The following is a 1153433-nucleotide window of genomic DNA, read 5'->3' on the forward strand; positions in this document are numbered from 1 at the left end:
TAGAAATACAAGTGCACTTGAAATAGCTCAAAAACTCATTTGTATTTCCAGGAGCGAATGGATACTAAAAATTTAATTGTCCAAGTCCTTTCCCCCTGGCCGCACTCCCACACACATTGCAAAACCCGTTTTTATCCAGGGCTCCCCGATTACTTCACCAGTAGTTATGGGAATAAGTGATTTTTCACTTCATTGGCCTAACCAAAAAATCTATCCAAACGTTCATTTGGGGTTAACCTGAAACTACATTTTTTCAAATTTTTCAAAGAATTGAAAATGTTAACAACCCCACCCTGGCATTTTTTAACAAAACTGATGGTTTCTCTTTTGAGTTTTTTTAACCTTTTCAAATGAAAGTAAAATTTGAAACAAAACGTTATTTAAAATAACATCATTGAAACGATATGTTTTGGACCCACTCAGCTCTATTCATCGGTGCTGTTAGAGCTAGATGAGGAAGTCTTTCAATGACTACCTGCACAGGCCCCCCTGACATAACCTTATTCCCAGATTTGGACCTTAGCGTCCAAAATATGGGGGTTAGCATGAAAACCTCCAAGCTTAGTTACCAGCTTGGACCTGGTACCTGCTGCCACCACCCAAAAAATTAGAGTGTTTTGGGGCACTCTGGTCCCCCTGAAAAACCTTCCCTGGGGACCCCAAGACCCAAATCCCTTGAGTCTCACAACAAAGGTAAATAATCCTATTTCCCTTCCCCCCTCCAGGTGCTCCTGGAGAGATGCACAGACACAAGCTCTGTGAAACTACACAGAGTGATTCCCCCTCTCCGTTCCCCAGTCCTGGGAACAAAAAGGACTTTCCTATTCACCCAGAGGAAATGCAAAATCAGGCTAGCCAATCCAACACACAGCTCTCCCCTTGATTTCTTCCTCCCACCAATTCCCTGGTGAGTACAGACTTAATTTCCCTGAAGTAAAGGAAAACTCCAACAGGTCTTAAAAGAAAACTTTATATAAAAAAGAAAGAAAAAATACAAAATGTTCTCTCTGTATTAAGATGATACAACACAGGGTCAATTGCTTAAAAGAATATTGAATAAACAGCCTTATTCAAAAAGAATACAAATCAAAGCATTCCAGCACTTATATTCATGCAAATACCAAAGAAAAGAAACCATATAACTTACTATCTGATCTCTTTGTCCTTACACTTAGAAACAGAAGACTAGAAAATAGAACTACTTCTCCAAAGCTCAGAGACAGCAGGCAGACAGAAAACAAAAGACCCCGAGACACAATTCCCTCCACCCAAAGTTGAAAAAATCCAGTTTCCTGATTGGTTCTCTGGTCAGGTGTTTCAGGTGAAAGAGACATTAACCCTTAGCTATCTGTTTATGACACGCCCCCCAAATTGCAGACAGTGGGGAAGCTCACTGGCGGCAATTTCCTTCTAGAACTTGAAAATAAACAGATTAATACAACACATGCACCTTTACATATACTACTAAGTATATAACTAACAGACTTTTACATTTTAAGAACACTTTTTAACTACTGGATTCTGGGAAACTCTCACGGGAGAGGGCATCAGCAACTTTGTTAGAAGCTCCTGTGATGTGTTGAATTTCAAAATCAAAATCTTGGAGAGCTAAACTCCACCGAAGAAGTTTCTTGTTGTTCCCCTTGGCAGTATGAAGCCACTTTAGTGCAGCATGGTCAGTTTGTAGTTGGAACCGCCGTCCCCAAACATATGGGCGTAGCTTTTCCAGGGCGTACACAATGGCATAGCATTCCTTTTCACTGACTGACCAGTGACTTTCCCTCTCAGACAGTTTCTTGCTGAGAAACACGACAGGATGGAAGTTGTGATCTGTTGCTTCCTGCATGAGCACTGCTCCTATACCACGCTCAGATGCATCTGTGGTTACTAGGAATGGTTTGTCAAAATCCGGGGCCCTGAGTACAGGGTCAGACATGAGCGTTGCCTTAAGCTGGGTAAAGGCTTTTTGACACTCATTAGTCCACTTAACGGCATTTGGCTGGGTCTTTTTGGTTAGGTCGGTCAATGGGGCAGCGATTTGGCTGTAGTGTGGTACAAATCGCCTGTAGTATCCGGCCAAGCCTAAGAAGGATTGGACCTGTTTCTTTGACCTTGGGACAGGCCACTTTTGGATAGCATCCACCTTGGCCTGTAGGGGGTTTATGGTTCCTCGACCCACCTGGTGCCCCAGGTAAGTCACTCTGTTTTGGCCTATTTGACACTTTTTGGCCTTAACAGTTAGTCCTGCCTGCCTGATGCGCTCAAAGACCTTTTTTAGGTGTAGTAGGTGTTCGGGCCAGGAGTCTGAAAAAATGGCCACATCATCGAGGTAGGCAACTGCGAATTCTCCCAGTCCAGCTAGTAGACCATCTACCAGCCTCTGGAAGGTGGCGGGTGCATTTCGAAGGCCGAAAGGAAGGACATTGAATTCATACACCCCCGCATGGGTGACGAATGCTGACCTCTCCTTGGCAGGTTCATCTAGCGGTACTTGCCAGTACCCCTTGGTTAAGTCTATTGTAGAGATGAACTGGGCACGTCCCAACTTTTCCAATAGCTCATCGGTACGTGGCATTGGATAGTTGTCCGGACGAGTTACAGCATTTAGCTTACGGTAGTCCACGCAAAAGCGTATTTCCCCATCTGGTTTGGGTACCAGAACCACTGGAGATGCCCATGCACTGGTAGATGGGCGGATTATACCCATCTGTAGCATGTTCTGGATCTCCCGTTCTATAGCAGCTTGGGCATGAGGAGACACCCGGTAGGGTGGGGTTCTGATTGGGTGAGCATTACCTGTATCAATGGAGTGGTATGCCCGTTCAGTCCGTCCTGGGGTGGCTGAGAACAATGGGGCGAAGCTAGTGCACAGCTCCTTGATTTGTCGCCGCTGCAGACGTTCCAGGGTGGTTGAGAGGTTCACCTCTTCCACGCCACCGTCTTTTTTTCCATCGTAGTAGACACCGTCAGGCCACTCAGCATCATCTCCCTGGACTGTAAACTGACAAACCTGTAAGTCTCTGGAATAGAAAGGCTTGAGAGAATTAACATGGTACACTTTAGGCTTTAGTGAGGAATTGGGAAATGCTATGAGGTAGTTTACAGCTCCCAGGCGCTCTTGGACCGTGAATGGCCCTTCCCATGATGCTTCCATCTTATGGGCCTGTTGCGCCTTCAAGACCATAACCTGGTCTCCTACCTTGAAGGAACGTTCTCTGGCATGTCTGTCATACCAGGCCTTTTGCTCTTCTTGAGCATCCTTTAGGTTCTCTCTAGCAAGGGCTAAAGAGTGTCGGAGGGTGCTTTGTAGGTTGCTTACAAAGTCCAGAATGTTAGTTCCTGGAGAAGGCGTAAACCCCTCCCATTGCTGCTTCACCAACTGTAATGGCCCCTTAACCTCGTGACCATACACCAGTTCAAATGGTGAAAACCCTAAACTGGGATGTGGTACAGCCCTGTAGGCAAACAGCAACTGCTGCAACAGTAGGTCCCAATTATTGGAGAATTCGTTGATCAATTTTCTTATCATGGCCCCCAAAGTTCCATTGAACCTTTCCACCAGGCCATTGGTTTGATGGTGGTACGGGGTGGCAACCAAGTGATTCACCCCATGAGTTTCCCACAGTTTTTCCATGGTCCCTGCCAGGAAATTAGACCCTGAATCTGTAAGGATGTCAGAGGGCCAACCTACCCTGGCAAAGATGTCTGTTAGGGCCAGGCACACAGTGTTAGCCCTTGTGTTGCCTAGAGCTACTGCTTCTGGCCATCGGGTAGCAAAGTCCACTAAAGTCAGTACGTACTGCTTTCCTCTGGGCGTCTTTTTTGGGAAAGGGCCCAGAATATCCACAGCTACTCGCTGAAATGGGACCTCAATTATGGGGAGTGGCTGGAGAGGGGCCTTGACCTGGTCTTGAGGCTTACCCACTCTTTGGCATACCTCACAAGACCGGACATACTTGGCAACGTCCTTGCCCATCCCCTCCCAGTGGAAGGACTTCCCCAACCGGTCCTTGGTTCTGTTCACCCCAGCATGGCCACTGGGATGATCATGGGCTAAGCTTAAGAGCTTCTCCCGGTACTTAGTTGGAACCACCAACTGTTTTTGCGGCTGCCATTCTTCCCGGTGTCCACCAGAAAGAATTTCCTTGTATAAAAGTCCTTGGTCTATAACAAACCGGGATCGATTAGAAGAGCTGAGAGGCGGTGGGGTGCTCCGTGCCGCCGCCCACGCTTTCTGAAGGCTGTCATCTGCTTCCTGCTCAGCCTGGAACTGTTCCCTTGAGGCTGGGGTCACCAGTTCTTCCTCAGACTGTGGACTTGGGCTTGGTCCCTCTGGAAGCGATGTAGGTGATGGGGTTGTTTCCGTTGCTGGTGAACCACTCTCCGCTGGTGCACCTGAGGGTATTTCAGGCTCTGGCTGAGCCTTTTTGGTATGGCTGTCTGTTGTTTCTGCCAGTTCTGGCTCGCTGGCGCCCACTGGCGTTGAGTTTGAAGATGTGGTTGCACTTGCTGGTGCTGGTTGCTGTTCCAGTTCCGGGCCTGGGACTGGAGATGCTGTGGCTGTTTCAGTGGTAGGCATGGAATCCGGGTCCACTACCTCTGTCTGGGTCTCTGGTAACACAGACGGGGCGTCTGTGGACAGCTCAGGAACAGGAATGGGTCTGGAAGCTTGCCTGGTTTGGCTACGGGTAACCATTCCCACTCTCTTGGCCCGCTTCACTTGGTTGGCCAAGTCTTCCCCCAGTAGCATGGGGATAGGATAATTGTCATAGACTGCAAAAGTCCACATTCCTGACCAGCCTTTGTACTGGACAGGCAGTTCAGCTGTAGGCAAGTCTACAGCTTGTGACATGAAGGGGTAAATGGTAACTTTGGCCTTTGGGTTGATGAATTTGGGGTCAACGAAGGATTGGTGGATAGCTGACACTTGTGCCCCCGTGTCTCTCCACGCAGTAACCTTCTTTCCGCCCACTCTCAAATTTTCCCTTCGCTCCAAGGGTATTTGAGAGGCATCCGGGCCTGGGGATCTTTGGTGTGATGGTGGTGTAATGAATTGCACTCGCATGGTGTTCTTGGGACAGTTGGCCTTGATATGTCCCGGTTCATTACACTTAAAGCATCTTCCATCTGATGGGTCACTGGGCCGAGGTGAGGTACTGGAGACTGGTGAGGTTGAAGAGTAGGGTATCTGTGGCTTTACTTGGGTGGTATGGAGGGTCTTTGGCTGTCCTCGGTTGTAGGGTTTATGGTCTGTGTGCCCCCTGGGGTAATCGTTCCCCTTGACAGTAGCTTTTTTGCTTTCTGCCAGTTCCATCCATTTGGCTCCAATCTCCCCCGCCTCAGCGATAGTTTTGGGATTTCTATCTTGTATGTACCGTGTGATGTCTTCAGGAACACCATCCAAGAACTGCTCCATTTGTATGAGGAGGTTCACTTCTTCCAAGGTTTGAATGTTGTTTCCTGTTAACCAGGCCTCATAGTTTTTTGCAATGTAGTAGGCGTGTTTGGGAAATGACACCTCTGGTTTCCATTTTTGGGTTCTGAAGCGCCGACGGGCATGATCTGGGGTTATCCCCATCCTGTATCTGGCCTTGGTTTGAAAAAGTTTATAGTCATTCATTTGCGGCTTGGGCATTTCAGCTGCCACCTCTGCTAAAGGTCCACTGAGGTGTGGCCTTAATTCTACCATGTACTGGTCTTCGGGGATGCTGTACCCAAGACAGGCTCTTTCAAAATTTTCCAAGAAGGCCTCGGTGTCATCACCTGCCTTGTAGGTGGGAAATTTCCTGTGCTGTGGAGCAAGACTTGGCGCCGGGTTGTTAGGGTTGGCTGGCACATGCAGCCCAGCTTTTGCCAAGTCCAGTTCATGTTTTCTCTGTTTTTCCTTCTCTTCATTTTCTTTTTGTTGTTTTTCCATTTCTCGGCGGTGGGCCACCTCTTCTTCTTCTTGCTTCCTTCTGTGGGCCAACTCTTCTTCTGCTTGCTTCCTTCGGTGGGCCACCTCTTCTTCTTCTAGTTTTCTTTTGTGTGCTGCCTCTTGGGCTGCCTGTTCTCTTTGGAAGGCTGCCAGTTTGAGGCTTTCTTCCTTTTCTTTCATCTCCATCTGTCGCCTGTGTTCAGCGTCTTTGATTTGTTCTTCGGCGTCAATCTTTGCCTTAGAAGTCATGGTTCCTGTTTTCTTGTGTTGGGGTGCCCTCCGGTGTTTATTTTCTGAACTGCAGGCTCTCTGTTGCCTCCTGAAGTCTGCCTAGCAACAGTGCTTTTTTCCTTTTCTCTCTCTAGCTAATGTTCAATTAAGGGAAACCAGAAAAACCACTTTATTTGCATGCATATAAGTGCTGGTACTTGCCTGCTAATGGGAGGGCTATTGCATGACAAAAGACCCTCAACAGTCTTCTCGCTTAACATGCAAACCACAAACTGATAGAGAGAGCAGAAAAAAAAAATTCTCTCTGGTTCCCTTTTAAAACCAAACTGTTTCTCTCTGCTAAAAAGCCCTTAGCAGAGAAAAGAAAAATATAATATTCCTACTGGCTTCTGGATTCTGTCTAGATCCCACCACTGCTACACCATGTTATAACCTTATTCCCAGATTTGGACCTTAGCGTCCAAAATATGGGGGTTAGCATGAAAACCTCCAAGCTTAGTTACCAGCTTGGACCTGGTACCTGCTGCCACCACCCAAAAAATTAGAGTGTTTTGGGGCACTCTGGTCCCCCTGAAAAACCTTCCCTGGGGACCCCAAGACCCAAATCCCTTGAGTCTCACAACAAAGGTAAATAATCCTATTTCCCTTCCCCCCTCCAGGTGCTCCTGGAGAGATGCACAGACACAAGCTCTGTGAAACTACACAGAGTGATTCCCCCTCTCCGTTCCCCAGTCCTGGGAACAAAAAGGACTTTCCTATTCACCCAGAGGAAATGCAAAATCAGGCTAGCCAATCCAACACACAGCTCTCCCCTTGATTTCTTCCTCCCACCAATTCCCTGGTGAGTACAGACTTAATTTCCCTGAAGTAAAGGAAAACTCCAACAGGTCTTAAAAGAAAACTTTATATAAAAAAGAAAGAAAAAATACAAAATGTTCTCTCTGTATTAAGATGATACAACACAGGGTCAATTGCTTAAAAGAATATTGAATAAACAGCCTTATTCAAAAAGAATACAAATCAAAGCATTCCAGCACTTATATTCATGCAAATACCAAAGAAAAGAAACCATATAACTTACTATCTGATCTCTTTGTCCTTACACTTAGAAACAGAAGACTAGAAAATAGAACTACTTCTCCAAAGCTCAGAGACAGCAGGCAGACAGAAAACAAAAGACCCCGAGACACAATTCCCTCCACCCAAAGTTGAAAAAATCCAGTTTCCTGATTGGTTCTCTGGTCAGGTGTTTCAGGTGAAAGAGACATTAACCCTTAGTCTGTTGCTTAGCCTTTTCTAATTCCATGGCCTGTTGGTGGGCTTCCCTCTGGAGTTCTATCTGTCTTCTGTGGGCTGCCTCTTCTTCTTCGTGCCTTCTTCTGTGGGCCAACTCTTCTTCTGCTAGTTTTCTTTTGTGTGCTGCCTCTTGGGCTGCCTGTTCTCTTTGGAAGGCTGCCAGTTTGAGGCTTTCTTCCTTTTCTTTTATCTCCATCTCTTTTTGTTTCATTTCCAGTTGTCGCCTGTGTTCAGCTTCTTTGATGTGTTCTTCGGCGTTTCTTTTTGCCTTAGAAGTCATGGTTCCTGTTTTCTTGTGTTGGGGTGCCCTCCGGTGTTTATCTTCTGAACTGCAGGTTCTCTGTTGCCTCCTGAAGTCTGCCTAGCAACAGTGCCTTTTCCCTTTTCTCTCTCTAGCTAATGTTCAATTAAGGGAAACCAGAAAAAACCACTTTATTTGCATGCATATAAGTGCTGGTACTTTGCCTCCTAATGGGAGGGCTATTGCATGACAAAAGACCCTAAACAGTCTTCTCGCTTAACATGCAAACCACAAACTGCTAGAGAGAGCAGAAAAAAAAATTCTCCCTGGTTCCCTTTTAAAACCAAACTGTTTCTCTCTGCTAAAAAGCCCTTAGCAGAGAAAAGAAAAATATAATATTCCTACTGGCTTCTGGATTCTGTCTATATCCCGCCGCTGCCACTCATGACATAACCTTATTCCCAGATTCTGGACCTTAGCGTCCAAAATTTGAGGGTTAGCATGACAACCTCCAAGCTTAGTTACCAGCTTGGACCTGGTACTGCTGCCACCACCCAAAAAATTAGAGTGTTTTGGGGCACTCTGGTCCCACTGAAAAACCTTCCCTGGGGACCCCAAGACTCAAATCCCTTGAGTCTCACAACAAAGGGAAATAATCCTTGTTCCCGGATTGGGAACGGAGAGGGGGAATCACTCTGCGTAGTTTCACAGAGCTTGTGTCTGGGTATCTCTCCAGGAGCATCTGGAGGGGGGAAGGGAACAAGGATTATTTCCCTTTGTTGTGAGACTCAAGGGATTTGAGTCTTGGGGTCCCCAGGGAAGGTTTTTCAGTGGGACCAGAGTGCCCCAAAACACTCTAATTTTTTGGGTGGTGTTGAAACGATATGTTTTGGACCCACTCAGCTCTATTCATCGGTGCTGTTAGAGCTAGATGAGGAAGTCTTTCAATGACTACCTGCACAGGCCCCCCAACAGTTTGGAGATGTGTTATACTCCTCTATTTCTAGAGCATTTGATCCCAGGTCTACTGAAGTTAATGACAGGTTTTCCATTGATTTCAATATGCTTTGGATCAGCTTCTTAGGCTAGAGGGGTTGGTGGCATAGTAGATAGATCGCTAGATAGCCACAGCACACTGTGATTCAATCACATTCCACAATGGGGCCTTTGGCCATTGGAAAAACTGGTATGAATTTTGGCCAACATTTTCAAACTTGTGCTGCAAAAACTGAGTACCTAGAGCCCTATTTAGACACCTTAATCACAATGCCCTGCCTTTGAGAAGTGCCAAGAGGCCACAACTCCCCTCCTGATCCATTCTGCGGTTCCTTGTGCCTTCCTCCAAAGCAGCTGGTACTAATAATCATTGTTGGAGACTGGAGAAGAAGGACCTTGGTTTGATTCAGTTTTGCAATTCCTACGTCCTTGCTGAAGCCGATGATAGCCCAGAAAATCAGGCTACTTTCACTTGCTGAGCATCTGTAGCTCCTGTTGAACTCAATAATCGCTGCAGATGCCCAGCACCGCCGAAAATAGCACCATTAAGTACATAACTTCAAGTCCCCAAGTATGAAGATTTCAGGGGATATTTTTTGCACAGTCCCATCCCCGTCCTTGCTTGCAATCTCTCTAGTGCCTCATTGTTTTCAAGGCTTCCAAGGTTCTGTGACTGCTTCAATCTCAGGCTGATTTGGTTCACAGCCCTCCTTTAGACCAAATTGTTGTACAATACTTGACCTTGCTGACAGCAACCTTATACTGGGGTCCTTATTCAGTGTCCCATTTTTCTCTTATTCCCAGGAGCCCCTTGCTTGTAGTTTTCATCATCCCCAAATTTGCTGGGTAGTTGTTTTCCTTCCTTTCCAATAATGTCATCAATGAAATTTTCAGCTCCCTCTTAGTCTCTGGAATATATTTATTGGGTTTTGCTTGTCAGGTTCGTCTGTGGCTGGCAAGCAAAAAAGTAAAACAACTTTGCAAGACAGACAAAGGGATCTCTGCCTGAGCTAATAGGCGTGTTTGAAGTGCACGAGGGAGAGTGATGCACAATTCCATCTTCCAGCCTTAACAGCTGGAGACCTCTGCCAACATCTGGGAAGTGACAGAATCGGTTTCCTGTGATGTGAGTCAGTTGCCGTAGTGAGCAGCTAATAGCAATCCGTCACTAAAGCGGGGCTTTTACACTGGAGCAAACCTTAGCAAAGGGGACTTAAACTGAAACCAGTTGATTTACTGATGTACCTACCTACCTACTTGGCTATGTACTGCCTGCCTTCCTCTCCCTCTCTACCTACCTACCTGCCTTCATTTCTTTCTTTCTACCTACTTACCTGCCTTCCTCTCTCTCTCTCTACCTACCTGCCTTCATTCCTTTCTTTCTACCTACCTACCTGCCTATCTACCTACCTGCCTTCCTCTCTCTCTACCTACTTACCTTTGTTCCTTTCAATCTACCTACTTACCTGCCTTTCTACCTGCCTTCTTCTCACTCTACCTACCTACCTTCATTCCTTTCTTTCTACTTACCTACCTGTCTTTCTATCTACCTGCCTTTCTCTCTCTCTCTACTTACCTGCCTTCTTTTCTTTCTACCTACCTGCCTTTCTATCTACCTGCCTGTCTTCCCCCCCCTCTACCTACCTGCCTTGTTCCTTTCTTTCTACCTACCTACCTGCCTTTCTATCTACCTGCCTTCCTCTCTCTTTCTTTACCAACCTGCCTGCCTTTCCATCTATTGTCATCTGTTCAGGTTGCAAGCTCTTTGGGGCGGACACCACCTTTTTGTTCTGGGCTTGTACAGCACGCAGCTGGTTCTGGTCCGTGATTGGGACTCCTAGGTGTTATTGCAATATAACAATAAACATCTACCTGCCTACTTGTCCATCTAGCTACCTAACCACCTGCTCTTCTATCTACCTACCTGTCTTGCTACATATTTATCATCTACCTACCGATCTGACTATGGCAGGTACCTCCTCATCCCATTCATAACATGCCTGTCACTATGATATGTAGGAAACATAAGATACAAGAAGCGCTTTACTTTTAGCTTAGCCCAAGCCTTTACTATCACTGGGAGCATTATCCATTAGAATGAAACATTAAATACACAGTTTGTCCTTTTAAACAGGCATCTTTTCTTGGAATAACTCCTGGGACAACCCTTCAGAAAAGTTTCCAGCCCACTAAGGAGCAGCAAGAGCAATGTTGGTAGCACAAGGCCGTGGGAAGAGAAAAATCAGCCAGAAAGAAAAGGCAAAAGGGACTAGTATGAGTCTGGATAAGAGACAGAAAGGATTAGAGGGAAAAATCAGAGCTGGCTTAGTGCTAGCAGGATGAGGGGGAGGCAGGGTGGGCAGGTTAGACCAGCAGACAGAGAGAAAGGAAGTGAACAGAGCAAAGCTTTTATAAATCACTGGATGACTTGAAAATCTCAGCTTTTTATTCCTCCTCAAATGATTTCTGCACAAAATAGCCAGCTCCCCTCTGGGATCTTTATGCCTGGTTCACCCCAGAGGAGGCTCAGACTGAGCTAGGAAGCTGAGCAGGCCCAAATTTCCATTTCGACCACAGTGAACCTCCTCCTTGTGCATGCCATCCCAGTGTTCTTTTCCATTTTAAACAGTCTAGAGTGATTTATAGAAATCCGTTCCCCTGAACCGGCAGCAAAAGTGACTGGCAGCCTCTGTCTACCTATGCGTAGGAAAGGAGCTAGTGCAAAACCTCGGAACTCACTGCTCCTGGACTTGGAGGTACCTGACATAGACCCAAGCCCCCAGTATTTGGCACAATCCCATCTCGGCTGATGTGCCTGATGTTCATTTTTAAAACTCTAGGCATCTAAGCAAGGAAATGCTGAGAGTGGAGCCAGGGTGACCATTTCCAACACCTTTCGCAGGCCTGTCCTTGTCTGGAATTCAATACAGGGCATAAAATATAAGCTTGACATTTTCAAATTTTAGGCATCCAAATCCACATTTCGTCACATGAAGAAGTGGCCTGATTTCCCAGAGGTACTGAACTCCGGCACCTATCTGGTAAAGTCAACAGGAGCTGAAGTGTCCTCAGTGCCTAATAGAACATCAAGCTACTTATATAAGTGCCTTAATGAGGCTGGATGTGCCTCTGTTTAGGCACCTAAGTTTGAAGGCTGAGATTTTCAAAGATGCCTAAGAGATTTGGACCTTCCTTGCCAATTCCCTTTAATGGGAATTGGGTGCTTGAACTCCCTAGGCAGCTTTGAAAATGTCAGCTGAAAATATGGGCCTATATATACCTTACAGACCAAATTCTCCATTGATTTATGGCCTGTGGCAGCGGTCAACCCAATGACTGCAGTGTACAATATTCTATTATATAGGCTCCATATTTCACTATATTTGTTTTTCATTTTAAAGAGGAATTCAATGCTATTGTCCTAACTTGAATAAACCGATTCTGAGGAAGGAACAAAGGAACTTCCCTATCCTAACAGACCAATAGTCCAGCTCATGCTATCTCAGAAAATTGCCAATCCTGGATCATTTAGAAGGGCAGCGGGGAAGCTATAACCCATAGTATTCTTGTTTGTGCAACAATGCACCATGTGGGGAGTCTTGTTTCAATGAAATCCTGTGGCAATGAGTCCCAGAAATTCATTTTGCAACTTATTTTGGAAAAATAAGTCTTTCCTCTTGGCATAGCCATTTCTCAAGGTGGCAGCCTTAATCCAAGCATGTTCCATGAATCCGTGCATGAGTTTTGTCTCCTAAGGTAAATTAAAGGCAATTTGATTTAATTCAATAAGAATTAGATTAAATTGATTAGCTGGTAAAACACGCTGTGGTAGGCAGATCCACCGGTACACACAGTGCACCTATTGTACAGGAAAACCTAGTGAGTCAAACTGTGATCTTTTTGCCTATGTAAAATTTCTAAGCACTTTGCTTCACTTGTTAAACACTTTTGTTTGGGATTTCCAAAGGGAGCCAAGGGAAGTTGGCCCTAATTCCCTTAGGAGCTGCTGAAAATGGCACACTCAGGACACTGTAGCTGTGTCGCTGTAGCACTGTAATCCAGACGCTTCCTTCTTCAGCGGAAGTGGTTTTTCTAATTCTGTAGTTAATCCACCTCTCCACCTAGAGAGGGTAGTTAGGGTGATGGAGGAATCCTTCTCTCGACCTAGGCATGTCTACACTGAGGGATAGGTTGATCTTACTATGATGCTCAGGGAGTGACATTTTTCACAGCCCTGAGCGACATAGCTGGGTTGACCTACATTTTAGGTGTAGACCAGGCTGAGTTTCCAAGGTGAAAAGAAGTTAATTACCCAGTAACTTCAGTGGCATATGCTGATGCTTTGCCGCACACACCCTATCAATCACTTGGAATGTGTTGTCACCGATAGTTCTGATGAGGTGGGTGAAGTAGTATCTTTTATTGGACCAACTTATTTTAGCGGACAGTCAGACCCTTCCCAGCCAATCAGAACGACAGATGGGGCATTGAAGCCAATGACTGGTCATTGCATTCCGAGCATCTTCAGCCAATCACAATTTGAGGCCTCATTTGTAACTCGGCATAAGAGAGTCAACGGTGGGGAGGCAAAGCCGGCCTTGGTTAGAAACAATAGCTTCAAAAATATCCTTGCTTCTTTTGTTTTGGGAATAAGGTACATTTCACGCTGAGCGGTACACAGGCACATTTCTCTGTCTGTCTTGAGAGGACTCCATAAAGCTCACTTCACTTGGAGAGGAGAAAGAGATAAGCAATTAGGGCCCTAATCAATAATTTTCACAGCACTTTCTCCTTTGGGTTCCTTAACTGGCATCTCAGACATGTAGGAGGTGAAATTAGGTCTTTGAAAGGGAAGGAAGGACTAATTCCCCTGCTTTCGACTTGAAGCGAAAACAACTCCTGAAGCAGGATGTTTCAGCGCAGATGTAAGGTTTGTTCAGTGCTGGAAGATAGGATTGTAATGGGAGATATATAGCTACAGCGTTTTCCATTTGGGACAACACTGCTGATCCCACTCAAGCCAAATAATACAAGTCTAAAGTCTATTTTTAGGCAACATTTATTGTGATGTTTTCTCAGTCCAGATCTCACCACCTCCTGGTTGCCAGGTGAGCTACAAAATAATCCTAAATTTATGGAGCATCTTTTATTCACAAGGATCCCAAGGCCTTTCACAGCCTGATGTACCTAGTCAGTTGTTTGCAGCTCTGATTTCTAGGTTTCAGAGTGGTAGCCGTGTTAGTCTGTATCAGCAAAAAGGTGCCACAAGTACTCCTCGTTCTTTTTGCTGACTTCTAGGATTCTCTCTATCAGTCTCCACCATCCCTGAAATATCGGACATTTGGACACTGCATATGGTTTCCCCTTTATTTCAGTGGTTCTAAAGCAGACCAACTGCCATAAAACCGGTCCCAAACTCCCATTTGACATTAGCATGAATAAATATCACATAGGCTCTCTAGCAGTGGCTTTGAATGGACAAGGTTATGCCAAATGGGTGTTTTGGCCATTCTTTCATACTGACTCTTCCATTTCTCCCTCCATCCACTGTTCCACCCATGGGGCTTCTTCCCTCATCTTCTGCCGGCCACCATCATTATAGGAGGCAGAGATGCCAATTAGGACATTAGCACGCTAGGGAATTCATCTTCCATTCAGACTCTCTCCCTGTTGTGATCAAGTTCCCCTGAGGGGTCTTGGTTTATCCCATTCCTGCTAACCTAACTCACAGTCTCTGTAAAATAAGCTTCCTATAAAACTGAGGGAAGAGAGAAGTGGTTTTCATCTTTTGTACTCATTTACTGACTGTAAATTATTATTACTTTTACTCCAATGGGCAGCACTCAACTAACTTATTCTTTTTCTTTCTTGAAACTGTAACCCATAGGGCTGGTTGGGAAATGATTTTCTTTCCCTGTGAATAATTCTGACAAAATTGATTTTTTAAAAAAATTTCATCTAAAATTTTTCTTCAAATTTTTTGGTTGGGTTGTAAAAAAATCAACAAAAATATTTTTTGGTGGTAATTTCAATTTAAACAAAAATCATTTTAATTAAAAATAACCCCAGTTTGAATGGCAAATTAGCTCTACTAGTCAGCATTCAGGCCTCATTTCAGTAGAGCACTTGCTTAACTTTAAGCATGTGCTTAAGTCCACCCCTGTTCGAGAACGTATTTAACCATGTGCTGAGTACTCATTGATTTGAATGAGACATGAGGATATGCTTAAAGTTTAGTATGTGCTTAACTGCCTTACTGAACTGAGGTCTTCAAGTACAAAAGGCCAGACCCTCAGCTGGTGTAACTGACCCAGCTCTTTTGACACCAAAGTCAACAGAGCCGGGCTGATTTAAGCCAGCAAAGGATGTGATCCAAACTCTCTTACTGAAGCATTAAACCCAGCATGGGCCTCTCATTCATAACCAACTGAGTCCATTACCAGCGGAAGCAGAATGAAGATGTTAGCATTCACAACCCCTCGTTGTCTTGGTCCCTCCAATTTCACAGAGGTCATCGTCACACCATTAAGAACCCAGATCCCAGTGGTATGGCTGAGAACACTGTCTGTAACCTTTCGTTACCACCTAATCATGTTCTTGCTGCATCTCCCAGATCACACTGTGCACAAATTTGTCAAGGTGGTAGGGTTTTCAGTGCTTACAAATGCATTGCTTCGCTTAGCTTGTCATCGCAGACTCCACCTGGGGGACAAATAGGCAGAAATTAGAGGCATCTAGAAAAAAAAATCTTAATGTATCAAGTTGCTCCCTGGGAGGCAGCTTTAGAGGGCCTGTGAGACAGACTGTCAAAAGCGGCCCCTAAGTAAACATATTCAGTTCAACTTCTTTGCACTGTTAAGTGCAGAAGGAATGCTGTCTGCCACTCAGCACAGCTGGAAAAGGGAACCCAAAAAGGCATCGCTGTATTAACTCCTCCATGAAGAGGAGACAGACCAAGGACCTCAAACTGACCATCTTTCTGCTTCACAGGCCGCACCTGCCGTGTTGCTGGTGGTGCACTGCAAAATGTATGAGGAGGAATCTTGGGATGTGAGCCAATGAATTATTCTGACCGAATGAAGAGGGTAATACCTTTGTAGCTCTGCCTTTCATGTCCACAGCCTAGGAAATCTCAGAGTGATTTTTTTTTATCTCCCTTCAGATACTCTTTCTTCTATCCAACCTCTTCTTCTCTGCTTTCAGGTGACCAGGTCTGTAGCTCAGCTTGGGGCTGGTTTGAAAACGGTGATGCTTTTTCTCCCCAGAGGGAAGTTGGCTGTGCCGTTTCTCCTGGTAAAGGTCACCTTGGGGGCAGGTGGAATCCACTGGCTTCCCTTCCAGAATGGTCCCAAGAAATCCCTTTCTCCAGGACACCTTTCCTTAACCCTGGGCTTCTCATATCTTACAAGCCCTTTCTACCTCCCACTCGCCTCAGTAATTTTCCCTTTACCAAATGCAGTCTCCTCTGGGGTGGAAGGGCACAGAAGGGAGACAGGAGGGGACTTTGGGGGGCAAACTCCCACTGTTATTTAACTCCCTGGGGAGGGATGTGAAATGCCCCAGAGCATGTGATTTTTACCCCTTGGGAAGAACAGAGTGGCTTGTCTGGCCAGGCTGACATGAGGCAGAGGGAAGTGAAGTGCTGGAAGAGATGCTGTAGATACATGAACTGGAATAAATCCAGCCTCCTTCTCGCACGGAGCCAGATCCTGGCCTCAAAGCGGAGAATGCCTGCCTGCCCTGCCCATTCCACGCCCCATGGAAACCATGCTTCAAAACTGATTGTCACAGGGCCTGACTTCCCATTGTGGCCCTTTCTGGTTGGGTGCTGCAAGGACTTCCTGCCTCAGTTTCCCCAAACTCACACCCGCCATCACTTTGCCCTTGTTTTCAACCGTCAGTCACTCGCCTGCAGTCTCCACCACGTGCTCACCATCCTAGAGGTGCCTCTGTGTGGGAAGACTTGGCATCAGCAGGAGTCTGCCTGTAAGGCAGGGGACTCTGGTAGCCTCTCCTAGGGGCTGCCCTACAGACCCTGCTTCCTGTCCCCATCCTTGCCTTAATGACGGACCAGCTCTTTATAGGGAACAGTGTCCCCATCTCAGCTGCCTCTGCTTAAGCAACATTGATACTTTCTAACTATCTGACGTGAGGACAGGCTTCGTACACAGTGGGGTTTTGTTTCATCTTCTCCTACCCCACCCTCACAACCCACCTTCCCCAGCCGCTCCTAAGACTGTCCACTCCCCTCCTCAGCCAAGGGGGGAATTTGCACTGTGGGAGGGAGACGCTCTGGGCACTTGAACAAGGGACATGGTTACAAGCATATGAACCCATGGTCTGCAGAGATAGAGTGAGGCACAGAACAGGGCCAGCCTCCATCACTGTGTGTGTGCTGGAAGGGGACACTTGCAAAGACTTCCCAAAGATTGCTGGGAAAGCATTTTATTCATTAAATTTCCCCAGCTCTCACCCCAGCTGACGTCAATGGGAGCTGCAGGCGCTCAGCAGCAGAAGAATCAAGACTAAAGTGTCTTGAATTGGGCGCACCAAAATGAAAGCTCCTCAAATTAGTCGCCACTTTGGTCTAATTGTGCAGAGTCTAAACTTCCCTTTCCATGTTCCTGCAAAGGGAAAACCCAACGGCAACACACAAGCTAGGAACATGAGTCTTGTCTGATGGGAATGGATCTGCCCTGTTTCCATCTTCCTATCTGCTGTAGCCATCCCTCTGCCATCTCTACTCTTCATTGCTCTGACTTCATGCTTCAAGGCGGAGTCCTGTCTCTTAATAAATGCTGTCCCAGGTAGTGCTCACTGCTCAGGAAAAGTCATGCCTGCTAAGCAGCCAGGATGGATTTAAGGAGGGTGGATGCTCAGCTCTTGTCTGTCTCTTTCAGGGCCTTGAGTTGGTGTCAGTCGTCTGGAGCAGTCAGCCGGTAGGGAGGTGGGGATGAAAAATCCAACTGGCTGAAACGCCGAAGACAATCAGAGGCAGAGAAACTGTGCAGGTCACAGGTTGGATGGGAAAGTCAATGGACTCTGACAGAGGAGTTTAGGGAGTAAATAATAGGGGGCGGGGAAAACAGATGAAATCTAGTGGTGTTATTTAATGCTTTTGAGAAAGACATCTGGGCTCTACAGAATGTTGAATGTAGCTTCTGACGTGCAGAGGCTTCTATTTATCCACAGGACAGATACAGAATGAGTAGCAGCGATGCAAGGTTACTGCCTGCCTCCCCGCCCCCCGCGCCAGCTGATAAGTCCCCATGGCCCTTTAAGTCTTTGCTCCTCTCTGAGCTGAGGTTGCCAATTCATCTAGATATTTAAGTACTTAACTGACCCCTCCCCACCACAGTATCTAAGCGCCTCACAGAAGTCCATGAATTTCTCTTCACAGCTCCACCGTGGGAGGGAAGGGTTATAGATTCATAGACTTCAAGGTCAGAAGGGACCATTATGATCATCTAATCTGACCTCCTGCACAACGCAGGCCACAGAATCTCACCCACTCACTCCTATAACAAACCCCTGACCTATGTCTGAGTTACTGAAGTCCTCAAATCGTAGTTATTCTCAGGACACCCCATCCTGATCCTCCAACACACCATGACCGGGATCTGTAGCCTCCCCTCTGTTCAAGGCCGAGGGGTTTCCTAACTAGAGGTGTGCCCAGCCCGCTGGTGGAGACATGAATATCATGAAACGCAGCAAAGTAAAATGTCATTGGAATCTGAGTCCCCAGTTACATTCATGCCCCTTTCCACCTGTCTGATTCTGCAGCGGGTTCTGAAAGTGGGCATCCACCAATGAATGTAATGCAAGGCTCCTTTACACTGCCAGGAAGGTGTAAGGGGATCTTGGCATCCATGGGAAGCAGGCTCAAAAATTAACTTTAAATGGGATGGGTGGGGTTGCCTCATGAGGCCAGGCTGATGGGGAGAGGAGATTCTCCATTGCCCTGCACCTTCCGTCATCCCCTGTGCCAGTGCAAAGTGCTACCATAGAAGCACGACATTCACTGTGCACGGGTCCAGATGCATACACCAGGGCCAGGGCGTTGCAGAATTAGGCCCAATGGCTCTATGAGGAAATCAGGATGCTCCCGATTTGGCAGCTGGGTACTTCTGCCCCAGCGCTCCAGCTGGGCCTCGTGTGTCTGTGATGCTGGCAGCACATTTCCCTGCAACTTTCCCATTCGCTTCAGGCCAGTGACCGCTGCCCCACAATGGGTACCTCAGGACTCCGCTGTTGTCTCGCCTGGCAGAGTTCAGCACAGCGTGCTCCTCAACTTCAGCGCTATTTGCGCTCATAAACTCTCTCTGTGGCGAAGCTATTGACCCAGGCTGGAGGCGCTTCTGAGGAAGACGGTGCAAAGAATGGGGCAAGCTGCGTGCTCTCCCAGAATTCCATGCTTCTAGGGGCATGGCTAGGAGAATGATTTTGGCAGCAGCATTTGGAACGTATTTAAGAGGAGGACGAGGTTGCTTTTGTCCAAACCAGAAAGAAGGAGCTTGCAGGCAGGGTCGGCTTTATTAACTGAGGCGCCTGATTCAAATACCCGGCGGCAGTCTGGGGCTTCAGTGGCACTTTGGCGGTGGAGGGTCCACTCCGTGTCTTCCATGGCATCGAAGGACCCCCGCTGCCGAATTGCCACTGAAGACCCCCAGAGCGGACCCTCCCCCGCCGAAATGCTGCCGAAGACCCCTGGAGCGGACCACCACTGAGTGAGTAAAAAAAAAAATAAAAAGGTGCCTAAGGCATGGGGCCCTCTTAGGCCTGGGCGTAGGGCCCTCCTAGGCCTGGGCATGGGGCCTGATTCCAGGGAATCGGGCGAATCGGCCTAAAGCCGGCCCTGCTTGCAGGAGTTGAGAGGTGAGATAATGAGAACCCAGGCAAGAGTGTTGGATGATACTGTTGGATGGGTCATTACACAAAGTAAAACTATTTCCCCGTTTATTCTCTCCAAGCTCCCCCCCCCCCCGCCCTACGGTTCCTCACACCTTCTTGTCAACTCCTGGAAATGGGTCATTTTCATTACCACTACAAAAAGTTTTTTTTCTCTCCTGCTGGTAGTAGCTTACCTTAACTGATCACTCTCCTTATAGTGTGTATGGTAACACCCATTATTTCATGTTCTCTGGGTATATATACATCTTCCTACTGTATTTTCCACGCCATGCATCCGATGAAGTGGGTTTTAGCCCACAAAAGCTTATGCTCAAATAAATTTCTTAATCTCTAAGGTGCCACACGTACTCCTGTTCTTTTTACTGTTGTCCATGCTGCCCAGTGGCATGGCAGACTTCTCCAGCCTGGCCTACCATTCTGCCACTTCACAATTTAACTGGCAGGGATCCTTATAGACTGCAGGAGAACGAGCCACAGTCATTAACCGGGCACGTTATTTATTTACTAGCAGAGCTGCTTACCCAAGGAATGGCATAAAGTACATGTGAGAAATTAATAATTTCTACTGGCTGAGTTTATACCTAATGAAATTATAGTGAGTCTATTGCAATAAAATCATGCATTTGCCTGCCCATGCTGTTCCGATGTAGGGTACATCAGGACCGCATGGTAGGGAGGTGGTAGGTCAACGGTGACACTATAGTACCATACTTTTCTGATGACATATGGCTCAACCTTCAACTCCTAAAATAATAGAATTCTAATGGGGGAAAAAAAGCAAGCCTCTTTATTTGTATATTACGTCTAGGGAGAATATTGATCGAGCTCATAGTTCTAATAATAATAATAAAAGAGGACAGATGGACTCATGATTAAAGAACTGGATTGCGATTCAGGAAACCTGCGTTTAATTCCCAGCTCTGACACAGATTCACTGTGTGACCTTGAGTGAGTCACTCAGGGCTAGATTCTTAAAGCTATTTAGACACCTAACGATGCAGATGGATGCTCACCTAATGTCCAATGGAATTGAAAGTCTCACTAGTGCCTATCTGCGTCTTTAGGCATCTGAATACCTTTAAAAATCTGGCTTGCAATCCTTCTGCTCCCCATCGGTAACACAGTGCTGGTAACACAAACTTTCTCCCATCCTTCCCCTGTCTTGGCTATTTGGACTGTAAGCTCTTTGGGGCAAGGACTGTCTTGTACTATGTGTTTGTGTAGCACCAAACACAACAGGGCCCTGATCTCAGTTGTGGCCTCTGGCTTCCACGGTAAAATGAATAATAATACTTTGAAAATAGCATCCAAGAATCTTACACCACTTTACAGCCATTTATGAAGGAAGCCTCATAACAATCCTGTAATGTAGAGAAATATTCCTCATTTTACAGATGGGAAAATTGAGGCAGAGTTGTGAAGTGACTTGACTCAGGTCATCCAATGAGTCAGTGGCAAAACCAGGTCTAGAACTTGGGTTTTCTGATTCCTCAGCCTCTCTTCTTAACCAGTAAACCAACCCCCTGTCAGAAACTCATTGCAAAATGCCCTGGTCTTTACTTTGCTGAACTCCAGCATGATTTAAGCACCTCAGAGAAGAAGGAATTATTTATTGTTGAGCCTGTTGTTGAGTTTGGCATGATTTATTTTAATACATGCCATTAAACAACAGAACGGGAGGCTGTGTTTCCAGCACTCATACTGTGGAGTACTAAAGGAAACAATAACAGACCCTGTTATTGTAACTGTGGGACTTCTCCTGCCAATTACGGTGAATTATAAGTTTCAGTTAGGGGATATAAAATAATTAGTTTCATAAGGTCGAAGAAAAATTGCTTGCTCTATATGAAGAATCTTCTTTCTTTGGGGTTTTCTGCCAGCACGGTGCATAATGACTGCCATAAAAATCTATGTATTATGTAGAGTTCATGTAGGAGATGATTTCATTGCTTTTCATGCTTACTGCAGTCTTATCTCAAAGGGTGCAAAGAAAGGTCTGCAGGAGCATACAAGATGGTAAATTGGCCCCCCATTCCCTCCATTCACATCTCTCCTCAGTGACAGAAATTCCGTGCACAAAGGATTATAGATTGATGACTATATATATTTAGTGAAAACTGCCAGAGTCTTGGCATATGAGCTTCAGCTTAACACAAAAAAAGAAAAAAACTGAAGAGAAATGACTTTTTCCTTGGGTGTCGCCAGGTTTCGGAAACGTAATTAGAAAGAACAAATTCACCTAGAACGGCCCAGAAGGGAAGACATGACACAGTAATAGTCTTAGATAGGCATGGAAAGAGACACTGTAAGAGAGATCAAAAACGGAAAGAGTGGACTGTGGGGAAAATTGTTTTGAGTCTCTTCTATAGTTAGTCAGCTCCTAGGAAACAATGGCCTGGCCTCAGGATCTCTGATTGGCCAATAACAGCTTGTTCTGATGCGGTAATGCTCCTGTCTTGTCTTTCACTGGTTGAGTGTGTCTCATTCAATATCCTCCAAGGGGAGTTCAGTAGCACAGACTTTTTGTGGCTCATTTGGGATTGGAATAATGCTCCTGCATCTGAAGTTTGAATTTGTCTTAGCCAAATGCAGCTCTTGAGAAAAACCAGTATGCGACCACATAATTAAAGACTGTATCGTAATTCACTGACATAAAGGGGCCAAATTAAGGTGACACTGACTAATTTTGAGTGCTTGGGTTTGCCTTATGAACAATGTTCTTTTAATGTATGGTTTTTGTTGCCCAAACTATATCAATATATAGAATAAGCAATGATCTGAGCACTTTCAAATCTCAATAAAGCTTTGGGATTCTGTTTAGAACTGGCTGGGAAAAGGTTTTCATGTCCCATGGAAATTTTTGAAAAAAAAGTTTACCATCCAGAATTGGGATGAAAAGTCGAAATCCTGAAAATTTAGTGAACCAAAAATCCTCCCAAAAGTTTTGATATGTGTTAAGTGAAACATTTTATTTTAATAAGTCTAACACATTGTGTTTAGATTGCAACATTTATTATGTTTCAAGAGTCTTAAATATAATTAGCTTACATTTCAAAAGAAAATTAATTTTGAACCGGAAAACTGGAATTTTTCATTTAAAAACTGTCAAAACAAAGCATTTTAACAATTTTGCATTTTTGTCCAAAAAATTTTTGTCAAGAAATTCAACACCAATCCTTTCCCAAGAAAAGTTTCCACTTTGACAATTCAGTGTTTTCCTACAAAAAAACAAACAAAGAACTAAACCACCAACCAATCAAGCACACAAACAAACACTGTCAAAAATTTCCTAATCATTTCTAGGTTTGTTGATGTTTTAGGTGAAGATTCATGTTAGTTATTTATCCAAACTGGTTTGCCTAGCCATTGAAACAGGAACAATCTTTTCTTCCAGTACTACAGGAAACAACAGAAGCGACTCTATTTATTACTGTGCAAAATTCTCCTGCTGGACGTACCTTACAGAGCACACTTTTCTTGCAGAAATGTCATTGCAGTGCAAACAACTTGAGAATGGAAGGGTTTATATAATAATGCTCTGCAAAATGAGAAAAAAAATCAAATAAAACCTGAAATGGAAATTTTGGCATTCATCCCCAACAGCGCAGTGCCAAAAAAAGATGTTTTAATTACCTCAAAGTCTCACAACAGCAAATGAACTTGCCCAAAAGACCTTCACCTCCAGAAATTAAAAATACCCTAATTTATCAGAGCTGGCTCTCTAAGCCTTATATATACACTGTCACAATTCAACAGACTTTGAAGAAATATAATAGCATACCCCAGCCATGCAGGGTACTTTGTCTGCGTGGTCTTTTCCACCCAATAAATGGCAAGATATTTGTATTTAAATGCAAGTCTTTCTCCTTGAGACTGGCCAATATATGGTGAGTAATAATGTTGGGTGACTACTGATACTGTGTGATGCCTTCTGTGTGAGATCCCAAGAGCACATTACTAGTTTCAAGGTGATTCACCCTGGCCAGATGCCAGCACAAAACTCGGTCTTTCCCCATGTTCTACTTAAACCCAGAGAGACTTAAGTCCTTCACAGGCCTAGTGCCCATGGATGGATTTCATGCATCAGTGATTCTCACACTGAGAAGTGGGCAAAAGGTGACATATTTTCCAGCTGCAGGGAAAGGAAGGAAGGATGGTCAGTTTCAAGAGACCCAAACTCAATTTCTGGCTTAGCCATGCCATGTGCCTTAGTTCCTCCTCCATAAAATGGGAATTATACTGTCCTACCACCCAACAGGGTAGTGAGGATGAAATACAGGAATGACTGCCAGGAAGTGGAGCCCCAACCACAACTGTGAGGTGCTCAGATATGATGATGAAGCAAAGGGGCAGATAAACACATAACACAGCTTTTCCCTTGCCGAAACCTGGAAGCATTAAAGACTTCTGTTGAAACATTAAAGAAAAACTTACCAGAACATTTCAGGGCCCCAGGAAACCTTTGGTTCCATACACATTCTTTTGCTGTGATCTGTCCATCCAGTTACATTCTCTCAGATTAAGAAACCAGTTCAGAGCTGCTGCAATTCACCTGGTCAAGCTTTAGAGAGGCCTCTCCTTGGCACTTTGCACTCTCAGAAATTACTGTGTTGTGAATCCGAGCAAGCTGTTTTGTCTTATGCCTATTATAAAGTTCATGACAGGAACAGCTACACTAAATGGGCTCTGTCAGGTTTATTAAAGTCCTTCAGCATCCTGTATAGAATTGAACTGGCACCACTGTACACCACGTGTATGGCTCAGGAAGCTTGGAAAGGCAGGAGGATGCTGGTTCTGAGATGCCCAACCACACAGTGCTCCACATCCTATTACATACACTCAGGTTGTTACTTAGAGTCCTGTTGAAAAGTCTGCAAAGAAGACTCAGTTGCCAGTGAAATTAGCATAACAAAAACCTCAGCATGACCAACTTCAAGTGTTTTGAAATGTATCCATTTTTCTGGATTTCCACCCCCCCGTCCCCCGAAATGAAAATCTTGGCAAAATCAACATGAATTCACAAAACGTTTCAGTGTCGCTCAATCTGCATTTTCCAGCAAAAAGATATTTCAGCTGAAACATTTCGCCCAGCTCTAAATATTGCATCTCATCAGCCTGGCCCTGGAAAAACCTGTAAATCCTGCGTTTTACATGGCCACTGACCAACAAACCAGTGCCTTGTTTTAATAACAAACCTACAGAATTTGCTTACTTGTTGTGATGATCGTGTCCTCTGGGGTTTTGCAATGGCACAATAAGCTACTTCTAATGCTATCATTTTAACTAGAGTAATATTCTCCATATAGTTTAGTTGATTAATTTGATGCTATTTTTCTAATCCATTATTGGATGAGTATTTTAATCCGTTATTCACCCACGGGGGAAAGCTTGGATTTTCCTGTTGAGTCCATATCTTGAGGCAGAATTTACAACAGAGAGTGTTCTCTGTTGTGGCAGTGTTCTCTCTTCTGACTCAGTTACAGATGCAAAGCTGGTGGCGGGGTGAAATCACAATATAACACTCCTGATATATTTGCATCTTTTGTAAATGCGAACTCATTAATGAACAAGCCAAAGGGGTTTTACAGGAGCTGCATAGTTTCCCATAAAAGCAGCAAAGAGTCCTGAGACACCTTATAGACTAAGAGATGTATTGGAGCATGAGCTTTCGTGGGTGAATACCCACTTGGTCAGATGCATGTAGTGGAAATTTCCAGGGGCAGGTATATATATATGCAAGCAAGAAGCAGGCTAGAGATAACGAGGTTAGTTCAATCAGGGAGGATGAGGCCCTCTTCTAGCAGCTGAGGTGTGAAAACCAAGGGAGGAGAAACTGATTTTGTAACTGGCTAGCCATTCACAGTCTTTGTTTAATCCTGAGCTGATGGTGTCAAATTTGCAGATGAACTGAAGCTCAGCAGTTTCTCTTTGAAGTCTGGTCCTGAAGCTTATTTGCTGCAGGATGGCCACCTTAAGATCTGCTATTGTGTGGCCAGGGAGGTTGACGTGTTCTCCTACAGGTTTTTGTATATTGCCTTTCTATTATCTGATTTGTGTCCATTTACCCTTTTCCATAGAGACTGTCCAGTTTGGCCATGTACATAGCAGAGGGGCATTGCTGGCATATGATGGTGTATATTACATTGGTGGACATGCAGGTGAATGAACCGGCGATGGTGTGGCTGATCTGGTTAGGCCTTGTGATGGTATCGTTGGTGTAGATATGTGGGCAGAGTTGGCATCGAGGTTTGTTGCATGGATTGGTTCCTGAGCTAGAGTTACTATGGTGCGGTGTGCAGTTACTGGTGAGAATATGCTTCAGGTTGGCAGGTTCTCTGTGGGCGAGGACTGGCCTGCCACCCAAGGCCTGTGAAAGTGTGGGATCATTGTCCAGCGTGGGTTGTAGATCCCTGATGATGCATTGGAGGGGTTTTAGCTGGAGACTGTATGTGATGGCCAGTGGAGTCCTGTTGTTTCTTTCTTGGGTTTGTCTTGCAGTAGGAGGCTTCTGGGTACACATCTGGCTCTGTTGATCTGTTTCCTTATTTCCTCATGCGGGTATTGTTGTTTTGAGAATGCTTGGTGGAGATTTTGTAGGTGTTGGTCTCTGTCTGAGGGGTTAGAGCAGATGCGGTTGTACCTCAGTGCTTGACTGTAGACAATGGATCGTGTGACGTGCCCGGGATGGAAGCTGGAGGCATGAAGGTAGGCATAGCGGTTGGTAGGTTTTCGGTATAGGGTGGTGTTAATGTGACCATCACTTATTTGCACTGTGGTGTCTAGGAAGTGGACCTCCTGTGTAGATTGGTCCAGGCTGAGATTGATGGTGGGGTGGAAGCTGTTGAAATTGTGGTGGAATTTTTCCAGAGTCTCCTTCCCATGGGTCCAGATGATGAAGATGTCATCAATGCAGCGTAGGTATAGAAGGGGTATGAGTGGACGAGAGCTAAGGAAGCGTTGTTCCAGGTCAGCCATAAAAATGTTGGCATATTGTTGGGCCATGCAGGTGCCCATAGCGATGCCACTGATCTGGAGATATACATTGTCATCAAATTTGAAATAGTTGTGTGTGAGGATAAAGGCACAGAGCTCAGCAACCAGTTATGCTATTTATTTATTTATAGTTTCCTATAAATCCCCTTTGGCCTCTGGAGTTTCAGAGTCATTAGATTAGAGTCTACTTTGGACATACACAACTATTTGGTCACCAAAAAAGACTAGTATTTTGCCTGCAGCACAACGCAGATGCATGGTATTGCACCTGGAGATGGAAATAACTGATCAGAGAAAGAAAACTATTAATTACTATTTAGATCAGTGATTCTCAAACTTTTGTACTGGTGACCCCTTTCACATAGAAAGCCTCTGAGTGTGACCTCCCTTACAAATTAAAAATACTTTTAAATATATTTAACACCATTATAAATGCTGGAGGCGAAGCGCGGCTTGGGGTGGAGGATGACAGCTCACGACCCCCCACATAATAAACTCATGACCCCCTGGTCCCAACCCCCAATTTGATTTAGATCCTTGTAGCACCCACAGCACCGCAGGTGTTTTCCAGAAACAGTCGCTGCCTACCAGACACTGAATTTCTAAAACGGTGATCAGGGATGAGATGAAAGGGGCCCTATAGTTAGCATGGATCCACTAGTGCCCACCCCTTTACTCATTACAACACTCCACGTGCAAAGCTAGAAAGGTCCATATCAGCCCAGCTCATGCTGCATCCGTTCCTTACAAGTAATGACCCCGTCCTCCCAAAACCTCCAACCCCCACTGGTTTAAATTAACCAAGAGGCAATCTAGGCCCAGTCCCCAAGCCATCCTGCTCTGCATGCAGGTCTCTTATACTGAGATACAGTTCTGGACATACTTTACTGGTGCTGTGCATTTTTGTGCAATGCATGTGTGTGTGCGTGCATGTGTGTGTATATTCTCTCGGTGACTGCCTCACGCCCGTTGTCATGGAATCTGCTCCTGCAGGATACTGTTGAAGCAAATAGCTTGGTGAGTTACAGAAAAGGATGAGACATTTATGTGACTGAGAACAGATCTGCAGATACGCAAGCTTGGATCAAACTTGGACAGGTTATCACGTAGTTCCTTTGTCCATATGGAGTGGGTGTCACCCACACACAATCAATGGCCTGGCAGTGGGTCTGGACCTCCAGAATTTAGGGATAGTGGATTCTTCTCATTCACTTCTTCTGTTTCTGTTTGGAAACCCCCTCCTGATCTCTCCCAAAAAGAGAATTCCAGGCAATGAGGGCTTGATCTTACATCCTCTGAAGTCAAAGGGAAATTCTGTTGGTATTAACGGGCATTGGATCAGGGGACACACAGGTGGATCAGCTCCCCTGGCAGTGTCCCTCATCTCAATCCAGCGCAATGCAACTTTATTTGTTTATGGCCCCTTACAAGCAAATCTCCACATGATTTAAAGAGTTACACATGGTAGAAGAAGAGTGAGAAGAGATGCAGGTGAGAGAGAAAAAGATGGGTTTTCAGGCTAGGCTGAAATGAAGTGTCAATGGGATGAAGAAATGCAGGGATGGTGTTCTGCACATCCAGGGCTGCGGAGGAGAAGGCTTTCACTAACATGACAGAATGAAGGAGAGAGAAGAAACTAGTGATAGTGGAATGGAAATAGCATGGAGGTATTATATAAAAGAGAGAGAACCAGGGACTTAGCTATTGCTATTGATTTTACATGGAAGGCATTCATACAGTATGGTGATAGGTAGCAGTATGAACCCCTACAATAGATATATAGGTGTGATACAGTCTGGAGCTACTCCACAGAGAGCTTTATAACCCAGGAGGGCTGTTTTGAACTAGATCCATTTAGATCTGGCATAGCCAGTCAAGGTGTCTGAGGGAGTTATATAGACCCCATCCCATCTCATTAATGTCATGCACCAGTCTGAACCCCCTTTTTCAATTGAAAATGTATTTTTGTTATGAACCTTCCTCCTTTGCCTCAAAGTTTCAGTCATTTAGGAAATAACCAGCTGCGATACAGCTTTGTTTCCTGCCAGGTTAGCATCTTAGTTGCACATTTCTTACTGCTTCTGTTTTCTTTTGATTTCAAAGTCTTTGGGCCCTTGACAGATAAAACTGCTGCCTTCCTGTTTGGCAGCTGTCTGTATTCTGCCTCCTCAACATGCTGTAATAACTATTTTCATATATTAAAACAAAGGTCTAATAAAAATGATTTTTCTTCATCTCTTTTTGTTTCCCCAGACACCTGTTCGCCTTCCATTGTTTCATGATATGAAACCAATTCCTGAGAAGGTTTTGCTGGACCCTGGGGCCTGAGCAACTTTTCATTCTGTAAACAAAATACAGAAACTGACAAATGGAAATATCACTAATACCATCATGGCCACAGAGGAAAGGGTAATAAAGGGAAATCTGACAGTGAAACTTTCTGTTATGAGTCTGTTGAAGTTCTTTGTTTCATGAGTGTTATGGCCCAGACCCTCAGCTGGTATAATGTGATGTAGCTCCACAGAAGTAGACAGAGAAATGCGAATCTACATTAGCGGTGGATCTGGCTCTCTGACTTTTAAGACGTTTTTCTGCGTGTTATATTTTGCATTTAAAAAGCAAACACAGTGGGGGAGTGGAAAGGAGAGGTCAGTGTTGCTTTCTTTGCACAAACAAAAAATGATTTGTGGATTTGTTTAATTATAGGAAGGGCTTTGTCAACATTAGGGAGAAATAATAATGTAATGTAATGGTAATGGTCAACTTTACTAGCATTAAAAGCCAGAGTGCTGGACATTAAATGTGTATCTAGCACTGCAGAACAAAGTGCGTGGGGCTTTTTTGGAAGTCACATTATCTTATTTGCAGGTGTAAAAGCTATTGACAAGGGAGGTAAAAACAGCGATGTTAAAATGGTGCTACCAGGGCTTAAATTGAGCTGGAGCTGTCCAGAGCACAGCTTTGGTGAATATTTTCAAGCCCTCTGGAGTTTTTATAGCAGGCAGGGGAGAATTGGGGGGGGTTGGGGAAACACTCTATGAGAATTTAAGCCCTGGATGGTACCTGCTAGAAATGGCACGTCCCTTTCAGCATGAGGGGTGCAATATTGCGAGCCCACATTAAGAAGTCAGTGGGAGTTTTGCACGCCTGGCTCATTTAGGATCAAAGCCTTAAGCCATGATTCAGCAGAGGACACACTTAAAGTTCAACATGCTTCAGTGCTTTGGAACCAGTTCAGCAAAGCATTTAAACAGGCATTTAAGTCCCATTAAAATAATGCTCAAGTTCTCTGCTCAATAGAGCTGGACTCGAGCATGTACTCACAGTTAAGTATGTGCCTCAGTGTTTTGATGAATCGTGGCTCTAAAGACAAATGAAACTTGTGTCTGATAGGGACAGTCGCTATTTATTTATTATCTGTTTAAAAGTTATTGATTCAGATAGGACTGTGACTCACCAATGTACCAGAAGTAGATAAATAGAGGAGGTGGATGGGGATAGAAAGATAGATAGATAGATGGGGTGGATGGGGATAGATAGATAGACAGAGGGGGTGGATGGGGAGGGATAGATAAGTGGGGTGGATGGGGATAGATAGATAGATAGATAGATAGATGCTGCCTAGCCATCTATAGGTTGAGGAGACCCAGACTTATTCTGAATTTGGTGGCCAGTAGACTACCTGAAGTGAAAACAATGGCAGAAAATCACAATACAATTTAACAACCCCCCCCCACACAAATCCTTTTACAAACTTCTCACAATCAGGGCTCAGAATGTGTGTGTTTGTGGGGTGATGGGGATTAAATTCTGTTTTCTATACAAGCTCCTCCTAGAATTCCAAATTCCACCCATAAGACTAGTCACCTGCTGTGGCTGAAATCACGACCATTATTGTCATTAGCTATCTTTCTTTATGGACTGGATGAGATACATTTTAGGGATTTTTTTTTTAAATCAAGTTAGCTGGGAGATGTTTTGAACTCTTGATAATTAAAGGCTCTTTGTTTAAATGGGTTAAAATGTGTTTTGCGTATTGTGAGAAAAAATGTAACACCACTTTTGCAAAGTACATAAAAACTCCCACCAGTATTAATGATTTATTACCCTGAGTGCTCTGTCAGATTCCTCTGCTGTTAAAATGGGCAATGTTTTAGCCCTTTGAAAATTAATTGCAGACAACTTTCTCCCATGATGTATATCTCCTGAGCTATTCTGGCAACTGATGGTTGCTGTACTGCACATCTGTACTAAACACTGCCTGATAGCCATAAATCCCTTCTGCTCCCTTGGGTTATGCGAGCCTCTGTCATCCCATATATATTCCAAAGGGAGATGAAAGACAATGGGGAATAAAAATAATAACCAGTCAGGAGTGCAGCCATTTTCCACTCAACTGCAGTAAAGTAAGGGTGGCCACAGGGCACGGAGAGCTACTGTGATGCACTGATCATTGATCAAGAGATCTTGGGCCTCGTCCAGACTAGGGGAGGAAAATCGATCTTAGATACGCAACTTCAGCTACGTGAATAACGTAGCTGAAGTTGAATATCTAAGATCGAATTACTCACCTGTCCAGACTGCGCGGGATCAATGTCCGCGGCTCTCCGTGTCGATTCCGGAACTCCGTTCGGGTTGATGGAGTTCCAGAATCGATGTAAGCGCGATCCCTGAGCAATCAATTTTAACCCGCCGATACGGCGGGGTAGTCTGGATGTGGGCTTGGAGTCAGCATGGATAGTTCTCTGAAAACATCTACTCCATGTGCAGTGCTAGTCACAGAGGATTTTGTGGATTTTCTTTCCTGCCCCAGAGATTTAGGGGATTTTTAAATGCCCCAGGGCTTTTGGGATTATCGGAGGCCCCAAATCTTTTGGAACATTTGGGATTACCAGAGGCCTCCTTATTTGGGGATTTTTGGATACTGATGCAAACAAAGATGATCATATGAGTGGGTTGCAAATTGATGAATTTCTTTAGCTGCTTGCTTAGCAGGTGCAGGTTAAACTTTCAGCCTCTGCCATCATTTGCATTCATTTTCTTTACCTGCTGTCCAGAAAAATTATTTCTGGTTCAAGGTGAAATAATATGAGCTGCTAAATACCTAGCGTCGGAATTTCAAACACCTTCTTTTATTCCGCTGACTGAGACATGAAAGGAAATAATAGGTGAAATGTGAAATATGTGGCCAGCATTTGTACCCAAAAGCCAAGAGGAAGGAATAACTGTTTAATAATGGCTTCCCTATTAGACAAGGAAAGATTCATGGCATGATCCAGGAGGCTGAGAACATCCACCTATACCTATTGCCTCTCAGGCCCCTCATATGCCCATCAGCTCATTCTCTGGCTCTATGCTCTAACCCAACACTCTGACCTGAGTCACAGACTGCAGTCTCATGTGAGCTTCTGTTAACCAATAACCTTGGAGTGCACCTGAAATAAGAATTATAGGGAGCCTGGGATGGGAAGTGGAGGGAGATAAACAATTTCTCCAGCAGTGAAATGGCACATGGAACAAACTGGAAAGGAATAAAGCTGCCAGCACATTATCAAACACTCAGCAGCATTGCAGGGAGAAAGAGAGATGCTGCTTTCTGGGCTGCTGTGGGGAAAAGTGCTGAGAAGGGATAAAGGATTAGAAGTGAAAGAAAGAAAGTTAGAGCCAGCCGCGGCATGGCACGGTGCGTATCGCCTTTGCACACTCCTGATTTCAGAGGAATTCAGCACAATTAAACATTGTGTGGAAATGGCTAAAGGAGAGGGTGAGAGTTTTTAGGGAGGGATGGGGGCATACAGTTCAGATGCACTGGATTTAATACAGGGCTTGTCTACTTCAGGCAACATTCTGCATTGGAGCTGCCTGTACTGATACAGACAGAGCCTCAATCTCAGATGATTCCTGCTTATAGGGGGCAGCAAGAAAAATGCAGGGGTGTCAGCCCCCCAAACGCCAGTGCTGCTTTGAGGGCTCAAAGGGAGTATTTGCAGATGGAGGCAGGGTGAGCAGAGTCTCCCGGAATAACACCTGGGGCAGATTCCATCCTAGGAGAGTTCTTGGGGAGGTTCCCCACCAGCTAGGTATGACGAGATCTAAGAAGCAGGGAGGTAAGAGGATGCAGCATCCGTGGAAAATCTGGCTGCTCCTCTGAACTGAATGTCCAAACCCACACTAGTCTGTAGCTCTCAGACCAAGGCCAGCTCAGCCTCTTTTGTCCCTTCCCTGCTTCCTTCCAGGCTGCAGCCTATTTATCTCTTTAAGCCTTGCAGGGACCCGAGCAAGTTCTCTGCAGCACCTTTGCATAGACATGTCTCTCTGCAGCAATTCCACATAAGCTGCATTGCAATTCGCTCTCTCTCTCTGCACGTTGTTGCAGCAGGTTGCACGGGGCATACCGTAGAGATTGCAATGACCAAGATACCACTTTACAAATAGCATATTGACATTTGAATGAATAATAATGGATTATATTACTTTTTGTCATTGGCGTGTTTTCAGAAGTCCCTGCTTCTGCCATCTCACCCTCTTCTGCTGCCTTCATTATGTGAATTAGTTTTCTTTGATCTAGTCATGTTTTGGAATGCATTTGTTTCTCATGAAGGCGCCACGCTCCTTTCCTCCTCCTGGAGTTTTCTGCCATATCCATAATACTTCTCCAGCTCCTTTCATGTGCTTTAGAAACATGGATGAATTATACCTCCCAACAAATCAGAGAAATAAAGGATCTCCAGGGATTAATTTCACCAGCCAGTAAGGGGCAGACACCTCTCGTGTGGAATGCAACCACTGTTTGGGCAGCATACAGCAGCACTGTGCAAAGCTTTGGCACAAATACCTGGTCTCAACACAAGGTTACAGCAGCTTAACTAAAGGTGTGACGTGGAATCAATTTACTGAAACCAATGCAACTTGAGTGTGGACTCTTGTATATCCATTTAAACTTGCTTGACATCAGTTTAGCTTTAGTTAAACCAGCACAGCTTCTGTGTCCTGGGTCACGTTGGCTTGTTTGTGTTGGTATAGCCTGCAGGCAGCAAGCTCTCTGAAAGAGAGCATTGTTGGTCAGACACATTACAGCAGAACAAATTTCACTCGTGATATGCTCAGCAGCTAAAATATATGCATCATGGTCGACAATACACATTTCTCCAAGATCTAACTCCTGTGCTTTCAGATGAACAGATCTATCGTGTATATTGAAAAATTAGCACCATCTGGTGACTCCCAGTAATGCTACACCCTAAACAAGCATTTAGATCAGGAAGTGAGACTCATACAAAACTGCAGGCAGTGAGGGCTTAAAGAAGCAGCAAGTCATTACCCTATTTGGAATTTGGTCTAAAAGTCAGTTAACTTTCTTAGTTGTCTGGGATCTTGAATAACTACAAGTTAACCAGTTAGAACATTTACATCTCATCATAGAGGCAGCAACCCCTAGCGACATGTTTAGCGCAGAGTCATTACTGATTCAGAAGTGACAGTCCCAGCTAACGAACTACCAGCATCGCTCTCTCATGGAAGATTTTACTTTGGTTCAATCTGAGAGACTCTCAACTTTAGGTTAAAGAGAGAAAGTCTAGCATTAAATTGGCGCATAGAAAAATGTAACAAGCTAACTCCAGCTGAAACCAACCCCCCCCCCAATGGTCTGTTAGTTTAACTTTAAACATTGCCATGCATTTTAGTTCAATTTTTGTTTCCTCCTTCTGGTAGGAAGGAGAGGGAGAAAGTCTGTCTGTCCTTGTCACATGCTAGACCAGGGGTAGGCAGCCTATGGCATGTGTGCCGAAGGCGGCCCACAAGCTGATTTTCAGTAGCACTCACACTGCCTGGGTCCTGGCCACTAGTCCAGGGGGCTCTGCATTTTAATTTAATTTTAAATGAAGCTTCTTAAACATTTTAAAAACCTTATTTACTTTACATACAACAATAGTTAGTTATATATTATAGACTTATAGAAAGAGCCCTTCTAAAAACGTTAAAATATATTACCGGCACGCGAAGTCTTAAATCAGAGTGAGTAAATGAAGACTTGGCACACCACGTCTGAAAGGTTGCCGAACCCTGTGCTAGTCAATGCATGGGTCAATTCCCCCTCCTCCCCCAGTACCCTGTTCAAATATAGGACAACAACCTATAACTGCTACTAGCTAATGGTGTTGCTACTTCAGATCAAGTAGCAAAGGTCTGTGCTGTGGTTCTGAAAGCTCCTGGTTTGAACCCTGCTGACGACTCCTATTATATTCTAGGCTGATTTTGCACACTCAAGATGCTTGGTTAGTTCAGAATGGAAAGAGGAGTTCTATGGGATGATATTTCTTCTTGTATCTTCCTCCTCCCTTATCTGAAAATAACAATACCCAAGCCAGCATCACTTCCATCCACTGAGTCTATTTCTGAAATAACGGTACCTAGTTGCTTATATCTTTCTCCATGAGCTATCCCCACAGTTACATTGTGTTTAGGACTTGATTTCAATCACAGACCTATTTTCATGTACTGCCTTAGCGGCTTTTTAGGACTATGTAAGTAAATGGTTCATAAATAGCTTCTTGATTTTCAGCAGTTCTTGCTGATATTATATCATATCTACTTTTCTCCTCTAACTTTTTTAGCTTTCTTGTGTTAATATGTCATACTGCATTCTGCCCTTATATGCTTTGGGGCAGTAACTGAGTCACCTTAAAGTTGAAGAGGCAGTTGAGAACCAGCATGAGCATAGTTGCTTCTACAAACAGCCTCCTGTGTTCTTTGGCCATAAGACAAATGGCAGGCCAGCTAGGTATGGTTAATTCCACACCAGTCATGACATAATGCAACTATATAGCCACAGTGCCCCTTGTTAAACACATCGAGTTATTGCTATATAACTTAATTGTACCTACTGTACTGTGTCGGGTTCATTTGAAAAGGGTTTTTTGGTTTTGTTTTTATTGATACTAGCACTTACTTATATGCAGCGAAGAGTTCTGTGGCATCTTATAGACTAACAGATGTATTGGAGCGTGAGCTTTCGTGGGTGAATACCCACTTCGTCGGGTCCATGCCTCATGCATCCGACGAAGTGGGTATTCACCCACGAAAGCTCATGCTTCAATACCTCTGTTAGTCTATCAGCTGCCACAGGACTCTTCGCTGCTTTTACAGATCCAGACTAACACGGCTACCCCTCTGATACTGACCACTTATATAGCACTCTTCATAAAGGTGGGTAAGTATCAATCTTAGAGCTGGTCAGAAAGTAGATTTTCCATTGCACAAAAAAATTCAAGATTTCAGGGGGAAAAAGCCAATATTCTGAAATTTTTCATGAAAGAAAATTCTGACTAAAGTTTCAGTTTGGATCAACTGAAATGTTTCCTTTGATACATGTGAAATGTTTCGTTTTGGTTCCAATCATTTTAATATACTTTGAACTCGTTTATATATAAAACCAAGTCAACCTCTAAATGACAAGGCATTTCAAAAATGAAAAACTGAAACATTCCATTCTGAACATTCTGAAACAGGACACATCAATATTTAAGAAAATATTTTCCTTTTTTTTTTGGCGATTTTTCATCAAAATCTACATGATTTTGCAAAAAAAAAATTGGTTTTGTCAAAATGTCATTTTCTGACAGAAATCTGTTTCATCAAAAATGTTTCAACCAGCTTTATTCATGATCTGCATTGTACAGATGGCTTCAATTTTTCCACTGCCTTGCATGCTGTGCAGGGCTGGCTCCAGCTTTTTTGCTGCCTCAAGCAACGAAGCCAAAATAAAGAAAAAAAGAAAAAAAAGGAAAGCCATGATCAGCAGTACTTTGGCAGCAGCTCTACCACCACTGCTTCAGTTTTTGGCGGTAATTCAGCGGCGAGTCTTTCCCTCTGAGAGGGACTGAGGGACCCGCCGCCAAATTGCTGGCGAAGACCTGGACGTGCTGCCCCTTTCCCTTGGCCGCCCCAAGCACCTGTTTCCTGCGCTGGTGCCTGGAGCCGGCCCTGACCTTGTGTAGCTATTTACATGTGTACAAAATGAGTGGGTTGTCAGATCTGTGCAAATGAAGGCTTCCAAGTGGAAGTTTCCACTCACACGGATGGTAGCATTTTAGACCCATTTTGTCTGGATGCCAGTATAGAAATGAAGCCATTCTGGACTGCAAGCCTACCCTTTGCTCTTTCGATATGGAAATATAACGGAATAAAAAGTGAGGTCTGCCGCACAGTATGGCAGAGCATTTAGCACTCCTTTACAGAGCAAGGAAAGCTTTACTATGATATATTATGAAGTGCTGAGTCTTCTTTCCTGGAACAGGAACAACCTTGGTGGCATTGCCATGAACCTCACCGAAGGGGTCATTCCGTGGTCTGGTATTCAATAATTTCATTAACAACTTGGGTAGTGGAGTAAGAGTACACTTATAAAATCGACACCAAGCTGGGAGTGGTTGTAAGCACATTGGAGGACAGGATTAGAATTCAAAACAACCTTGACAAATTGGAAAATTGGTCTGAAATTAACAAGTTTAAATTCAATAACGACAAGTTCAAAGTACTTCACTTAGGAAGGAAAAAAATCAGATGCACAACTACGAACTGAGAATAACTGGCTGGCTGGTCATACGGCTGAAAAAGGATCTGGAGGCTAGAGTAGATCACAAATTGAACAGGAGTCAACAATCTGATGCAGTTGCGAGAAAAGCTAATGTCATTCTGGGGTGTATTAACAGAAGTGTTGTGTGTAAGACACGGTAGGTAATTGTCCCACTGCACGTGGCACTGGTGAGACCTCAACTGGAGTCAGTTCTGGGCTCCACACATTAGAAAAAATGGGGCCAAATCGGAGAAAGTCCGGAGGGGAGCCACCATGAGAAAAGGTTTAGCAAATGCGACCTATGAGGAAAGGGTGAAAAAGCCTGGGCATGTTTCATCTTGAGAAAAGAAAACAGATGGGCGACCCGATAACAGCTCCTCTATTTGAAAACTGTTATTTAAAAACAACAACAACCCTGAAATCAATTGTTCTCCATGTCCACTGGAGTTAGGACAAGAATAATGGATTTAATTTGCAGCAAAGGAGATTTAGGTTAGATATGAGGAAAAACTTTCTAACTATAAAGATTGTTAAGCTTCGGAACAGGCTTCCAAGGGAGATTTTGGAATCATCATTGGAGGTTTTTAAGAACAGGTTAGACAAACACTTATCAGGGATGGTCTGGGTTTACCTGGTCCTTCCTCAGCACAGAGGGATGGAGCAGGTGACCTCACAAAGTCACTTCCAGCCCTACATTTCTATGACACTATAATGGTTACCAACTCTGCATATCTTCAGATTCCTCTGCCGTTAATTCTAGCCCTTAACTGGGCTTGTAACTGAACACCTTAGGAGACAGATTCTGCTCTGCCAATCCAGTCACTTCTCCGAAGTTCACAGAGTTAGTCTGCATTTCTGCACATGTGACTAAGAATCTTATCCACAGTCTCTGGAGTGCCAAGTGACCTGTTTTCCATCTGAGCGTATCTTTCTTTTGCCTCCCCTCCCCAATGCGTGTATGTGACTCAGTACCAACCACCCTCTTTAAACAGCTATAAACAATTTCTGGTTAGTTTGCTTAGGGAGAAGGTCAATATTCCTGAGCTCCTGGCATTTGACTGATCTGGCTAGTTCTACTCCATCAAGAGAACAACAAATGTAAGCAGGTCAGTACAAATGTAATTCTTGCCCTGTTTTTATTCTTTCAACCTGAGCAGATTTATCATGCCATTAACAAATGACCAGTGAGTAGGTGATGAAAGAACCATCACGAGGGAGTGACTAATGATCCTCGGAAAAGTTATGAGTAGAAGAGCTGCAGCCAGGGGCTTCTGGTGCATCATTGTTGGGTAGCCCTGAAAGACTTGAGCTGAACAGTCACAAATAAAGCCTTCCTGCGAAAAGACAACATGAAGGCAGAGGAGCAGGATAGTCTTGTGGGTAAGACACTGGTGTTGGACTAGAATTTAGAAGCTCTGGGTTTAAATCCTGCCTCAGACACACCATGTAACCTTGTGCAAGTCACCTAATTTCTCTCTGCCCTACCTGCAAAAGGGATGATAACCTGTCCCTACTAGAGTGGTCTGAAATAATCTTCATTTTTAAACAATTAGATTTCACTTTTTAAATTCTGTGAAAATCATCCTGAAAAGTTTTTGTTTCCCACATGGGAATACAGTCTACTCCCAATTTTCCAGAACCCTATGAGCTGAACATTCACATTATCAAAATCTGTTCTTTGTCCCCCGGGGAAGAGGAAGGGATTGGGATAATGGGGAGGTTAGGATGAGAGAGAAGAGACCGCAGCTGCAGCAAGGCCATCCTGCTGCCGAATGGCTCCTCCAGCAGGGCAGGGAACCCTCTGCAGACCTGCGTCACAGGAATAAGGGAGCAAGGTGATCACACACCCTGCACTCCCCGTCCTGGCCTCTTGATTATCTGAACAAAGTCCATGTCCCCTGTGCTATTTGGAGAATGGGGCATGAGCTGCACATTGGTGCAAACATAGGCTTGAATCAAAACACTGCATCCAAACACCCCGAGTAGCAGATTTCCCAGCATGCTCAGTATCCAGGCTTATGGACACGTTTTCCCAAGAGCACAACAGCCAAAGCTTATTTGGTGCCTAAATTGGAGCTGAGCTCATCTGAAACCTCTTATGCCTGGTCCAGGATTGGGCCCATCTCTAACCCTAAACTCTTTATGGCACTTTAAAGGCTTCCTGTCCCTAAAAATATTTAAAAAAGGCGGACAGACTCGTTCCTAATAAAACAACAATATGAGCTTGCTGCTTTGCACCTCCTGTTCCTTTCAAATTGATCTTGATTACTTTCCCAGGGATTTTCATGTATGCAATAAGTAGAACATGAAAAAACGTGACATGGGTCAGATTCATTTAGCGGCCACACGCCAGCAGGTTAGCTACATGCAGCAAAAAATTCTTCTTCTTCCTGCTCCTGGAGAGACTACGCAGTGGGAGAAGGAGAGGAGCATCCTGGCTGATGGCAGCACAGCACTGAACAGTGCTCTTGTTTTTCTTTTGTTCATTCGTTCATTGGACTGGGCTGCTACAAATCGGAGGGCGCTCAGAGGGAGCTGCCATCGGCTGCTGAATGAGTGAACTGACTCTGTGGTTCCCTTGCTAATGGCTGACATTCAGCTCCATCTCATAACCCCCCAGATGCTCAAAGATACTCTACATACACAATCCTGCAGGCTTCCAATTGCCGCTGAGTCCTTATAAACAGAGACTCAGTGTTATTCAATGAAATTCCCTCCTGAAGGGCAGGAAAATGCTTGTGGGACAGGTAGGGCCTCATTCCTCACTGCCTTGCACTTTGTGTAGGCACTTACACCAGTGCAAAGGGGGTGTGAGACTCTGCCCAGTCAGAGCGGTTGCAATTTACACCAGTGCGAAATAGCTGCATATGGCAATGGAGAATCAGGCCCCTAGATCTTCACACCACCAAGACTGCTTATGCCAGACATACAATTGCTTCCATTTCTAATCCAAGCTCCCCTCTGCCCTAGAAAAGTGCTATCAACAGCTCTTCATATAGCACAACTTCATTTGTGTATTTATTTTTAAATCTAGAGAGAGCTCTCTTGTAGGGGAGATGAATGACATTTTATTTGGCATCCTTCTTCGGCTGAAAAGGATTCCTCATAGTCTGCAACTTACCAAAGACACTTGGTTGTCAGTGAAGGTTACAAACCTATTTAATTAAAGCCAAAGCCAGTGACTGGCAGCTGGACTGAGTGGCTTTTTTTAAATAGTGAGCAGAGCCTGGAATGGGTTAAATACCCCAGTATTTATCTCTGAGAGGGGGGAAAGGAACAACCTGCATTTGCATTTTGCACAGTGACCAAAAGAAAATGGACACAAAGCAGATGCTTTAGAATAACTTTCTGCTTTGCGTTAGCTCTTTTCCAGGACGTTGTTTTACAAATGAGGTGCCCAAGACTCTGTACATTTGGGTTTGTGCTTTTCAAAGACCTGACACGTCCCAGATCATGAATGCAGAAAAGTTAAACATGGGATGAAAGAAAAATCAACAAGGTCTCTTGCAATCTATTGGCTGACCCACAGGATGTGCCAATTTGGAAACTGGGAACTCAGGATGTTACCCAAGTTAAATAATAATACTTTGCAGGTCTTTATTATCTTTTACAGGATCTAGACCACTTTACAAACACCAGTTAGGCCTCACAATCCATCTGAGACTTGGGTGCTATTTTACCCTATTTGATAGGTAGGAAACTGAGGCACAGAAAGACAAAGTGATTTCTGCAATGTCATAGAATGAGTCAGTGATACAGCCAGGAATGGCATTCAGGAGTCCTGACTGAAATTCCCTTGTGGTGACCACTAGACTGCATTGTGTTACTTGAATACTAATATTTTGCACTTCTACACAGCATTCATCCAAGGATCCCAAAGCACTTTACAGATATGAAAGAGGACAAAGCATGTTCCTGCAGAATTTCCCATCAACACCAGAGTGCAGGAGCAACCCTCACTGGCATAGTTCATCTGATGTCCCCTTCTAGTGGCGTATTCTGATAACAGCCTACTAGTGCTGCCAGATAATGGAGTTACTCAAGTGGTTGCGACCAATGCTTCCAGAGCCAAAGGGGCTGCATTCAAACCTGGCTCCTCACCTAGACTGGGAACCATTACATAAAAGATTCTGTATTCGTTGTACTTCTACTATAAGGGTTAAAACCCACAAGATACTCAGCATGTGAACTCCATTTCAGAGCAATGAGGAATGAGGTATGTTCAACACCATCCCTGAATTGGGCCCTACTCAACATCCAGAGAAAGTTTGCTATTGGCATCTGAATGGAGCAGTTTGAAAGTTTGTCTCACCTCGAACTGGAGGGGAAACAACTCAAAAGTTTCCCTGTCCCAAATCAGGATGAAAAGTCAAAATGTCTAATTTTTGTGAGAGAATAATAAATAATAAATACTACTAATAATAATCATTAATAAAAGGTTTGGATCAACTGAAACTTTTCATTTATTTAGATTTCACCTTTAAATTTTTTTTAACTATAATGAGTTTCAGTTTCTAAACAAAAAGTTCATTTTGAACTAGAAAACTGGAATTTTTCATTTAGAAAATGTTGAAACAAAATGATTTGACCATTTCAAAACTTTTTTTTCCCCCAAAATGTTTCAAGTCAAGAACTTTGTCAAAACCAACCCTTTCCCGCAAAATGTTTTTGTTTCAATAAATTGCTATTTTTTTGACCAAAAAAAACAAACAAACCAAAAAGACAACGCTCCTCAAAACATTCCCAGCTAGTTCTGGTCCCAGTCCCAGTGAGAAGACATGCACAGAGAGCAACAATAAATATCACAAAAGCAGAACTCAGCCAGTGAACTCCAGGTAACCCATGTATGCATTATGGTTTGGCCACAGCTGCCTGTATAAAGACATCTTGCAACTGTTCTCCAAATACGACCTAATTGAAACATAAAACTGTATTTCAGGTTTGGGGTTTATTACAGCTAGACAAATATTGTTCCTCCTACCGGAACATTTGAACATCCAGAATGAGCAGGTGGATCGATAATTCTTCTATTAGATAATTGAAACATGTCTCTTGATTTACACTAATGCACTTGTTAAGCACTGAGTAATCAGGCCTTGGGCAGGCCTGTGTTACTGAAGGAAAGATTTGATTTAATGGTCTGTGAGTAGGTACAGGGCTAACTCACTTTGATACTGTGTGCATAACACACTGGTTCAGACACACTTCATTCAGACAACACCTGATGCCTGTTTTCAGAATCACAACCTGGACTTTTGCACTGCAGAGACTGGCCAGCGTGCACCTGCTCTGTGATTGTGCTTAAATGGGTGTGATTGGTCATTTAGCTACCACTGGTCTAGTCCTAAATTTTCAGATGTGACTAGTTTGGATGCTTCAGACACCGGGAGGGACCCTATGTAAGATACCTTAAGGGGGCCTCAGCTCTGCAGGACAGAGAAGGAACACGAGCTGTGTTGGGCGGACATGGGCGATCGCTCTGCTGAGCATGCTTTCTCTTCATTTAAGATCAATTTTTTTTTTTAAGAAAAGACAGGGTTTCAAGCTATTTTCAGGATGAAAGCACACAGTGGGACAACATACACAGTTGGGCATTAGTAGGTATAATGCACCCTAAATCTGATCCTCCAAAGGGCTGAATTCCACCCCCACAACATAGGGTGATGGCTGTCCTCAAACCCAGTTGAGGGTTGGAGTGTTTCAGAAAGGAAGACAAATACTTTTTGAGTTTTGAGTTCTTCATCTTGAGATCAATTAACCCCTTCAGTGTTGCAGCAACTCTTAGATGCATTGGTTCTTCATTCCATTGGCTGTTTCTTGGGACTCCTCCCTGGCTTTTCACAGGCTCCTTTCCTGATTTCCTCTCAGCTGGGAGCTCCATTACTGGGTTTGCCCATTCGCTCTCAAAGAAGGTTACGTATCACATTGCCCTTTCCCGAGCATTCACTGCTTCAAGCCTACCATTCCCATGCACCTTGGGGACTACAATTCTCAGCCTCTTTCCTGGGCTGAAACCAGACTCTGTTAGACCTGTGAACTGCATTAAAGGGCCAGAGAGCCTTGTTACTGCTAAATTCAGAAATGTATACACAATGGTAATATTCACTTTGCAGCGAATCGAGGAGCAGAAACCTTACCAGATGACTTCACCAAACCAGGACGAACAACTGTAGCAAATTCTTCAGGAGACACCTGCAAGTTGAGAACTTGTCCCTTGAAAGAAACTCTTGAATAATGAATCAACATGAGGGCTGTGTGGTCTGTTTATAAAGCAAAGCAAAGGCAAAAGTGGTCAGATAAATTATTTGTGGTGAATCATCCATTCAGCTCTATTACTAAGTGGCGTGGGGAGATCTGGGGAACTTCAAAAAGAACCTGACGGAGAGGACTTGGCAAGCATATTTACATAAATAAGGCTGAAAAGATCAGATCCAAAGGGCTACTTCAGTCACATGTGTTCACCCAGGGCTTCTTTTCTCCTTGTTTACCCAGCAATTTGCCTGTAATGAAATTGGATAATGGAGTAAGTCCTTTTAATTACACTTGTTAGAATGTAGGGTTGGTGACCCACAGTGCACAGCTCTCTCCTTTGCTGGGAAATGTGTTCTGTATCTCCTTCCAAAGAACAAACTCCAACCTTGTGTAGCACGCACACCAAACACAACAAAATAATGAGCGAGACTCAGGGAAAAATTATTTTGCTGTACTGAAATAATGAAATGCCAAGGTATGTGAGCACAAAGTGAGGCTGCAAAACCAACACAGGCTTCATAATTAATCCCATGCTCATTCGAATTGGTAGGAAATGCTAATAGGATTGCATAGGCCACATCAACCAGCATGTCCAGCAGTAGACTGGCATCGTTCATGTGAGGGACACCGTTCCTTACCCCAGCTTTCAGCAAGGAACTTGGCAGCGAAAGTATCTTTAGAAGTCTAACCCAGCCTATCCTCCACTCTGTATGTCTGTATGTAAAATATTTTAAAGAGACACTATCAGGTTAAAAAATAAAGGACCAGATGCTGATTTACACCAGCTGAGGATCTGCCCTATGGTGGCTTTAGAGAACAAATATCCGCACCATAGATCAGTCAAACTGAAAGGAGTGGCAAAAGCTAATTTCATTTTCAGTATTTAATACGCTTTTGTTTCTCTTTTCCTCCTGCGTTTCTCTCCACACAGCCAATGAAAAGAGATTAATCTTTTTTTGTTTCTGGTCAATTTTGTTTCCCAGTTCTCCTGTGCTAGCACAACACTGAAATGTTTGCATTGCAACATGCTACAGAGGAAAGCTTTTCTGCTTCAAATGGAAGGGGGTTGGAGAGAGCGTCAGATCCTCCACTGGTTTAAATCAGCATTGCTCCACTGAAGTCAAAGCTCTGGGACTTTTAGTAGCCATGGTATTAAATTCTCTGGACAAAGGCTCCACCTGGCTTAAGTTATGGGAACTCTGTTAACTGGCCAGTGCAATTATTTGAATGGCAGCAGATACGATGGCTCCCTTATTTTCTTTCCATTAAGTGTTTGGTGAATCATTTCCCATTGTATGGACGTGCACCTTCTATTATGAGAACTGCTGAAAGTCTTTGCTACCAGTGCAGCTCCCAGCTCAAATGGCCAGCCCATAATCCAGCCACTTGTGATATGGCTTCACCCCTGGATCTGCACCTGACACTGGCTGTTGCCTGATGGAAATACCAAAGTTGCAGCACCTAACCTAGAAAGCTATTAGCTGAGCAATGACTTATGGAGGGAATAAGGTGGTGAATAGGCCCCGCTGAGCATCCTTAGGGGCAAAGCATCCCCTCTTGGGGGTACATTTTATGGTATCACCAAGAGGCCCTAACTGAAATCAGGCTTGTCCTGGGTACTGTCCAAAAATGGACCAAGAACAGAGCTGGGAATGGAAGCCCGGTCCAGTAGCCTACCCACTAGCCTACACTGCCCTTGAGGGTGTCAAATGGGGATCCACTGGGCAGGACAAGCAGAGGCTGGCCAGACTTGCACCTTTTTCTTAAGGCCTCTCGGCCAAGATTTTCAAATGCAGGTGCCTAAAGCCTGTCCCCTAAGTCCACTTTTAGTCACTTAAATAAGTGGCCTGAATTTTCAGAAGTGCTGAGCACCCAGTAGTCCCAGCTGTGAGATTGCAGAGCAGTGGTCAGAGTGAGTGCTGGGGCCCCTCCCAGAGACTAGGGGCTGAACTCTGGTGACACAGGGCCTTTCATCACCATTTAATTCCCTCTCTCCCCCAATCCTCTCTGTGTTTAATTTGCCACCCAGAAGCCCCTTCCCCCCATGGCATTGATTGCTTGTGACCGGAAGATGCGCCGAGAGCCGGGAATGACAAGATAAAGCAAACTTACCGGCAGCAGGGGCCAGTGAATGGGTTTCCATCCATGCAAGGCAAGCGGGCATCTCGCCCGGGCAGGATGGCCTGACTGCCAGCACCGCAAACACATCCCTCAGCTCATCTTGCAAGTGCTGCTGGCACAGCACTGATTCAGATGGGGAGATGCAGCTGCAGCAGAAAGAGATGGGGCTCAGGTAGGACCAAACCAGCAAGGGACATCTTTAATTAATTATTCGTACTCTGGTAGCATTTACAGGCCCCAGCCAAGATCAGGATCCCACTGTGCTAGGCACTGTACATACACAGAGTGAGAGGCAGCCCTGCCCCAAAGAACTTACAGTATAGACAGACAAAGGGAGCATTTGTATCTCCATTGCACAGATGGGATCTGAGGCACAGACAGACTGAGTGGCTTGCATGGCAGGCAGTGGGAGAGCAGAGAACTGAATGCAGCTCTCCGGAGTCCCAGACTAGCAACTTCCCTAAAAAAGTCTATCAGGGAGGAGTTCTGCCATGCTCATCTCCCAGATCTGAGAAGAGAACCCAGGAGTCCTGGCTCCAAGCCCCTGCTTCTCTGTCCCCTAGACTATATTCTTCTACCAGAGCTGGGAGGAAAATCCAGGAGTCTTGATTCCCAGTTCCGTGCCGTATCTGAGATCAGACCATGCTCCTTTCCTAGAGCTGAGAACACAACCCAGGAGTTCAGTCCCTAGCTAGCCAACCTCTCTCCTGCAAGTAAATGAGGCGGTTATCTAAAAGAGTGAGCAGGGGAGACTTGGTTTGCTTTGCTTCATTAGGACATAATTCTTGAGTTAAGGACACATATGCAAATGAAGCAATTTGCATGGATAAATAAGGAGCTCTGGGCAGTAACCGAGTGGCTGCTGAGCAGAATGGGGAGCACCTTTAGAGAGCCATTTGGTCAACTTTGGTCTTGTTTGGCACATCATTTCGTTTGATCAAGTGACTCATCAGCCCTGAGTGGTGGTGGGGGCAGTACCGCTCTTCCCCTTCTTAAAGGGGTGGAAATATTAATTGGTGTCTGCTAATGGCCCAGCTGAATGAGGGGAGATGTTGGCTCATTACAGAATCAGTTTTAGCTTTGAGAAGTGGATGATCCTGATGTGACGGTGCAAAGAGAGGGACAGATCACCTTCCGCCTTGGCCACCCGATCACCCTGCTCATCTTTGGCTCAGCGCAAGCTTCTCTTCTTCCAAAGGCTCTCTGAGCATAATGAGGACAGAGACAGCAGCCGGAGGAAGATCAAATGGAGACGGGGGCTGATCTGTTGGCTCCCTGGGCTGAGTTCTGGTTTGCAGACACAGCAGCTCTCCAGCGCAGCCTTTGCTCATTAAAAGTCCTCTGCTCTGACTGAGAGACCGGGTAGATTTGAAGCTTCATCCTCCCTCACGCCATCCCCTCCTGGTTGGCACATGACCATCCCACTCCCAGCACCCTCATTACACAGCACAGGAGCCTGGGTGCTGCTGGTTCAGACTGACCCATTCCTTTCCTCATTCTGCAGGGCCCACAAAAGGTCCAGATCCTCACGGTCAGATTCTCCTCCAGCTCAGGGTCAGAGTGGAGGCAGCTTGCGCTTTCTCCTTGCCCACTCAGGGGGGTTGGGAGCTGGAGTGGCAGCCCGAGATACATCTCTTGCCTCAGTTGGAGAATAGCTCGGGAGTGTGAACATCCTGGCCATGCCCTCGCCTGCCCCCTCCTGTGCACACCGCTCTGTGCATTGAGCTATTGTGGAGAAGACACCACAGAATAGCCAGCTCTGCACCAGGCATGGGGGGGGGGGTCCATACACAGAGCCAGCTCTGCACCGGCCATAAGGGGGATCCATACACAGAGCCAGCTCTGCACCAGGTGTGTGTGTGTGGGGTCCATATACAGAGGCAGCCCTGCACCAGACGTGGGGGCTCTTATACTTGCCTGGTGGCCCCTTACACTAACCTAAAGGGTCAGTGATGAATGGGGGATCTTAGAGTTTATACAAACTCCTTCCAGCTGCCCACCTCATGGCCAGAATTTTGTCCTCTCATTTTTTGTGTCTCACGTGCATCTCTCAGTCTCTGTCTCCCTCTTCCTCAGAGAATTATTTTGAGAATAATATCGAGTGAGGAAGTCGTTCATAAAATTAACGACAAGTGCCCGAGAGTGGCACCGTATCACTCTTCTCCTCCGCACACAGTGATAAATCAGCAGGCTGTTGTGCTGATCCTCCAGAAAACCTCATCTCCAGAAAGCCTCTCCCAGCACTTTTCTTGCTGAACTCAGGAAAAGCAGTGGAAGGGCTGCGGAGAGGAGAGCTGATCTATTACATGTTCCAGGGCTCCCGTTCTTTGTCGATTCACTCACCCCTCCTGACCGACTGTTGAACCAAGGCCTGTGGCCCGAATTGACAAGTGGGAGATGCACACAAAAAAACCCATCAAACTCCTTGAAGGTAAATAGGACATCAATTAAACAACAGTGCACTCACCTGGGTGAAATACACAGGTGAACTAAAGCAAGAGCTATGGGGTACGCTCGTGTGAGTTGAAATCACACCCCATGCCTGCTATGGAGACAGGCCCTAACTGTGTGTCCAGGTGGCATAAACCACAATCGGGCCAAGATCTCAGTTGTGGCCTATGGATGCTACAGTAATACAATAAGATGTTTTAAAACCATGTGACATGTGACTGGGTTTACATTGCTGTTAACTAGAACAGATGACAGATCTGATCCAAAAACTCACTGAAGGCCGTAGAAAGATTCCCATTGATTCCAATGGGTTTGAATTATGTCCAGCGACAGCCCCCTATCTGTGGAAGAGTAAATATATTAGCAATCAAGGAAAAGAAACTTTAGCACCTTTCCATCAGTCCCCGCACGCCCAAAAGCATTCAGCGGGTCAGCTCTTTGATTAATCGCTGCAAATCCTAAAAGCATTTCAAAGGTGCCTCCTTTGAGCCATTTGTCAAGCAGGATCTGGCTCTTTTTAGTCTTTTTATTAGTACCGCTTGTGGGGAAAAATTCACTCGGAGCCCTTGGTTAATGCAGTGAGCACAGTACATACATTTTTGCTAGAGCTATCCATTATTCACCCCAGCTCAGAGATGTGAAGGGGATTTAATGAAGCCCTGGTTTGGAAGGAAATGTGCTCCCCACCCACGGTCTCGTCTTTGTGCATGTGTGTGTGTTTTCCTTCATTCTGCACTTCAGCCTCAGCGTTCACTTAAATTGATTCATTTGAAATGTAGCAGAGGTGACTGAAAACCAAGCATGTGGCTGTGAAATGAAGGGATATGCAAGTCGGGCTCAGCACTCCTGCCAGTGAATCCAACCCCCTATGCAATCAGATCGTCTTGGCAGAAACTGGATGGAAAGAGGTGATGTAGTAATGCTACCTTATTATTAATCATCTGAAAGGTGGTTGAACCCAGAGATCCCAACAAAAGCCAAGGCCCCATTGTGCAAGGCACTGTACACAGAGACAGTACCTGCCCTGAAGAATCGGCAATATAAAGAGACAGATTACAATCACCCCTATTTAAAACATAAGGAAGGTGAGGCACAAAAAGATTAAGTGAGTTGCCCAAGGTCACATAGGGAGTCTGTGGCAGAGTTGGTAATTAAACTTGGATCTCCTGAGCCACAGTACGGGTCGTAAACCACGAGACTGCTGTCCCTCTGCTTCTGGCCAGCCTCACTAGATTGTGAGCTTTTCTGGTTCGATTGTAAGCTATCCGGAGCAGATGCTTTCAGTTACTATGTGTCTATACAGCACAAAGCACAATGAGGCCCTGATCTCCCTTGGGACCCATAGGTGCCACCGTAATACAAAAACAAACAATAGAATGGGGGGATTTACAAGCATCAGCTGGATGGGATGGTTCCATTAGTTGCTCATTTTTGCCTTTGCAAATCTCTTGTTGTGTTCTGACAAGGACATGCATCTCTCTCATGTGTGCCAAGCTCGGATGACAACTGCATGGTGCTGATGAGACCTACAAGGGAGAGACACATGCTTACAGTCGCTTTGGGCAAACCAGCTACTGCAGCCTTTTGAAAATACAGTCACCTCAGCAATCGGAATAGTGCTAACCGCAGTATTTTGCCTTCCAGTGATTTACTCTGTGTGTGTGTTTTCGCACGCGTGTGTGAGAGAAGGACTCTGTCCTTATCAAATATCTTTCTCTTGACTGAAAGGGGCTAACATTTTCTCTGTGATAATTGAAAACTACTGCACAAATATGATGCATGAAGGATATCTGTGGGTGATGTTAAATCTGGGATGGTGTCTGTGCTTAACTGGATGGCCCTTCTGTGGTGCGGCTGTTTAATCTTATATGTACTGGGCCAGATCCTCATGTAACAGGCCAATTCCTCAGCTGGTGCAAATCATTGCAGCCCCAGGGCACTCAGCGGAGCTATGCTGATTTATGCCAGCTGAGGATCTGGCCCACAGGATGTGTTTCTTCCTAACCTCATTAGGAATATCTATACAGTGTCCTTATTTCATTTCACCCTATCAGGGATAGACAAAAAAGTTGTGAATTATGGTGCTGATCCTGCCAAATTTTGCTCATGCAAATCCTTTCTTACGCAATTCACCTACTGAGCTTAATCGGGCTGAATAGGGGAGCAAGGACAATGCCCATAACCAAGGATTTGCAAGGTCAGCTCTATGGCCCCAGCCCACCAAAGTGCTTAAGCAAGTGCGTAACGTTATGCATGTGAGTATTCCCAAGGAAGCCGGTGGGACTATTCGTGTGGTTAAAATTGAGCACTTGCTTAAAGGCTTTGGTGGATCAGGGTCTATGTCTTCAGCATAACTTCAGCGTTTTAGTGACATTTGTATAGCGGATGTGGATGGATCGATGACTAGAAATACCTTGGGCCTCATTTTCCTCTGATTTGCAGAGTCATTTACACCTGTGCAGGAATCCAACCAGACCATTCACTTATTGCCAGCGTTGTATTTTATGCACACTTTCCACAAGTGCAAAGGACTGCACAAGGTTTAAGGATTGAACTTTAAGATCTTTTAGTTGTATCTTAGGGAGACCATTTAACTGATTGACTCTAGGCACATTCAGTTCGGAGGACAGAGATCAGATGGTAGCTTTGCCTAGCCGAGGAGCAACATGTCCTGGGAAGAATTCTTTTACCTACTAACCCGAAGGGGGAGAATAGCCACCAACTAACAAACAGATGAAAAACGGCCCTTTCACCAAGAGGCCATAGAGCAAACTGACACCCCACCACAACAGGAAAGGGAACTGGAGCAGCAGATACTAAGGCAGGAACTACTGTCAGAAATGAAATCATGGGAGTCAGAACTGCTGATCTGACATGGAGAACAAAGACTGGGAGACTCAGGGCAGGTGAATAAGATACTACTTGAAAAGAGAAATCAGTCACATTCCTGCAGGAGTACACAGAAAGAGTCTCCACCCGAAGAGAGATTGGGACAGTCTGTGATTTTGCAGTGAACTGAGAAAGGACGACAGTGAGGGTGTAAGCAGTCAGTGTACTTCTAAAGTGACTTAACAGGCAGTAGGGAGTGTTTGGGATGGAATCCAGGAGTTTTAACAGCCTTCCCTGCAAACGTTTAGATCATTCCCCATTCCCAGAGGTAGGGATAGAACCCAGGAGTCCTGGTACATATGCTCCTAGCTCACTCTCACTTCTCAGAGTTGAAAAGAGAACCCAGAAGTCCTGGTGATCTCGCTGCTGTACCACATTCTCCTTTCCTAGAATTGAGACCAGAACTCAGAGGTTCTGACACTCACTCTAACCACTCTTCCTTATTACAGATAACTCCAGTCCAAGGGAATGTGGAGAAACTTTATGATGTTAAAATACAATCTTTTCTGAGACACAGATATATTGGCACAGGGCAGGCATATGCGTGGGGCCCAGGTGACTGTTCGGCATACATAAGTTATGCGGCCAGTTTATTTATCCTAGGACACAACAGGTTTTTCAAGTCTGTGAATGATTTCTGAATTGTGATTGTACTAATTACCAAGCAACTTAGGCCAGTTACAACTGTGTTGGCTAGTCTAATTATTATTACTGTTAATTGCATTTGATTGCACGTTAGCAGCCATGCAGGATATATTATGTGGATGTTTAATTCGGATAAAAATAATGAATGATATTTAACACAGAAAGAAATAGCTAGCTGGCCCAGGGCTAAAATCCCTGCTGGCCCATCCATCATTCAGGGTATGTCTACACTGAATTCTAAGCCTGCGTCTGTGGGATCTGGGCTTGTGGATTTGGTGTTTCCAAGCCCATGCTTGAGCATCCACACTGCATGTAAACCTGGGCTTACAATTGCTGGATCCAGGTCTCACGACCCTGCTAAATGCAGTGATGCCGCACTGTGCAAATCTCCCAACTCAGGTCTGTGCTTTCAGCTACTTTCACACTGAAAATTGACAGGGCTTGAACTGAGTTGCAGCAGGACTTGGGCTAAGGCCTTTCTCCTCCCTCCCCCAGGTGGGTCTTAGGACCTGGATCCTGAGTGCTTGCTGACCAGACAGGTTTGTGTGTGGACCATAGGGGGGAAGGTGTGGCTCAATCCTGAATTAGAGTCAGGGTTTAACAATGCAGTGTAGACATACCCCCATAGACATTGTAGTGTGCCCAATTCAGCCAATGCAAACTCTTGAACTGGTCATGAAGCCTCTATTCTCCATCATCCTCTTTCTACCTGGATAGGATGAATGCTTCTTCAAGCAGCTCTATGCATAGAGTTCAATGCTACATGTAGTAGGAGTGAGGCCCGTTTGTTGGAAGGCAGGCGTCTAGCTCTAACCAGAGCTGTGTGAAGAAATGCCATTCTAGTTCACGGAGGGTTTTGTTACCTCGTTTTGTACCAAGAAGAAAGGAAAACCTAAAAGTCTGAAATTCTCCATGAAAGGGAAAGCCCTGGGGTACACAACTCAGAGACAGGCCACATGGCTCGCTGCTCCAGAACTGCAGACCCTAGAAGCCCAAGGGTCTCTGTGCCCACAGCAGGCTGCCCTGAAGCCAAAGACCATGAAATAACTGTATTTCAGCCTCCAGAGTCACAGTGCAGCTCAAGATGCTTCCTATCCTTTGCTCAGCAACAGAGTCTAACCTTCCAAGCTCCATGCTCATGACTCCTGAGTTCTAATCCTGGCTCTCTCACCTCTTAGGCAAGTCACTGAGCCATTTAAACGTGGCCACTTATTTTCCATGCCAAAATGTTTGGGCACCTAACTTGAGAAAACTTGAGCCTGAATTTCAAAAGGGCAGAGCACCCACCGGCCCCAGAGATGCGAATGGGAGCTGTGCAAGGGGCATGTATTTCACCCTCCACTCCCTCATTCACCTTCCCAGTGGGATTGATGGTGCATTAGCATCGTGCCCCTTGGAATGAGACGTCGGGCCTAAGGTGTCCCAAGTTGACCACCCTAAAATCAGGGCATCCAGAATCAGTGGCCACTTTCGAAAATGTTGTTCTTAAGCTCCCTGGGCCTGAGACAAAGCACTGGAGTTACTCTAGCTCTTCACTGGGGCCACTGAGATCACATCCGCACCCATTTATGCTATATAGACGCTATTATTCATGATCATCATCTATATTATTATGATGCACCAAGCAGCTCTCCCAGGTTCTGAATCACACTATCCAAAGTGTAGCAGAGACTTGGGGGGAATCCTGTCCCCATTCAGGACAATGGGAGTTTTGCCATTGACTTCAGTGGGGCCAGGATTTCACCCTTATACTTTAAAAAGAAAGTGCTTGCAAAAAATATTTCTATTATATTGTGAATGGAAGTCTATTCCTGACTGTTGAATAAAGTAGCTTTGGAAGAACCTGGGTGTATTTTCCCATCACAAACATTTGATCATCACAATATAACAGTCACCTCACCTCTGCCATCAGAGCCATAAATTGCAGAGATTGGAAATAACAGCTTTATTGTTTCTGAGATGATAGTTGCTGAGGAATTTTATGGTGCACCAGAGAGATGGGAGGGCTTGTTTATAGGCAGGTGCTGCTTTTTCAAGGACTGCGGGACTCTATGAAACTTACCCTGTTGCTAAAGTCCCTGGTTTAAAGAAAAGCTATTCCCTTTGATTAATTTCTGAAGTGCTACCGTCAAATCCAATGATTCAAATTCAAGTACATTTAGTGATAGACTCCATGTCCATTGAAATCAGTGGGAAACCTCCATAGGTCATTGGATCTGGTTGCAAAAGTAACAATTTTACAACCTTATGCACACCAGTGAGCTATAGTAGCTAAAAAGTAGCTTCATTTACTGAGGGGAGTAAGCACTCAGCAACCTAAGTAGGAAACTCGGATCACTGCCTTTGTATTTATTATCAGTAATAGTAATTTGTATTATGGTAACACCTGGAGGTTCCAACCAGGATCCCGGCACTGAATGTACAGTAAGACAGTACCTTCCCCAAAGAACTGTTTACCAAGCACATCCCATCCCTGAGAGTGTTCAACAGCCATCCATGATCTGCTGTAGATCTCCTTGTCTGTCTCAGCGTATGTGGTGGGGGATGGATGTGTGCAACCGGTTTTTCCACGTTTGGTTCTTTAATGACTTTTTTCAGCTTCAAAACCTCTAAGGACATGATGTCTGCTTCCTTGGGCCATAAATAATGCCAGGAAGTAAGAGGCTGTGCCGTGCGGCAGTAACTTTGAGTGATGGCTTTTAGGTCTAAATGTTCCTTTGAAAGCCTATTCTTTTCCAGGCCGGTGCGAACACAAGTCACTGGCTCCCATATTTATGTGACAGCAATCAGTGAGCGCTGGGAGCATTAACGAAAGAATGTTTCATGTGTGTTCCTTTGGGGCTCCCGCTATTCCCTTCGCTATTTTTCATCTTCACCCTCTTGCACGCTGGGGACACGTAGTTCCCCTTGCCCTCCCTCCTCTTTCTTCTGATATGGTTTCTTAGCATTTAGCTCCTCGGGATGAGTCTGAGATTGTTTGGTATCTTCCCACCAGAGCATGACTTTTATTTTATGGGAGTCTCGGCTGCTCTTGTACGGTGGGCTCTGCAGCCTAGAATCACAATAAAGCAGCCAGGCAGATGGTTCCTGCAAGGTGCTGAGCTGCTCCAACTTCTGCGAAGTGCTGAGCCAGCAGGAGGCACCAAGTATCTGGCAGGATTGAGCTTTGCATTCACCCTTCCCCCATCTCATTTTTTTTATGGACATAAATTAAGTTTAATACCAGAGCAAATGTGCAATGTTATTCAAGGCCAAGTGAGCCCATGAACTGAGCACTGTACTGGAGAATCACGTTTTTTCCCTTTCTCCTTTTTTGCATTTTAATGCTTGATCTTTTCCAAAAATAGCTGCGCTGCTTGGTCCTATTAATACGGCCTTCATCAAAAGTGCTCTTAATGAAAAGATCTGGAAATCTTTGCTTTGGGTTAATAAGCCAGGCAAAACAGTTATTCCAGCAACCAAGCTGAAGAGTTCCGCAGGAATGTGACCGCATCCTCCCCTGGGCTGGGGTTGGAATGGGGGGAGGGGAGCACAGAGGGGGGAGACACAAAGCAAACTGTGCGGAGGGAGAGTAGAGTGACCAGATGTCCTGATTTTATAGGGACAGACCCGATTTTTGGGTCTTTTTCTTATATAGGCTCCTATTACCCCCCATCCCAGTTTTTCACATTGCTGTCTGGTCACCCTAAGGGGGAGAGAGAGAGAGAGAGAAGGGGGAGATCAGAAGAAACTGTGAAGAAGAAGAGGAAAGAACAAAACACAAACACTCCCTTATAAGCAAAGAGAGCATTACGCTCAAGGCAGCGGCATGGGACTTAGGAACATAGGAAAGGCCAGACTGGGTCAGAGCAAAGGTACATCTAGCTCAGTGTCCTGTCTTCTAACAGCAGCCAATGCCAGGTGCCCCAGATGGTAATTATCAAGTGATCCATCCGCTGTCACCCATTTCCCAAGAGTCTGGGGTTCAAATCCCAGCTGCACCACAGCATAGACAAGTCACGTCCCATCTCAGTGGAGGGTACTAATCATTCCCTTCCTCCATACTGTCTATTTACGCTGCAGTCTGCCTGACGCAGGGACTGTCTCTTACTCTGTGTACAGGGAGCCCATAGCACAGAGGGGACTTGATCTTGTTTAGGCTCTGCTGTAATCCCCTGATTATTAAGCAGGAATGTTATAATATAGCGATAAGGATAATAAAGTAAATGTCTAATTAGCATTTGTGATTCACAGCAATTGCTCCCCAACCCAGACTAGGGTGGGAGAAAGGGGCAGAGAAATGGCGGGAAAAGCAGAGGGATGTTAGATGAACTGAGAAATGTGCACAGCAAAGAAGCATTTAAAAATCAAGACTTAGCAGGAGGACTCTAGCAGGTTCCCACCCGGTCATTAATTACAGTTTTGTGTTGGCAACATGCCGCAGCAAATGAAATTTGATTAAACACACTCCTCTTGCTTCTTCCCACCCAAAGACAATTGGCCCAGTTTGGATCTCTCACTAGTTTTTCCACTGCTGTGTAACTCCAATAAATTTAATGGCGCTACCCCTCGTTCACACCAGCGCGGCAGGGATACGGGGCTCCACATTACCTTCTGCCCTCACCCTATTAGACTGGTAAGAAGCAACAAGCAGGTGGTAGGTTTGATTCACTACCACCCCTTAATGCACATATGCAGGCAAATATCAGCACCCCCTGGGATGGAGGGCCTGCAGTGGTCCCTCACTCTCCAGTGGGGAGGGGGAGCCACTCCACCTCGTTGTAGGGGCGGTAGTCTTCAGGCTTGGACTGAGACATACATAGTCTATGGTTTGGGGTCTGTCTAACAGAAGTAACCACACAATGATAGTCTGGGCTCCCGTCCCCACCCTTGGGTGGGGCCGCGCCCGACACAATCTTTAGCCCTTAGCCGGGGCTGACACTAATTAACAGTCTGAGGCCCCCGCCCTCGGGGCAGGGCTGGGCTCATAGCAGGCTATAGCCTAGGCCTCCGAGCCGAGGCAGCCAGCAATTATACACAATGAGTGGGGCAGAGGAGGGAGCAGGCTTTAGCCTAACCCTGGGGCTCAGGCAGCCAGCAAACACCCAGGATTCAGGTAGCGGTGAGCACCCACCCAGCCTAGGGGACTCCAAAAGAGTTGAGCACCCAGCAGGCAGTCTAAGGTGCTAACAAGGGTGATCACGGAGCACAGGCCTCCTGGCCTAAGGTGAGGAGTCAGCCACCCTGGGGGACATGGGCCCACCCTACTCCACCGCGTCCCGGCCCTGAGCCCTAGAGAGGTCTGCCACTGGGTCGGCAGGGATCCAGCTGCAACACGCCAACCTAGAAGCGGTCAGCCCTGTAGCCGGCCAGTTGTCGGCTGCCTTGGGCTACTTCCTACCTCCCCAGGGTTTGGTATCTCGGGCATCCACCAGTCCTTGGGCTACACAGCCGACGGTAGTCCCGGCAACTCCTCGTCTGGGTCCGTCTCATCTGGGATAGTGTAGATTCAGGTCCTGGACACTGCATCAGGGAAGAGGCATCTGGCTCCTGCTCAACGGATCTGCAGGCCCCTCTCTTTATAGTTCCCGCCCCGCCCCGGTATTTCCGGCGAGGGGGGCGGGGCGGGTTCAGCTCCAGCTACCAATGGAAGTGTCATGGTCCCTCACTCTCTAGGACGAAGGGAGGTCACTCGGCCTCACTACAGGGCCAAATTCAGCAATGGAGTAAGAGGGTGCACCTATATCAACTTCAGTCTGAAAAGGCATCCAAACCCTTTGGGGATACTTTTGTGAGTAAAGCTTCCGTGATTCCCATATTGAGGTGAACGAGAACATTTCATTTAGAAGGACATCCGCTTTTAATGTAGAGACAAGAAACAATGTAGAATCCATCCACTCCTGGGTACCTTGTTCTAGTGAGTAATTTACCCAGAATGCTCATAGTTTGCATCTTATTTCCAGCTTCTCCCTATGCACAGCATCGGTGAGACTGATACTGGAATCCTGCATACAGTTCTGGTGTCCACATTTTTAAAAAGATGTTGAAAATTTGGAGAGGGTGCAGTGAAGAGAGATAGAAATGATTCCAGGGCTGGAAAAAATGGCCTATAGTGAGAGATTCAAAAAGCTCAATCTGTTTATCTTATCAAATAGAAGATCAAGAGGTAACTTGATTAGGGTGTGTAAGCTCCTTCATGAGGAGAAAATATTAGGTATTAAGGGAGTCTTTAAGCAAGCAGAGGAAGGTGCACGCACACACGCACAAGCAACAGGTGGAAGTAAAAGCCAGACAAACTCAAATTAGAAATAAGACATTTTTTTTTTATAGCCACTAGAACAAATTACCCAGGGAAGTGGCAGATTCTCTGGAAATCCAGGTTGGCTGCCACTCTGGAAGATACTTTAGACAAACACAAGTTATTGGGCTCAATGCAAAGGTGGCAGGTTGAAATGCCACGCCCAGTGTTATGCAGAAGGTCAGACAGATGATTGACTGGTCCCTCCTGCTCTTAAAACCTATGAATGTTTCTTACTTCATCGTGCAGCCATTAGCTCTTTCCTGATGCTGAGGAATCTCAGAAACCATGATGAAGAGTTGTAGAGAGGGACCCCAATGCAGCTACGTCACATAGCGTGCACATGGTTAACGTTCGGATAGGAAGAATGCACTGCTCAAGCCAGCCCAATAATTATGGCCCTAATTGATATAATATTCCATAGAAAGAAAGGCAGCTTTGAAACAGATTAATGCTCTCCACATCAAATTCAAAATCACAACAACTCTAGTTTGGATGCTCTTTGGCGGGACTAACTTTTGCATCCTTTATAAAACTCCTTGGTGTCTCTCCCTTGAATTCAGATATCTTATCATTTGTTTAACTTACTGAATAAAGTAATTAATACCAAGGAACCTGGATTGCTCATCAGAATATATTGTTACAGCTAACAAATTTGATGCCTGAAATCTTCACAGAAGAATTTGATTTAATTTGTCCCAAGGTTAAAACACTCTCGGAATAATTTATCACCCTCACCTTTGACAGAGACAGACATCCTTCCTGAATTAAGTCGGACTTCAAAATTTACACAGTCATCTTTGCTTTACCCGCTTGTGCATCTCTTATCAGCGGCTGGGTGTGCAAATTCCAGCGTGTCTCCCTGCTATTGGCAAAGGGAGAGATGGCTGCATGCCCCAAATGGGATTTAAATTAGCATCATACTTGGCATGCTAGGAGTGCAGTTGGGATGAAAACTGCAGTCTTACTAACATTAGTTAATTAAGACTCAAAAAGACCTCTGTGAATTAGGTAAGCATCATTAGTAAGGCTGCTCAAAAACGTTCCATCTAAATTGTTTTTGATGGAATATTAGGGAGTTAGATTTTTTTTTCAAAAAGTGTTTGCTTTCCACAAAAAAAAGTGAAAGCCCCAAAACTAAAAAAAATTGTTTCAGATATGCCATGCGAGCTGTAGTTCGGTTGCCTCAAGTCCCCATTCTCCTCTGCGGGCCAGGATTTCAAGCCAGACAATATAATATCTTCCATGATGCACTACCTCACCTCACCAAAGGGAGTCCATGGTGCATGATAGGAGATGTAGTCTGACAAGGGAGCCCAACTTAGAGATAGGAATGGAAATATGATCCACCTGAACTACAGCTCCCATAAAGCACTGTGGCAGTCTTTTTGAATCAAGTGATTTTGGCCAATACATTTCAGTTTTTGATTTTTTGCCAAAAAGTCAAAATTTTCTACAGAACCCCCCCATTTTTCAGCCATCTCTGGGGAAACCAAGGGGCTAATGGCTGCTGAATATCACAGCTCCCATGCTCCAAGTGAGTGCAGCCCTGAAAGGCTGAGCTCCTGCCCCTTCTGAGCACTGGCCAGGTACCGCAGTCCCACAAGCCCCAGCCTCTTCAGAGCACTGGGCTGCAACTCAGGTTTCTTGACAGGCTGGGATTCTGAATGACTTGGGTCAGTGCTCCTCACATGATCTCCCAGCTGGTCACTTAGGATTGTGCCCTAAATGAATGAGTGTCTCACCAAGAATACAGGCTTCATAATTCATAGTATGTGCTAATGTCAGTAGGAGCACGTGCCTGGGATTCTGATGCTAATTACTTATGCTTCCCGATAAAGGAGTTCTTAACATGATTTATTCTAGAAGCTATGGAAAATGACAATTGCTGATCGCTTAAAATAATGCCCTTTCCAAGTGCCCAGCAGTATAAATGGTGAAAAAGTGAGAAATTGGTGTAAAATCCATTGCCTTTTGATGGTGCTACACCAAGTTACCACCTCGGAGGGTTGGCCCAAGACAATTTATCTCCCCCTGAAAGGCACCCAGAGATGATCTATGAGGGCATCACCGACGTGACTTGGAGAGAGAGCTAGGTGTATGCCATTCGTATCTGAGCCTTGGCATTGTACAGAAGAGGCCTCCAACTGGCATGGTGTTTGTTACAATGCAGAGGGAAACAGGCCGTCAGTTACTGGAGCATTCTCTGCAAACTGCCCTCGCCCGTATCTCTCACTGAGAACAAGTGGGAATGCAGGGAAGGAAGATGCAAGTGACAGGACACTGGACAGAAGGAAGACACAGCATATGCCAAAAGCCTTAGTAACTTGGCAATTTGTCTTTCTCTAATGACCCCCTTCTGCTTGAGATAGTAGCTTCAACAGACATCGATTTGGGGCTTATATAAACTGAAGCTTCCGTCCCTGGGGCCATATTATTGCCTAGTAGTACTTTTTTCTTGCAAGCACCTTTGCACTTTCTCCCATCTACACGGGAAGAGCTCCCTGTCATTGTCCATCCTTAAAACCTACCTATTACACGTCGCCAACACGCTGAGTGGCTGGCCAGCAGATGTGCTGCACATGAAGTCCATTACATTGATCATAATCATCTCACCATTACCTGGTCCTCTTTGCGTCTTTATGTCCCTCCCCCTCTTGGCTCTCATCATCTGTGTAGCTAGTAAGGCTTCTGGAGGAAAGGGCTCTATTTTTGGTACATGCACATACAGCACCTAGCACAATGGGTCCTCAATCCCTGACAAAAATAAATAAATAATTATTAATCCAGTCAGGGCCTGCCTGGCTGATTTCCTCCTAAAACGTCAATAAGGCAAAGTCACATGGATGCAAACAGATATAAAATGCCGACTTCTCAAATACGTGCATTTATTTGTCTCCGTTTGTGAGGCTGAGGTGGAAGGAGCTGTTAGTAATGAACAAGATTTGATTAACATTGTAAACTCCAAGTCTGTGTCAGCAGGATGCATCTGAAGATGTAGTTGATGCATGCTATTTTTTATTTAGCAGGGCTGCAAGATTTTGCATGGATCAGGATAAATCTTGTTGAACCGCTGGGTATGCTTAGGGTGAAATTCACCCTTGTGAAGCAGGAGTGCCTATGCACTGCCTTCCATACTAGGGAAGAGTGTGACTGAAGTGGGTTTTATTATGGTTATTTATTTGGAATACAGTAGTGCTTAGAAGCCTTTCTTGAATCAGGGCCCCATTGTGCCAGGTGCCGTACAAACACAGTGACAGTCCCAGTCCTGAAGATCCAACAAGAGTCAAAGGTTGGGATGGGAAAGGAGGAAACAGAGAGGTGAAGGGACTTGCCCAAGGCCACCCAGTTGGTCAGCAGCGGAGATGGGAAAAGAAGTGGTGCATAGACCTTGTGTTAGTTCTCTACTCACCCTTAGAGTTATAGGACAAGATCTGTATCAGAGAGGTAGCTGTGTTAGTCTGGATCTGTAAAAGCAGGAAAGAGTCCTGTGGCACCTTATAGACTAACAGACGTATTGGAGCATGAGCTTTTGTGGGTGAATACCCACTTTGTCAGATGCATTCACCCACCAAAGCTCACGCTCCAATACGTCTGTTTGTCTATAAGGTGCCACAGGACTCTTTGCTGCTAGGACAAGACCTGTAGCTGGTGTGAATCAGCATCACTGAGGGGGTTAAGGATCCAGCCCTTACACTGCTTGCTTAAAACAGTGACCCGACCTCATCCCTATTGAAAGCCACCAAGAACTCTCGGCCAACACTCCTCTGATTCCCAATCGTGCCGGCCCTTTCTGCTTTAGCTGCAACGACATTTTCATTTCATTTCATTTTATTCTTTTTTGGTAATGGTTCAGGCTTATGATAATGTTAAGAAATAACTATTAGAATCAGCCATTGTTAATCAGCAAATTACAGCCTTTCATGTATTACAAAGCATTTAACTACCAGCTGCTTATTACCACATATTTATGCTGGAACAACTCTGCAGAGCAAGTTTCATGTCTATTACAGAGCTATTAAACCTCCATAAATAGGACCTTAATGACCAACCGGTATTTATTTAAGGTGCTATAACCTGCCTGTTACAGTGAATCAAAAGTTAGACATGCAGGTAAGCGCATCGAAGGCGCTGCACTGGAAGTTTTATGGCAAAGCAAATAGGAGACTGCCTGCTGTCCTGGCTGCATTAGAAGCTTTGGGGATGCTATTTTGCAAGGTCCAGGGTGGAACAGGCCAACATGGTACACTCCTTTCTGCAGTCCGTGACTAGCTACACATCGAGCAGTAACCATTTTTGTGACTTTGAAAGTCAAAGGTAAGCAAATCTCAAGTTTCATGGCTGTAGGGGGTCAGGGAGGAATTATTTCCCATGGGAGCAATTTACCAAGGTCACTGCACCAGTTAAGTCCCAGGCCTTCTTCTGGTTCCCACTGACTTCACTGGGGCTAACTCCAGGTTTACCCCAGTGTGAAAGCTGAATTTAGGGTTCAGTCCCATCTTCTCTGGTAAATCCTAGAGATGGTGTAACTAGGGGGTTCTGGTGCATAGAAGAAAGGCAGGGTTTGGAGTTGGGGAGCAGATTTCCTGCACCCGGAGAGCTTAGCATCTCTGGGCTCCCTGAACACCCCAAGGAAGTGGGTTTAGTGGGCCTGGCAAGGGAGGGGAAACTGAGGAAAGGGCTCAGGGCTACAGTAAGAGCTATGCAGTACGTCTGCTGCCCCTCCACAGCTGCAGGGAAAGATATCTTCCCACCCATGGCCTAGTGGCATGGCCCTGCACCAGATCTGGCCCACACCATTGAAATCAATGAGAACTGGATTGCACCCTTAGGTGAAATTCACCCCAAATGGGGGCCAGCACAAAGTCTAAGCACCACTTACATCCCAGTGCATGCTGGAAGATCCAGCCAGAGCCCATGCTGAATGTTTATAAGCTCCTATTGCAGGACATAGATGGTGCACAGGGCTTGGGCTAGCGGTCTGAACAAGGCTGAATTCCAGCCTTTGGGTCCAATCAAAGTCCCGCTGAAATCAACCGAAAGCCTCCCAGTGATGTCAGTGAGAGCTGGATCAAAAAAGCCGCTGTACAGAGCAGTGCTGGCACGGGATGCAGCTGATCTGTTCATCCAGAACTTAAGTCCACAAAACCGGACGTTACTGGAGCATATAGACCTGCACTGCCTGCCTGCACGGCCGTGAATTCCACTTTTAAGGGTGGACCAGGGCCCATATTAAAGCTCTATGATTAGTTGTGCTGTCATGCTCAGGAGCCCCAGTTATGGGCCAGAATCCCATTGTTCTAGGCACCGTATGACCACAGAACAAAAAAACGTGGCTGCATGGACTAGCCCCGTCTGCCCATCACCCCGGCTGACCTACTTGAGCAGCAGAAACCTGTGCTGCGTGGTTTCACTGCTGTTACTCTAGCTTTGTTCTAGCAACGTGGGTGAGATCACAGCTAGCTCGGGTATGTGCTACACATGCTGCAGTCAGCCTGCCTGGTTGCAATGTAGACATACACTTAGTCATGAGAGAACAGGTGGGTACAGACGGATGGGGAAGTACAGGCACCGAATGAGACAACACTGCTCAGCGTGACCAGCAATGATCTCAGCACACCAGCGGCCTAGCTCGTGTCAAGATTTTCGTGGGCATCACTGCCAAGGAGAGATGTAGGAGGTGAGCTGACGGAAGGCGATGGGCTAGCTATTAATGGGACACTCCTCCCAAGCATGAGGAACTGCAAGCTAGAAGGCAAGTCCATTTGTGGAGCTGCCATGCTGGGTGACAGCGAGATGGTTTAGGTCAGCTTGTTCCTTTCTCTCTTCCCAAATAAGAAAATTACCATTTGTGGTATTTTTTAACCTATAACTGGAGAGAGAGAGAGAAGAATTAAATTGCACTTTTCTTTTGGCCAGAAATTGCAAATCATTTGCTTTTTAAATACCTCGTTCTGGAAAAACATCGTCTCTCTCTCTCCCCATTATCCTTCTCTTTGTCATTTTAACTTCTCCTTTCTTTTCCTTTCTTTTTATTTTACAGCTTTGAACCTTGCCCGGTTGTCCTCCTTAAATATAAACGAATGCTCTTGTTCAGTGAGGGAAATGGTTTAAAAGCTTTAACAATTTTATTTTCTAAATGTCTACATAGGAGTTGGGGGTGAAGGGGGAAAAAAGCAAAAGGTCCCTCCAGAAAAACAAACGGATTTCCTCTGTCTCCCTGGGGAAAGGCAAGTTCAGTTGGCAGATCTGAGGAGTGACCCTCCAGTAACCAATAATGTCTGCAGAATAATTAACCAAAGGGCAGGAGGGCGGCAGGAGGGTGGGGGTGGGGAGTGGTTAAACTGTTGTGCAAGGTGGCTGCACTGTGTCCCTGGTAAATGTTCTTTCCCAACTGGCTCATGATGGGGGCTGGAAGATGGGAAAATTATGATTAATTCAGCAGGAGAAGTGGGGCTGAAGAGCCTTGGTTAGTTGCGAGATCTGCTGGGTGACTCCTGGAACACAGGTGGCTTGACAGGGCTACAGGTGGTTTGTAGTTAGGCACCAGGCTAGGCTGCAGCAGATGTGGGTTCATTACCGAGAGGTGCCACTGTGTGACCTTGGGCAAGTCATTTAGGGATAGATTGTGTTGTTACTTTCATGCCCATGCAAGGACGAAGACCCTATTTCCCAGTGGTCACCTCAGATAAGCAGCAAAGAAGCCTGTGGCACCTTATAGACTAACAGACGTTTTGGAGCATGAGCTTTCCTGGGTGAATACCCACCTCATCAGTGGGTATTCACCCACGAAAGCTCATGCTCCAAAACGTCTCTTGGTCTATAAGGTGCCACAGGATTCTTTGCTGCTTTTACAGATCCAGACTAACATGGCTACCCCTCTGATACATGACCTCAGATAAGGGCTCTTTGTGTGTCACTCACTGGTGAGTGTGTGTTACAGGTCCCCCTCGATGCTGGATCTACTGAGGACACGAATTTGCTGCAGCCCCAGCTAGGGAGCCTGTTGGGTCTAGCAATTCAGGCTTTTAGCACTGGCCTCCCCCAGTTCAGTCCCTGATGTGTCAGCCCAGATAGTGGCCATCACAGGTAAACAGGGGAAAGCAGGCCCTTTGCATTCACCTACTCCTCCATCCACAGACAGGGAGGCAGAGAGCACTGCTTTCCCCATCCATGCCAATAGGTGTGAAGGGGGGAATAGTATTCACTCATTGGTAGGGGTCTTATTTGCATAAAGAAAGCCAGCAGTGAGTGTGGACAATAGTTTGGATGTTTCCCATCTGCCTTAGCAGAAGACAGGAGGGAAAGGTGCCTTTCTCAGTGGAGTGGTGGGTGTGTGTCATCCAGAGGAGAGACTGTAGAAATTGAAGCTGAAGAGATCTGCAACTGAAATGGAACTGGGATTGCCCCCCCCCCCACGCTATTGCAGCAGTGCAAGATGATGTCATTCTCAAGGATGTGACATCATACCACAGGCATTGTGTCAAGTCATTGCATCATAAAGTTGCACAGTTGCATCACAACTGCAGTTTGTTGCATCACATTGTTGCTTCATTGACTGAAAATGGAGCCTAAAAATTAAATGTTATAGATTTGTTCTTTTAATGGCACATTGAGCCATTTATCAAGCTGAAGTCAAATGAGATGCAGTCATCTCACTGACTCTTCAGGGCTGAGTGGATTAAGGCAGGTAATTGTAATAATAATATAGATTATTTCCAACCTCTAGACACAGGTCAAAATAATCAACGAGCACCAGAGGGGGCTTTGCAGAACCTACATCTTAATCTGCCTTTCAGAGAACACAGAGCAAGTTTGCCAGACATAAATAATTGAGAATACTTATTTTAATTATAACTAGATGGAATAAATTAGAAATTCAATTACAGAGCCACTCACGGAAGAGACATTCAAAATGTTTGGACTATTAGTTGCACAAATTATCTGCAAAAGACAACAACATTTGTGGGAAGTGACCTCACACCCTTGTTTTAACGAGAAAGTCAAGGTGCAAGGCGTGACAGAGCAGTTTATGCGAAGGACTAACCCTACCACCATTGTCTAAGCTCTGTATGGCACAAGTGCCCACGATCCCTTTATAGAAACAACTAGCTCAGTGGTTCTCAAACTTTTGTAGTGGTGACCCCTTTCGCACAGCAAGCCTGATTGCAACCCCCACCTGTTATACATTAAAAACACTTTTTTAATATATATTTAACACTATTATAAATGCGGTAGGTGAAGTGGGGTTTAGGGCGGAGCCTGACAGATCATGACCCCCCCCCCCAGATCATAACCTTGCGACCCCCTGAGAGGTCCCGACCCCCAGTTTGACTAGATCCATATAAGATGCTTTGGTTTTTGCCTACCAGGATTTAGCTGAGCCAAGAACTCAGCAGCTGGGTTTTGATTTTGCAAAACCCCAAGCCAGGATATTTCACATCTAAGTTTATTTATCTAATTTACCAAAGTTTTGTGGATAGGTGGAGGGGAAGGAAGAGAGAGAAAAAATGTTCATGTTTTGATCTCTCTCTACTGCAAGCACTTTCCTCTATCTTGATTGATACGGGATTCATTCCCCGCAACTCAAGTTTTAAAGTTAAATGGAACTCAAAGCCAAACCTCCACCCAAATCACTGGTTTTATATTGCAGCCACACAAGAGGTTAAAATGCACGTGACACAAAATCCATAAAATTGCATCAGTTTCACTGAAAATGGAACCCAGATTCATGGACCTCAGCAGAAATTTGCCAAGAATCTGGTCTGTGTTCCAAGTCCATTTTAAACTTTCATTACAAACACAGCTCTCCATTTCATGTCAGGCCACGGTAGCCCAGACAGGTAGTGCTATTAGATCTAATGAAACCAGGCCCTAGGCCACCTAAAGTAAGCATTTGGGGGCAGATTCTCAATTTGAGAACTGTCATAGTTCCTCTGACATCAACGCAACTATGAGATCTGGAATAAAGTATAGCATTTTTTTTTGGTCACCAACATACATCTTTTTCACCAAATTTTGAAATCTGAAAAACACCGACCAGTTATATAGCTGGCCCAGTGACATGAGAAAATAGCATGGCCATTTCTTCAAAATGTCTTTTTGGAGTTTTATTTGTTGAAATTTCAACCAAAAAGGTCATCCAAAAATTGAATTTCAGAAAATACAGACCTGTCCTGCTTTCAAAGTATTCCAAAGGTTTCCAGGCTTGCTGCTTTCGTTGTTTTAGTGAAAGAACCCAGCTGTTACAGGAAAAAGATTATGGATCATGTCTAGCTGCTCTCCTGCCCATGGGGGCTAGAGTCGGCTCTCAGCTACATCAGTGTCAATCCTGAGTAACTCCATCAATTACACAAGAGGCACTCGGTTTTTACACCAGTATAATTAAGAAGAATGGAACCCTTGACTTTCTACTGCCTCTTAGCTGGCTGCATGGAGTGGATAACCCCAGAAAGCCCCTGTTTATTAAATCACATGTCTTCTGGCTTCTTCTTAAGGGGTTTTATCTGGAGAGTTACTCTCCTCACCTCTCCAGACATGACCCGATCATGAATAATGCACGAGCTACCTGAGTGCAAGTTTCTTGTTGAACTGTGGCCAGCCAAAGGGTTCTCTCATCAAAGCAGAAGCCAATCGAGTTCATTTCAATATTTATTTCAATCCTCCCAATGAAAACCATAAATATTTAATCCTGTGCCCTTCCTAAGGAAACGAAGCTGAGGCTGGGAGAGGGAGTAACCATGCAGGCTGCTTGTTCATGCTAATGGCTGCCCAAGCAGACACGGCTGATTTGGGCCATTAATATTCTTCAATGAATCTAGCTTGTTTGAGTCCTCTGAGAACCTACATAGCTAGAGGTCAGAGCCAAGGACCTGGAGGCAAACAGCAAGTCAGGTTTTGTTCCTCATGGTTGGGGAGAAGGGGAACTTCCAACCCTAGAGATAAATGTCTATAGCAAAATCTGTGTGCCCCAATATGCTTCTGACAATGCTCCGTTGCCCTGACCACCTGCTAGCGTAAGCACCACAGCTCAGTCCTGACCTGCACCAACAGCCACCATGTAGCTATGCCTACACCCCAGCAAAGGCTCTTGTCATTACTCACAGCTGCCCTCATGGGTGAAAATCTGCAATGACCTGTGCATCTCTCTTGCACTTAGAGTTTAGGGAGATGAGTGTTATATGAAACTGATAATTAGCCAGGTGTGCAGGACAAATAGATAGATTGATGAACCACGTCATTTTCACTGCCACCCAACCCCTACCCACCTGCAAAGAGGTGAGAAGAAGGGCAGTGAAAGACAGAGACAGAGATGAATTAAAGATCTAAGAGAAGAACCTGGACAGTAACTCATTGCTCTGACCAAACATCCCATCTGCGGGTTTCCTTAATCAGTATTTAAGGACACGCGGCCGATTTCTAAAGAACAGCATTAATAAATCCAGCTTTTTGACAGGGATTCGGTTTTCCAGAGAGAGCCATTTAATAAGTTTCACTCAGGAAGTCTCTGCTCCCAATAAAGACTTAGCAAAGTTAATTACTAAACAGTAATTATCGTGTCCCTTCATTGTTCAATTATCTTGCTGAACTGGTGTTTCCTGATTAATTTTCTGATTAAAGTGTACTAAACTGAGAAAAGCTTGCAAACATGAAATGACAGATTTTTCCACCACTCAGTGAGATTTCAGGCAGCCTGGAAAGCAAGAACGGGACGATGCCAGCTTAGGAACGAAGCCATTCCCTGACAACACACACACGGTGTTTTGGCTGAGGAAGAAGAGTGAGCAGTTGATGGGAGCAGAAGATGTTAAGAGATCCCTGCATAATGCTCAGAAGCGAGGAACTCAGCTTGTTTTACACTCCTGAGTTGGGCAGGTGAACTCACTGTGTGGAAAAGAGCTGGGATAATATTGGGAAGGGGTTGTGCTGGCTATACCCCAAGAACTCTGCCAATGCACCTCAAACCTAGCCTGCAGCAATCCCGGACGTTCCAGCCCTGGGCTCGGCTGATGCTGATCTGCCTTATCCTTTGCCATTCTAGCTGTGAGCACTCACCACCACTTTGCCAGTGTAATGCAATCCTCCTCAAGCATCTCTTGTTCATCTATCCCAGGCCTCTACACACCTCTGCCCCAAATAACCTTGACTCCATTCCCCTGGTCGTTCAGGTTTGGATCCCCACACGTTCTCTTGGTGCAATGCGAGTGTGCTTGGCACCCTCCATGGTCACCCACACATTGCTGTGCTGGTGCACTGCCATCCTGCTCTAGTTCAAGTAGGGATGAACTAGGAAAAATTCTCTGGCCTGTGTTATGCAGGAGATCAGACTAGATTATCATAAGGATCCATTCTGGCCTTCAAATCTCTTCCAGGCCTGGTTCTTGTCTAGGGTGACCAGATGTCCCGATTTTATAGAGACAGTCCCAATATTTGGGGCTCCTATTACCCCCCACCGCCTGTCTCGATTTGTCACACTTGCTATTCTTGCCTCAGTAGTTCCATGCTCTCCTGATACAGACAAACATGCACCAGTACTTGACCACCCAATCTCCACATTTGACCTAAATGAAGGCCTGGATGTTCAGCATGTCCCTGCAGGCGAGCCCCTGGTTCCTTGATCCACCTGGATAACACTTCTGCATGAGTGTTGCTCAGGAGCCAGAACAACGCTGCTTTCCATGGGGACCGTTTTAGCATGCTCTCTTAGCAATTTTGATCAGCTGCTGCTGCCATTTGCAAATCCTTTGTAAGTCAAAATCAGAAAATGGGATTAATTTGTCTTTCTTCGCTTAAATATCACCTGTGGCTGGGGCAAAAACAAACAAATTCCTCGCCTCCTTCCCCAAATCCGTATGATTAGCTTATGAGAGCCCAAGATGTAGAGTAAATTATCGAATGGATGCTGCTGAGGTCAGGTCGCACAATGGGCTTATTTTGAGTTCCATAATGCTTGTAAGTCTTGATTGATTCACTGCTAGCATGAGACAGGGAGGATGAGAGAAATCTTGGAGGCACTGGCGTGATTAACACCAGAATAGGTAGTTTGGCTTTGAACGAAAAATTCAGTTCAGTGCACAGTTGTGCATGGAATAAACACCCTTCCAGAAGAGGGTTTGTCATAACCTATATTGTTTTATGATCTCTGTACTCACAACTTGGAAACAGAAGATTAGAAAGCAGGAAACAGAAGAATCCTTCCCATAGCCAAGAGGGACAGATTCAAGACAAGAACAAAGGACTCACACACAAACTTCCCTCCACCCAGATTTGAAAAAGTCTTGTTTCCTGATTGGTCCTCTGGTCAGGTGTTTCAGGTTACTCCTTTCCAGGTGAAAGAGACATTAACCCTTAGCTATCTGTTTATAACAGGGTTTAACAGGCACATGGAAGATTTTTTTTTTCTTATTTGTTCCTGAAGAAATTCAACAGAAAGCCTGCAGCTATTGCTGAGGGTTTGGTCCAGATCCTCAGCTGGTGCAAATCAGCAGAGCTCCGCTGAACTCCACGGATCTACAGTTGTGGATGTAGGGCAGTGGAGGATAGGTCTCCATTGCAGTCAGAGGTGTGACTGCAGCTTGCGCAGACACACCTGAGCTAGCTTTCATCTAGCTAGCTCCAATGGCAGCAGCAGTGAAGCCTCAGCAGCATGCGTGGTGACATACAACCAGCTAGCCAGTGCTACTCAGCTTCGCTGCTGTTGGTATTCAGGCTAGCCAGATCAAAGCTAGCTTTGGGGTGTTGATACGTGCGGCAGTCTTCTGTCCTATGCTTCCATTGTAAGCTGTTCGGGGCAGGGACTGTCTTTTTGTTCTGTATTTGTACAACACCTAGCACAACAGGGTCCTGGTCCATGACTAGGGTTCCAAAGCGCTACCGTAAATAATAAAAATGTTCATCTTACAAATATAACTTTCCCCTTCTAAACTTTGAAATCTTTCTTTTGATTCTAGAAAAGAAAACCGGAGTTTGTAGCCAATTTTCACCAGTGTCCCTTTAATTCATTTGCTTCTGCAGGATGTTATGTTTTGGCACCATGCAACATTGTTTGTTTGTTTGCTGTATGCGGTAGCTCTGCACCCAAAAATGATTTTGCTCACTCAGAAAGAGACTAAGTCAGGCAAGAGGCTGACTTTGCTTGTGACATGCTCAGCTTCTAAAAAGAACTACATCGAAGCTAACAACAAGCATCTGTCGAAGTGCTAACTGCGTATACATTCAGAGGAATCATAAGCAACAAGGCCATCTGCAATAGAGTCTTCTACTGACTTCCAAAAATGTTCCAAGGGACACATTTTTACAAACATTTTACATTTGCAGCAACTTTAGATCCACTCAAAAGGCTACACAATTTGGTTACAGTTATAATTTTCAATTCCCAAAGCAAAAAATTCAAACGACCAGAGTTGCGTTTAGATTTGTTTTCATTAATAATATAGTTAAGTAATGACTCAAACTGCATTTGGGTTCCAAACTATTAGTTGGTAAATAATTACATTTATGACAACCAAACCTAAACGCAATGTTTTAACATGACCCCATGTTTACCAGCTTACAGTACTATTTATCCTGCATCAGGCTGAACAGAGGTGTCCGTAGGGGATTAGCTGTGAAATGTTTGATTTCAAAAGCCTCCAGCAAGTTGATTCAGGTCTATTTAATTTTTCCAGGCAGTTACATTGGCGTGAGTGTGTGGATGTGTGTTTATGTGCGTGTGTATCACAAAGCCAGCAGCTCAGTCTTACCAAGCTGTGGAATACTGTGTAACTTTAATGAAAGCAGATACACATATGGGGAAAGAGTGAAGGAGTGTGGGTGGCGGAAATCCTATTATCCTCTTTAAGTCAATATTTTTGTGCTGAAAACAGAAAAAGCCATTTTCTATCAAAAGTCCCAAACCAGCACTTTTTAATTATGCTGGAATTCACTGCATAATCAATTTAAATCTGGGCGAGATTGTACGTTAGCACAGAGCCCAGTACACATTGCAACAGAGGTTAATTAGACTGAACTAGCCAAGCTCTGTCAGTCCCTTACTCAGTGCTGGAGTTTATGGAAGCTGTGAAGCAGCGTTCACTCTCTGACAGGTTAACTGTGCTATAAAGACAATATCACTATATGGTACCCAGCTAATGGTTACAAGGTCATCTTCTGAATCTTCTGAGCACGGCAGCAATACAACTGTCTGCCATCAGAGAGTAAAAGGCAGGTCCTGATCCTGCAGTCTGATCCCCTCGGACTGATTTCTGCATCTACTCAGAACTCCGTTCCAATCAGAAGTGTGCACGGCTGGAAGGGCTGACCATGAAGATCCAATTGCAAGCTCAAGGCTTTACCATTGCTACTTTTTATGTAATTAGAGGAAGGATGGCTCAGTGGTTAGAGTGCCAAGAGTGGTACTCTGGAGACCAGCGCTTAATTCCTTGCTCTGCCACATACTCTGTGTATGACCTTGGGTAAACCATTTAGCCTGTCTATACTTCATTTTCCCATCTGTAGAATAGGGATAATAGCACTGCGCTACCCTGAAAGGGGGTGTTATGCAGGTAGATAATGATAGTATGTGAAAGTGTGGGCGAGCATATGATATAAGTACCTTGGACAGATAGAAACCTTCCATGTCGCAGGACCAGACATTTAGAGAAGTGAAGTAGCACGCACAACTTTGAAATGCTCACTGAGAATTCAAGATCAGTCCTATTTTTGCAATATTTTCATGCTAAAATGAGACCAGGTGCAAATAACCTATTTATAATAGCATTCCAGTCGTGTCTCAAGGCCTTCTGAGATCAGGACTGTCTCATGCTAGGCACTTAATAAAATACATACTTAGGGAATATCCCTGCCCTAGGGTGCTTACGATCTCAATAGTCAAGATCTATTGGAGGGAAAATAGAGACAGAGAGGTGTGAAGTGACTTGCCCCAGGTCAAACAGCTGGTCGGTGGCAGAACCAGGATCAGAACTCAAATCTCCCAGTGTCTTAGCCAGGAGACCACGCTGCTGGATGAATGCAGACACAAGTTCTTTGGAAAATCTGGCTTCCAGTATAGCTATAGGACATGGAACAGAGAAAAAAAATGAATTTCTAAGCTATGCTCGTTTCCAAACAAGTCCAGAGTACATTATTAACTAAGACAAATTTAAAAGGTCCCACTCTGAGATGCTACTCCATAGCATACTACAGCAGGGTACATTTTGTCCAAACAGCTTGTTATATTAAAAGTATATTACCTGATTAATACTGGAGGGAAGATCTCCTTTGCATTTATTTACTAAGTGTTCATGAGTCCCTCTTGCCCAGCAGCTCATCGCATGTTAACGGTGCATGACAAACATCAGGCACATTAAATGCTGTTACATCTAACAATACACCCCAGGAACCACAGCAACTTGACACATGAACAGAAAGAGACCTCTGTGCAACATGGGGGCCATTAGACCCCATTAAAGCCAGAGGAGCTGAAATCCCATGAGGTACCATGGTGCCGAGGCTGTGATGAATTGTGCAGGGTTTATTTCCAAGGGTGGGATATTTATAATGCAACAGTTTGTTGCTGATGATTGCTGTTGTATTTTTTCCTTTGACAAATGCATTCAAGGAGGGAAGCAGACTAGAAAACCTCCCCTTAGGGGCTCAGTTGTTTAAGAAAGAGCACGAAGGAGCTTTCATTCTGGAAACAAAACAGGCTGTTCTGGTTTGATTCTGTCAGAACAGAGAATGCTCCTTGCAAGATGCCCTTAGTGGCCATTGGCTACCCCCTGCAGCTTTGGGTCCCTCCAAACATGCTCATTTGCACTGCAAGTACCAACTCACATTTTCCCCACTCACAGCTGCTTCATTGTGGCTATGGGAGAGACTGGAAAGGCTTGACTGTTGCAGATGTATGGAGCGAATACTGCTCTGCAGAGTGCTTCACTATCTTTATTGCAAGGACAAATAGGGCTGTAAAACGGGAGAGGCCATCATAAAAAATACACTAGCTGGAACTCAGAAGGTTTCTTTACTCTTAAGCCCACTCCCTGTATCTGGCTGGTAGGGTGGAGTACAGTCAGGCTGCCACCCAGAAAACGTTTGCTACAGCCAGAAAAATGCTATTTCAGGTTTCCTTCTCTGCAGCAACAAGGATGCAGAGTGGGATTTTCAAAGGAGCACAATGGATGTGTTTGGGTGCCTAACTCCCTTTGACAGTCCTAGCCAACTCTGGGCTAGGAGCATATACAGGCCCAATGAAAAGGGCTAAAATCTCCGAGGACACCTTCCATTTCAGCACAGAGAAGAGGGTGGGTTGGTATAGTGGCTGATAGCTCATTTCAAACTCAAGGGGCCCAGTCCTCCTTCCAACTTCTAACACTGGTCTGACTTTCAGTAATGTCACTCCTGATTGGCACCAGTACAAATAAGAGAAGCAGAAGAACACCCAGCTCTTGCATAATCCATAGATCTCAAAGTGCTTCACAAAGGAGGTTGGTATCTTTATCGCCATCCTATACATCGGGAAACTGAGGCACAGAGCAGCAGTGACTTGCCCAAGGTGACCCAGAAGACCAGTCGCAGCGCTGGGAAAGAACTCAGACCCCCAAATGTCAACCCAGTGTTCTATCTAGCAGACCTCCCTGCCTCTCAAATCCAAGCTCTTCCAATGCATTTACAACCAGTGACTTGCACACTGCTGAGGTGAGTCTAGTCTCCCCTTTGTCAAAGGAGAACCATATAGCACGTGCTTTGTGTATTTGGATTGTAACACTTTGGACAGGGCCTGCCTCTTGCTTTGGACAGTGCCTAGCATCCGGTTTGGGGCCACTAGGTTCTACTGTAATACAAACAACAACAGCCTAGAAACAAATGCTCTTAAAAGGAAAGCCACTCACGGCTGTGATGCTGGTTACCTTCGAAGCAGCTGCAAACAACAAAGATAAAGCAAGGAATATTAATTAATAATAGTTTGCCTTGGTGGACAGAGGAGAAGAAAGCCAGGGAGCAGCGCTCCAAATCCAGCCCTATCCCATACAGAGAAGCCATTATACAAAAGAACAGCTTAATAAGGAACAAAACCGCAAGGAATAAATGTTCCTAGTGTATTTAATGATGCTCCAGCCTCTGGTATATGTAAAGAGCAAGACAAATAATAAGATATATTTAGCATGCTAAGATGAGGTGCTCGGCTCCCACAGTAGCTGAGATACAGCAATTTAAATAGCATTTATCTTAAAGATCAGCCTGGCTGTGACTGCTGTTGGAAATGGTGGCTGCTGCTCTGCAAAAAGCCCACTTCACGCTCCGCTGCATTGGCCCCTTAGACATTCAGGCCGCTGGATTGTGCTCAGTACCCCGAGCACAGGGTCAAGTGCCAACCGCACCAGCCCGGAAGCCGCTACAGACAGGGAGACACCCTCCAAGTAATTAGTCCCTCTCTGTTTCTTCCTTGGCCTGGGAATGCGCGGCTGGCCCGTGCAAGCCACTCCCAGCATTGGTCAGAGAGTAGGAGGGTGGAGCCAAACTTCGAAGCATTCCCCACCCCTTCAACTAAGTCCTGACCCCGCTGCTCTGTGGGGTAATACATCAACAAATCTGAGTGACGAGATTCAAGGGTTGCTACTCTGGCTAGAATGAAATTCTAAAAGGGTCTCAGTCCTCATACTTCCAGGCACAAGCTGATCACCATCCAAGCTCAGGAGGGAATTTCTCCTTCTGGGCATAGTATTGTATATTCAGGTGCATGGTGCAGAGGATTTCCTTTTGTCCTGAAGGAGCCACGTGGCTTATCAGACTAGATGACTCACTGGGTCCATTTCAAAGGAGCAGCCCCCACATACAGCTGAGCAATTGTAGGCAATAACTGAGTGGGAGGAAGATAAACACTCATGCTTCAGGGCAAAGTAGAAATTTGTCCTCTAGGGTTTTCTTCGACCATACGCTCTTCCAGCATGTGCTGTCTGAGAGAGGGGAGGAAAAGTGGAGAGAGATTTATCTCCTTGGCAGTTTTAGCCCAGATCCCTCCTGGGCTGTTTATACCAGAGCAGGCCTTTTTGTGGTTTACTAAAGAACCACCCTCCCTCGGGGCTTTGTAAATGGGGCAGCTGAGTCAGTATAAGAAAGTTCAATATATGAAGTCGTTGGGATTTGTAACTGGGTGAAATGACTTTTCACCCTGACCTTGCCCACCCCCAGCCTGTGCCATTCCAATCTGCTGTTAGGCTGAGCAGGGCTGCAAGTCTTGGCTTGACTGACGAAGCCTTCTCTGCTGCTGGTTTAAAAAAAAACCCTGAAAAAAAACTGGCTTTGTTGAGAACCACAGAATGGAAAGAAAAAGTTAAAGAGAGAGAGAGAGAGAGCTGCTCTCAGAGAAATCTGCATGCAAACGAGGAACTAAACTTCCAAAAAGTGATGTTATTGTCCTAGAAGTAAGAATCATCCTACAGACTTTGGCTTCTGAAAGGAGATGAAGGCCTGGCATGTATGGTTTTGGGGTTGTTTTGTTGTTATTTTAAGGGCTTAGCTTTACAGCAGTAGCAGAGCTTTGCATGTGACTGATGGTCCAGCCCTGATTCATACAGACCCAAAGGCAGATAGGTTTGGTGGTTTTTTTGTTCGTGGTGAGTGTAAAAGTGAAGAAGTTGCAGGAGGAAGGGGGTAGATTTTATATAAATGGAAAGAGGGGAAAGGTGTCTATCCCTGTCCTAAATTACAAAGTCAGGGGTTCCATTCTTTATTAATATTTCACTAACTGCAAACCTACCGATGCACCGGACCTCGCATGTTATTTTGTGCTGCCATCCAATCAGATCTCGCTAGTAAAGCAAAGCACAGAGTGGCAATGAGAACTGTTATAAAGACCTTATTACCAGCCATTCTATGCTCCAGAGCCATCTAGTCCCTTGGTGGTAAGGTCGATAGCAAAGAAGACTGGAGGTCCTTCTAAAATTTATTCTCCAGATCAACCACATGTTGTCAGGTTTCATGCAGCGAAAACAGAGTGAAATGTATGGTCTGTGTCATGCAGAAGGTCAGAGTAAATGATCATACCCGTCCCTTCTAACCCTAAAACCTATGAATCCACAACATCCGCAGCTAGCAGACAACATATTGATCAAATTAACCAAGGGAGGCAACACTGCCTAGCGATTTCAGCAGAGGACTAGGAGCTCTGGAGTTCTATTCGCTGCTGTGAAATTGATTTGCTTTGTGGATTCTTACTAGCTTCTGCCCTTCCATTTTACCCTCCCGTTCTGCACAATGTATCACTCCTATCTCACCGACGCATTGAGAGAATTCACTAACTCACATTTTCAAAGCACTTTGGGATCCTTGTGTGAAAGGGAACACGTGAGCAGACGTTATTGTGATGATGACTAGCACGCCCTGTTCCCATGCAGCAATGCACAAATATGCAGCAAAAGAAGTGAGCAGTGGAACAGGATACAGATTCTGAGCAGAGAACGGCCAACTGTGTTCAGTTAAAGGGAGTGATTCCATTAGTCAGCCTGGCTTGTTTGGTTCTGAAATGGTTTTGAAATTAAGACATAAGGGGCGAGGTTAAGAGATGCAGACACATCTAGGACTAGAGAAAAGAGGGGAAGCAGAAAGTATTGGCCACTACTGGTAATAGTATGTAGGGGTAGATGGATCCCTGGTCTGATCCAGTGTGAGAATTCCTTTGATAAGGGGACAGGGATTGAGTCTCACCAGTCCACAAGGAGAAAAGAAATTGTACAGTCATCGTCTCAAGCTGCAGAAGGGCAGATGTAAGGGGATACTTTGTAATTTTAAGAACAAAGAGGCAATGGAAGGAGCTGGCAAAGGAGGATGTGCAATCATTCATTGCCGGAGAGGTTCATTGTTCCTCTCTCAGGGAGGGTTTAGCAATAGTGAAATCAAACCCACCATGAGGCCCTGGGATGGGGTAAGATGGGATGCTGTGTTCAGGGGGTCAGCAGAAACCCCACTAGTTTCAGGACCTCCAGAAAATTATTCTTGGGCCTCGTTTCCATGGGGATTTTAGCCATGGGTGGGGCTTCATGACTGTAACTCTCTTACTTAGAAACAATCTATGCTGGTACTGTGGAGCAAGTGGTACTGTTACAAACCATGCTGCACCAGTGTAAATCGCATCCACACCAAAGGTTTGCACTGGTGTAGCGAAAAACCCAGTGTGAAATCTTGGGGCCCATGAAGGCAATAGGGAAACTGACTCTAATGGGGCCAGATTTCAATCCTTGCATAGATCCCCTGTGCTGCTTCCCACCTGCTAGTATTGGCATCACAGCTGGCATGTTGCCATACCATTATATGCACCAAGGGAAATTAACGCTCTCCTCTGATGCACATACTCGTGTTTGCACACATCTTTGCATCACCTGTTTTTCTGTGAACATTCCTACAGACAAATCTTTGCTAGCCCATGGTTCATGGAGGGCTGATAAAGGAGATTTGCAAACACCAACTAAGCCAGTTTGGGGGTTTTGTATCAAACAAATGGTCACACATCCTTTTTTTCTTGTGCAATATTTTCCCCAGCTCTACCCAGTGCTAATAAACTGTCGTTTTTCTCATGTTAAAATCACTCCTGCAGCTCTGGGAGATTGCAGTTTGTTGCTGACCTTAGCCCTCTGTTCCCCAACATCTCACAAAACTATTAAAGTTCCACTAAAATTGTAACAAAACATCTGTCTCCTTTATAGCAGCTGCCACCTGGCGTATACAGCCGGAGAAAAGGCTCCTCTGACCTGACTGCTACTAGAGTCTTTGGAAATGACAGCACATCTAATAGCAACAACAAGGACATGCTGCATTTCTGCACTAAGGAATGTTAAAGTGCTTTGCAAACATTGAATTAGCCACAGTACGCCCTGTAAGTTATTATGTCCATTTTACAGCTAGGGATGCCATGGCAGGGAGACTCTAAGTGGTCTCCTGGAAAGCACATGGTCGATCTGGGAACAGAACCAAAAAGTCTTGATTCCTAGGCCAATTGCTGTAACCACTAGGCAACATTTGCCTCCCAGACCATGGGACAGAAACCAGGAGTCCTGATTCTCGTCCTCTGATACCAGAGCAGAGGCAGTGTGCTCTAGTGGGTAGCACACCAGAAATCAGGAGACCTGGATTCTATCCCTTGTGTGGCAATTTAAGTGCTTTGTTACCTTCAGCACACTACTCCAGCTCTCTGTCCCTCTGTATCCCTTCCCTCCCTCTGCCTGCCTGGTCTATACTGTAAGTTCTTTGGGGCAGGGGCTGTCTGCTCTAGTATATTTGTATGGCACCTTGCACTATGGAGCCCTGATCTTGGCCGACACTTCTAGGCACGAAGTGGTCTATGAAATTATTAGTATAGTATAGTCCAAGAATCGGCAGCCTTTGGCTCGCAGCCCATCAGGGAAAGTCGCTGGTAGGCCAGGACAGTTTGTTTACCTGCAGCGTCCGCAGATTCTGCCAATCGCAGCTTCCACTGGCCGCGGTTCGCCATTCCAGGCCAATGGGGGCTGTGGGAAGCGATGGCCAGCACATCCCTCGGCCCGTGCCGCTTCCAGCAGTGCCCATTGGCCGGGAACGGCGAACTTTGGCCAGCGGGAGCTGTGATTGGCTGAACCTGCAGATGCTGCAGGTAAACAAGCCGTCCCAACCCGTCAGTGGATTTTCCAAAGGTTGCCGATCCCTGGTATAGTCTGACTATACTCTCCCTTTGACAGCAGGGAATATACACCTGATTCCCAGTTCCCTGCTCTAACCATTAGCTACAAAGCCACATGCCACCTATGATGGCACCTGCAACACACTTATACTTGTAATAATGTAATCTCTTGTGGATAACTGACCAGCAGCAGGGAAAGATGGAGGGCTGTAGACTTCAGGAATTGAATGTTTTAAAAGGGGGGGAATAGACAAGGAAAAAGTAGGACAAAATATAAACCCTATTATAAAGCAAAGAAAAGCAGCTATATATTAAAAAACAGACAATGCAGACCAAAAATATTCTTTATGATGCACTGACAGATAGACAGCAGGCTGAAATAATTAATTGTATCCTATTATAGCTGAATGAGAGACCAGATGTGAGTGTTGACAGAACTATCTTTTTTTTTTCCTGGGGTGGCAAGTTGCAAACTGTGTAACTCATCACTCTGATAAATTTAAAGAAGGAAATTGACACATTTTACTGGCCTGTTGTATGCTGGTGACATAGATGGCAACTCAGCGAGGCATGAGGCCATTGCGAAGGGAATAGCATATCTGCTGTTAAAATGAAGTTTGGCGCTATTGTTCAGTTGTAAGACTGCAGAGTTAATTGAGCAGAATTGGGGTATAATCTAGAGGTGAATTTACAAAATCACGAGCTGGGGGATTTCAGAGATACCTGCATTTATTTAAGAATGCTCCTGGTAGATTTCAAAATGCCACCTGAAAAGGTTGAATCAGAGTGAGCCAGCAGGGAATTCCTTACAGCTGCATGAATGAGTTTCAAAGATAACAGGTTGCAAGGGGCCTGATTCTGCTTTTAGTTACACTGGTGCAAATCAGGACTAACTAGTGTAGTGAATAACAAGGAGTCCAGTGGCACCTTAAAGGCTAACAGATTTATTTGGGCATAAGCTTTAGCGAATAACATTGCCCTGGTATGAAATCAGCACACCTGATGGGAAAAAAAATAATTTTTTAAACATTTTTCCTGTTTTTCAACCAGCACTAGGAATAACAATCTTTCAAAAAAAAATTGAAATTTTGACCAAAAAGACCCAAACCCATGATTTTTTTTGAAAATGTTATATGAAATATTCCCTTTTTTATGGTTCATGACAAGTGTTAGACTGACAGATTGGCAGATGAAAGGAGAGCTACACAGCAGAGTTTTTAAAAAAAAATCATTCTATTCTACCTCAGTAATCAGGCTGCTTAAACTTTATGAGACACAATAGTCTCAATTCTCAGCTTACATAAACTGGGGGAGGTGGCTTGAGTGAAAATAGACCAGTTTACATCAACCAAGAATCAGTCTGTTTGTTTTTGCCATAAGCATTTAGGCCCCTATTAAGTCATTAATTATATTATTATTATTATTATCAACATCAATATTAAAGTAGCATCTGGGGCCTCACTCTGTGACTGGGGCCCTGATGTGCTAGGTACTGCACATGCGCGTACACACACACACACACAATCTAAGTAATTATATAGGATGGTTCAAAACAATCTATAGAAAGGGCATAATTTATAAGGCTTTTCTATACAGGAAGGTATGTGAAATAAAGCTTATGGACTAAAAGCAGGCACGTCTCCATGTCAGTTCCAAGACATTCCAAATATCTCTAAGAGCTACCAAAAGCAAAATCTTAAGGCAAAGGGAAAATAAAGAAGTCATGTTCTCATCTGTATTTAGTTACAAACTTCAGCTGAACATCAATAATTAAGAATTAGAGAGAAGCAGGATGCAAAACTACTACTCAACGGGTAGTGATCAATGGCTCCATGTCTAGTTGGCAGCCAGTATCACAAGGAGTGCCCCAAGGGTCAGTACTGGGACCGGTTTTGTTCAATATCTTCATTAATGATCTGGAGGATGGTGTGGACTGCACCCTCAGCAAGTTTGCAGATGACACTAAACAGGGAGGAGTGGTAGATACGGTGGAGGGTAGGGCTAGAATACAGAGGGACCTAGACAAATAAGAGGATTGGGCCAAAAGAAAGCTGATGAGGTTCAACAAGGACAAGCGCAGAGTCCTGCACTTTGGACAGAAGAATCCCATGCACTGCTACAGACTAGGGACCGAATGGATAAACAGCAGTTCTGCAGAAATGGACCTAGGAATTACAGTGGATGGGAAGCTAGATATGAGTCAGCAGTGTGCTCTTATGCCAAGAAGGCTAACAGCATTTTGGGCTGTATAAGTAGGGACATTGCCAGCAGATCAAGGGACATGCTCATTCCCCTCTATTCGACATTAGTGAGGCCTCACCTGGAGTACTGCATCCAGTTTTGAGCCCCCACACTACAAGAAGGATGTGGAAAAATTGGAAATAGTCCAGCAGAGGGCAACAAAAAATGATTAGGGGGCTGGAGCACATGACTTATGAGGAGAGGCTGAGGGAACTGGGATTGTTTAGTCTGCAGAAGAGAAGAATGAGGGGGGGATTTGACAGCTGCTTTCAACTACCTGAAAGGGGGTTCCAAAGAGGACAAATCTAGATTGTTTTCAGTGGTAGCAGGTGACAGAATAAATAGTAATGGTTGCAGTGGGGGAGATTTAGGTTGGATATTAGGAAAAACTTTTTCACTAGGAGGATGGTGAAGCACTGGAATGGGTTACTTAGGGAGGTGGTGGAATCTCTTTCCTTAGAGGTTTTTAAGGTCAGGCTTGACAAAGTCCTGGCTGGGATGATTTAGTTGAGGATTGGTCCTGCTTTGAGCAGGAGGTTGGACTAGATCCCTCCGGAGGTCCCTTCCAACCCTGATATTCTATGATTCTATGAATGCATCAAATCTCACCTCTGGAGACTTTAATACTAATTCTGATCTCTCACAACCGAAGGGGAGTTTGATGGTTTTTTTCAATTCACCCCAGCCCCCACGAATGCACATTAAAAGACCATCCAACAATGTCGAATGGCAGAAGGTCAGGCAGGTCAGCAATAGCTGGACGTACTGAAGGAAAGAGGGTGGAGGTTCACTGACGTGGAGGCCAGGAATGGAAAAGCAAGGGATTCTGAAGTGTTTTAGCCAAGCTCTATCCTCAGGACCAGGGATTATGCCATCTGAGGTAGACTGGCAGAATTGGAACATTCCAAGTTCTAGAGGGAGGGATTGAGGTGTTTTGGCAGAGCTGGGTGGGGGTCCAGGGCTGGAATAGCAAGGGTTGCTGTAGGGAAGAACTGATATGCATTGGCAGGGCTGGGTGAGTTTCACAAGCATTGAATTTACTCTTTTTATTTTATATGTCAGTATCAATTAAAAATTGCAGTTGAAATTACTGTCAAATATTACACACCAAGCCAAGTAACTGTTGGAGATATTCCAGACTGACTGAGTGAATTCAGATGGAAATCCAGAGCAACTCTTCTGGGGTTACTCCAGATTGACAGTAGTGTACATGAGATCACATATAAATCCAGACTAATTCTACCAAGTTTATTCTGGGCTGATACTAATGTAAATAAGATTAGATGTAAATCCAGAATAACTATTAAGGTTACTCCAGTTATACACCAATGTACAAGAGATTTGATGTGAATCCAGACTAACAATCCTGGGGTTGCTCTGGATTTAAAGCCAATGTAAACAAAAACAGATTCTGGCCCCTAGCACCCAGCACATTTTTGAACTCTGCATATCCCCCATACTATGTGTAAGAGGACTGTTGGCTAAAACACAGTGCGTTTTTTGGTTGCTAGCTCCCAAAGCAGGGTGACGAGTTTTCTTTTAACCTTTCCCATTTTCCCTTCTTTTTTAACTGATTGCTGTTTAATAAATTGTATTTGCTGAACTGTATGTAATGATCAGTGGGTCAGGGAAGCATCCTGTGCAGAAAGAGCACCCCAGAGTGGGGACACCCTAACCCCTATCCTAAGTGACCACAACAAGGTTGAGGGTTGAGCCCCCAGGAATCCTGGGCCCAGACTTGTCGGGGTTATGGGAGAGTGGAAGGGGAGCCCTTGAGGTCAGGCAGGGCTCTGAGTAAAGGAAGTGGGAGCGAGGACTCAGGGCTTGTCTACATCAGAAAGTTGCAGCGCTGGTGAGGGAGTTACAGCGCTGCAACTTAGGAGGTGTACACATCTGCAGGGCACCACCAGCGCTGCAACTCCCTGTTTGCAGCGCTGGCTGTACTCCCGTTTTGTCTCGGGTGTAGAGGATCCAGCGCTGGTGATCCAGCGCTGGTAATCAAGTATAGATACTTACCAGCGCTTTTCTTGACCTCCGTGGAATAAGCAGGTATCCCAGCATACCTGAGGAAGCCTCCGGTAATCAAGCTGGTCTCCTTCCCCGGTTTGCTCTCGCGTTCCCCGAACCCCCGAGCAAGCAGGTCTCCTTCCCTGCGGTTTGCAGGGTGGTTCGGGGAACGCAAGAGCAAACCGCAGCGAAGCTGGTCTCCTTTCCCGGTTTGCTCTCTCGTTCCCCGAATCCCCGAGCAAGCAGGTCTCCTTCCCTGCGGTTTGCAGGGTGGTTCGGGGAACGCGAGAGCAAACCGCAGCGAAGCTGGTCTCCTTTCCCGGTTTGCTCTCTCGTTCCCCGAACCCCCGAGCAAGCAGGTCTCCTTCCCTGCGGTTTGCAGGGTGGTTCGGGGAACGCGAGAGCAAACCGCAGCGAAGCTGGTCTCCTTTCCCAGTTTGCTCTCTCGTTCCCCGAACCCCCGAGCAAGCAGGTCTCCTTCCCTGCGGTTTGCAGGGTGGTTCGGGGAACGCGAGAGCAAACCGCGGCGAAGCTGGTCTCCTTTCCCGGTTTGCTCTCGCGTTCCCCGAACCCCCCTTGAAGCCGCCCAACAGCGCTGCAGTGTGGCCACATCTAACACCACTTGCAGCGCTGGTTGCTGTAAGTTTGGCCACTCTGCAGCGCTGGCCCTATACAGCTGTACTAATACAGCTGTAACAACCAGCGCTGCAAAATTTTAGATGTAGACATGGCCTCAGATCCTTTCACTAGCCCATTTCACCGGGGTAGGGTATAAACCAGGAAAGTTCCCCACAATAGCAGGACTATTTCCCCGCTTACATATACACCAAGCTTTCCTTTGCTTCCATTTTCATTTCATAGAACAGAAAACTCCACTGTCAATATTACAATCAATAACTGCCTTAAAAACACCTGCTGTTTGACCATGTAAATCAACCTGAAGGCCATTCACCAGAACCACCACAACACCCTTAATTGCAATTAAAAGGATGGTCAGGAACACTGGGATTGTAAATATTCATGTCGCCTGTGGAGCCTCCTCTGCTAAAGGTCATTTGAGATTAGATAAACAAGCTGCCACTGATACTGAATGATTCTGTCTGCATTTTGAGGGCGTTGTAAGATACAGGCTTAATGGACCCAGACAGTGTAGGTGAGTCAGGAGTGCAGTGAATCTAACTACACCGAATTCCTTTCTTACTCCCAGCCAGTTCCCTCTAGGAGCCCCATAACACCTTTAATTTAAAAGTGCTGTAATCTATTCCCTGTCTGCTGCTTCTTAAAGTTGTGTTGATTTCCTCCTTGGTGCTTTGCAGACATGATGTTTTCCACTGTGTTAGCTCCTTCTTCTGTGCGGCTTCTTTTGGATGAGAAGCCGCAGGCCTGCGTTTTTCCTCTGTTCTCCCTTTCTGTCAAGGTACTCGTAGACGGGTATTTTTCTGTCCCTAATACACAAAGACACACAGCCTGCAGCTGGAGGTTGGCACACTCCCATCAATCCCAAGCAGCACAGGGAGGTCAGTCGCACTGTGAAAAAGGAAATTAAAAAAGAAAAGAAAAAATTCAAATGGCACTGGTTGATTTTTGTTTTGTTGTAATTTGGGTTAAATTTTAGTGCTCGGGAAAGACAAGGACTCATATCAGTGGGATGAGCCAGACTGAATCAGTCATCGGCCCAACTAAAAACCTGGGCCCGATCCCCATGTGGTGCAAATCAGCAAAATTCCACTGATTTCTGGGTTATGCCAGTTGAAGATCTGTCCCCCTCAGGTTCAAACTCTGTATTGAAGCACCTAAAAAAGTGGCTTGATTTTCAATTATCAGAGGGGTAGCCGTGTTAGTCTGGATCTATAAAAGCAGCAAAGAATCCTGTGGCACCTTATAGACTAACAGACATTTTGGAGCATGAGCTTTCGTGGGTGAATACCCACTTCGTCAGATGACATGCATGTCATCTGACGAAGTGGGTATTCACCCACGAAAGCTCATGCTCCAAAATGTCTGTTAGTCTATAAGGTGCCACAGGATTCTTTGCTGCTTTTTGATTTTCAATGTTTGCTGAGTGCAAATTATTTTTAGTGACATTTGTAGATGCTTGGCATTTCTGAAAATCAGGCCACTGTTATTTAGGCTTTTAAATATGGATTTAGTTGCCTAATTTAAGAGCCCATGAATACAGATGCCTCATCTCCTGCTCTGACCACTGGACTCTCACATGCTCCCTGGATCACTTCAGGCCAGTTAAAACATTTCATTTTGATAATGTTGAAATATTTTCTTTCCATTTTGACCCTCTTTTCTTTAACCTTTTTTTTATTCTAAATGTTACCAAATGTCTAAAGCAAAAGTTGTTTTGACTCAAAAAGACCAACGCTTTTTGTTTGGAAAATGTCAAAACCAGGATATTGTGATGATTTCAAAACTTTGTTTCAGTTTGGGAGTTTCATCAAAACCAACCCTTATTTCTCGAACAGTTTTGGTTTTGACAAAATCAGCATTTTTCATCTAAAAAAGCAGGTTGTTAAAAAAAATGTGACTAGCTCTACCAATAGATGAAAGAGGGATGGTAAAGAAGTGATTTTAAGCTCTGTTGGAAGTTTGGGCTCCCACGCTCTTGCTGTAACCACTAGACTCCATGTGCTTCCTAAATCATGGAAGAAGGGAGAGGCGCTGTACACTCACAGTGATCAGAACTAGAAAGAAGCTCTCTTTTGTCTGACTGACGATCTGTTTCCCAGTGGAAATCACAAACTTTCATTACAGGGTGGATATCGCAATGGGATGCTGGGTAAATGGTTCTTGATGCCACAGAGAGAAAACGGTTCCCTTGAGTATAGAATAAGCAATAGGAACAGATAAGCATTTTACAAGCAAAGCTCTTATTTCCATGCAAATAGCTTCAATAATAAAAGGACAAAGGGAAAGAGACAGAGAAAAACATCCGATTAGCTATGTAGAGTCCTTAATGCACAGACAATGTGTTTGTAACATTCTCAGTGAGGTATTTTCTTAGTGCATCTTAATGTTTGACATCATTTATACATATATTTGGAGCTATTGTGATCAGGCTTCCACTTCAGCGCCTACAAGCCCAGGCTGATAAGCCTTCCCGGGGTGGTGTGGGTAACCCATCACGCGAGTTATAGCCTGCTCCTCAGATTTGTATCTAACTATTCCAAGAACGTTTGGGGCCTGATTCAACACCCATTGAACTTAATGGGAGTCTTTCCATGGACTTCAATGTGTAATGGTCTGGACCTTAATTTTATGGCACAATCCAGCTTTCTAGCTCCCTCTTTAATGACGGCTTACTATGCCAGCAGCACTTGTACAATACAAAAACCCTGGTGTTTTAATCTTCATTTGGATAATGTAACCAATACCTTCACTCCAGCTGCTTGCCAATGGGGACCCAAGGTGTCTAGTTCAATTCCTTACCTACTGCAGCATGTCTTTGGGGAGTTTATTCAAAGCGGCTGTTTTTATGCCCAGAACCTTCAAAGATGGAGTTAAGTGTGTTTAAAAGGAGGAACTGGTCCTGATAATGCTTGGATGTAATTAGTTACAAGCTAATGTACTTTGATGAGAAAGGGGCTTTGAACTTGGGGACTGTTCAGTACCAGGTTCTGTAGGGTTTGCCAATCGTTGATAGCAGTCACAGCAAGGCAAACTCCGATGTTACTCTGATAAAGGCAAAGCCTATGTAACTCAACCAAAATTATGTCACTTGGGTTTAACTCTCCAGCCAAAGCCCGGACTTCGGCAGACACCCTTAACAATTAACATTCTGTTTTAAAGCAACAGATAAGAACGAGAAACACAGAAAATAAGCAAAAAGAATCCAGCCATTCTTGCAACAGGCAATACTGTGCACCGAGTCCTCTGGCAGGTACCAGCAGCCGAGCAGAGAGAGGTAATAAAAAGAAGTTTTCCCAGGAGATCTGCTCATTGTTTCTCATTGTGCCTTCTCTCTGCTGCATGGCGTTTGGGGCATTCAGAGCATTCATCGTGCCATGAGCTGCAGGGAATTTGCCCATGAGAGGCATTGTCGTTCACCTGTGAATTTCCATCCAGTTGACCAAGAGCCTGATCCAAACCCTGCTGAAGTCAGGGGCTGTTTTTCCTTTGTCTCAGCTGGGACCTTTCAAGACAACGTCCCTTGGTCCAGGAAAAGATCAGTGTAGGTTGTTTGTATCTGCGAGAGAGAAAAGAGATTGGGTAGAAAAATGAGGGGAGCACCGCAGGAGGGGGGCGGGTAGGGAAGGAGAGGCCACATCAGCTGGTGGGTTGAGGACATGGAGTGTTCAGAAGAAGGCAGTGGGGAAGGTGAGAAAGTGAGTGGGGAATGGGAAAGCTCAGACAGCTAGTGGGGAGAATTCAGGCAGTTGGGAAAGCTCAGATGATGGGGGGATGTGGGGTGCAAGAGCTCAGTAAGCAGATGGCTGGAAAGAGAGATAGCATCTCAGGTCCCCTTGGTTGCCAGCTATGGACAACAACTCCTCAGATGTGCTCCTCTGTCCCTCCTGAAACACAGCAAACTGAGCAGAGCAACAGCACAACAAACGAAGGTCATCGTTGCCATGTCAACTGCCAACCTCCAGCTGACGAATGAGGAGTTTGTGACAGATGAGTCTTCATTCCCATTCTCCACTATGTCTCCTCGATGCAGTATTAATGTCATCCCATCATCATCACAATCATCCTTCCTGACCTTGGCTACAGCTCATCCTGGTCTGCCGCAGCACTCTTCAGAGGGGAAGGCGATACCCAGGACTCCCAAAATGGGTGACATCTCAAGGTCTGCAGGGCTATGGTAAATCCATCCTGATTGTAACAATACTAACCCCTTCCGCTGCAAACAAAATCAATCTGAAACTCACCTGCCACTCAACAAAATAGCCATGGATGGATATTAATCTTGGGGACAGTTGAGCAATGCGGACACAGGGATATTTTAACAAGTGGAGACATAAAAATTACCTGAGTGTCATTATTCCTGCACGCCATGGCAACATTGCAACCTCCTGACCTCTTGATCTCAATGCTAATGACCATAAGGTCATCAAATGAAATAATATTTCTTTTCTGATACGGCGGTCTCACTTATCGGAGTTCAGGGCTCTCATTACATTTCTGGATAGTTCTAAGTTTGTTTGGTCCTTCGAGTGGGAGCTGAGGGTCCCAGACAAATCTCATTACCCAGTTTTATGTCATCAGAGACTCTCAAAGTTCCAGCCTGTAGGTTTTTTCTTTTCAGACTGACAATAGATCCTGTCAGGCCCACAGACCTTGCTTTGCAAACATTGATACCCAAACACGACATCCAAGAGCAAAATTCAACGCCAAATCCTCAGCCAGTGTAATTTACCACCACTCCACTAGCTTCAGTGCATCTATGCTGATTTGTGCAACCCAAGAATCTGACCCATTGGCACAAAAACAATCAATTTAAACTTCTAAGTGCAGATGGGAGCATTCAAATACACGACACAATGGCCGGGTGCATTACGGGTGGGGATTTCTTCTTTCCTCCCTGCCATGGTACTAACCAAGCAATGCCTCAGATCAGGGTAAGAAAAACACATGATGCTAAATATTTCCATGCACTGTACTGTATGGATGTTAGACACAGATACAAGCAGCAGAGTTCAGAAGATCCAAACTTTCCCAAAGTTCTGGGGTGTTAAGACTTAGAATGGAGCTGGGATCTGGACTTTCTAAAATTTTGGGGATTCCTATTTCTAGGATTTTGCACTGGGCTCCCCTCTGATATAAATACTTGTATAAACCAGAGGACCAAAATGTATGGGCTGGTTATTCCATCACTCACAAATTGCCAGGAAGAAGACAAGTTGCTCAGGGGGTTTCTTGAATCCCCTAAATCCAATTACCTCCTCCCAGAGTCTGTTCCTAAAGAGTTCGTATGGTTGATACCACTGTTGAATGTACAATTAACTCACTGATCTGAGGCTGTGATAATAGATGTCTCTTGAAACTGAGCATACATTAAACAGCAGAGGGAGTGGAATGCCGATGACATGGAACCGAGACAACTAATCTCAGCAATGCGGGGTCGGGGGAGTGGAGGAGAGTTAGAAACCATTTCCATATTTATTGACAAATTTAATTTACACCCTGACTTTTCACTTTGGAGAGAATATATTTTCATTTTAAATATATCAGTCTTTAACAGTCAGCCCGACAATAATGATTTCTGTGCCTGCAGACACTTTTATACTGGGATACTAAATTTATATGTAACACTTTTGAAGAAAATGATATTAAAATTCACCATTTAGAACCAAGCTGTAAATGTGCTATAACCAAGACCAAATTAGGGGGTGGGAGAGGGACTTTTGTTTTCAGTTTTTAGGATGTAATTCCATTAATACAACATGCCCAGCTGAGCTCATATTAGCACAGGTATTATTACGAGACTGGGTGTTTAGGGAGCAGCGTTGAGAAGGCTACAGTGTCCCATCAAGCAAGGTCAAAGATGAGTAACAGCTCCTCCTGCATCTCCTGTTGCCGCAGGAGGTATAAGGATATCCCTTTTGATGTACCAAAGAAGAATCAGGATACAAAACAGAATCTCAGCTGCAAGTACAGAGTTGAAATGAAGTCTGATCACATCCAGTCCCTATTTCAAGGCAGGTGAGAAGACAGCATGGATGAATGTTCTCACACTTTTCATCTGCAATTTCAAGGCAGCTGCCAAGCAAAAATCATTTAGAGATGCAACACCCACTGTGAGACACATAAGAATTATTATACCCATCTTACTGACTGGAGGAGGGTCAGAACCCACGGATAACTACCAGTTAGGAGGAGGGTCCCAGGAGGCAAACTACACAGAGAAAGAGAAAGCCTGTGAAAAAGGAATTACACCAATTAAATTAACACCTTGGAAGTTTAAAAGGGCTGGAGGAGTCAACATTTGACTTGCCTTCCCCTGAACAACCCTATGATAATAATCCAGTGCGTCCCTAAACACTCTAAAATAACACACCAGTTTTCCCATCAAGAACCATACAATAACAAAAACAAATCTTAAGTGAGGAGTGCTCATGACAGTAACAAGTCACTAGGCTCCTGAACAATACTACAAAAATTAAATAGTGCAACATGAGCAACTCTACAACAATAAACCGAATTACGATAACACAGCAGCATGTGTGGGTGGTGGTAGTGAGAGAAGATATTGTTAAGGGAACATTAAAGATCTGAGCTTCTCCAGTGTCTCCAGTGTTCACAATTCTATGGCAACTCTCCTGGTAGTTTGTGTTTATCGGAAAGCCCCAGCTCCTGGAGTCATGTGAATATGCAAGTTTCTAGCCTTCATGGTTGCAGACACCACTTGGAAATATGAGCCCTAATGACTGAAAAAAGCAGAAAGCAAATATATTTGTTTTTTAAAAATCCCATGATTTAAGCTGATCTACTGATTTTTTGGACCCTGCCTCACAAATTTGGACTGCTTGGTGCCGGGAATGCTTCTTCTGAGATGTTAACAAGGAGAGAAAATAAATGATGATGATAACTATTTAACAATTATGGGCTGTTTCATTAGCTGGTGTAAATTGGCAAAGCTCCACTGACATCACTGGAACCAGACTAGGGCTTAATTTGCAATGAAAGAGGTGCCGGGGCTCCAGCAATTTTTTTACCTTTATCACAGACATGGGAGGCCCAGAGATGGCGTGGCTATGAACTGCCAAGCCTAGAGGTGCCGGGGTTCATCCCTGGCATGAATTAAGCACTGAGCCAGACCAAATTACACCAGCTCAGGATCTGGCCCTATGACAAAAATATCTTTCTTAATTTCCATCTTTGTTCAGGAAGAGCCTTAAAAAGCACATTTCTACCCAACTGCTGGAATCTGTGCAGATCTTTTGCAGCTCTCCAACTGTCCTGGCTAATAGCCATCTCATTTCAGGAGGATGAGGAGAGTATTTCAAAACATAAAAATAACTGTAAAAGCTGTGATTACTCAGGGTAAACCTGACCCAGTCTGTTTCCTAGAAGTATATCCCACTGCATCCTTTTTGACACATAAGGGGCCCGCAGAGAATAATAATCTTTGTAAGTGGAAAGCAAAAGACTCATCATAACAAACGTTTTTTCATGGGCATGGAGTTTTCTCTTCTAAAAAGTTATTCCGGAGAGGGTGAGGTCTGGTATATATGGGGATTTGGTGTGAGGGAACAAATGAGGCCTCATCCATCACTGCCCTCAGGACACCAACTTCTCACCAACATTCAGTAATTAGTAACCTATCTTGTCATGCACTTGCTCAGTTAAAGGGCCAGGGTATGCTTTGTAGGGCTAATAGACATTTTATACCTCATTAAAATAATAGCTTTAGGTTACAAAATGTCACTTGCACCTGTGTACTTGTTACACTGTTCTCAGTTACTCCGGGGTAAATCACAGAAATGCAGGGCTAGAACGGAACCAAGAGGTTATCTCCTCCATTATTCCATGTTGAGGTAGCACCAAGTATATACAGACCATCCTGGACAGGTGTTTGCCTAAGCTGTTAAAAACCTCCAATGACAGGGATTCCACAACCTCTAGTGGTAACCTGCTCCACAACTTAATCAGCCTTAGAGATAGAAAGTTTTCCTTAATATCTAATGTAAATCTCCTCTGCCGCAGATTAAGCTGATTACTTCTAGTCCTACCGCCAGTGGACATGGAGAACAATTGATCCCCATCCTCTTTGTAATAGCCCTTAACGTATTTGAATACGGTTATTAGATCCCTTCAATATTCTTTTCTCAAGACTAAAGATGCCCAGTACTTTTTAAACCTTTCCTCATAGGTCAGGATTTCTCAACCTGGTATCAGTTTAGTTGTTCTCCTATGGAGTATCTCCAATTTAAGAACATCTTTCTTAAAGTGTGGCACCAAAATTGGACACAGCACTTCAACTGAGGCCTCACCAGCACCAAAGAGAGCGGGACAATGGCCCATGTCTTACATAGGAGCCACTTGTTAATACTCTCCAGGATGATATTAGCCTTTTTCTCAGTTGCATCACATAGCTGAGTCATACTCAATGTGTTATCCACTATCATTCCCAGACCCTTTCCTGCACTATTACAGCATAGCCAGTTATTCACCATTCTGTCTTTGAGCAGATCTACAGTAACGTCATTTAATCCAGAACAAGTCTGCTCTCCGTTACATTGGTGTAAATCTATAATAACTCAATCCAGAGTAACAATGGTCTCAGTTACACGCGTATAAATCTATAAACTCTATTAACCTCAGTAACTCTACTCTTAGATTCACTTGTGAAAATCTGAAGTAAGGAATTTGGACCAACCAGTCTCTGAACAGCCTATATCATGTTCAAAGAACGTAAGCACCAAAGACTGTCCCCATCCAGCCACAATTCGCACCAAGCGAGCATTTTTCAGCAACTTCGCTCATTAACATTGTGCTTACTGCGGACTGCCAGTCCACTTGGTACAAGCCAACTCCTCTCCAGGGGGCTGTTCCTAAATGAGCGTTCAAACCATTCATTAGCTCCGTGTTATAGCTCCACTTGCTACTCAATTATCGTTGCCAAAGAAGTAGAGCAGTGGGCTGCAGGAGCGTGCGTACTTATAAACAGGGGAACAAATCAGCCTGGCTTTACTAATCAAATATTGCCGGCCCGTTAAGGTCTCAGAACACCACGTTCCAACATGGTCAGAGGGGACTGCCTGCATGTTCCTTGTAGACTTTCCTTCAGCTGATAGAGAGACACATTGTATATATTTTAGCAGGAAAGCAATTATCTGGTAACCTTACCACCTACTATTTGTTTCATATCCACATTCATTTAGTTGTTTCTTTGATGACTGGCCATGTAGCAACTGCAAGATGGAAACCTTAAATCTACCAATAGATTAATAACAGGCGCCAATGGAAGAGATGTATATGAATAGCAAATGAGGCCACTGAAGGCTTCCTACAAAACTAATGACAGAAACCTTCAATGCAGCAGAATATAGCAGCAGAGATGGAAAAGCTCATCCCACAGCTCACCAATTCAGCAAGGCTTGGAGTATGTTGGAGGTAGCACTGCAATTGTGTCCCATTTGAAAATCTTCAAGATTAGGGGCCAGGTCCTCAGTGGATGTAAACTGTCATAAATTGATTTCACTGGAGCTGCACAGATTTGCACCAGCTCAGGAATTGGCGCATCCTGCTGTGTTTTTTTCCCCCTCTATACGTTTACTGCATGTTTGCTAACCTGGATATTACACCATATGGGCTGATCTCCTACAGTGGTGAATATCGGGATGAATCAGGAGCTGTATGGGTAATACAAGAAACTTTGAGCCAGCTCCTCAACTGGCGCTTAATCTTGAGTTATTTGGCTGAGCACGCAGGTCCTTACACTCAACTTGCTGGCATTTCTCTGTCTGGCTGTAATGCGATAATTTTTGAATGTTGCATCTGATCAATCCCAGTATTCCAGAGAATGTTCTAGGCCTCATTGGGCAGAAGTGTACTGATTTTTGTGAAAACTGGAAAAAAGTGGGGCAGGAGGGCATACAGACTCCCTGATATGGGGGGAATGGGGAGTTACACAGAACCTTTGGCGGGGGGGGCATGGGGGATACTGGCATGGGGAGACACGAGGGGAGAGGGACAGCTCAATGGTTTGAGCACTGGCCTGCTAAACCTAGGGTTGTGAGTTCAATCCTTGAGGGGGCCATTTAGGGATTTGGGGCAAAAATCTGATTGGGGATTGGTCTTGCTTTGAGCAGGAGGTTGGACTAGATACCTCCTGAGGTCCCTTCCAGCCCTGACATTCTATGATTCTAAGAAGGTTTGGGAGCAAATGGGGTTGCACCCAAAGCCATGGCTTGGGAGGAGAGGGGAATGGGGAAGACACAGAGGCCCTAGAATAGAGTGGGGGAGTTGTAAGGAGAACTAAAATAAAGGGGACAAGGAGAGAGACACCCAGGGAGCTTGCGGTGGACAATGGAGGGATGCTAGAAGCACCCAAGCTCATTGCACACATCTGGGTTGCAGGAGCAACAAAGTCTTTGATCTGCAGCCATGAAAAGAATACTTGTTATTTATTTTAGCTCATCCATGGGTAACACACTGTGGGAAATTGGACTTTGTTAAAGAAATGGACGTTAGTGGTACTAGCAGATATTTCCAAACCTGTGCCTCTCTGGTCCCTTGCTAAAGGCACTGACCACATGAAAACCACCTGAGGAATTCTAACATGATTCCAAACCCGTTCCCCGCTTCAGGAGGGACTTTCCAGAGGTGATGAGAAAAGAAGGGATGGTGAAAGGGGAATACACTGAAGTTTAGCCCATGCAAGTTTAATGTTTTATCTGCCTCATTCTAACGCACTCGGCTCAGAAAGACAGGAACAAAAATCACACTAGGTGACCATGATGGTCCCTTCTGACCTTCAAGTCTATGAGTCAAAAAGAGGCAGCAGTTAGCAAAAACATTGCCTTCCTCATGGACCATTACCACTTGCAAAATGCTTTGAGCTCCTTAGATGAAAGAGGTTAGAAGTGCAAAGTATTAGGAATGGCTTTGGAGAGCTCTGCGGCTGTCCTTTTCTGCTGAAAGTTGATCAAAACTGATTATATTGTTTCTTTTTCTCAAGTCTATATTCTGTATGGCATCAGACACATGGAAGGAGACACACAAAGATGCTCAAATACAAATTCACACTCACATAAGAGGCAAACACACACTCAATTAGAAATGCGCATACTCAGCAACACAGATTTGTTATATTAACTTACATCCAGAGACACTAATGCACACACGTGAGTAAATGCACCTCACAGACTATACACACACTCACTTAAAAACTCATAAGCCTGCAAACACACACACTCAAATTTAAGTGTGCACGCACACACACTCAAATCCAAGCACATGCACACACGCACACACACTTTTTGTCCATAAATCCTAGGCAGTAATCAGGGGTTTATTCCATGAGTCAGACATTCACAAATCAGGCTGCCAGTCCTGAATAAAATTATACAGGTTGGAGCATTCTGTCATCTACGGAGGGTGTTTTTTCTCCTCTCAAATGAGGCCCTGGGTGAATTTGAATGTTGATCATCTGGAAAGTGAGAGCATGGGGAGAAAAAGCTTCATCTTGATCAGCCACTGACACCCAAGACTTCATTTGCAGTCCTGGTAAAATTCAATCCACTGTCCGCAACTCTCTAAAAATGCCAGTGCAGCAATACGCCCTCTCAGTCCTTTATCCGCTGAGGCAGGGGGTTAGGGTGGATTTTGCTGGGGTGAGGAATTCCCTCTTTCATGCTGCAATTCTTGCTATAAGGGAATGGATGGGGTGTTCTTACTCTGCCCTTCTTGTGCTGGAAATGAAACAAAGGGAAAAGACTTGGAGGTCTGGAGAAAAGCTCTTAAAGCATAAAGAGATGAAAAGTCAGGATGTGAAAATGTCACCAGGTGCCTGGCAGTCTTTAACAAGCAGTGACACTCAGGAGACAGAGAGAGACTCCACTCTCAGGCACACTGACATAAATCCGGAGTACACGCCTCTGAAAGAATGGAGTCACTTTGGAGAGGCAGTGTTGCCATCTCTCACCATTTTATTGTGAATCTCACAGTTTTCTCCTTAAAACCCCAGCTCCTAGAGTCATGGGGTTATGTGAGAATCTTGCTTTATTGAAAAGGAAAGCTCTCTTTCTAGCCATAGTGGATATGAAGGAAATCTGGGAAATGTAACACATTCCCCTCCCCAGAGGCACAAAACCCAGAAGGCAAATACAACAAACCCTAAATTTAAAAAAAATATTTGAAAGCCAAGCTCATGATTTTGGGGGTATCCGATTAATGACTTTGGAGCACTTGAAGCGAGCAATAGTGCATTGGTGTAACTGAGATAAGGATCAAGGAAGGAAGGAGAGGTAGAGAAAAGGGAAGAAGAGGCGGAAAGAGACGGAGAATCTGAAGGTTGAGTTGTGCCTCTTGTTGCAGGGGTATAAATTGCATCACACCAGGAATAGCGGCAGGAAGCCTCATCACCCAAAGAGTCACAATTCATCCCCTACTTCCTCCTTGACATCCACCAGCAGCACACTGTGACACCATCCTACTGTGGCTCACTTGCAATGCCTGAAGTTAAGAGCTGTGTGTAAAGACTCATCCAGCTGAAGCCTTTTGCAATGCTCAAGAACCAGAAGTTTTACTGGGCCTAGAAAACCCAAGAGCAATGATGCATATTCTCGAGTGCCATCTGCTGGCGCCTTATCTATGAACTAGCTATTTATGTATGCCTAGATCTCTCCCTTTTCTGGAACACTCTAGTGACAGCCGGTGCATGGCCCGAGTGGAGGCATGGCTCCACCCATTCTTTACCCACTGCCCCCCCAGGCACAGTGGGCCAGGTCCTCAGACACAGTAAAGCAGCTTAGCTCCATTAACTATTATGTGTATCACAGTCGAATATACAGACCCCAATCAAGGTCAGGGACCCCTTACATTAGGTGCTCTGCAGACACATGGTACTAGATGGTCTCTGCCCCTATCAACTTACAACAGAAACTCACAAAAGGTCAGAGGGGGACAAGAAGTGAAGAGACTTGCCAAGAGTCATACCACAGGTCAGTAGCAGAGCCAGAAACAGAACCCAGGTCTCCTGAGTCCTAATCTAGTGACCTAGTAGTCCCTAGATCACATTGCGTCCCCAAGCTAGCTACTCCTATTTACAGCAACTGAAGATCTAGGCTATTATGTAACCCAATTCTTTAGCACCTTTTATCTCATGATCCCTTTTCATCACACAAACATTATGGGCCTCCTTTTTAAAATGGACTCCAATTATGTGCCCACAAATGATTGAGGCCCAGCTGAGAGCTTTTCAAAATATCCGCCCTAATTAAGCAAGCCTCTGCCCTGCTGTAGGGTAAATTAGTATCCTTAACCCCATTTTCCAGACTGAGAAATGGAGTCACAGGGAAGTTAAGTGACATACTGTGAAATACAAAGAGAACAAAAAGAACAGAAAGTCATGTGGGATGTATTTACTGGTTACCAATTTGATTTAAATAGAAGAATATAAAACCAGAGCCCCTTGCATTTTTACTGAAATAAGAATTTCTCCCCTGGAAAAAAAAACAAACATCCCTGAAACAAAAAAATCCATTGGTCAAGATTTTCAAAAGCAACAGTGTTTTTGGGAGCATCAATTTGTAGGTGGCCAACTTGATACACCTTAAAGAAGCCAGGTTTTCGCAGAGCAAGTGCTCAGCACTTACTGAAAATCAGCTCATTTAAGGCATCTGAAATCACTAGCCGTTTGGAAAGTCACAACCACTTATTTTTGTACCAGTTATGTCAAATCCTGGGGTAAACCCACCCCTCTGATGAATCGCTCTAGGGAGGACCATGTCAATCAGTATAGGTGAGGCTCTAGTCTGTCTTCCTATGGTTTTGTACAGCACCCAGAACAATAGAGCCCACCCCTGACTGGAGCTTCTGGGCACTACTGCAGTATGAATAACACTAAGGAGAAATCCCTTGTGGAGTTTTCTCTCTAAAACTGTCAGGCTCAGGGTGAGATTTGAACATCTAGCAGGGCTTTTCCCACTGAAAACACATTTACCAGGGATTATGTGGACTGTGTCTTCTATGCAGGCAGCACCAAGAATCCTGTCCTTGCCCATAACCCAAGCAGACTTGCTGTAGACATGGGCTCAAACTGCAGGATCTGGGACTTGGGCTCCTGGCTGCCAATAAAGCTAGTCACTAGTCCTTCACGGCTGAGAGCTAGCATGTTAGCTCTTCATGGGCGTGAAAAGGAAGAACATCACACAACTAAAGAATGAATGAAGAACGTCAAAAAGAAAAGCAGTGTCCCAGGGCAGACCATTCTCAAAAGAGATGGAGTCTTTCAACCCAAACACATGGAAGGATCTATAAAGGAAGGGCAAGATTGGCTGGGAGCACAATAATCAACATGTGAGACTTCTTAGATGCAGATACCAAATGCCTCCACTTTAGAGAGGTTCATGATGTAGGCACTGGCCCTTTATTTTACCCTTGAGGTAGTGAGCGAGTGCCATTCAAGAAAGAAAGAAAGATTCTTTAAAAAATGAAATTACATTGCTCATGACCTCTTTTTTCATGGCAAGAAGAAGCCCAGCATAGTTACTTAACCTGAATCTGTGTCACTCTAGCCCCTTGGCTGAGCCAAAGGAATCTCACCGCTTCAGCTCCACTTGGCCGTATGGAACAGGTGTTGTCATGGCAATGATTTATGCAAGAATTAGTCACCGCTGCAGCACTTCTACAATAGGATGAAAAACAATGGGAAGATTGTAACATGTGGAAGTGCCTGTGACACACAGGTTGAAGTTGGGGAGGAGATAGCACATTTCCTTTTCCCCAAACAATCTCTCCGTGACATTTATACAGCTCAGAGAAAAGTTAGTCCCTAATCAGAAATGTTATTAATAGCAATCTGACAATAAACCAAAATTCTTATTAAACCTTGCCAGCAGCTGCCATAGCAAATTCTCTAATGGCCCATTCCTTTACTAAACTTCGATTGGGTAACAGTCAGAGCGGGAGATGAAATTATTACATTTACATTGTTATATAAGAGGAAAATTGGAATTTATTGGCGATGGGGTCTGCAGGCTTTGCTGTGCCTTTGGGGGAGGCATTCATGAAGGAGATAGAGGAAAGCAAAATTGAAAAGCTACATTTGTCTCCTGTTGGCAAGATCGGCCCAGACAGGAGACCCCCGGTAGTTTACCAGGGCCTCTAAGGAGATGTCTACACTGCAAGAAAAAAAAAAGCCAAACAAACCCATGGCGCCAAATCTCAAAACCCAGGTCAATTGACTCAGCTTGCCAGACTTGGGCTGTGGGGTTAAAAACCCAGCCAGGAGTATAAGTCAGAAAATCTGTGTAATGCAATAGGGAGGTGTTAGCATGGCTGTGAGACCTGGGCCAGCAATTGTAAATCTGGGCTTACTATTCAGCGTGGACACTCAAGCTCCAGTTTCGAAACATCAAGTCCACAAGTATGGGTCCTACAGACCCAAGTTTACAATGTAATGTAGACTTGCCCTGAGGGATTTTTGCAAATGTGGAAAGCAGGTTAGGATCCTTTGAGAGGAAAGCCAGCCAAAGGAGAAGACTGAGACTGTGGCTAAGGCCCAAGAGTGGGATTCCCAAGGGATCTGAGGTCACTTCATGGCTCTGCAACTGATTGTTCTCAGACACTGGGCAAGTCACTTAATCTCGTGTGGATAAAATTTTCAACAGTGCCTAAGGAACTAAGGAGCTTAAGCCCCATTTTGAAAAGTAGCAGGCAATTAGGAATATAAATCAGTGAAAGTCAGCGGGATTTAGACCCCAGGTCCTCAAAATCTATTTAGGCGCCTAACTCCAATAGTGTCAGTGGGAGTTAGGCAAAGTAAATACCTTTGACAACCTGCACCTACATGCCTGAGTCACTTTCAAAATTGAACTTCGGCTCCCATGTCTCCTGGGTGCTTTTGAAAATTGTATTATCTGTGCCTCGGTTTCCCCATCTGTAAAACGAGATGAATAATGCTCGATTGTCTGCCTTCTCTAACTAATGGTGAACTCTTTTTGAGGGAGGGGGCACTGCCTCTTATTAAGAGTTTGTACTGAGCATGCTGGAGGCTTCAGCTGCTACTATACTATGAAAACTGTCAACCACATTGTTGCAATCCAATAGGAGCGTGATAGCACCAGTACATCGCTGAGAACAGCATTTTGCCCTCCAAGGGTATGGTGGTAATCATTAGCAATGGGCGAGGTTCAAAAGTGCTTGATCCAGTCAATAATAACACACATGTAGGGAAAGACAATGATGGATGATCAGATGAGCACAGCATTCAGAAGACATTAACACACTCTGTAGGTAGTGATTTATTCTTGTTCTCTTAAAAGGGCCAGATATAAATCCACATCATCCCATTGATTTCAATGATGCTCTACTGATTTACACCAGATAAGGAACTAGCCCTGGATATTTGGATGCTGTAAGAAAGGAAGTTCATTTAAAAAGTCAATTTCAGCGACAGTTACACTGAAAACTACGTTAACAGAACATTAAGGAAATGCCAGAATTAAGGTTGCCTGTGCAACCTTCATTTGGCCCTCTTGGGCATATGCATTATGAGGCCGTCTTTAATGACATGATCACATCCTAATGTTTCCATGTTTAAAGTTTGGCAAACTTAGAAGCAACTGAAAACAGGGTTTTATAATAATGGGAAGTGTCTGCAACTTTAACAGTAAGCAAAGCTACCAGCTCCACTTATAATAGAAGGCCCAGTTCTGCACCCACGTATTCTAACGTCTTCTAGGCACCTAGACTTGAGAGCAAGCTATGAAGCTATGGACTTCGTTCCACCTGTCTTGCTGGGATGAATTCAGAGATTTACCCCAGTGATGAGCTCAGAATCAGACCCAAAAGCTGTGAATTGAAGTTAAGAAAAGATCATTCAAAGCTAAGGTTGAAAATCTGGATCTCTCTTCTCTCTTTCTGCCTCTTTTCTGCCATCTTCTTTTTATCATCTTCGCTGAGTCAAGGTGGTTATGTCTTCCTACCTCAAATATGATTTTTCCCTTTCTCTTGTGGGTTTCGCTCACCTCCTCATGGCTCCATGAACAGAGTTCTTCTGGGACTCAGCTTACAACTGATGTCTATTTCAGCTGACAGCTAGATACATCAGAGAAAGCTTGATCTGCCCCTTTCCAGCTTATTGACAAACTACAAATGCCGATAATTCTTCAAACCACAGTCCCCTCACAAGCCTAGACTTTGCAACCACTTTCATCCTCTTCCTCCTGAATTTTATTTTTTGGCTGGCAGTAAATCTTTACTAACTTCTTAATAGTTTTTAAACATATGCATTGTCATATTGGTTTATCATCAAACTCAGCCGTTAAGCCTAGTGGAAGCCTCACAGGCACAGAACGTATCTGTTCAAATTATATCAGTTTGCGTGGATGTCTTTGGAAAATAACAGATCCGTACTATGTGCCAGTGCTTCAGCAAAGGTAAAACGTCTCCTCTCCTGGCTGCCTTTAACCCATTTCATGCTGGACATCGCTGACCAGGGCATGTGACTGGTTAGATTTTGGAGCACAGACAACAGGTGGTGGTGGAGTGCCCATGCTTCTCCGACGTGACACTCGGGGTGGAGGAGAAGATAGAATGAAAGCAGAGGTGTCCGTCTCTGTTCTCAGCCTTTCTTCAACTCACACCGACACCTTTGGCATTTACTGGAGCAAGGATGGGTAAATGCACAGGGATCCGCCATCTCAGAGCTCTCACAAAATCTTGGAGTCACAGCAATTTTTCATCACCTGAAGTTTCAATGGCTGACTTCGGTGGTTGCTAGTTGTAGAAGTGCCTTGGGACATTTGCCTTCCACATTCTCCACCAGGACTCTGGAAGAGCCAGTCAAGCAGCTGCAGCACCTAGAAAGTCTCCCCAGATTTTGCACTGAGCCCAGCACTAGATGGGATAGAGCTTTGGGGGGTCAGTCAGTGTGGTGGGGTTAACCATACCATGTACATAGGAGCAATAAAACTCATAATCCTGAAAACTGCTATCAGTTCTCACTGACATCTCGATGCTCCAACCAAGCTTAGGGCCCCATTGTGGTAAGTGCAATATACACACACGTAGCAAGCGTCAGTCCCTGTGCTGACAAATTTAGTCACACAAGAGTGGTTAGCTCCAGTTTACAGATGGGAAACTGGGATGGAGAGAGAGTATGGGTCTTATCCAGGGTCATATAGTGAGCCTGTGTCAGAGGTGGGAATTGGACCCAGATCTCCTGGGTCCCAATTCTGTGCCTTAACCACAAGATCAAGCTAACTCTTTGTACTGAGTTAATTTCATAAGCTCCTCTGGATGAGAGCGGTTCTTGCCGAGTTGTCAGAGGTGCAGGGGCTAAATCTTGGACATTAGTCCACCAAGCAGTCACCAGCCTCAGATGGGGATTCTGGAGACTGTAAACAGTAAGCCCCTTCACAGCTGGCCCCATCCCCTGGTGACTAACACCTCTGGCTCTGACCCATGTCTACTCATCCCATTTCATCCCTGTTGCAGAGACGGCAAAGAGGGAGTTGAGAAACAACATGAAACCAAAAGTAAATGCCCAAATTAGACACTCTGAGGACTTTGCCTGCTAAATAAACTGTGTCACTGATGCTTTCAAACAGATGCCCCAGGAGGTCCCTCACTTGTCAAGAGGCCACAGGCAAGCTTCTCTGTTCCAATGCTCACTGCATTTCCTGCAGTGCTCGGATTCAAGAGATGATCTCCCCGTCTGGTGCAATAGCTATGTGACTGTCCTAAACCACTTGGACCCATGTGACTCGAGGATGTTCCTTGAGTGACAAAGACAAGAGAGGAGCATCAACTGGGCACAATAAAGCAATTGCATTTAAGTCAGCTAGCTGATTCCAGGCATTACAGAGTCCAGAGTCACGGCCATCCCCTTCCACAATGGCATCATAAAAGCAAGGCTTTTTCCAGAGCACTCAGAGCAGCCTTTGCCTAGCCAAGCAATTGGATGGTGCCTGGCATCTATTTCCCAGCCTGCTGGGCAGCAGCTGCTTTATCCGCTTTGCAGTAAAAGGCTTCTCCTGGTAGCTTACAGGGCATGCTGGCAGATTGCTCGAAGGCTGCAGGTGTGTGATGGATGATTGCGAGATTGTGTTTTGGGGTTGGAGCCTCAGTGTTCCCCACTGTGGGAAGGAGGGGAAGGGGAGAGTACACCTGAGTAATGTTGCTGTAAGCCAGGAACCCTAAATTCAACTTACCTTGCAGGAATAGCAGTAATTAACTGCAGAAAAGCCACTCCCTTCAAACAGGCCAGATAGACTAGAGGGGCTAAATTCATGGCATTACTGAAATCCATTCCGAGATTCCCATTGACTTCAGTGGGACCAGGATCTTAGCCTGGATAAGTAGCAGGTTAGCTCCCTTTCACGTGAGGTGGAAAAAGCTGGGTGAACGATTCTGAGTGAACAATCTATTCTGCGATTTCAGCCTGGGTTTGGTTTGGCGTTTTTTACTGGAAAAAGGAGTTGAGACCAGGCTTCTATTTTGAAGACCGTGTTTGCTGTTGATACAAAGGTGCCTCAGCCTACGGGTTGCTCACTAAGGGCTAGATTGTGCCTGTTAAGTGTGTAAGTGTCATTAACCAAGGATTAGCCCCAGGAGGCACCTTTCTGCCAGGCCTTTGCTCCCAATTTGCTGCTTTACTACACAAGTGGTAAAATTGTAACAGTCCCTGCACTGGCTTGACTGAACTGTCTAGTACATGGAGGTGGAGCCAAGGCTTGGCCAGACCCCACCTCACCCACCTGCTCTGTAAGGAAGCAGTAAGCAGATACTTATTTCTACATGCTTAGATCCAAGACCTGTTCTGGGTGGTCATGGAGTCCAATTCACAGTCTTAGTTCTAAGTATTTTCCATGCATCTTGCTTTAAGTATTTGCTCTTCATACTTTGCACTGTGTGACAGGTTGCCTAAAGCACATGGGCCCAGATTTCTATAGGATTTTGTTTCCTAAGTGCCTAAATCCCTTTTGAAAATGAGACACAGGCTCCTGAATCTGTTAGGTGTTGCAATGCTGAGCAGAGCAATGCCCAAATACTGTTAACAAATCTGGAGCATGATAACCGCTCAGTTCTCTGACTGGACGATTCCCAAACCTGCAAACAACTGTGAAGACAAGAACGTGAGAACCTTAGGAACAAGCATGCGTGAAAATGTGGATCTGCACAAGTAGCTGTGCCCCTATCTCCTTCTGCAAACAAAGCTTTGTTCACAGAAACATCTCCCAATGAAGGCATGGTTTTCTAGGCATAAATGCCCAAGCACAGCAGTTTTCCCACCAGGTTGTTCAGATGCTGGGGATAGCACAAGCCCCCTGTGTGTTTTTGAGACCCAAAGGACTGTCCCAGGATACAAAGCCTCAGCTGCTCCCTGACAATGCCCTTCTGAATCCTCCCTTCTGGAAAAACATTCTCCTCGTTAGGGAGCCGTGAGCACCTCCTTGCTTATTACAACAGAACAGCAAGCAGCTGATCAGCTTCAGTCAGGGCCCCTTCAGCTGCTGTATGTTATTCCTGAGGGAACACAGGATGGAATCAGCATCTTGGGCTGGACCCTGATCTTCAATGGAGCAATACCAATTTCCTCCAGCCGAGGAGCATACCCTTTAACCCAACTGCAAGAGGCTGATAGAGGCCTGGGGTACACACAACATCTGACAAGCACAGTTATGTTCGGCTGCCGCCGGGAAGGATCCTTAGCTTTGCTCCTCTATAACTGTCTCTCATTGCAACCAGCTGTGTGGACATTTGTTCATCCACCAGACTGACAAGTAGCCAAGCAGTGGGGAAGCAGCCTTTGGAAGGTAGAAGAAAGGAAGGCCTGGCAGAAAAGCCTGCCTGGCAGGGTTTTATCTTGTGCCTGGAAACCTACGCCTCAGACATGCCTGAGCACACAAATGAAGCTGTGTATGCAAGCAGCACAGTTGGCTGAGAAGATCTGACCTGCACAAATGAGATGCTTTTTTTCCTGGGCGGCTAAGAGGGATGGCTCTGGGGCAACTTCCTGGTGTGAATAATTGCCGTGTGAGAAGCAAAAGGAACTTAATGAGGAAGTGGACTAGCCTGGCGTGTATTAGGCATGGCTGTGCTGCTGTGTGGGGGCTTTTTCCTCCCCGCTTCTCCTATTCATTACGTGACACATTGTGCCATGTGAGAGGGGGACCTTGCAGGCAATGAGCTTAGGAAGACGGCATAGTGTCTCCTGACCATCAGCTCTCAGGCAGCCATGGGCTGACTCGCTCAAGTGCTGGAAAACAAATAGGGCCCTTTTTGGAGCTCATGGTGTCAAGGGTGTATGTCCTTGGGCAGCAGCTGACCTGCGGGCTGACTCAGCAGTAAAGAACATGATTCCTCCTTACAGACTTCATGGCCTCAGGTTTGCATGGTGCGTTTCAAACAGTGTCAAGACATGGGTTAATGCCTAGGCAGCTCAGCTGGGAAACAGACCCGGTCAAACTCTATACTGGCCTACCCTGGTGCAGCTGCACTCACTCCAAACTACGCCTGCAGAAAATTTGGCTCCGAGTCTCAAATCTGGCTCAAATTTTGTCTTCTTATCCTTCCAGCATGTGCGGGAATTTGTCGCTGGTGAAAGGTGATGGCTCAACAGCTCTGGTTGCTGAAGACCTGTTCATGCACAGAACAGGTGACACACAGACAGCAGCCATGCTAGATTCCTACACATGGTTTCCCCACCACGGCCTCTATCCTACCCCTATAGAAACTCAGTGGCAGAAGATCAGGCCCTAAGTGTCTCAGCCCTCTCCTGGGAGAGGTATTTTCTCTAGGGCCAAGAGGGCCGTTCAGTCCTGCAGTGCTTCTCCATGCAGTGAGGCCAACTCAGAATAGCCTCCCAGGAAAAAAACATGTTTTCATGGCACACTAACTGCAAGTTATAACAGATATGATTCTCCAGGGTGCAACATAAAGGGCCTAATATGGTGTTGCTTGGTGCTAGGAGGATTTTCTGGCATTTCCTAGCCATGTAGCTTCTCCTGTATACAGACCTCCCAACAGACCCACAGAACCCCCTGTCCCAGCTGCAGCATCTCCCGTCCTGTGGGGCTGGCTGGGCTTGGCTCGCCACTCTGGCCATTACGATCTGACCCCCAGTGCGCGGGATTGCAGCACTGCTCAGGTGCACTTGGGCCGAATGTGAGTGAGTGGCATTGTGACCCTGTGGGCCAGAGGCCAGATTGCAATGCCCAGGGCAGGAAAAGCAGCAATGAATCCTGTGGCACCTTATAGACTAACAGACGTTTTGGAGCATGAGCTTTCTTGGGTGAATACCCACTTTATCGGACGACTGGGCAGGGAACTGAGCCCAGCCAGCCCCATGGGACAGGAGCTGCCAAAGTCACTGGTGTGGGGTGAATGCAGGATAGGCTCATTCTGCAAATCCCTCCCTGGCAGATATGCCAAACCTGTGGAAAAAACACTTAAATTAGGCTTGGTTTTGGCTTAACTGGCTTGTGAGTTGCTTGTTGGCTAGTTTTTGCCTTGTCGTTTGTTGCTTCTTTTTTTTTTATCAGCTTCCAGTAAGCAGGGGCAAGGGTGGGGGGAGAAAGTCAGGGGTGCACAGCTGGCCCACCACCATCCCAGAGTACTCTCCAAGGGGAACTAGTCACATAGAGTGTTGGGGTTCGTAGGGATTGGCTGGTTTTGAAATGGGATTAGTTTGATTTTTGGCTCATTGTGAAAGTCGAGGTGCTTATTTACTGCATGAAACTGGGCTCCCTGGTCTATGCCCCACCTTCAGGGGAGCAGCACCTGTCCAGCTTTTGCCACTTAAACCTTTATAAACCTGTCTTTGACTGGCACTTAGGAAAGGTTGGAACCAGCAGACAACCTCGCGAGCGGGTGCAACGCCACCCATATAGCTGGGGGATGAGATATGAGCATTTAGACAAACCGGCCAATATAGGAATCAGGTCGGCGCCATGAGCAGCCAGCTCCCTGTGGATGAATACCAGATAAACAGCCCCATGCGGAGCTGGATGTAAGAGATCGGGTCAGCCGTCAGTACCATTTCCAACTCGGAGCTGGAATCCCTTTGAAAAGTCATAGATGGCGTATGCCGGGGGCACAGACTGTAATGTTGGGCTTGTGTGACTTAGGACTAGTGCTCCACATGGGGAGTAGAGAAGGATGTAATGAGGCTCCAGCCCCAAGAAGCTATGAGCTAAAAGTACTCGCACACCTGGCTAAGAATCAGTTCCGTGATCCAGCTCGATAGTCTAGAACCAGAACTGGGACACGATTTTATCCCATCCTTCCTCTCTCATTGGTCACTTTCACTTCCTGGTCTCACGCACAACCCCAAGTCTTGTGCCAGAGTGTTCATAAACACATGGAAATGTTCCAATCTCCTTCATCATCCCGGCCCCCAGCCCTGCAAAAATTGTTCTTTTGGCTGCTTAACACTTTTTAAAATGTAGAAGTCGACCTTCATCTAGATCAAATTGGCCGAGCTCCATGCAAACCAACGGGAACTAAGCTGAGGATTCGACAGAGGACAGGACTAGATGACCTATCAAGGTCCTGTCCAGTCCTAATTTCTGTGATTTTCAAAGATCATTGATGTGCCATTGGTGCCAAAAGTGCAGGCCCATTTAGCAAACCTGTGTGTGCAAATGGGCACGCCCTGTGCAGAAATGCGTTTAATTCACCACTGCATGTAGAATCATCGAGTTTAAACCCAGAAGGGAGCCCAGATCCTCTAGTCTGACTCCCTGTAGAGCACAGGCCACTAACACCACCCAGCACCTGCTTGCTAAACCCAGCAACCAAAATTAGTCCAAGTCTTACAGCCCACAAGAGACTATAGACCATGATGTGCCACAGACAGAGAATAGGAGGGACCAAGGTGAACCAGTTCCCGAGGCCTCTGCATTGGCAGAGAAATAATTAAGTGAGATATACACTGGCAAGTGACCTGCACCCCCATGCTGCAGAGGAAGGCAAAAAAACCCAACATCCCTAAGATGACTTCTAGTCTGACCTGGGGGAACATTTCTTCCCCATTCCACATATAGTGATCAGCGAGCAAGTGAGCAAGAACCAGCCACTCAAGCCCCTGAGAAAGAGAAAATGCTCAGTGCCACTTCAGAGTACTGGCTCAGTGTCGTATCTCCAACCATGGCTATCTCTGATGCCTCAGAGATAGGAAACCAAACCTCCACTCTATGCCTTCCTGGTCCCATCAACCCGACACAGACGGCGAACACTCCGAGTTCTTTGTTGGTTGATGGTAATATTAATGTTATTGGTAACATTGCTTGGGGTTCAGGAGTGGGTATGGGGTGCTGGCTCCAGGAGCAAGTACAGGGTGCAGGAGGAGGTTTGGGGTACAGGCTCTGGGAGGGGGCTCAGGGCTGGAGCAGTGGCTTGGCGTGCAGGAGGGGGCATGGAGGACTGGCTCTGGGAGGCTGCAGGTTAGGTGGTGGAAGAGCTATTCAGAACCTGCTCATTGAAGGGGGTGGCACTTACTTCGGGTGGCCGCAGCCCCATGCTGCTCCTGGAAGGGGCCAATGCGCCTCTGCAGCCCCTGGGGGGCCCATGTGGCTCTGGGGCAAGCAATAGAAGTAGAATTACATTCATATTAATATCTTAAACTGGTTCAGAGCATTTCAGCAATGTGAGCTGGCACTGGACCAGGAAGTTATAGCGGCAAGGTGATTCAGGGCAGGTAATTGTTAAAAACAGAGAGCGAGATTAATTAATAATTAACAGTGTAAGTAGAACTTGGCAGAAAATATAATTAATGCTGCACAAACTTGATGCAACTCTTCCTTCTTTCAGGCTAATAAAAGGGCTCCGATGGGCCTTTGGAGGTAGATGGGTTTTTAAAACTACATGGGGCCAGATCATCAGCTGGGGTAAATATGCGTAGCTCCAGTGCCTTTGACAGAGCCATGCAGATTTACCCCAGCTGAGGTAATGGGGCCATGGTATTTCCTGCCTATGTACGGTGTGCATAGACAAAGGCATTTATTCTTATAGTAGGCAACTTCCTCCAAAGACCTCAAAGCCTTTTATGGATATCATGGGAGGCTCCCAACAGACTTTTGAAGGACATTCATTATTATTACCCCTGCTTACTTCTAAGTGAATGGAGGTGCAGAGAGGTGAAGTGACCTGTCCAAGGGTCACAGTGCCAAATAAACACCTGCAGAGTCAGGAACCCGGGAGTCCTGGACTCCACATCTCTAAGTGGCACTTTGCTCTGCAAGCAGCTATTCACTAAGGTGGGCTGAGTAATGAGATACTAGACAGAAAGGACTAATATACGTCCCTGTCCTTGGGACATTCTTCACAGTCTAAGAGACCTCGATGATCCAAGTGATATCTCATTTGGTCATGAACTTCTGCCATGGAGCTTTAATGTCATGGGTCTTTTGTCTGGACTGGTACATGAAGAGTTGGAAACCATGGTCCACATCCTCAGATGGAGTAAATAATAATAATAATGACAAGGACTTGTAAATCAACATATCTCCATTTAAGTCAGTGGAGCTGTCCCAGTTTTCACTGACTGAGGATTCTGGCCCCGTAGCTCACAACACTGCAGTAGGAAATAACTGGGACAAAGTGTTTTTGACTAAATACCCAAGAGGAAGCATCACGCGACAAGACTCACACAAAGCCATACGAAGGTCACCATGACCCAGAACTCATCTGTGAATGGTCCACGATGATGTGCCATGGATACGTGAAATACACCAATTTAGTTAAACTCACCAATGAACGAACAATTCTAACCAGCCGTCTCAGACCATCAGCGCAGCGCAGAAGGCTGTTAGCAAAGCTAAAACAATGTTTTTGTTCTGACAGGAAAATTAGACAGGGCGCTGTTAAAGCAAAACTCCAAAGGGGTTTCAAAGCAGAATGACACATCTGCCATCAGCGTGTGCTATCTAAATCCGGCAGGATTCCGAACAACCAACTCTCCCAACTCCAACTCCTGTTGCAAACCTAAACCAAATGAATCTCCAATCCCAAACCTGTATCCCCACAAATGATGGAAGGAGGAGCAACGATAGTCTTAGGCCAAGGTGCGAAAACCCCAAAAGCATGACAATGAAACTTAAAACTAAATCTAAAATTCTAAAATGTTAAAATAGTTATTAGCAAGATTAAAAAGGACAAAGACCGTTAAAGTGTATATGGTTACCATGCCACTTGCCTTTTCCTTATTTTAGAGGCTGCTCATGCAAATAGAGTAACCACTCGGATCACAGATATATTGTCAGTTCCTGACAAATATTCTGTTTTCTGAAAGGTTGTAGAAAAAGGCATCTGGTACAAAAACACAACAAGCCATTTTGACCTCCAGTGGCAATATAGATTACAATGTAATAAATAATGGAGAAGGTCTTCCACCTGCCCTAAGACACATGGGCAGAGGCAGTTACATTTCTTAGTGCCAGGATATTGGCCTTTTAAGTAAGCTGTCTGTATGGATTGAAAGCGGAGAGCTGTAAATGCCCTCCTTAGTGTGTTCTTATGCAAGCTATCTAAATATCTGGCATGCCAATGAGTCCATTTAACAAGGGGAAACCAAGGTGACATATCTGAAAAAGAAACTACCACCATACCCAGAGGCTTATTAATATCCTCTATTCTTAACCTGATTATGGATTTCACATTTTTAAACTTAAATCTAATCATTTCCGATTCTGAGACACCTAGAAGAAAGGAGGAGCTAATATTGCGCCTGGCATTGCCAACTCTCCTGATTTTGTCACGTGTGTCATGATAAATATTGTTTTACTTAAAGCCGCAGCTCCTGGAGATAAGTGGATGTGATGATTTCAGCCATCGCTCTTAAAGATAAAGTAAGTTTCTAGCCCTCGTGACTGTAGAGAAAGCCTAAAAATGTGACCCCCAGCACGCACTGAAGGCTCAAATAGCAGAAGGCAACTAAAAAGAACCCCAAATCTATTATTTTTACATAATTTTATGATTTTGAAGCTAATCTCATGATTTTTGGTGAGCCTGACTCATGCTTTTTGAACAGTCTGAGGTTGACAATGCCATGCCCATTAGTTGGGGAGGGGATCAGGAGGTCGGGCTTCCAGGTCCTTTTCGGGTTCTGCCAATGACTTTGCTTTGTCCTTGAATGGGACTCCTCAATACCTCCCAGGGCTGGTCTAAGGATTAATTGGGCAGTGTTTGCAAAGTGCTTTGAACATGAAAAAACTAGCGCTCTCTGTGCCTCTGTTTACACACCTGTTAAAGAAGTATCAGAATACCTTCCCTAGAGGGGGAATGGCAGGCTTAATTATTTCATGTTTTCAAAGCACTCCTAGATCCTAGATGAATGATGCTAAAGACGCAAATGGTATGATTGTTATTAGAGACAGGTGCAAGCTGGAAAGTTCTCAGCCAGGTCCAAACTTCTGCAAAGTTTGGAAAGAGTCCAGAACTGCAGTTTTGATTTGGATTCAAAATCTGGGTTCCAGAGAACCGGAGCTTTCTCTTCAGGTCTTTCTCTATTTTGTTACCTCCATAATGCAGGTAGTAAGTATTACTAGTTAAAAGCAAAACCTAAAGCCTTACCAGTCAAAGTGCATTTTCAGCATGGTCGTACCGACAGACATCAGCCGTGACCAAGGACCCATTGTGCTGGATGCTGCACAGACCCATGGAAGGTGACAGTCCCAGCACGGAAGAGCTTTCAAGCTAAGGATGGGACTTCCAAAGGGGCCTTTGGGACTTAGTCAATAGGAAATGGGCATCTACTGTCCTTAGACACCTTTGAAGATCCCCGCTTAAAACAACCAAGACAAGAGAAGAGAAGCATCTTTATCCCCAGATGGAGAACTAAGACGCAAAGAGGGGAAGTGACGTGCCTAAGGTCACACACTAGTGATGCTGGGAAATGAAACCAGATCTCCTGAGTCCCTAGTGCTTTAATTGCAAGACCACGTTTCCCATCATCAGTAGACTGACCGGTTCCTTCCTCTCTGATTAAACAAACAGAACCAACTAATCTTATTTCCCAGTAGCTCACCCTTTGGGGTACAATGTAAATAACCATTGAATTTGCACTCTGGATGACGTGTCTTTACAAGCGTAGAAGACATGGCATATGCATTTGCTTCCTTGGAAGAGCATGGCATCTGAGCTGTGTGGCTTTATTTTAATTACCAGAAACAAATGGATGCCCACAAGGTGTTTGCTTCAATCATTTGGCATCGCTGCATGCCTTCAAGCTCCTGGGGTGACCGGTGATAAAACTAACCATAGGTGGTCAATGGCTGTCTGCTGTTCTTTCTCAGAAGTGAAATGCATCATATTGCTGGAGCCAGCTCGCCCTGCTGAATTCTCCTCTCCCCAGCATAATGACGGCATCGCTCTTTGGAGATAGTTTTTGAAGGAGCTAATTATGCTGCACTGACGAGAGTCGGAGCACATTGCTCATGTTTCGGTTGCTCCAAGAGGGTACAAGCAGGAGTAATGGGGTAAAATTAAGCACAGAATAATCTAGGCTGAACATTGGGGTAAACTTCCTAAGAGTGATGCACACTCGATGTCCTGCATGGACATAATGCTTACTAACCTCTTAAATTGTGCAAGAGCAGTTTAGGGGTCTTATCCTTCCTTGGAGACAGATTGGCAGCAGGGAAAGAAATACACAACAAGAAGTCAGCCCATCTGTACAAAATGCAAACAGATAATTTCATCCATGCACCTGGTCACCAGAAAAAGGAAAGAAAGTGCAGTACTTGGGAAATGGCTGCCGAGAGCCAGCCCCAAGAATCTGCATTCAGCACCATGGAGAGGGCTTGGGCGAGAAATTACCGCCTGAAGAAGGCACCAGGAGACAATACACACACTGGGCATTAACTGAGCTGGGGAGGAAAAGCAAGAAATAACCCTTTGTTTACAATATCTTTATTCCAGTCATCTATAGGACTGTGGCATAATGTTGATAGCAGAGGGACAGGCGTGAAGACTCCTGGGATCTGTTCCCACCTCTGAGAGAGAAGTGACCTAGTGGTTAGAGTCAGGAGGCCTGGGTTCTTTTCCCACCTGTGGCATAAGAGCGTGGTTTGTGCAGATGTCAGCAAGCTAGGATTCCTGGGTTCTCTTCCCAGTTCTGGGAGATGGGGGTGATGCTGTGCTTAGAGAAAGGGACTGGGAGCCAGGTCTCTTTAAATTAACTAAGAGGACGAAGAGTTTAATTTATTGCAAAGGTACAATGAGTTGGTAGCAAAGACTGGAATAGAATCCAAGAGTCCTGACCCCCTGCTCTAGCCACTTCAACACACACTGGCCCCCAGACCTGGAAAAAAATGAGGAAGTGGGTCTGTTGCCTCTCTAATTTTTCTGGATCCCTCAGGAGTGGTGCAATAGGGAAAATCCTTTTCTTTCCCCTGCATTCCAATTGTCCCCAGTTTCTGTACTGTCTCTGCTGCCAGCAAACTTCAGCGGCACTGGGAAAGCAACACTATTTTAGCTGCTAATAGATGCAGAGCAGGAAAATACTTTGGCATCCAGGCTCTTTGTTCTCTTGTCATTAACAGACTCTTGACAACCTCATTTACATCCTGTTAAAACTTGGTGGTGCACATTCAGGCCTTTGGAATCAACCGTCCCCCAGCTAGGTGATGTAGAAAGCTCAGGTAATTCTGATCTGCTCCTCTGCCTGAATGAAATTGCTTTTCAAGCCACCTCTCCTGGTATGTAAATAACCCATTCCCCATGGGATCCTGAGGATGGCCCAGTGAATTCAGGCCAAGATTCCAGGCCAGACTAGGCAGGATGGTTCTAATCAGCAAACGGAGACTATGCTTTCTAGGGATTTGTTTGTTTGCTTGTTTACAATGAAAGAGAGCAGGCTATTAGGCTAAGGGGGGATTAGAAGGGATAAATCCTACAAGCACCTATAATAATTCCAGCACCACAAGGCAGTAACCAGATAAATTAGTAACCCACAGGCAAGATTGCTGCCATCAATGAGCATGGATTTTTACTCCTTGACTGATGACGTGACATGAAAAAAAATTATGATGATGTGTATTACAGCTTTCCAACGAGCCTCCAAATGAGATCAGGGCCAAGTGATGCTATATGCTTCATATATTAGGAGACAGCCCCTGTCCCAAGGAGCCTCCAATCTAAATAGACAAAGACCAGGGAAAAGGAAATATTATCCCCATAGCACAGGTGTAAAATGGAGGCACAGAGAGATAAAGGCCATGATTTAAGAAAGCACCCATTGCCCCCTGACCTGATCTTGGAAGGTTTATAGTTTGGGGTTAAACATAATTGATTTGCTCCACATATGATAGGAATAATAATGGAAGTTATGAAAGCTGTAGAAAATAGGAGAGCACACGTAACTGGGTTATTAGCCGTTGCAATGGTTAAAGTCTTATTTTATTGGGGTGAGACCTTGCGGGAGTAGTCAGGCTAAAGGCTGAATTTTAGCTAAAAAGTTTGCAGGCCCAAGAAAATAACTCCAGGTCACAAATTCTGCACTCACATTTGGAAGGACAAACAAGTAACCACAAAATGTCCAGTACACGGCAAGTTACCCAAGCAGGAGGGGATTTGGGGGACTTTTGTAATATGGTAACTGGACAGCAATGAGATAGTTAGACCACAGTGATGCACAGGAATGATTAAGAAATGATTAATGCAAGTTATTAATATTAAGGATTAGGGGATGATTATAAACACCCAGAATGCCGCATATGAATAATAGGCAGATATTAATCTTGTTGTGGTTATGGAAATTGATCCGATATGGTTGTATAGCCAATAAGTTACATAAAAAGGGGTACAAAAGACCCAGTCTTCTTTCCTAATTTTGCTGATTCATCAGGTCCCTCAGATGGTGTAAACTGAATCAGGATTTCCCTGCTGATGGACTCCACTTACTTTTACTTCCACCTTTGTTTCCAATAGCCTCCACAATGCAAAACTAGATACAAAATAAGATTGTAAGTCTGAACAATGCGGAAAACCACTTTAACTGCACTCATCCTACTCTTAGGCATATTGATTTTTTTTTTATGATTTCAATTATATTTGTCTGAATTAACTATAAGACCATAAAGTTTCTGTGTGTGCTTCACCAAATTTTATGTTCTCAATTAACTCTAAGTAGGCACCTGAAAAGGAGCCTGTCATCTGCGACAAGTGCATGCTGCACTCCAATAAATAATTCTGTAATTATAATAATTGATCAGGCTACACACCTAAGCACATCCTTGAGTCTATCCCTCGTGCGCTTAAAGTTAAGAACATGCTTACATGCTTTCTTGAAGAGGAATGAACTGAACATAAGCTGAGCTGCCTTTCCTGAATCAGGGCCTAAATAACTTTTCCAAGGTCACACAGGGAGCCTGTGGCTGGGCTGGGAATTAAACTCAGATCTCGCGAGCCTCTCTCTGCTTCCTTTAAACACAAGATCACCTTCCAATTTGATATGGGGTGTGAATGGATCAAGGTCCATCCATGGCTAGGATTATGATTTAATAGGCTTCCCTCTAGTGGTGGGTCCGGATACAAGGGGATAAATAGCAATGTGATGAATGAAGATGGACGAGCTAACCAGTCTATTCTCCTACTGTCAGAATCGCAGGCTTTGCCTGAGGCACTCGAAGATAGGCTGTAAAGCTGTCTAGAATCCCCCAGCGTTTGTTAGCAGCTGTCGGTCCCAGCAAGCAGCAGTGATAATGAAGATCCTAAGTGCAAGAGTGATTTTTAAAAAACTGCCAGGAAGGTCCCCAGCTGGAGAGCCAGCTCCACGCAACCCCATGTCAGGCCTGCAGTTTGAATCCCAGCTTGGCCTTCTGATTCATCGCCTCAGCAAGAACTGGGAGAGTCCCATCTAGCCCTCCGTGGCTGGAAACTGATGCAGGCTGCACAGCGCTTTGCGGAATGGGGAGAGTGGCATTTTAATGGCTTAGGAAAGACCAAACACGTGCACAGGGCAGCTGCCTGTGGCTTTACTGGCTTCAGCTTCTAGCCCAGGCTGACACTGCAGGGAGGGACTTGTCTCTGAAGTAAGGACAGTTACAAGAGCAATATGATACTGTTAACTCTTCAGTGTTTGAGTTCTTTACATGGCGGGGTGGGGAGGAAGGGTGGGATTTAAAAGAAGGGAAATTTTATCTAAGGTATGTACGTGACCCACATTCCCTGAGCACATCTCAGCCTAGAATGTATTTCTCATCACAACACCCTGCAAGGTAGTGGAAGGCTGTTACCCTCAAGGACAGATGGGGAACGAAGGCACAGGGAGACAAGCCTTGCCCACAGTCACACACAAAGCCTGTAGCACAGAAAGGACTTGAATCTAGGTCTCTTATGTTACAGGTTAGTGTCCTAACCACTGGACTATCCTTCCTCTCTGGTACCCCTAAAGGGCATCTTCAGGACTGCACTTTGGATGAACTGGATGGGGCAGGACTATGGATTCTACCAAAGAAAGAAATGATGATATTAGTTATGAAAATAAGCCCCAAATCTCCAATTAAAGCCACGAGGATTTGGGGAGACACATGACTATTATTGAGGCTACTGACGAAATCTGAAGCCAGAGCCTCAGCTGATATAAATCCACAGAGATGCACTTAACGTCACTGGAATTCCCACCAGCAGAGGTCTGGGGCCTTATGAATGTTTTAACAATAACACCTGTCTCTTCCATAGCATTTTCCAACTACAGATCTCTACACAGGACAGCGAGCAGCACGGCCGCCATCTAGCAGATGGAGAAACTGAGGCAGGGAAGGATTAAGTGACTGAGGTCACTCAGAAAGTCAGGAGCAGAGCCCAGAATTGAAGCAAATCCAGCTCTTGTGCTTCCCAAGCCAGCACTTTATCCACATGACCATCATTCTACCTTAAACTATGACCCATTGATCTTATGTCCCATGAGCCACCAAACACTCTAAGCGAATATCTCCAATGCTGGAGATGGGACCCTAGCTGAGGAGGGCTCTGAGTTACTACAGAGAATTCTTTCCCTGGCATCTCACTGGTGGGTCTTGCCCATATATCAGGATCTAATTTATCACCATATTTGGGTTTGGGAAGGAATTTTCCCCTGGGTCAGATTGGCAGAGACCCTGCGGGGGGAGGCGGGGGTTGCGCTTTCCTCTGCAGCGTGGGACATGAGTCACTTGCAGGTTTAAACTAGTGTCAATGGTGAATTCTCTGTAACTTGAAGTCTTTAAACCATGACTTGAGGACTTCAGTAACTCAGCCAGAGGTTCTGGGTCTATTTCGGGAGCGAGTGAGGGAGGTTCTGTGGCCTGCAACGTGCAGGAGGTCAGACTAGATGATCATGATGGTCCCTTCTGACGTTAAAATCTATGAGTCTATGGTAGCAACTTCTGACTCTGATAGGAGAGGATCTCTGGCGAGTCCCTACTGAGGATACAAGAAGGGCAGGTATCCCCATCAGCTCTCTCTGGGGCAGGAGGCTAATTCAGAGTGAGGCCTACTGTTCCTTTCTCCTCACTGCCCTTTCTCAGAACAAACTCACTGGAAAACTCTTTCAAATGATGCATAAAACTCAAAAGCAGACTCTAAATTTACAAGCACAACCTTCAGAGCACTGCTGTGCCCTAATAACTTAGAGCGGAGAGGATTCGCCAGCACGCTTTAAACTTTTCATGAAAGCAGGGCTCTGAACCCAGCCTCCTGCTTCTGTTCCCTCAAACGGAGAATTATGCAAATCCCCCTCTTTGTTTTATGCCACTTTGCAGAACAAGTCTCTTGGTTGCAACAGAATTGACAGGCTGGCTGAGCGACAGGTGATTGGCAGAAGCCATTGAGGAGATGTCCACTCAGTGTGGAAAGGAGGGAGTAGCTAGCAGGGCATTATCCAGAGTTGCAGGGAAGTCTCTGCTGTGATATTCTCTCTCCTCATGAATCAGCTGCAGTTGGTGGCCAGGGCTTTGATAATAGCTTTGCCCTGGGGTAGCATCCAGTTATCCTGCTACGGAGGAGTGAGGGGCCCCATTGTGCAGATATGAATAAAAGAACCCAGTGCAATCTAAAGCCCCAGGACTGTGATACAACCAAGCTGGCTAGACTGCTGGGCCCACACACAGACTTCAGGTTCAGAGTGAACGGCTCCTTCCCGGGGCAGAGAGTGAGAGCTCCTGCTTGTACTACGTACGCCGCTGCTCTCCTTACCATCCCTAAAGCTCTTCACTCACAGTTCTCCAAGCAGCCCGATCATCCCCTATGTTGTACAGAGAATGGAAGGGGAGGCCCAGAGCTACCCACAGCCACACCCAGGGACAGAACCTAGGAGCCCTGTCCCCCAGTCCATTCCCTACTCTCTGGCACATGCGGCTTTGCTCAAACAGACCTTTCCCCTCTATAGCCCCTAGAATGCTGGATGGAGCTGTGCTCGGTTGCCAGAAGCAGTGCAAAGGGAGGCCAGGTGCTTTCTGCTTCAGCATTAAAAACATAAATAAAAATAGTCCCTGAGTTCATCCTTTTCAGACTTGCTAATTTGTCCATCTGCAGAGGGGATTGGTGGGGTAGGGGAAACCAGAGCACTCCCTGTACAGTTATAAAAACAACAAAAAGTGATGAATGACCCTGCACTGCACAGGATGGAGAGAAGCTGCTTTTTTCAGCACAAGATAAATTGCTCCTGTCACAGCAGGCAGTGTAGTGACTTACCCACAATATACCTAGCCCAGCTTGGCTGTGACCTGGCCCTGCCGGCCTTGCTTATTTCATCCCCAAAGGTTTGGTTTAGTTTCAGATCGCTATGACCACAATTGGGAAGTGAGGCTCTAATTTACATCTGGACCCAGGATGTAAGCAGCTTGATTCACCATCGTCCTGCACCTTGTACCATCACTTATGTGAAGAGTTGCTGTAAAGACCTCCCAAAGGAAGCTATGGGTAGTGCGCAACACTGGACTGCGCTGGGTGTTCCAAGCCCCAAACCAATGCTACATATTCCCAGGTGCCATCTACTGGCACGTTTTTATTAGCCTGCGATTTCCCTGTGTGCAGAGAGCACACTTGGAACAATTTACACCAATAGAGCTTGCTACCCTTTGCCTTGCACCTTATGCAATCATTGACTCCAGTGCAAGGTGGCTATGAGACATGGTTTCACGCTCTGTATGCAACTAGGTTTATAGGATGGCCCAATATGCTGGGCACCAGAGAATGCAAAGGGGGCTTAAAGACACCAAGCCACCTTCCCCATGCCATGTCCCAATTGCAGCAATGGAGGCCTTGATCTTCAGAGAAGAAAGACTGATGCATAGAATCATAGAATACCAGGGTAGGAAGGGACCTCAGGAGGTCTAGTCCAAGCCCCTGCTCAAAGCAGGACCAATCCCCAGACAGATTTTTGCCCCAGATCCCTAAATGACCCCCTTAAGGATTGAGCTCACAACCCTGGGTTTAGCAGGCCAATGCTCAAACCACTGAGTTATCCCTGCCACCCCCATTTAACTCCCCTTAACCCCATCACCACAAGTCAATGTTACTGATTTAGAAGGAGGGACTGTCTTTTTTTTTAATTATTTCTTTGTATTACTGTTGCTCCTAGGAACCCTGCTCATGGACCGGACCCTCACTGTGCAAGGCTCTGTACAAACACAGCGCCATAAAAGCTTACAATGCAAGTGTCAGACGAGCAACAGCAAGTGGATACAGGCAGACAGATAAGTGAGTATAAGGAACCAATATGACAATATTGGCCAGCAGGACAGGCTGTGGTCTCAGTGCCCCAGTGGCCTACACCTGGTCAAGTTTTGCAAGCATCAGGGCAAAGGAGAATTTAAAGGGGTTTGAAGCAGGATAATAAGGCAGCTTTGTGGGTGTCTGCAGGGAGCGCCTCCTGAGTATGAAAGGTAGCAGGGGAGAAGGTACAAAGGTGCTTGTTTGAAAACAGAAGTGGCTTGGCCTGGCACAATGGGTTCCTGACCCATGACTGGGGCTCCTAGGTGCTACCCCAATACAAATTAATAAAAAGAGGGGAGTGGTGACAAAGCCATGACTCAGGAGGAAGAGCTAACAGTTCACAGGAGACATGGAAGACCTCCCCTTGCCACTCCCCTGTTCTGCATTTAAAAGGTTTGTCGGTTGCACATGGAATACCTATTATCTCTGGTCTCTTCCAGGCACCGTGCTACCTAATGTATTCATGTATGCAAGTGAGGGGACTGATATTTTTTTTTTGATAAGCTGCATCCCTAAGCCAGAATTCTCTTTTCATTAATGTGCTGATGGAAGAATAAACTTTAAACTCCAAGGATCAGTCCTGTCAACCAGGAGAAGTTCTCTCCCTGGTGATCTGAAAGAGAAGTGAGTTGAGAGCTGAGATCTGCTCCAATCTAAGCAGGGGGCCCGCTGGTCAGCTTTAAGCAGCCTGTCACAGCTGGTCAGAAGTGACAGGAGCATTGTTTTCTTGCTTTCAAATCTACCTCTGATGTCAGGTTAGGGTGTTTGGTCGTGCTTCTAATTTGCTAATCTACAGTGTTCAGTGGTTGTAACATGGAGCAAAGTCCCCGCTCAGAACGACAAGGCTTTGGACCAAAAGAGACTCGAAGAGAGAGAGAGATTGAGAGGAAGGTGTGAAAGAAACAGACACACTCAGGAAGAGACAGACAGAAAGGGAAAAGGTTACTTCTGCAGGGAGTGGAGGACGTAGCTACTACGGAGAAAGAGAGAGAAATATTGACCGGGGAAGAGAAGGAGAGGAAGTCTGTGTCACTGCAGATAGTGTAACGACACCCCTGAAAGGGTTAATTAGATCCGGCTCTCACCCCCCCTGGTGTAGATCAAGAGTAACTTGTACGTTGAGTTATAGGCTTACGAGAGCAGAATCGGGCTCAATAGCTGCTAGAACCAGGGGCCCAACCCTGATCTCATTTGCCCCAGTGTGAATCTTGAGTAACTCCACTGATCTCAAGGATGGTACTCTGGGTTAATGCTGGAGCAACCCAGAGCAGTATTTTACCCAGCCTCCTGCTCTCAGTGTAGGATCAGCCCATCAGAGATGGAGCTGATGAACTTGGGGCCCGGTTCTTTGATTTAAATGAGTGGCGGCTCTATTAACGCCGCGTCAAGGTCATGGGGAGGAAAACCAGGTTTTTTGTGACTAGGTTGCAGAGTCTGAATGAGGGGAGGGGTTAAGGTCTGCGGGAGCCATACAAATGTTCTCTCTCCCAGTCCTTCAGACTGTGCATTCCCTAAGGCAGATGCCTATTTAAACCCACAGCCTTAAGCAAAGAGATCAGGGTGATTTACCCCAGGCAAAGAGTGATGGGCATGGCTGGTGCTTTATTTTCAGCACTGAGTACAAGACACAGTTTCAATAATTTATTGCACTATTTATCCACTAAGTCAGTAAGTCTCCATCGGAGGGGCATCTGGGTCCAGTTTTTGCTCTGCATCTGCTTGTCTTTTTTGTTTGTATGTTTGTTTTTTGGTGAATCATGCGGTTGCTTGTGAAAGGAAAAAGCACTGAGTAGGGATGGGCAGAATGCATGCACAATGCAAGCTTCCTCCGGGCCCAGCTCTGCTAACACCCCTCAATCCTGACCCCTCCTCCCCCATCACTATTCCAGTCTGGTGCACTCTCCTCCATCCACCCCTCTGCTGATGCACCTCAAGCCTGATCCACAGCCTGCCTGCTTTTCCAGTTGAGCCCCTTCTCCCCTGGACTCCAGCTCTGCTAACACACTTCGTTACTGATCCACAGCCTCTCCCGCGATTCGCGCCCTGGGCTCTCCACCCACACAGAGCTCTGCCAATACCTTCCAGTCTCAACCCACAGAGCCACCTGCTCATCCAGTCCTGGGTTCCCCACACAGTCCTACTGCTGTTCCTTCATCCTGCATCTTCCCCACCCTTTGGGTTTTAGGCCATGCCTGAATGGAGGCTGCCAGCTGTAATTACTCATACTAGTAATTAACACATATATGGCTGCTTTCCACCCAAAAATGTTCCTAGTTTCTTCATAGAGGAGAGTGGGCATTAATAGTCCTATTTTATAGATGGGAAAACAGAAGCGCAAAGAATTGAAGTGACTGCAGAAAATTAGCAGCACAGCTGGGAGTGGAACCTAAGAATCCTAAACCAGCCCTGGACCATTCTGCTGCCCAGACTGGCAACCCTTTTTTCATCCCCTCCCCCCTCATTATTTTTGACCAGGCGAATCATTGAGAAAGAACCTGACTAAAGGCCTGATCCATTGCCACAGCCTTTCTAGTGACTTCTGTGAACACTGCACCAGGACCTGAGAGACCAGTACATCACAGGAGTGAAGGGCAAAAAGGACCCTCCCGAGGGGGAGCTAGTGATAAAACAGTAGGAAATTAGGCCTGCTTCCCACTCACCTCCCCCCCACCCCAACCTGTTCTGTAGCCACTTAGCAACGACATGGATCTAGTGAGCAAAAATCTGCTATTGGGAGAGATCCAGGCTGAAGATTCCAAACAACCCCCTTCTAAATTCCCAGCTGTTAACAGATGTGATGGGTCTTTTTCAAGCAATGCAGGAACCATGCTCCTGTGGTTTTCACATATCAACACACAAGTGTAAGTTGTTTTCCTCCATTTTACATACAGCGTAATTTATTTCATTTCCATATACACACACAAATCAGGTTTCAGAGCGGTAGCTGTGTTAGTCTGTATCAGCAAAAAACAACGAGAAGTCCCTGTGGCATCTTAGAGACTAACAAATGTAAGCTTATGCTCAAATAAATTTGTTAATCTCTAAGGTGCCACAAGGACTCCATGTTGTTTTTACACACAAATCAGTTTCCTGGTGTGCTCTCTCTCAGACAGACAGACACACACACACCACTTCCCCGGTGAAATGTAACATGCATCTAAACTGAGTCTCTGGGAGACATGTCAACAACACACAGTCACTTTTCAGTTTTCCTTCCCCCCTGGAAGATGTGTGTAGATGACATAATGACTCATCCTGGAGGGAAAAGACCCCCAGCAGAAAACACACTTAACTTGTCCTTACGAATCCAGTGGTCCCCCTCCCCTCCACTTGTTTGTTTCAGTTTAACATCTTCAGGGCAAGCTGACGAATGGGGCTGGATGCAGAGACCAGCCAAGCTTTGATCGATAGGATTTGACAATATAGTAACCAGCCCTTTTTCACTTTTCAGTTTAACTTCAGCCCTTCCCATCACCATGCTGGAAGGAGAAAACCTGCAAAACACTTACCCCAGGGGCAGCTGGAAAATTGCTTTTCTGATGCCATCTGTCATCATGATGATCTGTTGCAACTTAGAGCGATGCTAGTTTCCATAGTGGACTGAGGGGACCTGAAATTGTTTGGGGTTCAATTCTAAGCAGCACCCTAATGTCTGGACAACTTGTGCAAAGTTGATCCAAATTATCCTGATGCCTTGGCTCTGTTAAAGTGTGCTGGAAATCACATCCTGTGTGTAGCCCAGCGTGGGGCCCATGCACCATTGATGATCCACTGGGACTTAAGTGATGCATAAGCCTTGTACTATCTATGGTATTTATATTCTAGTATCTGAGCACATCACAATCTTTAGTATGTATCCTCACAATACCTTTGGGAGGCAGGGCAGTGCTAGTATCTCAGTTCTACAGATGGGAAACTGAGGTCCTGAGGGGTTAAATAGCTTGCCCAAGGTCACACAAGAAGTCTGGGGCAGAGCAGAGATGTGAAGCCAAGTCTTCCAAATACTTGGACACTGGACCATCCTTCCTATGCACTGCTGTGGAGTGAATTGCATCCCAGATGAATAGGTTCAGTGGATCAGTTCTCAAAGGTCCTGAGGCCACCTGGAAATGCCGTGAAATGCTGGAAGCTGAACTGACCTTGGCACAAACACAGAATTAGCAAGGTAGGGAGAGGAGAGAACCAGGGGAGAGAAGTTGGGGAATAAAGTAGATTTTTTTTTAATACCATTCCATTTGGATTGGTTTCCAGAAGCGGGAAACAGTTCTGGGAGGGTCTTTGTTACATCAGAGCAAAACTTGGCAAGTTGTTCTTCTCAAGGGTTCAAGACCACACCCAATATGAAGTTTATGCATCAGTTTCAGGTTCCATTGACACCAAAAGCCCCAACCCTGAGTGTGAGTCTCTGATCCACCCCGGGTTCAGAGCTGCCCAGAGCCCAGCCTAAACCAAATAACAAATCTGGGGGAAGGTCCAGTTGGGAACTGGATGTCAAGCCCCCCTGTTCGGAGTGTTTGGAGCTGGGGTTCTGGTTCAGGGGATAGGGGATGGTATGATGGGATAGCCCAGTTTTGGGAATTAATTGATCTTTGACTATTAGCAGTAAATATGCCCAATGGCCTGTGATGGGATGTTAGATGGAGTGGGATCTAAGTTATTACAGAGAATTCTTTCCTGGGTGCTGGCTGGTGAGTCTTTCCCACATGCTCAGGGTTAGCTGATTGCCATATTTGGGGTTGGGAAGGAATTTTCCTCCAGGGCAGATTGGCAGAGGCCCTGGGGGATTTTCGCCTTCCTCTGCAGCATGGGGCACGGGTCACTTGCTGGAGGATTCTCTGCACCTTGAAGTCTTTAAACCATGATTTGAGGAATTCAATAGCTCAGACATTGGTTAGGGGTTTGATACAGGAGTGGGAGGGTGAGATTCTGGTGCCTATGTTGTGCAGGATGTCAGGTTAGATGATCATAATGGTCCCTTCTGACCTTAAAGTCTATGATTCTATGATTCAGCCAGCTAGAGAGATGGGGCCAGACCCTCAGAGGATGTCAATCTACTGAATGCTCATTTATACCAGCTGATGTTCTGGCCCATGAAGTCTGGGCTCTGGCTTATTCAGTCTTTGGTTCCTCTGCTGAGACTATCATTCAAGGGGGCAAACAAACATCCAGGGTGGTAGTGGTTTCGTGGTGTGGACACTCATGCACTTGAACTGCACAGTGGCCGCTAGACTCATTTCACATGGGGGCCACTGAACAGCTGTCTGATCTCAAAGGGATTGTAGCTGGTGGTCTCACGTTACAAGGCTTCTACTTTCTTCTGTCAGCCCAGCACTTCTGGAATCTTTTCTCCTCTTGAAAAGCACTGTCCATTCCAGCACTGCTCTGTCAGGCGGAGAATTCACAGCCAACTTTTGTCATTGAGTTTGTTTTCAAGCACAAAAGTCCCGAGGTCCTGTCAGGCCTCATTCAACCCAGCAGGGCCAAGAAGTGGCCGTTCCCTCTGGAGCAGCAGAAGGGTTTAGCAATAAAAGCAAATCAATACGTTGAATGAAGACATAAAACGCCAGATGTTGCTCAGAGCTGTATAAATTGTGCCAGTTAGAGGAGGGAGGGGAAAGGCAGAGGTGCAAAAGCATAAAAGACCTAGGGAGAGAGGACAGCAAAGACTCATAGACACAGCTAGCGGCCCTCAGAAGCATGAGCAGTAGGATTTAAAATCAATTTCCCAATCAAGACAAATCCTTCCTGCCAGAGTGAAATATAATGTTCAAAGCTTAAAGGAGAAGGAGAGGGAGACAAAAATTTCCTTCTAGCTGCCTGCAGCTCCACAGTTTATGAGACAAATAAATAACCTCCTAGACAATCTGAGTTGGGTCACTCGATCTAGCAGATTTCAGAGTAGCACCAGATCTGTCCACTTGACGCACAAACCCTCCCGGTTTAGACAATGTCATTCAACACCAATTGCCAGGGCCCATCCTACCTGGGCAGCGATGGTGGTTGCTTGGCACTGACAGGTGCTGGACACTGCACTTTGATTAGAAGAGACAGGCCCCAGTAATAGTCTTATGCCTCATGGAGACTCTTGCAAGATGAGGCCGAGAACTGGGGAGGCCAGCACCCTAAAGAACCTGGGCAAACATTGCCTCCCTTATGCACAGGAAGTAGTGGCATACACCATGCATACTGCTCATGCTAATGAAACCCAGGGGATTATTAGTGGAGTGTGATGCTATGGGGAGGGGGCAGAATCTGGCCCTTACTGTTGACGGACTGTAATCTGTTCTCAATTACACCAGGATAATGCCGGAACAATTCTATCCCTGTTAGTAGAGTTACACTGGATTGAGGAGGGCGTGTTTGAGAACAGCAATGGTCCTAATTTAGGGCCTGCTTCTATAATCCTTATTCACTTCGGTCTGGGTTCCTGAGCCCTTATTCACACTGCTAATAGAGTTGCCAACGTTGGTTGGATGAATTCCTGGAGATTTCATCACATGAAATTATCTTTAATTAAAGATTAATCTTTAATTCCTGGAGACACTGGGACAATCCTGGAGGCAACCCTAACTGCTGAGCAGCTGTTCACCTCAACAGTGCTCTCTGCAAAGAAACTACTCATGCGAGTGACTGCTTAGCAGTGTAAGAGGTTTGCAAGCTGGTCCCTGGAGCACCACCTTCCTCTGCAAACTGTCCCCTCGATCTCAGTGTGAGTAATCACGGAATACCGACCGTTCAACAGGGGAGATTCCCTCTTGCCCTGCACCTGGGAACTGATAGGTATAAACAAAGGCTGGGGCATTTTACAGCCATTAATAACATTTGTCTTATACAATCATAAGGTTAAGGATAAATCAGCCTCATGCTTCAGGGCATGAGCCAATCACCACAAGGGCCAGGAATGGGGCAGCATTGTTCCACCCACATGCACAGTTCTGCACAGTTAGCCAGGTGTGCTATGGGAAACTAACACCTTCATCTGATCACCCTAGATACTGTGCTTCATGGACCACTGATATCTAAACTAATAGATCAAATTGTTTAATAATAATAATGGTAATAATTTGTATTGGAAAGTGCCTAGGGACCCCAATTGTAGACCCCACTGTGTTAGGTGATGCACAAACACTCAGCAAAATGACCATCCCTTCCCCACAGAGCTAACCGGCTACTATCACTTACAGCTAAACCTTCCTTCTTCCAGTTTCAAAACACTTTCTAGAGATTTTCCATGTGTTGTTTTACCCATGACTCACTGCCTAATCTCCATGTTCCAACATACCCATACATTCCTGCAAACTACTGGAGGAGTTGAAAGCTAAATTTCCAAAGAGGTATCAACCATAGCTATCTATTCCCATACCCACCCATCTATCTATTCATCCATCCACCCACCAGGTTTTACACCCCATCCATTTCCAGGGTACCTTTATCTCCTATACTGAAGAGCCCTCTATTATCACATTTTTGTTTCCCATGTAGGTACTTCTAGACTGTGAACAAGTCACCCCTTAACTTCTTCTGTCAAACAAAACAGATTGAGCTCCTGAAGTCTTCCACTACAAGGTACATCTTCCAATACTTTAATCATTCTCATGGCTCTTCTCTGAACCCTTTTGAATTGTGGACACAAGATCTGGACACTTTATTCTGGAAGTGGTTGCACCAGTGCCAAATGCAGAGACAATATAACTTCCTTCCTCCAATTCAGAAGTCACTTTGTTTTCTGGCATTGCTTTCAAACTGCAGCAAGCACCGCAGCCACAAGGAGAGGAAAAGAAATAACCGCAACAGAATTAGATGCGTCCCAAAATCCTTGTGGTGAAGTGTTCAGCAGCAGAAACCCAATGAACACAGAGAATTTCGCTAGCTGAAGCTCAGCTGTTTTTCTGTTGCAATCTGTGTCTCTGTGCAGAGTGGGGACAGGTGCCTAGTGTGAGCTCTTACCAGACTGAGCAGCATGAGAAGACTGGTGCCTCACAAGAAGATATCAAGATATGGTGTCTCTTCTAGTGGTCAGAGCTGATTTGGCACAGAATCAAAAGGGGGGATAGGATACAGGGGTCCTGATTCTGTCTCTTGTTCCAGCTAAGCTAAGTGCAGAAGGTGGAGTGCTATTGAGGTCCTGGCCATATGAGATTTTTTTTCACTGCTGTAGCTGCTCCGATGTAACACCAGTGCAACCCCCCAGTGCAGATGCACTACACTGATGTAGGATAGGGCTTGCACCAGTGCAGCTTAGCCTGGCAGAGCAGCTTTTGATTTACACCAGGAAAGCAGGAAGAGAATCACGCCCAGTGACTTACAGCTGAGGTATTTCTGATTTATTTAAGGCAGATGAAAGGAGAATTGGCCCTACTGCGTTCAGTGGAGTTACTCCTGATTTACACCAGGTGAGAGAGAGGAGAATCAAACCCACTGGTTTACAATGGTGTTACTCCTAATTTACCCCAGTGTATGTGAGAAGAGAAGATCCCTGCAGCCTTAATATAAAACTGATCAGTTTGTTAGACAGGAAGAAACAGGAGGTAAAAATTCATGAGAGTAAAACACGCCATACTTACTAATTCCTTGCAATTTCTGCCCATTCCTGCCAGTCTCTCTGATGTCCTTGGCTGCTCCTGAATAGCCATTCCGGGGGGGTGTGAAGACAAGGGTGGGTTATTAGATCCTGTTTAAATTCCCTGTTTCTGGCTCTCTGTGTTTAGCTGCTTGTTTTCTCCTCACTGAGCTTAGATTTTTATGGGGAGGAATAAGTGGTGTGGGCCAGCGGAGCCAGCTCATAATAGCGGTTACAGAGCTATGCGGGCTTGTAAAACTAAAGGGAGCTAACTAAAGGCTCTGGAGATGGTCGATTCTATCCAGGAGGCTGCTGCACTTAATCTTCTGGCCCTTTACCAGCCCCTAAAACCAGCATAAAAGGAGGGAAGAGAGAGAGAAACTCCAAAGCAGGGATTTGATGCCTCCAGTTAAAGCTCTTTGCAAAGAGCAATGGGTTGGCAGCAGGGGCCACCAGCAGTTTGTGCCTAGAACATGCACTCTGGCGCTCCTCATCTGAAAATAGAGTCCCTCACTCAGCCCCGCACAGCAGAGCCAGACTTCAGCCCAGAGGTGACTTGAAAGGGAGACAGCTGAGAAGTCAGCAAGATGGAACTGTGTGTTCCAGCTGAAGGTATGAAATGCACAGGGCCTTTGCCTGGGAAAGTGCCCTCTGATGGTCTTTTATGCTATCTCTCTGATAGAGCTGCCAGCCCTCCAGGCTTGTCCAAAGAACAGTGCTCTCTGAAAACCCACCCAAACCCACCTTTTCTTAGGCAAATTTGGGCATCTGTCCAAACAGGCTCTTAGGCAAAAAGTAGGATCACAGAAGCCCATTAGATCATTGATTCTGTGCCCCTGCTGATGCAGGTTACAGGGCCTGGTAGGGGATACGTTAGAGACACTAACCCAAAGTCCATTTGTCTTTGCAGACATTAGGGACAGGATGGTGTATGCCAGCACAGGAGTTACATATACTGCGAGGACCATCTTTTGACACCTCCTTTGAAAGCATGGCACAAGATACATCCACTTCCAATTGCCCAACCATCACATCCCTGTTTCTCCGGGCAGATGCACAATTACTCACATTCTGATCACTAACACATGGGTGCAGATAGACAGAGGGATCCAGCCATGTGTTAATAAAAGGCCTGGTGAAGAACAAAGCAAACCTGCCAGTTGCCATGAGGAAACGCTGCAGTATAAATAAATATGATGTAACGCACCCATCTGTAGCTGTGTACAGACACGTGCTCTCATTTTTCACATAGCATAAAATCCACCCTTCACCAATGCACAGTTCTAGCAACTTGGCCTGGTACATGGGGGGCAGATAGGGAGGCTGGACTCCCCTCAATATGCAACACACTCACTGCATCCCATGGGCTAGAATAGCAGCTGCTTCCCCTACCTATCCTCATATGGGGATGTCAAGCCAGTGAGCAGGCCTGGTTCTCAGTTACTCCATTCCTGCACTTGGAACAGGGATGCAGCAGTGAAAGACAGGTTGAGGCTGATATGTCTTGAAGCCACCTTTGTGAACCCCATATCACGGGTCCAGGCAGAGATCAGCCCAGTCCTTGGTATAAGTTAAAGGAGCCTTGAGGCTGCTCTAGTTATCCTTTGCTTCCCCTAACTCCCAAGGAAAAAAAAAAAACTAACCATAGTGCAATGCTCTTTGGTCACACTCAGCCAGATCCACCCCAGATGGGGAGGTCTGTGTTTGGGGCCTTATATTAACTGTATGACTGTGTAGGGGGAGGGGGATGTTCACAGGGCCTTTCGCACATACTTTAAGAGTTCTTCACATTGCCAGAGCAGGATGCTATAGGTATAGATAGGGAAACTTGGACAGATGACTAGGGAGGAATATAAAAATATTGCTTGAGCATGCAGGGGTGTAATCAGGAAGGCCAAAGCACAATTGGAGTTGCAGCTAGCAAGGGATGAGAAGGGTAAGAAGAAGGGTTTCTACAGGTTTGTTAGCAAGAAGGTGGTCATCAGGGAAAGTGTGGGACCCCTCATGAATAGGGGAGGCAACCTAGTGACAGATGATGTGGAAAAAGCTGAAATATTCAATGCTTTTTTTGCCTCGGTCTTCACAGATAAGGTCAGCTCCCAGATTGCTGTGCTGGGCAGCACAGTATGGGGAGGAGGTGAGCAGCCCTCAATGGTGAAAGAACAGGTTAAGAACTATTTAGAAAAGCTGGACATGCATCAGTCCTTGGGTCCAGATCTAATGCATCCAAGGATGCTGAGGGAATTGGCTGATGTGACTGCAAAGCCATTGGCCATTATCTTTGAAAACTCATGGCGATCGGGGGAGGTCCCGGAAGACTGGAAAAAGGCAAATGTAGTGCCCATCTTTAAAAAAGGGAAGGAGGAGAATCTGGGGAACTACAGACCGATCAGCATCACCTCCATCCTTGGAAAAATCATGGAGCAGGTCCTCAAGGAATCCATTTTGAAGTACTTGGAGGAGGGGAAGGTGATCAGGAACAGTCAACAAGGATTCACCAAGGGCAAGCTATGCCTGACCAACCTGATTGGCTTCTATGAGGAGATAATTGGCTCTGTGGATATGAGGAAAGCAGTGAACGTGATATACTTTGACTTTAGTAAAGCTTTTGATTCGGTCTCTCACAGTATTCTTGCCAGCAAGTTAAAGAAGTATGGGCTGGATGAATGGACTGTAAGGTGGATAGAAAGCTGGTTAGATTATCGGGCTCTAAGGGTAGTGATCAACAGTTCGATGTCTAGTTGGCAACCGGTATCAAGCGGAGTGCCCCGGGGGTTGGTCCTGGGGCAGTTTTGTTCAGCATCTTCATTAATGATGATGGGATGGATTGCACCCTTAGCAAGTTTGCAGATGACACTAAGCTGAGGGGAGAGGTAAACATGCTGGAGAGTAGGGATAGGGTCCAGAGTAACCTTGACAAATTGGAGGATTGAGCCAAAAGAAATCTGATGAGGTTCAACAAGGACTAATGCAGTTTGCTCAGAGTCACAGTAATTGTTCAATCATTTGAAAGTTATGATTTCCTGATTATTAGTGTCCATTAAAATGTCCCTTTTGATCTCTGTAAAGGGGCAACTAGCCATCTGGGAGTTCGGCCTTAGGACAGAAGAATCCCATGCACTGCTACAGAGTGGGGATCGACTGGCTAAGTGACAGTTCTGCAGAAAAGGACCTAGGGGTTACAGTGGATGAGAAGCTGGATATGAGTTGACAGTGTGCCCTTGTGCCAAGAAGGCTAACGGCATTTTGGGCTGTATAAGTAGGGGCATTGCCAGCAGATCGAGGGAAGTGATTACTCCCCTCTATTCGGCATTGGTGAGGTCTCATCTAGAGCACTGTGCCCAGTTTTGGGCCCCACACTACAGAACCTTTGCATTAACCACTACATGGCGCTCCCTCCCATCACCTTACCCCTAGTCTGACTGTAGTTTTACCCCAGCTACTAAACTGACGTTCCTTCAACAACCATTGCATCTCGTGGTTAATTATTTGACTAACGATGGCACCTAAAACCCAAGGTGAGATCAAGCCCCATTGTGCAGGATACCGTTCAGAGGTGCAGTAAATAGCAATACCTGCCCTGAATATTCATAGATTAATTGATTGAACGGCCAGAAGGGACCACTGTGATCATCTAGTCTAACCTCCTGTCTAGCCAGGCTTTCAATTTCACCTGGCGCACACAAATTGACAAGAGAAATAGCCATTGATAACGGCAGGCAAGACCACCTTTCCTGGGCTGGGAACCTCAGCTCGGTGCTTTCCAAGGAAGGCTATAAAAGGCTTAGCTCAAAGAAGGGGGAAGAAAGTCTTTAAATCAAGCCACAGTTATGGCCAAACGGGGCAGCAACCTTTCCCAAAGAGCCATAAATAATATATTCAGCACATGCATCCAGGGTGCATATCAACTTCCCTATCAGTCAGTGTGCTGAGGAATGAATTTTGGAAGGGGACAGCTCGTTACAGACCAAATGTGTTTTCCTTATGGCTTCTTCCCTCTTCTCCCACCCAGTTAATAAATGGGCATCAGAGAGATTTGGTGAGTTGGTGGCCGGAGTGAATTAGCTGCATGAAGGCAGCATGTGCTGGCTGAGTGCAGAAAAGGTGACTCTCCTGGATATTATAAGAGAAGGTTTGTGAGCCCCTAATCAGAATGAGTTTGCCACCTCTTTATGGCTGTCTCAATGGCTCGAGGGTTGCTCAGAGTCACAGTCATTGTTCAATCATTTGAAAGTTATGATTTCCTGATTATTAGTGTTCATTAAAATGTCCCTTTTGATTTCTGTAAAGGGGCAACTAGCCATCTGGGAGTTGGGCCTGTTTGATTAGAGCAGCAGACCAGACCACTCGCAACTTTGCAGGCCAGTGTCAGGGGCTTTCTAACCGGGATGTTTTCCCTAGGGGCAGTTTAGTGCGTATTGGAAGTTGTCAGCTGAGGCAAGGCTTGTTTGGGGAATTGAAAAAAAAAAAGTGACTTAAATCAGCTCAAGAAACATTGTTGCTTTGCTCTTTACAAACACCCTGCAACAGTGGCGTAGCCAGGACGGGACACCTGGGTGGGCCCTGACCTCGGATGGGTGGGCAATGATGGGGTCAGGGAGAATAAGAGAAATCGGGGATGCTTCCCACCCAGCCTTACAGGGGGCAATGGATATGCTGACCGGGGTCCCTCTGGGCCCAGGCATACACCTGGAGAGCAGGGTCGGGGCACAGGGGCTTGCCCTGCTCCGCCACCCAGCGCTCCAGCCAGGGAGCGGGGTTGGGGTGTGGGGGCTTGTCCTGCTCTGCCACCCAGCACTCCAGCCAGGGAGTGCAGTTGGGGTGTGGGGGCTTGTCCTGCTCCGCCTGCTCAGTGCTCCAGCCAGGGAGCAGGGTTGGGGTGTGAGGGCTTGCTCTGCTCCGCCATCCAGCATTCCAGCCAGGGAGCAGGGTTTCTAAACCTTTAATCATTTGTGTTGCTCGTCTCTGGCCTTTCTCCAGTTTGTCCACATCTTTCCTGAAATGTGGCACCCTGAACTGGACACAATGCTCCAATTGAGGCCTTATCAGTGTGGAGTAGAGCAGAAGAATTACTGCTTGGGTCTTGCTTACAACATTCCAGCTAATACAGCCCAGAATGATAGTGCAGAGGCTGTGGTACGGCCTCTCGACATAGGCAATTAATTCAATACTAAATAGTTTATCTGAACAATTCCAGCCCCTGGGCTTGACCATTGACCATAACTGTTCATCATTTGTCATGTGCCATTGGTCACTGCAGTCACCTGGTGTTGCTCCTGCTCCCTGATTAGATAGCTGGAACTTTTTCTCATTTGGGAACAACAAATCATTAATTTTAACAAGTGTGCTAATGAGTGGTTAGTGTGGCTTGATGGGCAGAGCACTGGCCTGGGATGCAGGAGACTGGGTTCTGGTGCCAGCTTTGCCATTGGCCTGCTGGGTGACCTTGGGTATGTCACTTCCCCTCTCGGTGCCTCATTTTCCTCTGGTGATAATGATACTGACCCTCCTTTATAAAATGCTTTGAGATTGATGGCTGATAAGAGCTAGGCATTATTACTGATGGGGGCCCCTCACCAGAGACCTCTTGTGTAGATAACTCCCAGGATCCCAAGAAAGGAGCTGGGTCAAGGGCCACGTGGTGGTATGCACAGGTCCCCACATTTCCTTAACCTGGCCCTGTCAAGAATGATTCCTATTGACAAACTGTGAGACCAAAGTTCTTGTCCTGACCACTAGCAACCTCAAACCAGTCACTTCACCTCACTGTGCCTCAGTACCCCCATCTGTAATGTGGGGTTAATGATACCACCTCTCCCTTGTGACATGCTTTGAGAACTACAGATGGAAAACTCTCTATACAAGCTAAGTATTATTATTGGGTATGGAACTGGAATGGTCACCCAGCCTCTGCTGCATGGTCTTGTACAGTGTTGTTGGATAACTAATCTCCATGGCCCTGGCCCATTGGAATGCATGTGCTGTTCAAAGCAGGCTGCTTGCCCAGCCTTTTCTGCCCAATTACTGTAAGCAACACATCCCAGGTGTATCATCCTTAATTAGGAAAAAAGTCATCTCCAATACAGAATTAAATTTTTGATTCCCATGGCTGATCCCTGGCTTGCCTGCAACCTCTCCTACCGTTACAGAATAACATATTGAGAGAGAAAAGCTTGAAAGCATGCTTTGAACCGAAGACAACACTGTAACCTGTGTGCATCACCAATTAGCTGAAGGTCATGGTGTTCCTTGTTAAGAGAGGGTAAAGGGCTGGCATCTTACTTCTGTCATTGCTGTCAATCCCTCCAATGCCTAAAGATTTTAGTCAAAGCAGACACTAAATCTCAGTGCACAGCTTGAGACCTTGGGTATCTAAACTATCACAGTCATGCCTGGAGATGCCAACCAAGATCAGGGCCACGTTGATCTAGGTGCTGCACAAACACACAGTAAGAGTCTGTCTCCTGTTCTGAACAGTTTGCAGTCTCAATCGACAAAACAGACAGAGACAGGGAGAGGAAGTGACTCGCTCAAGATCTGGAATAGAACCCAGAGATCCTGTCTCCTAGTTCAGACCCTGACTGCTAGATCACACTGCCTCCCATAGCATGGCAAAAATGACACCCAGAATCCATGCTGCAGTCCACTCTGACATGTTATTCAAATTATATTATGGAGCGTGGAGAGGGGAAGAAATTGTAGCCTTCGCCCTTTCTCCTAAATGTCTTTGAGGCCTCCAACCCCACAATCTCCTTTGATTCAATCTCTGTTAGAGCCTCCATTCCATATTCCGCAGGCTTCCAAGCCAAGTAACCCGTTGTCCCACACAGCATGCATGTGCATGCACACACCCCGACACCCCCACATACTCACGGGGTAAGTGCCTTTCCTGCCTCTCCTTGTCATCTTCTCCTGAAACGGTTTGCCTAGCATTAGGATGAATCAGCCTGGCCTCACCCGTACATCATTAATCCAAGGGAACAGCAAGAGAAGTGGCAAGAATAATTATACAACCATGCTTGAGATTTCAATCTGGATTCATTGATTGCATGCAGCTCTGCCACAAAGGTTTTGCTGCAGCGCTGGCTGCCTCCCTCCAGCTCCCCTCTGGAGTCTTCTTTGTCACTAAGTACTGGATGCGGAAAAATAAATCCAGAGAGGTCACATCTCAAAAGTCCAATGAATCGGGGTAGTTTCCTGGGGAGGCCACTAACGAGAGCTGGACAGGCAATTGCAGGGGGTCTCAAACTTCATTGCACTGTGACCTCCTTCTGACAACAAAAATTACTGCATGACCCCAGATGGGGGGACCAAAGCCTGAGCCTCAGTGCCCCAGGCGGGGCAAAGCCAGACCCCGAGGGCTTCAGGTCCAGGCAGGGGGCCTGTAACCTACCCTGCTGCCCAAGGTTGAAGCCCTAAGGCTTCGGCTTTGGCTCAGGGCCCCAGCAACTCTAAGCCAGCCCTGGCAACCCCCCAGAATGAGGTTGCAACTCAGTTTGAGACCTGCAGGACTATTGTTACTCTCCTTGATTATCTGTATTGCCACAGTGCCTAGAGACCCCCAGAACCACTGTGCTAGGAGCTGTGTAAATATGTCATGAAAAGGCAGTCCCTGCCCTGAGGAATTTACTGTCAAAGTGGTCCAGGGCTGTCAGTTAGGATACAACCCAGTTGTGCCCTTTTGCCACCACTGCAATATACAGATTAAATAAAATATAAGGCAAGATATAAGGTAGATATAACAAGTCACAGAGCACAAGGTAAAGAGCGATCAGTGTGGTAAGCAGTTGTCATGGCACAGCAGCTGCTATCCATTGTTGGACTAGCTGGACCAAACCATGTATGTTACCTGGACTGGGCAAAAACTCCCTTGTGATACGAGATAACCACACACCTTGGGGGGAATGGTCTGGACACAGGCCTTGTGGTCCTGCTAAGTAAGTAACAAGCAGTAATTCTCTGGCCTGTGCTTTGCAGGAGGTCCGACAAGATGATCTAATGGTTCCTTCTGGCTTTAACATCTATGCATCTAGGTGAATATTGTCCAAGGGTGAAATCCACACCTGTGCAAATTGCTTAGGTGCTATTGAAGGCCATATTAGCCCTCCAAATCAGAAAGAGTATGAAAAGGAGTTAGCAATGCAAGTGATTCTGGGGCTCAGTTCTCTTTTTGCTACCACTGGCATGAAAATCAGGAACTCTTAAGTTAATGGAGTGACTCTGGTGTACAACTGTTGTAAAAGAGGAGAAACAGACCCTGTGATTCTAGGTAAGTTCTACATTTCGTAAAGTGAGTCCTCCCGTCCCATCCACATATGTGACCCAATCCTGACCCCGTTAGAGTGAACGACTAACCTTCCACTGACTGCCGTGAAAGGAAGATCAGGACTAGTGCTGCTTACAGAGGAAGGAGGGTCTTGTGCTTAAAACATTGGCCTGGGCAGCAGGCAAAGATGGGTGCAATTCCTCTCTGTGCTACAGAGTCCCTGTGTGACCTTGGTAAATCATTTAATCTCCCTGTGCCTCGCTCCCCAGCAGGCAAATGGGAGGCAGACTGGCCTTCTGGGTGGAGCACTAGAGTGGGACTCCGGAGAGTTGGGTTCCAGGCGCAGCTCTGCCACCAGCCTGCAAGTCACTTCCCCTCTCTGTGAAACAGGGATAATGATGCTGCGAAGTGCACTGAGAACTGCTGATGAGACAAGCCAGGTGAATAATCCCTCCTCACTGCCACCTTGTCCAGTGCGACTGTTAGCTTGCTGGGGGAAAGCACAGCCTCTTGTGCTCTGATCTCAGCTATTATTAGTAATAAAATAAATGGGGATTAATTAAAGAGGTCAAAATGTAAAGGGTGTGTAAATCAGGAGGACTCCCTTGACTTCCTAGCAGGGACAGGCTCTCCCTGTGTGGCAGCGTTCACTGCCATTTCACGTGGCAGTTCTCTTTCCAGCTTTAGCTCCCCTGTCCCCGCCGCCATTGGGGGTTATCTCCAGGGCCTTTTACTGTCCTGGAAAATCCAAAGGCTCTTGAGAGAGCAAAGCTCATGCCTGCCACCAGAATTGTTTATTTTCTCCTGAAGCCGCCTGATAAATCAACCTGACACGCTTCAGCCTCCATGCAGCCTCCTCAGCTGTAAGAATAGTGTCATGACACATTTTGTCCACCTTGCTCGGTACATTGTCAACATTTAACTTCTATTTGTGCAAACCGCTCGAGTCAGCCAAGATGGATGAGGCTGGCTAGCTAAGCCCCTTTCCTTATTCACATAAAGCTGGGAAATCTGCCCTGACTGTGCCATTAAACCACCACAGAGCACTCACAGGATTACACCAGAAATGTACCCACAGGCATATCGGTGCTCTGGTTGTACAGCCCACTGTAGAATTCTCTCTACACTGCAGTCCACAATGTCTTATAGGAGCACTGGCTCAGATTCTCAGCTGATGGAAGTCAACATAGTGACATTGACTTCAATGGAGCCACTCTGATTAAAGCCAGTTAAGGATCTGGCACATTGAACCAAATTTTTCTCTTCTCTACTCTGACGTAAATCCAGAATAACTCCATGGATGCCAGTGTAAACAGACAGATAACACGGAGTTTATAAAGCTGGGCATAAGCGATACATAGCATGGTGTAGGCTTTGTGCGGTGCATAAGGGTAAATTTCATCCTAAAAATATTTTTTAAAAGCATTTCAGTGCCTTTTTTCTTTAAAAAGCAGGCAAGCGAACAAACAAACCAGCCAACAGTTTAATACTGAAGCATTCCCCTATATCCACCTAGCACAATGGGGCCCTGGATCCAGGATTCGGGCCTCTAGGCACTCCCGCAACACAAATAATAGTAATACTCTTACTGTACAATATCAAGCCAATGTGTGCAGACAAGATTTCATCAGGAATCTTATACTAACAGATGCATCTCCCAGACCTCATAGGCAACCCTATAACAAGCCAGTGTTCACAGTCCAGCCTTCATGAACAATCTAGCATTAACAAAATAGTACGTTTATGCATTCCGATGCTATGGCTAATCGCATGAGCCAGGAACCTAGAGAGTACAGCTGATCAAAAAACAAAATTTCCATCGCATGGGATAAACTCTAATATTTGAGCAGAGGATTGGACTTGATGACCTCTTGAGGTCTCTTCCAACCCTAACATTCCATGATTCTATTTCAACATTTGTCTTTGTTCCTAAAGTCAAAATATCAAAACTTTTAATGGCACAAAAAGTTCAGAAATATTTCACTTTGGAAATGACAAAATGTTTCATCTTGGGTTGGGTAGACATTAATCTCTGCACCTACCCGAGATGCCTCCTGAGAGTTGTTGTTAAGGTTCCTTCGTGCCCCCATTCTTCCCTCTAGGCCTTGTTCCACAGCCAAATGACATCTCCCAAGATGCATTGCAGCCTCTCCCCATGGTGGAGTCACTGTAGTGCATCACAGGATTCACACCATGAACCATGGCAGCTCAGGCACGAGAAGAGGCTGCCATGCATCATGGGATAGGTTGCTGAGCGGGACTCAAGTCTTATAATGGGGGTATGGCAGACCCAGAAAAACTCCTCCCATGAGGTGCCCTGATGGCGCTGGTAGATGCAGAGATTAATGTTGGCCCCACCCTAAACAAAATGTTTTGTTAAAAAAGTTTCAACCAGCCCAATTAGAAAGGGAGGGAGGGAGCTAAGATAGATAGGTATCTAAGAGCTCATGAACAACCCTATAATAACAAACCAACATGCATAGGCAGAGCAGCTTTTATGAAATTCTCTCTGCAATAAAGTGACTACACATCAGGCCCCTAAACAAGTCCCTGTAGAGCATCAAAGGTTTTATTGCACATTCGGTGGCCTCAGAGGCTCAAGGCAAAGAGTTAAACTTTCTTCCCTGCCTTTTCCATAAAACCTTTGTTCCGTGAATGTACGTAAAACAGGAACATCGTTAAATCTGTCCTGTGTGGTTTAGGTTTTTTGTTGTTTTTTTTAAAATGGTCCCACCTGCGATAAAAAACGTTTTCTCAGTGAATCAGCAGCTTTGAGTTCCCACAATCCCTTAATCCCCTGGTGAAAGAGCCCCATTATCTCTCCAGTACAAGACACATTATTAATGGATTATGTTTGCAGCAGGTAAAGGTCGTTTTTAATGCTTTTAATGATTTAAACGCGGATTTTCTTTCAGATTTACTGTTTTCAAGGAGTCTGGCTGTGAAATCCTTGCCAAATAATTAATTTGCATCCAAAGGTGAAGACACAAGCCTATTTAATTCTCCAGTGTAGTGGCCTGGGATGGATAGTATATACCACCAACGCACGGTTTTCCAGTAAAGATGTACCAAGCCAGTCAGGACAGAAATTAGGGGTCAGCTTTTCAAAGGGCCTCTGAAATCAAGGATTCACCAATTTAAAGAGCAATCTCACAATTTTGCATCTTCTGTGTAGACAATAGCCTGTGTTGCACGGGAAATGCCACTTTCTGCTGCGCAGATATTATGCAGTATTATTTCTCAGGCCTCTTCAGAACAGGCTTAGCCAGCATCTGCCTGCCATGTCTCCTGGGTGGATTATGTTGTGTTTGCCCATGCACAGCTCACTTGTCATGTGGTCTTCTATCAGCTTTGCCAGGATTGTGCAAAAGGTCTCCTACCTTCCTAGTGCACAGGTCACAATCCTGCAAAACACAATCCTAGCAAAGCTGATAAGAGGTACAAAGCTGTTCAGGCTTTAGAGAGACTGCTAGCCTAGGTCTGCGTACAAAGGTGCATCGGCAGTGTTGCCAACCCTCCCGGTTTGGCCAGAAGTCTCCTGGAATCGGGCTCCATCTGCCGGAGGCTACCGATGCTAATCTGGGAGATTTTAGACCTCTAAAAGTCCGGCAGCACAGCTCCCTACCAGTCCAAAGTATGTTGCACTGATGCTGCATATTCCACAGCACCTATGCTAGGCACATGCACTAGCACAGTTCTAATGTGGCTACCTCCGGGCAGGGCCAGTGCAACCATTTAGGCGACCACCTAGGGCGCTGGCACTTGGGGAGTGCCATTTTCTTTGGCAGCGACCGTGGTGGCTGGTTCTTCGGCCGCCCCCAGTCGCTGTCGGAATTTAGGCGGAGGGAGCTGGGGCAGGGGAGCGTGGGGAGGGCTGCCTGTAGCAAGTAAGGGGGGGCATGCAGGGGAACTCCTCACCCCAGCTCACCCCTATCCCGCCTCCTCCCTGAGCACGCCGTGGCCGCTTCACTTCTCCAGCCTTCCAGGCCTGCAGCGCCTAAGCTGATGGGGGCTGCAAGCCTGGGAGACGGGAGAAGTGAAGCAGCCACGGCATGCTTGGAGGGAGCAGGGGGGAGCTGGGGTGGGGCGATGCCTCAGGGTGGAGGGTGGGGAGCTGCGGCAAGGGGCGCGCTTCAGGGAGGAGGGGGGGAGCTGCCACGGGGGGGCGAGTGCCTCAGGGCAGGGGCGTGGGGGGGGGGAAAGAGCGCAAGGTGGAATTTCGCCTAAGGCGCAAAACATCCTTGCACCTGCACTGCCTCCAGGCAAAACACATCCAGGGTGGATGAGTCCTCCGGTGTATTCCAGTGCATGCTGTGAACTGCTAGGCCAGCATGAGCTAAAAGAAGGAGAAGCAATGAAATAAATGTCATCCACTGTCATGCATCAGGCGACTCCTCCGCCTCTGTGCTGCTTAATATCTGATTGCGTTTCTCCCAGTCATTGCAGCAAAGCCTAAGAAAGTCTTGCTTAATTGGGCTGTCCAGCCCCTTCCCCATTCACGAGGAATCAGGCTGACAGTGTGACTCACACAGAGAGACTGGAAAAGTAATAACAGAGAGAAAAATAAATAAAAGATACGGCTTTGGGAAAATCACCCAGAATCAGAACCACACAAAAACAGAAGGAAGAGGAGAGAGGAAAAGAACCCCATAATTCAACCAACTCTGGTACTCCAAGAGCACCCACCGACCAACTGGAAAGCAGCAGTACATTCCTTAAGAAATCCATCTGCAAGGGACCGGATCACAGCCACCCCACAATGCCGTCTCCTGGCTGAGCCAATGGAGAGTTATCAGCCCCAAAGCAGGCCTGCATCCCCTGCCTAGCCCAGTCCTTCCACGCTGGAATCTAGTGAGGATTATTTTGACTATGCCAGCATGTAGGAACCTCAGTCAGGATTAGGGGCCCCGTTGTGTGAGACATTCTATGGATAAGTAACAAAGAGGACTGTCCCTGCCCCATACAGCTCCTGGTCTAGGATGCTGATTCAGGAAAGCACGTAAGCACTTTCTTAACATTAAGCACATCCTTAAGTGACCTTCCTGAACAGAGATACTACGTGGGATTTTCAAAGGTGCCCGAATGCCTTAGGAGCACAAGCCAGTGGGATTTCTGCTTTTAAGTCATTTAGGCCCTTTTGAAAATGAATCAGCTTTTCTGAACTAGGGCCCAGGTGAGAGCTTAGAAACTAGCTTCACTGCCTGACCTATTCACTGGAATCCAAGTGTGATGCCTTTTAGAAGGTGAGACAAGCTGCATGCATTTTACTAGCTATAAGTGAAACTGAGTCCTGTCCACACCAGGTAAGTGCACCATTTAAATTCTTCTACAGGCTGCCTGCACCCATGTGCATTTCACTCTGTGTGTGTAAATGAACTGGACTTGCCTTTTGAGATCAAACTCTGTTGTCCTTAGTTCTGTTCCCCCACCTCCTTATTCCCATCTGCACAGTCTCGCAATCATGATGCCGGATACCCTCCACCACTTGCCAATTCCCCAACCCAAGTAATCAGCTCTCTCCTTTATTAATAATAAAGATATATGAAATTATAATAATACATCGTTAGGAGCCCATTGCCCTACTGGAATGTCGCTGTGATGCATCAGCAAGAGAGGCTGATATCAGACACCTGAGACCCCAGAAAACGCATTTGTCCACTAAATTTTATTTTACAGTTTGAAACCCAGCCTCTGTGGAAGCAGAACATTGTTTGAAATGCAGGCTTATTTTGGGAGAGCCCAGGAGTGAGCTGGAAAGTCACTTGTGCATCTACGATACATGAAAATAGGTGCTGCCAATAAAGTGAAAAAGGAAACAACATTGACTTTAAAAAAAAAAGGACACAGGAAAGCGATGGGCAAAACCAAAGCTGGAATTCAGGGCTCAAATCCCATTAAAGTAAATGAAATCAGCATAACTCCATTGACTCGAATGGATCTACATTGATTGACACCTGCCCAGGACCTGGACCATTGATGCCCATGAAGCTACATAGATGTACAGCAGCTGGGCATCTGACCCAAGAGGGGCAGAGTGGATTTGGATTTGGATTTTGGAAACCTAAAACCAAGGGTTTTAGCCAAGTCATTGACGTTCACGCGTCATGATACGCAACATACAACAAATACAAAGGAGAGACAAATCAGTATCTCTGTCACATTGCAAAGTTCCCTCCGTTCCTGGAAAATAAACCCTCATTAGGGATCTTTTAAGCGAAGAGAAAACATCTTTAGATCATTAGGGGGAGGAATAATCATGCTAGTATCCAAAGACTGAGTAAAGCACCATTAGTCATTGTTCTGGTTTGTGTTTTTTTAACTCTGATTTTCCCCAAGCTATTTTGTTTGTTTATTTCAAAATATGACGGATTGCACTCCGGGAAAGCAAAGATTTTGTTAAACGTTTCCAATATAAATTACAATTAACAGCCAGACTTTCACTGGAAGGCATTCATTTCAAAAGACTGATTTGAATGTTATTTAAACAGGGATGCTTGTGCGCATGAAGGCAGAGGGCTGATGCTGCTGGTGCCCTCTGTCCCCACTGACTTCAGAACCTTGCAGGATTGCACTATACGATCAAACACTAACTGGGAAAATGCAAAGCTAGCTTCCCTCAAGCGGCTCTGCCTACACACTTCAGTGCAGACCTGCTATTCCAGTCCCTGTCCCCCCACCCCAATGCTTTGCCAGTGCCTCTTCATTCTCACCTGCAGGCCCTGCCCCAGTCTTGGCGCCCCCCAGGCAACTCTGCTAACATACCTTAGTCCAGACCCTTCCCCCTGTGATTCCAGTCCATGGCCCCCTTTCACTTCAGTGAAGATATGCTGATTTACACCAGTGCAGCATCTGGACCATAACGTCTGCCACATTTGCCTAACACAGTCACTGCATTATCAGTAAATTTAGTCATTATTTCAAAAGGCTTCATAATTGCTTGGCAGCCTGCCTTGGGAGAGATGGACCAGGAATGGAGCTGTAAAAAGAAGCCACATTGTATTGTTCGTTTCTATCCTTTCCTATTATTCATAATGGAGAGCATTTGATATTAAATGTGACTGTATGTCTTTTAAACGGAAGGTGGGTTTTTAAACACTTTTTTTATTTATTGGAATTTTTGTGGCAAATAATATATAGAAAGGTTGTAACTTGCCATTTCTGCCTGACAGCCTCCAGGCTATTATTCGTGTTCAATTACCCCCAAAAAAGGGTTATAATTTAAGCCAAGGGATCTCATAAACATAACAATACATTATATTTATACAACATTTTTCATGCACTGATCCACACGTGCTTTACCAACATTAATAGCCTCATCTGGCATCAGCCACAACTGAAAAGATATCAAACCAAGAGAGGAAGAATTTTCTCTGATGGCCAGTCGACTCAGGTTAATGGAGAGAAGCTGAGTTAGCTAAGGGTCTGACCCCTTAGCTGGAATTTTCAGAAGGGCTCAGCACCCACAGAGGGGTCCAAATTTTTCCAAAAATCTCAGCTCCCTTTCAGTCACCTAAATAAAGCATGGCTTAGTGGATAGAGCACAGGACTAGCATTCAGGAGACCTGGGTTCTATCACTGGCTTGCAGGGTGTTTGAGGGCAAGTCATGTCCCTGCTCTGTGCCTCAGTTTCTCCATCTGTAAAATGGGGATAATGATGTTGCCCTCCTTTGTAAAGTGCTTCGAGATCTACTGATGAAGAATGCCATATAAGAGCTAAGTATCCGAGGGGTAGCTGAGTTAGTCTGGATCTGTAAAAAGCGACAGAGTCCTGTGGCACCTTACAGACTAACAGATGTATTGGTGCATAAGCTTTCATGGGTGAATACCCACTTCGTCTGATGCATATATGAGCTAGGAATTGTTATTTTCCAAATGTCCAGTTGCACTGGCTGTAAGCACTATTGAAGATCTGGTCATCTGTATCACAACCGGAGCTGCTGGGTTGTGAGCAAGAGCCCTTATGTGCCCACTTAAATGGGAACTTTGAACTTGAAAAATCTAACTGAGTACTTTTGGGAGTCTGACTCCATCATATGCTCAGTATCAACTCCCACTTATGAACATACAGATCCAAATCCTCAGCTGTATGAACAAACGGGAGATGTTAGCCAGGCAGCTCATAAGAAGAAATGTTTGTGGGTGAAAGCTGTGCATCAGGACTCCCAGCTTCTCTTTCTGGCTCTGCCACTGATTTACTGTAACCCTGGTCAAGTCACTTAACTTTTCTATGCCTAAAACCCCAATTTATAAAATAAGGAGAGTAATTACAGCTTGTGCAAATGATGGATTTTTGGATGTCTGGAAGTTCTGCAAAAATTTAAAAAACAAAAACCAGAGAGCCAAAATATTTTGATTAACCCCAAATAAAACTTTTCATTCAACCTGAAACGAAATTTTTTTGAGCTATTTAAAAAATGTTTAATTGTTTTAAAAAATGAAATTGGGGATAAAGTAATTCTGAATAAAAAAGTGAAATTTTTCATTCTGAAAATATCAAAAGAGAACATTTCATTGTTTTCTAAACTTCTTCATTGTTTCATTTGGTTTAGGTTCCTCTCCTCTGCTCCCAAACAAAACTCGGCAAGTTTGACACAAATTCATGAAATGTTTCAGTCAACCTTAATATGTATTTTTTGACAAAAAACTTCAGAAAAATTTTGACCAGTTCAAATAGAGAAAGTTAGGTCATACCAGTAGAAGGTTTGGAGATTGTCAGATGAAAAGATGACAGAAGTAACAGGATGAGTGTTTATCATGTCTGTCCTACAACTAGGGAAACTGAGGCATGGAGAGGTTAAGTGACTTGCCCAAGGTTACACAACAGAGCTGAGAACAGAAGATAGGACTTCCCCTGCTTGACCCACTAAACACTCTCCCTCCGGGAATATAGGCAACAATAAAGACAGTCTTTATTATCTCATAAACACACCCAATGCAGCACTCGTGAACCCACAAATCTAGGCTGCCTGGATGCTCCTTCGAATTTGTAGCACAGAATTCCAAAAACTGTGTCTCTCCACACGTTATATTACATTAAAGCCTTCAGAGGACCAGCCTCTAAGGAACTGATGTTTAAGCGGGACAATAGCCAAATGCCAAGGACCAAAATACAGGCCAGTTCCTTAGCTGGGGTATATTGGCATAGTTCCTAGGGGGTAGTGGGGAACAAAGCAATGTGTCTTCTTTTCTTTCTACAGCACCGTTCGCAGTCCAGGTGTCTCAAGGCTCTTTGCAGTGCCATTGTTAAGCATTTGCAGTAATGACTAAAGTTACGCCTAGAGCATTGAGCAAACATGTCAACTATTATGGAGCTATGCCAGTTTACATCAACTGAGGATTCAGCCCAATAAGCCTCGCTGTCTCATCAGCCAGCTCCTAAAATAAATTAAAATCGTTTCCTTCCTTGTTTCACCTTACAGCCCTTTTCCCAAAGCAGGCAGCAGGAGTCAGAATTCATCCCATTTTCTGACTAAAGAAAAGTTACCTAACAAATCTATTCATCCCGACATTCTGTATCTGGTAAATAATTGTCACTTCCTGGATGAGATGTGATAACGTTATAAAGGGGGCGGCGGGGGAGATAGAAAGAAAGAAACCAGATGGTTCCAGGAAGTCAAATCACAAGGGCAACATTACCGCTTTCCTGCTAGTGGGCATCCAAGCGGGCTCTGGTAATGCATTCTCCTGGCGCATTCAGAATTGTCTCCACACCAGTTTGTTTATTTTAAAGCTGTAGCTAGAGATTGGTAGCATGCATGTTGCAAAATGTGAACATTTCTAAAAAGGGATGTGGGATTCAATAAAATATTTAAAATAAGGAAGCAGCAGCAAACAGTGCTTGGATCACTCCAGGAGGGATAGGACATCAAGCAAACTGAGGCCTGAGCAGATATTCTGTGTTAGACAAAATTATTAGTCTTTACTTGGCTGGATCCTGATCCAAAGTCCTGGCATTAGGCTAGTGCTGTGGTTCTCAGCCTTTTCCATACCAGAATTCCATGCTAGAATAGCACTAAGACTGGGAACCTCTCACCCATCTAGCCATAAGAAATGGGGGAGATGTCATGATTAGAGTTGGCTGGGAAGTGGTAATGGGAGGTTTTCCACAATTTTTTTTTTTTTGGCAAAAATGAAACGTTTTTCATTTCTGTCAGTATTTTCCTACAATTTTGGGGGGAAATTTTTTATCGAAAAAACAAAAATTGAACTTTTTAAATGGAGTTTACTGCAATTTCAACAGGTTGGGAAAGATGTTGGTTTACTGACATTTTTCACCTGACATGATGGAAACTTTGCAGTTTCCAGTTGCGGAAAACAAAAAAGTGTTCGGCTTTCCCTAAGGAAATCTCCTTCAAAATTTCATCAGAAAAGAAATGTCCATTTTGACATAAAAGTTATTTGTCACTGAGAAAATGTTTCTTGTAAAAAGGTTTCTAGCTGCTCAAATTGTGACCCACTGGCACTTTTTTACCACTGTCCTCACAGGGGTCATAATGACCCTGGAACAAGAGACCCAGGAGTTCCATCTTTTGGATGAGGTATCAAGTGACGCTGGTGACCAGGGTTTTGCAGCACTTGCATCAATTTCAGAGCTTAACAGCAGAAGGGGAACATTAAATCATTTAGTCTGACCTGCTGCACATCACAAGCCATTAAATGTCACCAAATATCCATTTATTGAGCCCGATGACTTTAGACAAAGCATGTCAGTCCTCAAGTGATTAAACAGTTATGCTACAGGCAGAACACAGGGACACCAGGGCCCAAGACCCCTGCAACAAGGAATTGATCAGGTGAGACACGCCAAGGGGAAGGTGTTACTGTGATGTTGCATCCCATAATGCTTTATAGAAATATACTTATGAATGTAAACATGACACAACTGGAATGTGTTTTATGCTAGATATGCCATATAAAAGGGATCGACAACCTTTGGCATGCAGCTTGCCAGGGTAAGCACCCTAGCAGGCCGGGCCGATTTGTTTACCTGCCAAGTCCGCAGGTTCAGCAGATTGCGGCTCCCACTGGCCGCAGTTCACCGTTCCAAGCCAATGGGGGCTACGGACAGTGCTGGCGCTTCCATTAGGCGACCCTAGGCAGTCACCTAGGGTGCCAGGATTCGGGGGGCAGCATTTTGTGCGCTCCCCATGGGGCATGCGGGAGCTTCCGGTTCCACTTCCGTCACGCCGCCGAAGAAGGACCTTCTGCTGACGTGCCGTGGAAAGCAGAGGCAGGCAATTGAGCAGCTCAATGACTGTCGCTGTCACCTGCAGCATTTCGGCAGAGGGTCCTTCTTCAACAGCGCGATGGGAGCAGAACTGGAAGATCCCGCACACCCCGTGGGGAGCGCACAAAATGCCGCCCCCCGAATTCTGCCTAAGGCACCAGAAACTCTGGCGCCGCTCCTGGCTGCGGAAAGGGGTGCTGGCCAAGGGATGTGCTGACCACCACTTCCCACAGCCCTCATTGGCCTGGAGCGGCAAACTGCAGCCAGTGAGAGCCGCGATCAGCTGAACCTGCGGACAAGGCAGGTAAACAAACTGGCCCAGCCGCCAGGGGTGCTTACCCTGGCAAGCCACATGCCAAAAGCTGCTGATCCCAGCCATATAACGTATCTTTGCATATCTTTTTATTCATTCTATTTGTATGCATGTATCACTTCTATATTTGAAGTTATGAGCTTTGGCTCTATGCTTGTATTTAAAGTGTTTGCTGTAGGAAGCACATAAGGCAGATTTGGTCAACCTAGTGTGAAGGGGTTATTCAAGTAATTGGGAGCACTTAACTAACAATGGACTTTGGGAAACGCCAGTCCACATCTAAGCTTTCCTGGGAACATTCAGACTAACTTAAACACAGGTGTGGGCCTGCAAAAAGCTGAATCATTCATAGACTTATTACTTGCCCAGGTGACTGCAGAACTCCATCTTGTAGAGTGGTTTCCACCCACAAAAGAAAGACTATATAAACCCCTGGGAACTCCTCAATTTTGTCATTAGCTGGCTCAGAAGGTAGCCTCTCCACCCCAAAGAGATGCCTGAAAGAAACTGGAACAAAAGACAGTAACTACAGGGGTGTGAGTGATTGCTGGACTCAGACTAGGAAGGAGTCTAGTCTGTCAAAGAAGCTTATTGAAACATCTCTGAGGGTGAGATTTACCTGGCATTTAGTTTCCTACAGTATTAGGCTTAGACTTATGTGTTTTGTTTTATTTTGCTTGGTGATTTATTTTGTTCTGTCAGTTATTACTTGGAACCACTTAAATCCTACTTTTTATATTTAATAAAATCACTTTTTTACTTAATAATTAAACCAGAGCAAGTAATTAATTCCTGGGGTAGCAAACAGCTGTGCATCTCTCTCTATGTGTTATAGAGGGCGAGCAATTTATGAGATTACCCTGTATAAGCTTTATACTGAGTAAAACAGATTTATGTGGGGTTGGATCCCATTGGGAACTGGATATCTGGGTGCTAGAGACAGGAACACTTTTTAAGCCATTTTCAGTTAAGTCTGCAGCTTTGTGAGGGGACATGCTTCAGACCTGGGTCTGTGTTAGTGGCAAGCTAGCGTGTCTGGCAGAACAAGGCAGGGTACTGAAGTCCCAGGCTGCCAGGGAAAACAGGCTCAGAGGTAGCCTGAGCACATCAGGTGGCAGTCCCAAGGGGGTTTCTGTGATCCAATCTGTCCCAGTAGCACCCCCTTCCCCATGTCAATCTCACCTACAGTGCTGCAGGTTTTCAGAGGCCGTGAGAGAGGGGCATGTTCCCACACAGCACACCTGAAGGCCAGACAGCAGGAGTGCTCACAATGATGGTTTGGGGCAAAGAGGATTGGGTTTTAGCCTGCCTTGGTGCTGGAGCATGACAGATAGCCACGGTCTGGCCACGAGGAAATTTTGGAGTGGTCTCTGAAGACAAAGCAGTTGCTGGGAGAAGCTGGGGAGGCAGCTCCCCCACAAAACAGTTTGATTGGATATAGTTGCAGTCCTGGCCATCTGGCAATACCTGCCCTCCCAGGCACACAAAAGCGTGAGTGAGAGAGCTAATGAGCAGAACGCAGAAGGCAGCTCCACTCACTCAGAGGTGCCATAGACAGGCCCGGGAGCAAAGAGACGGATTTCTCAGAACGAGCCCCTCCTACTTGGAAAGTCTCCTTAAAGAGATTTTTTCTAACCTAAGCGCAGCGAGCAAATCCATATTTGTTTGCTGCAGAGCCAAAAAGCCCCAAACCAGACAGTTATCCATAATAAGTGGTGCCAAACAGCATTCAAAGCCTATTGATCCCCAGCACCAGGATGCATTGGCTGAGTCAAACTATGTGTCATAAGAGGAACTGTCTGAAAAGTCCTCTCGCTGTCAGTTTAGCCCCATGTGGTGATCTTGATCAGCTGAGGTTAGGGTAACCAGATAGCAAGTGTGAAAAATCAGGACAGGAGTTGGGGGGACGACGTGGGGAAAATAGGCTTCTATATAAGAAAAAGCCTCAAATGTCGGGACTGACCCTATAAAATCAGGGCATCTGGTCACCCTCGCTGGGGTTTACTTCAATCTCTTTGTTAGGCAAGATGCAGGCTGCAGAAAATTAAGTCACAGAGAAAGGAAATTATTTTGGTTTGCCCCAGCATCAATTGGTTTTCTTTCCCCTGCAATCACTTCATTGTTGCGTTTGTTTTCTTCCTGCTGTCTGCATTTTTAATTTGAACAAACGCCCAAGGAAATAAAGTTCAGACAGAAACCTTCCGCCATCCATCTGTCCACCCACGGCAGTGTGCGTGTCCTGCTCACTCCACTTGTTATTCTTTGATTGCGACTGTGCCGAGGGGTCTCAAGGCAGATCAGAGCCCCGTTGTGCTAGGTGCTGTACATACACATAGTGAGAGAGACAGCCCCTCCCTTGCCCTGCACAGCTGACAAACTCAATAGACCAGACAAAGGAAGGGTGGAAGAAAGGAATGACTATTAGTCTCATTTTCCAGATGGGCTACTGATACTTCGACCCATGGGGTGTGTCATCACTGAACAGCCAAGCCATGTTCTTACTCAGGTTTTGAACCCAAATCCTCTATCATCCACACAGAAACCCCCCTGACCTGCATATGGAGGCGCAGAAAGCCTGGGCTAGATGACTTGACTGAGGCTGTTGGTTAGAGCCCAGGCTCTGTTTTCACAACCCCTGCCTGCTTGGTGAGGTGCTCTGCCCCCATCCAGTGGCATCTGGACGTGGATGAGTCTGCTACAGCTGTGGCTAAGTGCCATGTGGCTTTTTGCTCAAGCAGTAAAGGCTCAATTGCACTAAACTTCAGAGGTCCCAGGTGCAATCCTGACTAGGGTTGCCAATTTTGGTTGGTCATATTCCTGGAGGTTTTATCACATGACATAATCTTTAATTCCTGGAGACTCTAGGACAATCCTGGAGGGCGGGCAACCCTAATCCTGCCCACCCCTGCTCTGTCAGCGTTATATTTTCACTAGGGCTGGAAACTGACCACTTTGCAGTGAGGGTGCAGGCAAAAAAAAAATGAAAAATCACTTGAATGCTATTAACCTTCTAGTGCCTTCCCACAATTCCTCTGAAAGACAGACGCATTCTTCCACAATTGATACGACTAACTAGGAAAGTCAAAGTGTGGTGGCACAAAGAACCATGGGATACACCCCCAGACACAAGTGCAGAAACAGAGAAGACACACTAACACGGATCGGGTTCTGCTGCAGGGATGCTCACATCTGGGCCAGGCTAATCCAGGTACTCAGACCCAAGTGCGGCTCACACAGGTTAGCTATGCAGAGAAGATATATGCACAGAGTGTGGAGATGAGCCCAAGTCTCCTAGCTCCTGCCCAGAGCCTTAGCCACGAGCCTTCTCGTTTACCCTGTACCTAGCAGTCTCAGTTTGAGACCTACTCCTGGTCAAATTCATCTCTGAGGTAACTCCTTTGACTTCAGTGGAGTTACACCAGGGTCACACTGGACCCTACAAACTTCTCTGGTTCTTCTCAGAGTTGATTCAGCTTCAGCAATCTTTACCCTGATATTCCTAGAGCAAAACAAAAATGTCTCCTGAGAGTACAAAGCAGAGTCGGATCACAGTTGCCCTTGGCCCTGGTGTGGTTATTTATACCTGGGCAAAGCAGATGAGCGACACTTATTCGGCGCTCCTGCTGCCAGGAGCTGACTGAAGTCAATGGGGGGCTGTGGGAGATCTGCAAGAACCAGGGAGGTTGGAGGCTTAATTATAGTGATGGCATCAGATTGGCAGCAAAACCCAGGGGTCTATTCCCAGGTCTGCCCCTCACGTCCTGGGTGACCTTGGGCAAACTATTTACACTCCGTGTGCTTGTTTCCCCTCACGCCCTTTATCGGTGTCTGTTGATTGTAAATGCTTTGGCATGGGGACTGTATCTCGTGATGTGTTTCTACAGCATCTTGCGTAGCTGGGATCTCCGGATGCCACTGCAACGTGACTAACATGTGTTAGAGCCAATCCCACCTCTGCTGGGGAGAGGAAGAGTTGGAATGAATTTGTCGAATCCTCCTTTGTTTCTGCTGTTCAGGAATTACTCTCTCATGCAGCATCCAGATTCCTGAGGCCTTGCTCCCGATGGGAATGTAGGGAGCACAGCATTGCCCAGGTTCACATCTGTGCTTATCACAAGATTAGTCCTGACCACTATAGCCCCACCTTTGAAGGTACAAAAATGTATCAGAATTGTTTCAGTGAAACACAAAAATACCTCCCTGGTGCCAACAGCATTACTGGCAAGAGGCATTTGGACAGATATCTGCTATAGCAAAGTTAGGGTGACCAGCTAGGGTGAAAAATTGAGACGGGGGTGGAATAATAGGTGCCTAGATAAGACAAAGCCTCAAATATCAGGACTTATAAAATCGGGACATCTGGTCACCCTAAGCAAGGTTCAAACCAAGAGGGAAATGAAAGATGTTGGGCCAGTTTCTAAGCAGTAAATTTGACCTATAGAGTCAGGGAGCAGGGGGAATGGAGTTCTGTATCTCAACCTGTGGCAAGCTAGCTCAGCTGAAATAAGAACAGCTAGTGCCCACACACTCCCAACTCTGAACCAGATCAAAACTTGTTGGAGGCACCAAAAGATTTTTAAAATCCCTCTTTTATCGTTATTCCTCGGCCCCATATTACAGATTCACCTAGAAGCCTCGGACGGGAAGGCATCGTACATACACAAACTACAGGCATGTCTACACCGCAGCGGGGAGGTGTGAGGCCGAGCTCAGATGGATGTAGCTGCGCTAGTTCTGGTTGAGCTAATGCACTGAAAACAGCAGTGTGGAAGCATGGGCGGGTGGGGTAGTGCTTTGGAGGCTAGGCCAAGACCTCAGGGCCCCACTTCTGTTTTTAGCATAGTTGCTTGAGCACAGTTAGCAGGGGCACATCTACCCGAGCTGGGAATTACCCCTCCCAGCTGCCGGGTAGATGGGGCCTCAGGGACAGCCCATGTCCTGAACAGCTTACGTTTCAAACAGACAAAGGGTGAGAAGTGAAACAGAGGCAAGGAGAAGTGACCATCTTTTCTCAAATCACCTAGCGAGCCAGTGGCCGAGCCAGGAATGAAAACAGATCTGTTGAATCTCAGGTCAGTGCCTATAACCAGTTGACCACACTGTCTCCATATCAATCAAGTTTCCAGGAGAGGCTCCCCCCCATGACAAGGTGATGCCATGACAAATGAATTCAAGTCCAAAATTGTTTATGGCTCCATTTCTTTAGAGACCCAGTAGCCTGAGAAAAATGACAACATGGTTACTTGCATTGACCATCCGCTGCCTTGTCGAGATGGACAGCTGAAAACACAGACGCGGAGCCTTCACCTTCATGCTGGCTGCTGTGGCAAACAAACCAAGAGGGGCAGCATTAGCAGCAGCCCAGATCATTCCTGTTTGGGGGTGACCATTTCCCCTTCTGGGGCAAACCAGTTAGTAATCAGTAGCACATGCTGAGCTACTCCTCCAAAGACCCTCCATTTAACTGTTGCTAAGGTGTGGCTCTCCCTCATTTCTTCTGAATGAGAGGCCTAGGGGATTCTGCTAATAAGTCAGTGGCCATTTTTGTAGTGATTATTGACCTGGCCCTTTAATTTTGCCTGCAGGAAGGGGACTGTCCAATTTATAGGAACTTACTATTATCCAATCGACTTCTCACTGCAGGACAGAAGGGATTTTGGTCACGTGTGTTCTTTTTTTAAAGGGCTAGGAACACAAGAAACTAACTGTAGCATCAACTGCTGCTGAACGATATGCAATTGTTCTCCTAACTGTACATGTCATGTAGTCACAGAAGCATCTGATTTACTCAGGGTTCATGCTTCCAGAGGGACGAGAAAGAAAAACCATGTTCTTTCCCACAGCATTTTTTCCAACTGCTTTTAATGTTCACTAAAATTGCTTGTTCTTCTTTGTTTGCCCCAAGCAATCCATATAATCTGCATGTTAAACAAGAGATGGTATCACCTGTCACACTGCATCCCAACCACCAGAACATATCAGAATATCAGGTTTGCTGAGAAATTCTACAGGACGATCCCAAGGCAATAGGTTTTAGATTAGGTGGAAAGAGCGGAGTGAATTGAACTTGAAAGATGATGGGCTGGATCTTCAGATGGTATAAATCAGTGCAGTTCCAATGATCGTACACCAACTGAGAATCTAGCCCTATATTTTTGTTTCCTGAACCTTTAGTTTCTTTTATGAGATTCCTGTTTCAGCTGTCACTTTCTTGGCTGGTATTTTCCTTCTGGCCAGAAGATACTGTTAAGGATTCAGCACTCAAAGGTCTGTGTACAAGGCACATCACCAATATTAAGTGGATAAAAATTGAAATATCTTTCCCTATTACCTGGGGGTTTGTGGAGGTTTCTTCAGCACTCCTTTTGTGTTTCCTCTTCTCATTTATCACACTAACTTTATGAACCCTTTCAGACTAGCTTCTTCCACGTTATACTTTGCAATAAAGAATATCAAGGGATAATGCAACAACTCAGACATTAGATGTTTTATGATTAACCATTTTGGGGATGTGTGATGTGCTCAGACAATGCAGTCATTCCGCTGGCAAATAGGCAGATATTTTAAATTTGTTTCATGGCTATACAGAATTCAGTTATCCATCTATATCTGTGACATATATATATATAGAAAGGCCTCAAATATAAGCGAAATGAAGGATCACACCTTTAGTCTTCAGTACTAGATGTTTTAGTAAAAGGCTTTCATAAAAGTATACAGTAGATAGCTGTCTGTTTGTCATCCTTCATTCACCTGGAAGTAGGATGGATGGATAAACAGATCGACACTTTCCCATTGTAACTACTAAAGTTTGATTCAAAAGGTGTTTGTTATAAGTCTGCTTCAGCAAACCCTCAGTCTAACAGTCCCTTAGTCAGATGAGTAGGTCCATTAGTAGGGCCCTTCCAAACTCACAGCCGTGATAAAACAAGTCATGGACTGTGAAATCTGGCCTCCCCCATGAAATCTGGCTCTTGTGTGTGTGAGAAACCAGGAAAGTCAAGATTTTTAAAAAGCTATGACTGTGAAATTTACACAAAATAGACCGTGAATTTGGCAGGTCCCCTCCATTAACATCAATGTGCTTCGTATTTCCTATCCTATCTATCACAGATATCTATAAATTCCCCACCCTGCCTTGCATCCTTCCATTTTATCCTTTAATTCTATCTAGCCAGCTAGCCTTGTTCTTACACCACACTCATCACCATAGCATCTGAGCACAACTACAGTCAGCACAATCTCAGGTTCCTCTCTGCTAATCCCTCACTGCTTCTCCCCCAATCCCTTCAAGCCTTCAGTGCTTGCAGATGTTTCTCTTAGAAGGTCTGCATTATACCCACTACTTCTGCGCCAACAGATGTCCTCCCTCCACATAAGTGAGCGTTATGCCATTGTTATGCTCATCTCCAAAAATCTCCTTACACTCTATGTCCGGGAAGAATAAAAATTGCTGGTAGATGCATGAAGTTGCATTTGGGGCTGGTATGTCAAGTTTTCAGAGTAATATATGGGATTGACATAAGGTGCAATCCTGGCTCAGCATGTGATTAACAACTGTTTCTGCTGCAATGAAAACAAGAACTTTGGTGAGTAATTATCAAGCTAATAGAGATGCTGAATGTCTCTGCAGGAGAGGCTAATTTATTGAACCAGCACTTTAAAAGTAATTGCCTGTGCGAAAGGGGATGGTGGCCATCTTCAATATCTACATCAGAACAGCCATATTGGGTCAGACCAAAGTTTCGTCTAGCCCAGTATTCTGTCCTCCAACAGTGGCCAGTGCCAGGTCCCCCAGAGAGAATGAACAGAACAGGGAATCATCAAGTGATCCATCCTGTCGCCCATTTCCAGCTTCTGGCAAACAGAGGCCAGGGACACCATCCCTGCCAATCTTGGCTAATAGCCATTGAAGGACCCATCCTCCATGAACTTTTGTTCTTTTTTGAACCCTGTTATAGTCTTGGCCTTCACAACATCCTCTGGCAAGGAGTTCCACAGGTTGACTGGCTGTTGTGTGAAGAAATACCTGGAGGAAAGGTGTCCATTTCATACACAAAAAAGCATCTGGATAGGGGTGGAGCTGTTACCCATGTCTAGACAGATTATGTATACACAGACTAGGACAGAGCTTCAGCTGGTATAAACTGGCATAGATGTACTGATTTCCTGGTTTACACCAAATGAGAATCTGGCTCATTACTGTAGATATAGCTAGCAGTTGGCTAACTACGTGTAGTCCCAGCTTTAATTCCTTCCTGGCCTTTGCCTTTAATGGTAACTCATCAGCAGAATCTAGCCCGCCCCTCAGCCTAAGCTTTCTCCCCAAAATTGGTTGTTCTTATGGTTTCGTTGCAGGACCTCCTGTGTCCCAAACCCTAGATCCTTCTGCCTCTGACAGAGACATTCCAGCCCCTGTTATATTGCGGTTGGAGTTGCCACTCTAGGATCTTTTATATTCTGGTTGATGACTTCAATGGCAATTTATGACAGCTGACTATCTGGCTCTCAGGCATTAGAATCAGTATTAATAAGAAGGTCTTTTCCTTGCATTAGCTCTCTGTTATCTCAGCACTGCAGAAATCTGTTATTGATAAGCCTCAGCCCTGTTTTCTAAATGTTCCGCACAGGCTGTAATTTAGAAAGAGGGGTCTTCCCTGTGAAATACAGTAGCTTGTTGTTTATGGGGCAGCCTTGGGGATTATTCATTATAGGTTTTCCCACTGAACATTTGCCTTTTAAGAGCTGCTGTGGGTTGAATCACAGGGAGGGGGGGGGGGGGGGACATAGCTCGGTTGACATACAATTTTGCAGAAAAAGGAACACCCCTGGAAAGCAAATCTGTAATCATCATGTCAGCATGACACCTTGTGTCAGGATGAATGTTCACTGACCTTAATGTCACTTTAAAATGTATGAACACCAGCCCACGCCATGGAATCAATGTTCAGAAGCATCATATGTCAGTTTCCCTTTGTGTTAGAGTCCTAGAGGGGCAATGAGGGATTAAAGCACTCCTTTTTACCCGGTTATTTGTTTGTCTATGCTACATGCTCCGTGGGAGGAGTGGGGGGAACCACTCTTGTCTAGCCAACAACTTAAAAAAAAAAGATTCTCATTTTCTGCAGTAATATGAGTAAAGAGAAAACTTTTCACCAACACAACATTAAAGGGATGCCACCAAGATAAAAATCATTGAAATCATTGAATCATTGAAAACTGAAGATTCATTAAACTGAAAGCATAATATATTTCACCATTAGTTCTGTGTTCTACTTTTTGCCCTTAGTTCTAATTGGACCCAGCGCAATTAACAAATACTGGTTAGTTTCACTTCATCTTCCTGGATCACATCTATTATCGCTTTGCCATCCTTTTATTGGATTTGGGTTTCTAGCACTGCAGGAGAGTAAGTGTTTAAAGAAAGGAAAGGAACCTCTTCAGCGCTTGAGTAACACTGGCTTTACACAGGCAGAATAGAGATCAGAATCTATCCAGATACCTCAGAGGTAACGAGATGCATATCAACCATCTTGTAAAACAGACAGTACAACCTTAAGTACTGGCGGTATTCCTGCAGCAAAATGCCAGGTTGTGCGCCAAAGTACGACTAAAATATTCAACCATCTTTTGTGCTTCTAACAACAAATAAAATATCCCTACCCCATTTAGACATCCAACCCTGTTTAAATTGGTGACATACAACAGCATAAGTCTATGCCCAAGTCTCTTGTAGGTAGTTTGTGTAGCATGTAACATAGTGGAACTTTCAGGAAGTGAGCAGTTGCCTTTATTCTCCAGGAAACTAATTATTTTTGACATCCTTCTTTAAAACAAACCAAAGAAAGATTTCTCTTTCATTTAAAGAAGCTGGGCTCCTTTGGACAAAGGAAAGGAATACGAGGACAAAAACATAGCGAAGATGTTTTAAACAAACGCCACAAAAAGCAGGGGAAGCATAAGATTTTATCAGAAGCTCTGGCTCAGGTGGGAAGGAATAATTTATTAAGTTACAAGCAATGCACAACACAAGCACTGTTGCAAGTCTGACAGCTGCCTTCTCAGCCAGCACACCAGTGGATGAACCAGGGATCTCCAGAGTTTAAGTCATCAGAGGCTACAGCTAGAGCTAAAAAGCCAGGTTCTAGCTGGTGGAATAATAGACTCAACTCCTCTGTGAATGTCAGCACAAAGAGAAGCTTCCACGAGCGAGCTGTACAATGTAAGAATCCCAAATACAGGAATTTATTCATCAAGGATGAATTTAAACCTGTGCTGAGGTCCAGCAGAAGCTCTATACAGCATGTAAGTCCCACTTAGGACCTCAAAGAGCACAGCTTAAAGGGGGTTAAAAGGCCCAGTGCTGTCTTTCTGCACAGGGATGAATTTTACCCCAAATCTTTAGAAAAGTGCAAGCTGCATAAAAATCTCTAAGCTGCAAACTGAGGTGAACAGTGGATCATCAGGTATGTATTCAACAATACTGCACACAAATCATCCTAAGGCCTGGTCTACACTTGAAAGTTATCCCAGTATAACTAAATCAGTTAGGAATGTGATTTTAACCAATAGGGTGAACACAGTTATATCGGTATAAAGGTGCCTTATACCCATATAGTTATCCCCCTCTCCCTTTCCTGTACTGGAATAGCTACACCAGGCCTGGTCTACACTAGAAAACATTACTAGCCTAGCTATGACGGGTAAGTGGGTGAACAAAAAAATTCATACCCCAAACCAGCATAGCTGTGCCAGCAAAAATCTTAGTGTAGAGGCAGTTATACCAGCAAGACTGTGTTGGCCAATGTAGCTTATTCTGTTCAGGGAAGTGGTTGATGCTATGCCTGCAAAAGAACCCTTTTGCTGTTATAAGCTGTGATTCCGCTAAGGGGGTTTGCTGGTACAACTATACGGCTTAATTATACCAGTCAACATTTTCTAGTGTAGACAAGTCTCCAGTTGGAAACATCTTTACACCAATAACTGCATCCACACGAGTAGAGTTTTACTTAGCTCTGGGAAGCAGAGAATGGCCACAGTGGAGTACGTGATGGCCATATCTTTGATGTACCACCTACACGGAGGGCTAAGATCCCTTACCCCAGCCGGAGAGGGCATCTGTAGAGGAGTTATTCTCAGGGTGCTATTTCCACCCACTGTAAAATCCCAGAATAGTTACACCAATTTACAGAGGGCTGGGAGTATACCTTACGAGACCTGCCTCAGTATCAACCTTTGCTTTAACCACTAGCCCATTCTCTCAATTAAGCAGAGAGACCCAATATTAGAGGAAGAATCAGATGAGTTTATAACAATAGAGAAGATAAGCATGTTGGTGAAAAATATTAGGAAAAGAAGTTTCTAGGACACATCCTCAGCTGGTGTAGATCAGCACAGTTCTATTGACGTCAGTGGAACTACAATGATTTACCTCAGTTGAGAATCTCGCCATGTAAACACACACACTGGACCTGATGCTCCTCTCACTTTGGCTAACATAAATCAGGAAGAACACCAGAGAGATCAGAGTTACACCACTGTAAAACTGGTGGGAGTGATAGAAGAATCAGACAAAAACCGCTGATCATAAAAAAATAAAAAATATCAGTGGATGAAATTTCATCTTTTCACTATGGATTTCCACTTTACATTGATTTCCGGGCATTTGTACAAATTTATGTTAGTGAAATAGACTCAATGAATTTTATCATGTGGCTTTTTTTAAACACAGGACCTAACTCACCACTGCATTGCTCCAGTTTCACTACTATTTGAAAAATCGATGGCCTTTGATGGGTTTATAACTGCAGTAACACAGTGATGAATCTGTCCTAGAAACGCCAGTTGAAATTGTTTTCTCTAAAAGATTCCCAAGAAAAAATGGCTTTTTGGCCCCAAAGAACATTTTAATTTGGTCTAAATTTTACAGTTTTTCAATGAAATCAAAATTAGAAAAAAAATAGTTTAGGGTTTTCATTAAAAACTTGAAAATTATTGTAAAAGCAGCAAAGAATCCTGTGGCACCTTATAGACTAACAGACGTTTTGGTCTATAAGGTGCCACAGGATTCTTTGTTGCTTTTACAGATCCAGACTAACACGGCTACCCTCTGATACTTGAAAATTATTGCGATTTCTTTTAATTTTTTTTTTAAATGTCCCATGAAAGACAAACGGCATTTTTCAAAGAGGTCTTCTTGGGACCTTTCTTTTCTTACCCAACACATTTGTGTTGATGCTGAATGGAAAGGCTAACGGAATCAAGACTTCTCTTTCTTCCTCTTATGTGTGGAACAATTGCATTAATGTGATGCACGCAAAGCAAAGATAATTTCCTTGCTCACATGAGTCATGGTTTCTCTGCACCTCATTTCCCATTCTATAAACATGTCCGGTTTTCCCCCCTTTTCTACCGTAAGCTATTGTTTTGCTTTCCTGGTATTTCAAAGTGTGTAATGTGCTAAATTACCTCGCGCCGGGCCCTAAATGCCCGCTGTATGCTATTAACCACTTTAAATTTACAAAGTTTCCAACACCTGTGTATTTCCTTAGCTGTCCAGTTAATCATGCAGTTTAAATACTATCCAAAATTCATTTATTACATTACTGGCCTTGTAATACACAACTGAACAATTTAATCCAGCTCTCTTTGATATACAAATCTACTGCTACATCCCCAACTTTGTAGGCCACACAGCAAAGATGACATGTTCTTCTCAGATTACATGATGGTGATACAAAACATCCTATTTTAACATTTATTTCAAACAGCTGCTGAATCGGACTCACACTGGTATTTATGAAAGCAACCCAAGGAAATGAAATAATTTTTATCATCTGTCTTTTTGAGAGCCGTGGGTTTTTTTTTTGTTTTTTTTTGTTGTTTTTTTTTACATAAAATATCTAGACAGCTCCTGCAGACTGCAAAATATTCCGTTGTTCCTGTCAAGTTTTGGACAAACCAACTTGTTGTTTTTTCCAGAAACAATTCTCTTCCCTTTCTATTTTTTTTTCCTTTTATGGCATTCGCTGAATGAAAAAGGCACATTATCAGTAATAGGGTCTGCACATGATGAAATCTGATTGATGGGCTGTAATAAAAGATATTATAATTCAACCAGTGACTCCAATGAGGTAGCCAGATATATCAAAAGTGGAAGAAACAGAAGGGAATATCTGCAGAAAGTGATTATAGCTTTTGGCTATATTACTGTTTTCCTCTATGCATCTCATGAAGAGACAGCAGTAGCAAGATAACCGATTTGCAAACTGCTCACAAATAAAGGCCATGTATACCAATCACCTGTATAATATTACTAGCAACAGCTAAGCTGATTTTTTTCTTTTTAAAATAGAGCCACTATCATCAAAATACATCGTGGATGGGAACTGGATGGCTCAGGGGGCTGATATATGACTGTAAAGCATTAGATCAGCAGGAATCTAAAGTCATTGGGTTGGGTCACTGGGGATTTCTGAGACTGTAGAAGACTCAGCTATGCTGCCATTTTACCTACCAGACCAGATACAGGAACAAAAGAGGAAAGGATACAGCAGCCACTCACCACACCACCAGAGGATCCCTCTCATCATGGTAATCCTTCCATCAGCAGCCATGTCAGCTTTAGAACCACTTGGCACAAAGTGCAGAATCTGGGCCAGTGTTTCTCATGGAGTAAGGAGCTGACGGGTTCACTCTGGATCCCAGTGAAAAAATTGTCACATTGCAAAACTCATGACCTCAAATGGACCCTCTTGCTGGCACTGTAGATGGAAAAGGCCTTGACGGGCCACAGAGAAGGAATTAACCTCTCACTCATGAAGATTTTTCCAAAGGGCTCAGTTCTCAGCAGCTTCCACTGGAACAGCAGAGGCTTGAATTCTCAGCCTGCCAAGGCCCAAATGTGGGATACAATGTGTAATAAAGACCCAGAATGGGTGACTGGGGGGTGGGGGAGAAATGGAACACAAAAATGATGCATGCAGAAATATTGCTGGGGCATTCCTTCCTCTTCTAAACAGCTCCTTCTGCAACCTCCTAGAAAACCAAAAGTGCTTTAGCCGCCTGCTCCAGGAAAAAAAATGTATTCTGTCCCTAAAATTGCAGTTGATGGCTTAACACAGTAGGAAAATGCTGCTGTCTTTGCAGCACTTTATCTAATAATATCCTGTTCGATGAAGAAATCATGCTGTGCATTTTTAAAGCCAGTTCTGCCTATGGAAGACTTTGTCACCGCCTGCAGACAGAGTTCAACGTCATATCAAAATTAGCATCTATCATGCAATTGTGTTAAACGCTCTTCTCTATGGCTGTGAAACATGGACACTGTATAGCAGGCACTTGAAGCAACTAGAGCATTTTCACATGCCCGCACTGTGTCTCATGTGGTCAGACAGGATACCAACCATCAAAGTCCTGGACCAGTGGTGCATGACTAGCATTGAATCCCTAATCATACAGGTGCAACTTCTCTGGGCTGGTTGCCTCATACTATGGATAAGGGACTCCCAAAGCCATATTTTATGGCCAGTTGAAAAGAACAGTACGTACACTGAGAGGCCAGTGAAAACAGTACAAAGACACTCTCAAAGCTCAGCTAAAAGCTGGCCAAGTCTTCCTGAATATAGGTCCCAACAGATCAAGATGGTCTGTGGTTAAAAGCCATCATGAACGACAGAATGGAAAAGAACAAAAGAGAAGCATGAGTGAAGAAAGCAGGCTGCAGCAAAAACACATGGCCCAGTCTGTTAGATGTGTGGACACATCTGCAGATCCCCCATTGCTTTACATTTGCAGAAGATGATGCTCTGAAACAAACTGATTTATCTGTCAACCACTATGGGAGACTCCAACCATGGGGCCTCCCAGAACTGGAAAATTCAGCTGCCATATCTTGAGCTAAGGAGCCAAAACCTGCAGGGGGGCTGTAAGAACTCATACCCTCTGTGAATGGGCACAGACAGGGATCCATAATAATCATCCACTCACCCATGGGATACAGATATACAGCAGTAAGCACAACAGGGCCCTAATCTCTGTTTGGCCCGAAGTTGCTGTTGTAAGAGAAAGGGGGTCTCCTTTTCAGAAGGCACCTGGAGCCGTGGGTGTTCAGTACCACTTGAAACCAGGCATTCTTCTTCTTCAATTCTTCCTCAGGTGAAATGAAGACAAAGCTCATTTAGTACATTACAAAAAAAATCATCCCCCAACGTGTACATGAATACAGAGCCAGAAGTGGCACAATTGTCAATTGCATTGAAGTGATGTTAAAATAGCATAAAGGAGCAAATTTTAAAACACAGACATCCAAATTGGGTGAGGAAAAGAGAATGAGCTTTGTTTTACTTGTCACGAAGCACGGGGGGGGGGGGGGGAGGAAAAGCACCTTTCCTCACTTCATACTTCTCTTTACTCACTCCAGACATTTCAACAAGTTATTCCTTCAAGCATGAATGCTCTCTCTCTTCTCCTTCCCCTAGGACATTATCTTTTTACAAAATACTTTTTTGTTTTGGTCTCATGCTATAGCTTTGCAGCAGAAAAAGGGTACCTGGCTGTTAACAACTAAACTACATTAGGATTTTTTTTTCCCCTATGGAGAGAGGAAAAAAAAGAATCAGACCAGAGAAATTTGGTCAGTTCATTTAAAAATTAATGGGCCGGGGTCCCTAATGCAGGATGCAGTGAGTGACACAGACCCAAAATGGGAAAAAAAATATCCGTGCAGGAATTTAAAATTCCTTCTGTCAGGTAAGTAACTCAATTATTGTTGTTATAGTAGCACATACAGGCCCCAACTGAGATCAGTGTCTCCCAGTGGGTGCAGTACAAAAACAGACAGTTCCTGCCTCAAAGAGTTTACAGGCTAAATAGAGAACAAACAGCAGGAAAAAGAGAGAGGGGAAGAGATTTGGCTCCCAGGTCATATAACAGAGCCAGGAATAGAACATCAATTCCATGGGTCAAAGGTCAACATCTTATTTACTGGCCCTTCTGTTGCCCTGTGATTTAGAGAACTTTCATGAACTTCAAACTGATATAAGTCATGGTGCTAAACCAATTTACACTAGATGAGAATCTGGCCCAATAAAAATGAATCCCCACCCTGAGATATTGTGACTCAGTCAAGGCTTCTAAAGAGTCATGAGCCCTTCTGACAAAAAATGCGCAGAATTGTTCCTTCTTTGACAATTGACTCCTGCACACTTAGTTGTGCACAGAATAGTTTGTCTGCATCTTCTTCATGCACCACCACATTTCCCTTACAAGAGATATTTTGATGCACTTTCTTATTATAGCTTTTAAAAATCACCACCCTCAACTGGCCATCACACACTCTCCTCTTCTGCTTAGACAATATTATACCTCCCTCCCATCTCCCACACTTGAAGAGCAATTAATCTCATTATGTTTGCCTAGGGCTGGTTTAATCTGCATCCTTTTTTTAAGGGATTGTGGTACAACAATTGATAATCCTATTCCCAGGCCACCATCTGAAGCCTAACTTCTACCATAGACAGTGAGAAGGTAACCTCATATTTCACTTCTAGTCTATTTTAACCACTTTGATTTATATTTGATTCCTCTCGCAATGCAGCTTGCCTGCCTGCATTCCCCATCGCAATGATGTACTGGGCTGCAGAGAATTTTCCATAATAGTTAGACTTTGTTCTTGGTCAGTTTGTTACAATTGCCTGTAATCCCGCCCTGCCCAAACAGTCTTTGCTACCAAATTGTTTGCTACCTTGTGTCAACTGAGATCCTAATTCAGGGCAGTACTTAAAGTCCCTGAGATTTAAACATGGTTTAATGATAAGCATGTATCTAAATTTTGTCCTGAACAGGGATGGACCCTAAGCAACAGATCCTCAACAGGTGCAGAATGGCAAAGCTCCACAGATCTCAATGGAGCTACATCGATTTATACCAGCTGAGAGTCTGGTTCCTAGACACATGGAATGTTACAGCCTTTGTGGAAGAAGTTAAGACTCAATTATTTTCTGCAAGTCCCTGCATGGGAAGAGAGTTCTGACAGCAGGCATCTCCTTAATCTAGCAGAAAAAAGGCACACCCAATCCAATAGTAGGAACCTGAAGCTAGACAAATTCACAGTAGAAATCAGGCAAAAAATGTCTAATAGCAAGGGCAATTAAACACTGTAACAATTTACTGAGGAACCTTGTGGGCACTCCATCATCACTTGACAGTTTTAATCCAAGACTCAAAATCTTTCTAAAAAGATGAATTACAGCTCAAGCAGAAGTAGAAATCCCAAGTAACTCCATTGATTTAAACTGAGTTACTCCTGATTCAAACCAGTGTATCTAAGGGGAGTATTTGGCCCTACTTTTTTTTATCATGAGCCAAAATTTCTCCGTGATGTAACGCCATTTCCCGTGGAACAGGATTACACAAGGAGTGAACGTGGCCCGATACACTTTGCCTTCATCTAATGCGCCACCTGTGAAGTAGGTTGCTGCAGTAGGTTAGTGCACCAGCATCAGCCTCAGAGAATTTTGTTTGTCACCAGTAAAAGTAGATTTGTGTTTCACTCTAGTGAAAATGTATCCTCTCCACAAGTGGCATGTGTTTAACAGAGATACAGCAGCTACTGTTTGCGGGTGGAGGAAGTAGCATCAAGAGAATGGAGCATGGACTAGACTAGCAGGATGGACTGTGGTTTGGGACTGAGGGGAGCTGTGGTAGGGGGAACTCCAGGAATGGAACAGCAATGGCGTTGGCAGAGCTGTGGAGTTAGTCCATGAGCAACAGGTCCTGCGAGGCGACGCTGAGAAGTCCTGGCAGAGCTGTTTGTCTGGAGCCAGGACTTGAAGTGCAGGGAGATGGGTGGTTTCTGTAGGTCAGAACTGGGGTTCACTGGCGGAGCTAATGCACAGCACCTGGCTGCACTATTCCGAGCTTTTCTCAGTATGATTAGTCCCTCACCAAATCCGCTCATGAGGGTATTTTGCTGTTGCTGTCAAAGCCATTAGTGATCAAGAAACCCACCTCGCTCATCAGAGAGATCAGTCTTTTTTTCCTTCCTTCTTGTATTTTCTAGATCAGGCACTAGGGTGCCTTGCTAATCAAACTTCACACTGTAAGTCTTCCTTGGTTGCCAATGAGACAAATGAGCTCAAAGAAACTTCAGAAATGAAAAAAGACAACCCTCCCCTCCCTGCAAAAAAAGCAAGTTGGGATGAAAGTGGCTTCCAAAATTACTGTTTTTTTCCAATCTAATATTGTTTTTTTATTATTATTTTCTACAGGGAACATTTTCTGCCAGAAAAGAGTAATGAAATATACCTCCCAAGCAAACTAGTTTCATCAGTTCTATTTTTCTGGGCGATTTCATCTGAGAGTCTCATACCAAAAAATAGCTCTGCCTTCATATCTGTACAGAACAAAAAACTTTCCCTTTTCATTCACTGCATTTTCTTATGCTTTAACAATCCCCAGCATCAATTGTAGAGCTTCCATTACACAGCTACTTTTCTTCCTCCCACCCACAATAGTCTCCAAGAAGCAAAGAAAAGCCATGTCTCTCTAGGTTCCTAAGTGACCCTCACCATCTAAGCCTCTAAGTCATTAATGGATTTTAGCCTTGCCATAACCTGAAGAGGTAGGAAAGAATGAGCTTAATTTTACAGATGGGGAGCTAAGCCATGCAGTAGGTTAAGTGGCTTGCACAAAGTCACATAGGAAGTTGATAACTGAACCAGAAATTAAAGCTAGCTCACTTGAGTTTTAGTCCAACAATGGGTCCATTGGAACATCAGTACCTGCGACTTCAGGAGCAGTAGGACCAATGTAGATCTTGTAGGCCAGTTCTGTACCAGCCTGGGAGTCCCTCAATGAAAAGGATATTCTCAGGGGGCCATTTATTGGCCTTTGCAGCTCCTTTAAGCTTCTGAAGTATACCTGAGAATCAGGCCAGGGGTCTTCCCAGCTTAACAATGAAGTCATCATAGAATGACTCTGTAAAAGTTTGAGACAAGGGGGTAGATTGCTTAGGTAATGGCTATGAGTTCTCAAGAGCACCGTCTCCACCTGTCCTCAGGGCCTACCACAGTCTGCATCTCAATAAAGGTGCATTGGAGGCAGCTGAGTTTGTTGACACAGTGCTTTGTGGGTTGTTTTATATCTTCCCCACCAGCTTATTGTTAAACGATGGTCCAGATGCAGCATCTAAAAGAGAAAATAACTACATTTGTGTGGAATGAGATGGCAGTTCGAGAGACATCTGCTTTTCCAACAGAAAAAAGGATCTTTATTTCTGCTTTAAAGTGCCCATAAAAACTTAAGGATCCATGAGAGGCTAAGATAAAATGCCACAATCCCCTCTATAGCATTTACAGAAGGATTTTTTTAAAGTGCATTTTTAATTATTAAAATCATGAAAGTTGCATATTTATCACTGCAGCAGAGTCCTCCCGATGCTATGGCATTTTTCAGAGGTGCAGTAAAGGGTCATTTCAGTCACAACCCAATTTTCCTTGTCAATAGAGGAGAGCCCTTTCCACAAAAAAATAAATAAATAAACCCTGCAAATGAATCAGCTCATTATTTTCTGCAATTTAAAAAGGTTTCTGGAAGGAGCCAGGCAGGCGGGTAAATGACCCACACTAGCAAGGAAAAAGGCACTTGTGGTTTCCGAAAAGCGATAACAGCCTTAAGAAAAAACAAACAAACCAACAATACAGATGAAAAATACCATCAGTGCTTAGCTGCCCTTAAAATGGTTTTGCTGAGGATAAAGAATTCATCAGCTGCAGAGAATAGATACGAGTGCTAGGTAAATTACACACACCAGGGGTGGAAAGAGTGAGCTGAGATGACCACTCTGCTCCATGAAAGAGATCTTTAGTACTTGAGTCAAAGGTAATGTCTTTTGGCTGCAAAGAATCTTGTGGCACCTTATAGACTAACTGATGTTTTGGAGCACGAGCTTTCGTGGGTGAATACCCACTTCGACAGATACATGACATCTGACGAAGGTGCCACAGGATTCCAGACTAACATGACTACCCCTCTGATACTCTTTTGGCTGTTACAGTACATACATTAACCCCAGTGAAGGCTGGTCACCAAGGGCAAAATTTTCTCTTGCATGAACATTTTATAATTTGCAAAATCACGAGGTGCTTGATTTGTTTTCTTACTCTTCTCTTTCAATTCTACTCTTGAAAGGCTGGAAAATGAAATATTTTCCTCTACAAGCACACACACTCGTCTTGTCTTAAACAGACAAAACAAAAAGTGAGAGGTAAGAAGCGTCATTATCCCCATTGTACAGATGGGAGAACTGATGTACACAGGGATACAGAGGTGGAGAGGAAGGATGGTACAGTGGTTTGGATGCTAGCCTAAGATTTAAAGATCTGGGTTTACATCCCTGCTCTGTCAAAGATTTTCCCTGTGACCTTAAGCTATCCACCTCATCTGTAAAATAGGGACATGTAGCACTTACCCCACAGAGCTGCTGTGAAAATGGGGGAATATATTTAAAAACTGATTATCCAGAAGAGACGGACTTTCTAAACAGACCAAAGAAAAAGACAAAACAATGATCCTTTCAACACAAATCATTCCTTGGTGGATAAAAATTATAGCTTGGGAGGGTAACGGATGAAAAGCCAAAAACACGAGGCCTTCAATAACAAAGCGTTTTTCTGCTCAGAAGTAAAATGCCTTTTGAAAAGATTAGTCTGAACTCATTTTGCAGATAATGTACATTACAGCTTTCCAAATGAATTTGGCATAAATATTTTACATGACACTACAATAAGCTTTGTGCAGAGAGTCTGGAAAATGTGGGTTTTATTTACCATCATTCTGGAAGAATCAATTTCAGTTGATCAATTTCTACAGTCAGTGTCATTGTGTTTTTATTTTTTAAGCGGTTGCTGCTGCTGTTGTATTTAGTTTAGCTGTTAAATGGTGGAAATGGAAGTGGTTTCTTTCTTATATAAATAGCCTACTGCAGTCACTTGTCATGTCAACCAAGGGAACGTGCATAATATTTTGAAATAGAAATTCAAGCATTCGAAAAGCTTAGAACTGACTAGGGAATCGATTCTGTAAAGTGCTCAGCAACCTCACTGAAGCCACTAAGGGCATGTCTACACTGCAATGTAAGCCCAGGGTTAGCTGGGACTAGAGTCGGCTCACTGGTGTTAGGGAAACCCTGGGCTTGATCACCTGCGTTGACTTTTCTAACCTCTGCTTGAACTTAGGGCTCTGGAGTCCACACTGCAATGCACACACCCGCATCAAAATGCAGGGGGATGTATTACAACTAGTCTAAGAACAAAAGAATGGCCATACTTAGTCAAACTAATGGTCCATCAAGCCCAGCATCTTGTCTCCTGACAATGGCCAATGCCAGATACTTCAGAGGGAAGGAATAGAGCAGGCAATCATCCTGTGATCCATCCCCGGTCGTCCACTGCCCCCTTCTGGCAGTCAGAGGCAAGGGACACTCAGAGCATGGGGTTGCATCTCTGACTACCATGACTAATAGCCATTGATGGACCTATCCTCCCGGAACTTATCTAAATTCTTTTTTTAACCCTGTTATAGCCTTGACCTTCACAACATCCCCTAGCAAGGAGTTCCACAGGTTGACTGTGTGTTGGGTGTAAAAATACTTCCTTTTGGTTTTTTAATGGCCTATTCATCTACTCCTATGACTGCTGTTAACTGGATCAGTGTGGTCCAGTGGACAGACCACATGAGTGAGAATCAAGAGGTCTGGATCCTGGTTCTGACACTGACTCTGCGAGGGACCCTGGGGCAAGTCACTCTCCCCCACCCCTCTGTGCCTCAGTTTCCTCATAGCTAACACTGGGTTGTTGATGCTTACCAGACTTTTCAGAGACCAATTTCTATGCACTATTATTATGCCCGTTTTATTGATGTCTCTGGCAATCCACCTAGACTTTTCTATCACCCAAGGCCAGACAATAAATCTTTGTCACAGTTAGAGAAAGAACACAGGAGTCCTGATTCTCACTCAGTTGTGCTAACTAAATGCACATCCCTCCCAGCCTTAGTAAATGCCGTTGCTTAAACAGGGATTATTGTTATTATGTTTCAACATGTCTTGGCAATGTCTTAGCAGAGAAATATGAACAAAGAAAGCATGTCAGCTGTTTATGCTGCCATCAAATTTAAAGTTTATGTTGTTTAAACATAGTAATGCTTGTCTCAATGGCTCAATCAGAGAGATTGGGACTGGAGAAGGGAAAGCACCCAGCATGTTACAGGAGTGGAGGTGGAAGCCAGGTGCATGAAAAGAAGTCAAACCAGCTAATGAGCAAAAGACATTAATGGGGCTGGGAAGGATGTAATTTGTCATTTTCAAAAAGGAATGATGACTACTCAAGGTTGGGTAGAAAAAGAAATTCTTCAGAGAGACCATTGTTCTGTCTTTGGGGTGAGTGGTGCTAACCACATGGGTTCCAGCTGTGGCGTATCTCATATCTTTGTTCTGGTTCTCCTGAATAGCCAGTGTAAAGGACAGTGGGCCTCACTCTTCCTTGATGTATAGAACTGAAACTAGACAAATTCAGTCCAGGACTCAGTTTTTAAACAGTGGATTTAACAACTATTTGAATAACTTACATTCTTCAGCACTTGGAGTCCTATCAAATCAAGACTGGATGTCTCTCTAAAAGATAGTCACTAAATCCACCGTGCCAGATGGGCAATTACTGCTTGAAATTCTATGTCCTGTGTTATGCTGAAGGTCAGGCTAGATGATCATAAAGGTTCCTTCTGGCCTTAAAAATAATAAAAATAAATCTATCCTTTCCATTGATTTCAATGACATCGCTCCTCAAGAGGGGTGGACCAAGATTTTTTTTTTTAAAATGAGTGCTTTCTTGTGATGTGTCCTTAGAAACAGGTGAATCTCAAAAAGGAGATGCAATACCATATTTCTATTACTTCCTGCTGCTGTCCAGGACAGAAATACAGACTCAGTCATTGGATTTGATCAGCCGAAGCCTGGAATGGCAGAAGGCAGCCAAAGCGAGTGGGAGGTAGGTCACCAAACTCTTCTGAACCTTTAGAAGGACTTGAGTTCCTTTTAAGCTTCCATTAAAGATTTAGGTCCATTTTTGTCCAGTCCAAACCATGTTTCCACATGCCAGCATAACCCAGTGGTAAGGGTGTGTTACAGGGCTCCATTTGGGTTTAATCCACAAAAGAGAAATCTGTTAAAGAGCCATGACCTCTAGCTCAAGCAGCTCTGGAGATCCTCAGCGTGTTGACAGCTGTCATGATGGTTTATCCAACCACCCCACTGTTCCAGCAAGCACCAGTGTTCAGAGAGCCCTAGAAAGGTGTGGGGGGGCGGGATTTGTTTGCATCTTTCATTTGAACTATTTCCTTTAACAGCAAGAAAACAAAAGAAATACTTGAAAGAGAAACATGATAAGAGAAAGTGCCCCGGTGAATCGAATCCCAACCCAGCACCACACTGCTTCCTTTTAATTCATTAAACCCCCATTTTTATTGTAGAGCCACATTAAGGAAGGAAAATAAAAGGCATTTTATGTTGCTGCTGCATTTCATGACTGCCCCCAGGGTGAGTTTTAATGTTCACCCCTTTGCTTACTGTGTGCACAAGAAGCGAGAGAGCACCCATAGATACTGCATTTAATGGCACTTAGGAATTCTTCCAGCACACGTCCAGTCGCACCAGCTTTTTCTACAGTGCTCAGGCTGCGCTCACGAAACGGAAGCACACGAGTATGCAAATAAATCATCCTCCACATGAAGAGGATCTTTAGTCAGAATGGTTCCAGAAGGCACATTGCCGCAGGGAGCTTTGGGAGGCACACAGGGCATTTGCTCAATGCAAGGTGCTTACACTGGTGCCCGCTGCATAGATGGTGAGTACAATGAGCAGGGAGACAGAGACCCTGGGTTCAATCCTCAGCTCTGCCAATGACCTGCCTTGTGACCTTGAGCCAGTGATTTCTCCTTTCTGGGCCTCCGACTTCCTTCCCATGCATGCTGTGCCTAATCGGCGTGTAAGTGCTCTGAGCAAGGACTCTCTCCTACTGCGTGCGTGTAACACAATGAGACCTGGCCCTAGGGGTGCTACTGTAATACACAATCATCATCTAGGCCACAGATAGTGCTATCGTAGGACAAAAGCAAGGAGATGAGGATAATGGGCTCACCTCCATCAGGGGAATAGGGAAAGAACATAACATCATCAGACCTCCCCCCAAAACTTTGGCTCAGGAGTAGTTAGGGTTTGGGGCAGAAGCTTGTGAGGGGAGGAGAACAGGACTGGCTCCTTTTACCTCCGGCACTAAAAGGCCCTGGATAACAGTGAGTAACAAAAAGCTGGGCCAGCTGCAGTCAAGTCAGGATGAAGGTCACTATGTTAGGGAGCATCTTGTGACTGCTCCCCTTGGGTCTCCCACCCCAGCTGCTTCATGCACCTTCAAAAATAACACACACCAAGCAAAGACTTTTTCTTTGCTCTCCACGCTGCAGAGCCCATAAAGCCACAGGAGCTGGGAACCAGAGGAATGGCTGCAACGAATCCGTGGTCGCACTGGACATTGCAGTGTTCCACCCAGCATGACTCACTGCCCTCAATATTTAAGATTCAGGAGCCTTTGCAGCAAAGCCACAGCAGTTTCCTGTTGCCGGTCATTGCGTTGGGATCTATGGGTAGGATTCTCACCCCAGAGAGTTAAAAAACAACTCCCACTAGCTTTCTGTGGGACAAATGCTAGAGCAGGACATGACACCCAAGCAGGCCTGACATTCCTTCCCACAGAGGCACTCATATTGGCATTGAGTTGCAGGGACGCTAGGAATGGGTGGGAAGATAACTTGTCAACAATGCACTGGATTAGCTGTGGGATGGAGAGAAACCAAGACTGGTATGAAGGAACCAGGACAAGCTCCTGGTTTCTTGCAGTTGAAGAATTCTGTCGACCTCTCTTTCAGCGGTACAGCTAGATCCCGACATCTGGAACCCCTCAGAAGCAAAGGGTTGATGACAGCGTGGTGGGGTGGTCTACTTCATTTGGCGTTGGAGGGGATTAGGGACACAGAAGTATGATCTCTCCTGGGGGCTGGGAACTAGGAAGGTGAAATCTTGATGACCCTTCTCAGCAGGACAGAGTTTAATATCCCAATGTGTTCTGTGGACTTAAATTCTAAGACAGACAATGCCATATTTCATGGACTCCCTTCTGGTCTATACAGAAGGGGCATTTTTCTGGAGATGGGAGTGCAGTAGTAGGAGTAAGGAGAGAGGCTGCTGCTTAACGGAGGATCTGGGATTGTCCCATATCTACTTCTCTTTGGACAGCTGCAGTGAGAGAAGCTGCCATGACCTTAGACTCAGCCTTAGGCAGGCTGATCCCAGGAAATCATGCTGCGGGCATTTCTAATTCTTTGCACGCTCCAAACTAGTGAGAAAGGGAGTTGGCGCCTCCTGTGATTAACCAGAGGTGCCAAAAGGGCTGGTTCTGAATCATTTGCCATGGGAGTCATCCCCTTGCACAATTATGAATTGCACCATCCTCTCAGACATTTCACAGGCTTGCCTGGTGTAATTCCTCTGGACTCAACAGTTACACCACAAATGAATCTGCCCCATGGTGAAATGACTCCCTTTACTCCACAACACAAGGTGGATTATTACAGCTTTACCTGCACACCGAGATTGTAGGGCAAATGGCGATCGTCTTTATTATCTGTACAGGACTAGCACAGTAGGACTCTGCTTGGCCCTTCTGTCATGGAAGCAACAGATTACAAAACGTGGGGCTTGCTGCAGGACTGCTTTCATAGGAAGATGCTTTTCTAACATTGGCTGGTTTTCCTGAGGTGTGAACGGGCCCTTTAATCAATAATGTGAAGTGATAGGTGGTGGGTCCTGATCTGGTTCTGGGTAGCGTTCCAGAAAGAGAAATTTCATCTGCATCTTCTCCCCTATTCCTCAAGTGTTCCCTCTTTGTATAGGGAAAAATATGAAAAAGTTTGAAACTTCGAAAGCAGCTCATTTTGAAGGTTCTGTATCTCAGGAACCCCTTGATAGAACGGCCTCAATTTCCCCCACAAATTCTATCCTGGCCCTATCAACTTTCAGACTGATGTGTCATTTTCTGTTTAAAATATACAGAAAGGAAGGACCAGCCTTAACAGAAGAACTAGCAGCAATTCCGTAATGCTCATCATTACTGTGTACCACTCCATTAATTGAATTTATTGGTGACATGGTTTGCTTGCCCCACGGAGAGTCTATCTGTACTAATTTTACTGCAAATGGCTTAATCAAATTTTAAAGGAAAGGCAAGGCTAATGGCAGTCCACTGATGTGATGTGCATCACATCAACACTGCTGCCAGGAAGGTTCTCTGGTAGCCATGTTGCTGTATGAACAAGACTCCCTTGTTTCAGCATTCACTACATAATTGAGATTGAGACCAGGTTCATCAAAAGGATTATCCCAAACCTTTTTAGAGAGCCTGGAAGTTTCTCAGAGACCAAAGTGACAGGCCCAGAATAAGAACCCCCAAGATGTAGTTTGGAAGCTTAATCAGGTGAACTCAGCAATTTTGCCTGAGTTTCCCCTTGAGATTCTAACTCCAACCTCAGAAGCAAATTTCAGGGGCTGGGAACCTGGTGCCAATCAGAAGTGAAGTCCCGGCCAAGTGAAACAGGCAAGGTTTGCTCAGGGCCAGTACATGGCAGATGCTGGTTTGAAGCCAGCTGGGCTGGCAGTTAAACCAATTTTGGGTTCAGTTTGGGAAGTGAGGCTGTCATGGAAGAAATCGAAGGAGAATTGATAGGGGTCATCGATAAGAAATGTCTATCCATAACCCTGCTCCCTTCTGACTTCTCTTTCTCTGTGTTTGCCTCATTAAAGAGGCTTCAAATGAACCCCTGGTAAAACTAAGATCAATGGAACAGAGTTTGCAAGAAGCTGGGATATAATTAACATATGCTCATCAAAATTTAGGAGTAATTTCTATTAGCTACATGTTGCCTCAATCGTTGTAGGTTCCTACTGATTTATGCAGTTCCATCCCGATTCCTGTGCCTCTCAAAAACAGTCAAAACAAGCTCCAAGTAACAAACCAGACTGAGGGAGGTGTCTCAGATTGCAATCACACTGGCTTACAAGTGTGACTACAGGAGCTGTCATTGTAGTGTCTTTGATAGATGAGTCTTGATCGGGACCAGATTCTGAACCATCATCTTCTTTCTGCAAGAAGTCAGTTTGTTTGAAAACATCCTGGTCGCTGTTTGCTACGATTCATGGATATGCTGATATGACAACAGCACATGTTTAGTATTCACAGCTGCAGAGCCAGAGCTGGGGAGACAGAATATTAGTCTGATGCAGGCATACTTTTACGGGTGCCTATTTGCTGGTTAGTAGATGCTGTGGTGTGTGGTAGGGGGTTGTTTGCACACTCATGGAATTTACTCCCCCCAGAAAGCAATTCAAACCAAGATGCAGCATGTATTTTTAATTGAGAGTCCTACTCCTTTTTAAAAGCATTGTTTGTAATTTCTATTACAGTGGCATGTAGCAGGGCCAACCAGCCATTAGGGACCTTTAAACAATCCCCACCTCAAAGCACTCACAGTCTAGCAAAGATAGTAATTATAATTAGCCATTTTCCAAAATATATGGGCCATATAGCACTATGGGCCGAATCTGGTTCTCATCGATTCAATGGCAAGATTCCCACTGCTTTGAGGAAGAGTGCTTTACGAAGTGCTACATGCAGAAATGACATTGCAACACAGAGTTTGGCATACAAGTGGGTAACATACCCATGCTGAATCTGAGATCACACAATACAATCACATGATAAAATTGCTAATAAATGAAACAGTAATATTTTGCCCTTATACAGCACCTTCCACCCAAGGATCACAAAGCTCCTTGCCAACTTTCATGAACTAATCCTTGTGTTGTCCCTGTGAGGGAGGTATTATCTCCTTTTTTACAGATGAGGAAACGGAGGCACAGAGGGGAGATGACTCCTCTAAAATGTGGCAAGACACCTGTTGAACTGGGAAAAAAATCCCAAAGTCCTGACATTCTAGCCCCTTCTCTAAGTTGTAACACACTAACTCCCTCATGCATTTTATGATACTTACCCAGATTTTCCTCTTTGCAGACTGCCATGGCATATTTTATTTCTTTCACAGCCCTAGCCTAGGCTCAGCCAAGTCCCCTCCTCTCATTAGATCTCATTTTGCAGATAATAATCCCTTTATTTATGGAGAAAACATGGCAGGCCATAGCCTGTAACCAACACTGGAAGCTACCTGCATCCAATCCAGTCCTTGCACCCAGACAATGTACAGCAGGGAGAGTCAGCACTTTTCACAGCTGAGTCCCACCAAATTAAGGGATTGGTTGTGCACTTTAGGGCATCATCCTGCAAGCTCCATTCAATTCTAAACTCAATTTAGGATGCAGGGGGTAGATGTAATACACTAGCAAACTACACAGTTCAGCCATTGCGATAGCCAATTTGAATTTTATTACAATAGAGGAGCCTACGTAAATTAATGTTCATTTTGCTTTCTGCTTTGCTAAAGATCATAAAGAATCCCCTGGAGTGTAACAATTTGGTTAAATTCTCATATTTGCTGCAGCTGGCCTCCATGTGCTCTGTGCTGCAAAATGGTAAATAGGGCTTATCATTAATAAATTGGGTTACAAAAAAAAATATAAAAGGAAAGAAGGGACAAAAAGACTTTACGGTTTGTCTCAATATTTTATCCAGGAAGATTTGCAGCTACTGGCCTGAGACAGCGAAATGTTTTGCAAGATTTGCCAAGAGCCAGTTATTGTTCAAAAATGCAACCACTTCTTCCAGGAAGGTCAAAGTGAAAGCACCCAGAAATGCCACAACTCCAGAGATGCCACCGGGCACTGGGACCTGTTTGTGGAGGAGTAAGAACTGGGTTTCTATCTGCAGAGGAGGAAAGAGGGTCAACATCCACAGAGGTTCCTGACCACCCATGATTTTCTGTATGGTTAAGTGGGACTGAAGTCTTGATTAAAATGATAAGGGAGTGCAAGTGGAACCCAGCTAGATGGAAAGGAACAGACTGGGCCTATTGATCTGAGAATGGGATTAAGAAGCCTACTATGAATGTAGCCCAAAGGAATAGTGGAGGAATATATGGAGTAGGTGACTCATGAGGTTTGGAGCTCAGAAAAGCATCTATGCAAAAAAAGTCTGCAGAATTAGACTTGAAGCCTCATCTCAAAGCCTGAAGAATGATGCTTTCCACTGTAGATATGAACAGTGGGCTCATGGGGTTCTTATTCATCAGCGCTAGTTCACACACCCCCTAAGGGACACAGGCACATACGCACATAGTCCCAAGTGATCTCAGGAGAACCACACCCAGAGATGAATCTGGTCTCACGTATATACAATAGCACTATTATGGCAGGCTGCAGTACTCCACCTAAAGTTACATTTAGTAATACCATATCCAATATAGCACGATTGCTGCCTGTTCACTTGTATATTACATAAAACCTATTATATAGTTACTAAAAGTAGTTACCATGTAAAACGGTGCTCAAAATCAGTGACACACATGGTATAAGTGGTACATTAGAGACAACCCAATAGATAGAGCCCTGTAGGCAGACAGAAAGATCTGAAAGCTGGTGCTAGGGATAAGAAATAGCTCTATGTACACTGAAACCTGCTAGCACCACCAGGATTACTTCTCTGGCCATTACAACAGGTTGCCTTGTGATGCAATATGATGGAGTCACTACCCTGGGATAGGGATTTGAGGACAGGTAACCACACAGATGGCTTTGTAATCGCACAAAGACCCATTCTGCAGTCCTGCCTTCCCCTTTATAATCAAACTGATGTTTGCACTGAGCAAGACTTGCCTGCTCAGGCCAGGAAGTTTAAATGAGCAATTATAGTGTAGCGCCATGGTATCTATCAGGCCATTAAATAATCAATAGTTACTTTGTAAAAGGACTTCCCATTACCTCTGTACAGCTATATCCTGCTGGAGCCCTGCTTCCCAAATATCAAAGCAAACTGCTTCTTACTCTATGCAGACTGGAACATTCCCAGTTAGCCCTCAAGCCTGGACAGGATCACTTGTTTTAATTCACTGCAATACCACAAAATGATGCAGACTCATTTGATGATGAGAAACCAATAAATACTTCTCTCAGCCCTTTGGATTCTCTTTCCCAGTTACTCTACAATTTATTACAACCCCCCGGGACGTTTGGTTGCTTCCCCTTGTTAATCTGCTGACTGAAGTCAACCACCTCTGAAACGCATTCCTCTGTCATGGGCTGCTCCTCAGAAGTCTGGGCAATGGCTGAGTCACCAGGCTGTGCACGTTGTATGCATCCCCACATGGGACAAATTGAGATATGGATTAAGCACCAGGTAAGTAGCCAATAAACAAGGTGATTCAGCTCCTCAGCTGAGGACAGTTGGAGAGGAAGGAAAGCTGGAGGAGCAGCCAGAAAAGCCCAGGATCTTAGGGAGGGGAGGTCTCATCCCCTTCTCCCCTGATGTCTGGGAGAAGGTAAAGCTTCATGCTGTAGGGAACAAGCACTTAATAGCACATTGTAAACAAAGCATATGGTGTTGAACATGCTCCAGCAGTGTTGCAAAGAGTCCGCCCACAAGGACTGCAGCATGAGGGATCCCTGCTCTGTTACAGCTTCCTACCTCTGCATTCTTCAGTGGTATCAATGCCCTTGGACTAAGAAGATGCCAAGTCATCCCTCATGCAGACATCCACTGTGGTGTGTGAAGTGCTTAGCTCCCTGGTGAAGCTTGTTGTCTCCTTGGGTGTTGATGCTGGGTCTGCTTTTTAAGGGCATGTAATGCCAATCAGTCCTTGTGCTTCCATCAGCTAACTTCTAAAACAGAGTTTACCACTGTAGTTAAGTTTAGCTCTTAGATGCCTATAAGCAAAACCAGCTCCACTCAGGCGATCTTCAGAATTTGAACCTGGGACCTTCAGTGTTAATACATGAGCTGCTACCAACTTTACTAGGTGAAACTAGAAGCAACCTCAAACCTCTTATATGGACCCAGTCAGTCAGCTGGGACCATTAATCACAGCCCCATCAAGTTGCAGGCAATGGGTATTACCTGGGTGTCCAGGTACAGAATTGGCTTTTAATCAGGAGGGTGTGCTAGCACTAAAATAAGGTTAGTTCTTCTCTAGTGAGCAACTTGCACCATCTTGTTAATATGAGCTCCCTCTACTGGTTTCTGACCACTGGACTTCATGGACTAGCTTCAAAGGAGATCACACCCAGGGAAAGGAGATCAGCATTTGGCCCCACCAGAGGCCAATGTGTAAGATCAATAGTCACTAATAATATATTGGGAATTAGGCAGAGTAGCTAAGTGTGATCTTCCATATTTTACAGATAATTTCTCTATACCTCAGTCACTTTAAGCAACTTGCAAAAAAGTCTGCAAAGAGAATCATGGTCAGGACCCTGGAGCAGGAGCCCCTCTGGCCTGGTGTGGACAGGTAGTTCTTGCCTCTTTTATGCTCCAACCCTTACTGGTTTCCTTTGGTCCCTTTCTGCCCTTTGCCATGTGTTTTTTAACGCCCTTGCCCCAGTGCTCAAATGTAGGCCCTGTGAAAGATGAAAGAGGCTCCACTATCCACAATCACAGCCGTAGGGATGTTCATTTTCATCTTGGCTGTGATACACTTCCTGGAAGAGGCTAATAAATATTTATAGGCCTAAATGCTCTGGGGCGAGGATAATCAAGTCTTCTGTAAATGGCACAGAACAAGGCAGGTCCTGACCTTGCTCAGGCAGAACAAGGATCAGTGACTGTGCAGGTCCCAGAGAGAGAAGTGGCTGGGTTTGGAGTGTGCCATAGGACCACTCCACTTACAGAAATGATCAGCTCTCAAGTGGCTTACCAATAACCGGCTGTATTATAGCAGACCCCAAACGAGACCCACACCCCCATCATGCAAGGTACTGTGCACAGAGAAAGACCATCCCTGCCCCAAAGAGCTTACAAATATACCAAAAGTATTAATATACCCCCTGCCTCCTTTTTTAAACAGATGGGGAAAGCACAGCACAGAGATCAAGTGATGTGCCCAAGGTCAAAGGAAATCGCTGGCAGAGACAGGAACCAAACCAGAGATCTTGCGAGTCCCTGTTGAATGCCTGAGCCAAAAGGCCAAGCTGCTTCTCTACATCTGATAGCACACCAAATCCTGAACTGAACCTTACATGGCTGGAGATTTTGCTGGTGGAATAGATTTCAGAGGACCACATTTTGTTATCAGATTATGTCTCCCCCCCCATGATAAAAAAGAACCTCCTCTTTCCCTCCTAGAGTTGGGGATCCAGGCTTAGAACCCTAATATTTTATCTTCAGGAATTCAGGCCTCTGCTTCTTCAGTGGCAGGATGAACTGCCAAAGCATAGGGCAGAGGCTGGTCCCATGCCATCTCTGTGGGCCACAGAACATGTTCACTCATCCACATGTCCAGTGGCAGCACAGCACCCTGGTGTTCATCCTCCTGTTAGCTCCTCGGCTTCTGTGGTGTCTTCGACACCTTGCATCACCATTAGGGTGACCAGATGAGAGGGTGAAAACACTGGGACATGTGGGGGTGGGGGGAGCCGTGGGGGGTCCACCAGCAGAGGGTTAAAAAAAAAAAAGCCAAGTGCTGCCGGTGGAGCAAAATATCAGAACAAATTGCTTCCTGACAAAAGATCAATTGGGACGTGGGTCAAACACCTAAATATTAGGATGGTCCTGATTTAATCAGGACGTCTCTTCACCCTAGTCACCATGCAGATCCTTGTCAGCCCTTTGCTCTGACTGTATGGGGATACAGGAGGGGATCCATTGTGATTCACTATTATTTCAATGGCTAGCAGATGCTATAACTTCTCCAGCGATGAGATGCCAACAGAGACCAGGTCCTTACCAAGTAGGTTAATAAATTCTTTAATCTTGGAAGTATTTTAAGGTGTCTAACACCCACTGTTCTCTTTACTCACAGGCTGTAGCATCATGACTATCATGACTAGCTGATGAAGAACGCACTTCTACCTTTCCCAAACACACCTTTTCATAAACTATTTTACTACAGCAGAGGAATAGTTTCATGGACATCAGGGATTTTAGAGATATTTTCAGTACTGCAAACTCCTGTTATTTCTAGCGCAAGTCTCACAATATTTAGTGTTATTCTTAAAGCCCCAGCTGCTGGAATCTCATGAGCTGGGGAGAATCTCAGCTTCCATTTTAATAAAGGAAGTGTCTAGCCTTCCTGGTTGCAAAGAAGGGCTGGAAAAGCATAACTGAGTGCACACTTAAAGCTCAGAAACCGCAAGGCAAATAAAAATACCCCCTAAAAATTCACAATTCTTAAGCCAACCTCATAGTCTGGTGCAGGGCTGAGGGATGGGGGGTAACTCGTGATTTTTAAACATCTGGGGCTAGCAATATTATATCTTTCCTACCTGGTTTCTTTCATGATAGGATGTCCCCTCTCCACCACAGCCCACCATCAGCAACAGTCAAAAATGTTCATTCATTCCATCCATGTGGGGCCTGATCCAATGCCTATTGTAGTCAATGGGGCCTAGATTCTCCAAGATATTTAGGCACCTATCTCTCGATTTAAATGGGAATTAGGCACATACACCTTTGAGGATCTGGGCCAGGGAAGTCTTCCCACTCACTTCCTTGGGTGTTTGCTTGTTGCATAGACACATTTACACCCTGTCTTAATTGTAACCTGCCCAATGACAGTTTTGTAGTCATAGAAAGAGCATAGATGCCTTTGATTGCTCTCCCTTCACCTCAAGGCACCGATCAAGTCAATGGGTTTCCAGCAGAGGTGTTTGGGGCTCAATATGGAGTAGCTGCACCTCCGCACTAGGAATTAGAGTCAGTAGCCCTTTTGCATCCATCCCTGCATGGGCTACCTGCATCGCAGGAGCTGCACAGGGTGGTGGGAGGAGAGTGGACGGAGTTCTGGCTAGGGGATGCTCTTGCAATCATGGTCTGCTCCTGGGAATAAGTGCAGCTGCTAACATCATGCAAGAGAAGTAGGTGCAACTACAGAGGCCAAGGGTCAGGCTCCGTCTTGGAAGGCTGGGCAAAGAACTGAAGGGAACTGCCATCCACACTGCCCTCCAGCTGCTTTTGTGCTAGAGTCACATGATGTTAAATACAGGCTCTCAAGAGACTTACACCGCACATGTTCCCCCAACCTCAGGCTGTAAGGTTATGATATAGGCCTCTGGAATCAGGATGAGCTGATTTGGGTTGAAAGTTTTTCATCATTGATCTAGTGGGAGCCTGTAACCAAATGCTGTTTGCTGCCATTTCCTTAAAACAAGGAAATTCACTCTTTGTCGAAGGGTTTGGAAAATGGACCCTTTTTTGTGGCCACTAGAACTCAATGCCTCCATCCTGCAACATCATTTCAAATAAACAAGCCCTCCCTTAGTTTACAACAGCTGATGAGGTCTGAAGGTGGTATGGTCTGCAAGCCTGGGTAATGAGACAGGAGTGTCTCCTGTCCATGCTCCTGGCTTTAAGAATGAAGATGGCACATTACATCCTCAGCAGAGACAATCTAGCTGCAATCAAGAAATCTCACCATCTTATCCTTGGGAGCGATTCATCTAACTCAACATGATCTAGTGGATGAGACGGAGTAGTTCTTTACAAATGGAGCACACAGTCATTACCCAAGTTTGCAGATGCACGATCCTATTAACAGGATTAAGCAGGATTCCAGGCCTGTAGAGAAAACCCAGAGCCTACAAGGGGGTAGAGGGGAGGAGGAGGAGGAGGTTGAGTCAATAGGTGCTGCTCTTCCATCTGCGTCAGGGCTGAATCAATGCCTCAGCAGAGTTATAGGAAAATGAAGCGTGCACTGTTTAAATTTACTTGAACTTGTCATCTACAGAATAAAGGTCTAGTTTGTAATATGGAAAAATCACATTCATGCCACAAAGGACAATGGTGATTGTATAGACAACAACAACAAAGACACATCACAAAACAGATAAAGAGAGGTTGCAGTTATTCACTGAACAGGGAGGAAAAAAAAAATCCATGCCCAGATAAGATAACCCCTTTCATGTTATTGTGTTCCTTGATGGCTTCAATGTTTGTACTATAGCTCAAACAGTTACTCAAGTCATGGTCCATTCTACACTGAAAATAATTATCTTGCTATTTGTGCACTGGCAAGTTAGCATTACCAGGGAGAGAAAAGTCCTCTCTCTTCGGGGAGGGTGTTTTCTGTGCAATTGACTCGCTGTCACTCTGTCAGCAAGGGCCATAAACAATGGGAGAAAAGGTAGAGCAAAACTCACCCCAGTTCGTTTTGAGTCTTAGGCTGGGTGGCAAACTGGAGCGGATGTTAGCAGATTTATTATTTCCCAGCTTTTTATCCTGGGGCCTTGGAAATGGAGGACTTCTAAATTACAGCCAATTAATTACACAATCTGTATTCCTAGTAGATCTAAATTGAGACTTACTGAGTTTTTAAAGTAAACAAAACAAGTGTTGCAACCTTTTTTTATTCCCCTCCCTTTTCCCCATCTAACTTGTGCGTGCCATTTCTGTTAATTATTTTAACTCATTTCAAGTGTATGCTAAGCACTATACTTCTCCATAAATGACTTGAGTGCTTAGAAACTGCTTACGATGATGAAGGAAGAGCCATAAGCACCCATTCTCCCTCCCCCACGGTATGCCTCTGCCTTGACTGCATTCCAAGAAGCCTTGTTAGTAAATAATAATTTTAATATATATAATTTTAAGTGTCCCTGAAGTAGCAGCAGGGGAGCACCCTGAGACTGGGGCCAGGGTGTGTGTGTGAGTGTGAAAGCAGCACTGGCAAGGATCACTGGCTGACACTGGGTGCAGCCATGCTCGCAAGGACAGCTGTATTTCTTAAAGAGCTCTCTCTCCTCAATTCCCCCAACCACATTTTAAGTCAATAAGCCGCTAACAATAACAAATGACTACATGACACCTGCATGGCACGTTTGGAACTAAGTACATGTCATGGATCCTGCGAAAGCTCTATAAATGTCCCGCTTTTTAATTATACCATCCCTGCTTTCAAATCCAAGCCACACACTCCAGCTAGAAACATACAAACGAAGGCCCTGATTTTACCAGCAGAGGCACGTGAGCAAAGCCTGGATGACTTCAGCGAAACGCCACATGGCTGCAAAGGTACATCTGTAAGAATCCAATTGCAGGACCAATACCAAAAGAATTAGCTTCCTGGAACTAGACTATTAGTCTGTCAAGTCTGGGGTCCAGCAATTGCCAATACCGGTTTCTTGGAAGGCCAAATCTTTATTGAATTCACCTCACCTGTTGCGCAATGCAGTTCTGGAATTCCTGCCTGACCATTGCAATGCACAGTTTATACCTTGAAGCTTGAACTTTATGCACCTTGCTTTTGTAAGCCCTTATCTGGAGAGGGCACTGAGCATTCCCAACTTCCAACAAAGCCACGGGGCATAATTCTTGCTACCCTCTCAAGAGCAGCGACCAGACACTGTAAACCAGCTTCCAGGACAGTAGTACTAGTCTTCCCATTGTAGGAAAATTAGCCACACCCTGAGCCTTAGCAACTCCCATTGACTTCAGTGGGAACTACAGGTGCTCAGCACCATTCAGGATTTGGCCAAATGGAAGGACTTGTGTAAGGAAGAGCTTGAAGGTTCAGGTCTCAGGCCTAGGTGAGGTGGTGGATGGGCACACAAGATGGTGCTTCAATTGAAAAGCATGGCATATAGAGAGAAGTGAATTTCATATTCAGGCCCTGACTCAAAACTCCGTGAAGTCCACCAAATAGCTCCCGTTGCCTTTGGACAGGCCCATATTTCATAACCCTGCATGCTGTAATTGCCCATAAAGTGATCCAACCCTTTTAAAAATCAGTTGCAGCAGGAGCTCTTCCCAAAGTGAATTCCAGAGAGTAAATTTGCTGTAAAGATCTGTAAAGAAAGCACCTAAGACAAATATTTCACTTGCGATCTTTGGTACATTATCAAAACAAGCAGAACCCTGGGCGTCCTGGTTACTGTGTCACCGAGTTGTCAGGGTTTTAAGATCACTCCTTGGAAAAAAGCCAGGGCTGTTTCCATCAAGTGCAGAGAATATGGAATTACTGCAAATTATATTGAAAAATTAGATTCATTCTCCGCTGTGATAACTGATCTCCCAATCTGTCTTAGAGTTGGCAGCTGGTGAGAAAATAAAATGGAAATTTATTTATTAAAAAACATTTTAATCCAAGTCTAGCAAGAAAAGGGTGGGGGGTGGAGTGGAGCTATTAAGTAAATTTACTGTTTGCGAATCAGATATTTCTACTGAATATCCTGACACTAGATATGGAGGATATGAAAGGTGAGCAAGAGAATTGCGCAATGGTTTGTGAAATTTACTAGGCATTGGGATTGTGTGTCACGAAATTGACTCCTTTCCAGGGAGTTAGCAGCACCAGGTGTACATACCACTGCTTACCTCCAAATAGGATTGAAGTGGGACTTACATAATGCATAGGAATTTTTGTTAGCTGGTTGTCCAAGGGCAGTTTCCATCCTTTAAATCCAGAGGGTCTGATTCTTATCTCACCAACTGCTTTTGTGCAGATGTAACTCCACTGGCTTCAGTGAAGTTAAATCTGTGCCAGTTTCTGCTCAAAGGCCTGTTAAAGTTAATAGGATTCTTTCCAGCATCACCAATGGCCTTTGGATCAGTCCCAAAGTGATATGAGAATCAGGCACTTCCATGACTTCTGTTCTAACCCAGCTTTCTCCAACAGCAGCCCAGGTTTAAATCCCATTGCTTCTGCAGACAGAGGCAGGATTTTACATCTGCATCAGGATATGCTGAAAAGAGACATTTTTTTATCCGCGGGCAGGGAGATGAGAAAATAACCCGACAGTTCACAAAACAAAGTAACCAGCCAAATGGTGGTTTGGATGGTGGGAAAAGCTCACCTGGATTGTTACTACTACCAATGACCTCTGTGGGTTAAAGTGGCCCATTATGGTATAATGGAATAGTCACAACATAATTAGGCAAATCAGAAAACTGGGATAAAGGTACAGAGTGTTGGAGGGTTTTGACTGGAGCCAGACTGATATTCAGCCCCACAGCAAGTGAGAACAATAGAATCCCATCCCTTGAAAGCTCCATTGAAGCATCTGGCATTTTCCCCCACATTGATGAGTTGCATGCAGTGAGGTTATGAAGAGCCTGCTCCAAGGGAAGTGATCTCTTTTTGACAGCTCCAGACTTCCCAGGAAGTCCCCATCTAAGGTGATTCAAACAACCATTCACTCTAGAAATGTGACTGAGAAGTATGAAAGAGTTAATCGAAATGGAGAGATTTAAAACCAGATTCTGGAGCATCTGGTGTAAATCAGGAGAAGCTCAATTGAAGTCAATTACATTAGCTGTATTAAAACAGCACACAGATGTCCCACTGATTTTGGTTGTGTGTGTTTGTATATATAAAAGAGGTAATCCCTGCTCTGAAGAGTTTACAGTCTGAAGCCTGGTCTACATCTAAAACTTAGATCAACCTAGCTGTGTTGCTCAAGGGTGTGAAAAATTCACACTCCTGAGAGACGTAGTTAAGCCCCAGTATACACACTGCTAGGTCAATGGAAGAATTCTTCCATCAAGCTAGCTACTGCCACTCATGGAGGTAAATTAACTATAGCAATGGGAAAAGTCCTTACGTCACTGCAGCGTCTGTAATGTAACATACCCTAAGGCTCCTGTATTGTTCAGCTTATAGGCACAGTAGTCTAGCCACGCAGATCACAAGCTAATTGTACAAGGTTGGGAGAAAGGAACTATCATCATGCCCATTTGACTGACTGGGAATTGAGCTGCAAAGAGATGAAGTGACTTTTTCAAGGTCATGTGAAAGTCAAAAGTAGACCTAGAAATGGAGCCCAGGTCTCTGGAATTCTAGTCTCATGCCTCAGCTGCTAAGACCATCTTTCCCTTCATTGCTGTCACATCTGTGTAAAACTGGCATAAGTTTGCTCTGAATCAGCTCCTTGGTGCCAGTAATGGGCTAACATGATCTATAGCAGGAAAGCTAAACCAAGTAGGGGGAGCAGATTAAAAATAAATATAACTGGTATTAGATCAAGTGTAGGTATACTTGGAGCTTTCCTATACAGCGCAAAATATTCAGAGGAGTCTACATTGGCCCAGTTCTGCCCTCGGTCACATGGGTGTGATGGGGCTAGCCAAGATTTTCACTGATATTCCAATGAAAATGTCCATTAAAAATCTTGATTGTTGACCTCCCAAATGAGAAAAAAACCTTTAATAAAAACTCCCCTCCCCTTGTTTCTTTGACCACCTACAGTGTAAGATGTAAACCACTTTGTTTTTCTTATTTATTTTTAAAGACCACTGAGTTAAGACTGAATCAATCCTGGTTCTAAAACCAACAAAAATCTATCTTCCCAAGCTCCCATCCTTCACCACATTTCTACAAACATCCCACATGCAATCCCTTTTCCCTCAGAGCATTAGCCAAACTCCAACTAATGGGGGTTAAAAAGAAACTTTCTGTAGGGGACATTATTCCACATTGTCCAGAACAGGGTTTCTTGCACCCGATTCTGAAGAACATGGTACTAACCACTGCCAGACAGGATACTGGCTTGGGTCCAATCAGTGTGGCTATTCTGATGTCCCTACAGCAGGATAGTAAAACACAGGTAAGGTGAAGGTTGGCTCTGGGACTGCGTTTAACTTAATAAGCTGGATTTATCTCAGCAATAATTGATGAATATTGATAAGATGATAATCTCCAGCACAGCAGGGACAAAATTGATACATCGCTGAACAAATTATAGTTGGAGTTGTCTTGTGCTCTGATTACACCAATAAATAATGCCTTAGAATTAAAAAAAACAAGAAACAGAAAACCTAAACTTCCCCAGAGTCATTACAATTAAGCCACTTTGACAGCACAATTAGGGTTAGTGAGTCTCAAGATTCAAATTTGTTCTCTTCTGCATCTGTTCCAGTAGCAAAGGCAAACATATACAACAATGCCACATGCACCACAATAGCGCTACCAGAGTCTACAGCAACACCCAATTTCCGCCAGTGTGGGCAGCTAACCAGAGCATTCATAGAACAGATTTGTTATTATTTATGCTACTATAGTGGCAGGGTTCTGTTGCACGAGGCGCTGAACAGACATGTGGTAAGTCTCTCTCTCCTTGGAAGAGCTACTATCCAAGTAAATCAAACAGACAAAATGAAGATTATTAAGCCCCATTTTTACAGATGGGGAGCTGAGACCCTGCATTATTAAATGACTTGTTCAAGGTCACAGAGGGACCCTCTAGCAGACCTGGGAAATTAACTCTGATCTTCGAAGACTAACCCTGTGCCTTCACCACAGGACCATCCTTCCTCTCTTTGGATGCTGGGATCGATAGACAGGTAAATGCCTATTTGATGAGCCCAAGCAATTACTATTATTTATTTGTATTTAAGTAGCATTAAGACCCCCCAGTATTACCACGCTAGGTGCTGTACAATTGATCTGACATGTCAAGTGTAGGATTTAGATGTCCTTTTAAAACCTGGACCTACAAGTGGGTCAGCTCTTCATACTGAGATTGTGTTTGTTCTTGTGGATTGGTTAATGGAGGATGCATTGATGTGCCTTGCCAATCTAAGTTATTCAATTGGTTTGCTGCTCTTGTCTTGTTGTTATGGATTGTATATTTCAATCATGTGCAAGTGCCTAGGGCTTTATGGAAAGACACTTTTTAAATAGGTAAATCAAAAGAAATTAAATAAGTCAATCTTGGTCTGGCAATGTCTCCCCAACAGGCTTTACTTCACCACTGATTTGAATGGAATGAGCCCTGCAAAACTGCCATGAAAATGCAGCATGTGTCTCCCCAGTCCTACATAAGCTGAGTAAGGAACAGGCTAAACAGGGTTTTAACAATGGCCTTAAAAAGCCTGTAATGACACAATGTCAATCCTAAGGTTCTGAACCCTGCAGTTCCCAGTTCTGCCACTCACTTCCCTCTTCTATGCCTCTGTTTACCTCTCCCAACTGTTGACTGGATGGATGATTTAGAAGAAGCTCTTTAGGGCAGGGACTGTCTCTATTTTGTATGTACAGCACAAAACACAATAGAGCCCCGATCTCAGCTGGAGCTTCCAGGTGCTACTATAATAGAAATATTTTTTTTAAAAAAGTGAAGTGCAATGGAAGTTTTGCCTGAGTGAGGACTAAGGCAATTAGCTGCTTGATATAGTTGTGAGCTTTTCCAAAAATTAGACTTACAAGCTGTTTCATAAGATTTCAGTGCCTGTGTGTTGTCATGAAGCACGAAGACACCACTCATCTAAAGGACGTAAGAGTCCTAGACCTGAAAGGAGTGATCCAGCCAGGTCCCTGCACCGTGGCATCAGGGAAACAGTCATTTCTCACTCTGTTGTTATGCTGCCATGTGGTTAAATAATTATGAAAAATTCTGTGGGGCTCCCCCTTCTTCTCCTCCACCTACAGATTCTAACACATTTGTGAATTCCCTCTTCACCAGGCTCTCCCCCAAAACTGATTGTCTAGCTAACATTTGTTACTTCTTGAGGAGATAGTAATTTGGAAGCATAGTGCCAGATGCATAATTGTGGCGCAGTTTGCAGTTAGTTATAAAGGAGGAGACAACTGAATAGCGAAATGAATAGACTTGAAGTTTACGTAAAACTTCAAGTGAGCAAGGAAATCCAGGCTAACTGCTTTGGGTGGAGGCACTGTTTAGCATCAAGCCCATCACCCTAAATCACCAGCCACGATACCACAGTGAGGTCCCAATCCAGCACAGTCACTTTAAGCAGCTGGTTTCAATGGCACTATTCAGGAGAATTACATGCATGTGCTATGACTTCACTGGATCAGGGCCTGAGTGCACAATCAAAATATTGCAATGTCTGTTGTCCGTTTCACCTGGGGATCTCAAAGCAATGTAAAAACAAATGAAAGAAGCGTCACAAGCCCCCTCTGCAAAATAGGTATCCTACAGGTAAGCCTAGCAAGAAACAGCAGGACTGTTTCAAGATAACATCTGTTCTAACAACACTTCTGGTCTGATTTTGCAGGTGATAGAGGGGTTTGGCTAGTTAAGAGAAGCATCCAAACCCACCTGAACACCAAACCTGCACAGCTGCTTCCTTCATTAGACATGGTGTGAGGAAGTTCTTTTCTTTAGGTGCTACCAAGATGTGAGGTCCCACATAAGATCTGAGGCACACTGTGCCAGGTGCTGCACAGACCCAGGGAGGGACAGCTAGGCCCCAAAGAGTTTACCAATTGAACACACAAGTCAAAGCATCGGAAGGGAAACTGAGGAACAGAGCATGGAAGCGACTTTCCCAGCATCATACAGAACCACCAGGAAGAGAACCACATCACCCGAGTCCCAGCTGAGTGCTTGATCCACTGGTTCTCTCTCTCCCCCACCCCCTTTAAAAGGCTTATAGCCTTTTTTTAACACAGTTTTGAATGTTTACATCTGGGATGTCAGTAGTTTAGACAAATAATTAGTGGAATTACACTAGAGGTGTGTGTGAGACGGCAGATGACAGATGCTTGGGTCTATAATCAACAATTTACTGGCCTGTCACGAGGAATCAGCTGAGAATTGTAGGCTGAAACCCATGCCAGTCTAACACCATATTTGAAATGTTTCCTGGTTCTGCCACTATTATTTATATTGCAGCAGCATCTGGGAGCGTCAATCATGGAGCAGGTGCTGTATAGACACAGAACAAAGACCACCCCTGCCCTAATGATCCTACAATCCAAGTAATCCACTTAGCGAGTAAATTACAATTACCGACTTACTGTCTGATCCTAAGCAAGTCACTTGCCTGCTCTGTGCCTCAGTTTTCCCATTCTTACAATGCTACTTACCTCAGGAGACTTAATTAAAGGGTTTTGAGATTCTCAGCTAAAAGGCACCAGGAAGGTACAAAGCACTGTGGTTTAGAAAGCCCTGCATCTCACTGGGGAACACATATGCATCGAAATGGAAAAAAAAAAATCGCTGTTATTTCACGGCCTTTTTTACATGACAGCCTGAAAGCAGTACTTGTTGCATTGCATGGGGGAGGAGGGGATAAAACCCTTTTATATCACTCCAAGGGAGTGAAGAGATAATTACTTAGTGAGTAAACTAGAATGTATAGGAACGTGCTTCTCTCATCACCTCTCCTTGAAAGATCTTGCCTCTATTATTAAGAAAGGATGGGTTTGTGCCATGCTAATTCACATGGATTGTAATTTTGGGACATTCATTATCACTGGACTGGGTTACCTAGGGAGGTGGTGGAATCTCCTTCTTTAGAGGTTTTTAAGGCCTGGCTTGACAAAGCCCTGCTGGGATGATTTAGTTGGAGTTGGTCCTGCTTTGAGCAGGGGGTTGGACTAGATGACCTCCTGAGGTCCCTTCCAACCCTGATGTTCTATGATTACCCCATTATGTGAGCCCCATACCAAGGAATGGCAGCAAATCTACTCAGTCTCAAGACATAGGTGTTAACAAGCTCTACAACTAGGGAAATTTAGGTGAGACATTAGGAAAAACGTTCTAACTCTAAGGACAGTGAAGTCTGGAAGAGGTTAGCACAGGACACTGTGCCCTCCCTGACACTGGAGGTTTTAAGAGCCAACACCTGTCAGGGATGATCTAGATACCATTAAACCTGTCTCAGTATGAGGGACTGGACTAGAGGACCTCAAGATCCCTTCCAGTGCTACATTTCTATGATAAGTTCTATACTGGGGATAGAGCCTATTCTGGGTAGCCTGATACAGACCACGTTAGAGAGAAGGGCAAGCCTTTCTACTATACATGGAGTCTTTGGGATGCATTATGCTCTGAGTACAAAGGGATTATATATATCCTGGACTTTTCCTTTTCAGATGGTTTGCCTCCTGTCACGGGGCTCACTCACTGCTCGCAGCACCTCCTGCTGGCCATCTTGGGGATTAGATCTGCCAGTTTGGGCTCTTCCACCAGTGGTGTCTTCTCCCATCTTGTCTCGCCGTGCTGCCCTGCTCACTCCCAGGTCTGCAGCTTCCTCTCTGTGGCTTGGCCCTCCAGTCAGGTCACTAAAGTCCTCCCCTTCCAAGGAATTCACAATCTTTCCAGAGCTGCTGCCGATCTAGCATCTCCAATGCCCTTGCCACTCCCCAGTGGCTGGTAGGGGAGCCCAGGCATGCCTTCTACACTGGGTTCCAGCCCAGGGACCATATAACAATCAACACAGTCCCTGTATAGTCCTACCTCTTGCTGCTGTTTCCCTGGGCTTCTTCCTACATAGCTGGCTTCCCCCCTCTCTGGGTTTGCCAGCCTCCAGCTCCCTCCACTCAGTGACTAGCTAACACCCAGCAGCAGTCCTCTCTCAGTAGCCAGCTACCTGACTTTACACTGCCCAGCTGAATCTGTCCTTAATTAACAGCCTTCAGCCTAAATCTCCCCTGCTTGCAGCCTAATTAGGAGATTGGGCCCACCTGGCCCAATTCAGCTCTTGCTGAGCTAGTGTGGGGAGTCCACCACATCCCACTCCTCCAAACCTTTCTTACTCTATCAGTTTGCAAAGTACTTCGGGAGGCAAGTTATCCTTATTCATTGCTACATTAGACTTACTACTTAAACAGCCCTGAGGCCCACAGTTTGTAAGTTAAAGCACAGCTGTGGGAGCTAGGAGAGCAGGGGAGCATTCCACATTTTGCCACTGATTCACTGTGTCACCTTGAACAACCCTCTCCCTTGTAACGTGCCTCAGTTTCCCCATCCGGGGTTAATAATACTTACCTTTACACAGTGCACAGAGATCTTTAACTGGAAGGCGCTAATATAGGAAAGCTTCATATTCACCACTGTGACAACCATTACCAGAAAAAAATACAGAGGCACCAACAAAGATGACTATCTCTGCAGCTTCCTTTGAAGAACCTGGCTGGCCTTTGGTGGGGTCATTAGGATGGAGGATAATTCTACTCCAGGAAAGATATTGAAGAAAACAAGAGCCAAGTCCAACGAAGCCCATTCTGGAGCTCACACAGTGCTATGCACGTCTTATACCTATCCTCTCTCTGCTCAGAAGTTGAAACTCCAAGCAGGGAGTTGAGAAAAGGAAGGGTGATCTTTAGCTTTGCATAATGGAAAAGGCCATTTAGCTGAGTGATATGGGGAGGAGGGCAGGAAGAGAGAAGAAATCTCTTTAGGAAACCAGATAATCCAGAAACTAGAGCTAATAAGTTATTGACTTTCCTGCAGTTCTTCTAGTGCCTGCTGATGGCTTCTGGTAATCACTTTGCTACCATATTCAAAAAGTCCAGCTGTGTCTCTTAGAAGAGCTCATTTATGGCAGCTTGTGATAATGTGATATTTTAGCAATGTCAGCTTTTATTCGTGTTATAAAAGCCCTCTAATAGATCGCCTCTTGCTCCCACCGCACACATGGAACAGGGAAGGAACACATAAAAGTGTCACTCTTACTCACATTTAGGTGAAAATTACTCTTTTTTTCCTATCTTCTCACAAACTCCCTGCCAAGGATGCCCTCCTTGTTCGGCTGTAATCATTCAGACTTTGGCATCAGCTGAACTGCGCTGAACAGAAAGTCACTAGGCTTAAAATGTGATACCACTCCTGCAAGCAACAAGGCAAAGCAGTCTACAGACAGGGCTCTTGGTTTGGAGTTAGAAGACTAAGGTTCCACTCCTGGCTGTGATGCTGACCTGCTTTGTGATCTTAGGCCTGTTATTTTGCCCCACTGATGCCTCTGTAGCTGTTGGTCTGTCTAAGGGCAACTGAAGATGTGACTGTAGCATGGATAGCCAGACCCCTGTGAGCTTCAATCTAAATAGTAGTGTAGATGCGGTGGCTTGGGTTAGCTATCAGGGTACGTACCAGGGACCCCAGGGCTCCCAGTGGGCTTGTACTCTAATTGCTAGCCCATGCTAAAGCCCAGGCTGCTGTATCTTCACTGCTGTTGTTACCTGTGCTAGCTAGATTGGACCCCGCTCAGCACGACAGACATAGGTCTGTTTAATTGTGTCACACAGGAGTGTGAAAAATCCACACCCCAGAGAGACGTCGTTATACCAGCCTAACCCCCTGGCTTCTCCTGTTGACACAGCTACCGCTTCTCGGGGAGGTGGACAATCTATGTCAATGGGAGAAGCTTTCCTGTCGGTGTAGGCAGCACCTTCACTATGCAGTGCGGCTGTACCTCTACTGTGCTGTAAGTGTAGACAACTGCAGAATCTTTATTGTTGAAGATGTAGTACGAAGAAAGAACTCAGCTTGACCTTCAGCTTCCTAACTGAGTTTGCAGGGCTGGCATTGTATCTTGTACTAGCTGGAAGATGGAATTAATGATGATCATCTAGGACACTTCTATCCCAAACTACTTTCTATCAACACTTGTTGGCATCTTCCATGGTCCAACTATGATCTATTCACTTGGGCACTCATTCAGGATGGCATTAAATCATGCCTTTCATTTTAATGGGACTTTGGCATATGCTTAAAGTTAAGCATATACTTAAGTGCTCTCCTGAATGGGGATAGTTTTTTGACTATGGGCATTAAGTCCCAATCTGACACCTGTATAAATCAATGGAAACCTTCCCTTTGACTTCAATGAACTTTGAGTCTGGGCTATCCTAAGGAGATGTTATTTTGCCCTTGCATGCAAACCAATTGTGCAATTTTATTGCAAGAGGATTTCCCCATTTAAGTAGTAGTAATTTCATTCTCATCAATATTTTAATCACTCTACAGTAATTCTTGTAAACGGGATTTACTGTATTAAGAAAAAAAAATTCAAAACCCTTCTCCCCTTATTTTTAAGAACTGACATGACAGCCCATGAATGATACCTTATTATCACAGAGTATAAGGGATGCTGAAAGCATTAAAACACTTCTATGTCCTGAATCAAAAACAGACCAATGACCTGAGCCTGAAATAATAAATCTTAGCAAACTGGAAGACGTTATACTATGTATATCACTCAAGATTGGCAGAGTCGCTCATGGTTTTGGAAATGGCAATAATTCTCACCAGATAGAAATGATGATGTATGGTATGGTTGTCACCATACCCCATCGCAGTTTGAGTTGATAGTTCAATTTGTAGGTGAGTGTGGTCCTTCACCCTAGTGCTCCTGAGTCTAGGGGATACATCTCCTTAGCTGCCAGCCTCTAGGCCCTGGAAAAGGAACTAATTTTAGGAACATTCTTTAGGAATGGCAGACTTCAGTGATCCTCAAAGCAGAAATTCACTTCTATGAACTGTTGCCAGCTGGGGGAATTGTCATGTTTGCTTGCCAGGAAAGAGCTGCTTGGACCTTAACAATCCTACCCTAAGTGCAGGAGAGAAAGAAAGTCTAGTTAATGTTCGAAGTGGAGTGACAAGTACTGAAGAGGATACAGAGCGGGGAAGGGAGCTGAGACTGTAAAACAATAGCCTAGCAGGTTGTCTTCTAGAAGCCCTTTGTTGGCTTGCTGTCTAGTATTTGGTGTATGGGAAACAAACTTTGTCTCAAAGCTGCTTTTTGCAAGGGACCCTTTCCACAGAGGCAGGAGTGCAGGAAAATAGCCGGAGCAAATGATGAGTGTAACGGGGTGCTGGCCTAAGAGGCACTGAACCAGCCCCTGTTAGCTCAGAACCTGCTAGCGCAGCTCCCATCAAGGGGAACTGATTGGAGCTGGCAGGGTGTGGCTCATTAAAGGAGCCTGAGAGTAATCACCTGTGAGCCTGCTGAGGCCAAGGCCTATAAAGCTGGCAGGAAAGAAGTGGAAAAGGAAGGGGACAGGAGGAGTGAGGACCTGCTGCTCCTAGCTAGCCTCCCGGTGGCTACCTGACTCCCATTGAATTGTACAGAGTTGTATATAGATGGTGGTGGGAACGAACACAGGGAAATAAAAGGACACTGGGTTTGCACAGTCAAGAGGTCTCTGGCTGATCTGTACCGTGAGTGTTGAAGTGCTTGTCTACAATGAGCAGTTAATGCTGTGAGTATTAGTAGTATTACATTAGCACTGCAGAGACTCAGCTCCCTCTCAACTGCCCTGGAGGAAACTCAACCCTGATTTGGAATGACGACACTGGGTGAGCCACAAAGAGTCTATGGAACCTTATAGACTAACAGACGTGTTGGAGCATAAGCTTTTGTGGGTGAATACCCACTTTGTCAGATGCATGCAGGTATTCACCCGTGAAAGCTTATGTTCCAATACGTCTGTTAGTCTATAAGGTGCCACAGGACTCTGTTGCTTTTTACAGAATCCGACTAACACGCTTACCCCTCTGATTCTTCTCACTGGGTAAGACCCTCAGCTGGTGTAAATGGATGTTACTCCATTGAAGTCTCTTCTTGAAGTCAATGGAGATATGCCCTTGTATGCCAGCTCATGCTGCAGTCTGCTCTGTTCTATGGCTAAACAGAGGTCTTCAGTTCAGCACCTTTCACTGGGATAAAAATTCAGCCCTTATTAAAAAAAATAAAATAAAATAAAAAGGCATCTGACCTTTTCCTGACTAAAAAAAAATCAATGCAAGTTTGGCTGAAAGTTCAGCTCTGATCTTATTCAACAAGTCACTGACTTGATGAGAGAGTTTCTGGGTGGAATTCCCTGTTGTGTTATGGAAGAGGTCGTGGTGGGGCTCTGAAAAGTGCTTCTAAGTCACTCTGGAGCACAAGGAGAAGTTTTCCAAAATAAATAAATCACAAAATAGTATTAGGAGCACTTGTCGCCATTGGAAGTCAGTGGGACTTCTGCTCCTAAAGCCTTTAGTCACCTTTAAAAATCTTCCCCCCAAGTCCCATTGACTTTCAAGGTCATGTGCACTCCTAATTCCCTTAAGGGCTTTTGAAAACCCCTCTCTAGATGATCACAGTGGTCCCTTCTGGCCTTAAAATCTCTGAAGTATCCAAACTAGCTGAGAGAGCTCCGGGGTGCAACGGAAGGGAAATGGGAATCCTGATCATTAATATTATTATTTTAATGGGGGGGAAGCCACTTTTTTCAAACCGAAACAGCTTTTCCTGTAAAACTACAGCACCAGACGGCCTCCCAGGAGAGCAAATCCTGCCAAAGGTTCATATTTCACTGTTGCTCTTTCAAAGGTCAGGGCAGAATATTTACTAGAAGACAAAAATGATAACTTTGTCCTTCAGGCTAAAATTACAGAACAGAACATATTTTTATTCAAACAAGAGCAGATTTTGTAGGATAAAGGGTAAGTGGGGCTGTGTGCGTGCATTGGAGGGGTAGTAGAATAGAAAATCTACAGCACATTGCCACAGGGGATCATGAAGGATATTGTGTGCCCAGACAGCACGGATGGTATTCAGGTGGGATCTGTGCATTGTTTAACCTACGCAGCTGAAGAGTTATGAGAAGTCAAAGCAAGGAAGTTATATCTGGTTACAAGACATGTAAATACATTCTGGTGTTTTCAAACATGCAAAGCACTGCAAGAGAGAAAGACACACAGGCTGTAGGAACAAAAGGGTATCTCGTGTAAACCGGTCTACTGGGGGCATCAAATCTCTTCAACCATGCGAGAACGGCGTGGGAGAAATCAATAACCCAAGCAAGAAACAGTAATAACAGCTGACATTTATTTAGCATCTTATGTCCAGGTGTTCCCAAACACTTGATAAATATTGCAAATCAAAGTGATTTAGAGACTGTGAGCCAGAGGGTTATTCCTGCACAGAGGCAATCAACGTTCTTTACCAGAGCTGAGCGAATAGCTGATTTTTCTGTTTGGTGGCTGAACCAAAATAATACTAATAAAATCACCATCTCCCTAAATTCATTTTGGGTCAAACAAAGCATTTTTTTCTCCCCCAAATGAAATTCCCTCGTTTCCCGTATTTGTGGGTGGATTTTACCCTTTTATTAAACTAAATTTTTAAACAAAATATAGTTTCAAAATGGAAAGTCAAAACATTCATTTTAAAACTCATCAAAAAAACAAAACAAAAACTCCCTGACTTTCAACTTTCTCAAAAAAGGTTCTTTGTTCTTTTGAGGCTTTTTGGTCAAATATATTTCACCAAATTTGATCCAAATTCACTAATTGTTTCAGTGGCCCTAAAACTGCATTTTGCAGCAAATAAACTATTTGACCAAAAAGTTTCACTCCACTCTATTATTTACCCTCATGTCTTTTCCCCCATACTGTGTGCTTACGCCTATTGCCCCGATCTCAGTGATCCATTGCCAACGTCCATTGTGGTGCAATCTGGTTATGTACTGTCAAATACAGCCAGTGCATGTCCAGGGTTTAGGGAACTGAACTAAACCTCAGTTCTGTGCCCAGCTCTACCACTGACTTCCTGTATGACCCTAGCCAAGTCACTGCGTCTTTTTCTGTTTCGCCTTTGTATCATTTACTTAGGTTGTAAACTCTTGTGAGCAAGGTGTCTCTCACTATATGTTTGTAGTAACTAAAATAACAGGGCTCCAATTTCATTTGGGTTTTTTAGTGCTCCTTGCAGTATAAATAACCCGAAGACCTGGAGCGACTGAAGGGCCTGCACCGCCGAAGAACCAGACCGCTGCAGCTCTCCCGCTTTGCTCCAGGCCCTCTGAATCTTCTGGGCAGCCCTGGGTCCCTGCCCTGAAAAGCTTAAGAATGTGCATAATTAACACAGAAGGCAAGAGCCCCACATGATGGTCTTGAACCTGGATCGCTCAAGTGTCAGGCCAGGGTCTGAGCCTTAGGCCCTCTCCCCATTTCTAGATGCATTTGAGTAACACCACTGAGTGGAAGAGAGGGGCTTGTCAGGTCTAACCAAAGAGTTTGTTTTCATTTTAAAAGTATTAGTTTTTCCTTCGCATCCAAAGCAGCATCTGAACACCCAGCATCTTCAAGCTGATGCTACTGTAAACATAAAAAAATCCCCCCTTTTACTAATAAAAAAATTCTCCCTGAATTTTTCATGTGGTTTTCATCTTGTGTTTTCCTCCTCAGGGCATCCCGCCCACACTGCGCATAGAGCGTAGGAGATAGAAACTGGAACCAGCATAGCTAGTGAGCCTGGGCTGCAATGAACCACAGAACCACCCTCTGCAGTCACAAGTGACAGCAGAACTTTCTGCTGCCATCAAACGTCCCAGGAAAAAACAAGAGACAGTTCCCCAAACTTTCTTGCATTCCAAGTAGGGTGACCAGATGTCCCCATTTTGTACGGACGGTCCTGGTTTTGGGGTCTTTTTTCTTATATAGGCTCCTATTACTCCCCCACCCCCTGTCCTGATTTTTCACATTTGCTGTCTGGTCACCCTAATTCCAAGTAAGACTTTTTCCTATCTCTCCTTTCCCCCAAATTTGATGTCCCTTTTGAGTCCCATTAACCAGCTTAACTTCTTCACAGCATAAAGGCCAGATCCTTAGCTGGTGTAAATCAGCACAGTTCTGCTGACATCAATTTTAAACAGTAACGTCTCCATGCACAGTTTTTTGAGCAGTTGCTCTGCCTATAGCATGCTATTCATCTAAATAAGTGTGTAAGGTACATGTGGAAAATTAGGGGGGCACAAGAGTGAGTGAAGCTAGGAAGTTTTCAAAGAGACCTTGAATTCTTCTCTCTCTCTCTCTCCTTCCCCGCAACCCCATGACATCATTGCTGCTGCTCATCTCTGCCATTCCGGGGTGCAGGATGCATGAGAATTCCTCCACTATTTCACTAAGCCTCAGGAGATCAGCAGTCAGCAGAGAATGAATTTGCAAGTTACTAATGCCAAGGTTTCCAGAATCCAAATTATGCATGGGGCTTAATAGAAGGGCATCAAGGCTGACTGATACCTCAGACAGTAGACCCAGATTTCATTTGCTAGATCTGTTCACAGGCCTTTCATAAGTTTAGATAGAGATAAATATCTCTGTATGGCTTGTGAACTTGTGTTTTCTTTCCAAATGAATCCTTTCAAGCCTTTATAGAAGATAGTGGCCTAAATTTTCCAAACTGACTACTGATTTTGGGTGATGAACCTGAGATGACAGACAGGGCCCTGATTTTCAGAGGAGGTGGGAGCCATTAAGCAATGTGGGTGCCTGACCGCCAGAGTTAGGTCCCTAAGTCCCCGTGCACAACATTGATATGATCCATGAAACTCCCGCTCAGCTGCTGCCTAACCTCACAGGGGCCTACACTCACTCAGTGAGTAACTTTCTGCAGTAAGTGTTCCCTTTCTGTCTATGTTTTAGACCCTGGTGCATGCTCACTGCCACCTCCCTCTAAGCGTCTGACACCTGACTCAGGAAAGCCACAAAGCGAGTCAAGGCATTTGGCTACCTGTGTTGCGTGTGGTCGCAAGCCAGTAGGCACTCTCTGAGCTTGCCTCCTTGATCAGGTTCCAATTCCCATTCCAAATCCAGCCGGAGGAGGTGATGGTGGAGCCCATCTTATAACATTTAGTTCAGGGGTTAGAGCACTCACCAGCTTCAATTCCCCCTGGAGGGGGGCATGGAGAATTTGAATAAGGGTCTCCCACCTCTCAGAAATGTGCTTTAACCACCGAGCTATGGGACACCAGGGTGCAGGGCTGCCTCCATTTCTCCTGCTGAAGCTGTTACTGTGTGGATAAGTAAGGAAAGAGTGGCTGGAGCATGGGGACTGAACCCAGGGTCTCCTTCCTCCCACCCAGATGCCCCAACCACCAGACTAGTGTCAGTCCCTCTCTCTGGGCCAATGGCTATCTGTAAGTATTTATCCACAGTGGAATCGCCGTGGGGCTAGAGAGACAGAGAATGATTCTAGTCCAATGCTTAGGGCAGCCTAAGCCCGTTAATCTTTTCTCCCCTTCTGGCAGAGAAGGGGGAATTGAACCGGCCTCTTCCACATCCCATGAGAGTGCACGAACAACTGGGCTAGAAGTTATAAGTTGGGCACCCGAGCCGCCGTCACTGCCCTCATTTTGTGCAGCGTGGGGCAGGTGCCCCACTCCTTCCTGCAAAAAGCTGTCAAGGCACCTGGATTGCTAAGTGGAGAGAGAAGCCTCCCGGCAGCCTGGACATCTCAGCACCTAGCTCGGTGAGCTCAGCACACACCCCTCGCATAGGCATCTCCCATTGGCTAGCTTAGGCAGGTCCCCACCTAGCCCCGTTGGCTTTTGGGGACTGCAGTCTAGCCAGGGGCCTGTCTCTTCCAACTCAGTGTACATAGAGCCAAAGTGCCACTCACAGTGCCACTGCTGCCATTTTCTAGGTGCCTAGAAGTTGGACGCCATGATGGTCAGCATTGCAAAGCCTAAGTCGCTTCCTTGATGCCACCCTGGGATCTCAATCTTTTCCGGAGAGTCAGGCCCCTTTTGGGCGTCCGAAGGAGAGCTCCTAAAAACTGAGGCTTCGGAAACCACTACCGAAGCCTGTAAAATGGGGGACAAATGTTATTAAGAACCCATCTTGCCCTCATGAATACCCTATAATTACAAGTTAGTCTGCACAGCCCAGCGTGCTGTACAACCCTACCATGAAAAACCCATAGGCACAGCTCAGCACAAACCTACAACAACCCCATGTGCACTCAACCCAATCCGAGGCCGTGCTGCAATATAGAACAAGCATCCAGAGCCATGCTTCAAGGCACACGCCAGCACCAACAAATCCATGTGCGTGCTGGAGGGAAATGAATTTCATCTGGGAAGCAGATTCCAGTTTGAAGCTGACACGAGGTTATTGCAAACAACAGCGAGAGGAAAAAAAATGTATTTGGAAAATTCCAGAGAAACAGCCTAATCACCCACACAGAGGCACGCACATGAAAGAGCAGAGAGAGAAAGGTGCAGGCAAACGAGGACAAGGAGGAGTGGCGGTACAGAGATACTCAAGAGCTCAAAGGCTCAGTTCCCACAACTGGGTGCAGATTTTCAAAAGAGCTCATCTCTTACTGAGGGCTCAAAACAAGGAGCAGGTTATGGAGTGCTCAGCACTCAGCTGCCTGCCTTTTTATGTTCTCCACTAGATTTCCCAGAGGGCTCTAAACCCAAACGGACTGGGTGCTTCTGAAAATGAGGCCATTTGTCCTGGTGCCCAAATGGGAGCTCTTCTGAAAAATGTAGCCCTGATTCTTTCAAATATCCTGGCTGGCACAGGGCAGGCTGCCCTGCCCAAGGAGCTGGACCAGTGATTCTCAAGCTTTTTGTATTGGTGACCCCTTTGATATAGCAAGCCTAGGTGACCCCCCCTTAGAAATTAAAAATGGGGGGAGTAATTTAATTTAATTTTAATTTAACTGAATGGGGGCTCGGGCCTGTCAACCCCACAGGGCTGACAGCTTGTGACTCCCATGTAATCACCTCACAACCGCCGGAAAGGTCACAACCTCCCACTTGAGAACTCTTGCATTGAACTCAGCCCCACCTGTTCCTTGTCAGGTGCCTCCCCGGGAGTTAGACATTGGTGCAGATAAATGGGAGTCTGCTCTGCTCTGGTAAGGGCAGAAATCTGTAGTGATAGGGATTCTTCACGCCAGCCAGAGAGCTAGGCCTGGCAAGAGCCTGAGAAAAAGTCGTATGGCAGACCAGGATTATGGGAAAGAACTATTGACCCTAGCACACGGTTGAGGAACCAGTAGAGTAGAGAAAAATTTGTTTTGATTTCAGTCAACAATTCATCTGCGATGTTTTAATTAGCCAAATTCCATGAAATGGGAAGGGGGATTGACTAACAAGAGTCTGAGTGCCATTTTTGAGACTCCCATGAAGGGGAAAACGTGGCAGCAGCAAGGTCTGATGCTGGGTGCACTAAGACCCTGTTACATTGGCTATTTGTTCTTTGGCTTTCCAGGCTTTTCCGGCCCTGGCAGAGCCAGAAAATGTCAGAGAGAAGAACTCCCTTAGCTAAACCTGCTGTTGCTTTTCTGATTGCTGTTAACACGCCTGCTGTTCTTTAGCCGCTTAGCTAGAAGCAAACCGGAATGAAGGTTTCTAGTTTGAAAAACAAGTTGCAGGAGGAAATTGGAGTCCCAACAATTGCTCAGTGTCGTAAATGAAGCGATCTGTCAAGCTCAACAAGTGTAAGCGGTTTCCGTGAGAAGTGTTTCAGTACTGTACAGTACCACTGAGGTTTGAGCCTGCATACACGGCATTTGCAAAACCATTGACATCTAGGCCATCTTTCTATCTTTAAATTGTATGGGCTAGCTGAGCGGCTCTTAACCTTTCCAGACAACTGTACCCCTTTCAGGAGTCTGATTTGTCTTGCGTACCCCTGAAGTTACACCTTAAAAGCTACTTGCTTACAAAATCAGACATAAAAATACAGACGTGTCACAGCACACTATGACTGAACAACGACTGACTCATTTTTATCACATAATTATAAAATAAATCAATTGAAATATAAATATTGTACTTACATTTCAGTGTATGGTATATAGAGAAGTATAAGAAAGTCATTGTCTGTATGAAATCTTAGTTTGTACTAACTTCGCTAGTGCTATTTATGTAGCCTGTTGTAAAACAAGGCAAATATCTGGATGAGTTGATGTACCCCGTGAAAGACCGCTGCGTACCCCCATGGGAACAAGTACCCCCAGTTGGGAACCACTGGGCTAGCTGACTCAATGTCTTTTTAGGCTCACACTGGTCACACACACTGCCTATCCCAGGAGTACCTGTATGGCAGTGCAGAGCTGTCTCTACTGACTCATCCTGGTGGACAAAGCAGGTGGAGTCGACTAGCTCTTTTCAGGACAATAAAAGGATGAAAGCTTTTCTGAAGCAAGCAAGAGCTATAGAAAAGGGCAGGAAGGAACACTGATGAACCCCCTCCAAAGCTTAGGAAATATGTACAGACCTGTCCTAAATCCGTTACTTTCAAGACCACGGGAATGAGGGAGAGGGTGAGTTTGGGGCATTGTGTACCTGCTGTGTTACAAGCAGGGTTAAAACCAAAACGGTAGAGATGGCTCTAAACCCACACTGCTCGTCCAAAGGAGTTTGGATTTTGAGTGTTTGCTTTTCAACCATCTCCCCCGAGTAGCCACTCTAGTCTCTTCAGTGGCTTCAAAGTGCCAGGAAAGAGCTGCCATCACTCACCTGTGCCTAGCAGCCAACACCTGCCTCACCGTGGGGATTACTTCTGGAAAATGCCAGCTCCTAAATCCCACTTGTTAACCTTTACCACATGAGGGATTTGCCTTGGGGTAATAAAGAAGACTTGTTGTAGGAACAGTTTGTCAGCTTTAACTTTACTACTTTTATATTCTCCTATTCCCCAACCTGTCCTTTCCAATAATGGAGCTTTTCAGTGAGATGCCAGAGGCAAACAGCCCCTTCCGCTGCCAAGGTTATCATCGGGGTGCCAGGATTCCACTAACCTGCCCTTTCTAATTCATTTGAAATGTTTATCTCGTTTCCCTTCTAACACAACTCTTCTTTTTGCAAGTATGTTTCTGGTTCTCACATTTTAAAGGAGCGAAGAGGAGGATGCCTTAAGATGCACAAACCTGTTTAAGAAACCCAACAGCATATGAAATGTACCAGGATTAGCATCATGAGCCAAATCAGAAAGTTGGACTGAATTCATCAATAGTTTTAATCAAGGTCTCTAGCCAGGAGTGCTGCCAGCTTTTTTGCCGCCCTAGGTGGCGGAAGGGCCTGCCCCTGAAATGCCGCCCTCGACAGAGGCGGCGGAAGGTCCTGCCACCAAAATGCTGCCCCCGACAGAGGCAGCGGAAGGTCTGGCCACCGCGGTCTCAGCCTCTCAAATCTTAGTGGCCTAGGCGACCGCTTAGGTCACCTAATGGGTTGTGCCGGCCCTGTCTCTAGCTCTTTTCTGTTGGTGAATGTGTTTTTAAATGATCAGCAAAGAGTGCAGGAAAATTCTGGAGATTTGCTTAAATCCAAGATGCATTTTTATTGTAATATGTTTGTGAACCTTGTTGTTCAAACAGGAACTGAAGTCATCCGAGCAGGGACAAGAAACATCACATGACTCAGGCCAGGGCTACGCTATCACAGTAAATCGATCAAAGTTATGCTACTCCCGTTACATGAATAATTTAACTGATGTTGATGTAGCTAGATCTACTTACCGCGGTGTCTACACCATGCTGTGTCGACGGGAGACGTTCCCCCACTGATTAACCTTATGCTTCTCAGGGAGCCGGAGTACAGAATATTGACCAGAGAGTGCTCACTCATCCATTTGGCACATCTTCACCAGACCCATTAAATCAATTGCCACAGCGCCAATTTAGCTCCGTAGTGAAGCCACGGCCTGAGCGTCCTCGATCTTAAGGTGAGCTGGAACCATTGCAGTCTTCTCCAGGCCGGGTAAGTGGTGGACACAGCTCCAGTTTTGAAAGACAAAACCAGTGTTGCCAACCCCAAATGTTCAAAAATCTTGAGTTGGGCGTGCCAAAAATCCTGAGATAGGCTTTAAAATCCTGAGACCATGTAAAAATCAATAGACTTGTTCTTTTTATTTGCCTTCTGCTTTTTCAGGCCTAAGTGCAAATGAAGGTCAGATTTTGCAGCTTTCCCCACAGCCACAAGGATTAGAAACTTACTTTTTCTTTAAGAATGAAGGCTGAAATAATCACCTCTCCGCTGGACTCTAGGAGCTGACTGACTTGATTCAAATATTGCCTGGTGGCGCAGCAGTTCTAGCTTCTCCCCAGGCTGCCCCCAAAATCTAATTAATTAATTCTGTGTCCCCTACAGTACCACATTATACCATCCCTGAGCCCAGCAATTCTGCACCCTTCTGCCCCATATCATTTCTGTGCCCTCCACTGCCCCCAACTTTCCAAATCCCATCCCCCACATCAACTTTGCTCCCCAGCCCCATATCAGCCACTTAGCCCTCAGCGGCTTCTGCAGCTTCAATGGCTGTTCACTGCCCTAGCCCAGGCTTATGGTGGTTCAGCTGCAATGGAGTCCCCTCTCCCCCTTGCCAAGCCAGGAAGTGGAGACAGGGCAACTGCAGGGGTTCCTCCCCCATCCTAACCATAAAGTACGGATGGGAGTGGGGGAGCAGAGAGTGAACTGACCCATCTTTCATAGGGGGGAGCAGAGCCACTCTGAGCTGCTACGCTCTTTCTGCCCCCTCACATCCCAAGAATGGTGTCAGCTGCTACCCCACAACCAGTTCTGTGATGCTGTAGAGATAGCTCAGTGGTTTGCACATTGGCCTGCTAAACCCAGGGTTGTGAGTTCATTCCTTGAAGGGGCCACTTAGGGATCTGGGGCAAAATCAGTACTTGGTCCTGCTAGTGAAGACAGGGGCTGGACTCGATGACCCTTCAGGGTCCCTTCCAGCTCTGTGAGATAGATATATCTCCATATATTAACTCAAGTCTCATCCCAGTACCTGGGCTCTCTTTGGAGCAGCTCAGATTTGCTATCTTACCCTAGAAGGTAGGGAAGTAGCCAATTACTGGAGAGGGGCTTCACCATGGACAGGGCTAAGAATTGCATGAGGGGTGGAGCTTCTCCTGTGGTCTATTCCTAATAAACTAAGGAACATAAGGACGGGCTATGAAAAACATTCATGGTCCTGGCAAGGACAGATCATCTCCTTTGGAACTATAAAGACTATACCAGTGAAAGGAGATATTTATGTGGAAAACTCAGACACTTTAGAGCAACACACTTTTTTTGCAACACCTCTCCAGAATTCAAAGGAAATGAGGCCCAATTAAAAAAGCCATTCTGCAATTCTTCCAGAATACTGAGAACTGACAGACTTTAAATCATAACCTATCTATGAAGTCCAGTGCCTGGCAGCCATAGGCTCACAAAGCGAGTCTGCTATGCCACAAAACCCAAGAAAATGCTTCTCTTGTCCTTGGAAACTATTAGGTCCAGCAGGGGTGAAAATCCTCAGTAGCAACACTGGATGAGTGGAACTGGAGGATAAGATTGAGAGGGATGACCTAAACTTGTGAGGGACCAGAAGCTCAGGATTGCAAGCCCAAGGGCAGCAGCTGGGGTATAAACAGCTGAACCTCAGCATGTAACATTGGCCTCTTAGTGTGTTCCTTGAAGTTTTTTCCCTTATAACTCTGCCTGCCTGCTTCATATCTTATTTCTAATGAACCAGACAGGCTTTCCCACTGTTCATATTATCCTACAGCCTTTCCTAAACCTCTCAAGTAGAATTCCTTTAACAAACTGGAGAAACTAAACAAAAATCAAACTCTTCATAAAGAATAAAAATGAATGTGTTTACTAAACCACTGTTTACATAGGTACTGACCTAGCCTTCATCACAATAGCACATGAGCACCTCATGCTCATTAATTCATTTATTCTCTCCACACCTCTGTGAGGTATGAAAGCATCATTGCCGTTTACAGATGGGGAAACTCAAGGACAGAGTTTGAGCAATCTGGACCAACACCTCAGAGCAAAGCTGTTTTACGCTCCAATCTCCTAAACCCCAGCTAAGTGCCATAACCACAAGACCATCCTGCCTGCCTAGATTGCCCTGCTGAGCTCTTTATTTTGCATTTTAATGCAATCATGTGTAAAATCTACCCTTAGCAAGAGAGAGCTTTCTTCCTTCTTTTGCACATTGTAATAACAACATTATACACACACTACAGAGAAAGTGGTAGCTGTACGGTAATTGGGTCTATTGTAACTGTGAGTCAAACAAGTGAACGTACCAATTACTGTCAAGCTTTATTCCACACTGGTGTTCAAGTTAAACTCGCCAGCACAAACGCAGACAAAGTTTAACACCAGCCAGAAAGAGAAAACAGAAACAGTTCTCTGCGTGAACCTTGCACAAAGCCTGAGCCTGCCGAAGATGCAAGAGAAGCGACTTACTGTGCAAAGCAGAAGGAAATTAAAAACAAATAGAAGCCATTTGGTTACAGAAACCTAATTAAATCCCCATCGGTCTTAATATCAAGCCCCTCAGGACAAGTTGTTTCGTTTGCTCGGAGTTAGGGAATGTATTTAGAAGACACAGATGTTTGTGGCTGATAACAGCCAAGTAGCCAATTCTAGATGAAGGTGGTGGCAGGTTCCAAAAGGAGGCAAAGGTCCCAAAAATGTACACTGTGGCTGCCTTCTTTAATGCGCAAAGTGCAAGTCATGGAAATTACAGCTGCTAGCATTCATGGTGCTCCATTTTCCACTGCATTGAGACGGTGCAGTGCATGCAGGAAGCTAAGTCTCAGTGGACATCTGTGCTGGAGATCTGGTCCACTGTCGCTAATCCAGACTGAAAATTCGGTCCATGTTTCTGGGGAGTTGCCATCCTGGCCCTCAGCTGGGCAAAGTCTGGACACGTGTGTAAAGCACCAAGTGCAGTGTGGCCACTGCCCTTGACTGCAGCTTTTACAGCCAGAAGGGAAAGATGATCTTATAGTTAAGGCACTGGTAAGGGACTTAGGAGTTCTGGGTTCAAATCCTAGCTCTTCCATAGACTCCTTCTGGGATGTTGGCCAAGACTCTTGTTCCATCATGATGCTTCCTTTTCTCTACTTCATGTCCATTTATATCATAAGATCTCGGGGGCAGGTACATATCTTCCTGTGTATCTGGACAACACCTATCACAAGGAACAACTTCCTAGCTAGACCTGCCCTAATGCAAATAATAACAACGTAAGATATAGGAAACCTACTTGGCTTCCCACTGGATGTAAATATTATTTTGAAGCCAAAGACTAGAGAAGAGGAGAGAGAATTTTCCCTCTTGCCCCATTGTCAATTAAAGTCAGTGAGAGAAAGCATTTACCTAGCATGTGTATTTTAAGTGCATGGACAAAGTGTTTTTTAACTACCTAGAGAGCAAAGCATTTCCTATGTACAATAATAATAGTAATAATTTTCGCTTTCAGCTGTGGCACTTAAAGCGCTCTGGAAACAGTGAATTAAGCCTCACAAACCCCCTGTGACAGGTAAGTGTTAATATCCCCCATGTACATTATACACAGAAATTTCTGCCGTGGCTGAGCATTAAGGGGAAAAGACTAGGTGAGATTTTTTTTAAAATCTTTTTAAGCCTCAGAGTTAAGTGATTGAAGCCTCCTTCAAAACCTGTCTCAGAACAGGAGACAACAAAAAAAAAATAGGCCTCAATTCTGGCTCATATTCCTGCCCTTTGTGAAACTCCTGTAGCATAAAAGAGACTGGAGAACTGCTGCAGTATTGCCTATCCCAAATGGTCAAAAATCCTGAATTACACCTCCCTGACCCCCACCCAAAAATAATGAGATTATTTTTAAGCCATTCATGAGACTTAAAGAAAGAAATGTAGAGTTCTGGTTATTTTGCGTTCTCATTTTTGAGCATTTAGAGGTCTGAGCTCTTCTTCACAACCATGATGACTAGAAACTCCCCTTTTCCAGTGCAAAGTGACATTTTGATTTAATCACCTCACCACAGGACTTGGGCTTTAAAAACAACAAACAAGTATTGTCAGACTTGCAATAAAAATGCCAGAGCTGGCAACGCTGCACTGGATCACCCCACCCAAGCATTCCCTGGTTAAAGGGGTTTTCCAAGGTGGTACAGGGCCAGCAAAACAGCCCAGTGTTGCCACCCATATGACTTCTCCCGCAAGGAAGAATGGTGTGGCTGGGGAATGGGAGTGGCCAGAGCACACTCTGCACCATTTATGTTCCTAGGTAAATGGAGACATGTAGAATTCAAAGTATAGCAGAATTCTGGCTCTGATGCTGCAGACGCTTCATGCCAGATTTCCCTAAGAGCTTACTTAGCTCCCTAAATGAAGCAGCCAGATTTCAAAAAATGCTCAGCACCCAACCGACCCTATAGAGATCTTGTTGCAGTGTGGGGAAAATCTGGCCACTTAATGTGAATCTGCCTAAGTACTTTTCAGTCTCGGTATTTATGTGGCCACCACCACTGTAGTTTTTGCAGGCCCTGATTCAGCAGCAAAGCTTTATTCACATGCTTAAATCCGTTTCTTTCTAGCAAAGCACACATGCTTAGCTTTAAACCGAATCCCATTGAACACAATGGAACTTAAGTATGTGATTCAGTTAAGTACGTGCTTCAAATTAAGCATCAGCTTATGTGCCTTGCTGCAAAGAGATTGTTTGCTGAATCAGGGTCTGTCTTAACCATGCGCAGAAAGGAGGGCAGAAGGCTTTATTTTTAGCAGCTGATGGGTATCCAATTAACATTCTTTGGAACTTTTCTTACTACAGCTAAGTTTCTTTCCCCCCCTCCACCCTCACCCGTCTTCCTTTCTTTTTCATATCACACACCGCTTTAGATGTCTCTGTCCTATAAACACTGAATACGTAATACATCAGTAAAGACGAGAAACAATTGCTTCACTTTCACTTGTCAGCCAGCTACAGTAACCCTCCTAATTTTAGTTCAGCCAGCTGGAAATGTACATAATTGATGTGAACTTGAAAAAATATATATGCTTTGGGGGTTTTCCCTCCTTCCCATCTCCCTTCAGCAGTGTGTACCTCAGTCAATCATGCGGGCTTGGTTAATCTACAGATCTATTATCGCCTTCCATTTCCTGCATCTGCTCAAGCAAGACTTCCACCAGGTGAGATCTTATATGTGAAGAAGGTGTAAAATAGATGTATCTATATATTTTGGTTTCTTGGTTGTCACTGGTACCTAAAAATGAAATTGCAGTGAGGGGAAAAAAAAACAACACATACACAAAAAAGTAATAATATATTTTTTTCAATTACAATTGGGATTCTGCTTGGTTGATCACTGGCCTGGCCTGCTTTCTGGGAGGGATGCAGGGACTGAAATACCTCCAATTATATGAGTATTTCTCTCATTTCATTCTCAGCCTCTTCCTCCGACAACCAGATCTGTGTTTTGAACAGGCAAAAGTGGCAGCATGTCCAGTGGGTGGGTCTGCTTTGTTTAGGAGACTGCTGGTGTGTTACGCCTACTCAGGGCAAGGGCAGGGGGTGAACCGGAGACTTCAGAGCATAACCCACAGGGTATGTCTACACTGCACCTAAACAGCCCCTTAGCCTAAGTCAGCTGGCACGGGACAGTTGTGGGTGTCTAATTGCAGTGTAGACACACCCCCAGAGGTTCCAGTGATGGGATCATTCCTTTTAGCTCAAAGGTGGGAGCAGACTCATAGAAACCTCTATTTGCAGTACGGCTACTAGAGGGAAACAAAGAGAAGTGTGGGTTGCATTCTTGACCTCCCAAAAGGGTCCAGAAGTCACTATTGTTATTGATATGAATTATGGTACCAATTGAGATTGGGGCCCCACGGTGCTAGGAGCTGCGCAGACACATCGGAAGAGACAGCTCCGGCTCCAAAAGGCTTCCAATTTAACGAAAGCCCCCAGTCCCGCCGGCTAGATTATGCTGCTGAACTATGGAAACGCAAAGCAGATCATTAAAAAAATAATATGAAACCATTATTGTTATTTACATTACAGCAGCAGCTCCAGCGGAGCTCAGGCCCTGTTGTATTACATGTTGTGCATCTTTATTTATTTAAAGTTTGAAAAAAAATAATCAAAGCCACCTGTCCAAGGTACTCTACCTTAATTAATCAAACAGTAAACTTCAGCAGCAATGAACTCAGTTGCATAGGAGTTTGGCCAGCTAGCCACTTACCCACTTCATCATCTAGGAGACCCATCCTCAGCCTTCTCCAGAGACCCTCAACTGGTGTCTTTCGCAGCGTGACCTGGAAGACACCAAATTCAGGCTATTTCGGCCCAAAGGGGGAGAGCAAGTTCAGAGCCCTGGAGCCCACACAGAGGCTGGCCCACCAACCACCCCCTCTTTTTTTAAAACAAGGGGACTCCAGCTCAAATGCCCCTGCTGAGGCTGGATGGGACAAGGAGGCTGGTCCCAGGCCATTAAGGGCTTTTTACATCATAAGACTAAATGCTGTTCCCAAGGTCACCCAAGGAGCCTGTAATTGAACCCGGTCCAGCGATTTAGCTGCAAGACCGTCGTCCTCCCCAAGGAGGGCTGTAATTTGCTCCTCACACGAGCCTTTTCTGTTTATTTTCACACCACTTGTTCACACACGTGCCCTTCCAAATGCACACATATTTGACTGCAAGATGAGAAATACGTGAGCTCCTCCCCGTCCCCTCCTCGGGTCTCCCACCATGACCTCGCCAGAACACTACCAGCTTGGCGTGATTTCGGCTGCCCTTTTCACTCAATCAGCAGCAAACCATCCAAGGCACCTATGCACCGACAGCAGGGAGAGGGCAGGAGAGCACTAACGAAATCCAATCAAAAGTGGTGTCAGCCTCAAGCCGGCACACACAGCCGTTATTCACCCGGGCTTTGATTCGCCGTTCAATCCCAAAACGCAGAGATGTCTCTGCCTCCTAAGTAGGCCACAATCTCCAAAGCTCCATGATGGAAGGATTTTGTAATCCTAATATCTCTAGTGCTTTGTGCTTTCTAAACTGTGCTGAAAGCAGCCACTTGGTTGTCAGTATCCTCTAGCCAGACGCTTTCTCTCCCATCCATTCCCTCTGTTTCTCTCTCTCTCGGCCTGATTCAGGGCAGCACACAGGTATGTTAATGGCATGGGTAGAGTTAAACCCATGTTTTCGTGAATCAGGGCCAAAGGGTATGTACACACTTGAGCCGGAGCTGTGATTTCCAGCTCAGGTAGATACGCGCACAAGCTTGGAACGGGCGAGTGTGCTAAAGCGGGCAGTGCAGTGGCAGCTGCGAGGGGGCAGGACCGTTTAGCCCAGCATTTCAGTCATTGCCCAGGGGGTTTTCTTGCGGCCACAGCCCCCTGGGCAATGACTGGTGGGAGGCACCAGCAATAGATGGGCCCTGCCCCCCTTTGGATCCACAAACACCAGAGGAGCAGGCAACCAGTGAGTTCCCCACCTTCTTGGTGGTGGTGAGGCTCAGACTTCAGGACTCAGCCCTGGAGTGGTGGGTGGAAGGCTCCGGTCATGGGGCTTCAGGTTCCAGCCCTGGACCCCGGCCGCGGGTACAGGCCCTCAGCTCACGCACCGGCCCTGCATCACTCCTGGCCCCCACTGTCTCCCTACCTACCTCCCCATCCAAGGCTTAATTTGTCCCCTGGCTTGCCAGGGCTGAGTAAGTCTGCTGTGAAGATTGATATTTGTACGTTCGCTAATATCACTTTTCCCAGCCTTCCAGCTAGCTAGTAAGTCTGCTGCTGTGAAAAGTGAGATTAACAAACATACAAATGTTACTTTTAGCAGCAGCAGTTTTACTAGCTAGCAAGTCTTTAAAAAAAAAAAAGGCAAAAGAAACAACAACAAAGACAAGAACGTGCAAAGCACCTTATTTGTGTTTCTATTCTGTTTAGGACCAGTAAAGAATAGAGACAACTGTACATTATTTTTATTATTGAGTTTGCAAAAAAACCTCTACATGAATAAATTACAATGATTTGGACACATACATGTATATATTTATTTGTTTTTCCTAAAGTTAATTAAGCATTTTAGGAAAAATTGCGACACTCTTTGAGGCCACCAAAAAAATTGTTGTGAGAATGCCTAGGTTAGCCTGCCCAAGTATGATCATGCCCAAGACCCTAGGTACATAACTGGTTAGCTAGCCCATCCTGCCACAGTTACACTGATGCAATCAAAGCTAGAGTGCCTGTGTCTACCTGAGCTGGGAATTACATCTCCAGCTACAGTGCAGACAGACCCTAAGGCCTGGTCCACACTATGCTGTTAAACCGATTTTAACAGCGTTAAATCGATTTAACGCTGCACCCGTCCACACTACACTGCTCTTTATATCGATTTAAAGGGCTCTTTAAATCAATTTCTGTACTCCTACAAAACGAGAGGAGTAACGCTAAAATCGATATTACTATATCGATTTAGGGTTAGTGTGGACGCAAATCGATGTTATTGGCCTCATTATTTTACAGTAGCTACCCACAGTGCACCGCTCCAGAAATCGACGCTAGCCTTGGACCACGGATGCACACCACCGAATTAATTTGCCTAGTGTGGACGAGCGCAATTGACTTTATAATATCTGTTTTATAAAATCGGTTTAAGCTAATTCGAATTTATCCTGTAGTGTAGACGTACTCTAAGTCTCCATCGATCAGCCTCACTTCCTGCTGCCCCAGGCCCTGGGTAGTCACTGACACTCATGCAAAGTGACTGTCAAACACTACCACATCCAACGGATAATATATCACACCCGATTTGCACAGGGGTGTAATAGCAGGACTGATTCTCCACTCCACTAAGTTTGCTTTGCACTGCTTCTGCCTAGACAGTGCAGAGTGAACTTTAACCAGCTGGAGAATCCCCCCCTACGCAGGGGAAATCCCCAGCAGTGCCAAGTCAGAAGAGGCAGTTTAGCTGTCTGGTATGCCGGCAGCCCCCCTCCGCCTGGCATAAGAGGAATGAGGGGGACATGCGGGGGGTTAGAGAAGGCTTGCTGGAGCTGAGTTGCGCTACACCTGATTCCTCAATGGCTTACGTTCTAACACCCGCAGTGGGAGTTAGAGTTGGTTTCTTTTAGCTCCATCTGCCTCTGGGGCTGGGCTGCTAAACTCATGCAGCTGGAGTCAGGACCCTGGAGCTACCGCTGTCCACGAGGTGCAAAGCAACAGAGATTCAGGCCCAAATGTCTTTTCACATGCTCTAGCCTTGTGCATGCAATGCAGGGGATTGCCTCCGTTCCGGCCATTGCTGGCAGCTGCCAGCATACGTAGCCTGGCCCTAGCCCCTTGTGGAGACAGGCAGTGTCGCCTTTCACACAGAGGGGGCTGGCCCCTGCAGCAGTTTATAGGAATTTACACTGTCTATGCTAGGGGCAAGACCCTGTGCTGCAACTAGGAGGTGACACAGAGAACGTGCAGTCCTGGGGGTAAGGGACAAGGGTGGCTTTACACCACATCTGCACCCTTGGGTTCCAGGCTACTTAAAGGGCCGAAGCAACCCCTGGCAGAATATAACCCCTTCCACCCTCTGCACTAGAGTTTGTGAGGGGAGCCACATAGGACAGCCTCTGCATTGCATCGTATGGCCTCTATAACCTGCCAGGACATGCAGGGGTGAGAATCTCGCCCTAAAGGTCTGGGAGGTGAAATTAGGGCAAAACCTAGTATAGACGAGGCCTCTGTCTCCTTCTCCCTTTCCTTGTTCTGCTTCATTTGAGGAAAAACCACCCCAATGGGCAGGGTATTGCAATGTCTGTCCTTTGGGACTCCCTCTTACACTCCCTTGATCTGACTGATGATACAATATCGACAAACAACAGAGGGGAAAGTCTACAGCCGAGAACAGAGTCCCACGTGGGCCAAGTGGCATCGGTTAGATGTAAAATTAACATAAGGCTGGGAAAGCCAGGTGCGACGCAAACAGCAGCATTGAATTCTATTTCAAGGCCTACAGGGCGGGGGTGGAGGGGGAGGGAGAGGGAGAAATTCCACCCGCTGGAGCTGGGAGTAAGACACAGCCTTTGTATCCGTCCTTTCCCAAACCAGTGACAAAGCGACTCATTGAAAAATTCCCGAGATATTCTAGTTGTAAGTTCTTTGAAGAACTGTCTCTCATTATGTATACGCACAGCGCCTAGCACAACGGGGTCCTGCTGTCGGTTGGGACTTCAAGGCACAACTGTTAAATAAACCATTGGAAAATAATAATAGGGGACCAGAGTCCTGGGTTCTGTTCGTGGCTCTGACGCTAAGTCTCTGTGATCTTGGGTGGGTTACCTGACCCATCTCTGGCTCAGATTCACCATGCTGTCTCACAGTAATACATTCAATAAAATGAGAAACCAGACAGTTTGGCCAAGGGTTTCACATTGGCTAGTGATATTTTGAGGGGTCTTTGATTGCAGCAAGCCCAACTTGAGAGGTCGTAAAAGGTGCTCAGACATTTCCTGAAAACCAGCCCCACTTTGAGGTGTCTCAGGTCAGACATTCCAAAATTAAGGCAACCCCAAATACGCTAATCACACTTGAAAATCTCAGCCTATGATTCTCTGTGCTTGTCTTTGCCCATGCTGTGGCAAGAAGAGTCTCAAAAGAGAGCAGTAAAAATCATGTGTGTTTCATGGCTCTATTTTTTCCCTTTTTTTGCAAGAAAACGATATAAAAAACAGAAAAATAAAGGGAGGGGGGAAACGTGTACATAGCAGCTGTGTGGTGTCAGCTTCGCTCTGTATCCCAGAGTCCTAATGGAAGCTGACAAGAAAAGATGTAATGAGTTTGACAGCCAGGCTTTGAAAGAGATCAGTTATGTCAAGCGGCCTCACAGTTCCAGGAAAGCGGGGAACGGAAGGAGTGGTGAGGAGAGGAAAACGAGAACGATAAAAAAAATGTACCATGTGTCGTGTGTACAGCCCTGGCAATAATGCACTTTCAACAGCAATCAAGAGTGACGCGAAGAGCCAGGCGGAGTGGGTGTTCGGCTGACCCAGCAAGGCTCAGAACAAGCCCTGGGGGCTTCAGGTTCCTTAGAATCTGACCTGATGCGTCCCCTTCTGTAATGATCAACGTATGCCTCAAAAGCCCCATCCATTCCTCCTTACGATTAACTGAAGGGAGGGTGGGCAGAATATGTAACAAATACTTACATAATATATGGTCATCGGTCAGATCTGAGCATCCACCTTTTGTTACTCAATACGCAGGCTCCTCCTCCTTGAGGTAAGAGATACATTTTCTCTGTAGCAGGAAGTAGCAGGCTTTTATAGTCACTAGGTTTCACCACTGGAGCCACCTATGATCTCTTTCTCTCACACACACACCTCTCTTCAGAGGCAAGGTGGGAGGGGGAGGACATGTGGGGTCATATGCCCCCTCCCCTCAGATTTCTGCCTTCCATTTAGCAAAGAGGTTTGCAAACAGTTTGAAAACCGCCGCCTCCTGGGGACATGCTGAGGATTGGGCCGGGCTTGCTGGAGCTTTGCTACAGACTAATCCTGACCATCCAAATACAGACAGCATAATTCAGACAGAAGTGACATGATGGAGAAACACACTGAACAGGGTAAATAAAAGAGAGACACAGTGGGTGAGGTAATGTCTCCTTGGATCAATGTCCATTGGTGAAGGAGACAAGCTTTCGAGCTTGCAGAACTTGTGTCTCTCACCAACAGACTTCGGTCCAATAACAGATATCCCCTCACCCACCTTGTGTCTCTATTATCCTGGGACCAACACAGCTGCAGCAACATGGCCCTTAAAAAAAGACAGTTGAAGAGATGCAAGAGGCTCTGAAAAATCAGTGGAGCTATTTATATTTCTTGTAAACCTCTGGATAAGGGTCTACACTGTTGCATATTCGTCCCAACGGAACCACTGATCCTTTTGATGTTTGTCCATCATGTGACTGTTTTTGACTTGATCACATTCTACAGATACATACATGAGCAGAAAATTTCTGAAACTAGAAGGTTCTTTGATCCAGCAGAAAAATGGCATGATATGATCTAATTCCTGGAAGATGATGCTAGACAAATTCAAATGGAAATAAGGTGGAAATTTGCAAGGGTCAGGGTAATTAACCACAGAAAGAACTTCTCAAGGGACAGGATGGATTCTTGGAGTCTTTAAATCAAGACTGAACGTATTTCCAATATATCTGCTCTGGTTCAGCTAGAAGTTTTGGCCTTGATGCAGCAGCGTGACTTGGTGAAAATGGCCTGGGTTATGCAGGAGGTCAGGCCAGATAATCACAATGGTCTCTTTTGGCCTTAAAATCTATTAATCAGAACTAGAGACTTTGGTCTGTGACTTCCCAAAAGCCCCACTGGTTGAAGCTCTTCTTTGACCAATGTGGGCAGCTATTTGAAGCCACCCAAGATGGTGGAGGACTCTGTTATAAAACTATGTGAAAGATAGGATAATGGGAATCATCTACTGAACAGTATGGCTAGGCCGGCTTTCAATTGTCCACACACTGGTCAGGAAAACATTGCTAGAATTCTACTAGCAACACCACATTTAAATACTGCCACAGCTAGCATGTCTGTTCTGGACAGCAGTGGAAGTAAAAATGCTAAATTCCTATTAGGTGGATTGGTTCTTTGCAGATTGTGGTAATAATGGGGATTTCCAAATGTTGGAAGCAAGTTTCTTGCATCCATTAATGTAAAAGTCCCCAGAGATGAGGTGAGCAAATAGCAGGTTATTTTTGTCCCCATGGTGATTAACTGACAGAATTGACACAACTTTGCTCAGAGCAATTTAGTCCTACAATAACGCAACAGTAGACCAAAGAAACCCAACAACTCCCTGCTTAAACAAAGCTATGAAAGTTGAACACAAGCCATTTACAGCCCCTGTTCTTCTCAAGTGATATTTGAGTATATCTCAGATAGCTGAATTGGCAACAAAATCACAAACCAATTTTGTAGCGTAGCAGCTCTGCAACTTTTTTTGCGGTGTTGAGATGGCAGGTCAGACTAGGACATGAACGGAAGGTCTTCATTTGCAAAAAAAATATTGTCAGGCACACTTTAGAGTGCTAATTTTGAAAGATGTTAGATTGGAAGCTTTCCTTTATATGGAGGACATGATGGGCTGAATATTACTTCTGAAAGCAGGCTAGCTTATTTCAATTCTGAGAAACCAGCCTCTCAGAAATACGCAGCCTTGTTGAAATACCTGGGAGTAATTGCTTTTCTTCAGCTCTGCACTACGTTACCGGATCGGACAAAAAATAAAACAAGGTTCAAATTCAGCTCCTGCATTGTCGATAAAACCATGTGACACTTTGACTCAGGATCATGTCATTCTGGAAGGAAGGCAGCATTTACAAAAGCTTGACTGAGTTTGAGTTAGGGGAGGAACACATTGGAAATAGTAAAACTCGACACTAAAATGTCTCCTTTTTTCGCCTCTTAAAAAAAGGGGGTTTTGCAGGACTGAAATGGACGAGAGCAATCAAAGCCAATTTCACACCAGCCTGGGGACTATTTCAAAGATGAGTGTTTCCATAAGCTAATTGGTGGCCATTATCATGAAATTATAAGGCAGCAGGAACAATTCAGCCTTGTCATCTTCTTTTTTTTTTATGATTATTTTCCAAGAGATGTCTCGATCTCTGAATAATTCCACCCACCCAAACACAGCCAAATCTATCTGCTCTGTGGCAGCCCCACTGCCAGTGCTCCACATCCCTTGTGAAGAAGGGGCTGCACACGGTAAGGTCCCAAGGTACTAATAATGACAGTGGTGGTAAGTGATAAGCATGGATCTGTGATGAAAGATTCCGCAGATAACCAAGCAGTGCACCATTAAGAGACTGACGCCGTATTTTGTGAGATGCCACGGTCAATAAAAGCCTCACAAGAGAGAGAAACTATTTGGCTGTTTCCACTGTAAACATACAGTGCCGGTCACTTAGGGCCCGTCGACACATACAGCGCTGTAGCAGTGCAGTTGCAGTGCGTCTGGTGAAGACGCTCTATGCCGATGGGAGAAAACTCTCCTGTCGGCATAAAAAAACCCACCTCTGCGAGCCCATGCTGGGCCATAGCCTGCTGGACTCCCCCCTCACACAAAGAGTCAACCCACGGACTTTGATGAAACTACTCATGCAAGCAAGACAAGCAAGGTTTTGGTCCCTCTGGGGCTGATGTATTGAAGATGATGCTCCAGTCAGATGCCAGGAGATGGTAGCATTTTAGGGCCAGGACGCTGTTTTCCTCTGTGTTTGCCCAATGAGGCACTCAGCACTTCTACAACATCAGCATTAATAATATTTGCATACTGTAGCCTAGTGGCTAAAGCCCTAGTTTAGGACTCTAAAGGCAGCTGTGCTACCGAGTGAGCTTGGGCAAGTCTCTGTGCCTAGGCGCCAATGGGGATTGCGGTGTTAATCTCCTTTGGAAAGCTTTTTAAGACCTGATGATTAAAGGGGGTATATAAGAGGTAAGTGTCACTGTTGTCCTATGGGCACACAGTGGCAGGCTTTGGCACAGCAGGCTTTTCTGTTTGTACAGCCCCTAGCACAGAGGGGTCCTAGCCCATTGCCATAGTGAAGACAATCAACAATAAGTGGGAGGAAGTGAATTTCTATTGCTTAGAGACATCTGTGATGGATGCAGGGATGGTGCAGGTTCTTTATTTAAACCCTGTGCATACATCCTGCTCAGCTTTGGCAGAGGTGGCCGGAACTGTGCAAAAGAATTGCCGGAGACCTCAACTGAGTCACCACCACCCCAGATTTGTTGCTCTCCTCTCTGATTCCAAGCACCTGAGAACACTCTGTGCCCTTTGGAAAAACCTTGTTACCCTCTCAGGCCCAAGCCACTTGGCTCTTCACTGAGGATTACTCCACTCCAAAGTTCGCTCCATAGCACTACAGAAAATCCTCTCCAGCAACTGTCCTTTCCCATAGCCCAGATCTCCTGCATGCAGAAACTGGATGGAGCATATGTATATTCCAGATGATGGCTGGGTGCTAGCACGGGCCCCTCAGAAAGTTCAGCCTTTAATTTTGGATGGGTTTCAGAGTAGCAGCCGCGTTAATCTGTATCTGCAAAAAGAACTGGAGTACTTGTGGCACACATTATGCATCCAATGAAGTGAGTTTTAGTCCACAAAAGCTTATGCTCAAATAAATATGTTAGTCTCTAAGGTGCCACAAGTACTCCTGTTTATTTTGGATGCTTATTCAAAATCTCTTGCATGCAGAAGCAAGATGGAAATTGCATGGGGAAGTGCATTCTTTGTGAGATTTCTATCACCATCCAGGCCCTTCTGTTCACCCATTGTTATAGCACCAGAACATTCAGAGACACCAAAATTTAAAACTAGCTCAAGGCAATAACTTTATACACAAGAAGCAATTAGCCTGTGGAACTCATGGACACGCTGTATCACTGAGGTCCAGAGCATAGGAAGAATCTAAAAAAAAGGTAGGAAGGGAACATAAGCTTTCCTTCAGCATGAGTGGTAGAAGATGCATAGATATTAAGGTCAGAAAGACAATTACGATAATCTAGACCCATCTTGCAAGCTCTACAATTTCATCTTGGTCATTCCTGAGCTGGATCCTCTCTCGTGACCAGTGTCTATATGTGGATGCAGTAACAGCTCATTACACATGTACAATTGATCTGGACACCTAGCTCCCTTAAACTCCTTTTGCAAATCCCAATCGTGGCCTCCACAAAGCTAAGTGATGGATCTTTGGCTGTTTATAAGTTGGGAACATAAACAGCCTCTCTCACGCTAGTGGCACATAGCAACAAACTCCACCATGTCATTTGGTTACAGACTGCACAAATTCCAGGGGTCCATCATGTTTTAAAGGCCAATTCTTGAAGCAGATTATTCATTCCGTGCAAAACTGAAGCCACCCGGAATCCCAACACATCATAGCTGTTTGTTTACAGCACAGCCCTGAAGTGGATTGGCACCTCTTACAAACACTGTCAAAGAGAACAATTTGTTACTTGTCTGTAAGAATCCCAAGGAAGCCCTGTTTATTGAAACAGAACTTCTCCCCTTTACATTCTGCAGCTGTGAAAGTAACATCCTCTGATTGTTGCCAGTGCTAACGGTGTGTGTGCTGGGAACTGTGCTACATAATTAGGCATATTATGGGAGAGTTTTATACCTCTCCTATGCAACATCAGCACTGGCCACTGGACTAAATGTACCATTGGTCTATTCTGGTATGGCAGCTCCGATGGGAAGATTGTTCATTACAGAATTCTTATTAGCAGTGACAGGCAGATCTCTTAAATGTGCTTGATAGGTGATTATGAAGGCTGCCAGTCATTTTCATCTCAGATTTAACTCCCTCCCACATAGATCTGGTGTTAGTTTGCTGTTTATGGCTGCAAATTATTGACATCACAAATGTTGAATCATGAGGCTGAGGTTAAAAGGAAGGATTCCTGCCTCATTTTAGCTCCCTCCACTCCTGGTCTCTGCCCACCCCCTTTCTTTCTGCACCTCACATTGAGTATGTGTCATGCACGGGAGTCTCAGAGGGATGAAAGCTATGGCAACAGGAGTTGCGCATCTAATTCTTGATGCAGTGCACTAAAAACGTACCGCACAACATCACATTTGCTATTCAGAGTGGCTGGGGGGATACAAGCAGGGCAGTCCAGATGTTTTTTTTTCCATTGAAACTAAACTTGAGGGGAAAGTCCTGACTGGCCTGCACAAGGTGGGAGAAGTGAACATCTTCAGGACATAGTTACTGAGCTTTTGACATCTAGGTCGCTGCTTCAACCTCTTGCATAGGCTGGTAAGTCATTAGCTGTCTGAATATTGCAAACGGCACTCACTCAGATCTTTAAATGGATTTAGTGTGGTTCTGTTCATCTGACAACTACCAGCTCGGGGGACACTGAACAAGGGATCTCCAGAGCTAAAATGCCCAAGTTGCCACAAGTTTAGCTAAAGAACCACTCCTTTAGAGTAAAAGCTGTAACAGACTCACATCCTCTGTGGATTGGGCACAGCGGGAGGCCTGTGACACCCACCCCCCCATCCCTGAGTAACATGCACACCCCTTTTGTGTTCATAATTAGATGGTAAGCAATGGAGGGGACGGACCATGTCATCCTATGTATTTTTACCACATCCAGTACAATGGAACCGTGATCTTGATTCAGGCCTCAAGGTAATACCATGATATAAATAAAAGTTTCCTCAAATATTAATCTCCCCAACTGGCAGGAATATTGTGGGAAGGGCAAACGCTCATCAAATAGTCGGAATACTGTTTATTATATGCATTATGGTGGGACCTAGAGACATCAAAGGAGATGGGGCCCCACTGTGCTAGGTGCTGTACGAACATGTGGTGAGAGACAGTCCCCACCCTGAAGAGTTTGCAAGCTAAGAGCCTGATTTTCACAGGCGCTGATGACTGGTGAAGCCCATGGATTTTTAACAGCTCCGGAGCAAGGACTTATAATGGGATCCTGAGCTCTTCTTTTCTCAGCCAGCGGTTCAGACCCAGTCTAGACTGGTTAAGAATGAATGCCATTGCAATCTGAAAGCTAGTCGACATGCAGCGAGTTTGGCTGGGTCTCAGTCCACTTACTAATGGGCAAACATGCAAATCACCTCCATTTCTATTTGTTCCAGCAGTGTCAGTAAGGGTGAACCGGTGTGGAAAGCTACTGCCCTTAGAGATGCTCTTTCCGCATCAAGGTTAAGGCATACTGGGCCTGATCTAAAGCCTTTGGAAATCAGTAGAAGAACTTTGATGGGCTTTGGCTCAGGATGGCCTGCGGGAAGTTTACCTCACGGCCACCCATGCTGGATCTTTCCTGGGTATTGAATACTTGAACCTGCTGAAACTCAGCCCAGAATTCATTTATTTCCCCCTCCCTTCACAGTCCTAAATAGAACAATCAGGCTTTAGCAATGAACCGGATTGTAGCAGATTTGTGTGGGCTGGAGTTAAATTTGGGTCTAAACTAAGAACATTCCTTTGTAATTAGGGATGGATTTGAGAGAGTAATTAGGCAGGAAATTAACTGGACTGATCAGATGGCGAAGAGAGAGAATGTTAAAAAAAAATTAAAAAAGGAGAAACTGAGCTTAGATGCCAGTAAACTGAGAAAAGAATGAGGAAAAAAGTGAGATACCACAATGCATCGTGTTTCACAGCCTAAATCCCTGTGTAGCTCACGCACTAATGGTCAGCTCCTTAGCTGGGGTCAATCAGCATGTCTCCATTGTCTTCAGTGGAGCTGCACTCACTGAAAGCAGCTGAGGATGTGGCCTAGGTCAGTGGCTCTTAACCTTTCCAGACCACTGCACCCCTTCAGGAGTCTGATTTGTCTTGCATACGCCCAAGTTTCACCTCATTTAAAAACTGCTTGCTTACAAAATCGGACATTAAAAATATAAAAGTGTCATAGCGCTCTATTCATAGACTCATAGACTCTAGGACTGGAAGGGACCTCGAGAGGTCATCGAATCCAGTCCCCTGCCCTCATGGCAGGACCAAATACTGTCTAGACAATCCCTAATAGACATTTATCTAACCTACTCTTAAATATCTCCAGAGATGGAGATTCCACAACTTCCCTAGGCAATCTATTCCAGTGTTTAACTACCCTGATAGTTAGGAACTTTTTCCTAATGTCCAACCTAAATCTCCCTTGCTGCAGTTTAAGCCCATTGCTTCTTGTTCTATCATTGGAGGCTAAGGTGAACAAGTTTTCTCCCTTCTCCTGATGACACCCTTTTAGATACCTGAAAACTGCTATCATGTCCCCTCTCAGTCTTTTCTTTTCCAAACTAAACAAACCCAATTCTTTCAGCCTTCCTTCATAGGTCATGTTCTCAAGACCTTTAATCATTCTTGTTGCTCTTCTCTGGACCCTCTCCAATTTCTCCACATCTTTCTTGAAATGCGGTGCCCAGAACTGGACACAATACTCCAGTTGAGGCCTAACTAGCACAGAGTAAAGCGGAAGAATGACTTCTCGTGTCTTGTTTACAACACACCTGTTAATGCATCCCAGAATCACGTTTGCTTTTTTTGCAACAGTATCACACTGTTGACTCTCATTAAGCTTGTGGTCTACTATGACCCCTAGATCTCTTTCTGCCATACTCCTTCCTAGACAGTCTCTTCCCATTCTGTATGTGTGAAACTGATTGTTCCTTCCTAAGTGGAGCACTTTGCATTTATCTTTATTGAACTTCATCCTGTTTACCTCAGACCATTTCTCCAATTTGTCCAGATCATTTTGAATTTTGACCCTGTCCTCCAAAGCAGTTGAAATCCCTCCCAGTTTAGTATCGTCTGCAAACTTAACAAGCGTACTTTCTATGCCAACATCTAAATCATTGATGAAGATATTGAACAGAGCCGGTCCCAAAACAGACCCCCGCGGAACCCCACTTGTTATACCTTTCCAGCAGGATTGGGAGCCATTAATAACTACACTCTGAGTACGGTTATCCAGCCAGTTATGCACTGACTTTCTCATTTTTACCATGTAATTATAAAATAAAGCAATTGGAATATAAATATTGTACTTACATTTCAGTGTGTAGTATGTAGAGTGGTATAAAGAAGTCACCGTCCGTATACAATTTTAGTTTGTACTGACTTCGCTGGTGCTATTTATGTAGACTGTTCTAAAGCTAGGCAAATATCTAGTTGAGCTGATGTTCCCCCTGGAAGACCTGGGTACCCCCAAGGGGTACACTTAGCCTTGGTTAAGTGGCACTGGCCTAGGTACTTTGCTAGGTGGGCACTAGCCCAGACATGGGCAAACTATTCACATCCAGCCCACGGGACCGTCCTGCCCAGCCCCTGAGCTCCGGGCCAGGGAGCCTAGTCCCCGGCCTCTCCCCCGCTGTCCCCCTTCCCCAGCAGCCACACCACCACACCTCCACGCTCTGGCCTGCCGCTCCCACTGGGCAGCATGGGGAGCACAGCTGGCTCTTGCTGGGTACAGCCACTGCGAGCTCCTGCTGCTGGTAAGGGGTCAGGGAGCAGAGGGATTGGGTAAGGGAGCGGGGACTCCTGGGGGGCAGTAGGAGGAGAGGGCGGTTGGATGGGGCAGAGGTTCTGAGGGGGCAGCCAGGTGATGGGCAACAGGGAGGGTTGGGATTGGGAGTCCCGGGGGGCCTATTGGGGGCAGAGATGTGGATAGGGGTCAGGAGGGCAGTCAGGGGACAGGGAGCAAAGGGGGGTGGTTGGATAAGGGGGTGGGATCCCAAGGGGGTGTTAGGGACAGGGGGTCCTGGAAGGGTGTGCTCATGGGATGAGGAGCAGAGGGCAGTTGGACAGGGCTTGGGAGTCCTGGAGGGCTGTCAGGGGGAAGGGATGTGCATAGGGGTGGGGCAGTCAGGGGACAGGGAGCAGGGGGGTTGGATAGAGGGCAGGAGTCCTGGGAGAGAGCAATCAGGGGACAAGGAGCAGGGGGTTCGGATGGGTTGGGGGTTCTGAAGGGGGCAGTGAGGGGACAGATAGGGGGCAGGGGCCAGGCTGTTTGGGGAGGCACAGCCTACCCTACCTGGCCCTCCATACAGTTGCACAACCCCAATGTGGCCCTCAGGCTAAAAGTTTGCCCACCCCTGCGCTAGCCTCTGCTGCTCCACCTTGCCAAGAGTAAAACAGTTAAAGTTGGCCAGAACCTCAGCTGGTGTCATGTAGTCAGCTGAACTGAAATCAATGGATCTGTGATGATTCACCCCAGCTGAGGCACTGCCCCAGTGTTTTAAACTCTCCCTGGATGCCTGAGAATAGTTAAGTGCAGGAGCCTGATTGACCATAGACCTTGTAAAGGGTTTCTTTAGCCAATGTGTCTGGCTTCCTCTGTGAACCCAGGCAAAGTGGAGCAGGCACGTCTGCAGGAGATGTGCTGTGAGAAAAGCAGTGTCTCTGACAAGGTTCCTGGTCTTTCCTGCTCATGGCCACCTCGGGAAGCGGAATACATGGCAGCAGTGTAAAATGAATAAACAGCAGGAAAAAGGTTAGCTAAAGCTTTTCAAAAGCTTGGAAAGAGACTAAGTTTAGCTTTAGTTTGGCATGACAGTTCACTGGGGAGTGGGGGTATTTTAATGAAATCAGTTTGCCTGTCCCTTAGAACTGAATCTGTGCGCATTTATATTCCAGACAGGCCTGACCCAAAACTCTGGCTCTCATCACTCACAAACAGGCAGATTTGAAATCTGGATTGGGCTTTGTGAGCCAGATCCACAGATGATGTAAATTGACCTGGTGTAAGGCTATCCTCCTAGGTGTATCCTCACCAGTGGGAGTGAACCTGGAACATCTGGTTCCAAAAGACCCTTCTCTGTTAGGCCTGCTCTACCCTTAAAATACAGAGCTACATCGTTCAGGGGAGTGACTCCTAATAGGAATAGCTATACTGACCAAACCCCTGCAGTAAAGATGACTAGGTCTATGGAAGAATGTGTCCATTGACCTAGGCACCCTGCCCAGAGATGAACAGCTGTTTGAAGTATCTACAGGGCAACACTGAAGTGGCATAGTTACACAATAGCAGTACTGCTGTCGTAGCCAGAATGTAGACAGGGCCTTAGCCAATACTGCAGCAGGCTCATTAATTTCTAGCTATGGCCTTGTCACCACTAAAACAGGCCCAAGTGGGTGTGGGTTATACTAGCTCCAGTGAAGCAAATGGGATGATGCCAATTTACCACAGCTGAGGAGCTATTCCCTTCTTTTGAGCCCATCACTAATTTATACGGCTGTGTTAGTAATGAGAGGTTCAAATGGCATGTTTTCCTGCTGCTAATGGCTGGAAGGTGAGTGGCTGGCTTATCAAAGAGGTTTCATCACTGTATGCTAAGCACAACATATTTATGATTCAAGGACTGATGCTGAATAAGTGATAAAACAGCTAGCTGCTAAAGGGTAAAGTCACACCATTCAGTGTACACCACATATATGTGCTGATCAGGTACCGATTCTATTTTCTGAGTCCTCCTGCTAATCAGCAATAATTCCCCAGCTCTGATTGGGAAGTAGCCTTGTTGCTTTTTTGTGAACTGCATCCAGTGGCAGCTTGCACTAGGAGATTACAGAATTGTTAGTACATGCACACACCACAGTACCCTCTCCAAACAAGGACCTAGAGTGTTAATAAGTAAAGCAAACAGCAAAAGGTTTCACTCTGAGCCCATGGATCTCCTAATAACCAAAACCTTTCAGAGTCAACATTTGCCATCAAAACAATCTCCTAAGTCAGGCACATATTTTTTCCCCTCAATCTCTTGGTCTAACTAGTGACCGCTGTTGTGTGCTTCATGCCTAATCTCACCACAGAAATGGCACTGGAGAATTAAACAAAGCTCCATAAATACCACACCTGGTATCTTCCCAACCTACCTGGCAAATGAGTTTGCAAGGGGAAATCCAGAGAATGATTGCAGTTCACTGAGGATTAATGTATTATCATTTTTGTAACCCCCCAAAAAGGGGGAAGTGGGGGAAATCATCAAGCAATGATTAAAAACAGACTAATCTTTTACACATCTCAAATGGAGTCACTATAATGTGCTGGGAACACGTTGACCAGGAGATTCATTCAGTCACAGGCTAGGTCTACATTTATGGCCGTGTACAGAGCACTGCACCTCGTGCTAGCATGGGTGTAAGTAGCAGTGTAAATGGGGAGACACTGCTTAGGTGGGTCGAGTAGAAACATGCCAGAACCCCTGGGCTATTCCACTACACAGCTCTCTGCACACCCAAGTAGTTCCTCCCACCTGTAATGCTATTTTTAGGAGTGTCATGTCCGGCTGCTTCTCCCCTGCCAGAGTCTTTCCAAGTTGTCTTTTTTACAGTGGGGAAAGGCTCTGGCCAGGGCAGTTGTCAGAGCCTTTCAGTGATGTAGCCTTCCTGTCTCTGTGGAACGTAGCAACTACAGGTATCCTAGATGTCACCGCAAGTGTAGATAACGCCAAAGGTGAAACTGCCCCCAGTCTCAGAGAATCCATCCCTGATTTTGTGCTGATCCCAGTGCATCTCGAGACAGGACCCAGGAGCTGAGGGCTCAGTGATGTGCCACTAAAGTCAAGGAGCATTTCATGCCACAGACACAGGCTCTAAATCAATGGTGAGTGGATGGATACCATTCATCTACACAGGGCACAGCCTGCTCATATCTTTGCAGGTGCAAATTGAACTGATACAAGACAGAAGCCGCTAAACATCACTCAATAGCAAAGTTTTGGTCATTCCAAACATGGGCTGGATTTGACCTCGCAGCCCTGAGGTGAAATTCTCTAACCCATCATTCCTCAGTAATCTCGGACTAAACTGCCATGTGTGTTAGAGTCTGGGAACAGAGGGAGAATGTTAGTGCTTTTCCCTTTAAATAGGACATTTTTAAAAAAAAAATTGAAATTCACTGCATGGCTTATTCCACTTAGAGAACTTTGTAGGAAAAATATAAGCATCAGAAGGAATGCCTGACGGGCGTTTTATTTTGCATCTTGATATGAAAATAAGATGATGGTTCATAAGGCCGTAGGTAGAATCTCACTTTTTTAAGGTTTCAGCCAAACAGTATCATACATAACTCTGGCAACCTGTAATTCTAGCAATGAGCTGTATCGAACAGATGTTCTGTTTCTGCACAATAGAGTTTGTTGTTCTTACTGTTCTGTATACAGATTACATCTATCCTTATTTATTTGTATTCCATTAGTGCCTACAATTTGCAAGACATTGTGTGCACACCCACAAACACATTGAAAGACTCAACGTGAGCTTTCAAAAATGCCTAATGGGCTTGTGTCACGGAGTCCCCGGGCGATACTCTGGAACTGCTCCCTACAAAGCCAGTCAAGATTTTGTTGAAGTTTCCTCTCTGTGAGCAGGCTGTCTTCAGGGCAAGAAGCTCACATGGCCTCCACCTTCCTGGGTCTGACCTTTGGAGAATTCAGCATTGTCTGCCCCTCCGTGGGCTTCCCACAGCGAGTCCACCCTGGCGGGGTCCTGGGGAAGCCACAGGGTCCTGCCCCCCCTCTTTACAGTCAGATGTGACTCTCAGCCAGCCAGTAAAACAGAGGTTTATTAGATGACAGGAACATGGTCTAAAACAGAGCTCGTAGGTCCAGCAAACGGGACCCCTCAGCCGGGTCCATCCTGGGGCCCAGCGAGCCAGACAACCCCATCTGCCCTCGCTCCTCGTCCCCAGCCAGCTCCAAATTGAAACCCCCTCCAGTCCCTCTTCCTCTGGGCTTTGTTCCTTTCCCGGGCCAGGAGGTCACTTGATCTCTTTGTTCTCCAACACCTTTAGGATCCCCTTGCAGGGGAGAAGGGCCCTGGCCATTAGCTGCCAGGAGACAGAGCATTGGCCATTTATGTGCATTGGCCCTTTGCTCTGCAACAATCACACCCCCTAGAGACTTAAGAAATGCATAGGGGAAACTGAGGCACCCACACAGTATTCAGAGGAAACATTAAGAACAGCCTCACTTCATCACAGCTTGGGAGAACAAGTCCCATTGACAGTCAAAAACTGGGATTCTTAAAGATGTTTAAGGGATTTAGGTGCCCAAATCCAATCATTTTTCAATGGAATCTTTGTGCTCCTGATTCTCTTAGCTACTCTTGAAAAATCCCACATTCCTCAAATCAAACAATTCTCAACCGAAGTTTGGGATTTTCAAAGCAATCTAGGGGATTTAGACACTATTAACTGAGTGGAAATGTATCTAACCCCTCTAGGCCACTTTAGGAAATCTCAGTCTAAAGGCCTGAGCCAAAGCCCGCTGAAGATGGAGGAACCATTCCCATTGACTTCAATGGGCCTTGGATCAGGTCCTAAGTTGCATGATATTCAAAGGTTGACAAAGAGGGATGTAATAAAATATGTATGTATTTTGTATACCTTAACGTTTTCACATATGCTGGGCCAAATTCTGCAGCCAGTTTCACAGGTGCAAATCCAGAATAACTCTTTCGACCTCAGTGGGAGTTGCTGGATGCTTATTGTTTTCAAAATCAGGTTTAATAAAAATCCCAAGAAAATTAATCAAATCCTTTGGAATAACAGGGGGGAAAGTTCAGGGTGACTGATCTCCTCCGAACAGTCTTTGAGCAGCAAGAAAAGCTAAGTGATTTATTGCAAATAATGCCGTGTGATTTATATGCCCAGTCATGACTAATCAATCCATTGTGCAGACAGGCCCTTAGTTGTAGGAGTCTGAGGAGTGGTGTTGCTTAATATATTTTAGTACTTGTCTATATGGGGAAATTGACCAGAATAACTATTGCAGAATAAGCTGTTCCTCAATGGCTATCTTGGAATAGCTTCCAGCACAGTCGCTCTAGAATAATGTGACTTTTAGCTTATTTGGCAATAGCTATTCCAGTGACTTCTCTGTGTACACGGACCCTAAAATACCTTACATGAGATCACCTCCATCTGATGGCTGAGAAATGCTAGTTGTCATTGAGAACTCTGCATGTTTCACAACTTATAGGTGGTGTGAAGTGCTTCTCTTTTTCTGTGAATTTCCAGGTGACCAGGCTGAGCTGAGCAAAAAGGGGCTGGCTTTCTCGGTAAAGGATGTTCCCCTTGTTAGACGAAGGACGTCCCTGAGACTGAGATGTTTTGCATCTCAGTGGATCTGGCCATGCATCAATAGAAAATAGACATGCTAAATATATAAAACAGCCTCTTTTTTTTCCCCCAGTGCATGCTGGGCCCAGGAGATTCTATCTAAGGAACCTTCATGTTAATGTTAAATATACATAATATTTATATTTATCTGAAGATTAGCTTAGCAGAGTAGTTAAAACTAATCTAACAAGACGCATTCGACCCAGAAAACAAGAACAAATCCAGACACAGAAGTTCAGAACTCTGAATATATGATGTATCCAGAGTCTTACCTCATTTTGCTCTTGGGAGTTTCTCGATACATAAAAAGCAGCCATATACTTGCAGTCTAAAGAGTATTTATTTTGACTGAGTGAAACAAGAATAAATATAGTAAAAGAAGTAAAATCTTACTGACCAAAAGTGCTAAATAAGACAAAGGAATCACTTGTTATTATTTTATTAATGTAAACTTAAATTGTAAACTTTTTGAGGCAGAGAATGTCTTTTTAAATGGGTTAGCACAATGCCTAGCACAATGGGCATCTTGACTGTGGCTCCTTGACACAGATCATAATGACAGTGAGGTTATAATATAGTAACTATATGCTAGGAATGCGCTGCCCTGAAACATAAGGTGGTGGGAAAGGATACCTAGGTTTAAAGACCGAGAGAAGAATGAGATCTAATGGGGAAAGAAGCCATTTGATTTTCAGGTTTCTGAGCGAAGGTGTCATGAGTAGTAGAAAGCTCAATGGTGATAGATTTTTAAAATTATTCTTCCCTCTTCCTGGGCATAATTTTAATTTAAACATAATAAAAACTTAAAAGGGAAAATTAAGATGCTGGAAGCAGTTAAGCAGCCTGTCTGGAGACATCTGCAAAATGGTTTTACTCCCCAGCAAATACAAAGAAACTGTGGGTGGTTGGTTGTATTTTTTTTCACTGTCAAAAAGAATAACGCCTGCCATTTATACGGTGCCGTTTTCAGACAAATTATTTTCATAGATTACTTCCAAAGCGGCCCAGAGGTTGATTTATTTTAAAACTCTGTTCTTGTAGCCCTTTTGCTCCCAGCAGCACAGCATCCTTTCATCATGGCAGCAGGTTATTGAGAGCTGAGCATGAGGTTATATATTTTAAATAGGGGCCTGTCTGCTGCATCAGAGTGTAGCGGGAACATGATTTTTTGCCAGCTTTGATCCTTCTGTATGTCTGACTGTTTTCCCTCTCTGCTTCAATGTGCAGGGAGCTCTTTGGGAGACTTCCTATCTGCAGCCTTGTTTCCACTGGGCCAAACTCAGTCCCTGGTGTAATGGCAAGATGGAGTTACATTTGGGCTGAACTGGGCCAGTTGTGCTCTGGGCAGGGGCTGCAGCAATGAATGCTCTTTTGCACTGTTTGATCTTTCCCTTCAGATACCTTTATGCCACCGTCTCCCACCCACAGCACGTCCAGTGTTGGCGGATGTTCTCTGGGCATTCATCATTTATAGTCTGTCTCTTACAGTCACTTCAGTGGAGGAGAAATCTTCCCATGAGGCCCATGGATTCAACTTCTCCTGACCTCCTCTAGCGGACACAAAAATCAAATGATCTGGTTGTTTCGTTCAATGAAAGATGAAGACAAAGGGGCATCCGTTTCCTGTCTGTATCCTCCTCTTCTTTGCAGGAGGCAACAGGATTCTTGCAAAGAATACGGCTGCTACGGCACCTGGCATATAGACATGTCCTTTGGTCTGAGGATCTGAAAGTGCTTCACAAAGGTTAGTCAGCAGCATTCTCATCATTTTTATGGGTGGAGCAGGAAATGAGGCACAAAGCCTAAAAGCTCACAGTGCAGATGAGGTCCCATTGATTTCCGATGGAGTTGCAAGCATGTTTGTATCGAATGGCAGCATTAGGCATGGAGAATTTAAATGAGTAGACCCAGGTTTTGGAAGTGAAAGTGGCTGTTTTGCAGCAGTCTCTCTAATGATTCATATGTTGTTGTTTTTTAATGTGACAGGATACCAGAGGGTTCTGGAATAGGGATGCAGAGCTATTTTGCTGACTTGCTGAAGCAGCCAGATCAAGTAGGACTTTTTAGCTCCAATGTAGGGATGTAATTGCATGCATTCCAAAGAACCTCCAATATGGAGAACTTGGAGATGCTCCAAGGACCCTGGGCTGACCTAGGCTCAGGTTCAAGGATGTTTGCAAGAGAGATTTGAAAACTTTCAACATCAATACCGTAAGCTGGGAAGATGCAACTAACAGGCCATATTGGATGGCTATGCTGCATCAGGGCTGGTCAAAGTGGAGGAACGGAGGTGGCTGAGAGACAGGAAGGTGAAGAGAGCAAAGGGGACAAGCACAGTGATGTGCCAGCTTCATGCTCTGACCCTGTGCCTTACGCCCGCATTATCTGTCAGCGGTTACTGTGTGTCACGACGGACTTCTTAGCCACTCCCAATGCTGCAGTGCCACACACAGTAACTGTGCTGCTTTGGTGCTTACTCCATTGTCTTTTGAGCCTGACAGTTGCCATCAGGTGTGCACAAAGGTTGAGCGGCCTCCAAAGGCAGAGGGAACAAGAGGTAAGGATAAGCCATAGGCATAAGATTGTTTGCTATTTATGTTAACTATTATGATGATGATGATGATTCATTATTAATACAGCAGTAATGCTTTAGGAGGCCTCTTTATGCTCAGTGCTCGGTCAACACACAGGGAGAGACAGTCCCATGCCCAAAGAGCAGATATTCTCCCTAGACCAGAGGCAGCAGGGAAACCAGAGGTCATACGGATCAGCGGCAGAGTCAGAAGTAGAATCCAAGCCTTCTGGGTCCCAGTCCAGTACCTGGTCCACTGAACCACAGTACTGCAATAACTATAAAGGCATCCCCCGAAAAGACTAACCAATGCGTTAATGCGTTAGGGGCAGAGGAAGAATGCTCCATATTACAGTGAAATAGCCCAGTCTAACCTTGCTTTTTGGTTACTTGATCCCACTTAAATAAATATGTAAAACAAGCTAGGAGAAGAAGCAGCCCGCTCCAGATTTCCGGGGATTTATATCAGGCTGAGTCAAGGATGTCTGCCAATTGCACTGACAATCTGTTCTCGTAGGTATCAGCGTGTATACCCCAGCCCCCTGCTGGGCCAGTGGGCAGGCTGAACAATCAAATGGGGAAAACTATGTGAAATTAACCTCCAGAGTCTGATTCTCCTCCCACTCACATCTGTTTTACACCAGCGTGGGGGGAACTCCACTTTATTCCAGATTTACATGACTGCAAGGGAGAACAGAATCAGGCCTGACTTCCACTCCCAAGAGCTGAGAAATCCAATCCCCAGGCTTTAGTGCCTTCCAGGAACCCACCCTTTTGTATTATATGTCTCAATATGGTCTCATATAGGAGGCAGAGTTATAATGACCTTTATGTATCGTATAGGTTCCACTGTCATGAGACATCAGATGTGTTACTAGTGGGATTTTAGCCTTTGGCTTCTACTGTTGGCAGGGCACAGGGTTCACCTTCATTCTCTTTTCCTTAATTGTGTGCTATTAAACAGCTGCCATGTTTCACCCTAGAAGCGGTTGCATTTCAGCAGTGAAGGGAGGTGATTTCTGTCGGGCACCCTCTGGGATGGGAAGCACATCATGGAAGATTGTCAGACCCCTTCTTATTACTTTATGCACCCAGAGAATAGGCTGCTTTCCTAAGGGTTAAACAAATTAAGACACAAGGAAATTAATGTCCCACTGCCCTTTGTGTCCCCAGGCCAAAAAAAAAATAAAAGAACAACCTACAGACAAGGGACAGGAGAATGAGGAAGTTTGAGATTTACCTTGCTAGATTTTCAGGTCTGCATTACAGAAGACACAGGATGAGGAGTGAACAACGTCTCTAACCACATGGCTTCTGGGTGACCAGATAGCAAGTGAGAAAAATTGGGACAGAGGGTGGGGGATAATAGAAGCCTATGTAAGAAAAAGCCCCAAATATCAGGACTGTCCCTATAAAATTGTGACATCTGGTCACCCTACTTCTGGGCATGTTTAGGGCAGGGGATGCGCAGAGGCAGAGACTGTCACATAAGCAGGCTGCCTCTCTGTTGCTTCTCTCTCCATTCAGGAACAGGGGTTCCATTGGTTTACAGATTTACACTGATGTAAATGAGAGCAGAAATTGGCCCTCACTTTTTTTTTTTTTTTTTTTACCTTTTCTGAAGGGACTTTAAAGACTGCGAGGGGGAAGGGCGCAGAATGGAGAGGCGGTGGAACAATGGGATTTCTGTGTATGTCATTCAGAAATACCCAGCTGAGGATACTGATAGTTTATATTCCTTTTGCACCTTCCATCCGGGGGTCTGTGAGGAGCAAGCCGCCCAGCCCAGGTCGACAGACTTGTGTCAGCGGGGCTTGCGCTAATGCACTAGCAATAGCTGTGTAGATGTTGTTGTTTTGATAGAGTGGCCTGCGCAGGAGCTCCGTCTCTCAAGCCCACCCAAGTTGCAGAGGCTACACAGCTATTTTTAGCCTACTGACTTGAGCCCCGGTAAATGCAGATATGTCAAACCTGGATGAGACGCTCACTCCCAGGTGCAGTGTAGACACACGCTAAGAGAGGCTTACTATGTCTCTGTTGGAAATGTAACTGCTTCCTCAGTTCCCCCTTCTTGTTGGTTGGGTAGCTTATATACAGCTGGCATCTTTCCCAGCATCCCTTGCCAGCCTCTAGTTCATATGATCTTTTTGAATGACAAGCCCCAGAATCCTGGAAATGGGCAGAACTGGACCCCTCTTAAAGGGCCAGGTCATTGTGGGTCAGGGTCTCAAAGCACTTTATAGCGCCGGATGCATTTAACTTCACCACACCCCAATGCATTACTACACATCTCCATTTTGTTGATGGGGAAACTGAGGCACAAAGCAATTAAGTGACTTGCCTAAAGTCACAAAAATGAATCAGTGGCAGAGCCTGGAATTAGAACTCCTGACTCCCAGTTTGAAGTTTTAATTGCAAGAATTAAATTTCTCTCTGAAGAGAAATTTGCAGACCCGCAACCAATTAATAACCACTGAAAAAGAACACTGAACTCTAGAAATGCTGATGGAGCACTTATAGAACTCATGGAGGGCAGGGGGATCGCAGCTTAATTAATTTAGGTTTGGAAAGCATGAGATCCTTGGATGAAAGGCTCTGTATAAATGCAACATGTGGTTAGTACTAGTAATATTATCTATTCTAGCTGTGTAGATGCAGTAACCCTAGACAGTACCGGTGTGAGTCACTGCAGTGACACCTGCCAAAAGGAAAAGATTGGGCCTGATTCTCTGTTGCACTTATGGCCAATTTGCCCCACTCTGGCAATATAAAAGGGACTCAGAGTGGGTGGAAATGGCCCTGGGAGATTCTCTCCCCCACAAGTGCAAAGACGGTGTGTGGCTCTCTTCTGACTGCTTCCTCTCTTTGATGTAAGGATGGGCTTGAGTGAGGCTGTAGTGCATTGTGGTTACTCTCTGCTTTCCAGGCAGCACCCTGTAAGTTAGAGCAGCCTCAGGCCTACTCTATCTGACACTAGGGGCTGGAAAGGGCCATGCGTGGCCCCAGAACAGAGGGAATGGAAAGGAGGCTTTGAGTCATGTAACCCACTGGTGAGTGTGTATTAGAAGTCCCCTGTGTGCTGATCCACAGAAGATACACATTGCTATTGCCTCTAGCTACAGGGCCATGGCTTTTTAGCCCACTTTGCAACACCTCACCCATTCAGCTCCCGAGGTCCCTGGTTCATTCCCCATTGTGTTGGCCAAGAAGGCGGCGGTTGTCACAGTTACCTCCGTGCTGCTTCTGCATGGCCCATGCCCCAAGCTCAGAAATGGAGTAACTGAAAATGCATCTTAGAGGCTTTATCTTCCTCTGTAGGTGCATACAGGGGATTTGTACTGTCCTTTGTAATGGACTCTGTTTGCAATGTCATTAAAATTCCCCTGTTCTGCTGCCAGGAGCTTCTGATTGTGCCTCATAGGAGCTGCTTTTTTCCTCATTCATCAGCATAAAAAGCCTTGTCACTTCCCCACAACACGGTGGCCTATTAGGTTATTTGTCACACTCATCCTCTGCTTACGCCAGGCGCCCTGCTGCCTGGCTTTGAAGGAACCCTACCCAAGGAATCATGCTCTTAACTGAGAGCTCTTCCTTCCTGCTGAGCCGTGGCATGTGGAGATCACAGGAGCCAGTTTTCTATCCCTGCCTTTCTTCTCTGAGCATCAGCCGGTGCTTGGCAGCCAGGCTGAGCGCTAGCGATCTGGGGCTTGTTCTCGCCTTATTAAGATCCTGCATCTCAAAAACTTTTGCATGAAAATGCCAGGAGTAGAAGGTGTATCTTGGAGAAACAGGTTGGGAAGTGACAGAACAACCCAAAGCTCCTTGCTAGGACTAGGCTGAAGCATATGTCCCTTCCATACATGGATCGCTGCTGTCTGCTGTTGAGTGTAATTGTTCATCTGGCTAACAGCCCTTCCAATTCAGATGTTGAAAAGGAGCTGCTGGCGACACTTACCAATCCCTCCGCTCCTTGCTGTCCTAATTAAGTTAAATATGAAGGTAAAACATTAAAGACACTATAATAGACTTAATTAGACATTTATAACCCCTTGTCTAAACTGTTAGGGCATTTGTAAGGCAAATAAATATAAATGACCTTATGGAGGATGAGTTGCTAGAGGTGTGAGTAATAAACATATTTGTATCTTTCTCTGCAAGTGACTTACTCAGAATGGACTTGGAGTATTAAACTAGGCCTTATGCTCCTGAAATGTCTTTCAGTGCTGGGTGCAGTGAAATGTGGTGTATGCATCTTCAAACCTCCCAAAATAGTGAGTCAGGACCCCACCCCCTCATCAAGAGTGGCTTAAAAATCATGTTTGTTTTTTTTTAATGAATGTTTGTGTTTATTTTAATTTGCTTTCTGTTTTTTGAGCCTTTGGAGGGCAGGCATTCAGGTCATGTTTTCAAGTGATTCACTGCAACCAGGAGGGTAAAATGTGCATTTCTTTTATTGAAATGAATGAAGAGATGCTCATGTAATCACTTGACTCCAGGAACTGGAGCTTTAAGTAAAATACCAAGTATTATTTATGAGACCAGGTAACACTCTACCTAGCTGCTGGGACTGCAGCCATTTTGCTCTCATACAAATCCCACCGTCTTAAGAGCTGCCAACGGAAGCCATTTTCAGTGCACAACTCAGTTTTATTGGTCCTTCAAAATGCAGGAACTGTTACCTATTTTTGTGTGCTATCTATTGGCACCTTATCCACTAACTGTGTGTGTGTGTGTCCAGATACAGAACACACATGTAACACCTGTTACAGAAGAGATATAAACATTCAGGGGGTCCACTTTATAGCTCCCTGCAGCTTCCAGTGCAAAAGACACCCGGACAAGCTGCAGGAGCTCCCTCCCCCCATGAATTTCCCCTGGTGGAGACTCTTCTTGTGTGCTCTTCCCCAGAAGGCCGTGGTACAGCGGGTGTTCCAGGGTATGGCTGAAAGTCTTTTGTGCCCTTGCAATTCAGATGGCCTGGTGGTGAGCTCATGGCTGCCTTAACCTGCAGCAGGAACTCCAATGAGCTATCCTTCTGCAGTCCCGGAATTAGGCTGGGGCAAATCACCTCCCTGCTGTCCCAGCACAGAGCTCTGCACCAGACAGAGATGAATCCAGGCCTAGGAGGACTGATTCTCCTCTTGCTTATTCCAGGCATTCACAGGTTTGACTCCACTGGCCTTGGTGGAGTTACTCCTGATTTACACAGGGGTGTGTGACCCGAATCAGGCCTCTACTCTTTGCACGCACATCTCGCTTTACCAGCAGCTTGCCTGTGCACCTGGGGTGGAAATCTGGCAAAAGCAGACTTTGTGGTGTGATTTTTGTGCCTCTGGTCACAACCTGGAAGTACTGATTCAGCACATCTATACAGGGCCGTCCTTAGGCATAGGCAACATAGGCAGCTGCGTAGGGCACCTGAAAATTTGGGGCACCACTGGGTATTAGTGTCCACCCTCTTGTTTTCCTATCCCTGTTCTGACCCTTCCTGCAGGCTCCCACAGATGGCTGCTCTAGCCTGGTGAGTCTTCCTTGGGAGGGAATCTAGTAGTTAAAAGTGAAAAAACCTCCAGCCTGCCAGACCTATTAGCACAACATTGAAACTGTTAAAGAGACATTCAAGGGGTAATAAAGCCATTTAACAGGCATTTGCCAACCCCAAGGTATATACTGACAGGTTTCAGAGTGGCAGTCCTGTTAGTCTGTATCAGCAAAAACAAGGACGAGTCCTTGTGTCACCTCAAAGACTAACAAATTATTTGGGCATAAGCTTTTGTGGACTAGAACCCATTTCATCCGATGTCCATGAAAGCTTATGCCCAAATAAATTTTTATACTGTCAGTTTCTGACTTTACTGACAAAAACAGTTGTGCATTAATGTAATATTTACACAGAACATGTCAGTCTACAGGACCTTAGTTTAAAATTTGCTTTAAAAATATTTCATTAGTGAGCTGGTGAAGATTATAAAATCACATTTCTAAAAAATGCTTGCATAGAGTTTTAGATGCACAATCATCTTTAGCCTTAAATGCGTGGATCTTCAGACATACAGTTTTTTAAATAAATCCTTCAAAAGACCTCCCTTATCTAAAATACACATTTTAATTACTATAGTTAAAAAAAAAAGTGCTTCCAAGTCTTCCTGTCCTTTCTGTCCATCCCTTCACCACCTCTCCCTCCACTCCCCACTGAAGAGATCCCTTAAAGGGACAACAGTCCTTCCCTTCCAGATAGCTGGACAAAGAGTTTCCCTTTCTTTACTTCTGACTATCCGACGAACTAGTTTTAAAAGAACCCTCCAGCAAAATCAGTACCTTAGTAAGACAAAATCCTTGTTATACCTAAAATCTTTGGAAACATATTTTTTTAAAGTTGGTGAAATTTCATAACCATGTCTCTTGTTATGGAGATCACACAAAGTAAATTACTGTTCCCTTTTTCTAAAAGCAATGAACATTGTTATGAACACACTAAACCTCTCTGATTAATTTAAAAGAATGTCTTTGTTTCAGTGAGTTAAATATGTAATAATCTGGAATGCTGGCTTAAGATTTGAGTACATTTAAAATATAAATTCAATTTAGAAAGACTGAATAAGAAAATGTAAAACAGAGAAGAGCTGTATCATGTATTCCATTATATGTAATGTTGTATTCAGCAGGACAGCTGACTCACCCTTACTATAAAGTTTTTGCAAATAAATCTCTGACAAACTTCAGAGCATATCAAAAAACCTGTGACTGACATTTTTTATTCCCAAATTTTAGTGCTTTTAATTAGGTACTTTCTTCATGTCCATTCTGCATGAGGGAGAGGGTATGGAAGTCTCTGCGGGGAACTGTGACTCTCCACCACGATGAGGCAGGCTGGGCATCTCATTATCCTTTGCTGTCAAGTCCCTCCTCCCCCTCCCCCACCAGGCTGTGAGCTTGGGCTGCCATCCGGCACAGGGGCACCAGTTTAATTATACTGTGTAGGGCCCCATAAATCCTAAGGACAGCCCTGCATCTATATCCCCTTGAAACTGGAAGTGAGTAGGGAGGAATGTACAATGGGCCTGAATCAAAATCCATTCCCCTTCCCCCCCACAAATGATACAGGATATGTAAGATCAGCCCAGCTGGACTCATCAACCCACATGGCCTTTGTCAAACCTTAGTCCCAGATTTGGACCTTAGCGTCCAAAATATGGGGGTTAGCATGAAAACCTCCAAGCTTAGTTACCAGCTTGGACCTGGTACTTGCTGCCACCACCCAAAAAATTAGAGTGTTTTGGGGCACTCTGGTCCCCCTGAAAAACCTTCCCTGGGGACCCCAAGACCCAAATCCCTTGAGTCTCACAACAAAGGGAAATAATCCTTTTTCCCTTCCCCCCTTCAGGTGCTCCTGGAGAGATACACAGAAGCAACCTCCGTGAATCTAAGCAGAAGGAGTCCACCCTCTATAATTCCAATCCTGGAAACAAAAGCACTTTCCTCTTCACTCAGAGGGAATGCAAAATCAGACTTCCCCCTGACTTCTTCCTCCCACCAATTCCCTGGTGAGCTGCAGACCCAATTCCCTGAAGTTCCCCACTAAAGAAAAACTCCAACAGGTCTTAAAAGAAAGCTTTATATAAAAAGAAAGAAAATACATACAAATGGTCTCTCTGTATTAAGGTGACAAATACAGGGTCAATTGCTTAAAAGAAATATGAATAAACAGCCTTATTCAAAAAGAATACAATTCACAGCACTCCAGCAACTATAGACATGTAAATACCAAAGAAAAGAAATCATATAACTCACTATTTGATCTCTTTATCCTTACAACTTGGAAACAGAAGATTAGAAAACAGAAATCACTTCTCAAAGCTGAGAGAAAAGCAGGCAGACAGACAAAGACTCAGACACAAACTTCCCTCCACCCAGAGTTGAAAAAAAATCCTGTTTCCTGATTGGTCCTCTGGTCAGGTGCTTCAGGTGAAAGAGACATTAACCCTTAGCTGTCTGTTTATGACAGCCTTAGAAATCAACTTCTGTTCTCTTCTGTACCTTCAAAATTACAGAAGCAAGTGAGCAGGTCACCTGAGGGAGGATGGTCTCTAGTGAGAGGACTGGAAAACGACTCAGGAAATGGTTCGCTCTCCCACAATTTTCCTGTATTACCTTGGGCAAGTCACTTAGTTTCTCTGTACCCATAGGGGCTGGAACTGGAGGGTGCTGCCGCACTCCCCACTGGCACAAGCACTGGCTTGAAGTGGTTTCCATTATATCCAGGGTTTACGGTTTGGTTCAATGGCTCTCAGCACCCTCACTATGCAAATTGTTCCAGCGCCCCTGCCTGTGCCTCAATTCTCCATCTGTAAAACAGGTATAGTACCCCCTTTTTATCTGCCTCACCATTTAAACTGCAAATTCTTTGGGGGTTGGGCCCATCTGTCACTTTGTGTTTGTACAGCACCTAGCACAATGGGGCCCCAGTTTCAGAGCATCTGTGTACTGCCATCCTAAAAATCACAGTAATAATTAGGCTCCTCTATTACTTTCAAATTCAGAGGCAGCCCAGGATCAGACCAGGGTGCTGCTGGTATGGTAGAAGGTGAACTAACTGAGCACAGTGCCTCCAGTAATGAACTGTTTTGCTTTCTGCAATTTTTAGGGCATCCCTCAAATGAATCTATATTTAAAAATGCACTGGTAGGCATGCCCAGTGCAGCCAATCACCTGTCTGCTCAGGCTGGTATTCCCTGCCTTGCAACTGGGGCTGGAACATCTGACGGTGCCCCATACAGGTGGGTTTTTGAAGGATTTGTATGTGTATGCGCCCATTGGCTGTTGCTAAGGTATTAAAAAGCTGGGCGATCGAACCAGCTGTAAGATTAAAAGAAAAACAAGGTACATCATGCAGACAGTGCTGGGCAGGGAAAATCCGCTTTGAACAAGCTGTAAGCTGCAAGATTGTCTATGTCATTTTAATGCTCAAAGGTGGTTTTTAAATACATCATTTCCCTCAGCTCTTTATGCATATGGCAGGTTGCACCTGATGGGCCTGATTCAACATCACATTGGGGACTTCTGTGTGCCACCTAAATGGGTGCAAAGAGATGTAGGGTAAGACCCCAGGGAATGCTCCACAACAGCCCTGGGTGGAGGGGGATTCTGGAGGAGCTGGGAATGGAGCAGGTTCAAAGGACGAAGGGGCATAGCTGCAGAAGACCCCAACTATTCTGTGCCTGTGCAAAGATCAGTTGGAGACACTGTTGCAGGGTCACTAAGATGTGCCCTGGTGTTTATACCGACTCCCATGGGCCCTTAAGAGGGGATACCCCAGCTGCATTGCCTTTGTCTCTGCATTGGCTCCTGTGATTGGTCCTGCTTTGAGCAGGGGGTTGTCCTAGGAGACCTCCTGAGGTCCCTTCCAACCCTGACATTCTATGATGCTAGGAGTGGATTCTTTCCTACAACAAGGAGTGTCTTCCTGTAGTACACCCCTTCCCCCGAGTTTAATGACTGCATTCAGATTAATGCCCTCGAACTACTATTCCAGAGAGAGAGGCAACAGGCTGGAATGGGCATTGATATTCTTCAAAGAGAATTGGTTTAATTGCAGTGACAGCACCAAATAACTCCAGTCACAGAACTGGATTGGGGTATGTGTGTGTGTGTGTGGGGGGGGGTGTTTTTGTCTTTTTTTTTCTCCCTGTTGCTTTGTTCAGTTCGTTTTCTTGTTTTGTCTCTAAGAATAAACTGATCAATGAGCATCTGCCATCGGCTCATCAAGCTAATTGCAACTAGTGAAGTGAAGTTACCGAAAGTCTGAACTGTTATGGAAATTACATTTGAGAAGAAAAAAAGGCTGGAATGAGGTGGCGGGGGGGGTGTGTGAGAGGGAGGTAACGCTGGTTGTGTTCCATGCAAGTTGCTGGAATGATTAGGTAACCTTTGAGCAAAGTAGTCTCATGGGAGTAGAGCAAACAGAGCAGGCAATAGAATAGGTTGAGATACTTCACAGGCCAAAGAAAAAGACGGAGTTGCCAAGAGCCGTTTGATATTGATTAGACCAGGTAGAGTCGCTCACATTTTCTCATTGCATAACTTCCCCGGAAGTAGCAAAACACATTTCTCCTTCTCTCTTTGCCCCTGGTATAAATCTTGCTTAAATGGGAAGCATGGTATAGTTAGGAAAAACATGGTTTTTTGGAACTCAACTGCATCTGTGTTTCTTAACAATTGATGACCGTGCGAGGTTTGGGTGACCAGACAGCAAAAGTTAAAAATCAAGACGGGGGTGGAGAGTAATAGGATCCTATATAAGAACAAGACCCAAAAATCGAGACTGTCCCTATAAAGTCGGGGCATCTGGTCATCCTATCAGCAAGGCCAAGTTACACAAACACATTGTTGCCCTGTAAGATTCTGGTGGCTTGTGCACCAGAACACAGGGAGGACCATGAGGGAGCAAACTCTTTAAAGGGATCCTATCCACTTTCCATATGCTGTAGGAAATAAGTAAGGTTTCTCCCTATAACTATTGTTTGGGAAGAGGAATCAGGTGACCAGATGTCCTGATATTGGGAGCTTTGTCTTATGCAGACTATCTATTGTCCCGCCCCCATCCCAATTTTTCACACTTGCTATCTGGTCACCCTAAAGATGAGATCATGAACAGGGAGTGCTGTGGTTAATTTTGACTGGAGACTGACACTGAATCAAGAGCTCCTGGAGCTTTGGAGGAGGTTTGTATTCAGACCTTTTAGACTGTAAGCTCTTTGCAGCAGGGGCCGTCTTTCCGGGAGTGTTTGTACAATGCCTAACCAAAGGAGCCCTGACCTTGTTTGGATCCTTAGGTGCTACCATAATATCAATAATAGATGGCGAAGATCTGGATCTGTCCTTTGGGTCCTCCTTGTGCAATGGGCTAGATCAGAGGTTTGAATTTCAGCGTAACAGCCATTGCCACAGGTCATGGGCTGGGATTGACTCCAGGACCTTCATCACCAAAGCACAGAGTCTGTTAAATGAAATAACAGAGCAGCTCCCATTCACTGGCAGTAGCCATAGACTGTTATCCTGTGTGCGGATGAATGGCTAGCAAGGGATGCCATGCACTTCTCAAGCATATTATGTGAGCACCCCTGAAACTCTGGGAAAGTTCCCATCTAGATCCAAGTTTTGTTTGGGTCAATTTCTATTACTGAAAGAATATATTCAATATGCAAATGAGGCTCTGTCAGGGTAAGTTACATGGCTTAACACTTCCGCTACATAAGGCTGGGTGGGTCAATCTTAAGGTCATCACATGGAGCTTAGACGTCTGACTTCTGTTCCCAGCTCTGCCACAACTTCAATGCCACCTTGAGCTAAGCACTCAGTCTCTCTGTGCCTCAGTTTCCCATCTGGAGAATGGGGATGATGATCCTTCCCTACTTTGTAAGAGGGTTATAAGATTATATCCCTTGAAGACTGTGAGGTGCTTAGAGTTACTGTGTTGTGAGGGCCATATAAGTACCTAGACAGATGTGCAATTGCAGGACTGTTTGATATGTAATGTTCAGCCCATCATTTCAAACTATTCTGCATACTGAGTGTTGTGGTTAAAGACTGATCCGTTCAGTTAGACTGGATAAATGTATTTAAACACTCAACTTTTCTATTAGGATTAAATAGCAAAAGGGAGTAACACCACCGTTCAGCACCTTGAAGGCATAAGCGTTGTTCTCATGCTCAGAATAGACGTAGGGAGCCAGGGTCTGCTGGAAAATCATTCACGGTTTAATTTTGAAAATAAGAAAGGCCATTCTGTACAGGTTGTACTGGCCTGAGGACTATTTTTGACAGACTCCGTCAAGCTCTCACTGAAGGTTCAGCTGCAGGTATATCTAGGTTCACCAGATCTTTAAATGAGCAAAGGATTAGAAAGTCTGATTTACTCTAGTGCAGAAAAGGCCAAAAGATCTGAGATAGGTTATGAATTCTGATAGATTGGCTTATTCATTCGAGCTAAGTGTGGCATAAGAAAAAAAATAGAAGGAAACTGTGTACTCTTTGGAACCCAGAGTGGATTAAATGATATGGTTTTGAAATGAATAAATGTATTCATGTAACCTAATGCTCATACACTGTTAAGTGCATAAGTCTGCTCTGTATTTGAAATTCTGCAGCACCTCTAACACTGATTGACATACAGTCCCAGGGCAATCCTCCTACTTATAACTATAATAAAGTTTTTTTTTTTACAGTGGCTCTGAAATTCATTCAGGTCAACTAGTGCATCTTATTTTTCCTCTGAATTTGTAGATCAGTGTATGAGAATCACAGGCATCCAGTCACAGAAGCCATGGGCCCCAGTCACCTTATATGATTACAATGTGTTTCCTATCTTGGCATGCAGATGGGACCAAAGCATGTTATAAATGTGTTCCCGACTCATTCTGAAAACCATGGGGGTAATTCAAGTTCTCAGCCAGATTCATGGGCATGGCTAAAATAAAGTTCAACTCTATTTATAAGACCAGTTCACGTTTTAATGGCACTGGGCCCATTCATTTTGTGACGGGTCTCTGCAAGCACAGTAGATTTCCGAAGTCTTGATGGAAAGTGACGTGGTATTGGAAGGAAGAAATTAAGAATTGGTTAGTCCTTCTCTTGGGGCATGTCAAATCCCTTAAACAGTATACATGCTAGAAGTGTGTGGAAAACATGACGGAGAGGTTTCTAGGATAAATTTGATCTTTTCAGCAAATATTTGAGTACTACAACATGCATAACAAAGGCCATCCTGGGTCAGACCAATGGTCTATCTAGCCCAGTATCCTGTCTTCTGACAGTGGCCAATACCAGATGCTTCCGAGGGAGTGAACAGAATAGTGATCCGCCCCATTCAGCCAAAAACTGAAATATTTCCATTCAGAAATGTGTCAGGTGACTCATCAGAGTTGTAGTTTGGGTGACTCGTGCTCCCAATCTCTACTATAAACTGGACTTCCTGGTCAGACTACATGTCCCATTATACCACACAATCTCCTTTCTTGGTGAGAGGAGATGGTGCATCATGAGAGTCCTTGCTTGTGGTTCATTTTGACAGATATAGTCTGACCAGGCTATGGAGGTGAATGGGAACATGATACAACTGAATGACAGCTTCCATTGGTATGGCAGCAGCCTCACCAAATCATTCTTTTGGAGTTTGTTTTTTGATGAAAAATACAATTTTTCCATGGAGAACAGATGCTTAAACTCTCATTTAATCTAGAACCAAATTTTCGGTCAAAAAAAACTCTTTCAACAGAAATTTTTCATCTAAACCAGAGTAATCAGTGCCACTTCTTGGCTAAAGCCAATATTCTCCTGCCTTTCAAATAATTTCTGGATGTGAAAGGCTCTTTGCCTTACCACGATGAGATGGCAAAAACTTGTGTGATAGTTGTGGCTTTGGTCTGTGAATCCTGCTTTCTTCCCATCATATGTTCTATCCTGGGATGGATGAGCTTTTTAAATATATTTGAAGGTTATGACAGACACCTGTAAATAGAAAGATATTGATAAAAATGTGTCTTGGAACCAGATAGCTGACTTTCTTGAAATCCAATTACTGCTGATGGCGACTAGCCCAGAACTCCCAGCAAAATGAATTAAACCAAACAGGGATGGGGTGCCCTTAGAGAGAATGTGATAACAGCCTTATTTTTCTTTCTTTTGCACTGGTGTAACTCCATTAGTAATGGAATTGCTCCTGATTTACACCGGACGGCGAGAGAAGAGAATCAGGCCCTACATCTGCTTATAGGTTTGCTGTGGGCCTATTGGACCAGGAGTAGCAGTGGAACAATACTAAGGACAGTAGCCAAAGCGTGAGTCTTGCCAGCTTCTGCACTCACCTTCCAAGAGGCTTGCTCCAAAAGAGACCGTTCAGCATGAAAGATTCCTATCTTTTGCTGCACTATATTTTGAAAAATGTACTGAGTGAAGCAAAATAGGAATTAACTAGGTTCATGAAGATCTTCTTTTCAAAGCAAATCTCGTTCACATGGGATAGAAACACATAACCCCAAGGTTTTCAGAGGGCTAGTGATTTGTAGTGATCCTCATTCCTAGGATCCAATGTGGGACATCTTTAAAGGGGCGTGATGTGCAGAGGGTGGGTGCTCAGCACTTTCTGGAATTCAGGCCTGGTTAAAGCTTCTTAGGTTGGACATCCCATAATGAAAGCATCTAAATCAGTTGTGTCTCTTGAAAATCTTGGCCAATGTAACAAACTTTCCACTGGGCAAATGTTCCCAGCTAGAATCAGTTTGTGGAGATTTGGACCATGGAGGGAATGGTAGATTGGAAGAGGGCCTGGGGGATTTTTGCCTTCCTCTGCAGCATAGGACACAGGTCACTTGCTGGAGGATTCTCTGCACCTTGAAGTCTTTAAACCATGATTTGAGGAATTCAATAACTCAGACATAGGTCAGGGGTTTGTTACAGGAGTGGGTGGGTGAGATTCTGTGGCCTTCATTGTGCAGAGGTCAGACTACATGGTCATAATGGTCCCTTCTAACCTTAAAATCTATGATTCTATGAATTTCTTACTAGTGCAATATCTACATATATGCCACGTGCGCAAGTGAATATTCCATTTGTTCCAGCTGAGAAGATGTAATTCTCCATCACTTGCTTGTCCATAAGCTCGAGAGGATTGTTGTCACGTTGGCTACAGCTATGCTGTGATCTAGGATGGTGATTTCCCAGCTCAGGTACATGTACTCGCGGTAGCTCAAGGAGCATGAGTATAATATTGCTGCAGTTGCACAGACAGCAGGAGCAGCCATACACACAGGGTTTGTACTCGGCATGGCTGAGCCAGCCAGCACTGCCCCTGCCCCTGCCAGGGCTGCCATACTGTTTCTACAATGGCTAGCGCTCATTGAGCTAGAGCGGGTGCGTATACACGTCCTGGGAATCAGAGCCCTAGTGTAGATGTAGCCTGCGCGTCTAGTAGAGACTGCAGCCATTGTCTTAATTAGGACGGATTTGTGCATAGAGATGATTCCCATGTGGCAACTTGTCCTGATCTTCATGTTTAAATGTCAGCTTGAAACGCAGCAATAGCAGAGCCCACAGAATTAGGTGAAAGGGTTGGAGTAGCAGAGCAAGGTGAAAGCAAGAGGCCTTGGAAAACCAGAAGGAAGCTACATTTTCCAGGAGCTTGGAATAAGACCGGAAGGAGATCCTGGTGGTCAAGGCTCAGGTGGTCTGGATTCAATTCTGAGATCGGCCACAAAATCTCAGGTGCATCATTTAGTGTAATTCAGTGCCCCTGCCCCCCCATAGCTTAATGCTTTCCCTGTCTATCTTGCCAGTTTAGATTGTAAATTCCCTTAGACAGGGACTATGATGAGCAATGTCTAGCACGATTGGGCCTTTAGGAACTATTGTCATACAGAGATTAATAAGGAAGCCAACCTATCCACACCTGAGGTATGCACAGTGTTTAGCTAGCATTGTCGGCTGGGTGCATACTCCCATCACGACAGGATGTTAACGCATCTAACTTCCCATGGCGAATGTGCAGAATGACTTTACCACTTCACGTCAGCTGGGGAGATAACGTGTTTCATCTCTGTGTTTGGAAGAGGTCACTAATGTCATATCCTTATGCCAGGGGTTCTCAAACTGGGGGTTGCGATCCCTCAGGGAGTCACGAGGTTATTACATGGGGGGTCATGAGCTGTCAACCTCCATCCCAAACCCCGCTTTGCCTCCAGTATATATAAAAAAGTGTTTTTAATTTATAAGTGGAGGTTGCACTCAGAGACTTGCTATGTGAAAGAGGTCACCAGGAGAAAAGTTCGAGAGTCACTGTCCTTGTGGAAGACATGAAGGCACCTTAAGAAGATGCTATCCTGGCCCCATTCATCACTGAAAATAACTTGGTGACAATGTAGACAGACAAAACGCTTACATTTTGATGCCCATTATTGTACACACCTAAAAATAATCATAAAAGCATGCTCTTGAGAACAAAGCACTCTTAATGTCTGGGAATATGTAGCCATTAACAACTGAATTCGCTTCCCTGCTAACCTCCTCTGAGTGCTCCTCAAAGGCTGTGAATGTAATATCTGTGTTTGGTATTAGGGAAAATCAAACTAAACAGCTTCATTTACTAGTAGTGCTTGGAAACACCAAGAAAGGGAGCTTAATCTTTTCGTAGGAAAACATGAATCGAAAGCTCCAGAGAATTTGGGTTCTAATTCAGCTCGCTAGCTGAATTTTCCACACTTGGAGAAATGGCGCTATTGTAAGCTCAGAAGCCAAGGTTGAAGTACAGAGCAGAACGGAATGAGAGCAGTATTCAGATGCAAGCGTGGCTTTCAGAGAAGAAGCCAAACTGAGGAGAGGCCATTCCCAATCACACTTCACCTGGATCTCTCTCATTCCCTCCTTTATGAGCTTGTGTTCCGTGCAGGTGCTTGGTTTATAGCTTCATGTTGTCAATAAAACCCAACTCACTTGTGGCAAGCAGGGGATTAATGCAGATTTTAAGGACTATATTTAGAAGTAATTTAGCTATCATCACTCAAAGGGGAGGGGAGATTTGAGATGCTTATTCATACCAACTGTATGTTCTATGGATAGAGAGATTTATTTAACCTAACCAGGTCTCTTTCCATCACGCTTTCAGACCTCAAACAAAAAATTGTCTCCTGAGCAGCAAAGATAAAAGGAGGCTGAATTTTGGTGAAGGGAAAAGCAGGGAGGCAGGTAGCTGGCTGGCTAATGAGACAGACCACTGAAGTTGGACTAATAACTTGGGAGCAAGTGATACATGCCATGATAAGCAGAGGGAGAGGAGACAGCTGGGTGACAGTATTTTTTTCTCGTGTTTTTTGATGATGCAGGTGTTCAGTGTAGGGCTGTTGTTGTTGCTATTTTTATAAAGCTTCCTTCCAAAACAAGCAATGAAGCCCCTCACTAGAAGTTATATTTATCTTATCACCAGTAATTTAAAGAACAAAGGGGGGTTATTAGTTTAATAGATATTTTTCTATTTTATGATGGTGATGGTTACCCCTTTTGGCCCACATGGCCAGATAAAATTGGGGGTCTTGCAGGTTGTTCCCGTTGGGAGGAAAATTGATCGTAGAGTCTGCTGTCTTTCCCGCCATCTTGTTTATTTACAAAGAATGGTCAAAGTCCTGATCCTCTGAATGCAGGAGGAACCAAACAATTAAGAAGCAGTTTTCTTGGTCACAGACCAAATCTCTTTCAGCCAGTACCTACTAAAACTAACGCTCTAGGCTTTTCTCAGGGTTGTGCTACCAGCTGCTGCTTCAGGCTGTGTATCTCTTTCTGCCCTCTCTGTGTCTGTCCCCTTGTATGCACCTCTTTCACCCAGATGGTTTGAATTCCTGAGCAGATTCACATATCTCTTGGTTCTGGGCAGTGAAATGTGCTTGACTGTCTCTTACAGCTATCTTAGATGAAGGGCAGAGGTTAAACCTATAACAATATTATTGTTTTATACCAAGGAGCCGCGTTGTGCTAGGAGCTGTACATACGTATACTAAGAGATGATCCTTGCCATGAAGTTTACAGTCTAAATTGACAAGACAGATGGGAGAATGGAAATATTATATCCTCATTTTTCAGATGAGGAGTTGAGGCACGGAGGGAGATGAAGCAATTTGCCCAAGGTCACAAAGGAAATATGTGGCACAGTCAAAAATCCAACCCAAATCGCTTTGAGTCCCATTCCTATGCCTTAACCTCCTTTAATATAGAGATGGGGCTGCCATACTGGAGAGCTATATCTGGGAATTAATTCTGAATTTTCTGTATCTAAACTTTGGAGAGCTGTTTGTCACTCCCTGGGCTTTTTATCCTGCTGGCAACAAACTTGGCAAAATGGATGTGGCTGGGAAGGACATCAAAGTGGCAATTTATTGTTGAGAGTGTGTTGCGAGTAGATGCTGCCACATTTTCTCCACTCCACCAACCTGGCCAGGTCTCTATGGCTTGCATTATATGAAGATCTGACTAGTTTGTTGTATCATATGAGGACTAGAGATGAAGGATGATTTTGGACTTAAGACACAGGACTGGAACTCGAGATTCTCTCCGCCACAGACTCTCTGTGGGACTTTGGGCAAGTCATCAGATCCCTCTTTTTCCTCACTTCCCTATCTTTAAAATGGGGGACGGGGGTAGGAGTTTGCAATATTTCCTTTCTTCCACTCTTTGTCTGTCCTGTCTATTTAGACTGCAAGCTCTTTGGGGAACTGACTGTCTCTTACTGTTTCCCTAGAATGGAATACAATCCAATGGGGACCTGAGAGCAGGAGTCAAAATGGGAGTGAAATCCACTGGGATAAAATCCCCAAGGGATCTGGGACATGCTGATGAGGATTACAACAATATGAGTTTGAGTGCACAAATGTGGTAAGTGTCGTGCAAAGGTGCATGGATATTTGATATACACTAGTCGGCCCTAACCCTCTGGATATATGTCCCCCTGCTATCTTGACCTCCACCTAAAGGTCTTAAATGATTGCTCCCTTTTCTCTCCCCTGCTTCTTGCATTTCCCAAGAAGAGATTTCATTTCAGATTGTGCTGCCAGAAACAATCATTGTGCTGTAATAACACAGAGCGCTAGAGGAAGAAGATTCATTGCAAAGCTGTAATTCAGCTGAGGGAGGGTATAAACTGTGAGAGGGAAATGTGAACAGTTCAGCAGTAATAATGAGCACTTATCATAGTACTGCTCATCCAAGGATCTAAATCTTCTTGTCAAATGGTAATTTCCTGGAGTTCACAATCCCACTGTGAAGTAGGATTTAATAGACCTTTCTTACAGATGGGGAAACTGAGGCACAGAGCGAGGCAGTGATGTGTCCAAGCTCATACCGCACATTAGCGTCAGAGCTGGGAGTAGAACCCAGGAGTCCTGAGTCTAGTCTTTGCTCTCCTTGGAGAATAGTCCTTTCAATTCTATTGCAGCTCTTCCATATTCAGATAATACAATTAAATGACTTGCCTCAGGTCACTCAGGAAGTCTGTGGCACAGCCAGGAATTGAATCCAGTTTTCCTGATATTCAGGCTGTTGGCTTCACAGTGAAACTGTCCTTCTTCACTGACTTCTGTCGGTCTACACCCATTTACACCCACTGAGAAGCTGGCCCACTAGCTGTAACACAGTCTTTTGAACACCTCTAGATAATTTAGAATGGAGCTGGAGCTGCGGGTGGGGAGGGGAGAGGGCTAGGGCGAGGAACTGGATGGTGACACCAGACCAAAGAACATTATTCATTCTAAGACAGGGGTTCATGTTTATTGCAGCGATTGCCGGGGAGGGCTGATTCCTACAACTAATTGCAAAATTTTCTGTAGATGTAAGCAGTTGATTAATGTTAGAAATTAACACCATGGAAACAAGGTCAAACCCAAGAACGAGACCCAATAAAAGTCACTTTCCCAGAAGTCATGTCAAAATTATTGCCAGGGAGCAGCTTTTTAAAAATAAATAAATGAATGAAATAAATGCGACTGATGATGAGCTGTCTGACTTATGTAAATGCACAGGTATCTGTGGGCTTTGACCTTTTTGCAGATGCAATTTAGCATTCATGACACTACTGTCTTGCTGCCAAAGTCAAATTAGATGCTTGCTACTGCAACAGATAGCTGATCTCCAATCTGCTCCCAGAATAGGCATACAGCAGGTAGGCAGAGCTGTTTGCTACAAGAACGGGAAGCCACATCTGAAATACAAAGAGCTTGAAGGGTTGTGAATCAATTTCTGATTAACAGTACACTTCATATATGTATCTATGGGCCTGATCCTCAGCGATGGTGCAAAATGGTTTAGGTGGGAATAACTTTCTGGGGCAATGCCCCCATCCCACGCTGACTGGCTTACTACCAGCATAAGAGCTGTCTTCCAGCCCTGCTCCTGGCCTCCAGGACAGGGAGCAGACTGAGGATGTAGCCCCACGGCAGCTAATCTCAACTTCCTAGGGTCCACAGGGGAATCAGAACCCAAGGTAGAGCAGCCCTGAAGGCATTTTAACTTATGCCAGAGGCTGGGAAGGCCCCAGAACAGGTGCAAAGATGGCTTCCCTGCCCCAGCACAAGGAAGCAATAGCAGAGAATGAGCCTCTGTGTGTTGTGAAATGGATTGGTGAAAGGCTCTGCACAGACAGGCTAATCCAGCACCCCTGGAGATCACTGGGAGTCTGTCCACTGACTTCAGTAGACCATGGATCAGGCCCTCAAATAGCCCTATTCCTTCCATTTGCAAACCCCATCAGATCCACGTAAGTAATAAAATAAAATTTTCTCCTCCACCAGGTGGTCTAAGTTGCTGCCGTTTGCTGGAGGCTGCTCTACTTCCCAAAGAGCCATGGCGATGTGCCGGGGCGGGGGGCAGAAGCCTATCACATTCTGACAAGTCATGATCCAAACAGCTGCATCTGCCTCGACTTCATGGTGGATCAGTGCCTGTAATAGTAAATGGAAATGACTTGCCAGAGGCACACTTGCTCTTTCTGGCCCTCCTTTGACAGCAACATCTGAATGAGTCCCCACCATGAAACCTTGTCTCTGCAGCTGGAGGTTGCATAGCTGGTTTCCTGCTGCTTTCCCCAATGGGCCTGATGCCCTGCTCTGCTAAGGCCTTTACCTTGTCTTCCAGGGGCCTTAATATGGTTGGAAACTCCTTGCTTAGTTACTGACACCTCTGTAAAGTGGGTTGGTGTCAGTGAGTGGAGGTCTGGTCTATGGCTACTGTCTCTTTGTTAGAGATTTACACCAATATTTTTCTGAGCCAGGTGGGATTAAAACACAGGGCCTGATTCTCCAACACTCTGCAATTGACATTGACTGGCACCCCTGTGCAAAGAAGTGTAGAAGTAAGTGACTAAGCAGCAGTGGAAAAATCATGCTCTGTATCTTCTTTCTCCCTTGCACTGCAAAAGGTTATGTGTGGCCAGATCCAAGTCTCACTTACATCAGCATGAATCCAATGTCTTCATTGGAGTTGTTCTGGATTTACACCAGTAACTGAGAGCAGAATCTGGCCCTGTTCCCCCTCCCCAACTCCTATGTTTATTGCCAGGAGCCAGATCTCGTCTGGTGTAAACTGATGTCACTCCAGTGCTCTGTGCCTTGTGGAGTCATTTACCTTCAGTGGAACTGTGCCAGTTTACACCAGGAGAGAATCTGATGCCAAGTATTTTGTTATGTTCAATTCTTCACTTCTCTGAACTTTTTAGCTTCCGTCCCAGCTTCTAAATCAGGTGCTTTTATGCACTTTGAATCTGGCTAAGAGCACTCAAAATGGATCCAGCTGTGCCTCCTTTGCTCTTTAAAGGCTCAGTTCAAACATGGGTTTTGTGTTTAATGCTTCATTATTTTTTCCCCATTGTGTGACCATTTGTAAACTGAAGATGAATTGCACAATCTATTCTTCCTGAGTTTAAGGAGAGGACAAATCTCGGAGGATGTTTTGGAAACTTCATTCTTTCAATCTGAAAATAACATTTATTTTGTTGGAGTGGCTTTTACGAATTGACATCTGACCACGTATTGCAGCTGGCTTCATGTAGCTGAGTCCTGAGCTTGTGCAGCATGGTAAATTTCATTCACTGGGTGCTCATGCTCTGAGGGAGGGAATCTATCCATACAGCATGGCACTTCATCTGTTTTCAGCCACGAATGGCCCTACGGGGGCATGGGCAGTCTGAGCATAAGTTACAGCATCCCTGAAGCTGTTATAATTTATACCAGGGCACTGAACTGATTCCTGAATAGCCCCAAAATACAGGACGGCAAAGGTGGGGTAAGGCTCCCTTAGTTTCTGTGCTCTGTGCAAGAATGCAGCAGCCAAGCCCAGTGGGTCTTGTTCCCCCATGAACTTTCATGTTTTTTTATGGTGATTTGCTTCTCTTACGGACAAATTTTGGAGTAAAAGAAAAAAAACAGTTGTGTTGACTTTCATGAACCATAGCAGTTAAGGCACCACGTCTGTCTTGCTAGCTGACTTTAAATATTTCAATAGTTTAGTCATCATCAATATTTAACTGTTTAGAAAAGGGACTTTCACATTAGGGAAGCATTTCTAATCTACCAGGCTTGAAAGTATAAATCATTTTCACCTTTCACACATTCTTCAGCACGTTTCCCACTGGCAATCTCTTGTTCAAACCTTTATTTTTCTTCCTGGAGATTTGTGGAAGGCAAATACACAGGAAATAAACATTGTGTGGAATTATAATAAATATTTTTTTAAAAGGTAAACTGAAATGGTTTAAGTCAGAGCTCAACATTTAAAAGCAAAATGTTCTTGCAGGCAAAGACTTGTTTATGCATTCATTCTTATGTATTGCTGTATTTATATTGTTTGTGTTTAGCTATTAATGTTTGCTACATCACTGATGTGCTCACAGCTGTACAAAAGCTGTGCCCCAATGAACTTACAATTTAGGATAGTTGGGAACTCTAGGACTGGTAAGAAGTCAGCATACTTTGCACTTCTACAAAGTAGACCAGTTCTCTGGGGGGCAAATTTCACTTTGGAGGACTCGGGATTGTATGTGGAAGTCTATTTACTTAGCTTCTTATATGGCTCCCAATACGATAGTATCTGAACAGTCTTTAATTTATTTACTCTCACACTACACCTGTGAGGTAGGGCAGTCCTTTATTGCTATTTTTCAGGTGAGAAACTGAGGCACAGACAAACGAAATGACTTGTGCCAAGTCGCACATGAAGTCTGCAGCAGAACTAGGAATGGTGGGGGTGGAGGGTGGGGTCTCCCAAATTCCAAGCTATTCCCCTAATCACTGGTGCATTCGTCCTCTGCTGGTTTGCTGAGGCAGCATGTGCCTCAGTTTCTCCATCCAGAGGTGACATGACTTGCCTGAGGTCCCATAGTGAAGTGTTGCCAAATCTCACTATTTTCATCATGAGTCTTGTGATAATTGGTGCTCTTTTGAAAACTTCCAGCTCCTGGAGTCATATGATTGTGTGGAACTCTGAACTTTTTTTGGGGGTAAAGTACGTTTCTAGTCCTGGTGATTGCAAAGGAAAATTTGAGGAAGTGACCCCTTAAATAGGACAAATAAGAATCCAACATTTATTTTTGATTTCAAGCCAATCTCATGAATTTTGAGCATCTGATATATAGCCTGCCTGGCTATTGTTTTCAACACCTGGGGTTGGCAGCACTGCATTGAGACTGTGGCCGTGCTAGGAAGGGGATCTAGGAGTCTGAGTTCCTGCTGCTCTGCTATGGCCATTCTCTTTCCTTAGCACATGGAGAAGGAGTCATCAACATCTCCCTCTCCTTCATGAATTCAGCGGTCTTAAAGGATGCACTCTCTTTGTAAATGCAGTATCTGCAATGACACACTGTGTTCTTAGAAGAATGTACTAATTTGTCTCTCCTGACAAAAAGCTATTAAACTATACAGGCAAGATTCTCTTTGTCTTACCCTGGAGGCTTTGTCCACAGAGCTGAGGAGCAGACAAAATATTTTCACTTATTAAAAACAAATGTCTGAAAACAGTGTTACCTCGCCTTCTCTCCGGGGGGATCCATACGATGCAGAGGAAAACAAACCGCTAGCCCAACTGGAAAAAATAAATACACTTTTTTTTGGTTTGTTAGTTTGTTTATTCTGTCTGCCTGCAGTTGCCTCTCTAAGAGTGTATTTAATTTGTGATACGCACTCCAGTCTGGCAACATCTGGAGCTCTTATTTACTGATAAAATAGCTAAAAAGATATACACCTTTCTCCCATTGGTGGGGCAGCCTCTTTGGAAAAAGGCCTATAGACCAAATAGGCAATGATCCTTTTACACAGGCTTGGGGACTGACCAATCTGAAGTGCATTGAGAGGAAAAATGTTATGACTCTGGATCATAACCTTTCCTTAGGTCACATTTTTTTTGTTGCTTTCCTTTGGAGTTTCTCCAATTTGTCCACTTTTTCTTTCAAGTATGGCACCCAGAAATGGAAGGTACTGCAGCTGAGGCCTTACTAGTGTTGAGAAATGAGGCAATTATCGCCCACGTCTTACCGGCGACACTTCTGTTAATAGGCCCCAGACGATGTTAGCCTTTTTTCGCAATTGTGTTACATTGTTGACTCATATTCAATTTGTGATCCCGAGCCTTGTCAGCAGTACTATCACCTAGCCAGTTATTCCCATTTTGGAGCTGTGCATTTTATTTTTGTTTCCTAAGGGTAGGACTTTGCCGTAGTCTTTACTGAATTTCATCTTGTTGATTTCAGACCAAGTTCATTTTTAATTCTAATCCTACCCTCCAAAGTCCAAGCAACCCCACTCAAATTGGTGTCATCTGCAAATTTTATAAGCATACTTGCCACTTCATTATCTAAGTCATTAATGAAAATATTGAATAGTACTGGAGTCAGGACAGACTCCTGCAGGACCCCACTAGATACATCCCCCCCATTAGACAGCTAACCATTGATAACTACACTCTGAGTACTGTTTTTCAACCACTTTTGCATTCATTTTATAGTAATTTCATCTAGATCACATTTTCCTAGTTTGCTTATGAGGGACTGTGTCAAAAGCCATACTAAAATCAAAATATATAATGTCTATAGTTTCCCTGCTATCCATCATTAAGTTGATTTGACAAAATTTGTTCTTGTTGACTATTCCTTATAACCTTATCATCCTCTAGGTGCTTACAAACTGGTTGTTTAATAAATTTATTCCAGTATCTTTCCAGGTATTCAAGTTATGCTGACTGGTCTATAGTTCCCTGAGTCCTCTTTGTGCTCCTTATTAAAGACAGGTACTATGATTGGCCAGTACGCTGGGACCTCAGCTGTCCTCAAGGATAATCGCTAACTGTTTGGCAACTGCTTCATCTAGTTTCTTAAATATCTTATGGTGAATTTCATCAGGCCTTGCTGACTTGAATACATCTAACTTATCTAATATTCTTTAACCTGTTCTTTCCCTATTTTGGTTTGTTTTCGTTCCCCTTTGTTGTTAATATTAATTGTGTTGAATATCTGGTCATCATTAACCTTTTTAGTGGAGACTGAAGTAAAATAGACATTAAATACCCTAGTCTTCTTGATGTCATCAGTTAAGCTCTCCTTTATCTTTCTCTTGCTCCTAATGTTTTAAAGGGTCTATTTGTATTGCCTTTTCTGTCCCCTGCCAGGTGTAACTCATTTTATGTTTTAGCCTTTCTGATTTTCTCCCTACCTGCTTGTGCTATTCTTCGGAACTCTTCCTTAGTAATCCATCCACGTGTCACTTTTTGTAGGATTCCTTTTTGATTTTCTGGTAATTAAAGAACTCCTGATGGAGCCATATTGGCCTCTTACTATCCTTCCTATCTTTCCTTTGCATCAAGATAGTTTGCAGTTGTGCCTTTAATATTACCTCCTTGAGAAACTGCCAGCTCTCCTGAACTCCTTTGTCCCTTAGATTTTTCTCCCATGGGACCTTACCTACCAGTTCTCTGAGTTTGTTAAAGTCTGCTTTTTGAAGTCCATTGTCCTTATTCTGCTGCTCTCACTTCCTTTCCTTAGAATCATGAAAACTGTCATTTCAAATCACTTTCCTCCAAATGGCCTTCAACCTTCAAATTCGCAACCAGTTCCTCCCTATTATTCAAAATCAAGTCTAAAATGGCTGTTCTCATGGTTACTTTCTCCACCTTCTGAAATAAAAAGTTGTCCCCAACACATTCTGAGAACTTTTTGTAAATATTGTATTTTGCCATCTTACTTTTGCAACAGATATCTGGATAGCAGGGCCGGCTTTAGGACATGCGGGGCCCAATTTGAAAGACCTGCCGCCAAAATGCCATTGAAGACCGCAGCAGCGATTGAGCTGCCGCCGAAGATAGAGGCGGCAATTTGGCGGCAGTTCAATTGGTTGCCGCTGTTTCCAGTGGCACTTTGGTGGAGGGTCCTTCCTCGGCAGCAGTTGTCTTCCGGGGCCTTACTTTGTGGGAGCCCTCCTCCGGATGCTGCGGGGCCCTCTTAGGTGTGGGGCCCTATTCACAGGATTTGGGGGAATCGGCCTAAAGCCGACCCCGCTGAATAGTTAAATTCCCACTTATTACCAGGTCTTAAGTTTTGGATATTGCTGTTATTTGTTCTATAAATGCCTCATCCACCTCCTCTTCCTGATCTAGTGGACGATAGTAGATCTCTGCCATGATGCCATTCCTTTATTCCCCTTTATCTTCACCAAAGACTTTCAAATGGTCTACGTCTCACCACCCATACCCCTCTATATCAATATGCTAGTCACCAGATTTGTCCCATCAAATCTCCGTGACACCAATAAAGTCATAATTTAGCTTAGGTACTAATTTGATTGTGACAGTAACAGCCAGTGCTAGGCTGGTTAGTTACATACATCATCCAGTCAAGGGAGAAACCCAATAGCATGTCACCGGGGCAGGTTCCCAGGGCAGCATGAATCTTTGAAAATTGAAGTTGGTCTGGACACCAGGAACTACTGGTGACGGATGCACAATTCTGAACAGCAACTAAGTTAAAGAGCAGAACATGAGGGGAAACATGTCAAATGATTCCCTGTAAATTCTTCACCTATCTCTAATAGCTAGAGGGTAGAATCACCCCTACAGAGAGGGGCTAGCACAAATAATTATGCCTCACTTAAGTCCCACTTAAGTCCTATTCTTAGGATTTAGGTGAAGCACAGCCCTTGTAGTGTCCGTTTGAAGGGGGTGAATTTCACCCTCATGTGTAGGAATTTTCTGCTAGGTAGGCTGTGCATAACAGCCATTGCTGAGTCACTGAATATACATATTCAAATGTTCTCCATGCTCTGTAATGTCCCTTCACAGTCCCTCTCATAGCTCTGCCATTCTTGTGCTAGCTGCAAGCTTCTTACTTACACCTATGCGCAGGACCATCCAGAATTTGCCCCTTCTCTGTATAGAGCCGGGATGTAATCTGATGAACATTTGGCATTTTTCTCCCCATAGCAATTATGAATGTATAAAGAATGACAGTTTGCTTCAAATTGGCTTTCTTACCATCACACAATTCTCTCTTTGATGCAAGCTGTCATTCACTGTGTCTTAATAAATTATTTTGTGTATTTCCTACAGATTTTCAGCTGAATTATTTAAAACAGAATGACACACAGGAAAATGTCATTGTCTACCCTCATTGCTGTTCTTTTCTCACCTCATTTTCTTAGAGAAATGGCAGTTGGTCTTGAAAACTAAGAAAGAGACATACTTGAAAATCGCCTGTCAAAGGAGCATGCTCTGATTAAAATTATATAAATCCCTATTTGGTGCTACTGATATTATTAATTGTTTGTAATGTAGTATTGCAAGAAACCCCAGTGGGGATCAGGGCTCTGTTGTGTTCGGTGCTGTATGCACAGATAGGGGGATATGGCTCCTGCCATAGGTGGAGGATGTTATTTTCAAGTATTCACAAAGTGGCCCTGACTTCAGCAAATATAATTGGGAATTATTTGCCAAATAGTTTCAATGAATTATTTGCAGACTGTGGGATAGGACTTCTCAAAGCACCTGAATGATTGAGGAGCAGTGAAAGTTAATGGGACTTGAGTTCCTAAAGTCACACAGGTGCTTCTGAAAATCTCGCCATGTGTGTTGTTTACCGTGGCCCATATTCAGCAAAGTAGTTGAGGATGTGCTTAAGTCCTTTGCCAGACCAGGGCCCGATTATTTGCTTCAGCTGTTGGTGGGATATAGGGTGGTATCTAGTTCACATGGTATTGCCTCTGATCTCTGATGGAAAAATGAAACACTTAACAGAATAAGAAATGTCAAATAACACACTGGCTGGTATGAATGTGTACCACTCATCCACCAAACATTCAGGATTTGGGAACTCTTTTCATTAATTATCCTGCAATGTCTAGTCCCTCACAGACAATGGAATGTGAATGGAAGAGTCAGAATGATCAGGACTCAGAACTTTTATTCATGAAAATATTTGTCTTTTGGTTTGGTTTTACCATCCAACCATCTCTGTTGGACAGTGGAGCCATAAAGGCCAGTCTCACTTTCTGGATCTCAGGCAGGTGCATGGATGCTGTATTTGGATTCCCCTCACTGCAAGAATTCTGTTTATTTTTTTTAACAAAACTTTTTTTAATTGACAATTGAGGAAAATTGGAAACTTTTTGGGCCAGATCCTCAGCTGGTGTTAATTGTTGTAGCTATATCCATGTCAGGAGAGTAGGACCAATTTACAACAGCTGAGCAGCTGGACCAGTAGTCATTAAATTTGGTTGGATCTTGATTAAACTAAATGTTGGGCCTAAGCTCGGTTAATAATGTCCCTTTAAATACTGAAGGCCTCGTTGTTGTTTTTTTTCAGAGAGGCTGAGCACCCACAATTCTGGTTGACCTCAGTCAGTGCTGCAGACACTCAGCACTTCTGCCTGTTTTAGTACCCACAGCTATTCAGTAATGCGATCCAGGGGACATGACACTTAACCAGGACACTAGTGACCTGAAGTAAGATCCTGTCCACTTTGAAAACAATGGCAAAGCTTCTGTTGACTTCAACAGACCAGGATTTCACCCCTGGGTTACATTCCTATTGTATGACCTGAACAAGGGATTTCGTCTCTGTCTCTGATTTACCCTTTGTCTCTCTTGCCTAGTTAGATTGTAAGCCCCGGCCTCGTTCTCTGTGTTTGTATGCACCTAGCCCAATGGGGCCTCTGTTATGGATGACAGGGGCCCAGGGACGGCTCCAGGCCCCAGCACGCCAAGTGCTTGCTTGAGGTGGCATGCTTCGGGGGGCGCTCTGCCGGTCGCCGGGAGGGCGGCAGGCAGCTCGGTGGACCTCCCACAGGTATGCCTGCGGAGGGTCCGCTGGTCCCGCAGCTTCGGTGGAGCCTGCAGGAGGTCCACCGAAGCCGCGGGACTGGCGACCGGCAGAGCGCCCCCCGCGGCATGCCGCCATGCTTGGGGCAGTGAAATGTCTAGAGCCGCCCCTGCAGGGGCCTGCTGATGTCATAAATAATAATAATAATAGTCTGGGCACATCTGTCACTGACCAATATGCAGCTCTAAAGTCAGATTTTAATCTGAGCCGTTTTAGTGGACGCACTAAATTGTGCACTCAATCTTTGTTCCATTTAAACAAACAGTTTTCTCACTCCATTACTTAGGAGAAAGAGTATAAATGGGGTGATACCTACCTGATGGGGAAAGGATAAATACAGCTAGGCATGGATGCCGTGGTAATGCACTGCAATTAGAAACTGCTACATACGTTTACCGTAATTTCCCAGAAATTTAAGCAAGAATTATTGGTGTTCTCTTACTGGAAGCCATGCATTTAATTGGCATCTTAATGGAGACAACTGATCACTTTGCTTCTAAAACTGATTTACCAGAAAACTGGCTTTTTTCAAGTTAAACCATCAAACCCAAACATATGGAACCAGGTAATGAACTCCCTTTCCCAAGCTCGGCTATGGATCGTAGTGCAGCATCCAAGACAATCTGGGAAAGAACTAGAGATTTCATGTTAATAATTTAGTATTTTGTTTAAACATTTATCAGTAAAAATGAACAGCCCTATATGAACAAAAGTGATTGCTTAAGTTAATATTAGAGTCTGTCTGAGGGATGTAAAAAGAAGAGTGATAGAAAAGTAATAGGAAAATATACAGCTGGTTATTAAACTTGAGGCTATAGAGGAGACAGACTGCATAACAAGACAAAAGAAATCATGGATCCTAGCTGCAGTCTTCAAATCCTGTAGTAGATAAGCTCAAATACTGCTGTCTTTTGTCCTGATACACCATTGTCCTTCTCCTTTTCACTGGAGCACAGTGAGTGTCAAATGGAAAGTGCATGCCAAATTGCTGCACAATCAGAGTGTTAGTGTTTTAAACCCAATGTACACTCACTCGGCGCTGGTTTGAAAAAGGTACACACTTGGGGCCTGGTTTTGTGTTGCCCTTGCAAAGTGAGTTTTTATTAGCTTTTGCTCCCACTTTGCATGTAAATGATGACACAGAGCAATGGGGCATCAGGCCCAAGATGGGGAACAATGGTGGATCAGGCCCCTAGATGTTTTGCGGGAGGTAAGAACTGCAAATCTTTACTCCTCCCAATCGTCTCATTGCCCTCAGTAGGACTGGGTGGCTGAGTAAGGGCTGTTTGCATGTAGAAGAGTTTGTGGGATCAGGGACTTGTCCCATGCAGAGTTTCAGAGTGGGCATTAACAGAACCCATCAGTCCAAAAGATGATCGAACCTGCTTCACCACCAAGTGGCTTCTGTCACAATTTGCACGGGTGTAAAATGGTGCCTCTCTCATTTACACCCCCCATGCCCAGGTGTAAATGAAAACTGAAGGTGCCAGGCAGTTGGAGGAAGATTTTGCATGGAATCTCTTAGGCTCTATCTACGTGAGTGAGCTTATGCCGATGCAGCCGATGGGAGAGAGCTCTTCTTTGGACATCCTAAAACCACCTAATGAGCAGTGGAAGCTATGTTGGTGGGACAGCTGTGCCCGTCACCACTGATGCCAGTGAATCTTATCCCACTCAGGGGGTGTTTTTTTCACATAAGCAATATAAGTTTTGCTGGCATAAGTGATAGTGAATGCATGGCCTGAGAAACAGACGTGTTTTTTCCTCTAGGAGACGCATCTGCTTCCATGACTGGACTGAATTCAACTCACAATTTTAGAGGAGCAAAAAAGGCTCAAGTCAAATAATTCTTCAATTACCCACAATTTATTCCCTAAAGTGAAGCAAAGGGAAGCAATGGCAGAGGAGTCATAAAAAAAGGGCTTGCATGAAGTGACCTGCCATTTACAGGATTTGGTTCCTGTGGTTAATAGAGTCATTTGTGAAATCATTCAATAAACCCAGCTGCATCTTCTGCTGTGTCAGAGTGACACTGAAGCACAGAAATAAGGTACAGCAGAATACATCTTGGAACATCAATAGTATTTTATACGGTTGCGGCATTTTATTTTATTTTTTTAAACGAGAGGCTGGGGAGAAGGGAAAGATTACTGGCAATACTGGGACAGCAAGACCTCCCAGCTATGAAAGTTGTATCTAGGCAAGACCGAATGAATTGGGGCTAAGTGTTTGTTTAATATCTTCCTGTTTTTCATCTACAAAGTATTCAACTTTACAGCTCCATTTACATGACCTGCTTCAAGAAGTAAAGGCTGCCACTGTTGTTCTTGATCAGCAGTTTTGCCAACCATCATGATTTCATTGTAAGTTTCAGGATAGCTGTTTTTCCCTTAAAGTTCCAGCAGTTGGATTCATGAGAATCTCAACTGTCATTTTCAAAACAGGAAACTTCTATCCCAGGGATTCTCAAACTGGGGGTCGGGAGCTGTCAGCCTCCATCTCAAACCCCGTTTTGCCTCCAGCATTTATGTTATGTATGGTGTTAAATACATTAAAAAGTGTTTTTAATTGATAAGGGAAGGTCACACTCAGAGGCTTGCTCTGTGAAAGGCGTCACCAGTGAAAAAGTTTTGAGAATCCCTGTTCTAGTCCCATGATTGTGGAGAAGAGCTGGAAAATGTGAAGCAAGTGCAGAAAACAAAAGGCAAATAAAAAGAACACCAAATGTATCTTAAAAAAAAAACCTTCATGATTTTTAAGACAGCTTCATGGTGGTAGCAGGGGTCTCAATCTTGATTTTTGAATGGCTGGTATTGGCGATATTGAATCCGTTCTGTAAGAAGTGCTTTGGAAAGCCTTACTGCTGCTTTAAAATTGTTAGCTAGCACTATTAGCATTCTGTTACTGGCATTCATTGCTGACTCCAGGACCTGATCTACCAAAGTCCTGGGTTAGCAGCAAATCTTTTCAGTGCAGGCAAAACCTAGGTCACGACTGTGGGTGTGCAGGGTGATTTTCCTGGGAATTGCTTAGAACCATGTTTTAAAAAGTGCCTCTTTGTGCTGTCGCTGCTAAGCTATTCCATGAAGTCTCTTTGCACCTGGTGCTTCAGAGTCCCCTGCTGGAAAGCATGCACTGCATGGTTCTGGAATGAGCCCCCCAAGGGTGCTTCATGTCCTAGGGTTAGCCTGCCCAATTAGGGATGGCAAATGGCACACCCAACTGGGGTAGTTTTTCTCCGATATTGTCCCATGTTTGAATGCGGCAGAACTTCCATAGGGTGGCCCTTTATGTGAGCTGCCCATCAGAGATCCCATTAGCGCACAACGCAGGGTGAGTTTTAAAAGTGCCTCAGGGCTCTTTAGCTTTGACTTCCAATGGGTCTTGCACTCCTAACTCCCAGAGGCACTTCTGAAAATCCCCTGCTCAAATAGCAGGTGGTCTCTCTCCTCCTGTCTATTGCCGACTCCCTATCACATGCCCCAGCCATGTATCCAATCCCCTCTGAATAGGGCCAGACTCGGTGGTAACTACGTCCCAGTAGATAAACATGGCTCAGGGAATGGGGAGATAATTAGTCTCTGCTTATGGAGAATGACCATCAGCCCTTGTACTGAGGTGAATTCACTGCCCGGAGACCTAAGCACCTCTTACTTCCCACTAAATACCACAAATTAGGGGTTATCTTTACACCCATGACCAGTCCCAGTGAAGACAGTGGGATACGGCACATTTATCAAGGTAAACGTGTACATAGGACTTTGCAGAATCAGGGCCTCGATGAGTCGAAATTATTTCTATATCACGTTTCCAACATTCACAATATTCCTGTAACCTGATATTTAGCCAAATGCTAAAATCAGACACTCAGCAAATCACCTGCTTTAGGCGCCAGTGTCGCAATCTGCTTGTAACACACCAACGCGCACCTTAGATGCTCTTTGACAGACAGCATGGAAGCCTTTTTTACCTTTGATTTTCCAGTGTGCTCAGCGCACTATCTAATCATTCCATATTTGCCCTTTTTAAAAAAGGGAACTAGAGTTTGTTCTAGCCATAACATCTTTATTTCCTCTTCCATCTGACCGATAGTAAGTAATTAAAGAACATGGCAGAGGGACGTGTTTATACAAATGAAAGGAAGTAAGAAAAAACCTTCTGAGTATTATGTTTCACCATAAGAGACATTCAGCAGCATGAAAATAGTGAAGGATAACAGCAACGCATAGGTATTTAGGAGTCCTTTATTCCAATTTAGCAAGATCTCTTACTGAAGGAGGGAAATAACTGTGCACCCACCCCCCGAATTCTCAGCTCTGTTCTTTTCAACCAGTATAAATAAGAGCAGAGCGTACCCACATGGACATGAACTGAATTGGAAGTGGAGTCAGCAGTGTTCTACAGAAATCAAATGAAGTGCAGTGGTGTCTTACCAAAATGTGTCCTACACCGAAATAGGTCCATCCTACCCTCTGAATTTCCAGCTGGGCAAGCTGTGCTTGCATATTTTGGCAGGTACTGGGAACCCCAAAGGTGCCCTTCTCCCTGTGTACAGCTGAAAGTGGGCACCTTTTGAGGGAGATGGGGTGCCCATCCAGATATCTATTACTACTGCATTTCTAACCCTAGCACCAAGACAGGCACATTCTGATGGGGTCCGTACCAGTCCAAATGTGCCCAATTTTAGACCTAGCCTCCTCTGTGTACCCAACCCGCATGCCCTGAGGGTCACTCTTGGCCGTTCTCTTTAAAATACTCTGCAGACACTGGCTCTTCTTCACATCACCTTGTGAAGTCAGCATTGTCCTTATGCTACAGCTCTGTGAATGAAGATGGAGGAATTAAGTGGCTGGTATAAGGCCACATAGGGAGACTGTATCAGAGCTGGCCTCAGCACCTAAAATGTCTCTGCTCCTAGGCCTCAGTTCAAACCCCTGGATCACCCTGATGCTCATCTACAGCACAATCCTCAGACTGAAAAGGGGGCAAATACTGTTTGTCGTCCAGGCTGCTTTGAAACCATCTTTCTTTATTCTCTCTTGCCTTTCCCAGCTGGCACCGATTTGCTGGAACCCCGCCGGGCACTGGCATTGCATGACGCCTACAGAGAGAAGGGGATTTTCTTTATTTTATTTTAAATGTTCCTATCAAGGGTAGACATTTTAGAACCAAAGTTTCTGCTCATGTATCTGAACTGGCTTCAGTGGAGAGAAGTCAGCAGAAAGCCTGGCATTTCAATTGCACCCAGCTTGAAAATCAAATGCTCCAATTCTGCGGTGGGGGCGGAGGGGACACACGACTGCTCTAAACCCAAACGTCATTAAGCAGAATAGGCCGTGCTGTCTTGTCATTCCCCTCAGCTTTGCTGTTCCCCAACCTCCTGCCCCTCTGCCGTCATCCCTCACCCACACTCACATTCTTCCCCTTTACAAGATTTGCTTAACTCACAGCTAGCACAAAATATGTAGAAGCAATAAGTCACCAGAGGCCCAGCTTCCATCACGGGAACTTTCTGTCTTATCAGCCGTGCCCCTTCTCTTCAGCTGCACAGATGGAGAAGACCCTGACAGTAAATCATTGGAGTTCATCTCCCCCATTCTGTGAGCGAGCTGATGGGTCAAAGCGATAGCATTCAAGGCCCTATCGCTGTGTGACGGTGATGGATTGCTGGCAGGCACCGATGAAGAGATGGTTACTAAATTCCTACCATTTCTAATCAAGTCAAGAAGTTGGCAAACATTTTTTTTCACCCCAGGCAACTTTACTTAAAATATAGAGAGGATTCCCTGGTCTAGAGTAGCTCCTACAATCACAGCCAGGGTCCCGTTAGGCGAGGTGTTACACAGATACAGAGCAAAAGACAGTCCCTGTGAAAAAGAGCTTCCCATTTTGGTTTAAGACAGGATGTTACAGGTACATGGTGTAAACAAAAAGAAAGAGTGTGGACTAGTGGATCAGCCACTAACTGTGAGACAGGAGTCTTGGCTCTTATTCCCAGCTTGGCCTCTGACTTACTGCGTGATCTTGGGTAGGCAGAGAGAGGATATTTCCCTCCACCATGCACCTGTCTTGTCTATTTAGATTGCAAGCTCGTGAGGTGGGTGGGGGCAGGCATTGTCTCATACTACGTTTGCACAGCGCCTAGCACAGCTGAGCTTTTAGGAGCTACTGTCATATACAAAAGAGCAAAATTGTAATATGGACCCAAGCCAGAACAGTTTACCCCCTATTCCACAAACGTTAGGGACTTAGGGAAGATGGGGCTTGGAATCCAAGTGAATCCTTGGTTTGCAAAATTAAATAACAATTTACAAATTATGGAATAACCAAAGCTAACAATTGTGTTGCATATTTCTTGATTAATAAAATAAATAAATAAAAAATGCTAGACTCTCCAGAACAGAGATTAACAAACTGCCTGCAGTTCCTAATCAGTGCAAGAGATTTGCATCTAAATCTTTCTTTGTGTCTAAGAAGAAGTATAAAAGTAGAACCAGTAATGTATAAACTTCCCAAATAGCGTGTGTCTTTTAAACTGTACCACCTTATTCTGTGATCTTGTTAGTTTTTCTGCAAGCTAAGCAGAGTTGGGCCAGGCCAGTGATTAGAAGGGAGAGTGGCTAGAAGAAATCGTGCCAAAAGTGGTGATAGTGAAGGGAACGTGTTGTCCTTTCAAAACTAAACTATCGTCATGAAGCTGCAGGCATGATGTGACAGAAAACCAAGATGTTGCCTGCTTTTAGATGCTGACTACCCCATGGTGTTTCTGACATTCCAGAGGAACAGAACTCAGGGCTTGTTGACACAAACATTTCGTTCGTGGCAAGCTGGGGTGTGAATCCACTGCGGACTAAGTGTCCGAGTGGACCTTGCTGCCTCACAGATTGTTAGTGTGCTTTGATCTAGTCCCATTTCAAAGTTCAGAGCTCACTAACAAACAGTTAATGCATGACAGCAGGATCCACACAGATGCTTACGACAGGTCTACTCTACGCACTTACTTCGGCATAACTGCATTGCTCAAGGGTCCCTGAGCATCATAGTTGTACCAACCTTAACCCCCTGTGTAGACAGCACTGTGTCGGCGGTAGAGCATCTCCTGCCAACATAGCTACAGCCTCTCACAGAGGTGGAGTAACTAAGCCATAAGTAAGTAAGGGCTCTCTTCTATCGGCTTACAGTGTCTTCATCAAAGCGCTACAGAGGTGCAGCTGCACCGATGCAGCATAGACTTGCCCTTAGTATGGGGTAGATTCACAAACCAGCTTGCTGTGAACTAAGTATTTGTGTAGACAAGCCTTCAGACTTTGTATGCCCTGCAGTCAGAGGTGTGACTGGAGGGCATGTAGACAGAGGTGAGTCAGCTCTGATGCAGCTAGCTTGAATAACAAGAGCCACAAAGCCGCAACAGCATGGGCTGTACAACCCAGGCCAGGACCCTGGGTATGTACTTGTGTGGCTAACTCATGCTGCCATGTGTGGTGCTCTGACTTCACTGCTGCTATCATCATTCAAGCTGGCTAGTTCAAAGCGGGCTCAGATATGTCTACATGTGCTGTAGGCGCACCTCTGCTTGCAGTCTTAAACCTAGTGTCCTGGATAAACTCCAGCACAGGTAGCTCCATAAACTGTGGAACTTGTTCGCTTCTTGCTCATTCTGCAGAGATGCTTCTGCTATATCTGCAGAACAGGTAGTGACCTAGAGCAAGTGGTGTACAGAGTCATGGAATACAAGACATTGTGTCTTCTAGCATAACACAGACCATAGGACTTCCCCAAACTCATTCCTGATTGAACTAAAACGTATCTTTTAGAACAACATCCAATCGTGATTTAAACATTTCCAGTAACTGAGAATCCAGCACAGCTCTTGGTAAGTTTTATAAGTGGGAGAATGTTGCTATTCTGCCTCTGTTCCGGCAATGGATGGATATCAGCGTCCTAGGGGAGAAATTCCATGCATCAAGCATCTAGGGTGTCCTTTACAAACATACCTCAGGTGAATGGATTGAAAGTAAATTACTTCATTAAACCACCAGTAGGAGGGGGAAAGGGGTGAAAAACCAGATAAACAAAAGTTTATATGCTTACAAAACAACCCCAAAGTTCCCTTAAATAACCTATATGTCTCTGAAAAGTTCTTACTACAGATAGAAACTAACATTTCTCCAATTTACATGGCCGAAAAATGGATGATAGATATTAAGCAGGATTAACTCTGCACATTTTCCAGCAGGACTATCTTGTTCGTATCAGTTCCCTGAGCCTCCCTAAACCAGAGAAAGCCAAAGCAATCCAAAGCTTGCTTTCTGATGCATAGCAAATACATTTCCCCCAGGAACTGAACTCCCCCTACAGGCCCAGCCTGGTAATGTTGGGCAGCCAAGGATTTAAAAATAAGAAACACTTGATATTTTTTTTAATCATAGTCACTAAACGGCATTCCTCTCCCAAATAAAGTGCGATGAAGCGGTGGAAAACCACTCAGCTATAGAGGTTGACATATTTGATGAGAAGGAAGTCACAATGATTATCTCTTGGGTCACTGTAAGAACATTTATTTTTGCCCATTTGGCTTTTGAAGACAATTAAACTGATCTATAACTCATGAATAAATGCTTGCATTGAGGTACCTGATGCTTGTAACTAGCATTAAGTGCACAATTTCTAATGATTCATTTTTTTCTCTTTGCAAATTGTTCAGATGCAGATTGCAAAATTCCCTGATTTCCTCATGTTTTGAAATTATGAGTGAGCTTTCTTCTGCCAGCAATTCTTCATCACTGGAAATCATTCAGACTGTGACTGTTAAAAAAGAATATACTATCAATACTGTAACACCAACTCTTATATATGGTGCAAGAGCACCAAGAGCCAACCATAAGCAAGGCCCTGTTGTGCGGGACCCTGTACCAATGTAAAGTCAAAGTCAGTCTTTGCCCTAACAACTTATAGTCTATGCAGAGACAAGATGTGTCATGTGCATATAGAAATACAACAGAGGTTTTGGGAGAGAGAATTCAAGATTCATGGTGAGGGAAACATCCATCTATTGGCTAACTTCTCATTTCTTTTTTCTTATTTATTATGATGTTTGTAGCTTATAAACTTAAATAAGTTGACTCAGTACGATTTTTGAATGGTATGTTGGGTTGGAATTTTCACAGCACCCTATTGACTATATACATAGGTGATCAATCACAGAATAGAAATTGCACCATCTGATGAACACAGAGCAAACTGAAATTTGCTGTCGGCGAATATGGAAGGCATTTGAGCTAGAAATCCAGTCTTCACACATCTTCATGTGGGGCAGGGTAACTGCTTCAGTGCTAGTGGAAAGATAACATGGAAGAATTGCAAATATGATCAGTCATGAATTTGTGTAGACCGTATCCTGCAGTTTGCTCAGCTCTGGTGGCTACCTCTCTCCTCCCAGGAGATGTGATCTGATCTGTAAGGTGAGAGTGGAGCACAAATTCAATGAAACACTTAATTTCTGGTGCTACCCTCTTTTTGCATAAGCATCCAGCAGAGATTAACTGAGATGCACATTGGTAAAAGGTGACTATGCAGATGGAATTAGTTTTCATATCGACCCATTAGATACAATCTTGGGCCTCTGTTAGGGTGACCAGATGTCCCAATTTTATAGTGACAGTCCTGATTTGGAGGTCTTTTTCTTATATAGGCTCCTATTACCTCCCATCCCCTGTCCTGATTTTTCACTTTTGCTGTCTGGTCAGCCTAGTCTCTGTCTCTCTCCTCTAACCCTGGGTAATAACTAATGACAATGTTCCCTATATCTCAATCACAGAGATGGATTTACCTGCAGAATCCTGTAGACAGCCTTCTTCCCTCCCCCAGTGCGATTACACATACAGATTGATAAATACCTACTTTGTGTGTGATCTAGTCCCAAGGGACTGCCAACAGTACAATACACTTACTACCTGTGTCTATCATGGTAAGGTAGAGTGAGAAGAGGTTACTGTATAAAGCACCACTAACAGACTGAAAGAATTAAAGGCATGGAGCACACATCCGATTTATCAACATAAATAAATGAGCTGCTTCCGATGTATAAGATTTATTGTTCACGACACTTTAAAAGGTGATAAAATTCTTGTTTTAAAATGGCTTGGGCAAGACGTGATGGAAATGACTACACAATGGACGCAGGTGTAAATCAGGAGTTATTTCATTGAAATGAGTGGGGTTAACTTGGTGTAAAACCAGTCTGGGAAGTAAATAAGGCTTGATAGTGTCTAATGGGGATAGTATCTTATAATGGGGATAATGTTTTATGCAGAAACATAATTCATTGTGTAGGCTCTCTCTCCTCCCTAAATCATTCCATTTCCCTTCTCCTGGTATAGAGGTGGTGGGCTTTGGTGAGACATGGACATGGACCCGGACCAATCCTCCTATTTTCTCCTTATTGTTGTCCCAAAAACAGAAACAAAAGAAAATTTTATTGCTTTATTAAAGTGACTTTTGCGCTGCAACAATCCCAATGCACTTTTTCAAAGACCAGAAAGAAGACTGACAGCTTTGGAGTGGAGCATGTCAGCGTTTAACAGCACATAGGAACACTATATGAGGATTTAGGACAGGACCTGGTAGCAGAATCCAATTGAAACTAGCTGCAGGGGGAATTGACAGTCCTCTCCAGGTAAAACTCCTAATTTCTCATTTTAGGGTTTTCTGTCTTGTCAAATGAATTTTGCGGAATATTAGTGTGTTCCTCTAAATAAGGCATACCCTTCCTTCAGGAAGAAGGGGTTTAAGCATGCGGCTATATTCCAGCAGACGATAAATGCAGTACAGTTAGCTCCCGTAACTTTTGCAGAAAGTGCCTTGATTTCCTTGGTTCTGACTTCAATTTTCCATGTCATTCAAGAGGCCTCTTCTCCTTCTTAGGGCTCTACAGTGAAGCTATCCCTAACTACAGCAGCCCCTCATGGTGCTTTTAGACCAGAGGGCTTTGCCAGTTGATTGCATTGCACACCCTGTCATTTGGACGCCTCTGTTCTGCTGTTGGAGTTGACACGTGGATCTCAAGATCTTTGAATAGTTTGTTTGTTTTTTTTAGTTACACTGGAAAGTCAAATAGTGTTGGTGATGCAACAGCGCCCTCACTTACTAAGCAACTTCCCCAGAGGGAACCCCCAAGGATCTGGGGACAATTCAGGCCTGTTTGCTGCTCTGGTTATCACTTATGATGAATGTTGCTTTTGTTGTGACTTCTAGCACTATCCTAGTGAATCCTCTAACCAGAGGGAAAAAAGTCAGCTACTGAATCATCAACAGCACACGTGGGTTTTCCTTAGACGCCTCCCATTCAAACACTAACTAGATTCGACCCCAGTTGACTTGTGGGCTGTGCTGAATTCGTAGCTGGGGTAGTCTGGCTCCAGGGCACATGCTTAAGAATGTAATATCATGACACTGCATTCCTGAGGGGAAATAATGACAATAGAAAAAGAAGGTAACAGAATAATTGGGGTAAATATGAGTTTAAAGGAAGGGGTGCTTCTTGACACGCCAGGCAGGTGAGAAGTGGATGGTAGCCAAAGAGTACAAGAATGTGGCTGGGGAAGAGAGGCGAGAGAGGAGCTCTCTTCCCAGAAGCTGTCAGTACCACACCAATTGTTATAAAAATCTGCTGATTGCCTTGACAAACACAATATTCCTGTCCTGCTGAGCTTTCCTCCCTAACAGGCTTTGGAGTGGGATGGGTGGCTTTGGGCCATTCCTGCATTCGCTCTCTCACTGGGGACAGCGGAGGACTGGTTCAAATCCTGGAACAAGTCAGAGCAGCCTCACTACATCAGCTGGATATTGGCAAAGAGGAGAGGCGTTCTGACCATATCTCCTCCTCATTTGACCATGCTGCCTAACCCAATAGTTATGCTAGTGTTATTCTACACAGATTCCAGCTCATTGTTGGAATCCCCAGCTGACCAGCGGGGACATCTTTCTGGGACCATGCACCAACAACACAGCACAAAGGTGATACAATGGGGTCAAGAATCTGGACCAATGATTATGTCTGATATTAATGTAACACACCAAGTGTCTTTTTGTCTCCCTCTAGTGGGTAGACCATGTAATACATCTGTGAGTCTGCTACTGTCTCCAAATTAATGGACTTGATCTTTTAGATCAAAGCGTAGAGGTTCATGCTTTTAGATACACAGAGAAAAGCTTTTATCTTAGATTTTTCTCCACCCGTTGCAGTAGCATCTAATGTCAACAACAGTATAAACTTTTTGGCCTGGCATAACCTTATTCTGCATCAGTGACAATGAGTCTGTTTTATTTTATTTTTTTAAATTGCATTTTTATACAGTAGGGAACCTTTTAATTTCCCCCTCTTAGCTACATATACAAATATAACAGATAGGCAGAAATGTGTTATTAAAGCTATCTATTTTTCTTGGCATTACAGTAATTTAATAAACTGCTTGAGCTCTGCTACTGCACTTTATGACATCACGAGAATAAAACCCATCCTTTGATTAATAGCCATTCAGTCAATCCCTCCCTCCCTCCCTACATATTCTCTTAAGTGTAAGGGATTTTGGGAGCTATGCAAGCTAATTTAAAATAAGTTTGTTTTGGATAGAGGGGTTAACCATTGACTTTGCAAAATCTGCCGCGGTGGTTACATGATCCATTCAGGGCAACTACAGGTCATTAAAAGGTGAGGAGAGTGGAGGAGAAATTGCTTCAGACCAATTGGTATAGATGGTTTTCTCACCGAAGTAACATTGCAACAAATCTATGGAAACTTCAGACTTCTCAGTTGTCACTATGCTGCACAGCATGGCCACTTTGACCCACACAAAGGAAACAAGGATGGATTTCAAACCCTCTGGGTGCTCCAAAAACCATAGGGACCCCCATCACAAGAGCTAATAGAAACTCACCATCAGGTAAAAGCAGTGTAAGGCATATGAAACATAGTGGAAAAATTCTGATTTCATCCAATGGCTAGAAGAACAGAACCACAGCATGGTGAGAAAGGGGGGAGAAATTCTAAAGATATATATTTAGAAATGAAACTGCATCAGTGGTAGCAATGATGGGAAATTTGAGAGGGGAGAAGGTTATTGAGGGCAAATCTGTTAACGCAGCAACTGGACTATGGTCTGTTAAGAGATTGACTCAGGAAGTGATTTGTAGTGCATAATAATTTTATTGACCCTACAAACATGTGACCAGTAATGCTTTCTCATATGTGCCAGAAGGTAGTGTTCATTGCATTAACAATGTATATATACAGATCTACTCCTTTATATAGAACTCTTGTAACATAACGCAGGTACCAGCCATACTGTTTATTCCTCAGCAGCAGCAGTGGTGGACAAGACTGAAACAAAGGTGAATTGTACTTTGGGGTGACTGTATGCTATAGTGTTACCAGCAGGATGATATTAGCAAAGTCTTTCTTCAGCTCCAGCTACAGAGTTTCCATTTCAATTGTCTTCTGTCTGTGATGAATTAGAAGTGATAAAAACCTCAGAGGAACATTAATCTTGAGAGGTTCTTGGATAAAGTCATGTAACCTCAGAGAATTACCTGAGTATGTTTTTAAGGAGACAGAGAGGAAGGATTCAGACAGCAGAGTTAGCATTCTCATCCAGACTGGTGTTTCTGTCTGGAATGAGGTTTACCAACCTTGAGATAATCAAAGGAGGATTTAATACTATAACCCACATGCTTTTATTGCAGCATTTAGTGGTGTAAATGGGGGGAAAACTGGAGAGGAGATATACTTTCTAGTTTTGTTTTGGGGGACTCTGCCTGGAGATTTGGCAGAGCCAGGCAGGGTGAAACTCTGCTGGATGGGCAAAAAACATCCAAAAATTGGATGTGGAGAGTACTAGGCATGTTCATTATCTGTTTGATGCTACTTAGGTGATTTCCATTGTGGGCAAGCAGCCTGGAAGGACTCAGAGTCACAGACCAATGGGAACTCAGAGAAGGGGAAAAGTTTATAAATAGGAAGAATGGGAGTGGGAGCTACTGGAAAATGCAATAGGGGAGCAGCACAAGGACCAGAAGGTTCTGTTGTATAGGATTGTGTTCCAGGGGCTTTGGGAATTTTGTTGAATTACACTGCAGGTTCCCTCACCCAATGGAGAAGAAGAGGACTAGAATTTGCTTCAGGCTCTGGAGATGGCAGACTGGGATCGCAAAGGTTCACTGGGAGTTTGGAGGAGGCGGTGGGGCTAGAAGTCATTCCCCGACTTTAAAGAGCTGGCACGCCCTGCAGATGGTGTGGGCACCATTCCACAGAGACTGAGAAGGGTAAATCTTCCCAGAGAAGAGCCCAAGGAGAGGGAGTTATGTATGCACATGCTGTGGTGAGGCAGATAGCCTCCCCTGTGCCCCACACACACCAGCCAAGAAAGGGTTAAAGAACTTCTGTGGTCGCAATCAGCCCCCACCCGATGCACCTGTAGGCTTGTTCGGCCTGAGGCAGGCCCTTAAACGAGAGGAACTCAGCCCAGGTGGGGTGGGTGGGTCCCTGAAGCAAACAGTGCTAGAGCTCCCAGAGCAGGGCCACTTTCTGAGGAATGGCTGGAGCACACTGCCAGCTCCGGTCTTCGGAGGGAAGGTGAGGGGCTGATTTGTTTCTTTTGTCGAAGTCCCCAGAGTGAATTTTTGGCCCTAAACCCTGCTAGATGACAGGAGCCAAGACCTGTTGAAAGACCGCTTCCCTTCCTTTGGGTGAGGGAGGGGTCTGGCCATTTCCATTGTGCTTGGATTGTTTTATATCTACCCAGAGGGGAGGGTGGACTTGTGAAGAGGAACAGATGGAGGGCTATGCCACAGGACCAGACCCCAGGACTGCAGTTGCTCTGGAAATGTCTGAGGTAAGTGAGGTGCCTCCCTTTACCCCAAGGGGGCAACCTTGAGACATAACCATCAACAGAGTGTAAAGTTTATGTTGCATTTTGGCCTGTGGTAATAAGTGCAACAACTTGGGGAAGTCCGTGAACGGTTTATCTTTAAAATGTTGTTACTGACGATAGGCTCAATTGTTCCATGAGTTCTAAGCAAACGGTTACACATTTATAAAGAGATTTAGTGTCACTTTTGTTCTCTCAGAGTTTTAACTCTGTGTATAACATAGAGAGATAAATTGAAGTCCTGAAAAGACTAAACTGGTCTATAGCCCTGCAGAGAGGCAAGCTGAGATACAGGAAACAAATAACTAACATAAACAAAGTGCTGTCCCCAAGCCCATTACATTCCAGTAGCTCATATGCCTGTTGCTGCACATCAGCCTTTGAAAAGCTGCATAAACCTTCCCAAGGTTCCTGAAACTTCAGTGTGTGTGTTAAGAATAGACAGTGGGGAGTAACCAATCAAGATGACTGTTAAGAAGAGACGCTATTAGCCCTTCCTTGGAGACTAGCCTGTCTTTAGGAAAGTGGCTTTCTTTGGTTGAAAAAGAATGCACCCAGGGGGTCTAAGTAGAGACGCTGGTGGTGGAATATCAGAGTTGAATTGTGCTTTTAGGCCTGGTCTATGCTACAGTTAAAACTGAGCAGGAATCCAGTTCTGATGTGGTTGGGAAAGGATCAATGTTGTAGCATGATTGATCGATTGCCTTCATGTAATTAGAACATGATTTGGTCTGTTTGGAAAAACATACTTAGGACATGTTGATATTGGAACTAGGTTCCCTAATCTGGCTATGGTGATAGCTCAGGGGCCATGAAAGATGTGAAGGAACTGAAAGGGGTGGAGGTAGCCTTTATGGTGGTGGGGTTTGGTTTTAAAGAGGAACTTATTTTGTGGGAGCTAGGTTGGAAGCTCATCGCAACAGGGTTTATGGGGTGAGATCCTCCCTCACTGAAGTCAATGGGAGTTAATGATGTTTGACTTTAATAAGGTCAGGATTTTACCCCTTTTCTTTCTACACATTCTGTAAACGACTGAGGCCACAGTCCAAGGCAGTTAATAAAAAACAATACCTTGTGATGATGGATTAAGGGGGAAAATCATGGCTAGAGAATTCCGCCTTAAAAAGAAATCCCTACGCCACAAACAGTAAAGTACAAAAAAAGTAAATTAACCAGACCTTTATTTAACAAGGGGGCTCTTCTCAGACTACACAATGTTTTTTGGCACTGCAAGGGAAGAGAGAAATGAAACAATACTTTGGGAATGGTTCCCTTCTCCCCACCAAGGAAAATCTGTGTGATTGCATATGTAATCTTACTGTGGGGCTGGGTTTCATGGACCCTGACCCAGAACCCTAAGGCTAAATGCTCTGAACTTTGGCTCTACAGTCAGATTCATGGCTTTGAATAATCGCTGTCTTCCTGGGTTGAATGTGTCAGATGCATAGGAAACACTGGACTTTCGGCAAAGGAAAAGATGTGGCTTGTCAGAGCAGGGCACCGAGTGTTGGGTCTCCTGGGTTCTGGATTTGCCACTCGCTCTGCAGCCCCCACGTCATCTCTGTATTTCAGTTTCCCTGTTCAGAAAAGTGGGTGCAAGAATACCTGCCTCCCTTGCAGGGGTGCTGTGGGACTTCTTGTCTGGGCAGTGAGATTGTTGGATGAAAAGTGCACATCATTATTAGTAATAATCAGGGCCCTTTGATCTCTGGAAGAGGAACGGCTGCTAACTCCATCAAAGCTTCTTGTGTGGCACCAGTTACTGTAGTCTCTGAGCCCCTCTCTGCCTTTAATGTATTTATCCTCATAACACCCTGTAGGTCAGTGCGAATATCCCCATTTTACAGATGAGGAACTGAGGCAATGAGAGACAAAGACCCAGATCCTCAAAGGTGTTTAGGCACCTAAGTCCCATTGAAACAATCTTAGTGCTAAGCACCTAAATATCTTTGAGGATCTGGGCCTAAATGACTCAGCAAAGGGCACACAGGAAGTCTGTGGCAGAGCAGGGGCATAAAGCCAGATTTTCTAGTCTCTAACCTCTAGACCAGCCATCATGTCTGGTGCCCTTTTGCCCACATGCCTCAGCTGAATGTTCATATGCCACAGAGTGCTGTAGAAAACAACTTGCAGTTTTCGTCTCTCCTTAGTCTATCCTTCAAGTTGACAGATGAGGATTTTTATTACATACTATTACTTAATGAACTCTTCTGTGGCAAATGTAATTCAATATAGCTTCTGATTCCTAGTTTGTCATCAGTCCTTTACTAAGGAAGAAAAATGTAATAGGACTTGATGATGCATTCATCTTGTTACATTAATCGTGTTAGGAATATTGGAGAAAAACCGCACAGTGGGTTGAAAGACTGAAGAACCCGACTATGTATTGTAGTTCAGGGTGGGTGAATTTGGACAGAACCGAACCAAATTCCGAACCTGTTTTCAGGCTTAGAAAAAGGTTTGGCTGGTTTTTATTTTGTTCCATTTTAAACTTTTTTGCTCATATTTTCAGTCCTTGGTTTTGGCTAGGCTAGTGGATGAGAGGGATATTCTGACTTGGGTGGGACTAGATAGTGTTAGAAATCTCATGATTTTTTTTGTCTGCCCATTGTTGGATATAAGCACCTGATTATTATGGGAACAGATCTCCTGAATTTTCCAAGTTATTCCCATCCTGTAATCAAAATTTAATTGCTCTAATTGTCATATATGGAATAATCCTTTCAAATTGCAACACCAAGTGGGAGAAAATATAGTGCAATGGTTATAGCAATACTCTGGGACTTGAAAGGTCTAGATTCTATTTGTTGCTTTGTCAAAGGCTTGCTTGTGTTTTTATCCTACTATTGCCCATTGGGAAACTGAGGCACTGTACAAGTAAGTTATTAACCCTCAGTTTCCCCATCTGCAAAGTGGGGGTAATAACATAAGAACATAAGAACGGCCGTATTGGGTCAGACCAAAGGTCCATCTAGCCCAGTATCTGTCTACCAACAGTGACCAATGCCAGGTGCCCCAGAGGGAGTGAACCTAACAGGCAATGATCAAGTGATCTCTCTCCTGCCATCCATCTCCATCCTCTGACAAACAGAGGCTAGGGACACCATTCCTTACCCATCCTGGCTTATAGCCATTTATAGACTTAACCATCATGAATTTATCCAGTTCTCTTTTATGTGGTGGTGAGATTTCATTATAGAGCTATCTGGGGAATTTTTTTTTAACTAATAAACGTTTTTGGCCTGGACAACGTTAATTCAGCTTCCTTATACAGTTGATTATGATACAGACTTTAATTACATGATCACATACTATTTTTTTCCTTGAGATCCCGCCTCATTCACTGCATAGAATGGACCTGCACTGGGGATGAATCAGGGGTGTGTAGTGAAGGAGGCTGTTGTGTGTAGGACCCTTGCCTCATTTGTTGCCAGAAGTTGGAAGGTGTGTATTGAATGTGGCAGAGGAATTGCAGGGAAAGGAAGGATCATCTCATGGTTTGCGCAGCTGATTGCTGCCCTAGAGAATCAGAGTCTATCCCTGCTTCTGCAATTGAGTTCCTGGGTGGTGCCGGGCAGGCAAACTTTTCAGAGTTGGTCGCTAATTGTGTGTTCACCATTTCCTGGGTGCCTGACTTGAGAGCCTGGGGTTTGCTTTGCATCTGAGCATTCACATCTGCAGCTGAAGTCAATCTGAGGTGCGCTTTGAACATATAAAGTGCATATAAAGTACCAGCAGGTCCTGGGACCTCAGACTGGGCACTCAAAATTAGTGGGTCCCCATCTGTAAAACAGAGATAATTCCACGCCCTCAGCATAAAGCGGTTTGATGAAGATAAATTCATGAATGTTTGTTAAGCAGGCAGGTACTACAGTGATAAGTGCTATTGAAAAGCCCACGAGGAAATGATTCATTCTGTCTTCAGAGCAGGGTTTGAATATTGTGCAGTAAATACATTGAACAATGAGGATAAAACAAAATATTGAATCATTAATTGAGTACTGTCCATCCTGTGCCCTGACTAAGACTGGGATGCTGTTGAAAAGGAGTATGTGATCATGAAATTGAATACTGTATTATTGATGAATAAATGATTATTGGTTGAGGGATAAATCAGAAGTTTGGCCCACTTGTAGCGACTAATGATACTATGCCGTTTTGCTCAAGAGTATGGTAAGGGCAGTAACCTTGGTGTCCTGGCTAAATTCCAACTGGAATAACTGCATTCCTCTCACCTAAATTGCCCTTGAAGTATCAAATGGGTTCTTCCTTCCTATCCGAAACTGTTGCATAATGTTAATGGGCCTTGTTAAACAGCTGTCATGTTCCTTCCAAAAGTGGCTGAAATGATCCCTATAGATAGCCTGTATATCAATGTGTAACGTGTGCCAAGCCTTTCTGGATGAAAGGTGCTATAGGAATTGTCACTGACACCAATGAATGTTTTTAGGGCAACATATGGCCCTCAGCTTTGGTTTTGTTTTGTTTTGTTTTGTTTTTCCCCCCAGCTGCCTTGGCATTCCTTTCACAATATTTCAGCTTGTGTTCTATTATCAAGCTGTCACATTACCCACAAGCCACACATAGTGAAGGACATTGATACTTCACAAAAACACTGGAGGTTCTTAATAGTAAGCCTAATTGTGTCTGGTAGAGTCCTTGCCTATGGTTTGGCTTGTGGCGCACCTCCTACCCCTGGCGCCGTAGCATGGATTTCTTATCATAAATTGTCCTCAGTAGAATCAATCATCTGTACAACCTGAAATAAAATGCTGACACAGTGTGGAGAAAGAGAAAACGTAGGTTAATAGTATGTTTGAAATGTCACCTGAAGGATTGCTGTGAGATGAGATGTCAAGTGTAGCCAATATGGACGATGCAACTCTGAAATCACTTAGGCCTTACTCATCTGAAGCCTGTAAAATATGGCAGGGGAAAAAAACATCCCACGAAGCACGTTATGTGGTGCACAGGGAAGGGAGGTTTGAATTTATTTCCCAAACTCGGCTCTGTGGAGTGGGCTACCCCGAAGTAACTGCAGTCTGTATTTGGAGCTTGATCCGGTAAGATACTGAGCATTCTGCCCCTGATCCGAAGCCTGTTAAATCAAGGGTGTTCAAGGCTGGTCCAAAGCACTTTGGAAGATATTGAGCATCTCTCAATTGTCTTCCAAAGTGCTTTGGATTAGGCCCTGAGAGAGGGGCTGAAAACCCTTAACTCTTGTTGAATTTAATATGGGTTGAGGGTGCTTTCCACCTTGCAGGGAACAAGTCTTGAAAACGCATGGGCAGGGATGATGTCCCTAGCTTCTGTTTTCCCGAAGCTGGGAATGAGCGACAGGGGATGGATCGCTTGATGATTCCCTGTTCTGTTCATTCCCTCTGGGGCACCTGGCATTGGCCACTGTCAGAAGACAGGATACTGGGCTAGATGGACCTTTGGTCTGACCCAGTCTGGCTGTTCTTATGTTTTTCTCTCTTGTCCCAGATGTGTGATGGCAGAGATCAACTTCCTTCTGTTTGAAAAGAATGTATTGCTCTCCCCATATGTGCAGCTCATAAAGCTGCAATATGGGGCAAGACTCTGTCTGGGAATTATACAGCCATCATGGTGTGGGCTTAATCTGATATCCCATTTCACTGTCGTTATGTTCCGGATAGTCCGTTTCCTCTCTGGATCAATTTCCCCTCGTCGTTCTGCAGAACACAGTGCCTGCACAGAGTCCCATTATTTTACCATTTGTATTGCAGAAGCACCTAGAAGACTTTCTCATGGACCAGCACCCGCTGTACAAATACAGAACAAAAAGAAGGTACTTGCCCCATGAGATTTACAATCTAAGGCCTTATCTATCCAGGAAATTATACTGGTATAATTAATCTGCTATAGTTTGACTCCCTACGTGGACAGTCTTATTCTAGACTAGAGTAGCTTTTTTTCTGGTTTTGCTTAAACTGCTTTGAAAGCAACATAAGCTAAATCAAAACGGGCACTTATAGTGGGAAGTGTTCACTTGGGGAGCTATACCAGTCCAACTATAGTTGTTTGTATTCACACTTAACCATATACCGGTATAACTCCCTATGTAGACAAGCCCTAAGTAAAGACCCACTGAAGTTAGTGGATAAGCAGACACTTACATTATCGGTTGCAGGACCTTGCAATTGCAGATTGTAAACTCTTTGCAACAGAGACGTTATTAACTTTATTTTTTTTAAGGCCAGGAGGTACCATTATGATCACCTAGTGAGTCTGACCTCCAGCCCAACAGGCCATATAATTCCATTCAGTCCTTTCTGCATTTAACCCAACAGCTCGTTGTTGAACTAGGGCAGAAAGACATCCATCACAGCTGTCTGTAGATTGCCTACCACCCTGAGGCTGTTTTAATGTTCTAGTCCCAAGCAGGAGCTATGTTGCAAGGGCAAAAGCTCACTTTCAAATGTTAGAGCCTGAAACTCTGAATTCAATAAAAGGAACATAGTAAAATAAGTTTCCTTGTACAGGCTTTCTGGTTTCCTCTTCCTTAATGCTAAAATGTAGACCAGTATCATGGTTCCAGATACAAGACACAAGCCTTTTCCCCCACAGAATCAAGCCCCATAGCTACTGAATGCCTCTGTGTTAATCTAACTTTGAATAGGCGACTCAAGTTATCACCTCTGAAATTTGTGGCCATGATCCTTTTTATATCAGCCATCTTTATTACAGCAAAATTCAATTTTAAGCAGCTCAGGCATCTGTCATAAATAAAACATTTTTTTTTTATTATTTCTCTCCATCATACCAAAAAAAAAAATCTCATTTGCTTCCACTAAACAAAACTCTCCTCTTTTGGATAAATTGTTGTGTAGCTGTTTCTTTACCCATAAGTCATGTAGGCTCATTCTAGACAGAAATCTTCACTATGGGAAATACAAAATAAGTCCTTATTTGACCTCCGGATTCCTAACAGTGACTGAAGCTTCAGGGTCTCCAAACGGTGCATCAGAAAGTTAGATGATCTAAAAGTTTATACCACTCCCACTGGAAGAGAAATATGGATTTGTCCTCACAGATCCACCAGGTGTGGAACTAAACCTGAAAAACATTCAAATTAAATCCAGTTTCATTATGATTTCCTCCACAGGTTTCTTCTCACCCTTCCCTTTTGAGCTTGTTGTTTGTAAAAGGTTTGAAATCTTGCCGAAAGGCCAGATTTTTAAAGGTATTTAGATACCTGAAGGTGCAGCTAGGTGCTTTTGAAAATCACACCTGCATTGTTAGATGCCTAAATACCTTTACAAATCTAGCCCTAAGAGCCATAGACCTTGTATAGATAGACGTCTCTTCTCCCTAAACTGTTGTTACAAATAAGTGGTCCTCCAGCGTTTTAACCATCATGTCTAGGGGTATGTCTATATAGCAAATTAAGGTGAAATGTAGCTAGTAGACATACCCCTGCTCCAGGCCGGCTTTAGGAACTGCGGGGCCCGATTTGAATACCCGGCGGCAGTCCGGGTCTTCAGCACTTTGGCAGCAGGGGGTCCTTCACTCGTTCCAGACTCCCGGTTATGAAATGCTGCTGAAGACCCAGAGCGAATGAAGGACCCCCTGCCGCCAAAGACCCAGACTGCCGCTGGGTATGTAAAAAAAGAAAATTAAAAAGGCACCTAAGGTGTGGGGCCCTCTTAGGCGCAAGCACAGGGCCCAATTCCGGAGAATCGGGGGAACTGGCCTAAAGCCGGCCCTGCCCCTGCTAGCTTTAATCTAGCTAGTGAGGGTAACAATAGGAGTGAGGATGCAGAGGTGTGCATCCCTGCATGGGCCAGCTGCCCCGGTACAAGTCCACCAGGGACCTTAGGTTCGTACTTGGGTTGCTAGCCCTTGCTGGGCTCCAAAAATTCAACAAAAAATGGAAATCCAAAACATTTAGAATGGCCCAGTCTTGAAAAAGGGGAAGAATTCTTTTTCACAAAAGTCTCACCTTATTTTGTCCTATTCCTCCAACCCTACCCTGAATTTGGTGATTGAAAATTTTGCCATGGCTTGAAAAATGTCCTAGAAATTCAAAAAAACTTCCACCTCCACTTTAATGTTCTATCATTATTTTGATGGATATAGTGGTGTAACCATTAACATTTTGTTTCCTGAGTAGTGACCCTGTACATTTCTAAGTCTGCCTGTGTGCAGGGACAGCTGTCATCTTTGCAAGGCAGGGCTGATGCTGCATGTTGCAGACATGACCGGCGCTAGGGGTTTGAGCGCCCTAGGCGCACGGCCATTTCGCTGCCCTGCGCGCTGGTCCCCCAGCTCCGCAGTCCTGCCTGCGGACAGTCGGCTGCTTCCATGGCTCTGGTGGAGCTGCCGCAGTGGTGCCTGCGGGAGGTCCACCGCAGCCGCGTGAGCAGCCGACCGTCCGCTGGCACTACTGCGGCAGCTCCACCGGAGCCGCCTGCCCCCCCCCGGCAAAATGCCGCCCCCTAATAATGCTGGCGCCCTAGACGATTGCCTAAGCCGCCTAAATGCAAGAGCCGGCCCTGGTTTTAGAGGAGACATACATACACTGTTCTTTCTTTTATTTTTGTTCTTATGACTTTCCCTTTATTTAAACTAAGACTCAAGATGAATGGCTTTGTGTCTGGAAGACAGCTCATCTCATAACATGCAGTGAAGGTCGGGGACAGGGAGCAGTTTTCCATCCAATAGTATAGTTTTGTTGAAATCGAAACACTTTGCAAGAACATGGCAACTTTCACAATGTTTTTGATGGCAAATAAATTAACTAAATTTATTTTGACTTTTTTTAGATCAGGTAAAATATTTGGTTTTGACTTTCATTCCATTTGTTTGGACTCGAATTTTCTATAATATATTATAATGTTCCAACCCTACAGTAATAAATCAGTTGAACATTATCACAACAAAACGTTTCTGTTTCTGGGTCGATGATTTTTTTTGGAAATTCTGTTCCATTGTAAATGTTGACTTTTTGTTCTGATTGGGTATTAAAAATGGTTTGAAATGTTGGAAATTTCCAGCTGGATGGAAATTCCATTTTCCAACTAGCTCAAGTCAGTAGCTCCATGTGGTTTTTACTGAAACTCACTTAAACCCTCCCATGATGTGCTATGAGAACTAGACCACACATTAGTGTGGACGTACCCATATGAATGAGAAAAATGATACTGCGGCCCATCACCCGCCATTGCTGGTGGATCACATACGCTGCTAGATGGTTTGGAGGGGTTCCTCTGCTGGTATGAATAACCGGGCTGGACCAGAGGGATATAGTTCAATAAAGGGGTGTAAGGTGACCGGAAAATCTGCTGTGGATTGTATGGAGTTACCTATAGATGGTAAAGAAACAAAGAGCAAGAAGTTGGTGAAATAAAACCGTTTACAGCCTGATCTGCAGATGCCAATTGGAACTAGGGATGGACGAAATATTTCAAATTTTGTCATTCAAAAATTATACTAAAAAGGGAAAATATTCATCACATTTTTCCACAAAAATCCCCTCCTACTTTTTTTAGTGACTGTGGGCCTGGTTGGAGTGAGTTGGTTTGTTTTATTTATTTATTTTATTAAATCAGTGAATTTTTTAACTTTGATAAAACAGGGACATTTTGGGAGAAAAATATATATATTTCTCCTGCCCCATCATCATTTTTTGATCAGATGAATTAAACCTTCAACTCTTACTGATATCAAAGGGGTTGAAAGTGTACTCAGCACCTCCCAAAATCTAGTTCTCAGGAAGCTTAAGACATTATGACAATCAGCTGCAACTGCAACAGGTATTTTTGCCTCCATTCCTACGGAAGCCTTGTAAATTACACACAACATGTCAAGGATATCAAAGCTGACAAGGGCTCCTCATTCTACTTGCTATTCTTCATTGTACAAAGAAATGTTGGTGTCATTCAGATCTGATTCAGTTGCATTCGGCATAATAAATGTGCTTCTCAGCCATGTCTCCATTTGGCGAGAAAGTTGCAGTGATGTCTATGTGGTATGCCCAGCTCTTAAATTTTGATCCGATGGGGTTTCCCCTTCACCCCACCCTCTTATAGAACAGAAATGGAAGAGGAAAAAAGCTGATGTGTCTCAGTGCTGTGTGGGTTGCATCTTGCTATAGAAGCCTCCTTATCTTGGAGAGAATGTCCAGAAGGGATTAACTAATTTACTGACTACAAGGGACCCAGCTCATGTTTACCCAGAGAGAGGCTCACAATTTGGTGACTTGGTTCCTTTTCAAACAAAAGTCCCATCCTCCTTTTTTTTAAAGTCATGTCAGTTCTTCGGTAGGAAAAGATGGAAGAAGCAAACAGAGTCAAAGCATCGTACAGACTGTCTAGGACAGAATTGTGTTGGCTGAAAAGTAAACTATCTCTTGGGCAATCCTCTGAGTTCCATTAGCTTGGCAGGGGAGTTTATGCAGCATGGGACACAGCATCCTGTTTTCCTCACCTATAGCAGAGCCAGCATGTGGAACAGGGAGATAGCCGCTCCAAAGGCCTTAGCTGCAGTGATGACCATGGACCCCCACTATGTGTACATGAGAATTTAGGCTATTGGAGCCATGTAGTCCTGACTCCTGGCCACCCCCAAACCACCTTCTGTGTCATCTATATTGTTATTTATTAACAGTTTTACTGCCCCAACTGAAATCGGGGCCCGCTTATGGTAGATGCTTTGCAGTTACTGAGGAAAAGACGGTCCTTGGCCAAAGAACTTGCAATGTAAATAGTCAAGACAGGTGAAGGGTGGGAGGGGACACAGGAAAATTTATCCAAGGTCACAGAGCAGAATTAGGATGAGAACCCAGGTCTCCTGCTGTCAAGGCCAGGCCCTATCCACTAGATTACTGCTACACTATCTGGTAACATTTCTGTAGAATATGGTTATACTCTTTCCCCTTCATCACCCTGGGATAATACTGTGGGTATTGCAGGACACTGCAAAATTCTCCGGGGCTGCTGCCCTTTCAGAGTGATGGCCTTTCCCTAATTAATGTTTTAGCTCCCCTGCCCCAACTTGAGAAACCAATTTGGATCTGACCAGAAGCATTGCAGTGACATACACAAGATCAGCTCTGTTGAGGCTCTCCTGGTGACATCCAAGTCACTCCAGCTCTCTGTGGTGCCTCTTACTGTCATAGCTTATCTTGCTGCAGCTCATCCAGTGTTCTCCTCCTCACTCATACATTAACTCATAATAGAAATGCACCATTTCATGATGCTGATTGTACTATTCTTCACAAAGAGAAAAAGGACTGTCCTAAATTAACACTAAATGGAGCATATACAATTGGATATTTTGGTTAGAGGTTTGGGGCCAGGCCCTCAGCTAATGTAAACTGATGTAATGCCATAGACCTCTGCTGATTTACACCATCTGAGGATCTGGCCCCCAAATCATATTTTGCAAAGCTACCAATGTCAGTTATGCCCCATGACAAACAGCTCTGTCTAATTTTCTATGCTTAGCATCTGTGTTCTGCAAATGAAAGCATATTTATAACCATTTAGACACACCTGTCTTGAAAAGCATCCTAGCGGAGGGTGTAAAGTCTGCTGGTATGGGATCCGTGCTCTCTGCTGATACAAGCCCTGTTAAAATACAAAAGACATGACTTTAAAACAGCCTGACTAGGTTTTATTTTTATTCTGCAATATGTTCCTTTGTCTTTTCAAGGGCATGTTATTTGTTCAAGGGAGTGGAGGTCAGCTGAATTTAGTTAATATCTTTCGCCAAGATTCTCCTCTCTGACTCCACAAGTCTAGCTTTCTTCTCTACATTACAGCTCTCTGTGGTAGGTTCTGCGCTCTCCATCCAACTTCCCATTGACCTCAATGAGAGAAGGATTAATTATGCATGCAGATAATCACTAACTTGTCATTGAACGTATCAAGCAGCTGACGAATGCCTATTAAATACAACTGTAGTTGATTACAGAGTTCAAAAGTGCACCCACAAAATGATTGACTGGCCTCAACTCAGCCTAAGAACTTAGTCTTAAGGATGAGATTTTCCAAGTGGTTTAAGGGAGTTCAGTGTTCAGATCTCATCGGAATTGGATAGGGTGAGCCAGTGTGAACAGGCCAGAGGGATGATAAGACTCTGCCGTGGGGCTAGGGTGGTATCTAGAGTTAAATCTAACCGAGTGAGCTGGGGATAAGAAAAATGCAGAGATAAGATTGGTGGAAGGTGGGACATGACTGAAGAAACTATTCCATGTGTTAGGTGAAAGGAGAAGAATAAAACTGATGAATTTTTTTCTGGTGGAACATTTTTCTCCTCACCAGAAAATATTGCACATATGTGTTGAGTGAGGCAGGGAATTTCAGGAAGAGAAAGGAGGGTGTCATGGTTAAGGTAGTTAAATACCAACCCTGGAAAAATGGATTCCATCCTTGCCTCTGCCACAGCATTCCTATGTGATGCTACTCAAGTCACTTAAGCCAAAGTTTTCAGAGGGGGTCACCAATTGGGTATTCCTCATTTTCCGGTGCCTGACTTGAGAGCCTGGTGTTTGACTTGTAGAAGTGCTGATTAAAGTCAATGGGAGCTGTGCTTTGAAGTGCTGTTTAGTTCTACATACTCAGAAATATCAGATCTTGGAGGTCTCAAATTGGGCACCCAAAATTAATGGATACTTTTGACCTTTATTTCTGTGCCTCAGTTTCCCATCATAACCCCTCCCAGATCTTATAGGGATATTGTAAAAATAAATTCATTCATGTTTGTGTGGCCCCTAGATAATATAATAATGATGAGCACAATAGAAAAGCCCATGAGGAAATTAATATTTTCATCTTCAGATGTGGGCTGTAATAGTGCGCAGTGAATAAGGCCAGGGGCCATGCACAAAATGAGGAGAAAACAAAATTTTGATTTGCTGCTTATTGAGTGAGCATCATCCATTCTGTGCACTGAATGAGGCCAGGATCCTGTGGAAAAAATAGTCAGTCATCATGGAATTAAAGACTGTATCATCATGTATACACACAAGGAGAATCACAGAATCATAGAATATTAGTGTCGGAAGAGACATCAGGAGGTCATCCAGTCCAACCGCCTGCTCAAAGCAGGACCAACGCCAACTAAATCATCCCAGCCAGGGCTTTGTCAATCCAAGCCTTAAAAAGCTTTAAGGAAGGAGATTCCACCCCCTCCCTAGGTAACCCATTCCAGTGTTTCTCCACCCTCCTAATGAAATAGTGTTTCCTAATATCCAACCTAGACTTTCCCCACTGCAGCTTGCCAAAACTAGGGTTACCTGTACAACCTTAATTTAGTCTCATCTTCATCTGTAAACACAGCGATAGTATCAAAAATCCATTTGGGGATCCTAGCAAATGAAAACTGTAAACTGGTGCTAACCTAGTAATGAAAACGGATACAAAGCACAGTCGGTCATAACTCACTATGTCTCATAAATTCAGCACCCTTCCAGTGAAGCATGAACATCGCCAATGCACTGAACTACTTGTTCTCTTTGTTTTGTTTTCCACCCAAAGTTATCCTCCCTTTCCCCCTACCAAAGCGCTGAGTTGGATAGCAGTCCAGTTCCTTTCAGGTCCTTCCAATGGTACAAAGCAAAAAGTAGATTTAGAAGCAGTGGTGGCTGCAACCACAGGCTTGACTCTGACAATGCCAAATAAGAACCCTGCATGCTTATTGTTCTATTACCTGGAACTGTGGAAAGTTTGAATGGTTTGGATAGATAGGGGGTGGAGGATAGTTCAGACTGAGCCACACTGGCTGGTTTAAGGAGGTAGCCATTGAAGTGGTAGCAAAACGCGGGGTGAAAACATTCCCATTGTATTTGAGGTGGTTCTTATCCGATGCTGCTGTAGTTACTGTAAAACAAAAGGTGGTTAAACATGTTATTAAACAAACTTGCTGGGCTTTTCTTTGCTCTGGTGGATCAGCCTAACTTAAAAGGGTGTGCTTTGCCCATAAACAACATTTACTTAAGATCTCAGCTACTTCCAGTGGCTACAATCTTTTAGTATTGAGACTCAAATTTAACAATTAATACTTTAAATTCTCTGATTTGTAGGACCTGTCCATCCAGTCCCTACAGGACTTGGAATTAAATGTAACTGTCTGAGTGATAAGGATGAATGAAATGGTTCAGCTAGAATAAGACTGGAACAAGACCCTTCGCACCTCATTCAAAACCTCTTTAATGTTGCGGGGGGGCGGGGGGAACTGACTAGCTTTTCGTTTGCATTCATGTTATAGCATCTGCAATACACTAGACCAAGATTTTCAAAATGGATTACTGATATTGAGTGCTCATCCTGAGACACCTGACGAGGAGTTTCCGAGGATGGGAGCTCAGTATTTTCCGGCCCCTGTAAAGTGTCTCAAATTGGGCCCCGAACAAAATATGGCCCCTAAAATACTTAAGTTAATTCTGGGAAATCTTGGGCCATAGGGGCTAACTCTACCTTCACAAGATGTGAGATAATGTGTTCTGAACCTAATCAATGCCCATTGCACTCAATGGAAAAAGTCCTATTGTTTTCACTTGGCAGTGACTCAAGCTCCATCAGTGTTTATCCCGTAACCTTGATCATCTCAGGTTAGCCTACCACAAAAATGGTACCCTTGCTAATACAAGGAAAGAGAGAGGTTCAAGATTTATTTCTGACCCGGCTGGCATCAAGTGCAGCAGATAGTACGACAGTTCCATACAGATTTTCAAGTTGGCTTCTTTAAAAAGCTACCAGTCATATGCGCCTGTCCATGGGATCTCAATATTGGAGTCACCTCCCATCTTGTTACATGGGAGAAGTGTATTGCATAGATCCCAGATGGATGACAGGGAGGATGCTGGGAGTTGGTCCTGGTATGGAACTGAGGATCCCACTATGGAAAAGGTGAAGAACCAAATTGTTTGGTCCCTATGAAATGACATCTCTGTATATAGTAGTGAATACCATACCTGTTGTCTATGGCTGCCTGCAATCGCTGACCCGACCCAAAAGGTCCCTTCCCATTCAATGTCAGCTGCGTTTTAAACATCTCTTTCTTTACTTTATTCCCCCCCGCCAATCATTCCCAAATTATGCTTCCAAACACCTTGTACCTGTGTTCTGAAGTCCCTCGGGAACTGAGTCGGGATCAGTTTTTGAGCAGATCTTGGCAAACACCGGGAGCTGCTTCTTTGGCCCCGTGGTTTGGCTTTCTGCTGTCATGGAAGGCGGAGGCACCACTGCGCTCTCCTTATGGGTGGGGGAATTGAGCATGTTAGTTTGTAGGTAGTCCTTAGTCAGTCTGGTTTCCTCCGCCACCATCTGGTTATCTGGCGCTTTGGCAGCTTCTATGCGTTTCGATGGACACGGCACCAGTGACTTACTGGTCTCTTTGTTAGAAACCATTGGGTTACTGCTACCATTGTCCACCCCTCTAGCATTCTTGAAGGTGCATTTTGAAGGACGTAGAGTCCCAGCGATGGTGGATTTTGTAGAAAGCTGAGCATCACAGAGAGATCTGAGTTTCATCTCCCTTTCTTTGCTTCCCATCATTGCTCGGTACATGCTTTCTACTGCTTCTGTTTTATCTAGCAACTGGTCCCTATCCGAAAGCAGGAAAAGACTGTTGTTTGATAAAGTCTGATTTAAAGTAGAGGCAGTTTCTTTGCTTCCTTCTAAACCTTGCATTTCTGTCTCGCTAATGTTCTCCTGGGTCAGGCTCAAGTATTCCTGTTCCACCAGAAGGGAAATCTCATCTTTGACACAGTTCTGTTCCAGTGATCTACATGAAAGAGAGAAATCTAACACGGTTAATGTACATTCAACAGGATAACTGCAGACAACTTGGATGAAGAACGTGGGAGCACAAAGAATTATTATGATATGGGCTTAAAGTCAATTCTGGAGCTAGAAATATATTTCTGCAACAAAATGAAATCCAAGCCTTGTGTACACTAGGAAAATGACTTACTGTTGACAATAGGGGCATATGAATTAGTTGCCAAGCCCGATATGCTTGCAGCCAATATTGAGTACAGCATCAGTTGACCTGGCCTTAGCAGTGGGTGTTTTTCTGACAATCAGTTGAAAAATTGGGGGAGAGAATTGCCACTTCCCACCTGCTTTTTAAATTAAATTTGAAATCATCACAATTTTGGAGAAGGGGCCCCCACAAAGCCCTAGTATCGATAAAGCCTACATTGTGCAACTGTACTTAAAAGGCCCTCATCGCTAGAGTTTCAGAATACTTCATAATCACTAGTGAATTTTTATCCTTCCAACACCCTTATGAGGTCGGGCTGAATTCTCTCCACGTCACAGATGAGGAAACTGAGGCACAGGTAAATTAAGTTATGAATATCACCAGGCTCAATCATCACTGGGACTGGCACTCTCTTACCATCCAGTTTAAGTTCTCAGCCATTTTTGGCTTTTTTTACACAGTTTATGGATTATGCCCATGTTGCATCACAGACTAGAATTCCAGAAAGACAAGATGGCTGAGATGATATCTCCCAGCGGGACCAGTCTTTCCCTACCTTTGGCCATTTTGGGGACCAGTACATATTGACTAGCTCCTTTGCAGAGGGAGTCAAACTAATGGTAGAACAAATGTTTACTGGAAGCCTTGAGGGGTAGGTTAGAGGTCAGTGAAGGCAGAGTTGAGTGTGGCCTTTTAGTGTGGCTTGCAATGAGATTGGCTTCAACGTAAGAGTCAAGCTGACGTTCTGAGAACAGGGCCCTGAATTTGACATCTAATGGGAATACACAATCGCCTACCACATGCAATACAAATCTCTCTTTCTAAACACTCAAGTTCTTTATCCAAATGGCACACGCTGGGTGCACAAAGCTCTTGACCTAAAAGTGGTCTGATTGCCAGAGGTGCTTAGACTCACAACTCCAGTTGCACTCAAAGATCCCAGTCCTAGAATGAGTTCCATGTGAATTCAATAAGTTGATGGAGGACAGGTCTATCAATGGCTATTTGCCAGGGTTGTCAGGGATGCAACCCTATGCTTTGGGTGTCCCTAAGCCTCTTACTGCCGGATGGTGAGACTGGGCAACAGGGCATGAATCACTCAATTTAAAGATAATTTTAAACTCTATTGGACCCAATTCACCATTGCTCTGCATCTTGAGCAGCCACTCACACCAGTGCAAACGCAAGTGTGAAATGCTCCTGAATCACATTGATATTTTACACCCATTCTGCCCTAGTGTGCTGTGTTACTATTTGTTTGTTTTGTGGCAGCACCTAGAAGCCCCAGTCATAGGCCAGGACCCCGAAGTGCTTGGAGCTGTATAAACACAGGACAAAAAGACAGTCCCTGTCCCACAGATCTTGCAATCTATTGATGGCATAAAGTGCAGGACAGTGGTGAAATTGGTTTCTTTTCAAGATTTTTTTCCCCCAGTGTGGTTGCCTGCTCGCAATATTCCTGCCTTCTGTTGATTACTTGTGTGATGAGGGACTCAGTTTGCTCACTTATTTCCAAATGTGATTAGTAACTTAATGCATAAATTGGTTATCCTTATTGGTTTGGGGGACAGGATGTCCAGAGTTATAAACATGTACATATAAATAGCTTGCCAAACTTTTAAATCAATTATAAATTCACCTAATTATGTCTGATTATGGATTCACTGTGTAATTATCAGAGTTTTTAAACTGCCTGGCTCGTCTCTTCCTAAAATAAAATAACCAAGAAACTTCAGCTGCTAAGTTTTTTGGGGTTTTGGGTAGGGGCAGTTTGGGAGGCGGTGAATTGCAGCCTGTTTAATATTTTTAAAAGGTATAACCTTCCTCCCCACCTCTGACTTCCATTCCAGTTCAAAGCTACCTTTGCAGGGCCCTGATCCTGCAATCATATACACATGTGGTTTTACTGATGTGAGTAGATCCATTGATTTCAGTGAGGCTACTCATGTGAGTAAGGTAAGCATCTGTATAAAGGTTTTGTGTGTCGAGTACCCTTAACACACCCAGTCCTGTAGTCTTGTGGTCAATCCAGTTTTCTAAGAATGCGCTGGGAGAATAGGGAAGGGTCAGTTGGCACAATCGTCATCACAAATGGGGCCATCAGAGATTTCCAACTTGAGGCTTTTTCAGAATTTAGGTGCTACAATGTTCTGGGGAGCCTTTGATAAAGACAGGAAGCCAAATCTCAGGAAGGAAAGTAAATTTAGGAAAAAGGAGTAAAGGTCTGCTGGTGGTGAGGCTGTTCAAAGCAATTCATATTCACATAAAGGGGAAAAAAATATCTAACATGGAATCCCTGCTGGTACAGTTTACTGATGACCCACAAATTGGTGATGTGGTAAACAATGGGCTCACTCAGACCTGTGCTTTATACTGTTAAATGTAAGGTTGAACATTCAAGGAACCAAGAATGCAAGTCACACTTACTAGGATGGGGGGTATATTTTGAGAAGCAGTGACTCAGAAACGCATTTAAGGATCCTGGTGGAGAACCAGCTGAGCCTGAGCTCCAGTGCATCGCACTGGGAGAAGAAAGCAGATGGGTTCCTTGAGTGTATTAGCAAGGGAATAAGCAGTAGAAGGAGGCAGGTGTTAAAACCATTCTGTATGTATCTTAGTGAGACTGGAATACTGGGGCAAGTTCTGGTGTCAACACTTCAAAAAGGATGTCAACAAATTAGAAAGGATTAAGAGCTACAAATATGATTCAGGGTCTGGAAATCCTGCCTTACACTGAACTTTCTTAGTCCCTTGCTGTATCTAGTTTCTCCAAGAGAAGGTTAAGAGGTGATTCGATCGTAGTCTGTAAGTACCTATGTAGGGGGAAGATTTCTGATAGCAGGGGCCCTCTTTATTATAGCAGACACAGGCATAACAAATTCCTGTGGGAAGAGCTACTGAGAGACCACTTCAGACTAGAAATAAACTTCAATTTTTTAACAGTGAGAGTAGCTGACCCGGTGAACAGTTTACGTAAGGATGTGGTGGATTCTACATCACTTGAAGCCTTTAAACAAGATTGTAGTGGTCTAAAAAAGATGCTCCAGTTCAGCGTTTCTCAAACTGGGGTCGCTGCTTGTGTAGGGAAAGCCCCTGGCAGGCCAGGCCGCTTTGTTTACCTGCCCTGTCCGAAGGTCCGGCCGATCGCAGCTCCCACTGGCTGCGGTTTGTTGCTCCAGGCCAATGGGAGCTGCTGGAAGTGGCGTGAGCCGAGGGACTTACTGGCCACTGCTTCCTGCAGCCCCCATTGGTCTGCAGCAGCGAACCACGGCTGGTAGGAGTCATGATCAGCTGGACCTGTTGACGGGGCAGGTAAACAAACTGGCCTGGCCCGCCCCACCAGGGGCTTTCCCTGCACAAGTGGCGACCCCAGTTTGAGAAACATTGCTCCAGTTCTCCCACAACTTATGGAGCTTGCTGCAGAGATGGTGAAACTTGCTTGGTGAAATTCTCTGGCCAGTGTTCTACAGGAGGTCAGATGAGTTGTTGTGGATTGGTCCTGCTTTGAGCAGGGGGTTGGACTAGATACCTCCTGAGGTCCCTTCCAACCCTGATATTCTATGATTCTATGAGATGATCATAACAGTCCCAACTGACAGTAAAATCTAAGAATCCATGTTGATCTCTGGGATGGTTTATCAGTATTGCTGCTTCCAAATAAAACTTCCCCTTCCCAGGGCCGGCGCTACCATTTTGGCAGCCTAGGCAATCGCCTAGGGTGCCAGGATTATTAAGGGGGCAGCATTTTGCCAGGGGGGCAGCAGGAGGCTCTGGTTGACCTGCCACAGGCATGCCTGCAGAGGGTCCGTTGGTCCGTGACTCTGGTGGAGCTGCTGCAGTCATGCCTGCGGACGGTCAGCTGCTCCTGCGGCTCCGGTGGACCTCCGGCAGGCACCACTGCAGCAGCTTCACCGGAGCCATGGACCAACGGACCCTCCGCAGGAATGCCTGCGGCAGCTCCACCGGAGCCACAAGATCAGCACAGGGGGCAGCGAAATGGCCGTGCGCCTAGGGCACGAGAAACCCTGGTGCCGGTCCTGCCCCTTCCTTAGAACTTTTTCAAGCAGCCTTCATATTGCACATCAGTTCTCAGAACCAAACTAATGCAAACACAGAAGGAAAGTTTTTTTACAGCCTGATTTTAAAAGTGGGGAAGTCAGGAGGCCTGCTCTGCCACTGGGAGGATTTGTCTGAGATTTTAAGGGATTGTCTCTTACTGTGTGTCTGTGCAGCACCCAGCAGAGTAGGGCCCTGATTTCTGCTGGCCCTCAAGGTGCAAAGAATAATAAGGGGGGCATGGATACAACACAAATTCTTTGCTGCAATATCATTGTAAGTCCTCATGTAGCATCTGTAAAATGGGATCAACTTTTGTTTTTCCTGTTGTTGTACTTGACTGGCACCTATCACCACAGTGTATGAGCGCCTTGCAATCTTGTAATGTACGTATCATCACAACACCCCTGTGAGGCAGGGCAGTGCTGTTATCCCCAGTTAACAGATGGGGAACTGAAGCATAAGGACACTGGGAAGGCCCAGATCCTCAAAGATATTCAGGCCCTTTTAAGGATCTGGATCTAAGTGATTTGCCCAAGGGCAGGCAGGAAGTCTGTGGCAGAGAAGGGACTTGAAACCAGGTTTCCCAAGTCCTAAATTTAGGCCTTAATCACTGAACCATCCTTCCTGTCTACCTCATCTGTTTAGATTATAAACTGGTCAAGGTAGTGAACTGCCTGTTACTACATGTGTGAAAACACCCAGCAAAATGGGGCCCTGACATCAGTTGGGTCTACTAGACATGGTCACAATATGAATAAAACATAATAGAAGGTCTGGATGTTTCCAGCGACTTGTCATCCTCCTATGTCTAAATATTCCAGTAACAAAGCCAGGAAGGTGAAACTGTTTGTTCAAAAGATTCCAGATGCATTTAAAATGAACTTACCTGTGATTTGCATCAGTCAATATTTTAAAATAATTAAAGTTTGCTAAATCAAGCAAGGTCACTAGGACTAATCTTGGCCCCAGTGTTGTTGCAGATGACAAATTAGGGAATACATGGACCTTTATTGGCCATCAGCATAGACTGTGAGGTTTTTATAAAATCTCTTCCTGGCAATTGGATAAGGAAAATTGTACCTCCAGGATCAATCGTAAAAATATGGCCCAGGTTAGAATCCTGCTCACCATCCTCATTTGAGCAGCAGCATTGGTTTCAGAGAGATTACTCAAATGAGTAGAGCAAAGCAAGTCTTGGCATTTGGTCAATACTAATCAAAACCAATTTGAAGGCAGTTCAGTTATTACTTGTATAGGGACCAAGATCAGGGCCGCTTAGCACTAGGAGCCTTATAGACAGAAAGTGAGAGACAACCCCTGCCCTAAACAGTCAAGACAAAGTCTGTGAGGGAACGGGAGAGGTGACTTGCCCACAGTCATCCAGCTGCTCTGTGGTAGAGGTGCCAGTAAAACCCTGGTCTCCTGATTCCTAGGCTTAGCAAGCCCTGTCCACCAGACTTTGCGCCTCTCTCATTGCTTGAAGAATGAGTTTGTTGGGTCTCAGTCCAGTTTCTGTTTCTTCAGGTGTCCCCCCTCAGAAGCTCCACCACAGCTCTGGTGCTTTTGTGGATGGTTGCGCAGCACAGATGCAAAGGAAAGAGAGAGTATGGAAGTACACTCTAGTATCTCCCCATACCTAGGGAGAGTTTCAGGGCAGTTATGAGGCACATTGGCAAGGGATAATGTTAGGCTGGCTGCTCTTGCAGAGCCAACCAAATTCACTGCTACTAAACAAAAAATTATGGTGCTTTAAGGGTCAATTTCATTTATTAAAATAGGGGAGGACTTAAAATTCAGATTGTTAGTAGTAGTTTAATTCTCTTCTACACAGGCTCTTGTGGAGCAGTTCTCAGCATAATATCTGAGCATCTTCCACTAGTGCATTAACTGGTGTGATGAGTGTCTGGTTCATAAAGACGCTTGGGCCTGCATTCTCCTTTCTCTTACCCCAGCTGTGCACTGGAGACTGACTTCAATGGAGTGACTCCAGATTCGCATGGATGCGAGACGAGAAATGAGCCTGATTGACTCTTCATGACTTCTGGAGTCTACCTTCAAGATTATAGTACACTTAGCATTGATGGGTCACTGGATTTGGAGTCAGGACTCCTGGGTTCTATTCCTGGATACATATCACCGATTCACTATGTGACCTTGGTTAAATCCCTTCCCTTCAGTTTGTTTCCCTGTCTCTATAAAGGGAGAAATGATACAAACTCACCTTTCATAAAGCAATTTGAGCTCTAATGTTACTTATTTACGGCATCAAAGCAGGCTGGACCCAGTCTGTGTAACGCTGACTGCTGTATTGCATTTTTGCTTTAAGATCAGGGAAGTTGCCAGCCTCTGCTAATTAATTGCTGGGTTTGCAAATTTTAATTTTTTTGGTTTCCCTCCTGCCCTGCTTCTGGAGAATTCTATAAATACTTCACTCTTAAATTTGAAAATTGTACCTCCTTCCCTTCCTTTGACTTACCCCATGGAGAGAGACTTGGCAGAAAAAAGTTCTCTGCCAAATTCAGCTTTCCTTTGTAAAGATCAACTGTTTACAGTATAACATTTTAATTTTCTGCTTTGCTCTTTTGAAGGCTTCTTTTGCTTCTTACTGTAAATATTTTGATTTTTTTTTTAAAAAAAAGCTGCTGTAGGAAACTGAATGCGGCAGCTGCTTACTGTGCTTCAGAATTACAGATGTGGCTAGGCATCACAGGGCGTTTTGCATAGGAAAATGAATGTGTGGAGGGAAAGATCATTTTGCTCTCTGGGTTGGTGCTGTGAAAATAAACAACCACAGTGTCTTATCTCAGCCAGTCTGAGAGCTTACCTAGTCTGTTTGTATACACGTTCCCAAAGCTACTATAGAGAACAAAGGGCGTAAAAGAGGGATGGGGGTGAATTTCCACTTGGAGTTGGTCAGTGATCTCCTCTCTGACATTTTGAGAACACTCACTCTTTCAGGAAGTTGCTGCCTTCTCCTCTGAGAGGTTCTGATGACAAAAGTGGGTGACAGGTAGGCTGCAGGACTGGGGATGTTGACCTAGGCTGGAGCTCTTCAGAAAGACCTTGAACGCGTTTCCAGATCTCATGACAGGCTTTATCAAAGCTGTCTTGAGGGGTGTTGTGGTGGATCCAGATGTGTCTTGGGAAAGGTCCTAGAGGAAATGGGCCATTGGGGCTTATCGTCGGATCCTGGAGCCCACTACCACCTGTGAGCATCTTTCAGTCTCTTCCCACCCAGGGAGCAAAAGACAACCTTGGTTTAAAAAAAAAGTGGTTTTGTGAGTACCGAATGGAATGAAGAGCAACAAACCATGGTAACTTGGTAACCACAGAACCCCTGGGGCCTGGCAACTGGTATGAAGGACAACAAGCGGAAACAGCTGTAGGGATGCCAACACCACCCAAAGGAGGAAGTGGAAGAAGGAGCCACATTTCTCGCCTCCCCCCCAGCAAGGCTGAGAGTAGCCTCTGGGACCAGTCTCCATATAATTGCCACCACTTCCAGACTCCATGTATTCTCAGGTCCATATATTAACCTCCCCCTCCTCCTTCATTTATCTGTTCTTTATATTGGATGTACCCCCGGTGCATAGAAGGAGTTACCCCCAAGGTGTCTCAACTGACAGTGAGGGGCCTCCCCTCAGCTGTGTGTCCCTTCTCCTACCCCATATCAGGTTCCCTCCTTATCCTTCTGTCACAGAAATAAACTGAAGCAAAGAGATGGGAGGACTTGTTTGGGAGAGGGAGAGGGTATGCATGTGTGGGACTGAGAGCAGGGAGATATGGATCTCTTGTGCTGCTGTTTGCCTCTATTTCTCCAATCCAAGGAACAGGAGCTCAGCTAGCCAGGTCTCCTCTTGTTCCGCAGATGAGCCCAAGTAACAAAGTTTCAGAATTTGCCAACATTTGGGGGCGTCTGGATATGGGATTTTTGCTTTGGGAACTTTTTTTTCTCTCAACGTTCCCTTTGAAGCATTGGGCACTAGCCACTAACTGATGCAGGATGCTGGGCTATATAGCACAATCTGGTCCAGCAATTCCAATTGCCGCATGCTAACTTGTGTATGTCACCACTGCCTTTTGTTGGCCCAACCTTGTGATTGCCACACATGAGGGTATATCTACTGCACTGCATATGGGAGCATGCTTCCCCAGTGCAGGTAGTAGCTACAGCCTGATGGAGGAGACAATCCTTAATACTGCTAACCTGTTTATTCCTGCTGATATTTAAGGCCATGAGGTGCAAGAATTATTAAATGCAGTTGTACCTGTGGACAGGTTTATCAGCTATGGTTAAAACACATTTCAGTTTGAGGAGAGCAGTGGAATCTGAATGGGAAGAAGGAAGCCAGCACAGGCCAAACTTCAGAAGCACTGGTTATATCTGCAAAAAATTGACAGTTATGAGTCCAAAGCCCCTACTTCTGTGTATGCACCATGTGTCTGAGTGTGCAAAAAAAAAAAAAAAAAAGTGGGGCTGGGAGGCAGGCAAGTGAAATTTTTACATATAGAAGTGCCTTTGTACATCTACGCACAAGTATTGCACCTGCAGATTTTTTTTATTACTGCAGCTGTTGCATCTTCCTTTGAAATCTCCGCTCCATGTGTAGTCTAATATAAAAAGTGGACACAGCGCCTGTAGATTCTGTATAATCAGAGAGATTATTCTGTCTGTGCGGCTGTTGGCTAATACTTTATGCCCAGCTAAATGCTGCTGTTTTCACCCACAGCAATCATGTTTGGTTAACAAAGTACATGTTGGGGATTTATTTTATTTCTCCAAACACCTTTCATGTCCCTATGCAGACTTGCTAATTGTGCTGCTTTTTATCTTGGAGAGATATTCTAAGATCACCAGCCTAGATGACTTCTAGGACTCCTCATTCATAGCCACAGTGACTGTCTATGTAGGCTGGAGTGTCGTCTAGCAGCAGTAAGGGAACGTGGTGTCAGAACTCTTAGATGATGATCCCGGTTCTGGCACTAATTCCCTTTGTGATCCTGGGAAAGTTCTTTCTCCTTCCTGTGTCTCTGTTTCCCGATCTGTAAAATGGAGCAAATACTTCCTACCTCCAGACAATCATTGTGAGGACTAACTAAGCCCAGATCTACATTAGCCCTATATTGGTCTAACTATATTGCACAGGGGGATGAAAACTCCACACCCCTGAGTGAGTTCATTATACCCACCTAAGCCCTGGTGTAGACAGCACTATGCCTCCCATTGACATAGCTACTGCCTCTTGGGTAGGTGGATTAACTACGTTGATGGGAGAAGCTCTCTTGTCAGTGTAGTAGCATTTTCACTAAAGTGCTACACCGGTGCAGCTTCACCGCTGTATGTGAAGACAAGTCCTAACATTTGTAAATCATCCCAAGATCCCTGGCACACAGAGATTTAGAAATACTGTGTTTTATTATTGTGTTTTGCAGGGTGTGTGTGTGTGTGTGTGTGTGTGTGTGTGTGTGTGTGTAATTAGAGTCATTTACATGGCTTTGCCTCTGTGTGGGGAAATGCTGGGGTACAGCAGGTTGCATGTCAGCATCAGGCAAGGTTTTGAGCCTGGGATCTGACTGTGGGTGGCAGTGCAGAGCAGAAGTTCCCTGCTCCTTAGTGGGTGGTTAGAATGGCAAAATCCTGTGTCTAGTCTACTGTGGAGGTAATTTAGCAAGTCGATCAGCTATGTAGTGGAGGTTGAGATCTGAGTGAACCAGCGCACGCGCGTGTGAGCGTGCACACACACACACACACACTCTCTCTCTCTCTCACTTTCAGATGAGGGGCAGCAAAATTAACCCTCATGGTTTCTGCCACAACACAACTTGTCTTTACCAGTTATGCCAGTTACCAAATATATACAAATCTTTTAAGAGAGATGGAGACCCTAAGCCAAGCATTGCTGTGAGGAAGACTGAAAAAAAGGAGGGGGGGCAGTTGATATGGAAAAACATATGATTTTACTAAGCAGGAATGAAGTGGGATTGTACCTCCCCAAAGACTTTATTATGCCTGCATATTGTTCTTGATCCCTTGCTAGTCTTTGTCTCACCCTATAGCCTGTGTGCAGCAAGCAAGTCACATATTCAGCTGAATGCAAGGCCGGGGGGGTTTCTTCGAGAGAACTATCTGCATAAGAGGCAAGGGATGGATGGAGCTGCGCTGTGGAGCCACCCCCCTCTCTGATCCTTTTATATCTGGATCTCTGCCTTTGAACAATAAGGTCTATTTGAATAGGACACTGCAGTTTAAACAGACATAAAGCGACTCTTTCATGTACCAGCCCTGGTTGCTTTGGCTCTTGGCATCCGTTCCCGGTGTAGCCAGTGGAGGGATTGAAAAGCGGAGGGGACCGAGAGAAAGTACGTGTGAGAGAGAGGATTGATTCGGGGGTGGAGGGAGAGATTTACCAGCCCTGGGTATAAATTGTTTTCTAGCTGTCAGATGAGCTCATTCAAGGCAACCGTAGCAAGTCTGAAGAAGGGGGGGGTTGCAGCAAGAAACTGCAGCAAATGCAAAGCAGTAACGTAGGGGGATGGGCGGCTAGTTCCAAAACACCCCCCCCCCCCCCTTTCCCGTCACTTCAGAGGCGAGCCAAGGGAGGCAGGGATCGCAGCTCATCCTGGAGCAGCAGCGCTCATTTGCGTCTGGCATTGCAGACCGCCCAGTGGTGCCGGTGGACTGGTCCCCCCCGCCCCAAAGTGTTGCAGCTTTGAACGTTGCAATGAGAAAATCAGCAGCAGCAGCAGCAGCGCTTCCTCTTTCGCAGTGGTGCATGGTGTGTGTGTGTGTGTGTGTGTGTGTGTGTGTGTCCTCCCTTCCCTAGGCATGTCTCTCTGCCTTGCACCCACTCCCCCCTCTCCGGGGGGAGGCAAACCCTGCAGTTAGGATCCCACCTCGGACCTAGTCCCATCCCTTCCACGCGGAAGACTGAACTGAATCCCCAGATAACGGGGGGCGGGGGGGGGTGTCTCTTTCGTTTGTCCAAAGAGATTGAGCTTAAAAGTGTGACTGCAAAGGGGGCAAAGGCGTGTGGGGTTTCCAATGTGTGGTGTGTCGCGGACGAGCCCCCACGGAGCTGCACATCACTGCGAAGTGCCTGAATGTGGCTTTCACAGACTGGATTTTTTTTTAAATTTTATTTTTTGCATACAACCGTAGGGGCAAATGTGCTACTCCAGGCAAAAACCAAACCCTTCCTCCTGGCAGCTCTGCAAAGAGGCAGCAAAGCAGCCAGCCCCGTGAGAAGAAACATGCGATGGTTTGGGAAGGGATGACGCAAAGCCCCCCCACCATCTCCAAAACATTTCCCCCTCTCCTCCCCTACAACCAGTCCCGCTTGTCAGAACCTAATCTCTCCCCAGGAACGCATGCTACTGGGAAAAGTAACAGCTGCACAGCGTGGGGGGCTTTCTCTGGGGGATTGCCCCCCCCCCCGCAAGCCCTCCTGTGTTTGTAATGCAATTTCCTTGGTCATAAAAAGTGTCCATATCATCAAATTGTTTACAAAGCCCCCCCCCCAAGATGAGAGTGGGGGGGAATATTGTGGATGATGCATGCAGGATTTATTCTAGCGGCTATGTGAAGGCCAAGGGGAGCTGCTGCTTGGACATTATATCTCTGTATTAAGAGGAATCTGCGGGGAATTGCTTCTATAAAGGAGAAAAAACCTGGGGTGGGTATTAAAATGAACAAATAAATGGGATCCTACAAGCTAATGTGTGGTTTATTGTTTCTGGAGGATGGAGGGAATGGGGGTAGTGGTGGAATACAAATCTTCAATCAGATGCTGTCTATACACACACACATCCTCCGCCAAAATAACACAGCTGAAGTACCCCGTTCCCACGATTTAAGGAAGAAGAGAACAAGGATGTGGAGGTGATCAGTCACCTGGATGCTGATGATGCTGATCAAAAAGTGTAATTCCCTAGAACCCTTGCGCTGCTAATCCTGAAAAGCTTGATCCAAGAGAGTCATTTTTTTAAGTGGGGAAAAAAGGAAGGGAGGGAGGGGGAGAAAAAAAAACGAGACAGCCCTCCTCTCCCCAAGCCAGTGCGAGAGTTGGTTCATTCCAGCTGCAGAAGCTCAGAGCCTTCCAAGCATTGAGATTTTTTTCTGAGCTAAAATAATAATCATAATCATAATCCTGACCTTCCCCACCCCCTTCCTTCCTCCTCTTCCTCCAGCCGAGCCGAGGACCATCCCAATTGTAAAGGAGAGAGGAAAACAAAACCCCATAACCCCTTGACATGCAACCTTCTTTGGGATGGGACAGGACGGGATGCAGCTGCGGCGTTAGAAGGAATTGGGGGAAATTGGGGATCTTTGCTCTCATGACGGTGGAAGTGAGCTACTGGAGCCGGATTCTGCTGCTCTCCTTGGGGCTGCTGGCTGCTTCAGCAACCGGTGAGTGTAATGGAGGAAGCTGGCAACTTTGGGAGCATTCCCCCTCCCCCCCCTGCTGCTTGATTCAGATTTAATTCTCTTGCATTTGGGGGGTTTGTGTGTGTGTGTGTGTGTGTGTGTGTCTGTCTGTCTGTCTTTGGGTGGGAGGAGGAGATCCTCCTTTACAGACCATTCAGGGATCACGTCTGTTGCTGTATATCTCCATAGGAAGATAAAGTTTGCAGGTATTGTATATCCTATGGGAGCAACAATTTTACAGTCTGGGGTCATAAAAAGGTGTGGTTTGGTTTTGTTATTTTCCTCCTTGTCGTCAAAGGATCAGATCAGTGTGTCCCAAATGTGAGAGGACCGAGACAAATGTCATCCCTTTTTTTTTTCTGCATCTTAGTTCATTATTTCTCTACCCAATGTTTGCCTACAGCCTATAAAATAGATTTAGGGACTTCTTAGATGTAAATAGAAGCACTTTTATGATTCCTCCTTTCTCCTCAAACATTTCAGGTTGCGGTGCTTTTAAGCATTATCTGTTTGGCCTCAGCATTATACAGATGTATATTTTAGCCAAATATGTAATTTTAAACTTAGTAAAGGTCAAAACAGAATTAAAAAAAATTAGGTGTAACCTTCTCCCCCCTTCCCCCTCTGCGTTTGCAGCATATCGAAAGCAAAGGATTCAGTTTGAAACTGAAGTTTATTTTTGCTGTGGTCTTGTGTAGGGTCTGGCTTTGTGTAATGAGGGGGGGCAAAGGAGAGTAAAGAAAAACATTTTGTTCTTTTCTTCCTTTAACACTGAGGGGTTCCCCAATTTCCCAATGTTTCTAAATAAGGTTTGCTCGAATGTGCCTCATGCACGATGGCCAAAAGACGTGTGTGTGTGTGTGTGTACGCGTAGGGGTGGGAAGCTGCCTTTTTTTTGGTAAAACTTTGTGTTGTATTAGAAATGCAACACTGATTTTATTATGTAAGGCAGACTTCCTCCTAAGAGACTCAAAAAGAGCATCAGCACCTTATGCTCCTGAGGTATCTTACGATGGACACCAGAGTTTTACCAACTGGGGGCACCAATTAGGATAGGAGGAAATCAGTTCATCGGGAGTAGATAGATAGATAGATAGCTTCCTGATTTTTTTTCTCCCCTCAAGCAAAAGCATTGAGTCTGTCTGAGGACAGAGACCCCCCGCTTTCCCCCCCCCACCTCTGTGCTGTTTGGCTGGGTTGAATGGAGTGCTGGACAGATACCTAAATGAGTGATTTACTGTTTCAGGGGTTTACAGTTCTCCTCTTTCTTTCTTTCTCTCTCTCTCCTTCCCTCTTGCTGTCTTTGACTTGTTCATGCAAGATCTTTTGGTTTTCTTTCAGTGCCCGGTTGTTCTACATTTAGTCCTCCTTGCTAGCACAGTTCCCTTTTTTTCCCTCATATTTTGCTTTATTTAAAATTATACCTATCCAGGATCCTTCACTGTTGGCCTGTTAATTGATATGTACCCCGTTCTTCTGTTACACAAGTGCCAGGTCTGCGAAAGCTCTCCAGAAGTTCCTCATTGTTTTAGCTGCAGTAGGACCATGAGGCAATTATGCGTGTGTGTGTGTGTGTGTGTGTGTGTGTGTGTGTGTGTGTGTGTTTTTGTTTTTTCCCTGCACACCACTGCTTCCTCATGAGATTCTGAACAACCTTTTTGTCAAAACAAGGGATCAACTCTGAGATTAGTAAGATGCAGCTAGTTAACAGGGATGCTGCAACTGTGCCGATTGGGTGAAGGTGCCTACTATTTCCTGTAGTCCTCCGATCAGATATTTTCAGGTTAGCCTAGGATTGGACATGCTGGTCCTAATAATGAGCCTCTGTGGGACCATGTCCTCAACATACTATCTCTTCAGCCTAGCCTTTTCCTGGGGATTGCGTGGCTAGTAATAACCATGTGTTCCCATAGTGTGGCACTAGAGTTGTATATATAAAACTATCAGTTAGTAGTTCTAGCCTGTCTCGAAACAAGAAAAAGAGCAAAAAAAGAAAATTGAGAAACCCTACTGTTACTACATTAACCTTACTCTATCTAATTATTCAGAGCTGTCAATATTCCTGCAGCCTGATACAGTTCGGAGGGGCGGGGTGGGGATGGCAGGTTGCTGCAGATGATCTCTACAGTGGCAAGTGTTTCTCAGGAAATTACAAGCATGATCAGTTGTCTTAATCTTCTGCAAGGAACTGAACCAACTGTAGCTAAAGCTATTCTCTTTATAAGGTAGGGGACGTGTATTTTTCTTCAAAGAATAATACATTTCTTACACACTCACTGAATTTAAAAAGAGGTGCAGGAATAACCTGGCAGAGTTTGTCGTCTGTTTCGAAAAGATACTGATTTTTCTTGTGGTTGTGAACTGGCGACTAGCAATACGCAGCTAGTCAGGGAGAGGACACGCCACGTAATAGTTCTGTAGTTTTTCTTATCCCTCAAAAGCATATACTTGTAATGATTATTTTGTATCTGTGCATTGTTAATGAAAGCTGCCTCAGAGATGGATTTGGGATGCATATGTTTTATAATGTATACAGACAGACACATACAGCATATTTTTTTTAAAAAGCTGTTATAATGGAGGTCGTTTATACCATTGTAGTTAAGACTGTGTTTTGGTGATTAACCTCCTTTTGATGACTGGACTATGCAAAGATGCACTGGGTGGAAGATGGCCTAGACATTTTAGTTTCTTTTGTCCTGATAGAAAGTAGTTTTTGGCTGACTTCTTTCTAAAAAGATGGGAGCAGGAATGGAAAGTTGAGTACTAATTTTGCGCAGCTGTATGGGCGCACAAATAATTCATTTTTATTAATCATCCCTTTATTAAAAAAAAAGTCAGAATGTGGATTAATCCCCGGTACCTGTACTCCAGGTGAGTAGTGCTTCCTTACAGGTGGAGTAGTCCCACAGATCGCCTTGGGAAGTGAGTACTACTCAATGTAAAGCTGGCCGGATGTTTTGACAAGGTAGGGAGGGGAATGAATAGCAACCGATATGATGAGATCTGACAGAACATTTTAAAGGGAGTTTCTTCTGTCGACTACGCCGGCACCTCGTACAGCAAAGCTTGGGATGCTGCTGCTTGCAACAGGAGTCCTGCTAACAACTGTAGTGCAATGGAGTTTAGGGCTAGACTAAGCCTGTAAACAATGTCCTATGTAACTGTAATGAATTCCCTGCTCTCCCCTTATTCCTGGGGGAGAGGAAGAAGTCATTTATTCCAGTTTATTTCCTTCTTCATGTTGGGACAACTCTGGCTAGTGTGTAGAGGGGTGGGCTGAATAAGGGTGTCAGCCAATCTCTGTGCCTCCTTACATCCTTCCTGCCCACCTGCTTGCCAGAGGTGGCAAAACCAGGCACGCTGCCTTTGCTCTCCCTCTTTCCACCAGTGTGGGGACCATGGCTGCAGCCTCATGGGAGTGCAGTCTAAAATGTGACTCCTCCTTCCCACACTAGACACTGCCACTGTCTGGCCCTTAATGTTTGCTAGGGCTGTAATAAACTTGCTTCAGGCAAATGGTCTCCTTGTCTCCATCCATGCGCTGTTCATGCTCCTCAGCTTCCCATCAAATGGTCAGGTTCAGTCCTAAAATCTCAAAGCAAAATTTTTTTTGCTGGGAAAAACCTCTTGGTTTGGCCCAGTTTTGTGCTGGGAAGCTAAGAGCTGGGATTGAGCCTTCCGGGCATTGAACTGGGAGTGTATTCAGCTGGGAGGAGTAATGTTTCCCCCGGGGCATATCTCTGTCTCATTGGCAGCATAGAAGCAGTTCCCGCTGACCAGGTAAGAACCCTTCTGAGCCAGCTCTCAGATGGAGCACAGGGGCCTAGAATCCGCCCAGCTCAGAGCAGACTCCGTATATCTGCATTTCCTCAGCCAATTGGACCAGGATGCTGGTGCAGAATTGCTTGCGGTTTTGCACAAGGGGTCGCACAGATTCTCTTCAAGTATAAACTGTTAGTGAATACGCTGGGGGAAATGTTCCTTGAATGTTCACTGTACGTCCTGAAGCTTTGGTGTTCTTTGCGTTTGGGGGATCAGGATGGGAGTGGGAGAGAATAATTTACTGGAGAGGCAACATGGTGTAATGAATGTCTACGCCACTGCACTATGATTTGAGAGACTCAGGAGCTATTCCATGCTCTGCCACTGACTTTCTGTGCGACCTTGGGTAAGTCCCTGTTGCAAAGCGTTTACAGTGTAACTCATGCTTTCTGTTGGGCACCAGAAGGAAAGAGGGGCGTGTTCTTTGGTCTTCTAGATCAGTGGTTTTCAAACTGTGGGTCGTGACCCAGTACGGGGTCGCAGAGAGGAAGGCACTGCCAACTGGGCCATTGAAAGTCCCGTTGGTGGTGCAGCCTGGCTAAGGCAGGCTAGTCCCTACCTGTTCCAACACCACACTGCATCCTGGAAGCAGCCAGCAGCAGATCTGACTCCTAGGTGGCGAGGGGGAGGGGGTCACGGGGCTCTGTGCACACCTTGAGTACCGGCTCCACACTCTCATTGGCGGTGCTTGCGGGCGAGAGCTGTGCAGAGCCACTTGCGCACCTCTGCCTAGGAGCCAGACCTGCTGCTGGCACTTCTGGGGAGCAGCGCAGTGCCAGAACAGGCAGGCAGTCTGCCTTAGCCCCCCCGCTGCGCCGCTGACCAGGAGCAGCCCGAGGTAAGCCCACGCCCCAACCCCATGCCCCAATCTCCTGCTTCAGCCCTGAGTCCCCCCCTGCAAACCCGAAGTCCTCTTCTACACCCCAAATCCTTCATCTCTGGCTCCACCCCAGAGCCTGCACCCCAGCCCAGAGCCCTGTCCCCCTCCTGCACCCCAACCCCCTGCCCCAGCCCAGATCCCCCTCCCATATCCTGAACCCCACATTCCCGGCCCCACCTTGAGCCCTCGCCCCTGCACCCCAACCCTCTGCCCTAGCTCTGAGCCCCTCCTGCACCCTAAACTCCTCATCTCCAGCTCCATTGGGTCTTGGGCATCAATAATTTTCTTCAACTGGGTTGCCAGAAAAAAAGTTTGAAAACCACTGCCCTAGATGACTGCAGCACCAGCAGCTGTAAGTTAATGGATGGAGAATAGGTGAAGGGTTACCAGGTTGGGCCATAAGTCTTGTTTGTTATTTATTGTGGTGGTACCTAGAGGTCCCACTCAGTTATTGGGATCCCAGTATGATCGGCATCATTCATGCACATCCTGAAAAGACAGTTTTGTTTTTTAATCCTCAGAAGATGGTGAGCATGTGGAGATGGGAGCAGGGGGAAGGAGAGTCTCCATAATATATGAGACCCTACTGGGGTTTCTTCCATGTCCCAAAGATCTTATGCTACAGGTTCTCTGGTCTCATCTCTTCTCCTCCCACCAAGGAAATATAAATTCGAAACTGCTTGCTAGGCCTAAGCGTGAAATCTGAGCCTGCTTTGCCATCTTGTTGAGAGGGGCTTGACACGCAGATCAATTCTGGCTTTGTTTCCCTAATGCTTGTTTGAGAGCCCCTCTGCAAGACTGTTGGGCAACAAAAATGAGAACATTGGCCTAACTGAAGCCTCGGCTTTCTCTAAAGTAGGCATTACCAGATGGACAAAGAAAGATGTTGTGAAGAAGAGTACAGGGGCTCCCTGGCTTTTGGATATGCCTCATTAGTTTTCTTGAAAAGAGAGGCTGGTCTTACAGCACTGAAGTCAGTCGGGATGTTGTCATTGAATTCAGAGGGAGCAGGGGCAAGTCCTCTAAGACCTGGAAATTCTGTAATGGTTATCTATCAATAATTGTAACTGGAATAATACTAGTGGTAGCTTGTTCTAGGCTGCTACTTATTTTCAAGTTGGTTGTCATCAAGAATATAGGCAACATCTTGCTATTTTAAGATTTATCATGCTGCTCATTACCATAGTATCTGTGAAGCTTCCATGTTTTAAAAAAAAATCAATCCCATTCTTGAATGTTTGAATTATCCACAAAGACCTTCTGTCATTAGAGCTAGAGTGTGCAAGCATCCAGGGAGGTTTATGGAGGATTGGCAGGCCTTGATAGTCAACTGTAGTGATTACTGTAAAATAAACATGAGTTTTTAGAAGGAGGATATAAAACCACCTGCTTCAAGGCCAAAACCGGCCTCCACTTCATGGCGGTCAGGAGGAAACTGTCCCTGAAGGCAGGTTATCCCTTAACCGAAGGGGTTCTTGGACCTCCCTTTGCAGCAGCTGGTTGGAGATAAGATACTGGTTTAGATGATCTGTTGCAGGGTGATAATTTTTATGTTTCTATGGAGAGAGTAGGTAATCGTTACACCAGTTGAGATGTTCGTTAGTCTTTTTTTTTTTTAAGACAGACTTAGGCCATGTGTCTACGTCGAGCACTGCAGCGGCGCCGTTGTACTGATACAGCTGCAGTGTGTCTGGTGAAGACACTATGCCGACGGGAGAGTGCTGTGCGCATGGACGCTTGCATCAGTGTAACTTATGTTGCTCGGGAGGGTGGAAAGTTGGCACCCCTGAGCGACGTGAGTTTGGCTGGCAGAGGCTGTAGTGTAGATCTAGCTGTAGGAATTACATTGACTAGTTACAGAGTCTGTAGTATGCAGTGACTTTAATACTGCACACTTGGTGACAAATAGTTGCAGAGTTGTGCCCTGCTGTGCATCACTCATTTTTAACCCTTTAGAGTGGGGTGTTGCAAGTAATCAGCACTGGTCCAGCGCTGCTGTGATCAGATTCAATGGTAACCCCTCCGCTTGCCCCACAGACTTCAGTGGGAGCCAAGTTAGGGTGACACCAAGTGCTCTTGCAAATCACCCCCTCAAATGATGGTAATGTGAAATATACATCATTCTTGTCCAGAAGAAACTAATGACAATATTAATGTTCAGATGTATTCTGGGAAAAGTCAAGCAGTCTAACCTTATTTAGCATTGGTCATATAACATACACCCAGTGGAGATTCCCAGCTGTAGCTATAAAGAACTTGGTGAGAGCTGACTCAGGAATGGCCTTTGAGAGAGTGTCTTATCTCTGAGCTTCCTTCAGCTGAAGGCAAGTCCTTAATAGTGTTTTCCATGGTGGAGGCCTAGTGTGAAATAAGGAAATGCTGTCTGCTGGTCAGACAGGGACTTCCAATTCTATGATTCTGTTCCATCTCTGCAGATGACCGTGGGAGAGAGAATTCTCCTGTCTGACTTCCATTTATTCATCTCTACAGTGGGTGGAATAATGCCTACATGACAATGTTGTTGTGTATAAAGTGCTTTAAGAGCCTTGGAGTGAAACTGCTATACAAGTGCAGAGTTTTAGATCAACAGCATGTAAGACTTCAACAGCATCCTGCTAATTTGCTTTTGTATCAAGAATATCCCAAGACAGTGTGCCAACATGATCTTCCATTGGCTTCAGTGGCATTCTATCAAGGCTGTATTTATTCCAGTAGGTTTAATAGGGAGGCTTTTTGTCTATCCTTCACACTGGTAGCTAGTTGGTCTGGCAATATCCTGAATGATCCAAAATGTATCCACTCGTGCAAATACAAAGCACAGAGCTCCCAAAGTGCTAGATCAAAGCGATAGCCCTTAAGAATAGGACAGCAACTGGTAAGTTAACTCACAATGTTCCTATATTCATTGAATCTGTCAGTTCAGCACTCAGTTTGCTCATCCAGTCTATAGTGATAATACTATCACTGTTCAGGCAGAAGCGGGAGTCCATCTTTTCCAAGGGCAGTCTTGTTGATGAAGATGTATAACAAGAGGTTTGCAGGGTCAACAGACAGCTAAGCATTAAAAACAGGAAAAAAATTGGTTCCACCTATTGGAACCCTGGCTATAAAAAAAACCAGATGTGACCTTATCAATCCTGCATATTAATTGAGGTTTTTCTATTCAGACTCCATAGCTTAATGAAGTATCTGTGTTGCTATTTATAGGTACAGCGTACATACAAAATGTATTTATTGGTCTTCCCTCCCTTTCAAGGAAGTGAGAAATCCAGCAACATGTGCTCAAAGCATTTGACTTCTTGCAATTACAAAGCTCTTCTAATACCATCCAACCTCTTGGGGAGCGGGGGTCTCTTTAGGAGAAGACACATATCTGGAACCAAGAGACTCCTATTTTCCTATTCTGTCCTTTCCACCCTCTGCTTCACCCTTTAATCTCTGTTAGTGAGTACACTTAGGATTTATGAAACCATGGAAGAATAGCACTGGCACCACCTCTTTAAACTGATCCAGGAGGCCCCTGCTGAAGTCCCTCTTAAAGACCCATTTCTTCCATGTTGCTTCATGTGAAATGAGCTGACTCATGTAAATGGCCTCTTCATAGAATGAAAGGACTGGAAGGTACCTCAAGAGGTTATCTAATCCAATCCCCTGCACTCAAGGCAGAACTAAGTATTATCTAGACCAGGGATTGGCAACCTTTGGCATGTGGCCCAACAGGATAAACCCTCTGGTGGGCCGGGCTGGTTTGTTTACTTGCCGCATCCGCAGGTTCGGCTGATCGTGGCTCCCGCTAGCTGTGGTTCGCTGCTCCAGGCCAACGGGGGCTGTGGGAAGTGGCTAGTGGGAGCCGTGATCGGCCTAACCTGCAGGCACAGCAGGTAAACAAGCCAGTTGGGCTTGGCAGAGGGTTTACCCTGGTGGACTGCATGCCAAAGGTTGCCAATTCCTGATCTAGACCATCCCTGACAGGTTGTTCCCTTTTCCCCTAACCTTTGTCCTTTAGCTGTGAGTGCCTCACGCCAGGGACTGTCCCTTCTTGAGTGTTTGGAAAGCACTTTGTGAGTGCTGTAATTATCATCACAGCAATGGCTAGAGTCAGGCCTTCTTTGGGTGAATGGCATGCAAGTTTCCCTGTTGTACCGAAGAACCCCATGCCAACTATTCCCCTCCTGGGTTCCTGTGCAGCCCTGTTCATGGATCTTGGTCCTGACTTGCAGCACATCCAGGAGATGGAGCGAAATAAGGGCTGCATCCTGCAGAAGTGCCCTTCTGGGGAATAAGGGAGGTCCCCCTGTACTGTCTAATGAGCACCAACATACAGAGAACATAATTCATCCCTTCAGTGTTTAAGTCCTGGGGCCCCAACCAAAATCAGGGCCCTGTTGTGCGTGGTGCTGTACATTCACCTAGTAAAAGATGGTCTTCACCCCAAAAAGCTTACAATTTAAATAGACAAGACACAAAGGCTAGGAGAAAGGAAGGATGATTATTAGCATCTTACAGATGGGGAACATACACCCAGAGAGACTGGGTTGTGCGTGGTGGTTTTGTCAGAGGCAGGAATTGAACGCAGGAATTGAACACAGGTCTTGAGAGTCCCAGTCTGTTGTCCTAATCCCAAGATCATCCTTCTCTGATCTGTCCGTTAAAATTTTTCTCTGTGTGGAGTATGTGTAACTTATACTAGCTACAGGCCTTGGTGGTGGTTCTGTGTGCACATAGTAAGAAGTTTTTGACACCTCCCAGCAGTGTGGTATCTCAGTGCCTGTCACCTGGAGCCTTGCTCTGGCACCAGATGAACCTGCCTTGTTTTTATGGAAACCAGGATACAGTGATTAAAAGATACAGTAACTATGGGGGCTACTATTACGTACTGTGATGGGGCAAGGCCAGATGGCTACAGTAAAGTACTGAGGAACAGGTATGTTAGCTCCAGGCTAAACAAATCCCTAGTACCATAGTAACTAAGGGCTTGTCTACATCAGAAAGTTGCAGCGGTGGTGAGGGAGTTACAGCGCTGCAACTTAGGAGGTGTACACATCTGCAGGGCACCACCAGCGCTGCAACTCCCTGTTTGCAGCGCTGGCCGTACTCCCGTTTTGTCTCGGGTGTAGAGGATCCAGCGCTGGTGATCCAGCGCTGGTAATCAAGTATAGACACTTACCAGCGCTTTTCTTGACCTCCGTGTAATAAGCAGGTATCCCAGCATACCTGAGGAAGCCTCTGGTAATCAAACTGGTCTCCTTCCCCAGCTTGCTCTCGCATTCCCCGAACCCCGAGCAAGCAGGTCTCCTTCCCTGAGGTTTGCTGGGTGGTTCCGGGAACGCGAGAGCAAACCGCGGCGAAGCTGGTCTCCTTCCCCGGTTTGCTATCGCGTTCCCCGAACAAGCAGGTCTCCTTCCCTACGGTTTGCAGGGTGGTTCGGGGAACGCGAGAGCAAACCGCGGCGAAGCTGGTCTCCTTCCCCAGCTTGCTCTCTCGTTCCCCGAACAAGCAGGTCTCCTTCCCTGCGGTTTGCAGGGTGGTTCGGGGAACGAGAGAGCAAACCGGGAAAGGAGACCAGCTTCGCCGCGGTTTGCTCTCGCGTTCCCCGAACCACCCTGCAAACCGCAGGGAAGGAGACCTGCTTGCTCGGGGGTTCGGGGAACGAGAGAGCAAACCGGGAAAGGAGACCAGCTTCGCCGCGGTTTGCTCTCGCGTTCCCCGATCAAGCAGGTCTCCTTCCCTGCGGTTTGCAGGGTGGTTCGGGGAACGCGAGAGCAAACCGCGGTGAAGCTGGTCTCCTTTCCCGGTTTGCTCTCGCGTTCCCCGAACCCCCCTTGAAGCCGCCCAACAGCGCTGCAGTGTGGCCACATCTAACACCACTTGCAGCGCTGGTTGCTGTAAGTGTGGCCCCTCTGCAGCGCTGGCCCTATACAGCTGTACTAATACAGCTGTAACAACCAGCGCTGCAAAATTTTAGATGTAGACATGGCCTCAATGGCAGTTGCTCCAGGTTTATCAAGACACCTGGGGCCAATTAAGGTCTTTCTAGAAGGCAGTGGAGATTGCTACGTTGATTAGAACACTTGCAGCCAATCAAGACAGGCTAATCAGGGCACTTGGGTTTAAAAAGGAGCTCACTGCAGTCAGGCGGGGAGGAGCCAGAGGAGAGGAAGTGCGTGTGAGGAGCTGGGAGCAAGAGGCGCAAGGAGCTGAGACTGAGAGGGTGTGCTGCTGGAGGATTGAGGAATTATCAGACAATCAAGCATTATCAGACACCCGGAGGAAGGTCCTGTGGTGAGGATAAAGAAGGTGTTTGGAAGTCCCAGGAAGGTGTAGCTGTCATGCAGCTGTTACAGGAGGCACTATAGACAGCTGCAAACCACAGGGCCCTGGGCTGGAACTCGGAGTAGAGGGCGGGCCTGGGTTCCTCCCAAACCTCACAACTCCTGATCAGGCACAGGAGGAGTTGACCCAGACTCTGGGTTCCACCAGAGGGGAAGATCACTGAGGTGAGCAAATCCGCCAATAAGCGCAGGACCCACCAAGGTAAAGGAGGAACTTTGTCACAGTACTTACACTGTGCTGCACTGCTTGGAGTGAAGTATGGTGCAATTATGGAAATTGGTGTACTTTGCTTACAATACACACAATGCAATGCAGTAATCTGCAAAAATATATACTCCAGACATGCAATGCAGTGGCAGACTAATTTGATAGTGGTTAATGTGTAACTGGGAAAATCCCATTGATTAAAGAAATCAGATTAACTCTGGTTCAGTCTCTTTGCTTGCTGCCATGGACACAGCCAGCCAGAATGAGATATTGTACTTCAATGAGCCCAAATGTGTAACTTTTTTTTTAACACCTCCCTTGCATAGAAGCGGGACAGAGGGTTTTTAATACGTCACTTCACAGTAGACTAAGTACAATGTTCTTCATCTATGTTTAGATTCAGCGACGTCCCCATTTTCCTGTCGGCAGGAATAATCGACCGTCTTTATTAAATGAAGGCATTGTTGGTGTGGTAGTGAACTATTTAGTGTGTGTGCACATGCTGCAGAGGGTAGTGGTGTGGATTCAGATCTGCACAACTCTATCATAAGCCCATATAGTGCTAACAACCAGTGGAGATGCTCCATTAGGCCATGTGCTTCTGGAGCAGGAGGATATAATTTTTATCTCTGCAGTTGGGAGGTTCTGAATGGCCAGGGCTTTACAGCATAGGGATGACTTTTAAGTGCTAGGTAGCTGTTATGAAAAAACAGTACAATAATGGGCTAGAGTAGCACAGACTTCTGGGAAGCTTGTGTTGGAGAAAGAGGTGGAGAAATGCATCTTACTCACTCCTATAAATGCATGCAAGGCACGCTGTTTTATTATTTATATTGTGATATTATCCAGAAGCCCAAGTTGGGATCAGATCCCCCACTGCACTGGATGCTGGATAATGTAGTAAGAGATAGTACTTGTCCTGAAGGAGCTTACAGTCTAATTGAAGATAATATGCAATAGACAGATGGCGTGTGGGAGGATGTCTGAGATGGGATCATGTAATGACAGACAGGTTGCATGCACAGTTTGCAGGTTTTTGAGTCAATGCATTCAAGATGGATTAATGGTAACAGTAAGCCCATCTGGCCACTCTCACAGGGTGGCCGTGTCTGACAGTAGAATGCTGTTAGAGATAAGTCACAAACTAGGATTTCAACAGAGTTCCCAAAGTGGGGTATCTGGACTGGTCCATCAGCGGTGTATGGGCCACTATGCTGGTGGTCCAGGGAGATCTAGCTGGCTGCATGGTCCTGGCTGCTCCTCCTTATTTCCATCTGCCAAATTGCATGAAAAGAAGCTAACAATAACTTAAATACTTTGCTAAGGAGTCTTTTTTCCCCATGTAAAGAATCACTGTTGTTGACACTTATTACTAAATTACGCTAGTAGCTAGAGGGCCCAGCCAGGAGTGGAGTCCTATTGTGCTCAGCAGGATACAAACATCGAGAGCCAGTCAGAGGCCTGGTCTACACTACGCGTTTAGACAGAATTTAGCAGCATTAAACCGATTTAACCCTGCACTTGTCCACAGAACGAGGCCCTTTATATTGATATAAAGGGCTCTTTAAACCATTTTCTGTACTCCTCCCCAACAAGAGGAGTAGCGCTGAAATCAGTATTGCTAGGTCGGATTAGGGTTAGTGTGTCCGCAAATCGACGGTATTGGCCTCTGGGCGGTATCCCACAGTGCACCATTGTGACCGCTCTGGAAAGCAATCTGAACTCGAATGCACTGGCCAGGTAGACAGGAAAAGCCCCGCAAACTTTTGAATTTCATTTCCTGTTTGCCCAGCGTGCAACTCTGATCAGCATGGGTGGTGATGCAGTCCCAAATCCAAAAAAAGCTCCAGCATGGACGGTACAGGAGATATTGGATCTGATCGCTGTATGGGGAGACAAATCTGTTCTATCAGAGCTCCGTTACAGAAGACAAAATGACAAAGTATTTGAAAAAATCTCCAGGCTATGATAGACAGAGGCCACAGCACAGTGCTGTGTGACAAGCATAACAGAAAGCCAAAGAATCAAATGGACGCTCATGGAGGGAGGGAGGGGGTACTGAGGACTCCAGCTATCCCACAGTCCCCGCAGTCTCCGAAAACCATTTGCATTCTTGGCTGAGCTCTCAATGCCTGAAGGGTCAAAAACATTTTCCTGGGTGTTTCAGGGTATGTCATAAACAGATAGCTAAGGGTTAATGTCTCTTTCACCTGAAGCACCTGACCAGAGGACCAATCAGGAAACCGGATTTTTTCAACTCTGGGTGGAGGGAAGTTTGTGTCTGAGTCTTTGTTTTCTGGCTGCCTGCTTTCTCTGAGCTTTGGAGAAGTAGTTCTGCTTTCTACTCTTCTGTTTCTAAGTATAAGGACAAAGAGATCAGATAGTAAGTTATATGGTTTCTTTTCTTTGGTATTTGCATGAATATAAGTGCTGGAGTGCTTTGATTTGTATTCTTTTTGAATAAGGCTGTTTATTCAATATTCTTTTAAGCAATCGACCCTGTATTTTGTCACCTTAATACAGAGAGACCATTTGTATGTATTTTTCTTTCTTTTTATATAAAGCTTTCTTTTAAGACCTGTGAAGTTTTCTTTACTGGGAAATTTCAGGAAAATTGAGTCTGTACTCACCAGGGAATTGGTGGGAGGAAGAAATCAGGGGGGGAGATCTGTGTGTGTTGGATTTGCTAGCCTGATTTTGCATTCCCTCTGGGTGAAGAGGAAAGTACTTCTTGTTTCCAGGACTGGGAACAGAGAGGGGGAGTCACTCTGTGTAGTTTCACAGAGCTTGTGTCTGTGTATCTCTCCAGGAGCACCTGGAGGGGGGAAGGGAAAAAGGATTATTTCCCTTTGTTGTGAGACTCAAGGGATATGGGTCTTGGGGTCCCCAGGGAAGGTTTTTCAGGGGGACCAGAGTGCCCCAAAACACTCTAATTTTTTGGGTGGTGGCAGCAAGTACCAGGTACAAGCTGGTAGCTAAGCTTGGAGGTTTTAATGCTAACCCCCATATTTTGGACGCTAAGGTCCAAATCTGGGACTAAGGTTATGACAGGGTATATGTCAACCCAGAATTCCAACGGGTGGGGAAGACTGTGGGAATTATGGGATAGCTATGGGATAGCTACCCACAGTGCAACGCTCCGGAAATCGACGCTAGCCTCGGTACATGGATGCACGTCGCTGAATTAATGTGCTTAGCGTGGCTGCGTACACTCGACTTTATACAATTTATTTTACAAAACCGGTTTATGTAAAATTGGAATAATCCCATAGTGTACACATACCCAGAGTTTACATCTACATTAGCAGAAAGTCAGACAGGAAAAAGGCAAAAGGAGTCTCCCAAAATTGACAGAGTAAAGAATAGAACCTAGATCTTCTAACTTCTACTCCAGGATCTTATCCACTGGACTACATCATAGGGATGTTATGTAGCTGTTGATGAGAGAGATGTTCATGAGACACTCGCTATATGAAAATATTGTGTTCAGGCTGGCAGATCCGGAGGCATTTACAGGAGCTATGGTTTCTCAATCCATTTATCAGAGTGCCTGCAGTCTTCACTTGATATTCATTGTTGTTTTATCTGCCTTGAAGTGAAGATGTCTTTATCCAGAACATTTTTCTTAAATAAAAGAAAAGGGAGACGATCAGTGCAGTTGGCTGCTGTTTGTACCTGCTCTGTGAAACGTTAATCCTTTTCTAGCCTAATAAAATTACTTTTATTTGGATTTCCCTCACCTATCTTTAAAGCCATAGATTTCTTCTAGTATAAATTGTGCAGCCGTCTCTCACACTGACAAGACAGGAATTGAGAGAGAGAGAGAGACAGGGTAGGTGAGGTAATATCCTTTATTGGACCAACTTCTGTTGGCGGAAGGTACAAGCTTTCAAGCTACACTGATCTCTTCATGCCAGATCGAGTCAGACCAATGGACAATTTAGTCTGCTAGCCTGTCTCTGATTGTGGTACTTTTTTTCAGAGAAAGATACAAGGAAAACTCTAAGTTGGTAACTATTGAATAAATTTCACAGGGAAGAAAGATGGTCCTGTTAGATGGCTAGTCTGGGACTTGCTACCAACCTTCTGTCTAACCTGGGGCCAGTCACTTAGTCTCATTTCCCCACCTGTAAAATGAAGACAACAGTGTTAGTGAAATGCTCAAACTTATTAGGCTTTTGAAATGATTCTCAAACTTGCTCTTCTAGCTGTTCTTAAGCTGATTTGCAAAACTTGTTGCAGATACTCACAGTTCAAAATGTGCACTGTTGATTAGTCACACCAGTTGTGCTCTTGTTTTCTGTTCCCTGAATGGACAGAGTAAATTGCAAGAGTCATAGTTCAATATACAATTTGAGCCTCGCTTTCAATGACTGTTTAGAGTAGAAGTTTTCTGTTAAAGCTCAAATGTTGGAATATTCGCTGAAAGCCAACACAAAAGGGTTGAAAATAGAATCAAGTTAAAATTTGGTTACTATCTGAAAAGAAACTTGCAGGTGAGACTTACCGCTGTTTGCCTGACTCTTTGTACGTTTGTGTACTTGTGGTAGTGGCTCTTGCTGGAATATCTCAAAACACTTCATAATTGTGCAATGCACTTTAGTATTGGTGAGAAAATAAGAAAATTGTTACAGATTAACTCAGTGCTTTTAAGACCGTGGTTCTTAACCTTTACTGCAGCCTGCACCCCTTTGGTTCTCAAAATATGTTCTTGCACCCCTTATCAAAAGTCAAAATATGTTCTCACTCCTTAAACCTATATATATAGTGTATATTACAGTAATCGTTAATAAGTGTATAATGTTAATAAATAGGCCTGATGAAGCAAGGTAGTTATACTTACGTGCCTGTGCTTAATTTGTGTTTTCGATGATTTGCCTTCTAAAATATCTGGCATGTCTCGCACCCCCAGAAAGGGCATCTCGCACCCCCAGGGAGTGCATGCACCCCAGGTTAAGAACCACTGTTTTAAGAGATGGGATTAGAACTTGTCAAAGACAAGAATTTTAAAACATCAGGGATCTGGGTTCTGGTCACTGTAGTGGTAGGATACTGATAGAGAAGATGGTCCAGTGATGAGGCTACTATCCTAGTCTGTAGGAGACTGGAATTCAATTCCCTGCACTGCCACAAACTCTGTGTGGTCCTGGGCAAGTCACTTACCATCTCTGTGCCTCAGTTTCCCATCTGTAAAATGGGGATAAGACCACTTCCCTACATGTTGTGAGAATAAGTACATTAAAGATTGTGAAACACCGTTGCTACATAAGAATGGCCAGACTGGGTCAGACCAGTGGTTCGTGTAGCCCAATATCCTGTCTTCTGACAGCGAAGAATCCTGTGGCACCTTATAGACTAACAGAGGTTTTGGAGCATGAGCTTTCATAGGTGAATACCTACTTCGTCAGATGCATCTGACGAAGTAGTTATTCACCTACGAAAGCACATGCTCCAAAACCTCTGTTAGTCTGGATCTGTAAAAGCAGCAAAGAATCCTGTGGCACCTTATAGACTAACACGGCTACCCCTCTGATACTTGTCTTCTGACAGTTGTCAATGCTAGATGCTTCAGAGGGAATGAACAGAACAGGGCAGTTATCAAGTCATCCATCCCCTGTCATCCAGTCCCAGCATCTGGCAGTCAGAGGCTTAGGGACACCCACATCATGGGGTTGCACCTGTGACCATTCTGACCAATATCCATTGATGGAGCTGTCCTCCAAGAATTTATCTAATTCTTTTTTCCCCCAGTTATACTACAGTGATTGCGGCTAGATAGGTACCATAGATATTTATGGGAAGTTTCCCCTCATTTAGTAATGAAAACAAGAAGATTTAGAAACTCTACTTTTATTTAAGTTGGTGGTGGAAAATATAAGAATGTTTCAAAGTAAGATAGAATTAGGATTGATTGTGGATGAACCACTGTTTCTGTGGAGACAGAAACTAGTGAGTGTTGTGTTGGAGATTACTGCATAAATCCATAGCTGTGTGGAGAGGCTGCCTCTTCAAGGATTATTTTTATTTTTTTGTATCCAGATCACTGTAAAAGGTTGTATCTTTCTGGCGAGGAAAAACACTCCGTCTAAACCCATTGTGCAGATTCTTAGATTTTGTTACACTTTCCCAACCTCCTCTGTTAGCAGTGTGCGAATCACTGTTCCCAAACTTAAGAGATCTGATCACTTATCATAAGAATCATTTGTTAATGCTCTCCTGGTTGAAATTAAGCACTCCAGCTTGGTTTTAAGCATCACTGAGGAAAGCTAGCCCTGCATCTTCAAAATGTAAGGGAGTAGCTGGGCCTCAATCTGTTCTCTCCTGTGCCTGTTTTATGTCTCTGAAACTCCACTGGGTTCAGTGGAATTACACCTCATTTTCATTGCTGTATATAGAGGAGAATCAGGCCCACTGTTAGAACGAAGCTTGATCTGACATTTGATGAGACATTAATGCCAAGTTGTAGGCACAGAAAAGTAGAAGCTCATTTCTACTCTAACAAAGGCACAATTGTGTTCCTTTCCCATTGGATATACTGAATAATACTCAAGAAAAAATATATTTCCTTCCAAACAGGAAACATGTTTCCTACTAAAGGTAATGAAAACCTGTGCTTTTTGAGAACCGACGTTATTTTTAAAGATGTTGCTCATATCACACAGCGTATTGATCATCTCTCTATTGTTTTTTCTTGTATCTATTATATAAAAGATTAGGCAGTGATTGTGGACCATGGACATCTATCAGCAGCCATCCAGGAATATTTTCATTAAAGTTAAGCATCAGAGAAAGATGCAACATGTTTAATAAGAAAATGGTGTCACCTTCTGAAATGCCCATCTTTGGAGACGTGTGGAAGCTGTACCTGATGACAGTGTTTTATTTTTAATCAGATGTTTAAAATGTTACGCTCAAGGGAAAGCTTCTGAAAAGACGTAAGGCCATGAGCAGTCCCTTACTTACATGCTTAAGCCTCTGCAGAATTAGGCCCCAATTTTGCAGCCAAGATGGAACATCGTATTTCCTGTTAATGGAGTATTGCAAAACTATATCATCACACAAGTAGATCAATAGTAAATAGAACTTGCTTTTAAATGTAAAATTACAGTCATCTGCAGAGTCCTTCCAGCTGGTCTGGTAAAGAAAATGACTGCATAGATTTAAAAATGAAAGGAGACCAGGGATGGGGCATAGTGGTAGGAGGCTAGCTGACAGCATAAAATAGCTGGAGAAAAGTCACTCATGGCAACTTCATTGTTCAAGTTGGTGGAAGACTGAGGGATTTTTTCACTTCTAGATCATTTGATTCTATCCCAGGTGAATAGTGTCAGAAAACAGTTCTTGTCTTGAAGGCCGCATGAAATAAGTAAATGCTCTCAGAGCAGTTTGTAGGGATTGGTGTTCATGTCACCTTTAACACTTCAGGCTTTGTCTGGACTTTGCTGTTGTGAAATGTTACAGTGACAACCTTTTAATCCCTTGGTCCTCTAGCTCTGCTTTGAGCTGGATTAGGCAACAGGATGGTCCAAGTGCTAGAGGGCGGTCAATGGTGCGGCAGGCAAAGAGCTGTTTAAGTTAAAGGACAATGCTGGCAAAAGAACAAATAGGTATAAACTGGCCATGAGTAAACTAAGCCTGAAAATTAGAAGGTTCCTAATCATCAGAAAAAGGAGGTTCTGGAATGTTCTTCCACTAGGAGTAATGGGAACCACCCACCTAAATGGCCTTAAGATGGAGCTTGACAAGTTTGTAGATCGGATTATATGACAGGGTTGCCTGTGATAGCCAGAGACTGGACTTGATGATCCAGAAGGTCCTTTCCAATCCAAAGTTTCTATGATACTAAGGTAACAGGATCCTTAGCAGTACCTTAGATAGTCCAACTCCAAGTGGGCACTTGGTCGTTGATGTGTCTCTGTTGATTTAGTGGCTTTTGGATGAAGTTCTTGTGCCGTCAGCATTCGGAAAAAGAGCAGCAGTGCATTTGACAGAGAAGCCAAGAAGACTTGGATACCTTCCCTCAATCCTACTCGTGGTTCCTTTACATGGGCATGGCGTGGGACAGAATCTTGTGCAGTCCATGTGGCACAGGCTGTGTGGATGAATAGCAGAATCAGTTCCCAGTTTGCCATCTCTGTGTGAAGAGCGAGTCTATATCAGAGGATTTTAAGTGAGCAAGTAGCTAATGTTTTACAGAAGGGTCTGTCATTTTTTCCTGCTAATCACTGTGACAATCTTAAACTAGAGAATAAATTAGTCTTTTTCACCCCTAGGAAAATCAAACTGAGGGATATTATTTTTCTTTACAGGGGCACAGGTAGAAAATGAGACTATATATATAAAAAAAGTTCAATGTGTGTTAACTATTCAATTGGAAGCTACGTAAATTCGAGAAGATAGCTATTGATCTTTTTTTCGGATTGAGAACTAGGATTAAATAGAATGTGTCTAAGGAGGAAAAAGAGGCTTTAAATGATAGCAGTGGAAACAGATTCCAAGACCATTTTATTTAGACCTACACGTAAGCCACAAACCAGCAAGCATGACACGTGTACTTACAGCTCACGCATGTGAGTAGTTCATTGAAGTGGGTGGGAATACTTGTGTGTAAACTATGCAAGATGAACACCAAAAGTGAGAAGTTTCTTTAAAAAGATCTGTTGACTCCATTGTGCTAAAATAAGTCTAATTTCAGTGCCTCAGTCGGTTAAGAAGAAATAATTTGAACAGAGGAGCACTTACGTTTAGAGCAGAGCTAATAGTTTGCAATTAAGAATTCAAATTTTACTTTGTGTGACTGATCCATGAAGGGACTGGGAATTTCCACAATCATTTCAAACATTCAATTAAATAAGGTTTTATTCTGCAAACAGTTCTTAGCTTAATCACACAAGTTTGTTGCAGATACACTCAAATGGAAAGTTTGAACTGTGTTGTTTAGCCACACAAGTCATGTGCTCTTGTTTCTGTCCCCAGATTGGACCGAGTGAGTTGTGAATTTTGCAATTTAGTATACAATTTGAGATTCACTTTCAGTGACTATTCAATGTAGATGTTTCCAATTTGCTTGTCAAGCTCCAGTGCTGGAATATTCTCAGAAAGCAAACACAAAAGAGTCCTGAATAGAATTAAGAAAAAAATTGATTCATATCTCAAATATTTGCAGGCAATATTTTCCACTGTTTGCATGTCTCTCTGTAATTCAGATGACTTTGTATTATAATAATCAGCACTTGTGTACTTATGGTAGTGCTTTTGGTGGAAGATCTCAAAGCACTTCATAAATGTCCCATGTGCTTTTGTATAGCTGAGAAAATAAGAAAATTGCAGCAGTGAATAAGTGAGTATTTTTTAAGAGGGTGGTATTTGAGCTTTCCAAGGACAATAATTTTATGCTTTGAGAAACTGATGTAGACTGAGACTTGAATCAGAACAATGGGTGCCACTCCACCTGAGCTCAGGTCAGACAGATTTCTAAATAAGAACGTATTCCCAAGATGATGATCTCTCTGTACGCAGTTCCCCATCTGTAAAATGGAGATGACATTTTCCTGTTTTGCTGAGAGTAAAACACTTTTGAGACTTTCAAGCATCAAAGTGATGGAGTCTATTCCCAGCTTTGCCACTGGCCTGCTGGACGATGTTGGGCAAGTCATTCACTGCTCTGTGCCTCAATGTCCCCATCTATGAAATGGGGATAGTGACACTGAACTCCTTTGTAAAGTGCTTTGAGAACTGCTGATGGAAACAGTGACATAAGATGTAGGTATTATTTATTAATATGGAGGCCGCATACATAGCTAGCTTGATGGTAGGTGGAACTAGGTTAGAGACCTTAATTGTTAGTTGACCTTTGTAGGTGGAGATTTTGCTTCATAGTTAATAGAGATGAATGAAATGACAGCTTGCTTTAAATCTGTCCCCTCAGGGTGACACTGTTGTTTGTTTAAAATAAGAGTACAAAAACTAAGCAAGAATGAGACTCTAACAAGCAGGAATCTGTAAACTAGCCTTTTTCTGTGATGTTAGATGGTTCAAAACTAAATCCTGTTCCCTCTCCTTTCTGTTTCTTTCTTCAGAGAAATGGACCCCCACCGCCTGAGCTGAAAGTGACATTATATATTTGAATATGGCGTGTAAGCAATTTAAATGCAAATATCCTTCTGCTGCAAAATAATTGAAACACAAATAGAAAAACTTGTTTTGGGGATAATATTTAGTGCCTTTATAAATGAGGCAGCCAAAAAATTCTGCCTCCATGAGTGGAGTCAGTTTGCGGGAGTTTGTGCAAACCTTTTCATTTTAGTTTGTATGGTGCTCAGCTCTGAGTTTTGGTTTCCCTTAGAAGTCCCCACTTAGGTCAGGGCCCCAGCATGCTTGGTGCTGCACAGACACATGAGACAGTTCCTATCCCAAAGGACTTAAATCTAAGTAGACAAAGCATGGTATCATTGTCTCAATTTTACTGATGGAAGAGGAGTGACATTTTCAAAAGCTTCAAAGACTACCGGCGACACTTAGCCTTGTAGGCGCCAAACTGACAAGGGTATTTTGATGCCTAGCAGGAAATACAATACCACCTAAATAGGTTAGGTGCCAATCTCAGACACTTCTGCCAGTCCTACTAGACATCTGCCTGCATCTTCTGGTTCTTAAATGCCTTTGTAAATCTGCCCCAAGTGCCAAAATAACTTAGGATTCTAATTCACTTAGGCACTTTTGAAAATGACCCTAAAGGACTCTCCCGAGATCTTACAGGGAGTGTATAGAGAGGCAGGAGTTGAACCTAAATCTCCTAAATCCCATCCTAGTGCTTTAACCACAAGATTGTCCTTCCTCTCTTGGGCCAGCTTCTGGTTTTGCATCAAAAATGTTTGAACCTATGAGTTTTTGGATTCAAAGCCATCGTGCTATCGTGAAGTGGAACGTAGGGACTTTCTGCCACCTCTGGCCCAGTTCTAAATGTAAGACATGGAAGAAACACCAAAGGAAGCTGCTGACTGTTTCATTCTATTAGAGGATAACCAGGGACATTTGAAAAATGGTGACAGGAAATCACAAAGAAAACCTAATGAGGATTGGAGTAACACGGGAGACAGCATGGGAAGAATGTGCATTAATTGGTTAATCTTGTAAAGTGTTTTGAAGATGAAAATGGCTATATAAGTACTTGATATTATTACTATTATGCTGACAAAGGCAATGTAGGAAGGAGTCATGGAGCTAAGGGAGCAGTTGGGATTGATTAAGAGACAATTCTGAAAGAGTTTTTGAAGGGAGAAAATTGCGTCTCTTAAGGAGAGGCCATTTGTGCAGAATATTGGGATAACTGCTTTCCTGTCACTAGTTAAGCAAATAACTTGTAGTGAGTGACTACTTTTCCCCCTGTGTGTGAATTGTCCATGCAAACTTCACAATTACATCAAAATTATTTCTTCAAATAATTACAGGGTTGTTGGTAGTTTTCGAACTGTTTGAGTGTTCGATTTGTTGCAAATATTCAGAAGCCAACTTCTGTTGGCTTGTTTTAAATGGGTATGTGGGTCACGTGGTGATATTTCTATTTCTTGGTTGGATGAAGCTAACTTTGGAAATGGAGTATTTACCAGCATGGGTAAAAAGTCACTTTTTCATCAGAAGTTTTTTTTGAAAGCTTTAGACAAAATGTGTAGTCCTGACCCACTTTAGTTTTTTCTTACAAAGCTTTACAATTTCATTTTCAAAAATAATTGCTTAAAATTTGCTGTCCATGGGCATTCCTGAAACATGAATATTGTAGTAAATGAGTTTATGGAAAGTAAACTCAGGGGGCACAAACAAAAAAGCTATATTTTATTTGCTGAAAGCTTTTTGAAGTCTTCACCCAGCTGTCGCTGCCCATGGTGAACCTCAGGCTCAAAGATTGGGAGCAGATGAGCATTCTCGTGTTCACATGCTTTTCTGCACATTATCCAAGCTCTCTGAACTGGTTGCATCTGCAGCCTCATGAGTGCCTCCTAGTGGGCCAGAAACAGTGAACATCCTTTTTCATGGAGTTTTTAGTACCTGCACATGTTATGTTCTGTAATTAGGTCAGAACGTCACCACCATGCTAGCTTAATTCTGCCGTATTGTAGGAAGTTCTATCAAACATTAAGGATTTTAATGCTAAATAGTCTCATCAGTGGCATATTTTTTTTTAATTCTTTAAACTTCCAACAGAGGATATCACAATTAATGAGAAACACTAATTAATCTACGCAACAGCCCTGTGAATTAGGAAAGTTGAGTATGAGCTCGTTAGCCAGTGGGAAGTCTGAGGCATGTAGAGAAGAAAAGGACCTGTCCAAGGTCATTCAGAAACTCTGTGGAAGAGCCAGTTGCTGATGCACCAGTGTCCTGACTACTGCTTCAAGCATCAGACCAGGCTTTCTCCATTTGTAACCTTAGTGTAGTGCCTTAGTATTCTCCTGTGCCTTTCCATCAGAGAATGCTCACACAGGTATCAACACCAGAAAGGAACATCAGAAGGGCAAACAAGGTACTCCTAAGTAAATGAGGCCATGGAGATTCACCCAGTAATTTCTGCATTTAGCCCAACAACTTTTGGTCGAACAAGAGCATGAGTTTTCATCCTTGATTTTTGACCCACTGGGGGAGTTAGGGGGTTGCAACCACTCTCCTTTTGTTTATAGCTAGATGATACCCACCCTCCACTTTCTTGAAACTTGTGCCAGGAGGATACTGTAACTTGTGGTCAGGATATGGATGAGGTAAAGAACCACTAGATTACATCGCATTTCTTGGAAAAGCATCCAACTATGATTTAGACTCCAAGTGTTGGAGAATTCTTTACCTCCCTGGATGAGTTGTTTGCCTTCTTGAAGCAACTTGAATCTGCATACCATTCCCATCTTAGACCTGGAAGCAAAAATGAAAAATTATGATTGGTGGAGAGGGTGGGGATCTTAGGTCAGTGTGACCCAGGAATCTTTTGATGCCAATTGGCAGAGGGCACAGGAGGTGCATAGAGTTGCATAGGGATCCCCTTGGTCAGCTACATGCATTATAATTCACTAAAAAGTGGCATGTGCTATTAGCCCGCTGGTCATCGTAATCACTGTGAAATGCATGTATGGCTTATATTTAAGGAGTTCTGTGTCTGTACTGAAAATTATGCTCATAGGGGCAGGTAACCAGGAGGTGACACATCTCGGATAGGTTCCTTTCAAGCAAGAGGTAACAGTTGCTTATCTCTATCTGGTCATGTGGCTTGGGCGTTGTCTACCTCATAATGAATGCCTGTTTGTATATTGAGTCAAATGCTAATCAAGACTTTGTGAAGTTTTCAAGAAACAAATGGAAGGAGATGTTCCTGTTTAGGGGTAAAGCAATGGATTGGTGCTGTACATCGAGGGTTCTTCACTAAGGTACACTCTGGGTTCTTCATTAAGGAGGCAATGGAATAGCTGGTTTGCCTTAAGAACAGAGGGCACAGCTAAAGTGACCAGATGTCCTGATTTTATAGGGACAGTCCTGATTTTTGGATCTTTTTCTTATATAGGCTCCTATTACCTCCCACCCCCTGTCCCGATTTTTCACATTTGCTGTCTGGTCACCTTAGACACAGATGTGCCCAAACCAAAGCCTTGGAGCAGAGTACCCCAAGATCAAAATCTAGGTCTGATTTTTGTCTCGGGCCCATTGCTGGAAGAGTCATGCCTGCTTCGTATTGGTGCTGTCTTTTCTTCCTCGCCCCACTCTCCTTGGCTTTCTGCAATGGCTGAGTGCCCTGTGGTGCAGCGGAAAGCAATCTGTGTTGCTGAATACTGATGGCATGCATGCTGCAAAGGAAGAGGGGAACAGCGTTATCTGTCACCCTCAGTAAACCTGTGTCATGTAAGGTCATTTTCAGACAAAGTAGGTTCCGAACTGGTGGCTAGTTGTTTGGCTTTAAATTAATTTTTAAAAACTGTATCTGTTTTTTTTTAATAGCCAGCCCTGTGATGGAACTGCAGTTAAACAACTGCATGTGAGCCTTTGCTTAGCAACCATTCCTAGCAACATCACAGCATCTCAGAGAACCCAACATTGGGGACTGTGAGCTGCTGGCTGTCAAGGAGCTGGTTAGAATGGTAATTTGTGATGAAAGATACTAGGGTCTTTCTTTATGAAGCGCGCAAAGCCTTGTTTCTAGTTCCTTGACCTTCAGGCTTCCTTGAATGCCTGCAGACAGCTTTTCGGCACTGTCCCTCAGCAGATGAGACAGGATGAGAACAGCCCAGGGGTTAGACCCTCATGAAACATTCCTTGGTGCTCTTTTAAAACAGGACCAAAATTTAGCAGGAGGGCTGTGTGCAAACCCCGAGGGTTGGTCATCTCGTCATTTTCTTCTGGTAGATTCCACAGAGTTTCTTCTCGGGCTTAAAAAACCCCTTGTCTCTGGATGAAAGTGCTTGTCTGTCTATTTAGATCTCTTGTTATCGGCTACCAAAAATCTTGTATTAAGAGCATAACATGCCCTCATGTTAAGAGAACTTTTTGCATCCTGATGTGATTGTTCTGAAGAGAGAGAAATGTTAACATTTTGGAATGCTGGACACCAGCCAGAGTGTCTCAGGCTTTGGCTACACTCAAAAGTTGCACTGCTATAACGATATTCTGGTATAGGTAGAGTGGTACACAGATTGCTTTCCCAGTGCAGATGTGATTATACCAGTTTAAAATTGCTCATACCAGCATATCTTATTCCCACATGGTATGAGGAGTAAATGATACCAGAATAAGATTATTATTCATATGTCTGCATAACTATATCAGTAAAAAATCACACCCCTAACCATCATATTTATGCTGGCAATGAAAATAAGATGTGGACCAGGCTATAGCCAGAAAGGGGGAGATCTTGATTCTGTCCTGCCTTGCACCTTGTGTTGTCATTTAAACCAGTGCAAAGTGGATGTAAAATGCTTCTAGATCATAGGACTGGAAGGGACCTCGAGAGGTCACCTAGTCCAGTCCCCTGCACTCGTGGCAGGACTAAATATTATCTAGACCTCCCTGACAGGTGTCTGTCCAACCTGCTCTTAAAAATCCCCCCAATGATGGAAATTCCACAACCTCCCTAGGCAATTTATTCCGTGTGTGTTGCACAGCCATTTGCACCAGTGCAAAGTGAGGGTACAGTACCCATAAAATGCTGCCAAAGGAGAGAGGGAGCATTCAAAACTTGCTTCCAGGGGTGTAAATAGCTGCACAGAGTGCAGGGCAATGGAAAATTGGGCCCGGAGTTGCGTCTGCATAAGTTAACAGGCCAGGTCTACGCTACAGATTTCTGCCAGCATACCTGTGTCGGTCTGGGGTATAAAGAGGTGGGCTCCTCGACTGGCATAGCTATGATGGCAGAAGTCCCTAGTGCCGATGCATCTATGCAGGCAAAGTTGCAGTTCTACTGGTATAGCTTATTTCACTTATGGAGGGTGTTTTTACTGTACTGGTACAAAGCACAGCTTAGCTGGTATAGCTGTGTCCACAGTAGGAGCACTTTGCCGGTAAAGTATACCTGTATTTCTATCCTAGTAAAGCACTGCTGGTGTGGATGTAGTCATGGTCTCATAATTGCAGGCCTAATGCAGTGGTGATGTAGGGTCAAATTCGTCAAGGTATGGAGTGCATTCTGAACTGCTGCTGTAGCTCCCTGGAGGACTGGGGCCAGTGTCTTAACTCTTGGACCCTCTCTACACTAGGAAAATTGGTGTATTTTAACACCTGCTAAGATCCTAGTATAGACAAGGCAAGTTGGAATTCTCACACATCAGCTGGTCAGAGTAATCCCTAGGGTGGGAGCTCCAGGTTTGCCTCTCCCAACTAACATGTTAAAACTATGCTTCCCCGCCCCTCTGCTAGTGGAGACAAGGCCTTGGATGCTTGTCCACCGGGATTGGAAGGTGTGAAACCTTTCACACTTCCCAGTGAACAACTTGGATTCTGCACCAGTGGAGCTGAGGGAGCCTACAGCTCTGCAAATACTGCTTCTGTCTGTGCTAGGGGTTGAGTGGTATTTTAAAGCATGTTAGCTAATATGCTAACATACTTTTACCACTCAGCACCCAGGGTAGACAGGCTTTGACGCCTTTAAAAATGTGTTAACTGGTCTTGGTCTGCTCTAGAGGAGAAACCTAAGGATGCAGTCAGAGCAGCGGAGAGTCAACTTTAGGACTAACATTTAAACCCTGTCTACACTAGTTGCTCTGTGGTGTTTAAAAATACGCTAATCAACACATCTTAGCTAACACATTTTAAAGGACCACTTGTATTCCCAGCTGAGACAAGCCCATTGTGACTTGTGAAGATCAGTGTAAGAACCGATGATGCCCTGTTAGTGCAGCTACAGTTTGTACCTGACAGAGAGACTTAGCCTTTGGTATTGCAATAGCAGGAGATGTAACCTAAACACTTGAGTAGTGTGGGTGTGCGGGGAGCAAGGAAACAGAGCAAACTAACCTGGCTGGCTTGGCCTGTATAGTGAAAGCCCTTTGCTGGCACAGAACGCTGGGTGACAGGTTATGCAGCAGATGTGTGGATCTTAAAATGGGCATGGCTCCTGGACAGATGAAAGCTCATCTCTCTTGCTCCTGCCTATCTCATCTCCCTCTCTTGTCACCAATAGGGCAAGTGGGTTGAGTATAGGAGGAAGGAGCTCCTGTGGTCTAGTCCTGTTTCTGCCCTGGACTTTGTAAAGAAGCCTAAGGCCACTCATGTAACCTCTGTACCCTGTCTATAAACTGGGGTTAACACTTATCCACACCTCAGGTGGCTGTTGGTGTTTCTATACTTATGGCTGTATAACACTGTGAAAATGTAGAGTGCTAGTGAAGTTCTGAGTCTGATTAACCCTTTGGAAGTGGCAGAAAACTGCATCCATCCTCATAGGCAGTCATTTGACTGGAAGTTTGGAAAATATTCAAAGTATGAATGTATTTCAAACGCCTTCTTGGAGGCAGCAGCTGACTTTGATTGTCTTCTGGTTTTCAACTCCCCTACGTTTCAGCTGAAATAGCTTATCATGAATCTTGGGCCAGCTTCTGCCTTAGATTCCACACATGCCCATGGTCCCTTTGCTGCTCCCACCAAATGCACTACCAAGGTGGAATTGAATTCAGTAGGATTTTCAAGAGAGAACCGCAACCCTGTTCTTGTTTTTTCCCCCTGCAATTCTCACCAAGGTTTGTGGCAGCAGAAACACATGGAAGTTAATTTTCAGAGGTGTTTGGGTGTCAAGTTGACAGGTTGTCAATCATCCCAGGTGTGCAAATGATCTTGTGGAGCAAGCACAGGTTTGAGGCACGTCTGCACTGTGGCAGTGGGGGCGGCCCAGGTTCCCCTGAATACACCCACTGGTGTTCAGGGCCCAGTGTAGACCTCTAGCATAGACACAGCTGTGCCTTTGGATATGTGTGGTAATTGTTGCATTCAATGGGAGGTGGCACAAACCTACGATTCGTATTAGTGCAGCTAACTGTGCTTCCAGGCTGGTGCAGTGATGCAAAGCACTGGATGTTCGTGGCTTGCTTTGCGTATGCTGGGGCCTGGCTCTGGTACACCTCTGCTCTGTTTGAAGCTGGGGTGAGCTGTGATACATATGGCCTTGCTGACAGTTGCCGAGTATCCATAAACTCTGAGTCTTTGTTCCCTTCAATGTGAAAAGATTCAGATTGTTTGGTTTTTTTTGTTTTTTTGTTTTTTTCCCTCACTGCACGCAGCATCGTTGGAGGTGGTAATGCTTCATTACTGTCAGAGGAAGTTCTTCCTGCAGTAGACAGGCCACACACAGCTTGCGTAGCATGTTGCGTACCTGGTTGATATATACTCATTGCCTGTGCCGTAGGCGTAGGGCCTTTTTGTGGGCACCTTGCTGGCTAGCAGATATCTGCGAGTGTAAACATTCAGGAGGTCGTGCATGTGCAGCCCAGCGTTGTTGCTGAATGGCAAGGTTCCAGGGGAGGAAGATGTGTCTAGCGCTCCTCATTGGCCTAGCTTTCAGGAGACGTAAGCCAGGCTTGTCACACCCAGTGATGCTGCAAACCAGCTAAGAAAAAGGATAGGGCAGAGAAGAACCCCAAACAAAACGGGTTTCAGGAGATGGAGAGACATTGTTACAATCAAGTCCCCACCCACTTCTGGCTCTTGCATTAGCTCCCACCAAGCAAGGTTTTCTTGTCTGGCCAAGTTCAGACCAGTAGACAATCTCTCCTTGTGCAGAATGGGCAGAACCCATTTCTTTACCTTACGGTGCAGTTTTGTGCATGCGTGTGTTAGGAACCTCCCCAAATGACATGATCAATGGGGCCTCTGTCATCCGCCACTGTGTTTTCAGGTGACATGTAGAAGTGAGTTCGAGTAAACACCTCAGGGCATCTTTTGTAATGGAGAGTGGGAAAGGGTCACCCTGGTGCCCTGCAACAGAACACCTGTGGCTGGCCCAGGTCGGCTGACTTGGGTTCACGGGGCTTGGGCCTCAGCTGGAACCTGAACGTCTACACTTCAGCATTATAGCCCTGGGAGCCTCAGGCCTTGGCTACACTCACACTTTACAGCGCTGCAACTGGGGTGTGAAAAAACACCCCCCTGAGCGCTGCAAGATACAGCGCTGTAAAGCGTCAGTGTAATCAGGGCAGCAGCGCTGGGAGCGCGGCTCCCAGCGCTGCACGCTACACCCGTAAGGGATATGGTTTACATGCAGCGCTGGGAGAGCTCTCTCCCAGCACTGCCACTCTGACTACACTCACACTTCAAAGCGCTGCCATGGCAGCGCTGCCGCGGCAGCGCTTTGAAATTCCAAATGTAGCCATCTCACATAGGCCTGCCACAGGTGTTGTATTGCAGTGTAGATATACCACTAGTTTCCTGGCCAAATTCCCCTGGTGATGATTTTAGCCTGCCTCCTTACAGTCACCCTGCCACATCAGCTCAATAAAGTCACCTTCATTGCATGCTTGTTTACAGTGCAATATTTGTTGATTTGGAAATTCACTGTATAAATACACAGGGAAATAGGTATTTATTTTCTATCTCAAAGAACAAGGATTTCCTAGTTCTTTCTTTCTTTCGTTCTTTCTTTCTTTCTTTCTTTCTTTCTTTCTTTCTTTCTTTCTTTGTTTCTTTCTTTGTTTCTTTCTTTGTTTCTTTGTTTCTTTCTATTTGCATTTCTGAGTTTGCATAAGCAAAAATATTCTTTTGAGCTGTCTTAAGTCAAACACACTCCTATTGTATTCATCAAAATATTTTTATAATCTATAAACTTCTGCAGAGTTCTCTCCTCCCAATCGGAGACACTCATGGATAGTTGGTTATTAGAGACTACTATGATGATCCTAGCCTGGTCTACACTTCACAGTGAGGGTGACCTAAGGCAGCTTATGTTGACCTAATTATGTCAGTGTACACACTACGGCCTTGCTTCTGCCGATGTAAGCGCCCTGCTACACCAACATAATAACACCACCTCCACAGGAGGTGTAGGGCTTATGTTAGTGTAGTTAGTGTGTAGACGTTGTGCTACTTACATTGGCTGTTGGCTGTCTTGTCAATTTCACAACAGGAGCCATGAAATTGACAAGAAAGCTGGGAAGCTAGAGCTCCTTTGTAGAGCTGGGTGGCTGGATCCCACTCTCAGCGGGGAGTTGGCGTGATAAGCCCTGGTCGGCTTCCCCCTGTTCCTACAGAGGAAAGGGGAGGTGAGAAGCCCTGGGCAGCCTGCCGGGAGCCTGTGAGGAAGCCAGGCTCCCGGCAGGGAGCTACCAGCAGAGCAGAGAGACTGGGCTTTCGGCTCCCCACGTTGCCCCTCTGAGGCTGATGGAAGGCCTCCTGGTGAAGACTGTGCAGTGCCGACCCAAGGAGAGTAGTGTGGACATGCCTACTGTGGTGGCTGTAAGTCGACCTAATATAGGTTGATTTAAGTTTCTAGTCTAGACATACCCCTAATTTCACCACCTGCATAGCAGAGGGCATAGAATTTCCCCAAGTTATTCTTAATCCTAATAGAGTTAATGAATATACTGCACATACCCTGTTTGTATAGCCATTATTAGAACAGCAGTGAAATTCTTGATAAAAGATCTATCAGATGCAGTTACGATCTTAACCCTGGAAGCAAAGCTCAGCTGTTCCCTTCCCATTCTGTTTATACTTTGCCAACATTCACGTACGTATGGGCAGAAACTCACCTCGTTTTGATGTCTGTCCCCATAACCTGAGCAATTCCTCTGCATGCTGATAGGCTGTAGCACCGAATAACCCATGTGTAACGCTTATCCCTGTTTGAAGAAAGCTGGGCACAAGAACAGGCACAAGGGTGTTGTGCATTGTCATAGCAACAGTAGCTGAGGTTCTCTTATTTTGCATTGTGTGGCCTCTTGCAAAGGCTGTTCTGCCTGCTGCAATCAGCACAAAACCTTTTTCTTTGGGTGATTGTTGTTATGTGTTGGGTGGAGGTTCCCCCCCACACCGCCCAATATCTTCTCATCGGTATGCAGAGGTGAACATGCAGTCCTGGTTGTGTGTGTCCTGTGCTGTGTGTACACACACACACACACACACAGTGGAGGGAGGATTGTGAAATTGTTGCATTCTAAAAGTGGAATTGTAGGTTTTCCCCCCTGTAAGGGCCTGGTCCTGCAGGGTGCCAGCTGCCTCTTCTCTGCAATGGGTGGGAGACACAAGCCTCAGCACCTCACAGGATTTGCCCTTGGCTCTGCACACATGGAATGTTGCTCACTCCTAAAGTTCACATTCTGTTACTGAGATGCTGTTCTCTCCCTCTCACGATGTGTCTTATGGCTGTGCCTAGACTTAGGCAGCAGCTCAGCTCAGTGTCCCATTGTACAAGGTGCGGTACAAATGTGGTGAGACAGCCCCGGTCCTAAAGAGCCTACTGTGTATAGACAAGACTGACAAACAGATGGGAAGTTGAGGTACAGAGAGGTTAAGTGACTCGCCCAACGTGTCACAGATGTAGCAGAGCTGGGAATAGAGACTAGGTTTCTATAGTGCCACTCATATTCCCTAACCACAAGGCCATCCATCCCTGTTCTCCTTGCCTATGATATTAATTAGCTTTGTGCTTCCCATGTAGTGTATATTCCCTTCATTTTTGATTTATGTTTCTTCCCCTAGATTTTGTATTTGCAGGACAAATTCTCATCTTTTAGAGAGATGTCCTGTTTAATTTTCTTCTTGGCTCCATCAACACCACAAGCCTTTGCTTCAGCAGCATTAATGCAGGTGGAAGCACTCTTGTCTTTGAAACCCTCTGATAACAGATCTTCCTCCGATGGGAATCTGTCTAGTCTTTCCAGAGTAGCTTGAGGCTTCTTTGAAGTCAAGCAGTGACTTGGGTGGGGGAATAGAATCTTGACAAAAGAACAAAGTGTCATAGTATTTATCTGCTGGGCTTTGGGAGTTACAATATGTCAGAGAAATGTTGTTTTTATTTGATATGATTTTATTTTTAGTTAGTTAATGTCTAGATTTCTTCAGTTCCTGGGCATCTACAAGCATCTTCCCTCTTGAGCTCAGGTCTCCCTTGCATCTAATTCCACCCTGGCGTTAGAGCAGCTGAGGGGCTGCACTGATTTACATCAATGAAAAATCAGCATAACAGAATTCCCAGTCCTCTCCAAAGAAGGCAGCAAATTCCAAAGCTTTGGACCCTCCATCTAGCCTGCTGCCAGCTTTCTCCTGTGGGTCTCAGGAGAGGACTGAAGATGATTCTGCTATTTCTTATGTGGCAGTATTAGTGCTGGGTCCCTGGATTTGATCTGACCATCCAGAACTGACCATTCCTAGTCCCTCTTCCTCAGGCCTGTCTGAGTGCTGTGACGATGCACTAAAAAGATCTGCCTGTTTGCTGCATCTAATCTGTGCCAGGACAGAGGACACCAAATCCCCAGCAAGGAATAACATTTGCCCAGGCCTGGTGAGCCACTTGCAGTAGGGGCAGGGGCAGCTCTAGACATTTTGCCGCCACAAGCATGGCAGAATGCCGCAGGGAGCGCTCCGCCGGTCGTCCGGAGGACAGCAGGCGGCTCCGGTGGATCTCCCCCAGGCATGCCTGGGGGAGATCCACTGGAGCTGCCTGCCGCCCTCCCGGCGACCGGCAGAGTACCTCCTGCAGCATGCAGCCACTGAGTAGGGGTCTGAGTTATCAGGCACTGTGCATGGGGACATAATGCTTACAAGGCAAAAGGGTATCTGCAGTGTCCAGAGTTGCAGTCTGGAGCTGGTTGTGATGCATGTGCTGGTTCCGTCAGTGCTGTCTTCCTTCCGTCTGTGAGAGTTGGAAGGAAGCAGGCTTATCCCTTTTTCCAGCCTGCTGGGCACGTGTTCTCTTCCTTTCATAGGAAATACCATCGCCTCTTTGTGCCTGAGCAAAAAGTTGCCATTTGTGTAACTTATAAGTACCTGCCATATCCTGTCATGTTTCAGTGACTCCATGCATCAGGGCGCACAATCAATGTGGATAGTTACAGATATAGGACTAAATTCTAGCTTACCCCGTGTAACCATTGACTGCAGTGGAGTTACTCTGGGTTTATACCAGTTTTTCCGGGAGCAAAATTTGTCCTTTGGCCTGCTAATGATCCATCAGTTTAACATCTTAGTTACTCGCTGAAATATTTTGCCTCCATTCAGTAAACTAAGAGGAGCTTTCTTCTTTAATTTCTTGCAATCTTTGGTTACGTCTCACTGAACCAATGGACGGATCTTACTATGGTTATAACGTTTAGATTTGACTCACATTCCAGCTGTGCAAGAGTCTTTGATGGTGGTTTTAAGAGAAGCTTTTACAGACATGTTTGGCTTTGCATGCAGTGGAACAGCCCAAAGCTTTGTCTTGTTGGTAGTTTAGACGGAAGAGCCATTTTAGCACAGAAGATGGATGAAAGCCATTTTTCTTATGCTTCACTGCAGATCACTCTTTTCTTAGAAATAGGACTAAGTAAATGTGCTGGTCCTCAAAGGCATCAGGCTAGCAGCACTGGAGAGGGAAGTCTTCTGTCACTTTACGCTTGGGTAGCAAGAGTGAAAGCTAACTCCGCTTCCCCCAGCCCTGACCTGCTGCTACTAGCCTGCCTCACTCCTTGTCCAACTAGCTGCATTCATTGCATGGAAGAGTTCATGCAGCTTCTGGTTGCCTGCTGAATCCTTGGCTTCTTTGCTGTTACTGTCAGGAAGGGAGACCAATTAGTACCAACTGTGGTGGGTGGGTGTTTTGTTTTTTTAGAAGCTGATATTTAAGGAATTTATTGAAAACCCTCCATCCCTAAACTCACTTTGTAGAGATCACCAATACATCCTTCTAGGATGACGATTTTCAGCCCATCCTGTGCAATTAATTCCACATGGGCTCCTCACAGGCCATCTCCTTTGCCTGAAATGGGGCTCGACTTTGGACTCGTTGCAGGATTGGGGCAGTGCCCTGTTGGTAGAGCCCTGCAAAGAAAGGAGGGAGGAGGGGAGAAGTCTGTGGAAGAATTAAGAAGGAAACAATTTTGTCATTTCATTTCAAATATTTTCCAGCAAATGTTTTTTCAACTGGTTGTACTGACAGCCATCTAACTGTGTGCTGCAATTCAGATGTATCACCTCATCTTGCGATACTTATTGCCTCTATGTTTTCTGTCAATGGCCAGACCTTTTTCAGAATTGCTTTTTCTAGAGCAAGAAAATGCCTCCATCATGGAGGCAGAGTTCTGCTCTTGAAACTGGTGTTCGTTAAAGCCACTCAGAAGCCTTTCTCTTTGTCTGCAGATGGGTCAATTTTATCTGCTTGTTTGTGTGCCTGAGAAGATCCCAGTTTAATGCGAGCAACTCGATAGGATAATGAAATTACTGATGAATAGCTTGCTTTGGCAGTTACTTTCATAGCAGGTGGTGCTGCAAGGAATTAGTACTCTGGCGGAGAAATGCTGTCCCAACCCATTGGAGTTATGAAAAGATGAGCACCTGAACTCTTCACAGAACAACTGACCGTGAAACATTACAAACCTCATCAATTATTTGTTGTAAAATGGGGCTTATGTGCTCAAGCGTTCTGATTCGCTAATTGCGGGCTGTGCTGCTATGGTGCATGCTAGTGACACCATTAAACCAAACCGACTTCTCTCGAGGCAGGGGTTTTGGAGTGACTTAAAAAAATGCTTAAATAACAATCCTGGTTGTTTTAGTATATCTGCAGTCAGGGACCCACTTGAGTGTGCAGAGTTAACCCACAGCAACATTGTGTCAGCTTGGGGAATTGGGAATGGGCAAAGGAGCCTTTTGCTTCTTGGTCACTAGAGTAGATATGGTCTGGACGGGTAGAGATGGAGCCTTCAAGTTCCTACCCCTTATCTACAAGGCCTTGCATAATCTCAGCCCTCTCTAGGTCTCTGCTCCCCCTTGCTCTAACTTGTTATGTTTTCCCCATTTGTTATTATGATTTGTATTGTGGTAGCATCCAGGAACCCCAGTCATGGACCCGACCCTATTTTGCTAGGTGCTGTACAAATGCAGAACAAAAAGATAGTCTGTGCACTGGAGATCTTACAATCTGAGGAGTTGCATCTCTCTATCTCCCCTACTAGCTCTTGACTTGATACCTTCTATCTGGTTGATGCCACATTTTCCATATCTGGACCATTCTCGTTGGCCAACCCTGCATTCCCTCCCCCTCCATCTCTGCAGGTTTCCTCCCTTGAACCTATGGCCTGTTTTGTGTTTTTGTCTTATTTAAGCAATTTCCCATGTCTAGACTAATTCAGACTGAAGACAAAGGTGCAGTTTTTTAACTGTGCGGGTAATTAATCACGAACAATTTACCAAAGATTGTGGGGGACTATCTGTCACTGGTAATTTTTAAATCAAGTTTGGATGATGTTCTAAAACATATGCTGTAGTCAAACAGGAATTAATTCAGGGAAGCTCTCTGGCCCATGTCATAGAGGAGGTCAGAGAGATGAAATCTAAAGTCTATCAATAAATTATAAGGCCAGAAAGATTGTGATCATCTAGTCTGACCTTCTATGTAATACAGGCCATAGGACTTCACCTAGCAATTCTGATTTGAGCCCAATGACTTGTTGAACTAGACTAGAGCAGATCTTTTAGGACATCCAATATTGACTTCATCTGATAGAGGATCCCCTTTGTTCATGTGTAAACTATTCTAATGGTTACAGTCAGGTATTCTGACACTTATGCCTCTTGATTTGCCACGATCAGAGACACTTAATGGAGGAAGAAAATTCCAAAGTCTTATCAACCTCTGTGAAATAATTTGGTTTCAGTTGAGGCTGAAGATGTGGTACATAAGAACGTAAGAGCATCCATACTGGGTCAGACTAAAGGTCCAGCTAGCCCAGTATCCTGTCTGCCAACAGTGGCCAGTGCCAGGTACCGCAGAGAGAATGAACAGAACAGGTAATCATCAAGTGATCCATCCCCTGCCACCCATTCCCAGCTTCTGGTGCAAGGGAGAGATCTTATTTTGCATAAGCCCCTCATTCGTCCATCTTTATCAAACAATGGCAAATTATTGCCCTTTATCTTTTCATCTCCTGTGCCCTGAGTGTCTACTTGGGACGTCTTTAGAACTGAATGCTTCATCTGGCTATTGCATCAGTGTGCACGTGGGACAGGTCTCTCAGATAGTAGCAGTCTCTAAGAACATGGGTTCCATACTCAAGGTCCTGGTAGTGCTAAGTGAGACAGCACGCGATGATGCTGAATGTGAGTGAAAGATGGATGGGGTGGATGGGAAGTAATGCCTCTCTGCAGAGTTTCCCCTGAGAGCTCAGTTAACATCTGGGAGAGCTAGTTTGATTTACAATATCGCTGCATCATGGAGCTAGTTTGAAAACTCTCACTGCCACAGGTGCTAAGTTGTCAGTTACGTTGGGCCAGGCACTGGAGTGCCTCCCCTAGGATGCAGGCAAAGCAGTGTGCTCCCTGTGCAGAAACCGGTGGGCGCTGAGCATCAGAGATGGCCGTCTGCCCTTCAGTATATATTCTCCTCAGTGCTGCTGGACTTTAACAGTTCTATAGTAAATGGAATCTCTCTGCATTATTTATTACCAGACTTTGCTTATGAGGCTGTAAGCTAAGTTAAGGGCTACGGCAAGCTGAAAGTTGACTGAAAAGAGACTTAAATATGTGTATTGTGTATGTGCTCTGTGTGAGAATACATGTTGGCTAACGTCATAGTCACACCAGGAACCTAGCTTTCTATTTGTGTATATGTATATATTGATTCCAGTGTGTTGTGTGGAAGAAAAATTAATTCCTGATAAACTGTTCAAACCAAGAATCTGTGGAAAAAGCCAGCTTGGGAAAATTTTACCTCTTTTTAGTATTTACTTGTTTAATTTGACCTTCTCAACTAAAATAACCCAAGAGTTTTGGGTTACTTTATAAGACCCTGATCCTTCAAAACCTGCGTGTGAGTGACTGTGAGTAGTAACATGAGTAGATCCAGTGAATAAAGTTACTTGATTTCAGTGCTGGCAGAATCTCGCCCTTCTTTGTACGTCCGAGTGGAACATGTGTGAAAGTAAAATGTGCAGAGTAGTGGCTTTAATGTTACTGTAGTATCTTGTTTGAAGTTCACACATTTTATTGACTAGTAAAGAACAATACTAGAGAAAAACATATGAGTGTAAATAACAATAGCTAAGGAAAATCAAAACATTAAACACCTGCTGCAATAAGGAAAAGAAATGGCTATGTATCCTCCATAGACTATATTGCTGAGAGGCAATGCATATGATTTGATTTTTGTCCTTTTTAAAATTGTGCTGTTGCCGTACTTCAGTGTTGTTAAATTAGTTTTTGTTTCTGCTGAGACATTAAGTGCCTTAGCTTGTGTTATGAGAAACTGCCGAAATAAATTCTGCTTTCCCCCTTCTGCCATATAGTGGGCCAGATCCTTGGCTAGTCTAAATCACTATAGTTAATAGTTACGTTGATTTACATGGGCTGTGGATCTGGCCCAGTAAATTTAAGCCCTAAGAAGAGGCTAGAAGACAATAAAATGTTGGAAATTGCGTTTTGCACTTCACCCACTGGCAATATCAGGTGTGACTCTAAGATTTTAGTTTGATCCGACAGCTAGGAGAAGATTTATGATGACAGTGTTGGGACATGTAGGTTGTCTGACTCAGCTATGCTGCCTAAACACTAAGATGGGGTGGGGGAGGAACCATATGCTGAAGAGTCAAGTTTATTGAAAAGGTGCTTCCAGCTGGGTTTGCCTCTCAATGTTTGTTTAAAAAAATAGTCAATTAAAAATCTTAACTTCTCTCTGGCTCTTTTTTCATTTTTAAATGTGATTTTGTTCATTTGTTTTCAGTTGATACCTTCTGCAATGACAATAATTTGACAACCCTTAGTTTGAGCATTATTAACATGGTTCAGAACATGGGAACCTAATGGGTCAGACCTGCCGTCCATCTAGTCCAGAATACTGTCTCCAACAGCAGTTTGATGTCAGATACTTCAGAGGAAGATGCTGTTATGGAATCATTTGCTTATGGGGAGGTTACCTCTTGAGTTCTGTTAGAATTTGGTTTATGCTGTGAAGCTTGGGTGTTATCATTTAAAAAAATAATAATTCTGTCTAATGTAACTCTGTCTGTTCTCTGTCCATTGAAATGGCCAGTCATATTTTGAAACCTATTCAGCTCTTGGCTCTAATGCTAACTTGTGGAGTCAGTTCCATAGGGGGTGTGTGTGTGTGTGTGTGTGTGATGGTGTGTGTGTGGTAAATGGTAATGAGTAAAGGAGACTTTTCAGATTCTTTCAATTTCAGCTGAGGGTCCTAATACTAATTGAGGTTTCCCTGCACAGGTATGAATCCTGCCATCTACACTCAATTTTTTACTTAGTCCTTGCCCCAAAGAGATTAGAATCTATCTTTCCATTATACAGAGCCTAGCACAATGTGGTCCTGCTCCTTGTCTGTCGGTGTTATCATAATAAAATTAAATACATTCCTTTAATAATATGCATGTTTTAAATCTGTGATTATCCTTAGGATAGAACACTTTCCAGAGTTCCAATACCAGTTGCCATTTTCAAGAACATGAGTGGAAGCAGCTCTTTTCTTGTTTATGTCCATCCAAATGTGTGTATGCTGATGTGATTCCTGCAGCTACAGCGCTATCATGAAGCTTTAGTCTATGAGCTGTAGTATTAGAAGTTGGAAATAGAGTACATAAATATTTACACTGCCACATAGGGCTGGCTGGCAGATGACATCGGATTTGTTAGCTTTATCTATTTACCCTTTTTCATTCACTGTTGTGGCTCTTGAATTAGGAGTGACAATGTGTAAGAGGAAGTGCTTTAAAAATACTACCCTCCTCCCCCCAAAATGCAACAGTTTTGGAAAGGATCTAATCTTTCCTGTTTCAGAGCTTAAACCAGCCTCTGACTTGTGGGGTCAGGAGAAAATTTCCTGGTATAAACTGCTCAATATCTGCAGGGTTTCTTGCACCTTTCTCTGAATCATCTGACACTGGCCACTATCAGAGGCAGGGTATAGGCCTGGATGGGTCACTGGTCTGATCCACTCTGGCATGCCCTACGTTCCCATATGTATTGCGGCAAGAGGAGTGAAGTCACATTTAGAACCTGTGGGCTGGGGAAAGCAAGTCAGAACCATCACTGAAATATTGCTCTCCATTTGAAGTTCTTTGCATGATGCATGGTTGCTCCGGACTCTCCCTAGCATGGGCTGCCGTGATGTTTGCTACATTAAGGAAAATGCAAGCAACCGGGTTAACAAATAACAATTGAGGCCTCCGTGGTTGTACTCAGGCTTATGGAGTGGGTCTGATCATGTAGTTATACTAGGCAGCAGTTGAACTCCAAATAGCTGCTCAGGCCATAGTGTATTTTGCAAGCAGAGTTTAGATGTTACAAAACCTGGACAGCGTAGCTCTAGCTCAGATTCAGGATGCTGCAGGTGTTAAGGGCTGGTCCTGTATGCAGAGTACAATGAAATTGGTTACTGCGTGCATTACAATATTGTTATAAAATATGGCTTCTGCCTGAGTCTTCATGGTTATCACTGCTGTATTTCCTAGTGAAAGAGAGGATAGACCTCAGACCCTCTTTCTCCAAAAGCACAGACTTAATCTGGATTTAGCTAATGGCAAATCTATTAAGTCTAGGGGGTGTGTGACACAAGAGTTAAATGATTGCAATGCCATCTAATAGAGGGCACTGGGGAGCCCACACAGGCCATCAAGTTCATCCTGGTAGTTGGCACATTGTAGAAGAACCATCATGGCTAAGCCTACTGCAACCTCAGATCACCAGCACCCAGGGGAGCACTAGGTGGGAGAAGCCCCTGCTTTTCCCTGAGTTCAGGGACTTTCCTTTGCACTTGCATAGGACATGTGCTTCTGTTTCCCTTGAAGGTTCAAGTTGGCATGAGAAAGTGTGGATTTCTGCTTGTGCACAGTGCTGGCAGGCACACTCAAGAAGGCCCATTGACAACACAGCCCTGAGGGCTCTCAAGGTATTAGTGTGGGGTTCACTAAAACATGCATTCCTCTGTATTTATTGATGCCCTGGGGCCAAAGGGATAAAGAGAATTGTTACCATGAGTCTTCAAAGGAGAAATGCAACATTTGATAGTCTTGTAACATAGACTTTAGATTAAGTCTTGGTGATCAAACCCAAAATGAACTAACTCAGACCTTAAACCAGATTATTGGGTCTGAGTAAAACCTCTTGTGGTTCCTTGATCTATTTCCTATGTCTGCCAGCTATTCCCATCAGTTTCCAACATAAACACAGATCCTGGCTATTTCTGATGAAGGTGTATTGCCTTGTAGATTGTCAGCTCTCGAGAAATTAACTTTTGCTTCCAATAAGCAATTTCCTGTTAGCTGAGTCCATAAGAAGCATAAGCTCATTTTGGGCTGCAATCATGAATGTGGAATTATTTCAGTAGATTAGTTTGTTATAGAACCGTATCAGCTTTTTCTGTTGCCGTTTACTGCGTTTCTTCAGCTACTATCAGTTTGGGAGGATGTAGATTTTTGTAGCCATCTTTGTTTGTTCATGGCTTTAATCTCTGAGTTAGGGCTATCCTGGCATAACCAGACTGATTACATCTTGTTTGTCCTTCCGATGACCTTTTGAAGTGTTTGGGACACAGGGTCTCTGACCTTGAATATGCTTAGTTAGCATAATAGCTAGCAGCATCAATAGTCTTTATACCAGCAACAATTATATAGCTACAGCCTTTTTAATTTACCAATTTTCCCAAATTGTTCAGATGGCATTTACTCATGATTAATATTAAAGTGTTCTGTAGAGGAAAATTATGTATCCACACTTTACCTGCTGAATAACTTCCTGTGTGAAGGAAAAGGAATATGGTCTAGTGGTTAGGGAGAGGAACTGAGAGTCAGGGCAACTTATGGATCTCCCCAGTGTGGACTTATGCTCAGTTTGCAATTTGTAAAATGGATTAATGTTGCCTGCTTTACAAAGGATCACGGGTATTCACCCCTGCCTAGAATATTAGCACCAGGTTCATGTATCACATAAGCCAAGTCCACAAACAAGTGCAATTTAAGAGTGCATGGGGATGAATTTTGCTCACAGGGGTTGCACATGTGCTCTGTGATTGGAATTTGCAAAGCAAACCTAGCCACAAATGCTAAGTACTGTAAAAATGCAAAGTTATAGTCTTTATCTTTGTTAATGAGTTATATGAATGGGTCACATTTACTCCACTGCTCTGGATTATAGGGCTATCCTAAATCTTATTTGTAAAATAAGCCCTGGACAAAAATATTCCCCTTCTGGTAAATCTGACTGCTGCAATTCCATAAAGATATGAGTTTTCATCTTGCAGGGACAGAACAGGTTTTACTAAGCGTTTTGGTTCCAAGGTAGGCCAATCGAATTATAACTGGCTATAATTAATGTTAAGACCGTTCTTTACCTGCAGCTGGTAGGCACTCAGAAGGGTGAATAACTTTACTGATTTGGAAAACAGCAATGAGAAATCAAAGCCATAATTTCCAGTCTGAACAATTTCAGTTTGAAATCCTCAACAAACAGCATAAATAAGGGTAAACAAACTAGCATCAATGGAAGAAGCCAGACTTGCTTTGTAGAGCTCAGCAATCTCAACAAGCTGTGATCAGTCAAACTCAACTTGATCACAGGATAACAAGGTAGCACAGCTTTTGTTTTGCACTGCGTTTCCCTGCAGAAGGTAGGGTTGCCAACTGCCTAATCGCACAAAGCCAGATTCCCTTGCTGAGGCTGGAATTCAGCTCTGATGTAGACAGGAGCAATTCCACTAATGCCAGCAGGAGTTGTACCTCTTCATAGCAGGGGTGAATTTGCCTCCTGGGCTTGTCTTCGCTGCAGCAGTTAGGTTTAGTGAAAGCGACCCCACGACAGTGGTTGAGTTGCAAATCAAGCTGCTGCATCACTGCATTTCTAGCTGGAGCATCAGCTACACTGGAGCTTCAGCCTGTGCCACTGAGGGGCCAGCTAGCTTCAGCTGAAAGTGTTAGAGGTGTAGGTGTGTGTGTGGGTGGGGTGGGAGGGGACAGAAGTGGGGGCAAAACTCAAGTTCTACCTCAAACTCGCATTACGGTGATTACAAGTTCTGTGTTTCAGAAATACAGTCTGCAAGGTTTAAAATAACACCGAAGGGAAAGTGAAGTAGACTAAGGAGAATTTCCATGTCTCTTAACTTTTTGTTTTCTCATACTTTGGCCAAGGTTTCTAGGCATTAATGTTATAATACTAATAATCAAAATCACCTTTATACCTGGCCTACTCTAGGGCATGTCTACACTACAGTCGCTGTGGCTGTGCTGCTGTAGCACTGTAGTGTAGACACTTCAGTCATCAACTGAAGGATTTTTTTCATTGATATAAGTAATCACCCCCACCCCTCCACCCACTCTCACCCTGCAGTGCCTCAGTGACAGGAGATAGGGTTGAAAGAAAAATTCTTCTGTTGACCTACCCGTCTGTCCGGAGGGGTTACGTTGACTTAACTGTGGCACTCAAGAATGTGAATTTTTCTACCCCAGAATGATGTAGCTAGCTTGAGCTAAATTTAAGTGTGGCGCAGGCCTCTTAAGTGCAAAACAAATCTGCCTCGTGATGACTCAGGCTTGTTTTATGATCTCTGTGGTGAGTGCAGCTCTAACAGAGCAAGTATATTTCCAACCTGAACAAAAATCACCCTCCAGCAAGTTTTTGAAAATGAGCAACCTACACGATGGCTCTATATTAACAATGGTGTTGGTGTAGAATTATAAGGTCTGTTACAATAACATGTTTGTCTTTTCTCTCGCCAGCCCAGAACTGCAGCTACGTCTTTCAAGGCCCAAACGGGACGATACAAAGTCCAGGATTTCCGTACGGATATCCAAATTATGCAAACTGCACGTGGACAGTCACTGCTGAGGAGCAGAACAGAATACAGCTTGTGTTCCAGTCCTTCGCCTTAGAGGAAGATTTTGATGTATTATCAGTCTATGATGGATTGCCTCAGCAGGGCAATCTGAGAACAAGGTACAGTGTGCGCTATAACAATTGGTGGCATTTATAAGTGTGTTCAAGATTTCTGCCACTGGGATTAAAATACTTAGGTTGGAGGATTGCACTGAATCAGCAGCTTATTTGTGAGAGAGATTCTCGTAGCTGTTTTGATTTCTTATGTTTGATAAGATCCTAAATACTGCTGAGAGTGCCTGACAAACATGGCTTATCAATATAGCCTAGACATCTGGGAGAATTTAATTTAGAAAATGGAGCTAGAAAAGAGGAGGTCTGACATGAGGAAGATTTTTCCCTTAAACTCAAAGCTTTACTATCTTAGAGAGACACAGAGCGGCCTTGTGGTTAAGGCACTGGACCACGACTCAGGAGAGTTGGGGTAAATTCCCGGCTGTGCTAGATTCCCTGTGTGACTTTGGGTAAATCACTTAAGCTCTGTACACTGGGGATAATTGCCCATTGATTCTGTAATGTCTATTTAAATTGTAAACATTTTGAGGGTGAGAACTGTCACAGATAATGTGTTTGTACGCTGCCTAGTGCAATGGCGTTTTTGTCTCAGTTGAGACGATGATGTGCTGGCATAATATTATGAATAATATGTTCAATAGAGATGCTGACAATTAAAAATGCATGTGAGAGAGAGAGAGAGAGAGAGAGAGAGACATGTTGACTGAACTTTATGATTCAGAGACAAGACCCTAGAATTACTCCTAGTTTGTTGATTTTGATGGTAAGTTCAAAGGCTTCTTATTTCAGGTTTTAACCAATAAAACTGGATTTTGGTGTTGGCATTTCACAGTGAATTCGATGACATGAAGTGGCTGCTTTGTGTAGAACTTGGACCAAAGGCTGTGATCTTGGGTGGGGAGGGTGCTCAAAGATTTTGTTTTTATTTCATTTTAAACCACTTGTTCTCTGTGACTGAGGACTTGCCCTCTTGGTGTCTTGGCTAACTCATCTGGAAAATCTGGATCAGAGAAGCAGAAACATTAAAGAAAACACTCTGTTGTTTATAGTGGAGTTCAGGTGGGTGGATAAATTATATCTTCACCTTGCAGCTATGCTAGAGAATTGTCTTGATTATGGGATTTCATCATTTTATCAGTGTTGATAAATGCAAAGTAATGCACATTGGAAAACATAATCCCAACTATACATATACAATGATAGGGTCTGAATTAGCTGAAACCACGCAAGAGATCTTGGAGTCATTGTGGATAGTTCTCTGAAAACATCCACTCAGTGTGCAGCGGCAGTCAAAAAAGCAAACAGAATGTGGGGAATCATTAAGAATGGGATAGAAAAGAAGACTGAAAATATCATATTGCCTCTGTATAAATCCACAGTACGCCCACATCTTGAATACTGCATGCAGATGTGGTCACCTCATCTCAAAAATATATATTGGACTTGGAAAAGATTTAGAAAAGGGCAACTTGTGGAACTCCTTGCCAGATGTTGTGAAGGCCAAAACTATAACAGGGTTAAAAAAATAACTAGATAAATTAATGGAGGCTAGGTACATCAATGGCTGTTAGCCAGGATGGACAGGGATGGTGTCCCTAGCCTTTATTTGCCAGAAGCTGGGAATGGGCAACAGGGGATTGATCACTTGATGATTAGCTGTTCTGTTCATTCCCTTTGGGGCACCTGGCATTGGCCACTGTTAAAAGACAGGATATTGGGCTAGATGGACCTTTGGTCGGACCCAGTAGGGCTGTTCTTATGCTCTTATTTAATCAAGAGGCAGGACATTACTTTGCTCTTGGTAATGTATAAAGGAGACCCACATATGCTCAGTCTTCTCTAGGCTCAGCTTCTTGTGAGGCAAACTTTGCAGTGGTGGAGAGTCAGTGCTGTGATTTGCCTCATCTCAAGCAGCCCCCGGGCAAATTACTGCATTCATCAGCATTGGCATAAACTATCCTTGCTCTCTGGAAATCGGTGGGAGGTTCTGCTGAGGATGCAGAATCCATAAGTGAGCTTAAATTGGAGGAAGGAGTCATGGTGGAGTGAATCAGTAAGGTTACTATAGATAGATCACAACCAGGGATTCCTGTTCACTGTTAATAATCACTAAGCACAATATGACTCCAGACTGAGAGAATGGCAAGGAAATCGAAGTGTAAGCCATCAGTGCTAACAAACCTCTGGGATTCACAGTGCTTGGATGCTATGATGGTTAGAGTTGTAAAGGGTACTTGGACTGATGGATATCATTAGAGGGTGAACAAAAGTCCCTAGTAAAAATGTGATGTGTTCACATTTTAAGTTGTTTTTTTTTAATTGTAGTTTGAACTTACAGAAGCCTTTTTTATTAAAAAATGAGCAGACTTTCCGTGGTTTTGCTGAGCGCTAGGAATATTTTGGGTGACTGGCACATTTTTACTTAATAGTCCTGTTCTGAGTGAAAAATATCTTTATTGTAAAAAAAAAATCACAATTTAATTCAAAGGATGAAAAAAAATCTTATTAGGGAAACTAGTGAATAGTCTGACTTTCCTGTCTTTCATTGTGAACTGACTACTTCATGAGAAGCAAAATATCTGGCTTTGAAATGGCTTGGAGGACAGTTGTGTGTTTAAACAAACAAAAAAATTGTATGGAAAATAATCAGAAATTTTGCATCAAAAATACAAACGGAGGAGATTTTCAATGGCACAAAGCACAGCAAGGTTCCCAACTCCCAGCAGCTTTCAATTGCAGTTGGTTATCTTTGGAAATCTGGGTATTACAAATGTTGGAGCACTCACATAAGTGTGTTTGCATTCTTTCTTAGACTGTAAATTCTTTGGGACAGGGAGAGTCTCTTTTCATTCCATGTTTTGTACAGTACCTGACACAATGAGGTTGCTGGTCCATGATTGACTCCTCTAGGTATTACTGCAGTTCAAATCATCATCATCATCCTGAAATGTGACTGCAAAAATAGCTTAGGAGAGGGTTCTATGTAGATTGTCTCAGTGACCCAGATTAAATTTGCACAGTTTATAAATTTCTAGTTTACCAGCCCTCATTTTGGGATCTGAGAAACTGATGGGGCTTCCCTCCATCATCGCTGATTGTTCAGTCACCAACTGTGTCGCAGGATAGCTAGGGTGTATAGCCATGTGCAAAACAAAAAATGAGTGTGAATTTCACCCTCTAATTTTTAGCTGTCATTTGTTTCCATCTGTACAATTGTGGAGCCATCCATAATAAAACTTCTGAAGTCAGCGTGATGGGTATTTAGTGTGAGATTTTCAAAAGCATGAAAAGGGTTTAGGAGCTCAAGTCGCACTGAAAGTCCTAAATGACTTTGGTGCTTCTCAAAATTGCCCCGTCGTTAGACTGGCTCTTGACATCAGAATTCGCTGTTTCTTGGCTGTTCAGCGTCTCAGTCTTTGTTCAGCTAATATTTTGTGCATCAATCTTTCCTTATTAAACTTTGCAGCTGTTGGCAGCACCCAGTTTTCTTCTTTTTCTAGAATATCAATTTTGTTTTTCCTCAGTCTGCTTTCCAAATGTACTCCATTCATCATCTAAGTGCTACGCTAGGAGATGGATGAACTGTACATCATTTATCAAAGTTCATCAGTAAGATGACTAAAATAAGTGATAGGCAAGTGCAATGGGAGGGAAAAAACCTGCTTCTATGAAGAGAATGTAACTGTGCCATTCGCCATGATGGTGGCCATCAGTAAAATAGTTAACAGACGGACAAAAATCTTCTCTTTTGGCCTTCTGGGTCTTCATTTGATTTTCACCTTAATAAACAAGAATCCCTTTTAAATGGAAGGAGTTATAGCCTTCCTCTCAGTAGACCAAATTCTGCGCTTGGTTAGCTGTGCATAGATTCTTTCAAATTCAACACAAATTGGATACGTGAGAATAATGGTTCAATGGGGGGATTGGATGAATGTGTTTGTATTGTATCCATGTAGGGATACTGGCTTGTTTAGTGTGTCATTCTTCGCTCAACTTCTTGGTGCGGAAGAATGAGCTTGGTGGAAATTAATGTATTCCCTATTGGTGAAATTCACCCTTGTGCAGGAGGAACTTGACAAGGCCCTACTATTGCATTTAATCTCTATTACCAAGAATTTCCCCTGCTTTTTCTGCTGTGGGGCTTTGTGCATCACGTGTAAGTGAATTTCGGAAAGGGAGTCAGTCATTCTATTCTTTGTGTTAGCAAACACCCTATTGTATTGCGGTTTAATGTGGTATGAAAGTTCCCTAATACAATAAGAGTAAACTTAATTCAATGAGACACTTGCTAATAAACTGGTTTATTGTACATTGGGAAATTTGCATCGTATGATGAGGACATGAGTATAAATGCATCTCTGAGTTTTCTTAATTTAGACCATCTAGAGTAGCTGTTGTCCTTAGATAGCAATCAAGGAAGAATGATATCAGCAGAGCTGATGCTTGGGGAGAAGTTGAGTCCTTATTTACTCCTGTAGCATCTCATGAATGTGACCTTCTCAGATTCCTCTCTCTCTCCCAACACCTTGCATATCTCCAGAGCTCATCTTCAGAAGGAATGTGGAAATAGAATTGCCGCCTTCTTTGGGTCTAGGGGATGGTGATAGCAAGAGATCACTTTCTTCCCTGACCAGAGTGAGAGGGTGGCACGTTTTCAATAATTCAGATTAAACATTCCAGATCTTCCCTCAGATCTATGTGAGTAGCTCCCATCGGCTTCAGTGAGACTTTTCTGTGCATCATCAGGCCAGACAAAACTCTCCTCCATTCTCCAAGAGCCAAATATATCACGCTGGTCTTCCTAGGTCCCAATCCTACAGCCCTCTAACTTCCTCTGAAATCGTTGGGATGGGCAAAAGGAGTACTTCTGGTGTTTTCTAATTTAAAGCTGCTATTGCCCCAGTTCCCAGTCATGCTTTGGTGAATGTATTATTTTTAAAGGAATGCTCCAGTCAGCTTAGTTTGCACCGATTGATTTCTCACAGCTCTGTGCTGTGGGGCTATGCAGGAACGCAATTAATTCTGAGTAATAACTTGGAGCTATTTATGGGGCTGAAGTAATCAGAGGGAGTTGTGGGAACTTAGCACTTTCTAGGAACTGGCTGTCTGCTCATGGCATCCCCAGGGTGAGGCTTCCTCTTTTGCTGCAGTGTTTTCTGGTGCATCCATCCGTGTAACGTTTTCTAAAGAATTTTCACTGATGCTAATAATTTCCAATAACTTTCCAAATGTAAGAGTCTAGAATTGGGCAGCAGAATTCCTTATTTTAAGTCTCAGATGGCAATCCGCTACCTAGGGCATGTAGGATACATGGAAGTGTCCCATTAGATGGCCATTTTACAAACTGCACTTGGAAGCTGAGTCAACAGGGAACAATCTGCAGCTGTAAGTAGGGTTGGCAAGCTGGTTGGTTGACTGCCTGTTTGACAAAAGTCACAAATTCTCAAACATACCAGTAAGAATGCCTGTTGTATTAATGTAGATGGAATATCTGCTAAAGGTGTTAGCATAAGTCAGTCATTAAACAAGGTTTGAAGTTTAGAATATATAGACTTTAGCTTGTTTAATCTTCTGCTGAACATACTATGAACATTATTTTAACCTTTCATTAAAGATAAAGAAGAGAAGGAAAAACAGTTAAAATATTAAGGGAGGCTTTTAACAGTTCTTTAGAGAGTTCTTAGAAAGAAAAACTCCCCTGTTTGACCATTTTTTGGACAGTGTTAAAGATGGTAATTGTTTTGGGGGGGGGGGGTTGGGAGGGAGGGGAAGAGGAGGAAGAGAAGTTACTGGAGACAGGCAGGAGTTTCTGTTTGGTTTGGTTTTATTTTAGATGTCTGGGATTTAGCAGTGGTGGTGTCCGTTGGGTTCCCTTTTTTCTTCTTCTTCTTTTTTCCTGGGATGGTAAGGACACCTTTTAGGATTAGACAAAGAAGGTCCAGTGCTTTAGGAGATAGTGTGCATGGCAGTTGTGATGGTGAAACTTGCTTTAGGAATTGGTGATTAGTTAAAAAAAAAAGGGATTTTAAATGGAGAGTGATGTGTGGAATCACTTACTTGTATTATTTTGTGTACTAATCAGGCTTACTTTTTGCTATATTGGTTTAGGTTTATTGAGTTTTGGTTTTATATTTTCTTAAGCATAATTTTGATATAGTTTTCCAGCTCTATTAGGTTTTTTTGTTTGGAAAAAATTAGTTTGTGATTTTGTATTTTTTATTACAGGTTATTGTGATATTTTATTAATTTAAATTCATTACATATAATAACTTTTAATGGACAAATTCTAACTAGGATTAGATATTTGTTCATAAAATTGAAGAAGAAACACCCATTTTTATTTTAGTTTAAGCATTTAGAGGAAAGGAGAAAAATATTTGGTTATATTAAGACTTGTACATTTTTTTTATTTTAAAGTGGGAATTTATACATTTAATTTGACTAGTGTAGAATAGATCCCATGTCTTCTAGCTCCCATTCTTGTGCCCTATGTATTGGCCATCTTGATGTTGGTGAAGAGGCATCGTATAATTCTGGAGTGAGGAATGTGGTGCCTTAAGTGTTTAGAAAGTACCTAGCATAATGTGGGTACAACTGGAACCTAGACAATGATGATGACAGTAAGTGAAAACCCTGTCGTTAGAGAACATGGACTGTTTTCACTACTTCCTTTAATATTGGTTCAAGCAATCAAGAAAACATTGTTTCTGTTTAAACATTAAACATTTTTTTAAAATATTTAATCAGAAACATTTTCTTCTGATTGTTCAACCAGTAAAAGTAACCTGCCAAGAGGTCTTTTAAGGCAAGCTGCAGTGCTCATGTTAGTGTACTGTATTTTTAATAGGCTGTTGTGATAAGTGCCCTTTGGATACATTTATGCATATTCAAGGATTTAAACCATGTGTTGCTGTTGTCTTTTATCAAGACTACAGTAGTGTATGGAGGCTACAATTTAGATCAGGGCGCCATAGTGCTAGGTGCTGTATTAATTCCTTGTCAGACACAATCTCATTATTCTAAATAGTACAAGATTTTACACTCTAAATAGACAAGAGGCAAAGAGCATGAGGAGAAAGACAGTCACAGAGAAGGGAGAATTCTGCTGCCAGATTTTCATGGTTCTGTGTCTGGAGAGCCCAACACAGAGACCCCATTGTGGTAGGTGCTTTATAAATACATTGTATGGAACAGTGCTTGGCTTGAATAATTTACAGTCTAGATCAAGGATGAGAGGGGAAACTGAGTTATCGAGAAGGGAAGTGACATGCCAAAGGTCACAAGGGCCAGGGCCTGATCCAGGAATAGAACCCATGTCACTGGACTCCCAATCCAGCAAACTATTTGCTACATTGTGCTTCCTCTTATAGCAAGCGAGCAGAGTTCCAAGGCACAATACCATGTGGATATATCCTTAGGTGGTAAGAGAGGAGGACAGTACTTTGTGCCTTTATAGTAACTGCCCTGAAGATCATTAAGGACAATGCAGATATTAATGATTTGAGACTCTGATATCTGACGTGAGTACTGTGTTAAATTTAGGACCCTCTGAGTCTTCACTGCATGGTTCTCTTGAGTTAACTCTCTCACGTTAACCTAGCTCAGAGTGTTCACGCTGCAAAACACTGGAGCAGCATGGAATTCTTGCATTAGCAGCATAGAGTACCTGAGTCCCCTCTGTGTTATCTGCTGGACTCCGGCGTCAACCCACGTCCCTAAGGAAGCAGCTAGTCTGAGTTTAAAGCACCACTTAACTCAAGCTAGAGATTTTTGATTACGGACAGGAGTTTGGTTAAGGGCAGCACTCATGTTATACCTGAAGCTAACTCTGTGTTAAGGATCAGAGGGGTAGCCGTGTTAGTCTGGATCTGTAAAAGCAGCAAAGAATCCTGTGGCACCTTATAGACTAACACGTTTTGGAGCATGAGCTTTCATGGGTGAATACCCACTTCGTCAGATGCATGTAGTGGAAATTTTTCACACCTCAACTGCTAGAACAGGGCCTCATCCTCCCTGATTGAACTACCTCATTATCTCTAGCTTGCCTGCATATATATATACCTGCCCCTGGAAATTTCCACTACATGCATCTGACAAAGTGGGTATTCACCCACGAAAGCTCATGCTCCAAAACGTCTGTTAGTCTATAAGGTGCCACAGGATTCATTGCTGCTTCTGTGTTAAGGATAAGCCCTGAGAGTGCCTTACGCACCAGATCACCTTGTCTCTCTTACGCATAATAATGGTATTTAGTTCACTGGTGGGCCAGATTTTCAAACAAAACATTTCTTTTTTTTGTAGCATAATGCAAAATAAAACAAAAAGCTAAATAAAAGATGATTAACAATGAAAAGTCATAAGGTTTTGTTCTGTTAATACTGAAATAGGAGGTTGGAATGTTTTTTTCCCCGTTTTTCTCCTAAAAGACATTTTGACAAAATTGACATGATTTCGCGGAGTGTTTCAATTTTGATCATGGAAAATGGCTCCATCAAAGTTTTTCTCACCAGCTTTACTTAGTACACAGCATGTCCACTGTTCTCGATGTGGGGGGAATTTTCTATTGTCCTCAATAGTGAATCCCTTTCAAAATTACACTCCACGCTATTTCCTTGTTTTCTTTTTAGCCATTTTAAACATTGTTGTCATAAAAAAGGGGGAACAAATGTATAACTTCAATACAAATACAAAGCCTGATATTTTCTCTCACCCGTACATTGAATAAATGGATAAAGTAGCACTTATGTGCAGAGGAGTCATTTAAAGATAAATATTTAAATAAATCCATATATAAATGAATGGCAAACACCCTTTCCCTTCTATCTCTTGCCTTTTTGATCACTTAAAGGCTTCTCTTAGGTTAATGAATACTTTGCAGCGGCTACATTATGCAGCAGTTTTTAAAAGGTTTGTTCGAATACCATCTCATTCTTGTGTGCTTTTCGAGATACCTTCCCACCTTGCCTGGTCAGGATTCACCTTGCCTGGTCAGGATTCACTGTCCTATATACGAAATTCATATCAGTCCACAAATTTTGTTGATTCCCGCCCCCTCCTCCCGCCTCAATAACTGGCAGTCTGCTGGAACTATTTGATATTTTATCTGATCATGGACAACCAACCTGCAGTTGAGTATTTAGATGCTTGGCAAAGCAGGAGGACTGATCATAGAATCACAGAAATGTAGAATAGATAGTCATAGTTGTTACCAGGTAAGTTCTGTCTTTAATGAAGTCATTTTAAAACTGGATTTCTCGTACTTTGCTCATGCATCGAAGGGGTGGTATACATACAGTTTTCATACTGCTGTAACTATATTGGATTAAGAACTGAAATAGTTAAAATGGTAATATTTCTCTCCCCACACCCCACACTGTGGATGCAGTTAAACTGGTATAAAGGTGTGTGACGGGTTTGAGACTCATCACCATGGCGCCTCCCGCTAGTCGCTCAGGGAATTAGCTCAGTCCATGGGGAGCGCCCTCTGCTGGTGGTGTCCCATCCGTCGTCTGTTCTCTGCTGGTCTCCAGACCCACATTGCTCCTCACTCAGTGACATCCATTTCAGGCCACTGCCCTCCAGCAGTGCCCCCTAGTCCATCCTCACCCCCTTCCTGGGGGCTGGAAGGGTTAACAGCAGTCTTCTTCTGTGCCCCAGCCACAGTGGTCAACCACACTCCAAAGTCCCCAACTCCTTGTATCGGGTCTGGTGCAGTATGCTACTGCCACATCCAATGGCTGGGTGTAGGTGCATCTCTCTCCCTAGGCCACTTCCCCTTCGGCCCCTTTGCAGTGACTAGGTCCTTCCCTCAGGGCCTGCAGCCTGGCTGGTAGCAGGCTGGAGTTCCCTTAGGCTCCCCTGAGCCTGCCCAGCACTGCGCTGTCCCAGGTGCTAGTCTCCTCACGCAGGAGATAGACCTTCACCCTTTGAAGGCCTGGGAGAGACTGCCTGCCCCTCTCTTAGGCAGCCATTATATAGTGCCTAGCCCTGATTGGCTGGCTCTAATCTCGGCCCTGATTGGCTGCCAGCCTGTGCACAGTGCCAGCCTGTGCACTCTCGCATGGGGGTGGGGCAGCTGCCCACCACAAGGTGCTTTATATTTCCTCCCAAATGAAGTCTGATCATTGAAACCTATGGCAAAATTCCCATTGATTTCAATGGAGAAAGATCAGGACCATGGAGAGTTCCAGTCCCTGTGACTATAACCCTTGCCTGGGTTCTCCAACCAGTTCCATTTCTAATTCTAACTCTAGGACATGAATGGCCTAAACCCTAACCTTATTCTGAAGCACCAAAGTAACCCTAACTCTAGAGGGTTTCCAAGCACCAGAAGAACCCAATTTTAAAATATAAATTGCCTTAATATGCTGTGCAGTTGGGCCTTTAAATCAGAACAGATGCTTACTAAGTACTGATGAGGGCCTTCAAATATAGTGTTTGGACCTCTTAAGATGCCCATATTTGATAAGCATAGCCATGTCCTCTGTTAAAAAGTATCCATAAAATAGTGTGTCCCTGGGAGAGTTACTATCACCATTCATGGCCACAGAGATTCTGTATGCATTACAATTACTGTTAGAAAAGATCTCTTCTATACTAATATAATTAGATATGTCTGTGTTATTATAAGTCTTTGGTTCCCTGCATTTTTCTCAGTCTTCTCCCAGTATAGGTAGGTCTTCAGATGGTACTGAATTCAGTTGTTTGAGAAAATGTTTGAGTGGATGTTTCAAAGAAAGTGAACAAATCTAGATTATGAGGCTGATTGAAACAGCTATAAATGGCTGTAGATCCATGGAAGTCAACAAGATGTGTGAATTTACACAGCCTTGAGAAGCTGATCTGATATTTTCATAATATTTTACTGTTTCTAATCTAGCTCAGGAATCTGTAGTGTTAGAGAAAATTGCTAAGAGTTATCGCTGTAGCTTCCTACTCAAAGTACAGAGGCAATCTGTAGAGTCTCAGATACAGTGACACCGAGTAACTGTCTGGCACTAGAATCAGTTTTAATGGCAACCATTGTTTATAATGCAAAATATTGATAAGGCTGCTTATAGGGAGACACCTGTTTTTTTCCCTGAAGAACTGTCAGGTAGCATTGAAGGGAATGATTGGTGTCAATGTACTGTGCATATGCAGTTGCAAAATGCCATATCTTTTTGGCCATATTTAATTGACTGAAATATTTAACAAAATACTTTATCTTAAGCTTGCATGGCACTGCTTAAGGGAGGTGAGTTACTTATTGGGATGATCCATTTACAGTAATATGTCAGCAGCCCCCCGTCAGCTCCCCTGCCCCGCTCCCAATACCTGCACCAACCAGCAGCCCCGCCCATCACACCTCCCCCTCTCTCCCCACACTTCCTGATCAACTGTTTTGTGGCATGCAGGATGGTTGGCGGCGGGGAGGAGCGAGGGCACTGCAGGCTTAGGGGAGGGAGCAGGAAGGGGTGGAGTGGGGGCAGGGCCTGTGGCAGAGCCAGGGGTTGAGCAGTGAGCACCCCACCGGCACATTAGAAAGCTAGCGCCTGTAGCTCCAGCCCCAGAGTTGGTGCCTATACAAGGAGCCGCTTACTAACTTCTGAAGCCACAGGATGGCCACTCCTGAATTAGAGCCTGAGACAGGAGTCCTGACTTCTGTTCCTAGCTCCAGAACAGATTTGCTCTCTGAACTTGGGCAAGTCACTTCACTTCAGTTTTCTGATCTGTAAAATGTCTCTGGTAATACTTAGAGGTTTGGCAGGACCTACCTGTGGTTTGCAAAGTGCTGGTAGAGAAGGTATAAGGGAGGATTATTTGCTGGGGTGTAAAAATATGTAACAAAGGTGTAAGTTAGAGAGGATTTGCAACCAGGAGTCTTAATTTCTTTTCCTAGAGGCAGGAAAAGTGTGTGTGGTCGGTGGGAGGCAACCTTCTGAACTCAGTTAATCTTTAGGCCAGTGCAGTTTGTGTATCTGATTCTAAGGCAAGACCTTCAAAGTTTCTGAAGCAGGGCACCTCTTCAGTCGGTGTAGTTCCCTTTTATCAGAATTAATGACCGTCTGCAAGAAGCGATACAATCTTAGTAGATCAGGGAAGATACAATGACATTGTGGAGTGCTATTACTAGAGATATCAAATAGAAAATTGACCACTTCATTACTCCTGCTGCATTGCAGAGGGTGGTGAGTCTTCTCAATAGAATACATAGAATTGGTATTCGTCATATGAGGGAGAGCAACTGTAAACATTTGATTCTTTTCATAAGTAAAGAATGCCATTGTCTGGATTCAGTTTTATAAGTATTTGGAAAAAAAAAAAAGTTCTACTATCTAAAAGGAGAACCGGGAGAGGGAGTGTCACTTAAATTCTCACCCTGTTGGTGGCTAGTTCTCTGCTATGCCTGCATGTCATTAACGTAACTTTGAAATTAAAGAATAGGACTATCACGTCGCATATGGATGATCTGGTTTTTTCCCTTCTGCTTCGTTTAGCAGCCTTGTTGTAGTCATGTGTTCCTGTGCAATGGTAAGTGTAAAATGCTGTCATTCTATTTATTAGTGATGGATGTTGATGTTATTACACTAGTACTTAGAGGCTCCAACTGAGATCAGAGCTCCATTGTGCTAGGCAGTGTACAAACACTTCTGTCCCAAAAGCCCGTAGTCTGCACAGACCAGGCAAATAAAGGGTGAAACGGGAAAGAGAAAGGAAATGACTTGCCTAAGGTCAAACAGCAGGTGTCACAACCCAATGGCCCCCTCCCTCAGGGGGTCCCCTGGGGAGGCAGATCAGCATTGTACATTGCTAACGCTGTTGTAGGCATTGCAAGGTATTTTGGGAAGGATTAAAGGTGTGAGTGTGGAGTAAAAGGTTCCTTTGCAGGTTGAAAAAGGCTGAAGAGGGAGGGAAAGAGAAGGGAATGGGTTAACTCAATGCTCCAGCTAGGTCCGAAAATAAGAGTCTGACTTCAGCCCAAGGCCACTGCACAAAACCAACTCTCGACTACCTGCCAAGAAAGAGTGCAGCCTAGATTCCAACCCTGATCAGCCATAAAAAAGGAAAACTAAGCTAAGCAGGACTGCAGAGGCTGCAAAAACTAGTAAGACGGTGAAGGCAAGCGAGGGGAAAAACAAAGTCTCGCGTCCCCGAAGACTATGTTTTGGGAAAGCTGAGGAAGCTGCAGAAAGCTGGTTTGGACTGGCACAAAGAGCATGGAGGCAGAAGTCCCTGAATGAAATGCCCCCCAAAGACCCCAAGGCTTAAAAACTAAGAGCTGAAGCAAATTGGAGATCAACAGCGGACCCTGGATGGCCAGTGCACAGGACAGAGCTCTTGTCCTCCCTTCCCCGTTCCCAGAACTCACCACTGTTATTTACTTAATAAAGCTTTAAAATTTAGCCACTTGGTGTGCTCTTCATCTCCTCCCCTACGATCCTGCGGCCTCAGCCTGGTCACCTGATGCCTCAGGCAGATTGGTAACATAAATCTGTCACACAGGTCAGTGGCAGAACCTGAATAGAACATAGTTCTCTCCACTCAGTTTAGGGCCTGTCTAATGGACCACACCACCGCAGGTCCGATTTGATAGCATTTTCCATCCACTGTGCACAGGTGTAAATGGCCGCACAGTGTGAAGGGCAATGGAGAATCAGGTCTGAAACGTTCAGCAATGCCAAGTTCCTGGATGTACCTGCAGAAGCAGGGACAAGATGGATGTTCAATTATCCAGTTCTCTTCAATCTCTAATTTCTCAGTCTAATTTCTCTTGCTCTAGTCTGGAAAAAAAGACTACAGATAGCAGCTTCTAGCTCACCATATTTGCAGTCTGTGGCTGTGAAGAGTCATAATTGAGTTTAAAGATTAAAAAATGTTTTATTTTTATTAACTGCACAGGGATCTGGGAAAGGAGCTTTGGAGTTGTGAAAGGCTAACCAAGGGGAAAGGTTGCTGATGCCAGGTTCCTGAGGTCAGGCATAGAGTGAGTTGCTTTGGCTCATTTCAAATCCTTCTGTGGTAATAAAGCTGATCTTGAGACAAAGGTCTTGAGATGAACTGTAGCTCAGAACATAAGAATTGCTGGACCTACTCAGGGTTCAGTCTAGCCCAGTATCCTGTCTCTGACGGTGGCCAGCACAAGCTGCTTCAGGGGAAGATGTAAGCATTCCAAAGTAGGGAGATTTGGGGTAATCTAACTCCCACCCTGATCTTTGATAGTTGGGATTGGTTTAAGCCCTGAAAGCATGAAGTTTAATATCCCCTTTCAAAATGTTTGCTTGGCTTTTATTTTACCTCCCTGACTAGTGTATTTGTCTACACAAGTTCCTGCCCATATTTTACCTCTTCTGTGTCTAGAAGGAGGAGCTTCGCTGTCCCGGGCTGCCAATTATGTATTTTCTGCCAGCAGTAAATTCACAACAACAACAACATCCAAAGGAAGATGAACCTGGGTCCTCAGACTGTCTCAAAGGTTTGCTTTGCATTTGGGCTGCAGGGCTAGTTCAGCTCTCATGTCAGAACGGGTTCATCTCTATGCTGGTTGTTAAGCCACAGTGGGTCAGGTGCTTGGCTTTGTGGCAAGGAGTTTTTTTTTCTGCCGCAGTTCCATCCTCTCCATGCCAGGCTCCAGCTCATGCCGACTGGTGAACTGTGACTGGGTGGAACACTTGCATTGTTTCTGGATCACAGAGAAACAGTTTTTCAGAAGCAGAGTCGCTGTCAAGTCCTAGACACTTAACTTCCAGCAATATCCACGTGAGATACCTATAGCCCTCTGCAGATCCTCTGTCTCAGGAGGGTCTGTTCTGCCAGCGGCTGTGCTGACGTAATGTTAAGGATTATGCGCAGTGATCAGCAGCAGAATATTGAACTTTATCTTTGGGGTTTATTTTAACCAATGCTTCAGAAATGCAGCACAGGCTTTACAGAACTAATGTCTAAATCCCAGTCCAAAATCCTTACTTGTGTGAGTGACATGGATGAATCTTGCCCCGTTCCTCACCATACATGTTGTAGGACAGCTGTACTTGGGCTCACTGGTGAAGTGTTTTTCTTTTGGCACTCACATGGAAAAGGGGCAAATGTATGCCCAAAAAGAGACAAATATGAAGGGTGTCCCCTAGATTGGGCCTAGTAAATCAGGGATGGGGTCTGAACTTTACCTTGCCAACTAAAAGTACTTGGTTAACAAGTCCACAAATATATTGGACTAAGGTCCTTCTGTCCTGTAGAGCATTGAAGATGTAAAGAGTCAGCAGACATGACCTGAAGGGACTCTGCTCAGACATGTTCTAAGGAGAATCCTCAGCATAGTCTCTCATATATTATTATCCCCCCCCCATTCAAGCCTTGTAACCACAAGAGGCTATGACCATCACACAAGTGGGCTAGAAATCAGTCCACGTTGACATCCAAATGCCAGTTGATAAGACATGAACAAACTTTTGAAACAACATTAAAGTCAGGTGTCCAAAGAATCAATCATAGAAATGTAGGGCTGGAAGGGACCTCAAGAGTCACCTAGTCCAGCCCCCTGCACTGAGGCAGGACCACATGTATCTAAAACATCCCTGGCAGCTGTTTATCTATCCTGTTCTTAAAAGCCTCCAATGATGGAGATTCCACAACTTAACTTGGAACCCTATTTCAGAGTTTAACTATCTTCATAATTTTTTTTCCTAATATCTAATGTAGATGTCCCTTGTTGAAGATTAAACCCATTATTCTAGTCCTACCATCAGTGGACATGGAGAAGAATTGATCAGTCCTCTTCATAAGAGCCCTGAACATATTTGAAGATTATTATCAGGTCCCCATCAGTCTTTTCTCAAGACTCAACATACCCAATTTTTTAACCTTTCCTCATAGGTCAGGTTTTCTAAACCTATTATTTTTTGTTGTTCTCCTCTATACTGGGAATGGATGAGGGGGATGGATCACTTGATTGTCTGTCTGTTCAGTTCCTCTGGGGCACCTGGCATTGGCCACTGTCAGAAGACAGGATACTGGACTACATGGACCATTGGTCTGACCCAGTATGGCTATTCTTATGTTCTTGTGACTCTCTCTCTCTCTCTCTCTCTCATTTGTCCACCTCTTTTCTAAAGTGTGGCATCCAGAATTGGACACAGTACTCCTGTTGAGGCCTCACCAATACCATGTAGAGTGGGACAATTACCTCCTGTGTCTTATGTACGTCCCTCCTGGTAATACAAGCCACAATATTTGCCTTTTTTGCAACTGCATCACGTAGTTGACTCTTATTCAATTTGTGATCCACTATAACCCCCAGATCCTTTTCAGCAGTGCTACCACCTAGCCAGTTATTCCCCGTTTTGTAGTTGTGCATTTGATTTTTTTCCCCTTCTTCCTAAGTGTAGTACTTTGCACTAGTCTAGTCTTTTTTACTGAATTTCATCTTGTTGATTTCAGACCAATTTGTCACGGTAATTTTGAATTCTCATTCTGTCCTCCAAAGTACTAGCCACCCCTACCATCTTAGCGTCAGCCACAGGTTTTATAAGCATACTCTCCACTCCATTATCTAAGGCACTCATTAAAATGTTGACTAGAGCCAGACCTAAGACTCATAGACTCTAGGACTGGAAGGGACCTCGAGAGGTCATCGAGTCCAGTCCCCTGCCCTCATGGCAGGACCAAATACTGTCTAGACAGATACCTGCAGAACTTCACATCTTTCTCTCCCAGCCCCCAGCAGTTTGAAAGTGAATCATTAAAAACTACTTTTGAGTACAGTCTTTCTACCAGTTTTGCACCCGTTTTATAGTAATTTAATCTAGACCACATTTCTCTAGTTTACTTATGAGAACAACATATGGGACTGTGTCAGAAGCCTCACTAAAATCAAGATATATCATGTCTGCAGCTTCCCCTCTTCAGTAACCCTGACAGTAACCCTGTCAAAGAAGGAAATTAGATTGGTTTGATTTGATTTGTTCTTGATAAATCCATTCTGGCTAGTACTTATAACCCTATTATCCTCTAGGTGCTTACAAATTGTTTGGGGCTTTTTTTCATTATTTTGTTCCAATATCTTTCCAGGTATCTCAGAAATTGTATGTCATCAGAATAACCTTTGGATTTAAGATCCAGTAAGCATGTAGATTCGAATCCCACTCATGGCAACTTTTCTTTTTCAAGCACAAGTTCTTGAGCATATTACTGTTCACTTATAGAGCAGAGAAGAATAATTTCTTCCACTGCAGGAATTCTGGGGTGAAATTCTAGGGTATCTGGTATGCGGAATTCAGATTAGAATTCTGCATACCAGTGGTTCCTTTTGGCTTTAAAATCTAGGGGTGAAATCCTGACCTCATTGAAGTCAGTGGGAGGAATCTTGGGAGCCGATTTATCCCTAGAGCATCAGACAAAGGGATACCTCTTTATCAAGCAGACACAACCACTTCATTTTACTCCTATTTTTTTCTTGTGCACAAACATATTTACTGTGGCCGACACAACAGAGAGAGGGGAATTGTTTGAAAATAGATACTCCCACTCCAGTCAAATATTTATGGCGCAAGCCTGTAATAGCAGGCGAAATCCTCATTTGTTGTGCAGATTTGTACTGTCTGTACATATTTATATCAGTTATCAGCCACTGTTTATCCCTGCTAGATAGCATTCTTTTGTCTTAATCCCACTTCTGCAGTTAATGGCCTATGCGTTTGCTTTCTATCAAGCTCAGACACAGAGTAAACACATATTTTTCAGTTGTGTTTCTAATCGCCCAAATGCCTGTATATCATGGAAAGTTGCCACATACATGAGGAGTGCAATGATCTTTTGAAATAAAAACCTGTTGTGTTGAGCCATCATCTTCTGGCTGCTGATTACGATTGCCTGAGTGGGTCTCATTTCTCTTCTCCCACCTTCCATAACACATTTGTGGCACTTTGATGAAGGGGTAAATTTTACTGGCTGCACACCGCTGAGACACAAATGGAGGTAATAAAAGAGATTAGCCTTGACCATCTGCATCTCTGGTTGGCTTCGCTCTGTCTGCAAGAACCTTTTTCTCCAGGCATCTCCTTGCCTGTCAATGGGCCAAATTGCCCATCAAAATTCATCTACTCCACCACATTGTTCTGTATTAAATCCCTCTTTAAAACTTCCTTCTTCTGCAATGGCTGCTGATCATTCCCATCTGACACTGGCTAGGCTGGCAATCTCGTCTGACCTTTCGGTCTGCTAATTTATATACACACACCCATCTTGACTGTCACTTGTCCCTCCCAATGTAACCCCATTTATCTGCTTATCCATCTATTGTGTCTCAGCATAGTCCTAGATCAGTGAGCTGTCTGAGGCAAGGGCTGGCTTTCACAGTGTTTGTACAGTGGGCATCGTGGAAAAATGTCCGTGCAGTTGGCAAGCCATCACCGAGGCACTTTGTGCAAGGGAATCTTGTCTTACTTGTTACCTAGCCATCCACTTCCTTTTGCCTTGTTCACATGTTTGCTTAGTCTACCTGTTGTATTCGAGATTGTAAAGTCCTTGCACCAGGGGCTGTCTTTTTTAATAAGTGTTTGTACAGCACCTGCAGATGGGAGTGCCGTGAGTCTCACTGGAGTTTTTCAGTGTTATCATAATGATAATTAATGAGTGTCTCTTGGGAGACGATGGTAGCTTAGTGAGTTGTGATTGGGATAGCTTTCAGTGTGAAGGTGGTGGCTTAGAGAAATGCATAGAGGCAGCCATGGGAGAAGGAAGCAGATGGAAGCATCAAGGCTGGCTTCCCTGGTTGAGCAGAGCAGAAGAGGTGTTATGGGCATGATCCTGACACTGGTGGAGCTGATCACTAAGCTGCCCGCTGGCTTCGTTGGTGCAGTATCAATCCCTGTGAGCCAAGGTCCAAGGCACAGTTTCTCACTGATGACATTGAGCTGTTAATTAAAAAACACTTGGGTCCTGCCTTGATTCTGCCCAGGGAATGCAAGCTTGAAGGATGCATTAAAAATGTCCCTTCCCAGGTGTCTCCCAAAGAAGGCCTTCTCGTGTGCGCTCAGCTGTACTTTTGTCAGAAGAGGTGGGGGGATGTGGCTGGCATGTGCTCCCCCTGCTTTGCTTCTGCTTCATCCCTGAGGGAAAAAATAATCCTGTGTCTAGTCAGAGCTCTGACTTTGGGCTCCACATGGTTTCTCCCCATTCTGTTCTTGAGATGCACCAAGATCCTTGGGGTGTCAGGGGGAAGGTATTTGAACATCTTTTCTTAATTGTCCTTTGCTTGCTCTTACAGCGCTATCTGATTTACAGTTTAAATCACTCAGCATGCCCTCTGGGCTTTCTTCCAGATACTAGTTCACCCAGAAAGCTGTCTGTCTCCCTCGCTTCCTTCATCCCCAATCCAGCAAATTGCTTGAGCACATGCCGAACTTTAAACGCACGGGAAGTTTGACTTTGACCAAGTGATGAATGATTTCAGAGGGGCTACCTGTGTGGTTGAAATGAGGCGTGTGTGTAAGAGTGTGGCTGATCGGGGGGCCTGAATCTCTTGTTTTCACTGTCATTTTCATTCCTTCTTCCAGGCTACCTGCTGCACTTGGAACTGCCTACCCTCTGTACAATTCACTCGTTCTGTGTGGTGCAAAAAAGCAAGTAAAAATATTGCTTCCCAACCTGCTGTGTGGTGGTTTTTTTTTTTTTTTTCCGTTGGGTGGGAGGATGAGGATTTAAGCTAGAATGTGCATCTGGATCTCCAGTGTTAGGTGTTGGTGAAAGGACTTATCTCCTCTGGTGTGCTAGTCTTCTCTCCAGTCTGTTCTTTTTGCACTGCTGGGAAGTTAGCAGTGACCTGATGATCTGTCATGAGACACAGGTCAGCTATGAGCTCGTGCCTCAGTGATGGACAGGTCTGGCAAATAATTAAGTGCTGCTTTGGCAAATATCCAGTCCTTGGTCGTTTTGATGTTGGCATTGGCTTATGGGCAAGAGTCATGCTCTTAACAGTATGTATTGTCCTGCTGTTTTTAGAAGTGGACCGAACACTGTGGATATAAGCAAATGCAGTAGTAGGCTCTGATTCCTAAGCCAAAGACTTAAATGCACTGCCAGCAGAAAAGATATTAGGCACCAGAATTACAGACATAAGGAGTAGGAAATTATTAGTAGAAAGCTGTAAGAGTAGTAGCTGGACTGACTTTTTGCATGGAATCAGAAACAGAGTCCCTGAAATGCCTGGAGAACAGATCTTCACGTTGTTTGTACAGTATCATAACTGCTTGTGTGTATGTATGCCACTGCCTCTACTGGATGGAATCAGAACTGTGTATCTGTGTGTATGTCATAGACTCCTTATGGCTGATGAAGATTCTCCTTTAGCTCTGGTAGCAGAGGCTGCGATTTTGGAGCAGGGACGTGCCATCACTGTGAATTTACAAGTGGCCCCCACTGTGGCAGCAATGATGTTCTAGGCCCCCTTTCTGCATTCTGTTTTTTCAACCAAACAACTATCTTCCAATGCTAGTTGTGGATGATTGGTGTAGGAGGGCGTAATAGGGGCATGATGAATGTCCGCATCCTAGGAGAGCACAATTAATGCCATGGCCTGTGTGTGGGGTAAGATGGTGGTAGCTGGAGGACCGAAGGGTACATATTGCTAGGTACTAGGCTTAACTTGCTTGTGTTGTGTTTGTGTGCATGACAACCCCACTTGTTTTACAACAAAGGTCTTTGTTGGTTAAGTGACACTTATTCTATTTGGGCAGCCGGGCAGCCCGTCTTTATTAAACAGGCAACCTCCATTTTAGCGACATGCCAGGTGTCACAGAGGGCAGCGCGTGGTAATTTGGGCAAATCAAAAATAAAGGTGCTTTTAGGACAGAAAATGGTTCTAAATGAATCCATTATAAAACCATTAAGTAGAAATGGAAGGAAAAAAAAGGCAGGCACAAAGAAGCATGTTAAATTGACACTTGCCCCAAATGGCTTTAAATTGTTGATCAGAATGATTTAAAAATATATACTGGATGTAACCAACTCAGTGTTTAAAAAAAGAGAGAGAAAGGAAAGAAAGGAAAAAAAATACCAACCGCAACATTTGCAGCAGTGCCCGGAAGGGAATAATATTCTCTTTTGACATTATTGATTGCACGGTGCATATTCTCCTGGCAAGAAACATAATTAACCATTCTGTCATGCCCGCTAGATGGAACAGGCTGTCAGAATCTTTTCAAACTGACATTTTGTTGCTGCAGAAAAGAAAATAGCCCCACACAGTTAAAAAAAGACCTTTTGCTTTGCGCACTATATACACTTAATTGAATACATGGTAGTTACGACATGGAGTTGCCTGGTTCTTCTGATTAGTGTGTACAGTTATTGCAGCGTGACCCCAGATCTCCTCACTCAATCTTCCACCTCAGGCCACTTAACCTTTCCTGACACACAAAGGCTCAGAAATCCCTCAGCGCTCTCTCTTCTCTAGATAACGCATTGTGGAAAGGCACCTGTTTGACTTATGCTGCCTTTGCATCACTGGGCCTTTTCCTTGATTTAGTATCCCTGGGAATAGCTTGTATGTTTCTAGTAATGCCTCTTAATTCACTATTCTTTTCATAAATGCCTAGCTAGTGAAAGGGAGTCGCGTAGCTTGTTGGGTACACACTCACTCTGAAGCGTATGGAACTGGTGATGGCTCAAAGGAGCCCTCTCAACAGTTCACGTGGTGATCATAAAGATAATGCTTCCATCTAGGGATTTCAAAGTGCTTCCCAAACATTAATAAAGTCTCCTCAAAGTCCTGGAAGGTAGTGTGGTCAGTATTGCTACCCCCATTTTACAGACAGAGGAAACTGAGGTACAGATAGGCTGAGTGGCTTGACTAAAGCCACTTAGCACATCTGGGAATGTAACTATGGATTCCTGACTGCCAGGCCTGTGTGTTAAGCCAAACCCATGTGACCTACAGATGGGCAATCTTAAGTAGTGTTGGGGACATGAAGTTTCTGTTTGCAAGGTTTGGGTTTTTGGTTTTCAAATTGTTGTTGTTTTGATGGAAACTCAAAAAATTTCAAAGCACAAAAATTGCCATTGCAAAAATTTCCATTTAATTCAAAAGTAACTTTTGTTATGGGGGAGAGTGGAAGAGTCAATGAAAAGTTTTCAACCAGTTCTAGTGATATTGGGCATCTCAACTTTTAGGAGCATAATTTGAGGCAAGCCTTAAAGAGACTTGATTTTTAGATGGGGAATGTTTTCTGAAAATCCAAGCCCTCTTTACAGAGTATCTGGTTGGGCACCTGAACACTGTTAAGCACCTAAAATCATTGGTCACCTTTGAAAATATTGGCCTGCATTACTTACAAGGTATCCATATCAATCCAATCGTCCCGTAAATCCTTGGTCTCGGCACAATCTGTATTAAATGTTGGATTTTTTTATCCACTCAATTTTTCCTAATACTTTGGTTTGCTCTACCACTAACAATGTAATTTATTTTCATTCCATTTCATTTTCTTTCTTCCATTTGCAGATATTAAGTGACTTGTATAACCAGAAATAAATTTCTCCCCTACAAACATTGTCAACACAGAATTTGTTTCAATTTGGGTATTTCACTGTACATTTTACATCACTACCTGTGATTTGAAGAAGAACATTCTTATATGCTAATTGAGTCCCTCCAATTTCTCTGCTGTTAATCATTCTGATTCATAGCTTTGGTGTTTCCCAGCCAGAATGGTTGTGACATAACTTATTTTAAGGCACTATCATACTTTAGGCACGCCGGTTACTGCATAGAACAGTTACTCCAGAAATTGTCTGTCTAAGTGGGGAACTGTGTAGAATTATACAAATTAAGGATTGGTCAGGAGATAATGTTTTGATTTTCACTTTTTAAGGTCTTAAGGCTCTGAGCTGAATTCTGTCTAAATGCTATCATCACTTCCCCCACTCTGTGTCTGTCTTGTCTATTTCGACTGTTATGTCTTTGGGCCAGGAACCGTCTACCATTCTGTGTTCGTACCATGTCTAGCATTGTGGAGCCCAGTTCTTGTTTGACTCTTAGGCACTATCGTGATAAATAGGATTAACAATAATAATAATTTTAAAAGTTAGGGGTTTTAGCTTAGAGCAAGTCTCCCCGCCTGGGTAGGCACACTCATGCTAGCTCACTAAACGTAGCAGCATGGATGTTGTTGCAGGGCCTGTGACACAGCTTGGCTGCCCAAGTCCAAGCCTACCCAACCCCCTGGGCCCAGGTTTGGATGGCTAGCCCAAGCCACTGCCCATGCTGAATGCCTGCACCAGCAGTGAAGCCAGGTTTTGAGCAGTGATGGAGACGACGGGTCATTGGAGGAGCCATCTTTCAATTATACCTATTGGCTTGAAAAGAAACCATACATACAACCAAAGGCTTCTGGGTGGGTGGGGACTGGGTGGAGGGCTGGGAGTTGTCCCCCTCCAGCCGTGTTAGTTCCACCGCTGATCCACACTGCTGTTTTTTAGCATTCCAGCTCAAGCACAGCTAATGAGTCTATATCCAGGCCTTCCGTCACACCTGAGGCTTCAGCATAGGCATATACCCACAATAGCTTGTTGCCCACCCCATTGGTAAAGTGGGAATGATACTTTTCCCCCACTGTTTATGTGGTCTATTTAAATTGTAGGCTTGCCAGGGGCTGTCTTTTACTATGTGATTGCATAGCACCTAGCTTAACGGAGTCCTGATCTCAGACGGAGTCTAGTTTAGGCATTATGGTAATATTACAGCAGTTTTCATTTACATATAGAGTCAATGATACTTACAGTTCAATCCCGTATGGTTTTGAGTTTGCAGAGTTTTTTGTGAAAACTTTTTTCTTATTCACTTGGGCTCACGCCCCTGAATTTCATTTTGTACAGAGCCAGAAAACAGGCAGAAACTACTACATCTGAGCTCTGCTTGATTTCCATCTGGATTGGTCTAGGTAGGCCCAAAAGTCAGCTGCAGTTCTCCAAAAGGCTTCTGAAACTTGGTTTCCTTCTTAGGTTTTATTTAGGAGGGAGGGATAACTCAGTGATTTGAGCAATGGCCTGTTAAACCCAGGGTTGTGAGTTCAATCCTTAGGGGGCCACTTAGGGATCTGGGGCAAAATCAGTACTTGGTCCTGCTATTGAAGGCAGGGGGCTGGACTCAATGATTTTTCAGAGTCCCTTCCAGTTCTATGAGATAGGTATATCTCCATATATTTTTATTTAGGTTTGTAACTAACACACCTTGAAAGAAAGGACACTGCTGGCACAGATCTACATCCAACTCCGCAAGAAAGTAAATGCAAAAATGAATGTAGAAGAGAAATGAGATAAAAATCTGAGTCCATGGATTTAGAAAGCATAAAAATCAGATTTAGTGAGATTTGACTCTCAGCCTCTGATGTTTATGGATGTGAGAGATGTGAAGGACTAATATGTCTGGTGTGGATGTTCAGACCTCAAGCCCTATAAATAAGACTTGACTAGCAGAGATTCACCAAAACCCATTTTAAATGAGCATGGAACTCCATCCACACTGCAATTTATGATCCCTGTGACCTGTCCCTAGGGATTGTGTTAGTTAATGAAGTCTTTGAGTGTCAGGTGAGCAAAGGACTCATTTTTGGCTTTATCAGTTATGCTCAGGAAAGAGAAGAAAAGAAAATGCAGGTGATTTCTGTGCCATATCAGCATGGGCTTTGATTGCATATTCCAATTTAGATTGAGTAGTGTTTGCAAAGCCTTAAAAAGGTATTTTCAAAATAGCCCAAGGGATTTAGATGCTCCACTCATTAAAATTCAATTCCTTGATTTTTCCTTGAAAATCTCAGCCTGCCTGTAGATAGCAGCTTACTCAGCCCCAATTCAAAAAAGCCTGCTATCACACCACCCACAGATCCAAAATGTACATTGTGTTGCCATTTTGAAATTTGCATCATGAACATTGCAAGGCAAACAATCACAGAAACCCCATCAAGTGATAATTTTTGAAGCAACTGCGCTTGTTACGTCAAAGAAATTGCACGGGTCAGCTCAATCATGGTGATTTTCTAGTAGTAGTTACAGTATCTATCAACAATACACGGAGGGCAAAATCATTCCAGGGCTCGAGGAACTCATGTGTACTATGGCCTACCTAGCATTCAGGGTGGGAAAAGACATTATGGGCTAGAGCCTTAGCTAATATAATTCAGCATAGCTCCCAGTGGAGCTGTACTGGTTTGCACCAGCTGAGGATCTGTTCCTGTGTTCCTCAGATGTACTTAGCACTTGATCCCAAGCCCATCGAGGTCAATGGGATTCTTTTCATTTATTTCAGTGGGCTGTGGATCAGACTCATGGAACGTTTTAGTCTCTTGGAGAAGATCTTCCATGTCATGTTGCTAAGCGAGAAAGATGCACGCACCTTACAAAAACAAGCAGCCCGAGCGACCTTATTTTTCATTTCAGATAGATTTAATGAGTGCTGTAATTGCTGCTTGTCGTTTACCAAGGTTGACTCAAGAATGGTTCTGAGCTAATATAAAATAAGTAGGCAGCTGGTATGTTGTTGCTCACTAGAAAGTATCTTTAGCTGTAGGTGCTAACTTTGTAGTTAGCATCTGGCACCAGCAAAAAGTTAGGTGATAGCACTCAGGTCTAAGTTTAGTTGCTGATCAAGTATGGATCTGTGATGCAGGTTCCCCCTATAATCTCCTGGAACTTTGTCTCAACTCTCACTGGAGGTGAGAGAGGACAGCACAGCCTCCAAGGCCCAGTTAGTTCTTGGCATGGTAGGATTTTTTTAAAATGTGAATATCCATACCTCAGAAACCACAATGAATTCCACAGAAACTGCTGAGGAACCATCTGCAGGTGACAACAAGAGCCAGATGAAATAGTTTGGAACGTTCAAAATGTTGATGAAATTGATTTGAAAATTGAAAATGTTGATTTTTTTTTAAGACCATGTCTAGTAATGTCTTTTACTCATTAACAAAAACCCTGGATGGATTCAAACCGATGGACCCCTTTGTTCGTGCTTCTTTTATTATAGCTGTCCCATGAGCCATAGTGTCCCCTTGTATAGATTAATCCTTCCATTTTCTTTGCAGAGCTGATGTTTTCTACAATGGAAAAAAAAATGCTATGGTGCTGCCTGAAGAGTCCAGGTATATGGGGACATCTTATTTCTCTTGCTGACCCTTGTGTCTGATCCTTCTTGAGGACTCACTGAAATAACATTGCAATGTAATTTTGGCACTGGAAAGAACATCCCCATGTACAACACTACACAGTGATTTAAGCGGAGAGGAGCTACAATGTTATTAGTATTAACGAGAAAGCTTAATACTGCTATGGAGCCAGATTTTGGGGAAAAATCCCTATTAACAAATGGTGCTTAAGTGCAGTGAAGCATGTGTTTTAAAGGGTTTTCCTGAATCGAGGCTGTAAAAGGTTGTCCCATCTGGTGGAAACCTGATCTAGTCAGAAGTTCCCTTCCCTCCCACCCCCTGAAACTCTCCCGCCACATGATTAGCAAGAATAAGAGCAGTTTCCAGCGTTGGGAAGCTTGGATGCTATTTCTCTGGTGGAGGAGATAATTGGTTGTGGTGCTGCAAATATACTTTTGCTTTATGTAACAGCTCCGTGCAGAGCTTGCTGGAGAGAAGTGATTAGCTTACAAGCCCATCCAGAATGTAACAACAAGATCTGAAAGTTGATGTAATTGCAACACTCAAAACAGACAAATTCATAGGCAGGGTACTTCTGATTTTCAAGAGCACTTTAGCTATCACATTTGGAAATTATAGCCAGGAACTCATTCATTACCATGACCACCTCTCTGCAATCTCTTGAGGTAGGAAAGTATTTAGATCGATTTACAGATAGGCAAACCGCTCTCTGCCTCAGTTTACCTAAGGTCAGTAAGCAACAGAATAGAACCCAGGGTCCATACTAGCAGTTACCCACTAGACAGCACTGGTTTTCTATCTGTTGAATTTATAGTGGATGTTCTGGCATCAAATCCCCTTTCATCTGTTCAAATTGACCAAACGTTTGTGATGATTCAGTGTATGGACTGTTGTAGACCTAGCAGGTTTCTCTTGTATTGCTGTAAAGACAGAGTGGACACATTCTACTGGCAAAGACTGACTATTAAGGGAGTGAGTGCAAGGGACACAGGGAGATGATGGGTTTCGTAATACCCATTGCTGTCCTCTTAAGAAAAATATATAATAATCAAATTCAGAGCGAGCAGCAAGTGAATTGATGATTTTATTTAAAAACAACTTAATTATCAACCAGCTGGGCAGATGAAATGATTGTAAAGTGTCAAGGAATAAAATAGGATCTTTGGCTTTGGTTGGCAGCAGAGGAGACTTGAGTCGTGCTCTGAAGTATGAACAGTGAATGTACAAGGAACTGCTGGGTAGTGCTTGCTTGCAACGTGCACATGATTGAAGGTGTTTGCACAGGGATCTATTTGTAGCTTGACTGGAAAATAAAAGCAGCTTGAGTTTGATCATAAATCATTCCAATGAGCCAAGTTATTCAGCATTCATCTCCACCCATCCCGATGATGCATTCTCTTTTGAGCTGAATGTGTGCCTTGTGCACAGAATTAAAAAATAAATAAAACTAGGGACTAAAGCCTAGGTATGTCTTCCCAGCCTGCAGAAGCGAGCCTCCCTGCCTGGGTCAACAGACTGGGGCTTATCTAGCTCTGTAAAAATAGCTGTGTAGACAGTGCTTTGAAATAGTGGCTCAGGCTGTATCTCGACCTCTGAAGCCTAAGTTGGGGAGTGCCACAGACTGTCTATCTTAGGGTTTTATCTACTGCCTATCACTGCAGTATCTGAGCACCTTCCATGTCAAATCAATAGCAAACTCCCTAAGTGGACCTCATGGAGTCCCTGTATAATTGTGTGCCAGTAACCAAATTCCTCTGCATGTCAGTTCCCCGCCTGTAAAATGGGGATATTAATTTTTCCTTTTTCTTTGTCTCTTTAGATTGTAACTTTTTGGGGACAAGGACTGTTTCTCAGGATGTGTATTTACAGTGCCCAGCCCAATGAGCCTCTGACCTTGGATGGAGCCTGCAGGTGGTACTCTAGTATAATTAATGGGCATGGAGTGTGGGCTGAGCTTATGCCTTAAAAGTAGGTCCCTGTGTGCTTGAGGAGCCGCACAATGCCTGGGCAGACTTGCACTGATTCTGTTAAGGTAGATTCGTGGTGGTTGGATGGAGAACTCCAGTCTTCAGAGATGTTGTTCTTAAGGGCTTGTCAACAGTATGCTCTGTGTTGTGTTTCAACCCTGCCAGCCCAACCCCACCCCCAAACACCCCTCAAAAGAAAACAGTGTCTTGAAAAGTCTCGGGGCTTGATCTGTCAAGGTGCTGAGCACTTTGGCCCTGATCTTCCACAGCACTTAAGCACGTAAGCACATGAGCAGCCTCACTGAAGTGTCTTGGACTGTTCGTGTGCTTAAAGCAAAGCATGAGCATAAGTGCATTGCATGATTCAGGTTCTGTATCTTCCAAGAGTGAGCTCTAAAAACACCTTCTCCAGCCCTAAGTTCTCCTAAAACCCCACTGAAAACAACGTGCTAGCCGTTTAACTTGTTAAAAGTCTGGTTCTTCCCATGGATTTAACTAATCTTAGTGATGAGCGGGAGGGGGATTAATTTAATCATGAGAACGTGGAACAGAAGCCATTGCACGAAGACAAATGGCCTCTAAGACCTGAACTGAAATGGTGCCTTTGTACGTCATTACAATATCATTTTAAGTTGGTTGAGTTTTCTTGGCCTGGAGTGCCATTCCTGCCTTGCAGGGACTCCAGCTTAAAGGACAGCCATCTAAGTAAGTGCTGGTGAGTTTTGCCTTACAGTCAGCGCTGGCCTTTAAATGTTCCAAGACACGGCACGTTGCAGCTTCGTCCTCAGTTTATACACAGCTAATTTTCTTGGCTGATTAATGAGGGCATTTAAAATATCAATTATGTTTCTCCCAATATTAAAAAAAGTCGAACTAACATTTCTCATTGTAATTCCTTGTTTTATTAAAAATTAAAGTAACAAGAGGAGGAAAAAAATAAATTTGATGGCAGAGCTGCTGAAACCCCCCCTGAAGCGAGAAAGCAGTAGGAGTATGTGTGAAATACATGCAGTGGAGCTGCTGGCTCCTTAGATAGGTACCTTCCCTCAGCCTCGGCTGAGCAGAAGGTAAAGGATCGAGCCATTGGAGGGGCCTGTTACCTAGTTATCATGCAACAAATAGAGCGGGCTTCTTAATTTCCAAATAGCTAGAAGAGGAAGCTGTATCCAGAGATCAGGGCCGGGACCCTATGTGGGAGAGAATCCAAGCAAGCGGTCTGGGAACTGGCTGCAGAAGGAAGGCCAGGAAATTGGGACTGGAAAGCAGAGGTGCACCATTTGCTGGTATTAGCTGCTGCAGGAGGATAGAGATCAGGGCTTGCCAGCAGATGGTGGTATGGAGAGGAACCCAATGAGACACAGTGGCCTCTATACCCCTGTAGCAGGCTGCCCTTAGGTGCTGGGCTAGGAACTGTTGGCTTGAACCTTATTGTAACTGTGGGAATCCTTGTGCCTAGGGTATCTGTGCCCTTTATATTGCGAGCTCTAGTTAAGGACTATTTGAAATGTGGAAATGTCTGTGGGCTTAGGAAGTACACAACACATGCTACTAAACATCTAGAAGGGGGCATCTGTTCCACAGCACCGGCCACCACCGCCCAGCAGTAGGTTTGGGTGCTGGATGTGATGTATGCATTGCTAAAATTCATCTCCCTAAGGCTATCTGATGCCTGCACCTGGAGCTCACAGGCACTGTTTTGCTGGAGGTGCCAACTTTCAGGTGTGTGATACCACCCAAGGCCTCTGCTGATTGAGGTTATAACACGTTATGTATGCAAGAGTAGAGCCTGTCAGCCTAGCCAAATTCCAGTTCACAGGACTGTGTTCTCCCTGTTTCAGATTCATTGTGGAATTGAAGCAGATAGAATATTCTTCACTTCCTTTTGCATAGCACTCTATGAAGCTAAACAAATTGCTGTGTTTTGCCCAGGAGATGATTGTGTATGAGGCTTGGTAGAATACAATTTGTATTTTTTTTATAATTTTGACAGGTGATAGAGTATCTGAAAGCTTTTCTTTTAAATTTGTATCTTTAAATTTTTATAGTTGCACAGAATTTATGGGTTTTAAGCATTTTTTTCAATTTTATTGATTTAAATTTTCATGGGATGGGAAATTGAGAGAGTGAGACTATTATTTAATTGCAGTAGGTGTTAGACTATCAGGGTTGGAAGGGACCTCAGGAAGTCATTTAGACCAACCCCTGCTCAATGTAGGACCAATCCCCAACTAAATCCCCAAATGGCCTCCTCAAGGATTGAACTTGCAACCCTGGGTTTAGCAGGCCAATGCTCAAACCACTGAGCTATCCCTCTCCCCATGTGTTGAGTTTTAGAAAATTAATTTGTGTTTTAATAGTTATAAAACTATCAGCCTTACATGCTAAAAGATACAAAGTAAATATCCTTAAGTGGATCTCTAATAGGTTATCAAGTAGAATTTTTCTTACTTTGCCTATCTATAAATTTTGATTATTATCAATGGAAATATTTTTGTCAGATTCTGTGTATATGGTGAAAATGATGTTTATGGAGAAAAAGCTAATCCTTCCTTCTTCACTTATATAGGTCCAGATCCCAAGAGGATCTGGGATTTGGCCCATAATTTGAAAAGAGCATTCTGTTCCTTCAAAGATATTACTTTGAATGCTAAGATTTGTCATCTCCATAAAGTACATCACCCTTCAGAACACACCGGTAATAGTGTCTGTAAGGAAAACCAACCCCTAGTTATGAAATCTACTGTGAAATGGATTGACGGATAAATTTCCTTCTCTCTGTTATATCTGCTCCTCCTTTTTCTTCATGGCTTACTCCCCGAAGCAGCCTTGAGCATGACATCTGTGAGCAGTCATTGCCTTTCATATCTGGGGCTGGTTCACAGTCTCTTGAGGGTGCTTTTGTTTTTCAAACATGCTGTGATTTATTGTTGCAGGTGTCATGTGCACACCAGCCAAAGTGTGAGGATTGCATATATGTACTGAAAGGAGCACGTGTGGAGGAGGCAAGAGGTGTCCCTTAGCTAGCCAAGATCCTTGTGTGTTCCTTTGTCCATTGGTAATTGGTCTTCGTATTCCTTTCTGCGTGATCTTTGCACCAGGGCCGATGTGAAGAGCTGTTCTGGGGATCAGCCCCAGCTGTTTTGTTGAGGAGCCAGGCTTTGATCTAATGACTCCTTTCTCTGCCAAGGCAGTGCAACTTCTCCAAAGGCACTTTAGAAGATACCTTTAGGTTTATCAACCGTAACAGAATTGGAGATGCACCCTCATGTTTCTATCTGACCTGCCATTTGGGGACAGCACTGGATGAATGTGCTGCATTCTTGGGGGAGCCCGTATTCTAGATTTTTTTTCTTGCTGTGTCCTACTGTGGAAAGGGGCTTGTGGCTCATAAGAAGTCAGGAGGCTGCTGTCCCATCTTGGCCACAGATTCCTTGTATGATCTTAGGCATATCAGTTTGCCTCTCTGTGTTTCAATTTCCACTTTTGTGAATTGGGGATAACTGCACTTACCAACTTCAAAGATGGCTTGTGAGGCTAAATTAGCTTACACTTGCAAAGCAGTTTGATATCCTTGGTTGTAAGGCATTATAGAACTGCAAAGTATTAAGGAATTATATACACACTAACCTTTCCCCTGGCTTTTTCCAGTTTGAATCTGTGCTGTCATGTCAGTAGCACTTCATCCCTTCTCTGTATCTTCATCACATTCTGCATGTATCTAAGACACCTTTTATCCCAGCGTGTTTAAACTACTCCTATGTGCTCACCACAGTCTTGTGAAGTAGATTTTACCCTGGTTTCTCCAACGGGGAAACGGAAACCTGTGAAGATTGTGAGTTGCCCCAAGATCACGCCTTGAGTCAACAATAGAGGTGGCAAAAAACCCAGGAATCCTGAAGCTCAGCCCCTCTGCTCTAAGGGCTGAAATCATGCTGCTGCTGGAGAAGATGAGAAATCTCGTGGGCTGAAATGCCTTCTCTTAGGCACCAGCACTGAAAGGTGTGTAAGCCCACCTCAAAGTTTAAGCACATGAGTAATGCCATTGCAGTCAGTGAGACCACTCATGCACTTGAAGCTAAATACCTTTTTTAAATCAGGCCTGTAAGACATGCTTCCCGGTGCTGTTTTTAACAGAGCTCCTTCCAACTAGCTTAGCTTGTATTTTGTCATAGGATAATGTGACAGACAGGAAAATCAGTTTGGCCTTCCTGGCACCAATCATATTAACTGTAGATGGTTAAAAGTAAGAGTGGTTTATTTGATGAGAAATTCTCTTTTAATAGGTGCATTTAAATTGTGTGCAAGAAAAAAGTCACTGAAGTACAATGAGTAATTTAAAGCTGGGTTAAATGATGCAATCCAATGGGTTTTCATTAGAGGTGTGCACAGAGGTTCTGAGGCATTTGTCTCACATTTGTGCTGTAAAGGGTGTCGGATTGCCAGCTGCAATAACATGTTTTGATTGCAGCCCAAGATGACGTTGGGCACCTTACCAGGAAAAGGAATGTGCGCTGTTTTAATTATGGCACCTGTGTTGCAAAATGGAGCCCGTGTTGTGTTACATGACACAGTCAGATTTGATGCTCTGGAATAGCGTAGCATGCAAAGTGGGGAGATGGACACATTTAAAGGATGGAGATGAGGACTGTCGTTGACACCTCTGGTCCTCAGGCACAATGGAGTTGACAACTGCAAGGTAAAACTTGCCTTGTGCAGATGGCAGAGATTCTTCAGGGGCCTGTGTGAGACTGTAGAATGAACTCACTCAGCAACTAAGACCCCCATCTCCTCACTTCTGCAGCATCTTTTTGCTCTCCCAAATGTGCTTTTGACTTTGCTGTTGCTAACATGAAGACATAGCACAAGGTAGAGCTGATCTAAAAGTGTGTCCTAGTGGATAGGGCCCTGGGATTGGACTCCAGAGGCCTGGGTTCTATTCTAAGCTCCACTACTGGCTAGCTGGGTGACCTTAGACAAGTCACTTTCCTTCCCCGTGCCTCAGTTTCCCCATTTGTAAAATTGGGGTAGTGATGCTACTTTTGTAAATCTCTTTGATGCTGTGCTGTGTATGACCTAGGTCCTATTATAAACAAAATGAAAGTGAGGATGAAAACTAAGCAAAAGAAAACACTCCACTGCATGTGCAATTTTGCCCATGGTGAAAGGATGAGAGAAGGAACCATATGTGACAGAAATTAGTCATTTTGTTGAAATGCCCCAATCGAAGGCTCAGATACTCCAATGGTGAGGATGATATAAGAACTAGCATAGAATAGACCGTCCTACGTGCCTGTGGCTGTACCACTTCTGGCTGTGATCTTCTTAGATCTCACTAGCTGAGCAGGATTGGCTGGGAAGCATTCCCTCTTGGCATTATGTATTTTCTTTGTTTGCTTAGCACATTGGGGCCCCAACCTCGTTGAAGTACTGTCTTGTAAATGTTCAGTAATGTGTTTGCCCTGCTGAGCAGCCCTAAGTGAGCAAGGAGGTGAATCTGCCCATGCTTTTTTCCTGTGCCTGGGGAAGGTGACTCGTCTCTGGCAGGGGAGGATGGGAGCAGGTCCCAGAGGTATCCAAGGAGTAGGGTACTGAAAGCAGTTGGTGGAGAGCGTATTAAGACCCACCAGGAGTTAGGGCCCCATAGTAACCGAAAGATTTGCAGTGCTTGCTTAGGGCTGGCACGCTACTGGGAATTGGTGTGCATGACCCCACGAAAGGGCAGCGGGTGCAGTATTGACTCATGTCAAAAATTGCTGCTGGAGTAGCTGTGTTTTGGGGCAAATTCTGCCCTTCTGTTGCACAGAGAGCCATGTGCGCCTGGAACTGTTGTGCAGCATTGTAACATGTCGCAGAGGAGACGCACACGCTGCAGTCTATGAGCTGGAGATTTGACATAGTTTCTTTCCTGGTGTTTGCACTTAATTTTAAAATAGACGCCTTTCAGTTTGAAAGCACGTGGCTGCCCCTTGTATTTGGGGTGGGGAGACGACTCAACAACTGGGCCAAGTCCTGAGACTCTTGCTCGTTTTATATGTGGTCCTTATTCATGCAGAATCCGTGTGGAACCCCTGCACGCTTTGCCTGAATGAAAGTTGAAGGAGAACCACAGTATTTGATCCAAAGTGGTTTCAGTCACAGTGAACAGAAGTGGAATGAGAATCCCAAATGGTTTCATGACAGTTTTAGTCATTTCCCCCCCTCTGCTTATACTGAAGAATTAACCTGGCACTAGTGCCCTTCATTATTAGACTAGGACTTTTTCAGGAACCCACTCCAAATGCAGTGTTTGTCACCTCCCAAAGCAGATATCACCTCTGCCTCTGCTCTGGTGAAGCCAAGGAGAAATTCAGGACTTCTGGCCACAGTTGATGCCGGGGGGGGAGGCTGGAGAAATGCCAGTCTGATTTAATCTAGCAGTGTACACTGGAATAATTGCCAAGAATAATTGCAGCTGTCATTGCAGGTAGTGGGGAGGCTCATGGGGTGAAAAGTGGCAGGGTCTCTTACCAGCTGCACCCTCTCCTGTTATAGTGACAAGCTGCTGATAGCGGTTTTAAAAAAAAAAACAACCTTCCCTCTGAGTAGGTTTTGTTATGTAAGAATGTGTGAATGGGAACGTTAATGAGGATGTGTAGGTGTTGAAAAGTATTTCTCTGTAGTGGCTCTTACTGCAATGCCTTGCAGTTACTAGCAAATGAGTTTTATTAGCATAATAGATCTATGGCTGTAGTATCCTTCAAGTGGTGGAATGGGATATGAATGTGCATAGAACAGTGATGGGCTGAACTTTTAAAAGTCACCTAGGAAATATTCTTACAGACAGAGAAAGGGGCAGGAAGTAGCCATTGGTGATGCAAAGTGGCAAATACGTGTGCAGACAGGTACGCTACTTGTGTGCTCAAAGAAATATATTGCAGAAAGCAAACCTGTACCATATCGAAGTGGATTAGGTGACCTGAGAGGTCCTTCCTCTCTGTCCTTTGGTTCCAGGAATGAGCACAGAAATAATGGCATGGCATGTTTTTGCAGGGAGGCTGTGTTGTCTAGTGGGCAGAGCTAGGGGCTGGAAAGCAGCCGTTGAGCGTTTTGTCCCAGCTTTGTCACTGAATTGCCTTGTGAATTTGGGCACATCACTTCACCTCTTTGTTTTCTCATTTGTGAAATATAGATATTAGGCAAATATGTGGGCACCTAAATAAGTGGCATGATTTGTTTAGTGGCACTGAGAACCCATAACTCCTAGTGAGGGATTAAGTGATGTGCCCAGGGTCTTAAGGTCATCCCTATTCAGGATAGCACTTAAATCTCATTGTCTCCCGGTGGACTTAAATCCTGGCTTAAAGAAAAGCAGGTTCCGAAGTGCTGCCATGAAACGGGGCTTAAAGCTGCAAGCTGTGGTTATCTGAGCACGCTCGGATAATGTACATGAGCGCAAGCTCAAGTGTTGTAACAGCCTTTTCTCTTGCGTCTCCATCCGACAGAAACCACCAGCCAAGCGTCAGTGCCACAATATTCCTGCATCCTGATGCTGTGAAACCAAAAAAGTTCTGTGCCTATGAGAATTTAGAATGCCCCTTAGTGTCGTCGCACCCCTGAATGTGCTATGATTTTTCCATTCTTGGTCTTGTGATGTATTGGTCATTCAGTCTCAGGCCAACATTTATGCATCTGCAATCTGAAAATCCCATTTACTGCAAAACAGGAGCAAAGGGGATTTGGCACTGTCTGGGAGCTGCTGATACTCTGCACCATTATTATCAGAAGTAATAATAGGAGAAGCTGGTTGGGGCAAGTCCAGATGTCTTTTGATATATTGACAGGGGTTGATTGGAGATTTGCAAAGCACAGTGGCAGGCTTACCTCATGCCTTTATTTGTATCAGTTAATTTTAGTGCTGAACAGATGTAAGAACAATTCTGCCTCCGGTGGCATGAGACCCAAAGTCACCCCTTTGTGCCCAGTGGTCTGTGTGAAATGAGCTAGTGGTGGTCAGTCTCTTGCGTAATGTCTGTATTCCCTTATTCTTCTTTGATCCCAGCATAGTTGCAGGTAGCTGAAGCACTTTTCTGAATGGCTCCATCCTCTCTGGGTGTAACAGGAGGGAACTGGTGAGCTGGCATGCTCAGCAAAGAGTCTTCAGCTCTGCCACCTGCCTTTGATAGTGACCTGAGTTTTTGACCCTCAGGGGACACCGTTGTTCTAAGTTTTCCCACAGACAGTGGGGCAAAAGTTTGTGTGTGGGAAGGAGTGAGGGGGTGCCAGGGAAGAGGGAGTTTTTATCTGTTGTGGGGCTTTTTGTGGAGAGTGTGTAAAATGCTCGATGGCGCCCTCTAGTTGTGGACCCATGGAGAAGATAAGACTTACTACTGCAGTGAGGTAAGGGGTGATCTTCTTTAGCTCAGGTGGTACAGATCTGTCTTGGAAATAAAGGTGCAAAGTTCTAGTCCCTGCTCCCAAGGTACTATAATATCCGTCTATATAGAGGGATGGGGAGCAGAGGTGATTATGGAATTGTCTGTCATCCGCAATGCATGATTTCATTAAAATTGTTCCACATTTCTGTATGTGCCTTTATTGTAAAAAAAATAAAGTGCTTGGAGGTTTCAATAAGCACTTCTAATTAAATCTAAAAATAGCCACCACACTTTTCTACCCATCTATACATGGTGAAAGGATACAAACCCTTTAAAATAGAACTTGATTTTTTTCAACAGAAATATTCACATCTGTGCCCTTCAGTATTTCATAACTTACATTAAGACTTGACTATCCTATTTAGCAACTGTAAGGGTTTTGCCGGTGATAAGTAAGGAGTTTCTCTTTAATAAGGTTCTCAGGCAGACATGCCCAGTTTCATTATTCGGTCCTTTTGGCACAATATTTAGACAAATCAAGAATGCGAGGGGGTTCTGTATTAGTTTTTTAGACTTGAATTTTCAAAGTAGCCTGGAGGAGTTGGTTTTACAGATTCCTTTAATAATCCTAGCCCTAATGGAGAGAGGAAGAATGGCAGGGGCTAAGGTGCTGGTGTGGTCCATGGGAAATCGGGGTCACTTCCCTGCTCTGCCACAGAGTTTGTGTGACCTCAGGCAAGTCATTGAAACTCTCTGTGCATCAATTCTTCATCTGTAAAGTGGAGATAATATCGCTGCCCTGCCTCACAGGATGTTGTGAAGATAAATACATTGAACAGATTGTGACGTGCTATGGGCTGAGGGTCATTTAAATACATTAGATACTATATATGACTCTGCATCGTTAGTGTTATCTTGATGAAAGGGCTCTTAAAATAGGTATGGTTGTATATCATGAGTGTATTTAGGGGGCTGCGGTAGAATACCTGACAGAGCTTTCTATTTCAAACCTAATGCTGTACCCAGTCTCTGACCAAGGCAAGCTGCTTCAAAGAAAGGTGTAAGAAACTCTGAAGTGGGCATTTAAATTGCCCAATAAAGGAAAATTCCTTCCTATCCTCATTAATGAGAAGTTGGCTCATACTCTGAATAGCCCTTCAAAAAGTCTTAAAAACCACCTGTACTGTTATCTGTGGATGTTCTCAGGATCTGAATCGATAATGAATTCTTTTTTGAAAACTGCTCAGCTCTTGGACTTGATATCTTGTGGCAATGACTCATAGACTCATAGACTTTAAGGTCAGAAGGGACCGTTATGACCATCTAGTCTGACCTCCTGCACAATGCAGGCCACAGAATCTCATCCACCCACTCCTGTAACAAACACCTAACCTGTGTCTGAGTTATTGAAGTCCTCCAGTTGTGGTTTGAAGACCTCAAGCTGCAGTGAATCCACCAGCAAGTGACCCATGTCCCATGCTGCAGAGGAAGGCAAAAAACCTCCAGGGCCTCTGCCAATCTGCCCTGGAGGAAAATTTCTTCCTGACCCCAAATATAGCCATCAGTTAAACCCTGAGCATGTGGGCAAGACTGACCAACCAGCACCCATGAAAGAATTCTCTGTAGTAACTCAGATCCCATACCATCTAACAATGAGTTCCATAGGCTAAATTGCTCTTTCTTACTTGTTTTTACAGCAGCCAGATTTTTCTGAGTGTTATCAGACAGAAGAGATTGTATTTAGATTTGTCTTTGGGAATGGCAGGCAAGAATTTAACATGAGAGTGGTTGAAAAACATTTTTTTTTTTGTTCTGTAAATCTATTATGTAAATGGTCTTAGCAGAGTGCAAGGAGATGAATTATAAATTATAAAACTAATTGTTTATCAGAAATGTACATTAGCTATTCTCTGTCTGTGTCAATATAGTATCAGGGAATTAGTGCCTGGGATCCTATAATACCAATTCAAAAAAGTTGATGAACAAATTTCTGTATTAAAATTAACAATTACCTTGTAACTTAGAGTCAATCTGTCAAAAAAACCCAAAGTAATTAGGCCAAGGACACAATGTCGTGGAAGATTGTTCTTGCTTTGTATATTGTACCCATGTTTTTGATACAATTGTCACCTCTCTTGTGAGGAGTGTCACTTCTCTCCATGTGCTTAAACTGCAGCAAGGGAGATTTAGGTTGGACATTAGGAAAAAGTTCCTAACTGTCAGGGTAGTTAAACACTGGAATAGATTGCCTAGGGAAGTTGTGGAATCTCCATCTCTGGAGATATTTAAGAGTAGGTTAGATAAATGTCTATCAGGGATGGTCTAGACAGTATTTGGTCCTGCCATGAGGGCAGGGGACTGGATTCGATGACCTCTCGAGGTCCCTTCCAGTCCTAGAGTCTATGAGAATCTATGAGAATCTGTCTCTTTCCCACTGAACTGGGGCTCAAGAGACCTGGGCTCTGTCTCCAGTTTTACTATTGATGACCTGCTGGGTGACCCTGAGCAAGTTACTGCCATGCTGTGCCTCAGTTTCCCTGTATGTAAAATGAGGATAGAATGCTTTGAGAACTACTGACAAAAAGTGCTGTATGAAAGATAGGTATTATCATTATTTGGAGGAGCACTCTGTCTCACTCCTATTTTTCCTTATAATCAGACTGTAACCTCCTTCCCTTTCTTCTCTCCCTCCCTCCCTCCCTCCATATATTGCATACGAGAGCTTTGCAAGAAGTCAGTCATCTAAAGATCTTGAAAGCTCTGTTCTAAGACATTTAGGGCAACCCACTGGTTCAGCTGATAGAGCACTGGACTGATATTCACGAGTTCTGGATTCAGTCCCAGCTCTGCTCCAGTGTTCTGCATTATTTTGCGAAGCTGCTTCCCCCACGTATGAAATGGAGATAATTACACTGACTCCTTTGTAAAGCACTTTGAGATCTGCTGATGACAAGCATGAGCTTGTTATGTCTTTATTGGCTTAGTCCAGAGGAAAGTTCCTTTTGGGGTTAGCTGGCAGTTCTGTTGCCTTAAGAACACTGGGCTCCTAGCACAAGCCTCGTCTCTGGTAGACATACAAAATAAATGTAAATCCAGGCAGCTAATTGGCAATGTCAATTTTATTGCTTCTCATCCTCTGCTCCTTTAGATTGAGAGTCCAACTTAATATTATTCGTATAACACTCTAGGCGCTTATGTAGTGCCTTTACTCCACAGATCTTAAAGTGCTTTATAAATATTAATGAATGAAGCCTTGGGACTTTCAGAAGTTTGAGTCTGATTGTCATGTCACAGATGGTGGGAACAGACACAAGGAGTCTGAGTGACTTGCCTTAGGTCACAGCGTGGGTCAGAAAAAGAACCAGGATTGAGAATTTGGGAATTTGGACTCTGTCCCTTTGTCTGGCATCCGGACTACACTCTTTGGAGTAAGTGGGGGAAAGAATATGTGACCATTACAAATCTAAGCAAGTGTGGTTAGTACTTAGATACAGCGGTGCAGGTTGCTTTTGAAAAGCTTCAGGCAGATAAATAGACAATGGTTATATTCCCTGTAGCTTCTAGAACGTGTGAGGGGTTGTTTTTGTCATGCAGCTGTTTTGCCATGAACAAAATGGCAAATATAAAATCTGACCAGAAGTAAACAGAACGGCTGTTCGTGTAGATAATGAAGGAATTGGTAACAGCCATTGTAAGTGGTTAACAGCCACTGGTAAGTGTGTAAGAGACCCCATTTGGTGCTCAATCCACAGAGGATGTAGGTCTGTTGTAGCCCTAGTTAAATAGACATGGATGCTTGAGCTCAAGCTCATGCTTTTAGGTTTGGAAGTCCCTGGTTCTGTCTCTGGTATGTTGGCCAAGATGGCGGCTATCCCTGTGAGTACAAGTCTTCCTAGACTTGTTGGCTTGTCCTGTATTTGCCAGTATAACCTTTCTCTTGGTGTCTTTCAGGTTAACGGGTTTCCAGCTGCCTGCTCCTATCGTGAGCACTGGAGTAGTGTTATCTTTATGGCTCGTGAGCGATTATGCTGTCAGCGCTCAAGGCTTCCAGGCAAACTATGAAGGTAGGTCCGCTCCATTCCATTTGTCTTACTGCTCCATATGTAGTAGCAGGGACTAAAAACAAGAGCAGGTTGCAGAGTGTGGGAAAAACGTATGGGAAAATTTTGGGGGAAAAAAATTACAAAACCAATTTTTTTTCTGCGCAAATTTGAATTTTTTCCACCAGCTCTACTCAAAATGTTTTAAAAAGTTAAAGAAAGGCAGAGCGCTGCTTTGGGATTGGAAGAGAATGTAGAACGTTAGCTCTGGGCTCCTCAAGGTCGCAGAGAATGTAGCTCTGTCTCACCAGTGTGACTTAGGAAGATGAGCTGATGGGGAATGCACGGCTGCAGGGAGAAGGTGGCCCTCAAAAGTTCAGAGCTTCATTTATTGTTCCATGTGCATTTTCTTAAAAAATCCAAACAGGTTTTCAACCTTTTGCCGTACATTCCTTTCAGGTGGGGTAAAATGTTCTGTATTATTCAAAATTGTGGAGGTAGTCTGTCCAGCTACAAAAATGCTTGGATCTTTATAACTGGTTCTTTGTTGATGGGACCAAAGAATAATTAACTGTGTTAACGAAAGGTCTTTACAAAGGCTAGAGCATAGTTATAATGTGAGTCGCTGTATCTAGGCACAAGAAAGCTTAAGGCCTGGGCTACACCAGCTGGAGCGGGGGTGGGGGTCGAACTAAGATATGCAACTTCAACTACGCTATTCACGTAGCTGAAGTCGAAGTATCTTAATTCGACTTACCTGGCCATCCTCACGGTGGCGAGTCAACCACCATGGCTCCCCCGTCAACTCTGCTTACTCCTCCTGCCGAGGTGGAATGCAGGCGTCAATTCGAGGATCGATTTATTGCCTCTAGACAAGATGCGATAAATCGATCCCCGATACATCGAACACTACCCGCCAGTAGATTGCTTAGTGCATATAGAGCTCTAGTTTATGGTCCCTTCTGCACTGAAAAATCAGTCAAGTTAGGGCATCTCAGTTAGACACTAATCTCTGGTTAAAATGTGGCTGAGCCTTGACGTGTAGATCTGACTGAGTCATTTTTAACAGCGATTCTGAGCACTGTTATAGCACTGGGGCGTTGGTAGGACCATAGCCCAGTTGGGGACAGAGTTAAAACAGTTAAGCTCAGTGCAAAACCCTACCGTGTTGCACTCGCGTAGCAAATAAGTTCTGACACAGTGGATTTGGCAGTGTAGATGGATCTTCTAGCCACATTTTTAGAATGTGGCCCTAACGTCCCTCTTGAGGAAGGGGACATTCCGCTTCCTTCTGGAGAAGTCACGCTAGAAGCCAGCGTGCAACAACAGCATCTAATTGAGATGGTGGTAGGTAGCGTGGTTTTACTCGTGTTGAGGACAAGGCCTAATTCTGTGTGCTTCTGGTTTTGGATTCTGTTTTTAGTTTTCACTCATGTATGTGTTCAGATTGTCACTGGCCATTTCTCTTACGGCTTCCTCCCTCTTACTCAGGCAGCTCCAAAGAAGGTTACTTCAGCAATTGACTCATCTCCTCCTTTTTCAGAAAAGAGGTTAACCCAAAATGCTATCTGGCTTGGTCTCCTGCTTTTTTCCTTAGTGGCATTTTTAAGGAATGTTGACCTTTCTGCTTCCCATCAGTGCACAAATGCCTCAAAGTACCAAAGCATAGAGGTAACACTCAACCGTAGAACGAATTGAAATGTGCCTTGGAAATAGACCCTCCAAAGTATTTAGACAGGGAAGCTACAGGGGTTTATGTGCCTCCAAACGTCACCTGGATCTACCATCATGTGGGCCGAAAGGAAGTGTTTGAGCAGCAGACTTTGCATGCCTGCTATTCAAATGAAAGTTTCCCAACGGAAATGACCTGCAGCAGCTCCATTGGGGGCCACTACAGTGACACTTGGAGAGAACATGAATCATGAGAGAGGGAGTGCAGAGACTCCCCTACCCCCAAAAACACACACACAAAACAACAAAAACCAAAACCGAGCTGGCTGTTTGTTTGCTGTTGCCAGAACCTGGGAGATATGGGAGAATTCTCCTCCAAGACTCATAACTGTGTGTAATACAGTCATGCATAGAAACTCCAGCTGAGATCAAAGTCCTGCTGTGTTAGGCCAGGGGATCCCAAAGTGGGGGTCGGGACCCCTCAGGGAGTCACGAGTTTATTACATGGGAGGGTCGCGAGCTGTCAACCTCCACCCCAAATCCAGCTTTGCCTCCAGCATTTATAATGGTGTTAAATTAGAAACAATTTTTTATATATTTATGGGGGAGTTGCAGTCAGAGGCTTCCTGGGTGGAAGGGGTCACCAGTAAAAAAACATTGAGAGCCACTGTTCTAGGCACTGTACAAACACACAGTAGAGAATCATAGAAATATAGGGCTGGAAGGAATCTTGAGAGATCATCTAGTCTCATCCTCGCTTGTTTTTGGAGGAACCCTGGGAAGAGCTGCTTAGAACTTTGAGAATTAGATATTGTGATACTTTCCCCCAAAATATTCAAAAAAACTTTCAATGAGAAAATTTCACCGTTCTTCTGCAGGCTCTATTCGCAAATAGGTCTGGGCAAAACACAATGGCTTGACTTCATAGGGGTTTGTGCAAACATATCGCTCTCTCTGGGGTTCATGCTTCCTCTCCCAGGCTTCTTGCTTGATGTACCAGCTCTGCACATGGTCAGAATCTTAAAACAGGGATGACAGCAGTGTTTCATCTGGGAAGGATTTTTTTTTGGCAGGGACAAAATTGTGCCAAACCACAAAATTTCAATTTTAATGCGAGAGACTATTTCTGCTGAGATTCTCTTAAATCTAACCCCTTGGGTGCACTCAGTCTAAATGTCACATGAACCTGGCCCTGGCACCAAACTTGTAGCAAGATGAGAATGAAGTGAGTCACACTCGCTTATGGTTTTTACTGCAAACATTTGTGAAAAGCCCTATTGCCTGAGTTACTTGTAGAGTCTTTTTGTGAGAATCAACATTCTGGGAATGTCAGAAGAATGAGGATCACCTTTCTGCCCCCTCTTATGTTTGAACGTTACTTGGGATTCAGAGCTAATAATAGGTTTTTATTTTAAGGTTTAGCTGGCCACTTAAAGGGGATCAAATTTACATAATTTCCATTTTTATACAACTATCCCCTCTTTGTCTTTTGTCTTCCGATACCTTTCTTCCTGATCATTAGTTTAATATTTCTTTGATATAGTAGATATAAGCTTGATCTAGGATTGGTCTGAACCTACATATATTTTAAATTATTTGAGCGATGTTTGACTGGAGGCAAGAAGGTTTTATTTTAAGCCAAACTGGTTTTCATAGTCATTGAATTAATCAGAAATATGAAATTTCAAGGGGATACGGGGCAGGAAGGACACTGGAGCTAATTAAAACCCCTCAGGTCTTTTCGCCTCTGGAGGCCTGGATTCAGATCTTGGCTCGGGTGGCAATCAAAAATGAGTTGTAAGGTCTCACTCTAAGTCTGTGCTGGTGCATGTTGCAAAATTGCTGTGCAGTTTGATACATCTGGCCATCTCTGCTCCTGGGAGATTGAGACCTCCTGCCTTAGGGGGCTGAGCGGGCTGAGGGACTGTGACTTGGAAGAGTAGGCTGAGGATGAATAAAATCATGAATGGTGTGGAGAAAATGAATAAGAAGGTGGTGTTATGTATCCCTTCACACAACACAGGAATTTCATCCAATGAAATTGATAGGCAGCAGATTTAAAACAAACAAAAAGAAATATTTCTTCACATAACACACAGTCAACCTGCGGAACTTGTTGTCAGGGGATGTTTGAAGACCAAAAGTATGACTGGGTTCCAAAAGAATTAGATGAACTAATGGAAGATAGGCCCATCAGTGGCTGTTTGCCAAGATGGTCAGGGATGCAACCCTGTGCTCTGAGTGTCCGTAAATCTCTGACTGCTGGAAACTGAGGCTGGATGATGGGAGGGATCAATTGATAAATTGGCCTGTTCTGTTCATTCCCTCTGGGGCACCTGGCATTGGCTGCTATCGGAAGACAGGATACTGGGCTACATGGACCAGTAGTCTGACCCAGTATGGCCATTTTTATGATTGAAGGGCACCAGGAGAGGTCTGTGAGGCCCAGAGATAGGAATAGAGTGGGAAAGGGAGTGTAGGTGTAGTTAGGATTGATGTCCATTAGTAGAGCTGTGTGTGAGGAGCCCAGTGCTGGATAGTGTCTGGTGCAGCAGATCAAGATTGAGGTGCATTTATGTACGGGCAGCACACACTAATGCCTGTCTCTAGATACCATTATTGTCACATTGCCTTTCATAACAACAATGTTCCCATAGCATATAAATTGTTTTAATTTTACGTGTGTATGGGGGGAACCCCACGAATGGATCCACTCCCCTCTGCTGATAAATCCAGTGGGACCAGTGTATGATATTCATGTTAAGCAAGTTTAATCTTAACTTCTGTTTCTAACTAAAATTAGAAACATTTTCCTATTTGAGGTCTTTGTAGTACTGGCAACAGGAAACACAAATCTCCCCTGTCCAGTCTGCACTTTGAATTGCTTAGGGACACAGTTTTGAAAGTTAGGCCCATTAAAATGAAAGAGAATTGGCTGTCCAGTTCCCCAGGATGGCTTTGAAAATTGTTTGCCCAAGGTCACAGAGAAGTTCTGTGGCAGAGCTGGGAATTAAACTCAAATCTCCTGAGTCCTGGGCAAGTCGCTTAACCACAAGAGCATTCTTTCTTTCAGTGGTTGCAGCTCTGCCCCCAAACAAATTTGGAGTTCAGGAAAAGCCGAATACCTGGCCCTGGAACTTGCATTTTGCTCTGAACTGCTGGGAATGTCTTCCAGTTGATCTTAGACATATTCAAAAATTGCAGCAAGGCTACAATTAATCTGCCTTCAAATTCTTTTAGTATTGCTGTTTGTTGATTCACCAGGCAATAACATCACCATACAAGAGCTTTTCTGGGATTGAGCTGTGGGCTTTAGTTTTAAACAGGTATTTCACTATGGCCTCAACTCCATATGAAATGCATTGCTCACTCTCGCTGCTGTTTGGCTTCTGCATGAAGTCTCCATTTGCTGCCTTATGTAACGACTGAATTCATTATATATACCAGGCATGTTGTTTATCCCAGTGGTTTCAGGTTTGAAATCCTCATTCCTGTTCTGAATGCTGGATATGAATTTTTATCAATAATAATAATGAAGTTAAAAAATATGACCAGCATTGTAAAGTAGCGTGTTACGACTGCAATAATTTTAAAATCAGAGTGGGCCTGGAGTAATATTTAAATACATTATGCACCGTTCAGTGATACAAAACATATCTTGTCTTTGCCACCAGCTGAGTGTCTTAGCCCTGGTTGTTTTATGACAACGGTGCGCTCTGTAGGTGTATGAAACATGAAACATTCCCACCCACCACACACACTTTCCTTTAAAAGCTGCATCATCTGTTCCTGAGTCATCCACTCCCAAGGATTATTTCAGTTACGAGGATGCTTGTTTTGTTGTCTATATTTCAAGGAGGAAAATATGAGGAGTTCAACACAAGAAGGTGAAACATACAAGCCAACAGCTTTTTCAATAGCTTTTATTTTTGTGGACTCATAGAGGGAAAAGGGAAAAGCTCCTATCCAGTCCCACCCAGTACATCTCGCTAGAAATAAGAGGTTATTACCATACCTGTCCCAACCCCAAAGCATTGTAGTCCAGGATTGCTTTTTTAGGTTGCTGTCTGGTCTGTACTGTACCAACTCCCTGCAATGCAGTTTGGTCTCTTTTTTATAAACACTGCCTCCCCCCCACCCCCACCCCAGCCTTTCTGGGGCAGGCTTAATAATTTTAGCAGAGACATGCAACTAAAGCCCTAAAGTGGCCATTTTGCAACTGACAGTTCCTAGCTGCCTGCCTCTCCACCGCAGCTGATAAGTTCTTGGAAGACTATTACATAGCCTTGATGATTTTAAAAATTAATTTTAAAAAAATCACATCTCATCAATGACATAGACATAAAAATACCAGGGATAAGCACCCTTTACTCTGTGTGAGGGACTTGTGAGGATTATATGGGGTTAACTGTGCAACAGCCCCAAATTTTAAATCCTCCCCCCATGTTTTCAGCAATGCTGAAGTATTTAAGGGTGTCTATTATTTATATTAGTGTCAATATTTTCCATATTTAATGGTAGATAGGTGGACTAGATAATCTCCAAAGCATTTTCTGTTCAGCATTTGATAGAGAGAAGCATACGGAATTGGAATGTTTTTGGAAAGTTTGGTAAAGATCCTAATCAGCCATTGGGGGGGGGAAGTTTTGAATATACAGGTACACACTGTCCCATTGCATATTTTGAAGGGGAACTAGGGTTACAGCAGAATTTTGCCTTTTCAATAAAACAGCTGAGTCTTGCTAGTGTTACTGCTACATAATAAGAGTAGGACCACATTTCTGCTCAGAGGCTACTTCAGACTCTAGGGCGTTGCCTTCACTGCTGAAAGACACCTGTTTGTGCATTGTTAGCTGTCTGAATGTAAAATCCTAGTGGAGAAAGAGAGCTGTACTTTTTATCTTTATGTGGCTAGTTGAAGTAAATCACAGGTGAGAAGGATAATGTTGAGCTTGTCTAGATAGATAAAAGGAAAAGCTGCCTATGTTTTGTCTCCATTTGGGTTTTACATTGAGATAGCTACCTTCCAGACAGGGTGGGTTTTTTCAGTGAAGAGTGGGACCAGAGCATGGTGTCATTGGAAAGAAAACAACCCAAGGGCAATGATTGGATGTTATTTTGCCGTGTCAAGGTCTTAGTCCATACGTGCTCATACCTGTGCATGTTTGAGCTGCAGTGTTGACTGTCTGTCCCATCCTGGCTGGGATTAAGGCTGCTCACATTTCTGGTTTGGAAATTGGAAAGAAAGGCCTGGGGCCTGGAAGTGAGGGAACATGAGGGATGTGGGGAACTCACCTGGCCACTGGGTGGCAGTGTTCCTTCACAGACCTGCAGGTGAAGCAGAGTAAGAGTGGTGTGTGACAGCTGGAGGTTCGGGTGCATGGCTCTCAGATTCTCACATTGCTCACAGCTCTTCAGTTCCTCAAGCAACAGCAATTAAACAGTCTGGACTGGATTCTGGGTCACTCCTTGGAGAGGCAGCCCAGAAGCAGCTGGTGCAAAAGTGGCTTCATGCCACCTGCGCACCTCTTGGCTTCCGGGGTGCTCTGAGGGAGAAGGCAGCCCCTGACATAAACTTAGAGCAGTCCTATACTGCTTCTCTTATAGCATCCTTAGCACGGAGCTGCTCTGCAGGTCAGAAGCCCTATTGGGAGCACTGCTTTGGGGACTTACCCCCAGTCTGCCTTCTGCTGCCACTGTGCTAAGCATGTCGGAAATTCCCCATTATAGCACCACTATAGGCACTATACAGTGTAGGGGAGTTGGCTTGGCAAAATCTCATGAGCTGGGTTTTTGTTTTGTAATAATTAAACCCCAAGCCAGGGGTATTCAGGATCCAAGCAGTATTTTTATCCAGACACCCTAAAATTCATGGAGACTGGGATCAATAGTTTGTTTGGGTCTGCTTCCGTACTACCAACCCGCAGGGCCAGCTCCAGACTATGGCTATATAGAGAGAGAAGCGAGTATGAGTCACTAGAAGAGATCGCTGTTTGCTTTGTGAATGAGCTGTAACATAGATTTGCTGTCTGATGCTTGGACATGGAGCCATAGGTTTCCTGGGTTACTATGAGATCTGACATGTAGCCTAGGTCTAAGCTCTACTGTTTGAGTGGGGTATTGCCTGAAGTTTATGTAGGTATGTATAGCTTGGCTAAACTAGGGGTGGAAGGGCCAGATTTCCAAGTGCTCAGTACCCACATTTGTAGCCAAATTTACAAGAGAGCTCAGCACCCAATGCGATGAGCTGTTTGGCTGCAAGTTTTGGTGCTTTCATTGGGTGCAGAATTCCCGTGGAAAACTGGCCTCAATGTTGAGTCCTGAGCACTTTTAAAGGGCCTGGCCTATGCTGATGTATATTTCAAAGATATAAACTCTAGGGTCGAACAGGTTTTTCATGTCGTGCTAAGTGAGGGAGAATATAATTAGTCAGTGAGTCTGCTGAGTTTAGAACATTCTTTGCTGCATCAGGGACTAGATGGGTTAACATTGTTTTTTCCCCCCTTCTTCTATAATGTTCTACAGTTCTGATTCTCTGTGATGCAGAACAATTTGAGATAAAGCTAATGTTGTTAAAAAAAAAAAAGATTGTCTATTACATTTTCTTTCTCAAAACAAAACCTGAAATAATTGATGGTGCTTTTAAAAAATCAAATGCAGACACCTCTGAGCCGCTGCTGAGATAGCAAAGATCCAAAATGAGTGAGTGAGTTTCTCCTCAGGGAAGAAAAATAAACCTCTCAAAACCCAGCCTGTGCCACCAAACGAGAGAACTCATGTTGTAATTAAAACTTAATCCTGAGAGGTAAGGGAGGAGCGCCCACTAACACTTCATTCAGCTATACACCTTTCTCAAAATGAGCTACTCATGTTAGTTAAGAGTAAAGAAGGAGAACTGTTTTTGATGAAAGGGAATATGTTGTTGCTGCTGTTCTTTCAGTCCATTTGTAATCTACAACTCACTGAATAGCTTGTGGTGTGACAATTTGTGTTGAAAGACAGAAATGAGAGTCCTTGCTGTAAATGGCTCTTTTATGATCTGCTATCAAAGCATGTTCGGTATCCTCCCCCTCTTTTTAAACAAACTCTGGGAAATGCAAAAAAATAAAAAATAAATAAAACCTCAGCAGAATGTTAACATTGGAACAAAACACTTCTCAGCAATTTTATTACTGAAAGGGGGCAATTAATTTTTATAGGAAGAGCAAGTGCAAAGATGGATGCATGAAAAAGGATATATAACGTGCTCTTGGTACTTTAGTCCCTCTTCTGCCTTGTTCCCTTGGCAAGTGGGTGAATGAGGTCATTGTATTCAGCTTTTGATATTATTTAACATTTATATTGTAGTTACACCTAAAGGTCGTGTCAGGTTGGCCCCATTGTATTAGGTGCTGTACAAAGAGTGTTGTCTAACATAAGATATGTTTTGTTTTATTTAATTACCATGGTATTTGTGCTAGAAAACAATAGGTATTTCATATTTGTGTGTGTAAAATCATTTTATTACCCTCTGTATCAAAATAATATTTCTATAGGGCCAAATTCTGCCACACTGACTCTTACTGAATCGTTTTTACATTGAACTCAAGGGCAGTGCATGTGAGGAAAGATGGCAGAAACTGGCCAGTGTCTTCCACTCTAAAAACATACATTTGCTAATCTGTACAATAGCCCATTTCATCAATGATTTAACGATAGATCGGGAATGTGAGGTGCTGAGAGTTTGTCACTTGCTCAAAGCCACAGATGAATTTGGTGTGAGAGTGGGATAGGAAATCAGGAATACCTGACTTCCATATTGCTGAATCATGGCACGTTCCCCCCCCCCACCCCATGCTTTTCAATCTTCTTTACTTTCACTTGCCTAATTGCTACGTCTCTGTTTTTTCCTCTTTTCTCCCTTCCCATCTTCATCTGTCGTCTTTCCTTTTGCTTTGCATCTCCGGTCCTTGTCTCACCTATTTTTCATCCATTTCCACTCTTCCTTGCTTTTTTTTGTTTCCTAGTCTCTCCCCTTTTCATTGTTTTAAGCACTGTAAAATGCAAGGAAAAGCTCTTTTGCACTGTCTCTGTTTTTTAGCTGTGTGAATGTAGAGCTGGTGAAAAGTAGAAATATTGTCCTGCCCAGAGACTAAGCCACCTTTCTGCCGCAGCACTAGTACAGCTTAGGCAGATGCAGTGAAAGGTTCCCCAGGTGTGTTTGTGCATGTGTACATGCATGTGTAAAATAGAAACTAAATTCTAGTACTGTGCAAACAGTGCATAGTTTGTTTTGTCTGGGCTGTACAGTACTGACTGCTACTACTTTTGGTCCAAAAGGATTTTCAACATCTAGTTGTGAAGATAAGCTGAACGTGCATTAGCTTTCTTTTGTATGCAGCCCGGTGTACCAATTTTGGATGTACTCTACGCCATGGGTAGTCAATTTATTTTTCCTCAAGGCCCAAATGTCATGGTCAATGAATAATCAAGATCCAGACTTTGGAAAAAAGAATAATAAAAAAGAATAACAATAATGATAATAAGTAAATTAAAAGATTTCGGGATCTGGCTGTCCGGATTTGGCCATGGTCCACCTATTGACAACTCCTTCTCTATGCCAAACTCCTTTTGTATCTCCTGTAAAGAATCATATTTTGGAACGTTATGCAAACTAATGCACTGAAGCTGGAAGAAAGGAAATTTATTCTGGAATTTAAAACTTTCCAAACACACAGTGGTCCATGGTAAGGACAAAATTGACATCTGCTGTAGCTTTCACTTTACCAGTCAATATACAGAGCAGAATTTCTCACACGGTTATTACCAGGCATCCTGCTTCTTTTGTCCATTAAATTTAATGGGATTAGCCAAAATAATAACTGCAGTAGGCCTGGTTTTTCAGAGCTGCTGATCACCCATAACTTCCATTGCACACTGTTGGCACTGTGCAAATAATTGCTACTGAAAATGATGCTAGCAGGACTGGCTGCTCATTTGGCTAAAGTGCTAGATTAGGATTGCAGATCTGGCTTCAGTTCCCAATGCTGACTCAAACATTCTCTGTGGTCTTGGGTAAATCATTCAGTGTCTCTGCTCCCAGTTTCCCATCTGTAAAATAGGACCAGTAATATTTCCCTCCTTTACAGGTATGCTGCGAAGATAAATTCATTAACATTTGTGAAGCACTCAGATACTAGGGCAGTGTAGGTACGAAGCAGATCAAACCGAATACTTGCTGTACTCTAGTTTTGCATGCTCATCTCGTGATAATAAAAATACAAGTGATAATAGAAATAATGCATGTTTATTTAAAGTCTGCAAAAATGTTTAGACATTAAATAAACCTCCCTCTTACCCCAGGACTAGATATTATCCCCTTTTACACTGTGCTAGGAAGCACAGTGTAAATCAATGGCAAATCCCTGGATCAGAACCCAGAACTCCTGATTCTTTGTGCTCTTCAGTAAGAGGTGTAACATGTTAGATACTTAACCACACACAGCAACACATCGGGGTAGGATTGGATGTGACAACCACTGCATCTCATTGTAACTGCAGGGAGAATTATGAAGGCACACTTATAAATAACCTGGCCAAATCTGAACTTGGATTATCTTCCTACTTTTGTGAAAAATGCCATGGGATCTATGAAAACCAAAAGTGGTCAGAGCTTTTGTTTGATGTCACATCTGAAAGACAGATGCTAAACTAATGTTAGGATACACTCTTGGGATGGCATGTGCCACTATTATAGGTATCTACCATATGAAATCAGTTATAATCATTGCTACAGCATACCTGATGACTACATAGTAAGGTGTTGTTTAAAATATATTGGCCGAGTCTTTAACAGTAAGGGGGAAATCGATAGGAATTCCACATCCTATCCTCAATAATACCAACAGTTCATGAGTGGATGGTGTTTTGTTTTTAAGTGTGTTAATGTGGGTGTAAGATGAAACTGCATTGTAATTTATAAACTGCTTCCTCTTGGCTGCGTTGTCATTAGTTTTAAGGGCATGAAAAACAATGGAAGGACTTAACAGAATGCTATGAACACTCACTCTTCATCATACATGAATTAAGACAAAAGCAGTGCTATAAAACGCTGAGCTTAATAAAACTTTAATAGTCCTTTGCAGTTCTGAGTAGTACCTTCTGTCTGAGGCTCTCAAAGTGCTTAGCAAATGCTAACTAAGCTGTCAGGGGCTGAGTATCCTACATAAAACTTGTTTCTGTCTAGAGGTGTGTTAAAAATTCTGTAGGAAGGGAAAAATTCTTTGATAGCTAGTAGTGATTGGACAACTTTGTAAAAGGTTCCAATACTGCAAAGTGCTGAGTGTCCAAAACTGAAATCGATCGGATTTGAGGGCGTTGAGCAAAAGAGTGGGCTCAAGATTTGAGTTTGGGGTTTTGGTTGAGGTACGTATATTGAAGTTCAGGTGCTGTACTTGGCACTTGCATTTTCCAGCTCCTTTTTATCTGCATGAATGGGCTGAAAATCTCTCACGACTGTAAGCTTTTTAGAGGCAATGTGGTCAAATAATCTATTCTCAGGAACAGAAGTCAGCCACCTTGGGTTCTACTCCTGTCTCTGCCACAAGCTAGCCCTGTGACTTTGGGCATGTCACATCACTTCTGCATCCTCCATGCTCATATTTGCACCTCCGCTTAGCTAGAATTTACTTCACTTTGCAATGTTTTCCAGTTTACTTTCCAATGCTCCCACTTTAGAGTAGCATTGTATAATTATTGCGAGGCTCCAGATGATCAGTGCCGCATCGTGCTGTACATACATATAGTAAGAGACAATATCTTCCCCAAAGAGCTTGCAATCTAAATAGAGAATGGAAAACTTGTGTCTTCCCATTTTATAGGTAGGGAATTTAGGGACACGGACATTAAAAGACCCAAGGAGTCTGTGGCAGATTGGGGAATTGAAATTGAGTTTTAAGCACTAAGCTAATGCCATAGCTGCAGGACCCACTTTCCTCCCTCTGGTGATGCATACTTAGAAGATACAACGCTGTAGTCCTACACATTAGAATTTGTTAAGAATGATTGCTTCCAGATTTGACCTATTGGGGAAACAGCACATACAGCTCTTAATAGAAGAAAATGTCGAAATCTTTCTAGGAATATTAGCCATGTTAAGGGAAGGCAAGGTCTTCATGGAAGCAAAGTCCAGTCAACCACCAAGCGTAGGGCATGTACCATACCATTATGAACACTGGGGCCCTTGGCTACGGAGGCACTAGTCCATAATGCAATAGGATTTAACACTAGGTGAAGATTTCCTTTTCTCAGACATTGTGTTTGATTACAGCTGCGGCAAATTTGATAGCTGCAAACACTAAATGGCTGATTGAAAAGAAACAATTATGCCTAGAAGAACACTGCTTATTTTAAGAAATTAGAAGCATTAAAATACAGAAACAGCCCCAAGTAAATGCTACTGTTTTCCTCCTTAATAAATACCCTCCTCTTTCGCATGCACAAATATCTCATTCTTCACAGTGCTTGTTTGTAGACCTAGACGTGTGTATTTAGATGATAAAATAAAAGGTTCTAGCCCCTTCTTCCCCTATCTCTTTAACTATACCTGAACTGGGACTCCTGGATGCTATTTTCTGCTCTCCAGCTGATGGAGACATCAGCTCTCCTGTTAACTTAGTGCTGTGCACATGCCCACTTATGCCGGCTAAACTCATGTCGCTCAGGGGTGTGTTTTTTCACACCCCTGAGCGACACAAGTGGTAGCGTAGATGTGGCCGGAGTTACTGCAAACTACAGGTAAGAAGATCTCATTTTGCTGGTGTGGGGAAGAATAACAATTCAGCTTTTTTGGAAGGTTGATGTCATTTTCTTTGCCTTATGGTGGAATCCCTTAAAGAAGTAGTGGAATCTAGTCAAAAACAAATGCCCTGCAGTTGGATGCATAGCTCTCAGTGCTTTAAATGATTGATTAGGCTCTAAATAGTTCTTTGTGCTACCTAGTGTCAGCCTAGGTGTAAAACTTTAAGGAGCTATATGCAATACCTTTCAGGACTTCTATGCATTCAGCTCATTCAGGTGACTGTTACTACATTTCACGAGACACCAGGTAGGTGAGGCAATATTTTCCATTGTACCAGCTTCTGTTTTGGAAGGGACAAGCTTTCGAGCTTCATAGAACTCTTCCTCAGGTCTGGAGCAGGTAACTGGAGTGTCCACGCTAAATACAAGGTAGAACAGATTGTTAAGCAGAAGGGGTTCACACATGCTATAGGAGACCCTTTAAAATGAAGTGGACAGTGCAATAGAGGCTTACTAAGCTGCATCATGTTATAAATTGTAATGGGCCACGAAACCAGCGTTCCTATTAAGTCTGTTTTTTAGTGTCCAGCAGATGTATGAATTTAAGATCCCAGGGCTGTCTTTTGAGGTATTGTTTAGGTTTCCTTGCAGGACAACAACAGATGACTCTGAACAGTTTTTACTGGTTGCGATTGGGGCGTTCTATTATTTTTCTATGTGAGTTCGTTCAAGAGTGTAGTGATTGGTTGGTTGTTTTCACCCACATAGATCCCACAGTGTGTTCTTGGGGCATTGGGTGCATTGGATGAGGTACACCGCATGTTATGATAGGCATGTGTAGGACCCATGGATCTTGAAAGGTGTCTTGTGGGAGGGCTGTTGATCATTGTAGCAGTCGAGATTTGTCTGCAGGTTTTGCATTTGTTGCTATGGCAACATCTGGTGCCACTTTGAGTTGGTGTGTCCTGGTTCACAGGGAGCTTGTTTCTGACAATGAGCTTGGCAAGGTTGGAGCTGCTTGAAGGCCAGAAGAGGCAATTCAGGGAAGATTTCTTTCAGGATGTGGTCCCCATCGAGTATGGATTGTAATTATTTGATACCTCATTTGGGTTCCAGTGTGGGATTGTAGGTGACAATTAGGGGCTTTTTTTTTTTTTCCTGTATTGAAGCAGGTTCTCCCTAGATATTTGGGTGGCCCATTCCATGATGTGATCTGTTGCTCTGGTGGAGTGTCCTGGTTTGGTGAAGGTGGTTTTGAGTGTTTAAAATGTGTATCCTGGACTTTCTCCTTGGAGCATATTCTGTAGTATCTGAGGGCCTGGCTGTAGATAACTGATTTCTTGGTGTGTCTGGAGTAGTTACTGGATCTGTGGAGGTAGGCGTGGTGATCTGTGGGATACCTGTATATAGTTCTTTGTAGTGTTTCATTGTTTAAGCTGAGTGTGGTGTTCAAGAAGCTGATGCTGGCGTGGGAGTGTTCTGGGGAGAGGTTGATGGTTGGGTGGTGGTAGTTGAAGTTCTGGTGGAAATCTGAGGGAGTTTAGGTTGTCTATCCCGGGAATGAAAATATCATTCATGTATCTTAGGTATATCATTTTGTGGTGTGTTTTCCCAGAAATTCTTTATCAAGCTTGCTTATGAAGAGGCTGGCATATTGAGGTGTCATCCCAGTACCCATGGCTGTTCCCATCGTATGGACAAAGGGGGTGATTGATAAATGTAGAATTGTTAGGAGTGAGGGTGAAATGGATGAATTTGGCGATGCATTTGGGGAGGATTTCTGAGCGTTGTCCATTGTCTTGGAGATATTTGAGGCAGGCAGCACTGCCGTCATGGCATACGTTTTGTGTCCTTTATTCTAGGGGTCGTCATTTCATAATCATCTGCTTTGTTTAACATGTCTTGGCTTTTGTGCTAAAAATGACAAATGCTTTTATTTGCCTGCCTGCTCTGCTCTTTGGTTTACTATGCTGCATCTGGGTCAACAAGGAGAGCTGTGGCATTGCCGCCCCTAGACCGTGATCTCTTTGTATCTTACAAGCTGAGCAGGGTCGTACCCAGCTCAGTGCTTGGAAGGGGGATCTCTGAGGGAAATCCCATGATGTTGGTGGAAGTAGTTGTAGTAATTCAGCAGATGGCACTGGGAGTCAGTGTTGAACCTGACATGACAGACGGTCTGTCTTCCCCCCCTACCCCAAAGAGAAGACTATGCATACTACTAGCATGAGGAGCATGGTATAACTGCCTGGATTTTGCTGCCGTAGGTGCTTTCTTTGACTGAGGTATGCAGTCCAAGCTTCTGCCTACCTGTGGTCATTAAAGATCCCAAAACATTTTCATTAGAGTTTTGGGGGTGGTGTGTGCTAACTTCGTGGTCAACTTCCACATTTGGACAATGCCAATTCCGCTTCTCTAAATTTCTCCTGAGTTTCCAGTGGATCCAGTGCTCTACCTCCTCCTGTATTACACCATTAGGGTGCTGTTGATTTGTACTGTTAAATAGTATCCCCGTTCCACTCCATAAATGGCTGCATTGTAGTGGTGGGAGAAGTCATTCCTCCATATGAATATAGTTCTGATCCCAGTGTACCCCACAGTGCCTCCAATTCGCCTCTCCCCCACCCCCCCACACTTTGGTGTGGAATTCTGCTCCAGGATCTAAGTTTTCATTTTAAAAAAGTTTCTTGCCTTTGTAATCATAGAGAGGAATTTGTAGAGGAAAAAAGCCTGGGCACAGTGGTGTCTCGTACTAACACCCTGAGATAACTCGTTCAGTTGGCCCCTTTGTCCCTGAAGTCTAAAGATGCTAATGGTAAATATCACATTAAACAAAATGATCAGTGGTGAATTTAAGTACACGCATTCAGCTTGTGTGTGCTTCTCAGCATCCCTGACTGCCTCTCCTCCATCCCCACATGCCAAAAGACCCAACTGTCATCTGCATAGCTGCCAAAACCTCCAGCTTCAACACTAGCCGCGTGTACGGCTGTGCAAAATCTGCTGCCCTGCAGAAAACATGGGGATATCATTAATTAAATTTAATGAAATATAGAAATGTTAACGTGGGGGTTGCTGTGCTCCATGGCATTATTCTTTTTTTCTGTTTAATTCATTAAAAGCTGTAATTAAATGAATCTGAAACATTTCCCATCTGCCACACCAGAGTGCTGCAGAATCCAGGGGCCTTGCTTAGGACCAGAACCTTGCTTAGAATTTAGGTCCAGCTTGCTGAAAAATATGTGGAGCCTTGTGTATATGTAAAAACGTGATGACAGGATTGGCCACAAATCTTGTGGCACCTGCCAGGCAATGGTGGCCAATCCTTGGCTAGGACAGCTGCAATGGGTTGATTGTTAGCACTTCTTACAAGTGCTGGGTTTGGCTAGTGAGCCCAAGGGGAAACTGCACAAGAACACAGCAACAGCGTGGGATTAAAGCTGTTCAGGAATTTTTCAACAATTTTTTTTTCATTTGGAAAATGCCAATTTGTTGAAACCAAAACTTATTATGGAAATGCGTTGGTTTCAACAAAACTTCCTCAGGGCTGAGATTAATTTTTTGTGGGGGCAGGGAAAAGAGGGGTTGAGAGAGAGAGAGACCTACCCCAGAATAGCCAGTTGGTGAGGCATTGAGCTCTGGTAACCCCAGGCTCAGTTCCTTAGCCTGCAAGATTTGTAGCAGGTTCTTGAACCTGTCTCCTCCACATCCCAGGCGAGTGATCTAACTGAATTTTTGCAATCTCTTGGTTTGATTCAGATGCAGAAAGAAGTGTGTTTCCAAAACTGCAACATATATTGCAAAATGGCATTCTTGTTTTTCAACCACTCCCCCATGTGGTAATCAGACCAGGCTTCTTCCTGCTTTATAGTCTGATCCACTGCCATGTAAAGGAAATAAAATATTTTGGGATGACAGGTGGAAATCATACATTAGAAAATAAATGCATGTTATTTTTCTAGCTGTGGTGCAACATAAAATACAGTGAACCAGTATAGACCTCCCTACAGTTCATTTCATCTTCTGCGTCTGTGTTCTCATGTATTGGTTGCAGACTATTTTCTGTTCTTTAGCTTGGTTTCCAGCCATTCATTCGTCCATAACTTTGATGCTAGGGGTCTGGTTCTCACTGACTGCAGTTCAAAGGCAGCATAACCATGACTGTTCTGATGCAGTCCTGTTTCATGGTGAAATGATTGCAGAAGGTGCAGGGTGATGCCCATACCAGCCCCTGGGATTCTGATATGAAAATGTGCACATCATGCTTCTAGAGGAACCAGTGGTGATAACATCTGCTGTATTGATTCTGCCCTGGTAACCAGCTTAGAGCATTCGAACACCCAGTGAGGCACAAGTGGCTGTCCTGTCCTAAATGTGTTCTCCTGGTGCCTCTTACTTTCTCATAGTCCCTAAACTCTACTGCACCTCCACCCCTTTCTAATATCGCTACCTTAACGGGGTTGTGTGGGTCTGGGCTAAATTCAAATGTGCCCCACAGCAATCCAGTTTACAAATGATAACAAGAGAATTGATGGATTTAAAACAAAGCCAGCCAAAATAATTCAACAAATGATTATTTGTGAATATAGAGATGCTTGTTCCAAAAAGCTCCTTGGGGACCCTAATACCCATGGATTGAAAGCATAATTAATCATAATGGGCCCCAGGCCCAAAATAAAGAGCAGGAGCCAGAAAGCACCATGTCCCTCCTCACTTTTATTCCTACCCACCAGGAGGCAAAAAAAACCAAGCTACATGGATTGAAAAGGAAACAAAAGAAGCTTGAATGTTGCCCGAGAGGGTGACAAATGCGTGCTGTATGCTGACAGATAGTGAAGAGACAACATTCCTCAGCAGCGGGCCCTTCCTTTCCCCCACCTTCTGCCCAGGGGTGCTGGAACAATTTGTATAGTGGGGGGTGCTGAGAGACATTGAACCAAACTGCAAATTCTGTATATCATGGAAACCACTTCAAGCCAGAGGGTGTGGGAGCACCCCTAGTTCCAGAACCTATGCGAATGCCATCATGTCTGAAACAGTTTAGTGTGACTGGGGAGAGCTGGGGTATCGCAGGGCGGGGATGAGCTAATTAGCAGAGCAGTAGGGGAAAAACATTTTCCGTTCCATCTTCATGTCCTGGCCTTAACACCAACATCTCGTTTTCCTTAGAACTAAAATTTGCTCCAATAATCTAGATTTATTACAGGTATTTTAAACATTCAGGGGATTCTCTTATTTGTAGTTCAGTTGTGGTCTTCCAGGCTTGGTTTTAAGAAATCTGATTTAGTTTATGGCTTTCTATATCCATCGCTGGCAATTTTACAACCAGGATTGGATTTTTTTTTCTAACAAACCTGCTCTAGTTCAAATAGGAATTAATTCAGGGAAGTCCCATGGCCTGTGTTAAACAGGAGATCAGACTAGATGATCACAGTGGTCCCTTCTGGGTTTATAATCTATGAAAATAGAAGGGACAAAAGTTTAACTTTGAAATGCTTAAAAATTCCCTAGCTGAAGAACAATCTTTGTCTCTATCCATGTTGGCGTAGTTTAAATTCACACAATCACCATTCAAGTGCTAGAGGATTTGCTGATCTGCTTTCCTCTTAATTTTCAGCTCCCAGGCTTTTTCAAGACTTTCCTGACCTCATTTACCCCAGTTCTGCTTTCCTCTAGACATATCCAGTGTATTCTTCATACTTTATTAAAAGAAATTGACTGTGTTTCTTTTGCATATTGGACACATACAACACAGCTTGTGAGTGTATGTATTATGGACACATCAGGAGCTGTTCTTCACCTGTGGGTGCACTGAGATTTTCAGTTATACTGAGGATTTAATCCCCCTTGTTTTGGTATGAGAATGAATGTGTTCATAACATTTGTTCTTAAGGGAAAGACTGAATTTCAAAGATAAATTACACGAGAACCTGTTGAGTAGCTGGAAGGAGGCAAAAATGACCCCTTTATTACATTTCAGACTCAGATTCCCTCTGGCTAACAAATGACTGTGTGCATGAGATCAGAGTACATGGGGGCTTGACTATAATGAACTCTTTTTTAGACTCATTGCCACTTAAAGGGAATGTCCACATTACTGCATTTTGGAAAAAAATGTTTTACAGATTCCTTCCTGTTTGGTTCTGTGATTTTAGGGCCCACAGTATAATTATGTAGTTCATACACATAATGCTACTGGTGCCATGCAAAGCTAGGAAACTATGCAACCAAGGACAATATATTTTAATTTATTTCTTTGTTATAAATTAACAGTATTTGGGTTACATGAAACAGTGTTGCACAATAAGAACTATAGCAATGAAATGTTGTCAATAATATTGAGTGACAGGATTGCTTTACACAGTCTGTCAGTAAGAGAAGCCATTGTAAAATTAGGTTGAAAACGTATCAACGGATAGATTCTGCTGTCAGTTAATTAATTTAAGTATTGTTTTCTACCTGACCTCTAAAAATGTAGTTTGGCAATATGTTTGCATACCGTATGGTCTTGGTTTATCTCATCACTGCTTTTGAAATGTATCCAGAATATATCAGTATAGTTCTTTCCCTTGCTATCATCAGCTGTTTACAAGATGCAACTTTTATATAATGTTCCGTGTGCATATTGGGAATAACAATGATTTCTCACAGTCAACTGTTTTGTGCACTCACATTCATGTTTGGAAACTTGACAAGAGAATTAGTAACCGATTTGGTGGGTCAAAGTCATTCAGCTCGGCCATGTATCCCAAATTGCTCTTAGTTCCTGCTAAATGTTGATGTTAAACTTTACTATTGGCCAAGTGTAGACTCAGCTGTTGGCCAGCTCTAGCACTGGAAGGCTAGGAGGACTATTGTGTATATTGTAGTTGTCAACAGATATGTGAATAGCTGAACAATATCTGGCATATTTGTTGTCAAGTTAAAGATGCAAGAGCTACCCACTCTGATTTCAGAGAACCATATTTTGCCCTGCTGAGTCCCACAAAAACCCATTCCCTGACACACACACAGAGATTTCTCTTGCGTTTTCACTTTAGAGAGGGCACTGGTCATGGGATAAAATTGTTTTGCTCTGTGTTTGCATATGTGCATGTGCACAGTTGAACAGCTTCTGCATTTACTATTTAAAAAAAAGTATTGATGCTGTAGATTGTATTCCTCGAAATGGTTAACAGGAAAATGTCATTTACAAATATTGGATTCTCAACATGTGTATTTTCCTGTTTATGATGGGGCAGTCCAGAAAACCACGTCGGGACTTGGGTGGAAGGAAACTTGCTGTAACAGGAGACTGCAGGTAATTAAAATAAGTAAACCTCTTTTGAAAAGGGAGCATGAAGTATTTAAGGTCAATTTGCAAATATTAATTTGCTATATTTCTTCATTATTGGTGAATTCGCCCATCTCCCGTACGCTTGCCTCCTCAATGAGCAGTGCTGAGTGTAAAGGTGGGTATCAGAGGAAGAAAGCCGCCCAGTTAGGAGAGGTACGTCAGTCACCAGAAGGAAATGAATGACACAGTGGTGAGTCAGTCCTATCTCTCAGCCCTGGCAAGAAACAGTAGGTACTCCGGAGTCTGATACTTGCATATAATGCCCAATAGTTTTGGTGAAGGAAAATAAAAATAAAAAGCCAGGGTATAGCTCCTGGTGCCATTACGAATTTGTCTGTGCTTCAAGTAGTTAGGGGCTCGTAAAGCAAAAATATCTGGATGTGGACATTTCAACGCATCGAGGAAATAACAGTAAGTAGCTGCAGTGGCTGTGTTTTCCCATATTGGTATGATCCATGAATAGAGGCGCTCAACCTGTTATGAAAATATGCTTTTCTTCTTTTTCTTGTAGATGTGGGCGGCATTCAGGTGTGAGCACCTATTGATGCATAGAACTGAAATTCTCTCTCTTAAGGGATAAGATGCAGTTCTGCTGTATCTATTGAGAGCTTCTCTTGATAATTGCAAGGTCAAATAGCTTATACGGATTGCGCTGACGGTAGCATTGGCTTAACAACAGGGCCACCCAGAGGATTCAGGGGGCCTGGGGCAAAGCGGGGGAGCTGTGGCACTTGTACTCACCCGGGGGCGGTCCGGGTCTTCGGCGGCATTTCGGCAAGGGGGGCACTTCAGTCGCTCCACGTCTTCGGCAGCACTGAAGGGCCCCCGCCACTGAAGACCCAGGTTGCCGCTGGGTCAGGGCTCACGGGGCCCCTGCAGAGCTTGGGGCCTGGGGCAAATTGCCCCATTCCTCCCCCGCCCCCCAGGTGGCCCTGCTTACCAAACCAGGGAGCTCTGTGGCCTGGTGATTCATATAGGCTGACACTGAATAAGACAGTGTGCCGTCGAAGTTCCATGACAAGCAATCAATCATCCTGTCAACATTTACGTCTCCCATCAGACCTGCGATGTTGAAAGCAACATGTAGAATAGTAATACTTGGCCTGATCCTCAGCCGGTGTAAATCAGCACAGCTCTGTTAACGTCAGTGGCGCTGAGTTGCTCTACACCAGATGAGGATGTGGCCTGTTACATGTTAGTTCTTGTCGATTTAATTATTATACATCTACCATTCCAAGGCATTGGAAGCGCTCACGTACTAGGCTGTGTGTGACATAAGAACCTATATCGAGGAGCCGGGAATCTCTGCATAAAACCAGTTACAATTCTAAAAATAAATAAATAAAAATCCATGCCTTATATACAACTAGCCATCCCTCTGACACACAGGCTGAGTTCCATGGCAGTCTTTGAAATAGCTTTCGGAGCTGACCATTAAGCCTGTAGGACAATGATCTTCAATCCAGGGACCATTGCACATTTGGGAGGAGGGGCAGGGCATTCTGCAGATCTGGGGCTTCAGAGCCAAACACGCTTGTGGTAACCTTGCAGATAGGACATTTGACACTCTGGGCCTGTCAGCTCTTGTAAGCTAAGTAGAGTCAGCTTGGTCTGTATTTGCACAGGAGGCCTCCAGAGAAGACCTCACTAAAGCAAGTTGGGAGGATTAGAAAGGGATGCAGGCCTAGTTTTGCATAGTGTGGCTTGTCTGTTAGGGCTGTTGTGCTGCTTTACATTACATCACCGTTCCTGGGAAGCCAGTGGTGGTTAACATTGGAATGCTAATACTGTACTGGCAGAGAGACTGTGTGGTGTGACAATGCAAATAGCCCAGGGGCACCGCTCTGTAAGTGATCTGCTTTGTCTGTGATATCCGTGCAGTTGCGCTGAAAGGTTGAAGCCACGAAACAGAGGGACGGAGGCTTTGTGGCTGGGCATAAATTGCTCCAGGTTCCTATTTCTATGGGTTTTACTAGAACCCTTCAGCTGTTACCCAAATGGAGGGTGTGGAATGTTCTCATTCATTGAGTGTAGCCGTAGCTGAGCTTGGTGTAACAGAAATATACAATAAGAGTGTTTTTTTCCAATTATTACCATTTTTCCGCCATGCAGTCCCAGGCAGACCCCTCGCTTTCCATTAGGACTCCAGCTTGGAACAACTTCCAAGGGACCCTGGAATGAGGAGCCTCCTGCTTCTTTTTCTAAAGCTGTTCCAAAGATTTTTATTACTTAAATGAGCTCCCAGCAAGTCTAGCTTAATATGCTACTAATTGATTTTAAGACTTGAAAGCGGTGCAGCTAATTAGCATGTGCTGACTCAGCTAGAGAAAAGCAGGGTACTGGAGGAAGGAGTCTGAGATATCTTCCTCTGTTAGTTGCTACACCAAATGCCAAGGAGCGAGGACTGGGGACTATTAAGTGGATCATACTGGAGTGTGATTTGCATATGCAAATGAAATTAATCTGACTCAGGACAGCAGGAATAATAATGCCTTGTGACTAAGAACCAGTATTAAGAATTTGAACAAACAGCAAATGATGCTTTCTCCGCAGCAATCCATGAATGGTCTGCAGTCCAGATGGTCACCATGTTGTTTGTCCAGCTGACCTGTTCTTGGTCAGCCCCACATAAAAGGTGAACGCTAGCAGGGAGACCAGAAGATGATGTGTGAATTTGCCTAGATTTAATGAACCAACCCTCTAGCTCTATTGCTATTTACATTACAGTAGCACCTGGAGACCCCGACTGAGATCAGTGTCCTATTGTGCTAGTAGATGGCACAAAGAGCTTGTGGCCTGTAAGGATAGGCAACTGGTTATAATGTTCCTGCTTTTCAGATGAGAACTGAGGCACCCAGATATTAAGTGTCTTGCCCAAGGTCACACAGGAAGCCTGTGTCTGAGCTGGGAATTGAACCTGTGTGTGAGGAGCCCAGGACGGGAGTAGCAGAGGGCTTGGTAGAGCTGTGTGTGGGGAGCCCAGGACTAACACAGCAGGGGGCTGCACGTCAGGGTTGATGTACATTGGAAGAGGTGCATGGAGGCCCATGAGTGGAATAAGAGATTGATTTTGTACTTGAGATGCTTTGGTTAAACCTGTGTGCAGAGGGCCGTATTAGCTTTGTGGGGGGCGTTGCAGTTCTGGACCTCAAAGTCTTTACCGAGCTGTCAAAGGAAATCTTGCAAAGGACCTCTGATCTCAGTACCTGTCTCTAGTCAGTGCTTTTGATACTCAATGATTCTTCTCTCTCTCTCTCTCTCTCCCCTTTTCTTTTCTTTCAGGTATAAGAGAGAGCCGGGCTCTTTTCAAGCAGGGAATCTATTTGCAGAACATGTAGTCGTTAGATGCGTTTGGTTTTTGTTTCAGCACTTATTTCCATAAAAAGTCAACACTAATGAGCTGCTAGAAAATTGCAGCTTCTCTGCCAAGCCAATTTGGTTGAAAGGCCTGTCCATCTCTCATTGCCATTTGATCCTTATTCATGCACAATGCACTCAAACAGGTACAACCATGGTGATTAAAAAAGGAAGGTGAGATACCTATGTTGACATCTCAGATCTTTGAAAAATTCATTGCAGCTGTTACTCTTGTTTTTATTTTAATTTTATTTTAAATCTCCATATGCTGGGTTCCTAGTTTATATCTCATCAGTGGAAGCAGGGAATGAGAATTAGAAACTACTTTTCAAAGCCTGTGGAGTTTCTTTTCATAGTTAGTTAGAACTGGCTGATTTTTCTTCTAATTATAGCCAGTGTTGAAAATTTTTAAAAGTCCTCTTATGATGTCACTTTATCTCTGAAATTGACAGAGGTTGAGAAATAAACAAAGCACATTGTGGCTTATTCCAAAAATATCTCGGGAGATGAAAATTCTTCCATTGTGGTTTCTTTCCTCCTCTTTATATAATTAGAGCATTTAAGGCCGTGCAGTGGTAGTGGACCTGGGGCTTGGGAGAGGGAGGAATGTAGCCCTTTTAAAACAAACGAACTGTTCCTAAGACATGATACTTGCTTCCTGATATCTAAATGTATGTGATCCCCAAGTTCTATAAAACATGGATATTCTGGGCTATATTCTTCGCTGGTGCAAATCAATATAGCTCTATTGAAGTCATTGGATCTCTGCCAACTTACCACAGTTGAGGAACTGTCCCTCTCTTTCTCCAAGGTGGTGGGACCAGGAGGGGCAGGGGGGTAGTGTCCTCTATTGTGGGGGTTTCACCCTAGATGGAAGGGTGCAGAGGCAAGAGCAGAACCTAGGGAGGCTGCAGCTGCTTTTGCAGGGCTCAGTAGCAGGCTGGGGAACAGAGAGTGGGACCCAGAGGGGCCGGAATGCCTTCCGCTCCACCTGGGATCAGTCCGGGAAGCAGGACCCTCAAGCAGGTAGGAATCCCAGGACCCTGCTTCACAGCCTGGAGCTAAGTTGAAAGCAGACCACGAAGAGTTACAAAGGAATCTCACAAAAATGGGTGACTGGGCAACAAAATAGCAGATGAAATTCAGTGTCGATAAACGCAAAGTAATGCTCATTGGAAAACACAATCCCAGCTATACATACAAAATGGGGGTCTGTATTAGCTGTTACCACTCAAAACAGAGACCTTGGAGTCATTGTGAAAACATGCACTTGGTGCGCAGTGGCAGTCCAAAAAAGCTAAAAGAATGTTAGGAACCCTTAGGGAAAGGGATCGATGATAAGGCAGAAAATATCATAATGCCATAATATAAATCCACGGTACACCGACACCTTGAATACAGTGTGCAGTGCTGGTCATCCTATCTCAAAAAAAGATGTGTTGGAATTGGAAAAGGTACAGAAAAGGGCAACATAAATGATTAGGGGGATGGAACAGCTTCTGTTTGAGGAAAGATTAAAGAACTGGGACTGTTCAGTTTGAAAAAGAGAGGACTAAAGGGGGATATGATAGAGGTCTATAAAATCCTGAATGGTGTGGAGAAAGTGAAGAATAAGGAAGTGTTAAATACCCCCTTCACATAATTTCATTGGGTGACCCCTGGGTTCTTGTGTTAATAGGAAGCAGGTTTTAATCCAGTAAAAGTACTACTTCACACAACGCACAGTCAACCTGTGGAACTCATTGCCAGGGGATGTTGGGAAGGCCAAAAGTATAACAGGGTTTGCAAAAGAATTAGATAAGTTCATGGAGGATAGACCCATCCATGACTATTAACCAAGGTGGTCAGGGAGGCAACCCCATGCACTGGGTGTCCTAAACCTTTGACTCCCAGAAGCGGGGAGTGGATGACAGAGGACAGATCACACAAACGCCTCTTCTGTTCATTCCCTCTGGGGCACCTGGCATTGGACACTGTCAGAAGACAGGATACTAGGCCGGATGGACCCTTGGTCTGACCCAGTATGGCCATTCTTATGTTCTCCCTGCTTCCTCCTCCCAGCTGAGTTTCAGTACTTCCCTTCACTGCCTTCTACCCCACCTCGCCTCTCTCACTCACAGGGACGTTCAGGCCCCTGATTTTTATCTGTATTTATATACAAATCTGTATATAAATCTGTGCATTTGTTTCTATTCCAGCACCGTAGTGGTGGTGGTGTAACCCCTGTGAGGTAGGTCTGTAGTATTATCCCGTCATACGAGGGGAAACTGAGCCACAGAGAAATTCAGGATAACATTTTCAGATGTGCCCGAGTAACTTGGAAGCCAAAGTATCATTTTCAAAAGTAAGTTAGGAGCTTCAGTCCTGTTCACCCTCATTGAAATTTGGACTATTAAGGCCCAGATCCTCAAAAGTATTTAGGAGCCTAACTCCCATGGACTTAGAGGGAGTTGGGGATCTAAGTGCCTGTGGAAAATAGGACTTGTACTCCTAAGTCACATAGGTGCTTTTGAAAATGTTACCCTAAAGGACTTGCTCAAGCTCACACAGAGAGTCACTGGTGGACCCAAGGACACATCACCTGTGTCCTAGTTTGCTGTCTTAACCAGTTGACCCACCTTCCGTTCCCCTAAGGAGAGTTTGTTATAAGAATGACGTCTCTTGGGTCTTCCACTTCTTACCTTTCCCCAATTTCCTCACTTTTGCTTCCTGGGCTCTCTCCATTAGTTCACACTCTGCTTTGAATTCCAAGAGGGCGTTTTGTTTAATTATATTTTAATTGGCTTTGACGATGTTGTACAGCACTCTGTGCACCTCAGCAGGGGAGCAAATTCTCTTCATAACGACGATGTTTATTATTTAGGTCTTTTGACATGAACAGAGGTTTCAATGAGAGCTTGGTCCCAGAACTCCCTGAAGTGGGGCTTTCATTGCTGACCAACATAAGTGCGAAGCACCTGCTAGTTTGCGGAGAGGTTGTTCAAATGGAGCCTGCAACTGTGAGTAATGAAGGGAAGAACCTACTCCATGAAATCCGCTGACCTGAGCTGATTGGATCTAAGCCCTGTGAGACATCTTGTCCCAATCTGCTCAAATCTGCCTGGTCTGTGGATGGTAATTCTTTTCCCTCTTCACCCTGTGGCATTTCTTTCCTCTTATGAGATTAAAATGTCATCTGTCCAAGTAGAACCTGCCTTATGAAGAAGTAAATAACTACAAAGCAGTTTGCTGAAGCCTATCTTACAACCTCTCCGCAAACTAGCAGGTGCTTCGCACTTATGTTGGTCAGCAATGAAAGCCCCACTTCAGGGCAGGCCACTTAAGAACTATGCCTATTGTTCCAATCTGTCCCTCTTTGCATTACATGCATTGGATGCATAATCCCTCAGGTATCACCTCCTCACCAGAGACCCTGGATGGACCCTAGAGTTCGGCTCTTAGGCCATGTCTACATCTAAAATTTTGCAGCGCTGGTTGTTACAGCTGTATTAGTACAGCTGTATAGGGCCAGCGCTACAGAGTGGCCACACTTACAGCAACCAGCGCTGCAAGTGGTGTTAGATGTGGCCACACTGCAGCGCTGTTGGGCGGCTTCAAGGGGGGTTCCGGGACGAGAGAGCAAACCGGGAAAGGAAACCAGCTTCCCCGCGGTTTGCTCTCTCGGTCCCGGAGCCAGCCAGCAAACCGCAGGGAAGGAGACCTGCTTGCTCGGGGTTCCGGGACCGAGAGAGCAAACCGGGAACGCCGCGGTTTGCTCTCTCGGTCCCGGAGCCAGCCAGCAAACCGCAGGGAAGGAGACCTGCTTGCTCGGGGTTCCGGGACGAGAGAGCAAACCGGGAAAGGAAACCAGCTTCCCCGCGATTTGCTCTCTCGGTCCCGGAGCCAGCCAGCAAACCGCAGGGAAGGAGACCTGCTTGCTCGGGTTTCCGGGACCGAGAGAGCAAACCGGGAACGCCGCGGTTTGTTCTCTCGGTCCCGGAGCCAGCCAGCAAACCGCAGGGAAGGAGACCTGCTTGCTCGGGGTTCCGGGACCGAGAGAGCAAACCGCGGCGAAGCTGGTTTCCTTTCCCGGTTTGCTCTCTCGGTCCCGGAACCCCGAGCAAGCAGGTCTCCTTCCCTGCGGTTTGCTGGCTGGCTCCGGGAACGCGAGAGCAAACCGCGGCGAAGCTAGTCTCCTTTCCCGGTTTGCTCTCTCGGTCCCGGCACCCCGAGCAAGCAGGTCTCCTTCCCTGCGGTTTGCTGGCTGGCTCCGGGACCGAGAGAGCAAACCGGGAAAGGAAACCAGCTTGATTACCAGAGGCTTCCTCCTTCCACGGAGGTCAAGAAAAGCGCTGGTAACTGTCTACATTGGATTACCAGCGCTGGATCACCAGCGCTGGATCCTCTACACCCGAGACAAAACGGGAGTACGGCCAGCGCTGCAAACAGGGAGTTGCAGCGCTGGTGATGCCCTGCAGATGTGGACACTCTCAAAGTTGCAGCGCTGTAACTCCCTCACCAGCGCTGCAACTTTCTGATGTAGACAAGCCCTTAGATATGGATTTAGGCACACAAATAAGTATCTGGATTTTCAGAAGCTCTGAGCATCTCATAACTTCCTTCTTTAGAAGCTCAGCAACTTCTAAAAAATGAGACAGGCCACGTTACGTGCCCAAAACTAGATTTAGGAGCCTATTTTCAGAATGTTTTTAATAAATAAATGAATAAATAAAGCCGGGCCCTGAAAGCAAATTAAATTATGAGCATTCTCCCTCTAGCAGGGCTAGAGCCTCTGGAGTTGTAAATCACTGTAGCCCTATCAGGTCCCCTCTCAGTCTTCTCTTTTCCAAACTAAACAAACCCAATTCCTTCAGCCTTCCTTCATAGGTCACGTTCTCAAGACCTTTAATCATTCTTTTTTTTTTTAATGCCCAACTTTGAGACACCTGACTTCTGGAGGCACTGAGCATCCACAACTCCAGCAGGAGAAAATGAGAGCCCAGAGGTGCTCAGCCTCTCTCAAAAGTAGGCCTAAAAATGGTTTAACTTGAGCACTCAAAAGCAGAGTCCTCCTTTGAAAAATATGAGCTTAAGTGAGAGGCAGTGTGGGCTAGTGGTTAGGGACCTGGCTTCAAGTCCCAGCTCTGCCACTCCCCTGTTGTGTGACCTTTGAAAAGTCTCTTTCCCCTCCCATCCTTTGTCTGTATAGGCTGAGAGCTTATCTGGGTCAAGGTCAGTCTCTTATGGGGTGTTTGTATAGTGCCTACCATGATGGAGCGCTGATCTTCTTTGCAGCCTCTGGATGTTTCTGTAATATAATGAACGCTGTGCTTCGTTGCTTACTCAGCAAGTTGGTACCAGAGTTGAGAACAGAACCCACTCCTCCTGATTCTCAGTCATGCACTTTTCCCCCTGGAATGCTCCTCCTTGTAGCAGAAGGGGAAAAGTTGGAAGCCACACTAGAAGATGGTGTGAAAAGGTCAGAGTGTGTACATTAGACTGTGCAATCAGTGCATTATGTACAAAATGTAAATGACAGTGAGACTACTCCTATATACAGTATACCTTCCCTTCTAGGTTTTGATCACCTTAAGTGGAATGAAACCATCTTAATTTAAATTAAATGACTGTTTAACTTTATCTCCACTTCCAGAAGTGAATTCACATGCTGCATGTTCATCTGTGTGTCTCTCACTACCGTGCCTTCTTACCTTGAGTAATATTTTGATGAAGAATGCAGTATGATTAAGTGTCAATAATTTAAGATAAAATATTGGGCCAAACTCCCCTTCCCCCACTACCAAAAAACAACTCTCTACACACCCTGTGTTCAACTTATACTTGTAACTATGAAATCAAAGCACATGAGACTCTGTTCCCAGTGACAGCTGTTTGCGGCTAAAAAAGGACATATGCAGCCATCAGTTCCCATGGAGGCGTTGGCTACCTTGCAGTCATGGTGGAGGTCTGAAGCAGATCATCAGAGCATGTCAAGACTTCGGCCATTCACCCCGGACAAGTGAACGCAGGTTAAGGGAAAACGAAGTGACAGTCGTGCCCACTATCCAGGTTAAGGGATCAGAGCTGCACAAAGTCCCTCCACAGGCTGCGCTGCTCTTATTTGTTCTGATTCAGTGGGATTGAATATTGTCAGTGGTCTCTCACTCACACGTACACAGAAAGGGAGCTCATGAAAAGAGGCAGGCCAGGTGTGTTGGGAGCACAGGCATGTATTGGGATATTGCCCTTTTTTTACTGCTAGTTCTTTGAATGCACTTGCTGATATACGAAGGAGCAGAGCTCTGACCCTCCTGCTGTAGGTTGGGTGAAATTTCCCTTCTGTGCACACATCCAGTGCAAGCCTGTGCACCATTTAAGCCCTCAAAATCACGCATGGACTTTGTGCTCACTCTGGCCAGGAGTGAATTTCACTTGATCTGGGTAATTCTTCATCAGATCGGTGGGAGCTGCATGTATCACTTGGGAATTGGGTCCCTCCCTCCACCCCATTGTGATCTGCCCTGGTTAAATTTGGTTCGAAGGCCATGCTGGCCAGCCTTTCAGTGCTGGTTAGACGTGGAGCATGGTTCCACTCTTTGGGCTTCTGGTGCCCTCCATCCCCATGTTTGTGATGGTGATAGGCTGCTTTCTTTAGCTGCTAAGCCAGTGGATAGAAACACAGCCCCTGGCACCGCTCACCCTGATATTCTGCCTGGTTGGCTGTCATAGTCTCCAATGAGATACTGCGGTTAATGTTGCTGCTAATCCCAACTCCTGTACGGCTGGCATTTCCAGTTGTCCCTACCATATGCTGAGTGGCTAATTAGTGTTTCCCACCCTATTCTAATGAGTTAAATCAATTGCTCTGCACAGCCTTACGTTCAGTTTCACCCACACAGTGAGAACGTGGCTCTGGTCTATATTTAGATGCCGCAGCTGGTGAATAGCATAGATTGGAAAAATAGTTGTCAAAAATAGTTATCAACTTTGTCATATACCAAAATCCTGTGGCAAACAGAAACAACATGGACGTTTTTGTTTTGTTTGTTTGTTTGTTTGTTTTTTACTTCCAACCAACAATTCTAAAAAAGTTCTTTATTTTCCAGAAGCCGGTTGAGGCATAAGAACAGAAAAAATGAAACTAGTTTCTGACCTATATGGAGCTCTGCAAGCAAATTAAGAATGAGTAACAGGTTATATTTATTCTTCAAGAACTTTCACAGATCACAGACAGGCAGCTCCAGTTTTTGTGAATAAGCACCGCTACTACTACCAGCACCTAGCTCTCTCATTGTTTGATTAGCCAGTCGTTATTTTCTCCCTGATGACAGCATAAGGTGTAGATACAAAAGTTGGAAGAGCTTAAAGCCTTTGGGTGACCATTCACACCAGGAAAGTGGATGTTAAAAAGTGTCAGTTTATAAAAATGTAGCAACTGAGAAAATTCTCTTGCCATTTTACCTCCAGTCACAACAGTGTGTAATCAGAATGACCCAAACTGATGGCAAAAAGGAGTTATGATTTTCCCCCTTTTAGCCGCATTTCATCTCAACATCTCTCATACTTAAAAAAAAAGAGAGAACCAATTTGCACGTTCCATGGTGGTTACACGCTTCGAGACTCCCCATAACGCAGATCACCATGTACACGCCTGACTGTGCCTGTCTCAGTGCCGAATAGCAGAACAGTTATCCATATAAAACTGCATTTTCAGCTTGATCCTAACAGAGCTACAAAAACTGTTGAACATTAATAATCTCTTCACATATCAGCGGCTCGCACACTGAAGCGCCAGTGCATCTGCTTTGCCTAAAACGTCTGTATCGGCCATTTTTCAGACACTGGGGCTGCGTCTTCACATGAATAAATGCTTTTGCATGTTTCAGAAAAAATAATCAACTCAAAGAACCCAAGAGGAAGGCTGACAGCTGTGGTTTAGTGAAATGAGTTGTCTTAAACCGCTAGAAGAAAAATCATGACACACACAAACACACATGTATATGATACACACACACACATACACAGAAAGACTGAAGTATGCACAACAAAAATGTGACTCTAAGGGAGATGCTGTTAGCCAGCAAGGATGGAGTTTTCAAAAGCACCTAAGTGATTGAAATCTCATTAGAAGTCATTGAGTCTTAGCAGGCACTGATGAAAATCCCATCCTAAGACGATGTGTTACCTTCATTACAGTAGTTTGGGGACAATTGAAGGCCTGATCCTGCAGAATTGCTGAACTTACATTATCAGTGGAAATCAAGGATCTGCACAGGATAAAGACCTTGCTCCAGAGGAACTGTGCAGCACATTGACACAATGCGGACTGGTCTACAAAGTGACACCAGCTTAATTTAAAGATAAGATTTAATACTGATTTAGTTAACTTGGGTGCAACCCCCTGGTGTGGACACTCCTAAAGCAGGTTTAAATCTATTTGAACAGGTTTAGCTTGTGCTTGTTAACATTAGGCACAAGCTGAATTCAGTATAGCCAGTCTGAAACCAATATATGTGGACCCACACAGAAGTCTGCACTGTTTTTTAAATTGATTTATGTTAAATCGCTACAACTTGTGTGTTGGCCAACCCTAAGAGAAATCATTCATAAAGAATAGCTATATTATTCCCAAAAGCTGGCAAACCTTTATTCTGTGATTTCTGTCCCATCATGATCGACAAAGGTATCTGGAAATCACCAGCACTGTTTCTTTTCTCTATACCCATTGGGCTAGTCCCCAAATACAGACCAAAGACACTAGTTAGGGTGAGTTTTTCAAAACCGCCATCAGCGCTGACCTAACTCTGAACCCACGGAAGCCAACAGTAAAACTCCTGCTGACTTCCATGGGACAGGCCAACATGGAGCGGAGGAATAGCTGGCTTAGGTGGCCATAATACCCCAGCCCCCCGGAAGCTACTCTTCTCTCTGCAACTCCTAGGCCAGTATAAACTGCAGGCTTCTCTTGCAGTTCAATTTGATCAAGTAACAATGCTAATATGTTCTGTTTGGTAGAGTGTCTATTTAAGGAATAAGACAAGGAGCTGAGAGCCAAAACATGCATTGCAATCTAAGCCCTTCCCCTGACTTGCTGCATTGTTTTGGGTCAGTTGCAATCTCTCTCTCACTCAAATAGAGGGAAATTCCCATTTATTCTTCCCTGGTTTGACCTCACACCCTATAACAGTTTTGATAAGAAAGGTGGAAAAGTGATTTGGAAAATGAAAGCAATACAAAAGTCAACAGTTTTTCAGTTCATTTTGTTTGGAAAAAGAAGCCATATTTCTATGGAAAAAATGTGCAAAATGTTTTGATGGTTACTGAAAAAACAGGTTACACAGTCTCCTCTGTATTTGGGAATATTTTATGCCTCAGGTTTTCTATTGAGCAATGTTTAATTACTTAATGTTACTTAATTATTAGCCACTCTGGGCCTGAGATCAGTGTCTGCTGAAATCATCAGAGATATTCCTATTAATTTGAATAGACATTGCACCAAGCACTAAAAACCAGTGCATATATACATTCACCAAACTTTTGGAATTAAAGCTTTAAATGAAATCAGAGAGCCCTGTTTGGGTGTGTGTCTACAACAAGAGACCAGATGTGTCCAAAGATAAAGAGGAGAAATGGGCAACTTAGACACACAAGCAGCACATTTCTGTGTATCCTGAACCCTTTCCTTGCCAGACAACTGGCAATCCAGTTAGCTTCATGTGGTGTGATGGGATGTTAGATGGGGTGGGATCTGAGTTACTACAGAGAATTCTTTCCTGGGTGCTGGCTGGTGAGTCTTTCCCACATGCTCAGGGTTTAGGTGATCGCCATATTTGGAGTCGAGAAGGAATTTTCCTCCAGGGCAGATTTGGCAGAGGCCCTGGGGGGGGTTTGCCTTCCTCTGCAGCATCGGGCATGGGTCACTTGCTGGAAGATTCTCTGCACCTTGAAGTCTTTAAACCATGATTTGAGGACTTCAGTGGCTCAGACACAGGTTTGGTACAGGAGTAGGTTGGTGAGATTCTGTAGCCTGCATTGTACAGGAGGTCAGAATAGATGATCATAATGGTCTCTTCTGACCTTAAAGTCTATGATTCTATGAAGTTGACCCAAATATAAAGAACATATTTGTCTTGGGTGTACTGAACATAATGGTCCGGACACTTAGCTCGTGTGAATCTGTGAAGCTCTGTTGATTTCAATTGAGCTATGGCAATTTACATCAGCTTAGGATCTGGCTTAGTGTTTTAATATATACTACAGATGCATGTGGACTGTGTCATAGGGTAGGAGTTACTTTAGTTTATAAGTGTAAGTATACAACATCTTGTATGTGCAATATGTAGAATGTAGGCATATTTTTCCGAGTGTTAAATTTTCATTAGCTATCCAAGAGTGTATCCCTGCTGGAATTCATTACATGCCATCTGTATGGTTTTTGTTTTAAATAGCATACTACAATTTCTTTGATGTGTGAGTAAAAGGAAGTAACCTGATTTTCAGAGATGTAGAAATTCCAGCTACTTTTCAACTTTTTGCTTCACTTTCCCCATCTGTAAGATGAAGAAAACACAACCTGCCCCTCTGGGGGAACTTTGAGGGTTCACAAAGCACTTTGAGAGCCTCAGATGGAAGGTGTTATAACAGTCAGATGTTTTAACATTAATGTTTAAACATTTATTTCGGCACCACAGTAGAGAGCTGAGTGCTATTGCTTGAACAGATACTGTGCTGGGACCCATGTCAATGTATTTGCTATTTGCTAACTTGCCTGCCTTCAGTAGGATTGCAATTTGGTGAACTGGAGAATAGCTAGTTGTTTTGTAGCTGGGTAATGTGCCTGAGTTTTGACTTCATATAGATATATGCATATGTATAGGTATATGTATATAGATATAGGCACCCAGAGAAATGTGGCTGTTGGGTATCCCCTATGAAAATCATGGTTGGACGCATAGGCATGGTTTAGATAAGGCTCTGAGAACATTTGGTTTGTAAGCTGAACTTTGCAGGCGGTTCCACAGAGTCTGGAAATGATCCAGGTTTGCTTGGATCTTCGAGCCTGACTAACTCTCTCAGTCGCACAAAGAGAAGCCCCCAACAGCAGCCCCCAGTTCCCCACTGTACCTATCATCCAGGAGTGACTCAAGGGTTTGTGGGGAGGGATCTTTGCTGGCTTTCCAGGTGGGCAAATGACTTTAGCCCTTATTTGCCAACTTGTTTGAATGAGTTTGAGGTTGGATGTGGATATTTCACACAGCTCTGATCTTGTTCATTTTCAGCACTGAAGTTCTATTTTGCTGTGTCTAATTCAGAGTGTAAGTCTTTGAAAATTCTGCAGTAAACATATAAGCTTGGAAATCCATTGCCATTGCTTAAATGGTACTGGGGTAGTAATAACCTGCCTTTAACCTTGTTAAACAGTTGCTTTTACATGTCTTTTCAGTATTGTGTCATGAACACTAGAAAACCTGGGAGTGAAAAATAGCCACTTAGCTTCCTTGGCACTCATTCTTCCTGTAGCACTGTAATTATTACATTCTTGCATCTTTTATATGTTACATCATTAATTATATGTTATGTTTAGTGACACCTGAAGGTAGAAGAAACACATTTCAGATAACTGTACTTATGCCTTTTAATGTTTAAATGTGGGTCTGAGCTCCTGAAACAGCAAGAAGAGGAATACCTTCAAGGGAAGAGCCATTTCTTGTACAAGAACTCAAAGGGTCTGATTACCCCATTGCTCTGCACTTTGTGCATTCGTTTACACCAGTGCACAATGTGGGTAAAAATCCACTATTCTGAGAGAGTAATGCTTTCCACGCATGCTGTGTTGGTATAAATGACTATACATGGTACAGCCTTACAGAAAATTGTGCCCAAACAATCCTAGAGGAAAAGAAAATTACTCTTAAGGTTATGGTTTTCCCCAAATTATTTTTTTCAGCAGAAAGGCACTCTGAAAATTTGTAAGTGGTTTATTGCAGAGAAGTCTACCTTCTGATGTACTTGAATCTCAAGTCAAGCTGAGTTAGAAGTTCTCAGGTTTTAGGAGAAGGAGCTGAAGCATTTGGTGTGTGGCTTGCTTGGATGCAATGGAAGATGTGGCAGAGATGAAAATACTTATTGGAATGTCTCCTCAGTAGAGCTTCTGGTTATTACCAGGAGATATTCTCATTATGTGTGTTATAGTAGCACCTAAAGACCCCAACTGAGATCAGGGTCCTATGGTGCTAGCCCATAGTTAGAGGCAGTCCTTGCTTTGGAGAACTTACAATCTAAATAAGTAAGACAGAGAGAGTATTATCTCCATTTACAGGTGGAAAACTGAGCCACAAAGACATTAAGACCCATATTTTAAGGTTTTTAGGCATTGCTATGCTCAGCATTTCTCTGCCTAACTGATTTAGGAGCCTAAATGTGATTTTTCTTTTTCCAAAAGGCTTTAGAATTATTTATAGGTTACCATAACTCTTGACTTGTTGTGGGTGCCATATAAGCAATGAGTCTTCAGGAGGGATGTAACTGGGTAGTCTTCCCTTTAAGAGCCTGGGGCCAACCAGCCTTGTTCAAGGGTCAGGTGATCCACATAAAAGGCTAGTGGAGCTTAGCTGGAAGCAGCTGCAGGTGCGAGATATACTCCTGCAGGAAGCTCTGAAGCAGGGTTATTAAGGGATGGGACAGGTGGGATTGGGTGTGTGGTTTTTATTTTAGCATTGAGAGAGGCAAAGGAATGAGCCTCTAGGGGAGCTGTAGCCCATGGAGGGCAGAGGAACTGTTTTGTTTTTATGTGTTGTTTAAACTGCTGCTGTCGTCTTGTTCCACAATAAGCGTTCCAGGCCATGATGTTCGAGAATGAATTTGGCGACTCTTACAGGATTCTTTGTGAGATCCAAGATGTCAGAGATGAAGAGCATCACTTTCCTTACAATATTATATTCACAAGCAGGAGCAGGTGTCAAAGCCTGCTCTGGATGCAGCTCTCAGAATGGATGTATCTTGGTCCCATCTCTGTAGTGAAGACCATCCCTACCTTAAAAAAAAAAAAAAAAAAAAAATCTCTGGCTCAAAGGGCTCTGACAATGATATTCCCACCATCGAGTTGTGGAAGAGAGTTTTGTATTTACAAGATAAAACTTTGCCCTGAAGAAAGGCCTGAAAAGACTGCGCATGGCATTATAATTTCTTGGCTAGATTGATGAGCTGGCAGCCTGCAGGGGGTTGACTTTGGTGGGTCAAAACTGGGTGGGGAGAAGGTGGTGATGGTGTAAGGTGAAGACATGGTTGGGAAGAAAGTAGATGGAGTGGGACAGACAGGCTGATATTTGGGGGCAAGAGGTGAAGGTGCAATGGATTGATCAGAGCGCCTGAGGGAACGTTTGGAGCGACAGCCTACAAAACAGAGATTGTGACAGGTACAGAAAGGCCAAGTTTTACCTGCTGAAGGAGTAATGAAATGCACCCTCCAATGTCTGAAAGCTCAGTTTGGCATGATGTTAGCCTGAAACTTTGCAATCAAAGGAGATAAGAAAAAAACCTCTGATTTCAAAACAGAACAAAACAACCCTCCCTGACATCTTTTGTTTAATAGCCTCATCCATTCATTAACACAAAACCTCGTCTGCAGTTTCCCCTTGAAGGATGGCAAATGTATTTTGCATGTATTTTAGTGCCAGAAAAAGATTAATTGGGTAAAAAAATAACACACACACACACAGAGAACCCCTCTTATAGACCAATACATTTAATGTGCGCTCCTACAAAGTGGTTAACGCATGCAGTAATCAACAGAGGGTTGCCCCCAAAGTTCCACATTAAATTCAGCTGTGTCTACTCTCAGAGGTTATTGTTTATTTGTAACCTGTGTTGTGGCAGAGGAATTGTATGTGAGTAGATAACACTGCGTACCTGCTTTCCACCAGGTCAGCCATTTGCTTTGATCAGCTCATGGATGTTACTTTCTTTGGGCTGCCATTGCTGCCAAACCCTCGGTTCATTGTTCTTGTTATTTGCATGAAAATTAGAAATCGTTACTTGATAAAGGGATGGCAGCAGCCATCTCCCCCAGGGAAGTGATTTACATGTCTTTATCTTGGAAACTTGCAGTGAAAGATCTCATCTAGAAGGATATAGCTGAAACTTTACTTCCCTTTGCTTCCTTCCCTGGAGTTGTGTGCCCTTTCCCACACCTTGGCTAGAGCGGATCAACAGTATGAGTCTTTTACAATTTCTTCCTTCACACAGGGAACTCCATGTTTAACAGGGTGAATGCCTCTGACTTAGTTTTACTTTTTGTATTACAAACTATCATAGGTCTCACTCCCACTCTAGGCTTTAGAGTACAGATATGAGGACCTGCATGTGAACCCCTTAGCTGAATTACCAGCTTAGATCTGGTTTTGCTGCCACCACTCCCAAGTACTAACTCCCTTCCCTAGGTAGTCTTGAGAGACTTCTTCACCCATTTCCTGGTGAACACCGATCCAACCCCTTGGATCTTAACACAAGGAAAATTTAACCATCCCCCCTTCTTTCCCCCACCAATTCCTAGTGAGTTCAGATCCAATCCCCTTGGATCTTAACACAAGGAAAAATCAATCAGGTTCTTAAAAATAAGACTTTTAATTCAAGAAAAGAAAAGTAAAAAAAAAAAAACCTCTGGGAGAGATTAGCATACCAGCTACTCTCACAGACAATAGAGTAAAACACAGAGGATGTTCCCCTGGGCAAAACTTAGTATACAAGAATTCCCAGTTTGATTATTCCTCTCATTGCACAAAGACAAAGTCACAAAAGAAAATAAACATAAACCTATTTATCCCTTTCTAAAACTTACTACTCTGATAAGAGGCTGGTTCCTTGATCTTTTTCACTCTGGCTGAAACTGAGACTCTAAACAAAGGAAAAACTTCCCTCCTTCCGTTTGAAACATCCTGTCCCCCCATTGGTTCCTCTGGTCAGGTGTCAGCTAGGCTAGGTGAACTTTTTAACCCTTTACAGGTAAAAGAGGCATCAACCCTTAACTATCTGTTTATGACACAGACCAAAGCTAAAATCAAGGTCCCATTGTTCTAGGCGCTGTACATACATAGATGTTATCAGAATCAATCCCTACTCTGAAGATTGTACATCTAAATAGACAAGACAGAAAAAAGAGGCTTATCCCCTTGTTATAAATGGAGAATTGATGCACAGAGGGACTCCGTGATTTGGCCAAGGTTACACTGAGTGTGTGTGGCAGAACCAGGAACTGAACTCAGATCTGTCCCACGAGGAATAACAACATTACAGCCATCTCCTCATCAAATGCAACCTTTTAAATTTGTTTTACAGTCCTTCCTGCAAAAGGTATGAAGGCCTCTTAGGGCGAGATCACATCGGCACTGCTTGACATTGAGATGTATCCTGTTGAGTACGCTGACATCAAAATATTCCAGGAGACCCGAGTGCCATTTTTTTGTTGTTATCCTTGCATCTAGATCAGTTTATGTGATCAGGAAGACATAACTGAAATCTCAGAGCTTTGCATCAAAGGGTTCTGAATTCTGCAGTGAAACAGCCTGGAAATGGATCACCAGAATTCAATTTCTACTTTTTTAATAGCAGTATTTAACTGTGACTTTAGCTGCAGATATGGATGCTGTTCTGATATGGATGTAACTTTATTCCTGTCTTGGAGTTTAGTACCGGCACCCAGCATTGTAGTATCTGAGACTGGCCCGGGTTATAATAAAGAGTTTCCTCTTGGACTTCACTATTTGGTATATGAATTCTCAGCCTGTGCGTGCAGTGTCAGTGGAAATCTGAACCTTCCTGTGCTGCACTTATATTACGCCACTCATCCCAGGATTTCAAAACACACTGAAGTTCACAAAGCATGACTCCCATTTTTATAGGCAGGGAAAGTAAGGCACAGAGAAGTGAAATAACTTGTCCAAATCAAAGTAGAGAGAGGATTAGAACCTAGGTCTCTTGGATTGAGGCTCCTATATTCTGACCGCAAGACCACTTGGCCATCTTTTCTGCTGTAGTCTACTGAATGCTGCTAGCAGATTCTGCCAGACATATGTTGAATGCCTATGTGGTTACTTTGCTTCATTCATGAACAGTGTGGACAGAAGTTTAGGTATATTTTATTTTGCTAAATTTTGTATCCAGTAACCTGAAGCTCTTGATGTTCTCCATTGTGTACCTCTTGCCTCCTTCATCAAAGACCCAGTGCTCTTTCATCGGGTTTGTTGTTTATCTAACTTATTTTGTAGCTCCATTCATTTCAGTGCTTCTCCTAGGCTCTAAATGCTTTGCTAGACTATATCAAGCAAAACACAAACTATTACAATAACATGCACTGGGCAGGTTTCTAAAAAGTCTGGTAAGGGAAATAAGACTTCCTGGGAACAAGCTTGCCAGTATGAAAGGTGCCCCCAAAATCTTCTAATCCAAAAGAGATTTTTCTTTTACTCTGCGACCTATTAGCTTTCATTCGGCTGTTTAAAAAAAATAAAGATGAATCCACTTCCTCAGTTCCTGCTCAGATCCATCTCTAAAAGGGGAGGGGGCAGAGAAAGGGAACAATGAACCTCATTCATTCAAACTACATCTTTCTGCCAAAATGGTATAAATATGTATTATTTCTCTGATATTGTAGCCTCCATTCCAGCTAATAAGTAATTGAGTGCGTTTGGGGTGGGAAATTTGGCAGCTCTGTCATTACTTGAACAAGCAGCAGTAAGGACACATGGATATTTTCAGCTTAACACAAAAGCTCAAAGAAATGAGGTGGGGGGGAGGGGCAGAGAGAGAAAACACTGGTTCCATCTAATCCATTAAAGTTAATTGCTGGGAGTGAACTTAGTTTCTGAGCATTTCTCCTTGTTACTTCAGTGGCTGATGGTTAGAAGATTAATCCTCCAAGTGATAATTTGTGCACCGTGCAGTTTCTGAGATATGGCAAATGCATTCTTTCTGCTTCCACACAGAGCAGGGTCTTCTGGAAGTGTCCTCAGCGGGATTCTGATAAGAGGGAAAAGATCTTGCAAGGACACTTTTTTTCTCCCTCCCTTCCCACTCCGTTTCAAAGCCAAGCTGATTTGGATTGTTCTGGCGTGCTTCCTGCTGATGTGTTTGGAGTCAGATCATTTGTGTAAAGCCTTTCAGGACACAGACTGATCCAGCTCTGGGTTTGGATGTGGGGTTATGACTCAGGCCTATTTGTGTCTTTTCTGTGATTTCATTCATAGTGAATTTATTTCCCCCACCAGCCCGTGCGCTCAGTGACCTTAAAAAAAGGGCCTTTGCTGACACTCCTGGTGGAAGCACAAGCACATGAGAGATCTGTGAAATCATGATTGAGAGCCTAATAAAAATGGTGATTGAACTATCTTGTGATGTAGAGCCCAATCATGCAAAACACAACAGAGCCAATAGGGCTACCCAGGGCAGGAAAGCACTCTGCTTGGTAGCGATTACAGGATTGAGCCCTAAATTGGAAGATAGATCTGTTGAAGGGGAATTAAACTCTGTTTTGCATCCCAATTTCCATACCTCCTGCTGCTAGGCAGAGTTTTGGAGTTAAAGATAGGGATCAACTTATTTCAAAGTTCTGGGACCAACAGAATGTACTTAACTTCATGCTGAACAAAAAAGTTTGGAAAGAACAAAAACAATTAATTTATGCCTAGCCTGTACCATTAGTCCTGACTGAGGGGGTGGTTCTTGACCTGCACTATTTAGGAATAGGCCTGGAGATATTATTACACACACCTTTCTGAGTCACTGTTCCTCCCCTAAGCACTTATGCTGCGCCATTAAAGTGCATGAGAGTTTTGCTGTTGGCTTCCATGAGCACAGGATCAAGCTTTTCCTTTGAGGGGGAGGAAAGTTATTGCAGCCTCTTTAAGTTGTCTCAAGTTGGGCCATCCCCCTCAGACATGGAGGCACCCAAAATCACTTATTTTTGAAAAGTTGGGACATGGTTCCCCTGCAGAGCATAGAATCAGATTTGAAACAAGATCCATCAAATGAGTGTAGCAAACCATAGGAGCGAGAGGGAAAGGGAACATGAGAGTAACAGCAGTAAACACGTACAATTACCGTGGCTGGTTATGTGCATAACTTGATGAATAGGGTGGATATTTTCTTACTTCCAAAGCTGTGAGTGACCCAAGGAGTATGATCTATGGATGACAAAATTAGGTACTTGGCAGAGAGCATTTGTGTACATAATAAAACAAAAGTCTGGTACACTACTTAGTGAAAGAGTCTTTTCTGATGAAGAGTGCTGCCCAGGCGGGTGTACATTGGTGGTAGATATTATTGGTTGGTGGAAGGGAATCCTCCCAAATCAGCAATCTCCTCTGGCCTGTTGGCGTAGAAAACCAGGTCTTCTCCTGAGGAGGCTGGAGCTTTGTCCTTCTGGTCGATGTACATATTCCTTGGGAATATCCCTTCTTGCAGACTTATTCTTTTAGCCTTTATGCTTCATATGCCTTTTCCAGAATCAAGGAGGGCTGAAGAACATGATTTTTTTTTTTAATATAGAATTAGCCCAATGTGTTTTCAAATCTCATATTGATTTGTAATGGCTGACTTCAGTTTATACACATCATCCCTAATGCTAATGGAACCAGCAATCTTCACTGGACTCGGATACTCTATAGGCTCTTTCCCATGTTCCTAATCAAAATGATACAGGGATGGATCCAAGAGTTGTCTCAGAGGTGTTCAGAAGAAGAGAAGCTTGTCCCAGACACTGTGCCAAGAAACTAATGTGATGGGTGCCCTCTAAAAAACAATAGACACAGATGGAGGCTCCAAACTCCAGGCTTCTTTGACATTAGCCTTCCAGCCATTGTCTTGCTTATGCCACAGAAAAGAAAAGCTATTTCTGAGAAACCTCTATGATAATTAAGGTTTCCAGTAATCATTGATCGCGCTATTACCTGGTTTCTCCCACGCAACCTCTCATCCTGTAAAATTAGACCAGCTTTGGAGAAACATAGAGTGAGAGGAAAATGAGTTTGAGCTAGTGTTTTTCAAATCGTAATCTCAGTGGCAGTTATGCTCTGTTGTGATTCTACCACAAAGCTGTGTATAAATATGCCTGCATGTTTTATTCTAAAGCAGCTTCCTGCATCTCTGGCTGCTCTGCTGTTTTCTCGAGTGCATGTTCCTACGTCCTAATTAGCCATTACCCCGATAATGTGTGTGAGCAAAACAAGAGGAGTTAGAGAAATTGTGTCCATTCAGAGAGTTGGGTCTACAAACTCAAACCCATCTAGGAAGACTGTGACCAAGCCAAGAACTGGACATAAATTTCTTTGGCCTGATTGTCCCTTGCTCTGCATCTTTTGCAGTCATTTACACCGGTATATAAAGTGTGTCTTTCTCACTCGTTAGCATTGTGCACCCCCTCTACACTGACTGCACACTGGTGTTCACAGCCCTGCATCGTGAGTGGTTATTGAGAGACAGGCCCTTGGCACAGAGTGGGAGGGTGATCTTGTGGTTAAGCCACTGGTCTGGGACTCAAGATCTGTGTTCAGTTCCTGGCTCTGGTGCAAACATCCTGTGTGACCTTGGGAAAGTCACATGATCTCTCTCGGTTTCAGTGTTTGCCATCTGTAAAATAGAGATAACCCTGATCTCTCCCAGAGCAGGGAGTGGAGGTCTTGTGAGGCTGAATTCAGATCCTTAGATGGAAAGCACTGGCAAAGGACCAAACCTATATTAAAAGAGTAACTTTATTTTATTCAATCCCAGGCTCTGGATGCTTTATAGAAAAAAAAAAGCGGACTTTTAACAAACTAGCTATAGCACACACAATGGAATACCAATGCCAGCAGCAGCATAAGATGGAACTGGTTTCGGTCTAGAAATTGCAACCCTTCAAACAGGCACCAGCTCCATGTGTCTGTCTCGCGTGATGGGAATATCTCCCTTTTGAGACCCTGATGCAGCAAGGAATGCAGCCCACTGCATTTTTACGACAAAGCAGCAAATCCAACATGCAGCTGTCACACATCACCAGAAGGGGCATGTTTATGGTACAGTATATAGCCCCTGAGTGGCCAGGTTGCTTATTTTCTAAAGGTTGCATTTCCATTTACAATGCAACGTCAGTTCCCAAACTCCAGGTAGCCATAGTTCAGTTGGAACGCTGGGATTCTACCCTCTTGGATCAGCAGGGACAATGCTGCAGCTGTTCTGGCTTTGTGAAGGCCATGCTCTGACTAACGCAGACCTTTGAAGCCATCCATTCTGCAGAGCTGCCTGACATTCGTTAGCTGTGCTTACGGGAACATTAAAGTGCATTTGTAGTTAGGAGAATGACTAAAAGTTATTTACTTTCTCTCAGTGACTCCCAGATCAGTGGCTTGGATTACACATCAAAAGATTATTTCTCGAACTGCCAGTGCTCTGCTTGACCCAGGATCTGGAAACTAAGCTAAATTAAGCTCTTTCTCCTGCCTGTGATGTCAGCACCAGTGATTAAAGATTTAGCAGTAGAAATGTTGTTAATTCTGTTGATGCACGAGAGAGACTCTGGTTTGCTGTCTCTTTGCAGGAATAGCTCTGCGGGGCTAAGAGGGTTAAAAATGTTTTTTGTGAGCAGAGAAGCCACACAAGGAGCATGTGTTGAGTTAGTGACATTTATAATCATTTTACTGGGTAGGATCTAACTTCAAAAGCAGAAAATATTCCTAGATAATGAGGCCAGAAGGGACCATTGTGATAATGTAATCTGACCTCCTGTATAAGACAGGCCAAAGGACTGCCCTGAAATAATTCCTGTTAGAACTAGAAAAAGTGTGTGTGTGTGTGTGTGTGTGTGTGTGTGTGTGTGTGTGTGTGTGTGTGTGCGCGCGTGCATGTGAGAATTCAGATAATGCATTACAGTTTGGACTGGAGACCAAAACATTCTGTTTTGCTTACTCTGGGGTCAGCATTACTTTACCATAGACCCCTGACGTATGGGGCTGCACATAGCTGTGTTGCCCCAGGAGCAGACCAGGAGTGACATGGTGACTCCAATTCCCGCTCTTCCACTCCCATTTTGAGTAGCCACAGTGCAGTACAGCCAAGCTTTATCCATCCCCCTCACTTTTCTGCCCACTCTTTGCACACACATACTCGGGGGAGGTGGGACATAGCAGCCCTATGGGGGTCTAGGTGAGCAGTGCAGGGTTTTTGGCCCCTTATATCCCTACATGGTTGCTCAGGATGGGCCATGAACTAGCCTGTAAGCTGCATGAAGATGTGTTTACAATGTACTTAATGTGCTTAAAAATGAAAACAAAACAAGGGCCAAAAAACAGTGACCATACTTGGTAACAGAATCAGTCTCTTTCCTGTTTCTTAGGTATTCATCACAAGCATAAAACCGCTTTATGGAAATTTAAAATCCTTACTCCAAAAGTTTAATTATACATAAGCAAATTATCAGTAGTTAAAACACTTGTAGTTTTCTCTTTAGCTGATGTAGAAATCTGTATTGCTCAAAGTATGTTAACCGAAATGCCAACAAAACGTGTGTGCTGCAAACTTAGCCATTGCTTCTCAGTATACATGTTGATTCAGCCCACGCTAATAAAGGCAGGTAACTAACTTAAATAAACTAAGGACCATCATGAACTTTACTATAGAACTCAGTTTAAATGGGAAACTCTTTAGAGATTGGGGGAAAAAAATCTGTCAACATTCTGTTGAGAATCTGGGTTGTGGATGAAAGCGCACATGCTGAGATACCCCAAAGTAGGTCTCTTCTTATTTCTGATTCAAGTTGAAGCACGTAGCACTCATGAGACCATTAATTCTCAAGAGAATTCCAGCTGAATTTATCAGAATTTCAGTAAATGTCTGAACAGTGTTTTGGATGTTGAAAGCATTATGTAAATACCAGGTATTTTTTATTAAATTTCCAGTATGCATCCAAATATTGTAGTGCTTATCCAATTTGACCTGAACGTCAGAATTTTTCTAGTGCTAATAAGTTTGTCACAATTCACATTTTAATGGATCAAATCCTGCAGTCCTAATTCAGGCAGAACTCCTGTTGACTTTATTAAGGATTTGGCACAAAAAAAGTTATGGGCTCTTATTAGCACTAAAGACAGCTGAACTATGAGCTAACTGTGGCATTTAAGCTCTCATTTCCAGTTCATCCACGTGCTCTGTTTTTCATTTGCACCAAGTAAATGCCAAGACAACTGTGAGAGGGGAAATTTAGTAATCTAATAAGAAGAAGACTTTTTGGGTTAGATTGACAGCAGCTCTAAATCAATATACCTCTTGATTTCCATGGAGCTCTGCTGATTTACACCAGCAGTAGATATGACACTTTGTTTTCCCTTGGAGAATCTCAAAGTGCTTCAAGAGAAGTTAATTAACTATTTGTTCTTACTCTGGTGAGGTATGTATGTATGAACCCCACTTTGCTAATGGGCAGAGTGAGAGACACAGAGAAGGTTACTTTCCCAACATGATACAGCCAGTCTTTGAGAGAGCTGGGAACAGAGCCCAGTTGCCCTGGCCTGTGCCTTTTGATCACAAGACCCATTGCGAGTTAAGAAGTGGAATGGAAGCTATTACAATTCTGCCACAAATAGTCCCCTTTTATTTAATAGTTTTTGTCCTCCGTGCATTATTCCACATTGATTATATCAGTTCGGATGGTGACTGGAGATCTATGTTGGAGGTTGTCACAAGGTGAGCCGGTGCTTTGAGGGGAGTTGGGCTCAGCCTACCTGTGTCTAGCTATGTTATTCAGCCCCCAGATGGTGGGTTTAGGCTTGGGCTGGCGGTTGCGTTAGGTGTCCAGGCATCACATGATGGCATCTTGGGGTTGAGATTCTTATAAGAAGGGGCCTGCTCCGCCACAAAAGACCAGTGGGTAGGAAAGACTTCAGGGGAGGTCTCTCCAGAAAGGCCCAGATGTGACCGTCTGTACCTCTATGTTCATCCTTTTTACAAGACTATGATACGTTTTGTACAAACTATCCTCTTGTGAAGTATCATCTGAAAACTCATAATCTACTGAACATTATTGTCCTGGTAAAATATGTGTATCAACATTGTATGTAAAGTCCTGAGATTCCATTGTATAACATTGGTCTAGCATGCTCCAAGGTTAGAAGAGTTCCTTAGAAGCAAAAGACAAGTCAACACCTAAGCCAAGTGTCAACAAGGTCAAGTGGGCTATCACCTGGGTAAGTGGCTATTCTTTGGCAGAAAGAAGTGTGTAAGTGAGAAATTTACATATTGGCAAAGACACAGCCGTAATCCTCCAAGAGAGAAGAGTGGTATAGAATAGAGAACACACACAATACAAATGACCTCTCACCTCCACTCCTCTCTGCTTAGAGCAACAGTGATGCCTGTTGAAACACTAAACTGGGGTAAGGGTTCTGGCCTGGAAGCTTCCAGCCAATAAAGCCTGTAAAGAGCATGTGGTGAGAAAAAAATCTTTGTTTGACTTCATTTATCTTGCTAAGTTGGGTATTAGTTTGCATTTTATCTTTTTATTTTCTTTGTAACCAATTCTGACTTTTATGCCTCATTACTTGTCATGACTTAAAATCTATCTTTGTGTAGTTAATAAACTTGATTTATTGTTTTATCTAAACCAGAGTGTTTGGAGCAAACTGTCTGGGAGCCTCCTCTTGAGATAACGGTTTGTGCATATCATTTTCCATTGAGGAAATGATGGATTTTCTATGAGCTTATATTGTCCAGGAGAGTGCTGGGCAGTACAAGACGCACATTTCTGGGAACAAGTCTGGGACTTGGAGTTTGCTGGTGTCTCCCTGTATGTAATTCATCAGTGACTGGCCAAAGCATTCATGTAATTCAGCTGGGAGTTATTTTGCATCCTAAAGGCTGTGTTTAACTGACCAGGAGTTATTGTTCTCATAGCAACACAGAGTAAAAGACACCCCAGAGTGAGAATTGAGGGGAAATAGTTGTTTGACAGTCCAGATTGTACCTCAGCTAGTGTCATACCAGAGTAGAGCTGCCGGGGATCTAGTAGATACCCAGGATCATGGAGCATCAGGGAAAAAGTCAGAGGCAGAATATTGTGCTTGATGGAACACAGTGGTTTAAGCCAGTGCAGCCAACCCTTTGTGCCTGCAACCATAGGTGAGGGGGCCTGAGATGGATGAGTTGACACCTTGCCTTTTTTGGTGCGGTTTATCAGATGCTGACACTTTGAACCATGGAAATCCGAAGCTTCAAGTATTAAAGGGTACAAATCAGCTCTTTATATATTTTATTCTTTTGCTTTAACAGTGCTGACAAAAGCATTCTGCAGTATAATGTTAATAGTTGAAAAGAGACTTATATGACTTTCTTCATCCTTTATGGGGTGCATTTAACTTTCATGAAGCAAATTATGATCCTGAATCCCTTTCAGATTGTCAGTGGGGGAAGGAGAGGAGAAATAGCCCTAATCCTGCATATGCTGTGATTCAGTCCAATAGTGGCTTTGTGCTTTTAGAATGGAGAGGTTTAACACACAAGAGGCACTCTGGTTCTCTCTCTCCTGTGGCTCTGATTTTTAGCTGACTTAAGCCACAGCCAGCTGTGCTGCCTCTGAATCTATTTAATAGCTTAGTTGTTTGGACATGATTAAAAATATCATGAATGGAGGGAAGCGGTAATAAGATGAACAGCTTGTGAAAGATTCTTATTCTAAAAATATCTGCTCCCATACAGCTAGGGTAGTGAAGTCTCTGGCAACAGTCATAGTGAAGTCCATTGCAAATGTCTTTTGCAAGCCCTAGAGTATTGTTGCTGTGGACTGGACATAGGATGTCATGTCCCCTGGATTGTTCATTTTACCAGGGCACATTTTTTTCAACAGCAAGTTATTTTTTTTGGCTTCCTACCTTTGCTCAGTCCTTAACTCCGAAGAACAAGAGATCACTTATTGCACATTGTGTGCTTTTAGAGCAAGTTCTTCATTGTACAGCACAAGAATGGTAATGGATGTGGGGGGTCAGACTTGTGTTCTGAACCTGGATGGTTTTTAAAGGTTTAGCGGTGCATGCTAAGAAAGGGGCATCAGATCTCATGCTACCAGGCATAAACTGATCACCCCCAGGATCAGGAAGGATTCCCCTCTGCCTTTCCCTGCTGCATGTAGATAAAGAATTCTGTCCCCAGAGGACCAGTTTTACATTCTTCTTGCTGCTTCTCTGTCAGAAGCTAATGCTGTTTGGTGTAAAAGAATTTAAAGAGTGATTTTTTTTCCCCTTGTAACAGGGTAGTTACCTTTGCCCAGCAGGATTTATTTTGATTAGGGGTACAGTTGGGGTCCATATAGGGTGATGTGAAAGCACGCTGATTTGAAGCTAAAGGCTAGCAGTTTAGGTTTCTTTAGGAAGAGACAGAAACAGGAGAGATTTGGGCTGCTTTGTTTTGGTGGACTGGCTATTTTCCTTCTTGTAAATTGCTTGCAGGCTTATAATTTATTGGTGTTTATGCTGATATTTAGCACTTCTAGAGACCATTCTATGGCAGGATCTCAGCCTACTTTGCAAGTGGTTCACTTTTCCCCCCATTTCACAAATGGGGAAATTGAGGCACGCTCCAAATCAGTGGCAGAGGTGTGAAGTGAACCCAGGATTGCTGATTTCAAGTTCATGGCTCTTCTGAAGGACTATCCTTTCTCATGCTAGAAGGGATTCATGTAGGAGTTGCATTATAAAGGTCCAAAATTCTCAACTGGGGTAAATTGTTGTAGACTAGGGGACTTCAATGGAACTGGGCTGATTAACAGCGGATGCAGGTCTGCCCCTTGTTTTCTAAGCAGCTACTGCCAGCTTTGAGATCACCAGCTCTCTTCTCTTCCTGATTTAGGCTCACTTCTTTCTCTTTCCATGAATACACATTCCTTTTTGATGGCCTTTAGGCCAGTGGTTCTCAAAGTGTGGGTCGGGACCCCAAAGTGGGTCATGACCCTGTTTTAATGGGGTCTTCAGGGCTGGTATTAGACTTGCTCTGGCTGAAGCCTGAGCCCCACCACCCAGGGCCAAACCCCAAGGGCTTCAGACCCTGGGTGGCAGGGCTCAGTTTACATGACCCCTGCCTGGGGCTGAAGCCCCTGGGCTTTGGGCCTTGGTCCCCCCCACACCTGGAGCGGTGGGGTGTGGACTCCTCAACCTGGGGAGGCAAGCTCAGTCTTCAGTCCCCACTCCTGGGGTTGTGTTGTAATTTTTGTTATCTGAAGGGGAGGGGGGCGTCACGGTATAATGAAGTTTGAGAACGGCTGCTTTAGATAAAACTTCATTTTTTGTTTCCATGACAACGTTGATCAAATAGCCTTTTTTTTTAAAAAAAAAAGAATGTGCATATGGATTTTTCTTCCATTGTCCCTCTTGCACCCATTCCAGGTGGCATTAACTTTGCATTGCAATGCTTGATCTACAATGCCATTCTAGAGAGACCTGTTAGGGATGGTCTAGAAAATACTTAGTCCTGCCTTGGTGCAGGAGACTGGACTAGAAGACCAGTCGATGTCCCTTCAAGTCTTAGGATTCTGTGATTGTGCTAGGCGCTGTACAAACACACAAGAAAGACAGAACCTGCCCCCAAAGAGTCTACAATAGCACCCAGGGGCCCCAGTCAAGATCAGGCTCCCACTGTGCCAGGAGCTGTACATGCACGTTGTAAAGAATTATGAAGAATGCCAAAGTCATGCCAATGAAAAACAAAAAAAGCTTTTATACCGCACCACCGTGTATTACCTCTCCTATATGTTCATTTTCTGGCTATGTAACTCTAACTGTATTTTTCTGTGATTATGTACCAACCCCCTGACAAAAAGTGGCACTATGCGAAATTTAGAATCAATGCAGTTGGCAATTTCCGAATAGGCCTCACAAATCCTAGAGATGCAATTAGAAGTTCACTGAAAATATGTCCTAATGGATGGGGAGGATGGTAGTGAACGGAATTATGTTGCATGCTATTTTCAAATATATTTATCCTCACAAGGTTTCTATATGGGAGTAACCTCTCTAAATGCCTTTGCATCAAAAGACCCAAAGCATTTACTTCATTTTCTGTCTAGGCTTTTCATTTTTCTGTGTTCAGCCTTGCCTTTGGATCTGAGATGAGCAGCAAACATGTTGTGTTCCATCATGGATCATGTGGCTTCTTCACAGACATTCATGCTCCAGATACGGATTTCTGTTCACTGTGTGCCTAGCTTACATTGACCCAAACACATTTCCCAATGTACGGGCATAGCCTGGCCTTACAAGTGGTATTTTTATTCTGGTGACCACATTTGCAGATTTCTGTTTTGAAATTTGCTGAGAATGAAGAGCGTGTTAGGCAGAAATAAGATGTAAACGCTGGTCAGCAGCCATTTTGGTTGCAGAAGTGTTAGGCAGTTGAATGGATGTTCCCACGTTTTATATCTTTCAATGTAAAGATCATAAAACAACTGTTAGCAATCTAAACTGGCAAGCCGATTGTGGGTGCCACAGGAAGACATGTCTTATAATATCCCACACAACTGGGCTGGCAGCTTATGAAAGATACACGGTGCTTGTTGCCTCTGCCATGTCCAAAAATCACATGAAATCGTACCCACATTCTTCAGGCTGTGTGCTCAGAAGCGACAGGGAACTCACCTTCCAGCATGGAAGAACTCAAATGCGAACTCAAGTGCTCCCTCCTGCCCCCCGAAAATGGACTTAATGGAGACAGACAGTGGCATGTGTGGTTATTTGTCAGGCTGTGCTATTGTATTGCTAGTATGTGCCCATATCCCAAAAACAGCTGTTAGCAGCAGCTCAGTCCAAATAGGATTCTCTTAAAACTCAGGCTTTGGTTTGCAAACTCCTGAAAACAGTTCCCTCACCCTGTTGCATTCTGGGTGACAGATTAATTCACATGATACAGCATGTTTTTCAGTAAGGCTCCAAATGACCAACACGTCCATCTTGTTGGCTTTCCTCAGGTACGGTCTGATAAAACCCTCAATATGAGGTTTAAATAGTCTCAGCCCAGCTGGAATACTTGTGTTTAGCCTCCTCAGTAAATAGATGGCCTAGGCCTAATTTGTCAGAAGTGCTGAGCACCTGCTGTGCTCCCATATGGTTCTTCCTGGAGTTATGGTTCTTAGCACCTCTGTGTAGGTATGTTCCCCATGCGTCTAGAGAAACCAGGTGGGTGAGGTAGTACTTTTACTGCACCATCTTCTGTTGGTGAAAGAGACGCGCTTTCCAGCTACCCAGAGCTCTTCAGGGCTGAGACAGGGATGAAGTTTCACAGCTAAATACAAGATCAAACAGCTAGTTTAGCATAATTTGCTAGCGCATATTCCAAGGCAACATTCAAGGACAATCATGGGTTTCAGCATGCACGCACCATATGCATTTTTAATTTCCTTTGCTAACTTTATTTTGATCAGTAGGTTTTTAACACGTCGTTAGATCTCAGTCTGATTGTCTCCAGCAAACACAGTCATCACAGAATATATTATGGCAGACTTACATGCTGCTTTGAGACTATTTATATATTGTCCGTGTGTGTGTTTTGAAATTGTTGCTCTGACTGGAACTTTCTCACCCCTAAATTCTGAGCTCCTCGGAGCACGGACAATCTTCCTGGAGTTTTTGGAAAGCTCCTAGCATGGAGTAGAGGCTACCATTGATGAAGGAGTAATAATAATGGATCTGAGATGAGCAGCAAACGTGTTGTGTTCCATCATGGATCATGTGGCTTCTTCAGAGACATTCATGCTCCAGATACTGTAATCCCCTTTCAATCAGCCTCCTATTTTTGGACCAGCTTTGTTGTATCTATTGTGTAACCTTCAAATCAAGTTCCTTGTCCTAGTAATCATGACCCTTTGTGGAACAGTGCTTGGTAGCTCCAAATATGTAGTCCACATGTGGACCACTATGCATTCTGCAGCTGCCTATTAGGTAGGTAGTGAATATTTGCTGGAGATTTCCAGCTTGGAGACTCAAAGCCAGAGATCATTTACACCCAGGCCGTGACTTTAATCTATCGTAATATCCTGGGACTAAGGATGTCTCTCTTCACCTGAGGTGTAGATTTTTTTAGTGCTTTACTTAGTGGGTCCAAGAGGTGTTTTGTTTCTTGGTCTCACTAGTGAACACTTAATGCCTTGAAGCATGAGGGTTGATTACGCCTGTCTTAGCTCACATAAATATTGTTGATGGTCCTAAGATAGCTTGGTCTGATTAAAAAATGACCATCTGAAAGGAAAGGGCAGCCCTAAAAACAACCTTATTCAGCCCCACAACCACCATGTCTGAGCAGCTGCCAGAAGAAGGTTTGAAATCGGATAGAATCACTGGCTGCTTGTGTGTAAAGACTTGCAGGGATGATGGTGAACCCATGGGAAGCTCAAACATGTTCTTAGATGCATGTTACTGCATAGCTTGCAAAATCATGCCTGTGGTCAACACAGACTGCTGTGAATGAATCCATGAAACAGGGCTAAGACCTTAGGCATTTTATGTGACATATTTATATTGTTTTAGCTTTGTTTGTAGTGTAGTGTAATAGAATTTGTTTCTGGGTTTTTTCTGATAATTTATGATAAAAAATTAATAATACACCTCCCCAGTGCCACGACAGAGGATGCTGCATATCGCTACAAGAGGGCAGTGGAATTCTGGCCCATTTGGTGAAATGTATTTCGCCTCCTGTATCTCAGGGTCAGGTGTTTGTACTATGAGCTCAGCATTTCTGCGGGCCGTTATTAATTACTTTCCTACTGTGCAGTATAATATCCACCACTTCGAAACATACACGCTCCCTGATTTGGAATTCAGCTAATGTAGCGATTTTGTAATGCTATGGTCAGATTCTCGTTTACAATAATGCCTTCGATTTTGGCCATTGGACTGGATAAAACAGCTGTTCAGCACTTGAAAAGGTATGCAGGAGGGCAGGAAGGCTCATGGTGAAGATAGAGAAAATGAGTTATAATCTGAAAGCAGGTTGAAACTGAAAATAGGGCAGATTAAATAATTGCTGTTGTGGGATGGTATTGGCATGCCCTGCTTTGCCTTTTTAATGTAATCATTTGTTGGACTAGGTACTTGGAGTTAAAGTATCAGATGTGTAGCAGTGTGGAGGTTTCAGGTCCTACTCCTAAGAAGATAAATTATCCCCATTCCAAAAGCAGCACAGATTATGGGAAAACTCAGCTTGATTTTGTTTCTTGGTCCAGAAGCTCTGCTACCAGAGAAGGACTGCAGGTAAGGACTGAGTGTGGTACTCTGGCAGAGATATAGGCAGCCCATGACGGGAACAGCTTGGATGCTATACGCCAGTATTGAGGTGCAGTGGTTGGCAGGGCTGTATAGGAGGAAGGGGGTAGAACTGGAAAAGCAGGGGCTGCTGCGTGAAAGGATTGCAGAGCATTTGCTAAGCTGTTTGAAGGCTAATGGTTGAAATGGCAAGTGTGGCAGGTTAGCATTGAGGAGCATTGCGAGAGCTGTGTATGGGAGGAATAGCAGGGAGTATTCTGGTATTCTGGCAGAGCGATGTGGGGAAGTTTATATAACTGCTGGCTATGGGGTGCCCGGCTTTAAGCATTGTTATTGCTCTTCACTTTCTGTGACATGCACTGCTTCACCTCTCCCATCCAAAAAAGAGAGAGTGAGGGTAAAAAAATCGTAGATAATCTCTCTCTCAGATTACTTTTTCATCCACTTTATTTATCAATGTACTTGGCAGTAGTTTTTATTCCTCTGCAACCGGCAGTAGCTAGAGAAGGTCGATAAGATGACAAACTTTGTAGCCTCTACAGTTGGAAGTATTTAAATCGTTTCTTTACAAAATGAAAAGTGTCCCTTGTCAAAAGGGAAACTCTCCAGCATAATACTAAGTGGATCAACACTGGCACCCAGTGTCTAGATAGAATCACTTCAGATCTGGATTTCCAAGTTTCGCACCCTTTTTCCACACCAGTGTTATGCATAAAGTAGGGAAACATATTAAATGCAGAGTTGGCACCTGAAGTCTAGAGCTATGTGGTATCTGTGTAGTGGTTTGGTTCGTTTATTGATAACCTTCATTGTACCTGCTTTTTGTTTCTGGCCTTTGATGTTAAAAAACGAATCCTGTGTTCTCTTTATATCTTGAAACTTTTGGCCCTGAACAAGGATTAAAAGTAAAAAAAATAATGAAAAAGCAAACTCATTTAATTTTATTACTCTTACCATAAAAGCTGTTAGACCCCAGTTCAGTAGAGCATTTAAACCCCTGCTTAAGTGCGTTCCCACTCAGCAAAACACTTATGCGTGTGCTTGATTGTAATCTTGTATTTTAAGTTAGGGGCTTGTTACAGGAGTGGGTGGGTGAGATTCTGTGGCGTGGTTGTACAGGAGGTCAGACTAGATGACCATAATGGTCCCTTCTGACCTTAAATCTATGAATCATAAATCTATGAACGTGTATTGAAGGCCGTGGGACTGCAGCATATACTTAAAGTTAAGTGCTTTGCTGAATAGGGTCCCAATTCCAGAATGCACCCTGGTTCAGGAAGGGTACGTAAGATCCCCTTTAATCAATGGGAATTAAGCATCAGCTTAAAGCTCATGCAGTGCTACTCTGCTCTGATTCATGGCCTATGTATGGATTGCTGAATTGGAGCCTGAGTCAGAGGTTTCATCCTGGCCACATTTTCTCTTCTGAACTCAGCAAGGTAATTATATTTAAATTCAGAAGAATAAATAACAAATAGCTGGAAGTCCCAAATGTTGCAGATGCCTACTCGTCACTTATCAGGAGACCTTTCTGCGTGTGATGTTGTTATTTGTGTTTATTCCCCTAGCTATCAATGCTCAAAACAGATGATTTTAAAAAATGTGATTCACAAAGCCACTTTCATTAATTCTGCTTGTAATGACAAACTGATTGTAGGAAATCTGTGATACATTTTCTCCTTAATTAGTTGATTAATTATAACAGGCCAGATTCAGCTATCTTGTTGTCGTGCAGCATTGTTGATTTTTAGTGGGACTACTCGGAGTGAGAGACTGCTCTGCATGAGTAAGGTGATCACAGTGCCTCCCATGCATTGTTTTTTCCTAAGCCCCTGGCAGCTACTTGAATATGGACACCTACTAGATCTCTTCTTTGATTGTTGTGCTTTGTATTTGAAGCCTATGGCCTCGTACTGCAAACGTCCATAACTCTCATAAAATCTCAGTCGCACGTAGCTCAGTGGGATTGTTCATGGCCCCAGATCAGTGAAGGATGTAAGCTCATGTCTAAATCTCATAGAAATCGGTGAGTCTTACGCACTTGCCTAACGTAAAGCATGTGCTGAAGTGCTTTGTGGAAGAAGAGTTGACTGACGTATTGGGACCCATGCTAGCAAAATTATGCTCATGAGAAAATAATTGGAAGCTAAAACTCTACATTATTTTCTTTCAAGTCTGTAGTCAATGAAGCACATCGGCGGCTAATGTTTCTGGGCAAAATTGACTGTAGAAATAGGTCAGGTGTTGCATCTCTTAAGGCACGTTTCATTGTTGAGTTCAATGAAGCTTTCAGTGCCTCAGAAGCTATTAAGGAAAAGCTTTGAAGAATGGATGTTCAGAAACAAAGTCCTGATTCAGCTGATCAGTTATGTGTTAAAGTTAAGTATGCATTCCAATCCCACAGAATATGTCTCAAGCATGTGCTTAAAGTGTTTTGCTGAATTGAAGCTAAAGTCTGTAGTCTTAGGAAACCATAGCGAAGATAAACATAGTGGCCATTAAGTTCTTGGTCATTGACATACATAGTCTATTTGTGATGTGCTCTATACAGGTGTATACTTGCTATATATTCAAAAAGTCAACAATTGGAAAGGAAGGGCTTGTGATTAAGACATTGGACTGGAACTCTGGAGACTTGAGTTCTGTTCACAGATCTGCACAGACATCTGCAGCCTTAGGTGAGTTGTTTCCTTTCTCTGGCTCCGTTCCTCATCTCTAAAATAGAAAAGAATTATTACTTCCATCTCAGAAGGGAGTCGTGAGGATAAATCCATACATATTGGGTAGGCACATGAATACTATTTTAACTGGGGTTCTATAGATGCCTAGATAGACTCAATTAACAGTGGGTCTGGAATAGAATAATCATTTCTTATTCAAAGTACAGGGAAAATGTAGTGTCTCCGATACCATTGTGTGATGATATGTTGGCATATATGCTGGTGCTTTACTAATGAACTGCTTGTCTCCAGTTGGACTGGAAGCAGAAGAGTCGCCTTTCTCATGGCAATTTGATGCCTACACCAGCTGGATCCAGGAAGCACAAGGGAATGCAAAGGCAACTGAAAGGCAGCCTCCAAAAGTGTTTCTAGGATGAGAAAAGGTGTCCAGGTCACTTGTTCTACCCTGACAGGTTTGTCCATCCACTCAGAGTGAAAGGGCTGAGGGAAATAAAAAATACTGAAGAACATGGAAATGGCAAGGTGATATAGGTGGGGCCCAGCTAAATCTTATTTCCTTAAGGAATGATTTCTCTTTTTTGTTAGGCTGATTTAAAGGCTCCTTATTTGCCTGCATGGTACTCTTGGAAAAAAATGGCAAATTTGCACCACAGCGTAGCAAGTGAAATTGAAAACTGAAAGCACCAAAACTACTACCACAAATAAGATGGATGATGAAGCATCCTTGTTCATTACTGTCGGAAAGTATCTGTTTTTTAGCAAACAAAGAAGTATTAGAGGGAGAAAATAGTTTTCATTTATCTTTATCTCTTTTGGCTGTACAGACGCCCCCCGATTTATGCAGTCGTTCCGTTCCGGAAAGCCTTGTGTAACTCAAATTTTGCGTAAGTCGGAAATGTATACCCCATACGTTACGCAAAAATTTCCGCAACTCGAAAATCCTATTTCTGGATTATGGAACTTTCCATAAATGCAAATTTGCATAAGTCGGGTCTTTCGTAACCCAGGGAGCATCTGTACTGGAAATGAATCATGACATAAAAAAGAATACAATTAAATGAAAAAGATACCATTTTATTTCCTTTTCTGGAGCACATGGTGAACACTTATTCTGAAGGTTAAAAATGTCCTGAACTAAAATGGATCACACTCAAACACAGATGATATACATTAAAGAACTGTAGAACATCCCTAGCACTTAGCTGAAAAGTTATGGGCAGGGAAAGGAGAAAATGGTATTTCTTCATTTAAGTCAAAATTCACCCCGGTTCCAGCAAAACGCATGCAGTACTTCTGGGCTGCATAGGCTTTTTACTGGCATTAAGCTTTCTTATCACAATTCACCCCTGCAGAAAAGGAAGAATTGTAAATTCAGTTTACTCCCTGGGTTGGCTTCTGGTGATGTTGAGTCCATCAGGAATAGGAATACAGTTGCAAGGTTCCACTCTTGAGATTCTGCCAAAATAGATATGGACCATTTAGGTAGCCAAATAGAAAGCTTTCTTCCCTATAAACAAAACCCCTCTATCTCTAATGATTTTTAACTCTCCTCTTCCCTCCTTGTACTGTAGTGTGTACTGGTGTGGCAGAGCAGTGACATGTTATGTGCTAATTAATTAATTAATAAAATTAAGGATTTTTTTTTAAATCAGGTGTTGGCTCTTGGTTTGGGTTCTGCAACCTCTGCCTGGACACATCAGCTCTTGCAGGTTGTTTGGATCCAGGGTTTCGCTCTGTCAGCAGCAAATTGTTGAAGTATATTGATGTGAATTTAAATTAGGAAGACCCCCAGATTGCCATGGAAAAATCCACTGAAAAAGGAACTCCTGATCGGTCATCAACTCGTAAGCATGGGAAGGTTGTTCGTGAGGCATGATGAGTGTCAGGCGCCCTTTCTGTTCTGTTTCAAGCCTGCCCCTCCTATGATCCTCCAGACGTCTGGGGAAAAGAAGGCAACCCTATACCTCTAAGGAAGTGATAGGCAAATCTTAGCATGTCCTGGTCTGGGCCTGGCAGCACTTGAAGCCTGGATACTCTTGTGACTGGCATTCAGAGTTGGAAATCTCATGGGAACATGCTCTCCTGTAAGGTTTCCATTGCCTGCTTGTTTCTGGGATGGTGAAAAATACTGTGTGGATGTTTTGTTTGTTTTTCTTGGGAGATTCCTGGAACTTCCTGTTCTAGGTTGGACTGGAATTAGAAGAGTTGCCTTTTCCATGGCATTTCGGAGCTTCAACTTCTAACTGCAAATGGATCCAGGAGGCACAAGGGAATGCAAAAGCAACTGAGAGGAAACTTCTAAAAATGTTTCTAGGATACGCAGAGGTGTCTGAGTTAGTTGTATCCTGACAGTTCTGCCCATCTCGCTTTATCACTCAGTTCCTTCTAACGCCTCTTGAAGATCCGTTTTGCTGCATTCATTGTATTCTGGAGCCCACATATGCACTGGCTTTGTTTTTTTGCTGGGATTTGAATGAATTGGGACAGAGGAGATTACATGAGGCCCCATATCATAAAAGTTGTGCTCCTTGTTAAGGCTTCAAGGTTAGAAAAACAATAGCGTTGAAATATCACCGTTATAAACAACCATAGATAATTCAGCCCATAAAAATGTTTCTTTTAGCCATGTAAATAGGGTAATAGAGTAGGAGAAAGTCACTAGATCTATTAAATGTTGGAGTTATTTTACACTCGAGCAATATAAAGGGAGAAAATAGGTCTGTAGATTAATCTGAATAGTAGCCAGCAAAGACATTTACTCTGAATGGCTAATAAGTAGATTGTTGTTGTTGTTGTTGTTAGTGTTTGAAGCTACCTGAAATGGTGCAATAGCTCAACTGTTTCACATGACGAATGAGATGGGAAACATCTTTTTTTTTTTTTTTTTTGAGCTGATGAAGAGAGCCGGGGCGTTTTAGGAAAGGCTGATGCAATTAGGCTGAATACGCCTTGACAGTGGGATTGTCCAAGGAAGCACTGAGTCACATCTGATGACTTCAAAACTACTCATTAATTTCGAATGAACAGGAATGAGGAGGAGAGGCAGCAAGTTGTGGCTGTTGTGACTCCCACTATCTTTTGAAATTGTCCAGCGGAGTAATACTTAACGTAGGGATGAAATGGGGTGAGAACCAAGTGGAGCCAGTTGAGAACAATGGAGCACAAAAAGGAATGGGAGGAGAGAAGACAGTGAAGGGATTGGGGTCTCTGAAATAGAACGAGTGTGTCTCTGGGCCTGGGGTGAACTCTGGCAAGTGCTGTGCTTAGCTGGCAGTAAGGAGAGACAGTGGCAGGTGCTCAGCTCTCTTCTGGCTCCCTCCAAATCTGTAGCACTGTTGCAGGCACAATAGGGCCTGGATCTTGGCTGAGCCGTTTAGGTGCTATTGGAATAATAATAATAATAATAAATAATAGATTAAATTCTCACCCCCATCTCCCATAGCAAAAAAGGCTACAACTTGACACTGGGTTAAAACCAAGATAGATAAACCAAACTGCCATCAATTTATCATACATAGAAACAGACTTTTAGTTCAAACAAAAGCCAGGAGCTTTAATTCAGCTGTATCAATCTGGTCTATGGTGGCATTCATTTCCATGCAGTCACTGGAAAATATTATGTTGATGATTAGGAACACGGCTCTTATGGGAAGAAAAATCTATGCTGCCAATTTGCAGTAGAATTGGTGAATGGGCAGGACAAAGCTTCAGTAATACTATTCTGTGTGACATCTGGGTAAATAACTCAGTTCTGTTAACCGCACAGGCAATCAAAGTGGCTGGCGGTTAGGTACAGCCAAGTATAAGTAGTGGGCCCTATCAGTCATGCACGGAACTCAAAGGCAGGCATTTGCTTGTGTTGCTGTTGGAATGAACCAGATGGGCGATGCTGCTCAAAGGCCTCTATTGTCACCTTACAGTACAGCCCTAGTCAGAAGCAGCATGTAGCTGCCTTGGCTCAGAAGCAGGGCAGTAAGCTGATTGCAACAGTGAGAGTCACATGGTCCTTGACTTTCCCCTTGCTCCTGAAGGAAATAGTCTATACTAGCCCTTGTCTTGGGGCAGATTTACTTCCTTCTCTGCCCCAGCGTAGCCTCACGGATGTGGCGGACAAAGGATCCAGCCACTTGATGTGCCTGCCTGCCCCCAACCCATATGGGCCGAAGGAAGAGAAGCAGCACTGTGGAGCCTGTTCTCCTTCTGGCACATGGTGAGAGTGTGTCCTTCTGCCCAGCAAATGCATGTGGCACGGGCTTGTGACTGAACCTGACGTGAACAATGAGCTAGCGCCGTCTTATCTCCTATGTGCCAAAGGCCTCTGGGCATCGTCTGCCCAGTAACACGACGTTAGTTAATGTAGACAAATGAAGCAGAATTTTTAAATGAGATCCCATTTTTCAAAGATGATCTCAAGATATGATGCAGGTTGGGGTTGTCCGATTTCTTAACAGTTCGTTAAATAAAGAGCAGCTAGTGTTAGAAAGTGACTTTTAAAAATGATAGATTCTTATTTATAGTGAAGTTCCAGTCATTAATTTTAAAGGGAGAAAGCACAAAAGCAGGAGTGGGTACATTAAAAAATGTGACATTAGTAATTTAATTAAATTGGGTCTTTGAGTATCATTGCAGAAAATGAAACATTAGTTCTACACCGATTCTCAACTCATTCGGCCTATTTAACAACATCTCCCCCCACCTATGAATTTCCTTTTAATATGGCTAGTAACTGCATGTGTGTTTCTCAAAGTTGTGGGTGAATGCCAATTAGTGGACTCTACAGAGGCACTTTTAATGTAAAGTGCTTAATTTTAAGCACTTTCCAAAGGCTTAGCCATAAACATTATCTTCTTTCTTTTCTGCTCTATCTGCATATAGGTAGTATATACCAGTATAGGTAGGCATCACCATGGTTTCTAAGAGGCTTTCTAGGGGAAACTGAGGCACAGGGAGGGGAAGCCATTGTTATTAGAAGTAGTATTTGTATTACAACAGCTCCAATTGAGATCAGGGTCCCATTGTGCTAGATGCTGTACAGACATCTAGTCAGAGATGGTCCCATTCCCAAAGAGCTTATAATTTAAGGAGTTGAGATGGAAAAAAGGGTGGGAGGGGAAACTGAGGCAGCGCTGAGGTTTTCTAAACAGTCCAAAAAAGATTTAGATGCATCTTCCATTACAATGAATGGAACCCCTGGCAACTCAGGTTCTGTTTAACCTGGGAACTGGAGCGCTAGGGAACCACAGGGTCGGTCAGTCATTTTGTCTGTCTATCCAGCAGCCTCAATAAAAGAATCCCCCCATTACAGCCAAGTCTTGCCTCATCTTCAGTGGACAGTGTCTATTTATAGATGGAGGCATAGAACTCCTTCCTGCAGTGTCTTGCCTTTTTTTAGATGCAAGGAGGTCTAAAGTGATTTGATGCAGGTTCTACCAGTTGGGTCTGGCTTTCTGTGCATGGCACAGCAGAAAATTGAGTCACTGGTTTAAAATGTTTCCTTTTGGCAGGGTGGTAGCATGGTGCCATTACGCCAATTACAGTGACTAAATACATTGTTATGAATGTTCACTTCATTTCACCTGGCTGTACACAGCTCTAGCTTTGTTTTCCTCTGCTACCTCATCTCATTTTGCTGTTACCTTTGCTTTTCTCCTTAGCAGGTTCTCAAACTAAAGTTCCCTGTGCTCTCAGGAATTCAGCCTTTTTGTGCATGCCCTTGACAAAATTCCTGTATGTGCAGTAAACACTAAATCGGCTCTGAAACAGAAACTCTTCTCCCTTATATTTTCTGCAGTGTTGCATTGCTGAGGAAGGGGGTTGTCTGTAAGGGCTGGATTTAAAGCCGAGTAGGCCAGTGATAGTCTTTTCACTGTCTTTATTGGGCTGTGCATCAGGCCCTAAAAACCTGAATAGACTTGATCTTTTTGGAGTGTTTTATGGGGGCCTGTAGAGTTTGCTACTAATTCTTTAGGCCTGCTGAACAGAGGCATTGGTGAAAAATTGTAGGATTTATTACAGTTTCTGCTGCTGCTGCCTACTTGCCATTAAAATTGGATATTGTGGGCCAGATCCTTAGCTGATGTAAATCAGTGTAACTGTTGCCTTTATTGGAGATATGCTAATTTTATACGAGTTGAGGCTCTAGCCATATATGTGAAACCTAAAGTGCTGATCTTTGGGCCTTTTTGTCTTAAGAGTAATTGCTAATTCCAGACTTTGCCATTTTATATACCATTACCCAAAGACTTACAAAATTTCACCTGTATTGCAGAAGACTTTGTGCCCCGCCTGATGAATTCCATTGAATAACATTGAGTTCCTGAGTAAAACATAATTTGTTGAGATTTTCATACTGTAAATACCTAAAATGGATAGAGAAAATATCTTGATTCTGTGATGGGATCCCTGGGGTGCAGCCTGGGACTGTGGGACTGCTGTGCCCCCTGAACTCTCTCCAGCCTCAGCTCTCTCTCACAATGCCTTGCTAGTGACCAGCAGCAAACCCCTCCAGGTGCTGTGATCACTCAGCGCAACCGCATGTGAAGACCCAACACCCAGCTAGATTGCATGAATGCTCCCAGAGCCACTCATGAATTACACAGGGAAAGGCAGCAGCCAAATCTCCCCTCAGCTCCCAGGACTGTACCTCAGAAATATACCATCTTGCACTGCTCAAGATAAGCAATGCAGATTTATTAATTGGTTCACCACTTCATCAATGGAAAGTGGATATACACCAGTCTTTGCAAAACTTGAGCAGATTTGCCACACACTTCATACAAACTCACTGGTAAAGATAAACAGTAAAAGAAGTTTATTGGCTACAAAAGATAGATTTTAAGTGTTATTAAGTGATAGCAAAAAGTCAATTAGTTACCAAAATAAAATAAAATAAAATAAAATATAAGCACGCAGAGTAGGTGGGTGAAGGAGAAAGGCCCAGCATGTGGCCACAGAGGCTGAGGGTATAAAACAGACAATGTGCTTGGAAAGCACAAATCTAGGCATGTCTGGGTGCATTGTTGAGTCTCCAGGCAAAGTTGGGCAATTCCCCTGGCGTGGCCTCAAGCAGGTGAGTCACTGCGTTGTCCCTTGCTGGACAATGGTTGTTAATGGGTTGATTGACATCCGGCCCCGGGTGTTGGTTACTTTCCTTGCTGTTGCCTCTGGGGAGCTAATATCTGGCTGATTCTCCAAGTTACAGCATGTTTTACTGACAGCCATACAACACAATTCTCATAACTTCATATGCATTAATTATCTGTAAATAAATGACTTTTAGCAGATCATAACCTTTCCTCTGATACCTTACAAGGCATGCTTTATATGTAAGATCACAATCATATATAAATGAGGAATATGGGGGGTTACAGGGCACTCTCCCAAGGTACAGAAGGTCACAGATTCCTTATAGAAGTTGAGGGTCTGCTCTCCTATGCAGAGCTTGGCACAGTTGTTCAAGTGAGTTACTGGGAGAGGTTACCCTTTTGTGAAGCATTATCACTAGGGAAGGTAACATACCAAACTTGATGGGTCATGAACTGATCAATGTGGTAAATCCTATGGTCAGTGAGCTTGCTTTTTGCATTTTAAGTGATATGTTTGCTTTGGTATTGGAATGGTGCCAAACTGACATTACATTTATTTAATGATATCATTGGGTTCTGTATCTGATGTGATGAACCTTGTAATAATACATGGGGCAAAAATAGAAGGAGGGTGTCTTAACTGGAATTTGCCATCTCTCGCTAACCAGGAACAATGTTCTCTCTGGCAGTTTTACCGAGTCATACATGTGGAAACCCGGGAAGACTCCAGAATGGGATCCAGCAAGGGATGACGTTCAGCATTGGAGACAAAGTGAGGTATAGCTGCAACCCAGGCTTCTTTCTGGAGGGACATGCCTTGCTCACTTGCCATGCCAGTTCGGAAAACAGTGCCTCCTGGGATTTTCCACTGCCCTCCTGCAGAGGTAAAGTGCTTCCTTACGTGAATCTTTAGATCAGTGAACACAAACTAATGATCATGAGAAAACTATAGCTAGAAAGATCCTCCAGCTGTCGATGGAATGAGAGATGCTGCAGAATGAGCAGTTCCATGGGACTGGCATCATTGCATTTGGTGGGATATTGGTTTCAAAACAAAACCCAGTGAAACTCAAACGAGATACACTTGAGAGCCAGGCTTCATTTTAACTGAATCCCTAAAGCTCCAGAGATGTGCAGCAACAATAATACTTTCAATTTATATAGTGCTTTACAGTGCTTCAAATGTGTGCAACCATTTAATTAACTGATTCTCACAGTCCCTGGCCATTACCATTATCATCCCCAGATGGGGAAACTGAGACAGTGAAGTTAAATGGCTTGCCCAAGGCCACAGAGAGGCTTTGTGGTAGAGCCACAATTAGAACCTGGCACCTCTTGATCTCCCAACCTCATGCTCATTCCTCCAGTGCAGCTTTTCACATGGCCCCAGCTTTGTCCTGCATGCATGTCACTGGGTTCACTCTGTACTTAGGAGGTGAAATTCACCCCAAGGGTGAGGGCTTGCACATGACTTTGTGCACCCTTATGCCCTGGAACTATAAAGCAGACTTGCAAGGGATAGAGATCTCTGGTTGCCTCTCAAATGAGGGGTGTCTTGGTGTTCAGAGGTATGTTTCTGCAACTGATTGACTGTAAGATGTTGGAATAGTCTCCTCAGGGGAAATAGCGGAGGGTCCACAGCCCGCATTGTTTCAGACTGGGCTGGAGAATAAGCCATGGGGAACAATCCTGCCCTGGAACGAGGCACAAGCAAGGCAGTGTAATAGTTATCTTCCATCTCCACATTCTCTGACTCTGGTTGAAAGGCTCCGTCATGGCATCCTCTCGTCTTCGTGTTCCCCATGTTGTGTTTTCCGATCATTTTCTCTTTCCTACTGTGCATTTTGACCGAAACAAGAGCTTCAACAGGGTCATTTAAAAAGTCCCAATACCCTTTGCTCTGCGGGGTAAATGACCTACTGAGACAGCAGGCTGAGAGTTTTGTTGGAAACAGACAATAGAACAGCTAGTTTGTTGTGTTAAAGGAGGCTTTGAGTCTAGGGACTTCAGCTCCAGCGTGGTGACTTTTTGCTTTTTCCACATATTTTAATCAGCAGAATGAATTGTGGCCAGTTTTAATAGGCCGGCTTTATTAACGTGGCAAATAAGCAAGGCCAGGCTGACTTAGAAAGCTTGCCCCTGAATCTAATTCTCCACTGCTTTGCAATTTGGGCCTGCTGCCTGCATCTTCTGCCGTCATTCACATCTATAACACCCTACCATTTGGATTGGGTAGGGTTTGGCACCCACTTTGCATTGGTTACAAGCTGTGCATTGTAGAAGGCAGCAGAGAAATAGGCATAAAGTCTCTGGCCTGGAGAAAGTTTTATACAGGAGGTAAAAGTTGATTTAAAGCACTGCTTATGTAAAGGGCTGCAGCCTCCAGGAGCTAGTGGAATTTTAGTTTCTTATGACTTTGGAGAATTGCTTCTTGATCATCCTTTGTGGATTCAGGGAGCTTCAGGGGGCTGGATTGTCAGTAAATATACAAGTGTCTGTGTGGTTTTACCAAAATAGTTGCTGGTTCCCAACTTCATTTCTGTTCAGTTCCTTATGTACTTCAGCAGACATCTAGTATTGATCCTTTTATTGACCCTTTGCTTGTGTAATCAATTAGCAAGCCTGAGCCGGAGCATACATCTTGAATTTTAAATACAAAAATATTGTTTGCCTGATGATTTATGTTCCTAACACTTCCCTCAATGAGTTATGCAGTCATGGTTCCTCCTGCTTATTGTGTTTGTTACTCTATTGCTTATCCATTGTTCTTGTGTGTTACCCAGGGTCCTAATACAGGAGTGGTTGATGCGTAGGTTGGTGCTGGAGAGGGATGTTTTACCTCCTTCATTTTTCATCTCCAAGTTAGCATCCTCAGTCTTGACTTTCTAGTTTCATGCTAAATTGGTGCTTCCATCATAAACCCTTATTCTTCAGTGTGTTTACAACTTGACTGGAGAGGGAAAGGAAAAGAAAAAGTACCCTCAAGGCTGAAACATGGCATAAAATGTCAGATCGCTCTCAGATTAAAGGAGATGCCATGCAAGAATAGACTAATGCTCCATCTAATCTGACATCTTATCTCTGACAAGGGCCAGTGGTTGAGAGAGAGGTTAAACATTGCCCCACTATTTAAAGATATTTGTGCAATGCCATTCCATAAGGGAGGCAATGCCTCCTGACCCCAGCACGTGCTGATGCCTTAGAGCATAAGGATTAATAACCCTTGTAATTTTTATTTGATTTTGCTGCAGATGGTCTTTTTACCTGTGTGCAATCCTCTTGTTCAGGAAACTATTAAGGTTACTAATTACCACCCATAAAATTACCATCACCTTCTTGATATTTCATATACTTGTAATTGAAAAATGTCAAAATATGCTGTGATGGTCACATTGCTTTGTGGCAAATATTATTTGTTTCAAATCAGTTTATTTGCTCAAGCGGTGTCATGTGGGGATGAGTCCACAGGTTACCCATTCTGTGCAGCTTATAGTCAGATGTTTGCTGATCGTTTTAGTAGACTTAAAAACTTGGGTTGAATTCTGCATCATTTGATGTTAATGGTAAATGCTCACTGAATGTAGTGGCAGCAAACATCAGATTCCCTGGGAGCTAGTCCCATAATATTTACAGTTGAAAGAAAAATGTAGAAAGCAGAAAAAACGGACAAGAAATTGACAAAATAGAGAACTCAGAACCTGCCCAACCATATGAACTGATTTTACCATACCAGGTTTTTCAATGATCAGATTTAAAATTCATGTCTGACTGTTAGACTGGCACTACAGATTGTAATGACTGCAAGGGTCAAAAGATTTGCATAAAGGCAAAAGGGTTTTAGTGTCTTATTCTGCTGGGAAAATAATGTGTCTTCAGAGCTACTTCCGGAATAGAAATATATATTTCTTTGATTGAAATTAGACTTTCTCAATGTCTGCACATCATGTATTCAGCCTGTGGATTTCCTTGCCTTAGGAAATCAGTCAAATACTGTATCTGGATTCTTTTTTGAAATGGCTGGATAACCTTATGACCAATATTTTTAGCTGTGTGAGCTAAAATAAGTCAGTCACATGTTTCAGGGCATAAACTGATTGCTGCATGGGTCAGGAAGGAATTTGTTCACAGTGTAGAACATTGCACAATTGTCGAGTTATTTTTAGGTTTAAAAAGATAGCGTATAATTTCTGATGCCTCTGGTAGGAGCCACAGATGGGTATTTGAGACATGTGTAATGTGACCTGATGCTGCATATTTTACTGTACTATAGCACTGTGTATATTCCTTTAACTATTAAGGAACTGATGTATTTTGAAAGGAACCAGTGTCACCTAGATTGTGAGTGGTTCCAAAGAATTTGTTGCCATCTGCCAGATGAATAACACACATTTGTTTAAAAAGAATAAAGACCGTGATTGCAACTAACAAGCCAACATTTGCAAATAGAAGCCACTTTGTTGTTGTTGTTGTTGTTCGTAGTTATTTTGTATTACAATTACAGCGAAAAGCTGAAGTTATCTGAAGTATTGCTGTGTGGTATCTGCTGACAAATGTGGATTTTTTTTTTTGGCCATGTCTATACTAGCAGGGGGTGGTGGTGGTGGTGTCGATGTAAGATATTCAACTTCAGCTACGGGAATAGTCGATTCCCAATAAATCGATCGCTACACACCGATATGGCGGGTAGTCTGGACGTAGCCTTTAATAGCAACCGTTGTACCTATTCATTTGATTCTAACTATGAATCAATATGATGGGCAGAAGAAAAGAAGCCATTTATCTCTGCTGAGAATCTCAACTGCCCTAGAGCTCCAAGGGCATGCTTTGTTTTTTGAGCTATTATTTATTATTATGATTGTGGAATAGTGTAAGAGACTCAGTAACACATCAGTACTACTACTACAGCTAGCCAATGCCTTTTGCTTAAGTGCTGGAGGCCTGTTCTTGTAACACAAAGCCCCATCTTCAAACCCTGCAAATGGCTCTTGGAGTATAGATGGTGACGTTAGAAATAGGCTGAATTCCTTTGTCTTTCATCAGTTTTTACATAAGCATAACTCTATATAGACGCCAAAAGAGTTACTCCAGATGTTCACTGATGGGGGCTTGGGGGGGGGGGGCAAAATCAGACCCGAAATCAGACTTGTCTCAGTCAGTATCACCCTCTGCTACCTCCTATCCTGCGTTTTGTTGTAAGTAGGATGCTATAAAGTGAAAGGCAGGAACAGCAGCTCACGCTGCGAATTCTAATGCTTTGCTTAGCTGGTGCTACGACCCTTTCCACGTTTTATCTAAACATTAGCATTTTGTTCAGTGGTTAAATCAAATTGAGCATAAACCGTGTAACAACACCTGCAGTTGCGTTAGGAGGCGGAATAGTCTTAAGTAACATGTTTTGTTCTGGAAAATAAGGTCACATCCCTGCACAGCCAGCACCGGAAGCATGTTCTCTGAAGTCTGTGAGTTGAGTTCTGTTTTATTGACCTGATTCATTCTTTCGTCTCTCTCTGCCACATTTTTTCTTTCAAGTAGATTCACAGTGCTCTGCACTTGCTTTCCCCAACATCCAGTCTATGCTATAACATCTGAAGAAGTGGGCTTTTTACCCATAAAAACTTATGCCCAAATAAATCTGTTAGTCTTTAAGGTGCCGCTGGACTCCTCATTGTTTTACTGTAACATCATGTTGCGGTAGAAGATAAATAAAAATGTATATCGGCAGCTGTATGTACTTATTGGGGAAGGCATCACCAGGGCTGTTGGAGGGAGGAATATTTTGCATTATATCTGATGATATATTAGTCTTACATAAATGAGTGGTGTCTGGGTTTTTTGTTTTTTTTTTTAATCCTCCATCTAAGGAACACTTACTCTCTATGATGCCTCGCAGCAGTGTGGCACTAGTATTTTAACTAGAGAATCCCACAAAATTAAATTCCTTTCCCTACATCCTAGGGGATAAAGGTGCTGGGGAGAATCTTTTTGTTCTTATTCCATTTAGCCAGTGCTTCCTCATAACAAAAGGGAGAAAACAATTCTCCTTGGGTGACAACCTTTATTAAGTGCATTTTCTGGAAATATTTCTAGCTTGTTCCCTTCTATAATAGACACATTAGAGATGGGTCAGGCTGCTGAAATCATGATTAAGTGTCATGTCATAGAATCATAGAATATTAGGGTTGGAAAAGACCTCAGAAAGTCATCTAGTCCAATCCTCTGCTCAAAGCAGGGCCAGCACCAACTAAATCATCCCAGCCAGGGATTTGTCAAGCCAGGCCTTAAAAACCTCTAAGGATTGAGGTCCAGATACAAGAGCACTGTAATCATGGGAACTGCTGCTTTGAGAGCAAACTGGTCTGACGTTGCTGTCTCTGTAATGTAAACAGGTGAGCCCATGCTTAAGAGAAAATATTGTTGTCCTAAAAAGCATCAAAAGAGCCTGAGGGGAGAGCAGAAGTTAGAAAGAGGGGATAAACCACCACCTATCAAGCTGACCAATGTTGTCTCATTTCATTGTTCCTCCCTCATTGATGTTGGTCCACCTGTTGTTGCTGATCTTATATTTACATTGCGTGTCTCTTTGGCGCAGGGGCTTTTTGTCATGTGTCTGTACAGTGCCTAGTGCAATGGGATTCTGGTCTGTTACTGGGGCTCCTAGGTGCTACTGCCATACAAATCATGACTGTACGCTCCATTTTCTCTCTGGGTGCTAGTATGGCCCTCATCACCATCTGAGCACCTCACAAGTATGTCTGCATCCTTCCTCCTAATGTCCCCGTGAAGGAGCAAAATGTTTCCAATTTTAAAGCCTGGGAACTGATGGACAGAGAGGTTAAGTGACTTGCTTAGGCTCTCACAGGAGACCTGTGCCACAACTGGGAATTGATCCCTTCTCGTTTGACTCAGGGCTCTAACAGATCATCCTTCTCCCTTCACAAGTTCTTGTTTTAACAGTCTAAGGTGTTGCTGTTTTAGTAGTAGAAATAAGCAGGCATTTTCGGAAATGAATTATCCTGGCAGTATCTTGTTAAGCGGCTGTTCAAACCAGAAACCTTTTTAGTAAACATGTCATTATTTTGGCTTATTGTAGCATCATAATTTGGAGCAAGAAGTCCCATAACTTGAGATGATCACAACTGGGTTGGAAAAACTGTATGGTAGGGAATTAATCCTGTATTAACCTGGAACTGATGGAGTAAAGGGAAATATCCTGCCCTGCCCAAGGTGGTGGACGTAGATGATCAAACATAGATCTCTTTTGTCTTTTACCTTCTGAGACGAGCCTGTTAACTGAGTTGCCAAATTCCGAAACTCTTATTTAGATAGGTCTATATTTCTGCGCATCTCAGGAGCAAGCTGGCACCGCTGTGCACCTGAGTTGTTTAGTGAAACACATTTACTGTACCATGAATAGGAAAAAAAAAATAGTGGTTGATGTGTGCGAGATACTTGGTCTGAATTCACACCAGAGGAGCAATATTTCTTAAAGTGGTCTAGATCCCAGCGATCCATTGTCCATGTGAATGTCCTGACTTGCATAAAAACCTCTGAATTTAGTGGGGCTGCACCTCTGAGTAAGCATTACTTCCATGAGTCAGGCTTGCAGGAGCGGACTCAAGGTGCGGGAAGAAGGGGTTGTTAAGGGATTTTTGCAGAGATGACTGGGAGTAGTTAGCACAGCAGAGGTTTTGAAAGCATGGTTATATTGAGACTGATTCTTGGAATCCACTGGAACCCACACAGGGTCTCATTGAACAATTACAACCTATACTCGATAGGGACCACATCCTGAAAGAGAGTTCCTGATCTCCCCCTTCTGGCCTTAAACAACACCCTCCCCCCGCCCCCGAACCTTGCCATGCTCATCATCAGAAGCAAGCTCCCCACAGGCCAAGACCCACCAACTTAAAGTGGGACCAGAGCCTGCCAAAGCTGACATATCTCAACTGCTACAATGCACAAGACAGCTTTCAAGACCCATGGATCCTACTCATACCTATTACATGTGCTGTATCTCATCCAGTGCACTAAATGCCCCAATAAAAACTACAGGAAAAGCTTTGTTGTCTGGCATGTTAGGGGAATGGAGGGTGCCAATTAGGGCTTGGCTACACTTGAGAGTCACAGCGCCGGTGGTGGCTTAACAGTGCTGTAACTTACTCCCCGTCCACACTGGCAAGGCACTTAGTGCTGTATTCCACATGGACAAGAGAAATAAAGAGAACAGCACTGGTGCTGCAGCGCTGGAGTGCCAGTGTAAACAGTGATTAATCTTACTACGCTGTAACAGACCTCTGGAATTTTCCCATAATGCTTTCAACTAAAGAACTCTCTTTGTTTTGTTGTGAACTTGGGGGTCCCGGAGCTGCTTATCTAAAAAACAAACACAGCTACTCTTTGCTCCAGCAGAGGCAGGCAGGGAATGTCAACAGCTAGTGTTTGCTTGAGGAGAGAAACAGCACGGTGGTGTGGGGGGGAGAGGGAGTCCGTTGGAGCAGCTGCTTATCTGGTCTGAAGGCTATTTGCATTTAAGAGTGAATGAGAGAGAGGTGGGGGAAGTGGTCGGAATTTGCAAGGCAGGGAGCTGACACAGTGTGGGCTCCAAAAATCCACTCTCTCTCTCCCCCACGCTCCCTGTCACGCTCCACCCCACCCCCCTCTTTTGAAAAGCACGTTGCAGCCATTTGAACACTGGGATAGCTGCCCATAATGCACCACTCCCAACAGCGCTGCAAATGCTGCAAATGTGGCCACACTGCAGCGGTGGTAGCTGTCAGTGTGGCCACACTGCAGCGCTTTCCCTACACAGTTGTACGAAGACAGCTTTAACTCCCAGCTCTGTACAGCTGCAAGTGTAGCCAAACCCACAGTTAGTCAAATTCTGGTTAACTAAGGTTTATACTTACCAATGGAGGGAGGGAGTTTGGGTGCGGGAAGGGGCTCGGGACAGGGGGTTGGGGTGCGGGAGGGGTTTCAGGATGCCAGATTTGGATGGCACTCACCTCAGGCAGCTCTCCAGAAGTGGGGACATATTCCTGCTGCTCCGAGGCAGCTTCCTCTGCCCACAGGTGCTGCCCCCACAGCTTCCATTGGCTGCAGCTCACAGCCAGTGGGAAGAGCAGAACCAGTGCTAGGACTTGGGTTGGGGCAGCGCATGGCGCTCCTGTGGCCTTTCCTCCATCTAGGAGCAGCAGGGACATGGTGCTGCTTCCAGGGAGCCATGCAGAGCCAGATAGGGAACCTGCTGGCCCCGCACCAACAAAACTTTTAATGGCCCGGTCAATGGTGCCAATCGGAGCCACCAGGGTACATTTTCGACCAGGCATTCCAGTCGAAAATTGGGCATCCAGCAACCCTATTAAAGGTTTGTATTGAGAGAGGTCAGAAATGCTGATTTCTAGAGCTTTCCATTTGGTAAAGTGCCAGATAACACAACTTTGACTGTATGTAGGTGAAACCAGATAATCACTGAGTGCTTGAATGAACTCGCACGGAAACACGATAAAAGACAAAAGCAACATTTCATCCTGGGTGAACACTTCTCACAAAATGATCACTCCACATCTGACCTCAGTCTTTGTCCTCAAAGGAAACCTGCATTACACTTTCAAAAGACAAGCCTGGGACCTTAAATTCAGAACTTTGTTGGACACTAAAAATCCTGTTCTTGATAAAGACACTGGTTTTATGGTTTATTACAACAATCTGGAACCCACAAACCTCTCTTCTTCTGTACTATGACTGCAGGCGTGTCAACAGGCCAATTCATTTTGAATGGCCCCTTAGATAGGGTTGCTAGGTGTCCGGCTTTTGACTGGAACACCCAGTCAAAAAGGGACCCTGGTGGCTCTGCTCAGCACCTCTGATCGGGCCATTAAAAATCCAGTTGGCGCAGGGTTGGCAGGCTCCCTACCTGGCTCTGCACAGCTCCCTGGAAGCAACGATATGTCCCTTGGTTCCTAGGTGGAGGGATGGCCAGGAGGCCTCTGCATGCTGCCACTGCCCTGAGCGCCAGCTCCGCAGCTCCCATGGGATGGGAACTGCAGCCAGTGGGAGCTGCAGGAGTGGCACCTGTGGGTGGAGGCAGCATGCATAGCTACCTGACCAGCCCTGTGCCTAGGTGCTGAGGGACATGTCACCACTTCTGGGGAGCCACCTACAGTAAGTGCCTGCACCCCGAACCTCCTGCCTGGAGCCTGCACCCTGAACCCCCTTCTGCACCCCAGCTCTCTGCCCTGAGCTCCTTCCCGCACTCTGAACCCCTTGGCCCCAGCTGGGAACCTCCTCCTGCACCCCAAACCCTCATCCTTGCCCCCACCCCAGAGCCCACAGCCCCAGCTGTAGCTCTCACTCCCCCACACCCCAACCCCCTTCCCAGCCCAGAGCCCCTTCCCACACTCTGAACCCCTTGGCCCCATCCTGGGGCCCCATCCTGTACCCCAAACCCCTCATCTCCAGCTGTATCCCAGAGCCCGAACCCCCTCCCAAACCCCAATCCCTGACTGGGTGGGGAAGAGCGAACAAAAGAGGCAAGGGGGATGGAGTTAGCGGGGGCAGGGCCTCAGGGAAGGGGTGGTGCAAGGGCGTTCGGTTTCGTGCAATTATAAAGTTGGCAACCCTACCCTTAGAATATCTGTTAACTACTTATTCTAAAGATCCTGTTCCATCTTTTAGTTAACACCTTGAGCATCTCTCCCAGACTGGAAGAAGAGATCTGTGTAGCTTGAAAGTTTGTCTTTCTCACCAACAGAAGTCGGTCCAACAAAAGATATTACCTCACGTACCTTGTCTCTCTGGGTCCAATAGTGTCCCTTAGCAAGCAGCGAAGAATAATTCCCTCCATTACAGGAATCACAGAGTGAAATGCCAGAGCCCGTATTATGCAGACCAGATTAGAATAAAAGGTCTTTGGGATGGAGGAGTGTTTTTTTTTCTGTGTTTGTACAGCCCCTAGCACAGTGGGATTCTGGTGCATCATGAGAGCTCCAAGGCAATTCTGCAATACTATTACCAATAATGATAAATGGTCCCTTTTAGCCTTAAATGGTGGGATTTTCAAGGGAGCCTAAGGGTCAGATCTTGTTGAAATTCACTAGGAGATGAGTGCTTCACTCCTTCAGAATTTCCCTGGGATTTTCAAAGAAGCCTATAAGCTTCAGAGGAAGTGTGAACATGGAAAAAAACTAAAACTAAATTAGTCATAACAGACTTCTTAAATTTAAACCTTTAACACCAGGTTAGGTTGGGTTCAGATCTAATTCTGGGTGCAAACTTGGGTCAGTTAACTTTATGCCAAGTGGGATTTTCCATTTATAGCTTCTGTAGAATATTCTGAAATGTGTTTCAGTAGATTCTGTTTGCTAAAATGCATGCATGCCTTTGGAGAGAGAAGTCTCGCCCAGCTTGTTTGCTGAGCGTAAATAAAATTGATAGATTTATGACTTTAGTAGGCGGTTAAGTAAAAAATCAGCAAGCCAGCTGAAGAAGCCGAGAACATTTGTGATGCTGCATTTTAAGGATATCAAATATGCAGTAGCTTATTAAAAGTGTCCTGTCTTCTTATAATTCAAACAGTGGCTTATAGTGCGCTGGGCCCAAAACATTTTCAAGAGCTGTTCAAGACCATTTTAATGTTTTAACAATAATATTAAGCTCATCAAACTGAAGAGCAAGTTGGGCAAACTACATATCTATCTAGATCTGTATACAATGAGTGTTGGAAGTCGTGAATGTGTTTTAAAAGATTTTTAATTAAAGTTTTTTTTAAAATAGGGGGCTAGGTTTTTAGAGGGAGCTACACCAATTTCCACCAGCTGATTTTTTTAAAGAATGTTTTAAGATTGATGCAGCATCAAGAGGCAGAATTTTGTAGGATTTTCTTTTCTCCCTGAGAAAGAACATTGTCCAAGTTTTGCTTTATTCTGAATTGCAGAGAAACCTAGGAATTGGCTGACTGGATAAGCTGAGTTCATCTAGTCCACTATCCTCTCTGACAATGTACTAGATGCTTCAGATGAATCTTCAAGACCCACAATAGGCAGCTAGGAGATAATTTGACTATAGGAAACGCTTCTTCCAAACTGCTGTCAGTTATAGGCTGGTTTAACTTGGATGCTCTTGTTTCATTTATTATTTATGTATTAATAATGTATTTACCCTAGGGAGCCCCAGTTGTGGCCCAAAATCCCATTGTGCTAGGCACTGTATAAAGACAGTCCCTGCTCAAGAGGGCAATCCACCTCCTTTAGGTGCCTAGAGTCCCAGCATCATGTAAACCCAGTTATTTTGGATGCTCCAATAGTGGAGGGTCCAAGTCAAGACACCTTTAAAGGGGCCTAACTTTTTCAGAGAGCAGGAGCTCAGCATTTATTGAAAATCAAGTCTCCAGCTGAGCATCCAAAAAAATGTGGCTCCCCAAATCACCAATCACTTTAGAAACTGTAGGCCCCAAACTTTCATTAACCTTTTCACTGCCAGTCCTCCAGGCTGCTTGCTTTTGCTTGGGTCATTCAGATGAAATTGGAGAAGGTGTAAATTAGGTGTCGGCTCTTGGCTTCCTTCACACTCGGTGCTTTCTGCCAGACTTACCTGGGTGCCTACAAAAAGTTCATCGCTGTTGCATGTATAATTCCTCCAGGGTATTAATATTAAAATAGCCCCATGAATGTTCCATGTTCCTGTCAGGCAATAATAATGTGTAGAAGGCAACCTGTGCCATTCTGGAAGTGGCTGTCCTTCTGCTGGAAAGCCTCTCTACAATAAATTGCCTCTGCTCACACCTTTGCATGCATTATTGAAGCAGCTAACGGCCTCATCCTATCTCTGTTGTATCTTTCTGCTGGGCATGTGGCTTGCAGAGAGTTAGCTGACTGAGAGTAGCAGCATCGCTTCAATATTTATTGCCTTTCCAGCGTCCTCAAGGGGTTATTGAAGAGAACAGTTTGAAATAAGCCAGTGCGTATCTGCACATGCCAGCAAATGAGTGAATCGTGCTTATCCTTTGTGGCCAGAACCCATTAACACACCAAGAAGTAAGAAGAACTCCTGTAGTCTCAATGTACTGGGAAGAAAAATACATCCTTATGCTTCTCCCCTTATTCCTGATGCCATTTTAGCACCCTAGCTGCCCATCTCCAGGAAGCAGAGGTAAGGCAGACTCATGCCTCTTGCATGGGCCAGAGCTGTCGAAGTGACCCCTGCTACCTTTATCTCGGATGAGTTAATATGTAGCAGAGAGGATCCTCTGGTAAAAAAGCAACAACCCAGAAGAACCAGAGCCTAACATGCAAGGTCAATGAGGATATGATACCTTGAAATTGGAGCCTATGACAGGGTGTCCAAACCCTACGTGGGTCAGGGGGCTGCTGGGGGCCCTGTCAGCCATGCTCTGACACCAAAATCTCAGGGGTAAGGCTGTGAGGGAGGAGCTAAATCGGTGGGGCCTCGCTCAGTTATTGCCTGACAGAGAGGGAGAGCAGGCTGTTAGCCGTCACTGTAGGAGATCAGGTTAGCTGGGCGGGGGTAGGAGCAGAGGAAGATTGGTGCCTGTCAGGGCCTCTCTGGAGTGGGGTAGAGTTGGCCTGTCATGATATGATTGTCTCCTTTGGCAGCCCAGGTGGGGCACAAGCATTAGAATCTGCTGAAGATGGAGAGGCAAAGAATCTGCTGAAGATGGGTGGAGTTCAGGAGGGATGGAAGAATTTGTTTCTTCGTGTTTATTTTGGCCTTTGGGTACCCTGGACAGGGTGGAGCTCTTACATGGCATAGCTTGGAGAGGCTAAGATACCCCAGGCCGAAAAGTTTTGGGGGCTGGGTGGATCATCTGAAGACTAGGAGGGAATATCACTTGAGTCTTGGTGTTCTAGATACTTCTAAGCTGAGTGATTGCCCTCTCTCACCAGGAAGCGTGCATTTGTGCATATGCATTCGGTGTGTTCGGCTGACTGGCTGCAGTTGGGTAGCAGATGGCCATGAGAAATAAGAGTTGGCATGAGCCAGAGGTTTGTTTTTACTTTGCTTTGGAGCTCCATCAGTCAGAGTCTGCAAGTCCCAGCCCTGCTTGATAGCAGCTTGTACTGACAGCACGGCTCAGACCTGGAAAGGTTCTGATACTTCCACACTAAGAATTTCCTGTGGAGCAGTATTCCAGAATCATCCTGTCCCACCTCCCCAGGGAAGTGCATCAACTGCTGCCTAAAACACACGAGAATCCCTGTGCTGAGTTTCAGTCGGGAAGGATTTTTTTTTAATAGCTTTATGCTGGAGTTTGAAACACTTGAAAATAGGTGTAATGTAAAGCCTGAGATCTCCTTGACTGAAGCGTCTGAAATACCATTCTATAATGTGCATTGTAAAGTTAACAGGCTTTTCATAGTGCATTTCATATAAATAGCAAGGCATTTGATAATGCTGTACATACAAAAGTGAGACACTGCCACAATGCAAGTCAAATTAATTCTTGGTTTCCTTAATCTTCCTGCCCATGTTTTCTCTTGATCCTCCTACTTTATTTGCTCTAATAGCTTCTGCTAATAGAGTCTAATTGTAGAAGAAGATAACCTGTAGCAAACAGCAGATCCTATTTCTAACCGGTAAATGCCTTCAGCTTTAGCGACATATCAACTTTTTCCATAGGTTTTACTTTTTAAGTAGCATAAGCTCATAGCTCATTATAGAAGGGCAGCGTGCATGAGTTACTGCATAATGTTTTACTAAGCCCAAGGATGTGTTCCTATGCCGGTGGTCCCCAACGTGGTGCCCACGGGTGCCATGGCGCCCACCGGAACATTTATGTGTGCCTGCCTAGTGCCTAGCAGGGGAGAGAAGCCGTGGCCCGGCACCTGACAGGAACAGAGAACTCAGGCTGTGAGCATGGTGTTCTCTGTTCCCAGCAGGCACGGGGCCCGCCTTGTGCCCAGCAAGGGAGAAAAGCCACAGCCCCGTGACTGCTGGGGACAGAGAACTCCGGGGCTGCAGGCTCTGGGCGCCAGTGTTCTTGGTCCCTGGCAGGAGTGGGGCAGTGGCATAAGCCAGAGAGAAGCTGCGGCCCCGCGCCTGCTGGGGACAGAGAACTCCGGTGCTGCAGGCTGTGGGTGCCAGTGTTCTTGGTCCCAGGCAGGTGCAGGGCCGTGGTGTAAGCCAGAGAGAAGCCGTGGCACCGCATCTGCTGGGGACAGAGAACTCTGGTGCTGCAGGCTGTGGGTGCCAGTGTTCTTGGTCCCAGGCAGGTGCAGGGCTGTGGTGTAAGCCAGAGAGAAGCCGCGGCCCCGTGCCTGCCAGGGACAGAGAACTCCAGGGCTTCAGGCAGTGGGCACCGGTGTTCTCGGTCCCTGGCAGGGGCGGGCCGTGGTGTAAGCCAGAGAGAAACTGCAGGCTGTAGGTGCCGGTGTTCTCTGTCCTCACAGCTTCTCTCCGGTTTCTCTCTTCCCTCTGGATTCATATGTTATGTTATATTAAATATGATGTTTTTCATATTATTTAATGTACAAATGCAAAATAAGCCTTGAAAAATTGTTGGCGCCCACCACACTCTTCTGAAAACATGAATGTGCTACTGGCCACTAAAAGGTTGGGGACCACTGTCCTATCCAGTCTGTTTCATTTTAATACTGATTGGTAATGCCAAGGGTGTAAAGAATTAGGACCAAACATTCAAAGGGAATAAAATGCAGCCTCTTAAATTGCATCCCCATTTTTATGCATGTGTTTTGCTGTGCCCCTGAACTGTAGCTTGCAGTTGGCAGGGCAAATTGGGTAATCATTAAAACTGGCTTTGTCTGTGCCCTTTAGGTATGTGGGCATCTCCTTATCCCATTGCCACGTGCAAATAGTAGCCTGTGCTCTGGAATGTGGGCTTTTGGATGGAGAAAATGAGAACAATGAAAAATTGCAGGTGCAGTTTTAGTTTCTGAAAAATTGACCCTTAAAGGCAAAACAGTCAATGCTCTTGTATAGTATACAAGTGTCAACATCGGGAGCTTGTTGTGGGAGGGAATATGTTAGAAAACTGTAAACAAGGGAAAAATGAATAAATTTTGCTTAATTCTCAACTCACGCATGGGTTCAGAGCTTTGACTCAGATGTGCACTTCATTGGATTTGCGTCCTGTTTAGGAGAGATTATATTGGGGAAAAGATGTGCCGATGGGGGAAAACTGAAGCAGAGGACAGGCGGAATGGGAAAGCAGAGGATGAAAATGGGAGGACAGAGATGAAGAAAGATTCTGCTGCTGAATTCACCCTTGTAGTGTATACAATACCACCTGTCTGTTCCAGCTTTTGCGGAACTCCTCTGTCCCGTGTACGTGGCACAGGCATCCCTTTGGGTTGGAAACCTTAGTGTTTAACACAGCTCTCTTTCTGAAGGAAACAATGGCTCAAAACACAAGGGGGGAAGAAAAAAGGTTTCATGCATTTTTGTGAGCCCACAAATTCTGTTTGAACTCCACTAGGTTCATCCACCCTAGCAGACAGTAAGGAGAGGGAGCTATTGAGGATGACTCAAGGGGGCTTAAGTAGGAGTAAAGAGTAAGAACTGAGAAAGAGAACTCGGACAGAATGTCAGGGGAAAATTTGATGTATTAGGCTGTGTGGAACTGCTTCCCCCAGGAAGTGGTAGAAGCTTTGTCACTTGGGATGCTAAAATTAGACTGAATAAAATCACTGGTAAGTGTACAATAGGGAATAAGCTTTCACTCACAGGCAGATGGACTGGATGATCTAATGGGTCATTATTGTATCCTGTAACATCTATGTGTCTTAGCAGGTATAGAAAACAACAAAACAAATCCACTGCTAGCTAGTAAAACAGAGCCAATTAATATTGCTTAGCTATGATGTCACCTGAAGGCGATATTTTAATGGTTCTAACATCACAACCCTGAAATATGACTTTAAGTGTGATGGGGGAGAAGAAAAAAAGCTGCATCATTCTTATGGTATTTTAACTTCAGCTGCACTCTGGACCAATCCCTCCACAAACAGTGGCCCCCGTCCTGCAACGAGCTCCATATTGGCAGATCCCAACATTCAAGATGAGCTACGTTAGCCTTATTTTGGGACTCCACATAGGCCCAGGGATTTGCCTATGCAGAATTTGTGGCAGAATCAAGCTCATTGGATGGTTCTGTAACTCTGGAGTTCAAGGTGTGTCTGTATAGTTGGTGTGTGCAATATATACAGATATCGTGATAGAGTGGTAGTGAGACCACAGTTAAGCTTGTATGAAGGGTCTTAATTCCAGGGAGAGTCATTTATTCTATGTGGAGCCAAGAATTAAAACAAAACAACCCCCTGTCCCCAAAGTTAGGTTTGTAAGTCTAAATTTAGGCACCCGCCCCAGATTTTGAAAAGCTCTGAGCACCCAACATTTCCCATTGACTTCTTTGGGTGCTGAATTTTCAATCCGGCAGATGCCTACGGTATGGATTTAGGTGGCTAAAATTAGGCATCTGTTTTCAAAAATCTTGACGTACATAAACATTTCCTGTAAATGTTTTCTTCTTGGAATGGGGCAAATATCTGCCACCAGAACGTTACAAATAATAAACCAACATCCATTAAAGGCAAATGGGATTTTTGAAAAGGAATTAAAGAAGAGCATGTACAAGTATTTTATGAAGACTCCAAAACCTCAGCAATGTGTGTATGACTAACCAATGCAATCCTATGATTTCATATTGCCGTGACCACTGTGCTATCTTCATCTCATCCCCTTCATTGCTCTCATTTATTATGTTAAATCTTAGATTGTACGGATGGATAGAGCTTACATTCCTCAACTTCTTATCCTGCACTCATGCCCATGGTGTCCAAACGCCAATAGTTCTTTGATGCAAGAACTTTGTCTCTTGGTCTCTCAATTGCTATGCAGTCCTATGTTGTTAAATACCTTATTAATCATACAAATTCATTTTTAAAAATGTTGTGATCCACCAACTATATAAAATGCAACTCAGGTGCACAGATATCACCATGGGTGTCACTGCATAATAGCACCGTTTTCTCAATCACTGTTTTCTGAGGTGCTGTATACATACCTGTAATAACCATGTCACATGCTGCTTATTCTGTCTACCTATCTGAGAGTTCTGTTGGCATGAGAAGGAACTTGACCTTAACTCTTATAGTTATCTTGTCGTTATCAGAACCCCTTGAACTCTCCTCTGTATAATGGACATCTACATGTCAGAAATCAGTTGTTTTGTAGAGCTACAGCGGGCATAGTTCCGCTGAAATCAAGGTAGCTGTGCAGACTGAGACCTCCCTAGGGATCTGGGTGGATGTTTGCAATAACACTGGTTTCTCCGGTGGGTTTGAAGAGGGGTGAGAACCCTGTGAAATTTGGTGGGTTCCCTACTCTAACTTTCCCACCTCTGGAAAGGTTTTTTGATTTGGGAGGAAGAGTAGGGTATGCCATTGGCGCATCCACTTTCTGGGTCCCATCCCTATCACATGCCAGACGATGCAGGATGTCTTCTTCCACACCATGGTGAGGAACACTGGAGTTGTAGAAGCTAGGGGTGTCAGAGGTCTGTTGGATCATGTTTATTTCACTCCTGTCCCTGGCTACTGCAGGGTCGCCCACTGCTACAGTGTGATGGAGGCTTGAGTAGCTGATTTGGGAGATGTAAACGTGTCACTTCTGTGTCTTCTGGTGAGAGGCATCTCTTCGCATGCAGTGCACTTGCTGAATTTCCTAGTGCCCGTATGTGTCTGATCGATGTGCCAATAAAAAATTACAGCACTTGAAAAGAACAATAAAATTAAAAAACTCCCAACAAATACTAAATTATTTTTAAGAGCTCAGCCTTGATCTTTGCAGCGCACTCCAGTCTCCCCTAATCTGGCATTATGTTTTGTATAGTACCTTTTTGATTTATGTTACTCTCTCCAGACGAGGTTTAGTTATTTTTATGTACCATTCAATGGCCTTTTAAAATCTCCTTCCCCCGCCTTTTGAGTTTTGGAGAAATTATTGATCACGATTTCCCTCCGTTGTCTCAAATGTGGCATATGAGTCATACCCCCACCCCCTCTGAAAGCTTTAACACGTTAAGGGAAGAATAAAAAAAACCCTCAGGACTGTGTTGCTCCAATGCCTTGGTGGCATATTTGCATCATGCTCCCTTCCAGCAAAACACCCATGATGTATATTTTCTGCCTTTCAGCCGACGATGCTTGTGGAGGGACGTTACGGGGACAGAGTGGAATTATCTCCAGTCCTCATTATCCTTCAGAGTATGGCAATAATGCAGACTGTACATGGACTATCCTAGCAGAGCCTGGAGACACCATTGCTCTGGTTTTCATGGATTTTCAATTAGAAGATGGATATGACTTTTTAGAAGTCACTGGAACTGAGGGATCCTCACTCTGGTAAGTGAGTGGCTGTATTTCCTTTTATGGCTGTACATGTTTATTTATATCTGCACATATATAACTTTAGGTTTGAAATTAACTGCAGTGGGATCCAGTGTGCACGTCACCTCATACCTGAGCCAGAAACTTCACGGTCAGCACTAGCAGTGGTTACAGTCACAATTCGAGATTTTAAACTACATTGTAATGAAAAATCTCTGCACATATTTTTATGGCTTTAGTTTTACAGTGATTAATGTCTGCTATTTGAGTTTTACAGTGATTGATGTCTGCTTTGAAGCATACTCTTTCTTAAGAGCCCTGTGGTATGTAGTTGGTTAACTAGATTAAAAACCTGTGGATGTAGAAATCTTGAACTTGCTTTTTTCTCAGTTATTTTCTGATTACTGGTAAATCTATTGCTGACAAGTTAACTTTACTGTTAATGATCCTGTGGCAAATGTGCTACTGTTTGATTTGCTCTATGTACAGCAGGCTACAGACAGAATTTAAGTACTCCTGTTCTCTCGTCCCATTAAGTCTCGTTTGATTACTCCACAAATGTGCTTGCTTTGAGAGAGCAAGGTTTATTTTGTTGGTAAGACACTTATTCCACTGCAGTCATTCCATTTCTTTTGCTTTCTTCAAGGTAACAATGATGTCTCCACGGTCAGGGCTGTGAATTACAAGTCGGGGTTTGTAGAATCAATTTGATAGCTGATGTATGAACTAATAGCGTCTAACAAAAAAAAGTTACAGGATACCCCATGTTGATGATTTGTTAATGTTTGGGTTCAGCAGTTGATGTTATAAAGATCTTGTTTGAGATGGATAGTGTTTTGACGGTGGTTGAATCTGTTGAGGTTTCAGTTGCATTTTAAATTACCTTGCTGCTTAGCTGAATTGAATGTAAAAAGGAGGAGGCCAGTGTGTTCACTGTGTGGGGTCTTGTCTACACTATGAAGACTTTATGGGTATAGTTATGCCAGCAAAGCCCCCTAGTGGAAACCCAGCATGTACTGACAATGGGAATTATTTTCAGAGTGTGATTAAACTAGCACCCCAAACAATGTAAGCTGTACAGGCACAAGGACTCTGGCTGGTGTAAGCTGCAGCTACGTGTGTGTGTGTGTGTATGCGAGTACATGTTTGAACATAGATACGTCAGTTAAAGCTGTGGAGGTTTTTGTGGTTTTTTTTAACACTCTTAACCAACATAGCTATGCTAGGAAAACATTATAGCATACACGAGATCTCAAATGCATGCGTAACAAATGAAGAATGACCCATGTGAAAGCTCCAGATCCTCTCACCTCCTATCTGTGATGGAAGTTCAGGTCCAGAATCTAGTTCTGTAGCTGGTTCTTACATTGGAATCAGGGTGTTGGGGGAGGCCCGTTACAGAAAACCCCAAATTTTGCAGACGTGTGGACTGAGATCTGAGCTTAGTGGTTCAGGCCCATCTTTGTGATAAGAGAATTATCTTTCACGTACTTTGAAAATGACATATAAGTTCCTGTACATATAAACTATTTGATTTTGCATTTCCCTCCGAGAATGACTGAAAGCGAAGTAAGCATCATTATAGAAGAGAGGAGTGGAAGGAAGGAGATCTTCACTGTTTTCCTTCCCAATTTTGGAGAGCATCAGAATAAAAGTGATGTTTAAGGAAAATTCATTTAAGGAGTAGGGACATTAAATTACGTGGTTTGTCATAGCCCCCTAGGCCACTCATAAGAGAGAGGGAGCTCCATCTATGAGGTGCAAAGGCAGGGACGCTGGAACAATTTGTATAGTGGGGGTGCTGAGAGCCTTTGAACCAGCCTGTAAATGCTGTATATCGTGAAATCCGCCTCAAGCCAGAGGTGCAGTGGTTTGATTCACTGGTGACTTGAGATTTCCTCATTGGATTCCCTTGGTGATAAAGAAGTTAGCTCAATATCCTCATGCTTGCTCAGACATTGTACCTCTCTATTTGTCAAGGCCCGAATGTGGGGCACAATGTTCAGCTCCCTCCCAATGAGAAGGAGCCAAATATTACTCACGCAGGAGATTTAAAATGCTGTGGGCTTCATCTCCATAGTGCAGCTGATTCTTCCTGCAGCTGCAGATTCGTGATAATGTTATTTTGGATGTAAATAATTTCTCAGCAGTAACTGTGTGTGTTGGGAGGGGACACACCAAAATATGTGTGAAGTGGAGGTCACTTTGGCACTAAAATGAGTGGAGTCCCATGAAACGAGAGGCACCTGGGAGATGCGTTAAGCTCGCTTCCGTAGGCTGCGGAGTAATCTTAGACATTGGAAATGGCAACAGGGTAGAGAATTCCTAACCAGTTCCAGGTGGAAGGAGCAGATGAGAGAATGAATCCGAGTCAGTTTCAGAGTTGTAAAATGTTTTTGCACAACCATTATTTCGTGCGCCTGAATGAAAGGCTGGTGGATTGACGGACAGAGATAGAAATCATAAGGGATACCCAGTATTGGAAACAGCTGGTAAGAGAAGAGCTGAAGCTAAGGAGGGCAGTGTTTTAAATGAGAGGTTACTGTGGAGGTTCTTAACGGCAAAAACAACTAGACTCCCAAAGAAAGTGCCTGAAGCATCACTGCAGTTGCTATAGGGGAGAACCATGTAGGGAGCATCAATTTAATATACAAAGAGTCAGACTAGATGGCCCAAAATGTCACTCAGCTCTTGTAGGCAGTCGAGTGCTCGGTGCCTGGTGGATTCATGTACTGCTTTCTGCTCACTCAACACGGAGTTAAAACTTGTAGCTACTGATTGATGGAGACGACTGTTCTTCGGAACCCCACCCTGGGGAAGGGGAAGAATTAAAAGTCTAAAATAATTAAAGAAATCACCTGGGAGTACCAGAAAAGAAGATTAAATTATGATGATTTACAAGGGTCCTGTCACTGCTACAATACTTGAAGAAGAGTTTGGCGTAAGCTCAAAAGCTTGTCTCTTTCACCAACAAAAGTTGGTCCAATAAAAGATCTTACCTTACCCACCTTGTCTCACTAACATTCATTTATGCAATTTATACTTGCCTGGCAAATGTGGGGGAATAAGATTAATATTAGGTAGCGGCCATTTATTGTGTACCAGTTGTTTACTGTTCCCCAGGACACCTTTGAAAATTAGATATAGCTGTTTTATGAGCAAACTCTTTTTATTAGCATACATTAATATTTTAGGGCACTGTTACTGCTTAGCTATTCAGCGCTGCAGGAAGGATCTATCGGCTGAGCAATACAGCAGGGCGGGAAGTTATCGGATGGACTCTGAAAACAAGATTTCTTCAGCCTGTGCATGTTGCTTCCTGAAAGTAAAATCACACTTGTTTGAGGAAACCTGTGTTAAAACCAACTGTTAACAGGGAATCCATTCATAATCCACAGATACACATTTTCAAAGCACCTATGTGATTTAGGCTCACAGTTACCAAAATCCCTTTTGAAAATGGGACTTCAGTGCTTTCGAAAATGTTACCCCAACATTTACTTCAAGGGTGAGACCCACCCCCATGCAGAAGGCCCACACATGGCTTGTGCGGTGCTGAGAACGTCAAAATAGGTGGTACATATTCATTGACTCTCTTCCCTCAGTGGACTGCCGCTGGGGTTTAGTTTAAAGACCAACACTATTAGCTGTGTCCAGTGGATCGGCTGCTACAGCAGGACAGTCAAGACACACTGCACGGTGAGTGAAATCACACACCTTGTGCAGGTGTGAATTTCACTCTTAAGAGTCCCCAGCAAGGTTTGTTTTCCAAGGTGCATTCTGCACTCCTATATATGTGTGAAAAATACACAGGCAAGATTTATAGGCTCCAGTCAATTTGAAGGACCCAATTTAGTATTCTCTAGAAGCAAACTCATCAGTTCCATATGCAGAATGACAGAGTCCTTTTTAAATTTCACTTTTCAAAGCTGGCCGTCGCTACCCTGAGCCTGGTAATTAAATTCAGATGACTCATTTTTTAAATAATTTTTGCCTGTGGGGAAGAACTGAAGCTCATATCTATTCTTTAAATATGTTGATATGATTCAGCTTGAAAATATTGCTAGAAACTCCTTCTTTCTTTTTTTTAATTTGTTTTATGAAAACCTAGTTTTAATTATTGGTAATGTGGCAGATAAACTCCTGGCCAAATAAACCATTATATCTAAGTACCTCGCAACTACAATGTTTCATTTAATAAGTATTATAAACTGTTTTAATCAAGTCCAGAAATGCGTACAAATAAACAAAATCCAGTCTAGCCCACTCTCCCACAAAATCACTCATGTCTCGTTCAAGCTACAGACTATTACAATTAAAAAATATACAAGAGCACCAAGCCATGCAAATTATGGGAGTTTGGTTGGGGCCGGTGCCATTGTTACTGCTATCTTCCTCCAAGAATTGATTGAGCTACACATCTAGAGACAGATTCTGCAGCACTCGGGCATTGATAGGCAGCACAAAGTTGCTAAACCATTGTACCAGACAATAGAATTGACTCTCTGCCGGACAGACTGTCTTACAAGTTCCACCCTGGGTTGAGATTCTGACGTAGAGTGGGGGACAGTGAATTTAAATTACTCAAGGGCTTCTGTGCAAGTCCGGCTTCTGCAATTTATGCTCACAGTGCATGTCTGTGGGAGATGCTCTGAAAGATGATGCTACATCTCTCTTAATAAGAATATAGTTTAGCTCGGTTGGCTAACTTGGCCTAGGAAGGATGGTCCCATGGTGAAGACACTGGGCTGGCACTTGTGAGATTTAGATTCTTTGCTTTGCTGCACACTGTATGTTTGGACATGTTACTCAATCTTGCTGCTTCCATCCCCCATCTGTAAAATGGGGATACTCCTTCTTTCCCCCACCCTTTTCTCTGTAACGTCTGCTTCGACTGTAATACATGGGGCAGGGGGGGAGGGGCTGGGGCAGGCTGTATGTCTGGGCAGCGCCTCTGTGCACTGCTGAAATACAGCTAATCAGGAATAACAATGAGGAAAATCATGGAATAATACAAGTTAATAAAAGGATGCGTTGGTTTTACCACATTTTAGATGTCATGAAGGAGTGAATGGGAACTGATAATTTTCTGGGAAGGTTCTTGCAAATTAATGATGACTCTTGCTGAGTTCTAACACTAAACTAACTGATTAATTTTTAATAGGCAAAGTGCTTGGACTGACTAAATATCTTGAAAGGGAGAAGAGTACTTATGCTGCCTTCCCACGCAATCAAAAAAAGTCATTTATAGGTGGAGAATCTGAAGGAAAATGCATTAGAATCAGGCTGTTCTTTGACTGGGAGAAGAATTAAATCCAAACTTCTCAGGGACAAGAATGTAAAGACAGGAGATATAAATTGCTAGTGTCTGTTGATGGTATCACAGTATGCTAAGGCTGCTCAGGTGAGATCGGGACTTCATTGAGCGAAGTGGAATGCAAACATATAGCAAGGAGAGAGGCCCTACATCAAAATACTTACGGACAAAATAGACAAAGTATGGGAGAAAGTAGGTAAGTATCCCCATTTTACAGGTGGGGACTGAGGCCCAGAGACAGCTTCTATTTAGATGGTAAGCTGTTTGGGGCAGAGATTGTCTTTTTGTTCGGTGTTTGTACTAGGCCTAGCACAAAGGAGTGCGATATTAATTATTTGTATTACCAACAGAATGTGCATTGTCCAATGTGTGACAATACAAACATCATCTGTGTGTGCCCCTCCTCCCCTCGCTGCTTTGTGAGAAGCACCTATAGCAGTGAAAGAGGATGCTGCCAATTTTGTGCCTTTCTGCAAAGCCTGCTAGCAATGGTGCCATTTAGTGCCAAATTGTATCCCGAATCTAAATTCGAATGTAGATGTCCCTAGAGCAAAAGGACTTGTCACTCCATACCAATTCATTTCAGTGATGAAGCTTTATTCCCATCCCCTCAAAAATGAATTAGTTTATTTTTAAAAACAACAACACTGATGTTCATTTGTCTGACCACAGCATGCGCTCTGGAATGCTTTGATGTTGATTCAGTGTTTCTTGATTGATTGTGTCTCTCTTATTGGTCTAATCTTCAAGTGAGAATTAGCCCTGAGATGTTAGGAGTTTTGAAATGTTCATTATGAAAGACAAACTCCTTTTTAAAACTACATTAGGTAACTGGACTTCCTAGATCGTGGGAACTCAGGAAAGTGTAATAACCCAAATTGAAATTCACCTGGAAGGATGTGTCCTTATTGCCCTGCCTATTGCTGCAAAAACTACTGTGTGTTCTTGTAGCGCGAAACTCATCCCTGTATAGAAGCACAGCAAAAAGCATATGCACCACGCAAGTCCCATATGAGCACTCAAAATAGGATGCAAGTGGCGCATAGCCCTTGGGTTACTTTTCTGTACAGGACAAATTTAATGACAAGTCATCAGGACATTAGGGTTAGGTCCTATATGAAAATCAGAACCTCCATCAGCACAGCACAGCACCTCTTAGTGTCACGCCGGGGAATTGCGTAACACTGGCTCACAAGGAGGTAGGGGAGCTCTTTTTTTTAGCATATGAAACAGATTCAGGTGCTTTTACATCAAGAGGTCCAGAGTGCAGTGCTCACAAGGGCAATGTAAGAAATGGACATTCTGATATTATTGTAATGAAAACCCACTGGTGGCTTTTTATCAGAAATATTATCCAGGTAGAACTTGAGTATTTGCAATTGAGATTTTTAATCAGACATTGTCATTAGATAATGATGATTACAAGAGTAATAAATATACTATAATAATTTTTAAATACTCAGCATGCAATTGTTTAATGTAGCTGTTCTTGGCCATTTGGAAGATGAATATAGTATTTAAAAGCATGATATGTTTTAATTGATGGGTTTTTTATATTAGCTGATCATCATTCAACATTTATATGAGGAAAAAGTTTCCTAAATCATCAATTTTTACAACTCTTTTACCCTGGAATGTGAATCTGTCCCAGTTGCTGTAGTTAATTATTGCTTTACAGCCAAATGTTGTTCCCTCTAATGGTTACAAACTGCTTTTGATTTTAGTGCTTAAAGTCCATATAGCTTGGTGAGAGAATCAGAGGTTTATACTTTCAGATGTAGGTGGGGAAAGAGTCTTTTATTCTGTTGCAAAGTTAAAAATAAATCTATCTTTTCTTTGAACTTTTGAGAGCAGCTTTGTATTTGGGAAGATGATGAGGTCAGTAAACTCAACAGAAAAAACAAACCTGAAACTGCTTTGAGACTTAAAAAATGTTTGTTAAATTTTATTATTTTGTTTAAAATGATATATTGTATTAATACATTAATTAGCATATACTTTTAAACAAAACTAGAAATTGTATTATATTAATTGATTATGCGTTAATAAATTTGTTTAGAATTATATATTAATTTTGGCCAGGTTTTGAACATATTTTACTGGCTTGAGAGAGGGGTCCAGTGACTAGGCTTCGCCACCAACCTGCTGTGTCACTTCACCTCTCTGTACCTTTCTTTCCCTTTCCACCCTCTAGTATGTAAACTTTTCAGGGCAGGGATTCTCTCTTACCATATGTATGTACAGTGCCCTGCGCAATGAGATCCTGATCACACCTAGAAGGCAGGACGTACTGTATAACCATACTGTTATGGGTTGGACAAAACCTCCCTAAAGGCTTTCATTTAGAGAGGTACGTAATAGACACTGAGCATGTATAGTGCTTTTCATGTGTGGATCTCAGAGCATTGTACAAATCTGTGGGTAAGTATCATATTTAGGTTTACTATAGATTCATAGCTTATAAAGTCAGAAGCATTGTGATAATCTAGTGTGACTTCTTGTATAAGAGAAGCCCTGGGACTTCTCTGAATTAATTCCTGTTTGAACTAGAACAGATCTTTTTTAGGAAAAAAAACCTCCAATCTTGATTTAAAAATTGCCAGTGATGGAGAATCCACCGCAAACCTTGGTAAGTTGTTCCAGTGGTTAATTACCCTCACTGATTAAAAAACAAAAAATGCCTTATTTTTTGGCTGAATTTATAGATGAAAGAGTCTTGTGATGAAACCACTGGACTAGGTCATGAATGCTGAGGGGTTCAACTCCTGGCTCTGCCAATCTCTCCCTCAACCAGTCTGTGCTTCAGTTTTGTGCCTGCAAACTGGGGATTGTAATGTTTCTGTGCCAACAGGGAAGTTGTGAGATGTCACTCATTAATGCTGTAAACAAAAAACCATGTGAACTTACCAACGTTCTTGATTCTGTACAAAATGTTCTGTAATTTAAACACAACTCCAGCAGCCACACGAAAGAGCTATAGGGGAAACTAGCAACTGGGCCATGTGGGGCCGGAGGGCACAGGGCGAGCCTTGCTTGTATTAACCCAGTGCAGGGAGCACCCTGGATATCTTCTTCTTCCACAGAGCAGCATGCAGAAGGTCTGGTGCACTGAAATAACACACACATCTAGGATCAGAGGGGTAGCCGTGTTAGTCTGGATCTGTAAAAGTAGCAAAGAATCCTGTGGCACCTTATAGACTAGCAGACGTTTTGGAGCATGCTCCAAAACGTCTGTTAGTCTATAAGGTGCCACAGGATACTTTGCTGCTTTTACACACATCTAGGTAACATCAGGGCCCTGATGGGGTGCAGCGACACGATACGGCATAATGGCTTCCCAAAGAATTGCCATGATATGTCTGCTAATAGGCTGAATATATAAGTAATTGTGTTACATGACATAGCATAAGTTATGCCAGCTAGAGAATATGTAACCTGCACCATATTGCTGTGTGATGCCAGCATTGAAAGGAAGGTGGTGACAGCTTTTAATTCTGATTTTTCTGTCCCATGTGAGTCAGGGTTGCTGAAAAGGCTAAAAATAAATCCTGTAAGGCAAAACATCAGACTTACTGTCTGTAGCTCCTCTCTTCTAAGGGAGTCTATGTTGTACAAGCATGGATGCTCACAAAACCCCAGTCGATTGTTATGGTCACCAGGTGATAGGCAAACTGAGGTGCAGAAATTTAATTCACTTGTGCAATTGTACATGAGCCAGTGGTGTACCTGGGAAGACAATCCAGAAGTTCTGAACCCTCGGCTTCTTCTCTAACAACGACACCATTCGCCCCCCTCGGAGCTCGGCATGGAGCCCACCAGTCCTGATTCTCAGTGCCCAGCTCAAACTACAAATAAATTTGTTAGTCTCTAAGGTGCCACAAGTACTCTTGTACGTTTTACAGATACAGACTAACACAGCTGCTACTCTGAAACCAGAGAAAACATTATAACACAAAAGTGTTTGAATGTCCTTTCTTCAGTCCCCCACCTCCCTTCAGAGAGTTGGGGGAATTGGAGTTCTTTTTGAATCCCATAATGGCTGTAGCCATGACAAAACCAGAATGGGATGTTGAATCCCTGCTGTGTTTCAGGTGTTCAGGATGAGGAAGATGGGCATCTCAGGTACCTTGCAGCCCCTAGGTATATAAGAATCTTCTGCTTAGTTTGAGTTTGTTAAAATCTTGTCACATGATCCTTCTCTTCTTCCCACTCCCTGAATTGTCCTGTGGACAGTGGGTGGAACACATGTCTTTTCTCTGCCCTACCCCCACCTCCTATTTATCATATTGCCTTTATATAAATGCATGGTATGCTCACATCATGAATGCTGCATGCAGATGTAGTTGCCTCATCTCAAAAAAGATATTTTGGAATTGGAAAAGGTACAGAAAAGGCCAACAAAAATGAGTAGGGGTATGGAACAACTTCCATATGAGGAGAGAGAAATAAGACTGGGACTCTTGAGCTTGGAAATGAGACAACTAAGGCGGGATGTGATAGAGGTCTATAAAATTGTGACTGGTGTGGAGAAAGTAAATCAGGAAGTGTTATTTACTCCTTCTCATAACACAAGAACTAGGGGTCACCAAATGAAATGAATAGGCAGCAGGTTTAAAACAAACAAAAGGAAGTATTTCTTCACACAATGCACAGTCAGCCTGTGGAACTCTTTGCCAGAGGATGTTAGGGTTCAAAAAAGAACTAGATAAGTTCATGGGGGACGGGTCCATCAATGGCTATTAGCCATGATAGGCAGAGATGCAAAACCATGTTAACTGACATCTAATATTATCTGTCTGATTCTCCAGTATCAAATCTGCTTTTTGCTCATCTTGGATGTGAGATATTCAAAACCACTGAGTGGGCTTGTTCAATAATACGTGTCATGGTCTACCCAGCAAATTGAGGAGAGCAGAGTACTTGTTCTTCAGAGGATGGGTGGTTACAGTTTCATATCATGATGATGCTTTGATTGCAAGCTCTTTGGGTCAGGCACACTCCTTGCTGTTGTTGTTTGTTGTTGTTCTGTGTTTGTACATTGCCTAGCACAATGAGGGCCTAGTGTCCCTGAGTAGAGCTCCTGGTGATGATGATGATTCATAGCAATTAGCATTGCTGTTTTACATAGCTACTTTTAATGAATTGCATGGAATGAGTTTATTTTCTTATGTCTGTAAGTGCTTTCTGATCCCCAACTTCCAGCTTCAGGGCTTTCTAGAGACAGCTTGTGTTTGAGAGCTCTCTCAGGACTTGATCCAAATTCTGTTGAAGCCAATGGAATGACATTCGGCTTCACTGGACTTTGGATCAGCTCCTTAGTTAAGCAGATAACCTACTGCCTGTTGAAGTGTTTCTCTCTTTTCTACCACTGCTGCAGCTCAACCACCCTAATCCTCCATCACCCTGCACCTTGTGCAGTTGTTTGACACCAGAGGAGAGTGGGTCTAAGAATGCTTCCAATTGACAGTGGTTTGCACCGACTTTGCATTCACTGCATTAGTGTGAATGATTACACAAAGTGAGGGTCAGCAGAGGATTAGGCCTCCCTGGTGTATTTTCATTTCAGATCCCTAGCTAGCTGCCAGTTGCAACAGAGAGGCTGTAAACCACACACCCCTATAGCTGGGTAAAAATGGCTTACATCTCTCTGCTGTCCTTTCCTTTGGGATTTGTCCTAACAGTGATTACTTTCATTTGAAAGTTGACAAGCATTCTATCGTCCCACTGCACGCAAGAGGCAGAAAACTAGAGAAGATTAGTTATTCTGCTCCTTGAAATAACCTATTTCATTATCGGTTGAAGCCCAGATAATGCAAGTATGAAAGTTTCCCTTTTTTGTGCACTGAATTAGGTTTAAGAGTCAGTTAAATAAGATACTTTTATCTGTAATATTTGGATGCTTTTCTTCCCTGGTTCTATTTTTCAGAGGACCGGGAATGAATAAAAAATATATGTGCAGTGGCTTTTTTTAATCCACTGTTTAAATGTCAGCTACATCTTCATCAGGATGTGGAAACAGATGTTCTTACTCAGTTTGTGCACTTTTTAATTTTTTTTTTGAGAGCTCAGTAATGCTTAAAACTGGAGACAAATACTCTACAGACGGCTTTTTATTTTAGCAGCGATCGATAAGTTGTTTCTTGCATGGCAAATCAGTGTCTCCTAGCAAGCCCCCCACCCTTTTTTTTAATCTTAGAACCTATATTCTGTAGAGATACCGCACCTTTCATTTAAGGATCTGAGCACCTTATAGATATTAAAAAACTGGTCAGTAAAATTGGATATGTTTGAAATTCCTCCCTCCCCCCACAACACACTCATCTTTTTACCACCCACTAACTTACAGCTCCTTTCTGAACTGAGTAAATATTATTATACCCAGCTCACAAGTGGGTAAATTGAGCAGTGGAGAGAGGCTGTAATTGCTGGGTAACACTTCCTATGATCCTGCACTCAAGGCAACTGATTCTCCATTGCTTTGCACCTCGTTCACACCAGTGCAAAGCAGCTATAAAATAGGCTGTCCAATCAGAATGGTAACATTTTACATCCTCATTGCCCTGGCATAAATAACCACAAATGGTACAAGTTGTAACACACTAACTATACTGTTATAGATGGTACAACCTCCCTAGTGTGGACACAGTTATACTGGGAAGGGGAATAAGCTATACAGTTGCATACGATATCTTTATACCAGTGTTACTATGTCTACACTATGCTTGTACTGGTACAACTATATTGGTAGAAAAATTACATCCCAACTGACATTGTTATCCCAGTACAAAAACCTTGTGTAGATCAGGCATCTCCTGGGGCACATCTGGGGTCAGTCCTGAGGGGCAGAGTTTTCTCCCTTTGATTTCAGGTATACAGGTAACATTTACCACATCGGTATTCTTGTCTTTTGGTACCCCTAGGGTGCCATAAATGAATGTTCCTCACTGCAGGAATCACAGATAAATCAGTGCTTTGAAATGGAAAATTTAGTGTCATTTGCTGTAGTGGCCATGACAATGCATCTCTTTCTAGCCACCTTAGTCTCATGTTATACAGTCCCTTTCTTTCCCGTCTGTCTCAGATATTTTGATGTGCATGCAGTTTCCAGTGGTATAAGCGCCAAATCCGTTAGTTGTGCCCCATATTCTAGGCTTTATTGGTTAATGTTTGTTTAGCACCTTGGAAGTCTAGAGCGGTATCTGATTGTATGCTTTTGCCTTCTTTGTGTTAAGTACCATGCACACTCATGCTGGCAGAGATGGGTCCTGGGGGACAGTGTTTCTCCCATCAAGAAGAAGAGGCAGATCCCTCAATTTGTGTGCACAGGTCTGGGGAGAAATCCACTCTATGCAGAGATCCTGTGCTCCATTTAAGTACTACTTAAGCCCAAACTCATAGGCTTCATGCTGGTTCTGTTTGTGCCAGCGTGACTTTCACTAGTTAGTGTATCTGTCATGTTGAATTTCACCAGGTGGGGGCGCTGTCTGTTAAGAGTTCAAAAAACTCAGGAAGACAGACTGGAAATGGAAATGTTATTGTACTGTTTTAATTTTCTTCAATCTCATAATTTTCACTAATTTTTGGGGGGTGGGGTCTGTGCTGTGATTTTTGGACTCTAGATCCACGAAACTGCAGCTACCTGGAGAGACAGTCAGGAGGCCTGTCTGAAGTGAAGGCCGTCTCCGATCCGGCAGCCAGCTTTGGAAATGCTAGTAACTTACCTCACAGGCAGGGCTGTGCTATTGTGTGATGTTCCCTGTTTGCTTCTGGCAGGCATGCGCCAGCTCGCTGGGATGATCCGGCTTCAGCAACTTGCTGGGTTGTGCTTTGGCCCTTGTTCTTCAAATTGCAGATTCATGTTAAAATAGGAATTTCAGGTCAGTGAGCTGAACCCTCCCCAATGGGAGGTAGCTGGCACAGTTCTTGTGTGTGTTCATTTTAGTGGCTGAGGTTTAGAGTTGGAGTTCATCTAAAATGCTCCCCCTGGGGGATGTGAAGATCTCATGCAATTGAGCTTTCTCATCTCAATACAGAAGCAAAGTTGGGGGGATGGAGAGCATGATAACTTAGGGTATTTGACGGGCTGGGTTTAATATTGTATTTCTTCATGGCAGCCTACTGTACTATATAAATAATAATAAAAATAAAACATGGAACTCTTCAGGAGTTTTGCCCAAGTAAGCATTGCAGGATCAAGTTTGATTAGAGAGTGGGTGGAGGCTTCACAACGATCCCTTTGAGTGTAGGTCCACAGAGGCGCAGGAGGTATAAAGCCCAAATCCTGAAAAGATTTAGGCATGTGCTTAATTCTAAGCCAATGAGCAGTGTCCCATGGGAGTGCTCCAAGTGCTTAAAATGAAGCGTATGGCTTAATCTTTGCAGGATCAGGACCTAAGTGGTTTGCCCAGGGTCACATGGTGAGACTGATGCATGGTTATTAATAGAATTCGGGAAGGTTGTCTCCTGGCCCTATTCCCACTGCTAGAGCAATTGCATGCTGATATTGCTACTGTGCTGCTTAAACTTGTCAATAGCAAAACGGGCCACATTCGCTCAACTACACCCATAAGTTTGGTCAAACTTCATTTGACTCCTTGGTAACATGGAGTCACTTCCCTTCTGTGAACGCTGCTCTTGGAAACCCATTCCTTCCCTGACTAGCTTCTAGACTCTGATTTGCTTTTGTTGTTCCAAAGTTGTTGAATACTCGCAGCTCCCAGTGATTTCATGTGGACTACAGGGTGTCCAGTGCTTCTGAAAGCCCAGCCCTGCACAACTCCTTTGCCAGCAGCATGGCAGAGCGAGAGAGACTTTTTGTAACAAATTACAATGAAAGGGCCCCTTGACCTCTTCTGCTTTGTTTCATGCAATAAAACATGATTAGATTTCTTATACCGTTTCCTGACCTATCTTATTTTTCTATGCATTAATATGATTAATTCTATTTGCCGGATGGTAGAGGGCATTTCTATGAATATTCAGGCAATTTTCATGGTCTAAAAACATCATCTCTGATGGTTTACAAGCTACACTCATCATCTTTTAATTGTCTTTATCATCCTACTTTGTCCCTCTTTCATTTCACTGACACAATGCTCACCTCCCCTGAGCACAGAGAACCCTGAGTAAGTAAGGCAGCTGATCAGTGGACAGTGTCCGTGTGGGAAAGAGACTGCAGGACGTGGAGAGTCACCTGCAGGCTTTCCAACAAGCAGAAATCAGCTTTCAGAAATGCCTGTCAGATACCTGGAATGGAGGACAAGCTAAAGCTTGCTTCTAAAAATGCTGTTTACTCACAGGCTAAAGGGAGGTCTCAGCAAGATTTCTCTTGTGTGCAAACTTGGCTAAGACAAAATTTTGGATGGAAATGGGGCTACAAAGTGAGCAGTGGGTTAGTGATGAAGGGAAGACATTGTGGATAGGATTCTCCACTGCCTGGTACCTTGTGCAGGAATTAACGTTTGGGCAAAATGGGCGTAAGGTTGAGGCTGGTTCGTGTCATCTGTACATGGGACTCATAGAAGGGAACACTGTGATAATCTCGTCTGGCCCTGCTATATAACACAGGCCATAAAACTTCCCCAAAACAATTCCTGTTTGGACAAGAGTAGATTGCGATCATTTTACAGTATATATGTTTAATGAATTTTGCGTGTTTAGTTTTGTTTTCCCCTCTTGGTTCATTACAGCTTTTCCTCTTATGAAAGGATGGGAGAATGCTGCTTTACATGTGTTCTGTCCCTGTAGCTTTTCTTCCCAGGCCTTAGTTGGAAGTCACAACTAATTAATTCAGTTTGGGGCTAATTCGCATTACTATTGTTGTTTAAATTCATTTTAGATGTCAAATGCTAATGTATATCGTGTACCATGATTAAGTCCAAACTCCTGACTCCCCTCTAATTTCCATAGCATGTTAATTCATGAGGGGAAGAAGAATTGCATTTACCATGCCTTGCACAGGCTTGAATTATGGAAACGTGCCATTAATTTTCTGGCAGAATCTCTCAAGTCTCATTTCTTATTCATATACATCTGTCCCATCTGAGCTTCACAAGTGTATGGAATCCAAGGAGGACATAGCTGCAGAGTGTATGCGGGAGAGCTTTATTTATCATTGTCGCAGTAATCACAGGGCGGTGCACGAGCGTATTATTTTGAGCACTTTAAACAGAACACCACGATGATGTCCAGGGCATTTGTGCGGCTCTGGAAGACCGTGGTCTTTACAGACAGTTGGGTCGCTCATCGAAAGACGATTACACAAACTAATAAAGAGGTCTTTAGAGGTTCCCAAACAACACTGACTTGGGGTCAGCTGTCCACTGAAGTCTCTTTTATATTAGTGGTAGTTGGATCAGCGTCATAAAAAGCAGCAAGTTGACAGCAGATTAGTATCTAGATAAGGGAGGTCTTGTGCTTAAGACATTAGCCTGAGCCTCAGGAGACATAGGTTCAATTCTGGGCTCTGCCTAGATATTCCGTGGGATGTCACTTAATTTCTCTCCTTCTGCTTGTATCTATGTAAATCAATGCAGGGGGCTGGACTTGATGACTTCTTGCAGTCCCTTCCAGCCTTACTTTTGTATTCTGCGTTCTAGCCCTTTAACACCCCTTTGTCTGTCTTGTCTATTCAGGATGTAATCAAATGGGATTTGCCTGACTGGAGGGCATATCAGAAGCCAGTAGTGCCAGAAGGGTCAGAGCAAAAGATGCCCTTCTGCCTCCATGTGCCTCTGATATAGCTACGCGGCTGTGCATATAACAGGGATAGGCAAAGCAGTGCAGAATAGAATAAGAGCATGTTCTTTCTGTTCATTTTTCACGCTCCTACAACAAACCTTTTCTCTCTGTAATATTCAGAGAACTATTTTGCCTGCTCATTCTGGTTCTGCTGGGACTTAGAAATTCCAAAGTATTAATGGCATTGTTGGGTTGAGTTGGGAGACCTCCCAATTCTTGGCTCTACCACTGACCTGTGTGAGCCTGTGGACAAGTCCTTGCATCCCTCTGTGCCTCAGTTTCCCCTCCCACTTCGCTTAGTTTGTAAGCTCTTTGGGGGCACGGACTGTCTCTTACTTGATGTTTGCACAATATCTAGCACAATGGAGCCCTGATCTCAGCTGAGCTTTCTCAGGCAATACCATAATATAAATAGTAAGACCAAGAGAGAGTCTATTCTTATTGTGATTTTGCTCAATATCAGTAGAACATTTGGTCATGATATCCAATCTTCCTCCCACTGAACTATTGTTTTCTGAAGGTCTTCCAATGCTAGTGTAGGCTGCATTTCTTTAATCCTGTTGAGCTGCTTTCCCAGTTGAGTTTCTTTCCTTATATAGCCTCCATCTGAAATGGAAAGAGATTTTTTTAGATTTTGTTTTAGGTTTCAGAGGAAAACAGGATCAGAAATTACTCGTAAATTAAGTATCCTCAAGGAAGCAGGAAGGGGGATGAGATGGGAGGACAGAAAAGGAACATTTCGGTGTTGAAAGAACAAGAAACATTTAATTAAATGTATCAGTTGCAAAGCCTTCTGCTGAAGAAGCAGTGAAACAAAGGCGCGTGTTATCATAGTCATCTCTGCAACAGCACAGAGAGAGAAAGAGAGGGGCACTTTTGAGATTAAGCATTAGAAAGTGTGTTTGGAGCCAGTCCATTGTACTTGTTTCAAGATATTTTTAATAGGTTTGTGTTTTCTCTAGCCAGTCTTTTGAAGTTTAACTTGACAAATACGCTGTAAATTAGAGAGGACTTTTGTCCTTGAGTAACAACCTTTCAGCTCGAGTGAAAAATTATGCATCTGCTGCTGCTGTTGATTTATTTCAGGCCTGAGCTATTATTTCTTTTAAAATGAATAAATTCTGCTAACGATCAACCTGTTTGGACGGTGGGGCTGTGCTCCACTGTATGTCTGAGTGATGGGTCTGGAAATCAGCGGTTCATAAGAGAAAAGTCCCAGTCATATAAACAGGAGAAATAAAGCACAGATACTCAGGGTGAGAGAACAGATTGATATCTGTACAGCCCTGATGGAATTGTTAGTTTATTATTATGGTGGCACTTAGAGACCCCACATGGCAAGAGACCATGAAGAGCCTGCACTCTAAGATGACAAGATAGTCAAAGGATGGGACTGGAGGAAGAATGCAAGATCACACATGAACTTTGTCAGATACAAGAACTGAACCCTGGTCTATGGAGTCATAACCCAGTTCCCTCACCACAAAGCATCCTTCCTCTCTTAGCTGAAAGGCTATGGAGCTGGCTTGCAATTGGACGACTTTGGCCACACTTGTTTTCTGTTCTTCCTTTGTTGACCACGCTTGGTACGTGATCAGTTCATGCTTCCTTTTTCTCGACAGTCACATGGTGACCTATTGCTGATTCAAACAAATGTCTTCACCATTTCAATATCTAGAAGCAGTTTCCCCCCTCCTCCCTCATCTAGAAATGGGCACTGAAGCAAATTGCCAGACTGGAAAAACCCTACATGCTTTGTGGGACTGTGAATCCATTTCAAAGGGTTGAGTCTAATCCCTTTCTCTACAGTGAGCCAATCCAAACATTTCCCAAAATTATACCACCAAGCAGCAGGACAATGAAAGGTGGGTTGGCAAGGTGGAGGACCAGGTGTGTTTAAAACATTTCAATCTTATTGCAGCGGGTGACAAATGGACGCTGATATGCTTCAGTGATGGGAGGTATTTCCCATCTCTCCCTCGTACTCACATCCCTCTGGACCAAAACGTATACAGTCTTATCAACGCTCTTAGTGGTTATTTGCTCCTTAATGTAAACCTCTCAGCTCCAGATCTCTAAGCCCCTCTCAAATGCTCAGTTGTAATGTGACCTCCCAGCACTGTGGGCAGTGATGGGAGAAGCTGATTTTTTAGTTCATATGGGCCAGTCTGTTTGCTGCCTTTTTCTGGTGGTTTTTCTGGTGATGATTGATCTCTCTAATGCCACGTAGTTTACGGTCTTCATTCTAATGGGCAGCATTGGTCTTTAAAGAGCTCCTTGAATGCCATACTTCACTGGGACACGAATGTCCTCTCATTTTATGGCTTTCATATTGAACTTTTCTGTTGCAGGCAGGGCTCTCCCCGTGGACGGTTCTGTTGGGAGGTAAATAATTTCTTTTTCCCCAGTGGATTCTGGCATCCAGAAAAAGAGCAGGAGCTAACAGTATGAGACTTCTCAGAGGTTATATCCAGAAATAATATGCAGCTGGTGTTAGAACAGGCATTTTGATTCCACTTTGACAGGTGTCACATCAGGTCAGGGTAAGGCAGGCCGCATTCTGCGCTGAGTGTTTGTAGGATGGACACTCAGCACGAAAGGTAGACGTGGTGGCTGGGGCCATCTTTGTGTGTCTAAGCTGGGTCAAGCATCACAGCAAATCTCTGGTACTGTTGTCATGGCAGTGCCCAAGGTGAAAAAATGATTCTGGTTCTGAATAAATACCAGAAGGTTGAGGCAAAGTCAGGGAAGCCATGGGAAATGAAGCTCAGCTGGACAGTCTGTCCTTAACTCAACATTTCCCGAAGAGTGGGGCCCCTTGAACAGTGTGGGGCTGAAGGATTTGCTGAGTGGGATGTGGCTAGGCCTTTTACTTGCTCTTCAGAACCTCAGCTTTCATTACAAGGAGGAAATCAACAGTCACTAGGCGTGTGATGGAAACCTTGAAAACATGAGCTAAGTGTACCTAGGGCAGCAATGCCTGCCTCAGGTTGCAGAGAGCCTGAAACAATGGGTCTGCCGTGTGAACTTCCCCATTCATCTCGGTGAGTGCTGCCTTGGATGCCGGGAATGATGCATTAAATGTCAACACAGTTTGCTGATTCACTGCATAGCGCAAACAAGAAAGGAGAGGAGGCGTATCGTATTGTGAAGATGTACTCAGTCTCACCTCCATGACTGCTCATGTTGGGCAGACCTTTAACAAGAGGCAGTGTCGTTGTGAGGGGCCGTGTGAGGATGATTGGCTTCACTTTCCTGAAGAAGGCTTCAGTTTAATATGTGTGGGAATCACTGCCCGACCTCTGTCTAGTGTGCTTGCTTCAACATCGGCTTGACTGTGCCCTGCCTGCCTGCATTTGTTTCACAGACCACATTGCTAGAAGCCCTTTGCTAAGAATGGTCCCCAGCTCCAGGCTGCATGCTCTCACTGTCGCCACTGCAGGTACCCTCAACCTCCTTGGTCTCGCCAAAGCTGGCTACGGCGTTAACCTTTTTCAGTCGTGATCTGTATTCTGAATGTTGATGCTGCACAGGTACGCTGGCCTATCATCCGGTTGAGGATGCATTTTATTACCATCAGAGGTTTATAAATTAACCCAGATTTCAGACTGTCATTGGAATGTGTCCTTAAAAATAAAATCTCCCTCCCCAGCAATGGTTTGTGGCAATTCAGAGTTAAAGAGAGGCTGATTTGCCAGGTTGAAGAACTCTTGTCAGTTGAAATGCCTCAAAAAATAAAGGATCCCTCAGCCGGGTTGCCAATTCTGAACACATCACCAACTTCTTCTCATTAATCCTGTCTATTGCAGTATTGCCTAAGGACCACTCCGGAGCAGGGCTGCACTGTGCTAAGCACTGTACAAACACAGAGTAGCAGATAGAGACCCCGCCCTGAAGAGTTTACAATCTAAATAGACTATAAGAAAGAGGCAGCTTAAGGGGACGGAGCCTAACCCACAAGCAGAGTTAGCAATGGGGTGGTAGCAACCATCATGTTAGTTCCATGATTTTCTAACATAGTGCTGCAGTCTGTTAGACACAAATAAACAAACAAGGACAAATAGCCTGGAGATGACTGAGAACAGGTGGAGTCCCTTTAAACCAATATGAGCTATACTTTTTTTAATGTTTCAACTGTGCTCTGGTCTTATTCTGCATTGGAGACTGGCACAGGCTGGGGTAATCTGAAAGCCTTTAAAAGTCAGCAAGGTATGCCACCTCCAACGCCGTCATAAAAATGAAGACAAGGTGGGCAAGGTAATATCTTTTATTGCTGAGAGAGACAGAAGTTGGTCCAATAAATATTACCTTGCCCACCTTGTTGTGCTAATATCCAGGGACCAGCACTGCATTCCTTCATAAATAACCGGGTTGTGCACTGTGCACAAAACAAAAAACCCACCGGGCTCTTTGTGTGTATTGAATATGCTTTTGCATGACATTATTTACCCTCGGGAACCTTTGTTAATATGTGGCAGGCTGCCTTGTTAAATATAAATGATTCAACATACAAATATAATAAAATTTTCCACGGCTTAGACAACCTAGATTCCATTAGAAAATACTCCAGACTAGCAATACTATTTACAATATAAAACTACCTATTTAGATAGGTCACAATTGAAGATCATATGATCACTTTCCTATTCCCTGCATCCTTTTCCCCACCCCCTCTTTATTTAATATGTGTTTTCTAAATTAATTTTGATAATTATCTTCTATGTGATGGAACGATTCAAATTAGCACTTTTAGCCAGAATTACCTGCATTAAGAATCTCTCTTTTCTTTTCTTTTTTAAAAAAAAGCATAAATGTAATTAATTGCATCAATTATAATAATGTGGCTTAGCTTGTGTTAGTTTTCTCATTATAAAATCTGGTTTTGATAAGTCAGCTCTTTTAAAAGGGAGAAAAGTGCTCCGGGCAGGGAGCTGGTGTTGAAATGGTTTTGATCTAGGAACCTTTGAAGGAAAAAGATTTTTATATATAATATATAGACAAGCTGACTCAGGGGTTGGTGCTGGGATATGGAGCCTTCCCCTTGGCAGTGACAGGCTAGAGAGGAAGAATGGGCTTGTGATCTGAGTGCTGGCTCGGTATGCAGAAAACCTGCTTCAAGTCCTGGCTTTGCTGCAGACTCCTGCCATGAATCATTGAAGCGTTGGAGGAGCATTTCAAAGGTGTTTGGGTACCCAACACCCAGTGACTTTAAGGGCCTTGTTTAAAATAACAATTAATTAAATAGTAATTTTAAAAAAATGTGTTAAGTTCTAGCCACCCTGATGCGTAATTCCCCATACAACAAAATCCCAGCAGCATGAAAACAGTCATTCAAACAGGAGCATGGCAGTGAGCCACTGTGGGGAAAAGAAATCCCTTTCTACCCCTCCACTGTCTCCCAAGCACCCTGTAAAACAGTGGGTCCTTTGCAACTTGCCCAAAAGGTCCTCAAATTCAGGCTGTCTCAGACCTGGAGAATAAGTTTCAGAGTACGCCGTGGGTGTCCTCCTAGCTGTCCCTGCTCCTTTATAATGGGGGAGCTCCTCCAGCTAACCTGCCATTACTGACCTCAGCAGTAGCAGTATAGCAATGGGGGAGAGGCAGGTGCCCAGATAGGGATGAAATGGGGATGATGGTGCTGGTTTACATTGCAGAGAGGGCTGTGAGAATGCATTCAGTATTGCTTGTGGACACTAGAATACTATAGTGATGGGTGGACATACAATTAGATATGCAGCCAGTGTTTCAAACTCCGACCAGCTGCATGGAAGTCACTGCTTTCCGATAGTGGATGGGGAAAAGCGTTGTTGAAAGTCAGTCAGTTCCCTAGTTGGTGGTTTCTCAAGCTGGGAGTTGTTTTCGCGCAGAGGGGAGGTGGGGCTCTGAACTTTTATTTCTGTTGTAACATGGGGTCTCGTTGTGAGAAAGATTGGGACCCCTGGCACTAAAATCACACACTCATCCTCTTCGCCCAGCTGCTGTCATTGAAGTATTTAGTGAATTTGTATGAAATTCACCACACGGTTTGTTGGGCGAAAAAAAAATACTTGAAAAAAATCAAAACATTACTTTCAAAATGTCCTTCAATTTTTGAAAAAACGTGCAAGTATTTTTTTAAAAGCTCAATTCAAATGTTCCATTCAACCCAAAATGACTTTTTACTTTTCCCTGAAACTATTTCAGGTTGACCCAAAACAGAGTTATTGATTGTTTTTGTTTTTTTTAATCGCCAGCAAACCAAAAAAGTCAGTTATTTGCACAGCTTTTCTCACCACTACAGGGCGTGCGTGCGTGCGTGTGTGTGTATGTGCATGCACGAGCATGTGCTTTTGCTATTGCTCTTTGTGGTTTTCTTCCTGTTGTCAGGAGTAACCAGAGTCCTGCACTCTCCCAAGTGGTCGGTACAGAACCATCCACTGGCACAAAATTTACTCCTCACACTCTGCACGCATATGATGTGGTAAAAAAATAAGAAAATAGTAATAAATAAAAAGAACCAAACCCTGCCAGCAAACTGTGGTGAGTTTGTGCTTGCAAAATTATCAAATAAAAATCTTTTAATTGCTTAAATGAAAGTTGGCAAGTGATCAATTCACAATTCAAACAAATCAAGGTGTTTTACAGTGCATTCTACCAGAAGGGCCAGAGAACACAGGTGCATGGTGCTCAGTTCCTTGGCTCACCAGCTTGTGCCTAGAAATTGTAGTTTGTGTGCAGAGGGAGATCAGGTCTCCCCTTGCCCAGAGGGCTGCTCTGCCACTCATCTGGATTTCTTTGCTTTTGTGCCTTTAGACCTTAGGCTTTTTGTTGTTGTTGTTATTCAAACAGCACATTTGTGTTTGGAAACACTTTGGTATCCCCTTCTTGTGTGTGTAGGACCTGTATCATGTCAGTGAAAGTGAGCTGGCACTCCCCAGGGAAGTTCTTAGAAGCAGGCTATGATCCAAAGAGAATTCCATAGGGCAGTGCACAATCTATCAGTCTCTCTCTTCTCTGTACCAAGAGCCTTCTGTTTGGCAGCCTGCAACCCACGGGGGTCTCTGCTGCTCCCTGTGGAAGGAGGGCTGTGAGCAGAGTCTTCGGTGAGAGAATCGGTGAGGGAATCGGTGAGGCATTCTGCAGTGCTCGGTGGGATGCTGGAAAGGCTGCACAAAGGGGGACCTAAACATTCCTCCCCCAACACAATCCATGTGGAGGTTTAATTTTTGGTGTTTCAGAACATAGCAAAAACAACCCTGCCTAGCTGACTTTTGATTAGCCCAGGCTGCCAGTTCTCTCAGGGTATCTGAGCACCTCACAGACATTAATGAATTCATCTTCTCCATGTATGTAAGGCAGGGCAGTACAGTTATTCCCCTTATAGTTGGCACACAGAGTAAGGGCCTGATCTTGTGAAGTCGCCTGATACTGGTGTGCCAGTGGGTGTGAGCCACTGCCATTCCAAAATGGGAGCATTTATACCAGTGGGAAAGACGGCAGAACAGGCAGCGCAATGGAGAACCAGTCCATAAGTAACTTACCAAGGTCAAATATACACAGTCTGAATAACAGCCAGCAATTAAGCCCAGTTTCCCACACTAATGCCTTAACCCCAAGACCATGATAGAAACCTCGGCATGATTTTAGCCAACAGATCCTGGTCAGGCCATACTGATGGTACATTAAATGATTATTTATGCAATACAGCAATGAAAGTGTCCATGATGTTCTATAACGGGTCCAACATCTCCCTCAAAATATCCAGTCTAAATTTAGTCCCAACCTGGGTACCATGGATGTAAGACAATATGGGCACACAACACACCTGGTAGGTGACAGAATGGCAGGGGATATTTAGCTGCCCTCAAAGAAGTTAAATAGAAGTAAATTAATACATGGGCACTTTCATGTATTTTACGTGTATTGGATCTTATGTGGACTCTGGTGTAAGCATCCTCTTTAATACACTCCTGTCCACACACATCAATAACACACATGCATACTTCATGGAGAGTGTGCTTGCCCTCTGCATGAGTGGAATTCTTCACCATTAATCGTCTAGGCTTGGTGGTAGGGTTGCCAATTTTGGTTGGATGTATTCCTGAAGATTTCGACACATGACATAATCTTTAATTAAAGATTAATCTTTAGTTCCTGGAGACTCCCGGCCAATCCTGGAGGGTTGGCAACCCTACTTGGTGGACTCATCCCTGCCCATGTCAAGCCAGGAGAATCGAGGCTGGCTGTGTTCTTGCTTCCCATGGTTCTATCTGAATTGGGCTGTGTCCGAACCTCCTTCAGTTCAGAGGTCTGTTGAATGGAGCTTGCTCACCAGGGATGCCCACCAAAGCTGCCTTATAGCTGCCTTGGGTCACTGTTGAGACTTTTTAAATTTGGGGTCCCCTCACCTTTTGTGCTCGCTTTGCCTTTTGGCTTATTTAGTGCTGGAAACAGCATGGCCCAGAGGATGTGGGATCTGACTGAGAGTCGAGAGACCTGGATTCTGTTCTTGGCTGCAGGACCATGGGCAAGTCCCTTAATGTCCGTGCCTCAGTTTCCTCAATCTGTGCAAAGAACAAAATCCAGCCACAATACTCACCTGGATGAAGTGCTTTGAAATCTGTCAGTGCTGATTCTTAGGTGTTGCGTTCGCTTTTTATCCTAAACGACTTGTTATGTTGTTTGGCATATTGTCTCTAGTTCTCTGGGCCATTTGACCCAGTTTTATTTAATTAATGTTGCTCTTTTTTTTTTGTAAAGCATCCCAGATACTGTGCTGCTGCTGAAGATAACTGGTTTTTTTTAAAACATATTAATTACTTTGAGCAAAAGGCTCAACTGGATGTGAGTTAAATCACTGGATAGGCGGCCCCTCCATTGATCAAAACAACTGCACAAGCAAGGCGTTAATGGAAACACAGCTGTGCTCGCCGTTGTAACAATAACAGCAAAACAAGAGTTTATCTGCACTGCATATTAATACTACTTGGGCCTTAATGACATTTGGAATTTGCAAAGCACTTTGCCAACATTCACTAATTAATTCACACAACCCTCTATCCTCTCGGAGGGATGCAGGACTGAACGTGCATTGTGCAGATGCAGAAAGGACTGGCCCAAGACCACAGAGGGGAGTCGGTATCAGAGCTGTGCTTAGAAGTCGAAAGCTCCTAGCTCCAAGTCCAGTGGTTAAACCATACTGCCCCTCTCCTATTTTTGGATGTGCACCATAGTAGTGCCTGATCAATGTCCATAGCAGGTCCTTTGTCCTGAGAGATGAAGCATAGGGGTGGGCGGATTCAAAACATTTCTGCTTTATTTTGGGGGGAGGGCAGAGTTATTCTCAATATAGGGTAAACCCATAACACAAGGACGCTGACACTGATGTTGCAGTATCATCATGCCAAACCAGCCTGGCAGCATTCATGTTTTCGGGAGGGAGTGCAGGGTACCAGGAGTGGGCAGGCTGCAGTTCTCTCCTTTCAGAGTGCAGGGCTCTTCTTGGCAGAACACTTTCCATGCTGCCAGTACCTGCTATAAATCGTGTCTGTGTGGAACCGTTGCACCATTAGAATCTGCTACATTGAGCCTGGCTAGCTCAGTTGGGGCTGGGTTGGAGTAGCTTTGTCTTGTTTTCCTGACCCCTGAGACTTAATGTGAAATGCTGCGTTCCTCTATTCTGTTGACCATTAGCTGAGGTTAGGTCAACCTAGACATTACTTAGACTGTTAGCTCTTTGGGGTAAGGACTGTGTTATTCTTTGTATCGCTCCTAGCCCAGTGGGATCCTGATCTATGACCTGGACTCCTAGGCACTACTTCAGTGAGAATAATTGATAATAACTGGAGATGGAATAATGACAGATGTAGGGACTTGCCATTTAATTTGCTGGACTTTTGGCATGGAAGATTACCTATTTTAAAAAAATAAAAAACCTTTAAAGGGCAAACACAGAGCAGCGAAAGCAGATGAAGGAGAAAAGAAATGAAACGCACAAGGATACTTCTCAGAGTGAGAAACAAGGGAGACCTCCTGTTTCCAAAATCTAAAGGGCCATGGCAGGTGGAAAGACAAGTACTAGCACCTAATAAAAGCAGAATCAAAATGCATGGAACCAGCATGAAGGCAGCTTTAAAAAGCCTCACTAGAATTGCCGGATCCTGGAATAAAAATTCAAAGAAAGGGCAAGGGAGGGGTATACCTTGACATGGTTACATTGCAAGGTCTGAAAGTGTATTCATGCCCCCCCACAAGTATCTTTTAGGAGACTAACAATGGTGCTAATAGGACTTAACATCCAGTGTGAGGTGCAGCTTAAGGATTGAGAGCAAATGGTGAAAAGATGTAGAGACAGATAACAAGACTTTCTTTAAGTACATCAGAGGAAGGAAGCCTGTAGAAGAACCCCTGAGTCAACCAGACCACCACAGGGATTGAAGAGGGTAGGGAGATTGCAAAGGAGTAAAGGCATTAATACCCGTATTTAGCACTATTGTGCTTTACTACTTCAAAGCACTGTAAAGACCATCATTAATCATGAAGCAGTGTAATGGGATTTTTGCATCACCTGCACTGGCTCCAAGGAGGATAATGGAGAAGGCCTTACCCTAGGGTTACTGTGAATGGCCTGCAGCTAAATCACCTGGTGCTATGAAGCTGGTAGCCCTCCGGAGCAAAGCTGAAACCTCCACAAGAGCATGGTCTAATGTACATTAGATGGGGAGTTAGGAGACTTGGGTTCTGTGCCCATCTTTAGCAGGGACCTCTGGTGCGAACTTGGGCAAGTCACTTGCCCTCTCTATTCCTCTGCTTCCCCTCCTGCCCTTTGCCTTGTCTGTTTAGATTGCAAGCTGTTTACTGTGTGTGTTTTCACAGTGCCTCACCCAGTGGGACACGGATCTTGGCTGAAGATTTAGGGCACTAATTCTATAAAATAAATAAAGGTAATGGTGTTGGCAATCCCGGTACTCGTGTCCTGGTATGAAAGCAGGCATTGCTGATGCCTTAGTCCATCCAGTGAGGCATCCAAGTGGTTGGAGCTCATTATTTAAGTGGTGCCGTGGGTGCACGTGGCATTTATCCCTACCAAATGTAGGACCTTGAAGGCATTTGTGTGACAGATAAGGCAATTTCCAGCAATATCTTTGCAATATTATTGAATTATGTTTAACTATCTTCGGAGTCCATTGTATTAAATGCACAAATTCTGTATTATTGTGGTCCTGGAGGATCAAAGGACTCTACTGGACTATGTGGCAGACAAGAATGAACTTTTGGAACCATGCATGTGAAGTGCATTTCCTGGGAAATTTCTAGGGGGAAGGATATTTGTTCCCTATACCCTGTCTCTGGTCATGCAAAACACCAGCCCCCTTTGAAACTATGTCCTGAGAAATGTGCCAGTGTCTGCTGCTGACCTGTCCCCAGGGTACCAAGATCAAAACCCTAAACTATATGAGGAGTGACTGACAGATTCATGGGGGAGCTCTGAGGTAACAGCTGTTTTCAACTTAGAACTACAGGAAACCCCCATTGGTGGAGTTTGAAGGACTGATCACCTGCCAAAGCCTTTGTTAGAGTTGGGGGTGATCTCTGGTAAGCTTATTAGCATGGGTATAGGTTCTTTTATTGTTCTAATATGTTTTCTTAAGTTACTCAACTTTGTTTTATGTACACAATTGCTTTGAATTAAAATTAAGTTGGGATCAAAGTCAGGTGGCTTTTAGATCTGAGGTTTCTGATCTGGGGGGTCCTCTGTAATTAAAATAGAACATATGCATATACATTATTTATTTATGCCTGTTCCAAAGCCCCATTGAAGTCAATGGAAAGACTGCAGATAACTTCAGTGGGTTTTGGATTAAATAGCCAGGCAGCATGAAGGCATGTTTTAGTTTATGAAAACCTCAGGTTTCCAGTGTGATGCAAGATGATGTTAGGAGATCGTGGCCCAAGTTTGAACTTTGGGATTTCATTTGTTGTTATACAAACCTGTGTGAAATGTAAGTACCAAAGAAGTTTTGCATAAGATCCTGTATTTACTGAAGCTGTGCTCTTTCCCCCATAAACCCAAGTTGTCTTGCTACTCTATGAACCGGTGAAAATATGGAAAATCTCTTCTATTAAAAAGGCTTAATCCTGCAGGAACCGTGGACGGAAACAGATCTGCAAAGTGTTCTCTTTGGGAAGATGGTCTTGTGGTTAAAGCACTTGGTATGGATCCAGGAATTTTTAATTCAATTCCTAGCTCTACCACAGACTTTCTGGTGACCTTGGGAAAGTCACTTGATCTCTCTGTGCCTCAGTTCTTCTATATAATGGTAGGGGGCTGGGACAGAACATTAAACCATTCCTTTTTTTTTTTGCCTTGTCTGTTCAAGTTGCAAGTTCTCTGGTGCAGGGACCATCTCTTGTTGTGTGTGTACGGACAGGCCAGGATGGATCACCAGTGGAACCTTTGTGTTCTAATCAAACCAAAAAAAAAAAAGGACCATTGTTTTCTTTGGCCACCACTCTATCCACCATCACCCCCTTTCTTGAATTCCTCCAGTGGATCTCCATTTTTCTTGGCCTCAAGTTCAAAGGGTCTACATGGGCTGTACAAATGAAAATCATGGAAATATCTTCAAATCTGAAGCAAACTTAACCCTTCAGAAACCAGAGACTTACCTCAGCAGACCTGCTGAACATTCATTTGGCCAGCAGGCTGGAAAACACCAGAGCGTGGTGGGTTAACTCTGCACATAAACACCGACAGACTATCTGCAGCAAAAAGTGCGCTGTGTTCCAGTTTAATGCAATTTGAGTGGGAATATCTTTAATTCACTGCAGGCAATAATATGGCTGTGTCGAATCTCTAACCATAAACACAAGGCAGGACTTGGAGAGGATTTTTAAAGGCTTTTTATTGATTGAAAAAGGGGGAAAGTTCATCTAAATTGTGGCTAATTTTGGTCATTTTCTTGCAAATTTGACTGCAGTGTAGCAGTAATCACTGCTTCAAGCTTAGAAATGACTTATAAGTAGCGATGCTAATAAACGGATTAACATATGTTGTTCCTTTGTATTGCAAAGCCGGAAAGCTTCTTTTTTAGAACTACTTGACATGGTCGTCATTACCGCTAACTGGCTCACTGATAACATGGGTTTCCTGCTAGGAAGATGCTCAAAATTCCACCTGTCCTGTGTGGCATTAACATACTAGGGCCAAGCTATGGGGGTAACTTATACTGCTCTATTGGCTTTTTCCATCTTTGTTCTTTTAACCCTTCCAAAATACGGTTGGGATTCCCAAAGGGACCTAAGGAGGTACCTACAGCTCCCATTGACTTTCAGTGGGAATTGGGCACTCAACTCCCTTAAATTTGAAAATTCTGACCTAGATAGATGGAGAAGGGAAAGGCCAAACTCCCAGAATTCAGATTTTGAACACTTCAAATTTAGGGTGCGTTTGCCTCTGGGATTTTCGTTCTTTCTTTCCATTATACAATAGAAGTCAAACTGCAAAACTTGCTTCCAAGTCTGGGACCGGAGGTGGGATGTGGTTAGGTCTGGTGTTTTGTTATGAAAGCATCTCTTCAAACAAACAAACCGACAAAGTCATTATTATTCAAAAGCAGAATTTTGAAACTCTAAATAGAACCCAAGAGTGCACCCCTTTTCTGCCAAATAGTGTCGTTTTCAGTTTATTTCAGTTCACAGTATGGCTTGTGATTAATTCCTTCCTACCAGATCAACCTGTTGGAACAATAAGGTGCTGTGTAAGTGTTGAGCATTATTATTGTCCGTTAACGCCTCGGATGAGAGTCAGGTGGCTGAAATAAGGCAGGCGTTCACAAACTTTTTCTTTCTGAAGACTGCCCTAACCTGCTATAAAAGCTCCCAGGAGCGGCACCAGGGTTTTTGGCGCCCTAGGCGGGGGTCCTTCCGCACTCCTGGTTGGCGGCAATTCTGCGGTGGGGGGGTCCTTCCGTGCTCCCGGTCTTTGGAGCACTTCAGCGGCGGGTCCCGGAGTGAGTGAAGGACCCGCCTCAGAATTGCCGCCGAAGACCTGGAGCGCGGAAGGATGCCCCGCCGTCGAATTGCCGCCGAGAGTGGCAAAATGCCGACCCCCAAATCCTGGCACCCTAGGTGACTACCTAGGTCACCTAAATGGAAGCGCTGGCCCTGAAAGCTCCATGGCCCAGCTGTGCCACACTGTTTTTCTGCATATAAAAGCCAGGGTTGGTGTTAAGGGGTAGCAAGCAGAACAATTGCTCTGGGATCCCATGCCACAGGGGCACTGCAAAACTCAGATGCTCATGCTTCAGTTCAGTCCCGGGTGGCAGAGCCTGGGGGCCCAGGCTGCAGTCCTGCACTGCAGGGCTTTCTGCCCTGGCATGTAGCAAGTCTAATGCCAGCCATGCTTGGCGGACCTCCTGAAACCTGCTTGCGATCCCCCAAGCCTCTCCCAGGGAGTCCCTGACACCTGGTTGAGAACCACTGAAATAAGGTCTGTCTTGCGGGCCTCTCAATGCACAGTGCAATCTCTTTCCAGGAATTCCAACTGAGCCGATGGTAATTGATCCATCTGGAGAACTTAGACTAAGGCGGGAAAGATGCTGGGGAAGTGAAGAGCTGCTGACATTTTCTCAGGGAAGGTGGCAGCAGACTTTGATGGGGTAGTAATACCTTCAGGGAAACTATACAAGAGGCAACAGGTATGCGTGTAGAAGCCTTCATGGAGCAGCTAAAAATCACCCCAAATGATTCCCTGTCTAGAAATAAGACAGCTGTAATGTTAGTTTTGTTCTTATGGAGACTTTCATCCAAGGATCTCAGCAAGTCTGTTAATATATGCCCAGCCCATTCATATGTTAGTTAAACCTCATAACCTTCCCAGGGAGGCAGACCTATCCCAATATCCTCAGATGAGTGAAATGAGGCACAGGGAGGTTAAGTGACTTGCCCAAGGTCACGCAGCAAAGAGTAGCTGCTTAGCCAGGAGTTCTGAGTCTTAGTTCCCTGCTCTGACTGCTGGCAGAGCTAGCTGTAATCTGATAAAGCTCTTCTCCAGCGCAGCAAGGAAGGATTAATATGTTTGCTTTGTTTTAGGGGATGCTTGATGCAGGGCTGCGTTTCAGCTACCTGATGTTTCATCCAGCATTGGAATTAAGCCAGGCAGTGAACTCTATTGATTTCTCTGGAGAAACAAGGTCGTCATCAAACTCTCTTTCTGCCTTTTAAAACTGAAGCGTGGTTGAAACAAGGTGTGTGTGTGTGTGTGCATGTATCGATTATATTGTTCTCTTGATGCACATACATAACATTCTTTAATATTAGTGATTGTCAATAAGGTAAATCATCCAAACCAGTTAGTCTGCAGTAGAGGATATTTGTTAGATTACTGTGCTAGCATGAACACTGTCCCATCCTTATGAGCAACCAGTGGGATTCTGTAGCAAGTATTTCATTTCAGATTGTTGCTGACTGATTTCTCCTATTTTTTGTAAATGTTATGAATTATTATTAATTCAGTTAATCCTCTGTGAATGCACTTTGTGCTGTTTGCTGTTCTCATAAGGAAAAAAATCCTTTAAATTAAAAAAAGAGTTCAAGAGAAAAAATATTGTATTAGATTGGAAATGATTACTATGACTTATTAACAATGTGTAATGTACCTGTCCTTAATTAACTGTTAGTGGGGTCTATTTTAAATGCAGAATTTATTTCCCTTTTTTATGTGAGAAGATAGCAAAAGATAGCTATATACATTATTACATATTTAATATGTACATATTTATATTTCACTTGGTGTCTTAGTCATAATTCCATTCCACTATAGATCAGAAAGTTAGCCTCATATACCCAAGTTAATAATGTCTCTAATGATCTACCATACCTTGCATAGTTTTAATTTAGGCTGGAAGAAACAAAAACAAATATTAATTTTTATCAATCTAGTTGGTAATGTCTTGAAACATCTGGGGAGGGGAGAGAATCAGATCAGTTTAAAAAAAGCAAAACCAAACCCCTCCCCTAACTGCACTTTTAATAACATAGCATCTGCCTTTTTGTTGCTGTCATTGTTGTCAAATAAAGGAAACAGATGGTTACATGGTCAGGTTATAATAATGCACTCATGAAGATCTGTTTCATTAACCAAACTCCAGTTTACAGAGAGGATGCTTTTGCATTAAGAACTGCAAGGCTGACAGAAGGAATGGATGGTGAACAACTCACCATGTTGAACAGTGATGCTTTAGGACAGCACTCGATAAATCAGGTCTCCATTGTGCTCGGTACCATACAGCCATCCCTGTTCCAGTGATTTGCAGTTTAAGCTGGAGACAGACACAGCAGGAGTACAGGGATCCTGTTACATTTACCACTATTTATCTGTTATATACATCTAAGGAGATAAATAAACATACAGGGAGAGTGTCAATGTTTGGTGGAAGATGCACAGCTGGATCGATTTGAAATAGGCCAATTACTGCTCTTCCTTCTGCAAGGAGTGCTGGCAGCTTTGTTATGTATTAAATACATAAATAAATACATAAATAAATAGAGATACCTGGTGGCCAAATTACGATCATGTTGCCAGCACATTGGGATACTGATCTTTTCCAACAAAATGGCTGGTGGTTTGCCAGGCAGCCTATGCGCATAAGGTACATAAGCAACCTCTTGTATCTTCTTTTTAAGTAGGAAAAATGTTTCTCTGATTGCCACAGATGCGAATTAGCTTGTGAGCAGTTATTTCCTAAAAGGGCTGTGCAGGGTGAATATTAATTTGAAGGTTCTGGAGAGCTTAATCTCGGTTGTTTGTTGTTTTTTGTTTTTTTTAAAGATATGCTCCAACTGTCTAAAAGTTTTGGGTTTTTTTCCTTTTACATAAACCTCTCTAGTTTCTCACATTCTGCATACTATATCGTTGTCGGTTTTTCTAGATGCCGTCATTTTCTTCAGTAGAACTAAAGATTGTGGTTCTGTGCTTTGCTTAGTTGGAGCTCAGGAGAGGTAAAGTAGCGTCCCTAAGCTCTTGCACTGAATCACTAGAAGGACCAGAGTAGAGCAAGGATCTAAGACTCCAGGGTTCTAAATGGAGAAATTTTTCTGCAAGATCTCAGCCTGGGTAGAACTTTTGCGATCTATGTTCTTAAAACCCTCAGGGTGATGGTGGTGTGCTGGCCAGGGTGGGGTGAAGGAGTGGAGAGGCTTATGATGGAAACTGTTGACACAGCTCTAGCTCCCATGTTGGCTAGATGCAATCTCCATTAGAAGGGACTTTCCGGAAAGAGTGCGTAAAGCTGGCAGAAGTTTGCTCATTTCTCCTGCCGAAGTAATTCACCTTCTGCCCAAGCGGTGGGAAAACAAACCCAGCCAACAGATTACTTCAATTGCAGGGTTGTTGGGTTTTCGTTATAATCATTTTAATGTTTTTCTCCCATTTAATACTTACTATAATTTTCTGAAATGCCAATAAGATTAATAATAGTGTTTATTTAATCAGTCTGCGAGGGGAATCCTAATCTATTTAATGTCATAGCAGGATTGTTTTGACCTTCAAAAAATAAAACAAGTGCTTTCAAAAACATGCTCTTGCATCAGTTTTGCAACATCCACCAGGAATCAGAATGTATGGTCCTGGAAGACTTCTTTCTTTCTTTCTTTCTTTCTTTCTTTAAAATACAACAATGCTGGATGCAATGTTTCAGAAAGCTTCTGTGGACTTGAGTTTTCTTCTTCCTACTTTATTGACTCAGGAAAGATAAGGAGCATGTCTGAAAGCATTAAAGTAGAGAGGGAACCCCACTAACTTAATCTGTTTTGGGAAAATTCCAGTGCTGAAAGGAATTTACGTTCCCTTCTGTTGTCAGTATTATGATAGCATCAACGGGCCCCAACCAAGATTGGGGGGTGTCACGGAGTTACTGGGTGATGCTCTGGCACTGCTCCCCACCAAGCCAGTCAGGACTTTGGGGAGCCTCCTCTCCCTTGGAGCAGACTTGTTCAGGGCAAGAAGCTTACACGGCTTCACCTCCTGGGTCTCTCCTTGGAGCATTCAGCATCCTCTGCCCCTCCGTGCGCTTCCCGGGCCAGGAGGTCACCTGATTCCTTTGTCTCCAACATCTTCAATTGGCACCTTTGTAGAGGAGGGGCCCAGGCCATCAGTTGCTAGGAAACAGAGTGTCAGGCATTTAGGTGCACTGGCGCTTTGCTCTGCAGCAATCACATACCTTAACCCACCACCTAGATATTAAGAACTGCATAGGGGACACTGAGGCACCAACACAGTATTCAGAGCAACGTTAAGAACATTCCCAGTTCATCACAGGGGGGTCCCTTGTGCCTGGCATCATACAACCACCTGGTAAGAGAGTTTCTACCCTGAAGAGTTTGAGACTGGACAAAGAGTGAGAGAAAAGTGTCCTTGTTCCTGTTTTATAGCTGGGGAAATTGACACACAGAGAGGTTACGTGAATTGCAAGAGGCCAGGTAGAAAGTCACAAGAAGAGCTGGAATTAGAATTCAGGTTTCTCACTGTATATTTAGGCATCTTCATTTCTGTCCAGAGCAGCAATTTGCAACCTTATTTTATTTGCGGACCTTTAACAACTTTTGAATTGTGGTGCAGACCCCTTTGGAAATCTTAGTCTGCGGACCCCCAGGGCTCCGCAGACCCCAGATTGAAAACCACTGGTGTAGAGCATTCCAGAAAAACACTTGAAACTTGTTTTGTTCTTTTATGGTTTGAACTTTAGCCAAATTTTTAAGGCTCTGAAATTTTCAGATAAGAGAAGTAATGAATCTGACATCTGAAGTGCAGAAGTACCGCCAGAGAAGTGGCAGTAGTTCTGTATTTCTGCCTGTAATTAGAACTGGAAGTGTGGGAAACTGCCAAGGAAAGCAGATTTCTACAGACTTGATGTTTGGATAAGCAACTAAAACTTCTGGTTGCTTCTCCAAGCTGAACCCTAAACCTTTGATATCCATGCATCAAGATGACAAGAAAACTAAACACTTGTCTGGTTTTGTACTGCTGCCAAGGATCCAGATTAATCCATTTAGTTAGCTCGCTAAAGGAAAGTGGCATTCCAGCTGATTTTCTTCTGCAAAATTTAAAAGGTATTCTTTACCCATCTTCCCCTTAGCAACGGAAACAAAGGCTGCATTAAGCTGTGTAAAAATGTTATTACGAGATCTATTATAATGTCATTATCATTAGTTTTGAGTATGTGAAAAGCATGTGGAACAACTTTCATGCTAAGGCTTGTAACGAGCCTCAGCTGAGCTGGATTGTTTCAATATTGAAAGAATCCATGGACTTCAGATACAATTTAATCGCCTGTTTTTACTGGTGCATAGAAACTAGATGAAGGGGGAATCTGTCCATGGTCTTCAAGGTGACGAGCACTAGCTGGAGAGGGCTCTGAGTTACTACAGAGAATTCTTTCCCAGGTATCTGCACGATGGATCTTGCCAAATGCTCAGGGTCTAACTAATCACCATATTTGAGGCTGGGAAGGAATTTCCCCCCAGATCAGATTGGCGGAGACCCTGGGGTTGTTTTTTTTTTTGCCTTCCTCTGCAGCTTGGGGCACGGGTCACTTGCAGGTTTAAACTAATGTAAAAGGCGAATTCTGTGTGACTTGAAGTTTTTAAACCATGATTTGAGGATGTCAGTAACTCAGCCAGAGATTCTAGGCCTACTGCAGGAGTGGGTGGGGGAGGTTCTGTGACCTGCGATGTGCTGGAGGTCAGACTAGATGATCACGATGGTCCCTTCTGGCCTGAAGGTCTATATGCCTTCATTCAAGAAAGTCTAACAATGTAGAGTTCCGTCCGACTTCAAATTTCAACAGGTCCTGATAAATAACTGCTTCCTTCAATAATGCTACATGACAACTGAGGCAGTTTGGAGGGGTTGTTTTTTTGTTAATAACTCTTATAAAGTGCATTTAATCTGTAGCTCTCAAAGCAGTTAACAAAGGAAGGTAAGAAGCATTCTCCCCACTGATAGAAGTGGGAATAGAAGCCCAGAGGTGTGAAATGACTCTCCCAAGGTCATATAGCAAATGCACGTCAGAGTTAGAATTAGAGCTGGGCAGTGTCAGGTCCAATTTGGCAGAGAGTTTTGGCCAAAAACGGAGGCGGGGTGGGAGATTCCAAGAAAGTCCTAATGTATGTTTTGACATTTTCAGAACGAAATGTTTCAACATTTCATTTTGAAACACATTTCCTTTGAAAACGTAGCAGGATTTAACAGTTTAAAAAGATCACCTGGAAATTAAACAAAAAGATTTAGTATTGGATCAAACAAAATGTTTCATTCAACCCAAAACAATTTTGGGGATTGGGAGTGGGAGCATTTTCTTGTTTGGCCACGGAGCTTAAAAATCACTTATTCACCCTGTTCTAATTAAAACACACTTCCCTTAGTCCAGAGACCTACTCGTCAGATCACACTGCTTCCCTTAATAATGACTGCTGGGAAGGGAAGCTGTTTAACAGAGAGATGAATGCTATCTGCTAATGCCAACCAGCTAGTGTGTTCACTGATGCTCAGTGGAACTCTGAAACATTCCGAATTGTAAAATTACTTATGGTCACTTCTTCTTTTGCCAGTTCCCCCTAATAGTCTTTTCTGGCTTGCACTTTTAGTGCAACAATTTCATTGAGATGTGTGGCCCAGTGCCCTGAGCAAAAAGTTTGGGAAGCCAAAAACTCAATGAGTTCAAAACCCAGGATTCTTTTATTAATCTCTTTGACTTTGGCCAAATCAATTAGGCAACTCAAGTTTGGCATCTAAATAAAGGTGGTCTGACTTCCAGAGATTCTGAGTGCTGGTAGCTCCCCCTGAAAATCAGGACAACTTTTATTTAGGTACCCAACCATGGATTTAGTTGCTTTACTTTCAGAACTCAAGTTTGAAAATGTTGGCCTGCAACTCTGTGCCTCAGTTTCCCCATTTGCACAGTGCCTTTTGTAAAGTCCTTTTCCCCCCAGGAGGTATTCATATATGCAGTAAACATTGAGCTGCTCTTCTTCTTCTTCCTTTGAGTGACATTTTAGAAAACCAGCTGGAATGGCTAAAAAATAAATCCTCTTCTATTGATCACAAATTCCCTGAGCTTGGAGACAGCTGACAATCAAGGGGGAGGAAGGATGCGTTTCAGTGGTAGAGGATTGGTAACAACAGCCATATTGAGACTTGGTTGGAGTGTGTGTGCGTTTGCAAAAAGGTGTGTGTGTGGAGGCCAGGCTGCAGGAATTTAGAGACATTACTCATGACCAGACTCCGATGCATTAAATTGAGTGGAATCTATGTGGCATCTTTACAGAGCATGATTTTGTCTGCATACAAGTCATGCCCTGGCGTATTTTGAAGTACGTGACTCAAAGAACCAGAGACTCAAAAAAATTTTATTTTTAAAAGTTCGGTTGGATGGATGATGCCTTGTGCATTTTTGAGTGTGCGTATTAACCTCTTTGTATTTGCTGTATGTAACAAAAATAGCTCGACAGCCTGGAGTTACTAGTGCAGCTGGAAATAGATTTTAACTGATGGGGCCTGTCAAGCTGTTAGTGACCATGCAGTGATGAGAACTACTAATGTGATATTTTCTTGTCTCTGCTCAGTTAAACATTCTGCCACTGAGTCAGAGAAATTATAGCCGAGAATTATTTTTTACTTAATATGTCAGCAGTGTCTTTACTGACTATTTAGTGGGCCATGTGTCTGAGTTTTTCCTCTGCCTGCAGTGAAAGCGGTTGGCCCTGGTGACATGTTCTCCTGGTATTACAGCAGATGGTGCTAAGACTCCAAAGAGGTCTGGCTGGTGGAATATGGGACAAAGATCCAATCACCACTAGGGCCAGTTCTGTTTGGAGTTTGCGGCACTGAAGTGATTTTCCTGATGAGTCTGGAAGGAAGGTGAGGATGGGATTTGACTGAGCTTATAACAAACACAGACCTACCAAAACAAAACACCACACTGAACATGCAATTCTTTCCCTGGAGTGAGGATGCAGGAGGGCGAGCTATGTGTGACAGTGGTTAGGCTCATTGTATAAGGTATGTCTGCACTGCAGCTGAGAGATGTGATTCTGGGCTGTGTGGGTGTTGCCGCATGGGTTGTGGCTTGGGCTAGCTGCCTGAGCTCAGACCCAGGGCTTGGACTTGTGTGGCTCGCCTGAGGTGTTGCACATGCTGCAATGTCCACACTACTATTTTTGGCATGCTAGCCTGGGCTGAGCTAGCATGAGTCTGTCTACCCCCACTGGGAATTACACCCCTCCCCCCACCGCTGCAGTGTAGATATACCCTCGATACACTAATGAAAGGCAGTCAGAACTATGGAGATGCAGGTGGCTTAAGAGCCAATATAGGATATAATAAAGTGTTTGGGTACCAAGCAAAATGCCACCTTCCCACCTCTCTGCCAGCTCAACCTCAATCCCTGACAGCAGCACCTCTTGCTCTTCTGAGGCCTGATCCAAAGCCTGCTGAAGTCGATGGAGAGACTCCCATTGTCTTTAAGGAGCTTTGGATTGGGCCACCTCATTCCTGCCCTCTAACATGTTCTGTATCTAGGTTATCCTGCTGTTTTCAGGAGCATAGTCCCCGTGCTGCTCTCACACAGCTCCCCTCCTTTTCCTCTAACAGTCTCAACCTGCAAACACCCACTGTTAGTTCTTCCTCCCTCCAGAATGGAAATTGACAGCCCTTCCAAATGATGCTGTGATTCCAGGATGTTGAAAAATGGAGTCTGGAGCAAAATAATCAAACTTGGTTTCACTTGGGGAGCTGAGCTGGGATTAGATCTTTGGTTTCAGACGTCTCCAGAGTTTTAAAAGGTGGTTTATTATCCCAGGGCCTAACTGAACTTGCACTCACAAATGAGTTTTTCCGCCTTAATCAAACAGTGGATTGGCTTTTTTTAAATCATAAAGGGAGGAACAGCTTCCTTGCTTTGCCACAGTGTTGTTAGTCACCTTAGCCTTGGGAAATGGTGAATAGTTTTGCAAAACCATCCTTCCTCCACCAGACCAAAGAAATGTTCAGTCCCATTCCGATCTGCCCTGTGGAGCTGAACCCAGTACTTATAAAAACTACAGAGCTAGGACAACAAACATTTAACAAGGGGAAGTGTGCACTTTCCCTCCTAACAGGCAGCAACCTTAGAATATGGGGACTGGGAATCGAGACCTCCACGTTCAAATCCTGGATATGCCCCTGGCTTGTTGTGCCATCATTAAGGCATTTAACCTCGCTGTGCTTTAATTTCTGCCCTTGTAACATGGGGCCAAAAATAGTTTGCTCTGCCACATAGGGACATTGTGAGGATCAATTAATATTTAGTTTTTTGAGATATTCAGGTAAGCTACTTAGAGTTGTGGAAAGTGTGTGTGTGTGTGAGTGTGTGAGAGAGAGAAAGTTAGAGATGGTGTTCCTGCCCACTTCCTTTATTTGAGGCATCTATTGTTTCATTGTAACCGTTTTAATAGAAACACACTCCCTTTATCTATTTCCTGATCAAGCTGATCCCTGCCCACATTTCATATGTATTTGGAAAATGTGAGTTTAAAAGCCAAGCAAAAAATTGCTTTTCTGTTTTTATTTGGGGGGTGGGGTTTGCGTTTATAGGCACATGTGTGGATATGGTGTGCGTATGTTGGTAGCCTGTTGAAAATGATAGTGCCAGAGCAGCTCATGCCTTGGTTTTCTGTAGATCCAAACCAATGTGCTAACAGAGGTTTTGAAAGGAAAATGCACCTTGGTGCTATTCTCTCTATCAGTGGGAACGAGTGAGTGGTGCAAAAGGACGTTTTGTTGTTATGATTCAGTTGGGTTTGTGAGGGAGGGGGGTTGTGTTGTGGTGTTTTGTTATGTTTTGGGGTTGTTGTTTTTTTGTAATAATGGGGATATCTTTGATTCAGGAATTTGGAAGGGAACCATCCTGAGGTTTCCAGAGCTATAGCCCAAAGAGCTTTGAATCTGAACTAGTTGGATCTCTCCTCTGTTTTTCTGTGACAATGGCTGACTGAATAAGTATCAAGATCCTGTTTGGATCTTAGGATCCTTTCTTTGCATAAAGTTTACCAATTAGATCATTGGAATAAAGCTTTTTGACATGCGTCTCATCTAGTTTTAGCACTTTCATTTTTAATTTCCTCATAACTTTTTTTTTTTTACATGACTCTTTTCCATACTGTGTCCCAAGCTAGTTGGGATGGATGCCTGCCATATGCTTTCTAGCGCTTTGTCCGGTTGAGTTTTTATAGGTCAGATTTTCACAACAGTCTCCCAAAATGTGCATGTGTAATATTGCAGGCCTGCACCATGGCGCAGTGCTCAGTCTGGGAGTAGATGCACAAAAAGTTACATTCAAATGCAGTTTATGCAACCACTTCTGAGATGTTGCACATGGGGGAGGAGGGGAAATCCAGGAACCAAAAAATGTAGATTCAGCCACAGTTTTAGAGGCTGAGCTGAGTGAGGTTCCTTTGAAAATCCAGCCCTAAACATCCCGTGTTATTACTGGATTATTAAAACCAGTGGCTTGGTCTTGGATGATGGTACGGCTGTGAAGTGCAGCCTATTGTCAGTGTCACAGCTTATGCTTGTGGATGTGACTTTCTCACGTCTTGCTAGTGAATTAGAGCCTGAGAGATGTGAAGACACTGAACGTAAAATCTGCTTCTCTGTATTTTAGATTATACTTTGTTCCAGTGTTGGGCTCTCATTACCACTGAAATGCAGTTGCTCCTCAATCAGTTAGTAACGCTGAAGTATAATGTGCCATTACAGCCTCCTTATGTCATACTCTGTTGTTTTTAACTCATACTGTGTATTAATATAATGATCGCCACATACTGTTCTTAACATAAAGATCACATAAGATCTAATGGTAAAACCACTGCAGCAACTTAATCCTTGATGTAACACTGTGACCTGGGGCCCCCTTGGTGTCAGCTGCCAGAGGGAGTGCATAGGGTTTTACAGGGATTCCCTGGGTTGGATATGTACATAATAGGTCATGAAGGGGTAGAATGTGACGTCTCTGTTGTGAGCCAGTAGCCCACTGGCCACATCTGGAGTATTGCGTCCAATTTGGGCCCTCCACTACAGTTTGGGGAGAGTCCAGAGAAAGGCAACAAAAATGATTAGGGGGCTGTGGCACACGACTTATGAGGAGAGACTGAGAGAACTGGGCTTATTTAGTCTGCAAAAGAGAAGAGTGGTGGGAGGAGGAGGGGAGGATTTGATAGCAGCCATCAGCTACGTGAAAGGGGGTTCCAAAGAGGATGGAGCTCGGCTGTTCTCAGTGGTGGCAGATGACAGAACAAGGAGCGAAGGTCTCAAGTTGCAGTGGGGGAGGTCTAGATTGGATATTAGGAAAAACTATTTTACTAGGAGGGTGGTGAAGCACCGGAATGTGTTACCTAGGGAGGTGGTGGAATCTCCTTCCTTAGAGGTTTTTAAGGCCTGGCTTGACAAAGCCCTGGCTGGGATGATTTAGTTGGCGTTAGTCCTGCTTTGAGCAGGGGGTTGGACTAGATGACCTCCTGAGGTCTCTTCCAACCCTATTCTTCTATGATTCTATGATCATACTCATGGCAGAATGTATGTGCAGATAATGTTTGAGGAGTTATGTATTTATACTGAAAAAATATTTTCTTAATGTTTTGGAGTTAAGGCAGATTACCAGGCAGTGACAGACCTCAAAGGTGTTCCTTTCAGGCAGGCAGTCACTAACACCTATGTCCCTGTCTGGGGCCTGATGTGTGCCTCCCATTTGCATACTGAACCAGATGCAAATTGAGATTGCATAAGATACAAGAGAGGAAACCTACAGGAAGAAACAAACAATGGAGTGTGTTCTGTTCATGAATAACGAGAAAGGATTTGTTTGGAAATGCAGAGGGACACACAGAATCCTTCACCGAAGAGACAAGCTGACAGCAGGCTGGTCTTCAGTGTGGCTTGGGAATGAGCAAAACTCTGGAAGATGTGAGTGTCTCGTGAATTAAGTCAAGGCTATAGAATGCATTTTATGATTTTATTTGATAGCTTAACTATTTGTCTCCCGCATGTCTACTGGCTGTTACTGGAATCTCTGTGCTATTTTAAATCAACTTATACTTGTTTTCACATAGCATATCTGAGTGCCGTGTGTGAAGCATGCTGTCATCTAACGTGGAACTGGTCAGCGGGGCGCACTCTTTTCATGGGAGTAGTGCATCTGTGAATACTGGGAATGTCCAGGGGTCAGGGGCTGGACCACTCAGACATCTTGAGGATTGGGGCATGTCATATACTAGCATGTAGAGTAACAGCAGGGCCTGCAAGGCTGAGAGGGGAACGCTGGTATTGCCCGTTGGCCGGTGGAGCTGGGAGCTGACCTAAGACTGGCATGCTAAAGGCAGGTGATAGCGAGGTACCCCCAAGAAATGGCATAGACACCAATGACCTCACTGGAATTATTCCAAGGATAAATCTCCCCTGCTATTTGCCACTCAGGCCGGTTCTGCTAAAGTTGTTACCAATGGATAGCCTCGGCGAAGCAAATTGCTGGGTCTGCTCTAAGGAGCAAGAGTTCACATCATAAAAATCATTCTCTCTGTGGGTGTGAATTGGCACCTCTGCCAAGGGGGCCAGAGTCCTTTTCCTCTTATGGAAGGACCTCATTCCAAGCGGTGGTAAGGGGGAGCCTGCACTGCCATTCTCCACACTGTACTTGTGCTGCATGTAAACAGAGGACTTCTGTCTCTGGGCAGTGTGAACTCCTTGCTTTTCACCAGGACAGGTTTCACTCTATTAATGCTGAATTGTTTCCTGTGAAGAATGACACTTAACATAAGTTTGCTCTAATTTTTACTGAAGTTCACAAGGAGGGGTGCTCAAGATTCCCATTCAACTGCACCCACATGAATGAGGAGCTGAACTTGATGAGTTTTATCAGCTTAGCAACAAATAACACAATCCAAGTCATCAGCTGCTTCCCTCCTCTTGGATCCTCTGCGCTGTGAGCCTCCTCTCTTTCTCGATTGCCCCCGGCTTCTGCCCTGACCTGCTGCTTTGCCTTTTTGTTTTTTCTGCCTCAGCTGAGCTGCCTTCTGTTTGTACACCTCTTTGTCCTTGTCAGGCTGCTGGTGCCACATTGTTCCCAGCTTCTTGGCAATTTCCACCATGGTCCAGCCCGGATTTGACCTCTCCAGTGCCGGGCGATGCGCAGCCATGAAGAGAAAGAAAGCAGACAGTGGCCTCTTCCTCTTGGTCTGATTACCTCTCTTCCCACGCCTCCTTCTCTGCGATCTCCTCACTCCCCGCAGAGGATCTGCTCTTTTCTTCTTCGCACACCGGGCATTATGCACCCTTGCCAGTTCTTCATACTTCTTTTTCTCCTCCTCAGAGATGGTTTTCCACTTTTCCGAGCACTTCTTGGATAATTCTATGCAGTTCAAAGCGGGGACTGTTTGGTTTGCCTTGTACTGCTCTTTGAAAGATATGAAGAAGAGCAAATAGGAGGATAACTTCCCCTTTGGTTTTATTTCAGCATGCCCGACCATTGTTTCAAATGTTTGATCTTACATAATGATCAAGTTTGTCCAGTGATCTGTTCTGAGCTCCTTTGGTGCAAATCAAATTAATAAACATGATTTTAAATACTAGACAGACCGTCCCCTCCTCCTTGTGGCATAATGATCACGGGGGAGAGGGTCCTTCCTCATCCGGTGTTGCAGAAGGCAACCTTGATGCTGTACTCAGGTTTCTTGACATTGTTTGGTAGGTATTCTGATTGTGACATCAGGTGAAACCTCTCCAGTCAACCTAAGAGCTGAATTTGGTTATTTGCATACTACAGTCCGATTGGCTAAAGGGTTGAGCTGAAGTCATAATTGTAGTTATGCAATGTAGTCCTCTACAGAGCTCATGGCTAGGATAGGATTATTCCAGCTGCCTGTGAGATTCCCATGTGTTTAATGTGCAGTATGTTATAAATGTAGGTAATATCCAGAGAGAGAACTGGATGACTCTGATTTTTTGTCATGATAAAATGTGAAGCCATTGTTAGCCTCTGAGAGGTGGCGGCTCATAATGTAAGAATGGTTTAGTAGCAGCCCTAAAAATAATTGTATGTGACAGCTGTTTCTTGGTTCCTGTCAGGATAATGACCATAATTTAAATCTGAAGCACTTGGCCTACCAGTCTAATTTACTTGGGTGGACTTTTCTTGAATTTGAAAGGTTCTGAGGGTTTAAAAGCGTTCATTAATTACATTTTTGTAAATGAAACTGTGATAAGGTTCTGCAGTTTTGGGTGGGATCACAACTAGCTGGTTTCCCAGGTTGGTTGGTTTGTTTAAGGTTAAAAAATCCCACACAGAAAAAACAGACCTCAGTTCTGGTTCCATCAGAACTTTCTTTTGTGAGTCTGACTGCTGCCGAGAGCAAACTTATGAATAGTTGTAATGAAGCCGACTGAAATTTTGGCTGTGCGGTTCGTGTGCAGGGGCACTTCTTTTTATTTGATAATCATAAGAGAGAGTTCCTGCCTCCAAAGAGCTTATAATCAAAGGGGAGAATATGCTTGCATGGGAGAATAGCCTGGAAAGTGGATCAGGCTAAACTGCAAAAAGGCACTAAATGCAGAATAAGATTGTCCGTGTGGGGAGCTGTTCCAGATTGGCTAGTGTGCTCTCAATACACGCCGTAGCTTATTTTGAAACATGTAGGCAAGTCGTAATTACACAAGACAAAGGAAGGGGAAAGGGAAGTGACATTATCTCTCTTTGAAGGTGGATAACTGAGGCACAAGAGCCTTGGCTCATTTACGCACCTGCTTAATTCCTATTAAAATCAGTGGGATTTAAGCCTGTGCTTAAAGTAAAACCCAGGCTTAAGTGTTGTGCTAAATCAGGTTTAGAGAAATTGAGTGACTTGCCCTTGGTTATATGGGGAGAATGTGGCAGAGCCTGGAACTGAACCGAGATTTCCATCAAGTGCCTGAAACACAAGAGGAGCCTTCAGCCCATTGAAGTGTTGAGCCGTTTTGGGTGTGCAGTGCTGAGCAGTTTTTTTTCAGTCAGTTTTGTGGTTTGTGAAGCAAAACAGAAACATGTCAGGTGATCTATAGCATATTCCATTACTGTGCTTACCTTTTAGCAGTGACCTTGCAGTCAGAAATAAAAATTGAATAAACTCCCAATCTGTTTGGCATTAGCATAAGGCTCACTTCTTGTATGTCATTTTAACTTACTGTGTGCCCCGTGAGGGAGGTTTGAATTCCATTTATCTATCCTGCTTCTCCTTCTGTTGACTCTTTCTTCTGAAAAGAGAACCCACATTTGTGATTATTCTGGGGCAATGAAATAATTTGATTACTGCACTTGGAGGTCTCTTCAGCAGGTGCTTTATTATCTCACTAATTCAACCTGGGGGACTTTCCGTATTCCCCAGTTCCCAGAGTTTGAGAGCTGCAAATAAAGCTCTTCTGCTCCTTTCCTGATTTCATTTATTTGGCCTCATTTATCTGAGTCCTTTCCAGATCTTCCCCAGGAATTTCATTTAAATGTGGAATTGATTATATTCAATGTGATTATCTTAAGGAGCGTGTGATGTTAAAATGCACTTGAGATGGACAAACTCACATTTGGCTTAGGTCATTTATAAAAATCACTTTGAGTTGAGGCTGTTAATCTAATCCCAATAGAACGTTTGCTCAAGTCCCCAAATTACCTACCTAATTTAGCACAATAGGCAGCTTCTACTCAAGAGGGACCCTGGGCAGAGCTATCAGGGAGTAATGCAGGTCAGGGTTGGGACAGATGGGCAGAGCTGTGTGAAAGGCTCATTACTAGAATGGCTGAGATTGTAGGCAGTGGATGAAGGATAGTTTCAGTGGTTAGGAAGCTCTTTTGGGACTAGGAATAAGATGGTTCAATTTTCTTCTCTGACACAGACTTCGAGAGTGCCCATGGGCAAGTCATTTAGCCTCTTTGTGTCTGTTCCCCATCTGTAAAAGGGGATAATAGCGTTGCTTGGCATTGTGGGGATAAATCAGGGTGACCAGAGAGCAAGTGTGGAAAATCGGGACAGGGGGTGGGGGATAATAGGGGCCTGTATAAGAAAAAGACCCCAAAATCGGGACTGTCCCTATTAAATCAGGACATCTGGTCACCCTAGAATAAGTACAGCCAAGATTGTGAAGTGCTTTGAGATCTACTGATGAAAAGCACTGTACACAAGAGAAGTGTTACTAATATTATTCTTAACTGAGCTGGCTGGCAGAACCTGGGGAAGGGCTTCGCGACTGGAGCAGCAGATGGCCAGAATGGTGGTGTATGGCACAAAATGTGTTGGACCCAGGGAGTAAAAGGCTAATCTTGCCCAGACGCCAGCTATATCTCTTTATTCTCACAAGCAGACTGCCCTAGAACCTGTCCCTGTGTCAAGCATGCAGCTCCCAACCATCTCTTGGCTAACGTGGGTGTAAATATAAGAACACTTGGAGGCCATCGTATTAGTCATACACTCTCTAGAAATGTAGTTTCTAAAGAGCCATTTTATGGTGGTGAAACTGACTTGACCTGAAAGGTGACCTAAGATCTTCATTAAGGGCTAATCTAGATATTAAAGCTGTACTGATATAATCCAGGTTGCTGCAACCCCCCACACTCTCTGCTTGTGCTTGTGTGAAATTAGACCGGAATAGATGTGCTTATACTAGTATAGCTTATTCCTTTATGGGAAGGGAAAAAGAAATACGGGTATAAGGTGCCTTTATGTTGGTATAATTATGTCTACACTAGGGCTGTACCCATATAACTCTAACGGTAAAAGAAAACAATGACACCTCTAACCACTTAGGGTGACCAGATGTCTCGGTTTTATTGGGACAGTCCTGATTTTTGGGTTTTTTTCTTATATAGGCTCCTATTACCTCCCTCTCTCGTCCCGATTTTTCACACTTGCTGTCTGGTCACCTTATAACCACCAGAGTTATGCCAGCGCAAGGACTATGTGTTGACCAGACCTAAGTAAAGATTAAACGAGCTTAAAATGCTTATGTATAATTGACTTGCTCCCTTTTGGATTGATTCTCCAAATTTAGAGCATGTTTTTATGGGGCATCTGGGTGATGATTGGGTTTACTTGCATTATTAACATTGCATCCTCTATTTTTGTACAGATACAGGGCTGATTAACAGTCATCTGTAACCAATCTTACAGTTTTGAAGGAATTTCTCCTAGGTAACCAAAGAGTACTTTCCCCTTTAGAATGTAGCTTTTTAATGTGCGTTCCACTTTGTGTTAGTTGAATAAAAAAAAAATACTTGTTTATGAGTTCGTCATTGAACTAGAAACTTAGTTTTGATTTGCATGTTTTATTCACTGCTCATGGACATTTGTATGAGCAATTTTTTTTCATTCAAATATTTATGGGCTGTTAATTCTGGGCCTGTAGCCGAGCTCTGTTTAGTCAAAAAACGAAAGCAGTCAAGGCTGGTGTTCACCCATATGCAATGGGGCCAGCACAATGACTGTGAAGTACCTAAGTTCCACTTAATCTTCATTTGGAGGGTTTTAGTGCATAGACTGTGTGCTGGCCCTCTGCATAGGAGTGAATCTCACCTGTCTGATGAATGAAATTCAATTGGAATGGAAATGTGAGTAGTTTATAGACTCATAGACTCTAGGACTGGAAGGGACCTCGAGAGGTCATCGAGTCCAGTCCCCTGCCCTCATGGCAGGACCAAATACTGTCTAGACCATCCCTAATAGACATTTAAATAACTTACTCTTAAATATCTCCAGAGATGGAGATTCCACAACTTCCGTAGGCAATCTATTCCAGTGTTTAACTACCCTGACAGTTAGGAACTTTTTCCTAATGTCCAACCTAAATCTCCCTTGCTGCAGTTTAAGCCCATTGGAAAAAGGTTGGGAAAATCCAATAGGGAAAGAGAAGCAATGCCATGTGAGTTTTACAGTAGGTGACCTGTCACAAAGCACCAACTGTGCTTCCAAATAAGACTGAATACTTGATGCAAACCGCTCATGCAGAATCTGTGTGTTCGAATACATGAATTGAAAACTATTTACCTAATGATTTCAAGCAACAAATGTGTAAAAACCATGATCTTTTTGCTGGTAATTCGGTGCGCAGGAAAAAAATGGATGAAATCATTGCATAAACTATTGACAATGAATAGTTTGACCATCATTAAATTCCCTGGAATGGCTCATTTGTTTCACAGTCAAGCAGCTCATCTGCTGAGTGATGACAGTGATCTTGACATCCCCATGGTATGTTTGCTCATGTACACGCCATATCTTTGTGTCTGGAGCTCAGCTTCTCTTTCATCTCAGCAGAATGCTTAATACTTGTCTTAGTGCTTCTAGAGCTGGCTGAGGCTAGGAATGGTTTCAGTGTTGTTTTTCCCCATCTGTCATATATGATAAGTCAGTAACGCCACCATAAAATAGAACAAGAGTTATCTGATAGCAGCTTATAGGGAGCTATAATTTAAAAACAACTGTCCCTGCCTGATAACAAAATAAGGTACATCGAGTCTGCTTTGTGTTCTGTTATAGGGAAACTGATGGTGTTGAAGACACAGAAAACTTGGTGCTTTAATATGTTCCCATTCACTTTTTCATCTTACCTTGTTGAACTTAAAAGCTGACCTCTATCTCTGTTAAGAATCCAGCATCTTATTCACAAAATGAATGTCTTTCTTTGCACTGGGACTTGGTTCCTTCCCATCTTTCTTTCCGTTGTATTGCTGATGGGGTCAATTCTTGCCTCGGCGGTCCCCTGTATTAGTATCATACAAACGAGGCTGTTGAAGTTTCTAAGTGTAGGCAGATTGAAAGCAAAGGATATAAAGAGTTGTAGCAGGAGAACAACTAAGAGTTGAAAAACAGAAGCCATAATTATGGTATTTGAGGGGGTTTTGCACAGAGTAATCACTTGAACAGAAAGGACCGCTGTTTTCTATCCCAGGTAATTTTTCAGGGCTGTAGTTCTTTGCTGCTAATTATGTCTAACAGGAAGAACCGTTCTGATCTCCATATTTTACCTGTGCTTATGATGGGACTTGGTTGGCACATAGTTCTGATCACTGTCTTACACCCCATTTCGGAAGGGAGATTCCATTGAGTAACATTAGGCTCCTGTATGACAATCACACATTTTTTTTCCTGCAGGACAGGTAGGATATTAAATCTTTGGGATTGTTCTACATTCTTTAGCTTCAGAAGTCAAGTGGCAAGTGAGTGAACTACATACGGATGGTTTGTTCTTCCAGGCCCCATAGTGCTGTTGAACCCAGGTCATCTTACTTGGTTTCTGCCCTTCAGAGTTAGAATGGGATGTTGTTACTGCGAGCAGGCGGGAGAAGACTAGTCCGGTTTGCAGTGTCCTCAAACTTATTTTGTAGTGTGTGCACCCTGAACATGAACAGAGCTGGCTTTCAAATGAGACATCAAGGTAGATGCTAGAGAAGCCTCTCTCCTGGGCTGAGTTATTAGGAGCTGTTGCAATAACTGGGGCCTTGTAGGCCTGCACCAGTTAGGAATCTAACTGGGGGAAAGTGGGTAAAGGTTTATAAAATGTTCCAGTCACCAGTTTACACAACAGAGTCATACTAAGTGCATCTCCAGGGGAAGAGTCTCAAAATTGGGGAAGAATCATCATCCCTGTTTTACAGACAGGGAAACTGCTGTTCAGAAAGGGGAGGGGACCATTCCAGGGTCACTCAGTGAGTACATGGAAGATGGGGACTAGTCTGGCCTTTAACACCCAGTCCCCCGATCCAAGTACTTGGCATGTTTCCTGCCTGGGAAACAATGGCTTTCAGAAGCAGGCATTGGACAGCAAAAGCCTTTTTATTTCAGTGGATGTGCATGCTGAAGTGGTTCAGTAAAAAAAAAAAAAAAAAAAAGTTTCAAAACCCCCGAATCTTTATCAATTTCCAAAACTGAGCCTGAGCAAAAGCCTTGGGAGGTTCTAAAATGTCATTTTAATGTCTTTATCTAGCCACTTGCGTATTTACAGGTTCCTTGCAGGACCACAAATGCCAAAACACCATAATCACAGCTTTGCCAGCCAGGACCTGTAGCAGGAAACGTTTGTTGTGGACACAGCTTGTTCTTGTTAGATTCCTAGCTAAATGTTTTAGAATTGAGAGATTCGTATCATGCATGTAATAAACAGATATCCTTGAGAGAAACCGATAAGTATCCAGACTTCAGCCCTTGACCTGCTTGATCCTGGAGTCCTAACCTTTTGATCTCCACCAAGCTGTGAAATTTGAGCTGATCTGCCATGGAAGATAGCAATTCCTGACAGAAGGGAAAGAATTGCAAGGCTGTGTGGGGAAAATAACAAAAGAAAAAAACAGAAGACTGTGCCCTGGTTTGTTGCCCCAATAAAGGTGAATCTTCAGCTGCATTCACCTGTGGCCTGAATGATTTTTAAAGGTCAGTGTAACCAGTGATGGAAAATTAATTCTGAGCCACCTTTGCCACATACATTAGCTGTTAATTTGAAAGCATGGTTTTGGACTATTTCTTTTTTTAAAGAAAAACAGCTCCCTGACAGAAGTAATCAAGAAACGAAAAAGCAGGAGGATGATGAGAAAAATATGTCTGCTGATAATGATGTTAATTATAAGGAAAATGAATGTTGACATTTGAGAGTTCAGTTGAAAAGATCAGACACCCACTTGGGCATACAGGATCCATATAAAGTATGATGTAGTGAGAAGCAGAGCTGTGGAATGTCTGAAACATTCTGTGCTTATATAAGAGTGGTAAAATGTTAAAAGTTCTGTGCTGTGTATTTTAATGTTGCCAGGTCTCGTGATTTAACCATGATTCATGCAATACTTGATGTGTTTTTTTTAATAACTTCAGCTCCTGGAGTCGTGGGATTGCATGGGATTGCTTTCAATTAAAAAGAAAAGTGAATTTTTAGCCCTGGCAGTTGCAGAGAAAAGATTGAAAACCCGACCTGCATGCACCTCAAGTCTCAGAAACCAGAAGCAAAATAAAAAGAACCCCACATTTATTATTTTTATAATGTCTTGATATTTTGGTGCCTGTCTCATGGTTTGTGAGTATTTTCATAACATCACAAAAATTAGAGGCCTGGCTGTTCAGCTGGTCTAAATCAGAAACACTTCCTTGACTTGGGGGAAGCGATGCCCATGTACAGCTTAGGATCTGCCTGGGACTGAAAAGACAAGAAACTAAGCTGTGCTTTGACACACACGCTTGTTTAATTTTAGACGAAATTCACTGGTGTGCTGGGGACCACCGTGAGACCGCTGCACCGCTTAATTCTCACTTAACCCTGGAGATGCTGTGTCTCAGATGAGGATTTAAGAGCTGTGTAGGCCTCTTGTGGGCCCTCTGCCCATGAGTGAATCCCATCCTTTTGGGCCCAGTTGTGGGAAGTGCTCTTCAAATGTGGAGCTCAGCCCCTCTAAAGATCAGGTGTTAATGAGTCAGGAACCAGGGGAAGATGCTGCCTGGAGCATTTACCACAAAGCCTGAAACATGGATGCAGTTTACTTGATCATCTGCTTCTCCATCCTGCTTCATTTAGCATTCAATGGCAGAACCTCCACTGACTCCCGTAGGTTGGACATTTGGCCCTTTCATCTCAGAGTGGGCAGGTGGGTCTATTTCACTGAGACACGCAGAGCCAGGCTCACTTAAGAGCTCGCGGGTCCATTTGTGCAGGAATGTTCACCTTCCGCTGGCGTTCACCATCTCTGAGTGGCTTTGGCGTGGTGCTCTGCAAGCTGCATTGGGGTTCACAGTTTGCACCTTGGTTCATCTGAAAGTATATAGCAAAGCTTGGAGGTGAGAACAGCTGGGCACCAGGGTGAAAGGGAAAGTTCTTGCCCAGCCCTGTGCAGAGAGACCATTGAGTTCAGCAGAGCTCCATCTCCAGTAGGCTGGAAAGTTGGAGGATCTTAAATTTACCATGGAGATCACATACTTTTTGGGAAAGGAAGATGATTTTGATCACTCATTATCTCTCTTCAGAGGACTTGAGCTGTTCTGATGAGGTAGACCAAAAGGAGATTTGAGAACCCCCTAGATTATTGACCTCTGATGGTCGTTCAGAAGCCCTTCCAAAATTCCCTCCCCTCTCTTCTGTTCCTAGTTCCAGTTCAGAAAAAGGCAAGAAGATCGTTACAACTTCCTCCGAGCCACTAGCTAGCACTCTCCTGTGTAGATGGAAGGCCCTTGCATGTTTGAAAAGTATTACTGCTTTATCTCCTGTGTAGTGGTTAGAGTAGGGAATATGAGGCAAGGATATATTCCTACATCTTCCACTGGCTATCTATGCAACCCTGGAGAAATCAATTTGGGCCAGATTTTCTTTTAAAAGAGCACTGTGCACTGTTATCCTCACATGACTTGCGAGTCTGCACCCTCTCACACATTAGGCAGGTGTGCCCTCAATTCACAGACTGCACACACGCACCAAAGCTTGCGAACGTGCAAGTTGAGGCATGCAGAAATACACAGCGACTTTCCAAAATATGGCCGTTCACCTCTGTGTCTTGGTTTAGTCATCTATCAAATTAAGACAGTAATACGGACTATTGTATCGTGCAGTAGGGTTGCAAAGCTTAATGAATGTGCCACAGAACCTGAAGACCCTTGGATGTCATGCTATCTAAATGATGATGTTATAATTAATAATACAAGGTGTTGCATATTTAAGTGGACACTGATGCTGCAAAGCACCATCTTTGTGATTATTCGTCAGGAAAGTTGTATGTCCTGGAGCATCTTGTCCTTGATCTACTAACTGCATAAGGGAGACCAGTTTATCAAATTTCATTGAGTTCCCATGAAGAACGTACAGTTAATTTTTATTCATTCCTTTCTTGGTTCCCTTTTATTTTCCATTATGTAATAAACCCATGCAGCTAAGAGAGGAACAATCCCTGAAGTGCTGAATTCGTTTTTCAGAGGCTGCTAAAACATGTCAGATCTTTCAGCTGTGTGTAATAAAGTATTTATTTTCTCTCTCTGATGCACACTGTGTTGCCTTTTTATTCCTGATTCTTTTTTATATTATTTCGCTAGTGTTTTCTGCTTTAATACCATATTTAACTTTTCACAATTTCAGGTTGCTGACTAGTTTGATCCACCATTACACAATATTAAATGAAGTAATTGCAATATAAAGTTCCGTTTACGGCGTGATACCACCTACAGACCTGTGCAACACATGTACCTATAGATCAGATGCTCAGGTGAGGCCGTGAATTACTCCAGGCTCTGTGTGGGTGGGTGTGTATGGATGTGGATGTGGGTAATGTGGGGCTGTGCTGATTTCATGACCTTCAAAAGGCTGACCTCTGATAAGGGAATCAACACAGATATTTATTCCAGCGCCCTCCTTACGATGTACTTGTTACAAAGACAGGGACAAATTTATCAGTTGCTCTGTGCATCCTGCACCTTTGGTTGACTTCAATGGGTGCTAAAGTTGCTCAGCACCTCTGGAAATCAGCCCCCCCACCATTTTAAACTGTAAACATATGTAACCGGGCATCTGACTAATCCCTGGATGTAGAGTCATGAAAGGGGATTTCTCCCCTGTGCCCAGGGGCCAACTCGATGAGGAGTTTACCCTATTCTGCTGTTCTGAGTGGGATCTCTTGTGGTGGTTAAGTAGGTATATCCCACATAACCAGCTTCAGAGTGTGGAGATAGATGGCAGGAGAGAGATCCCTTAGGTTCACTCCCTCTGGGGCACTTGGCATTGGCCACAGTCGGTAGACAGGATACTGGGCTGGATAGACCTTTGGTCTGACCCGGTATGGCCATTCTTATGTTCTTCTTATGGTATCAAGGCTCTGGGCCTTTTCAAACTCTATTTCCAGGAGCTAAGATGTCCATTTCACATGGTGGTGCATGTTGCTATGGAGCTGTTATTTTCTTGCCTGTGGTCTGCACCTTGAGATGCCCAGGAGGAATTGTCGGCAGCCATAGGCTGCCTTTTTGAGAGGCAGAGTTGAGTTTCAGCATAGAGCATTGTAGAGGAATCTCACACACACACACACACACACACACACACACACACACACACACTGCTCAAAGGGAGAATGTACTTATGTCCTTGTTTGTTTAACCTAAAAGATGGGTGATTTGAATGTAAAGTATAGTGGTGACTCTTTGTGGATAGCAGAACATAAGACATTGTCACCTGTCCAGAAAGCAAAGGAGAATCAGACATTGGTGAAATGGGCAGCCATTTTAATTGAGAAGAGGCTGGCTAAATGACATGGTGTTGAAAGGCTCTGATAAACATCAGCTAAATTGTTGAGTCGTCCCATTCTGGGCAAGCAGTCTGGTTTCCTGGGAGCCTGTTCTTGAGTCTCTACACCATTTTGCTTGAGTTGGAGTATTGTCTGTTTGTTCCTACTATTAAGAACATTTCCCACTAGCAGCTTGCCTCACTGTGCCTCTTTGTCTTTTATACTGTGCAAAATGATTGTGGTGGTTCTCTTTTGTGTCTAGTCTTGTTAGAGGGGTTCTGTTAGAGGAGTTGGAGTTTTGTTTCTTTTCCCACCAGCAGTCTGCTCTTGGAAACAGGGATGCGAGGAGTGGAATGAGTGAGATGTGGTAGCTGTGAATGAATGAATGTTGTAGCTGTGAAAATTCATTCCTGGCTGTATTTGTTAATGGTTTAACAGTGACACAGCAAATATTAAATGACCCAACTCAGCTTTAATGAAGTCAGCATAATACATTAAATGTATAACACTGGCTAGAGTAAGTTACTTATGAACAATTACAGCAATAGTTTGTTTCCAAATATTTTACTGTATTGATTTTTCAAATATTAAAAAGCTTTAGCCAGCCTGTAATGATACTCAACTCTTATACAGCACCTTGTACCCATACATCTCAAAGTGCTTTATAAAGGAGATGAGGATCTTTCTCTCCATTGTATATATAGGCAGTAGAAGCAACTTTCCCAAGGCTACCAACAGAGCTGGGGCTAGAACTCTGATCTCCTGAGTCCAATCTAGGGGCTATTCCACTGGGTGACTCTGCCTCCTGTAGCATTTGCTCTTCCACTTGATGCTACAGGTGGTTAGATTCTAGGATGATACCTTATAGAGAACTAATGAATAGATTAGGACGATAGGTAGGGTTAGGTTGGATACCCTGCTTCATGGCCCCTGTGGATTGCTGGGACCTCTACCTGTTTGTGGTTAGGGATGCAGTTAAATGTGGTCAACATTAATACCTCTCTAGCAATATTTTGGGGAATAACATGTCCCAAGGAAAGTTTCTGTAGTGGGTCCTTTGAGGCAAGGCACCACTGAATGGCAATACTGGGTTGGTTTCATATGAAGTTTGGAAGATCAAACATGTGGGTATTTTGGCTTCTGAGCGTAGACAACGTTAGCCATCTCAAGTAAAGACTCCTGTGTCCTCACCTGTCATGACAGGGGTGTCCTGCAATATTATTGCCCATTCCATCTACAAGGAGTGTAAAGAATCCTCTGGATTTGTGGATCATTAGAGGGTTGTGGATGTGACTTCAGAAGTGCTCCGCGCCCACAGCTACCAGGACAATCTACAGGAGCTGGAAGTGCTCATTGCCTCTGAAAATCAGGCTGTGTATAAGTGATGTGTGTGACAGAGAGTAAAGATGGGCCATGGTCCAGGTGCTGTTCTGGGTCTCGGGAGGTCTGTGTTTGAGTCTCAGCTGTGCCATAAACTACCTGTAAGAGACCTGGGGGGAGTCTTTCAGTGTTTCCTTTCTGTAAAATGTGGGTAATACTTCTTTCTTTGTCTTATCTGTTTGATTTGTAAGTTCTTCAGTGCTAGGATTGTCTCTTGCTATGTGCATGCACTGGGGCCCCATTCTCAGTTGCTGTTATATGCTACTGTAATGCACATAATAATGAACATTAATCTACTGCTGCTTCCTTCCACAATGGCAAAGGGGCTATTTTTGTCCCCTTGCAGGACATTTTTCCCAGCATCTTAGGGAATACAAGTCCCTGCCCAATACAATTCAAGGACATTTTTGATCTCACAGCTATGACCAAAGGTAACAAAGCCCTGGTTTGCTAGCATCTCCTCCACAGTGGCCAGTTTCAGTAGTGGCCCACGGGGCTGTGGCAGATCCTTCTCCCACCCCACCAAAAAATCCCATTGTGGAGGCTCATTCAAAAGTGGTGAATTTGGGGGTCTTAGAGTAGGAGAGAGAGAGAGAGAGAGCACAGAGAAATCAATGCTGTAAAGGCCTGAAGCACAGGGAGGAGAGAAGGGGTCTAGTCTGCAATCATAAAGGGTATATTTCTCCAGGGAATCTCTAGGGCAAATCTAGCCCTTCTGTAAATTGTTCCTAAGTGCTTTCATATTCCAGGCATTCGTTCAGTCATGGGCTGATTTGGAAAGTGTAATTATAACTTTTAGGGATTGGAGATGAATCTGGTTTTATTTTCTTTGTTTTCAAGAAAGTTGTGAGGTGGTGTCATGGAGAAGGGCTGTTTGGTTTCAGATCTCACCCCTCTTATGGTGATCAGGACTGGCGCTTCCATTTAGGCGACCTAGGCGGTCGCCTTGGGCGCCAGGATTTGGGAGGGCGGCAGACTGCTCCGGTGGACCTCCCACAGGCGTGCCTGCGGATGGTCCGCTGGTCCCACATCTCCGGTGTAGCATCTGCAGGCACGTCTGCGGCAGATCCACTGGAGGTGCGGGTCCAGCGGACCGTCCGCAGTAACGCCTGCAGGAGGTCCACCAGAGGCGCGGGACCGGCAAACTGGCCCTGCGCCTAGGGCGCCAAAAATCCTAGTGCCGCTCCTGATGGTGATAGCTGGTAATGTGGTAAAACTGCTGCCCTAGGAGCACCCATGAGCCAACGTGCAGGGCGGCAGGATGTTCGGTATGATGGGGTGATCTAAAAGGGAGCGAGAGATACTTTAGCCTGTGTGAATGTTGCCCATTTAAAAGTCCTGGCTGGAGTCTCTCTGGTTGGTCTGTGAGCTGTAATAATACCACCTAGTTCATACAGAGCATTTTTCATCCATGGATCTCAAAGTGCTTTACAAAGGAGGGAAGTGTCACGAGCCCCGTTTAACAGATAGAAAAATGAAGGCATGGAAAGGAGAAGTAACTTGTCCAAGGACACCCTGCAGGCCAGTGGCAAATAGCTGGCAGGAAATGTGGGATTCTTGGTATCTTCATCTTTTCAGATCGTGACTAATTACAAAGAGGCAAATCCTCATTGCAGTCAATTCAGTGTCTTGCTATCCTCAACAGGACCTGTGGGTGGTCACATGACACTTGTGGAATGATTCCTGTTTCTCTCTCTCTTTTTTTAAAGGTACACAAACTGCTTGTCCTCTCCCACCCCCCTTCCCTTCCATGAAGCCCCCAGCATCACGGTTGCCAGAGGTGCTGTGCATGCAGCATGCGGAGTCTGTGGGCTACGCTGCCTGAGACTTGCATTACATTGTGTCTAAAGCTGCCATGTCAGGCTTTGCAGTCATCAGCAGGGCCAGAAGTGACAGAGAATGTCCATTGGCTGCAACAATACTCAAGCTGAGAGGTGCTCGAGTGCCGCCTCTGACACACAGACATAGAGGAGGGATGACTTGCCAACCAGTATAGGGAACAGCAATGCTGCCCATTGCACCTGGGGGAGGGGTTTTCTAAGCATTCTGTGAGGCCCATCAGCACCATTACCACCTTCCCCCCAAGCCTGTCTGTCAGTCTGAGGGATATTATACATGCCATTTGCCATAATATCTAGGTGCCAGGACTGTGCAGTCTGCCTCAGGGTTGCACCCAGCCCTTTTTTGCCTGCCTGTCTCAGAACTCTGCTTCCCACATGGAATGACGCTGAGCAGCTCTGAGACAGTCTAGAATTAATTATCTTTAATGATTGTTATGGATGATGCAGTTAATTTAAATGGAGAGCAACATTTAGTCAACCTTGACACAACCCGTGAACTTCTCATAGTTTCAGGAGTTTGCCTGTCTTGAGTTCTACAAAACTTCCATGCTTACCTGTCAGTCTCTGATAATGGTCAGAGGAGCAAGTGTTACACTGCAGGGAGGGATAGCTGAGTGGTTTGAGCTTTGGTCTGGTAAACCTAGAGGTGTGAGCTCAACCCTTGAGGTAGCCAATTAGGGATGTGGGGCAAAAATTGGATTGATGATTTAATTGGAGGTTGGTTCTGCTTTGAGCAGGAGGTTGGATTAGATCTCCTGAGGTCCCTTCCAACTGTGATATTCTATGATACCTGGTCACTGGACAGCTCCTGCCCTACCCAAATACATCTGAGTTCAGATCTGTGTAGCTTGCTATTGTCAGAGCTGATAGTCAGTTGTGAACAGTCAAATGTTCTGACCTTAATTGGTTCCAGCTGTGTGTTTGCATGTACAGATCAGACAGTCAGCCAAATAACTACTCTACTGCAGTTTGCACCCAGGCCACTTGCATGCACAGCTATTTTATTTGTGGAAGAACTCAGATGAGAAGAATGGTGGCTGCAGTTTTAGAAGATGTGCCCACCCTCTACTGTACTCTGGTATCTGTGATGTAGGTCGTTTGTGCATTAAAAAGGGCTTGATGCAGTCCAGCAAAGGTGAGCATTGTATGTATAAACACAGGGTGATAAGCATTGAGCAGAATGGCAGAGCACGGCCCAGTAATGAGACACTGCACAACCCGTGAGGCTCACCTCCCACCCATCCAGGAGAGATGCTTGAGAGGGGAGTGCCTCGCACCTCCTTAGCAGGATGGGGATTGATATGAGAACATTTCCACAGACATGCCCAATCTCTCAGCCTATCACAGGCAAAGATATAATATTTATGGCCCCCATTACTATAATAACGGAGCACCTTGTGGTATTTAATGAGGCAGAGGAGTGCTATTATCCTTACGCTGCAGATGGGGAACTGAGGCTCAGAGATACTCGCCCAAGGTCTGGTGGTGTAATCTGGGTCTCCAAAGTCCCACGCTAGTGCCCTCACCACCATTCCCTGCCTTGGGCTCACCCCTTTTATACCTTGGGCAGTGAAGAGTAAAGGAGTGGGCACTCAAGGTGCTTGAGACATACAGCTGCACACTGTAACGGACTCCTACTGCTTAGCCTTCTTGTGCCCATGTGTAGCCGCTGCATATCTTCATCCTGGAATGCAACAGCTTTTCATTCCTTGCTATGTGCCAGGCAGTGACACGCATTTTTCAGTCTCTTCCTGTTTGTGTTTATTAACCTAAACCTTAGGCAGCCCATTCGATAGCAGTGCGCTGTGCCCAGCCATGGTGCCTTCTCTGGCCTGACATTACAGGACTTTTTTTTTTTTTTTTTTTTAAAGATCTTGCCGAGACAGAAGGCAGCTGTTTCAGGCAGGCCCTACCTTGGGATTCAAACCAATTAAATCTACATTGCTCTCTCTGTCCGGCTCTAGCTCACAGACAACTTAAATCCATTGTTATTGAGCAGACAGCATGAAACAGCCCTTATGTAAATAGTAGCCTGTATTAAAATTAAAACAAAACAGCAAAAGGGAAAGAATGCAAAGTAAGTTACTTTATAAATACCTGGCTGATAGCACAGGAGTGTTGTGTTTCTGTATTTCACACTCCGTACATGCTAAAACATATCTTGTTGGGTTGATCCTGGCCCTGACTTTAGCACTGACCTGCTGTGTGACCTTGGCCAAATGACTTCCCCTTTCTGTGCCTTGATTTCTCTTCCCACCCTTTGTCTGTCTGGTCTGTTTAGATTGTAAGCTCTCTAGAGCAGTGTGTATGTACAGCCCCTAGCACAGTGGAGTCCTGATCTTGGGTCTTTGGATGCAGCTAATGCCAGTGGCACCAACTCTTGTGATTTTTATCATGATTCATGGGTTTTTTGTTTTATTTTTTGATATTTTTCTTAAAGCCTCAGTATGCGGCATCAAGTGACTATGGGAGAAACTAAATTATTATTTGGGGGGGGTTAACTGTTATGAGTGCATGAAAATGAGACCCTAAAGGCTTGTAAACTAGAATTCAAATAAAAAGAACCCCAAATCTGTCATTTATTTTTTAACTGTATGATTTTAAGTGAAGTGCAATGCTTTATTTGCTGCCCGATGCTCATTTTTTCAGTGCTTGGGCAATACTGCAGTAACAGTACTCAGCTTTCTGCTCTCCATGGAAGAAATGCAGAGATGCCTTTGGCAGCCAGCAGTGGTACAGGCTGAAAAGCATTTTCTTTCTTAAAGTGAATGCTCATGAATGGTGCCAGATTGGAGCTCTGGAGACTGAAGTCCCCTGCATATCCAGAGAGCCAGGACTGCACAGACAGTGTTAGAGCAAAGCTTCCCCATGTTATCCCCAGCTAGTGGACATTGAGCACAGGGACCCGCTTTCTAGGATCTGAGGAAAAATCTGTTTCCGTGGCTCATTCAGTCCTGGGAGTCTTGTGAACAGCTTTATTTATACATAAAATATGGGGCGAGTTCGCCCCTCATCTGCGCTGCTCTCCTGGCTGTAATCCAGGGCCAATGCAAGGCTTAGGAAAGAACTTTGAGATCCTTGCATCAATAAAAAATGGAATGTGAGATGTATCCTTTGAGGAAAGGAGGGCTGGAGTGTGGAAAGAGGCAAAGGGAATGTGAGTGGGCCGGACAGCCCAAGAGACAGGATAAGGGACAAAATTTCCAGAAGTGGTCACTGATGCATCAATTTTTGGGTGTTCAAGCTGGCACCTCTACAGCTTGATTTTCAGAGGTGCCGAGCATCAATAGCTCCCACTGTCTTCAGGTGGGTGCTCAGCACTTTTGGAAATTAGGCTTAAGGTGTCTTGAGGTGGACCTGGAAACCCCAAAACCCCTGAAATGAGTGGCCATCTTTGAATATTTGGATGATAGAATCTTGCTGGATAGGTCCCCAGGGCTCCAATTCATCCAAGTGGCTAAACAGGTGGTTAACTCCATCCCCTCTTTGGCAAAGCACTTAAGTACATTCTTACTTTAGGCACAAGCTTACGTCCTATTAGGTCACCAGCAGAAGCAGAAAGGTTGGAAAAGGGAAGGCTCTTCAACAGCATCAATTGCCAAGAAGTTATGGAAAAAATGACCTGCCTTTCTTTGCTCAGTCTTCCTATTGGCTCCCTGCCCTACCCATCATTAATGGATTCGGCAGTTCGGAGTGAGAGAGACATTTCAAACAGGCATTTGCGAGATCCCATGTATTTACTTAGCAAGAGCCGAATAATTATAGCAGAACAGCATAAAACAAGCCTGACTCCAAACTCTTTGGTGAATTATTTAGAGAGTTCGTTTTCAAAGGGATGGTGTGACAAAATGGTTTGTTGTTGACAGAGCACTCCAAGCATTCGATCTGAGTAAATAAATCATCGCTTCCTAGAAATGGGCAGCGTGTTCTGTTCAGTGAAATGGGGACTCTGGAGTCTCTCCCTTAATATGTTTGTGTGCCCAATAGCTCCCTGGCAATTTTAAGTTGGAGCGTTTCTTGCTGAAAGTTTTCAAAGAAAAACTAAATTGCAATGAGACGTGACAATTTCCTCCTGTTTCTCCAAGTGAGCAAGAGACTTATTTCGGGTTTGATTGTACCACTGAGTCAAGATGGGACTCCCAGCCCACCCAGCGAGGGCGTAGCATGCTCTCCTGGCCTCAGGCGATCACATCTCATGGGCTGATGCAGAGGGATTGTGGGAGCATGGCATTACTTCCTCCCAATCTCCTTTGGAGAGGTTAGTAGAGTTCAAGGGTTGTGTTTATGGCCACTGGGAGAAGGTGCAAGGGGGATGGAGGAGCCTCTATAGGCTGGATTCTATTGGACATGGCAGTTGGGGCAAGTGTAAACTACAGTTAGAAATGCACAGGTGGCCACAGACCTTTCTGGACATGTCCTGCCTCCCTTTCCAGTGGACAACTTCCCCCAAAGGGAGGTGTGGGGCTGCCCTGTGTCACAGTCACCACTCTGTTCTTTGCTAAGCCTTGCAGCAGCCCTCTAGATAGGTAGATAATTATGTTGTCACCATTATACAGAGGGGTAAACTGAGACAGCAAAGCAACTGTCCAAAGGCTGCTTGGTGGTTGAGCTGAGCATGGAGCCCAAGGATTCTTTGCTTTAACCTCTAGACTGCACCTCCTATGATTATTTTAATATCCTGACAAAATAAAATATTTGATGGCACTCGCTTTAAGAATTAGCTTAAAATGATCATATCCCACTGAGTGGAGAACCTGCTTCATTCTCAAAGAGTTGCCGGCAGCAATCCTGTGTGTTAAAACTCTCTAGTCCCTGTAGAAATTACCCTGGGGCCCACTCTGTACCCACTCCTGCTTCCTCAACATCATCACTGCTGTGTTGTTACTCCCTTGTTAACATTCCTCTCGGGCATCCCACAGATAATTTTTTGTTACCTATCTTGTGTTTATTATCCTACTCGAGTGACCTTTAGTAGTGGTATTGAAGAGAAGGAAAAGCTCTGGAAATAACTTACTTTTGTAAGTATTGGATCAATATATTTGTCTAAAGGGGTTAGGAGTTGAGAACCCCTGGAGTCTGATGTCCTCCTCCAGGGCTGCCTGGGGTGGGGGGGGACAAGTGGGGCAATTTGCCCCAGGTCCCGGGTCCTGAAGGGGCCCCCACAAGAATATAGTATTCTATAGTACTGCAACTTTTTTTATGAAAGGGGCCCCCAAAATTGCTTTGCTCCAGGCCCCCGAATCCTATGGCCCTGCCCTCCTCTTTTCTTGGGGCAGTCACTGTACAGTAAGCAAGAGGCAGTGTGGCTCAGAGATAAGGCCAGTCTAGTTCAAGAGCTTTACAATTTAATGAGGAAATCCTTAACGATCTGTGGCTAATGTGTTGGGGTGGCTGCTTCTCCCACTCAAGTCCCTCTGGGGTAGTTGAAGGATCTCTGCTATGCTGGCCCTCAGAGCTGTAATCCCCATGTGTATTGTGTCTTTGAGTTCAGGCATCCCATATATATGGTGCTGCCTGCTAGAGTATGTCCCCTCAGATTTGTTTGGTCTAAGGCAGCATGACCCTATTGGAAATTGACAGATTGGATAATTGGTCTGAATTGAACAAGATGAAAGTCAATAAAGATAAATGCAAAATACTTCACTTTGGAAGGAGAACTGAAATGCACAACTACAAAACAACTAATAACTGAGTAGGTAACAGTACTGCTGACAAAGATCTAGGTGACATAGCAAATCACAAATTGAATAAAAGTCAACCATGTGATGCAGTTGCAGAAAAAGGCTAATATTGTTCTGGGGTGTATTAACAGAAGTGTTGTGTGTAAGACATGGATGGTAATTGTCCCACTCTACTCAGTACGGGTAAGGACACAACTGGAATACTGTGTCCAGTTCTGGGTGCTATATTTTAGGAAAGATGGGAACAAATTGGAGAGAGTCCAGAGGAAAGCAACAAAAATGATAAAAGGTTTAGCAAACCTGACCTGTGAGGAAAGATGACATGAGTGACCTTGAGCAAGTCACTTCCCCTCTCTGTGCCTCAGTTCCTCCATCGGTAAAATGGGAACAAGAATACTTCCCTCCTTTGTAGAGTGCTTTGAGATCTACTGGTGGAAATTGCTGCATATTAGCTCATTGTCATCTTTACTAAGGCAGCTTTCTCAAGCCATGGGACATATACCGCTGATGGTAGGTGGGCCTCAATCTGGCTGGTTTAAAGTATAGCATCGGAATAAGAACGCATTATGACCACAGCAATTAAAATTAAAATTCCCAAAGGTGATTGATTACGTGAATGGTAGACAGGGAAGCTAAGAATTATTTTGTATGTTGTTGAGATTGTTAAATACTATTTTAAAGAGATTCACCAAGTTCCTTTGAGTTCTCAGTTTGGTACAATAGGTCTCAAACCTGAGAACCATTAGTCTTAGGCTTTCATATTTGGATCACTGCCTATTTTCCTCCCCCTGCTTCTTTTTCGCCAGTTCTTCCTTCTCAGCCTCTCATTTGATTTTGCCCATTTTTCTGGGAATCGTGCCCAGCTGTTTAATTTTGTGCACAATCCCAGATAACTCATCTGGAGAATAGAAGCTTTGTAAATTAATAAACTAAACAAATGTTCATAAACTGAAACAATCTTTACCTGTATCTCTCTTCCCAACTCTCTTTTGAATCAGATCCAGAGATTCAGGCTTAACTCTGGATTTCCTGCCTTTTATGGCTTTCATTCAGAGGCTTAATAGCATTTGATTTTTTTAATGTTTTAATGTACAGGGCATATATATTTCAGTTTTATGAATCCACAGAGAGACCTCATTTGCTGAGAGCCTGTCACAGTGACCTTGGATGCTGATATAGTTCTTTTTTTCCTGCTACCTGCTTACAGGCATAAAAGATTAGGATGGTTCATACTGGAGATGGGAAGCTGTTTTGCCCCTTATTAAAAGTGAAGGGAATGTCTATAAACCAAAGGTATTTATTGATGAGAGTTTTGAAGCGACTGAGATTTTGCTGATGCTGCATCTACAATTATACAAAGCTGCTGTGTGAGCTTTGGTTTCCTTTTCGTCTGCTTCGTTGGTCTGACCATGTCAGATACTTCAGCCTTGCTTGAGTCCTAAAGTTTAGGTATGTCCGCACTGCAAAGGACAGTGTGATGGTATCATGGATAGGCTTTAACCTAGCTGGTACAGGTAACAGTAGGGGGGTAGATGTCATAGCACATACTAGTGAATTTAAACTCCAGTTATCAGTTCACCTGGAAGCCTGTGTTGTCACCTGCACACTAGGTAGATTAAAGCTAGCATGGGTATTCCTACCTGTGCTAGAAACACAGGTTCACTTGCAGTGTAGACATATCCTTTGAGGAAAGTGGGGTGGAGTGTGGAAGAGGCAAAGGGATAACATATGGTGCTGGGGAACAACTCTAGGAAGGCGGAGAAGGATAGAGGAGGCAGAGCTAATAGGGGAGGGGAGAGAGGTGAATGGGGGCTTTGGGTACTTAACATCTCTGAGAATCCAGGCGATTAGTTAGGTGTCTAAATACAGATTTAGGTCAGGGTGGATTGATTTGAATCACTGAGTTTAATCTTGTTTTGCATTTGTACTTCTTAATGATTTTCCTAGAGAAAGGTTGATTCTTATTGGTTGGTAACCATTATTTAAATAAAAACATCTGATTTAAAGAAAAATAACTGATTTTTTTAATATCAATTTTTATCTGCCCCAAGGTAGGTGCCTAACTTTAGGTGCCTAAATTGGAAGATGTTGGCCTTGGGTTCTGATTCCCCTCTCAGCCGATATGTGCATTGGTGTAACTCCATTGGCCTTGGAGGGGGCCCTGATTTGCATATCTATTTGTGAGGGACCTTTTAGTGCTTCCACTACCTTAGCATAGCAGGAGACTGGAGATTAGGAAACTGGTGATCCTAATGGTTTTGGACCCAGGAGGGTTTGTGGTCATCGCTTTGCATGGACAGTGGTTTCTGTCAACTTTTGGCATCTGGAATCTCCCACATGGTGAACGTCAGTGGAATTACACCAGCACCTCTTGTTTGCATGACATGTCAGAACAGTGGTGTTAGATGAGTGAGGCTGATGGGGACGTTAAGACCAGATCTTCAGCAGGAGGATCACAGGAGCTCCCTTGACTTCAGTGGAGCGATATTAATTTGCACCAGCTGAGGGAGCTGGCTTTTAGTCTTAGCTTTTTTTTTAAGCATTTCAATCCTTGAATGAAAATGAAACTTGGAAAACCCCAGAGTAACTGGCTTCCCTTCAGTAACTCATGCCGAGGGAATAGAAGCCCTGCTGATTTGCTTTCAACTCACTTTCATTACACCATCCAAACCCGGGCTCCTTTTTCCGATTACTCTGTCCTGCTGTTCATTTCTTTGATTTTCCCTTTCCCTTGTTGCCTATCCTTCTGTCTACCTTGCTCTTTGAATGCCCCTCTCCCTAGGCTTGAGTCTCCATTGCCCAGCATCTTCTACGGTCATTTACACCAGGGCAACATGGTCATTAAGCACTACCCAAATCAGAATGATCTCAGTTTGCACTGACATAAATGACTGCATGAGGTGCAAGGCAATGGAAAATCAGGCCTCCAGTCTATATTTCTCACCCTCTTCCACACACCCTACCCTGTTCTCTGCCTTCCATAACTTTCTTAATTTTATTTGCTTCTCCCCTTTCTGTCTGCTCATCACCTCTCTTGCGTTTTTTTATTATTATATGGAGATATACCTATCTCATAGAGCTTGAAATAAAAGGTCATGGAGTCCAGTCCCCTGCTTTCACAGCAGGACCAAGTATCACCCCCGACAGGTTTTTGTCCCAATCCCTAAATGGCCACCTCAAGGATTGAACTCACCACCTTGGGTTTAGCAGGCCAATGCTCAAACCACTGAGCTATCTCTCCCTCTTGCTGATGGTTTTCTGCACCTTACACAGTAGCAGATGTTCCATCCACTCAGCACAGCACCTATTATGTGGAAACATGAGAACTAGCTGCCCAAATATTTGCCTCTCTCTAGCCATAACTATGTTCAAGCCATAAGCTGCTCTCACATGTGCCTTTTGGGGAGAGTGGTTTTGCTCGTCCCTTCTCTTGGGTGCAAAAAATCATCACTTTGCTTGTCTTTATCCTTTACCTCTTGGCGCACTTAAATTATTTCTGATGACACAGGTCATAATCCTCTTTTTTTCCCTTAACAAGAGCCATCTGAGCAGCCGCCTCTGTTGCTGCGCGTGTCATCTCGGCTGTAGTGAACCAATGCATGAAAATGAGGCAGGATACGCTGTGCATACCAGCCAAGTACCGAAAGAAGATTGATATTCAAGAATTTTACGGGAGGATAGGGAACAGGTGTTCCGTGTGGGACTGTGGTTGTTGAAGACGCTCCTCACTGAAGCTTTATCCCTGATTTGCTTCTGAGGCCAGGATTCCCAGGAAGAGAAGAGACTTTTTTGTCTATCTGCATCCTTAGATGGTCCCTCTTGCCATAGTTTCTGAACATCATACAGCTATTAATGGGTTTATCCTCACAGTACCCCTGTTGAGGAAGCATCATTATCCCATTTTACAGATTAAGTGAGTTGCACAGGGTCAGACAGGGTCTGTGGCAGAGTAGAGAAATGAACCCAGACATCCTGAGTGACAGCATACTGTCTGACCCATGAGACCATCCTAAAATGGTGGAGCATGCATTGTGTTGTGTGTAGGTTAGTGGTGGCCTTAGAGATAAGACTATAATTGCCATAATGGATCCATCCCTCTAATCCGGGGTCCTGTCTCTGACAGCGGCCTATGCCGGTTGGTTCAGAGGCCGGTGTGGAAAAGCTTAGCAGTAGGCCATGATGGATGTCTGTCCTTCCTAACTCACAGGCTGGCTGTTGTGCTGAGGGTCCGTTTCCTTTCCAAACTTAAACAACCAAAAACCTAAATAATAAAACTCTGGAGGCTTGTGCTTAAATTTTCTCAAGTATGTTTTTATTGCTGCAAAACCAGCATGTCTCATTTCCAGCCGCTGCAGCCAGCCGCATTGCTCCTCCATCTGCTGGGAGAGCGAGCAAAACCTCACCTTGTCACATGCCTGACATCCATTTTCTAATAACCACAGCAGAGACTCGGCAGTGGATAGTTAATATATCTGATGCCGTTAATGTACAAAAACAGCCTTAACCTTGAAGGAATTGTGGCCGCAATGAGTTTTTGTTGAAACCCAATATTTAGGAAAGCATTATTTTGCCTTGTTTCGTATGGTAGGTTATTACAACTGACGGATACCAAGCTAAGAATTTCGAAAACATTCCTGTGGCAGCTGCTAGCAGAGAAGCGAGTATTGTGATTCAGTAAGCCATTACTGGAGGCTAATGTCTAAGGACAAGCTTTAAGTGCTGCTATTAGAAAAGAGCAGACTGCAATTGGTTTGCATGCAATGCAATGTTCTCTGAGAGATGGAAGGTTAGGGCCTGATTCTCAGAAATGCGTGTGAGAATCTTAAAGCCACCCTTGTTAGTTATGTAAAACTAAGATGGCATGTTTAAAACCATCCAACCCAACCAAACATCTGGATATAATGGGGAGAGGGGAAGAATCCCCTCCCCATACCAAAAATAGAGCTGAACTTTAGCTGCAAAGCTCGGATCTGAATCCAAACTATCCTATATATTCTGGGGGGTTTAGATCCATCTTTGCAGGAAACTGTAATATTGGAGCGAATTGTCTGCTGGTATAAATTGGCTTCAGTGAAGCCATGCCACTTTATACCAGCAAAGGAGATGGCCAATGCCCTGCAATTATCCCTCTCTGTTCTGTGGTTTCAGTAAACCTCACAAGCCAACCAGGCTTGGGCCTGGATAATATCCAAGTGGGGCACCCCATACAATGAAAATCATGGCCTTGCAAGAAGTGGTAATGGTTCTTCAGTAGGAGGTGGTCTTCTCTCTTTCAATACTAAACAAACACCTCTGGATGATGCTAGGGAATATGTGCTGCTGGAGTTGCTGTGTTCTGGATGAAATGAAAAATGGACAGTCCTTTAAAAATAAAGATCCCATGTTTCTTACTGGAAAAGCACACAGGTTCACCCTAGTAAGCTGGGTAAATGCCAGTTTTAGTAACTAAATTTACTTTTCCAGAATTCCCTATGATTCCAGCTGGATACAGTATTCTTGATTAGGGTGTATAGCATTGCTGTGCACTGCAAAACAGCTGTTGTGTTCTGCCCCAGAAGTGGCTGAGTGATGACAGTATCGTGTATACAGTAGAGTTACTTTAAAAGCTTTTAATGTTTTTTGGTTTTGTTTTTGTGTTCCTGGTTCCTGGTTAGATGCACTGTAAAATTTCTACTGTCTTTAAAGGTTTTTGTTTTATTCTCTCCCCCTCCCCCACCCCCAGTTTAAGTGCAAAAACAAACAGACTTGAGCTGCTATGAACTTTCATGCTGGGAGAAACATTTAAAGTGCAACCCATTGTCTACAGCCTGTGAAGTGTTTGAGGCTGAAAGGTGCATAAGAATGAGGGATTATTCCAGTACAGAAGAATCTGGGATAGACTCTTCTTAGCTCTTGCTAGTTGCTCTGATGCACAGTGCAGTGGAAATGTGATAATTAATAAAGAATTATGATTATGCCTACTCCAGAAAACAACCTGTCTCTGTAAATTGGTAGATGTCTGACTATCAAAAAGCACAATAATGCTTAAGGATGTTGGGTGTTTTTCAAGTCCGTTTAATAGGATTTCTTATTGCAATGTCTGTGGTAAGTTAAAAGGAATGCACTTTCTTTCACACTGCTAAGCAAAACAGCTCCTTGCTCCTGCATGAAATCGTAGTTTCCGTCCAAGGGATGTTCTCTCTTTCTGTAGGGTTTGAAATGCTTTCCCAGTTCCTTGCCTCATGTTCAGGGATATATGTTTTATTGGGGGTTTGTTACCTTCTGAAGAAGAGCTCAGAATTGCATGTGTCTCAGGCAGACCACGCTTCATCAGAGAATCATTAAGTGATCATTCTTAGAGAAATTAGGGTAGCAAAATGGATTGCGTTTGGGTTGGGTCTGTGTGTATCAGTTGGAGATGTTGCAGATCCAAAGTAAGGGATTTCTCTTCTTTTTATTCACATAAAGGCAGTACTCAAAGCACAGTAATGGATAATCCTTTTCCCACGAGGATTATGAGCATCAGACTCTAATTCCAGATGATGTTCTACGCTTTCCTCTGTTTATAAGAAGATCTAGGGTTGTTTCCCGAACTTCCACCATTCCAAGGCATTCACATCTGTATTTACCTGATTTATTGAATGCTAATTCCCTCAGGCTAACAATTAGGTAAAATATTAGCCCTGTTAATTTGCTCGCCCTTTTGAGTTTTTGATCAAGCGAGTTTGCGTGCCCTGATCGAGTGTGTTCTGCATGCTATTGTGTTTTCAGTGCCTTGGTAGATCTTTCTATCACTGGTGAAGTTCCCTAGCCAAAGTAAACACTGTTGGCATTAACAGTGACAGGCTATGTCACAGTGGTGAATGGGGAAAGATGACGAAAGGGGAGTGGCTAACTACATGCCATGCTGCCTTGAATTGGGGCAGTCCCTGTTCACACTGCGGAGAAGACTTAGCAATATCCAGGAGGAGGGGGCTCCAAAGTGGAGGGATCATAAAACTGAGTTCAAGATACAATACTGCACATCTCTCCCTACCCCACAGAACACCTATTTTGTCCTGTCATAGCTGTGAATCCCAGGGTGCAAGCAGATTCCCCTCACGCGGTCCATGCTCAACACGTCAAAATTCCCATGCTGACAGAGGGATTAGCATCTGGAACCACAAAGCATCTTTGCTGCTGACTTCTTGGCTTTGTTTTCAGTTCCCCGGACCCAGTGTGAGCCTGGATAGATGAATGCCTCATTAAGCTTGATGAGAGAGCACAGGTTTAAAAAAAAAAAGAGTTTTTGGAAAATCAAACAAGTGTTCCCATTGAAGCTGGGTTGTGCACAGTGACTGATTACAATTAGAGGCATTTTTGTACCTAGAGCTCTGTCATTTAACCGTTTCTCTGGCTTTTCAGACAGGGAGGCATTGTGCACAGAGGCAAATCAGACTTCTCTAAGCTACATGTGGCTCAGCAGCTCACCCTGCTGGGCTCTGGGTCAAGCTTTTCAAGAGTGGCTAGTAATTTTTGAGTACCCCAAATACTGGGTGTGCAGCTTGAAACTCGTAAGAAAGGGACCTGATTATCAGAGGGCAGGTTCTGAAAATTGACGTTTCAAGTTAGCGACCCAAACAATTCTTGGGGCACCCGACGTTGCCAGTTGCTTTTGAAAATCTCGGCTTTGGTCTGCATTGGGTGCATGTGTGTGTACAATTTTTTGACCCTTTGGGAATTTAAGGAGGCAACAACAAACTTCCATGTAAAGCAAGAGCTTCTCATTAAAACTATTTCCTCCAGGAGATTGGCAGCTCATCAGACAGGGCCAGAAAGACCACATATATATTTATTTAGTGCATGGAGAATGAATACCCAGCAAAGGACTGCTGGTAAAATGAACTCAAGACAAATACTAATAACCTGATCCAAAGCCAATAGAAGGACTCCCTTTGACTTCAGTGAGATTTGCATTAGGCCCTAAATAGGACCCTGATAATGTGTCTGGTGGCTGGAGGTCTAGAAAGAGCCGATAAGTGCTGCCAGTAATGCACACAACTAATGGGCAATCCTGTTTAGTACAAAGTAGCAGAGAGCAGTGTTGATTTTAATCTGAAGGGCCTGCGTTCTCTTTGCCATTCTGTGTGTATATTTTAGCAAATGACCACAATATCTGAATGTGTTTATTGACTTAGCATGTTTTATTCAAACATTGAGTCATTACAGGTAATTGCTTCAATCTGTCAGCCCTTTGCAATCAGTGCATTCAAAGGCAAAATTTCCACCCTTTATTTCTGTGTGTCAGTTAAACCAAAATGCTTTGTTCTGAGATGATGGTTAGGTCAAAATCCACCATTGCTTTCCCCATTTGCCTGTTGGAAAGAGAATTTGCTGCAGTCACATAGGCAACATAAGATCGGCCATACTGGGTCAGACCAAAGGTCCATCTAGCCCATTATCCTGTCTTCCAACCAATGCCAGGTGCCTCAGAGGGAATGAACAGAACAGGTAATCATCAAGTGATCCATCCCGTCACCCATTCCCAGCTTCTGGCAAACAGAGGCTAGGGACGCCATCCCTGCCCATCCTGACCTATCCTCCATGAATTTATCTAGTTCTTTTCGAACCCTGTTATAGTCTTGGCCTTCACAACATCCTCTGGCAAGGAGTTCCACAGGTTGCCTGTGTGGTGTGTGAAAAAATACTTCCTTTTGTTTGGTTTAAACCTGCTGCCTATTAATTTCATTTGGTGACTCCTAGTTCTTGTGTTATGAGACGGACTAAATAACACTTCCTTATTTACTTTCTCCACACCAGTCATAATTTTATAGACCTCTATCATATCCCCCCTTAGTCATCTTTTTTCCAGGCTGCAGAGTCCCAGTCTTATTAATTTCTCCTCATATGGCAGCTGTTCCATACCCCTAATCATTTTGTTGCCCTTTTCTGAACTTTTTCCAATTCCAGTATATCTTTGTTGAGATGAGCCGACCACATCTGCATGCAGTATTCAAGATGCAGGCGTACCATGGATTTATAAAGAGACAATATGATATTTTCTGTCTCATTATCTATCCCTTTCTTAATAATCCCCTGTTGAGCTAGGAAGAGGACTGCAAAATATGCTTATGTTGTAATTGTCACCAAGAGAATAAGGCAGTCTTGTCCCAGTACCAGTTCTGTTTTGTGCTGTAATGTCCGTCGAGGGCAAGGACTATTTACTATATGTAAATACTGTATAGAGCGGGGTTCCTGATCTCACCGAGGAACTACTGTACAATAATAAAAACATTTAAACTTTGTGGCCATGACAGTTACCAGAGTCTGATCACTGGTGGTGGAAAATAAGAGCAACAATGCACAGTGTAACTAAGAGAAGGAAGCTGGGATGTGAAAGGGGTAGTCAATGAAGGGTGGAATAGTGGAACAGTGCGTAGCATCTTCCCTTGCCCCCTAGAGTTTCATAGTTTCATTTGCTGAAGTAGCCCTCCAAGATACAAGCAGCAAAGAATCCTGTGGCACCTTATGGAGCATGAGCTTTCGTGGGTGAATACCCACTTCGTCAGATACTCCAAGATACAGTCTTCAGAGGAGCCCTTTCCCCACATCCAGTCTCTCTCTTTATGCAGGTCTCTGGAAAGTTGAATGTCCAATAAACCTGGAACCCCAATATCAGCAAACCTCTTCAAGCTCTTATATATACATATTCGGGTTTATTTTGTTGGTTGCTAGAAGGACACATTTTGTTCCCCTGGGAGCTGTTGCAAGGGGTGATGCCTGTTCTGGATAAATAATCGTTTGGAAAGGAATTCCCAGAAAGGCAACCAAAAACGGTTTGGAAAACGAGATCTCCACAGAGAGGCATGTAAAAGATGATGGAGGAAGACACAATAACTATATAATAACTATAAAACCATGTGTGAATATACCAAAGAGGAAGGGGGAAGGCTTATTCTCTGTAGTAGTCGAAGATAGAACAAGAAATAATTTTACAGTTGTCAGGACAATTATTAGGCAGTGGAACAAGCTGCCAGAGGGCCATGTTGAATCAGCATCAGCTGGAGACATTAAAGCCAAAAAGGCTGTGCAGTGGGAATGAAGTGAAAGAAGCAATGAAAACTTTCCATCTCTAGCCTTCACTGTAGGTGCCCATGTGTAAGCGAGGGCCAGAATTTGGCTCTGTAACGAGTTAGGATTGTCAACGTAGCTGCTTTAGAAGGCAGACTAGAATCCAGTTAGCTCTCAACCAACTGCATTGGCTCTGCAGGGGTAGTGGGAGAGCAAAGGAGTAAACACTTATTTTCCATCACTAAAGCAAGCACGTAAAACGTGGAATACCTACAGAGAGCAGCTCTGAGGCGTGATCAAAAACCCACTGAAGCCAATGGAAAGACTCGTGTTAATCTATTCATGTTACGGTAGCCCTTTTTGGAGCCCCAGTCAAGCTGGTGCTCAACAAACCCCATTGTTCTTGGCGCTGTGAAGAAAAATAACAAAGAAAACAGTGCTGAGTGCTCATATGCATCATCCCTTTAGAGTGTAGAGTAGCTCGAGTTAGTCTGAGTAACTATCATGATAACTATCATTCTGTAAGTAGAATGCATTAGCACTGTATAAGCAATCTGGACAGTCTCTAGTCTTAGACTAAGAAGGACATTGTAATAGTACCAAGATTCATCAGACCGTTTATTTAAAAAATTAAAGACGTCTTCCCAGCCTCTGTTTGCTGATGTGATGGGAAGGGTGAGCAGTTTGTCGTATCTCCTACCTTTGCTGTATTGTTTCCATCAGTCAGCGTCTCACTGCAGAAACAAGTGAAGATAATTCAAAGGATGGGCTGCTCCAGACTCCTCTCACCAGAGGAGCCGTTTGTCACTTGATTAGTTAAGACTTCTGCTTTGAGGCAGAAGCCATTAGGCCAGGCTTGTGCCTTCCTTGGGAGGTTTCAGCACCTCTCCCGGCACAGCCCATCAGTCCCTTTCATCCTCAAGGTGTTGATGGAAGCACCGTGCCTGCAGAGAGACACTCCTGCTCCTGGTCCACTTGTGATCAGCTCTCCAATGTATCCCTGCGGCCAGTTAGTGGGCCTTGTGACTGCAATGTCTGTGGCTATTTTATTGTTCTTGCAGTGTTTTTGCATGGGACTGCCTATATGCAAGGGTCAATTGGTGAATGTTTTGGAGCTTAATTTACCTCTGTGGCATAGCTGAGAAGTTGCAGGAAAGTCGTGAACCGCATCAAATGCTGCTTCAGATGCTGCAGGAAAGCCACTTGCAGCCAGTCCTAAATAGTGCATGAGCTGGTTGAGTGGCAGCCCCTGGTATGTGGGTCACTAACAGTGTCTTACTTCCTGGGGCTAGCATCTTTGAACATCCAGACAAGCGTTGGGGAGTATCCTTTGCAACTTCAAGGAGACGACTAAGCCTTCACTTAAGTGAGAGCCTCCTCCCCTATCTTATTGTTGAAACCATTTCCTTCCAGGTTTTGGCAGCTTGTCAGATTGGGCCTGAATGTCTATAAATAGTCAATGAACAGCGGCTGGTAAAATGATTTAGTCAGTTATTAATGGCCTGACCCAAAGCCCATAGAAGTCAATGGAAAGACTCCCAGGGACTTCAGTTGAATTTGGATCAGGCCCTCTGCAGGACCCTAAGAATGTGTTGACCCCGGGTTTTGAGCATTCCAGTTGTGGATATGACAGTTAGAAGTAGGGTGAAGGTTAATGACCCTTTGGACCTGAGCATTTTCCAGTGAATTGCTACCCCAGCAAATGCTCAGAAGGGTCTAAGTAAGTTAGTCATTGTGGATTTGAAAGCAGTAGTGGCTGAAATTGAATGTTCAAGGTCCAGTTCCCAAAGAAACCACCATCATAAAAACCCAGGGGGAGACTCCCAGCAGAGAGGCCAGCCAAGGACTCATGAAGACTGAATTGTCTTCCTCCTCCTTAGGGTTGGTCTTTGAAGTTCAAGGTTGACCATTGTGTAAATACATGCCCTGCTGTCATACATTCTCTGCCTAATCTATGGTTAAAGAGAGAACTTCTGATTCCTGGGTTATCAGTCCAGCACCACTGCCTCTCACCCAGCAAAGCACTTAAGCTTGTGCTTAACTTTAAGCATAGAACTAGGTCCTGTGGAAATCACAATTAAATTCACTCTCACTCACACACATGCATGCACACGTGTGTGGACGCGTGCGCACACACAGCATTTATTATTTAAAACTATAACTAATAAAAATGTAGTGGCTCTTTGCTGTCACCATACTAGCTGTGTGAGTCCTGAGAGAAAGCACTCTCTGTAGCATTGGTAATAAGGTGGAAAGAGGTTAGAGGAATGTGTAATAGAACTGTAGCAAATTTCTTTGAGGGATATGCACAGGGCATTAGCAGCTTTCAGATGCATTAACCATTTCACCTGGGGTTAAATTAGTGTTTGTTTTCTCCTGAATACAATAAATATAATCATATTAGTTACCTTTCTTTTTCTATGGCTTGAACCTAATGTTATTGAAGTAATAGAAATACCATGGCAAGCACTTTTTTATATATATAATTTGATCTATCCGTCCTACTAGGCTAAACCTTCTTTTGTAACCATTCTTATGGCTGTTTATTGTGTCTATGCATTGTATGGGCTTCCCATTCTTTTCTGTTGTTAAGGCCATGTCATGTTGACATATGTTGTCTTGTATCAAGTCACTGTAAGAACATTTGCATTAAGACTAGCTCAGCTAATTGGTGAAGGGGATGTGAAGTGTTCATTTCTAGTTCTCAGGTCACAGTCCAGTGCAGCTCAATTGTGAGTGAAAGCCATTTCCATCGGATGTCTGTCCAATAGTCATAAGTTATTGTACATGTGACCACATCACAAAACCATCCCCCCATAATGGACAGTATTTGGCTCCTGGGTTGGGTGTGTGACCAGGAAGTCCATAGACTGCTCACTGACCATCACTTCTCATGCCTGAGGACATGTCTACAATGCAGTAATTTATGACGGCAGTATTTTCAGATATACCTATGCTAGCTTTGATCCAGGTAGCTCAAATAACAATAGCAGTGAAGTCACAGCAATACAGGCCTGCTTGGTACCCTGGCCCCACTCTCCAGTGGCTAGCCCATGCTGCCATGGCTTCACTGCATTATTATTCCAGCTAGCTGGAGCAAAGTAGATATGGACAGGGCTGGCTTTAGGCCGATTCCCCAGAATCAGGCCCCGTGCCTCAGGCACCTTTTTAATTGAAAAAAAATTTTTTTACCCAGCAGGGGTCCAGGTCTTTGGCGGCACTTGAGCAGCGGGGAGTCTGGAGCGAGTGAAGGACCCCTTGTCACCAAAGTGCCACCAAAGACCCGGAAGGCCTCCAAGTATTTGAATTGGGCCCCGCAGTTCCTAAAGCCAGCCCTGAGGGCAGGCTATTGAGTGGCTAGGGATCTGAGTCTCAGCAGACGTAGGTTCTGTTCCCAGCTCCTTGTGTGGCCATTAGTAACTCACTCCAACTCCATTGTGTAAATGAGTGTAATGATACTTTCTCTCCTTTGTAAAGGGCTCTGAGACTTAGGAATGAAAAGAGCTATATAAACACCAAGTTTTGCTACTTATTAAAAAAAATTGCCAAAGGCCATGGCCTGGAATATCTATTTTTAATATCTGAGGGTACTGGGCACAACTCTTATTTTGAAGTCACCAGTACAAATCTTTTTGCAAGATGATGAGCAGGGTCATAGGAGGCTGTGTATCTGGCTAATAGCTAGAATAACGCCAGACACCTTTTAAAACAAATTCTTCTTCGGGAGTAAGAGTCTTTCTTTTTTCTCCTGTATGGGTCTGAGTGGGGATCCATCTCTGCTGGGTCCATTTCAGAAGTAATATTGCAGCAGGATTTTTTCCTCTTAGTTATACATATAACTTCGCCACCTGTTGGTACCCAGACAGGCATTAAGAATATTACCAGCAGATGCCTTGTTTTCACTTTCGTCACTGGTATGCATTTCTCCTGCACCAGAATGCGATAATGCTCTTTTAAGGACTGTGCCACTGGATATGTAGAGTGTTTGTGTATTAAGAGAGATTTTAGAGTTATCCAAAATTGTTGAACTTCAAAGTTTAGGGTCAGGATAAGTTTTGAGTAAAGTTTCTTGGTTGATTTATAACTGGGCTATAGCACCACTATACTCAAGGCTGAGGTTCGCTTACTGTTTAACAGCTGATTTCTGTAAGTGCTCTAAATCTATATACAATCCCAAATCTTTCATACGTCACAGCAGAAAATCCTTGTGTAGAGAATAGTTGCATCTTTCTAGTTCTTGTCTGTGAATGGAGTTAAGAGTTGCATTTATGGGAGCAAAATCCTCCTTGAGAATGAAGTAATAGAAGTAAACTGGACCGTTTGCTTTAACGTGTATGTGTGGGGAGGGAGGGGGTGTGTACACAAAGGGTGTTAAATTAAACAAGAAATCTTTAGCATCCAGACTTCTCCTTATTACTGTGAAGCTATTTAATAATTTCAAAAATGCCAGTGGGCATGTAAATAAATTAATTAGATTCATTTTAATGAACCAGTTTGGTATGAGGAGTCCAATAATGATAGGCTGTGGGGGAGTGAACTAATTTTGAAACATTTTGTAAGTCAGGAAAATAAATTGCAGAGAAAATAGGTAAGGCCAGATTCTTAGCTAAGGTAACTGGTGTATCTCCTTTACACCGATATATACCACCTAAGACTCTGGTTTATAATTTTATTTTCGATGAGCTGGGGAGATCAAATCTGTGTCACTTTAAAAATAAAAAATTAACAACAATGTAATTCTCTTGCAAAAAATATTGATTGTTTTTAGCCAGCAAAGTTATCTGGGAGCAGACCGTAATTAAAGTCGACAGCCACGGCTGATTTTTTTGCTGCTGTGTGGAAGTAGTGTCATCTTTCAAGGGAATACAACCAGAAAAGGAGTGCAAACCTAATGATAAAAGGACTTAGTGTCACTTTCAGCATCAGCTTTTATGAGGGATACCAGCAGATGTACTCAAAGGCTGCAAACTGTCTAGGAAGGACTCAGCACTCAAGCATTGGAAAGTAGAGGCTGGCTCCTCAGATGATGAAGCTCTATTTATGTAAACAGGGAGATGGTGAGAGCTTGAAGTAAGTAGAGTTATGACCAATTTACAGCAATGGAGGGTCTGGCCCTAGAGGTGGGTCTAAGATGCAAAATTCAGAGAAGAAATTGAAATCAATGGAAGATTTGCCATTGACTTCAGTGGGACCAGGATTCACCTGAGATCTGTAAGGCTGGAATCGGAAAACAGCTGCCTGCCTCTGCCTCAGTGAATGCCCTAGAGCAAGTCACATATGGGCTGTTTTCTCTAAAGATGTTGAGCTCCTGTTAGCTTCATTTGGATTTGTGGGTGCTTAGCACCTCTGAAGATCAGGCCAGTAACCTCTTGGTGCTTCTGTTTCCCTGTCTATAAAAGGAGAACGTAATTTAATTCCTTTCTTTCGCAGGGCGGTGGGATGAGGGAGCCAGAAGACACTGTTCATGTGTGTAAAATGCTTTGTGGTCCTTGGATAGATGGTGCTATTGAAAGGCATTGCTGTTAGTCTTACCGGTGTATTTTTTTCCTTAGTGCTGCAATGGGCAGGAGTTCCGTGCCCAATGGCAGTTCAAGTGTTAATATCCAGGGACTGTCAAAGACTTAAGCTCAGTCTGAGCACCCAGCATTACATCAAGCTCCATAGGAGAACTCCAGGTTGATTCATTTCTCTTTCAGAATTATGGAGTTGTACTTAGGGATGCTTGTTTTGTCCTCCCCCACTTCCTGGCTTTTACTCTTGAACAACTTGACCTAATTATCTGTTATCTTTGTGGAAGTCCGTCCAATGTCACAGGTGAATGAGGTGTTAGAGATTCTCACTTCATGCTTAACCATAAGAGGGTGAATATCCTAAAGTACAGTGTTCAGAATTAATGCCAGTTCACCTCTCAAGATGATTTGAGTAGAAATTTGGCTGAAAAGGTAAAAGTACAGATGAAGTGAATAATAATAAATAATGCATTAGGATAGGAAGAAGCATCTGAAATATGGCCTTTTGCCTACAGAAAGGATAGATTAATGTGCAGGTAGAGATACTGTATCCAACCTAATGCAATCCTTCCTTGCACTGTGACTGTCATGTTTCATAAATTGAGCATGGTCCATCTGGGCCAAAATTTGCCTGGGAGACTGGAAGCTGGCTGGCAGTCTGACCAGCCCAGCACATTGCAGTGATGTGCTCGCCTCTGATTTGCTCTGTGACTCTGGGCATGAGTTATGGGTTAAACAGAAAACTTGCAACACCAAAGCAAAGCAGTTCCCTTGCTCTCCAGGGCACACCCTACTGTTAAACCCCTTGCTGGGTTACATGACAGGCAGGTACCTGTAACCCTTTATTGGCTGCTTCACAGAGGCCTTTAAGGAAGACCATCTGGTGCTTCAGAAAGTAGTATTGAATATTTAAAGAGCAGGTGCTCTTCTTTCTGAGCCAGTGATTAACCCACTGTGGAGCAAGGGAGTGCTGCACTGTAGGGATCTTGCAGAAAAGACAGGTCCTCCTGACTGTTCATAGTAGTCTGAGATCTGATGGTATTCCTCACAAGAGGAAGAGGTGATAGTTAAATCCCAGCTGCAGTAAGTACAGTCGGCCAGCCTCTGTTTGCCTGCAATTCCAACTGTCTGCGGGGCCCAGAGTAGCGAAAAGACTAACTAAAACTCTGAGATGGAGACCACGGTCAACAGCTTTGCTCCTCTGGCACAGTGAAACTCTACAATAAGGCTAATACTCACCTGTGCAGGATGCAGGGCTTTCTAGGGTGTGACCTAAGACTGGAATGAACTCGCCCAGGGGCCATCACCAATCTCACCACCTTCTGCTCAAAGTGGAGGCACATTTCTTTGACCTTGCCTTCTCTAACAAACTGTGTGTGTGTGTGTGTACACACATGCGCATGCCTCACTACACAGACGTTGTCCCCTGGGGGAAGGATAAGAGAACAATTAGAGAACACGATGAGAACCTCTGTAGAATAAAATAGACATTTTTCACTGCCTGTTAAATGCAGCAGCTTTCTCTTGCGCTAGTCAAACATCTGCCACAATCCACAGCAGGTACACAAGGGGCTAAAAGGCATTGCGCTCCTAGGCTGTGAGGCAAGGAGTGGAAATCCACACTGAAGAATGCTGGATTGAAAGTTCACATGCCAACCACCACTGGTAAATTGACTGCAGAGAGGAACCACAGGAACATCGTGTAACATCAACAGACCCTGGTAGTTGGCGGGCGGGATCGAACCTGGGGCCACTGGATCTAACTGCATGAGCTAAAAGCTATATAGCCCTTAGCCATGGCTGTAGAGCAGACTCATTAATCACCAAATGGATTCAGTGCCACTAGAGGGGACAGAGCTCCACACCCAGGAGGTGAGTTACAATAGCATGGTGACTTTGCAAACCAGATCACGCAAGCCCTTTGTCAATGTTCTTTTTCCAAGGGTGCGGGAGAAATTTTGACTTTAATGTACAAGAGTAACACAAGAATTTCTTTAGGAGCTCTCTCACTCTGGACATGCCCATTTAAATGAAGGATTCAGAATCCCCAAGGGACCCTAAGTGAGAGCAGTGGCTATAAACGGAAGTCCATTAAAGGCCTCATCCTGAAGATACAAACCTGTTAGAAAAGGAGCGGCTTTGTTAAGAGGTTCATTATGGCCCTTGCATGAGGGAAAGCTTTGCACAATTCCTATCGAATTTGCAATTAACCAAATGAAATGGGGTTTCTTGTGTTTAATTTATTCAGCACAAAGGCTGGCAGCTCAGATGATCTCTTCTTTGATTGCCAGCTTCTAATTACATATATTGCAGCCCTGCTTGAATGGGATACTAAGCATGAGGAGGCATTAATTCTAGGTGTGCCTGTATAAAATGCAGGGGTCTGGGATCACCAGGGCTCGTGCATGTAGGAACATGGGGAAAGACAACTAGACTGCTGGTCTGCCTCAGAGGAAGGTGCCAGAAACCCCAGAGGGGCCAGTTATATAATAACTTGTCTGCAGGGAACATTTCTTTATAGTCCCCATTAGTTCTTAAGAGATACGGGTTCAATTCCCAGCTCCGTCACAGACATATTTTGTGACCGTAAGCAAGTCATTTCAGCTCCCAATGCCTCAGTTCCCAGTCTGTAAAACAGGGACAAAGATCTACCTTTGTCCACTCCTTTATCTGTCTTCCCTATTTGGAGCCCGAATCGCTAAAGGGTTTCAACTTGGGTTAATTCTTCCTATACAGAACATCACTTAAGCATATACTTGAAGTTGAGCATGTGCTTAAGTCCCTTTGATTTACAACAAAACACTTGCTTACGTGCTGTCCTAAATAGGGTTGCTTTCTTGAATTGGAGTCTTTAGGGCAGGGTCTCTCTCATCATCTGTTTGCACAGCACCTACACAACGTGTTCATGATCTCATCAGAGGCCTTTGGGAGCTACCATAATGCAAATTAATAATAATGCCAGTAATTTGGGGGTGCTTGTGCATAAATTGGCATTTATCTGGAAATACTCTCCTTCTCGTATTCTACTGCTTCTGTGTCACATTTTTACATTTTATTGATTTAGAGGGAAAAATGGAAACTAAGTAAAACGGGAATGGGGTATTATAAATGGATAATGGTGCCTGAGAACCAGAGATTAATCAATGTGGTATGCATACAGTAATACTGATCATGCTGAGGAAGGAATGGCTGAGCGAGCAGTATAAATGTGTAATGACTAAATCCAATATAAAATACAAGAATGGAAGAAAAAAACAAGTAAAATAGTTTAGATCAGGGGACCACACTTCATTGAGTTTGCTTAAAGGGCAAATGTTTGGGGGCATTAACCTTTCTGTAGTATGTAAGAAAGGATGCCGATGAGCTGTATTTAACTTGGAGAATTCCATTCCAGTTAAGGGAAATTGCTTTAATGGTGTGATTATTAACAATGCTAGAAGGTTTCTGGGATGAAATCTGTGAAAATCTTTGCCCCTCTTCTGACTTTAACAGATTTTTCACAGGCAGTTTTGTAAGCCGCTGAGTAGTTCCTGGAAAACACTGGGGTCCTAATTCTCTTCTTACTCACACCAGTGTAAATCTGGAATAAACACATTCAAGTTAAGAGTCTTATGCCGGTTGTGACTCCATTAACTTCAAAGGAGTAGTTGCCTGTTGTTTATACTAGTATTACAGTAGCAGTTAAGTGCTCCAGCTGAGATCAGCAACTGCTTCTGCTAAGTGTTCTACATACATGTAATCTTGAGGCACATCCTGCCCCTCTAAATAGACAAGACATTAAACAGTAAAGGAGGTATGATTATCTTCACTTCGCAGATGGGAAACTGAGACACAAAGATTAAGTGACTTGCTGAAGGTCATATAAGGAGTGGAACAGAACCCAGTGTCAAAGGCTATTGCTGTTAACGACAAGAGCAACCAGGACGGGACTCCTGATTCACTTCATTAGGAGTGAGAATAGAATCAGATCCTGAGTGTCCTTTACTTTGGTTATGGGAGCTGAGAGTGCTCAACAGCTGACAGGATGTGCTCAGCACTGGGCTGGCTCTGGTACATGCTAACAGGTTGTTTTGCAGGAGCAGCATTCTAAATAGTGGTTTGCATTTTCTGGGTCTTAGGCACTTTTCTTTAGGTATGACATAAATTGCGATGTCTGAAAATACGGCCCTCACAGCACTAGCGTGAAGCATTGTCTTAGGAAATCAGTGATGATCAAGCTGACTTGGGGTTGGTTTTTTCCCCCTCCCACCTGGAATCATTGAACATGAGGGCAAAAAAATAACAGGTGTGAAAACCCACTGCTGCTCAAACCAAAACCATCATGTGGCTTTGCCCCCCCACCTCCATTTCACCTTGCTTCCCGAAAAAGTATTCAGTCTTTTCTAAGCCTCAGCACTTTGTACATCATCTTCTTATCCGCACCCTGGTCTGAATGCTCCCTGTATTAAAAAGGGGCTAAATTTAGAATGAACACTGTACATCCATGAGTGAGTAATGTTGGGTTTTTTTAAAATAGGTAGCCAGCTAGTCATCCAAAAACCTTAGAATTTCCAGTTAACATGTCACCATATTCAGGAAGCTGAATACTTAATCAGGTGATTCATGTCTCCTGATGATGCTGGCAGGAAAAACTTGGGAATATTTAAAAAGGCTTCAAAATAGCTAGTAGTCGTCTTCTTTTTCAGATATTATCCAGAAAGGCACAGTAGCAAGTATCCAAAATAGACTTTCATTTATTCCAGTGACTCACTGAGCTATTAGAAATGCAATCATTTATTGGGCTAATGGCAGGGGCTGGAAATTCATTGTGCATCATATAGTAGAAATGTGTCTTTGGGAACGCAGAAAGGAGAAAAGTCATAATTTATTGTCTGGATAGCTCCGTGCAGTTAAGCCTCTAGAATTCGCTTTCCCCTTTATTAATAGACAATAGAGCTGCGTTGTGTGTCATATAAGGGTGCTGTATGGGTTATATACCAAACACAACCCTGAAAAGTTAAGGAATGAAAATCTAAGGCTAATCATAGTACGACCCCACAAGTCCCCATCTAGCCCAACACTGCACACTGCAGAATATGTGCCACAGCCTTAAACTCTGCCCTGTGCAAGTGTAGCAGCATCTCTGCTCCCAAATTCCATCTGCCAGAAACAGAACTGGCTTCCTTCTGCGCAGTTCAGTGAAACGTCACGCACTCCACTTTGGAGAAGGAATTGCTAGATGGCCTAGCATCCTCGCCGGGGCCTCTAGATGCTACCTCAATACAAATGCTAAACCATAGAATTACTGAAAGACGTTTTGGGTCCAGATCCTCCCCTGGTGTAAAGCGGCATAGGTCTAGTGAAATCTGTGGAGCTATGCTGATTCACACCCACTGAGCAATCTGGCCTTTTTGCATCTGAGATTTTGTGTCTGTAATCCAAGGCATTTGCAGCTGCTTCCGTTCAATATGTGTTTGATTTTAATTAATTATTCCAGTATCAATTAACCATTAATGCTTCCTAGTGATTATTTGAAACCTGTGGGATCCCATCCGCAGGGTGAAAAATGAGTTATTAACTGCTGACGAAGAACATGTTTCCCATAAATACACGGCTCCAGTTAGTCATTTGTTTTTCAGAGGATTCTCCCCCCTCTTTTCTTGTTAATATTATTTGTCCAGTCCAGTGCCGCGGTTCTAAGTATTTGCTTGTAATTTGACACCTCCTCCCGCCCTGGTATGATCAGCCACCAGTGTCAGTAGTGGCTAGTGTTTGAGGTGTGCGGGGGAGGGACATTGTTGTAGCCTTACTGGTCCCAGGATATTAGCCCAGCTTCTGTTGGTGGGAGAGACAACATTCCTGTGTCCTAAACTGTAACCTCAGATCTCTGTATCTCCAAGTTATGGGGAAGTTCAGATCCAGATTCAAGTTCACTGCTAGCATCAACCTTTGTTACAATGAACCGAATCAGAACCATGCATCCAGGATCACCCAGAACGTAACACAGTGGATCGGACCTTAGTCTGATACAAACAAAAATTTCTTTGGTGATACAAAGACATGAAAGGCTTGATCCAAAACCCAGGGAAGCCGGTGGAAAGATTCTTGTCAATTTAGGCTTTGGATCAGGCCTGAAGTTTATATAAAAACACTTCATGCCATGTAAGCTTTAACACCCAGGAAGGTTATAATTAACAACAACACCCATAGACAAAATGTCCCTGTATATCCTGTAGAGATTTCTCTTCTTTGGGTCAAATGTGAAGCACAGTGCACATGTATAACTTCAAGTTATATATTTTTTATGCAATTAAAGTAATTATAGGATGAGGCCTTCAGGTTCCTGAGCCAGTTTCCATTAGTGAATCCCTATTTAACTGGAACCAATTAAAAAACTCACTTTAATTGCTTAACTACACTTTTTGTGGTGTTGAAAAAGCAGTTTGGTGCTCCTCACCTGTTGGGAAGTTAATGTGGTCAGAAACCCTAGCGAGGGTGGGGATTGTTATTCTTTTTGCTTTAAAGAAGAGAGACAAATTAGGAAGAATTCTTCTCCAAATGTGCAGAATCCAGCTATAATGGCATTGTGATGCTCACACTTCATTAATTGCATGTCTTTGCATGTACACATGCACACATGTGGACACATGCATATCCCTACACAAGCAGTACCCAGCCCACTGTGCAACTCACTCACATTGAATGGTACCTTGATGCACAACCAGCCTTAATGATCTCAGTGGCACTATTCATGTAGCAAAGTGATAGGAATCCGGTGGCTGTGGATAGCCAGAGATGTGGGTTCAATTCTTGTTCTGTCACAAACATCTTATGTCATCCTGAGCAAGTCACTTAGCTTTTCTGTGCCTCGGTTCCTCATCTGTAAAATGGGTACAGCAGCACTGACCGACTGTTCAGGGTCTTGTGAGGATAAATTCACTAAAGATTGGGAAGTGCTCAGATCCTACAGTGTCTATATAAGCACATTAAATAGATAGACAGGCACTTCTGGGTGTCCTTAAATTCTAGCTGTAGGTGTATACACTTTTTGAGGAAGGCTGTCTCTTCACTGTGTGTGGGAATGGTGCCTTGCACTAGGAACCCTTAATCTCTGGTGCTCCTGCAGTACAAATCCTGGGGGATGTTAATGACCAACAATAGCTGTGATCGGGCATAATGCTGCCAGAGGCCATCCCGCTGTGATTCAACATTTTAAATTAAAAGTCTAATTCAGTTTAGAAAATAAAAATGAAGTTGATGGGGGGCAGATGGAGGAGGAAGTTTTGAGAAGTGGCAGATTGTTGCACTGGTGCCTCAGGGAATACAAAGGATTTAAGCAGGTGCTTAACCCGTTGAAGCTAGGGTTTGGTGCTCAGATTCAGATGAGTCCTCTCTACAGATGTAGTTAAGGGCTGTATGGCTTTTAGCCATGCAGTAGAGGCTTGTGCATTTAGATCCAGTGGCCCCACCAGGTTCGATCCCACACGCCAACTGCCAGGGTCTGTTGGTGTTGCTCTACGTTCCTGTGGTTCCAACTCTGCAGTCAATTTAGCAGTGGTGGCTGGCATGTGAACTTCCAATCCCTCTCCAAACATGCTCAGTTCTTGGTCACCTGCACTCCTTGTCCTAAAAATAAGAGAGAGAGGGCGACATAGTCAGTTATGAATATAACCCTTCTAACTGAGAGAGAGAAAAAATCCCTAGGACTTTTCACAGGAAAAGCAGATGGTTTTTTTTAAATTATTTTTTACAGTGGGATCAAAAAGCAGCCTTGAGTGGTTTAATGACCTTCCTCTTTCGTTTCACACTATATTATCCTGCATTCAGCAGAAGTTGAAAGGCCCAAAAAAGGAGAGCAAGTGATAACTCACCGGTGGGTGGCTCTAGATCAGGATTCAAGATGGGTCTCGGCATTTCTTCTGGCTCATTCATCAACTAAGAATGCTTCTTGGAAGCGTTCCAGCTCACTTTTCTGCTGTGTCTCCTGGGCTGTTCCTTTGAAATGGGGATGCTTTTCCTTTGACTTCCCCTTCTGGAATGCATACTGAACTGTTTTGGGGTGCTGCCCCTGCACAAGTCCTTGAGGTGGAAGATGGTAACACTATGCAGGAAAATGCTGTTTATGTATTTTTGTTCCATTTTCTTCAAAGTGGCAACCACCTGCATGGGTGACCTCTGAAGGGCAGCTTTCTGGTTAAGTTCACAGAAGACCATTTCCAGCCACATGCATTTGACTATCACTGGTTGATTTTCTTACAGGTTTACTGGAATGAATCTGCCCGCCCCAGTAATCAGCAGTAAAAACTGGCTGCGACTTCACTTTACATCGGACGGGAACCACAGGCAGAAGGGGTTCAGTGCCCAGTATCAAGGTAACTGCTTATTGACCATTTTGAATCATTAACCAATGGTTTTTAACATCCTTCCTTTCAGCTCGAGGGAGAGATGTTTTAGCTTCAAAGCTACACTCAGCAGGCTAACTCAGGTACTTCTTTCCTCTTCCATGTTTTTCAGCATAGAGCAGTAGTCCCCAACGCGGTGCTTGTGGGCACCATGGCACCCGCCAGGGCATCTATGTGCACCCACATACTGTCCAGCAGACAAGTATCCACCAAAATGTTGCCGAGAAGCAGCGTCATCCAGAGGCATTGCTGCTGAAATGCCGCTGATTTTCGGCGGCATTTCGACGGTGATGTCTCTGGATGACGCTGCTTATCGGCAGCATTTTGGCGACGACGCCTCTGGATGATGCTGCTTGTCGGTGGCGACGCCTATTGACATTGCCGCTTCTCGGCAGCATTTCGGTGGATGCTCACCTGCCAGCCACAGTCCTCGGTGGCTCATCGTCTGGTGCCTGCCAGATGAAAAATGTTGGGGACCACTGGCATAGAGGGCCACCCTAGCAGCTTGCTAGGAGCATGGGGGCTGCATCTCCTTGGAAAATAAATGTGCATATGTATAAAAAAAAATAGAAACACATCCGTTCACTCTGTTTGCACTTGCCCCTGGCCTGGGCTCATTCTCTTTTTGTCAATAGAAAACAGCAAGTTAATCAGTTGTTTTCTCACCTTTGAAGATGTAGGGAGAGAGTGTCTGCAGGATGCGTTTGGGTAGCTAATTTACCTCGATAAGTGTCCATCTAAGTGAGTCTTTCTGTAATGATCCTATCGATTGCTTTCTGCTTGACTTGGGGTGAATCTCCGCTACTGTGTTACATCGGCGCAGCTGCATCAGTGCAGCTGGGCCACTGTGACCTGTCTGGTGAAGTTGCACTATGCCAACGGGAGAGCGCACTCCCATCGGTATAATTACTCCATCTCAATAAGAGGCAGAAGCTATGTCAGCAGCAGATGCTCTCCCGCTGGTGTGGACAGAACTTAGGTCGATGTAACTTGCATCGCTCAGGGGTTTGTCTTTTTCATACCCTAGAGCGATGTAAGTTACATCGACTCAACTGTAATGTAGACCAGCCCTCAGTCAGAATGTCAGAGCCCAGATTTATTTTGACTGATCCTGATTTAGATCTCACACTGGTTAAATCAAAAGTACCTGCATTGAAGGCGGTGGAGTTGCAAACTGGTACAGTGGAGAAAAGAATTAAAACCTTTGTGTTTAAGGCCTGTTTTAAATTGTGTTGGTGGTAAGTCCCTCTGCCTGCTGCAGAGCTACTAAGCTCCATTGGAGGGTATGATGGACAACTCACTCATCCAGCCAAAGCAACATGAGTTTTGTGGACATGATGTCCAGCTCTCTTTGGCTAGTGCACTGAGTGTGTGGGACTATGTCTAGCAGCATGTGGAGGCTGTGGGGAGCTTTTCAAGTGTGTAGGGGATGTCAAATGTGTGTCATGTCCCCTTCTAGCAGCTGATCCACATAGAGAATATCAGCCTGCTACCTCTGCCGATTCAGTGCATATGGCAGAGGTTGATGCTGAAGGTCCTGGGTTCAAATTCTGATAATGAGCGAGGGTTGGGGATTGTTACAGGAGGCCAACATGGACTGAAGTTTAGAAGTGGGATGTAAAGAACACTGTCCACTTGTGCTTTGGAAGAAGATGGTGTTTTATCTTCTTTACAAAGAGATGCCAGATGAGTTCAGCTTTTTTGTTTTGTTTAAATCATAGAACAGAGCAGGGATCTGTATGAAAAATAGTCCTCGGGGGTGCAGTGTTCAGCCCTGTTCAGAGGAACAGCTCAAGGCCCCTATGCCACTTTTGTCCCACTTAAACTTTATTTTGAAGGCGTACGTGGGATTTAAGTGACATGCAGGGTTTCTGTAGAGGGCTGAATTTCATCGGGGGTTTCTTAGGGTGTTACTGAGTGGGAATAGGTTGGGTCCAGTGGTTAGGGGTGTAGCCTGGGATTTCAGATCCAACTCCAAGTCCCCTCTTTGCCACGGACTTCCTGTGTGACCTTTGGCAAATCACTTAGTCTCTCTGTGCCTCAATTCCCTGATCAGTAAAATGGGGATAAGAGCACTGCCCTGCCTCAGAGAGGTGTGGTGAGGGTAAATTAAAGATTGGGATGTGCTCCGATACTACGGTGTTGAGCCCAGATAAGTACCCAAGATAAACAGAGTAAAACTGAGCACTATAGCAGCAGCCTAACAGGATCACCTAAGGAGTTGCAGCGAAAGGGCAGAATTAATAGTAAGAACATGCTATTATTACTTTGCACTGCAGGGTGCTTTATGGTTATTACTATGCAAGAATATGAACAATATAAAAAAATCAGTGAGAGAGGCGGTTCCCACTCTTAAACATCTCCGAGGCATAGGCACGCAGTAAGCAGGAAGCTTGCTGAGATGTATCCAAATGGCACTCTCTCAAATCTTCTGAGGTTTTCCCATTGCTGCTAAGCAAGTTACATGCCATGCTGTTGGTGATGAAGGGCTTGCCTGATGTAGGGAGCAAAGAGGTGGTTATACAACTCTACCCATTTGTCTCTAAGGCATTGATCATCTCCAACAGACCACCTGTGATCTTGGCTTAAACCAAGGGGAGCTGCTTGTGATGGGATCCCCAGGGTTCAAAGTGGATCTGTGGGACTGCTGTGCCCCCTTAACTCTCCAGCCTGGGCTGTCTCTCACCCTAATAGATGTTACGGGCAGCTCATAGTTCTTAATACACAGGCTGGCTTTCCCTCTCAGCCTGGGACCAATCTCCCCAGTTCCAAGTCTTTGTCTTCCAGGCGACCTTCCAGAGGTTGAGATGGGGGAGAGGAGAGGCCAAGTGGTGATGTCATTGACCCTCACTTATACTTTCTCTCCAGGTGCTAGAAAGATCCTTGCTGTGATATGGGTGTTAGGGATCCCCCACTGGGAGTCTCTGGGTGAGTGGATTCTTCTTGATGGGCCATCAGCCCCTGTCTGGCTAGGGATAGTTGCTCCTCTGTTGCCACTGGCTGTGAGGGTCCCTACTTACCATATATTTCAGTAACAATCCTATAGCAATACTTCATAATGTCACACACAATGATGGTACGTGCAATTCAACAGCATGTTCATGTTCAACAGATCAAGACATTTGAAATGATACCTCCCCAGGCGTGCGTTGTACAGAACATATCATAATCATCTCACAGTGGTGAATAGGGGAGTGCTGCTTTGAGGTACCGAGTACCACATTGCTCACTTCGCCCCCCGGGGACATACTTCTGTTAGGCCTCAATTCAGGAAATTATCTATATTTAGGAAATCACTTGCTTAACTATAAACGTGCTTAATTCTTCTTGAAGCGAACTGGACTTGTATACATGCTTAAAGTATTTAAGGATTTTCTTGAATAGGAGTGGATTTAAGCACGTGCCTTCTAGTATCAGGGCCTTTGTTACAACCTCAGTCTGAGGTTTTCAAAGTACTGAATGGACATGAATGAGTCAAACCCCACAATCCCACTTTGTTACTATCTCCTTTTGTACAGAAGGGAAACTGAGGCACGGAGTGGTTAAGATCTGTGCTTAAGGCCACAGAGGGGCAATAGATCCCAAATGCCCTGATTCCCAGTCCCATGATACAGATACATGAAAACTCCTTCTCTTTGTATAGCTCCAGAAATCACTCTAATGGCCTTAATTTGGGTCTTGTTTTATAAATCATTTTTCAGTTCCCCCCCCGCCCCACTGCATAGTCACAGTTTTAAATCAAAAAGCTCTGCTGTAGCTTCTTGTTTCTAACATAGACTATTGCACACCATTGATGGCTCTTGATCTGACATTTTCCTTCCGCAGTCATGATTGCTCCTTTTTATTAAAACACCTGTCTGGATCATGCCTTTTTTTTTCTTAAATAGAAAAGTAACGATTAATGTTATAATTTCCTCTGATTAGATAAATGTCAGGGGGTTCTAATCTAGTGAGCTCCTCGGAAAATGTTTTGTTGGATATAATGAGCTCTGCATTTGTGTGTCAAGCGCTTAAAAGATTAACTTAAAAAAACCTTCACAAAATGGCAATGAGGCAGGACCTCAGTTGAGGTGGTGGAGCACATCCCATCTGCTGCACGTGCCATGCTCTAAAGGTGCATTTGTGCCACAAATTCAGCACAGGAGCAATTAGTATTAATGGGGCTTGGTGAGTGGGCATTTTTATCCTCTGTGTGGAACCTGGAGATTTTGCTATAGGTGCTTCAGTGAACTGAGAAATCAATGTGTGGAATATGTGACCAAAATTACAGCCAGGTAAATGTGCTCTGGGAACCCAGAGCACACATCAGGATTGCTTGGGTTCGGTTTTTGCTACAAACTCTACACGAGCTGTGATGACACCTTTAGATTCCTTTGGAAGGTTTGTGTTGCAGGTGGGGCTGCTCCATAGCGCTCCCTGCAGGGCCGCACATGGTACTGCAGGCACTCCCCGCTTTAGACCACAAGTTCTGGCTACCTGCCACAAGCTTGGCATCAGTCTCTACGCAGTTAAATAAAAATAACAAACTCAAAATTTGTCCCTTTGCACTTTTTTAAATAAACAAAAACTCAAAGCTTAAGTGCTTTGTTTGCAGCACTTGAAGACAAGGCCTGAGCTGGCCCTAGGGTTTTGGGCTAGCCATGAGGTGCTGTTTCTCTAGCCAAAGCTCACCCAGTACTCTCCCTGAGAAAAAAGAGGCAAGCCCTTTTAACTGGCCTGCTGGTGCTCAATTGGTCAGTGTCTCCTCCTGGCCCTTCTCGGCCTCTGGAGGATTAAGTTGTTGGTAGCCTGGCCTGAGCAGGTGAGTGTCAGGACCCCAGTATTTCCAGCAGGGGGCAAAGAAGGTCTCTGTCAGTTTGTGATCTAATTCTCTCTCTAGTCAGATAATCTCTCTTGAGATAATCTTTCAATGTGTCTATGGGTTGGTTCTACACATTTTTTGAACCAGTATAATTATTATTTGTTTAGAAACTGAAATAGTTAAGATGAAGTGTTACATTCTCCTAGTCTAGATGCAGCTGTACCAGAATAAAGGTGCTTATATCACTACACAGCTATCCAATCTGTCATACATAGCTTCAGTTTCTAAACCAATTTAGTAATAGTGGCACAAAACTGTCTACAGACCAGCCCTCGACATGGAAAGAGAGAGTTTGTCTAGCTATGTAGCCAGAGAGAGAGAGTTATATTTGATTCCCTTGAAATAGTTCTGAATGTTGGGTGGAAGCTAGTTTAGAGTTTGTAGTTAGAGCTGGTTGGGAAACAGTATTCCGGTCCACAGTGGGATGAAACCAAAACTTTTCCATATTTCTTTATTTGCCAGGGATTCCCACCCCCAGCTAGCCAAGAGCCCAGTGATGATGGCACCTGGGATGCACAAGACATGGGCAAACCAGGTTCAAGTCTGTTCTCTAAAACAGCGAGTTGGACCCAGATCTCCCTTATCCTAACAGAGTGCCCTTACCACTGGGCTATTTGCTATTCTGGGGTAGGTCTTTCTCTCTCTCTCTCTCTCTCACTGCTTTGGAGCTGTAATTCTCTCGATCAGAGAAACCTTCCCATTGTAAGTGACCCTTTTGTGGGAAACGTTTGGGTTTTGATGAATTGGTATTTTTCGATTGAAAAACCGTTTTGTCAACAAAAAAAATTCCAAGCAGCTCTATTTGTAACTCTCTCTCTCTCGATAAAATCTATTTCTACGTAGCTAGCTAACCCAGCTAGTTTTTTCTTCCAAGCTCATCATCTGAGCTCCATACAAATAATAAAAGAAACATAGGAAGTCTGTTCCTCCTTGTAGTTTTGCATTAATAGCACATGGGATTCACAGGCCCAACATCTGATGGCAGTTTTACCTGAACTTCACCTTGGAGTTATTGAGTTCATTGCAGCATGAACCCCACACATGGTCAGAACTGAAGAAATCATTGATTTGTGAACCTCTTGTGAAGGGAATTTGAGGATTTTCACACATCTCTTGTTCTCTGAAACGTGCAAATTTTCATACTTTGGATCATAGTGAATTTAGTTTTAATAATGTCCAGTCCTCTCATGTGACTGTCCCACACAAATTCCTGCTACCCACTCTTGTCCTTCCACAATCTTATCAACCTCAAGCATTCAGAATCACGAATCCGGCCTTCAAAATCATGAGATTGGCTTAGTAGTCCTGAGAATTAGGAAAAAAAAATTGTACATTTTGCGATCTCTTTATTTACTTTCGATTTGCAGTGTTGTTGTAGTTGTGTAACTCCCAGGATATTAGAGAGACAAGCTGAGTGAGGTAATGTCTTTTATTGGCCCAACTTCTATTGGTGAAAGAGACAAGCTTTGAGCTTACACAGAGCTCTGCTTCAGGTCCTGAAAGCTCGAAAGCTTGGCTCTTCCACAAACAGAAGTTCCTCCAATAAAATAAATTACCTCACTCATCTTGTCCCTCTTATTTACTTTCTGATTTTTGTGCCTTTTAGGGTCACATTTTCAAGTTTTTTGTGCAATTGTGCGAGCTGGAAACTTACTTTATTTTTTCAAACAAAAATGGAGATTCCCACATATTCACATGACTCCAGGAGCTAAGGCTCTAAGAAAAAAACACAGAATATCCTGAGACTCATAGTAAGGTCATGATAGCTGGCCACTCTGTTTCCAGCCTGCTTTCATTGTAGACTTAGTTCCATCCTATTAATAAAGACTTGAAACTATGCAAAGATCTCATCTTTGTCCTTTTTTTAATGAGTTAGTGAAACCATCTTCCACCCTAGTGGGGCCTCAGAAGACTGTACTTCATCCTCTTTAAAAAACACCTTATACTTTTTTTAACACATATATTAAAGATACATAAATGTGTGCAAAATAGGACATGTCGTCAACCCACATGAAGCGCCTAGCAAATAGTTTTAATCACCAGAGATGCAAACTGAGTAGGGGATTGCTGTAGTGCCAGGCTTGGGTTTTGAAATGCATAGATTGTATTTGTTGTCTGTTTTCCAAGGGTAGGGATGTAACTTATTAGCATCTGAGATGCCCCCTCTCTGTGACTGTCATCTGCATTTTCAGATTATCTATGACATTGTTCCCCAACTTGAGACACCACTTGAGTGGGGAAAGCCTCTGGTGGGCTGGGCCAGTTTGTTTACCTGCCGCATCCACAGGTCCGGCCGATCGCGGCTCCCACTGGCTGCGGTTCGCTGCTCCAGGCCAACGGGGGCTGCTGGAAGCGGTGACCAGTAGGTCCCTCAGCCCGCACTGCTTCCAGCAGTCCCCATTGGCCTGGAGCAGCGAACCGCTGCCAGTGGGAGCCACGATTGGCTGGACCTGCAGATGCAGCAGGTAAACAAACTGGCCCAGCCCACCAGGGGTTTTCCCTCCACAAGCGGCATCCCGAGTTTGGGAAACACTGATTTATGAGAAGCCTTTTCCCATTCCAATGTCTTAAACTTGATTTTAACTTTTACCAGAATATTTTCCTTATATACTTCTGTTCCAATGTTCATAATCCAAGCCTTAGCTTTGAGATCTTGCTTTCTATGACTGTAAAAGCAAAGCTGAATACAATCAGGCCATAAATTAGTGCTCTTTCTATTGACGCAGACATGTATAGGAAATTCATTCCTTTCGGTAGTAGTAATCAGGCTTTGCTCTTCTCCAGCATCTTTCAACATGGTCTCCCCAGATGCTTTGCAAAAATTAATTATATCTTCAAACACCCCAGCAAGAAAGGAAAATGAAGCAAAGAGAAGTCAGCGGCTTGACTTGCAGAGGTGCCAAGCGCCTGCTGCTCTGAAAATCAGCCCATAAGTACTCGTCCGAGGTCAGTGGCAGCTCAGTGGTTAGAACTCATGAGTCCTGACTCTCAGTCCTTTGCTCACTGACAAAGTGTTGAAAGTGAGCTAATGAAAAAACTGCTGAGTTTAAAACAATGCTAAATGGATCTAACTAATGATCTGGCTCCTGGAGCCTTCTCACCAGCACATATTTTAGGATCCCAAATTGTTTTTTAGCTGATTGTTACCAGCACATTATTGCTTCCTATATTATTTTTTATTTCCCCCTAAGTCAGGAAATAAATATGGGTCTAGTCTTGGCCCAAATAAAGCCATTGCAGTGCTCTGAAGGGCAGATGAACTGTGGTCTTCATTAATGCATTGATAAACTGTTCAGAGAAGCCCTGAAAATATGACACCACATTAAAACAAAGTTCCTCAGATATTCTTATTCTGTCTTCATCATATCTATCCATCTGAATCCCAGATAACTGGCTTGAACTGCAAAGGAATACAGCATGCATTGTATCAACCTGCCAAATCCACTTTGGAGGGACAGCCTTGGGAGTTTAAAATAGAGGACCGGAATAATAGGAACCATTAAATCCTACAGGAGAATCATTTTGCACTAGCTTTTCGAGTCCCCACTGGAGGACAGAGTTCCACTATGATAGGAGCTGTACAAACACATAGCGAGAGCACTCCCTGCTCCAAAGAAGTTACAGTCTTAAAGAGATAAAAGAAGGGGTGGGAGAAAGGAAGGATTATTGTCCCCATATTAAGGAGGGAAACTGAGGCACAAAGAGACATGTCTTGCCTGAGGTCACACTTGGGGTTCATAGTGGGGTCAGGAATTGAACCCTGAGCTTCTGAGTTCCACTCTAGTGCCGTAAACTCACAAAATCCTTCCTCTCAGTGTCAGGCCCACTACAAACCTGACTTTGAGGTGCTGAAATGTCAGAATCCTAACTGCTTGTAATGGGGATTTTGGATGCTCAGCAGCTCTGAAAAACAGACATGCACATACTCAGCTTAGCTATAAATGACAGCTACAATCTTTGAATACAGCTTTTGAATCCTCAACCCTACAGAAAAGATACAGGTTTGAATTTGGCTGTTTGTTGCGATAGTCAGGAAATTTATGTATTGATTTCATCTTGGATTCCGAAACCTTTAATGTTTGAGGATGGAGCTTATACAGATTGATTTCTCTTGCAGATTGGTGAATTGCAGGCAGAAATGCATGCAGATGGAAAGCATGTCTGCATAATCTGCTCTGCGTGCACAATTTCCAGTTTAGCCAATGAGTGCCCAAACCAGCAAATAATCTGCTCCAGCCATCTGAATAGTGCAGATTGCAGCCGTAGTACGACAGCCCTGCTCCTCGGGACTGCAGTCAAGGGGCAGCGTGGAGTCACAGTGGCTTGCCATCTGTGGGACAGAGGGAGTGAGTCATCCCTGCTTACAGGGATTCCTACAATCACTCGCGCTTAAGGTTTCTTGCAAGCCACCTGTGTCTGCGTGCAGATCATGATCTGGCATTGATCTGAGATTGTTGAGTTCTAAAGAGAGGCGGTGGATGGTTTTGTCCCCAAAGCAAAGGAACCTCCCCTTAGCTGGAAGAGCTGTGATGTATTTATTTAATTATTTATTTAATTTTGGTATTTGTTAGTTTTTGTTTGTTTTTTGGTTAAAAAATAAGTCAAGGTGAGGAGAGGGGAAATGAGTTTAAATTACAGGTGAAACAACAATCCTAAAACACAAGTTAGTTTGTGCAGGCCCGCAAAATCTTTCAGAGAGTTATCAAATCAAATCAAATCCCTTAGCATCCCCCCCCACACACACACACCTCCCCAAAATTCCTCCCACCTTTTAAGCAACACATCGTAATAGAGCAAATGCAGGATTGGACTTGTTAGCCGGAAGAATCAACGGAAGGGAAAGAAGAAAATCTCCAATTCCGACATAGAGCTCTTCAATAGCTCCCACAGCAAGGGGAATCAGGGATAGTACCGGCACAAGGAATAGATTTCTGCTTAAACGCTCTTTCTTTTATTAAAAATTTTCCCCATGAGAAATTCCTATTCAAAAGGCAACATGAAACCGCGTTTAAGACACCAGATTGTCTGCTCACCACAACCGCTTTGTAATGTCACACTTCAATTTGACAAGAAATTGAATATTCTGTCAAATCTATCAGTTGTTTATGTACAGCAAAACCCTCCAGAAAACAGTACAAGTTTTGTTTGGCCAATTATCTTGACGTGATTCTTTGAGGTACTGTCCTGCATCTGAATCTGGAAGAACATTGGGCGTTCCACAATCTGATTTTGTATTTTGGGGGAAGAGGGTGGTGGTCTTGCTTTTAAGTCATTTAAAAAAAAAGAGAGAGAGAAAATGTATCTCTTGAATTGTGCCCTTTTAAATTGACACCTTTATTACTGGTTACCCCTTAAGATGTTGCCAAAGTCTCCTGTCAAGCTTGACTTCCATATTTTTTTCCATGTATTGAGCAAAATAAAGAACTAACTGGAAAACATCTAAGAATCTCTCTCCAGTTATTATTCCTAGAGGCCAAATGCAATTAGTATAATATAGGGCACTGAAATCATGGGAGAGAGACTCTGGCTTACTAGTTAGAACATGAGACCAGGCCTCTGTAAGAGCGATGTGGTTCTGCCCACTTTGTGACGTACTTTGTGATCTTAAGTGAGTCATTTAGGCCTACATTTTCAACAGCACGCACTAATTTGGGGTGGCTCTGTTTTTAAGGCCCCAAAGCACTAAGCACGCTCTTAAAGTTAAGCTTATAGCGGATGTTCCGTGAGCTTCAGTAGGACTTTCACATAACTTAATTGCTTTCCTGAATCGGGGTCTAACTAAATGCCCAACTCAAAACAGCCGAGGACCTGATTTGCGGAGGCCATGACCACCTACAGCACCCATTGACTTCAGTTGTAGTTATGTGTGTGCATTGCTTCTTTGAAGCCATTGGGCGCTGCAGCTGGTCAGCACTTCAGTAATGTTCTGCAATCAAAGCACTGTCAATCCTTTGTAAAGCGTTAGGTGGGTTGGGTTAAACTTGTCTAAACTTTTGTGACCTTCATCCCTCGTGTACACTAGCTGTGAGAGACAGCTAAGCAGTCCCGCCTCAGACAAAGGGGTTCTGTCAACTTGTCCAGTAATTTGGACTTTGTGGGCAGGAAGCTCCACAGGGCATTGTTTTTGTCTGTGTCTTTCTGTGTGTGGTGGGATGGAGGCAGCAGAAGCAGAGGGATACACAGGAACAAAAGAAACAGAAGCAGAGAGAGAAAAGCAAGCCAAGCAGCCACAGGGTGGAAGTACAACCTGGCCCTAAAACAAAGCTAAGAGAAAAGTCTATCAGAGTACAAAGCGTTGGCTGGAAAGGCAGGCTTGGAACAGTGAATAAATAAACTGTCTCCTGCGGTTTGATTCCTACTGTGTTCAGAGAAACAGGACTTTGTACATTTCTTGTAAATAAACAAGACTGCATCAAAAGACTCCATTATCCATTTCTGTTGCCATCTGGAACACCCGCAAGGCCCTGAACTTTGATGAGCTGCTTGGGTCAAAAGGAGCTAACGACAGAATATCCCAGCCACTCCCACAGAGGCAGCCAGAAAGGCTATTTGCCTCACGGATGTCAATTAAGTGTACAGTGGTGGATGGAAAGCATTAAATGCCTCTATAAAATTAGAAATTTATTTTTAAAGCCAGGACAGAAAAAGATTGGTTTTGATCAATTGATCAATTCCCTGGCCTTTGCCATATGACAGGCAAAAGATTCATTTTTATCTGTGTGCATTTCAGAGCTACCAAAAAAAAATAATCCTCAAATGTCACCCTGTAGCAGGGTGAGCACCCGCTCTGGCCCTGGAGGGGTTGGAAAAGCCCTGCAAAGGACTGGGGCTGGGTAAGGTAAAACCCTGGCTGATTGGGGGAAGTGGCTGCAGCTGGGGCCACTCCCCAAACTGCGCCGCAGGGCCTTATAAGACGGCCTGGGAATCCAGAAGGATCAGTCTCCCTCTGCCTGTAGAAGGAGAAGGACCTGGCTGCAGGGAGCTAGAGACAGAGTACCTGAGTGGAGCAGGCCTGGGGAAAGGCAGAGGAGCTGGGGAGCTCCAGCCTGGAAAGCCCCAGGCTGTGACCTAGCACAAGGCCAACAGGTACTGGGAGTTGCAGGGGGCAGCCCAAGGAGTAGGCAAGGGCAGCCAGTCAAACCCCTTCCCCTATGATGAGTGGCTGATACTGCAGTCTGCCCCAGTGAACGGGGGCTACCTGGAGACTGGGCAGTAGCGAAAATTGAGGTGAAGTGGAGATAGTGGGTTTGGGGTTTCCCAGGGAGGGGAGACCCAGATTGGTGGGGTACTGCCAGGGGGGGGCACGGGGGCCAGACAACAGGCGGATCACTGGCCTGCAGAGGGTGCTCCGTAGCTGGGGTGAGTCTGCACACCTCCCTGCACACCCACACAATAAGATAGGCTATGAAGCCATGCAGGGAGTAGAGTAGAATTTGGTTTTGTATCGCTCCTTTCATATTTAAGGTGCCTCAAAGCATTTTACAAAGCAATGAGTTAGATCTTGTAAAGTCAGGAGCCATTATGCATCCTGCAATAGCTCAAATGGCACTTTAGACATTTGGACTTGACTCTATTTTATTGACAGAGAGGGAACGTTGCCCAGGACTATGGGGTTGTCCCTTAGTTGGCTGGTAAGTGCCAGAAGATCATTAACTTCTGCCTGCAGAGTCAGCTGGGGCAGGTAGAATGGAACCTCGATTTCAACATTTCGGCCAAATTACAGCACTTCTAGCCATGCGTCAGCCCTTCATTACTGCACTGCGGTGTCAGCCTTTGAGCTGAGAGCTCCAGTTCTGTTGTGATGCTACAGACTTCTGTAGGAATTTCTCCTGCAGTAGAGATGGGAAAGGCCTCCGTTGTAATGTATATGAAAGAGATTCTTCACTGAGGCTGCAGGTTGCAGATAGAGCCTGCCTTTTTCTCTGGTTCTCTAGCTCAGTGCAGTATAGTGCCACCCCAAAGGGTTCCCCTAAATCCTGACCTGGTTTAAAGCATTATGGGAAGGACTGCTGACTAGTGTACAGGGTGCATCTATACAGAGGGCACAGGTAATCTTTGAAGCCCAATGTCATATATTATATAGAGGTATATTCCATCCATGAGGAGATTTTCAAGATTGGATCTAAGGTACCAGTATTTGCATACTCCTTAGCCAGTCAAGGTTCTGACATGAGATTCAGTGTGGGGCAAAGTCCATCACATGGGACACAAGAAAACAACTCTTTCAGGAATCTTGAGATGATACGGGATTAATTCCTTCAGTATAAACAGCATCCGGTTAAATGGATCTGCATTTCGGTTGTGAATACTTTACGCTGATAGGAATTACCTCCCATTTTTGTGGAATGAAGGTAAATCTGGATCTATAAAGAGGAACCTCATGAATAGGTTACTGGCTACTGTAAATAACAAATGCTTTCGAATTACTAAGCTTGCTTCCTAGCAATTTGTGAAGGTGTCCACTCGACACTTTGCAGGCTTCACACATACTGTTTACTCCAAATATAGTTTCCAAAGAGATTCTTCCCTCCAGCACCATCATGGTGTGTTTAAAAGAGAGCTGGATAAATTCTTGGTGGTTAAGTCCATAAATGGCTATTAGCCAGGATGGGTAAAGAATGGTGTCCCTAGCCTCTGTTCGTCAGAGGATGGAGATGGATGGCAGGAAAAAGATCACTTGATCATTACCTGTTAGGTTCACTCCCTCTGGGGCACCTGGCTTTGGCCACTGTCAGTCGACAGGATACTGGGCTGGATGGACTTTTGGTCTGACCAGGTACGGCCGTTCTTATGTTCTTATGTTATGTTCTTATGGTCCTCTGAGCCTAGTAATAGAACCCTTTTGACCTGCTTCTTTATGAAAAGGTTTTATGGGAAAACCCCAGACCAAATGCAACAGGATTTCAATCATTTCCTTCCATCAGAACTAAATTTGCCCTGTGCCTTTAACAGTGTATCTGTATACCACTGCCCTCTAGTGTCTGGAATGTGTCAAATCAGCTCATGCTTTTTATGTTCTCATTAGCTGGAAATTTTCATTTAGTTTTCAGTTTTTGAAAACCACAACAACTCAAGGTTTCCAGTTTTCATGTTTCTCATTCTTTCCTTTTTGACAATGATTGCAATCAAATGAGGTTGGTTTTTATTTATTTGGGGGGAGGAGTCGGGGGTTCCTGTCACTTTTATTTCCCCTCCCACCATCCTCCTTCCCCTTTTTCTTCTGTTTCTTTCCCAAGTTTCTCCAATGTTGTAAAATTTACAAAGTGGTCAAAGAACAAACGAAACATGAACTTTGACACTGTGATTTTTGCAAAGTTGAGGAAATTTTGGAAAGTTACTGATTCACTGAGCTAGAAATAGCTCCCTGGCTTCCCAAAACAGCGTGGATTTTTGCAGCCAAAGTTAACATTTCAGTGTGCAGCAGGTTTACTGTTAACTAATGATTCAGGAGGCACTGGATTGCCTATAGTCAGGGGTCATTATGCTATATGACCCTAGAGGAGTATTGCCAGTTAAGGTATTCTGAGACAGGCGTATTCCTTAGCATTTCTGCAACTGGTTTATGTTTAAACAAGACTTGCGTGTCTCAAGTTTTCCTCTCCAATCAGCATACAATTCATTAATTTGCCCTACCCAAAAGATGAAAGCCATTAATGCTTGTAGGAAAGACAAGAGTTGCGTAAGCCAACATACATATATATTTACGACTATGGACCTGATCTCAGCTTGACATTTTGACTGCTTTATTTAAAGATAAGGGGAAAAAACCTCAAAATGCTAGAGCCACATGATAAATTGAAAAGGGGCCAAAAACATGTAGATCAGAGAATGTGTTACTTGGGGTAAGCTTCAAGAAAGGGTCTTTGACATCTCCCTGCCTGAAGTTCTTGCCCACAAATGCTATTAACAGATTTTGTTTTAACACACACGCACACAAAAGTTGACTAAAATCCCCACCAGTTTTAGTGGTAATTTTTCTTGACAATGTTGTCTTAGAAATGTGCTGATGAAACAATAAAGTACACAGAGGGAACCACTTGAAATGAAATATAAACTAGCTGAACAGATGAAAATAAAACTACACTGGAGGGAATCATGTAAAATGACGATGGGCCCTTTGTTTTCAGAGGCAAGATTACTCTTTTCCCATAGTAGAAACAAAACCCCGCTAAAGTCTTCTCTCCTAGCCCCCAAACATGGCACTGCTGCTAGTGAAAAAGCCACCCCGTGAGCGACAATAGTAACACTGACCTGAGCACCGGTGGAGACAGTGCTATTTCCGCAGGAGAAGTTCTCCCACCGACATAGTTGAGGGTGGATTAATTAAGTTGACAGGAGACTTCTCTCCTTTGGTCTTAGAGCAGCTCTACTAGAGATCTTACAATGGAGCCGCTTTGTTCCTTTGGATCCCTCTGCATCCATTGACTGGCACATGGAATATTCACTGTTTGGTTGTTCATACTGTCTGTTGTTCATCTAAGTCCCAAGTTATTGATTTTGCTTCCAGACTGGCCAATTAAACAGGGGAATAATAAATAGGCCACATAAAACTTTTTGCTATGGAGGTTGATATAAATAATCATGCTCAGGTTATTGTGAATTCTGAGACCTAGGGACATTTTATTATTTTATTTGGTTTTACCCAGGATCATGGCCTCATTGTGCAAGGTGCTGTACAAACACTGTGTTTAGCAGGGGATGCCTAAAAAATTTGCTGCTTTGAAGTCTCTGAATCAAATCAATAATCCTTAAAATCTAGCTAAACCTCGTGTTTTTGTTTGTTTTTTCTTTTGATTAAAATCTCTTTCCAGTCAAGAAGCAAATTGAACTGAAATCCAGAGGAGTGAAGCTGATGCCCAGCAAGGACAATAATCAGAAGACATCAGTGTGTAAGTTTCACTGCTCCTAGATATGCACTCTTTACAAGATCTCCCTGAACATTTCACATGACAATAATCTCTAAAATTTTGTCACTCTTAAAAGGTTTAATGTGTATCCCTCCTCCTTCCCCCTGGCATTACCACATCACCTCCTTCTAGGGCTCTGTTCACAACCATGTACTAACTCCTTAAACTGGGACTGCAGGGGAGCTGGCGCACGTGTGTATATGTGTATATATACTGGATACATATATCTGTTGTTAAACACTGGGTAGGAGTTCCTTACTTTTGTGTTTTCTTTTAGTCTTATGAGTATCCAAATGCAAATGAATTTGAAAACTAATGCATTTTTCTAGTGTAAAAGTAAGAGGAGTCAGAGCTGCAATGAGGAAACTATAGACAGAAAGTTTAGTGAAGTAACAATAACTGTGGCAGTTATAGCATCTTTGCTCTCTTTGCATGTTATTTGACTTAATCAGACCTCCCTGTAGAAAAATCATACCACTTTGCTATGAAAGGGCTAGTCACTGAAATGCAAACTTCAGCTGCATCCCAAATCTCTGTCAGTTTCTTATGTAAAATGCGTTTGGCGGGTGAAATCTATTAGAGAGGTGCCGAGGATGTCATTTTGTCCCCAGGATGTTTTCTTGCTCCAGTAAGTGAACCCATTTGGACTTTCTAATTTTGTAAATCAGAAGTGACATTCAGAACTTCTTTAGGCTTATGTGTTTAGACAGATGACTGTGTTCTTAAAGGGCCTCCCTCTCTACCTTTTGTGAGATTAAGTAGGAAAGGTTTGAGTCAGAGTTGAGCTGAATTTTGGATAAATTTGGATCTTGACAATGTTTAGCCCTTTTGGATTGAAATAATCATGTGTGAGAAAAAATAGTTGCTCATCCATTGCATAATACATGATGCCCATCCAAGATGTACCATTTTGATATATTGTATCTGTAACTCCAGCAGGGAAAATTCAGTTAAGAGAAATGGACACAATGAGAAAAAAATATATAACGTGTCACTGAGCATCTATCTGAAATGAAGTTCTGCTCCTTGGCTCATGTTCTAGTTCTAGTTTTAACACAGGTGTGTTGATACCCTCTGGTTACTCTGGGAGGATGAGAAATTGGCTAGTTGGGCATGGTTAGAGAAAACAAGTGGGATTTTATTGGGATGGAAAATCCACATGCCCAAGATACTTCTGGCCCTATGAAAGATTCTAGCCAAGAGGAGTTTGCCTGATGCAAGAAGCTACCATCAACATTTCAGTCTATGCAATGATGGCTAACGTACGTTGAAAGGTACCATTCACTTTGGTGTTGATTTGGACACTGGAACTCTTAGAGAGGTGGGCATTGAGGGGGGTGTGGGGATGGGGATACATTTTGTTTTGGACCCCTCAAAGGCAGTGGGGGTCTTTATCTAAAGAAAAAGCCTTGGCCTGGATTGGAATCATAATTTGCTCATGTGGAGGTGTTCCAGACAAAGAATTTGTTTTCTTAAAGGAAGGATGCAGGGCTTCCCCAATTTAACATGGTCAGGAGCATTGGGTTTCTTCCACTCCCTAACTCCACCAGTTGTCATTGATCATTACGGTGATTCAAAAAACCTAGAGTACCAAAATAACGATGCATCCAGGCACAGGCTAAGAATTGAATGTTGTGGTTGGCTGCTCAGCGATCGGGTGATGGTTGGTTCTGACTCTGGTTTCCATAATACAAGGCCATTCCCGCCATTGGGCCTTGAGGTGGCCATCTCAGCAGAAGCGTTGAGAAATAAGTGGGAAATAGAGTTATGCAGGCTCGGCTCAGACTGTCCCCATCTGGTGGATACGTGACTCGTCACCAGGGCTGTCAGTCCAGCACCTTACATGGTGGCAATTTTGCACAGGGCACAGCTACCCCCTGAAGCTGTGGGAGGCAGATGAGCTTTCAAGCAGTTGATCTAAAAATACATGTGTGAGAAACTATGACCCAAATTCCTTTCTGTTACTAGCTTGGAGCCTGCCAAGGGCATTGGGTATTCAGCCCATTCAGGGTAAATCACTCTCAACTGTACCTTGTTCATAGCCTCAGATTTACTTGGTCTAGTACAGCCTGCTGCTACCACGCATTCGGTTTTAGCAAATTCTCAACTTCCAAAATGCTGACTCAAGAGGCTGTGGCACCAGGAAATGTTATTTACCTTCAGGAAATGGATTCCAAACAGTTACAATCTCCTTACATGTCAGTTTTCCTTGCGTACCTAACCATGTCTCTCCCACCTTCCCCTCATATATATAATTAGCTTAAAGACAGTAGACAGTTGAGAGGGATGATTAAAGAACCACCAAGCTTCTTTCCGCTGCCACTACCATTTCTCATGGCTTCCTTCTCAGATGTTTCTAATAATGTGTCTGTATAAAGGCTAATGCTAAACCCTTTCCTACAGGTAATATTTTCTGCTGTACGTTGCACCTCTTCAAAAATTCCACCTTACAGAAGCCCCTGCCAAGGTATAAGGCAGACTATGGCTATGTTCTTAATATCCTGTAGGTCTTTCAGAGAACTGTAGCCATGGATGACTGCCAGTTTCCAACCGGATAGATTAAAGTCTGCAAGTTTCACATGACTCATTGGAGGCAAAATGTATTTCACATCTTTAAACATGTCTCTTGTGTGCCTAGAAATAAAAATGGGAAATAATTTTATTTATAAGTCCTGGTGCAAACTGTATTGCATTGAATGATGATGGAACATTTTAATGTGAATTTTTACATCTACTGCATATTGCCCACTTCCCCTAAAATTAATTGGACATCTTTCTTTTAAACATGCTTTTAAAAATTGCTTTGGAGAATAAGCAGAAGAAATGTAGCTTAAAACTGAGCCTTCACTTAGGGGATTATGTTTTAGGAGTCGCTTTTCTGTCACCGATAATAATTGAGAGAGAGACTTTTTTCAACATCGGCAGCATGCCCAAAGCTGTGGAGTAGTGTGGATATTTTGTACAATATGAATATTTTGCCCTTATGTCACTAACATGGAAAGCATCTTTTCTAGAGCAGCTTTCTTTTCTCTGCTGCCTAAATATAAAAATAACAGAAGTAAGTTTCTCTGATCTTTCACCAGGATATTCCTAAACTTTTGCTGCTGAATCTTCTTGGAAAGAGTTGTGCGCAGTAAGGGCATTTTCCAGCTTGCTTATATCCAAATTAAAAGAATTTCAGAGACGCTGAGTAGAACCTAGATTCCAGCCAAGTCAGTGGTAGCTGCAGCGTGTTCTTCACGTGTGAAAAACAGCTCACTTAATTAGGTGCTTAACTATCAATTTTGGGGTCTGGTTCTCCATTACCCTGTACCTTGTGCAGTCATTTACACAAATACAAAGTGAGTGCCATACAAATGTACATCACCACCATTCTGGTTTGGAAGCATTCTACAGATGCATTGCACTGGGGTAAGTGAGTGCAGAAGCAACAGAGCTTCAGCCTCTGGATTTCTAGCAGTCGGCATCCAACTTTGAAAATAAAGGTTGAAGGGAGGAATACTATAAATGCGTCTTTTGTAAATTGTGAGTAAATTCAGTTTCTCATAAAGTCTGAGATAGTTAGAAGCTGGAAACATTTGTGATGCTGGATTTCTCGATCCCTGGTGTTCAGAAGAGGTGCCTGGATCCATGCATTTACTTTGATCTATTTTAGACAGAGTGGATAGCAGTGACATGTGGGTTTGGAAGACCCTCGTGTTCTGGGATAACCAGATATGGCATGTAGCACACGGACATCCGTTCACATAAACACAGACTAAAATTGCAGGCTCCATTTGGAGATTAGCAACAAAACAGACATAGTTTGAAACCATCCAGACAGTGGGTGCCAGAAAAGACATGAAGCTGAAAGTTTCCAGAACCTTGGTGGAAGTGGCCAGCACCTCACAATATCAAATCCTTGTGTCCTAGATCCTTCAAACCTACTAGCTCCTGCATAGCTTGAAGCATATGAATAGTTCCATGCCTGATCCTAAACCACTGATTTCAATGGGATCCACTCACGTCCTTAAGATACCTAGGTGCCGACGTGCTTTCTTGGATCGGGACCTCAGTAAGCATTTGCTGTTTTGCTATCAGGGGATTCTTCTCCCTGTTACCAGACAGAGGTTTGCTTGGGAGTAACTAGAAGCAGAGTTTACCTCTTAGGGTATTTCTGGTCTGGGGAAAAAGTATTCTTAACATGGGTTAGTTAGCTCGGGTTAAACTAGCAAGGAAGCCACTGCAGTGTGGCTTTTAATGCAGGCTAGCAGCTCAAATCAGAGCCTGTAGATGTGTCTACACAGCAGCTAGGAGACAAACTTGTGCTGATGGGCTGGGGTTGGGACTCAGGCTCTCAAGCCTAACTCCAGCCTGAATGGCAGCAGCTGCACAGCTATTTTCAGCACGCTAGCATGAGCCCTGCTGCCACAAGTCTGTCTGCCTAGACTTGGTTCTCACTCCCAGCTGCAGTGTGGACCTAGGCTAGAAGAGCCTGGGTTTGAACTCAGGCTAACCCGAGTTAAAAGCTGAGCTGCTTTGTCTTCACTGCCATTTTAACCCAAGTTAATTAACCCCAAGTTAAGAATATCCCCCCACCTTCTTTTTTCAGTGTAGTCATACCTTAGAAATCATCCAGCTTAATTTTTACCTCTTCAGAACATATGAAGGCTACTGAAATCCTGTTTTTAAATAGAAGAGATTGCTTGCATCTTTTCTCTGCTTTCCTTGCACTGAGAAACTTTTGCGGGGGGGTGAGGGGTGTTGTACCACTCTATTAAATACTTCTCTTTTATCTTGTAGCTCATATTAAACAATCCTAAATTCATAGAAAGCTGCCCCCAGGAGAGGCATCAATGAAATTCCTTTATTAATGTGAGAAAAACAAAATTGAGGATCATCCTCTTTAGCTCGTCTTTCAGTAGGAGTAAATTACTTTGGCAAACAATGCAATCACAATTGGCTGCTTCTGAATAGGGGTTGGAAAGAAATTAGAGTTGGTAAAGGGAGAAGAGGAGGGAAGGAGGGGGAGAAGAAACCCCCCACAACCCTTTGGGGAAGAAAACTCTCAAATCTGTAATTTATAAAGTCAGCAGTTCATTAAGATTGAGGCTTATTGTTTCCCCAGTTACCCTGAAGAATTCATTGACAACGCCAGAGCCCGGAGCTCAGCTCAGTCAAACCTCTTGTAAAATGAAAGCAGACCTGCCAACAAATTGTCAGCATGGCAAATATGGTTTATAGCCTTGTGCAGGGTTAAATCAAGGCATTTCTCTCTATTTAAAAATAAATAAAATAACAGAAGAGGGAAGGTTTGTGCATTTGTAGTCAGAAGCAAGAGTTGTGGGTGAGCCATCCAATGCATCCTCTCCCCTCCTTCTCTCTCACTCCCACGCTTACATTTATAATATCCCAACTACCAGGACATCCGGGTGACTTTTCTCTCTCCCCCTGCTCCCTATTTTATCACCCTACCTGCTGACTTATCTGTCCTTTACTAAGTGGATATTAATAACATGCTAGCGTATGGGGAAATAACCATTTCCGGTAGTCACAGAGGTGATGGATAGTTGACTGTTGCCCCTCTGGTGCCTTTGGGTGACTCTGTTTGGTGCCCCACTTCCTCGTGTCGATTCTGATGGGCCACTGGGCTCCAGTTGCACCGCCATCTCGTATGGGGCTTAGTAAGTTCAGTGGAATGGATTTGAAATCCACTTGGGATAAGTAACTTTGGAGGATACGTGGATAATGCTGTTCTCTTTTTAGAGAGCTGCAAGGAAGACGATGGGGTAGGGCAGTACGTGTTGTCTATGTTGTTTGGAATCTGCTCTGCAAGATGCTTCGACAACTCGAGTGCTTAAATGCCGACCCAGTCCCAGTACAAGTATTGGAAAGCACATGACATATACACTGTGTGCATATCTGCACGACAATGCATTTTGGTCTGGGAAAAGGCGTAGGAATGAAAGAAGAAATTGTAGCGTTTATCACCCTGAACACTTATGATTTGTAAACTGCAAATATGGTCAATACCCAGTTTCCCCCCACCCCCGGCCTTAGACCATTTATTTTTCATTGCCGTGACATCTCTGCACATACGTGAACATTAGGCCCAGCACAAATGTGCTTTGAGTTGGTAATTCATATCACATGGGTACAGGGAGGTGGAATAGCATTAAGAAACCCCAAGGACCTACCCTAAAGACCTCTCCTTTCCCAGAAATGATTCGTTATTTCCAACACTTGCATCACCCCACTAGGTAACACTGATGGATGATGTCATTCCCACAAGTACCTCCTCCATTTTTAAAGAGCTGGTTTCGTGCTCAAGCCTCCTTGTGGGAGATAGATATTTGTTACTGGTTTTGCTGTTTGTGAAATGTTTCCAGTGAAAGTAACTCCTTTCCTAAAACATGCTCCCTTGTTCCTGGATTCTGGAGGACATTTTACCCTGACCTTTCTGTTTGTTTGCTTTGGCAGAGGCCATCCAACCCCTTCATTGCTGGAACCCCATATCCACCTTTCCTTGCTGCTGTTTCCAGTTGATTTTCCAAGGACACACAAAGCACTTCCAAGGTGCGCTGCATCACAGGAGATCAGCAGCCCAGGAATGCATCTCGTTTAGCAGCACGTGGTACATTTAGCAGCCTGATTTTCAATATAACATAAGGAGCGCTTGCATGGTATTAAGACCGAAAGAGCATGTCTGGCTGGATTGCCTCTGTCTCAGCCACTATGCTGGGTTGGATTTTAGTGCATCCCTCAGTTGGCTTCAGGTCTCAAAGAAATTACCTTTGTCATTCAGCTGGTTTTCCAGGTTGCGTATGTGTTCTAATCAAAAGCTTCTGTTCCCTGTTTCAGACTATCAGAGCTGTGCAAAATGTTTGCACCAAAATGCAAAGTGCTTTCCTAGTTTGGGGTTTGCTTAAGACTGTGACATTCAGGCCAGTTGCCTTGATATCTTTCTTGAAACTGGCAGACCCCTCCAGCAACTCTGGGCCTTCTTTATGGTTTCAATTCCAAGTTACACCACATTTGTTTCCGTTGAAATCCAGGTACAACATGGAGCTTTCATCTGTTTTGCTTTGAGGATCTGTGTGTGTTTGAGCATGATGTTCAGAGGGGGAGTGGAAGATTGGTGGTACAAATTCTCACATCTCATAACCAAAGGAAATATTTTCACAAATCTCTGCAAAGGAAAAACCACTGAGTATCTGGCAGCTCTGTTAACTAATGGAGGTGCCCATTCAGGAAACAGGTGGTTTTATTTAATGGCTGCCTACATTATCAGATTCCTGTCTAATCTGACGCTGTATTGCAAATACATATGGCATGATCTTCTTCTCTAAGGAGGAGTTCCCTCCCAACATCTCCACACATTCAGAGTCCCCAGGATATATAAAAGGTGGCAGCAAATTTTGTTATAAAACGTAGCGAACAGGAAATAAAGCGTGGACCCCTGTATTGCTGCTATTTCTTTTGCTTGTTTCTCTGGCTGCTCTGACATCCCTGAGCCTGTGTGTACGAATTAATCAGAGTTCTGAGGATGCCCTGGTGCCCACACGGTTGGAAAGATGCTTCTAAGAGAGATTGCTCCTAAAGCCACATCTTCCCCATGAAACATGGCACTTGGAGACGGCAGGACGCCACATCTCCCCTTGTGGTTGCGTAGCTCCTGCAGTGTTTCAGAGGAGTTGGGTGATGCAGCCCTGTATTAAGATCGTAGCAAGCATCTGGGTCCTGAAGATAGGCAGGCAGATGCCGTGTTAGGGTGAAGGGGGCAGTTGAGTGAAAGGATTGGGGCTGAGGCAGAAGGTGAAGTATCTGTCTTATACATATTTAAGCTCGTGGTAGAGCAGCAGTGGCGAGGAGTATAAGATGTCAGGATTAAGGAGAGGGAAGAGAAGGGCCTTGTTCTTCATGCCTTTCAATGAAAGCATGGCATTCAGATACTATGGGGATGAGCTGTGTAGAAAATCCTTTCGAAAGAGAGATGTCTTGTTCACCTCAGCATGCAGCTGAGGACCTCCACCCCGCAAAGTCACGCTCTTGTAGCACTGGAACCAAAGGGGAACCTGTATTTGCTCTAACAATATTAAGACTTCCAGCATGTGTCAGCCGCAGCTCCTTGTAAGGCACTGGGATTGAAGCTTTGAACCCCTGGGAGCAGGTGGCTCTTTCCATCCATCTGAGAGCAGCGGTATCTCACACACTTGGCAAGTGCAGTACCTAACGACAAAGCGGGGTTTAACTGTACAGTGAAAAATTGTTAAATGGAGCTTTCTTGCCTTTAGTGTTCCCGCTCCTCCACACACACCTTTTGCAGCGTGTGCGATGTCCCGTGGCACTGATTCTGTGGGTACACTCGTGCTGTGTGAAAGGCATGATTTCCATCGTATTGCCATCCAATCTCGAGTGCTCTGAGGGCCCCTACAATAAATCCTGGTGTGTAACTGAGGGGATAGTTTGGCTTCCTTTCATTTAGTGAGCTAGTCCGAGGCAGGATGGAAGCATGCTCATTTATGTTTCATGCTTCATCGCTTCAACATTATTGCTGAGAAATGCCACATTTTTCCCTGCGTCTTTTCCTCTGCGATGTGAGAAAATTGAATCATATAGATTTTAGCCACTCCATGACAACACTGTCCCTTTTCTGATATTAGCGTGCATGAAAAAAATGGTGGTGGTGGTTATCAAAATGTAAAATTGAAATCAACATATTGCCAGACCTCATTTCATCCTCATTGGGAACCATCCGTGTTTTATCCATTCTCTGAGTCTACGCTCATTTGCGCCATTTAACAGATTTGCGTGAGGAAATGGGAAAGGAGTCAAATGTACAGATGTGTTTGTTCAGTGCTGCTGCCTCTTTATAAATCTCTTGTTTATAAGCAGCTATATCAGGTTGCTCCATAAAAGTTTTCATATTCAAACTTAATGACTTGCTTTAAAACTTTAGACTGGCTTTTATTTTGAGCGGTTTGAATCACATCTACCTTTTATTGAGTTGTCTTTTCATCCGCACCAGTCAGATGGGAGTTTGATGGGCACTAGGGACAGACTTTGTGATGCTGCAGGTGGCCTTTTTAACAACGGTCTTTGGAAACAGTCTCTTTAATTGGTATAATTTTGCAAAATGCAAGACTTCTTTTACAATGATGCGTCTGTAGTGTAACAAAGGGAAAAAACCATGTCGCTCAGTGGCACTGAGCAGAAAAAAATGGTGCATAAATTGAGCTGAAATGACTTCAGTTACACTTGTTTCCAAATTAAAACAAAACAAAAAGCTAATGCTTTCCAACTAGCAATTATCCATTTTCTCTTCACATCCACCTACCCCAATACAGTTGATATAAGATGTTTCCCTGTGCTATTCTATCTCTGTATGTGCTGTTTTTGCTTTGTAGTAACTCAGGTTGGTGTGTCCCAGGGACATAATATGTGTCCAGACCCTGGGATTCCAGAGAGAGGCAAAAGAATAGGCAACGATTTTAGGTAAGAACCTTGTATGTGTTTCTTCTGCATGCAACAAAGCTACTATTCATAACTACCATGTGTGTTACATACGCTTTCTTTAGAGACCCACTGTACATCTATAAATGGTTTGTGTCTGAAAATCTTGCAATGATAAGTGACATAGAAAAAGTGTGTGCGTGAGAGAGAGTGTATATGTGATAATATGACAAGCAGAGATTATAACGAATCCCCCTCCTCAGGAATGTTTTCTCTTGTCAAAATCTGCCTTGTAACCAAGATTTTGCAATCAGGATTCTTTGTAATTCATTTTTTTCCTTTTGGTTAAGTGCAACAAGAAATGTTTTAAACAAACAAACAAACAAAAGGCCCTGTTTTACATTAGCATGAGTCACCGCAGGGCTCTGTCCATAGAGGCTTCTGAGACGGCTTCCCAGAACACTGTGTCGACCCTTTGTCAATAAGCATATGTACTGTTGGATAATTGTTCTCGTCTAATGGTTAAAACAATGCCTTTGTCCTACTTTAGTAGCTGGCCTTCATGTGAAGTGTGCAGGAATAAATCAGCCAGCTGTTAGCAATGACAGATCAATAGTTAATCTTATTTCTCTGTTGATTGCTATTCTGTTCACTAAAAATGTCTAACCCGAAACCATCAAATCTCCCTGAAATCCACAAAATGGATTTCTGAGCGAGGGAAGGAAAGGGGCTGCAAACAGAGTCCTTAAATACTTTGTGCCGTTTCTCAGCCTGTGTAAATCATCATCACTCCATTTTTGTGAATTGGGCTGTACTGGTTTACCTCAGCTGAGTTTCTGGAACTAAAACGGTGGAATTAACAAGTGTTTCTGGAACTAGATGATTTTTTTTCTTATTTATTTTGTCATTTATAAAAATGCTGAGCATGTAACGAACCTATGCTTCTGCATTGAGCAAATGTCTCCTGAAGTCATGTTGAAAGCTCTGGTCTCCTATTAGACTATAATTGCCTTAGGAAATGAGCAAATGCATGAGAAAAGAGGCTGACCTTTGTTCATCCCATCCTATGCCCTGGAAGCCAGAGATCTGTTATTCACATTATGGCGAATCACTGAGGAGTCAAAGAAGGCGAAGGACAAGGCTGTTGCTTTGTTAGTTTCTCCAATGCTAATTAGCTCCCTTTGGTTCTGTCTACTAGGTTAGGATCCAGCGTCCAGTTCGCCTGTAATGAAGGCTATGATTTACAGGGCTCCAAAAGCATCACCTGTAAGAGACTGAGTGACATGATCGCTGCCTGGAGTGACCAGAGGCCGGCATGCAGAGGTGAGGGAGGATTAGGAGTTAACCTAGTGTCATAAACAGATAACTAAGGGTTAATGTCTCTTTCTTGGAAAGGAGTAACCTGAAACACCTGACCAGAGGACCAATCAGAAAACAAGACTTTTTCAAATCTGAGTGGAGGGAAGTTTGTGTCTGAGTCCTTTGTGTTCTGTCTGTCCCTCTCGGCTATGGGAAGGATTTTTCTATCTCCTGCTTTCTAATCTTCTGTTTCAAAGTTGTAAGTACAAAGATAGGGTGGTTTTTTTTGTATTTACATGTGTGTAGTTGCTGGAGTGTTTTGAATTTTATTCTTTTTAAATAAGGCTGTTTATTCATATTTCTTTTAAGCAATTGACCCTGTATTTGTCACCTTAATACAGAGAGACCATTTTTATGTATTTTTTCTTTCTTTTTATATAAAGCTTTCTTTTTAAGACCTGTTGGAGTTTTTCTTTGGTGGGGAACTCCAGGGAATTGAGTCTGTAGCTCACCAGGGAATTGGTGGGAGGAAGAAGTCAGGGGGAAATCTGTGTGTGTTAGATTTACTAGCCTGACTTTGCATATCCTCTGGGTGAAGAGGGAAGTACTTCTGTTTCCAGGACTGGAAATAGAGAGGGTGGAGTCCCTCTGTTTAGATTCACGGAGCTTGCTTCTGTGTATCTCTCCAGGAACCCAGGGAGGGAACACCTGGAGGGGGAAAGGAAATGGTTTATTCCCCTTTGTTGTGAGACTCAAGGAATTTGGGTCTTGGGATCCCCAGGGAAGGTTTTTGGGGGGACCAGAGTGCCCCCAAACACTCTAATTTTTTGGGTGGTGGCAGCTTTACCAGGTCCAAGCTGGTAACTAAGCTTGGAGGTTTTCATGCCAACCCCCATATTTTGGACGCTAAGGTCCAAATCTGGGAATAGGTTATGACACCTAGCTATGGTGATTGATGAATCCAGTCTCTTAGCCCTCCATTCTATCCTTATGTTGGTGTTTGATAAGGCCTTGGTCTTTCCACTTTCTCCTTTCCTTACATCGGAATTCTTTATCCACTCTCAGGAGTGCTGTTGGTAATGGCCTTTAAAGGGATGCTCTCACGTTGCTAGGACCCAAAGGAGCCGTGCCCTTTGTCATGTATCTTTTGGCAAAGCCGATGCAACTCTTATCTGTGGGGTCTTGCAGTCTCTTCACTTTCTCCTTTTTTGGCTCATTGCTCGTTCAACTGTTGCCAAGCAAAGAGGGCCCTGGAGTGGGTACCAGAACTCCTGGTTCTACTGTCTAGCTCCAGAGCAAGTTGGCAAATACTAGGGACAGTGAAAACTCCCTAAAACTGATGGGGGACCTTGGGCACCCAAACCATGGTCCCACCCCCTGCACGGCCCCTTCCCCCAAGGCCCTGCCCCTGTGCTGCCTCTTCCATCCAGGAGCTCACCCCCCCGACTCAGTCCTCCTCCCTCTGTCACTCCCCTTGCGCCAGGTGAAACATGGGAGGGCATAACCCTCCCACTTTTAAAAGTGAAGGGCCCATGGTCCCCTGCCCCCCTGTTCTGGCACCCCTGACAGCTGCCTTCCTGCCAAGTGGGGGTCATAGTGCCTGTCTAGCTCATGGAGTGGCTGTTATTAGGCTTTATTATTTCAAACCTGCCAAGCACAGTGAGATCTTTGGTTGCAAGGCTTTAGGGGAGAGCAAAGTATTGTTGTTAAGGGGAGAGGCCAATGCCATCCGCTCAACCCAATGGTGGAAAACCCAGTTTGGTCACAGAAGTTGGTTACACTTTCCCAGGGGATCACTATACACAGCAAGTTTAAAAAAAAAATCAAAAAGATGGAAGCTGTGCACAGTCCCCTGGTGGATGTTGCTTTCAGGATAGCACCCCTGATACCTGGGCAGCCTAGCGCTGCTGAGGCTGGCCGTTAACTGAGCAGTTTGTGCTGCCTCCATTGTACCGGGGTCACTCTAATTGCTTCCCTCTGGTGCATGTGGTTTTCTCTAGGGGAGGTTGTATCCTTGGAATGGTTTCCCTCTAAGTTATCAGGTTCGATGATGATGATAAAGACATCTTGTTAGGTCTCTAGCAGAAAAGAACCATCAGCACATCAGTATGCACCGTGGGAGAAGGTCACTGATCTTGCTTCCTCCTGCAGGCTATTTCCACAAGGTCTCACTGAATACACAGAATTCCCCCCACCTCCCCTTTCATAGGAGCCTATTGCAGAGAGATGACTAGGAAATGGCATTGTTTAAATAGGTCCCCTCCTCATCGCTGGAAGAAATACAAGCTCAGGGTTTGGTTTGCCATTGCATTGAGCCTGGGCCGCCATTTATACTAGTGCAAAGTGGGGACATACCACCAGCAAATCAGAACAGTTGTGTTTTGCTCTCCCTTTGCACGGGTGTGAACGGCAGCAGGAGATGCTGAGCAGTGGGGAATCAGGCCCCAAAGTCAGTAGCTAATACAGTTTAGGATAGGATGAGCCCACTCTATGGGGAAAGTCTGGTGGCGGGGGGAAGAGAGGGGTAAATGACAGCCCCACATAGCCCAGTCGTGAAAGGTCTCTTGAGAAGTGCTGAACGAGTACCGCTGACAGTGATAGGAGCTGAGCTTGCTCAGCACTTAGCAGGATTAGGTCTTTGAGATCAGCATTGTAAGCGGCTTTTGCCCTTTTGTGGGGCAGTGATGTGTACACACCCAGGCCCATTTCCCAGCTAGATGCTTAGTCGTGACTGGGTAAAGTTACCTTTTCCCCCTCCACACATACATCCTTTTACATATATATATGTCATTGGGAGCAGGTGACAACCATGCAAAAATCACATGCCTGTCTCTCGTGTGACAGCGATCTATCAATACTGCACTCAGAGCTGGCTGGAACATGGAAAGGATTTTCCATGAAAAATATCTTAAAAAAAACCAAAAACTGACTAAACGAAACAAAAAACACCCCAAAACTTTTTTTTGTTTCAATTAAAAACTGAAACCAGAAAAGAATCCTGCTTCGTTTTGGATTTTGAAAATTGAGACATTTTTGTTGCTATACCAGAACATTTTCAAAGAAGCAAAACATGTTCATTTGGAAAAATAGCTGTTTTTGTCAGCAATTTTTAACCAACTATAATTTCAACAAACTTGCTAGCGTGCATGTGTACTGCTGCCATTCACTGGTGAGAATGGGAATGGCTCAACTGTGTTTCATAGGCCCTCTACTGCTATATGTACTGAGATACCACCTTGTTGCATGTGTTATAAACATTTAGAGACAGTAAAGGCTAGTCTCCTTTAGCTCAGGAAGGAGGGTCTTGGACTTTTGGAGCAAGAGGATCCAAGTTCTATCCCCACTGTTCCTGAATATTTTCTAAATCTGCAACACGTTGACAGCTGTGAAGCTGTAGATGGACACAGATTTGTTGCAATACCATTAACAGAGCTGCAGATATTACATGTTTGTTAATTAATATGGGAGGGACAGCTCAGTGGTTTGAGCACTGGCCTGATTAACCCAGGGTTGTAAGCTCAGTCCTTGAGGGGGCCACTTAGGGGTCTTGGGCAAAATCAGTACTTGGTCTTGCTAGTGAAGGCAGGGGGCTGGACTCAATGACCTTTCAGGGTCCCTTCCAGTTCTATGAGATAGGTACATCTCCATTTATTATAGAGACTGATTTTGAGTAAAGTCAACCCGATAGTTTAGATCTTTAATCATTGCTATGCCTGGAAGGACTTGAGAATGGCTTGTCTATTTTGCTGTCTTTAGTAGCTTCAGAACAGTTAATAAATGATGACTTGACTTGACTTTCATCCAAGAAGAATGTCCAGTATTTTGTCTGAACCACCAGCTTCTGTGCCTGAGACTCTTTCCTCCCATAACTGATAGCTGTCTGCACACTGCTCTTTACACTTGCCATTTCGAAAGTAATGGACCGTGCTGTAGTATCTTTGAAGGCTGTTAAACGCTCATAGGCTACAGAATTGTCCCCCTTTCGCACTAAGTAATGTCAGCTGACTCACAGAATATGGTTGGTTGAGTTCATCCAATGTTGTTGCAGTGGATAATGTCTGCTTCTTTTACACTTGGGATAGTTAACCCCTGGAACTCCCTGCTAGAGCTTAACATTAGAGCCAAGAGTTTAGCAGCATTTTAAAAAGAATTAAGTAGTTATATGAACAATAAAACATCCATAGTTACATTAGATGAAATATTTATAAGGGATATATAAACCCTCATGGTTTCAGGACATAAGCTAGCCACTAACTGCCTATTGTTGGGGGGGAACATCTTCCTTATGGGCAGGTTATGCCATAATTTTTCATTACTCTTGGCCTTCCTACACATATAAATTATACCACTTTAGATATACTGGTATAATTAAAGTAGTACAACCTCCCACACACACAGTGTGAGCACAGTTATATCCGTCTACAAGTACTTACATCAGTATAGTTAAATCTTGTATCAGAAGGGGAGTGAGTGATATCGGTATAAGCACTTTTAAACCATTAGAACTGAGTCCTCATTAAGGCTTTTGTTGGTATAAAACTAAATTTTGAAAAAGTCACTCCCCTAACTGAAATAGTTCTATTGACAAAACTTCTAGGTATAGACTAGGTCTAAGTCTCAGAGATCATATCTGGTACTAGACATAGTTGGAAACAGACTATTGAGCTAGATGGACCATTGTTCAGATCCAGTTTGGCAATTCTGATGTGACTTGAGCCTGTGTTTCTAAGGGTATGTCTACACTGGAGCTAGAGGCGTAAATTCCAGCTTGAGGAGACATACCCCCATTAGCTATGATTAAGCTAGCACACTAAAAACAGCAGCGTTTTTACGCTACCATTTTTCTGCATGCTTGCTTAATGAGAGCTAGGGCAGGTATGTCTACACCTCCAGCTCCAGTGTACACATACCATAACGGATGAGACAGGAAAATATCCACACGCTGGGGAAGTTAGGATTTGGATCAGAGTCTTAACTTCATGATTCAGACTTATTTTCAACAATAGAACACTGACCCTGACAAAAAATGGACCCGAGTAATAAAGACTGTCCTGCAATTAGTGATGCCATACATGCTGATGAGCCAGCTCGTTGTCCTTCTGTGATTCACCCCACAGAGTATTCATTCCAAACAGAGGTAAAGGAAAATGAGGCTGTTTGTATTTTTAAGCAGTAGTCTCCACTGTTGTTTCTTCTCCCGCATGGAAGTGAATGCCTCTAATATGTGTTATTGTTTTAGGAGATTTGATTGAACGGCAGGTCTCTGATGAGCAGTATTTTCCCAGCAATGCTCATAAGTACTCTATTGTCTAACCATCAGCAAAAAATTGACTATTGTGCTGTGCCTGGGGATGCTTCAACAAGACGCATAACCTCCACCCAGTTATTATTGCCTTTATGTACGTAAACTCCTTTGTAAGTGTCCACTGTCTAGATTCAAACCACCAGGGGACACATTCAGCAGAGGTGCATGGATGGGGGCTGTGTTGAGAGGCCTCTCTGTGGGCTGTGACCAAAAGAGCTGTTTCCATTGCTTAGCTCAGCATGCAGCAGCACTGGGGCTGGCCTACAGGGACAGCCAAGGTGACCAGATGAGATGAGGAAAATATTGGGACACATGGTGGGTGGAGGGTCCATTGGCAGAGCAAAAAAATAAAAACAAACATTGCTGCCAGCGGAGCGAAATATCGGGACAACCACCTAAATATCGGGACAGTCCCAATTTTATTGGGACGTCTGGTCACCCTAGGGACAGCTCCTCCGAGCTGCCCGAAGCGGTGCTAGCTCTTGACCTTCGCAGCCATCTGTTCTGTGTCACTTTGGGACATAGGATGCGTGTTCAAAAGCTGCTAAAAGACCTGCACCAGGGACTGGGCTCTGATAGAAAAGTAGGAGAAGGCTGCTCAGCTCAGAGTGCAGAGTCCAAAAGAGTCCAGTGGGGCCATTACGATTCTAGCTCAGCCATTGTTAGCAGCTCTGTCTGCATGTGCATATATTTTGTGGACAGGGATGGGCTAGAGAGAGAGTGTGCGCACTAAGGATTCCTGATCACTGGAGGTGAATTTCACAGTGTTGTCAACCTCCAGCATTAGAAAATAAGTCAAAAAATATTTATTTTTTTTAGTTGGGTTCTTTTTATTTGCTTTCTGAGACTTTAGGGTGCACTCGAGTCATGTTTTCATTCTTTTCTCTGCAACCATAAAAGCTAGACGCTTTTTTTATTCTTCAGTGAAAGCTGAGATTTTAATGCAATCTCTTCATCCTAGTAGCTGGGTTTTTTATTTCAGGAAACTCGTGATAAATTCCTGAAAGTTGGCAATACTGAATTTTCATCCCTCTGACGAGGAACCAGCACAAAGCCTGCGTGTCACTTAAGTTCCATCTGAATCCTAGCCAAAGGATTCAGTGGGATGTTAAGTGATTCATAAATTCTGTGCTGATCTTCTGCTGCAATGGACAAAGGAGAGGTTTTTCACCACAGTGCTGATTTTTCACCTTTATGTCTCTCTCCCTCAATTCCCATCCATTCCTCCCACAATACCTAGGCTTCACCCAGGCCCTGCTTAATATGGTTTACATTGCAAGCCCTTCTATATTACAGCTTCAACAGAGACATGAACGGCTGGGACATTTGTGCCAGTCTGGGACAATGCAGATCACAAAGCCCAGAACAAAGTACATGACAGTTAGTGTCAAGACATTCTTAGCTGAACTTCCAGGGGAGACTCAATGAACCCAGAGCCTGATCCATCTCTTGGGGAACAGTGCAAATACTTTGTTTGAGAAATCTTTTTCAAACACAACCTGAATGACGTTCACAGCATCAACTGCTCCCCTCTTCCCTACCCTTAACAAAATACAGAAAACCCGATCTACCTACCCGTAGCAGAGCTGGTATAACCTGAAAAGAAAGAAGAGCTAGAGATGCTATGAAGTCAAAGCACAGAACTATTAATGCATGATAACAGGGTCCATATAGCTGGTTAATGCCCAGCCAGTAGAGTGCAATAGAGTTATACCCTGGCTTGCTGTTGTGTGCCAAAAGGTTGTGTGGACAAGCCTGTAGTTACAGCTGTAGTATACACAGGGCCTTTAGAACAAAACAGTCATACTGGGTCAGGCCAATGGTGCATCTAGCCCATATGCTGTCTCTGATAGTGACCAGTGCCAGAGCTTCAGGGAGAGTGTACAGAACAGGAAAGTTGGAGTGATCCGCTCCTGTCTTCCCCTCCCAGCATCTGGTAATCAAAAGTGTGTTAAATGAAGGCCAGTGATCCTGCTCATTATGACTTATGGCTTTCACTAGGAAATGAGCAAGTAGCCAGCAACTGGCAAAATATGGATGCCCATGTGACCCAGCACCGGGGAATGTATGAACGGAGTTTTACTTAAGAGGGCAACATATACGGATGCCCATCTAGGTCTCGGCTGTTTTGGTTACGTTTTCTTTTTAACCAGCATGTATAATTGTGATGTTTCTAATGCTAATAATGAACAACTTGTAATACTTTTAATTAAATCCCTCTGAAGCCCTTAAAGTCATGAATTGTTATTGCTTCAGTTCTGCTTTCCCCCCCACTTTTAATTTCCTCTGCAGGTTTTTGCAAGGCTTTAGAATACCACCAGATTATTTGAAACAAGTATAGAATAAATTGAATCAGCATAAGAGGATATTTGGCATTTGAGATAAGAAAGGATTTGCCTGTGTTGTTATGACTCTGTGAATCAACCTGATATTTTTTCGTTCCTACCCTCAGTTTTTTTTTTATATGGTTTCGTTTTGGTTTGCTGCATTTTATTCCGGTTCCAAACCATTTTTAGCATTGTTGCTGTTTTTATATTTTTAGTTTTTAAATGACAGATTCCTATGAAATGCAAAGGTCATTCTGTAACGGGAGGCCACTTTGTATCTAACTCCTGGTAGGCCAGCTGGTAGGCCACTAACCTGTGACTTGGGAGGCCCAGGTTTAATTCCCTGTTCTGCCACAGGCCCCTGTGTAGCCTTTAACAAGTCGCATAGCCTCTTTTGTGACTCATTTTCCCATCTGTGCAATGGGGATAACACCACTTCCTTGCTTCAGAGGGGTGTTCTGAGGATAAATCCATTAAAGATTGTGAGGTGCTCAGATACAATGGCGGTGGGGTCAGATAAATATGTAGATGGATCTTCTCAGCTCTTCTACAAATGACTCTTCAGTTCTTCTCCATTTCATCCATGCTGCCTATGAAGTCTAAAGGCCCGTGTGAAATTTCCTATGCATTGCCCGTGTTTATGAGCAAACGGAACCTACCCTTGGCTAGTGAAACCCTTGGAGTTACTCGCAGCCTGATCCAAACCCTATGACAGCCAATGGAAAGACTCCTGTTGACTTCAGTGGGTTCAGAGAGCTCCCACTTTGGACCTCACCCCCATATCCTTGTATAACTATTTACTGTCTTCTCCGCTATCTAAATGGTGCCCCCTTCTGGTGACGTCTTTCTGCTGACCGCAGCCAGCATGATCCCTTCCAACTTCACTGACCACAGACACTGAGCCTGCCGATTGGGTCCAGTCTACCGGGGCTTCCACCCAAAGGTGTTTCCCTCCTCGTTGCCACTTACCGGTCACAAGGGAGCAGCCTCTGGTAAGGCGAGTACAAAGGGTCCCCACTGATCTCAGTTCACATCAGGAGACTGACCACAGGGGGGCTCATTTGGAATAAGAGAGGAGCCCTCTTGTGAACCCATCCCGTTCACAGGAGTTCCATTTGTCCCCATCAGTGGCAGGATGCAGCATCGCAGTGTCAATCACTGACCGGGGGAGCCATAGGGAAGAAATGAGGAGGTGAGACTTAGATCGAGAAGCAGAATGCCCCGCAAATATATGTCAACGTGAAATGAAACCAATGAGGCAAAGTAGGAGGGACCTGCTTTATTTTACACCACATTCTGGTTATTTCACTTGCTGTGTTCCCCAGTTTTCTGGCCTTTGGATTGTAAGTTATGTCCTTTAACACCACCATTTACAGTAAATTTGGTCTAGAGTTGGTTGCTCTGGGCTTAGACTCTGGGTAGCTGTACTGAAAGGGCAACTGGTTAACTCAGGAAGCGGGGGTGGTTGTTTGTGTTTTCCATATGGCATAGCCCTTAATCAACAGCTCCGTGGAGCTGTATTTGTTCTGTCTAGTGATGGACTCAAAGCAGAACTTTGGATCTGAACGCAGGCACATGCACATACACCAGCCCACTCACCCAGAACACGTATACACGCAGCCCCTTCTAACATTGGGAAGGTACAAGTCCCGGATCTGATGTTTGTGGGCCAGGCCCCCCTGACATTCAGCTCGGTAGCAAATGCCGATACAGAGCCAGGATTCTGCACTTCGCAGTTGCCCGTGGAGAGGGAGTTGGGGGATAATTCTCCACGGGCCTTTTCCTTTCTGTTACCCTTATGCACTTTACCATTTCTGCTTCATTTCAACTGTTATTAAGATGCTAAGCAGAGCTGCCAGCTGCACTCTTCCCCAGCCCGTGGAGAAATCGGACTTAACTCAGCCTCTCCTCATTAACCGTGTGCTGTGTTGGTTTTTGCTCAGGCTCACAAAAGGAGCCTGGAGAAAGGAAAATGGGGCCTGCCTGTTGGAAAGAAGCAGGGCTTCCTAGCTGGATTCTGCAGCATGGGCTGCAGTGCCCTTCGTGAACCAGGGCTTAGAGAAGCCCCTGTGCGGTGGCCTTAGGGATAGCACAGGCTCTGTTAAATCAGCCTGACCCCCAGGGTCTGTCTCTGTTCAACAGTCTTAATCAAGAATCCCCTTTCTATTCATCATAGCTGAGTCCTGTGTCTTCTGTACTACAAGGGACGTAACAGCCCCTACCTGTTGAAGACAATGTGAAGTGATCTGTTTCCCTCCTGATTTTATGCAAGCACTCCTTCCCCTCCCAAAATCAGGAGCTAAATGTACCTCCCAGGGCTGATGAACCTCTCCCAGACACTGTCTTATTTTCTTCTTCACAGCTAGGATGTGCGATACATATCTCCGGGGCCCCAGCGGAGTGATCACCTCTCCCAACTACCCTGTTCAGTATGATAACAATGCCTACTGCGTGTGGGTGATCACCGCTCTCAATCCAGCCAAGGTAGGTCTCCAAGAGATGTTGCCATGTTAGTATCTTTGTTTGTTTGTTTGTTTGAAGTCATCGTTCATCTTTCTTTCTCTTTCTTTCAAAGCTGCTCAGGTTTTTGGTGCTGTGGTTTCCACCTACCACGTGTGTCTCAACTACTTAGGGAGGCTGTGACACGTCACGTACCTCCCATTTAAAATATCTTTCTTTAAAGGATGTAATTAAAAGTCAATGTAATTATTTTTAATCAAAGCCTTTTTGATATCTCGATGTGAACTGTGCTGAAATGCCGAACAGCTTAGCAAAGCGTTTCATTAAAACTGGCTTTCAGTTAGGGCATGGAATGTCCGTGACGCGACTGCTGATGTTCACTGATCCTCACTGATACCTGGCCCCCAGCCAACTGAGATTTACAGTCTGAAGGGCAGAGGGAAAGCCAGAGTGGAGGAGGAACTGGTTCTCTCCACTGCTGATACCAGCCAGTCCTTCCTGTGCTTTTGGGATTTGGAGCTGGGAAAGAAAACACAGAATTTTCTCTGCCATCCCCCCTTGGCGTGTGCTGGGGGAGAATTTTAGATTGTTGCCTCTGCACCCTAAACTAGTGATGCTTGATAACGCAGAGAGTTCCAGGCTATAGTGCTTTGGTCTTGCTGTGGGTCCACGAGGTACTGGAGAATTGTGGAGAGTCCCCAAAACTTCAAGAGGCTCTGTTAAACAGGCTAGAACATACTGCTAAAGTCCTGAATTCCCAAAGAAGTAAATTCAGGTGTCTCTCACATTTGTTCCTTTCTCAGTCTTTTTTCCTTTTTCTTTCTTTCCCTCCCTCCCAAGTTCTCTGAAACCTTCCCTGGCTGATTTTGCTCTGCACTTTCCCTGTAGTCCTCATCACGCCCACGTTTGTCAGCTTTTGCTAGTTGATCAGTTTGGTCACTTGACAAATGTGAACAAGTTACAAGCAGGTTTCTTGAAATAATCTTAAACGTAAGAATAATCTGCACCAGTCCAGAACTATTTGGGGCAAAGTGTGGCGTATGTTATGTTTTTTGTTGTTTTTGTTTAATTGATTCCCTAGTAAAGGTCTTGCAAATTAACTTATTTTATCAACTGAAGATTTAAAAACAGATTTCAGACAAACAAAAATTGCACACCGTGTGGCCCTGGAGCAAGGGCAGAAGCTAGGATGAGGACTGATGGGAGGCTCTGTGCCCTTGCTGGGTGTAGCACTGGTTTTGTCTGTGACCTGGGGGCCCACGAGCCTCTGAAGTTTCCCTGTGAACTGTTGTTGCCGCTTCAGGAAGGTTTTTGGGCAGCTGAATCTACTGTTAGAAAACAAACCTATGTTCCACGTGTCAGCTTGTGGGATCTCAGTCTTGGAGCTGTGACATGGGAATGTAGAGGGGGTGATGTGAATGAAGAGAAAAGATCTAAAGTGTAGCCATGGTTGGCTTCTAAGCAACTTCGCTAGCGATCAGCAGCTGCAAAGGGCACAGCTGAAAAGCTGCCAATACAAGTGAGCAGCTAGTGCTAGTGTCTGGCTACGTCTACACTACAGCATAAAATCGAAATTACTAAAACCGGTTTTATAAAACCGATATTATAAAATCGATTTTATGCGTCCACACTAGGGCACATTAATTCGGTGGTGTGCGTCCATGGTCCTAGGCTACCATCGATTTCCAGAGCGGTGCACTCTGGGTAGCTACATTAAAGGAATGAGACCAATAACTTCGATTTCCGTCCACACTAACACTAAATCGATATAGTAATATCGATTTTAGGGTTACTCCTTTCGTTGGGGAGGAGTACAGAAATCGATTTTAAGAGCCCTTAAAATCGATTTAAAGTGCCTTATAGTGTGGACGGGTACAGAGTTAAATCGATTTAACGCAGTTTAAATCGATTTAACTGTGTAGTGTGGACCAGGCCTCTGTTTCTCCAGGGGACTGAGGGTTGTGCTTCCTCAGTGAATATAGTGAAAACCCATGAGCAAGTTTTTCCATGCACCTGCTCCACTGCTGCACCCTGTGCGACATGTGCCAGGTGAAACACACAAAAAGTGTCATCCGGGATGTCTGAGTCTGAAGAGAGAATGTTCCAGTGGAACGTTAATACTTTAAAAGAGATTCTACTCCAGCTTGGAAGCGATTGTCAAGGTGCAGCAGAGGGATTAGATATAGCTCGTGTCAGTGGCAAATAACACTATGCATTAGCTGTACAATGTGCACTCAGGGGTAGGTTATTGGACACAAGAACTTTGGAGCTATAATAGAAATTGCAGGGGAAGAGGTGAGATGTGACATATTTCCTTCATTTTTCATAATTATTTTTCTGCATCTTTATTTGTTTAAAAAAGAAAATGGACATGAAATTTTGGTAAATAAAATTTACAGAAAACAGTTCCTTGTTCTGGGGCTTGGATAGGAAGTTGCAGTCAGCCTGGCACTGTCTACACTGGCTTTCAAATAAGCAAGCACTTTCAAGCTTGGGTGCATGACTTTGGGCACTAAAATACGTGTTTAGGACCATGTCAGTTGCTTGAGTGATCCTAAACAAAAAAACTGCCTTGTGCCACTTCCCCGTGGTGCTTGAATGTGCAGACTCCAGACATTCCCATTTGCTTTTTCACCAGTCACGAAAAAGCTGGTAAATGAACTTCTCTGCTTTTCCCCCAGCAATCTGTTTCATGGTTTTCCCTCTGCTATGCACAACTGCTAGGTGGAATGACCCGTTGCATGCTTCCCAGACTCTGTCCCCACCCTGCTGCGGCCTCTCCCATCCCCACTGTTCTTTCTCCAGTTGGTATCTTCCTTAGCTTTTAAACATACTTTAATAATAATAATAATAATAATAATAATAATAAATAAATAAAACCTTGATTAGATAACAGATCCATAGGAGCAGAACCTCAGCGAGGGCAGCTTCACTGACTTAATGTCTAATAACTTCCTGTAGAGAATACACGTTGTTCTAGATGGGCCACATCTTCAACTGGTTTAACTCCCTCGACGTCTGCAGCTATATCACTTTACATCAGCCCATGGAAAATAAACTTAATCTTTTCCCTTAAGTAACTTGATAATTATCAGCCTATAAAGGGTTTCTGGGAAGACTTCAGGCTGTTGAGTGCATCATCCCAGAGACATGATTTCCAGGTAGGGAATAATCTCTCCATCCCTTTGCAGCACAAGGGGTTAGGTGAAATGCAATGATGTGTTCGGAAAAGCCGTTGCTGTGCCTGCTTGTCATGTGTGAACAGTTTAGCTTCTTCATGCTAATCTGAGATGCGGTTCATGACCAAAGAATGATGTCTTGCACCCGGTTCAAATGGCAGAGGATGCTCTGTGAGGTCCCAGGGGCCAATCTAAGGAGAGGGCTGCCTTTTGACACTCCCCAGGAAGATGGAAAACAGCAAAAACAAATCAATTGCATTTAGCATTTGCTGCTACTGAAGGAATCTGTTGTGGCTGCAGAAACCCCAAGCTGTGAAGAAGAGATCTCATTGGCAAGGAGAAAACACATATATACAGCTCCAAATCATTGCATTCAACAGCAAGAAAGCATGATCATGGAATAAAGTACATGTGATGACAACAAAAGCCCCAGTCTAACAAGTAGATGGCCTGGTGTCGCCAGTTCCCTGCGCCCACGCAGAGTCCCATTAAAGCAAACTGTCTGGGTTAGTTCATTGGCTTACAACACATCCCTGTCATGCTGGGAGTTCCTGAGTTCTGATCCCGGTTTTGGCACTGACATTCTTTGGGGTGGTGAGAGAGTCATGTAGGCCCTGATTCAATAAGGAACTCAAGCACATGAAGATTCATTGAGTTAGGCACATGCTTAAATACTTTACTGAATTCAGACTTTTACCTCCGTGGTTCATGTTTCCCATCTGTAAAATAGGGAGGAGAACACTTATGTGCATTCCATCACAGGGTGAGAGAGGGAGTTGAAGATCGATTTAATTACATCTCTGTAAAGCCCTTTAGAGATAAAAGCATTATGGACCTGATCCAAAGCCCATCCAAGTCAGCAGGAGATTTCCTGTTGACTTGAATGGATTTTGGATTAGCTCCCACATGAGCTCTTAATATTAGGGCTGGGAAAACCCACTGACCCAAACTCAGAACTCATTTGAAAATCATCTGTTCTGTATTTAGAAAAGAACTGCAGGGGCCACATCCTCAGCTGGTGTAAATCAAGTGGATCCACTAAGTTCAATAGGGCTATTCCAGTTTATATTTTAAAGTTCAAGTGTCCTTTAGTTGGGAAAAAGAGAGAGCTAGGCTGCTGCATTTTTTTACATTTATTTTTCTTCTCAAGAAGCAAGGTGTTAAATAGTTTACAACCAACATGGGACAGTAGCATTTTGCAAGGTTGATGTTCTATATATGATACAGGGCAGGTTTGGAAAGATGAGAGGTTTTTTCGGTCAGTAATGGTAAACGTCCATTTCACTGTGCATGCTAAACCACTGGGGAAACAAATCTAAATTCATGAACAGCCAAAGTAAGAAAAATGTTGCTTGAAAATTTTAGAGTTTGATTTAAGGATAGTTACTTAATATATATTTAACACGGTGACAACTCCCCCGTTCTTAAAATAAAACTGAGCTCATTTGTCAATGTTTCCTCTGAGAAGGACTCCTAGAGCTCAGGGTTACAAGACGTGGAGCAGGAATCGCTCACATGCTTATAATGAAAGCACATGTTTATGAGGCTTGCTCCAATTGCTCAGCACCTTACAGATTTGAAACGCTAAACTGGCTTCTGATTAAATGAGGCATGGGATACAGTTTTGGGTAAATGAGCCAAAATATTTGTGCTCCAAAAGAGCTGGGTATCTAGTGATCTGACCCAGAAATGCCTGAGCTTCTGTGCTCAGCACTGCCACCTGCTCACTCTTTGGCCTTGAGCAAGTCCCTTGACCTCAGTGTGTTTTTTTTCTCCAGCTGTATAAACATCCCCTACTGTGTCGATGTATCTACTGAATAGGAATGTTCACTTATTGACCTCAAACAGATATTGTGGGCTTAATTAATATTTGTAAAGCGCTTTGAGATGAGCACATTAAAGGCACTATCCTACATGGACAGGATTATTATTGTAATTTTGTTCTCCAAATGTGACCTCCTTCATGTCAGAAATTGCAGTGGATCAAGCCTTAAAATCATGAGGCGTATTTGAGCCCATTTCTTTGACTTTGCCAATTGTTTCCTGTCATGTCAATGATTTAAAAATGAGGCTTTGTGGCATTAGTGTTCCTGCATGTGCCAGGAGGTCTTGTGGTGGTTGTCCCATTAAATAATGTTCAGTCTTCTGCCAAAAGGAAAACAATATAAACTGTGAGGGAAAGATACATAAATAAATGTTACACTTGCTATCCTGTTCTTGTGCAACAAGGTTATAGTCTACAGTATATTAGAATGTAATTGGCTATTTAATGAGGGTCAGACTCTTTAAAATGCAGTTTACTTGCATGACTGGTTTAACTAATGATGTGTGCCATTTTACAGCCCTGTGTTCTTTGTATTAATCACATTATTTCATTGTTATTGCTTCAATAATATTCTGTGTCGGTTAATATTTCAGCATTGCTGATAATATTAGTAGCTTTTTATTTAACATAAAAGAATGAAGATTGGGGATTTTAAGAACATTTATTGTAAGCCGCAATCAGGAATTGGAGTTGATCAGTACTAAAATGTATACAAGTTCCTAAACCCCCATGAAATACCGTTAATCCCTTTGTTTTAGAATCCAAAAGCTTTTGAATGCTCTGCTCTACCCAAGATGTGATAGCCACAGTGTCTAATTTCATTAGATTTCCTAGATTTACACATTTTATAGAGATTAGTTATAAGAAAGGAGCAAAGAACATTTTGCCTGAATCCTGGTGTCACGGGGGCTCAGTCTGTGCCGCAAGTGTCACCCCTGTTTTCCCAGTGCAGGGTTCATACACCCCGTCACACATTCCTTGAGATTCCCTGCTAAGTCAAGTGATCACAATCAGGAACTCCAGACCCTTGGACAGGGCAGAGCAAACAAGCATTCTCTAGCCTCTTGGCCGAGGCAAACAATAATAGTTTAGGGGTTCTGACCCCCTGAGTAGGGCAGACCAAACAATTAGTCTATATCAAGGGTCCCCAACAGCCACACCTAGTGGCAAATTCACAGAGAACCCAGATCCACCCTACTCCACCGGGTTCTGACCCAGGATCCCATGAAGCCAGTAAACTCCCTATTAAGGGTTCACACCTCAGTCCTAATGCTTTCCCTGGTTAACTTCCTACCATAAAATCTATCTTGGGCATCTCCTCTGCTGGCAGCAGCTTAGTATCCCTGTCAGTCTCCGCAGTCAGCTGGGCCTTCACAGCATAGTGTAGCTCCATGATCTCTGCAGGCTGGAGAGTCGACCGTTCCTCTGTAGGAGCCTGCAGCATACATCCTTTCGTCTCCTCTTCCTCAGCCAGTCCCAACTGAGCTGGGCCATCTCCTTTTATCTGTCCCCTCCACCTGGAGCATGCACAGCAGAAGTGGGGGGGGGGTGTGGTCTCCTGGGCCCACAGTGATTTGTCAGCCCCCGTTGGCCCAGTACAGAGTTGATACATCCTGTCGCACATGTGTATATATATACCCGTTCTTCTTAAAAGGGTATTATCCTTTGGATACCTGGTCAATTAAAATAAATAAATAGATAAATAAAATTAGAAGTGGCTTAAGATGCTACATCTTCCCTTGCGCAATAGTGATTTTGCACTCACATTTTTTTCTGTATTTTTAAAATGTTTTCCTCTCCCTGCTGCTGTGTGAAAGACCCACATAACATGAAGGAAAACAGGAAATACAATGAAATGAGTTTTAACAAAGTGCTGTCAAATGTGGAAAAAAAGTGTGTCACACTTTTCTCTTGTCTACTGCAATTATAGTAATCTTAGGCCTCGGTTCCACAAATACTGGCTCACTCATGTAACTTAAATTAATTGCCATTGAAATCTGTGTTCATTTTGAATTCAGTGGGCTTACTCGTGTGCTTAAAGTTATGCATATGCTTAAGTCCTGGCATGATTGGAACTTTAAATGCTGCTTTTAACTATAGTAGATGAAAAATGTTTAAACAGACATCTGTTTGTTTTCTTTTAATGTCAGTGGTGTCCCTTTGGAGAGATGCTTCCAAATATAATTGATCTTTACATACTTCTTAAATAATTATTATTTACCCACAATCCAATATGAATAGACATATCTAATAGAATTTTATTTTAAATTTCAGTGACAACATGGTTTAAACATTCTTCCCTCATCTTTGGTAACAGGCTAGTGCATGACAGTGAAACTGACGGGAGTCAGAGTGTGAAATTGACCAACCTATGGTCAGATACTCAGTCGATGAAAGTTGATGGAACTACATTGGCTTCAATGCCTAATAACTTCCCATAGAGAATTGACTATGGGCAACGTTCCTCAACTGGTGTATTAGTGTAACTCCAATGGTGTCAATGGAACTTTGTCAGTTTACACCAGCTGATGATCTCATACCTAACTCCCCTGTCCCAATCCGGATGAAATTATTTATTTACTAGCATAATGCTTGTGTGGTGTTGTGCAGACATTTGGGGTGACCATGTCCCTGTCTTTATGATTTTAGATTATTTCTAATCTGAAATGCAAAATTAAATAAATATCATAAATCAATGATCCCCAACCTTTTTCGTCTGGCAGGTGCCAGACAATGAGCCACGGAGGACCGTGGCGGCAGATGATCATCCACCAAAATGTCGCCGACAAGCGTCGTCGTCCAGAGGCGTTGCTGCTGAAAATCAGCGGCATTTTGGTGGATGCTCGTCCGTCAGCCAGTACGCAGGTGCACTTAGATGCCCCGGCGGGCGCCATGGCGGGGGCCCCTGTCATAAATAGTTGAAAAACAGATTAGATTTAATAAATTCATATTTGATAATCCCAAGGTGTTATGAGCATCACAGGAAAGTTTGTTTCATATAGGCACATGCATAGGTGCTTCTCTGAATAAGGATGCGTTTAAATACATGCGTACATACTTTCCTGAATTGGGAGCCTTTGAGAAGTACCACTCCCGTTGATTACCATGCTTAGCCCCTCTGCAAAGCAGGCCATTATTAGCATCAGGTTACAGAGTTTGCCCAGGGCAGAATTAAGGTCTAGTCACAGTAGGCCAATGCCTGTGGCCCCAGTCCCCAGTTTCAGACTGAAACATTCATTTTTTTTTAAAATGAGTGGAACTTTAAAAGCATCTAAGTGACTTTAGAGCACAATTCTCTTTGACTTTCAGTGAGACTTGTGCTCCTAAATCACACCAGGTGCTTTGAAAAATCCCATCCAATGTTTATGTGAAGAAAATCTGAACATTTGAACCAACTGTAAATGAATGCAGTGACATCTGAGTCTGCAGAGAGTCTGAAACCATTGCCCTGAGATGGGGGAGCTGCCACCAGTGTAACCAGTGCAGTGATGTCTCAAGCAGAGGGAGAAACAGCAGCAATTAAAGCCAGGGAGGAAACCCCCTGTGTATACAACCACTACCAAATTGACTAGCCTAGGGCCCCAGGCTGCTTTAAACATGCCTGCACTGTGTTTGACTGATAAATGCCACTTACACGTGCATTCAAATCCATCACCCAAAGCCAAATCCCCAATTTGCAAAGAAAATCAAATGGTAATAGTGACCAACCAGCAGAGTGAATATAACCCCTGCGCTGTAAGTTCAACGGACGTGTCTCTGTATCAGTAAATGCATAGGGAAAATCGATAGACATGGCAGAGAAATCTGAAAGATGTTTTCAGTAATAGCTGTGTGCGTCTGGGGAGAAATGCCACAATGCAATAAAAAGTGAGACCAGACGCCATCTCCACTGTCCAGAAGATTTAATGCACCTATAAATTGCTCCTCGATAGACACACACACAAATAAACAAGGGAGCTGCAGACTCCATGGTTGATTCATATTAACATGCTGTATCTTTGCTAGGTTATCAAACTCACTTTTGAAGAATTTGACTTGGAAAGAGGATACGACACGCTGACAGTGGGTGATGGAGGGCAGGCTGGAGACCAGAAAACTGTGCTCTATGTGTAAGTAGTTTCTTTTACCACTGTGCAAATCAGTACATGCCTTTTGCATCAGGATATTTACTGTAGGGGTTTGGATTTTGGAGGATCCAGGGCCTGTTTGCTAGAAGCCAGTGAATGTTTTATGTCATGGTCAGCAGTAGAGAATGAATGGAATGTTCTTGCTGGAGCCTTGTATTTCCTTCCTAGTCACCTTATCTTCGGGTCCATCCATGGCAGCCCTCGTAATCTTTGTTCCCTCATCCAGCTGCTTCCATCCTTCTGTGATGTCTCTATGTCTGGACACTTGACAGAAGAGAAAAGAATGAGAGAGACTAGCAATAGCTAGGAAGCTGAATGTATGGGGCCAGAAATCTAGTGCAAGAGCAAATACTGAAGAAGCAGGAATTGAAAACAGATGACACTTGATTCTGAATTGCTCTGCATCTCGTGCAATTGTTTTATCTGTGCAAAGTGCGTGTAAATCATTACCATTTTGAGCTGATAGCATTTTATGCTCGTTTTGCACTGGTGTAAATGATAACACAAGGCCCAACGCAACAGAGAATCTGGTCCACTGAATTGATATCAGTTCCTTTACAGATGTAATATGCAGTCGCAGTTATCTCAGTAGATAAAAATTCTGAGGCCTTTTACTTAAAGGGCTACATTCTATCTTTGTTCTGCATGCAGAGGTCACATTGATGGCTAAGGAATTCTGCTCAATTGCCAAGGAAAGACTTTGGTCCATTTGATAACCTAGGCCACTCCTGCCATGCTAAAGTAAAGTTGGACTACAACTTTTGATAGTAAATGATCGTTCAAACCATGGTGAATGGCATTATGCTAACTGCCTAGAAATAAGTACTTCGTGATAGAGTTGACTTATGAAGATGTTAACGCCATTACAGAGTTCCTGTATAGTAACTGGAGAGACGGTTTTGCTTTAAGCTGAAGGCATATTTGAATTATTTGTGTGAGGCTGCCTGAGAAAAGCAAGAGAGACTAACGGTAGCTAGAAAGTGGAATGCATGGGGTCAGATTTCCAATGCAAGAGCAAATGCTAAACAAGCAGGAACTGAAAGTGGATCATGCCTGATTTTCTGTGCATTATGTGCAGTTGTTTTTACCTGTGCAAAGTGCATGTAACCATGGAGCTTTGCAAACTCAGAAAGTGAGAGACATGCCCTGCCCCAAAGAGCTTACAAACTAAGCATCACTTCTTGGGGTCCTTAACCAGGCAAAACGCTGACTGAAGTCACTGTGTGTGTTCAAGTGAACTCAGTAAAAATTGAGAAGGGACCTCAGACTTTGGACCTAGGGGAATAAGTGTACATAGTGGTGAAAGGTCTCATTTGTCCATTAGGGTCTCTCTCTGCTCCATATTTTGTGGATTATCTGGTTAAAACTGTGCATTCACCTGTGAGTAAATAACTCCACAGCAGGCTTTGACTACCCTTCTGCAGCATGAAGATAAGTCAAGTTCCCTTAAATATCAAGCAGGATGGGACAAACCTGAAAGAGAAAATGAGACCTGGAAGCCCCAGTCTCCGATCTACCAATTTCTGAGGGTTTGCCTCTGGTCTTATTCCACTAGGTCCCATCTCCCCTCCACAGCCTGAAGGACAGGGGATGAGGGGGGAGCACCAATTGCTGAAAATGACATCAGTTCAAATCCAGCTCCAGTATGTGGAAGGAGCTGTAGCTTTAATCATATGATACACTGAAGCAGAGTGCAGTGCAGTTTTGTATAGCTTTGCAGAGAGAAGCAGGCTGTGACTGGGACCTTTAGCTTTGATATAGTTAGCACGCTACAGATAGCAGTGAAAACACTGCAGCATGGCCCCTGACGTGGGTTGGGAATGGCAGTGTGTACCCAAGGTTATGGGCAGTCCTCTACAGCCCATGCTTAAGCCCACTTCACCTTGTGTTCACTGATATTTTTAGCTGTGCTTGCTAAATTAAAGCTGGTGGGTACGCCTACCCACCTGCAGTTATACATCCCATTGCAGGGTAGCTCTACCCTGAGGTGCCGGAACGGGTAGTAACCTCCTCTGCAAGTCTGACCTTTAACCTTTTTGTTGTATCCCTTTCCTATCTCTGACACGGAGACGATAACTACTGACCATTTGGGACTGGTGAACCTCATTGAGTGTGAGGTTTTGTAAACTTCATTAACTCTGGGTTTTTTTTTTAGTTCATGTGCAGAGGCAAGGAACGATTATCATCTCCATATTATAACCTTCCCAAGACTGCCAATAGTATTTGTGAGAACTGGGAACTGATCCAAGTTCTCTGCGGTCCTAGGCTCACCTTCCTCTTTATGTAGATATATTACAGCTAAAGAAAATGTGTGCCATGCATTATGAGTAGAATAACTGTCCAAAATCCTGGCTGGCATAAGTGGTTGCCTTATTTACTGTATATAACCTATTTCCTATTATATTAGATTTTTTTTCTCTTCTCATTTTACCACAGTCTGTCTGCCTGCCTGCCTGCCTCTCTGATTTCATTTTGCTTAATTTTTCACTCTTTTTCCTCTGGAATTTCTCTCTGCCTTCTCTCCTTCTCTTGCACTGTCTCTGCTCAGCAGAGTGTGAACTCCAGTGACATTTGAGTCAACGTTTCTCACCCGCGGTGTATATAACTCTGAAGTATGACTTGTGAAAGTACTTGTAATTAAAGCGTCGCAGAACATTTCACAGCTGATTGGTCTGACCATGGAAATTAGAGCAGAGGAAATAGACTGTAATAAATAATTTCGTCAATGGATAGTCCCTCATTTTCATGTTGTGGGATGTCCATGAACAGATGGAATCAGTGTGATCTGGTGGATAGAGTACTATGTGGAGATTCAGAAGACCTGGGTTCTGTTTCTGGCTCTGCCACTGGCCTGTTGGGTGACCTTGGGCAAGTTACTTCCCCTCTCTGTTCCTCATTTTCCCCATTTGTAAAAGGGGGATAGTGACACTGATCCTACTTTATGAAGCGCTTTGAGATGTGCTGATGAAAAGCACTATGTAAGAGCCAGGCAATGGTATTATTATCAAGATCATCCCAGATTTAATCTTAGTGCTTAATCGGTCCACATTTTTTAATATTAGATACTCAGCACCTTGCTACTACAAATATGGAATCGCTGTTGCTTAGCCGTGATTGGTTGCACAAGTCACACAATATTGTTTGTTTCCTGCCTGGATGAGTGTAACTCTTACCATCAAGTGAATGGTGCAAAGACCTCCAGGGAGTGAATTTTCAATCCCAGAGTGTGAGGTGAAAACTCACTGGTGAGAGCAGGTGCAAAAGGAGCACACAGGCAGCAGAAGTGAATGAATGTTTGAGGGGTGACATCCTGCAGCATTCGCCCAGCTCTAGTGCAGATTCAATGAAACCTGCATGGCATGTGTACCCGCTAGCTTCAGCTGCTGGCTGAGAGAGCTGGAGTCTGATTCTGAACCCACCACCAGCCTTGCTTCTGTCACTAGTCCTGACCATTTCTCGTCCGCTCGTTAGGAGCTGAATCCTGCATCCACTGAAACCAAGAGAAAAATTCTGAATGACTTTAATGATGCAGAGTGGTAAACTATCAGAGTGCCAGACTGAGCTGTGGGAGCTTGGTGGTTGTCATTCTCCTTTCTTGCAGTTCAGTACGACACCTGTGTCCTTCAGATGAGATGGAGTCTCTGAGGCTGAGATTTTGGGGATTCAGCTGTCCAGTGTCCATGAACATTAATTGGAACTGGGCATCCAAATCCTTCCTTCAACTGTGAACATCTCAGCCTGACTGTCTTCGGGAAGGTAGAGTTTGAAAGCGTGTGTGAAACCTTGAGGCAATGATCTTTTCCTCTTTGTCAATCCTCCATCTCCCTTCCTGTGTCGGCCTCTTTCAAAAACCCCAAAGAGGAATTGGTGCTGTTGGTGCATGGCCACTGTGGTCGCTCCCATGCAGTGCAGGTTTATGATAATTTTGCCTCATGAGCTCTGGGATCAATTTAATCAAGAATGCTTCCAGGCGCAACTATTGCTGGATCTGTGGATGATGCAGGACATACAGCAAGTGTGTGTGTGTGTGTGTGTGTGTGTGTGTGTGTGCACGTGTGTGTGTGTACATGTACAGTTATGCATTTGTTACAAAAAGTGACCTACTCATCCACTGTAAGCACTGGATTTAAAAATACATGAATAACGCGGTTTAAAAATACATCACAAATAATACTGTAGCTGCAGCAGTACTATTTAATATAAACCACCACCTGTAAGCCAGGCAACTTAAAAAGTCAAATCCTGCCCCTAAACAAAGTGAATTCCTCACCTTTACGATCCACGCCCCCTACTCCATTATCAAATCTGTATGTGTGTGTGTTGAACAAAGATAAGGTGAATAGTCCTGGTGGCTAGATAAGAGGCCCTATGTAGCTCATGAGCATGGACCTGTTGTGGCATTTCTCTAATAGGTTGCCGGTTCAGCGCACCTGAGAATATCTTTCCAGGGTGAGTCTTGCTTAAACAAACCTCTAGCGCTTCCCTAGGGTGTGGCATCATGGCATCATCAAGGGTTCGTGGAGGATCAGCAGAGGCACTAGTGTTTGTGCCCGTCTGCAGTTTGTTTGTGGTCTCCGTGAAAACTTTCCTGTCAGCAGAGAAGTCTTGCATGAAATGTGATTAAATTAAATTTCTAATATTTGTCTACATTTTTGCTTTATAAGTAACTGCAGGGTGGGGGAGAGGCAGTGAAGGTGACTCAGTCACCTGCTTCCCTCACCTGCAGGTTTTGCATCCTGTTTCAGTGACAAAGGAAGTTGCCATTATTCACATTATAACATTGCCTGAATGGCTCAACTGAGATCAGGGCTCCCCTGAGCGTGGTGCTGTGCAGACCCTTAGTGAGAGCTTGATTCTTGCCCTGAAGAGCTTACAGTCGAACTGGACAGCAGGTGGGAGAGGAAAGAGATTAGGGCCTGGTCTGCAATTTTAGCAAACATAACTGCAATGCTCAGGGATGTGAAAAATTCACACTCATGAGCAATGTAGCTATGTTGTCCTAACCCCTGGAGTAGATGTAATAGGTTGATGGAAGGATGCTTCTATCAACCTGGATACTTTCACTCAAGGAGGTGATGTTCTACAGTGATGGAAAAAACCTTCTGTTGTAGGCTACATTGACACCACAGGGTTATGTCGGCATAGCCACAGTGTCGTAGCTATGCCGCCTGCAATGTAGACAAGACCTAAGTGGTTTGCTAAGGTCACAGGCAGAGCAAAACCCAAATCTCTTGATTAAGAGACCAGTGCCCTATCCGCTAGACCTCACTGTCTTCCAATAAATTTGTTTCTTACTGCCCTTCAGAGAGGACAAATAAACCATTGCAAACCTTGGCCCCGTTATCATTTTCTGTTGCTAGTCAGTTTAGGACTGGGCCAGGGAAAAGGAGCAGTGCTGTGTGTTGGGATTCAGAGAAAGATGTGGTTGGGGAGGTTGTTCAGGTTCTGCCTACTCTAAGCCTGGATCCTGGAAGATGTGTCAATATTTTACTTTTAGAAGCACTAAAATTTGCTCGTTTAGGTGGTTTTTTTTAAGTGAGATTTGATACATTGGTGCAAGTTATTGTCTACCCCACAGAAAAGGGGTATGTGGTCTTTGAAACGGACAGCAAGCCAAATATCCCTGTAGGGGAAATAAGCATTTTTTTTTGACAGTTTGACAGGTACGACGGTTCCTGATCTGATTGTCAGCACAAATCACCAGATGTGGCTCCTCTTCCAGACAGACAGCGTCCGCAACTTACTAGGATTCAAAGCAACCTATGAAGGTAATCTGAGTTCAGTTCTTGGCGTTTGCTTGCCTCAGAAGAAGCAGGGGTGTGGTCTCGTGTGGATCTTGTCATCTCAGGACATGTAATCCCGCTGCAGTTTTGACAGCTCCATGGTGGGCATTGCACTTGGAGGATTCTGACTCAGAGCTTTTGAATATTTATTTTTAAAGCACCTTAGAGTGTGATACATTCCTGACACCAGGTGCTAGTGGGCTGTGATCTGGGCGTTGAATGACTGACTCTGTACAGGGAGCATGGCGTATTTGAATATGTTAACATGCTTCATATTACAAAGGGAGACGTACCGAGAAAATGGAAAATGTATGACAGATTAAATTCCAAATAAGCAGGAGATTATCCTGTGAGTCATAGCTGTCACGTATCTTGTCTTGCAAGCTGTAAGAGTTCTGAGGGCTTTTCTCTTTAATGATCTTATGCAGCATAATTCAGTACTGGGAAAATATTGGCTTCCTTTTTGTAATTTTAGTTCTTGTTTTCTTTGAAGGTTCTATTTTTGTTGCCTTGTTTTTTGGTTTTTTTTTCACATCTGTATAACATGGATGTCAAACAGTAATTTTTTTACAAGGAAATTGAAAAGTTTAGGGTTTTTTAAAACAATGTCAAAGAATATCAGCTATAAACAAAAAAAGTGGAGGAAGGAGATTCTCAGATTCCTACAGGTGCTAAGCCCCTGCAGCCCTCTTTGAAATAGGGATTTGGTCCAATATGAATAGAAAACATTTCATAATATTTTGTTTCCATGTAAATGGTCATGGTAGGTTTTCTTGAGCATTTCCCATGCTTTGATGGGAGTGCAAATGCTATAGCAGTGATCGTGTACATTTCAGAAAACAAGTGGGAGTGAAAATAACCAGCCTTGTTTCCTGGTGTGAAGTGTAAATAATCAATCTCCTCAATAGTGCCTAGTGAATTGTCAGAATAAATGTCTTTAAACTGTAATGATCTAAGCAAGGTGAGAAAAGGTAAGGTAAGAGTGAAGCCTGGGAATTTCAAAGCAGACTATTGACATTCATTGGGGTTGGAATGCTGAATTCCCTTAGATTTCTTTAAAAACTCCAGCCTTGAATAAATAAAAATCCAGAATTTTGTATCTTTACAGTAGTCACAAGTGTTTGCATTCTTCTCCCAACTTGTTTGAAGTCAGTTCTTTCCTTTCTTACCTTAAAAACACCTGAGAGATTTTCAAAAATGCCTGGTTACTTTGACTGCCTCTATTGCCGGGTGCCCAACCTGAGAGGGCTTTTCAAGGGGCCTGACCTTCAGAGAGCAGGTGCTAAGCATTTATTGAAAATCAAGCTTTTTAACATCTCAAGTTGAGCACCCAAAATTACTAGTGTCTCTTGCAAACTTTGGCCCTGACATCTCTCTCTAGTAGTCTGATATCCTCAAGCAGTACAAGGAATGTTAGAGGGTCTATTACAGGACTGGGTGGGGGAGGTTCTATGGCCTGTGATGTGCAGGAGGTCAGACTAGATATTCATGATGGTCCCTTTGACCTTAAAGTCTATGAGTCTATGAATGCCACTCCCTGTTCTGGGCATTAGCAGTACAGAACTGCAGATGTGTCAAGGCTGGGACACAGGTGGTAGTAGCTAAACAAATTTCATTTTTACTTTTTCAAAAGCTCTTTTCTCTGTAGACCAGGCATCTTGATTAATCTCTTTCTAAATCCTCTTGATTAAAACCATTTCAGTTCCCTATTAAACTGGGGCCAACACTAAAATGTGATACCTAAAACCAGACATGAAAACCCGTATCTAGGACCCTAGATACGTGATTTTAAGAGGTGCTGACTGCATGCTGCTGCCATTAACTGCAGTAGCAGTTTTTAAGTGCTTGGAACTTGAAAAACCAGGCTACTTTTATAGTTGATTCACCCACCTTTGAAAATGTTTGCCTAGGAATTTTCAGGGCATGGTGAAATTGTCGTATTGCTTTCAGGCTGAGAGCTGCTTCTGGTAGGATTGCTGATTGTGGTAGTCCAGTTTCGTTTGGGCCTAAAGAAATCTGCTGAGGTTCAACAACGACAAGTGCAGAGTCCTGAACTTAGGACAGAAGAATCCCATGCACTGCTACAGACTAGGTACCGAGTAGCTAGACAGCAGTTCTGCAGAAAAGGACCAGGGGTTACAGTGGATGAGAAGCTGGATGTGAGTCAGTGTGCCCTTGTTGCCAAGAAGGCTAATGGTATTTTGTGCTGTATAAGTAGGGGCATTGCCAGCTGATCGAGGGAAGTGATCATTCTCCTCTATTAGGCATTGGTGAGGCCTCATCTGGAGTATTGTGTCCAGTTTTGGGCCCTACAATACAAGAAGGATGTGGAAAAATTGGAAAGAGTCTAGCGGAGGGCAACAAAAATGATTAGGGGGCTGGAGCACATGACTTATGAGGAGAGGCGGAGAGAACTGGGAACTGGGATTGTTTAGTCTGCAGAAGAGAAGAGTGAGGGGGAATTTGATAGCTGCTTTCAACTACTTGAAAGGGGGTTCCAAAGAGGATGGATCTAGACTGTTCTCAGTGGTAGCAGATGACAGAACAAGGAGTAATGGTCTCAAGTTGCAGTGAGGGAGGTTTAGATTGGATATTAGGAAAAACTTTTTCACTAGGAGGGTGGTGAAGCACTGGAATAGGTTACCTAGGGAGGTGGTGGAATCTCCTTCCTTAAAGGTTTTTAAGGTCAGGTTTGACAAAGCCCTGGCTGGGATGATTTAGTTGGGGATTGGTCCTGCATTGAGCAGGGGGTTGGACTAGATACCTCCTGAGGTCCCTTCCAACCCTGATATTCTATGATGTATGAGAACATGACATACAAGAAAACCTAATAGAGCTAAATATCAGTATGTCTGGCTTGGATGAGCAATGCCTTGGCAGGATGTGGCATGGTGGTTTACGAATATTTACAGGATGTCAACATCATGTTTGCAAAGAGAGGTACAAGGAATAATGTTACTAAGCCAAGCACAGGAAAATAGAGGCTGAACATCAACGTTATAATGGTGAGACCTTAGCCATTGGAATAGCTTCCCAAGAGAAGTGGTACTAGTCCCATTACTTGGGAAATAAAGATCATAAGTACGTATTGTAGAGACCATCCTGCACTGGTAGAGGTGACACTGTCTCATCTAATAGGTCCTTTCTCTATGAAATTTCATAATGAACCTGTCTTTACTCCTGGGTTCAGTTATTGCCTGTGACCTGCTTAAACGTTACAGATGGCTTGATCCGAAGCAGTGTTGAGCACCTGCTGCTTGACCTCTGGCTGGGGTTAGGGTGATCTTTCTCTCTCAGGACTGGGGCCGCAGTGCTAGTCACACAGTTCTAATATGTTCTGTAACAAACGCTGCTGGTGCTTCTCCTCCCCCAGCTCCCTGCATCTTTACCTGGGTGCTCACTCCAGTGGTGAGTTACTTGCCAAGATTTCCCATAGTTTTCGACACTTTGCTACTTCATTTACTCCCCAGAACCTGTGAGAGGAGAAAGGGGAGCACTGTGGCTTTGCAGGAGGAGGTGACAAATGTCCTATCATCAGCATGAGTGCACCTTCCTCTTCAGGATGGAAGAGGCTGCTTGACCAAGATACCCCTGGGCACTAGGAGCCAGGAAGTCCCAGACTAATGTGCCCCTACAAAGTAGCCAAGAGAGAACCTCATGCCCCTCCCACCTAAGTGAAAGATGCACGTTCTCTATAACTGCACCTCACTTAGAAGAGACTGAAGCCACCGTCCCAGAGCTGTTCATTGCAGCAAGGTTACCTGCTAATAGGTCCTGTTGGCTACTAACCTGAATTAACCTATTTGAGGTGATTAGCATAGAGGTATCATCTCTGCCCAAGTGTTAGACAGATGCATGAGTGGAGTTCAAGTTAGTTCCTTACCCCATAGCCAGACTCATCATGTGTGCATCGTAGCCTAAACTCACTAGATACCAGCGTGACCCTAAAGGCAGAGAGCCTTCCTATGTGTGGCCCCTTTCCCAAGCTGTCTCTGAGCTGTAATCCACCCTGGCATGGTTTACAAGTGATGAGCCACTCACTGACTAGTGTCCAATGTTCCTTTTCTAAACACTTTGCCTTGTCTTAGGGCAGCAGTTTGGTTTTGGTCTTGCTGAAAAGCACCGATGCGTGAGCTGCAGAATGCACCTCTGTCTGGTGTCTCCAAGGCCCGTGCTGGAACCATCCCATAGCTTGGCTTTCTCCTAATCAGTCAGTTGCATGAAATACATTTCATTTTGCAAATACTTTGAGCCAAACGACAAAGCAAAAAACATCTAAGTAAGAGGCAATTAGTGCTTGGCAAACACAAATGAAATTATACACAACTTGCTAACAAGTTTCATTGCCAGTTTAACAGCCACCCTCTTCCCTAATTGCAAGAAAGAAATCACAGTTAATGGATCCATATAATGTCAAGATGAATAATGTGCCTAATAGGAAGTCGGAGTATTGCTTATGTAGTATGTTTAACTAGCTATATATCCTAGCATACTTCTTGGGTTTAGTGTACCTTTGAAGTGTAACACAACATTTGTTGGCGATGTTCAAATGCCTGTGCTAATCTTACTCCTAAGGATGTATTGAAACATGTGTTTCAGGACTTAGAGAAAGTTGAGTGTAGCAACATGCTGCCAGTGTTTTAAGAAGGAGCTCCCTGAAAAACCAGTCACCTTTCTTAGCCATGTCCTAGGGATAGATGCACCCACAGTAAAGGAGGACAGTGAATCTAGACTGAATTCAAAGCTGTCTAGTTCAGAGTGTTGGGCCAGATCCTCAGCTGGTGTAAGTTGGTGTAATGCCATTGATTACAATGAAGCTGTGCGAATTTATACCAGCTGGCCTTTCAATAGCAGTGGAGACTGTGTATCTGAATCCACTAGACAAGTTTGAACATCGAACCACGGCCTTTTCTTTTCCCCTGGAATCAAAGATGCTCTCTTGGGACCATAACCGAGGATGGCAGCCCTGCTGTTTGTCAGAGAAATGTATATTAAGCTCTGCTTTGCTGGAAAAATTGTCCTTTGTCTCTGAAAACGATATAGAGCTGATTGATGCCACAGTGCTGTGTTCTATTTGTGAAATGGGATATGGTCTTTTAGAGATATGGTCTTGGATGTCTTCTTCTCCCTCCCTTCCCTCTATCCAGCATAGGGTATTTTGACACTAAGTGCATACTCGTGCACCGCAAAGACAGAGTAATAGCTCCTCAGAAGACTCTTTATGAGCTCCAAAGAGAAATCATCTCTGATAGGGATGCTTTGACAGTAACCACAGGGAAAGTAAACTCCATGAGTAGCAGGAAATCATGTCCCCTTCTGACTCGTCCTTTAATTCCCAAGCAGAGTTCTACCATGTGCTCCTAGGAGCCTGCTCCATGACATCACTGTGTGAGAACTTGGTGTATGAAAGGGCTGCCTGCCTGTTCCAATACCCTTTGAAGGGCTAGACTTCAAACCCCATCTGCAGTGTCCATTAATGCACCTCAGCTGACCATCACTGAACGCTGAAAGCTGAAGCAGACTGGCATGAGCTGACACTGCAGAACACAGAGTGAAAAAGTGATGCCTCCCTTAGAATGGGAGGAGCCAGACCCCCGAGGCATTTACAGCTACCACTGAAGTTCATTGCAAATGCTCTGTGTGTTGTTGTGCTGGATCAATGGGAGCTTGGCCATTGCCTTCAGTGAGAACTGGATCAGGTGCTAACTGAGGGATGGCTTTGGTCCACATACCGTCACTTGGAAATGGGCTCTTTGCACTTCATGAAAAGTTAGCAAAGCAGACTTTCTAAGGTCGTTTTAAACTTGTGGTTCAGAGACACGGTGGATGAGCAAACAGAAACTCCCCCCTCCCTTTTTTTTTAAAAAGGTAATTGAAAAGAAGTTTTACTTCCAATTTAGGTGTATCCCTGTGGGGCTGGGAACAAAAAGACATGCCAGTGAGCTACCAGGAAGTGCATGAGAACCAGAATGTGAAAGTAGGAAAAAGTTAACTGAGGAGACTAAACCCCAGCATTAAGGGTGAGATGGAAGAGAGGCTTATGGGTAAAGCACTCAGCTGGGGTTCACGGCTCAGGGGTCGACTCCCAGCTCTGCCACTCATAACTGTTTGAGGTAAATTCACTGAAGGCACCTAAATAAATTAATATCAGAAGCCCTGTGTCATTGGGACTCATGCTCCAAAATCCCACCGAGAACCCTTTTGTGCCCCATTTGCCAAATGGAGATGAGAATCGTTCCCTACCTGGCAGAGGCGTTGTGAGGATAAATCGCTGTTTGTGAAGTGGTGATGAGGTACATCAAGTGACCATCAGAAACCTCATCATCTTCTTCTCCAAGTCCAAGGCACATTTGGTTGACCTGCCCTTCACTAACATAAAAACATATCAATTTAAAAAAAAACAACCAAAAAACAACAACAAAACCCCACCTAAAACCCTACCAAAACATGGCAGTTCCCTGCAAGTGCTTCTCTGCCTAAGAGGATGAGAGAACAGGTATATGGAGATGCTGGTCACATTGTTCAATGCGTTACTAGAAGGCAACCAGAAACTGCACTGTGGAGTGGAGTGTAAGAACCTAGCTAGAATAGAATAGGCGCCTAGAAAGAGAGAGGAATGAGATTTTAGAAACTGATTAAGTTTCAATAATTTAAAGTGGTGCTAGAAATAATGCTAAGAATATTGTTAATGAATTCCCTATTGATAGTTCCCAAGTAATCCTGAAACTGTAAATCAAAACTAATAATCTTTTTTTTCCAAAATACATCATTTTGAGAGCCTCAGCCCTTTAATTATTTTTTCTTGCGTCTTTCAAATGTGTGCGCACTAATACGACATAATTAATATAGAGCCTGATTGTTCATTGTCTTCCACCTTGTCATGCCACTTACACCAGTGTAAAGTGAGTACAAAACACGCCCACTCTGCTTTGGGAGCATGAGACACTCATTTTGCACTGCTGCAACGGTTTGCGCAAGGTGCAGTGGGGAATCACACTCCTACTACAATAGTGTCACAGTGGGAATTGATGGATGCTTAAAGTTTGTATTCAAAATGTGGCCCTTTTCACATTTTTGAATGGGAGTTGAGCACTCTTGAAAATCTGGCTCATAATGTGAACATGGGACTTTGGAGAGGAAGGATGTTCCAGTGGGTAAGTCACTAACCTGGAAATTCTAGCTTCAGTTCTCTACTCTGCCACAGACTTCTTGTGTGATCTTGGGCAAGTTGTGTAGTCTCTCGGGGCCTCTATTTCCCATCGATAACATGGGATAACAGCTCTGCCCTGTCTCACGGAGGTGTAGTGAGGATGAAAACAAGATTGTGAGGTGATCAGATATAAGTTATGGGTGCTAGATGAATACCTGAGATAGATATCCATATGTACACAGTGCAAATGGCCACCTGACCCAAGAGATGATCAATTTTTCCCCTCATCTCTGACTGTTCTCTTGTACGAATCACACAAATGCATTACGCCTGTATTCAGGGGTCCGGATTATAACAGTCGCTCTGGTGGCTGCTATTAACAGGTTTTTGCTGTACAGAGACAGACACCCATTGATCTGTTTTGCATCTCAGAGTCTTTGTTGTGTAAGGAGCTGCCACAGAAACAAGGCCAGCTCCGGGCACCAGGGCAGCAAGCAGATGCTTGGGGCGGCCAAGGGGAAGGGGCGGCACGTCTGGCTCTTCGACGGAAATTCGGCAGTGGGTCCTTCTGGTAGTGAAGGGCCTGCCACTGAAGTGCCACTGATCGCGGGCTCCCTCCCTCGCCTTTTGGGGCTGCAAAAACCCTGGAGTCGGCCCTCCACAGAAACCCAGTGGTCCAAGGGCAGCTTCTGGCTACTTGTTTCTTTGAATTCCACACCAGATCTGCTAGCACAAGCCAGCTCCTGCAGAAGGCCATGCATCATATTGTGTGTTTCTTTTCCTGCACAGTCTCCATTGATTAGATGTGAATATTTGTTTGTTATTGGGTCCTGCATTATAGGAAAGCCCCCAGTCTCCCTGGCATTGAAGTCTGTTTACTTCTTCCCACTCCCCATTTCCATTAAACAAATTGACTCTTGTTATGAAGCAGGAGGGCTGGAGACTGCTGAACCCACACACATTCAGGGTTTTAGATTATAGTGCCACTGACCTGAGCTGCATTTGGAGTCACCTGGCTCCTATTTACCTTTAAAGACGAGCATAAAAGCTGGAGTGGTTTGACATTCTGCCCTGATGGATTTTAATGAGTGACGGCCTGCTGGATACAGGTTTTATTTTTGCCCGGGAGCTCTGGCCTAGACAGTGGGTATGAGGGGAGATATAAGGGCAGGAGAGTTTTTTCTTTTTTTTTGTTTTGTTTCTTCCCCGTGTTTTCCCCCACTTCTGGAACCAACAAAAAAAAACAGGCTTCTTGTAGCCTGTGCATCCTGGATCATGCTGCAGTTCTCTCCAGAGGGCCGCTTCTTCCAGTCGTAACTACTTCTGCCGTCACATCACTGTATAAGAGGTTAGACAGCTGAGGCAATTAACTATTTTGCACCATGCTTAAGCACTCTTTTAAAGGTCTAATTCCCACTACCCATTAAAGATAATGGAAAGGTTCCCATAGGGGCCTGAGATTAGGCTCTAAGAAAACAGTGACCTAAATTTTAGGTACCTCCATTTTTTATAGCAAAACTAGAGATACTATAGAGGGTGTATGCTTGCCACCCTTGCTCAGAAAATCAGGTCCCTTTTCAGTGCCTCAGGTTGGACCGCTGGATGCTGAAATACCCGAAGTCATTAGTAGCTTTGAAAATCCAGGCTTCCTTTTACCACATTATGTGCCATTATGCAAAATCCTCCCCCCCCCAAGCTACATATGGCCTAGGTAGAGCTAGTTGAGACATTTTCAGTGGAACAGTTTTTTTGTTAGAAAGTGGTGTTTCAGCCCAGTTGAAATGTTTTGCAATATGGTGTTGATTTCAATAAAATTGCAAAAAAGTTTTGAAATGGTTCATTTTGACTTTTGCATTTTGTTTAGATAAAGTTGAAATGTTTTGTTTAGATTTTCTCATTTCATTTTGTTCAGTCTCTTACCTTATATTATCTTATATATTTTGATTTCTCAAAAGTATGAAAATGAAAAGCGTGAGGTGTGTTTTGTAGTAGTTACTAAATCTAAGAGTGTTAGTAACAACACTACTACAAGTAGTAATTAGTTACAAGTTAGAAGTACCCTCGGGACAGCAGTTCCATTTTGCAACCAGCTCTAGGCATGAAGAAGTGTCCTGGTTTGTTTGCATAATGCTTGCAATGAGGAACATATCTTGTAGAAGGGAAAGGACGTGTGAGCAATAATCTTTCCTTCCACTCCAGTTCTTAAATCTGCCATCTCCCTCCCTTAAATCTCTCTCCCTCTGTGTAGCCATTCGTGCCCGTAGGGTTCATACTGTAATGCAGAAGGAAAGTCTTTCTGCCCAAATAGTAATGAGTGAGAAGCTTTCAGAGACCTGCTAATCAGCTTCTTGGGGAGTGTCTATGTGAACTTCATTCTTTCCCTTCTTTCGGTCAGAAAGAAGCTATTCCTTCCTTTTCTGTGTTTGGCTGCACTTCTCTCTTTTCCCTCTCTCATTCTGAATATCCCACATTCTATTCATGGCCCGTTCTGACAAAAGTGATGATCACCTGACTTCTGTGGCAGGTGGACTTGCTCAGCACCTCGGACAGCAGCCCCATGGCTGGGTTAGGGTTCCTAGTGCCCTGTGCCTCCCATGCCAGAGCTGAAAATTTGGAGATGGTTACAAAAGAGTAAACAACTTGGGGTGAAATCCTGGCCCTATTGAAGTCCATTGGCAAAACTTCCATTGACTTCAGCAGGGTCAGAATTTCACCCCCGGGGCTTGTACATCACCTCCCCTGTGCAAACTGACTGTTTTAAAGGGACACAATGTTATTCAGTGGAACATACCCTGAAGTGAGGTGTACATTTCACCGAACAGCCCCAAGGATGCTCAAACCACAACAGCAAGGAACATGGCGAGTGGTTTTAGCACATTCACTCAGAGAAGGAAACTGAAAGAAATAACTCATCTGACATTTTAAAATGGGCATCTTAATTGGATTTCAAAAGCTGTTATCTCCTACCACAGGTATGCTAGTGAGAGTAAATGGTGTCGTGCAGAGGGGGAGAATCAGGCCCGGGTTCTCTGCAGCTTCATTACTTAGGTCCCAATGCAGCAAAGCGCTTGATTTCAAGGGTGCTTGACTCCTTTGCTGAATAATCCTATGACAAAAGTTAAGCTCATTCTTAAATGCTTGGCTGAATCTGGCCCTTAATCTTTGCAAATTGCTTTCAGAGATGTCTTGATGAAAGATGTTTATATCAGTGCTGCAGTTAATAGGATTTAATTAATCCTAAGATCGTGTTCATATTATAATGTTAGGATGGTTGAGGTGTGCATGCAAGAGGCTTTCGTGTATAAGTGTGAGTTGGGAGGAGGAATCAGTAAATGAAGGCATTTGAAGAGGGGTGCCCAACTTTCAGGGTTTGGGGTATAACCCGTGGTGAGTTGGAGCCAGTTCGCACCGGTTCACGCCAACCGGTTGTTAAATTTAGAAGCCGATTTAGAACCAGTTGTTAAAGGGGTGGGCAAACTCCATCCTGTTTGGCCTGCCTGAGCTCCTGGCTGGGGAAGCCTCCCCAGCCTCTTCCCCACCTACTCCCCCTCTCACAGAGCCTGGTGCCAGTGCTCTGGACTGCTCCTGGGCAGCTCTGCAGCTTCTGCCACTTTGGGGGTGGGGCTGCGAGCTCCAGCGATCCGCACGGCATCCATACACGCTGCCCTGAGCAGCATGGTAAGGGGGCTGGGCCGGGGCTGAGAGGAGGGGTTGGATAAGGGGCAGGGAGCGTTTGGAGGGGGCGGAGGTTCTGGGGGGCGGTCAGGGGATGGGGAATGGGAGGGGTTGGGTAGGAATGGGAGTTCCGGGGGTCTGTCAGGGTTGTGGTGGATGGGGTCGGGGCAGTTGGGACAGGGAGCAGGATGAGTTGGGTAGGTGGGGGGGTCTCAGGCTTGTACTCACTGGGCAGCACTTAATAACTGGTTCCCTCTCAGGTCGGCAGCGGCACTTCAATGGTGGGTCATTCACTTGCTCCGGGTCTTCGGTGGCACTGAAGGACCCGCCGCTGAAGTGCCGCTGAAAACCCAGTAGGGAACCGGTTATTAACATTCTGGGAGCTCATCACTGGGTATAACCTGTTACAACAAAAGGGAGGAAGGGATGGTATTGTGGTTAAAATCCCAGTGTGGTGAGTCAAGAGGGCTGTGTTTCCACCAGGGAGTCATGAGGCCATCTAATCTCACGGCACTCAAACCTTCGCTGCATTGTGTCTCTCTCTCTCTCTGCATGTCTATGTGCATGTACGGACATGCTGCAGAGAGCAGGGATGTGTTTTTCTGTAGTCTGTGGAATATATATTCATAAGTGTTCATTGTGCAAATGTGTGCATTTATTTACTATATGTGTAGTGCGTGTGGTATTGGTGTTGGATATAAAGCCTGAGCCACCAAAGAGCTGACCCATTCAATCCCGATGACTGATAAGCAACAATAATGGATTTGTATTTGAAGTAGCAGTTCCAGAAGACTCAATAAAACTCAGGCATCCCAGCATCATATAAGTAGAATATCCACCTTTTGTAGCCATTAGTTTTGTTCTTAACTGCTGTGTGGGTTTATTTATTTATTTTACATTATTCCCTGTTAAGCTATGAATAAGTTCTTCCTCTGTATCAGACATTTTCCATTACCACTTTTTAAAAGGAAGTCAGCATGGATTGCTTTCTAGGTGCCGTGTATTGTCTATCAGCTATTTGTAGACATAGTTTTACAAGCTCACAGACTTTCCTAATGGGTCTTTGCAGAACATTTCGAGGAGGGTTTATTGCTAACAAAATCCCTCCCACCTTCCACCTTTGTTTTCTATTCTTTCTAACTGCCTGCTATTGACCTCCATTAACAACTTCAGCACTGAATGTGGTGCAGTCTAAAAATGGAAAAAATATTTCTGATCGTCTGCACGCACGAGGAAACCTCAACACAAGGCAGCTTTGGACAGGCTGTTGGTTGTCAGAGCTGTGTGTGGGACCATGTGGGAAAGTCCTACTCATCTGAACTAATGGTGGAAATGAATAGAACTTCTGTAGACGTGTGAGTGTGTTTTTGTAGTAGTTACTCTAAGTACTGTATCATTTGAGAGAATTTGCTCGTTTCTAGAGTTTTTTGGAAACTCCACAAAGCCAGCAGGGAAAGAATTCTCTATTTAGGATGCTTCAAAAAACCTATGGAGAAAGTAAACATTTTCCTTACATTGCATTGGACTTTTCCATATAGTTCAGGCATGATGCTTTGAATGGTGAATTCTGGCCTGTTGCAACAATTCCATGGACACAGGACTCCTGGTTAAAAGCAAAGATAGAACATGGGACTTCCTAACCCAGGAGGCAGACCTTTACTAGCTGTGCTAAACAAGGCTTTTGCCATTAAGTGGGGAAGGGTTAAGAGCTCTTCTCCTTCGCAGATAATCCAGGTACTAGGAGGTACCTTGATGTCACGCATTTGAGCAGTCCTGATACTCCATCCAGCAGAGATCTGCAGTGCTCACGCACACAAGTCAGTACGTTTGGTGGTGATGTGGGTTTTAAATATTGTACAAGTGGCTGGTCCTAATTGACCGAGAACTTTGTGTATGAATATAAATGCCTTATGACTTTTCCAGCGGAGACCATTGCCCACATTTCTGTTTGGTTGCAATCATTATGTTTTTAAAAAATGCCCTTCCTGTGGATTATTAAAACTGTAAGACTCTTAAAAGTTGAATTTCCTTTTAATAATTTACACTATTGGTCTCGCACTTTGCTCTGTTGGAGAATAGCAATAAACTGGTCAATTTCATTGTTGTATCTAGTCTGTTTCTCAGCGTTTGCAAAGCCTGCAGGGCAATATTTAAATCCAAACAAACTGTTGTCACTGAAAAGCAGAGAATAAATACACTTCATGAAAACTTTTCTATTATATTAAATTATGTTAGATCATATTTTTGGACCCCATTACCCGATGATGACTTTTTAGTGCATGACATAAAATGCAATAACAGAAACCAGATGCTCCATCATGGCTTCTGTTGAAAATATATCTAAAGTTGCCTAGAGTCAATATAACAGTAAGAGAAACTTGTTGATATTCAAATCACATCGGAATATTTGATGGATTAATACAAATCTTGGCTTATGTGATTTCCTCTGTAAGGGAAATGTCATAAAAGAAGTTTCCAATTTGGTTTTAGAAATTGAAAACTGGGAGAAAAGACAGTGAGGCTGATCACAGATGATGCAGATAAAAACCAGAGAAAGTGGAAGATGAGATGAATGCAACACAGATTAATAGTGCTGAAGCACTGAAGAAGGCTTTAAAGGAATAAAGTCTCATCACTAACAGCGATAGAGAGGGAAGGAACTCTTTAGAAATGAAACTGTATGAAAGCAGATAGAAAATCGCATACACGATTTTCCCAAAGTCAGAATACAATTAATCTCTTGCTACCTGTACATCTCCACATGAGAAGGTCTCATCTGTCTACTTTAGAACTGCATGGGGGAATTGATGCTGAAATGGAATACGGTAATGCAGAGAGAGAATGTTGACACAAATTTAGCAGTCCAACTTGCATTTTGTAGGTATCTCCCTCTATTGCTATGGAGACTTAGGCCCCTATCATGCAGTTAGCTCTCCAAGGGTGGGACCTTGCAGTGAGGCTCTGCTCAGAACAACCTCCAGGCCTCCTTATTATGACAAGGATTCATGTCATGGTAGTGCCCAAACAGGACTGAGTCCCCAATGTGCAGGGTGCTGTGCAAACATAGAAAAGAGACAGTCCCTGCCCTAAAGGACCTACTCATACAGTATATGCAGAATGAGAGCTTTAAGAACATAGCGAATACCGCACTAGGTGAGACCAATGGCCCATCCAGCCCTGTATCCAAGAGTGGCAGTACCAGATGAGTGTAAAACACCCATAATTATGCCAGTTATGCAGTAATGTACCCCAGGGGTAATTTGTTCCTAAACCCATGTGTTTGAGGGTTGACTCATGACCTGAAGAATGAAGGTTGATACCAGTAAACATATTTACCCTGGCTGGGACAATGCAGGTAATATTCTTATTATTCATATACATGTCTTGTTGCAGAGAGTTCCATGGGTTAATTATGCACCATCAAACCACACAAAATCTATTTCCTTTTATTCTTTCTAAGTGTATTGCCTTTTAAATCATGAGCTGCCTCCTTGCTCTCGTATTATGAGAGGGTGAAAGGGAATACATGATTGCTTTTCTTCTTTATATTTCAGTCACTGTTGAATCATTTGGTTGCAGGGGATGTCAAGGGATACTTTTGCCTCTAACATAAAGTAAAAAAAAAAGAATAAATACAGAGGACAGGATGGATTTATGCTGAGGCGCTGGGACTCAAATCTGGGTTTGAATCCCAGCTCTGCAATTTACTTACTTTTTGTGGCTTGTGTCAAACTAGATGATCATAAAAACTATGAAGTCAGACTAAGTGTGTTCCATTCCTTATTGGATACACTGTGGCATTTTATGGTTCTGTGATGCAGTAAGGAAAACAAACATATTGGGGTTGAAAGATTTCAGTGAAAGTGAAACCTGGCCTCAGCAGGCTGTGGCTATGGATGTGGTTGTGGATCAAGATGTGAATATGGAACCTGTTGGACCAGAGCACGCTCAAGTTTTCTTGTTTAAAACCGGGAAGAGACACGTTGGGAGTTGTCTGAGATCAAAGAATCCAAAGTTGTGATGTGGAATATAGAAGAGGATCTTTCCAAGTTAACCCCGTATTTTCCTTTTGTCATCATTAGCTGGGGAGTGGAGAAAGCAGAGAGACAGACCCCATCTCACTGAACACTTTACTAAAGTAGACTTGCGGAGCTTTCCTCGTACTGTCATTACAAGATGCCTTTCCTGAAGAATTAAAGGTGTGCTGTGCGTTCGTATCTTCATGAAGGAGTGTCACTAATTGCTTCAGGAGTCGGGATTTATTCTCAAATTTCCAGAACTACCATTTGGTTGAACTAGGGTGACCAGATGTCCCGATTTTATAGGGACAGTCCTGATATTTGGGGCTTTTTCTTCAATAGGCTCCTATTACCCCCCACTCCCTATCCCGATTTTTCACACTTTCTATCTGGTCAGCCTAGGTTGAACTGTACCATCTGTGACCTGAGACATTGCTCCTTTATTAGCTCAGATCAGAAAATGGAGTGAAAACTATATAGCTGGGGTGGTAAATGGGATGCAGAGCTTTACAACTTCCAGGTCACTGTTTTGAAATAAGCAAGGGCGATCACTCATTGCCCTCTGTTTGTTAGGCTCTGTGAAATGGGCTGCCGGCTCAGTCCCGTCTGCTGATTGAACTGATGGCCTTCCAGATAATAAAACCACCCACACAGTCGGCACTGTTGTTAGTTTCAAGATTGAGGCAGAGGATTGAATCTGCTGTGTGTAGGGAGTGTCACAGTGACCGAGTCCCTTTAAAGGATTTTGGGATCAGCCTCATCTGTGACTATTTTATCTTCCTGATCATAGGACTGGGAGTTCAGCAAGGGAGTTCCTAGTGTCTGGGAGGGACACTTCTCACAGGTGAAGCTAAGTTCACACTCTCTTAAAGGGGCCAGCTCACCCTGTGACACACTGCTATAGGAGTTCCCTGCAGATGCATGAAGTCCAGGTGCATCTGGATGGAAGCTTGTCCTGTTTCAATCAGTGCTCTGTGAATTTAGGATTCCAGTATCCAGGATAGTGAATCTGAAGCAATTAAGACCCTCAACTTAGGGCCACAGTCTGCTTTACTCATCAGAGCACCTCACCTCATTCCCATGGGGCTACCATAGAACTTCAGAGTCACAAATGAAACGTTTGTAACTCTGAACAAAAGGTGATGGTTGATCTCTCAACTGAACGTTGACTTAATACAGCTTTGAACCTTGACTATGCGGAAGAAAAATGCTGCTTTCCCTTTATTTTGTTGTTTGTTTGCATTTAATACAGCGCCATGCTGTACTTGCTTGCTTATTTATTTATTTATTGGTCTCTGCTGCTGCCTGATTGCGTCCTTCCGGTTCCAAAGGAGGTGTGCGATTGACCAGTCAGTTTGTCACTCTGGTGTTCATAACTCGGAGTTCTACTGTATTTGTTAAGGCCAAGACCCTCAAAGGCAACTCCCATTGCCTTAGCCTTACACTCAGGCCTCGTCCAGACTAGGGGAGGAAAATCGATCTTAGATACGCAACTTCAGCTACGTGAATAACGTAGCTGAAGTCGAAAATCTAAGATCGAATTACTCACCCGTCCAGATGGTGCGGGATCGATGTCCGCGGCTCTCCGTGTCGATTCCGGAACTCCGTTCAGGTTGATGGAGTTCCGGAATCGGTGTAAGCGTGCTCGGGGATCGATATATCACGTCTAGACTAGACGCGATATATCGATCCCCGAGCAATCGATTTTAACCCGCCGATACGGCGGGGTAGTCTGGACGTGGGCTCAGTGTAAGTGTGGCAGAATCTAGCTTTTGAGAAGTAAATGAATATCTTCAGGCTAATGTGGATTTAAAAAAAAATAGATGTTTTTATTTACTCCTGAGATAGAAAAAAAAATTCTTTCTTAAAGAGGATTTTAAAATTGTTTGTTGTATTTCAATGGCCAGGTTCGTTAATCAGATACCCTCCCTCCCCAAAGGTTTCACAGTAGCTGTGTGTCCACTTTTCATGCCACTCGGAATAAATGTTCAGCTGCATGGGAAATCATATAACAATCAATCTCTCTTTCCCTGTATAACCTTCGTATTTAGAAAGGCAATCGGAAATAGGTCAGTTACAAGGATGGATGGAAAGGGATTAGCAATTCAGATCAATAAACCAGGAAAACCATCACCATGCCTGTAAATACAGCTGTTTAAAATAATGACTTGCTTTAGTTGATGTCCCAACACTGATACATGTACCACTCACCCAGTCAGTATAACATGCTGCCCCCATGTAGTGGTGGCTGGGACATAGCTAGGGGACCATAAGGCTGCTGGTGCATTAGCTAATGGGGTGAGTCTTTTAATTCCAGCTATAGAGGCTCATGCACTGAGATACAGAGACTCCAAGTTCAATCCCCCATGCCAGCGACCCACCGAGGGGTGTGGTATGTAAGGGTAATACACACCTTAGCTGTTGATAGCACGTAAGCAAGAGCATAATACAAACATTACAACAAAGTTTCCAGTTGCCAGAACCTTTTTTCCCCCCACTTTTGTTTTATTTTCTTTCAGAAATTGACCAGGGGAGTTGCGGCGATCCTGGGATACCAGCCTACGGCAAGAGAGAAGGCTCAACATTTCGCCACGGGGACACTTTGAAGTTTGAATGCCAGCCTGCCTTTGAGTTGAAGGGACAGAAAACAATTACCTGCCAAAAGAGTAGCCAGTGGTCCGCTCAGAAACCAGTCTGTGTTTGTAAGTCAGTGAGGAGACTGCTTTAAAGTGTTTGCAATGTCCAGTGAAGTAACTACGTAGACAATACATTTGTGCACTGGATTTAGTACCTAGAATGCAGAAAATACTGGAGATAGAGAGATGGAAGCCAAAGTGCAAAATATGGATCGAGATTCCAATTACCCCAATGTTCAAGAGTGTTTGAATCTGAGAATTTGGTTCTGTCCATTACAGGGGAAAGGGGACAGCCTCTAAATTTGGATCTGGCTTCAGATTCCAATCTCTCCTCCCAACATTTTTTTTATGGTATTTAGTTTCAGGATTTGGGTTCAGGTTCACATCTTAGAGAAAGTGGAATCTTCCATACTGGTAAAACCCCATTAAATTAGATTCAATTTTTTGGCCATTTAATTCTCCTTTGTAACGTGACAGCTCTCAGGTCCCCTACCTCCAAATCTCAACTTTAAATTTCTTGTCTTAAATCTCAGCAGAAATAGGGTTTGATGCTCCCAGCAGTGACTTGGGGGGGGAGGTTTTCAAAGGCGTAAGTGGAAGTTAGGTGCCCAATTCTTTCTGGCTTTCAGTAGTCCTGACTGCCCTTGGAAAATCTCCCCTTTAACTGATAGTATTAATTAAGCACAATACAATTATAAATTATCAGAACCATCACCAAAAAGGAAACTGTTAACAAGGCTTACAAAAGTATTTACTTTGTTTTGTTCCCCAGCTGAGGGTGAGTGAACTCATTGTGTCTAATATTTTACCCACTTGAGCACTCTAAGATCTGAATGTTCAGCTTTGAGGAGACGAGAAGGGAGAGTCAGTGAAACAACAGGATGATAAAGTGGAGCTGAAAGTGAATAACAGATACAGAGGAACGGCGAGTGTGGGGAAGTGTGTGCCGAGAGGAGACAGAAGAAATGTTCCTAAAATGATACACTGTGTGTATATTTATTATAATACAATAAATGCACACATGCATCCTGTCCAAGGTACTCACTTGTAGTTTACGTAGGTTTCTTCTGTACCAAAGACAGTGCAAAGCCTAGAAAAACAAATATATTATTTGAAAATTGAATTACCCTTGCTACAAGGGGCAAGAACTGTGGAAGAACAACCTTTGCAAATAAGTAAACTTGCTTTTAAATTATAGGGTAAATGTTTTGCATGCTTTGAACAGGTTTTGCAGAACCTCTAAGCAACTTGCACAATTTGTGAAAGCCCTTGGCGTCCACAAGATTTGCCCATTGCTAAATGCCATGCACTTTTGCACTGCTTGGCTTTGTCCAAAAGCAAACACACCCTGAAATGTTTGAGGAAAATAGTCCCCCTTGTATTTTCCTCCTGATCAAAATGGAAAGTGCTAGAATTCTCACGACACAGCCCTTTTTTGTAAGACTCTCCAATCCAGTTTTTTTCTACCCCAAACTATCCAATATTTGGGAATTTTTAACAAAACCTTCAGCTGTCTCTGAGATTTCCCCTGATGGACAATTGATAAATGCCTGTTGTTCACATCTTGGATACCTGGAGTGACACAGCTCCATCAAAATGTTAGCACGGTTGAAATTTCCCCAACTTCAGTCCAATAAAGGTGTGGAATTTTCACCTACTCTGTCCATAGATATGGAATGGGCAGTGGGCATCATACCAAAGCCCATATTGCTCGGGGCAGGGGAAGAGAAGCATGATCACTAAAGAGCCATAAATCCACCAGTTAAAGCCATGCAGCATCTTCCACCCCCTGTGGTCCAGCTGTGGATATTTACTAATCAAAAAGGCAAAATGTACAGATAGTGCAAAGAAATTTTGCCCATCCTCCTCCTGCTGCTCTTGTGTTTGGTTACTCTAGACATCATCACATGAATGTGTCAACAGAGATGACACAGTAGAATGGCACAAGAACGTAACTCAGCATAAAATCTGTATCTGTACCTGTACTGGGCATTAGGTGGAAAAACATGGTAACCTGATTCATGTGCTGCTAGTTGGAATATGCAAACAATTCAGTGGCTCCAATTCTAGCTGCAAACGCATGACAAATGCAGAAGGAGATTAAAGCAGCATCTGCTGGCCTGATCAATGATTTATATCCATGTTGTATGTATCTCAGAGAACTCATGGCCTGAACTTCCAGTGATGAGGCCACACAAAATCATCATGTACCTGCCTTATTGTGAGGAGTTCCTGAATCCACCATTGTCTTTGTCTTCATGATAAAAGATCTTCCATCTTTATCCTTTTGGTTGTCGTCATACCCCTTAACCATTCATGCTATCTACATGGGGCCCTTGGGAATCTTCACCAGACTGTCCCATGCATGCACCATACTTCCCACTTAGAAACAAAGTATGTCTGGCCTTGAGTGCATATAGGTTCCCTCTGACTGGCTGAACTGACTGGAAATGGTTCTTTTAGCTCACTGTGTTTCTGTAGCTGAAAGGGGTGAGTACAGTTATCCATCCACATGTTTGCTGTTAGCTGATGATGAAGGTCTCAGCTGCACTCAGCCATGATCATTATTAGATGTGGAAGACCTCTCTCCCCACTTCGCAGTGTCTCTTAGACCTCAGACCAGCTTCATGGTTGCAGTTATTCATCCTGACATGCGTTTTGAAAGCTACCGTTTGTAAAATCATTCCAGGGTCGGTACCGTTTTCACAAGCAGGGGTGATCCAGATTTCATAGCACAATAGAACCAAGATCATTACTTCAGTATCAAGTTGTGGTTGTCCTTCAGGAACTTAAAGATATTGAAAACAGGGTGAGGACGTGTCTAAGGGGTAAAATTAGTACCTCAGACATGCAGTTGTGTTAATTATCTTAGTAGGTGCTGTATCCGGGTGTATTGGTGGGATCTGATATGAATACGAGGCAATAATAAAACTGTAGTTACCTGTGAATGAATAGAAAAGCAGGTTTAAGAATGGGGAAATAGCCACATGGTAACAGAACTTGCATAGGGAGCAGACTGGTTGTTCATATACCACAGTGATGACCTTGGTATAATGTATGGCCAGATTGACTAGAATGCCCCATTCCATTGCATCACGTGTCCATATTGCTACTTAAATGCACACATCTGTATTTTGAAAAATAAGGCGTTTTGTAATTCTTACCTGATTTTAGATGGGCTGCTGCAACCCGAGGCCCTGATTCAAAACAGACTTTGTGACCAGGCTTTGCATTTAAAGTGTAGATTTTACAACGTGTGAGTTACAGAGCTAAAGAAAAGGGAAGGACTGGCGTCCTGGCTAGAGCCAGCTCATGTCTAAGAGATTCTGAAAACTTCCTCTGCACGGGTCTATTCTATCCTTCTAATCGTGGGTTCCCCACACTGTCCTGTTAAAGCACCCAAACCCTGACCAGCCATGCCCGATGGTCTTAATCCTGTGCTATGAGCAAGTGAGTCAATTGCGCCAAATGTGTGATCATTTTATGTTGTGGATAATTATGGAATAAGCTGTCACTGCCAGGCGATACCTTTTGACACCAAATCCAGATGAATGTGGGTGATGGTTTTGCCTTCCACTCCCCCTCCTCCATTACTTGTGCTGGTGAGTGTCTCAGGAGAATTATTTCTTAAATGGAATCATTTTCGGCACGTTAGTTCAATGTCTTCACACTAATGGAGCTGTAGTTTGCTGGACCCGTCAAGCACTGCACAGGTAAAGAGTGTGTGTGTATGTGTACATATATGTGCATGTGCCTGTAAATGATTATGATCATGGATGCGTAAAGAGGACATGGGGGCAACGTTTATGGTTTTACATTGAAGTTCTGCTACAATTGCCTTATAGGTTATGTGTGGAACCTAATGAAGAGTGGTGTTTTTGTTGGAGGATCCATATTTTTGGGCTTGTTTGAGCTATTGTGGGGTGGGCCAGAAGGCTTGGGTCCATGTCCTGATACAAACTTCTACAAAGTTTCCATCTGGGGTTTTAGTTCAGGCTCATCCCTGGTTTCTGGTGGTTTTTGCTTTATTATTATTAGTTATTTTAAATTTTTTTAATTAATTAGTATTGTGGTAGCACTTAGCGCCTCTGTCATGGACCAAGGCCACATTGTGCTAGGCATTGTACAAACCCAGAACACAGGACGGCTCCTAGCCCCAGAGAGTTTAACAAGTGACATTATAGTCGCTTTTTTCCCCCCCTTAGTTGTAGTCCATGTGGTGCACTCCCGCTGTTCCTTTCATTTCCGGTTTAAAAGAATCTAGTACATGCCTGCGAAAACTTTTTTTTGTTTGTTTAATGGTGAAAGTTTCTGCCATCTCTAGTTGTGATGTGCTGGTTTTCAGCACAACTTCACATGGTTGTGTTATGGGTCTGGGTGGTTGTGATGTGGCATGGTGCTTTGCGTTGTGACAGTGTGTGTGTGTCAAACTGCAAACTTGCAAGTTCCCATGCCCTGGAACTGACTGGAAAGGAGACTTGGGGTCATCATACTGTGTGGTTAGAAATGCTTTTTTCCACCCAACTTTAGTTTCCTATTCACTGCTTGAAACCTCCCTCCAGTCTGTATCTGATTGCTTTGACACATATGACCTGTAAAATGGGCACTTACCTGAAACTGGAGCCTGTTCAGTAGATGTCTTAGAACTGGCGATCTGTGACCTGAACCTGTTGTAAACTAGCATGGAGTGAATCAGTGGCACCTGTTGCTACTTGAGGCAATTTTGAATTTGTCCCACAAAAGCACCAGCCATTGTGTGTGCAGTTAGCAGCTTGGCTCCTCGCTCCTCGCCTGAACTCCCATTCAGTTATACAGCACTAAAGTTTTCTTTTTTTCTTCATGAATCCTTACAGCCCATCTGTGCACCTGATGTTTTATGCCTCACATATAATTTTTCTCCTCTTTAGAGGTAATTACTCTTCCTGTTAATCTCATATTGGCTTTTTATATCTGCTGAATAATCCTAACTCCCCACTGCAAATGGTGTGTTTTCTAATTTAAATCTGAGTGGCTAACCTTTTGCATTCACTTCCTGATACTTACATATAGGATTATGAGCTGGTAATACAAACTGTGATAGACGTTTTCCCAGCACCGTACTGAACAGCTCCATGTAATTTTGTATAACTCGACAAATTTTAAATTTTAGCTCTAAATTAACCTGTTAATTAGTTTTTCTTTCTTTCACTGCCCATGATTCACGGCAGCAAATGGAACCATTCTAACAAAAAACAATTTTTGAGTTTTAAATAAGTGGCAATAAGAGGAAAAAAATCTTCTCTGTATTTATTTATTTTAAATTATGGAAATTTATTTTGAGACCGGGGAACCCAGACAGCCAGATTCCAGAAGGCAATAGTAATCTGTTGAATTTGCTTGTGGTAAGCTTTGTCAAAAGCAGGGTAGGTCTGGCAGAGGTAGGAACTGCAGTTCTAGTCTAAGTACAGAGAGGCCATTTTTGTGTGTACAAATTTTCAAAATCTCAACAAAGCTTTTTTCACCCAACATTTAAAATTTGTTTCACAGAAAACATTTACTATCCTCCCCAAGTTATAGAATTGTTCATTTAAAATGTATAAAATAAAATAGTACTATTTTTTTAAAAGTTACCCATGTTTGACCCACTCTAGTTCTAATAAAGAAAAGGTAAATAGCCGCCTGTTTAGTTACTTGAGAAGAAAGGCAGTTTCCCTAACTTGACCCAGGCTGGAGAGAAATAGTTGGATAAAATAAATAACCTGAACTTTTCTCCTGAATGAAAAATAAAAAAATTGACCTGAACCTTAGCAAAGGAAGGAAATGTTCAGACTGAGGTTGGGGCAAAACCATAAAATTGGCTCTGGATTCCAATTTTCTAAACGTCTATGTGTGTTTGCTCTGGGCTTTTGGCCTGAGTCCAGCTGTAGGTCAGATAAGTACCATGGGGTAGTTAGTAGATGGTATTTTGTGCATCTGAGAATTTATACAGTCCAACTTGGACTCTAAGGCCTTTCTACACACAGATTTTGTACCAGCCTGACTGTTTTGGGGAGGGGTGTGATGCTGAAATAGTTAGGCGAGTACAAAGTTAAGTGTGGATGTGGTTATACTAATATTAAAAAGCTCAGCTTTGAATTGCTTATTCCCCTTGCTGTACAGGAATAAGTTATTGTGGTATAAACGCTTTTATGACAGCATATTTCCACATTAGGATAACTGTACTGTTCTAACTATTCCAGTTCAGTTAAAGCAGTACAACATTTGTGGGTAGACTAGAAGACCTGAGAGCAAAACTGAGAGGTAGTGTGTAATTAGACTCTGTGCGGGTACTTTACATTCTCTAGACCTATTTACTCCCACTTGCTGACGTGCAGTCTGAGAGGGGCCAGCGCCAGCTTCTAAAGAGGATCATGCAGAAAACCATGCAAAGGGCAGCTACCGACGGGGGGGTATTTTCTTCCCATCCCTGCCACTCATTAGTGGCTGGCTTATGCTGTGAAGCAGAGGGAATCACCTTCCTTCCAAAACTCTTGGTAAATTTCAGATAATTATTCAAGATGTATGGGGTTGTTCAAATCTCCAGAAGTTGGATCTTTATAGGCACTGGGGGTTTTCTCGTTTTAACAGCCATGGAACAGTGTGTTTCCTTTCTCCAATGGGAATTGTTCCAATGCACTCCTTGTAATGTTCCCTCTCTAGCTTCTTTTTCATCTGTGCAGTGCTGATTGAATATGATGTGTACAGTGTATGTTGCATCTGCAGGCTGCTCCACCCCTCTGTTACTAAGGAGTGAGACTATTCTTCTAGGTTACCTGTTGTGGATGTTAGTTGCTCATCTGTTTGTAGGCTCAGTTTGTTTAGTGGCTTTTGGACGAGTAATAGGACATTTGTCATTTGTTGCTTTGGTGCTGGTTTACCTGGTGCCTTTTTTGTCTTGTGTGCTCAGTAAAGGTGCTGGAATGAGATTCCTAGATCTGCTTTGATCCACCAAACAAATAGAGGATGGGCGCTGGCAAGGCAAGTACCTCCTCTCTGATTGCTATGGGCCATCAAGGTGACTTCTGGCTTCATGCCATCAGCAGAGTCGGCCATGAGTGAGGCTAGTTATTGCTGAGTGATGACGGGAGTGTGTGTGCGCGCGCGTGATAGGAACATGTGTCTGCGAAGACCCTTTAATAACTTTTGGTTACTGGTGGCCAGAGTCAGGTTCAAAGAGGTTAATTATTGGTGAAATGCTCTGAATCTTCTGACGGCTCCTAAGCCGTTTGGGCCATTGTTTCTTGGATTACTCTGATCTCTGTAGCTGTTTTTAACAACCTTCTTTCACAGATGCAGCCATGTAAGAGCATCCTGTTCTTAAAATTAAGTTGCTGTTCTGCATCCAAAGACTTCATTCTGCATTATCGCCCCAATTCATCAAAGCACTTCAGCTCTGAGATTTAGGCCCTTGCTTAAGTGCCATGATGAATAGAGATTAATTTATCCATGTGCTTAAGTACTTTGCTAAATTGGGGTTTATTGTCCGATGATTCACTCCCCATCCAGTTCTTATTGTGATCCACAGGGATATTTCCATTTCCCCCATCTATGGCTCGAGAGGATGTACCTGCTCTGTTGCTGACTGGTGGGCCAGTCCCTTCCAATAGAGCTTTATATAGAAGGGTGCTTGTTTTGTGTTTGTGTGTGGATGTATGGTATCCATCCAGCAGGGAAGTCACAGGACATCCAATACCATTCCACTCCCTTCAGTTGTTGTATCTCTCTTAGCATCTATACAGAGTTAGCTTCAGTATGCACAGTTCAGGCGGGAATCATGCTTTTTGTTTCTGTAGCAAATATCTTTAGTTTGGGATAGAACTTCAAGTGACCTTCAAAGACTGTCCAGGTCTGTCTTTGCCCAGCAGTGGAATTTTGTGGACCCATAACAACATTTTTGGGGCTTGGACAGTTTTTTCAAATACTTCTTTAATGTCTCCAGACTGGCAACAGACCTGGCATGGAAGCTCTTAAGCTCAACAGACACTGTGCTGGGTTTCTCTTAGTCAGAATGAGAACCTGAGCTCCTGGATTCTTGACTCTCAGTTTAACTAGAAGACTGGCAAGTATGGTGTTCCAACAGTGGATCTTGCCTGTTAGAATAGCTTGACTCAAAGCCTCCATTACTATGTTGTGGTGTTGTTAGCTTTGTTGCTGCACATTCTGATTGTCAGAGGTGTTGACCAACTACCAGCTGGCTGCTCAATGCCTTTGAGAGTCAGATCTCCAGTGCCTTAAGATCCATTTCCTGGGCTGAATTCTGCTCTTGTCTACACTGGTCTGGAGTAACGATTCTGGCTGGTTTACACTGGTGCATCTGAGCCTCCCTGGCCTGAGGCTTTTTCCTTATTCCTGATGGTGCTGCTTATTTGCTGCGTATGTCTCTCTGTGTACCTGGGTGGGGTGGGATCTTTACTAGTGGTTTATCTGGTTGTTTTTTTTTGGTTTTTTTTTACCTTTACACCTTTTCTCTTCTCCCCCAGAGGAAAGGAAATGTCCAGTGCATCACTTGCCTGTGTTTAATCTGGACCACGGAGTGGTTTTCTCGTGTCTCTTGCATTTGTTTGCCTGTCCTAATTTTACGGTGTATTTTAACCTAATATTTTATCTTTGCTGTTGTTGTAGCTTGAGGAGATTATTTTTCTTTTCATTGATTTCTTTACTATGCAGAGTGCCAGAGGCAGGGGGCTGCAATCTCTTGAGATTCTTCTTGTTCTCATTATTTAACATTTATATTGCAGTAACTCAATGTTTTGCTAAGTAAAGGGACACTCTCAGTTTGCATGTCTATTAATATACATGGCCTCACTTGAGGCCAACCTGTGTCTCAGACAGTATCTGGTTGCTTTATCCCAGGAGCAGATCAGGAAAAAGATTGTGACTCTCAGTCACAGTCTGAATCCCTTTTTCCCGCCCCCCCCCCACTGCTGTATCCTATGTCAGCCCAATACCTGGCACAGCAGAGGTCTTCCAGCATGCCCAGTCCACCTCTGCCCGCTCCTACCAAGCTCTGCATGGCCTGTCCGTCCCCCCCCCACACACACACAAAAACACACACACACGCACTCTACTACCTACAATGGAGGTAGCCAATTCAGGTGGGCCATAGTCTAACCCCTGGTATAACTCAGCGTTGCGCCATTTACATCCATTTCCTTCTGCCGCTGGTTGCATGGATCAGCAGAGCACAATGTTATAGGTCCTACATTATTATTAATTATTTATTGGTATTACTGTAGCACAGGGGTTGCCAACCCTTCAGGAGTGCTGTGCTGAGTCTTCATTTATTCACTCTGATTTAAGGTTTCATGTGCTAGTAATACATTTTAATGTTTTTAGAAGGTCTCTTTCTATGTCTATAATATATAACTAAACTATTGTTGTATGTAAAGTAAATAAGGTTTTTAAAATGTTGAAGAAAATTCATTTAAAATTAAATTAAAATGCAGAGCCCCCCCAGACTGGTGGCCAGGACCCGGGCAGTGTGAGTGCCACTGAAAATCAGCTCGCGTGCCGCCTTCGGCACGTGTGCCATATTTTGCTATCCCTGCTGTAGCACCTAGGAGCCCTAGTCATCGACCAGGACCCCATCGTGCTAGGTGCTATACAAACCCAAAACAAAAAGATGGTCTTATTTGGATTTATAGGACCACATAGGAGTCACCTATCTCATACTTCCACAGTAGTGATTCCTATATTGTTCAGTGAGTGGACGTGTTTTATTTTTAATAGACAGATATTCCCAGACACCTTACAATAGGGTTTAGTTGTCAAAAAGACTTGACAGCATTCCTTTTAATAAAGATTCCTACATACACCAAATCCTTGGTAGATGCTGCCACTTGTTTCTTTTCTTTTTAATCTAGCTACCTATTCTCTTTGTTATCAGGAGCAGGAAATGGCTTGTAGCTCTTAGTCTCAGTAATGCCCGGTAATGTGCATTTTATTTGATTTGAGACCATTAGGTATTGAAGAAAAAGGAAGCTCGTACTAGGGGGAGGGCAAACGTCAGACCGAATAATTGTATAAATGCCAGCCCAAAGCCATCCTCCGAGTTTATAGCCTCGTGCCAGGAATTAACGTGAAAAGAGTATTAAATGGTAGTTTTTAATAAATGTATATCAGGCGATGTGGGGGTGGGGAAAGGAGCAAGGAATATGTACGTAAAGCGTAACCATCATCAGGTAGGTATCAATTAGATAGTAGCATTACAGTTCAGAACAAATGGACCCTGTCAGCTAAAATACAGCCTATATTGAAAACAGTCACCCCCTGAAGGCTGAAGATTTTTCATTTGCACTGGTCCCCCCACCCCCTTCCACGCAATTAATTATGTTCATGGGGCAGGAGTCCAGTGCGATTCTTCTTGACGTCGTTAGTCTGGTGAAAGTGAGTGATTAATTCCTAATGGAAAGGGAGCTGTCCAGTGCACTCAGCATTCTAGAGCTTGGCCAATCATATATTGCCATGTCTGTTTGCACCAAGCAGTGTGAGTATGTACAGCATTTTTCAGAGAAAATCCCGTCACTGGGCCTATTCAGTGGGAAGGGATTGACCCCCATTCAAAGTGGCTATCAAATCACAATGGCACTGTTTTATACCCACATTATTTTGGTGCAAATGACTGCAGAAGTGGCAAGCCAATCGTGAATCGAGCCCACAGCTCCTTCCCCCAAGGAATTTGCAATTTGTAGCCCTGTCCTGTAAGAATTTAACACACTGGAGTAATGCTATACATAAGAAGAATCCTGTAGAGTTCAGGGCGGCTGCTTATGTGCATCGAGTTATGTGGATTTGTAGCATAGGGGCTTAGGTTAGAACTGCATTTAGCAAATGATCGTGTAAACCAAATAGCACCCTGAAGCTTTAAAATATCCCCTATCCTGCTGGAAAGGGGATGGTTGAGGGGTTTTTTGTGTGTGTTTTTTAAACAGCTAAGTGTTGTTCCATGGAATTCACCCTGCAAGGTGCAAACTCCCCTGCAGGGTGAATTCCATTAAGTAACATTGAGTTCTTGGGATGGGGGGTGGGGGGAAGAAAGAGAGAAATCCACACGCTACTTCCTGCAGGATAGGGGAGCATGAAATCTATTGCAGGCATGGTGGGACTTTAAAGCTTCAGGGTTACACACAGCATAAAGAAGGAGACAATGCAATCCCTGGCTGGAAAATTATTGACCATTGAGAACCAAGGACCAGAGAATATTTTTTGAATTGAAGATATTTCTTCCTCCCCTTTATAAATAAATCACTGATGCCCAGCAGTGAATGGAGCACTGATCCCTTCCCATCCTAAATGCTTTGAAAAGCAATAAGGTTATGAATTTGCATAGGGGTGGGTGGGAGGAGTAACAGTCAGGGTTATAGGAGCTGTGTGCTGCATGATTGATGGCGATTTCTCATTGCAGTTTCCTGCTTTTTCAACTTCACCACCCCATCTGGGATTGTCCTGTCACCAAATTACCCTGAAGAATACGGGAGCAGCTTGCACTGTGTTTGGTTAATTATAGCTAAGCCTGAGAGCCGGATCCACTTGGCTTTCAATGATTTTGATGTGGAACCTCAGTTTGATTTCCTAGCCGTGAAAGATGGAGGGACTCCTGAGTCCCCGGTACTGGGGACCTTCTCAGGGAGCCAGATCCCTTCGTCTCTGACCAGCAGTGGCCACGTAGCCAGGCTTGAGTTCCAGACTGACCACTCCATGGAGAAGAGAGGCTTCAACATCACATTCACCAGTAAGTGCAGAATCCTTCCTTTCTTCTAGCACCTGGAGGACAGGCATCTTGCCAAGTGGAATTATCATCTTGGGCCAGATTCTGATTGAACAGAAACCAGAGTAAGTCCAGAGTAACTCTGATATCAGTGGTGTTACTCTGGATTGACAGATGGTGCAGTATTGGTCAGAATGTCGGCCTTTGGGTCTAAGGCACAGAACTCAGAAACAGGAGTCACAGGTTCTGGTTCCTGGCTCTGGAAATGCGTGTGGTCTAGTGTTGAGAGCAGTGAACGAGGAATCTGTCTTTCTAAGGTTCTTTCCTGGCCTGCATCACGGCAGCTTATGAGTACCTCACAGTCTTTCATGCATTTATCCTCATAACCCTCCCTGCGAGATAGGAAATTGCTATTATCCCTGCTCACAGATGGGAAACTGAGGCAAAGAGAAGTTAAGTGACTTGGCTAAGGTCATGTGGGAAGTCTGTGGTGGAGCAGGAGATTGAACCTGGGTCTTCCAAGTCCTAGGCTGGTGCCATAACTACAGGACAGGTAATTTTCCCAGCAGGGAAAGAAAGCAGAGTCTAGGGTGAGAGCAGGGAATTGGGAGTCAGGATCTCACATGCCTCAGTTTCCTCATCTGTAACATATGAATGCTTATCTGACAGAGGTTTGGTTGATTTTTAAAAAAAAACCCTGTGAAGACTTTGAGATCTTTTGATGGAAGATGCCATATAAATGTTCAGTGCTATCATTATTCACTTGTACTGGGAGGCATACAGAACCTGTGAGGACAGTGAGAGAGGCACTATATAAAATGAAGGAATGAAACAGACAGGGTTATGTATGGCTTCACATAAATTCAGGCCTTCCGTGTTCAAGTGAATGCAAACTACCATAACAATTTACACTCATGTTACCCTGTAATGTTCTAAAGAACATTATTAAACCTACTCAGCAGAAATGATAAATGGTTCACGTTATAACAGCAGTTCATGGCACTGCTAAATTAATCGTCTTTCCTGCTGATAACTGCAAATCAGCCATTTAAAAAAAATGTAGGTCTTGAGAAATCATTTGCCACATCAGATCAGGCTATTGGCTCTTCAGGTAGGATGGTCTGCTTTGGGCAATGACTAATCCTTGGTGCTTCAGAAGAAAGGGAGTACCGGCCCCTCTGCCAGTGCTGCTTTGCATTGCTGTAAATGATGAACTGAGGGCAGGGCCAGCAGCATTCTGCCCTCAAGCATACGTCTCTTATGCCATGAACCCCTGAGGAAAGGAATGTCACATGCTGGGGGCTCTCTGTATGAAGAAATGTTTAGGCCAAATTATCTTCTGTTGTAAATGAAGCCTATCAACTCTCATTCTTCTTGCTCATTTATACCAGCAAATAATTTGTCCCTTTCTTTTCAGCTTTTCTATCTGTCAACCATTAATTTCCTTGACACTGGTTGACAGGATCAAAAAGTAGGGATGGAGCCCAAGTTTCTAAGTTTCACAGTCCAGTAGATACCACTGTTAGCAAGAAGAACAAGGAGTACTTATGACACCTTAGAGACTAAGGTACCCCCTCCTCCTTTTTGCTGATAAGGCTAACATGGCTACTACTCTGATTCACCCACAAAAGCTCATGCTCCAAAACGTCTGTTAGTCTATAAGGTGCCACAGGATTCTTTGCTGCTCTTACTCTGAAACTGTTAGCAAGGGCATCCTTGTTAGTTATTGATGTTCCATTAGCACCTAAGAGCACCAGTCATGAACCAGGACCCCAATGTGATAGGCACTGTATAAACATGTAACAAACAGCTGGTCCCCCACTCCAAAGAGCTTACAACCTAAGGATAAGGTAAGGGACAACAGATACATACAATCGACAGTCGGGGAGCACAAGGAAACTGTGAGATTCAACCTAAATGTTTCTGCTTTCTTAACTGAAAGTGGTCTTCACAGATTGTAGTAGTGCTGTGCCGATAAGACTGCTCCAGACATGGTCCAGAACTTGTCTCAATCATTACACTTGTAAGAGCCTAGGTGTGCAATTGATCTGGGTACTGCTGCCTTTCCCATGGTGCTAACCACCGAAGAACATTACAAACTTTTTTTCAGGTATGGTCCACATAATCATAAACTTAATGAAACATTAAGACCAAATTCTTGCTTTCTGATTGATGGCCTTGGTTTTTAACTGCTGGTAAAGGCCAGTGCTGACAAGTGCCCTGTATCTATGGGTACATGCAACTCCACTTCCAATTTTGCAATACATAAAAAGGTAATTACTTTGTTTTATAATAGCAGTAATGACTGAGGTCGGCTATTTCATGGCAGGCCATGGTTAAAGTGCTCTTCGTGTTAGCCTCAGGTCCTCAACCCTTTCATATTCAGTCAGTTTATTGCCCCTCTGTGCACGCATGCCCCTTGTTGGCTTTTTGTTGTGTAGCATTTCCGGAGCTTCAGGGAAATTCTCTCAAGCAACATTTTTGTGCCGTTTCAAATCTGAAGAGTTGTAAAGGGTGTTATTGCAGGCGTTTCCAGGGTTCCCATCCCTGTATTATCTCAGCACCTCACAAACGTCAGTGGTTTTGTCCTGACAGCACTGCTGCAGAGGCGAGAAATTATCATCCCCGCTTTGCAGGTGAGGAACCAGGGCATGGAGAGATTAAGTTATTAGCCCGAGGTCATTCAGATTCATCGAGGCCAGGATTTCAACCCCCAAAGTCCCAGAACAGAGCCTTATCCATAAAGCCACCCGTAATTCTGCCTGTTGTTATAAAGTGAAAAATACTGTTAGTGTTGGTGATGCTGGAGTCATGAAATCTGGGTGCATATGGAGAGAATGGATGGCTCAGGGGAGTAGCAATGGGGCAGAGTTAACCCCTAGTTAGCTGGTTTGAATGCAGTACAGGTTACAGAAGAGCAAAAGTCATTGCTGTTCATTGCTTTTGTGGAATGAATATGCAGTCGGAGGCGAGGTCTACACGACAAACATTACAGCTGTAGCACTGCTGCTGTGCCTCTGTAGCACCGTAGTGTAGACATTTACTGCAATGACAGAGAGGATTCTTCTGTTGACTTGCGCTGTCTACTCTGGGGCTTAGGTCAGCTTAACAACGTCTCTGAGGGGTGTGAATTTTTCAGACCCTCTAAGCGATGCAGCTGGGTTGACTTTACTTTCTAGTGTAGACCAGCCCTCAGTCTCCACCTCAGAGACCCATGTTGCAGCTGGCCCTAACTGGCACCATTGACATTCCTGGACGCAGAGACTTGGAACCAAGAAGTACAAGACAACTGGACACCCTCACCCTAAATGCCCAGGCTCAGATACGCTGGTGGGGAAGCGTTCAATGCCACTGCTCAGCCTGTACCTGTCATATGGACAAAAAAATTTAGGCTGCTCAAATCCCATGAACATTCACTGGCAGTTGGGTTCCTAACTCCCTTGGCTACTCTGAAAATTCTGGTCTCTAGAGCTTTCAATCTAATTAATAGACTTACAGTGTTTTAATGATTTGCTTAGTTTGAGGAGCTAAACAGTGGTGTTTCCTATGGGAGGGCCAGCCAGAGACCACAGCATGGGGGGAATAAGGTGGGAGCACTGGACTGGGACTCAGGAGATTCTGTCTGTGTTCCTGGCTCTGCCACTGACCTGCTGGGTGACCTTGGGCAAGTCAAATCCCTTCTTGGTGCCTCAGTTTCCCCATCTGTAAAATGAGGATAATGGTACTGACCTGCGTTGTAAAGCACTTTGAGATCTATGGTCGAGAAATGCGATGTAAAAGTTAGGTAGTATTATTGTTTCCAGTAGGGCTGCTTGAAATTTAGTTTGAATTTTGACCAAAAAAATCCGGGGGGGGGGGAGTTTTGCATAAGCTTATGCTGTTTTTCACCCAGCTCTACCCTTCACCTACACTTGAGGGGCCTGATCTATCTATCCATGGTGCTTAGAGGGCCCTGTAACCATCGCATCTGAGTGCTTTGTTATCTTTACCATAACTAGCCTCAGAGCATCTCTGTGAGGTGGGGCAGAGCTATTAATGCCATTGTACAAATGTAGAACTGAAGCAGCATAGAGAGGCTAAGTGACTTACCCAAGGTTACAGAGGAGTTCTGTGGCAGAGCAGAGACTTGAACTCAGCTCTCCTAAATGCTAGGCTAACTCCTGACCGCCTGCGCTGTTCTCTCTGTTCTTGAGTCAGCTCCCATTGAAGTCAATGTTGCCTTCAGTGGTGCAGGATCACACACCAGGCAGCTCTGTGGAAGTGAAGATCCTAGATTTGGGTTGTTTCTCCGTTGGCAAGAGGCTGGGTGGGGAAGCGGCTGACTCATTGCCATTTTGTCACCCCTGCAGCGTTCAGGCACAATGAATGCCCCGATCCTGGAGTGCCCGTCAATGGGAAGAGGTTCGGCGACAGCCTCCAGCTTGGCAGCTCCGTATCCTTCCTCTGTGATGAGGGCTTCATAAGAACCCACGGATCAGAGACCATCACCTGCATCTTGAAGGAAGGCAATGTGGTTTGGAACAATGCGGTGCTGAGATGTGAAGGTAAATCTCTCTTTCCCCTCCCTCTCCAACCCCAACCGCAGGGATGATTTAGAATCTGTTTTGAACAGAAGATTAAATACCTGAGGACTTGACTCTGGCCCTGATCCAGCAAAGCATGTGCTTAACTTTAAGTGCATGGATAGTCTCGTTGAAGAACATGGGCTGCTCGTGTGCTCAAGATGATATCCTTTGCTAGGTCAGGGCCAAAGAGCTTAGCAAGTTGCAAGATCAAACCCTAAATAGATAATTTAATTGTGGAGGGGGTTAGTATTAGAAAGAGAAATCTCCCGCTAATGGCTGCAGCCTAGAGAGAAGGAAGCTACTACTACTTCCCATCGATGCCCCAATCCTACAACGTTTTCTTACATGCCTTGCACACTGTGAAGCGCCCCAATGACATTAAAGGGCATCACACCATGGATAAAGCAAAATGTATGCATAATTCTTTGCAGCACTGGACCCTGAAGGAGATTTCTGTTGTCTCATACATAGAAGCTTGTGTTATTTTGAGCTGAAAGACCAGGGTTCTAATCCCCAACTCCACGTGTGATTTATGTACTGTTGGACTCTTGTCTGCGCCCTATAGCTTCCTTAGAAACTTAAACAAACCAAATAATCACTCAGTGATTAAGTCTGTGACTTTTTTTTTCAAATAAATTATGGGATTTTTTTTATTAGTTCAGATCTGTCTACAACAGGTGTTTTTCTTCACACACACACGCACACATGCATACAAACAACCACAAAAAGCATTGATTTGCTAATAACAAAAAAAAAATTCTTTACCACAAGTCTCATGGTGAGATGTAAAGAAAAGAAAAAGGAAAGCGTTGAGATGTTTTCCATTTTTTCCACTCCTGATTTTTGAGACCAAAAATCTTATGTATTCTTCAGATAATAGAAGAAGCAATAGGCCCTTTAAGTGAAATGAACAATGAATTTCTTGCTATAGAAATTCAGACCTGTCTATTAATCTCCAGTATATCAATGACTGTGTAGTACATCAGGCCCCTATAATGGACTCTGGAATTAGATGTTTTGCAATTACAGCTCCATGCCAGTATGTCTGACTCCTCACACGCACACGCACACGCACACGCACACGCACACACAAAGGTTCTGATATGGATTTCAAAGCAGCTCCTGGTGCTTTAAAGTTTCCAGTGTGGAAAACAGAAATGAAATGAAAAGAGCTTGTTAGAAATTAAAAGGCCTCTTTCCCTCCCTGTTCTCGGAGAAGAGATGCCAGGAAATGATATTTGCAAGCGTTTGAATTACAGATGTTCTGAAGTATTGAGAAATAATTTCAGTAATTGGCCATCCGTGTTTTAATGCCAGTCTGCAAATATTATGGAGGATGCTTTATTGTCTTTTCCATTAAAGGGAGAAGAGGGTACTTGCTGTCCAGAATGATTGTAATTCAGTAGGAGACTGCTTTTTTTGGTTTGTTTTTATCTGATTTTTGCAGGGAGTTGGCAAATGAAATATTTGTGGGGCTGGCTCAGTACTTCAGTTCCCTTTGTGAGCCTGAGTGTTTAACTGTGTGCACGTCACTAGCTGGTCGGGGGAGAGGAAATATATAAATAAAATTATATTTTTATCAACTTTTATCTGTGTAAGCTTTGATAACCCATCTCTATTAACTTGTACTTCTCTGTGCGTGATCTCTTGGCTTGCCTTTGACTTGCCCTCCAGTATGTGCTCAATAAAATGCAAATTCTAATTAGTTCTTAAAAAAAGAAAGAGGGTTTGTGTAGAAGTGTAGAACAGCTTGTCTCTCTCACCAACAGAAGTTAGTCCAATAAAACATGTCACCTCACCCACTTTGTCTCTATGAAATACTGTTTGGTTCCTGGAGAATTACTAGACAAGAAGTGGATGGTTGAAAAAAGAGCATCTTCTCCCACAAAACCAACATGATGGACAGCAGGTGGGAGGCTTGGGAGACACTGGATAGCTCATGTTTTTGAGAAACTGATTTTTGCTTTTGGATCACTGATTAGGACCCTGCTTGGGAAGGGCTGATCCCATGCACTGTCAAATCAATGGGTCAGGCCCTTGGGGCCAGACTTGCAAAGGCAGGTAGGCGCCTGGTGGGATTTACTAAAGCATTTGAGCAAGTTAGGCAGCTAACCCCCGTTGAAAGCCAATGGGAATTCAGCAAATAACACAAATAGTCACTTCTTAAATTCCAACTGGGCCCCAATCTGCACCTGTAGGTGCCTAAACACCTTTGTAACTCTGGTCCATAGTGACTGAGAGTCATTACCGCCCGGTAGCTGTTTGTTGGCCTGTAAGAAGTCAGTTTGTTGGGTCTAAACCCTGGTGCCCATTTCATAAAGCCGCTGAACTGAGCTGGAACTGACTGAAGCCTTTGATGGCTGTCTCAACACAAATAGGTCAAGTCCCAACTGGGCCATGAAGACCAAGCTGTCCTCATGCCTGCAGGGCAGGATTGAGGCCTGTAAGTTGGGGAGTATCATGGGGAATCATGCACAAGTAGATTTCAGCCTCCCAGACTGTCCACTTTCATGAGCCCTAACTTCACTGCAAACATAAATTATTGACCTTACCAGTCCAGGAACTGATATGTCCTACATCAGCATACTTAATATCTGCAGGGGACTCGAGGGAGTAAACTCGGCTAATTAAACCTTTCACCTGATTCCTGTGTCCTCTTTCCCCAGCTCCGTGCGGTGGCCATCTGACTTCTCCGAGTGGAATGATCCTGTCCCCGGGCTGGCCTGGCTTCTACAAGGACTCTCTGAACTGTGTGTGGGTGATAGAGGCTCAACCGGGATATCCCATCAAAATCACATTTGACAGGTGTTCACTGAGGATAAAGAATAGCATGGCTTCTATTAACCAATACTGCATGTGTGTCTGATTCTGTGCTCACTGAAGTCAACGGAAAGATTCCCACTGACTTCAGACAGGTCCTTCATCAAGCCTTATATCCAGCACTAAAAAGTAGCGCACATGAGCTTTTTGTTAAAGTCAGGCAATTTATTTTGCACATTTTTTCACAAAATTTGCATAACAACCCAGATTTTTTTGGGTGATATTTTCCCCATCATTCAACCAACTCTACAGTTGGTTAATCACCCCTTCTCCCCCCCAAAACCTTCCGCTAAAATGTGAAATTTTGAAATTGAAATAAATGAATAAATCAGGAAAGTGTTGTTTTTTTTAAGGAAATATTTTCCCTTTTTTCAATCAGATCTCCTTTCTGTCTATAAACTAATCCTCACCACAGCCCTACCAGCTGGGTAAATAAGTGTTCTTACCTCCCTTTTGCAAATAGGAGAACTGTGCACTGGACCACGGTGCCTCTCTGTTATTAGTCTTTTCAGAATTATAACATGGAAATTGCCAATCTCTTTATGTCCCTGGCAGGTTTAAGACTGAGGTGAATTATGACACCCTGGAAGTGCGAGACGGCAGGTCCTATTCCTCCCCACTGATAGGGGTCTACGACGGGACTCAAGTGCCCCAGTTCCTCATTAGCACCAGCAACTACCTCTACCTCCTCTTCTCTACTGACAAAAGCCACTCCGACATCGGCTTTCAGATCCGATATGAGAGTAAGTGCAGTTCCCAGCAACAGAAAAGGACTCAGTCAAAGGCCCATTGGAGCTGCTTCTCCATTCTGCTATGCAGTTAGTGCTGTTACTCTTAAGTGTTTTGAGGACCTCAAGCTATTGCAATCTGATAACAGCCTCTGCATTATGATTATCTTTATTGGTATTTATTTTATGTTTTCAACAACTCGAAACAATATCTTCAGAATAGATTTATTTCATAAGGAAGCAGATTCGACTTCCTCTTTCTGTGTTATCCCCTCACCTTAAGACTAATCAGCGGCACCTCAGAAGAACAGCTTGTGAGAATCCCAGCTTGTCAATGACCCATTACAGCGCAGTCCTTGCAGACATTTGAGTGATTTTATGGGAGTCAAAGGAAAGTGCTTGGCTAGAGAGAGGAACTTGTGTTTGTTCAGCATTGTGATTATTATTCAGTGGTTATCATTACCTGCATTGATTAACATGCCCATTGCAGTGGCATCTGTGTATGCATTGATTGAGTGAAACACATGTTTATGGGCAAGCTGTGTTCTCAGATACTGTCTGTGCAACTCATGCGTCTTCTATCGGCTTCAGCGGCAGTCTTTTTTTTTTCTTGTTTTCTCTCTCCAGAAAACACCTGTCAGTTGCTCTAAGTGCTATGCTGTGTGGTGTTTGTGTGTCTGTTTATCAGTCTGTCTATCTGTCTACATACATAGATATAAAATATGTGGGTGTTCGCATAAATAAATAAATACGTCTCACATACAGAGGTAAATTATATCCAGCAACAAACTATGAATGAACTCAACAAAAGCAAGAAATATGTTTGCTATTCATCTGGGACCATATGGTCCAGAATAATCGCCCCACAATGATGTTGATAATGACAACACTTGTCAACCATCATCTCCTTCAACAAACCCCCCCCCACCCTCTTTGCTCAGTTGAGGAACTTTGCTGCATGCCTGGAAGGGTAAGGGCTGTAGGCTCTGGCGATCCAAAGTGGGAGCAAATTCCATAGTCCAAGGACCTGAAGAGAGAAACCCAACCGCCTGCTGCTTCCTGTTTAAATTGAGAGGGATCCAGCTGAAGCCCCTCCACTAGGAGCAGCACCAGTCATTGCCGTGGGATGTTCAAGGACAATCTTCAGCCCTGCTGCAGTCACTGTCAGAACTCTGGTGGAGACAGCTCTGTTCCCCACCAGTCCTTGGTATCCCGCCCCACACTTTCACTGCCACTCCTGAACAGCTGAGTGACACCAAACCTACCCATTCCAAGCAATGAACACCATGCTGTCTGAGTGCTTCCCAGCCCAGGGATGATCCAGGTATGGGGACCAGAACTGGGGCCAGCCTAGATCTTGTGCACGTTTCTCAGATAGCACAAGAGTGATTTAAAAGTTCATGATAAAATTCCTCCTACCCATGAAGCCACCTTCTGGTTAGGGGATGCAGAGGGATCTAGTTGCTCCCTTTAAATCTCTGATTGTTTCTTTGCTGCAGCTGTGAAGCTTCAGTCAGACCATTGTTTGGACCCCGGGATCCCCGTAAATGGACAGCGCCATGGGAACGATTTCTACGTAGGAGCTCTAGTGACGTTCAGCTGTGATTCGGGCTACACCCTGAGTGACGGAGAGGCCCTGGAGTGTGAGCCCAACTTCCAGTGGAGCAGGCCTCTGCCCAGCTGCGAGGGTAAGGGTTTTGGAAAAGAACATCTGGAGGAGTGGAACCCAAGAGTGGTGAATTCTCAGCAGCCTGTGAATCACATGGTTGAAGCACAAAGTACTGCAAACTGGCCTTTATGTACAATCAGTACCATTAAAATTCTGCAGTGACTGGAATACTGCAGTACCTCAGGTATCTGGGGCAATGATCATGATGCTGTGGTGTCTCCAGTTTTCACTATAGCTACCACTTTGCTGGAGGGGCCCGGGGAAGGGACTGTTGAGTTTCTAACAGCACCAACTCAGTGAATCTTATTTGTGATTTCACAAGCAGCGTTTCCCCTGGGAGATGTTGGTGTTCACCAAGAATAAATATCCTTCTAAATGTCTGTGGTTTATTGGAGGGGCTGGTGGTGGTTGGTTTTAGGGTGAATTTAGTTTACATTACAGGTGTCCAATCTACAGATCTGGACAACAAAGGTCTCTGTTGATACACAGAAAAGTTACAGCAGCAGAACGCTTTCCCCCATACTGCCCCCGAATGTGCACCCGTTCTGATCTGGGACAGTTTCTTGGCAAGCAAACAGGTAGTTTAATCTCTGTGGCCTATTCAATCCTCGGCCACTGGCCCATTGGCTCTGGCATTCTGTCTCTGGCAAGGCCCAGAGTGCAGGTGATGCAAGAAAATGAAGGTGCGTAAAATGCAATTGGCCACAGTGCAAAGCTATGCACAGGGAATGGGGAGGGTTATTTTCCCTGACCTGTGCATAATCAAATGTATGCCCTGATGCAGGAGTTCTGATTAGCTGTAACCATGGGTAGTATCACTGGTCATGAAATTAGTCATCCACTGTAGCCAGCATGGGTCCCCCTTCTTCAGTGGGCGCCATAGGCTGACTGCTACATGCCACACAGGGAGGTATTTCCTTTGTACGTTCTAAATGTACTTAGTGTGGATTTAATCATGTTGTCCCCAAGGGGCAGGGAAGAAGAGCCTTTTCTGTCCTAAATATCCCAGCCCAGATCTCTCTAGCTCTTCTCCTTTTTCATAGTCGCTCCGTTGGCTTGTCTGATTTTAGCACATTTGATTTTTGCAGCTCTTTGTGGAGGTTACATCCGCAGCTCCAGCGGCACCATCTTATCCCCAGGCTTTCCTGATTTCTACCCCAATAACTTGAACTGCACCTGGGTGATAGAAACTTCTCACGGCAAAGGTGAGACCCCTTTAGATTAGGGTGGTTTTGAAAAGAGGCCATGCTGCGGGGTAGTGGAGGGGACAGCATCCCATGTAAACATGATGGTTGGCTTGCAGAAGAGACAAGGACAACCCAAAAATAGCCAGAGTGTGTTGGTATCTCTTTCTTTTGTTTCCCATCAGTCCTCACAAAAGTGATATGGGAATAACACTGAGGGTTGGGTAATGCAACCAAGGCTTTCTCAGAAGCACCTCATCGTTCTTCTGGAATGGGGAGAGGTGGCATAATAACACAGGTAGATGGACCCAAACCCTCACATCCGATCTCTGCAAGCTTTGGTGAAGTCCCAATCCATAACTAATCCTTATCGCTGGTACTGGTCTTCATATGGCCTGAAGCAGAATGCATATCTGAACAGATCCTCATTATAGAGGGGCCTGGGTCCAGCTCCTTTTTGCTGAACTGTACTGCTCAGGTCCATCTGTGTAAGGAAGTGAAATCATTCTCAGTGCCCTTGCAGCACATCCTAGACCCAGAGGTGATAGAAGTGTATCACCATTACAGAAGAGACAGCAATGACGTCTGGTATTTACGAAAAGGGACAGGTAGTCAGGATTCCTGGGTTCTGCTGCTAGCTCTGCCACTGAATCATTGCATGACCTTGGGCAAATTAGTCCAATGCTTCTGCTTCCCAACCTGTCAATCTAGAGTAAAAAACCAAAGTCACCTTTTGAAAGCATGTTGGGATCCTCGGATGAAAACCACTGCATGCATACAAAGTATTATCGTGGACCGACAGCTTAATACTTGGTTATTCCGTCACATATGTTCACTCTTCTGCCTTTTAGTGACATGGAGACCAGGAGTTAGGCCCCCCAGATTCCTGACTCCAGTGTACAAGGAGCTACCTCCAAGCTTAGGTTGACTTTGTGACAGCCTCTTATGGGAAATGAGATTAGATTTGATACCCATGCTGTTCTAGCTCACTAGGAAGTTTCTTCCTAAAACAACCTGGATTAAGGGCGTGTGTGTGTGTGTGGGGGGGGTGTTATATCCCTTATATAACCATGTACCTCTGTTTATACCAGGTAGCAGCATATGAGAGCTAGCGTCAGCCAAGTTTGCAAGACCCATTTTTATTAAAGCATATAAACTTGTCAGTGAAAAGCACAGGGCGTTACGGGAGCCTTCACGTGCTGGGAAAAGTGTCCTGTTGAGCAGTGCCAATCCACTCTTCACTAATCCACTCTGCCCTGGAATCAGCTCTTCTGATGAGAGACATTGCATTAGCCTGTTGCTAAGCTAATGCACAATTCAGAGACCTGACACCCTCTCATAAGACGGTGGATGGGTTCCCCATCCCCAAACAAAGGAATATCTCTGGCCCAAGACAAGCTGCATTTTCAAACAGTGGCTTTGTGTCTATACTAATCTTTTTTTTAATTCTCCTAAAGCATTCTACCATTGCTACAACCGGTTCAGCAATGAACGCGGGAGCCTGAGCTCGTTGGAAAATCTGGCTCGCAGTTAAAATTCACGTACCCCCCTTCCCTCCCGCACTGTGTCTATAATTGTATCTGAGCACTGATGGGAAAATATAAAGTGTAAAAATGGCCTCTGGGCCAGAGGGCAGAGAGACTGTGTTACTATGTATGTGTTGGGGGTAGGGGTTATTCCCCTTTTTCCCTTGCTAGGATTCTTTCACCATTGCTAATTACCAGCAACCTGCTGGAAATAAATACCAGCGAGCAGTGGAATCTCTCATTGCCCCGGCCTGCTGTCTGCATTCAAAGGCACTTTGCTTGTCAATTTTATGACTCAGCAGTTTGGGACTCTGCCCCTGTGCCTCGCTGAGTCACCATGCCTGTATTTCTGCAGCAGCCTGGGTTAGGCATGCAGGGGCCGTGCTTCTGTGTTAGTGGGGGAAATCAGGAGACCATGGAACCGAATTAGAGTTGAGTGGGAAAGGAGAAGGTATAACAGAGGACGTAACCCAATTATAGGAAGTTGGCACCAAGCCATCTTTTATGTCCGACGTCCACTCCCTCATTGCTCCTGGAGTTCAGACAAGCCGCATTTATTTACCGGCACAAGGAAAGAGGAACGTGCCTGAAGTTTTCCTTTTATCTAATGATTTTGTGAAAGGCGACAGAATGAAGCCAGAGGCTGGATGTGATGTGCTATATATACATTCTGTTTCCATTGAAGCTGTGCACAATTTCTTAATGATCTGTTTTTGCTAGGCTCTACTGCATGAAATTGCAGAATAATGCATTACATGGAGGTCTCCCAGCCCCATCCAGCAATCTCTGTCCTACCTACAGTAGTAAGAGGCAATGGAGCTGACTGACCCCAGGTGAAGGTAACAGAGATTGAAATGGGATGAATTTGGGTTGGTGAGAAGTGAAGAGGCTGCAGAAATTGGGGCAAATTCTGCTCCTAGTTATTCCCATGTAGCCTCACTGACTTCAGTACCACCACCCCCTTATTGCAGAATGTTGTCTATTGTTACATCCTCATCTCTCAATTCTCTGCTCTCTAACATTGCAGTTGAATTTGGTGCTCATTAAAGTCAGACCGTTAACCGCTCTGGTGTGAGCAGCACTGATCACAAACATGGGATGAGGTCCCCTTTGCAACGCTCACTTCTTGACCAATGCCAGCTCAATTTGGACTTGCAGCACCCCATGCTATTCCAGATTCGGGCCGCTCACACTGAGCTCTCCTGAAGCATCTCCATTCAGAATTGCACCGCACCTTACTGCTCCAGTCCTGGGCCTACACCACACAACTCTTTCGGCATATCTCAGTCCATGCCTCACTCCAGTACTGAGCTTCCTCACAGCTCTGCCAATGCAACCCGGCCCAGACCTGCAGTATCGTCCTGCTGTTCCAGGCTTTGACCCCCCACATACTGAGCTCTGCCAGTGCATTTCAGTCCACCATCCTCTTCTGTACCAATATTGTGGACCTGACGCAGCTTCCAGTGTTGGATTGGCAGCACTCGTGGCTGGGAACAGACGGAGTTTCCAGCTGCTGGATTCTGAATCTGTTGGAAATTGTTGTGCCATCTTGCATGGGGATTGCTCACATTGGAGACACAACAAACTGTACTTGCTGGAGCTTTGCAGTGGCTTCTGCTTGGATATTTACTGGGTCCTTCAGGGGGTGGTTCAGCTTCTGATGAGATGCTGAAGTGAGGGACCTTTTCCCGGGTTCCATAGCGTTTGTCATCTCTTTGCAATTGGCTTCCTAATGCGTGACTGACATTTTGTTGTTATTTCCATGTTGTCTTTCAAAAAGCAGCTTGAGTGGGAGAGACGTTTTCTGATGTAGGCTAGGAGGAGTTCAAGACCGTGTGCACTGATAGCTACAGAATGGCCAGGTCTTATACATGAGATCAGCCTGATCCCCGCAGGTCACAAGTCAAAACTGAGACTGTATAGCAACTCTGTGGAAAGTGACCTTTCCAGTGACGGATTGTCTAGCACAACTTGCCATTTCTAACAGTGTGAGAGAAATTTGTCCTGCCATTCTCACAGCACCCCCAGATTATAAAATGTGCCCCGGTCTGCATATTATTCTGAATGTTCCTAAATGCACCCTCCCTGCTAAGCCCCATCCTTTAGATCACTGGTTTTCAACCTTTTTTTCACTTGTGGACCCCTAAAAATTTTCAGATGGAGATGGGACCCCCTTTGGATTTCATGGTCCAGAGAGACAGAACTGCCATCTACTCCCTTTGAGCTGCCACTCCTAACTCAGGGCAGCGGCACAGCACCAAGGCAGTTTGCCTTGCCTTGCTTTGTGCCAAACTCTCACAATTGTCTTCTTCAGGACCTTTCAGTCTGGCCTCTCACCAGCAATAAACTCTTAATTTCATTGCCAGAGTAACGGCTCTGGCCTCCCTCCTGCTTTGCAAGCACATTTACCTGTTCCCTTCTCAGCTCTCCACTCTGCACTGCGCCCCCGAGGGCACAACCCTTCCCTTTCTCCCTCTGCCTTCCCTGGGACTGTCTCTTTGCTTTGCACTGACCCCAGTGAAATATTTATTATGGATGATTTTTCAGTGACCTATCGATCCCACCTTCTCTCCTGGGGGGCGGGCTCACTTTCACTCAGACATTGCCTGGGGCTTACCTAGACTCTCTGTCTTCCTTCTCACATCTGCTGCCATAGCCTTGATCTGCCAATCTCTCGCAGGGGTGATACTTTCTAGTCTGAACATCAAGGATCTCACCATCTCTGATCACTGCCCCTCCCATCCCCTTTAAAACAAAGCACTGTCCCTCGCCCCAGGCAAGTCCACACTTAGCCCTTCTGTCGTGCCATGGAATTCTATAACCCTTGTTTTATAATGCATCTTCAAACAAATTGCCCTATCAGAGCCTCTTCCATAATCCAGGTTATACCATTATTTTACATTGGTGTTAATGCTACCCCCCCACCTAAGTGGGGGGTGGGGTTTGGTGGGGTCAGCAGAGATTGGCAGTGGCCCCAGGTGAATTGGGGAGGAGAGCACTTGAAGGCGTGGCGCCTCCCCTCCAGCAGCTGTAACCACTTATTGGTCAGCTGGGGGAGGAAGAGAGCTGATTAGTCCCTCGCCCTTCCCTTCCATTAATTTAAATTATAGCCTGGGGCATGTGGAGCATCTTTGTTGCTCTGTTTCATCAGCCATACATGTGAGCATCAGTGAAAAGCAGAAGCAACAAAGAGTCCTGTGGCACCGTATAGACTAACAGACGTATTGGAGCATGAGCTTTCGTGGGTGAATACCCACTTCGTCGGATGCAAGTGGGTATTCACCCACGAAAGCTCATGCTCCAATATGTCTGTTATTCTCTAAAGTGCCACAGGACTCTTTGCTGCTTTTACAGATCCAGACTAACACGGCTCCCCCTCTGATAAGTGAAAAGTAACTGAATCTTAGCATCAAACAGGCACAATTCCTATTGTCTTCATTGTTATTCTTCCTTCTAAAAGGCTCGCCCTTGCTTCTCCAAGGACATTCAGCATGCTGCCATGATTCCTGAAAGCTAAGGCTGTTCAAGGTTGGGTGGAACAGTCTCTATACTAGGGCAGGTTGACTTCCTAAACCCATCAGGGCTTAAAACCAGCAGGAACACACCCATATGCCGTAGCAGCCCATCCCTGAAGATGCAGCCTTATTCTCCAGAATTTCAGTTTGAAATTTAAAAAAAAAGGTTGATCTCTAGCTAAGATGGTTGCAAAGAAAACTTTTAAAATATGGCTCGAGTGTGACTAAGGCAGAGATGAGTCTCGAAGAGACTGGAAGAATAGCTCAGAGAAGAGTGAGCTACGCCATGCACCTCAGTGAGGGGTTAACTCAGATGCCCAATGATAATTTATTGATATGAGGGGAGAGTTGTCACAGATGGGTGCAATTTACAAAAGCACAGCATTTGGGAGATGCCAACACTTACTTTCCCCCCATCTAGTCAATTAAAATCCAAGCCTAAATTGTCCAACAGAGTTTATGGGCATATTCTTTCCCCCCAAAGGGGAGCCATACCCAGGGACCTCAGCAGTGCCAAGCAGCGAACATAATCATAGTCTCGTTTGGTAACTCTGATGCAGAAGCAGGGCTCATTTTGTGAGTGGAGTCTGGAAGAGAACCGCCCCTCCCTCTTTCCTTCCTAGTCTGACCCTGATTCCCGTTTATTTATTTCTGAGCCGCTGTGTTGAGACTGCCAAACATTATGCCAGTTGAAGCCAACTGCGTTAATGATTTCCCAGCGGAGCTGGTCTGAGGAACACCAATTCTGATAGGCCACAGAACAGCTGTTGTGTGGTAACTTTGGTCCTTCTTCCTGCCGTGTTCTGGGTTGAAAATAACACTTAGCTCTCATAAAGTGCCTTTTCATCTGTGGATCCCAAGCACTTTACAAAGGAGCTCAGGATCATTATCCCCATTTTACAGAAAGGAAAACTGAGTCACAGAGCTGTGGAGGATATTGCAACTCAGTGACAGAGATGGAAAGGGAACTGAAATCTTCCGACTTCCAGTCAGCTAGGCTGCTAAACTAGCAGTGAAATACTCTGCAGCACAAATACCAATTTCATGAGTCATCTGCTCCCAGATCTTTCTGAATTTTTGCTCTGCTTATTGCATGTGAGCAATACACTCGTTTTCTAAAGGAAGCAGCTGTGTTGTTGTAATGGCTTTTTTTACATGCCCAAAGGCACTAATTTACATTATGGACTAATGGGCTGTAAAATTTTCAGTTTAAAAAGTGTTTCATTTTTAAGATATTTAAGGCTGAAAAAAACATTTTTTGTTTTTAATCTGATAACTTCTGAGTGACCAAAATGATTTTTTCCCCCTGATTTAGTAAAAAGAAATTTGCTTTCAGGCTGACACATTTTGTGCTGCAGTAAATTTCAGACCAGAGCAAAGGTGTAGTCAGAATTGCAAATTCTTTTAAATGAGTCTGTAGTCAGCCCTATGGCTTTAGTTCTAGAGCTGTTAACAGGCTCCACTATTAGAAGTTATAACCTTGTCTACACTGCTGCGACTTTCTCGCTCAGGAGGGTGAAAAACATGCTCCCGGCACTGGTAGCTACTCCCCTCGTGTGATCTAGATGGACCTTTGGTCTAACCCAGTATGGCTGCTCTTATGTTCTTAATATCCAGCACTTCAAGGCTTTACCCAATTTTGAATTGTTAGAAATCAGGACAAGACTTCACGTAGGAACCATATTATCCTGCATCTGCTACTATGTGGAGTTCTTGCACCTTCCTTTGACACATCTCGTGCTGGCCAGTGTCAGAGACAGAACTAGAGGGACATCAGACCTGATCCAGTCTGACAATTCATCCGTTGTCAATTAGGGTTTTTTAATGAAATACCTTTGTTGTGCCACTGGGCGCTACTTGTGTCACTACAGGGGATTACAGTTCAACTGTAATTGATTAGAATCCAGATTGGGATACTCTTGTGCTGAGTAGTGATTTAATCCATCAGTAGCCCCACTGATTTCAGTGTATGCCTAGTGTAAAGGAAAAGTCAACATGAGGTTGGATATCACAGTCTGGTCCTTAATGTTTGGAAAGTGCATTGAGGTCTTCGGATGAAAGAAACTGTATCAACGCAAAAGGGGTTTATTTGTTGCCTGATGTTTCTTTAGCCCGGGGTAGGCAACCTATGGCATGCGTGCCAAAGGCGGCACACAAGCTGATTTTCAGTGGCACTCCCACTCCCCGAGTCCTGGCCACTAGTCTGGGGGGCGCTGCATTTTAATATAATTTTAAATGAAGCTTCTTAAACAGTTTAAAAAACTTATTTACTTTACATACAACAGTAGTTGATGAAGTGGGTATTCACCCACAAAAGCTTATGCTCCAATATGTCTGCTAGTCTTTAAGGTGCCTCAGGACCCTTTGTTGCTTTTTCCAGATCCAGACTAACATGGCTCCCCCTCCGATACTTAACAATAGTTGAGTTATATATTGTAGGCTTATAGAAAGAGACCTAAAAACGTTAAAATGTATTTCTGGCATGTGAAACCTTAAATTTATAAAATAAATAAATGAAGACTCGGCACACCACTTCTGAAAGGTTGCCGACCCCTGCTTTAGCCTCTTAACTTCATTGGATGGTTTATGTGACATAGGATATAGGACCCCGCCTTTCCTGTCTCCATAAAAGCTGCTGCTGCCATTTTTGCAGCAGGGCTTTTTTAATAAACGAAGGGTTTCTAATTGTGTTTGAATGCCAGCGTGGAAATCACCCAGCTGGAGGCCTCTGTGAAAATTAGAAATAGTAGCTGTTTTTGCGAGTGTGTAGGTGTGAGGGAGATGTTAAAAAAAAAACAACCATTGCTGCCTCTAAGTACTTAACAAATGTGGCCAGGTCAAAGCCTTCCAGCTTCATTGTTCAAACTATGGAAACCTAGGTTCTTGAGAGGGAAGAGGGGAGAGCTTTTCTTTCTTTGGCTGGCTTCAGTAGTTGTTATTGGTTCAGTTTTAATTTCTCTTTTGGCTGTACGCTGTCAGGATGAGAGTGCAGAATCTTTCATGCTCATAGGTCTTGCCATACCAGATAAGGCCAGGGTCTATCTAATTCAGTATCCTGTTACTCACAGGGACTAATACCAGCTACTTCAGAGGAAGGTGCGGGAAACCTGCGGATTTGGCATAACCCGCCTCCAGGGAAAGCATCTTCCTGATCCCTATTAGTTTTTTCGTCTTGCTGTGCAGCATGGGGCATGGGATCACCTGCTGTGATCATCTGGGTATATCTCATCTCATCAGTTCACTGCTGTTGTAGGAGCCTTAGGCATTGGTGGCACCTAGGTCTCTCCTATTCTTTGCCTGTTTCTCTCCTCTCTAAAGTAAACTCTCCCAATATTTTCAGTCTCCTTTTTCTTTTTTCTGGGAGGCGGGTGTTGAACTGCTGTTTTGGGGAGAAGAAAGGTTAACAGGCTGCACTGTAGAAACATGTTCAGCTGGGGTCCTCCCGTTTCTTCCCCGCAGGTGTTTTCTTCACCTTTCACACCTTCCATCTGGAGAGCGGCCACGACTACCTGCTGGTCACCGAAAATGGCAGCTTCACGCAGCCGCTGAAACAGCTCACCGGGTCCCGCCTGCCTCCCCCCATCAGTGCCGGGCTCTTTGGGAACTTCTCCGCTCAGATCCGCTTCGTCTCGGACTTCTCCATGTCCTATGAGGGATTCAACATCACCTTCTCGGGTAAGAGCAAAGATTGATTCTTGTCAGGAATTCAGTGCTGGTGGGAAGTGCCAGGCTGAGTGCCTCGAAGATCAATCCTCTGCCTAGCCACATTCACACCACTGATGCACCTGAGCCCTGAAATGAAGTGGTTCGAGGACTTCTACAGGGTCCCTCTCTGCATGATCATTCAGTCCTGGCTGCTGTATAATTTGCAATCAGCGTGACCTGAGCCAAGATCGAAGTGATGACCAAGTATAAAAGGCCCATTCCCCTGAGCCATCTGATGATGATGATGATTATTAATTTTATTTGTATTACCATAGCTCCTAAGATCCCTAGACAGGGACCAGTATCCATCCAGCCATTCTTCATTTTAAATCAGGAATTTTAAGGGATATTTCACTTCTTTTATTTTATTCTGTGTCTTCTGATCCATGCAAGTACAACATTAAGAAAAATGTACCTGTGTAATTATATTTCTTCATTCTTGCAAGGCATCAGCCAGTGGACTAAATCTGCTGAAATTAAATCCCTCTGCACAGGTATTTATCATCCCCTCCCAACTGGCTTTTTGTTTTCTCCTCTGTTCCTGGGAATCCAGTTTCCTCTCTCGTTTCCTGTGGGTTTGCCAGCCCTCCTTGCTCCAAATACCCCCATTCCCGGCATACTAAATCAGAATCACTGCTAGGGCACAGCAGTTCCAATCTCAGCCCAGGAAGCTGTGGCAGATGGGATGCCTTAGAAAGAGACTCTGAGCAATCTGGACTCTTTGGAGAAAGCTGGTCACTCCTGTCGCCTGGCTAGTCTCCTTGTACATTGGTCCTGTGCCCTGCTCATATGCCCAGGGCACTTCATCAAGCAGCTCATCCAGTGACCCAGCCTCTGCAGCTGGCTCTGGTTGATCTTAGAGAGAATACGTGTCTTGCAAAGCTTCAGCCTTTAGATTAGCCTGACAGCATTGCTGGGAAGCTGGAACAGAACATTTCTTTGCTCAAGATGCTGTAATAAAAGAGTTGCTGATAGAAGCAGGCACCCTGGAGCCTAGGAGGGCATCAAGGGATGTTGAACTCTGAAACTGCTTGGGCCTGATGCTGAGCACCTCAACTTCTATTCATCTCAGAGGAGCATGCGGAGAAGAAAATGTCTCCATTCTGATTTGGTACCATTGGTGTGGCTGTGCCCTCCCATTAATCTGGTGTCAGTGATGGAGAATGAGGGCCAGTGTCGGGTTAACTCTAGAGCGCCATTGACTGCTCCCCTAGGATGAAACTCACCCGTTTTGAAGGTTTAGGTGGAACTTGCGTCTTCGGCTGGCCTGGTGCCAGCCCCTTTGCCTCGGCATGAATTACACCCAGGCTGCAATCAAAACACTGAACACTTCTGTCATCAGTGCATCGTTTCTGTAGCTCCTTGTGGGTGGGGGAGGGAAGCCTGATGAGTCCTCCCCCTAATGCAACGTCCTCGTGCTCCTTCTTAGAGTACGACCTGGAGCCCTGCGACGAGCCCGAGGTCCCGGCCTACAGCATCCGGAAGGGCCTGCAGTTCGGTGTGGGGGACGTGCTGACCTTCTCCTGCTTCCCTGGGTACCGGCTGGAAGGCGTGTCGCGCATCACCTGCCTGGGGGGTAGACGGCGTGTGTGGAGTTCGCCTCTGCCAAGGTGTGTTGGTAGGTGGTCATGTGCTTTCATTTTGCTTGGTCATTGTATTCTATCGTAATGTGAAACGGGCAGGGGTGTGTGCCGGCGGCGTGCGGCGCTCCCCCCCTCCTGGGACCATGTCTTTGTGCTCGTCGTGTGGGTGGGGAGGGGGGAGAGGGAACAAGTGGCAGCTCTGGAGATGGTCCATGGAGCAGCAGGTAAATCATAGGGTATGGTGGGGGGGCTGCATCCCTGATGAAAAGTCTTGTGAAGATGGCTAGAAAATGATACCCTTTCCACCGAGTCCCAGAGCACATGGAAACGTGGGGCATGGGGGACTTCAGAGGAGATGTCCACAAGCGAGCCGTCCAAGAGTTCATACAAAGATTGTCCCCTGGAAAACACTGCCCTTCCTATGCCCCGCCCTGCCCTTCCTATGCCCCGCCCCCACCTCCTCCCATTGCCCCGCCCCCATTGCCCCACCCCCAACCTCCTCCCATGGCCCACTCCCCACCTCATCCTCCCATTGGCCCCTGCCCTCCCTTCCCTTTGCCCTGCCCCCACCCATCTCTTCTGTCCATTGGCTCCTCCACCACCCAGTGACCAGCCTCCACCGCCACCTCCTCCTCCTCCCATTGGCCATTGCATATCATCTCTGGGGCACCAACAGCGATTATCTACATAGCGGAGTGATCCTAGGGCAGTATTTCATGTACATTTTTTTACATGTAATGCAATCTGACAGTTAGAAATAAACAGCCCGCACTGGGTTATCAGCCAGCTCCCTGCAGACCATGAGCAAGTCCTTTGCCGACCACCAGTTGGCTAGATCATGTAGTTTGAGAGCCCTCTGCTTTAGAGATAATCCCTGATCCATTTATCCCACCACTTCCAGTCCGGCAAATCCTGCCATTTCGAGTCTGTCTATAAATGTGAGTAAACTGTTGTGGTTGACACAGAGAGGGCATCCCACTGAGAGCAAGGCTGTCTTTGCAGTCTGCAGCGCATTGCCTGTGAGACCTGTCATGCTGAATCCATTTCCTAGCAGTGCTTAATGTCCCAATCACAAGGTCACATCATCCTGCCATGACAAGTACCCATTCCGGGGCACACATAGCAATCAGGTTGCAGGGAAAGCTAATCAGGGAAATAGAAATCAAAAGGAGTCATAACACCGCTTTAAATTTGATCCACAGACTTCAGCACTAAGCAAACATAATGGCTTCCACTTATCCAGTTTACTCCTGGTTTTAAATTAACATGTTGGTTTTATAATAATGGATCAAATTTACTGTCTGATGGTTTGCAGGGAACTCTGGTGTTTGGGTGACTAGGTCCAGGATGCTGGTGATCAGATTCTCAAGTCTGTGTGTTAGCCTTGTGTAAAAGAATACAGTCAGGAATTTTATGCCTGATCTTCCATCACCTGCTACTACTTTACGTGTTTGCAGAGTGCATCCAACAGCCTTTTCCTGTGAAGAAATAAGCACTGAAATACTTTTTGTGGAGGAGACTAGGGTCAGCAGTTACAACTGAGCAAATAGCTCCAGACATTCCCCATGGATATTTGCTTGAATGACATAACACGGTTCTTTTGGCTATGTTAGCACAACCTCTTTGAAAGAGGAGTGAGAACCAGCCCACTGCACTGTGATCAAATGCTCCCCAGGCTATGGTTAAGGGAAATAGAACGGACAAATAGGATCCCAGTGGAACTGGCCAACCCTCTCGCTGACAACTGGGGCTGCCCAAGAGGCGTCACTGTCCTATGGCAAATGCGTAAGTAGCTCTTTGACCCTCTGAGCTTTTATAGAATCATGGGACCGGAAGGGATCTCAAGAGGTCATCTAGTCCAGTCCTCTGCACTCATGGCAGGACTAAGTATTATCTAGACCATCCCTGACAGGTGTCTGTCTAACCTATTCTTGAAAATCTCCAGTGATGGAGATTCCACCACCTCCCTGGGCAATTTATTCCAGCGTTTAACCACCCTGTCAGTTAGGAAGTTTTCCCTAATGTCCAACCTAAACTGCCCTGGCTGCAATTTAAGCCCATTGCTTCTTGTCCTGTCCCAAAGGTTAAGAAGAAGAATTTCTCCCTCCCCCTTGTAACAACCTTGTATATACTTGAAAATTGTTATCATGTCCCCTCTCAGTCTTATCCCTAGTTAGTGTTAATAGCACCCTCTAATAGGAGGTGAGGGAAATAACAGGACACTGCTCTAGTCACATGTCCATGTAGACTTCATCCTGAGTTGCTCAAGGGGCTCTGTGGTTTCTGTAAATCTCTCAGGATGCCCTTGGGGCCTTCACTGCTCAGGGAAGATCATGATAGCCTTGCCCAGCTTTTTCCTTTACAGGGGAAGGGTTTGGTATCAGCTTTCACACATTGCCTTGAGCAAATGCTTCCTTATTCAGCCTGTATTTGGTCCTCTCTTCTGCACGGACACCAGCTTTACGTCAGTCTGTTCTCAGTGTTATCCACCTGCTCTTACACTGCTGGCTCCCTCAGGAGCCTGCCTGTGCCTTACTAGCTTTAGAGAGAGATGCTGCAAATGGATCACCATGACTGATGCAAAAGAGGCCTGGCGGTTCTTAGATACAAGTAAAGCAAAGCGAGTGGCTACTTAGAGCAACACTCTTTTGTAGGCCCCATTTCCCTTGGAGGCTCTGCCCTATCTCGCTCTCCTGTAGTAGGTTTGGAGAGGAGGAAAAATCAAGCCTCTGCCAGAACTTCATCCCCCCATCCCCAGTAGCAGGGTCAAAGAGGGAAGGCAGTGCCTTGCTTGACTTACCACCCTCGCTGGGATCTTGGGACCTCACTAACCATAAGGCTGGCCAAGTCACAGAGTCGCTTCAGTGGTCAGAAGAGGTGGGGAGCATAGAAGCTGGTGTCCTTGCGAAGGTACAGACTTAACATGCAGGGTAAACTACCTTACAGGTGTGCAGGCGTCTGAATCAATATTTGCCTGATCAATTCCGTCGGAGAGTCTCGGGTGAATTCCTTTTGACATACCTCAAGATACGGTGGCTGAGGAGGTGTTTTGTTCTAGGGTGAACGCCAGCCAGGATGATTGTTAATGCTTTGAAATGTATTCAAAGGTGCAAGCAGGGAGGGAACATAGCTGCTTAATGGTATCTGATGTACAGAATCTTGAAACCATCACATCTTCAGGCTCTTAAATTACTTTGTACAATAGACTGCATGTGTAAATGAAAGGTTCTTTTTAATTCTGGTCGCAGAAAAGTCACTTTGAAAGCCACGTGCATTAGATTATAACAAAAGCCAATGTGATTTCACTGCAGCCTGCTAAGGCCAATTCTTTGCCCTGGTGAGTCTTCACAGCAGCCTACTTGATGCAATGCTGAAATAGCTGCTGATGTGGCAAAGAGTAGATGGGATCAAGGAACTAATGATAATGTTCTGGGTATTGTGTAGTGATAGGTCTCTAAGAAAAGGGCGGTGGTTTATGGTGAGAGGGCAGGACTAGATCTGGGTAGGAAATGGTTTTCTCTGATTATGAGAAGGTTTGAGATTTAACATTTTTTTCCTGTTCTGAATTGGATTGAAAAGTCAAAATTTCAAAGATTTTCACCAACTGACAGACTGATATTCCTTTTTTAAAAAAAAATTGGGTCAGTCAAAATGTGTCATTTCAGCAGTTTCAAAATGTTTGCTTTTGCCTTTCACCTTTTAAAAATTATTTTTTTACTTTTCTCTTAGTATAAATTAACAAAAAAATGAAACAAAAAGTCGTTTCAAGCCCCAAAATGTTTTTTTTGTTTAGAAAAAGTCAATAGGGATATTTTGACAATTTGAAAACTTTGTTCAAATTTTCGAATTGTGAGGCTTATCAGAACTGACCCTTTCCCCGTAAACCGATTCAGTTTTCATAAATCAGCATTTTGCAAGGAAAATTCCAGACTTGCTCTGCACAGGACTAGAAAGTAGGACTCCTGGGTTCTATAGATACCTCCTCCACAGGCTCACTATTAGACAAGCCACTTACAGCTTGATTTTCAGAGGCGCTGAATGCTCACGGCTTCCTTTGGGAGTCCGTAGAAGCTGTGATTGCTCAGGAACCCAGAAAATCAGGCTTATGAATTCCTCTGTGCCTCGTTTCCTCAAGTGCTGCTGCTGTTGTGTTATTTTCCGGTAACACTCAGGACCCCCAACCAAGATCAAGGCCTTGTTGTGTCATGTGCTGTATAGACACATAATACAAGACAAACCTTGCCTAGAAAGGCTTACAATCTAAATAGACAAGGCAGACAAAAGAAGTATTTTTATCCCCACTTTATAGATAGGGAGCTGAGACCCAGGGAAATTAAGAGATTTATCCAGGTTCTCACTGGGAGTTAAAACCACTTGTTCTGAGTCCCAATCAATGCCTTAACCCCAAGGCCTGCCTTCCTCTGGAAAGTAGCTTGCTTTGAAAAATTTGAGCCATTCAGACACTGTGGAATCCAAACTTTGGCTTGAACTCAAACACTACAGGGTTCACGTTTGTCTTAGGAGACAGTGTAGACAAAGGACCCAAGTAGGTGGGGTCAGGGAGAAAACCCAGTGGAAACATGGGCTGTGACAAAAGGAGCAAAGAGAAATTCTAATGACAAAATAAATATGGTCTATATCCTGTCTATTGGTCTGCCTGTCTGGGTCAGCTGAGCATTTCTGCAATTCTCTCCCTAATAAAGTGCTGGTTTTTGTTCAGCTACAGAAAAAGGGATGGGGGTTCAAGTGACTCGCCTTTGAAAAATCTCTGGGCTTAAATTTTGGGAGAAAAAAAGAGTGAGTGAATTTGGGCTAGTTTGGGAAACAAAAAATGAATATGAGGGAGTAGGAAAACCTTCCGATCTCCACAAGCTTCTCCCATTCCTTGTTGAAATTACTAGAGCTGGCAGCTGCAAGGTGGGGGAGAGAAGTGCTGGGTCAGTAAGAGAATAGGAGGCTTTGAAATAATGTCAAACAGTGAATCCCCAATCTGCTATTGTTTCACTAGAGCTAAGGGCATGATTAACAATGAACAGTGTCTCGAATTTTGCCTGTTCTTCTGTCTTCAACTTTATTCTCAGGAAGATTGTGAAATTCACAGTTATTATTTAAAATTATTCGTGAATTTCACCTCCGCATATTTACCTGCACAACTAGCCTTTACTATTATAAGAGTTTCTTACCGATATTCAACGGCTGAGCTAAGAGATATTCTCTGTGTGGGTTAGTTAAATAGAAAGGGTCTGATTTTTTTTGTGTTAGGTGACTTGTATAAGCACACAGGCAAATGGTTGAATAGCACAATGCAATATGCACTTCAAAATGTTCTTTCAAGGCCTGATTCAGGAAAGCATTTAAGCATGTGCTTAAGTCCTGTTGATTTCAGAGTTAGGCTAGTGCATAGGTGCTTTCCTGAATCGGGGCCTCAGTGGGTAATGGTACATCCACACTTAAACTGTTATATTTTTTCTTTTTGCAAATGGCTGTGCTAGTAAACTCAGCACTTTGAATGTTCATAGACCATACACAGTCATATTAGGATTAATTTTTTAATCTGAACATTTGCCGAATTTTCTAAACACTATTCGCTCAACCCTGCTCACTGCTGAAGTGCCAGCTGCACTTGAAGGCAGTGTGGATTTGGGGTGTGTGTAAGGGACTATGCAAACATGCAGGGATTCAGATATCATTGTATGCGTGTACCATATTATGAGTATTTCCATATGGTTATTAAAATGTTCCTTTGTGTCTTCCCACAGCTGAATGTGGCTCATCTGTAACCGGAACTCAAGGGGTTCTGTTGTCCCCCAACTATCCAATAAACTACAATAACAACCATGAATGCATCTACTCCATCCAGAGCCAGCCAGGGAAGGGAATCCAGCTGAAAGCCAGGACTTTTGAACTGGATTCCGGGGATGTTCTCAAGGTAATGCCTCTCTCTCCTCTGTTGGAAAGTAACCCTTTGGAGAATTTAAGGAGACACTTGTAAAAGACAAATATCATTCTGAACGTTTCCTTCTGGGTTAGCCGACTACCCTGAAACACATCCCTTCGAAAGGCAAATGTGCAGCTTCATCAAGCAAAATCCACAGTTATCTTGAAGTGTATTAATGATTGCTATCATTTGTGTCATGGCAGCACCCAGAAACCCTGCTCATCAGCCAGAGCCTATTGTGCTAACGGGGCTGTACAGACACAGAACAAAGGGACAGTCCCTGCCCACAGTCTAAGTTGTGTCAGCAGCATCTCTGGGAAGTGGTACAGCCTTGAGTCTTTGGGATAAAATGCGAGATCTATAGAGATGAGGCAGATATTTAGAGTGGTGCACATCTGGGCATAGAAAAAGTTTTGCATTATTTGTGTCCATAAAGCTTGTAGTGCAGATTTAGCAACCTCTACCCACCTCAAGACCCAACAGAGCATTACTGAGTTTGGATCAGCGTCAGCGATGGGTAAAGTCATTTGGATAAAACAAGGAACCTACCTGTAATTTTTGGCTAAATATGGACATTCCAAAGTAGTGCTAAGAGATTAACCAAGTGGTATTTGCAGTGTGGATTAAACAAGTTAATGGCTGGTTAATACTGGGAAAACTTAAAGGAATTTTTTTTCTCCCAGTCTGGTGTTCAGACATGCAGCTTGGGTATCCGGACATTTTTGGATGCTTTACCAACCCCTCCAAGCTTCTTGAGTCTGATTAGCCCCTTCATTGTCTGTCTGTCCAACTCTCCTTTGCTGTATGTCTTCATGGGCATCCATTGCTGGTGAAAGCTGCTGGAACTGGAAGCTGAACTGTGCGGCACGGGCATCAGCCATATGGATTTGCACCAGGATACTCTCTGCCCTGTCCTCTGCCATCCCCAGGAGGGTGGGAGAAGAAGCTTGGCCTTCATTCTTTCAGTCCTCGACCATTCGCCCGAGATTGCCAATTGTAGTGGTGTTTGTAATAATATAGATACATATGTTGTCCCCCTGATCCCGCTTGGAAACTGGACTCAACTCTCCAAATGGGTCACTATACAGCCAGCCAACCAGTAGTTATCACTTATCATTTCGGGCCTGATCCAAAGCCCATTGAAATCAGTGGAAAGACTCCCTTTAACTCTAGATCAAGAAATGCAGCTGAGCCTCAGCAATATCTGTGGTTGGGGTACCTCACTGAGGTTAGAGAAAGAGCTGCAAATTACTGTATTTGTGTGATGTCCGTGAAACAACATCTGACTGTCCATGGGCACTGTGCAGTGTTGCTACTATGCATTAGTTTTCAGTGCTCTGGTATCACATGCCTCTGTAGAGCCAAACCTCCCCAATTCTCACTATTATCTGGGAGACACATTGCTCATGGCTGCCTTTTGCACACAGAATAAATAAAAGCAACATTAATGCACCACAACATATTCTCTGCCCCTTGCATGCTTTAGCTTAGTATTCACTGTTTCATGATGCTTCACAGTCTGCTAATAAACATATAAGTAAAGTATATAGTCTGTAAAAATAGTAATATCATTGCAACTTCTGCTAGCAAGTCCTTGCTGAGAGGTGGGGAAAGGTCTCAGTCTTTTATGTAAATGATGCAGTGTGCTGTTTAGACTGATAAAAGGTCATGGAAATATCCTGCACAGACCATCTAAGAGGCTGTTTCCCCCCCCCCCCCAAAAAAAAAGGAAAATATTTTGTCTTATGGTAGATAGATGGAGATGGGGCTCTAATCTGGCAGCTTCAGACACCCCACAGAGCATCAGACACTGCACAATATGCATAAATGTTTAGAAACATCCATTAACAGAGGGAAAATATTACTACGTTTCAGAGATTTGCTGGAACGCCAAGGGGTGACTCCCTGAAGCCAAACTTCCATTCTTATCCCCATCATTGTAAAGCAGCAAGTACGAACCTGGAGGATGCACGAGGGTCTTCGCATTATTTTTGTGTGTCTAAGTGTCAAGGCTGACTTGCCAAAGGGGAAAAAAAAAGATTATTTAAACGCAAAACGCCAAAGCCGTGCTTTTCAGCAGTGCAGGGCCCAGTATTTTATTCATCTGCATTTACAAGTTTCCGCACTCGTATAGAGGGAGACAAATCTAGGCTGTGTGATATTAACCACAAAGAATTGCCTTTTGTAGGGAGCATTATTACAAGCTCCATGCTACTGGGCTAAGCCATCTCCCAGGAAAACATCTGTCCTTATTTGAGTGTTGTATTTATTCGGTGCGAGGTGGGCTGAATCCCCTGACACGCTATCCACAGATTCACTGGAAGAGAGAGATTTCCTCCTAGTGCAAAGCAGGATTAGGTTGTTGGAATGTTAGCCTAACCTAAGGTGGACTGACATCAGCTCCATACCGACTAGCGCTCATATGCTGGAAAGAGAAAGATTTGGGCAATGTTAAACTCCACTGAAATACCCTGGACTGGGAGGAATGTTCCAGTCAGAGCAGGAAATGTAAATGTTTCATTAATCTCTCTGTCGTACTTATATGGCCCCCATTACCGTGGGATCTGAGCTCCTCAGAACCTTGAATGTATTTATCCTCACAACACCTTCTGAGTAGGGAAGTATTTCTCTCCTCATTTACAGGTCTGAAAATGAGGCACAGTGAGACTAAGGCCTAGTCTGCCCTAGAAAACTAGGTCGGTTTAACTACGTTGATCAGAGTTGTGAAAAATCCACACCCGTGAGTGGTGTAGCTAAGTCTCTAAGCAGACAGAGCTAGGTTGACAGAAGAATTCTTCCATCAGCTTAGCTACCACCTCTTGAGGAGGTGGATCACCTATACTGATGGGAGAATCACTCTCATCTACATAGGGTGTGTCTACACTGAAGCTCTACCCATGCTGTAGCATTTGAAGTGTAGACAAGCCCTAAGTGACATGTGCACAGTCACACAGGAAGCCTGTGTCAGGACATGGAATTAAACCCAGGTCTCTCAAGGCCCAGGTTAGTGCCCTACTCCCAAGCCATCCTTCCTCACTGCTGACCCAGGGACAGGTGTTAGTGACAGACATCAGCAACGTGATCCATTGTTTCATCCCAGATTGTCTGTATCATGGCAAATGACAACTTGCAGCAGACGTGTGTGTATGTTTTTGCCCAACAAAAGGAGGTGCATAAGGTTAGCCACAAGGCTGGATTGTGTGTGTTTGTACTTCCAAAGTACTACCAGGGTGAAATGGATGGTTCCGGTCATTGGCAAATATGATAAGGAGACTTTCCCCTCTGGGTCGTTAATTAACGTGGCCATTTAATGGCCTAAGTGAAAGTATTTGGTTTTTCAGCCCACTTCCTACTACACGCGTGACCCCAATCACAAAAACTAGACTCAGAATTGACCACTGATATGTCACTGTGACAAAGAACTCTTACATGATTGGGGGATGAGGAAGCAGCTGGAGCTGGTGATCTATTCCTGAAAATGACACACAGGATCATAGAATATTAGGGTTGGAAGGGACCTCAGGAAGTATCTAGTCTAACCCCCTGCTCAAAGCAGGACCAATCCCCAGACAGATTTTTTTTTACCCCAGGTCCCTAAATGGCCCTCTCAAGGATTGAACTCACAACCCTGGGTTTAGTAGACTAGTGCTCAAGGGTATGCTGCTGTAGGAACATCAGAGGGCTGAGTGTCTCTGAGGGGATCTCTAAAGACAGCAGCAGATCAGTGAATGGGGAGAATCAACACCTTGGAAAGAAGACACTGAATTTGGGAGAGTTTTGAGCACAGGCTTAGGCCTGCTTCTTATATAGACATTGGACTAACCAGGGAGGAAAGAGAGATTTTGAACACACTTCGGGCTCACAGAGTCTGCAGGGAGAACTTGTGGGGAAATGGACCTAAAAGCAAATGGGTGTGTAGACGGTGATAAAATACATACTGATACATCCCTTTTTAAGAAGTGCTGCATTCCCCAGCTTCCTCCCCTGACTCCATTCCTTCCCATTTCCAGAGTGATCCAGTCATTCTGGCCCATCAGTCAGTAGCCCAGTGACGGGCATCCTTGTGGATGTTCTCATTAGCGTGATCAATGATTAAACGGGTGCCACCGTGATCACACCAGGTGACTCTCTGTCCCCCTCTAATGGCTAGCCCCCTGAAGAACCAAATATACAATGTTTTCTTTCTTTTTTTTTTTAAATCTTCCAGGTCTATGACGGTAACAACAACTCTGCTCGCCTGCTTGGCTCCTTCAGCCACACTGAGATGCTGGGCACCAGTATCAACAGCACCTCCAGCAGCATGTGGCTTGAATTTATCTCCAACAGCGAGAACACAAGTAAAGGCTTTGAGCTACAGTTTTCTAGTAAGTCACAGGCCTGCTTGCTCATGAGACGACAAACCCGAACTGTCATTGTTATTTCTTATTGCGCTGAGAGGCTCCAACTGAGACCAAAGTCCCATTGCACTAGGTGCTGTACAAACGCATACTGAGAGACAATCCTTGCCCTAAAGAGCCAGTAGCCTAAATAGACGTCACAGAGAACATGTGGCAGAGAAGAAGCATTCTTATCTTCATGTTGCAGATGGAGAGTTGAGAGACAAAGAGATTAATCCCTGGTTTATGCTTCAACGTTTTACTGGCATAGCCATGTCAGTTAGAAGTGTGACAGTCATCCCTAGCGCAGATGGAATTATACTAGTAACAATTCCTTTGGCCAGTATAACTTATTTCATTCATGGAACTGGTATAAGCTGCATCTGCACGAGGAAGATGTACCAGTATAGCTGTATGGGGATGGTTATACCAGCAAACCCTTTCTAGTGGAGACAAGGCCTGGGGAACTTGCCAGTGGTCAGGAGCGGCGCCAGGGTTTCTGATGCCCTAGACAGAATTCAGGGGATAGCATTTTATGCGCTTCCTACAGGGCACATGGGAGCTTCCGGTTCCACTCCCATCGCACCGCCGAAGAAGGACCCTCTGCCGAAATGCCGCAGGCTACAGTGGCAGTCATTGAGCTGCTCAATTGCCTGCCACTGTTTTCCGGAGCACGTCGGCAGAAGGTCCTTCTTCGGCCGCACAACTGGAGCGGAACCAGAAGCTTCCGTGCTCCCCGTGGGGAGCACACAAAATGCCACCCCCCGAATCCTGGCATCTGAGGCGACCGCCTAGGGTTGCCTAATGGAAGTGCCGGCCCTGCCAGCGATCACACAGGAAGTCTGACAAAGTTGGGCACTGAAATCTCTAGATTCCCAGCCCAGTCTCTTAATCACAAGACCGTGGTTCATTGAACATTCCTTCTCTCTCCCTAGCCTTAAGATCCACATTAGGAGAAGAAAATTCTCACACCTGGTGACCTGGGAAAAGCAGTAACTGTTTTATTGTCTTCCCACTTATTCGCGTACTTGACGGTTAAATATCTGATGAAAACAGCTTCCTCGTCTCTGGTTCCAGGTTTTGAGCTCATTAAGTGCGAGGACCCCGGCATCCCACAGTTTGGCTACAAGGTCCGTGACGAAGGGCACTTTGCGGGCAGCTCTGTGTCCTTTAACTGTGACCCTGGCTATACGTTACGAGGCAGCAGGGCGCTGGTCTGTTTGACAGGAGAACGCAGAGCTTGGGACCAACCGCTGCCGGTGTGCGTAGGTACGACTGCTGTCATTTCTCAGCTAAGTGCTCTGTTTGTATCTCCCGTCCCAAATGCCCCTTTGACCTGCATAACCAGTCCACTAGCCTGGGATGAAGTCATGCTGACCACACCCACACTGTAGAGCCCTGTCCACACGTCCTTTTATCAGATATCTCTTTGTTCGTGTTGTGACTATAGATTGAGAGGACTGGGCTGTGCATGTGTTCCACAAACAGCCCCCTATTAAATGTGTCCCAGTCCTGACACCCCTTGCTGTCATCTTCAAGCTCTGGTCCCTTCAGCACAGCTCTGCTAATGTCCTTCATTCCTCATCTGCACCTCTCCTGTTGTTCCGACCTTTGTCCTCTCTTAAACGTGCTAAGCTGAGGGGTGATTTCCGATGATGGCAGACATCAGTAGAGATCTAAATTACAAAGTCCAAAATATCTTTAATTTGAGAGCTACACACGATTTAATCCCAGATTCTCAGCGGTTTTAACTCTGTTGCTTTAACTCTCCTAATTTGCCTCCTCTCCACAACTCCCAAGTGGTCCATTCTCCTTCTTACCCCACAAGAGCAGTACACTCTTGCCTAGACGAGTCTAAAATTAAAACCTTAGTATCCAAAATGAGAAAATGACCCTCGTGGGCTAAATTTTCAAGGAGAATTCTTAAAATTCACTTGCAATATTGACTTTATTGCTTCTTGTGATATTTTCAGTTGCATCTATTTGCTCATGAAACATGGAGAGCTGTGTGCACAAACAGATCATTGTTGTTTAGATTGAAGTGCTCAAACTATATTACATGCTGTACAGACCACATAGGAAGACAATGCCCCTATGCTGAAGAGCCTATTATGTATATAGATGGAGGAGGACGATGTTGGAAAGAGATACAATATACAAGTAGTGGGCAGTGGACAGTTAGCATGTGTCAGATTAATTCCATGCGTGTGTACACTAACCTCAGCAGCCCTTTTACATAACCATTGTTAGTTCTTTAGTTTAGATAGGCAGCCAGTCACTTATTTGCTGTAGGCAATGTCCATGTACATGGACAAGTCATGGTCTTTGTGCTTGCAAATACAGTGCATGCAATTAAGGAGAACCATCAAAATGTTGACCCTCAGAACCCTTCAGCATTGGCTTAACTCTTCTTTGATTCATGCTAAATTCTCATTGCTGGTAAAACTCCCATTTGGCTTCAGTAAGCAGAAGGTTAGGCCAAAGCTGAGAGAATCCACACTAGATGAAATTGAAAGTTAAGCCCAGAAAGTCCATTGTGGGAAGAAAACTGCAATCTGTCAAATACAAGGTGTCATTTTGACTCCAAGAAAAGAAAGTTGGTTGCTTGTCGTCATCAGCATCATCTTCGTGAACCAGGTGTTTTGGTCTTTAACATCCACATGGAGTTTAGACCAAACTGTGTGCAACAAAATTTTCTGTGTGCACACATGCGTTCTCTCTCTCTTTCTTCCCCCGACCTTGGAAACAATAAAAAAAACTATTTAAGGCCCACAAACAGGTGTAGGGGTGTGTGTGTGTGTGTGTGTGTGTGAGAACAATCATGGCAAACTAGTGAAACAAGAAACATGATAAAATAGGAGACCCCTTTTTAATGGAAAGATTTATATCCCCATCTGCCAATAAAGAAGATATACAGTAGAGTCACAATTAACTGCATAGTTACTCTGAAAGTTATTACACAGTAACTGCAAGATAACTCAGCTGGAAATTATAGCAGTTAAAACTGTTGTGGACATTTAAAACTAGGCTGGACAAAGCATTAGGAAATATACGGTAAGAAGCATGTAGTATTGACTAGAATATCCAATAGATTTTTTTTCCACCTCTAATTATTAGGATGCAATGATGATCAGCTCAGCCCTAATATCCTGTTAACTGATAACTGCACAATTAACCTGTATTTCCAGTGTGTGATGAAATCTCTTGGAGCACCTTTCCATAGGAAGGTCTCAACAACTGGTGGGTTATTTTCAAGCTCAGAAATGGCACACTAGGAGTTGAGTCAAAAGCAAACTGGCTTCAACTGATGCAATGACCTTATACTGAACTTTAGCTCTGGCTGCTAAAATTAGATGGCCACATTTTTATAATCAGCTGAACTTTTCGTTGTCTGCTCTGTGTGTGTGTGTGTGTGTGTAAATTCATAGAATTTTAACAAATTTTTAACAAAACACGTTGGGGGGGCACTATGTTCTTTGTAAGCCAATTAAGCAGGTATGTAGGCTTTATTATGCTTGTGAATCATTATTAAAGATTTTTGCATATGCATGGCAAAGATATTATGCTCTCTCAAATCACCCCACAAAGTGTGAATTAAAGAAAGCTGAATACTAATGAGCTCTAAACTTGTGCACTGTGAAGCCAAAGGGGGATGAAAGAATCTTTGGTCTGCTGTGAGGTCACATCAGGTTGTAGGAACCTGTCCTGCAGAGAGGTGCAGAGCTATTCTGCTGACTCATCCTGCAAGCCAGATGGGGTGAGTCTCATTAGCTTTAGTATAACATGGTTGAGAATCTCTCTAAGAGAAAAGAGATATTCCTGCCTAGGAGCTGCCAAGCTCTGTAGTATAGACTGAGATTTGCACTGATAGTTACATTAGTGATAAAAGGTCACCTCATAGGGGAGGGATAGGTCAGTGGTTTGAGCATTGGCTGCTAAAACCCAGAACTGTGAGTTCAATCCTTGAGGGGGTCATTTAGGGAACTGGGGTAAAAATCTGTCTGGGGATTGGTCCTGCTTTGAGCAGGGGGTTGGACTAGATGAGGTCCCTTCCAATTCTATGATCTGTACACCATCCTTGGTGTGTTAGGGGTTGTTGGATGTATATAACCACAAAACATCAAGAATCTTTTCCTAACCACTGCATATGTTTTTTTCAGCGGAGTGTGGAGGCACTATCAGAGGAGAGTCATCAGGACGGATATTGTCTCCAGCGTACCCAACACCCTATGATCACAACCTCAATTGCATTTGGACAATCGAGGCAGAAGCTGGTTGCACAATAGGGTGAGTTGGGGGCCAAATGTAGGGGCTGTTTTGCTGCTTGTTTTTACTCATAGCTCTTCTGTGGTGAGGCTTTGGTTTACTGCATTCTTTTGCCGGCAGAGCTGAGTGAAACTTTTTGGATGAATCATTTATTTGCTAAAAATGCAGTTTTGGGTTGACAGAAATTATATGTGGGTCAAATCTGGTATATAGTTTTGGCCAAAAAAAGTAGTAGTAGTAGTAGTGATGACTCAAAAAGCTCGATCTATTTACCTTAACAAAGAGAAAACTAAAGGGTGACTTGATGACAGTCTGTAAGTATCTACATGGGGAACAAATATTTAATAATGGGCTCTTCAATCTAGCAGAGAAATGTCTAACATGATCCAATGGCTGGAAGCTGAAGCTAGACAAGTTCAGACTGGAAATAAGCCACACATTGTTAATGTGGAGAATTATTAACCACTGGAACAATTTACCAATGGTCATGGTGATTTCTCCATCACTGACAATTTTAAAGGTGTTTTTTTTTTTTAAAGATCTGCTCTAAGAATTATTTTGGGTAAGTTCTTTGGCCCGTGTTATACAGAAAATCAGACTAGATGATCGTAATGGTCCTTTCTGGCCATGAATCTATGAAACTATGAAGAAAAAAAAATCAAAACGTTTCCTTCCAGAACAAGATTTTGGTTTGAAATTTAGCTGGATTTCTTTGAAAAAAATAACAGGAAGAAAGTGGGGGGAAGACACCCAGAAATGAAACAAAAAAGCTGAAATAAATGTTTCATTCAACCCCAAACTAAATCCCTTCAGTCTTTTGTTTCAGCAAGAAAAAATGAAAATAAAATTTCTTTGGCTTAACCTGGACAAAATGAGGGTGGGGAGGAGGGTTCGGCCTCTTTGCTGGAAAATCAGTTGTTTGCTCTGTTATCAGCCCTGTTTGCTCTCTTCTTTATTCTATTATCTATTTTCTCTGTTATCAACTCTTTTTACAAATAGGCTGAAGTCAAAACTGGTCGATGGATTTGAATGTCCTGTTCCCATTAGACATCCAAGTCCCCAAGATAGCATTGAAAATGTGACCGGTAGTTCGGCTGTAGGGATGCTGGGTTACCATGCGCTCTTCTGCAGTCTTGTTTGTTATGCTGGGATTACATGGTGGTTACTATAGGCTTGTTTATTTCCCATTTGCTGCTTCTGTGATGCTGGAAACCAGCCAGCAATTACTTAAAGAGGTTAGACAGAATGTTATTTCACTTTGCGGCAGGGCCGCCCAGGGGGTAGGGGGGCAAGTGGGGCAATTTGCCGCAGGCCCCGGGCCCTGCAGGGGCTCCCATGAGAATATAGTATTCTATAATATTGAAACCTTTTTTTTATGGAAGGGGCCCCTGAAATTGCTTTGCCCCAGGCCCCCTGAATCCTCTGGGCAGCCCTGCTTTGCGGATCACAAGTGAGCTGCCAACGCTTGCTCCTCTCCTGCTGGGATGGTTAAAAGAGGCACCATTTACCCCGCACTCTGGCTTTGGTTAATTTATATCTGCTATATGGCCTGTCTCTGAAACACACATTATTGTCAGAAACATCTGTCACGCCACACTGTGGAGAAGGTCAGGTAATTTGCTGCTGCCGCTGTTGTCTGATACTATTGCTTTATTAAACTTTCATCTGTTAGCCTTCAATCCTGTGTCTTTGTGCCGTGCAAGGGACTTTGATTTTGTTTCCTCTTGGGATGTATTTTAGAGTTGAAAACAGGCTCACCACCAGAGTATTGCACTGAGATTCCCCGGTTCGGTCCAACACGCTTCCAGTTGGTTTATCCTACCAAATGGGCTTGTATTTGACATCCAAGCACCTGCAAGATTATATCCTAGGCAGTTAGGGGCTTGAGCTATCTCCCGCTCACACCACCAGTATAAATTAAGAATAGCTCATCCGAAGTCGGTGGAATTACATGGCTCTAGATGAAGAAAGAATCAGGGAGTTGAGTCCCCAGATATGAGCAGTGAGTGGAGGAGCTGGAAGGGTAAGATCGCAACACATGGCATCTTTTTATTATAACTTCACTGTTTTCTAGTTTTAATATTAAAAAGCAACATACAAAAGGGAATTATTCTCCCTAAAAGAAGCATCAAAATAGTTCGCAAACATCTGGCGAGTATGGAGACCAGAAACCGTTTCCTCCTCCCGCTTTGCCCCCACCCCTTTGCCTTTGCTTCAGTGCAGTTTAAAATGTAATGTATTCTAGTTTTTAAGGTATGTGAATTTGGCTCTGAGGTAGGTGGGGAACTAGCTCATACACTTAATGCAGCTACCAGCATGCTTTTTGGAAACTTCTGCTTCCCTAAACCAGCACTGAATTCCCCCACAGCCCTGCCACACCACATCAATACAGCCCTGTACTTAACTGGATATTCCAGTCCAGCTACAGCTACTTTTAATACAAAACCAACTACTATTTGCAAATCCATTTTTTGCTAGTAAATGGAGAAATGTGCATGCAGAATTTATTCAACAAATTGTTATTTAGACCAGATCTTCCGTTGCCCATCTATTCACCCTACTGCTGTTGCTCACTATAAAAAGCTCTGCAGTAACACATCTGTACTGATCTGCAGAATCCCTTACTGTTCCAATCCTGTGTTCTCAGATTGCTCTGTCTCGGCACCTCTATCCTGACCCACAACCTACCTGCTACAGCAGCACTGCTCTGATCTTTACCAGTCATTTAATCACATTGAACTGTGTGGTGCTTTTATTCAATGGCTTTGTGCTAGGGGTGAATTTGGTCCAGTACTTTTAAATGCAGAAATTCCTGCATTACTTCAGTCTTCTCAAATTGTTTCTGTGATGGATGGTCTGGGGAAATCAGCATGAGAACTCTTAATGGATGCAAGGAGGGGGGACTTTCAAAGGAACATTTCTCAAAAATCTCTTCTTTTTCATCCCCCTGCAAAGGACTTTGTAATATCCCATGCAAATATTTAACACTCCTTGGCTTCCATCAGGCAATGATGTCTTTTGATTGAGCTTATCTCCACTGATGTCTTACTCACATTCTTGTTGCAACAGATATATTCCAATTAACATGTACACACTCTGTCACTATTAATAGCACTAGTTTGCATCACCTCTTGCTGATTTAAATGATGATCTGACCTGTGGTCCTTGTTCTAAATTGGCAGTGCTGGAAGCAGGCATTAAATTGCAGCAGTAGGAACAGTGGTTCTTGCTGGATTGCTGAGTACCAATTAGGTAATCAGTCTAGGGAAAAATAAAATAAATATGAATTTAGTACTTGTGGAAGGCACTGGCTTGACAATCAAAAAGATCAGAGTTCTATGTTTATTCATGGAATAAAGACTGCATGTATTGCTAGCATAAACTGACAAATACCGTTCCCTAGATGACTATGGCTCTGCATGTAACATGCACAGTTAAAATATAAGGTCCCAGTCTTGCGGCCTGATCCATGCAGACAGATTCCTGACCCTACGCAGAGCCCCATTATCTTCAATGGGATTCACTCTGCCAGATCTGTACACCCACATGACATCTCCTGGAAGCCCAGAGATCTGATTCTCATTTATCCCAAGGCCTCTTTACACCATTGTAACAGTGCAAAGGGACCATAGAGTGGATGTGAATATAATTCGCCGGCACAGAGCCCAAAAGAGCGTAGCAATGGTGGCTGATCCTGCCGCCACTAAAGCTTGCGAGTAAATTTACTCCCACACCTATCCCTATCCACTTCAATGGCAATACGTGAATGAGTCATGCTATATGCTAATATTTGTGGGATCAGACCAATGGTCTGGAAGGGCTCAAGAATGGAATGAAATTATGCCAGGTGACAATACAAATTGAGACCCTTCCTTTCACCAGAGATTAAGCCCCCTGTTCTGTTCCTCTGAACATCTGGTTTTTGTGCAGCTGAAATAGAGCAGATGAATTTTGGTTTGTTGGGAGAGCAAATTTCCATCAACTTCATTTTTATGGTAATCCGTCAGAATAATAATCCTCTTCATGCATGATACAATTGTATAAAGCTCTCATTTATAACTTCCATTAAAATTAATCACCAAAGCTTTTTTAATAAAGCTGTGTCTCTCGGCGGGGTGGTGGGGAGGAAAAGAAGAAAAGGAGGCAGATCGAAAATGAAATGTCCATTATTGCTACAAATGTTAAAAGGGGTACACTTCAAAAGGGGATTAACCATCTACCCCACCATAAAATTGCAGCTAAAATATCTTTAGCTCCAGTAAAGACGTGTGGAGGGGCAGGGGGAGGTACATTGTAAGACAAATGAAACTTGCCTCCAACATCTGTTTGTATGCCCAAGAACAGTCTGGGAATATGCTGATTCAGTGGTGTTTTATTGTTCAGCAGCCATCTCGGGGTTGTAAGAGAGTTTATTGTTATTGCTAACCCTGGCCTAAGGAATGGCACCGTACTGACAGGTCCATTTTTCAAAATCTCATCTAAAAATATGAGTAGAAATATTTGGATGCTTGGATCGGCATCACTGGAGACTTCTGGGGGCACAGAATTTGAGCAGTTCTTATTTTGTTGGTATGGCACTTCCAGGGGGTTAAGAGGAGCCCCAGATTACTGAGTCTGAAGGTCCTAGTCTTAAACAGAGCCCTGAATCTTTGGCTGATGGGCTATAAATCATTAGCAGTACAATCATTCTTCTTCTTAGCCAGTTCAGGACCTGATTTTGTGTTGTGTAAACTGAGCAGAATTGGGCAGGGCCGATGCTTGAATGGGCGACATAAATGGAAAACCCTGATGGCTGCAGTCCGTGTAGGTGTTGGCTCAGTATCATTATTGGTATTCTAGTAATGCATAAAGGCTGAAAGCCAGATCAGGGATATCACTGCGCTAGGTGCTGCACATACACCTACTAAGGGGAAGTGTCTGCTTCAAAGACCTTACTGTCTAAATAGACAGAAGTAGGGAAACAGGCTGTATCACTGTCCCCTTTTTATAGTGGGAGTCAGAGGCACAGGGAGATTGGGGACATGCCAAAGGTCATCTAAGGAGCCCATGGCAGAGCCAGGAGTTGAACCCCATCTGTCCATGTCCTGCAGGAGTGCCCCTCTTCCATTTCAGGCAGGTCTCACCCCTGAGCAGGGCTGGATTTCCCTCTGGGACTTCCCCTGTGGTTAGGGGAAGGGATTAGTTTTAATGTTAGACCCACCTTGTCACATCATTACTTCTTCCCATCGTGTTTGCTTGAGTTCTGCCTTTTCCATTTAAAAGTGCATCCCCATTGCAGCAGCTAGAGATGAGGTTTTTCTCTCCTTCTCGTTGAGTGAGCACTCAGGGCAATTTTCTGCCATTCTGCACCCTCTTAAGAATCCCTTAATGCTTTCAGGCGTTTGGGTAATAGAGTACAGCATGTTTCACTTGTTCTTTAGAGGAGTTATGTCACTCTAGTGTAGAAAGCCTCTTTGACCTCATTTCTAATCCTGTCTGCCTTATATACCTAGCAGCAAAAGCCACTTCTTCTCTGTGTATGGCATATTCTTCTGCCCTTTTTATCCAGGGTTCAGAGAGCATTGGGAGAGGCTTGGAGCAGAAAGGGTGGCTCCTGGAGTTGTTGCTCAAGGAGGCAAACACCTCCATAGTTTTCACTGGCTTGTATTCATTAACAACAGTGGCTAAGAGAAAGAAGGAGGTAGCTGGTGTAATAATTCTGTGCTCTTTGGTGGTGTTCATCTGAAGATCTCAAGGCCCCTTATCAGTGGGATTTATCTACCTGACTGGGGGCTAGTTCATTATGAATGCCATTCTCCAGCTGAGGATATTCATGTACCTAGAGGATAAGGCCCAAGTTTGCAATAGCAGCCCATCCTTTGAGGTGCTTCAGTTCTGGGGTGTCCAACCGGAGGTGTTTACAGCCTGACTTTCAGTGCCGCTGAGCACCCGCCTCACCCCAGGAAGGTAGTGCGAGCTGTGGTTGCTGAGCACCCTTTGGAAGTCAGGCTCTGGGTGCCTCAAATTGGGCTTGCTAAGCTAATTGGGAACTTTTTGAAAACCTGGGTCTACGTGACTCCTCCAAGTTTGCACAGCAAGTCAGTGGCAGCGCTAGGAATAGGATCCAGAAGTCTTACCTTCAACCTCCTTCCCCTAAGCAGGAGACAACTGTACTGTGGTTTATACATAGAACCACTGCCTCACTTGCTTTTAGCTGCATTTGAATATATCTATTAGTGATTGTCAGAATGCAAAGATAATTGTCCTCCTCTGTATCGCTTGCTACACATATTTGTTGTGTCCTGCGTAAATGACACTGCCAGCTCTTTGGGGCACAGGGAAGGGAGGGTGATTGTAAGGAAAGTAAGGTCATGAAGTTACATGAGCCCCTGTTGAGTAAATCTATTGTTCCCGAAGGTACCTAATCTTTTAAATTAATACATAACTTCAGCTATTCCTGACAGATGCACAAACCAAACCCCCCCCCCCCATCAGTTGTCTCTTGTCTTATCCTTAGATCGGAAGCTCTTAACGGCAGGGACTGCCTCTTTGTTCTGAGTTTGTGCTATGCCTCGTGCAAAGGAGTCCATGACTAGGGGTCCTAGATGCTGCAATCATTGGTCAGCCTGTCCCTTGTCATTACATCATCAGGTTGTCATGTTGGTGGCTCCCTGCTTAATGGTTGATCGTTTGTAAGTCGCTTCTTAAAGCTCCATTAGGAAGTAAGGCACCGATCCCAGTAATTTGAGAGCTTGTTGGGGTTTTCCTTTAACAGCTCGTAGGGCAAGATGTTTATAGGAATTCCCAAGCCTTCCCTTGCTATACTCTCCCTCCTCCTCCCCTCCGCCACTTCCTTACACGTCTTTCCATCCGCTCTGTGTTCCAATTGCTTCTGTGAATTCACTGATGAGTTAGCCCTGAAGCAAATGCTATTGCACTGAGATATCTGAGAGTGAGTCCAGTGTGATCCATTCTTATTTTGCCTGAGTCTATCTTTTTTTTTTTTTTTTCACTTTGCTCAAGGTCCCTGCTTAGATAGATTTATGATTCAGCTCTTTTGGCTGCTGTCTGATTCTGTGGGCTTCATTTCCTTCCTGAGTACATTGCAGGTTTTGATGTTGTTTTTTGAACTGTTTTTTGGAGGGGGTTCTGTTCCACCTTATTTGTTTGTTATTGCTCTGGATAAATGGGAAAACAGTTAATGTTTCTGTGTTTTCTTCAGTAGACTCTTCACCAAGGTTTTAAGCCCACTATCTGATTGTTTTATTTTTAGGGGTTTCCTCAGCAAAGCAGATAGAATGGTATGTCTAGAGAGTTAGTCCAGTTTTAGCCTGATTTCATTGTGTCATGCAGTGTTTTCCCCGGTGATAATGTGGCAATGAGAAACAGGCAATTAAATGACCATACTGGGTCAGACTAAAGGTCCATCTAGCCCAGTGTCCTGTCTTCTGACAGTGGCCAATGCCAGGTGCCCCAGAGGGAATGAACAGAACAGGGAATCATCAAGTGATCAATCCCTTGTCGCCTATTGCCAGCTTTTGGCAAACAGAGACTAAGGACACCATTCCTACCCATCCTGGCTAATTGCCATTGATGGACCTGTCCTCCATAAATGTATCTAGTTCATTCTTGAACCCTATTATAGTCTTGGCCTTCACAACATCCTCTAGCAAGGTGTTCCACAGGTTGACTGTGCATTGTGTGAAAAAAATACTTCCTTTTATTTGTTTTAAACCTGCTGCCTATTAATTTCATTTGGAGATCCCTAGTTCTTGTGTTTTGAGAAGGAGTAAACAACACTTTTTTATTTACTATCTCCACACCAGTCATGATTTTATAGACCTCTCTCATATCCCCCCTTAGTCGTCTCTTTTCCAAAGCTGCAAAGTCCCAGTCTTGTTAATTTCTCCTCATATGGCAGCTGTTCCATACCCCTAATCATTTTTGTTGCCCTTTTTCTGAAACTTTTCCAAGTCCGATATATCTTTTTTGAGATGGTGTGACTACATCTGCACACAGTATTCAAAATGTGAGCATACCATGGATTTATATAGAGGCAATATGATATTTTCTGTCTTCTTATCTATCCCTCTCTTAACGATGCCCAAACAATCTGTTCACTTTTTTGACTGCGGCTGCACATTGAGTGGATGTTTACAGAGAGCAATGACTCCAAGATCTCCTTCCTGAGTGGTAACAGTTAATTTAGACCCCATCAGTTTACATGTATCGTTGAGATTATATTTTCCAATGTGAATTACATTGCATTTATCAACATTGGATTTCATCTGCCATTTTGTTGCCCAGTCACCCAGTTTTGAGAGATCCGTTTGTAGGTCTGCTTTGGACCCAGCTATCTTGAGTAATTTTGTATCATCTGCAAAATTTTGTCACTTCGCTGTTTACCCCTTTTTCCAGATCATTTATGAATATGTTGAATAGGACTGGGCCCAGTACAGACCCCTGGGAGACACCACTATTTACCTCTCTCCATTCTGCAAACTGATCATTTATTCCTACCTTTGTTTCCTACCCTTTGACCAATCCATGAGAGAATCTTCCCTCTTATCCCATGACTACTTACTTTGCTTAAGAGCCTTTGGTGAGGGACCTTGTTAAAGGCTTTCTGAAAATCTAAATACACTATATCCACTGCATCCCCCTTGTCCACATGCTTGTTGACTCCCTCAAAGGATTCTGCTCAATTGGTGAGGCATAATTTCCCTTTACAAAAACCATGTTGACTATTCCCCAACAAATTATGTTGATCTATGTGTCTGACAATTTTGTTTGTTAGTATAGTTTCAACCAAGTTGCCCAGAACTGAAGTTAGGCTTACCATCCGGTAATTGCCGGGATCACCTCTGGAGCTCTTTTTAAAAATTTGCATCACATTAGCTATCCTCCAGTCATTTGGTACAGAAGCTGATTTAAATGGTAGGCTACAGATGACAGTAGTACTGCAATTTCACATTTGAGTTCCTTCAGAACTCTTGGGTGAATACCATCTGGTCCTGGTGACTTATTACTGTTTAGTTTATCAATTTGTTCCAAAACCTCCTCTAATGACACCTCAATCTGGGATAGTTCCTCAGATTTGTCCTCTGAAAAGAATGGCTCAGGTTTGGGAATCTTCCTCACATCCTCAACTGTGAAGACTGATGCAAAAAAATCATTTAGTTTCTCCTCAATGGCTTTATCGTCCTTGAGTGTTCCTTTAGCATCATGTTCATCTGGTTGTTTAGCAGCCTTCTTGCTTCTGATGTACTTAAAAAAATTTGCTATTATTTTTCGAGTCTTTGCCTAGCTATTCTTCAAATTCTCTTTTGGTCTTCCTAATTATAGTTTTATACTTCATTTCCCAGACTTTATGCTCCTTTCAATTTTTCTTACTAGGATTTAACTTCCACTTTTTAAAGGATGCTTTTTTGCCTCTCACTGCTTCTTTTATTTTGTTGTTTAGCCAGGGTGGCTCTTTTTGGGTTCTCTTCCTATGTTTTTTTTTTTAATTTGGGGTATACATTTAAGTTGAACCTCTATTATGGTGTCTTTAAAAAGTTTCTATGCGACTTACAGGGATTTTACTTTTGGTGCTGTACCTTTTAATTTCTGTTTAACTAACTTCCTCATTTTTGTGTAGTTCCCCTTTCTGAAATTAAATGCTACAGTGTTGGGCCACTGTGGTGTTTTCCCCACCACAGGGATGATAAATTTAATTATATTATGGTCACTATTACCAAGCGGTCCAGATATATTCACCTCTTGGACCTGATCCTGTGCTCCACTTAGGACTAACTCAAGAATTGCCTCTCCTCTTGTGGGTTCCAGGACTAGCTGCTCCAAGAAGCAGTCATTTAAGGTGTCAAGAAACTTTATCTCTGCATCCCTTCCTGAGGTGATATATACCCAGTCAATATGAGGATAGTTGAAATCCCCCATTATTATTGAGGTGTTTTTTTTAATTGTATTTTAATAGTCTCTCTAATCTCCTGGAGCCTTTCACAGCCACTGTAACCATCCTGCTCAGGTGATCTGTAAAATGTGAATTACTTTGCATTTATCAGCGTTGGATTTCATCTGCCATTTTGTTGCTCAGTCACCCAGTTTTGAGAGATCCTTTTGTAGGTCTGCTTTGGACCTAACTATCTGCTATATTCTTATTATTCAAGCATGGAATTACTATCCATATCCTATGATACCGTTTGTTTCATTTAAGATTTTTACTTCATTTGATTCTGTGCTTTCTTTCACATCTAGTTCCACTCCCCCACCAGCACGACCTGTTCATCTGTTCTGTCCTTCTGATATATTTTTGTCCCCTGGTATTACTGTGTCCCATTGATTATCCCCATTCCACCAAGTTTCTGTGATGCCTATTATATTAATACCCTCATTCCATATGAGGCACCCTGGTTCACCCATCTTATTATTGAGACTTAGAGCATTGGTATATAAGCACTTTAAAACTTGTCACTTAGCTGCCTGCCATTACATGATGTAATTGAATGGGACCTTTTTTCATTTGACAGTTTCTCATCAGATCCTACCCATATTTTATCATTTTCCATCCTCTCCTCCTTATTAGGACATAGGGCATCTCCACTTATAGATCCTCCCCTAAGGGATGTCTGGACCACATACGCTTCTTCACCTGTCAGCTTTTCATTTTAAAAGAAGGAATGAAGGGGTTGAACCCTGGTGTGTTGTCACTTTGTGCTGACAGGTCCCCTGGTTAACAGTAATAATGACAATATCTTACACTTAGATAACCCTTCTTATCCTGGAAGGTGCAAAGTTCTTTGCAAACTATGTGTGTACAGCATCATTTCACATCTCTTTGAAGCAGAGGGCAGACGGCCATTGAAAAGCTGCTATCTGACACAAGTGTTTGGGACAGGAAATGAAAAGGGATCCCATATCTAACTGTAGCAACAAGGGAAAGCATTGGAAAAGTAGAATGGAATTTGATTAGGGAATCAAGATCACGAGTTATCCTTCTTCAAAGTCCAGAGGAACTTTAATGAGCACAAGTGGACAGAACCGCTGGCTCTCATGGAAAACAGCAGCACCTCTGCCACCACACTGGGCTGTTAGATCAGTCCTGACTCTGAATTGGAGAGCCATCTACTGACTCACCGACCCCACTTCTTCCCAGGATTTCTGGTCCAAGGGCTGGCCAAGCATGACCCTGCTTACCTTACAAGGACAGGCAAGATAATAGCCCACAGTGGTAGTGGTGCCGGCAGTAGTGTGCTGAGAAACCTTTGATCCAAGGCAGGTGAAGCAATAAAATATATGGAGCAGAGAAATGTGATCTGCATTCAGAGTATTACAATAAATACAAAACTGAGAACATTGTGTAATTTCACCGGCTGTTGCTTCTCCTCTTTACTCTCTATTCCCTTTTAGCTATATTTTGGAGAGCTGATCATAATTTCTGACTATACAGATATTCTCTTGGGACTTATTCTATCAGCTGATTGCATTTAGCTTTGTAATAACTAAAGTTTTATAAATGATGGTATCCAAAACAAACTTCAGTACAGGGTCCACGTAGGACAGAAATGCACCTCACCTGCTACGGCACCTTTTGTCTGAGTGTTTCAGAACTTGGTCTAAGGGGAGCATCATAACACCTCTGCAAGGTAGGTATTCTTGTCCCCATTTTGCGGATGGAGAATCTGAGTCACGGGAGTTATGGGCCTGAGATAAAGCCCACAAAAGTCGGTGGAAAGACTCCTATTTACTTCACTCCAGAACCTAAGGGACTTGCTTCAGGTCACACAGCAGAGCCAGGAACACAACTCAGATTCCCTGATTCCACCAGCTGGTGCCTTTAACCATAAAGGAAGTCAAGGTGGAGGTGGGAGGGTGTTGCACACCTTCCAAGCCTCTCTCTCCCTGGGGTGTTCCCTGGGACGCAAAAGGGCCACTCCTAGTCTTCTTCACCTGGGAGTTGAAGCCTTCAAAGTTAGTTTAGATGAGAGGGAATTTGAATGAGGAGAAATTGGGGGTCACCTCTCAGAGCACCACATAGGGAGCAGAATTATAGGCTGAGGAGTTATAAGAGGAAGCCAGCAAGATGGAGGTTGTTGGCATTAATATAAGGTAAGCCAGGCATGCTGCCTAATAAATAACCAGGAGAGCCCAGCAGCTGAATTCCTCTGTGTTTTAATCAATATTTCATTTTTCCTGTACAAAATTATTACACTAAAACAAACATAACAAGCATATTAAATAAAAGCCTAAAATGCAGAACCCTCCTGAGTAGTCAATTAATAATATCAAATCACTAGCTACCATATATAATGCATTACTATAGTAACCATTATCTTGCATAGGGAATTAAAATATTAAAGCAGCAGACAGGTGCTGCTACCTCAGGAGAAATGAATAAAACAAAACAAATAAAGGAAGTGAAGCCCTTGAAAATCAATTGATTGAAAATCACTTTGTGTTGCTGTTGTTCCTCTCCAAGCTGGTGGATACTAGGGGTGTGGGAGGAGCTGGCATTACCAGCTAACATTAAGAAATGGATTGCAGTAACTGTTTTAGTGGGCAAACCAATTATTTTGAGAAAATGGAAATCTGCGATTCCTCCCGCACACACAGACTGGCTGAGTAAGCTCTCTGCTACTGCATTAAAGGAAAAAATGACTCTGTCTAATAGAAACGCTTGGAAAAAATATGAGAACGTCTGATCACGCAAGAAACTATTGTATACATTTGCAGCTTAGTATATATTAGTCCCTGATGCTACGTTCTGACTTATTCTTTTATTTAATCACTTCAATAATTGATGCCCTGCATGATCTCTGCAGGTTCAGGGTTTTTTGTTTGTTTGTTTTTCTCTCCAGGTTTTACAAATAGTGACACTGAATTGTGTTGTTTATATACTGTTTCCATCTTGTGCATATATTTAGAGGGGGTTAGGTTTTGTTGTGTGTTGGCATTTGATATAAAAATGATAAAAATAAAGTTAAAGAAAAGAAAAATCAATTGGCCCCAGGGACCCAGCCCACGTCCATTGCACATACCTGCCCTGACCGCCTGTGGAACAATTCCTAAAGTTGTATTGTTTCACTTGAATGTGGCAAAGGATTCAAAGACAGAAATAGCACAATGAAAGGGGAGAAGGAATCAGTGAGAGAGGAAAATTAGAGGGAGGCTCATACGTTTACTCCCCCATGGTTTCCACAGTCACCTGTTACTTGGATCAGACTTGTGCTGCAGCCTAATGGGAGCTTCCCAGCTTGTCCATTTCCTTCTGTGCCTTGCTTCCCAGGCCAGCCTGCACTGCACCATTGCAAGAGTTCCCTGACTTTCGTCTCAGCTCCACTCAGACCTGTGCTGTATTGTTTCAGTGCTCCGCTCAGACCTGCCTTGCAGCATCACGGTTCCTATCCTCTGACTCCATCCACTGCTCTGCTACCCCACTCAGCCTTGCCCTGCACCTTTACAATAATTCCTCTCATTTCCAATTTTCCACAGTGCTCCCAGCTCAGCCCTGCCCTACAATGTTCCAGAAGATCCTTTCCCATCTCCCCTGTTTTACCCCGTTCCCCGTTTCAGACCTGCATTCCAGCATTCAGGATCCTCCCCCCACCCTTATCGATAGATCCAGGCCTGTGACAAAAAGCTCTTCCACTGGGAAGCGAAAGAACAGCCAAGGTTGACTCATGCAACATAGGGATGAGATGTGAATTAGATGCATGCACATCAATTATCTTAAGGGGTCCCAGCACATTTCTTCTGGGTTTAGAACAGCTTCCCCGTTTCACTGTGTTTGTCTTTATCTTTAATAAAAGGAGCTCAAGAAAACACAATTGGATGCACCTCAGCCACCCCTTCACTGCTCCTGCACAACTTCCTCACACTTTTCTGTGCCAACTTGACTTTAGTCTGTCTTAGGGTTTTACCCTCCTGCCAATCACCCTAGTATCTGAGCGCCTTCCTCATCTGATCAATGGCAGTAGCGAAGTACCTAGTGGAGATGTTCCCACTGACTTCAGTAGGCTTTGAATCAGGCCCTTAGTCTCGCTGGAGAAGAGTTTTAGGATTGGTTAGTGATTTTGAATGCCCAGCTACACATACCATGAAAGGCCTAATTTTCATAAAGCACTGAGCACCCTCTCCCATGGAGTCAGTTTTCATCTGTAGCTCTCAAAGGGCTTCACAAAGGAGGTTATCTCTGTTTTACTGATGGAGAAGCTCAGAAATAGAGAAGGGAAAAGACTTGCCCTAGGTCAACCAACAGGCCAGTAGCAAAGCCTGGAACAGGGCTCGGGTCACCTGAGTTCCCATCTGCTTCTCTGTCCATTCGGACGTGCTGTCTCTTATTGGCATCAAGCCCATTTTTAGCTGCATCCACAAAGGACACAGACTGTGAGTCATCAGGCCGGATCATCCCACAATGGCATACCAGTACTTTTGCCTGCATGGAGGATGCCATTTTGTTTTCAAAATGGTGTCCTCCACTCAGCATGGTGTGTGCGAGGACACACAGAATGGAGGACTCCTCTGGGTAGAGCAAAATGGCATCCTCTACATAGCTTGTGTGTGAGGTAACGTTGGTGGGGGTGTTCTAGAAGGTGCCCATTCTGGACTACGCCACTGGATGCCTACCCTCGTATTTAGTTTTGCAAAGGATTCTGATGAGCGTTTGTTCCTTTTCGTCAACGCAGGCTCCATTTCATGGTTTTCCACACAGAGGAGTTCCATGACGTTCTGAGGATATGGGATGGGCCAGTGGAGAATGGGATCATCTTAAAGGAGATGAGCGGCTCCAGCTTACCCAGCGACGTCCACAGCACCTTTAACTCCGTCGTCCTTCAGTTCAACACCGACTTCTTCACCAGCAAGCAGGGCTTCGCTATTCAGTTTTCAGGTAGGCACCAAGGAGAGGCTGTTTCCTCAGGGTTGTATGGGGCTGGTGATGGATAGGCCATGCCTTTGAGTGCCAGTGATGTGTGCCTACCGTAACGTAATGCAACGGGGAAGAGTGCTGCATTCCATTGCACCGTATCCAGGTTCACCGGGGTGAGCTTGTAAATGGCACAATTGATCATGGGAAATACGTTAAGAGGAATTGTGGGTATTTGTCCCCACAGTTCCTTGTGAGGTATCCCACGGTGTCACAATGCACAGTGAAAATTTCCTGCAAGGTGATGCACCTGCAGGCGGCATGGAGGGCACTGGCATGCCTACCCACAGGGCACCATGCTTTTGCCAGTGTTACCTGAGGCTGTGTGGACACAACACTGTAGCACAAGGAGTCCAGTGTGAGTGCACTCCACTGAAATCGCTCGGTTAATGGAACTTTACCATTGCAACTTCAGTGTGTAGACAAGGCCTGAGAAGTCGTGTCCAGTCTGGTGGCCCTATTTGTAGTGTCACATGCAGTGAGGGTGGGGACTAGTGTGAGGCCTGTGCATTGTATTTTGAAAACATAACTGGTGCAAGGTATGTCACACCAGTGCAAACCCATTTTGCACCAATCTACTGTGTCTGCACTGAGAGGATTTGCACTGTGATGTAGTTAAACCAGTGCAAATTTCCCTAGGCTAGAAAAGCCCAAAGGGGATTTTGCTTTGCCCAGAAAATATGAACTGACTGATTTTCAGAGGCACTGTGCACCCAAACAATGGGAGCCGCATGCTTATTGCATGTCTGAAAACCAAGCCATAAACCCGGTGTCTCATGTACCTTCTGTGCTGCACCAAATTTACAGATGGGAAGACAGGACAAGGTTTGAAAATGACAAATGATTTTCGCTTCCTCCATTTTTTTTTGTGTGTCCAACTTGAGACACCCTAGAGGGTCCTGATTTTCCGAGTGTGGGTGCTCAGCAGTTTCTGAGAATCAGGCCTCTTTATGATGACCCAGGTTGGGCCCTCTAAAAATGGAAGCAACCCAAATCAGCTGTCACCCTTGAAAATCTTGGCCTTAGTCTGTTGGTAGCCCAGTGTTGTTGTTGTATACAGCGTCACTGTATATAACGTACACGGCCTGACCCGGTGTTCACTGCACAGGCCCTGAGCCTGCAAACACTTACACACATTGATTTCAATAGGGCTACTCAGGGTAGTAACATTAAGCATGCATGGACCTGTTACAGAGGGCCATAGTTTGTAGCTCTAGTGGCAAGGCAGAGATGTATCGGTTTTACTGCAGTAGCCAGGCTGCAGTGTTCCTGGATCGCTGAATGGTGGCGTCCTTGGTATCTAGGCAGCAGCTCTTGTCTCTGTTTCCAAGTTGTTTGGCTGGACGATTGTATGGTTCTGTTCTTGGTACCCGCGTGTGGGCTGGAGAGGTGCATGCGTTGCAGGTGGAGCCCTCCAGGCAAATCCTACCGGAGTCAGAACTCCCCCTGGGAAGCACAGGACAGAGTGGTGACTCAGTGCCCTTGGAGAAAATGCTACATCCTCTGTTCTATGCCTGGCTTGCTTCATGGGCTGGAATGGAGCAGGCACATTTTCCTGACTCACCCTAACTGCTGTGGGGTGCTGGAAAAGAGCAGGGACTATGCTCCCCAGCAATATTTTGGCCAGCTCCTGCACCAGGGTAATAAAGTGAGATGCAATCTCCCTCCAGCTCTTTATGCTGGAGCTTGCCATAGCCTGAGCTAATTGCACAGAGCCAGATTACTATAGCAGAAAATAAGCTCCAAGCAGCTGTCTGATGTAGAGCTGCATCCTTATTTACTACTACTTCTAACAGCCTTTGTTCATAGGATGTGATAATGTAGCCAGAGACCTGAGCTCAAACCTACAGGCTGGGATCTGGTATAATTTAAACATATATTTATATAACCTCCCCCCCTCCGCCAACCCCAACGCTAAAATGCATGAGGCTAAATAGTTTTATTGTCATGGGGACATTATGCTGCAGATCCTCAGCTGGTGTAAATCAGCAAGGATGGAGCTTTGTTGATTTACAAGGGCTGTGGATCTGTCTCGTATTTTTTTCTGTTGCCTCGTAAGGACAGCTGCCAGGATGCTAGGTGAGCACATCCATTCCTCAAAGTTCAGGCTTGATGCATCCCAGGGCTCAAGGCTAAATTTCACTGCCACACAGTGACAGGGAAAGCTGCTAGCATGCCAGTTTATTTTACAGCATATGTTTGACGCAGGATTGTATAAAAATGCCATGTAAGATTAGTGGATGCCTGGGTGTATTAAGTAAACATGTATGTGCAATGCATGATTATACATCTGACTTGCACTCTGTGTTGCACACTTAAACTTACCATTCCCTGGAGTCTTTCCCAGTTGGAGGAACAGATGCTCAGTGCAAAGTAAAAGTGTGTGTGTGTGTGAGAGAGAGAGAGAGAGAGAGAGAGAGAGAGAGAACTTTATGGGGAAACAGAGAAAAGAAAGAGGGAGAAAAGTCATTGCTTGGCACAATGTATTTAAAGAGGATAGTACAGTCAGCACTAATCATCTGTATTATGCATCTTGGCTTCTCCCCGCCCATCACCCAGTTATTGCAGTTGAGTTAACAACACAAGATGAAGGATGGCCTTGGGGTTCAGACATTGATCTGGGAGATGGAGGTTTATTTCTTGGTTTTGCCACTGATTTCTTCTGTGACCTTCAGGAAGTCATTCAGTCGTTCTGTGCCTCAGTTTCCCCCTCTGTAAAACCAGGGCAGCAATGCTTTCTTCCCACTTACAGATGGTGTTGGGATAAATATATTAGTGTGCATGGAGCACTAGGATATTATGGCAGTGGGGACCATATTGAATCCCAGAGGGACAGATGTTCACCTCCCATTCTGTTTTATGGAATCTGCACTTATGCTGGATGCAGCAAGAAAATCAACATTTGCAGCGAGCAGAGTTCCCTGCCGCAGGAGTATCATTAGGTCAAATGACAAGGCTGCCTTATTATAAAAGTCTGGATAATTTTCGGTCCAGTATTTGCAGCGATGTAGGTTAAGAGTTCGCAGATGTCAATGCTTGAGAGAGCAAGCAGATTGCCACAAGGATAAGGCAAAGAGGGTTTAAAGTCACAGTATACACTGTGTACACTAGATCTGGCCAAAAATGATGGGAGAGGAACATGATAGAAATAAATCCCCATTTTTCCTCAAAAAAATTCCAAAATTGTGAAATTTGAACAATGTTGATTAGCTCTATAATTTCCTGAAAGACTAGAAAATAATTTCCTGAATAGTAGAGCTGCTTGGAAAATTGTCATTATTTTTTGCAGAAATTTTTTTTAAGTTTGTTTTATCAAAATTCTCCACAAAAATTGTTTCTACTCCTCCCCCGCCATCCTACCCTTTTTCCAGGGACAAAATTGAAAAGAAAGGAAGAGACTGGGGAGGGGGTGGAGATTGGATTTTTCCAGTTTTTGGATTAAAAAAAATCAAACAAAAAAAAATTTACAGTGAAGATTTTTTTTAACTTCATAATAAAACACCATTTTTTGTTGAAAAACATTTTGGAAGGAAAAAATCTCAGTTGGCGACACTGCCTTCACAAATCAGGCCCTTCTAAAATCATGAGATATTTTTTTAAAGATGCATTTGGGGATCGTCTTTCTCTTCTGGTTTGTGAGCCTTTAGATCACACTCACATCACATTTTCCAGCTTTTCTCTGCATCCACGAGGTCTAGAAGCTTCCTATGTTTTTTTAATCAATGAAAGCCAAGAATGCCACATGTTCATATGACTCCAGGTGCTGGGGCTTTAAGAAAATACCAGATAGTGTGAAAAAAGCATGAAAGTTGTCAACACTGTTCTTGAAGAATTTCCCCCACCCCCCCAACAAAAAATTTTAATTGAAAAAAAATTCAACCAGCACTTCATTATCTTAGGCATCATATAGAATGTGCAACCTATAGGAAGGGTAAGCTAGGCCTGGGGAGGTACGCAAACCTGTATTTATAGATTTGTTTCTTTGTTTTTTGATACTCCCAGTTTCCACTGCCACCTCCTGCAACGACCCAGGGATTCCCCAGAATGGGAGCCGGAGCGCAGACAGCAAAGAAGCCGGTGACTCCATCGTCTTTCAGTGCGATCCAGGATACACCCTGCAAGGGGAGGCCAAAATCAGCTGCGTGCAGATTGAGAACAGGTTTTTCTGGCAACCTGACCCTCCCTCCTGCATAGGTATGATCTGTGCAACATTTCTCTGATTGTACAGCAAGGGATCTAGGTTCCCCTTGCTAAGGGGTGTTGGAACATTTTGCAGATTGAAAGGGGTAGAAATCCCAACTGGTTTGGTGGATGCGTACAACAGAGTGCATAGGGTTCACACAGCCAGTGGCAAGGAAGGGGTTAGAATCCATATCTGAACATGAGGACATCATTAGGGGTCTGTCCTGCCATGTGGGTGAGGAGGTAGAAGTGGGGAAACCTATCACCGAGCTACACTGTGCAATCAGGGTCGCCAAAGGGGTCTGGCATATAAAGCCCAGTGCTCTCATGATCCCTGAGCACAGAAAGAAAGGAGAGTGAGATATTAGGTAGGAGGTAGGAGATTGTCTGGGCAAGCCATTTGTTCTTGGTTGGGTGACTTTTGTGCAAGGAGGTAACATATTCTGAAACACAAGAGAAAACTATCTGACATTTTCGATGTGTTCATAAAGTCATAAAAGAAGCTCATGAAATCTATTAACTTTTTCAATATGGCCAGAACATATAACAATTGTCATGCTACGCACATAAAAGCAATAAATGTTAAATTAGCTGACTAATTAAATGTTAGCCAGATATTAGTCATCCTGTAACCTTTATTCATGTTTATGCAATGTTACCCCAAGCAACTTAAATTAATTAACTCTATTTCTTAAAACAGATTTAAAGACAGCTGGGAAACTTTTATGACATGCCCAGAATTTGTTTGCTGCAGGACAGCTTGATATTTGAAAGACTCTGTTAATAATCTCACATGGCATCATTTCTATCTGATGCTGACAGTCCTATTAGTTGTTGTGGAGCTGTAACTGAAATCACAGTGTTGTGTATCTAGCTAATCCCCCGTTGAGTTCTCATTCACATTGAAAGCTGAGATCTTAGTTCCACTCCCTGGAAAGAAGAACTGAGGTGAGATGATCCAGGCTAAGGGAATTCTCATAGGGTGTCTTCAGTGAAGGTCATTTGACTTTGAAAGAGCCATTACGGTGGGTTGTTTTTGGACAGAGCCCTGGCGATCCCTTTTTAGAAGATGCAAGATCTCCCAATAAGCTGAGGGAAAACAGCAGTGACAAGGTTCTCTTTCAATGACAAAGGGCTTTTGGAATTTTTGGTGGTTAGATACTGTAAATGATTCTACAGTAGCCTTACACTATGTTGCCTAATTACAGCTGGTTGAAAAGTGTTCGGAGTTTTTTCCGCCAGTGGAACATTTCCAGGTTTTGGTGAAAAATAAAATACTTTGATTCTGAAATACCTCTGTGGTGCCTCCTGGGAATCGTGGTTCAGGTGTCTCATGCTTCCATTCTTCTCTCTAAACTGAGGTTCCCTGGTTGGACTACATCTCCCATGATGCATCATTGAATCCCTTTTGGTCTGAGAAGATGCAGAGCATCTTGGAAGATGAAGTCTAGCCCATAGAGCAGACTGGGAGTATGTAGCAACTGAACTACAGCTCTGCTGAGATACTGCAGCAGCATTTCATATCTACATATATGTTTGTTTTAGGGTGTTCAGTTTTTTGACAAATATCAAAAATCTCCCTGGAAAGCGGACACATTTTGCGAAAAATGTTGTTTCAGTGAAAATCAAATTTTCTGTCATAAAACAAGCTTAACTGGAAACTTTTCAACCAAATGCTTAGCCTTCCTGGCAATGCAAACTAACAATTAGTCCCCGACAGCACATGTTTTCACTTCTTAAGCAGGAGCCTTGATTTTGTCCGGGAGCTACCTAGATACATGAAACAGGAAGGCTCAAGGCATCTTTTCTCTCTCTGGTGATTCATCTGTGTGTGTTATGAAAATTGTAATGGGCTTGGACTGTCTCTTACTATGTGTGTCTAATGCCCGGTATAACAGGGCCCCAGTCTCGGTTAGGGTCCCTCAGGGCTACTGTATCACAAATAATATCTTATTTCTCTTGCAATCTAGCTGTGTGTCTTTCCATATCTCTCTCTCTCCATATGGCTGTCTGTCACCATCTACCCATCCATATTTCCATCTATCTATTCATCTCCATCCATCCATTTCTAAATCTACCCTCCCCATGACTTCCAGGTGCACCTAGTCCACAGCTCAACCCAGAAGTCTAATTCCCACCGTTGTCTGTTGTTTTCCCCCTATGGCAGAATGTAGTATCACTATCTCCCTCCCCCCTTTGCTTTCGTGTTTCAGCTCCCTGCGGAGGGATCCTGATGGGACCGGCTGGGGTCATCTTGTCACCACAGTACCCTGAGCCCTATCCCCCGGGGAAGGAGTGTGACTGGAAGTTGACGGTCTCTCCCGATTATGTCATTGCCCTGGTATTTAATATGTATGTATCTGTGAGCAGCTCAGCCGCTCCCTTTCAATTCTTCTGGGACTAGTGGGGAGAAGGGAGGAGCTCAGAGGTGGGGCAAGGCCTGAGGTAATGGGTTTGCCATTTGCATCAACTGCTTTCTAAAGGGTTGTCCCAGGGCTCCATGAATCAGTTTCCTAGAGAGCCCCTAACCAGACATAGTAAACCTGCAAAAAAAGCAAAAATTGGGCTTGGTTTTGGCTTAATTGGCTTGTGAGTTGCTTGTTGGCTAGTTTTTGGCTTAATGCTTGTTGTAGCTTGTTGTAGCGATTGTTTTTTAATTGGCTCCCGGCAAGCAGGGACAAGGGGGGACAAACAGGGGCAAGCGGAGCAAGGGGGGGAGTGAGTCAAGGGTGCACAGCAGGCCCACCACCATCCCACCACCAGACTGCACGTCGGGGGGATCTAGTCACATAGTGTGTTGGGGTTCTTAGGGATTGGCTTGTTTTGGCTTTGTTTTGAAATGGGATTAGCTTGGTTTCTGGCTTATTGTGAAAGTCAGGGTGCTTATTTACCGTGTGAAAGTTGGCAGCTGTGCCCCAACCTGTGTCCAAAAAACAAGAGCATTCCACTTCTATCTGCCGGCCCCTTCTCCCGCCAGCCTCGCCAAAGATGGTGTCTGATTCCTGTAGTGTTGGCTGATTGGCTCCCATGTTTACCCTCAATCCGTCCCAGTTGGGAAAAGGATACGTGTATTCCGACCACAGCCCTGCATTATTTGGGCATGTGTTTCAAGAGTATAACCCTGGAGCTATTGCAGAGCGAGTCTCTGCTGTGCCCCCTGTAAGCCACCCGGCCCTTCCAGCTGCTGTTAATTCATTAGCGGGTGTTTTCAAAGGACTGGATACAAAGTGTGGCTGGATCAACAGGTTAGTCCTTTGGGCTGTGCTGCCTGTAGCCCATATGTAAAATTTGCACAGAAGCTTATGGACACCTTTAAAAGTACCCTCGGGGTACATCGAGGGAAAGAACCATCTCCCTGTGCTGCTCACCTTTAATTTGCACTTTTCAGTAACCGCGGTAAGGAGCATCTCGAGAGACTGTCTGGGTGGAAGAGCAGAGCATGATGGCATTAGTTCATGTTGATTTATATAGGATTTTTTTCCCACCCACCATTAGGGCAGCCTTGTGGTTAAGGCTGGACAGGGGCTTTGGAGAGCTAGATTCAATTCCTACCACTGCTATGGGTTCTCTGGGAGACTTCAGGCACATCGGTTAGTCTCTTGGGACCTCAGTTCCTGATCTGTAAAATGCGGATAACAATCCTCCATTTTCTCCACCTGTCTTGCCCACTTAAATTGGAAATATTGTGACGAGGCTGTTTCCTTACTCTATGTCTGTACAGCACCTAGCACACTGGGGCCCAAGGTTCTGTTTTACATATAATAGTTCCAGCTCTGCTCATTCTATTTCTTTCCCAGCTTTAATTTGGAGCCCGGCTATGATTTCCTCCACATCTACGATGGCCCCAGCTCACTCAGCCCCCTGATCGGGAGCTTCTACGGCTCCCAGCTGCCTGACCGGATAGAGAGCAGCAGCAACAACCTTTTCCTGGCTTTCCGAAGCGACGCCTCCGTGAGCAATGCAGGTTTCGTGATCGATTATACAGGTAACACGCCAACCGCAGTGTGTGCTGTGCCCTGCCGTTCTTCAATCCAGCCTGACCCAGTGGTCTATGTCAAAACCACCCCCACTTTGACCAGGCCTCCTGGATGAGCCGTAAGCGGGAGGATGCTTACCCAGTCTGTAGCTGTAGGAACCCTCCCATCATCCGTCCTGCAGTCTGTGTGGCCGTTGCGAAGGGAGAGCAGCCGATTGCTCTCCAAGGGAAAGATTGTCGAGAAGAGTGGTTGGGAATAGGGACGAGATTCATACACCAGATCACCTCGTCTGACCCGCTGTACAGCACAGGCCACCAACACCAGCCAGCATGCGCACACTGAACCCCGCAACTGACATTAGATCAGGGTATTACAGCCCACAGGAGGGGACCCAGGTGCACCAGTGCCCGAGGCCCCCGCAATAGCAGGTAAATGATTATGTGAGATAGAGCCAGGTGAGCCTGGCAAGCGACCTGCACCCGCACGTTCCAGAGGAAGGTGAAAAAAACCCAAAGTCTCTGCCAATCTCACTGGGGGAGAGAGAGAATTCCTTCCCAATCCCACTTGCGGTGATCAGTTAGTCCCTGAGTATGTGAGCAAGAACCAGACAGCCAGGCACCTGAGAGAGAGAATGTTCGGTGCCACCTCAGAGCACTGGTCCAGTGTCCCATCTCCAGCCAGGACCATCACTGATACTTCAGAGTAAGGAGACCAAAAAAAACCCTGAATACGGTGAGGGGAAAGATCCCTTCCTGATCCCTGCAACTGAAACCCTGAAGCATGAGCTTTAAGAATGTAAGTCATAAAGTGGAAGGGACCCTCAGGGCTGCCATGCCCTGCCCCCCACCATCTCAAGTAGCCTTGTCTTGCAATATCAAAAATTGGTCCAACTCTCTCTTATAACTAATTAAATTGTTTGCGCCACAGCTCCTATTGGGAGTTTGTTCCAGAATCTCACCCCACTTATGGTTAGAAACCTTCTACTTTCCAGCCCGAATTTGTTCGTGTGCAGCATTGTCCTTTTAGCTTGAATAGCACTTCTCCCTCCCTGGGGCTTACCCCGCCACACCACGTATTTACAGAGAGCAATCCTATCTCCTCAGCCTTCTTTTTGCTAAGCTAAACAAGCCAAGCTCTTCCCATCTCCTTCCACAAGATAGGTCCTCCATTTCCCTGGTCATCATCAGTAGCTCTTCTCTGCACCTGAATTTCAGTCTGACTGAATCTTTCTTGAACACGGGTGACCAGAACTGCACACAGGATTCCAGGTGAGGTCCTACCAGTGCCTGGTACAATGGCATTAATCCTTCTCTACCTGTTATTGGAAATGCCTCACCTGACACATCCTGGGATTGGCTTTGCCTTTTTCACAGCTGCATCACATTGGTTTGAGGTCAATCAAGTCCTCTGAACTACCTGATTTGTAAAGTTTCAGTTACTGTCAGGTGGGAGCAGTCCCAGGGGCCTGGCTTCAGTGGAGGCTTTGGGAGGTGCCAGCTCTCAGAGAGGTTCCCTAACGAAAGTGGACAAGCTCACCAGAAAGTACAATGCTGTGATTCAGTTTCATTACTGGCTGCAGAATTGACTCTGGCATCCACATTAGCATCAGCAGCAAAGAAAGGGCAGGGAAGGCTGCGAGGGGAAATGGTTTTCAATGAGCATTGTCTTACATAACACTCTAGGAACTGCTGGCTCTGCCACTGATGCTCCTGTCCTTGGATAAGTCATTTAACTTCTCCGTGCTTCAGTTTCCCCGGCACTTTCAGATTTAAACGTAAAGCTCCATGTTAGATTCTCAGGGTGAAATCCTAGCCCCATTGAAATCAGTAGCAAAGCTCCCACTGACTTCTGTGGGGCCAGGATTTCACTGTCAGTGCTTCCAGTTTCTCATCACCATTACACAGACCCTCGTGTTCGACATGGGAGCATGGGGGCATTTCAGAGCCCTGATTGGATACGAATTGGGCAAACAGTTATGCCCATTTCAACAGAGCCTGTATTTTTGCAAACAGAAACACAACCCCCTTTGCATGGCTAAACTTCAGGCTCTCTTCTGAGACTAGTTCTTTTATTAGTATTATTTGTGTGGCCATAGACCCAAGAAGGCCCAGCCTCATTGTGCTGGATGCTGAACACACACCAAATTGAAAAACAGCCCCTGCCTCCAAGATCGTATTTCCCCAGGGCTGCACTTGGCCGTGTGGCTGCAGTTCAAGGAGGTTATGTCAGTGGGACATAGATAAGGCAATGAGGGAATCATCGTTACATTGCAGGCGGTTGGGTACTGCCAAGATTTTCTTTGTTGTTTGACATCTGTTCTCCGTGGTGTGATATTCCCCACATCTGGGGCTGGCTGTGTTAGCATCTGGTTTGTGCTCTTTTCTGCCAAGTGCAGGAGTGCCAGGTTGAGATGGCAGCGTATTCAGCCTCTGGGCATTAACGGGAAGTGGAGGGAATGCTTTATGAGACTCGGCACCAGTGCTTCGTGAAGATCGAAGTTCAAACAATTTCTCCTCTCCCTAAACTGGAAATGTGGGGTCTGATGCTAAGTGACTCCCTCCCTGTGCTCACAGCAGGAAGGCAGGAGATGGGTTTTAGATGCTTTTCAGCCACCTTTGTACTCTTCATAGTCTGCCATGCAGGCACCTGTCCACCTTCCAGTATAAGTTATAGCAGCCTCAGGGCTGCTTTAACTTACCTTTTGCTTCCAGTGTGGCCTGGAAAGCACAGGACTGATGTAGGTTTTGGCCACGCCTCCAATTCACCCCCCTACACTGGGGGCTGGGAGAAGAGACCAAGTAGGGTTTGTTTATACTGCAATTGAAGACCCACGGCACAGCCACGGCTGGCCCAGGTTAGTTGACTCAGCCTTGTGGGGCATGGGCTATAAAATTGCAGTGTTGACGTTGAGGCGGGGCTGGCTCTGAAACCTGGCCAGGAGGAAGGGTCCCAGAATCTGACCTTTATTTAGGCCCGTTTGAAAATATGGCCCTGAGGGTTTGTATCCCGCCCAGTGTCCAAGCACGTCAGTTAGTTCTTAAGAGTCCTCACCTGGCATTTGCAGGACGGAGCCTTAAAACAGTGGGGTGGTATTTGCATTTCCAGAGCTGCAGGGCAATGTCTGTAGCAGAGAGAGACTTTCTTCTGCGAGTTTTAGTTAAGTAGATGTTAACACAAACAATGTTCTGTGAGAGGGCCAGCTCCGCTGCTGGGGTAAATCACTGCAGCGCCGTTGAGGTTAAGGGAGATGTGCCAATTTATTACCGCTGAGCGTGTAGCCCAGTGCTTCCGTCTCAGTTAATGAGGATCCACCTCCTTGGCCTTCGATGCCGTACATCTCCCAGTTCTCTGATCTTCCTGTAACCCCCACACCTTCTGGGTGTGGGAGTCTGTCCCAGCCAGTGGAACCAAGACCTCTTAGAGAGATTAATGAGTTTGTTCTACAGCCGTAGCTTGCAGCCGGTTGGCTTTTAGCTCATGTACTAGAGGGTCGTGCACTAACCTCCAGAGGCCCCAGGTTTAATCCTGCCCATCGTCGACGTTACATTCCATCAAGTTTTCTAGGGCAGACCGGACCCGAAATTGTAATGTAAAAAACAAGCAGGAGGGGTGGCTGTTTGGGGTAGCTTTTAGCTATCATAAGGAATCAAGAAACCAGCATTACAGCCCAATTCCCCCCACCCCACCCCCCGGCAGCTCACCTTTTAAAGGGCTATTCGCAGATTCCTTTTTAAGGCCTGGATTCAGGAAAGCGTCTGGCCTTAAACCCTGGATGAATTGTACTCTCCATTATGCATGAGCTACTCTCGTTGGAGTGGCACAGACTTATTAGACAAAAGAGCTTTGGCCCCAAAGTGTATTTATAAGGGGAGCCAGTTGCCAAGCCAGGTGTCCTTTCTTATTAAAGCAGTGGCTTTACGGCCTTTAAAGTATTTTGTTTCTTTCTCCAGGGAATCGAGGGTAAAACACACCTTCTGGTGGATTCAGCTCTAAAGGCTAGGGGTGTAAGAAATGATTAAAGTCTTAAGCTGGTCTTTTTAGCTATTCTTTGCTTTCAAGCCAGGCTGGGACGTGGCAGAGCACTGTTAATGTGTGCGGGGTAGGGAAGGGCTGAGGGTGGAATGAGAGACATCATTTGGCAGGGTTTAGGAAGGGATGCAGCTTGAGAAACGGGCTGTGATTAGAGGCAGCATGGATTTATTTGGGGAAAGGCTAGCCACTGCTGAATAAAAAACCAGTTCTAAACGCTGTGTGGTGTTTGGACTGTCTGAGGATGTATCTACACTGCAAAATATACACAAACAGAAAAACAGCCCAACAGCGAGTCTCAGGGGATGTCTGCATGGGCATTAAAAAACACAGCTGGCCTGGCTCACAGGGCTCAGACTCCAGGACTGGAAAATTGCTACATAGACATTTGGGCTCAGGCTGGAGCCTGACGTCTGAGACCTTGCAAGGGTGGAAGGTCCCAGAGCTTGGAGTCCAGTCTGTGCCCTGATGTCCCTGCGGCAATTTTAAACCCTGCAGCCTGAGCTCCGTGAACCCGAGTCAGCTGACCCAGGCCTCCCACAGGCTTTTTATCTTTGTGTAGACATACCCTGAGACTCATTGCTGTGTAGTTGTTTTTTGTGGGGAGAGGGAGGTGTTTCAGTGTAGACATACCCACAGCAGCATGAGACGTTAGACTAATGTGCCCAGAAGGTCATTGAGGGCTAAAGAAAGTTTTCCAAGTTTCCTTTTTAGGCCACTTTCACAAGGAACTGGATTTTCTCTCTCTCATACACACCCTCTTTTACATACATACAAATTTGATTTGCTGTAGGATGTGATGAGAATTTGACTGTGAGAAGATTAACTACTATCTTAATTGGATTCAGTTTGGGGAGGCAAAATCAAAAGGCATCCAGGAAAATACATTGAACAAACCATCTTCTTGTTCTTCTCTCATCACTTATGTTCTTTGGAGCCAGAGTTTTGTACTGGTGCCCATCACTGAAGTGTCTGTTCTGCTTTAGCCTTCAGGGATTCTGGATTTTCTCTGTTTGTCAGACCTCTTCTAGTCGTGCTCCCAGCCAAACGGTCTGATTGAACCCGGGCAAAGAACCACATGGGCCAATGAGTGTTGCATCGTGGGCTTAAATGCGTTGTTCTTGTGGCGGGGCCATTCGAGCGGTATGGTGATTGGGATCTCATGCGGATTTGAGGAAAAATGCAGTAACATTCCAGGAAGGCTTTTCTAGCGATTATTTCAGGCACATCAGAAACAAGAAACTCTGTGCATCTGGTGACATTCATTTGAGACTTCCAGCTCAGATTTAGAATTCCAAAACATTGGCAAAGTTTGGTTAAACTTCATAGAAGTAACTGAACTGCCATCAAAATTCTTCTTCTTCTTCTTTGCCTTGTCCCATTAGTCAGGATCAGTGGTTCTTGTTCTTCATCTCCAAGTGTTCCTATCAACTGCCTCTCTTAAGCTGACACTGACCTTCTTCATGTCCTCCTCTGGTGTCTAGAACCATCTTTTTGTAGGTTTTCCTCATGGTCTTTGTCCCATGACTACCCAGTCTTGGTTCTGGCCATCATCCATCTCATCACCTCACATCACCAAGCCAGCTCAGTTGATACTCCCTCAACTTTTCTGTGATGGGGGCTACTTGCATTGTGACTCATATCATGGCATTACACAACCTATCAGTTCTTGTCTTACCCAGCATCCACCTGAGCATTCTCATTTCAGTGTTGTGTCATGGCTGTTTTTCTTTCTTCCTCGTTGGCCAGCATTCTGACCCATATGTCGTGGCCACCCTAGTCAGTCTTATACACTTTGCTCTCTAGTTTACTTAGCATATCGTTATCTCAGAGAGTTCCCATCAACTCTTACATGCTCTTCATGTGACTCCTAACATCTGCATCCACAGTCCCATCACAGCTCAACACTGAAACCAAAGTATTTGAAATGTTGCACAGACGTTAGCTCTGTACCATCTTGTTTTACTGGTTTCGCCTTGGCCCACTCAACAAAGCACCATCTGTATCTTGTCTTTTGTCAGCTGATGTGTGAATCATTTTCTTCTAATGCAGCCCTCCATTGTTCTCGATCCCTTTCCAGTTTGTATTTAGCTTTGTGGTACAATGTAATGTCTCCGCAAAAAGCATGCTCCATGGAGCCTCTCCTCTAATCCCCTGTGTCAAGGTGCCCATTAAATCACAAGTAGGAATAGGCTTAGGGCTGGTCTTTGGTGTATTGTAGACCTGCCTTTACAGTGAATGGCTCACTGTAGCTGCAATTACTTCTCACTACTGTAGTACTGCTCCCATACGTGTCCGTGGTAGTCTGCACACACATCTCCAGCAGCTTGCATAGCCGCAAGCACGGCCGTATCAGTTCTCTAGAAGCTCTGTCAAAATATAGAGCCCAGTTCGCCACTGCCCTACACTTTGTGCACTTTTTCACGTCCGTGCCGAGTGAACGTGAAAGGATCCCATTCTGACGGAATGGCATTTTACACCCATCTGGCACTCCCTTGGTAGTAGTGTTGATGACTACATGAGGTGCAGGGCAGCAGTGAACTGGGCCCATGGCACTTTGCAGCCCTTCAGTGCTTTCCATCTGGGGATCTCGCAGCAAAGGGTGGTTTAGCCTCGCCTCTCCATCCCGCGACTGAGGCGACCTTTATCACCTCAGAATCCCTCGGTACGATCATCTCCATTTTACAGGTGGGGAAACCAAGGGACAGAGAAACTAAGTGGCTCCACATTGAGTCAGTGAGAGAACAGGGAACAGTACACACTAATCCTGATGCCCAGTTCGCTGCACTGAACATGCCTCCCTCCCTACCAACCCAGCCTTTTTGGGTTCTCTGACAGGAATGGACCTGGTGACTGAAACTAGTGTAGACAGTGCTACAAGTCAAGTGCATCCTTGCAACTGCAATGCATTTGCATTTGGGATCCTCTCCTTGGGGGCGTGAGTTGTTTTTTTTTGCTACCACAGGCTCCTGCTTGTCATTGCAGAATATTCCATTACAACCATCTTGCATTTTAGCAGAAGTTTTGGGGAGGGTGGATATAAAGCTCATCATCCTGTGCCAAAGGCAGAGAAATGAGGTATCGAAAACATGGAATGTTGCTCTATAATGCAGAGCTGGAAGAATGAGAACCTCGCTGCCCAGTCCATGCAGAGCATGTGGATGGTTTGAAAGGTGGAGCAAGGAGTGGAAGGGTGTTGCCAGGGATGCAACAATTGGCAATAATAGAAGATGTCCTGCCCCATTCGCTCATTCTTGTGAAATTTCAAGCTGAGATGCTGCCTCTGCTAGGACATTTTTGTCGTTGGGTCCCCTATCCGAGCCAGGCTTTTATTTTGTGAGTGATGAATGTGGGCTGGATTCCTGGGATGATGTATCAATTCAAGCGTCTACGGAAAGGAAGGGCTTGGACTGCCAATGTGCTTTACATGTGCAGCAGGCTACAGTTAGTCTGCTGTTCCTGCTGCTCACCAGCAGCTGATGGGGACAGAGAGAGGCTGCATCTGGACTAACTGGGGAAGCCAGGCCAATGCAAAGAGAAAAATTAGGACATGATAGAAGTAGGGGCTAAAAAGAAATGACTCCTCAAACACACCTCTGCCAGATGCAGATTAGATGCACCATTGGGAAGGCTTGTCTGCTTTCAGATGCATGAGAGACAGAATGCTAGACTTGCTGGCCCAAACCTGTCTACGTGGAAGCAGTATGGTCTAGTGGATAGGGTGCTAGATTGGGGTACAAAGGCTGCCACTGACCTGCCAAATATCCTGAGCCAAATCTCATCCCCTTCCTCTGTGCCCATCTGTAAAATGGGGGTGATGGTACTTTACCCTCCTAGAGGAAATGTTTTGAGGTCTGCAGCTGAAAAGCTAAGTAGTTTTATTGTCAGACATGGCAAATCCTGTCCATTTCTCATCCGGAATGAATGGGTGCATCTCCAGTAACTAGCTATAAACTAAGAAGACGAGTAATTAGCAGCTCTTAAAATTGAACAAATTGAAAAATTTCCAGCCTTTAATTAGAATTCTTTTTAGTACAAATGAAGATCTTTGGTTTTGTCTCTGTTTTCCCCACCCTCCCTTTTGGCAGCCAAAATGTAGTGAACAAAAGGTGGCCTCATTAAATTAGGGCTGTTGTACAGTGTTATTTTTTTCCCTAAACACACCTACAGAGTTAATCACGCCTACATGCTTCCCATGAAGCCAAACTGCTGGGAGAAAAGAATGAGGCTTTAACTTTGCTCATTAACTTCCCCACGCATTAGAAGGAGATAGCAATTGGAGTTTGAGAAGCTGCAGAAAACGGAACTTCGGGGAATTGGAGGAAGAAGAAAAAGAAGGGGGGGCGGAAGGAGAATATATGAAAGAGAAATCAAGTATCTCATTGGGCTTATTGCCAGAACAGAATGCCAAGTGCAGTTCAAAGACACTGGCTTGTTTGTAACATCTCAATGCATATGGTCAGTTCCACAGCCCATGGACTGACTTCACTCTAGTCCCCAAGCTGCATCTCTCAATGGTCTCAGCCCCAGATGAAACAGTCCAATTACCGGGGACTTCGTAATCCTCCACTAGTAATGTGCAGGGAAAGACGCCATAATCATCCACCAGCCCCTTTTGGAAATCCAACATCTTCTCAGGGACTGGGATCAGATTGCTAGGCTCGAGCTGCAACATGCATCAGCCCCGGCTCTTCATGTTAATTGATTCGGGGACTGATGGCTCTGAAAGGGCAACTTTCACTCGGGGTAGGGGAGGGAAAAAAACATGTAGAAACATAATGGTTCTGGTTCTGAGTCTGCCAGTACTTGTGCTGGGCATAGCAGGGAGAGAGCAAAATGTGGCTGCATATAAGTATGAAGGTCTATACTAGGGGCACTTTGCCAGCATAGCCATGCTCTTATCCCAACAAAACTGCGTTTTTGCCAGTATTGTTTATTTCAGCGCCCCCTCCCTCAAGCAAAGCAAGCTAGAAGTGCAGTTTTGCTGGGACGCAATGTGTCTGAATTAGGAGCACTCTTCACACCAGAGCTGGGCAAAATAATTTGAGCAAATAGATTTTTCTTCCAAAAATGCATTTTTGGTGCACTGAAACGATTTGTAAATTCAGGTAGAATTCAACATATAGCTTTGGCTGAGAAAAAAATAAAACTTTTTTTTTTAAAGTACAGCTGCTTACTTGTGACCTTTTTTAAATGTTTTGACTTCTTGTTTTAAAATGTTTTGTTTGATTTTTTCATTTCAAAATGGCGTTTCTAGTTCAAATCTGGCCAATTTTTTAAAAGAATACCCCAAAAGACGTGACAAGCACCTCAAAACCAGCCAAATTGAAACAAAAAACTCAATTTTTTTTTAGTAAATGGAAAGGTTTTGGTCTCCTTTTTTCTGTCATTTTTTGATTGGCTGAAAATTTTTCAAAAAAATTGTTTCGGTTCAAATTGAAATATATTCCCTCTCCCACTCCAGATTTTTCATTTCTGTCCCCAAACTGAAAAATCCATTATTCACTCAGTTTTACTTTGCAACCCTGACCAATACACCTATGCCAGGAGACATCTGTAATGTATGTACTGGTATAGTTTACGCCCTTTCTCTTACACAGGAACAATCTATACTGGTATAAGCACTTTATACTGATGTAACTGCTTCCACACTGAGGTTGGTACTACTTTCACCATACCAGTACAGTTAAAATGGCACAACTTTTGTGCGTATGTAGGGCCTAGGGGACAGAATCAGCATGGTTGAGGAGACACAGCTTTAAGAGCAACTATCATCCTGTTCATGTGCATCTATCTATACACTCCCCATTCCTCACTCTCACTCCTGCTACGAGACAGGAGTGACTTGTTCTCATTAACACAGGATCCAGCATCCTTGTATTCCCCATTCATCTGACTATATTTTTAGCTTGTGCTTATGCTTGTGGAGCCTAAATTTCCAAAAAACCCATAGCAGGATTGTCCAGTGCTCAGCATACACAACTGGGACCAGTTTTTCAGACGAGCTCAACATCCTGTGTGCACCCAGCATGCTCTTGAAAACCACCCTGCTGTGCAGACGAAATTGCAAATTACATTTAAAAATTGCAAAAAAAATATTGCTATTTAGTTGGGTCTTTTTCCTCCAAATGCTAAAATTTACCCTGTCTCTCTGCTTGTTCGTCAAGGCCCTGCTCTGAAGTCACACACTGGCAGAGAAGGCATCACAATCTGTTGACTTGCAAAGGGCTTTTGTCCCAGATTCAGCATGATGATGACTTCTCTGGAGGACTGAAGAAAAGACTCATTAGGGAGGAAGCGCTGTCGAAATACAGATTTGGGGTCATTCATAGCGGGTGGTGAATTTCAAAAAGATCCAAAGTTGCACTGGATTTTAGTCAGCACTCCAGTAGTTTGAGTGCTTTGATGCTTATCTGAATTTTGCAAACTTCCTGCGCCTTTTGTGACCACATGAACGCAGTCCCTCCAGATAGCCAGCCTGCCATCAAATCTTTCTGCTTTGCACTCCAGTGGCATTTTTTACTTTGCATCCCAGCTGGCCCCAGGAAATGCTGAACTGGGATTCGGGGGAAGTAACTGCATATTTTTTGAACCTCAGGAGAGGTTTGATTTGCAGTCTGGGCACAGGCTGAGATCCATTTTTCTTTATCTATATTGACTAGCTCTCCTATAACGAGAGCTTAAATGCAGCAGCAAGAAGAATAAGAAAGGACTTAAAACTATACCATTGTCCATCAGCAGGAGAGAACGTTAATCTATGGAAAAACACTCTGGTGATGAGTGGATCTAAGTTTCAAGCGGCATTTGAAATGATTCCCTAAGCTAGAAGGCACTCGTTTGCAGCAACGCTATGAAGGGCTGTTGGAATCACTGAGCATTACCCACTAATTCCAGTAGCTGAAATGGACAAGCTGCCAGTTTGTCATATCTTGCTTGTATAGAACATATGATGGCTTGTGGCATCCAAAATGTTGTGCCTGCGTTATTTGTAGGTCTCAGGTGAACACACAAATATTGGAGGACATTGATGCTCTTTGGGATAATGGGGGAGGGAAAGGGGTGTTCAGAATGGGAAATTTAGATAAGCAAGTCCCTGTTGAAATCAATCCTAAAGCGGTTTGGAGATTTACTACCTAAGAGTGCCCCAAAATTTGTTGGAGGGGATCTGTCCCTATATGTAGTTCTGGCAGAATATAGGGGATATAAATATCCTGCAAGAGGCTGAAGGAAAAATCTCTGAGGGAGGGCACTTTGTTGGGTTACTATAGGCAGTCCTACATGGGTTCCTCCTCCCTCTCCCCCACCACATCCCTAGCTTAGGGGAAAGCACAGGGGTGGAGTTGGAGACAGGAGGGGCCAAGCTGTAGTGCATGTTGCTTCAATAATTCTGGCTTGTGTGCTGCAGGGTGTAGGCAGGCTTGGGGAAGCTGACATAACTTAGAGCAGCCCCTAGAGCTGGCTAAATTATGCCAGGAACTTAACACAAAGGTGGGTTAAAGTCGTGTTTGCCGCCTCCTCCCTCTGGGCTTTACCTCCTGGAAGCTCAGCACAGCATCTGACCCTAGACGCTTATCCAGATTTATCCAGACCTCTTTGGTACAGGAGGGATGAGAGAAAGTCACAGTTAGGCATTTCATGACATTTCTCGCACTCTTTGAATGCATCCCAATCTTGTTCCTGGCTGGAATCTGGAAGTGAAGAGGCAAGGAACCGAGAACAAACGAGGCACAGCTGATTACTTTTCACCCTTCCACAACCGTCCATTGCGAGCCAGTTATTACTTGATCAAAGCGGCTTTGCCCGTTCACCTTTTGAAGATGGAAATTCCCGCTGAGCTGCAGCACGCTCAGCAATATAAGGCAGGACATGCTATAGAACATCCAGTCGTGTTTAGCTTTCAGAGAGACCCAAAGAGGGGGAATGGTTCAAACTGCCCCATAAAATGATTCATTATATTGCACTTGGAAATACGGGTATGTGCATTGTAAACGCACCTGGCTTTTTTGTGTCTTGTGATCTCACTGTATCAAAGGAACAGAGGCCGTGCTTCTTTCAAGGCAGCTTTGGCATTGTCACTGGAAAAGGGGCACGCACTGATGGCTCTAGTTGAGCAGCGAGGGCTGTGTGTGGAACCGAGGACCCAGCAGGGTAACAGTCTGGTTTATTTAATTTTTTTCTTGCTAAATGAAACTTCACACTGATTATTTTCTTTTCTGCAACTTTTCAAAGCGTTGTTTGAGCATTTAGTGCTCATGAAGAGCCCCATAGCAACAGCCTTAGAAGCTACCGTCCTGTGTCTGCAGAACAGATGCAATGTAGACAACTGCTGCACAAGTTTTCTTCACAGTGTCCCCCCAGCATATCCAGTCTGTGGCCAGGAAGATGTCAGGGGACTGGTTTATATCTGTGCCCCATTTGGCTCAGTCATTCTTTGCTCTTACTGCCAAGCTGGCTACGCAGAGGGCCAATTTTGGTGGTGAACAGTTACTTGTGTGTGTATATGTGAGAGAGAGAGAGAGAGAAATGTGGATAGCTGTCCCTTTGGAACTGGAATGAGACACTCAAACACTCGTTTTGCAAGATGTCAAATGCTTTTCGGTCACTGCCAGCTGTGGCTGGTTTTGAACCAATCACCACTTACTTCACAGACCTGGAATTTGGTGAGGTACGACGCTCATTTTGTAGACCAGCAAATCACAGGACAGAGAGATTAAAACTTGCCCGTGATCACATGATGAGTTTGGTGGTGGTGCTGGGTATCCAACCTGGAAGCCCGGATTCTTCCTCCTCTGCTGCCACCACTGGACCAAAATCCTCCTTAAACTGGAGAATGTCCTGACATTTTGCTCTGTGAACACATTCATAGGTCAGCATTGGCTGGTGTCACAGCGACTGGCCAGTAAAGGAGTTGGGGCGGGGGTATTATCGGCATGCCAAGGGGAATCATCTGCATGCCTGACTAAGGTACGTACTGTCCCTAGAGGCACGGACTCTCCAGGGAAAAGAAAAACAGCCAAAAAGGAAGAAAACAAAAGAGCAGCAGGGGGATCCTTAAGCAATCAGCCACCAGCCCCCGACGGCAGAGTGACTGGAGCTCTGAACATCGTGATTTTTGAAAGCAAGAGCGGAAACTGAGATCAAGTATATAGCTAAGGCACCTGACAGCTGGGTGGGAGGCTGATTGGCAGGTTGAGGCGACATTAGCTTGTGAGATGAAATGCAGGGAAATGGTTCAAAATCACAAGAGAGGCATAACGTGGTCATGAGGAGACCTGTTGGGTGCAGCCTTGTTAGAGAGGAGGCTAATAACGAATACTAGCATTCACAGAACTGCAGAACTGAGAAACAATTTGAACAAGCAAGCGCAGCATTTACTTTTGCAAATGTCTCCTGGGCGGTGATGTACTTGCGTTGGCTTTGTCGGGCAGCAGCACTTCTGCCTTGTTCAGGGCATGGGATGCAAATTCAGTCACTACCAGCGGTGCCTCACTCCCAGGCCGATGGAGTCATGGGTGCACTGCAGATGTGCAGCGGGGTGCTCAGCTTCTGCTCTCATCCCCAAAGGCTGGTGCTGGGTTCTGGCGATGAAATCCGGGCCGTTTTTGGCCTCAGCTCCATGTCCAGGTAGCTATGCTCAGCACTCCAAGTGTTTCTTGAGCGGCGTATGTTAAAACGGATCTGTAATGGCCCATAACTGGGTGGATTGTTACCAGTACCACTGAAAATTCAGATTTAATATGCTTAATGCACGGTAGTTTATTTGAGAAAGAATTGCACAAGCAGTAAAGGTTACAGAATATACATCTCCCTAATAAGCCTCAATTCCCCAAGCATAAACCCTCAGTAACTGTGCTGGCCTTACACAGTATCTTCCTTGGCAAACAAAGCAGGTATAGGTACCAGTCCTAGAGGGAGACTTCTTTTCTTTTCTTCTTTTCCCCTCTCAGGCACTTGGTCTGTCAAATGTCCCTCGCTGCAGGGTCTTGGTTACCCCAAGGCCTTCTGATTCAACAGTCCTACACAAGTCTCTTGTAGCAGGGTCTTGGCTACCCTGGCCCTCTGCCTTACAGCATCACAGACCTCTTTAGATGTCAGTTGGGGAACTAACTAACTAATGTACTCTCCTTAGCATTTATACCTTTTGTTCTCACAGGAGTCACATGTCCCAGAAATATGCCCTGTGAGTGTTTCATTACTGGTTTTCTTTAATTAATCTTTTAGAAGGGGGCTGCTAAACAGGCACAGACCGAAGCTCAATCAACGTTTACCCTCTCATCAATCATTCACTTGAGCGTCTAGTGCGGTGTTCTCCAGAAGAGGTTATTTTGACTCGGGTTAACCTGTACCAAGCTCCCTGGTGGCCTATTTTGAGTTTTTCTTTACTTTGTGAGCTGGTCAATTGGCTGACAGGTTTCAAGAGAAACACGCACAGATACAGCCTTTATTAACCATTCCAGTGCAATTTCAGTACTCTCAGTAAATTTCTACACCAACTGTCTGATGCTGAGAGAATCCTGCTCCCAGAATCCTCTAGCAAATTCCAAGCCATACCAAACTCATGCTTTACCACACTTATGCATGTCAGCCACGGTAAGTCATAGTAATTTGGCACCATCCCAACAGTATACAGAAGAATCTTTGTATTGATGAAGGCTGCCTGCTCACTATTATAGCCTGGCTGAGCAGCAGTGGTCATTATCGGAAGAGTGAGGGTTAAAGAAGACAAAAAATGTTGGCTCCTTGTCTAACTGCACAGCCTAGTGGTCATGCTCTCCATCGCCATGGGTAAAGTGAGACCTCCAGGCCTGGTCTCTTCCTAGTCGGCATGGCTAATGTCTCTTTATTGCATCCAGCTTCTGCTCAGGCATGAAATGATGGAATAAAAACAAAGTTCTTTATAGCTTCTGAGAATAGAAGTATTTTACCACGGTCTGTCTGAGCATCAAGGCCCTTTACAAACAGATGGCTGATTATGCCTCACAGCACACACATACCTTCCCTGCGAGAGGCAACTAAATTGCATTATCCCATTTTACAGTTAAGAGAATAAAGTTGCAGTGAGGGGCAGTGAGGTGGCCAAGGTCATGCGGTAAGCCTGTGGCGGAGCCAGGTAAAGAACCCTAGAGTTCTGTCTCCTCATCCTGTGCTTTTACCACTAGACAGTGCTCCCCTCTAGAGAAGAAGAGATGCTTTACCTCCTGTGTCCCAGTGCAACTATCCCCAATAGAAGCACTTCAGACTCTTTGTTCTCTGCCTACCTGAGCCGCTGTCTAATGTTCGCGGGAAGGAAACCACAAAGCTAATCTTGCTTCCAAAGAAGCCAGGGCAGGGCCTGGTAGGAGTGGGTTGAGTCTTCTTTCTTTCAAACAAAATTAAAACTGCACAATATAATTCTTAGGCAATTGTAATTGTTCACAGACCACACTGTTCACCAAAAAGCCCTGAGCTTTAATCAGCAATTTCTAAATGACAAAAGCACAGGAATAATCAAAACCCCTAATTATATTTCATTTTTAAAAAAGTCCCTATGAAGCAGAAGAAAAATATGCACAGCCTGACAGATCTGCAATCTTTACTGGAATTTTCATATATAAATGGCTATTTTAATTCTGCAGAGCATGGGAAAGAGAATGAAAAATGTCTTTGTTTTGTCTAATTGCATGTAGTGATTCTGCAGTAATCTACACATCTGGATAAAAAACCAGCTAGCACATGGCACTGTATATCACTGAGAGTAAGAGCACTAAGCTGTTAGATGCTAGACTGACGGGTGCCTGAGAGATACCGTGGATAGATGATGTGCATCCAAACTATATTAAGGGAATGGATCCCTTACTTTACAGGCTGCACGTGCAGTTACATGCTCTGGTTTGCAAAGTTCCTTGCATTTTGTCTCCAGTTCGGCAAAGCATGTATGCAGCTACTTAAATAAAAGCTCTGCCTATGTGCCTGATTTGGTACCAGTAAATACTTGCACAATCACTATCTCCCCTCCTCCACCATGCTGTGCTTGTGCCAGTAATTTAGAGATGGGCCTAGACCAAAATCTGGGATCTGAATATCCCCAGTGTGTGAGAATGTGTTTGAAATCCAGGCATGGATCTGGATCCAAATCTTGCAATGACCCCCATGTGTTATAATGGGCTGAAGCGGAATCCCAGATCAGAAAAGGCTGGTTTTGAAACTGGGATCTGCCTGTTGTTTGGAAAAGCATAGTTGCTTAGGGAGGGTTTCAGAGACACGTTTTTAATATCATCCATAATTTTATGTCCAGGCTTACTTGTAAAGACACACTATAGGACTTGGGGGAAATCGTCAACAGTGTCCAAGTGATTTAGGAGCCTAACTCCTATTGACTTTCATTGGGGTTTTTCTAAGTGCCTAAGCCACTTTTAAAATTGGGATTTAGGCACTTGCATCACTTAGAGACTTTTGAAATTTTTTCCCTGAGTGTGTAACTCTGTGACTACGGTTTGTGGTGCCTTCAGCGGAATTTCTGTGCAAAATTGGAGGCCCAGTTGGGGGCCTATAAAAAAATGAACTGTAATGTCAGCAACACCACAGCATTTCCAGAGGTTGCGTGTAATAAACGCTCTTCATCTGAAGATCTAAAAGCACTTTACAAATAGTAAAATAAGGCTCACAAAATCCTTGTGATGTGTTATTCCCCCATTTTAAAGATGGGAAAACTGAGTGGTAGAGCAGCCAAGTGATGTTCCCAACGACACCCAGTGAGTGAAAGTTTATCTTCACTGCAGAGTTAGCCCAGGTGACTGGCATCTGAGTTAGCTAGTCCAGGTGTGAGCAGCCATGCTGCAAAGCCTGTACCCAAGTTACTGGGTCCTCTGGTGCTGTCCTTCCTCATGTGTGTTGCTAGGGCTCCTGACGGCATATCCCGTGGTTCTTTGCATGCTGCAGTAAGCTGAGCTGCTCTCTGACTCTTTTTGAGTGAATTGTCGGAGATCTTGTCTGTCCTTCTGGGCATATGGGGGGAATTGTGGGAAGGCACTGGAGGACTATCAGCACTTGAGTGATTTAGCCACTGCAAAGTGGGTAGTTTCTACCCGAGTGAAAGCAGAACCTGAACTCTAACCCACGCCCCCAACTTTGCTAGCTTGAAAGTACTATTAAACTCAAGTGAGAGGTTTTTATGTGCAGACAGCAGGGGGGACAGGGACAACACCTGGGTAGGATCCCAGGCTGATTCTATAGGGAAGACAGCCCCTGAGTGGCACAGCTGTTAATAATAGGACTCAGTAGTCTTGACTCCCAGTTACCTGCTGTAACTGATAGGGCTGGCACCACGTACTATTTACCTGCTGGATGAGCATCTAAAACAGTCAAATCAACACGCTAAATGTCCTTGCAATGTTATTTTGCAGAAAATCCCAGGGAGTCTTGCTTTGATCCTGGGTCAGTTAAGAATGGCACCCGAGTGGGCACAGACCTGAAACTGGGATCGACAATTACCTACTACTGCGATGGTGGCTATGAAATCGAAGGAGTATCCACCCTGACATGCATAATGGGAGGGGATGGGAAACCCACGTGGAACCAACCTCGGCCAACATGCACAGGTAAGGCTGGTGAGGTGAGCGAGGAGCTGGCTCCGAAATGTCCATGCCTGCTGCCGAGCCTTTTTGTGGCACAAACCATTCAGATGCACGGGTGTCCCTTTTATAGCAAGTTCGTCGGGTGTTGGGGGGAGCTTTGTTTTTACTCCTGTAAAAAATATTGAATGAAAAATGAAAGCCCTCACTGTCTGAGGTCAGAAAGAAACTTACTCTGTATGCAAATTATGTCATAGATGTCCATTATGAGGGATCTTGTCCCTTCTTCAGAAGCATCTGACAAAGACGGTACTGGAATAAACCAGTTATCAGATCCAGCAGGACAAATTCTGCATTGCTAATACAGCATCTGATTTGGGAAGCCACTTAAGCCTGAGCTGAAATTCATTCTTATTTAGTAAGGTACCCAAGCACGTGCTTAATTGATTTCCTGAGCCAAGGTGGGAGCTGGTAAGAAAACAGGAAAATGTTTTTTCTCATAAGTTTTTCCTGTTTTTCATCAGAAAATTATGTTGATAAAATGTTTCTGACCAGCTCTATTTCTAACGGGAACTGGACAAGAGACTAATATGAGGTTGGAACACGGGTGTGGATTGGAGAAATCGATGGTTTGAAAGTGTTCTGATGGGGAGTGTTGTGTCGGTCCCTGAGCCTATCTCCTATTGCTGAGAAACAATGAAAAGATTAAGAACCCATCCCTCCAACTCCTGTGCTTTATAATCAGATAGATAGCACTGGAGATCACGCATATGGCTACATACTGTCCGTGACATCCTCCTAGTCCCTGGTATGGTGGTGGTAATTAAACATGAAGCAAGCATGAACTCGAATTAGAATAAGCGGTATTGTTCTTAATGAGAACTTGCAGGAGTCCTGCTCCACCTGAAATGTAGAGCTGATCACAGACTTGGGCAACCGGTCCCTGCTCAGAATTATAAGCACATGGCTGGATGTATTTTGAAGCAGTGGAGAAAATGGGTAATGCTTGAAGCTAAGGCTCGAATGACAGTTGCTCCAGTGATTTCTTCCAATGATTTCTTCCTGACTTTGTCTTTCAGCACCGTGTGGTGGTCAGTACACTGGATCAGATGGAGTAGTTCTGTCTCCAAATTATCCTCGGAATTACACCAGTGGACAAATCTGCCTCTATTTTGTCATCGTGCCGAAGGACTACGGTATATGCCGTGCAGTCAGTGGGCTAGATTCTCAGCTGGTATAAATCAGCATTGCTCTGTTGAAGCCACTGGAGATGAGTCAGTTTATACCAGCTGAAAATGTCCCTCACAGTCTATTTTCTACAACTGAGTGTGAGTGTATTATTACTGGGGAGGAGGAGGAATGGGAAATACAGCAAAAGTGACACTATTGACTGTAAATTAAATTTCATGTACAGAGGTGTTGGAAAAATTTTAATTTAAAAATTACACAAAAATGGCAAAAAAGAAATTGACAAAGGTTTTGTTACTGGTTTGGGGGGGGGGGGAAGTGAAAATTTAGTTTTACAGCGATTATGTTTTGCAATGGAGCAGTGACAGCAGTCTTCTCCTTCAGAAGATGTCTGAGAGTGCAAATGTATTCAGCCCAAATATATGCTAAATTTTGTGCTAAAATTGTGTGTGTATGTGAAAGAGAGAGAGGTATGAGTAAAAATCAATCTGGTGGCCCTTTAAAAATCTTTCAGAAAATAAGTGTTTGTTGAATGGATATTTAGAAGGTAAATATAGAACTGTTAGAACAACTGTTAGAACTGATCTTTGCAATTCAGCCACTGTCAAGTGAAATACTATCACAGGCAGTAGATAGAAATGTTGCCCCAGCAAGAATGATAATGCTCTCTGCCATTCTAATATGCACAATGAGGAGGTGCAGCTACTTGTACCATATTTAGACTGTCGGATGAGAAAAGCTCTCTCTCGTGTGCAAAGCTCCCTTTGAGATGTTATTTTTCCTGTAGACTTGTCGTGACCTTCATTTTGCTAAAGCTACTGCATGGAATATTGGAATCTGAGATTAGAGCAGAACTCTGTCTAGTGGGCGGGGGGAAGAGTTGGTGATTATTCTGCGATATCGACAGCGCTGTGCCCTGATTCAGCAAAACAAGCTGGGCTGAATAGGTGTGGGAGCATTCACGTGCTTAAGTACTTTGCTGAATCAGGGCCTAAATGCGCACCAGAGCCAGATTAAATCCATGCACCAACATTTTAGTTATAGACTCTGATGTTGCTTAATTTTGTACGGTGCCTGGATACCAGCATGATATGTACCTTGGAAACCCTTGAGACAGCTAGATGGATGGGTATTAATGTTGTTTAACATATTTTCTCTTTTTCAAAGTGAACTTAGGGCTCATGAAACTTGCTGCACTGACAGCTCTGTAGAGTGAAGCCCTGTAAATTTTATTCCACAAGACAAGCTTCTGTAGGCTGCCGTATTCTATTGATCTACAATGGAATCAGTCCCCATAGCCCTTGACACAGCAAGGTTGGATAAGGACACCCAGTTCTATCTGGGACTGAATTAGGGCTGCCAATTTCTTCCCCTCAGTAGCTCGCACACAGCAATGACCTTCAGTCTTTATTGACTTGAGGCGGATTTGGACCCATGATCAAGCTGTGAAATACACCATAGGTCGCTACCATTCCACAGCGCCATCCAGCCCCGTTAAGGTGCTACTGTTGGTACTTTTGCTGAGCCATATGCTTGAATCAGTAAAGTATCTAAGCAAAATGTCTTGATGAGCGTCCTGACTTCCTATCTGCAGTATGATGACTGCAAAGTTAGTTTCTTTCCCCCACACACCGTGTTTCAATAGCTTAATTAAAAGTGAGTGGGGAAACCGCTAGTAGCAAATTCTGCAGGAATCCTGTTTCCTTTCCTTTCCTGATTCTCCAGACTGCAGGTGTCAGGGGGCCAGTCCAGCCCCCTTGCAGTGTCCTAGCATGGAAGCCACGCTGTAAAACTGAATTTGAAAGTAACAAACGTTGCAGCTTGGTTGTTGATGAATTTCACAGTGAGGGACCTTACCTTTAGTGAATTTGTAGCTGGGCGTTTGCAACTTACAGATACACAGCTCGGGGGAGGGGGGAAGGAATAGAGCCTTGGGTTCTTGAGATAAATACTGTTGTTGTATTTTGAAAAATTTACAAAAATTACCCAAATCTGCACACACCAACTTGAAAATGGCCTGATCATCTCATTATCCTTTTCCCATGGGTGAGATGGGGGGTCATCTGGGTGCATTTAGAAAATAAGCAGTAAAATGGAGAACACAGAGTGACTTCCTCATTGGCAGTCTCAGCAGAGGTGCCTAGAACTGACTGGAAATTCAAGTATCTTTTCATCACCAGGAGGTGTCCTTCCAAAGCAGATGGGGTTGGGGCTGGAATTGGGCAGGGATGGTGTCCCTAGCCTCTGTTTGCCAGAACCTGAGGTTGGGTGACAGGGGATGGCTCACTTGATAATTGCTTGTTCTGTTCATTCTTTCTGAAACACCTGGCATTGGCCACTGTCAGCAGACAGGATACTGGGCTAGATGAATCGTTGGTCTGACTCAGTCTGGCCATTTTTATGTTATGTTCTCAATTAAGGGCTCAATTTTTTAATTTGAAAAAAACTCACTCTAAGCATTTTGGGGCAGGGACCAGCTTTTTGTTCTTTGTTTGTATGGTGCCTACCACCATGGAGTTCTGGTCCAAGGCTTCTCAGTGCTATCAGAATACAAATAATAAATAATAATTGATCGTTATCACTGGGTGAAATGATATACCCTGTGTTATGTAGCTGGCCAGGCTAGACTCGCCATAAGATCATCCCTTCTGGTCTATGAATCCTTGGTGAGCCAGCATTTTGGAAGCTTGCTGCTGCTCATGTTGTACCTGCTTTATGGATAAATAAGGGATTTCCGTCTGAGGGGCTGACAATCGAGCACTTGTCTCTGGGTTCTCAAGACAGGCTGGAGGTACCTGAAGCTGAAGCATCTCAGCGTTGCAGGCTGGCTTTAGCTGAATTGCAGTGTGTTCCCTGTCTCTTGCCCTTATTGGTTCCATTCTCTCCATTCACAGTGGTTTTTGGGCAGTTCGCCTTCTTCCAGACAGCGCTCAATGATGTCATAGAAGTTCACGATGGACCCAACCAACACTCCCGGCTCCTCAGCTCGCTCTCCGGCTCTCACACAGGTAAGGATCAGTCACCGGTGCTGGCAGAGACGTAACGCCCCGTAATGATCGATGGGGCCTTGCCTCTCAAAATGTCATCGCACTGACTGATCAGTGACAAGCAACGACCCTGGGCTATGGCGAATATGGCAGCACTGCTAGCCGGTGGGGATAAGTTGGGCAAGGCCAGTGAGTATGTCTATGCTGCAGCTGGGAGTGATTCTTCCAGCTCAGGTACACAGACTCATGCCAGCTTGACCGTGAACCTGGCCTGGAGGCTCAGTTCCAGCTGCAGTGTCAGGGCCAGCTCCAGGCACCAGCTTAGCAAGCAGGTGCTTGGGGTGCCAAATCAAAGGGGCGGCACTCCGTCCGGTATCGAGGCGGCACATCCGGGTCTTCGGCGGAAATTTGGCGGCGGGTCCCTCATTTCCTCTCTTCCTCTTTGAGCTGCTGCTGAATTGCCGCCGAAGACGAAGAGAGGGAGGACCCGCTGCCAAACTGCCACAGAAGAAGTGGCGCGGTTGAGCTGCTGCCGAAGTGCCACCACTTGTCTCTTTTTTTTTTTTTTTTTTGCCGCTTGGAGCAGCAGAAAAGCTGGAGTTGGCCCTGGCAGTGGAGAAGTGCCAAATGTGGCATGCTGATAAATGGTTATTTAGGAACAGAGAGGGATTAATTCCCTCTGTTACGCACTGTGTACTCCTGTGCGGTGGCATACAGGGGCTGTGAAAGCCCTTTAGCCAGCCAGGGGAGAATTCCTCCTGTGCAGGCATTGTGTGAATGAGGCATAGGCTGCCCTGTGCTCGGCCCCTTACAAGCCCTTTCAAAACAGGGGGTTGCAATATCAAGGGAGAAAGAGGCCATCATGCAGACCACGATGGTAGATTCTGAGCAGTTCCAGATTGCTGAGCTCTTCATGGGCAGCTCCGGCATGGCTGCTGTAACTGAGACCATCTTCTTGGTTTCCTGAAGTGATGCTGGAGGCCTATTCAGTTCTCAGCCAACACAAAATCACATTTCCCTGCAGAAAGTGATTGCAGTGTCTCTCCCCTCATAGCTGATGTTATCTTCCAACTGAACATTGCCTTCCTTTCATTTTCAGGACCCACCCATTCCTTGTTTGGCTTTAGCTTCCCAATGCTGTACTTAAGGAACTTGTTTCCTTGTCGTGTGTGTGGTGTGAGATCCCCATTAGTGGGTGATATACGTCTAGGCCAAGACTGACCATTGATATTTGGTGTTTCATTTTGGGGAAGCCCAGCCTGAGACACCTTAGAGGGGGCTGATTTTCAAAACACACTGAGAACTTGTCCTCATTGCCGATCACTTCTGAAAATCGTCACCAGGGACTAGACTTCTCAGGACAGTGTTTTTGTAAGGTGTGCACCCTACCTTTTTTTTCCCTTCAAAATTTGAGTTTGGTTCTTTAAAAAAAGGAAATTAATTTTTTTTTAAAAATTGCAGCCACAATTGCATTTTTTCTTCCTGAAAAAAAAAGCCCACCATAGGCAACCCCCAGCTGTGCAGAGTCATGTGCTTCTACAAATAGATTCTCACTGATCCCTGGGTACAATTAAAAATTGCTCTGTGTGTAAGGAAGACTCCTCCATGTCAGCTTCAGAAAAACCTATACCATAGAAGTTTCCCATGTTGAGAAGGTCTTAGCAGAAAGGCCTCAGTAAACCAGTTTCTTGGATGATGCTGTAATATGTGTACGCCTGTCGTCTGTTTCCCTTTCTCCCTGTCTAGGTGAATCATTGCCCTTAGCCACCACCAATCAAATCCTCATTAAGTTCAGTGCCAAGGGTCAAGCAACTGCCAAAGGATTTCATTTTGTCTACCAAGGTAGGTGCAGTTGTGGTCCAGAGATACGTCCATGGTGAGTAAATGTCTCATTGACATTGACAAGCACTTTTTTTTTTTCCAGATAGGTGGTTCAGATTTGAACCTGATCTTGCAAAGTCCTGAGCATCTTTGATCGGCTCTTGTTTCAGTGGATTTGAGGGCAGGAGATTAGTGGAGTCAGGCACACAGGTGCAATTGTTTTGGTAGCTTGGAGAGAGGCCAAGCACATGATGGGTTGTCTGTCTAATGCAAAAATGATTCGTCCCATTCACCCTATTGAGCCGCAGTTCAGATTCATAGGAATCTCTGTTCTCGTCAGAGCAGAACGTGCTGGCAAGTGGACCCTTTTTTTTCAAAAATACAGATGGGCATCAAAGTCAGTTCTTGCTTCCCCATTTCCTCGTGGTTGTGTATGCGTAGGTGGGGATGCCTGTCTGAGATCTATTAGAGGGAGGGTGTGCAAGGCATCCTGGGTAAAACAAAACACACAGTGCATGGACATTCATCTCTCTGGACCGAATTAAAATCAACAAAAGCACGTCACTAATGTGCTTGTAATCTTTGTTTTTCCCGCTCTTCCCAGCAATTCCCGCCTGAAGTGCTAATAAATCTCAGAGCCACTGAGAGATGAAAATTCATTGATATCCTATTCAGGAATAATTGGTGTTTTGACTTCTTTATTCCCACTGGGAGAAATTGCCCACTCACACAAAGGTCTGACAGTCAGTCTCTCACCCCTTCGCCCTCTCCAAAGCTCAGCTGTATCCCCTACCATACAGCTCACAGGAGCATCATCCGCTAAGTGGCAGGAGCTCAGGCACTTACAGAAATAAGGGTAGTCCCTGGGCCCAGCTGTCTTTTTTCTCCCTCACTCGTGTTGACAAGAATTGTTTTAAAATGTTACAATAACACATTCCATTGTTACAATCCATTACAATGAGGAGACTCCTAGTAGCCTGAAAGAACCAAGTCAGTTTCCTCTCGGTTCCAATCCCAGCTTCACTGCTAGCTCAATGTGGCTATGAACAGGTCACTTAGGGCGGAATTTGCCAGGGAGCCTAATCAAGTTAGGTGCCCTGTTCGCTTGAACGCTTTGAAAAACTCAGCCTATAACCTCTTTGTGCCTTGGTTTTCCCATTTCTAAAACAGAGGTAACAATACTGCCCTGCCTCGCAGGGGTGTTGTGAGGGGAAACACATCAGCACAAGAACACCTGAGATGGTGCAACAAAGAGGTTAAAGTATTCACATGTGGATGTGACGGCACTTTTCATCATCAGTTGCACCCTCTATAGCCCGTTTCTTCTGTTGTTTGTATGGGTCTTTCACACAGGAGAGAAAAACCACCTTGAATTAATAGGAAAAGATGATTGCAAACCCCCCAAAATTTTTCAGGGGGGCCCAGGAGCCAGTGTTGTACCAGGAATTACTTTAAATTCACTTTTAAAAAAAGTCCAAATCTTTAGCTGGTGGTGTCCGTACATCACTGCGAACATGTTAAGTGATAATCAAAAATGATTGTGTGCAAGGACTCGTGATTTGTGTGAACTGAATAATTCTTTCTATGTGTCTCTAATAATAATGATAATACCAAGCTCTTTTATGTAGCAGTTTTCATCAGTAGATCTCAAAGCACTTCACAACCATTCCTATATTTTATTCTCACAACACTCCTGTGAGCTCGGGCAGTGCTGTGATCCCCATTTCACAGTTGGGGTACTGAAGCACTGAGAAACTAAGGGACTCTCCCAAGGTCACACAGGAAGTCTGTGGCAGCATAGAGAAGTGAACGTGGGTCTCCCAAGCATGTCAGCACAAAGAGCCATTAGATTTGCCTGCAGACACACAGGTGGGTGAATGCAGAAACCATCAGAGCACGGTAGGGATTTGCAGTGGGGATACTTCCACTCAGGCTAGACTAATCCATCCAGATGCTCAGATCTGAGTGCCAAGCACTTGGGTTACCTGTGCAGCGAAGACGTAGCCAAAAAGACAGCCTCTGCCCTAAACAGCCTAGAGCCTAACTGTGCATACTCAGTATGTACCCTTTAAAGTCAGAACGTATAATCCTGGGGCAAAATCTTTGCCTGATGTTCAGCCTACCATATATTCTTGTTTTGCAACCCTGTCTTGATCTAACTGTCATGCTGTCTGGAATGGCTCACAAGCAAGAATACCCCTCGGGCAGACTGTTAAGAGGTAAGACAGAAGCCCCAAACTGGTTGTGAGTTCTGTAATTCGATTTCACCAACCAAGTAACAAGTGGTAAATTCCTCAGGTCCTGTACAGCCTTAACATGGAGTCATGAACAGTCCTCTTGGGCATTCCGATCTATCTTGCCACCCAGGCAAGCTTGACTCTGTGACAGATGGTCATTTTACCCAAAGAGAGAAAATATTGGGGTTACTCCCAGTCCCAAAGGAGCAGTCACTTACCCCAGGTCAATTTGCACCTTTGATCTCACATGAAGGACAACGCTTATAGCCAATCTTGTAACTAACTAAAGATTTATTAAGTAGGAAAAAGATATGAGTTATTTAAGAGGTTAAAACAGATAAATGTGCACACGCAAATGAGTTGCTGTCAGGTTTCAGATGGTGAAAGAGCTGCTGAAATATGCCAGTTCTATATGTCCATTAGGGCTAACCCAGGTTAATCCTGGGGATCTCTTGCTTATGTTTAGAAATCTTTGTCTATCAGAGTCCAAACATCATAAAAACACCCTAATTCCTTCTGGTCCGGGAGTCCAAGCTGATGAGATGAGCACTTCTGCACCTAACCTCTTCATGGGTGGCGTAGGGGAGAAATTGACAAAGTTTCTGTTCCACAGTGGCCCATTTGGATTCAGTAGTCCTTCCTAATGGCCAGGTGATAACAACTTCTGTAGAAATCCAACATTTTGCATTAGGTGAAGCTTTCCCCCACCTCCTGTTTGGTGAATTACATAGTTTCAGAACAAACATTTTAGTTATAGAGTGAACACTTGAGAATTACCTTATAGCATGGGATACAGATATTATAAGTAGGACTAATACAAGGAGTATACTACAGGCATGCCATAAAGTCTAAACACATTCTTATAACACTAATATCTGTTTTAACTGTACTAATCCACAGGCGAACCAAACTGTTTTCCAGCTAAGCATTAGTCTGTGTTCAGAGAGCCCCAGGGCCTTGGCATCTTCTAGCTTCTGGTCTACTAATATCACACTAACAGTTTCTCCCTCTGTGTTCAAAGCGGTTCCTCGCACCAGTGCTACACAATGCAGCTCCGTGCCGGAGCCCCGCTACGGGAGGAGGATTGGCAGTGATTTCGCTGTCGGGGCCATTGTCCGATTCGAGTGCAGTGCCGGATATGCTCTCCAGGGCTCCCGGAGTATTGAATGCCTGACCATGCTGGGAGCATTAGCTCAGTGGAATGTCTCCGTGCCTACCTGTCTTGGTTTGTAAACCTGGTTCTGTGGGGGATTAAAGGGAAAGCAAGTTTCTCTGCATGCCTAGCTCTTTGTATTCCTTGTGGGAAAGCCCTATAGAAAGTCATGGAAAACCATCCCCTTTTTCTAGGGTTTTTTTAACGGAATATTGAATTCTATGGGATGATTACAATGATCTTTGAGAGGGTATCATTCTCTACTAAGGACTTTGCTCCTGCTTGCCAGATGTGCCAGGGTAGTGCCCAGCAACGCTGGCCTAAATGGGAGGGTATAAATGGCATTATGCTACCTTTCTTACCACCCTTCACAATGCTGATGGCTGAACCAGGCCAGGCTGTAAATTAGACCAGCCTGTAGGCTGCTCTAACTTACACCAAAAGATCATGGTTTCCACACTGATCTGGATTGCTGAAATGTGGTGTATTCCTTCCCCATCCCCGCCAACCCCCGATTTGGGGCCAAAATCAGGTTCCCGTTGTGCTGGGTGCGGTGCTGTCAGGAACAGAGGTGCAACGCAGATGGTTTTATTCACAGATCACTTTCTTAAGTAATCAACCAGTCTCAGGTACTTTTCTGCCCATACCCAGTGAAGTGTTGGCATTAAAGCTGAGCTCTTCCACATTCAAGTTCTCATTTGCTTTTGCTTTTTTTTCAGTGCCTTGTGGTGGAAACTTGACCGAGCGTAAAGGCACCATCCTTTCCCCTGGCTTCCCTGAGCCCTACCTGAACAGCCTCAATTGCGTGTGGAAGATAACCGTCCCTGAAGGAGCAGGAATACAGGTACCATATTAAACAGCTGTCACTGCAGTGTGATGTTGAGAGAAGGAACATACTGTATCTAGTGCACTTGTAGAGGTCAAGTACCATTAAGTTGCTGCTACTCAGAGGTAGGAGATCAGTGGAATGCGTAATTCTTTTCTGGAATCAGACATTCATTTTCACCGAGGCTGGCAAGGTGGGTGAGATTTCAGTGGGAGGATTACTACCTGGGGAAGCTGGCCGGCAGAACTACAGAGGAATAATTAAACCGCTATAGCTATGCTAGTATAACTCTCTGTGTAGATGCTCTATTCTGGAATAAAAGTGAGTCTTTGTTGAAATAGCTTATGTTGCCTGGAGCAGCCACATGGTGTGTAATGATGCAGGTTTAAGTCATATAAACCATATCAAAATAAATCATTTTTAGTCTGGTTTAGATTATCCGCACAGGGTCTGTACCAGCATAGCTATAGCAGTATAATTCTACCACTGTAGTTCTAGTAGTCAGTTTCTCCATGTAGTGAAGCCTTGTGTTTTGGTTTCTCTGGCACTTATCAGTCCTCCACAGAAACCCTGTCACAAACCTGAGGAGGCTGAGAATTAAATTCCTTCAAAACACATCACAGAGACCAGTCCTTCAGATAAAGTTCCCATCCTAACAGGAAGGTATGTAGCTACGTGTTATGCTGACATCAATTGATGCAGATAAGATGGATTCATTTAATAGGGTTCATTCATTGCACAAGTCTGATAATTGCTGGGCTTCTTTCTTCTTCTTTATACCATTTTATCTGCAGGGGTTTTGTTTATTAAATGCTCCTATTTTTTTTATCAGGCATTAGGTTAATAGAGTTTTTTTCCCCTCTCTCTGCAACAATCATAGCTGTTGGCACACACAGTAAATATATGTCTTACTTTTATTACCCTGTCCCTATGTGCTGCAAATCTGCATCTGACACGAAGCGATCAGGCTGCATTCTGATCTCTAGGACACCAGTGTAAATCTGAAATGATTCCATAGACTTCAGTGGAGTTACTTCAGATTTACAGTCATGTCACTGAGATTAGTATCTTGCCTGACCACGGCCTGTCACATCCGTGACAGTTTGTTAACAGGTGGAATGGAGGGGATAAGTGCTCTGTGGCTTCTAAAGAGGCTGTCACTACTCCCAGACTGGCAAATTCCTGCTCTTGTTTTGTATTTTAAGTCCAATTAACAGAATGTTTTGCAAAGGTGCAAAATGCATCTCAGATTCCTTCCCACTCATCTGAAATGTTAGCCATTAATACAATCAAATTGCAGGATGCTCCATTTAAACATGTAAACAGTCGATACATTTTGAAAAATGTTTGGGACTCTCATTCTCAAAAGGTGATAATTAATTCACTGATTTTTTTAAAGTGATATCAATAGATTCCACCACTTTTAATGCAAAGTGTCAGTGGGAATGTTCTCAGCACATGTAGGCAATCATTGTTTTTACATTCCTACACTGGGTATGGAAGGAAGTGAATAATAATGTAGGCTGGTAAGAAAAAACATGTCTTTCATTCATAAGTGCTCTCCTGGTGATTTCGTCTCCCCATCATTATGATGCATCTAATAAACTCTCCCACAAACCATAATGGGTAAAACTAGAAAAATCAATATGGGGAAAATCAGGAAATAATCCAAAAGCCCTTTTTTCCATTAAGGGTTTATCTACAGGGGAGCACTAAGGAAAGTTAAAGTGGATTAGTTAAACCTCACTAAACCCATGTGTCAATTATCAGAGGAGTAGCCGTGTTAGTCTGGATCTGTAAAAGCAGCAAAGAGTCCTGTGGCACCTTATAGACTAACAGACGTTTTGGAGCATGAGCTTTCGTGGGTGAATACCCACTTCATCAGATGCATGTAGTGGAAATTTCCCGGGGCAGGTATATATATGCAGGCAAGCTAGAGATAATGAGGTTAGTTCAATCAGGGAGGATGAGGCCCTGTTCTGGCAGTTGAAGTGTGAAAACCAAGGGAGGAGAAACTGGTTCTGTGCCCCATCCTCCCTGATTGAACTAACCTAGCTCATGCTCCAGAACGTCTGTCTATAAGGTGCCACAGGATTCTAAACCCATGTGGACGCTCTTATTCAAAATTAAAGTGGCCTTAGTTCAGTTTACTTTACTTCCAGAGTGAATTAAGATCATCTAAATTGAACAAAGCCAATTTAATTCTGAATACAAAATGTCCACTGGAGTTTAATTATAAATATATGGAGATGTACCTATCTCATAGAACTAGAAGGGACCCTGAAAGTTCATTGAGTCCAGCCCCCTGCCTTCACTAGCAGGACCAAGTACTAATTTTTTCCCAAGATCCCCAAGTGGCCCCCTCAAGGATTAAACTCAAAACACTGGGTTTAGCAGGCCAATGCTCAAACCAGTGAGCTATCCCTCCCCCTTTAACTAATCCACTTTAAATTCACCACTTTCCTTAATTTGGATTAATTATCCTGAGTGTCCCTGTGTAGACAAGCCCTAAAGGTGACCTGCAAAGAGGAAAAAAAAAAGTTTGGGTTTATGCACAAGAAACAAAAATCATCTTGCCTCTAAGTGAGCATCAAGTCAATCATTTCCAAAAGCTTTACCAGCACAGTTCAGCATCCAATACCATGGTGATGCGTAGGGCCCTACCCAATTCACGGTCCATTTTGGTCAATTTCATGGTCATACGATTTTTAAAATCATAAATTTCATGATTTCAGCTATTTAAATTTGAAATTTCACAGTGTTGTAATTGCAGGGGTCCTGACCAAAAAGGAGTTGTGGGAGGGTCCCAAGGTTATTGTAGGGGGGGTTGCAGTACTGCTACCCTTACTTTTGCGCTGCTTCTGACAGTGGCGCTGCCTTCAGAGCTGGGTGCCCAGCCAACAGCTGTTGCCTTCCGGCTGCCCAGCTCTGAAGTCAGCACAGAAGTAATGGTGGCAATACCAGGACCCCCCTGGTCTCCCCCATGGAATCTCTATAGTATAGGGTAAAAGCACACAAAAGACCAGATTTCATGGGGGGAGACCAGATTTCGTGGTCCGTGACGCATTTTCATGGCCGTGAATTTGGTGAGGCCCTAGTGATGAGTCATCAGCAAGGGACTGGCCCTTGGTCCTTCAGCATAGGCCTCTGCCACTTGCGCTAAAGAAATAACTCTGTTAGCCTGAAACGGCACTTTTATCCATGCCACTCTTCACAGGGGGCCACAGTGTGTTGCACTAATGGCATGAGTGGGGATATGGATGATGAATAGATCCGCAGCCCCTTCAGCTTTACCCCTGAAGACGCACATAGACCAAGGGGCAGAGATGTGAATCCAGATGACATGACCCCTTCTGCCGAGGAGGCTGATGTTGATTTCTGATTCTTTTTCTCTGCTGGAAGTTTCTCAGCTGAAGAAAAGTTTGCTGGAGCCATTGGGCTTTGACAGGTGGAACGTATCACCATGAAGTCTGCCTCCTGGAGCCGTCAAGAAAAGTGATGCACTAAAGGCAGAACAAGAGCGATCACTCTGTGTTTGACCCACATAGAAGCAAAGCCAGCATCTAGTTATGCTTATGCACCCCAAGGCACACTCTGCACTGAGGTGGACCATAGTGTAACCAGAGCCACTTAGCCCTGAGCACCTTATGTGCCCCATCCCCCCAATTACCTCCTTTTGTGTGTGAAATGTTCAGAGTTATTAGATACTAATTTAAGTATCAGTTTACCCCCGTTCTGTACAACAATTAAAGGTTAAACAACTGTGAATCAGAGGAGGAGGCGAAACAAAAGCTCTCTTAGCAGCAGTGAGTCAGAGGTTGGGGGGGTTTATGCAATCAATGCACCAGCTCGCACTTCTGCCATGAATTATTCATTCTGGGAACAAACCTTCCTGTGAATTAATTTCTATACATGGCAGAAAACAGATGCAGATCCCTCATGAATCCACATCAGTCTAGAATTAGAACCTTTAAAGTGTTTGTCTTGATAAACATAAATAAAGGAATTTTAAGACAGCAAATGAAACCCACTTTCCTTTGTAAAAATGTAAGTAATAATTGGGGTGCAATTATGCAGGCTGACAGGTATTGACTCTGTCAGTGTGATAGGTAATGGCTCCACAGGGGTCATTAGTATTCCAGCTAGATAGACTCGGTTTGTTTTAAAAAAAATAAGGCAGCAGAGTTATTTTATCATTCAGAGTAAATCAAGAAGGAAAACAGGTTAAAATGCCAGAAATAATGCTTTGATTTTTTTTTTTATTTTAACTTTGCATTAGCAGGCAAAAGGAAGTCAGGTATTGGAACTGGATTTGTAAATGCAGCATGTAGGCATTTTAGAGAAAATGGGGATATTTTTGTAGGATTTCCAGATAGGCGGGTGGGGGGGGTGTCTGGGAGTGGGTATGATTATATATAAATCAGGATTTGTCCTGTCTAAAAGTACCTGTAAGTGCTTAGTCTTCCAAATTGCCTCCAGCTGACTCAGTGCTTAAAAGAGTAATTCCATTGAATTTAACGGGACTTCTGCTGATCGTAAGCATTGGGATTGGTAAGAAGTATTTACATCATCCAAGCGAATAGCAGCAAGAGCCCTGGAAATGAGAGAGATTCTATCCAGCCAACTAAAATGCCAAAATGTGGGTACAAAATTCCATCAAGTTAGGCACCTAGGTAAATGATCTGATTTTTGTCAGGGGCTTATAGCAACCACAGCCCCCATAGATTTGAATGGCAATTGTGGGCACACAACTCAGCACTTCTGCAAATCCAGACCTCTTGTATAGGAGCCTAAATATGGGTTTAGGTGCCGGGGACTGTCTAAGAATGCTAAGAGTGTCCCACTGCCTTTGACTTTCAGTGGGAGGTGTGCCCCTAACTCTCTTAGGCTGCCTTGAAAATGCCAACCTAGAAGCACAGAGCAACTTGTTTCTCCAGCACATTGTCTTTCTTGTCCCTAGAAATACTATTAGAACCTGTCTGAAAAGGCATCAAGAGAAAAAAAAGTCTGCTGGTAATCACTGGAGGTGTTCTTGCTGAAGAATAGGAGCGATTTCAGAATGCAAATGCCATATCAGCAGCTGTAGAAATTTTATTTATTTAGTGATTTTTGAAGCGCTGCTCCTGGAGTCATGTGATTACATAAGAATCTCAGTTTTCATTTTTAAAGTAAATTTCCAGCACTTTTAGTTGTAGGGAAAAGTTTGTAAACAAGGCTAGAGTGCACCCAAAAGGCTCAGAAACTGAAGAAAAATATGAACTCACCATTAAAAATAATCATCATCTTATTATGAGTTTTCAAGCCATTCTTGTGATTTCTGATCACGGGACATTGGCATTACTGTACATGGGAGCATCTTCCTTCTGAAAACATCATGTTTTAGGGTGAAAACGTACTGAACTCTGAAGGAATTTTGCCAAACTGAAGCAAAAAACCAGATCCTCAGCTGGTGCAAATCAGCTTCTGAAGTCAAAGGAGCTGTGCCAGGTTGCACCAGCTGATGATCAGGCCCAGTATATGGACTGATGCTTTCCAGTTTTGCTGTAATCATTTCACTCAGCCCAACCAGTGACATTCTGAGACTGTAGTTCTGTTAACTTTAGTAATGCGTCATCATGGGCAGAGTGACCGTTCCTAGTGAGATCAAACCACGGGACACATTGTTGTCTTTATTAATGGCTCTGTGGTTGGTATTACTTTTGCCTATTAACAACATAGATACTGAGTGAATGATATTCTTTTCTTTGTTTAATGTTTCAGATTCAAGTGATCAGTTTTGTCACTGAGCAGAACTGGGATTCCCTGGAAGTGTTTGATGGAGGGGATAATACGGTCACCATGCTGGGAAGTTTCTCTGGTAGGTGGCTATTGAAAGTCCTGGTTGCAGTATTCAGCAAAGCACTTAAGCACAAATTTAATTTCCATTGACTTCAGCTGGACTGCAACACATGCTTGAAGATAAGCACATGTTTAAGTGCTTTGCAGGCTAAGTACGGATTTAAGCATGTCCTTAAATGGGACAGTGTGCTTTGCTGAACTGAGGCCTTGGGCTATGGTTGGCTTCAGAAGATGCCAACAGAGAACCTTAAACATGGCACTGGCTGGTCACCTTTGTAGTGTTGTTAGGTTGGTAACAGCAGTACCATGTCCTCTTAGGGAAAATGGAGGAAAGCGGTCTAGTAAGTAGAACCTGGGAGTCTGGACTCTGGCCTATTATGCTCCAGCAATGGGACTGACCTGTCACTTGGTGACCTGGAAAAGGTCAGTTAGTATTGCTGAATGTGTCCACACTAGAGAGTGTTGTACCCATTTTCCAGCAATGTTCCAGTGGTGCAGTAGCAACAGTGTAAACACTAGTGTAGGGCATAGTGTTTGTACCACCCTGCTTGTGAAAACCTGCTGTAAATCCTGTCTGCACTAGCACTCTCACCATTGCTAGCATTACTAAGCTGCACCATTGCCGGGTGCAAAACGTTGTGCTTTAGATAAGGCCTCTGTCTCTCATTTTTACTCATCTGTAAAATGGGTGCAATTCTATGGCACTTTCCCTAAACTGCTCTACCAACCCAGTGCTTGTACAGTGTAAAGTCCAGGATTGCCGCTGCCTTTGTTAACAATGAAAACAGGAAAAAGAGAACATCAAAACTAACTCAAGCTTTCTCTCTAGACTTGGTTGCCAATATGGTTTCTCCCTCAGTATCACTCAGCCATCACCCTGGATCCTCTCATCCCAGAGAATGAGATTACCTTACATCCAAATGGGTTAACAAATCACCTGCCTTACTGAGTCACCAGAACCCTTTTAACCCTTTCCCTGCAGAATCAACACCTGGGTGCAGTGTTTCTGGCAAAAACTTGCCATCAGTTATTCACAGCATTGTGAGATTTAATAGATTAACACTTTTCAATGCTTTGAGATCCTCGGATGAAAGGTTCTGGGTCAGATTCATAAAGAGTAGCGGTCACTGCATCCAGGACTGCCCTTAGCACACGTATCAGACAGAAACACTTGCACCTGCTAATGTAATAGCTAACAGACTGGGGACGGCGTAATGCTTCCCCAGCGACTCAAGCTCCTCTCCCATTCCTCCTCATCACCAAGTCAATCTCTCAATCCCCCCGTCCTGCTGCTCTCTGGCTGATAAGACTTTAGGTGATGAAATGTGTCTCTAGGCTTTGGAAACATCTTTTTCTGACCGTTCTTGGCTATTCCTCTGCTGGACCCATGAGAATCTGCTCAAACTGAGCAGGCTGGTAAATTAAAGGACTTTCTGTTCTCAGATTCTTCTCAGATTTATGCAGCAAATCTCGGAATGTAAAGGGGAGGAGAAAAAAACACTTTACAGTACCATACATCCCTCCTCTTTTCCCAGGTACGACGGTGCCTGCTTTGCTGAACAGCACTTCGAACCAGCTCTATCTGCATTTCTACTCGGATATCAGCGTGTCCGCCGCGGGATTTCACTTGGAATACAAAAGTAAGCACAGCTCCCAGATGGGTTCCTGTAACAGCACACCCTCTAGCTTTGATCCTGCAGGTCCTAGTATGAGGTTTAAGGCGGTGACCATTCAGTGCAAATGGAGGCTACGTAAGGTGGGGGAGGTTAAATGCTAGGTTTTGACCTGGTGCTCAAACACCATCCAGGCCTACTCTCTTGCGGTCAAGTGCACAGGTTGTAAAAGAGGTATTCATGTGGCATAGAATGGACGTGGCCAAGGAGATGTTTTCATACATGTGATCCTCGTGCTGCGGCTGATGCACTTAGCTGTGACATTCCCTGTGTAGCCTCGCCCCTGTTACAAGGCAGGAGTACGTTGGCAGCCTGCAGGTTAATACATCAGGGTCCCCTGCACTTCCTTGGCACTTTATACCTTGCACTTACACACGCTGTACTCAGCTGCTGTGCCGTGTCAGTCCCCCAGTGCATGAATGTGTGTGGCGAGCATACATGCACGGCTGTCCTCCAACCCAGACTTCCTCCCTGTGCCGGGATGCGGAGATCATTGCCGTGGGCACCGCTTTGTAATAGCACCTGGCCCTACGTGGAATGAAAGAATAGAAATGAACGTGGGCTTGCGACAGTGTCTGTCTTAACCCACCTCCAATCCCAATGAACTTTGTGAAGCAACAACTTAGATGCTGACAGTGCAGCGATGGTGCAGGTGAATATGGCAGGGGCATGCTTATTAATGACTTTCACAGCCTCAGACATCAGGCCTGGGAGGCTTATTAGCATGAACTGAATAGAAAACCCTGAGGAAGACCTTCCTGCCAAAGCAGCTGCTGCCCCAGGCAATTGAGGACTGTTCCATTGCTGTCTCCCAGTCTTTTATTGGAAAGATTCACGTGTTGGTGCATCCCCAATCGCCGTTAAAGGGTCTGACCACTAGGGATCTGGAGGTAACCCATCAACCAGACGTGACGTAGAGTCACTTCCCCTTCTTGGACCTCCACTCTAGGAGGATGTGGGAGCATCACATGGGTTTGGACAGGGAGCCTGGAGCCATCCATATGAAAGGGGACCTGGATCATGTGCATCTCTGCAGGACGCTGCGTCTGACTGGAGTGGAGGTGGGAGGGATTTTCATTAAAGAGAACTGGCAGGTTTTGAACCTGAAGCCAAGGGTTCATTCTTCCTGCTGCCTGTACTTTGATTCCTCATCTATAACCAGATCCGGCCACTCCAGAGATGCTCTCTTGGTAAAGCTACAGCAGACAGCCATGCAGAGGTGGCTGTAGGTATCTGAATGATAGCTGGAACAGAGTCCAGCAATGTACGGACTGTCGGTAGCGGAATGATTGCTGTTATGAAATTGAAGGTATCTGTAACAGCAGTGGAAGCAAGCAGGGTTTTGCATTTACAGTGTACGTCTACCACAACCAATCCAGGGCATTCTCCGCTCCCTGCATGCATGGAGGTTAATATTCAGAGACATTCTGACTCTCTGACTCATGCCTGAATCAGTATCAGCAGCACTGAGCTGATGAGAGATGTGCTGGGACTCTTGTCTCCTTTAATGGAATCTTCCTGCAGGCGATGTGAACATAATTGTTTCTTGCTGGACACCCTGTCTTGACAGCTGCTCACTAACATGACTCTCGCCTTCAGATCTTGAGCCAACAGATTGTGGGTTTTCTTCTCCACAAAGCCGCAGATAGAGTTCGACTGTTTCTTATTTGCAAAATGTCCACAAAACGGCATAAGGTCCTGTGCTGTACCAGTGCCTCTCTGCAGAGACTCTGTGCCCTTAAGAAATGTCTGCTTCTACCAGACTTTCCAGGTTGCTTCTATTTATGCATCAGAAGCCTGTGTGTGCTAATGGTTAAAGCAAAACGGCAGGAGATGAGGAGGGCTTGGGAGAGGCTAGGACCCTGGAGTCAGACTCAGGAGGTACAGGTTATGAGCTTGCAGACATCTCTTCCCCTTTCTGTGTCTCCTCCCACCTTTTGTCTGTTTAGTGTGTAAGCTCTTCAGGACAGGAGACGCCTCTTACCATGTGTGTTTGCAGCACACTGTACAGCGGGGCCTTGATTTCATGGGGACCTGTGGGCATTACTGTAATGCACAGAAATGATTCTGGATTTTATTTGCTCTGTGAAAGCACCTGGAGACCCCAGATCAGGGGGTCAGGGCCCCATTGTGCTAGTTGCTGCACTCACAGATAATAAAAGGACAATCCCTGCTCCCAAACAGCTTGTGGTCTGAACAGCTTCTCCTTGTAGCCGAGCCACTGGCCTGCTCCATGGCTGGGATCCCGAGGGATCAATGCAGTGGCCCAGGAGTCCTGTGTTCTAACTGCAGCTCTGTCAGTGACTTGTTATACGAGCTGGTCACTTAATTTCTCCATGTTTCAGCTCCCCATCTGTAAAATGGGAGTGACAGTTTGCTGAGAGGTTTGGTTAATATGTGTACTGCATGTTGAAGTTGTTTGAGATCTTCCTTTGGGGCCACATCCCTTGTGCAGGCGTGGGAGCTTTGACACCCCCTGGGAGCACAGCCGGCCCCGTGTTGCCTGGTGTTTGGCACAATATAATGCTTCGCTGTTTCCGCTTGCTTGTTACGGGTAGGTAGCAGGGCTATTTATTTCTCCCGGCATGTGGCAGTGATCTGTAGAGTATTTCCTTGTCAGTGTCTTGGCCAACACTGTGCTCCAGGAAGCTCAGTTACTGTGTCAGGAACCGCTCGTCTGTTTGGTGCACAGCCAAAGGTGGAACCTAGAGTGGCAGATGCTTCAGTGAACTGTTCACCACAGCAAGAGCTGGTGGATATGGGCCGGGAGTGTCTCTTCTCTGATTTATAATCATTGAACCAAGAAGGGTGCAGGACAGCAGCTGTTGGGAGCGAGGCTGTATCAGGAACAAGCAATATCCACTTTGATCTGAACCTGACAGCAGTATTACCAGCCCCAAATGTTCAAAACCCATGAATCAGATCCCTCAAAACCACGAGATTGACTCAGGGTGGGCGGGGAGGGAGTTTAGCGTTTAAAGTTTATTCTCTTTACCAGATTTTCATTTAAGTCATTTGCTCCCTGCCTATGGAGTGTTTTGGTTTGGGGGACGGTGAGCTGTGGCTTCATATATATGGCCGGGGTTGGTACCCAGGACCTCCAGCACTGAGAACCACAAGCCCCACCACTTGAGCTGAAGGCGCACTCCTTTGTATGTGAGTGAGTCTCAGGCTTTTATACTGCTTGGCCCCAGCAACTGTAGCAAAACACAGTCCCATGCGCAGAACCAGCGTCCCGAGGCTTCAGGAGTTTGCAACCCATCTAGATTCCTTGATTTGTAAGTCAGAAGGGATCATCATGATCAGCTGGTCTGATCCATAACTTTTCACCCACTGATTCCTGCCACACAACAGATAGGGGGCCATTTGGTAAGGAGCCAATATACAGAGACACCACCATGGATAGAACCCCGGACTGTCAGCCCCCAAAGCACATGGCTTGGCTAGTTGAGCTGAAGAAGAGTTCCTTTACCTGTAAGTAGCAGGCTGTTGCCGTTGCCAGAGCCAGCTATTAGGCAAACAGTAAGCTTCACTGCCCAGGGAAGATCTCGTAGCGTGGACTTTGCTGCAGGAGGCATGACTGCATTCATCTCTCTGCAAGGATTGGGAGGGTTTTCAGCTGCTCATTGGCTCATGTGCTGCTTTCCCTTGGTTAGCTGCTGCTAGAGCGCTTAGCCCTCCCTCTGCGCTGTAGGGAAACAGATACAGGAGAAATGCCCTGCATGGGAGCATGCGACATTTCCAGGTTTGAGCCGTTCCATGTTGCTCCCTGCTGAGCGGTGTGTCGGGGGGAGGGGTGTTTGAGCAGGGAGTTCTCTCCTAACGTTCACGACCCGGGTTCGAGGGGAGGGTTGGAGGGAATCTGTTTAGCTGGTAGTAGGGGGAAGAGTTTGAAGAGACGCAGTTTGCATAGAAGGAGGCATTGCATAGGGCCCTATCATATTTTTTGCCATTGTTTCCATCCCTCTTTGATGGTCACTAGATCAGCTCTGGCCAAGGTGCTTCCCAGTAACTGGGATAGCTTCCCTGCATGCTGCTATCTCTGAGTTGGGAGGGGGGGAATTGCTTCCATCTGTCCTTTAAAGCAGGTCCTAGAGATGAGCCAAACCAGATCCACGTTTCCAGCTCTCCCCTTGCATCCAGGAACTGAACTGGAGGTGAGAGCTCTCCTGTAACCCCCCTGTTCTCTATAGTTCCCAATGGGAGTGTGAGGCATCATCTCTGCTCTCTCGTGGCCTTGCTCTGAGTTAAGCTTGAGAGTAAGCATTCAGGAGGGTTCCTAGATGGCAGCTTATGCAAGTAAATGACCTCTGTATTGCGTTCCATTGCTGAGGTTGAGAGTTCTTGGAGCAGGGACCTGGCTTTCTGATCTGTGTTTGTAGGGTGCCGAGCGCAAGGGGGCCTGGTCCATCAGGGTGGCTCTTAGGCTCCACAGTAATACAAACAACAATACTTATTATTCAACTGCAGTTCCCTGCCCAGATATACACACACTCTCTCTCTCTCTCACCTGGAGACTGTTTGGCACTGGAGCTTTGCTCTGTCCACAACCTGGCTCCCATCATCTAACCCAGATGGCAGCTCACACTCAGCCGGCCACGCTGGAGAGCTCTGTACCATCTGCTCCCGTCAAGAGGGCCCTGGCCTCCGCAGTTTTGGGGTGGAGATGTGAAGGCCCAGGCTGGGCCACAGTTGTGCCCAAAAGCTGTGCCAGGCCCTTCCTGGCCCAGCTACGATTGCCCAGAGAGGGGTAAATAGGGCAGCCTCCAAGCTCCCAGCATGTCATCTCGCCATTCTTCCATCCCTGACAGACATGTCGCACTACAGAAGCTTCCATAGTAACCGCAGAAGGGTCCTGCATTTCCTGCCATCTCCTCCACCCTCACCCCCGTTTCCTGCCACTTCCCTTAGTCCCCAAGGTCATGCACGGATTTGCCCTCTCCCTCTTGTCCCCTGCCATGTTCTCTCCTTGAAGCCCAGTGTTTATGGCTTGCCTGTCTGCAAAGGATGCTGTCTCGGTCTGTGAAAGTGAGTCCTGCCACTCAGCGAGCTGCCTAGGGCTTGTCATCCCTTCTGGGCAGTGTCTCTGGTACGGAGCGGCGAAGAGTCTGGGAAGGAGGGTGCAAAGGATGCTCCCCAGCACGATGAGAAAGGGGCTGGTCAGGCATGGTTTGACATAGAGGCAGCAGTGTGAGGCATCGGCAGGGCCAGCAGCCCACCTGGTGGATCTGCTTCTCATCTGTTTCCTCCTCTCTCCATCCAGCCCATTGTTCCCAGCAGTGTACACATCTGTAGCCAGATGCCTCTCTCTCCATGCAAATTGCGGGCACCCCCAGGGGAATGCTGCCAGACAGGCACAGGGAAGAGGCTTGGGTGGGTCAGCAGATGAGCGACTTGCTGGGGAATGCATCAGTCTCCCACATGTGTTGGAGGGTGTCTTGCCCTCTCCTTCTCAGGGACGGGTCACCCTGGTGCTTCCTAGCACTTGTTTGATTGTTGAGGGAGACCATCAGAACTCGCTGGGGATCCCAGGTCTCCTCATTGCATTTCAAACCCCTCCTCCATGCCTACCAATCCACTTGCAGGCACGTGCTAATCCAGCCAGTCAGCTGTGGTTTTTCCTAGCCACTAGGCAGCAGGTCGCCAGATGTGCCCATACCCCATGATTTTCTTCCCACTGGGCTTTTGTTTCTTCATTTGAAGAGACTTGCTTGTAGAGAGAACCTGCGTCCTTTGAGACTGCCGTGAGCAGCAGGCCAGGAACAGTCAAACCTGACCCATCAGGTGCATCCTTGGGTGTTGGTGGTGAGATTGGAGTCATGATTAGAAAGGGTGGGTTTGACAGCTTTGGTAGCCCAAGAGAGGTTGCTCATTTGCTATGAAGACTCTAATTCAAGGCCGTGGTTTGAGCATGGGGCAGGGAGTCGGTAACTCCTAGGTTCTGACCCATTTTCTTCTGTTGTGCGACCTTGAGTCATTTCACCACCCTCTGCCTAAGTTTTCCCTTCTGTGAAATGGGGATAAGAGCACCTCGCTCCTAATGGGTTAATTAGTAAAGCAGTACCTTAGTGCAAGGTATAAAAGTGAGAACGCCAGCGAGTCCATGAAGTTTAGCAACGATGTGGCTACTCCTATTGGTTTTACATGGAAGGCCCCCAGATACTACGGTGATGGTCGGCAGGATAAAACCCTGAGGTGGATAGATAATCATGGTTCTCAGCTGAGGCATTGGCTGAAATATACTGGGTGCCTCATTTTGGGATACAGTTTCCAGAGTGGGACAGGAAGTTTCCAGCTTGTACACTTAGGAACACTGGAAGGAAGCAGCGTGAGGTGAGCTCATACATAGTATTTCTTCCACCTCTCTCCCTATCTGATCCCTTGAGAAATAGCCCTTATCTCCACATGCCCAAAAGCCAGAGGAAAATGAGTGGACTTAGCACTGAGGATGACTCAGTCGCCCACTGTTCTGTGTGAGAAGTTATTCAAATCTGCTCTCACTACTCCCTGAAGGTCAGGAAATACAGTCATGTGTGTTTTCTTGCCGGGAAGCATGACTCTGGTTTCAGAAGGAAAGTCGCCATCAAAGTTGTGTCAAGGTTATTTCTTTTTTCCCCCGCTTTCTAGTTCAGCCTCAAGACTGTAGAGTCGAAGCAGAATGTTAGCCCTTGGAATGATGCTGAAGGTTATCTTTTAGTGACAGCTGTTAATGTGGTGAGTGAGGGAAGTTCTGGCAGGCAGCTGAGCTACAGTGGGCATGAGGTGACTGCAAACTACTGTCTTAGTTTTATCTCCATGTGGCGCCACGGAAGTGGGAGACGGGGGGATACATAAAGAGGAGAGCACCTCACCGGACATATGACCTTTGGGGTTGCTAATCCTGGTTGCAGGGGGCCTCCTTCCCATTGTAATTGTAGCCTGGAAGGAAATGGGATTGAGTAAAATCTTCATGGAATATTCAATGTAGATGCCATGACAGACCCACATCTGTTACTGTTACCTGTCTCGAATGATAAATTCATTCCATAATCGAAGAGAAAGAGGGAGGGGGCAGAAAGAGAGGGGGAAAATGTTATTGTGCCATCTGTCCCCCAAACGGATAAATTACATACAATGAAAATAATGTATCTTTGTACTACAAGCGTGACTCAAATAAAATGGAGTTGGTCAAGCAAGAGAGGACTGGAATTGGCTTCCTCTTCTTACAGATCAGGCAGCATTGGATACAGAATGATGTACAGCAACATGAATACAAACACAATTTAACATTCTCAAGAGGGCTTTGGCTGCCTCAGTGCTTTGCTTTTCTACTCTTTGCTACTTTAAAGACTGATGTATTGTTGCTTATGTATAATACAGCAATTATTACACTGCTGATTAGCCCTGAGTCAGTGAGGGCTGATCAGTAGCATTCCTACCTGTCAACCAGAAGGTTACATCTTACTTATTCATATCCGACGAATACTCTCCCCAGGGGAGGTGTTGGGAGCCCGCTCATGCAAGACGAATAAAATTGGACTGAATAAAGCACTAGAGAATAGAGTGGGGGGAACTATTAAGATACCAGAGAGAGCTGCCTAGGCAGGGAGTGTAAATGAGTTGCTTGTGCTTCTTTGTGGAGGATGGAGAAAGGTGGTTAGGGCTGTTAGGAAGACAGGACTCATGGCCTGGGCATACAGATCAGGTTAGGTGGCAAAAGAAAGTCACATGGGATGCAGCACAGGCTTCGTTCTAGGGATCCAGCTTTCTTGCTGATGGCCCTTGGGAAGAGGTAGTGGCAGGTACAGGTGTTCCCAGCTCAGAGGTAAATGGATTCTGTAGAGGAGGGATTAGAACTAGAACCAGTGGGGGAAAATGAAAGAAGGGTGAATTTTAGGTGACTAACAGGGAGAAATAGGGCAGTGGTGAGTTCTGTTAGACCCTGTGATGGTCTCCCAGTGGAAGTGATGGAAGTCCCATCACTAGAGGCATTCAAAGCTGCACTGGGCTATGCATGCCACGATACACTGTTTTGGGGGGAATTTCATAGGGAGATGGAGATGGCAAAATGGAGTATGCCCGTCTGATTTCTATGGGGGAGGTCATTAGTGACCATTAAAGGGACATAGTGAGTTAAGATACAGATTCCCCTCTGCGGTTTATGCCCATTTCAGTACACACGCTCAGTTGCATTGGATCTTTCTCTGTGTTTGCTCCTGTGGTCTCTCTCCCCCTTGTTTGTCGTGTGTTTGTAGGTATGATTCCTTGTCCCACTGAGACCCAAGGTTCTTCCTTCTCTGCCTTTGCCATAGTTCACATTCCCCTCTCTCTTTGAGCGTTCAGTTTCACACTTTCTTTTTCACAGCCGTCGGCCTGTCCAGCTGTCCAGAACCTGCAGTGCCTGGGAATGGCCTGAAGATTGGAGAGAGGTACTTGGTTAATGATGTCGTCTCCTTTCAGTGTGAGCCAGGCTATGCCCTTCAGGTACTAGACACTTGCAAATCCGGAAGGTTTTTGTTTTCTGGGCTTCAGCATTGCTGTGAAACAAAGAAACCCCAAATCTCCTAAACATCTTATTGTATTATATTTTGTAGGGGCACTCTCACATTTCCTGCATGCCGGGGACCGTCCGGCGCTGGAATTATCCACCTCCACTTTGCATCGGTAGGATTCGGGCCACAGCTTAGCTGCTTCTATACGGTGCCCTTTTATCATGTGGGGGAATAAGCATGGGTGAAAAGGGAAGGACCGGTAGCACTGGGATTGGTGTCCAAAACAACAACAAACCTTGGTTTGGTTCGATTCACAAAGCCCCCGTCAGTGAATCTACATCATGGAACCATCACTCCTGTGCAGAGGGAGAGCCATTCCCCTGACGTGTCATTCAGTGGTGGTCACCCTGCAGGAAAAGAAGAATGGTAAAGAACCAGAACTTCACCATGCCTCATTCACCACGCTTGCCTATGGTGATGCCCTGGGGAAAGGTGGTGGTGAGTTGCCAGCAGCGTTAAAGGTGGTGGACCGTTAGGGCCCATCCTGCTCCTGTTGAGGAGACCAAGTGTCAGGCTATTGATTTACATAAGGGCAGGAGTAGGTACTGTAGAAACAGAGGCGTGAAAGCAGCTTGCGGGACCTTTTGGGTTATTTTAAGGCAATATTTTGCTTTTTAACAACTCTAGATATTTAATATTCATATTCTGCACTTTATGACTTTGCGAGAGAGACATTTATGCATTTAATAGCGTTAGTTAGTTAACAGTTATTTCAGGCCCCTGCTGCTCCAGCTCACATCGTTTAGCTTTAAAGTAATTATAATAGCTGCTGGCTCTTTTATCTGATGATCTACAGGCCAGAAATAAATAGAGAGATACTTACAGCAGAAATAAGTGAGCAGAAAGGACTCCTGCCAATGGGAGCTGCTTAGAAAGGAGTCGGAACCCCTTTTGCTCAGCATTATAGTCAAGGAATTCAAGTGCTGGGAACGGCGTCTCAATACTGCAGCCACGGGGACCTCCAAGATTAATGGATAGATAAGCAAGAACAAAAAACTCTTATATTCTCGTTCGTAGGATATATTTGTGTTGGCATAGCACCTGGGAGCCCAGTCATGGACTAAAACCTGTTGTAGACATTAGTGTCTGTGCAGCGACTAGCACAATGGGGCCCTGGTCCATAACTGAGGCTTCTGTGTGTTAAAACAATGCAAATAATACTGGGGTTTGATCCAGATTGTTCCTTCAGTGTAGTGCTGGAAAGTTCTCTCTGTGTGTCCCTCCCCATACATGCCTGTCTATCTGTCTACCTACCTACTTCTCTTCTCCTCCAAATCCCAGTGATGTCACTAGGGGACGACCACTTTGCAGGACCGGGTCACTGCTGTTTTAATAAAGGAACACAGTGTGCATCTGTGGTTGGTTCATTCAAGCCCAGGAGCATAAAGCTGGATCCATATTTAGGCGTCTTAAATTAGGGTATGTCTCCACAGCCAGTGACAGCCCACGGCAGCAAGCCTCTGAGCGCAAGTCAACAGACTCGGGTTTGCACTACCGCACTGCGGAGACAGCACGTCTAAGTTGCAGCTCAATCTCTGAAGCCCGCCCCCTGCCTAGGCCTCAGAGTCCAAGCGTCAGCCAAGTCATTGTGTCTACACAGCTGTTTTTAGTGTGGTATCATGAGGCCCATGAGCCTGAGTCTGTCGATTTGGGCTCAAAGGTTTGCTGCCGCAGGCTGTGTAGACCTGGTTTTCAGAGATGCTGAGCACCGGCAGCTCACTGAGTGAAAATCAAGCAAGTTAGCAACTTATTTCTGTGTGTGTGTGTGTGTGTGTGTGTGTGTGTGTGTGTGTGTGTGTGTGTGTGTGTGTGTGTGTGTGTGTGTGTGTGTGTGTGTGTGTGTGTGTGTGTGTGTGTGTGTGGGCGCGCGCGCCAAGCATCACCCAAGTATGACAATTTTCACCTAAATGTAAAACCAGAGATTGGATTCTTCATCGTTCTGTCATTTCCAAACCATATACAAAAGCCCCCAAAGCACTGGAGAAAACATATTAATTCCCTGGCGAGGTTTGCTGGCTTCTTTCAGTTTATTTAATCCAGATGTTTTCCTTTTACATAATTTAAGAGCAGTTATGTTAAGCAGACATCGGGGGCGGGAGGGGAATCTTACAAGAGAAGCATTGTCAGACGTGAGCATGCGTAGTGATATGCTGGACAAAGGGAAATCTGTACCTTCAGTGTCAGATTGGAGTAAGGATATGAGTGCATGTCTTCTGTTGGAATGTATTACAAGAGTAACACAGAGGTCAGTCAGATAAGATGGTGTCTTGAGTTGAAATTTAATCTGTCATCTTTTGTAAACGTCTTGTTTGTTTTGTTGTTTGTGCACTGGCCTTTGTAGAGGTTGCATTTGAGCCAACTGCATATACACATTGTTCTGTATTTATAAGTGTCCAGAGTTGGCTAAATATCATACCAACTGTTCCACCTTGATTTGGATCAAACGGAGGCACTTAGAATCAACGTAAGGGGCTAGACAGATTTCTTAGCTGTATTTTGTGCCTTATTTAAGAAAATGAAATAGTTACAGCCCGCAGGCCCCGCTGGGGTTGATTCTGCACATACACATGGTAACAGATGCCCCCAGCTTCTAACACCTTACAACCTAAGGTCCCAGTGCTGTGGCCAGAGCTGCTCAGAGGTATGGATCCAGTCACAGGATAAGAGCCTTAATAGGTCAGACATAGAGTGCAGGAAAAACATGCAACATAGTAGTGAGGTGATCAGAGTGATGCTTGGCAAATATCTCATTAGTTCCATGGTGAATTTTTCTTTTCTTTTCCATAAAATAAATGGATGGCTGCGGCTGTCTCCCTGTGTAAATGGTAAGTGACCTTTCCGCAGATCCTTTCCATTAACATCAGGCCCTTGTCAATCTTACAGCCCAATGCGGTGGGACCGCAGAAGAGATGGAAGGAGTGATCTTGAGTCCTGGGTTCCCAGGAAACTACCCCAGTAACATGGACTGCAGCTGGAGGATCTCTCTGCCCGTAGGGTTCGGTAAGGCTGCCAGTTCTTCAGAGGAACACTGTTGCTTCTGGGTGCCTATTTCTGCTTGTGACCTATGTGATGGTAGACACTCAGGGGTTAATCTGGAAGGACTCACTGCACCTGCAAATACAGATGATTCTCTTGGTCACTTCTGAATTTTCTGAACTGAAGCTTTCCCCCTTGTTGTAATCACGCATGCCTCTGTATGTTGGGGTGCAGTCAGGAATGCAAAAGCCTTGCCTCCCCCAGCTCGCCACCTGGATCATGGCTTGGCCAAACACCACAGCATGCAGAAGGGGGGAGAGATTTGCCTTGTGCTCTCCTTCTCCCTTCCTCGTAGCACATCTGCTCAGGACCCAGTCACAATCCCTCCCCAAACAGTGCAGCATAGAAACTCCGACGGCACTGGGCCATTAGCTTGTGAAGCGTCTGTTATAGAACAACTGAAAGCCAGTTGAGATGTTTAAAGGGCAAATCAAGATACAATTAGATCATGGTCTCCCTCTAAGCAGCGCTTGAATACTAAATTCTCTCTCTCTCTGTGCAAGATGGGAGTGTTTGTCTGACTCGTTTCTGTCAGAAACCTGGTCTTCACAAGGCAGTGGAAGTGGTGATCTGGTCCCCATGCTGAACTTATCCCTGAGAGAGCATTAGTCTGAGTCAGTGGTTCTCAACCTGCGGCCCAATCAGCACAGAGCTGCAGCTGTCATGGTATAATTCCCCACTCTGAACTTTAAACATCCAAAAGATGGGGTACCAGCATGAATTCCTCTAAGCTCAATTACCAGATTTGCAAGTGTACTGGTAGCACTGCCACCAACCAGGAATTCCAGTGCCTGGTACACTCTGGTCCCCCCAAAACCTTGCCCGGGGACCCCCAAGACCCAGACCCTCTGGATCTTAACACAAGGAAAGTAAACCCTTTCCCTCACCATTGCCTCTCTCAGGCTTCCCCTCCCTGGGTTACCCTGGAAGATCACTGTGATTCAAACTCCTTGAATCTTAAAACAGAGAGGAAAATTCAACTTCCCCCCTCCTTCTCTCTCCCCCTCCCAGACTCTCCCTGAGAGAGAAAGTAATCCTAACACAGAGAGAAAATTAACCTTTCTCTCCCCCTTCCCTCCTTTCTCCCCACCAATTCCCTGGTGAATCCAGATCCAGTCTCCTGGAGTCTCACCAGAATAAAAAAACAATCAGGTTCTTAAACAAGAAAAGCTTTTAATTAAAGAAAGAAAAAACAGTAAAATGTATCTTTGTAAATTTAAGATGGAATATGTTGCAGGGTCTTTCAGCTATAGACACTGGGAATACCCTCCCTGCCTAAGCAGACAAGTACAAATTAAAATCCTTTCAGCCAAATACACATTTGAACTCCTCCCAGCCAAATACATATTTGCAAATAAAGAAAACAAACACAAGTCTAACTCACCTTATCTACCTAGTACTCACCATTCTGAACTTATAAGGGCCTGTATCAGAGAGATTGGAGAGAAACCTGGTTGCACGTCTGGTCCCTCTGAGCCCCCAGAGTGAACAACAACCAAAGTATCCTGAATTTATTATTTGAAAGTATCCTGTCCCCTGATTGGTCCTCTGGTCAGGTGACAGCCAGGCTCACTGATCTTGTTAACACTTTACAGGCAAAAGAGACATGAATTACTCCTGTTCTATTAACCCTTAACTATCTGTTTATGACAGCGGCCCATGTGACATCCTCTGGGCCATATAGGTAGTATTGGATGCAGCCCATAAAACATATTCTAGGCCACATATGCAGCCCCCAATGGTAAATAGGTTGAGAACTACTGGGATCAGAGGGACGCCTCTCTCTGGATGGATGGAGGTAAGGTAAGGTGTGAGCTTATTTCATGATGTATGTGGCTTAGACATAAAGGGTGTGTCTACACTGTCCCCTAAGCCACGTTTGTGAGACTCCGGCTTGTGGACTCACTGTTTCCCTGCCCATGCTTAAGCATCCAGGCTGCTTTGTAAATCTGGGTTTGCAATTGCTGGACCCGGATCTTTCAACCATGCTAACATGTCTATACTGCGCTGCACAGACCTTCTGACCTGGGTCTACAGTGTGACCTGCATCCACACTACAAAGTGACAGGGCATGGACTGAGTCACAGCTGGACCCAGGCTCTCACCCATCCAGCTAGCTGATGTGTCCTAAGTGCAGACCCGAGTCAGATGGATTTGTGTGAAGTTGGGCTCACACCTGAGTCAGAGCCTGAGCCTAGTATACAATGTAGACATACCCAAAGGGCCTATGTTCTTAAGCAATAGTTCCCACAAGAACAGTGGAGTGAATGCTTTTTTAAAAGAATATGAATGTTCAACGCTCCAGCGCTCAACTGATGAGTGTCCACTTTGCCTAGTGTGTTGCAGCACTCCATTGAAATAACAGGAATGAAAGAGATAGCTGGTACCGTCAGTACAGCAGGTGCTGTCTGTCCAGATGTACCTGGGACATTCAGCAGCACAGCAAATGTATTCTACCTGCATATACACAGGTTCCTTCAGTCCACCTGCATGCACCTGGTACAGTTCACCACCAGGCTTATTGTGGCATCAGACACTTGATGAACATAGTTCCAGGTCCTGCTTCTTGACCCGTCAGTATTTGCCGATTTCCAAACTAGCAGACTGGCTTAACTGTTGCATTCATTTCTTCTTCTCCTGCTCTTCTCCTGCTCAGGTGCCCACATCCAGTTTCTGAACTTCTCCACCGAGCCAAACCACGATTTCATTGAAATCCGGAATGGACCTTACGACACCAGTAATGTGATTGGCAGGTTCAGCGGCACTGAAATCCCGGGCTCCCTGCTGTCAACATCACACGAGACCACCGTGTACTTCCACAGCGACCATTCACAAAACAAGCCAGGGTTTAAGCTGGAATACCAAGGTAACAAGGCCACCAAACAAGCAGGGAGGAAGAATCCTGTCCCCAAGGCTGGCAATGGAGAGGGAACAGATGGAACAAGAGCAGCTCTTGTGTTGAATTTGTATCATGAGGACTTAATCCAAATGAGTGGAAAGATGTTACATGAGATCCATACTTAATCCTAATAGCTGGGTTCCATTCATCCTGCGGTGGCCTAAGGCAAATAACATATGTTCCTGTAGTGCTTTGTAACAGTGAAATGCCTCAGAATTAATTCTGGCCAGACTAACTTTGATCTTGGCTCTCTAGACTGTCGTATTCCATAAAAAGTAGTCCCTAATGGACATGACTTTGCTTTAAAATTTTGCAGGTGCTTGTCTTTCTAGGTCAAAAGTCAAGTTTGGATCCTGAAAGCTCCTCTCTGTTTCCTAGAGCTGTGATGCACTCTTGATTTGTGCTGAGATGGGTTGTGGAGAGGGGAACTGGACATTTAAAAGAAAAGAGGTGCAGTAGTTTAACTGAATATTCATATGCCATGGTGCTGGGCGTGGTTTGAGAATCTTAACAGAGAATGAGTGGGAGCAGAGAAATAAATTAGCACCAATTCAAAAGGAAACTCTGGACTAAAGTTTCACAACTGATCAGTGAATTTGAAGAGCCTCTTGTTTTGTATCCTCAGCTTGAGATGATCTTACAGGAAGTCAGGTTTCAGAGTGGTAGCCCTGTCTGTATCAGCAAAAAGAATGAGGAGTCCTTGTGGCACCTTAGAGACTAACAAATTTATGTTGGGCATAAGCTTTTGTGGGCTAAAGCCCACTTTATCAGATGTTGTTAGTCTCTAAGGTGCCACAGTACTCCTCATTCTTTTTACAGGGAGTCCTGATTTTCAGGGCGATTGGGCTCAACTCTATCAAATTCAAGCCCCATTTAAGGTGTCTTAAGTCAGGCACCTGAAAAATTGAGCACCCCAGATCCCTAGTTGTTGTTAAACGTGTGGGCCCCTGAGCTGTGAATGCCTGTGAGTCTGTGAAACCCTCTGGGCAGGAGCTCTTTGGGCGTTGTGTGTTGAAACGTCTCAGTGTGGATTTTCTGCTTTTGGAAGGCACTGGGCTCCTTGGTTCGCTGGATGCTGAGCTCCTTGGTTCATCCAGCTGTAGCATGAGCAACAGCAGTGCTGTTTCCCCTCACAATGTCCCTTGACTAATGTGCCTTTGGAGGGGCCGTCTCACAGGTTGTTGAGTCTCGTGGTTCATTCGCTCTTCGTTCCTTCCCTCTCTGCTGAGGGGCCCATTGGTCATTGCAATACACTGGCAGCCTCACTAAAAGAAGCCAGGGGCTGAGCAGACCAAAGAAGCAGATTTCCATTTATATGCCTAGACAGCCCCGTTTCTATATATACCTCCAGGGGAATGGGTCAGCGTATATCTGAGTCTGCAGGGCTGTCAATCCGGAGCTCTCATGAGTACTACATTTCCAAAAACACTTGGCCTTCTCTGCATCCCCATCCTTGGTGGATTCAAGCATTGATGGGACCAGGTGTCTTGCAGGGGAGCTGTGTGTTTTGTGACGAAGGAGATGAGGGTGGACTTTGATGTGCCGCAGCTGGGGGCCGAGTGATCCTGCCACCACAAAAGAGAGGCAACCTCGGAGTGGAAAAGGCAGAGCATATCTCTCTGTCCGTGTGATGCAGCCAAAGGCTGGCAAAGGGCAGACTCCCCAGAAATAGCACTAAAAGCAGCTACTCAGACCTAATTAAAAACATTAATTTTCCCTCGGCTTGCCCGTGCTTGCACCCTGTAACTCATGTGCTGTTGTACGATTTAGGGGGAAAAGCCCAGACCAAGGCACCATGAGTAATCTCATGGAAATTGCTATGGAAATTAGCTCTGGCTGTGCTGATCAATAACAACTCATCATGTCAGGCAGAGCATGTTAGCCCATTGCTGTCCATTTATCACCAAACCCATTTCTGTTTTGTTGAAAAACCAGGCAGATTGCCCCCATTAGAAGCAAACTATGGGTTGACTCTGCAGATATAGTCCTCATAGAGACAGGATAAACCAAGAGTGGGGCCCATTGTTCCATGACCATGCCTGCCACAAGTAGCAGGATTTTTTAGTCACTATCGTTCAGAAGAACGTTTGGCTCTTTAAACCCTTTATAGAGTCACCATTAAAAAAAAACACCAAACCAAACCCGCCCAGCATTATGAAGAATCTAATGGTGGCATTCTGGCCCCACTGCAGTCAATGGCAAAATTCTCATTAAATTCGCTGGGGCCAGAATTTCACCCAAAATCCTTAATCATGCCACCCCAAATCCCTAATCATGCCAGCTTCAAGCCCTTCTGGTCCTAAATCCAGCTATAAGGCAGGGAGGAAAGGGGTATTTACCGCCATAGGACATGCATTTATCAAGGGATTTTTGTCCATCGGGGTGACATTTTGGCTATCTCTCCTATGCCCCGTTTCCTCCTCCACCCATCATACCTCCGTCCTCTAGAGCGACAACCAAGATATGGTGAGGATGGTGGCTGTAGCACTACGAAACCCTTGGCAGGAGGGAAAAATGACTCCAGCCTTTAGAGGAAAGCATGAAATACAGAATCTGTCTCCTTGTATTTCCAGCCTACGAACTCCAAGAGTGTCCTGACCCTGAGCCTTTCGCGAATGGCATTGTGAGAGGAGCCGGTTACAACGTTGGCCAGTCCGTATCTTTTGAGTGCCTTCCTGGATACCAGCTGATTGGCCATCCAGTCCTGACGTGTCAGCACGGCACCAATAGGAACTGGGACCACTCACTGCCCAGGTGTGAAGGTATGACTTTATCGGGTCACCTTTGAACATTATGGGGATTTTCTGGGTAGCCAAGGAGTCTGCTCAGTACTGGCTTCTTCTAACTTGTTTGCCTTGGGGATTTTGATGGATCATCTGGGAGGAAGGAGGAAATGACATTGCCTTGGTATTTTGAATCCACCTTCTCTCTAAGTCAAAGTCCAGATTGCTGACTAGGTTCATTCAAACCATATGCAGTCTGGCTTTGTGCCAATGCTGATTAGTGGGAAAGGAACAAGCTCACAACAGCAGCTCAGTGATACTGGGGAATGCAATAGAAGAGATAAAAATGTGGTTGGTGGTTTCTTTGTTTTATTCATGTGATCCTCGAGGGCATAGCTCTTCCTTTCCTAAGCCTTTGTGTAGCGTTGCTGAGCACTGTTTAACAGCTGCTTTGTCTCACCCCAGAGCCAGCTGCATTGCATCAGTGAGCAAAGTGCTTATTGTTTGTACAGTCCATGGCTCTTTACATTTGTAAAACGTAAAGTGCTTTGTGATCCTATAGGATGAAAGTTTCTCTGGAAACATAAGCTGCTGCCAGAAACAGGCCTGAGCTGTGGAGTACGGATACAGGTCTCGACCCTGGTAGTGTTTGGATCAGCGAGTTAGGGTCAGCCAACTTTGAGAGGTGTGAGCGAGTGGCAAAATTCACACCCGGACTTGGGTTCATCTACTGAAGTTAGGGTGTGTTTGCATCCGGGGTTATGATTCAAGCCCATTTCAGGCTATCAGCATTTTATTCTTTGCTTGTTCCATTGCTGACTATCAATGGGAGTAGTGCTTGTGCAATAAGACAGTATATGGCCCTGAGAAGAATATGCCTGTTGGGCCTGATTTCTGAAAGTGCTGAGCACTTAAAGCGCCCATTATCAGAACCTCTGCGAACCAGGTCCATAATGCCTGTCTTCCAAGGATAAAGGTGGGCTTCACAGATCCTAATCATCTAACCTTCTGAGCTCCACTGCCTCGTGTATTATCAATTCTATTGTACAGATGAGGGAGCTGAAACACAAAGCGTTCAAGTGACTTGCCAATGGTCACCCAGCAACTCAGTGGCAGAGACAAAAATTAGAACCCAGATCTCATCAATTCTTAATTTCTCCAGGGACAGTGGCTCCACATTGTAAATGCGTTGATTTGTCTTCTCTGCAAGCTCCCCACAGAGCACATTTCCCTGAGCGCTGTCATGTGGCAACTTCAGAATCTGTGCTCCCTGCTTATGCTAAGAAACCATCATCGTTTTGTTGATTTATTAACCCCTGAGAAATTACTGCCAGCTCTCGGACAGGTTTATGGCCACACATGGCCAGCATTCTCTGCCTGGTTTTCTTTCTATTATTTTTTTAAACTTTTCCTCCTTTCCCAGCCTGCTATTTCATGCTGACACTGAGCCTGATTAGAACAGTGTTTTATTGTTCTAAATAAGTTTTGCCCTTTTCCCGTTCAAACACCTATCAAAGTCAGAACTTTATGATGTGTCGGAGCAGCTAAATAAATAAGGTAAAGAACTGGGGCTTTGATCAGCTCCGTGCTTTGTGTTCGCAACACCCAGTGCTGCGCTGAAGTAAATTTAATCACCACCATTGAGCTGAGCCCCTGCTGGGAAAATACACTTGCAGCTATCGGGCTTCAGTGGTAGGATTGTGTCAATGTTCAGTCTGGTCTCCCTTGTGCAATGACTGCTGCATCACTGAAATGCTGCTGAATCTTTCCCTGTTGGAGGTGGAGTTCTGTAAGGATCTTAGCAAGAGTCTCCGTTTGCAAAACCTGTGTCTGCCGCTCTGATTTCCAAGAGTGGTTTCAGGGTGTTAGCCGGAGTGGATGGCTCGGTGTTCTTGACGTTCAGTCTGAAATGTGTAGTTTCTCTGTTCAAACCCCAGCAAGGCTATCTTGGCCTTTCATCAGTCCGAGAGAACGACTGAGTTATGTGCAGTTTACTGTACCGGGGTCTTTTATATAAAACCTTAAGTGCAAGATTCCCCCTGTAAGCAGGATGGCTTGTACCAGTTGCTCCCAAACTTGCCTTTTACTGGGGGGCTACGTTTGTTTTTCTCTTTTGAATCAAGACTCCTTAGCTCTAGAGAACATAAAACATAAAGGGCCATGTCAGCTGGTGTCAATTGACTTCAAAGGAGCTCTGGTGATACACACCCGCTGAAGATGTGGCTGAATATCCCCCCATTAGCACCCAGTCCTGTAAGGTGCTGAGCTCTCGCCGCAGGTGCTGCACACCCGCAATGCTCGTTGACTTCACTAATCATTGGAGGTAGCAGGAGCAAGCCCCTAAGGTATTTAAATAACCGTTCTACCCACATTTTCCATCCAGCCCTTTCTTTCGTCCCTGCTTGCTTTCTTTAGCAAGAACCCAGCTACACCACGAGGAAGGGAATACAAAGCAATTGGCATGTCCTGCTATACTTCTAAATGTGATGATTCAGAAGCCACATACTTAGATGCAGTAAGAGGTGATTAAGTACAGTTTGGGGTGGTGGTTTTGCCGAGGAGTCACTGCGCACTCTGGGTGTTAGCACTATTCATATCACTGCAGATGCTCCCTTTCCAGATTCTTAAACACAATCACCAATCGCTGTCTATTTTTGCATAGAAGCTGCCCATGAGTAATGGTTGCCATAGTCCAACAGTCTCCCCTTCCCATGCAGGTCACAGAGGAAAGTCCATTTAACTGTAAGAGAAGTAGTGTTTTTGAAATAAATCTGTATAGGCTGAGATTTCTAAAGCCACTGAAGGGATTCCCTTGGGAATCACTGGATTGCACTGTTTTTATTACAAACGAGAGGAAATGAGCATCCCAGTCTCCGAGGTGGTTTTGAAAATCTCATCCCTGTTATATAAGGGGTGTGTGTGTGTGTGTGTGTGTGTGTGTGTGTTTGTTTGCGTGCGTACACACATACTCTCACTTGGACTGCTCACATGAATAGGCAAAGTGGGATTAGGCACTAAATACACAGGGCCTGCCTCGGATGTGATTTACACCATTAATTGGAACTAACTCCATTGAAGACAATGGAGCGACTCCGGCGTGAAACGCTGTGTGTAAGCAAGAAGAGAATCAGGCACACAAGGTGTGAGAGACAGTCCTGTCTGCAGGGGACTAATCACGCTCTGGAAATCTACCAACGCTGTTCCAAGCAGATTGGAAAAGGTTCTCCATCCAAAATCTTGCATCCTAGAGAGGCGGCATGATGCAGTGGGTAAAACCTAGGTGTGGGGCTCAGGAAGCCTGGGGTCTGTTCCCTATGTGCCACTCATCTGCTGTCATGCAAATAACTACTAGTAATAATCCCCACCCCTACTCTCAGATCCGCTCTCTAAAACACCAGATGTCCAGCAGTTCTGGCCCAGGTCTTGGCTTATTTATGGTTGGGTAGCTTTGCCCACTGACGGGTTTAGGAGCATGCTGTTCCCCCATGGGTACACGTGGCTGGAGAACCCTAGTCCCTGTATTGGAGCATGGGGTGTGGTTTATCAGCGCACCTGGCTGTCAACTGGGTACCAAAAGCCTCTGATCGTTTCTGCCCAGCACTGAAGCACTAAGCAGGGTTTACTGTTAACATGATGCAGATGAAAAGTTTAGGACAGGATCCGCAGATTCCTAACGTGCACATTGGGTTGGGTCCAAGGTTTTGGGCTGGATCCATCTATAATCAGAACCACTGTCTTGTCTAGCTGCTCTATCTCTGTCATCTCATGTATTTGTTGAGACCAGTCACTGCAGCCCTCAGTGCTGGCTTGTTCCCTGTTGACACTGTGCAAAGGAAATGGAATTCAAATCTTGCCTTTATCTTGAACCTTCTGGGCTAACGGGAGCTGGGAGCTATAGTCAGACATCTGGATCAGCCTCTGACTCTCAGATCACTCCTGAATCATCCTCTGGGGCTGAGGAGCAGATCAGCATCGTTGGGCGCAAGAGTGAGCCATGTATCCATCTCTGCTCAACTGGAGGGAGGAGGTTCACAGCCGGGGAAGGAAGGGAGGGGAGGGGAAGGGGGGCAAGGGATCCAGGAGGGTTTTGTTAATTGTGTTCGTGTTTCTCTTTGTTGTTAATGACGTGCAGTCCCATGCGGAGGAAATATCACCACCCAGAATGGCACGGTCTACTCCCCAGGCTTCCCCAACCCGTACCCCAATTCCCAGGACTGCACCTGGCTCATCACAATGTCTGCCGGGTATGGGATTCATCTCAACTTCACCCTGCTGCAAATGGAGCCCTACAATGACTTCATCACCATCTGGTGGGTGCCTCGGCGGGCGCATGAGAACTGACTCCATCGGTCAGTCGGCCTGTCTGCCTGATCTGTAGGGATCTGGACGCCGGTTCAGCAAAGCATTCGCTCATGGGAATAGTTCCATTGGCTTCAACAGCATTATTCATGTGCTTGAGTGCTTTGCTGGACTGGGCCATTATAAAGCATTGTGGGAGAGGTGCGGGGGGGAGAGAAGATGCTTCTGGAGGGGTTTGGAATATAGCTAGGAGTGATGGGAATTTGGCCTAGTAAGTATCAGCTCAGCATCTGATAGGCCCTTTCTCCATAGAGTCATGTGCTGTCCAAAGGGGAATGGACAAGATGAGCTGACAGGTCATGTCCAAACTTAGCTTCTGTGATCTTAACCTAAAACTTAGGCTGGATTTCAAATGAAAAGTACCCAGAGGGAATGAGAGTGAACATGGGCTGGTTTCCTAAAGGAACTGGTAGAAACCCCCTTCATTTGGGACAGGACAAAGATCTGTAGATGGATCCTCAGCCGATGTACATTGGCCGTAGCTCCAGTGACTTTGAGTTCTCACCATCCTTTTCCCGTTGACGTCATTGGAGTTATGCCATTTACAGCAACCGAAGATTTGGCCCCTGGAGGATAAATACTGTCTAGGGACTGAATGGCAATGGGTCTTTCCAAGCTCCAATTCTGTGATCACCGCCTGTTCAAAAACAGAGAAATCAAACCCATGCTGTGCGCAGTTTAAACAAACGCCACCCTCGTGCGGCCAGTCTGACCCAATTACTCTCTCTAGACACTGCATCTCTGCTGGGGGCAAATGCAGGACATCATCCCAGCTGAGACTGGACATTGTTAGGTTACAGGTCCCTCCTCCACCTGCTGGCTTCTCTCCTCAGCCTGGCCCTTCATCTCTGAAATGCTCTGCTGAAGGGAATAAGAGAAAATCTCTTGACAGAGGATACTTTTATGAATGGCAAACAGGGTCTTTACCTCAAGCTGAATTTAGATGAAATGAGTCTGGTTCAAACTAGCATAACAGGAATTGCCTTTTGCTTCAGATTTCCCCAGCAGATGTTTTCCTGGGCTTGTTTATTCCTTTGCAGAACGACTTTGTGGTACTAGATAGATATAGAACAGGGGGGAAATACTACGTTTGCTGATGTCCTCTTTAGCCTTTGCTTTGTCATCAGACATAAGTAGCTGTCTTTCACTCAGAGCAAGTGCACAGCATGGCTTCAGGAATGGAGAGCTGGGTTCAAACACAAGCTCCCAGAGATCAGGAGCCAGGTCTTTAGCTGGTGTAAATGGGCATAGCTCCACCAAAGACAGTGTAGCTAGGCTGATTTACATCAGCTGAGAATTTGGCTCCAGGAGCATGGCAGGGTAGGATCTTCATCTCCTCTTAGGATAGGGAAGGAGAAGTCATGCCCGGCACATCAATAACTCCACTCACATTGGTCCATCAAGGGGGGTACATGGGCCAAACTTCGTAAAGACCTCAGAGCTACATTTTCAAGTGCTCAGTGCCCACTGCTGGAGCTGGACATTCAAAGGAGCTCAGCATCCACTGTGCACCAAAGTGCAGAGCTCTTTGGAACATCTGGCCTTAATTCCCCAAAGGCAGGTGATGAATGTTCAGAAAGCTGAGATGAACCCTCTCTTCAGAAGCAGATCACTAGTTACATCTGGAGTCCCTATTGCCTGCAATTATATGGGCCAGCCTGAGGAGAATCCACTTATACCACTGTGGAAATGTAGTTATTGGCTGCCAAAGGAGTAATGGGAAACCTAATGTCGCAGATTGGGGTGGTGAAAACAAAGATAGGGCAGGAAAGAACAGGACGTTGTGTGTATGTGTGCATCGGCGTGCCAAGAGGCCGATCCCAACCTGGGATAACAGGGAAAGGTGGAATGTGGTTGTGTTCTTTCTGACTTGTGCTTTCAGGGATGGACCACAGCAAACAGCCCCACAGCTGGGCATGTTCACGGGGAACTCAGTGAAGAAATCTGCCCAAAGCTCCTCCAACCAGATCTTGATGAAATTCCACAGTGATGCAACCAACGGAGGGATCTTTGCTATCTATTTCTATGGTCTGTATTGCTCATTGAGCAGCCTGTGTTTTAACTTCTTGCCCCACGATTTTGTTGCATGTAGAGGGGTCTGAGCCAGTTGTGGGTCATCAGGAGGAGGAATAATGCTCATGAAATGGATATATTTAGAGTGCGAGATACAGAAAATACCCTGCTGCTTGAAGCACCATCTCTCAGATAAGACCTATCATGAAGGGTCTGGCTCTCAGAGAGTTGGGACCTGAAGTATCTGTGCAATTTTGCACGTGCAAATGCCTGCCTTATGCACACACTTATAATTTCACGTGCAAAGTAGGCATGCATATGCCATGCAGAAGCAGAAATATATCAGCAATTTCCTGATAATCAGAAGACAAATCAAACTCTTGCAAACTAGCAACTGTGATCCTATGGCATATCCTATGATCCTATGGCATATCTCACAAGGTGACAGCTATTAATACTGCTCTCCTTGAGAAATTCTATTTCATGTCAATCCATTTTGTTCCCTAACACTCCCACTGCTTGCAGTTTCAGTTGGATATGGTGATATTCTTCCAGTCCCATGCTAAACTGCTTGGGTAGCCTTGCTGTGCTCTGTTAAACCACAGTCACGTTCCAGCCCAGAGGTGGCTTCATTTCCCAGTGAGAGAAATGATTCCTTAAATTATTCGGGGATTCTTTGGTCTGAGTGAGTCACATGCTCAAGAAATGTTAGGTATGATGTTGTAAATAAGAGCATTTTCACCCCACCACTAAACAAGAGTCCAGTTTTAAATTGGATTAGCAAACAAGAACCTATGACAATTCTGGGATTTCAGAAAAGGTGAAAATGACCTTCCACTCCTCACAATAATTCACTTGGAACAACTGCAATGAAGTCTAATATCAGTTACATGCCAGTCTGTATAGAACACCAAATGTTATGTCCAATAATGGAAAGGCCAGTATTACATGGCCAGGCTAAGTTTAAAGAATCTTTGCTAGGCTTCTGGGGGAATTGCTTGATTACTGCGAAACACAATAAGGTGTGTATTAATACACAAGGGATGTGTGTATAACAGTTATGCACAAAAAAAAAACACAGAAAATCTGAAAATGGAAGGGAGCAGAACATAAATCCTACTGCAAGTCAATTGACGCTTCCTTTACTGGGAGTTGGAGACCAGAGTTACTATAGTGAAAGCCCACCAGAATATATTTATATTCACGCTTTATATTAAAGTTATTTTTCTGAATGTTCTTTATGCTCTAAAGAGAAGTACTGTGTAAGAGTCAGGTATTGTTATTAAATGGTTAAGACACAAGTCCTGCATCTTGGCAGGGAGTTAGACTAAATTAACCTTGTAGTCCCTTCCAACCCTATAATTCTGTAAAGGACTAGTAAGTGATTAATAAGATGTCATAAGCATTTAAGCCCTGCATCCGACCTGAACCCACCCTAACCCGACTATAAGTGTTGGGTGCAAGTTGGTTGGGAAAACAACCAGACCCGCTCGGGTCAGCTCAGCTCTTTTCCTGCTGCCCGTGGGGTTGATGTGGGGGCGCTGTGGGTGTGAGTGTGCCAAGGTGAGTGTGCCAAGGAGTCCTGACACTGCTTACTTTGCAGTCCACGCACAGCACAGCAGTGGGCAGCAGCCAGCAGGAGCAGGGCTTGCAGGGGAGGACAGCTGACCCCATGGGCAGTAGGCAGCCATGGCGCTGACCCAGGTTCAGGGACCAGAGTCGGGTCGGTCAGGTTGGAAAATGACTCTACCCTCTCGAATCAGGTCGGGTGGGCTTGGGTCCAGGTCAGGCCGCCCAAGCAGACGTCTAAGGAGCATGTTATAGTCATGAGTAGTATGTATATAAGCACCTCAGCAATTAGATGGTTATAAGCAGGCTTGGCAGGATCAGACTTTTATTGGTAAATGTCACTAAATGTTGATTTCACCATACACAGATGAAAAAATATTTTGATAATAATTGAAGGTTACAGTTGGGCAAAGTAAGAAAAATCCCACCCAAGAACTTATTAGAGTTTGCTTTAAGGATATTTGCTTTGTATATTTTGCCATGTGATGTTGGCTGTTTTGTGTTTTAATGGTTGTAAAGCATTAACTCTTTGAATTTCAGCTGTCCTTAAATAACTAGTGTCTAGCCCCACCTCATCTGAACCCTTCATAATTTCCCACAATTGCAAAAATTTAAATTGATACAAATCAGAATAAAATCTTAACACCCAGATTGCACAATAGTGAATATTTAAATTGATACAAATCAAACTGTGCAAAGCCTAGTTATAAACTGTGGTTGTGATCAACCTGTTGCTCTCTTGTACTCAGGAGCCGTTGCTTAACCATCTATTAAAGCATCTATTCCTGGTTTATTAACCCCTTTATAGAATACATAGAAATGGAACCTCAGTATAAACTGTGGCTAAAAACTTTATTGATGGAGCTGGTTGAAAAATGTAAAAAAAAAGTGCACAAATTTCATCCATTATTTTTTTCATTGAAATTTAAGATTTCAGTGAGAATTTTCATTTTTTTTAAAAATGACCTATCAGAAATCATCTGCATCTCTGTTAATTAATGTTAAGTTGAGTTGAGGTTGCTTAGATTACATATCCCACCAGAGCTAACCAGAAAACAACCAGGAAATAAGCAGCTGAATCATCTGATATTCACTCCACTCATATGATCCCCATTTCAGCCTCAGGCATCTTCCTTCTACCAACTCATGCCTTCACCCTCATCCTGAGCAACCAACTTCCACAAAGTATTTAAAGATTGATTGCCGGCTGTTTAACCCTCCCCAAATCATTCCATTCCAATGGTAATCTTCATCCTGGTGTGGCGGGGAGGCATACAGCCTGTGGTCTGTTTAATGCTCTGCAACCGTCTCTCTTGGGGACTGAATACTGTTACTATTAATGCTTTCTCTGTGCATACACCATGATAAAAAGACATAGGGTCAGATTCTGCTCTGTTCTGCTCAAGCTTTGTATACTTCAGTGGATAAGTTGCACATAGTACAACAGAAAATTTGTGTGCAGGTGGCTCCCTGGTTGACCAAAGTGGGTGGATTCATTGACAGTGCCAACCATATGCCAGTGTAAGTCCACTGAGTTCCATAGAGTTTCCTCTGGATCTGCCACATTGCAACTGAGATCAGAATTTTTCTCTTTGTGGATTCACAGGCTTTCTTAGGTCGGGCACACAAGACATCCCATTAAATATCTTCCCCAATGCAATGATGAGCATCACCCGCTTACAGGAACCACCCCCCTTTTAACACCTACAGGGAAGCATCTCCTGGAAAAGGAATGGTTCAGGGAGGCTGAAAGGTTGGCAGCATCCCTTGAAACTTGATGATGTCACACCTATTATTAAATGCTTGTTTCAAGTAGCAGCCCAAGAACCTGATGTGTGAAAGTGATGAGAAAGGGTGTTTATGGCACAGTAACTCAAGGGTGGGTCTCAGTGGTGTTTCAAAGAAAAAGGTTGCACTTTGTTGTAGTGCAGGCACATCAGGGTGCTTTCAGAGGAAGGTGTATCAGTGCGGTGTTATCCAGATGCTGAAACCGTCTTAATGATGGCCCTGTATTGAAATGTAGCCCATTAAGGAATAGAGACTGATGCTCCAATTGCTGGGTTATCTCTCCACTTAAATAGATGCTGTCAAGCATTTTAAAATAGCATTTAATTTAAATTTTGTCTGGGTTTTTTTTTTATTCTCCACTGTCAAACATCCATTTTAAAGCTTGCAAATAGCATTTCTCTTTCTTTTTCCTAGATGTGTTGTTTGCATATCCCCCTGGGTTTAGTTATATATATATATTCCACAATCAGGGGATTAATTCAGCCTTGGACTCTGGAATCTTTATCCCACTGTAACATAAAAGAAAGGAAATTATTCTCTCCTTTTTATGGTTGCACCTAGATTCGAGATCAGGGCTTCCTCCTGCTAGGTGCTGTGCATACCTAGTGAGAGGCAGTCCCTGGCCCAAAGTGTTCACAGTCTGTATAGAAAAGACAGAGGTTGGGAGGGGAAACAGAGGCAGAGAAATTTGCCCATGGTCACACAGCAGGTCAGTGGCAGTGCTGGGATTAAACCTGGGATTTTTGAGTCCCACCACGGTGCCATCTCCTTAAAGGGGACCGCTGAGAGAAAGTGCTAAGTATCCAGACTTGGAAAATCAGGCCCCTTTATGGTGACTCAAGTTGAGCTCCCCAAAATGGAATAATCAATCACCATTGAAAATCTTGGCCTAAAGCCCAGTCTGCCACTTAGGGTGTGTCTACACTGCGATCACGGGGTGTGATTGCAGTGCTCTGAACACACTTGAGTTAACTTTAATGGCGCTGGCTCAGGTCCTGGAGCAGTGAAGTAGCTGCAGCACATACACTGCAGTGCGGGCCCACCTCCCGAGTTAAGCACCAAGGATTCCAGGCTTCCGCTGCTTCCCTGCTCTGGTGCCCAAGTTAGCGGGATTAAAGGTAGCTCAGGTATGTCCACATGCGCTGCAATCACTCTCCCCGATTGCAGTACAGACATACCACTAGCGTGGAATTTTATTTACATGAAAATAAGTCTTTGCAGAGATGCTTCTGCCATTAAAGCAGTTGTCCAACCTTTGATCTTTCTTCTGGGGCTTTTTCTCCCTCTCCTTGTTTTCTGTGGCCATAATAAAGCACCAGTTGTTTATCCAGAGGCAGAGTGTCCAGAGGAGCAAAGGTTCGGCGTCTTCAAGCAAGTGTTTATTTCTGGGAGCTTGACAAAATGGCTGATGGGAAATTCACTCCCATTTCCTCCCCCTCCTTCCCTTTTATTCCTCCATGACCAAAGAAGCTTTGCAGGAGAAGTGACAGGTTTCAGCAGTTATACTGCCCAGATCTCTGGAACATGCATTGTTCTCCTGCTCATTAGCTCATCATTTCACTGTAACTTTTTGGTATGTTGCAAAGAACTTGTATAGAAGGCATCTCACAGAATCACAGATCTGACAGTTCCCTTTGATCTCCTCTGTTCAAGCTTAGCTCATTATGATGATGTCGGGAATTTGTTTTCTTTTGCAAACGTTGGGCCATACACTGCCCTTAGGCAGTGCATGGGTAAAAATAAATTACCCTCTTCATCCAACTCTTTCCAAACATTTCATAAACATTAATTGAGCCTCACAGCCTCTCTGATGAAGTAGGAGAGGTTATTGTACCCCAAACTTATAGATGAGGAAACTGAGGCACAGAGAGGGGTGAGTAGGTGTCTAAAGTTAAGCAACTAAATCCTAATTTAGGCACTTAAATACATTATATTAAAGTCTTAAGAACATTGTTCTGCTGCTGATGTTTCCACTAGCTTTGTAGAGTTAGTGAAAATTATCTCCTCTTTAGTAGGTGGATCATCTACATCTGGGCTTAGCAGGCTGACACCAATTGCAGAGAAGTTTATGGTGGCCCAGGCTCGGTGGGAGGGGTATGATAGAATAGGACTGACCTCAGAAAATGCTTTCCAAAAAGAGTTACTCAGATCCAAAAGGAGATGTTTTAACCACGTTCACATCCCTTGTGTGTTCATCTCCATAGGGTTTAGAGTGTGAAACCATTATGCACTCATCTACTGGTGAGCAGCAAATTATTTTGCTCAAGTTCTAGAATATTTTCTGGCAGTTCATTTCAGGCTCTATGTTCAATTGTAAAATTTCCTCATTGTTGTGTTTTGCCAGGCCCATAAGTCAAACGGTATTGGTTTTGTTCCCTGACTGGATAGTTTCTTTATTTCACCAACACAGCGCCAGCTGAGAAATGTATAATTAAACACCTGGTTCAAACCTGCACTATTGTTTTTTACATCGCATACCAGGGAATTTACACTGTGCACTGCAACCTGCATCTTCAATTTTAATATTCTCAATTGGAAGTTCAAACCAGCTGCATCCCAGGAATTATTTGCAGAATAAAATAATGAATAATTCCAAGTGACAAGTCAGTGTGAATTTTGCAATCTCAGTTCAAGGACAGGGATCAAAGATGAAATTCTCAGAAAAATTGTTTATTGTGAATTATTCACTTGGCTGCAGAGCAGAACAAGATTTCCACCCATCCTGGTTATTCCCAGATTGATCTAATCCGATTGAGGTTGTCCAGTCTCTTCCACTAAGTAGCTCAGACTCTGGGGATGATCCCATCACCTCTGCACACGAGTCACTTAGTAAACACCAGTCACCCTTCATCTGTTCACGAACTAAGCCTTCTACTCTTTCATACGAATACAGAGCTTTCTTCCCAGTGACTTTGGGCATGGAAGCTTTGTAGTGTGCTATAGATGGCATTCTAGGCAGACTAAGACTGCTGAGGAAGATGTTCTTGTGAACAAATTGCTGTAGCCCAGCACCATATAGGGTTTCCTGTAGTCTTCTTTTCACTCTCCTTCCATTCATCTGTTTCCTGGGAGGAGAAGTGCTGCATAGTGTGCTGTCCATGGTGCTGATTCTCAATATAGACACGATCCTAAGGACCTGAGAGAGACAAGGTGGGCGAGGGGTCCTCTGCAATCATAGGACAATGATAAGTTAGTAGACAGCAGGGTGTTTTGGAAATTGTTGTAATAGGCATAAAACAAGTCCATGTTTTTTTTAGTGTCCTGCTGCCTATTAACTCTCCATTGTCCTGTGACTGGAGAGGTGTTAACTGTCCACTTCAATTTAAGTGGTCTCCTACAATATGTGTGAAATTCTTATGCTTAACAATCTGTCCCACCTTATGTTTAGCTTGGGCATTCTGGTTACCTTCTCCAGACCTGAGGAAGAGTTCTGTGAAGCTCATAAGCTTGTCTTTTCCACCAACAGAGGTGGGTCCAATAAAATATATTACTTCATCCTTCTTGCCTCTCTCATGTCCTGGGACTAACATGGCTACAACAACACTAATAATACTGGGGGGTGTCTTGCATCTCCTCACCTGCCCTTTCTCAGAAGCCATGTTGGACCTATGTTGGAATCCGTTGGGTATTTCAGCACTGGCTTTGGCTGTGGCAGGCACTGAACAAAGCTGGGATAATGTAGGGAGCCTGAGCCAGAACTGTACAGTCCTGATAATGGGGGTTCACATACTGGGGAAGGACGAAGTCGATGATATTTTCATAAGGTGTTAAGTATAAACTAAGGCTCAGCCATGGCCGTACCAAGAGAGAGGGAGGATGGTCCAGGGGTTACGGGGCTAGCTTGGAACTAGGGGAACATGGGCCCTGCTGCAATCTTTCTGTTGGACCTTCCACTAAATTTAGCATCTCTGTGCCTCAGTTCCCCATCTGTACAGTGGGGACAATAGCACTGCCCTGCCTGTCGGAGGTGCTGTGAGGATGGAAGATTGTGAGATGCTCAGGGTAATGGGGACCAGATAAGTAACTGAGATTGATACTGCTGGGTTCTCCACCCTTTTTCCATGCCGCAGGGTGGCAGTTTATTTCAGAGAAACAGATCCTTGTACCATACTGAGTGGTTGTTAGGCATATGCGAGCCTTGTCCCGACAAGTCACATCCTGTTGGAAGCAATTCCATGCCCTGATGTTTGCTGTTTTTCTTTCTTTTCAGCCTATCAGCTCTTCAAATGCCACCCTCCGACCATTGTTCCCAATGCCGAAATCATCACTGAGAATGAAGAATTTAACATAGGTATCTTCTCCCCACACCCATCCCCGTAGGATAGGCTGCATCAGAACAGAGGAGAGCTCCCTGTAGCTGGTATCTTGGTTCCAGTGCTATGTGCTTCAGAGGAACCCATCTAATTCTGCACTAGTCAGCATGGGAGGTTGGAGGGCTTGCCCCAGTTCGGTGACTGGCTTATGCACCGAATCAGCTGGATTTGATAGTCTTTTATCCTCACTGGTGTAACTGCAAGGACACATCTCCTATGAAAGCCCAGTCCGTGTTCAGAAATGTACAGAGCTATTTGCCTCAGTCACATCCTGCTGCATTAAGATGTCTCAGGCAATTAAAGTGTGTAGCAGGCCATGAGGCTTCAAACAAAAGCTTTCCTCCATATTTTTGAATTTTCAGTGTTGTTTCTGTGTTTAAAGTATGTCCACAGCCAGAAAAGTTGCCATGATCAAAAGCTACCTTGCTCACTGTATCCGCTCCTTCTGGGCCAAATCCTCAGCTGGTGTAAATCAGCATAGCTCCACTGAAATCAGTGGAGTGACACTGATTTACACCCATTCAGAATGTGACCCGCATGTGCCACATTTTACTTGTATAGCCATATATAATCTATTTAGTTATACTCCACATATTATCCCCATATATCTATGGGGGGATCCAGCTCGATTTGTGTCTGTCTTGCGCATTATCAACACCATTGCCAGCTAAGTTCTGATTGCAGGACCCACACTGGTGTAAGAACCAGGAGGTGGGTTCTCAGATCCTGAGGGACTGTGCAGCCGATGTGCAGTGGACCTGCACCTCACTGAAGCCCTTAAAAGGTGGTTGAAGTGGGTATTAAGTGGAGCTGCACGTGGGTGAATTTTCCCCCTGTGGATTGGTATTCTCTGGCTATAGGATAGGTGACTTGTGCAATTGATGCACTGGGTCCCCTGCAGTCAGCCCCTTTGAGCAATCTCATGAAATAGCAGCTACAGCGGGAATGAAATGGTACCTAAGCCTGGTACTGGCCACTCTGAATAGGGGTGAATTTCATCCTTGATAAACCAAACCTTCTCCCCAGCTGAGGGCGTTTGTCTTTTTTTCCAGGTGACATTGTGAGGTATCAGTGCCTCCCCGGCTTCACCCTGAGCGGAACTGAAATCCTGACGTGCAAGCTGGGGACTCATCTCCAGTTCGGAGGGCCGCCCCCCACCTGCGAAGGTAACTGGCCTGGGTCCCAACTCATTAGCAAAGCTTTTCTCCCTGAAAGACCCTGGTGCAGGGAGCGCAGCTCTTCTACTGCCATGGGACTCAGTCTAGCCAGCTGCAGGTACTGAGCAAAGCAGAACGAATAGTAAAAAAATGATCAGTTAATTTATGACAGTATCCGTCTGAGAAATGATTTGAGAAATTATATGTAGTCAGTTGCAGCCCCTGCTGATTGCCATGGGAGCTGACGGCTCTCAACCCCTCCTGGTAGAATTTGTCTAGCATTGGGTAGCGCTGTGTTATGCCTTGAGGCCCCAGCAGAGGAAAGCATTTGAACACATGCTTAATTTTAAGCACAAGTGTAAGTACTTCCCCGAATCACAGCCCGAACGAAGCCTTTCCGGGCACTGTTCTGACACAGCAGACACCTGGTTACATCCATGAAGGCATTAAAACAACAATTCAAACATCCTTATCCTTGGAGAGACAAAGATCCCTCTCTGACCATTTGCCAGTGATACATGAAACCCTGTAGCACCAAGGAACTGACTTCAGCTAAGTACAGTCCTCCTGAGGGCAGAGTCTGTGAGGCGCAGCTTCTGGATTAGTACTACACAGTGCATTAAAGGAGAGAAAATTGAACGCCCTGAGTGTGATGCATCACACCCCTTCCTGTTACTCAGGAGGAATGCCAAAGATGCAACCCTGTTATCTTATTTATCCTATCTCTTCCTATTGATAGGTTTTTTTCCACTTCAGCCATGGTTATCTCTTCATCTTCTTTTCACCATCTGGGCATTTTTGCTGTATAATGGGAGATTTTTCTCCAACTTTGTCTCTAATAGTGTGAGAACGGGGTGGGAGGGGCAGATATTTGGTTATTAACTGGTGGTGGTTAGCCTGCAAGCCAAGAGATTGTTTAAATGATATCTGGTCACCAATTTACAGAGGTAAAAAAAATCATTATTGGGCTTAAGGATTTGGAAAGAATCCACTGTCCCTTCTGGACAGCTCCTGCTGTTTTCTGTAATCCCAAGTATAGCGTTCAATACAGCATTCAATCACTGATGGATGGATGTACAGATAAATAAAGATCCTCTTATGGGTTTGTATTTTGGTGTCTCTTGGGTTAGACTTTTTGGTTTATTTTTACACCAAACTTTTATTCAACACTTGCTTCTGGTATAAACACTTCTGCGATTGTGTGAGATCTAGGGATTAGAGCAAGCAACTAGGACTGACTAGGGTTCTAGTCTAACTGATTTCCTAGTAATCTTGAGCAAGTCTCACAAGAGCTATGTCTCAGTTTACCAGTCAGTAAAATGGGGATAATAAAGTTTGCTCGGTCTTGGAGGGAATATTCTGCGGCTCAATAAGAGAATGGTTGCACAGTGCTTTAAGATTGTCAGTCAAAAGGTGAGGCCCTGATCCATCCCTGTGTTACTCCGGTTTTATACCCATGCAACTCCCATGGATTTTGACAGTTTCCTCACACAAAGCTGGAGTGACACAGACCCAGCTCATGCACAGTGCTGTTTTTCCTTGACTTCAGCTAGAGTTGCTGCGGGCTCAGCACTCTTAAAAAGTAGCCCACTTAGTGCAGAGCCTAAATCAGGATTTAGGTCTGGAATTTTCCAAGGATCCCAAGAGAGTCCCTAGATCCTAATAAAGGTCAATTGGAGTTGGGAGCCTTGTCACCTTAAGCCACTTTGGAAATTTCAACCTAACTCTAAGATCCTGCATTTTAAAACCTTGGCTTTCCTTTCTTCCCATCATTTTCTTCTGGCCCCTGAAACGAGGTCTCATTTTCTGGGTTTGGTTTAGTGCACTGCCTGATGAACGAGGTTCTGATGGACTCCACCGGCGTGATCCTCAGCCAGAGCTACCTGGGGCGTTACCCCCATTTCCAGACCTGCTCCTGGGTGATCAAAGTAGAGCCCGGGTACAACATCACCCTCACCATTGAGTATTTCCTGAGTGAGAAGCAGTACGACGAGTTCGAGATCTTTGATGGTAACTGTCACATGAATCACACGGATGCTGTCTGTTGGGGGTGGGGGAAAGAACACAACCGTGTAGCAGTGAGCATTGCTGTTAGTCACTAAACACTGTCTTCCCTGAGCCTAGGAGGTTCCTTCCACCGACACGCCTATCACTGTGTTGTGCTTGGAAAAATCCCTCCTAAGTGGGTATGTCTACGCTGCACTTAAACACCTGCAGCTGGCCTGACTTGCGCTTATGGGGCTTGGGCTATGGAGCTGTTTGTAATTGTGGCATAGACATCATGCTGGAGCCCAGGCTCTGGGGCCTTCCCAGTCACAAGGTCCCAGAGCCCAGTCTCCTATCCAAGTCTACACCACAATTATAATGGCCCCGTCGCACAAGCCCTGCAAGCTGGAGTCAGCTGGCGCGGGCTGACCATGGAGGTGTTTAGCTGCAGTGTAGACATACCCTGAGGGAGCATTTCTGCTTGGAAATGCAGCACGGTGAGAAATTCTAGCTTCGCGCTTCACTTCTGGGTGAGGAAGAGGCCAGGATTTCATCGCGGTGGGATGGCTCAGCGAAGTTGTTGGGACAGCTGTGCATGGAGAGATGGAAGTAGCTGGAGCATGTGCAAGGCTGAAGAACAATGAGGAAGGTCGTTGGGGAGGATGGGTTGAGACCGGGAATGAAAGGATTTTAAAGCAATCCAAAGACATTTCCCTAAACCACACACCAAGCACCTTGCAGGAGAGCCGAGGGTCTCCTGTGTCACAGCTGAGCGGCTCCGTTCTTGTGCTCAGAAATGGAACCTCATGGCTGAACGAGAGCACAGACCCCTTGCTCATTACCCCAGTGAGTGTGCAGAAGGTTGTGTCCCGTGAAGGTGAAATCCTGGCCCCACAGAACTCAATGGCAATGTTCAGGAGGAAGCGAGAGCTCCCACAGTATGGCCAAAAGCAGGTCTGGCCCTGTGTTCCTTCTGCAAAAATCAGGTCCCAGTGTGTGAGGCTAGGAGTGGCTGTCGCTGAGCGGAGGTGCTGGGCCCAACCTTCACTTGTCCAATCTTTCCCGAAAGGTCCCGCTGGCCAGAGTCCACTGCTGTTGTCTCTAAGTGGGAATTACTCTGCTCCTCTGACTGTAACCAGCACTGGGAACAAGGTGTATCTCCGCTGGTCCTCTGACCATACGTACAGCCGAAAGGGCTTTAAAATCCGCTACTCAGGTGAGTTCGTCGTAGAGACTGGAAACCGGCCCCTGAGAATGTGGCCGTTCCTTTGGCTACCTCCCTTTGCTTTTCCTATTTGAGTGTTATTGCTGTATGAGCCAAGCAGGACTGTGTTGGGGGAATGGAGCTGTACAGAGCATTCTGGAGCAGCCCGAAGCTTGCCTACTTTTCAGTTCACTGACGTTTGGGAAACTGGGTCAGTTGGGGGTTTCCAAAGGAAACGTGCTGCTTTTGCCTGCAGTTCACCCTGCATGTTGTATTTCTGATGCCCTCATCCCTGTGATATCTGGGCATCAAACCTTTAGTTGGGGGAGGAGGGAGCAAAAACTCAGGGAACCGAAACCAGAAAAATGTTACATGATCTCAGTGATCCAAAACTAGTTCCACATAGCTCTCCATAGACAAAATTCGACCCGGCGTTGAGTTGAGTCCCACTGAAGTTGAACGTACAGAGTAGGCTTTTTGCAGACTCTTGGCATCGGGGGGGATTTTATCCTAAGGAAGCACCACCTGTTGTGTGGATCTGAAGCCCTGATTGGACAGCTTCTTCCACATCTAAGTCCTTAAAACAGCATTTCCCTCGCTTTGATCCATTTAAAGATCACTGTGATGCTGTGTTATTGGAGCCTAATATTGAGGAGATGCTGTCTGGTGCGTAGCATCAGAAGCACAGTCCTTGGAACTTGTGTGAGAATCCATTTGGTGCATGAGAAGTGACTCGAGGTGACTTCTTGTATTAAGGCACCCAAAGGGAAATACTAGGACTAAAATCCTGCTCCCATTCCAGCCACTGAGGGTTTTGCCATTGCTGTCAGAGGGAACAGGGTGAGTTTTAACATCTCATCCAGCATAAACCAATTACCGGATACTGACTGTTTACTAAGAATTCCTCAAAATTAATTAGCATCTTTTGGAAGCTAGCACATTTCAATTACTTAATGAAAGCCATAAAACTAGAGTGCGACCCTGAGTGAATGTCATAAATAAATGACATTACTCAGTAAATGAATCAATTAATATTTAATTACCAGACATTACTCCTAATTTCCAGAGCTGAGTAAATCTTGGTGGTTTTGCTCTTCTCAGAGTGGGCTTGTGAACATTTCCTTTTTGATTTCTGACCTGGACCTCCACTGAGAACATAAAAACCCAAAGCAAAACTCTTTCAAGCTTACTGAGTTTTACCTCTTTTTATCTCCAAAAGACTTGCAAAATTAAGAGTTTTGCCCAACTTCCCATACAAGAAAAGTACTTGAATGATAGCCCCCATCTGATTTACAGGATGGAGGGACTCTATCCTGGGAAGCAGTGACTCTACAAAAGATTTGGGGGGGTAGTGGTGGATAATCAGATAAACATGAGCTCCCACTGTGACCCAGTGACCAAGAGGGCTAATGTGATCCTTGGATGCATAAACAGGGGAATCTCAAGTGGGACTAGAGGGATTATTTTACCTCTGTATTTGGAATTGGTGCGACCGCTGCTGGAATCCTGTGTCCAGTTCTGGTGTCCACAGTTCAGGAAGGACGTTGATAAACTGGAGAGGGATCAGAGAAGAGCCAGGAGAATGATTAAGGATTAGAAAACCTGCCTTCTAATGATAGACTCAAGGAGCTCAATCTATTTATGTTAACGATGGAAGGGTAAGGAGTAATATGATTATAGTACCTGCATAGGATACAAATATTTAGCAGAGAAAACATGATCCAATGGCTGGAAGTTGAAGCTAGACACATTCCGACCGGAAATAAGGCGTACATTTTTAACAATGAGCGTAATTAACCATTGGCAGCATCTACTAAGGGTTGTGGTGGATTCTTCATCTCTGACAGTCAATCGTTAAATCAAGACTGGCTGTTTTTCTGAAAGGTCTGCACTGGGAATGGTTTGGGGGCAGGTCTCTGGCCTGTTATACAGCAGGTCAGACTAGATGATCCCGGTGGTCCCTTCTGGCCTTCAAATCTCCATAAAGCACAGCAGCATCTGGATTGTCACTGGCAGCGTTTTCAGTGCTTCCTCTAGAATGCTGAGGTGCTTTGTAATACTGGCTCCGGGTCCAGCCCCAGTTTGCTCAAAGGGTGTGTGACCGTCAGACCATCCCTGCCTACTTGGAACAGAACCTGAAATCAGTCGCGTTCAGATGCTTTCGGTGTTCAAGAATACCCCGCCCCTTGCGCAGAGCACTCTCAAAGCCCCATCCTGAGCAGTGCTGAGCACCCACAATTCTCATTGAATCCAGTGGGAGTTGGGGGCACTCACAACCTCGCAGGGTCAGGTCCTAAATTACTAAGGGCAGAACTGTGAGCTGCATCTCACGGTGCTGTAAGGGCCGTCTCCGTGAACAGCTCTCCCATGCAGGTAGGCCGAGTCTGGACTCCATTCCCCTAACATGTCAGCCAGCAGCCCTGACCTGGTGCAAAAGAGGGAAGTCATCTTTTCCCCTTTGAGCCGAAATGGAAATGTGTCTTTGAATCACAGTTCCGTCCCTGGTCTGCTGCTGGAGCAGGACAGCTACACACTGCCCCTGATGCAGGCCACAATAATGTTACAGTCTGGCCCTAAATATGTTCGGAAATTACTCGCGGAGCGGACGGGTTCTTTGCACTGCTGTTAATGATGCCTGTTCGTGATTATGTGCCGTTGTAACATTTCCGCCTTTGGCTTTATGTTTTTTGCAACCCCTCTCTTTCCTTGTAAGATCTTAGACCAAAGCAAACGCCGTCTAACACCTAAGCACAGAGAGGGGAATTTGTCTCGACATGGCACTTCTTTTGTTCCAAGATATGTTTATGTGTGTGTGACATATTTTCCCCCTTCTCCAGCTCCCTACTGCAGCCTCCCTCTGCCCCCTTTCCACGGCTCGATTCTCAGCCATACCGGGCTGCAGCCAGGCAGCGAGATCCTTTTCGGCTGCGACGCGGGCTACCGTCTCATTGGCCACAGCGGTACCACGTGCTCAAGGCACCCTGAAGGCTATTACCACTGGAGTGAAGCGGTTCCTCTGTGCCAAGGTGGGGAGAAGACACATGAATTCCTGTGGGGACACCCAATCCCCTGAGCTCCTCAATCTGAGCTCGGATTAAGCGCTGGCTTGCTTGGTGGCATGGGCTGGGTAGACCTGCACTGCCATGGCCCTTTTCCCCCTGCTCACTGGGTGTCTCTGGCTGCGGGTAGGGGCAGCGGGGAATGCTCACTCAGGGCGAGCAAGGGGCCAGGAGGTGGGGTTGACGTTACGGCTTGGGCTAGAGCTTAGGCTCTGAAGCCTTAGGGAAGGGGGCAGGGTTCCAAGCCTGATCACAACATGTACCATTGTGGCGGAACGGGGTCATGGTACAGCCCAGCCTGGAGCGAGGGCTTTTGGGGTTAGGGTGGGGTTTTCAGAAGCACCTATGGAGCATGGGTCTCCTTGACCTGCAGTGGGATTGTGGCTTCAGTGGCAGAATTGTGCTTCCTAACTCCCTTAGGCACATCTGAAAATTCCAGCCTCAGCTAATTATTGTGAGCTAAGGGGGAGATTTCCCAAGGCACAGATGACAAGTAGGTGCCCCGCTCCCATTGGCTTTCAGTAGGAGCTGGGACATAATGGTCCTTTGTGAATTTCTCTCTTACTGATCATGTGTCTCTAGCACACAGCGCTTTGCACATGCATCAGAGGGGACAGCTCCCACCAGAACATAACCTGCTGCATCACCATATTCCATCCTTTTTTTTTTTTTAAACCCAGCTCTCTCCTCCCTGCTCACTGCTTTTGGTATTTGTACCTGTTTTCAATCCCACGATCAACCCTGCTTTTCTTTGTTGATAAAACACTTCTCTTTATCTGGATGGGGTTTTCCATTAGCTCCAAATGTTTCTTCCTGTAATGTTCCAAGTGAATGTAACGCTGGGGAATCAACGTTGTATTGATGGTTCTCGAAACTGGCCAGAGAACAGGTACAGTGTAGGCAAGGTGTTCTTATACTAGTGTTATCCATTACCCTGCGGAGTAGCAGGATAGTTCAGGATGGGATTTTCAAGAGATGCTTAAGTGTTTTAGGAGCATAAGGTACGCTTGTGCTCCTCAATTACTTAGGGCCAGATTTTTAAAGGTATTTAGGTGACTAACACCCATTAAAAACCTGGGTGCTAGGCTCTTTTGTAAATCCTGTCTGTTTACACCTTAGCTTCTCTGAGGACTGGGAAAGAAACCCAGATGGCTACATCTTTCAAAATGCAAAACTTTGATGAAAATGGTTGCTGTGTGGGGAAGAATGTCTCTATTTTTTAACCATTTTTTTGATAAACAGCATTTCGAGGTGATGTTGTTTGGTTGAAATTTGAAATTTCGACACAAAAAACTCAGGAGTAAAATTTGCAAAAATGTTGCTAACATCTTTCTTCATTTTTCAACCAACTGCAGAGGGCAGGAGGGGATATGGACACTCCAGACTGCAAGGGATTGCCCTGGGACCCACCCTTTCCAATTGCAAGGGCTGCTCTGTGTTGGTTGCTCTGAATAACCTTTTAGAGTCTGTACTAACAGATGGTCGAGTGGGGTAAAGCAATCCAAGCTGCAGAAAGCTGTGCTGTTAACAAGAGGCAGATAAGGGATGCAGCTGGGGCAAACAAGAGAATAATCCCAGTCTAAAATACAAACTGGGGTAAGAGCCGGTTCGTTGAATAGAGCAGCTGAATCCAACAGTAGGACACAGTTATATTAGCAGTAGGCTGTCATGGCAACTGTAGCTCATGAATCCCAGTGGAATGAGACATTAAACCAAGTGTGAAGAATTTCTATCTGGTACCTGAGAGAGCAGGAATTACTTGCTGAAATCTTTCTAAAGGAAAGCCCCACCATCCTTGTTGCTGCGCCAGAGGCTCGTAACACTCCTGAGCCTTTACTAGATTGGCCCCTTGAGTTGCCACCTGCCCTAAAAGGTGATTTACATTGGGGATCACATTCCTATTAAACCAAACCAAACCACCCTCCAGCCTAAATCCTGAAAAGTATTTAGGAGCCTAACTCCCATTGGTTTGAAGGGGAGTTAGGTGCCTAAATACCTTTGAGGATCTACGCCTGCCTTCCTGCAAGATGAGGAATTTTAAAGCACCAGGAAGATTTTACTTGTATAGAGAGAGTGTATTGGTTCCTGGATTGTGGGGGACACGTCCTGCTGCTGCACCAAGTTGGATAGCGACAAGACAGTAAAAGTGGGACAAGGGGCCTTAGTCCCATTCAGCCTTCCTCGGTGATGGCGCTGAAGCTGACTCTGTCAAAGCTCTCCTGAGTTGTGCGGTCCATTAGTTACAGCTACAAGGCCTGGAAGGCAGAAAGCCCCTGTGGTGTTATTGAGAGCTTGGCAACTCAGACCCTGCATGAAGCCTGCTCCTTCCAGAGTCATTGGCTGTTTCTAAAGCAGCGGGGGGCTCTCTGCCTGCGAGCAGAGTTTTGCTCCGGAGCTGCTTCACCAATAACACCTGCCTGTGCCTGTGGATCGATTTACTGGGTGTGACTCGGCCATGCACCCTGCCCTGTAGGCACCTGGCATGTTCCAGTGAAAGGTTCATGGTAAAGCAGCAGGAGTGCGCAGGGAGACCCAGCAATGATAGGGTTAACACTCTGCCCTTTATTTGGGTTACTTCTTTTATCAGTGCACAGCAGGCCAAACTGCTCGCCAGTGTGACTGCACGGACTCTGTAGAGTTACATCAGGAATGTGTATGGCCCAGTCTCTTTACAAATATTAGATAGATGAAGTTGGGGGAAAGCACATCCTTTGGGACTAGTGGGTTGAGTACAGAACTGGGAGTCAGGACTCCTTGGTTCTCTCCTTGTCTCTCTGTATGACTGTTGGCAAGTCACTTCCCGTCTCTGTGCTGTAGTTTCTCCCCCATTTTTAAAATACAAATCCTATTTCCCCACCATTATCGAGAGCTTTGAGCTCTGTGGTACTAGATAAGTAGCACTTGCTAAGTGCTACTTATTACCATAATTCACAGTGGTAGCAGCTCCCCCATCTGGCCTTGATGAGATGTGATCAATTGCTGGCTTGTATATGTTGCCCAGTACAACTACATGAACTCCAGCACACATTTTTTGTTGCTCTCTTTCAGCCAAATGGCAACCTTTTGTTTTTGGCTGTCCTCAGCATCTCTCTTTTCCAGTAGCTAGCATCACACAGCAGGGATATGGGAACTTGTCCCACAACATGGAATAAATTGCTCAGACAATCAGCCATGTCAGGAGGATGGGAACTGGGGTCCCCATAAACACATGGTTTAGTTAACAATGACGTTTCGCGTAGCCCCCTTCTGCCAGCTCATAATCCTCCATTCCTTTCGCCATCCTCTCCAAGTAATCTTTATTGCCTGTTCTGTCCTGGTTGACATTTATGGAACTAGTACAGAACATTCAGCAGGGAGCAATCGTCCCTTGGCACAGAGGGGACAATACAAAATGATCTAATACATCTTTTCTACCTCTGCCGTCTATTTTTAAGCTGCCTTGTTTTTGCAATCACAGCTACATGTTTGCCATCAAAGCATGTGTCCTCTTCCCTAGCACACATTCTTCCTGCAAACACTGCTCTCGTACCTTCCCCCTCCCTCTCCAGCAGCTCCCTTCTCCCCCATCCTGAGAGTTAGGCTCCGAATGGGTCCCTCAAAGATATGTGTTGACTTTGCTTTCCCTGGGAAGAGTTCCAATATTTCATCCTCTTCTCTGACTCCCCTGGATTGCGGTGCTTGCATTTCAACCTGGGTAATGCACGGCTGGAGCAGATGGCAAGTATACTGCAATCCCGAAAACCAAGCCTCTGTGCTCTATGCCGGGCCCTGTAAATAGAGACTGAATAATCCCACATTCTGTTCAAGGATGCCAAATTTGCAAGTAGGGGCATCCTTCCACTGCAAAGTGAAGGGCGCCAGAGTCCATGTCATGCAGCAAGCAGAATATCCGAAGGCCCAACCAGCCATCTGTGGTGGACTGTTCACATTTCAGCCTGGCCATCTGCAGGTGAAGAGGGTTTTATGGGGAAGAGAGGGGATTAGTAGTGTAATGAATTTTTTATTTAACTTCATCTGGCTTGAATGACCCAGATTATTGCTGACTACCCTCTGGCCCCTTCATTCTAGTGCTTCTTCTCTTGTCATTACCCCCTCCCCAATATTATGTCTGTGTTGCTAGTTGCTGTGGTGTCACTTCTCCAATATTATTTATTATGTGTATTGTAGCTCCTAGAGCCCCATTGTGCCAGGCGCTGTGTGCACACGCAGCAGAAGTGAGAGGAAAGAGATGCTTATCCCCATTTTACAGATGTGGGAACTGGGATACCCAGCATAAGGTTGGGGGTTTCAAAGGAAATTTAGGAAATTGTGTCCAAATCTCATGGAGTTTGAATGGAAATTGGGCACCCAGTTCTCTTCAGCCCCTTTGAAAAGCCCAGCCTTAAGCGCTCCATGCCTCAGTTTCCCCAAATGGGGATGATAATCCTTGTGTCATGCTGGGGACTTGTGGCAGAAGTTGGTTCTGCTCAGGCCCAGTACCCTACCTCAGCCGCTAGGTCCTCTGGTTTGCAAAAGGCATTGGTGCTAAAGGATCCCTGCGCCAGCATAGAGCACGGAGCCATCTCCGCTCTCCGGTTCCATGCACACTAAAGCTCAACTCCAAAGGCCTGTGAAGTCAATAGAAAGACTTTCAGGGTAGTTCTGCATTGCAAAGAAACAAAACCCTTCAGCAGCTAAAAATAGCAGTGCAGGTGTTGGGGCTTGGGTACGAGCCTGAGCCCTGAAATCAAGCCAGGGGATTGGGTCTTGGAGCCTGGGCTCAGCCCAGGTGGAAATGTCTACACTGCTGTTGTCCTCCTGGAGTGCAAGCCTGAGTCAGTTGACCCAGGCTCTGAAACTCGCCACGGAGGGTTGGTTTTTTTACTGTATTTTTAACCTGCACTGACTTTAATGGGCTTTGGATCAGTGTATTAATGTTTCACTTCTGAGTTTTCTTTCTGGCGAAGTCCCTAAACACCACCGTCTCCTTGTCTCTCCTCTTTCTCTTCAACTCCGAGGGGCAGACAGGGTGAGGTAGACACCTGAGGAAAAGCTATTGGCTTGGTGGTCACCCTTTCAATTGCTCTAATCAGATATAATGTATGAAAAAAAGTGATTACAAACTGACAACTAACAGGCTAAGAATGATACGAATTTCCGGCACCATCTTCTTTCACCTCTGAATGAAATTGGTATTCAGCAGGGCAATTTGTCTAGACACCCCGTCTCCTAGCTGGATTCATCAAGCTCCTTAGCTTGCTGAAGTGACATACATGTGATTATCATTTCAGCCGGGGATATGCCTGATCCCGCTAATACCTGCTTGCTGGATTACCCACGTGTATAAGCAAGACCAGCTTATGTTAGGTGCTTCTTAATTGCTTTCCAGACTGGAGCATTGAGTGACTCCAGCGCTGGTAATGAGATGAAAGCGCTTTGCACCTCTAAGGGTGGAAATCCATGCCACCAATAGCAGGTCTGTGCAGAATGAAATGAGATGGGTCTGTCCACTCAATGCCCTACGGGGCCCATGTCACAAAAAGCCACTCTCCTGGCTGGCTCTGAGTTTTGCAACCTTTCATGTCCTGGAGGGTGAATAAGAGGAAAGGTGAAGTGTTGGACTGTGAATTGCTCTTCCAGATTCCCTTGGGTGGGACCTTGCACAAGCCATGTCACCTCTGTGTTTTCATTCCCCACCTGGAGGGGTTGTCAGTACTCTCCCATTGCATGCCTTGTCTGTGTGGCTTTTAACCCCTTCAAGGCTGTCTCTCACTGAGTGTTTGTACAGCAACCTAGCACACCAGGGCCCTCATCTCAGCTGAGGAGGAAGGAGGAGGGACTGGATGCTCCTTTCACCACTAGAGGGGGTCCCATACTGGTGAAGCTTGGATGCGGCAGCTGTGACCTAGTGGCTAGAGCACGACTGTGGCATTCAGGGAATTGTAGTTCTAGTCGCGGCTCTGCCCCTTTGTGCCTCAGTTTCCCCTCCTCAGTTTTACAAGCTCTCCTTTGTACGGTGCATTTTGAGTCTGCCCACACGGTGCCTGAGCAGAGGAAGCTCTTTCTCTAGGGATGGTCACTCCAGTAATAAATTCACTTTAGCCTGGTTAAAAAGAGACATCCACATGTGCCGTTGCTTGGTGCAGGGGTCCACCCCAAAGCAGCCGTTTCTAAAAATCCTGTTATCTTCTTCAACCTCTCTAGCCTGCAGTGGCATTTTGCAGCGCGGCTCCGTTGGCTGCTTTCTAACATCAGCGTAGCATTGCACAAGCTCTCCATTCCCGTTTGCCATCCTACCCCAGTCCAGACGGTGGGCTCTGAGTTGGGGCCCGTGGACTCACCAGTCCAAATGGACCAGCTGCTGTCTTAGCCCAGACTCGAGAAGAGAGGGGCAGGAACCCACTTGTTAGTTTTGGAGGCTAGCCCAGGCCACTTTTCCAGCCACCGTGAATGCTGATGAAGAATAGAGGATTGAGAGACAGCTTCTGCTTGCCCAATTTCCAGCTCTGTGGGCAGGGGAAGAGGTCAGCAATGACATGCAGCGTGTTGTACAAAACCCGGAGCACTGACACAAGCATTCCAGTCCGCCCTGTGCTTGGGTGACAGGCTTCTGCATCCACTCCTCTGTCCCCTAGGACCAGCCCCCTTGCCAAACCCTCCACGTTTGCTCTCTCTGTCCCTGCTGTCCCATTAAGCCAGACACTTTCAGGGCCTTGAACTCCAGCCCACCACACTGCATAAGAATGGCCATACTCAGTCAGACCAACGGTCCATCCAGCCCAGTACCCTGTCTTCCAGCCCGGTGGCCAGTTTGGCTTCGAATCCCCACTGGTGGGGGCACCTGGAGTGGGCCCAGGTCCATTAATTAACCATCTATCAACATTTCAGCTCAGAGGGCAGTATTTTTCCCCCTCCCCAGCTATCTCCTGTGGAGTGCCCAGAGCCCCGACAAACGGGATCGTCTTCGGCAAGGAGTACACCGTGGGTACCAAAGCTGTCTATCATTGCAACCAGGGATTCCACCTGCAGGCCACAGAAGAGTCCACCACAGAGTGTCTGCAGACAGGGCAGTGGAGTAACAGCAACATCCCTCCACAGTGCATGGGTGAGTAGCCTCCAGCTGGGCTCGGTCACCTTATCCGCGAGGTGATTTAGAAAGGCTGTCCAGCCAAGGGAACGTTACATTTATGGCTTTGTTTCTGGTCTTCTAAATTGTGCAGCACGGCCCCCTCTGCTGGATGGATCGGCTATGTGAGCAAGAGCTACAATGTCGCCCTCCACAGCACATTTGGGGGTGATTTTCAAGATCCACCCGCCCCTTGTAACACTCTGTAACAGCAAAACAAACAAGAAAAGTTAAGGACCCGCCCCAATGTCTTACGTAACTTCTGGACAGCCCCTGAGTGGCAAAGCCCTAACCCTACCCCAGTGTGTTTCACAGGTTATCACCGGCTGTTTTTTAATTAGCTCTGTTTAGAGGTTAAATCAGATATTCAGGCAAAGGACAGAAGAAGCCCTGAAAAAGAGGTTGTGGTGACCCTTTAAAGGGAGGCTGAAGGCCCAGCACGTCTCTATCCAGTTTCAGCCCATAATTTACTTGGTGGGTCTTTTGCTCATGGTTTATCTCATGAATCCTGTTTGTGGTGTTTCCCCAATATGATGCCAAATTGTTTCCTTCCTTTACTAAAAGGATTTTGCTACCCTCAGACTCTGTGCTTGCGAGAGGGGAAGTATTGCCTCCTAGAGGCGCCCAGGGCAGTGGTATGTAATTGTCCCAGGTCACTGGGTGGGGGCTTCGAGCCGGTTTTGCATTGCGTTATTGAAATGGAACCCCTGGATACTGAACCCAGCCCTTGTTGCGTGCCAACTCAGAGGGGCAGAAGGGTTACAGGGAATTAATGACCTAGGAGTTGTAGGCTTGGCAGCAATGCATGCTGGGAGAGGGGGACCGAGACGTGAAAGAGCTTCCTTTCCCCTGACCACTCTCTTAGCAGGCATCCTCTCTCCTCTTCCCAGCGTCCATTTCTGCCAAGCCACCAACCCTAGAAACTACGTCTCCCAGAATTTCCTGGTTCTGGGCTGTAAACAGAAACAGTCTGGGCTGGTGTTGAAGCCTTCCTTAAAGGACCAGCACACCCTATTACAAGCCCTAAGGCAGAAGGAGCCCCAAAGCAAAATCGTTAATTATTCCTGCATTTCTGCTTCCCCCCCTTTGCTCCCCCACTGTTGTGGCGACTGTCCAGGCCGTCACCTGCCCCGATATCAACAGCATCACGGTGGAGCATGGCAGATGGAGGCTGACCTACGAGACCCAGTACCAGTACGATGCCCAGCTCATGCTGATCTGTGACCCTGGCTACTACTACACGGGCCAGCGGGTCATCAGGTGCCAGGCCACGGGACGTGGAGCATAGGCGACCCTATGCCAACGTGTAAAAGTAAGGATGGCAAATGTCAGTGGCCTATTCACGGGCAGAGTGCAGTGTTAAACAACTCACAGAGGAATCTGTTTCCCCACCACCACCAAGCCCACAAGCACCCTCCCCTGCATGCATACACACCGATCCTACCCTTACCATGCTTTGGCTTATGTCTTGAAGCATGAGGGTTTATACCCCATATGTTCTCATCTTGTGTCATATAATTGTGAATGTTCTCATTAGCCATGTAAATGTCAAATCCTCTTTTTCAATCCCGATAAGTTCCTGGCCTCAGTAATAATTGTGACACTTGGTTCCACAGACTGCGTTGCATTCCAAAGCATTCCCCCCAGCCACTCTTCCTTACTGCATGCTTTGGGATCTCTTTCAGTTATCTCCTGTGGAGACCTGCCAACGCCTCCCAATGGGAACAGGATTGGGACTTTAACCATCTACGGTGCCACGGCCATCTTCTCCTGCAATACTGGCTATACCCTGGTGGGGTCGCGTGTGCGGGAATGCATGGCTAATGGGCTTTGGAGTGGAAGCGAAGTGAAATGTTTGGGTAGGTGCTGGAGCGATATCTGTGTAAAGTGATGAATTATGTTTAACAAAGGAACGAGAGACCAGAAGCCCAATTCAAGAAATTTATGTGTGCGCTTAAGTCCCACTCCCACTGAATTCATAGGGGTTTAAGCACATGTTTAAAGGGGATTTGAGGCTCAGCTGATCAGAGTGTAACAAGCTTTGGGTTGGGAAGATGAAAGAGGTTTATAAAAGTGAGACATTTGTTTTTATTTGTTGCTATTTTATTTACTTTTGTGGGAACTAGGGCCTTTTCACCCTCTTAGGAAATGCCCCAGGCCTGACCCCAAAGCACATTCCTGTCATTGGAAAGACACCCATTGGCCCCGTGTCAGGCCTCATATCTGGAAATGGGAAGTCCTTTGCTTTGTGGCCACCAGCCGCCTGCGTGCACACAGTTCTGAAAGGATCTCCTTGTGTGCCCCATCCAGCCGGGCACTGTGGCATACCCAACCCCATCGTCAACGGCAGATCACTGGGGAGAATTACAACTACCGAGGCAGCGTGGTGTACCAGTGCAACCCTGGCTTTCCGCCTCATTGGGATGTCTGTGAGGATCTGCCAGCAGGACCATCACTGGTCTGGAAAGACTCCTGTCTGTGTGCGTAAGTATGTTGTCAGGTTTATTTAGCCCTGCTATTGAAGGGACAGAGGTGGAAGTATCAGGGCATTGTTCATCTAGGAGGTCAGAGACTGAGAGAGGCAGCTGGGGGAAAAGGCATTAGAATAACAAGGAAGGATGGTTGGAGCCAGTTGGGGAGGGGAATATTTTGCATCTAGGTGATCAGTCAAGGTTTCAGCCTAGTGAGAAATGATTGCCAGCTAGGCCTGTATTAACGACTGTGGATTGGGAAGATAATCGCAGTCGTGTTTCTATTGCCTACAATAAAAAAATCCTCTCCCCCCTCCGAATGATACCGGTGTGTTGGTACCTCAGCTGCATTGCCAAGGAGTTGAGTCAGCATGGAGGATAATTGCCATCTCACACTGCAGGCTGTCCTTCCGGCTCAAAGTTGAGACACATGGATGAGGACATCGCTGCAGCCCGTTTCTGTAGCCACTTGTCCTCTCCTTAGCCAAGTATCAGCCTCAAGGGCTGTGAATCTGGCACCTTTCACAAGCATTAAAACTCATTTCCAAAGGGAGAGAATAAAATGTAATCAGTTTCCAAAAGATGCACTGAATTGGAAGCAAACAAATTAATTCTCAGGGCGTTCCGAAGAGCTAGGGTGATTTCAGCCCACCGTGCTGGTAACAAATAGGACTGGCAACTGTGTAGGCGACCATCCTCGTTTTGCTTTCTTGTGATTTAGGCTTTCTCATGAGCTGTCCCCCCTGTTGATTTTTGTGCCTCTAATCTACCATCTGTTCAAGAGATCCCTACTGCACAAAGAATTTCCCTTTGCTAAAATACCTGTGGCCAGATATTCACAAATTGCATGGTGTGTTGCCTCCCTTTGTTGCCCCACAACCATTGTGAATCAAAATGAGTGCTTGTGGTGCATGAATATCTCACCTGCATGTGCAAGAGAATGTATAGCATGAGTGACAAGATTGGCAATATTGACCGTTGATTTTCTGTACACATTTCAGTGTAAGATCCACAAACCCTCTCACTTTTTCTTGGGTTTATTTTATTTTTCTTCATATATTTTAACTGATGAGAGCTTATGAAGTTGCTGCACTTGTGTCTGCCAGAGGACCATGTCCTGGGAAGTACATTGGAATGGAATAATACCATTCTATATTCCGATCTCAGTTCCACTGGGATCAAACTGGAGAACCGTATTGAAGTCATATAGAAAAAACCTCCATGGCAAGGGTGGATGTCTGCCTAAAAGATAACTTGTGGCTGAATTAGAGGATATTGGTATGGATGTGGGAGTGACCAGGTGACGTTCTCTGGACCTGTGGTTACAAGAGACAAAATCATAATGGCCCATTCTGGCCTTAAAAAGTATGAAGCTAGTCTGGATTTAGACCTGCGGCCAGAATCTGGCTTCAAAATACTGATTCTCAGCTCATTTACACTGAGCAACTTTATAGACATCAGTGGAGTTTATCCTGATATACATAGGTGTTAGTGAGAGGAGAATTAGTCCCTATCCCACGATAATTTTTAGGAGTCACCTTGCCTAAAATGCCATTTTTCCTTTCAGTAAATAAGCTAATTAAATAACTCACTGGCTTTCTGACTATGATGTTAATATCTTCCAATCAACAGATGACACAGTCCATATATTTCATATCTGGTTTGTCGGTTGTTTGCTTCCAACCTCACCTGTCTGTGCTGTAGCTTTATGTTTCAGATGCGATAGCAGCATCCATTTCAGAGCAAGATACAGAGCAGCCTGCAAAACAGTAAATAATACAGACGCAAGTCTGATTGTTAGAGCTGGGCTCAAACTGCAAAACTTATGGAAGCTCCAAATTCAGGGCCAATTGCACCCAGGGTTTTCCTTCATTCTGTTATGAGGATAAATGTCAGATGAAAATTGGGCTCAGGTCTGAGACCAGATTCCAAATCACCCAAAGTATGGAAAGTGTTTAGAGGCAAGATTTTGGTTAATCTTTACTAGCCATCTGTGATCCACAATGAGATGCAGAAAACACATTAGCCCGCTAGGTGTAGTAATGAGCCTGGGCCAGTAGTCAGATTGCTTGGGTAGCCAACCGTTATTGACTGGTGGAATTTTCAAGCCACACCTTCAGCCAGTTAGATCAATTAAACCACAGCATTTGTAAAGCACATGCCTTTTCATGGGTCGGTTGGGTTCTCATGGAACAAATCCAACAGAAAGTCTGTATGCCCAGCCGATTAGAATGAAGCAGGTCCCATTGCTTGACTGCATCAATGCACTTCGCACTAGTGACCTACCTTTCTAACACAGGGTCCTTAATAGCACTTTCAATTGCTTAAACTTAGCTTCATTCCTTCTTTGGCATCTTGAGCAGGGACCTGATATTCAAAGATGGCCTCAAAGTAATTAAAACTACAGCAGCCCGTTGGAGTAACATACACTTAAAGTAATGAAAATGGAGCACTGTTGGGTTTTGAAAATAGGTTCCTTGAAGCTGTGTCATTATTTATATAGAGCGGAGCCTTGTGTTATCCCATCCTAATTCCCTGCCTTGTTAATGTTTCTTTCCTTACACCTGCTCTACAACAGTTGTTATGCTATGTATGAACTTGAATTTGTGATAGGTGCAGTCTAAAGAGACTCTCCCTTTTATGTTGACAAAGATCCACCACCTAGTTCATAACTGCTGTAATAGGACCCTAATGATGACTCATGGGTACCTCGGAGAGACCCTGACATCTGCTTTGTGTAGCACCAAAATGCTATCAATCTTCATGCTTCAAGGCGTAAACGAGTCACCAGCTAGGGTCTGGGAGAAATTTCTCTCCCCATGGTATAGCCTTGCCCAATTGACCAGGTATATTATTTTTTCTCACCTTCCTCTGTAGCATTTGGTACAGCTGCTGCTGGAGACAAAACACTGGACTTCTAGGAATGGATTATCAGTCTGTTCCACTGCAGCAATTCCTTTGTCCTCCAATCAGTGTTGCTTCTTATTGACTATCGAAGGATGCCATGTTCTTAACGTGGCCAGAAGCTGAAAATCCTCAAGCTTCCTTTGCAAACCGAAAATACTGCTGTACTCTGGAGTAACGGTCCCCAACTTTACTCCTTGCAGTAGGGTTGCTATAGCTTTAAATCCTCTAAGACCTGTTTCTGTAGAAGGGGGCTCAACCAGCCATGAGCCAACCATGCTTCTGTCGGGGGCGAGGGGGCCAACCAGCCATGAGCCAACCAAGCCTATATTAAATCCAAGCACTGTCTCTACTGGTTGTCCACATAATCCTTTTGTTGTGTCCGTTGTCTCTCTGTCCCCACCCTACCCCTCGTATTGTCTTCAGAACATAAGCACTGGGTCAGACCTCTGGCCATTTAGCCCAGCATCCTGTCTCTGACAGTGGTCAGCCCTAGTTGCTTCAGAGGAAGGTGTGAGAAAACCCTGCAGTAGACATTCTGGGATAACCTGCTGATGTGTTTCTTCCTAACCACCATCAGTTAAAAGCTGATTTACACCCTGAAGCAGGAGGGTTTATGTTCCTCTCTCTCATCTCATGCCATTTGGATTGTGCGCTCTTTGTGCTAGGTAACAGGAACCTGATTTTCTTCTTACTGTTAAATCTATTTCCTCTCCCCTTCCTCTTCCTCCCCCTCCCCCTCCCAGTGTGACTCCATGGACTTCAAAGGGGTAACTTCTGGTTTACACCAGGGTGAGAGAGAGAAGAATCAGGCCTCATGTCTTTGAATGTCTTGGTGGAGCCTAGCACATCTGTGGGTGCTCAGGGAATGAATGGATAATAATGCTGGGATTTTCAGAGGAGCCTAGGGGCATTAGGTGCCCAAATCTCAGTGAAATGCAGTGGGAACTGAGTGCTGAACTCCCTTAGGAAATGCCCCCAGCAGTAGCAACAGAGGGAGAGATTCCCAGCTGGTATAAATCAGTGTCATTCCAAAGACATGACTCTCCATGCTGAGGGTGGCTGTTGTGGTATATGGTGGTATTTTCTTGGTGACCTTATTCCTTGAGAACTGTCCTTCCAGGCTGAAGGCTCATTTTCTGCAGCCACGAGGACCACAGAGGTAACGTCCCCACTTTCTGATTGTAGCCATCACTTGCGGTCACCCCGGGCAACCCGCCAACGGCCTGACGCAGGGGAGCCAGTTCAACCTGAACGACATGGCCAAGTTTGTATGCAACGTCGGTACCACTTGGAAGGGGCATCCCAGTCACAGTGCCTGGCGAACGGCCAGTGGAGCACTCCCTGCCCACCTGCCACAGTAAGTTCGTCTTCCCCCTGGCCCTCATTCGCCCACTGGGGTTGAGGCCTGGAGCGTATGAATGTGCTGGAAGGGGTAGATGGTGGTTCGAGCTATAGTCCAAGGATCAGAAATGCCTTCAGGTGTGCAGCGTAATTGGGTTGTGACAGTGGAATAGCAGCAGCTCGATTCCCCCCTCCTCAAGATCGTGGGTGTATCAAAGGGGCGGCATGGGAAATGGCAGTAGAAGAAGGGTATGTTCCACTCACAGGGACTCTGCTTCTATTCTCATCGTGAACTTTTTGATTTCTAGTTACAAACCCTGGGCCTGATCTTCCACTGGTGTAAATCTGCACCACTCCTTCGCTTTCAGCGTCACATCAGTCTGTTGATGTGGGTGGAACTCTGCCAGTTTTCACCAGCTGCTACTCTGGCCCAGGGAAAAACCCTTGGGACTGGAGCTGTGCTTTGTTTTTCCTGCTCAGGTCATTCCTTCAGCTGACATGATGCTATTAAGGTAGCAGGGGAGGGTAAGTGGGGAAGCACAGAGAGGATGCCGATGGGGGTTTTGCTGATGAAGGAACGGTGCAAATGCCACACCTGTGATCAAGGTGAGTTGGACTTTGTTTCTCTCTGTGCCACGTCCCTTGTTACTCCTGGTTCCTGAAATCCAGTTAGATGCCATCATGAGTCATATAAAGCAGAGTTTGGCAGCTGAGTGGGAACATAAGAGTGATGTTTGAAGGCCAAACAGTCCTATGTGGCATAAGCAGATACGACCCCTCTCCCTCCCCGCCCCCCGAGTTCTGGGCACTGCACCCAGAGCTGATCCCAATCCTGAGGCTTCACACCCTTCCTTACCACCTTCAATCTATTGACGTGTGAATTGCTAATAAGAAAAAAAAATCACTGGGCCAGATCTGCAGCTGGTCTCAATCAGGATAGCTCCATTGAAGGTCAGTGGGGATACGCCAATCCATACATCTGAGGATCTGACCCAGAAACCTGAGTCATGTTTCCCAGTGTGCTAACCCCTCTTCCTCTCTATTCCAGGGCTTCTTGCCTCCTTCAGTATTAGCGTTAAAGTTCACTTACCGAAAGTTACCTCCGCCCCTCCCCATCCCTGCACTTCGTTCCTCTATACTCCATCAAGCCACTTCTCTGTCCTACTGCTGCCTCATCAATGGTAAGTCAGCTCTTCTCAACCTGCCCGCTAACTGCCCGATCCTGCAGTGAGCCAATCAGCAAGGCTCTGTCTCCCACATCACCTGGCAGGATTGGCCCAGAGACGATCTCTTCTTTTAAATCCATTATTTGTTATTTTTTTTAAAGATGGAAAAAAGAAGACCCCAAACGTGTGGAATTGTATGACTTGAGATTTCTTCCCCTCTTCCTCCTTGTTTGGAGAGTCCTTTGTTCTTTGTACACCTTTGTTTTGTATTTTTGGTTTTCTGTTATTTGTTTGCAGTTGTAAACTGTACTGACCCCGGGCACCTGGAAAACAGCATCCGTCAAGTGCAGCAAGTGGTCCTCACAGATTCAGCTTGGAACAACTGTCTCATATCAATGCAGCCATGGGATATACTTATTGGGCACACATGTACTTTCCTGTCAGGGGATGGCACTTGGGACCGGTCTCTCCCACAGTGTCTCTGTAAGTTGTTCAGAGCCTAACCCTTTTGTTTAGGGCATTGCTCAAGAAGTCATAGTCAAATGATCCATTGCAGCCTTTCATCCCAAAGGGTTTCCATCACTCTTTAGCTGAATGATACCTACAAGAGGTAATCCAAAGCCCACTGGAGTCAGTGTTTGTCTTCCTATCCACTTCACCAGGCTTGGATGTGCCCCTAGAAGGGAAGAAATATGGTCTAGGGAGAGATTAGATTAGGCAGGGATCCTTTCACACCACCATGAAATGCAGACACCTTTGAGTTTGGATTTCTGACCCCATTGCGCTCCAGCGACAATATCGTAGGTGGCGAAGATAAGCGTCAGTTCTCCGTTGGATTCCCATACAGGAAATTTATAGCAAGGCAGCGTATAATTAGACCACAGCAGATTTAGCACAGCTCGTACACATCCGAACGTCCACCCACCCACTCGCTCACATGTCTTTTGAGAAAGGTAACGTTAGTTCAGTATCGAAATAACCACCTTCATTGCTCTTACTCTTTTGCAAAATGCATGTTCCCGAGGACTCGCTTCTTGACACTTGCTGTAGATTTTTTCCCCTTAAAGTACCTTATGCTTGCCTGCCTTTAAGTTAGTTACAGATGTTTATACATAAAGACCACAGTGAAGAGAGATGGGAGATTCTTTGCCAAGACTTGGGTTAAGGGAGCAGACTGATTAGGAGATTGGGAGCTCTGAGCTGTGTGATTTTGAGCCAGTAGCCGCACCATTCAGAACTGATCGAACAACATTGAATGCACTGCAGGGTATGCACTTTGGGGCTCAGGTCTTGGAGACTCTTTCTGTTTCATGAGGCATGCCTAGAGGGCAGCCTCGTATGCACCTGGGTGTGTTGTTGCTTATGAGTGCTTTATAGCTTACGTGCGCACACACACGCTGCTGTCACCTTAAAAGTTATATAGACCCAAGAACTCTGAGCCCAATCAAGTCTGGACCCATATAACCCCGAAGATTGGTGTTTTGGAGCCAGACAGGATGAGACACCATGTAAGAAAAACATTTTATACAACAATGGCAAATTTCAAGTAGTAGAGCATCATCTAATCCTATGTGCTAAGGTACAATGGGGGAGTGGCAGTGTACAAAACCTACAGATAGAGACAAGATCTGTAATACAGTACAGGAGGTTTCATACTAGTCAGGCAGCTGGGGAGGCTGGACTAGTAATACTTAGCTCTTCCATAATACTTTTCATCAATAGATCTCAAAGCACTTACAGGAGGTCAGTATCACTCTCCCCTTCTTACAGATGGGGAAACCAAGGCACAGAAGGGCAAAGTGACTTGCCCGAGTCACGCAGCAGCAGAACCAGGAATAGAACCCATGTCTTCTAAGGCCCTGTTCAGTGCTCTAGCAGCTAAGTCACACTGCACTTGGAGCCTGACTGCAGAGTCTTTCCACTGATTGCAGTGGGCATTGGATTAGGCCCTGAGCAAATGGCATAATTCACCATGCATGTAATGGGCCCCAACAGAAAATCCAAAGCCGCCAAATGTATCATTATAATCCAGCAAAGGTGATTGCAAATTATATAGCTGCTCAGGCAGACAGACAGAGTAGAACCTCTCTATGGATGTGCTTACTTCCTGCACAGCTAGACATAACCTTTCAGTTAAAGTCTCCTTGGTGGATCCAGTCAATTTTCCATGAAACCCATAAAGCACTTAACAAGGAAGAAAGGCTATGTGGTGGGGACAGGGGGCAAGTGAGGTGAAAGGGAAACACACCAGCTCCAGAGGAGCGATGGTTATTGATTTTCGTGTTTACAGTCCTTCTTCAGGAGTAAAATCATTAGGATTTCTTTTACTTGCAATTGGTGCATCTCCTGTTCAGGAGTTGAACCTTGCAGGACAAATAGGTCAAACAGTCAGAAATGGAGGGGGACAATCAAATCTCCTACCTAGCCACCTAAGTTTCATTCAGCTGAGCTGTTCCAAAGCCTCAATCTTTTTTTTAATCATTATTATTAATTTATTTATTTATCCTTTTTACACCAAGTCATAAAAACTAGTTTTTTGGCACATTTTCTTTTCCTTTGTTACCAGCATGCCACCATCTTACATTTACAAGCATGCTGCACAAGCCATGGGAAATTGACAAGTGATAATCACATCCTTAGAATCAGGCACTCAAATCAAATAGCCATCTGCTCATACCTGGGTACCTCAATCCGGGCTCCTTACATCCATAGCCAAGCCACTAAAAAACGTGGTCTTGTGGTTTAAAAACATTGAGCACATACAGCTTCCATTGACTTCAGAGGATTTTATGGGTGTTTTCACCACCTTTGAAAATCAGACCAGTTTATTTAGCACCTGTAATCACTACTCACCTTTTAAAATGTAGACCCAGGAACCTTACCTTCTGGTAACCCAGGTTTGAGCATTTTGGCTAGTGAGTATTTTAGAGAAGGAAAAAATCTGGTTCTCTAAGGGCCAGAAAAGGGACTCTGATACAATAAGTGAAATCTACCACAGCAAAATCTAGCACAATGGAAGAAATTTGTTCCGACTGTCTGTACAAATGCTTTACAACCCCCAATACGGTCACAGATTTTTAGCTTAGATGTGCCTGCTGGAGTATCCATTATGGAATTGTTAGTTACAGTATGAGTTTATTAGCTATCAAACTCATTTCTTTTGAAAAAGGCCTTTGTTTTTGTCACAGCTCTGTGCCAGTATCTTTCAGTGCCCACATACTGTATATAAACATCTGCACCCTTTTTTTTCTTGAAGTATGCATCATGCATTCCACCTGCGCAGAAAGGGGAAATGCATCCATTGCTGATATTTCCCTTCAGAAATCCTAATGGCATGTGGCCCTCCCATTAAGATTCTTTTAGATCAGATCATATTTAATTGTCTTTAGAGCTGTCAGCTTGTTTATGAACAGCCAAGCTTCATCTACCCTAATAGCTAAGCTAAATAAACCAATTAATTATTGTTAACAATGTTTTTACTAGTAATCATAGGGTGAGCGGTTCTTGCAAGCTGCCAGAGTAATTTCATCAGGTGTGACATTGCCTCTAATATGGCCACGTATTGACAGAATCCCACACTGCCAAGGGATATGTGCGTGAGTGTGTAAATATTCATTTTTAATAAGGGATGGATGTTCATGGGAACGTGCAAAGTGCATACCTGGAAAATCCTTGTTTGGGTGTGCATTTGAGTATTTGCATGCACAGACCTGGGACAGCCCCTGTGCAAATGTTTACATGACCAGCCCTGGGGAAATCCATCCCGGGGACCAATGAAGGTTTGTGCACCACTGCAACTGCATGACTCTTGTGCCAGCTCCTCTGAGTAGGGAGTAAGGGTATGCAAGATTTCAATGGGCAGTTCATGCTAATGTCACTCAGGGCCAGATCCTCGACTCATGTAAACTGGTGAGGCTCTGTTGAAGTCTTTAAACCATGATTTGAGGCCATGAGTGGTTCAGACATAGGTTTGGTGTTTGTTGCAGGAGTGGGTGGGTGAGATTCTGTGGCCTGCGTTGTGCAGGAGGTCAGACTAGGCGATCATATTGGTCCCTTCTGATCTTAAAGTCTAGGACTCTATCACTCTAAGTCAGTGGAGCTGTACTGATTTACACCGACTGAGGGGTCTGGCCCGTAACTGTTGATTGCTCTGTCTCTGCAAATTCCACTTTGTGGGTGCAGAAGGGGAGTGTTTTGCAGCTGCACCCATTGCACCTTCCTTTTGAACGCTCGTCCCCTGCACTTAGATAGTAACACAAGCCATAATGTTGTTCTCTTTGTTTCAGTGGTTTCCTGTGGCCATCCTGGCTCCCCGCCCCACTCCCAGATCTCAGGTGATAGGTACACGGTAGGGTCTGTCATCCGCTATAGCTGCCTGGGGAAGCGGAGTCTGATTGGCAACTCCACTCGCATGTGCCAGCTGGACGGGCACTGGAGTGGCTCCCTCCCTCACTGCTCAGGTGAGAAGCCCAGGAAACTTGGCCAGGGTTAGTGTGATGACCCTTTGTTTCTTCACAGGCCCATGGGGAGGGAAACTCCATCACACTTCCACCCAGCCTCCAGCTGGAGAAGAGAAGCCACAAGGCCTCTCAGATCTATATTCTTCGGAACAAAGGAGGGATTTGGATCCTGCAGGACTTGGAAAGCCCAGCTGGAGCTCAGCGGTTCAGCCTCTAGAACCTTGGACAGCGGGTGCCGATAAAGAGTAAACTTTGTCCTGTGGCACAGGATGAATAAATCATTGCAGCGAATGCTCTAAACATAACAAATAACACAGCAAAGTCAATACTACAGCCTGCTCTTTGCTATTCAATGGCTCCTATTGTGCTTCTGTGAAGAGCATTGATTTGGGGGAGGTTTCATACTCACAAATTGCTCCTCACAATGTAACCTCAGATTCTTCCTTTCTTTCTCTCTCATGCATTCAGATAAGTCAGATGCTCCACACCTGAGCTGTTGCTCCATGCAGCAGTGCTGTCCCATGTGCCACACATCACTTGGATAATGCACATATACATGGGATCTCCCATGTCCACAACAGGCAGGGATAGACTCACGGTAACCGATTTCCAAGTGCTCATCGCCAGCAATCAGGCCTATATTTTCAAAAGCGCTCAGGTGTCAAAATAAGTGATAGGTTCACGAGAACCCTCAGCTCCCGTCTCAACACTTGCAGGCAGATTTTTTGAAGATCTGGCCACTCATCTTGGTGCCTCCCTGAGAACTGAGCTGATCTGAAACTCTGGACCAGAGTGGGGTTTCTACCTCCACAGGTTGAGAAATGTCCTGATAAGCAAACCTCACATGTGATAATGAGAATCTGGGGTAGGGCATCAGGGGAGAGGAATCCATCCTTGTTCCAGTCTTGTTCCTCAGCCACATCCAAGTCTCTTCAGTCACAAAATCAGCGGATTCCCTCCCAGATGGAATTGAAAAACTGCCTGAGCTATGTAAAGCCCCACTCCCACCCCCTGCAGCCTCCACCCCTTGAGAGCAAGGCACGCAGGAGATGGGACTCTAGCTGTAGCAGAGGCAATAGGGGGAAGTGGTTAATTTTTAATTTTGCCACTTTCGACCTAGCAGCTCCACTTGACCAAGTTTAACCTGCACTTAAAAGGAGGGAAATATTAAGAGACAATTTCATCCTCTCTGAAGGACGTATCTACAGAACAATTTGTGATTTGCTTAGTGTTTTATGGCCACTTGGAAAGTTTCTTCTTTAATTCATATCCATTTTTTTCAAAAGCCTTCAGCATTAGCCTAACTGCTCCTATTGAAACCAGTGGGACGGAAGGTCTGCTGGTGACTTCAGAGAGAACAGAGTTAGGCTAGTGCCATGTTCTTTTGAAAACCTCATCCTCTGCAACAAACTCCAAACCACTTGGGACCTGATTTTCTCCCTGCTACCCCTCCCAGCTTCCGTGCACCCTATGTGAGTCATTTACAGCCCTGCAAAGTGGGCATGAAACATGACCACTGGTACGTGTCAGCGAACAATTCTGATTTGCTACTTTTTCACACCAAACTCAACTTGCACTAGGCAAGTATGAACTAATGTGATGGGGAATCAGACCTTTTGTCTTGTGCCTGTGCTTTAATAATCAGCAATTCAAACATCAATTAAGAGCCTGATTCTCCATTGTTCAGCATGCCACCTCCTGCCCCCAGCACTCCCCTATACTAAGGGAAACATAGGGCCATCTATGCCACCTCTGCAGTGCTCCTGCACTGGGAAAATTGTCCTCCGGGGCCATCCTTTGCAACCTAGAGTGATCCATAGAGGCCAGAATCCAGTTGAGGCTGTTTCCAATGCAAAGGTTTCCCCATGTGCAGGCAGCTCGTTAATTGCGACAGTGACTTTAGCAAATGAAAACAAGCGATTTTGGAATAAGTCGCCCACTGATGAGAACAGTGAGGCCAGAGAGATTCCCGCCACCCTTTTAAAAACAAATGTTTTCCTGGATGACAAATGTCTTCATTATTTTTCCATCCAGCACAATGCCACAAAGCTCATTACTGTAGCAAAGCACAGAGAGCCTGGGAGCCAGGGGCTTCAGCTCTAACTGTAGAAGTGAACTATTGCTCCCTGGATTGGGGCTGGTGTGTTTACAGAGATCATTAGCAGAGAGAGCTGATAACAAACAGGCTTGGCATGAGCCTGGGATGTGGGGATACATGTTCTCAAAGAATCCCTGCAAGGCAACCTTTTCAGCTGCCTCTCTTTTCATGTCCCCCTAACTTTCCACCAGCAGTGCCGAGCATTAGCAATTTCTGCGAGCGGATGTTTCTCGGCTGGGTTCCTAGCGTGTCTGTGCTGCAAAGCTACCAGCTCCTTGCTCTGCAAGGATAACAGGGTTGGGGCAGGAGGCTTTTAGCATCTCATCATTTCTGCTTGGAGGAGAACCATCCGCCTGACTGATGCTGGCAAACAAACCTCTTGCTGCCTAAGCAGCTGCTTCAGAAAGTCTCTGCATCTGTCTAGGTTTCTTTCTGGAGATTCAGAAGTTATGGGACCGCTTTGGCAAGTGCTCAAAAAGCTATGAGCTTCCAAAGACAGTAGACTCATGGGATGAAATAACCACCCATGCAGAAGGTCAGCACAAGAGCTGCATTCAGACTTTGCAGGCTTTCCCCACCGGATGAATTTCACCCTTCCCACTTACTACAGTGATGTGTGCGGTATAATGGAACATGCCTCGCCAGGGCTGTAACAGCCACCACGTTTCAAGGCTTGGTTGACTAGTGGGAGAGCAGTTTTAGACACTCCCCCACACACACACACATCACCAATGGGTGAGGGAAACTTGGAGCTCCTTGGCCTGCTATGTAATTCTGCTGCTCCAAGGGAGTCACCAGGAGCAGAGGGGTGAAACTGAGGGAGAAAATTCAGGCTGGCTATAAGAGAAAAAACGTAGTGGCTGTGAAATCTCTCGGGTTGTGTCTAGTCTCGCAAGGGAAGGGTGGAAGGCTTATCATTTAGGGGCATTTCATCAAACCCACTGGGCAGAACATTGGAAGACATCCGTCCCTGGGACGGCAAGGAGAGGGAGTGGATGGGTTTATAGGTGGGTTTCCCCCTACCAGGAGAAATTCTGTGGCCTGCACTGTGCAGGAGAAGAGGCTTAAAGGTCACAGTGGTCCCTTCCCACCTTAAAATCTATGAGGCTCCAATAACTATGGCTTCCTAATCCCAGCGGATAACTAGAAGGTTAATGAGAGGATACAGCTTATAGACTAGCTGCTCTGTGGTAGATGCTTGTGTGACACAGGTGACTCCTCTCTGCTGCTGGGGGGAAGATGGGCCAGGATCGATGCCTGCACTGCTGCCCCTGGCTGTTGCTGACAGTGTTTTTTCTCCGCTTGGCAGGAGGCAGCCAGGGAACGTGTGGTGACCCAGGGATCCCTTCACATGGCATCAGGCTGGGCAGCGAGTTTGGTGTGGACAGCATGGTTCGGTTCAGCTGCGAACTGGGCTACACCCTCCGAGGTTCGTCGGAGAGGACCTGCCATGCCAATGGTTCCTGGAGCGGCATGCAGCCGGAGTGCGAAGGTACCACTCCCCTCCTTGCGGGCTGTCTCTCCAGGGGAACCATTGAGGCTGCTCAATCATGGAGTAAGCCACACCTCTGATGGTGCTTGTGTGTGCCCCATGTATTGCATCTCGGAGGCAAGCACCGTGATTGTCTCATTGGTGAGGCCCAGTGAGGGCTAGTCCTGATGGGTCCCAGTAACCACTCAGACACATGGCAAAGGGCTAAGGTATTTTACTAAGCTTGTCAGGAAAGGGAAAGGTTACAAATACCCTAGGTACAGATGCTGAAACAGTTACAGCTCAAAGTGAGCCATAGCAAGAAATGTCTGGGTCCCAGGAGCTGACCAACATAGAGTCCAGGCCTAGAGCCTCAAGTGTCCTCTCCAGTCCAGACTCTGTTCAAGCAAATAGGAGTTTGTGGGTTTCCAGGTCAGACTCAGTTACTGTGTCTCTCTGGGGCCTTTCTGCAGTGGTTCCCTGCCCAGCCGCTGCCACTAAGGTCCCACACAGACCTGCACCCCGCTGTCATGTACGCCGTTCACAGCCTGGTCTGCCCTTGGCTCTGCATCCTGTTCCTGGAGATTCCCCTTTGCATTCAGCTTCTCTGCAGCTCCCTGCTGCCAGGCAGCTGCTGCTTCCAGACACAGCCCGGTGACTTTCTGGTGCAGGACTTTTCCCCTCGCCTGGCCAGGAAATTGGGGATGTGCAGCAGAGAGAGGGCTCATGGGTGTTGTAGTGCCCACCTTAGTGGAGCCATCACAGCAGGATAAGGAGGGCTACCTCACACCCAGCCTTGCTGTGCAGGAGGGGCAGAAGGCATACCAAAGCCCCACTTCCTCCCCTAAGGAGGGAGGGCAGGAGCACGGCTGGCCTCCCCCCTGCGCCAGTTGGCAAGAAACCACGAGGGGCACCTGTTTCATTAGCTTGCTCCAGGGTTTCCTGCCAATCTTTGAGGGGACAGTGGTTCACACTTCTGCACCCTCCAAATAGCTGCAGGTCTCATCCCACATGTTCCACTTCCCAGCAGGGGAGGGGTTGGATGCACATGTCTCAGAGGCAAACCCTCTGTGCTGTGTCCAACCTGGATCTGCCATGCCTCATGCAGTGGTGTCACTGAGGCCCCATGATGGCTGGGTTCATTTCAGCATCTGAGGCTGGAATGAGGAAGAGCCCTTTTCCCTGTTTTACCTTGGTTGTGTCTGCTGGAGGCTGATCCTCAGCTCTGTTCAGCCCGGGTTCCCACCTCACCAATTATTGGATTGGCTGCAGGAATGGCTGGGTGAAATTCTCTGGTCTGAGCTATCCACGAGTCAGACTAGATGGTCGTAATGGTTCCTTCTGGGCTTAGAATCTCCAAATCCGGTGTCACACCAATGGATTAAATCCCAGTTTGGGGGAGAAAATTCATGAAAAAGGGAAACTTTCCTTGCCTGGAACCTTTGCGAAAGCCAGAGCTGGTGTATGCATGAGTAAGTTACATGACACGGTGGTACATAATGCAAATTAAAATCCTCATAAAAAAAATTTTATTTTAAAAAATCCATTTTATTTTGTTTGAAGAAAAAGAATAAACTCCCCTAATCCAACTTCATAAACCCCAGGCCAGCTCCTGCGAGCCACTCTGCTGCCTGTTGCTATTACAGAAGTATTTAAAAATCAATCCACAAAGAACAAAAGCCCCAAACTGGGCAGGAAACCGATGAGCATGGAGACCTGCATAAGCCCTTCTCCTCAGCTGATTTGAAAGAGCTCAGAGAGAGTTTAAATGAATTGGAAATTTATTCCAGATTGATGCAGCCCTTGATTGAAGACACTACGTCACATTTATTAATTTACCGAGGCCTTGGGGCATGAGGGGCATTATTTTTTCTTTTCCCCTTTCTTTTGGTGGAGGGGATCGGCAGGGGCTGTATATATTAATACTGGGATCAATAACTGCTTGATTTTAAAAGGCACCAGAATGCAGTGGGGATATTTTAGTTTTGAATCACAGCTTTATGAATAATAGTAACATTATTCCTGTAATGTGGTGGTTTAGGGTTAGACTCTTGCCAAGCGAAATAGGCAAGTCATTCTCAGTGCGAAGTCGTGCGCTGTTTCACTGTCATTTGTATTCATGGCAAGGTGCAAACACGGTCAGGTATCCATGGGGCTTCACTCTCTGAGTCTTAGATTTGACTTTCTAGAGCAGGGATTTCCATCTGTTTGTTTTAATGTTGTGAGTACATTTAAGGCAGGCAGGAATGAGGACTAACAGCATTGAGGCAACACAAGCAGGGTTATGCAAGCTCAACTGCACTTATTTCACATCTTCTTAATCCCAACCTGCAACACAGCCAGCCTCCCCTGGCACCCTGAACCAACACAGCTCTGCCAGAGCTTCCCTGTCCTAATCTGCAGCACCCCTTCCTGTTCCAGTGCAGGGCTCGCCACACGCAATGCTGCGGATACCTTGACTTGCAGCCCCTCTGCCAGGCCAGTCTTGGACTCCCCAGTGCCCCTCTTGGCTACTCCAGCCCTGTCTCTACTGAGCAGACTGTCAGTTGTGCCAAATGGTGCAGGGGAAAGTTTGGGACATGGGCTGATCGGAGACTTAGGCCACTGGCTCACTGACCTGAGTCAGGCTTTGAACCAGGGTTTGAGAACTGAGCCAATAAGGCTGACTCTGCTTCCCAGCCTGGCCACTGGTATAGCCATGTGCATGGTCATTTTTGTCCCACGCTGCCCGGTAGTGGAGTTTTAACCAGCGGCTGGCCCCAGGCATGTGCATTTTGGAAGAGGTGGAAAGCAGGTGGCAAAGTCCTTTCTCCCACCCCCATGTGCCCCCACAGGGGCAGCCAGTGCAGCTGGAAGCAAGTATCTACCCAGACAGGCATGTTTGGGCAGGATGGGAGCCAAGCCCAGGCCCCAACCCACTATCCACCAGGTTGCACTTGGGGAAAGAGCGCAGGCAAGTGAGACAAAACTTGTTCTTTGCTCTGTTTCCGTCAGTGTCCCTGAAGCCAGTAGTCCATAGCCAGGCAGGGTGCCTGCCTCCATCCCTGCTGAAGGTGCTTCCCCAGCTCAGTGCCCCCCCAAATCTCTTTGGACCCTAATCAGCTGTATGTATTTTTAGCTAAGGATATACTTGTAGTGGGTAAGGCCAAAGTTTTCAGTGCCTAATGGGGCGTGAATCCCTATTTAAGCAGAAGCACTATACTGAACAGAAGCTACAGGTGCTCAACTTCTCTGCAAGTCAGGCTTTTACTTAGATGCTTGACTTTAGTCACCAAGGACCCAATTTGGCAATACACATCCTTAACTTAGAGCATGTTCTTAAGACCTGTTGGCGTCAATGGACATAAACAGAGACTTCCCTGCTTTACAGAAATGTGCTGGGCTTAAATGCATGCGTCAGTTGCCTGCTGTGGCTAGAACGTGCGCGGCTGCTGCTCTGTGCTCTGCTACTCTCAACATGTCACTAGCTGATTGATGTGCTTTGGAAACCACATGCAGCGTGGGGCTTTTTTAGCTTCTGCAGATGTGATAATAGTTCTCAGTAAGTAACCACGTTCCCAGGCTAATGAAATCATATTGAAAAGCTTGTTCTGACCCAGCCGCTCATAAGTCTGTAGGTAGTTGCAACTTCATCAAAGGCATAACTCTTGGATCGGGTTCAGCAGACCCTCCATAAATAAGCTCAGGTCCAAGAACTCCCAGAGCCAGGAACCGTCTTTTATTAGCAAAAAAAAATTTTTTTTTTTGGACAAGAGGAGGGAGAATATCCCCAGCACCCAAGTTCCATATTTCCCGACTCATTAAAACCTGGTGATTAAAGATCTCCAAGGCGTGATCCAAATCAGAGTGATTAATATGTTCCATATCCCTAAGTCGGGGCTAATCATATTTTAAAACTTCCATATTTCTGAATTAGCCCATTTGAATGTATGGAAGTCTCCCTGGGAGCCCCATTCAGCATTGGAGTGGCAAAGCTCCAGCATGCCAACGCAGCCATTCAGTGCCTCTGTAGGGTATTGTCTGTCTCTGACTCACACCTCACGCTCGGCGGCTAGGAACAGAAAGCATAATCAAGTCAGGAGGGGCCTGCAGGGCCTCAGTTCAACCCTGCCCAGCAAGTGAAAATCATTCCTTTCTGTTAGCCTCGATGCAAAATGAGCGTGGAGGAGCTCTGTCCGTTCTTGAGTAGACCAAGGTCTATGGCACAGAAAAAGCACCGTTGATTAATTGCTATCCTTGTTAATGTTGCCAAAGAGGCCAAGAAATGAAAGGGGACAGAGATCAAGCTGCCATCTTGCCCTTTTGAAAGCAAGGCTGTGCCAGCTCACTGCAGGCGCTGCGCTGGGCAGAATCTTCTGTTGCCACTGTCAAGTGGTGTGGGCACAAGTTGTTTATAGTCCCTAGAAGCCCCGGCTGAGATCAGGACCCCATTGTATCTGGCACTGTACGGACACGTAAGACAAGACCATCCCTGCACTGCAGGTTTTACCATCTAAGTAGACCAGGCGGGAAAAACTGCAGCAGAAAGAGGTGATATCCCAGTCCAACAAAGCAGCTGAGCACGAGCTTCACTTTGAAGACCACAGAACTTAAGCATGTGCTTAATTTAAAGTAAGTGGTTTGCTGAATCAGGACCAACGTGACTCACCCAAGGTCATAGAGAAGGGGTGTGGCAGAGGCAGGACCCAAATCCAGATCTACTGAGGGCCCAGCTGGGTAAGGAAAGGGACTTTATTCCCTCGAGCTGTCAGGTGCCTGTCAACTGCTCTAAAATTCAAACAAAAAAGAAGAGGAATTACTTTTAAAAAACCTACAATCATTTTTTCATAAGGTACAAATGGATTGAAATCAAACGAGCCAATTATCGGTAGCGGCTGGAACCCCTCGGCGCTGCTGACTGTGTTAGACAGCAGCGGCCGAATAGTTTCCAGTAGAACCAGCTTTCCAGGCTTTCTAAAATCTCAGCTTTCAAGCCCCATTTAGCTTTAATTTCCAGCAAGTTTTAAAATGTAAATGCAAATTTACAAGCTTCCTTCCCTTCCCCTGCTTCGCCATCCCTCTCTCCATGCACAGTGCTAAGGAGTGAGGGACCGGGGGAACAAAACAAAAATCACTTGCTCTCCTGCACAATAGACTCTGCAATTGCATTATTAGTTGCCATTAAGCTTTATAGTTTCTCCCCTTCCTTGAAAAGCTGAATGGAACATTTGCTTTTAGCGTGTTTATTATCACGCCAGATTAATTAAACAAAATCCGCAAGCAGAATGAGGCAGGACCCTCGCTGGTGTTTGCCAGTTTAAGTAAACAGAAATGTGTTTATTTTAATTTATCCCAATTTGACCACTGAGAATATGCTTGTGACAGGATTTCTTTTTCCCCCTCTGCATGTTGGGTGGAATGTAGGTTACTATTTAATTTAAACAGTATGTAAATTACCATCTGCAAAGTGAAGGCTTTAGGACGCCAAAGGCTCTGAGCTATGGGTTATTCCCGCAGTGGGTTTTGCCTGATGTGTCGGGCATTGTTAGGAGACCAGTTCAGCCTGTCGTCTGACTGGCAGCAAGACCCAAAAGGACGATTCTGTCCGCTGTAAGGATTAGACCGGGGGGCATGTGTGGGACATTTTATTTACATGCTACCTAGACTGGAATCCTCTTTAGTAAACAGCTTTAATCTGTGGGAGAGGAGAAGAGAAGCTTTATTGCTGTTCCTGGAGGGAATTGCCCTGCTTCAGGTTTGACAATCTCATGGAGCCTTAAAACACCACCAGTTCTGAAGGGAAAGGACCTTTAAAAAAAAATTTAAAAAACACCACACAGTATAGTTCAATGGGATTCACCCTGCCAGGCAGAGGGAATGTTAAGAGCAGCACTGTATGTCACGGTATGGAATGAGAACATGTGCCCTAGAAGCCTCTGTAGTAAATAAATAATAACATGGCCCCTTCTTCTGATACGTGTGATCCCTCTTATGCCAAATGGTAGCTGATATCTGTGATCTTGTAGCTTGGCTTCCCAGGGGAGGGTAAATCAGTGACACAGACTGAGTGTATTCTAAATGTAACTCGCTATGTGTAGGCACATACATTAGTCCTGAACTGAGATGGTCAAGCAGCCCACAGGACACTCCCTTCTTCTGGGAATCTCATCCCAACGCCCCTGCCTGGTTCCCTGGAAGCAAATGGACCTCGAGAATTGACTCTAATCAGAGCCCAAGGCAGACACCAAACTCTCTTCCCAAGCTCTCTCTCTTCCCAAGCTGCCTCTTCACCCCCTGGCATAACTCAGAACTAACCACCACACGCCATGTCTTCCCAAGAGTCAAAACTTGCTCGCAGAAAAAGAACTTGGAAGACTCTGTGACAGTGGATGCCACCTGATGTGCTGAGATACCACTGAGCCTGCCTGTTATACCAATCTGGGCACCCTTTTTACCTGTCTTGCTGAGCCAAGCTATTGAGCTTCCTCCAGGCCACACACAGGCAGGGCCGCACCAAACTGCAGAACAAAACAGACACGGAGGTCAGTTCTGGGAAGGTTCAACTTAAGGGACTTGCCCCAGTACTCAGGCGTCCACCTCCCTTGGAGTGTGGACCCAAAGATATATTATAAAATCCGCCTCTTCCCTCAATGTGGAGGAAGGTATGCACAACCTCTTATCTCGCCCCACGCCCCATTCAGTTATGAACTGTACACACAGGGGTATGTTATAAATAAGAAATATGTTTATTAACTACAAAAGATGGATTTTAAATGGTTAAAGAGATAATAAACAGAACAAAGCAGATTACTGAGCAAATAAACCAAAGTACGCAAACTAAGCTCAATATATTTAAGAAACGGGTTCCAAAATGTAATTTCTTAGCCTAAATGTTATTTTAGGCAGGTTACAAAGTTTCTGTGATTCAAAGTTCCAGTTATATTTCTTTTCAGACTGGACCTCTGTCTCAGTCTGGACTCCCTCCCACCTCCCCTTTAGGTGTCTTTAGCAATCTTTCTTCTTGAGCAGACAGGCCATGGAGAGGCGGAGTCCTGTTTGTCTTCCTCCCCATCCTTAATTAGGAGTTACATAAGGTGGCAATCCTTTGTACCCCCCGCTTCCCTTCCAGTGGAAAGTTACAAGTCCCAGGTAATGTTGAGTATCAGATGACAAGACCACCTGGCCCAGTAGTGTCACAGTTATGTCCCAGGACACCTCCCAGGAGGGGGGAGAGATTAGTATCTTCCTTGTTCTGTTGTTCCTTCCTGATGGCTCATCAAATTTGATGGCCTCTCGTCTGATGGGTGTCTTCCCAATACACACCCAGTTGTAATGGTTACATAGTCCATATTCCTAACTTTAGATACAGAAATGATACGTGCATACAAATTGGATCATCATGTTCAGTAAATTATAACCTTTCCAATGATATCTTACAAGACCCATCTTGCATAAAGTATCTGTTATGTCATATTCATATCATAAGCATATTTTCATAAAGAATATGGAATGAAATGTCAAAGTTCCACCTGGTGAAAACTCCTATACCAATAACTGTTACTACTCACCTTCATTTTGAAGTCACTCTTGATTAGTAGCCATCTTTGTTTAATATCCGGAACTTCAATAGGTAGGAAGCCATGCAGGAAAGCAATCAAACTTCCCCTCGACGTAACAGCAACGAGGGAAAACAATTACATGTTGAAAGGATCTACAACTTCCAAACTACATCAGCTTGCAAATTTTCAGAAGAGTTCATGGCCAGATTTTCAATTGCCCAGCTCCCATTGCTCCATTTACAGCCAGATTTTCAAACAGTCTCAGCACCCAATGCATAGAGCTCTATTGAAAACCTAAGCTGATGTTGAGTTTTTTCTTTTTCTTTTTTTTTTTTCCAAAATCCTGGTCCACAGGTGGGTTTCAGGGGTCTGACCACAGTCTGGTGTTTGTCTGTGTGTTGATCTGGATTCTCTAATCTGCTCCGGCTTCTTTCGGACTTTGCTGGCCGGTGCAGATAACTCGTGCCGGGAAATAAGGATGCTGCTTATGCTCTGTTACTGTCTTGTGCAGGCACGCAGCCAGTTTCACCACTGAACTGCTTTCTCTCTCTATAATGGTATTAGGCACCTCATTAGTGAATCTCATGTACCACCACAAATGATAAAGTCCCATTACTTCCCAAGCAATGCTCGCCTTCCTCATTGTAATTCTCGGCCTGGTCTCCCGCTCAGCACAGGGCTCTCTCCTTATCTTTAGCAGCAATGGTGATTACTTTTAACAGCCACATCTATCGTGTTGGTTTCAGAGGGCCTCCATCAGAATAATATAGGCACAAATATAGATGTGCTACGGAAACAAGAAAGTATGTGGTGAAGAGATTTACAACAATTAGGTATTAATAGAAGTGTTTGCAATTAGATGTGTGTGTCTATATACATCATTTTTAGTGGTAAGCATTCCACTGCATTGCTCATAAACCAGAGTATGTTGTGCTAACTCTGGAATACGGTAAGGCTGTCTTAGTGGTTAGAGCAGGGGATTGGGAGTCAGGACTCCTGGGTTCTGTTCTCAGCTCTGTGAGGAGAAGGTGTCTAGTGGTTAGAGCAGAGAACGTGGAGTCAACGTTTCTGGGTTCACTTTCTAGCTATTCCACAGGATCATTATGTGATCTTGGCCAAATCATTTCATCTTTCCCTGCCTGATTTTCCCATCCGTTAAAATCAGCATAATAATGCCTTCCTTGGGGGCACCATTCATTACTCATTTGAAAGAGCACTGAGACCCTGAGAGGAAAGGCACTACAGAACACCATGGTATCATTACTGCTAGACCCCAAAAGTGAAACTGACTAAACAGATCAATCTAATTTCACTTTCCACGGCTGAGGGGAAGTTCAAGAAAATAATCAGCATAAAGTGTGAAAAATGAATTAGATCATTAAATCCCTCACCATTTTGACAGGCTGACAAGCTGTTAGTAATGCAGGTGGAGATTTATAAACCCAGATTCAGAGCGGGAGTGTGGCTGCTTTGCACCAGACTCCTGGCATCAATCCTGCCACCGTAACAAGCCACAGGAGGCTCACCTCAGTTTAGGGGGATGGTGGGTCTCATCCCTTGAAATATTTTCCAGTTAAAGAAGGAGCAAAATCACAGGTCCCAACCCATGTATTTTGCTTGTCGAATTATTTCTTGTTCAATGGGGAGTGGGGTTGATTTGATATGTGCTCCCTGCAACACCAATGCCGTTCAGTTTTCGTCTGTCCGCCTGATCATGCAAGGTGCTGTCACTCCCATTAATCCGGGGGAAATTCTTTACATGGATCGTGGCTTCCTGGATTGGGCTCTGATTATTTTAAATATGACTTTCAAGGCTGAGCTTTGCCCCATAAGTTTGAGGTCTCTTTTATATCCAGGGCAATGCAGCTCTTGCAGACGTCTGACTGGAATTACTACTCTAATATTCACATGCTCAACTGTGCCGTAACATTGCAAACCGTCATCATTCCTTTCCATTGACACCTTTCCGAAGTCACAATTAATTTTGTAGCAGTGGCTTTTAGAATCAGCTGTGTGCATTTTGGTGTATCTGCTTGTGCGAGGTAGTTGTGGGGGGAGAGAGAGATGCACGCATAGACAACTACAGTGAAAATATTAATCCAGTGCTTTTCCTAAACTGATATAATCGACTTTTATCCCCACAGTTATTGGAAATGACACTAGGTATCATTGAGACTTTGGCTGCCTGAGGAATCTGTAACTAGAGAGCTCCCCGCGTAATTTTCCGTGCCAATGCAAAATGTCTGCGCATACACCTGGAATGGTTATTAGTTTCTCCCTGTCAAACAGATACACATCTGACAAGCTCATATGTTAACCTGCTGTCAGCAAACCAACGTAAAAGGAAAGGGGGGCCTCTCCTTCCATGGAGCAGCTGTGCACAGGGCAGTCATAACCATGACTCAAGTGAGAGTTCATTTATCTGTGCGGAATGGCAGGCAAGATTCCATTCCCACCGGTGTCTGGTCTGGGGGACAGCGAGAGAGCCTGGAGACTTGAGCACCTTGTTATGTCCAAAACTAATGCTCTTGCGCATGCATGACACTGCTTGCACTTGCAGGGAATTTCCTTGTTAAATAGTCAGAGACAAACGGTTTAGCCTTTTGATTCATGTGATTTTTCTTTCATGTACCTGTAAGTCCACAGTAAGTGAGGGCTGGATGCAATTATTCAGTACTTATTTTGCCATGATCGGACTGTGCGTACTGTCGTTCAGTCTGATTGCCCTTTATTGCAGCGGTACCAAGGCAGTTGAGATATAAAACCTGGCTGCTGACAACCTCTCATTGTATGCTCGCATAGTCTCCCCAGCTGAAAGCAGAATTGGATAGACGCAGCATAAGCAGGAATGGCTGCCATTATGAAGGATAGCTGAGTCCCTGCTGCTTCGATTCCCTTGGAGGTCTGCAAAGATTGGCTTCCAAAGCAGACACGAGCCCTGCTATGACACTCAGAGCCCAAGAATTTAACTGTCTACAGATGCTGGGACCTAAGGGTTTGGTTCAACCCATGATAGAGACTTGAAGCCAGCTGTGAAATTCGAGGCCCGATCAGGTGCCGATTCCCATGCCCAGATGTGTCATAATCTTGAGCTGCAAGAAGCACCGGAAGGGAAAACAAGGTGTCTCATGGCCCATATTAGCTCCTCTATTGACACTACTGGGACGATCATCACCAGTTTCTCCATTTGTGCATCCACTTCTAGAAACTGTTGAACCCACCTTGTGTCACGCAACTCACTGAGCCATCATCATGGCTATCATTTTGGTCACTACCAGTCTGTGCTTGAATTCAGACTAGCATGAGAGACTCCAATAACCTGCTAGTTCTGAGCTGTCTACATGTCACTCCTCCTCCATCATTCCAGCTAGAGCCCAGCTTTGTCTCTTTGAGCTGCATTTCAGGTTCGGCTAATTTAAGGCTCGATCCTGCAGAGTGATCAGTATCCAGGGGCATAAAACCAGCACCTCTTTCAATTCAGTAGAGACCTGTAATCCAAAGAGGCTTGCAGGACCGGGGGTATGTTCTTGAATCCCAGTGTAAAATTAATGGGGTATGTGCTGGAGTATCTTGTGCTGGAGAAATTAGCTTCTAATGCAGGAAAACTTCTCATTCGCTCACCACAGAAGTCACACAGCATTGAGATGTGCTTCCTCGTGGTTACCCAGGGCAAGTTGTATCCATACTCTTGGGATTCTTTACTTGCGTTGGTAGGTACAGTTGATTCACTCCAAACAGCATGTGGTCCACTAATTAATCCAGAGATTTTTGCAGCTAAATTGCTTCAGCTGAGATCAGGGTTATCTTTAATTTTTTTCTAATTCTACTGTTTTGGGCTTTTTAGTTATATCTTGTGGAAACCCAGGGACTCCAAGCAATGCAAGAGTTGTGTTTAATGACGGCTTGGGTTTCCTCCAGCTCCATTATATATCAGTGCCGGGAAGGCTATTATCCACGGAGTGCTGAGCAGGCACTGTACTGTCACGGGACCTGGACAGGCAGCACTCCTGAGTGTACAGGTGAGCATCTGAGTGGATTTCCAGGAGACAAGGTAAATAACAAACATAAGGCGCTAGGGCTAGGTTTTCCAAGAGTGCATGTGACTCCAGTTTAAGACTTGCAGGCATCAGCATGCACATGTAAACCCATTGTGTTCAGAAGTGTAATAAAACTGTCTACTGCCAGTGGAAATAATTCTTTGTGCAAACTCTTTGAGGCCCCGAGTGCCTCATGGAATAGTCCAGCTTTAGGTGTCTTTTCAGCTAAGCTATGTGCTCTGCAGTCTTAACTCTCATGACTAGACATAAGCTGTGCTACAGAGGAGTCCTGCCCATGGTGTGTCAGCTCCCAGAATGTGCCCTGATTTGGCCATAGCTCGGAAGCTTTGTTGAACATATATTGTGTTCACTTAGGTCCTTGGAATGACAGATGAAAGGTGCGGATGATGCCATGCCTGTGTTAGGAAAATGTATTCTGTCTGCAAACGTCATACAGCATCTAGGACAAACAGGGACAGCCATGTTTAAAAGGCATGTTAACGGGTTATGATTAAACTCAGGGCCCCCGTAATGCGCTAATTAACATGTCGTTTGCATAATGCTAGGCCTTAGTGCCATTTGTTATGACTATTGTCCACCTCCACTGAGCACGGGCAAAGTTTTTTGCGCACACATTTCCAACTTTGCCCTGGTTGAGCCAGCTCCCTGGTTTACCCTGTCGCCCATATATCTGTGGCTGATAGATCACCATCATCTGTTGAAAGATAGTAGGGACTGTGAGACATGCATGAGACATGTTATGTGCATCATAAAATTTAACCATTGCATCTTCTCCTTTCCCAGTGATAAACTGTGGGGATCCTGGTGTACCAGCCAACGGCTTTAGGCTGGGAAATGACTTTAACTACAATAAAACGGTAGTGTTTTCAGTGCATTCCTGGCTACATGATGGAGTCGGACAGGGCATCCTCTTTGATTTGCACAAAAGACCGAACCTGGAACGGCACCAAAACCTGTCTGCAAGGGTGAGACCCCATTTACTATAGATGTCTGAGGATATTAGGTTGCAGGCCTCAAGACTCCTGTAACTAATGATATCTTAGTAAGCTTTCCTGCGAAAGAGCCACATAACTACATGGGGCCAGACTCTGAATTCTGTGCTCTTATTGATGAAGCAATTATAGAAGTCATTATTGGAACTCCTGGTGAGTAACTGGTCATCTGTGGGCGTTAAGGGTCTCTAAACCATATCAATCCCTCACCCTTCAAGCAATTATGCTGAGTAGGTCCAAAAATAATGACCATCTAACCTGTACTGTGGTTTAAAAGAAAGAAATACTCCAATATTACCCTGCGGGGATACAGTTTACCTCAAATTGCCCAGGCGCTGTATGATACATCACGTGCAGCCAAATAGTCACAAATAGGACATTTTCTGGACTGTAGTTCAGCATGGCCAGTGAAGGTAAATCTGCTGCCTTCTAGGAGAACCTGGATCTGATTCTCCATTGCCCTTCACCAGGGCAAAATGTTTCCTTTCTGAGTTAGAAGCATGCGGCTTTCCCCCTGCCCTCACACACATCCTTTGCCCTGGCGCAAATAACTGCACATGATTACTGCATGCATCTCGCTCACCTTAGTGGAGGGAAACTTGGCACAGTGCACATCGTCACATTTGCCCTGGTAGTGTCACCTGACAGACAGCAGGAGGTCAAGATGCACAGAACATGGAAAGCTTGCAGGAGCGCACGCAATAAATGATTTTTAAAAGTAGCACCCATTCCGGCTCCTCTGGGCAGCCCAATTGTATGCATGACGTGCGGTAGGAGGGACGATTGGCCCCCGCCTAGTTAAAAGTGGGCTGCAGACTCTGTCGTCGTAAGCATCCCAATGCACAAGAGGATCCAAAAGTAGCTGCCACAGTATGGAAGCTGCCCGGTGGTTTAGAAGATATAAATAATCCATGCCTTTACCTTGTAGTGATAGACGTTGAAATTACCCAGCCGCTGCAAAATTCTTAACCTCTGCAGTTTATGGTTTCTTAAGTATGATTTATGACTTACTAATCCAGTTGCATGAATGTCTCAGGATCCAATAACTGTTGCATTACACTCATAAGTACTTTGTGTAGAAATGATCGACGGTATTATAGCTCTGCCATGCTAAAGTGCTGTTCAGCTGTGTATATAGTCTTCAGAGCAACTTTCACACTGGGGGAATCTGTCCATCCTACAGTAGCTCAGATTTAAGAGTCACATAGTTTTCATGTGTTTGCCATAGTTTCTTCTTTGCACATTTACTAATGATCAGAGGTGTTTGATGTTTAATGGTTTTTCACTCTGCCTTGAGCCACTTTCTCCACCTTGGTATTGCACAGAGCTGGGTGCTAACCACACCCAAGTCCCTTGAGTTTCCTTAGACAATCCCAGCCTCAGTCTGCGATGCAACAGCTTTCAATCAACACAACAGTGTGTGATGGTAGAGCTAATGCAAATCATTCTTAACAAACCTCAGAACCAGCCTGACTTCCTTTTGGACATGTCATGGTTTGAAAGGGAGAGTTGAAGAACTGGTGGCCCCTTTTAAAGATCAAATGTGTCCATTTAAAAATAAAAAGTATGTATATATGAAAGCCACATTTTAGTTGAAATCAAACATGGACAGCAAGCACCCTCTAAAACAGAGCTTTCTCCAAACTGGGGTAGCCTCTAAGGGTCAGATTCTGATCCAATTTGCACCAGTGTAACTCTGGAGTACATCCATTGACTTCAGTGGCATTATTGGGGATTTACACCATTGTAAAAGAGATTTGAATCTCCCCCATTATGAATGGCTGAAGCCCTTTGCATAAATATGCAAGTCTTCACCCCAAACTCAAATCAGACCTGAATGAAGCATTTTCTTTGCCTCCCAAAAGGTCTGGAAAGCTTTTCTACCCCCTGCTTGTATTATTTTTCAGAGCTATGGTTGCCTCTGCTTCTCTAATCAGAATGCGGAAGCACTGGGTATCTTGCGAGAGAGGCTGATTTCTTTGTCAGTGTTTTGCTGACCCAAGGGTACTGACAAAATGTGAAGCAGCATCTAGATGCTTGTCTGATCTCAGACTGCAAAGTTCTTAAGGTCCACCTGTCAGAAATGCAGGTCACTTGGGATCTTCCATAAATACTTCACTCCCCTGCAAGGCTGTGAAGTTAAACGCTTCCTTCTTTTTATTTCTTGCCACTTTGAGCTAATGTAGCAAGAGCAAGACACAATGTGGCTAGATTCTCACTTGGGAGCTACACTGATTTACACCAACACCTGAAAGCCATGCTCATATGCACTTTAAAAGCAGAGTATTATAAAACTTTCCAGCCAGGCAAAATTCAGCCTAGTTGTTGAGTTAATCGCTAACTTGAAACTTGTCTAGGTTTTCCAAAATCTGTGAAACTTCTGGAGTAACTGGGGTGATGTTCCCACTAAGCTGGGATCAGATTCATAATCTTAGGTGAAAGCTAGCAAAAGCCTGCTGATCTGACTGTGAGGTTTGGGATTTAGCTGACCCTAAAACGCAAAGAAAAAATCCCAGGATACACAAACACACATGCATATAACAGAAAGTGTGCACAGACCCCCTCTAGGTAAATTCCCTGTGATGCATTCAGTTCACAGAAAGTAACTTTGCTCCTATGTGGATTTGTAACTACTCTGAGAAGTTGTTAGAACTGAATATGCTTTTTGTTTGCTGCTCAGCTATCACCTGTAAATCCCCACAAGTCATCCCCAATGGGAAAGTCGTGGGCTCAGATTTCAGCTGGGGCTCAAGTGTGAGCTATGCCTGCCTGGAAGGATACCAGCTCTCGCTACCTGCCATCCTGACTTGTGAAGGGAATGGGACATGGACCGGAGAACTGCCACAATGTTTTCGTAAGCAGACATCCATGTGTATTCGTTTGCAAAGGGGATGGAGCGCTAGCCTTAAACTCCAACCTCCCCGTGTCCCACCACCTCCAAAGGAGTAGTCTTTCTTGATCCAATTAATGGTCCATCTAATCTAGTATCTTCTCTCGAGCATTGGCTAGTACCAGATGTTTGAGAGAAAGGTATGAAATCTCCATAATGGACTATTATGGTATAACCTGCCCATGGGAGAAGTCTCTTCCCACCCATACACAATTAGTGATTGACTTATTTCCCCAACTTCATGCATGCACCCACGGTAGCAGGAAATATTTTGAATTAAAGGCAAAGCACTTTTCTGTAAAGCATAACCTTGGCTGCTGCTCTGGAAATTGCCTGGTACATAAGGGTGAATTGCATCTTGGAAGGGGATATTAGGGATCGTGACCCAGTTGTTAATACCATCCGTAAAAGATGTGCCTGATGGGGGATGAAACTCATGGTGGATTTTATACATTGTTTTTCAAATAATGGGAATTAGCTATTGTCATAGATCAGACATGGGTGGTCAGACCTAGTGGTGAAAGCAGGAGCCTGACACCAGGCACAGGAGTTCAGAGGCAAAGTCAAGAAACCAAGCCGAGGATCTGAGCCGGAATCTGTAGCCAGGGATGTGCTGTAGAAGGCAGGGATCTGGAACAGGAGTAGGGCAGGACATGACAGGAAGTCAGGAATCAGGAAACAAGGCAGGTCTCAGAGTCAGGCGAGAAGCAGGGGCCCACGTTGCAACCACCGGATTCAAATAGTTACTCAGACAACTTGCTGTGCCTCCTTCGGGCTTAAATAGTGAGTCTGAGTCAATCAAAGAAGCCAGATATGCCCTCCAGTTGGGAGCTTTGCGGGCGGTGCCTAAGGTGACCTACGTACGGTCCACCAGCCCACACTCCGTGTTAGTAACTATGAGCTGCTGGTGGTGGCTGTGGTCTGAGGACTGTTTGGGAATGGGAATTTTACCACTGACTTCAGGGAGACAAAGGCCTCACCTCATCAGGACAGAGGTGGATGGCAGCATGCTGGCGAAAAGGAAGAAGTGTGATGCTCTGAATGATAGGCCAGGAGTTTTGGGGTGCTCTCCCCATCCCTGTCACCCGCTTGCTCTGCAGGTTACCCAACTGCTACATCCCTCTGTAACATGGAGACACTCATCACCATCGTAGAGGAGTGGTGTGAAGATAATTGATCAGGACCCAGCTTTCCAAGCGCTTACATGCAAATGGGGGCCAATTTTTCAAAGACACCCAACACCCACCAGGCACTCAATGGGCTGTGCACTTCTGAAAGTCTGTCTCTGATTTAAGTGCCTCCGTTGGAGCTGAGCACTTCTGAAATTCTGGCCCCTGCGGCTTGCGAAGGCCTTACATGAAAAGAGCCTCGTAGTGTTACAGCAAGCCTTGGAATGTGGTGCAAAGGCAAGGCCCTGTGGCTGCATGAAAACCTCTGTGCATGATACAATACAGATTAGTGAAACAGCTCAGAATGATAAAGCCGGATTTTAGCTTTGAGTATTTGGCAGCTGCACAATAGCCATTTTCATATTAAACAGCACAAAGACCCGACCACGCTCCTTACACCTTTCCCCGGCTATTATATAATTAACAGACTTTACGTCTGACACAGCGCCGCGTGGCAATTTGACCTTGTGCAATTAAAGATACAGTCAAAGTTAAACAAACACACCATTGTGCAGAAAAAAGACCAAAAAAAAAAGGATTCAAACCGTCTGTTCCTCCTCCCTGCCAGGAGATGTTGGAAAGTGAAAGTTAATTAAACAGTAATTGACAAAAAGACAGAAGTGAGCAGAAAGCAGCCAGCACACCTTCTGCCACTAGTAATTTCCTGAGCCATCGCAGCGCTTGAAAGCTGAGGTTGGGAGGATTTGGCCATTAATAGAATTGTCTTTAACCCATTAATACTATTTGCCCTTACTGAGATTCGTCGCCATCCCCTGACTATCCTTTGGCTTTTCTAGCTGTGTTCTGTGGTGACCCCGGGACACCAGCTCAAGGCAGGAGAGAAGACAGAGGATTCACTTACCGTTCATCTGTTTCATTCTCCTGCCTGTCCCCACTGGTGCTGGTGGGTTCAGCTCGGAGGTTCTGTCAGTCTGATGGGACGTGGAGTGGAACCCAGCCCAGCTGCATAGGTAAGGGAGCATCCTGAATCTGACTTCTCATTCCAAAACTTCAACTGTCCCTTCCCCCATCAATCTGCTCAGTCTCACCTACCCCCTTTCACCTACTTACTCAGCCCTGTCCCCTGTGGTTAGAGCTGGAGGAAGATAGTGGATCTTCTTCTGCAGAGAAGACCAGCACATGGCAAATTCATCTTCCTTCTGCTAACTTGTCAGACTCTCCTCCCCATTAAATCTCAGAACAGATCTGGGTGTGGGCTCACCTCACTTGCAAGTTTCCTGGCTCCAGATGCTTGCTCTACCTATTGGCCATCCCCACTAGCCATCCGTATCTCATGGCAAAGTCCCAGTCCTTGGAACCTATGGGAGATGTTTGCTGGTGGGACCCGGGGCCACGTTTCCAGAAGTTCTCAGCATCCACAGCCAGGGCCAGATTGTCACAAGTGGTCCTGATGGAACAAAGTAAAGTGCAGCGTGTGTATCCTCTGTAACATGCTGCATTTGAATGGGACCCAAAATGGCAGCTGCTCCCAGCAGAACAGGAGATCTCTGGAAAGGTAAAGGTGCTGTCCATAGAATACAGAACCATACGAGTTACTGTGCATAGCTGTGGAGTTGAGCTGCTGACTTGGATACAAATCCGCATATCCCTAACAAATCCCTTGTCTGTCACTTCCCACTGGTTTCCAAGGCCCCACGAAAGCTCAGGGCCGTACATAATCATTAGTATTCAGATCATTCTCATCTGTTTCTAGCTTCAGTAGTTGACTCCGGCTCTGTGGCAATGAATTCCATGGGCTGACAACATGCCGTCTATCCCTCTAACTTGTCCATCTAACTAGCCATTTCTAATGCCACCATCACCTTATTATCTGGCCACCAGGAGCAAAGAAGTTGCATTGTTCTAAATTTACCTGCCATCAATAGCATGCTTGCTCTCATATGTGGGATGGTGTGATGAGGAAGGACTAATCAGATTTCATTCTACCATTCATGATCTTTAATCTATCAAGTTAGCCAAGTATACATGTACCATTAGCTATGCATGTAGCGCCGGTCACCAGAGCATCTTGGCATTTAATTACCAGAACTGGGTTCGCCTCCAATGTTTCATCACTTCTCCACGAGTCCTTATTCAGGGCCCTGTAATATACGCTCATGATGTGGCATCCACACTTCTGGAAGAGTGTAGCATTAAAGAGTGCAATAACACAGTCGTTTATATTGCCAGTGAAATTTATTTTCCTCCTTCAAATTTGTCTCCCTAGTACAAATCACAGGAAGGGAAAAAACTTGTCTGCCTGTGAAAACCTTGATCCAGCATGTCTATTTCCAGTCCAGGCAGATGATGAAAAAGCATTATTTATTCAGATCCCATCCGATCTCGAGGTTCATTAGATGGCCAGGCTCTCGGATCCCCAAAATACATCTCAGAGACCCGGATATAATACACCTCACCTGGCGTGATCCATCAGCCTCCACCTCATCTGTGGGATGGGAATTCATTTTAGTTAGTTAGTGAGTTTAGACACTCTGATTTATCTAGGGGGCCTCCATCAGATGCTGTGGAAACCGCACCGGTGACAAATGTCAAAAGCTCAGCAGAGCTGAATAAGTGAAATGAATTAGCTGGTGTGTTGCTGCCCTGACTGGCTGCACTTTGTATCCCTTGTTTACCGACTCAGTGCTGTTCCCAAGGACCTGCGGAGAGCTCAGGGAAGCACGGAAGGATGCTCTATGGAGAGGCTGATTAGTCAGGTCATAAGGAATCAAACTCCGGGCCTGTTAGTTACAGCATTGGTGTGCCCTTTTCCCCTTAGCCGCCATGAGGAGAGGAGTGATCTCTGTTCCTGCTGTGTGTTTGATTGTGAGGGCTTGTCTCACTGTGTGTTTCCTATGTCTGGATACATCCGATTGATTTGAGTGTCTTTTTAGCAGAGTTACAAGAGAAGAGCTGCTCCTGTTCCAAAAAATTCTCCCATTTTCATCCCACTGCAGGAGAGGGGGCTTTTCAGCTTCACTCTGACCTGTCAATCTCATAGGTTCACAAAAGCTCACAGAGTTAGCAAGGAAATGGCACTTTGTCAGCCAGTGCTGCTTCCCTAGTGGTTCCAGCAGGAGACTGTCCATCCTCAGTATCTTTGCTTGTGTGTTGGGTTGGTTTGGGGTTGGTTTGGTTTTTCATCTCCCAGTCAGCCTTGCTGCTGCTACCTATCAGGCAGGAATTACAGCTTCTTTGATCAGTTTGGAACTCGAGAACAAACTTGATACATTTCTGCTTACATTCAACTGCTTCAGAGCTCTTGTCTATGCACTGGGAGAAGGAAGTGATATATGCTGTGATGACAATGGCAGGTATTTCTGACTTGCATGTATCCATCTTCTGATGGATTGAGACCAAACTAGGCATAAAGAGAGATTATATATCTGAGATGCATTAACATCTCCAGTCACCATCAATCACCATGCAATAGCAGGGTTCTAAGATGAGTGTTTGGTGACAGAGGCATCCGAGCAGAATCCTGATGGAAAACCACTCCGAACAACTTTCATAACGTTGCTTGTCGACCTCAGAGAGGCAGGGAAGATATAAAGGGAGCTAGTGCCTCTCGTAGGCCAAAACCAAAAAGTCACATCAGAGCACAACTGCATTGCATATGGGTGACCCAGTACCATAATAACTATAGCACAGATGGGACCTACATGTCAAGACCAGGACCTGTTTCACTGCAGATTATTGTAACAGAATCCAGCTATTCCAGGGCCATGCATGGAACTTGGAATTAAACCACTTTATTATTCCTGGTGTAAACCCTGCCTGGAGCATTAGAAAATGAGATTAAACAACCCTGTTGATAGAGAGAAAATGACCAATAAACTAAGAGGCTGCACCAAAGTGACAACATCTCAGCATCGTCCGAATGGCCAGGGAAAGGGTTTTGTAATAGCTGAAATGCCCAGATGGGGGAGACATTACCAATATGCCTTTAAAAATGCTTGTATCTCCCATGCCGCCCAGACAGTGATAACGAAATAATCTGTTAGACATTCTGTGATGCCAGGTGCAGCTGGGGGAACTGTCTGTGTCTCTAAATTAAGATTGTGGGTTGGGTCCTGCTTACCCATGGGCTTAAAGACAGTCTCTAGAGATGGTTGGAAAATGGGATTTTTTGGAGGAGTTTTTACCGGAAAAAAAAAAAGGTTCCTGTTTTAAGTTACTCATTTTTCCAGCGACTCCTGCACTTTCCTCAACTATGGCCAGGTGAATTAGAAACTCCTGCTGCAGCTTTGGTGCGTGCTATTGGAATGCACCCAGGCCAGCCTGGGATGCCACAGTACCTGCTCTTGCATGGATCCCAGGTCTAATAATGTATTAAATTAACTGTTGCGAATGGTGTGTAGAACTGTAAAAGGGAGGGAAATATACACCACTGGTGGATTTTTGGCTTATTTATTTTTCCCTGAGGGATTCAATGCTTCCCTGTTACACTGTGTTGGACCCATCACAGGCTGAGACAGAAATAGCTGTTTAATTCTCTCTGATGGTACATATTACTTCTGTTGCAAAATACATAAATCCCACGTGAAAAGGAAAGTGAAATAGCTGTAGAGCGAGCGAGGTGGATGCATAGCTCTGAAATGGATTTCACTAACATCCTCAGTGTCTGAGTCCTTTTAATATGGCTGTGTTTGTTTTTTTTCTGTTTAAGATCCAACTCTCACTACATGTGCTGACCCTGGTGTGCCTCTCTTTGGAATGCAAAACAACTCTCAGGGTTATCAGGTAATGTAATTACCATCATATCTCCATGTCTCTTTAGCCATTACACAAGTGAAAGTTGTGTAGACTGTGCAACCTGTACTGTTGTCGGCTAGCACTGACTTGCTCAAAAAGTCCCTGGGACCTCAATTGGACTTCATGCATATGGGCAATGTGTGCAATGATTCTACAGCGAGCCTTCAGTGTGTTTAAGTATTAGATTTATGCTGTTAATTACACTGCTAACTAAGATTTATTATTAGTGGAATTAGTATTAGCATTGCATGCCCTGTTTCCATTACTTTTAAATCCAAATCATTTAAGTGGCTTTGCTAATCTCAGGCTTGTTGGGGGAAGAAATCAATGTAATGTCATGGAGAGATCCCCTCCATGTTCCACCTGTGGATTCTCATCCAGTGTTTTACACAAGACACCTTACATGCTAGGGTGGGACATGAGGAGGGATTATCCTCTGAAAGTGGATATTTTTTAGTAAAGCTGCTAATTTGTTACCTTGATCCAGTGGTTTAGTGTGTTAATTCTAGGTCCTCATTAATATGGAGACGCCGCAAGTGGTTTTGGGTTTTTTTGGTAAGTGGTGTTGGCAAGAGATCTGAACAGCGCTGGTACCTATGCTGTGAATGAGACTGTGCTCTTGGGCTGTGTTAAGGAGAGCCAGTCATCATCGGCCAGGCAGAAACCCGCAAGAGCCTGCACATGGTGAAACATCACAAAATCAGAATGTTTGTTGATAGGCTGATGAGGAGGCGGTACTGTGTGGGAGAAAGTGCAGGGGAAAATCTTATGTTACTTCTGCCCTTGAGGGAGGTGGATAAGATGATCAAATGTATCAAATTTCCAGCTGGCTTTGAATGTTTAACCTGCAAAAAAGATTGGTAAGCACCCCCACATGCAAATGCCAGGAAGTTGTGATAATTGGAGTCAGAAAGGTGTGTACATCTCAATCAGTCATTTCCTTCTAATCCCTATGATCATGGATGAAGTCCTAGCAAAATGCACATTTGACTTAAGAGGGAGCTAGAATTACACCCCACTATGTATCTTGAACTTCCATGGAAAAATCTGAAATAATGTTTGATAGTTCGTTAGTTGGGGGGGGGTTTAATGATCAAAATGTTTAAGCAACAAAAACCCACCAACAGCAAAAACCAAACTAAAAAGGAGCAGAGTTTATATAGAATTTAGAAGTGCAAAGTGCTTTCACAATTTTTTTTATTTTTAATCTATTCTATATTTAAAAGGAAACATTTGCTTGCAAAGATGGAAACCCAAAAGAAATAGCATCGTGCTAGCAGCCTATGAAAACAGGACCTGAAACTGACTAGTCTGGCCCTGCAGTCCCAGTAGAACAAAGTGTAAAAAATAAATAATAGGGGTGAAAAGTAAATTAGATTTTTAGAATCCTTTTCAGTGTCCATAAGCCAAGGTGGCATCGATAATGTAAGTAAGGGATGTTTCCTGTTGTCATTATTTATTTTGAATGTCCCTTTAAACATTTATCATAAGGAAAATAAACATTGTTCCTTAAGGCAAGGACCATATATCTTGTGTGTTTGCATTTCACTTAGCATAATGGGGCCCTCATCTTGAGCAGGGCCTCTGAGTGCTACTGTAATAAATAACACCAGAGTAGGTGAAATGTAGACTAAACTTTTTAATGAAATTTTATTCCTGGATTTTTTTATGGACACAATTTTGATGAATATTGTAATCGACATTTTGAAAAATTTCGATCAGTTGTAAATCACTTGTGATGCTGCTAATTTGGGGGTAATTGTATGACAAAAAAGCCACACTCACTCTATGAATGGAGCAGCACTGTCCCCACTTGATGCAGAGTTTTTTCCAAGAGCTCTGAACGCTCTGGGATTGGCGTAGAACAGTGTGTGTCAGCTGGTCAATTACACTGGACAATCCAGCTCTTTATCTTTATCTTTTGTTGCGATAGGTGGGAAGCATCATGTTCTTCAGGTGTCAGAAAGGATACCTACTGCAAGGCTCGACCACTAGAACATGCCTCCCCAACCTGACATGGAGTGGAGTACAGCCCGACTGTGTTCGTAAGTGTCATCGGGAAGCTTTGTCTGTGCAACAAACTCCTTTGGCCATGTGGTTTACACCGCAAAACTTTGGCCATTCTGCGTTAGAGGGCAAGGGCCACTGAAATATCATATGTTCTGACTCTCTGTTGCAAAACCGCAGACCACTTCTCTGGTGACATGGATACAGCTGACGAGAACAGCCAGCTTTGTTTTCTGGTGATTTTTTTTTTCCTTCAGCAAAAGAGTTTGATCTTGTGCTGAGATGAGGCTTGGTGTGTTTCATGCTTTTGCAACTGCATTTAATGGCCAAGACAGAGAATTTCAGGCTGGAGGGACCAAGTAATATTCTTCAGAGAGAAGACCACATCAGTGGGATGATGTTTCTGTAGATCTTGCTTAAATTGTAGTTATCTCATTCAGTTCTCCACCATCTTTTCCCCGTTATACAGGGAGGAATTTAGTTCAACGTACTGAGCTCTAATTTGGTATCATGGCATCTAGCGTCTCATCAGAAATATTAGAATTCTTCTCCCTTCCCCTTCTGGGATGACTTATTACCATGATCTTATCCAGTTAATGTAATTCTGTAAGTACAGGTACTACATACATTTAATTTAATAATTCTGTATTGGCCCAATGTCAACTGAAAAGCTACACAATCTGCAAGAAAGAAACCTGCTGAGGGGTATGTCTTGACTGCAAAAAAAAAAAAAAAAGATGTGTTCTTAACTCAGGTTAAAGCAGCACTGAAGTCCCAGCAGCTCATCTTGGAATTCAGGTTAGCAGCTTGAGTTCAAGCCTACTGGGGAGTTGAACTCAAGCTGCTAACCCCAGTCAAAAGCCAAGTTGCTGAGTCTTCACTGCTGTTTTAACCTGGTTAGCTCACGCAGGTTTAGAACGCAGCTTTTACTTGCCGTGAAGACATATGCTTCATGGGGTGCTGGCGGGCAGTGCCACATATGGTTGGGGACACATGACTTTAATGCAGGTGTCTCTTTATCTGCACTCTGAAGGTGTTGAGATGCCCTCACTGAAGGTTATAATGTAAGCATGGGCCCTTAACTAAGAATGGAAGCCATCGGGGTTACATGAAAGCAGGTCCTTCGACGGAGTAGGGATTGGCAATTTGTGGTATGGAGAACCTTATTACTCTTCCTTTGAGCTGCTGATGGGCCTGGGGCATCTCCTACTAAATGTGGATTGGGATTTTGTGCCATTCTGTTCTACTCAGATCATTGTGCTACTTTCCCTACCATAGTGTGTGAACACTTTCAAACACCTGGCCTCACACTGAATTTAATTTCAGACTATGGGATTTACTCAAAGCCATAAATTCCTTTGAGCCTGATCCTGCCGCCATGGACGTCCATGGGAAAAATTCCCAACAGGTGCTGGATTGGGCCCTTTAAGGAACAGGAAAACGTTGTTCATAGCCCAGTTCCCTTTAATTCCAAGATTTTGTTCTCTCACTCCCTTGCTCCTAGAACACTCTTGACTGTGTTCTTGGCCTTCTTTAGCAGGTTATTTCAGATGTTTGTTGTTGTTAGAGCAAGGTGTGCCTACCTGACGTAGCTTAATTCCCCATCAGCCGTTAAAATTCCTAACATGCAGAATCGGAGGAGAAAGGTGCAGTTGTGTGCTGCTGAGTGGCTGCTTCGCCCTGGCAGAGAGCAGTGTTTCTCCTTAGCTTACAAACTCACCTCCCTTGCTGCTGGACTGGAAGATACTCAGTCTGAAGAAGCAGCTATGGGTGTGGGTGGCAGTTAGTTGCTGGTCTTAAGAGAGTTGAAGCAAAAATGTTTCTGTTGCTTGCTTATAACAGGGAGAAATACTGAGTTGCCATCTATCAGTTCTTTTTGAAGCCTCCTCTGTCAGTGCAATCTACAGGAGTAGAATTAGGTGCAGTTACTCTAATTTGCTGAGAGCTGAATTAACATCTACTGATTAGCATAGGGCATGTGTGACTTTGAGCTAGTCATTTCTCTGTCTTTCTTTCCGCATCTGGAAAATGTAGATTATAATAACAATAATAGTCACTGCACGGGGGCTGTTGAGGCTTCATTCATGTTTATAAAGTGCTTTGAGATCCACGGAAAGGGAGAAATCAAAAGGAGGTTTGGGGAAAGCTTGCTACCAATTTGATAATTAGGTGTGTTCAGTAACCCCCCAAGGAAATTGGTGGTATGATTAACAACAAGATTGCATTGAGCAGTAAATCACACACACATAGATGACATAGATTTCTAATATCAAAGGGCCAAACCCTGAAAGATTCTGAGTAACTATGGGAACACAGGTATTTAGCACCTCTGATGATTTGACCCTGTGATTCTGCAGACAGGTAGGTAGGAATTATTAGTTAGAAGGCTGGCCAATAGAGATCCTTGGATCAGAGGAGAAGTAAGGAGAGAATCCATCACTCAGCCACTTTGTAGAACCACTGATACGATCACAGCCTTAACAGGGTTCCGTGTTCTTCTGCAGAAATTGCTCAAGATTAAAGCAGGGTTTGCCTTCAGGCCATTTTCTATCTGCATGTGAACATGGTGACACGATGCTGGGACTACGGCCAGAGGACACATGGGGGACGTTAGATTATTTTCTTTCTTGTTTTTTTTTCAAGCATAGTTAGGTTCCAATAGGGGACTGTGTAAAAATGGCCCCTTCTTGCCCCATGTATTCACTCGTGTGCCTGCTGACTTCATGGTGCAAGGTCTTGCAGAGCAGTGGGAGCATGAGCTGAATTCTATTCTGCCTCTTTCATCGGCAAGAGTCTCTTCAGCACAGTTCCGATTTGGGGATCTTTGTCACTGAGAAGGACATAAGAGGGGTGGAACGAGCAGGGCTCAGCTCTCAAATTCTTGCTGGAATTGGAGGTGCCGCTAACTGGGAAGCTTGTTGGTTGACTCATAAATTGATCACGTAGAATCAGAGAGTGAACTTGAAACCCGGCAGTGTGGCTTTTTCTGCCCATAAATGTGCACTTCTGAGCATTCCCAGAGGAATCCTGCTGTTTGTTGATGCCGTTTGCAGAAGCGTTCAGGAGCGCACAGGCCCTGATTCAGGGCACCTGCTGGAAGTGGTGCTCTGCGTTCAAAGAAATGGGCAGCCAACTGTTGAGGCAGGCGTCTTTGGCCTGTTGAATTCCCTGTATCTGTGAAATGCCCAACCCTGTCGTCTTCACGGAAGGGCTTCAGAGAGTTTTAAGCAGGACAAAACTCCCTTGGGTTAAATCCTGACCGCACTGAAGTCAATGACAAAGCTCCCACTGGAGTCAGGGTTTTACCCCTTGTGGCGATATCCAGGCAGGTCTTCTCATCTCCACCCTTTCTGTTTTTCCAGCTCACCACTGCAAACAGCCAGAGACCCCGTCCCATGCTAATGTGGGTGCCCTAGATTTGCCCTCCTTGGGCTACACCTTGATCTACTCGTGCCAGAGTGGGTACTATCTCACGGGAGGATCCGAACATAGAACCTGCAAAGCGGATGGCAGCTGGACAGGGAAAACACCCATTTGCCTTGGTAAGAGCCCTGAGCCAGCAGGGAGGGAAAGGACCGATTGGCTTGGGTTGTGTCTTGAAGCCCATCCCATTGCTACAGCGATGAGGAGTTGTGATCCAAGGGGAATTTGCTGTCTCACAACATCCAGGATACCTCTGAGAGAAGCTGGCAATGGTCTTGTTGTTTCGTGACTGCAGGTCTTATATAAACATATAAAGCCTTATCCAACTTGCGATGATGTCAAGGAAAACACTGCCATAGGCTTCAACGCCAGGTGAATCAGGCTCATAGACACCAGGGCTAGCAGCGGAAGGAGATTCTGTTTTACCTGCTATGACATTTGGCTCTGAAAAAAACCTAGTTAAAGTCCCTCACAGAGAGGCAGATGGATAGAAGGGGAATTCCAGCTCCCAGGGCTATTCCAGCTACCAACGGGCTGTTTGGGGTGCCAGTTACTGGGGGTGAGCATGCACACTGTGGGCATGAGAAATGTTAGCTCGATGTTTATCTCCTCTTGCTGCTCCTTTCTGAGCTGTCACAAATATCTGAGCACTGGGAAACGAATGTGAAACGACTCCCACACATCCATCATGTGTTGCCACAAGGGAAGTGATTAAACCATACTTCAGCATCCCGTAATATTAATTTGCTGCTGTTTTGCCCATTCTTTTCAGCTGATATACGACCCAGCGGAAGACCGGTTGGCACTGCCAGGGATCCACCCCTTGCTAAAGTGTCAGGTACTATGGCATGGTTATTTATTCTGTCAGAAGCATTGCTATTTAGACTTAACACAAAAATGTGGAAATAGAAGGTGGCAAGGAGCAATCTACAGCTCCCCTGCCTTTTCCTGTTATCAAATCGTTCGGAAGGCTAATAAATAGCTTTTAGATTGTTCCCTGCAGTCCTTTAAACCATAGGGCCAGTGGAAACACTCAGAGTCCCCTAGCCACTGGGTTCCGTGGTAGCGCCACACTTAGACATCAGTGAGAATCACAGCACAAGGGAGTTAGGCACCTATCTCCTATTGAATTTCTCTTTGGCTCCTTTGAAAATCTCAGCCGTGTGTGTCTCTTCGGACTAGAGCTGGTCAGAATTTTTGATTCAGAAACTTTTTTTTAATGAAAAATTGTTTTTTCATAAAGAAAACTTCCCTGAAAAGCTGTGTTGTTTGGGGTGGGGTTATTTTTTATTTTCCAGTGTTTTGTCAAAACTGGACATTTCAAAAGGTCAGAGTTTGTTTTTTATCCCCGTCTATCTCCTCCTTTTTTTCCTTTATTCCTTTCTGCCACCGAATACAATAGAATGAACCAGGGCTGGGGATTTTCTCACTTTGTTTTTCTTTATTTTCCTTTTGCCACTTTTCAAAACTTCAACACTGGACAAGTTGCAGACAGAGGGGCAAAAGGACAAATTAAACTCTTATCAGTTTTCAAAAATTGGAGAAGTTGCAGGGGCCTCAGTCATTCATCTCTCCTGTTTACTCTCTCTGGCACACAAGTTAGGCTCCCAAAGAATGAAATGTTTTAGTCTAATGGAAATCTTGTGTTAGTATAGGGGTATCTGAGTGAAATTGAACGGCCTCGTGTACAGGAGATGAGGCTAAATGATTAAATGATCCCTTCTGGCCTTAAACTCTATGAAAAGTTTTGAAAAATAATATGGATCAGAGTGGCACAAAAAAAAAAAGGCCAAGGGGAGGAACAGGAGGGGGAGATTCTAAATTTTTCAAAAAACAAATTGCAATAATTTTTTAAAAACATGTCACTTTTTTTTTCAATTTTTTACATGAGACCTTTGGGGGAGAACTTTAAAAATCAAATGTACTTTTTTAGAGGAAGGATGGTTTTGTGATTAAGGCCCTGGCATAACACTCCGGACTCCTGGGTTCAATTCCCACCTCTGCCGCAGGCTGTGTGACTTGGACCAAAGTCACTTAAACTGCTCGTTGCCTCTGTTCCCAATCTGTAAAATGGGCGTAAAAACTTTTCCTTTCTCCTGCCTTTTGTCTGTCTTTAAATTGTAATATCTTTGGCTAATACACTATGGCCCAGATTTTTAAAGGTACTTCAGCATTTCTCTGCTCAGCACTGCAACAGTTAACTAATTTAGGAGTCTGAATCTCGTTTTCAAAAGAAATTTAGCATTTAGGAGCCAAAATCCCTTTGAAAGTCAATGGGCCTTAGGAAAATGAAAGTTAGGCTCATAAATCACTTAGGCTTTGTAATCCTGAGCACTGCATTACGTAAGTACCTTTAAAAATCTGTCTGTCTCCTACTATGTGCATATACAGCCCCTCGTATGATGAGTCCTCAAACACAGCCAGGGTCCCTGTGCACTACTGTAATGCAAATATTATTAATACTTTTGACATTTTGTGCTGCTTGTTTTCTGTTTACCCTTTCCCCACTTGAACAAGGAAACCAGACTGATCAGTTTCCCTTTAGTTTCTAGTCTGTTATGTTTTGTGTTTCTCATGTGTTTAGGGAAATCTTGGTGCATCCAAGTTTCCAAACATGACAAACAATTTTCTATTCGTATTAGAATTTTTTTAAAGTACATTTTTATCCCAGCTGAAATTGCACCTTTAAATAAATTCATTCCTATGGATCTACCTGTTTCTTTGTCGTCTTTTCCTCCCAAGGGATGTTCACAATATTATCAATCATACAGCAATATGGTAGAATATACCTTAGCTCTGCTCAAAACCCCCTCTTTCCTCCCCACCCCTCTTTCTTACTGTTTCCAGTTCCCGCTGATGTGTTTGCAAAGAATTCTCTGTGGAAAGGCTCTTACGAATACATGGGAAAGAAGCAGCCCGCGATGCTCTCTGTCACGAGCTTTGATCCCACTACCAGTAAAGTCAATGCTACTTTGATAGACCACAGTGGCGTGGAACTGCTGGTGTCAGGTAGGGGGGCCTAGCACAGCAGCTTCTATGGATCCACACTCACCGTGGCAGGTGCAGTCAGTCTCTCGCACTGAAACGGTGGCCTTTGGAGTCACAGACTGAAGCAGTGTTGTTCTGTTTTTGTGAATGATATTGATTGCCTGCTGGATCTTCGACAGAACCGCTGAGCTTTGAAAGCTCCGCTCTTTGATAGCATTAGAGATTGAAAACAAGGAGTTCCTGCACCTGGAGTTAAAGATACAGACTTTTGCTCTGATTCCAGCTGAAAGCCAGGGCTGAGCTCATGCTTGGTTCTGCAGTGACAGATTCACAATTAGTTCATACAAATGAGGTAAAAAGGCATAGACACCTCCTGCCTCATTATCCTCCGTTCCGTGCTTCTTATAATGAACTGGTTATAAAGCTTTAACCCTGACAGGCTAGGTTCTTCCCATCCACCAGATGGTTTGTTATCCTGGGGAGGTCTGTGGGGTGGTGGTTAGTTTTGGTTTTATCGCTTCGTGGCAACACTTTTATATGGTGCAGGAGTTGTTTCTTGCTTTGGGAAGAAGCAGTTATTGTGCCACCATCTCTGGCTCAGGTAGAAAATTCTCAGAAGCTACTTTTATAAATTGTCATCTCAGACTATTTGTTCCACTGGCTGAGCCCCCGCACCTCCATGTCGAAATAAGGCACCTGCCAAGTTTGCTAGACCAAGAATGGCTGATTGGTAAAACCCGTGTGTTATTTTCCAGGCATTTACAAGAGAGAAGACATGCACCTACTTCTCCAGGTTTATCAGATAACAGGACCGGTGGAGATCTTTGTTAACAAGTTCAAGAATGATAAATGGGCTTTAGATGGGCATGTAAGTATATCGGCACATGTGCAAATGTGTACTCTAAGTACACAACTCTCTTGCGTGGCAGTGTGTGTTAGTGTAACAGCTCCTTCGTGGGTTATCAGCAAAGTCTGACCTTGAGAACCACAGCACAGACCTCTGCCACCTGCGCTGAAAGAGTAGCTCACTTAGCTGGTAGCAGTAGTAGGTTGTTATCCTCTGCTGTTAAAGGAGGATGCGATGCTCTCTGCCAGTGCATTAGATTAACATTGCACAAGCAGCCCTTCTGCTATCACTTATGGCCATATGGATTTTCATTGCCCAGTGTTGTTAAATCTGCATGTTCCCCAGATAACGCAAAAGAAGAAGCCAGGAAGGTTAATTCCAACTCAGCATTATGTCTCAGTTTAACATCCAAAAGAGCTAATCTTTCCCTGAGGACTTGGCTTCCCACACCAGCTTTTGTCTCTGGTAACTTTACATGTGCCTCAGAGGCCTCCTGGAGCTTAGGAGGAGACTTCTTCTGATTGACCCCATGATCAGATGCAGCCTTAGCTCTGGTTATCTCTGTTATCTGCAGTATGTGCAGCAGTTATTACAAACAAGATTTCCCCCCTCAGGAACAAGTTGTTGGGTTGTTTGGTTTAAAAAAAAAAAAAAGCTTTCAGCTTTCTGTGCAGTTGAATTAAATTAATGCTATGCATAAACTTGGAAGAGATTGCAAAGACGAAGCAAGTTCTGCTCGTAAACAGGTGGCTAATGTGAAGTCTCCAGTAAACTCCAGCTGCTGCGCTTCTCAAGCTTCTGTTGGGAGCCAAGTACTAAACTTCATGTGCTGCGGCAAACGATGAATTTCAAAAGTTTGGATACTTTGTTGGTCTTGTTTTATGGCACAAATTTTTCCTCTGTCAGACTCAACAGTCAATTGTTTAGTGCCACTCTGTGCCTTCCAACTAGAATCTCCTAACAAGAACTTTGCAAGACTTCCGGACACCCAGTGGGGCATACATCTTGCCAGATGCCAGTATTCTATGCAATTAGAGAGTAGAGTTGGAAGCAAGACTACCGAGAAAATCAGTGGTGGGCTTCCATTCTCTCAATAGCTACCGTAGTAAATTCGCTCATTTTACATGTTTTGAGCAGCCATTGCAACAGATTCCATCTGGCATCCAAGAATCACACTGGGTCCATTCTGCATCTCCTCTCCTCACCTCTAATAAATGTTCCGCAGTCTGAAACTTTAGCTGGCCATTCTTTTGATGCTAACCAAAGCAGACTAGACTCCGCTCATTCACCCAAACCTGGGTTGGTTCTGCAAGACCAAAAGGAACAAACTATTGGTTTTGTCAATGAAGTCAGCTGCTGAAGATGCTAAGATTAGAATTCACCCCTGTGCCAAGGGCCAGCATGAAATCTTTACAGCACTTGAAGTTCAAAATAAGTCTTCAATTGAAATTACATCTATGCTCCCCATGTGGCACTGGGGTGAATTTCACCCTCTGAAACAATATACCTTGAACAGAAGAGTGTCATTTGTGTGTGGCCATACTTTTAATATTAACCAAGCACATCATTAATATTAATATCAGATATTTAGCTAAGTTGATCTTTGTGTGAGTAAATGTATCCATGCTTCTGCCGCCCACTGTGCTTTGAACAGATTTATGGCCAAACCACCAGGTTTGTGTTACATCTGCAGTAAGATGCGATGAATTTTTGAGATTCCATTGTAAATATGATTTATTTGGGCTCTTACGATTACAGGTCTCGTCTGAGTCGTCAAGCGGCACTTTTGTATACCAGGGCTTTGTAGGCGGCAAAGGGTTTGGGCAGTTTGGCCTTCAGAGACTCGGTAAGTTTTGTTTTATCATTATTTCAGTGTTTAAGATGGATTTCGGCACTGGGGAAAGTTTGAAAACATGAAGCGTTTTACCATTCCTGCATTTTGGTTTCCAAATATACCGGGCCTTATCTACACGCCGTGTAAACTGGCTTAATCTGACTGATGCTAGTGGAGCTGCACTTATTTTATACCAGCTGAGGATCTGGCCCAATATTTCTCGCTGCTTTGGCTGTTTGATCTGTCCATCTTTTAAACACCCGTGCCTCCTTCCTTACTGTCAACCGCCTCCTCCTGAAGCAAGGACTGACCTCTGCACTGGTGATTCCGTGCAAAGGCTGTCTAGCCTTTGCAACAACAACAACCAAAAAAGGATGTCTTAGCTCAGGTTAGCTTAGTCAGGTTAAAATAGCAGTGAAGACATGGAAACTCGGCTTTTAACGCAGGTTAGCAGCTTGAGTTGAAACCCAGGCTCCCCTACAGGCTGTCACTTGTGCTGCTAACCTGAGTTACAAGTTGAGTTGCCATGTTTTCACCGCTGTTGTAACCTGAGTTACACCCAGGTTAAGAACACACCATTTTCCAGTGTAGACGTCTCCTTCCAGCCACACTGTAAAGCTGTAGCTTTCTCTGTGGCAGGGGGATTGGCAGAGTCAATGAGAGCAAAACATGCCTCTTTAAGGACAGCAGAAAGATAAATATTGGTAATGAAGCCAAAGGAAAAGACAACCCATGTGGTCTAGTTGCTAGAGTAAGACTGTGAAGCCAGGATTCCTGTGGGTGAAAACTTGGCTATATTGGAAGCAATAGCAAAACTCCCCACTGCCAGCGAGAAATCATGCTACACACTGGACCTGCAGCCGGCAGACCTGAGGCGTGGCTCTGTCACTGTCCAGTGCCAAGCCACTCCACCTGTCTGAGCCTCAGTTTCCCCATCTGTCTAAAGGGGGTGAAACTACTTTCCTGCCTCGTGGGGGTGTTCTGAGGACACGTTCATGACTATTTCTGACATGTTCATGTCCTGTAGTGGTGGGGGCCTTTGGAGTACCTGGGTACAGCAAATAGAACTGGAGTCTCTTCAGAATGCTACCTGCTAGAGAACCGACTCTTAGGGTTTCCACCAGCCCTTGCTTGCTAGTATTTGAGATGTGATTAGCCTGCTGTTACTGCAGCTCCGAGCATGATAACATAAGCAGCTGCCCCAATGCTCCTCTTCCACCCCTGTCTGCAATCACCCAATTGCTAGCAGGCCAGCATTAACCCTACCCTGAGAACCCTACCTTTAGGCACTGACACTTGAGCATTGTGGTGTTAGTATTTTTACTTTACTTAGATCTTTGCTGGGTTTTTTTTCTTTACTATGAAGTCAATGTTGAAATCTCAAACTAGGTGACATTATGCATTGTACTATAGCTGCAGTCCAACCTGCATATGAATCCAAACCTTTAAATTACCTTGATGCTGAAGCATGGAATGAACTTGTTCTAGCAGAACTGGAGCAAACCCCAGTTCCCAGCAGCTGGGGTTTAAACGTATTTATTTTTGTTGTGTTTCAGACATCAGCCTGATTGAAAACGATCCAGAATCAATAGGACATCATTTTGCATCAAACAGCAGTTCTGTGGCAGCTGCCATTCTTGTGCCTTTCATAGCCCTGATTATTGCAGGGTTTGTGCTCTATCTCTACAAACACAGGTAGGTTTCAGGAGTGAAGCGATTAAAAAAACTTGATTCATTGCTGTGCCGCGAGGGGAAATGCCTGGAGAAAATGGGATAGAAAAGAGCTAGGTGCCGAGGGGAATATTAATATTTGCAAGCTTAGCTTAAGAGAGCTCCTGATAGTTCTGCTTTCTGATGTGGTTGGTAAGGTGAGGAAATACTGTAGCAGCATATTTGCAAAGGACTGGGTAATTTAACAACTGCTAAGAAGATTTGTAGCAATGCCAGGTTAGATAAGGCAAGCGCATCTCATGCTTCAGTTTAAGACTAATCCTGCAGGCATTGCAAAGAAATTTTTTCTCAGGATTTGATGCTTTAGAGTGAGAGCTGTTGCTTTGGTTTGAAACTTCATGTTCGTTGGTCACTGTAGGAGGTAGGATACAGGACTTGCCCGCCCCATGGTCTGGTCCAGGGTGGCCAATCTATGTTGACGATGCCTTTGGGAATCTGGGCATTGCAGTGAGATTGTCAAAAGTACCTTAGGGGTTGATAAGCACAAGTCTCTGAGAATGCTGGCGGAATTTGTGCTGCTAACCATCTTGGGTGCTTTTGAATGTCTCCCCCTCGGTCCATGTGCTAGTGACCTGAGCATCATTGGTAGCTGGCTTACACAAATGACAGATATTTACATCTTGGCAATGCTAGTGCTGCTCACCACTCGGGGACGAGTCTTGTTCAGATGTACTTGCAGCTTACTCCTTTGAAACGAGACACAACAATGGAAAATTGTGGGCACTGAATGCTTGAGAACCTGGCTCTGAGCTTGTCTCAAAATTTGGCCCAAAAGGCCTGGTTAAGAGTAGTTGAATTACCCACAACTCCAGCTGAGAACAGTGGAAGTCCCAGTTGCTTGGCACCTTTCAGGATGACGGTGCAGGCTCAGCAGGCTGCAAACAGATTTCACCTTCCATTGTTTTTTGTCTTGGATCCGGTACCGTTTCCACACGACCCTTTGTCTTGAAAGGAACAAGATGAACAATGTGGTGGATGGGGGAGATTAGTCTTGTTTTGCCTTACAGCAGGCAATTGGGTGTCTCTGAAAAACCTCAAGTCCCAATAAGATAGCAAGACCTCCTTTTCCAGACCTGTCCTGCTAGCAATTCTGGGCCAGATCCTCAGCTGGTGTAAAGCAGCATAGCTATGCTGATTTACACCAGCTAAACTTCTGGCCCTCCATTCCTGCTTAATGCTATCAGGGCACCACCAATGAGGTAATATTGATACAACTAAGAAAGCGCCCAGAGATATTCTGTAGGCCATTTGGGCACATCTGACCCTGCTCAAGTGTAGTGAATTCATTAGACCTTTCAGTGAGACAGGGTGCGTGAGGTAATATCTTTTACTGGACTAATTTTATGGAAAGGGACATGCTTTTGAAATTCACAGAGCTCTTTTTTCAGGTCTGGGATAGGTAACCAGAATGTCCAAGCTAAATACAAGGTGGGACAGATTGTTAAGCGTAAGAAGTTCACATATACTATAAGAGACCACTTAAAATGAAGAGGGCAGTAAACCCCTCTGCAGTCATAGGATAATGGAGGGTTAGCTGGCAATGGGGTGTGTTACAAGTCGTTGTAATAAGCCATAAAACCAGGGTCTCTGTTAAGTCCAGGGTTTTTAGCATCCAGCAGACACTATTTAATTTAAGTTCCCAAGCCCATCTCTTAGACCTTTCAGTGTCGTTTTGGCTCAGCATCCAAGCTGGGAGAAATGGTCACAAGCCAGATACCGTGAGGAACTAGCTGTGATTTCTCTGGATTCTGTTTCTGGCACCCTGCAGGAGAAGACCAAAAGTACCATTCAACGGTTATGCCGGCCATGAAAACACCAACGTCCGGGCGACGTTTGAAAACCCGATGTATGACCGAAACCTACAACCCACAGACATCGTGGCCAACGAGGCGGATTTCACTGTCAGCACCGTGTGCACGGCGGTATAGCATTCATCCTCTCGTGCGGTGAGTGTGAGAAAAGAAAACTTGACACTTGGCTGTTGAAGGCACCCGCAGATCTATCTATTTTGTTGGCCCAACCAGGCTGCAGCAGTCACCATTAAAACGCCAATGTTGTTATAAACAGGGTCTCTTTAATGGTGACCACTGACTAATCCACTGTAATCCACACATGCAGCTTATACAGAGCCTTTCTTTGACTTCAACCCAAGTGCCGTGCTGTTACTTGGACAGAAATGGGCATTGATCCATACAGATCCCTGTTTGCTTGTGAAAACCTAACATTTAATTGGCATGTTTTGGAATTCTAAGTCCAACCCCCTGAGAGGCACATGCTCACCCCTGCCCTTCCCCCCCCCCCAGTGAGGAGAACAAACACCTGGTGGGGGAGGGAGAGGGAAGTGAGTCCAAAATTCAAACTGGAATAATTCCCTTAATAAAAATAAAAAATTGCAGGCAGGGAATCTCGCCTAGTGGTTTCAGCAGGAGCCTGTGTTCTAGTCTCTTGTGAATTCAGGGAGCACGAATAGTCTTGTGGTGAAGGCACTGGATTGGAACTCAGGAGATCAGGACTGGATTCCTGGCTCTGCCACAGACTTCAGGCTTGGCTACACTGACGCTTTACAGCGTTTCAACTTTCTCGCTCAGGGTTGTGAAAAAACATCCCCCTGAGCGCAGCAAGTTACAGCGCTGCAAAGCACCAGTGTAAACAGTGCCCCAGTACTAATCCCACGGGGAGGTGGAGTACCTGCAGCTCTGGGAGAGCTGTCTCCCAGCACTGGCGCCATGACCACCCTCGCACTTCAAAGCGCTCCCGCAGCAGTGCTTTGGAGTTTCGAGTGTAGCCAAGCCCTTCCTGTGTGACCTTGAATAACTCAATGAGCCCTTCCCTGCCTCCATCCCCTCTGTACAACAGGGTTAACAGCCCTGCTGTATCTCACAGGAGCGTTGGGAGGATAAATACATTGCAAGATTGTCAGGTGCTTAGCTGCTGTGGTGACTGGGCCCCGATAATCACCTAACAGTTAGAAAGTTATTACTGCCAGATCTGTGACTCATCTCAGCTTTTGCTAAGGGGAGCAGAGACAGGTTCAGTCAGTCAGCACCAGTGCATGAACCCAAATGTTTGGGAATCCATCACTGGCAGGCAAATACACCAGGCTGTTATACCGGGGAAGAGATCTGAGATTGTCCCCAACACCTTAGATCCGCACATCCAAACACTTTGGATCTGATCACTGCAGTTTGGTTCCATCTGTAAGTAGAGACCATGATGCTGTTACTGAGACTGCCTTGTGCACAGTGGGAGGAGAGGAGCAAGGTGGCCCAGTGGTTTGGGCAGTAGCCTGAGACTTGGAAAAACCAGCTTCAACTCCCTGTTCCGCCACAGCCTTCTTTTGTGACCATGGTCAAGTCACTTAGCTTGTCTGTGCCACAGTTCTCCATCTGTACAGTGGGAATCATAGCCTTGCCCTACATCATAGAGGCGTGGGGGTGGGAGGGTAAATACATTACAAACTGTGAGGTGCTCAGATATTATGGTAATGGGTGCAAAGTAAGGTATATCTTAGGCCAGGGGTATACACTAGAAAATATCACAAAAAAAGTGTGTTTGCTGGCATATCTTAGACATCAACATAAGCTACACCAATAAAAGTGCTTATTTTTGCCAGTATAAGCAGCATCCCCACCCCTAGCCAGTATTGCTATATCAGCAAAAGTTTCTAGTGTAGCCCTGGCCTCAGAAAGATAGTAAAACTGCCTCTGGTTCTTGCATGTCTAATAATAACTTGCTCTTGTCTCTCTCTCCTTCCTCCCCAACCACCCCAGAATTCTCCACGGGCAGGTGTCCTGTTGATGATTGTGTTTCACCTCACTAGTCCTCGGTCATTATCTTCCCTCCCCCAGTCATGCTGAGGCTGTGGAGAAGCTGCTGCTCCATTCTTGGACTTTGAGTTACTCCAGAGAGAGCCTGCTAGGCTGTCTTCCATCCTCCTCATCTTCACCAACCCACCACATCTTGCAGTGGATAATCAAGCCAACCAAAGTGTCTCCTCCAGCACAGCTCGGGAGAACCTCTCCTTTTCCCCTCCACTGAGCCACTTCCAGTTCCTCCTGGCCAACTCCAAGATTGCAGAGTTGCTGCTCAGAAATCAGACCGCGCCCAGCTGCTGAGCCTTAGAAGGCAGGTGATCGCCTTCTAAATTGCCTTGCCAACCTGCTGTTCATTATCTCAAGAGAAGCAGTTAATGCCAGCTGAGTGCTTTTCTAGCAGTGGAAACAGCTGTTGGGGGCTTCTGTGAAACCAACACCCCCATTGCTTTTGGGAAAAAGCTCTCTTGGCAAAGGGATGGACTTCAGGTTGCATGGCACAAAATGTCTATGGGCGTAACTGAGACATCCAACTTCTGGAAGGGAGAAATGATTGGTTGGTCTGTTGTTGATTTTTGTTTTGGTTTTTAGCAAGGGCTTTTAGTGATGCAAAAGTTCTGAACAAGGATTTTTTTTTTTTATTAGAGAGAAGGAAAATCTTTTTTTCCCTTCTTATTGATTTTTCCGTTGGTTTTCTTCTGCTGCTGCTGTTAATTTCAACATCCTTTCTCTAAATCTCAGAGGTCACCATGGGGCCAATAGGAATTGAGTCTCTCAACCAATGATTCTCTGTCCCTCCTGTCCCAGCGTTAATGATTGCTGCTCTTCTGTAACTCTTTACACAAACATACAAATTTAGGGGGATAGAAAAAAAGAAAACTTCTTTTTCAAAATAGACCCTACAAATGCAGATCATTTTTTCCCCTAGTGAGTTCAGAAACCTTTGCCCTTTCCTTGGCAACACGGGAAGGGCTTTAATTTCAATGCGGCACCATGGGCTATACTTCTCAGAGGCCAAAAGACAGTTTTGACCGCAATGAAAGCAGATGATAAGACTTGATGTTGTTATATTTCCCTTCAAAGAATGACGCTTTGGTGATGAGACTGATCAGCTCTAATAAAGGGATTTAGGTTTTGATTCAGGATTTAATTCTGTTTGGTGTGAGTAGCTCTTTGTTAGACAGGACTGAAGTCAGAGAGAGCAACCGTGCCGTTTTATCACATCACGAGCCGACCACTTTTCCCAATGCAGCAGACTTAGACCAGTATGTGTCAAATGAACTTAGAAGAAGCAGCTTTTAGTTACTGAAGTGGAAACAAAACTTTAAAAAAAAAACACAAAAAACCCAAGGTGTTAATTTACATTTGTTTGGTTTTGAACAGTATCTTTCCCCTGTCTAATATTGTCTTGGTTCCTGTCTGATTAAAGCCACACTGCAGTGCTTTTCTTTGCTTTCCCCTTTACTGGAGCTATAGATATATTTATTTTTACTTCTAGCTCTTATTTTGACAGCTGTCTGACAGTAAGCAGTGATCTGCAGCCTGTTTGCTGAACAGCCAGCCTGCCAAAACACAGGCCAGTTGCACTCCCAGAACCATGCTGCTCAGATGGATTGGGAAGAGACTCGTGTGTGTTTAAAGCGATAGGGTCCTGTGGCCCCTTATAGACTAACAGACGTATTGGACGAAGTGGGTATTCACCCACGAAAGCTCATGCTTCAATACATCTGTTAGTCTGTAAGGTGCCACAGGACTCTTTGTTGCTTTTTACAGCTCCAGACTAACACAGCTCCCCCTCTGATGTGTGTGTTTGTGTATGTGTGTGTATTCAAAGCAGGTGCCCGTTTTTAACAGTGCGAGTGATTAACTACTGGAACAGCTTAGTCAGGGTTGTGGTAGATTCTCCATCCCTGGCAATTTTTCAGTCAAGATGGGCAGTTTTTCTAACCGATCTACCCTAGGCATTACTGTGGGGCCTGTGCTATGCAGGAGGTCAGAGTAGATAATCACAGTGGTCCCTTCTGGCCTTGGCATCTCTGAAAAACCAGCGCGCCGATCCTGCAATGAACGCCAGTGGCTGCTCACACATTGCTCCTTGCCATTTTGGGTAGTGGGCCCATGCTGACAAAGAGCAGCTCCCCCAGCAGGACACTAGCAACGGGTCGTACCCAATGCGCCGATGAGGCTGCTCCTCGTGCTACTGGGGGAGGGGGAGTTCCCTCTTGGGGCGGGGGGTTAAAGTGGTGATGAGCAGCTCCCTCTAAAGCAAAGACTTTGTGGATTATGGGCCCCATTCCGTCCCCATCCCCACTTGTGTGGACTGATAGAGAGTCTGGATCCAGTTGCAAATTGAGATAGACAGATGTATAAGAAAAGAACTCCACAGCACATGACTGAAGTCTGCAGCAGCATTCAGTATCATAGCCACAGGGCCAGCTTCTTGCCTTTGCACGTGTGTCAATGTGGAGTAACTCCTGTGAGCTCAGTGGGGTAACCAAGCTAAGGATCAGCCCAGTGATTTTTATTTTGCCTGCAAATAGGTGACCAGCTTCAGATTTGAAGATTTGAGACCTCTCTCTGGTCTCCCTCCATTATCCCAGCCACTACTTCAACCAAATAAGATCCCCAGGCGATTGCACAGAGCATTATTCCTATTCTTTTTAGTGACCCCATGGTATATTGTGAGGACCCAGCTCCCCTAGAAAGAGAACTGTGCTTTTAGCAAGAGAGCATCCTCTTGCAATCATTCATGCTCTGCTGATAATTATTGTATCAAATTGGCAGCCCTCTCGACCTTCACACTTACTGTTCTGCTTCAGAACGTCAGACCAACAGTGGGGACAGGAATGACATCCTCCTGCTTCCACCATACAGAACCCACTGCCACTTGACCTAAATTAGAAACGTCGCCAGCTGTGAGCAGGACAGGATATATGACACATATTTGAGCAGTTCTGATTCTGTTCAGTAGAGGGCAGTGGCGCGCACACACACACAGTTAACTAAAGAATTAAGGGCCCCACATTCTCAGCGTTTCTGATTTGTTCAGATAAGGCAACAGTACAGGATATACATAGAGGTTTAGAATCCACCAGATGTCTTTTAATAGCATGGCAGGATGAACTGTGGCTCTATTTAAACACAGCACTAGCTGCTTTCAACCAATTATGTACCAGTTTTCGTTGCCGTTCATGCAACAGTTCAAAGGTGGTACTGCCCCATTTTTTTTCCAAGCTGCCTGGGTCATGAAATGTGACACATTTTTCATTCTTGTGCCCATTGGACTTGCATTATGTTTAAAAAAAAAAAAAGAAAAAGAAAAAAAATCCCTCTTTTGTACAGAGATATATTTTTATGAAACAAAAGTTTGTACAGTTAAAAAAGACACAATGTAAATGGTTTTTTTTTTCATTATTGTAGTAAACAGTAGTGGAAGATTGGCTTTTTTGTAAATGTAATAAAATGTATAAATATGGTTTACATTAAAAAATTGTAAATATGTAATCTATACATACACTTGGCTTGTCTGCAGTATATTCAAGTTAATTTATCTGTCTCTGTATATGAGGCTTTTCATTGTGTCCAGGCATACTTTACTGAATTTGAAAGCTATTTTAAATTTTTGAATTAAAATAAAATATAAATTTTTGCATTGCTTTTCTTACATTTTCCTGGCATTTTTTCATGTGCTTCCAAGGATCTCCTCATTCTACTCTGCAAGGAGGCTATGGACACCAACCACGCAAGCTGGGAAAGGCCTCTCCATATCTCCTGAAAACAAGAGGTTTCAGCCAGCCTGCAGATAAACCTAGATATGGGTGGGCTGAAGACACAGAGGATTCTCGTTGCTGTACTGAATCTTTTCTCTTTCCTTCATGCAATTCTAATCTAGAATGGTGGGGTTGGGGCTGCAGGTCAGAACTGAACGGGATTGGCAGAGCTGGGGAGGGAAAACCCAAGACTGGCCTAGCAGGGAATGCAGCAGAGTGGGATTTGGATGCAAAGGCAGAGCTGAGTGTGGGGTGTGCCTAGCACTGGAATAGCAGGGAGGTTCAAAAGATGCATTGGCAGAGCTGCGGGAGAAGCCAGGGCTGGCTTAGAAGTGCACTGTTGATCTGGCTGAGGTGCTTTGGCAGAGGGACAGTACAGGAAAAAGGCGGACGCCTACGTCACCCACCTTTCTTGCTCTGTGCCCAGCTCTTCAGAAGGCCTTTATTCCCTGGCCTTCCTGAGCACCTTGTTCACAGACCCATAAAGTGAACAATAGGAGCAAAAGGCGGGAAAGGGAATCAGACAAGACCCTTTCCCCTTCCCACTTTGCCTACTGGTCTCTCCTACCACAGCCGGCAGCCCTCAGGAATCCTTGGAAGACATCCCCGATCTGGATTCAGTCTGTGCTTCCTGGCTTGCAGCAGATTCATGCACAAGGAGCTAAATTGAACTTCCCCCAGGGTGACTTCTTCTCTCTCCAATTGCTCTGCTAATAGGGTGGGGTGATATTCCACCTGTAATCCTTACCTATTTTGGTTTTCCTTGGCAAGCTGTTGCTATTTCATCCACAGGGGAGGAGGAATGGGTGGGGGAATTCGGTGAGATTATAGAAAGAAAGGGGGCCAGATCCTTAGCTTCGGTGGGGCTATGCTCGTTTACAGCAGCTAACAGCGCTACTGAATTACCCCAGTTGTGGAGCGGGACTAGAAATTCGGAGGAGCTGCATGAGCGGCTGGATGAAAAGCGATGGATTTAACGCTGACACCTCCTTGACTCATCCGCCCTGCTCCCAATCAGAAAAGCAGGGACCTGTGTTCCCCCTGTCATGTGAAAAGCCCCTTGCCCTTCAGTGTGGTCAGTAAAACAAAAGAAAAGAAAGTGGGGCTAGGAGAGGCCAGAGAGCTAGAGATTGTGACATGAAATCAGCTCCTTAGCTCAGTTACTCCTCAAGCCGCGAGGGCCAGGGAGCAGCGTTCTTATCTGGCTCAGCAGTTATTGGTTACCTCTGAATGCCCTGTTGGTGCTGAAAGACATTTTCCATTGGAGTCCATGCGGTAGCATAGGGCTAAGCGGGCCTGCTTGTCAATTGGGTTATGCTCTTAAGTGATACGAAGACAAAGCAAAGATCCTGCCGGCAGCTGGTGCTCAGTCACAATCCCACAGGACATGTTGTAGAGCAGAGGTTTTAGCCCCCTATGTCCTGGCCAAAGTATTAGAAAAACCACATTCTTCCTCCCTCGAGTCCACCTGCAGTTTCAGCTGGATGTGCCGCTCTTCGGGCTGGTCCACACTACGGAGGGGAAATCGATCTTAGATACGCAACTTCAGCTACGTGAATAACGTAGCTGAAGTCGACTATCTAAGATCGGATTACTCACCCGTCCAGACGGTGCGGGATCGATGTCCGCGGCTCTCCGTGTCGATTCCGGAACTCCATTGGGGTTGATGGAGTTCTGGAATCGATATAAGCGCACTCGGGGATCGATATATCACGTCTAGATTAGACACGATATATCGATCCTGAGCAATCGATTTTAACCCGCCGATACTGCGGGTAGTCTGGACGTGGCCATGAGTAGGGGCCCTAGACCCTTGCATGGCATAGCTGGGCCCGGCCTCACTGCAGTGGTGGCTACGGTTTTACTGGCACCTGAAATGATCCCTTAATATCCCTCACTTATCTCACAAGGTGTTTCTGAGACAGAAAGTACTTAATAGGCAACAGCAAACTCCGATTATTGGCAAAACAGTGTCATAGGAGTGCACAGTGTTACAACTGTTGTTTTAGTCCTGATTTGGGTAGAGGGACTACAACTGAACCATGGTTTTATGGGAATTACTAGCACTCCAGATGTTAAAGGGAGCCATGCTGGTTGGTCCAAGAAGCATTTGTCATACTTGGTCCCTAAAGCACAGAGTATGTAGTTAAACTACACAGAACTAAAATGTTGGCCATGCTGCCATGTGCCCAAGTTTGTGCCTGTCGGAAGAAGGCTGGGGTCTTAGCGGCTACACAGCAGACTCAGCCATGCCATGAGTATTTGGCTGGATTTTTAGAAGGGTTGAGAAGAGTTGGTTGAACTATTTTGACTTTTCAACCCAATTTTTCATTGAAAATTTGGCAGAAAAGAGCACCCAAAATATCAACAAAATCTTTTGTCGATTTTTTTTTCAGTTTAGCTGGTTTGAAATATTTTAATTTTTTGCAAAATTAGAGAGGCGGAGTCTAAAATATTTACAAACTATTTTACTGTTTCTTTGTCTAGGGATTGTGCTGGACACACATGGATGTGAATTGGAGCTGTGGGGGCTCATCTCTTCAGACAATCAGGCTCATGAAGACTAAAATGTATTCACCCATGAAAGCTCATGCTCCAGTACGTCTATTAGTTTCTAAGGTGCCACAGGACTCTTTGCTGCTTTTTACAGATCCAGACTAACATGGCTACCCCTCTAATACTAAAATGCTCATGTGTGTGATTTTCAGAGCTGGATGGGAATATAAATGGGGAATTACATGCCTAACTGGGTGCATATGAGAAAGTTATAAGCCCGTAGGTTTTTTTCATAAATTGAGCATATTTTTAACCACAGTTTCCAGAAAGTGCCCTGATCATGTTTTTTTCACTTTAAACCATGTTCAGCACAGTCTCGGCTCGCACCCAGGGAATTTTCCTAGGGTTGACAAGGCTCGAGGGTTGTATATGTGACACCCGTGTGTTGTTAGCAGTGCTTAAAAAAAACACCTCTTTTAGTTTGTAGGCAGGCAGTTCTGCCCATTATCATGGCCCAAATGGAGAATAATTTATTTTGATGTAGTGCTTTTCATTTGGAAGGGATCCCAAAGCATCTGCAAACCACATATTCATGGAGCATGTCTGCCAACCGTTGGAATGCAGCCCCCTCTGGGAAGGAGCGCAGCAGCTGTTCAACAACACGCTGCAATGTTCCTCAGCAGTTTACGTCAGGAAGAATAATGCACAGAGGGCAAATGTGGGTAGGCAGAGAAGGTATTTCCTCTTCTCCCTTCCCTGCCCACGTCTTTCCTCCGCACCCTAAGGCAGAATGCTAAATAAACCATTTCCCGGTCTGAAATCAAGACCATCAAGTGAGACATCTGTGACAGTGCACAACTTTAATCCCCGTGCCCCCTGGAGAAAGGCTCAGCAGAAAAACAAATTAGTAATGTAATTACTGTACTGAGCTACCTGGAAGAAAAAGCCTCATGTCCCTGCCAACATGGTTCAGTCCACCTGGCCCCAGAATTACTTCAAACAGCTGTTTGCTGAGGTCTTCCAGTCCTAACCATGAGCCCCCCAAATGAGCTCCTGACAATGGCTGGGCTGGGTGCTGGGCTGGAAACCGTCCCACCTGGATTAACACCTTGTTCTCCCAGCTCTTCTCTTCCCTTTCTTCACACAGTGGGCAAAGACATTTTTTCTTTTCTGCCAGTAATTTAATGGCCCACAGGTGGGTTTTAATCTGGTGACTGTAGCAAACAGCCCTGCAGCAGCAGCATCCCCTGCGCACCTGTGGCGTTTCAACAGGGCGAGTAAATGCAAATGCCATTTCCATTCAGGAAGGGAACAAAATGCGCCTATGTTCTATGTGCTGCCATGCCAGGTAATAGCTGTGCTGATGCTGGACAGGGAGATTTGGAGATGTATGTGTGGGGGAGTGGGGGGCACTAAAGGGGTCTGTGTCATGGTCAGACAGGAGGTGGGAGGTGTTTGGGGAGCAAGCCCAACCCACACTCACCCTGCAGAGGTGGCCTCCTGTTGCGTAGGGCTGGGCCCAGCTTCATGCTCTGGGCTTTGCCACCTGGCACATGGGCTCATAACATCACTCAGGTTTGGCCCCGGCTGCCCTCTCCTCCTCAGCGGGACCCACCTTGAACTTGCCCGCAAACCGCTGGTGGGATGGGACCAGCCGTTTGGGAAATACTGACCTACAGCATGAGAGCCTTTCTGCAGAAGCCTTACAGCAGCTGACTGTGTGTCCGTTTCCAGACTGCGTTCAGAGTGCCTGATATAGGAATGTGAGCAGAAAAGAGGGTGAATGGTGAGGTGGGAAAATGCAGACATGAAAGGTGTCTCTGTGGGCAAACGGCCCCTAGAATTTGGGCCAGAAATTGGGCAGTCTGGAATTATTTTTTTAAGGCTGTCTCTCAAATGAAAGCCCTCCAGTTCTCTGCACGTGTCTGAGGACAAAGCAGAAAAATGCCAGCTGCAGCCTTTAGGAAGCACTCTCCTCTCTGGCTGGATTCAGATGTGCATGGAAAGGCTCCCGAAATGGCACAAGCTTTGCATGGCTCAGCCAGGCTGGAAGTGAAAATGACTTTAAAAGCCCAGCTGCCAAAGCCCCCAAGTCCCAGTTAAAGGCTCCACTGCTGTGCAGACAGAATATACCAAAGCAAGTCCAGGCCCCGGAGATAGGACTCTGTCTCTCTCCTAATGTCTGTGGCTGGATGGCAGGTGCATCAGGCTGGGCTACTCCCAGTACACTGAGATGGGAAAGGCTGTAAGTCTGCAGCCAGTGGGTAAGAACAAAAAGCCAATTGGTTTCTAGGCCCTGTAGTCAAACCAGCCTCCCAGGATCCCACAGCTCAGCAGGGTAAGGTCCTGGGTAGCACTCGGAGGGCTGATCTTCATGGAGAAATGGGTACAGACGATAGTGTGGGTGAGGCCATATGGGGGGTGCTCCTCTCTCTGAGTCAGCACTGACCTCAGGGCAGTGCTTTGGGGCGCTGTGGTTCAGAGAGAAATGTAGTTGAGTCACTTGGTGAGCACCTCCCTATAAGTATTGACCCCAATGTGCTTGTGGGGGGGTGAGAGGGGCGTGCGGCTGAGGTTTCTTTCAGGTGAGACGTAAAACCAAGAACTATATTTTGTGGACGTTAAATATCCTGTGCAGTTCTGTCAAGATCTGTGGTGCTAACACCGGTGTCAGGGACAAAAAGTCCAATCTGGGCAGTGCCATTCCTCCTTCATTAATTGCTGCCACAGTTTCAAGTGGCCTTCATCACTTCCTGTCCCAAACTGAGGACCAGCCTTCTTAGAATCGCTGACATCCCCCAGAAGTGGCTGCACTCAAGGGGTAAGTAGGCGAAATTATCTGTCGATCTCTGTGCAAAGCACAGCCGGATCCCATTGAATGGGATGATTTAATTGGGAATTGGTCCTGCTTTGAGCAGGGGATTGGACTAGATACCACCTGAGGTCCCTTCCAACCCTGAGATTCTATGATTGTATGAATGAAAGGCCCCGTAGAAAGGGAAGCTAGTTTCCTTTTGGCTTGGATTGTGTCATGGCTGCAATGCTTTTTTGTGTGCATTTGGGGAATCCAGACTCTGGGAGAAGGACATTTCTCTTGCTTGAGTTCCGTCTGAGCTGGTAAGTGTCTCCCTCACACTGAGGGGAGAGGTGACGCAAATGGATGGAACGGAGATGCCATCGGGCAGGGTTGAAAGTTCCATGGGAGAGAGGAGCCTGAGGCTGGAATATCAGAGGAGCAGTCGACTGAAAATATCTGCATGGCTGGAGGGAGCTGCAGAGCAGGACTGGGGGGTTGTAGGGCTGGAATAGCGGGAGGGCTGCAGGTAAGGATTCCACAGCAGCGAGCCTGCCCATTCCTTGGGGAAGGGACCGTACGTCGCTGTCTACTTTCCATGGCTAGAACTTTTCAGGTCTAAATAATCAGCAGGGTAGTTTTGCGGGGAACCTTACACATCCCCTGCCTTTACAGAGCCTGCCTCTGACCTGCGCTTTTTCGAGCACGGAGCCTTTTAACATTTCCATTTTGATCGCAGGCCCAGGATGCCCTCCTCCCAGCCTAGGCTAGGAAGATGAAACAAAGCAGTTACATAGAAAACCTATAAACCTGGTGCTGCCTTCGGTTCAGCCACAGTAATTCAGTTCCACCCGCTAACCGGTCTGAGTCATTTGCTCCTGGCGAGTCTGCAGTATCTATAATAAGGGAATCATTTGACTCCCAGAGGGAAAATCAGACACGGAAAGTCGACTGCGCTTCTGAGAAACTGCACACTCCTTTCAGCAAGATCGTCTCCAAGCGATCTTATGTTCCTCCTTCTACAACCTGCATCTCTGCAGTTTGGATCACTCCTCGGGGAAAGGCAGCCAGGTACGACACATGGCTGGGAGCCAGGACACGGAGGCTGGGACTCAGGGGCTCCATTCACACCCACTCTAAGGCCCTTCACACTGCCAGGGCTGCATAAAGGCGACTCGTATCCTGAAGAGTCTGGATGCAGTTCCTGGCTTTGGCAAAGGCTTCTTGCGTGACTTTAGGTAAGTCACTTAGGCCTGTCTGTTATTATTATTTGCACAGTGGTAGTGCCTAGGAGCCCCAGTCATGGACCAGAGCTCCAATGGGCTGCAGACACAAAAAGCTTATGACCTACGTATAAGACAAAATACATGAGACAACCAATGGGTACAGACAGATGAGGGAGCACAAGGAAACAAGTGTGGAAGAAGGGAAAGAATTGACAAGGATTTGTAGGGGATCTTAATGCATGTCAGTCTGTTAGCAAGAGTTAGGCCAGCTGTAATCCTAATGACATGAGATTTGTAGAAGCAAGGATAGTGTGAGGCGAGTAGGAAAGAACTGTGTGAGAAGTTATCACGACCTTGCACTGATAATCAAATACATAGACTGGCACCCAGAAGTGAGGAAAATAAGATAGCAGGATAGCCCATGTATAAACAAAATGCAGCTGTTGCTCATTATTGTCTGTATTATTGCTTGTTATTGTCTGTAACAAAGGTATAAATGCTTGCTGTAATTGTTTACCTGTTGAGAGACCTGTCTGGGACTGGGGCGACCCAGTGTCCTAGGGCACTCCCTCCCTCTATTGCAATTGCTGGAGAAATAATAAAGTATTTGATTTTGCTGCACCCAAACAAAAAAGCGAGAACTGAGTTTTTCTCTGACACAAGGGTGCATCTATCTACATTTGAGCTGGATGGTCAAATTCCCACCTTGAGCAGACAGCACCCTAAAAACAGAAGTGGAGTGGTGGGAGGGGCTAGCTACCCTAGTATGTGCGTAGGGTCTTGGACAGGATTGTACTCTGGGCCTCACGCCACCACGGCGACACTGTTCTTTTTAGCTCACTAGCTCTGATCAGAGCTAGTGTGGGTGTGTCTTCCGGAGCTGCAGATTACACCTTCCAGCTCGAATGCAGACATCCAGAACAAGCCAGTGCTGGTCAGCAGGATGGACAGTGGCTCAGCACACTTGCTGCATAGCCATTGTCATGCTTGTGTGTTGGGGTTTTTTTGTAGGCAGCACTGCAAATTTAAACTTAAATAAACTAAATAAACCTGCTTTTTAAGTAAGTGTCCACGCACCCTTAGGCACCAGTTTAACTAAATTAGTTTAATGTTGCACCTTAAATTAAGCCTGTACAACTTTGCTGTGCAAACAAATCTCGCCCCATAATCTCGCACGGTGCAAGGCAAACCCTTTAGGCGTCTCCTGTCAGGCATCCAGAATCACTAGCAGCTTTTTACTATTCTATGTATGCAGCTGTCGAAAGGTGCAGCAAAGAGATTGCCCTTTCCCTGTGGGAAAGCAAGTTTGTGGAGCTATAAATCCCAATGGCAGGTTTGGATTAAGCCCATTGCTGTAAATTCCTTCCTTCCCTGCCCGGTTCATGGAGCGATGACTTGTCTATGGAGGGTTCCCTTCTGAAGTTGGTTCTGGGAGTTGGCAATAAGGGGCCAACGAGGCTGAGAGATTTGCCTTCTTACCTTTACCTCTCACTCCAAATAGAAAGCAAAGACCGGCGGGTTCCTTCATGCATCTGCTCGCTGTCTCTCTGTCACCTGCACACCACACTGAGCCTGGTACCAGGCCTGCTGCCTCTTTCTTGGTGGGATTTCTTAATGCGATCACTCCCTGGCAGACTTTGGAGAAGGGCAGATGCCATGTGAGCCAAGAGTAAGCCAGAGGAAAGTCCTGGCACACCTCAGTCCTTGTCACGAGCGGCACTTGGGTGCCAGTCAGCAGCCCCCAATCCCGGAGATCATGATGACCAGTCTCGCCTGTGTGTTTGTGACCCGCATTCTGCTCAGGGAATGGCTGCCTGAGGGAAGCAGGCGGGGAGGGGAAGTAAGTGGGGGATGTCTGGTCTACTCAGGCCCATCTGCACCTAGGGGTCTGAGGTGAGGGGCGGGGAGCTAGGCATACCTGGATGTGGGGTATTCAGATGGTAGCTGGTCCAGCAATTACAGCCTTTGATCACACTTCCTCATAAACACCCAACAAATTGTAGCCTTGGGTGTTCTCGCTATACCCTGCAGTCCAGGGAGCCCCACAGGAAAGAATACCTAGGGGAGAACTTTTTCCCAGTGGGAATTACGTTCTTGCAGGTGAGGGGCTGGATGCAGCCCAGCAGAGTGGAGGTAAATACAGAGTCCCTGAAGGAACTGGTTCTATCCACCCTATTGACCCATTCTCTCTCAAGCCAAGAAAACCCCATATGCCAACAGCACTGAGAGCCAAGGCAGGGCCTTACGGTGACGCTAACTAGAGCCACGTGGGTGGCCTGAACTGGAATTGCTCCCGTTAAATGGATTTATCTGGAGAGCAGCAAAGAGTTGGAGGCCTCTTGGGAGGTTAGAGGAGGATTCTGAATGGTTGCTGTGTCAGTACAATTATTATTATTTCTATAACAGTAGTGCGTATAGATCCTGTGTGGGATCCGGGCCCGACTGCGCAAGGTGCTGTATGTAATAAGTCACATTCCCTGCCCCAAATTGCTTGCAAGCTCAATAGACAAGGCAACCAAATACCCAATTGCCAGATGGGGGAAACTGAGGTAGAGAGCGATGAAATGACTTGGTCAAGGTCACACAGGGAGTCCATCAGAGCCAGGAATCGAACCCAGGGCTCCTGAGTTCCTCAGCCTGTGGCCTTGCACACAAAGCTGCTTCTTAAGAAATGTGATGGGTCATGGCACAATAAAATTTACAACAGAAATTCAGCCAATAGAGACCATTTTTTCCTCAGAGAAGAAGGGGTTAAAAGTTGTTTGACGTTGGGTGGGGGAGGGCTGGTGAGAGAGGAGTGGGGTAGCTGAGAACTAGAATAAAATGAATCAATTGCTTAGCCAAAAGCAGCAATCTCGTCCTGTCCACTGGTTTCCTTTCCCCTCCTGCCCAGAGCTTACTGTGCCGGTGCTAAGAATTCAGCCTCATTCCAGCTCACGGACACTCACGCTAGAAGAGAAAAGCAATTTCTCTAGAGCTGATCACCTATGAGAGCAAACCAGAAGTACAGCTTTGTTTTAAGTGAACCTTTTACATCTAATCCCCATGCCCCTTAGGCGTGAGGCAGCAGCAAACAGGAGAGACCCAAGACAGGCTGGAAGCAAAATGACAGGAAGGGGAAGGGAGACTTTTTTTTCCTCCCATTCAGTTTTTTAGTGTGCAGGTATTTTCATCAGTCTTTCTTATCACATAGGGAAGCAAAGCAGGCACAGGAAGCTGTCCCAGCACCTGGAAACTGGAATTTCCCCTAAGATCAGACTGTCCTGTTACACTGGGCAGGGAGCGCTGCAGGGAAATTGCCTCCTTGGCTCTGTCACACTGAGCAGTGGGCAGTAGACAGGGGGCACCGCAAGGAAATTGCACCCTGAGCTTAACTCTGCCCTTTGCCCAGCTGCGAAGACGGTTTAGACCTCGGAGGGAAATGGCAGCCAAGATACCAGTTCCCAAAGAATGAGGGGCACCTGGTGCAAATCGGCCAAGCACCATTGACAGCAGCTGAGAATCTGGCCCCTTCTTTGCTTTTCTTCTCAGAATATCTCGCTGCCCCTTGCTCTCTCTGCCTCCTGCCCTCATTAGCTGTTTCTTTGTACGTCAATGAGCCAACTTGCATCATCCACCCTCCCTCCTGTCTCCCTCCCATCCCTTGTTTCCCAGGCTGACAGCTCCAGCCTTTGGCTTCCTGCTTGAAAGAGGATGGATTGCAGGAATTCTTGGCAGGCAAGAAAAAACTAAAAGCCCTAGGCAGTGATTAGGGAAGAAAGTGCCTGGTGTAGAATAATTTATTCTCACTTCACTCTCTCCTCCCCTCGTGGAGAGCCGGGGTTCCCGGTATGCACCAGGCCGCTGGCACAATGCTGCACTCCATGGGCTGGCTCCAGGAGGAACAATTCATTTAGTTGCTGGCACTGCTGCTCTGTAAGGAGAAGCAGTGCACAATGGAAGAGGGAACCTGGGACAGATCCGTCCCTGCCAAGAAGAAGAGATCATTTCCCTGCTGGGAGCTGTCACTATGATACCTCGCTCCTGCCAGAGCACACTTTCAAACCTAGCAAAGGGGTGTACAACACGGTGAGTAGGGGAGGGTTAGTGGTTGGGGGGGCGGGGGCTGGGAATAAGGTTTATTGGCTCCAGTCCCAACTCTAGGAGGTGAATGGGGTGTAGAGATTAGAACAGAGGCACAAGAATCTGGATTCTAGTCTTATTTCTAGTTCTGAGTGTGGCCTTGTAGTAGTTAGATCTGGGGTCTGGAAGTCAGGACCCTTTAGTTCTATTCCCCACTCTGGGAGGAGCTTGGGGTCTAGTGGTTAGAGCAGAGGTCTGGGAACAGGATTCCTGAATCCTGGTTCTGGTGAATGGACCAATAAGCTGTGAATTTGGGCTTTGGGTTCCCTACCCAGCTTCCTTCCAACAAACTCAGCCCCAGACATAGAACTCCAATCCTGTGCAGGGCAGAGTGCCTCCCACTGGGAGCTGACTGTGCTGCACCTTGCAGAATTCGGCTGCTTTCAAGCATGCATTGCTATTCCTCTTTTCTGTCCTTTCAAAAGCTACTTTCTTGGTCTAGCATTTGGACCTCGGCTGCTCCAATTTGCTTGAATGGGCCTGGAATTCTCTCTTTAATGCCCCTTGCTTTCCTCTTGCCATTGATTGACTGCAATTAGCTTGCATCTTGGCTTCTGTTGATGAAATTTGTTTTTAAAAGGGCATTATGCTGCCTTTGCTATCCTGCTGCCTTCTTCCGCTCCACCCATGCTGGCTTCCCTGGATACAAGTTTGACTCACCCTGTGGTTTTCCTTTAACTTTCTATTTGTTTCTTCCAAATCAGAGGGTACTTTACCTGTCTCTCCCTTCGGTTACTCCTCCTCTGCTAGTTTGCTTCCCTGGAATAAGGCCAGCAGTCAAAGCAGTAACTCCTAGCTTACTTTGGCTATGGAGATTTCAGCAGATGGCTTATGCCAAGGACCTGACTGTGCTGAAGTTTGGTAGAGACCATCCATCACATGCTGAGAGTGCTCTGTCTTTTTGTTTTGCAGTTCAGGGATCTAACAATAGTCCTGTTTGATTTGGGAGGGCACCGCTGGAGGAGAAATGTCAACGCCTGATGCAGAATTGATATAAAGACTTTCAGAATGGGCCATTGTTGCACACTACTCCAGCTTCCAGCCTCAGAGTAAGAGTCTCGTTCACTTCCCCTATCTGCCGGTGAGGATTATGGCCTGCTTGGTGGTGGTATAGCTATGGTAGCAGGCTCTGAGCTGAGCTTTTCAGGGTTAAAGCCTGTTGGATCAGAGCTAACATTTTTCAGCCTCCATGTTTTGCCACCCCTAACTTTCCCTACTCCTTCTCTTGCACTGGGAGTTCCCACTCTGATGGTATAAATACAGGATTTGGACAGGCAATAGCGAATCCTTGGAGATAGGAATCGTTAGCATACTGGAGTTAGGCTCCGAGCTGGAAGTACTTGTCATGTTCAGAATATTTGCTTTTTAGACCGAAGCTATTTAAACTACCATCCCCCGCGTGCACCTGGCCTGGTATTTTTGAAGAGTCTAAGGTTTTAAAAACACCTTTCAAACTATCAAGTATCAACTGGGACATCTTGTCTGGAGCCTAAGAGACACCCAGCTCACACCTCAGCTGGCCAAATGAGGTGCCTTGGCTACCATACGATGCTGTTATAGAGACTGAGGCCTTCATGTAGGTCTCTGTGGGGAGATAAGAGCTGCTCTTCACTCATTGGTAGAGGAGACTTTCAGACTTGTAGACCCTCATTAGCAACAACCTGCTGCAAAGTTTCCTCACACTGAAATCTGCCTATAGAATACTCTTCCTCAAGGAAAGTAGCAGAAGCCCCGGTGCTTGAGTTGCTTAAAATTGGCCAAAGTCGTGGAGAACAGATTATCTGGCTCTGACAGAGGAGGACAGACAAGAACCAATCAGCCTCTTCCACCTCTAATGTCTATAGCTCTATGGATATGAGGTTTCACAGCCCTGTGAACACGTGCAATGGAGTTGTGAAGAGACTGATCAATATCAGTGCAGGGCCCAGACTCACCGTCTTGCTGGGATTTGCTTTTATTTATAACCCACAAACCTAAGCACCAGCCAAAGCCTCTTCTCGGAGGTCACCTGTCCCTAGGGTTCCTCTTCTGAACTCAAGAGACATTCCCACTCCCTGACCTCCTGCTTGGATTTAATTGGACCCACCGGCCAGTATAATTCAGCAGCAATTAACCTGAATTTTTTAATATAATGTTTTAACAGCTGTCCCAAGGGTGTCTCAACAGAAAAGTTCTGCATCACTGCGCAAGGTATTAAGACTTGATCCATTAAAGTAAGTTGGAGTTGGCTCAGACCATTGGCATCTGTTCGCTTATGGGATTAGATCGGGAAAATGCATTACTCAGCCAGTGCCTTTCAGACGTGGGGCTTCAGCTAATCACACTGTTGTGCAACATATTGCTAGTGAGTTTTCATCCCCACTTCTCTCTTTCTTGGCAGGTTTGGAACACAGTGTTTTATAAGAGGATTTACTCTCAGTTCATTAGGGCGCTTCATCCTTAGGGGGGTTGCTGAAGTCACCTGCATTGGATGTGACATTCCTATTATCTGCATGACAGTAGCACTTAGAGGTCTCAGCTCAGGTTGGGCCCCTCATCGTGCAAGGCACTGTACATATATAGTGAGAGACAGTCCCTGCCATAGAGCTTAGAATCTAAATACTTTATACAGAGAAAGGGGGAGAAACAGGAGAAGTGATAAACAACAGGTGAGTGGCAGAGCTGGGGATAGAATCCAGGTCTCCTGAGTGCCTTATCTTTGTGCTTCTTAACATAATAACCAGCCAAACAACTCCGTCAGCTCTAGGGTGCCACTTCACCAGCCAACATTTCGAAATACAGCCTGGGGAGCCGAGGGTGAAAGAGAAGAACTGACTGTCACAATGCCAGTGGCCTTTGAGTGTGCCCCATTTCAGCCAGCTCCAGACACCCTAATCAACAAGCTCCTTCAAAAACACCAATAATCAAAACCAGTCAGCATGGTGGCACATCTAACCCAAGAGCTTCTAATTTAGAAGACACAATAAGCATTTACAGAGCTAATTAACAGCAATTTATATCAGTGCTTTGTAAATGAGTGGTTAACACTTAGGGGTTACACATGCCTTGTGTTATCTCCCTGAGATGACTGCACAGTTATACAAATTCCACACAGCCGCTAACAGACAAGTGATGTAAAATCCATCACCGGGGGATGATGGATGAGAGGCATCCACAGTAAATCTGCAGCTAAATGAAAAACACAGGTGTGACTTATTTTCATGTTACTTAACAGGGCTCTTACATCTGGGGGCAGGGAGGAGTGAGGGAATGAACCAGAGAATGAAGGAAGAGGAGAAGGCAGGTTTCTTTTCCTGTCAGAAACCCTTGAAGCATTAAAAGCAGAATTTATAATTCAGCCCTGGGGGAGCAGAAGAATGTGTAATTCATTTTCCATACATGGGAAGACAAAAAAAATGTGGTATTTTCATTTGTGAATTACAGATAGAGCCCCTCCCACACCAACCTTCCCATATATGACATACTAGCCAGGAGCTGTTAGTTACCGGAGAGTTGTGCAAAGTTGTAGCTCAACATTGCTGTGCTGTGGTTCATCAAAGCAGAGAAGGTGGTGGGGTGTTATTTGGGAATATGTGGAATGGCCATGATGTTATGGGTATGCAGTTCTTTTCCTCTACAAGCATCCCAACGTGATTTTGAAAATATATAGGAGCCATTTTGCTTTCTAGCCATGTGCAGTGTTGCTGAATGCTGTTTAACAACTGCCATGTTTCACCTGAGAAGTGGTGACCTATCAGAGCTCTCTACTTCCCAGCAATACCCCAGAAAAAATCAACTTTTGGTTAAGGTACCAGATGGGACTTGGAAAATCTCAGGTTCAATTCTTCGTCTTTTTGTGTCAGCCTGGGCAAGTCACTTAAATTCTCTGTACCCATATCACTGCCAAGTGCCGTAGGTTGGTTAGTATTATTCACAGAGCTAGTCAGGAGGTCCTTCCACTGAAAATTTCAACTCTTCGGTGATAGACCAAAACCTGAAATATTGTTGTTCAAATTAGTGCCTTGGTGCCTCATGGGAGTTGTAGTTTGGGTACCTTCTGCCTCCATTCTTTTCTATAGGTCAGACTCTCCGCACAGACTACATTTACTATGAAATACCATTTTCTCCCCACTCGGAGAGGGAAAGGGCTATATCAAAGGAGTCACTGGCCATGTTGCATCATGGAAAATGTAGTCTGGCTAGAGAACCTGTCTCACAGAGGAGAGTGAGAGTATAAGGGATCCGTACTACAACTCCCATGAGGCACTGTGATGGCATTTTGAATATATATTTTGGTTTGAAGACATTGGTTTTTTTCAATTAAATGTCAAAAATGTCCACATAAAGCAGATGCTTTTCTCAAAAACAAACAAACAATTTTCTGTTGATATAAACAGTTTTGCTGGAAATCTCTCAACCAGCCCTAATTATTAGGCCAATTTTAAAGATGGGCAAATTGAGGCACAGAGAGCTGAAGTGACTTGCCCAAAACATAACTGATAATTGCAGAGCCAGGATTTAAACCCAAGAGTGTTAGGTGCTTACCCACAGGCTCAATCCACTTGCCTCAAGCAGTTCTCAACATTTTCCATACTGTGACCCCCATGTTACGACAGGATAAAGTTTCAGGACCCTCCCCCCACATCTGGCCATAAAGAATGGGATGTTGGTCCTGACCCTCCTAGACTGCTTTATAACATCCCTGTGAGTTGTGACTCCCCCTCCCTAAGCTGACACTGGATTAGACCAATGTCCTGGGCAAGCTCCAACTCAAGCGATGACGTCCTACCGCTCCAACATCTTGCAGATGCACACAGCATTCTTCTTCTTAACTCCCTATCCCAGAGTCTCATAAAGCTGCTGTTTAGCAGCTGCCATGTTCCACTCCAGAGTTGGTTGCATTTCAGTGGTGGGCAAAGTGATCCCAGAGATATCCCTTATCTAACCCCCCTAGGGATGTTGTGCCCTAACTGGCCAACAGGTGTGCAGTGCTTGGATTTAAGCTGCTATATGGCAGCAAATTGGTATTCGTGCAAGAGATATTTTAGCTATTCAGTTGAGAGCAAATTATTCCCCTTGTAGACAAGTGGGATAATTAATCATTATCATCTCACCATTAGATTTAATATTCCAGGATTCTGTGCATTCCCCAGCTAGACACTGTAGCCTTTATCAGACAGCCGTTGACAGCAGCAGACGGTACTCGGCACTGATTAAACCCCTCCCTCTTTGAATCCGTCTATTCCCTTTTGAAGATGTCAGTTAATTGGTGACATCCATCTCCCTACAGATATGGAAGAGCTCACTCGTATGCAAACACACAAGAGCCAGATACTCAGCTGGCATAACGCAAGATAGCTCCACCGAGGACCTAGACCACAGCCTTTCATTGCAACCCCAGAGCAGCATCCATGCCACAGGAAGTTCCTGTGATCCAGCCAGATAGCTTGAACAGGTCGAGGGCGAATAGTGACAGAGACTGACTGAATCAGACTTTTTTTTCATCATAACAGTTTTCTCATGTTAGAAACCTCTTTACACTTTACAGAAAACTTCAGAAAAAAAAACCATTTTACTTAGAAGCGATTTTGCTGTTACACCATATTAAAAATTTGGCAAGCATTTTCTCCCTTTGCTTCTTTGCCTAGGGTAAGAAGACAAGTTCTTTGTTGTGTAGGAATTCACCCGCTTCTACTGCTTATTTCCCCACTTGAAATCTTAGGGTGTAACCCCACTGTGGGCAATGGACATGGTTTTGATATGCCCTGGGCTTTTCAGGGGAGATATATGTACTGATTTCATTGGAACAGTCCAGTAACGTCTCTCCACCCAGGGGCTAGTATCAGCTGCTTCCAAAAACGTGCTAAGTAACCCTGAAGCAGGCAGTTATGGATTAATCTGCACCAAGGGAAAATTTCTTCCTTTGCCCCCTTGAGTTAGAGATTAGCTTCTGCCCTCATGTAGGCAGATTTATATCCCTTCCAAATCAAGAGCAGCTTCACTGAATAATAATGAATAATACTTAGTTCTTCTCCGGGGTTATGACCCAAGAAAAGCAGGAAGAAGTAATCTGTAATCCAATTTTCTCTGCACAGGACGCACCAAATTTTTCCTCTACTGAAGTCCATGGAGTGACACAAGGGTTAAATTTGATCCATTGTTTCAAGGTTTTACTGTGCAGAGTCTGAGAGTGGTTGAATGAGTCATCGCTATTGAATGAGGCTCTGCGTTTGAAAATTTCACCACGATTATTCTCCCTCTGCCAGTTTTTCTGTTCCAGCTCTAAGATTTTTGGCTTCCATTCTTGCTTTTTTTTTTAAATTAAAAATATAATTAAAATAAAACAAGGAAAGTTAAAAAAAAGTAAAGCAAAGGAGATGGGGAGCAGGCAAAAACTAATCTTCTGCACGGACAGTAGTCTTCATGTGTTTCTTCAGAGAGCTAACAGCAGTGCCCTTTGACTTGGAAAGCACACTACTAGGATGCACTTGTCTTGTTCTTTATCGTTTGCCCATGCAGCCACTTGAAACTCCACGGCTTGGTCCTTTATCTGTAGAGACTCTGGGTCCAGTTTGTTCCTCGTCTTCTTTTCTCCCCTTTGATACACCTATCCAAGTTGTCACTTGCCTGTTTCTGTTCAGAGCCCAGCTGGGAACAGAGCCAAATGGAAATGGCATCTTTTGCAGAGGGCATCGAAAATGTTCCTTGAATAATTGCCAGCAAATACAGTTGCCTGAACTGACCATTGATTTTTTTCTTCCTTTCTTTCTAAAAGGTGAGAATATAGCTCGTTATGAGGGAAATCAGCTTCTATTGATCCTAAAGCCTGTATTCTGCTTGCAAAGCTCAGCTTGACTACAGCACACTGCAAAACTTTCCACTGAAATAAAATTCTTCTCTTAGGCTGGGAGTGTTGCCTACTGGTTAGAGCAGGGAACTGGGGCTCTCTGAGAGCTGACAGCGTGCTCGGTGTTGTATCAAATGGAGGAAGACGTTATCCCAGCCCAAAGAAGTTACAATCTGTAAGACAACCGGTACAATGAAAGCACTAATGCACTGAGTGATGAGAACTGACCACCTTTTCTCTCTCTCTCTCTCTCTCTCTGTATATGTATATAAAGAAAGAGCTTGATTTTTTTCCCCAAGGTGTTGAGGATCCACAAACCCCACTGACACTTTGGCAACCTGGTTTAATGCTCTGAAAAGTTGCAGTGGATTAGTTCAATACCACTCCCAATCAGAGAGGCAATATATAACATCAAGTGTCCTGAGCCTGGGACGGGAATTCTAATCCTAAATCTGTTATTGATTGACTCTGTGCCTTTGGACAAGCCACTTGGAACTTCTCTGGGCCTTTGTCTGTTGAAGTGGGAGGGGGGGATAATACCCTCCTCACAAGAAGTTGGTGAGATTTAGTTTATGAATGTTTGCAAAGCACCTTGAGAAACTCAGATGACAGAGTGGAGAGTATTATGGCCAGTGCAGTGTCTTCTCTACCGAGGAACCGAGGAGACGACATTTGGATCACACTGGATTCATGTGAGGGTTTGGGTTGGAGACAGATAGTACAGGGATGGATGCCCATATGAGAACCCAGATAGTGGACAGAGCTGGGGTTTGTGTTTGCATTCACTGATACCAGCAACTCATGAGAACATACAGAATTTGCAGGTTTCCATCATTTAGGGTTGACATTTTGGGTGAGTTCTGCTGCATTTGATCCGGGGGAAATGGCCATTTTTGCTTTTGGATCCACCAGGGCAATAAAAGCCTGGGGTGGCTCTAACCTGGGGACTGAAATCCCACTGTCCCTGAAATATGAAGGATGTCAGAGCTCCAGGTCTGTTACCTCGCCACTCCCCGTGGGAGTTTTGCCTAAGTAAGAACTTCGGAATTAGGTCTATTGACTTTAACGGGAATTTCGTCTCACGAAGTAGTTCAGGGTTTGGCCCATTAAAGGTGATGTCTTTGCCTATCCAAAGAAGCACTTTATAGCTACTCCTTTATCAAGCTACTTTATATGCGTATAACTGTGTTTACACCCCTCCCTGTTCCCCCAATCCAGCCTTAATTTCCAACAGTTAATCAGGCAAAGTGTTGTGGCATGCTATCTTGTAATTAAAGAATTAAAAGCATACCTGGAGCATGCAGATGTGATGGCAAAGTTACATTATTTAAATAAAGCCAGGCCATTAATTATGCATGTCCTTCAACCTTTCATCTCTTGATAAAACCCTGCAGCTTTTGGATGAGGGCGAGGGAGGAGTTTAAAAATCTGTACGAGTTAATGAGGCAGAAGAAGCCCTTCCAGGGGCATTGGGAACCGCAGCTGCTGAAATGCAATTTGCGGAAGGGGCAGATTTCCTGTCGTTCTGATCCAAACGAGGAGCCAGCTGCATTTACACAAAAAGGACATGGGTTTGTTGTTTTTGGTCATTTACATACTTTTTGAATGTCGTACCCAGAGTCTCATGCTTCAGGCTTTTGATCACCATCCCTCTTTTTCCACGGGTGGAAGTGACACACTAGCCCCGCCAGCCAGAGTGGGTTTTCGGCAGCACCTTGATCAGCCTGCACTGGTTTGCAGGTTCAAGTGAATCTCCCACTACAGACGGTTGCCGCAGAACTGTGGTCTAGTTGATAGGCCTCTCAGCTGGGACTCAGGTGAGCTTATTCCATTATGACTTTGACACTGTGCTTCTGTTTCCCATCCCACCTTTTCCCTGTTTAAACTAAGGATTGATGTTAGGGAACAGTCTCTTCTTCTGTATTTGGCCAGCACAACAGGACCTGATCTTGGCTGGAGCCTCAAGGCCCTATTGTACTATACCTAATAAAAGACACAGGTTCAAACTCCCTCATTCCTGCTTGTAGAGGTGGGATGTTCTTCCTCTTAGAGAACATTACACAGTAGTCTATGAAAGGCACTCTGACAGGGGACCTGACACTCGCCTACGTGGCGGCCATGAGATGAAGCCCCCTGCAAGAGAAGAGGAGGAATGCTGTGTGAACGAGCCACAGAACATTCTGGGGTGCAAGTCTGCATAGCATCACCTTAAATCCCCAGTTGCGCTGCTGAAAAATCTATTTAAAGAACTAGTTTATCAGATCCATGTGGCTAGTGAGGAAGCAAGCATGTCACATCTACCCCAAATCTTGGCATCCATAAACTTCAGTAGGAAACCAAGCGATAGTACCGTACCACCAGAGAAAGGAGGGTAGCGGCAAGTGGGATGTGATCAAGGGCTGTCAGAAAATTAGTGGAGGCAGGTGCTGGCCAAGTGGCCAAGAATCTTCTGCGAGAAGTGGTTTGTGTGTAGTAGTATAGGTCTGATCTTGGGATTGGCTCATGACCCTCGGCAGATGTTTACATGCCAGGAACTGTTTTTTGTGACTTGACAAGAGTCTGTGATCCAGGGAATTGCCTTCCAGCAATGATGAGTATCTGTGATCCGTGAGTCAACCCTTGGGTATTGACAGGAGCCTTTGATCTGCAGTCCAATTCCTGGCTCCAGCAAGCCGACTTTGATGCAGAGACAGAGCTCTCAAGTCTTGGCACATGTCAGAGATCTGAGGCCAGTTTTTGCATATTGCCAACTTTAAACTGGGATCTAGTCCCTTAGATTTTGATAGGCTCCAAGTTTGTTAATTCAGTGAGCGTCACAAAACAAAACCAAAAAAATCATTTTAAGACCCTCCCAGAAATAAATTCCTCAGTATCCTAATTTCTTAGCTACAGTCTACAGCCCTCGTGTGTTACGCTCCTGTACACCCAAGTAGCTTTTGGCATGTGAGTAGTTCCATTAAGTTAATGTACATAAAAGTGACTCTGGCGCCTAAATGTTCATGAGAATGAAATTAAGTGGTGTCAGTGCTTGAAAACCGTCTAGTTTATCCTGTGAGCAGTTCCAACTGGCTGTGCTTAACAACAACATGACCTTTTCTCTTTGGGAAGATCAGTCCTTAAAAGCACAGTCACCAATACCACCTGTGAGTCAGTGGGGAGCCCCTTTCTATATAGGAGAGTGTACAAAAGATGTAAAAAGGGTTGTTTGGGGATATAAGTCTTTCTTACAAGAAATCTGAGACTCAATTAACTTTTCATTCCATGTATAATCTCTCTGGAGGGGCTATAAACCCTCATGGTCCAGGGCATAAACCAACCTCTAATATTGGAAGGTCAGAAAGAAATTTTCTCCAGGAGCAGATTCTCCCCTAACTGCCTGCTACAGGCCCTGTAGGGGCCGGGATGTAGGCGCCAGGCCTAGCTGTTAGCATAGACAGGGGCTGGGCCCCCATGGAACCAGGGTTCAGAACTGGAAGGTCAGGAGCCGAGCTCAGGAACTAGGCCAGGTTAGGGAACCAGGAGACAAGAGCAGAGAGCACTTGAGTGGGCTAAAGCCTAAAGCCTGATGGAGCCCTGTTGTACAGGTGACTTCCTGTTCCTTCTTCTTGCTTAAACAGGGGGAGCCACTGGCCAGGAACTCTGGTGTTCCACCAGTTGGGGCCCAGCACTGGAGTCTCCTATCTGAGCTGGGCTTGAAGGAATCCTGGTTCTAGCTGATGCCAGTAAGTCATCGGTTGTAGCATGATGACACCTGAGGAGCGCTACAGACCCGCATGCATGACAACAACTTGGCTAGTTCTGGCTAGCAGCAAAGGCAGGCTACTGGATTAGATGGATCCCTGGTCTAATGCAATACAGTAGTTCCTATGATCTAGCAGAGAAGAGCTCTATTTTAACTAACTCTTCAATGGGAGGCCAACAAGTGCTCACCGGGACAGGCACTGAAGATCTGGCAGGGTTGGTAAATTACTGGGCTCCCTGGGGCCCATCCATCTTTTACATTAACTGCATTAATTCATTACAAAAATAGTAATCCTGGCATGCCGGATCTATGCTTGAGCTACGATAAATGCCTTGACACAGGCAACCAGCTCTCTGGCACTGTCTGAAGGAAGAGAAAGTTGTCGCTTTTCTCCATTTGGAGAAATTTTATGAACTCAGAGGAAGGATGATCCAGTGATTAGGGCACGAGCCTGGGATTCAGAAGACTTGGGATTTATTCCTTGCTCTGCCACAGGCTCCCTGTGTGACCTTGGGCAAGTCACTTCGCCTCTCTGTGCCTCAGTTCCCCATCTGTAAAATGGGGATAATTGCAGTGCCCCCCACCCCAGAGGAGTGCTGTGGAGTTCAATACATTAAGAGTGGGAGCTGCTCGGAAACTATGCTAATGGGGGATCATATAAGTACCTTAGAGATTTAATAAGAGGTTCTAACGCCATTTGCTTCGGGAGAGGGACTGTGATTTCAGTGACTTTGAGGAGAATTGTTGGAATTTGCTTATCCAAAAATGTCCAGAGCATTCTTTCTCACCCCTTACACAATCAGCTGTGTCAATGAGACCCCACATTCTGCTTTTCACTCTTTTTATAGTAGGTTCTACAACCCTCAGCCAAGAGCAGGACTCTATTGTTCTAGGCACCGTGCAAACACAGAGCAAGAGACAATCCCTGCCCCAAAGAACTCACAGTCTAAAGAGATAAGACAAATGCTGAGGCGGGGGAACAGAGGAATGGAGACTTGCCCAAGGTCATATGAAGTAATCCATAGCAGAGCAGAGACTTGAACGCGGGTCTCTCAAGATCCAGGACAATGTCCTGTGCACTGTAATAGTCCATTTATCTAATTTGCTTTGCTTCTGATGGTATTTTACATCTCTACAGAATCTTTCTTCCCAAGGGGCTTTACAAGCAGCAGCACCACAGAAATGCAACCACTTCTGGGTTGGGGCAAAAGCAGCTAGGCAGGCAACTAGCACAGAGACGATTTCACAACAGTGAATAGGCAGGGCACATATTTTGGGCTAAGAGTATAACATGCAATCTACTATTTCAGGCTGCCTCCACTTAGTAAACTGCATCCAGTTCAATGCATCTTCAGAAGGATGTGGCATTTAACTGACCCAGCTGAGGACTGAACCTATCATTCCAAGACGACCTGGCAGCCGTGTTTCAAAATAGGCTTTTGAGCCAGTCCCCTCCAGCTTTTCCTGTTGTGTAGCACTTAATGTCAGAGTTAAAAAGGGAAAAGATTAAATTCCCTAATCGGCTTTATTGAGAACAAAACCAATTGGAAAGGTAATTTTTACATCTTACTGAGCAATTAATAGGATCCATTCCGTGCATTTCGGAAGAGCCTGTCAGTGTATATGGTGAAGAAGAGAACTTCCAGGCCCCATAACAGTGCCCAGTGGTATCCTCCAACAAAGATTTACTCAGATGAAAATGACAGTCAGAAACTGCTGATGTAACTGGAAATTCCGGCCAGGATTCCTGGGGCATGCAGGCACAGCTGCGAGAGTATCCCCATAGTGGGGCACTGCCAGTCTCCCTGTTTCATTTCACACGCCAACTGTATAGCTGTTTATGTTGTGACATTTCAGATGAAGTCCTTGGTACCTTTTTGACTTTACAGCTGCCGTAAGAAAGACTAGAGACCTGGGAGGCTGGCTCATGATGCAGCCCTGAATCAATATCATGCAGGGATCTCAGAGATGGTGTCTGGATTTAAAAAGTTAGACCCACTAGAGTCTATACCTGCTATACTACATGCTAATGCCACACTTCTGCTGCCTTCTGACCCAGATAACTGCAGATCATCAAATGATCACACCACTTAATTTTAATGAACATTGTGTGTCCAATAAAACCTCCTCTTCATTGATCCCAGGAGTGCTGTGGTCCAAGGCTAAGTTCTTGTTCTTACTGGGGCAAACTCCAACTAGATTCACGCACGTAAAGGCCAAGTAATGAGCTCCTGGCCCTGGCCACGTGGTAACTTTACAGCAGCTAACATCTGGGGAAAACCACAGTGTGATCACCCGCCCTACGAGTCACCGGCCAGTTGTGGCTCTTTGCTAAGTGATGCAACCAGCTGGCGTTTTACATGAAATATTTAGGTCCCCATGACTCTCACTTTCTAGCTAATCCAGAAAAGGGAAGTAATTGAAGGCATTTCTAACAGGTACCGTATTACATGGGTATAAGTGTGCTAGGGACAAATCACACTGAAAATGTGCACTCAGAGCTTTTCAGCTGAATAGGTTGAATTATTCAGTTTCCAGAGAGTTTAAGCCCTGGTTTTTCTGCCTGTGACTAGTCTGCAAACCGATCCTGATGGATGTGAATGTATCTGTTTATTCACAGGAATTCACGCAAGAGTCTGTGTGACCAAATGTCAGTTATTAATGACTGATACGATCAATACAATTTTATTTTGGGTGCAGTGGCACTCAAAGGGTGAAGTCAGGATTGGTCCCCTCTTTGTGTTAGGTGTTTTACAAACAGTAGGAAACCACAATACTGGCTTTCAAGTGTTTTTCTAGGGGGTATTTATATACTATTTGCTTTGGAGTATTTGCTCGTTGGGTGTGAGATTGGTTACTTGAATCACATGGCATAGTTCCAGACATTTTATAAAGAGAATGATGAATAGCCAATAACAAGTTGTTACGATTATTATTTAATTAGTTGCATTACGCTCACATGTCAGGATTGTTGTGCTAGGTGCCATACACACACACACACACACACACACACACACACACACACACACACACACACACACAGTCCCTGCCCCAGAGTGCTTTGGGATCTAAGAACTATGCAGATTCTGGTACAAGTTTTCAATGCAATCATCATTCTTGGCAAAACCTTTGAAACTCTCAGGATTACCAGCACAGTCGGGAATAAACCAGGGCTCCCCCAAATCCTCAGGAATAAGAACTATCAAGGCCTCAGGTGTAACAACAGCAAACTCACCACATGAATCCATTAAAATATACATAAATAACTATCTGTACTATTCCGCCTGCTCCCGTGTTCAGCAGATGTGACTGTAATGGCAATGAGATGGGAGCTTCTGAATATGGATGGGTAGCTCAAAATAGAGCCTAATTTCCGTTTTTTTAACAATGGCTCATTTTAAAATCCGCTACATCGGATCCAGTGACAAAAGAAGACAGAGATGGAGGAAAAGTGCTTACAAATAACCCTGGACGTAAGGCAAGGTCAATGGTCTTTTGGGTCTGATAGATCAGTATCTCGTTAGAGCAGTCAGGATTCCCCAGCATTCTCAAACCCAGATTTGGGCCTCATCTGGTGCGATGTTGAGAGCCTCCTGGCTTTCAGTGGGAGCAAAGCGTGCTTGGCTGCTGGCAAGAGGCACTCAGCACCCTGCAGGATCCGCTGGCTATTTTGCAATGAATCTTCTATCGCGTGTTCTTTGGAGGGCAGGGAATGCTGACCTGCTTGTTGTGGGGCAATGGATGTTTGTCTGTAAGCTTTCTGTGTGACCCCTGGGCACATTACTTAGGCCCAGATCCTCAAAGTACCTAGTTCCCATGGGAGTTGGGTGCCTAAAATGTTTTTAAGGATTTGGGCCTTCATCTGTCTGTGCCATCTGTAATATAGGGGATAATAATCCTTCCTTTGTCTATTTCCATTGCAAAATGCCTGTGGTCAGGGACTGCCAAAGACAATGTGTTTGCACCGCACCTAACGCAAGGGGGCCCTGATCTCTGCTTGGGCTTCTAGGTGCTACTGCAGAACAAACAGGGATAATAAACTCAGAAAACAGTAATTGCAAAGTCATACCAGCAAAGCTAGTCAAATAATACCACCGTCTCCTTCATTCAGAGACTACAACCATTGCACCATAAGAGGTCTCCATGGTAACATGTTTTAAGTTATGATATATTTCTCCCGCACGAAAAGCTAGAGAAAAGTAATAAACTATTTCTACTGTTGAATCAACAAGTTAGACTTTTCACTCCTCTTCAACACCCTAAATTAAATCCAGACCAAGGAAGTGTATACATTGCTATACATACATACATAACCTAATTGCCTTCTATGATGTGATAACTGGCTCTCTGGATGAGGGGAAAGCAGTGGACGTGTTATTCCTTGACTTTAGCAAAACTTTTGATACGGTCTCTCACAGTATTCTTGCCGGCAAGTTAAAGAGGTATGGGCTGGATGAATGCATTAAAGCTGGCTAGATCATCAGGCTCAAGGGGTAGTGATCAATGGCTCCATGTCTAGTTGGCAGCCGGTTTCAAGCAGAGTGCCCCAACCATCAGTCCCGGGGCCAGTTTTGTTCAATATCTTCATTAATGATCTGGAGGATGGCGTGGACTGCACTCTCAGCAAGTTTGCAGATGACACTAAACAGGGAGGAGTGGTAGATACGCTGGAGGGTAGGGACAGGATACAGAGGAACCTAGACAAATTAGAGGATTAGGCCAAAAGAAATCTAATGAGGTTCAACAAGGACAAGTGCAGAGTCCTGCACTTGGGACCGAAGAATCCCATGCACTGCTACAGACTAGGGAACGAGAGGCTAGGCAGCAGTTCTGCAGAAAAGGACCTAGGGGTTACAGTGGATGAGAAGCTGGATGTGAGTCAGTGTGCCCTTGTTGCCAAGAAGGCTAATGGCATTTTAGGCTGTATAAGTAGAGGCATTGCCAGCAGATCGAGGGACATGATCATTCCCCTCTATTCGGCATCGGTGAGGCCTCATCTGGAGTACTGTGTCCAGTTTTGGGCCCCACATTACAAGAAGGATGTGGAAAAATTGGAAAGAGTCCAGCAGAGGGCAACAATAATGATTAGGGGGCTGAAGCACATGACTTTTGAGGAGAGACGGAGGGATTGTTTAGTCTGCAGAAGAGAAGAAGGAGGGGGGATTTGATAGCTGCTTTCAACTACCTGAAAGGGGGTTCCAAAGAGGATGGATCTAGACTGTTTTCATGGTGCCAGATGACAGAACAAGGAGTAATGGTCTCAAGTTGCAGTGGGGGAGGTTTAGGTTGTATATTAGGAAAAACTTTTTCACTAGGCGAGTGATGAAACACTGGAATGGGTTACCTAGGGAGGTGGTGGAATCTCCTTCCTTAGAGGTTTTTAAGATCAGGCTTGACAAAGCCCTGGCTGGGATGATTTAGTTGGGGATTGGTCCTGCTTTGAGCAGGGGGTTGGACTAGATACCTTCTGAGTCCCTTCCAACCCTGCTATTCTATGATTCTGTGATAACGATGGGTAAGTACTAAATGCACAGTCTGGGGTTTCTGTAGCATCGTTCATCTTGAATGACCCAAAGGCATTTTACAAACTATTCTCAGAGACCACATCACCCACATCTCATGCGCTTCCACCTCTGGGGTTGTGCAACACAGCAGCTTGTTTTAACAGCACAGAGCAACACTACGCTATATAGGACAGGGCAGTGGAGCTGGAACACTTTTAATAGTGGAGGTGCTGAAAGCCAGCCCCCTTATCCCTGTTCGTGCCACTGCCCCCACCCCCGAACTGGGGCCAGGGGCAGGGCCGTGTCTCCAGGAGGGGCGGGGGCCGAGGCTGGGAGTCTCAGCTGGGACTCCGGGCATGGGGCTGGGAGCGGAGCCCCCTGCACCTCCACCACCCCCTGCACCCTAGTTCCCGCACCTGTGGGATAGGGAATGCTGAGGCATGCTCTGTCTGGTGGAAATGCAGAATGTAGGCAGGAAAAATGTAATTATCCAGTTTGGAACTTAGCCAGGTGACCATTGCTAACATACAGAAAGTGTCAAGGGGATCTTAAATTACCATAATAGGCCTCGATTTCAGGGAATACATTTCATATGAAAGATAGCACAGTCAGCTGCACAGTGCCATGAAAAACAGTGCTGCAAAACTCGTTCAGCTCTGGCTCAGAGCACCACCTACTGGAACTGCAAAGCCTCTTCCTGCAGCACATTCTGTTTCCCGTCAACACACCGGAGATGCTCACCCCTGCTTAGCTTGTGAGCGCGGATGAAGGCAGCGTACAAGGTCAAGGTAGCAAGACTTTAGGCAAAGCACAGCAGATGCTTTGCATTCAGAATTCAGAGCAGAGCAAGTCACAATAACTGCTCACTGACTAGTGCGGTGAAGCCTCGTTGAACATCACCAATATTCTGGTCTTGGTCCTACGCAAAGCATCTATAAAACTGGGGAGAATCTAGACTTCTCTGTTAATAACCTTCTGTGTTGCTCACTTAGGCAGAAAGGGGAGGTATTTAAAGCTGCTTATTTCCTTTCACCCAGAGACATAAATAAATGATGATGCCTATTCAGCAGGAATCATCTTCCGCCCAGGACACAAGCTTTCAGAATGCATTACACTGGGATCTGTGATTGCCTGTGACCTAGTGAGCCGGGTACCTTTTAAGTGTTCTAGTCTTTGCACAGGGACATGAAAGCACATTCTGCCTTGCAAGTTTCACACGTCCATCCAGCGGAACCTCTCCGCAGCAGAGAGAGGCAGCCTTGCCCTTCAGAATGAATTTAATCAGGCTCCATGTTCAGGTGGCTTTTATTGACTTGTGCAGGTGGAATAGTTTGAAATAACCCAATCAGCGGGGGCCAGCCGGTTCACTCTCTGCAGTGACAGTCACTGGAGATTATTAACCAGCCATGGTCACCACTGAATCTTAAATGATGAGCTAAAGCAGCAGGAGGAAAACACTTTGATTTTTTTTGCTTATTACATTTTATATTAATTAGCACCAATTACAGCCTGGTACTAAGGGTGAAAAATCAGGTGACTGGGCTATTGCAGTGGGAATTGCAGACATAAATATGGGAATCTCCGGTCCTTGAGACACTCAGAATTGAATAGTACAAAGCATAGGCAATGGGGACCCGTTTACAGAGGTCCTGAGCACCAGCGGTGCTCATTGAGTCCAGCTGGAACTGGGGGTCAGATTGTGGAGCATTCCCCAATTTGTGCCTCCCCCTGTGCAAGGGTCAAAGGCAGTAACCTCCCCTCCCTGAGCACCAGTCTCTCCAAAAGGAGTCGGGAGGAGACAGAGTAGTGCAGTGGCTTCTTAACTGCTTGGGGAGGCATTATGCCTTCCTGAGCGACAATGTCTCCCTAGGGTATAGTGGCGCTGTTCTGCTCCCTCGTCCCCCACATCCCCGTTTAAGATTGTCCCTTAGTGGCAGAGGCTGACCCACAGGGAGAAGAAGACGGTTAAGGCACTCATTGGGGCTTTAATACACGTGGGTTCAGTTCCCAGATCTCCCCCGGCCTCTTTGTGTGTCCTTGGCGGAGTCATTTAATCTCTCTGTGGCACAGTTCCCTACCTGCCAACTGGCCCCAGCCCTTCTTGTGTTGACCTTGTCAATTCAGGCTGTAAGCTCTTTGGGGCACAGGCCATCCCTTGCTATGTGTATGTATAACTCACATCACATTGGGGCCCAGATCTCAGTTTCAGGAATGGTCATAGGGGGTCTGGAATAAATGGGATCTTACAAGGCATGTCTCTCTCTGACTTCAGTGAGTCTATGTTGTTGGTAGCTTGCCCTTCTGCTTGCCAGGAACACCTACTTTCGTGACCTCTATCACCCTACCAGACATTCCCTCCCCCAATCTCCACTGTCTCTTTTCTTAAAAAGGCTCAAATGTTACCTGTGTCTAAACAAGAATCCCACACAGCCCCAGTAGCTCAGAGGCCAATGAAAAAAGGATGCTACTCAAATGGGAAATTATTTCTGTCCTTCATCTGAATGCCATTTAGTGATGCTAATGTGGACCAGCATCTTTGATCGCTGCCACCCCCCCAAACAAAGCATGTCGCTGCTTTCTCTAGGCCGTGGTTCCTGGCTTTCTGCCCTCCGCTTGCCAACTGCATGTTTATTCATGCCCTGGCCTGGGTCCTGGCAAAACAACAGTGGCCAGTAAATGTGTCAATAACAATTTGGAATCATCAGGTCGTGATGTCCTTGAATTGGTTTTATTCAGGGGAATGATCTGAAATATTTATATACAGAAGCCGGGCTAGTAGAAGAGTAAAAAAATAGGAGGCTATTAATGGTTGACAAACAGATTTACTTGAATATAATCAAATTGTAGCATATGCTTGTGGGGGGAGGGAGGGAAGTCAACAAGTTAACGAATTACAGTGTAGACATGGGCTGCGATAGCCAGCCAGTGACTATATATTGTAGCAGTTCATATTGAAATTGCCATTTACAGTGATCAGTTTCTTACTTACAAAATTAAAAGATGCTTTATATATAATAGGCGTGATAAATGTATGCGTGCCTCATATGCTAGCGGGCTGTGTTTAGGTAGCATATTATAGTGGTTAGCGCAAAGGATTGGAAAACAACTGTAAGTGTGAAAGGGGATCATTTTTTATGACTTTCCCAGAGATGCCAGTTAGATTTTAAAGCTGAAATCTAACAAACTAGATTTGCTAATTGGATAAGTATTTTAGCCAGTATAGACTGGATAACCTCTTTTTACTGAGCAAAGGGAGTGTGAGTTAACTAATTCAATATTGGGTTCTCTGCAGGTCAAATTTTAAGCTGAAGAGTTGTTTTTTTTTCAAATCAGGACACTTGGTTATTCTTAAATAATCAACAATTTATTAATTCACTCAGAACCACATGAGTAGACAATCAACAGTTTCACCCCTCCAGTGTAGACACAACCAGAGTTCTAGGTGTGTACTGCACACACAATACATCCTTGCAAGCAATTATCACAGACTAAAGTTGAGACTCAGCAGTTATTCCAAGGAACACTGCAGATCATCAAGATTTCTTATTGCATTTACTTCTGATCATTAGTTCTTTAGTACCTTAACACATTTATCACACACCCAAGGATCCATTTGTCTTTGAGGCACTTTTAAGAGCATGGTCCCTGCTATTTGAATGGATTTACCCAAAAGAGACAAGTTTAGAATATCAACAGCAATTGCTTAAAGGTAATGTTTGAAATCACTCCTAGGCTGACTTGTTTGAACTTAAAAAGGACCTTATGAATTAGTGAAAATCTACTTACTTGACGTCTCACGGCAGAGTGTAGACTTTCTCAAGATAGACTTCAGTTATTTGTGTTAAGGAACAGAAGGGGAAATACAATCTTTGAAATTAAATATCACCACTTCTTCTTATTCTCTTAGCCTGGGGATGTTGGGCGAATTCTTTCCATGCAGTCAGTCTGGGCATTCCTTGCATAGGGGGTTCTGCAGCTTCCTCGTCAGTTCAGCCAACTCTGGGGTTCAGATGGTAACCTCCAGTGTTATCTATCTATCTATCTATCTATCTATCTATCTATCTATCTATCTATCTATCTATCTATCTATCCTGATTTCAGAGCTCCTGGGCAGGGGACTCCTTGGAGTTCTATTGGATATTTGCCAACAGAATGGTCAGATTTCAGCCGTCTCAGTTTTTCTGCTGCTACCATCAATAGTGGTGTGTAACAGGTATCGTCAATCCTTTTCTTGTCAGAGGCTTTTTATGTTGTATTCATTTCAATGTTTGTATATTAATATTAGCCCATATTAATCAGAATTTCCCCCTTTTTAAGCAATTTTTTTAATAATCCAAAGTTATGCCCTCCTTTATATCTTTCAACATTCCTTCTTCCTTAAAAGCAGCAAAGAATCCTATGGCACCTTATAGACTGACAGACATTTTGGAGCATGAGCTTTCGTGGGTGATGTTTTGGAGCATGAGCTCATGCTCCAAAATGTCTGTTAGTCTATAAGGTGCCACAGGATTCTTTGCTGCTTTTATAGATCCAGACTAACACGGCTACCCCTCTGATCCTTCTTCCTTATAATTCTTATTTCTGCTAGAGTGCCACAATTATTTACAAGGCAAACCAACAACCTCCCCTGTACTCTTACAGATTTGGTGGGCATGCTTCCTATACTCTTTGATTGTACATCAGCATTTCATGGCATTCGGGGTTTTTAACAGGACAAGAGTTACTATCCACATATGGCAAGATGCACATCTGATCACAAGGCAAGCAAATGTGCAGCTTCCAATGGAGGGCAAAACACATATGGAAGGTGGGGAATAGTTTAGCCATAACATATTTGGTTTATGAGGTAAACAAATGCATAGTTTAACATTCGGGGGGAAAGCATGTGGTTTGGATTTCTTGGGGTAATAGGCAGTTGGCTCTATTTGACCTTCAATCTGCTAGCAAGTTATTTCTAGTTTGGACCCATGTCTGGATCCATTCACACAGTGCAAAGGGACACATTGCCCAGGAAAGCCATTGCTTGCTAACTTTTTGGCATGCTTTTTAGCTATATGGTGAAGGAAAAAATAAGTTTTATACATATGCAAATTATGAGCAATTCTTGCCTAGGTGATTAACAATATTTTCATTTAACCATTTTAGTTTTTATCCTTGGGGAGTGAACTCCCAATTATGTCTCCTTTCTGGGCTCTATTCCCAGATGTTCCCCGGAATTGCTGCTTGAGCTGCTCCGTGCCTCATTTTCTCCATTTGTTCTAAGAGGGGTATTACTACTGCATTTACAGCAGGGCTGTAAGGGATAATAATTATTGTAGAAAGGCCATTTGAGAAGTGCTGCAGGTCTGGGTTATTGCCTAAGGCAGTGACACAGATTTTAACAGAATGTGAGCACATGTGGCATTTATCTGCAGGGCCATGTTACCTCGCTGTCGATCAAAGCATTTCTAACACACCCATCACAGTGGTATCTAGGTACATTGTTGCCACTTTGATGCACATACGTTGTGCTTAAACATGCGTATAACGTGCTTTTGGAAGATTGTGATGGATCTCTTGTGGCAGCATGGTTTGATAGATTAATGCAACCAGTTCACTTCCGCAGCAAGGGACTGGGAGGCTCTGATGGGCCTGAGAAGTTAATCCTGGTAGTATGCCCCTACACCTGGAGACACTCAGAACTATTTATTTTCTTGACTATTCTTATTTGCCTGTTGATATTCTTATTGATTTATAAACAAATACATTTTCATGAGAACTCCACGAGTTTGGTCCACTCGGGAATTTTGCCTTTTCTGCTGCAGAACAGTTTTTCATGTTAAAAGACGATGAAATGTCATCACTGTAAAGCAATCACCAGGGGTCGATTGAGGAAGATGTGCGATCGGGGGGGGAAGGGGCTTTTTTTCTATGCCAACACTGTGGACATCATAGTTCACTGTTTGCTGTGCCGTAGCCAAGTACGACATCATAGGGATGGTGGGAGAGCTCAGAACGTCCATCTTCAAAAGCACATGGGCCTTCCACTGGAGCTAAAGGAGGATTGCTGTTAGAGGTACAAGACCTATGACACACAGCTGGGTAGGTCTGCGTCCATCCAGCAGAGGGCAATGACACACACGCACATGATATATATAAATATGTTATTTTCAAGCAGAGGAACGCGAAAGCAGAGTTAAGGTTAAGCATTTGACCTTTTCGAATTTTCTGTTGACCAATTTTTTCCTCAGCTTCAGTGGTGCATTGATACTATGCCTCTTTACAGTCGGAGGGAAAAAGGAGCAAGAGAGATTTAATGTGTGTGATGTCTATGCACATCTAGTTGGGAAAGCTCACTGCAGTCCTGTAGGAGGAAAGGAACTATAGTTTTTTAGGTGCTGAGCTCTTTGGAAAATCTGGCCCTTTGCAGTCATTGCAGAGTTGCTAAGCTAACCCCCAGACATTGCCTTTGACTGAAAACAAAGGGCTCGGGTAGTTGTTTGCAAGCTGAGCCTCCAGCTGTGCTTCACATCACGGTACAAGGTGGGAGAGGTATTCAGCATCAAATATTCTCCTGCAGGGCAAGGTTGACAAGACAAGCCACAGAGCAGGTATCATAAATAAAAGAGACCCACAAGAGGCTGACTTTCCACCGGTAACAGAAGACAGACCTTCTGCTCCAAAACATGGCTGTGCTGACCTTAAGACTAGTTCAAACAAGCGGGGCAAATTGCCAGTGAAACCCCAGGGCCAAGCGGATTTGAGGTCAGAGATTACTGAAGTTCATCACCTCCAGATGTATCGTCCTCTGGACTTGCTGCCCTGGCCTCACCTCTGCCTCATCCCTTTCTCAATAATACACGACTGGTGGCAGCTCAGCTGAATTATTCAAATGGCACTTTCTTCTCTCTTCCCCCACCCCCACCTTATATTATTTATCTGATTTTCTGTTTCCATGTCTTATTTATAAAGCTTTCCATGTCAGCTCCTTTGCCGGCCAGCTGATGGGCAGGCCTGTGGAGGCAGTCAGCCTGTTCTGCATACAAGGCCATAAATAACCTGAAAACTGACAAGCTCTGACACATTTTGGGGACTTGGACTTAATATCTGACAACTTCCGTGGCATTGTTTGATATTTCTATCTGGATCCAGCCAACATTAGGGCCTGTCACTCAGCACCAGCCGATTTCCCCCTTTAGTTCTCCCTGCAAATTAAAGGACAGGAAAGGTGACGTTCTAATAGCATCTCTTCAATAATGCCATGAGTGAAATTGACCCCTGGGCAGAGCAGCCAGCACAAAGACTATTTATGGGGTGAACAGGGCTTGTGCTGACAGCAGTGAATTTCTCCTAGTGTGATCAGACTGCAAAGTTCATTATTTAAAAAAAAAAATACAGAGCAGTAATGCCAGCCCTCTGATCTCCTGGGGAAGGAGAAAGGAAGGACCAGAGTGCTGCAGTTTAAGCCTTGACAAGTCAGTTTCGATAATTGTGTTCGGGAAAACAAAATGTTTTAATCCAGAAGTGAGTTAGAAAAATAGCAACAGCTGGATTTATTAAGACGAATGAGGCAGCAGAGCTGTGGTGAGAAGACCAGGACTAGAACAGCAGGAGGCCAGCTGTTGAGGTTTATTGGCAGAGCCAAGAGCAGAAGTACTGGAACAGAAGTACTTCTTGCAGGTCAAGATTTAGGGGCATCAGCAGATCCATGCAAGGGGATCTGGAAAGGCAGAGATATTGAAGGTTACCACACTAACTCTTAGCAGTGTGGAGAGCCCAGAGCTAGACTATTGGGGGGCTGTATGGAGGGATTGCAGGTCAGGCGAATGAGCGAGAGACCCCCTAATGCAACAGCAGGGAGCCTGCAGGTCAGGACTGAGATGCGCTGGCTGAAGAGGGACTCTCCTGCGTGCTGCTTGATTCAAACAACCCCTGGTCATTAGTCTCTGGCTTACTTCAGTGCCCCAAAATCAGCACCATGAGTAGCAATTGTTTCTTTGGCCACGCAAAGGTAATTGCTCTAATTAAATAATTGTTTTTGTGCTGGACAGAACTATTGTCAGCAGTGCAGAACAGGGCTCCAGGACACAGAACAGCTCCATGCTGCGGGTAGCAGCGGGACAGGTTTTGGCTGGTCCGAGGCCCAAGCCTGGGAGAGAGGGCCCCTTTCCCAAAGGGCGCCCGGAGAATGATTGTAACCTAGCTGATCGGTCACGGGTGAAGATGAAGGATGGGACGCCTGAGAAGCAGCACATTAGTGACAGGAGGTGCATTTAACTCCTGGGCGCTGCAGAAGGACACGGTGACCCTTTAATGGCCATTCTCCATCATAGTTTCTCCTGTCACCTCTGCACAAAAAGGCAGTGTTTCCAACCAAAAAAGAGGAGTCAGCCCGTGTCGTGGAGGGAACGGGGGAGCCACCAGGCTGTACTGCAGTTGTTCCTATGGGCGGTAGCATTCTTAGTTATATTACAGTAGCACATCAAGGCTCCCACTGAGCTCAGACCCCTCCCCCCACCACAGTGCTAGGTGCTACACAGACACACAGCAAGGAAGTCATTGCCCCAATGATCGAAAATGGCAAGACAGAGCGAGAGTGGGAGGGGAAACTGAGGCACGGAGAGGGGAAATGGGTTATCCAAGGTCAGCCAGCAGGGCAGTGGCAGACCAGCAATGAGCATTCAGACCCCTAGTGTAGTGCCTCATCTGCCAGCCCATGTTGTTTGCTCCTTGTGCTTGGCCTTGTTCTGACCAGACAGTAAATGTGAAAAATCACAACAGGGAGTTGTGGGGGGGGGAGGGCGGGGGTAATAGGAGCCTATATAAGAAAAAGACCCAAAAATCAGGACTGTCCCTATAAAATCAGGACATCTAGTTACCCTAGAGAGGGTTTTATTTCCTCTCCTTTTGTCTCTCACTTCCAGTCTCTGCTTCCAAGATTGGATGCAAAGTCCTGCAAGTTTTCCCCCAAACTCTCTCTCTTTGGGCCAGCTTCTCAGCCGGTACCAATAGATGCAGCTCCATTGAAGTCAATGGAGCTACACCACTTGACACCAGGTGAGAATCTGTCCAAGCCCCTTCTCCATGGCAGGATTAAATCAGTGGGCATTATAGCAGGTTGGAGCTCTGTCATCGCTGACTCAGCTCTGTGTGTCCTTCCCAGGCAGGTTCAGTGGTTTGCTGTGCTGAGGTTCCTCTGAGTGGGACCTTTCAGACTCCAAGCGTTTGTCTGCTCTGCAGTGACGTTTCATGCATTAGCTTGAAGATCCCAAGCAAAATTCTACCCCAGACCTCAGTGCATTTAGCTGCACTCCTTCTCCCCCATACACAGCCTCTTGCCATGCTGCCTTAAATATATCTCAAAATCCACTAGCAACAAGTAACTATATCTGGAGCAGAGGCTGGGATGAACAAACTAGGGAAGCAGAGCTATCATCAGTTCTCTTCACTGTCACATGTTCCACCTCCTTGTGTGGAGTTATCCTTTGCCATGTTGGTAGTGTCCTTTGTTGCAAACTTACAAGCTCTGAGGTCCCTGGCAGATTGCCGAGCTGCTGCTCTTAGCATGAATCTTCATTCTTTGCACCCTCCCTCCAATTTTCTAATTCTTCTACCCTCAAATCCTGACAACCATGTTCATCACACAGCAGTGGGGATGGGGAGTGGAGGAGCAAACCTCTCAATGGAACTTACATTAGGAGTAGCAAAGAGTCCTGTGGCACCTTATAGACTAACAGACGTATTGGAGGATGAGCTTTTGTGGGTGAATACCCACTTCATCGGATGCATGAGTACATGAGGAGTGTTGATCTTTGTCTCCCTCTAGTGGCGGCTCCACATAAGAGGTTAAAAGTCTTCTACTGCCACCAGCTAACAGAGTTACTCCTTTAGCTAAAAGGGGAGAAGCTCATGCTTTTAGCACTGGCATTCCTGAGTTTGCACCCCACCATGGCATTGAGGGCAGTCAGCACCTTCAAGATTGGACGGCTGATGAGTGGCAACTCTGCCCACAGAGGAGGAAGGTACCTTCCTCTCTGCAGCTGCAGAATCAGGTGGGTGTGAGTTATCTTCCACCCTGAGTGTTCCCCTTTGAAGGAGGTTTGGCATGTGGCCCCCTTCCTTTGAGGAGATTTCAAGGGTAAGAGCATTGTTCCTCCTTTTCCCCACAAATGTCATCAGACCCTTCCCTCAGCTGTTGGTTCTGGTTAGTAGGCACTAACTGGGGCTGGAGGCCGGTGACAGCAGCTGTTGGAGGGATGCTTGCGATTCCAGACATTTATCACAGTTAGCTCCCTGGTAAAGGATATTGGAATCAAATGAGAATCTATGAACCTCTGCAGGAAAGTCACTGGGAGAGAGTTCATAGGCCACAACCACTCAAATGACCTAATTCCAACAGAAAACTTTCTGCCAAGAGTGAACAGACAGTGGGGGAGTCTGTGTCACTCTCTGGGGGCCAGAGCCTGAACGCTGTGCATTTGGTTTCCACCGTTGGCTGTCTCTCTAGAGTCAAGTTCGGCACGTGCCTATGTGACTACCTGAAGGGTGCTCTTAGCACTTGTCATCCAGTAGCAAGTAAAACCTGGCCATACTCCTGGAAGTTCGGCTGCTGCCATTTTTTGGCTGTCCAACTTGAGACATCCTGGGCCTGATTCTGTGAGGTGCTACACGGGAAAGTGAAGTCAATGGGAGCTGCAGGAGCCCAGCACTCTCTGAAAATCGGATTCTATCTGGGCACCCTAAATCAGGACCTTATACAGCAAAGCATTTAAGCTTGTGCTTGGAAGAGGTGCTTAAGGGCCAGAGAACTCAGCATCATGCCCATGGTAAGCATTTGTTGGTTTAGTGACAGGCCCAAGGCCATATGAATCAGTGTCAGAGCTGGGATTCCTATTCCTATTCTCACGCCTCGTTTTTCCAACCCTCTTGAATATTTTGAGTTTGGGTTCTTGTGTGCCAATGATCTCCAGTCACTGTTGAAAGTGTTGGTGATAGAGTGTCCTGACTAGGGGCCCTCCCTTCTCCCACTAAAGCAGTTTCCAAGGCTGTGCAGGGGCTGCTGTTGAGGAAATGGATGTAGTAGGTACTGGATTGTCTTTTGAGGTCAGGTATGTCTCTAACGCTTTCTCTCTATAGCCAGACATGCAGACAGAACGTCACCAAGTTTATTCACTTGGATCCTAAGGCCACCTGTGCGCTCCCTAGCAGGGAAAGCAGGTTTTGCAGCCGACTGTGAGGGAGATTCTGAACTGTTCCAGAATGACCATAAAAAGATGAATAATGTAACAACTCCTCAATCCCTCATCCTGCCCCAGGGCACTGCCTGCAAATGGAATCTTTCCTCTCAGTGCTAGGATCTTTTAAAATAAATAAGAGGCTGACATCTCTTAGTTTGCTTTCCTTATTGAAGTTTCTTACTTAGCACATATTTTTCCCCCTCATTTCTTTTCGCTGACATGTTAATTTGTGCTTGGTGTTTAAGAATAAAAGGCAGCTCTCCACATTCATTTCACAGAGAAGGGAAAACACTGGCAAAAAGATCTATACCTTCTGAGTATTTATATATAACCCCCCCCATCTGCTTTCCCTTTTTTATCACCAAAATGTTTTCACAAAGGGAAGAAGCATCACAACAAGAGACCAAATCTTCTTCCTCGTCCCCCTCTTTGAATTGGATGGAACAAAGTAGCAGATTCCATTTCTCCAGGCACACACAGCCCTGCACCCCAGCTACATGGGGCTATGCCAAACCCCAATGCTGCTGACATCTTAATTCCTCAGGATGGGCATGATGAGAGCTTCCTAATACTTCACCGATCCATCACAGTTCCCATATGAGGCGCACAAAATCCTTTCAGTATAGTAGGTTTAGCATCACCAGCTCCTCTAATTTATAGATATGGAAAATGAGGCACAGTAATATTAAGGATCTTGCTATAGGGTGTAGCAGTACCAAGAATAGAGCTCAGGAGTCCTGATGCCCAGGCCTGTGCTTAGCTAATCCTTCCTTTTCAGAGAGGAGGAATGAGTGTCTATTAGAAAAGGGCCATAATCAAGTTGTAAGGTCATGATTGCTGATGTCAAAACTGACTTTCTTGCTTTAAATCATCCGCCAGGTGACCAGCTGCCTTAGTCAAGAGCTCAAGTTGGTTTCTCCAGGGAGTAGGGGGAAGATGGTTTGTTTACACTCTGCATTTCACCTGCGTTTCTGCTGCAGAGTCATAAACCTGAGCTGGCTGCAGCAACGGGAGCTTTCCACTAATTCCCTCTTCTGTGTCTTCCTTTTGACAGCAAGTGCTGGAGCTTGATTTTTCTGGCAACTGCCCTGAGCCGAGAGCAATAAACAACTTGTGGATTGATGCTGAGGAGGTGGAAAGGAGCCACCATGAAACCATATGCACACGCTGCACCTCGAAATGGTGAAAGGATGACTTGATATGCAGAAAAACCACAACTGCCAGCTGATGTATTGATCTTGCCCTGACTTACAATGGCTCCCAGCTAGTCAGGATAACAAAATAAATCAGGTAACAGCCACCCCCACTTCTTGGCATTTGTGTGCCAGGCTCTGCTTCAGAAATAATAAAAATACCCTACAGAAATAGGTGTGCTCATTGGCAACAAACCTCCATGTCCACTCAGACAACTTAATGAGAATTCTTCTCTTGAGTTCATCCAAGTTAGGTGAGAATCATCACTGTATCAACGAATCACAATTTAATGTACAAAATTAGATAATATCACTCCAGTTCCAATTGGGCAAAATCCTATTTCTTTTTCTGGTTCTCCTTGGAAGGTTGTATGTTTATATACTCATACGCATGCGTGACATGCTTATGCCACTAAGGTTGCTTAATGAGTTGCTGCAACGGATTTGCATAGCAGAGAGGCCTGAAATCTCCATTGTGATGTGCTGGATCAGCTGCGGCAGAGGCATCAGAATATTTTACAGCACTTGAAATCACTTTGTCCATCAAGGTCGGCATCAGAAGTGGCCTAAACTTCTATACTTCAGAGGCAAATGATCCCCACCCCAGTGCAGGTGGCCAGTTGCACAAGTCTCTGTAGGTAGGAGCTGTGAAGGGACTGAGGGTGCCTAGTACAGAAGGAATAATCAGAGACTTGAAATGCCAAACTCTAAGAAGTAGAGGTGGGTGGGAACTGGTTTTCCTGTCCCATAAACATTTTCCCATCCCAAATCGAGATGAAAAAGTTTGAGATCGCAACAATTTTTGCAAACTGAAAATTCGTAGCCCCCCACCCCACACACACCAAAAAATGTTCAGTTTCGGTCAATTGAAACATTTTGTTTTTATAATTTTGAAAAATTTCATGTACATTTTGATCACTTTTAATTTTTTTACTAGAATCAGCTTAAATTTAAATCCAATTTCATTTTGAACTGGAAAAATCCAACGTTTTTGATTCTGAAAATGTTGAAATGAAAATTTCAGTCATTTGGAAATTATTTTTTTCTAAAAAAAAATTTGAGTCACAAAAAGTTTGTGGAAATGGACCCTTTCCTATTCATAGTTTTATTTTTGATTAAGTAGCATTTCTGATTAAAAGAAAAAATGCATCATTAGATAATTCCTGACCAGCTGTACTAAAAAAGGTGAACTGTAACTTCAGAGGCTGTGATAACATGGCCAAAACTGGACACACGTCCTCGCCATCCCAACAAGCTCCCCTCCTCTCACCTCCAGCGTTCAACTTCTTGTGCCAAAGCAAGAAGATGCTAGAGCTTCTCAATGAAACAATTGTGAGATTTTTTTTTAACTTGGAAAGAACATATTTTCCCCTAATCATTTCCTTGGAAATGGATGAACTGTTTTAGCTGAAACTTGCCAAAATAATTCAGACTGAGGTAGATGCCTGGAGTGGAAAATTTCAGCGTGAATACTTAAAATTTGACAAAATTACAAGCAACTGAAAACGGGGTCTTATAATGGTATCAGACACCAGCTCTGCCTGTAATATACATACATAGTTGGTTAATAGATAAGGTGGCAATCGATAGCACTCAAAAACAGGTAGCATTGCTCCTGGGCTATATAGGACCAATAAAATTTGATTCTCTGCTCTGCATAAGTCTTCCTTTAGCAGCTTTGTGCATGTAGCTCTTAACAGTGGTGATTCCTACCTGACCCGAGGTGATGGCCTGAAGCATGAGGTTTGATGGCTCCACTCCAAATAATTTGGGTTCAAGAGCTCAAGAGGTGTGATTACTCCAGATTTATACCAGTATAACTGAGAGCAGGGATTTGTTGATGTGGGCCATAGCACTGGGATTATAACCTTCATCCATTGCCATCAATGGAGTTACTGAAAATGTAGGCCCCAATCCTGCAATCAGATCTGCCATGATGGTGTGCACTTCATCACGGACTTTGCTAGGATTCTGTGAAGGTACAAGGGCCTATATGGTTACATCTTTGGTGCCACCCTTTATATATACGCTGATGAGTGGGTCCAGTCTTAGCCAGTAACAATAAAATAGTAAGATGAGAGTAGTCAAGCTTGATTGCTTAATTAATAACGTTGACCTTATTATTTAAGAATCATGCATAACAAGGAGATATATACAGTACTCCATACTCATGGAACCAAAGCTTGTAGCCAGCGGCACAAATGACAGTCTAGTCCCAGTCTGGTCAAATTTCTCTTCTTTCTTTATTGGCTGCATCACAGGCAATCTGTAACTTCCCTTTTGTCAGACACGTGACAATTACACATATCTCTGTTTGTCTGGTACATGTTCCAAATTTCCAAGCACATGTTCAAATATCCAAACTTTCCATACTAGAGCGGTTCATGCAGGTTGCGGTTAGAACACTGGTTCTGATAAACAGGATGCTATGCTAAAGATTAAGCAACTAAACTGTCCAGTCTTACTTGCTAAATTGTTCCATTCTTAATAAAGGTTACACAAGTTATTATTATTATTACAAATTCATCTTAAAAATGTGCTAGGGTTTTGGGTCCCTTGACAAGAGGCCTTTATTTAGCAATAGGTCCTTTGGCTTAATGGTCAACGTTATCAGCTGGAAAGTGGTTGCCTGGCTGGCTGGCTGGCTCTCACTTCTGGGTTTTGACCAGAAATTCCATCCTAGACCTAAGAAACTTTCATCAAAACTGATACATTTCTACAAGAAAATTTCAATTTCAATGAACTGATGTTTTCCTTTGAAAAATTGTTTCACTGAAAAATTCCCAACCAGCTTTAGTTATAAACACCTAGATAAACAGATGAGTGGGAAAGTGGTCGTTATCTAGCAATTACAATAGGGCTGGAAGGCAGGTCTCCTGGGTTCTCTTCCCAGCGCTGCCACTGCGCTAAGGTGAATTTTGGATGAGTCTCTTGACTTCTCCATCCTCTAGTAAACAGGAGATGACAAAGGCTTGTTGCATGTTTGTTACACACCATGTTCGAAAGCTGCTGCATCAGTGTCTAGCCTCATTCGTAATGATCTTTGCTGTGGCAACATTTTCCATTTAGCTGAACCCATTCTAGTCATATGAATTTGGACAGGCCCTGGGAGTGTAGGAGTGGACCAGAAAGTGTCTCCTTTGAGTCTGACTTCCTTGCTTTCGGATTCACCTACATGGTCCATTGGCCATTGGTTGCTTTTCTCCGCAGGATGCTGCAATCTAGTGCTGATGGATGTTGAGCCCTCAGTTTCTGGTTGCTCGGATTAGCCATTATTCAGTCATTAGCCTGTAGGGCAACCTCAAATCAATTGTTTCTGTTTCTCATTATCCTACATAACAACCTCCACCCACGGAGTTCTGTGCTGCTTGACAGTGGGAGTTTACCCTACAGCCCTAGCTGAAAACAATTGCCCCACAAACACAACCAAGCTAGTCATTAAAGGAGATTAGGTTTTTATCGGCAAACCCTTTTCTCGGTTCTCTGTGCCAGGCAAAGCCATCCTGTGCAGCTCTCTCCAGTTTATGTTACAGTGGCTTTGGTTTTAAATCCAAGGCTTAATGGGCTCTCTGAAGCTCTCTGGGCATAAATCCAAGCCATTTCAAACAATTCATCATTATTAATATATTTTGTGGCAGAACATAACGAGAGGAGCTGTGTGCCTCCCTAGCATGTGAGTCTGCATAATGAAATTCACTTTTTATCTTAAGTTGCATCTTCTAGTTTGTCTGTCTACATTCTTCACAGAGGTTGGTATTTTGCTTTGGTAGAAAGCATAGCCCAGTGGTTAAGGTGCCAACCTGGGACTTGGAACACTTGGATTTAATTCACTGCTGTGCCACAGACTTCCTGTGTGACCTTGGGCAAGTCACCTAGGCTTTCTGGGGGCCTCAGTTCTCCATCTGTAAAATGAGGATAAATAATATTCCGTACCTACTGCACAGGAGTGATGTGAAGTTACTGACGGGGTCTTCATCTGTTTGGACAGAGGTAATTTGACTCAGAGCCTCTTGTTACTTAAATTACAGTGCTCCCAGAGAATCCAGCAATGACCAGAGCCCCACTGTACTAAGTGCTGTGCATTCACAGAGTCCATGCTCCAAAGAACTTATTATCTAAATAGAGAGACAAGGTGAGTGAGGTTATATCTTTTATTGGACCAACTTCTGATATCCTGGGGCCAACACTGCTATTACAAGACTATAAACTAAATAGACAAGACACACAAAGAGTAGGAGGTAAAAGAGTACCAGAGCGGGGAATTGATCTATCCACAGTCATACAGCAGGTCACTTGCAGAACTAGGAATAGAACAACCCGTCTCCTGAGGCCAGTGCTCCAGGCATTAGACTACTCTGCCTTTCTTCTGTTGCAAAGCCACCTGGGAAGGAGGTGGTGACAGTGAACGTAGATTCCAGGGTGACAGGTAGCTTAGAAACATTTAAAACACAGAGAAGGTAAATGGAGGAGATGGAGTGTTGGCTGCCGCAGGCTTCACAAATTCAGTCTCAACATAAGATAGACATTTTGAACTGTGAGGGCAATTAACCATTGGAAAGCCTGGCGTCTCTCTCACAGCTATTGGACTTGAAGCAGGAATTACTTCAAGGAAGTCTTGTGGCCTGTGATATGCAGGAGGACAGACTGGATGATCCCAGTGGTCTCTTCTACAAATCTGAAACTGCCCTCCTAGCACCATGGACAGAGCTTAGCGCAACTAATAGCTCACAGTGAAGGACATGAAGGGGGAACTGTGTGGATGGAAGACTTGTCTCTGAACTATATTGTGGTCTCTCCCGAATCACGTCTCTTTAGACCATGGGCCTGTGCCAGGTTAAAGAGTGGGACAGCAGGTGGGAGTGGGTGAATGAAGGACTGTATCAGAGTTCCTTGACAAATCCAAGGGATGCTGCAGTTCAGAACAGGTGCCTTGACAGAGCTGTGTCCAGGGCACAGGACCTGAATCACAGAGCTGCTCCAGGGACTGTAGTCATGTGCATTGGCAGGGCCATGCAAGGCCACCTCACACATTACCTTGGCTTCACCCAGTCCCTCATTTTCACCACCTTGGCAGTGGGCAGACCGGGGCTGTCAATGGCTTTCTAGGGTGGAAGCAGATGCAGACTATGGTGTGCAGTCAAGAATCTCTGGCTGTATCATACTCCCTGGCTTGTGAAGCTCAGATGCAGAGTGGAGGTGACATTTATAAGGTTCATAGAGTGGGTGGAGGAGACAATACCAGACCCTATATGGCAGCTTTCCTCTGAAGATCTCAAAGTGCTCTACTAAGAGTGGTAAGTCTCATTTTTCCCATTGCGCAGAATGGAGGAAACTGAGTCACAAAGAGCTGAAGACTCTGATCCCACAAAGCACTGAAGCATATCCTTGACTTTCAGGAGGTATGTTGTCCCATTGACTTTGGGGAGGTTGCTCATGTGCCCAGAGTTAAGCACTCCCTTGTGTACTTCTCTGGATTGGGACCTAAGGCCAGCTCCTCAAAGATATTTGGGTACCTAACTCCTGCTGAAATCAATGGAAAGTATGGGCCTAAATGACGTATCAAAGGGAAGGTCTCAGGAATCTAAATCTCCTGTTATGTAGTGACAGGGTCACTCCATCTCTCCCCAGGTTGAGAGGCAGTGCCTGCCCAGAGGAGTTAACATTTTAAATAGCCAAGAGAGACAAAGGAAGGAAGGACCAGGACTCCCGTGTTACATATGAGGAACTGAGGCACAGAGAGATGAACTGGATTGAAAAGCCAGGGTCACACAAGGAGCCTGCAGCAGAGCCAGCGGTGGAATGCCGGTCTTCTGGGCTCTAGTCCAAGTCTGTAACCACAAGGCCTTCCTACCAAGTGAGGTTTCTGGGTTGTCTCAGCATCATTCTTGGTGGGGTTTCCTGCTTGTCCTGTGGAGATTTTGTGGAATGAGAGCAAACGTCTGCACAAGGGTGAGGAGAGAGACTCACTCTAGAGCCCCCACCCTCGCACACCAATAACCAACTCTTCCCCACTCGGGTTCATTTCCCACTCAGTCCTTGTTAAATCATTACTGGAGATCAGCTTGCAAGACAGGAGCTCAAATTCCCTGTTTCCATGGGAAACTGACTGGCCTGCAAGCGCCAAACACCAGTGCTGCCAGAGCCACTTCCCAGCCTCCCCACCGTGAGCCAGAAAAGAGCAGAGCTGCCTCCTTCTCTGATTGATGCTGAGAATTACATGCATGAGAGCAGGGGCTGGCGCGGCTCTCTGCCAGTGCGGGAAAGGGAAGTGGGAAGGAAGAGGCTTTGATATCCCAGATTGAGTTGCCATGTAGTTCGGGTGATGGAGGCAAACTGGTGTCGGGATAAGTGAAGGCAGGGGTCACCCTCCTGCTGCTCCTTTAATTACCACTCACTTTGCTGGCCGGGGGATGTCTGAGACTGCCCCTGAGCATCTCCAGCTCCTGAACACTCCCTGTGCTCCAATTAAAATACATTTTTGCTTGATTTAAAAAACAAACCATCCCCGCTCCTGACACCAACCCAGCCTGTCTTTGTTCTGTGTAAACTCTGTTGAGAAAAGTAGAAGTAGGCAAAGGTAACTTGCTCACTCCTCTGTATGACCCCCCCCCATTACCCCAGCAGCAGACTACCCCCACAATCTTTCATTCACAACACCCCTGGAAGGCAGGACAGTGCTGTTCTCCCCGCTGTGTGGATGGGGGACTGAGGCACAGCTGCACAAAGGTATTTAGTTGACTGGAAGTGAGGAGCCTAAATACCCTTGTGATTGTGGGTCTATGTGACACACCTGAGGAGTCAGAAGGACTTGATCCCAGATCCCCACAATCCTAGGCTAGTGCCCTAAGTGGTGGGGAGAGGTAGTCCAGCACCTGCTTGCACTCGCCCCGTCGGTTCCCGTTCTGTCACACCTCTCGCATCCAGCAATGCTAATTTCACTAAAAGAAACATTAAAGGAGAAAAAATAAAACCAGGAGGACCTAGCTTTCCTCTCAGCTTTTCAACATCTGCTCTCTTTCATGTGCTGTTTAAAACAGCAGTAACAGTGCTGCTTGGACTTCAGCTGCTCCTTTGCTCCATGCGGCTCCGGGATTAATTGCTGAGCTGATTAACTACCTTTTATTCATCTTTGCAGCCTTTCTGTGTGAAGCAGACCCACTGCACTGAAAACAGGACACTGGCTGCACCAACACTGGCTTGTTAATTAGGAGCCACTGACTGGCCCTTCCTAAGCGCATGGGGGGAAAACACTCTGGGGGCTCTTTTCTCACTCAGCTCCTTCAAAGGTGCGCTGGGTGGCAAGTTCCTTTTTTACCAGAGAATCTGGAGAATAATCATGTTGTCCTTTATTTGGTGCTGCAGGAGCAAACAGCGTCAGGGGAAAGTACTTGACTTTGGGAACAGGTCTGCTAGTTAATTGGTTTTAGAGAGTGAATTTTAATGCTTGTGAAAGGTGTCAGCTCCACTGGTCTGGAGGCAGATGGTCTGTGTTTATGCACACAACAGGTAGAATGGACAGAAAAACTGCAAGCTTCTCCCCCTAGAGCTAACCCAGCACAGACCTAGAGGGCTAATATCTAGGGCTAAGGATGCGTCAGTTCCAGGGTCCAGTCTATCCTTGGCCTCTGCTGAGCTTGCCAGCAAAGGAGCCAGATAGAGCAGTAGCTTTTGTGCCATGAACACCTGTGTGCTAGGAACATCCTAGCTTCATGGTGACAACTTTTCATCACTACTAACCTGAGCCAGGTCTGAATCAGCAGCCTAGAGTTGTCTAGAGTCCATCCCCAGTCACCTGAACCATTCCATTCCCCAGCAGTGTCTCCTTGTTAATAAATTCTATGGCTGGTAGAAAAGCTGTGGGGAAAGTAAAGAAAAAACCTTTCTGCATTTTTCTCCCCAGCATTTCACTTAAATCAGGTCTGGTCCCTGAGGGGACAGTTAGCTGAACAGGGGCCTATATCTCAGCTAACTAAACCTGGAGCAGGAGAGATTTGTAATGTCAGTCTGGCTCAGCCAGATTTCCAGTTTGGCTGCTTCAGATGAGCCCATCCATATTCCAATCAGGCCCTGTCAGTAGCTATTGATAGGCCCTTCACGCAGGTGATTTATCGCCAGTGGATTATCTTCCTGATGTGCCTAGCCATGCCCGCTGGCGTCTGTGCACAGGAAGCAGGGTGCAGTTAAGCAAAGGCACGTGGTCAGATCTGTTCCCAGGGCAGGGAGGGAAAATGAGCTGAGTGGAATAAGTGAATGAGTGAGAGAGAGAAAGGGAGAATGAGCTGAGAGGAATGTGTAACCCACACTCACACAGGGCGGCATGCTGGCCACTGCTGCTGGTGGCCAGGCCACCCACAAAACCTGCTATGGCTATAGCAGTAGCTTGTAGCTTGGACAGTAGACTCTCTTGCTTTAGGATCCCCAGGTCGAGCCCCACAACTGATGACTCCCCGAGGGGCTCGGCCTTACAAAAACATCTGATATTTTAATTATCATCACAGTGATGGGCCAGGCTCATCCTGACAGCAGGTAAGTCCAGTGCCCATGTGGGTCCCTAGGCCAAGTGGAATGGTGGCTGAGTGATGATGGAGGTTACAAACCAGGTGGTTAGTGGGAATATAGTGTCACTTGCACTGATTTTTCATGAGGTGGAGGAATTCAGGAGAGAGTGGAGGGTAGGGCATGCCATGAAAAGACACCAGCAGGAGGCTCTAAGATGTTCCAGAGAGAGGCCCTGGTTAAAATTTCCTGTTGGAAAAATTATGTTTTTCAACATAAGCCCCCAAGTGCCAACAAAAAACATTTTCATCAAATTATTTTGCAGGGTGAGGGCTAGGAATCTTTGCTGCTCATTGTCTGGAATGGCATTCCTTGGGCTCATTGGGTGTATGAAGGTCATGGCTGAATTTATCCTGGGAGGAGAGCAGGCAGGCATGATGGGGTCTTTTTCCATTTAAAGTATTTTGCGCCAGTTAAAAAGATACATTTTTTTCTCTGAGAAGGAGCGGAGAGGATGAACAAAGAGGCAGCCACAGGGGGAGCTGGGTAAATGGCTGTGCCTTGAACTCATGCTTCAATATGTGCATCTTAATAGGCGTAGAAGGAATTGCTCCTCCATAGGCAACATTGCACCATTATGAGAAATTGGAATAGATGGAGACCATCGTCTAATCTAGCTTCCGATGCTGCTTTTACTTGATGTAGTTTCCTTTGCTGTATCAAAATAATTAAATAGCAAAAAATCTATCCCCATACACCCCTATCTATCTATCCCCATACACCCCTATCTATCTATCTATCTATCTATCTATCTATCTATCTATCTATCTATCTATCTATCTATCTATCTATCTATCTATCTATCTATCTCAGCACTGTAAGATCTGAACTGCCCCAGTGCCTGCCTCCAACAATAAAACCAACCAGCAACCATGAAATTGCACCACACATTTCATTGCTTCTACTTAAGAAGAAAGATCCATTGCCCTAGATGAGGGGTGCAAATGGGCTGTCTCTGTTGGTTGGGCTCCTGTGTTCCCCTACTGCCACCTCTTACACTTTCCCTTCTACAGCTCCTGCACCACCGAGAACCCCACTATACCCTTTTGATGCTCAGAGCAATGCGGACACCGTTTCAACTAGCATCTTACTGTGTTGAGTCCTCTGGCCTGTGGCACAGCTCTAATGCCCGCTCAGCTTGGCAGCAGTTTGGCCTGACTGATGGGCTAGTCTGTAAGCAAACTTTAATGATCAAACAGCAAAGTCCTTCTGCTTGCACAGCCGGAATCCCAGCAGTCTCTGTGTGGCGGGGAGGGGGAATGAAGGATGCTGGGTATGCCTGGTGGGAGCCACTTCCAATTAGAAAACAGGGCATCGAGGCATTTGACAAGCCATTGAGCGAGACTGATTGCACAGTGAGCGTCTCTCTCTCTACCACAGGAATCAGTTTGCCGTCAAGTACAGAGATGTCTCAACTCTCCCAGCTCACCTGTGAGACTAAAGATTCCTCTGACCCAAATAGTGTCTGATCATTCTAATCTCATAGGTAAAAGAATCTATCCTTTCCCATTGATTTCAAAAGACATGTTGTCTGCCTCAGAGATGTTCTCTCTTAGACCCCTCCTGAGCTGAAGAGAGGAAGGCTGAGCCTGCTTTAGAATGTCACCTGCTGCTCTGACTTTTGATCAGGAGGTAGTCGAGTGCTGTCAGAATAAGTTCCATAACACGTGTGTGGCAGTTTGGTTGATGTGTTAACTGCTGATGTGTTACTGCTTTACCCACCTCAATCTCTCACTAATTTGCCTTCTCATCTCCTGGCACTTTATGCATTAATGCTTGCGATGCACCCAGAGCTGCAGCCCAGAAATGCCTTCACCAATCCCTTTCATGGAAATGTAATTAGGACAAATGCTCGTGGCTTTTATAGTTCTGAGGGACCTGGCAATTATTATCGTCACTCATTGCGTGTGTTCTGCTAGTGCCAGCTGAGAGCGAGACTCCCATTGTGCCGAGCACTGGACATTTGGGTCCATGCATCTGGGTTTGCCTAGCCCAGATGTGAGCATCCCCTCACTGTACCAGTGGTGTCTGGAGGCCTATCCCACCATTCTTTGGGCTGAGATGCTCTAGGATTCTGAGGCATCTGGGTGAATTACAGGAGAACCTGCCCGACCTTCCGGGCGGGGGAGATGATGGGAAGGCATTAGAAGAGTAGCAGCAGTTTGGACTGACTGTACAGTGAAGACATACACTTAGTGAAACACAGTTCCTGCCCTGAACGCTTACCATCTAACTAGACAAGACAAATAAAAGGTGGGAGGGGAAACAGGAATGAAGAGAGTCACTCCAGGTCACACAGCAAGTCAGTGCCATAGCAGGAAATAGACCGAGCTCTCCTGACCATCACCACCACCCCTAGCCAGGTCTCAAGCCATTAAACCGTGCTGCCTGTCTTAGAACATGTGCCCCTCAGTTAAAGTGATAATGCCGACGCTCCAGATATCTGCACCTACAAAACCCTCAGCTGCATCTCCAGTTAACGCACTTTGGTGCATTGTGGCTTATGTCTCTTTATGCTGTGGTTATCTGGCTGTGTGGCTCAGGAGGTGGAAAAGAGCATGCGCAAAAGCATTAAGGGGCACAGTGGGAAAGAGACCAGTTTTTTTCCTTGTCTTTTGTTATGATGCTGCTAAAGCGAGAGAGACACAACACCCTGTTAAATTCTCTGCCTAACTGTTAACTTCCAAAATAAATCCAGGTTGCATATTCAGGGAGTTAATCTGTGGAGCTCATCCATTTGCTCCATTTGTGTGTGTGCATCCACACACGCTTTCAAAGGCGAAATAATTATCTCTGAGATAAAGCTTTCATTTTTTAAATAGCATCAGGTCCACATGGTAAGTTATTACAGTAATAAAAACTAATTAGATCCCTGGTGATATGTTCCCCCCTGCACCCCGCCCGACTGCCTTATCGATCATTGTTACAAAAACACATAACAGTATATTAGGGCGTTGGTAATAATGGCTGGGGGTGGTGTTTCATGGTTGCATAAAATAAGATACATATTTCATGTGAATAACTGTTTACCCTTATTTAAAAATCTGAAAGGAAAAGCCCTGATTTATTTTGCAGTGATAGCTATTTTTCGTGGGTTCAGCTGCAACCACAGAGCCAGTGAATCTGATTCTAGTGATAACTTGTAAATTCTCTCTCTCTCTCTCTCTCACTCTCATATTCTCCTTGTAACCAAGCTGCTATCCTCAGTCTGAGGCTTGATTCACAACCCCCCAAGTCAATGGAAAGACTCGCATTGATTTCATTAGGCGTTAGATCAGAACTCTAGACTCATAGATTCCCAGGCCAGGAGGGACCACTGTGATCAGCTTGTATGACTTCCTGTATAACATGGGCCATTGAACTCCCCCATCTATCTTAGGAATGTATCTGGCTCACACCACAGTAGTTAATGTATTTATCTCACAGTGGTTAATGTATTTATCTCACACCAACCCTGTGAGGCAGGGCAGAGCCATTGACCCCCATTGTGTATCTGGGAAACTGAGGCACAGAGTGGTGGAATGACTGGTCCAAGCTCACATAGGACATCTATGACAGGGCAGGGCATCAAATCCAAGCCTCGGGCTAGTGGCCTAACCACGAGACCATCATTCTCCTCTCTGGACTCTGATGAGATTGCAAGTCTTGAGCAGCTTTGCAATCTTCAAGGGGTTCAGCACCTCCGTACAGCTGTCTGGGGATGAGCTCATGCTGCTTCCAGGATGGCAACAGGTGATCTTACAGCAGGCTGCTGCTGTTGGCTTCAGACCTCAGTTTCTACGGCGTGAGAGTTTACATTTGGAGCTTTATGCACAGAAGTTCATTTTTTTCTGTTTCCTCCACATGGGGATGAACTCCTGGAAATCAAGTGTCTGCATGTAATTGACTGGTGGCTCCAAACCAACTGGTCACGACATCAAGGCTACCACCAAGAAGGAACGGTGCTGCCAGTCCCATTTTGCTGTGAGCCAGTTCCAACTTTGGTCTTCTCTGAGGAGCTTGAATTGCTGAAGACCTGCAAAGACGTGCGTTTTCCCTGGTACCTGTTGTTTGTTACTGGTGACTTCCATTTTACATACAAACAAATTGAGCTTGTTAATAAGATGAGCTGGTTTTAACTGCCAACCATCTTTGGCAGCAACCATGCTCTGATATGTCATATGAAAGAGCATATTGTGGTTTCCAACGTTCCAATTATCTTAATTCTTATTGTATTGACGTAGGCCAATTCTAACCACTCTGAAACTTCTATTAAATTATGTTAACAATTGTAAAATACATGATCCATAAAAGGGGGTATTTTTTTAGTTTGGATGCTAATTTTGATGAAAACTCCCAGTGAGAAAACATCTCTTCTACTAGGGCTTTAGAAGTTACATCACCCTTTAAGGGAAAAGCTTTTACTCACTTTGAAAAAGCCAGTCACCATCACCTGCCACTTGTGTAAGAGCTAGTGGTCCTACAAAATCAATTTGAGGAGTTTAATTGGATTCCCTGGTATTTTCCAAAAGAAACATCCGACGCTGAAAGTTTTACCTGCTGAATTGGTTTAACAATATTTTTGGTTTTGCCATGTAGGATTTTAAGGTAAGGATTAGGTTTTTTGCCTTTCCTTAATCAATGACAGGCTGGCCCATAAATGCATGACAGCCTGTTTACATCATGCCCTTTAAACCTCTTTTTGGCAAAAAAAATTAACTTAAAGGGTCCATTTTACATTTGATGATTTTTTTTACCTTGAGAACAGAAAGAAGTTTGCTAGGGCAAGACCTAAAATACTACTATAAACTAAATAGTTTTTTTGGAGGGGTGGGTGAACCCCAGCAAATAGACAAAATATGAGGATTCCAGAATATCGTACAAAATGTGTTGTGCCAAATGTGGGCTTTCTGCATCAACTTGAAATATCACTACCTGAATCCATGGATAGTAAACAAAACCAGGGTAGGGTATAAGGTGGTCCCTGCCCTATGGAGAGTGGTCCCCTCCTGGTTGGGGTGATAATAGTGACAATTACCTCAACACCATATTAGCACCAATTACCTTAGCACCAAAGACCCCAGGGCCCCTGAATCCTCTGGGTGGCCCTGCCTGAAGGACTTGGTCCTGTCCGATGCTGAGCCCCACATCCTCAGAGCTAGGCTCCTTAATACTTTGAGGATCTGGGCCTGAGTACCCCAAATTCTCACTAAGTCAGGAACACTCACCACTTCCCTGGATGTGTTTCACAGGACAAGATTCTTAATCAGGGCAGATGCCAAGAAACTGTGAAACTCTTGATTGTGCAGTTTTCTATGACATATATCTGGCTAGCTAGGGGCTGTTTATTCTGTCAGTTCCTGGAGTCACTCTAATATTAAAGATTAAAACAGGCTAGCCTAGTTTGAAAGAGACTTTCTTGTCGTGATTGCTGCTGCTGTTGCTAAATTCTCTCCAGTGCTCAACAGAAACATTCGTCTTAAGAATGTAAAAATCATTTTAAAATGGCAAAGTCTGGCTTTAAAAAAAATTAAATACATTTTTAGATATTGGCTTGAACTGGAAAACTGGATCCAAATCCCTTCGGAACCTGGGGCAAAGTTCAGATCCAGATCTGCATGTCACAGTTGGTTGTTATGCCACAACCCTACATCCAAATCAACCAGCACTTTGGGAGCAGCTCCTGTTTGCTCTCTCCACTTCTGTCTAGCGCCTTGTCCTTCTGAAGGTCATTCTTGGGCAGCCACTTTCTTTCATGCTGCGCTCCTTGTCTGCCAAAAGTCCTTTCTCGTCTCCTTCGCATCCATCCACAGTCCCACCCCCTTCTCCACGAACTCTTCCTGCATTGGTCTTCTCAACAATGCTCTCCCGGTGCTCGCACTCCTACTCCTTCCTCGTCTGCCCTTGAACTGGCGTTTCTTGATTTGGCTTCCCTGGGTTGAGATTTTTAGACTCTTTAAGGAAAGGCCTGTGAGTCAAATTTGGAGGTGAGTCTAAGCTGGTGTAATTTACACCTTCTGACCCCTTTACAGCTGCCAAGCCACCTTCTGGGCAAATGTAGACTCCCTTAGAGCTTTCTTACTTAGCCTTGCAGCCACTTACCAATGTGTAACTCACACCACTTGCCTTCTTCTGCATTTCGCCTACTAGGGCCTTGTCTAGCTGGCAAGCTACTGCCCAGCAAACCAGGGTGCGATTCTGTAGTGCGCCAGCTTATCATGTAGTAAAGTTTCATGTGGACAGCGCTACAGCGCACAAAAAATCCTGGAGAGTGGCTTGGTCTACTATGCTTTCAAGTAGCCACATTGCACTCTGGGACTTTCAGCATGCCCCATAGCAGTGTTCCCATGGGCCATTACTGCGTGGCAAGGTTTTATGCTGTACATTCACACCGTGGCTTGTTACGCAGTAGCTTGCCATGTACACAAGCCCCAGGACTAACTGAATCTTAGTTTGCTGGACGCGCTATGTACATGAAGGAGAATTTGCCCTGGTGTAACTACCCTGATGTCACGTAGCACAATAAGGTGCTAGTCCATGAACAGGGGTCCTAATAACTGCAGCACCATGGGACCCATGAGCCATGTTGCAACACCTGGAGAAGGGGGGCAGGCCCAGCCCCACAGGACAGGAGCTGCTGCTGCTGCTGAGTGCGTGCGTGCGGGGCAGGTTTGCTGTCCAGCCCTTGGTGAACATTTGTGTTGTATGCCTCCTTTTATCAGATCATCACAATGCCTGGTCCATCTTGGAACTGGAGACGGTGGCTGAACAGGAAAATAAAACCGTTCCAATGTTTCAGGAGGGTTTGGCTTTGTTTATGGAACTGATATTTTCTCACAGTGTGTTCACCCATCTCTCATCAAACAGACTTGTGTAAAGCCTCCGTGAATTCTATTCATTAGTGACATGGTATTGAGGAGCTTTTGTCATTGATAAATATAAGTGAAGTGTAGTGCACGTTAATATGATAGGCAGGTGGCTCTGGTTTCTGCAGGGGCTGGATGAACCATGTAGGAGGTTTGAGTGTCTACAGGAGCCTCCTTCAGCTTGAGGACTAGAGACTCCTGCTTTTAGAGTCAGAGATCCCAGGGTCAATTACTACGGATAATGCTGGAGGTAGCATTTTGGATTCTGGCAAAGAGACAAATCTACGCCCCCCAAAACAGGAAGAACTACAATGCAAGTCTGACAGCTGTCCTCATGAGTGACACAATGGGCGCTGAACTGGGGACCTCCAGAGCTAAATACATAAGCTGTTACAGCATACACAAAAGAGTCACCCCTCCCAAGCTGGAGCCTGTAACAACCCATATCTTCTGTGGATCGGCACCACTGGCAGAGCCATGTTTTGCAAACCGGGCAAAGGGGGCAATGGGTCATCTGCAGTGGGCAGTGAGCAAGCCCCCTCACACTTATCTGATAGCAGTGGAAGAAAGCTGGATTTTTTTTTTGCCAATGTGTAAATTTCTTGCTCACACCCTTCTACCTGACAAAGAATGTCCACTTAACCATGTGACAGTCCATTTGATTTTGTTGACACCTGCCTGAGGCGTCAGTTTGCCTTTTGGCTCTGAGGAACTGTTTTTTTCTGAACTTGGAACATGTTTCAGTAATGCTATACAGTAGAATCTTATAACTTTATATACAACATTCCCACACATCTTTTACCAGGTCAATATTGATCAGTGAATTATGAATTTTCAAATGATGCCTCACAGGGCATACATTGTAAAAAAATTATAATAGTCTTGTAAAAGGAGTGAATATAGGGAGCCTGACTGTCACCACCAGAGCTGAAACGATAATCTCTGATGACATGAGGACTGTGTCATCTGATTACCACAGTGCGGGGGGGGAATGTTCCACAGTCCAATTTCTGCCATTATCAGATGAATGCAGCATCTGGGTCGTAGGTTAGTACAGCTGATTACAACATCCTGAAAACAAAAACCAAAGCAAATTTATTATGGTAATTCAACACAGAGATGTTCCAGTGCTGGGTTAAAAAATGTTTGCACTGGCATTAGTAGCTTAGCTAGATACATAAACAGAAGGTTTAAATATTTATATGGAAACAATGCTAATGGAATAATTTTAATTTTTTTAATCTAGGATAAATTTTATTTACGTAACGTATAAATAATTGCATCACTCACTGCAACTGAATTGTGAGCTTGCAGTATAAAATGCACGTAACAACTCACAGAAATCTGACCGGATTTTGTCCGAATGTATAACAGGAAAATTTTTGAGATCTCAGCATTTCGGAGGACAGGAAAACCATTCCCTGCATGGTTCTCTTATGGACATCCTTTGCTGAATTTGTTATTAAACAGTCATATTTAGTTGTGCCTATGCATGTGGTGTTATATCAGGATTGGAGCCCCCCACTGTGCTAGGTGTTATACAAACAAGGAAAAAATCTCTCTACCCCTGTCAAGTAAAAAGGATTTCACAAAGACATAGCAAGACAACTTCCCTGTTACCAAGACCTTTGGTCTGGTGCCCCAACACCAAAATTCACCCTGTAAATTTTATATTTCCCCTAAAGTGAGAATTGATGTTTTGGGGATGTTCCTTTAACTTGTCGCAGTTTGGTCAAATGGCTAGGAAACCAGAAGAAGATGTGATGTCCAGTCCTGGCTCTGCTACTAAACTTCTGTGTGACCTTGGGCACAACCCTTTGCCTCTGTTTTCTTCTACTAGGCTTTGTCTATTTGGCTGTCAGCTCTTTGCGGTAGGTGCTATCTGTTACTATGTGTATGTACAGCACCTCGCACAATAGGGAACTAATTTTGGTTGGGTTGTCAAGGAAGAACAACCTTCCCCATTCTGGATCCTCATTTTTTGCACCTGAGCTAGTAGCAATGTGTGAATTTATTGCGCATGTTTTTTTTTCTCCCTCACCCCAGAGGTTCTGGAGGAAGAGTAAAAAAATAAATAAATCTGAAAATCCCATTTTAATGAGGAACTGCTTGTTTCTGCTGTGGAAACCTGGGACTTTAATTATCCAGCAGCATTACACTACCAAGCCACCCAGCTACAGCAGATCTGGGTCATAATTAGACCTGTCGCTCTCTGGTGGAGGAGAACAGCCATTTTTGAGTGCAGTGCTTCTCTGCCTCCTCGAAGGAAAGCACAATCCTTCAGAAATTGGAATCTTGATAGGATGCCTCTTGTAATACACCCACTGAAACATTTCCTTGTCGACAGTGCTACAGCCACATGTCCATCATGAACATTTTCCTCCAGAACGTGTCTGGCAAACAAGAAATAACTAGGCAGTATCTGCCTCTCTCTGCATTTTGGGATGTTTTCATTTCATCCTGAAGCCAAATAACAGGGACAACAATCTGGAGTCCCTAGTGAGATAAATATTCCCCATCACGGCTGATGCGTCCTTGTTGAGAAAAGGCTATGGACCAAATTGGCCACAGAGATCAGATCAAGTTTGCCAGCCTGGATTCAGATAAAAATGTTCCTAAAAATCAGGAGAGCAGAGCAGGGCTGGGGGTAGGCACCAGGTCCAGTGAGTAGGTGAGGCCTTGTCACTAATGGAGGCTGACCTTTCGTCTCATGTCTAGAGCCTTTGGTCCTTTGGGGTCAGGGTCAAGTGCCCAGACACCGCAGGCTGGTTACAGCTTGCCTGTGCTGTCCCAGATCTGTATATCAAATGTCCACTCCTGTGAACACTATCTTTGATGTGCTGGGTACCCTCAGCTCCCACTGAAGCACTGACAGGATTGGGCATGGCGGGAGCACGTCCCTTTCTCTACTTGACAATCTAGCATTCTTCAACAGCAAATCGTCACTTAAAAATATTCCCGGGGTCACAAGTGGCTCCAAGGTTATTTGGTGATCACATGGCAGCCCTGCTAACTTCATAGTCTCAGAGTTTATCGCCAGAAAGGACCACCAGATCATATAGTGTGACCTGCTGTATATCTCAGGCCATTCATTTCCACCCAGATACCCCTAGATTAAGCACAAAGACTTTAGTTAAACCTAAACATTTCAGGGCTTAGGCAACTAAATTGTAGTATGCCATAGGTGGAGACCAGGAGAGAGCAAGGTTCTACCAATGCCAGAGGCCAATGCAATGGCAGAGAATTGATTAGGTGAGACATGCCCAGATGATCCTAGCAGGTGATGCCCCAGATTGCAAAGGGAGGTCAAACCCCTGCAAGACTTCTGCCAATCTAACCTGGGGGGAGATTCCTATCTATCTCCAAATCTGATGATCAGTCTGACCTGGAGCATGGGAGCAAGGTATCTGATATCAATGCAGAGCACTGTCTATCCTATCTGGAGTTCCCTCTGAAGCTGGGGCCAAGCTCTGGTGCTGCAGAGGAAGACAAAAAGTAAACAAAACAAAATCAAATGTGCATTAGGGATAAAAAGTCCCTTTGCCAGCTGTACAGTGAGGGTTGCTTCTTGTGGAGTGCATTTAATATCCGTTCGCTGTAATGCTGGGATCCAAGGTGACAAAGGATGAGTCAGGGACCTGGCTGAACAGATGTCAGGCAGACTCACCAATCCAGACAGCTGTGCTGTTCCAGTGCTGGGCCTCTCCTGAGCACAGAGGACCTATCAGGCTATTTGCTTAGGGAGTCCTTTCTGTGGTGCATAAAAATGTCCACAGAGACGAGCCATTCTCCTTCTGACTTAGATCCCCATTTCTGACCACAACTCAGCTATCCAGAGGTGTTGAATTGTAAATGCGAAATGGGGGCTGTGGGAGAGCTGTGCTGAAAAATCAAACTCTAAAGTTCATCTTTACAGATCCTGGGGTGCTCTGTGTTGCACTGAGCTGGAAAATCAGCACTCTTACATCGCTAAGGACCTTGTATTTCACTGACATTCACCACGGCATGGCAGACACCAAGCTACACCTTGTGGAGCACCTTCCCTGAGTTCTCTGAGCGTACAGCATGGAAGGGGTTAACAGAATATGCTCTATGTGGCTCGGAAAGGCTGAGTTGCTTTAGAAGCTACAAGTTTGCACCATTGTTTGTGTTTGGCTACAGACTCTGAAGGTCTTGCGAAGTCACCCTGCTTTTGCTGAGACGGGAGGGGAACATATCAGTCCTGGAGCACTGGAGACTTTTGTCCTTTGTACTATTCCTGTGTTGCAACTATGGTTCCTATATGAATGGCTGGGACTCAAAAGGGAACAGTGGGAACCATAGGGGGAAATAGTAGGCATTGCTCGCTGATGGCTACCCTCCTTTCCTAGCTCAGTAAAGAGCGTCACAGAGCAGCATTCGAGCTGGCTGGGTTCTCTCCGTCTCGCCACTGCCACCTTCCTCTTTCATTTGTAAACATCCCTTTACTGCCCCTCTTTCCCCATTGGTTTCCAATGCACAGAGGTGCCTGGTCGCAAGGGGGAAAAGGAACAATTAAAAGATTATTTGCTCTAGGAATAAACGTCATCACTGGCTGAGTGGGATGGCCGTGGGACAGCAGACACTAAGAGAATGTTATTCACAGCGTAGACCTATCCATCTCCTAGGGGATTGATACAGAAGCTGGGTTTTGGAGAGATGGATCGGGGTTGGAATTCTTATGCCTCAAAACCAGAACCAACGGTGCCACCTAAAGCAGAAAGGAGATTGGTGGTTTTCAGTGTCTGTTAGCTTGCTGTCCTTGCAGTACGCTGGGTCTATTGTTATTTATTATTGTGGCTGAAATCTGCTAAGCTCCATCAGGCCTTGATTCAGCAAAGCACTTAAGAACATTTTTAACTTTAAGCACTTGATTACGTCTAATTGACTTCAATAGGATTTCAGCACATGTTTAACCACTTTGCTGCATTAGGGAAGTAACTGATTGGGAAGCGCAATTCCTATTTGTTGTAACGAGACCTTTGGGCACGCTGCCCTGCTACACCTAAGCTGCTGTACACAGCTCTGGTAGCGTGAAGGGTCTTCAAGTGGGTAAAGATTACATTGACACTCAACTTACCTAGCAGTATAAAGCAGCCATAATGTAAGTGAGACTCAGATCCCAGGTGTCCAAATCCCCTCGACAGCATGGACAATCTCAGCCCATATATTTTACTCTCAGCACAGTACAAAGCATGCAGGAGTCAAGTCAGCCCCTGTCCTGAAGAGATAACGCTAAGAAGCAATCTATAGATTTCCTGTAGCTTAGCCTGCCTTCTGGAGGAGCAGAGCTTCTACACCCAGCATTCCGAGGTGAGCCCAGGGGCCAATGGACGTGACACCAAGGAGCATAATTCCCTTTCATGAAACGAGATGATGCTTGTTAAAGTGAATGGGACACATGCTTAAAATTCCTAGCAGTATAATGCTAAAAACAGATTCATTCTAGACCCCCAGGTCCAAACACTTTGGGTCAAATTCTCAAATAGCCCCTACGTGATTTAGGCACCCACATCCCATTTTCAAAAGAGATTTAGGCAATTACACACCTCCCTCCCATTGACTTTCAGCTAGGTGCAGATGAGTGCCTAGGTGCCCAAGTCCTACTGAGTTTTATGAGAGTTAGGCACCTGGGCACTTCAGAAAATCCCACTAAGTTCCCATGTACATCATTAGGCACCTAAATGCCTTTAAAAATTTGCCCTTTAGCAGCATAAATCATAGTGAAAGTCCATGGGGTTTAAGCTCCCAATTGCCTAAGTCACTTTTGAAAATGGGACTTCGGCATCGAACGGTTCATCTACACTCCCACTAGCAGATAGAGTATAGACATTGCACACCCAGCTAGCAGGGCTATAAATAACAGAGTGGACAATGAGGCCTGGATTAGAACTGAGTAAGTGCCCTTATATACCTGAACCCCCAGGAGATGTATCCCACATGGCTCTTTGCACACCCAAGTGGTGCTTCCCATGTCTACACTACTATTTTTAGCAGTGTCATGGGCCACTGCTGGAGCCTTTCACGGTGGCATGTAGCTACATGTATAGTTACTGTCTTCTATCCACTATTGTAAGTGTAGACATAACCCAGGGATACATCTTCCTGCAAAAAGAGACCTGTGGTAGTGAGGCTGAGAGCCTGGGTCAACGATCTCTGGCTTGTTGGGCTTGCACTGCTATAGGGCTAAAAATAGCAATGTAGACTTTCCCACTTGGACTGGAGCCTGGGCTCTGAAACCCAGCCAAGGGGATCAGTTTCAGACCCCAGGCTCCAGCCTGAGCCCGAATGGCTACGCTGCTACTTTTAAGCCCATAGCATGAGCCTTGCCAGCCTGAATCAGCTGACCTGTGCTCTGAGACTCGCTGACTTGGGTCTTTTTTGGCAGGGGCTATGTACCCTAAGACACTTAGATGCTTTCCAAAAATTGACCCTTTGACATTCAGGGATACTTCAATGTGGGTCTGAAAAATGTCCCCTGGCCCTTGTTTCTATAATTAGCAGAACTACACCCCACCCCGCCCCCAAACACAACAATCCTACATTTCAGGGGTGTTTAGATGTTGGTGTTGGGAGTTTATTAACAGAACTACGGCACTTTACACCCAGTGTCTTTAGAGCTGAGCAAACAATCTGACTTAAGATTTGAGCTTCATTCAATGGATTTACCCTATTACTCGACATGCAGATCACTGCTCCTTTGAATATCTTCTTGATTTTTTATTTTCCTCTGGACTGAATGTGAGCCGTAGCAAGTTTGAGCAGTGTTGCTTATTTGTGATTGGTTGGATGAGCTGTTTCTGCTTCCTGATTGGATGCCTTGAACACTTGCACATAGGACTTTGAAATTTCTGTAAAGCATGGCCTATGGGTGACCGATGCTGGAAGCAGGCTATTGAACTGGATAGACTAATAGTCTGATCCAGCATGGAGGCCATTGTGTTCCCGTTTTCCTACCCAGCGCCCATTATATCACCCTACTGTCCTGCCCACTTTGCCCACGTCTGACTCTGTGCTATGGAGGCTCACTCTGAAATGCAGGACTTGAATAACATTTCAGGAGGAGACGCTGGAATCAGTTTCGCACTGACTGGTTTGATTTTCTCGGCTGCGCTATTTCTAATAGCCTCTACTGTCCCTGGCTTGGATTCAATGTCTCTCGCCACACCTATGTGTTTAATGGCCTGAAGAGAAGGATTGTGCAGCCTGAGCCTGATTCATGTGCATTATCCTCTTTTCTTCTGCAGGAGAAGTAAACTAGTGTTAGTTCCTGAATTCTAAAGTGCATCATTGTGTTACCGTAAACTGCCCTAGTATTGTGCCAGTATATATATTCTAACTCCTGTTGAACAAAAGGAAACTAAAGTCATAGGCATTATAGGTACTCTGTGTGAGTAGCTTCATGTATGTACACACACACACACACACACACACACACACACACACACACACACACACACACACACACACACACACACACACACACGTATTACCAGATAGCTGTAAATATAAAGACCAGTTCCTGAACTCTTTGCATTGCTTTGTCATTGCAATGGGGCCACAAAGCTGGCTTAACCAAACAGTTGAAGAGTCTGGGAGAACCCCAGCTGTTGGTGTGGAGCAGTGGTTCCCAAACTTGGTTCACAGCTTGACATAACCTTATTCCCAGATTCTGGACCTTAGCGTCCAAAATATGGGGGTTAGCATGAAAACCTCCAAGCTTAGTTACCAGCTTGGACCTGGTACCTGCTGCCACCACCCAAAAAATTAGAGTGTTTTGGGGCACTCTGGTCCCCCTGAAAAACCTTCCCTGGGGACCACAAGACCCAAATCCCTTGAGTCTCACAACAAAGGGAAATAATCCTGATTCCCTTCCCCCCTCCAGGTGCTCCTGGAGAGATACACAGACACAAGCTCTGTGAAACTACGCAGAGTGAGTCCCCCTCTCCGTTCCCAATCCTGGAACAAAAGCACTTTCCTCTTCACCCAGAGGAAATGCAAAATCAGGCTAGCAATCCAACACACAGCTTTCCCCTGATTTCTTCCTCCCACCAATTCCCTGGTGAGTACAGACTTAATTTCCCTGAAGTAAAGAAAAACTCCAACAGGTCTTAAAAGAAAACTTTATATAAAAAAGAAAGAAAAAATACAAATGTTCTCTCTGTATTAAGATGATACAACACAGGGTCAATTTCTTAAAAGAATATTGAATAAACAGCCTTATTCAAAAAGAATACAAATCAAAGCACCCAGCACTGATATTCATGCAAATACCAAAGAAAAGAAACCATAGAACTTACTATCTGATCTCTTTGTCCTTACACTTAGAAACAGAAGACTAGAAAATAGAACTACTTCTCCAAAGCTCAGAGGAAACAGGCAGACAGACAAAAGACTCAGAGACACACTTCCCTCCACCCAAAGTTGAAAAAATCCGGTTTCCTGATTGGTTCTCTGGTCAGGTGTTTCAGGTGAAAGAGACATTAACCCTTAGCTATCTGTTTATGACACGCCCCCCAAATTGCAGACAGTGGGGAAGCTCACTGGCGGCAATTTCTTCTAGAACTTGAAAATAAACAGATTAATACAACACATGCACCTTTACATATACTACTAAGTATATAACTAACAGACTTTAGATTTTAAGAACACTTTTTAACTACTGGATTCTGGGAAACTTTCACGGGAAAGTGCATCAGCAACTTTGTTAGAAGCTCCTGTGATGTGTTGAATTTTAAAATCAAAATCTTGGAGAGCTAAACTCCAACGAAGAAGTTTCTTGTTGTTCCCCTTGGCAGTATGAAGCCACTTTAGTGCAGCATGGTCAGTTTGTAGTTGGAACCGCCGTCCCCAAACATATGGGCGTAGCTTTTCCAGGGCGTACACAATGGCATAGCATTCCTTTTCACTGACTGACCAGTGACTTTCCCTCTCAGACAGTTTCTTGCTGAGAAACACGACAGGATGGAAGTTGTGATCTGTTGCTTCCTGCATGAGTACTGCTCCTATACCACGCTCAGATGCATCTGTGGTTACTAGGAATGATTTGTCAAAATCCGGGGCCCTGAGTACAGGGTCAGACATGAGTGTTGCCTTAAGCTGGGTAAAGGCTTTTTGACACTCATTAGTCCACTTAACGGCATTTGGCTGGGTCTTTTTGGTCAAGTCGGTCAATGGGGCAGCGATTTGGCTGTAGTGTGGTACAAATCGCCTGTAGTATCCGGCCAAGCCTAAGAAGGATTGGACCTGTTTTTTTGACCTTGGGACAGGCCACTTTTGGATAGCATCCACCTTGGCCTGTAGGGGGTTTATGGTTCCTCGACCCACCTGGTGCCCCAGGTAAGTCACTCTGTTTTGGCCTATTTGACACTTTTTGGCCTTAACAGTTAGTCCTGCCTGCCTGATGCGCTCAAAGACCTTTTCCAGGTGGAGTAGGTGTTCGGGCCAGGAGTCTGAAAAAATGGCCACATCATCGAGGTAGGCAACTGCAAATTCTCCCAGTCCAGCTAGTAGACCGTCTACCAGCCTCTGGAAGGTGGCGGGTGCATTTCGAAGGCCGAAAGGAAGGACATTGAATTCATACACCCCCACATGGGTGACGAATGCTGACCTCTCCTTGGCAGGTTCATGTAGCGGTACTTGCCAGTACCCCTTGGTTAAGTCTATTGTAGAGATGAACTGGGCACGTCCCAACTTTTCCAATAGCTCATCAGTACGTGGCATTGGATAGTTGTCCGGACGAGTTACAGCATTTAGCTTCCGGTAGTCCACGCAGAAGCGTATTTCCCCATCTGGTTTGGGTACCAGAACCACTGGAGATGCCCATGCACTGGTAGATGGCGGATTATACCCATCTGTAGCATGTTCTGGATCTCCCGTTCTATAGCAGCTTGGGCATGAGGAGACACCCGGTAGGGTGGGGTTCTGATTGGGTGAGCATTACCTGTATCAATGGAGTGGTATGCCCGTTCAGTCCGTCCTGGGGTGGCTGAGAACAATGGGGCGAAGCTAGTGCACAGCTCCTTGATTTGTTGCCGCTGCAGACGTTCCAGGGTGGTTGAGAGGTTCACCTCTTCCACGCCACCGTCTTTTTTCCCGTCGTAGTAGACACCGTCAGGCCACTCAGCATCATCTCCCTGGACTGTAAACTGACAAACCTGTAAGTCTCTGGAATAGAAAGGCTTGAGAGAATTAACATGGTACACTTTAGGCTTTAGTGAGGAATTGGGAAATGCTATGAGGTAGTTTACAGCTCCCAGGCACTCTTGGACCGTGAATGGCCCTTCCCATGATGCTTCCATCTTATGGGCCTGTTGCGCCTTCAAGACCATAACCTGGTCTCCTACCTTGAAGGAACGTTCTCTGGCATGTCTGTCATACCAGGCCTTTTGCTCTTCTTGAGCATCCTTTAGGTTCTCTCTAGCAAGGGCTAAAGAGTGTCGGAGGGTGCTTTGTAGGTTGCTTACAAAGTCCAGAATGTTAGTTCCTGGAGAAGGCGTAAACCCCTCCCATTGCTGCTTCACCAACTGTAATGGCCCCTTAACCTCGTGACCATACACAAGTTCAAATGGTGAAAACCCTAAACTGGGATGTGGTACAGCCCTGTAGGCAAACAGCAACTGCTGCAACACTAGGTCCCAATTATTGGAGAATTCGTTGATGAATTTTCTTATCATGGCCCCCAAAGTTCCATTGAACCTTTCCACCAGGCCATTGGTTTGATGGTGGTACGGGGTGGCAACCAAGTGATTCACCCCATGAGTTTCCCACAGTTTTTCCATGGTCCCTGCCAGGAAATTAGACCCTGAATCTGTAAGGATGTCAGAGGGCCAACCTACCCTGGCAAAGATGTCTGTTAGGGCCAGGCACACAGTGTTAGCCCTGGTGTTGCCTAGAGCTACTGCTTCTGGCCATCGGGTAGCAAAGTCCACTAAAGTCAGTACGTACTGCTTTCCTCTGGGCGTCTTTTTTGGGAAAGGGCCCAGAATATCCACAGCTACTCGCTGAAATGGGACCTCAATTATGGGGAGTGGCTGGAGAGGGGCCTTGACCTGGTCTTGAGGCTTACCCACTCTTTGGCATACCTCACAAGACCGGACATACTTGGCAACATCCTTGCCCATCCCCTCCCAGTGGAAGGACTTCCCCAACCGGTCCTTGGTTCTGTTCACCCCAGCATGGCCACTGGGATGATCATGGGCTAAGCTTAAGAGCTTCTCCCGGTACTTAGTTGGAACCACCAACTGTTTTTGCGGCTGCCATTCTTCCCGGTGTCCACCAGAAAGAATTTCCTTGTATAAAAGTCCTTGGTCTATAACAAACCGGGATCGATTAGAAGAGCTGAGAGGCGGTGGGGTGCTCCGTGCCGCCGCCCACGCTTTCTGAAGGCTGTCATCTGCTTCCTGCTCAGTCTGGAACTGTTGCCTCGAGGCTGGGGTCACCAGTTCTTCCTCAGACTGTGGACTTGGGCTTGGTCCCTCTGGAAGCGATGTAGGTGATGGGGTTGTTTCCGTTGCTGGTGAACCGCTCTCCGCTGGTGCACCTGAGGGTATTTCAGGCTCTGGCTGAGCCTTTTGGGTATGGCTGTCGTGTGTTTCTGCCAGTTCTGGCTCGCTGGCGCCCTCTGGCGTTGAGGTTGAAGATGTGGTTGCACTTGCTGGTGCTGGTTGCTGTTCCAGTTCCGGGCCTGGGACTGGAGGTGCTGTGGCTGTTTCAGTGGTAGGCATGGAATCCGGGTCCACTACCTCTGTCTGGGTTTCTGGTAACACAGACGGGGCCTCTGTGGACGGCTCAGGAACAGGAATGGGTCTGGAAGCTTGCCTGGTTTGGCTACGTGTAACCATTCCCACTCTCTTGGCCCGCCTCACCTGGTTGGCCAAGTCTTCCCCCAGTAGCATGGGGATAGGATAATTGTCATAGACTGCAAAAGTCCACATTCCTGACCAGCCTTTGTACTGGACAGGCAGTTGAGCTGTAGGCAAGTCTACAGCTTGTGACATGAAGGGGTAAATTGTAACTTTGGCCTTTGGGTTGATGAATTTGGGGTCAACGAAGGATTGGTGGATAGCTGACACTTGTGCCCCCGTGTCTCTCCACGCAGTAACCTTCTTTCCGCCCACTCTCAAATTTTCCCTTCGCTCCAAGGGTATTTGAGAGGCATCATGGGCCTGGGGATCTTTGGTGTGATGGTGGTGTAATGAATTGCACTCGCATGGTGTTCTTGGGACAGTTGGCCTTGATATGTCCCAGTTCATTACACTTAAAGCATCTTCCATCTGATGGGTCACTGGGCCGAGGTGAGTTACTGGAGACTGGTGAGGTTGAAGAGTAGGGTATCTGTGGCTTTACTTGGGTGGTATGTAGGGTCTTTGGCTGTCCTCGGTTGTAGGGTTTATGGTCTGTGTGCCCCCTGGGGTAATCGTTCCCCTTGACAGTAGCTTTTTTGCTTTCTGCCAGTTCCATCCATTTGGCTCCAATCTCCCCCGCCTCAGCGATAGTTTTGGGATTTCTATCTTGTATGTACCGTGTGATGTCTTCAGGAACACCATCCAAGAACTGCTCCATTTGTATGAGGAGGTTCACTTCTTCCAAGGTTTGAATGTTGTTTCCTGTTAACCAGGCCTCATAGTTTTTTGCAATGTAGTAGGCGTGTTTGGGAAATGACACCTCTGGTTTCCACTTTTGGGTTCTGAAGCGCCGACGGGCATGATCTGGGGTTATCCCCATCCGGTATTTGGCCTTGGTTTGAAAAAGTTTATAGTCATTCATTTGCGGCTTGGGCATTTCAGCTGCCACCTCTGCTAAAGGTCCACTGAGGTGTGGTCTTAATTCTACCATGTACTGGTCTTCGGGGATGCTGTACCCAAGACAGGCTCTTTCAAAATTTTCCAAGAAGGCCTCGGTGTCATCACCTGCCTTGTAGGTGGGAAATTTCCTGTGCTGTGGAGCAATAATGGGCGATGGGTTGTTAGGATTGGCTGGAGTCTGTTGCTTAGCCTTTTCTAATTCCATGGCCTGTTGGTGGGCTTCCCTCTGGAGTTCTATCTGTCTTCTGTGGGCTGCCTCATCTTCTGCTTGTTTCCTTCGGTAGGCCACCTCTTCTGCTTCTAGTTTTCTTTTGTGTGCTGCCTCTTGGGCTGCCTGTTTGATGCTTTCTTCCTTTTCTTTCAGCTCCATCTCTTTTTGTTTTATTTCTAGTTGTCGCCTGTGTTCAGCTTCTTTGAATTGGTCTTCGGCCTTAATTTTTGCCTTAGAAGTCATGATTCCTGTTTTCTTGTGTTGGGGTGCCCTCCGGTGTTTATCCTCTGAACTGCAGGTTCTCTGTTGCCTCCTGAAGTCTGCCTAGCAACAGTGCTTTTTTGCTTTTCTCTCTCTAGCTAATGTTCAATGAAGGGAAACCAGAAAAACCACTTTATTTGCATGCATATAAGTGCTGGTACTTTGCCTCCTAATGGGAGGGCTATTGCATGACAAAAGACCCTTAACAGTCTTCTCGCTTAACATGCAAACCACAAACTGCTAGAGAGAGCAGAAAAAAAAATTTCTCTCTGGTTCCCTTTTAAAACCAAACTGTTTCTCTCTGCTAAAAAGCCCTTAGCAGAGAAAAGAAAAATATAATATTCCTACTGGCTTCTGGATTCTGTCTATATCCCGCCGCTGCCCACCATGACATAACCTTATTCCCAGATTCTGGACCTTAGCGTCCAAAATATGGGGGTTAGCATGAAAACCTCCAAGCTTAGTTACCAGCTTGGACCTGGTACCTGCTGCCACCACCCAAAAAATTAGAGTGTTTTGGGGCACTCTGGTCCCCCTGAAAAACCTTCCCTGGGGACCACAAGACCCAAATCCCTTGAGTCTCACAACAAAGGGAAATAATCCTGATTCCCTTCCCCCCTCCAGGTGCTCCTGGAGAGATACACAGACACAAGCTCTGTGAAACTACGCAGAGTGAGTCCCCCTCTCCGTTCCCAATCCTGGAACAAAAGCACTTTCCTCTTCACCCAGAGGAAATGCAAAATCAGGCTAGCAATCCAACACACAGCTTTCCCCTGATTTCTTCCTCCCACCAATTCCCTGGTGAGTACAGACTTAATTTCCCTGAAGTAAAGAAAAACTCCAACAGGTCTTAAAAGAAAACTTTATATAAAAAGAAAGAAAAAATACAAATGTTCTCTCTGTATTAAGATGATACAACACAGGGTCAATTTCTTAAAAGAATATTGAATAAACAGCCTTATTCAAAAAGAATACAAATCAAAGCACCCAGCACTGATATTCATGCAAATACCAAAGAAAAGAAACCATAGAACTTACTATCTGATCTCTTTGTCCTTACACTTAGAAACAGAAGACTAGAAAATAGAACTACTTCTCCAAAGCTCAGAGGAAACAGGCAGACAGACAAAAGACTCAGAGACACACTTCCCTCCACCCAAAGTTGAAAAAATCCGGTTTCCTGATTGGTTCTCTGGTCAGGTGTTTCAGGTGAAAGAGACATTAACCCTTAGCTATCTGTTTATGACACAGCTTGTTCAGGGTAAGCCTCTGGAGGGCAGCGAGACGCTTTGTTTAGCTGAGTGTCCGCTGGTACGGCCAGTCAGCACTCCCAGTGGCTGTGGTTTGTCATTCCCGGCCAATGGGAGCTGCGGGAAGCAGTTGCCCAGCCTTACCCTGAACAAGCCATGAACCAAGCTAGGGAACCACTGGTGTAGAGAGTAGGTTTGGTCAGAACTGTTAGCCTGGTTAAAAATATCTGATCCTCTAACTACTGTAGTACAGAGTGAACCCATCTTTTTTTCATGCTCAAATGTCTCTAGTTTATTGTAATGAAACAGTTTGCCACTTTGAACAAGAAAATAAGATAAGCCACACAGTATGAATAAGAGAAGCAGTTTTTATATATATTTAACGTGCATGGCATGTCATATTATGCACTACAACTGTTGACATAGCACAAAATAATATAAAAGTAATATTAAATCAATAAAACAAAATACATTTCAAAGGGAGATTTTCATTTCGAAGCAAAATTTAGAACTTTTTCTGAATGAAATTTTTTTAAGCTGAACATTTTTCAGAAGTTCTGTTGAGCTGGACATGTCAATGCTGTCTGGTGTTGGGTCCAGAGCAAAATGCAAACAAACGTTGCAAGGTCAGAAATTGAAATGCCGAGTTTCAATCAACTCGAGTTTTGAGGGTGTGGCCAGGGGAAAGGCAATGTGCTGGGGGCATGGTGAGGGGAAGAAGGTGTGCTGGGGGTGTGGTCAGGGAGAAAGAAGAAGCATTGCAGGAGTGGCCAGGGGTAAGGAGATCCATTGTGGGGTTGGGCCAGGGAGAAAGGAAATGCACTGAGGGGGCATGACCAAAGGAAATGGAGCTGCTTCAAGTAGCTTCAGATCAGGCAGTTTCAAAGGTGGCTTAGAACCCCATTTGCCCTCAAGCCCCACCTCTGCTATATCTGCCAGAGCTCAGCTGCCACTGAGGATTGAGCCCACTCATGCTATAGCCACTGGTGCATATAGTACTCGCTCAGTAACCAGAAAAGCACTCCGCAGCCACCATCCAGTAACATACCAGCAGTCCCCAGCAACCCTACAATAATGTACCAGTGTCCATAGCTTTCATCCTCAAAGAACGGATGGTGCTGTGCTTAAGGTGGTAGCTTGATGTTCAGTTCCCTGTTCTGCCACAGATGCATTGTGTGACCTTGGTCAAGTCCATTTGTCTCACTCTGCCGCAGTTCCCCATCTACACACTGAGGATAATAGCACTGCTCTGCCTCACAGGAATGTCGTGAGGATGAATACACTGAAGATTGTGCTCAGATACTATGGCAGTGGGGGGCATATAAGGACCTAAGATAGGGATATAGCAACCCTACAATAACATCCCAAAGTCCACAGACCAGCACTCCATAAGGCAATGTTATGCGAACACAATCCCAAGGAAACAGCCAACGACAATGCTTCCTTTTTCAGAGAAAAAAGCTTTGCACAATTAGTCATTCCCCCCCGCCCCTCCAAATCAATGTATCCAAATCTTTTATCCCAAGGAAGCCTTGAAAGATTCAAACTCAAGTCTGGTTTTGGCCTCTGAATGCCAGCTATCGCCCAGCCAGTTGTATGTCATTAGTATTCATTCTCCACTATGCTCATATAACCAGGCTCATTGCCCTAGCCCTGGGCTGGGTCAAAGCCATCGCCTTGACAGAAATCCAAATTCTCGATGCCCCACTGGCCCCTCCCCCAGCGAAATGCTTTCCACTCCTCTACTCTCCATGGCAACCCTCACTAAACACTGAGTTTTCTACCTACTTCTCTGCATTTCCTAATGAAAATAAAACAGCTGTCAGAAATAATCCTCAGCCAGGCATGAGAAAACTAATGATGCCGTATTTGGTGGGTGCAATGCAGCAGAACTGTCATGGTGTTAAGGGGCAGCTTCCCTGCCCTTTCATGATCAAGAGTCTTAATCTCTGAGCTGCCAGCCCTGGGTAACCCAGGAAGCTTGCATGCCAGCCTGTTGCCTAGAACCAAGTACAATACAGCATTATTTTGCATAAAGCTCTTCACACAAGCTCTAGCCCCAAATCAGAGAGAGGCACAAGAAGCAAATTCAGAGCTATAGCTTTACCGTCAATAGCAAGTTGCCTGTAACTCCAGTCCTGCAGCCTGCTGAGTAGAACTGGTTGGGAAATGGCATTTCTGTTGCATGGGAAATACCGACATTGCAAAATATCTGTTTATTCCAACACGAGAACAAAAAACTGATCTTTCAAAATTTACCAGGGAACAGAAATTCTGAAAAATGTCAATGAGGAAACATCAAACTGCTTTGTTTTGGTAGTATTGAATGATTTCATTGCAATAAGATTAAAATGTTTCACTTAGATAATGATGAAACATTATAATAAGCCCATAAGAATTGCCATACTGGGTCAGACCAATGGTCCATCTAGCACAGTATCCTGTCTTCCAACTGTGGCCAATGCCAGATGTTTCAAAGAGAATGAACAGAATGGATAATCATCAAGTGATCCATCCCATGTCATCTAGTCCAAGCATCTGGTAGTCAGAGGCTTCTATAATATAATATAATATAATATAATATAATATAATATAATATAATATAATATAATATAATATAATATAAACAGGGGGAGGAATGCAAGCCAAGATTGAAAGATTGCACTCAGAGAGTAGTTATCAATGGCTCACTGTCCAACTGCAGAGGTGTATCTAGTGAGGTCCAGCAGGGCTCTGTCCTGGATCCAGGACTAGTCAATATTTTCGTTAATGACTTAGATAATGGAGTGAAGAGTATGCTTATAAAATTTGTGGAAGACACCAAGCTGTGGAAGAAAGGACTAGAATTCAAAATGACCTTGACTAATGGGAGAATTGGTCTGAAATCAGCAAGATGAAATTCAATAAAGACTGGTGCAGAGTACTACAAAATCAAATGCACAACTACAAAATGGGAAATAACTGACTCGGCAGCAGTACTGCTGAAAAAGATCTGGGGGATAGAGTGGATCACAAACTGAATATGAGTCAAGAGACACAAGGTGGGTGAGGTAATGTTTTTTTATTGAGGCAACATCTGTTGGTGAAAGAGACAATATGTTGGTCCAATAAAACATATTACCTCCCCCAGCTTGTTTCTCTAATATCTTGGGACTAACAGGGCTACAGCTACACAGCAATCAACAATATGATGCAGTTGTGAGAAAAGCTAATATCACTCTGGAGTGTATTAACAGGAATCTTGTATCTAAGACACAGGAGATAATTGTCCCACTCTACTCAGCAATGATGAGGCCTCAGCTGGAGTACAGGATCCAGTTCTGGGTGCCAGACTTTAGAAAAGATGTGAATGGATGGGAGACCGTCTAGAGAAAAGCAACAAAAATGATAAAAGGTTAAGAAAACCTGACTACGAGGAAAGGTTAAAAAACCCTGGGCCTGATTTTCTTGAGAAAAGAAGACTAAGGGGGACCTCATAACAGTCTTCAAATATGTTAAAGAGGATGGTCATCAATTGTTTTTCATGTCCTCTGAAGATAAAACAAGAAGTAATGGGCTTAATCTGTAGTCAGAGAGATTTAGGTTAGATATTAGGAAAAGCTTGCTAACTCTAAGGGTAGTTAAGTTCTGGGACAGACTTCCAAGGGAGGTTGTGAAATCCCAGTCACTGGAAATTTTTAAGAACAGGCTGGACAAACACCTGTCAGGGATGGTCTAGGTTTACTTGGTCCTGCCTCAGAACAGGGATCTGGACTAGATGACATCCTGAGGTTCCTTCCAGCCCTACATGTCTGTGATATATTATTAAATATAATCAATAAAATATTAATTATATATAATATTAAAATTAACAGTTAAATATAACATAAAAGTCCAAACAAAATGCAATGAAATGAGAAAGTCATAATGGCTCAGTTGTCATTAAAAATTTCATCAAAATAAGCATGTTCCCATGAATCATTTTGAGATTCACCAAACTGTATATTCTAATGGAAAATTGTTCGGTCTCAAATTTTTGAACCTGCTCGACTCTGAGTGGTCAGTAGAGCTGGCCAGAGAAGCTTTGATGGTACCATTTTCTGTCAGAATATGTGGTTACATAGCAACATTTCACAAAATCAGGTTCATTTCCCTAGAATTTTATTTAAAATAAAATGACAGGGAAAAAATTCCCATGTCAAGACGTCCTAATTCAAGAATTGCAGAATTAAACGTTCTTAGTTTTCATTTGGAAACCTTTCATTTTAAATTTATTTTCTATTTATATTGCATATTGTAATATAATACCAAATATTTTTAAAGTCAAAGTTGAAACAAAATGTCAAACCAAAACATTCTGAATGATGCAAATTGACAGAGTTCTCTAAAGTCATTCCTTTGCAGAGAATATTGACATTTTCAATTTTCTCTTGGCTCGGAATGAAGCCCAATCTCAAAATCCCTCATGAAACAGAACTTCTGCTCTACATGTGGTTCTAAGTGTCAGCTGTTCAGAATACTGTTGTGCATCATCTCCTTTAACTTCAAGCTTTCAGTGTTTCTTTCCCATTGGCTTCAATGGAGCTTTGCTGATTTATACCAGATGGGACTATGACCCCAGGTGCCTCTGTCTATTGGCTGGGTCCATGGGCCTAGATACAAACTTGAGCGCTGGCCACCCCTGAATTTTAAAAATAAGGGGCTGCTATGAAGGGGATGGTGATCAGTCCGGAGATCCGGGCTCCCAGCCCAGTTCTCAGTTTCTAGTCCTCTCAAAGAGGCCCATAAGCGCACATTGCTATGAGCCCCATCCCATCTAACTCGTCTCCTTTCCAGACTAAACACCCCTATGTTTATGCCTGTTAAGGCCACATTTACAGGAGAGGGAAAAAACCTGTACGTCTCCATGCGCAGTTCAGTCACTGCTGGATCCCCCGCCCCTGCTCCATGCCTCAGTGATGGACGATCTTAGGCCTCTGATAGAATCTTTCTGCCACGTTACGGTACAAAAAAATAAAATAAAAACAAACGCCTCCACTAGGCTAATGAAACCATTAGAAGTTAGGTCGCAGCCTCGCCGGGTAAATAAACATGACACCAGCAGCAGCAAAAGCAATTTCCATTCTTTCTGCAAAGAGCCGCGGCTTCTTGATTGAAACCTCCTTATCTTTTAGTCTCGCCGGGGGCTTTTCCTGCACAAGCCGGCGCCAGAGATAAATGCAACTCAGCCGTGGAAAACTTTTCCCTGTGGTCTCACAGGCCCTTAAAGAAGAATGGGCCTTCCCTGGCTTATTAAAACTCCAACAAGTTTGTCCTCCAGCTGGTTTAATTATACACCATGCTCAGCCAGCAAAGAGAGTAGAAGGCAGAACGTAGTGGCAAAGCTGGAGAATTGCTGGGAAACTGCATTTCCCAGAGACACCAGTGGTAGTCACACAGGACCCGATAGATGTTAGGGGCCAGGGCCTCCGCTGGATAATCTGCCAGAGTTCTATCAACTGAGTGCTTTCCGCACCCCCTTCCCTTGGTTTCAGACCAGCAGTGCCACATTACACCAGCTGAGGATCTTGCCCTAAGCAGCTACAGATTAATACCTGGGGACCTGGCCACTCAGGGATTCTGAGAGGTGTTTTTTGGGTGATTCCCAAAGGTTTCTGGTGCTGGGCTATGATTCAGAAGAGCTGAGTTCAATTCCCAGCTCTGCCATGGCTGCCCAGCGTGATTCTGGGTGAGTCATTTCACCATTCCATGCCTCTGTTTCCCAGCTCTCAAACTGAGATAATAGCACTTCCCTGCCTCCCACGGCTGAGGCCAGATCTATTCATGTGTGGGAAGTGTGCAGATACCATGGTGATCAGTGCAACGCAAGTGCCTAGACAGCGCCAATATGAAGAGCTGCTTTTTGCTTCTGGTCTCCCTCTCTATCCAAGCCCCGCTCTGTGGAGAATCAAAATCCCAAATTCTGGATCCAAATTTTGTGCCCCTCCAGCCCCTTTCCTTCAGCCTGGGCAGGACTGTTCCCTGCGATATGCTGTCTAGTACTTTGCACAGTCCAGGTTGACATGACTGGGGCAATGGGCGTTTTCATCACTTTTCCTTGGGAGACTGTTCCCAAGCCTACCAGGCCTTGCTATTAGGACATTTTTCCTGGTAGCAATCTGCATTCCTACTGGGGAGACTGGGAACTTGCTTGAGGGGGCGGGGGAGGTGTTAACTGATCTTTGGGCATGTGTTTGGGAAAAATAGTTATTTGCTTGTTTTCATCCTTCTTTTCCTAGTTACACCACCAATGAACGACCGTGCGCCATAACTAAGTGGTAGGGGAAAGAGGCACCTTGAGGCAAATACAGTAAACAAGCCAGAGACGTCAAAACACTCTGAAATTCTCAGATGAAGAGGAGTATATAGGTGCAAAATACTGATTTGGAGTCAAAATCCTGACAGAGGTCACTAGATTTTTAAAAGCAGCATTTACTTGTAAATGTTCCTGTTCTTAAACAACACGCACAGCAGGTAATATTTTTATTTAATCTCACATGTTAACTGTACAAATAGCTTCCCACACACAGAAGCAGGAAAAACCTGACCAGTGCTGTAAGACAAGTAGTTCCCTTGGACCAGCTGCCTCCTTTGGAGAGTATGGAAGAATACGGAAGACAGATGAGCGGTAGATAGGTTAGCCAAGTAAGTCGTTCTCTCTTGCAGTACAATATAGTGCCAAGACTTTGTCAGATGCCAACATATATTCAATGTATTTCTTTCAGAAATGAAACAATTGCTACAAAACATGTATTATGCAAACACATTAGCTACCAAAACAAAGACATGCATAATTAGAAAACAGAAAAGGGAAAACTCATTTGAAGAGAAAGAAGCAATTTAACAAGCTACATCTTTTCCCTTGTATAATTTAGGATCACAAAGAACTAGACTCCGGGGAGCTGGATGGCTCAGAGGATGGGAAAAGGGCTGCGCGGCCTTTCACCTCTAGCTTTCTGGTTCACATACAAGGCCATTTGTTTGACTGCTAAACAACTGTCTGGTTCAGCTGGGCTTATATGCTCTGTTTGTGTGAGTGGGTGTATATTTAAGAAGTGGCTTGAGATGACGATCCGTCTTTGCATACAAACAACCAGCTTTGCTAGTCGTTATTTGTTATCCTCCTGTTTAAAAAGTTTGTCATCCAATTAGGGCTCAGAAAAAAATCCCATGTGATTCATGTGGCCAGTCAAACACAACGTAGCCAAATTATCAGTGCATAGTTGGGCTATCTATTCTCATCCACACCCTTCTGTCTATCTATGGTTTCCTATAGCATCTACCACCTGGGTATCTAAAGCCATCTTCTTTTCTCCTAAGCGTCACAAGTCGATATCTAGATTCTTCATCCGTCTAACTGCTACATCATTGAGGATAGCCAGGTGATGCAACCCACCCTCCAGACTTCTGATTGGGCGTTCCTCTACCACATGTCTGACTGTCTGTGGCACACTGTGAAGCCTGGGTGAAGCCAAATCTCTGCATTCTACTCACATCTCCTCTGCCTTCCTGCGATGTCCCCCTGCACAGCATAAATTGGAACAAAAGTAGGCAAAATGCAGAACACAGGCTCGTGTTCCAAGCCACTTATCTAGACTGACCACTGTTCATCCAAACTATCTGCTGAATGCTTACACATAACAGACATTGGCAGAAAGCCTGAATCACAAATGATTCACAACCAGAAAAGATTTTTTTAAGAAGGTCTAGATTGGTAATGAATAATCCAAGGCTGGTCTACACTGAAAACTTACATCGGCATCGCCATGTCCGTCAGCAGTGTGAAATAGCCACAGGCCTGAGAGACGCAGCCATCCTGACCAGACTCCACGGTATAGAGAGCACTAAGTTGATGGAAGAATTCTTGACCTAGCTACCACCTCTTGGGCAGGGGGATTAACTACAGCAATCCTGGCATGAGCTCTGATCTCATCACTGGGGACTGGGGGGAGGGAAGGGTAGACTCTGAATCAAAATCTGATGTTTGATTCCTTCTGCAATGGGCCAAACTGAAACATTCAGATGGCACCAAGATCCAGATCCTGAGACATATTTGGTGGCTTGGCTGCATCCAGGGGTGCCAAGCATGTATTTGGGGCAGCAAACCACTGGGGGCGCTCTGCCAGTCGCCACGAGGGCAGCAGGCAGGCTGCCTTCGGCGGCTTGCCAGCAGAGGGTCTGCTGGTCCTGCGGCTTTGGCGGACCTCCCGCAGTCCGCCGAAGCCACGGGACCAGTGGACCCTCCACAGGCAAACCGCCGAAGGCAGCCTGCCTGCCATGCTTGGGGCTGCAAAATGCCTAGAGCCGCCCCTGGCTGCATCTGGTCTCCCTCTCCATCCCTCAGCGGAAGGAAGGGAGGACAGCAGCTAGTAAGCAAAAGGAGATAAGTGAGGTCCTCAATGGCAGAAAGTGCAGCCTGCGTTACCGCAGCATCCTCCTCCCTGTGAACAGCAGACAGCATAACCACTATGCTGTGCGCAGTCTTGCACGGGGCCCTGTTACTGCTGCATGTTATTTTTTGTGGATCCAATGGCCGCTGGCAACCAAGAGCTAACAGTAGCTGCTTTCTCCTCCATCCCTGCTCCTCACTGTGGCTTTCCCCATTGCGAGATGCCAGGAGGCCTAGCACAAGGAATAATAATAAATAATGTATCTTCTGCACAGTGAACTGCTTCATGACAGATGCCAGCTAGGCTAGCGAACTAAAGACAGGGCAGAGAGCCGAGAAGGCCTGACGTCTTTCAAGCCTGCACTAGCAGGGAGATGCAATGGATGGTCTCAGTGATTCTATAAAAGTTACATATACAGGGTTCAGCTCTGACACCAAACTGCACCCGCCTCTGGGGTGTCACCAGCAGCTCACGGCTAATGTTGCAGTGAGCTGATTAGGACAGGAAGTGAAGAAGAATCCCATATCCAAGTGAAAGCACAGGCGGGGTTTTAGATAAGTAGAATGTATCCACATTAGAAGTTGGTCTGGACGATAGTGCTAATGCCTGACTCTTGCAAAAAACAAAACAAAACAAAAGTCCCATGGGATTGAGAGTGAGTGTGGGATCAGGTTCTTGCTTTTGGGGTTCATGAGAAATTATCCAGTTTATTACTCGTCTTGAGGGTACGTCCATATGGGATCCCAGGGTGTGAGGGCAGCTTGAGCAGACATAACCAAGCTAGAGTTAATCTAGCTAGCTCAGATACCAGCCCAGGGACTTACCGGCAGCACAAGCTTCAGTGCAGCTCATCTTGGCAATAATTACCCAGTGTTCTGGGTGGGCTTGCACAGCTCCTGCTCCAGTGCATGCTGCATGGACCCCGAACTAGCTAGATTAAAGCTAGCCCAGGTATGTGTCCTGGAGACGTCATCACACCTAGCGACTGCAGCATAGACATGCCCTGAGTTGGGGGCCTGATCCTGAGGTGCCGATCAAGTGCAACTCCCTTAGACATTACTGGGCCTACTCTTGATTTATGCCAGTGAGCCAGGAGAATCAGGCCCATTCACTTCAATGGAGCTGCTGTCCTTGTGCAAGTCCTTGCTTACTCCCGAGGTTTAATTTGTGCTGGATGCTAGTTACGGCTAACCCCCCCCACACACACACACGCACATACTCCCACCCCCACCCCTCACTACGTGTCTACCTTTCAGCTCAAGGCAACAAGCATTCTTCAGGTGGCTGCTTCCAGGCCAGACTTTATTTATCATGCATGTGCTTTTATAACGCCAAACACTAGGGCCTCTCATTCTATCTCTGCTCGTAGAGATTTGTCATCAGCTTGTTAAACATGGGCTTGTTATTGTCAGGGAACAGTATTTTTACACCTTGAACCAGTACGGAAAGTGGTAAGTGTATTGAATCAGGCTTTAAATAACTCACTTGTCTCAAGAATATTTCTTAATTTGGGTCTCCTGGCTGAGGGATCTGTAATATCTATTGCCGTGCACGAGATAAAGGCAATCGACTTGGTTAAATCTTTCTCCAGGAGACGGGGAGATAGAGACTAAGGGAGAGTGAGTGAGAGGCATGGTGCTGGCCAAGAGAAAAGTACATGCATCAGCAGAGCTGGGAGTGGGACTGGAATAGCAAGAGGGGTTGGGGGTCCAAACTGAGTGGCATCAGCAGTTAGGTGGGAGAAGCCCAGGACTGAAATAGCAGGGGGCTGCAGAACTTTACGACATCAGTTTATTCTGGTGGGAGGTAGCCAATCAGACAGCAGAGATGGGATCATCCTCCACAGCAACCTGCCACTGGCTCAGGAGATGTCACTGGTGACAAGTGGAAACAGATCAAATCCCAGATACTCCACAAAGCTCCGTCCTGGGCAGATCCTACTTGCTACTGACATACTTGACAAGTCTACCTCTTTTACACCTTGGCAACAGTTGTCATGGCAACAAAGAGGTATTGAATTGAATTGTACGTGGATGTGAGTGTGGATGAGCGTGACAGCACGTGTGCTGATGGATGTGTCAGAGCGAGAGGATCCAGGAGCGCGTTTGCATGTGGAGCTGTTTTTGAGTCTGTAGATGTGAACGGGCGCGTGTGCAGGGATGTGTCTCTGCTGAAAGGTGTGTGTGTGTGCGCGCATTGGGTGTGTGTGAGGGAAATGATGTCTATGCCAGTGTGTGTGTGTGTGAGAGAGAGAGAGTCTACGTTGGCACGTGTGTATGTGTGAGTGGGAGTCTGTAGGTGTTGGTATAGGCGTGGACAAGTGTGAGTCTCTGTTAGTGCAGGTGTGTTGGGGGTGGGGGGATGCCTATGTGAATCTGTGTGCGTGTCAATATGTGTTAGGGTGACCAGACAACAAGTATGAAAAATTGGGACAGGAGGTGGGAGGTAATAGGAGCCTATATAAGAAAAAGCCCCCAAATCAGGGCTGTCCCTATAAAATCAGCACATCTGGTCCCCCTAGTGTATGTTGGGTGCCGGTACGTACAGGTCTGAGTACGACACTGGAGGTGTGTCATAGAGATTCCCTGGAGCCCTTTGCAGGCTTGGCAGCACTAATTCAAGAGGAATTTTCTCCCTCGTAGGCATCATGAACAAAGCAGCTTGAGGATCAGGACTGTGCTCTTTACGGGAAGGAGCAGTGGGAGTCCATGCCTGCAGGACAGGAGCCGGGCTAACTCCGCTCAGAGCTGGCAGGTGCTGGCCTTCAGTTAGGGGTGTGAGGAGAAAGGCAAACCTGTGGAGCTGCTGCCATCTGCAGGGACCTGGCAGGGTGTTCCGCCGGCGTGTGTATTTCTGCCGGTGTAGCTGGAGTGCACTGGTCTCACTGGTGCAGGTGGAGAACGGTCCTCCGCACCCTTTGGCAGGCTTCCCGAGGCGGTTGCAGGCTCAAGGCCTGATGCATCCATCCGCACGGATTGATAATCACGATGGATGGTGTTTTCTTTCTTCACCCCAGTCCTAAGAGGACAGTCACATAAAAACAGAGGGGAACGCACTAAATCTTGGTTACTCTTCCCACCAGCCAGTGTGGCCAGGGGACCTTGGGTCATGGTCCAGAGCACGGAGGCATTCGAAGAGCCTCTTAGTGCCAGCCAAGGGCAGGTAAGTCTAAAGCAGAGGCAGAATCTCCCTTTGCTGTCTGCTGGGTCCTGCAGCACCCCTGCAGGTGGATATTTCCCCATATTTCCCCAGGCTAGTGCCTAGAGCTGGGCAGTGCCCTGGGAGGGGTGGGGAATAGCAACTGAGACCCAAAATGCAGAGAAACAGCACAACAGACGTGCAAGGACAGGCAGAACCCCCCAGAGAAACTGGAACCTCCCCCTCCTCCACACACACACACAAATACACACATCTAGGCAGCCACATGGAGGGACACATGCTCACAGAGATGCTCACTAGCACGGCTGCACCTGGACACCCACATGAACATAAGAACACAAGAACAGCCATACTGGGTCAGACCAAAGATCCATCCAGCCCAGTGTCCTGTCTATTGACAGTGGCCAATGCCAGGTGCCCCAGAGACAGTGGACCTAACAGGCAATGATTGAGTGATCTCTCTCCTACCATCCATCTCCACCCTCTGACAAACAGAGGTTAGGGACACCATTCCTTACCCATCCTGGCTATTAGCCATTAATGGACTTAACCTCCATGAATGTATCTAGTTCTCTTTTAAACCCTATTATAGTCCTAACCTTCATAACCTCCTCAGGCAAGGAGTTCCACAAGTTGACTGTGCGCTGTGTGAAGAAGAACTTCCTTTTATTAGTTTGCAGTGATGCTCCAATTCTTGCAGACACATTAATCTGAGGTCCCCTGCAGCCATTAACAACCAAAGAGCCACTTCACACAAGAATGGTTCCAGGAGTGAGTCTGTTTTACACAGCGTAACTTCACTGAGCTACACCAGCATGAGAACAGCAGCGTGGCCTAGCGACGTTGAATGTAGTAAAGATTCAGCTACACAAAAGCAGATCTCTCTATGCCATCTACCTCATCACTAGAATGTCTGAGCACCTCCTTAATGCATTTATCCTTACCACACGTCTGTGAGGCAGGGCAGTGCTGTTATCCCTGGAGATGGGGAAACTGAGTCACTGAGAGATTGAGTGACTCACCCAATGTCACGCAGGAAGTCTATGGCTGAGCAGGGAATTGAAGCCAAAGTTCCAGGCTCGTGCACTAACCATTGGACCATCCTGCTCCCTGAACAGAAAGGAATAAACAGAAATGGAGCCAACCCACTCAGGGGCCCAGTTTCCTGTTTCTCAGCCAGGAACTTTTGGAGTCACTGGCTTCATCCAAGTGCCTCCCTCACCCCAGTTCTCCCTGAGACAGTTTCGAATGTGCTCCGGCAGTTCCTCCTCCCCTGCTCCCTCTGCTGGGCTTACAGATCAATCATTCCTGTGATGCTGAACTAGCAGTTGGTCTGAAATGCAGGTGAATTATGGCTGCTGACAGTCTCGCTAGACAGGCCCCAGTTCTGATTACTCCGGGGCTGGAACTTTCTCTCACTTCCCAGAAGCCCTGCCAACTCTCCCACAGCCTTCGATACGCTGCTTGCCTCAGTACCTGCACCAGCTTGGAAGCTGAATTCACAGGTCTGTGCTGTCCCCAGATACGGTGGCTTCCTTTTAACTTTTCTCTGGGTGAATTACAAGCTCAGGAAACTGAGGGACTAATGCACTGTTCTGCAGCAACAGGAGTATTGTGAGTAGATGCCATGCAAGCTTCCTTTGCATTATCTTGCCTGTGCACCAATCACTCCATTCCAGGCAGTATTACTGTCTTGATGCTGTGATGATGGGTGCATCATAATTGCCAGAGAAACACAGAACTGGATTCCTGCAAAGCCTGCTGTTTCAGCCCTCAGCTCCGCTCAGACCTCTTCTGCCCAGCCCACTTTTACTGCCATGCCCCAGCTCCACAAGCGATCCGATTCAGAGCCAGAGCCAAACTGTAGCAAACCCAGCTTCTCTTTGAAATGCTTCTGACCCAGAACCATGGAATCCATACGCCGTCGAATTTGAGGAACGTTTGGGGCCAGCCCTGAATCAGGATCCAAACATCACAGTGCTAGCCCGCCCCAAATAAATGCATCTGTCTGTTCATTAATTATTAGTGACTCATTCAGTAGCTGTTCCTTGCTGGGCTCCAGACATTACTTCACTGAGTTATTTGGCAGCATGCTCGTACGGCCGGAGCACAGTGAGGGTGAAATCCTGGCCCAGATGGAGTCAGTGGGCATTTTGCCGTCGACTTCAGTGGGGCCAGGTGTTCACCCTCCGTCTCCTGGGTTCTATTCCCAGCTCTGCCACAGAGTCATTGTGTGACAAGGGAGAGTCAAAAAAGGGGATCGTAATGTCGGCCTACCCAACGGGGGAAGAGAGAGGGGACTGAAGACAGGACAAGAAGCAATGGGCTTCAACTGCAACAAGGGAGATTTAGGTTAGACATTAGGAAAAGCTTCCAGACTGTCAGGGTAGGTAAGCATCAGAACAAATGACCTATGGTGGTTGTGGAATCTCTGTCATTGGAGCTTTTGAAGAACAGGTTAGACAAACACCTGTCAGGGATGGTTTAGATCAGTGGTTCTCAATCTGCAGCCCGTGGGCCACTTGCAGCCCAATTAGCACAGAGCTGCGGCCCATGTGAAATCCTCAGGGCCATACCGGTAGCACTGGATGCGGCCCACAATGGTAAACCTGTTGAAAATCACTGGTTTAGATAATACTTAATCCTGCCTCAGTACAAGGGGTGGGAATAGATGGCTTCTCAAGGTTCTTTCCAGTCCTACATTTCTGATTTCTGTGATTATGATTTTGTAGATAATGCACTAGCTTGGGTTCTGCCTTCATTTCCTGGCTTTGCCACTGTGATCTTGGGCAAGTCAGGCCAAGATTTTTAAAAGTGGCTAGTGATTTCGAGTGCCCAGCTGAACTCCCACCCTCTGATTTCAGGCCACTTGATCTCAAGTTGGGTACCTGAAATCACTATCACTTTTGAAAAGCTTAGTCTCAACCTTTCCGCCTCAGCTTCCACATCTTTAAAATGGGGATAATAGGCCCGGTCTACTCTACAGAGCTAGGTCAATGCAAGGCAGCTTAGGTTGACCTAACTATGTAAGTGTCCGCACTAAAATTTCGCTCCCATCCATGTAACTCACCTGCTACACTGACTTAATAACTCCACCTCCACAAGAGGTGTAGAGTCAACGCTGATGTAGTGAGGTTGAAGCAGTGTCAGTGTAGACACTGTGTTGCTTACATCAACTGTTGCTGTCTCTCAGAAACCATCCGACAATACCCCCCAGTGACAGTTCAATGGGTGCAAGCAGTCCTGGTGAGGATGTGCACTGCCAACCCAAGGAGCAAAGGGTAGACATGCACAAGCGATGTACGCTGACATAAGTTAGGTTGACTTAATTTTGTAGTGTAGACATGCCCTGGGAGTGGATGCTCTTCAGGGCTGAGCCTCTTTCTTATTCTTTGGGGGTACTTCACTTAGCGTAACAGGGCTGGGCTCTGGGTCTGGAGGCAAGTGTAATACAAGGAATAATATGCATAACAACATTTGCAAAGTGCCTCGCTGGCGAAGCACGCTGGAGAAATATCTTTTTTTTTTCCCAGCCTTATATCCTCAACCTCTTTAGTGTCATTTACATCACCTGATGCCTCCATTGTTTATCACATGTGTTTGCTGCTTGTGCCATAGTCTGTGCTTCTCTCCCCCTGACTGGAAGGAGGACGAGGAGGAGACAGCTGTAGAGAAAATCTCCAGGCAGGTCCTCACAAGCCACCAGCAGAAGCAGATGGAGTACCCTGTGGACCACAGTAGCTATGGCCTTCAATTACCCGCAGCTGTGCAACTAACACCAGTGGCCTAAGCAGCTTGAATATTGATGAGGGGGGATTTCAGAGTGTGTTTTATTATGGCTACTAAAAGTAAATGGGCCATTTTCCTCTCTGGGCAACAGAACGTAAAAACACGCTGAACAATAAAACTTTCCCTTTCATTTTCAGTCAGGGATGGTGGGCATAAATTATTCACAAGGGGTGGAGGGGTTGTGGGAGACAAGACAGAGCCCTGTTTCATATTCTACCTGCAGCTGCCATCCTTCCATTAACATGAAATGAGCCCTGTGCTGCTGTGCCCGCGTGGTCCTTTAAGAGTGGAGCTGGGAGCAGATCTCCCTTCAGGTTGGACGCTAGAGGCTTTGTGTCTGTAAGTTTGGTCATTAGTCATGATGGGCTCAGCGGGAGCACCAGCATCATGGTCCTTCATCCTCAAAGCTCCCACCTCAGTCAGGGTGCGGGTATCCACTGGTGACATGAGCTCTGGGTGCGTATCAGAGCCAGGATGCACCCAGGCCTGATGTGCAAATTTCCTCCTCTACTTCAGAGACTTACATAGCCCCTGTTACCAAAGTATCCGAGTGCCACACAGTCTGGACCATATTTCTCTTCCCCATACAGCTATGCGTTAGGGCAGCGCTATTATCACCGAGGGGACAAGTGACTCACCCATGGTCACACTGCAAGTCTGTAGCAAAGCAGAGAATTGAACCCAGCTCTTCCAGTGCCTAGACTTTGTACCCTAACTGCTGAGCTATCCTTCTTTTAGATCAGTTGCCCCTCTGATGCCTGAGACTACTGGCCAGCTGGTATAAATTATTATGTTAAAAATCCAAGTAGAAAGAAATTAACCAAACATTTCAAGCTGCCTTTATCCTTCACGAGGAACTAAAAATGGCATAAATCCAATTATTTGTTTCCCTTTGCAGGTCACCTCCAAGACTAAAGAGACCTCAATTTACACCCAAAGCTAAAAACAAAAAGCCACAAACAAAACCCAAGGCTGCGTTTGAAGCGACAGCACAGTACAAAAGCAAAAGTCTGAATTGTCCGTGGCGCTCTCTCTTCAACTGGGTGCCTTTAAGAAAACAGAAGAGAAGCAAGGCAGCTTTGAAACAAAGCTGGTTGACAGGCAGAGAAGCAGAGGTCTTAAGAAAATTTTGCATTGCTAATTGGTCTCAGTTCAGAGTCCAGCCATCCAGCCATCAAAAGCCTCCACCGTTTTGCTTTTTAATGAGAGATTTTCATACATTAACAGTTCATTAAGTCTGTAGCCAAGTAATTTTTAGACCCATTTAAAATGCATATGCCAAGCGGCCTTGACTCTCGCCTGACTTCTTAAGATAAAAGTTGACACAGCCCCGCGTAGCCTGCTCTGGCTGTCTGCTTCACCTCAGTGATTGACCTGGAAGAGCAGGGGAGAGAGGAGAAAACTGCAGCAACTGGGAGATTAAGCAACTTTACCAGAGTCAAATGGAATGAACCTGGACCCAAGCTTCCGTGCAGAAGACAACAAAGCCAGCCAAGAGGAGGAGAAACCGTTCCCAGGGCATTTGCACACACAAAAAGTCACTACACACTTTCTTCCTGGAATGGAGATAAGATGGAAAAGGAGGGATGAGAGCAGATGGAGAAGAGTGAAATGAACATTGCAGTCAATGCTACCCACGCCTGTACACAGGGAAAGGAGCGTAGAACCATGTCTGTACATAGATCACTCACTTCCATAAATGTTGTGAACTATAATATCTGACTGAGCAGCTCACTAGGGCCTGGAGGTCCCAGCTGAACTCAGAGCCCCATTATGCCAGGCACTGTACAGACGCTCATGCCTTGTCTACATGAGAAAGTTGCACTGGCTTAATTTAAATCAGTCTTGAAACCAATATAGTTAAACCGGTGCTAAGCCCTGTGCAAACACCATTATTTCAGTTTAACTTAAACCTGTTTCCAGGCTATTTAAAGTAAACTGAAAAAGCCACTCATATCAAAATAGGACAGAGGTTTGCACCAAAATAAGTGTATTGGTTTAAATTCAGACCTTAAGTTATAAAGTTTGGTAAGGCCATAGTATGTGACATGCCCTGCCCTGAAGAGTTTACCGTCTAAACAGCTAAAGACTTGTAGGGAAAGTAACTTGACCAAGATCAATATAGTAGATCAGTGGCAGAGCCAGTCTTGCAGGCTAGTGCTCTTGCCAGTGGCTAAACCCTGCCTCTCAAGTGAAGGCTCTAAGACATCTCATGTAATAAGGTGCTATTTAGCTGGAGTAAAGGGAATAGGACTTGATCCTAGACAAAGAGAAATGTTTTTGTGAATTTGAAAACTTACATATCAAAAGGGTTTTTTTCCAGCACGAAATCCCATGTTGGGCTAATTGTTGAGTGTTTTCCCATTTTCCTACCAGCTCTACAAATATTTAAATAATAATTTTACAGCCCTAGGAATTCCCTCCCCATCAGGCCCTCAATGGGAAAGGGGTCACACGGGGCAGAGTCCCTGGCTTTGGTGTAGCAAAGAGGTCAGGAGACACACAGGTGTAAGGTAGGAGGAACTGATCCCTAGATCTCAAAGGCAGGAGGGACTCTCAGTTCATCTGCTCTGACCCCACACATAACGCCGGCTATAGGAGTTCCAGTTCCTCCTGCATTGAGTCCAATCACTCGTAATTGACTAAAACATCATCCAGAAAGGTATCCAGCTGGTCAGGCAAACGGGGTCCCTGAAATGTCCCGGGGTGTCTCCAGCGTAACATGGACAAAAGCTGGGGTTACTGGGAGTTGAGCGAGTTTTCAGGTGGGTGCATTTTTAAGGGAGAAAAATGGATTCTGAACCAAGCATTTCTTTAAAACAAACAAACAAACAAAGCTGCCCTAAATAACCAAGGCTTTTTAGTTTGAATTTCTTTTCCTTTTTTTTCCCGCCACAGCCATTTGCCCTTATAAAACAGTAATTTCAGCTTGTTATCTAAGCTACTGCTCTGGCGTCTTAATAATTCCTTACATTGATATTGAACCTTCCATTAAAGGCTCTTAATGCACATCCCCTGCATTATTTTATTAAGTCTCCCAAAATAGGAAGTGGGTATTAGCCACCTTTTATCCAAGGAGGTTAAGAGATTAGCCCAAGGTCACAAGAAAGGGTCAGTGTGTGGGGATGGGGGGAGGACTGGAACCAATGCACCCAGATGCTGGGTTGAATGACTAGATAGACCTCTCTTAATCCAGAAGGCTCAACAAGCAGTCCCTGCCTTTAAAGTTACATTTTCCATTCTCACTCATAACACCTGCTTCCAAACAACTTGGCTAGTCTGAGGTGTTAGAAATAGGCAGAGTTTCAATTCAGGGGTTAAAATAAGAACTACCCTGAACTGTCACTTGCTGTTCCTACGCTCAGCCTGGACCTTTTGTGAGGTTCTTAAAAAATAATCCAGTTAGCTGTTAAAACACCTGGAGCTGCACTGCGCACCACTGTACTTGAGGGGTCTAGTCGGGTGTGGCTGCAATGGCCTATGAGATTCTGTTTGCATGATACTTCCAACTTGAATGGAAACCCGCCAAACCTCTGAAATGGATGAGGCTCCTCCAGCACTGGCTTCAGTGAAGTCATTTTCCCCTGGAGAATGGACTAGACCTGGAAGTGACAGAATTTGTTCAGTTGCACATAGGTGCCACTCTAGGATCACCGAGGCTGGATTCTGGGACCAAACTAGACGTGAGCTCAAACCATTACATTCAGATCCAGATTTTGATGTACCCCATGTGCTGCCCCACACACTGGCCTTGAAAGGGTTATAGAAGCTGGCCAGCTCAATGAGTGCCCCCGATTGCACCTGGAAGCTGGGCCAGGCCTAGTTAAAGATGAATCCCAGGTGGGGTTTATTATAAAGAGAGGAAGCCCAGCACAGAAGGAGGGATGCAGGGACAGAGGGAAAGAACTCAGTCATTTTTTCTCTAGGCAGGAAAGAGTGGAGCCCAGTGAGATATGGAGAAGCTACTACAGTAGCGCAAGCTCCAGCAGTGAGTCCTGCTAAAAGGCAGGACCCAGCCTTCCAGGGAAGAAACCCTGGTTGGTGGTCAGCTATGGAGGAGCTTCAGGAGCATCCTTAGACCATGAGATTGCCCTGAAGGGAGAGGGCAGCAGGGGTGAAAACAGTTCCTGAAGAGGGGCTAAGACAAGGCTGAGCCATAGGCAGGTGACTGTGGGAGAAGGGTGGAGCTGAGAACCCAGCCTAGGGGAAAGGCCTGTAGGGAAGAAGCCTTGAGGGTCAGTGGCTTGGTAGGAGTCAGGCCTCCAAGCAAAGACCCCAGGGAGGTAGCATTTCATAGCAGCATGGGAAAGAACTTTACAGAGCCCAGAAGGGTGGCTAGGATTGGGTGCTAAGGATTGGGCCCAGGAGGGATGGAAGAGTTTGTTCCTTTGCATTTAGTTCAGAATCTGGGTAGTCTGCAAGGCATGGGACTATGTAATCTGGCTAGAGGGCTGAGTCACAAGAAGAAGCAGACCACTGCTGGGCTGGGCACCTGTCAGTCGGGGAGTGCAAAGGAGGAGAGCCTGCAGTGCCATGCCCTGCCAGGAGAGGGCGTGCTGGCTGGTGAGTTGCTCCTTCATGGGGTATTTGGACCTGAGTTCTGGTTCCGCCCAATACGAAGATAACTGACATATCTGTAAAATCAGATCAGGATTCAGACTCCAGAAACCTCCCAAAGTTATGGCTGTTCAGTGCTGCAAGTTGGGACTTGTCTGCTTTCAGAGGGGACTCGACACTGGTTTTTTTCGGTTTGGATTCTGTCTAGCTTTAGCAAAACATGGGATCTAGGCTGCTGCTTAGGGGCAGGGTATTTAACTTCCCCTTCCCCTGAAAGTAGGACAAAAATCCCTTTCAAAGCAGAGCACAAGGGAGCTACATTGACTGACGCCAGCTGAGAAGCTGGCTCAGGGTCCTTGATGCTCAGATGTCTGGTTAGCTGTAGAAATACTTGGTTTTTAAACTAAATTTCCCTGGAAACAAAATATTGTAAATGGAGCAGGGGGCGGAGGGGACAGGGGTTGCAAACAATTTTAACTAAACCCCAGACTTAACAGGACCAAAGGTGAAACCTTGGGCCCCATTGATGGTCTAGGGTAAAACTCCCGCTGACTTCAGAGGGACCAGGACTTTGCCCAAGTACCAAAAAGGCCCAGGGAACTCATTAGATGTTATGCAAATAAATCTCAGGTGTGTAATGAGGAGGGGAGCTGTTCTATCTATTTAGGCAAATCCACCACTCCCGTGACCACTGAGTCAGCCAAGAGCTTTGAATGGATACATTAAATCAGAGCCAGCCTGCCCAGGGTCAGCTCCCTCACCAGAGGCAGAAATAGATCTAGTGCCCCGGAGAAGCTGCCATTCGCCTGACCCGCAACCCCAGATGAGGCACTTGGCCGTCATTAGTGCAGTTCACCCTGTCACTTTGTCATTGTAAATAACTTTCTGCAGGCTCTCAAATGAAGCCAGCGACATGTGGAGTGGAACAATACTCAAGCCGGAGCTTTGTTTTCCAGTGTCCTTAGGCCTGGTGTAGCCATATATTTAAAAAAAAGGTAGGACCTGCCCTACTGCATCAAACCAATGGTCCATCTAGTCCACTATCCTATCTCTATTATTGCCCAGTCCCATCTTCAGCGGAAGATACAAGAACCACAGAGGTACCTGATTATTGACTTGACATAGAAGCAATTTCTTCCTGACCCCTATCAGTTAGGGGTTAGTTTATGCCCTGAAGCAGGAGGTCTTAGTTAAAAGATGACAAATCTGGGGCAGGGATTGTCTCTCACTTTGTATATGTACAGCACCTCACACAATGGGGCCCCAATCTCAGTTTCGGGCCTTGACGTGCTACTGTAATAGACATAAGAGGCTGCACAGCAGGCAAACACTTCAACTGTAGCAAAACCTGGGCTGGTCTGGGTCTCTTCTTTTGTCCCCCAAAAGGAGGGTGAATGGAGAACACCCAGAATAGAGAAGGCACTAAGAAGCCTGATTCTAAGGCTGATTGGGGAAGGAGGGGGGATTTAATGACATCTCTGCTCTATAAAATGAAATGGATACAAAAATGTATAGAGAATTTTGGGTTGTCTCCTCCCCCCCAACCTGTCCAACATCTTCCCGGTTAGAAATGCAATTTAAATGATAGATAGCTCCTATTCAATCCCTGTAACATCCTCATGAAAATTTTAAACAGTGCAGATTAGTTTATTATAAATAGTTGGCTGGGCACCTTATTCACAGCAGGGAGACAAAGAAGGGCGGGGGGCTTTTCTGATTGGAAACAAAACTTTGAACCTTTAGGGGGTTTTCTTTTAAGTGTTGTTAGAGCAGCAAGCTCGAAGTGAGGAGCATGTTTTTTCTTATTCTAGCACCTCACACTCTGGTGGATTTATCCTCACACGCCCCAGGAGGTAGGGCAGTGCTTTTATCCCTGTTCTATACCTGGGGAACCAAGGCAGTGAGAAGCTTGGGGTAGAGTTGCGAAGCAGTCGCTAGGTGTGACGGCAGCTCATGTGGAGGGACCCAAGTTAGCTTTAATCTCGCTAGCTCAGCTACCAGAGCAGTAAAGCTGCAGAAGGATGAGCTTGCTGCCCATGCAAGTACCCAGGGTTCCAGGCAGACCTGTATGGCTCGGACTGCAGCCTGTGCTACCCAGAGTCCTAGGAATCTACAGGGGCTGGAAGGTCTGAACCTGAGTCGAGCCAGAAGCCGGGTTCCGTCCCTATTGCTTTGCAGTGTAGACGCAGACCCATTGGACTGATACTTTGGGAGTCTGCCAAAAGTATCCCACAATCCCATGGGCTGACTTTTTTTTCCCTCTGCACAGTCAAGTTTGGTGGACAATCAAGCTTTCCCACACTGCACCACAAACAAAGGGCTAGAGTGGCCACTTTTGGGGAGGGTCCATCTGCAGTGGGTGGGACTGGGCAATCTTTGCTGCTGTTGTATGGTGCAACAGATGAAGATTGCCGGGAGCTCAGAAATGCTGCCTGGACATTCAGTGCTGTGTCTCTCTGCTATAGGCGGTGTCCTAGGAGTAGCAATAGCATGATATCGGTGTTGCCAAAACTCATGATTTTTATCACATCTCATGATGTTTGGTGTTTTTTCCTTACAGTGCCAGCTACTGGGGCCAAGTAATCAGGTAAGAATCTCAGCTTTCCTTTTTATAAAAAAAAGCTTCCAAACCTCATGGTTGTGGAGAAAAGCTGGTCAATGTGACTTGGGTGTCCCCTAATGACACAAACCAGAAGACAAATACAAAGACCCCTAATTTATTATTTTCCTTAAAACTTATGATTTTGGGGTTGGCAGTACTGTGCTCTATGTCCTGCATCTCTTCATTCGGTGTTTCTAGCTGCTCCTGTCGCTGGGCACCAGAACACTTTCTTTTTAATGCTGAGGAACAAAACTAGAATGTTAGGTTTTAAATTAAAAAGCAGATATGGGACCAAGACACAAACTTCAGAACTGGATTTTTAACCCAAACGTCGACGCTGTCTGGAGCCACAGTGTTGGCTTAGCCCATTGTCCAGATAAGAACGCCAGCTGTGAGATTTGGCTTTAGCTCTGTGCTCACCCTCTAAGCCTCTCCACGTGTGTCCTAGTTAGAGGTAGACGGGGAATTTTCAGACAAAAACATTTTCATCATAAAATGCACGTTCATCAGAGCAGGAAATGCTGGCAAGAAAGAGCCCATTCTGACAAATTTCCTCGTTCGAGTGGAAAATATGCGGGAAGTTCTGAAGTTGATTTCACCGTTTTTGAAACAAAAGTTTCATGCTATTGGTTTGACACATTTTTGTTTCAAAACATTTCAAAAATATTGAAATTAAACATCATCATTGACCTGATCCAAATTCCACCCCTACCTCCCAGCTTGTTGGTTTGTGAAAATTGTTGAGATTTCAACTTTTTCTCCAAATTTGGGGTAAAATTTATCTTTTTTTAATCTTAAACTTTCATGGAATGGGAAAACTCCTCTTGCGAATAGCTCTAGGGCTGATGCAGAATGTGGTGGGAGCCCATCTCCGGTAAGACTATATCAATGGTTTTCAACCAGGGGTACACGCAAAGCTCTTCCGGGGGTACATCAACTCATCTCGAGATTTGCCTATTTTTACAACAAGCTACATAAAAAGTGCTAGTGGGGTCAGTAGAAACTAAAATTTCATACAGAGTGACTTATTTGTACTGCTCTATATACCATAAACTGAAATATAAGTACAATATTTATATCCCAACCAATTTATTTTATAATGATATGGTAAAAGTAAGTCAGCAATTTTTCAGTAACAGTGCGCTACTACACTTGTATTTTTATGTCTGATTTTATAAGTACTTTTTGAATGAAGCAAAACTTGTGGGTAAGCAGGACAAATCAGACTCCTGAAAGGGGTACAGTAAGTCTGGAAAGGTTGAGAACCACTGCACTATATTATCATATCCTCCATTTCCATGGGATTATAATAATTTAATAATAAATAGTTTAACATAAAACTGAGTCTGAAACTTCCCTGTACATGGTTTTCCCCAGGTTAGCATTCCAGCTTTGCCCTGACTCCTCCCACGGTCTGAAGCCACACCCACCCCTTTACTGGAGTTTGCAGAGGACCCTCATGGAAACATTTTTGTATGTCTGGATGGTAAACTGTAGCCTACCAAGTGACATAGGGTTAGACTACTGCAGGGATCGGCAACCTTTGGCACACAGCCTGTCAGGGAAATCTGTTGGCGGGCTGGGCCAGTTTTTTTACCTGCAGCATCCACAGGTTTGGCCAATCCCAGCTCCCACTGGCTGTGGTTCACCGTTCCAGGCCAATGGGGGCTGTGGGAAGCGGTGGCCAGCACATCCCTTGGCCCGTGCCACTTCCTGCAGCCCCCATTGGCCTGGAATGGTGAACCGCAGCCAGTGGGAGCTGCGATCGGCCGAACCTGTGGACGCTGCAGATAATCAAACCGTCCAGGCCCACCAGCGGATTTCCCTGACAGACCGCATGCCAAAGATTGCCGATCCGTAGGCTACTGCATAGCATTTAGGGGCAATAAATTGATATGCTTTTTGACTTGAAGGTTACAGCAGTATCTTTCCCCCCAGTGTGACCTTCTTCAGGAATGCTCCAGTGGAAACAAAGAAGATTTGATAACTATTCACAAACCAATGTCAATTAATCACTATGGATCAAACCAGTGGTGTATCAAAACTGGTATCCTGTACCCCAGAAGTTGAATACCTGATGCTTCAGAGGAAGGCTTATCCTGAAGATAACTGCCTAGAACACATTAGCTCCTGCTGCACACAGAGTAGAAAAATTCCTTCCTGATCCCTCTAGTGACCAGCACAGCCCCTGAAGTATGACAATGAGTGAGACTTGTATTAGTTTGAATAACATTGCAAAACCAACTGCAATGTTAGTATGAAGTGGATCAAGTAAGCATTAAAGCTGGGGATTGATGGGACCTAGGGGTATTTCCCTGGCTGCTGTTCCTCAACTGCCAACTGCACCAGGGAACGGAGACAACTGCACATTTATAGGGCCACATACGGGCCTGTGCAGAAACGCACAGACAAGCTGTACCACTGTTCCCTGTGTTCTCTGACCAGCTCCTTTTACCCTCTGCTGGGATTCTGATGGCATTGAGTGGCTTTAAATAGATCTGTCCCCAGGATACCTGCTTGGCTAGCCAAGGTCTCATTCAGAAATGTGAGCTGGGCTTCCTAGGTCATGATCAGCAATTTTTTCCCTCTTCCAGCTGGTAGCCAATGACGTTAGTTTATTATTCATTATTCACTGCTTCAGAAGAGAAGCAGAGAGGAAATTATTTAGGAGTACGCTGGGAATAGATGGAGCTGGGGGTGGAAGGCGACAGGGCGAAGATACAATCCATTTCACAGGCAGCTGAGACAAGCAGCGGGAATGTTGTGCTGTGCTCCACAGGACAGCTGGGCAGACGGATACGTTCTCAGGGTGGGGGTGAGTTGGAGTTTGCCCTGGTAGCCAGGAGCAACAGATAGCAGAAGAGAATCTAATTCCCCCACTTCTCAGGCACCTGAGCCTTGACCTTCTAATGCCGGGCTCCTGGAGTTGGTGCCGCATGGCTGGCTCTCCGTTGCCTATAAAGAGTTGCCTGCATTGGTCGACCCTTCATTGCAAGTTGAGGAAAATGGAATTTTTATCAGACTCCCCAATGCCCTTGTTACCAGATTTGCCTGTTACTTTGGGGTAGGCTCATTTATTTGGGTTACTCTTCTGGGGGGGTGGGGGCCGTATTGCTTGTGTCACGTGCCAAAGGCAGCACACAAGCTGATTTTCAGTGGCACTCACACTGCCTGGATCCTGGCCACCGGTTCGGGGGACTCTGCATTTTAATTTAATTTTAAATTAAGCTTCTTAAACATTTTAAAAACCTTATTTACTTTACATACAACAATAGTTTAATTACATATTATAGACTTATAGAAAGAGACCTTCTAAAAACGTTAAAATGTATGACTGGCACGCGAAACCTTAAATTAGAGTGAATAAATGAAGACTCAACACACCACTTCTGTAAGGTTGCCGACCCCCGCCTTAGACATTGTGACTCTATCCTTGAAAAGAGCATGGAGATTTACAGATGTGAAAACCCTAAAACCTATCAGTGCAAAGGACTGTCAGCCGGGCCTGTCACCTCTCCAAGGCGAGACAGTTTCCTCTGAAAAGACATGGAGATGCATTTTTATTCAATGCAATTGGCTTTTGAGCAAGCTTCTCGTCCCCTCCACCATCCCCGCCCTGGAACTAGAGGGGAAACGGAGTGAGATCGTGAAGGAAGAAAGCCACTCACACACTGGTCTCTTGCCCAGAATAGAATCGGTGGAGAAGGATCCAGACCTTCTTGCTCAGCTCACACTCAGGTAGATACCAGTAGCTGGACACAGATCCTGAACTGAACGTGGGGAACCCCTGTCTTCAGACTTGGCCACCTAAATGGGAACCTGCTTGCCCAGCTCAGACAGTGGGCATGTAGGCACGTCGGATGGGTTTCCTGCTCATTGTGAATGCCCAAAAGTAGGTGAGAAAAACAACCCAAGGACAAAGGGGGGACGTCAGCAAGTGAAGGAGAGTCACACAACATCATATGCGGAAAGTTTGCTCACCGCCTATAACTTTATAGCAAGCCCAGCGTCCCTCGCAGATCACTCCCTTCTCTGGATAAATAGGTCCCACTGACAGGTGAATGACTGGAGTCTCTGAGAAAGTTGAAGGTTATATTGCTAGTGCATTATTGATGATCCTGCTCTGAAGAGCTTGGACTGCTTCCCCAGTTCTGTGTCTGTGCACAGCAGCCGAGAAATGATTGAGTAGCCCAAAGCCCAAGCTACAAGGGAATAACTCTTTTTCAGTCCAGGCCCTAAGGAGATTCAATGATTAACTGCATCACAGCAGAAGAATCCTGATTTTCCCAAGTTCGGCTCTGTCATGGATGATCTCGCTGCCTCAATCATTAAACCCACAGCCAGGGGTTTCTGCCCCACATCAGTGCAGAAGGCAGGCCTGTGGCTTCTGTCTCTGTTACTTTGTAATTGTTATTTCTCATTTGTATTATGCTAGCCCCTAGAGGCCTCAACTGAGAATGGATCCCCACTGCGCTAGGTGCTGCTCATGGCCCCATCTCCACCCAAAAACTTACAATCTAAACAGCGTGTGGGAGAGGAAACTGAGGCAGAGCGTGGGGAAGTGACCTGCCTCAGGTCACACAGTAGGTCAGTGGCAAAGTCAGTTCCGACTACAAGGCCAGGTTCCTGTCCACTTGACCACACTGCCTCCAGGAACCAATGCCATTGCTCTTCGCTCTCTGCCAACTCCAGTTCTTCCCTGACTGCCGTGAAATGATTCAGAGACAAAAACAAGCTGACAAACAGCAGGAAGCTTCTCCCGGTTCTAGAAACCAATCATCAAAACCTCCCACAGCAGCTCCCCAGATGCCCTAAAACCCCAAATGCTCTTCAGTGTTTGTAAAGCATATATCCTTGCTGACCCCCATCTTCCAAAGTGGGAGTCACCGATTTTCCATGCTGTGTAGAGAGGCCTATGAAAGCCAGGAGGATCAGCTTGGCCGGGGCAGTGCCCAGAGGTACAGTAGTTGAGAGGACCATGGAGTCAGCCCATGTGTTCGCAGAGTTTTTAAAACACGTTTCTTGGGAACCTGGTGGATGTTTTAACCTGAGATTGTTCTGTTTTAATTTTCTTTTACAGTAAATAAAATAAACCTTTGCTGGCCAGCCATTGGCTGCCTGATAGACTATCCTGCTATGTGGAAAGGTTTGGTCACCCAAAGCATGGATCTGTGGCACAACTGAGGTTACGGAGACACACATGGTGGGGTTTGTTTTTTTCCAGCTTCCACCATACCTTGAAAGCACGTCTGTAGCAGTTCACTGCCATTCCTGGGCAATCTCGAGACGGTTGAGTTCAGAGCAATTCAATCTAGCTGTCCATCAGCGCACTTGTTAAGTATTGTCAGAAGCGTGCGCACACACACTGCATAGGAATACAACAGGCGTGCTTAGATACTCTTATCATGGGCCCCACTGTAAGAAACTAGCTAGCTAGATCCTCACCATGGGTTAAAAATGGTCCCTGCCCCAAAGAGCTTATGATCTCAACATGAGACAAAAGGTGGACACTGGCAGACAGACAAACGGGAGCACAAGGACTCAATATTTTTTTTAAACAACCTCTGTGCCTCAGTTTCCCATCTGGAAAACTGGGCTGATACTACTTCCTTAGCTCACCAGCAGGTTGTGAAGTCGTGATGTTTGTGAGGTGCTCAGGTTCTATTGGCGTGGGTGCTGAGGAAGTATTCAGAGAGACAAGCTGACGGAGGTAAAATCTTCTATGGGACCATCTTCTGCGGGTGAGAGAAACAAGCTTTTGAGCTTCAGCACAGCTCTTCTTCAGTAGCCAGATGGAGCTAGTCTACAATGCTGTGTAGAAAAACAATATTGATTGGCACTGCTGACCTTTCAGAAGGCACTGACTTACAAATCTGCTGTCTGCACTTAATTATGTTTATGTTCTCATCCCGTTCCACACCAATGTCAATTGCAAGAACAAACGTAGGTGTTTGCCTTGCCTCCCTCTGCTGATGGCTAACAGCAAAACCAGAACTAGTAAAGACAGACCAATAAGGAGCCTAAGGAAGAATCTAAGAAACAGCTGGATATTGATACACTGATTAGCTCCTGCAGTTCCCTTAACTACAAGATCTATAATATATAACAAAACAAAACAATGTACTTTTCAAGCTGTTCTCAGCGGGTGGATGTGGCAAAAAGTGACCAGTGATTTTGCATGCCCCCATTTTTGAGGGGCCCTCCCGAAACTCAGCCCTTCTGGAACTTAGCCCTCATGGCGTTTCAGCTGGATTTCCCCAAATTGAGGCACTTACTATACACTAGTCAATTTTGAAAATGCAGCCCTTAGTTGGTAAAGGAGTGTGTGAATGACATGACATATCCTGGTTTGATAATGTTACACTCTGGAAGGTGCAACACTGGTACCAGCTCTCATGATTTTATTGTGAGTCTCACCATATTCGGTGATTTTTTTTCTTAAATCCCCAGCTCCTGGAGTTGTGAGAGTCTCAGCTTCCATTTTTTTTCAAAAGGAAAATTTTTGCTCTGATAGTTGTGGAGTAAAGCTTGAAAACTTTACCTGAGCACACCCAAAAAGCTCAGAAAGCAGGAGACAAAGAACAATGACCCCAAAATTATTTTTTTTTAAATCTCATGATTTTTAAGCCAAACTCATGATTTGGTGACTCTTGATTTTGAGTGCTTAGGGTTGGCAAGAGGGCCTTTTAGAAACTACACCTCTACCCTGATATAATGTGACCTGATATAACACAAATTTGGATATAACGTGGTAAAGCAGCGCTTGGTGTGGGTGGGGCTGTGTGCTCCGGCAGATCAAAGCAAGTTCAATATAACATGATTTCATCTATAACGCAGTAAGATTTTTTGGCTCCCGAGGACACCATTATATTGCGGTAAAGGTGTACTATGTCTCACCCTGTGAGAGAGGGTCCAATTATTGCACCCACTGCACAGAATGAGAAGCTGAGACCCAGAGAGATGAAATTGATTTGCTCACACCCTGTGTCAATGGCATAGGCAGAAAGAGGACCCAGGAGCCCTGACAATATGTGTCACTTCTTCTAAGCACTAGACAAAAAACCCTCAACTGCAGTGCTACAGAAAGACAGGCAGCTTCCATCTTCCAGCAGTCCCTTTTAAAACTGATTGCAACTGGCAGAGAGTAAAATCCCAGAGAGATCATGATTCTGCTCTCACTCAAAACAAGGTAACCCCTTTGAAATCAATGGAGTTAGTGCAGTGCAAGTGAGAACAAAATCCAGTCCAAAAATTCATTAATTTGGAGAAGTGCCCAGAACTCAGGCTTCTGTGGAAACCAGCCAGAGCTCTGGGCCTTCTTGAAATGTCCCTGACTTCTCCTCTGCCCGCTCTTGCTGGCAAGGGGCCTTCCTGTGCAACAGCACCTCTCCTTGATTAGAACCCATTCCTGGCATCTGCTGAGGTTTCGCTTATGGTATCTAATTAGTTCTACAGCAAACAGCTGTTCGGAGGCCCAAACAACCTTATTTCATTTATAAGTGGGAAACAGCTGCCCCCTTTTTTGCATATGGAACTAATTTAAAAATGCGTTAACCCCTCCCTGCAAGACTACCTGGGGGGAGAAGTGCACTGCTGATGTATAATCTTAGGTGACACTGCGCTGTCTGAGTGTGTTATGCAAATGCCCGTCAGGCAACTCAAAGAGCATTCCGCTTTCAAAGCAACACGCCCCTGCGTTAAGGCCAGATGTCCCGATTTTATAGGGACAGTCCTGATTTTGGGGCCTTTTTCTTATATAGGCTCCTATTACTCCCCACGCCCGTCCCAAATTTTCACATTTGCTGTCTGGTCACCCTACCCTGCATTGCACAGCGCCGCATGCAACGCGCAGAGCACCTGCCGGGTGAGGAGACGTGGTGGCACCAGGAGGCCACCAAAGTAAAAGGATGGAAAGGTCTGCAGAGGTGCTATCTGGTCCCCATTGACCAAAGGGCAAGTCTTAGCTCAACCAGGGCTGCCCAGAGGATTCAGGGGGTCTGAGGCAAATCGGGGGAGCTGCGGCCCTTGACTCACCCAGTGGCGGTCCAGATCTTTGGCAGCATTTTGGTGGCGGGGGGCCCTTCGGTTGCTCCACATCTTTGGCAGCAGTGAAGGGCCCCCCTCCACTGAAATGCTGCCAAAAACCCGGACCTCTGCTGGGCCAGGGCTTGCAGCGCATTTCAGCGGCGGGGGGCCCTTCAGTCGCTCCACGTCTTCGGCAGTACTGAAGGGCCCCTGCCGCCGAAATGCCGCTGAAGACCCAGACTGCGAGGCCCGGGGCCTGGGGCAAATTGCCCCACTTGCCCCCACCCCAGGCAGCCCTGAGCTCAACTTCCCTTCTCCTGGAACAAGCAAGTGGAGAAGGACTGTAAATTGGTCACTGGGTTAAAAAATTGGAGATAGAAGCATTGTGTCACCTTGGCAGCTGTCACTGCTCTCCAGCCCACGTTACTTGTGCCTGCCCCCCAGGAACAAGCGTGTCCATTTCTTCCCAGGGCACGTCATTGATGCCTGCGGTGGCAAGAGTCCCATTTTTTTGCTTCACCCGGCCCAAATCTAAGCGTCGCGATTACTCCCTGCTTGGTCCAGGCTCTGCAGGAGGCTCCCAGCAGCCCCCAGAACAGGCTGTTGGATTCTATTGCGGTCTACTTAGCCCCCCAGTGAGAGACTTAACTGTGTGGCTGGGCAATGTTTTGAGGAATGCGGGACTCGAGCTGAGGGCTGCGAGGAGAGAAATCTCGCTGCACAGGGCCAGATGTAGAAGCTTCAGGTCATTATTCCCAGCTCCGGTGCAGTTCTGATTTCAATCTTACCCTCCTGCGGAAACCCAACACCCAGGGTGATGGACACCAGTGTCCCAGGACAGCAGCGAGGGGAAGACAGCTGGCAGGGCCGGCTCCAGGGTTTTTGCTGCCCTAAGCAGCAAAAAAAAAAAAAAAGCCATGGTATCTCTACCGCCGCCGCTCCAGTCTTCGGAGGCTGATCCTTCCCTCCGACAGGGAGGGAGGGACCCGCCACCGAAGAGACGACGATGTACCACCCCTCTCCGTTGGCCACCCCAAGCACCTGCTTGCTGGGCTGGTGCCTGGAGCTGGCCCTGGCAGCTGGAGCTTGGCACCTTGCCTTAGACATGGAAGGGATTTAAGTCTTCACCCTGCAGCTCCGCTGGAGACGTTACAAGCCTGTTTACTGCTAGAGTTGCTGAGTCCCATGCTCAGGGCAGGCCTTCACTTTGTGCCTTGGATTCATAGCCACCATCCTCAGCAGCCCATTTTAACCCACTTGAAAAATCCCCCTGTACAACAGAGAGGATCCCAGATTACACCCTCTGACCACTGATGCTCAGGGTCTAACTGATCATCATATTTGGGGTCATGAAGGAATTTTCTCCCAGGTCAGATTGGCAGAGACCATGGGCTTTTTTTCCTCCGCTGCCTGGCTCCCTTGCTGGTTTGAACTAGAGTAAATGATGGATTCTCTGTAACTTGAAGTCTTTTAGTCCTGATTTGAGGATTTCAGTAACTCCGCCGGAGGTTAGGAGTTTATTCCAGGAGCAGGTGGGTGAGGATCTGTGACCTGCAATGTGCAAGAGGTCGGACTAGCTGATCATGATGGGCCCTTCTGACCTTAAAGCCTCAAGAGTCTGTTCTGCCTTGCAAGCAAGTAATGGGGACGAATAATGAAAGTTTGATCAATGTGGGTGTGTTTTCAGCAGGCAAGGGATATGTCAGTGCAATAGGGGACCAAAGAGGCTGAGTCACTCCAGGACATAGGAGTGAACTAGAGCTGTTCTGTTCCAGTTTGGATCCAACAGCTACTCAAGCAAGCATTCAACCACACACAAAGCATCCCGGACAGCTAGGGGCTGTCTTTAAGCCTGGCCCAAGCACCCACAAATGTATCTTGGTCCAAACAGAACTGTGAAAATGGATATCAAATGCATAAACCAGGCTGTGCTCCGGTCCCAGGGTGTGGGTCCCACTCGGAAAATTCAGCAGATTGCCGGGGACATGATTAGAATTCAGGAACGCAGGCAGCAGAAATTGGGCTTGGGTTGCTCCTGACGGATAAACACCATCTGTGCCTTTCAAGTGGGCTCCAAATGCTTTCCTTGCTCGCTCGCTTTCTCTCCTTTCAACACATTCCAGGTTGTGACGCCAGCTTCGAAGAGCTTAGATGCAGCCAAACATGGCTTGGTGAGATGCCCTTGAAACTCTGCCCTCCCCTCCCCATGTAAGGCATCAGCAAGGAGAAGGGAGTGGAGATTGTGTTGGCCAGGAATCAGCTGGCTGCAGAAGGGAAGCAGAGTAGCGGGCAGGGTAGGGAAGAGAGATGAGCTGATTGCTAAGACACTGACCCTCGCTGGATTATCTTATTCTTCCCTGGAAGTGTAAATATTAACAAGATGTGATGGGGCTCATCATGCTCTGCTGATCTGAATTAAGCACTGTTTCTACCTACAGCTTTCGACACCTTGAAGTCACATTTGCTGCTCTGCCCATTAGAAGTAGTCCGGCTTCCCCCTGAAATGGTCTTGCGTGCAAGGAGAAGCTTTAACATCCAGGCCTGTCTGAAGAGGGCTTGGGTTTTTACATCCCACTCAAGATGCAGTGCAAGTTTCATAAAAGTTCTTTTTTAAAAAGTCCTGCAGGGGATGTGGGACATGCGGACATTTCACTGGTTCTGCCCCATTTATCACACTCAAGACAATTAAAGCCTGAAAATTCCTTATCCTACATTCAAACTCCAGGTTCTTCCTTTCCTTCCCTTTCCTTCTTTCTCCTCATTATGGTCCCATTGGTGTAGCCTGGCCTGAAGATACTAGACATGTAGTGAGCAGCAAAGTGGCCTTTGAAATCTCAGCTGTGCAGCTGGGGCTCTGGAGGTTGGAGGGAACTCAGACAAGGCACCGAAAAGAAAAGCATTAGAGCTGTGATCGCAAAGAAGAAAGCTCTGTTGGTGGAAGAGACAGGTCAGTGGGGGTGGCTGAAATCTAATCCGAAAAGAAAAGCATTAGAGCTGTGATCGCAAAGAAGAAAGCTCTGTTGGTGGAAGAGACAGGTCAGTGGGGGTGGCTGAAATCTAATAATGTTTTCAAGAGGAGATGACGGAAGTGGTGGAATATTTCCTCTGAGTCTCTGTACGACAAAATCACCCCAAAAACAACTCGGTGAATCAAAGAAATCAGCAATGGGAAAGACCTAAAACCAGATCTTTCAGTCCACGTCACTCCACTGACTCCAGCAGAACTTGGCTGATTTACATGAGCTGAAGCTCTCACTCCATCTTAATTATAACCATTATGTGCGATAACCTGAAAATCGTCCCCTCCCCCCCAATCCCTGACCAGGACTTTGGAACTACCACTAGGATTTCCTCCAGAGAATCTATCCTGGGCTTTGTGCCCTTATGCATTCTGGGCCAGGAATCTGAGACACGGTCAGTCATGCTCATAGTCACATCTTTCACACTCCAGTTTCAGAGCCACGATTTAAGCAGGTTCCGCATCACTCCACAATCTGCATCTAAGCAGGGACACAAGTGGACACCTCTAGCTCATCTCTGGATTATTCTCTGCAGCACATTCTTGAGTGCTTTGGCCAAGCCTCACACCCATCTCGGATTAGATGCAGGCTGCAGGGGACAGGATAGAGAACAAAGTTGCCGTGTATGGCACAGGTGTTTGCTGTGTCCCTTGGCATTTTCAGTTTCCCACTAGGACCAGAAGTGAACGTACCAAAATACCACCAGGGCGTGACCCTTGAATGACCAGAAGAACATCGTAAGTGCCCATAGGAAGCATTATCATCATGTGCCTGCTAGCCCAGTTCCAGAGACATGGGAGGTTCAGGTCTTTCATATCAGAGTATCCCACCCAGAACAACTCTGTGATCTATTTGAGATGCACCTGCTACAGGAATAAGTAGTGCCTGGTGTCTGCGTTCTTACCTGTCCGCTCATAATGGGCTCACATCTTTTGTGCTAGTCCTGGACAGACCAAGTCTTTCAGAAGTGACTAGTGATTTCAGTGGCTGACTTGAGACACTTTTAAATGCCCAGCTCTTCAACCCCCCTCCCTCTGAAAATCAGGTCCCTCTATGGGGTCCCCAAGCAGGGAGCCCAAAATCACTAGTCACTTTCGAAATTGTGGCATGAGCCTTTCACATAAACCCGGGGCTAGTTTCAAGTAAACCTGAGGTAATTCTGCTGTTTCCTGTTAATGGTAAAATTGGGTAGAAGCCCCAGAATGTGGATCTAGATCCAGGTTCTGGACTCTTCCCCGTCCACCACTCCCCCACCCCACAAAGTTCAGTGGGGCTTTGAAAAAACTTTCCATGTGGACAGGCTATTCTGTCATTTCCTACTACTTGTGTCCTGCACCTTCCTCTGGCCCCGGTCAGAGACAGGATACTGTCTGAGCTGGCATGGCAATCCTTTCTATACCTCTGGGGTGTCAACTCAGATCATTATAAACTCCTTTACTTGTCTTGAAACTCGTCTGTTTCAGCTGCAGTTGCACTTCAAGATATTTTCGGGCTTGATTAGATGTTGAGATGCAAAAGGAAACGTGAAGGTTGTGAACCCCTATGAAAGGAAGGCAATGGTCCACTAGAAAAAAAACCTGCCAGGCTCAAGCCAGTTCTGTTCAGCACCTTAATTAGATTAGGGTGCTTTATAACTTAATAACCAACTTTTCTGCCCACTTCACTCATAGTTTATTCATGCATTGCTCATTATTTCCAAAATCCCTCTATTTTTTCCCCCTGCAGAGGTGTTTCTCTTTAAATCTTAATTATCACCTATACTCCAGATTGGGCTAGTATTTTATTACTTTACTTTATAAAGAGCCCATTTGAACTCTGCCGTTGATGCCTTCGGAGGCTTCAATAGTCTGTTGATCCTGCTCCATCGCCATTAGCGTATGCAGTAATGTATACAGTGATTTTAATTGAATACTTAGGCCTCAGGGTCACATAAGGTAATTTAACAATACCAGGAGCAGCTTCAGCTACTTAAATGACTGGAAGCCCACACGCACGCACAAGGCAATTGGGTTTCAACAGAAGGTAAAGCTAGATTTCAGCAGAATTTCTATTGCGTCAGCGGACAGTTCACAGACATAGCATGACCTGGGAAAGTCCCTCGTTAGAGATGATGGACTGGCTGCTACCCAAGCCATGAGAGATATGCATGGGGCAGCTGTTGTCCAGAAGACTTGGGGTCAGTACAAGGGGCCTTGACTCTCCCCTCATGCCGATGTAAAGCAGGAGTAACTCCACTAAACCACGGGAGTTTTACCAGCATAAATCTGGCGTGAGAAGAGACTCAGGCCTGACTCTGCCACTCACTCACTGTGGGACCTTGGCAAATCACTTCCCCTTTCACTGCCTCTGGCTCCCCATCTGTCAAATGGGAGACGATAATTCTTAGCCACCTTTGTGAAGCATTCTGGGCTCTAGGGATGCAGGGCCTGATTCTCTGGGGAGGGAGTTCAAAAGCAAAATGTTTTACAGAGCTGGTGTGGCAATTGCTTCTGCTTGCTTGCTACAGAAAAGGACAGAAGGAGGAAAAAGAAGACTGAAAGAATAAGTGTTTGATCCAGCGCCCTTAAATGGGTGAGTCAGGAGCGATAAGGGAGAAAAGTGGTGATCATGTAAATGTTTTGGATAACAATTCCAGAGACTTTGTGGATTTTGATTTATTATTCCTTGGTAGCCTCACCCGTCATGTTAGATAAGTGCTGCCAGAGCCCTGCGAGGAAAGGGGGAAGATAAGAGGCCATGCTGTTAGCGTGGAAGGAACAGAAGTGCTCCCAAAGGCAAAGCCAGCAGCTTGAGCTGGGAGAGGAGACCCAGCTCAACTGGAATGATTTCAGCTCACTGTGAAACCTGCTCACTATGTCGGTTACAATGAGTTCCGGGGGGGCATATCCCCTGTCTCGGTATCAGCATCAAGCGATAAAGAAGCACATCCCACTTGGGTGGAAACCATCATCTACTGGTGTCTCTGGACTCAGCTTCTTGAACACTGAATCCACAAAGGTGAAAGGGGAAGAGGCCAATGTGCGCCATGGTCCCTGCCCTCTCTCTCTTTGTCTGCATCTAGACACGGAGCCCAGGGGTACTGCTGATGGAAGGGAAAGAGAGGCGGGTCTGGCCATCCTGAGCTCTGAAACGCTCAGAGGTGCTTTGCTTTTCTGGAGCAGGTGCTGGGCAGATGTTTCACACAGCTCTGCTGAGGCTTTTCACGATTATGTATGTATGTTACAACAGTTCCCAGAGACCCCAGCAGAGATCAGGGGCCCATTGCGCTAGCCCTGTACACATACATAGCAAGGAACAGCCTCCACTTCAAAGAACTTATTTAAAGAGACGAGACAGACAAAAGGAGAAAGGAAACATCGTTAGCCTCGTTTTACAAATGGGAAACAGAGACACAGAGAGAGACGGTGCAATTTAATCTTTGTCACATGACCAGAAGAGCTCTTTACCTGTAAATACTATAGATTCCCATTCAGCTAAACACTTCAGCACGTGATTAATTTTAAGCATACAAGTGCCTTTTTGAGTAACAGCATCATCTTATTGCTTTAACCTTTTGAGTCCATGTTTGATCCTCCCTCATTAGGTCCTGTTAAAGTGACATTTTAAACGTTCTAGGCCTTCCGTTTATTTATTTCTGCGAAGCATTATTAATAAATTCGTTAATAATTGTACAAAGTGATCTGGTGCCTCAAGGGTTAATTCCACTCCATAAGCAGATAATCATTCTTGAAATGTAAAACATTTTAACAATATTGAGGATGGAAGAGATGTGGGGGCTGCTTAAAAAAAAAGGTTCCATTAATTCTTTGTTCAATTGATGCATATTCAAATTGTATAAATGGAGCCCTCACTGTTTCCAATTAGCATTAATGCACTGTTATTTTTCTCCATATTTATGCTGCTTTTGCAGGGCACTCAGTTTTTAACATTTGTATGTTAATGTAATGTTTAAAATAGCCTTCTCCCCAAACTGATTTCCTGATGATAAAATAAATTGAGAGTGGGGGGTGGAGGGGAGTTCATTGCTAAAACAGCAGAGAGAGAAAAGGCTGCCTATCAAAGAGAGGATAAACCCCTGGCTTTTACCAGATTAGAAGACGTAATCCCAGCTAGCATGGAGATCTCATTATGGAATCCAGCCACTCCTGGATGATATTAACTATCAGAACCTTTCTGCTTTTCAAATTGCAGGGGTTCCGTTTCTCCAAAGCAGTGGTCATCTAGCACCGCCTTTCTGTCACCTTTGTGGGCACTGTCAACCACGTGGGCGCCCCCAACCATGTTCCTGGGATTGCGGGCATCCCTCCGGAAGGGGTCACAGGTGCCATCTTGGGCACGAGGTACTTCTAGCTGCATTGAGTGATTGCTTCTACCTGCCAAAGATGCATGTGCAGCTCAGTAAGTGCACACACCCCATCGCCTCCTTCCCTTACACCTTAAGAGTATTATGGGTGCTGAAGCCCACGGTGCATTGTGTTTGCAGCCACTGTTACCCACACTAGCTGGATTTGAGCTGAACCAGGTCGGCTGGGCTGTGCCCAGAAGCAGTCCCTGCCCGGAAGAGCTTACAAATTAAATAGCTAGGGCAAACTTGAAGAGAGGAAGGGGAAGCAGAGGCCCAGAGAACTGAAGTGATTGGCTTAAGCTCACGCAGCAGGTCATTGGCCAACCTGGGAATAGAACCAGGCACCCGTCTCCCAGCCCAATGCCCTGCCCACTCGCTCATGCTGCTTGCAGTGACACCTGCAGCTGGCAAAGGGTTAATTGCACATATATGCAATGCGCAATGTGCCTATTTCTGCCTGAAAGCAATACGAAGCCCAGCCATTATGCAACCTCATCCCTACCACCCGCTCGGTCCAAGGATTTGCCAGTGTTTGCGTCCCAAACTAGACTCTGCTTTGAGTAAACCTGGCGCCAATTAGCAGCTGCCAACTGCCCTTGCTGGCACTGTGTCAGTGACTCCATGTGTGTAAGTGGAAGGGGAGGATACCTGGACATCTTTTCTTCACTAAGTGGAAAAGATCAAGTTTTGCAGCAAAGAGAAACCCATTCAGAAAGCCCCTGGGGGACGGGAAATTGCAGGGCCAGGAGGTAAAGGGTTTGCTGCTTCTTTGTCTAACCACAGTGATAATTGGAGCAGCCAACTTCTGGAGTGCTTATTATATTTTTATGGACAAGGTTTCTGACATGAGAAGCATTCTGCAGGGAACTGTGGTAATCTGCAGTGCTGTGAACATCATCAGAATCTCCATCCGCAGCATTTAAATCTGATTTCTATGGGGGGAAAAGGATTCTCCAAGGAGTCCATATTGAATATATTACATATTTAGGAAGTGTTTTCTACTGGTTAAAGCTGCTGGAGTCAGAGTCAGGACTCCCGGGTTCTGTTTCCATTTCGGCCCCTGATTTGCTGCATGCTCTTGAACAAGTCCCGTAAGGACATTAATGCAAACCTTTTAGCTGGTGGCAGCAGTATCCACACCGGACAGATAGCGTGCAACATTTTGGTGCGCTCTGCAGTTGACACCCACATACTCCATACTACAGCATAGCCTTAACAACCTTGTTTCTCAGTTTCCCCTTGTTTGCAAACATTATGATACTACATTCTATTTTTTCATAGGACCTTTGCCTCATTCACTGTATAATTTGGATGTACAGGGGGACAGAAATAACACTGCATGGGCTTTAAAACTGGTATTTCCTCACTTGCAAATGCTTGACTTTGCAAACTTAAATAACTTCCTTTAAACTTAATTTTTTGGATGTCATATGTATCTTACAAGAATAGACAGATAGATAATCTATCCATCTATCATTCTATCTATCATAGCTGGGTGAGGGGTGAACACGCTGATTAATTAACATGTTTGCTAGGATGACCCACACCTCCAGTGTAAGTGGAACTGCAGGCTCCTTTTCTACTATTGAAGGCTCTGTCAAGATAGAGCCCCTGCTTCAGAACAGCACAGGCCAGCTCTCAAAAGGATCTCAGTTTGTTTTGTTGGCTAAATTCTTTCAAGTTATCTCCCTGTCAGCTCCGCTTGGCAGTTGCTCGAGAAGCCACTCCGAGGGAGAGCTTTTTCCATTAAAATATCCCCAAGTCTCCCCCGAGGTAAACCCTGTTTATCAATCTTCCGACGGCCACTTCTGCTGCATTGGTGAGTAGGAGGCGGTGGAACGGGTTGTACCTGAACAATGCTCAACAATTAACAATGGATTAAAAGAAAAATAGTCCACAGCTTCCATCTTACTGGAGAGATGTAACAGCTGTTGTAGCCTCTAGAGGTGCGGAAAGGGCCCAGCTTAGTAGGGCCCCAGCCAAGAGACAAGTTGCTGCCAACATCTGACACTCATGCATTTTTCACCTTCTTGTAGGCAAAGCTTACCCCCTTCCTTTGATGTAAATGTTTGTATGTTGATGCCAGGCCTCCTAGATCACCTCAGGACAATCTGTACCACAGTTGACCCTTTTGTAAAATTGGCCTGGTGTTAGACTGCCGTCAGGCAACCTTTGCAAAGCACCCTGAGCTAGTCAACCAGAAGGTGCGATATAAACACAGACTTGGTAGCGAAATGCCCAACTCTGCTACATTCGGGATTCTATGCCTCGCCCACCACTCTGGCACCTGAGTAATCCAGGCCCCACTGGTGACTCCAAGATTTGCTATGTCAAATATTGCCATGGTATATTGCCTTTGATCTGTGTGTGGAATCCACTCAATGTCGAGAGTGGGTCAAGGACAGTGTGTGGTTCCTCATTGGGGGAGCAGGTTATCAAATCAATTGCCCTTCATCCTCCAGTAGCAGCACTCCAAATCCCATCCTGACCAGCACCGTGACATTATATTGACTTTCTGCTTTTGTTTTTTTTTTGGGGGGAGGGGGGTTAGTCTTCATTGAAGCAACTGACAGCTAGCTTTGGTTAGTCAGCCAGAGGGTGGGTAGCTGTGTATGAAGGCTCCACCCACAGTGCTGATGGTGCCATCCAAACCCTCCATCTCTTACTGACCTTCACAGTTTAATGACATAGGATGTGCCAGACTGAATCTGAACACAGGTCCATCTAGCTGAGTATCTTATCTCTGACAGTGGCCAGCATGAGCTGCTTGAGGGGAAGAAGCAAGAAACCCTGTAGCAACTGTAGAATAACTTGCCCCCAGGGCCTGCCTGACCCCCATTAGTTAGAGATTGATTTATGCCATGAAGCATGAGGGTTTATATCCCTCCTCCTCCCCTGGTGGCTCGCGCCACCTTTCTCCCCTGGCCTATGACTTTTATTTTTGATAGCACTTCCTATCAAACTTAATGGGAGGAAATAATTCTCCCCGTCTCCTCCCATCACCACCCCGCACACACGGTAAGGGCCTGACACTTGCTGCAGAACTTCCAGGACTAGAACAATCCTGCTTTAGATCCATGACTCCCTAAATCTGACACTGATTAGAAGCCATTTGAGGCAACAGTCAGCTGCCAGGAAAGGCTGACCTGGACCAAAGGTGGCAGGAGCAATATCTCTCACCACTGAGCAGGGTTGTAGGGCCTGGTGTAACTGTGGCCACACTCTCCCCTCCACTGTCACCCGAAGATCTTCTCTGTGGCATACAGTCCCATTCCCCTTCACCTGGTCAGAGAAAGGGGAGAGCCTTTAGGATATATCTGCACTTGCAGCCAGGTCGTGGGATTCCCAGCATGGGCAGACAGACTCGCACTTGGTCAGCTGGAGCAGTGTGAATGGTGCAGCTCCTCAGGCTAGCCATGCGGATCCAGGCTGCCCGACACGGTGGGTCTGAGCTCGGCGGGCTGGAAGGGAATTAACACCCAGGCTGCCATTTTTAGCGTCCCCCATTGGAGCTGAGCAAGTGTGCATCTGTCTACACCCTGGGGAATCACATCTCCCAGCTGCAGTGTACGCAGACCCTGAGATGACATCCTGTTGTCCAGCTGTTGCTTGACTTTCTTAGTGATCTACCTAAGGGGCATAGCATAGACAAGGCTATTTAGGGTGTACCAGAGACATCTAAGTGTTCAACAGATACCGATCTTGCTTCGGTGCTTACAGGGCCTCCATCACAGCAGCATCTGAACAGCTCACAATCTTTAATACATTTATCCTCACACCAGCCCTGCTGTTACACTCTTTGTTACCCTGAGACTAAACCACCTGACCAGAAGGTCACAGAGAGCCCCTGTTGGAGCCAGAAATTAAACTCATGTCTCCCAATCCCCAGGCTTCTGCCTGGACCATCCACTGGACCGTCCTTCCTCTCTGGGGGAAGTCAGGTGTGTGGGGGAGTTCTAGATGTATGGACAAGCGTCCATAGTGGTTCATACGTGTCTATGCTGAGGAGCATGTTTGTTGGTGGGTTTGTCTGTAACAGGCAAGACTGGATCAAAACCCTGGATCCCAAACACCCTGGCAGCTGCGGGGGGGAATTGACACCTAAGCTCTGAGTAGGTCACAGCTTTGGTGTCTACGGCGGCTAGTGAGCAAACTGGGTTTCTAATGTGTAGAGACCTACCTAGATGAGGGTGTTGGTAAGTGAAGTGAGTATCTGTAAATGTGTTTGCTGGCAAAAGAGGGTAGTTCTAAAGCAAATGGTGGGCCATAGTTTGTGTCTCCACATCTCTCCACATGCAGAAAGCTGATTAATCTGTTTGTTCCAGTCCCTTTGATCAGAGCTCATTAAAAAAAAAAAAGATACATTCAAATGAAGCCATTTAGAGCTTCAAAAACATCCCCTCCAATGTGCGTCAACTGCAGCAGACAGTCCCCAAAGACTATGCCAGTGAGTGGTGGAAATGCTCCAAAGCACCTTCCAGCTAACAGCTGGGGAGCTGCCAGCCTCTGCTGCTAGAGGAGGCCAGGATTAGAGGTGAAAGCTGTAAGGAGAATCGAGCTAAACTCACGCCCAGTGAGGGCAGGAGAGTCCAGGAGAAATTCACTCCTGGGAAAGGGCAGGTTGGGGGCTCTATTGCAGGGTGGACTTTCCCTTGCTGGTAGAAGCTGACGCAGACCCTGGATAAATCTGTCTCGCTAGCTGCTAGGACAGAGTGGAGGCTTTGGCAGGCCCAGCTTCCTTGGTGTTTCAGCCACGCTGACCTCCTCGGGGCTGGAACGTTGGGGTTTAGCAGAAGAGGAGAGAATCCCCAGAGAATGGAAGTTCAGGTGGGTCCGTTGTTCTGCAGGGTTCTCTTTTCTCTATAGTTTAACTTTTGAGGACCAGGATCCTACCGCCACGGGTTCAGATGTGTTATCATCAATGCAGTCAAGTAGGACACCGTACTCTAGAAGTTTTCATCCCTCAGGCCGGCATTCCAGACTGCTGGACAACAGCATCCAAACTACAGGAGCTCCCCGTGGCCGCAGTAGATTGGATGTTTGTTTTCGGACAGGCCCGATAGCGACCAATGCTTCCAAAAGAGGTGAGGCAGGCAGCTCTCAGTTCACAGATGGGGCACGGGAAGTGGGAGCTGCTCTCATACTGGACACACATGAAGGAAAAGAAGTCAGTCCCAGCTAGGGATTTGGTTCGCCACCATTCCTTGCTCAGATTTTGACTCCAGGGTGGAAGATGAGTGGGGAACTATTGCCTGTTGCACAGTAATTTCGAAGACATTCTGCAGTGTGTGGCTACACCTCTTCTAGCTCTGCTGCTATCACTAACGCCGTGGCTGCAGATCATGGACGATTTAGCAGGGCAACGGAGAGGTTCAGAATTCCTGGAATATAACATCCGCTTTCACTCTCCCCAACTCCACAGTCCACTTCAAAAGGACAGTCCAGCCACAAATCCAGAAAGTAAAATGAAGAGATCGGAACTGTGAGGCGAGAGAGGCAGAGGAGAAAAGGGAAAGGATGAAGGGTAAAGAGAGGAGGATGGAATGATGAGGAGAGGGAGTAGGGGAGAGGGAGAGTTACCCCTGAAGTGACATTGAAAAGGGAAATCCTTTGGAGGGAAGAAATTAAAGCCCCATTACCTGTGCAGCTCTTGCAGTCTCTTTCTTTTATTATGATATAATGCCCGTCTTCAAGGCTGAGCCAGTTTAAGACGCATGCTCTTGTCCGTGTGTGTCGGTGGGCCCTCTGGGAAGAAGAGTTGGCCTGAATTCTAGTATATTCTAGTGTATCCCACTAGAAGACAGCAGAGGAATGGGATATAGTCCCCAATGCAGGGGGGGCCATGCAAGAATTGAGGCAGAGAAGCCTGGATGATGAAACGTGCAGGGGTGGGGATAGGCCCTCGGGACAGAAAGCTGCAGTAGCTCTGGTCTGGGGCTTAGGACAGTGGATTAACCCTCAGGAGATCTCAGTTCAGTGCCTGGCTTCCTCCTTCCCATCTCTGTAATTCTCCATCTGCACAATGGGGAACAAGCATTCCTGGGTCTGGCAGCTCTGCTTAGACTGTTTGCTCTTCCGGGGAGGCTCTGGGCTGTCTCTTGGGGAGTGTTTACACTGCAGCTGGGAGCACGCGTCCCAGCTTGGGTAGGCAAACACGTGCTAGCCGTGCTCAAGCTTGCCACTCTAAAAAATAGCCATGTAGCCAGGGGCAGCAGGGGTTATTCGGGCTTGCAGTCAGAGTACAAACCTGCCCAGGCCCCTGGGTATGCTCTCGGGTGGCTAGTTTGAGCTACAGTGCTATTTTTAGCACATTGGTTCAAGCAGAGCTAGTGCATGTCTGTCTCCCCAAGCTATCTACTCGATCTGTCCGATTATTATGTCTGTCCAGTGCCTAGCACAAAGGGTCCTAAATTTCCACTGAAGTCTCCAGTTTTACTGGAATACCATCAACTCCACACCTAATTTAAAATAATTTTAGCTCGTGAATGGATTACATGGTAAATTCTCCGAACACTGATTCTGTGCACAGAGAGCTAAGTGTTGTGAGGCTGGGGAGGACACACTTTTGTTATTCTGGCATAATATAGAGCCGCAGTTCTCAACCAGGAATACATGTACCCCTGGGGGTATGCAGAGGTCTTCCAGGGGTACTTCAGCTCATCCAGATATTTGCCTTGTTTTGCAACAGGCTACACAAAAAGCACTAGCAAAGTCAGTACAAACTAAAATTTCATACAGACAGCGACTTTTTCACACTGCTCTATATACATGATATCCTGAAATGTAAGTACAGTATTTATATTCCACTTGATTTATTTTTAGAATAGTATGGTCAAAAGGAGAAAGTCAGCAGTTTTTCAGTAACAGTGTGGCTGTGACACTTTTGTATTTTTATGTCTGATTTTGTAAGCAAGTAGGTTTTAAGTGAGGAGTAACTTGGGAGTACGCAGGACAAAGCAGACTCCTGAAAGAGGCACAGTTGTCTGGAAAGGTTGAGGGCCATGGATCTAGAGTATGAATCCCTGCTCAAAGTGCAAATCACAACTCAGCCTTAAAGATGGAGCTGCACGAAGTGCCTTTATCCCAGATTCTGATTTTATGTATTTATTTTGTGGGTCTCTAAAAACTAACTAAATGAATCCAACCAGGCAGCTGCTTCACCATGTGTCAGAACCAGAAAAGGGGAGGAAGGAAAAACCACACAGTGGAAGCATCTGCTTGTGACTCAGTAACCTGTCTCCCAACAAGCTGGAGTCTCGCTGCTCTGCTAATGAAATGGAAATAATAGCCTAATGGCACCCTACATACAGCTGAGGGGTGTATAATTTGCTGTGTAAATGTGCAAAAAAACCTCAGAGGCCAGTAAATATCGGCTTTAACAGCTCCTCTCAAAGCACAAAATTACAGGTTGCCGGGATGATATATTTAGACAAATGCACAGGTGAACAATTGGGGGAAATGGAGCTGGTAATGCACCCATTATCCACGCCATGGAGCTGAGGAAACCTGCGCTCACCAGGTGTTGTTATCGGAGGCCTTCGCCACCGGCACACGCTCGCCAGAGATCGTAAGGGCTTGGAAAAGGCAGAGCAAGAAGGCTTGCCAAATCCTGGTGCTGAAGTTCAGGCTTTCAGGTGCTGGCTTCCAGTCCCAAACTGGCCATGGAGTCCCTGTGGAAGTCCCTTGGACAAGTCCCCTAGGCTTGAACTTGGATGAATAAACTTAGATTCTTAAGATAAGTGACCTGAAGTTCAGGTGTCCCTAGTGCTTTCAGCTACCAGTGGCCTCAATGGGAGATGCAATTGCTCTGCACTTCTGAAAAACAGGCTACTTATTTAAGTGCCTTAGCAAGGTGCCATAGGTAGATTAGATTACATCTCCCCCTGACACTCATGGGAACTGTGTCTCGCAGGAGCAGGTCCAGAGTGTGTCAAGGAAGCCATGTGTCCAAATGGTTTCTTAGCCATTACATTGCTTTCCCTTTAAAAGGAATAAAAGGTTCATACCATGGGACCACTGAACGGACTGACCTGATGGCACTTAAATAAAACTGCAGGCGCTGATCTTTCCATCTCTGCTGCCTGGAGACAAATTTCATCTCTAATCAGCTAAAGACGAGGTCCGCACACTTGACCAACAGATGCAGGATTTAAGACCTGATTTTCCATTAAATAGGTATACACTGAAAGGGACCATCGGGAGTTCTAATGGCCAAAAACATCTGCTCCAGCATGTTGAGCAGTGTAGGGATGGAGGTATTTATGGATCTGTTTACTTAGGTTCCTTGCAGGAGTTTTTAACAATGCCCTTTAGCCCAGTATATGTTGCTTCTTGTTAAAAACAGTAAATCAAGAGACCAAAGCTGAGAAGCAGCGGCTGATCTGAGACTGGCGTGAGACAAAGGGAGAAACTGAGGGGTAAATGACAACAGTTCTGTATTGCAATGAACCCTGCCATGCACAGGAAGCTATTCCAAGCCCAGCAGGGACTAGGAACTGCTGGGACTGTATCACCCAGTGGCACACCGTGTTTTGCCTAAGCAATTGACACCCACTGGGACAGTGTATTTGGATATGAGACCAAAGACAAAGGAAGGTTTTCTGCAATGCAGGACGTGTCGTGACTGGAATCACAACATGAGGACTGACTTTTTTTCCCCCTTTGTAGAAATTATAATGATGCACAACACTTCCCTGCCCTGGTAGAGTCCCGGGGGCTTGGCGGGCACAGAATGCCTTTCAGAGTTGAGAAGGGGAGTAAAATCAGCTTTTCCCATAGGCTCTGTCACAGGAGATTTGCGGAAGTTCTAGCTGTCGGTGGTGTAACATAACACTCGGCCCTTCGGCAGCTCCTTTTGGCCAAGGAGCTCACAGTGCTTTCCCGTCATGAATTTAAAGAGCCTCATGCTCCCCCTGAAGCTGGTAAGCGTTATTAGAACCATTCTGCAGGTGGGTGAATGGAGACCAAAAGAAGTCAAGAGACAGAACCAAGAACAGAACTCAGAATGCCTAGAACCACTAGACTATCCCAGAATCATAAGGCTGGAGCATTCCTCAAGTCCACCCTCCCATGCTGAGGCAAGGACCAAGTATACCCAATATACTATGTGCTCTTGCAAACCACACTAGGAGAGTGTGGGCTCTTTGTCTTCCTCTAATAGCTGGTTTACATAAGTGGACAAAAGTCTATCTACTACAGCTGCCAGCTAACAGAATTACTCCTGTATCACAAACAGTAGAAGATCACGACCTCTGCAGTGAAGTTCCAGAGACACCATCAGCCAACGATGGGTCATTAAACCATATTGCAGAGAACACTTTAACGAGGCGCGCAGACACTACTGTGATGAAGGATATAGAAGGGCCTACAAAGAAAGATTGCTTTCCCTGCACTCACCCTTCTTTTACTGGTGTGACACTGTACAAGGCTGCATGCGGATAAGCTGTAATAACAGCCTGTATAGGAGGGCAAGCCCTGGTTCCCCGGGGAATGACATTCCAAAAGAAAGTATGCAATGTCTAACCCTAACTGGTATGATTGGAAGGAGAAAGCAGGGTAGGAGGCTCAGAGGCTGACATCTCCCCTAGCACAAAACACTTCCTTGGATCGCTCAGCAGGCTTCAGATATTCATGAGAAACTTAACTTATTCCTTCTGCTCATAGCAGAATGCCCCAGAGCGAAGTTAACAGGGAGGAGAGCTCCATGGAAAGTAAATCATTCCACCTGACAGACAGGGAATCCATGCTTGGAAACTGGTGTTTCCACAGGGATTGGTTTGCTCTTCTGGAGACCCACCTCTAAGTCCTGCGTAAGTCACATGAAATGAAATGCATGAATATCTATCTCAGGTATGTATCTGGGCCCCATGAATATAGTACCTCAGCACCTCACAATCTTTACCTTCACCTGTTAGGTGAGGAAATGCAATTAGTCCAGATGAGGAACTCAGGCACAGTGAGATCATGTGACTTGCCCAATGTCTCACAAGAAGCCTCTGGTAAAACAGGGAATTGAACCCTGGTCACCAGCTAGAACCCTAATCACTGGACAATCCTTCTGCCAACATGAGCTCTGGGAGGGCTGTCTCCAGTTGAGTTGTGGCCAACCTATGAAGGTCAAACCCCCACCAGCATCTGACTTTTCCCACAGTTCGGAGGGGGTAAAACTTGGGAGCTCGGCCCAGGCCCATCTGTGCTTTGTGGTGTTCTGATCCAGAACCCATCATAATCCATGGAAAGATCCTACTCCCTGGAGTTCAAGGAAAGACTTCCATGGACTTCACCAGGAGCTGGATTAGGCTCTAGCTGGAGATGTGACCACAGCACAGAACCATCCCACAGTTAGAAACAATCATCTCTGCTTCTGGACAGCCTAGGACCAAGCTATGCACAGACCCAGGTGGTGGGAAATGGGAGATTAGGTGACTAAGGTAAGTGGCAGAGCTGAGAATGGAACCTGGGAGTCCTGACTCCTTACCCCCTGGTCCAACCATTAGATTCACTGCCTCTTGCTATATGCAGTAAATGTGTGTGTTTATATATGTACATGCCTGCATAGACAGATGAACACACCCAATTCCTCTCTTATGGTACCTCTCTATATCTGTCCTATTTTCTCAGTGAGAAAGCCATCACCTCTAACAGAGCACAGCTTCCACCCACCACAGTCATGTAAGACACTGAGCCAGAATAATCTAATGACCTCCATCTTCACCATCACGCCGACCTTCTGAGCAGCTAATCAACGAGCCCTTTGCTCCAGCAGCAGAGAGGCAGAATCATCTACCTGGGACTCTTCAGCCAGTGGCAACAGGACCACAAGAAGCAAAAGGCAGCAGACGCATTCACAACAGGCCTTGATCCTACCCCCTACTGTGGTCAAAGCAGAAACCTGTAGCAGGAGCAGGACCAAGCCTAACACTTCTATTAGTAGGACATTAATGTTGGCAGGAGGGAAATTAGGTCCCACACAATATCCATCTGCCAGCCAGAAAAGAGCCAGACATCTGGACAAACCAGCAGAACAATCCAGTTGTTCAAGCAGTCACTTCCCCACCCCCACCCCACCTCAGTTTCTCCATTTGCAAAACTGGGGATAAGTAAGCTCATCCAGATTTGCAGTGCACTTTGAGGGCCTCTGTAGCAGGGTGGATCCCTGTTCCTGCCCTGAAGGAGTTAAAAGCAGCCTGGATAAGGGCTGGGGCTGGAGAAAGCAGCCTTTTAGGCTGGGCTGATTGGGGAAGTGGCTGCAGCTGGGGGCCATGCCCCAAACTGAGCGACAGGGCCTAATAAGGCGGCCAGGGAAGCCAAGGGCAGACAGTCTCCCCTTGCCTGTAGAGGGAGAAGGGCCTGGCTGCTGAGAACCAGAGCAGGTACCTAGGGTGAAGCAGTGCTGGGGAAAGGCAGAGGAGCTGGGGAGCTCCTGCTTGGAAAGCCCCAGGCTGCGGCCTAGAATTAGGCCAGGAGGTACTGGGGTTGTAGGGTGCAACCCAGGGGTAGGCCAAGGCAGCAGGTCCAAACCCCTTTGCTGATGATGAGTGGCTGATACTGCAGTCTGCCCCAGGGCGTGGGGCTAGACAATGACTGGCAGTAGCCTACACTGAGGCAAAGTGGGGATAGAGGGTGGGAGGTTCCCAGGGAGGGAAAACCCCTAAGGAAAACGGGTTGCTGCCAGAGGGCAGAACCCCACGTAAAAGGGGCACCGGGGTCCATGGAAGGACACGGGGCCTGTAGCAGGAAACAAGGCGGATCACCAGCCTGCAGAGGGCACTCCAGGCTGGAACCTGAGCTAATTCCTGAAGCAACCAGCAGGAGGCGCCGCGGGGGTGAGTTGTGCCTGTCTACAGCCTCACATGACACATACTGTTTCGGTGCAAATGATCATCTATGACTCAAAGTAATTATTCCTCTACCATGCCTCATGCTTGGAACCTAGATGCTACTGTGGTGGATGCACTGGAAATCCATCATTAGATGGGAGAGAGGAAACTGGGAAATCCACTAAGATATCACATTGAGAACAGAGAGCTGGGCGAAGGTGTAACTTAAAAATGGACGATGAGTGAATCTGTTACTGCACGTGGGTTTTTGCCAGGTCAGATCACAAATTAAAAGTAGGTCTCAGCCCAACTCGTTGGACTAAGAGAATGGCCATATTAGCAAACCAATGTCAAATACAGAATTGTACTGGCAATTTCTGCTCAGGAGAAGTGCGAAACTAGAAGAGCAAGAGGTGCTGCGGATCAGGATTGTGGTGTATTGGCAGAACAGTGGTAAAAATCCAGAGATGGAACAGTAAGGGATTCTGCCAAGCAGTACGGAGGAGCATTGGCCCAGCTATGTAGGACTGGAAAAGCAGGAAGTGCAGCTCACTTGACAAACTGAAAAATACCAAATGGGCAAGGAGAAAAATCATTTTCAAGTTTCTGGTGTTAGGAACCTTGGAAAGTAAAACATTAAGTGGGGGAGGAAGGACAATTTAAAAAGTAACAGACAGTATCTTTATCAAATAAGCTAAGGAATGTAGTTGGGAATTTTCTAGGTCTCTTAACTTTGGTAAACATCTTCTATAGCTCAGGAGAGATTCTGATAACAAGAGTTCACTCACCTGCCAGTCAGTCTCCTAATTTCATAGTTCAGTGTATCAGAAAATAGAGAGAGAGTCATAAAAATGAGGCAATACTGTAAAACATCTCACAGCTCTTTACTGCTGGGCAGCCCTGGCTCTAGAATTTCAGAGGATGTGGGTGGGTGGGTCTCTGATGCACATCTGGGTATAGATACTGGGGATGGAGAATCAAAGAAATGCAGGGCTGGAAGTAACCTTCAGAGGTCATCAAGTCCAATCCCCTGTGCTGAGGCAGGACCAAGTAAACCTAGAGCAGCCCTGACACGGGTTTGTCCAACCTGTTCTTAAAAACCTCCAGTGGTTGGGTTTCTACAACCTCCCTTGGAAGCCTGTTCCAGAGCTCAGCTACCCTTCTCATTAAAACATTTGTCCTAATGTCAAACCTAAACCTCCCTTGCTGCAGATTAACCATTACTTCTTATCCGGTGGACATGGAGAACAATTGATCACCATCCTCTTTACAAGTCTTTAACATAATTGAAGACTTATCAGGTCCTCCCTCAGACTCCTTTTCTCAAGACAAAACTTAGGCCGTGTTTGGTTGGTCGGGATAATGACAAAAAACTTAACAGCTCAGTGGTGGAAACCACCGCCCATCACGCTGACCGGGACAGTCTTCATTCTTTCCTTGTGCTCCCTTGTCAGTCTGTCCATTTCCAGTTGTGGTCTCTGGTCTTATACTTAGATTGTAAGGTCTTTGGGGCAAAGAGCAGCTTTTTGTTCTGAGTTTGTACAGCGCCTGGCACAGTGGGGATCTAGTCCATGATTGGGGCTCCTAGGCATTATGGCAATACAAATAATAAATAAAATAAAAAGGAAATGTGGACCGCGTGGATGTATCTGTCTATATACGTAGGCATAGTTCAGTATGTGTGTACAGGTGTGCGTTAAGTGTGAGTATATTGTGTGTGTACATGGAAGTATGTGGAATGTGTGTAGGAGTGTGTCAGCATGCAGACACATTTAAGACTGTATATGCATGAAATACTTGTATAGTTGTGTGTGCACACATTTGCATGCATGTGGCTGCACAAGTATATGTCTGTGCAAATGTGTGTTTAAAAAAAAAATCATGACTCACTTTCCTACAGGTTACTGAGTAGAGCCTGAGACCTTCTGCGCTGCTTTTGTAACTCAAAAGGGCTGGGGGGGGGGAAGCTCCCAAGCCTTGCCAAAGTCTATTTAAAATCCTATGGCTTTAAGACTCAAAATGCATTTTCTATCCTTGCCTGTTGTTGCATTTCACCATTGCCTAAAGAGCTGGTTTAAGCAGGAAGGAAAATATGAAATAGTGCAAGTCAATATGGAATAGGGCGAGCAATTCACATCTCTGAGAATGGGCTTAGCACCTCTCTTATTTATTCATTTTTCTAACAAATCATAAAATGAAATGGAGACACATATTTCATGTCAGAGAAACAAGTTCTGAAGGCGTAAAAGAAAGTCAGGCTGGTGGCTTCAGAATGAAATACATAATTATTTGTTAGGATCTAAAGAGGGCAGGGGGGAAGTCTCCGTTTATGGGGGAAACGGAGACCCCTCAGGGAGCAGTGTCAAAGCCTCTTTATGTGAAAATAAAACGTATATTCCGGGACACATGCAGAAATTCTCTTTAGTTTGCCATATGGTGAATGAAAGCTGTATAGTTAATAGCGATGGACATGGGCATGGAAAGAAGAAATGTATCAATAACCACTAGGTATGATTATTAATTATTATTATAGTAGCAGTAATGGGGCCCCAAATGAGAGCAGGACCCCACTGCACTAGGTGCTGTACTTATTATCTTAGTAGTACTTAAGTGCTGCCTAGCTTTGTGCTGTTTCCCCCACAGAGAGCTGAATTTCATCCTCAGTAACTGCCGATTGGATAAATAAATTCAAAGCCAGGTGAAACTGCTAGGTGAAAACCAACTGATTTTTTATATGTTACCTTTCTCAAACCATCACAAAGATTTGGTTCGAGTTCCAGTACAGGTTGCTTGCTGTTATTTGTGTTACACAAAAGCACCCACAAGCTTCATTCGTGAGCCCCACTGATTCACCCATCTTTGCTTTTACAATAACCTGGGGAGGGTGTTGGAGCCAAGAAAAAAGCATTGAAACTTGGTGATCTGCAACTTGAAGTTATTTTTCTGGTCTGTTTTTTTTTATTTCTCCTGCCTGCCAACTTGATCTTGTCCTTAGTTCTCCCCTCCCAACCATGCTAAGTGGCACCCCGGAGGGGCGAAGAGGTGGGTTTATAACAGCCATGCTGACAAATCCATAAGTGCAGAGGCACGGAGAGTGTCAGCGTGATCAGGTTGTCTCAATGCTGCAGCAGATGGCCCCGTCTTCCCAGCAGGCCAAGAGGGATTAAGGAGCAGAGATTGCTAAAACCACCACTAATTGGCATCATGGACACACGCTGGAGCCTTGCATCTGAATTAAGCTTCCTTTTAAATGTCCATGGACGTTTCTGCTTCTGTAGAGCTTGTACGTGTCTCCTAGTGAAGAACCGGAGCAGTGAGGCAGAGGCACAGAGCTGACCTGTCCCTGCAGCGATGCCAGAGGAGCACAGTCTACAACTTAGTCCTCCCAGGAGCAGGTGCAGCCTCTCATATGGTGTCAGGAGACTGGGTGTAATGACCTGACTGGGATGTGGCAGCTGCCTCTAAGATCAGGGTGTGCTCTCTCCAGCTGTCTCTGGGATTCAGATGCTTCAGATGCACTCGCTGGGAGAGTTTCCCCCTCTGAGCAGTTTTTAAGTGAGGATTAGATACCAGTGTCTCGCAACTGACCCCTTTAGAGACTGCATATTCCAGGTTAGCTCTCCCTGCAGGAATCTCCTACATACACCTGTCCACTTTCCACCTCTTCTGTGTTCAGCGAGGTACATCTCCTTAAAGGAAATCTGGTCTCACCCCATGCCGGGCATGTTCCAGTGAGGACACTCCCAGAACACCAGGTCTCCCCTCTGTTCTGTGTGCTCTCGGCCTTCCTGAGCTGCTTTGAGATGCATGAACAGTGATGATAGCATTAATTCTACTCTCTCCCGGGCTCCATGCTGCTTTGGAGATGCACACAATCTCACTAATATTATCTCAGCAGGCTCACACTGAAAAAGGGCCCAACTTCCTGCTCCTCTGCTCCCAAAGGGCTTGTGTACCCTTGGAAGTTAATTAGGATTAAGGCAGGGTGTGAATTTAAAGTGGAATAGCTATTCCCGAATCACTCGGGGGGCGTGCATGTCTTGGATCGTCATATGAAGGAACTAGAGGCCAGGCGTGAGTCTGTGCTGCGGAAGAGCTGATTGTCTGGAGCAGCAGGGCTAGCCTGCTTCATTCACAGTTCTCTTTCCCCACCTAGCGTCCAAGGAGCCAAAGGAGAGAGAATGCAGGTTTGCTTTGTCACATGGCAGCCTCAGAAGTGGGGCGTCATCGGGAAGCAGCTCAGACTTGGAAAAGGGTGAGGCACTGACCAGGAGGTCCCCTGTCCTGTTGCATGGTGCCAGCAGTGGGCACTACCATAAAACAGATGTGCACTGAAAAAATAAATGGGCAGAGGGTAAACTGCATGGTCGGTTCCATCTGCACCTATGCACATGTACCTCCTCCCCGGGCTTGCAGTCTCCCAAATCAGCATCCTGTACAAATTGTAATGCCTTGCCTTCACCTAACACTTCTCTCCCACAGTCCTCACAGTGTTTTACAAAGGAAACGGGGTGGCATATTCCTCATTCACAAATGGGGAAACTGAGGCATTGAGAGGGGTAGTGACTTGCCAAAGCTGATACCACAAGAGAGCTCAGAGTAGAACCCAGGTCTTGTGCCCTAGCTTCAGGACCACTCTGGCTCCCCTATCAACTCTCACACAGACCCACACCATGAGCAGAACCTCCCTCCTTCCATGGGTACCTTTCCCATATACAGCTTTTCTTGCACTCACCTATACACATGCAGGGTCACCTACTCCTGCCATTTAGTTGCAAATCTCACGTTATCTGGTGCTTTTCTTCAAGTCCCAGCTCCTGGAGTGAAGTGATCACATCAGAGTCTTGGCTTGCTTGGTTTATTTCTTTTTAAAGTAAGTTTCTAGCCCTCCCGGGTACAGAGAAAAAAGTTTGAAAACGTGACTGAATCCACTGTAAAGGCTAAGAGAATTCAGGTGGTAAATAAAAATAATCCATAATGCATAGTTTAAAAAGTCCAGCGAAGTGGGTATTCAACCACGAAAGCTCATTCTCCAGTACGTTTGTTAGTCTATAAGGTGTCACAGAACTCTTTGCAACTTTTAAAAAATCTTGTGAGTTTGAAGTTAAACTCATGATTTGGGGGGTTGATGTATTATCTTTGACAGCTTGGCAGTGGCAATACTGCACATACAACCTATCTGCAATCTCCCAGGCACTTGTGCATACATACTTTTGTGTTTCTTCCGGCATAATCCTCTTATCCCAAATAGTTTTTGGTTGAGATTAAGGGGAATAATGCAATAAAGTACTGAAGTAAATTCTCTAGGCCAGTAGTTACAGTGAAGTCAGTGGAACGAGGAGGACGTGCACCAGCTGAGGATCTGACTCTGTGGGAGCGTTTTCCTCCTGCAGTATTTGAAACGAACGCCCCTAGACACGTACAGGTGCCGCACCCAAAAAACAAAATCACACATGATTTGCCAAACTCTAACATCAGCCACTAATCAGATGGCTCAGCTGATTCTACGCAGGGCAAGTGTTTAACTCAATGGCCCTCAGCAGATGCCAGGTTCATTTAGGAGATGCAGCATTTCTACTCCACATCTTCCCTTAATCTTAACAAAATTTCAGGTTGAGAAGATCATTTGCTTTGAGTTCATTTGCAATTTTCTGTTTAAACGTCATGTTTAATCTCCCGGGGCATGGATTTGAGCTAGTAATAATCACCCAGACTAGAAAAGAAATGAGCAGAGAGGGGTTTTTTAGTTTTGTTTTGCTGTCGCTTCCTCCTCTCTCACCCAATCAATCTCCACATTTCTATTTTGCTACAAAAATGTATCTTCTTTTCATAATCTTCAGCAGAGGCTAATCATGCTGCTTATCAGCCCAGCCAAAGCAGTACGGAGATGGATGGATGAGAATCAAAAACTCTGTTATTTTGGTCTTTCTGCTCACCACTGGAGCTGGGCAAAAATGTTCACATGCAACTTTTTTTTAAGTGAAAAATGTAGATTTGGCGACACCAAAACATTTTGTGAATTTGTGTTGATTTTGCCTCATGGTTTCAGCTGGAAAAAAAACCCTAAACTGAAAAAAATCAAAACATTGTTTCAATGTTAAGACCAGTTTTGATTTTCAGTGTGAAACGACTTTTTGTTTCAAAATTTCCTTTAGTTTTATTTTTTTTAAACAAAACAAATATATTTTAAAATAATCTAAATTGAAACAAAATCTTTCATTTGACCCAAAACAAATTTTTTAAACTTTCTGGTTTGCTGAAAATTTCAAAGAATTTCAGTTTTGGTTTAAACCCAAAACAATATTTAAAAAAATGTATTTGTATTTTTGAAATTGCCAGCAAACCAAAAAAAAAACCATTATTTGCCCACTCTACTTCCCACTCTTTGAAAAATGCTAACTCTAATGCAGGGGATCTCAAACTGGGGGTCACGAGCTGTCAACCTCCACCCCAAACCCTGCTTTGCCTCCAGCATTTGTAATGGTGTTAAATAAATGAAAATCACGTTTTTATATATAATGGGGGGTCACACTCAGAGACGTGCTATGTGAAAGGGATCTCTAGTGCCCACTACAACAGTACCAAGCACCTCCCAAACATTAATGAATTTATTCTCACAAGCAACAATCCCGTGAGGAAGGGAAGGGCTATCATCACTACTGGAGAGACAGACAGCCAAACTCAGAGAGATTAAAGATTTGTGTCAAAGCTCACTGAAGTCAATGAAAAGACTCCATCTGATTTCAAAGAGCTGTGGTTTAGTGCTCATGTGCTGTGTAAAAAGTCACAGGAAATCTAGGGGAGAGCTGGGTACTTAGCTTGTGCCTTCACGACACCATCAATCCTCTTGCGGCATTTGTTCTGAAGTACCATCCCTTTCCGGTACTGTCCCCCTCTCAGTCCAAGACCTTCTGGAAAGGTCTGAACTGTTTATTTAAACTAGTTTTCTAATGTATCTGCCTCAATGTTCTCCCAGTTCCTGGCCAGCAGCAAAAGTGCTGAAATACCAGAGAGGGAAGGTGTTTGCCTTGTATTTCTAGCTTAGCCACTGGCAAGAAGGACCAGGAATCTCTTGCCGACAGAGCCTGTTACCTTCAGATTCTCAGCCTAGTTCTACAGCCTCAAGGGGTTTGGGTAAAGCATGCAGATGAAATAGATCCTGTAAGGGGTAAGCAGGAGGAAAGTGGTGTGTGGGTTTTACACTGATCCACTGCAAAGCATTTTCCCTGCCAGCTTGGGACTCCAGAACCTTGTCTTGTGGAGCCAGACACACTAGCCTGCTGCAATACAGACCCAAGGTCTAGACCACGCCTCCAAAGCTGCAGAATTAACTGAAAACAGCTCAGCAAGTGCTCCTGTCTCCAGCACCCAGACACTCAGTTCCCAATGGGATCCAAACCCCAAATAAATTTGTTTTACTCTGTATAAAGCTCCCCCAGGTATTAATCACTTACTCTGGGTTAATAAATAAACAAAAGTGATTTTATTAAGTGTAAAAAGTAAGATTTAAGTGGTTTCAAATAATAACAGACCGAACAAAGTAAATTACCAAACAAAATAAAACAAAACATGCAAGTCTAAGCCTAATACATTAAGAAACTGATTACAGAAAAAATCTCACCCTCACAGATGTTGCAATAAGCTTCTTTCACAGACTAGACTCCTTCCTAGTCTGGGCCCAATCCTTTCCCCAGTACAGACCTTGATAATTCTAGCTCGGGTGGCAACTAGGGGCTCTCTCATGACTGGCAGCCCCCTTTGTTCGGTTCCACCCCCTTTTATAGCTTTGGCACAAGGTGGGAATCTTGTGTCTCTCTGGGTTCCCACCCCTCCTTCTAAATGGAAGAGCACCAGGTTTAAGATGGATTCCAGTACCAGGTAACATGGTCACATGTCCTCTGAGACCCCAAGCCTCCATTCTTCCCAGCCTGACTCACAGGAACAGAGGACAGCTTACAAGTAAACAGAGCCATTTACAACCAATTGTTATAGTCAATGGGAGCCATTAAGATTCTAAACCACCACTAATGGCCCATACTTTGCATAATTACAAAAGGACTTCAGAGTTATACTTCATATTTCTGGTTTTAGATACGAGAATGATACATACAAATAGGATCAACACACTCAGCAGATAAGTTTTGTAATGATGCCTTACAAGAGATCTTTTGCATGAAGCATATTTCAGTTACATTATATTCACACTCATTAGCATATTTCCATAAAACACATGGAGTGCAACGTCACACCTATGTTCACTCTAGCCAATGACTTGACCGGTGCAGGAACAAGGCAACACAGATACAAGTTGGGTCAAAGGGAGTATCACAACCCCAGGATTCTGAATGCACAATGTGACACACATGCCACTTGTTGTTCAGATACAACCAGCTGATACACTCTTGCCTGATTCTTCACTATCCATTATTACAGCTCTGGGCACCCCAGTCCCTTCTCCACCTGGTACACCCCAGCTCCTTAGCTATTATGGTGACTGCATGGGGGCATAGAACAAGCAAGATTGACAGCAGAAACGCCTACCAAAAATTCCTTAGACTCCACCGGGCACGAAGCAGTTACTGAAAGAGACTGTATTACATTTAATGCCAACTCTTTCTTAATGCGCTGGAATTGCCATTAAAATGATAAGTGGCAGGAAATGAAGATTGAACGGTCTCGTAAAATCCTCTTTTCTCGCTTCCTGGAAGAGTAAAATACTAAACGTAAACCACACTTAGGGAATGAAAATGGAAGGGTGAGGTACTGGGGGCAGTGTCTTGTGAGATAATTCCCTAGTAAAAAACTAACTCAGACTGGTGTCTGAGCAGATGCCTAAGACTGAATGGGACACGAAGTATGAATTCCCCATCATCCTTTGAAATGGCCAGGATGGGAAGGTCGTTGGTATGGAACATGGTTTGCCCATCCTGCATGGTTTGCCCATCCTGCAAACATTTTTGAGATTTTGAAGATACAAACAAACAAACAAACCTGTCCTGAATTGGGATGAAAAACTCAATCTTGAAAATTTTCACCAGCAGAAAAATCTAAAAAATTATTTTGGCCCAGCTCAATTGAAATGTTTCGTTTTGATAGTTTACAACCATTTTGCTTCCATTTGGCCCATTATTCATTTAATTAGTATTATTAACTTACATTTTAAACTGGAAATCTGAATTTAAAAATGCAGAAATGAACATTTCAAAGTTTGCAAAAAACTTTCCTTTTTCTTAAAAAAAAAAATGTTTGAGCTGAAAAATTTGGCAGAACTGACCCTTTCCCACATGGGAGTTAATGCCAAGCGCTGCCATTTTTCAAGCTGCAAAGTGGAAAATACTGCCTTGAAAGTAAAGAGAGACAGAGAGAGAGATACAGGGCTGGATATGAAACAAAATCTTGCTGAGCAATGGACAGAGATGATTTTCTGTCTTGGAGGACACTCTCTTAGCAATAAAAGTAAATCACCCTGCAGGAAAAAATGACTCAGGCTTGATGGTGCTGGGGAAATGAGCCAGAAGTGATGGACCAGCAGTGGCCACAGCTCATGGATGAAGAGGACAGATGTGAGTAGGTGTTCATCAGTCAGGGCTCTCCCTGTATTTTGTCTCCACAATCTCGATTGTTACACTCGAATATGTGACAATATTGCCTAGAGATTGTTACTATTGTTGCCAGCTCTGGGATAGTAACTTACCCTCCCTAGTGCCATCTCTTTACAACAGGCCTGCACAACATATGGCCCACAGGCCGCATGCGGCCCACGGAGGCTCACTGTGTGGCCCGCGACAGGGAATCAAAGGGCTCTGGGCTGCTCGCAGCGGCGGGGAGCCCAGATCCCTTTAAATCTCAGCCGCGGCCAGGAGTCAAAGGGCTCTGGGCTTCCGGCTGTGGCGGGGAGTCCAGAGCTCTTTAAATCCCAGCCACAGCCGGGATTCAAAAGGCTCTGAGCTGCCCGCAGCGACGGGGAGACCAGAGCTCTTTAAATCTCAGCCACGGCCGGGATTCAAAGGGCTCTGGGCTGTCGGCTGTGGTGGGGAGCCCAGAGCCCTTTAAATCCCAGCCGCGACTGGGAGTTAAAGGCTCTGGGCTGCCTGCAGAGACTCCAGGCCGCAGCTGAGATCTAAAGGGCTCAGGGCTCCCCAGCGGCGGCAGGCAGCCCAGAGCCCTTTGAATCCTGGCTGCAGCTCCAGCGGATGGGCTGGGGCTGGGATTTAAAGGGCTCGGGCTCCCCTCAGCGGCAGGAGCTCTGGGCCCTTTAAATCCCTGCCCCAGCCCCGCAAAGCTCCCATTTCCCCCAGCTGCTGGAGCCCTGGGCTCTTTAATTTGTCCCTGACAGCTCCCAGCCATCTCTTCAGCCGGGAGCCCCTAACTGATTTAAAATCAAGTATCACCTCCCCATCCCCAACCTTCCTTTTCAGCCCACAGCTGTTTTGGTGGGGCAGCGCTGGGGAATGATGGTTTGTTTCTGCAGGGCTGGGTGGTGCTGGGGCGGGATCTTTCCGTGGGCCAAGAGGTCCTGGCCGGGGGGGGGGTGTTTCCGAGGGGCTGGGGGGTTTCAGCCCTCAGATGTTTTCTTTGGAGTAATGTGGCCCTCACTACTTTACGAGTTGTGCAGGCCTGCTTTAGAAGAACCCTGTAGCATTTTGCAAATGAACCAGAATCAGCTGGCCCGTCACTGAAATGCATCTACCTCTGTAGCCACATTAAGGCAGGAAAGGAGACCATCACATCTGATTGCAAGTGCTGGAGGAGTTTAGTTCAGCAGATTGTCTCTTCTCAGATGACGAGTCAGGACAACAAGGCTAAAATCCTTTTGTCTTGCAGAAAAAGTCCATGGATCTTTAAGGACTATGAGTGACCTCAGTTTCATGTTTCAGCCCAAAATGGAAGTGCTAGCAGCACGGCTGCCCTGCTTGGTTCAGAATTGATTTCAAAGGGTGTCTAGCATGCTAAACAGAGCAGTGCCACTTGATGCCTGGGGATGTACTCGGGTGGCTAACCCGAGCCACCATTCATGCCACTGCAGCCAAATGGCTATTTTTAGCACGCTTGCTTGAGCAGCGCTAGCAAGCCTGTCTGCCTGCACTAGGCAGCAGACTCCCAGCTGCTGAGTAGACCCAAAGAGAGGCGCATCCCCTGCTGAATCAGCCACACCACTGAATCCTGCAGCACCCGGCTGTTGCAACTGAAGCTGTCACCCAGGCCCAGCCCTGCTGTCAGATCTGCTGGCGAGATCAAACATCCCGAAGAGGTCTGGGTGCACTCGTTTCTCAAGAGCCCCCGGGGATGTGGCACTCCCAGGCAGAGAAGCTCTGGCTTAGCAATCCAGTCGCTGCCAAGGACACTTTGAGGCAATAACACTGGCTCCAGAAACATTGCAGTGGGCTAGGAAGATGGAGCCATTCCCTTTTCCCGTATGCACTGGCTCTGGGATCTGCTCATGCACAACTGGAAGGGGAAGTACCCCTGAAATGGAGCTATTGCTTTAAAACCCTGAGGGGAGGTGTTATTTCTGCAGGGCAGAAAGTCGTGCAGTGGCACTAGCTTTACCATGAGGCTGCTACAAGATGCCATCAATAGAGGCACCTCCCCGAGGCAGAGCTACAGAACCTTATTCTTGACTAAAGCACCATTTGCAGCTTGAGTAGCTGTTCTCTTGCAAATCATAATTACGCTCATTACGTCCATCTCTGCAGCAATGGAAGCACAGGATTAATAACATACGTGGAAAGTTTCAGGTGTGGACTCAGGGCCCTGTAAACCCCAGACAATGCCGGGGGCCTGTTGAGAGAAGGGATTAGGGCCATCAACCAAGCACTGAATACCCTTTAGCAGAACTCCAACTGCCCTGAGTCCTCCTGCCAGACGTGGAGAGAAGCCGCCACTTATTAATCAAGCCACTCACACAGCACTTCCTAATCCTGCTATTGTTCCGCCAGATCAGGCTGCAGGAGCTCTGGCACTGCAAGGAGCTGGCTTCTCTCAGCGCCAACCTCTGTTCAGTCTAAATACAAACGCAATGGCACCTTCACCATCCACCCTTGATTCAGCAGCCGAACCTTTGCCTTCTAGCCAATGCTGTGTCTATCCATCACCGTATACGCATCGATCCCCGCACATACCTATCTATCACCCTATCATTGTCCGTATGGACCATCATACATGCTTATGTATTGCCCCACATGCCTATCTATCACCAGCCATACTTAGCTGTTGTTGTACATTCCTAGCTGACCAGGCTTACAGCAATGGAGTTACTCCTGATTTGCCCTGGAAGGAGAATCAGACTATAGTTCACAAAATAACTCCAAACTGCATACTAGTCTTAGGCACCCACAGCAATGGTGGAGGGTATGAAACGTTTGAATCAGAACCCTTAATTTCAAATCAAGTCTTCTTTCTCGGGCTCAGATGACTCCCCACCAAGCAAACATTCAGTGTTTGCTGAGCAAACCGGATCCCCACTGCCTTTAAGCAATCAGCAGAATGGGAGATTTCAGCTCTGTGATATTTGACTGGTTCGGAATGCTCTATTTCTATGGGGCTGAAGGAATTTAGAAATTAGCGGAACAAAGCTTGTTAAACCTCCATAAATAGGTCTCTAATAACGAACTAGCATGCTCTTAGCAGACAATAGCTCCCATTATTAAATCACAATCAAATCCTTTATGTTACACACACAATTTAAAAGTGTGACCGGTAAATACAGGGCTCCTTTGAGGAATTAGGCTTTTGAAGCTTGAGTAGCTTATGACGGCTGTTCTGTAGCTTTGAAATATAATGACCAAATCATCCGATATTCCAGTAGTCCCATAATAACCACTCTCTGCCTACAGACATTCTCAACTGGGGCCATTTGGTTGGATAGAATGGGTAAGTGGGCAACACCCAGCAACTGACCCCTAGGGGTGGTGCAACTCTGCTAAGAAATTTCAAGCATGAATTGTTATTTTTGTTACTTTCATGCCTGAAACACCATTGTCCAGACCCTCAGCTAGTATAAATCTGTGACGTTCCCTAGCAGTCCTTTACACCCATGGAGGATATATGATCCTATGTGAGAAAAGAAAGCCAAGTACATGGAAACACATCCTGCTCAACTCAAGGGAGACTGAATGGCTTGCGATGTGGGGGAAGGGGTTCTGGAGCTTTTCATCTTGCAACTCAACTGCTAAATTTCTGCCCAGTATAATGGTAACCAACATGCTTTTTCGTGAAATAAGTCTTGTGACTCTCCTAGTAGGAACGTATCCATTGCCTCAAAAGCCACCAGGACAGCTGGCACTAAGTGGTCCCTTTTCTGACAGTCGCATCACAGGGCCAAGGACTGAATGGGCCATAAAGAGTGGGTCATCTTCTCCAGACATCAGCTTCATGGTTGAGGTCATGCCTGAGGTACATAAGTGGGAGGCTTTCACTGCTTCAGGCTATGATTTGGCAGACGGCTAGGGGGCTTCAGTGTCCAGGGCTACTATCTGGTATTTTCGCTAGCACTAACTTCACACTGAAGCAATGAATAAGGCTAGGCTGGAAATCAGAAGGTTTCTAATCATTGTGGGAGGGAGGGGGGCAAGAGTTTCTGGAAAGGTCTCCCAGTAAGAGCAGTGGGAGGGTGGGGGGGCAAACCACCTAACTAGTTTTAAGAAGGGATTGGATGTGTTTATGAGCAGGACTGTATGACTGGAATTGATGACCAAGGATGTCTCCTCCAGTCCTACTTCATTCTGTTAGCAGAACAAATTACTTTTCACATGTCGAAGAGAAAGGCCTGTCAAGCGCAAAGACAACTTTAAACCAGGTGGGAAGCCAGGGTTTGTGTGGGAGGGAGTACATGGGCGGGGGTCTAAACTGGAGGGCATCCCAGCAATGAGACATTAAGAGGCACTACATTAACTATCCAGTCATTAACTATCTGTCTGTCTGTCCACCATAGGTATGTCTAAGGCATCCATCACTATAGAATCTAAGTGGTAAGTCAGCTCACGACCCATCCACGACTGCTATGAGCAAACATCTCCATGGCGGGAGATGGACACTAGATGGAGAGGACTCCCAGTTACTCCAGCGAATTTTTTCCCAGGTGCCCCAGCTGGTGGGTCTCTCCCACATGCTCAGGGCCTAGCTGATCTCCATAATTGGGGTTGGGAGAGAATTTTCCTGCAGGTCAGATTGACCGAGATGCTGTGGGAGGTTTCACCTTCCTCTACAGCGCGGGGCACAGGTCACTTGCTGGTTTGAACTAGAGTAAAAAGTAGATTCCCTGAAACTTGAAGCCTTTAAATCCATATTCGAGGACATCAGTAACTTAGCCAGAGGTGATGGGCCTCTTAAACAAGTGGGTGGGTGAGGTTTGGTGGCCTGAGATGTGCTGGAGATCAGACCTAGATGATCACGATGGTCCCTTCAAGTCTATGGGTAGCAAAAACAGCTCCTATGACTGATGCTACAGAACCTTCACAGGGTTTCTATACTTGAAAGGGTCCCTCATGAGAATGGGTTCTCCTGATTTATTGCAGATCCCAGCATGTCCATTCAGGCTCCCACCACTCAATACTGCCCAAAGCCTCCTTTCAGAACACGAGCTATGTCGGATGCTGGCAGCCCCACAGCTTTTTATTTTACGTTAGACGCTGAATTGCTCTTGGAGAAAGCACCCTGGGAAATAAAAGCTGACATGACCCTGATGCAATTATTAAGGCTATTGATCAGGCTGAGAGAGCTCAGCTTTGCTAATTCCATCAATGAGAAATATGATATGGCAAAGGTTGGGGTGTGGGGACTGGCAGCGTGGCTGTGGATTTAATAATACTTTGCAGTTACACTGACCCTTTCTTCTGAGGATCTCAAAGGGCTTTGCAAACATTGATGAACTAACATTTACGGCACCTCTGCAATACACTGAGAGGGTAAACGACTAACTCTGGGTCGCTGAGCAAATTAGTAGTAGAGGCAGAGAAAGAACCCAGGGGATCTATTCTTCAACAGCTGGCTATGAGTAACTTTCCCAGAGAAGAGGGACCCTTGAGAGAGAGAGAGAGGCCATTAAATGCTCTCTCTTTCAGCTGTTCCATGCTGGTGCAGAAGAAGTGTTTCTGTTTAACAAAAATACCTCTTGTCATAATTCACAGTTCTATTTGCTCACTTGACTGCTTGGTTAGATAATACACATTGCTTGAGCAAAATAAGTGCTCAGAGTGTGGCATTATAAAATATAGCCTCACTGATGCTCTCCATGTGTGAGCTTTGAATTGTGACCTCTTCCATTTTCTTACTGCAAACCAGTGATGGACCAGTCAGACTACAACTAGAAATGGACCGGAACCAACCCCCTCCCTGGCTCCCTGATCCTAACACTTTGGAACTCAAGGGTAGGTTGCCATCCAGAACCAAAATGTTGCCGCTTAAGCCTGTCTTTGATAACACTTAGCTCTTGCCAGTCATGGAACTCAAAGTGTTTTACCCACATAAGGCTCATTTTCCCTGTTTTACAGATGAAGACACTGCAGCATAGAGGAAGGAAGTTGCTTGCCAAAGCTTAAGCAGCAAGTCAGTGGGAGAGCTGGGCACAGAAGCCGGGACTTCTGGTTGCCACACCAGTCCCCCATCATCCGGGCAGCACTGTTTCCAGCCAGAACTATTCCTGGTTGTAAGTGTCACGGTGAAGCCACAGTCCAGCTTGGATGATTTCATCACTAAGCCTAGCCTTCCCTGAGGAGGACAGTTCTCGCCTATGCACCAGCCTTGCTCCCGCCTCCCTTTACACAGAGTTTGGTGCTCACAAATAAAAATCTTCCCGATCCAGCCAAAATTGTACGTGACCCAAGGACACACAATGCAGCACAGGAAGGAGACATGTAGAGGTGTAATTAACTCCTGCAAAGAGATCTTTCAGTTTCATTTCACACTCTAATCTCCCTCCCCACCCCGCACTCTCACCACAGGTATCTGGGCATGGCAGACACCCGGCTAAATGTCTGGGGCCTTGTTTATTCAGACCCTAGAATCACATTGTACACTTTGTTGTATTGATTTGCTCATGTTGAACACGACTCTAGAAACAGCAAATCATCAGGGGATTCTCTCTCCTTTTCCTGCACAACAGGAAATGAAGAAGAAAGGAGAAGAACAGGTACCTCCCATGCAGATTAGAAAAGACATTTTCAGAGGGCCATTGAAATGGATTTGACATCACAAAGCTTTCTGATGGGAGCAAGATGATTCCAATAGGAGAAAAAATGCTAGCACCTCTTGGGAAACTAAGGACCAGGTCCTCAGCTGTGTCATTTAGCAGAATACCACCAAAGACAATAGAGCCAGACTGATTTACACGAACTGCGAATCTGCTCCTTAGATTTAGACGGAGACAATCCTGCTTACCCCTTGTGATTTTCTCTGTTTCACATTCCATTATTCTTTTACTACCAGGAGGCTGGATTCAATTCTCAGTTACCCTGAAATAAATCCAGAGTCACTCTGCTGAAGTCAACGCAGCAACTCCAGATTTGCAAACTCTGGTGCAAAAAAAGTTTACTTGGAATGGAAACTGGAGGGCTAAATTCAGCAGTGAGTACATGGAGGTGTAAGACACTAGCAAGCCTTGGCTCATTCCTGGCGTAACTCCACTAAAGCCCATGGGTTACGCACCAGGGATCAATTTGTCCTGTTGGTTACTGAATACCCACGTCTCCCACCCAAGTCACTAGGAGCTGGTGAGACATGGCAGCCTCTATCTGTGTAGCTGCGGGGATAGCCCTGTGTCCTCTTCAGCCATTTTTGCTTTGATAAATCTGTCCTTTGGATTCTCATTATTACCTTGGGTTCCCACATTACACTGCTTGAGTTCCAGGAGGACAGGTTTCCACAGTCTGCCCAAGACCCCAACAAAGAGTCTACCAGACCTATTGGACAGCCAGATGCATGGCCTTGGTGGTACTCCAAGCTGTGACAGAACGAGCCTACCCTACACATTGGGCTCAATTCTCTATTTATATTTACACAGGGGTAAAATCAGGAGTAACTCCTGGATCTGCACTGATGTGGAACTGGTGCAAGTAGAGGAGAATCAGTCCATTGTCCACATGCTATATGAAGAAAGGGCACAGTATGAGGCAGATCCTCACATGGCGTAAACCATCATGGCTCTATTAAAGTCAAAGGAACTATGCCAAATGTATACCAGTTACAGATCTGGCCTTGAAATATAAAGTGGCCTGATCCTGCTCTCCCTTAGACTGATATAAAATTGGTGTGATTCCATTGACTGTGACTGGGTAGCTCCAGATCTACACTTTTGTGCAGGTATCCCTGACCACAGCACCAGTATTGCTGCTCAAATCCCAACATGTGCTGGCTGCCGAAACAAGGCTACAACTCTCCAATTTATGTGGATGAAAAGAGACATTCTTTGCCTTGAAGGCCTTGAGTGTGTGTCATTCAGAGAGGTCCTGTGTCCCCGCCGGTTCCAGCGAGGGGACAGCTAGCAACATGAACATGTCTTCTAGGATTAGTCTGGGTAGGACTCCTTGTCCTGATGGAGGGCACGGAAGCAGCGTCAGATTGGGGGTGCGGAGATCCTCTCTGAGCAGCAGGCATGCCTGTCCCGGTGCACTGTTCACTGAGCTGCCAGGGACATCATTCACCAAATGGGAGGGATAGATGGACAGGGAGGTTACAGCGTGTGGGTGTGAGACACACACCGTGTAGACAGAGAGATGCCTGAGGCAGCCAGGCGAATGGCTGAAGAATCCATGGGACTTTTGCCTGTATCAGAACTGCAGGGCCAAGCGCTGAGTGATGTGGCTGCTGCTGCCTAGCATCCTTGAAATCCAGCGGCACAATGGATTTCCCAGGGATCAGGATTACAGTTCACTAGCTATCGGTCCATCAATGAGAACGATTAGGAGTCAATGGTAATTTTGCCTGCATAAGGGCTGCAGGACTTAGTAGCTGCTTTGCAATATCTCCTTTCTGCAGAATGGGAAATTCTCATCCATCTTTCTCCCTGAAAGACCCGGGGGAGGGGAGGGGGAAGAAGGAGCTCTGCACAGCCCCACACTGGGCATGGGAGACCCCCACCTCCCATAGCGAGGTCTGAAAGAGAAGCAGGGTTCTCAGGATTTGAGGCTGACACTGGTGAGTTGCACACGGTGCTAGGAGCAGGGCAGTGTATGCGGATGACCATAAAGTTTCCCTGTGCTACAGGCTCAGATATCAATGCTGTGAGCCAGATCTTCCACAGCTGTAAAGTGACACAGTGCCATTAAAGCCCATGGAGCTACACTGATTTCCACAAGGTGAAAATCTGGCTCTAAATGCAATGGGGTGGGGGTCAGCGATTCCTCGACTCAAAAAAACGGTCGGGAAGGAGGGTAGGGGGAGGGATGCACACATACCCAAAGCTTCAGAGAAACCTAGGGAGAACTGGTTTAAAAATGCACCCCAGCAAAATGAGCATCCACTGAAATCACTGGAGCCTTTCCCATCAGGTTGTAGATTTCCTGCCAGGTATTGCACAACCTAGGGGCAGCCGGAGTGATGGGAACGCTGACAGAAAGTGCCCTGGAAGCACAAAAATCCCTTGGAAATACAAGGCTGAGGTGCAGAATGGGGACTAAGAGCTTGTTCCGGTGCATTAGTTGAGCTGTGCGGGGGAGCTGGGACTGGTGAGTTGCACGTCAGGACAGAGGTGCATCAGCAGAGCTAGGCTGGGCCTATGGCTGAAATATCAGGGTTGCTGCAGAGATGCAAGGGGGGGCAGCTTGCTCCCTGCCAGAGTGAATCCCATCTCTCCATTACCATAAGAGCTCTAGGCACACCGCAGTTTCAAATAAAGCACCTCCCTGCTGTTAACACTGGCCCCTCTGGCCCGGTGACTGCCCCTCACTGTGGCGAAGGACCCTGCAGATCTCGCAGGCCCAGCGCAGGGGCAGCTGGCCCTACGGAGCCACGTTTTCTCTGAACGGAGCAGCTGCCAGCAGCTCCTCGTGGGAGGCTCCATTGCTCCACCAAGCGACGTTTGTCTGGGAATCATTTCCACGGCGGGCCCCAGCGGCGTTCGGTGTCAGCTCCAATCAAGGCAGGCGTCCATCAGAGCCCTGGCCCTCAGCGCCTCCATTAGCCAGAAGTGATTAGGAATTACCCTTCATTACAGGTGCACTGAAGTGAAAGGTGCCGGCCCGGGGACCCCTCGGCGAGGGAGGGTTGAGGAGGTGAAGCTGCCATCCACACTCCCCAAGTCAGAGCCTCACGACCCAGCTGGGATGAGCTCCTTGCTCCTGGCGAGAGGAGAAGGACATCCACAGGTAAAGCGCCAGCCGCAATCAAATAATCTCACCCAGCCAAAGCCTCGGATCTGGACGGCAGGGACAGAAGAGGGACCTCGTGTGAGGAAGGCCCAGAAAAGGCCAGTGTCATCTGGACCATCCAGCTGCCCCCTGCATGGACCTAGCGTAACTCCAGTACTGCTCTGCACACAGGACCGGTTGCTCACAACGCTCTCAGCTTAATCCTACAGCACAATCCTCATCCCATACTAGATTCAAAACTGTGAAAGAGCCAATTTTCCATCTGTGGTTCAGACATGGGCCCGAAATCCAGATTAACCTGGAGCTGCTCTCTCCTGGGCACAGCTCATGAGACTCTGGCACCATGGGACCTGCTGAAATCCCATTCTACAAGCTCATGCAGACCTTGATCCCCACCCCACTGGCCTCTGTTAGGAAGAGAGCCAGCTAATTTACATTCACAAGAGCACACACCTGTTTATCCAGGTTTGGTCTTCCATAACTAGAGGGCTCTGCAGGCTGCGTGTCTGTATATAAATATATATATATGCGCCACATATGGGGATTAAATGTTTATGAGTCATTATAAATTCGTTCTTTTCATATTTTATTGATGGATCCTTTAGTGGGCTGGGTTAATAGACCCATTTCCAATGTATTTCCCCTTTTTCCTTTGCCTTTCATGGGGCTAATTTGTTTCACACACACCCCTCTTCTATGACGTGCAGAAAGGATGGGAAAACCAGATTACACCACCTGCCCCAGGGAAAGGCCTAAAGCAACACGGCTAAATTCAGAAGCCAGTTTGGTGATTGGTAGATTGGAACTGAATGTTAAAATGTTGCCTAGATACTGCAGTGATGTGTGCTTCCTAAATATCCGGGGTGACATCCTAGCAACACTGAAAGACATTGGGAATTATGTCACTGACGTCAAATGGAGGCAGGATTTCACCCCGTATGTAGATAGAGAGTTTGCGTTTATATAGCACCTTCCAGCTGAGGACACTACAGCCTGACTCAGGGGCCACAGAAAAGTCAGTGGAAAGACTTCCAATGACTTGAAATCAGGCCCAGGATGTACTTCACAAACATTCATTTAGCGTCACAACTCCTCTCTGCTAAATAGAGGGGCAAATCTTAGCCTTGCCTTACAGATGGGGAAGGTAAGACACAGAGGCTAAAGCCGCTTACTTGGAAAGTCAACGGAAAAAGTGGGAACAGAATCCCAGTCTCCTGCTTCGGGGTTGTTCACGCAAGGCCACCGTATGCCCTTGCTCCATCACAGAATCATTCCAAGGGCTTAAAACCAATTGCAACAGAATTCTTTCCCGACTAGATGAATGAGGCTGTAGGACGAAAATCCCCAGGTGTTTTGTGGGACTCGGTTATTATTTAGTATCTGTAGTATGGCAATGCCTAGAAGCCCCACTTGTGCACCAAGATCCTACCGTGCTAGGAGCTGTACAAACAGAACATAGAGAGTTCCTGCCCCAGGACTCCCTTCATTATTATTAATTATTTGTATGACGGTACTACCTAGGGGCCCCAAGCAAGATGGACACCCCACTGTTCTAGGCACAGACAGTACAGAACATGTTGGAAGATAAAGAGCTTACAACAAAAAGAGACAAAAGATGGGAGGGGAAACAAAATCACAGTGCAGGTCAGTGAGCGGGGACTAGAACGCAGGTGAGTTCTAGTCTAGTGTCTCGTCCGCTGGATCACACCACCCCGGGGCATGTGAGAAGCACTGGAGTCTGTATGGCAATAAGCAAATGATACAGAACCAGCTTTCCAATCCTTTCCTCTAAATCTATTATCATTCAGCACCAGGCCGAGCATTTATAACATGCTCAGACCCAAGCCTCAGTGCCTGGACAGGGAGGGTCCCAGGGCACCTTCTGATGGAAGGTTTGATTTCTCAACATGGGTGGCGAATTAGGCTGTGAATTAATTCTGCTAATGAAACATCAGGATGAGTTTGCATGCCCTTGTCACCATGTCAGGCCGACGGCACCCGAGAGGTCCCTATGCAGAACACTATTAGTGTTTCCTGGATGAAAAGAAAGCTTTTCCTGAAGGATTCTAGGCTAGGTGTCGTGGAGGACAGGGAAGGAATGGGCTAGGCTCGGCTGGATTGCACAGTGAAAAGAAGTGCAGAACAGTTGTTTGAAAAAGATGTTGTACCTTTATGAATAAGAATCTGACTATCCCGGAGTACGTCAGGAATCATCCCCCAGGTCGGGAGAGTTACATCAGCATCAACCAACATGAGAGGAGAATCAGATCCAAGCCACTTTCCAAAGGAATGATTTGTTCCTTTTGCAGCCGTACAACAGACCTGGGGTCTTTACCCTCCTGTCACTCACATGCTGTGCGACTAGGGGCCAGATCCCTTCCCCTCTCATCTGCAGGGGGGAGGGGGGATTCTGACCCATTGTGTGGCACAGAGCTAGGAGGCAGAACTGAAACTTTTTGCAGGCTACTCTGACTTGCAGAGAGCGCCTTTGTTAGCTCCCAAGGGGGAAGAGCCTGCCACGGTGAGTGAAAGCTCAGGGACACCCATGCAGAATAAAACCAAGATCCCCAGCCTGGAAAAGCCAGGCCGGGTGCGTTTCCTGACACCATCGACTGCCCCCGAAGTGCCAATTCCTTCCAGAGTATCCAGTGCAGCTGCAGCCCGTCCCAGTGAAAAGCCTCTGGGTCAAACCCTTTGAATTCAAGGGCCTAAATGGGAGCAACATTCATCCCCCTCGGGGTATGTTATTACAAGGGGGAGGAGTTTAAATAAACGGGAGGCGGTATGACCTAGTGGATACAGCACTGGCCTGAGGCTCAGGAGACTCAGGTTCTGCTCCTGTCTCTGACAGGACTAGGACTCTGATCTAGATTGAGGCCTGTTGGTGCTACTGTAATTCTGGAAGGCCAAATCCTGAGAGGCACTGAGCTCCTTCCACACATGTCAAAGCCAGGGAGAGCCCCTCTCTGTTGATAGTGGGGCCAGACTACAAATGGGCGCAACTCCACTGAAGTCAGCGGAAGCTATACAGACTTACACCAGCTGAGGATTCAGCCCCAAGTGCTTTAATGCTCCAGTGGAGAGCATAGCAGGAGAACCTTGGTAGATCTGAGATCTTCAGATGAAAGGCACTATTATTAATTAGCGATAAGGAGACTCCTTTGGGAGCCTAGCTAAGGAGCTGTCCTTCAGGCTGAGCCAGACCTACTCCTCCAGGTCTCCAAGGAAGAGACCCCTGTGACTTGTAGCGTGGTTGCCTCTCTCCATCTTCCCAGTTGCTTCCTATCAGCACGAACTAATTAAGTTCATAAGGCATCAGACAATCAGCCAGCAGCCCACAAGACGTTGTGTTTAATCATGTACTAATGGCATGTTCTTAGCAATAATTACAAGATAACAGTGTTTGCAGGCTGTAATCAGAACAATTCCAGTAATTAAATCAGCCTTTTGTCAGCACTATTCTTCCCCCCTTTATCGTGTGACAGAGGAGCACATTAGGACCCCTTCAAAGGAAGAGTGTGCACACTCAAAAGAGCACTCGCTATGCCCATGGCCCTGCGCCACCTCACTGCAGTTGGTACTGCTAATTGAATCTGAGAGAGACGCTGCTTCCTAGCTGAGTGGTGCGTTTCCTGACTGCATCTAGCTTAGAGCTATCTCGCGCAATTAAAAAGCGCCCAAGTCATACGACACGGCTTCCCTTTGCAAGCATTGCATGTGGCACAGAGGCCTGGATCACGCCCACTCCACTGCTGCATCCATTCAAAGTTGGATGGACGACACCTGCCCCACACATGCAGAGTGCAAAGGTCAGCAAGCAAGTCTGATGCAGCATGCAGAGGGCCTAGCACCTACCTCTTTGTTTGGTGCAGAAGAGCTGTCATGCAGCTTTTGCATGCATTTTGGTGCTCCTCAATGCCTGCGTTTTATTCCGGCAAAAAGCCAGACCTAAAGGGCTAATGGCTCTCAAACTGGCCACTTCCACCCCGTCAGAAGGCACAGGCTGCATCATATCACTCAGCAGAACTGCCATTCTTCTTGTAATATAGCGTGATTGTGGCTCCCCTTAGTGGCGGACACCAGACTAACAGCCGACTGCATTCTCACAGATAAAGGGGTTTTCCTTTAGTTCAAGCAGCGTTCAGCACTTGGGAGTCTTGCATTGTCCCTTTCATGGATCTGTCCGTCTGCAAGCAGCTGTTTGTTACACACCCATGCTCTGTCTGGGAAGTTTATTCATATTCCAGTACTGCCCACAGACCTCTACAATGATCAGGGTCCTTTGGGTTGGTGCTGTAGGTAGAGCAATGGAGTTTCCCTGCCCCAAAGGGCAACAACACAGACCACCTACAAGCAGAGGGTGGTGCTGAGAGATGAAGTGACTTGCCCAAGGTCACACAGCAAGTCATTGGCAAGGCGAGGAATTGAATCCCCTTTCCCCTGACTCCTCACCCAGTGCCTCACGCTTCCTTTAGCTAGAGTCAGGTTTTATAACAAGCTACAAATGGTGCACGTCTCTTCTTTTTGCAAGACGCCCAAAGCTCATATTCATCCCCCCCAACACACACCCCTTCAATTCTGCCTCTACTAAGATTTCCCAGCATTATTGTATCAGCCATATATGCTATTACCAAAGGTGATTTGCTGAAGCCTGGGCCTTCCTCACATCATATCACCTGCCTTCTTCCATTTGGGAGGGTGTTGTCACTTTTTGGTCCTTTTCCGTAACTAGCTCCAAACCCCAGTTGTTTACATTTGGAAGAACATTCAAACTCTCACAGCCATGCCAAGGCTGCTGTTTGTCCACCAGCCAGATGGGTGTGGGCTGCACAAATGTCCCAACCAGATGAGCATGGTTTATTGCAGTTTTTATTGTTTAAAATGGGCAGGAGTCTGGAATCAATTGAGGGCACAGAACTGGGAATTGTCTGGGTAGTGTCAGTCAGTGTTCTGAGTGCTTTGCAGGAGAACAGCTTAGCAGACAATTCACCAATGATCCCAATTCTGAGTGCTCCAAATTAAATGCCCAGAATGAAGTGATCAACAGCACACTCAAGGTGATGATATTTAGCTCCCAGTGTAGATAGGAATCTCCAGACTCTAATGCCAATTGCAGAAGGAGAACATAAGAACGGCCATACTGGGTCACACCAAAGGTCCATCTAGCCCAGTATCCTATCTTCCAACAGTAGCCAATGCCAGGTTCCCCAGAGGCAATGAACAGAACAGGGAATCATCAAGTAATCCATCCCCTGTTGCCCATTCCCAGTTTCTGGCAAACAGAGGCTAGGCACACCATTGCTGCCCATCCTGGCTAATAGCCAGCATGTGGTGATTAGTAATATTAAGAGGGCACTTTATTGAGATTACTGATCAGTTTAGCCCAGCTGCCTCCAACCCCCAAGACAACAGCAAACGGTAAGCTCTCTTCATGATCTCCACCAATTCCTGACAATCACTTAGGGCCAGATTTTCAGAAATGCTGAGCACCCTTCACTCCAATGACAGTTAGTCAATGGGAGATACAGGTTCTCAGCACCTTGGAAAACAGCTTCCCCTAGTCTATTGTGCAATGTCAGACATATAAAGGAAATTTTCCTTCCTGATCGTTATTAGCGCCGGGCCCTGAAGCATGAGATTTAATTACCTCCATTGCAGCTGGCACAGTTATGAATGTTGTTCATGGTCACAACCTACAGAAAAAAAAAGCCATTTCTAAAATAAACTCTTTTTTAAAAAAATTGTGAACAATAATCCAAGAATAAAAATAAGCCAGTTTTATAGCTTCTCGGGTAATTAACTTAGTTCTCAGCCATTAATTTACATACCCAGAGTCCTCTGTTTAATATTCTAACTTGTGGTTAATCAGCTATCAAGAGAGAACAAATGGTGATTAGCTCATTTTTACCTCCTTGAGGGTTAGGGAGGCAATTTGGTCCAATCAATGCATTAGCTTGCACAAGGAAACCTTATCTGAGCCCCCTGAATTATTCATGTCGTGATGGTGCCCATCTCACCACCCAGACACATCCTCCATCTTTCTACACCCTCATTTCTGGCTATGTTTCCCTACCCAGAGCCAGAAACAACCACTCATCTTTCTGTTCACTGCAACATAAGCTGGATCAGCCCCTCCCTGTAAAAGCCAGTGCCCTCTGCCCACAGCCACCCGCATGCCCCTGGTATGACAGGTTCTCACAGCCAGTCTTGTGCTGCTGTCAAAAAGGATCCGGAAGATCCTTGCAAGAAGGGAAGTGTTCCCTGGGAGGAAAGGACGTCTTGCTGGGGGGAGTTCTGCAGCTAGGCTTTGGATAGGGTCTTGTGTAGCCACTGAACTGAGCTTGGAAAATCTGGCCCTAAAGTCATCCTAGAAACAGCAGCAGCATTGTGTCAAATCATAAACTCAAGAACAGTGCCTCAGCGTATCAGCTTCTCCCACTACGCCTTAGTGCTTATGCAGTTGTCTTCTTCCCTCTGAGGCAAAAGGCCAAGGAAGGTGCTAAGGTGCTCTCTGCCACGCAAAGTAGGGTAACCAGATGTTGCAATTTTAAGGGACAGTACCGATTTTGGGGCTTTCATATATATATAGGCACCTATTACCCCACCCCCTGTCCTAATTTTTCACCCTTACTAACTGGTCACCCTAACACAAAGTGAGGCCAGTCTCAGTACTGCCTCAGTCCCCTCTGTTGCTGTGCCTGGTGTCTTTGAGATGAGGTGTCAAGCCACGATCCTGATTCACAATGAACTTTGTCTACTAAAGGCAATCATCATAAAAGCAGGGAGTGAACCCAGGTGTCCTAGCTAAATTTCTGTTAGGGTAAATACATTCTCCCTGACTCCGTTCCCTGCGCAGATTCAATCTGGTATGATATTCTCTTTCCTTCTCCCCCGACCTTCACATCCCATCCTAACTGTTGGGTAGCATTGCTTTTTACTGTCTATAATAGGTGCCACGCCCCACTCCAGAGGTGGCTGCATATTACTAGTTACTGGAGTACATATACATCTATGCCTTTCCTTTACCTATTGTACCCAAAATGGGGTCTTGGAAGGGTGAATTAACATTTGTACACCATTTGGGGCTTGTCGTACTAGGTCCAACAATTGCAATGTCCTGTCTCTGGCCAATAGTTGATGTTTCAAGGAAGGGAAAGACCCATAATGCACCTGGCTAGTTTAGTTCTTGCATGCTTGGATACTGGGGTGATGATTCTGCTAAGAGACCAGACAGATGTTAAGTTGGAAGGGTTCCCCCCTTCACAACTCCTACAGCAATCATTTTATACCAACAATGGATTTCTCTTCTCCTAACTCTGTGAGAGAAGAGTCTTGATTCTAGGTTCAGTTCCGCATAGGAAGGCAACTGGCTTCCTTCACCTCCTGCCGGGGATGGGCCTAGGTAGCATTACCAGTGCATTCAGAGGAACAATGGCCCTTGAGTGGATCAAGTGGCACTTGGCCAAAATGCAAACTTCAGTCCCATGCGGCAGCCCTCATCAGTCCTGACTGCCAGTAATCAGGGCCTCCCCTAATGACTCAGGGCTTCAGTAACTAGGCTGCCCACACACACAGCTTTCAAAGGAGACAGAGCAAGAGAAGAGAAAGAATGCAAACTGCAACTTTTGCAGGAAGTCTGAACAGGCCTGCCGGGGAAATGGCTACTAAGGGTTCTTCAGACACAAGGAGAATCTGCTTCGATTTCCTGTTCTTTCATTGGTTTTGTTTCTCAGCTCAGAACAGCTGCCCCTTCCTTCCAACATACTCAAATACAATGGGAAATAAAGCAATACATTAACCCTTAGGTGACTGGAGTTGCCAGGAGGCTTGAAATCAGAGTGGTCTTCTCTGCTCTCTGGTTGGCTCTGTACACCCCCTTCTGTATCTTCTCCTGCAGCTGCCCTCGGTCTTCAGCTCACGTTTGTACTAGCAGAAGTAATCCCTGGTTGAAAGTGTGATGATTCAGCTGAGCGTCATCCATTACTCCACGGGGTGGCATCATAAGCCAGGGTGGGAATCAGTCTTCCAGGCAGAAGGAAGACATCCATCATGAACGAACAGGCTGGTGGACCTGGCCACATAGTGGTCAACAGGTTTCTTCGGTGGGGAATCCCAGGTGTCCGTGGATACAAGGGGATCGTTCTGTAACCTGTAGTAATGCCTGGTATGCAAGGGCCTCAGTTCTCTGGCCTCATCTGGATAGACAGGGGAGAAGGGATGGAAGCCCCAGGCCACTGGCTCTGGTAACTAGAGCCCATGTGGCTCCCAGCCTGAGCTCTACTGGCCGTGGTCAGCAGTGCTCATGGGAAGAGTGGTGAGGGTGGTTGTGACAGGACAGACATTTTGTATGGGCAACCTCTCAGCTTAGCACAGAGATGCCGACGGACGGGTGATCTCCTGCAGAGATGCAGAGAGGAAGAGGCTGGATTGGTGGCAGGCTAAGCAACTCGAAACAAAAAGCCTGCGGACGGGAAAGAAAACATGGGCCATGCAAAGGCTTTGGGCACAGACAGTCTAACTCTGCCTCACACTAACAACTCCCTTGCCTGCCAGGGGATCACAGCAGCTGGGAGCAGAGACTCAGGCACACATTCAAGGGAGAACATTCACACCCAGGCCACAGCCCAGGGATGTGAGCAGGTGCCTTTCCCAAGCTAGTCTACAAACCCAGCCCACACCCTGCATAGGGGGCAAACTTACCCCCTGCCTGGCTACATTATCAAATCTTCTCCCCGGATTTGACTGTGGCTAAGGTTCTTCCCTCGGCCCTGCTCAGCCCACTCCCTAGCTCCCCAGACTCTCTCACCTTCTTATATATGGGGCAAAAGTAATAAGCCATCTGCTTCAGTGAGTGGGCAGAACCCAATTCTCCATTTGCAAGTCGCATTGACAGCCACCCAGGAAAAGCAGCAAAGGATGATTAGGGAAGGGAACCCACATCCAAAGTGTCAAAAGTTACTCTTCAAACATGGAGAGGTCCCCCTTCTACCCCTGGTGATATCAGATACATTGGGAGACGCTCCTGACCAAAGGGAGGAAGGGCTGTGCCACAGACTGATGACACCCGCAGATTTCTTGGCACCTTGAGAGCTCCGTTAACATCAGCATCTCATCCCCACTGCCAAGGCATTTGCAAACTAAACAATCCCAGTTTCTAAATCCTCCCTTGGAATTGCAAATACCACGATTGGAGCTCAATTCTCCCCCACCCTCAACATCCCCAACTGACTGACAAGGTGGTTCTGTAAACCCTCAACGTGCCTTGTCTTTTAATGAGCGTGTCCTTGACAACAGTGGGAGATGCTGGTGGAGATTTAAAGGGCAGGACTGCTCAGGATCCCATGGTCCTTCCAGCAATATCACAGAACCCTTCCTTACTGCACAGGGTGAGAGATTCATAAAGAACTGCACACATCTCCTTAGTGTTACGGCTACAGCTGGTCCCACGTGTTCACCAATGCTGCTCTGTCTGTAAAAACTGTGTTACATGTTGATTTGGGGGGTGGGGCGAGATTTCTGTAAACAAAAAAGATTCATTTTTGGCAAAACCCATAAAGTTAAGGAAAAAAAAGTCTTTCCTACTCAGCCCTATTTAGAGCCCACTCCTCCCACCCCAGCTTGCCCATTGTCTCTACCAGCAGAGAGGTCTTGGCTTTTAGATTGGGAACGATTTGGGGCAGGGGCTGTACTGTACTGTACTGTCTATTTGTACAGGGCTGACTCCACTGGGAGGCAGTGTTGGCTAGAACACTGGTCTGGGACTCCGGAGACCTGGGCTCTATTCCCAGATCTGCCACTGGCCTGCTGGGTGACCTTGGGCAAGTCACTTCGCCTCTCTGTGCCTCAGTTTTCCCAAGCATAAAACAGGGATAAGAATACTCTCCTTTTTTGTAAAGTGCTTTTGCAATGTGCTATGGAATAGCTAGATCTTATTATTACTGCAATAACACGTTAAATAATAGGACCAAAACAACTTAGAATTCTGTTCTTGACCCACAACTCCTTACTGAAACCCCAGGGATTTTCCCCACTGAAATAACCCTTTCCCCTCTTCCCTTTATGCTCGTTTGCTCTTACTGTGCAGCCCTGTGCGGGAGGGAGCATGGTATTAATATGGATCCTGACGCCTCTCCTATGCAAGGGGCACCTTGCTGACAGCTAGTCATGTTACCATGAAGGATGGCACCTCACAGAGCGAATCCTCTAGCCCAGGAGTGAGCCCTCACATAGTTATTGAGCTGACAGTTGAAGTCACTTCTGACTTGGCTCAGACTCGGAGAAGGGTTGCTATTATTTTAAGAATTGCAGGGTTCATGTTTCTCAAAGCAAAGGCGGAAAACAGTTCCCTAGAGTGTGTGGGGAAAAACCTTCAACAAGCAGAAAGAACATTTCCCAGTTTAACTGTGGGGATGTCCATCTCCACACGCCGCAGCATCCAGAGAATTGTCCAAGAAAAGCTACCTCGACACCCTACATCCCGACCTCTGTCGTAACAAATCTATGGCCAGAGGCTACAGCTGTTTGCCCCTTGGGCCACATGAGAAACTCCATTAGCGGTTAAGAGACCCTGGGTCACATGCAAATCATGGCACCCAGTCCAGTGGGTTTGATTGTATCCAGTATAAGGCAGTGACGCACTATCAGATCCCCCTTGGCTCCTGCATCTGCTAAGTCCAAAGAGTCACTCCGAGACCCTGGGGTTAGTATCCACCGGAGCAGTTTAGTCACAGGCTTGTTCCCACCATGGTTTCATCATATACAGTTGGCTCTTTACCATCTGCAGGCAGGAGGGAGGGAAGAGCTACCTCCCTGCTTTTTCCCTTTTTTTCTGCGCCCCCCTGGCTTCCTTCCCCGAGTCCCACCCTAATTAGGTGGCAGTTCTTGCTGCTTCCCCAGTTAGGGGCAGGTTATCTCCAGCCAGCTCTAATCTATCCCCCTAAATGGGAGCTGGCATGACAGAGGGCTGAATCAGCAACCCTTTGCCCAGCACCCTGTCCCACATACACACACAAAAACACTTACATACCCTGCTTTCCCCCACAAATAAATCAAAGCTACCGGGACCCTACGTTGCCTTGTACCTTGTGGAGTCATTTACATCAGAGCAAAGAGTGCAAGATGGACCATTCTGATTTGGTAGCGTTTTGGCACACACAAAGCTGATGGGTGAATCCAGGCAAGTGGGTGTAGACACACCCAAAATCTAGGTCCCAACTTTGAGCCGTAACTCTCTACACTTGGGCAACTTCTCCATTGTCTCTCACCCCCTATCCCCACCAGGACACAAAGATTAATATTCCTAACAGTTTATTCCAGCTGTCCATTCTTATTAAGGAGCAGGCTGAAAAAATTAGGATAGATCTCTTGATTTGTCCAAAAGCCAAGCAACAAGCATTTGACAGGCCCATTTCTTAACCTCCTCATAACAATGATTTATTATTATTTGGGGAAAAGCTTGGACGTCATCCAACCCTTTCAACTCCACAGAAATATTCCGATTTCAATCTCTCTCCTCTCTTTAATGGCATCCAATCTTTTATTTGTTTGATGAATATTTATGAGGGCTCTGATGAAGAAGACAGATTTGATCTTATTTGCAACTCGGTGGAGGCTTACCGAGTCCAGACCCTAATTAGTATTCAGGCTGCTTAATTTCTTGATTAAATTTTGTCTTACAAATAAAATATTTAAAATTAACTTCCACCTTTCATATAAAAAGGGAGAGTCCTATTAAAGTTGGATGATTGGAAATAATACTGGCTGGAGAGGCAGTTTGTGAAAGGCTCTTGGAAGTGGGTTCGTGATTTGAAATGGAACCGTAATTAATTTAGTTGAGGAGAAGCCTTCGCACAGCCTGGGGAAGATGGATCCAGGCTAAACTGAGATGAAGGAACTTGTGGGGGAGACACGCTGCTCCGATGCGCACATCGGGCAGGGGGTGGGAACCCCACTCTGTACTCCTCTGAGCACATTATGCAATTCAGATAATAGCAAGAGCTTTTTGGATGGCGTGCGCTGATGAGACGTGTTTTGATTATTCACTCCCACACCCTCTTCCTTCCTGTTCCCATCCATCAGCTGAGCTTATTAGTAACTCTTAGCATTCTCTCCAGCGATCTGCATCTGAGGATCTCAGAGCGCTTTGTGAGCCTTCATTCATCACTCACTGATGAACAGAAGGTGGGAGGAGAGTGAGCATTTAGTTTCTACATAAAGGCCAGACACCCCCATTCTATACTCATCCCCACACACCTGAGTCTCTTTGCAAGCCTCCTATGCGCATTCTGCCATGGGGAGTGGGAAGTAGCAGTTCTGAGTTTATACCCCAGCCCATAATAAAACATGCAATTTGTCCTTCCCCCCCCATAACAGTCTGACATCCCTGCTCTGCGTGACTCACGTTACATAATGACTTCTGGGGGAGGCACCAGATTCGGAAAGGAGAATTTCATTGGACATGCTCTGTGGCAGGGGGGGTCTAAGCTCCTGGGCAGCTCATGGATCAGAACGGTTTCAAAGGGGACCATGCATCTTTAAGCGTGACCTCCACAGCTTCTCTGGATTTGTAAGCTTGACAAGTTTAACCACACTTTACTAATAAAAATATATTGATTTTTAGTTTCCTTGCAGCCCCAAACCTTCCATTGCAGTGCTTCCATTGGACCATGTAAATAGCAACAGACAGCGACAGGTCTGGTTAGAGTTGTGGGTCTCTTTAAGATTGCCAAGAGTTTTCCAGCTCTCCTCAACGAAAGCGGGCTCAGCTGAACTTCAGATTGGTGAACAGTACCCAGCGGCTTTCCTACAACAATTCTACCCTGTTCAATCCAGCTGCTCCTTAGGGAGAGAAGCGGGTGTTAGACACTAAGAAATGAAGGTCTCAGCTAGGGTGACCAGATGTCCCAATTTTATAGTGACAATCCTGATTTGGGGGGTTTCTTCTTATACAGGCTCCTATTACCCCCTCATCCCAATTTTTCACACTTGCTTTCTGGTCACCCTAGTCTCAGATCTCTCATGCCAATGTCCCTTTGCCCCACTCTGGGGGTACAAAAGGGCCTTAGAGTGGGAAGAAGTTATTTTAATGCCCCTTTATGCTGCCAATGCAGTATAAAGAGGCCTCTGTGTAACTGAGAGCTCAAGGCAAAATCCCAGCTGGCCAAGGTATCCATGAATAGACTTGTAGGAACTCTTCACCCCCCAACTCTTCATGTGAAATCAGTGCTCACTAACTGTGCTTCTCTGGCAACCCTGCAACTGGTTCTTCCCTCTCCAGCTCTGCTGCCTCCTATCTGCCTGTGAGGTAAAGTTAGGAGATGCATAAATGCCTCTCCTAGTAGAGGAGATTGGCCCTCCAACCAAACTAGAGAGTTCTTACCTTCCAGCACTCCAGGCACAACCTAGGATAGTCCCATCACCCTGCCCGAGGCAGAGCAACTCCTTAAGACAGTTGGTGCAGGATTCTCATGCTCTGTCATTCCTTCCCCAGGACTATAGCCCAATCAGTACAGGGGCTGGAGGGGGGTTCTTCCCACCCCTGCTGGGATTGGATCTGGTCAAAAAGGAAACTTATTTTTTCCCTCCAAAGAATTTTACTAAAAAGAGGTTTTTTTCATAAAAGTGTTTTAAAGATTTCCTCCCAGCCCTAAGCCCCAGTCCTGTAACCCCTAAAGAATACAAGTGGCCAACTGCAGGCCTCACTCCCACACTGAGTCATGATATTTGGTGTTCTTCTCAATGCCCAGGCTCCTGGAGTCAGGGGATTACCTGATTTCCTGCTCTCTTTTAAAGAAAAGGTAAATTCCTAACCCACCTGGATGCAGCAGGAAGCTTGAAAACATGACCTGAATACAGCCTAAAGGCTCAGAAACTAAATAAAATGAGCCCACAATAACTCTTTCTTTTCAAGCTCAGAATTTTTGAATGCTTGGAATCAACACACTACACACCCCTGTGCTGCCCCAGACCTTTTGTCTTAGAAATCAAACTCCTCTCCCTGGGAAGCTTTTCTTTCACCTTGCCCCTTTTCTCCAGCTCATTCACTGCAGAGCCCATACTCTAAGTCTCACGTCACTCTGCTCTTTCAATAGCTGCTACTCCAGAGAGATCTCCCTTCTTCTGAGTCCCAGGAAGCTATTTATATAACCTGTCAGTCACATGCTCCTGTGATCACATGATGTGGGTCTACCATTCACATCATTTCCCCCTGGGGACTACATCTCCCAGAATTCACTTGGGCCAGCCAAGTTAAAGGTTTGGTGGTGGGGCCTGCTATTAAAAGGTCCACGAGACTCTGTTGCAAATCCCACTATCAGCCACTTGCAGGATTTGAACCCAGGCATTCCCCTCGCAGAAAACAGCCATGCAAGCTACAGGAATAATTTGGTTGGATAGCAACACCAGAAGGTCTTTATCTTGTAAGTGGGTGCACATACCTGCAAGCACTTACCCAAGAGCATACTGTAACTCAGCGGCCAAGTGTAAACTAGAACACAGGTCTCCTAATACCCAGTCTAGTGCTTCATCAACTAAGTCACCCAGTCGCTCTCAAGAGAGCTTTCAGCTTTAGAGCTCACCCTCAAAGGCTTCATTCCCTGAGGGGTGTCACGCCCCAACCAAGGCCCAGGCATCACTTACATCTCACAGGGTTTGAATGGAACAGGGCCTCAGTTTGGCCCCTTTGCAGGGCCGAGGCAGTTATTGGGTGCTGCAACAACAGAAGGGGAGTGTGTCTGGGGTGGGCTGGGGGCAGAGCCATAACTCCACCCTGCCCCTAAGGCTTCAGCTGTTGGGGAGCCCTGAGCTCCCCTACAGAACAGGCATCTGATAGGTGGCATGAGCCTTCTCCTGCCCCAGAGATATTATGCCTGTTCCTGTCTTTCTCTCTGTCTCCCAGTGCAGTTCCCTAGGCAGAAGCCTAGATCTAGATCTACTCAATGATAATCCCCAGGTTTGCCTTGGGGAACTGGCTGTTACCCTAGCTATCTGTGGTGTCCCCTCTATTCCTGCTAGGTAATAGCTCTGCCTGTGTGTGTAGCTAATCACTTAGCTGGAGACAGAGAATGAAATTATAGCCTTTGCCGATTCCTGACACTAGCACTGGCCTCCCACGCACAGCCAGAGAGGCAAATCTTCTTGCTCGTATTTTTTTAACCAAAGACTGGTGCAGGGTGAGTCTCTGTAGAGTCCAGTCTACAGCCATGCTATAGTTCACTGTCCCGTCAGCATACCTCCTCCCTGCCCACCTCCTGCATGGGGCGAGAGGGGAGCTTGGGGTCTCGGCTCACTCAGGCCCTGGACTCTGCTCAGATTGCTGCAGCGTGGGTGGGGGAAGGGGAAAGGAAAGCAGGTCTAGTGGGCGTTCTGTGCAACATGGGCACCCATCCACCGGTGACTGGACTGAGACCTGACAATCTCCTCGCACTGAGCAGCTGTCACATAGCAAGAGACTTTCCATCACCATCGGCCTGTGCTGGATTTGGACCAGGGAACCTACAGAGGAAGAGCTCCATGTCACCTCAGCAGCCTGCTGATCTCCCCTCTCTACACCCTGTTCTCCTTGCTTTACGCTTCCTAGGGTGACCAGATGTCCCGATTTTACAATGACAGTCCTGATTTTGGGTTTTTTTTCTTGTATAGGCTCCTATTACCCACCACCTCCTGTCCTGATTTTTCACACTTGCTGTCTGGTCACCCTAATGCTTCCCCTCCAAGCTGAGCAATGAAGCAATTAAAGTCCCCCCCCCCTGCATTGGGCCAAGGCAGAGACAGCTACAGAAGGCCATCACTGCCCCCAGGTGGCTGTGAGCTAGGCTAGCCAGGCCAAAGAATTGCTGATGTCCCTCCCAGGAGCCCATTCAGGCCCTGAAGCTGAGGTCGTTTTAACACCAGGATGCCCCGGGTGCGAGGAGGCAGACTGCAGGATGTGATGAGCTATGTTGTTCTGCAGCGGGTGTGCTGCCAGCATTGGCTCTCCCTGTGCACAACTTTGCCATCTGTCACCTACAATATTCCCGCGACAGGCTCACTTGCCCGCATCTGCCTGTCAGTCATTGGCAGTCTGATGCTTTGAAGGGGCCTGGTCGATGCTTCTACCCTAGATAGAACAGCTGATGGGAACCAGGGACACGTGCAGATACCACCAGACTTCAGGAAAAGTCTGGCTTCACACTCTGTGCTTTGGGTTTGTGACTAATGAAAGTGGGGAGCCAGATGGACGTGCATACACATGGTGTGTATAAAACACTCCCGGACTGTGCTGAGTTTAGCATCATATGTACCAGCCGCACTCCCCAGGGTTCTAGAGGGGTAAGTAATGGACGACACAGGCTTTGAGAGGGAGAATGTACGGCTGCTCAGGCCAGCATTGGTTAGACTGTTCCATGTGCCAGACATACCTTGTTTTTGTTTTAGTTTAGAGCCATCATTGTCAAGTGCTGAAAGGATGGCTGGTCTGGTTGAGCCTTGGCTTTGCTACAGGATCTCTGTGTGACCTTGGGCAAATCATTTAATCTCTCAGTGCCCTAGTCCCCTATCTGTCCATTTAAGCTAACAGTGCTTCCTGACCTCCCAGAGGGGTTGTGGGATTAAATCCATTGATGTTGAAGACATGCAAATAGGGGCCAGATAAACTCCTGGGTAAGGGTAAGAAGGAAGTGACAGGGTAAGAAGGAAGTGACCATTGATTTCAATGGGAGTTAGGTGCTTAAATACCTTGGCAGGTCTGGGCCCTGAGCCTTCATTACCTTTTTAAGGGAGCAAGACCAGTGATTGAATGGGTCATGGAGATTGCACGGCCCTTTCTCTCCTAGGGATGATCCCTGCAGCTGAGGGACAGTGGTGGAGCAGTGTGAATAGAGCATGCCCGGCTGATACCAAGACTTTGTAGTTGCTCTGGATGAAGGGAGGACTTTAGTCTCCAGGGGTCTGTCACCAGCATAAGAATCAACTTAATAACAGGGAAAATTAGGACTAGAAACAAAAAAAAAAAAACTTCTGCCCATCTAAATCCAACAAAAATAATTCCACCAATTATCTTTATTTTGTGGACAGCTGAGCAAGTTTATTACAGTCTAACACACAGGGTATCAAATGTAAACAGTACTGCCGCCTGGAATTTGAGACTCTTTGGGTCAGCACCTTGGACAGCTCCTGAAAGGAAAGGCAACTTCTCCCTCTTCCTCTCCCTCTCCCTCTCCCACACACACACACACACACACACACACACACACACACACACACACACACACACACACACACACACTTTCCTTTGGTGAGCTGCTGACAGGGCTACTCCAACCCAAGAATTCTCCCAAACACACACAAAATAAATAACTCTTGTTAATGAAGTTAATCAAGAGGCTGGAATAATTTCAACAGGGAGGATATTTGACCCTGTATGCATCCACCAAAAATAATAATAAAACAACAGCAATAACAACACAATTGTGTTTTGTTTAAAAACCAAACCAACAAACCCCTATTTTGTTCAAAGAAATCAATGCATTGATTAAGTTCACTAACGTTCCATCTTGATTTTATTGTCCATTTGTTTTTAAAAAGTTGGTCTTTTTTATTCATTCTTATTTATAAAACAATCCTATTTTACAAAGATTTACAACTCAGGGCGCGCCTGACATTGATCTGGTGATTAGTTAAATATTAAATCACAATTATTTTGTCTCTTAAAAATAGCACCAAAAAGGGCACACACAACAATAAACCCTCCTCCCCTCCGAATAGAACATCAAAGAATAAGAGAATATTAATAAAAGGCAATTTATTTACTTTAGAAGGGTGTGGAAAGTGGGGAAAATCAGAATGAGGTAATTAATGGACCCTAACACTAAGTACAAAATATTGGAGTAAACCACCCCTTCGCCCCTACTCTTTTGTTCCTCTGGATCTTTCCCCTGCCACAATCCAAGGTATCTGAGCATTTGTATTATATATATATATAATTAAATCCCCATTGGTGCCTTTTATTCCCCTTGTTTGGGTTTTCTCAGGTTGGCCAAGTGCCATCTTCGTACCACAAGAGCGTGGATGGTTTTGATACCCAAGCATTAAGGCGTATCATCTATCTTGTTTTCATGTGTTTGGAGTTCCCCATTTCTTTGGTTCCCAGCCCCGGCCTGGCCATGTCTTGATGGTGCACTGCTGGCTTGGTCTATAAAAGTTCCTGTTTTAATTTTCCCCATGGATGCTGGCACAGGTCACTCAGTACGAAGGTCCCTTGATGGTGCCTGGTTCAGTCAGGCGCCCTGAGGTGAATGCAGAGGCTCCTAAGCAGGTGGCCAGCTCGCAGAATCCAGGAAGACCAGCAGGCCCAGGTAAACCAGGTGGGCCTGCTTCTCCAGGGACTCCAGGGGACCCTCGCTCTCCATCTTTGCCATTGATGGCATGTCCAGGAATGCCAGGGAGACCTAGAATGAGAGGAAACACTCAGTGTCCGGTGGTGGATATTCCAGGACAGGTCCCTCTCATCTGACTCAACAGCCCACTGAAGTCAATGGAAAGATTCTCACTGGTCTTTGGGTTGGGCTGCACTTGTGGAAATTGCCCAGTTCTTCCCAGGCAGGGTACAATTAACTGCCACTGAAATCATTGAACTTCCTGCAGGGGGGACGTCAGGTCCTGGGACTCTCTCACTTGTCAGGGGATCGTTAGCCATAAACATCAAGTGAAGTTTTAGGCAACCAAGAATCTTGGCATCTTCCCATTGGAGGCCTCACGGGTTCCTATATCAGTGTCTTCTTGCTCAGGGCAGGGCTCGATCTGCTGAGCTGCGAGGACAGGCCGTTACTGGCTGTGTCACCGGGCTGGTCAGGACCAGGATTCGTCCATAGAGTTGTGTGAGGGGGACTGAGGATGGGAATAGTAGAGGGGACTGTGGTACATTGGCAGAGCTGTTGGGGGCCAAGGACTGGGATAACAGGGAGGAGAGTAACGTGAATAAGGATGGAAGGGCATTGGCAGAGAGGCATGAGGGGAGTCCAGGACCAGAACAGCTGGGGATGTCACCGATCAGGACTGAGAATGGGTTTATGCCACAGAGAGTAGCCTCTGTACTCTTAACCTTCTGCTCCCAAACATCGGAATAGGGCTGTCAGATTTCAGCAATGAGCCTACCTGGGATACCTGGTGGTCCCGGCATACCCTGATGTCCACGTCCGATCTCACCACGCTCGCCTTTCTCCCCTCGTTTCCCTGCGTGAAAGAAAGGGGGAGATTTGTTGTGACTGCAGCGGAAAAGTGATGGCGTAATGCGTCCAAGGAGAGGATCTGGGGGGTACCCTGGCAGGCAGCTGTTGTGCAGGGCCAGAAGAGAACTCAGTGACAATGGGCAGCCAAGAAGGAAGAGGAGAAGGAAGAGAATTCAGCCCAGGAGTGTGTGTGTTTGTGCCAAGGGAGCCTGAGTCTACACAGAGACACCAAAATAAGATCCAGGGTCCAGCCAGTAGAATATACAGGGGTTGTCTAGAGGAAAAAATGGTTTTGAAAATCCCATCATGTGACTAAGCTGACCAATCAAAAATGCCCATTGGGGATTATATAAACAAAATACAACTGGGGGGCAGGGGAGGAATGAAAAGTGTTTTAGCAAAAAAAAAAATCAATTTTTGGGGAAAATGGCCAACTGTTGTCAATGTTTGATGTGCAATGGCAGTTTCTAATCAGGAGAGGAGGGCACATGAAGCTGGCAGCCCCTTCCCTCTGATCCCCAATGATTCCTCGTCTCAAGGCAGCAGTGCCAGGGTCTCACTCACCTTTGGGTCCGGTATTGCCGATCTGCCCCGGGGCTCCTACAATGCCTGGGATGCCGCGCGGTCCAGCATGTCCATGCGGGCCTTGTTCACCAGGTGATCCAGGGGGTCCTGGGGGGCCGGGCGGCCCCATCATGCCTGCTTCTCCCAGTGCTGCTCTCTTGGTGCTCACTGCCAGCTCTGCCAGCTGCTCTGTAAGGCAGATGCAGGGAGCATTGTGGTGGGGGGCTCAGCTGGGGTTCCCTGCCTCACGGTGAGAGGGGGTGGGGCCCATGCGTCTACTCACCTTGCAGCATCTTCAAGACCACGTCAACAATATGCTGGTCCCCGGCATCCCGGCCCTGAGAGCAGGAGAGAGGAGAGACGCTCAGAGATTCGGCCACCTGCTAAACAGAGACTAACGCTCTTTCGCAGCTGCTCGCTGCAGGGCCAACCCCACCCTACCTGGTGATACAAGTTCAGTTGCACTGCATGGGGCGCCCCATTGGCTAGGCTGCCCCCACTAATGCAATCAAGAGGGTCTGCTACCATTCTGGGAATCTAGCAGCCACTGGACGGATCATCTAACCTAGCAGGGCTATAGTATTCTAATGCAGAGCTTCTCCACCTGGGGCCTACAAGGACTTCCCAGGCCATCCCTGACCTCCACTCTTTGTTCCCCATAGGTTCAGCTGTAGGGAACTTGTGTGTGCTCAGGGTCTGGGTGGAGTGCTGTAATGGCATGCCCGGAGATGCAGTAGCTGGCAAACCAGCCATGTGTCCTACACACTAATATGCCACGTGCTGGCTATGGATAGAACCGAACACACCTATTGGTGGGGAGCATTGCCCAGTGGAAACCTGGCCACTATCACTGCCCCTTGAACGACCTGCTGCTAGCTAGGGATGGGGAGGTCTCTACCTGGGGTTCACAAGCAGGTGTTGGGGATCATGACCACCCTAGCCATTTCATGCTGCTGAATGGGACAGAGATCCGGCGGTGGAAATGTGGGATGTGATATGGAAAAGGCAGAGAAGCCCTAAGCCAAGCGGCAAGACCCGGATCCGCCAGCTCTATCCGACCTGCAGGTTGAGGATTTGTTGTTGCTAATTTTTTCCCCCTTAAATCTGTGAATTTAGGGCAAAATTCACCCCGTGCAGAGGAGCCAGCACAAGGCTGAGGCATCACTTAAGATGCACTTCAGCCCTATGTTGAGGACTTAGGTAGTGCACAGATGTCAAGGGTCAAACACCCAGAGCAACAATAAACGGCCATTTCAAAGGTGCTCTGAACATGTGCACGTGGCAGGGAGGAGGAAACACATCCCTTATTTAACCCTGTTGACTAGGCCTGTGCACCGGAAAGCATCTTCAATCCTCCATCCAAAGGGGCCTATACTATCCATAAAGGCTGCAATTATTATTACCAGCAGCAAGTTTTAACCCGCTGCCGATGGAAAGAGGGATCCTCAAGTCAAGCAGCAGCTAAACCTTTGGCACCAGCTCACATTTTCAGATGGGATCACAACTCCCCAGCCCTCCCGCAGTCACCCCTTCCACATAAAACCCGCATTTGAAGCATTGGCTCAAGAGACATGATCTCTCCGCAGTAAGCCAAGGATTCAGCCAGCTGGGCCTAGCTCTGAAGTGTTCATTATTGGCCAGAAGAGGGCACTGCTGCCCAAATCCTATTAAAGATACTTACCTGCCTGGCTCCTACTGCTTAGGACTCTCCAGCCTGTACCTGGGGCCAAACAGAAGCTGCTCCTGCTCCACTGATGCCCGTGAAGCTCTGGCTATTAATGTCAGTGGAGTGGGGTCAGGCCCAGATCCCCGACATTTGTAGAGCTAAATGATGAGACAAAGCTCTGGCGGGTTTCATTTCATCTCCCCACCCACCACCACCATCCTCTTCAACCCCATCCCCACCAGGAGACCAGAGGGTTAACCTCAGTGATGTCCCTATGGATTTAAGGCACATTTCACCCTGGGACATGCAGGGGTCCCAGCCAGGGTATGGGGCAGGGAGCTACTCACCGGCACGCCCTGCTGCCCGGGCATTCCTGGCACACCGCGCTCTCCATTGAGTCCTCGAGGGCCTGGGGGTCCTGGGTAACCTCTCACACCGGGCGACCCTGCGTCTCCAGTGGGGCCAGTAAAGCCAGGCTCCCCGCGGACACCTTGCTGCGATGCACACAGAGAGAGAGGATCAGCAACAGGATAATCTGAGGCCAGTTGGTCTGGATGCTAAAGATGGAGCCGATCCTAAATGTCAGCACTTTGGGGGAATCCAAAATTGATAGCTGGATGTACAAGCTCAAAAGCCCGTATCTGACCCTTGGGGGCATTTCGATCCTGTTCTGAATGTGGTGGCTGAGGTCTCTCTCTCGCTAGAGGAAACATATTCACACTCCCACCAGAGAGCAAAACACACAGGACTTGGGTCCAGTCCTCAGCTGGTGTTAATCCCTGAAGCTTCATTGAGTTCCACAGAGTTACACCTATTCACATCAGCTGAGGATCGGGCCTTATATTCTTTAAAACAGTTGGTTTCATGAAATCAGGTGTCTAGGCTTATTCTTCTCCTGTCCCTGTGAATCTACAGCTTCCAAGAAGTGCTGGGATCCCTGGAGCATGATGTCTTCTGTGTGTCCAAATGAGAGACATGGCAATAGACACGCTTCCCCCAAGCCAGCCTCTGCTAACATGTTTCTCAACCCTGACCCAAAGGGACCCAACCTCGAGCTGACTCCATCACCCCATTCAGCCCTTGGCCTCTCTGCTGAAGCTTCCAGCAAGGAGGTTTAGTGGTGGCAATGGTGCTTTATGCAATGCAGACATCTCTGCAGTAGGACCTGGACATCAACTGCACATGGCTCTTTCAGCTGCATAGGCCCTGGACTGGGATCATCCACAGACCACTAAGAAGCTTGACCCATGGAACAGGATCATGCCATGCTGAATCCATCCTGGTTCCTCATAATTGTCCAGTTTTCTGAACCTCTTAGAACAATTACAGTGAGAGAAGAGTTCCTGCCTGACCCCCATCTCCCCCCCCCGCCCCCTCGACTCCATCCAGTGATCAAATGAGTCACAAAGGGCTTTCCGGAGGGAAAGCTGAGAGCAGAGGGGCGGCGAGTTTTTAACTCCTAAATTCACAGTTACTTACCTGACCCTTTGGTCCTGGCTCACCTGACTCCCCCTAGGAATAGAGGAGAAAGGGAATGTGATTGGTAGACACAGCCACAAGCCCTTGTGTTACTGCTCAGCACCCTCCCCTGGAAGATCATAGAGCCATGAAAGTATTGGGCTGAAAGGAACCTCGAGAAGTCATCAAGTCCAGCCCCCTGCGTTGAGGCAGGACCAGATAAACCTGGACCTTCCCGGACAGGTGTTTGCCTAAGCTGTTCTCAAAAACCTCTAATGATGGGGATTTCGCAACCTCCCTTGGAAGCCTGTCCCAGAGCTTAGCTACCCTGAGAGTTGGAAAATTTTTCCTCATATCTAACAAATTTCCCTTGCTGCAGATTCAGCCCATTACTTCTTGTCCTATCTCCAGTGGACAGGGAGAACAGCTGATCACCATCCTCTCTACAGCAGTTAGCAGGTCGCCCCTCCGTCTTTTTTTCGCAAGACTCAACATGTCCAGTTTTTTAAACCTTTCCTCATAGGTCAGGTCTCCTAAACATTTTAGCCCCTTTGTTGCCCTCCTCTGGACTCTCCAACATGTCCACATCTTTCCTAAAGCTGGGCACCCAAAACTGGACATGGGACTCCAGCGAAGGCCTCACCAGTGCCAAGTGCAGTGGGATAGGGCCGCCCGGGGGGGAGGCAAGAGGGGCAATTTGCCCCAGGCCCCGGGCTCCGCAGGGGCCCCCACGAGAGTCTTTCGGGGCCCCTGGAGCAGGGTCCTTCACTCGCTCCAGGGGGCCCAGAAAACTCTTGCGGGGCCAGCCCCAGAGCTTTTTCCGCTCCCGGTCTTTGCCGGCGGGGGGGACCTTCTGCTCCGGGGGGAAGGACCCCCTGCCAGCGAATTACCGCCGAAGCGGGACCTGCCGCCGAAGTGCAACCCGGTCTTCGGCGGTAATTTGGCGGCGGGGGGCCCTTCCGTTCTGGGACCCGCCACCAAAGTGCCCCGAAGACCTGCGGCAGGGGTCCCCCGCCACCGAATTACCGCTGAAGAGCGGACTGCACTTCGGCGGCAGGTCCCGCTTTGGCAGTAATTCGCCGGCGGAGGGCCCCCGCCACGGGTCTTCAGGGCACTTCGGCAGTGGGTCCCGGAACGGAAGGGCCCCCCGCCACCGAACAGGGCCAGCTCTAGACATTTCACCGAGCGGGGGGCGCCCTGCCACTTGCCGGTCCTGCGACTCTGGTGGACTTCCCGCAGGCATGCCTGCGGATGCTCCACCGGAGCTGCGGGACCAGCGGACCCTCCGCAGGCACGTCTGCGGGAGGTCCACCGGAGCCACCTGCCGCCAACGGCTCCAGGCCCCCGGAATCCTCTGGGCGGCCCTGCAGTGGGACAGTTGCCTCCTGTGACACTCCTGTTAATACACCCCAGAATGATATTTGCCTTTTCCACAACAGCATCACACTCTTGGGCCATATTCAATTTCTGATCTTCTATAGCCCCCTGATCATTTTCAGCAGTACTGTCACCTAGCCAGCTAGTCTCCATTTTGCAGTTGTGCATTTGATATTTCCTTCCTAAGTGAAGTACTTCGCACTTGTCATCATTGAATTTCATCTGGTTGATTTCAGACCAATTCTTCACTTTGTCAAGGTCCTTTCAAATGCTAATCCCGTCCTCCAAAGTGCTAGCAACCTCTCCCAGCTTGCTTCCGTCCGCGGAGTTTCTAAGCACACTCTCCATTCCAGTATCCCGGTCATTAATGAGAATATTGACTAGTACCAGGGCAGCAACAGGGTCAGCATCTGCCCCGATTGTTGATGGATCCTCTGGATTTCAAGAGGGAGCCTCCGGAAATGCTGCCATGCCCAAAAGCAGCCAATGGGGCCAATGGAACATCAGGATGCTGCACTCTGGTGTAGCAATGTGTGCTGTGGCATGGCTCAGTAATGTTGGAGCAGCATGATGGCATCACAAACACACACACACACATATCCACGGGCCAGGAGGAAGCCTTCTCCAGAGGGTACCTTACCTTCTCCCCCTTCTCCCCGGGAAGGCCTTCCACGCCAGGGTCTCCCTAGAGGGAAGGAAAACCGTGTCAGCCAATGCGATTCCTCCCCCTCTACCTCCGACCCTGGGGAGAACAATTTCAGTCATGCATCCAGGGCCATCTTTTCAGCTTAACCAAGCCTCTGGCGTGAGGCCTGCAATTTTGCCTTTCCAATCATTTGCAGATGCTCTAGGTTACTGAACTGGGCAAGTGCCTGATGTGTGGATACAGTCAAGTCACTGGAGATCTAAAATACCTACATTATATTCAATAATTTGCTGTGCCCATAAAATGAGCGACAAACCAGAGGCCAGTGTTTAAAAGCCCGGCCCTGCATGAAGATTATAAAGAAAGGGGGACAATTCCATGGGTGTATCCCAAGGATTAGCCATGTTGTGCTAGGTAACACCTCAGACAGTAGGGAGAAAGCCAAGCACCACAGTGGTCAGGAAGGAAAATGTCCACCCCTATGTGCAGCACTGAATAATTGGCCAGATGCATCTTCTGAAGCATCTGGTACCAGTCACTGCTGGGAGAAGAACACCAGAAGTTGATGGCCCAGTGCCAGTGTGGCCAGTCCTAAATCCCTGTGACCCTTCCTTTTCCTGACCAAGACTTTAAAATAACTCACAGAGAGGATTTTACATGCGACTCGGTGCATGCTGGGATCAGGACCGGCGCTAGGGGTTTGAGCGCCCTAGGCGGACGGCAATTTCGCCGCCCTGCGCGTTGGTCCCACGGCTCCGCTGGAGCTGCTGCAGTGATGCCTGCGGAGGGTCCGGTGCTCCGCGGCTCTGATGGAGCTGCCGCAGTCGTGCCTGCGGGAGGTCCACCGGAGACGTGCGAGCAGCCAACCATCCGCAGGCACGACTGCGGCAGCTCCACTGGAGCCGCGGAGCACCAGACCCTCCGCAGGCACCACTGTGGCAGCTCTACCGGAGCCGCCTGCCGCCCCCTCCGGCAAAACAGCGCCCACCAATTATTCTGGCACCCTAGGCGATTGCCTAGTCTGCCTAAATGGTAGCGCCGGCCCTGGCTGGGATACAATCGGTGGGAATGGCGTTAATTTCTGCTCGGTGCTCAGCAATGCCAAGTGCACCCTACAAACTGGCTCGGCTCTTGGCTTCGCTGCTCAGTTTGCGTGTGCTGTATTGAAGGCTCCGGGAAGCCCAGCATGATACCCAGCTAAGAGCCACACTTCCAGGGTTTTAACAGCCACCTGGGATTTAACACACAATGATGGTGACACGGGATCCAAGCGACTGAGCTGTGGATTGCTCAGACGGTCATTAGAAATGAGCTCCCCACCCGGGAAACACAGTGGCCAGTATCTCTCCAGCCTACAGTCCCCAACCCTAACAGAGTCAGCTTCCCAGAGCAGTCAGAAGGTCAATTACTTACGATGTCACCTTTGGCTCCAATTTTTCCTGGGGAGCCCTAGGCAAGAGAGCAGAGAACAATCAGGACCTGCCTGTATGATGCCATGTCTGTGCCTTGGCCCGAGAAGACAAGGTGTGTTGCACCATCAGTGTTTTACATCAGAGGCAGAATGGGGGTGGGGGTGGTCAGACACTAAGCAGGGGACAGAAAGATCCCCCAACCTCTTTCTAAGCAGGACTTTGGACAACCAAAATAACATCCATCCTAAAACCTCCCTCCCAGGTTACACCAGATCAAGTGCTTTGGGTGGCTCCTCCTAGCCCGGCTGGATGCTGTGAATAAAGCCGCTTACTCCTTCCATTATACCCGGGCCTTGGAGCCAACTTTTCAGCTGGGCTTCCCTGGGTTTCCATCTTTGTGGGTTCAAAGAACTGCAGGCTCGGTGCTACCTCAGCATTCATTTGCACTCCCATTTTAAACCATTTGGGCATGTCTGGGCCTGAACCATCCCATGCCCATTGAAGCCAATGAGAAACTTTCCTGTGACTCCAACCGGGTTAGGATCAAGCCTCCATGTTCCTGACTGGGCTTGTAAATCAGGGATGGATGGAGCTAAAAATGTGACTGTAATGAACTGCCTGGGCAAGTTCATTGCCGCTCCACTGCTGAGGCAGGACAGCCGACCCAGCCCACCAAACCGCAGGAGGCAAAGCGAGAAAGATTTGCCGGCGCTGGGAGCTGGGCCCAGCCTTCACCTGCACCAGGAAATTGTATCCTGGGGCCACGCAGACATTCGCATTTCCACAGTATCCAGCCATTCATCCATCCACTGTCCCCAGCCACAGATCGAGCAGCTGCATCCACTCACTCACCATATCCACTATATCTACAGGGTTTCTACAGTCCCCATCACTGTAATCTAAACTTAAATTAAATCTTCACGGGGAGGTCCCACGTGGACTTTATGGATCCCACCTCCCTTCTAATCTTGGCTTTTAGCCTCAGCCCTCATCACTGTCCTGCCCCCGGTCAGGAATTTCATGATGTTACCTTGTCTCCTTTGACACCTGGCAGGCCCTGTGGCCCCGGGATCCCTGGAGGACCTTGCTCGCCTTTCGATCCCTGGAAAGAAAGAAAGAAAGAAAGAAAGAAAGAAAGAAAGAAAGGTGTGTGGATGAAACCAGCAGTAGGAAAGACACAGATCTTCAGGGGCGCGGCAGGTGGCAGCTCTGGTGAGGAGAGCGGGGTCAAGAGTAAGCTGCGGCTGTTTATTTGAATCAGATGCAGCTATGTTCAAGGCTACAGCGAGGTATATAGTGAACGAATGAGTGCATTCTAGACTAAGAACACAAGAACGGCCAGACTGGGTCAGACCAAAGGTCCATCCAGCCTAGTGTCCTGTCTGCTGACAGTGGCCAATGCCAGGTGCCCCAGAGGGAGTGAACCTAACAGGTAATGATCAAGTGATCTCTCTCCTGCCATCTAGACTGCTGAGCCACTGGACCCATAACCCCAGCTTTCCCTCTTGTGATGGTGGGAACAGTAAAGCGGGGCCTCCTGCGCCCGGTGCAGCGTGTCCCAGATGCTGCCCAGACCTAGGGAACCCAACAGTCTGTAACACGAGGAGTTTGTGGAAACCTCAGGCACAAAACTCCAAGGGGAGGTGTAACTCCCATGAACACAGCACCACGCGCTGCAGTATCCAGGGGAGGCTGATCCACCCCTCCATGCATGTGTTCACCCTCTGTGAGGAGGAGAGGAGGAGGATGGAGAGGAGGAGAGACCCCTCTGAGTGGCATGAGCTGTGTTTCCTTTGCATCCTGCATGCCAAGATCCTTCTGCCTCCCTGGGCCGCTCTAGCTCCCAGATGAGTTATCTCAGAAAAGGCGGGGGTGCTTCAGAGCCCGCCCCGCAGTCAGAAACTGCCCAAGAGCAGAAAAACACACTCCCTGCTGCGTGTCCTTCTCTCTCTGGGCTGGGGAGGAGACTCACTCCCCGCTTTGGTCAAAAACACACAGCCGGCCATTCATCCCTGAGTGATTCTCTCCTGCTGCCTAATCCCCTCGCTCTGTCTGGCCACTCACAGCAGGGGCTGTGCTGGCTCAGTCACCCCTCCATGTTAAACTGCTCGGGGGGGGGGGAGGGGGGAGGGGAAATCGTCCTGGGGTCTGAGCCAAATTTATGCCTCCATCCCAATTAGGGCACATGCTGGTTCTTTCAAAATGCACCCTGGTGTGCAAAGGCCAAACCTTCCCAGATATGGGGCCTCTCTGTCACATGCAAAATGTGTGCGGCCCTCCAGCACAACTACAAGTGCTACTTGGAGCCTACATGTAAGCACAAGTGTGGATAACCGCAAAGAGCAGCCCTCTGCACTGAGCCATAGGAAGTCTCGAGTCCACCGCCTGCCTGGCTTCCTTGCTCTCCAGTGCTGGGGGCATAAAATACTAGTCACGATACCCAGCTCTTATACGGCACTTTTCATCAGAAGATCTCAAAACCCGTTATGTAGGTTAGCAGCAGCATCCCCATTTTACAGATGGGGCAACTGAGGCACAGAGAGGGGCTGTGACTTGTTGAGGGTCACCCAGAAGGCTATGAATGGAACCCAGAGCTCCTGAGTCCCAGTCCAGTGCACTATCCGCTAGACCACACCACCTAGGGGTGTGGATGCCTAGGGGCAAGGTGTGGGTAGATTGTGACAGGATACACAGGATTAACCTCTTCCTGCTAATGCATCCCTCCCTTCCATAAGTAGCTTAACTGCCAGGCTGCTGCATCTGGGTCCCCATCCACCCTGTGCTCCTGTGTGTGGCACAGTGCACCTGTGCTGGGCAGGGTCAAGCAGGATGTGTGTGGCACTGCAGGTGCAATCCTTACAATGCACTTGGTAAACGGCCTCAAAAGGTAATTGCAGTGCAGGCCACCGTCAGAGATGTGCCAGGGTCACATTGCGGATTTCTTCTCCCTCCGAGCAAATGCATGTAAAACCTCTGCCACTTCCAAACGACAGGGAGACACCAGAGCACCTAGCCCAGTCTGGGAGCTGCAAACCGAGCAGGACTCTTCCTGCTCCGTTGAGCCCCCTGGCACATGCTGATTCTGGACCCCAAATCCAGAGAGCGGCTCTGCTGGCCACTCATTTAGCAGGCCCGTCTGCTGCTACATTGGCCTTGTAGTGAGTGGTAACAAACCTCTGTTCCACTGGTGATCTCAGCAGACCTGACTCGGGATGCCCACTGTGTCCTCAGTTCTCTGCCCGACAGTGACCCTCCTCTGGCTACAAACCCGAGCCAAGCAGTGCGATCCCCTGCACCGAGTTATCCGGGGGGTTCAGAAAAGTGCCTCCCTGAACTCGAGCCCTGGACACTAAGTTTTTGCTGCGGTCATGGAGGAGGAAAGGGTAGAGGACTGTTTCCTTCCCCAGGGTCTGGCTCTGGATCTTCGCGTGCGCACACAAATGCAATCAAAGCCACACTCACCTCTTTCCCCTGGAGGCCTTGGGGACCCACCGGGCCCCGCTCTCCCCGATCGCCCTGCAGAGAGGAAAGAAAACAGGACCGATTGGAATAGCCATGGCTGCCAGTGCCCTTCTTGCACCACCTGGATAATCTCTCCACATCATTGCATCCCCGCCTTTCACGCTTTGCACACAACTCTCCTCTGCCTGCACCCCTGCCTACACCCCCAACCCCGCCCCCACCGCACCCTCCTTAATACCTGGCATCCCACGAACCGGGGTTCACTCCAGCTTGCCTTCCCCTTTCCCCAGGCCCGGGCACTCTGGGGAAAGGCTGTAGGAGGGGGAGATGGGGTGAGCTTGCATGGGCAGGCTGGGTTCCACACCTGTGCTTGCAATGCCCTCAGCTCTCACCCTTTCCCCATTTTGGCCACACTCTTCCCACAGGCAGATCCCAGATGCAGGGAATCCCCCGGGGGGCTTGGCTGCCTTACACTGTAATAACGTTTGCCCTTCTAGAGCCCCTTTCACCCGTAGCTCTCAAAGCAAGTTACAGACATTAAGGAATTAAGCCTCATTACACCCAGGTGAAGGGGTATGGGTTAGACCCAGTTTACAGATGGGGAAACTGAGGCATGGATAGGGGCAGGGACTTACCAAGGATCGAACCCAGGAGTCCCGACTTCCATTGTCTAAACACTCAAACACATTCCCACCCAGATCGAGGGATAGAACCCAGGAATCCTCGTTCCTGGTCTAACTATTACTGTTACGCAACATGACGCTCCCTGCCAAAGCCAGCAGAGAAGCCAGGCTCACATTCCCTTGCAGCTTTCTAGACTTACCTTCATCCCGGGGACACCCTGTGGCCCTGGCTCACCTGCAGGTCCAAGTTCACCCTAAGAAAAGAATCCAGTGCAGGGCCTGACTATTGGGAAGTGAGAGAACAACACAGCCTCCTGCCACTCAGCTAGAGATCTGCTGGAGTTACAAGGGGCAGCAGCTGCCCATCACCTCTCTTAGTTCTCAGCTGCAATCATTCGCCCTTGGGTGCTTTCCACAGGCAAATCACATGGGGGAGTGGCATTCTGTGACTTCCCTGTGCCCCTCCTTGCCAGCTGCACCTGCCGTTTGCAGCAAAGCCAGACCTTTAATTCACGCTATTTAATTCGGGACACCAGGGAATGCTAAACTGGACCTATGGCCAGGCCATAGGGGCTTCTGGGTCACAGAATATGGCACTGGGGCTGGGCAGGGCCCAGGGGGCTTTGGGTAACAGAGAACGTGGCACTGGATCTGGATCTGACATTCTTTTTGTAAGTTGATAGGATTTTAAAAAGCCACCGTACACCCTGCCTCCCCCATGGCTTTATTTCAGCCCCTGGGACCGACACAAGAGCTTGGAGATGTGGCCAAAGCCACACCCACAGCTCCAGATCTTTTGCAAATAGTGAAGGGGGGGCAGAAGGGGGGTGGAAGCATCTGATTTTTGTTGTCAACTTAATAGAGAGACAAAGAAAAGAGTCTCTTTACTTACCATTTTCCCAGGGGCTCCAGTGATTCCTGGAAGGCCACGGGCACCTGGTTCGCCCTGTCAATGAGCCAGAGACAAGATTCATTGTTTGTATTATTATTCGTGTCTTGTTACTGGCTAGAAGCCCCAGCCATAGAGCAGGGCCCCATTGTGCTAGGAGCTGCACAGACATGGAACAGAAGAGTTTTCAGTCTAAGCAGAAGACAAGCGACAGACAGACAAAGAGGGGAACCCAAAGAAACAATGAGACAACCATGACAGGCTGTGGTCTCAGCACACCCGTGGCTTAATCATTGCAAAGATTTGATAGGCATTAAGGCAAAGGAGAGTTTTAAGGAGGGGTCCGAAGGAAGACAATAAGGTCATTTTGCAGATGCTCATGGGGGAGCTGTTCCCCTGTGGGAGGGGCAGCATGGGGGAAAGCACAAAGGGGCTTGGTTGGAAATGTAACAAGTGGCAGATGGAGGCTGGCAGCATGGGCCGGATTGGAGGTAGAAATTGACTGCTCAGTCGTATACAGGAGATGAGAGATAGGTGGGAATAGGCCGTGAGGCCAAATACAAGTAATGTTTGAGGTGATGGAGAAGGGGGAACCAATGGAGGGTTGACATGGTCCGAGCGATGAGCTAGGAGAAGGATATTTGCAGCGTGGTTGTATTTATATTTACTGGTCGGTTTGTTCCCGGGGCATAAAGGATGCCACACGGCCTCTAGAGATGTCCAGACACAACTTGTAGAGGTCATACAGATGGACATAATCATTTGAAGAGAGAGGCTGACAGTACCAGCATGCTGCAAGGAGGCTCTTTTCACTCACCTTAACTCCTGGGCCGCCTTTGGCCCCAGGCTGGCCTGGCAAACCCTGGGGAAACAAAACCAAGTTAGTGACTGCTTGTACGTCACCGGACGTAACGTGCATGTTGAATTGGCAATTCCTGAGACACAGTCCTGGCAACTTTGAGGTCCCCGTTGAAGGAAAGGAAGTGTCTGATTTACAGGACCTCAGTGAAGGCCAATGGAATTCAGCCTGCAGGGCGGCAGGGTTATTACAGCCTCCAGGAATCACAGACTCACAGAAATGAGGGCTTCAGAGGTCACCTAGCCCATCCCCCCGCAGGAGTAAGGATGGGATTAATGTATAGAGTACACAGGGTGTAGAAGCCAAAAGCTGGCAAAAGATGTGAGAAGCCAAACACAGGAACAGGCAAATCTCAGAAGGCTTGGGTTGAATATGAACGAACGTTCAGAGTCTTCTCTAAACCTCTTGAGCTGAAATCTCCTGAGACCAGCCTTCCTGTACAATGAATCCTGGCTTGGACAACCAGGGACCAAAAAACCCAGGTGGCCTTTTGATAACGGTGAAACAGAATGGGCCGCAGATGCCACGAGAAAGCTTCTCTCTCACAGCATCTTACCACTTCTGCTTCCAGTCCCCAATGCCATCCAGAAGCACCAACGCAGTTGCAAAAATGGAGGACGATAAAGTTAAATTGAACTTTTTTGGACTTCTAGAAACGTTCGGTTTGAGTTCTGGACAAAGATTTCAACCAGTTTACCCCGGATCAAAATTCAAGGCCAAATTTTGAGCTAGTCTCAACCTGGGGCTTGATTCTCCTTTCACAGACATGTAAATCAGAAGTAACTCTGCAGAGAGCTGATTCTGCTCTCACTTACACTGTGTGTGAATGAGTGACTCCACTGAGGTCAGGGTCTTCTGATCTGACTTACACTAGTTTTGCACTGACTTTGGCCGAGTTAGTCTTCGTTTACACTGAGTGTAAGTGGGAGCAGACTGCACAGAGGTCTGAGAAAGGTGAAGCAGGAAGAATGATGGGATGGAAATCTCAAGGCAGTGAAACAACATCTGCACCAGAAGAGATGGAGTCACCCTTCGGGTGGGAGTTCACACTAGCCGTGGGCCACATCTGAGCACCGCTGGATTAGGGAAGGATCAGATCTGGGTCCAAAATTGGCAATTTAGGCTGATTTGTAGTTAAAGGAGATTCCAGATTAACCATTTCACTGCCGGTCCTTCAGTGCCGCTGCATCCTGTACAACACCAATGCCCAGGGCAACACTGGAGATGCACATTACCTGGCATACCAAGTGCATTCAGCAGAAGGGAAGCAGTTATGGGATGTCAGACGCAGGTGAAATGAGATAATCCTGTCTGGTTAGGGATGGCTCCTGTACTCCGATACTTACGGCTAATCCTCGGTGGCCTGGTGACCCAGGGCGGCCGGACTGCCCTGCGCTCCCCTGCAAGGGACATGACAAGTCGTTACTGGGAGGCAGCAAAGAACAAAGCAATTGGAGGCGATTGGGGGCTGGGAGAGCACAGCGCACACGGGCTGATTTGGGGATAAGGCCCGAGAGCTTCTGCTGCTCCAAGCAGGATGAGGGGAGAGCGCCCCAGGATGGGAGAGTTTGCAATGCAAAGGAGCAGGAGCATGCAGTGGCAGTCACAGGAGAGTGTCCCAGGCAGCCCCTCCCTTCAAATGGCCCCACAGAGGAGGCGGTATGGGCACTCCCAGCACCCCAGAAAACTCTGGGTCCCTATAAACACCCAACCCCACCCGCAGTGACCCCAATCGGAGGTCACCAATGGGGGGAAATTGGGGGCGCTCTCCTGGGAACCATCCGTGTGCAACTCAGCATCCATCCAATGATGGCAAACCCCATGGCACCCATCAAGGTCAAAGATGCCAAAATCCTGGCCCAGGGTGCTGGTCCCCTCTCTGCACCCAGGAGTAGCAGTGCCCTGTCGTGCTGTCCAAGTGCCCCTGGTTTCCAGCAAGCACTCGACTGACACATGGTGCATGTTCGTTCCCCACTGCCATGGCAGACTGAAGGCAAGAGACTCGCGAGGCTGGGGCTGCCTGATCCCAGCCACAGGGAATCTAACAAGGAGCAGGGGAATTGACTGTCCAATCTGTACAGGGGCAAAGAGAGACACTGGGAAGTATGGAGGAGTGATTGGAGATATCCTGATAGTACTCAATCTCTCCTCCCACCCCCCCACTCCCTCCTGGCCTCTCACCTTCACGCCAGGGATGCCGGGGGTGCCGTCTTTACCATCGATGCCGGGGGGTCCCTGCAAAGGAGGAGGAATGGTCCCTGTGAGAAAGTTGCCGGGGGGGCGGGGACGGGTTAGGACCAATCTGCTCGGAAGCCCAGATGTGCAGAGCCTCTCACTGGAGGAGCCAGGCAGACCACGGAGCGGAGATCTGGGGACAGCTGCCTAGGGGCCGATGCCCTTTGCTGCAGGCATGGCTACCCCACCTTATAGCAACACCTTCTCTGCCCCCCTCGCTGGCAGCTGCAGGGAGTGGGACAGGACAGAGGGCACCCCAAACAAAGAGATGCAACTGGCTGCAGGTTGTGATGCAGGGGGAGCAGAGGGGCAGGCGGGGAGAGGGGGATCCCCAAGCCCCTTGGGAGAGAAGCAAATCGGGGCTGACTGAGGAGCTTCGCCTCCTGAATCCAGAGCGGCTGGTGCAGCCATATGGGCAGGAGCTTGTTTGCGAGGCCCTGGCCCAGCACGGAGCAGAGGACAAAGGCAGGGGCTTCTGGGAGCGAGCCCTGTAAGGGGGTAGGAGCAGTGCAGAATGGGGCTCAGGGCAGCACCCACTGAGTCTTTGCCTAGCAGCCAGAGGAGAGGGCTCTGATGGATGGATGGATAATAAAACGCTCCTTCCTCTGGATTCAGGCCCCAGCCTTCCCCACTGCTTCAGCAAGATGCTCATGCTAAGGCTCTCTGCCTGAATCCAAAGATATGCTGTACTTACGTTATCCCCTTTGGGGCCCATTGCTCCCTGGGGACCCCTGAAACCACGGGCACCCTACAAAAAGGGAGACCAAGCGTTATTTTACCATCCCTCTTGGCTCTGGAGTCCTGGGGACATCAGCACAACCCTAGTGGATCAGGTTGTGGGTTCTGCGCCCCGTCTTTAGGGGGAGTATTAACCCATGCAGAATCAAGGGCAGGTATCACAGCACAGCTGGGTCGCAGGGGGTGAGAAAGGAGGGGAAACCGGACCTGATCTGGGGCTAGGTGAGAAACGATTCTCTCATCCTCCACCACCCACCCACCCACTTTGGAGGCCTGGAGCCCCCATGACCGCAAGAATAGGAAACTGAACATCTGGGAGCTGCAGTTCCCAAGCTACCCGCGCAGGCAGGGCTTAGGGTGGTAGTAAAGGAAGTCAGATGACTTGGAGCAATTTCAAATGCACAAATCTTTATTTTGATTCTTCCGTTGTCTGGACTTTACCCCCGGGAGGCCTCTAATCCCCTAATCCTGTTCGCACAGGATCTGAGTTGATGGCATTTCTGATCACGCTGTGGCCGTGGCAAAGACCTTGAATCAGGTTGAGGGACTGGGCAGCTGGGGGCAGGGCAGGGATACTGCAATCTGCAGGACCTCTCAGGTCCATTGTTGCCCCATGGGTTGTAGGGGTATTAGGAAGGGCCAGAGGGGTTTGGAGCTGCTAGAGCCTCTCCATTCAGGGAAAGCACTCAGCAGCTTTTGGAGAGCTAGGTGAAGCCACCAACTTCCTGACAGAGGCAGCTTCCTTTCTTGTCCTGGAGCCAAGTCTGGCCACAGAGTTACATGTTGCCTGTATCCATGAGAGCAGGGCTGTGTTAGGTATGTTAACTGACCCTCCACCCAGCAGATCCAGAATCAGGACTCTATCACCTGGCTTGTGAAATGAGCTGGGCTTAGGAATGGCAGAGGAGTCCCTACTGGATGCTCATCCATATCATAAAACGATCCGCCACTCTGCTCGGGAGAGGCGTTTGACGGGAATAGCAGCTCAGGGTTAGGAGTGCATTGGCAGAGCTGTTTGGGGGAGCCCAGACTGTGATAGCATGGGAGACCGGGGCTTAGGACAGAGAGGCGTTTGGCAGAGCCATGTGTGAGGAGCAGGTCTGGAACATCAGAGCTGGAGGTACATCTGCCCACAGGTGAAGCATGAAGCACTTCTTCAGAGATGTGAAATATGACCGGGGCATAAGGCATGGCCACCTCTGAAACCCAGTGCAGACACCTGGGCACAGAGCACACACTTGCACAGGGGTAGCAGTTAAGGGAGGCTCAGCGCATGTTAGGGTAACACAACGCAAGCATTAAACTGCTTCCCTCGGGGACGGTACCTTTCCACGCGTGAATGAAAGTTTACTTACAACATCTCCCTTCTCACCAGCTCTACCAGGTGGCCCCTTAGGGCCTTCCTCGCCCTACAGGAGAAGGGAAATAAGCAAAGGCTTAACAGAGCTGTTCCAGGCCACAGGCCTGCCCTGCCTCACAATCCATCACGGAGTGTAGACAATGCCAGGTGATCAGCTAGAACAAGGGCTTATATTTAACAACAAGACCGAGGCACTTTTCATCAGCCAATCTCCAAGGAAGTCAATATCATCGCCTCCATTTGTTAAATGAGGAAACTGGGGCACGGAGCAGTGAAGCAATTTGTCCAAGATCACCCAGCAGGCCAGAGGCAGAGCCAGGAAGAGAACGCTGGGGTCCTGAGTCCCTGGGCCGGTGCTCCATCCACTAGACCACACTGCATCCTGTTTATTTAAACTCATCCCCCTTGTAACAATGTACACAGACGGGGATGAATGTTGCTCCCATTTAGGCCAGTGGATTCAAAGGATTTGCACAGGTGCAGCTGAGCGAAGGATTTGATTCACAGACACTTCACTGAGACGGAGGCTGCGGCTGCGCTGGATACTCTGGAAGGAATCGGCACTTCAGGGGCAGTCGATGGTGTCAAGAAATGCACTTGGCCTGGCTTTTCCGGGCTGGGGATCTTGGTTTTATTCTGCATGGGTGTCCCTGAGCTTTCACTCACCACGGTGGGACCTACCCTTTGGGAGGATTACAACAGGGCTCTCTGCGAGTCAGACAGGATCTGACACATACATATAGTCATTGCAGCAAACCAGGGAGAGAGGAGAAAGGACTTACCGGCATGCCAGCAGCTCCAATAGTCCCAACCATTCCCTTATAGCCCTGGGGACCCTGCAAAGCAGAGCACAAGTTTAGATTACTGACATGTTAGGAACTGTCCTTCCCTAGCACATAGGAGCCGGGTCAGCGTGTGAATTCCCTTCCTCCCCCCCCCCCCAACCCCACCACGATGCTCTTAAACATGGATATCAGTGACGCTCACAAGGGTATTGAATGCTGGGAGTTCAGCAACAAGCAATGATGATGATGATGATACTCTGTGCCACACTCCCTGCTATGGGTCAGGGTCATTACCCCCATTTTACAGATGAGAAAACTGAGGAACAGAGCAGGGAAGGGACTCGACCAAGGCCACACAGCAGATCAGTGGCAGAGCCAGGAACAGAACCCAACAGTCCTGACTCCAAATGCCCTCTTCTAACCACTAGATCACACCCGCCTCCCAGAGCTAGCAGAGCCTGACTCCCAGACCACGTCACCCTCCTCTAACCAGTGGACTCCATTCCATCCCTAGCGATCCATTCCTTATTGCAAAGCATGGGAGCTGTTTAACACGTCCCTGGGATGCTTACCGTCTGGCCTTTTGGTCCCGCCATGCCAGGGTAACCTCTCAGGCCCTGAGGACCCTGTGAAAGCAAGAAAAGAAGCAAGATTAGTCAGGATTGGTCAGATCTTGCACCCAAACCAGGGTATCTCTCTGCAGAACACCTCTGCCCAGGAATAAAGGATTCTTTTTAGAAGTGTTATTGGAAAATACTATTTTTGTGCTAATTATGAAACACTTGCTGAGCCCTCCATGCCCTGCAAGTGCTGTCAATTTCCACCCATGCTCCTCCTAGCTGTCAGTTTATTATTATTAATGGATCAGAGCTTGCAGTTCTTACTCTGGCAAAGCTCCCACTTGATTTCAGAGGGATTTTGCCTGCCTCAGGACTGAAGGATTTTGCCTATTAATTACTTTTCCTCTTTGAAGTGTTAATTAATCATGAATTAATTCATCCTCCCAACCCCGCTGAGAGTAGGTGTTATTATCCCCATTTTTAGATGGGGGAAACTGAGGCACAGAGAGGATTTGCAACTCCCCCCAGCTCACAGAGGGAATCAGTGCCAGGATCAGAGGCAGAACACAAGAGTTCCTGGATCTCAGGTCTGTGCTCAGACCCAACCTCTATGGTGAATCACTGTTTCCAATCAATTTCATGGGAGATTAAAAGAACCTCCTACGCTATAGCTGGAAAATTGAGTCTATTGATTTTCCATTCACTGGTCATATAAAACACAAGCTGTTAGTGCACATTTCTTCCCTGGTTGTAAACAACATAACCAGGATGATACATTCCTGTCTTCTCTACACGGGTAGTGAGACGAACTTGCTTGCTTAAAAACCCCCCACAAGATCTAGGAAAGGAAGGGTCATATAAAGGATTTGCAAAATCTATTTTGTAAACTGAGTTGGTATGCTGCATTCTGTATAGAGCAAAACATTAGAGGTGACTGGACACAGGGAAATATAGTGCAATGCACTGGCTGCTGGCCATATGCACCACTGCCCTCTACTGGATGGAATCAGAACATCTCAGCTGTGTGTCAGAGGACCTACACTGCAGACAGAGATTCTCCTTTAGTGAAAGTGGCAGGACCCTGTACATTTGGAGCAGGAGAATATGCTGTGGCGGTGGTGTGTGGCACAGTGAAAAATGTGAATGCCGTGAATGTGTTACATTGGGAGCAATCAGCTGGCTCTGAGACACATTTCACTTCCATCCGCCTCACTGATTAGAGGGGGAAGGCAGAGTCTTCTCAAGTCCTGACGAATCACCATATTGTATTCATGCCTCTTAAGGGAATGTATTTGCCCCCTCAACTCTTCCCATCTCCCCATCTCATTTGAGGCAGTATCTGAACGGGAAGCCCAAAGTAACAACAGCATTCCGTATTCACAGCTCACAGCATTAGCACGATTATAAGACACAGAGCCAGATTCTGATCTCTGATATGCTGGCATAAATCCAGAGCACCTCCATTAACTTCAGTGGACTTACAGCGGCATATCTGAAATCAGAACTGGGCCCACCATATTTCAGCGGAGTACAGATCACTCTATTTTAAATCAAGGAAAAGCAAACTAGATGGCTCCAGGGCAGGGGGTGAATAATTGGCTACAAAGCCTGTCACTGCCAAAAAAACTGGCTCAGATCTGTCCTGGACTGGCAGCAAACAGACGGCATTACTATTCAGGAGCTTGGATGAAATGAGTAGGAGATGAAATAATAAGAAAGGAATCTGGCTCCTTGTTGGATAGTGAAGAACTAACAACACACAGCATCTATACAGCACAGTTTATCCACATATCTCAATGCATTTTACGCAGCAGAGTCAGTTTCATTTATCCTCATGTTAGAATGGGGGACAATGAGGCCCAGAGGGAGGAAGAGCCCAGGGTAACCACTGCCTGAGAGTGGCAGAGCCAGGAATAAAACCCAGACGTCCTGACTCCCAGCACAGTGCCTATCCCTTTGCCTCTTTCATCTACCCCCTTGGTAGTAGGCTCAGCAGGGAGACCGAGGACTGCACGGGCTCAGAGCCCGACGTCCTTCCTCTCCCTCGGGTGGGGTTGGAGGCGTTTCAGTGACACACACTGTGTGTGGGAACCTCCCCTGTTCTCACTATGCTGGGTGTAAATAGAAGACTTCGGACTCCAGGGCTGCTCGAGATGTCTTCAGCCCCTCCAGACCCTGGCTGGCATGGCTGAAAGCCCATCCAGGATGGGGGAGCTCTCTGTGGCTGAGGGCTTTTTTCTAGTCCCTTGTTTGTATAATTCCTCTGGGCCCTCTCTTGACTCCTTCAATTCCTTCTCATGGCAGTGGGCGCTGTGGTTGCTGTCCTCTTGGGATCCCTTGCTCTGACCCCGTGACCTACATCCTCATTTTTTCATCCTTTGTCTCCTGTAATCAGCGAAGTTCTGGGTTCTGTGGCCCCGCCCTCTCAGGAGGTGGGGCTTTTGTTGGCTCCACCCCTGTGTCCCAGGACTTGAATGGGCTGCGGAATCCCTAAGCACCGCCCCAGAGGGCCACGGGAGACTGAGGCAGACTAACCCCCTAACAGCGAGATGGGTCAGCTGGGCCATGGGGAGCTATGCTGTGCTGGACTCAGGGGAGGAACGGGGGAGGGTGCTCCCTAAACGTCTAGTGTGACAAATACATGAATCCCCCGGGCCGTGAGTCTAGGTCAAAAGCACCAAGCGATAAGAACGGTAAATTGAAGTAAATACGTTACTGGAGGGCCAGGGATGCCTTGTTCTCCGGAAATGCCCATGTCGCCCGGGGGGCCCTGGGAGGAGCAGGAGAGAGGAGAGACGTCAGTGAAGGGAAGGCTCTGTGAGCTGGCTCCAGACCCTGGCCGCTGAGGTATAAACTGCCCAGAGCCCCTCTGTCCCCCCGCACGGGATCCGAGGAGGGATGGGGATGGGGGATGGGATTCGAATACCCTGGGGAGGATGGAGAACCCATCCCCAAGCAGCCACTCAGCGCTGGGAAGAACAGGCAGCCTGGGACACACTATGGGAAGCTCCAGCTCCATTTACTGGCCCTCCTGATGCAAGCCTGGGGGCAGGGACCCCTCTCTTTCCCCTACCCCTCACTCTTATTCCTCCTAACCCCCAGTATCCCCTTCTCCCTCTCTCTCTCCGGGTGCTTTTCTCTCCTCACTGCCTCCTCTCTGCCCTCCCCACCCATCCTTACTTTCTCCATTCTTCGGTCTCTCTTTCCCTCCAGACCCCCATCTCATCTCCGCACAGGGGAGAGCAGAGATTCCCCCTCCCTCTGCCCAGGACGCCTGGCAAGGGGGGCTGTACTCACCGGCCTGCCCTGTCTGCCAGATTCCCCGAGGGCACCGGGGCGGCCTCTGTGTCCCTACAGGAGAAACGAGACCATGATTAAGGCTCCCCGAGTCCCGCACTCAGAGCGGTTCCCCTGGTGGTGCGCTCAGCATCTGCCCTGTAAATCCCCTGTGTGTGGGGTATCACGCCCACATGTGCAGGTGCTGCAGGGCTTTTGCACACAGGCAGAAGCTGGACGGGGGGGAATGGGGGCATTTTCCTGCTGCAGCCCACCGTGTCCTTCCATCCACGAGGACGACACAAGGCAGCTGAGGACCACAGAGGGCAGCAGTAGACAGCTCACCTCAGCAAACTCTTTTACCTAGCAACAATTTATGTAGTGTGGGCGCTGAAGGCAGAAACCGTTTAATTTGGGTTGTTGTTACTACTTCGAGCCAGAGGGGCACAGCAGCACCCCTAGTTCCAGCACCTTTGCCAGGAGGGGGCTGTGCACAGCCAGCTGGGCTTGGGGAGCCCAGCAGAAGCACTGGGCCCTTTGGAAGCTGGCAGGAGTGCGGAGGGGTGGTCCCCGAGCCTGCGTCCCCAGTGTAACACTCTAGCCGGCTGGGGGCTGGATTCCGGAGAGCAGTTCATGCACCCACTACGGTCTCCAACTGAGAGAGAAGCAGACCCTTTAGACCTTGTGTGTCCGTCCAGCGCCCTAGCTCAGTGGGGTCCCAGTCCACAATGCGGGAAGTCAGTGCTGCAGTAATACAAATAAAAGCTCAAGAACTAGAGGCTGCTGCATTGAGGTCCCCAGTTCAGTGCCTCGGGCAGGGGTGCTGTTATCTTACCTTCAGTCCCTGAAGTCCCTGGGGACCTTTGGGCCCTGGCGGGCAGTTGGTTGGACACTAAGGGTGGGAGAAAGAAAAGTGGCTTGTTTTAATCAGATAACAATATTAGGCCGTAGAGGAGCGGCAGTTTGGGTGCACCCAACACTGGGGCTTCACGTGAGTGGAGCAGGGCTGCAGAGCCGGCACTGAGCACCCACGCTGGGCTGGCCCGATAAAGCTCTTGAGGGAAATTGTAGAGTCACTTGCCTCTTGCAGGCATTTAATTCCAGGCCTTCCTAGCTCCGTATTATTAGCACAGCCCAGAGCGAATGCCCTGCACGTCCTTCTGAGCCCGCCCGCTGCTCTGGAGAGAAGCTCCCTGCCTGTCTCCTTCTAGGGGGGTCTGTGCCGCTCTGTGAAATCACAAGCAGAATGCAGCGTAGGATGGGACCAGGGAGGTGGGGGCGATCCCAGGCAGAGGGGTAGGGGAAGGCTGAGCCACAAATCTGCAGCCCTCACCCTCTGACCTGCCATCGCCTCCCACTGAAATCAGCAAGAAGTCCTGGCACTGACTTCACTGGCTATCGGACTGGGACCCTTGGAAAGAACTCACCACGAGTCAGTCACAGGGCTGGGGGAGTGTAGAGAGCCAGGAAGTCACCGTGAGAAATACCCCCCGGGAAGTAAATATTTCCCCCCTGTGCATGGCATGGGTCTGCCTGCGGAGCGCTGGAGGCCCACCCTAGTGAGGACAAGAAGGAAGGCAGGGAGCCACTGCCAGGTTACAATGGGGACACCTGAGCTGTATAACTAGCCACCTGCCAGCGACTCAAGGGCTGGGAGTAGCCCATGCGGCTAGGGCAACTCAGAGCCGGCTCCGTAGGGACACATGTGGCTTTCTGAGGGGTTCAGCCCTGCCTCTGTACACCCAGCCCAGGGAGCCAGGTGCACTGTCAGCCCCCACAGCAGGGCCTGACCTGGTTCTGTGAGCAGCCCAAAGGGGACCTGGCATCTCCAGGTGCTGCCCTACGGGGACACACCTGACTACATGCCAGCCCCGAAGGGGAAGCTCGGCTCTGTACACCAGTCCAAAGGGCATCCATCCGCACATGGCACATGAAGGGAAAGGCAGGAGCTGGCAGATACAATTTGCTCCCAGAGGTCAGAGCAGGATGAACCTCAAAGGCTGCAAGCGCTGATGGCCCAGTGGGTGTCACCTTGCCTCCCAGCGGCACAGGAGTTTCAAAGAGTGGGGCAGCCAGTGCAGGGAACGTTGCAGCTCTAATGGGGTCTGAGCACCAGATGTTGCTGCAAAACATCTCTTCCCTGCTACCAAATGACACTTGTTAATGCATTTCCCAGGACCGAGCTCCCAGTTGCTGTTATGCTGGGAGGGGCTGTTAAAAGCCTAATGTAACTGCAGTTCTTACCGAGAAATCAGCACTGCCTTCCCCCACTTGGATGAGTCCTGGGGGGCCCTGGAATGAAATAAAACCATCAGCTGCCCTAACGTAACAGGCACAATACACAGCTTACAGAGGTGGGTAAACACCAAGCCCTCCTTTATAGATGGGGAAACTGAGGCATGGAGCAGGGAAGCGACATGCCCAGGGTCACACAGTGAGCCATTGACAGAACTGGGAATAGACGCTGAGAGTCCTGCCTGCCCGTCTTCTCCTGCTCTAATCATAAGACATCTCGTGTTCTCAGAGCAGTAAATAGAACCCAGGAGTCCTGGCTGCCGGCTGCCCACCATCGGCCCATGGCACAGCCCTTGGGAGCATTTGCATCTACAAATGGTCCCTTGGGAAACCATGCAGCTCACATCTAGTCCAAAGCCCAAATATTAACCTTGATAGCTGACTGGTAAAACACAGACCTTGCTGTGATTGATCCACAGTTTAAACCAAGAGGACTTAATCAGACCAGACCCAACCACTGGCCCATCTAACCAACTAACCCACCTCCCTTCATACCAGCTAAAAGTCTAGCCAGGTATCCCACTCCTCCTCACGCCACAAAGACTCTAGCAGCCTGTCTAAAGCAGTGCCCAACTCCTGAGATTCCAGAGAGACTGTGCACAGGGAAGTTTCCTTCCTGACCCTCACAGAGATCAGCTTTACAGGCCTGATTGGGGTGCTGAGTGCCTCCCTGGATCAGGCCCTTAACCACCACTTGCAGTTCTGATTCTGACTTTCTGCTGCATATGGACTCTGTCCAACCCCAGGGCCTGGATCAAGGACTCTCCCTTAATCCACCCTTCATGCAAGGACCTCAGATGAGAAATTCATGGGGAGATGGGTTAATACTCACAGGTTTCCCAGGGGGACCTGGGGGGCCTCGTGGTCCATCAGGTCCAGGTTTGCCCTGAAAAGAAGCAACCCCAAAATAAAGTTAACAGGCAAAAGGCTCCCATTACTCAGAGAGTCAGATCAGGGGGAACAATGCAGGACCCCTGAGGAGGGCTGCATAGCATGGAGGTTGCACTAACTTAGTCATCCCTGGGGCTTGAACCCATGACTTTCAGCAGCAAATACAGGGGCCCTTACTTCTTGAACTGAAGCAGTAACTTGCTGAGCAGCAAACAAGTAGCCCCCTGAGGCAAGCTATCTGAGAGGGCCGTCACAGCAGGAGTCTTCCCACGACGCTGTGTTTCTATCAGGGGCTGAGCTCCTGTAGCCGGAACTGACCTTGACGGCAGGAGGGCCTCAACCAGCCCCTTTGAAAATCTGGCTCATCCCTAGGTCGGGTCAGAGGAAACAAGCCGATAGGTGCATGCGCCGATAGGTGCTTCCTCACCTTGGGGCCCAAGGCTCCGATTTCCCCAGGAAGTCCAACCTGACCCGCAGGCCCCTTGGAAAAAGGAGACAGTCATTCATTAAACACGTTGGTGGATTTCAAAATATGCTGGTGATAGGAAACAATATCCATTGCCAGGGGATCTTTCAGAGAGCAAAGTGCTTTTGCACAAGAAGATTTTAGGCCTTTTCCTAGGACTGACTGTAGCAGGTTCACTCAGGTGCTTGCAAGTAGGTTCTGCCTTCTATGTATATCAGGCACAGGCAGGTAGATAGCGCCTGCTCTGCTACTGAAGGCAACAGGTACCTCCAGGTGGAACTTAGCTGCTGTGATGCTAAATGTGTTTGTTACACCCAGGCAGAATGGGCAGAATGGGGCCATCTCCTGCTGATTGCAGCAGCCATACCCTTGCCCTGCTTTGATTTCAGTAGAATAATAGTGAATAATGGGACAGCAGTGAGAGGGCTAACGTGACTGTATTTACACTGTTCCTGGGACTCCTCTCTGATCCTTTAGATCCACTCCAGTTATTAACATGCAGCCCCAGACTAGGATACCAGGGGTTAAATCTTTCCCACGGGAAGGCAGGGGAGAGCCACAGGACTGGGATTGATGCTAATGGGAGTCGAGCAGATAAATTCCCCACTTACAAGCTGCTGAGGATTTTTTTTTACTTAAAACCCAACCCTGCCCCTACCCCGTCCCAGCCAAAGACACAACCCAAACCCCGGCAGCACAGCACTTACAGGAGGTCCCGACAGTCTAGGGCCCTGAAACAAAAAGAAAGTTACAAGGGGCTGAAATTCTCTGACTCGGAGCCAACAGCTGAGAAAACACAACAGTCCCTTTGTCCTTTGCTGCATGGGGGAGACATGCGGTGACTCCACGGGAGGGGGTCAGACTCCGGTTCTCACTCTAGAGGAAAGCAAAGGACATGGGCACACCCTGCTCCCCTTACAGAGCGATTCCACTGGCTTCAATTTCATTGACCTGCCCCTACACAGGAAGTACAATTGCTATCTTCAGTACTCAGCTGGCCCCCATTATAACATCTGAGTACCTCACCCTCAATGTATTTACCCTCCCGACACCTCTGAGAAGTAGGGCAGGGCTATCGTCTTCACTTTACAGATGGCAACGTGAGGCACAGAAGGACTAAGTGACTCACTCAAGGTCACACAGAGAGTCAGTGGCAGAGCAGAGAATGGAAGCCCGGTCTCCTGTATCCTAGGCTAACACCCTAGCCACTGGGACATCCCTCCTCTCAGACCGAACACAGCCCAAGACTGTGTTAATTTTCTGGAGGGAACTCTCTGCAGGGCGAGAGTAGGAACAATATACATCTCTTCTGGCTTGCCTGCTCCTTGACCTTCCCTGCATCCCCCTATTCCTTGCTGGAGGGGGAGATCTGCATGCTGAGGGTCTCTCCTTGCACGGATCTCAGAGGTACCGGGGGGGCCAATGTTCTTGCCAAACTGGGGGCACTTCAGGGGACAGCTGCCGTGGGCCCCCCTAGGATCTCTGTTGAAAGATGTCTGAGATTTGGAGCGCTTATAAGGAAGCAGGGTGGTCGCGGCAGTGGGATCACCCTCAACGAAGGCCACATTAGTGATGGGGGAAGAGTGTTTAGCAGACAAATCCACAGAGGTCTGGACAGCTTGTGTGGCCAATACGACCTCCACAGAGCAACAGGGGCCAATTAGCCACCTCTGCTGCGAGAACTTGCTGGCGGGTCTCCGCCTGGTTTCCAGGAGAAAAGCGCTACAGCACATTAACCACCCCGTGACTGGCACCAGCTTCGGCTGGCCCTCTGAGCAGGCAGGCCAGAGACTGGAAGGGCCATGGACACTGAAACCCCCTCTCATCCTAAGCTCAGGGGTGAGGCACAGGGACAGCCTGTAGCAATCCTTCCTCTGGCGAGGTAGGTCCGTGTGAGCCTACCCATGGGGGAAATGGAGGCACAGAGGGGTTTGTTGACTTGCCCATATCTACAGAGTGAGCCTGGGCTTAGAACCCAGGCGTTCCCCGGTTCCCAGTCCCAGGCTCAGGCCGTTAGGCAACCATAACAATAGACTTTTCTTTGACCAGCTGACGTGACAGATGCAGATACTCACGGGGAGTCCCGGTGGCCCTGGCAGTCCAGGCTGGCCCTGGCAGTGCAGAAGAAGAGAGTCAATGTTAGATTAGGGTGGGAAATGGGATGCGGGGGGCAGGGGAAATTATCTGATTTCAAAAGAACTATTCATTAAAAAATGTGCACCCAGATCCACTCCAGGGGCGGAAATCAGCATCGCTCCATTGGCTTCAGCAGAGCAGTGCAGACGCTTGGCTCTTTGGGGTGGGGACTGTCTTTCTGTTGTGTGTTTACATGGGTCCTGCTCCATTGCTAGGACTGGGGAACCTAGGTGCTATTGTAATGATAACAATTAAGAGTGCACCGGAACGGAGGACCAGTCTAACTCTGGATCGGATTCAGCTCCCGCTGAAATCAATGAGATTCTCTGTTCATTGGCCCACATCTCACTGGCGCAATCAAGCCCTTGCTCTTGGGAGCACCAAAGCTCACCCCCATCATTCCTCACCCACCTGTCGACGGCCTCATAGCTCATCCCCAGGAACGTCTCCCTACTTTGGGCACGTACCGGGCCAGGCAATGGGGCCTGATCCTGACTGGGGCCTTTCAGTGCAATGAGTAGGGTGGCTTCTTATCTCACCTTCGTGTTGGTCTCAGCCCAGGATCCTGGCCTGAGGTAAAGGTGGAGTCCATGAGGCTGCGCCGTTTTACACCCGCTGAGGGTCTGGACACACCTAACTAGATCCCAAATATTCCCTGTCCCCAGTACATGGTTAAACTGGGCATCCGCTCAACAGAACTCACCACCCCAACCCCCCACCTTCCTATCACTCCTCCTCCTGCGCCCATCTCCTCTCGAGGGAGGGACAAGGCAGCACTGGAGCTGGAGAGACGAACACCAGTCACTTACTTTAGTCCCTGGCCTCCCGCGTGGTCCTGGTTCCCCCTTCGTGCCAGTTAGGCCCTGCGGGAGGAGAGATGGCAGACAGTCAGGCTCATTATTAGACCATTCCCTGCCACTTTCCATCCAGTTGGGCTCTCCATGCAATTGGATTCATGCTGGGGTTGTTTTATCCACCTGGTTTGCTGGGTTATTAACGAGCTATTAAGGGCTCATCCATCTGTTCTGAAGACAAGAGGCAGCAAATGCTGAAATGTCGCTTTTGCTCTAGAGCTAAGTTGAGGTGCCCTGAAACACAGGGAATAAACCACCGTCCCACCTCTTAGCAATGCCACCACTGCTGCCCATCAAGACTTCCTTCTTTTCAAGCCAAAATTAGATAGACCTAGCTACTCCCTCATGCCCTGAGCACCGTAGCTGCATTGACCAGACCCCCAGTGCAGACACAGCTAGGCAGACAGAAGGATTCTTCTATCGAGCCAGCTACTGCCTCTTGGAGAGGTAGATTAATTACAGCAACAACGAAAAACCCATCCATCGACACAGGAAACGTCTAAGCTTCACGGGTCCGGTGGCACAACTGCAGTGCCATGTAATGCTGACTTGGCCACAGATTTCAGCTGTTTTGGCATTTGCCCATGACACAAGCTCAGCGGGCCAGGTCTCAGCGCAGGCACTTTGCCCTCGGGAGTGCTGTATTCACATCCCACATGGGAGTTACCGCTGCATCCTGCGCTGACACCTTAGCGGATATTTGTCCACATCAAAGAAGGCACCAAACATGAGCAAGCTTGGCTGGCAGGTGCCAGTCATGTGAATAATCCCAGCGAAATCACTGGGCCAAATTTTAACCTCATTTACATCGGTATAAATCAATGGGGTTACACTGGATTTACACCACTTTATGAATGAGATTGGAGTCTTGCTCGCAGGAATTTGTTCCCCTGCGTGAGGAGTGCAGGATCAGGCAGAGAACACAACACACAGCAAATGACTCACCGTCACGTAATTCCTGTATTGAAAATGACGCTGTTAGTCTCCATGCTGAGACAGAATTCCTTATAACTCTGTGTGTGTGCGTGTGCGTGTATTTTTGGATGAGTGGGGAGCTCCTAGGAGCTCCTATTTATAAAGGGAAATGGGATATAACAGTCACTGAGACCAGAGAATTAAATTTCAATGCCATCACCAGGACAGGTGAGAGGAAGTTACGAACCAGATGTCCCATCCTGCAACCCTTCCAGGAGAAAATCCTTCCTTGGCTGAGCAAGGATTATTTGTGGGGTTGAGGTTTTCAGGATCAGGTCCTCAGAGTGAAGAAACCAGCCCAACTCCAAAAGTCCCCACTCCTCCACAGCACAGGGAACGAAAAGGATATAAAATAAAAGTTAGAAAAATAATCAAATTGACTGTCCGTTGTTATTGAGATAAACATTTACTTTGTGTTCAGATATTGCAATGAGATGGGACAGGTAGATATGTGAGTATGGATGGATAACTAGACAGATGTAATAATATGCATAGTTGCATCTCAGTTACACCAGTGTAAATCTGGAGTGACTTCAGATTTACACTAGCATAGGCCCCTGAGATCTGAATCTGGCTCACTCTAAGGAGGTTTTCATATCCACCTCTGAGTGTCTGAGCCACACTCTTTGCAAGATCTAATTCCTAGCTCTTTGTAAAGCACTCTGACATAGCGAATATGAAAGACTCTGTATTCAGCTCAATTCTTTTCTATTTTATTCTAATAATTGAGATCCGTAGCGGGAGGATTAGTCTGGATGAATAAAACATTGTTGTAATAAGGTTTATTATTCTATTAAATTATTATTGAAGGCAAGAATTGAAGTCAACAGGTTTAAGAAATCGCTTCCAATTGCAAAAATATATACATCAAAAAAATAGGATTGTATAGTTTCATTGTGTTTCTGCCTGTCTGTAATTGTCTGTGTAGATCTGCCTCTCAGCCACAAACACAACTGCCTTCCAGAGATACACACCCATGCTTCAAACTCAGACACCCCTCGACACTCCCTTCTCAGACACCATGCCCCACATTCACAGACCCACACCCTCTAGCTACTTATCCTGCTCCCCAACAACATACTCCCCTCAGTACCCCTCCAAGCTGAATCAAACACCTCAATGCACATATTCAAACACCAGTCATCTCCCCACACACCCAGGCTGATGCCTTCTGCCCCAAACACCCTCAGCCCTGCTCACACCATAAAAGATCAACATGCTCTCAGACCCATAGAGGCACCCACCTTCCCAGCACATCCATCCCTGTAATGAGACACACTCTACACACAGACACCACACAAACCATTGCACACCCTCCACACACACACACTTTTCCTTTAGTCCTTAAAGCATTTTAAAGCCACAAACCCTGCAGTTATTATGAACAGCCCCTGTGAGCTCCAAGACCCAGTGATAAAAATGTGGGTGCATTCTTGAGTCCTGGGTACATTACAACTCCTACTGATGCTACCACTCAGGAGCTGTCCTGCTGGAGAATTACATATCCCATTTTTGCCAGTGTGGACAAAGCCGATAGGATGGCTTCTGATCTCATTTACACCAGCGTAAACTGGGAGTGACTCCAGTGGATTTACACTGGAGTCAACGAGATCCAAATCGGGGCATATCCCAGCAGTTGTGGTTAGAGAAATACGTGTTGTAGGCTGGTGCCTCTGTCTTCTGGGGGTTTCTGACCCTGATCCAATGCTCCCTGATGTCTGATTTCAGTGGGTAACAGAGCAGGCCCTGTAGGGGGAACTCATGAGACCATGTGCACTTTTAGGGAGCAGGCGGGTTGCAGGTGGATGGGGAGGGTAGGCTAGTAACCAGCAGCAGCCAGAGAAGCTTCCAGTCAGCCTGGATTTCTCACTGCAAATACAGGCACTCTGAGCTTCTTCACAAAGGCATTTGGGGGCAACAGAAATGGGTCCAAAGGGTTTTAGCAGCACGCAGGGCTGAGCCCCTGCCAGACTGTGAGAAGCGACTCTGCGTAAGAAGATGCCTCTCGGGTCTCTAAAAGGTCTTTCCAGCTCCAGACAGAGTTAATAACGAACAGCACCGAGTACGATAATGGGCTCAGATTCAGTACAATGAGTCCCGGCCAAATTCCTCCTCATCCCGCTGCCAGAGATCAGAGTTAGCCGAAGATCCCACTCAGATTAAAGACCTTCAGCTGGAGAATTCCCAGCCGTCTGATCTCCCACTCATGTGGGGTGGCTGCATCCCTTCAGAGCCCCCAGGCAACTACCCAATGACCACACGCAGAGTCTAGCACACAGGGACGAGCTGGCCCAGTGCGCGGATGCACCAGCCATTCCTCTCCAATTTCACTGTGCTCTGCTCCTGCTTCAATTCCCGCAGCCCAGCACGTTCTGTGGGGTCAGTGTTGCCTCCCCAGGATGTAAACGCACTGCACAGTACAGCACAGCTCGCCGCCTCGCGTTGGCTCTCAGAGGGGTTTGCAAGGCAGGACCGAGGGGTGTGGCAGAAATGAGAGGGCAGGCCAGGAACAGAACCGTCTAGGGGACTGCAGGACAAGATTGAGGTGCATTGGCAGAGCTGGGGAGCGGGGAGCCTAGGACTGCAACAACAGGGGGCCGTCACGACAGGACCCAGGTGCCCAGGCAGAAGTGAGGTGGGTGGGGAGGCAGGCGTGGACTAGCAGAGGTTCGTGCTCCTGCAGGTTGGGACTGAGCATTAGCTGAGCTGGGAGCGGGTGAATGAATTGGAGCAGCAGGGAGGCTTCAGCTGGGTGCTGAAGCACATGAGCAGAGCCTTGTGGACAAACAGCCGTCTTTGCATAATCTGTGCAAGGCTGGAAACATACAGCACCCTTTGGGCTATCTGTTTATTGAGCCGGCCCGCCCGCCTTCGGAACGAGCGCTGTTTCAGAGTGCTGACTCCGCCCGTTTGATGGCCCTGGGGACTCGCAGTCGGGCTCAGCCATTCGATTGCACATTTCCCTCTCTGCAGGTCTCCCCTCCCCAGGTCGGAGCCATGACACGTTTCTGCTCCCCAGACCAGTCTCCTCACTGGCCTGTGGGAGGTGCTCCAGACACCCACAACTCCCCTCCAACAATGATCATCCCCCACCCATCCCGCCTCCTCCTGCCCCGACACATGAAGGAAGGATCATTTCCTCCTCTGAGATCAGCTGTTTCTTCCCACCTTAAAGACTACATTACCCATCAGGACCATCTTCCCTTTAGCCTTGTGGTTGGAATCCTCTTTGTGAATATTCATATATAAGACAGGTAGATCTGTGACCCCAGCCCCTGCATCCCATGCACATGATAGGATCCCCGAGGATGGGCTGGGATCTGGAAGTTCAGGACGAGGGCTAAGTTCGCAAAGCACAGCCGTGGACAGGTGAGTCTGGAACAACGAGTCGAAAGCGCAGAACAGGAAGCAACTCTGTCATCTAACAAGCAGCCGTGAGGGGAGGATGGGATTGTACTCACCTCAATGCCTGGCTTCCCCGGGGGCCCGTCCGGACCTGGAATACCTGGTTCCCCCTTGGAGCCCTTTAAAATAGGCATTGGGAAAAATTAAAGGCAACGTCCTGAAAAGGCGTGGAAATCAAAGCATGTCGGAGAGCTGGTGGCACACTCACCGGGGTCCCAGCAGCGCCTGGCGGGCCTTTGTCACCCTAGGGAAACAAGAGAGCGTTAAAAACAGGAAACATCCTGGGCTTCTGCAGAACCTTCCATTCCTGAGCGCCAGAGGGATGGTCTGCGAAGGACATCCAGGTGCCTTAGCCACCACAGCGGAGAATCGTCAGCCCCCAAGACTGGAGGCAGATCTGCCCTGCTGGAGGATTTCTATCCAGGCAGGTGTCAGTCTCCAAACAGCTTCCTCTCCCCATCTGGATTGCCACACAGGGACTCAGGTCTGCCGTCAAGCCGATTCTTTGGTGTAAAATTCAGACAGGATCCAATTTAACAGTCATTCGAAAACTGACCGAGCAGGAGCAGTGAACACACGGGAGGGGACGGAACTGAGGGGCAAAGTGAACTGGAGCAGTTGGAACAGCAGGCCAGGAGGGGAGAGTTGCTCCCAAATGCTGCAACTAGAGAGAGGAACGAAGCACATGCAAGCTAAGGGGGTGTATCCCAGCTCCACCACCTGCCCATCGCAGTAAAGCAGGTTTGTCTCCAGGGGTTCTCTGCATGCTGCTCTAATATCCATCTGCTGTGCAACCAAGCTCTCTGGGTGCCCCAGGGATTAGAACCAGGATTCACTTTTTGTAAGGGGATGTACTCAAGAGTATCGTAACTTTAAGGGGGGAGCCATACTGTGGTCTGGTTTGGGAAAGGGATTGCTCCAGCCTGCCCTGAAGGGCAGCCACCTCTGGGATGGGATGTGGCAGCTGTGGAACAGAACACAATGCACCAGCTTAGGACTGGGTGAGAAGGAAGCTTTAGTCAGTTGAAACCTAAGGGAGGAATTTAGGGGATGAAGAATGACCCGAGTTGGAATGTGGCCTGTCTGATGGGGTAACAAGGCATCTCACAACCCAGGCTTCACTCGTACTTCTCAGCCAAGGGCCAGTGTGTTAAACACGAGGACACTGGGGCAAAACGCGGATTTGACTTGGGCTGGCTAGTTTCCGGGGGCTGCCTGCATTGGAACGAAGAGCAGTTTAGTACTTCAATCCTGCTTTAAGGGATAGGATGGCAGCAACAGGCACCAGGCCTCTGAAGGTCTGAACTAGCCCCTCACCCACTGCTCCAGGGGCCCCAAAAAGTTCTGCAAAGAGCCCTCAGGAGGCCTCAGGTTCCAGGTTCACATAGTGGAGTCATTGGAGTTCATAAAGGTGCATCATTAGCCCGCCGATGAGCTAGCCCTAAGCAGCGCTACACAGTTACTTGGCTGTCTGAGATGAAACGAATCCTTCATGGGCTGCACGTGACCACACTGGCCTGGAGATGACGCTCACCCTGCATACCTGTCCAGACTAGAGCAGGCTTTGTCCAAATGCTCCACGGGATTTTGCAAGAGAGACAGCTCGTCAAAAGCCACTGCTCTCCTCCCCCACCCCGGCTGCCAGCGTCCAGGGGGTGGGTCCCAAGGAGAAGCCACAGCTACATTCAGTGTATAAATAGCACCAAAATCTCACACCGGGGACTGTGGGTCTCTCCGGAGGGGCTGGGCCCAGAGAATAGGTCAGTTCTTGATTACTTACAGGCCTGGCCTATCTTCCTGGCACCCTTCCTGAGCCTCAGGCGGAAAAGTGTCAGTTCTCTGGCACCACATGCCCTTCGGAGACCTCATCACTGCATCCCCAGTGAGCAGGAAATCACCCCATTGCTCCAAATGCCCCGATCCCTCCCCCTGCACTTCCAAACCCCAGTGACCCCTTTCCGTCTCCTCCTACGGCATTTTCCATCATGCTTCCTGCAGGAGCCATGTGTTAGACCCTTTCCTTCCATCCCTTCTTCCTCCTTTAGGATCCCTTCTGCACGTCTCATCTTTGGGCCCAATCCCACAAAAACGATGGGAGCCACTTGAGTGGGGGAGCCTCAGGACTGGGCTCTTTGCTTGGTGCTTGATGCAGTAAAGCTTGATGCTTTACTCTAGGCTTGTTGCTTTTTGGTACATTTCAGAGACATTTTATTCATTTCTGACAGCACCCAGAGCAATTTGGCCAGGGCTCCAGGGAGCAGGGGAAGAAGAGCTTTGCAAATACAGTTATTATTTTAATTATTAACCATTCCGAGCCAGATTTGCAAAAGTATTTCGGAGCCTAAAGGTGCAGATAAGCACCTAATGGAATTGGGAAAATCCCTTAATACCCACTGATTTCAAGGTACTTTTGAAAAAAATCTCACCAGGGGACTAGCTGTACTTTTAGGCATCTAAAGACCCTTGAAAATCTGGCCCTTGCAGACAAGTCTGCCCTCCTGGCTATCAATTTGCATCCCAGAAAAAAAACAGGCTTTGCAAATCCACCCTCTAGTGACTTCAGAAGGGACAACCCTGGCCCAGGCTACTGTGAAACGGACAGAGAAGCCCGTGCGACAATGCTGAGCCCAGGAGTCTCTTTTAAGACACAGTGGTGGGTGCCCTTATTTTTATCTGTATTGCAACAGAACTCAGAGGCCCCTATCAGGACCAGGGTCCTGTTGCATTGCTCACTGCACAAACACATAGAAAGAGGCAGCTGTGTGCTGGCGAATCTAGGAGAGCCAGCAATGAGAGGGTTAAGATATAATGTCCCAGTTTCTCTCCCCCAGCCTGCCCTGCATTGTAGGAATGAAGGGGTTTGGGTCCTCTGAGTTTAAAAGGGTCTGTGCCTTTTATTTCCACCACGAGGCAAATCAGCAGCTCCCTGCTAGTTGCAGAGACCCATAGATGCAAAGGCTACGAGGAAACTAACTAACTTAGTTTCAGGACGAAGCTTGGTAATTTCATCAATAGACTGACATGGCCAGAGGGGCCAGTGATGGCAGAGGGCTGGGTGAGCCAGCAGGTCCCATCCACTCCTTTGTTCCCTATGATCCTGACCTCCTGCATAACCCAAGCCAGAGAACTTCACCCGGTGCCTCCTGCAGCCAGCCCAGTGGCATGACAAAGGCTGACTCTGCGGAGGTTTGCATGTCAAGCCCCGATCCTGCTGGTAGGGGGAGTTTTATCTGGGCTTAGGGCCCCACTTGACTCCAGTTTAAGTTAGGAGAGGAGGGGTCTTGGCAGAAGGACCCCATCCCACCACACACACACACACACACACACACCCCAGAGGTTCAGCACACAGACCATGCACACCTCCGCCCTCTGCTGGCCGCAGCTGAGAAGTACAGCTATGTACCTTGACACAATGCCCCTCTTTGTCTCCCTGCTCCCCTCCTTCCCCCATCCCTTGCTCAGGCTCCTGAGCTGTGTACTCACATCAGCGCCGTCGGATCCTGGCACTCCTGGCAGACCCGGGGGCCCCCGGGGGCCGGGCTCTCCTGGAGGACCTTGCTGAGGAAAAGGAAAGAGAAGCACAGGTTCCCGGTCAGAATGCCCCAGGTGGAGAGCTCACGGCCCTGCTAACCCAGAGAGACACCTGGGCTCGGCGAGACGTCGGCTCGCAGTGCAGGCCGGCGGGGCGCTCAGAGCGACAGGGAGCCCTGGTGTAACGCTCCAGCCGTCAGCCAGGAGGACAATTCCGTGCCATGGGGAACCCTTCCCCGAGAAGCGAGGAGTAGGCGACACACAGCATAGCAGCCAGCCCAGGGCCCAGGAAACGACAGCTGCTTCTCCTCGTCCCGAGCTGCCTTGCAAAACAGCCCATCCGCGAGCAATTTTGTTCTGACTAGCGAAGGAAGCAGGCACGAGGCTTCTCCCCCGTAGCTGGGGTTTATATAGGGATGAATGGGGCAGGCCAGGGACAGCTTCTAAGCAAGCTGTTCCCTGAATCTACTCCTTGTTCTCAAACACCCCAGCTGGGGTTTGCATTTTCTCCTCTACAGAGTGAAACCCAAAGCCTGACTCTGATCTCAGGCACATGGGGGTAAATCAGGAGTAGCTCCATGGAAACCAGTGGAATTACAGCCCTTGTGTGTGTGTGAGATCAGAATCATGCTTCCACCCACCCATCCCACCTCCAAAAGGCAACTCCGATCTTAAGGATGCGCTTTAAAGTAGCCTCTGTTTTTGCAGCTCACCTTAGTTGATCCAGAGTTAAAGATCCAGGCTGAACTATCTGAAGTTGCTGAGGGGATTGAAATGGCCCAGGCCCAATCATTTTAAAGGGAATGGAGTGTCCAAACCCCTTAGGCAATTTTGCAAATCTCACAGCCTTAAACCCTGCTAGGAGAGAATAGGCATCTTTGCGGACGCAGCCTTGTCCGCAGCCTTGAGGCTTTTGTGGTAGGAATTCCACAAATAAATCCCTGCTCCCCTTTCGGGACATGCTAAGGAAAGAGACTAAAAGCAGAGATGGAATTCAGGGATTCTTGGAAATAAAAAAATCAGACGGGCTGGTTGCATCTGACATGGCCAGCGACAGCTTGGGGCTTTGTTCTTCACTCCTCAGTGCTTACTTATTCTAAAGGGAAGAGGCCAGTTGCTTCTGTACATTTGTTAGAAAGAAAAAGAAAAAAAAAAGCTCAGCATTGCTCCTTATACATAAATAGCAGCAGGAGAGAGTGAGGTTTCCTGGAAGCACCCAATGAATAGGCACCTTTGTCCTTGCCAAATGCTTCTTTGTTTTAAGGACTCCCAAGCCCTAGGCGCTGTTGTGGAGTCAAGCCGGCCCCTTGCAGTGGATTCAGCTTGGCTCCAGGTTCCTACAAGCCACTATGCATCCACCGCAAGCCTCTTCTGTGCAAGCGACTGTGTGCTCCAGCTCTCTGTCAAGGGAGAGCTTCCTTCAGAGCGGCCCAGTTCAGCTCTGTCCTGTCTTCTCTCCCACTCACTGCTTGGAGCCTTTCTTTGGAAAATGACACTTCCACTTAAAAAAATTGATTTTCATTTTTTGTTTTGTTTTGTTGGCCAAAAAACCCCCAAAAAACCCGGTATTCTTGAGAGTAGGAACTCAGCAGGGTTGTCCCTCTGTAGCATGCAAATTGGGGACAGAGGGAGTATTTCCTTCTAGTACTAACCTATCCACTATTTGGGCTAGCTTATCTCTGGCTCCTAAAGACACTTCCAAGGAGCACCTCTCCTTCTCGTTAGAGTGCCCCAGGTTGCATGATGCTTCCAAAAATCGTCAAGGGGGACAAGGGTGGGGGAAGAGAACATCCCCAAGCTGGCTCCATCTCAAATAGGGCTTTATCCCCATTATCCCTCTTTGCAAAGATCCAGGGACCTACAAAGGCCTGCTGCCTTTCTGCAAATCCTTCCATTCAAACCCTTCCCTAGCAATCGCAAACCAACGCAGCCTCCTCCCTGAGTCCGGCTGACACTGAGCAGTTCTGCAGCGACTCAATTGCAGCAGGATTCCACCTAACCAGAAACACGCAGGCACGGCCCCGAGAGGACGGGAGGCAAAAGACACAGACAGTGAACAAAAGAGAACCTTGTGAGTCTGAAAATCTCCAAAAGAACCATGCCACTCGGGCGCTGCCTTTCTCCAGGGCCCCCTCAGTCTCCCAACAGAGATGAAGATAGTTTCAAGTATTTCGAGGTTATTTGGGGGCATGCGGGCTCTGGACTCCCCCTGGGAGTCCACTGGATTTTCCTTGCGCTAGGCACTGCTAGAATGGGAAACTCACTGAAAGCTCATAGAAAAATAGGAGGCAAAGAATCAGAAAGCTGCTCGGCACTGCAAGCAATTTGACAAAAAAATTAAACATTTTACAAGGGGGTGCAGAGAGGGGACAGTTCCCCAGCCCAACCCTGATACATTCCAAGCATAAGGATATAAAAGGAGAACACTTACAAGCTGTGCTAGACATAGGCAGATGGCTTCGAGGAGAAGGCAGAGTTTTAGGCTACCAAAGGAGTTAGCCATGGTGAGGGCTTCTGGCTAGCTCAGAAGCAGGGAAGTTTCCCCTTCTGCTAGCTGAAAGTCCAGGTAAAGCCAGCCAGCCAGCCAGCCCTCAAATGCACAAGCTTGCAAATCCAACAGCTGGACAGACTTTTGCAGTAGCCTGGAGGAGGAGAGAAGGTGGGGCAGACTCATTAATATGGAGCAGCTTGGGAGGTGAGGGCAGAGAGATTGGCTGGGAGCCCCCTTCACGCCCTCCTCTGTCCCATGAGACCCCGGGGAACTAGCTCCAGTTCATGGCTCAGGTGAAGGGAAAGTTCTTCCAGGCAGGGCAGGCCAGGCCAGGGGACAGAGTCTAGCCAGAGAGCCTGTGCTTTCGAACTGAAAGAGAGTCACAGTCACTGGCATTAAAAAGGCTTTAAAATAGCATGAGGGCTGTGAAAGAAGCCTACAGCTTAGACAGAACATTCACAACTAAGGCTGTTGGTTAGGGTCACACTGACCGATCTATGCTAAGCAGCTTGGGCCCTGTTTGGTCCTTCAATGGGAGACCCGTGAGTGCTCCAGGGAGTGAGAAGAGTGACTCCTGTTTCTGGGTAAGTGGTGGTCTCAATGCTGTGAGGTGAGAGGAAGCAGTGTTGGGGACTGGGTAGGGAGTGATCTCTTGGGGGAATCAATGCGTGGAGCCCAGGACTGTGCTGTGGAAGTGATTTCTCCTCATGATCCAGGATGCTGTCGTGTGACTCCAGAAAAGGGGTGCTCTCCCCTCTGTCTCAGTGCTGACCTCTATGCAGGACATGCCGTCTTTTGGCTGACATGTAAAACTAGGTCCTGATGAGTCTGTCCAATCAACCAAAATCAGTATTAGCTAGAAATGGGACACAGTACAGCCCTTTGAGTTTCAGTGGTGATCAGGTCCAAATCCCCAGATTTGAATCTACCCTGTTGGTTTCATTGTGGGTCGAACAGGGGAGCCCTATTTCCCTGGTTCTGGTTCAGGTGGGGCTGACACATCCCAAGAACTGCAGTTCACACACAAGATGTTGTTCCCAGACAGTGAAACGCCCACGAGGTCAGTGTATCTAGCAGGTTTCCGTCCCTCTGGGCATCTGTCCAATGTCTAATCTGAACCCAATCCCTAATTCCTGATCTCACTTCTAATCTAACACTCGCCCTCCGAACCTGTTTCAGACCTGAATGCCACCCCCTGGACCCATCTGCCACAGACACATCAAGCCACTGACTGTCCAGATGGAATCAGTAAGAAAGCAGGCTTCCTGGGGACTAAGGCAGCGGAGGCTACTCCATTGGAAAGCTGCCAGAAAGTCACTGAGAAATTCCTCATTGGATTGTGAGTGATGTAGGGAAAGGAAGGAGGGAAACTATGCTAGGAATTCACGCAGGGACCTTATGCTCCAAGTAGGAAGGAGGAGATGAGCCAATTTCTGTAGGAAGAATGGGCTCATCCTAGATCCAACACGTCTTATTTTTAAAAAACAATCTCATGACTTTTAAGACAATCTCATGATTTTGGCGGGGCCAGACTCAGGATTTTGAATGCCTGGGGGCTGGCAGTAGTGAGAACTACTTCTGGCTTACCCAAGAGTAACTATACCTGCTAACGTTAAAAACTGATCAACACAATGTCTTTTTACACAGCACATAACTAGCTCCAACTATTAGGCCACATGTCACGGTTCTAGGGGGAACTGTGTTTTAGATTTCTTTGCAGTCCCTCTTAAGTGCACCCCTCGGATGGCAGATGTGGCTTCCTTCACCTTTCTCTGGTGGAATACCGCAATTCCACCACTCTTGGACTGGATCTCTGGGTTCCAACCCATTTCCTACATATGAGAACATGATAGGCCTAGTTTTATTTGGCAACTGCAAGAAAACTTCTCTCTGGGAGCCTGGGACTTGCTGTTGGTTAAAGTGACCCAAACACAATTTCTTCAAAACAAGCATACTGTTTGTTCACCAAAAGGTACATAGCAAGCAGAGGAAAGTCTTAAAACAAGAAAAGTCTGGATGTGTCTGGTCTCACCTAACTTCATCCTTTCTTTAAGTTTTGGTAAGTTTCACTTAACCCAGCTACCTCCATCTCCGAGCTCGGAGAGACAGGCTGCGCTGTTGCATTCTCTGTGTCACTTCCAGCAGCGGCTCTCTACCCCCTTCCTCTGTAGGCAGAGGTTTTTAAGGGTTTAGTGTCCTTTGATCCTAAATTCTGGTCTTGGGAAAAAAAATCTGATAACCAGGTTGGAGCCAGGTAGGTAGACATTTCCTGATTAATAACTCCCATTGTCCTCTGAAGGAGGCTTGGTAATCTCTCTGGAGGTATCTTTGTCAGTGTTTCATTTCCCTCTTGAGCTCTCTAACCAGCCTCCTTTGACTGAACACCCTGTAGTCAGATGGAATAATATCAATCAGGTAAACTGAGGCACATATGCTAGTAATACAAAAAGAGATCTCTCCCATTCTGCACTCTGCGCCCCTTGCCAGAATCAGCAACAGAACCAAACAATCTCATTTCTCAGTCTCTCACTCTGACCACTAGATCACACTCCCCTTGATTACTCACCTGCCAAAATTCAGCCTGTTGCAGGTAAACAAAGGAGAAATATTTTATTTGAAAGGGGGTTTTGTGAGCATGTGTGTGTTTAGCTTTGCAGTCTGTGCACACTCTGCTACTGATCCAGAACCTTAAGCTGTTTATATGTGTTTCAGCACTTTGCTGTTCACCTTCAAAGGTTGCATAGGTCACTGCAATGAGAATATTTGTTGTTAGCAGGACAGCTTTTGAAAGAGACTAGCATTGGGAAACAAAATATGCATGAACTGGTCAGTGCAGTGGGGAGATGGGGGCATAATCTTCTCTATCTACCTTAAGTGTTACTATGGCCCCTTTCCCTGTAGAGTCTATACACAGAAACAAGGGGCGATTCCCCCCCAAAATACAAAAGTTTAATTCAAGCGCTCAACATCACAGATTTGGCCTGTGTTGGAAGTCAATGGTACATCTAATTACTCACCGCAGTGGGTAGCTAATAGCTGTAGAAGTTACTTAATTAGGAGCCTCCAGTAGATGGCTTATTGCCCTACTCAAAGGATGATGCTGGGATGGGGGAAGGTTGCAAGTCTCAAAATTAAATTATATTATTATGTGTTAATTATTCAGAGACCTGAGTTCTAGTCCTGGCTCTGCCACTGACCCTGGGCGAGTCATGTCACCTCTCAGCAGTGGGAGGGATAGCTCAGTGATTTGAGCATTGGCCTGCTTAAACCTAGGGTTGTGAGCTCAACCCTTGAGGGGGCTACTTAGAGATCTGGGACAAAATCAGACCTTGGTCCTGCTAGCAAAGGCAGAGGGCTGGACTTGATGACCTTTCAAGGTCCATTTTAGGAGATAAGATATCTCCATTAATTTTTTTTTTATTTTATATTTCCCCTCCCACCCTTTCCCTGCCACATTTATTTATATTGAAAGCTCTTTTGGGGCAGGAATAGACTCTTGCTAGGTGTCTGTACAGCACCTAGCACAATGGAGCCCTGATCTCATTTGGAAGCTCTAGGCCCTATTGGAATACAAACCACAGTTATTACTATTTTGTATTACAGTAATGCCACCAACCAAGTTCGGGGCCTGTTGCACTAAGTGCTGTATAGATGCTGAGTAACAAGACAGTCCCTACCCCAAAAAGCTAGATGTAGGTTATGACAAAGATTCTCCGGGTGGGGAGACACAGAAAGTGTGGGAAGGGAGGAGACATGGTAACAGCAAAGTAAGCAAGTTATTTATTGTGCAACCTTCACAGAGTTCGATGGGAGCTGCAAGCCTGCAGCACCTCCTAAAATTCCAGCCCTCGGTGAAAATAGTTCCACCCTTGTTGCACTTCACCTCCTTTTGATGTTGCAGAGACAGACTGAGGAGTAGTGTATCTCTATCGCTAGTCCTCCTTCCCAGAGTTTTCCACCACATTTTGGCATTCTCCGTGGTCTTTTCCATGCTGCGTGACAGAGGAGAGCATGCAGCCCTTCGGAGATTAAGGACCAGATGCTCAGGTGGTGTAAATCAAAACCAATGGAGGGATGTGGATTGACACCAACTCTGAATCTGGCCCTTAATAGCAGCATGCCAAGACAAGGACAGAACCATGCAGAGGAGAAAGGGAACGGTAGAGGGCAGCAGAAAGCAGAGCAACTGTCTCTGTGTATGAATTGGGAAGGTTACCCCTGCTCTGCAGTTTCCCTGTCTGAGAAAAACTACCTGCTAGGCTCCAGGAGATCACTTGTGCTGTTAAATCTCGTCATATGGGCCCAACTGAAAAACTTGCACTGTGGACAGCTAAAGAGTCTCCCACCTAGGATTTCTCATTGCACAGCTCCTGGTCCCATCCAACCGGCACTGTTTATTGGCATGCCAGAGTTGGGCCATTTAAACAAGCACCGCATTGTTGTAGAGACCCTGCTGATATCTCTGGCAATGAAAGGTGTGCAGCTAAAGGTTCGGTGCATGCTGAAATCAGCTGGCGAGATTCTCCTGGAGACTGAGCTGCATTTCCAATGAATTATTTACTTTGAGCAGCATGGAAAGTGGGGATCATCTTTTAACTGCTGTTTCCCTGGGTGGAACTCAGGAGATCAGTGTACGGCTCTGCCACAGACTCCTAGGTGACCTTGGGTGAGTCACTTAATGTCACTGGGCCTCAGTTCTCCATTTATAAAGAGGGGACAGTAATACTTCCCTACCTCATGGCGGTGCAGTGAGGATAAACGTTTGAAGGTTGCTTGCTTATTATGGAAGTGGGGGCCATATAAGTACCTAGTCAAACAGCTAGAATAAGAGTCTGAGATCCATGTTATTAAACAGAGCAGTGAGCTCATCTGTTCTGGTATCCTGAGAGTGAGCAATGCCAAATGTTTGCACCGAACTGCAATGCTGCAATGGATATTTTCTTCCTGACCTCAGCTTACACCTTGAAGCAAGAAGATGCTTTTCCTACTAACATATTCATAGATGTCTAGTCTTTTAGTTTCTGAAACAAGGTGCTTCTGTCCAACCACACTGTCTCCACTCAGTACACCCAATATTCCCATGGTGAGTTCCTTCTGCAGTCATTAGAGGCACCAATCACCATCTGGTGTTGGGAAGAAATTCCCCTTCATGGTGATGACTCTTGCACAATTCTGTCTGCATTTTGCAGGGAGAAGTCACCTATTTTGTAGGCATTATTTATTGTTGGCCAATATTGGGGAGAAAATACTGAGCTACACAGACCTGTTGGACACCAGCAATATTCCTGTAGCTCTCTAGAAGGTGCTGTTCTTACCATTAGCTTTATGGTTGGTGCAGCTCTGGTTGCACAGCAGAGAGCAGGGCACCTGAGTGCAGTTAGGAACCTTTGAGGATGGGCCATAAAACATAGGAACACGGGAGTGGAAGGGACCTCCTGGGTCATCAAGTCCAGTCGCCTGCTGTTGCTGGCAACCTTGTCAATTATTAAACCTCCCTTCTTCATTGCATTTTAATAGCATCTAAGATAGTGGCTCTTTAAATGTCAGTGTTGCACAGCCAACAGCATCCTTATCTGCGATCCAGAGATCCTAGGCCTGAATACACTCCTGCAGCATACCAGCAATTCCTACTGGCTTCGGTGAGAGAGTTTCTCATTTGCAAAGGCAGCACCATCAAGTCCCCTGTGTTCAAATCTCACTCCAGGTCTTGGACTCATAGAAGCACCAAGTAGGTCAAAACGATCAACCTCTTCCTTGCCTCCCTAGGCCATGTCCCACAAGAAAGAAGCCAAAGCAAGAGGAAAGTCCTGAGGATAATTAGATCTTACAAATCCAAACGAGTTAAAACCAGCTGTGACTCTCTAAGGCAAAACAAGAAAACCAAAAGAGCCACAAACTAAATCTTCAGTGTCACTAAGGACAGTCATGTCCATTCACTTCATAGTGAGTTCATTTCACTGAATAAAGAAATATCTGTGACAGAATGGAGCCTATTTTCTCTGGTGTGCGTCTCTGTGTTCAGTCAGCACCATAGTCCACATTTAAGGCCAGTTTCTCCTGTCACCTACACCAGTGAGACTCTGTTGACTGTTGTGGAGTTACTCCTGGTTGAAACAAGTGTGAGAGGAGAATCAGGCCCTTTGTTGCTTAAGAGAGCTGAGAAAAGGGAGAAGGGGGAAAAATGAAACTGAGTCCTCACCATGTCCTCTAGCATAAAAAATGGCCTGCTTTAATGTGATTAGTGTCCCATCTTCTAAAAGGAAGGAGTGTTGGCTAGTGATTAGAGCACTCGACTCTGAGAAACAGGATTCCTGGGTTAGATGCCCAGCTCTACCTGTGACTCACAGTGTGACACTCAGCAAGTCATTGTCCCTCAGTTTATCCAGCTATAAAATGGGGATAACAATTCCTCAGATGAGTGCAATGGGCTTTTGCAAAATGCCATGAGTTCCTTGGATGAAAGGGACTGTCAGTGGTTAACTGCCCTTTTTATTTTTTTATCCTTGCCCATTTTATGGCCAGCCTCCCTTATATCCAGATCCCCTTGGTGATAATTCATTGGTGATTCATCTTAGTGATTCCTTCCCAGCTCCCTCTTCTGTGAGGTTTTGTGTATTAGGGTAATATCATCAACAAAGCACTTCAACAAGCCTGGACCAAATTAACATTCATTAATACTCTGAATCACATCCACTAATCTCCCAGAAATCATTGGGCCTAATTCTCCTCTTACTGACACTGGTGTAAATTAGGAGTAACTCCATGTCAAGCAGTAGAGTTACACAGGGTATTGGACTAGATGATCTACTAAGGTCCCTTCTAATAATAATCTATGATTCTATAAGACACGTCTGAAGTCATTGGAACTATGTTGATTTACACCATCTGAAAATCTGGCCCATTGTTCTTAGTGGCTCTCCTGTATTGTTCAATGGCATGGTTTAGGCCGTGATTCAAATGTCAGAAAGCCTATGATCTTTGCAGGGTTACACCTAGATACCTGGCATGACTGGTTATGAATAGTTCTGAGCAAATAACTTGTAAAGGTAAATAGTCTCTGACGGGAAGCTTTTCAAAGGCAAAAAGGGCAGTCAGGAACCCAGCTCCCACTGAAAGTCAGGTTTCTCATTCCCATTGTGCCCTTTAAAATCTATTCCCTCTGGCCCCATGATTAACTGGAGAAACTATGGACTCTTGCATGTCTCTATGTGACAGGATGACCAGATAGCAAGTGTGAACAATCGGGACAGGAAGTAGGGGGTAATAGGTACCTGTATAAGAAAACCCATCCCCCACCCGCAAAATCAGTACTGTCCCTATAAAATCAGGACATCTGGTCACCCTACTATGTGAAATGCTTTGCCCAACTAGCTAGATTAATAAAAACTAACTGAAATGAAACTGGGAAGCGAGTTTAAAATTTCACTTTTCATTCTTGCTGTTTACTCTTTGCATTTCAGCTATGGAAAGGGACAAGTTAATTTCACTGTATTCATTTCTAGCCAGTTTCACTCATGCACTAGTATAGTTACAATGATTGGGTTGCATTGAAGTGTTTTCATTCATACAAATAAAAAAGCTGGCATCCTTTGGATTTACAAGGGGCATTTCTGGACTTTAATATTAAGGACGCCTTGTTTTCACAGCACTGAAAACTGAGGCCTAAAGCTCACCATCCAGTTGTGATTTTTATTTATTTTGTGCCAGTGCAAACAGAAATCCATAGATATTACTATGTACATGTAAGTGTTTGGGATTGGAGTGTCACTTTAGGAAGTGTCATGTAATTTGAAATGTCTCATAGACTGTTGCATGTGGCTTACATTTTTTCCCCCAACACCACTGCTTAGTTGATCACAACTTTTTACATAGCGTGGTTGCTTAATTACTTCACTTAGTACCTCAAGATGAGGCCTCTGGGATTTGGGAAGCGTATGTTTATAATACACATATCCTTGTTAAAAAGCCTCATCTAAGTCTTTTTCTCTCTAGTTATTTTTACCTTGTGTTTAAACTAGGACATTTTTTCCATTTGATTCGATTCTCTCCTGAGATCTGTCAGCCACTTGAGTCAGTTACAAAGCTGCGGAGAAGCTGAACCTGACATTCTTCTGTTTGTTTTGTCTAACTTCTTTTCCAGCTTGAGTGGCATGTATCTTCCTTTCCTACAGGTACATGCATGATCCCCTCCCCCCAGTATTGTTAAAGGGACTTACAGTGTATTCAGTGGCCAGTCTGTTGCCTCGATGTAGCCATAATGTCCCAGGTAGCTGTGAATGTACGGTGCAATTAGAGAGATACAGTTGTGTTAATAAATGGCCTTGTTTCTGGGAAATTAAAAACTGTTTGTCCTTGGCCTTTCCCCTTATGTCCATAGATACATTCTCCGAGAGAGCAGAGCCCTTGGGCATGGAAAGTCAGTGCTGGAGAAGGGCTGCACACAGGTGGTTATGCTTAGGTGAGAGACACTGCCAAAGAGTTCAGGGCAAAGTCCTGGCTAGGTTGAAAGCAAGTTGGGTTTATGTGACATCTCCTCTGAGAATCTGCATAAAGTCCTGTCCCTGCTCCTGCTCTCTTCCTTCCATCCACTCCCCTACCCTCCTCCTGTCCTCCCTCCCTCCCTCCCTCCCCCCCTTTATAGCCTTCCACTCCATCATCCCCTCTTGCTACTTCCCTCCATCCACTCCCTCTCCACCCTAATACCTCTCCACCCCCCCATACCTCCTCCCCCTTATCCCCCCAATCCAGTTCCATCCACCCATACCTCCTTCCCTCTTCCACCCACCCACTCTCCACCCCCATACCTCCTCCCCCCTTGTCCCCCACCCCCATACCTCCTCCCTCCTCGCCCCCCACCCCCTCTCCATCCCCCCATACCTCCTCCCCCCTTGTCCCCCACCCCCATACCTCCCCCACCCTCTCTCCATCCCCCATACCTCCTCTCTCCTCGCCCCCCACCCACTCTCCACCCCCCATACCTCCTCCCCCCTTGTCCCCCCACCCCGCATACCTCCTCCCTCCTCGATCCTCCCGCCTCTTTCCATTTCTCCGGCCCCTCCCACGGCCTCAGTCACGTGACTTTCCGCATCACCCCCGGTCGCGGCTTACGCTCCGCCCCCTCTCTTCTGATTGGTTACCGGCAGATCCGCCGCTGCGTGACGCATAGCGGCGGATCAATGGGGACGGGGCGCGGCCCGGCACGTAGTCCCGCCCCTTCTCCCCCTTGGCTCCTCCCCTGCACAGCGCGCTCCGGCCGGAAATAGGAAGCGGCTGAGCCTGAGGCAGCGGCGGCCGCTGCCGGGAGCGCGTCACTGAGCCTCCCCCCCCTCCCCCGCGGTTCCTGCCGCCGCTTCCCGCGGACCCGGCTCCGGCTCCGGTTCGTGGCTGCCAGGGGCCCGGAGCCCCCCCCCCCCGCGGGTGCGGGCAGAGCCCCGGCGAGGGCCCGGGGGGATCCCGAGCGAGCGAGCTCCGCGGGGGCGGCGCCGCTGGGGGCGACCCACGCTTAAGGGGCCCGGGGCGGTTCATTTCTGGGGCGTGGGGAGCAGGGCCGGCCCGCCCGCCCGCCCTCCGCAATGACGGGCAAGTCGGTGCGGGACGTGGACCGGTACCAGGCCGTGCTGGCCAGTCTGCTGCTGGAGGAGGAGAACAAGTACTGTGCCGACTGCCGGGCCAAAGGTGAGCGCCTGGGGGGGCTCCGGGCTCCCCCCTGCCGGTAGCTGGGGGGGGGAGTGTAAAGGCAGCTGGCTGATACTGATCCCTGGGGGGGCTCCGGGCTCCCCCCCTGCCAGTAGCTGGGGGGGAGAGTGTAAAGGCAGCTGGCTGATAGTGATCCCGGGGGGGGCTCCGGGCTCCCCCCTGCCGGTAGCTGGGGGGGGGAGTGTAAAGGCAGCTGGCTGATAGTGATCCCTGGGGGGGGCCTCCGGGCTCCCCCCTGCCGGTAGCTGGGGGGGGAGTGTAAAGGCAGCTGGCTGATAGTGATCCCTGGGGGGGGGGCTCCGGGCTCCCCCCTGCTGGTAGCTGGGGGGGGAGTGTAAAGGCAGCTGGCTGATAGTGATCCCGGGGGGGGCTCCGGGCTCCCCCCCTGCCGGTAGCTGGGGAGGGGGAGTGTAAAGGCAGCTGGCTGATAGTGATCCCTGGGGGGGGCCTCCGGGCTCCCCCCTGCCGGTAGCTGGGGGGGGAGTGTAAAGGCAGCTGGCTGATAGTGATCCCTGGGGGGGGGCTCCGGGCTCCCCCCTGCTGGTAGCTGGGGGGGGAGTGTAAAGGCAGCTGGCTGATAGTGATCCCTGGGGGGGCTCCGGGCTCCTCCTGCCAGTAGCTGGGGGGGAGAGTGTAAAGGCAGCTGGCTGATAGTGATCCCGGGGTGGGGCTGTGTGGGGTCGGGGGGTGGATGATTTAGGGCTTGTACCTGCAGATACTGGGGGGGAAGTGGAAAGGCAGCTGGCTGATACTGATCTCGGGGGCCGGGCTCAGGGCTCCCCCCTGCTGGTAGCTGGGCGGGGGAGAGTGTAAAGGTAGCTGGCTGATACTGATCCGGGGGGGGGGGCCTGTGTGGAGTCGGGGGGTGGATGCTTTAGGGCTTGTACCTGCAGATATTGGGGCGGGGGGGAGGAGAGGGAGTTGGTTTGCAATACAAAATACAAGGGCTGTGTGTGACCCAGGGCAGCATGGCTTGTGAATCTCTTCGTGGGCTGCCTGTTCTCTTTTTGGGTGTCCAATGGCTTGTGCAGTGACCCCCTCCTGCAGGCTCTGAGTCAGACGTGGTGTATCTGTGTGCATGAATGGGGAGGGAGCGAGTGGGTTGTAAAAATGATCCCTGACTCAGTAGGTGAGGGGAATAGGGAAGTGGGCTTTAGCCCACAGAAGCTTATGCCCAAATAAATTTTTTAGTCTGTAAGGTGCCAGGAGGACTCCTTGTTTTTTTTGCTGAGACAGACTAACACAGCTACCCCTGAAACCTGTAGAAAGAATGTACAGGTTGGGATGGCTAATGCAGTGATTATGTAACAGTGTCAACTGAGCAACTTTAGAACATAGTATTCAGCTGCTTGTGTATTTATAAATGCTGTAGGTTGATAGATGAAGAGGAATGAACTCATTTGCATGCTGACATACAAGTCATTGTCAAGACAAGGTTGTTGAACAAAACATTATGCATCCGAACTTGATCATGGAGGACTTTGGGTGTGGAGGGAATTCACTTCTGGAATGTGTGGGATTAGTTTTGACTAGGCCCAAAAAGCCTTCTCTTGCTGGAGCTTTCTGGCAACAAGCGCTCATCAGGGGAAAATGAGGCTTCCATGATAGTGCCACACATCTTCCTGGACAGAGGTGTGATTCATTTGTGGTGGATGTTGGACTTCAGCTGATGCTTATTATCACCTGACACACTTTCTGATAACACAGGTGTTCAACACAAGGAGTCAAACCTAAAGTGCTAACTTTATTTGCACTCCATGCTATTTTGGAACACACATTGACACTAAGTCAGGCTTCCATCTGTTACCTTACCCTTAATAATGAAAGCTCTTTAAAGAATTTTTTGTAAGGGAAGCAGGTAGACAGTGCACTTTCTTTGGGTGTTTTCTACCCTCTGCTCTTGACATCTCCATATGTGACAGTTTGAGGTCTAAAATCTTGTAGTCTAGAGCTGTTGTATATTCAAAAAGGTATTCTTGTCCTCTTGAGCAGATGCCAAATACCAGTTTAGTGCAAACAAAGGAGCAATACCTGCCCAGTTTGTATAAGTGTGTGAGATGGAAACTTCTCCCCAATTTCCTCTCAATAAATTTCTCCTTCATATTGCAATGGATGCTTCCAGTTCAGTTGGGAAGAGTGCTGGCACTAAAAGCTGCTTGGTTTTATCCAAACTTCATACTGTGGTTAGCTAATGAATTCTAAATAACAGCAGCCTACCCTAGCATCACTACAGTCAAGAGTCTGATGCCATTTCTGTGATTGTTTCCTGAGAAACAGGACTTTGTAGCTCTGCTGTTCGTGTCATTTGGCAAACGAGTTGAATAGAAAATATGGCTAAAATCTGTCTCTAAGGACTCTTTTGAACATCCTGAGTAAATGGTGGCTGAATTTCAAATACCAACAATTTGCAAACACTAACCCTGTATGTGAACTGGACTTCTGCTAAATAAAATTCTTTTTAAGGGAAATTTTAAAAACTGGATTACATAACTTTGCAAAACATTCTCAGCCAAAATATATCCTCTATTGTCTTCCTTCAAACTGTAACTTTAAATTAGAGCTTGGGTATGGGATAATGTCTGAAGAAGCACATAATAGTAGGATCTTGTGGGTATCTGAATGGAAATGGACCTTATGTGAAGTAGAACTGATTAAGTATCACTGGAAGAATGTCACATTGCAGTGACTCCAGCTACTATGTTAAGTGTCAGAATTTTTACTGTTTTCTCTTGTAGGAGAGGAATCAACTGTTAAAGATCTGACTTCAAAAGTGAAAAGGCAATGGCTTCTCCCCCAACTCATCCTCTTGCACATTCGTGTATTTTCACATGGCCTACTGTTCTGAGCCTTCTGTGCTATTTTTGTTATAACAGTAACTTAAGGACCATTGCTTAGTGGCTCTTAGAATGTTAGTCTAATGAATTTCTGTAGGGGATTGGACGCGGGATTCCTGGGTTTTGTTCCCGGTTATGCCAATAACTGATCTTGGGTTAATCACTATACCTTTCCGCTTCTCTATTTCAATTCTACAGAGAGATGATACTTAGGTATATCAGATCAGTATGAGGCGTAGTTAACAATTGTAAAGAGCACTTTTGTGTTCTGTGGAGAAAGTGAATAACAAATGCAAAATTATTGTTCAAGTACTGCTTTTTCTTGTGGGAGGTATTTAGGTTGAAGTTGGATCCATATCTTCAGTTTCTAACGCTGTGTCTGTTGGAGCTGTAGCAAACTGCATAAATGGATGATGCTGCATGTATTAGAGAGAAAATGGCACAACTTAGAGAAGTATGTGTTTACATTCCGATTATAATGTATATGTGTGGGGGGGGAGTAGTTGACATGTAAGCTGAACGTGGTCTTTTTTTTTTTTTTAGGGGGTAGAGGTCATAGTTCCATTTGCTAGATCTTGGATGTATGTATCAGGTATTAAATAAAACTGGGCATATAAAAGCCATTCTTAGACTTCATAATTGCATTTTGAACAATGGGGATTGGTACTTTCTCCTGTTAATGTAGAAACAAATAAGATGTCCCAGCAGAGAAAACTTCTGTCCTGGATAAGTGTGATTTTTAAAGTGGCTGGCTATCCTGTTTATAGATAGTTGGAATGTTGCAATTCCAGAATGAACTGATGTGCAGGAAGTGAGGTTTTACAATCCAGCATTATTACCAAAGATGGTGAGTTACTTGTTACTGTGAAATCAGTCATGAGACAGGAAGAGACTTTTTGTAAATGAACAAACTTAAATTGATCAAGATTGATCCAGTTTTCTGTTGCATTGAATAGTAGCTGCTGTTTTTGCAACAGAATTGTCATTTGTACTAAGTGAAAGAGTGGAGGGAGCCTCAGTTCTCATGAACCAAAAGTGAAGAAGTCTGTAGTTCTTCAGCCAAACGCACTTCCTTTGTGGTTATTGGGTATTTCTGTGAACACTGCCAGCCATAGTCTGTTAACTTCCTGAGGAGATGGGTTATATTACATTTCTGTAACTGTCTATGTATCTTTCCATTGCGCTGTTAAGGCCTGCTCATGAAATATGGGGCTCCCACAATTTCATTGTGTTGAAATTGTGGTTGCTCATCCACTTTTTTACCATCAGGCCCTTGCTGCAGAAACTAACCTAAGGCCTGGTGATATTGAAGTCAGCTGAATTCCCCTTCATTGGGAGTAGGCCTTTAATGTTTGTGCAGCATAAAGAACACTTCTGGTTTGACACACACCCCTTCTGTCTAGGTAACTTAAAGCTCTTCAATAAAAATGACTTCTAATGAGAGAAGGCCAGCTGGTGCATGCTAACTCCTCTGTGGGGTTTACAAGGAGAGAAATAACATACTGATTGTTTTGGTTGAAAACTTACCTGGTCTTAAGTACAATAGGCTATTTTGTGTACTTCTTATTAGTTGCAAATCTGACTTCTGTTCCATGAAAGCACTCAAATAGAGTGCAAGTGTATGGAGAATCTTGCATCATGTCATTTTGATACGATTAGAAGAATCTTCATTGAATTCATGTGTGATGCATGAATAAAAATCTTGTTTTGGGTTCTAGCTGACAAATTCTGTATCTCCTTCAAGATTAAATAAATTCTTCCATCGGTAGCCGTTACTGCTGACCCGCGGCAGTTGTCGCTGAAAATGGCAGTTTTACGGAGAGTAATTTATCAAGATTCCCATTAGACTGTACTTCCCATTAAGCCTGTTCCTTGGGGGTGTTTTTGTGCTCATTTTCCTTGTCAGGAAATTCAGTGCAACATACTTCATTTAGGAGATGTGCAACGCTTAGATGTTGAGATGGAGTCCAGGAAAGATGATCAAGGAATGAGAGGGAAGATTGTTCACTGATTTGGCGGGCGGGGGTGGCGGGGAATCTCCTTTCTAGCCAGATAAACTACAATAAAAAGTACTTATAGGCATATAACCCTACAATTTAGTTCCTCGTCGCCTTGCTTTTATGCTCAGCTTATTGGCTTCTTGCAATTTAGTGCTACTTAGGCTGTATCCAGCTCCTTTGAAAGATAGTGTTCAGCTGCCACTCACACTTTCAATTCTGTGAGATGTTTGATCTCACTCTACAGGCTGGATTATGAGTTCTTATGCCCTCTCTCCCTAGAAGTAGGAAAGAAATAAAGAACTGAATGACATCCCAATGCAGCAAAATGGCTGTTTGGTTCAACTCGCGTCCTGTTGTGCACCCACATCTTCCTTCGTTTCAATCCACAGAAGAGAACTACCTGGGATGTGGATAATAACCTCATTCCCAGTAACATCAGTGCTTTGATCCTATCTGTACTAGAAGCATAACTGTGCTAAGAACTTAGATTTCTGTAACACCATATCTCAAAGGATACCTACAACTTTTTAAACATGGTGGTTTGTCTTGGGAATTCTAACCCTATTTTTCTGCTTGTTGTGGACAGGAAATGCCTCCTTTCAGAATAGCAGGCATACCTCTTTGCCTGACTAAAAGGTTTTAGGTTTGCAGAGAGATAGTATTTGTTTTCCTGGTGAAGAGATGCATTTCAGGCAAGCGATTTAAAAGTCAAGTTTGCTTGATTCAGGACCTCTACTCATTTTGTGCCTTAATAGACGCAGGTAAAATACTGCATCGGGGGGCATGGGGTGTAATATCTGTCACCACTTGTCAGGGTAGTGCCTTTCACTGTAGATATACCTGAGATAGGGTGCACAACATTTTGTTCTAATGAGGAGGATGTGACTTGACATGCTTCTGTGGGCAAATGCATAGCCTCCCCAGTGAGTCTGTGCATAGGCCCCAATCATAGCCTGTCTGCATCCTAGTCAGACTCCTTCTAGTGTCCCAGAGAGCAAAGCTTTACTTGATGCTCTCTCATGAATCTGGCCCTCTGAGGAGTGATCAATAAAGCCACTGCTTTAGTCTGAAAACCCCTGAGAGCACAAGCGAAGAACCCATTAGTTGTCCGTCCTAAACTCTCTCTGGGAGATCTAACAATCTTGTGCAGATCGGCTGTTTGGACCAAAAGTGGAGTAAGAGTCTAAACAAGGCACTCTCTCTTCTACCACAGTCTAGCTCTGCTTGGAGGATCTCTGAATTACATGATCATAAGACCAGGGCCTTATTCACTCTTATGCTCCGATACGTCTGTTAGTCTATAAGGTGCCACAGGACTCTTAGTCTGGATCTGTAAAAAGCAACAAACACAGCTACCCCTTTGATACTTGACATACGTTACAAAGAAATCTTTGTTGTCAAGTTTTTCTTCCAAAAGAAGAGCCATTATCAGCATCTCTTCTGTTCTGTGTTCCCCACCTCTAGCCCCTGGGAACTCAAGTACTGGAACACAAGCTTTGGCTCACATAGTCTGAGCATGATAAAGAAAACATGCTTGTTGAGAAGATGCACTGGCCTAAGGAGTGAGCAAACATGATCTGTTATGTTGAGACACTCCAAAGATTGGGAATTGTGAATAGCTTCTTGGAAATATAATGCTTGGTCCTGGGGCTATGGAGGGAAGAGGATCATCTCTGTGATGAGAATGGGGAGAGGTTTGAAGAGCTGAAGCTGCCTTGAGTTAATAAATGCTGCAGGCAGTGGCTGCAGATGTCTGTTTTGAAGAACTGAGAGGAAATTAAGCAAAAGCTCTGCAGTGTGGGAAAGAAGGAAGTTACAAAATGCTGCTTAATATTTACAGTTGAGAGAATGAGGGTGCTTCTACACTGAAAAACAAAAAAACCCTACTGCAGTGAGTCTCAGGGCTAGTCTACACTAGAAGTGCTACAGTGATGCAGCTGCACCACTGCATTACGTCTGGTGAAGACACTCTAAGCTCTCCCGTTGGCATAATGAATCCACCTCCGCATACGGCAGTAGCTATGTCATTGAGAGAAGCTCTCTCACCCATGTAGCACTGTCTGCATTAGGGCTTAGGTCAATGTAACTTACATTGCTGGGGTGGAGAATAGCTTCTTCATACCTCTGAGTGACATAAGTTATACCCAAGTAAGTTGTAGTGTAAACCTAGTCGCAGAGGCCAGATCAGTTGAGTCAGTCTTGTGCTATGGGGCTAAAAATCACAGTGTAGATGTTCCTGCTAAGCTTTGTCCCTGGGCTCTGAAACCTGACATGGAGGCTGGATCTCAAAGCCCACGGTCCAGCTTGAGCAGGGAAGTCAGCACTGCTGTTGTTAGCCCTGTGGCACAAGCCTGAGTCAGATGACCCGGGCTCTGAGACTCACTGCTGTGGATTTTTTTTGCAGTGTAGATGTACCCTGAGCACTTTTTAATCTGAATCAAATTGGTTGATCTGGGGGGGAAGTGAACAAGATACGCCCTTCTTTTAAAGTAAAGCTTTGCGCTGTTGCTTTCTGGCAGCGAAAGCTTGGGAATGAGTTGTTTCTTTCTGAACAAATGTGTGGGCTTTAGTGACATGAGATCATCATATCAGACTGATAACTGTTGATCATGACATGCTATAAATACCAGATCACAAGATTAACAGTAGATTCTACCTTGCTAGCATTTTCTCTAGGCCACTGGGTTTAGTGGCTACACACCTGCAGCTATCAGGCATGACCACAGTGCTAATATTAATTATCAAAGACCCCATTCTGGAGCAACACCTCATTGCACTCGATGCTGCCCACATGGCTCTGCCCCCAAAAGCCTCGTTTCTCAGGATTTCTTCTCATCTTGCTGCATGAGTGACAACTGGGTATATTTATGTCAAAAGGATGCTGCCAAAACAGGCTATGGTCTGCTTCCTGAACAATTGTGTGGTGTTTTACTCAAAAGCTGTGTCCCCCTACTGGACTGCCAGATTGAAACCATGGGAAGAAAAGTTTTCCACTTAAGTTGAATTGCAACTGTGAGGTCATTCTTTTGTAAGCTTTTTTTAATAATGGAGTCATTAAAACATTCCTCGACAATCAGGTGAGGTTTCTTCCATCTGTCGTGCACTGCTGCTGTTGCTGTGGGTCTTCTGGGCTATCATAATTAGAAGGCCACTAAACCCAGAGTTGTATGGCTTGACCTGCCTACGCAGCAAAACAAGTTGACCAACAGAGAGATTGAATGGTATGGGGGGTGTGGGGATACGAAAGCTATTTAACCCCATGACTGTCACGTTGAGGGTAAAATTGTGAAGCACAAGTGTGTGAGGGATGTCTCAGTCTGGGCAATAATACAGACTCCATGAATTGAATGGACTAGAAACCTTTTTGTATTGGACTAGTCCATGTTAAATGTCTCCAGCTATTATAGGTGGTAAATGTGGGCACTGAGAATCACTGTTAAATTAACCAAGGAGTGTCTATGCATTTCTAACGCTCTGAAGCTTAATGCTGAATTTTTACAACATGCAGATACTGTATTTGACTCTCTTCCCTCTCCCAAACTTTCCCCTCTACTCTTCCAGTCCCCGTCTTTCCCACAGGCTCCTTGGATCCGGTATCGTTGATGGCAGAACTGCAGGTTCCTCCACAGTGGAGTACCCCAGCGATGACCATTATGCAACTCTGCTGCATCCACTCATCAGTTTAAGGTTGCCCCGCACTCCTCCTTTGGTTTGTCTGAGTACCCCTCCCCTGTGTGTTACGGGAGCTCTGCCATGAGTTCTGTTTTGAAGTCCAACCCTCTTGTATAACTCATTGCCAATTAGATGCAAATTTTTTTTACCTGTGCATCATTCCTTGACTAACACAAAATAGATCTACATACAGAGCTCGGCCAGGGTTTCTCTGTTCTCGGTATTTCCTCATCCAGAATTACAAGACAGAAGCTTTTTTCTTGGGGATTTTTAAGTATACACACTGCTGATTAAATGTGCTGTACAAATGCAGAATTTTAAAGGTGTTGGTTAAAAGCTGCACTTGACTTGCAAAGCCTATTTTGAAAGATCTTACTACTTTCTGTCCTTAGAATTTGATAGTAACTATTGGAATTCAATGTACATACTTTGCTTATGTTGTTCTCCATATTGCTTATAGACTGACTGTCAAGTTATTGGGCTCAAATTAATGGGGTTCCTAAGTATTTTTTTCTAAGCCTCACTAATGGAAAAATGTTCACTGTTTTCTAATATTTCAAATAGCTTTCTCTTTTGTATTTAAACATTTTCTTGCAGTGTTAGCAATACAAATATTGAGCTAATACACAAGAACCAGGAAAAGAAACTAATAACCGTGCACTCACAAGCCGAGAAGTGTATGCAAAGTAAGATTTTAAAATATCTACATTCTAACTATATCAAGTAGTGTTTGTAATAAAGGTAAAGAGTCTAATAACCTTCACAATATCTTCTCAATTGCTGTACTTTTGGCATGGACAGTGCAGGACCCAGTGTTGGATTTTGGATGCAGTATTGTAGTAGGTGAAATGTGGCAAACAAGTTACCAGTTCTTCTCCTAAAAAGCTGAATCTAAAGCAGGTGCAAGGCAGGAAAACAATCTGGAGTTACAAAGGAAGTACATCATTGTCATAACTAGAATGACTCATTGAATAAGTAGTTCAACTAGCTTTTGAAAGAAAGGGATGGAATTTGGTGAATGCTACTTGGGAGGCTGTTAAAGACATTGGATGAAGGGTGAAGTCGTTGAGCTAGGAAGACAAAGAAGGCAAGACAGTGGTCCGAAGTGTGGATGGAGCAAGAGTGGTGAAGGTGTGGTGACAGATCTGAAGGAGAGGGCTTAAAGTACAACCAGAAGTGGAAGTCAGTTTTCATAAGTTTTTTTTCTCACTCTGGCAAACAGTTGTTAATGTTAAATATGTTGGGAGTTTTATTGATTGATGGAATTTCCCTACTCAATCACAGTCTAAAGTTGCTTGAGTCACAGCTGAGCTTCCTCTTTCAGTAAGGGTAATGTGCATGGCATTTTCTCTTTAAATTGCCCTCTGTAATAGCTGCTTGTGGTGAAGAGAGCACTAACCTATGGTTCCCTAAGAACAGTCTTTAGCTGCTATGTGTGTGCATGATGAGGCACTGGATAAGCCCTCCAGAGTTTCCTCTTGTGTGTTAGGACTTGCGTCAGCAGACCTTTACACAGAATTGAATAGCAGATGCAGTGTTCTGCACTGCCTGCGTACAATTACAGCTGCCTGCAGTGAGTTGACATTCTCTTTTGAATTCTTATAACATGTTATGCTTGAAACTGGTGGAGAATTCTTGGATTAATTTAAACCCATAACATCTACTAAGTGGAAAGAGGATATCTGACCTTGATATATGTAGGGTATATACTGGTGTATTCTGTAAGTCTCCCCTGCATGACATTTTTGTAATGTACTTCTGCCTTTGAAATTGCAGCATCTTAAGCTGAACAATCAAGAATGTGTTCCTCTTCTGTGCTTCTGCTTCTTCTACAATCACTGTAAGTGATAGGGTTAGAAACATGAAAAAAAAAAAAGGAACAAATCCACTCATGGAAACTTTAAAATTACTCAACTGCAGAATTTATGGTGGCCTACTGAGCATCATTTTTTGCAGCGGAATGAAATAAATAGTGGTTTAAGTACAGCATTACAACTCGTGTGAACACGCTGTCCTCTTCCAGATAAAGCTAAATCTGATCAAGATCATCCTGTAGGAAAAGGGTTCTTAGAATCACTTTTCAACAGCATTTACTGTTCTAGCAGTTGCCATTATATGCTAAAGAGACTGTCAGTATTGGTGGGGACACAGTTATAATGAGAGGTCTGCCTTCCTCTTGTGTTTGAGTAGGCAGCCGCAGATATGGGTCCAAGAGAATGTTGGAATGGCCATCATTGCAGTTGAAAGGGTAAGGAAAGATCAGCATTAGAGGGGAAACTATTTTGGAAGTAGCTGTGCATGGTGAGAGGAGTGTTCGAGATAGCAGCAGCGTCGTTCAGAAATGAGGTCTGGAGACCTGGGAACTTGGAACGTATCTCTGTGCTGCATACAAATGCATTAATTATGCAAACCTGGGGGGAAGGAAAGAGAGGCAGGTTTGATACAATACATTGAGCAGTGGATATCTAGACAGAAACATCCTGCCTTCTAATCTTATCTCTCTCTAACTTTGTGACCTTGGGCAAGTCACTGTGACTGTCATTCCATCTGTAAAATGGGGGATATTGATGATGCTGGATGTTGATGGCTAAAGTCATCTTCATACAACATTTAAATACGATGTAAATACTACGATGCTCAGTTTGATAAATGTCTGAGTGCCCAGTTTTTGTAAAAATACACCACTCTGCTTGGTTTCATGAAACTTGCACTGCAGTTTAAGTAAAAATAGTGATTGGTTACTGTAGTAACAGCTAGATGAATTAGTTGAGATGTCAGACTGGTATGTGGTTTTGTGAAGGTGTTTATCTCCTCTACGTCTTTGCTCTTTAGAGAGAATTCCTCTTAATACACATAGGTTATCGAGACTAAAGAGAAAACAAAAGCTAACTCCATAACTCAACTTTAGTCTGGAAGGAAAGACTGATCAGAAATAGTGGTTTTCTCATGTATGTCCCTTGAAATTTAGGACAGGGAAAAAAAATGGGCCTGAAACGAAACTGATCTTTGGAACATGCTGTAATATCTTTCTCCTCTCTGACTAGGGACAGAATCCTATATTTATAGGTGAAACTAGTAGCACCCCCTGTTAAGATTGCATGGGGCTCTCCATTATAAGATCCTATTTTCAGTTGCTGATAACTTTGCCAAACTTAAACAGTTTATGCTGAACTTTTCCATACCAGATGTCTGCTTAAGGCTGCTGCTTTTTTTTTTTTTTTTTTTTTGGGGGGGGGGGGAGGGGTAACTGGGAAATTCTAGCTAAAACATTTCAGCTGTTTCCAAGAACGAGATTAGGGAAATACACTTTAACTATTTGAAAAAAAAATCAACTTTTGTTGAGAAGCTCTAGCAATTCCATGCTTTGGAGCAAGGATGTGAAACTTGACAGGTCCCTGGTGTCTGTGACTTTTGCTGTCACCTTGAAAAGTTAATGCAGACTCAGTAGAAGCTTGCTAGAGTTCTGGCAGGTGAAATCTCTGATTCTGTTTGTACTGAGCAGCTCCTATGCCCAGATTGAACTGTTCATGCCTGTCTCTACAGAATAACTGAGAATGCTCCAACTTGGGGCTGCAAAGGCTGAGCTAGACATGGGTGGCAGTTGCCCTTCCGAGTAGCTAGGGACAGCTGTGGTTCTGGGCACCAGAACTGAGCAGGGGAGAAGTCACTGAACAGCCTCAATGCCCTAAAATCTGAATTCAAACACACACCAACAATGTGTTGTCTTCAGAGCTTCAGTGACCTTATTGATGAAGTCTGTATAGGAAGGCTGCATTGGATAAGAGTTAAAATCAAAGGAAGAAGCTACATTCCTAATACAGTAGAGATCTTTACTAAGAAATGTCTGAACTGCAACAGCCCCATCTTGCTTCCGTCCACTTGCAATAGCAAGAAAAAGAACCTGTATGGCTCAGTTGGGCCAACCACCTCCAAACCCACATGTGACTACTACAGGTGTGTTTGGGAGCACTAGACACGTGCCTGTGAGCTGCTAAAAATCTTTCCAGAGAGGTTTATTTCTGAGTGCTTGAATCCCTATATAGTGACGCTAGAGGCCTAGTGCATCGCTTACAAGGCCAAATGCACAAATACTTGAAGAGACGGAACTATTGCCACTTGACAAGTAAATGAAGCAGAAGTGTTGAAGTATGAATGCAGCTTAATCCAACTTCTCCACTAATTGAGTCACTTCTTTTGGTCTAAAATTTTTGAAGCCTATTCTGAGGTGAAAAAATGCGTAACCCCTATCCACTAAACTCTCTAGCATCACTAACCCCTGGTTGGTTATCAGCTTCAGACCTGTCTTTTTTCAGTCTTGGTAACTGGTGGAATTTGGTCTTGGTTTATAAAGAGAATCTTGAAACATGTCACTGACTCGGTCTGCTTGAGACCTTCAGTTATACAAAATCTGATGCATTGTTGGACATGATCATGTACATGTATCCCGAGGGGAGGGATTCCTGGCTGTACCAGCAATTGTTTTAGGAAGCTAGAATTACTACTTGTCAGCTCCCCTGCCCTGATAAGACTAAATAAATACAGGTGCAATAAAGAATGTCAGTGGAGCAGAGTTCTTTTAATATTTCTGATTGATTCTGCAAAAATTGTAGTTGTGGGCTGAGCTCTTCATGACAGAATGTTACCAATATTTCTCATGTTACCAGGGAAACTTTTAACCAACTGTCGTGTTAACACCAACAAATCTGAACACCACAGAACTTCTGTGAAGGATTTTCTTTGGTGGAGGGGATGGTGGAGTATCTAGGATGTATGTTATAAACAGCAGAGAAAACAAATGAGTTACCTTCAAATTAGCAGCTGTGCAGTAACTGTCTTCCCAAACCTTGTTCCTTATGTCAACAAGGTGTGAAATGTGATAGATGTATGTGTAAATAAGGACCTGGTCTAGAAATGGGACTTGCTTAGTTTATGCAGCATGAGAAATACAGCTAGTCCATGGGAAAACCACGTCCCTGGAATCTTACCACTCATCTCCACAGTGCAGTAACGCAAAGCTGTGTGGTGGGGATTAGTGCACAACACGTTGGTGCGCATTCTAACTGGCCTGTATAGATCCTGCTGGCACACGCTATAAATTCCACAGACAGGCCCTAAATCTCGCTCTTGTGTTGCCCAGCTCTCCCCGTTAGCCCTTCTTCACACTAGATCCAACTAGGGTGGATTAAAATCTGATTGAAATAATTGGATTTCTTAAATCTCGTATTGTGTTGTACTTAGTTTTCCTAAAGAGGTTCATTCTCATGGGTATAACTATTTAAAGTATGTTGATTTGCAACTAAATTTGGTATTTCTCTACTTACCAGGAGAATACATACATCTGTGCACTTAAAGGAAGTTTATAGTTTAACATATATTTGTTCAATTTCTTAACGTCTGTGTTTGTTAAACTATAGTGAATTACACCCTTGTAAATCTAGCCTGTTGTAAACAAAGGAATTTAGGCGTGGCTATGCTGAGCGCTGTGGTGCCTAACTTTTAGGTGCCTAGAAAGTCACTGGGATTCTCAGGTGCCTAAGCTCCCTACATGATATCTGGGATGGAACAAATAGTTCATGATGCTGGTAAACTAGTCATTCCTCGATTAGTTGGCATAAGGCAGTGCTCCGAAGTGTTAGCACCTGGAACAACTTTTGATGGTTGAGTAAAATCTCATTCAGTCTTGTATCATCCTGCTAATGGTGGGCAGATGCTGTATGTGCCAGTATGTACATTTTGTGACAGTTGTGCAATTAAATAAAAAAAATCCTTTTAACGGTGACCTGCAAAGGAAGAGAGCACCTCAGAGTGACTTCTTACAGCCAAGCTTCTAGATGTTTTAGCCAGCTTCCTGGGTGGCCTATTGTTCAGTCTCCAAAGTATCCCTGGCACACCTCATTGCCAACAGGGATTCTTCTTCTTTAGCTTCTTCATATAAAAGCAAGTTCACTCTTTATGCAAGAGGAAACGGGAGCTGAGATTCTGCTTTGTGCAATGCATAGTGGCAGGGGACTGGATGAGATGACCTCTCAGAGTTCCTTCCAGTTCTATATCATCTGGATTTTAAGAGTCACTACCTCAATTTACCATGGGTCACATCATACTTCAAACCAACTAGCCATAGATGAGGGCGGGATAGACTATCAGGGTTGGAAGGGACCTCAGGAGGTCTAGTCTAACCCCCTGCTCAAAGCAGGACTAATCCCCAGATCCCTAAAGGGCCCCCTCAAGGATTGAACTCACAACCCTGGGTTTAGCAGGCCAATGCTCAAACCACTGAGCTATCCCATCAGTGTGTTTCTTTCAGTTAATGTAGGGTGACTTCTAAATTCTAATGGGCTTGCATTAAGGACATAGTGTACTTATCTAGCACCTCTGTGGGAAACTAGTGAGATTGCCTTGACTGCCCTTGTAGAACAGTGACCGAATTCTTGAGATTCTTGGGCAAACGGACTGTACTGCATACCAGACTGATGTGGTATGAGTGTCCTCATGTGCGGGCTGGGGAACCCAAGACGAAGCTACAGTCCATAACATTGTATCTTCTGGAACATGACTTTCCCCTGAGGGGAGTGAATTCCAGTAAGTCATCTTGTGCAATCTCTTCCGGAAGAGAAATAATAAGGCAGTGGAAAGTATTGGACTCTTTTAAAAAAATAGTTTACAGTTCATCAGTTGGCTGACTGGAAAACAGGGAATTTGTCAGTTCCAGCTCAATTGAAAGTTTCCAGCTGGCTACCAGTGATGGCTCGTATTAGCTGATGTGGGTGTCTTCTTACTGGGTTCTGTCCCACTGCCTGCACAATTTCCCACACATACTGTCGAGGGAGATGCTTGCAGGATGTCTTAGTCCAAGACGTGCAGTGGCGTTGGCATGGATCATTCAGTCTCTGCAGCACATTTCCCTCTTACAGCTGGGCTTTTGCTGGAGTGATTGCAGGCAGGGAGCCTGCGAGTTGAACAATTGTGCGCATAGAGATTATTTCATTTGGAGTTGAATAGCTGAGCTTTCTCCTTCCTGTCCCATGAAAGCATCTATTTTACCTCATCCTCCCTCTCCCCCTCCCCTTCTCTGCAGCCAACTTCTGCTTATTCATAAATGCCTTCAGGGTTATTACAGAGGAAGTTTGCATAAGCAGCTTGAGCCAAAATGCTGTATGCTGAATAGAGGAGGGCAAAGAGTGAATCCCTCTAGGATTTTAAAAATGAAAATTCCGTCTGCATGGCGTTCTTCATTTATGGCAAATAATAAAAACTAGTAAAATGTGTGTGAAACTTAACACGCTAGGGAGCTTTTAAAGAGGTGAGGGTTTGTTTGTTTTTTTTTTTAAGCAGCCTTCTGGAAAAGTGCTATGTACAAGCAATTCTTTCATTTGGATAGTGCTTCGGTGTTTTATTTGTGAAGGAGGGTGTTGGAGTTGGATTTTTTTTATAAAACTGGCACAACTCTTAATTTGCCATCAGTATGCATTTTGATAAAGGCTGGGCACTGAATGGCTGATAAGACTGGTAAAGGGACATGGAGCCTTTAACCCTCTAGGTTAAGGCTTCAAATCCATGCCACTAGGAGTAGCTTTTTATCCTACGGGAAACTTGGTCAGTCGAGTGGTCCACCTCCCCCTTCAAACCTAGGACTAATTGGGGTCTGTGGTACCGTCTTCTGGGATTGCCAAGGACTGAATGAACTATAGAGATACCTACAAGCTAGGTGTTCATGCCTAGAGGTGGCTTTCCTTGCAACCCATTCCAGGGTCAAGAATGAGGCCCTCTGGTATTCCTAGCTCTCAAGGGAGGGGGCATAGTCAGGGATAAGTGGGTATGGACAGGCTTCCTTTAGCCATATCTCACTCCATTTTGATCCAGTTCCCTTTTCCTAATCAGCATAATGCCAAATTGTCCATTTCACCTTAATTCTTTCTCCACCTCCAGCCATTAGCAATCTCCATTTAGGAGATTCCAGGGACTTGAGCATGTGTGAGGCCATGCAGGATAGTATATGGGGGAAACTAGTGAGCATCTGAGTGCAGTATGCCTGGCTCTAACAGGTGCCAAGTCCATCACATCTATGAACACTAAATTTACTCAAAACAACTAAATAAAAATTGACCGTGGCATCAGGCTTCCTTGTATAATACTAGATGATAGTGCAGTCAAGTTGTAACTTTGTGTATAGGAGAGCAGGTGCTCATTAAGATCTTAAAAGTTTTACAGCCATCTGGTGGCTGTAATTCTGCCAACCTGAAGGAACTATGTTTACAATATAGTGTTGATCTCTCTAGTTTCTGTGTGGATTATTCATGTGAACCCCTATTTTTATGTTCAATTATTTGGCAAGTCAAATGTTTTTCTTACTAATCTGGTTTTTAAAGGGCTTTTACAGTAAATACACTAGGCCAAATTCTGCCTTTGGTTTCACCAGAATTATAGAAGACACTAATGAGATTGTACAAGTGTAGACAGGATAAAATGTGACCTCTTACCTAATGCTCCTACTCCTAACTCGGGGTGGGCAAACTATGGCCCGCAGGCCACATCCAGGCCACCAGCCGATTGAATCAGCTCTTGAGCTCCCGCTGGGGAGCAGGATCTGGGGGCTTCCTGCACTCCAGCGAGGAGCAGGGTTGAGGGCCACTCCACAGCTCCAGGAAGCAGCGGCATGTCCCCCCTCTAGCTCTTACGTGTAGGGGCAACCAGGGGGCTCAGTGCGCTGCCCCTGTCCACAGGCACTGCCCCCGCAGCTCCCATTGGACAAGAATATGCTGCTGTTTCCAAGAGCCGCTTGAGGTAAGCGCCACCCAGAGCCTGCCCCAGCATGATTTCCCCCGCCACCCTCCAAACCCCTTTGTTCCAGGCTGGAGCACTCTCCTGATCCCAAACCCCGCACTCCCAGCCAGAGCCCTCACCCGCTTCTGCACCCCACCCCCAATTTTGTGAGCAGACATGGCCCCCCATACAATTTCCATACCCAGATGTGGCCTTCGGGCCAGAAAGTTTGCCTACCCCTGCCCTAAGTGCCCACAGAGCAATTAGTAGGAAGCATTTGGGTGGATAAAGGCTGCAGGAGAGGCATACTGGTACTCTAGAGCAATTCTTGTGGCTATGTTGACAAATGCTTCCAGGGCTGGGATTTTGCATTCTCTCCCTCCGCCCCCCTAAAAAAAAATTTTGTCTAAGGTAGAAGAAGCAAAGCGTTATCCCAAAATATTGTATGTCTTAATTTCATTGTTCTTAAGTATCTAATCCTATGCCTCTAGCATGAAATTCCCAACTGAAATTGAAGGTCACCAGTCTGATTTTACTATGTAGGATAGTTTTAACTTTCTGCATACTCCACTTTCCTAAAAACTAAATTCTTGTAGAACCTAATTCTGTTCTGTAATATTCTCTGAGCCAGTTTATAAAGGAGCTTTTGCAGGTCTAATCAAGTTGCATAAACAGGAGCAGCACTCTTGAAATTGACTAGAAGTATAGAATATAAACAATATTCTCTTGCACCATCTTCTCAGAGCTGGATGTTTCATGTGAACAACTTCCTCTTTTTTTGATCCCATGATTACAGAAATCTGCATGGGGAAGTACAAGGCTTGTTTGCATTTACATTAGCAGGCTAACCTTAGCCCCAAATGTTTGCAAAGCGAAGTATGTCATGGAAACTAGAAACCTGAAAACAAAAACCTTTATTAGCCTTAAAGGAGTAAGTCATGTACTTTCTTCCATGTTCCTTATTACCTGAGAAGGAAGGGCCCTGATTGACATAATTTGAATATCCTTTGGCACTTTACAGTTTGCTGTGTGACCGGCCGCTGCTTCAGTTGTGCAAGTCTAAGCTGCCCTTGCATTGTTACTGACCGGCGGCTGCTTGTGTTCTCCCAATCACTAATGCTTTATTTTTATAGTTCCTCTTTTTGCATTGTATTGAGCCTTGCCTGTGTCAACCCATCACCGCTCTTTCAGCAGACAGTTCCTCCTGCACACTGCAGCCATTCAGTTTACAGCGTTGCCCTTTCTGCCCAAGGGGAGCAAAATCATCTTCCTTCTCTTTGAAGAGCTAACATTATCTTGATGTAATATGTGAACTTGCAAGAAGACCAATCAATTACTGCTTTATGCAATAAAGAGTAAAGGTTAAGGTGTATACCCTGCAGTCACGTGCTTTGCAGCCTACATAGGGTTGGAGGAAAAATGCAATGGATGTTTGATAAAATATTTAGGCATCTTTGTGTGTTTGGGATGTCTGTATACGCTTATAACTCCATCACACTAGTATTGAAGCATCAATGTTCCTAACAATGCATTTGAATCAAAACGTTAGACTTAGTTCTAAAAAGTCAAAAAACATCTTTGTTTTTCTAGTAACCTTTCTGCTTTGCTTTTTTGACCTGCATTTTTTTCCCCCTTCTTGGGACACCTGATGTTTCATTTGCTTCTCTTTCTCGTCTCATTTCATTGTCAGTTTCTCTGCTCTTAGCAACAAAAGAGGAGAAACAGTTCTGTTACCTCAGAGGACAGCATCTGCTGCTACCAAGCAAAAATATTGGCAACTAACAGGATTTTTATAGCTTAAGTATTAATTTAGAAAATGTCAATTAGCAGAAAATTCTTCTAAACGTTCAAGCTTGGGAAAAATCCGGAAATAACAGAGTTGAAACTCAGAATGGCTGTCTTTTTAATACCCAGTCCTAGCTGTTTCTGATCCTACCTCCTAAATGAAACTCAAAAATGATGAGCTAGGGAGATAGATCACTGCAGTTGGTACTGCCAACAAGAGCGCTCTGTTCCCATCTGGTATAATCGTATAGAAGGTGAAATGGCCTTACTAGCACCATGGGACTAGAGGTTACTATGGCCCCTGTTGGGTTTAAGTCTAATTTAAATATAACCCTGAATAATTCCTGGTATTTAACTTGATTGAGCAAAGTTAGTCCCAAAGTTAGAATTGTCTGAAATGAGACATAAAAATGAAATCTATAAATGGAACAGTTTTTATTAAATAAGAGGCACTTGTAAACCTGGCAACTGGGCACTGGAACTGCAGGGGTCTCTTCCTAGTTTTACTGCTGACTACTGTAACACCTTCGGCAAGTCACTTACCTGAGTGCCTCTTTCTCTGATACCAGAATGCTTACCTACTGCAAAGAGGCTGCACGCTTTTCTTCCTGAATAATATACCCATAGTGCACTGTAGGTGCTTCTATGCCATTATTGTATGATGGCTATTGGGTGTCAAAAGCACACTTCACTTCATGTTATTGAGGTGTTTACATCCCAACTCAGCAAGTAGTTCCTGAGGAAGTCCAGAAATGGCCTTTATAAAGAGTTAGTTTAGTCTACACTATCATTGCTCTCTTGAGACTTCCTATGCAGGTTCCTTGGAACTTTGATTAAATCATAGTGTCAGCTGAAAACATTAGTTTTCCTTTCTGTATATGTGCTTCTCAAACTGTGTTCTCGGTGTGGGGTAAATGCCTCCATATTGCTTGTGTTTTGCTATCCTGCTTGGTTGACAGCAATCAGCGTGTGGGCATAGGGAGACCAGAGAATAAAGAAATGCTGCTAACCCTGAAGGCTGATTCTACCTAACGATGGTGAGAACTTCCATCTTCTGAAGGATTTTTCTCCATGAGTTCCCCTTCCTCTGACAAGCTTCCTCCTGAATCTCCGCTGAGTTTGCAAGTCCTCCTTTCTAACCAGATGCAAGGGAGTTAATTATCCTGTCCCTGAACAGATGTCTTGATGGACTTGAGCCCCTTATCTAAAATGTACACTGCAGTTTTCTAATGCAAGGAGTTCAGTGACTAAAACTCTCTGCTCTTCAGGGCAGGAACTCTGCCTTCCTCTCTCTGGAAAATGGCTACCATGTTTTGCACACACCTAAAGTATTGAAAGGGGATTAGCAACTACTGGGGGGACAGGGCGTATGTGACATTGTCTAAACTTAAATTTTGCTTCTATGTTGTCAAGCAGCAAACTCCCCTGGTGTAGGTGCAGTTATGCCATGTATAAAAGGGCTTGTACTGATATTTATTCCAGCTTGGCAAAGCGGTTTATTCTAGCAGAAGTGTTGGGTTAAAAAAAATCACTCTTTTCAGACAGGCCAATAAAACACTTAGTGTATACGAGGCCTACTTTTGTAATGTTTTCCTGCAGGGGTGAGAAATGGGAAATCAAATGCCTTATAGCTGTCCAATGATCTGCTTCTATATGCTTCATTTAATTCCAAGTGGAAACTACTTCAGAGAGCTCTTCTGGTTTGGAATTCAGATTCAGGAGGAGAGGGTATTAATTTTTGACAGCTGTCATCTGTTAAGTGCTAATCTGGTCACTTGTTAGTGGAAGATACCTTCCATTATTTCTAGCATATCTCTGCTTGGCCAGGGCGAGGAGAATTTGCAAACTTTTTTCTTTTAATGAGCAAGTAAAATACCTGATCTTGTATTGCATCCATCATTTTGATATAGGGCCGGCCAATAAAACTCTGTATGATTGGTGGTCCTAAATTTGTTTTCAGCATTGTTGTAGCTTTGTTGGTCCCAGAATATTAGCAAGACAAGGTGGGTGAGGGTAATATCTTTTATTGGCCCAACTTCTGTTGGCAAGAGACAAGATTTTTGAGCTATATAGAGCTCTTCAGACCTGAAGATTGTCTCTTTCACCAACAGCGGTTGGTCCAATAAAAGGCAAATCCTAAATTTAGTCTGGTTTGAACATGGAATGGCTCTGCATTCAGAATCCTGATCTTTCAATTGATTGATTTTTAAACTTCCAATTCTTTCTTATGCACTCTATCTTAAATAAACCTGAGAGATATAAAACTTCTCAGGACGGAAGGGAGGGCATTGAGTTTGATCCAAGGTGTAGCTCTGATTGTGTGCCCAGACTTGTTAACTTTCACACTCAATTTTGAAGAGCATTCACATTACTAGAAGTACCAGAAGGGGAGGAAAATAAAAGGTTTTAAATAGTAAAATATCTACATTGGCATGCAACCGTACATGCAAGTCTTGAACACTTCTGCTTTCTAAAATTACACAACTTTCCCTTATTGCCTTCTGTCGCTTCTGTATTTCTTGAGGTGGTGGTGGTAAGTGTCTGGGTATCTACTCTAAATGCTCCAATGCATGCCTGTATCAGTTGATCACTTTTTTGGCCTGCCAGCCTTGATATGATGTGTGAATTTACATAGTATGAGGTACAGTTTGCAAACCAAACTAGCTGTAGGCTAGCTGAGTTTTTGTAAATATTCAGCAGGCCTTTGGAACTTAGGTCAAGTCCATATGTGGATTTTGGAGAACTGGCTGTGCTCAGCAAAGGAAGGTTATTCCCGGAGTTGTTCATGCCTTGAAACTGGCCTGATCACTTCATGCTGGCGGTGATAGTCAGAAACTTCAAATGCTAACTAATCTTTCTGGAGGGGAGTCGGCATGGGAACTGTGGTGTGACTGCCACCTGGTGGTGGTGAGTAGCAGTCCACAAAGCTCTATCTTTCACTTGGCAATGCATCTGCATGCTTGTTTCACAGAAAGATTAATGTTCTAGTTTACAATGAGTGAAATTAAACTTGTAAAGCTTTCCCTTGTTTTTCCCAAGCATGACCTCCCTTCTTCCAAACCTTGGAGCTCTCCGGTCTGTTGAAAGCTGCATGTTAACCTTGCATCTAAAATCAAAACTGTCTAAAGACTGAAGAGTAAACTGTGTATCGACTTCTCTCTCAGATCACAACCCTAACTTCCATCCACTCTGCCTAAGGTGGAGAATCAGTCAGGCTGTTGGAATCAGGAGAATGAATAAACTACTGTCCTGTACTCCTCTTTTGCTGTAACTTAAGCAACATGGCTAGATCTTGTACAATAAATTTTTGTTTAGAGGAAAAAGTCTTAATGTCAAATAACTTGAACTCAAATAGTCCGATACAGAAATCTGGCTCTTAAGTAACATTGACTGTCTCGCTCCATGCTAAACTGAGATTTTGAAACCACCCTCCAGTATGGCTCTAGTGGCTGGACACTAGCTGCAAGATATCAAAAAGGTCACTTAAAAAGAATGGAGGTTAAGCGAAAGGATGTTCTTGCAGTGCGTCCTCTCTCCGCACCCCGTGATTATTCTGGTTTCACTTTGAGAGGGTTCCGTTTTATTACGCAAATAACCCAGATTGGAGGGGGAAGGAAGAAACATAAAACATTTGTTCCCTAAGTCTTATATTTGGACCTGTCTTTTTTAAGAGAACACACTGCTAATGTATAATCTCAATTTCCATTCTAGATGAAAATGCAAAATCTTCAATCCACAGTTCACTTGGTGCAGTTTCTCATAAGACATTGTTCGTGGCGATGGGGAGTTATGAACATGTGCATGACCATCTCTTTTGATGTCCTTTTGCAGGGCCACGATGGGCATCCTGGAATATTGGCGTGTTCATTTGTATTCGCTGTGCTGGGATCCACCGGAATCTAGGAGTTCACATATCCAGGGTGAAATCTGTCAATCTCGACCAGTGGACTCAAGAACAGATACAAGTAAAAATGGAGCTGGGCCATATAATGTGAACAGAACTGTTGCACTGGCAGAATGGGATTCAGTAGATCTTAAAATACATGTTAAACTGTCTGAGAGTGTCCAGTGGAGGGAGAGGTGAAAAACTTCTTTAAAATGATCACAAAAGTTTTTTCCTCTCTGTGCAGTTTAAAAAAAAAACAGAAAAAAACCCACTAGTTTTATTGAGCTGAGCGATTAAAATAATGGCCTGTAGGAAGTGTGACAGACTTCCCTCCCTGAATAAAAAAACACTGTTTATGTTGATAAAACATTTGTCCAAAACAAGTAACTGCTTAGATAAGCATGCACTTGTCTCTGGTTTTAGTCGCTGGGGCTGCCTCACCGACTTTGGGCTGTACAGAAGAGATCACAAATTAGCCAGACCTGAAAAGGTGTCTCATTGCTCTAGCACGAACGCCCCCTCATGGCTGGTGTGTCGTGTTGGGGTTTGCTCAGCCTTACAGCTGTTGCAATAGGAATCCCCTGCTCAGCCAGCTCTTGTTTTCACTCATAAGCTCTAGCACAAGATAATTCTCAAGTCTTTCAGCTATTTTCCCTTTAATTGGTATCTCAGGGCTTATTTCGTAGACATTATAATGCCTTAGCTAGTAAGGCCTCCAGTCTAGAAAAGTTTAGTCTTTCCTTAAGTCAGTCTAAGTCGGGCACAACCCTAATACATAGAGTGTAAATGCTGGTGAGGGAGAGCCACACGGGGTGGAACTAGAGCAATGGCATGGGATAAAAGGAAGGAAGTGTAGGTTGACTATAAGGGGGAACTTTACCCATCAGGCTTTGAGTTACAGAATAGTCTCCCAAGGAAAATGGTGAGTCTTGGGGATGAAAGGACCAGCCCTGCACTGCTCAGGGGATACGCTGTGTGACTTGATGGGGTTTTCCCTTCTGTACGTTCTGAGTATGAAATTCCTCCAAGGATGAAAACATCCCTCCTGCACCTCCTGTGAAACAAAGCTTCAAATCCACAGGGTCTTCTGGCTGCCCAAAAGTGTAAGGCTCTGCTTATTCCAGTTAAGTGATATTGAGCTCTCTCAATATTTGGGTTTTGCAGTGTGCCGCAAAGGCGCAGAACAGGCTTCAAAGATCTGTCTAAAAATACTTCTGCTAGTTTAACAGAAGAATTTAAGACTCTTAGAGGGTGGCCTTGCACCATAGGTCTGTATGACAGAACTTTCATATGCTGAAACAAATGATTTACGAGCTCTCTCTTTTTGAATTGCAGTGTATGCAGGAGATGGGAAACAAAAAGGCGAATCGTCTCTATGAAGCCTACCTGCCAGAGACCTTCAGGCGGCCTCAGACAGACCAGTATCCTTTCTTTCCTTGTTGCTTGGGGATATAGGAGACTTAAAAACAAGATGAAAAGCCTCTCTACAAAGAGGGCAACTGCTCATCTTTGTGCCTGAGTGTCAGCCATGAAACAGGTTCCTAGCTAGACACCCTCTGTGCAGTGCTTCAGATTTGGTACCTTACTGTCTTCAGTGGAAGAGCTCTGAGTGATCCTTGCTAAGCTCTGTGGAGTATAAGAATTAAGTCAAGCCAGTCTGTTACAACTTGAAGCCCTTGCATGGCATATGCCTTGTCAGTTCATTAACAAACTGAAGGGTTGACTTTCAAAAGCACCAAGCACTCCGAGATCCCACTGAAGCTGGTGGGAGCTGCAGGTGTTCGGCACCTTTTGAAAATGTCGGAACACTAAGTTACAGAAGGTCTCCTAGACCACAGGGTCATAGTGCTGTAAATGGAGTGAGGGCTTATGAGGCTATGTTGACTTCTGGGCTGGAGCCTGGGCTCTGGGACCCTCCCACCTTGCAGGGTCCTGTTGTCAGATGCTACCGGTGTGGTGCTCTGCTCTGCTCTATTCAATGTTGATATCACTCAGCTGCATGCGTGTGTTCTCTCTGTGTGCTGTCCCAGCTCTGCAGATCGCTGACACAGCAGACCTGAAGAGAACCCCCAATGACCACAGAGTCTAGTAAGGTATGAGGGCACGTCGGCCAGGTTTATTGCCGTATGGACACAATAATAGTTCCCCTAGATTGTTACTCTAGTAAAAGGCATACTACTACTATGTGCCCATGGTCAATGGACTCGGCTCAGTTAATGGCGGGACTTTCCACTGTCCCCTCGGCCAGACAAAGACATCGTCCCAGGGATGCATTCTTATACACAGGTACAAACAAGTTACACATCCTGACGTATTGAGGTGCAACCCCTTTATGCAGTAAGGTACAACCCCTCTACATAGTAAGGTACCGCCTCTCACCTTGTGCAGATTGGTTTGATCAAAACAACGCTATCCGTCATATTACCCTTTTGCCCCTGTCATTGGGATGGGTCAGTCTGTTCCTTGTTATCTGTGTGGAATGTGCCAGTATGTGAATGTTCTGATCTCTAGTGTTCAGTACCTTTTAGGTACGTATCTTGCAGCATCAGCCCTTTCCTTGCCAGTTTCTGCGAGCAGGGCCTGCCTCTGGCTCACAGCTTAACTTTGCTTTATGTTAGCAAAGTCTTGACCATTACTTTAGTTTAGGCCTCAGGCCTCTGATACCAAGGTTTATATCTTAGGGCCTCCTCTTACTACAGGTCCTTGAACCTAGGCTCCAGCCCAAGCCTGGAAATCTACACTGCAATGAAACAGCCCTGTAGCCTAAGCCATGCAAGCCCAAGTCAGCTGGCATGAGCCAGCTGTGAGGTTTTCTTTGCTGTGTAGACGTTCAGATACATGGGATCCCGTATCTCAGAATGATTTTTGCCAGTGCAGGAATGTGTGCACAGGTTAGATGCTACTAAGTGGTGGTGCTAACAAATGACAAGATAAATGCTGATCTTTATTGTAAACATCCCTAATAGTTACTCTGTGCAGATTTCTTAAAGTGCAATGTGGCCTTTGCTAGTAACTCTACTTAACTCCTTTCTGTATCGCTCCTGGTCCTTAGCAAAGCTTACTGGGCTGTGGCATCTTGCCACAATGGACCAAGAAATGACTGTTTGACTTGCTCTAATAAAAATGTCACCTGAGGAGACGAGGAAAGCCAGCACCTTGGATGGCATGTGGATCCCGGCTAAGAGCAAGTCAGCCATTGCTGGGAAGGAAGATTGGTGAGGAAACTGCCTTGAGCAAAGACAATAGCTTAAGTCAGGTCTTAGCCATTAGAAAGTATATTTTTACTTTTTGTTTGCTTGTAACCCTTTCTGTCTTGGTATCACGTAAACCTATGACTTCTTGTTTGATAAACTGGTTTTACTGTAAACCTGTGCTGTGATTGAGGTAAGTATTTGTCAAACACCAGGTGAGCTGCAGTGTATTGACTCTTTAAAGGAGCGATGAACTTAATATCTTTTGTGAATGTACAGTGAAGGGACTGTGCACTGCGGAGAGACACAGCTGAGGAGCTGGAGTTCACTGATTGTTAACTGCTGGGCAAAGTTAAGACTGGTAGAGGTTCAGGAGTTTGCTGGTGAGGAAGGCAGGCTGGTGTGGCAGGAAGCTGACACGAGCTAATCTCCAGCAAAGCTCTCTTGCTGAGGCAGAGTGTTAACACAGCAGTGTGTTTATATCGCTTTAGTAAACTAGATCTAATAATTTCATCCACTCACTTCAGCAATATATTTAGCGTTGACAACCTTGACACGAACTTAAAGGAACAAAAATAAAACTACTGTTGCAAGCGAACTTCCTTAAACTGCCATTATTTTGTGGTCACAATGTATTTTGTAGAACTATTTAATGTGTGTATCTCTAGACATCTTCAATTTCTGAGTCATTCATCCTTAACGAGCCTCTTACAGAGCCGTGGAGGGCTTTATCAGAGACAAATATGAAAAGAAGAAATACATGGATCGAAGTCTTGACATCAATGCACTTAGGGTTAGTCTCTAGTTCCTAAGAACTTGTGTAGAAGACCAATCATAAGCTTGTAAACGCTCCCCTGATATCTTTGTCTTATCCTGATTTTACTTGTTACCATAAAATTGTCTCCAAAACCATCAACTGACAAATGTACAGGACTGGCCATCTTTACTTATTCCTCAACATACAACTGAGTAACCTGTATTTTTCAATTGGGTCACAGACTTTTTGGATGTATTTCTCTTGTGTTAGGAATTTTAACTATTTGGAACTCGACTCATTCTCCAAAAGCAGGAACTCTCTCATGGCCATTCTGCAGTTGTATCCTCTGTTTCAGATCTAAATTACCATGTGTACACATGGCAAAACCGGTTTTAAACTATTAACCAAGGCACTGGGAAAAACTGGTTGCTGGGTAAGGGGAGATGTTTATAAGCCAAAATAGTTATCTAATTAGCTGCTGCTTTTCATGTTGGTTAAAAGGTGCAGTTCAGTACGAACTTGCTTGGAAAAACTAGATTTCTATTTTTATTTTAACTTCCCCCAGTGGTGTGGCCTGAGCTTTGACCCTCACTTCTGTGTGATTCTTTGTACAGAAAGAAAAAGATGACAAATGGAAAAGGAACAGTGAGTCAGCATCAGAGAAGAAACTGGAACCCATTATCTTTGAGAAAGTGAAAATGGTAAGGCAGAAAGTACTGTCATGGGTCAATTGTAAAGATCTGTCTGGAAAGATACAGGCATTTTTCAAGTGTCATAGAGATGGTACAGCTTACTATGGAAACATGAGATTTTTCTGGTCTCTCTTCCTGCTAAGAAGTTAATGCAGTGAATCACGCTGGTGCTCCATGTATTCCAGTGTCTTGTCTATAACAGGCCAATACCGGGTGCTTGGAGAGGGGTTCATCCTTCCCCCACAATTTACTGACAGCTCTCAATCCAAGTTGCCATTTCTGTTTGTCTCCTCTCCCATTCCTGTCTTGTGATGGTTTATCTAGTGACTATATAGCCCTGTGTTGATACCTTAGACCCCTAATTTAACAGTAAGAAATGAGGCTTTATGGTACTTCATCTCCAAATAAGGGCTGCTCATCTCTCCTGGATCAGTTTACTTTGCACAAAACAATGAAATCCTTGTTTTTGTACCATTTCTCTCCACACTACTCTTTTCTCCTCCCCCCCCCCCAACCCCAATAAGCATGTGGTGGATTCTAGCTCCCTTCTTTACAGTAAAGGCATGTGACATCTAATTTTGTGTAACCCAACAATGACTTTTTCAAGGGATCTAGTCTTATTCTTCTCCCATCTGGCTAACTGCATTTTACTAGCGAAGAAACTGAATTGTATAGTGGTTCTTGGTATACCACAAGCAGCTTATTTTGATGTTAAAACCTGCATTTGTATTCAGTAATGGAAACTCAAAACACAAGACTAATCCTTTTCTAATTAGGGTAAATGTTCCACTTGAATCTTAACGCTATTGCAATTACTTCCAGGACAAAGGCAAACTCCATCTTTGGCTGTCAGTCCTGACACCCGTTCTTTAGCGATAATGCCTGTCAGTTAAATGATAAGTTGCATACGTAGCTGCAGGCATGTAGCTGGAGCATGGGTTATCAGTTGAAGTTCAGAGTGCGTACTGGGCAAATGTTCACAAATATGGAGGTTTCTTTTCAAGATAAGTTGTGTGTCTTGACTGTCCTTCCCATGAACTGTAAGACAGACAGTGCAAGACAGTACTCTGGAGATTTAGAACAGGATGTTTCAGAAAATCCTAGTGTTTACACTAAACCTCTTTATACCACAATGATCCTGCTCAGGGTCTGCTGAAGATGCAAGATTTGCATGTTCATGTATGAAGTAATATCATCAAGTCTCAGCTGGCAGTAGTTTAGAGTAGAAGGGGTAAATACTGGGAAGCTTTAAGTTCCTTTCTGGCTGATTCTACATAAAAATTATAACGTATGTGGGACTCTGAGCTTATGTGGGACTCTGAGCTTTATTGAGCTGTCCAGGGACAGCTGGATTGGGATCTCTGTCTGCAGTGATTAGCGATACAGCCCTATCTTTCCTCTTTAGATAAGTAACTAGATCTAATGACTTTTGTCTAGTACTATTATTTATTAATTATTAGACTTTGCTTGAGTGTGGCAGAAGAGATATCCTAGTTCAAGATACAAGCACAGAATTCTGTCAGATTCGTTTACTTCCTTTTGTAGGAAACTGAGCCTGACTTACCACTGCTTTAACTTCAGTTTTCAAAGTGTCACTTTGAACTGGATCAATGCAGTCATAATTCAAGCCCAGAATCCTTATCCTTTCCCTTTTCACAAAGGTTAAGTAGAAGGTTTGAACAACTGCAAGATTTCTGGGTTTTTATATTGTCTTTTTTTTTTTAAGCCGCAAAAAAAAGATGAAATGCAGCCACCAAGAAAAAGTCCCTCTAAATCTACTGAACCTGTAATGGACCTGCTAGGACTTGGTAAGAGAGTCACATGCTTTGGAACAATCTTAAAAGTATTGAGTGGTACAGAATGGTCTTAAATGTGATACCTATAGGTAGATGGCAGCTGCTAAAGCCCAGAATCCTTTGCCGCCTTATAGTAGAATATACCAACAATCTAAATTACTCTTTTTCTCTCTCTCTCTCTCCTCCACTGCTTCCCGCCCCCCTCCCCCACAAAAAAAGGAAAAGCAAACAACCTTTTTGGAAGTAGATAGCCGGATGGCCTCTGGGAATGAGTGTGCCTGCCTGCTTCAATGCATACTTGCTGTCTCTGAGTTAGAGCAGCCTTAAAGCTCACTTCTCCCGCCACTCTCTGTGGTGAAGGGAACTTTCTAACTGGAAAATCAGACATAACAATGATGCAGGAAGGGTCTCTTTGACTTTAGCTCTCCTCTTAAAGGTACAAGAATGCATATTGGCAAGTATCTCAGACTGCTTCATATGATACATGTGGCACTGCTGAAATGCAGCCTCCTCTGAGGGTGGATGGATACAAACCATGATTGCAATCAGTGATTTAAATCTGCTAGCTGGAAGCTTTGATTTAAATCATTAGTAGTAATTTTTTATTTTGCATCTGCACTTCAGCTCTTTTCCTAAAGAGAGGCTGATTCCTATTTCTTGATACCATTCAAACATGTTGACTTGCAGCAGGATGCTTTTTGTACCCAAAGGACGTTTGCTGCACTGGGTGGGGAAGCAAAGCAAAGAGCCAAGCAGTGGGCCGCTCGGGTCACATAGGGCTCTGCCTTAATCTGCAATCACTGCACATGACAGCTTATTTGGTGGACCATACACCATCTTACCTCAGCTGGCAGGAAGGCTGGCTAGCCATGTTAGCCATCTAAACTTTGTGTCTCTCAGATGTTCCTGTGGCAAGCACTATCCCAAATGGCAGGCCCAGCAGCAGTTTAGAGAAGGATCTAGATCTCTTTGGTTCTGTGGAATCTAACTCACTCTCTGACTCCAAGAAGGTGAGTAGTGTGTGGTGACAGACTTCCCCAGACGCTGCTAGGTGACTACATTGAGCCTGGAGAAGACCTGCATGTTTTCATCCTCCGTGTTCACACAGATGAGCCTATCACGGTCGTCTTTTTTTCTCCCCAGGTCACTGGCTCTATGCCAACAGCTGGAAGTGCTGGGTCTGTGCCTGAAAACCTGAACCTGTTTCCTGAGCCAGGAAGTAAAGTGGAGGAAATGGGAAAGAAACAACTCTCTAAAGACTCCATTCTTTCCCTGTATGGTTCTCAGACTCCCCAGATGCCTGCCCAAGGTACTGCCCATCATGGGTGGGGAGGAAGGGAGTGAGCTAAAAGCTTCTGCCACTGTTGGGATGTCCTGAGAGCATTAAACTGACAGATCTGAATTGCTTCTAGTGCAGCCTTTTTGGATGGATGTGAGACCCGTTACAAGTGGGCAGGTATTCCTTGGGGCAATTCCTTTTTTGTTTTGGGGTGTGAAATGTACAATCCATGGGCTGATTCTGGTCTGCACGGTGTATTTATGTAGCCTGCAGAATATATTTGGGCTCTTTTTTTGTTTTTTGTTTTTGTTTTTTTTTTAAACACAAATCTTCTAGCCCTCATGGTTGTGAAGAAAACCTTTCAAGAGTGAGCCAGGTAGCTTTAGGGGTGTGGACTCCCTTGTCTCCTGTTAATCAGAGCGTCAACTCTACTTGATTCCCAGCAGTAGCTATTCACTTGCTGATCCTTTTAGTGGTTGGAATGGGAAACGGCATGAGGGATAGTGTGTGTTTTAGGGAAGGAAACGGTGAAAAGCAGGAAGAGCAGGAGATTCACAGGAGGGAAAGAAACCACAGCAGATAGAGCAGTGGCTTTAAAGGGGAGAATATTTCTCACTGATGCATTCTGAATGGGATAATAAGGTCCTGAATAATAACCCCCGTTTAGTCCCTGCATACGGGCCCCTTGATCTGTGTGCAGACTTCCCACTGACATCATGGAGCTTTGCTGTGGATGGAGAGTTGTTTGTAGACCTACTTCTCCCCCCGTCCATGGGCAGTAATTACAGGGGAATTCTGCCCTGTCCTCCAGGTGGGTCTGATACCCCTGTTCTTGATATTTGCATTTCAAATGCTCGCGATGTCTCCTCGCTTTCGCAAGGGTATTGCACTGCAGTATTGTCACTGCATAGCAACTGCAATTCAGCACCTTAAGAGTTAACTAGAGGAGCCTTTTTATTTGTGGATGCCTCTTCCTCCCGACGATTTCTTACATCTTCCAGTCCTTGAGTTCTATTCATCCCATTTTGCGTCCTCTAATACCCCCTCCTCCCCAGGCCTGCCCATCTCCTGACAGAGGACAGGATTACATTTGGATCCAGTTGGTGCTCTTCCCCCTGCTCAGGAGTCATGGTGATCTGAGGAGCTTGTCCCAGGGGTTGAATATGCTGCATCTACGTTGCGTGTGTTGGCCTGGGGAGTAAAGGCGCAGAACTGGAACTCCAGTCTGCAGAATACTAGCAGTCGACCAGCCCTATATTTCCTTTCAAAGGACCTATTTGAGTTATTGCAATACCAAATAAGTGTGTGGCAGTTCTGCTCAGGCATGTGTCAGACAAATCCAAGTTTCCTAAAAATCAGCATTGAGTGTATTTTTTTTTTTCCCCTTAGCCACTTACCTTCTTGCCCTATTGCAGGAGCAGTGTTCATGGCCCCAGCTCAGATGGCATACCCTGCAGCGTACGCTAGCTTTCCAGGTGTCGCCCCACCCAGCAGCATGATTGGCGGCATGATGGCCCCACCAGTAGGAATGATGGCACAACCAGGAGCTCCAGGGATGGTGACTCCCATGCCTATCCCAGCTGGATATGTGGGTGGCATGCAGACGCCTGTCATTGGCATCCCCAATGGAATGATGGCAGCGCAGCAGGCCGGGTACGTCGCTGGCATGGCCGCGGTGCCACCGCCAGTGTATGGTGTGCAGCCAGCTCAGCAGCTTCAGTGGAACATTGCGCAGGTGAGAGGGATTTGTTCCTGCTCAGATCAATGTTTAGTATTTGCCTTTCTTCCGAGGATCTTAGAACACTTCACAGACCACGAAACTAATGATATCAGCACCCTGAAAGGTGGATCCCTTCTTGGAGATGGGCAGACAGAGGGATGGAAAGGCTAAAACTTGCCCAGGGTATCCTGGGACACTGGCAGAGTCAGGAGTTTTGGCACCTAAGCCCCATTCTGTTCACTTGTCGTGTCCTGCTTAGCATCAGAGCTTTCTCTGTGGTGGTGCAAATTGCAAAACCATCGTACAGTTCGGTAAAACCCTGCTTACCAAACCTCAGAACTGAAATAAACGTGCTCCAGCACAGAGCTCAGTATTTAGCCCAGGGCTGGAATGGGGGGTGTTGCAGGAGCAGACTGAGTTGCTGCTAGTGGAAAGCTCTCAACTCTCGCCTGTGCTGTGCTGGCGTCTAGGCCACACTGATAGTTATTCCATGACTACCAGGTCACCCAGAACTGCCAAGGGGGGAGCTGGCTCCAAATGAATGTTCCTGGAGGCTTACACTCTAAGCCACACTGCCTGTGTTACATCTGACTTCCTAATCAGTTGGCAGGGTATGATACTTCCATACTAGGATAATTAGGATGTTTTCACTCCGTCTTGTAGACTGTATGTAACAGCCAAACCTCCAGGATATCCTAGGAAATGAGACTATTGTCTTTCTATTTGGGCAAAATACATTAGCTTGAGCTGTCACTTCTTATTCAAGTCTCTCGCTGGAGATGGCTGTCAAGCAGCAAGAACCAAACTCCCTACCTTACTTTTGGTTATGCCGCTTTTCACCCTCTAAGGCTTGGATCCAGCAGAGCACTCCAGCATGTCCTTCACGTGAAGTATGTGCTGGAGTCCCATAAGAGTCGGACTATCCCATGTGCTGAACTTTAAGCATGTACCAAGTGCTTTCCTGGACTGTATTAGAATGGTTTCCTTGACCCAGCTTGTCTCCTTTCCTTCTCAGATGACCCAGCAGATGGCTGGGATGAACTTTTATGGAGCTAATGGCATGATGGGATATGGACAGTCAATGGGCGGAGGAAGTGCCCAGGGAACCAATCAAACCCTCAGCTCTCAGATGTGGAAATAATCCCCTTCCTGCCCAGTATTATGACCACCTTTTTTGCCTTTTGTTTGTTTTTAAAAGTGCTCCATGAGACATTCAGGGTTTGCTTCTGGCTCTCTGTTCAGCCTGAATCTTTGTTTTCCCCATAACTGAGACCCATCTCTTCCTTTTCACTGTCAAAACCACAGGGAAACCTCAGAGACCAGAACACCACTTTTCAGCTCCTCAGCATTCAGCACAATGAAATGCAAATGCTCTTGGGGGCATGGTCTCCCCCTTCTCCTGGGCATCTCAGGGGAGGGACGATTGAGGTAGCTGTGAATAGCATTACTGGCTGCACGTCAGGCCTTTTGGGAATTGGATTTAAATAAAATTGTTCTAGTGGGTTTTTGTTTAAGGGAAAGTCCCTGAGGAACTGGATTTTAATCCAACCCAAATCCTAAGTCACGCCACCTCTGTTTTTCTTCTCTTTTGCTGTGGCGTTCTTTGGAGCTGAGGCCTCGCTGTGCTTGGCTAATCAATCTTCATTGGAACCAAAGTCATGTTGAAGACCCCTCCTGTGACCAAACAGGAGTGTCACACAGGATGGGACGCACACTGTGTTTGGAATGTGAAACTTGCACTTCTTCGGAGTAGCTTTTTCTGTCTAATCTGTGGTGTTTGATGTAATTTAAAACAAACCAAAACAAAAAAAAACTTTTAATGAACTAACCAAGATAATTAATTTATAGAGGGCCAAGAGCCCATCACAAGTATTTCTTACGCTTTTAAAATGACCATGACATCCTAATTTATACTTTTTCATATCTGTTTTGTTCTTGTGTAGTCCCCACCCCCAGCTTTTTCTTGACATTCTGATACTGAAGCACAGAACGGGGGGGGGACGAGGGGGCAGGTTTTTCTGGTCCCTCACAGCCACCTCACTAGAAAGCCTACATTTGAAAGATTTCATCAGCGTGAGCAAAAATAGTGAGACGTACCTGGTTTACTTTATCCTGTGTATATGTAAATTCCTTAATAAAACATTGCAGTGAAACATCAGTTGACTTTATGTTCTTGGCTCCTAAATATGTCATTGGAATCTGTCAAACCACCAGTGATGTAATGAGTTAATCATCTCAGGGAACAGGGGTTCAATCCTTAATCAAATGAGTTTGCTGTCCCTTTAGTCCACAGTGGAAACATGTCCACTTTCTTACACTACAGCACCAATGTACCGCTTCTCTGGCCCAGGATCCTAAGGACTTGGCTACATGCAAATTTGGACTAGTTTAACTAAAAGTGACTTGCAAATCAACTGAATTCATACAGTGTTTGCATCTGGTTAACTAAAATCCATCTATCTCAACTAAATTGTGCATACAGCAAGGCAAATAAAACTTGACCGCTATACACACAGTTCTGTTCTATCTGCTGTACAGCAGCCTTAACTGCTAGGGTTATAATGCTGTAACCAGATCCTCTGATCAGATTCTTTAAGGTTCATTAAGATATTAAAACCTTGTTTCCCCCAACTCCTCAAGAATGGATAAGTTTAGGTGATCTTTAAGTTGCATCTCTGCTCAGTTTGTCAACTGTGCTACTGTGTCTTTTGCAGATGAAATTGATACACTGAATTTGCAGAATTTGTTGTCGTATTTTTGCTGGTAAGTCATTGTAGACTCATGAATAATGCATGCACTCCTGTTGCAGCGAAATGTTCCAGAGCAAGGACCCCTTGCCGGAAAACATCCTGAACTAATATTTTTATTCAACTTGTAGATGGCAGGGTGTCAAATTCTCTGCACCTAGGAAGTCGCAGGTGGAGAATCTGATGTGAAGTCATCCACTTTGGTCAGCAGTTGCTGCTTCTGTCTTTAGTCAACTGCACATATTATACAGTAGAAATGAAAAATACCTGAAATTTAGGCTGTTTCTACAGAAGTGGGGCTGGTGCAGAGCCTGTTGTGCTGATGGCATAAGGTGTGTGAAAAATGAGAAACTGAATCAGAGGAGATAATATATAAAATATAGTGAAGGCAAACTCTTGAAACTTTATCTATCCTGTAGTACAAAAACCAAAGGGTCCCCTAACCTAAACGATGACATGGATATGAAAGGAAATACTTTTCTGGGACTGGATAATAAATGCAAATACCTTGGTAGGAATATGCAGTTACTCTAGATGAGAGAACCTTGAGTGGTTTCAGTTTTCGTGCCTCAGGGTGCTACCTGAACAATGGCTGGATGAGGAAGAAATCTATCTCACTCTACAGTGCTGTCAGCCACTTGCGTATGGTCTTTTCCCAAATCCACTAAAGTATTCTCTGCCATCACTGTTGGGAGGTGAATGGTATACTACGCCTGGCATCACATTTCCTTTTCCTCTGAACTGCGGCTGTTAAGTTTGTGCATCAAACAATAGTGACCCTTTCAAAAAGAGTACTAGCAAATCCATACTCTGATATCAAGAGTCTTGCAGAATTCAGCTCACTTTTGAATCTTGCAAACAACCTCAAACATGGTTGGTGGTCAAAGGCTAAGGGAGTTTCCTACATGAAATGTTCTGCAGCCCAAATGTAGGTGAAGCAAACAGTTTTCAAACTGCCTTTAATCATCTTTACTTGCTGCCCAAATACTGTACATGCAGGTACAAGCCAATGAAGAATATGAACATTTTGTTCGTTCTTGGAAAATTGGCTAAGAATAGTTTACAAAATAACGTGCACTCTCACATCCATCAGTCCTGCTGCATATAAATCACAAAAATACAAGAGTTTTACATTAAGAAAGACCACACACATATAAAACATTACATAGCACAGGTATAAAATTGCCATTTGCTTTTTTAATCTATTACCTTTCTTGAGTACCCATCACAGGCCCATCCCCTTGTCTTGAATAATGGAATTGGGGTTAAAATAATCAGTAATTCACCCCTTCTGTGAATTTCTTTTAATACAAAGTTGCTGTTAGTTAAGAATCTGTCATTAAGACACAGCGTATTTCAAAACTATAAAACCAATAAGACGGATTAATTTAGTAAAGAACCCCCTAAACCTGTTGTCTGCAGTACTTACCTGATTTTAGCAAATGAGTTCTTCCCTATTAAAATAAAACTATCTTAGCACTGGAGGGGGGCAGTAGGTTCTGTTACAGACTGCACACCTGTCCTGATTTTCAGATGAAATACAGGGGTTTGCTAAATACAGTGGATGCCCTTTGTGCCATCTGCTATTTAATCATCAAGATGCCTGTTGCTTTTACAAAGCTTCTGTACAGTTCTTAAATTGTGGTTAATGTGCATTTGAGGCATGACTAACCTCTTAAAGCACAGAGTGCCAATTGCAAGTGGGCCACTCCCCCTTTCTATTACTGTCCTGAGTTCAGGAGATAGGGTTTGGGCTTTCCTTACATAATGCTCATATTGGTGTCCGTGATCCCTACCACCTGTTACAACCAGTGCAGTATAGGTTTAGATAATCTGAATGTAAAGTGGGACTGATTCACCCTATAACGCTATAAACCAACTAACAATGCTTCACCTACTTGAAAACAAATCAAGCTTTTGTTGTTTAACTTTCTAAAGCAATGACTAGCTGTACAAGGAGGGCTCTACGCCACCACCTGGTCTCCTTAAGAGCTCGTTTAATTTTAGACCCCACAATGGAAAGAAACTCTCTCCTTGTTGCCAGTGTGTGCAACTGGCTTTTTGAATCTCTATCCCTTGCTTGCTTTTTAAATTAAGAGCCCAGCCCAGATTAAATGGATGGCCAATATGGCTACAAGTTTTAAACTAAAAAACAAACAAACTAGGAGCTGAGAGTGCACATCAGATTTTCCAAAAGCACCTTGGCAACTTGGAAATACAAATTCCATTGACTTCTGAGGGGATTGGCACCCTTATGTGATGTAGGCTCCAATCCTCAAAAGTACCTACATGCCTAATGCCCATTAACATCAAGAGGAGTTAGATGCCTAAATACCTTTTGGGGGATCTGGGCCTTGGGTCCTTCTGAAAACTCCACCCTCTTTCTTAATTGCTGTAGCTTTCAAATCGCTGAATGTCAAAGGCTGGCTTTAATTCTGCACCAGGGCCACTCTAGCAACTCTTCCCCCAGAGGCAGGTTTTTATAGTAGAGCTATAAACTCTGGCCATTAATGACAGACTCTTGGGTGCTGGGCACTGCTGTAGTGCTCTGTGCTTTGTTAGAGTCGATACTTGGTTTGAAGTGGTGAGGAGGACAACACGATGGGGAAAATTTATTTAGCTTTAACTGCGTGAAAAGATCAAGCCCTTTTCTAAGAAAAACAAGGCCACCAACATCAAAGTGCTAACGTCCGAGAGGCATTCGATGCCAGAACACCTGGCTGGGCAGTTACAGATGAGGGTAGTGCAGCTACAACCCGAGAAAATAAGATGCCATCTCTGGCATCAGAAAACATTGCTTCAAGTTCCTTGCAATAAACATAAGACAAAAATCCTTTCTAGGAAGTCTTGTCAATATCCAGTAATATTGACAATCCCTTAGAAACAGCCAAGTCATTTACTAATGCAAACTCTTCAAATCTCAATAAACCCCCTTTTGCATGCTTCTGAGGCACTCTTTCCATCTGCACTAAAAGCAAATGCTGCAGTGAGGAAGCAAGATCCCAGCAAAACCCTCGCTTCTCAATGGCTACTTAAGGGCCTTCATTTTTACATCGGAGACATACTGACTTCACAGCTGGCTCTTTTTTAAAAATAAAAGACCTCATTAGGCAGGGAAGCAGTATTTCTGTAACATCCTGGTGTGCTACAGCCATCTGATAAGATGCAGGGTTAGCTACGCCTTTTTGAGATACCCAGGCAGGTGAAAGGAAGAGAAATTAAAACCAGCGTTGCGGTGATGGTGCACTCTCTAACTGAATTCTAACAGTCCAGAAAACCTTCCTGCTTCTTGCATCACTTACCATTTAGCTCGGCAATCACTAGACAGTTTGATCAAAGCAGGGACCAGACCTACTTACAAGCAAGCACAGGAGCCGATGTGTTAATGAATGCCCCCAATGACTGCTCTTTGTCACCAACATTTAAAATAAAAAAACCCATTCAGAATACTGCGTGCTAAACTCCAGTTATAAAAACGTGAGGTATACTAATGATCTGAGTTCTGAAAGGGCAGAGAGCCTGCACCAGGCATTGGGTCTTGTGCTTCTAGCCAAACCGTAAGGTTGCTTTTTTGCGGCAGCTACACTGACCGCTTACAGTGGCATAGCTGCATCTCTCGGATGTGAAAAATCCACACTCCTGAGAGACGTAGCCATGCCAACTTAACTCCTGGTGTAGACCATGCCAGATTGACGGAAGAATTCTTCTGTTGACCCAGCTACCACCTCTTGGGGAGGTGGATTAACTGCCAGCGGGAGAAACCCCTCCCATCGGCATAGGTAGTGTCCACACTGAAACGCTACAGCTTTGTGATGCTACTGTGTTACCTTCCAGTAACCAGGGAAATATACTAGACAAGATCTAGGGGTTTTGTTGGTTTTTTTAAGAAGACATGATAGCTTTACCCAACTAACAGTGAGACAAACATTTATAAAACTTTCCCTCAGATCTCGCCTTAAGAACCTGCTTTTCCAAGTCTTGGGCCCAGGCTGATGCTGACTGGTGTAACTGATTTTCATGAAGAACAGTTATACGTGTGAACACTTAAGATTTTTTTACATAATTTCCTTTCTACGCTGTGGGGGTGAAGGTTCTAATTTCAGGTTTCTGCCACACCTGTTTTATTTTCCTAGCTGCCACACATGCTTTCAAATGACATTTAAAGCAGATTTCCCCTGCCCTTCCCCACCAGGCAGGCTTTCCTAGCATACCGTGACCCTCTAACAACTGATTTTAGCCCCTACTACTGCTTCCTATGCTTGCCCTTGTGAAAAAGGCTGAGCGGCAGCTGAAACAGCTGTTAGGGAAGCTTTTGGAAAGGAGCTTCACGTTGGCAGGGGATGTCTTTCTGCCCTCTGTGATGCAGAAGGTGTCCTTTCTGTGCTTCAAATGCAAACACCAAGCGGCATGGTGGCTGAAAGCTCTTGTTTAACCCTTCAAATGCTGATATTTTCTAGCACACTTAAACACATAGCGTACAGGTGTGTATTCTACAAACTGCCCCACGATCTGCAAAAGGTTGATGCTGAGTTTGTGAGAGTTGAGCAGAGGTGGATTATTTAAGTCTGAATCAATAAAGCCAGTGCTATTTCTATAGATGGCTTTATGCCATTCAAGGCCCTCCTCTGCTCCAGCGAATGCCAACACCCATTTCATAATACAAAGGTATTTATAAGTGCATTAGAAAAACGCACACGTAGGCTGTGGCTTTCAGTCAACTCAAATCAATGCTAAAACCAAATGATTTTCCAAGACGTCCAGCAGAACAGGATTCCTCCTGTCAGCAAAGGTAACCCAGACCCAACTCCTTTGACCAATGGCTTCTTTCTGGTCTTTGAATCAATCATGTCATCGATGGAAGTGTGCCTTGGGTGGCACATTTGTTCCTGATGTCAGAGAGGGGGGCTGGGAGCTGGGATAGATACCTGTACAGGAAGCACTTATTCTAATCTCAGCTGCCCATGGCTTTTTCTGGTACAGCTTCATGGACTTAGAAACCCAGCTGTAGCCCCCAGATGCCCCCCCTCTCCTTCCCTCCCCACATTCTTCATTCCCTTTCAGCAGACCATGAAGCTGACAGAACTGTGACGGTTGTCAGGCCATTCCTCCCTACTTGCTACTGCCTTATGTACCAGGTATGCTGGACAGAAATCACCTGCTACCCTAGTCCATGCAGTGAGTATGTTTTTGGACATACCGGTGTTCTAAAGAACCTTCGCAGCATTTCCCTGCACCAGTGGAGGGAGCCAGTGCCCGTCATCACTTCTGGGCATGCTTGCTTTCTCACGGTTACAGGTGTCTTCAGAGCCATAGCATAGGCTGTTGCCTTTTCAGTGTAATAGTGCCCTCGGCTCACAAGAAGGCCATGTGAAACATGTGCAACAAAAGCTGAAGCTGCATGAAAAGCTTCATGTTTTGTTACAAGCCCCAGCGGTTGTGGGAATGCTTCAGACTAAGCTGGGGCTAACTTCCAGACGAGAAGGGCCTCAGACAGCTTCCTGGACTCTGGGAAAGTTTTGGTCCCTATCTAAATTTGCTAGATCAGGCCTGGCTCTAGCTTCCAGCAATTTTAGTTATCCATCGAAATGATGCAGTGCTCCCCCGGTGCTGGGTGGCTATAACTGGTTTTGCTTGGACTTCGTTGCAGGTTTTTAGAGCTGGACCCCAAGGGGAAACACTTTGGGCCACGTTCATCCTTTTAACTCCACCAGGCTGCCTGGGGTTGGATTCTGATCTCACTTGCACTAATGTAATGCCACTGACTCATTCCTGGTGTACATGAGCTCAGAAATAAGTCCTAAGTATTTACTATACAATCCTCACAGCTGGTTTTCCCGCCCCCTGCTTTTTTTTGGGGGGGGGGGGAAGAGGGGAATATGGGCACTGGGTAGGCTCAGACTAAAACAGACAGTCTGCAAATGCCCTCATCAGCAGTCCCCCTTGGGCAGTAGAGGCATGCGTAGGGAATGGGTCTGAGGTTCCTTTCCTGACAGAAGACATGACAGCGAGAGAGTGCGATGAGTAACTGATGAGTAATCTTCGCAGCTAGTCAACGCAAACCACCTACCAGACAAGAAATGCCCTTTTGCAATATAACATTCCCCTCAACCACCAAGCTGAAACCGTATTCTTTTATGTAGCATGTAGAAAAGCAGCTTGGATGGAGGGTTTTTTTGTCTGAGTGAGGGGAATGTCTGACACTGGATCTCATGCATAAGAAAATAAAAAGGAGCTGACATCACAGTGTAAACACGATACTTGAGTATTGTCTTTTTTTTTTGCAACCCAAAGTAAAACTTGCCCTGTCCCCCCTACAAGTCCCCCAATGTGAATGGGCTCCAGTGGACTGGGCAGGCAGCGCTGAGAGTGCAGGAACGAAAGCTTTGATGGGCTATAGTTTTTCTAGAGGATGATGGCAGCCATCTGAAGTCCTCGGCATGGTGGCTTTGCCATGCCAAGCCGTCTTGGGGAGCAGAAGGAATCATTCCCTCGAATCCAGGTGCTTTGCTTTTCAGATTTACTTCCTAGCAGCAAGACTTCAGTTTATACTGAAAAGGAATCCGGGGTGGACTTTGTTCTGATTCTAGCTACATTGTTATCCTCCAAAGCATAGAATGTTTATTAATAACAGAAAACCCCAAACGCTCAGGAGTGTCCAGCTTGTTCCCCGGAGATTCTGAGCATGGCCTTCAGATTACAGTTCTTTTGTTCTGGCACTGGATTTTCCACACATCAACATGAGTCGATTTTCCAGCTACTGCTCACGTAAGAGTGGCGGACTGTATTGGAGAACACAGGCTTTTGTATGCTGTTTGTAGATATACAACCTCAATTGTCTTTGTTCTAGGTGGCCCTAGAGTGCTATCCTGGAAAAAGTCTCTGCAGACTTCCCAATTTTATCTTCTGCAAAGTATTATACTAAGAGTTAGTTGGGGTTGAAATTGTCACATCCCTTCCATTGGTTCTGAAAAGAATGGGTTGTTTTGTTTGTTTGTAAAGCTACGGTACTAACTCATATTTAGAGACAGTGTGGTGTGTGCTGTAGGAAAGGGAAAGAACCTGCTTACTTCAGTCCAAATTAATGAGCAAGACATCTACTAAACTTCCATACTTTGTCCATGCTGATCTCCCAATGCTCAACTCAATTTCCAACTCAAACCAGACCTGCTAATTTGTCCAGCAAACAAAAGCTGGGTTGTCCTTTTTCTTCTTCTAATACGTGAGTGAACAAAGCAAAAGCAGAGATGATGTTCATTTCACTCCCTTGAAAACTTGTCCTCTTCAGACATCTGCCCTCCCACGTATTAAAAAATCCAGCACTCAGGAACAAAGAAACCGAGTCCAGCCAGCCAAGGTGGACATCAGGTAACAGGACCATGCTCTGGAAGGAACCTAAATTCATGTCATCACCTTCTTCCAGTTCCAATGAGCTGGGCACAAAATGGGCTTCCTCAAATAACCCACTCTGGCTCTAAGGTAAAACCATATGGTGGCCCAGGAGGGCTGCTTTTAAGCGTGAACTTGGAAATCAGTGTATATTGCTTGTTCTGAACAGTCACTCCTCCACCACAGCAGACCAGGCTCTGATTCCTTGGGAAAAAAACATGAGATCCTGGGGACTGAGGAGCAAACAGACCTATCTCCATCTGCAGTCAGCAGAATTCAGTCTCGTCTCCACTCAGTGGTCCCAAGATATTTTGGTTTGGTGAAGTTGCAAATTCAATGTACATTTATAGCAGCTGAAATTCCTTGACACAAAGTTGCTGAAAATTTGATGATGGTTGTGTCACATAAGACTGCCAACAAAGAATAAGTACATTGCCGACTGGCAGTTTCCATTTTGTGGAGGGGATGGTTTCATAGCAAAGTTCTTACCCTTCAGGTTTACTGTTTTGTTTCTTTGCAGTAATAAGTTCTAGCTGGTTCGTCCTTGCTAACAATGCAGGAGGAACCATAGGATGTTCCTTGTGCTCTGTGCATTGTGAAACTATCTTTTTTGCCAATCAATACTAATAAAAACACACACTCAACCTTGATTTTGGTTGATTGGTATTAAAGACTGAAGGCCAGAGATAGCTGCTAGGTAGAAATACCCCATTAATCTCATGTCCTTTCCCAGTCTGACCACTTGTCCACCTCTTAGTTTTGGAAACTGATCCTTCAGGACAGTCATTGTGTAATTTTTATTTATTTTTAATGAAGAAACCGCAGTTTCTAGTGGTGTCTCCCCTGAGTATTTTCAGCAAATTTCATTAGGCACCTTCATAAAAAGCTTCCATAATTCTCAGTTTTGCTACAAGAACTGGTCCTCTTTGGGAACCAGAATACTGCTTTAAAAAAAAACAACAAAACAAACACTCATCATTATAATAAATTCAAAACATCTAGTTTGTTTTGTAACCTATGTGTCACCCTTACGCCAGATCCAGAGTGAATACAACTGAGATGTTACCCTGCAGCATACCAATGAATCGAGGGTTGGAAAAAGGTGCATTCAGCCCTTCTTTCTGGTTATGGGCTGTATATGTTCTGACAAACCCTCTGTTCGCTCCCTGAAATGCAGTAATTGAGTGTGGAAACCTTTCAGCTACAAGTTGGACCTTGCCAAGGGGTGAATGAGCAAAGATGAGACTGACTAGAAGTTCAATTCAACCATCATTGCAAGCTTCCCTTTGCATTACCTCCTCCTAGTTGGAACTGTTGTATGAAGCATGGTGGGTGTGGTCCTTCAAAATAATTTAAAAGTGTGGAACATCAAGACAGAACCATAATACACTTAAATAACAGTCAGGTCAAATGCACCTTTTTCTTCCCCTACTGCTTTGGCAGAGTCACTAGTCACAGGCTACCAAAGAAAAAAGTGATCAACAGATTGCTTGCTCGACCTTGCAAGATTTGTGTCAGGAATCTACCAAAACAGCAAGTGACTGGCGGATGGTTCCTGTCGGTGGGGAGAGTGTCCCTCCTAGATATTGCAGAGAGAGAATGTGTTTTAAATTAGCACATGGCAGGCTACATAATATTAGAAGATGCTACATTCCGTTAAAAAAAGTAGTAGTGCTGAATATATTCATTTTTCTTTTTTCTTTTTTAAAAAAAGCTATTTTTTTCCTCAACGATCAGGAAAACAAAACGGTGGCAAAACAAAATTGAGTTAACATGCTACTTGCAGTGGGATTGAATGAATCGGATCCAAGATGCTCCCGCCAGCTGTTCAGATGAGAAATATAGTCCATTGTTTGACTCCTTCCCGAATATGACTCGATGAGATGCGGTAACAGTCTTGGGATCGGTTGTCGGTCAGTCACATCACTTGTTCTGCGTCACAAGTTTGTTCGTGTTTCTCCTTCCCACCCCTCTCGTTTAAAGTCCCCTGCCTGCACGGTGGAATGTTGTAGCTGGCGAGGAACATGTTGAGAGCAGCTTGTTTCAGGGAGGCGAAAAAAAAACTAAACCAAACCAGACACAATATTTACAGCCGTTCCACCAAAGGTTTTGGTAGGCCACCTTGTTTCCTTCCTTCCCTCCCACCCGTGCCCTGAGCCCTGAGCCCTGCCCCTTAGGGGCAAGAAGGACTTGTAGAACTCTCTAGAGAGGACTGGGAGAGGCGACGCGTCAGAGGGCCGATGGTGGAGTCCGCCAGCGAGGAAGTGGGGAAGAGTTTGTACCAGCCTGTGACCATGTTGGAGAGATCCAGTTCTTCCAAGACAATCTGCACCATTCCCATGAAGCACTTGTGGTCCATGCGGCCATAATCTCCCCAGACAATCACCTACAGGGAAGAACCCTCATTAGCTAAATTAAACCTGTCCCAGGCTAGGTTCTGTGCATGGGGGTTCTGGTGCCCAGAGCATCATATAAACCTTGGGATTCTTGTCCGGTCCCCCAGCGCTTACCTGAGGTAAGCCAGGTGGGTCACACCAGAAAGGTGTCTGGTATTATTCTGAGGGGGGCTCTGAGCTAGGGGCATGAGCAATGAATTTCAAAATCAAGACAACAGGGGTCCTATATTCCCGTCTCTGACACTGACTCCTCCAAGTCTGTCAGCCTCTCTCTGCCTCAGGTTACCGACCTGCAAAATGGGGCATTATAGCCTTAATGTCACAGAGATGTTGTGAAGATGAGTTACCCCACTGAGAAATGATTGTAAAACGATGTGAGATCTGGGCTGCAAGGTGCTGCCTGCCGTTTCTGAGCAAGGAACATCTCTTCATGTCTGTATGGCGCCCGGTCTGTACAGGCCCTGCCCTTGGGTTAGGCACTACCAGAATATGAACATATACAGTTCAAGACCTGCCTCTCTGAAGTGCTGGGTACCTGCAATTCCAATGAGAGCCACAGGATCTCTGCATCTTCAACATCTGAGCTCCCTCAGTCAGCCTAATGCTCACCCAGCTGGATGCTGATGTCACCCCTCAGCTCACAGCCATCCTGGCCACTGATAAGCTGTGAGCACTATGGCACTTCCACCCCAGGATCTCAAAGCACTTTACAAACCTCCATGAATGAGGTCTCCGCATGCCCCTGCATGATACAGCAGGAACTACTGCCCTCTGGTTTCAAGGATTGACACAGCAAGAGGAAGGGACTTCCCACCGTCAGGGAGGAAGTGAGGGGCAGAGCTGGGGATGGAACCCAGGAATCCAGATTCCCAGTTCCCTCCCCTTTCCCTCAAATGAAGCATTCATGGATCTGCTCCCCCAGTCAAAGAACAGATGTTTGACTGGGTCTCTTTACAGCCAACAAATAGGGGGAAATCTGGCACGCCCTGCTGGGAGCATTTCCAACTTTCCCTTTAAGAAGTGGTCTTTGCCCACCTCCCCTTGAAAAGGGATTACGTCACCTGCAAAACTCTGCCCTGTGGGCCCTCGTCAAAGAGCAGCGCCTGCTGGTAGAACGGGTCCCAGGTCTTTTTGGCCATCTTGGTCTTCTTCTTGGCCAGGCAGGTCCCATTCTCCAGCAGATAAACTTTAACATAAGTTGCTGCAATGGAGACAGAAGTGCAGATGCAAACCAGCTGTGAATATCCTCAGCAGAATCACCTGGGCACTGGACCTCATCTACAGCGGGGGAAACCCAGGCACGCACTGCCATGAACATACCTCAGCCAGAGCTCTGCCTCCCACAGGGATGCTGACCTGCCGGGACCCACCCCAAGCCCTCTGTGTGTGTGTGTGTGTGTGTGTAGTTTCCCAGAGCTATGCAGAAGGGAGTCGGGAGGGACGTCTGGTCTGGTTGGGGTGGGGGAAAAGGGGCAGCAGGAATTTCAGGAAGGGGTGCTGAAAGATTGGCATTCCGCTGGATTGTGGTGCATTCTCTGTGGTGAGGGCCATGTCTGTGGGGGGCCAGGAGGAGAGAGTCCGTGCTGTGCTCGTAGCCTTGACTTTTCACTTCTTTGCTAGGTTTTGTACTAGGTGTGTCAATTGCAGAACAACCTTAACTGCCACGCGGTTATTGTGTGTTAATGCCTAGCTCTGCGGTGGTGAACCACTGGTGCACTCAGCCAGCCAGCCCCTCTGCTGCCCACTCCAGGCAGAGCCAGACCCAAGGGACTAACCATTGCATGACTGGAGAGGGAGCCCTAAGGGACTGGGGAAGGGGGCGCATCTGCCTGTTATTGGGATGTATCATAAAGCAACACTATCGAGAGCAAAATGGAGGCATTAACTCCTTCTCATGCCCTCCCCCTGCCCCCCCCCACACCCCTTCCCAAAGCTCCTGGACCCCACTGGCTCTTCCTTAAGGATTCTTGGCACGGATACCTACCAGGGATGGACTTGGAACCCAGCTTTGGGGTGAGGCCCCTGGCCTGGATCACCTCCACCTCCAGCTGCCCGCTCCTGTCGATCATCCCAATGTGGACATCACCTAGGACAGAAGGGGAGAGGTGAGAATCAGGGGTCCTAGCAAGCCCTATCCTGTCAGTGACAAATGGCCGCCTCCATTAGCATCCATGTCGTTCTCTTACTCGCTTGCGGCTTCCACTGTCCTCTGCACCCTTGCTCGGAGGACCCTGTTCTAAAGCACCAGATGCACTGCAGAGCAAGTCCCAGAGCACCTGGTGTGTTAAAACAGCAGCCACAGGGAGCAGGGGGCACAGCAAAATGAAAGTAACAAGAACGTGATGCTGACGAGAAGACAGGACATCACAGGAGAGCCAGGGAGCTTCGATGGGAACATGTCTAGGACCCAGAGCTCAATTCTGGGCACCTTGTTACCAGAACAACATAGAAACGGGAGAGAATTCAGAGAAGAGCGACATGCAATGGGCTTCATGCACCTGAGTGCCCGCCTGAGCGTGCTGTCAGGGCACTGGGACAATTTTGCAAGACATCAGTGGCTGGCTCTGCAGAATTTCTAAGCATCCACAACTACAGCTGAGTTGTACCCTCTGGAAATCAGGCTGCAGCCTTTTAAAAATGAGGCTCCCTCCTGGTTTAAGAGAGAGCCTTTTCCTCCTGCTTCTTCGACAACTCGATTCGCTGTCCATGTACTTTTCTATCTGTCGGGCCACTGTGAGATACGCCCTTTCTGAACCCTGAATCAGTCCTTCGGAAGCTTGCCCCGTGCTAGGATTAACCAGAGCCGTGCCTCGGGAAGGGGAGTTCTTCAGTACGGCATGTACGTAACTGGGGCTGCCCCAAGAAAAGGGTGAGAAGGTGGAGAGAGCTTGGGTCTCATCTCCATTCTAGCTTCAGTGCACCCAGCAACTAGTTCCCTTCAAATGGGGGGTGAGCAATTTCCCTGCCTATAGTGCAGCTCCTCCAGCCCTTTCTGAGTCCCATGAAAGCATCCCTGGAGATGGTCTGTGTCCTTTTGTGCCGGGCTCACAGGTATTTCTGATGGGCCCTTGGCATGCCCCAGATCCCATGTCGTACACTTTACAATAGCATCTCCAGGGATAGCCCCAGCCCTCTACTTACAAACACTGACTTTTCCCTCTGTCACTAAGTTAGTTAGTAAGTTCTCCCCCCGGATGTCTCTCCCCCACCCTCTTCTAAAACGCTGCCTCGGCATCTCCCTTGGAAGAATGACTGTGGTGGTTATTCCTAACGTTGGTCTGCAGAGGGCAGCTGAGGAAAGCATGTTCTCAAGCATTAGGCACCAAAGGAGAAAATGAAATACCATGACAGTGGTTGTGGGAGGAGGGCGTGTGGGTTTGTTTAAAAAAAGAAAGAAAAAAGGGAAAGCAAAGACTATGTGATTTGTGGTGTGAGGATGTGGCAACTCGGCTGGCAAAGCCTAGAACAACAGGAACAACAGAAACCATTAGTGATGGAGAAAGAAAGAAAAAACAACAGAAGGAAAACAAAAGAAAACAAACTTTTTTTGTTGTTCTAAGCTCATGACACGGATTCGGTCTCCCACTTATGTTGTCTGCAGCAGCCCCAGTAGGTACAGGCCTTGGGATGTGCACAGAGGTAGGTCCCCGTCACTCCACTGGCGTGTGACTGGCCCACGGCCTGCACCCCTTGCACCAGCGCAGCCCGAGGAAGGGAGCGGGGGGCAGCGCAAGGGGACGGGGGGGCTGTTGGTGTCACGCTGGAGTTTAAGAGAAACAAGATGAACTTGGACATTCTCAGACACACTTTGCATTTCAGAAGCGTGTTGAACTCGGAGCAGGGGACGCCGTAAGAAATGGGGTGATGAGGAGAGAGAGAATGAGCTGAGAGCAAGGTAGGGTCTCAAATCCTGGGGTGGGGGGGGAGGGGGAGTTATGGTTTGGGGGTGTCACTTATCCCAATGTTTCTCAACCCCTTCAATACCAGGGTCCGGCTTGCTGCCTTCCTAAACCATGTCAGGGAGATCTTAGGGACCGGCACCAGTCCATGCAGCGGTCATTGAGAAACACTGACCTCTCCCACGTTGATGGCCTTAAGGAGAAGAAAAATGCCTTTTCTTCCTCCGGCCCCAACCTAGCTATGGAAAAGCCAGGAACATACTTTAAATGCAGCCAGTCTGATTCGGATCTCCCTCACCCGGTGCCACTCGATTGACTTTAAAGGGGTAACTCTGATTTACACCAGGCTCAGGGTCAGTTTGTTCATGGTGGTTTTAAAAAAACAAAACAAAACCAAGGCAGGAGGGGAGGGTTAAGCATTAGGCATTAAACATCTGCCCCCCGGCTCTGCCCAGGCTCAGCCTGACCCTGCATCCTGATGAGGTGGAGAACAAGCACCATGCCGACTACTGATCTTTGAAACATTTCCACCAGCTCTATTTTGAACCTTCAAAATCTGGGACAAAAATCTTGAATGGAAATTTTGAATTTTGATTTAAAAGAAAACAAGGGGGGGGGTTATGAAAATGTGAAATTCCACACTCCTCCCCCTGCCTACCATTGCCTTTAAAAATCAAATCACAGGCCTGTCTGTTCTGCACGTACATAAAAGATGAGCCTGCTGAACCTAGGGAAGGAGTTTTGTTCTTCTGCCTTTCCTCAGAAATCACCCCACCACCATTCTGAAGAACGCTTTCTGCCCTCTTTGCCCTCCACCCCAGAGGTGGCTGCAGCATATTGGTGGTGGGATCCTTAGGATTCAAAGGCACTATGGAACTTCAGACGGGCTTATAGAGAAAAGGGCCTGCTTCACTCAAGATTCACCTCGTTTGCAGTTGCAGAAGTTGTCCCAGCACAGTGCTCCACCCAGCTTAATATCTCAAGAGAAATCCCAGCTCTGGAACACGTTACTGGGGTATGACGGGTCTCTCTGCAGTATCTGGGCATTGCTACATGCATACCTGAAATCTGCACTTTCTTCCGTAACCAAAGGGTCCACCTGTCAGCTCCTCTGGCACCTGTGTCCTAGCCCGGACACCTCACTGCCCTTCCTGTCTGCTTGAGGCAGGTTATGAAACTGGGATTTCCAAATGCATTCCAGTGGGATTTGGGTTCCTAGCTCCCTTGGTTGCCTTTCAAATCTCAACCTGACTCAGTGAGAGAAACGAACCCCATCGGGCCTACCCTTCTGTTGTTTTGGGCTGGGTCCCTGCTTCATTCTAGGGCAGAGCTGTGACGCTAAAATGGTCTCACTTCAGGCCTCAGAGAGCAATCCTCAGCGGTCCACGTGAACTCTGTTAAAAGGTGTAGCTGAGATGCCAGCACAGCCTGGTGACGAAAGGGCTAACGCCAGCGAGGTCACATGCCCCCTTATCCCACCGGGATGAGACCTGTCCCTGTGTCTTCAGCTCTCCCCATCCCCTCTGGAAGGCTGGCTCAGCCTGCTCCCCGTGGAATCAAGCTGGGTCCCCTCTGTGGCTGGACAAAGGATCCGCTCACCAGTCAAGGCCCCTGGTGCTGCAGCGTGGGTGGGACTCAGCGGGGCAGGGATTAGCATCAGCAGGGGTGAGGACGGGGAAGAGGCAGGGGTAAGAGAGTTGGAGGTCTCAGCAAGCTGGGCAGCGGGCTGGGGGCTCCGCAGCTGCTCAGGTTGGAGAGACCCCCAGGCAGCAGGAGCAGCCTCTGTCCGGGCCTATTAATGCTATTTCAGTGAGTCCCTGCCGGAGCCCGGAGCCCAGAGCCCTTTTCAGACTAGAGCCGGTTTGTGGGTCTGACTTCACTGCTCCAGTCCCTTCCCCTCTCGCTCAAGGTAGATGGAGGACATGGGCTCCCCACACACAACAAAGCCACCTGGCTCCTGTCGTCCAGCCAAACCATCAAGCAGCAGGCAGCTGAGTGTCCAGCATTTCGCTCAGCTTGAGCGCGCATTAGTTCCCTGACTCCAGCCCAGCTTCCACCAGGCAGGTCACAGACACCCACTTCCCTTAACCCCCTGGGATGCAGGGTCAGGGCCTGATCCTGACCTCGGTGCCAGTCACCAGAGGGCCTGCAGCAAAATCCAGCTCTTCGACTCCATCCACTAGGAGACATGGACTGGGCACAGGGCTTGGAGCTCAATCCAGTGTAACAACTTTCTATCTTCCCTTTGGCTGGGCCACCCACTCCAGCTGTGAGCACTCACCCATTGGAGGCGTCGCCAGTGTCTGCCGGCCAACAATCTGCGCTGGCCCGAGCCCGTCTAAAAAGTCACTGAATTGGCTCTCGGCTCCCAGCCGGGTCATGGGGAAAATGAATCTGAGATGGGGGAGGGGGTGAGAGAGGAGAAGGGACAGTATGGGTGAGACAAGCCCCCAGGAAGCACTGGATTTCCCAGCCAATAATTCTTTGCACAGAGATAATGTGCCTTGCACGAGGATTTCAAAGCACTGAGCCAACATGAATTAACCAAACCTCCCTTACCATTTCCTGACAGTGGTGTCAGCTGCGGAACAGACCCTCCCAGGGCACGGGTAGGATACAAACCGCGTACGGATTAGACACGCGGCTGGACAAAGCACAGGAGACTCTACAGAGAACAACCCTGCCCTGGAGGAGACAGCCCCAAGTCAACCAGCGCTACCTCCGATTTCTACAGGATCCTGTGAACTCAGCACAAGGAAACTCCAGACTGATCTGACACTCTGTGCCCAGGGATCTGGGGTGCTTGAAAGCCAGGCAGGCATCACCCCAAGGGGTTGTGGGGCTCCGTCAGAAAGCATTGGCTTGATACTGGTAGGCACCGACGACAGCCAGGATTGAGAGCTTTGGCTCTGCACACCACCTGGGGGCCCAGTGGCTCGGTCTAGTTGGGGCACCAGGAGAGCTGACATTAGCCCTGCTCTTAAGCTGTGCCCGTGGGAGAGTGGGAGAGCAGCAGAGCCGCCATCATCCTCCCCCAGCGAGGAGAGCGGCCTTGGGGCATTACGTGCTTCCTCCAGTCTCCTGGGAGAGACCGAGTGCCTCCTCTGGAAGGAGAACTGCAGCTGGGCTTCTGCACCTCGCTGGATCAGTCTGGCTGCTAGGATTGCGCCCTGCTCCCCTCCCCAGTGCCAGGCAGTAAAGGGCTGGTCGCCCCGTGCTCTGGGCCTTACGTGCCATCGGAGCTATTACTGTTGGTGCTGCCGTCGGTCGATTCCCGGCTGCCCTGCCGGGTGATCCTGTTCCTCATCTCCACAGCGATGCCGGTTTCCGTGCTCCGCCGGATGTTACTACGCAGCTTCTTTGGGCCGCCGTCTGGAAACAAACACACAGATAAGCCAGGCTGGGGAATCGCACGCTGGGAAGTACAGAAACTCCCCCCCTCCTGGACAGCAAGATGGCAGAGAGCCATCAGCACTGTGCTCCCTGCACTCCTATCCTCCTCCTTCAAGGGTTGATGGTACATGGCCATGCAATGTGACATCACCCTACTGGGACAGGCAACATAGGCAGTGTCATGGGGGATGTTGTGTCTAGTGGTTAGAGCAAGAGCATAGCAAGATAGAACTCCTGGGTTCTATCTGCAGCTCTGCCATCGACCTTGGGCAAGTCACTACCCCCTCTGTGCCTCAGTTTCCCCATCTCTAAAGTGAGGAGGACCAGAGCCCCCTCTGAGGTGGGGTTTATGGTTAATTGATTGCATCAGAGCTCAATGTACTTGGCAAAGTAGCAGATGGCTCTCTGCAGCAAGTACTGCATTTGTACAGTGCCTAGCCCCCATCCCTGGCTGGGGCCTGGAGGTGCGACTGTAATGCAGCTCTGCTCCTTCGGCCCAAGGGAACTGCATGGCAAAACAGTAATGCTCATTTGTGCAGGAGTCCAAGCTTCCTCGGAGGCTCCTCTCAGACTGGAACGCACTCCCCCTGCAACCAGGAACCACCGCAGATCCCACCACCGCCTGCTCCTAGGGCAACCTGCCTTTGTTCCTCCCATCAAACAAATAACAATTGTCATTTAAAAAAACAAAACCAAAACCAAAACGCATGCAATTTCCCTCTAGGAAGGAAGCAACGATCAAATCAACCACACGCGGCAGATGCTCATCCCCTCTCTCGCTGCACTGCCAGAGCCTCGGACACTCAAATGCCATGGAGAGGAACACAGCATAGAAACTTGAATAGAGTCAAATAACTGAGGGCCGGGGGCACAGCGGGATTAAACAAAAGGACTGGGTGTTTCTATGGCTAACGAGAGTATCCACAGGTACATTCAAGGGATAAAAAACAAGTTGTTTGGAAGGGATGTGAACATCCTGCTGGGAGGCACTGGCCAGTCTCTGCCAGAGGGGCCTTAGAAAAGAGCTTCTCCTGGGGACAGATGAGCACAGAATTATCCATTAGGGGTTTCTTGTGCCTCGTATTAGGAGGTGTGAGGTAAGCAAGATGCGAGAAGTAGTAATTCCCTCTACTCAGCACAGGTAAGGCCTCGGCTAGCAGCTCTGGCCCTGCACTGTGGGATGACGTGGACAAATTGGAGAAAGTCCAGAGGAGAGCAATAAAAATGATGAGAGGTCTGGAAAACATGACCTAGGAGGAAAGATTGGGTCTGTTTAGTCCGGAGAAGAGAAGATGGGGGTGGGAGGAGGAGACACACGCTAACAGTCTTCAAGTATGGAAAAGGTTGCTCTAAAGAGGAGGGTGATAAATTGTTCTTATCCCCTGAGGACAGGACAAGAAGGAATGGGCTTAAACTGCAGCAAGGGAGGGTTAGGTTGGACATTAGGAAAAACTTCCAGACTGTCACGGTAGTTAAGAGCTGGAACAAATTCCCCAGGGAGACTGTGGAGTCTCCCTCTCTGGAGGTTTTTAAGAACAAGTTAAAGCAGCATCTGTCAGGGATGGGCAGATAATACTTAGTCTTCCCTCAGCGCAGTTGGCTGGACTAGATGATTTCTCAAGGTCTGTTCCAGACCTGCATTTCTATGATTCCTCTAAAGCAGCTGGTACTGGGCAATCAGCAGGGGATGGCATTCACTGCCAGGAGCCCCCAGTCGCTTGGCTGGCTGGGGGAACACAGCAGGTAATGTTGCCAAGGAGTGAGACCGGCAAACACTGGCTCCCACCTGCCTGTCCCTTCCCCAGCAGGGGAGCTGTAGCTCTCTGCCAGTTACATGATGGATAATGCTCCCCTGAAATATCATGCTCAAGCTGAGATGCTTCAGATCTGCCGTTTACCTGCCCTTTACAACTGACCTTTTCCTTCTCCGGAGGGGAGAGGGAGCGGGGGCGGCTACTCTGTCCAATGGGAAATGCTCACTGCCCTACAGACCCCAAGGGAGGGAGGCACTTTATAGCAGATGAAAGAATCAAAGAACTCCACGCAGCGAGAACCCCACCACGAGGCTCTGATCCCCATCTCCCGGCGCGCGGCTCTTGGGCCTTTGATAAATTATTCACTGGGATTTATGCAACCTTTGCAAAAAAAAAAAAAAAAGCCATCCAGGCTGATTTTCATGTACTCACTCGCCTCTTCACTGGAAGGGTGTTGCTGCCTGAGCAAACATGAGCCCAGCACGGACCCCGTCAACACCTGCCCTATCCCCACTGAGGCCCCTCCCTGTCTGAGCCCAGCACGGACCCTCCTGTCCCAGGGAGCCCCCTCCCTGTCTGCCAGTCATTGAGCCCATCAGTAACTAACTCCTCTTACCTGGTGCAATGAGCAGGAAACCCTGCCCCAGGTGTCTGTACTCCTGACTCCTGTCACTGTTATACCTGCACTAGAGCAGGGATTCCCAGTGGTTTTCTTTCTGTGTCCCCCTTCCCCACCCCCACCCCCATGCTATTAAAACTCCATGGCCCACCTGTGCCACAACAACTGTTTTTCTGCATATAAAAGCCAGGGCCAGCATTAAGGGGTAGCAAGCCGGACAATTGCCTGGGGCCGCACGCCACAGGGGGCCCTCTGAAGCTAAGTTGCTCAGGTTTTGGCTTCAGCCCCAGGTGGCTTTGGCTTTCTGTCCTGGGCCCCAGCAACTCTAATGCCGGTCCTGCTTGGCGGACCCCCTGAAACCTGCTCACGGCCCCCGACCCTTGATTGAGAACCACTGCACTAGAATACACACACTCTTCCTCCAATCTGTCTCCATCATAGACTTGCTTGCGAGTACATGTATGCACCAGGCAAACCCGTGCTGTATTCTTCCTGTGCCTGGTGGGCTTCATCCCTAAGGCACCCATCAGTCGCTCTCTTGGTTTATTGACCAGAGGCTGATAAGACCTCCAAACTCAGCTCACGTGTGACAACTCCACACAAGCCCAGTATCTACTCCGCACTTCCTGTGAGTCGAGCCCTAGGAAGTCTTATGGAAACTGATTGAGATTCCAAAATAAACGGGGCTATATTTAAATGCTCCCGACTCAGAGCACTGCTAGAAGCATCCTCCATGCACCTCGCAGCCGATCAAATGGACCCAGTTTGTCTCTGTGGAGATGTAGCCCTTTGGCTGCTGGGTTGAACCCCCTTTGCAGTTGATGGCTTCTCCCAACCCCCTGGAGTTTTATGGGGAACCTCCAAAAGTCCCCAGTCTGGTTCAGATGCTGCACTAAACTCCCAGAAACTTTGGTGTTGGGCAAAAGCTGATCTGGATCTAAACCAAATCGCTGGAGCCAGGGGGGCGTCCAAAATCATCTGAAATCCAGGCCTAAACTTTGCAAATGATGAGTATAATGGGCTGAACTGAAAGCCCTGATCCAAATCCTGGTTGGGAGTGGGAGGCAGTGAGAGAAGGGTCAAGATCCAGATCCAGCAGCTGGAATTCTCGTCAGAACAGCCTGTGCATGCCTGGCACTGACTACCCGTCTCTTTCAGTACGCATGTAGCCCTGACACCCTCATCCCAGAGCATCACACAAACTACGAGCGTCTCTTCGCAAACCATCCGAGGGGCGGGGAAGGATTATCACCCTGTTGCACTGATGGGAGACTGAAGTGCTGAGATACAGGGCGTCTGTGCAGAGCAGGGCTGCTCCAGTCCAGCCCCTGAACCCTAATCATGCAGAAGAGCAAAGACACCAAAACATGGGAGAACATTTCCTAGTCTCAGCAAAGGTTCAGATCTAGCTCGTAAATAAACAGATGCAGATATTGGTTCCGGAGTCCAGTACTTTGCAAAATTCTACTTGCCCAGGGCTAGTAACTCCTTTTGATGGGCAAGTCAAACACCATTCAATATTCCGCTGTCACCAAGGCAAAGGGCAGGTGAAGAGATTTTTATATCTGGGTGGCCAGCTGTCAGGGCAATTTTGCAAGGCTGGAGAAGGGGACTGTTATCAGACTTGGGTCCCCCCCAACCAGCACTGAATATGGGAGAATCTTGCTCCATGGAGGAGAGTTTTATTTTATTTTGAGAGGAAGCAAAGGTAGAGCCAGTTCTCCTCAGTAAGCTCTTAAAGGAGGAGGGGAGTGAAACCCACTGCCTGCAGCAGGGCCAGATGGGAGATGGGAGAGGACACCCCAAAGGAGCCTGAAGTTGATTTCATCTCCGCCCCCCCTTCCCTTTCAGTTTGACTCTGCCTCAGTGCAGAACCTTCCTGGCGAGTGTTGCCATGGTAATTTTGTCTGCAATGCAGCGGGACCCCCTACAGCCAGCCCCCGAGTCTCCTCCCTGCTGGGCTATCGGAGCCGCGCTCCCCTCTGCTGGGATGGACTCGGGTTTGAGAGAGGCAGGAACACGGCTCAATCGGTGAAGCAGGAGAAAGGAGGAGCAAACTCATTGGTGCTGCAAGGCCGGGAGTGCTGGCTCTGCAGACGGGGGCACCCCTCATTCGGAATTGGGTTTGGCTGGAGCCTTATCCAGCTCTGAGAGGCCGTCAGGCCGACATGGGAGCAGCCACTCAGGAGCTGCTTGCTCTGCTCTCCTTGCTTGGGCAGCTCGCTATCCAGAGGGTCACAAGGGTGCTGGCAGGGACGTGCGGCCTGGAAAGGCTGGGCCCTGCATTTATGCCACAGTTCTTTTGACTTTGGCTGGGGGCAAGGGAGCTCTTATTCTTTCATCTGGGGAGAAATTCACTCCAGCCCAAGGGGCGGGTGCCAAGCCTCTACCACGAGCTTAGACAACCAGCGCATCCTTGCTTTGGTCCGCCGAGCTCAGCTGAGGCTCTTGATTCGTACTGTTTGCCGGAGACACAGGGTACTGGCTGGGGGAACACGCATGGACGATTGCCTGCATCATTCCTCCTGGCTCTCACACCCCTGCCCTCTGCATGGGCAAGGCGGCATCATACACAGCCAGTGAGATGTCCCGGCACGGTGAGTCTTTTGCTGTTGTGGCAGCTGCTGGGCTGGGCTAGCCATCTAGCCGGCATAGCCCTATGCATGCTGGGATTCCTCTGTTACACTGTCCTGTTTCTCACTTCTCCACGCTCTTGGGAACTCAGGGAGCCCTAGAGAGCTGCCTCCTGTGCTCAGCTCACATGCTTGGCCTTCCTGCAGCTCGACAGGCATGAGCAATCAGCAGCCTGATGGGGCACGTACCCTGAACGCAAGATGGAAGGAAGCGGGGTGTAGTAAAGCAGGTAACTGGGAATCCTGGCTCCCTCCACTGACTCGGCACATGACCCAGGGTAAGTCACTGCACTGCCTCAGGACTCAGTTTCCCCATCTGTATCCTTGGGATGGTTGTACCTTCCTACCCCACCGGGAGGTAGTGAGAGCTGAAATCTCAAAAGAGCACTGAACTCCTTGGGTGGAAAATGCTACAGGGGAGCGAAGAGTCTGATGCAGCCTCCCTTACTCGCAAGGAACAGCCCCATTATGACCAATGGATTATCCACCTGCGTCAGTGCATTTCAGAGGGGGGCAGGAACACCACAAAGCAGAACAACCTCCGAGGAACGGCTGGAACCTCCGGGAGAAAAGGCAGGGGAACCAAACGACGCTTTGTCTCAGCACGACGTGCACATCCGCTGTTCTTCTGCCACAAAACCAGCCATGTCCCGTGACCTATCGGGCAGCCCTGCACCCAGGCCGCCAGCCGCACTGGTGGGGGGTGGGAGGGTGCCCCTGCTGTGCGAGGAAGGAGAGTCGTGCTTCTGTTAACGGGAAGCGTAGCGAGCTGGCTGAATGTCCGGGAGACTCTGGGTTTACTGCAGTGCGGTTACGAGGCCTTAGCGGAGAGGAGTAGGGGAACGGGAAGGTGGGTGGGAGGATCGGTGGCCAGAAGATATCACTGGCTTGCAGAATTGTAAGCTAGAGAGAGGAACATCAGGATTTGGCTCTGCTGGAGCCACCTGAGCACAGACCCAGAGGGCAGGCAGAGGCTTGAGCTCCTGAGCTGCACCCGAGCTGTGACATCTATGCCGCTGTTTTTAGGCTCGCTAACCTGAGCCGAGTTAACGCGAGTCTGGCTACCCATCCTGGGAGCCTCGCTGCCAGCCGCAGACAAAGCCTCAGACTCCCAGACCCCATATTCTGCTGGTACAAATAGGGTTACATTGGCAGGGAATTTGGTCTCCAACTGTGGGGACTCCTCGCTGCCCAAACCTCAGGAGAAGGGGCAGGAAAGGTGGAGGGGAGAGAGCGAAACCCGGCAGAGTCAGAAAGCCAGGCCAGGCTCCCAGGGCCCCTCGTGCTCCCAGATTATTTCTGATCAGCATTTTACATGCGTTTCCCCCCACCACCTTCATGTGCCAGTCACAGGTTGCCATGGCAACCCTTCCCCCCTCCCACCAACCCCCTGAGCTAGTTCACACTCTGCCTTCCCCGCGCTGATGCTAATTCGCTCTGGCATCCCTCAGCCACCCACAGGGTCGGCCAGTGATTCATCAGGCACCTGGACCCCTGCCCCAGCCAGGGGAGAAAAGTACATGGGGAGGCTGGGGGGGCTTTAAAGCCGCCTCTTTGGCAAGCAAAGGGGGGGCCTCTCCCTGGGGGCAAGAGGCTATGGCTGAGTCGCCACCCAAGGGGTGCAAGTTGGGCTGAATTTGACCCTGACCTCAGTGGGGGGGGTTGACCCTTAGCCTGTTCTGAGCTGGGCTCCAGTTACTCAGAGCCAGTGAGAGAGAACCAGGCCCAAGGACATGTGGACAATTCTCTGTATTGAGCAAATGAAAACCAATACACCCTCCTCCATCTCCCTGCCCATCTGTCTGTCCCCACAAGAGACACAGCCCCACACCCCACCACATTAATTCTATGCACCTTTCATCCAAGTCTCAAAGTTCTTCATAAACAGGTGCAAACCAAGCCTCGCACTCTCTCTGAGAAATAGATTGGTACCACTGTCCCCCTTTTACAGATGGGGAAACTGAGGCACTAAGTGGGGATGTGATTTGCCCAAGGTCACACTGTGAGTCAGTAGCAGAGCCTGGAATAGAACCTGTAGCATCCTTCATAGTAGAGAGGAGACAGGATGTGGCTGTAATGATTATACGTCAGGATTTGGTTCTGCTGGAGCCACCTGAGCGCAGACCCAGAGGGCAGGGGAGGCTTGAGCTTATAGGGGCCTCTCAGCAGAGGCTACTGGACACAGACAGACCAGTGGTGCTTTCTGGTCTTCTATTTCCCAGGCTGACATGCTCAGCCTGAGCTGCCTGGAGCCACCACACAAGGTCTCCTAAACCTGGTCACAGCAGAACCCTGGCTCCTACTCCGCTCTTTAGACCATGCTCCCTTCCATATTTTGAACCATTACTATGTGTATCTATACAAGTAAAGATAACAATCGGGCCAAACCAGTTTCATGCTTCAGGGCCTGCAGTGAGTGCTGCCAGGGTCAGGAAGGAACCGGCCCTCCCCCTTCTCCCCACCATATACTGCATTGCACCACTGGCCAGATACATTATGGGACTAGGAGTGGAAAGAGATTGTTTCCTCTTTTGTTTTCCTCTAAAGCGCAAGGCATTGGCTGATGTCAGAAGCAGGAAAGTAGATGAGACACTGGGCTGATCTGATATGGCAGTGCCTGTATGCCAATAATTCATGATTCAGCTCCCTTGACTAGACAATAAATGTAGGCCTGTGTCCACATACCACCTGCCCACAAACAATCTGCATCACCCACTCACTGGGAAAGTGCCAGCCACTGTCCGGGGTGGGGGAAACGGCTCACAGGGGGCCAGGCCCCCACTGGGCCTAACCGCACACCCCAAGCCCTGCAGGGTCTGAAAGGAGAGGCCTCCAGGTGGGAATAATAAAGCACAGCAGCTTCTCTTGGCTTGCCCTAGTGGATGGGGCACTAGCCTAGACATCAGGAGACCCGAGTTCTCCACCTCCTCCCCAGCAGCACGATGGAGGCCCTGATCTTGCGGGAGGCTTCTAGGCATGACTGAAATACAAATAATACCCGGAGGGAAGCCTGGAAGAGCAGCTGGGTCCTGCTATCTTAACAGAGGGGGGCCTCCCCTCAGCTGGACAAAGACAGATGGGGTTTCCCGGCCATCTCTCTCCTGCAAGCTGAGGCAGACCTGGATGTGACAAGTCCCTTTGGTGGGGATGAACTCAGCCTGTACCTGGGGCTTTTGGTTCCTTTTTTTTTTGTTTGGAGTGAGATGGGCAGCTTTGATAAATTCCTCTCTACCCTTTCTCCGGCCCCCTTATCATTGTATATGAGCACCTCACTCTCTCTGATGGACTGAGGCTCACCACACTCCTGTGAGGTACAACAGTGCTATTCTCCCCAATGACTGATTGGGAACAGAGTCCAACCGACTTGTCTAGGATCCCACAGGAAGTCTGGCAGAATAAGCAGCTGACCCTAGTCCCAGTCCAACACTCCAACCACTGGCCCATCCTTCCCTTCTAAATAAATGCACCCCAGGCTGGGTCCTTTGTGAGGAACCAGGCCTCATGTGTCTGGTGAGGTACAGCTTGGTGACTGTTTTCAACTCAAACATTTTTCTGACCATTTTAAAAAAGGCTTTTTTAAAATATATATGGGGGGATGGGATGAAATATTTGTGAAAAAAACAATTTTCCTTTGAAATATTCTGATTTTTGACCCCCCAAATCCAGTTTTTCCATTCAAAAGATGGAAAATTTCTATGAACAAAACTGGAAAAACAGAGAAAATCTTTCATTTAAAATGTCTCTGAAAATACTCACTCTATGGACTAGCTGTAATATGAAGTGAGGCCAACCTTCTTTTTAACTTGGGTACCCAACATTAGGCTCCTCACTCAGATGTAGGCACCTAAATAAAAGTGACCTGACTTTCAGAGGTGCCGATCACCCACAAATCCCACGACCATCAATAGGAAGCTAGAGGTTCCTCCCTAAAATGAGTAGGGCATTGAGTAAAGGGGTATGCTTGCCTTTTAAGGCAACATGGGGATGTCTTGGGGCCAGGTTACCATGTTTCAGGACTTCTGGGGCAAGCAGAGGCCAAGGGAACAACAGAGGCAGATGCTGGGAGAGAGGAAATGATCCAGGGATAACAGTTGGCGTCTGGGGAAAAAATTAGGCCACTGTTCCTTTTAGGGCCCAGGACTATGAGCCTTTTAGTGTGGGGTGGGGCAAGGCTTCTTTCTCTCTCAGCCAATCAGGGCACGTTCTGGGAAGCAGAGCGGTATATAATCTGCCTGTTCCCCTTATGGTGGGGGAGAGAATTGTTGGCTACTCTCTTTTGAGCTAGGAGAATGGAGACAGAGTCCAGACCAATTTGGTCTCAAGCCATGGAGGAACCCTGGAAAGCTGCAGCCCTGCTGAGGTACCTGGTGAAGAAGAGGACCCTTTGTTATGAAGGTTTTTGTTTCAAGTTTTCTTTATTTGAAAGACTTTGCTCCTAGATTAGGCAGAAATAACTTAAAGAGCCAGCTGAGTTGCAGACTGTAAGCAGGTGGGTTCAGAATCATTGGCCTTGCTTTTATGTTTGTGGTGTGAACCCCCTGCTTCCTGACACCCCTGAAATTCATTAGGGAGGAGGCAGAAGGGGACTTGGGGGTTCTGTTTAATTAGTTAGAGCTCCTGTGAGCAAACAGAAGCAGAAGGACACTCTCTTTCCCAGTCCACCTGTTGCTATTCTGGCATTTGAAACATTTCCAGCCTGGCTTGGTAAATTTCATTACCCATAATTATCTCCCTTGAAGTATAGCGGAGGCTTGGTGCCTGTTATACAGTAATGGCATCATATATACTCAAGGATGTGACACTAACTGATCAACTAAATCTCCCTTTCTCCATCCAATTACATCCTGGCTAGTGCCAAGTGTCAGAAGGGTCAGAACGCGATGGCAGGAGGAGGCAGACAGTGGGATGGATGGCAAGGAATCGAATGGAGGAGAAAGGCAGTCAGGAACTGCCATTCCCAACAACTTGATTTCTGTTTAGTGTGTTTGGAGATGCACCATGGGGGGGAGGGATAGCTCAGTGGGTTGAGCATTGGCCTGCTAAACCCAGAGTTGGGAGCTCAATCCTTGAGGGGGCCATTTGGGGATTGGTCCTGCTTTGAGCAGGGGTTGGACTAGATCTCTTGAGGTCCCTTCCAACCCTGATATTCTATGCTGCCTGGAATGGAGCACATTTGTCCTACTAACTTAGGGCCAGGGCTTGCACCCTTACTCACATGGGTTAGTACATACACACAGCACCCACAAGCAAGTGCTAGTCGCAATGGGCTGCAGGAACTCATCCTCCTTCTTTGAGGGTCTCCTTCATTGCATTTTAATCTAAGCAGGTTTTAAGCAGAATTGGGCTAGGAAACAGACAAAAGGTCTCAGCCTGAGTTATGTGCTGAATTTCATAGATTTTTTTTTATGGCTCTCAGGGATCATTTATGATCATCTAGTCAGCCATTCTGCACCACCCAGCCCAAAGAATTTCCCCCAGTAAATAGGGGAAGAGAAATCCCTCAATTACAGCTCAGTGGTTCATGAGGAGGGACCTGGGCTACTCATACTGCCCATATTCAAAACTGGACTTGAGATTTGGACTCTCAAACCCCTGCGGTCAGGGGATCAGTTTAGTAATGCCCCAGCTCAGCCAGGCTCCTAACAAGAGAAAACACTTTCTCACTAAGGTTGCAAGATCAAACCCAGCCCAGGCTGGGAGAGTAAAAGTTGTTACTGTCAGGCTCTCCCCCTCATCTGAAATGAGTTGCTAAGACAGAGGTCAGCAACCTTTCAGCAGTGCTGTGCCAAGTCTTCATTTATTCACCCTAATTTAAGGTCTCATGTGCCAGTAATACATTTAAATGTTTTTAGAAGGTCTCTTTCTATAAGTCTATACTATAGAACTAAACTATTGTGTGTAAAGTAAATAAGGTTTTTAAAATGTTTAAGAGCTTCATTTAAAATTAAATTAAAATGCAGAGCCCCCCAGACCGGTGGCCAGGCCCCAGGCAGTGTGAGTGCCACTGAAAATCAGCTCGCATGCCGCCTTTGGTGCCCGTGGCATAGGTTGCCTACCCCTGGGCTAGAATCTCAATCTAGCTCCAAGAATTCCTGTTGCAAAACTCCAGTCGCTCCCTTTCTTGGCAATTTCAGCAAAGGAGGAAAGGATTCAATAGGTTTGTTTCCTCTCCCAGCCATAAACAGCCCCAATTTTTTTTTCAGCCTCTTCCTAGGCAAGTCTTGCCCATTCATGATGCCCAACCTGAATGGTCCTGTTTCTGCCATAGCATTTCTGAGAGAGGGATCAGTGCAGAACACAGGTTCTCCAGCTGTGTGCATCCCACCAAGCCTATTTCCCCCGGCCTCATTACTAGATTTGAGATTTGTCCTGTCAAACAAGCAGAGGGAGCATGGCCCAATGCTTAGAGAACTAGCCTAGGATTTGGGAGATCTGGGTTCACATCCATACTCTGACACAGACTCTCTGTAAATAACCTTGGCCAAGTCACTGTCTCTCAGATAATGGCCCTGCCCTATTGCACAGAGGTGCTATGAGGATAACTGCATTAAGAGTGGTGAAGTGCTCAGAAATATTAAAGCTTTTTATTATCAACAGAGCCGGTTATACTATTAGGATGCCAGTAAAGGCATCCATGGCCTTCCTCCCCCAATTTCTTGCACCCTCGGGCCTTAAAGGAAAAACCATAGCAGCAGGGTGTGGTGTAGAGAACTTGTAGTATTGGTGAAAGGTGCTGAATCAACACCCCTGGATAGTGATGTCTTCTCTCCAGCCCAGAGCAGGTAAAGCACAGGCAGCAGGAGTGAAACAACTCCACAGCCTTCAGTGTGCCCCTACCCTGCCCAGGAGGTCAGGCCATTCTCCATGGCCCTTGGCTCCTCTGAAGCTACCAATCAGGGGGCTCAAGATAGTGCCAGGTGTGGCGTGGTTTTCTGATGTGGGCGCTGGACTGAGCCCAGACAGTGGTGGTTTCTAATAGACAGCTCCCTGGATGTTAGGGGAGAAAACCACGACAACTGAGCTCCTGTTAATCACAGTCAGCCCTGTGACTTTTAGGTTTTCTTGTAAAGGAATTTCAGGCCAGGTTCTCAGTGAAGAGACTTCCCTGCTGGAGGGGATAGAAGCAAGAGACTGTAGAGGTGGGGTAGGGAGTGAGGTCTGCCAGGCAGGCAGGGATCTATTGCCCCACAGAGATTGTGTGCATGCCTGGGACACACCAGGACAAATAGGCCAGGTGCCAACCCAAATCACCTCCACAGTATGATCCTGCTGCTTAGGTTGGTTGTTAGCCTTCTTGGCAACAAAGGCACACTGGCTAACAGCATTTTGGGCTGTATAAGTAGGGCCATTGCCAGCAGATCAAGGGACATGATCATTCCCCTCTATTCAGCATTGGTGAGGCCTCATCTGGAGTACCATGTCCAGTTTTGGGCCCCACACTACAAGAAGAATGTGGAGAAATTGGAAAGAGTCCAGCGGAGGGCAACAAAAATGATTAGGGGGCTGGAGCACATGACTTATGAGGAGAGGCTGAGGGAACTGGGCTTGTTTAGTCTGCAGAAGAGAAGAATGAGGGGGGATTTGATAGCTGCTTTCAACTACCTGAAAGGGGATTCCAAAGAGGATGGATCTAGAGTCATCTCAGTGGTGGCAGATGACAGAACAAGGAGCAACGGTCTCAAGTTCCAGTGGGGGAGGTTTAGGTTGGATATTAGGAAAAAAAATTTCACCAGGAGGGTGGTGAAGCACTGGAATGTGTTCCCTAGGGAGTGGTGGAGTCTTCTTCCTTAGAGGTTTATGGTCAGGCTTGACAAAGCCCTGGCTGGGATGATTTAGTTGGGGATTGGTCCTGCTTTGAGCAGGAGATTGGACTAGATGACCTCTTGAGGTCCCTTCCAGCCCTGATATTCTATGATTAGCCTCCCACTGGTGACCCCCTCTGCACATGGGCCCCACCAACCCAACCCTACATGCCCTCTTACTAGGGAGCAGGGCCTGGCTCCATAAGCCTAAATACTTGTAAGGATCTGGACTTAGATTCCAGCAGCCCTCTGGGAAGCTCTCTATAGTAGAGCCTGCAAGCACCTCCACCTGCCTCACTCGCTGAGCCTTGTGTGTCAGAGTCTTGTCCATGGTGCTGAAAACTGCAGTGTGCTCATGGAGCAACTCCTGGGCCCCAGTGTGAACTCTCCCACCTTGCTCCTGCAGTGGGCAGGCCTGTTCTGGACCAATAGAAACTGGTCCTTTTGAAGGAGCAGGCCTATTGGAAAAGGTCTGGCTCTCCTGGAGCACACCCACGCCCCAGTCTGTTTACTGACTTTCATGGTTAGTTGCAGCTTTTTTCTATCTCTGACAACGACCTTGCACAGTCCATCTGAAATGGAGCCTGCTATACAGGAATGGTGGTGTGTGTGCATATCACTGGTTCAGAGTGACCTGTTTAGAAGGCTCCCATAGTGAATTGTCTGCCAAAGTTGCAAGCGAAATCATTCTGCATTCAAGAGACCCATATTTAGGTACACAAAGCCAGTGACTGTGGCAGGAATTCACCCCCGAATGAGGGGCCAGGACAAGGTCTATGCACCATTTCAGTCATCCCTCAAAATAGAGATTGTAGAGGGGCAGGGGTTTAAGTGGTGCTGATGCTGTGTGCTGGCTCTCTGTTCTATGGGTGCAGCACAGATGCGCTGACAAACTTTGCAGTTTAGGAGATCGCTGAAAAATTGGTCCAAACCCTACTTATTTTGGGAATGGGGGCTGCCTTTAGAGTCAATTGCTTCCAGACCATTTGTTTTGTTGCATGGATTAGACTGTCTCACTCAGTCCTAGGGGACCAGAGAAGGTCTGGATTCTGTTGTCTCTGGGTGGAGCTTTGCCCAGCTTTGTTTTTTGGATGCTCTTTGCTTAGCTTTCTGGGATAATTATAACCCTTCAGAAACATCTCAGATGTGCAAGGCTCTAAATTAACTCCTTCTCCCTATATAACACACTTTACTGAACCACAAAATGCCAACAAGAACCAAAATTAAAAAGCAATAACTCAGAGAAAATGCCTGGGCTAAAATGGGCTCGCCAGCTTTTTTAAAAAGATCTATTTCAAACACTTAAAAATTCCCATGGCCAGAATATCTGACTAGTTCTTTCTCTGAATTAGCATCTTCCTCCCACTAGCACTTTTTATATTAAGATTTCATGGAGAAACAACTGCAACTAGATGCAGAGAACCAGATCCTGAGCAATTTACTCAGGGCTTGTGCTGGCAAAGCTCCCACTGAATTCTACAGGGTTGTCCCACCCTCAGAGGCGCACATCCCAGGATTTGGCCCAAAATTTAGCTGAGTCATTTGGTCAAGGGGTTCTAATCTGCAGCATAAACTCTACCCGTCTCCTAATGCTGCACAGCAATTTCATAGGCAATTTGCCTCTGCACAGGAATTTTAAAGCATTTTGGAGAAGTCAGCTTTAATTATGGGGCACAAAACTCTTCCGAACAACATGAATAGTGCTCTTTGGAGTAGGAGTTGTCCTTTACTTTGTCCATACAGAGCCTGGAACAGCGGTTCTCAACCGGGGATACATACCCCCCCTGGGGGTACAAAGGGGTCTTCCATGGGCTACGTCAACTCATCTAGATATTTGCCTAGCTTTACAACACGCTAGGTAAAAAGCACTAGAGGAGTCAGTACAAACTAAAACTTCATGCAGGCAATAACTTGTTTATACTGCTCTATATACTGAAATGGAAGTACAATATTTATATTCCAATTGATTTATTTTATAACTAGACAATAAAAATGAGACTTTTCAGGAATTGCGCGCTGTGACACTTTTTTGTATTTTTATGTCTGATTTTGTAAGCAAGTACTTTTTAAGTGAGGTGAAACTTGGGTACACAAAACAAATCCCTCCTGAAGGGGTACAGTTGTCTGGAAAAGGTAAGAGCCACTGGAGCGTTATCCCATTTAGATGACATTACTTGGTCTGCACCTTCCCCGGCCCTTCACCAAACATCACGACTAGCATGGATGCAACTGTGCTGTTATAAAGATGCCTGTACTGGTACACTTAGGGGAACAGCCTATACCAGTAGAAGGCGCCTCTCTGCCGGCACAATTATATTCACACTGCAGAGAGCTACCACTTTAGCTATACTCAGCTAGTTACAACATTTGTGTGTAACCATAACTCAAAGCCTCCAACGATCCCCAGCTTGGTTTTAATACCAAGAAAGGTCAGGGTTCCAGACTTTCCCAACACTGGATCTGTCTACATCACCATGTGGTTTTAAAAACCAATGATCTGCATGTGGTCTCCATTCAGTGTCCCACAACTGGAAGGAGAGGCCATTGGGGCTGATTTATCACAATCTTTAATGCAAGTGGGAAGTTTAATTTCATTTCTTTCCCAGTGTAGGTTCTGGAAGGGTTTGGGGGAAATGCCCCTAGCTTCCTCCATCCAATTCATTCCTCTGACCTTTCATTTCAAGCTCACTTGCAACGGACCAAGGAAGTGGGGCTACTAATGATGGTGCTGAGGGGCGAGAGGGGTTGTCAAACTTTCAAAAGAGCCTAATAGTCTGATTTCCAAAGGTACTTAGGCACCTACATTGTTCTCTATAAGAGTTGGGTGCCTAAATACCTTGGAAGATCGGGACCATAGGTCCCATTTTCAAAAGTGACTTAGGCATTCAGGAACCTAAATTTCTCTGAAAGTCAATGTAACATAAGCTCCTAAATCATTTTGGGGAAGGCACAAAGGGCAGTTGGACACCTCAGTGCTACTGAAAATCAATGGGAGTTTGGCATCCCACCTCCATCTGTGACCAGAGACATCTTCCCCTTAGGCACTCTGAAAATTTTACCCCTCATCTCATGCGATGGGATTGGAGCAGACGGGACGAGAGTCCTAATCCAAAACACATTGAAGTACATGGACTGATTTCTATTTGCTTCAATGAGGTTTGGATCAGGCTCCAAGACGCTGGACCTACAATGTCCCCAGAATCCTCAGTTCCCACCATGCGTGTCTCAGCCCTTTGCAAGGACAGGCGTCAAAGCCTCAGCGATGACCAAGAGGAAATGGTGTGTTTTGTCCGTTCTCCAGCATCGCCCCATGGATACAGTGCCCAAGGTCAGAGGGGATGGAACAGAGCAGGATTTCCCCTCATTAAACGTGTAGCAGTTGAGCACCATTCTGGCAGAGGGAGGGAAAGGCAGGTGGCTTGGGTGTGTGCTAGGCCATAACGACAGCTTAGCTTGCATGCCCTGTGCCAGCAGTTGATCCTGAGCTGGGCATGAGCGACGGGACTGTGCCCCGTGCAGTGCTGCCATGAAGGATAAAGAGGGAGCTGGGCAGGAAGCGCGGGATCTCCCAGCCCATCCCCTCCAGCGAGCACAAACCTCCCGCTCTTACCAGCTTGGTTGAGTTGCAGAGTGCTCTTGCTCCACTGAGACAGCCCCACAATAGCCACCATCTTGGCCCCGAGGCTCGAGCGCCTCTTCTTGCTGGAGGTGATGCTGGCCGAGTCTGGGTTGCCCCCACTGCTCTTCTCGACATTGTACATCTCGCCGCTGATGCTGGAGCTGCGAACCACATTTTTAGCCGAGGAGGAACTCGTCTCCCCGTTAAACATGGTCAGCTAGTCGCTCTCTGTCCTGAGAGCTCCTGGGCGGGCTCAGCTGCAGGGAGAGGAAAAGGGGACAAAGGGGGAAGTCTGTTATTTGCTCTTCACTCACATGGCAGCCGGGTCGTTCCCGAGTACTGGGGATGGGAGACTGCAGCCTGGGGGCATCCCCCCCCCAGTCTGTTTGGAGGAAATACACCTGACTGTGCAAAGAAAAATCAGTTACGCTGGCCGAGGGGTGTGACATCAGCACGACACAGTTCGGAAGGGAGCAGGCGCGTCCTCTCGGATGTACAAAAAAACCTGCACGGTGTAGCCCTGTTTCACAACTGGGAACAGGCAGCGCTGCGGCACTGTCTTAGGGTTCCAGCTGAGCCCGGGCCCCACTGTGCTGCTGTAGCGTCTCTGAGAGACGGTCCCTGCCCCAGAGAGCTCGGTCTGAACAGACAAGTAACAGGAGTTGCTCTCCCTGGCCCACAGCTGCGAGCTGAGGCACAGAGATGAAGCGACTGGCCCGTGGCCACACACGGCTTCTGTGGCAGAGCAAGGAACTGAACCCAGGTCTGAGTCCCAGGCGCGAGCCTTCACCACATGACCAGCCTGCCTCTCTGGGAAAGTCAAAGGCTCCCAAACGCCAAGTGTCCCAGGCCAATTATCAAGTGGCATTGGGCCTAGGTTAGGGTATCCCATGCAGCCCACATGGCAAGAGTCCCATGAGTAGCATGCAAAAGGAAGTTTATGGCCTCCCAGCACGGCCTAGCAGGGAGCAGGAACCACCACAAAGACAAGGGCGGAACCCCTGTGGCCTTTGCCCTCGGCATAGGAGCTACAGCTGCTAGCCCAGCTCATAGGCTCGAAACGGAGCTGGGGCTGTGCTTTCGTCCAGCATTTTGGGCAGGTGGGGAAAGTGGGATGAGATTTTTTTTGCCTCAACTTCCCTACAACTGCCCCCCAACACGCTCTGGCTTAGGTTTAGGGGCACAGTGTGAATCTGCCCACCCTCTTCCCCAGCTCAGGGCGTTCTGATCCCGTCACCTTCAGTGTCACAGATGTGCAGAGTGGAGTGGGAGGTCTGGCACTGGCTGGCGAAGCCTGCACAGGGTTAGCGGGGTGGGCGAGGGACTGTGTGCATGTGTGTGTGTGAAAGCTTGTTTAGCCGCAGCAGCTTTGCGACAGAAATTGTCAGGGGAGAATGAAAACCTGCAATACAGGAAAGTGGCTTTCGCAGGCGCTTTCGGCAACTTCAGTGGGAACTGCCAGTCCTGCGCCAAGTACACCTGGGCTTGTTACCAGGCTGGGCCCCTGCACTCCAGGGGGACAAAGCTGGGGCACCGGCAAAGGCTCACAGAGGCTGTAAACAAGAAATCCCCAGGCTCAGAGTTTACCTCAGTGCAGCCTCTATTTGTCATTTGAGCAAGCAGCAAAACCAAGGCTGTGACAACTAGTCATCTCTGACGACCTCTTGTAATCTTCCTGAACCCCTACCCCACCCCAGATTCTGCTGTTAACTCAGTGTCCTGGCCCAATTGCATCCTGCTTCGTGTCTGCAACACTTCCTCCTCCCCCCCAAAAAACTGTCGTTATTGTGCACTGATAAAACAGTAGCCTTGTTCCACCCCAGAAGTGGCTACATTTCAGTAGGACAGGAAGCAACTCCTGTGTGTGCATTTGTGGGATGCATGAAGGTTTTGCTAATGGGTCTTTTGGAGAGGTGAGGAGCTCTGGTCTGACAACTGTATTTGCAGGGAGCTATGATTGACTGAAGTGTGTTGTGGAGCCTTGTGCACAAGTCCCCACCCCTACGTCTCAGCTGGGTCTTTGCTCCTGGCTTAACACAAATGGACACTGCAAAGGCAGGTGTGACCTGCTGCTGCTGTGCTGTTCATAAAGAGCTGATGGGGAAACCGCTTCCTACCACTTCACAGCCTGCGAGTTCCAGCCCCGTCTCTCTGAGCCCTCTTCAGGCCCGCATGGGTGGACAGAATTCAGTAATCAGGGAGGATCCTGAGGCAGGGTGGCATAGAAATGTGAGCCTTTCATCTCTAGTGACTTGGGCACCGCTCCACTGCCTTACATCTCAGGGGAAACGAGCACCGTTGTCTTGGACTAGCCCCCGGAGGGCTGCCCACAGCACACCCCCGCAGGAATTCATACTTGGGAGCGGTCTGGGGCTGGAATAGCAAAGGCTGCCACACGGCTGAGTAAGGGGCATAGCCAGGGAGGAGCCTAGTACTGGAATCACAGATGGGCTGTGCACGAGGTGCATTGGCAGAGCTGGGAGGGGGGGCTGGAACAGCAGGGGGCTACAGGTCATGACTGAAGGGCATCAGTGGAGCTTGAGGGGGTAGGAGAGAGACCTTCCCGGATAACTGCTGGCTCTAGTCAATTCCTCACTTTCATAAGTACCACCAAAGGTCGGAGAGGAAGGAGGTAGGAAATGGCAGAGACTGGCTTTAATTATCAAGACCAGACCAACACACACACACACAAAATAAAAAGAACGGGGAGTCCTTGTGGCACCTTAGAGACTAAGCATAAGCTTTCGTGGGCTAAAACCCACTTCCTTGGTGCATCAGATGAAGTGTGCTTTAGCCCATGGAAACATATGCCCAAATAAATATGTTAGTCTCAAGGTGCCACAAGTACTCCTGTTCTTTTTGCTGATACAGATTAACACGGCTGCTACTCTGAAACACATAAAATAATGACCCCCCCACCCTGTACCACATAGAGACGCCAATTACTGCTTTAAAATGCAATCATCTTGCTTTACTAACAATCCCCTCTGTGTGTACCGCTCCGTGCTTTAACATTTCTGTGACAAATGCCATTTACCAGACACCGTTAAATCTAATCCATGCTGGGCTGATGAGCTAAGCCAGCCCTAGTGCTCAAACCAGCTGATAGCGTTCAGTGGCTCTGAGTTACGTGAAGTCATGGGGGGGGGAGTTTGTGTATATGTGCACAACAGCTTTAACTGAGGCCGTGATCCTGCAGTTGGATTCCCACAAGCAGATCCTGCAGAGTCCCAGTGAAGTCAACAGGAATAACCTGAGTTCAGGAGCCAGCCCATGCAGATCTGACTGCAGGATTGGGGCCCATGGTTTTGGTGCAGTTTGCGATAGGACCCGCCGGTTTCAGCAGCTCAGAGCTTTCTGAGAATTAAAAATTACTCTCCAGGCTGTAACTTTCTGTGCTGGAACTTGGCCTGAAAGAGAATCTTATCAAAGTTTAAGGAAAATCCTTTTGGCCATTTCTGAAATGTCACTAGGGTGTAAGAGGATGAAGGGGGGGTGGATTACAGTTATCCAAAGACTATTTTTGCTTCATGAAAGACTGGAAGGATGGTTTTGTGGTTAAGGCACTAGACTGGAACTCAGGAGACCTGAGTTAAACTTCTGGCTCTGCCACAGACTCCCTGTGTGACCACGGGTGAATCATTTAATCACTTTGGGTCTCATTTTCCCCATCTGTAAATCACACAATAAGTAAAATTTTCAAAAGCACCTAAGTGACTTGAGTCTAAATCCCACAGACTTTAACTAAAACTTTGGCTCCTAAATCACTTTTGAAAGTGGGACTTAGGCACAATTATTGGGTAAAGCTTTGAAAAGCACCTTTCTCCCATCACTTGTCTGTGTGGTCTGAGAGCTCTTTGAGGCTGTGTTTACTGTGCCTAGCACGGGGGAGCTTCGATCTCAGTTGGGGCTTCAGGATGCTACTGTGACATATTGATTTGTGAATTGTTCAAAACCTAATAACCTGCAATGTTACATACAGCCAGCCTTCAAAGGGAAAACCTCATTACACAGTGGTAATGATGAAATGGGTCTTTGCACAGGTGCAGTGAACATCTTTGCTGTTTTAATTAACTTTTGGAGCTGCAATCACCAAGATAGGCATGCATCCACAAGGAGAAGGGCATATCTTAGGCCAAATGCAGCTCTTATTTACACTGGAGAAATGATGCCTTCCACAGAGTGACCCTTCCTCACGCTGTTGTAAATAGGTTCAGGATCTGGGTCACAGTGTTTCTAGAAAATCACTAACTTACCACTGAGATGAGAACACTCAGGGGCTACAGTGTTGATACTGCAGCAAACTAAGAGAGGACAGCAGGATTTGTCCCTAAGCTTGGAGCTTTGCCTTGCACTCCAGTACAGATCTTGTTAACCCCCTCTGAGTGGTCTCAGATGTCTGCAGTCTTGCAGCCCAGTTTCCCATTAGAGGAGAAATCAGTGTTTGCAGTGAAACTTGTTTATAAACCTTATATGCACCAGTCCTCGAACAGAGATGATCACAAACAGCATGCAGGCAACTCCCTCATCCACCAGTCTCAGCCCAATACCAATGTCCAGTTCGCAGGGACCAACTCTGCCCCAAAGAATCAACTCCAGTTATACAGATAAAGGCAGACAGCAAACTCATGCCTTGCTGCTTGCAACTGCCCCCCCCAAGAGAAACCCCATCAAAAAACTAACCACATAGCATGTCTGCCAAGACTGAGCAGTGCTCACACCTCAGTTACAGCGCCACCTGGGGATTCTCACCACAATAATTGTAAGTTGTGGTAAACAGGAGCGAGTGAGAGCTCAGGAATCCACAAAGTGGTGCTACTTAGGAATGTGATGTTTTGGTTGCAAGCCCAAATCCAAACCTGTCCCATTCACACCCATGGACCTACCCCTTGAGTTGGAGCAGACAGATCAAGCTAGTTATTATGTGAGTTCATTGGGCAGAAACGATGCCCCTTAATTTCTCTCCTGGGGGTGAAGTTCCTCCCCGGGCAGAGGACTAGGCACTTGGTCCTGGCACCATTTCTGTCCCACTCTGAGCCCTCAGAATGGACTTATGTCGTGCACAGGCCTTGTTCTGGCCCTTCTGCACACAGGTGAATTTCACCCCAAACTCACTTTCCACTGGTGAAAGGTGCCATACAAACTCTGGAGACTAACGTCCTTGTTCTCTCCAGAACGGGCACAACATAGGCATCTATGTCCCCTTCCCAGCCCCCACATTGCCCCTTATTTTGGAAGATTTGTGTCTATGGGGAAAAGAGGAGTTCATTGTTTCTAAAGCTCACTCCTTCTTGGGCCTCTCCGCTAACCCTGCCCAAGGGGGAGGGCTGGTTTTTGTGGTGCAATCTCATTTCCAATAGGTTCATCCACATTAGGAGGCTGTGGAATTTGGTCACCCCCCAATAGGATGGGGGACTCTATCTTGGGAAGCAGTGATCTCTAAGTCTTTCTTTCAGTCATAGCGGATAATCAGCTGAACGTGAGTTCCTGGGGTAACCTAGTACCCAAAAGGGCTATATAACCAAGTATAACCAGATCCAATGGCTGCAAGGTTAAGCCAAATTAGGCCCACGTTTTTGACATGGGTAGTTAACTACTGGGACAGTTTACCATGAGCTGTGTTGGGCTCCCAATCCTTGGCCATTTTTACATCCAGATCTGACATTTTTCTAAAATCTGCTTTAGTTCAAACAGTTAATTCAGGTCTGTGCTATACAGGAGGGCAGATGAGATGATTAGTGGCTCCTTCTGGCTTTATACTCCTATGAATCTAGTCTGAAAATGGCTCCTTATCTTACATCTTACTAATCCCCTAAACCATCCAGCTTCCCTGGAGGTTTATCAAGGTGGGGTCAGTATCTTACAGATAAGGAAACTGAGGCACAGATTGGGGTAGTGATACGCCCACAATGATGCAGCAAAGACAGTGGCAGACCTGGAAAGAAAACCCAGGTCTCCTGATTCCCCACCCAACATCCTATCCCCAATGCCATGCTGCCTTCAGCCCCCATTCCTAGCTTGGCTTTCCATTCACAAAGCAGTGGGGCTTGAGTAAGGTATGAAATGGCTGCCAGATATCCTAATGGAGATTTCTCTTCCACCCCATGAATATTTAAACTCCTAGGGGATGGAAGCATCCATCTTCCAGGGAAAGGTAAATTATTAACTCCCTGCCAAGTGAAGCCACTTCATAATAATAGAGAAGCAGCGCCTGGAAAAATGTTTTGCTTTCAAGAGAAACAGCCGCAAATGGGAAAGGATGAAAGCGACTGGGAATGCCGGCGAGCAGAGAGCTGCAGGTGCCCCCGGACCCAGTCACTCTCTATCCCAGTTCCATAGATCTACCCGGAGCAGCTGTATTTTTTTAAGCTGCTGTTTCATCCACAGTGAGCTGATTTAATGCCGACTGCCAGCAGTTGATTTTCTCAGCAACTTTCTTTGTTTTCCTTTGAGGAGCTGCCACTGTCTGTTGCAGGGGAGCAGTACAATAACCTGGCTTGGCTGGGGAAGGGGCGAACCGCTTGGGAATGATGGGAAGTGAGCGTCATGGACTGATTCACTAATGCCCTGCACCTTGTGTTGGCATTTATATCCATGGGGGTAAAATGCTACCAAATCAGCATGCCTGGGTCTTCGCCCTGCTTTGTGCTGGTGTGAATGATGAGACCAGGTGCAGGGCAAGGGCGAATCAGCAGTTAAGGATTTAAGTTATTTCTGTGCCCGGGGCTGGGGAAAGGTGTAAATTTAAAGTAACAATCTTGCTTCAATTTACACCCTCTAATTGCTTTATCTCCTATGTACTGGAGGCCTATTAATCTGAGTTACATGGTCCGTGAATAAATGGACCAGATCCTCAGCAGACCTGTATTGTGGTTGGATTAGACACTTACTTTTCAGGACAAACTCAGAAGCAAACAAACCACCCTGCCCCCCACTCCTCCAGATCCAGGTGCCAAATTATCCAAATTTATTCCAAATTATCCAGGCTCAGAGACTGAGTAAACAGTTCTGCTTTACACCATCTCCCCACCCCATCTCTGCTACATAACTGAACATTGCCAGTGGGTTTGCCAAAATGATGTCGACTGGCCTTGTTCCATTGAAGTAAACTGGCCTAGCTGGAGTGAAACCAGCGGAGGATCTGGCCCATGATTTCTCAATGTTAATTACACATCTGGAAGTGCATTATCTGCAGTGCAGTATATGCTACCTCGGGGGTAAAATCCCATTTAATAGAAGGGAGATACCCAGGGCTCTCTTGGCCATTAGATTCCGAGGTGAGAGCAAGAGTCTGTACTTCAGATCCTCATTTGCAATGAGATATGCAGCATTACAAGCTGATGATCCTTTGGACTGCACATGTGAAAAGGTAAAAATCCCAGCAGAGGGAACTCCCCAGCCCCCTGCATTTGGCATGGGCACAGCTGCACCTGCTGGGTCCTAGGCACCTCATTGACCAGGAGCCTGACAAATTGGAGGGAAGTCAGAGAACAGCGGCCAACATAGGCAGAGATTTCAAAGCTGAATGAAAGCACTTAGACACCCATTCGCCATTACAATTAATGGGAACAGAGCATCCAAATCCTCTAGTGCCTCAGAAATCTCTGCCTCAGCCATTGACAACTGACTGCACCAGTTTACACCCCCCATAATGCTCCTGTGGGTTTTATAGCTGACTGATGTGGCAGCACAGTGCAGGGCTGAGGACAGCAAACTAGAGACAGGATTTCTGTGCCCAGCCTTGCCACTGATCTGCTGGGTGGCCTTAGGCACATCACTTCCCTTCTGTGCCTCAGTTCTCCTCTCACCCCCACAGCTGTCCAGCCTATATAGTTTGTGCTGTTTGGGGCAGGAAAAGTCTCTTGCGATCCATCTGCGCCCACCCCAGTGGGCTCCCAATCTCATTTGGTTCTACTGTAATAGGTTCTACTGTAATAGACACAGGATGGTCCAGGGGCTAGGGCACAAGCCTAGGATGTGGGGAGACCTTGGTTAAATTCCCAGCTCTGCCATAGACTTGACCAAGTCACTTAGCTGTTCTGTGCCTCAGTTTCCCCATCTGTACTAGTATATTTATGCCTCTGGAGAAGGAAAGCAATGAGTGAGGATAAATCCAATGAAGAGGGTGAGGTGCCCAGATACCGTGGGGATGGGAGCCAGGTAAATATTTTAGATGAGCGTTTCTCAACCTTTCGGTACCAGGGGGCAGTTTGCTGCCTTCCTAAACTGTGTTAGGGCGATCTCAAGGATTGGTGCTGATCCGTGGACCAGTTGTTCAGAAATGCTGCTTCAGAGAGATACTTGGGCCCAGATCCACTTAGGCACCTAAGTCTGAGATTTGGGTGCTGCTGGGATCCACAAAGCTTCCACTAACTGGTGGCTAAACTCATTCGGCGCTTACATTTCCGCTCTCAAAGTTCCCCTAGCTACTGAAGTTTCCGCCTTTGGGTGTGTGCACTGCTGCCTCGGGCAGGTGGCTGGATGCCTCTCTCCCACCTCAGCCCCAGCGCGATCCTCAAAGCCATGGAGGCTGACATTCCCCAGCCTACTTCGCCTGCAGGGCCCGATCCGGGCTGCAAGCTTTGAGCACGTGTCGCTCTGCACAAAACGCTTCAATCCTCCCCCTCGCAGCCACCTGGCTCACTTGTGACATAGGTGCTGCAAGGACACAGGTCTCCATCCCGGCAAATAAAGACACTTCCACGCCTGCCTGGCTCCTCCTCGTGCAGAGCCTGAAGTGCGTGGGTGGCAGTGGAGAGGGGTGACCCTGCTGGTGCTCTCTGCGTCTGCCTGCCGGGCTAATGAGACCTTACCGGGAGCTGGGGGGGCTGGGCTGTCATGCTGCTCTGCCTGAACTCACACATTTATCAATTATAAAGGGATGTAAACAGGTTCACAGACAAGCCGGGCGATTAGTCATAATATCACTAATTAGAGCCCGCTCCAGGAGCAGGGCAGCATTTCAATATTTACCTTCAGGCAGCTACTTTCCACCCCAAGCTTGCTGCCCTTCCAGTAAGTGTGGGAAGGAGATTAAAGGGTTTGCTTGGGAAGTGGTGCCGGCCGCGTGCCTGAAACACAGGCAGAAAAGGAACACGGTCACGTAAACTGCCTCCCTCCCCCAGCCACTGACTGTGTCACAGGATCTCCAAGCTCTGCTGAAGAGATTTCACACGCAGTGGATGTGCTCGGGGGAGTTTCCCTGTTAACACTTTTTCTGCCAGTCCCTCGCCACACCTGCCTGCTGCCACCTTCCTAGGAGCCTCGGTCATGGCCCAGGACCCTACTGTGCCAGGCGCTGTTCAGAGTCCGACACAGAACAAAGCCCGTTCCTGCCCCATGGTGCTTACAGCAAGTAATAAAAGGCTCTTCCCAAGGGGCCTTTACGTGATGGCTTGAAGATTCAAGCAGAAGGGCAGGGGAAGGAAAGTAGATGGTTTCTCATGCAGAGGCCAGACACCTGGCCCATAGGGCTAACAGTGTTTTTTCTGGCCTCATCCATGTCAGCTGAATCTGTTGTGTTGACCTCCAGGATCTATTGTGGGAATTTAGCCCTCCAAGCTGAAATTGAGTTGTCCCCTGCACAGGCCCAGTTCTGCCCTCCAGTAGCCCCATGTGACCACACTGAAGTCAGCAGGGCCGGCAGAAGACATGTCTTCATGGAAGAGGCATGTGGTTAAGGCACAGGAGAGAGCTGGGTGCTGCTCCCAGCTTTGCCACTGACTCTTTGCATGACCTTGGGCAAGTCACTTAATCCAGCCTCCTTTTGGGTGCCCACATTTAGAGTCCCAGGCCCTGATTTTTCACACGAGTTGAGCCCCTATTGACTTCAGCTGCCTAGTTTCTTAGCACCTCCTCGTCACCATGGCATCCAAGTATCTGCGCGTCCTCTGTCCTTACTTCAAACTAAGGACCTCCCTTGTGTCAGCTGGATGCTAGGGCTAATGATGGCATTTAGAAATGTGAATTCCAAGCTGACAAATATATTACAGTAAAAAAATAAACCTCGTTAAAATGACACAGAATTAGCCATTCTATCTTATACCTAAAAGAGAGACACCCCCGAAGGAGAGATGCAGTATAGCAGACGCAGGCTTGGTCAATACATGGGTGAGAGATTTCTCATTGTCTCTGCCCTGCCCAGCTGCTGCAGGAAGCAGTGCTGGTGTTTCATTCGGTAGCTCTAAGCAAGTATTGACTCTATGCCTGCTCATGGTCCTCAGGGACTGCTCTGCTGCTCGGAATGCTGGATCAGCGGAGAGATGGGCGACTCGGGTGCTGCCTAGCTGTGGTTATTAATGTCAAAGAACATTCATTTGATTTATTTTTTGAAAGGCACTATAGGGAGTTTAGACTGGGCACCAAATTCTGCTCTTGGTTGCAACTCCAGAGTAAACACCACTAGGATAAATCGGAGGTAGCTGAGACTTGACCCTAGCCCTGGGCATCTGGCTGTTATGCCAACAGGAGACACAACTTGCACAGCAAATGGCAAGTGCATTATTTCATTGGAACTATAGCCTGCTTGTTGGGGCAGGGGCCTACTCTTCTTGTACCTGTCTGAACAGCAGGGCCCACTGTGTTAACATGTAGTGAGAGGCATTGCCTGCCCCTATACATGCAACCTAAAGACCAAGGGTAGGAAGGGAAACAGAAGCACAGAGAGGGCCAGTGATTTGTCCATGGACATACAGTACATCAGTGGCAGAGCCAGGATGTGCTTTTGTCTCCAATTAAGTGATTATTCTTTACTGACCCTCTGATAGGCAAATTCCATTTGAGAATCTCAACAATGCTTCAAAACCATTAGTCAGCTCATCCTCACCCCACCCTGTGAGATAAGGATCATCTTCATTTTCCTGTTTGGGGAAACTGAGGCACGTGGCAGGTAAAGTCATCTGTATCGGAGGTGGGACTAGAGCTGTGGGTTCTGACTCAGCATGCTCCCTTGGTGGGATACAGCCTCCCTGTTAGACTTGTGGTGAGACGCTTTCTAAACACAGGATTTGTATAGAAGTTTTGTATAGAGTTCAAACAAATGCAAATACCACTAAAAAGGTGTATGCTCAGCTCCAAGACTTTGCCAACCCCAGGGAAATTTGGATAATTATAACCTTCCTGACTCCCCTTTTTTAAAGGAGCCCTGAGCTGCCAACTAGCAGATTTGGCAGTGAATTGGACTATTAACCCACCATTAGACACACACACACAAAACCAGATTAGCAAATTGCTTTTCCTCCCCTTCTCTACAGATGAGCATGGCAGGGGTGCTGTTTGCTAAGCAGACCATAATTGCCAAAGCAATATTTCACACGGGGGTAAAATTGAAGGAGAACATAGTGCTCCAAATGAGGTCTTTCAAATAAAAATGTCAGTTTTACAAGTGCCCTGTAATATAACTTTTACATCTTCTGACCTTACAGATGAAGGGCAGGCCAGAGCCAGAGCCCACTGAAATTGGCAGATGTCTTTCCAGTGACTTCAGCGGGCTTTGGATCAGGTCTGGAGCTAATAAGTAGCAGAGGATATGGGCTCTCAGCCTGCCTTTCTTTCTGACTAGCTGGGAGAGTGGTCCTGAAACTCTGATTGTAACAAAGGATCATGGGATGAGGAAAAGCTGAGAACTGCTGCACTAGGGAATCACATAGGGTGCAGCTTCTGGGAGCTACCACGGACCATCACAAACGAGAGGTCCCCTTTTACTGGAGGTACCTCAGCTGGCACAAAATGAGCAAGTGCATTCAGGCTCATCTCCTGGCCTTCCCGCCCCTCCATCCTACCCAAAACGCTTATACAAAGGTCCGCTTCTGAGCCTGCCCTCTGCCCCAGCGGAATCCCTGCACTGGATCCCCATCTCCTCCCATGGATGAAGTTACTCCACCTCCTTTTCAAGACCCTGCATAAGCTCCCTCCCATGTGCACCACTGCTGCTGGTTCTGCCTATTGCACTTCCCGATCCTCTCCATCTCCTTCTCCCAGGCTCAGCTTCATTCCCAACCTTTTATTTAGGGCCAGCTCCCAGGTCACTAGACCCTCTGCACCTCAAAGCCCTGAGACTCAACAATGAGATACCTGGCCATGACATTTATTGCTCCTGTGCCAGATTCTCCCTCCCCTTTATGCCAAGGCGCTCCCGTTACTTTATTAGTTCCTAGACAAGCTGCAAGATGAACTCCAGGTAAAGCTATGGACAGGTCCCTGACTTGGGCATCCTCCTTGACTCAACCCTGTCTCTGGACCCCCTCCCCCCATATCCAAGTTGTCTCAGTCTAGGACAGTCTCTGCATTTGGTGAGTAGTTTCAGGCAAAGTTTAAACCGTACATTTTGCCATTTTGAAATGAATTTCATTTAGAAAGTTAGCTAGCTAAAAAGAGGAATGAATCAGCTGAAAATGACCCCAAATGAGAAATTCATTGTGTGTCTAATAACATGGTTCGGTTGACCCAAAATGATTTTTTTTTCCAATTTGGAGAGAAAAAAGAAAAACCAAAAAAAACCCAGTTTCAGTTCAAACCAAAGCATTTTTCCCCCAGATTTTCATGGTTTGACCCTTGAATCAATTATTCATTCAGCTCTAGCAACAACTGTACACGCAAATGTTACTAAAGCTATTTCCCATCCTGATTCTGAGCGGAAGGTTTGCAAAGTGCTTTGAGATCCCCAGAAGACAGTTGCTCTACCATTGCAAGGGGTTACTATCAATAAGCCTTCAGATGTGACAAAAGAGAGGACGACACTGAAGTGACCGTGCTCAAGACCCTTGAAAAAAACAAACTGCTGCTCATAAACGTCTCACTTGCAATTTCTCAGTCAAAAATCCCTTCAAACTTCCAGGCAAGACCCGATATGGAAACAGAGAAGGCAGCATAGACGCTGGCCAGAGCAAAGGGCTGGGCTCTATCCCCAACTCTGCCACTGACTCAGCGTGTGATCTGGAGCAAGTCACTTTACCTCTCTGTGCCCCTGTCCCCCCCGCCAGTAAAATAGCAGGGCTCCTTTGCAAAGCTCTTTCAGATACAATGGGTAAAAGGTACTTTATGTGCAAACTAGAGAGCCAAAGTCCTCCCTACTATACAGGTGTAACTCTAGGGTAAATCTACTGGTGCAGGCAACAGCAGAATCCAACCCATGGTGCTACTTATTTGAGAACTGACTGATTAGGAGACTGCCCAGACCGCAGCCCTCCAGACCGGCTTTCTCTCTTCTCTGCGTGGTAATTCAGCAGATGGGGGAGCCCTTTACCTGTCTGGCTCCAGCGCAGACTTCATCAGCTCTGCTTTCTCCTTTGCAGAGCAGCAGGTAAAGCTTGGCCTGGGTTTCTGTGCCCGACATGCAGACACTCTGGCTGCCAGGCAGCCTGGAATGGCCACAACCTTGATAGTCTTTTGAAGGTTTCCCCCTTACAGCTTCCCATCCTTTTGAAACCTACATGGCGAGGATCTGCTCTGACACCTGATCACCCTCGCTGCCCTGTGCCTGTGTCTCAACACCTCCCTAGCTGGGGTTCTGGGGGGAGGGGGCACCAGCTGCTGGCAGGGAAGGAAATCTACAATTCAGGAGCCTTCAAGGCTGTCAGGTGCTGCTGCTGAGTCACTACTTTCCTCTCTGGGGGGCAGTGACTGCTTTGCAGATGGCCTCTTTTCCTAGCAATGCTGAAGGAGCACAATGGATCGTGGCTGAAATCGGGTGGTGTATCACCCACGTTAAACAGGATATTGGGATGGCTAGGTCCTGATGGGCTCCCCTTGCCCTGCTCTGTGGGTTTACAAACCCTTCACTTTACTGGAGCATAGAAATCAGAGATGGACAAGACCGGTGGCCAAGCTGGCCCATTCCCCAAGGGGTTTTTGCCCACCGGCTTAGGGATTTAAATGCCTTGAGTAGAGCTGGTTCAATTCTTTGTGAAGGCTCCGACCCAGCACCGCACTTAACTGTGGGCTTAGTTTTCAACATGGGGAGTAGCTCCAATGCGGTCATTAGGGTGAATCCTGTGCTTAGAGTTAAGCACATGCTTAAGTAAGTGTTTTGCTGGGTCCAGCACGATGAACATTTGTTGTTCATTTTGCCTCCTCCTCACTTTTTCCTTAGTGAATTGATGCTGATCTTCTTCAGACTGTTCATTAGTCACTGATGTAATTTTTATCAAGAATTTTCACCCCAGAGACTGTTCACGAACTATTCTCTTCAGTCATCTGTTAATGGATAGGCCAGATGTGTGGGTGTCTACTGCGGTCACATGGCACTATTATTATTGGTTTGTATTACTGTAGCCCCTAAGAGCCCTAGTCATGGACCACCAGGACCCCATTGTGCTAGGCCCTGTACAAACACCGAATGGCATTGTTTCTCTGTCCATACCTGGATGGCAGACATTTTTCCATAGGAGAACAACTCACTTCTTGATGGGACATTTTAGGTGAGTGATCGTTCATGCTAACCTATGTAACATGTTGGGGATGGGCAGATATTTTCACTCGTAAGCTCGGATGTCCAAACACTCACCAATCTCTAACGCGGCTCTACCAATCACTGAGACTGAGGCGGGCTGTAATTTACCAGTGACAGGGCTTCTACCATTGCTCTGGGAGAATCACCCTAAGCTCTCTGGGGGCAGGGACAATCCTTTAGTTGTATGTTTGTACAGCCCCAGCACCATGGGGTCTGGGGCTCCTAGGGGCTACAGCAGAGGTGGGCAAACTACAGCCCACAGGCCATCCTGCCTGGCCTCTGACCTCCCGGCCTGGGAGGCTAGCCCCTGGCCCCTCCCTTGCAGCCATGCCACCATGTGGGCAGCGCTCTGGGAGGTGGGGTTGCGTGCTCCTGCCGGGCAGTGTGTCTGGCTCTGGTCAGGCAGCATGGCTGAGGTTTGCAGGGGCGGTCAGGGGATTGGGAATGGGGGTGTGGATAGGGGTGAGGAGGGCAGTCAGGGGACTGGGAGGAGGGGGCTTGGATAAGGGGTAGGGTCCCGGAGAGGCAGTTAGGGTTGGGAGGTCCTGGGAGGGGGCAGTTAGGGGACAAAGCAGGGGGGCTGGATGGGTCAGAACTTCTGAGGGGGGCAGTCGGGGGCAGGAAGTGGGAGGGGGCAGATAGAGGGCGGGGGCCAGGCTGTTTGGGGAGGCACAGCCTTCCCTACCTGGCCCTCCATACAGTGTTGCAACCCCAATGTGGCCCTTGGGCCAAAAGTTTGCCCACACCTGGGCTACAGCAATCCAAATAGTTCTCAGTAATGATGTTCCTAGAACAGGGAGGCACTTCAGTTGTGTGGTTAAAGCACCAGGAGGCCAGTGCTCTGATCTCAGTGTCAACTGTGTCTATTGCCTTTGGCATGTTGCTTCCCCTTTCTGTGCCTTGATTTCCCCGTCTGTAAAACTGAAACCAATAATGCACAACAGAAGCGATGCCTAGCTCCAGTGGCATGGAAGTGTTCCCATGTAGTGGGTTGGAAGAGCTTGAATTTTTCTGAAAATAAGGAGACTGTTTCTGTTTAGTAGCAAGCGAGAACAAACTACTGAATTATAAATCGAGAGTATATAAATCTCATGATTGCAAATTCCTATAAAATATGGATCACTTTGCCTACCACTGAAATGCAACTGCTTCTGGTGTGGAGCACAACAGCTGTTTAACAGCACCCAGAGCAACATAACAAAAACCAGGCCCTGATCCTGCCAAGACTTCAATGGGAACTACTCACGTACTTCAAGTTAAGCATACGTGTGAGCCTTTGCTGGATTAGGACCACAGTTAGGACCGGAAGTAAACAATACAGTATTGAACTGATACTGCAGCAAAGAATTTGGGAAGGCAGAATGCAATCCCCCAATTGGAATTTAACAAGGGCAACACCCTCGCTTTTGCACACGCACATGTGCACACACAGTGTCATCATTTTTAATGTCATTTGAGAGGGGCACCCCTAAGTCCAGAAGATAAATGAGGCGGTTCTAAGGGTCCCCTTTACCTCCATTTCATCATCCCTAAGAGAACTGCAGCCAAAAAGCTACGTATCCTTCGTAGTTACAGTATAAAGCCAGAAAACCAGAGGATCCTGCTGCTGTTTTCTCTGTACTGCTTTTCCTCCACCACTGAGAACTGCTAAGCTCCAGAGGTAACAAATTAGATCATTATAGCACAGTGCTAATAGGATCACTTTCAATACAGCACACACACAATAATCCGTGCCAAAGGACAAGGCAAGCATGCTCTTGTATTGCTGAGCTGAGGAAGGGTATTCGTTACCCTGTCCTTAATTTTACCTCTATCCATTCTCCCCCTCTGCTTATGGCTCACTCGGAGAACGGGGAGTCCGGGGTGGGAACTGGAAGGACGTGCTGTCTGCTGTACCAAGACAAGCTTGGTTACAGAACATATCCTGAGTAGCTGGGGAGCATACACAGAAGCCATAGGCTCTGACTGGTACCAACCTGTCAAATGTAACATAGTACCACAACAATAGCCTGGGTCCAAAATCTGCAGTACTTGTGGGGTTTGCGCCCCCTCCTCCCCCTCACACACACACTCACTTTAACCAAGTAGGAGGTTGCAAGGCAATTTCCACTTCCTTTTCTCCCTCCTATTTGTATTTTGTTGCAAAATACTAAACATTCTTAGAGTAAATTACTGCAATGCTCAATCAGTGATTAGATTACAATAAAGCTTCCTTCCTTCTCGGCCATGAATCGCTCCCTTAAGACAGTGGAGGATGGGAGAAGAAAAGAGAGGAGATGGATACCAGGCTTGTAGAACCTAATCCATCTTATCAGTGACCTTCGCCATTCTTACAGTTAAAAAGACCAATGAAGCATTTTGAGAAGTTCTCCAGTAAACGAGCTCCATTTCTCTGCACAGACTGGAATCCAGCTAGGGCTTTCGTTGGCAAAAATCGCTTCAGGACATATGGAATAGCAGGAACTCAAATAAGGGCAATCAAAATGAGAGAAACATGTCACGTTAGTAGCATTTCTCCTGCTGATCTGTCGCTTTAATAGAAACACACACAGATCCACAGAGAAAGCGAAGGAAATATCCCTGTATGTGCTTTAGCAGATGCACAACATGCAAAGGCACAATTGTCTGGAAAAATTAATTCCCTGTTGCATTTGATTAAATATTCACCTCTGCAAATGCTCCTGACAAGAGAAACGGAGCTCTAACTCCCCACTCTCCTTCCTCCCGTGCACACACCTTTAAAGAAAAGGGGTAATAAGAAAATGATGCATCTTACCAAATAGAGGAGTCCGACAACAGCGTCCAGGTATAACAGGAATAAAAGACACCCCTGCTGCTTCTCCAAAACACACATGCACACCCCACCTCTTCTCCCCCCCCAAAAAAAAAAATAAAATCTGCCCTAAATGATTCAAACCCAAAATCCCATCCCTGGTGTGAGGAGACAACAATCTAGTTAATCTTTAAAGGTTTCTGGAGAGAGACAGGAGCGGAGCTGTAGACTCTTTGCTTAAGCATCTCCATGGTTACCTCCCTGACCCAATTCTCCTCACAGCCAAAAGCAGGGGTAGGGAAGAAATTCAGAAGTGAGATGCAAGGCATGTGAGGAGTAGTCGTCACAGTTATTTTGCAAGCAATATTTATTTGGTGGTGGGGAAGAGGATGATTCTGTAACATGTCATTTCTTCCCTCCCTCTCCCCCTTATTTCTCATATTCCATGGTTTGGGCTCCCACTTCTCTCCCTCACACCCGTCAGGATTCAAGGACATTGTCTGGGGTCTGTAATAGCACAACAGTGTAACTAGGGATGGGGCTCAAAGCCAAATACTCCCAATCTTTGGCAAACCTGGATTCTGACCCCTCCCCCATCCAGCCCTTAACCTTTTATAATGGGGACATGTGAAAGAGTCAGAGCCAGTTCCCATAAACTTGGGAAGAGTCTAGAGTCTGAGCTGAATATTGCTGCTCAGGACCTCCCTCTCTGATGGGGTGCACTGGAGCTGGAATGCCTGATTCAGGATAAGAGGAAAGCAAAGCTGAACCAAAGGTGGCAGATGGTGATTCTAGGAGAAGCATAATCATAGAAATGTGGGGCTGGAAGGGACCTCGGAGGTCACAGAGTCCAGCCCCCCGTGCTGAGACAGGGCCACGCAAACCCTAGACCATCCCTGACAGGTGTTTGTCCAGGCTGTTCTTAACAACCTCTAGTGAGGGGGATTCCCAAACCTCCCTTGGACGCCTTAGCTACCTTTCTAGTTTGAAAGTTTTTTTCCCTAAAATCTTCCTTGCTGCAGATTAAGCTCATCGCTACTTGGGACAGCTGGGGAATAAGAAAGCTCTCATCATTTGCTTTAGAGCTCCTCCTGTCTTATTAATAATAATTATCCAGCTCCAGCTGAGATCGGGGCCCATGGCGCTAGATGCTGTATGTACATGTAACAGATTCTTGGCCCCAAAGACCTTCTAAATCTAAATAGACAAGACAGACACCCCATTTGATAGATGAAAATTGAGAGACGGACCAGATCTACAAAGGTACTTGGGTGCCTATGTCCCAGTTTTGGCTCCACTGCAAGCCACAGAACTCCCGCTGACCCCCGGGGGGCACCTACACTCCTTCAGCACCTAAATATTGGTTCCCTGGGCATCTTTGTTCCTGCCTCTGGCCACGTGCACTGCAGCCTCCCTCTAGGTGTCTGGGCACCTATCTCCCCCACAGCAATTCACGAACTGGGGAAGATTGGTAGACAAATGCCCAAGTTGTGTGTGGGGCCTGATCCAGTTAGCGTACCCGGGACCACTGAGTGGATCGGGTCCTATTCAAAATCCAGCAGGAGGAAAAGGCCACCGAATAACTTTTAGCTCAGTGGTAAGCATGCCCACCTGGATAAATTCCCCTCTCTGGCATAGAGGGGAGAAAAGGTTTGAACAGAGACCTCCTACCTCTCAGGAGGCTGGTGTGAGCACTGAGCTGTGGGACGTTCTGATGCAGGGCTCCCTCAGCCTCTCTTCTTGAAGTTTGTGGATACACAATGAAGGAGTAGCTGGAGCAGAGGGACTAGACCCAGGCTCTCCTATCTTCCTGCAGCGGGTGCCATTACTACTGGACTACAGAATCCGTCTCATGCTCTCCTTCCCTCCCAATGACTATTTAAGTATTCACCCACAGAGGAACGCAACATCCATATCGTGGGTTTTTGTTTGGTCCCCTCCTTACTGGACAAGGTAAGTGGTGAGACCTTTGTAGCACGAGTGTAAATTCAGTGTCCACGGAGCAGACAGAATGTAGACTTGGGACAAAACCCCTAAAATTGGGAACAGATTTTTTTCAGGGTTCTAAAATGCCCATATGGGTCACTGAAGCTGGGGGGAATCCAGAACACTCTCCGAGCACCAGAATCGTGCAAAGCCTGAAAAAAAGCCAATCTCCGAATTTGAATGAAAATAGAAAGCTCTGGGTACGTCTTCACTGCAAGTAGACACCAGCAGTTGGCCCGCGCCTGCTGACTCCGGCTCACGAGACTTTGGTTAAAGGGTTGTTTAACTGTGGTATAGTCATTTGGGTTCAGGCTGGAGCCTGAGCCTAGATGTCAACATTGCAATTAAACAGCCTCTTAGCCCATGGCACAGGCCAACCACAGGTTTTTAATTGCAATGTAGACATATCTTCTGAGAACTATTAGTCTGTGATCCTTACCATTTCTTAATGGGATGTAAAGAATGGCTTAGATTAGAAGGTAAGAAACACTGATTTTGTGTGAAAACTCATGAGCCCACGAGTTTGAGTTTTCCAGAACCCTGTCCGACAAACCACATTTGGACACCTTCAGACCTGATTTTTAAAAAAAAAAAGTTAGATGAGCAATTGCTCAGCAAACATGAGCAAGCAATTCACTGTGCAACAAGGTGAATAACTGAATGCAGGTGAATTTAAAAACTAGCAAGTGCAATTACCAGACATGCACACTTAACTGCTCACAAATTGGGTGCATGAAACTTGTTTCGATCAGGTCCTTAATTTAAGTTTTATGGAAAATAATCTTCTCTCCTACAACCTGTAGTGGCTGCTTCTACCTAAAAATTAAGATGCATGTGTGTGTGTATTCGACTACAAATTCATTGTCCTTTCTTGAGCAAAATTGCAATAGGATCTTAAGAAAGGGCAGCAGATTTTTGGCCCTGTGTTTTAGTAAGCGCCTTTCCCCAAAAGAAGCATTTAAAATCCACCCCTGAAAATTATTTAGTAACTTAAATCTGGGACAGTTGTGCTGCTCTGCTGGGGTATCAAACTTTGGACACAGAAACAAGAGCCGAGTCTGCAGTTTGCATGTTGCCATCTCATTGGGTAGCCTCTAAATCATGCAAAGAGAGTGCCACCCAATCGAATGAGAGGATGCAAATGATGGTGCCCGTTGCTAATCCCAAATGTTGCAGTGCAGGGAACTAGGCAGAGGATGCTTGATTGGGTTGTTAGAATTTACTTCTGAAAAGGGAGGGGAGAGGCAGCTGGAGACACTGACTAGACTGGCAGGGAATCCAAGTCCAGGTGTATCATGCCCGATTTTTGCTTTCCCTCAAGTCGGTGTTGGACAGACTGACTCTAAAATCCCCAGAAGCAGCATAGTGGTTGTTTATGAATGCTCCCTTACTCTTCCCCCCAACCTGTTCCTAACTTATCAAAGAAAAATCTCCCTTCTTCTCGATTCCCCTGCATAGATATCAAGCAGTATTTGGGGCTGATGTTAGCCCACTCCATGTACACTACCAAAAATAGCCCTGGCTGTGGCCAGATCACATGGGACCCATGCTGCCACCCAGGCAAAAGCACCAATTACTAATATTCTATCCACAAATACAAGAATAAACCATGACAACAGGACTTAATCACAAACCGTTCTTCACAGCTGTGTTGAAATGCAGGTAATGCCGGCGTATACTCAGGCTTTGTCTTTCAGCCTTTTGAATGCCCTGTTTATGCAGGGCTGAGTGTAGCTTCTCCCCTGGGCTGACCCAAAAAACAGCTGATCTCAACATCCAGAAGCTGTTTCTCTAACTATGCCCAAGCAGGGCATCCTGCCACTTCATGTAGCAAGGAGTAGGACAGGACTAAAGTCATCTGAAGGATCATTTAAACAGAATATTATGGAATGCTCCCTGGCAATTGAGCTCTATTAGCCAATGGAATGGTATTGCCCAAGGGAATTAGGAGCAACCCAATGAATTTTCTTGGATGACAAACTGAGGACTGCACTGGGAAAGCACATGGCACTGGCTGAAGTAGGGACTAAATGAAGGATCAGAATGCAAAGGTCTTATGATAAAATAGCTAAACTTGCCTGTTAGTCTTGCCAGTGCCTATGATTTTAATCCTAAATCTTGTGATATTGGGGGTGTTTCCTGAAATGCCAACTCCTGGAGTCATGTTATGAGAGAACTACCCGCTGCTTCCAATGAAAAGCTTGAAAACGTGACACGCCTCCCCGCCCAAAAGCTCAAAACTAGAGAGCAGATATAAAGATCCTAAAATGAATTAATCTCATACTTGTTAAACCCATCATGACTTGGGGGCGGGGGAGAACTCATGGGGTTGGAGACATGGTTACTAGCTGGTAGTTGGTGTTGCTTCACTTCTCTCTCCCGGCATTCTGCCTTGGCCACAGCTCTTCTGACCGAAGTCCTTATTCCATGATCCATTGCTCTTGCAAGAGACTAATTAAGAGACACTCACTCATGTGACTCGCCCAATTCAATAGCCATCGAGGGCCATCATTAACCACTGTCTAGATTTGAATTTTGCCCAGTGGTGAAGGTGCCTTCATCTCTTCTGCACCCTTCCTATAGTCCTCTTGTTCTGCTCCAAATAGCTTTATGGGCCATTGGATTTGCCTGAACCATTAGGTCTATCTGGAAATATCTGGAGTCATGCCGGGTCGGGATGCTGCATGTAAACAGACAGCGACAGATGCATGAGCACACAGTTGGTCTGCTTTGCTACTGTGCTGCTCTCGCTGGGTCCATGGTTATGCTCGCTGTCCACCCCAGCCTGAGTCTCTCTGAATTTGCTGCTAAGTGGACGAGCAGAGCATGTCCTGGGTCCCTGATGTGAAAATGGCCAGTGACTGAGAGCTCTCTGTTCCTATAGCAACTCATTTGCTTAACGCTGGAATGAGGATGGAATCCAGCTAGTGGACCGAAGGGAGGTTTCCATGACAGCTATTGGGAGATGTGCAGAGCCTCCTGGTCAAACTGGTTCCTGCAGTGCTCAGAAAGCAGGGGGAGAGATAGCTCAGTGGTTTGAGCACTGGCCTGCTAAACCCAGGGCTGTGAGTTCAATCCTTGAGGGGACCACTTGGGGATTTAGTTGAGGATTGGGCCTGCTTTGAGCAGGGGATTGGACTTAGATGACCTTCTGAGGTCCCTTCCAACCCTGGTATTCTATGAGCTGCAGATCAGGGATTGGCTCATGTTTCCATGCACATGCTGATGGAGCTAAGGTGTATGTGGATTTACTGCCACAAAGCCCACAGTCTGTCTGCAGCAGAGACTCCAGCAGTCTGTTACCGGGTGCAAAGAACCAGCTACTTCAGCTCCATGGCAGAACAAAGTAAAGCAGGAAAGTCCTCTCTCCCCATCTAATATTTGCATAAATCCTGCTCCTCCCTGGTTCGACAGAGTCTGTCACATGGCATTGGAAAATTAAGCCACTGCTGTTTTAGCAGAGGCTTCTTTCATATTGATTTCCTTTGCTACTTCAGGCCCTGTCTGAGTCTAAGGGTGGAGCATCGTGAAGCTGTTTCCAAGCCACATACTGTATTTAGGGCCTTGCTTGGAGCTGGGAAAACAGGCAGCATGGGAAGCCTGTGCTTTCTGCCTAGTCGTGTTCCTCCTCAGCTGGTGCTGCATTCTCCATCCTTGGGCAAAGGCAAGGCAGAGAGCGCTGGGCCTAATGGAAGCTGCAATCAGGATCAATACATAATTAGCGCTGTAGGGCTGCAAGGAGAGTCTCCGTGCACTCTGAGTGGAGACGATGGAGAATGTGATTATGGATTGCATCATGAGAACACTTGCAATCTCCTGCTCCAAGGCACCGTGAGGTGTGCGGAGCAGTTTCCATGTGCCAGCTGAGTCACATGCACGGTTATTTATTCATGACCTGCTTCCATAAAATATGTGCCCATCGCACGAGCCTCCCAGGGCTCAGTCACAGCATCAAACACTCTGTCGGGCTCCAGAAACATTCATTACAAACTGGTCGCCGGCAGGGAAGCCTCAGCATAGGGGCAGAGTTGTGTGGCAGCCAATCAAATGGAGAAGAGAAGGCTCCGATATGGCATCCCTCTAGCAGGAAGCACACCATCTGGCCTCACTCTGGCCGCGGAACCTGCCTTTTCCAATGGCTCGTGTGTGCAGAGGCTACGGGTCAGTGAACTGGGAGTGAGACCTGTGTTTGAATCATGGCTCTGCTAAGTGACCGTGGCCAGACGACATTGCTTCAGTTTCCCCTCCTGCCCTTTGTTTGTGGCCCTTAGACTGCAAGGTCCAGGGACTAGTGCTATGCCATGCCTAGCCCCAGCTGCCACTCGAACAGAAATAATGCAATGGGTGCATTGGTTCTGCTACCTGGGTTGGCTCTCCGTGGTCCATCAGCAGGACCCTGCAGTAGCTGGTATTGTCTTCCTTGGGGTGTGGGTATGTTTAATCTCAGGAAGACTTTCTGCTGCCCGCCTTCCACCCCCACTGCAACACCTCCAGTTGCTGGGTTAATCCCTTCAGTGACAAAGTTAACAGTGGAACGATGATGCCGAGGATGTCTAAATAACCAGCAGCCCTCACACAAGGCCAAGCTCCCGCAGTAAAGCAACTGGTTTGTGGCTTCCTTCACTAGCTTGAAGGGGAGGTAAACTGGCTGGGCCTCCACCTGTCAGCTTGCAAAGAGGTGTTTGGGGGCATCTCAGCAGGTCTGCTTTTGGAGGGCCTCATCTTATCTCTGCCCTCCTCCCACCTCCTTCACTCACTGTCTTCACTCCCTTTCCATTCAGACACCCCCACACACACACTTCAAGCCCATGGTCCTGCAAACTGGGGGCACCGTCTCATGAATGGGAGAGGGGGTGTTTGAGTTCCTTGGCCATTGGTTTTGTGCCTCCTTAAAACTGCTCCCGAGACTGAGCTTATCCCACAAATGCTCTCCCACTGCACAGAGGGGAGGAAATGTTAAATAGTCCAGCAACTCTCCTCTTCATTGTGTCTAATGCTCTGCAAACTCAACACCAATGGCTGGTGTGTACGTAGGCACCACTGCCCTGGACTAGATGGAATCCGAACTGCTTCATAGCCCCTATATGGCTAAAGGAAGTTCTTCTCTAGCACAAGCGCCAGGGGCCTGTGCTTCTGGAGTAGGAGGGCCTGATGTTATCCCTGCAATGGACACGAAGGTTCAGCTGGCTACAGCACGCAGTACACTGTCAACTACCCAGCCCTGGGTAGCTACCGATGTCCCAGTAGAGACAGGAATCAGTTCAACACCCCAGCTTTCCGCCCAGGAGGTGCGGCGCGTTACCCAGCGCTGCAAGAAGAATTATGTTGGCCAAGGACCCTTCGTCACGTGAGAAGGGCCACAAGGTCTAACACCCACGCGGAGCCTCTGTTCTTAATCCACGATGCCCCCTTGAGCAAACCAAACAAGTTTTTTCTCTTTTATACACATTCTTATCCCATGCTCATCACTGTGGCATCAGAGCGCCTTCCAGGATCACACTAAGCAACGTGACTGCACATCCCATGTTCTCTCGCGCTCTCCCCAGGGGGAGAAGATAGAAGAATGTACAGTGGCGTGTCTTGTTTTGGTAGGGGCTGAATCTTATTTTAAAGATTTGTCTCGGTGTATTTCTGGTGGAGAAGGTACAGGCATAGAAACCCCCTCCAAGTGCTGCGGCCTGTCTTGGGAGGAAGACAAAAGATGGCAGCTAACAGGCAGTGGTAGCTCTTAGTCACGACCAACTTCAGCTTTCAGGAAGGTGGGAAGCAGTGGATCCCACTGCTGCCCCCAAGCGACCTGGTCCCTAGAGTTGTCGACAGCTCCCATCCAGTCCCTCACATGCTGCATAGAAGAGAGTTCCCAGCCAGTTCACCGTGTGGTGAATCGCAGAGCTAGGAACAAGGGTGCCAGTGGGGGGTGGAGGGGTAGGGGCTGCTTTCCTCCAGCAGGGTGGAGGTCAGCACGGAATCCCCTTGGCATAAATGAGTTCTACAAAAGAAGCTTCTCCTCAGAAATCCAACAGCCCCTGGCTTCGTGCTGCTGCGGGGCTGTGAGCTCTGCAATGCAGCTCACACCATTCCAGAGGCTGCTGCGTGCGAATCCTATCAATATTTCATGGAGCAGCTTCCTCGAGGGAAGGGATGCTCTCTAGCTTCCTGCCTCGCGGATGCTCCTACCAGCATTGGATTTCTTGCAGAGAACAACATCTAATTTCCCTACCTACCCTGCAACCACCAGCCCCTCGTCCCCGTCAAGTTTCTGTTCTGTTATGTACCATCACTCTGCTGTCAAGTGCATCTAACACGAGGGGCAAAAGCTGTAAAGGTCTTGGGCAGAGTCCAGTTTGGGAATATAGAATATAGCATTCCTCTTTGCTTCCCTCCTCAACTCGTGCAGCATTACTGTGTGGTGGTTACAGAGCTGCTGTGCTCCTCCCCAGAGGTGGCCGTTGTCCAAATGGCAGGGGTAGGGCTAGACCGTCAACATCCAGGCATGGCAAGGGCTGCCAAACAAACAAACAGAAAGCAGATGGGCACTGGGACAGGGCACTTCATGGATTTGCCTTAGCTCCCCACTCTAGCAGCAGGCATAAAGATGAGGGAAATAAGTTGGCACCAGACACCACCTGCACCCCAAGGGTCAAGGTGGGATAGCAGTTCAGTGCCTGATCTTCCCCCTATTTGGGCAGCCTGGAACCTGCACGCAACCACTCTTTGTAGACTTCTGGACTCGGGATGGAGCCTGAGCTCTGGGACCCTCTCACCCTAAACGGTCCTAAAGCCCATGCTCCAGCCTAACCCCAGACATCTACATTGCAATGAAACAGCCCTGCAGCCCAAGCCCTGCAAGTCCGAGTTGGTTGGCACGGGTTTTTCTTTGCTGTGTGGACATGCAAGTCACAGGAGCCCGAGGGTCAGTGTAGACTTTGATACCATTTATTGCAAGGGCCGTGGATTCAAAAAGTCCAGTGATTCCTTTGTTCCCTGAAGTATCCCCACAGCCTAGATCCCCTGCTTGCCTGCCTTTGGACTACTGTTGGGATCTATCTGAAGAGTCTACACATCTGTGGGGTGGCCTCAGGACTTAATTGTTAATTGTTGCTCAACTGTGTAGCAGCAGCAGCTGATTTGTTTGTTCTGTAAATGGGAAAGACCAGGCGCCACTGGCCTCACGGAGATGGAAGATGGCACAAAGTTCTGAACATTCTTCTATATTAAGGGACACGAGGCATCCAGTAACTTTTGCTTGAGAAAGTAAATTTCCAAGAGCGGCTTAGAAGATCCCAGAGGTTCAGAGAAGCAGCCAGATGAGATGGCTCTCATGAAACTTGTAAAAGGTTGAGATTAGAGGTCCAGAGACCTGTTGATTATCCAGTCTATCCACGTAGGGTTGTTCCCTGGTCTATATCTCATTCCTAGGGAGGCTATTCCACAGCCTAGGAGATAGTGGGTGGAGGCGGGGGAGCCAGATGTTTCCAGCATGATGAATCATTTTATATTCTCTGCCTAACCCCTTAAATCTCTAAGGTGACTATTACAAGCTCTCTGCGGGTGGAACTCTCACGTTGTGTCTGTACAACACTTAGCACAACAGGGGCTCACATTAATTGAGGGCTCTAGATGCTACTACAATATTACTGGTTTAGTATATCCTGATGTGGATGGCTTCCGGCCTCTTAGAAAGCAGCCTCTCTTTGCTTTACGGTATGAGGAAGACAAACGCCCACCGTTTCAGAAAGGGAAAACTTACAAATATATCTAGCCTGGGTAGCAGAAAAATCCAGGAAAGCAGAATTGTTTTTCAAACAGAACTTGCAGAGTTTTCTGAGGCTCTGGCTGATGGGAGACTAGCCGCTCATGCTTCATTAGGGCGATGCTGCAGCATCAACAAGACATGCCTCCCTTTGGGAGTATTGAAGCTGGCTGGGAGAGAATTCCTTCTGGGGTGGTGCTACCCAAACATGCCTAATGCAAACAAATAACTAAGTGTCCCCAAGACCTCATGCCTACTGGGAAGAAAAGTCTAGATCTTGTCTTCGGGGGGAGCAGCCATTGGGAAGGAGGCTGCCTTTGCTACATGGAAGCAGGGGCTGGGGAGATATTTAATGGTCCAGAACTTGAGACCACTCTGCAAGTGGCTCAGAAGTGGTCCTGCAAGAGTTAGATGAGAGGCTGGTAATGGAATTTAAAGCTGTTTGCCTCAGGGTTGCCTGTTCCAACTCAGCTCAGGTCACTAGTGACCAGGAAGAGGCATTCTCAGCTGATGACTGGTGATGATTCTTGGGCAACCTCTTGCTAGGGAGGCTCACAAGAAGTCGCAGCGGGAACCTGGCAGAGGCCAAGGACAGAACGGTCTCACAGGTGGTAAAGGGAGATGTGGGTCCAGGTGATCCTGCTCTCATTGCAGTCAACAGGGAGTTCTGCTGTGGGCCTCAGTGAGAGCTGGGTGGGGTCGGAGGTCTCTTCCATTTGCAACTTGCCCCGGCAAAAGGACAAAGTATCCCGTCACCTGTCAGCCCCGTCATGTAGGGGAGCCTGCACTGCACTCACAGCATGGCTAGAAGAGGCCATCACCACGGCTGTCACGGCAGCGCTAAATCACTTTAAAACAATTAAGCTTGCTGCTTTCCCTGCTCGTTAAGATAGATGGTGTGACACAATATTTTAAGCGTACTGAGTACATGGCGCCACACTACCTGGATTTTAATCAGCCGGAAAATTAGACATGTTCATAACACTCTCAAGGCATCATGTACAACATGAGAGTTTCCATATGGCTGCGCCAAGGCAAATCAAGTGAACAAATAGTAAGGCCTGATTCTGCTACCCTGGTCCTGTACTTGCGGGAGTAGGGGGGGTCTACAGGGACTTTAAGGCCACTCTCATGCTTCTTGCCCACCTCCAGTGTAACCTGGAACAGCCCTGAGCCTACTCCATCTAATACGCTGCTTTCCATGAACCATGTGGACCCTGGGAAGCAGAAGTGCCACAGGACAGAGTATTCCAGGTACCGGATACTCCACCAAGCTCCTATGCTGGGAGCTGAACCAGTGTCGAGTTTCCATCGACTCTACACTGTCTGAAGAGCCCCAGCACAACACCCATTCCTAGGGGACAGATTTCACTTACTCTAAGATCCCTCTGCTTTGCCAAAGGGGCCTCAGCTCCCCTGAGCATCTGGGCTCACTGGGCAGAATTGCTTCCTTCAACAGAGCCAAGGATTCTTTGAATCCTTATTTTCTCAGCTCAAAACAAAGCTGCCCTCTCGGGGTGAGGCCAATGCTCTGTCTCTGAAGCTGAAGAGAGACATCGACTCCCCCTGGCGAGAGGGGATCTGCAGGCCAGGCTTGTTCATGTTCTTGCATAGCCCTAATTAAATAAAACCACCACAGGCCCATGGAATAGTCCCCATACATCAAATGATGCAGTTCAGCTCAGGGCTAATTGTTTTGTTCGGCCTTGAAGGACCACTTTAAATTCCTCCTCATCAGATATGGGGAGCAGAGAGCACTCTGGGAGGTTCCGCCCAGCCTTCCCGTCAACATCCTAATGGGAGCTAGGCTGATACAGCAAGACTCTTCCAACGTTCAGACAAGAACCAAGGGTCCCTGCGGCGCCGCTGTTTGCTTCTCATCACCGTTTGCGCCGACAAACTTTCATTCAGGAAGCGTGGCGCAGCGTTACTCATTCTTGTGCACATCTGCACCAGTGCAAGCACCCCTGCAGCCATCTTGAAAGTTCTTGTCCAGGAGGAGTCCGCCAATCAGGGTGGGAAAACAATGCAAATGACTAAAGCAACCAATTACCGCGCAGCCCCAGCGACCCTGTTTGCATAAGTCATTTGTCAAAGAGCATTGAACAAACAAATACATGGGAAGCGAAGTATTGACATGGCATTTGTACACATAAAGAGGAATGAAATTTGCCGGATAAGCTGTTTGCTACTCAACTGCTGTGCCCAGCTCTAATTGCAACAAAGCTGCCGCCCCCCAGGGCTCCACCATCACACAGAAGTGATGCTTCCAGTGAGGAACCAATGCCTCGGTACTGCATGTTGCATCACACTGGGGCAAAGGAGTAGGGTACCAGGGCCCCACCTGCTCCAATCTCCATTGCCAGGGGGGTCCTGCTGCCCTGGAGCTGGTGGGCCAGGCCCAGGACTAGGAGCACTGCTAGTGGTCCTGTGCCATGATGGGGATGCTGGTGCTGCCAGAGGGGCCCAAGCTGCTGAACAGGAAGTGGCATGGCATGTAGGTACAGGACAGCCCTGATTCACCTCAGCCTCGGCCACCGGCCTGTGTCCCCCAGGCTGCCTGAACCAGATGCTACGGGTCAGTGCCACGGGTGAGTAAAGCCCTGCACGGTTGTGTCTGCATCCAATCCACTATCCACAGATATGAAGCGGGTATCTGCAGATTTGCAGAGCTCTAGCTATATGTAGGCATGAGACAAGCAAGCTGGTGTGGCTGTTTAGTGGGGGGGAGAGAACCTGCACCAGGGAGTCCTAGATCCCCCCACAGGGGGGCACCATTTTCCATTTGAATGTAGAAATGTGTCCAACCCATCTACATGGAAGCTTCCTGCACAAGCATCTTATATGATCTCAGTACAAAGGCCAAAACTTCCCACAGCTCTGGATCAAAGCCAGGGCGGCAGAGGAGGGCACATCCCCCTCCCAATTCTTGCAATTTGCTCCTGGGGTGGGCGCACTCCCCCTGCTGCTAGTTTATATTCCCGGCATTCCAGGCAATGGTGTGTCTGCTGCTGCCAATTAGTCTTGCCCACATTTCCCCTAAGGGATTGCCGCTGTCTTATTAAGCCTAATTGGAAGATGACTGGAAGCAGCAGCTGCAGGGCTTCTGGCTGCCTTTGGGCAGGATTTTAACCCCTTGCTTGTTGCCAGTCACTTATGAGGGTTCTTTTATCTTGAGACACACACACACAGGACAGATCCGGGAGTCTATCTGGAAAGCCAGAGCCAGGTTTCTCACAGGGAGGAAAATGGATACTCCAGAGCCCACCACATCAGAACTTACTTACAAATAGCATCCCCTAAAATTCAGCCACATACAGCCCAACCCTGTGCATTGCTGACCTCAGCTCCTACAGGCTCCAGTGGCAGGTGCTCAGCACTTTGCAGGGAGTACTCGCTCCTTGGCAGGATCGGGCCACAATAGGAGAAGATGCCCTCCCCTGAGGATGCAGCTCTGCTTCCCGCACACCTCATCTGATGAGAGCTGATGCCACTCCCTTTCAGCCGAACAGAGACATTTTCAATACGCCTCTTCTAAGCATGCGGAACGTAAACCCAACCTCATGCAGCTAGCGCATGAAAGCCAAGAGGGGACATAGACGTGTCCCATCTCTGGGCAAGGTGAACAACCACAAAATGACAGAGAATAAGTTAGAGGGTGGAAAGTGATCCCATACGTGCCCATCTGTAGTCACACCCCTGTGCAGTCAGTCACAGATCAGGGCACGGGAGGTAAAGCTACTTCTTGAACTGGGAGCTTCATGCATGATCCCTTTAGGCCAGGGAAAGGGACTTAGTGAAGTTGGGTGGAGCTGCACGATCGGGCAGAATCCCAGTTGGAAGAACTCCCTACACAACGGGGACTAGAAGGGGGAGGTTGTGGGTTGGTTTGTGTGTGTGTGTTGTTGGGTTTTTGTTTGTTTGTTATTGAAGCTTCTTGCAGGGTATGGATGCTAGAGAGCCCTCCAGTGGGCTGGTGCTTCTGCACCAGCCATAGCGCTGCCTGGATTTCGTTTCCTTTCCGTAACGGCTACCAACTGGTAGGGGATCACTGGGCTGGGAACAGGGACAATGGGCAGGACACACCCACTCTGCCCAACGCTGCCAACTCGAACCCTCTCAGGGGAGCCCAGAGGTCACTAGGTGTAGCCAAAACCCTCGACCCCAACAGCCTCACCTGGGCAGAGCCCAGACTCCACGGGTGTTGCTGTACTGGTCCTTTTTCCACCCAGGAGTTTCAAGGTGGCCGGATTGAGCTGCCTCACGCTTTAGAAAGAGAAGCCACCAGGGAGGCCATGTCCACCGACTGGTCGCCTGCTTCTATCTCACGCACCACTCCAAGGAGTCAGCTCCAGCAAAGGCCCTTTACTCATAGACTCCAGGACTGGAAGGGACCTCGAGAGGTCATTGAGTCCAGTCCCCTGCCCTCATGGCAGGACCAAATACTGTCTAGACCATCCCTAATAGACATTTATCTAACCTACTCTTAAATATCTCCAGAGATGGAGAGTCCACAACCTCCTTAGGGAATCTATTCCAGTGTTTAACTACCCTGACAGTTAGGAACTTTTTCCTAATGTCCAACCTAAATCTCCCTTGCTGCAGTTTAAGCCCATTGCTTCTTCTTCTATCATTGGAGGCTAAGGTGAACAAGTTTTCTCCCTTCTCCTGATGACACCCTTTTAGATACCTGAAAACTGCTATCATGTCCCCTCTCAGTCTTCTCTTTTCCAAACTAAACAAACCCAATTCTTTCAGCCTTCCTTCATAGGTCATGTTCTTAAGACCTTTAATCATTCTTGTTGCTCTTCTCTGGACCCTCTCCAATTTCTCCACATCTTTCTTGAAATGCGGTGCCCAGAACTGGACACAATACTCCAGTTGAGGCCTAACCAGCGCAGAGTAAAGCGGAAGAATGACTTCTCATGTCTTGTTTACAACACACCTGTTAATGCATCCCAGAATCACGTTTGCTTTTTTTGCAACAGTATCACACTGTTGATTCATATTAAGCTTGTGGTCTGCTATGACCCCTAGATCTCTTTCTGCCATACTCCTTCCTAGACAGTCTCTTCCCATTCTGTATGTGTGAAACTGATTGTTCCTTCCTAAGTGGAGCACTTTGCATTTATCTTTATTGAACTTCATCCTGTTTACCTCAGACCATTTCTCCAATTTGTCCAGATCATTTTGAATTTTGACCCTGTCCTCCAAAGCAGTTGCAACCCTCCCAGTTTGGTATCGTCTGCAAACTTAATAAGCGTACTTTCTATGCCAACATCTAAATCGTTGATGAAGATATTGAACAGAGCCGGTCCCAAAACAGACACCTGCAGAACCCCACTTGTTATACCTTTCCAGCAGGATTGGGAGCCATTAATAACTACTCTCTGAGTACGGTTATCCAGCCAGTTATGCACCCACCTTATAGTAGCCCCATCTAAATTGTACTTTCCTAGTTTATCTATAAGAATATCATGCGAGACCGTATCAAATGCCTTACTAAAGTCTAGGTATATCACATCCACTGCTTCTCCCTTATCCACAAGGCTCGTTATCCTATCAAAGAAAGCTATCAGATTAGTTTGACACGATTTGTTCTTTACAAATCCATGCTGGCTATTCCCTATCACCTTACCACCTTCCAAGTGTTTGCAGATGATTTCTTTAATTACCTGCTCCATTATCTTCCCTGGCACAGAAGTTAAACTAACTGGTCTGTAGTTTCCTGGGTTGTTTTTATTTCCCTTTTTATAGATGGGCACTATATTTGCCCCCTTCCAGTCTTCTGGAATCTCCCCCGTCTCCCATGATTTCCCAAAGATAATAGCTAGAGGCTCAGCTACCTCCTCTATTAACTCCTTGAGTATTCTAGGATGCATTTCATCAGGCCCTGGTGACTTGCAGGCATTTAACTTTTTTAAGTGATTTTTTACTTGCCCTTTTTTTATTTTATCTTCTAAACCTACCCTCTTCCCGTAAGCATTCACTATATTAGACATTCCTTCAGACTTCTCAGTGAAGACAGAAACAAAGAACGGCAACACACACCTGTCCCTGGCCTAATGCTTCCTAGGCTGGCTGTCCTTATGCCCCACACAAATGAACCTCCCCAGCGGTCGGAGCTGCTGGTGGTGGTGCCCAGAGGCAGCCTAAGGAAGAGGTGCCGCTCAACAGCCGTAGCAGGTGCCACCCACTTCCATCACCTTCCCTGGAGGAGGGACTACTCAGCCCTGGCAATGCCGGACCCAAGGTGGCCGGTGACCACTAACGCCCTGCCTTGATGGGGGGCGGGTACCATGCTGGCAGTTCGGGCTTTCCATTGTCATGGCTCCTTCCAGGCAGGAATCTTGGATGCTTTGCCAGCACCCCCCATTTTGCAGGAAAGGGGAAATCGAGGCACGGCCACAAAGGGGCTCCCCCAAGGAGTGAGGAGGGAAGGGGACAGAGCAAGGAATAGAGCCCAGGGGTCTTTCCCCCCCACCTCCAACCACTGACCGGGCCCCCAGGAGCAGGTGGGATCGGGCTGGTCTCCCCCTCGGCCGGGCAGCACTCGCCACTCACCTGCTCCTAGAGGCTGCTCGGAGCCGCCCCACGCGGCCGGACGGACCCTGGACGGGAGGGCGCTGCTGGGCTCCCCTCGCTAGCGAGACGGCGGGCACGGCACCGGCTGCTGGCCGGGGCGGGAGCCCATCTGCGCGGCGGCGGGGAAGCGAGGTGCCGCGGTCGGAGGGAGAGCGGGGACCCCTGCCCGTGCCACGCTCCGCGCTTCTCTGCCCGAGGCTGGAGCTCCCTTCCAGCGAGCCGGGGCAGGGGCAGGCTGGAGCGGGGCGCGTTTAAAGCCCGCAGCCGCAGCCTCCCTCCGACACGTGGCTGCCTCCAGCCAAATTCCCCAGGGGAAGAAAACTCCCGAGCGCAGCAGGTCCCTTCCCCCCTCTTCCTAAAGAGCAGCGCTCGGCGCCAGCCCGCTGACAAGGTGACTAGGGGTTAATGAATCCCCCCAGCCCTGCAAATCCCTGCGCTCTAGGCAGGCAACTGCCCTCGCCTCCCTCCCGCCTAGAAGGCAGGGCGCTGAGAGCCATTGCACCAAACTGCAAACCCTGTAGATCATGGAAACCACTGCAAGTAAAAGGGGGCGGGGGGGGGGGGTGCGCGCCCTGCACCTCTAGTTCCAGCACCTCTGCTCGAAGGAGGGGATTAACCCCTTCCCTGCCTGCCACGGGGTGGGGGCTGTACCCTCAGCACATAGAGGTAGGGACAAAAGCAGGCATGTGTGTTTTGTTTTTGACACGCTGGGTTTTGGAGAAAACCAGCCTCAGTTCACATCCAGGTCCCATTTTAGCGGAACCCCCAAAGTTTGGGATGGCAGAGGTAGGATAGGTAATTCTTTGGGGGGGAGGGGTTCGTGTGGGTTCCTTTTGAGGTCTCAGTGCTCCCCTCCTTCTTCTACACTTCTCACTGTAGTATCTCAGCTCCTTCCTCGCTGAAGACACACCCAGGGTGTCAGCCTCTGTCTCTCCACCCAAAGGCAGCTTTGGTGCCCACTGGCCCAGGTTCAATTCCACAGTGCTCAGCACCTTGGGGATTGATGCCAGCGGGTCTGCTGTCACACTAGGGTCTGGTCTGTGCTGGAGTTAGGTGGTGGTAAGTCACCACATACTTTTCAATGTCCCTGCAGAACCTCAGAGGGCAACCGTGTTAGTCTGTAGCCACAAAAACAAAGAGGAGTCAGATTTATTTGGGCATAAGCTTTCCTGGGTAAAAAAAAACCAACAATGCTTTTTCAGATGCAGAACCTGCAGCCGTATCGCCCAAACAGGACAAAGCGGGGAGTCAGACCAGGTGCATTGCAGCCTGCAGTTCTAGGCCAAGAAACCATTCCCTGTGTCAGTTTAGAGAGTTCTCCTCTCCATAAGGCTACACCTGCGTTCCTCCCGCCCCCCCATCCTTGCCTGTGTTTGTCCTCTGTACCTTGCCCCTCTACCACTTGAGCAGATAAATAACCAGAGCAAGCTGTGAACACCAGGTGAAACTCCAGTTTGTGAGGTCACATGTCCAGGTGAATGGGTCCCCTGCCAATGAGAAATCCTTACCAGCCCTTCCTGGCAGTTACTTCACTTGGATGCGAGCCGAGGGGATGGGGACTGGGCAAAGGGAAGAGGGGAGGGGGCTGGAAAGAGTGAAGGGCCCATCTGGGCATCTCAGAGCCATATCTGACATTTAAACCCATGCCGCATTGGAAGGCACTCCCCAAAATAACATGGAGAACATAACATCTCTCTCCAAAGTTCCTAAAAGCGCAGTCGGGAAGCGCACGCTAAAGTCTGTCAGGAGCGCTCTGCCAGGAGCCTATCAAACCCGCATTGATGAGTCTTGGGAGAAAGCAAGCACTGAACTGAGAGACCTTGTCAAACCCACACCCAGGCTGTGAAGCTTGGGGACCTGTCAAACTTGCATAAAGGATCTGAGATGTAATATATTATATTATCAGCCACTAGATGTCTGTGTGTCCTTTGTAGAGCTCCAGGCAAAGTGTGGTTGCTTGGTAAACAAGTGAGGCAAAACTGGAACTCAAGCTGTGTGGAACTTGTTTATTTGTATCTATAGTTGTAGTTGTTTGCGTGAATGAAAGCCGACTGTTTAAGATCTGGGATTTTATATATTGTGAGGGCTATTTGGGGAACTCAGCTGGTAGAGGGCTGGTAGAATGTCACCCATCCTTGGATTAGACCAGCATAAAAATCATATCCCTGCTGTAAATTGGTGTAACTTCAATGATTTCATGCCAGGGCTTCATTTGTCTCCTTAAGTACAAACACTAATAAGCAGTAATAAGATCCTTGAAGGCAATCAGACAACTCACCATAGGAGTATAATCTGTCGTAAATGTGTGAAAGATTGCGCTCTAAGTGGCTGCATAGCCAGAGGTTAGTGCAGAGACAGTGCTAGCCTATTGGGGGCCCTAATCAGGAATATCTGGGGGGCTCCCCCCATGCACAAAACATAATAAAAAGCAAAGAGGGAGGGCCCTTGAGCTGCTCAGGGCCCTAAGCAATTGCTTAGTCTGTTTATGCCTAGTGCCGGCTTTGGGTTGGTGTAACTGCCATGCTTGCGTCATTTGCAGCTGGGCTGTACATAGCCTTGTGTTGGCCACAAGTATAGGGCCTATCAAGTCTCTTTTCCATTTCTAATTTCTATCAGCTCTTTAAGGAGCTCAGCCTTTCAGAGGTGTTGCATCCATGCCACTCTCATCTCAGTGTTTTGGTGTGATGAAGAGAAAAGGCATTTGTTTAATGGGATTATTCTTTTAAGGCATATGTAAGAGGATTCTAGTGCTTTATGGTGCTCCAAAGCCTCTCAGCAACCTGTATTCTATGCCAGAGAGCACAAGTGTGAAGGTAAAGCTGGTGAAAGGAACTGCTAACTGGGCACATGGCCCTGTGACCTTATCTGATTAGAGTATGACCATGCAAATCACTGTTGTTACCACTGTTATATAATTGCAACGAATGTTATACAAAGTGTGACTCATGGCCAGAAAGTGTTAAGCATCCTGGTGGATAGATAACACAGATTCAACCTTTAGAGACATGTTAGAAAAGTTTGTAAATGGTAATTAGGGCCATTCCGTGTTAGATAGGCTAGAACTTTGAAATGCAAACCTGTATTGCTAGAGAATTAAAGGTGATACTAATTGTATGTGTTTACTTATATCTTGTTAGATGTTACCCATGAAAACAGACACTTCCTGTCTGTCACTGTAACTATTGATTCAGAGATGAAAAGGGAATGTTAACATTTAGATGAATCTTGGGTGAAATAATGTCATTGTCTATATGTCTCTTATGTTTCTTTAAAGTTTGTGTTAAGCTGCCTAATGGATATATTGGTTTATGTTAATCTGTGTAGTTAATTACTAGTGATGCTTAGGAAATAGGTCTACTTCAAAGTCTCCATGATTGCCTGTTGTTTGCCTAAAGACTCTGTTGCCCAGAGGAGGGGGTGGAAACCAGAAAAAGGCGGGGTGGGGGTTTTGGGGAAGGGGTGGAATGGGGGCAGGATGTGGAGCAGGGGTGGGAAGAGGCGGGGTGGGAGTTTGGGGGAAGGGGTGGAATGGGGTCAGGGTGTGGAGCAGGAGTGGGAAGGGGCGGGGTGGGAGTTTGGGGGAAGGGGTGGAGTTGGGGGGCAGAGCAGGGGCGGGGCAGGCTGGGGCCAGTTTGCTTGCTGCTGCCAGTACCAGGCCCATAGGCGCCGATTCCATGGGTGCTCCGGGGCTGGAGCACCCACGGGGAAAAATTGACAGCACCCCACCCTCCCACCCCAACTCACCTCCGCTCCGCCTCCTCCCCTGGAGCATGCTGCTGGGTCCTGCTTCTACCCTCTCCCTCCCAACACCTGCGCCACGAAACAGCTGTGAAATCAGGGTAGGGGGTTGCGAGCACCCACCAACGCCAAAAAATTTTGGCGCCTGTGACCAGGCCCCCCGCTAATCCCCCAGGCTGCCCTAGACCCCACAGCCCCCTGAAGCACAGAGCCCCCCAAAGCACAGGGCCCAGGGCAGTTTCCCCATCTGTCCTATGGACGGGACGGCTCTGAAAATATAAGTCCAAACATTGCTGGAGCCAGGCCCATGCTCCTGAATATTGCTGAAGCAAGGGCACCACTGGTCCATATAACTCACTGCCTATGACCTGGCTTGCTAGCGGTCCTGATTCTGCTGTGCAGGGCATTTGAAACAATCCCATCCTGTATGCCTGCTACTGAATCCTTGTACCAGTCAGAGACAGCAGCTGTACCAAGTGAGCTGAATGGGATCTGATATCTGGTCCAGCTTTGGGCTGGGAGTTTCTCCCTGCCCTTCTGTCAGTGAGACAAGGTTCTCTGCTCGGTGTCCCCGTTAGGATCCCTCCTTCTGACCCTTTGACCTCACTCCTGTCCCTGTTCTTTTATTAGTTGTCCCCCGCACTCAGTGGGTTCTGTGGCCCTGTGGTTCCTCCCCTTAGGCTGGGGGAGGATCCTTTAGCAGTGGGCGGGCTTCGCCTGCCCACTTCCCAGACACCCAATAGATGTCAGTGAGACAATAGGAAATGTCCTTAGCTGGGAGCTGTGTCCCTCCATACAAAAGAAGTTGTGCTAAGCTGGTCTCAGCTGGTAGTTACACTTTACGGCCCTTATATTAAATTATAGGTGGTTTTAATGACTTCACTACAAACCTTGAAGTCATAAAATCATATTGCACAGAAGAAGCTGTGTTGCTTTACCAGGGATTAGGCTTTCTTTTGTTACATGAAATGTGTTTTGATTTGCAACAGAGAATGCATTAACCGAACAAAACTTATTCCATTAACTGTTCCATGCTTTATTACAGAGCATCTGTTTGTGCACTGGGAAATAATTATCTAAACAGCCCTGATTCTGTAGCAGGTTTTTTGGATGGTTGGTTGTTTTTTTGAGTGGACTGCTCTTTGTACACAGCCTTATTTCACAAGGTGACATGCTAAAAATGCAGATAATCAGCTACTGTATACCTCCACCTGGAGGTGAGAAGCAAAACTGCAAAGTCCCAACACAGCTGAGTCCCAAATACCTCCAAATTACTCTACAGGTGACAGTTAGGTCCTGAGTGGGTTGTTTTTTCCCCTCTCAGATGCATGAAGAAAGCCTGACAAGTGGGTTGTCTGGGAGGAGAGAAAGTTTGAGCTTGGTTGGGGATTGCTTTTAACATTAATCATATCAGGTCTTGTCTAGTCTGCTCTGGATGGTTGGCCCTGTGGATAAGAAAACTAGAGGGATTCTGACAAGTGATAAGAGACTGAAATCTGAGCAATTGTGAGGAGGAAGGATCTTTAGTCAGACTGTTTAAAATACCTTGTTTTTTGTTCACACCCATTTAGCTCAAACACCTAGCCTTGGGAGAAAAGTTCTTTTTGTGATTCAAACACTGCCCCCCCTGCCCCTCCAACTGAGGACTAAGATTCTGTTCAGTTCTCTGGTGTGAGGAAGACATGGTGTGATCTTTTATTTTAAAATAAAAAGCATGCAGGACAAAAATTTACTTCTTGGGATCCTTTTCACATCCCGAAAAGGAAAAAAAAGTTTGGTTCTTTTCAGGTCACCTTGAAGGACAAAATTTCCAAAAGCCCTTTAAAAATGTACCCAATATGTGACCAATATGCTCCAGTGGCATGCATAATAAGGCAGGCACAGTAATTACACACTGAGGGGCAGACTCTGACACCCTTACTCAGATTAGGTAGTAC

At 45.4% G+C, this 1153433-nt stretch overlaps 5 protein-coding genes across 8 annotated transcripts; 2 read left to right on the top strand and 3 right to left on the bottom strand.

The window, feature by feature from the left end:
- Window positions 1-284867: 284867 nt before the first annotated feature.
- On the bottom strand, window positions 284868-301092 carry C20H1orf94 (chromosome 20 C1orf94 homolog). Its single transcript, XM_030538734.1, has 6 exons — window positions 300827-301092; window positions 292949-293616; window positions 291541-291710; window positions 289383-289457; window positions 287008-287192; window positions 284868-284943 (listed from the first exon to the last, which is right to left on the bottom strand). The coding sequence occupies exons 1-6, from the start codon at window positions 301090-301092 to the stop codon at window positions 284868-284870; spliced, it is 1440 nt and encodes a 479-aa protein (XP_030394594.1).
- A 4923-nt stretch (window positions 301093-306015) lies between these two features.
- On the top strand, window positions 306016-837584 carry CSMD2 (CUB and Sushi multiple domains 2). Its single transcript, XM_030539111.1, is given in 82 exon segments — window positions 306016-306283; window positions 349910-350126; window positions 390489-390601; window positions 455411-455605; window positions 473890-474097; window positions 561083-561195; window positions 576898-576975; window positions 586380-586467; window positions 587624-587748; window positions 597719-597840; window positions 606826-606929; window positions 612603-612715; window positions 630094-630276; window positions 641633-641959; window positions 646285-646479; window positions 649167-649305; window positions 649876-650063; window positions 651548-651736; window positions 652806-652922; window positions 661402-661617; window positions 663077-663265; window positions 668990-669159; window positions 673376-673532; window positions 674622-674813; window positions 677705-677831; window positions 692474-692676; window positions 696715-696906; window positions 699108-699246; window positions 700692-700879; window positions 718283-718477; window positions 719530-719646; window positions 722533-722646; window positions 724372-724467; window positions 727705-727908; window positions 728556-728680; window positions 734423-734519; window positions 736036-736140; window positions 744518-744636; window positions 744747-744816; window positions 747588-747704; window positions 750397-750606; window positions 753213-753401; window positions 757495-757672; window positions 759604-759749; window positions 767302-767382; window positions 768457-768570; window positions 770383-770571; window positions 771617-771763; window positions 774589-774777; window positions 781709-781894; window positions 783034-783189; window positions 783192-783227; window positions 783601-783774; window positions 784226-784261; window positions 784264-784322; window positions 784324-784399; window positions 788479-788568; window positions 788571-788627; window positions 788630-788650; window positions 790098-790145; window positions 790148-790171; window positions 790174-790239; window positions 790242-790283; window positions 794087-794260; window positions 797668-797850; window positions 809212-809279; window positions 809281-809386; window positions 810209-810288; window positions 810290-810373; window positions 810375-810390; window positions 813098-813271; window positions 815274-815447; window positions 819146-819219; window positions 821165-821276; window positions 824601-824780; window positions 825434-825499; window positions 827509-827670; window positions 828405-828517; window positions 830255-830342; window positions 831887-832025; window positions 833830-834007; window positions 835832-837584. Coding segments are annotated over 81 exon segments (10770 nt in total). The 5' UTR covers window positions 306016-306126; the 3' UTR covers window positions 833990-834007; window positions 835832-837584.
- Window positions 837585-995246: 157662 nt separating this feature from the next.
- Window positions 995247-1044981, bottom strand: COL9A2 (collagen type IX alpha 2 chain). Of its 2 annotated transcripts, XM_030538704.1 has the most exons (34): window positions 1044907-1044981; window positions 1044113-1044166; window positions 1035837-1036047; window positions 1033358-1033432; window positions 1030083-1030118; window positions 1029931-1029993; window positions 1025450-1025503; window positions 1024580-1024615; window positions 1023212-1023235; window positions 1022466-1022519; window positions 1021980-1022033; window positions 1021097-1021144; window positions 1019688-1019744; window positions 1018874-1018927; window positions 1018293-1018346; window positions 1015589-1015642; window positions 1015014-1015067; window positions 1014227-1014280; window positions 1012828-1012881; window positions 1012080-1012133; window positions 1011245-1011298; window positions 1009857-1009901; window positions 1009043-1009096; window positions 1008351-1008404; window positions 1007528-1007581; window positions 1005096-1005167; window positions 1004067-1004102; window positions 1002648-1002692; window positions 1000652-1000684; window positions 999520-999666; window positions 997790-997844; window positions 997507-997695; window positions 996869-996946; window positions 995247-996162 (listed from the first exon to the last, which is right to left on the bottom strand). In XM_030538704.1, exons 3-34 carry the CDS (start codon window positions 1035906-1035908, stop codon window positions 995957-995959), a joined length of 2073 nt encoding a protein of 690 aa, XP_030394564.1. In that variant the 5' UTR covers window positions 1035909-1036047; window positions 1044113-1044166; window positions 1044907-1044981; the 3' UTR covers window positions 995247-995956. The 2 variants fall into 2 exon arrangements, with proteins under 2 accessions (XP_030394564.1, XP_030394565.1); XM_030538705.1 differs by lacking the exons at window positions 1044113-1044166; window positions 1044907-1044981 and adding an exon at window positions 1038463-1038536.
- A 409-nt stretch (window positions 1044982-1045390) lies between these two features.
- SMAP2 (small ArfGAP2) lies at window positions 1045391-1080122 on the top strand. 3 transcript variants are annotated; one of them, XM_030538709.1, is made up of 12 exons: window positions 1045489-1045571; window positions 1053988-1054113; window positions 1054696-1054784; window positions 1068475-1068608; window positions 1069865-1069950; window positions 1072435-1072513; window positions 1073092-1073178; window positions 1074896-1074977; window positions 1075866-1075975; window positions 1076109-1076274; window positions 1077660-1077979; window positions 1078980-1080122. In XM_030538709.1, exons 3-12 carry the CDS (start codon window positions 1054778-1054780, stop codon window positions 1079103-1079105), a joined length of 1197 nt encoding a protein of 398 aa, XP_030394569.1. In that variant the 5' UTR covers window positions 1045489-1045571; window positions 1053988-1054113; window positions 1054696-1054777; the 3' UTR covers window positions 1079106-1080122. The 3 variants fall into 3 exon arrangements, with proteins under 3 accessions (XP_030394567.1, XP_030394568.1, XP_030394569.1); XM_030538708.1 differs by lacking the exon at window positions 1054696-1054784 and having other exon boundaries at window positions 1045483-1045571; XM_030538707.1 differs by lacking the exons at window positions 1053988-1054113; window positions 1054696-1054784 and having other exon boundaries at window positions 1045391-1045571.
- Window positions 1080123-1084420: 4298 nt separating this feature from the next.
- Window positions 1084421-1131513, bottom strand: RIMS3 (regulating synaptic membrane exocytosis 3). The gene is made up of 7 exons (XM_030538712.1): window positions 1131438-1131513; window positions 1114204-1114469; window positions 1097623-1097764; window positions 1096674-1096786; window positions 1092478-1092579; window positions 1091555-1091694; window positions 1084421-1090483 (listed from the first exon to the last, which is right to left on the bottom strand). Exons 2-7 carry the CDS (start codon window positions 1114421-1114423, stop codon window positions 1090271-1090273), a joined length of 930 nt encoding a protein of 309 aa, XP_030394572.1. The 5' UTR covers window positions 1114424-1114469; window positions 1131438-1131513; the 3' UTR covers window positions 1084421-1090270.
- Window positions 1131514-1153433: the final 21920 nt, after the last annotated feature.

This window comes from Gopherus evgoodei, chromosome 20 (assembly GCF_007399415.2).
Source record: "Gopherus evgoodei ecotype Sinaloan lineage chromosome 20, rGopEvg1_v1.p, whole genome shotgun sequence".
Classification (NCBI taxonomy): Eukaryota; Metazoa; Chordata; order Testudines; family Testudinidae; genus Gopherus; species Gopherus evgoodei.

Excerpts from the sequence above, each read along its gene's own strand:
- SMAP2 (XM_030538707.1), top strand. The coding sequence starts at position 1,045,469 with ATGACGGGCAAGTCGGTGCGGGACGTGGACCGGTACCAGGCCGTGCTG. Across the intron at positions 1,074,978-1,075,865 it reads AATGGACCTGCTAGGACTTG|ATGTTCCTGTGGCAAGCACT; the intron begins GTAAGAGAGTCA and ends TGTGTCTCTCAG. Across the intron at positions 1,075,976-1,076,108 it reads CACTCTCTGACTCCAAGAAG|GTCACTGGCTCTATGCCAAC; the intron begins GTGAGTAGTGTG and ends TTTTCTCCCCAG.
- COL9A2 (XM_030538704.1), bottom strand. The coding sequence starts at position 1,035,908 with ATGGCTAACTCCTTTGGTAGCCTAAAACTCTGCCTTCTCCTCGAAGCC. Across the intron at positions 1,022,034-1,022,465 it reads TCGGAGCCTTGGGCCCCAAG|GGCAAACCTGGACCTGATGG; the intron begins GTGAGGAAGCAC and ends GCTTCTTTTCAG. Across the intron at positions 1,009,902-1,011,244 it reads CAGGCCACCGAGGATTAGCC|GGTTTGCCAGGCCAGCCTGG; the intron begins GTAAGTATCGGA and ends TTGTTTCCCCAG.
- C20H1orf94 (XM_030538734.1), bottom strand. The coding sequence starts at position 301,092 with ATGCTCACAGGTGGTAGTGGGCTCCAGGATCCGACGATAAGCCCCAAT. Across the intron at positions 291,711-292,948 it reads CGAGGGACTTCAGAACACAG|TAACTACAGCAGCATCGGAT; the intron begins GTACAAGGTGTT and ends TTTGTTTTACAG. Across the intron at positions 287,193-289,382 it reads TAGGATGCTTTTCAAGACAG|GTAACTCCATACAATCCACA; the intron begins GTGTGTCTAAAT and ends TACCATCTATAG.
- RIMS3 (XM_030538712.1), bottom strand. The coding sequence starts at position 1,114,423 with ATGTTTAACGGGGAGACGAGTTCCTCCTCGGCTAAAAATGTGGTTCGC. Across the intron at positions 1,096,787-1,097,622 it reads AGTAATAGCTCCGATGGCAC|ATTCATTTTCCCCATGACCC; the intron begins GTAAGGCCCAGA and ends CCCCCATCTCAG. Across the intron at positions 1,092,580-1,096,673 it reads ACTGGCGACGCCTCCAATGG|GTGATGTCCACATTGGGATG; the intron begins GTGAGTGCTCAC and ends CTTCTGTCCTAG.